Source organism: Macaca nemestrina, chromosome 16 (genome assembly GCF_043159975.1).
Source record: "Macaca nemestrina isolate mMacNem1 chromosome 16, mMacNem.hap1, whole genome shotgun sequence".
Classification (NCBI taxonomy): Eukaryota; Metazoa; Chordata; class Mammalia; order Primates; family Cercopithecidae; genus Macaca; species Macaca nemestrina.
This window is the reverse complement of record NC_092140.1, coordinates 89337338-90410003: the sequence shown is the minus strand read 5'-3', so window position 1 is coordinate 90410003 and position 1072666 is coordinate 89337338. Positions and strand designations below refer to the sequence as shown.

General features: G+C 39.2%; 12 protein-coding genes, 3 long non-coding RNA genes, 1 other non-coding gene and 4 pseudogenes across 67 annotated transcripts; 10 read left to right on the top strand and 10 right to left on the bottom strand.

Annotated features, from left to right (window-relative positions):
* Positions 1-29374: 29374 nt before the first annotated feature.
* Positions 29375-72441, bottom strand: LOC105486027 (spermatogenesis and oogenesis specific basic helix-loop-helix 2). The gene is made up of 11 exons (XM_011748670.2): positions 72228-72441; positions 59611-59825; positions 51454-51515; positions 51269-51373; positions 49433-49532; positions 47583-47693; positions 35976-36123; positions 35729-35820; positions 34944-35062; positions 31691-31947; positions 29375-30216 (listed from the first exon to the last, which is right to left on the bottom strand). The coding sequence occupies exons 1-11, from the start codon at positions 72273-72275 to the stop codon at positions 30196-30198; spliced, it is 1278 nt and encodes a 425-aa protein (XP_011746972.2). The 5' UTR covers positions 72276-72441; the 3' UTR covers positions 29375-30195.
* Positions 72442-88790: 16349 nt separating this feature from the next.
* LOC105486026 (coiled-coil domain containing 169) lies at positions 88791-146024 on the bottom strand. 4 transcript variants are annotated; one of them, XM_024794172.2, is made up of 9 exons: positions 145782-146021; positions 143967-144046; positions 135497-135568; positions 132475-132585; positions 132352-132392; positions 105560-105658; positions 105305-105358; positions 100900-100976; positions 89069-89299 (listed from the first exon to the last, which is right to left on the bottom strand). In XM_024794172.2, the coding sequence occupies exons 1-9, from the start codon at positions 145862-145864 to the stop codon at positions 89200-89202; spliced, it is 717 nt and encodes a 238-aa protein (XP_024649940.1). In that variant the 5' UTR covers positions 145865-146021; the 3' UTR covers positions 89069-89199. The 4 variants fall into 4 exon arrangements, with proteins under 4 accessions (XP_011746970.1, XP_011746971.1, XP_024649940.1 ...); XM_071081473.1 differs by lacking the exon at positions 89069-89299 and adding an exon at positions 89520-90490 and having other exon boundaries at positions 145782-146024; XM_011748668.2 differs by lacking the exon at positions 135497-135568 and having other exon boundaries at positions 88791-89299; positions 145782-146016.
* On the top strand, positions 118480-118586 carry LOC112427445 (U6 spliceosomal RNA). The gene has a single exon (XR_003019012.1). It is a non-coding gene; the product is annotated as a U6 spliceosomal RNA (small nuclear RNA).
* Positions 146025-152617: 6593 nt separating the features above from the next.
* SPART (spartin) lies at positions 152618-189255 on the bottom strand. Of its 5 annotated transcripts, none has more exons than XM_011748719.2 (9): positions 188815-189255; positions 177200-178011; positions 173586-173783; positions 171532-171687; positions 168727-168850; positions 162780-162974; positions 160845-161003; positions 160670-160760; positions 152618-153522 (listed from the first exon to the last, which is right to left on the bottom strand). In XM_011748719.2, the coding sequence occupies exons 2-9, from the start codon at positions 178007-178009 to the stop codon at positions 153255-153257; spliced, it is 2001 nt and encodes a 666-aa protein (XP_011747021.1). In that variant the 5' UTR covers positions 178010-178011; positions 188815-189255; the 3' UTR covers positions 152618-153254. The 5 variants fall into 5 exon arrangements, with proteins under 5 accessions (XP_011747021.1, XP_011747020.1, XP_011747022.1 ...); XM_011748718.2 differs by lacking the exon at positions 188815-189255 and adding an exon at positions 188494-188623; XM_011748720.3 differs by lacking the exon at positions 188815-189255 and adding an exon at positions 188509-188617.
* Positions 188690-209890, top strand: LOC139359133 (uncharacterized). Of its 4 annotated transcripts, XR_011614904.1 has the most exons (7): positions 188701-188824; positions 194294-194506; positions 195301-195411; positions 201394-201480; positions 207046-207150; positions 207282-207389; positions 209729-209890. It is a non-coding gene; the product is annotated as an uncharacterized lncRNA (long non-coding RNA). The 4 variants fall into 4 exon arrangements; XR_011614907.1 differs by lacking the exon at positions 194294-194506 and having other exon boundaries at positions 188690-188824; XR_011614906.1 differs by lacking the exon at positions 207046-207150.
* A 1732-nt stretch (positions 209891-211622) lies between these two features.
* Positions 211623-717189, bottom strand: LOC105486040 (SMAD family member 9). 13 transcript variants are annotated; one of them, XR_003018990.2, is made up of 12 exons: positions 716972-717186; positions 678674-679271; positions 672029-672286; positions 666575-666685; positions 664848-665069; positions 650559-650815; positions 604022-604105; positions 429676-429874; positions 362860-362991; positions 291681-291766; positions 270590-270651; positions 211623-212182 (listed from the first exon to the last, which is right to left on the bottom strand). XR_003018990.2 is itself a non-coding variant. In XM_011748706.3 (7 exons), exons 2-7 carry the CDS (start codon positions 679083-679085, stop codon positions 641078-641080), a joined length of 1272 nt encoding a protein of 423 aa, XP_011747008.1. In that variant the 5' UTR covers positions 679086-679271; positions 716972-717182; the 3' UTR covers positions 631845-641077. The 13 variants fall into 13 exon arrangements, 6 of the variants coding, with proteins under 6 accessions (XP_011747008.1, XP_011747009.1, XP_011747002.1 ...); XR_003018991.2 differs by lacking the exons at positions 211623-212182; positions 270590-270651; positions 291681-291766 and adding an exon at positions 360480-360591; XR_011614901.1 differs by lacking the exons at positions 211623-212182; positions 270590-270651; positions 291681-291766; positions 362860-362991; positions 429676-429874 and adding an exon at positions 640942-641089 and having other exon boundaries at positions 603504-604105; positions 716972-717182.
* Positions 264844-275917, top strand: LOC105486045 (cyclin A1). Of its 6 annotated transcripts, none has more exons than XM_071081472.1 (9): positions 264844-264860; positions 266110-266295; positions 270681-270927; positions 271119-271243; positions 271695-271918; positions 273019-273223; positions 274170-274283; positions 275223-275356; positions 275661-275917. In XM_071081472.1, exons 2-9 carry the CDS (start codon positions 266131-266133, stop codon positions 275710-275712), a joined length of 1266 nt encoding a protein of 421 aa, XP_070937573.1. In that variant the 5' UTR covers positions 264844-264860; positions 266110-266130; the 3' UTR covers positions 275713-275917. The 6 variants fall into 6 exon arrangements, with proteins under 6 accessions (XP_070937573.1, XP_011747016.1, XP_011747017.1 ...); XM_011748714.2 differs by lacking the exon at positions 264844-264860 and adding an exon at positions 264975-265250 and having other exon boundaries at positions 266107-266295; XM_011748715.2 differs by lacking the exon at positions 264844-264860 and adding an exon at positions 265039-265250.
* Positions 454503-462250, bottom strand: LOC139359237 (uncharacterized). The gene is made up of 3 exons (XR_011615173.1): positions 462015-462250; positions 458439-458506; positions 454503-454641 (listed from the first exon to the last, which is right to left on the bottom strand). It is a non-coding gene; the product is annotated as an uncharacterized lncRNA (long non-coding RNA).
* On the top strand, positions 489655-513797 carry LOC105486043 (serine rich and transmembrane domain containing 1). Of its 3 annotated transcripts, XR_011614898.1 has the most exons (3): positions 489655-490161; positions 509422-510796; positions 510899-511078. XR_011614898.1 is itself a non-coding variant. In XM_011748709.3 (2 exons), exons 1-2 carry the CDS (start codon positions 489790-489792, stop codon positions 511016-511018), a joined length of 492 nt encoding a protein of 163 aa, XP_011747011.1. In that variant the 5' UTR covers positions 489746-489789; the 3' UTR covers positions 511019-513797. The 3 variants fall into 3 exon arrangements, 2 of the variants coding, with proteins under 2 accessions (XP_011747011.1, XP_070937571.1); XM_011748709.3 differs by lacking the exon at positions 509422-510796 and having other exon boundaries at positions 489746-490161; positions 510899-513797; XM_071081470.1 differs by lacking the exon at positions 509422-510796 and having other exon boundaries at positions 490000-490161; positions 510899-513797.
* Positions 600169-601493, top strand: LOC105486062 (ADP-ribosylation factor-like protein 2-binding protein). Its single transcript, XM_011748747.3, has one exon. The coding sequence runs from the start codon at positions 600458-600460 to the stop codon at positions 601118-601120; it is 663 nt and encodes a 220-aa protein (XP_011747049.2). The 5' UTR covers positions 600169-600457; the 3' UTR covers positions 601121-601493.
* Positions 621868-631705, top strand: RFXA (regulatory factor X associated protein). The gene is made up of 3 exons (XM_011748708.2): positions 621868-622624; positions 628061-628168; positions 630252-631705. Exons 1-3 carry the CDS (start codon positions 622025-622027, stop codon positions 630360-630362), a joined length of 819 nt encoding a protein of 272 aa, XP_011747010.1. The 5' UTR covers positions 621868-622024; the 3' UTR covers positions 630363-631705.
* A 2099-nt stretch (positions 717190-719288) lies between the features above and the next one.
* LOC139359132 (ragulator complex protein LAMTOR3-like) lies at positions 719289-719767 on the top strand (annotated as a pseudogene).
* Positions 719768-740636: 20869 nt separating this feature from the next.
* On the bottom strand, positions 740637-791548 carry LOC105486038 (ALG5 dolichyl-phosphate beta-glucosyltransferase). Its single transcript, XM_011748699.3, has 10 exons — positions 791413-791548; positions 787318-787489; positions 786880-786926; positions 785487-785555; positions 781313-781405; positions 777455-777568; positions 760510-760569; positions 754160-754311; positions 743333-743418; positions 740637-740846 (listed from the first exon to the last, which is right to left on the bottom strand). The coding sequence occupies exons 1-10, from the start codon at positions 791476-791478 to the stop codon at positions 740731-740733; spliced, it is 975 nt and encodes a 324-aa protein (XP_011747001.1). The 5' UTR covers positions 791479-791548; the 3' UTR covers positions 740637-740730.
* A 1101-nt stretch (positions 791549-792649) lies between these two features.
* On the top strand, positions 792650-801882 carry LOC105486037 (exosome component 8). Its single transcript, XM_011748698.3, has 11 exons — positions 792650-792923; positions 794332-794368; positions 794556-794619; positions 795002-795075; positions 796589-796634; positions 797979-798084; positions 798174-798219; positions 799018-799114; positions 800279-800399; positions 801006-801112; positions 801461-801882. The coding sequence occupies exons 1-11, from the start codon at positions 792907-792909 to the stop codon at positions 801574-801576; spliced, it is 831 nt and encodes a 276-aa protein (XP_011747000.1). The 5' UTR covers positions 792650-792906; the 3' UTR covers positions 801577-801882.
* Positions 801596-850548, bottom strand: LOC105486035 (SPT20 homolog, SAGA complex component). 21 transcript variants are annotated; one of them, XM_071081465.1, is made up of 27 exons: positions 850422-850548; positions 847537-847679; positions 844700-844795; positions 841823-841858; positions 841132-841190; positions 840788-840854; positions 838547-838676; positions 837393-837496; positions 833534-833650; positions 833366-833419; positions 826641-826780; positions 824893-825049; positions 824741-824797; positions 822283-822354; positions 820679-820836; positions 819341-819367; positions 818759-818791; positions 817879-817996; positions 816902-817004; positions 816597-816755; positions 814571-814877; positions 814010-814164; positions 811598-811653; positions 809501-809620; positions 804381-804486; positions 802829-802932; positions 801760-802077 (listed from the first exon to the last, which is right to left on the bottom strand). In XM_071081465.1, the coding sequence occupies exons 3-27, from the start codon at positions 844700-844702 to the stop codon at positions 801940-801942; spliced, it is 2580 nt and encodes an 859-aa protein (XP_070937566.1). In that variant the 5' UTR covers positions 844703-844795; positions 847537-847679; positions 850422-850548; the 3' UTR covers positions 801760-801939. The 21 variants fall into 21 exon arrangements, with proteins under 21 accessions (XP_011746993.1, XP_011746995.1, XP_011746991.1 ...); XM_071081466.1 differs by having other exon boundaries at positions 850337-850472; XM_071081464.1 differs by lacking the exon at positions 850422-850548 and adding an exon at positions 850049-850300.
* On the top strand, positions 823957-824617 carry LOC105486034 (large ribosomal subunit protein eL29-like; annotated as a pseudogene).
* Positions 850534-892701, top strand: LOC105486033 (uncharacterized). Of its 3 annotated transcripts, none has more exons than XR_011614894.1 (3): positions 850534-850669; positions 853855-853982; positions 892664-892701. It is a non-coding gene; the product is annotated as an uncharacterized lncRNA (long non-coding RNA). The 3 variants fall into 3 exon arrangements; XR_989915.2 differs by lacking the exon at positions 892664-892701 and adding an exon at positions 871482-874821; XR_011614895.1 differs by lacking the exon at positions 892664-892701 and adding an exon at positions 870981-871469.
* Positions 892702-896556: 3855 nt separating this feature from the next.
* LOC105486032 (casein kinase 1 alpha 1 like) lies at positions 896557-897687 on the bottom strand. Its single transcript, XM_011748672.2, has one exon. It carries the CDS (start codon positions 897618-897620, stop codon positions 896607-896609), a length of 1014 nt encoding a protein of 337 aa, XP_011746974.1. The 5' UTR covers positions 897621-897687; the 3' UTR covers positions 896557-896606.
* An 11407-nt stretch (positions 897688-909094) lies between these two features.
* LOC105486063 (large ribosomal subunit protein uL13 pseudogene) lies at positions 909095-914392 on the bottom strand (annotated as a pseudogene).
* Positions 914393-1010624: 96232 nt separating this feature from the next.
* LOC105486031 (small ribosomal subunit protein eS12-like) lies at positions 1010625-1011248 on the bottom strand (annotated as a pseudogene).
* Positions 1011249-1072666: the final 61418 nt, after the last annotated feature.

The following is a 1072666-nucleotide window of genomic DNA, read 5'->3' as shown; positions in this document are numbered from 1 at the left end:
CAAATATAAGGGACTACTGACAGAAAACATTCTATGATAGCTCTCAAGATTTCTGCATCCTTGAGCACACAACCAGCATAATCTATTTCTGTTGAGTGTGGATGTGCCTGACTTAATTAGTTGAGCCCTTTAAAAGAGGGTTTGGAGGTCAGAGACAGAGGTCTGATAAATTCAAAGGTTCAGCAAGTGCTCTTCTGTCCTGGAGGTATGCAAATAGTCATGTTGTAAACTGCTTGCTGGGGCCACATGGCAAAGAACTGTGTTTAGCTGTAGAAGTTGAGGAGCCAACAAGCAAATAGGAATTCAGCCATGTAACTATAAGGAAATGAATTCTGTCAAAACCAGTGAGCTTGGAAGAAGAGCTCATGCCTTATCATAGCCCCAGCCCCACCTTAGCACCTTGATTTCATCCTGGTCAGACCTTGAGCAGAGCATACAGCTAAGCATACCCAGACATAAAACAATAAAATTTTGAGATACTCAGTTTGCAGCCATTTGTCACACAGTAATAAAAAATTAATACAGAATTGATTTAATGTTCTAGAAAACAAATACACAATAGAGAGAATCATCAGAGACAAAAGCTGGTTCCTTAAAAACTCTAATAAAATAGATCAAACTTTGGAAAGATAAAGTAAGAATAAAATAAAGAAGGTGAAAGTGAATAATATTAAGAATAAAAAAGCAGATCTAACTGCACATGTTTCAGTCATTTAAAATATAATAAGAGTTTATGAAAATAATGAAAATACATTTTAAAACTTAGATGAAATAGTCTTCAAAAACATAACTTACCAAAACTGACTTGAAAAGAAAAATAGAATCAGAATTTAAATCTTCCCATAATGAAAACAACAGGCCCACACAAAAAAAGGTGAGTTCTGCTAAATATTGAGGGAACAAATAATTTCCATCCTGCAAAAATAATTCTTAAGTATAAGTAAAGAGAATATTCCCCTCAATTTATTTTAAGAGACTAGCAAAAGCATGATACCAAAATCTAACAAGAACAGTTTTTTTAAAAAAAGACCATTATAACTCAATCTCATCTATAAAAATAGATGCAAACATTGTCAAGACAAACTAGAGATATAAAAAATAAAACACATCTTGAGCTAGTAGAGTTTATCCAAGGAATGCAAGATTGGCTTAACAAAAGAAAATCAGCCGATGTTACTCATCACTAAAATAGCTTAAGGGAGAAAAATCATGTGATAATCTCAACAGATATAGAAAAGTATTAAATAAAAATTCACCATGCATTCATGATTTAAAAAATCTTGGCAATAGAAGGGAAGTCCCAAAATAGGAGCCCCCAGATCTACTGCAGTCATCCTGCTGAATGAAGAAATATTGAAGTATTTTCTTTAAATAAGGGAGATGATAAGGATGCTTATTGTTATACTGCTGTTCAAACATAGTAAGGGAAGATAAAGAAATAAAAAGTACAAGGATTAGAAAGTCATTCTTAGATAATATGACCATCTGAATAGAAAATTCAAGTAAATTTAATGAAAAATTTTTACAATTCATGAGAAAAATTAGTAAGGTTGATATAAAATGAATATATAAAAATTAGTTACACTTCTATATGCCAGCAAAACAGCTAGAAAATGTAATTTAAATGATATCACTTATCATAGCACTAAAACACAAAGTATCAAGGAATATAAGCCTTAGAAAAGATGTATAAGATTTTCATGAAAAAATTATAAAATTATATTGAAACACATTAATGCAAACTTAAAATAGATGGTCAGATATACCATGTTCATGGATTGATTTAATCAAATAAAAAATATAAATTTTCCTCAGATTATCTATTGATTTAGTGTGATTGCAGTAAAGATGCCAACCATATTTTTGCTTTTATTTTAATTTTTTGTGAAGTGTGACAAGCTTATTCTAGGATTTTTTTGGAAAGCAAAAAGCAAAGAATAAATAACCAAAATGCTATTGAAGGCAAAGAATGAGGTAGAGAGACTTGCCTTACTAGACAAGGTTATATTATTTAAGACATTGTGGTATTGGTGCAAGAATGGACAAATAGAAAAATGGAATAGAACAGACAGCCCAAGAACAGAACACCATGCATATGAAAAGTTGTTTTATGACTGAGTGGGCACTGCAGACCAAAAGGGACAAGAAGGATTTTTTAAATAAGTGAATCGGTTATCCCAATGGGGAAAAATAAAATAAAATTAAGACCCTAGAGCATATCATACTCAAGAAGCAATTCCAAGTGGATTAAAGACTTTCATGTGAACAGAAAAATAGTAAACAAATTTGTAGAAGAATACGTACTTTTTCAACATTAGGATAAGAGAGTATTTCTTTAAAGGATACAGAAAATGCAAAGAATAAAGGAAAAGATGAATAACTCATGCTGCATTAAGAATTTATATTTATTGCCGGGCGCGGTGGCTCACGCCTGTAATCCCAGCACTTTGGGAGGCCGAGGCGGGCGGATCACAAGGTCAGGAGATCGAGACCACGGTGAAACCCCGTCTCTACTAAAAATACAAAAAATTAGCCGGGCGCGGTTGTGGGCGCCTGTAGTCCCAGCTACTCGGGAGGCTGAGGCAGGAGAATGGCGTGAACCCGGGAGGCGGAGCTTGCAGTGAGCCGAGATCGCGCCACTGCACTCCAGCCTGGGCGACAGAGCGAGACTCGTCTCAAAAAAAAAAAAAAAAAAAAAGAATTTATATTTATTGAAAGACATAAAGACAGTTAAAAAGATAAGCCATAAACTGTCAGTTGACACAATTTGCAACCCATATAATTGATAAAGGATTAATATACAATTTATATATAGCCTCTATACTAAAAATTAAAACATCTCAGTAGAAAATAGGCAAAAATACCTGAATAGGCATTTCACAAAAGAATGAACACGGTCAACAAACATGAACAAAAGCTCAATCTCCTTAGTAGTCACAGAAATTCAAATTAAAATCACAAAATACCATTCTACACATACTACACTGGCAAATTGAAAATGTGTGACAATATATCATAGACTAGATAGCATGAGGAATTTTTTAATTAAAAAAATGAAAATGTGTGACAATATAAAGTGTGACGAGATTGTGGAGAAACCAGAAATCTTATACGGTGCTTTAAGAGGTGTATGTTGGTATAACCATGTTATAAAACTCTCAGGTATTATGTAGTAAAATTGAAAATAAGCAAATTCTATGTACCAGCATACCTACCTCTAAACAGGTAGAAGGGAAATTGTTGCACATGTACTCCAAAACACAGGTAGAAGAATGCTCCTGGAAGCCCTATCTATAACAGAAAAGATATAAAAATATAAACAATCTAAGTGGACATCAAGAAAAAAGTAGATAAATCACGTGTGATATATTCTTGTAATGGCAAACTATACTGCAGTGAAAACGTATGAAATACAGTTACTTATATTTGTTTAGATGATTCTCACAAACCATGTGTTGAGCACAAATGCAAAACAGTTTCCATTTGTTTAACTGTTATATATTTAGTAAATTAGGATTAAGCTTTGAGTTAAATGTCAAGTATGCAGTAAATGTAAATTGTATAAACATATAGTATTGAAATGATATGTTTAAATACCTGTTTTCTGCATTAGACTGTGAAGTATTCTAGGATAGGCATTTATCTTCCTCAACTTTGTTTTCCCAGTATTTAGCACAGGCAATGTACATAATAGATGTTGCCTTAGGCTGAGTTTTTTCCCACAGCTGATCCTGAAACAAAGTCTTGGGTGCAAGTGGTTTATTTGGAGTGAGTCCAGCAAGCAGGAATGAGGTAGTAGGAGAGAGAAAGAAAAAAAGAAAGAAATCTAGCACAATGATAAGTCGTCAAGGTGTCAATACTATAGACAACTGTGCATTATCCCACTGGACCATCTGAGGATCCTTGTGAAACGCCTTGGGAAACATGTATCCATTAGTTCCCATCCCCCATTTGTCAAGGATGTCCAAGACTTTAACTTTCTTTGAGACAGAATTGCACATGGCAGAGTGTAGAGCAGATTCTTTCTGGCAACAAACGTTCTGATTCAGAAAAGCTCTGGGACAGAAAGTGAGAGGTAATTGGTGTGAAGCTCCAGGCCAGTTGCTGCCAGGCTATACCTACAGGAAGCTAGTCAAGGCCTTCTAATAAATGACTGCCAAGGAAGTGGCTACATCATTACTGAAAAAGAAAGAGAACTAATATTGACTGAGGGTTTAGTATATGGCAGCCACTTTGTGTATATTCTCTTATTTAATCTTCAGAACAACTTTGACCTAGGACTTTTAGCTCCATATTTACTTATTAAGAAAATTATGGCCAGGAGCCATGGCTCACACCAGTAATCCCAACACTTTTAGGGGCTGAGGCAGGAGGATCACTTGCACTCAGGAGTTCAAGAACAGCCTGGGTAACATGGCAAGATCTTGTCTTTACAAAAAATATGCATAAAAATTAGTCAGTCGTGGTGTGGCACACTTGTAGTCCTAGCTACTCAGGAGGCTGAAGTGGGAGGATCACTTGAGCCCAGTAGTTGAGGCTGCAGTGAGCTATGATCGTACCACTGCACTCCAGCCTGGGCCAAAGAGAGCAAGATTCTGACTCTTTAAAAAGAAAAAGAAAAAAAAAGAGAGAAAAATATGCTTACCGAAAGTTAAAATCACTTTCCAAAGCCTCAAAGTTATAATGTGGTAGAGTAAGCATTTGGGAGCAAATCTGTCTCAAAAGCCAGAGCTGCTTCTACTATACCAGTAAGCTGATATTATTGCATAATTGAAAGTGCCTGAAGAGCAAATGTATTTCAGGAAAGATAAATAGGAAGCCAAAAGGTGGGGAAAACTAAAAAGAAATGTACTTGAGAGTAACATAATGTAATTCACAGTTGGAATAGAACCAATATAAGTAAACATGTCAAAATAATTTGTCCTACAGTGGTTTTTGTATTTGTAAAGAAAAGTTACCAAAACCTAGAAACCAGTTTGTTCTTTATTCCCCTTTTTCCTAATATTGGCTGTTTTTCAAACTATATGATTCACTACACTGGTAAAAAGTGTTTCTAACAGTTCATAATGCTGAATTTAGAACTTGTATACACCTTTCTGTCACTCTACAATAAGCTGTATAAAATGCAATGTCCTGTCTCCTTCTTGTCATTTCTCATAATTAATATAATTATAATTACATTCTTATAATTAATTCTCATTATACATTCCTCAGTCACCTCAAAAAATACCTCTGGTCCTTCTAACTCATTTTCCAAATTGAACCCCAAGGTAAGCAGAAGAAAGAAAATAATAAAACTCAGAGCTGAACTCAAAAAGAAAACATAAAAACAATGGAGAAAATCAATGAAACCAAAAGCTGGGTCTTTGAGAAGTCTGGTAAAATTGATAAACTTAGGGAGCTCATGAGAAAAAAGAGAAGATACAAATTACCAACATCAGGAATGTTAAAGGTGACATCATTACAGGCTGTACTGGTACTAAAAAGATAATAAGGGAATATAATGAACAACTTTATGCAAACTACCAAAGCTCACTCAAGAAGAAATAAAGAGTTTAAATAGCCCTTTATCTATTAAAGGAACAGAATTTGTACTTAAGAAACCTTCCCACAAAGAAAACTTTGGGTCTGGATGGCTTCAATGATGAATTATACCAAATAATTTTGAAAGATGTAATACAGATTCTATTCAGATGCTTCCAGAAAATTGAAGAGGAGGGAACACTTTACAACTTATTCTAGAGGCCAGCATTAGCCTGATACCAAAACCTGACAAAAAACTTATTTAAAAAAAGAAGACTACAGATTAATATCATTCGTAAACACAGATACAAAATTTATAAACAAAATTTTAGGAAATCAAGTCCAACAATAATAAAAAAATTGTATATTATGGCTCATTGAGTCAAGTGAGACTTATCTCAAGAATGCAAGGTCGATTTAACATTTATAACTCAAACAACTTAATTCCCCCGTTAGCAAAAAAAAAAAAAAAAATTAAAGTCATATGATCATTTCAATAGACTCAGAAAACAGTTGGAAAATTCTAATATTCATTCATCTACACTGAGTATGAATCTTAGCATACTAGGAAAAGATGAGAACGTCCTTGATATGAAAAATGGCATCTATGAATAACCTCCAGGTAATATACTTAATAGTCCAAGACTGAATGCTTTCCACCAATATTGGGAAGAAGACAAGGATGCTAGTCCTCTCCACTTCTACTCAACATTGTTCTAGAAGTTTAGCTAACTGGCATAAGGCAATAAAAGGACATTAAAGTTATCAAGATTGGGAAGGAAAAAGTGAATGGTTTCTATTCACAGACAACATGTAGAGAAATTGATGAAATCTACCAAGAAACTACTAATAAATGAGTTTAGAAAGGCTTCAGGATACAAGATCAATGTACGAAAATCAATTGTATTTGTACTAGCAACAAACAATCAGAAGCTAAAATGAAATAAACAATACAATTCATACTAGCATCAAAGTATATGAAATACTTTGGGGAAAATCTGACAAAGGATGTACAAGACCTGTACACTGAAAGCTACAAAACATTACTGAAAGTAAAAACCTAAGTAAATAGACTGGTATATTGTGATATTATGTTTATGGGTCATTAGATCCAATATTGTTAACATGTTAATTTTTCCCAAAATTGATCTATGGATTCAATGCATTCCCAGTCAAAACCCTAGCAGTGTTTTGAATAAATTGGCAAGGTGATTCTAAAATCCACATGGCAATGTAAGGAATCTGGAGGAGTCAAAGCAACCTAGTCAAATGAGAATAAAGTGGAGGATTAACACTACCTAATTTCAGAACTTATAAAGCTATAGTAATTATGATTCCATGGTATTGGTGTAAGAAAGACAAATAGATTAATGGTACAGGACAAAGAATTCAGATATAGACCCATATACATGTGGACAATTGATTTTCAACAAAAGTACATAGACAATTCAGTTTATACCCACAAATTACCTACATATAAGAAACAGTGGTCTTCATTCTTTTTCCCCCTACTCTCATGCTTTAAGTTGCATTGTTTCTTCTTTGTTAGAACATCATGCATTTACATATTATTCTTCCACCAGTGTTTCCATCTTTGTTAATATTAGCTCTATATTTCAATATATTAAGTTCTCATCATCTTTTGCTAAAGTTTCCATAGTTATTTATCGGTTGGAAAAGCTCATCATTAGTAGATTCTTCAGAAAGTGCTGCTGTATTTGTTGAGTTGTTGCACATTCAAAACTGTTTTTTCATAAATAGTCTTGATATTTGGAGAATATCCTGGCTGCATTAGTAAATCCTTGCATCACCCTTTATTTCCTTGAGTTTCTTGAAAATGTTACTTCATTACTTCCTCCCTTTATATGTTGTTCTTGAGAAATCTGATGCTAGCCTAATTTTCTGACTTTTACGGGTAGTGTGATCTTGTTGCCTGGAGACTCTGATGATTTATCCTTATTTTACTAGGATATGTATCATAGTTGATGCTTCCAAATTCCAGGACTGTAGCCTCAAGCTCATCCTCCTGCCTCAGCCTCCAAGCAGCTGGGATTACAGGCTGACCAGAACCAGGACCTGGATAGCCCTTTCAGTAAGAAGACAAGTTTTCTTTTGTTTGCAGAAATATTTCTTATATTATAGTCTTAAATGTTAGTTCTGTACCTTTATTTTGTTTTTCCTTCTTCAGGAACTCCATTACATGTGTATTGGACCTTCACTGCCTGTTGTTCACTTTTATCACGTCTTCTCTGATTTTTTATTTCTTTCTTTGTCTCATTTTTATTTTCTTTGTTGTTTTCTTACCTTGATGTTCATTATCAGATTTCCATTTAACTCTGCTCACTCAGCCCCTTATAATTTGTTCTTGAATTTCTTTCTGAACTTATTTACTTTTTATTTAATTCATCTTTTATTCTCACTTTTCCCAGTTTCTTTGTTTTGTCCATTTTTAATGTTACAATTTTTGACTGCAGGTATTTTTAATATCTTAAGATGCTTTTATTAGAGAATATTTACTTCAGTTTGGAGTGCTGTATTACAATTTTCTTCTGCTTCATTGTTGGTTTTGGATGAAGAATATTTACTAACTGTAATGTTTTGATACGTTTTCTGGTTTTTTTTCTTACAGTAGCTTTGAATGGAGTTGATTTGACTGCTTTCTATCCCTAGGTACTTTCTGGACAGGGTTTCTAGTCCTTCTTTGTATTAGAGTGAAGTGTAGATTCTTCAATGTTGGTAGCAGGTGAGGTGATGATGTGTCTTGTTTCTTTTGTTTCTATGTTTATTACTCACTCCTGGCCTGGCCAGGTACCTCACACTCACCCTTAACTTCCCACATGTGACTGATTGGACATGTGTTCTCTCTGGCAAAGATACACTTGAATAGTTTGTGCTTTTCTCAAGGAAGATACAGTTAATGATTTCCCCAGCTGTGCTTCATCAATATACCCAAATGAACATTCTTTAAAAGTCCAAGACAAATATCATAAAGGGTGACTGGGAAATGCAGAAGAAATTTTAATATAAAAAGAAATGAGAATTGAAATATAGAAAACACTAGACTTATTTGGCATTCTAAAACCTTTTTTAACAACTTTTAGTTGAGTCCCAAGTTTGTAGAACAATATAAGTACATTGATCTAGGAGGAAAACCTCCAATTACTAGGAAAATGTTTTTCCTGTAAATATCAACAAGGCCTGAATTTACTTCAGGATGTCTGATTTGCTGACCATTCACTCTGCACTGTTGGCTCTTTACAGCTTTTCTCTAGAACCCTTCCAGGGTTATGTCACATTCTGAATCAGTAACCATACTCTCACATAATCACATGATTCTGTGACCAAAGTCATATCAGTTCATCAGGTTACTACCTCATAAGATGCATTAGATGTACAGACTTTTTAAAAAAACAAACCCAAGGAACTCTAGCCATCCACTAAATAATAGGCCATGAAGGTTTGTTTTTCCATCAACAAAATTTCCTTCAACTAACAGGCATTGTGCTAGTTGTTGAGGTCATAAAGGCTGAAGGCATGGTCTCTGCTCTTAGGCAGACAGACACATTATCAAGTATGCTGAAAATTACAGGTGCTGTGATTTTAAAATGCACAGAGTACAGGGGCATAGATGGAAGAATGATTCAGTTTCAGTGGTGAATTATAAAAAAATTTGTAAAGGAGATTACACAGAAACTACTAGAAAGGAATCAGTACCAAATGACAAAGCATAGGTAGCCTGCTTGTGATTGTAATTTATGTCAGTTCTCCTAATCCACTGACCTCTACTAGCCAGAAGTGCAAGAGACCTGAGTGCTATTCACTACTCATTCCATCTCTGTATGCTCCAAACACTTGCTCTATTCCAACCAGTCTCACCCCTGTCTCTGCAATGTTGTCTTTCTCCCCAGGTCTCTTTTTGCTACATTATCTCCTCTGGCCTTCAATCTGTCTACATGATAATCTCACTAGAAATCAGACAACAATACTTCCATTCTTCAAAAGCCAACTTACAACCTACTTTCTTGAGGAATCAATTTAAATCTCCTTAGAAAGAGGCAAGTGGTCTTACATGAATTCAAGTGTAATAGCTACACGTTGACTGTAATCTGTCATGTTGGATGAGACCAGCCTTGAAGAGGACACCTCCGTTCCTCATCTTTGATATTATCACCCCAGAGCACCTAATACATAACCCTATAGTCTGGGACCTCTGTAAGCTCTCGGCAAATGCAACTTGTATTTAATCAAATTAAATGAAGAGTTTGTGCCTTAGTTCCTTCACCTATAAAATAAAAATAATCACTGTCTCTTCTCTTCCAAATAACTGCTAAGTAAGCCACTCTATCCTTGGCACATAAGATAGTAACAGCCATGTAATAGGATCTTAGTAAATATTTGCTGAATGAATAAGTGAAGAGGCTACCTTCTAAGACATCTGAGATGAGGCATTGTATTTGAAGTTTTCAGAACTCAAAAAGTACCAGATTTCTAATTAAAAATAGGCCTCATGGTACCTTCTTATCTTTTAATAAAACATTTCTACAGTTTTTAAGATTCTACATTAACAGTATTCCTCAGCAAGTAAAAACACTGAGAAACAGAGAAATAATTCTACCAGAATGAGAAGCATTAAAACAGAATATAATCTCAGACCATTTACACTGGGAACATGTTCCCTTGCCTAGGAATGACTATGAATTTTGGAGGAGTAAGATTATTTGCCCAGTAAAAATAGCTGTTTGCTGGATGTGTGCTATTTTGCATATTAGAGGAGAAAAGTTAAAGGTAAAGTGTATTTTTTTTAAATTTTGGTCCATATAGAATTCATACAGAAGAGTATAGATACAGCTAAACAATCCTGAAAAATAATTTTAAAAGCGTATTTTCTCATTAGAAACTTGTCCATATTCAAAGTCATCATAAATAAAACAGCAAATTTTTTCATGCTACAACAAATAAATAAGTCAATGGAACTTTTAGAGTGTCCAGAAACAGTCTTGCTCATATGTAGGGCCTTGATATATGATAAAGATGGCACCAAAAACCAGTGGGGAAAGACACAGTCTTCAAAAAGTGGGTGAGAATAATTGTTCACCACATAGAAAAAATAAAATTAGATTCCTTCCTTCATGTCATACATAAAAATAAAATTCCGGATATATTAAACAACCAAATATAAAATGAAAACTTTACAACTATTTTTACCAAAAATGGGGATAATATATTGAAGATTTTGAAGTTAAGAATGGCTTAAGTTACAAAAAATGTAACTCATAGTGGAAAAGGTTGACTTTTTTTAAGATAAAAATTCATTTTTGCCTATGGCAAAGGACATCATAGGGAAAGTTAAAAGGACAACTGAAGCCAAAGCAAGACTAAGCAAAAAGGAGGTATCTGGAGGCATCAAATTTACTGACTTCAAACTATACTATAAGGCCATAGTCACCCAAAGTGCATGGTACTGGTATTAAAATAGGCCTATAGATCAATGGAACAGAGAAACCAGAAATAAAGCCAAATACTTATAGTCAACTGATCTTTGATAAAGCAAACAAAAACATAAAGTGGGGAAAGCACACCCTATTCAACAAATGGTGCTGGGATAATTGGCAAGCCACATGTAGAAGAATGAAACTGGATCCTCATCTCTCACCGTATACAAAAATCAATCAAGATGGATCAAAGACCTAAATCTAAGACCTGAAACCATAAAAATTCTAGAAGATAACATCGGAAAAACCCTTCTAGACATTGGCTTAGGCAAAGACTTCATGACCAAGAACCCAAAAGCAAATGAAACAAACAAACAAAAAAAGATAAATAAATGGGACTTAATTAAACTAAAAAGCTTCTGCACAGTAAAAGAAATAATCAGCAGAGTAAATAGATAGCCCACAGAATGGAAGAAAAATATTTGCAATCTATATTGGACAAAGGACTAATATCCAGAATCTACAAGAAACTCAAACAAATCAGCAAGAAAAAAACAAACAATCCCATCAAAAAGTGGGCTAACGACATGAATAGACAATTCTCAAGTGAAGATATACAAATGGCTAACAAACATATGGAAAAATGCTCAAAATCACTAATTATCAGGGAAACGCAAATCAAAACCACAATGCGATACCACCTCACTCCTGCAAGAACAGCCATAAAAATTTTAAAAATAACAAATGTTGGTGTGGATGTGGTGAAAAGGGAACACTTTTTTACACTGTTGGTGAGAATGTAAACTAGTACAACCACTATAGAAAACAGTTTGGAGATTCCTTAAAGAACTAAAAGTAGATCTACCATTTGATCCAGCAGTCTCACTCATGGGTATCTACCCAGAGGAAAAGAAGTCATTATACAAAAAAGATACTTGCACATGCCAGTTTCTAGCAGCACGGTATGCAATTGTAAAAATTTGGAACCAGCCTGAACGTCTATCAATCAATGAGTGGATAAAGAAAATGTGATATACATGCACCATGGAATACTACACAGCCATAAAAAGGAATGAAATAATGGCATTGGGAGCAACCTGGGTGGAATTGAAGACCATTATTCCAAATGAAGTCACTCAGAAATGGAAAAACCAAACATTATATGTTCTCACTTGTAAGTAGGAGCTAGGCTATGAGGACACAAAGGCATAAGAATGATACAATGGACTTTGGGGACTCAAGGGAAAGGGTGAGGGAGGTGAGGGATAAAAGACTATGCACTGGGTGCAGTGTACACTGCTTGGGTGATGGGTGCATGAAAATCTCAGAAACCATCATTAAAGAATTTATTCATGTAACCAAACACCATATGTTCCTCAAAAACCTATTGAAAAACAAAAGGACAAAGAATGGAAAAAAATCTGCAGTGAAATGACACTTAAAGAATTAAAATATATAAATATTCATAACAGTTCCAATAGAGAACATTCCAACAGAAAAAATTCCAATAGAAAAATTAGCAAGATAGAAATTGGTAATTCTCAGAAGAAATACAAATAGCTAATAAATATATAAGACTATATTTAACCTCAGTAGGTATTTAACGTCAGTAGGTAGAAACTGAAAATGAAATAAAAACAATAACCATGTGACACCACTTACCTTATATTATCAGATTAATTTTAAAAATGAGTGTATTCTGCCAAATGTTGGCAAGAATGCAAAGAAACAGAAACTCACACTCTTAATGTGGGAACGTAAATGCCCTCCAGCTTTACTTAGACAGCAACACGGCAACTGTATCATATGTGGAGGGTTGCAAAAATGGCCACCATCCTTCACTTCTCCCATTTGCATACTCTTTATGTTATTTTGCACATCCTTTCATCAAGAGGTGGGGTCCATTTCTTCTCGTCTTCCATCTAGGCTGTCCTTTTATTCTATTGCTTTTACCAATAGATTGCAGCAGAAGAGTCATTATGTCTCAAGAGTACTTTCACTCTTTCACTGGCTCTCTTGCTTCCAGCAACTGCCATGAGAACAAGCCTGCTGAAGAAAGAGAGACCACATGGTGCAGAGATAAGCTGTCCCTGTTGAGGCAATGCTAGACCAGCCAACCAGGCTAGCAGCTGATCACAGGTGCATGAGAAAAAGCAACTATAAATTATCTACTCCAGAACAAATGTTTCATGTTCAGGAATCTCATGTTCCTCAGAAGGATCATTTGTGGACATAAAAGTGATGCTCCACGGCAGCATCTCCTGGAACCCCATCCTAATACAGCGCTACGACCCCCCAAGGAGTCCCCTGAACAATTCTGATGATATGGTTTGGCTGTGTCCTCACCCAGATCTCATATTGAATTGTAGTTCCCATAATTCCCATGTGTTGTGAGAGGTTTCCAGTGGGAGATAATTGACTCATGGGGGCGGGTCTTTCCCGTGCTATTCTCGTGATAGTGAATAAGTCTCATGAGATCTGATGGTTTTATAAAGGGGAGTTTCCCTGCACAAGTGCTCTCTATTGCCTGCTGCCACGTAAGATTTGCTTTTCACCTTCTGCCATGATTGTGAGGCCTCCCCAGTCAGTTGGAACTATGAGTCCATTAACTTCTTTTTCTTTATAATTTACCCAGTCTTGGATACGTCTTTATCAGTAGTGTGAAAATGGATTAATACACCTGACATGCATACCTAATTGTGAGGCCTTTTGGTATATTATCAAATCAGGCAAAAAGCTGTTAAGTTTGTTTCATTTGCTCAACTGTTTTGGCAGAATACACACATCAGGTCTGTTATACCCAGAAGAACATCAGTCACTGAAGATTGATTCTTTCATGATTTTTCTGGAAAAATCTTGATTGAATTCAAGAATCAATGGTCAAATGAAATGATTTCATCTGCTGAGATAAGAAGCTGGTGCACTAGATTTTTATGCATTTTCAAACTACGGAAAAAGAAATATTTTCTAAACACTGGAATTAAGTAAGGCAATTTTATATACATTTATTTCTGGAGATAAAAATTCAGATGTGGCTAACAAAAGGAGGTAGATTAAAAGTCTCAAGGGTACATTTTTTTTTTCAGGCCAACAGGATCCTTAGGGCCTGACAGCAGCAACAACTATTATGATATATTAAGAATGATACTAAATGCTTAGCATACATTATCTCACTTAATGTTTCAACAACCCTAAAATACAGCTATTATTTCCAATTTACAGATGATGATGATGCTGGGGTATAAAGAAATTAAAGTCACTTGTCTGTGGTCACACTCAGTAATTAGTGAAACCTTGCTTTAAACAGACATCTGACTCCAAAAACTCATTCTCCCAACCACCAAAATCTGCTGCAGTAAAACAAACACACGCACACACACAAACCATTGCATAATGCTGTGAGGTTCACAGGATCTTTTGTCATACATTATTTGACTTGATTCCTACAAAACTCTTATTTGTTTGTTTATTTATTTATTTATTTTTGAGACAGGATCTGGCTTTGTTGCCCAGGCTGGATTGCAGTGGCACCAATCCAGTGCCACTTCAGCCTCCACCTCCTGGGCTCACGGGATCCTGACATCTCAGCCTCCTGAAGAGCTGACAGGAGCATACTACCATGCCTGGCTAATTTTCTTTTTTAAGTTTTTGGAAAAACAGAGTCTCTCTGTGTTGACAGGGCTGGTCTGAAACTCCTAGGCTTAAGTAATTCTCCTGCCTCTGCCTCCCAAAGTGTTAGGATTACAGGTGTGAATCACTGTGCCTGGCACTATAAAATTCTTACAACTCCCATCTTACAGGTGAGCTTACTGAGACTCAGACCAAGAAAGTGTCTATTTCCAAAGTCACAAAGTTTGTATGTAGTAGAGCTGAGACAATATGTCCCAAATCCATATCCTTTCCAGCAGGTCAAGCTGCTAGATGCTTCAGTTATCATAAGCAGATATTATAGAATATGATGAACTATGAGATAAATTATTCATAGAGGAATAGAGAAAGAGATGATGGATACAGGGAATTTTTTCCACTGAGGCTTGACTCAGACAGGCAGTTGTGGGGCCACTTTGCAAGAATTTCTTTGGAGTAAACTCTGACTTCCTTCCCTCTGGTGGAGGAGGACCAGGACCAGGATCTGGGGTTCCTGAATTTAGCAAAATGAACAAAGGAAGAAGATGGAGACCACTCCCAAGAGCAATGGGGAAGGTAAAATATCTGACCCAGTCTATAAGCATTCTTCCCCTGGGGCCTGGCCTGGACAAGTACCAAGGGCAGGGGCAGAGCCAGTGACAAGAAGGACTAAGCATATGAGCCTGGTGGGCTCAAGGTAACAGAATAAAAGCATGCCCACAGTGACTGTTAGCTGCCTCCTGTGCCCCAGCTGGAGTGACTTGGGGAACTGCAATGCAATATGTCAAATCAAGATGGTAGAAATGTTACCCAAATTGATACCTGGCAAATTGATCACAATTATTTTTCCCTTACATTGAAGAAGATATTGCCACGTGCAAATAGTGATAGAACTGCTACTGATATTAGTCTGAGAAACTTCCTTAATTTTTGGAGGCTGATGGACACTCAGAAAGTGATTTAAATGTAAACAACTTGTTCAATGCTTTATTTTACAATTGAGGAAGTGTGTTAGTGGTAACTAATGGGAGCTGGGCGCAGTGGCTCACGCCTGTAATCCAAGTATTTTGGGAGGCTGAGGTGGGAGAATCACTTGAGCTGGAGAGATTGAGGCTGCAGTGAGCCGTGATTGTGCGACTGAGCTTCAGCCTGGGCGACAAAGTGAGACTCTGTCTACAAAAACAAACAAAACAAAACCCTAGTGCGAATGTCTCTCCAGTCTGGCTATCATCCGTCATGACAGTCATACTTCTGTCATTGTCTCCTTGATCAGGAAAGGGAAAGGAACTATGCCATGGGGACAGAGACAGCTCTTCTCTGGGAGCAGGGCTTTACTGAGCTGTGAGCTCTCCCCAGCCCAGGGGCAGGAGTTGAACATATCACTTGAATCACTTCTGGTTTCTAGATGCAAAAGCAGTCCCTGAAAGCAATTTCCAGGCGCTGGCTCACAGGATGCGTGTAAAAGCCTGGTCACGCCTCCCGCGTGGAGGATGGAGATGATTACTAATCACCAGCCACCTCCGAGTGACAGCAGAGGCAGGGGAGACTCGGGGCCCAGCTGTCAGGCGCAAGGACAGAGGTCGGCGCGGGGTCTCCCCGGAGCAGGAGGGAGCAGCGGGTGACAGGTGCAGCCGCGCCATCCCCAGGCATCCCGGAACCTGGCCTGGAGGCTGCTGTGGGATCCGCAGCCCTGCGCGCTGGGGAGGCGCTGCAATGACCCGGCGGCGGCGCCTTCTCCCAGGTCCCCAAATAGAAACAGCCCCAGTGCCCTCTCTCCGACCCCACCAGGGCCGCTACCACGCTCCTCCTTACTCAGACCAGGCTCTACCGACTCCGCAACAGCTGCTCACCCCGCTTGAGATGCAAAAGGTCTGTGTGAATACAATCAGGGGATGCATATTTGCATGCCGGAATTCACACCCGAGCATGATTTTCACCGCGTGATTGACTTAGGTGAATTTAAAATACCCCGAGCCTCATAAATAAATTGCGTTGGGGCTTTAAATTGGCAAAATGAGTTACTGACTTCTCTGACTCTACTTAACATTGCACCTACCTATATTTTGAGGAAGTGGAGGGGGAAAGTCTTTCATGATTGTCTTAGACTCCAAGTCATTAGGTCTATTAGTTTGTTTCTTTCTTTTCTCATCAATACGATTGACTTGATCTCGCACTTTCCCCAGGCAGCTTTCTGTAATTAAGGGTCTTTGGAACTAACTAATAAAGTACAATCAGTGCCAATGTGAGAAAAATAATTACAAGAACATATACCATGTTTAGAAATAGATTTAAATACTCAAAGTCCCTAAATCATTCATTCTTTAAAACAAGTGAAAGAGTCTGTAAGAGAAAAGCAACCATGTGCTGAGGATAATACACAAAAAAATTTGACCTTAACAAATTTCTGAGATAATAAGCTCTCTATTTTAGGTCATTAAAAAAAATCTCGAAATTTTACGGACTTTGACGTTGCCAGTTTGCTCACAGTCATTGACTGCTGAAACAGATGCCAATGATCAAGTTGTCCATAAAAAAGAATAAGCCTTCTTTCATAATGAGGCCTGTGATGAACTGAATAAATAAGTTAGCCAAGCAAATTTCTGGAATAAAATACTTCATGCAGAGAGAATTGCAAGTGCAAAGCTCTGAGTAGGGTTGTTCAAGTAAAACCCAGGTGACCATTGTCAATGAGCTGAGTGACACGGGGAAGAGCTGTTGGAGACGATGTCGTTGGAGAGGTTGCAAGGAGTGACGTCCTAAAAGGTCTCATAGACTCATAGTAAAGACTGCTTTTCCGTGAGAGGTTTTTGGAGGTTTGCAAAGAAATGGCATAATCTGATTTAAACATTAAAAAGACCGTTCTGTCTACTATGTGAAACAGATTGAGCAGGGAAAGGTGAAAGTAGTGACTATTTAGGAGGCCATTTCCCGGGTGAGAGGTATTGGTGGCCTGGACCAGGATGAGTACTGTCTTTCACTAGAGTGAAGTGGTTAGGCAATGATGACATTTTGAACTCAAAAAGTCAAGATTTGCTGATCAATCCAATGAAGAGCATGAGAGAAAGAGAAAAGGAGAGAGAGAAAAGCCAATGACTCGAAGATTTCTGGCTTGGTGCCAAATGGGTTTGCCATTTACTAAAAGAAAGGGAGAGGAATGGTGGGAAAGGTAATCAAAAGTTCAGCTTTTGTCTTGTGTGGTGACCCCATAGCCTTCTCTTTAACCCAGCAGCTTTCACCCAGTATTGTAATTGGCCCCCAAACTACTTGATCACTTTCTCCTTTGACTTGAAACAGATCCATTTCCAAAATCTCCCCTTTATAATCATTTTGTGTCTTCTTCATACTGTCCATTATTCAGGAAAAATTTGGCAAACATGATCTTCAGAAGGTGGTATCATAAAAACATTGGGGTTATCCTTTTGTGTCTTGGACACCAGCCATTGAGAATCCCTGCTCTCACCTGAGCATTCATTTCTGTTTTCTATGCAGGTTCTGATCCACTAAAGAGAAAGGAAACGACCTTTACACCCCCTTTAGCAAGAAATCTTCTGCTCCTGTAGGAAGGTCCACCTGAAAACAGAGGGCCCATAACACTCGTTGGGAAGCGCCGATAGACACCCCAGAGTCTCCTCATCCCACTTCCTAGTAGCTCCCTGGCACCGTTGTTTGATGATAGCTTGTTGAAACGGATGCCTGTTGAAATGGCGAAGGTGAACAGTGTGAGGTGTCAAAAGAAACAAATGACTAACAATAAAGATAAGCTCACAAATTATATATTCTTTTGCAAAGTGAATTGGAGCTAGCTAAAATGTATCCCTCTATTTTTGTCATTCTCCTTTGTGTTCAAGAGAGAGAACAGGGAGGAATTGCTGCTTGTGTGTTGGGAATTTCACAGAATCTTGGGCATCCCCACGAGAGTGATTGCTCATGTAAGCGGCATCCATTTTTATGAATCAGCAAAAAAAAAAAAAGAAAAAGAAAAAGAAAAAGATTGTAGGCTGCTGGCTTAGCTACCTACGGACAGCAGTGCGGAGGGACTCAGAGGAAATGGAGGACGTTGCTCCTGTGTTTGCAAAGCTTGCAATTTTGTGATCTTATTAAAATAAAGCTATTGTTTACATTTTATCCAGATGTATAGACAGAGACCAATGTATTGGGAGCATTTCCTCTACCTGTGGGGTGCTGAGTTTATAGATTTACATTAGTTTTTTCCAGCTATCACCCCCTCTTGTAACCTTCCTTCCTCCTGCATCATCTCACAAAGAGCAGTGGCTATCATCAAAGTTATTGATTTATGCCTCAAGCAGGCAGGAAGTCGAACAAAGCAGCCTGAGAAAGCAGCAGAGGCAGCTGCTCACCCAGAAGGACTTGTGGGGAGGAATCTACTGGCATAAAACTTATTTGCCCCCGCTGGCCTCAGATGAGAACAGTATCAACGACAATAATAATAGCAGCTAAGGCATAATAAATGGTTACATGTGCCAGGCCCATTCTCTCGTTTCATTTTCCCACAGCCTTGCTAGGCAGCTTCTGTTAACTCCTCATTTTCACAGATTAGGAAACTGAGGCACAGAGGGGTCAGAGAGACTGCTCATGGCCACCCACTAGTAGGTGATGCAGCTTGCACTTCAACAGAGGTTTGTCTGACTCTAAAACTCTAAAGCTTTTGCACTACTGGCTTCACACCCAGCCTGGCTTCAAACTTTCTTTTGAATCACTTGTTTTTGGAGTGGGGGCGGTTAGAACATACAGGAAAACAAATTATCTTTGAAGGTTGTAGGAAAAATCAACATTCTGCACGGTTGGTGTAGGCACAGCAATATGCAGGTTTTTGGTTGCCTTGACAAGGCTATATTGAAGACAAAAGGCTGCTGGAGTGCATTTAACAAAGAATTCAAGAGGGTAATTGGAGACAAGTATGAATTATTTTGAAAAATTTTGCTCCAAAGGAGAACATTCCTTCAAAGGTGATAGAAGCGAAAAATAAAGTAAGCTAAAACAAGATTCCCAGATAAATGTATTGACAATAGATCTTAACTGGTAAATAAGTAAAACGATATTCAATACAAGGCTAATCTTTTGATGTTGATATTGTATGAGGCAGCCAGACTTTTTTACTAGGGGAAGGGGATGTGGGATGTGGCCACTCCCCTAGATAAATTATAGAATTGAATAGAGCTGTGGTCCGGTATTATGTGCCATGCTCCTAGATTTAACATACACCAACTTTCAGCCCCATCTTTTGCCCAGAGTGCTGTGAGAACCAACATGGAATCAAATACGTGGATCTGAGCAAAAATGTTAAAACTTTCGTTTCAAAAAGCTGGAAATTCTCGAGATCAAGACAAATGTGCAGTTATGGATGAAAAATCAACCACGCGTAATCTCAGGTTTCAACTGAGTCATGTAAAAACACTTGCCACCAAGAAAACACAGCTTTGCGATGCTGCAAGTGTTAAGAATAACAAGAAAGAATGTACATAGTAAAGGAAAACCTTACGGCGGGGTAGGGCACCCCTGTATTTCCATTTATTTATATCCAGGTAACCCATACTTTTCACCCTGCCTATCAGTCTGCTTTCGATGAGTCGTTGCCACCCTGTCATTCTCCCAAGGCCTGAAATTATTTCGGTTTTCTGGCCTTGAAAATGCTTTCCGTGTTTGATGAAGTATTACTTTGAAGACCCAAGGTTTCCAAATATTGAAGCTTCTATTTATTCTCAGCCATCTATTATTCTATTTTAATTTTGAAAATTACAGTTGTTTGCAAAGGCTATTTTTGTTGAGGAGGTGTTAATTATTTTCTGGGCCTAAATTGTGATAGCTGGCCTAGTTATTGCAGGTCCAACAGTCAACTTGGTTTATTATTGCTTTGATTTAGCTCCACTGAGGGACTGACCTAAAATGTCTTTTCTTTTTAAAGCCGGAGAATTTAATACTGTGATTGGATTGTTGTAACGGCTTCTTAACCAGTCTCCCTGCTTTCTTCTTCATCCTCACCTCCCGACCCATATTCTATTCTTGAGGTAGCAGCTAAGTGAACTTTCAGTGAAAAGATCATATCATGTCACTCCTCTGTTAAAAACCTCCCAAGGGCTTCACTCCATAAAAATGAAAAAGTCCTTATATTGTGCGATCTGGTCCCTGCTACGTGTAATAACTTGAACAAATCTCACAGACATCACATTGGGCAAAAGAAAATATGCACAGAGAATACAGTAATCCCAGCTACTCGGGAGGCTGAGGCAGGAGAAACACTGGGACCAGGGAGGCGCAGGTTGCAGCGAGCCGAGATCGTACCACTGCACTCCAGCCTGGGTAACAAGAGCAAAACTCTGTCAAAAAAAAAAAAAAAAAAAAAAGGAAGAGAGAGAGAGAGAGAGAGAAAGAAATATTCCAAAGCAATTTTTCAAAATAGGCAAAATAATGTGTTATTTTAAAAGGAGTAATAGTAATGGTCTTCGGGGAAGAGGGAGCAGTGGTAGTCGGAAGAAAGAACTAGGTTTCTGGGGTGTGGACAGTGTTCTATTTCTTGACGAAGGTATTGGCACAGGGTGTGTTCACTTTGTGATAATCCATTGAGCTGCATACCTGTGATTTGTGCCCCTTCCAGTAGGCTAATCACACTTCAGTAAAAACTCTCACAAGAGAGAGAATGGGAGGTGAGGAAGTGAAGAAAGTAGGCACAACACTATCCTTTCAAAAAGTTTTGATCCAAAAGAGAACAGAGAAATTGAGCAGTAACTGGAAGGAAGTGAGATGGAGTCAAAAGAGGATTTTTTGGTTTTGTTTGTTTAGGTGGGAGATATTAAAGCATGTTTATTGTGTGATGGAATTGACCTTGGATAAAAGGACGATCCAGTGTTCAAGAGAAACAAAGGACAATTGCTCGAGGAAAGTCTGTGAGTAGTTAAGAGGGCCTGAGACCCAAGCTGGAAGTAGAGAGGCTGGCGTAGAAAGGAGGAGAGTACACATGGTTGTGATGATGATTGAATTTCAGAGGTGTGTATGTGTTCAGGGTGGCTGGGAAATCGGGTTCCAACAGGAGCTGTCCAACAATAGGGGGGTGGGAGAGACATGAGAAGCTTTGACTTCTGGTGACGAGCAACTTAGGCATGGAAAGAGTGATGAGGCTAGTTCCCATGGCCTTTTAGGAGAAGGTGTGCAGTCATTTCTAATGATAGGCTCTTCAGGTACTGGATTGGGCTTATAATGATGGGGCTGGTTATGTTGCGATGGGGGAAGAAAAATCAATGGCTCTCCTTGTGGCCCTCAGGTCACCTCTAGAGGAGGAGGAGGTCCTGAACTCATAACGGATTCAGAAAGATTCACAATAAATTCGGGTAGATAAGAAATTGTGGAATTGAGGGTATGTACATTTACAATCTTGATGTTGCCAAATAATTGATGCAAATTTAAATTCCTATCCACATGAGTTTTCCCTCAACCCCTGTTAAAGTTCATAATCTTTGTCATATCTAGTCTGTGAAAAATAGCTCATTATCAATTACTATTGTGAATAACTTTTCACCTATTTATTTTCCTTGTGTTTCTTCTTCATGAAATGCTGTTGATGACCTTTGCCCATTTTTCTCCCTGGTTGCTTGTGTGTTCCTTACTCATTTGAAAAGCCCTTTGCATATTAGGGAAACAAGCCATTTGCCAGTCATATTCATGTAAAATATAGAGGGAGGAGTCTTTAATCATATGGGCCTGGGTTTCATTGTCATTCTTTTGATTAATTATTTATTTTTTTGAGACAGAGTCTTGCTCTGTCACACAGGCTGGAGTGCATTGGCGTGATCTCAACTCACTGCAAGCTCTGCCTCCCAGGTTCATGCCATTTTCCTGCCTCAGCCTCCCAAGTAGCTGGGACTACAGGTGCCCACTACCACGCCTGGCTAACTTTTTGTATTTTTTTAGTAGAGACGGGGTTTCACTGCGTTAGCTAGGATAGTCTCGATCCTGACCTTGTGATCCGCCCGCCTTGGCCTCCCAAAGTGCTGGGATTACAGGAGTAAGCCACCGTGCCTGGCCCATTGTCATTGTTTAAAAAAAAGTCATCATGCCACTTTTATAAAAATATACATGTTTTCTTTAATGATTTTACAGTATTTTGGAGGGGGGGTGATGTAGGAATGCAGCTTTACTTTCTTTTTCTTTTTTTTTTTTTCAATTTCAAATTGCTTCCGCATTGCTGTTTCTGGAATAATCTGCTTTCCCCAAACATTCTTGAAATGCTAACTTGATCCTACCCAGTTTACAAAGTACTTCCAATTCAACTCAAGAAGAGGGCTCATCTGGATCCTGTCACACTCCATCAGTCTGAAGGCCTTTCCTTTTGCTTTCTCAGCGTATCGAGCACTTCACACTTACTCCATAGTTCTGAACTCTGCTTCTGGGGCTACATTCATCTAAGTCTCTTTGTCTCTGAATTTTAATACAAAAAGTATGTACATTTACAGTTGTGATGGATGTTGCCAAATAATTGATGCAAATTTAATTCCTACCCACATATATGATAGTTTTCCCTCAATCCCTCACCAACACTGTGTAAAACTTTATAATCTTTGTCATATCTAGTTGGTGAGAAATGACTCCACTGGTTTTTCAATTATTATTATAAACACCTGTTCATATATTTATTTTCTTTGTAGAAAATTACATTAAGGTCCTACCTGTGCTATTGACTGCAAAAAGGCAAGTGATCAGCTAATAATTACAGTCCCCCGTTATTAAAATAGAAATTTACTACTTCATGAAGACTTTGTAACTCCCTGGAAATGGTTATCTTTGAAAATACTGATGCATGTTATATTCTTCCTTAAAGTGCTCACACATCCTCTCCCTGTCTCGTGCCCTTTCTCTCTGTGCAAGTACAATATCCCCTAGTATATGATTGATGCATTCAGCAAACTGGTCATTAGTAAGAATTCTCTCCAAGTCATTAAAATAAAGTATGTGCTTTAAGTTATTTGTTGTCTGGAATGGTTGTATGAATGGGATTCTCAATGGCTAACAGTGCTGGACAGATGAGGTCTTGCTGGAGTTATTGGTTTACCTGTCCTCTCTGTAGCCTTGTATAATCACATTTTTCTTTTCCGCAAAGGAGAAAGAATATTCCCACAGTCATACCCCCTCCATACCCACCATTCTGAGTATGCCACTCACTAACTGCTACATCTACTTTTACCCCCCGCCCACTCCCCACACCTTACCCTTAAATCTCATCCCTCTACCTACTTTGACATCAACAATTTTTTAACCACACATGTGGAGCCCTGCATCCACTGATCCACTTTCCAGGGCCCATCACCCTCCTCACTTGTAAAGCCAAGATCCCCCGGGTCTTCCTGATCATGACTCCCTTGCATACTTATTCAACTCCCTAGCCCTTATCTTCTCTGTCAAACGTGCTTGGTGAAACCCCAGTTAAATCTCTGCTTATCCAACAGCAGCAGCCAGCCAGTCAAATCTGCCTGGAGAAAATCCCAGCAGCCCCTCAGAACCAAAACCTCTCCTTGTTTAGGATGCTACAGAGCCAGGAAGAGTGGTATGAAGTGACATTAAGAACCATGATTTTTCTTCCTCTGTGCAGATTGTGTATTAGGGAGTAGACAGGCTGCAGGAAGGGAAGGTGGCAAGATAAGAACAGCTACCATTGGGCAAGGGTCTACCACATGCCAGGAAGTTTTATAAACATGATCTTGAATCCTCAGACCCTGAATAAGTAAATAAATTTCATTACTCTCATTTTACAGAAGAGGAAACAAGTGCAAAAAGGCAAATAATTTACCCAAATATATGCAGCTAATGGGTAGTGAACTAGGCTCTATTCACAACATTCTGACTTCTAGTCTCGTGCTTTCTCCACGACACTCAGCTGCCTCTTCTGGGTGAGGTAATCAGTGCCCCGGCCTAAGCAGTGAGCAAGTAGTGTCTGGTCTTGCATCAGGCACTGAGGGTGTAGAAGCAGAGCTCTATTCATTGCAGAGGCAAGGGCCTGAGAATTGTGAAGAGCAGTTGTAGGGACATGCTGCGGGAGGCCTGGACTGGGCATAGGAGGAGTATAATCACCAATGACTTTGTCTTGCCTTTGTTCAAGTGGGAGCAGAATATCCAAGTGTAGACAGTGAAAAATAATTTTCAGCTGGAAACCTGCCATGACTGGCTTGGCTTTGCCAATGGGATCTGATTAGTATTCTTGAGCTTTCATTAGCATTTGAAGGAAATACCCAAATGACACAAAGCTGGTTCTAGCAGCTGAGATTTAACATTTTAACCCAATTTCTCTAATGCAGTTAACCTGTGATAAAATGCTGGTTAAGCGCCTTCTTTTCATAAACCATTTTGAGCCTCAACAAGCAAACCATTTATACAAGCACCTTTGCACTCACCTCTGCCAAGCCAGGTCGGCGGACGTGCCTCCTTGTGTGAATTACATCATTTGCTGCTGGGGTAGAGAACTGGGAGTACTTTTCCCAGCCTTGGCTGGACCGGAGCCAAGGTTAAGTGCAAATCCCTTAACATGATCTCCCTGTAACTGCCTCTTGTGCTGACACAAGCCTGCCCTGGGGAGCAGTACTTTAGTCCATCCTTTGTTGCAGGTTTTCCATTTTAGGGAGAATTGATAGTGAGACTAAGTATAAACACATCCTCTGCCAGTCAAATGCTGCGCCTAGGGTTTTTGAAAAGGATCTGGGAAGTCTGGTGGCCAGCAATAATATTTATATTGAAACTCACAGCTCTTGCTTCACAGGGTGAGGGCAATGATGGTCAAGAAAGGAATTCCCTTCCCCATATACGATGCTTCTCACATGACTCAAGAAAGCAAGGAAATATTACTTTGAGTTCAGAGTAAATCCTGTACTAGTTTCTCAGTTGCATAAGATTAAGAACCCAAGATAATGTGTTCATATTCAAATTTTTCCAAATACTATTTTCTACTTCTAAAGGAAAAAAAAAAAAGGTAGCTCAACTGGTATTTTGTCTTTCTCCCTTTCTTTTAACTCTCTCAAAGGCTTAGGGGCATTTTCATCCAGTTCCTGACTCTCTAACCCTATAAAAAAGTAGAACTTCCTATTGTACTGAAAAAAAAGAAAAAGCCTATAATGTCTCCTTTAGAAAGATATTTAACAACTTTATTTTACCAGTTAAATTTGACATGGTTCAATTATAATTCTCCATTCAATTACAAAAATCAGTGTTCCAACCCCATTGGCTTTCTTTCTGATTACAGTAAATAAAATCTAAAAATATTAAAGAAACAAGTAACTACCCCAGGGATGTGAGTGCTGTAAGTTTTTCACCCCTTCCTTAATGTTCTATAAACAAGAGTCAGCAGCATTAGAATACCACAACATGAGAGAACCATTTTTAGCCTAAAGCAGTAGGGAAAGTATTCCATGAGTTTATTCTTGTTTTTGTGTGCCTATCCTAATATACACACAACTATAGGAAAGATTTCCTACTTTTCAAAAGTTTCCAGTTCAAAATTGAGTCTTATTTCAGGACTATGTGGAAAATAATCTACAGGATGCAGGCAATATTGAGATCTGTTATTGAGGGTTTAAAATAACATGGAGTCCTAAGCAGAGAATTTTTAAACATTTGGCTATTATTTTGAAGGACAAAAAGAAATAGCTTGATGCAGATTGAAAGGAGGAAAAATTCAGTGTTTTATGAAATGCACCACTCCCAACACCCTTACATAGCCTTGATACTACCTGGGTAAGAAATAAGCATAAAGGAATATCTATTTGCAAAGACTTCTTGGGATACATGTTCTTCTTAGAAGAATCTGTGCATTTTAGAAGTCTATTTCCCTGAAGTTTCTTCCAGTGGCACTTAAGCCCTCTTATTTTATAATCTTATGTATAGAAACCTTTGCTTTGAGAATAAATTAATATTTTTACAAGCATGATGAGTAAAATTCAACCGCATACAAGATGTGTAATATAATCGTGTGTTTGTATGTGTATCTTGTTTTCAAAAAGAACATTATTCTAGGGTGTTTAAAAAAAAACAAAAAAACCTTTTAAAATACGAAGATCAGAGGTTTCTCCATTTTCCATAGGAGTGTCATGTTTCCATGGTGATGAAAACAGCTCCTGATACCGGATTAATCAAGGTGATCTGTGGGCTTCCTGCTTCCTACTTCCATATAACAGGGAGATGCACTGAAGAAAATGGGAAACCAGTGGCATGTGCGATAGGTGGGTAGAAAAATACCAGGAAGTTCAGGTTCAGGTCTTAAGATTTTGTTACATCAATGCCATTCGGAGAAATGACAGATCCTTTCCAAGGTTGTTTTTTTTGTTTGTTTGTTTTGTTTTCAAAAGTGACATTCTGTTTTTAACAATACCTTTAGAGTAACTCCACAAAATATGAAAGCTTTGATAAAAATTCAGAACCACCTCTTCATGCAGTTTCCACTGCCATCTAGATAAACCAAATGAGTGAAACCCCACATCACTTTTCTGGTTTTCACTCCTTGTGAATACCTACTCAAAATTCACGGGGTTCACTCCCGCCTTTGAGTTTCCCAGCTGTACTACCTATTCATCCTTCTAACTTACCAAAGCAGTTTCGGGAACCCATCCCAGCAAACCCTTTCTTAATCACTGTGGGAGTAATGAATGAGTCTCTCCATCACTGCCTATTGAGGAGGGCGGTGCTCCTTGTGCTCCACTCCAGCCCTTAACATGCACTTGATCAGGGTGCTGTAAGTTAACAGGGGTCCTCACACCTGGCTGTGCATCAGAATCATCCTAATCATCCTATGCAGAGTATTGGGCCTCATTCCAGAGCTATGGAATCAGAATCTCTGGGAGAAAGTCCGAGAATGTACAGTTTTAATCAACCTATGAGTGCTTCTGAGGCCCTGCCAGGTTTGGAAGTCAATGACATATGGTTTTAGTTTGTATCTATTCTGTTCCCTATGGGTATCTGTGTCTCTTTATGTGAATTGGATGTGTTTAAGAGGAATAATCAAATACTAGCAAGCACATTTTGTAGTGTTTAAATGCAGATTCCCAAGCACCAGGGAGTAAGGCTTACCAAATCTGACTCTGTGGGGATATGGCCTGGGAGTCTGCATTTTAACAAACCTCTCCATCCTCCCTTCCCGAAATGATTTCCTTGTATAGAGAAACACTACCGCTTTTGGAACCAAACTGGAACACCTACTGGGACCGGGCACACCACTTCAATGAATGAGGCAGCCTGGGTGGGGAGGGACCAAACGGAAGCTGATGCCCCATGGAAAGGGGGAGGCACTGCTCTGCCTCAGCAGTTCATTACTATTTTTCCAGAGTAGAAATAGAGCCAGTATTGTCTATGTTTCGAATTTTTCAGAAGCTACAAGTTCAGAGCAATTTAATTTCTTAACATTCAAAAAACAGCCAATAAACAAACAGCTGCCACCGACAACTTGTGCCCTCTGCCTTTGAGGGTTTTACCCATGTACCTTGAATCTCCGGTGATTTGCAATGCCTTGTGTCATCAGGAGCCTGGTCGAGTGACCTCTTAAAATGAATCATATAGTATGATAGAACTGCAGCGTCACAAGTTCCTACTGGGTCATCCAGGCCCCTCCCACCATTTAATGTTTAATCCCCCTACTTTGGCATTCCCCTCCAGTGCTGACACCCCAAACCATGTCTCTCATCTAGATCTATTGCCTGTGCTGCAATATCTGAATGTATTTTGGCTACTTCAACTCGGATATCATTTAAATACCTCAAATGCAACATGTCCCCATATAAAATTGTCATGTTCTAGTGCCATGACTCCAAGTGTTCTTCTCCTTGCATTGTCTCAATGAACACCAATACTGCCTCGCTAGCTGCTGAAGCCAGAAGCCTCGGTGGCATCCTTAATTCTTTGCCCTTTATCACAGCCCCATATCAGATCATCTACTATCTTTCATTCATTCTGCTGTTACCAGCATGAAACCTACAAGCTGTCACCTTTTCTAGGCAAGCTCTTTGCATCTTCTTCATTGTGAAAATAACACTGCAACTGTCTGTCTCATAACCAGCCAACTTGATTTTACAAGGAAAATCCTGCTCTTTTTCTACAAGGTGAAACCCAACTAACCTTTCTTCCTTGGCTAAGAGTTGAGCTCACTTGGAAGAGAATAATTTATTAAAAATGAAATTCTCGTATTAGAAATGAATTTGGACACTGGCATGAAGTCCAGGATCATGGGACCCAGCCTCGGAAAGCAGAGAGCTCTAACGATCGATCTGGTAGCCTCCTCTTTATGCTGAAAGGAAAAGGGGACTGAGAGAGCAGCAAGTAGAGAGATGGCTCTAGGGGTCACACTTTTTAGGTCCTCTGTTGAAGAATTCCCAGTCACAGGCTTCTCTCATAGCCCACATGGAGATATAAAGAAACCCTGGTGCAAAGCAAAAGTGCCAGCAACGATTAAGACCAGCTGGGAACACAGGCAGTAGTCCCAGCGTCCAAAATACCTCAACAGGTTCTCTTCTAATGTCAAAGCAATTATTTCTAAAGGAAAGAGAATGAAGAATCAAGCACCTGTTTTTAATAAGAAGAATAAAACCTTAGTTGGAAACTTCTTGTTCCTTTTTAAAGTATGTCAAACATCTACAGATTCCATCATTTTGGTAGCCTCAAAGAAAAGCTGTACGGTTTGACATGAGAATTAGGCTATGCCTACAGTAATTTTTAAGCTTCTCAAAACTCTAGGAAATTAAATTCCCTACATAGTACTACTGAAAGAGAGAACAGATATTTATTAAACAAAATAAAAATGGATTACAATGTTCAGGGTGAAAACTGAGTATTTTATTTAATAATAAAATTTACGTATAAGAACAATTCAGTGAAATATAAAACAAACCTTTTTTCCCCCTTAGTTTCAACTGTCCTTTCTAATACCCATAGGGAGGAAGAGATGAAAAACAAAAGACCTGCTAGTCTGTAACTAATGGTCCAGAAAGAAATATTTACCTATTAGCCATCGTTTCACTCAATGGATTGTGAAATGCAAAAGCACACATCAATTTATTCATTAGTAGTCAAGTAGGGAGGTAAACCCCTCTTTCAGCATCTTTCTGTGTATCTTAGTTTGGATGGTGAATGAAGAAGGAAACACTCTAAAATGTCAAATAAGGAAAAGACACCACCTAGAAATGAGTGACAGTAATTCACAGGGATACTAAAAATAAGAATCAAGTTGCAATATCTGTACTCAGTGACACGAGGTATCAACACACCTTCCTAATCTTATCATTTTATCGTGTCTACATGGATCTTCCTTATAGCATGCTTTTTTCATCAATTGTGGAATATTTTTTGAGAAGAAAGAGTGTAGGTCACCGAGGCCATTTGTTCTCGTAGCTCTCTGGCTGGCGGGGATCCAAGTGTGTATGAAGATGAGTGACAGTGTGCGGCCAGCTTTTTCGCTGCTGGTCTTTCTATCTGCAGAAGCTTTGAGTGCATTTATCAGAAGCCAAACCATGCCAACTCTTTTGATATTAGGTCTTTGGGTGGAGCTTTCAAAATCATTCTTTGTTCCACTTTTCCTAGATTGTCAAACTGCGCCCAGTAGGTGGTTGAGAGTGTGAATTTCAAACATGTGCTTTTAATATGCCCAAAATTGTTGCTGCAAAGAAGGGGGAAAAATCCACATTAATTGAATCCTCGCCCATTCTTACTCATAATGTCATGATTGTATTTTCTATATCATAAAACAATCTGAAATGATTTGCAAAACTATGTGAAATCCTCAGATGAATAAGCTTACAGGTTTTAAAATATGTATTCTTATTAAAAGGAATTATTTTCTCACAACAATCCAACAAAACCCACACAGAGTAAGTACAGGTCAACAATTAAAAACTAATAATATTGTAATCTTTTCTTTCATTTACCCTAGCCTTCCTATTGGAATACTAATGATCATTAGCAACATTATGATATCTGTAGACACTACATATTTTAACATTTCTTCGCAATTCTCTTTAGAATATTTTTCTTACAAATATCTTTTGGAAGGTCACTATTATTCCCATTTTATAGATGTCATATGGAGATTGTAACAGTATCTACCTTCAAAGGATCACTTCAGGGATTCTCAAAAGATCATGCACATTAAGTACATAGAGTATTTGGCACTATTATTGAGTGCTCAAAACATGTTGGCTACTGTTAATATGCAAAAGTATTAGCAACTATATTAAAGTTAACAGAAGTCCATTTTAAGTAGGCCAACCTAGTTTGAGTCTTCCTCTAGCACTAGACAGTTCTTCCAAACAATGCAGGTATGACTGTTTCATATGCTGGTCCATCTGCCAGGACTGCTCTTGTCTCCTCACTTCCGATTCCTCACCCCTCTACCTGGCTAATTCTTAGCAGCTAGAGATTGGCATAGATGGCATTTCTCCAGGGGCGAGCAGTCGCTAACCTCACCCACATCTAGCTGATATATACAGTGGGGCACTCCTCCTACCCGCTTCAACCATATTGTAATTTCTGCTTCTTTGTCTGCATCCCCTTAACACTAAAGCTGCATGAGGGCAGGGATCGTGTCTACCTTTGTATACTACATTCTTAGCACAATGACAAGCTCAGTGTCAGAATATAGTGGGTGCTCAGTAAATATCTGCTGTATGAAGACACCTGGTATCTGAAACCAGCCTGGCTGGCGACTGAAAGAAAGCTTTTTGATGAGTGTGAGTGATGCTGCCCACCTGAGAGATAAGCAGCAGTTAGTGATGGGACCAGCTGAGGATGAGGGTGGTAAGGTGGGATGTGCCACTGCGGAAGCTCTGAGTAGAAGCAGGGGGGCAGAGGGGAATCAGTGCTAGGGGAGATCAGATTCCACCTGTCACTGTCAAACTAGCACAGTCCCATCCAGCTTCAGTGGTTCTGGATATTAGACACCAGCCCTGCAGCATGGGGAGCGAGGGCACGGGTCGACTGCATCTCCTTTTCACCCAGCAGGTTAGAGAGACTCAGAATCAAGCCCTTAGGTCCCAGTCTTCCAACCAGAGTCGCAACAACAAAATGGGGGTCAGGGGTTTCTGCTGGCTGGAGTGAAAGGGTCCAATCTGACCCATGGACCCCTGAAAACTTACCAGACAGTTGGGATGTGTAGTGCACGCCTGACCCAACCCAGAAGTGCAGTGCTGAGGGAGAAGCTTTGAGACCGGGGACACGGCTGAAGGTAAATGAATTGAAATGTTCTGATTTGTTACGGCAGTTGCATCGTAGGAAGGGGTGACTTTAGAATAATATCTGACAGTATGCAAGGAATTCAGAGAGAGCGCTGCACTGGGAATGTGAGTTTTATATGGATCACCAATAGCATTCTCTGAGGTGGAGCTTGACGGAACTTTAATGAGAAAGAAAACAAATATGGGTCAGTATCCACAATTCTGTAATTCGGAACGACTGTTATTTGACATAAACTGCCCGCTGTTTCATTTCCTCGCATTACAAATCTGTGCTACCGCTACACCCGAACGCTGATGGAAAAACAAAGTGAACTTTCTAATTGTGACATTTAGAGCGATACACACACTATAAATTAGTGTTCATGTGTCATTAAAAGACAGATGTTAGAGAAGCGGAAGATCCCTGTGCCTTTTGATGTATGTGAATGTGCATGTCAATCAAAATGGAATCTCTCTGAAGCAAGGAAGAAGGCTGGAAAGAACAACTCCATTCAGCAGAATGGTTAATATCATTATACAGCTATATTCTACATGGTAACTAGAAGAAAAAATTCAATATATAATATTAACAATGTAACCTCAAATAATACCATGAATGTTTATTTTCTACTGGACATCAATAACATTGAAAGTAAAGTAATATAATGGTACGTCTACTTTCAATACAAATGTATCTGAAATGTTTGTGAAAAAATAATTTAAGCAAATATATACAGAGATTTATGAAAAAGAACAGAAAAAGGCAAGCTGATAAGGTTAAAACATGTATGTATTACAGATCGGGCTCAGCACAGAAACCTTGAGACTTCGGGTGGTCATTTAACTTCTCTAGCCTTCAATTTCCTGATGCGGGTGGTGAAAGTGAAATTTGGAAGACTTAACTGATTGAACTTCTCCGATCCTCTTTCCAAAACAACTTGGCAACATGCATTAAGAGCTATACATACATTCACGTTCTCTGTTCTCTAACTCACCCATTACACTCTTCCAGGAACCCATTATACTCTTCTAGGAATCCAGTCCAAGGAAAAGTCCAAAATACAGAAACCCTCATATATGGGGAAATATTTCCTATCACATGACATAAAAAAACACTCTCCCCTCAAACTGCAAATGCTAAATGTAGCGATTGGAAAATGGCTAAGAAAATTACTCTATAAATCACTTGATAAATAATTAAAACCATTAAAATGGTGATGAGTGATGCATAACAACAAATATACGTATGTATGACACAAAGTTAAGTAAAAAAATTCAGGAAACCAAATGGATGTTCAATGATTACTACCATAGAAAAATATACCTGGAAGAAGACTTGAAGGAAATACGTCAGAAAATGAACACAGTGATTATCTTAGCCAGGTTAGTAAAGGATCGGCACTGGTTTTCAAACGCAAAAATGTATTTACACCAAATAAAAATGGGAGTTTTGACTCCTTAACCTTCAAGGCCTCCTAGGGTTTGAACATGCCACAGATCTATGGTCCTAGCGCATCTCTGGCTTCCCAAGATCAGTCTCCTTAGGGGAGGTAGTGCCTCGAAATGCTGGGGCACAGAAAGGCCTGAACTCGCTGCCACAAAATGTTTCAGAGTGTCTGCAGGACATAAATAGTATTGTATGTACAAAAAAATAACATTGACAGGCATATGCCTGTGGCCTGACCTCTATCTGATTTAATCTAGGCTGATTTAATCATTCCATATCACATTCAGCCACCGCTACTTTAAGTAGATTAACCGTGGCTTACGGCAACTTTTTTTTTTTTTCCTCTTATCCTCTCTTCTCTTCTCTAAGTCAGGAGAAAAGTCTAAATTGACTAAAATAACACCCTGAAGCTTCTTTGGTGATATGAAGAATCAGGGCTAGGTTCTATCTGGGGGCCCCTTCTCTTTTGACTTTAGACACCATCTTGAGTACCCTTCATTTGTTCCCATGGCTTCCGCCACATCCCCGTCCACATCCCCATCTACGCACGGTGCCTCTACTACAGCACTTACAAGACTGTCTGGGCCATATTTTCTTTTGTGACCCTTTCCACCACTAAGTTGTGAGCTTCATAAGAACAAGAACTGCCTTTCATTCATCTCTGTGTCCCCATCTTTGAGGCAGGGACATTTAAGCTGAGAACTAGGGATGGACTTGGTGCTGCCCAGGGCAGGTGAGGGAGGAAGGACATTTCTGGTACATTGGTGAGAGCAGAGCCTGTTGGAGGAAGTCAGAAGTGTCGTCTAGGACTGAGAGGCTGAGGAGACAGGCAGTCCTGTCATCTAGCATCTAACATTTAGGTCAAGAGGTCCATACCTTCCTGGTTTCTAGATGGAGAGTAACTTCACCTTCAGGAATACTGAAAGTCACAAACTGCTAGCTGTGTTCTTTTCCTCTATCTTTTTCCACCTTGTTATTTCAAGTACACGGGCATGTCTAGGCTTATATAGCACATATAACAAAAATGACTCCTAGTGGGAAAGCATTTGTTCCACAATGAATATTCATATAAGGAGATTTCTTGAGCCCCTCCTGTGTGTTGGTCATCGTTCTAGGTACTAGAAATACAGTAATGTATCAAACCGGCCAGAAAATTCCCTGCCTTCATGGAGGTGACATTCTAATGGAAGAAGATAGGCAACAAACAAAACACAGGAGTGAAGAACAGCAGGAGGCAGTGAGTGCTATCAAGACAAATACAGCAGAGAAAGTGGATGAGGAGTGCCTTGCGTCATGTTTATGGTAGGGAGGAATGTGCAGTTTTATCCGGGTGGCTGAGAAGATCTCTTTGAGAGGTGACATGCAAGCAAAGGCATGAAGGAAGCAAATAAATATGTTAAATGCTCAGGACACAGTCCGTCCTGAAATAATATGAACACTTCACCTCCCCCGAGATTCTATTTCTATTATAAACAAAGTCACCAGTGTGCTTATCATCTATCAACAAAATGAGCTTTCTGGTAATTACGGTCAATTTTGAGCCCAGTTTCTGACATAACACTGTTTAAATACCCGTAGCCACCTTGTGTACCTGAGGCTGACAACACCAGAAGGCCTCGTCAGCTCTCCTGGATCCCCTGGTTATGGTGGTGAATGCACAGGAGCCTGGGGGTTTGCAGGGCAGTGCAGGTCCCCCTGTAAGTGGCACAGATGTTAGGTGAAGCTCACCTCTCACGGCTTCATCCAAGGAGCCTTCTGCGTCAGGAGCGGAGCACCCATTCCAGCACGTGTTAGTCAGGAATTGGAGCCCTCTCTCAGGGGAGTAAGTGCTCGTCACACTATCTTCCCTTGAAAGGACAGAAAAAATTCTTTGCATATTTTTCAAGGAAAACAATGTGAACATTGCTGAGTTCAACTGGCCTTTTATCATTCAAGTTCTAAAAACACTGATAAACCTCCACTGTGGATTCTTTACATATGAACACAGACACAAGACCCACGATGATTTCTGAGGATGTGCAGGAATGATGTGTTTTTCTCCACACTTTCTCTGTTTACATATTCTCATCAACCTACGGAAGGAACTAATCATTTGGGAAGTCACATTTGGCACTAGTGACCTGCTTTAAGCACCACTAGTTGAACCAGGGCTGGACAGCTCCAGGGCCCGAGACCTCTCCGGGATGGAGGAACACCAGAAGCCATCGCGTCCCTGCTGGACCGCCACCATCCCTACACTCACAAGGGAGAAAGCCCCAATTTTAAGAATCTCAGAAATAACAAAAGGAGAAGCAAGGGTGAGTCACATGATGAAAAAACCATGGACCTGAGAATATTACCTGTGTTTATCACTGCAATGAAATGATACACATTGGCAATTAGAGAAGTTCACTGACCCTTAATATGCCCCTGCGCTTTCACTGTGGATGGGATCAGTTTTTGTCTACGTGTTAGCATCGACATGGGAGGAAAATAGCTAGCAGACTTCAGATTCGCAAGAGCCCTTATCATACCGCTGTGCCATGACAGTGCCTGGGACAGAGAGCTGGATGGGTGTTTGTTGTTTCTTACAAAACCTCCTGTTGCTCTGAAGTGCTTCTGTAATCTAAAAAATACAGAAATATATTTAGGTAGATACTGACATTTCTACATACAAACAAAGACACATACTTTCCAATGATAAAAAATTCAAAGAAGTAAAATTGTAGTATTAAAGCGTTGTCTATAAGGATAAAATTCAAAGCTCTGGGAGTCAAATACCTGGGCCATAATGGCTGGAGAGATTTTCTCCCGGATATATTTCACATAATCAACTGTTGCCTCAAGAACTGAAGCCGCGTCATTCTTTCTCCCCTTTACATACGGCAAGAGAGTACGCAGCTGCTCGCAGCAGTATTTGATTCTTTCTCTGGACACAGAATTGCAATACATAAAGAATAATTAGTCTCATTTTCTTCCTTGTACCCAAAGACAAACCACCCTTCCTCCTGGGTATGTTTGTAAAAGAACCACCCCTCCCTACGCAGTCTCCATTTCAGAGAAAGGCGGTGTCCCTACAAGCCAGCAGCCCTCACAGCCCCTGAAATCCCAGCTTCCTGGGGTACCCACACATACCACTGCACAAAGAACCACTGCCCAAGTGCACTGTGTGTGCTGACGGCAGCCCCAGCTCTCTCACCTCAGGCCTGCCGCAGAGCGCTGGATGCCCAGTCACTGAGGAGGGCACCCTTCCCACCCCCTGCTGCCTACGGAAACGTGCGGACCACTCTGCCCTCCCAGCAGAGAACTGTACGCGATACAAAAATCCTTTTGCAATTCACACTAGAAGCCTAGAAGGCAAAGAGCAGTAAGGACCTTCATGTCACTGGGACCTAGACCACGTTTCCAACAGCAGATCAGCTAGCATCTTGTATCACATGACTTCGTGGCCTGAGCAATAAGAAAATCAGAAGGCTGCTTCCTTTACATGAGGTAGGTATAGACAGAATGAGTAGACCAAGATGCAGGTATCAGAAAGAAACTAACCTGTCTTTCGCAGCTCTGAAGGGGGATGGGAAATGTAGATCTAACTGACTTAAGCCCTTGGTGGTTTCATTTATCCATGTGTTCATTTAATAAACATTTTTAAGCCCCTGTTTTGTGCTGAATACTACCTTGACATCTACAGGGTTGAATGGTGGTTCTGCTATTACTAACTGGAACCTTAGACAAGTTACTAAACCTCTGTAAACACCAGAATGGCAGAGAAATTAAATTTAAAAACCTAGTTTGACATATGGCCAATGAGTAACTCAAATGGCGTTCTCACTGAGCTCTGAGGAACTCTGGGGTGTCTGCGCAGGCGTCTTAGGGACTATTCTGGGAAGGGGAGGCTAGAAGAGTCAACAATTTGACAATGTGTCTGAAGGGCTTTGAAACTTCTCACACCCTTTGACATGATACTTCCACTTACAAGGATCCATCCTAAGGAGTGAATCTAAAACACAGAGCACAGTGTGTATACACAGAAACCCATCAGAGCAATATATTAGAAAAATATGGAAAACAATACTTAATATAGGAGGATGCCTTAAGTAAGCTACAGTACATTAGTTCAGTAGAATGTCACCTGGCAGTGGAAGTGATATGTTATAAAGCTTATTGGGGAAAAGTAGGACACAAAACAGCATATAAAATATAATCCTAGCCACTAAACAAAGTAAAAATGAAGCCTAGGAAAAAAGACTGAAGGCAAAAACATCCAGTACAGTTATTTCTGGATGGCTGGACGACGGATCCTTTTTATTCCCTTTATTTTCTATATCTTCCAAATATTTTTGCCAGGCATATGTCACATTCATAATTGAAACTATTAAAATGCTATTAAAATTTTTCCAACATTAGAAAAATGTTCAAACATACAGAAAATTTGAAAGAATTATACAGTGAACACCTATACACTCACCACTTAAGAGTCTACAGTTAACATTTACTGTACAGGTTGAGTATCCCTCCACATAATGCCTGGGGTAGTGTTTAAGATTTCAGACTTTTTTTGGATTTTGGAATATTTGCATATATATAATAAGATAGCTTGCGGATGGGACCCAAGGTTTAAGACAAAACTGATTTATGTTTTATAATATATACATAGCCTGAAGTATATCTAAGTTGTTGAATTTACTGGCCTAAAATTGTTCAAAGTATACTCTTTTGTATTTAAATATTTAGAGTAGTTATCATGATCATCCCTCTTTCATTCATGATTGTGATATATTATGTCTGTCTCTCTCCCAGCCTCCTCCCCCTTCACCGCCCCGCTTATTTGGGTTTACTTTGTTTTACTTTGGCTTGCTTCCTAAGATGGAACCTTATATTACTGATTTTTAGGCCTTTTGCCTTATCTAATATAAGCATTTAAAGTCACAGTGTTTTCCCTAAACTTTGTTGTAGTTTATTTAAAAACTTTGATATATTGCATTCTCTTTTTTTAAACTGGAAGTTCCATGATACATATGCAGTACATGCAGGTTTGTTACATGGCTAAAAGTGTGCCATGGTGGTTTGCTGATGTATTCTGTTCTCAATAGATTCACTTTGAAATATTTTCTAATTTTTCTTGTGATTTTTTTTTTGTTTTACCCATGGATTACTTAGAAGTTTTTTTTTTTTTTTTTTAATTTCCATTCAAGATTCCCCTTTAAATCTTATTCTTACCGATTTCTAATTTAATTTCCTTGTGGTCAGGGAACACATCTTTTTAATTCAACTCTTTTGAATGTATTGAGGCTTCTTACATTACACCCGGTATACAGTCGTCTAAGTGACTGTACCATGTGCCACTGAGGAGGAGTCTTCTGCTGCGGCTGTTGGGAGTGTTGCTCTATAAATATTCATGAGATCGAGGTGGTGAGCAGTGTTCACATCTTCTAGAGCTTACTGATTTTTTGGTGTCTAGTTGCATAAATTGCTGAGAGAGGAGTGTTAAATCTTCAGCAATCATTTTTAAATTATCTATTTGCCCATTTAATTCTGTAAATTTCTGATCCAAGTATTTTGAAGTTCTTATCACATGCTATTTGTGATTTTAATATCATTCTGAGAAGTTGACACTTCTATCATTATAAATTGCCCCTCTTTACCTCAGGTAATACTGTTTGTCTTCAAGTCTACTTTATTTAGTATTAAAACAGCCTATTTGATTTTCTTATACTTCCTGTTTCCACAATGGATATATTTCTATTAATTTATTTTTTTATATTTAAAGCTTCTCTGTTACAGACAGTGGATAGCTAGGTATTGGGTTTTGTTTGTTGTTATCTATTCTGAAAACTTCTGCCTATAAGTTGGATATAGCTGGATAAAGGTCTACCATACCTTTTGTCCCCCTGTAGTCTCTCTTGCTTTTTTATTCTTCTGTTCCTCCTTTCCTTCCTTCTTTTTAAAATATTTTTAAAATTCCAATTTTAATTTACCTTTTGGCTTCACAGCAATGCATTTTGCCTATCTCTTTAGGGTTGCTCTAGGGATTACAATATATATCTGAAGTTTTCATAGTCTAGAATTAATACTTTATGACATCACATAAAATGTATAACTGCAGAAGTTATGCAAGTGCATTTATCCCACTCATTCTTCATGTAATAGTCAAATGTACTATAGCTACATATGTTATAAACCCCATAATACATTGCTATAATTTTTGCTTATAACAGTTTTAAGTATTCTAAATAGTTTAAAATGAAAAATGTTTGTTTTTGCTTAGACATTTATCATTTCTGGTGCTATGTAGTCCTTCCAGTGATTCTAGTTTCCATTTGGTATTATTTCCCTTCAGCCTGAAGAATTTCCCTCAGCTTTCTTACCCTGCAGGTCCACTGGTATCAAAATATATAAGTTGTCTTTTATCTGAAAATGTCTTTATCTTACATGAAGATAAAGGGAAATAATATCTGATGGAAATACGATTTGCACAAACAAGTGAAGAGTCTAAGACATGATAAATATGGTAGCATACATTAAAGGGTAGTTTTCTAACTTATTAATGTTTTAAAAACCAATAGTATATTTATTTGACAGGCCCAGAGCAGCTGTATACTGCTAAGATTTCTGCTACAGAGGCAAGAAAAAAGTGTCCTTGTACTTTATGTCCCTTTGATGGTGGCAGCCAAGATTGAGTGCAGAAATGCAGGAGCAAAAGATGGTAATACAGGGAAATTCATGGGGAGAGAATTTTGGCAACTCAGACAAAACCTTGTATACAGTGAAGAGCCTGTTCTACTGCAAACAAGAATCTGATATTTGGGTTAAAAAGTTAAGAGTTAAGATTAAAGTCACTGAAAATTACTTATTTCTCCAACGAAGAGTCAGGGTCCATTTCCTCTCCTCTTGAATCTTCACTGGCCTGTGCCTACTTTAACCAAAAGATATCTGGAGAGTGACTCTATGAGAGCTCTGGGACCAGTATTTCAGAAGATGTAGCTTTCATACTGGTCTCATGGAATCCTAAGCCTTCATGTAAGAGGTCCTTCTAGCTTGCTGGAGATACCATGCGGAGAAGTGATGAGACCACAGGGAAGAACAGCCCATTTGAGCACAACCTGCAGCCACACCCACCAGAAGACCATATGTGTGGATGACGCTGTGCTGGAATCTCCAGACAGGCCAATTGCTGGCTGAACACATGGAGTGCCATGGTTAACACCACACAGAGAAGAATAACAGAGCCAAGCTCTGCCCAAACTGGTGGTGACTCACAAAATCATGAGATATGATACACAGTTTGTTGATTTCCACTGCCAAGTTTTAGAGTACTTTGTTGTACAGTATTAGATAACTGGACAACAGCTTACCGTTTAGGCAAAACTAATCACAATGCCGGGTTGATAACTGATATGGCTTGGATGTTTTGTCCCCTCCAAATCTTATGAAATGTGATGCCCAGTGTTGGAGGTGGAACCTGGTGGGAGGTGTTAAATCATGGGGGCGCTCTAGGGTTTAGCTTAGTGCCATCCCCTTGGTGATGAGTTCTCACTCAGTTCATGCAAGATCTGGTGGTTTAAAAGAGTCTGGGGCCTCTCCTTTCTCTCTCTCTTGCTCCTCCCCTTGCTATGTGACACACTGGCTCCACTTTGCCTCCTGTCGTGATTGTAAACTTCCTGAGGCCTCACCAGAAACAGAAGCTGCTATGCTTCCTGTACATCCTACAGAATCATGAGCCAATTAAACCTCTTTTCTTTATAAATTACTCAGTCTCTGGTATTTCTTTATAGCAACACAAGAATGGACTAACACAATAACATATGTAAAAGTAAAATGTATGACAACAATAACAAAAAATGAAAGAAGGTAACTAGAAATATGCTGTTGTATTTTAAGGGCATAATATCAATTCAAGGTAGATTATCATAAGTTAAAGACGCATGTCATAATCCCTAGATCAATCAACAAAAAATAGTTTTAGCTAAAAAGTCAATAAAAGAGATAAAAAGAAATGCTAAAGTATACTTGATAAATCCAAAGGAAGGCAGGTAAAGAGAAAAAAAGGAAAAATAAAATACATTAGACTAATGAACACAAATAGAAAAATTGTGGACCTAAAACCGCACTTAACAGTAAGTATATGAAAACAAATAACAGAGATTGTCAGAATGAGTAAAAAATAACAACAAAATTCAACTACACGCTATTTATAAGGGAAACTCTTTAAATATAAAGACATATACAGGTTAAAAAAAAACCATGCAAATACTAATCATAAGAAAGCTATATTAATATCAAAGCAGATTTTTTAAGACAGGGAGTACTAGCATAGAAAAATCAGCATTATCATTTCCTCAGGATAAGTGGGTCAATTCAGCAAGAAGACAGGCATCAAACAACAGAATCTCAAACTACATGAAGCAAACTCTCAAAAAGAAAGGGAAAAAGAGTTGTCACTGAAAAATTTAACCCTCAAAACACTATTGACTAATTCTACCTCATTAATATTTATAGAATACTACACCTCCAAACAGAAGAATACAGTGTTTTCAAATGCATATGGAACATTCATCAAGGGAGAACACACTTTGGGCCATAAAACAAGTTTCAGAAAATATCAAAGGACAGAAACCTTACAAAGTATGTTTTCAGATGACAACATAATTAAATTATAAATCAATACCTAGAAAGTCTCCAAACATTCAAGTTAAGTTATACACTTCTAAACAGTGAAAAGACTTACTAGTGAAAAGAAAAAAATCACAAGGGATGTGAGAAAATATTTTGAACTGAATGATAGTGGAAATATATCAAAGTTGATGAGATGCAGCTGAAGCAATGCTTAGAGAAAAACTTTCATAAAGGAAGTTTTAGTTTTAAGTGCTTATATTAGAAAAGAAGAAAAGGTTAAAATCAGTGATAGAAGTTTCTACCTACAAATACTTTTTTTTTTTTTTTTTTTTTTTTTTGAGACGGAGTCTCACTCTCGCCCAGACTGGAGTGCAGTGGCGCTATCTCGGCTCACTGCAAGCTCCACCTCCCCGGTTCACGCCATTCTCCTGCCTCAGCCTCCCAAGTAGCTAGGACTACAGGCGTCCACCACCACGCCCGGTTAATTTTTTGTATTTTAGTAGAGACAGAGTTTTACCGTATTAGCCAGGATGGTCTCGATCTCCTGACCTCATGATCTGCCTGCCTCGGCTTCTCAAAGTGTTGGGATTACAGGTGTGAGCCACTGCGCCTGGCCTACTTTTTTTTTAAAAATACTTTAAGTTCTGGGATACATGTGCAGAACCTGCAGGTTTGTTACATATGTATACATGTGCCATGGTGGTTTGCTGTATCCATCAACCCGTTGTCTAGGCTTTAAGCCCCGCATGCATCAGGTATTTGTCCTAATGCTCTCCCCTCCCCTTTCCCCTCACCCCCTCGCCAGGCCCTGGTGTGTGATGTTCCCCTCCCTGTGTCCATTTGTTCTCATTGTTCAACTCCCACTTATGAGTGAGACCACGCGGTATTTGGTTTTCTGTTCCTGTGTTAGTTTGCTGAGAATGCTGGTTTCCAGTTTCATCTATGTCCCTGCAAAGGACATGAACTCATTCTTTGTTATGGCTACATAGTATTGCATGGTGTATATGTGCCACATTTTCAAAGACTTTTTTTGTTTTTAAAAGCAAAGTACAGAGGCCGGGAACAATGGCTCACGCCTGCAATCCCAGCACTTTGGGAGGCCGAGGTGGGCAGATCAAGAGGTCAGGAGTTTGAGACCAGCCTGGCCAACATGGTGAAACCCCATCTCTTCTAAAAATACAAAAATTAGCCAGGTGCGGTGGTGGACGCCTGTAATTCCAGCTACTCGGGAGGCTGAGGCAGGAGAATTGCTTGAGCCCAGGAGGCAGAAGTTGCAGCGAGTCAAGATTATACCACTCTGCTCCAGCCTGGGTGACAGAGCAAGACTCTGTCTCAAAAAAACAAAACAAAACAAAAAAAGGTATAGAAAGACAAAGAGCAGAAATCAATGAAATAAAAAAATGAGCTAATACAGAAAATCAATGAATCAAAATCTGCTTCACTGAAAAAAAAAATCAATAAAACTGATAAAACGGACAAACCTTTTTTTGCTAGACTGATCAAGAAACAAGACAGAAAACACAATTTATCAATACCGGCAATGAAAACAGCCATCATCACAGACCTGTAGATGTTAAAATGATAATCAGATCATGTTGTTAAATGAATGTGACACTTAAGATTAAATGGACAAATTTCTTGAAAGATATAAATTAACCCAACTGACACAGAAAAAAACAACCAAAAGGAAAAAATAGGGAATTTAGTCCTATAATAATTACAGAAATCGAATATGTAATTAAAACTTTTCCATGAAGAAAATTCCAAGCCTAGTGACTTCGCTGTCGAATCCTATCAAACATACCATTTCTACACAAATTCTTTCAGAAAACAGAAGACTTTCCATTTCATAAGACCAGTCTGAGAAAAAGACATTGTAAGAAAACTTCAAACCAATATTCTTCATAAACACAGATGCAAAAATTGTTAACAAAATATTAGCAAATCTAATCCAGCAATAAATAAAAATTATCTATACCTTAAGACAAAGTGAAGTTTGCATTTAAAAAAATTGGTCATAATCACCACATTAACAAACAAGAGGAGAAATAATCACCTTACTAGATAGAGAAGAAAAGACCGACATTTTACACCCAGTCATGATAAAATCCTAAACTAGGACTAGAAGGGAACTTTTTTTAGGCTGATAAAAAAGCATGCACAAAAGCCTACAGCTTACATTACATGTGACGGTAAAAGACAACATTTTCCGTCTAAGATTGGAAACAAGGCACGGATATCTACTTGGGGCTCTCCTCTGCACAAATGTATCTCAAGCAAACGAGGAGTCACAGGGAAAGATATCTGGGCCAGATACAACTTGAAACCCTCCAAGAACTGCCTTTCTTGAATTTTTAAGACTTGTCTAGTCCTGGAAAAGTCTTCATTTGTGGGACACTATGGCAAAGCTCAATGTTTCCCTTCTTTTCAAGTGAATGAACACCCCCAAAATTATTAAACCATCATCACGTCAGACTCATGGGTACACAAAAATGTGATGACATCATTTGGAGAATACATACTTTACAAGAAAAAAACATGTTTATGTATTTATAAATATATAATGAATGGGATTTCACTAAGAATGTAACAATTTGCTAATTTTGATTAATATGTTCTACTAAGAAGAATGCAAGTGTCAGAGAAAAAAACTTGCCAAGTGCAAAAATATTGGCCAGAACCGTCATTTCCTTAACATTAGTAAACATCATGTTGCCCTACTGCTTAAAAACAAACAAAAACCCAAAACCATATGTAAAACAGGTGAGGGGAAGAGGAGGAGGAACAAAGGAAACAGACTAGAAGCAACCATTTCAGATTCACAGACATAGTCAGAAAGGTTAAGAGGGAAAGGCAAAAACTAATCAGGGATGATGTTTACCTCATGGTAGCTCCCAGACAAATCTCTAAAGAGAAAGGGGGAGGTCCTTGTCACAGCTCTTCTTGAGAAACAAAGATTTCTAGTCCTTCAAATAATGCCACAGATGTGAACAACCCCAAAGCATCATTTCAGTCTACTAGATGAGTAGTTTTAGATTTTAATTTTCATCAACCATTAAAATTTTTAAAAGAAAACTATGACATAACTTTGGGGGACCAATAAAGGATTCCCAACATTAGATCTGGACATGAAAAATAATGAAAAAACAAGGAATAAATGTTTCCTCATATCATTTCATTATAATCATTTGCTAATATCAACATTATTTTAACACCTAATAAAGTAAGGAGAATACAATCTTAGGATATCAATTGTATAATATGTAGCTTTAAATATACCCAGTGCACTGTATTTTTCTCATTTTGCTTCAGATGAGTGAGATCTATGGGACAGCACTGGCCAGCGGGCCCTAAGTCTTGACCTGGCCAAGGCAGCAGTCATGGGAATGAAGCCCTTTAGAGCCAGAGTAGCCTATCCACCATCCCATCCCATCAAGCCCAAACCCCATCATCTTCCCACTAATCTTCAGCAGATGGAGGGGGACCATTCAGCAAAGAACTTGCTCAACTTCCTCCCCGATCTGGCCCCATCGAAAAACTCACGTGAATTCACATTGAGCCTAAACTCCTCCTCTCCATTTTCCATGGAAGATATTCTTCCACCTGGTTCTGGATTCCCTTGCCTTCTGCCTCCTCAGGGATGCTCACTTCATCACCAACACCCCCTCACCAGCTGCGGGGGATTAAAATTATATGACATTCCTCCCGCTGACAGGTGAGGTCTAGGTTCCTCCCCTTGGATCTGGGAGGACCCTGTGATGATTCTGACCACTAGCATATGGTAGAAGTGGCACTGGGCCTATTCCTGGACACAAGCCTGAAGAGACTGGCAGAGCCCCCTTCCTGTCTCTTGAAACACTCTCTCCAGGAGCCCTGAGCCACCATGAAAGAAGTCCAATGACCCTAAAAGTACTCAACGGGGGAGGCTTCAGTTGACAGCCCCCACTGAGCTCAGCCTTCCAACCATGCCGGTAAAAGGTCCAGATATGCAAAGTCTTGGACCCTCCTGACTACATCCACCAGCTGAACACTATGAGTACCTCAGTTAATGTCATGTAGGCAGAAGAATTGCTTGGCTGAGCCCTGCTGGAACTGTTAACCCATAAAAACGCAGTTACAATAAAATGGTGGTTGTTTCAAGCCAATAAATCTTGTTTTAATTTTTATGCAACCACAGATAACTAGAACATGAGAATCTTCAAGACTTCTTTCTCTCTCTCAGTTGTTTCTTCTGTAACATAAGCATATTAAAGTCTGGTCTCTTATCAAAATCCCGTACTTTACCCTCAGTCCCTTTGCAAATACTTCACACCTTAATTTCATCTGTGTTCCCGTCTTTCTTTCTGCAATGGTGCTTCTTCTGTAACCATACGAATGAAATGATTTTTGCCAAGATCAATGACATCTAGGTCTGGCTCAATACAAATAGTCAATTACCAGCTCTTAACCTTACTTGATCTCTCTGCATCACATGATACTCCTGAGCACCTGTTCCTTTAGGAAATTCCTCTCCCTTGGTCTGCTTAATACCACTCCCTCTTGGTATTCTTCTTATCTCCTTAGTAACTCTTTGTGTTCCCCATGGATTCCTTCTCTGCTGCCTGTACCTTAATTACTGAGAATCTTTTTAAGGTTCTTTTCTCCACTAGTCCCTTCCCTACGTGCTTCCCACAATCATCCTATATCCATTCCTATGTCCACTGCTTCAAAGAAATGCCGTGTCCTCATTCCTCTGAGCCTAGACCTTTCTCTAGAATCAAAGGGCCAACTCTGCACTCCATTTAAACCTACAGGTATTCAAGCTCAACAAGATTAAAAATAAAAATACATTTACCTCACACTGCCATTCTATTGTCTTTCTTCGTCTGCGGATGGTGTCACCATCCACTTGGGAGTTACACCTCACTTATCCTTAGCCATGCTCATGCTGATTCTTCCTAGTTAATACATCTAGAATTGGCTTATTCCTCTCTATCTCTCATTGCTAACACCATAGCTCAGGAAATCATCATTTCTTATTACAGACTCCTTCTGGCCTCCAGATGTAATTCACTGTGTGACATCTATTACAGTGTTCATTCTAAGGTGTAAATTTCATATCACTCCTTCACTAAAATCCTTTCACAACTGCCCAACAGACCAGGTTACAATTTGAATTTCATAGCATGAAATACCCAGCCCCTACCTACTACCTCTCATCTTTTGCCTCCTCCCCCTTGTGACCTGATGGCCAACCATACGGACATACATGCAGTTCCATAAATTCACTGTACTCTCTAAGGCTGCCAACCTCTGTACCTATTATTCTCTCCATGTAAAATACCCTTCCCTGACTTCCAAACCAAATTAATTGCTACGTGTCAAAAGCTCAATTTAGCTATTGCCATCTCAAGAAAAATTTTGCTGTCCCCTTATTCTGTCTTAGAAAACTTTCCACGTGTCTTTACTTTGTGTTCTCATCATGACATGTATTAAAAAGCATCATTTTCTAGTTAATAGCCTATTTAAAAGTCTGTCTGAGCACTAGACTCAGAACACCTTTGAAGGCAGGGACTTATTTTTTATCTCAGTTCTCCAATGCTTCTTTGGCATGCACTGCAGACTCAAAACTGTTTATTGAATGACTACAAGGCTGAATGAGTGAATGGCATCCATTTGTTTGCTAAATTTACTAGTTTCACTTATACTTTTAACAATATTACAAAAAAATTATAAAATTCATTAATTTCTCCCTACAAAAGAATAATGCTTAAAAAGTGCTATATTAAAATTCACCTTCTTAGTTTTTCCTTGCTTGAATGAAGAAGAGAAATCTTTTTGTTTTTCTCGAACTCTGACAACGAAGCATTTAATTCAAGCCCATTGCCATTCCTTAAAGATTCAGGGCTAGAAACAAGAGAAAATCATACCATACATTAAAGGGGAAAATAGTCGGGCAAAATTAAACAATATGTACCAATATACTAAACAAAGGATGCTTCTCTACATCTCTTGCTTCATACAAAGGGGAAATAAGTGTCAAAACGCCTTATCTTAGACACTTGGTGCAGAATGTTTATTCCAAAATTTCAAAAGAATATATGATCAAAATCATCCTAAAATCAATGATTGATCAAAATTCTAAAATAAATTGGTAACAATAGATACAAGTAGGATTAAAACATTCTGACCTCATCAATTATGACTACACCATATTATATGACTTTATCCACCCTTTAGAAGGAAAGGTACATTACACGAAAAAAGCATAAAGGATTAGAACGACAAGATACACCCTAGTCCAAGCCGACCAGCAAAGCGCAGGTTCCCTCCATTTTAAAATTTGTCATTTAATGAACATTTTCTGGCTCTACTATTTTTGCAGAACTTCTTCAGGCATTCTGATTGATTTAAAAATATATTAATCTAAGAAACTTGCAAACTAATCCTATTTCCTCTATCCTAAGAGATATAACTGGATTTCAAAATTGTATTTACAGTGGTAGGATACTGAGGGAAGACAGAAGGATTCAAGATGAGTAGAGATCAAAAAGCACATGCATACCATGTAGTCATAAAAACTTTTTAAAAAAGAAAAGCAGTTGCAAGTAATATAAGAAAATTAAGACCTTCCAAAACCTTTCTCAACCCCTTATCCTAGATAGGGGTTAATATAGCTAGCAAGCCTCTTTGAGATTAAAATGTTAAATAAGACCAAGAAAATTGTTGATATCTCGGTGTTACCAAAGTCAGCTTTGGTTTAACCACACTTACTGACTGCCAAGTCCCTTTCTTGTTCAAAACAGTAGATGGCCACATTCTACAAATTCTGGAAGTAACTAACTTAAAATTCTCACCATCATCAGTACACATGCCCTCAGCAGTTATGTCCATTCTTTGTATCCCTAGGCTCCACTTAAAACCTCCTTGGAAATCAGCTTAAAGTGAAGGGAAGAAATTCACAAAAATTTAATTTTATAAGCATACTAGCATTGGAAGGGTCTGATTCCCAGTTCAACTGCCTACCCAATCCAGGTTTGAATGCCAGCTCTAACATCTATGAGAGAGAGAGACAGAGAAACACAAGGAGACACAGAGACACACACTAAAACTTGCCTTGTATACCAAACAAGAAGATTCCAAAAGCTACATGAGCTATGTAAATGATACCAAATCCTTTTTAAAGGGTGATTTTCAGTAACTCGGGGGATAGGTTCACGAGTTCAAGAAAGACAACAGGAAGAAGCTGAATAGTAGGTATATATCAGGTGAGGCTGCTCTTGTCTGTTTAAATATTGGGGTTCCATGTAAAATTTTTGTTTGAGGAATTTCACTGTTTTTATGAAGTTTAAATACCACTGCTGCTATTTAACTTTGCTTAGTGACAACACAGACTCTAACACTGATCACATTCCCCAATGACAGGGAACTCACTATCTTACAATTTGACCTGCTCACCGGTTGTCAAATGTAATTATTTATGAAGTATTTCCTTATATTAAGTTGAATACTTCTGTAATGTGTACCCATGGTGCCAGCTCAGGATTCTTAAGTACAGCAAATGCTGCACCCCTCTTCCACAAAATAGACACAATCAGTAAGTTCTCTAAAAATATTGCTATTATGAAAAAGAACAAAAAACTAACCAGGCAAATAGATCAGTAGGAAAATATCCCACGTGTTCACTGTAAGACCTCTGCAGGGGCAATCCAGGTTCTTCAGGCCCAGCAGCATTTTCAATCTTAACTGAAAGTTTTGAGAGGGGGCCATTTATTTCTAAAGTCACTTAAGGAGATAATGCTAATCAAATATACAAGCCCCAATCCTTAATGCAGTTGTCGTCTTTTACTCAATAGATTTCACAAAGCAGTATTTTTAAAACTGAAAGCAATTTATAGATTTTTGTGAAATATAAAACCACCTAGGTTAGAAAGCAAAAACTAAAATACTCTATATTATTTACCCCAGGATACCTTTAAGCCAGATTCTAGTCACTTAGTGACAGGTGTGCTTAAAACACATTCAACTGAGTTTACTTATCAAGTTCCTATTTATAGGTAAATGTCAGGAGACAAAAAACATGCATGAGTCTTCAATAAGCAGCTGCACTGTCAAAATATAGCATCTGAAAAAAATTTTTTCCTTTTTTGCAGCTGCTCATCCTCGGAGCAAAGACGAGACAACTGGAAGCTGACATGGTCATGACCAGCAGAAGGGTGTGGGCAGGTGATGAGCAGCTGCTCTATTTCACCGAGAACCAAATAAGAGGTTGCAAAAGCCCTCGGTCACCAAAGTTAGCCATTTCCAGGAAGAACCACAAGGGCTGGGAGCCACTGGAATGTCACAAACAGACGCACTCATCTGAATATTAAAAAAGAACATTAAAAAAGGACTGTTACACTGAATCTCGTATAATCATTATCAGGATAATCCTGAAAGTGTCTTTCAGGACCATTTTAAGAAAAAAAAATCTTAATTTTATTAAAAAAAAATTCCCAGCTTTATTAAAGTATAATTGACAATTCAAAACTGTACATACTTAAGGTGTACAACTTGAGTTGATAATATACGTATATATTGTGAAATAATCACCACACACAAGTTAATTGACATATCCATCACATCACATCGTTACCTTTTCTGGTGATGAGCACACATAAGATCTACCCTCTTAGCAAATTTCAAGTAGACAATACAATATTGTTAACTATAGTCACACAGTGGTATCCCAGACCCCCAGAATTTGTTCATCTTGCATAAAAAAAACCTTGTACCCCCTGACCAACAACAGTCCCAATTTAACATCATCTTAATTTTAAAAGATTCCGTATTTAGTATCCCAGGCCTAGAAAGACCAAAAATAGTCACTGACCAATAATGATTCCAGTAGCATTTAATTTCCGTAATTGGAGTCTGTCCTTTCACAAGCCAAATGAAAGCTAATTTAATTAGTTTAAGTGTTTAGATACTGGTGATATGCATAACATAATAGGCAAAGAGTTTAGAAATGTGAGGTCTAATTGAAGCATTGACATTAATCCTCTGCATCTAAAATCAAAAACAGAAAGGGCAACCACCCTATTAACTTTAAGAAGCAAAATAATTTATATGCAAGTATTTTGCAAAGTAGAAAGTACAATACAACTGTAGGTTAGTGCCCCCGGCTTTTAGATAATCACACAATGACACAGCACAGTTAATTCCATTTTAATGAGTAAGAAATTATGGTAGCTAGGCTACCAAAAAAGAAAAAAAAATAGTGACACAATGCTGCTACCAACCCCCGCCCAAAACCCTGTGCCTACCGCAGCACTGTATTTGCCCTTGGGCAACACATTCTAAACCTCTGAAGATGTAGTTTTTTTCTTTCCAGGTAAAGAATATATATTTCTCCCTTTATGATTGTTTTTGTCAGAATACATAAGCATAGTTTTCAAAGATTTTAATTCAAATTTTCAAACCTTTGGAAATTTTTTACTCACCTGTGTTTGAGAGACATGTTTTCCAGTATTTTACCACATTACTCATTTTTTCCATTGTCAGTGGTTCAGTTAAAGCAATATCAGTTCCATGCCCTGAAATACAACCTAAGAATCTTTACATTAAATACTGACCTTATAGTTTCTATTTAGAGAAAAAACAAATACTGTATTTAGCAGGTACATACCTTTAAAATTTTCAGGGATTATAAAAACAAACAGTGAATGTGTATTTTTCTTTTTGCCAAATCTGAGAGAGGAAAGAAAATGTTAAAATGAAGCAAAATCATTATTCAAAAAATTGGGATTCAGGAGTTTAGCTTATTAGGAACTAACTACAGTGATTTTCTTCATTTCTTTAGAATTTAAAATAATATTAACATGGAAATTTAGTAAAAGTAGCATCTCAAATCAGTGAGGAAAGAGATGAATCACTTTTTCTTTAAAACAAACAAAAAAAAGCCTAAACCTCATCCAAATTTTTGATCAGATCAGCAGTTTACAAGAAATTTGTGGAAAAAAAAGAAACATTTTAAAGAACATTATGGGAATGAAATAAGCAGAATCTAGAATGGGGGGAATTCTGTAAGACAAATGACTCCTTTAAATATACATATAATTAAAGAACAAGACAAAAAAAAGAGGAAAGGGAAAGTTGAATCCTGATTTGTATAAACTCACAGTTTTAAAAAAAATCATAAGCAGGGAAATTTGAATGCTGATGGGATATTTGACAATACTAAGAAGTGATTATTGATGTTCAGGTATAATACGAGTTTTGTAGTTATTCTCTGAGTCCTCACCTTAGAGAGGTACCAATTAAAGTATTTATGGATGAAATAAAACGGTATTTTAGATTTGCCTTAAAATAATCCACTGGTGGGCAGGGGTGGGAAGGTAGGGAGAAGCATGACGAGCCAGATGTGGGTAACTGCTGAGGCTATATTATGGGTGTATTATTATACTCTCTCCCCTTTTATTTCTTGAAATTTTTCAAATAAAACTTTTTTCTTAAAGTGGCATTATAATTCACCAAACTCAGTACAGTAAGTCTGGAATTCAATAAATGGATGGATACTGAGCCTTGGTATTAGCCAAAATGAAATGATTTTCAGGGAGAATGTGACTGTGAAAGAGACTTCAAAGAGAACAGTTTAAAACTACCTAAGAAAAGCAAACTATTCTCAAGTACTTAAAAGCATCATTTATTAGCATGTGGTTATATATGGTTGTTATTTATTCACTAAAATGAGAACTGGGAGCACCCCCACTGTATAACATTGTTAGCTTATCTTACATAAGCATTTGGAAGTAAGTATACATTCTATATTTCAAATTGCATTATATATTAATATCATTTCTATATCTGAGTCATGTATATTGAGAACCTCTTATGTACCAGCCCTGTGCTAGGCTCTGGGAGATATCATGGTAAACAGACAGACAAGGTTCCTGCTCTCACACAGCTGGTGGTCTTGGGGTGGAAAGACATTAAACAAATCACTATAGATAACTTTATGGCTGAAAATGTGTCCAACGCCAGGAAGGAAAAACCAAAGGGGCCAATAGGAGTCCACGCCTGGGCACCAACCTGCCTCAGCAGCCTTGGGAGAGGCTTCCAGGCCGACAACCCTCAGTGCTGGCTAGACACAGAAAAGGCTGGGGAGAGGGGGAGGGCAGAAAGCAGATGGGCAGCACAGAACATTCTGGGCAAAAGGCACGGCATATGCAGGAGCCCTGGGATGGTCAAGAACAAGGTGAGTTGGAGAAGGTACAAGATGTCCAGGAGAGCTCTGGCACAGGGCATCTGAGAAAGAAAAGCATAAGTGGAGACCAAAGAGTGAGGGATGGCTGGGCTCTGCTCGCAGAACGCCTGTTAGGCCACAGGAAAGGTTTGGTATTGAAGAAAAATGGGCAACGGAAAGCTATGAAGCTCAGCAGCAACCAACACAATTATCCTTGCATTTTAGAAAGACCACTCTGCCTATGATGGGATGCACTGATGGGGTGACACAGGTGGACTGGAGAGACCCTAGGCCAGTGATCCAGGCAAGAGCTGATGGTAAGGAAAGCGGGCACACCTGGGAACCTTTGGTAACGTTAAATATTTCAGAGTATTTACTAAATTAATTACTTCAGACTAGCAGGATTAGTAAGAAAATGTGACACCCCATTGAGGTCTATTCGGACTTGATTCTGTGCTATGAATTCTGGGGAGTTTAGGCTGAGAGAGAAGAAAGGGAAGAATATACGGTTTCTATGAGGAAATGAGAAACTCAGGCAGAAATATTATCATCAAAATAGGCATATGCAGGAGGGAGGATAGAGTTTGCCTGGCCAACCAAATGTGGAGGTAAGAAAGGCACTTCCTACACCGGTGTAGGTGGCGTGGTGACACAGAGGGAATACGGGGATCAGAATGATGCCTGCCAGTATGTCAGCATTTCATATGTATATGAAACTAAATATATGCATTTTAGAAAGACGGAAAGAGGGAAAGATAGAAAGAGATAAATAGATAGATTTATTTTATTTTATTTTTTGAGACAGGGTCTTGCTTTGTCACTCAGGTGGGAGTGCAGTGGTGGCATGGTCAAGGCTCACTGCAGCCTCACTGTCCCAAGCTCAAGCGATCCTGTACCTCAGCCTCCCAGGTAGCTGGGATTACAGGTGTGTGCCATTACACCTGGCTGGTTTTTTTTTTTGTATTTTTAGTAGAGATGGGTTCTCACTATGTTGCCCAGGCTGGTCTCAAACTCCTGGCCTCAAGAAATCTTCCAGCTTCAGCCTCCCAAGTACTGAGATTATAGGCAAGAGCCACTGTGTCTAGCCTCATATATATATTTTTAAGTGATGAGAAAGTGTGGATTATAATGGAGGTATGGACAACAGAATGAGGAAAGAGAGGTGAAAGGGAATAAAGGACTGAGCAGATGGGACCACTGAAAGAAAATTATCGGGTAGTTTAAATGTCGAAATAAAAAATACTGCATAGTGGATTCAAAAAAGTAAATTATCCTAAGTTAAATACAGTTAAATGATTTTTAAAAAACAGCCTGTTTGCTTTTAGAAATCTTCCTATGTCCATTTTTGAAAACCCGATATTTCAAAAATTTGAAAATTGATTTTACTGACACAAAAATATGTAAGATATGGCTATATGGATTTATATGCCCTGATGACTTTCAAATTTCAAGCTTTACATCAGACAAAGGCGGGATTCTTGGACTTTTGTTATCAGCACAGAATCAATTACCAAACACACACTCCCCTAGCCGTACAGGGACTCCTGCAACCAGTAAGAGTTCCCAGAATCCAATCCTCTGGTCTTAAGCTCAGCTGCTCATTCACATTCCCTACAAATCAATAAGCTAAAAGAGTTTCTAGTTTCTAGGATCAACCAGAAAATGTTCTCTTTTTTGTGAATGAATATTCCTGGAAATAAAACTAAGCAATGCAAAAACAAACCAAAATAAAAATCACTTTTATCCACACCAATTGATACTACTTCCTCTTCTATATACCAAAATCAAATTGTAGGCTCTGAGACCTTCTCAATTAATGTCTCTTTTGTTTTGCAATTTATTTGGGGACAATTCATTTTCCCTCATGTTTCACGATTATGCTGTTTAAGTGTCATGATGTTTCCAGAGGCTACACCTCACTTTTGAGATTGGATACTGATATTCTCGGTTCCATTCCTATGCCTGCCTGCAGTGCCCTCTAGAACTGGAGTCAGCATCAGCTCAGTCAGCAACAGTAACCACCCGCTGTCTTGCCCCCATCCCTGGGTCTGTCTCTGGTAGCTGAAAAAACAAAGATCATATACAAGGGTTTTGAGCTGAGTTGTATACTCTGCTGATCAAAGGGTCTCAGGAAAGCCCTGGCCTCTGCAATCTATCATGTGAGAGGGCCAAAGAGGTGTTATAAGACCCTGTGAAGCCTGCGGAAATTTCTACCTTTACTTCTCTTAGAGCCATAAGGATTTCCAGGGACAAAAGCCAGTATCATCTTTGGGTTATGGTTTTCTTGAGTACAGTTACCCATTATTCTGTCCGTGGGGTACATGCAGCCAAACTAACCTGGTATGACCTACATGGGACTTGTAACAAATATTGTTCTCTGTTAATTAATTAAGCTCTGATAGTTTATTTTGGCTATATAATTTGGCTATATAGTTTATTCTGGTGGTGTGCCCTGTTCCCACTCGGCTCTCCCACAGAGTTCCTGCTGCAACACTCCCCATGTGACATGGTGCTAGAAGTTATAAAGACCTAGAGTTGTCCTCAGTTCCTATTCAATTCCTCCACCAATTTGTAGGAAAAAGGTTTTAGTAAAGCTACTTAGGTGTTTTGCTGTTACGGTGTTTATTGTCGAATATTCAGAGGAGTAGGTCATGCAAACTACCTAGTAAGGTTTAATGATTTACATTGTCAAGTCAAAGATGTCTTGGAGACATAAAAGGACAACTTGTTAGATCTCTGTGGCTCCCAAGATTGGGTTTTCTTAGTGATCAGTTAGCTGGTCAGACAATTAAAGCTACACGGGGAAGAAATGAAATCAGATTCAAACTTGATTTGTTGACGGAGCAGATGGAGCCACATCCTGCATTCCTTTTTTGTTGCTAAACTGCTCTGAGCTCATGAGAATCATGGAATTTTAACTGCAGAACCATTTCATGGAGAAGAAAACTATAACTCCCTATATACTGACGAGTTTAAAACATATTTAAACTTTCTGTACCTGTCTTTGGAAGTAAGTATCAGGATGTGTCTGAATTATCAAGTATCTGCCCTTTGAGTATGGCTCAATTTTGAGAACTTATCTAAGCCAAGAGTGAAATATCCCTGGAATTCTGGAGCTAAGCATATGAATCCTAAGATGATCTTAAAATATGTTACCACTGGGTAGTGTTTGAGTTCATCTGCTCAATAAAAACACACTCTTTCAATACATTCTTGAGATGAAAACAAATTAGGCAGTACTATTAGGAATGTTAACCTACAAGTGAGATGTGCCATAAGTCTTGAGTCTGTTAAGTACTGATATTTTATGAATGATTAAAGTCAATGAATGATTAGCACCAAGCTTAAAACACAGTTTTGTAAGATTAAATTTAAGAATCTTTTAAGGACGCTGCTTTCATTTTATTCTAAAATAAATATAATATTATAGCTAACAGGCTAAACTTCATCCTTATTTTCAATAAAAATCCATATGTCTTACAGATACATAGATTTGTGATCCTGTGCTCCAATACTGAACACATATACGGCCACTTTCATTCTATCATCAATTCCTCATTCATTGATAGGAGACATAAAGCACCCAGAGAAACAAGAGTAAGGTAAGTAGATGTACATTTTCCTAGACCTACATAGCTTTTGAGATATTACAAGAGGACAACAAAGATCTAAAGAGAAAACTTTAAAATACAGCAGAAGAAAAGTAGAGCCAGGCTTTTCATTTTGGTTTAGTCATTAAATATTAGCCCAAACTCAAAAGATGTAGTACTTTAGGATAGATGAAGGTTCAAACTCCTTACAAATGTGGCGGTACGTGTACAGGGCTCATTACCATAAGAAAAACTATAGGTTGAAAATTGGAAACATCCTCTACAGGGGTTTAAACAATTCAACAAATCATAAACTCATAACGATTCTGAAGGCAGGAAAGGGAACTTCAGAGATATTCATAGCCTCTGAGGACAGCACCAAGAAAGCAAAGCTTACACACATACACACACACACACACACACACACACAAAACCAAACAACTCTGTCCCTTTGCGGAGAGGAGCAAAAAAGCGAGGAGGCACTGCCTGCCTAGGACGGCACTTCTCCCACTCATCCATACATTCACTGGAGCTACAGCAAGGTAGATAACACCTGCTGGCAGTCAAGACCTTCACTGGGTGTTGGGAACAGTGCAACAGTAGACAAACAAGGAATACAAATCCAGGTGTATTCCACAAATTATTTGTTTCCTTTCAAACCAATGATTTCTCTTAAGGCAAAATAACAGAACTACCATTTGCATAGCTATACACTTAATACCTTAATCTACTTTCTTTTATCTGCTAAGAAATCTTAAATTATGTTACTCAGGGCAATAAAAGCTGCTGAGGTGAGTATCAGACAAGAAATTCTCTCCTCTAACCTTCTAGGTTTTAATATCTGCAACTAAACATAAAGCTGGTTCTTAACAGAAATTCATTCTTATCTTGTTCAAAAGGCAGCTCTGACAGGAAGCAAATGCAAAGCTTTACTCCATTCTGACAGGCATAGCTAGGGTCCTAGTCTTGGAATGGAGAGACCAGCCATATTGAATTGTCCAGGGCTCTTTCAAAACCATATCTATGTTTGATGTACACCCAGCTTGGCACATACAGAACCTCAGAGATGAAAAAGAGGTGGTTTCAATACAAAAGTCAATTAATGACAGACTTCTAGAAAGAAAATGAAGGGAAGAGTAGAGTTCTAATCTAGTTTTGTAAAACTAGTCTGAGTTTTGTAAAAATGAGCCATGTGGTCTTAGGCAAGTCACTTCAGGCTCAGTTTTCTCATCTGTCAAGTAGGGACAATAAAATCCTGCTCCACCTGCCTTATGTAGCTGTGTAAAAAAATTTTAAATATGATATAAATGAGATATTATGATGAGTCCACAGCCAAGGGAAACTCTATTTTTTTAAGGTTTGTAATAAAATAAGCATATTCTCAGAAGGAGGATAGTATACAGCAGGTTTTAGAAGTGGAATTTACTTTGACATAGATAGTTTGCCTGGTGTGACTAGAGTTCATATACCTCATAGAAAGCCAAAAGAAATGCAGACCAGTTGTTCTAAGAAACCCCAAGAGTAGTATCTGTCTGTCTGTCTCTCCAATAAGTAACTCGATGGCTTGGGCTTCTCATTTCAACCTTTCTTTTCCCTTAACATAATTTGCTTGCCCTTTTATTCAAGGATCAAAATATTGTCTCTGAATTGTTTAGCCAAAAAAAGAGGCCTGTCTTGTAATTCTGACAAGCTCTCATATGTTCCAATGTAACTGACAATTCCACTTTATCTATTAAGTATTTCATGGAAGGAGAACAAATTTGTTCTGATCTAACCCTATCTAAATACATCTTAAGTGGCAGGGAAGAATCTAACTCTCCCACCACTGGACTCCAATTTTCTAGAGCTGGAGTGGGTTAAAAAGAAGCAGAACTTGACCAGGTGTGGTGGCTCACGCCTGTAATCCCAGCACTTTGGGAGGCCGAGGTGGGCAGATCATGAGGTCAGGAGTTTGAGACCAGCCCAACCAACATGGTAAAACCCCATCTCTACTAAAAATACAAAAATGAGCCAGGCATGGTGGCACATGCCTGTCATCTCAGTTACTCAGGAGGCTGAGGCAGGAGAATTGCTTGAACCCAGGAAGTGGAGGTTGCAGTGAGCCGAGATGGCGCCACTGTACTCCAGCCTGGGCAACAGAGTGAGACTCCATCTCAAACAAAAAAAAAAAAAAAGAAAAGAAAAGAAAAGAAAAGAAAAGAAAAGAAAAGAAAAGAAAAGAAGCAGAGCTTATATGGAACTGCAAGACGAAACAAGAACACTGGAGGGGGTGGTTTCTGGACCCAGTGAATCCAGAAGGCTCCGTGGCCCCAGGAGACACCTCAGTCCCCAGCTAACAGGACAGAGAGCTGAGAGTGCTCACTTCCTTTAGTGTCTGCCACTACAATTAATGAACCCTGAATAGATGCACCATTTTAATCATACAGTTATTAAAAAGGAGTATGTATGGGAATAACATAAGTGTTGCATACTAAATAAATTTCTATGACAAATTGATTCTTACATTCTAATCCATACCTATTTTCAAGTTAAAATAATTCTTATAATAAAATACCACAAACTGGAAATAAAAACAACATGTACATAGAATCTCTCCATGAAAATATCCCTCATTTTTTTTTTTAGAAATAGCATCTCACTCTGCTATCCAGGTTAGAGTGCCATGACATGATCATAGCTCATTGCAGTCTCAAACTCCTGAGCAATCCTCCCATCTCAGTCCTCCGAGTAACTGGAACTATAGGTGCACACCATCAGGCCCGGCTAATTTTTAAAAATTTTTTTGTAGAGACAGAGGTCTCACTATGTTGCCCAGGCAGGTCTTGAACTCCTGGGTTAAAGCAATCATCCCACTTCGGCCTCTCAAAGTGCCAGGATTACAGGCATGAGCCACGCCCTGGCCCCTCAATTTAAAAAGTAAAATAGAAATAAATCTTTTTAGGATGTTTTAAAAAATGAGTTTTTAAAAAAATGGTTCTAAAGATACAGCATCAAGGCTTTTGAAGTTTACCTAATTAACTTGATGGCTTCCAGCTCCTCAGCATTTAGTGAAGAAGGCATCTTCAAGAAAACCATGTTGAATGTGCAATCATCCAAAAGTGCTACTGCCTCCTTCATGTCACTGATGGTGATGGTGACTTCTGCTATGTTTGCAAACAGTTTCTGTACAGTATCAGCCAGGTAGCCCACAGTGACATCTCCAACTAATAAGACGTCTATTTTTGCCTGAAAGAGAAGGAAGCAGAGGTGTCACATAATTATTACCTAGGCATAGTGAAATGTCATGTATGAGAGGATAAGATAAATAAAGCTCACAAATAACACAACGATTGACTCCATATCTAGTCTGACTGGCTAGATGGTCAACTGTAAGCAGCTCAAGGACAGGAACTATTAATTTCACATCTTCAGTAACTAGAGTAGTGAATAGATCTGAAGGTCATGCTGTTTTTAAACATTTTGCCTACCAATGCTATTTTACTTCAGTTTTTCTGCAAATTTCTCTCTTATCCTATTAAATGATAGAGTTCTTATGACTCAGTTTCCCAAAAGTCTTTCCTGCTGGAAAATCTATTTATTGCTGAAAGGATCAAAGTCGTAACTCTCCCACGTGATTTATTTTGGTGAAACACACATTTCAGGGAACAGAGAAAGATTTAAATTCCTAAATCATAAGAAACACTGAAATAGTCCCTTCAATTGAATGTATGTGCTATTCAAACCTCAATATTGGAACCAAAAAGACTATTTGCATTTGGAGATATTTTCAAGTATATTCAATTAGGAAAAAGAGCATTCCCTTCTTCACCTTTTATTTCTCTATGTTTTATTCTCTACAGCTAATGAACGCAACCCACTGAAAATGCCAAAGAATGGGGATGCTTAAATTAATGGAAATAGAAGACAATTGGAAATGCCAGGCCATAGACATCTGTATGAGAAAACAGATTTGGGAGGTGATTAGAGTTGAAGCTAAAAGAGTGAGTGAAGGGGCTGGAAATACTTGTACAAAGAGAAAGGCAGCTTGGCAAAGAAGCAACTCCACAGGGCAGGATGCTGGTGTAAGTGGCCACCGTGGGGCTTCCTTCTCTTTTCAGCCTGGTTTCCTGAGGGTTGCAGGAAAGAACAGGTGAGGTGCAAGAAACTAGGCAAGAGTCAAGTAAGCAAAGCTCGGGCACTTCTACCTGCTCACCTAATTTTCTTCCTTCTTTTTATAAAAAAGTCAATCTTCCTTTACCATCTCTCATATCCTAATTCAATCCCTTCTCTGGAAGCAATTGCTGTCAAGAGTTTGGTGTCTATCCATCCAGACAATTTTTGTGTCAAACATATAAGTACAATACACACATATGTAGCTTTTCATAAATGGGCTGTTACTATTATTTGAAGTGAGTTGCTTTTTACATTTAACAATATAGTTCAACAATTCCTCAAAAATTCTGATTCACTGGGAACATTCTCATTTTCCAGGTGGTTATAGATTTATTCTCATAAGAGTATGTTTTCTATTATTTGTTGGGGTCAGGGGTGAACGTGCTCATCTGTCATCGTGATCCAGTCTTCCTTATTTTCGATGACAATTGATTGAGACATTCTCCCAGGGTTCGGTTTTGATGTTATTACGGTGCCATGACGAACACTTTATAAATACATCTTTGTGCAAATAAGCATATATCCTAGAATCAAAACTAGAAAATCAGAAAGTAAATTTTCACTTGTTTTGCATACTCCAAAGGATACAAAAATTTATATCCCTATAAGCAGTACGTACGAGTACTCATTTCCCCAAACCCTTAATAAAACCGATTGTTCTTAACCTTTAAAAAAATTTTGTCAATATTGTGAGCAAAAAATCTTATCTTTTTTATTGGCATTTTTTGAATGCATAGAGTATCTGTTCATTTTAGTGGCAATTTGCATTTTATTATCACATATTTATTAAGCATGCCCATTTACTCCCTTTGTTCACCTATTTGTGGTTTGTATTTTCCTTATTGCTTTGTGGGAGTATATAAAGTCTGGATATTAGTCAACTACTTTTTTTTTCCAGTCTGTCACTCTGCCTTTAATTCTTTTCTTTCTTATTTTTTGAGAAGGAATCTTACTCTGTCGCCCAGGCTGGAGTGCAGTGGCGCGATCTCGGTTCACTGTAACCTCTGCCTCCCGGGTTCAAGCGATTCTCCTGCCTCAGCCTCCTGAGTTGCTGGGATTACAGGTGCCCACCACCACGCCTGGCTAAGTTGTGTATTTTTAGTAGAGATGATGTTTCACCATATTGGCCAGGCTGGTCTCGAACTCCTGACCTCAGGTGATCCACCCACCTTGGCCTCCCAAAGTACTGGGATTACAGGCATGAGCCACCGTGCCCAGCCCTTTAATTCTGATTATAAGGTCTTTTGTCACTAATAAGTATTTAATATTTAGTAACAAATCTACTGTTTCCTTTATGGCTTTAGTGAATTTTATCTTGTTTTCAAAGCCATTTGTGTTTATGTTAAAAAATGCTTTGGTAGAGTATTCTAATACTGTTAAGGGTTTATTTTTGCATTTAGCTTTTTATCCCAGCTGGAGTTTATTTGGTCATTAATATGAGGTAGGTACCTGTTTTCAGTTTTCTTTTTTAAATGAAGAACTAATTGACCCAACAGGATTACTGAACAGACTAACCTTCTCTCAGTGTTTTCAGGAGCGAAGTTTTCACAATGCCAGGTAGGGGTGTGTGTGTGTGTGTGTGTGTTTCTGGACTTCATTCTGATCCACTGATCTATTTGCCTATTCCTGGTTAATACCATACTGCTTAATTACTAGCTCTTTATAATGTGTTTTGATATTTGATAGAGCATGTTTCCCTCCTTGTTATTTTTCAATTCGGTTATTATATATTTTCCAACAATTTCTCTTCCAACAGAAATTGGCATCAGTTTGTCAAGGAACCTTGTTAAAGTTTTAATTATGGTTGCCTCTATTTTAACAGTTAATTAGAAAATATGCTTGCTATATTAAGTCATCATATTTAGGAAGTATATATCTTAGAGAATTTGGGTCTTCCATTATGTTCTTCAGTTTTATGGACTTTCATATTGATTTTGCATATGTCCTAGTATGTATTCCCAGATATGTCTTACGTATTCCCAGATATTTCAACATTTGGAGGTCACTGTGAAGGGGATCTCTTTTCTTACTCACTACATTTTTGATTGATTACAGTTGACATATAGAAGTGCTATTGATTTCTGTATAAGGAACTTGCTTCAAGTAATGCACTTTATAGTACTCTCTGTTCAGTTCCAATATATTTCCATTGATTCTTCTCAATTTCCTAGGTAGGCAATCTACCGCCTTCAAAAAATGACACTTTTGTCTGTTTCCAGAATGTATGCCTTTTATTTGACTTTAAAGCATTAGCTAGAACATCCAAAACAAGGGTGAGTAACAGGAGTGATAGTAGGTGTTCCTGTCTTGTTCCTGACTTTAGTGGGAATATTTCAAATGTTTTTACTACTAAATATGATACTTACTGAAGATTTCTGATCAATATCCTTTATCAGTTAAAAAAGTTTCTATTTGGAAGCTAAGAATTTTATATCACAAAAGGGTGTTGATATTTATTAAATGCTTTTTCAGTATAACATGATCATATTATGTTTTATTCTTTGATCTGTTAGGCAGAGGCAGTGAATTACATTAATAGATTTCCTAATGTCAAGCCATCACGGTATTGCTGGGATAAACCTATTCATAATATGTAATGAATTCAATTCCTTCACCTTTAGATTTTTGTATCTGTGCTCATAAGTGAATCTTGATATAATTTTGTTTTATTGTATTGCTTTATCTTGTTTAGGCATCAGGGTTATGCCAGCCTTGAAGAATAAAATATTGTTTTATGGTCTTGAATAGTTTATAAAACACAGAAATTATCTGCATCTTAAGTTTAGGTAAAACATGTCTAGAAAACCTGGTTCTGAAGACATTTATAGAGCTGGATCTTACATTTCATTTTATAGTTCCTTACTGATTAATGGTAAATTCAAGTTTCCCACCTTCTCTTAAATGAATTTTGGTCATACACATTTTACAAATCCATTTCATATGGATTTATGTTTAATGTTTTAATTTTATATATATATAAAATTAATAATGTTTAATTTTTTCTTTTTCTGGTAATGCTTTATTGAGAATATGGAACTGTGTGGTCCAATACAGTAGCCACATGTGGCTATTTAAACTTATATTAATTAAAATTAATTAAAGTTTGAAATTCAGTTCAGTTGCACTAGCCATATTTCACGTGCTCAACATCCTCATGTGGTAAGTGTGGATTATCAGATGGTATAATTACATAACATTTTCATCATTGTGGAAAGTGCTACTAGGCAGCAAAGTAGAGGGTCTAAATTTTCCTCCTAGTGGCATTTTGTTGTAGCCCACACATTTTTATATACAATGAGTTCATGTTCATTCATTGCTATTTTATAATTTCAGTTGATAGTTCCATTTTAATCTAAAGACTTTTATTAAATACACCTATATAAACGTGTTTATGATTTTCAAGGGGATAGTGTGTTTGGTTTTTTATTTTTTTGGCTATTTGTTAGTTGCTCATTTCTTATTTCAGTGCACTGTCAACAATGAATGTGTCCTGCATGACATCTACTTTTTAAAATTTGTTGACATTTTCTTCATAGCCTAATAAACAGTTTTTGTTAATCGTCCATGGGTACTTGAGAACAATGCCTATTTTCTCTTGTGCAAAAAGTTCTATGTATCTTTTAGAGCAAAACTGTTCATTCTTTCTTTGCTTATATTAGGTCTACTTGATCTTTCAGTTTATGAAAGAAGAGTACCAAAATCTCCTTAATTATGCTTTTGTCAATTCATCAATTTCTCTAACCATAGGTTATATTTATAATTATGGGTTAAGTACATAAAGGTTCATGATAGTGATATTATATAAAGATACATCTATAATATTTAACAATATATATGTGATCTATGTTTATATAGTATGTTGTTAAATAGTGTGTATATATATAGATGATTCTATATAGAGAATACTACTATGTAAAATATACCTCTTTGCCCTTTAATGCTTTTCACCTCAAATTTTATTTTTCTGATATACAGCTTCGTTCTTTATATCCCCTTATTTTGAACTTTTCTTTATCATCTTTATTTTCTGCGACTTTTGTAAATCGCTTTTAATTGAATTTACATGGTTTTCACAATCTGACCTTTCAGTTTTTCATGTATGAATTTAAGTAATTACATTACTGACATTAACTAGTGTACATTAACTTCATTAATGTACTGTAATGAATTAGCTAATATTAATTACTTGTGAACATTTACAATTTAATGTGAAATGACCTTATTCCCTTTCATTTGTTATTTCAGGCTTCCTATTTACTGTGATTTTTTTCTTTTTTTCCCATAGCTACTCTTAGGCTGATCAAATTTTCATTTTTCCATCCTGTTGCTCCTATAATGCTTTGGGACTGAAATCCCTAATTTTTGTGCTTAAGTGCTTAATTGTCTTTTTATCTGAAATTTAGATTTACAGAAGAGTTGGAGAGAGGGTATGGTGAGTTCTCATAAACACCTGACTCAGCTTCCCCACATATTAACATCTTACAATCACAGTATGCTTATCCAAACTAAGAAATTGTGAGGGTTTTTTTTTTAAACCATGAGAAAGATAACCCTAAGAAACCAATATTAGCATAGTACTATTAGCTAAACTCCAGACTTTATTTGAACTTCACCAATTTTTCCACTAATAGCCTTTTTCTGTCCCAGGATCCCATCTGGATAACAGGTTGTACTTAGTCCTTGTATCTTCTAGTTTCTTCTAACATGCAATGGTTTCTCAGTTTTTACTGGCTTTTGAGGAGTGCTGGTCAGGTATTTTGTAGAATGTCCCACTACTTGGATTTGCCTGACATTTTCTCATAATTAGACTGGGACTATAAATTTTGGGTAGAATACCATGGACACGAGTACCTCCTTCTTATGGTGTCATATATCAATGAGAGATTGCCAGGGAGGTTCACCTTGGTCGCTTGGTTAAGATGGTGTCTGTAAGGTTTCTCCACTGTTAAGTTACTTGTTTATCCTTTCCACATTCTTGTTTTCAGAAGGGAGTCACTAAGTCCAGACACACTCAATGGAAAGGGACTAAAGTACCACCTCTTGGAGGGAGGAATTTCAAACAATTGTGGATGTACGTTAAAAACCATCACAGTCATTGATAAATATGTTAGTGGAGATGGTTTAAGGCTTTGCAAATATCCCATTTCTCCTTAAAGTTATACCCTCTGTTCCTGCCCTTCATTTGTGGATCTTGCCTGTAGCAATTATTACTATGACATTCAATTGGTGTTTTTCTATTTCCTTCCATCTACATTTATGATTTGGAAATCTTATGTAAGGAGAATATGTTCCTTCTCCCTCATTTATTTATTTAGTCAACTGTTTATTTAAATCAGTAAGGACTTTTGGATATTTATTTTATTATTTGGGTTATAATCCAATACTATCATTTACTTTGATACTCAAATTACTCCACTTTGGCCACTAAAATTTCAAAAATACTTAATTTTTAGTAAGTATATGTAGCAATTTTTAATTAAGATGTAGAGCTAATCTAAATCTACAGCCTCTCTGCAAACATGGCAGCATCCTTAACACAGCTCCCTCCACCCCATATACTTCTCATGCTATGACTACCTGGAATTTTAGTTCCAATCATTATTATTTACATTTATTAACATTTACACTTAATTTTTGTTTCTCTGATTCTTACAGTCTCTTGTATCTCATATTTGCTTCTTTCTTGGATTCATTTTATTGAATTATAGTACGGGGGCTCAGAAAATTCTTTTAAAGACTGTCTGATAGCATCAGAGTCCTAGCATGTCTGAAAACATCTTCACCGTGTTCTCACAATTCAGTGCAAGTTTTGCCCAGCAAATACTTATAAGGTCAAAATCACTTTGTCTCTGAATTTTCCTTCTGGAATCCAAAGTTGCTAATGAAAAGAATAAGCTGCTTTGTTCTTCTTTAGATGCTTGTCTCCTCTTTTTCCTCTGGGTTCTGATCATTTCTAGGCTGTGTTTGAATATAGACCTTATTCATCCTACTTGGCACCCAGTGGATCTTTAGCTCTGAAAATTTTCTTCTATTATTTATTTGATTACTTCCTTCTTTCTGTTGTCTTTGTCTCTCCTCGTAAACCTTCTATGAGATGCTGGATGTCTTAAATTGATCCTACATGCCTCGACTTCTCTCTCAGAGATTTCCTCATTTTCCAGATCACTGGCTTAGTCTTCAGTCCTTCTAAGTATTATTCTAAGTATTACAATTTCAATCCATTTAATGTAAATTACTAATTTCTAAGATTTTTTGGTAACTTTTCATTACCTGCTATTTTTAGGATGTGATATTCTCTCCACAGATACAAATTCAAATTTTAGAAGTTTTTTTTTTTTCCCCCTATTCCTTTACGTCCTAGTTTATTCAAGCTGCTGTAACAAAAGACTATAAACTGGGTGGCTTATAAACAACAGAAATGTATTTCTCAGCTTGGAGGTTGAGGAAGTCCAAGATCACAGCACTGGCAGATTAAACGTCTGGTGATGGCACAATTTCTGGTTCATAGATGGCAATTTATTTGTGTTCTCATGTGGTGGAGAAGCAAGGGATCTTTCTTGGGCCTCTTTTATAAGGCACTAATCCCATTCACGAGGGCTCCTCCCTCACGACCTAATCACCTCCCAAAGACCCCATCTGCTAATGCCATCCCCTTAGCAGTTAGGATTTCAACATATGAATTTGGTGGAGGGCACAAACATTCAGTCTATAGCACCTTAAAAATCTGTCTCTTTAATTGTTTGATCTGTGCATTTGTCTAGTTCTGTTAATGTCTGGCAATCCTTGGTTTCCAAACATAAAGATGAATCAAGAACTAAGTGGATGTGAACAGGCAATTTCTCCTGCAGTTGGGGTGGTGGTTCCTCAGTGCGGGCCTCCTTTAATGGGACAACTGACTATGGGTTTGGTGTGAGTGCGCAGGACGAGCGAAAGCAACAGCCGAAGAGCAGAGATCTTGGCACCAGCTAATTGTCAAAATCAAGGTGGGCTTTACTCTGAAGACCAAGTATTTTAGTTTATTTTCCTCCTAGGAAGAACTGCCTTTCCTTTCCTCTTTCAGTTACAGAGGTCTGGAAATTACTGATACCAGGAGTCCTCATCCCATGTATAGTTCATTTTCTTTAGAGAAGAGTTCCTGAGTTTTATCTTTCAGTTAAAGGCACCATTGCTCCTGCTTTAGTAGGAGTGAGTTGGGAGAGTCCACAGGGTAAATCCAGGGGGCCAACCTGGCCCGGTGTTCTGTACCCAGCTAATTCAAACCAGGTGAGCATGCTTTGGGCTACTTTCATCTTTGTTTCTGTCAACATGGAGCCTGAACTATCACTAAAATTGTTTTGTCACTGCATTTCTTCTCTTTTGTGTCTTTTAAGCTGTGGATTTTCTACTTTTGTTTTAGGTGCAATTGGACCCCATCTGCTTTCTAAATGTCACATTTTTCTGTGGATTTTTTTTTTTTTTTTTTTTTTTTTTAACATTCAGAGAGAAGTTGCTTTGTTCAAACCAAGATCCCATTAAGAACTATGCATTGCATTTGGTTGTTATAGCGCCTTGATCTTTTAATTTGGAATACCTGTCTTCTTTTTCCATGCTATTTACTTAAAGGAATCATCACATTTTGAAGACATCTGCTCTGGAGTTTGGGGTAGACGGGGAGGTTGACCTGTGTGCTCAATCATCACGTGCCAATCTCCTTCACCTGCACTACCCTACACTAAACAGGATACAAATTTAAACTCCTTAGCACGGTGTTTCATAGCCTGCTACCAACCTACTTCACCAACTTATTTCCTTCTACTTCCCTCAATGCTCTATATTCCAAGAACACAGCACAACACTTTTAAATGAGTTTTGAAATATGGAATTTCTACAGTAGAGAGTGTTGGGACCCTACTAGTGTGTTTCCTTTTCATTTTATAAATACTTCTCATTTCCAGCCACACTTTAGGAGCAGCATGGGACTCTAAGCCTTTGTGATGCCTGTGAGTGCAGAATGTTTGCGAATCTCCACTACAGCACATGATTTCTTCTATACAAATATATTCTTTGTGAATCCAAAACCAAACAATGAAACACTCATTAACAAGTGATCACAACAGAAGCAATTATGGTTTTATTTTTTAATTAACCTGATTAATGGAAGCAAATATGAAAGCCCAAAAATAACCTATCTAGTAAAATTAGGGTGTATGACCATATAATTGATCTTCCAAACTGAGGCACTTTTGAGAATGAATTATTAATAATTACACTAAAATAACACATATAAACTAGGGTGTCCTGGGATATAGTTTGTAAAACTTTATATTAGTAAGGTTTATTTTTTCTTTTAAAATATCCTGCCACTTTATGTATCTGCTTAAATATGCTTGATGTCTATTCTCTCCACAGATATTTATTGAGCCCTTACTATAGGACAGACACAGGGCTGGGTCCTAGGAACACAAGGTGAACAAACAAGACAAGGCAAGGTCCTTGCCCTCATGGGGCTTACATTCTAACAGCCCTCTTCTCTGCTAAGAAAGCATGGTGTTCAATCCTTGGAATATAGGAAGAATGGAGTATGACCAGTTCTACTAAGGGTGTTACTAATCCTTTTTCAACAGCTTGATGCAGTGGGAAGGGAGCAAAGCCATTTGAGGCAGACAGACCAGAGTCTTGTCACTTAGTTCAACTATTTACCAGTGGCTTTGAATAAGACACGTAAGCGATCCTCGTCTGAAGGATCAAAATACTTACGTTGCAAGATTGTTATGAGAAGTGTTTGTATAGTGCCCTGCAGGTGGTAGTTATTGCCATGTTTTTGCAAGTAATACCGAACCTGAGCACAAAGAACACAGAAAATGTCAAATCAACCTAGCAGGGGAGGGACCAGAGGAGAGGGGAAAACGTGTCCATGCTGGGCTCTGCACTGTTTGAATCACAGTGCTCAGGAAGCGGGGCCTCCTGCAGAGCATAAAGTTTAGAATAACAGAAATCAACTGCCTAGCTTGAGCCTTTCCCTAGCTAGCACATGACATTCTGACTGCATGATACCCCTCAGAGGCTCAGTTCCCAGTGTCCCCAGAATCTCTCGGCCTTTTGGGAAAAAAAGGTCAAGAAAGAGTTATGAAGGGCAGAATATGCGTAGTGGGAAGTAGGAAGAAATCTGAGGGTAGCTAGGAAGACGATCTGGAAAGGGATGAGGAGAAACAAGCACCGCTAACCCACCGTTCTGTGCAGGAGTCTGAAGTTTTTGCATAGTGTCTTGCACCATGGCACAGAGGGGTATGACATAAAGCAGCTCCGGAAAGAACTGATGTGCTCTCTTGCCAAATGCTTCTTTCCCTGCCTTACAAAATCAGGGCCATAGCACACTTGGAATGTTAATGGACAAATCAGAACACTGCTCAAGTCCACTATCCCAATTCCAGTTAACTCAAATTAAGGGAATAGTTTATAATCAACATAAATCTGAATGTTTATTTAGTTAAAAATATCTTGTTGACAATGTAATATGAACACAGGTGATGAAAAAGATCTATTGATAAAAAGAAAAAGGAATAAACATTTCTAGTATATTCTGCTTGGAAAACTGCCTTTTAGTACATCTAAGATTTTCACCTGCAAGCAATAATTTGAACCAATGCTAGGCTTCGTTTGATGAAATATCTTTTTCTGTTTGAATTGCTTACTACACCTTTGTAAACAAAAGTAATATGTATTCATTGGGAAATACTAAAAAAAATCAAAAAAAGAAAACTGTAATTCCACCACTCAAGGTAAGCCCTATTAACCTTGGTACATACCCTTTAAGTGTGGGCGGTTTTAATAACACGACATCATTGTCACCAAGACACTTCATCCACTGTTTCATTTCTGTGATCACAGTAACATGCAAGGCACTCTAGTCTCTACAATTTTTAAGACACTGGATTTCCATTTGCAATCTGTGGCAGGCTAAACCCTTAATTAGTAACAGCAGGTGCTGAAGTGCTTAAAGCAAATCACTCCTACATTTTAGTGAGTTGTTATTTATGTCACTCTTATCACCAGGAGCAGAGCAGCCCACAATCAGCAGCAGCTGCAGGGCTGAGGCTCTCATGGGGCAATTGTGGGCCTTCAGTTTCCCCAGGAGTCAAGGGATTTAAACAGCTCTATCTGGAGAAACTGAGCAAGCGGCTCTTCTCACAAAGGCACACAAAGGGGTCAGTTGGGGCTTCACACTCTCTTAAGGGAAGGAAACCGCAATTATTTATGTTCTACTAGATAATCAGATATTTCATTCAGAATTCGTTTTGTGCAGCTTTGCCTAATCCTGCACCATAAAATACTATTTTTCCTTAGAGTTTAAATAGGTTCTTCCATCTTGAAAAATTAAGAAAACCTGTTAAACGGGTCCACTTCAGAGGGATCCTAATCCCATTTCAGAAAGTCTGCTCTTAAGGAGAGGAAATTAAGTTTGCAGAGTGTTCTAAGAGGTAACAAGACTACACTCAGCACGAAAGGTTGCCCTCTCCTATTTATCAAGATGCGGAAAATAGGAAGATGAAAGCCCCTCTCCCCAGCTGGCCTTGCTTTCTGGCCTGGGGAGGTTTCGTCTATGCTTTCCTCCTAGTGGGGTAATCACCTTTCACTTTTATCGAAAACAGTTACAGAAGTGATTTTGTGCTTTGCTAAAGGGGCTGAAAAATTAAGGTGCTTTCAAAAGAGGCCAGTGGGCTTTTTTATTTCCATGCAGGTGGTAAATGCGTGCAGAGCAGGTCCCCTTCCCACCACGGCTTTGGTTCCACACAAAGCTGCCTATTTGGGTGGAAGCTCCACGAAGGACACTTTGGGATGCCACGCCAGTGCACAAACTGAAAATAAGCATGCCCAGCTGTGCCGAGACCGGACTGCAGGGAAACAGCACGCCTAAACTTTCTTATATTAAAAATAAAAATCATTCATTTTTGTCCAGTCGCCAGCCCCAGAGTGCCTACAAAATCGTGTTTCTAGGTAGCCAACTCTACAAGTGGCCTTCTGCTCGAAAACTAAGTTGGGCAAACGTCAAGGGAAAGATGTTTTTTTTTTTTTTCCAGTTGGAGAATTCACATTTATTGAGTAACTGATGTGATGCAATCTGGAATTTTTTGGATTCCATTAAGTTTCACTGTGAACATTTCATCTGTTACTGGGTTTTCTTTATAACACGATTCAGTTCTCTTTCTTCCTTGGCCTCCTCTCCTGAGATAAATCAGCCCCGTCCCCCGACCTCAGGCCCAAAGGGCCTGGTGGCACCCGGGGGCACCCTCAGAAGCCGGGTCCGCGCTTCCCCAGCTCAGGGCCCGGGGATAGTGGACTCGCGCCCTGGAAGGGGCCCTTCCTGCTACCCGCTCCTCGCGGTTCCCCGAGAATGAGAGCTCCCCGGGCCGGGCACTGAGGGCCGCGGGGGCCACCGGCCCAGGACCCGCCCGCGAGGTTATAAACGCAGCTGCCTCCCCTTCCTCAGCCTCTTACCTGGCCCGAGATCTGGCCGTGCTCCTGGCAGATAATTGAGGAAGCCATGGCCGCTGCGCACGTGCTGGGTCCTGGGGCAGCCTTCCAGCAGGAGGAGCTCCACAGCCGCTGCGTCCCGGGCCCGCCCCCTGCACTAATGGCTCCTGGCCGCAGCTGAGGGCGACCACGCCCCGGGCGCGCTTAAAGTGGCCTTGTCGCCTGTTCTGGCGCCTGGGGGAGAGGCAGGCCGCTCTGAGGGTTCCCCGCGGAACCCGGGTCGGGGGCCTGCCCTTGGGGGGGCTACTCAAGCTGTCCTGGGGGCCCTAAGAAGACCGCGTCATTAGCAGACTGCGCACTCCAAGTCCCCTTCCCAGGGCAGCTCTCACGACACTAAGCCCCGCGTAGTCACTCCCACTGCGCCGCCTGGGGAGGGGGGAGGCAAGGCGTCACCTCAAGATGGTCTAAACATTTTAAGAAGTCTTTCTTATGGGCAGTCTTTCCAGTTTAAATGTTAGGAATTAGCAAACACTTGGGTTTGTTTTGCTCTTTTCTAAACAAACATAAACAGAGGACAGGGAAGGCGAGTACTTTTACGGTGCTTTCTTTCTAAGCCACTAAGAAATTTAAAATGTTAGGCCGGGTGCAGTGGCTCACGCCAGTAATCCTAGCACTTTGGGAGGCCGAGGCGGGTGGATCGCTTGAGATCAGGAGTTCGAGACCAGCCTGGCCAAAATGGTGAAAACCCGTCTCTACTAAAAATACAAAAATTAGCCAGGTGTGGTGACGGGCGCCTGTAATCCCAGCTATCTGGGAGGCTGAGGCACAAGAATCGCTTGAACCCGGAAGACGGAGGTTGCAGTGAGCTAAGATCGCCCATTGCACTCCAGCCTGGGCGACAGAGAGAGATTCCGTCTCAAAAGAAAAAAAAAAATTAAAAATATTAGAAACACTTCATTTTTGTGCTGTGATTTAACAAATACTGTCCCTATTTTGTCAACGGAAACAATGAGGCGATAAAATTTTCTCGTGGCTGCTGCTATGTAAACCCCTCTACTCAACCTTCACTGAACATTTTACTGAGACCTATTGGGCGTCAGGACACGCGAAGGATCCTTCCGCGGATAAGTCTTGACTACTGTATCATGATTTTTCCATTGCTGTAAGTGCAGTGGTTATTGTGGATGAGTGCAGACTCTGGATCTCACTAGAGCATATAACACAGGGGAGCTCTACGGGAACCATCGCTGCAGGCAGTTCCTGGGCAAAGTCTACTGGTTCCTGAGCAGCTGGTGCTGTGTCCTGGGGGCCTGATTTAGATACCGGGGGCATGCAAAAATACTGCTGTGGTACTCTACAATTCTGATGGGAAGAAAAGGAGCAGATAAACTTCTGATGGGATGATTCTGCATTACTTTTGGAAGTGTACACGTCTTAATAGAGTGTATTAAGTGAAATTAAATCAATTTCACTTCTATTGCTTTTCCAATTAGGAACTGACAGTATCCAGATCAATGTCTGTGCGGGAAGTGGTTTGCTCGCCAATATAAGACAAAGGTGAAGTCCTGCCCAGGCATTGGTGTAGGGTGTGAATTGAGGCAGCTTTGAGCATTTCGTGCTCAATGCGCAAGCATCAGATTTCCATTGCTCCACAGGTCTAGACTAGCAAGTCTAATAGACAAAGACAATGTTGAAAGGGAAACAGACTCATTGCTTTTAAGTAAAAAATGCCCCTAAGATTATGTGAGAAGAAGTCATCACTACTGTGTTGAAGAAAAAAAAAAGATAATAAACTTCTCTTGTATTTAGAATATGAGTCCAAGCTTCCTAAGCATTAGCTTAGATATTTTTGTTTCCAATCTCCTTTAAAAAGAAAAGAAAAAAAAAGGCCAGATGTAGTGGTGGCTCATGTCAATAATTCCAGCACTTTGGGAGGCTGAGGTGAGATCACTTGAGGTCACCAGTTCCTGAGAGACATAAGGACACCCCAGTCTCTACAAAAACTAAAAAAAATTAGCCTAGTGTGGTGGCACACACCTGTGGTCCCAGCTACTCCAGAGGCTGTGGTGTGAGGATTACTTGAGCTTGGGAGTTTGAGGCTGCAATAAGCTGTGATTGCACCACTGCTCTCCAGGCTGCGGAACAGAGGGAGACCCTGTCTCACAAAACAAACAAACAAACAAAAATCTTTCTTTGTAAATGAACAGACATCTACTCTAAAACAATGTCTCTTCCCAAAGAAGACTTTGCCCTCCAAGTGATATTTGGCAATGTCTGAAGACATTTTTCATTGTTATCACTGGTGGTGCACTAGCTTCTTGCCAGTAGAGTTCAGGGATGCTGCTAAACATCCTACAATGCCCAGGACAGTGCTCTACAACAGAGAATTATCTGGCCCAAAATGGCATTCGTGCTGAGGTTGAGAAACCCTACTATTAATATAAACCCTCCAAATTATAACACAGAATGTAAGCCATTTAATTTCTCTGGCACCTTTCACATTCTTGAATCTAGTGTAGTGGAAAGGAAAAGATGAGGTTTGGAGGAAAGGAAAAAATATTACACACACTAAAATGGCAAACTCAGTATTTCAAAGCCGGAACTGGTGTAAATTGTGTTGGTGGTTGCATGGGGAAAAGAAAAGGTCAGTTTTAATCCTGTCCTTTCCCTATTTAAAAATGTACAAGGGTTTCTCTGCTGATTACAATTAAGTCCCATTCCTCAGTGTGGCATTAGGGCCACATTACCTTGTCCCATTCTGGCTTTCTAGACTTAGCTTCAAATCAAGTGACTAGATTAGTTTCTATTCCTTAATAGTGTCCTGAGGTCCCCCCAAGAGTCCCCAGTGTAAGATTTGCACAAGCAGATAGAGTAACTTATTTCTTTGGAATTGTAGTATTGATAGGATAAGTCACCTGAGGCCTAGAGGAGCCCCAAGCTGCCTTAAAGGATAGCACTTGCCATCACAACACTGTGAGCACAGTTCATTGGTTTGCGAACTGCCCTGAATATATCTTCTGATCCTTGTCAGCTGCTAATTCACTTATTCTTTGATTCTGCACTCTGCCTGAAAAACATTTCCTGTCCCATTATCCCTGCATCAAAGAGGCTTCCACCCCTGCTGCGTGCATGCCTTCTTTCTGCCTCTCCCTCAGTCCTCCTAACCTGAAAGTACAGTTCTGACAGCTACGTTGTCTGAGGTTTAGCACACCTACTTACTCCTGAATGTTACACTTGTGCTTGCTTCGGTTTCTCCCACACAACAGACTGATTCACACTTTTGTTTTGTGGTTAGTCTGAGAAGACAGTGGAAAATTTTCAAAGTAGTACTAATTCCATCTGCTAAAGATTTAATATTGATGTCCCCCCAAAATTCATATTTGAAATCTAACCCCCATGTAATAGTATTAAGAGGTGGGATCTTTGGAAGGTAATTGGGTAATGGGGGAGGAGCCCTCATAAACTGGATTAGTGCCCTTGTAAAAGAAGCCCACGAGAGATCCCTCACCCCTTCTACCACGTGAGGACACAGTGAGAAGATGCCATCTATGAACCAGGAAGTGGGCCCTCCCCAGATATTGAACCTGCTGCTGCCTCGATCTTGGACTTCAGAGCCTCCAGAACTGTGAGAATAAATTTCTGCTGTTTATAAATCACCCAGTATGTATTTTGTTATAGCATTTCAAATAGACTAACACCATCTCACACCTCTGCTCAACAATTATGACTTGATTTTAGCAGCATGGTAAGGCAGAGACTGTTTATTAGATTTCATATCCTAGTATTTAGTATACATACAGAAGGTGATAATAAATACGTGTTTTTCCCAATGAGTTAAGAACCATCGCCCTTAGGCAGTAACAAAGGCCAAAGAATAGTACCAACTTCTAATGATGCCCTGCATTAGATTGCAATAAGACTTGACAGTTTTCTCATCATTCAGTATATTAATTCACTTTTTAAAACAGGATTTAGTTCTACTAAATCTGCTTCATTTTAACCACAAGTCTTTGCTAGGAAATGTAGAGCTAAACCAAAGTAACACTATAACCATGGAGGAGGGGCTGTGTCACACCAAGTCCACAGTGGGCCTGTGCGATTCCACGTTGATTCATTTTGAGTGCATCCCCCCAGGGTAGTCATTGGTTATAGCTCTATGGTCTGAGGAGATCACAAAGTTACAAATGAACTCATTTTCCTTTAGTCATAGTGACAGCCAACTGTGGCTGTATGAAGTCATGAGGAATTTCTTTAGCACAAAAATGTCAGGCCACCTTAAAGGAGAGAAGTTTCTTGTTTGTAAAGGTGAAGGATAAGGGGGAGTAGAAAAAATGTCATTCGCACTTTACTTGTGAATATGTCGATGTATACTAATATGGTTTAAAAGTCAGCTGAGAGGCCTGGTGTAGGAGGCTCACACTTGTAATCCAAACACTTTGGGAGTCCAAGCCAGGAGGAATGCTTGAGGCCAGGAGTTCAAGACTAGCCTGGGCAACATGGCAAAATGTCATTTCTACCAAAAAAAAAAAAAATTAGGTGTGATGGCACACACCCAAGAGGCTGAGCCCATGAATTTGAGGCTGCAGTGAGCTATGATCATGCAACTGCATTCAATCCTGGGAAACAGAGTAAGACCTTGTCTAAAAAAAAAAAAGTTATCTGAAGTAATTTTAATTTTTTTATTTTGAAAATTTCATACATACTTGAGTATATTACATATGTATTATTTAAAGTATAATAATATGGATGTGTATGTAGCTACCACTCAGTCTAACAGATACTATCAATAATTTTAAAATACCTTATATGTGTCTCTCATTCACATTTCCCCCTCTATCCCCAGATAGAATTACTATTTTGTTATTTATTTTTACTTCTTTTCACTGCTGAAACCAGAATGGATTGTGATGTGTGAGAGAAAGAAACCTTTGTGTTAAGCCTCTAAAGTCTCAAGAGTTATTTTTTATAGTCATAATAGAGAGATTAATAACTTGAATTTAGGTGCTGCATTAACAAAATACTAATATGTGTGGCATTAACTTAGCAGGTCTGCAGTGAGCGGCACAGAAACAAATATGGGAGTTTGGAAGCCTGGGATCCCTGTTATGCCATAGCAGACCAAGTGCTTACTAAGACTGTAGGTCACAGGAAGGATGTCGGGAAAACAACTAATAATAATGTGTTAATATGGATTGGCTATGTCCCAACCCAAATCTCATCTTGAGTTGTAGTTCCCATAATCCCCACATGTCTGGGAGGGACCTGGTGGGAGGTAATTGAATCATGGGGGAGGTTACCCCCATGCTGCTTTTCTCATGATAGTGAGTGAGTTCTCATGAGATCTGATGGTTTTATAAAAGCGCTTTTCCCACTTTTGCTCGGCACTTTTCTTTCTTGCTGCCATGTGAAGCAGGACACGTTTGCTTCCCCTTCTGCCATGATTTTAAGTTTTCAGAGGCCTCCCCAGCCATGCTGGAACTGTGAGTGAATTAAACCTCTTTCCTTGATAAATTACCCAGTCTCAGGTATGTCTTTATTAGCAGCAAGAGAATGGACTAATATGTGTAAATTAGGACACGTATGTGTACTAAATGTTACTGACTGCCTTTGGTAAGAGAGAAGAAACTGATGAGCTTGCAATATAGTTAACCAGTTTGTAAGGAGAAATAGAAGGGAATAGAGAGAGTCTAGGAAAGAATCTAGAAATTCGGGGCATCGAAGGGCATTAAAGAGTTGGACAGGCCAACTATTTCTAGATCCCAAAAAGAAAGAGATGAGGCTGAGAAAAGTCTTGAGCCACAAAAGACCACTAATACTCAGCCTTGTGGCAAGGATCAGATTATGGATAGGTGTTAACTTCACATCACCTTAATCAATTAGTTAAATATCTGCATGGTAGCTGCCATTAGGCAAAGAGAGGTATGGGTCAAAGAAACAAATCATGCTCTGAAATTATATTATACATAGAACTGACTACTATTTTGATGGAATTTATATAAACTAAGACTAAAAAGCCTTTGAACCGTAAAATCACCTTTAGACACCCAATTTTGTTGAAACAGAGTGTGAGCTCTGAAAGCTGTGCATCCCCAATAGAGGGCATAACCTCATCATCCACTTTGAATGTGGGCAAGAAGATGAAAAAGGAAGAAAATCCCACGGACTGGAGCCAGAGGCTACTGAGAAAAAATGGACAAGAACATTCCTCCCAAGAGCAGAGTCAGAGCCTAAGAAAGGAACCATCCCCATTCCCAGTGAAGAGGGCTTTCACCATATCTTCCCAATGGGATTTTATAAATGCCGTGGATGAGTGATGCTGTGTATTCTTCCTCATCTGAGCAAAAGTTGTTATGGGCATCCTTCCACGCTCACACACTGACTGCTACATTCCACAGTTGTTTGGGCCCAGCTCGTATTTGCCTATCAGATTTTACAGCATTTGTACTAAGGCTTAAAAGAACAGCATCCTAGAAAGACATTGATGGAAATGCAAAAAGATTGTTTAGTTAAAAGAAATCATTGTTTTAGTTATGTTCAGCAGACTTGAAAATATACCAAGTTAGAATCAATTTTAAAATATCAATCAAGATGCAAGAACATGATTCAGTGATGCAGCAGGCCAGGGGCCATCACCATCAATGAATAGCTGAATTTATCTCTCATGTGGTTGCAAAGAAAGATATTATCTACTGAAGAAAACCTAAATACTTGTAAGTCTTACTAAAAATATTGTTTGATACAAGTGAGCATTCGCTGACCGCTTCAACCAGTAAAATCTAAATCTCAGTGTCTTAACACACAGAAAAATACAAAAGGATTTCCTTTTCCCTCACATAAAAATCAAATGAGGATTAGCAAAGTGAGAGGAATGGATGTGCTAGATGAAGTGATTCGGGGACCCAATTTTCTTCTACCTTGTGGATCTGCTATCCCCGTGGCCTTGGAATTTGCTTTTAGACCCTCCATATCCACCCGTAACACAATTTTTTTTTTAAAGCACAAACAAGAAGGATCACCTGGGAGGTTTTAATGGGCTAGTCACAGAAATGACATATATCACTTATGTCTAGGTTATATCGGCCTGAAGTCAGTCGCAGGGTCACACCTAGGTGCATACAGTGTGTTTCACACCCCATCTCTAAACACAGTAGCATACATATCACACACTACTAAACAGTGTTTCATGCATATATCACTAAGCAAAGAAGTATGTGTGCACCATCACACGCTGGCAAAGTGGTTAACACATACAAAATGTAGCCTAGTTCTGTGTCCCATAGAAAAAGAAGACAGTTTGGTGAGTGTACAGCAACAGTCTTTGCCGCAGACCATCAATTTGATCACCAAATAAATACTTTTGCTCTTTCTTCCCAGAATATACTTACCACCTCGCCAAGGTAAGACCAAGCCCCATCCAGTCATTTTATCCAGTGCAAATTTCAGTGATTAAGGTGAGAAAAACATATTTAGGTGATAACATAAAAAAAGTTACAGATGCATAGCAAAATGGATTTTTATATTAGATTTTAAAATATTTTCTTTGCTTTTATTTTAGTGCTTTATCCTTTACTTCTGGCATTGAGAGTAACGGGAAAGATTTAGCTTCTTACTGTGAAGAAACAGAAAAATAGACAAAAATATATGAAACAACTGCAGATATTGACATGCACCTTAAGACTGTGACCCCTGAGAGGAATGACATGAGGCCTATCCATCGTTCTAGATTTGTACCTGCAGGTGCAGACCTCAGAGCAGGGTAGGGGATCCCAAACAAAGCATGGTGGTTTCATGTAGCGGAGAAGACAGAGGCTGGAGTTCAGGGAGGCTGAAGTGGCTGAAGTTGTAGAGCACAGTACCAGAGGGCAATCAGACATGTAAAAACAGAACTCCAGAAATCTGCTTAGGGGCCCCTTGAGAGTCGGCTGGATATTGAGACACGTAAGCCTAGAGTAAAACTCTACGAGGTCAAGCAGAGTGCCACATAAGCCTGTGAGGCATCTGAGGTCCAACCAGCAAGAGTTGAGTGTCCCAGCTGATCACTCACAGAATTTACTAGCGATCGCACAATAGCTATGGCTTAGAAATAGTGCTAAACTCTCTCTAGGGCAAAGGTCACTCTATACTTACCCTAAAAAACACTTGAAAAGAAGAAACTGAACTGCAAGTCATTTAACTGCCTATAAGAATAAATCTATAACCAACTATGTGAAATCATCAATGCCTAGCATCTAATATAAATTAGTAGATATTACAAGAAGCAGAAAATGAGACCCAAAACCAGAAGAAAAAATCAGTCACCAGAAACAGACTGAGAAATGAAAAAGATACTGTAATTAGCAAATAAGTATGCTAAAACAGTCATCATATGCCTGTCCAATTATTTAATGGAAAACATAAATACAGCGACAGAAGATATAAAAAAAGAACCAAAAAGAACAATATCAAGTGGTTTACAACAGGCTGTAATTAAAGGCCCAGGAGGACAGGAAACGGTAGAAAAATAATACAAAAATGGCCCTAAATTTTCCACATTTGATGAAAACTACAGATATAAGAAGCTCATTGAACACCATGCAATATAAACACAAAACCACCTTAATAAAACTGATTTTGTTAGTTATTAGCTAATGGCAAAACATTTTTGAAAGCTTATATTTACAGTCTATATGTATATAACCTATATGGTGTAATCAACATATATTTTAGGGAGTTATTTTTGTCTCACGTTTTGTTGAATGATATATGAACAGGGAATCACAGAATCTTAGTATCAGAAGGCACATTGACAGCAACCAACTACACACCTCCACCACTGCAGGAATCCTTCCTATAGTATCTCTGAGGAATGGTCACTTAATCTCTGCTTAAACAATTCTAACGATGATAAACTTACGATTGGGTAGTTCTCCAGATAGTAATATTTTCTGTATTTCTGTAGCTGAGTTGGCAAATTGCTTTAATAAAGTTAAATGAACTCTATAAATTCAAGATTTTTCTAATTCATAGTCAGATTAATTGAATGTTAACCTGTAAAAATAATGTCCTACTGTCAAATATATGATATGATCTCATATTTATGTAGTGCTTTATTATTTTAAAGGTACTTTTTCATATCTCAATTATGTTTAGTGATTTTAATGCCAGTTTTTAATATTCTGGTATACTCTGCCTTTTTAAATACCAAAATCCTAGCACTGTTGTTACACTTTGGTTATTCTGATATTTGAAATCAACAATCTAAATTTTTTACATATTAAATTAGTATCTATAACTCAATTACTTAATTTATGAACAAAATTAATACAATACACATAGTATAGAAGCCTAGACAGGTCCTCACTTGGGCACACAGCAAAAAGCAATCAAATAGTGTTACTGATAAGCTTCTGTTGCAAGAATAATTCTTAGTCCCAAATAAGTAATTTCTTATCCAGTAAAATATGAATATAATAGTACTAAAACTGATATAGGTAATTCTGCTTTGGAATCTCCTATACATGATAAAACTAATTAAGATAATGAAAAGGTAGAAATAATTTATTAGAAATCAACACTATATAGCTCTTTATACATTTTTAAAAAATCCATCCCCAGTCAAAAATCAAAAGGTGTTTTATAAATATTCTCTACAAGGTCATTAAGTAAAAAAATTGGATTATTTAAAGTTAAACAAGTCAAAGGAAAATATTGGGAATTAGCATATAATGCTCTCATCATTATTGTTTTGACATCTTGGTTGGAAAATTCTCCCAAAAATAGCTCTTTCTATTCAACATAGTACTGGAGGAGATAGCTGGAGCAATCAGACAAGAGAAAGAAAAAAAAAAAAAAAAAAATCTACATAGGAAAAGAAGTCAACCTATCTCTCTTCAAGGATAATATGGCCCTATACATAGAAAGCCCTACAGACTCTGCCAAAAGGCTCCTGGAATTGATAAACAATGTCAGCAAAGTTTCAGGATACAAAATCAGTGTATAAAAAATCAGTAGCATTTCTATACACCAATAACATTCAAACTAAGAGCCAAATCAAGAATGCAATCCAGTCTACAATAGCCACATACACAAAGACATATACAAAAACCCCTAGGAATACATCTAACCAAGGAGGTGAAAGATCTCTACAAGGAGAACTATAAACCACCTCCAAAAGAAATCAGATGACATAAACAAATGGAAAAACATTCCATGTTCATGGATTGGAAGAATCAATATTGTTAAAATAGCCATACTGCCCAAAGCAATCTACAGATTCAATACTATTCCTGTCAAAATACTAACATTTTTCACAGAACTAGAAAAACTATTTTAAAATTCATGTGAAAGCAAAAAAGAGCCCGAATAGCCAAAGTAATCTTAATCAAAAAGGAAAAAGCCACAGGCAACACTTTACCAGACTTCAAACTATATGTAAAGCTACAGTAATCAAAACAGCATGGTACTGGCACAAAAACAGACACATAGACCAATGGAACAGAATAAAGAACCCAGAAGAAAAAGTCACATACCTACAGCCATCTGATCTTCAACAAGGTCAACAAAATTAGGCAATAAGGACAGGACTCTCTATTCAACAAATGGTGCTGGGATAACTGGCTAGCCGTATACAGAAGGATGAAACTGGACCCCAACCTTTCACCATATGCAAAAATTACCTCAAAATGAATTAAAGATTTAAATGTAAGTCCTCAAACTATAAGAATCCTATAAGAAGAAAACCTAGGAAACCTTTTTTTTTTTTTTTGAGACAGGGTTTCATTCTGTCGCCTAGCCTGGAGTGTAGTGGCATGATCACAGCTCACTGCAGCCTTGACTTGCCAGGCTCAAGTGATCTTCCCACCTCAGCCTCCCAAGCAGCTGAGACCACAAGCATGCACCACCATGCCTGGCTAACTTTTTACTTTTTGTAGAGATGGCAGTCTCACTATGTTGCCCAGGCTGGTCTCAAACTCCTGGGTTCAAGCAGTCCTCCTGCCTTGGCCTTCCAAAGTGTTGGGATTACAGGCATGAGCTACTAGGCCTGGCCCCTGGAAACACCATTCTGGATATCGGCCTTGTGAAAGAATTTATGACTAAGTCTCAAAAGCAATTGCAACCAAAACAAAAACTGTCAAATGGGACCTAATTAAAGAGCTTATGCACAACAAAAGAAACTATCAACAGAGTAAACAGAAAACCTACAGAATGGGAGAAAATATCCATGAACTATGCATCTGACAAATGTCTAATATCCAGAACCTATAAGAAACTGAAACAACTCAGCAAGCAAAAAATAACCCCATTAAAAAAAATGGGCAAAAGACATGAACAGACACTTCTCAAAAGAAGACATACAAGTGGCCAACAAACATGAAAAAAATGCTCCACATCACTAATCATCAGAGAAATGCAAATCAAAACCACCATAAGACACCATCTAACACTAGTCTGAATGGCTATTATTGAAAAGTCAAAAAGCAACAGATGCTGGTGAGGCTATGGAGAAAAGGGAACACTTAGACACTGTTGGTGGAAATGTGAATTAGTTTAGCCACTGTGGAAAGCAGTCTGAAGATTTCTTAAAGAACTTAAAACACCATTTGACCCAGCAATCTTATTACTGGGTATATATATCCAAAAGAAAACAAATCTTTCTACTAAAAAGACAGATGCACTTGCATGCTCATCGCAGCACTATTCACAATAGTAAAGACATAGAATCAGCCTAGGTACCCATCAACAGTGGATTGAATAAGGAAAACGTGCTACATATACACCAGTGGTTCCCAACCCTTTTGACTCCAAGGACTGGTTTCATGGAAAACAATTTTTCCACAGACTGCATTGTTGGGAGGAGATGGTTTTGGGATGAAAATGTTCTACCTCAGATTAGTCGTTAGTTAAATTCTCATCGGGCATTAGATTCTTATAAGAAGTGTGCAACCTAGATCCTTCACATGCACAGTTCACAACAGGGTTCGTGCTCCTATGAGGATTTAATGCTGCTGCTGATCTGATAGGAGGTGGAGTTTGGGTGGTAATGCTTGCTCGCCTGCAGCTCACCTCCTGCTGGGCAGCCCAGTTCCTAACAGGCCATGGACAGGTAACAGTCCACAGCCAGAGACTAGGGACTCCTGATATACACCATTGAATACTATACAGTCATAAAAGAAATGAAATCATGTCCTTTGTAACAATATGGATGCAGCTAGAGACTATTTTCCTAGGCAAATTAATACAGGAACAGGAAACCAAATACTGCATGTTCTTGCTTACAAGTGATAGCCAAACACTGGTCACATGGACATAAAGATAGCAACAATAGACACTGGGGAACACTAGAGGGTGGAGGAAGAAAGGAGAGCAAACGTTGACAAACAACTGGTGGCTACTATGCTCAGTCCCTGGGTGATAGGATTATTTGTGCCCCATATCTCACCGTTACACAATATACCAGGGTAGCAAACCTGCACGGCTACCCCCGAATCTAAAATAAAAATTGAAATAAATAACAACAAAGAAAAAATAAAATCCTTATCTCTCACTGTAAAAAAGTAAAAATAAAAAGACCAAGGTGAAGTCAGCTTGAGGAGAGTTGGAAGAAGTGTCATTCAGTTTGAGAGATGGAGCCACACTGAACCAGCAGAGTGGGTCCCAATCTTTTCTGCACAATTTCCTGGGGGGAGGCTTAAAGAAATACATGTGAGATCACAATCCTGGGGGTGGTGCACATGTCTGAGTATTTTACTTTAAGCTCTTCAGGTGAGTCTGACACACAGCCAAGGTTGAGGACCCATGTAAGCAGGCGGGCCAGAGAGCTTTTTTTTTTTTTTTTTGAGAGGGAGTCTTGCTCTGTTGCCTAGGCTGGAGTACAGTGGCACATCTCAGCTCACTGCAAGCTCTGCCTTCTGGGTTCACGCCATTCTCCTGCCTCAGCCTCCTGAGTAGCTGGGACTACAGGCGCCCGCCAACATGCCTGGCTAATTTTTTTGTATTTTTAGTAGAGAAGGGGTTTCACCATGTTAGCCAGGATGGTCTCGATCTCCTGACCTCGTGATCCGCCCACCTTGGCCTGTCAAAGTGCTGGGATTACAGACATGAGCCACCATGCCCGGCCGCCAGAGAGCTTTTTTTCCAAGGCATGTCCTGTTCTCTGGTCCAGCCACACTAGCAGCACTGAAACCCAATGTCTCCAAGCAGCTGACCTCTAAAGGGTCCAATTCTTCTTTTAAGAGGGGACCGTTTGAAGAGATGTGAATAGAACATGAATAAGGGCAGAGAAGGTACAAATATGCTAACAAAGCAGATGTTCCAACTAGTTTATTGTGTTTTTACACACGCACACATACACATACACACACAAATAAATAAAAAGCTCTATACCCAGTAATAGCACTAGTGATAATGCATTTTTGTATTTTTTGGATCATATTTTTGAGAAAGATCAAATATTTTATTAACATTTATTTACTAATTAATATTAAAATAACTTATATTTAACATTTTTACAACAACCTTACTGAGGTATAAATCACAAAACATACCATTAACCCATTTAAAGTATACAATAGTTTTCATTACTTTCACAGAGTTGTGCAACTGTCACTGCAATCAATTTTAGAACATTTTCATCACCCCAAAAAGGAATCCTGTACCCATCAGCAGTCATTCTCCATCACCGACCCTTCTGCCAACCCTCAGCAACTACCGATCTATTTTCTGTCTCTATGGATTTGCCTATTTTTTGACATTTCATATAAATGGAATTATGCAATATATGGTCTTTTGTTATTCCATTATTTCACTTAGGATAATGTTTCCAAGGTTTACCCATGTTGTAGCATATATCAGCATTTCATTCCTTTCTACTGCCAAATAATATCCATTGCTGGAATATACTGCATTTTATTTACCCAACCATCAGCTGATGAACATTTGGGTTGTTTCCACTGCTTGGCTATTTGAATAATGGTGCCACAAACCTTCCTGTACATGTTTTTATGTGGACATAGGTTTCCATTTTTCTTGGGCATATACCAAAGAGACTTGCTGTGTCATATAGTAACTCCATGTTTAACCTTTTGAGAAACTGACAGCTTTCCAAAGTGGCTGTATCACTTTGCATCCCCACCAGCAACATATGAGGGTTCCAGGTTCTTCACACTCATGTCAATACTCATGATCTGTCTTTTTTATTATGGCAATATTTGTTTTTAAAATGGTATGTCTTGATATTTTGTAATACATTTAGATATCTTAAAATTTTTTATGTTGTTTTACTGATGGTTTTGCTTTATGATTTCTGAACTTTCCAATGAAAGAAAACAACTACTGAAGTCAATACATATTTGAGTATCAAAGACCCTAAACTGTCATTTTTGCTGCAGTTATTGCAGCAAGTAATTAGATTTTTTTTCTTTTTCTTTGAGACAGGGTCTTACTCTGTTGCCCAGGCTGGAGTACAGTGGCTCATTGCAGCCTCAACCTCCTGGGCTGGCTCAAGTGATCCTCCCACCTCAGCCTTCTGAGTACTAGGCTACAGGCATGTGTCACCACAACTGGTTAATTTTTGTATTTTTTGTAGAGATGGGGTTTTGCCATGTTGCTCAGGCTGGTCTGGAACTCCTGGGCTCAAACAATTCACCTGCCTCACCCTCCCAAAGTGACAGGAGGTGTGAGCCACCATGCCCGGCCAGTAATTGCATTTTCTTTATGACAAAATTATTTTCAGAGCTTAGAATTAGATAAAACTTCTTCTCTACTTGTATATTCCTTCTACAGAGGAAAGCAGTCATTGCTTCTTTGCACTGACTGGTAGAAAGCTTAAAACTAAAACTTTTCTTGGTTGGAAATTCTTGCTAAATTTTAATTTTTATTTTCATCTTTTATCTTGTAGGTATTTTTTGATACCTCTATATTAGTAAAAGCTAACTCACATCCCTTCTAGTGGGAAAGAGGCTATAAAGAAGTAAAGAAATAAATACATGGTAAGTACCCTTTATCTGCACAGCAATCTCAAGGCAGTAATTATAAAGGATAAAACTGAAGATATGAAAAGTTATTTACCAAAGTCAGAAACTTATAAGTGGCAAAACTGTATTAGAATACAGATCTTGCAGTCCCTCATTTCAGTTCTTTATACTCTCTCAACATTCCATCATTCTGTTTAATACAGACATTTTATGGCATCTGAAAAGTATCCCAAAGTAGCTCTTGCAGAACCAACACTTAAATGTAATAGAGTCCCTGTGATAAGATGTTCAACTAATATTTTATCCCAGTGATTGAGATAACTTTAAATGTTCTTCAATAGTCCCTACAATAGCTTAGCTCTGTATGAAAGGAAAAAATGTGTTTATTTTTCATTGATAATTATAATTATTATAATAATGATTTTTTTTTTTGAAACAGAGTCTTGCTCTGTCTCCCAAGCTGGAGTGCAGTGGCATGATCTCAGTTCACTGCAACCTCTGCCTCCCGGGTTCAAGTGATTCTTGTGCCTCAGCCTCCTGAGTAGCTGGGATTACAGGCGTGCACAACCACTCCAAGCTAATTGTATTTTTTCTATTTTTAGTAGAGACAAGTTTTGCCATGTTGGCCAGGCTGTTCTCAAACTCCTGGACTCAAGTGATCTGCCTGCCTTGGCCTTTCAAAGTACTAGGATTATAGGTGTGAGCCACCACACCCGTCCTATAATTATTATTTTAATTATTAATTTTCTACTAATGCTGAGAAAGATGGTATAAGACATAAAAATCTAATATTTGTCTAATGATATGGGTCAAGGCACCTAATATCAATAGTTAGCTAAATAATAGGGTAAAATATTTATGAATAATTCCAATGTAGAATAATTTATAGAAAGTTATATTTTTCCACATTACATTTTAAAGTAACTTAAAATATTTTTGGCTATATGAAATTTATATATTCTTCCTTAAAGAAAGAAAATAAACTTTTATAGAAGTAGTTACAGAAATGCATTTGGTATTCATTCCTGGTGATACAGAATTGAATTTAGGTTTAGTGCCAGATACAGGATGAGAACACCATTAGCTGGAAACTATACTTACCTCTAGGTGATTTCTATAAATTTGAAGTCCAATGATTTCACTTATTAAAGTGGACAAACAAGTTACATGTTCCGGACCTAGGTGACAGTTACAAAAACTATCTAAAAGACAAAAACAGTCTAACCACGAATGAGAGGATTCAATACATTTTATAAATGCCTCAAAAGAACTCTTTTCTTATTCTCATTCTATCTCCATGTCTGGACTTGAGTATTGTGAACAATTGCAGTTTGGTCTAAAGAATTAGTCCATCACTATGAATTACCACACGTCACAAAATGACTTAAATCACTAGTGCTAAGTAAGTGGTAGGACCTTATGATTGAATAAATACTGGTTTTCTAGAATTGTAAAAATCCTCAGAAAGTGTATAGTTTTGCCTCAGTCATTTTACAGGTGTGGGAAATAAACAAGAGGTGAAGGGACTTGCCCAAGATCTCCTAAGTTCATGGCAGAGCGGCAAGTTTATTTGTAATCTAAGGTTGTTCTACAATACCATAAGAGTTCAAGTCAAAACTTAAAATGGACTTGATTTTCGGCTTTGTTTAAACCTGAAATTTAAAAAACTGAGCAAGATCCAGCCCAAAATAGCAAAAAGGTTTTATGAATACACACTTTTCGCTGACAGTCAACTAGAAACCAAATAGAATAGAAATGTTTCTATCAGAGCAGATCATGGGTGTATCATGAAAAGTAAATGTAACGATGCCAGCCTTCAGATTCCCTAGGATATTTTAAAACTCTCAAGCACTTCATAGTTTAGGGTCACTGGAGAAAATTACTTTTATGCAAACAAAGGAACACACATCTGGAAAAGGAGCTAAAGAAAAATTTGGCAGTTCTTATCTATTTTATTCCCTGAAGAAATGTGCTGACCATTAACTTCATAAGTTGAATATTATAAATGGAAAAAGGAAGAAATAGAAATCCACCCAGTTCTGGAATCATGGATGGAGTTCTGGAAGATGGTTTGATCTTGTAATCTTTTTTACTGGTCCTCTCTTGGCACTCACTGTCTTCTGCTTAGCTGGATTATATCTTCCACTGAAATAAATAAGTGTTCATCATAATTTTTCAGTCACCATTATGTACAACAAAAACATTATGGGCCACACAGGGAGAAATGTATATTGTACCTTATTCCCCACCCCCCACCCCGATAGACCCTCACATGGAAACCTTCCTGTGAAGAGTTTCAGCTTACAGTGCAAATCTTAGGCAGCCTTCTGTTATAGCATATCATCTCCACAGCTACAGAGGCATACAGCTTAAGGGTAGATAATTCAAACGCTGGGAAGCAGCATGTCAGGTGCCCTAATGTGGAAAGTTCTGTCTAATGAGGGATAAGACAGATCCATGGATTCCTTTCCTTAGATTTCCATGAGATCCTTTTTCCATTAATGACTTATGTGGCATTAAAAAGCCAACCTACCTTACACTCTGACTTGAGAGAGTAAAAGTCCACTTCAATTTCCTAAAAACTTTCTTAGTTAGGGGGTGATGGCAGTAAAACGATGAGTAAGAACCTGTCATTTTCTCCTCATTAAAATGAAGGATAAGATTCTCTTCTGCATAAAAGTGATGATAAATTGGCAAATATGGTTAGAAGCAACTTTATCAAAACTCTGGAAATTAACGAAAGTGTTGCAACAATCCTGGAGAATTTATAAAATAACAACAGAAACAAATGGCTGAAACTTCGAACACTGAGCTTTGTAGCATTTTAACTTGCCGTATGCCTATCCACTGTTCCCCCGGCTGTCATCCCCAGCTCCATGGCAGCCTTGAAAACCAAGAGTGCACAATTGCAGTGAAAACCCAGTAGCCTGGCAGACACCATAAGGGGCAGAATAGGGCTGGAGCTCCTTTAACACCTATTTCATTCCGAGAGGAGTTTCATTATTTAAATAGTCTGGTGATTACTTGAAACACCACTTACAAAGCTATCTTTATTTGACCTAACTTGGAGATGGTCCAGTGTAAATAGCCTTTTCCCTAGGGGCATGGAACAATAAGAAACCATTGTTTAATTTCAGAGCTGCCGGGAGTTAGTAGATAACAATTGAGGAAAAAAAAATAGGCTTACCAGGAAGCTTAAAAGGAAAAGCTGAGAGGCCAGGCTCAGTGACTCTCACTTGTAATCCCAGCACTTTGGGAGGCTAAGGGAGGCAAGTGGATCACTTGAGGCCAGGGGTATGAGACCAGCCTGGCCAGTATGACGAAACCCCACCTGTACTAAGAATACAAAAAAAAAAAGAAAAAAATTAGCCAGGCGTGGTGCTGCATGCCTGTAATCTCAGCCACTTGGGAGGATGAGACATGAGAATCACTTGAGCCTAAGGCAGAGGTTGCAGTGAGCTGAGATCATGCCTAGGCAACAGAGTGAGACGGCTGCGAAATGAGTGTTAATAAGCTCCATTATATTTCTTGGAATCTAGAAGACCATACACACGCGTAACTGTGGGGATGCATAGGAGTGTGTGCATACTCAGGAAAGGCCTGAAAAGTCCCTAAGCTTTTGCCTCTGGCTGACCTTGAGGCTCTGCACAAGCAGGAAGTAAAGAATAAGGTACAGTTGTAATTTGCCTGACCAGCTGTTGAAGGCATGTTCCAACACACACACACGGAGCCCATCAGCAAAGGCTAGGAGATTTATTGATTCTAGGCATTTAAAGAAATCTGTTCAATTATTAGCTGACCCCTAAGCTAACTCAGCAGAGACTTCAGTGTCCACCCCAACAAAGAATACAGATTTTACATAATTATTTCAGAAAAGTCACTAAACAAGCAGCCGCAAAAACAGTGACAACAAACAACCCTGGGGAGGGGAAAGAAACTAATATACAGAGTGGCCACGTTATATTTTTTAAAACATCCAGTTTTCAAAAAAAAATTACTATATATGAGACGAGACAAAAAAAATGGCTCTTATGCAAGAAAAAAAAGCAACTAATAAACACTTTCCCTGAGGAAGTCCAGATGTTAGACTTAATAGAGAAAGACTTTAAATCTACTATTTAAATATGTTTAAAGAACTAAAGGAAATCATATCTATAGAGGAAATTATAAGAATGTTGTCTCACCAAATCAAGAATACTAATAAGAGAAAGAAATTATTTAAAAAGAACCAAATAGGCATCCTGGAGTTGAAAAAGAAAATAACTGAAATGAAGAATTCACTGGAAGAGCTCAACAGCAGATTGGAGCAGGCACAAGATTCAGTGAAGTTAAAGATTTGTCAACTAAGATCGTCTGGTTTGAGCAACAGATAACAAAGAATAAAGTGAAGGAAATTAAAATATTTTCCCCCAAAATATAGTTCTTTGACATATTTTGAAATGTCAGTCTCTTGGCCAGCAGGCAGAAATGGCCTTACAAAGCTGTCTTAAGTGGGGAACATTTGCATTAATGTGGAGAATCTCCACTAATGCAGCTGTGCCCCTTCCCCTTTCTATGCTTTTCCCCAGATCTAGGAGAGATTGAAAATCTGACACATTTAAAAGTCTGAGAAGAAACATTTACCATCTATTCTCTTTGATGGTGGCTTCATCTACATAAAAAGTCCACCTTTGTTTGCTAAACCTCTTCTCCCTGCTCCTATAACCTTTTTTAAAATCAGAATCTAAGCCCCTACTCTTTCTGTAACTTCAAAATGGTATATAAGCTTCTATAACTCATTGGGAAGTTGGGTCTTCATTCTGAAGCATGTATACATATTAAATAAATTTGTGTGCCTTTTCTCCTATTAATAAATCTGATTCATGTCTGTGATTTTTAGTAAACTTTAGGGGCAAGAGCCTATGGCCCCCACTAAAGAAAACTGAACAGTCTCAGAGACCTGTAAAACACCATCAACTATACCAACATATGTATAATGAGTGTCCCAGAAGGAGAGGGTAAAGAGTAAAGGACAGATAGATTATTTGAAAAATAATAGCTAAAAATTTCCCAAATTTCATTAAAAATATTTATCTACAAATTTAAGAAAGCTAACAAATTCCAAGATGAATATCCAGACACATCATAATCAAACTATCAAAAGCCAACACAAAGAGGGAATCTTGAAAGCAGCCAGAATGAAGCAACTCAGTCTGTATAAGGGATCTTCAATAGGAGTAACAACTGATTTCTCATCAGAAACTATGAAGGCCTGAAGGCAGTGAGATGAAATATTCAAAGTGCTAAAGGAAAAAGACTTTCAGCTAAGAATCCTATGTGCAACAACACTATCCTTCTAAAATAAAAGAAAAATTAAGACATTTCCAGATAAGGAAAAACAGAAGGAATTAATCATCGGTGAACCTGCCCTATAAAAAATAGTAGAGATTTTTGTGTTGAAATAAAAGGACATTTGATAGTAGTGTAAATTCACATGAAAAAATAAAGAAAACTAGTAAAGGTAACTACATAGGTAAACATAAAAATAGGATAAATGTGGTTTTTGTTTGTAATTCTTTTTGAATCTCCTAACTGATTAAGAAAATAACTGCAGGAGCAATAATTATAAATCTGTTGATGGAAACAAAATGTATAAAGTTGTAATTTGTATGACAATAACAGCACAAAGTAAGGTGGAGGGAATGGAGCTACATAGGAAAGATCTTTTGGTACACTACTGAAATTAAGTTGATTTGAACCTAAAGTAGATTGTTATAAATTAATATCCTAATTGTAATTCCCAGGGCAACCACTGAGACCAAGACCAGATGGCTTCACTGGTAAATTCTACCAAACATACACATGTAAAACCAATCCTTCGTGCACACTTCATAAAAATGAAATAGGAGAGAACACCTTCCTACTTATTTTATGAGGCAAATATTACTCTTATTTTCTTGTTTCTGCTTGTTTGGGGTTTGGTTTGCTCCTCTTTTTCAAGTTTCTTAAGGTAGAAGATTTGATTTTTTATTTGAAATGATTCCTTTAAAAATATATTTACAGCTATAAATTTATCTCTAAGCACTAAACCTAATAAAGAAAATCTATGAACAAAATTTACAGCCAACATTATATTTAATGTAAAAACCAAAAGCTTTCTCTCTAAGATAAGGAACAAGTTAAGGATGTTCACTATTACCACTTCTATTCAACATTGTATAGAATTAGGCAAGAAAAATAGATAAAAGGCATCCAAATTAGAAGAAAAAAAAGGAGTAAAAAAAGAAGAAAAAGAAGAAGAAAAAACGGAGTAAAATGATCTCTATTTAGGTGACATGTTCTTATGTACAGAAAATACTAAGGCATACACATACACATACACATACAGACACAGACACACGCATGCATTTATGAGATCCAGGGTTTCTGGATTTAAGATCAATATGCAAAAATCAACTGTATTTCTAGACAATGCAATATATAGTCCTAAAATGAAATTTAAAACATAATTCTATTTCAAACTGCATCAAAAAGAATACAGCATTAGGAATAAATTTAGCCACAGAATTGTAAGATTTGTACACTAAAATCTATAAACTATCTATGAAAGAAATTAAAGAAGATCTAAATAAATAGAAAGAAATTCATGTTCTTGGATTAGAAGACTTAATATTGTTAAGATGGCAATACTACCCAAAGTGATCTACAAATTCAACACACACTCTTCATCAAAACACCAGCTATATTTTGTGAAGAAACTGACAAGTGGATCCTAAATCCACATGGAAATTAAAGGGACTCTGAATAACCAAAACAATCTTGAAAAAGAACAATAAAATTTGAGTACTCACACTTCTTGATTTTAAACTCACTAAAAAGTTAGTCATCCAGACAGTATGGTATTGGCATAAGGATAGGGTTATAGATCAATGAAATACAACTGGGAGTCTAACAGTAAACCCATATGTTATGGTCAATTGTTTTTTTACAAGAGTGCCAAGACCACTTAATTGGTGAAGTATAGTGTCTTCAACCTATGGTGCTAGGACAACTGAATAAATACAGGCAAAAGAGTGAAATTGGATGCCTATCTCATATCATATACAAAAATGAACTCAAAATGGGTGAAAAGGGAGCTAAAACTATAAAACTCTTAGAAGAAAACATAGGTTAGGCAATGACTTCTTATATATGACACCTAAAACACAAGTAACCAAGAAAAAGTAGATGATGGTCTTTATCAAAATAGAGAACTTTTGGGTTTCTAAAGATATCATCAAGAAAGTAAAAAGACCATCCATAGAATGGGGAAAAAAATTGTAAATCTTTTATCTGATAAGCTCTCAGACCTAGAATATAAAATGCTCTCAATGCAATGTAACAGAGACAAACAAGCCAATTTAATAATAGGCAAAGGACTTGAATAGACATTTCTCCAAAGAAGATACAGTTGTCCCTCTATATCCACGGGTGATTGGTTCCAGGACCCCCATGGATACCAAGATTCACAGATGCTCAAGTCCCTTACATAAAATGGTGTCATATTTCTATATAATGTACACACATAATCCAGTATACTTTAACTCATCTCTAGATTACTTATACATAATACAAAAGTAGATGCTACATAAATAGATGTTATACTGCATTGGGTTCTTAAAAATTATTTATTATTATTGTATTATTATTATTATTATTATTATTGTTTTTTCCCCAATTTTTTTGATCCACAGTTGGTTGAATTCATGGATGCAGAATTCATGCATATGGAAGGTTATCTGTATAGAAATGGCCAACAAGTACAAGAAAAGATGTTCAACATCATTAGTCATTAGGAAAGTGCAAATCAAAACCACAGTAAGATACCACTTCACATCCACTAGGATGGTTAAATTTCTTTTAAATAAAGGACAACATGTTGACAAGGATGTGGAGAAACTGGAACCCTGATACATTGCTGACAGAAATATAAAATGGTACAGCCACTACAGAAAACAGCTTGGCAGTTCCTTGAAAAGATAAACAGAATGGAATTAACGCAGCAATTCCACTTTTAGGCATGCACCAAAGAGAATTAAAAACATTTACACACAAAACTTGTACAGGGATGTTCATAGTAGCATTATTCAAAAGAGTGAAGAGGTATAAACATGTAAATATCTATCAGCTGATGATTTGGTAAATAAAATGTGGTATATCCAAAAACTGGAATATTACTCCACCACAAAAAGGAATAAAGAACTCGCATATGTTCCAACATGGATGAACCTTGAAAATGTTATACTAAGTGGCATAAGTTAAACACACAAGTTCACGCATTGTGTATGCTCCCATTTACAGTTGGAAATGTGTCACATAACATTTCAGTCAGCAATGGACTGCATATATGACAGTATTCCTGTAAGATAATACTGTATTTGTACTATACCTTTTCTATGTTTAGATACACAAATACTTACCATTGTGTTACAATTATCAGAGTGTTCAGTACAGTAATATGCTGTACAGGTTTGTAACTTAGGAGCAATAGGCTATACCATAGAGCTAGGTGTGTAGTAGGCTCTACCATCTAGGTTTTTGTAAGAACACTCTATGATGTTTGCACAATGACAAAATTGCCGTATGACACACTTCTCACAACATGTCCCCATCATTAAGGGACATGTGACTGACTGTATATGAAATAACAAAACCAGAGAAAACCATAAAGACAGAAAGCAGATTAGTAATTGCCAGGGGTTAGTGGAAGGGGTTTGGGAACTAACTGCTCATTCATATAGGCTTTCTTTCTGGGGTGATGAAAATGTTCTGGAATCCGTTAGCAGTGATGCTTGCATGACCCCATGAACATACTAAAAATCATTGAGTTGTACACTTTATTATTTTTATTTAAAAAAAAATTTTTAATGAGGTCTGGCTCTGTTGCCCAAGCTGCAATGAAGTGGCACGAATATAGCTCACTGCAGCTCAACTCCTGGGCTCAAGTGATTGTCCTGCCTTGGCCTTTTGAAGTGCTAAGGATACAGAGTTGTAGGATAAAAGGATATTTTTTTTGGTATATGAATAATATCTCAATAAAATAACTTTTTAAAATGTGCTTTGGGAATAATTTATTTCCTGTTAAAATTTTCTTTAGTTTATTAATCATGTTTAAAAAATGATTTCTTCTGGTGAAATATGGAATTAATCACAATCATTCAATTATTATATTTAATTAATATAGCTCATTATAGATATTACTTACAGTATGAAATGATTTTCTGTTACATTAAGGATGTTTTGAGCAGCTTCCAAAATACGGCCCATTTCTAAAAGATCTAACTAACATGATGACACTAATGTCTTAATAATAACTGACTAATGACACTAATGATGAAGCTGAGGTACTTTACTGGTAAAAGATATTTAATCTCCTAGATGTCTTTTAGAGCAATGTTTTCCAAACTGCAGAATGCAACTCATTAGTGGATTGATTTACTGAATTACAATAGCAATATAAAAATAACAGAAAAGGAAACAACAGAAGAAGAAAAAGAATATATATTAATAAAAAGAACAGAAAAGGTTGGCCCTTGGCTGGTATCTGGAAACTTACTGGTAAACAGTTCCCTACACTGATATAAACCTTTTCCCAAACGAAAAGAATGATTCACTATGCCTATGCTGTCTGTACAAACAATGTGGTTTATACTGAACACCTGCTTTCTTTCTGGGAGTCTGGAATTTTGGTGCACGCCAGGCAGACGAAGCCTATGTGATCTGCTCCCAGTAGAAACATTAGGTGCTAAGTATCTAATGAGCTTCTCTGGTAGATAAAACTTCAAGTACTGTCATACTTGTTGTTGTAATTTTTTGCTGGAGGAATTATGTATGTCTTATGTGGCCCTAACTTGGAGAAAACTTTTGGAAGCTTGAGCCTAATTTTCTGAGAATTCATCCCATGAGCTTTATCCCTTGGTTGATTTTGCTTTGTTTTCCTTAGCTAAGGATGGAAGGAAGGAAGGAAAGAAGGAAGGAAGGAAGGAAAAAAGGAAGGAAGGAAGGAAGGAAAGAAATATATATTAGCCATAAGTACAAATATATGCCAATCCTTATGAATTCTTCTAGCGCATCACTGAATGTGGGCGTGGTCTTGGGGACTCTGACAGTATATGAATTCTTCTAGTGAACCATTGAATATGGATGGGAGTGGTCTTGGGGACTCGGACACAGTGGTTATTGGACAAAATGTTGCTACCTCATTAATCTCCACCAAGGAAATTTGCTATACTTGAGTGGCTCTTACCTTGACCTATATTTAAAAAGGATTCTGACTTATAGCTGATTCACATCTTTGCTTAATTTTTTATAGTGTTAAGTTACATATTAATGTTTTCCCCTACATAGGATAAAGTTACTCAGACAAGGATTACCTGAGTAATTCTTCTGTATTTAGGACCAGGGAAAATTGCGTGTAGATATAACCTTCTAAACTCACAAAATATTTTCCTGGTTTTTTTTCTTAAGAGACAGTGTCTTGCTCTGTCAACCAGGCTGGATTGCAGTGGTGCAATCGTGGCTTACTGCAGCCTTGAACTCCTGGGCTCAGGTGATCCTCCCGTCTCAGCCTCCCAGGCAGCTGGGACTACAGTGCACACCATCACACCCAGTCAATTTTTCTAATTTTTGTAGAGACAGAGTCTTGCAATGTTTCCCAAGTTGGTCTTGAACTTGAGGCCTCAAGCAATCCTCCCGCCTCAGCCTCCCAAAATGTTGTACGACAGGCATGAGCCACTGCACCAGGCCCTCTGTTCTTTATCTATCTTAAATTGGTTTTATTTACATAGGATAACAGTTTAAACTGCACTGGCATCTACGTTTATTTTAGTGTCCACTCCAGTGAACATATTTCCTGACTAAAAAGGCATGCCTTGTCTTATTATGCTTCACTTTATTGTGCTTCAAAGATACTGCATTTTCTTACAAATTGAAGATTTGTGGCAACCCTCTGTTCAGCAAGTCGATCAGCACCATTTTTCCAATAGCATATGTTCATTTCATACCTGTGTCATATTTTGGTAATTCTCACAATATTTCAAACTTTTAAATTATTACTATATCTGTTATGGTGATCACTGATCTTTGATGTTACTACCGTAATTGTTTTGGGGAGCCATAAACCATGCCCATATAAAAGAGCAAACTGTTTAATAAAGGTATGTATGTTCTGACTGCTCTACCAACCAGCCATTCCCGGGTCTCTCTCCCTCTCTTTAGGCTTCTCTATTCACTAAGACACAGCAATATTGAAATTAGGCCAATTAATAGCCCTACTATGGTGCTGAAGTAAAAGAAGAGTTGCACATCTCTCACTTTAATTTGGCTAGAAATGATAAGCTTAGTCATTTAGTGAGGAAGGTATGTTGAAAGCTGAGATGGGCTGAAAGCTAGGCCTCTTGTGCCAAACAGTTAAGCCAAAGTGTAAATGCAAAGGGAAGATTCTTAAAAGAAATTAAAAGCACCACGTTAGTGAACACACAAATGATAAGGAAGCAAAACAGCCTTTTGCTGACATGGAGAAAATGTGAGTGGTCTGGATAGAAGACCAAAGAAGCCACAATATTCTCTTAAGCCAAAACCTAATCAAGAGGAAGGCCCTAAATCCCTTCAACTCTATGAAGGCTGAAAGAAGTGAGACAGCTGCAGAAGAAAAGCTAGAAGCCAGCAGAGGATGGTTCATGAGGCTTAAGGAAAGAAGCCCCCTCCATAACATAAAAGTACCAAGTGAAGTAGCAAGTGTTGATGTCATACCTGTTGCTGCAATTTTTTGCTGGAGGAATTAAGTATGTCTTATGTGCTGCAGCAAGTTACCCAGAACTAGCTAAGATCATCGATGAAGGCAATTACACTAACCAACAGATTTTCAATGTACACAAAACAACCTTCTGTAGGAAAAGGATGCCAGCTGAGAAAAATGGGAAATTCTGGCCTTCTCCATTATTATCAAACCTCTGAAGATTCTGGAAATCCCCCTATCTCAGACCCACAGTCCATGTGACTTTAAAAATAAAATGTGGAGGAAACTGTGAAAACCATGTCACCTAGACATTCCTAGCTAGAGAGGAGAAGACAATGCCTGGCTTCGAAGCATCAAAAAAAACAGGTTGACTTGTCTAATGCAGCCGGTGACTTTATGTTGAAGCTAATGCTCATTTACCATTCTGAAAATCCTAGGAATTATGCTAAACCTAATATTCCTGTACTCTGTAAATGAAACAACAAAGCCCAGATGACAGCACAAGAGTTTAGAGTTTACAGCATGGTTTATTGAATATTTTAAGCCCAGTGTTGAGACCTACTGCTTAGAAAATAAGATTCCTTTCAAAATATTATAACTCTTTGATAATGTACCTGGTTACATCCAAGAACTCTGTGGGAGATACACAAGAAGATAAATGCTGCTTAAATGCCTGTTAACATAACATCTATTCTGCTGCCCACTTATCAAGGAGTAATTTTAACTTTCAAGTCTTATTATTTAAGAAATACATTTCATAAGGTTATATCTGCCACAGATAGTGATTCCTCTGACGGGTCTGGGAGAAAACCTTCTGGAAAGGATTCATCATTCTAGATGCCACTAAGAACATTTGTTATTTATGGGAGGAGGTAGAAAAATGTCAACATTAAAAGAAGTTTGGAAGAAGTTGATTCCAACCCTCACAGATGACTATGAAGGGTGCAAGACTTCAGTGGAGGAAGTAACGGTAGATGTTTTGGAAATAGCAAGAGAACTAGAATTTGAAGTAGAGCCTGAAGAGGTGACTGACTTGCTGCAATCTGACAATAAAATTTGAATGGATGAGGAGTTGCTTCTTACAAATGAGCAAAGAAAGTGGTCTCTTGAGATGAAATCTGCTCCTGGTAAAGATGCTGTGATGTCATTTTTGAAATGACAGCAAAGGATTTAAAATATTCTATGGACTTGGTCGATAAAGCAGCGGCAGACTTTGAAAGGATTATGCCAATTTGGAAAGAAGTTCCGCTGTAGGTAAAACGCTATCAAACCACCACACAAATGACAGAGCATCTTCCATAAAAGAGTCAATCGGGGCATCAAACTTCGTTGTTGCCCTCTTTTCAGAATTTGCCCCAGGCACTTCAGCTTTCAGCAACCACCACTCTGATTCATCAGGAGCCATCAACATCAAGGCAAGACCCTCCACCAGCAAAGAGATTATAACTCACTGAAGGCTCAGATGATCAATAGCATTTTTCAGCATAGAATCTTTTAAAATTAAGATATTTACATTGTTTTTAGACATAATGCTAATGCACACTTAATAGACTACAGTAATGGTATAATGGTATAAAAATAACTTTTATATATACTGAGAAACCCCAAAATTTGTATAACTCACTTCATTGTGATACTAGCTTCATTACAGTGGTCCGGAACCAAACTCATAATATCTCCAAGGTATGACTATGTTTATGTCATTGTTAATGGTGTAGTTTTAAGCTCTCCTAGGTACATATTATTTTAGTTTAAAAACTAATATATTATTGTGCTTGAGGACCAAAAATGTATCTGAGATCTAAAAAAAAATGTGTATAAATAGTGGAACAGATCACAACTTCTTTAAGTTCTCTTACCATCTGCAATTTTATATTGTTGCTATAAAACCTAGACGTTCTGCTTCCAAAATATAGTGGACACCTGTTTTGTCAGTGGCATTTATGTGCAAATGTAATTAATTAGAAAGAAAATATGTAGCTAGACTTACGTTTTCACTAGATTCTCTTGCATCCTAGGCAGTTGATCCATCTGTTGCCTTTTAGAAACTTGATGTAAACCAGAACCCTGAAATACAAAAATTTGAGTGTTTATCCTCTTAGTTCATAATTGATTTCAGAAATAAGAGAGATAGTCAATTCTCAATTAACTCTCCCATAACCTGGTTTTTCTGCAGCATATGTAAGAGAAGCTTTTTGTGTGTGAGCTAAGATATTAGATCATTTGATATGAGTGACAGGTTTGGGTATATTGGAACAGAAAATAGAATTCATTCATTCCTTCAGCTAATGTTATGGAGCATCTACTATATGCTGCCACTACATTAAGCACTTAGGTACAAAGACAAACGGGTCCTAGTTCTATTGGGGAAACAACAAAATAAATAGGTGACTATAATTAAATGCCTTGATAGAGATGTGCACAGGTGCTTTGTAAGCATACAGGAGATGTAGTTAATTGAGGGTTTGGGGGGCTCCACATGGAAGAGTAGCCAATTAAGAACTAAGGAAAGGATATTCTAGGTAGAAGGAACAGTAAGGACCTCAGGTATAACGCAGTAGATATATCCAGAAACTGCACATAGCATTTGGTCTAACGGCAGTCTAGGATATTAGCAGGGACAAGGTTGCAGAGACAGGTACAGCCAAGTTGGAGAGGACCCCATAGAGACCACACCACAGAGCTTTGCTGTGATCCTCTGGGTAATGCAAACTGAAGGTTTTTAACAGGAAACAACACTATTGTATCTGTATTTCAGAATGATAGGCAGCAGAGAAGAAAAATGGGTGCGGCAGAGTTAGTTAAGACTTTGGTCACTATGCTGTTGACATTATATCTAAAGTACTAAATTTAAACCTAAGTACTACATTTAAACCTAGGGAGCCACATTTTTAAATGAACAATAACAGAATTGTCCAAAAAGGCAGCTGAAATACCTGGGCAGTCTGGAACCTATGTTATGGGAATGGCTAATGTAACTTAATATTTTAGCTTAGAAAACAAAACAAAACAAAAAACTAAGGGAAGACTGAGAGGCATTTACAAATCTTTGAAAACCTATCTTGCAGGAAGAGTGTAGACTTGTTCTTATTCTTCAGAGGATGTAACTAAAACCAATGGATTTTAAGGAAGTTTCAGGAAAGGAGAATAAGAGGCATCATATGATATTTTAACAATTTTAACAATTAGAACTTCCTGATAATGAAACAGAAAAGCCTCAGATTCCTTATCTGTGAGCTAAAAGCATTATATTCCTCAACCTCTCACAGCCATTGCTAAAATTCTATGTTTACGAGGATAGAAGCTAAAGCTTAAGTTTATTATGTGTTGCAAAAAGCTCTAATCAGTCTTTCTGCCTGACTTTAAGTAATGTAACGTACCTATGTATTAAAAAGCAATGTCCGTAGTGTTCTTACGTTGTGCATATCAGAAGACTCCCAAGAGGGGGAAACTCAGTTTCATTCAAAACAGTGAATCAAGAGTGAGACAAAGCCACAGAGAGGACAGCAGCAGAAGGATAAACAGCACACTCAGCAAATAGCTCTAGTTATCTACCAATGAATCAATTATTTATGTATTCAGCCTGGGAAGAACTGCAAATCATCCATTAACCTTTCCAATCACCATAGTATCCACATGGTTAGAACTGTCCTTCACTATAGAGATTAACAATTCACTCTAGAGTGAAAATCCTTATTAACATTTATACTGGGGACAGGATTAACATCTTCCTGGGAAGCTGTTAAAATAGGCTTTTATCGTATGTTCAGTGATCCTGTGGAGTCAGAGTAGGATTATTTCACATAAGTGAATTTTTCAGATAAACAAAGGTAAATGAATGCCTTGGGGACAAAAGACTTTACTTTTAACCTTAAAAGAATCCTTCAACAATGTTTTATATATCACCTTTTTCTTAATAACTTGGGCTTAATATTATGAACATAAATTTCTATTTTATGTTCAGTTCAGTAAAGAATTTTGCATATTTCCTTTTTGCCACTCTTTGTGAAAGGGAATAGAAAGCATGAGTCACCCTGCCTGACCTCAGGGAGGAACCTACAGCTGAGTGAAGCAAACAGATGTATCAGCAATAAGGGACCAGGAGGAAGGCTAAGGCAAGCAGAAATTCTGGTGTCCCTGTCACAGAGGGGCTCGGAAAATCAGAAAAGAAACATAGGAAAGTGATATTCACCATTTACTGGAATTTAAAACCTACTATGTGCCAGAAACTTCACCCAGCACTGCACATATATTATTTCTCTACATACTCACAAAACCCCTGCAAGATACTGATACTTTCTTTTCACAGGTGAGGAAGGAAATTAAGGCCCAGAAAGGCCACATAATAGCAAGTGCAGAGCTGGGATTCAGATTCAGATTTGCAATCCCACTACAGTCTGGTCTTTTCATCACGTCATGGCCCCATAAAGAGGTAGTGTTTGTGCTAGACCTTGAAGGAAGTGGAACTGGCATGTATGAGAAGGAGCACATTGCAAGCACATAGTCTGAGGAAAGGCATAAGGGTGCCTGTGTTCTAGGAGGAATCAATGCATCCAGCCCAGTATCAAGGACCATGAAGTTTAAGCTAATCATCCATTTTACAGACAAGAGACTGCAAGAGCTGATCCTATCTTGTCTCAATTTCTTCTTGTTTACCTTAGTCAACACCGCAACACACACTTCCCTTTACCCATGATAGACCTTTCTCAAAATTTTCTAAATATCCCCCTATTGGCTCTAATCCCCAAACCTAATGCTCTTCCTCTCAATCCTTTCATTAATCCCTCTAGATATTCGGGATCAGTGACTAGCAGATTATTCTTCATGCTACTCCCATCCTCAATATCCTCTACCTCCTTGTCAGACCTAGTTGTGTCTTCAGGACTCCAACCCTCTTTTCGGCTCTTTTTCCCTTGATCGTCACTGTTGAACTTCTTCACAGCTATATCCTAGACTATTTTTTCTTTTCCCACTGTATATTCTTCCCAATGCATTTCATTCATTCAATGACTTCATTTTTTTTTTTTTTTTTTTTTTGAGACAGAGTGTCGCTCTCTCGCCCAGGCTGGAGTGCAGTGGTGCGATCTCGGCTCACTATAAGCTCTGCCTCCCGGGTTTACGTCATTCTCCTGCCTCAGCCTCCCGAGTAGCTGGGACTACAGGCGCCCGCCACCACGCACGGCTAATTTTTTGTATTTTCGGTAGAGATGGGGTTTCACCGTGTTAGCCAGGATGGTCTTGATCTCCTGACCTCGTGATCCACCTGCCTCGCCCTCCCAAAGTGCTGTGATTACAGGCGTGAGCCACCATGCCTGGCCTACTTCACTTTTTATATGTTAACAATTTTCAAATCTTTATTTGTTTCCTGAGAGTCATATATCCAACTGCTCTTTGGACACTTCCATTTGGATAATACACACTGAAAACCGAGTTTACATCCTAATCTTAAAACATTACCAAAATAAGATTAATACTGATTACATATTTAAATGTCAGATATTATGCTATACAAATACTAAAAGATGTGGTGAATGCTGTGAAACATTGAGATGGTCTTTTTAACTATAACATTAGAAATCATAAATAAAAGATAGCTCTGACAAGGTCAAAACAAAAACTCTACAATACCAACAATATCATAAATAAAACTGAAAGGCAAATGAATAGCTTGAAAATAAATGCAACATCTTTCATAACTTACTGATCACCTCCCTGTCCTGTATTTGTAACTACGCACTTCTACCAACAGCAATTCTGATCTCTCAGACCTTACCATGCATTACTATAAAGTGAAGTGCCTTGAATTTCATGATAGTACAGAGATAGCAGCTACCAGTTGGAATTCTAGTGATTAGGGATGAAACTAAAAGGATAATTAAGGAAGCAAATATGAAAAATAATCTCTTAATTTGGAAAACTGTTATGTCCTTTTTACTTTTTTTTTTTTTTGAGATTGAGTCTTGCTCTGTCATCCAGGCTGGAGTGCAGTGGTGTGATCTCGGCTCACTGCAACCTCCGCCTCTCAGGTTCAAGCTATTCTCCTGCCTCACGTCCAAGTAGCTGGGACTACAGGTGCTCACCACCGGGCCCAGCTAATTTTTGGCATTTCTTGTAGAGACAGGGTTTCACTATGTTGGTCAGGCTGGTCTCAAACGCCTGACCTCATGATCCGACCGCCTCGGCTTCCCAAAGTGCTGGGATTAGAGGCTTGAGCCACCACACCCAGCCCTTTTTATCTTTTATACAAGTTGTGTATTTTCTTGTCTACCCTCCATATTTAGAAACTTAATTCCAACATCTGCTTCTCTCCCAAACCAAAACAAAACCTAGAAAAGTGAAAAATGTAATTTATAGTAAGAAGAAACACTTAGAATTTGGAAATAAAAAAGAGTTACCTGAGACATTTCAGCTAGGTATGTACGGCGTTCATTGCTGATCTTCTGGTAAGCCTATGTGAAGATACAAAAGTAAAGGTTCCAGCATATGAGAAGATTAGCAATACTAGCAAGACTAAGTTAAGGTGTATGTCTCTATAGTATAGGAAATAGTTTTGTAAGCATTTTGTGATAATTATAGAGTAGGTTTGTAGATAACATTAGAAATAATGGCAGTTTCAAAGGAATTGCTAAGTATATAGAGTAAAAACAAACCTTTGATTCTTGTTCCAGTTTAAGTGCATAGTATTTCACTTGACTTTCAAGAGTCCTCTTTTCTTTTTCTAGCTGTTTAAGTAATGTGTTTAAGGATTCCTGAAAATGTAAATAGTAAAATTTTATATGTATTCATGTTCTAAACAAAATAAGAAATGACCATCAATGTATTCACTAGCAAATGCCTTGTATACCTAACATTCTGTGATTTCATAATTCTATGATGTGTACTTTTTTTTTTTTCCAGACAGAGTCTCACTCTGTCACCCAGGCTGGAGTGCAATGGCGTGATCTTGGCTCACTGCAACCTCTGCTTCCCAGGTTCAAGCGATTCTCTTGCCTTAGGCTCCCAAGTAGCTGGGATTACAGGCACCTGCCACCATGCCAGGCTAACTTTTTGTATTTTCAGTAGAGACATGGTTTCACCATGTTAGCCAGGCTGGTCTCGAACTCCTAACCTCAGCCTGGTCAGGCAGGTGATCCACCTGCCTCAGCCTCCCAAAGTGCTGGGATTACAGGCATGAGCCACTGCACCAAGCTGATGTGTACTTTTTAAGTAATGGCAATAATCACAATATTTATTGAACGCTAACAATATATCATGTGTTGTACTAAGTGCTTTTCTTTTTTTCATAGTAAGCTATCTTTATTTGAAAAACGGTATCGTACAAACCTAACACTGTCTATCAAACTTCAATAAGGGCAATTTCAGCATCAACTAATGAATAGTAGCTCAACTAACAAGAGACCAATCAAAAGCGCTTTCAGAGGAGCAGCACTGGCTGATGTTCTGCTGGGGCTGTGGGCATTCAGAACCTGGCTACAGGGAAAACAGAACCAAACCCGCTGGTGCTTTGGACCCAAGCCCTCACATCGTGACCTGCCTCCCTCCTGGGAGCCCTGGCACTTCCAGGTTCCTTTGGCACTTCCTGGCCCCTGTGGGGACAGGAACTTGGCCTCACAGTCAGCTGGCTTCTGCCTGTTGTGGTCATTTTTTTTTCCAGAGTGCCCAGAGTGCTCTCTCAGTGGACATGGCAGTCACCCAGCTTTCCTGAGGTGTTTTCTCATGGAAGAGGGTCTTGTTATGAAAACTGGAAGTGTCTTTCTTCAATTCTTGGGCCAGTTCTTGGAACAACTTGTAGCAGTGTGATATAAGCAGTTCAAGTTTTCAGGTGCCTTGTGAAGTCTCTGGTCGGGGTCCAGGCAGTAGGTGTCCTCCTCCATGGACTGCTGCTGAGGCCCCATCATGTGTTCTCCATGCAGTTCAGATAGAGTGGGGAGGGTCAGCTACAGCTTCAGGAACTCCCCCTCAGGCTGTGCCCTGGCACCCTGCAGAAAGGCCTGCTCCCTGGCGTGGTGGCTCACACCTGTAATCCCAGCACTTTGGGAGGCTGAGGCAGGTAGATCACTTGAGCTCAGAAGTTCGAGACCAGCCTGGCCAACATGGCGAAACCCCGTCTCTACTAAAAATACAAAAATTAGCTGGCATGGTGGCACATGCCTGTAATCCCAGCTACTCGGGAGGCTGAGGAAGGAGAATCACTTGAACCCAGGAGGCAGAGGTTGAAGTGAGCCAAGATTGTGCCACTGCATTCCAAGCTGGGTGGCAGAGCAAGACTCCATGAAAAAAAATGGAAAGGCCTGCTTGCCGATCAGACTTTGGACTTGTCCTGTGAATTCTTTCCTTCTTTGGATTTCTTCCCACAATTGCATTCTGCTTCTCCAACTACCCCTCAGGAAATAAGAAGGATGCACCTGTGCTACCATTGTCATCCACAGTCTTCAGAGGAACTTGTGGCCGGGACGCTGGGGGACCCACTATGTCCTTTGCTGATCCCCATTCACTGCCAAGTCCCCGTCCTCCACGTAGTCTCTTACCACCCTTGAGCAGATACAGGGCGCTCAGCACGGTGTGGGCCAGGGAGGTCAGTTGTCTCACTCCAGTATTCATGGGCTGTTTCATTCTTGCCTTGGTCTGCTCCGGCCTTTCCTTCTTCTCCTTCTTTGCCTGCAAGTGTTGCTTCCATCTTGCAATTTCTTGGCTGGGCAGTTGTGCAGGTTGCTGATGGTCAGTGCTGTCATTCAGATCATCTGCAGTTTGTCCTTAAAGATCTCCAGCGTGCTGTGAAGTGTGAGGGATGTGATTTGCATCAGTCACTTGGGGAAGTTCAGGAGGCCTGTTTTTTCATGCTTTTCTCAGAAGCTCACTGTTTTAGTTTGTTCTCATGCTGCTATGAAGAAATACCCGACACTGGGTAATTTATAAAGAAAAGAGGTTTAATTGACTCATGGTTCTGCATGGCTGGGGAGGCCTCAGGAAACTTACAATCATGGTGGAAGGCACCTCTTCACAAAACGGCAGGAGAGAGAATGAGACCAAGCAGGTGAAATGCCAGACATTTATAAAGCCATCAGATCTTGTAAGAACTCGCTATCATGAGAACAGCATGAGGGAAACAGCCCCCATAATCAATGACCTCCACCTGGTCTCGCCCTTGACATGTGGAATTATTACAATTCAAGATGAGATTTGGGTGGGAACACAGAGCCAAACCATATCACTCAGTCATGTCCTGAAGGGAAGGCCTGCTCATTTCATTTAGAATCCCTCAAGCAGAGGTTTTGGAGCAGTCAAGGACTGACCTCCAGCATGGGTGATACGAGGCCCCCACCGGCTTGGGGTGCTGACCACATCTTGGCCCTGGCCTTTCTGTGGACCTCACCCTGGTCTGAACCCCCTGGGCCGTCTCTTCCCTTCTTCTCACTGCATGTCATCTCCTGATCATAAAGGCCACCACAGCAGCACATGTCCGATCACCCAGAGTGTCCATAGGTTCCCTGGCACTAGTCCTAGGCTGCACATCACTAATTACTACTGCCCACAGGTGGGCCAGCAGAAGCTGGGTGGGCATTGTGTGGCAGACAGAGGTGCTCCGTGGTTCCTGAGGGCTCTGCAGCTCTGCTTCCATTTGCCAGTGGCCTGTGGGCCAGAGCTTACCACTAGTGTTCTGTGTCTAACACAAACAAGGGCCTATCGACCAGGTAGACCACTCACTGAGCTGGGGGTAGGGGAGGCACCTGGGATTACAGAAAACTGTATTCTTGATTTTGCTGTACAAATAGAAAGTGACATTACTTATGCAATGCCTTGGAGGAGTGGAAAGAGCTCATGGCAGCCCCTAGCTCAGGCCACTCCAGGCCCCATCTAGCCCTACAGCACAGCTACAAGGTCAAAGCAGGGCTATGTCATAGCCCTGTGTCCACACATAATCATCTCGGGGCAGTGTGGTGGCCACCCCTGGTGAGGCTCATTACCCTAATTTCAAGTTTCCTTCTGCTTCAGGGAAGCCTGGTCCTGCCTACAAAGAGTCTGTCTACCAGCTGGGCATGGTGGCTCATGCCTGTAATTCCAGCACTTTGGGAGGCTGAGGCAGGCAGATCACAAGGTCAAGAGATCGAGACCATCCTGGTCAACATGGTGAAACCTCGTCTCTAATAAAAATACAAAAATTAGCTGGGCGTGGTGGCACACACCTGTAGTCCCAGCTACTTGAGAGGCTAAGGCAGGTGAATCACTTGAACCTGGGAGGTGGGGGTTGCAGTGAGTCAAGATGGCACCACTGTACTCCACCCTGGCAACAGAGCAAGACTCCATCTAAAAAATAAAAAATAAAAAAAAGAAAAACAATCTTTCTACCTTACTAGATGGAGCTCTTTGTAAAAGGGACTATGTTTTCTTCATCTCCATATCCCCAGTAGTAGAAACCAGAACCAGAAGCTGAGGAACGGCGAATGGAGCATTTTCCCTGGTGTGATGGATGAGACTGTAGATCTGGTTACTAGGGTGATTTTTTTGCCACTTGAAAGTCCCTGCAGAATGTGACCCTATTTTTCAAATCAGACTCTAGAATGATCTTCAGTGTTGGTGGTTTTGCTTTTGTTTTGAGACTGTTATTGACACAGCAGCTTCTGGAAATCTTTTTCATGGAGAGTATGGGGGCTTCTTTGGCCAAATTGGGTGGGTGCAGGCTCCATCAGCTCGGCAGCTGCTGTCTGGGCCACAGCCTGTCTGCTGAGTCCTGCTCCCCTACAGAGGTTTTGGTCAGAGGCATCTGAACAAGAGCAACTCCATCTTGAATACAGGCTGGGTAAAATAAGGCTGAGACCTACTGGGCTGCATTCCCAGGAGGTTAGACATTCTTAGTCACAGAATGAAATAGGCTGACACAAGGTACAGGTCACAGAGACTTTGTCAATAAAAGGATGCAGTAAAGAAATGGGGCAAAACCCACCAAAACTTGAGATGGCAACAAAAGTAACCTCTGGTTATCCTCACTGTTCATTATATGCTAATTATAATGTATTAGCATATTAAAAGACACTTCTATCAGCACCATGACAGTTTACAAATGCCATGGTAACATCAGGAAATTACCTGTATAGTCTTAAAACGGAAGGAACCCTCATTTCCAGGAATTGCCTACCCCTTCCCCAGAAAACTCATGAATAATCCACTCCTTTAGCATATAATCCAGAAATAAGCAAAAAAAAAAAAAAAAAAAAAAAGCCAGTCAGCACCCCTGGGGGCTGCTCTGCTGATGGAGTGGCCATTCTTTTATTCCTTTATTTTCTTGATAAACTTGCTTTCACTTTACACTGTGGATTTGCCTCTAATTCTTTCTTGTGCAAGATCCAAGAACCTCTCTTGGAATCTGGATCAGGATTCCTTTCCGTTAAGTTTCTCCATACAGTGTGACTGGCCATGTCATCTGTCACAGGTGTGAAAACACTCAAAACCAAGAGCCTGAAGCTTCCGGGTAAGGATGAGTGCCTACCGAGGAATCCTGCTCCCTGCAGGCACATCTAAAATGTGTTCCTGTGCTCGGGCCCTGCTCTTTCCAAGAAGGCAGGCTCCAGGGATTCCCAGGATCCCCCTCCCTCGGATACCACAATCTATGTAGGTAGCAGGACTACAGTGGTGAAAGCCACCATGACAGTGAGGGCCGAGGGCAGGATGGTCGAATTAGAAGGCAGCATCCTGCCCCCTGGCGATGAGCTGAGTCACTTGGTCCCTGTCTCCCCCTCAGAGCCACCATCTTGTCCTGGCTTCCCTCAGGAACATTATGAGCTCTCCCCCAGGAAGTGCTTCTTGGCTTCCCTTTGTTACCGGATGGGAAGTCTTGACTGCGAGTTGTCCAGGTTCTTGGTATATTGAACAAAGACTTGAACAAAATGCTCAAATAAAGCAATGGATGGCAGCAACATAGATTTACTGAAGTGAAAGGACACTCCACAGAGTGAAGCGGGCTCAAGCAAGTGGCTCAAGACGTCTGAGTATAATGTTCCCTGGGGTTATTAACTAAAAGAACTTGATAACACCCTTTAGAGGTTTCCAATTGGTTACACCCTATGCAAATGAAGACAGCCCAAACCAACCCTGAAGTGAAGACTTGGCCCAAAAATACGAATCAGAGGCTGAAGTAAAGACTTAGCTCATGACCAATCAGAGGTTGAAGTTTTCCTTTAGGTTGAATTCCAAGAAGTCAGAGGCAGGTTGGCCTTAGACTCCCTGTCTCTAGACCCTATTCTCCTGCCTCATCTTCTCCAGACTCCCACCAGGTGGTGGCCTCTCTGGCCCTGCCAGGGACTGGGCGCAGGGAGGGGAGGGGTGGCTGACAGGCCTGCCTGAGGCAGGTGGGCAGTTGGTGGCCTTCGGGCATGGCCTGCTCCAATGGAGATGCCTCCTCGCTTGGCCTGCCCAGCCCAGTCCACCTCCATGCCTCTGGGAGCCCTGGGCCTAAGTGCTTTTCATAGATTATTTCATTTAATCCTTATTACAGTTGAAATGGCTAATATATTTCTATTTGACTGTTGAGAAGATTGCAGCTTATAGAGATTACATAACTGGCTCAAAGACACACAGCTAATAATGGTAGAGCTGGAATGGAACCCAGGTAAAACGACTCCAAAGGCCACAGAAGGTAAACAATTATTATATGCGTGTTCATTTTATTGTTACCATTGTAAAAAAAGAGGTACAGGCAAAGACATTTAAAGAGGATGTCCTATTGTTAACTGTATACTCTAAGTCAATTTTTATTTCCTGGTGAAAAACTAACTTAGAAATCTATAAAAACAGGATCAAACAGGCATCCAAATACAGGAAAAAGTTTATGGCACCTTTTTTATAAAAAGATGGAATGTAGTGAATTATCTTGATCCACATCAATAATACCATACATATACATAATTATAAATTGTTAGATAAATGTACAATTAAAATGTATAATTTTTATCTTCCAATCTGAGTTACACTAGTTTCCTGGTATTAGTGAAATAAATGTAAGCAAACCCTTATGTAAAAAACTCCAGCTATTTGTGATGAGGGGTATCTAGGTTAAGGTCTTAGTTTCTAGAACTAGTCTACTCTGTAATATCCTCACAATTTTCCTGATTACCAACCTTTAGTGCCTATTCTACCACTCTACTTCTTTCACTTCTTTGGCTTGATAAATAATCTCCTTTTCCTGATCATATTATTTCTCTTTTTTTGTGTCAGAGCATCCCTCACAAACTCTAGAACTTTCTTTTCTGAATGCTACTTTTCATAAGAACCTCCTACCCCCATCTGTTTTAGCTTTTCAGAGAGGACTTAGAAGTGCACGGTTTCCTGGGTGTCACATATAGAAATGCAGAAAAGCTTTCAAGAATCCTATAATCCTTCTACCTGGCCAATATTCACTGAGGGCCGAAATCTGTACTGACTTGATGATTGGGGATGTGGAAATCTGGGAAAGAGGTATGTGGATGGTCCTATAAAAGTGGGAACAAAGGGTGAAATCTCTGTATTGCACAGTAATTTTCACCAGAGAGCACCCACTACGTAAGAGGCATTAAACCATATGGAACAAAGACTTAACCAGGAGATAGCATCTGGTTTCTGTTTTTGGTCACCCCAGTGGGTAGACAATGAGCTCATGATCAGTAACCACAGTGGCTGAGATGGCGACTTTGCGTTGGCTCAACATAACGGGCTCCTTCCCAGCAAGACTAATCTAGTACTGCTGCTGCTCAATGTCTAGCCTACCAACAAGAGACGACAACATAAGCCGCTGTTACTGTGCCATCTTTCAAGATCAATCAGCTGCTTGGTGGCAAGAGTTGATTATACTAGATGCCTTCCAACCTCAAAACAGCAACAATTCATCCTGACAAGTGTTCCTGATACAGTTTTACCTTTCCTACCACAGTGCCTCAGCCAGCAACATACTTTGGCAATCTATCAGTTCTGAGAAGGAAGTTTGTTTGTTTGTTTGACTCAAAAGGGCTCTGTTAGGCCAAAAAACAATCTTACCATCCTTTTCAGGTGGGACTGGCTGGACAGTCAACTGGCTGATATCTAAGACTGGCAGCCTAGCATAATTAGTGGCTCAGAGCATATGAGTTGAAGGCAGAATGCTAGGCATAGAGCTAAATTTGTAGCAAAGAAAACCCACACTGCCACTAGAAGATAACTTGTGCCTGTTCTGTAGGAAAGCTGGATTCTTTATGATTAGACTTGCCTCCAGAGCCTGCCCTGTGATCACAGAACTGAACATCAGAAATACACCATTGGGAACTTGCTGTTGGAACTCACTGCAGAGCATTTGTGAGTTTAGGTAAATTCATCAGTTGATTTTAGCCCAATAGACCCAGGTGCCAATTTACTCTAAATCGGCTTAGGTCTGGGTTGTTTAATCATCCCACACTTTTTAGTTTTCTCTTATATTCTGGGAAAACCATTAAGAGATGCCCCTGCTGAGAGACTTTCACATGCAGAAACTTTTTCAGGAAGTTCATACAGAGGAATAACTGTCTACCCCTCTAGTGCTGCCCAGAAATGCTCGGCCCCACCCAACTGGAATCTACCACCCAGAAATGACTTATGTTAATAATTAAACCTCCTCTGCCAACACTTCAGCACATAGTGTTCAGATTACCAAATACACAGTCCTTGGGGAGGTATGTGATCTCATCCTTAGACAAAAAGGAGATGAGTGGAAATAATTTTCTAAGGCCAGCCTGACCCACTGTCACATAATGCTATTGGAACTGTACCAGCATGACTGTGCCAGCACCTGAGGAATGATGAACACCTCCATCTCCTTCTGGGTGTGAAAGTATGTAATATATTGATTTACTGCTAGATGTAGTCTCCTGCTGGCCCTGTCCTGCTAGTCTTGGACTTCTAACATGTGCCACAAAGATTAGTTCTAATACCTAAATAAATAAAAGTACTACTAGCTTTGAACTATACCTAGGAATTCAAGTCATGCTTCAAATATGCTTTTAATTGTGGCTCAAGCCTTCAATCATGAAAACCTGAAGATTCCCTGCCCCAGCTGAAAGGATAAAGGTGGCTGGAGGGGTGAAGATTGGTATATACTGGATAGCCCAACATAGATCTTTAAAGAACGATTTTTACCTAGGAAGTATGCTCTGGGCTCTGCTCTGTGCATAAAAGTGCCATCTAACTATAGGTCCAGAGCTAGTGGGCTTGGTTTCTTGAACTGTCTCTGTGCCCAGCTCTGGATCAGTGGTGGGGGTGAGCATCTCTTTTCTAAGAGATACTATGGTTGGCCAGTCTATGTAAGGTCTCCACCTTTAAACTAATGAGCTCTGGGGACATATAAAGCAGTGAAAACTCTTTTGATATAAACATATGATTGAAAGAAGGAGAAAATACAATTTGCAGAAGGAGGGGAGTTCTGTCCTAGAAGAAGTCAGAGGGAATGCTGATCAAACCAAACCAAAATGCCCTCTACAAAGGAGATGTTAAAGCCCAGTGTTTGGCCATGATATATGGGTTTCTGAAAAGGAGTGGGAGAGGGAGGGTTTAATAGAATTAAGCAGTTCAAGGAATTGTGAGGCTATAGTATTTGTTGAATTTACAATCAAGTTCCCTAAAACATTGGTAGGAAAGTAGAGAAAAAAAGGGTTAGAGGTCAGAGCAATAATACACTCATTTGGTTTAAAATTTAATCCCCAACTGATAACTGATCATTTTCAGTAACTCCAATGAGTTCTCCCATTCTTGCAAATTAAAGGGAAAAAATCTTCAAGTCAAATTCTCTCAATCATATTGGTCATGATCTAGGTCACTAAATCTATTAAAAGAATCCTTCAAAGAAAAATGGAAGCAGTTGATTTAAATCTCCACAAAGCAAAACTGCAAGATATTTCAGAGCTCATACCTTCCGGAAACACATCTACTTCTCTAAACACTTTATTCTCTCTTAGATACTTCTTAACAATTATTAGAATTTTAAAAATTATATTAAGAGAATAATTCGGTGAAACAGGGCAAGTTCCAGTCTCTCAAAATAATTCTAGTGATAAAACAAATCCCTGAGAAATGACACATCCTCACTATATATATTTGACCAACATCCCTGTTAAAACCTAATTGGGTGATATTTCTCAGGTAGGTATTATTCTTCTTCAAAAATTAATTACACACTAGTATCATAAATGGTTTCCAGTTCCCTTCCCCCAAATACAAATTTGCTCGGGAAGAAAATCAATAAAAGGCAAACATATGCAAGAAGCTAAACTGAGTCATTTTATAGAAAATTAAAGCCCTATGAAATAAACTGCTCAATATGAAGAGCTTTTGAAGGGATAATCAGGGGGTGAGGGAGGTAGTTCAAAATTCTGCTACATGGACGCTTGCTCCAAGAATTCCAAGTTTAGGCTACCATAGTAACGTAGATCAGTTACATAATTTGTTAAATATATTTATAGATGTAAAATGAATCCAACCCTTTTTAGTATAGTTTTAATGGAAAATGTATTCTAAGTTCTAAAAGAAGTTAGCTTACAAATAACTTTCTGGAACACAAATTATTTTTGCATTAAAGATGACCTGAATTAGATGGGATTCAAAACTTTAGAAATTCATACCCAAAAAACGTACATTCAAATAGCATTTAAAATTACAGGCAATATGTGATTAAAAGCCAAAATGTGAAACATAGACAATAAATACTTCAGAAGTTTTTAAAAGAAGTTGATCAATATGGGCTACAGAGTCCTTAAAATGAGAAGGATTTCGATGGAAAAAGTGAAATGGAAGGAGCTATATATTGGTCACAGGCTTGAATCAGAAACAATTATTTAATGGTAGTGATAGAGCTGAAGCAAAATATTTCAGCAATAAATAAAAGACAAAGTAGGATACCTAGGGAAGGACCTGGATAAAGAAGGCTTAACATGTTAGGCTCAGGAGTCTAAGAACTGGGAGCTGTTCCAAGTTACTAAAGAAGAGACATGATGAAAACAGGGACTTAGGAATATTAGTCAAGTGGCAGTCTCTATGACAGAGGATGTTTTCTGTTACTTTCAGGTGTGAATTTGCAATTCTAACTCCTGAGGCTTAAACATTTTTAATATACCTGTACTTCCTTTGTGACTTAGACTATATCTTACTGCTGTTCCCAACCTGACTAGATTCCTTGTCTCGTAGCCTAATTTTACAATTCATTCATTTATTCAAAAACTGCCTATGAAGCACCTCTTATGTGTCAGGCATTGTGCTAGGGATAGCACACTAAGAATTACAAACCTAGACTCTGTCCTCATGAAGCTGAGAATCTGATGGGGGTTCAGAATGTGGTCTATCTTGATGAATGTTACATGTGAGCTTGAGAAGAATCTGTGTTCTGGTGGTGTTGGATGGAATATTCAATAAATGTCAATTAGATCAAGTTGGTTGGTAGCACTTTTCAGGTCAACTGCCTGCTTATCAAGCACTGACAGTGAGATGTTGAAGTCTCCAACTTTCATAATGGATTTGTCTATTTTCCCTCCAGTAATTAATCAAAGTTACCATTCAGGTACACCTACCAGTTTACAATTCTAGCAGTTCTCATTTTAGGTGAACAGATCTCAATTGTGACTGTCCACTTTTTTCTGTTTATCCAGATTTCAGGGTAGGAGTTTGCCCTGCAAACACAATTTTCTAATGGGTCTAAGAAAGGTCACTGATTTTCAGTTTGTTCACCGTGTTCTTGTTGTAATGACAAGATTGACAACTTTCAAGCTGTATACATGTTCTAGCTGAAACAAGGAGTCACATACTTTGATCCCCTTTTCTAACTGAAATGAAAAGAATGAATTCTCCAAATCATGGCTGCATACCCTGTAACTGAAACCTTATTAATCTGCTCTGGCAGTGATATCACATCAGGCAAAGTAGCTGCAATTGAGGCTACTAATTTCAGTCTGTAGTGCCTACAGTTTTTCCCCAAGAGACATCCAGTTTCTGCAGCCATTAGGCTGGCAAATTAAAGACAGCTATGATAGATACCAGTATATTTGCATGTTTTAAGTCTTTAATTATGGCACTAATCTCTACTGTCTTCCCTGGGATAAGACATGTTTTTGATTTACAGTTTTGGTCTGGTGAAGGGAGCAGTTTCAGAAGTTTTTATTTGGTCTTTTCCCTACCATGATAGCTTTTACTTCAGAGATTAGGGACCCATAAGGGAGTAACTTTCAACTGTCAAGTATATCTATTTCAATTATGTACTTGGTGATGGAGATAATTATCACTGCAGGGGTAGGGGAGTCTGTGGGCACATTGAGCCCACTGTGATTTGGAATTTGGTCATAGATTTTCTGGGAATCAATGTCAACTCGGAGTCTGTGCTCAATCATCCTTGAAAACTAGTTATTTCTTTTCCTCAGTGTCCAGTCACCTGTGTAAATGGCCAAAGATCCCTTTTGGAAGGACTATGGATACTGTCATAACATAAACTTTGACTAGTATTGCAGGGCCCTTCTTAGGAATCCAGTCACTTCTTTGGTCAGTAGTTTCTGGTTCTGGAAATTGGTTCAGATCTGGGAAATGAGTAAAAGAATTATGCTTTCTGCTGGGCTGCCTCAGCCTCCTGCTCCTATGTTTTTGCTTTTCTTTCTTTAACTAGAGATGCTGAACAGCACCATTCTTAATTGCCTTTGCAGCCAGGGGAGGAGGTGGGTGCAGCTCCTGAGGGGGAAACCAGTTGTCTTGTTGGGAAGAGGCCTCCACAGCATCTTCCAGCACAGTGGATACTCTTTTAGCCCTTATTAGGGAAGGGTGGGCCACCTCTGCACACCCGGAGGGTCCAGGTAGACTTGTAGAATCCAGATCCTCAGGGGCACCTATCCAGATATCCCATCAGAGTTTTCAAGATCCCTGGTCATCCCTATCAGGGCCCTGCCCTTCACATAACAGACCTACCTGGGCTGAGCATTCAGATGCCTCTGGAGCTCTGCAACTCTCACAATTAGGTCTTTAGCCTATTGTTTTACCCTGTCCACCCTTCCACTACTGGTATAGAGGGCCTCTTATGAGGCTACCACTAAGGCTTTCTGGTTTCACATACTTGTTAACAGTCCTCAGCCTCTCATTATCCATATGTAGGCTGTCAATACAACTTGGTAGCAAATGCCTGCATCATGGCTTCTTCCACAGTACTCCACTCCAACAGGACATTTTCCAAGGTCATCATCAGTGCAATCTTTATGAAATGAACTGCCACGTTGGGCCAGGATCTACTGTTGTCACATCTACCAATCAGAACAGATCCTCTTCCTGCTACACAGTGATTGAGCCAGTTACAAATTACCTCCTATTTTCTCATATTACTATTCTTACTCCTAGTTTTAGACCTGGTCTTCTGAGAAGCAGACACTATGATGGGATTACATGTGAAAGGATCATGTTATGAGACACACCCATGTAAAAGGAAATAGGGAGCAGGAAGAGGCCAGGAGAGCAGTCTGACAGTAATGCAAGTCTTAGCCCTAGTAAAGGACAGGGAGAGAAGCTTGGCTGGGAGCAGAAACGTCCTAGGCTGTAATGTAGTCTAGGAAAAGTTTGGCAAAGCCAACCAAGAGTGCTCACATCTGCAGCACATATACTAAAATTAGAATGATACAGAGAAGATTAGCATAGTCCCTGTGCAAGAATGACACACAAATTCATGAAGAATTTCATATTTTTATAAGTTAGAAAAGATTAGAGTCCTATCTTCGACCTCCTTAAACAGAATAACTCTCAGCTAACAATTTTGTATCCAGCAAAACTAAGTTTCATAAATGAAGGAGAAATAAAGTCATTTTCAGACAAACAAATGCTGAGGGAATTTGTCACTACCAAACCAGAACTATAAGAAATGCTAAAAGGAGTTTTAGACCTTGAAACAAAAGCCCAATATGTACCAAACAGAACCTCTTGAAACCTTAAAACTCACAGGGCCTATAAAACAATAACACAATGAAAAAAAAAACTAGGTAATAATTAATATGATGAAGAGAACAATGCCTTGTATCTCAACATTAACACTGAATGTAAATGGTCTAAATACTCTGCTTAAAAAATACAGAATGAATTAAAAAAAAATCACAAACCAAATATCTACTGTCTTCAAGAGACTCACCTAACATGGAAGGATTCATATAAACTCAAGGTTAAAAGGTGCAAAAAGATATTTCATGCAAATAGAAACCAAAAGTGAGCAGTAGTAGGTATTCTTATATCAGACAAAACAGACTTCAAAGCAGTAACACATTAAAAAAAGCAAAGATGGTCAGTATATAATGACAAAAGGATCAATTAAAGAAGAAGATATTTTAATTCTAAATTTATATGCACCTAACACTGGAGCTCCCAGATTTATAAAACATTTTAAAATGTTTAAATTTTAAAAATTACTACTAGATCTAAGAAATGAGACAGCAACACAATAATGGTGGAAGACGCCATTGACAGCACTAGACAGATTTTTGAGTCAGAAAGTCAACAAACAGTGAACTTAAATGACACTCCAGAACAAATGGACTTAACAGATATTTACAGAACATTCTTCTCATCAGCACATGGAACATTCTCCAAGACAGACCATATGATAGGCCACAAAATAAATCTCAATAAATTTTTTAAAATTGAAATCATATCAAGCATATTCTCACACAACAGAGCAATAAAAGTAGAAATCAACTCCAAAAAGAACCCTCAGAACTATACAAATACGTGCAAATTAAATAACCTGCTCCTGAATGATATCTGGGTTAAATCAGTAAGAAACAGAAACCCTGAACAGATCAGTAACAAGCAACAAGATTGAACCAGTAATTTAAAAGTTGCCAAAACAACAACAACAACACCACCACCACCCAGGACCAGTTGGATTCACAGCTAAATTCTATCAGGCATTCAAAGAAGAACTGGTATCAATCCTACTGAAACTATTCCAAAAGACTGAGAAAGAGGGAATCCTTCCTAAATCATTCTATGAAGCCAGTATCACCCTGATACTAATACCTGGGAAGGATTCAACAACAAAAGAAAACTACAGACCAATTTCCCTGAGGAACATAGAGGCAGAAATCCTCAACAAAATACTAGCTAACTGAATCCAACAGCACATCCAAAAGATAATGTATTTTGATCAAGTGGGTTTCATTCCAGGGATGCAGGGATGATTTAACATATGCAAGTTAATAAATGTGATATATCACATAAACAGAATTAAAAACAAAAACCATATGATCATCTCAATAGATGCAGAAAAAGCACTGGACAAAATCCAGCATCACTTTGTGATAAAAACTCTCAACAAACTAGACATAGAAGGGACTTACTTCAAAATAATAAAAGCCATACATGACAAACCCACAGCCAACATCACACTGAATTGGGAAAAGTTGAAAGCATTCCCCCTGAGAACAGGAACAAGACAAGGATGCCTACTTGCACCACTCCTATTGAATATAGTTCTGGAAGTCCTACCCAGAGCATTCGGGCAAGAGAAAGAAATAAAGAGCATCCAAATTAGAAAAGAGGAATCCAAACTATTGCTGTTTTCAGATGACATGATTGTATACCTAGAAAATCCTGAAGACTCCTCCTAAAAGACCCCTAGATTTGATAAACAAATTGAGTAAAGTTTCAGGTTGCAAAATCAATGTACACAAATCAGTAGCACTGCTGCACAACAAAATGACCAAGTTGAGAATCAAATCAAGAACTCAATCTCTTTTACAATAGCTGCAAAAACAAAACAAAACAAACAAACAAAAAAACTAGGAATATACCTAACAAAGCATGTGAAAGACCTCTACAAGGAGAACTAAAAACTACTGCTGAAAGAAATCACCGATGACACACACACAAAACGAAACGCATCCCATGCTCATGAACTGGAAGAATCATTGTTGTGAAAAGGACCATATTGCCCAAAGCAATGTATAGATTCAGTGCAATTCCCATCAAAATACAAACATCAGTTTTCAATGAATTAGAAAAAAAATTCCTAAAATTCATATGGAACCAAAAAAGAGCCCAAATAGCCAAAGCAATCCTAATCAAAAAGAACAACTCTGGAAGCATCATATTACCAGACTTCAAATTATACTACAAGGGTATAGTTACCAAAACAGCATGGTACTGGTATAAAAAACAGGCACATAGATTAATGGAACAGAATAGAGAACCCAGAAATAAAGCCAAATACTTACAGCCAGCTGATCTTCGACAAAGCATACAAAAACATAACTTGGGGAATGGACCCCCCTTTTAATAAATGGTGCTGGGAAAACTAGCAATCCACATGTAGAAGAATGAAACTGGATCCCTATCTCTTACCTTATATAAAAATCAACTCAAGATGGATCAAGGACTTAAATATAAGATCTGAAAGTATAAAAATTCTAGAAGACAAGGCTGGAAAAATTCTCATAGACATTGGCCTAGGCAAAGAATTCATGACTAAGATGCAAAAAGCAAACGCAACAAAAACAAAAATAAATGAGACCTAATTAAACTAAAAAGCTTCTGCAGAGTAAAAGGCATAATAATCAAAGCAAACACACAACTCACAGAATGGGAGAAAATATTTGTAAACCACACATCTGATAAAGGACTAGAATCTAGAATCTACAAGGAACTCAAACAAATCAGCAAGAAAAAAAAAATCCCATCAAAAAGTGGGCAAGGACATGAATAGATATTTCTCAAATGAAGATATACAAATGGCCAACAAACATATGGAAAAATGCTCAACATCACTAATCCTCAGGGAAATGTAAATTAAAACCACAAAGATGCTACCTTACTCCTGCAAGGCTATTAAAAAGTCAAAAAACAATAGATGTTAGCATGGATGTAGGGAAAAGGGAACTCTTATACACTGCTGATGGGAATGTAAATTAGTACAACCTCTATAGAAAACAGTATGGAGATTCCTTAAAGAGCTAAAAGTAGATCTACCATTTGATCCAGCAATCACACTACTGGGTATCTACCCAAAGAAAAAGAAGTCATTATACAAAAAAGACACTTGCACACATATGTTTTTAGCAGCACAGTTCACAATTGCAAAGGTGTGGAACCAACCTAAGTGCCCATCAGTTAACAAGTAGATAAAGCAAATGTGGTTATATATACACCATGGACTACTACTCAGGCATTAAAAGGAATGAAATAATGTCTTCTGCATTAACTTGGATGGAATAGAAGGGTATTATTCTAAGTGAAGTAACACAGGAGTAGAAAACTAAAAACTGTATGTTCTAACTTGTAAGTGGGAGCTTTACTGTGAGTACACAAAAGCATACAGAGTGATATAATGAACTTTAGAGACCCAGAAGCGGGTGGCTGGCAGGCAAGGAAGGGATAAAAAAAACTACACATTAGTGGCCGGTTGTGGTGGCTCATGCCTATAATCCCAGCACTTTGGGAGGATGAGGCAGGCGGATCACAAGGTCAGGAGTTCAAGACCAGCCTGATCAACATGGTGAAACCCCGTCTCTACTAAAAATACAAAAAAATTAGCCAGGAGTGGTGGTGCATGCCTGTAATCCCAGCTACTCAGGAGGCTGAGGCAGGAGAATCGCTTGAATCCAGGAGGCGGAGGTTGCAGTGAGCCAAGATTGTACCACTGCACCCCTGCCTGGGTGACAGAGTGAGACTCCATCTCAAAAAAGAAAAAAACTAAAACTAAACTAAACTAATAATAAAAACTACACATTAGGGACAATGTATACTACTTGGGTGATGAGTGCACTAAAATCTTAGAATTCACCACTGTATAATTCATCCATGTGACAAAAAGAAAACACACACACACACACACACACACACACACACACGTACCCCAAAATGTATTGAAATAAAAACTTTTTGAAAAAAGCCATCAGGGAACTTGAAGTCGAAGTCAGCTGACAATGGAGTCCCATGCTTCGCAGGAATGGGTCTGCCTTAGTAGCTCCACTGCACTTAGTCATAGGCGGAGAATAGCCCTTAGGAAGTATAAACCTGATACAAAAGTAGTAACACAGGTAGAATTTTTTTGAAGCCCAGCACCTATGGTCCTCAGTTAACCTTCCTGTCCTGGGAAGTCTGTGAGGTTCATTGTTGGGTCACCATACTAACTTTTCTATATTTTTAAAATTATTTTTTCTCTTATTTTTTCTTCCTATTTCTTCCCATTCAACACGCTAACTTTTCTAAAGGGCATTTCAGGTTTTTTGCTGAAGAATACTCTAATCTCCTAACCCTTAACGTTTAATCCTAGCTGCTGGTTTCATGGAGTAGGGCAGGAGAAGAGAGCTGAGAGTTCCATTATTCAAACTGCATATTTTCATTTGATCCCATCATTCTTAGACCTCTATCTCACTCACACTTCTCTGTGTCTGAAACTCCAGAGTACAAGAGCTATTGCAGTTTAATTTCTCCAGAAAATAGACTCCTAACTGAAGGAGAGTATCCTGGCTGCATGGGATGGCAGAGGGGTTCCAGTGACCAACTGCTCCATGTGTTTATCTTCAACTGTCTCTCAGTTTTCAGCTCCTTTCTCACCTCCATCTTCTTCCATATCTGCCAAGTTCTAAAGCACTAAGCAGGTCAGAAGAGTGAATGCATTATTTTCACCAATATTCTTCTCTACAGGCACTCTGTTGTTGCTTCCTCAACTTCTATCAAGTCAATTTGTATTCTTCCAGCTATGAGCCTTGCAAAATTTGTTTAAATCACTCGCCTGCTGAGATTTCTTCTTATCCATTCATTTCAATGATCAGCTATCATTTCTTGTCTAATAAATATCAGATCCAAATGTAAAAGTAGGCCCCTGGGTGCCTATTCTTAACATTTTCTTCACACTTCAAACTCAACTTTACCAAAATAAAAATTATGATTTTACTTAAACCAATTATACCCAATTATACCCAGTTTTCCAATTTTACATGTGTTATTGGATTTTGTCAGGTGGGAGTACTTTAGGAATTTTATACATGGGAAGAATATGGGTTTGTGAGACAGGAGCATGTAAGAGTGAACACACCAAATGATGTAATAGTCATAAAAAAAATTTCCTAACTGAGGCCCCACACACATACTACCTTACTTACTAGTTTCACAAGCAAAACATGTTTTGACTAAAATGGGGAACATTCTAATTAAGCATATTTGCATTTTTAAGCACAATACTACTACTGCTTCAATAATATTTCTACTATTCTGCTAGATTTAAAAATAATAATTTTATACTCAAAAACTGTGAATTCTAAAATAGATCACATTTGAGATCGTTAACAACCCACCCTGGTATTTAAGTTAGAAATTCCATCAATGTTTTTATTTAAAATTTTTTTATAATGTGCTAATTTCTAAAGCCTTATAGGCACCATGTGGAAAACGTATTAAGAAGTAGCTTCATAGGAGTTGTGGTCTTCGTGCTTTGTCCTTCTTTCTTTCTTCACCATTGTCTTTAGCTTTAAGCTTTAACACCTTGATTTCTTCTTCCAGCCTCTACCACATGACTTTGTCTCCCAGCTCTGTGGGTGTTCATTCTGTCCAGGCTCAACATAGAGACACAAAGTATTTTCTCTTCTGCAGTTAGCCTCAGCACTGCCCCCACACAGTTATAGCTGGTGTGGTCCAGAATTCCTGGAACCCACTTCACTCTCCTTCTCTGCACCTGCTTCTTATGAGTTGTGTTTTAGACATACTATGCTTTGAAATTATACTATAACTCAGGAAGTTATGATGTGTCATTGGGGCAATCTCATGGGAATAAGGCCAGCATAAAAATAAATTATCCTGGGGAGAAGACAACACCACATTATAGATTTTGCAAAAACTACAGCAATCATGAAATAACCTGGACCATAAACAAGAAGATATTTGTAATCATCCATTTATAATATACATACTAGAGATCCCTGTAAAATATAAAACTATACTACAATAACTTTAAAGTTCCCTCTTTTACTGACTCCAAAATGAACTAGATATCTTCAAAACAGAGGAACAGACTCTCTCATTCCATCATTTCCAATTCACTGAACCACTCATAACTTAATGTTCTTGATCTTCCCAAGGAGCTGCTTTTATCTGATTATACAAATCAATGGTAATATACCAGAAAACTGCAGCCTGGAAAGACAAAGCAATGCCACAGTTAAACTGAAAACTCTGTTAGATATTAACAACAACGAAAATCACATACATAAAGCCAATTCTTCTACTATCATACAAGAGCTGTTTTGTTTTGTTTCTGACACTAATAACTTCTTAGCATTCCAAGCAATAACGTATTTCACCTACGTTCTTGTTTTAATTTGCTTTTTAAAGGCCATTTTCCTAGAGTAGATTGAAACAACAGGGTAAGAATAAGAAATTTCAAGATACTGTTTACACACCTGAAATAAAGTATACTTGGGTTTTTTAAAAAGTCCCTCACCTCTATCCAAAGCAGAAAGAAAATTCCACTGGCTGCTTATTATTTTTTAAATCAACAATTGCTAAAGAACACAAAAAACTAAAGTAAAAAATAATCACTCCACTGAAGCTTACAAAAGAAAAAACAGAAGAACACAATTTAGTTAAGCACAGCTCCTAGACATACAGTACTTTTCAATATAGGCAACTGCAACAATGAAAGAATACAGCCTTCTACATACTTAACTACCAAATGCCCCCTTGTGGACAGCACTGTTACTAGATTTACATATAAAATCTGTTTAAACTAACTTTTCTCTTCATGATTTGAAGCTATGTACCTATCCCCTAATTGACCATTCTGATCTTGGGGAGAACACAGACCCAGTGAGGGCTGTCACAGAACACCTTAGGAGGCAGTCTCAGAGGTTATATCATTTTAGTAACCTCAAAACTTTAAAAATACTTAATGCGTGTCAATAGTGCTCTAGGGTCATTAATTTTAATGACTGGTTATCAGGCATTAAAAACAAAATTTCTAAGAGTTTTCAGAAGGCATAAGCTACCAGAGTGAGCCCAGTGGGAGCATGACTAACTGGGTGCACAGCGAGGTAATGAGTCCCAGGAAGACCCAAATAGGGCTGGATGTCCATCAGGCAGCACAGCTAAAAGAAGAATCTGAATCATGATAAAGGAAAGAAATTAGTATCACAGTCAGGCAAATGGTGTGGGGCATCAGGATGAAGAAAAGATAAGTAGGTCAATGAGTAATAAGACAGACTGGAAGTCAGAGGGTGGGACATGACATGGACAACAGAGAATAATAGAGAGGAGAGCCCGGTGTGGGATAAAAACAATGGCCCGATGGTTTAAAAGAACTAAGACTTAAAACCATTTCTTCCTTCAGGTTTCTCCTGCTTTTGTGATATGTTCTTCTCCTGTTTGTCATATGGCAAACTGAAACATATGTCAGAAGGGAAGACAGACAAACAGCCAAAGATTAATATTTCAAAAAGTCAATTCACCAAAGGATTAATTTGCAGGGAGACCAATCTACCTATAATTCCAAACTTACTAAAAACTCGCTTCAAGGAAAATCATTCATATACGTGAACGTATAACCTGAAATATATTCTTTTTCTAAGTATATTTTCGATAATAATACTAAATGCTAAATCATTTCCGTAAGTTTTGGGTTTTCAACAAACATTTCTTAAAATGTTACTAAATAAAATTATATTCATTAGAACATATTCAAGGATTTGGATTTTGGCAAATTGGCTTCCTGTGAATTGGTTTTCTACAAATTGATCAAGAGTCTTCCAGAGAATGTTTGAATGAGATTAAGTATTTTCCTGAATAATGTTTCTCGTTTCTACACCTTCTCCCCTATTCTTTTCACCACCAGCTAGTCTTGCTAGCTTTAGGAACAGGATCCATCTGACTGACAAAGCATATGCACTGGTAAGAGATTTCCCTGAAGAATCCAAGCTGCCTGGGTGTCATGGAAGACAAGAGGGTGGGTATTGATAGGAAAACTAGTGAAAGAGAAAAATAGGGGTCATCACTTTTATGATTCTAAATGAGTCAAGGAACAGGACTTCCACTTTGCAATACAATTGACTGCAGGGGTATGGTGGGGCTTGTTGATAAGAGCCATTACACTAACTTTTCACAAGCAAGTCTGTATTGCACATCTTTCTCTGAGGGATATAGATCCCCTACATCTGTTGATCTCAAGTGGTGCTCTGTAATAGAGCCTATTGAGATGCCTGCCAAAAAAATACAAATGTCCAGGCCTTACTCCAGACCTACCAAATTTCTGGGGAAATCCTCAGAATGTATACTTTTAATACACATTAGTATACATACATAATGTATATAAAAGTATACATTAAGCAGCACTATTCACAATAGCAAAGACATGGAATCAACCCAAATGCCCATCAATGATAGACTGGGTAAAGAAAATGTGGTACATATACACCACGGAATAACATGCAACCATAAAAAGGAAAGAGATCACATCCTTTGCAGGGACATGGATGGAGCTGAAAGCCATTTCCTCAGTAAACTAATGCAGGAACAGAAAACCAAACACCACATGTTCTCACTTACAAGTGGGGCCTGAACGTTGAGAACACATGGAAACAGAAAGGGGAACACCACACACTGGGGCCTGTTAGGGAGTGGGGTGGAGGGAGTGGAGAGCATTAGAAAAAATAGTTAATGCATGCTGGACTTAATACCTAGCTGATGGGTTGACAGGTGCAGCAAACCACCATGGCACATGTTTACCTATGTAACAAATCTGCACATCCTGCATTTGTACATTTGTACCCCAGAACTTAAACATTAAAATTAAAAAAGAATATACCTTTAATATACATTAAGATGGCTATAAGTCTTTGATGAACATACCTGGGAACTCTTGGAAGGAATTTCAGGTAGGCACTAAGTCCCTTTTTGGTGAATGCACATGGAAGAGACTAGAAAATGTACACCCAACTAGCTCAAGGGAAGTAGAGGTTCTGCACTTTTTATTAAGTGTGTTAAATACCGGCCAGGTGAGGTGGCTCACGCCTGTAATGGGAGGTGAGGCAGGCGGATCACCTGAGGTCAGGAGTTCAGCCTGGCCAACATGGCAAAACCCTATCTCTACTAAAAACACAAAAATTGGCTGGGCGTGGTGGTGGGCACCTGTAATCCCAGCTACTTGGGAGGATGAGGCAGGAGAATGGCTTGAACCCGCGAGGCGGAGGTTGCAGTGACCCAAGATCACGCCATTGCACTCCAGCCTGGGCAACAGAGTGAGACTCTGTCTCAAGAAAAGAGTGTTAAATATCTAATGAATTCTATTATAGTTTTGAGAAGGTACCAGAAGATTCAGAAGATTCACAACTTATATAACAGCACAGCTTAATAAGTGAAAACAGATTGCATATCTTCGGGCCTTATGCTTATCCCTTCCAAGGTGATTGGGGTTAATTTCACAACAGACTTGTTTTAATAAAATAGTACTTTTCCTTTATCAAGGGAAAATAGGACAGGAACTAACACAGAGCTTACTATGTCAGGCACTATGCTATTTGTTTTATCTATCTCTAATAATCTTCACAGTAACCCTGCATGACAGTTTAATTAACTCAATTTTACAGATGAGGAAATTAAGCCTCAGAGAGATGAAATAGCTTCCTCAGTGTCCCATAGTCTGAATTTGAGCCATGATGGTCTGATTCCAAAACCTATGTTTCTAGGTAAAATAGGTTATACTCAGTACATTTTCTCAGCCCCACTCTTCCACTACACACCACATCACATTTTCTCCTAACATCCTGGCCTCTAATTGGCACTTCTTTCTTCACTTGTGAATAATTTGCCTGAACTCTGGACAACGCATTTTATCCTCTCCTACAGCAGAAGTTTCTAGAACATTCTTTTGCTGAACATTCATAAAGCCATCCCCTTCTTGACTTCTATGATACCATTCTTCCAGTTGTCCCCCTCATCCTTTCTCAGTATTTTTCCTTCTCAATAATATCCCCTAAATTGCCTCCTAACACTTTAAGTGTTAGCATTCCCCAAGGTTTCAACCTCAATCATATTTTTCAGACTGCATATATTTTCCCGAGCAATCCCTTGTAGTTTCATGACTTCATGTGACACTTATGACTTGGTGATCAGGTCACCAAGAATGATATGCACAGTATGATATTTTTTAATGCATTTTTATACATACAACATGTGGAGAGAGATTAAAAAATAAACTGAAATAATATATACCAAATTCATGGTAGTCCTTCCCTATGAAAAGGAAGCAAAAACAAGACAGGGAGGAGAACAAAAGAGATCTCAACTCTATAAATTGTTTTCATTAAAAAATTTAAAATAAAAAAGGGACACAGATCTGAAGATTTATAAATACTAGAATATGGAGTTGCTCGCCATAATATATTCTGTGGGTTTTGTTTAACTCAAAATTGAAACCAGAAACAACCTAGAATACCAAGTTATAGGGAAAAGTAATTGAACATTTGCATTCCAACACAATGGAACATAATATAGACTTGAAAAATGCACATGAAGAGAATATAACATAAGAAATAATTGACTTAATTATCCTGATTAGCATAGGATTCAAAATTGCCCATGCAGTAAGGTTATAATTATATTTTAAACAATAAAAACTAGCTGTAATTCTTTTTCACTTTGTTTGTTGGCTGACTTATTCATTTGGTTGTTCTTTTAAATCAATATGTATGCATACAAAAATTACTAAAAACAGAACTGTCAACAGTGGATATGTTTGATTTTATAATATTCTCTTTCTTTGCCTTTTATTTTTCAAATAATATCAACTGAATACATATTGAATGAATATGTATGAATGAATTGAATACATAAAATGAAATGCCTTCACTTTAAATGACTTTGTGTGTGGCAGATACAGCCAACTGTACGCTCACAATCCACTCTTCTCTTCTTCCTGTATATTCAGTAAAACACTACATTTCCCAGCCTGTCACGCACACAAAGGTGGCCATATGATACAGTTCTAACTCCCAGTGAAATGTCAAGGGGAGCAGCATCTTAGAAAGCTCTTTGAAGGGGAGTAGACCTGACTGGCTTTCACCTTGGCCATTTCTCCTTCACCTACTTCTTTTTTTGAATGATAATGTGAAGCAGCTGAGAAGGTGAAGCAGCCATCTTTAAACACGAGGACAAAAGCCACTCACAAACAGATGGCAGAGAAGAAACTTAGGGGAAGCCTGGATTCCTGAAGGCATTATACAGCCACTGCACCACCCCTGGACTGCAAACCTCATACTTTCTGTCACATGAGGAAAAAAAAGAAAAGAGAAAAAAAAAAAAACTTTACTTGTTTAAACCTTTCTCTTATATTTTGTCAAATGCAACCTTTAATTGATACATCATGCTAAAATAAAATTTTAACAAATTACCCCACTGAAACACACTTAGAAGATAATATAATCTATCTTACCTTCAGAGGAGAAAAGTGAACCTCAAGAAAAAAAAGGTTGGAGGCATCAACCTAATATCAGAACAAAGACTAAAGCTTCACTCTCACGTATGTGAATAATTTTTTCCAAAATATTAAAATCACACTGAACTTTATATTTCAAAATGGCTGAAACAGGCAGGGTGTGGTGACTCATACCCGTAATTTTGGGAGGTGAGGCAGGTGGATTGCTTGAGCTCAGGAGCTTGAGACCAGCCTGGGACACATGGTGAAACCTTATCTCTACTAAAAATACAATAATTAGCCAGGCATGGGGGCATGAACCTGTAGTCTCAGCTATTCAGGAGGCTGAGGTGAGAGGATTGCTTGAGCTCAGCAGGCAAAGGCTGTAGTGAGCTGAGATTGAACCACTATACTCCAGCCTAGGTGACAAAGTGAGACCCTCCCTCAAAAAAAAATGCTGAATGGTAAATTTTACATTATGTACATTTACCACAATAAAAAAGAGATAAAATTATATTAAAATAAAGTCCACTTTAATGATATAGTTTGAAGATAATATTTTATATATTTTTGTCAAACAACATTTAAAATATTACACATATACTAGTCAACAACGAGTGCCCATCCTTTTGCTACCCATAAGCAAATCTGCAGTTTGAAGTTACTCAAAATTAGTATTCAAACTAACACATCAATTTCATAAGTATGTCTGTACAGATTACTCCTAAACACTAAACAATCCACAACAAGGATAAAGAATCGGGAAATTTACAGATGGTGTTTGAATTCATACCCTATCCCACAAACACAAGTAATTTAAGCCCTTTTGCCTAATTGTCAATTTAACAGGAAGCCAAAAATAGGTCTGCGTTACACAATTACATGTCTAAATTTCACAAATATTATTCTTTATATCAAAGAATAAGACTTAGTATATCTTTCGTCCTTAGCTAAGAGGGTCTCTTGACTGGATATAGGATTGTTGGATCCCAGTGCTTTTTGTTTAGCATTTGGACACTTCTATCGCTGACTCCTTGGCTAGATTTCTAATGTCTGCTGCTCAGACATACCCCTCTTGGATTCATGAGTACCAAACACTCATGAAAGCACCTGTCCAGAGAATAGAGAGGATCAGTACTATTTATACTGAACTTTCATTCTCTTTCCTTTCTGCTTAGCCTGTGGTCTCACTTTTCCTTGTGTTAATATTTCTTCAGTCCTTTACTGTGCAGAAATGTAATTCTCTGTCTCTGGATCTAAATTATTAAACCTCTTAGAGAACCATATTTTCTTCAGAAATAACACAAATACGTCAAGGAAAATAAATGTAGTTTTGCCAACATGAATATGTTCCAGAGTCTCAGGTAGTAGTTAGAAAACCAATTAAATGCTCCTTAGATATGCCCTAAGGTATTTTACCAAGTCATACCAGCACTTGTTGCTACTCTCCACGAAGGTGGTGATACCCACTCTTGTGAGCTAGGACTGAACCTCAGTTATCAAGAAGCAGGTAGCTACAATATTTTATATCCAGTAGGTACTAATAAAATTCTACCTGCAATTAAGAAAAGGCACTAAGCTTAACACAGCTCTAGCAATGATTTCTAAATGCCACAAGAGGGCGATATAACTCTATGACAGCACACGGGAAAACACAATTTTTCGAATTAAAAAAGAAAAATTCCTGACTTTCCAAGATATGGAAATAAAGGCATGTCTGGGTTGAAAATAACAAGTGTGCAAAAACACTTATTTCTCCTTGATCCATTATTAGCAAAAACACAGTATTTGTCTATATCTTTCTCTCTAGAGGTTGGCAGTGATTCAAAACGCAATATCCACACATGCTCTGCTCTTCAGGAGGCCTGTGAATATAGCTGGCAACTTAGTGCTCCACCTATAGCTACTTGAAAATTATTTGTTGTTACTTCAAACAGGTGCCCTGAAAAAAATAGTTTATTTAGACCTTGCCCTAGTCTTCAAACTTCTGTTTGAAATACGTCTGAAAAAAATAGACATAATTTCCTTCAATTATTCTTTGTGTTTAATCATATTTCTACTCACCACTGGCATTCGTTCATAGACACGAATAGAAGATAGTCTATCTACAATAAATCAAATACGAACACTTAATGTTTTATCAGTTTTAACTCAAATTATAAAACATATATATGATTGGTTTTGTACCTGAAGAGTTTCCACGGATTTTTTCCATCTTCTCCTTGAGATAAACAATTTGCTCTTCTAGTTGATCATTTAATTCAAGTTGTGTCTCATAACGGGTTTTCCATTCACTACCTGAGTAAAAACGGGGAAACGATCAAGATAACCCCAACACCTCTCATTTATTCATTAAAATAACATGAAGAGCTTGATCTTACTCTATTACTACATTTTACTTTATTGGCAATACAGATCAACTAGAAGGAAATAATTATTAAGTCTGTATTTCTGTTAGTAAGATTTTCTAGATTGCAAGAATTAGACCCACACTCAGGCTACCACGCAGCCAAAACTTATTACAACTACTACAATTCCTCTTCTTCCCTATTTCCCACCCCCTTTTTTCTTTTACTTCTTGTGCATCCTTACAATGAATTCAATTAGACGGAATATCAGGACATGTTTCTTTCCTTGGAACTTGAAATACCCATATATATAATATTCATATATCCATAAATACATATGAATATTTAAAGTTCCAAGGAAACTTGATATATTTATATATTTTATATACACTTATATGTATATAAAATATCCTAAACATTACTAACCTATCCAATGTCATGTTCATTTTTTTCCTTTGAAAGCAATTCTTAAGTCTGCTTAATAACTATCACTTATGTGTCTGCTGTGTGTAAAGCACACAATGCTTTACATACATTAACTAATTTAATCCTCATTTTAGAAATGTAGTTACCTATTTTACAAAGATGAGGAAACCAAGGTTCGAAGATGTCAAATAATATTCTTAAGATGACAGAGCTAATAAATAAGGGAAAAACCGGGTTTTAAATCCAGTTTTATCTGCCTTTGAAATCACATCCTCTTAACTGCTAAGCTGAAGGAACAATGTACATTTAGCTATCTTCTCGGGCATTTTCTCTTAACCTTAAGTATTTTTCTTTCGCTAAACCCCTTTAGCTATTAAAGTCAAAGCATTTTTCTTATGTCTGGGGAAAAAGAAGAATACAGCCTAAAATTAAAAGGTCTTTGTTCAGATTCAAAGTCCAAAGCTAACTTTTTCTAGTCTTTAAAGTCAGGCTTTGTAGAGGGCAAAAAGATGGCTTCTTTTTCAACCTTAAATGCTCTTCACATGTCTGAAATAACTGCTGCTACATAACAGTTGGTGGAGGAGTTAAGGAGAAAGAATTAGCACATACCACTACCAACCTCCTCAGCCCAGACACAGGTCTCCCTTACACCCTCATCTTTATGCAAATGTGGCCTACCAAAGGGGCTGGAACACCCTCCCATACTGAAACTTTTGAAAGTCATTAACCCAAAAGCTTTGGAAAGGAACAAGAAGAAAGGAGAAGCCCTGAAAGACTAAACATTTACCCAAAAGACACAGTAGAGCCCAGCTGCATGGAATCATGTTTATAACTTGCTACCTAAAGTCTCCCTTTGTCATGGTATCCCCCTTCCTACCATGGGAATGGATGCTTCAGACCAAGATGAGAATGGTTACCAAAAAATTAAAAACGCAATTTATTTTTGGCACATCTGAGTAGTTTATAAATTCTGACACCATTTTATTTTAAAATATTATTGACTTTTAAGTCAATCATCAAATATAGACAAGTCAGCCAGGCATGGTGGCTCACACCTGTAATCCCACCATTTTGGGAGGCTGAGGCCAGCAGATCACTTGAGGTCAGGAGTTCAAGACCAGCCTGGTCAATGTGGAGAAACCCCGTCTCTACTAAAGAATACAAAAATTAGCTGGGCGTGGTGGCAGGCGGCCGTAATCTCAGCTACTCAGGAAGCTGAGGCAGGAGAATTGCTTGAACCCGGGAGGCGGAGGTTGCAGTGAGCTGAGATCACGCCACTCACTGCACTCTAGCCTGGGTGACATCGCGAGTCTGCATCTCAAAAAAATAAAAATTTTTCTTAGAAAAACAAAAATAAAATAAGATAGATAGACAGACTGACCTATTAGTATACAATTGTAACCAAATGCAATTCGGCTGCTCGCCACTTACAGAGTCCAATTAATAAGAGCAAGGTCTGGTGGAAAGTGACTTTATTAACCCCAACATCAACATGGGACAACACAAAAGACCCAACATAGACACCAAAACAAGACACAGAACCTTGTAACCAGCACAACTCCTGCATGCCTCCCATATTAAGTTTCCCTTTGTAAGCCCCCTGCCTTTTTTCTAGAAATTGGACATGGTTATTTTGGATGGGAATCTGGCCACTTGTCCATTATTAGTTTTGGTCAATGAAGTCACTTTCTCTCTCTCAGACCTCGCTCTTGTTAATTGCACTATGCAATCAGCACTTAAAATTGCTGGTTACAATTTTAGTGTCCCATATGGTGAGTGCTGTATGCTCCAGGGCCTGAGCCCGCCAGTCTGGTTTCTGTCAGATGGGGCAAAGGGCCATCTGTGAATACTAGTTGCTGACGGCTAGCTGACCCATGGCTAGGATATTAGGGAATTTCCAGCAGTCGCCAAGAATCTTTTGTCTTAGGGATCCTCTCTTTTCTTCCTGCTATGGTGTCTGCTACCTTCAATGCTTCACTGGTGCAAAGTGACCTCTGGAGAAGTTGACAAACTTTGGAACTAGGTACATTAGTCAGAGTGTACCCAACCACCCTCTGCCTCTTTTGGGGTGTCGCTGGGGCTCTGCTTTATTTAGACTTGGCTGCCACTTGACACTATATGAGCATTTTATGCATTGGTTTTGTTTGTATTTGCTGCAATCTTGGGCCTTTGCTCAGTTCTGACTCAGCTGCCTGGGGGGAGCCATTTGAAACTGAAATGAGGGATGTGGGAGTCTACACAGCCCCTTAACCAGGGATTTGTTTGGAGGCACACCACCTGTTTGTCCGTGTGTGAGATCTTTGTGCACCCTGATCTCTCTCTCTCTTTCCCCTTTTTTTTCAACTTCATCATCCTGATTATCTCAGAAGCCATCTACAGCCCTACTCTTCTCAGCCAAAACCACCCTTAGCTCCCTCTGGCTCGAAACAGTTTACCTTGACTGGTGACTTGAGGAAATGGGAGGGATTCATCCCACACCCTGCAGGTCTGGGGTGCTGAGGCTGTCCCTAAGAGGAGATAAACAAGAGAGGTAGGGGTACTGTGCAGTGGCTGGAAGGCTCATGAGCCTCCCTTCCCTCTTTTTTCTTTCCTCTTCCTGCCCACAAAACCTGACCTCCTTTCTCCTCTCCACTCTTCTTTTAATCTTTTCCTGTTCAAACCAGGAAACCAGTACTGAAGAGGAAAAACAACTTTCAACATCCTGGCCCCATTTTGTCATCCTCTTTGGGACTCCAGCTGATTACATATGGTCCATTTTTGTGTACATTTTAAACTGACGGGCAAATTACAGCAAGAAAAATTTAGAGCTCAAATAGTTAACCTGAAGCTATAGAGTTAAGTAGCGTCTTCTAAAGCTATCTTCCTCTCTTTCCTGCCTGCTTTAAATCTGCTGTTACTAAGCTGCTGGTGCTAAGACTCATTTATGGTCTAACTAGAATGTAAACACTGGAAAGTTGTTTGAAACTGAAAATAAAAAAACAAGGGTAAAAGGGGTTTAAAAAATTGCCATAGAGACTGTTTTACCCAAAATTTTGGTTCACAGATTTCCTTGTATTACCTATTAGGGCAAACGAAGTTTGGCCATATGAACAGGTTTCAATTTTGTCAGAAAAAGAACTTGGAGCCAGCTAACTTTTGTATGTCTGTAAGTTTGTAATGCTATCTCATGGCTAGAGTTCCAAGGTAAAAGCTATTGGTTATTTCTTTGTGCATGTATGTATACATGTTTAGATATATTTATGTAATGTTCATGTATTATGTTCTGTGTTGTGTCTAGCATGCTATCAAATTGGCTTATAAGTAAACGAGTACTCAAAAATTAAGTCCAAATGCTTTTCAAGTGCATGTGAATCTTTAATAAAACTGGTTTTAAAATTATTGATAAAAATAGAAATGTCTTCAGAATTGTCCACATACGTTTTTATCTAAGTGGTTTTATATTTGTATCAGTGTGTATACTAAGCTGTCAAGGGTTGACATAAAGGTTCTAAGACTTTACACTCAGCCAAAAACAGAATAATCTTTGTGTATTTTTTTTGACAAATAAGATTAACTTAAGATTGTTAGTTCAATGAAACAGCTAAATCTTCTGAGTCATCAGCAAATACATTTAATTTTAAGGCTCTTAATTAGGTGCTCACCATTTACTGTTCACAGATTTTAAAAATGGTTAATAGAGAAATTATTATTATTATTATTGAGACAGAGTCTTGCTCTCTTGCCCAGGCTGGAGTGCAGTGGTGCAATCTTGGCTTACTGCAAGCTCTGCCTCCTGGGTTCACACCATTCTCCTGCTTCAGCCTCCAGAGTAGCTGGGACTACAGGCGCCCGCCACCACGCCCGGCTAATTTTTTTGTATCTTTTTTAGTAGAGACGGGGTTTCACCGTGTTAGCCACCAGGATGGTCTCGATCTCCTGACCTCATGATCTGCCCACCTGGGCCTCCCAAAGTGCTGGGATTACAGGCGTGAGCCACTGCGCTCAGCCCAGTAATAACTTTAAATAATGATTAGTTTTGTGTAGTATCTCAATTTTCGGAAGTAATTTAGATAAACTATTAAAAAATGGAAAGAGTGAATACATGTAAATGAGATAAATGCCTGTAAGTGGACTTTTTATGTAATTTTAAATCTTAAAATTGTTTTGAATTAAATAATAGATGCTCCAATCCAATTGATAATAATTAGATTTCTGGGACACTTCCAATTAAGAAAAGATTATGATGGGGGAAAACATATTTCTAAAACTGTAGAATGGTTTCATCCAGACAATGCTAACATCTGATAAACAGTTCAGGATTTCTTGCTTCCTAAGTTTTCACTAAAATTTAAGGTTACTAAGAATAAGAATTCTAATATATAATTCCGTAAGTTGTGTTTTCATTTTTTAAAAAAGAGTAAGTAATTCAAAGGTCATTTAAAAGTTATTTCTAAAAGAAGATAAAAAAGAATCAGTGAGTAGGGGAGATATAAAGAAAGTTGTGGATACAAAAATGTGTTTATAATAAAAAGGTTATAAAACAAGCAAATAATTTTACATGAGAAAGATTTTATATAGTAAATTCTTGTCCTCAAATAAAATGGCTGGTTATTCAGAGAACAGAAAATTTTAGGACAAATCAGAAAGTCCAAGCATGTAATAAATGGTCTATGTCAGTTATGATAAGGTTCGTAAAAGGAAAATCACAAAAGTTATTTTATGTATTAAGTTGGCTATAATTCAAAGGGAATTATTTTTAATAGTCTTTCTAAGATTGATCTCCTATCCTACAACAAGGTTTTCTTAAGGTATTACTTTTCTCTTAATAAAATTACAAGAGATTTTTAAAATTTTAGAGCCTGTTTCTTTTAAAAACTTCTTAGAATCGTATCTCAGAAGTTCAACTATTGCTGTCTCACTGCTTTCAGTTTTTCCTCCGCCTGAGAAGGCCTGAGATGAGCGCTCTCTCCTTCAGCTTTTAAATTAGCTTCTGTAACATTTTTCCTCTGGTTCCATTGTTGTGGCCTGATGCTAAAATGTTTTATCTTAAAGGTCTAGAAAAGCAATATTTTCCTCCAGTATAATTTGAATCTGTACTCTTGGCTTTCTTGATAGGTTTAAATTTTTCAATGTAATCAAGAAACTTCTCATGCAGTTACTAAGAACTATGTATTCCTCTGCTATACTCATAACCCTGAACACATTCTTCCTGTGTCTGATTAAATTCAAGTACATTTTTCATCAGGTTTAACTTCCAGGTTGTCTAAATAGGCTTCCTATAAGGAGAAGTAGTCACACTGCAGGTTTTTCTTTGCCTTTCTAGTAACTGGCATAAGAAACAACATTTTACTTTTTATCAAAATAATTCATATGTTGTATTTATTAGATTTTTAATTGCTTAGAAAAACTGAGACCTAAAAGGCTGAAAGTTGTTACATGCATGTAACCTTCTGTATTGCCTTTAAGTCTTTCAATGATCATTTTGGTTAAATTAGTAACTATTGGTTTACAATGACCTGTGGATCTGTTTTAATCAAACGTTTTGAGCCCTTTAACATTTTTGAGAAACATCTTCAAAATTGAAACCAAAATTAAGTCTCTGGCTTATTGCTGGTGTTTATCAAAGCTATAAAAGTTAATTGCTGCAAGGTTATAGAATCTTTTTACAGCTTCCAGTCAAGTCATGGACTCTAGCGTCACCACCTCCAGCCCCTTAAAAAGGTCCTTATCAGGTGCTATTAACTAATCCTTGTGCTATGAAGTTACAGGGCTTTGATTCCTGGGTACACATATCTCATCTAAAGAAGGCACTGACTCCTGCCAGTATCTGAGAGCAAATCTAAGTTAACCAAAGCCCCATCTTTAGATCTGGGAAAAGATGACAATCATAGTAAACTACCTTCATGAGACACAGGGACACACCTGTACCGCAGAAAAATTAAGATTCACTTAATAATTTTGCCTCTATCCAAAATAATATAATTTATTCTGTGCCTTGATACTAAATAATTTAAATGTTTAGCTACCTATAAGTTTCCTTTCCTGTAATCGTCAGAACTAGGCAGGGCTTATGACCTTTTTGTGTGAAACATTGCTAATACTTCACATTTTTTTTTACCTCCAGAATTTGAAACTATTCAATCCCTCCAGGCCCAGGGGCTATCGCAGAAGTGTGTCATTGTAAGGGCCAGATTTTGAGGGATAAAATTAATTAAGACCCTCCAAATCAAGGACAGACACACAGATGCCTAAACAGCTGAACAAATTCTTGTGTTTTGTATAGCTAATTGCTACAAGTCAAGATTACAGTATCTCAATGCAAAAAATTTATAGATAACTCAACTTTATAACCTTATTTTTTGGCTTTTGGTTTTTGGCTCTTATGTTACCTAAAAGGGGTTTTAAAGATTCCTGAATACCTGCTCACCTCCACTCCTATCTAGCCTAAAACGTTTAATCGGATGTAAGTCTTTGACTCTAAGTTCCTTGGCAATAGGGGTCCCACTGAGAAGCATGATGGACCAGGGGCAAGTAGTCACACCACCCCAGAACTTAAGCTAATAAAAGCTTAGCTATGGATACTGCCTCTGCATACCTTGAACAAAAAACGGGGAATATAAACTAAAAAAAAAAAAAAATCCTAAGCCCCCCCCAACAGAGGGAATGTATTCACCTCTTGGCCAAAGGGAATCTCAAAGAAACCTGAAAAACTAGTTCAGGCCATTATGAGAAGTGAAGGGTTGGACACGTCACACTGTACCTTCCCCCACTTTGGAGTTTAGGCACAAATGACCAGCATTAACATTAAAATAGAGATTACCTAAGACTGACAGACTCTGTAGCAATAAGATACACACTGTTACCTGTTTCACTTACTAACAAAGACTCTCAGAAGGTCAGCAAACAAGTGTTAATGCTGCAAAGCTTTCCCAAATTCATTTTATTCTGGAGTTTCCTGTATGATATCTCTTATGTTAAATAAGTAAGAATTTGGACTGAACTGTTATTCCCTTATAGTTACAGTCTTCTGTTATCTCTTCATATAGGTCCTCATACTTCTTAGGAATATTGCCAGATCTTTTATGGTTTGGGTTGGAGTTGTGGGTGGGATCATTTAAAAACCCTATTTTTCTAACTGGTTATTGCTGGCATTTGTTTTTTAAAATAAACATTTATTTAGTTATTGTATCCAACCATTTTCTAGTTCTTTATTAATATGCTAATCTTTATAATTGTATCACTTCGTCTCTAATAGCTATAACTCTTATTTCTATATCATATTGTATTGCTTAATTGGAACTTTCAAAACTATATTGCATTTTAATAATGGCAGCAGGCAGCTTTGGTATTTTTTTCCCCAAGAATGGAAATGCCTCTACTATTTCATTGTTAAGTATTACGCTAGTTTGAGATAAATAGAAGTATTCTTTTCCTTGTTTTGAAATAAGAAAAACAAATGGAATTTTATTTTTAAAATTTTAGCATTTACTGAGGTGATTTAAAAAAAATATATTGGATCCATTAATACATTACCCACTAGCTGAAGGCATTTGGGCATAGAAACCAGCCTATAAAAGACTCAATGGAGAAATCCAGGATGAAGATGTAACCTTGTGTGTTGTCAATAAGTCTCCTTTTTTTTTCTTTGGATGGAGTCTCATTCTTGTCATCCAGGCTGGAGTGCAATGTTGCAATCTTCGCTCACTGCAACCTCCAACTCCCAGTTCAAGCGATTCTCCTGCCTCAGCCTCCAGAGTAGCTGGGATTACAGGCACCCACCACCACACTCGGCTAATTTTTCTTTTGTTATTTTTAGTAGAGACACAGTTTCACCAAGTTGGCCAGGCTGGTCTCAAACTCCTGACCTCAGGTGATCCGCCTGCCTCGGCCTCCCAAAGTGCTGGGATTACAGGTATGAGCTGCCGTGCCCGGCCTCCATTTTTCAATCTATAAAATGGAGGTAATGATACTATTTTCAAAGGGTAGTTGTGAGGTTTCAATTTTTTTAAAAAACATACTTAAAGCTCTACACAAATACTAATTCTTCTCACTTAAAAAAAAAAAAAAGTCACCTGAACATTTCTTTACCATTTTCTTATCACTAAACTTTGTTGTAAAATTCAAATTAAAACATAAAACCAAATTTTCTACACATAGTTTCCTATGAACCCTAAAAGGCTTCAAGAGGTGACTGAGAATATAAAGCTCTTTAGAGTTGGCTGTGTTTACCGTTTACCTAAAAATTAATCCAGTGACAAGCAAGATCAAACAATAAGCAGATGAGAAAGTAGAAATAAAAACTACTCTTTCGAAGGTTTTTGCTATAAATAGGGCAGGGACAGGGGATGCTAGCTGAAGGGGAAAAGTGGGACCAAAAGAAGCCTATCATTTGTTGTTTAGATAAAATAAATTCAGCATGTTGGTCTGCTGTTGGGAATGATCCAGTAGAGCAGGGAAAACAGTGTAGGGAAGACAGGGCCATCACTAGAGTGATATCCTTGAGTAGGTAAGAGTAGGTAGGATCTACTGCACAAAGGGAGGAGATAACCTGAGACAAGAATAAGGACAGACAATTCATAAAACAGGAGGGAAGAGGATGTGCAAGGGTGCGGGCAGATGGGTAGCTCTGCTGGTAGAAACATGCAGAAGTCCTCTTCTGATAGCTTCTCTGTTTTCTTTGAAAGAGGAGGGTAAGCTCATTACCTAAGAGTGGGATTGAGTAGAGAGGTGGAGGTTTGAGAAGAAAGCAGAAAGGGTGAACAAATTATCTGAACAGTGAATGCACCCATATTTGTCGCATGTGCACCTCTTTCCAATAATAAATTCATTTTAAAACACCTTTAATATTGCCCCACTGCCTTCAGGATAAATGTAAATTCATTAGCATCATGCAGTCTTCTTGATTCATCTCCTTCGTAAACTTTAATCTCATCTTTTACCGCATTCTCATTATGACCTATGTTCCACTTTTATCAATTACTTAGCATATTCCCCAAATGGCTTTATGTTTAATGCTCCTGTGGCAGACTGTATTTTCCAAAGATGACTGCAATAACGTATCCCACCCCATGTGCTGCTCTGTAATGTGACCTTAAAGCAGTCTACCTCTCCAGTCCCTTGAATCTGTGACTATTATGACCAATAGAATACAGTGGATATACACCTGTGCCAGTTCTGGGAGTAGCCCTTGAATGGCCTGGCAGTCTCTACTTACGTCTTTTGGAATGCTTGCTCTTGGGATACATCCTAACCTAACCACCATGCTGTGGAAGAAAACGGTACAAGAGGCATTTCTGACAGGCAGCCCTAGCTGGGCTTCCAGTCAAAAGCCAGTGTCAGATGTTAGCCAAGTGAATGAGTCATCACGGAATAACCAGTTCACTTGAATCTTCAGTATACCTGACTGCAACCGAACAAGAGATCCCAGTCAAGAACCATCAGGTGAACCAACCCAGTTAATCCACAGAATTATAAGAGAAAGTTTGTTGCTTTAAGCTCCTAAATTATAGGGTGGTTTGCTATGTAGCAACAGACAAGCAGAACTGTTTTGAGTGTGATGTGGTAAGAGCAGTTGTATTATCACTTACTGAAGGCATGGCAAATATATGATCTAGGATCAAGTCATGGCTCAGCCACTCCCTGGCTATATGACCTTAGAAGTTATTTGAATTCCTGAATTTCATTCTTCCATAATGGGAATAATAGTAACTACCTCACCTGACACAGTCCCTGGCTTTAAAGGAGTAAACGTTTCTGCCCTTCACCTTAGGCCTTACTTTTCGCCCACGGAGGAAAGAACTTTCTCTCCTATCATTCTGACCTTTTCTCTTTATACCCACATACTAGCTCCTTTTGAGAACTGGTACAACTTGTTGAGCCACATTTTACTAGTGGGTATAGTTACTGCATGTGTACCTGTAAGCATGCTTTCTGTTTTTTCCTGTAACTGGGTACATGAAGAAGTTCTAGCTATCCTGCCAATGCAAGTATTTGATAAGTACACTTAGAGCCTGCCCCCAGAGGCTCAATTATATCTAAGATATAGATATGGAGATAGAGGAAGCTACTTCAGCCTTGGGACAAAGCAGTATTCTGCAACCAAGCTTTAACAAAGCATTGGGTACTTATAGAAAGTGGCATTTTATTTCCCATATGGCCACTAATCCTTTTTGTTCATGGCTCCCCAGTTGAGGAAGAGTATAAATGCCTCCCCTGATAACCCTAATAAACTCCTCATGTTCCTTAGCATTCAGTTCAAGCACTGCCTGTTCTGGAAAGCCTGTCTTTATTACCTCACCCAAATTCTGTTAGGTTTCTCTTCCCTACGTTTTCATTTATCCTCACATAGAACTCATATGACTTTTCATATCCATATTCTGGTTTGATACTTTCTCCCAACAGTCAATGAACCTCTTTAGAACAGGGAAAACAAAGGTCTTCCATTTAAAGTGTTTACATATGGCAGGGTCATATCTTGCATACATTACAAATTTTAAGGATACATGAGGGTGTATGTTCACAACATCCTCCACAGCAAACAATAGGCTTCCAACAACAATAGCCAAAACCTAGATACAGATTTTAAACATATCCCAAATCTAGAAGTTAGGATACAAAGAGTATAACTTGAGGTGAATAGAAAACTGGTGATATTTATTTAATAAAGAAATAATATATTGATGTCATGTAACAAAGGTTTTGCTAATTAATGAACATTTTGAACTTGAAAGGTAGAAAAATAATTAAATAGTAATAGGTTTGATATTCTGAAGTATCAATTTTAAAGTCTCTATCATAAACTATTATTAATGTGGCCAAAAAGCAATACTGAAACCTTGGTACTATTATTCAATATATGAAATTTAATCCTGGTAAAATGAACAATAATTATACAGGAGTTACAAATGTAAGTATTTACTTATATACCTTCATTGTCAGTATTCAGTTTGGCTTCCAGTTCTGTAATCTTGTGTCTTAGTTCAAACATTGAGAGTTGCACTGCATCCCTGTTATTTAAAATGTTTTTGTTAATTATAATTCAATTAAAAATAACATCAGAAAAATAATACATAGTAACCCACTACTACTTCAGGAACAATTTACTATGACACATCATTTACTGAAGGACTGGTTAAGAAACAAGACTCAGGTAAAGGAAGGCTTCCAATTAGTTCTAGGACTCAAATATGCACTAAAGCTCAAAGACCCCCAGGCAACCACTGGAAATCCTTTATTTATTTATTTATTTAAGAGACAAAGTCTCACTCTTTCACCCAGGCTGGAGTGCAGTGGTGCAATCTCGGCTCACTGCAACCTCCGCCTCCCGGGTTCAAGCAATTCTCCTGCCTCAGCTTCCTGAGTAGCTGGGATTACAGGCATGCGCCACCAAGCCTGGCTAATTTTTTTTGTATTTTTAGTAGAGACGGGGTTTCACCATACTGACCAGACTGGTCTTGAACTCCTGATCTTGTCATCCGCCCAGCCTTGGCCTCTCAAAGTGCTGGGATTACAGGCATGAGCTAGCACGCCCCGCCCTCGGAAATTCTTTAATTTAAATATCATCCCAAAGAAGTTAGCTATCTGGTTTTTCAGAACCAAGCAAATTAGGCACTGCACATTATTACAGAAAGGCATACCTAGGGCAATACACAATAGCTGACAAACTGAAACAAAGGGAAAAAAAGAAACACTATTTAGGACATCAATAAATACAACATTATCATATGACAGGACCATTTATTCAATAAATAGTTTTGAGTGCTATTATGTTCAAGGCATTGTATTAAACATGGAAGAATTCAGTGAACAGTGAACAGAAAAATAGCAATAGCGGCAGCAAAGTTCCACTGGATGCGTATTATAAGCCAACGGTGAGTGCTTTATAGTGCATTTCATTCCAACCTGGGCACAACTGCAGGAGTATGATGATGACTATTTGTATACCCGTCTTAAGAGTGGAGAAAACTGAGGATTAAAGAGGTTAATTAACTTGTCTAAGATTGCATAATTACTGAGTGACAGATGGGGTTTGCATTCATTCAGGACTCTCCTCAAGTACTTGCTCTTACTCTCTACTTCCTCAGAATACACAGAACCTGTCCTCAGAATGCGTGTAGTTTAGTAGCAAGACAAGAAATACACAAGCAATTAAAAAACTGTGATTGGAGCTACAATAGAGGAAAACCCAGAACGCTATCTACGCACAAAGGAGAGTCCAATTCTCACGGGACTTGTGGATGGAGTTGGGAGTATGTCCAAAAAATAAATGTTTCAAAAATTTAACACCAAGTACGAATACTGTTTTTAAAAAGCATAAAGGAGTAACAGTTTTACTAAATGCCATTTTATGAAGTTCCCCCTAAAGGGATGAAAGAAAAAAAACAAACCCGCATAACTAAATAAAATCTTTGGAATGTTAAACAAAAAATCTGGATTTATGGAGACAACAAAACCAAACACAACTTTTGGCATTACAGTATATAGGCAAAACACACGCCGTATGCTTGGATCCTAAGGGCAGAACATCCTACCTCGAAAGCTGCCTACTTACAATACCAAAGGCTTAGTCAAAGAGGCACATGAATCTTTGGCACGGAACACTTGCGCAGGTCGACCGAAGTGCCCAGGGGTTAATCCCGGGGCCGGTCTCCCAGTATCCTCAGCGGCTTTGGCCCTGAGACGCCGCAGGTGAAGGCTCGGGGGGCGTGGACCAGACTCCACACCGCGCCGCCCCCGACTCACTTCTTGCGGATTTCTTCCAGCAACTGCTGTTTCAGGCGGTTGGTGCTCACACCGTCGAAATTGTAGCTTTTCTCTTCCTCCATAGTGTCAGGCTAGAGACCTCCCGCGTCCTTCCCCTCAGCACACCTTAGAACACAAGACAGTAAAGGCCACCCAGAAGCGAGCAAGGAGAGTATGGCACGAGGCGGGGCACCCGAACCGCCTCCCGGTCCCACCTCCCGCGCGTGCCTGCAGAGGCGCGTGGTGACGTCATAAAGCGATGCCCGTAGGAGGCAGGGGGCGGGGCGAGGGCAGCCGGGGAGACTGGAAGAGAATCCTGCTCTGTCCGGTGGAGCGACCCTGGAGAACAGCTCGAGGGACACTCCTTGCTCAAGACTCTGGGGTTAGATTGTTCCGACTACACAGGGGAGTGTCAGGAGGCGAGAATATCCCTCACCTTTTTCTTCCCTCCTGCTGGTTGCTTTCCTAAACATAGACCTGGGTGGCAAAGTCAGCTTCACTCTTAGCCCTTGTTAGGAAAATGCTGGATCCAAGAGTAGCTGCGCCCTTCTTTGCTTCAGTTGAACAAGCACCAGAGTCGCTGATTTGGCAGTGTTGGAGCGAGAGGAACTGGCCTTAAAAAGGTACCTCCTGAACTCGGGAAGACTGCTAGCCCTCCAGATTATTGTTTTGCATCTGTGTGCCGTTCATGAACATACCTCAGAGCTGCTCACTGCAACTTGAAATTTCTATATATATATAAAGAGAAAGAGAGAGAGAGTCATGCGCCTCCATGTGAAGAGACCACCAAACAGGCTTTGTGTGAGCAACATGGCTGTTTATTTCACCTGGGTGCAGGCGGCTGAGTCCGAAAAAGGAGTCAGCCAAGGGAGATAAGGGTGGGGCCGTTCTATAGGATTTGGATAGGTCAAGGAAAATTACAGTCAAAGGGAGGTTGTTCTCTGGCGGGTAAGAGTGGGAGTCACAAGGTGCTCAGTGGGGGAACATTTTGACCCGAGATGAGCCAGGAAAAGGAATTTCGCAAGATAATGTCATCGCTTAAGGCAATGACTAGCCATTTTCACTTCTTTTGTGGTAGAATGTCATCAGGTAAGGCGGGGCAGGGCATTTTCCCTTCTTTTGTGGTTCTTCAGTTACTTCAGGCCATCTGGGCGTATAAGTGTAAGTCACAGGGGATGCGGACATGCAAGTCACAGGCGTATATGTGCAGGTCACAGGGGATGCGATAGCTTGGCTTGGGCTCAAAGGCCTGACCTACATTTCTTTTTTTTTTTTTTGAGACGGAGTCTCGCTCTGTCTCCCAGGCTGGAGTGCAGTGACACAATCTCGGCTGACTGCAAGCTCCGCCTCGCCGGTTCACGCCATTCTCCTGCCTCAGCCTCCCGAGTAGCTGGGACTACAGGCGCCTGCCACCACGCCCGGCTAATTTTTTGTATTTTTAGTAGAGACGGGGTTTCACCGAGTTAGCCAGGATGGTCTCGATCTCCTAACCTTGTGATCCGCCCGCCTCGGCCTCCCAAAGTGCTGGGATTACAGGCGTGAGCCACTGCGCCCGGCCTCATTATAGTTTTAATCACAAAGTTCACCTCCTGCCCTTGATACATCTGTGTTTCCTTGACAAAAAGAGACAAACTCTGTAAAGTATTTGAAGAGATTTATTCTAAGCCAAATGAGTGACCAATGGCTGGTGACAGCTCTCAGGAGATCCTAAGAACACGTGCCCAAGGTGGTCAGGGTACAGCTTAGTTTTATACATTTTAGGGAGACATGGGACATCAATCAAATACCTGTTAAGATATACACTGGTTCCATCCAGAAAGGCAGGGCAATTGGAAGGGATGGGGGACAGGGGGCGGCTTCCAAGTCACAGCTAGATTAAAAGATTTCCTGATTGGCAATTGGTTGAAAAGTTATTTACTAAAGACTTAGGAATGTCTTTAGAAAATAAAGGGGTTGTGGAGAACAAGGTTTTAGTGAGAATGGGATAATTGATTGGTGTGGAAAACACAATTTGGTGTCAGACGTGTTGTGAATACATAAATAGTTTTCCAATTGAGTTTCTGGATGAGATTAACATTTCAATTGGGAGACTGAGTATAGTACATTGTCTTCTCCACTGTGGGTGGGCCTCAGCCAATCGACTGAAGACGGAATAGAACAAAAAGGCTGACCTCCCAGGAGTAACAGGGAGCTCCTACAGCCAAACAGCTTGAATTGGAACACTTTTCCAGCCTTGGGCAACACTTTTCCAGCCTTGGGCTCAGACTGGGACTACACATCAGTTTGCCTGCCTCTCCAGCTTGTCAACTGCAGATCCTGAGACTTCTCAGCCTTCCTAATTGTATGGGCAAATTCCTTATAATAAATCTTTTATACACACACTCCCTATTCTGTTTCTGTGAATTACCCTAATATAGGAGGTATGCTTATCAAAATTTTGTCTAGCTGTAAGTCTGAAAGGGCAACTCACAACCAAGTAAACAGAATAGAATGAAGTGAAAAGGACTAGATTATCTGTTGACAAATCCAAATGTACAGAGGATTTCTTTTTTGAGATGGAGTCTCACTCTGTCTCCCAGGCTGGAGTGCAATGGCACAATCTCAGCTTACTGCAACCTCCGCCTCCCGTGTTAAAGTGATTCTCCTGCCTCAGCCTCCCAAAGTAGCTGGGACTACAGGCATGCACCACCATGCCCAGCTAAAATTTTTTGTGTATTTTTAGTAGAGACAGGGGTTTCACCATATTGCGCAGACTGGTCTTGAACTCCTGACCTCGTGATCCACCCGCTTCTGCCTCCCAAAGTGCTGGGATTACAGGCGTGAGCCACTGCACCCGGCCGAGGATTTCTTAAAAAGATCTGTTAGCAGAATCTCACTGTGGGAAATTAAGATCAAAGGCAAGCAGAGAACAGGTTTGTGTTTCTGGCAGAAATAAAGCAACTGAATTTACCTCCTGCCTGAAACAACTAAAAAACTAAGAGGAACAAAAAAAGAAACAATGGTTTTCAAGACATTGAACATCAGGCAATAAGGGACAATGATCTCTTGATGAGACACAAATGAGGCAAGCTCCCAAATTGGCCTGGGCCTGCCAGGGTACAAAGCAGAAAGGGAGAAAACAGGCAGAGGCTGGTGGTTGCCCTAAGTTGAGGAAACAGAGTTTCTCTAAGAGTCTAGGGAGAACAAGGCAGCTAGACTTTGCAGGGCAGACATTGGAGGGAAGAGCTGCGCACGGTGTTCCCAGACCAAACTGAGGGTTGGGCTGCTATTTCTTGTGACCCAGTAAGAAGATGTAGATGAACCGGGGAGGAAGAGTTTTTATTTCTGGAACCAGTTACAGGGAGAAGGCCTGGAAATGATCACCAGACCAACTCAAAATTACAAAATTTTCCAGAGCTTATAATACCTTCTAAGCTATGTGTCTATGTGTAAGTGTGCATTCATCTAAAGACATAAGTGGTTAACTTCTTATAATCTACAACTAAGGTCTGGAGTCCTGAAGACCTTCCTCTGCAGCCTCAGTAAATTCACTTCATCTAAATGGGTCCAGCTGCTAGGGTGATTACGCTTGTCTCCTGCTAAATCAGGGAGGTTTGGTGATTCTTTCAGAACCCCAATAAACTTGTTTAATCCTAAATGGGTCCAGCTAAGAATTCCTTCATTTTTTCTTTGTCATGCTTTAAGGCTCAGTAAAGACCTGGGCAAAATTCTTGGTGGGCTTTTGTTACATTCCAGCCTTTGTATAAGGGCCTTGGCTTTTTTATCTTTTAGCATTTAACTTAGCCACTCACTCAGTACTGAAACAGTTGTTATGGGGGCCTGTGTTGAGACCTGGCCTGCCACAGGGTACACTCTGCAGCAGAGTCCTGATGAATGCACACACATGGTGGGGCAAGTACTCAGGCTGGGGAAAGAACCATCACAAAGGATTAGTGGGGAAATCCTTACAGTTTACAGAGGTAGGAATAATCCCTGCTACCACCCACCAGAACGGAAAACCTCTGAATTCACAGGGCATCAGGTACACAGAGGATTTTGCTTTAGGAGTGGAAAAAAACACTAGCCACTAGCCCTAACAAGTTTAGAAGAAAGATCCAAAAGTATCCAACTGGTTCTAAGTAACTTAATCCCCTCCCAAGACAAAGCTCAAGAATATTTATAGGAACACAAAACATCCAGTACCCAACACGGTAAAATTCACAATGTCCAACAATATCTTTCGTCTCGTTATGTTGCCGAGGCTGGTCTCAAACTCCTGGACTCGAGAGATCACCCAACCTCAGCCTCCGTTGGGATTACAGGTGTGCGCCTCTGCACCCAATGTAACATTGTTTTCTTAAAGTATGTTAGAACTCACCTGTAAGTCCATCTGGGCTGATGTTTCTTTGTGGGAAGATTTTAAACTCCTTATGGAACTATCAGCCAAAATACCCTTAAAGAATTTGGTTTAGGGAATTGAGCCTCTTGCCCTAACAATCAGTAGGACTTACTAATTTATAATGACGACAGTGTGGGACTGGCCCAGGAAAAAAAGAAATGACAGATGGAACAAACGTCTCTGAGCCCAGAAACACTCATACTTGATATATAGAGAAAGACCTGTGGGAAATTACTGAAGAAAAGAACTATTCAATAAACGGGGGTTAAATAACTGATTATCCACGGGGTGGGGGAGGAGGGGAGGAATTAGATACCTTACATCTTGCACACATACACACAAATCTCAGTAAACACCTAAACATGAAAAGCAAAATTGTCAGCAGTGACAAAAGGCAAATTTTACAGTAGAGGGAAATGAATGGCAAATGAACATGAAAAATTCCTGACCGGTCAGGAAAACACAAGTTAAAATTATGAGATACTTTTTTATATATGCTACATTAACAATAAAAACATTGCAAAGTTCCGGAAGTACTACTCAAGAGAATATCATCATTTTGGAAAATACCTGGCATTATTTTGCAAAATTGACAAGCCAACAACTCCACTCTTATGTATAAAGTCTCTTGCATATGTGTACCAAGGGACAGTCAAGTATTTTTTGAGTGTACTGTTTCTACCAACAAAAACTAAAAATAAATGTCAACTGATAGGAAAATGAACACTTGATGTGGTATACTCAAACAGAATACTACAGAGCAACTAAACCATCCATGCATATAAGCACAAGAATTAATTTTAAACATAAACTCAAAAAAGCGAGTAAGACTTCACATTCAGACACTATATGTAGAAAGCTTCAAACAATGAAACAGTATGTTTGAAGAATATATATGTGTGATTAAAAAAGGGCAAGGAACAATAAAAAATGACGTGGGGAAAGAGGTAAGAAAATAGGAAGAACATACATATACGTAATTGGCAGCTTTCCGTGTCTTTAGTTAGGTGTGATGAGTTTTTAAGTATTAATTCTGTTACTCATCATACCTTACATGTAATATACAATTTTATCTATGTATCAATTATTACAAAATATAAAAAAATCTTTAGAAGATGCCTATCTCCTAATGATTCAATGAATGGTGGGAAAAGTCCATTTTCTAGAGTCTAAGACAGCACACTTTTTCTGCAAAGGGCCAGAAAGTGTGAATAAGTTAGGCTTGAAAACAGGTGGCCATCTGGATTTAGCCCATGGAGGATATTTGCTGACCTCTGGTCAAAGCTAACTATTTAAAGTTTACATTCCATTATTTGCCATTCCATTTCTTTTAAAATTTTTTTAAATTTTTAATTTTTATGGGTACGTGGTAGGTGTATATATGTATGGGATACATGAGATATTTTGATACAGGTATATGATTCATAATAATTACATCAGGGTGTATCTACTGCTTCAAGCATTCATTTGTGTTACAAACGTCCCAATTACACTCTTTTATTTTTAAATGTATAAAAAGTTATTGCTGACTGTAGTCACCCTGTTAGGCTATCAAACACTAGAACTAATTCGTTCTAACTAACTGTATTTTCATACCCATTAATCAACCTCACTTCCCTTCCTATCCCTTCAATGCCTCCCAGCCTCTGATAACTCTCTATCTCCGTAAGTTCGATTATTGTAATTTTTAGCTCCCACAAATGAGAATATATGAAGTGCCATTCTATTTCTTAAACTTAAAGCATAGACTGTAAGCTATTTACCAATTCACTTTTATTTCCATTTTATCAACTAGTACATTATCCTTGGTCTTAGGAAAAGCCTACATCAGTTCCATGTGTTCCCAAAATATAAGCCCATGTGATAATGAGGTCAGGCAATTCAGAGTTTTTTAATTCATAAAGTGCATTCTTCAGACAGCTTCAAATAATGTCTAAGTAGCCACTAGAAGATCAGAAATTATGGAATGGACTACAGCTATGAAAACTAACACCAATCTCTTAAATTCAGTAAACAAAAATAAAATACCATTAGGTATTTAGTTAGTTTTTTAGCCCATGTAAGTAAATAGGTCTGTGAATAGTCTGCCTCCTGCCAAAGTGGAAACCATAATGCCTATCCACCATGGATTACGCCTAAGGTTTTCATATTCTTTACCTTGATTATGAACGAACCTTTCCTTTTTAATAACTTGTCTTTTAATATAAATTCCAATGACCAAATCCCAGAATAAAAACGTTTACCATTAGTAAACTCAATTCTATTTATATATATATATATATTTTTTTACAAGTTTTAACCTTTTGGAAAAACAGAAGCAGATATGATAAAATAATTTCTTGAAGTACTTTTTTAATCCAATTAAGCTGATAATAATCACTTTGAATTTTAATACAAAACAATCATGTTCCCAAATGTCCTAGGCTCATAAGAGAACAATCGGTCTCAATACAAAAGATGTAATAATCTATTTTTATTCATTTTAAATCAAAAAGACCATTCCATTTCCTAACAAACAGGTAAGTTACAAAAGTAGTCCATTTTACTTTTCATCAGTCTTTCCGTTTTGAACAAGTCTTTTTGAGAATTCTTAGTTTAGAATTAGGTTTAGCTTACACACTGAAAATTTTGAGAAGCATCTAAAAAAATCCACACTTAGTGCAAAAAGAGGAGACAATACTTTAAGCCTTCTATAAAAAGAATTAAGGTTACTAAATGCCAATTTTTAAGCAAATATATAGTTTCCTAATTTGCTTTCTGAAATATAGCAGATATAAAAATAGTTCAACATTAGGTTTAATAAGGTCTAAATAGCACATGTATTATTAGCTTTATTTTACCTGCAAAAATATTTCAGCTACACTTGGAAAAAATAAACTTGAGAATATTACTTCACATTTCTAAGGCCAGATGCAAGAATGCTTATTCTTTTCCTTTTAAATAGAAGACATGCCATAAAATTTATGAAAGTTAATTTGTAGGAATGAATACATTTAAAAAATACTGGTTAATCTGTGAGGAATTCCACATTTGCTTACATAACAAAATTTCATCCATTTCATAAGGCTTTGGTATAGGTGATTCCCAGCACTCCATCATTTATCTTTCTTCTTTGCCTCCTTTACTTCCTTCGTCTGCTCATCCTTCTCCCCTCTCACGTTGACATTTGCTGCTCCTTCTTGATTTTCCCTCTGAGAATTATCAACTATCTGATAGTCCTCAAGGAGAGTGTGTCCTGTTTGTGTTGCAGTTTTCTTCACCATTGCTTTGATGCCAATGTTGTTAATATTGTAGGCAGTTACGCCAACATTGACTGCAGAATCCACTGCATTGTGGGTAGCTTCTCCTGCATTATACCCGTATCTTTAAAAGAAAGATTAGAGGACATACAATGATATGATAAATATAAAATAAGGTCTTCTGAATTAGTATTAAATAAGTCAAATGATTACTGTATTACCCCTGAAAGCAAAATTAAAGCTTAGGTTTCAATTTAATTAACAACTTAAAACACAGTAGAGAATGAAATCACACTGTGACAAAGCTGTATTTTCTCCTTTAGTAAAAACAGTGTGTGAAAATAAACTCAGACTAGCTGAGAATGATGTAATAAAGACCCTCAAGTAAAAATAAAGTGTAAATTATAATATAGGTCATTAATCAGTCTTTTTTTTTAATCCTCCCTTTCTGGAAATATGAGGGAAAATATTCACAGAAGCAACTAATCTAGAGTCATGTAAGTGGTTTCAAGTTCTACCTTAACCAGACTTCAGCTACGTCTTTTAATTATGGGAATTTGAGTTTGTCTTTAAACAGAGATTCTATGGCATTCTCCCCTGCATCCCACCCTACTGCACACTCACTGGCCTCCTTGCTGTTCCTTGAGCCCACCAAGCACTCAAAGGCCTTAGGACCTTTGTACTGGCTGCTCTCTGCTTGGACTTCCCATAGTTCTCTGCCCCACCTTCTACAAGTTGGCTCAACTATAATCTTCTCATTATCTAATTTGTTTAAATTGCCTTTTCCCACATGCCCACCTCCACCTCTTGACAATTGATTCCCCTTTTAACTACTTTTTCTTCTCCCATAACTTACCACTTTCCACATACTATAGAACTTACTCATTATCACTGTTCATGTCTTGCTTGTCTCACTAAAATATAAACCCTATTGGAGAGGAGATTCTTAGCTTTGTCCTTTAACGTATCCTAAATATTGAGAATAGTGCCTGATACTCAATGAATATTCACTAAATGAGTGAAATCAGTAATTCCTGCCCTATCTGCCTCAGAGTTTCTTGAGCATCAGATGCATAGCAAGTGCCTGGGAAATGATAAAGCATATACAAAAGTAGTTATTATTGATAATAATATCTGCATTTAATGCTATTTCTATGATAAAATACAATTTGAGGTCCTATACGAGCATACCAAAACACATTTCCCTCGTGTTTAATTGTTTTACTCTTTACCCCATTTTGGTAACAGGCTTTTAAAGCTTTTCTTGTCCACAGGTTTCCCCAAATAGAGGACTGTTTAAACAACAAACAACAACAAAAAGGCAAAAGTTTACATTTTCTCCAGGACACAGTGAAGTTTCCTAGGTGCTTTATGACCTATAGCTGGACATCTTATGTAACATTAGATCTGCCTTTTGAATTAACAAGTTCTCTATTACTAAATAGCCTGGCCTAGAATAGTGGTTTGTGATCCCACCGGCTTGTTTGTGCTTGGCTTTTTTAACCCCAGTGTGAAATAATCTTACAGTGCCTCTGAATGATGATTCTATTCTGTCCTTTGCCTAATGTTAGTAATTATATTAGAGCTAGCACACGGCAGAGCCTAGTCTGTCAAACCTTCCAAGTCTGTACTACTCTTAATCGAGGCCCTTCTCACCAGTCAACAGACAGAAAAGCTTCCTACAACTGCTTCGGCCAGTCCCTGTTATGCAACCCTTCAGCATTCCACAGGATCTGCTGATGGTGCAGAAGATGCACTATTGCTGATGGTGCCTTCTCATTGTCAACCAAGCCCCAGTCACAAATACTACTGTCAGGTGGTAATGGCTGTGTCTACACAAAAAGAAAAAGGTATCAGCAGTTTCTGCACTGAAAAACAGGGACCGTAACTCTTGGTGGAGCCGGTTTCCCCGAGGGCTTACAGAACATTCAGAAAACTAGATTCTAATGCCAACCATGCCAGTAATTAGCCACACGACCTTGGTCAAGTTTCTACCTCTTTGCATTTGTCAACTTTCTCTTCTTTATTTGAAAAAAATGAGGTATATGTGTGAAAGCAGTTTTAAAATTCTAAAATACTAAACATATATTTTTAAATATCCTATAAAATGGCTTTTCATCAGTTGTATTTATTTTTTAATATACCCTCAACTATCACTCCTGCTTTCCAATATGCCTTAGAACTAGTTTTCCTAACAGGAATCTATTCTTCTCTTCATAAATAACTGTTTAGTCCTTTTCTTCAGATTCAAACTATACTGCTATAAACTCCTATAAAGCATATGTCTGGCAGAAAGTTAAATTTATTTTTGATCTCTTATTTTTAAACAAATTTACTTTAATTAGAGCTCATTAAGTTGGATTTTATATACTAACATTACCAATTGAAAAATAATAAAAAATGAATACAAAGTAGGCCCTAAATAAGTCAATGAGATTCAAAACTACAACTGAACCAGATTTTTCTGAAATGTGTTCAGTTATACAGAACTGGTTTTGGGTAATATGACACCTGTCATTGAAGTTACCCCTTCATCCAGTGCAAATTTAGGGGGAATTTTAATTAAATTTCACTAAACAAACCAATAAACCAGCTACACTTATAGCATAGTACCAAAAACCATAAAACAGTAAATTTTCCACAGGAAAAAAAGTCTATTATTAAGCTTATATTCCACAAATATACATTCAAAGAAAATATTGCTAGGGGAAAATAAAGATAGATCTATCAAAGCTATATTATTATTCTTTAAACACTTCAAAGTGGAATAAAAGAAGCTTAAAGGTGAAACTTAAGCTTCATATGTAGAAGAGAGATGAATTATTGAATAGGTACTATACCGCAATTAAGTGTAGCAGGTTTAAAGTTACTGTTTTTCATTATTCCTGTATGTCTTCACATCTCCAAATATAAGACAAAAGTATTAATTTAACTGACAAAAATAAACTGAATGTTAATGAATAGTTTCTATGCATTTACCTAAAAATTTTAATGGTTATTTAATCCTCTGTACTGGCTTATCCACCTGAAATCAGATAAGGAAGTTTATATAATACATTTGGTTTTCTCTCAAGCATAAAATTAAGGGACATTTAAAATAACTACTTTGGAGAGCAATCGCTTATCACAGGCAATTAAGAACACGAATTTTCCTTATTATACTACCATCAGTTTGATTCGAGTACTCCACAAATGGTCATTCTATGAAATACTTTTTGATAGTAAATTTAAATACAGGACAGTGTAAATAAACCTAAGTGTATGTAAACAAATAAGAACAAAATTAAATAAAGGTACAACAAGTTTTTCCATTTCTTCAGTTCTATCACTAAGTTATTACTGGTTCAATACTTTTAGTTTCTTCTCTTAAAAGACGTTTGCTACTTTGGGCCAGATTAGCTCCAAAGGTGAGAAACAGTATTACTTAGATAAAATCTTTTATTCCCTACTGCCTCTCCCCTCTTTCTGAATTTCTAATAGCAGAAACTAAATTACTGCTAAGACTGAATCATCCTCATAGTTAGAAATACAAAGCTACTTAACTAAATTCTCACTTATCTGCTTTTTATTTAAATTTCATGAATCTTTGGAAAAAAGGATAAAAAGAATAGCAATAATACAATAATAGAAATAAAAGAGCTGAGAATCACTGTTAAAAATATGCTATTCAACATATTAAGTTCTCATTAAGGACCAGAAGTGCAAAATCTACATTAAAATCCAGTATTTCCTAGTTATGTGAATCTCAAACTTTTAATAAGTTAATTGTAGTTAGGTAAGTATTTTTTTTGTCATTAGAGTAGGCCATGAAACAAACCCAACAAAGCACTTCCTATTTTCTAATACGATAATCTAAAAATAATTCACTTTTGGCCTAAAAGGCATTTCTGAATTTCACCTGTTCTTGCTACAAATAAAGAACTATTTTTCTAATTATGACTGATCCAAAGTAACCTCAGGGTCATAAAACAATGACTGAATATTAGAGTTCAGTGCCACAGGTGACAAGAAGTGAGTTGGAAGACTTGAGTTTTATATTTCTATCAGAAGAATTTGAGATCTATTGTATGTTTTATCTCTCAAGTCTTTTGGTAAAACTGACACTCCAACCAGGCACGGTGGCTCACGCCTGTAATCCCAGCACTTTGGGAGGCTGAGGTGGGCGGATCACAAAATCAGGAGATGGAGACCATCCTGGCTAACACGGTGAAACCCTGTCTCTACTAAAAATACAAAAAATTAGCCAGGCGTGGTGGCGGGCGCCTGTAGTCCCAGCTACTCGGGAGGCTGAGGCAGGAGAATGGCATGAACCCAGGAGGTGGAGCTTGCAGTGAGCCAAGATCACGCCAATGCACTCCAGCCTGGGCGACAGACCAAGACTCCGTCTCCAAAAAAAAAAAAAAAAAAAAAACTGACGCTCCAAAATGATATGCTATATTGCTTTGATTTGATTCAAAGATATGTATCCCCCAGAATGTAAACTAGTTCAGCCACTTTTGGGAGATTTCTCAAAAAACTTAAAATGGAATTACCATTTGATACCCAAAAGAAAATAAATTATTCTATCAAAAAGACACATGCACTCACATGTTCACTGCAGCACTATTCACAACAGCAAAGACATGGAATCAACCTAAGTGCCCCTCAACGGTGGAATGCATAAAGAAAACATGGTACATATACACCATGGAATACTACACAGCCCTAAAAACGAATGAAATCATACCCTTTGCAGCAACATGGATGCAGCTGGAGGCCATTATTCTAAATGAATTAATGTAGGAACAGAAAACCGCATGTTCTCACTTATAAATGGGAAATAAACACTGGGTACTCATGGACATAAAGATGACAACAACAGACACTGGCGACTACCAGGCGGGGGAGGGAGGGAGGGGAGTGTGAGCTAAAAGACCATCTATTGGGTACTATGCTTACTACCTGGGTGAAGGGATCATTTGTACCCCAAACCTCAGCATCATACAACAAACCCATGTAACAAGCCTGCACTTGTACCCTTTAATCTATAATAATAGTTGAAATTATAAAAAAAGTAAAAATAAAGCAATTCCTATTTCCTAACTTAAAACAATCAAATGTATACATGCCCCAGACAGAGCAGATCAAACCAATTAAGGATGGAAATTAAATTAGCACTGTAGAGCACAGGTTCTGATGACAGAAACACTTGGTTTATATCCCAGCTCTACTACTCCCTAGCAGAGAAATCTTTAACATGGTATTTCACTTTACATTTTGGTTTCCTCATCTGCAAAATGGAGATAACAGTGTTGAAAAATTAATCAATACGTAGGAAAAGCAATGAACACAGTGCCTGATACAAAAGTATGAACTCAACTAAATGCTGTCAATAAGTGGATAATTAACATAAATAACCAAGAGTTGTGAATACTATTAATATTGCTCTTCTTTTTTCTTTCTAAACAGTAAGATCCAAACTAATTCAAGGCTAAGAAAGCAACTCAGGTCCTTCACACTAGATTTAGTTTTTAGACCTTGATTCTTCTAGTGTTGTATAAAGAAAGTAGAGTCAGGTAGAAAGAATAAGGAGCTAAAAGCAGAAGACCCTGCTTTAACTCTCACCTTCAATACCACTTGTCATAAATTTGTTATACAGTTGCTGCTTCAGCATTTATTTTTAGGCCTGACATAAGTTGCTTGAAACCTAGTTGTATCCCACCACCTTTGGCCTAGTTAAAACTTCCCCCTCCCCGTGTGGTTGTCTGCAATACAGTATACTTGTTTCTCATCTCATTGACTCAAAACCCAAAATACCCCACAGCTGCTGACCACGAGAAAATCCAATGGTCAACATTAGAGTCATGTAAAACCAGAGTCGTGTAAATGTTCCCCTGTTCACACTGGTTTTCTTTAAACTAGTCAATCCACAGGCCCCACTGGAAAGCCAAAGGAAGAACACCCATGGACTTGCATGAAGGTCGTCACACAAATCGCCTCTCCCTTGCTGCTGCTCCGTTCACCCACCTCCCGCCCCACCCACTGGTTGAGCACTCTGCTGTCTTCAGACTTCCTCCTGGCCCTCGTGGGTACCCCTCTTCTCTCAAGGGTCTGTGAGTAATAAAAAGCTTCTGTCGTTTCGTGTGTTTGGTTGTACTGCCTTCTCTGTGTGTCACATGACCAACACACCCAAACCTTGCTCTCCTCCTAGTCAGGGTCTCCTAGAGAGTGGCTATCTTAGTAGGAATAAACTGGACACAGGTCAGAAAAGAGTCATAAGGGCATATGCCATCAACAAGTTCCCTGAGAGAGGGATACCTGGTCATGGATGTGCCAGGATAAAGAAGTATCCTGTGAAAGGCACACTGCAAACATCCATGAGCTTTTCCTCTTGAGCCACGACACAGCAGGACTAGAATTTATAGCCACTCTCCAGAGACAGACTATAAGGCCAAATGAGAAAGCAATCATAACACCAATCAGGTGAGCTTGTGCAAATCATTCATTTCTGCTTGTCCATTTCTTAATATATGAAATTGAAGATACACCATCTACCCATTCCAATACAAACGTACGGTGGTAATCAGAGTCAAGTAAGATGTGACATAATTTTTAACAGTCTGTATACTGAGTGGGCTAATATTAACAAGGGGTATAAGAGTTTAATTATAATTCAAGTTTATTCAGGCAGACATCACCCATCAAAAACAGGTAGTCAGTTAATAAGGTACACAGGAATTCTGGGCTTTTAAAAAAATTAAACTTATTCTTCACAGTAACGATGAACAAATGTTTATAACGATTAGTAATATAAAGCAAAGTGACAAGAATTCTGTTATTATACTAGAAATACTATTCTCCCTATTTAAGAAAAGCAGTGAGTGAAAAAAATTATCAGATACTTAATAAAAATATCTTTACCATCATGGATTTTTGCAAATGCTACAGGAGATTTAGTTGGCCAGGTGTTGTGGCTCATGCCTGTAATCCCAGCACTTTGGGAGGCTGAGGCAGGCAGATCACCTGAGGGCAGGAGTTGAAGACTAGCCTGGCTAATGTGGGGAAACCCCATTTCCACTTGAAAAAAAAAAAAATTAGCTGGGTGTGGTGGCGTGCCTGTAATCCCAGCTACTTGGGAGGCTGAGACAGAATTGCCTGAACCTGGGAGGTAGAAGTTGCAGTAAGCTGAGATCGCGCCTCCAGCTTGGGCAACAAGAGAAACTCCCTCTCAGAAAAACAACAACAATAACAACAAAACAGAGATTTAGTCATTAAAATAAAATTCAACTTACTTATATCTGACAGTTTGTACAGTTTCTGCTGAAACATTGTTAACAATGCATTTAGCTGCACATTCCAATCCTTGCCAAACAGTTGAAAATCCTGTAAAAATAATATTTAAAAGTATGTAAATCTAGTCCAAAGCAAATAAAGCTTCCTAGTTAAAATTTTGGGCCCCTTTGTTACCTTGAACACTACTTGCTGCTACAACCATGGCACCATCCAGAGGAGATTTCCCATCTTTGTCTTTTTTAAGAGATTCTGGAACTAGTTTGCTTCCATGCTTCTTGACATGTGGAGCTAGTTCTTTTCCAACGCAATTCGCTACAGTGCAAACTCCATCAACTAATATGACCATTAAAAAAAAGAAAACTTAGGAAATATATATTATTCCCTTGATTTTTACCAGTCATCTTGCAACATTCTTAAATGAGCCTCTAAAATTGTTTTACTATATAATGTTACAATTTCTACTTAAGGATATGAAGCTTAGAGAGGAGGTCTCACTATGTTGCCCAGGCTGGCCTTGACTTGTACTCCTGGGCTCAAGTGATCCTCCTGCCTCTGCCTCCTGAGTAGCTGGGACTACAGGTATGCAGCACAGACTGGCTATTTTTTAAATTAAGGCTTTTGTTTGCTTTAAAGCTGTGCTTGCAGAGCCTACTGATGTTTATAACCTTGCCTCTCAGATATACATGTTCTTGCACTTCTGCTTGAGAAAACCAGCCACCTTTTCTATCTGACTGTTGCAATGCAAGATTGGTTGGTACTTCGAGATTATTCCAGCTTAGTGTATTCATATTTTTCTATTGATAAAAATCTCAGTTATCTCAGTGAAATAACAGTAAAATGTTTAATTCTATAAAAGTAAACAATCCAAAATCTGATTCAAAAAATACTAAATACCAAAAAAGATCATTTTGCTAAATTTAATGGTAATCCATTAAGGTTCTATCTACCCATCTCAAAACACTAAATTTCAGTGCTGTGATTCTCTAAAAGCAAGGAGTTAGAAGTATATTGCTTGGGAAGGCTGGCGCCAGAATCACTAAGTCAGCTTTTCTCAAACAACAGATCCCTTCCTCTTGACCCTCAACTACTAAGCAGTAAACGACTCTCCTTGAAAGAATGTGTCATATCCCTTGGAAGGATTCAAGGATTCACATCCAGTCGTGCTGCATAATGATGTTTTGGTCATTTCAGACATTTCAGGGTCCCATAAGATTATAATGCAGCTGATTAAGTCCCACTGCCTAGTAACATCACAGCCACCATAACATCATAGTTCAATTACTTTGTCTTTAAAATAAATTTAGTGTGGCCCAAGTATACAGTGTTATAAAGTCGGCAGTAGTGTACAGCAATGTCCTAGGCCTTCACATTCACTCACCACTCACTCACTGCATCACTCAGAGCAACTTCCAGTCCTGCAAGTGACATTTCTGGTAAGTGCTCTCTACAGGTTTTATGCCATTTTTTATCTTTTATATACTGCACTCCTACAGTACCTTTTCTATGTTTAGATGTGTTTAAACACACAAATACCATTGTGTTACAATTTCCTATAGTATTCAGTACAGTCACATGGTGCATAGGTTTGTAGCTTAGGAGCAATAGGCTATATCATATAGCCTAGGTGTGGAGTGGCAATAATGTTTAGGTTTGTGTGAGTACATGCTATGATGTTCACACAATGATGAAATCACCTAATGATAGATTTCTTAGAACTTACTCCCCTCGTTAAATAATACATGACTTTACATTCAGAACTCTTTTTCAAAGATACACACACTCTCCTCGTCAACACATCAAAACAACCCTCAACCAGTTTCTCAAACTTTAACGTGCAAATAAGAATCACCTAGGGATCTTGTGAAAATGCAGATTCTGAATCAGTAGGTGTGTCTGTGCCTAAAATTCTGCATTTCTAAGGATTCCAGACAGGCCGATGTGATGTTGCTGGTCCGCAGGTCTCACTATGAATAACGAAGAGAAACTGCTTTGTCCTAATTCTTTATTCTTGAGATTAAACCATCTAAATGAACATGCAGATTAACCCTGGATTAAGACATTATTTTAAATATAACTTTAAAGAGGTAAGGTTATCTAGAATTACTTTACCCAGGAACTGACTGACTTTTGCTGCTCCTCCTGTAGCTTGCTTCGCTATATAAAGTCCCTTGGTGACAGCTGGACTAACTTCCACAGGTTTTTCTTCTGGTTGAATCCGCTCTCGGAGTTTAGAAGCACCTTTCTGGATTGCTTTGCCAGTAAACTCAGCACCTTTGATTAAACCCCAACTCACCCAGGAAGCACCTTTTTAAAAGAAAATTTAAAATTGTACAATATTAGGGCTAATTATACTTTTAAACACTTTAATAAATAACATCAACCAGAAAAAAATAAAAGGAGTCTGATGTTCAGAAGCTAAATGTGCCATGTCATAAACTTTCAAGCTAACTTTATACCTACAGTTTTCTTCCTGAATACTTAGGTCATATGTCACTCGGTGACAGAGTTCTGCGTTACTCTATGCTGCCACTGCAACCTGCAGGTATCTCTATATGTGACTTACCGCAGTATATTACTGTTAGGTATTAATTTTTAGTTTTGGTGCCATTAACATAGAATTTGGCTAAAGAACCCAGATATTCTTGTTCTTTTTGCCTTAGGCCAGGCACCAGGTTTCCCCATGAAATCCTGAGGGAGAAAGACAGAACTATCACAAAATGTAAACCAAAGAAACTGCCTCTCAAACACCAAGGCAGAACTCTTACTTTCTTTAGGCTAAAAGCATTAGTCAGGGGGTCCTGTTCCTTCCTGAAGCCTAAACCCAAACTCTTGGATCTCAGTACTGTTTAGCTTGCTACATATACCTGAACGACAAAAACATGAGAACACCCAAATGCATGAGAAGAGAAAATCTAAAAGAAGAGAGAGGCCTAGATAATTTAGCCATTTCTCATGACAGCGGGTCCTAGCCCTTTGCTTTGCTTATGTTCTCGCAGCTTGAATGACAGAACTGCTCACCAGAGGAACAGAGGGATGGAAGGGCCTTCTCTAGTGAGGACAAAAGGTCCTCAGCCAGTGGAAATGTGGGGAAAGGAGGAGTGGGAGAGGGATGGGTAAAGAAAAAACACACAAGAACAGTGTCCCCTAAGATGGACGAAGTATTACCCTACTCTGCAGAGACTTTCAATTTAAAATATTTCTTTTTTGGCGAACACTTAACAATGTGCTTTCAAAGTTGAACATATGAAGTACTTAATTATATTTTCTCAACATCTGTGGTATGGTTTTACATGATTACTCCAGCCCATGAATAAGCATCCAGCAATCATGTGAAAACCATAACAGTTTATTTTAAAATGTTAACAATGAAAAGTGACATGTAATAAATAATTAGAAATTTTATGTTTCTCTTCCTGTTTTAGTCAACATCTCCACCTCCAGCTCCAATCCTACCCCCACTGTCCTACCTGACAATCAATTTCTGGGGAAGTGCAGGATTCAAACCCAAGCAAACAGGCTTCCATAAACAATAAAAGGCTTGAAGATGTCCATTTAAAAAATTATCTTTTTAGATTAACTTATAGGTTGAAAAGTGTTAAGAAGAAACCAGCTGAACATGAACACTGAGAAATCGTAAAATAAATGACAATGAAACGAAGGATACTACAATCCTATAATGAAACTATAAGAAATACTAGGGATGAAGTCAAATGATGACTGAGAAAAATAAATGGAAATGAGATAAAAAGTCACAGCACTAATAAAGAGAAATACTAGATGCAAATAATCAATAACATATCACCATGGAAGTATACAGTATACATAAATATGTTAAAACTATGAACACTGCAACAGAAGATAAGGAAACGCAATATTTCATTGGTAGCTATGTAGATATTTTAAATAACATGTATGATGCCAGATATAGATTGATTCTGTTGACGTTTGCATCCTATGCACTGAATTAATGCAGCCACATGACAGACCATGAACGTCTGCTGAATAAATGAGACATTGGCAGATGTTAAAATTATCTAACTCAAACCTAACTACTACAGCTTGTACTACACTGTCCACTTTTACTGAACTAAAGAAAGCTACCATTTACAGTTGTTATTAAAAACAGAAGTCCCTGGCCAGGTGCAGTGGCTCACGCCTATAATCTCAGCACTTTGGAAGGCCAAGTTGGGCAGATCACTGAGGTCAGGAGTTTGAAACCAGCCTGGCCAGTATGGTGAAACCTTGTCTCTACTAAAAATATAAAAATGAGCTGGGTGTGGTGGTGTGTACGTGTAGTCCCAGCTACTCAGGAAGCTGAGGCAGGAGAATCACTTGAACCCTGGAGGTGGAGTTTGCAGTGAGCCGAGATAGCATCACTGCACTCCAGCTTGGGTAACAGAATGAGACTCTGTCTCAAAACAAAACAAAACAAAACACAAAAACACAGAAGTCCCAAATCACAGCTTTCTCTCCTGGTAAAAAGCTAGCTGAACCCTAAGATTATATAGAACCCAACTTTTCTGGTAAGTTTTAATAATTTTATCATAAGAAATATGAGCTTAAAACACCGATTCACTGATCTTTTTATTTTCAGCTTTTGATATTCTTTATCTCTGGCCATGAGGGGGAAAAACTGGCAGAAAGTTGGCTAGCACATGGCTACTACTGAATTCCCAATCACATGACATGTATCTTATGTTTGATGCAGTCCTCTAAAAACCTAGAAATGATTTGTCTTAGCATTTAACCATCCTATACCAATCAAAGTATAAACTGAATATATGATTGCTCTTTGATGTTTTGTTCATTCTATATAATTTATGCTAGAATAAAGGTCTTTGTGGATCTGACAGCTGGAAGACTGTACTAGGTCAATGGAGTCCCAGAAGGAATCTACTGAAGAATAGGAGGACTTGCTTGTCTATTCTTTAACAGACTGAATTAACCAAAATGGAAAACTTTTTGCCAGGGCCTAGAAGCACAAAATGGTAGCAAAAAGCATAATCTTGGAGAAACTTTAGGGAGGCATCACAGTTGCCTCTGTTCTGCTCACTCTCAGCCCTAGGATGATATGCTGGAATAGGTAGGCAGAAAGTGATCATTCCCTCTCATTCCATGTCAACTGTTTGCCTAGCATTCCAGAGTCCATCTGTAAATTAAATTGGGAAAGATTAGGGAGTTAGAGGGGACATTCAAATACCCTTGATGATCTTTTGCTACCTCACAACCACTAAAGTGTTCCAGAATGACTGAAAGTAGGTTGCTCCAAAGGTGAGCTCCATCAGTCTATTGTCAGCAACCCTCTGCCTCCTCCCAAATAGTTTACTAGGCTCTACTCCATTGATACCGCACAGCCGCTGCCTTCTTAAAGTGTAAGTCTAGGTTTCCCAAGCCCATACAGGTAAACTTTAAGCACGGTTGTTTTACTTTTTTCACCTTTTATATTAGGAAAACCTCAGACTAGCTTTTAGTGATCCTTACTTATTCTTTGACAGCAGACAAGCACCAATTATGGGCTAAGATGAATAAGCTCAATTTATATCCCTGGTTACTCATTTTGTACATAGACTGAATGAGTCAGGTAACAATAGTCTCTTGATAGATCAGATAATTTTCCCGGGAGTAAATCTTTATTAATTTTCTGCCCCCTCTTTGTTTTACTTGTACCGTAAGCATTTGATGAACTATTCATTCTACGTATTAAAAAGCTCATAAAGAGACATAAACTCTGATAGGCAGTTAAATGGTTTATAGTCACCAACTATGAGGGACATTACTAGAACCCCAGCCCTGAAGGTATAGAATAAAAAGGAAAAGAGGTACTGGCATGAAGAAACTGAGGTCTTAAGTAATAAAGAAGGCCTCTGCATGTTACCAGAGCACAGTTTTTGCTTGTTTTAAAATTATGCACTGCTGAAAGTTCTTTTGAAATCTCCAGAGAGACCTTTTCCCAGGATTAACTGGCTGTACTGCTTCTGGTAGCACCATGCTGTGGTATCTATAGTACCTAGGAGGCCTGAGATTTAGTGGCAGCTGGTAATTTCTGAAGATGACCACAAACAGTTCTCCTATTCTGAATGTTAATCCTTCCACAAGATCTTGACATTCTTCCCAGAGGGAAATGGGGTCTATGTCACATTCCTTGCATCTGGGCTGGCTTGTTGCTTGCTTTTAACCAAATGATGCTGGAAATTTCCAAGAGCATGTCAGAAATGGTAAGGCAGCTTCTGTCTGTTTGCTGGATGATTCACATTTAAAGCCCCAAGTCACTATGGAGAAGCCACACTAGCCTAAGGCCACCATGCTGGGTGGAAGTCCAGCCACAAAAGGCCATGTGCAGGCACTCTATTTGGCAGTCCTAGACTTTGACCTCTCCCAGCCTAGATGCCAGAGGTGTCAGTAATGATTCCAGTCTTCAGCTTATTGTCAAGTCACTAGCTAGCCTTTGAGTCTTTCCAGATGAAGTCCTTAGATCCTATAAAAGAGATATAAGCCACTCCTGCTGTGACCTTTCCAAATACCTGGCCCACTGAATTCCACAGAAACAAATGTTTGTTGTTTTGTGCCTTTGGGTTTGGGGCAGTTTGTTACATAGCAATAGTAAATGGAACAAACTTATAACAGCATAAATTCCAAAAACTTGGTAAAATGACCTTTGAATTTAGTGTGTGGGGGTAATAGGCAAGTTTTCTGAAAAATGGCCTCCTAAAAATAATGCTTAGCAGTCTACAAAGTTGGGGGGTAGGGCAGTAAAAGTGAAAAGGTTTTTCATTGCAATTTCTTTGTGAATCTCTTTCAAGGGTCAATTTTAATGACTGCAATTACATTTTAAAATTTGGCTTTATCTTTTTTCTTGTCTCAAGCATAGTTCTTTGGCACTAGGAAAAGTATTTTAGTTCCTAGCTCGCTAATTATTTTAGCTTGTTGGTTTTTTATGTTGAAGATTTCCTCTGCTTTAGACATCTTCTAAAATGGATTTTAGTGGACATGGAAATCTGAATTGACAGTCGTTTAAATGAGTTAAGACCCATTTAATGGGGTTATGAATTTGACATACTGAATGGTGATTGGCAATATTTTCAAAAAACAAAATAAAAGGTATAAATCAGAGAGTTACTACACCTAAAAAGCTACGTGAAATGTTAACCAATTAAAGTAGAAAGACATGCCACTAACGATCATTCTGGTTTCAGAATAATTGATCTGAAGCCCTTTATAACCGTAATTAAACAGCAGAGACTACTTCTCAAAGAGCTTGGCTATAACCCTCAGATGTTCTCATGTCTGCATGGCTGTGCAGTTAGTGCTGCTTTGCTTCCAAAGATGAACATGTTCTCATGTTTTGGGTGGGTATCTGAGTCCATTTGTGATGCCATAACAAAATATCATAAACTAGCAGCTTATTAACAACAAAAATGTATTTTTCACAATTCTGGAGGCTGGGAAGTACAAGACTAAGGTGCTGGTAGATTTGGTCCCTGGGGAGGGGCCCACTTCCTGGTTCATAGAATGACACCTTCTTACTGCTTCCTCACATAAGGAAAGCGACAAGGCAGCTCTCTGGGATCTCTTTTATAAGTGACTAATCCCACTGATAAGGGCTCCTCTCTCATGATCTAATTGCTTCCCAAAGGCCCCACCTCCTAAAACCATCACCTCAGGGGTTGGGATCTCAATATATGAATTTGGAAGGGACACATTCAGACCACAGCTGAGGGACAGGGGTTGGGGGAGGTTAAGAGGGAGCTTCAAAGGGGAAAGGAAGGTAACTAATTTTAGATTCAGAACTATTAAGAGTTTGAAGATTCCTGAAGCTTTTCACTATCCATTTTCCCAATAATAAAACAGAATAATAGGCCAGGAAGAATTTATACTTGTATGACAATAGCTGATGTTTTAAAAGACTAGTGCCTTCTACATTTATTTCTAAATTGATCATTTAAAACCAAAATACAAAATATTATCTTTCTCAGTATTCCCTAATAAACAATATCTTTATTTGGTTCCAAAGGCTTAATGTCATACAGGGGGAAAAAAATTAACATTACTGTAATACCTGACAAAATGTTGTGAGCCACTTTCTCACTCCATTCAGGTAATTCTTTTGATTTTTCTTCTGGAACTGGCTCACATGGTACAATGTGACTCAGGTTAACTTCTTCACTTGAAGTATCTTTAGCCTAAACAGTAAAAATGTTTCAAAATGTGAAGAGTTAGTACTAAGAGGGGGAAAACTGTAAGCATTATATAACAAATATGAAGCCAACAAATACTAGATATAATTAATGAAAAATATCTTCAGCCAACCTAGTTACCAGTATGGTCTTATAAAGCACAATACCAGAACTGCCATGAAGTTGAAAACTGTTCTGGTCCATATAAATCTTGACTGGTAAGATTTAAATACCAAAACAAGTTCAATATGGCATTTATCAAATCATTTATATTGACTTTTTTTTCTGGACTAGATAGATTTCCTTCAAACAGATATCATCCCTAGATATTAGTGTGTACATGGTACTCAGTAAGATTAAAAGAGTTTTGTCAAATGACTCAATCAGTAAGCAAAGATGAATTCATAAACTGGTTTTGACAGAGCAAACAAATGTCTAATTTGAAACAAGAAGGAATATATAAACATAGAATAATCTGCTATTCCATTTAAGAGGAAATGGAGAACATAGAAATATCTGTACTTTGCTAACTGAACAGCTGTTATGAGCGCCTGGGCCAACACCCAAACTCTCAAAGCTAAATGAACTCATTCTAAGAAACAAGACGCAGGCTAACTCAGACCTCATAATATTAATATAATAAAATAACCTGAAAATCAAAGTGGCCAGTAATACAAAGAATGTCACATAAAATATAAAAACAACATTAAACAAAACAACTTCTACATGGGATAAAAGTCACCCATAAGTAAAAATATAAAGCTTTTCACTGCATATACTTTTTAATATCATTTGATTTTTTTAGAACAAGAAATTAAATTTTAAAACATGAAGTTCTAAATGATATGGAAGAATTTCCAAATACACTGTTAAGTAAAAAAGGAGCAAAACATTATGTTTTACATGCCACCTTTTATGTTAAATATTATATATGTCCGTGTGTGTGTATGTGTATTTAACTATGCATAAAATATATCTAGAAGGACAATAGAAGTTAATAATTATGTGTCTGAGGCCAGGCATGCTGGCTCACACCTGTAAATCCCAGCACATTGGCAGGCCAACGTGGGTGGATCACCTGAGGTCAGGAGTACGAGACTAGCCTGGCCAACATGGTGAAACTGAAACCCCATCTCTACTAAAAACACAAAAATTAACTGGGCATGGCTGCAGGCACCTGTAAGCCCAGCTACTCAGGAGGTTGAGACACAAGAATTGCTTGAACCTGGGAGGTGGAGGTTGCAGTGAGCTGAGATCACACCACTATACTTCAGCCTAAGTGACAGAGTGAGATTCCATCTGCAGGGGATGGGGGAGAGGAGGGAAGATTATGTGTCTGGACAGGGGAGCCAGGTGGTTGGTGGACAGGAATAGGGCCCAGACTTATTTTTCACCATATATTCTTTTGTACCCTTTAACTTTGGTTTCTTCTGATTAACTTTAATACAACATTTTTAAGTAAAATATATTTCTTGGAACCATTTTGGACTCCCAATATCCTCATATAGCTGGTCTAAGATGTTCAACATAAACCACAGTGACACTTTGCAAATACAGAATATTCACATGATATTCATCAATTCCAAAGATAATTATTGAGCATTTACCATGTGGAATACAGCAATGAACAATACTAAACTGCCTGTAATATGATACTCAAGACAATGCTGTTTTATTCATATACTTGCTTATATTACCGCTTCTGCCTAGAATCCCCTTAAATTTGCTATGCATACGACCAACTCTTCTTTATCCTTCAAGACTCATCTTAGTCATAATGTCCTGTAGGAGGGGGCTCCTCACTGCTTCCCATACCACTCATCCACCCACACTTACCTGTTAGGCTAGGCTGCATCTTCTGTCTAATAGCCACTTTGGATAGAAATGATCTCTTTGCTAATCTGTCCTTTCCATTAGACAGTAAATTCATTGAGACAAGAAATTTAAACCTTTTCCACTATGTATGCCTAACATGCTAGCACTCAATAAATACTTCCTGAACTCTAATCCAAATTTACCAGTTAAAATATATTACATACTCAGAGCCTATGAAATGAAAGAAGAAACCACTCAATATATTTTTAAAAATCAAATCTCTGTCCTGTTGCCCATCCATAAAAAAACAGGAAATAAAAATGGCAGAGGGTAAGAAAAAAATAGACAGAAGCATATGTAGCCCCCAAGCTCTTGGTGAATATAGGAAGGCAGAGAATAACACAAAACAAATAAGAAAGTATGTGCATCATTAATGCATTCATAAAAATATTTTGGTCAGGTGTGGTGGCTCATGTCTGTAATGTTGGCTACTTGAGGCGGCTGAGGTGGGAGGATCACATGAGTCCGGCTGCATGTGATCAGGTCAAGGCTGCAGTGAGCCATGTTTGCACCACTGCACTCCAGCCTGGGTGACAAAGCAGGATCCTGTCTCAAAAAAAAATAAAATCTCTCAAACAGTTGGGAAAAAAGTCTATCCCCCAAACACAGAGTATCTTTTAAAATAGTTTAAGTAACATACACTTTAAAAGGGAAATATTACAACTGATTCTAACTGTTTTTGCTGGTGATCACTTTGTTGACTATGCACAAGTTGCTTTGCTTTAGTATATGGGACTATGATCATAAAAATATATGAAACTGGAGAAAAGTACCATTAGAAGACAACACACACTTATTATTCTTTTATTTACCCTTTTTCCACGTTTTCCTTTATGACGTACATCCTTATTGCCTTGGTCCAACTGTTTTACATCAGTTCCTGAGGCTTCTTTTAGTTGGTCAGAGGAGGGTCTAGTTCTTCCAGGGATTTGGAATTCATTTTCTTCTTCTGCTCTGTTCCAGTTGGCCTAGAGAATAAAGGTTTAAACCTAGCCCTAATCAGAATTTTTCTTAGATGACTTTCTGCCAGCTATATTACACCATGCTCAAGTGACATACTTGTTTGAATGTCAATGTGGCAGTCTATAAGTAACAACTGCTTTTGCTTTTTTCTCTATGCTTCTCTTTTTTCTTATCACCAAACCCCAAAACTCTGAGATCTTTGGTTCATAGCATATGCTTAAGCAAGTTTCAAAAGACAAAGTATAAAAGACAACTTATTAGCAGTTGTTGGCATAAGTTATCTTTGAATCAGATGCAGCTACATTTAAATTTAATTAATGAATAAATTTTAGGTAACATATACAATATATAAGACAAAATGAATTTAAAGGCAATTAACAAAACTCATGTCCGCTTCGTTATGCATTATTGGAAGGTTTATTTTTTAATTTTCTACACAGTATACACTTTGCTGAATGAATGCTTAAGAGTAAAAACCAGTCAAAATTATAGCTAGTAACTAGCTTATGTTTACAGTTGAAGTTCTGGGACAGTAAAGCAAGCTAAAAATAACATACAACCAAAAAATAAAATTGAAGAGATAAAATAAACATACAATCTAAAAGTCTGCTTAGTTTTTTTCCTAAAGTCCAGTAATACAGGTCCAGTTAATGTAGGGGTGAAGGGAGAAATAATTCCACATTAGGTCTGAATACTTAAGAGCATCATTTCACTCAGTCAGTAAACAGTGAAGTGAAGATGAACTGCTTCGTTTGATCATACTCCTGCCTTTGTGAATTCCTCCTCACAAGTACAATGAGGCTACACACTTCTGTATGCTGATCATGTATTTTGTTAAATAATTGCTGCTATGCTAAAGTATTGATTTGCTGACCACCAGGTAGGTCATTCTCAGGTCAACAGGGGCTGATTTTATATTTTCACTCACACACACACACAGACACACACACACACACACACACACACCTTTGTGGTCTCCTGTTCTCACAATTTGGCCATCCCACCACTTAACACAGTAACTGGTTAAATAATGAATTCCAAATATCTGCTGACTGAAGGAGAGAATAAAAGATTATACTATCATAATGCCCACCTCAGTCCACCCCAGATGACTGTCAATATTCATAATCAAAAATACTTTTTCCCTCTTGCTACAACAATATATAAAGAAAGTCTCTCCATAATACTCTATTCAAGCCCCCTGTTAAACAGAAATACTCTATTTCCACAGGTACACATGTGGGCAGAGGAAACATGCCAAATAAGGAACGTTCCAGGATGATCATATTTTAAATCGTATTTTCTTTTTATCTTTTTTTTGTTTGGCCTTCATTTACCACAAGAACAAAGAAAATTATCTCAACCAAAGCCTGTTTCTTCCTCAGAATGCCAACCATACCCCTTAAAATGTCCAACATAACCTATCTACTAAAGCCAAAATTATCTTCATGTCACCATTTAGACCCATTAGTACACTTTTCCAGCTGAGCAGTAAAACAGTGGTGAAAACAATAGCTAACATTCACAGAGCATCACTACTTGTTCTGATACAAGTGCTTAATGTATTAATTTTTAATTTTCACCACAGCCCAATGAGGTGGACACTGTTATTATCCCCATTTTATAAGTAAATTAAAGTATAGAGAAGATTAGTAACAGCTGAGCTAAACGGCTATTAAGTGGAAGAGCTTGAATTCATATACAGGCAATTCGACTCTAGAGCTCACAATCTTAACCACTATTACAGCAAATTCCAAGCATGTAGCTGTGAACACACAAACAAATGATAAACTGTTAGTCTCCTAACCTTGATCACAGTAGAGGTTATTACAATTTCTCTAAAAGCTGAAGAGCTTATGTTAAAGTAGATTTTTTTCACCCTAAAGATAAGCACACAAGTTACCTGGAGCCGAAGGTCAGACATTTGCCTTAATAGATCCTCAAAGAGCTCTCTATCATCCTCTGGTAACTCAGAGGACAGGACGACCCCCACAAAGCATCCTGCTGCTTGCAGCATTGTATCAGGAAACATGTAGGCTCCTGCAGTACATTTCAGAACTGGAGATCTATCAGGAACTAGAGGATACAACCAGTCACAAACCTGAAAGGATTCATTAGAAGAAAAAATATATATACATATAAATGAATGAAACTAGATTTTCACTTATGTTTTAATAAAATTGTTATACTAGAAAATAAACACTTCAAAGTTGGAAACATATTTTAAAAGGCTTTATAGAACCATCAACATCAACAAATTCCCAAGAAAATTAATCATTTGCTAGTCTGATCTTCCTGCAATAAGGACTGTGCTAAATATGTCATGGTTCCACTGATCATACAATCTTAAAGCTCATGGCCTTAACTAGCCCAGCGTTAACCAATAATGACTCTAACTTTAAATAAATAATAATCAAAGTAAATTAAGGTTTTCTTCATTATTGAAATAGATATTCCTTTTGTGGTACATAAACTATTTTCAGGTATTATTTACTTGAAATACTTACTGAAATAATAGTATTTACTGATTTAATGCTCCTAACAAACCTATGAAATCAGTTACTATTATTGTCATTTTATGTACAAGAAAATTGAGGCACAGAGAGGTCAATTAAGTTGCTCAGAACCAACAACTGAAAAGTGGAGCTTGGATTTTAACACATGTAGTCTGGACCAGAGAAGCTGAACAATTATTTTAATCAGAAACCCAGCACTCACAGGCCGGGCACAGTGGCTCACACCTATAATCCCAACACGCTGTGAGGCCAATGGGGAGCGGGGGGATCATTTGAGGTCAGGAGTTCAAGACCAGCCCGGCCAATATGGTGAAACCCGTCTCTACTAAAAATACAAAAATTAGCTGGGTGTGCTAGTGCATGCCTGTAATCCTAGCTGCAGCTCCTTAGGAGGCTGAAGCAGGAGAATCACCTGAACCCGGGAGGTGGAAGTTGCAGTGAGCCAAGATTGTGCCATTGCACTCTAGCCTGGGCAACAGAGCAAAACTCTGACTCAAATTAAAAATAAATAAATAAGAAACTCAGCACTTACAACGTGGAATAATTTTTTGTACTAAACCCAAGAGAACCTGACATAGCAGAATAGATTAAGTTAATGTTTATGGATTGTCTATCTATTGTGAAATAAAAAGCAAAATAACAAAAGCTCTCCTGCAGTGTCATCTGGGAAGGTCAGCTTGCCAGTACACACACAGACTTAAGCTCACATCCTGGCTGCCTAATTTATTTCTAATGCAAAACATTATTTGAGTAACCAAAATACAACTGTGCTCAACATCAAAACAGTCTTACCCACAAACTTTTAACATTTGAGTAGTTATATATTTTAATACGTATGAGAAAAAATACACATTTCCCTTAATTTCAGTTATTATTAAGATATAACTGACAAGTGGGACAATTTAGTAAAAATATAAAGCAAGTAATAGTAGTGGTATGGAGTTGACAATAAAGATTGTAAAAGTTATTCTAAAATAAAACTTAGGAAAGGTTTTTTTTATTTTTTTATTTTTTTTATTTTTTTACTATTCCGTGGTTTCTTCCAGATTAACTATATCCTGGTCACCTTAATTGAACTGGAATATCACCAAATTGTCTTTAAAATACCAACACTTTATAGACCTTTCTTAGGACAGGATATTACAGATGAGTGAGTGAGTTCATCCACCATAGGCTGATTTTTCCCAGTTTCATTTTCAGAGGGCAATTTCATGTCCAATTTCTGTAACTATAGATTTAACAAGTTTAAAAAGTATGTGGTATTAAAACTAAAACCAAAAGAAAAATCTTTTTTTTAAGTTCTAGAATTCTGTCTACCTAAAACCAAAAAATCTTAATTTCCTATTTAGACCAATAGTGATTTTAACAGTGATTTTTAGTATAGGAAACATCTAACTTCTAGTATTTAGTTGGTTTATTATTGTATTTTTTTTTTTTATAAAAACATTCAGAAAACACATATGTTAACTCTTTTAAGGACACTCTGCTACAAATACCTGAATACAAGCAAATGAGAACCTGTTAAAGAGACTCAAATAAAATTTTGGGAGCAATTTTACTTTTCATTTAGGACAAAAAAATACACATATGAGAAAGATTAAAAACAAAATTAAAAGCACTAAGGACAAATCTGTATTAAAGTACAAGTCATTTCAATGGATGAGTGAATGTAACCATGGTACAGTATTTCTGCCATTCGCTACCCCATCTCCAGTTGCTAAGGACCCAAAGATTTCTTAATTCCATTGTTACAGTGCAACACTATTAGTAGAAATTGTTACAGCTTTTATCATCCCCCACCACATACCCCAACCAATAAGCCTACTCTTTTTAACCTTAAGGCTCCTTCCCTAAAATAATCTACAGGAGTCACAATATTCTTCCTGCCCAGTATCAAATATTTCCTTTCAATAATGCCCTCAAAGTATCTCCCTCACACATCCCTAGTAAGCCTCAAATTGTCTTTAAACAACTTTCAAGTTGACTCCATATAAAAACTACATAAGAATCAACAGGAGAGTATACCAAAAGAGAAAATGATTAGAGATAGCCTATGCTATTACTAAACCACATTATTTGGACTGTGGACAAAACACTTGCTTTGCTTAAAAAGTGATCTTTCTTCAATGCAAACTCCTTTGTTATACTCAACGTATACTGAGTCCTCATTTCAAGAACTCATCTTCCTATACCTACATCCAATCTTTTAAAATGAGATTGTCACTGGACCACTATCTTCAGAATACCTCACTAAATCCACAGTAATGCCCTGACATCAATCTTTATGTAGCACTCTTTACTCTTGGACCAAGTGCATTCTGGTAAATTTCTCTACTTGGACTGTTGGAATTACATCTTAAATTATCACCACAGACTCTACTTCTAAACCAGGGTCTCTCAACCTTGGCATAGTTGAGATTTTGGGCAGGATAATGTTTTTTGTTCATGAGGGCTCTCCTGTGTAAATGTGTAGCAGCATCCCTGGCCTCTATCCACTATGCTAGTAGCAATCAACCTCCAGTATGACAACCAAAAATGCCTCCAGACATTGTCAAATTTTCTCTGGGGAGGCAGAATTACCCCTGGTTGAGAACAACTGTTCTGGACCATGTGCTGGGTCTTACCCAGTTCAGACCCTCAGCTGAGTCTTCACAACATTTGTGAATATTTACAGCTATACATCCACAGGAATTACATAAATCCCTTTTGAAATTAAACTTATTAGGTTTCTTCTTCAGATAAAGAATTATAAGTTTAAGGACGACCACTCTTCTCAAGTTTTATCATCACAAACTTAATACCAAAATAAAACTATTAATATATCTTTAAAAAAAAAAGACTATAAAACATTTTTAAGGCTCATAATTTCATGGAATATATTTAAAAACAAAGAATTTATTGTTATCTTTTTGCACTTATACTGGACACATAAACATTAACATATAAAAATGATGAAGTCTACATGTTTTTCAAATTACACTTTCATTTTCCTTTGGCTTACCTGAAGAAACCCGGGAGGACGGTTTAGAACCGTATCAAGAGAATTATCCAAAAACCTCACAATTCGAAGGTACCCAGGATACGAAGGTGCACTAACCTCCCCTGCAGGATTTACAAAAAAAATCTGTACTCCATTTGGTATCAAAATCAATTCATCTGCATCTAGCCCTAAAGTCTCCAGAGGCGGCGGCTGAGAATGATTCCTATAAAACTCTTCTCCAACTGATGAAACCTCCCCAGAATCTGTTCCATAGGATACCGTGTAGTGACCTTCAGCAGCCTGAGGAGTATAAGCAGGAGGAGCTTCTGCTGGACAACTCTGGGATGGTAAAGGGAGAGAAGCAGGCGCAGCAACTGCCCCTGCACTTGGAGTTGAGGTGTTTCCATCTACTTCAGCATGCTGAGGAGCTGAACTAAAAGACTGAGGCTCTGGTAATTTTTCACACATGTCTTTAGGTGGAAATTCTGGATATAACTTGGGCACCTCCTGAAGATCATTCTGTAGAGAAGTGGCAAGACCCTTCTCTAGAATTTCCAGCCTGGTACGTACATTCTGTAGTGTTTCTTTCATTTTCTGTTGCATTTGTCTAGCAGATTCCCACCCAGGGCCTGTGTGTTCAGACTCTGTTGATGAAATGCTGATCCCTCTGAGCAGGTGTCCTATTCCTTGCTTATAGTAGTTCTTTGCTTCTTCCTTCTGACCTAATTCATCTGTATTCAGACCTTTGTTAACAAACAAAAAGGCCTTCTTATATGCTTCTCTGATGATCTTAATTTCAGCAGGTTCTCCATTTTGTGGCTCTTGCTCCATTTCTGCAAAATTGGAAACATATTTAATTATCTTGCTTAGCTATTGTTTACTTATTATCTATATCTCCTACCTGAATATATTTTAAGAGGACAAGTGCCTCGCTTATCTCTGTTTTGTTCACTATTATACTATCCTTTAAGCCTACCATCAGGTTTGTCATAAAGAAAGCACTTAATATGTATTTGATGAATGGATAAATGAAAACTCTTGGTCCAAAATACCTTAATTTAAAAACATAAGAGAATAAATCAGAATACATCCATTACATAATTTTCTTGTTCCAGTTTCTTATAATAGTTTCCTATGATACATATGATATGTATGATATATCATATCATACTGGACACATAAACATTCACAAAATGATGTAGTTTACACATATTTCAAATTATGCTTTCATTTTTCTTTGAAAAATGAATACATTTTTGTATTATGGTTGAAACAAGAATCTCATTCTAAAATTCATTATGATATAAATCCAGATTATATCCAGTGAATAAAAAATGAATTGAATCATACACTGGGGAAAACAGAAATGAGAAAAAAAAATTTGAAAGAAACTCTGTTACCTGATTTCCACTTAGAGGTGGCAGGTTACCCCACACAGCCCTGTTGCTTCCCCAAATCCCACTAAGATGACTCTAGAAAGATTATGAAAAAGGAATAACCATGTTTTTTCTTAGTGAGAAAAATACATGAATAGGTACTTCACAGAAGAAAATCTTTAAAAAGCATCTGAAAAGGTATTCAACATACTATTCCCTCAGAAAAGTGAAACTAAAATCGAGTGACACCAACTAGACACTTAACAGATAGCTAAAATTTAAAAGACTGATTAGTGCTAAGTGAAGACAAGTGTAACTCTTCTACCTTGATGGTGAAAGCTGAAAAATGATACACCATTTTGGAAAACTGGTAGTTTCTACTAAAGCTAAACATTCACCCACTCAATGACCCAACAACTCCACTTGCAGGTATATAACTAAGAGAAATGGATGCATGTGCATGCCAAAGACATGTATGGCAATATTCACAGCAACCATATTCACAAAAGGCAAATCCTTAAAACAACCCAAATGCTTACTCATTCATACAATGCAATAATACACAGAAAAAATTTTTAAACCTGATTGCCTGCAACATCAATGAATCTCACCAATTCTTTGAGTAAGAGCCAAATACAGAAGACTTCATATTGAGACCATATACTGTGATTCTATATGAATTAAAGAATGGGAAAAACTTGTCTATGATATGAAATAAATCAAAATAGTGCTTATAGGTAGAGGCTAATGACTTCGCAGGTACAGGAGGGAATCTCATGGCCTTTGGAAATGTTCTCTGTTGATCTGAATGATGACTACAAGGGTGTACAGTGGTCCCCCCTTATTTACAGTTTCACTTTCTGTGGTTTCGGTTACCTGCAGTCAATCATGATCTAAAAATATTAAGTGGAAAATAACAGAGATAAATAATTAATAAATTTTAAATTGCACATTCTCAGTATCATGATTAAATCCCTTGTTCTCTCTCTCTGTGCTCCCTGAGGCATGAATCATCTCTTTGTCCAGGGCATCCACGCTGTCTATGCTCCCCTCCCATGATCACTTAGTAGGTGATATGGTTTGGCGATGTCCCAACCCAGATCTCATCTTGAATTGTAATCTCCATAATCCCCAGGTGTCAAGAGAGGGACCCAGTGGGAGATGATTGGATCATGGGGGCAGTTTGCCCCATGCTGGTCTCATGATTGTGAGTTCGCACCATATCTGATGGTTTTATAAGGCAGTTTTTCCAGCTTCTGCTAGCTCTCTCTTTCCTGCCGTTGTGTGAAAAAAGTCTTTGCTTCCCCTTCGCCTTCTGCCATGATTGTAAGTTTCCTGAGGCCTCCCCAGCCACGCAGAACTGTGAGTCAATTAAACCTCTTTTCTTTATAAAGTACCCAGTCTTGGGCAGTTCTTTACAGCAGTGTGAAAATAGTCTAATACAGTAGCCATCTTGGTTATCAGATCAACTGTTCCAATATTGTGGTGGTTGGATTCAAGTAATTCTTTTTACTTAATAATGGCCCCAAAGTGCAACAGTAGTGATGCTGGCAATTTGGATATACTGAAGAGAAGCTGTGAAGTGCTTCCTTCAAGTGAAAAGGTTAGTTTTCAACTTAACAAGGAAAAAAATCATATGCTGAGGTTGCTAAGATCTACCATTAAGAACATATTTTCTATTCCTGAAATTGTGAAGGAGTAAAAAGAAATTATGCTAGTTTTGCTGTTGTCCCTCAAACTGCAAAACTTACGGTCAAAGCATGTGATAAGTGTATTAGTTAAGATGGAAACGGCTTAGATATGAATAGAAACATGTTCCAATTGAAAGCAATGGGGTTCCACAGTATTCATGGTTTCAGGCATCCACTAGGGGTCTTGCAACTTATCTCCCTTGGATAAGGGGTGGGGGGGATATACATAAAAACTACTAAACTATAAATTTAAGATCAGGGCACTAGATGCATTTTATGTGATTCCTTAACAAAACAGATAAACAATAAAGCCATAACTCACAAGGACAAATAGGGATGATGAAGAGTCAACAGTACTTGGTGTCAAAAAAGGAGGCGGACAAGTGAAAACTCCCAAAACACACTTGAGAAAACAGATGCCTTAAACTGTCAGTGGGAAAATCAGGGATGGAGCTGCACTTACATCACATCAAAAACCTCCAAAAGCATAAGAATTGATGGAATTCAATCTTCCAGTGGAAAGGAAGTAGAGGTACAGCTGAAAAAAGAGGACTGGTTGAAAGCCTCTTTACAAATTAGCACCCTCAGATCTTTCCTACACCAAGCACTCAGGACACTGTTTCTCTACAGCCCTGAAAGACTGAGTGCTTTGATCTAGAAGACTGTAAAATAAAGTGTGGATAAGAAACTATCGGACATGATTAAGGGTAAAAACCAAAAGCAGGGGGATTAAATGAAATGTTACACATTGATTATTGAGACCCACAGCCTTCCTCCCCACAACTTGGTAATTAGGAGTTCCGGCTGCCAGGTACCCCTCAAGAAAGGAGATTGGAAGTTACCTTCTTGAGGAATCTGATCACCACCAAGAGGAAAGACACAAAGAATAGTGATAGTGAGAGTTCCCTAAGGAAAACTGTCCAAGCAATTCACCGTTCAGAAGCCATAGTTGATAGGTTCTACCCACAGAATCTCAGATCAGCTTTCTAGCGCTTCATTCACTCACATGCACACACTCACACAGACACACACAGCCCAGGATCACAAAACATGAGGCAAACGTCCAGTATAAAAGATAAAAATAAGAGCAATGTAAATTTGGTTGAAATGGACAATGTGCAAGAAAAGGAAAACTTACAAAAAAACCCCCTATCATTTACATCAACATAAAGAAAAAGAAAATATCACATCCATAAAATAAAAAGTGGGATGCATGCACACTGAAAAAAAAGGATATTCAAGGGACAAAATGAACTCTGGGAAATTAAATATTTAAAAAGCAGAAAGGAAAAACTCAAGAAGGATGAGATCATACAATTATAGAAAACGCCCAGAAAGCAGAGCAAAAAGACAGAGATGAAAAACAGGCAAGAATAAATAAGAAAATTAGGACCCAGTCTATAAAGCATATCATTTGAATAATAACACTTCTAGAAATACGGAAGGCCGAGGCGGGCGGATCACCTGAGGTCAGTAGCTGGAGACCAGCCTGACCAATATGGTGAAACCCCATCTCAAATACAAAAGCATTAGCCGGGCATCATGGCCTGCACCTATAGTGCCAGCTACTCAGGAAGCTGAGACAGGAGAACTGCCTGAACCCAGGAGGTGGAGGTTGCAGTGAGCCGAGATCGCACCACTGCACTCCAGCCTGTTGGACAGAGCGTGACTCCATCAAAAACAAAAAACAAGAAAACAAACAAACAAACAAAACTCCTAGAAATAGAGAATAGAGAAAAAAATAAGGGATGAAAGAATTAAACAAATAATTCATAGAATTTCCTAGAATTGGAAACATGAATTTCCTGATTTAAAATGACCAAAAGGTTGGGCGCAGTGGCTGACACCTATAATCCCAGCACTTTAGGAGGCTGAGACAGGCGGATTGCTTGAGTCCAGGAGTTTGAGATCAGCCTGGGCAACATAGTGAGACCATCTCTACAAAGAAAACATTAAAAAATTAGCCAGATGTGCTGGTGTGTGCCTGTAGTCCCAGCTACTCAGGAATTGAGGCAGGAGGATCACTTGAGCGCAGGAATTCAAGGCTGCAGTGAGCTATGATCACACCACTGCACTCCAACCTGGGTTGAAAGAGCAAGACCTCGTCCCTAACAAACAAAAGTAAATAAAAAAACCAATGGGCAAAAAATAAGGAAAAAAAGGGGACAACGAGGTAGGCGAATCACAAGGTCAGGAGATCAAGACCATCCTGGCTAACAAGGTGAAACCCTGTCTCTACTAAAAATACAAAAAAATTAGCCAGACGTGGTGGTGGGGGTCTGTAGTCCCAGCTACTCGGGAGGCTGAGACAGGAGAATTGCTTGAACCCGGGAGGTGGAGCTTGCAGTGCGCCGAGATCATGCCACTGCACTCCAGCCTGGGCAACAGAGCGAGACTCTGTCTCAAAATAAATAAATACATAAATAAATAAGAAAAAAATATTTAACACCAACAAACATACCATGACATTTTAGAACACTAGGCTCAAAAAGATCATCTTTAAAACACTTATACAAAAAAAAAAAAAAAGAGAGAGGGACATAAAAGTGTTAAGGAACTTAGGAACTTCTTAAAGGCAACAAAACAGAAGAAGGAAATTATATATTTAATTCATAATTCTGAGTAAAAATAGCTTCTAAACCCAGCCAAGTGACTGCTCAGTTATTACATCCTCTGTTTGCTGGGTACCATGTTTTATGAAAGGAATCCCAAGACTGATGATGAGCTTCCAAGCTAACAATCAGGCAAACATTCCAGGGTGGAGTAGGAGACAACAGAAAAGAATGTTTTAAGAAAGTAAAACTGATAGAATGAATACTTAATGTGATCGCAAGCTCTGAAAAAAGATCTACACAACCGTGAGAGTATTCAGGGTTTCATTAGTACTAATTAAAAACTGAGGATTAACTCTAGGGAAAACGATGTTGAGCAAGAAATAAAAAGTAATCATAATGTACTAAATGTTTCAGTTTTCACTAGTGTCATAATATATACAATGAATCTCAATATAAACAAAATTATGGTACAATCATATTGAAAAGATGGGAAGATGGATGGATAAAAAGTTTATGTGCATGTGACAAAGGATGAAAGACATAAAACTTCATCTTTCCCACTGAGAAGTTAATGGACAATGTCTAAAACTGAAAAAGTACCGATATATTCGCACTGTTTAGAGTACAAAAAGACCAAAAGAATTGAGTGAGAAAAACGATACAAGCTGACTTTGGGAGGAAGGGGTAAGATTTTTCTTAAATCTACGTGTATGACAGAAAATTTAATTACTATTACATTAAAAAAAGTAAATGGAAGCTTTAGAGTAACTATGTCGAACAGAACTGTAATGCAAGCCACATATGTAATTTTTAATTTTCTAATAACCACATTAAAAAGGTAAAAAACAGGTGAAATTAATTTCAATGATAGTATCTTATTTATCCAAATATATCAAAAACATTATTTCAATATGTAGTTAATATAAAAACTTTCAGTTAAATATTTTAGCTTTCTTTTTTTGATATGGAGTCTTCAAAACTCAGTATGCGTTTTACACTGAAAAGATATTTCAATTCCAACTAACCCCATTGCAAGTGCTCAATATTCACATGTACCTAGTGGCTACTGTTATTAGATGTAGCAATTAATTTCCTGTGATCTCATGAAAACTTATGATAGAAGAATTTCAGTGATATGAAACTATTTTAGCAGCAATCTACACTATAAAGCATCACAGAAGCATCACAGAAAGCATTCATTAAAATTGGTCTAGCTTCCGATTAATAATATAACTATACTTTCTAACCTGAAAAGCCACTAGTCGGCCTTATCAAGCAACAACTTCATGGTAGTCAACAGAATATATTCAGTAATGAATTTAGAAAATACCATATACAATTGACCATATACAAACCCAGCTATTTGCTCTACCCCACAACCCCTATCAAAATTAACAATCTCTTCTCCTGGAATTCTATCCTGTTGTGTCGTAAGACTGCCACACCTTTCCAAAGAAACCACAGGCATTTTGTACTTTATCTTCCTCAGGATACAAGGAGGCCCAGAGTAAAACAGCAGAAAGACAGCAGAGGTTAAATAGGCTTCTGTGAGTTGATTGGGAACTTCACCAGCATCATTAAGTTTGTCCAAGTGACTTGAACAGGGTCTTGAACAACACTGTGACTTGGCACCCACTTTTGTGCTACATACAATAGGACACTACTATCCCCATGCATCATTTAGAGTACTTAACATATGCTGGACAGTATGCTAGGTGTTTATCTGAATTCTTACAAACAATTCTTGAAGCAATATTACTATTAGTACTTCTTTCCAGAGAAGAAAATTGAAGTTTGAAAGCATTAATTGCCTTAGATCACCTGTTTTCTGAAAGACCCTGGAATTAAGAATTACTTTTACATTTTTTAAAGGTTATGAAAACAAAGAAGAATGTGCAACAGAGCTCATATATGGCCCCAAAAGCCTAAAATATTTACTATCTGGCACTTCACAAAAAAAGTTTACTGACCCTGCACTAGTTGACAGAATTAAATAGTCTATTCCTAAACAAATCCTCTAAATCAGGGTTTCTCAATCTTGGCATGGTTGACATTTTGGGTTGGATAATTCTTTGTTAGCAGCATCCCGATCTCTGTCCACTGGATGCCCATAGCAGCACCCCTCCCCCATCCCAGTTGTGACAACCCAAAATGTCTCCAGACATTGCCAAACGTACCTTGGGCAGCAAAATCGTCACCCGCTGAGAATTATCACTCTAAATGGTCTTCAAACTGGGGACAAATAAAGTCTTCCATGGGGCATACACCAACAACATGTGTAATTTTAAGAAAAAGGCTTCCAGATCCTTTACTCCCATGAGTACTCCTCACTAAACTGAACTGCCTGAGAATATGCCCACTGTTCAGTTATCATGCTAGTTTTAATCCTTTCACAATCTTCCACTTTACGAAACAAAGGCATACTTCTCACCCACTCCTATTCTTACTATGGTACACTGCCCCAAGATGGAAAAGCCTTCCTACCAACAAACAGTAAGTCAAAGGGTTCAAAGACCCTCCTTTAATTTAGGCACAACTCCCACTATCAATTCCATTAAGAAACAGATTTCCAGTAAACTTCTACTTTTAATAATTATTCTTCATTAAAATCCATCAGGTGTTTATGCTATTCTGATCAACTATTTATAATAACTCAACCCAAAAGAAAAATTACAACTTACAGAATTACTTATAGGAAATTTTTAAACTTAGTTTCAATTTATATAAACATTGTAATTAAAGACATGTATCACAGAGATTGATAAAAAGCTTTCAAGCATAAAAATACATTATCTTAAGATAATATTCTGTGGGGTAGGGATGATAAAAAAGTAAAATTTTTTCAAAAAGGAAGTGTGTAAAATATAATGTATTTTAAAAATTGATGGTGATGGATATAAAACTACAAAGATACGATACTCCACTGAATACAGTTAAAAGATTGATGTACCAACATATTAAAATGTTAATATCAATCCCATGTGGGAAATTGCATCCTTTTCAACTAACACATGATATAAAATGCTCTAAGTTAACCAAAAGTGTGCAAGAGGGACAGTTTTACAAGAATTATTTCGGGGTTCACAAGCAAATTAAAAGTACTGCTTTAAAAATCACTCACTACTATTATATATGGCAAAGACATAATGGACATGGTCTGTCTCTGGCCTTTAGAAGCACCAAAATTTGCTATCTTTTCTTAGGCTCTCTAAATGTGTCTGGCACTTTTCTAAGGTTATCCAATTCTCACTCTTGGAGGTTGATATCTGATTTTTTAAATGTTTTACAAATATAGAGCAGCTTGCCCAAGAACAGGGTTAGTAAATGATAGATTCAAATCAGTTCATGGATCAGAAGACTATCTGTCAAGAAAATTAAATGAGCTCTCGCCTGTAATCCCAGCTACTGCACAGGCTGAGGCCGGAGAATAGCTTGGGCCCAGAAGTTCAAGGCTGCAGTGAGTTATGACCGCACCACTGCACTCCAGCCAGCCTGGGTGACAGAGCAAGACCTTGTCTCTTTAAAAAAAGAAAAGAAAAGAAAAATGAAAATGAAAATCAGATGAAACGTGTTTGATTCCAAATCTAAAAGTCCTACTATGTTTACAAGTCAGCAGAGTGAGGGAAGGGTGAAGAAAACCCAGTGTCCCATGGTAGAAAGTCATGTGGTTTAAATCTTCAGTAGGTAGCATTTGAAAGCAGAAGGGAGGCATAATGAAGGCATTTAGCTAGAAGCAATATTCACCTTGGGTATACCTTTATTTCTAAGCTTATTTAACATAGAGTATGATGAAAGATTTCCTAAACAATGTGTCAATGGAGAGAACAAGATGGCTACTGAGAAAGAGGAGTGTGTCTGTGTGTAGGGTGGAGTGGGAGGGCTAATCCCACAGGGTTGCTTAATAACCTTCCTTGCTGCATCTCCATCTTAAAGAGAAAAAAAGGTTACACAGAGAGAAGAGCCTGGATATCCAGAGGTTATATAAGTCTAAAGGTCAATTTCAGTCTAATCTCTGGGGAATCTCAACACAGAAAGAAAAAGGTTTAAATTAAAATATCACATTTTTATTTTGGGACCGGGATTTACTACATCCTCAGCAGTCTCAGAAAATACATTTTACAGAAATAAGGATTGTAGGATGGTGACTTTCAAAAAAGCCTATTCCATTCCTAAGCACAATTACGTGTCAATCAAGTGTCCTGAAAAGATAAAAACCATTATCACACGACTTCACATTCTTCAATTTTCAAAGAAGAGAAAGTCTTTGAAACGACAATCTCATGTATTAAACAGTACCTACACCAGTGTAATAGTCTTCAATAACAAACCAAAATCTGTTCCTAATACCAGTAATTCACCTAAATTCTAATTTGTTAACGTTCTAATAAAACACATTTATTTCAACATAACTATATGTATGTGTGTATATGTCTTAAAAAATACCCAAGAGCAAAGGTAAAATTCTGAATTAAAATACCTATTGAGTTCGAGTCCATAAACATTGAAAGTAGTAACACTCTCACTTCACTCTCAACAGTCAACATTACAAACAGTCTCTAATAATACCGCATTTATCTCCCCGGAGCTAGCAGAAGTTGATCGAATGCCTACTTGGTCCTTTACCAAAAAAGCGGAGGGGGCCTTGTCTAATACCTGAATGCACCTCCCTCCGTAGCATCCCGCTCATTCTAGCTTGTTAGGGAAAACTACAGACAACGACGGTTCAGAGAGTGCCACAGGTGAAGCCCACCCGAAACCACATTACAGAAAGGCTTCCTCTTTCAAACAGGTCCAATAAAGCCACGAAATGAAGGCTACGATGATAAAGAACTGAGAATCAGAAAATATTTCCATATGGGTGCGGTCTTCTATTACTTTTTCCCCCACTTTCGGAAATGTCAAAGAAAAATTGCTACATTCTTAAAGATGAGGCCATCATTTCAAAGGCAGTAACAACCTGGAACGCAAATTCGTTAAATTAGAATACAGTAAGGCCAACCTCGGGGATCCTCGGTGGACTACTAGTGCACTTCTTTACAACTAGAAAGTGGAAAACTGGGTCAGCCCCACAGTCACGCAATAATGCCGCGTCACGAAACTGCGCATTCCAAGAGAAACTTTTCTCATGCCCAGAATTAAGCCGGAGGGATCCTCCGCGCAGCTCAATCTCTAGGAAGCATGAAGGAACGTATTGTAGAGAGTAAAATCACGCGCAAGCCATCCCAATACAACTGCAGTTGTTCGTGGGCCTTCTTGCAGAGAAAGGCTGCCGAACCTTGACGCGGCCGTGGGCGCTGCGGGAGAGCAAAAGACCACAGAGATCTGCGAAGCCAAAGTAAACAACGAGGTTGGGGCCCCGAGAATGATCAATAGCAATGCTCCGAAAGGACCCCGCGACGGGAAGCGAGCGGGAAGGATTTCCTCCACTCTAACAGTCCACGGGTTAGAGGCCGAAGGCTCCCTAAATACCACGTTCCGGGGAAGGGACTAGAACAACTTCTCAAACTATTCTCTCTCGAAATCGCTCCCTTCCTCGAAAGTTCCATCTCTGAGACTCGGAGGAGGCCCCGAACCCCTCCGCCCCTGTCCCGTGACCGTCGCCCGCTCAGCCTCCCAGCGGAGTCCGCCGGGCCTGGGGCGCCCACCCCGCCCACCCAGGGGACCGCGCAGGGGTGAACTCCCCCGCGCCCCACCTGCGCCTTCCAGACCTCGGGCGTCCTGGCGTCGCCTCGAGATCTCCCCGCGCGGCCGCCGCGGCACTGGCCAGCTCCCGCTCCCTCACACGGGTCGCCGCTGCGCTCGCCGGGGACCGGTCCCCAGGTTCCCAAGGCCACGCGCGCTCTCGAACGCTCCGCGTCACGAGACCGCGCCGCCCCGCCCGTCGGCCTCGCTCCCGCCACCGGGCCCGCAGCACGCCGCCGCCGCCGCAGCCCAGGTCACGTGAGTGCCCACGGGCGCGTCTTGTCAGCGGATTCGTCGCCGGCCTGCTCAGCCTAGGTTCTGCCCACTCTGACCTTCTAAATGGTACGTGGGAGGACGTCCGTCCCCTTCGAACCCAAGAGTCACCGTAACACTCTAGAAGGGGAGAAAATGAGCGAGGGCGGCAGGCGACAGAGAACCTCGCGCGTCAGCGGTTTCGCGCAGACCCCCCCAGGCACAGTCCCCTGCGGCCACGTCGGCTGCCCCGCGCCTGCGCAATCTCTTTCTCCCCCGCGAAACCGAGGCCTCCGGAGGTACTAGAAGAGAGTGTGGGCAGTGAGCGCTTGTAGCCGCTAGAGGGAGCGCTGAGCACAGTGCGCGAGAGACAACAAAGGCTGACAGTTCCCTCAATGCCTCTGCAGCCTCAGCTTTGTGACTTATGTATCCAGAGCACAGTTAGTTTCCAAAAGCCCGCCTGCACCACGTGTTTTTAGTCTGGGTGTGTGTGTAAAGTCTATATCACTATCATAAAACTGTTAGTTCCTGACTCCAGGATACAAAGAGTAAAATCAAAATGAACATACTTTACCTTTCTTGACAAGTGTTTTTAAGTTAGTAAAATATTGTAGATGACAGACTTGTACTCTTCAAAAGGCCTGCCTTAGGAAAAAAACAGAAAAAAGAAAAAGCAGTATGTACTTGCCCTGAGCATTTAGGACCAGTTTTTTTGTTGTTGTGTTTTTGTTTTGTTTTGAGACAGTCTTACTCTGTTGCCCAGGCTGGAGTGCAGTGGCATGATCTCGGCTCACTGCAACCTCCGCTTCCCAAGTTCAAGTGATTCTCATGCCTCAGCCTCCAGAGAAACTGGAATTACAGCTGTGCACCACCACTCCTGTCTAATTTTTGTATTTTTAGTAGAGACGGGGTTTCGCCATTTTGGCCAGGCTGGTCTCGAACGCTTGACGTCAAGTTAGCCAGGCTGGTCTCGAACTCCTGACCTCAAGTGATCCGCCTGCCTCGGTTTCCCAAAGTGCTGGGATTACAGGCGTGAGCCACCGCGCCTGGCCTTAGGACCAGTTAAGTGACTCTCCTAAGGATTGCAGTGACTTACTCCAGATGAATTAATCAGATTAATTTAATCAAAATTAATTAGTGATGGGGACTATTGGACTGGAAGAGGGTTTTAAATGTAAAACTGGGAGCCATTTGGTACTTCCCTCAAATCTCGAAAAGGTAGCAGTCAGTCGTCCTAAAAAGCAAAACCTATTAGAGAGGAATATATTAATACAGTGGTTTCAAAATGATTTGCTCTTGTACCCCCAAAGGAATCCCCAAAGACTGTGACTGTTTTCTTACTTCCACATTTTTGGACTGACCATCACAATTTCTCATCTGACTTAAATAGTTACAAAAGAAGCAACTTCTGTTTTATCGTAAATTATCATTTTAAAATAAAAGTTGTGTAACTTTTAAATGTAGCCAGTGGAATCTAAATACCAATTTAACATCTAACATCATCAATTTTTAAAACTACGTGAACAAGCTTTTAACAGAAGGAAATTGTACATCATTTCTTTTCTTCTTGAACTCGTATTTCCATTCCATATTGTGAAATTGTATCCCAATATTTCTTTAGTCTTGCAAATATTGGCCAGGCTTGGTGGCCTGTAGTCCCAGCTACTCCAGCTACACCAGAGGCCGAGGCAGGAGGATTGCTTGAGCCTAGGAGTTTGAGACCAGCCTGGGCAACGTGACGAAGCCCGTTTCTACAAAAAAACACAAAAATTAGCTGAGCATGGTGGTACACATCTGTAGTCCCAGTTACTCCAGAGACTGAGTTGGGAAGATCACCTGAACTGGGGAGGCAGAGGCTGCAGTGACTCAGATTGTGCCACTGCACCCCAGCCTGGGCAACAGAGCCAGACCCCATCCTCCTTGCCCCTACCAAAACAAGAAAGAAAATCTTTTATTTGTCGTCTACTCTACTTCTTTACATTTAAAAAGTACATACATTTAAATACAATTTTAAAATTTTCCAACAGCCGTAAAGATGAATGTGTTTAAAACATGTAGAATTTCTATACACAAACTTGTTATATATAGAAAACCCTAAAGAATTAACTACAACACTGTTAGAACTAATAAATGAGTTCATCAAGGATTCACGACAACAGGTCATTTTCATATGAAGAAGCAATCAGCATAGTCAAGAAACGTGGGAAAAAGTATTATGGGATGTGCCAGCACCTGAATAATAGAATGATGTTACTTTTCTGGATTTTGTGGTATCTGTAGTATTCATCAGCTTTTTTAAATTAGTAATTTTTTAATTCACTTTTATTGTTTTCCTTCAGAAGGTGATTCAAACTGTGAAAGCTGCAAGCATCACAAAACTTGGATCTGCTTAGGCCAAAGGGGGGCTTGAGATTAGCAGAAAATAATTGCTTATATTTGGAAACATGTAAAAAGCCATTTTTAACATTTAATATATCTTATTGAAATAAAACAAGGCTTGGATTGTCAAATCAGATTGACAAGATTCAGAGCTTTTACCCAGTCACAAGAAAATAATGGCAACATCCAAAACCACTAACCCAGCTCCCCAGGGCTTACCCGAATTCCTGAGAACACATTCTGGCTTAGATCTAGCAGGTGAGGTCTCTGAGTGAACTATGCCAGTGAACACTTACACAGATGGAGCTCTTTCAGTCAGGAGCTATCTCCATTTTATACTGAAATAATTATATGTTGGAGACTGACATTTTCCACTGGGCCATTCCATGTATTAATATATCCATCAGTTCCAGGTTTATTTACCATAGGCCATCTAGACAGACCAGGTGTACCCTGCTTTAAAAAGCATTTCATAGACAAGGACTCCCCATTCTCTTTCCACCAGAATATACCTTGCATGTTTACAAGGAGATTTGACTTGGTCATTTCCACTTGGCCATCTCAGGATAGGAATAATTCGCTAAAGACCAGCTGCTATCACTTAACTTCTGGCCTATCGCCCTTGTCTTTTTTTCTCACCAGATCCTTCTAAAAAAATAATTCTCTAACAATAGTGAATAATTGTGGCTGAGGTCTTTAAATGAAAATTACCATCATACCATTATAGAAGAGAACAATATTTTGAAATCTTGGCACTGTTGGGGCTTTTACCCCTGGGTAATGCACCAGAGGAAGACTTAGGGAGCCGAGGGCTGTGTATTTCTTGCGTAAAGTGGGAGAAGTTTTAATGTGAAAAGAGGAGTAGGAAGAAAGATAGTAGGAAATAGCACATAAGAAATTAAGATCTGGATGTTGATTATCTTATATCCCTGTAAATTTTCTGCATACCTCCAGGGGTATGCATACCCTGGTCAAATATTTTTACATCACACACTTGCCGTGGAGAGTCTGGAACCACTAGTTCTAGAATCCAAGAGCCCGAGTTTGAAGCCACCCTCATCTCACAGTTGTTGCCACTTAAACACTCTGAGCCTGTTTTCTCACCTGTAACATGGGGATGTGATAATAGAATCTGCCTCATAGGGTGGTTACCTAAACTAACTGAAGTAACTCATTTAAAGTTGGCACTCAAGCCAGGTGCAGCAACTCACACCTGTAATCCCAGTACTTTAGGAGGCTGAGGCAGAAGGATCACTTGAGATCAGGAGTTCAAGACCACCCTGGGCAACAAAGCAAGACCTCATCTCTAATTTTGAAAAAATAAAAAAAAAGTTTGCACTCAATAAATATTGGTAGTAATATATGAATTTCTTCTCTTCTTGCTGATATTTTTTAATGATTAGCAAAGAGCAATTTGGTTCTAAGCAAATCTGAATGTTTTTTAAAGTCTAATTATCTTAAGATTGATGAAGTTGTTTTCTCTTGGCATAGAATTTATCTCACTGTACAAAAAATGGTAATATGAATACTATTATAACCCTGTCACAGTGCCATTAATAAAACAGTAGTATATACATACCATTATTTTGGTAACATAAATGTTCTCAGAAGAAAAATCTACTTGTTAATGGACTTTAGGAATGATATATGCCTATTTGGGTTTTAAGCATGCAGTATCCATTATACTTACAAATCCTGGGTGATTATGCCAAAGACTTTTTTGTAGAAGCCTGTAGTTTAGTTAAATGAATGTGCTAAAAGTTTCATCATAAATTATGCTAGATTCAATTTCATTCAGGTTCTTATTTCTTTTATTCACGTGCTGAAAATATATTATTTTTTCTTTTCATCTATTATATCATATTGTCAGTGGGTATTAGAAAACCCAGAGAGTGTATCACGTAATGATGAATATCATTAAAATGAGAAATGTCCAAATTACTTTAGCCATGAATTGAGTTAGATGTCAGGGTATCCATCTCATGAAGTGAACTTAGGTTATCACTAATGATATAACCTAATTGCTTCAAGCTCATGTTGAAATCAGTGGGATGACTTGGTGTAAACTAAAACTCCTTGTGAGTACATTATGTTGAGGGCTAATGTTTTAATAATGTTCTAAAAGTTCTACATGAGACAAGGTTTCCGACCTGTGATCTCATTACATTTTTCTTTCTTAAACTCTACATTATATGAAAAGCATGCATTTGACAAAAGATCAATAATTGTGATGTTCTTAGTAAAGTATAACTTTCCTCTTACAGACCAAATATAGTGGATGACGGGCAATCTATTGATTAAAAATGGAAAACAATTTCTTTAACATTTCTTAGTAACCTAATTTGACTTTGTACTAGCTAAATTGTATTTTTTATATTATGTTATAAATAGGCTAATGGGTTGGCTATCTTATTTTCTATTATATATATATAACAGAGCGGTGGAGTGGGATTTAAAACCAGACACCAAAATTCTTCTAAGAACTGCATTCCTTTAGGAAAATACATTGGTAAGCCACCTAGATTCAAGACGGGTCCCCAAAGACACAGGCAAAATCAGACAAATAAATGAGAGAATACTTACACAGCATTTGGTAATACTGTCACTACATTACAAATGAGCCAAGATTTGCACAAATGGAGTAGGGAATGAGAAGCAGTGAAAACTGAGAAGAGGCCAAGTGTGGTAGCCTCACGCCTGTAATCCCAACACTTCGGGAGGCTGAGGTAGGAGGATCAATTGAGCCCAGAAGTTCAAAACCAGCCTGGGCAACACGGGGAGATCCCGTTTCTAAAACAAACAAACAAAAAAGAAATTGAAAATTAGCAAGGCATGGTGGCACACACCTGTAGCTCTAGCTACTTGGGAGGCTGAAGTGGGAGAATCTCTCAAGCCTGGGAGGTGGAGGCTACAGTGAGCCATGTTCACATCTCTGCACTCCAGCCTAAGTGACAGAACCAGAACCTGTCTCAAAAATAGAAAATAAAAAATTGAGAAGAGAGGAAAAGCCAAGTAACATGGTAGATTGACAAAAGACTCAGAACGAAGTTTCCAAATTTTATATTTGAGGTTGCTTTTGCTGTTGTGCTGTATGAAGCCTACATTTTCTGAATACTTTAGAGCAGTTTGCCAAAAAAAAAAAAAATTGTGTTTTGTCTTGTTTTGTTTTGCTTTGTCTAGAAATGTAGGAAAAAGGCTCACCATTCACCTTGTTTACATGGTACAGAGCAAGACAAACATGTAAAGAATGAGACGAAGAATGGTGCTGAGAGAACCCATGAACTGAACTCCTTAGGGAAAGGAAAGGCTCAGAACCAAAGATGTCCTTGAGACTGGAAGCCCCTGGGGAGACCGTTGGACATTTTGAAGAAGGCATTAGATTTTCTATGAGAGGTGGGAATGGAAGCTCAAAGCAAATGTCAATGCCTTCCAGCCAAATACAACCAAGAATACACCGGAGGTTTTAGTAAACTGGGTTTATTACTCATTGAAGTGAAGAAGAACACACCAAGGGGAGTCAGGAGACATCTCGATAAAAGGGTGTTAGAAAGGCCCTATTATAGCACGTGGGCTTGTGTTAGGTGATTTTGAATTGGTATAAAGAACTGGGCTTTGCTCTGGGTTGGGCGCTGTCAGGAATCAGGAGTAATTCTATGACTGGGGATTTTAAACCTTATCTAGGAGGGAAGACGAGAGCCACACCAAACCTGTCATTAGGAAAGAAGCAGCAGTCTCTGGTATTAGCCAAGATAGGCAGATGTTTGGTCATTTTTGTGGTTTCAACAACATTCATATACTCTGTTCAGACACGATTTCAGAGTGCTTGTGTTTTTGTCTTGATCCTTCAATAGTCACAGGGTGGTCTTGTCTGACGTGCAGGTTCTGTGAATTGTTTATGTTCAGTTGGGTAACTCCAAGGCCTAGATAGAGGCAACAGGCCAGCTCCTGGCAACACATGGAAAGCTAGGCCTGTTCCAAATGTCAAAGGATGCTTTCTTTCTTTCTCACAGACTTTATGAAGTAGAGTGACCTTAGATGACACTGGGTTAGATCTATTTTATCAGATTGACGGCTGGTTGATTAAATTCTATTCCCCCCTTTAAACCATGTCATTAAAAAGAAAACCTATGTCATGTTTTAATCAGTCAATTAGTTGATTAACAATATCTATTTGATGTCCTTTGTAGGTAGAGGACTGTAACAAAAGAAGCATAAAGGAAGTTTTCTTCTACATCATAAGATGTTCCACCATGACCACCCCTTCCTTAAAAAAGTAATCTTTCTCTGTCCAGGAAAAGGTGAATAACTTAGCAGACCTTGACTGCTCAGACCCTGCACTGTCCCAAGAAAGGCCTGGTCTTCAGGACTGTCCTCTGCACTTGGGGAATATTCTGTTCTGACAAGAATGGTTTTTTTTTATGCCTTTTGCCTGTGGGAGCTAGAATCTCAGTTGCTGAGGTCAACCCTACAGGCACTGCATGCCTGTAAGGTGGACCCCCAATAAAAATTCTGGACACCAAGGCTCAGGTGAGCATCCCTGATTAATAACACTTTGCACATGTTGTCCTGCATCATTGCTAAAAGAATTAAGCATGCCTGTGCAACTCCACTGGGAGAGGATACATTGGAGTTTGTGCCTGTTTTCTCCTGGACTTCGCCCCCATGCACCTTTTCCCATTGCTAATTTTAATGTATATTCTTCTGCTGTAATAAACCAGAACTGTGGGTATAATTGCTTTCCTAAGTCCTGTGAGTCCTCCTAGTGAACTGTCAATTCTGAGCATGGTCTTAGAGACCCATGATTAATTCTCCAACTGTATGTCTTCTTTATAGCCAGTTCTACTCTATGTGGATTTACTTCTTTAATCTTTTTTCACAAGAAAACAAATTTCAGTTTTGGCATACTTTTAACAATAGCTGAAGAGGAAACTAGACCTAGAAACAGAAAATGTAAGTAAAGAAGACAAAGTGAAAGTAGAAATGTTTACAACAAAAATCTTGATAGAGATAAAGTAAGTCTGCTTTTTAGGATTGTATTCATTCATTCAGTCATTCAAACAATATTTAGTAAGCACCTGCTTTGCATCAGGCAATTGCTTGATGATGGAGTCACAGTGATCTTTAGAACAGATGTGGGTATGTGGGTTCACAACACATACTTTGTGTTTTTGTTGTTGGTTTTGGTTTTTGAGTCAGCACCTTGCTTTGTTGCCAGGCTGGAGTGCAGTGGGACTATCATAGGTCACTACGGCCTTAAACTCCTGGGCTTAAGTGATCCTCGTGCCTCAGCCTCCTGAGTAACTGGGATTACAGGCATGTACCACCATGCCTAGCTCTACAACATGTATTTTGTATTAAGTTATCATGGCAGAACTAACTCCGTACAATTCTGAGTGCCAGAAAGGAAATGTGGGAAACACCCAAGAGGTCATGTCTGTTTTCAATATCAACTTAACGTTATCTTGCTCTGAAATCTCAGTGAGGCCTGGAAAGGAGAGCTATTTTCAGCCGAAAAAAAAATAAAGGTTTGGAATATCAGAACAGCACAGAAAATGACATGCCAACCTATCTCCTACTATGTATGTTACTTGCAACAAAGCAGATTTTTAAACATCTCATAAAACTGTGAAAGTGTAAAATCATGAGAAGTTTCTAGTAAGTGTAAACTAAAAATAAAATTCTAAGGTTCCCCCCAACCATCCGAATGGACTTCCTCCTCAGCCGGGGCTCTTTTAAAATTTAACCTGAGAGATTGTTTCAGGCCATGATGGGAAGTGGGGGTCGAACATGACTCATTTTATTAGGTGGGTGCAAAGGTAATTACAGTTTTTCTCATTAAAGTAATGGCAAAAAAACACACACAAAAAACCCCAAAAAAACCTGCAATTACCTTTGCACTAACCTGATAGCTCCTTGGCATTAACATCAACACAGACTTTAAGTCTGATAATGTGAGGGTTCAGTCAGGCTGGTGGGAAAAATTTTAGTTATAGAAAATATACACAAATCCTTTGGGAAGGCCTGAGGGCTTTTACATATAGCACTTGGCTGAAGGCAGCCATGTCCCCTTAGTTAAATAAATTAGACTAGAAACAAAGAAATGTGGAGAGTTTACCTAACTAGCTTGTTTACTCATGTGGTCCTAAGACTAACTTTTGATCTACTGTGGATGCTTAATTGCCTTGTACTAGGGAAGTCTGCAATATCAATTACCCCTTAGTGGTGTTGACTCAAGCCTTTGTCAATTAATCTTTACTGAATAAATACGAGTCTAGCTGGCTGGTTGAGGCCATGCTTTACAGCACTCTGCTTGGAGTCTATAAGCGGCCTGGACGCTCAGCCGGACTGGCAAAGCAGAATATCTGTATGTCAGTGTACTTTATTCATCTGTCATTGGGTCAGGTTCTGTGGGACAGACCCCTGCATGATAAGAAACATTTTACAACCTATTCTGTCTGAAGTCTACTACCTGAAGGCTTCCTTTTCAAATAAGAACTTGGATTTCCACAATCCTTTGTCTTAATCCAGACAGCCCTTTCTGTTGATCCTACGTCTTTAGACAAACTCAACCGTCAACCAGAAAATGTTTAAATTTACCAATAGCCTGGAGGCCCTCGCACTTCAAGTTGTCCCCGCCTTTCTGGACTGAACCAATGTATTTCTTAAATGTATTTAATTGATGTCTCATGCCTCCCTAAAATGTATAAAACCAAGCTGCACCTTGACCACCTTGGGCACGTGTTCTCAGCACCTCCTGAGGGCTGTGTCACGGGCCATGGTCACTCACATTTGGCCCAGAATACATCTCTTCAAATATCTTACAGAGTTTGACTCTTTTTTGTCAACATAAGTAAGGCAGGATACATGGAAGTTAGTGTGCATTATTTACTAAATTGAAATTTGCGAAATATTTCTTATGTTATTCTGTGTATTAAATGTGCTTTGTTTTATTTCAAGCAATGTAAAGATAAGCGCTTTTAAAGACAGTTTTAATCATTATCCCTCAAACCTATTTTCCCCACCAATTTGTGAATGTCTTAATGTAGATATTCTTCCTCCACTTGAGAAAGGCAACTTTCCCTTTCCTCATGAAGGCTGCACTTCCTAGGTTCTCAGGGTTGTAGTTGCCGTTGGGATCCAGGTAACCATCAGCTAAGAACCCTCCTTGGAGTGGGGCAGAGCATGGATGCTTCCACTCTTACAACCATGGATACCTAATCAGTTATTTTCAAGGGTGGGTGGTTGACTTTATCTGGGACCTGCTTCCTGAGGAGGCACAAGTCATCTTTGCTGGTACAGAGGCGAGGTGATGGAAACAGTCATTTTCTTAGAAGAATGTGAAGGTATGGTCACCTTGGAAAAAGCCCCTGAGGCCCCTGGTAAGGATCCTGCTGAAATATTGGATTCAGGGGAGAAGAGGAATGTCCTAACGCTGTGCAACCTGCAGCAAGTCACACCCACAGAACTTCTGTTTAAACACTGCTTGTCTTTTTATAAAAGGAACCTATAAGTGGAATGTGAAAGAACCCCTTGGCAAAACAGCAATTATTAAAATAATAACTGGTTACGTTCAGGTATTCTCGGTTTTTAAATTCTGTGTAATTGTGGATTACAAGAATAAAGAGACTATCTTTAGTGCTGGTTCACTGTATCATCAGTCAGACACTAGCCCTTCATGAATAGATTACTTATGGGGGCAGCCAAGAAGAAAAATGTGTGATGAATTGCCGGCAAAATCCACCGAGCACCAGGAATTCATTGTGGAACATCCTTGATTGTCTTGGGAGGATTCCCATTCCAGGACAGCTAACACTTTTCTGGCAATATGCAGGTTTTGGAGGGAAAGATCAAGGCCCAGAAATTCCAGCTCCAGGACTCTCAGTTCTTGGAGCTGGTCCATCCGAGCCTGATTGCCCAAATGAAGTGATATTATAGCTGATTACCAGGAACACAGTGCGCAACAGATTTAAATGCATCAGTTCATAAAAGGTTCATAAGCAAAGTCACTATTCATAGAAGAAAAAAGAAAAACCTGCTATTTTATGAGATTTGGCAAAAATACACCAACAGTTATATTTTACAGTTAAAATTTTCAAACGATTCTTCCCAGAAACACTTTTTTTGGTTGTTATTCAATCATATTCATTTTATGAATGGTCTTTATTTCTTAGTCTTTTTTGCATGTTTGGATTTCTAATTGCTGCTGTTTCTTTAAAAAATAAAGCTCTTTTTTGTAAAGCAATACTAACTTGAAAAACCATCATCTCCCTGACACAGCTGCAAAGACCTGTTGCTGTCATGACTAATATATGAAGACGAGAAATGAAAGTTGAATTTACCAATTTTTTTCTCATAATCCCAGTTTGGCTCGAACAATTGGTACTGTATTACTATTACCGACAAAAAGCAGCTGTTGGCCATTTTAAAAACTCTCATTCAGGACACAAGTAGGTCTTAAGAATCCTTGTTTCTTTTAAAAGAGTGAGTTCTGCAATCCAAAATATTTCCTTAGTTTAATTTACGTATAGAGAAGCCCCTGTAGTGTCAGATCACAGCATAGCTGAGCATCACTGAACTCTATTTAGTCACGAGGTTTGATTATAACAGCAGGGTGCTTCTTATGCAGTCCTGGAGACGTGGAAATTAAAATGCTAAGAAAATCCTATTTTAACAAGCCCACACAAACTCATTTATATTAAGCCTACTTGCCAAGTCTGTAAGTTACTCCATCAGAATAAGTTAAAGCATTTTTGGAATTTGATTAACTGTTCTAGATAAAAATAGTTCCCATTAACTTTTCTGCAAAATTAAATTGGGAATAAGACTAATAAGTATTATTTTGGGGGGCTAAGTGGAAGGTCTTCTGCTGACTGTTTTTTATTCATCAATCTCACCATCTCCCACCCCCAAAGAACGAATAAGGTGGCTATGCTTAGATGAAGAAGTAGAACCTCAGAAAGTTTATGTAATATGTTCCAAACCACAGCAAGTATCAGACAAAGCCAAGGTTCTCAAAGGTTGTTTTCAGAACTGTTATTTTATTGAAATTAACATTCTGTTGAATACTGTATGCTCAGCATGGTGAGTTTCCCTATATTGTCTTTAAACTCTTCCCCCCACAAAATTATATGGAGTGGGGTTTACTGACATTACATAACGCGGTCAAGGTCTTGTGACTAGTAAGTGGTAAAACTGTAATTTAAATTGGAGCCTTTGACTTTAAAATCTTAGTATGTTTTTCTTATACCACAGTGTCTTAGTGGTTATCCAGTTCCCAAGAGGTAATATACTTTGGAAGAATCTGAAACATGTTAGAAAAAAGAGTAATTTGCCAAGGCTAGAGATGACCTCTTCAGGTTAGCTCTAAATATAGACATACACTTAATGCCATGGACCATCACATGCAACTGTTGGAGTCCTAACAGTCTTACCTATTACCTACATGAACTTAGGCAAGTCACTTACCCTCAAAGCTTATTTCCAACTTGGCTTGTTGAGAAAGCAGTAACAACTTCATAGGATTTTATTTGGGATTAAATAACATAATGTATGCAAAGCTCTGTACTCCACAAGAGACAGCAGATGGCAGTAGTCAAGAGCACAGATCCTGAAGCCAGCTGTTCAAATTCAGAGTCCAAATTCTGGATCTGCCACTGGCCAGCTTGGTGACCTTGGGCAAGTTTGTTTGCTGTATTCATCTGTGCCATCTGTGTCCTCACTGCTAAAACAGGGTAATGATAGTAATTGCTTCATGAGCCAGTATGTATAGGGTATTTAGAATAGTACCTGGAACACTAAACAGTATGTAAGAGGGAGTTTAAAAAAAAAAAACCTATTTGAACGTAGTAGATGCTGAATTTTATTCTGCAATCACTCAGGTGGATTAAAAATAAATTTTTAAACTTAAATTTTTGATCTTTGGAGGAAATTCCTGCATTGCCATTAGGGAAACGTCAAACGAAATCAGCAGTTCTAGAATGATGAATGTTAGAGTTACCCTAGTAAGTTCACTGGATTTGGGGGTAGGAGGATGAGGCAGAGAGGAAGGTGTTAAGAGTGTCTTTCAGATTTGGGGATTAGATAACTAGGTGTGACACTAGGAACTATTTCATACTGAGATGGGGAAGAGAAGAATTATGCATATGGGAATAATAAGAAGTGAAAGAACTAGCTTTTGTAGCATCTCCCAAGTACTGGGCATTGTGCTAGGCACTTTGTATACAGAGTAACTCATTTCACTGTCATAACTACCCTTCGGGTTTTACTCTCTCTGTTTTTAGAGATCTGTGAAAATTTTTAAAGGCGTGTGTTTTGCCATATATGCAAGTGAATCAACTTGCCAGATAAGAGTTTGCTGCATAAATATGGTAAGAATTATTATTCTCCTGCCCCCTTCCCCCACCAAGCTCTGAATTTTCACATCAATATTTATATTGCTATGTTAGTACTCTAACACTACTTTCACCAGAAAGTGACCCTTTTCTATTCTTCATAGTTAGTCCTTTAATACCTCCATAGACAAAGAACCTTTTGAGATGCCATGCAGGCTCTAACGTTCCGTAATAACTTGGAAATCTGTGATGGTTAGACAACTCTGTCCAGGAATGTCTTGGGAGCTGTGATATTTCTCTCATACTCACATTAGACACAGACATACTATCATGGAGCTAAAATTCATGGTGTAACGATATTGCACATTGACCTCATAATGCTGTCTGTATCAATTTCAACATTAATATAATGTAACTGTTTCCAGGTGGAAGCAAACCAACTTGTATACCTGTTTTTATTCCAATCTTCTGAAAAATGCATGCCATCTGTATTACCTCCAACTTTTGGGAACAAAATACATTAAGCAGAACCTCAGATAGTCAATAGAATCTGTGTCTTTTTCAGGATGTTTCTGAACTCTCTAAAATAAAACAAGTTTTGAATTATAGAATCCATACATTTTTCAAACACAAGCACCACCAGAGGAAGTTGCTATTAATTTTCAAAACTCACTGTTATGCAGATATTTGGTGGAATCACATGAATGTTCAACTATCAGCACTTTCAAGTGGTTTCACCTAATAGATCAAGTAGTTTGTAAATCTCAGGCAACATTAACATAATTTTTTTCAATCCCTTTGCATCATTCTTTTTATTTTTATTTTTATTTATTTTTAATTTTTTAATTTTTTTTTTTTTTTTTTTGAGAAGGAGTTTCCCTCTTGTTGCTCAGACTGGAGTGCAATGGCATGATCTTGGCTCACTGCAACCTCTACCTCCTGGGTTCAAGAAATTGTCCCGCCTCAGCCACCTGAGTAGCTGGGATTACAGGTGCCCACCATCACGCCCAGCTAATTTTGTATTTTTAGTAGAGACGGGGTTTTGCCATGTTAGCCAGGCTGGTCTCCAACTCCTGACCTCAGGTGATCAATCTGTATCAGACCCCCACAGTGCTTACACGACGCCTGGCCCCTTTGCATCATTCTAAAACCATCTTTTCATTCTGATAGATAATTGCAACTGAAAACTTTCTAAAGTTTACTAAGTATTTATTGCTACTATTTACATTTTTAATTATACTACTATAATTTTCTTTCTTACTATAGTAAGAAAGCTATTACTGATGACTATTGTAATCTCTATTGATATTTACAATTGATATTTTTGCTCTTTGGTTTTAAGATAAATTCTTGACTGCATGAATATCAATAATAAAAAGATTTTTCTGCCTGTGTAATGTTTCAAGGTTTTCAGCATGCTGTGCAAAAATTACCTTGAGCAATGCCTAGGACGCTCCATTGTAGGCAGGCATTATTATCACTCCAGTCCTTATACTAGACACTAGGCAAGCAATACCCATGTCACCTGGGTGTGGTGGCTCACGCCTATAATCCCAGCACTTTGGAAGTCTGAGGTGGGCGGATCACCTGAGGTCAGGAGTTCAAGACCAGCCTGGGCAACATGGCAAAATCTCATCTCTACAAAAAGTACAAAAATTAGCCGGGCATGGTGGCACATGCCTGTAATCCCAGCTATTCAGGAGGCTGAGGCAGGAGAATCGCTTGACCCCAGGAGGTGGAGGTTGCACTGAGCTGCCATTGCACCACTGCACTCCAGCCTGGGCGACAGAGCAAGACTTCCATCTCAAACAAAACAAAACAAAACAAAAACAACAACAATTAAAAAACCATCTTACAGAAGAAGAAACAGAGGCTCAGGAGGTGACCAGCTGTGAAGGGGTGTGGCTGTACCCAGATCTAAATAGTCACAGCTGATTACATGTATTCACTACATCTTTGTTAAGCAACCTGTCCAGGAGTGACTCAGTTATTGAAAAAAGTGCATTTCAGTATCATGCTCTGAATAAGACATTGCTCTTAGGATGCAGAATCCCTAGTTTCTTTCTCCCCTGTGTGCTCTACATAAATCCAGACCTTCTCAGGTGGCTTCCGTACCACAGTGAAGAGGAAGCTTATGGCCTCGGCCAGGTGTGGGCCCTGCTCCTCCACCAGGCTAACCTTCAGGGCTGGCTTGGTGCCTAAGATAGCCCACAGCTTGCTGCCCCTCAGCTGCTAGCCCAAAACCAACAGCAAGAAAGCAGACTGTAATGTGGAGGAGACTTTTTTTTTTTAATGAAATTTTGTTCCTAGGAGACTCTAAAAATTAATACTTTATTCTACTGTTCTTTTCGGTTATGTAAGATTATTTTCCAAAATGCTGGCAGCAGTTGTCTTCTGTATTAACTAATTTTCTGTTGGTGATTATCAACATGGTGGAAAGGCAGGATTGGCTAAATCGGGGCTTTCCACTCTTTAACATGCATACACATCCTCTGAATATTTTTTAAAAATACAGATTCTGATTCAATAGGTCTAGGATGGCACCTGAGAGGCTGCATTTCTGGAAATCTCCAAGGGACTGGTCCACAGACCACACTTTGAGTGGCATGGAACGAAAGTGTTTCAAACAGTCCTTGTATCTGCCTGATGATCTGTGAGAATAGGATCAATCTAAAGATTAGTAGTGATTCTTTTTTCTGAAAACAATAACAACCAAAATGATTTCTAGTTGATTTTATTTTTCCCTATTTACTTTTTCTATGAGAGTGTGAGAATTAAATGGAATTCTCTTTCCTACTGTTTGGGAATAAATCAGGTGTTGAGTTAAATAAGCATCTCTCTCTCACTGTCTCTCTCTCTCTCTCTCTCCCCCCCACCGTCCCCTTTTTCTCTGTGTCTCTCTCTTTCTCTCTCTGAACTCTAGAGAAATGCTGAGCTGCTGCCTTTTGGTCCTCCCCCTTCTCTGAATTTTCCCATCTACCCTTCTCTGCCTTTGCTTGATCCTTTTTCCCCCCATAAAGATTTGGGGTTTTTATTGACTGGAGACAGATTTTGGCAAGAATGTCCCAGTTATTTTAGTTTGTGCAGTTGGTCACATTCTTTTGAAATTAGCCTGAAATTAGATTACTGCTCAAGATAGCCGTGAAATAATATCAGCGCTCGGTATTTAATTCTGAATTATCTGGCAATGCTGAATCAGCTCTGCCAAAATGGACATGGCCAAGGTCTCAGCAGTGATAGTGTTGCAGCCTGTTGGGTTTTTGTTGTTGTTGTTGTTTTACTTTTTATTTTGAAACAAATACTATAAGAAGATGCACAAATAATAGTTTTGAGTGTACATCATCCAGCTTTCCTCAAAGATAACACCTTACATAACCATAGTACATTATGAAAATCAGGAAACTAGCATTGGTACGTATTATTAACTAAACTACAGACCTTATTTTGATTTTACCAGTTTTTACACGCACTCTTTTTTTTGGGGTGGGCGAGGGTATACAGTAGTATAAAGTTTTACATATCTGTATCTAGATTTATGTAACCACCATCACAATCTTCCTGATTGCTAAAAGTTGGTGTTCTCCAGGATTCTCTCCTGAACACTATTCCGTTTTCATTCTCCACGTTGTCCCTGGGCCCTCTTATCAGTAATGGTGACTGTAACTATCTTTTCTATTTGGATAATTCTCAAATGTATAACCTTAACCTCTGTTGAGCTCTATACCTCACCATTTCCTGGCCTACTTCCCGACACCCACTGACTATTTTATCTGTCCCATGAGCTCCAACATAGCCAAAATTGAACCTGTATTCCTTCATTTTTAAACTAAATAATCTCTATTTGAGGGATTAACACTTTGTGGTCCAAGTCAGAATTCCCAGGGATCACCTTAGAAGCATCCAGTCTCCCTAATCCATCTCCACATGATAAAAACAGCCAACACTCCTAGAGCAGGTACGTGTGCCGGATACTGTCCCATACCCGCTCGAGGGATCAGCTCACTTTGTTCTGATGGCAGTCCCACACTTTGTCAGAAAGGAATCCAAGTTTCATGAAGCCTGAAACTCGTATAGTTTCCTGTCCCATTAAAGAAAAAGAATAGGAGGTTACAAATATTAGAATTAGTATTTATCAAGGGAAATATTTGGGCTAGTGCAAGTGAGGGGCCCTGAAAATTGACCTTCACTAGATTCATAATCTATCTGCCTTTGAGATAAATGCTATTCTTCTTGCCATTTTACAGTGAGACAATCAAGGAACACAAAGTTTGCAAAAGTTAACTTGACCAAGGTCCTCCTGTCACAGGGGCCTCATTACCTCTTGCTGTGTTTTAACAGAGGCCTCCTATGTGACCTCTCTGCTGTTTATCAGCCCCCTTCGTCCATTCTCCACACTGACCCCAGAGGGATCTGCACACAGGGCCATGTCTCTCTCCTGATCCAAAGCTGTCACTGGTTCCTGGTCTCTTTTAGTATAAGAGCTAAACTGTTTTTGCATGACTCCCTGGCTGTCCCCTCTGACACTGGAGGTTGCATGATGCTGAACTGCTAGGGGCTCCCGCCAGTGCCCCACACTTCCACTTCCTACTCCTTTCTATGTGCCCTTCTGCTGCCAGGACTGCTGTCCTCCCATCTCCTCTACACACTGCACTCTTTATCATTTTATCCAAATAGAAATTGCATTATTGGTTATTTTTAGCTTATAGGAGCAACAGATGGTTAAAGTAAAAAAAAAAAAAAAAAAAAATCATGTAATGCAAAGAAAAAAAAAGCACAAAGAATTGAGTAAAAACTACCAGATCTGTGGCCCCATTTTTTGGGATGAACCACCATTAAGTGTATAGTATATATATTTTTCATTTTTCCTGCTCTGTGTGTGTGTGTGTGTGTGTGTGTGTTCTAGTGTATAAAATTGGGATATGTTACTATGTTACTGTTATTCTTTTTCATGTTTATTAATCTTCCAGACTTTTCTCCAAAATGTTTTCCTTTTTGTTTTGTTTTTGCAAATCTTGTGGGGAAAAGAAAGAGATCAGCCTGTTACTGTGTCTATATAGAAAGAAGTAGACATAAGAGACTCCATTTTGTTCTGTATTTGAGATGCTGTTAATCTGTGACCCTATCCCCAACCTTGTCCTTGCAAGAGACATGTGCTGTGGTAACTCAAGGTTTAATGGATTTTGGGCGTGCAGGGTGTGACTTTGTTCCTAGAAAAGCTAGGTATTGTCCAAGGTTTATCCCCATGTGATAGGATGAAACAATGTTGCTAAAAGGTTTATCTCAAGGCACAGGATTTTCCTTTAAACTTATTCATGTCACAGATCCTTGTTCTTATGTCTTACTGCTAATTTCCTCCCTAAAAACGATCCTATTGTCCTGCCACTCCCTTATCTTTAAGATGGTAAAGATAATTATAAATACTAAGGGAACTCAGAGGCCGGTGCCGGCGTGGGTCCTCTGTAAGCTGAGCGCCGGTCCCCTGGGCCCCCGCTTTTCTTTCTCTATACTTTGTGTCTTATTTCTTTTCTCAAGTCTCTCGTTCCACCTAACGAGAAACACCCACAGGTGTGGAGGGGCAGGCCACCCCTTCAAATCTCTTAGATTACTAGGAAAGCCAGGTCTCTCCTCCTGGATTTCTTCTCCTGTAAACTGCCTATTGAGACCTACCCACTTCTCTATGGAGCATAGATGAAGGATATTGGTCATGTATGTTGAAATATTTGTCCAACTTTATCCCTAGTTTTTTGACTATGTAAGGATGAGGAATTTTAATGTGTATATACTTGTAGATGCCTTTAGAACAATGACCATATCTTTTTTTATCTCCATTGCTCCAGCATCTAGTACAACGTCTGCAATGGAACAGGCAAGCTGTGAATATTTGTGATATGCTTGGGTGGACTAAAGACCCATCGCCTCTCTCTAGAGTGCCCAGCGTGTTGGAGGTAAGAGCTCATCTTCTGGTCTCTTTACCCCTTCTCATACAGAGCCAGCCACCAAATCCTGCAAATTCAACCTTCAAAATGTCTTTACACATCCCACAACCACCACCACTCTCAGATTTATCATTTCTCACCTGGATTCCTGCAGTAGCTTCCTCTCTCTGGTCTCTCTAAGCTAACGCTTTCTCTATCTGTGACCGGGGTTTTCTAAAACACAATCTGTTCATTTGACTCTCCTGCTTAAAAACCTTGAATGACTCCATAGTGCCTGGAGGAGAAACCTAAATACTTTAGAAAGAAGTTCAAGTCTCTCCATAAAATCTGGTCCGACTTCCCTACTAAGCCCCGCCTCTTTTTCTTCTCTCTCTTTACATCTTCTATTCTCCAGCTGTGCCACACCTTCAGCTGTTCTGGAACAGACCTTATATTTCACAACTCTTTGCTTATTAGATCCATCTCAAATGTCAGACATTCCATGGAATCTTGTCCTGTCTGTCTATCAAAATTATCACCCTACTATTACCACCATTAGCACCACCATCCTTACCTGGTATACCTCCCTCTATCCTCTACACTTCCTCATTAATTCAAAGGTAAGTTTATATTTCTCTCCCTATTTCAACTTCCTGCCTCCATAGAAATGATTTTCTGGTTCAGCAGTTTCAATGAATCAATCAAATATTTGCACACCTGTTATGTGCAAAGTACTGACTCCATTTCTGATACTCAACTCACTTTTCAGTTGAAATTTTGAGTGCAGCTGAGTTCTGAAAAATTATTAGTTTATTAGAGTCTGAAAATATATGCATTTATAAAAATCTTGGGGGACCTCCTCTTTCAGCTTTGGAACCCCCCTCCGTCTGTCTCTGAATGGGGGAGCCTCTTCTTCCTGTCTTCTCCCTTCCTTCTTGCCTATTAAACTCTCCACTCCTTAAAACCATCCCACATGTGTCTGTGTCATTTTATCTAAACCGGCATGAGGACGAAGAACTGTGGTGTTCCTCCACTCATCAGGGCCCAATCATTTTGGTGCATGCGCCGAGAAGGGAAATTCAGTAATCAGACTGAAGCAATCAAACTCCAACTGGTGCTATAAACTGAACCACACATGGACCCGCCATTCTTCGGAGGACTCTTAGATCTACCCCAGGAGGAGGGCTAGCTGCTGTTACCCATTCAACACCCCTTTTCAGCAGGAAGTAGCCAGAAAGAGTCGCTCCCCAAAACCGACTAACAGCAGGTAGTGTGGCATCTCCACAGGGGGGAGTGTTGTAGGAAAAGGGCTTCTTGGGAGGTTTTCGGTTTTTAAAGCATCTCCAGAAAAGTTTCCTGTAAAGCTCCGGCTCTCAGAGCCAGGTCAGCAACCTTTGATATGCAAATGCAGGCCGTTAGAAACTGGGTCCACCCCAACGTGGAGGCCTTCTTGCCCTTTCCCCACATGTTCCTGGCAACATGGCCACCCCCACATATCCCCACATGTATAGAAAATCATGGCACCCTGTATTTGCATATTAAAAGGGTAGGGTGGGAGGGCCAGCTTTTTCATGGGCTTCATGAATGACATGCCTAGTCAAACCAATCCCCTGAGCCCTATGCAAATCAAACACCGCCTCCTCCAGCATCTGCATGTATACCTGGCTGGTATCCGTGGCAAGGTGGGAACCTCCTGTTTTGGCTTTGGAGACCCCTTCCCTCTGTCTCTGTACAGGAGAGCTTCTTCCTTCTGTCTTACCCTTTCCTTCTTGCCTATTAAACTCTCCACTCCTTAAAACCATTAAAAAAAAAAAAAAGTTGAGATGAAAAAAGCCTTGTAAACTTCTCTTGGAACAGAAGATATGAAGCAAGCAGGGAGGTAGATGGCAGTGTATTCCCAGCCTTGTTAGCTAAGCAAGTGAGCGGGAAGGAGGGCTTCTATTCACCAGTGATACATTCTCACTCACTGTGTGATGATTCAGTCATCTGGCACAGCGTCCTCTAGTTCAATTAAAATATGTCTGAGTTTTGGTCTAAATATAGTAATAGACACAAATATTAAAACCATTTTTTCCTAAGCTTTTCAAAAATTATATATTCTGAGGATATGATGGATAGTCATTTGCCTCTGCAAATTTAAGGCACACAATTTCTATTCTCATTGCAACATGCTTTAGGGCTGAATATAAACAAGAAAAGGATTCAATATGCATACATTAATATTAGTAAACCTTTGCCCCTAGTAAAATGATCATGACTATAAAACTTTAAGGCTCATCATTTTTCTTTCAAGGAAACAGTCAAGCATATTTTAAACATGTCAACAAAAAGTAAATTCTTTCATTTGCTCATTCCTTTCTCCCTTCCAGCATGTGAAGCACTATATGAGCTGCTGAGGATACAGGAATAAACAACAACACAGGTGTGTCCTCTGCCCAAACCAGGCATAAATGAGCTTCCAAATGAACACAAACAAACCTGGAAGGCTTTTGAGGAAGAAGGACCATTACAAAAAGTACAGAGCGAATGTGTTGAGATCATGTTTATCAATCATTGGAGTAACTATTCTCCACAATTTCAATGATTCTCCAGCCAATATACTATTACCCCTCCTTATTAAAATAAAAATGAAAAACCCTACCAATAGAAAGCTGCCTTTCCTAGTAGATTGCATGCAAGTCATACTGTTAACTAGAACTTAAGATACCTTGTTGATTTAATCAGTAGGTTACTATGGGTAAATTCAGTATTAAGAGAAGTGAGGCTATCAATATTACAGATATGTCTTGCATTTTTTCAGTCAGTTATTACTTGAGCTAACATTAAAAATCTTAATATATTGCACTCTATGTTTTTTGAGCACAAATATAACAATTTGAAAAATAAGGTAACTGGGCACAGTGGCTCACGCCTGTAATCCCAGCACTTTGGGAGGCTGAGGTGGGCGGTTCACAATCTGGAGATCGAGACCATCCTGGCCAACATGGTGAAACCCCGTCTCTACTAAAAATACAAAAATTAGCTGGGTGTGGTGGTGCGTGCCTGTAATCTCAGCTACTCGGAGGCTGAGGCAGGAGAATCACTTGAACCCAGGAGGCGGAGGTTGCAGTGAGCCGAGATCATGCCACTGCACTCCAGCCTGGCGACACAGCAAGGCTCTGTCTCAAAAAATAAAAAATAAATTTAAAAATTGCAGAACATTTTCTTTAAATAATGTGATTTTTATCATAAGCTATTGATTTTCTTCCAGGGTCATTTGCTTCCCATCTTTCTTCCAAGTGTCATCATCTTATATATTTCACTTTTTATAAAACTTTAAACAGCAAAAGGCCATGCAAAATGAAGAAAGCTAACGTATTAATTCATTTAGTCCCTTAAAAGCTGTATCAGAAGCTATAGTTGAAAAAATACTATAGTTGAAAAAAGAGTTATTAGGAGTGTTGCAATGTACTCCTAAATGTCCTATAACTGATGTATTAGTCTTATACTCTTCTTAATCATATATAATGATCTTAGTACTAGCAGACGTCTAAGGTCTAAGATGGCATTTAATGCAATTTTGTCTCCAAATTCTGCTGTGGTTTCATCAATGCCTTTTTGTCAGCTCTGAGTTTAAATTTTAATCTGGAACCATAACTGATTTATCCCAGCTGCTGACAACTGCCTGGAATCTGGTTTGGAGCATCTCCAAAGCCAACATACTTTCCCCCAAGAAAACACAGGAAGATCTCTCTGCCCAGGCTTGAAAATACATAAGGATCCGGTTTTCCATCCTTTACTTTAGGGCAACTTTAACATGATTCAATGCCCGCTGACTGCCTTTACTGCTACAGGTAAAGTAATAAACAAAGCAGTCAACTCTCAGGAGCTCTCTCTTTTGTCTGCTTTATGTGGCCATTTTCCTTCATTGCCCTCTCACATTCACTCAGTAATCCACCAAATATTTATGGAGCCTTCATGGTGTGCAAGGCAGTGAACTCCACACTAGGAAGAGTGAAGCCATGGAGATCACAGGCCTGGCTCTTCATACCTTTGCCTTTCTGTCGAATTGAACTTTCTGTTAAGTTTAAAATACACAACAGAACTTTGATGATGTTGAGGCCTGGTTGGGGATGGGACAGATAACCAGCCCTTAAAAATAAAGCTCCTCCAGCCCCGCCAAATACCTTCTGAAAGAAGGAGGGTTATTATAGAGCATAACTAAAACAGTAGTGATTAATAATGATAAGAAAGTTTATCTCTTTACTCACTCAAGAGCAATCCTTTTGGGGCAAATCACTTATGATTTCCTTCCAGGATTGAAGAGAGCATGCACAGACGGAAGGTGGGGGCTGGTGCTGGTGCTGAGCCTGGCATGGGGAGGGAGGAAACAAGAGTGAAAAGACTCTTTCATTCTTCTGGCAAAGGCAGCCTTGCAGCTGGGGCCACGGTCTGCGGTGCTGATCCATCTGCTGGGCAGTCGCCTCCCAAGAGAGCCTGTGTTCCTCCAGTCATGCGTATCTTAGCACCAGTCTCTGGCAGGAGCCAGGAGATGGGGAAGACAATTTAAATGATTGACATAACTTCAAAAAATGTGGATAAGCCCATATTTTTCTCCCAAACCAAGAATATCTACTCAATCTAAACTCTTACCTGAGATCTCTCTTCCTCAGACCCAGCGTCACGAACTTGCCGTCTAACCTGGCAGGTCAGTAAAACCTTACCCCTTTCAGGTCCTCATCTGTAAAATGAGAAGGTGGCAGCAGAGGTTCCGAAGGCTCCTTCCAAATGAAAACAAATACGCTTTTTACATCAGTAGAATTTCAATGGGCTCACACTTGACTCTGAAAGAGAAAATAAAAAATTATTTGTGTTTCTGTTGGCCCTTTCCTGTCATTTTAGCTTACTTATTTCTACTTATTGACCCCATTTTTGTGTTTCTTATTTCTTCTATTAACACCACTAGATTAAACCAAGCAAAAATTTAAAGATTAATATCCTTTAAAAAAATTTTAGACACATAAAACACACACACACACACACACATACACACACACCCTGCATGTAGATGAAGCAGCTAGAAATGAAAGCCTAACTGAAACATAATTCCAGTGGTTCTCAAACTTTAGCAGGCATTAGAATCACCTGAAAGATTTTTTAGAATGCATATTGCTGGGCATCAACCCAGAGTTTTTAATTTACTAGGTGAGGTGGAGTCCCAAAATTAACATTTCTTACAGGTTCCAAGTAATACGGATGTTGCCGGTCTGGGACCACACTTTGAAAAACACTGCTTTGTAGCACAGCTTCCAAGAGACTCCAGTGTGTGTTCTGTGTGTATCTTCTCTATGTATGTGTGTTCTGTATGTGTATATGTACAGTACACGAATCTCCAATGTATATTCTTGTCTAATCCCTTAAAGTCATGATGTGCCTCAGGCCATAGTTTCTTCTCTCTACTGATTGTCAGTTGTCACCAAGTTGAGGTGGCGTGGCATTTTTCCTTATGTCAAAACGCTTTCCATCTATTCCTAACTGATTGCCTCCTGATTTCTTGGTTCCCTTGACTATTTCATTGAAAGTATCTCAAACCATTGTAAAACTTGCATTTTAACATCTAGCATGACATTTTCCCTTTGCTTAGTTTCATTTTCATGTCAGATTAAGAACTCCCACCAATACACATTCTCATTTAATCCCCCAGCCATTGTGATCTAAAACTCTTTGCCAGAAATTCTGCATGCCCAGAAGACACACACACACACGCGCACACACACACACACGCAATGACAGAGAGGCCACTCAAGTCAGGGTAACAAGGTGGAGCCTTTGCAGTGCATTTAGCTAATGCTAATAGAGATGCAGTATAATGTAGTTGTACCAAGTTTCCATCTTTGCCTTAAGCAGGATATGAGCCTGAGATTGTAGAAGAAAGGATTCTGTAAACAGATTTATTTCATGATATTTGGGTAGACAGTTCTTGTTAACATAGAACAACTTTATACTAACTATAGGAAATGTTTTTCAATAAATTCTCCTTGACAATCAATGTGTTCTCAGGTTCTTATCTTCTGAGAGAGAGCTATAGAATAAATTATTCTGGGAAGTGTATGGTATGGCACATAAAGAGGAAGGAGTGGTTATTTGTATGAAATAAAAATTGTAACTGATTTTTAAAAGATACTTACATGACTTCATCTCTGTTAGAGTGCCAACATTAAAACTAAGTAACAATTATGAGGGCTTCTTAGCAGTCCTCTCCAAGGTGAGGAAACAAGATCTGTTCTTCAACACTGTCTTCTGCTACCTGCTTGCTCCTTCCCATCTCCCTTTCTGCCTACACAGAGGGTCTTGTCATTTAGCAGGAAGAAAAATGACTCAGGAGCCCTGAAGAAAAACGACTCAGGAGCCCTGAAGCAGAGGGCTGCTGCTGTTGCTGGTGATTGATGGGTCTGGGTAATTTCACCTCTGGTGTCAAAAAGATTTAAGTTTCACTTGCAAGCTACTTGCTGAATCCAGCCATCTATCTCAGCCCTACCAAGTTTAACCCACTCTTAGCCCTCACAGGCATTAGGCATTTCTTTCCCATTCACAGTTATCTGTGAATTTTTTTCTCGTTGCACATATGTTTGTAGCATGTGGTATGTTTCTGCATGTATGTGTATGTGTGTGTATCTGGAGTGAAGATGACTGAGCTTCCGGTCTCACTAGCCTAGATAGAACTTCAAGCCTCCCTTTAAAATGGCCTGACTACGTCAAATAATTTTTTTAAAAAGCTACTTACTTAATGACATCTTTAACACTTCAGATTTCTGTACATATCTATAATATCTTACTGCTATGGTTTGGCTGTGTCCCCATCCAAATCTCATCTTAAATTCCCACGTGTTGTGGGAGGCACCTGGTGGGAGGTAATTGAATCATGGGGTGAGTCTTTCCCATGCTGTTCTCATGATAGTGAATAAGTCTCTCGAGATCCGATGGTTTTATAAGGGGGAGTTTCCCTGCACAAGCTCTCTCTTTTTGCCTGCTGCCATCCACGTAAGACGTGACTTGCTCTTCCTTGCCTTCCACCATGATTGTGAGGCCTCCCCAACCATGTGGAACTGTTAATCCATTAAACCCTTTTTCCTGTATAAATTACCCAGTCTTGGGTATGTCTGTACAGCAGCGTGAAAATGAACTAATACACTTACTAAAGATATTCTACTGTCCCACAAAACTTATTCGACACATTGCCTCGACTGTAGAAGCTGTGTTGTGAATTATGACTGTGGGCAGGAGCTATAGTGTTACTCTGTGACTTCTGTTAGTATAGCTTGGTGGAGATCAGAATATTAATTTGTAGATTTCTTATGTTCTATTATTTACTATTTGTTTATTTATTTTTTAAGACAGGATCTTACTCTGTCACCCAGGCTGGAGTGTAATGGGAACTCAACACAGCATTGACCTCCTGGGCTCAGGTGCTGGGCTCACCACAGCAGCGACCTCCTGACCTCCCATCTGAGCCTCCTGAGTAGCTGGAACTACAGTGCTCACCACCACACCCAGCTAATTTTTGTATTTTTTGTAGAGATGCGATTTTGTCATGTTGCCTGGGCTCAAGTGACGCACCCACCTCGGCCTCCCAAAGTGCTAGGATTACAGGTGTGAGCCACTGTGCCTGGCCATGTTTAATTTTTTAATTAGATGGAGGCATGGGAGTGGCCATTCCTTTTGTATGTGTGAATGTCTGATTTACTTCTATTGCCATTTATAATGCAAAGATAGATACTTCCTAATTATTTATTCTGACCAGGGATATTATTTATTGATAGAGCTGATGATACTGTGTGGCTTTTGTGAACTGATCTGCTTTTTGGTTTTGTTTTTATTCTAAAGTTAACTTTTCACTTATTTGTAACCTTGAGCTAATACAGAGGTTTGATTGTTTGATCGTTTTTAGCTTTTTGATGGGTAGTCAAGAAGATAACAACTTTTTTTTTTCTTCTTTTTTTTTTTTGGATGAAGTCTCACTCTGTCGCTAGGCTGGAATGCAGTGGCACGATCTCAGCTCACTGCAACCTCCGCCTGCTGGGTTCAGGCGATTCTCCTGCCTCAGCCTCCTGAGTAGCTGGGACTACAGGCGTGTGCCACCACGCCTAGCTAATTTTTGTATTTTTAGAGACGGGTTTTGCCATGTTGCCCAGGATGGTCTCGATCTCTTGACCTTGTGATCTGCCCACCTCAGTCTCCCAAAGTGCTGGGATTACAGGCATGAGCCACTGCGCCTGGCCAATAATGGCTTTTAAACAGTTAAAGCTGTTTAAAAACACAACTCCTCTGAGAAGCTACTAAGAATTGGGTCCATTCAAAGCTGAAACTGCTGTTCTTATCTGTTTGGCAAATCTAGATTAGACTTTTTGCAATTTGTGATGTAATTGTGTACACTTACCATGGAGTTGCTGAGACAATTAACGTTAAGGATTGACCCCTTATGGTATGACATACCCCCAGAGAGGGCAAGGGAGGTAGCCTAGGGAGAGAATAGCTGTCAAGTCCTTTCTTGCCTATACTGCTTATGAGATAATAGGATTCTCCAGAAGTATCCTCTCTCCCCAAAGACTGAGTCCCACCACTGTTAAATTCAGATGCATACTAAGTTTTCCAGAGAGGGGCTGCCTAACGACCAACACACTTCATCCAGCTGGAGCCCCTGGCACTTAAGACCAGGGGAGGAACTTAACTCTTTTGAAAGGTGCCAGGCCATGTAAACCAGAGCAGTTTTTCTAAATAGTAAAATGTTATTAGCCGTGAAGAGATTTAACCCCTTCATCCTGTAACATTGACCTCCTGGGCTCAGGTACTAGACTCCAAATATATGAATAAATGCTGATAATAATAACAATGATCATGATAATGCAACCCTTATACATCTAGGGGTCATCTGCTTATTTTCAGAGCAAAGTCATGTTCCAGAGGCAGAAGTCAGCAGCCACAGAAATTTTAAAAAGTCACTACATTCTTTATTTTTGGTCGATGAAGAACGTGGGAGATTATGATTCCGACTCTGGGGCAAAACCTTTTAAAAACCCCTCTCTCTCTCCAGTTTTCTCGTATGCTCCAGAACCTCTCCTATGTCAACACTAAAACTATCCCATAAGGCCCGACCTTATGTGGAACTTGCTCTTTTCTTTTCTGCTCTTTCTGTGGCAGATACCTTGGTTTTTATGCAAGCAATCAAAAAATTTCCTCATTAAGTGGAAGAGGCACAGGGACAACTGAGTAGGTGTGGTGCTTACTGAAGTACTGCATTGTGTTTTGGAAGGAGAGGATCAGGGAAGGATCTGGACATCCTACTTAATAGTTCTTGCTGCAGCACAATAGCTGCCCTTCATTATGCCATGACCACAATGCAACCACATATTAGATGCTCTGTTTGTATTTTCTCATTTAAGACTTATTAGCCCCATTCTAAAGAAGAGGCATCTGAGCTTCCCAGGGGATAATTAGTATTCTCATGGGCCCATTGCCTCAAAGTGGCAAAGTCAGGATCTGAACTCAAATCTTTCTTCCTCCAAAGCCTTTACATCTGCCACTAGTCAGTCACCATGCCTGTTATTTTAAATAATTAATTCAAAGGGAAACAAATAATTTCTCTTTTTTTTCTTTTTTTTTGAGACAGGGTTTCACTCCTGTCACCCAGGCCAGAGTGCAGTGGCGTGATCTTGGCTCACTGCAACCTCTGCCTCCCAGATCACTCAAGCAATCCTCCCACCTCAGCCTGCCGAGTAGCTGGGATTGCAGGTGTGCGCCAGCACACCCAGCCAATGTTTTTTGTATTTTTTCGGTAGAGATGGGGTTATGCCATGTTGCCCAGGCTGGTCTCAAACTCCTGGGCTCAAGCGATCCACCCGCATTGGCCTCTCAAAGTGTTGGGATTACAGGAGTGAGCCAGCACATCCGGCCCTATACATCATTTTTACTGGTAAAAGCTCCAAAGGTTAAAAATATGAAGATGATTAACTCAATTTTATTCATTAACTTCATAGACCCTTATGCAGTCATTTCATTTAAAATAATAAGGAAGCTGTATTTTTTATGTAAAGAAGCATACAAGATAATGATTGGTTAAAAATTAAATGAAGTTTAGTATATAAATTATAACCATTTAAAAGTAAGCATATACAGAGTTAAAAATCAGAAAAGTCATAAATATGCAAATTAAGTCTAGTAAGGCAAAGAAGAGGAGTTCTATTTTTTGCTAAAGTTATTCACATTTTAAATGACTGTCTTTGAAAGAAAGAAAGATTGTCAGTCTTGGGTGGTCTGATTCTACTGACTGCACGCTTCACAAACCCAAGTTCAAACTGGAGAAAGCTAAACACTCTCATTAATCTGATAGATTGAGACAATTCATATTCTTCACCTTCTTATCCTATTTTTATCAAAATACTACTGTACTTAACAGTGGAACAGCCTGAAACAAAATCAACCTAAAGGCCTGCTCTCCTGCCCTGCGGGGGGCACCGTGGGCTTGTTTAAATCAAAGGCAAAGTGGTAAATTAGCAGTCTGATGCCGATTCAGGCTCATTCCTCTACCAGCAGACACTGAGCATTTCTTTTCTTTTTTCTTTTTTTTGAGACAGAGTTTCGCTCTTGTTGCCCAGGCTGGAGTGTAATGGCTCAATCTAGGCTCACCGCAACCTTTGTCTCCCAGGTTCAAGTGATTCTCCTGCCTCAGCCTCCCAAGTAGCTGGGATTAGAGGCGTGCGCCACCATGCCCGGCTTTTTTTTTTTTTTTTTTTTTAAGTAGCGACAGGGTTTCTCCATGTTGATCAGGCTGGTCTCGAGCTCCTGACCACAGGTGATTCACCCTCCTCGGCCTCCCAAACTGCTGGGATTACAGGCGTGAGCCACTGCGTCTGGCCGACGCTGACCATTTCTTACTCTCCCTTTCCTTGCTCCACCTGAAGCCTTTAGTAGTCATTCAAGTATAAAAGACTGGTGTCATTTCAAGAGTGTCTTCTCTTCAGGAGATTTGTGTCAGATCTCTAAGCCTTGCTCTCTACAGGAAATGGAGACTCTAAGTGAAAGGGAATTTGAGGAATTGCTGAGAAGACAGCTAAGAGACACTGAAAGCCAACCTCACTCTGTGACACAAGGCCACCTTTATGCTGGGGGAAAGACTGCCTTCCTGAGGGACTGTATCCTCAGAGGAAAAATGTTCTTCATTTTATATCTTTAAAATAACACTTCTGGTATTCATTGCTTTCATGAAAGAGTGAATTTTGGAAAGGAGACTTTATTATGCCTATAGAAGACAGTTTTCTCTGCTTATATGTTAGTTCATGCATTTTCTCTGAAGGACTTTTTTCTCCTGAAGGTAGATTTTCTCTTACAAAAAACAGGTGTGAAAGTTCAGTGTTCAACAAATCTACCATTCTCTTTAACAGATTTATTTCATTTTATTTTATTCTATTTTATTTTATTTATTTTTCGAGGCTCCTGCTCTATCACTGGGCTGGAGTGCAGTGGCATGATCCCAGCTCACTGCAGCTTACATCTCCCACGCTCAAGCAATCCTCTCACCTCAGCCTCTTAAGTAGCTGGGACTGCAGGCATGTGCCTCCACACCCGGCTGTTTTGTATTTTTTTCATAGAGATGGATTTTCAACATGTTACCCAGGCTGATCGCGAATTCCTGGGCTTAAGTGATCCGTCCACCTCAGCTTCCCAGTGTTGGGATCACAGGCATAAGCCACCGTACCCAGCAAGCAGGTTTATTTTAAATTTCATTTTGTCTTTTATAAGTCATCATAAGATGGCTCACTTTGCTCTAAGTATCAAGCTTTGTTTCATTCTCTGAGCTCCTAGAAGGCAAGACTTTCTGTGTGCCAGTGAGGGGTTGTGGTTGATAGCTGTGATTTGAGGAGGTATTTCATAAGCAATATCATTTTATGACTTCTGAATTGCTTTAGTAGATTAGTTACTACTTATGAACCAAAGAATATTGGTCAGCATTTTCCACAAGGCAGTACATTTGTATATGTTTTTGATTTATATTAGAAAAATCGGAGCCTCCACTTGACCTTGGCATGAGTCATAGTCACTAGTCATAAGTGGCTGAGGAATCCCACCTCAATCTGGAAAGTGGCAGACACTAGCCAGTTGCAGATCACCTGGACCGAATGAGGAGGGAACATAAAAGCCAAGCCATGCCAGCCCCTCCCCTCGGGTCAGTGCAGTGGAAGGAGCATAAGAACAGCTGGGAGCATGAAGTATGGAAGCAGATCCACCCAGATTTGAATCCTGGCTCCCTTTCGTACTAACCATCTGAACTTGGACTAGTTATCTAGCCTCTTTTAGCTTTATCTGTAAAGAAAGAATAAAATGATCTATTTCATAGATTTACTGTGAGGATTAATGAGTAATAAACATAATAAAGTGCTTAGCACAGTACCTGATACAGAGCAAACCTCCAGTGAAATCTATCTCTAAAAAACTACAAAACCAAAATACACAAATTCAATGAGACACTATTTCATAACTATTAGAATGGCTATTGTTTTAAAAATAGGGAGGCCAGGCATGATGGCTCACACCTGTAATCCCAGCACTTTGGGAGGCCAAGGTAGGTGGATCACTTGAGACCAGGAGTTAGAGACCAGTCTGGCCAACATGGTGAAACCCTGTCTCTGCTAAATATACAAAACTTAGCCAGGCATGGCGGCATGCACCTGTAATCCCAGCTACTTGGGAAGCTGAAGCACGAGAATCGCTTGAACCTGGGAGGCGGAGGTTGCAGTGAGCCGAGATCACACCACTGCACTCTATCCTGGGTGACAAACTGAGTCTCTTGTCTCAAAAAAAAAAAAAAAAAGGGAAAATAGCAAATATTAGTGAGGATGTGGAGAAATTGGAACACTTGTGCATTGGTGGTGGGAATGTAAAATGTAGCTTCTGTGAAAAAGTCTGGTGGTTCCTTAAAAACTTAAAGAAACAATTAAATTACATATGATCCAGCAATTCCACTCCTAGGAATACACACAAAAGAATTGAAGGAAGGAGCATACTACTCTCCCGCCAATGTCACAGCAGCATATTCACAGTAACCAAAATATGGAAACAACCCAAGTGTCCGTCAACGGATAAATCAGATAAAAAATATTGGAATATAATCCAGTGGAATAGTAGCCAGCCATAAAAAGAAATGAAAGTCTGATACATGCTACAGTGTTCATGCTACATATGAAAACATTATGCTAAGTGAAAGAAGTCAGCCACAAAAAGATAAATATTGTGTGATTCCACTTTTATGGGATACTGAGAATCGGCAGATTCATAGACAGAAAGTAAAATAGAGCTTACCAGCAGCTGGAGGTACGGGGAAAAGGGAAGTTATTTTTTAATGAATACAGAGTTTCTGTGTGTTATGAAAAAGTTCTGGAAATCACTATTCTACTCTCTACTTCTAGGAGACGAACTTTTCTAGATTCCACATGTGAGATCATGTACTATATGCCTTTCTGTGCTTTTGCATATTTCACTTAGCATGTCCTTTAGGTTCATCTATGTTATGGAACGCTACACTGTACCCCATAAATACATAGAGTTATGCATCAATTAAAAACAAAATAAACCAAAAAAATGTTTTTTAAAAAATTCTGGAAATGCATAGTGGTGATGGTGTACAACACTATGAATATACTTAATGCCACTGAATTGTGTACTTAAAAGAGTTAAAATAATAAATTTTGTTATGTGCATTTTCCCATGATAAAAAACATTTGCAAAACAAGACCAACCTTGACGATGTCCGCCTGTGGACCAGCTTGCCATTTCCACACCTAAAATATCCTTTCTGATATTTGTTCTTTGCCAATTTCCCTGCCTCTGTCGTGAACTCTACATGCCCACTGCTGACCATGCATGTGCCAGAATCACGCTCAAGCCCATAACCACCTGGCCAGTCAGGTTTCCTCACTCTTCACCTGCGTTCTCCTTGCTCCCTGGGAGTTCCCCTCGCCTGATGCTTCCACCCTCTTTTATGTCCCTAACTGTCCCTCTGCCTGTGATGAGGGGACTGTCTAGCATGCTCTACTCTCACCCTCTGGCTTAGGTCTCCTTCCTGTAGGGGCTTTGCTGCCCTGTGTGTCAACACCTGCATTGAGTGAGGGTGTGTGTGATGCACCTTCTCTGCCTGTTACCATCCCCAGGTGCCCAGCACACATATATCATATCACAACTGTGGAAGTTGGGTCCATGTGTTCTATCCACTCCCTCCAATACAAGTGAGTCTGCAAAGCAGCCTCAAAAATAATTAGTTGTTACAAAACATATCAAACCATAATATGATTCTTAATTACTAAAGAACAACAAACTGTAATAGGTTCCACTGGAGAAGGCATTACCTTCAGGGGAAAATCTTTTAATATAATAAATGCATTTGCTTGGTAATGTCTCCTGTACACCCTGACATCTCAAATATTCATTTAGCATAATAGTGATTCCACTAAAAGCAAATAAGCCTAGTGCTATTTAGCCATATCAGCTACCAGAAAAATATTGAGGGAAGCAAATTCTTTTGTGCATGAACGTGTGAACCCAAAAGAGAAGTCTCAATCAAATCAGAAAGTTTATTTTGCCAAGATTAAGGACACACCCATGTTACAGCCTCAGGATGACGTGTGCCCACAGTGGGTGGGGTACAGCTTGCTTTTGTACTATCTGGGGAGACATAATACCACGTCAATACATGTAAGATTTACATTGGTTTGATCTGGAAGGGTTGGTCGAAGTGGGGGCTTCTAGGTCATACGTAGATTTAAAATTTTTCTGATTAACAATTGGTTGAAAGAGTTATTATCAATAGAAAGGAATGTCTGACTGATGATAAGGGTTGTGGAAACCAAGGTTTAATCATGCAGACCAAGCCTCCATGTGGCAGGCTTCAGAGAGAATAGATTATAAATGTTTCTTATCAAGCTTAAGGTCTGTGTTGATGTTAATACTGGTTGGTTTTTCCTGAATTCCAAAAAGGAGTAAGTTATAACCCCCCTTCCACATCATGGTCTGAACTAGTTTTTCAGGTTGACTTTGGAATGCCCTTGCCCGAGAAGAGGGATACATTCAGATGGTTCGGGGGGCTTAGAATTTTATTGTTTGGTTCACATATGCATTCCACAAATATTAACAATATTAACAAGTATTAAGGACTATGTGTCAAGCATTTTTCTAGGTACTAGGTTACAGCGTTAAAGAAATGTGAGTGGTTATTAGGTTTTTTTCTTTCTTTTCTATTCTTTAAGCTTATATATATATATTTTTATCTGAAGTATTATTGACCCAAGACCCTCTTAAACTCTAATTTTCAAGTTTTTCAAGGGTGGCCAACAAGGCCATACACTATAGGGATCCATATCCTATCATTTGTCCAGACAGTCCTACTTCTCTTTCTTAGGAAGTTTCTCGAACTCTGATACAATTTTCCACATCTACCTCAAACAATGTACATAGATAAAACGTTGTGAAAAAAATAATCTTTATTAAACTGTAATACAATTTGTCTATCCAAAATGGAATTGACTGCTCTTCTTTTCTCTTTATGAAACTTTATCAGGAAACCTAAGTAATCACTAGAATTCTGAAATTTGAATATGTATAATCTGTTAACTTTGGCTTCTGTTAATTATAGGGCATTAGGGAAATTAGCTTTACAATCTTACTTGCAGAAGAAAATTAAATTTTCTTTCAGTCTCAGCTGTATCCATTGGAAATTGACTATAGGGATTCCAACAAAAGGGAAATCTATGATTATTGCATTAGGGTTTCTTAGAGGCAAAAAAAAATGAGCCTATTAGTTAGGAACTACAACATAAGTTGTACTTTGGCTGTTTATACTATAAAGCAGCTGTGGGAAGCAAGACTACCCCTGGTCCCTGGTAGAAACAGGATTTTAGAACGGCAAGATAGTTTCAGGGTACATTGCATCCGTCCCATTTGAAGTCTCCAAAATTTTTTTCTTTTAAATGAAATCCTAGTCATCCTTAAATACAAGAATGCTAGTTAGTTAAGGAGTAATTAAAAATTTGTCCAAGCACAATGAGGTTGACTATATAGGCAACTGAAAAACTAGACATTTCTTTTTGTAGCTGTGAATTTGGAAAGAAAATTTCTAATCCATATACTTTTGCAGACTTCTTGCCTTATCTTTATAAAAGGCCTGGGATTCGCTATAAGACCTACCTCACGATGTGAAGGTTTTGGAAGCTTTCAGCAAGAAGATAACACAAGCTCTATGGGTGCTCAATAGCAGCACATCAACCCTACTCAGGCAATGAAAATACTGAATAGGAGCATTTCCTGGGCACATTAGTTATCCTTTGGCCACTATAGCAAATGACCACAAGTTTAGTGTTTAAAACAGCACACGTTTATTCTCTTCACGGTTCTGGAGTTCCAAAGCCCAAGATAGGTCTTTTAGGGCTCTAACATCAAGGCATCCATAGGGCTGGTTCCTTCTGGATCCTGGGGAGGAATCTGCTCCTTGCTTCTTCCAGCGTTAGAGGCTGGCCACATTCCTTGGCCCATCACCACTTCCTCCTGTCACTTCAATCTCTTGCTTTGATCCTCAACATTTTCTGTTGTTCTCTCTCATAAGGTTATTCCTGTGATTACATTGAGCCCACCCATATAGCGTCCCCAACTCAAGATCCTTAATTAATCACATCAACCAAGTCCTTTAACACGTGAGGTAACATTCCTTACAGGTACCAGGGATTAGGGCGTGGGTACTTTGGGGGTGCCATTATTCAGCCTACCACATTAGGCAATTTCAGGCCAGCCACTTAACCACTGCAAACCTCTCAAATGAAGAAAAAAAATGAAGGAAGAAGACATTTTGTATAACTCTAGATGGATGATGCAATGTTGCTAATTAATGCCACCTAGGTCTGGGGATCCATGAAAACCTTACCCCAATCAGAAGAATCTGCATCACTCCTTACACCAGTCTGTTCCCCCCCGAATGTAAACTCAGGCAGGCAGACCACCTCACCTATAAGTAGTTGTTGAATAAAGTCTAGCAGAAAAAGCAATTTTTGCTACATACTCTTGCATCCTCTCCTCTTATTTTGTGGATTAAATACATCAACAATATCTTTCTGCTATATTCTTTGGCACAATATTGCATTAACATGCAATTATAGTTTGTTCCATATTTAGGGCCACATACCTGACCTACCAATCCAAACTGTCATTGTATAATTCTTCCTAAATATCCTGGCATCCCTCTTTATTCAAGAAACCATAAAGCACAACACCAACTATGGCCATAACCTGCTACCATTATTAATCTTTACTCTACAGCTTTGCTCTTTGACCTCTACCTATTTTGATCTGCAATTAACCCATACAAGGCCTAAGAAGAGTTGAGAGACAGATCCTCAGGCTGTCCAGCCTCCATCCCATCTCTGCCGTTATGTTTTCTTTCTATGTTCTAGTCAAGAAGAGTTATAGTATTAGCTCCCATATTTGGATCTGTGACTCATTTTGAGATAGGTTTTGTTTATGGCATAAGGTGAGGGTCAATATTTTTTCCATGTGGGTATCCAATTATCCCAGAACCATTTGTTGACATGCCTGTGCTTTTCCCATTGAATGTCTTGGTAGCTTCGTGGAAAAACAATCAAACATAAATGTAAGGGTTGATTTCTGGACTCAGTTCTAATTCATTGATCTACATGTTTATCCTTCAACCATGATTTTTCTTTTCATTTTCTTTTTTTGAGACCGAGTCTCACTCTGTCACCCAGGCTGGTGTGCAGTGGTACAATCTCAGCTCACTGCAACTTCTACCTCCTGGGTTCAAGGAATTCTCCTGCCTCAGCCTCCCGAGTAGCTGGGATTTACAGGTGACTGCCACCATGCCCAGCTAATTTTTATATTTTTAGTAGAGACAGGGTTTCACCATGTTGGCCAGGCTGGCCTCGAACTCCTGACCTCAGGTGATCCACCTGCCTTGGCTTCCCAAAGTGCTGGGATTACAGGCCTGAATCACTGCACCCTGCCTTTACACCATAATTTTTGATTTAAACTTTTTAGTATTTAATTATTTCTGCTTACTTTGTTTTAATTTGCTTTTATTTTCCTAGTTTTAGTTTAAGTAGAGGCTTAGGCTGTTGTATTTAAGATCTTTCACCTTTTGTAATAGAGGTGTTTAAGGCTATAAATTTACCTTTAAGCATAGCTTTAGCCAAATCTTATACATTTTGGAATTTGGTATTTTTGTTTTAATTCAGCCAAAATATTTTCTAATTTCCTTTGTGATTTCTTTTTTGACCCATGGATGCTTTAGGAAATGTGTTTGTTATATAGATAAATTACATGTCATGGGGATTTTGTGTACAAATTTTGTCACCCAGGTAGTAAGCATAGTATACGATAGGTAGTTTTTTGATGCTCACCCTCCTCCACCCTCTACCCTCAAATAGATCCAGTGTCTACTGTTCCCTTCTTTGTGTCCATGTTTACTTAATGTATAGCTCACACATATAAGTGAGAACATGTGGTGTTTGTTTTTCTGTTCCTGTGTTTATTCACTTAGGATAATGGCCTCTAGCTCCATCCATGTTGTTGCAAAGGACATGATCTCATTCTTTTTTATGACTGTATAGTATTCCATGGTGTATATGTACCACCTTTTCTTTATCCAGTCTACTGCTGATGGCATCTAGGTTGATTCTGTCTTTGATATTGTGAATAGTGCTGTGATAAACATATATGTGTGTATGTATTTATGGTAGAATAATTTATATTCCTTTGGGTATATACCAACAATAGAATTGCTGGGTAAAATGGTAGTTCTAAGTTCCTTGAGAAGTCACCAAACTGCTTTCCGCAGTGGCTGAACTAATTTACATTCCCACTAGCAGTGTATAAGCATTTCTTTTTCTCTGCATCCTCACTAACATCTGTTATTTTTTCACTTTTTAATAATAGCCACTCTGACTGATGTAAGATGGTCTCATTGTGGTTTTGATTTGCATTTCATTAATGATTATTAGTAATGTTGAACTTGTTTCATATGCTTGTTGGCCTCGTGTAAGTGTTCTTTTGAAAAGTGTCTGTTAATATTCTTTGCCCACTTTTAAATGGGGTTGTTTGTTTTTTGCTTGTTAATTTGTTTAAGTTCCTTATAGATTCTGGATAATAGACTTTTGTGAGGTGTGTTTGCAAATATTTGCTCCTATTCTGCAGGCTATCTGTTTACTCTATTGATAGCTTCTTTTGCTGTGCGGAAGCTCCTTAGCTTAATTAGGTCCCATTTATCAATTTTTGTTTTTATTACAATTGCTTTTGACATCTTCATCATTAAATCTTTGCCAGGGCCTATGTCTAGAATGATATTTCCTAGGTTTTTTTTTCAGAGTTTTTATAGTTTTAGATTTTACATTTAAGACTTTAATCCATCTTGAGTTGATTTTTGTATATGGTGTCAGAAAGGAGTCCAGTTTCAATCTTCTGCATATGGTTATCCAGATGATGTGTATGGTAAGTACCTGGGGAGCTAGCACCTTTGACTACTCTTTTTTTTTTTTTTTTTTTTTTGCTGTCCACGTACGTAGTAAAATGAATCTGGAAGTGACTTGTGTCTACTAGCCAAATCAGTCAAGCCTTGGCATTGGCATTGGCCTTAGCTTGCTTTGCAGTTTGTATGTGACTCATCTGTGTGAGGCCTTTTATGCAACAAGATCTCCCTTGTCCCTTCTAAGCATGCACGAGGCCTCTGCAGTGCAGAGCCTTCCAGGCCATCAGGGATATATGGAGACTTTTCAAGTCCTACTGTGGTTGTCTCATGCCCTTGATCTCTCTGTTAAATTTCTGGCTGCAAGCCTGCTGATCTGCTGTTTGCCCCCACCAGGATGGCAACCTGAGGCTAGCTGCAACTAGGCCTTCCTCACTGTTTTGCTTCCAAGCTCACTACAGTTTCCAACAATGCCCAAGGGCACGGGGATTTTCTGTGCTCTGCTTCACATAAAGTCAGCCCTCTTTGGCAAAGTATATTTTCACAGCCTGCCCTATCCTGGTAACGCTAGGGCTGATGGAGCTGAGGTACAGGGCAGGTAGGACAAGCGCAGCCCTGGGCTGAAATGCTATAGACTCTCACTGTTCAGCAGTTTTTCTTAAATAAATGATTCCCATTTTTTATGTGCTTTTGGTCAATTCCCAGTACCCTAAAATGGTTCTATTGAAAAATGTGTTCAGTTTTATTTGTTACCATTTGAGGAAGGTATTTCTTGAGCTCCTTGTTTTTCCAGTCTGGAAGATTTAGCTCTTTAATACAATTTATTTTGTCGGATAATTGTATCATACATATATTGTTGAATGCTGACATATGCATAGTATGTAAAATGGATACTTTTCTTTCTTTCTTTCTTTTTTTTTTTTTTGAGACGTTGTTTTGCTCTTGTTGCCCAGGCTGGAGTGCAATGGCGCCATCTTGGCTCACTGCAACCTCCACCTCTCAAGCAATGCTCCTGCTTCAGCTTCCTGAGTAGCTGGGGTTATAGGCATGCGCCACCACGCCCAGCTAATTTTGTATTTTTAGTAGAGATGGGGTTTCTCCATTTTGGTCAGGCTAGTCTCGAACTCCTGACCTCTGCCTGCCAAAATGTTGGGATTACAGGCATGAGCCACCGCGCCCGGCCCAAAAATATATTATTTTCAAAGTCAGAACTGATTTCCCTGTTTCTCTCAAAGTCTAAAATATCATTTATTATGGTTTCTCAAATAATTTTCCATGGAAAACTCAGAGTAATTTTGATAAACATTTCATAGAAAAAAAAATTATGATTAAATGTGTTTCGGAAATGAAGTTAAATAGGTTTCTTTGCTGCAAGAATTAAAAGAACTTTGAAAGGTTTATATGTGATCTGAGTGCTTAAGAAGTATGATACATTTCTTGACTATGGAATCTGCCTTTTCTTGTGAGAGTCTCAGGAGACACCCTTAGGAAATAGGGTAGACAATAAACACGTACTGGGTAATAACTGTTGCCCTCTAGTGATAATTTGCTTGACATCAGACCTTCCTTGATTTCTTTGCAGAACTATTTTAATAGCCTTTTTGTAGTTTCCTCTTCCTTCAGCTCTATTCAAGCCATTTACCTGATGACTTTATTTATGTTCTTCAAACACAGATATGGTTATTTCTTCTCTGCTCAAAAGATTTTTCTCTTTTTTTTCTTTTTTTTTTTTTTTTTTGGAGACAGGGTCTTGCTCTGTCACCTAGGCTGGAGGGCAGTGGTACAATCATGGCTCACTGGAGCCTCCACCTCCTAGGCTCAAGCAATCCTCTCACCTCCACCTCCTGCGTAGCTGGGACAACAGGCATGCACCACTATGCCTGGCTAACTTTTTATTTTTTGTAGAGACAGGGTTTTGCCATGTTTCCCAGGCTGGTCTCAAACTCCTGAGCTCAAGCGTTTCTTAACACCCCTCGGCCTCCCAAAGTGTTGGAATTACAGGCATGGGCTACTGTGCCCAGCCTCAAAACATTTTTATGGTCCCATCATAATAAAAGACTCAGTTTTCTCAAGAAGGAAAATGACAAGTATTGCTTGAATAGCAGTTCCTTCCTAGCTGGATAGTCTCCCGAAACTCTCATTAGTCATTACCAAGGATGGAGGGTCTGTGCTTGGTCTTAAAGAGAGAGACTTGTACCTCTTTGCCCACAATGCCAGGACAAGCTGCACAGAGAGTGGAGCTCAATAAATGTTTGGAGTTGAGTGGAATTTCATGCCACTCATGATGATGCCATCTCTGACTTCCCTACAACCAGGTCCTGTCCCATGAAAGAGAAAAGCTATCAGGAGCAAGTGAGAAATCACTGGGGTTATAAGATATTATGGGAGCAGGAAAAATCCTCTACCTTCTACTTAAACCTTAACATGATCATATGTCCTAGAATAATGCCATTGCATTTCACCATTGCAATATGTCAATAGTTGTAAAATCAGCAGCAGTTGATCCAGTTTGGAAATATGAGGGTGGATGTAACACAGTGGAAGAAAGAGACGTGTAGGTAAGGCAGAGGGTATTAAAAATGGTGTATGGGTTGGGAAAGGAATTAAAGGGCAGTGAAGTACCGACCAACTACACGGCTGGTATTTGCTAATTAATACTATAGCTGTGAAATAAGAAAGAAAGAAATGTGTTAGTATGTTGGCGATTATTTTGGGATGAAAAACTTTTTAGTGCAATTCTTTGTTTTAATCATTGGTTTTTACAGAATATCATGCACATTAATAACTTTAAAAAGTGACAAGATTAAGGTACCATCTGAAGCTGATAAGTAACTGGTATCATGAAGGTCTTGTAATATAACTAAGGAGAATTGTTGAGATTTAGCCATTGAAATGTAATTACACACAAAGCTTGCAGCTTCTTTGGGGAGGTTGACCGATGGGGTTTGATATGCCTTGAATTATTTTAAAAATCTACTTTTTGATACAAAGTGAAAAATTTGAGGATATTTAAAAGTAAATGTTAAAAATTTTTGAAATATGGGCCAATGGAAATTTTAAAACTGCTTCATGAACATTTTATTAAAATCTGTAGGAGGCTACTATACAGTATCCCAGACCATGAATAATAAATTGTCAAGATGACTATGGTTCTGACTTATTTTAAAGCCATCAGATGCAAAACCCATAGATCTAAAATATGCACCTGTAAAATTCTCCCAGTGAGTTATAAAATGTAGCCTTTGATTGGCTGGGTAAAAGGCAATTAACTTTTCAACCAAGCAAAATTTGAATACAGTGCTTCAGGAATAGAAGTTCAGAGACCTACCACTGAATGCTTTTCTTCATGCTACAGAGTTGGATATAGCCTGGAGGCTCTCATAGTAGGATGGTTTGTTCTTAGGACATTTAGATAATAATACCGATGCCAAGGAGAAACTTACTGGCAGGTAAGCACATCTTGGATGAAATCACAAGGTGAGATTTGGTTCTCAGCTTTGTTAGACTCAGGAAAATAAATATTTCAAGTTCATTTGAAGTTGAAATCCTGAGGGGGAGGCCAGGTTCACACCTGTAATCCTAGCCCTTTGGGAGGCCAAGGTAGGAGGATTGCTTGAACCCAGGAGTTCAAGACCAGCCTGAGCAAAATAGCTAGACCATCTCTTCAAAAAAAATACTAGCATCGTGAGTGGCATGAAATAAGCATGTGGTGTCAAGTGCCTGTAGTCCCAGCTACTCAGGAGGCTGAGGTCAGAGGATCATTTGAGCCCAAGACATCGAGGCTATAGTGAGCAACCTGGGGTGACAGTGCAAGATCCCTTTCATCTCCAAAAGAAAAAAAAAAAAAAAAAGGAAGAAGGAAAAAAAGAAATCCTGGGGAGTCAATTTATTCAAACCAAAAGGGAGACTAATTCATAAACCTGAAGACCAAGTTTTTGATTTATAATGGGAACGCTGACAGGATAATGTGAGACCTACCATTTATCATTTGCTCAGGGCACACTTTCCTGGGATCCTCTCAGAAGACTGAATCAGAGGCTGAGCATAGAGGTAGAATAAAGGGAGTAAGATGCTGATCAGTGACTAATGTTCTTCACAACTCTAGAAACGCAAATTCAAGTACTGAATCCTCTTCATTACCCTGTTGTTTTCTTAGATAGTTGAAGGACCTGTTTGGTCTCCTTGATATATCCATTAAATTTCTTTATTAAGATTGTTTGACTGATTTAAAAAATAAGTGTTTAAATTATTTTGAGATTGGTTGATCTCATCAGAATTTTGGGAATTTTCTACATTTTTCATTTTATATGGTCAGATTTTCTGGCCTTATTCCCCAAATCTGAGATGCTTTCTTGTATGATTCAATATTTTTGCTATATATCTTAGTTTTCAATTGCCAATCCAGTCTCACGGTTCACCTACCACAATAATGGCAGGTGATAGATAGAAAAGTCAAATCTAATGCTGTAACTTCCCAGCTGGAAAAGCCTTCCAATGATTTCCTGTCCATGTACTACAGCCTAAACTTTTTAGCACGGAAAACCAAATGCCTCATGAGCTGACCCTTGCCTTCTCTCCAGGCATCTCTTTAGCTGTGGCCCCAATTCTCTGTTCTCATGCTAAGGCCATGTGAAACTTTCTTGAGGCTCCTCTCACATCACATGATTTTGCACTCAGCCTCCACACATACATGCATCCTTCTGCCTGGAATGCCCTTGATTTCCCTTGCAGGTTTGGAAGTACCTTTTCTATTGAAGTCTTTTTCAATATCATCATCCCACAAATAAGTGAGATCATGAGACATTTGTCTTTTTGTGCGCGGCTTATTTCACTTACCATAATGATCTCCAGTTCCATCCACGTTGTTGCAAATGCAGAATCTCATTCTTCTCTTTATAGCTCCCTTGTGTATATGTGCCACATTTTCTTTATCCATTCATCTGTTGATGGACATTTAGGTTGCTTGCAGATCTTGGCTACTGTGAACAGTGCTGGAACAAATGCAGGAATGGAGGTATGTCCTCAATATACTGATTTCCTTTCTTTTGAGTATATACCCAGCAGTGGAATTGCTGGATCCTCTGGTAGCTCAATTTTTAGTTTTTTTTGCAGAACCTCCAAACTGTGCTCCATAGTAATTGTACTAATTTACATTACCACCAACAGTGGTCAAGGGTTCCCTTTTTCCTACATCCTTACCAGCATTTGTTATTGCCTGTCTTTTGGATATAAGCCATTTTAACTGGGGTGAGAAGATATCTCATTGTAGTTTTGATATGCATTTCTCTGATGAGCAGTGAGGTTGAGCACCTTTTCATATGCCTGTTTGCCATTTGTATGTCTCCTTTTGACATATGTCTATTCAAATCTTTTGCCCATTTTTTGATCAGATTATTAGATTTTTTTTTTTTTTTTCCTACAGAGTTGTTTGAGCTCCTTATATGTTCTGGTTTTTAATCCCTTGTTAGATGGTAGTTTGCAGATATTTTCTTCCATTCTGTGGGTTGCCTCTTGACTTCGTTGATTGTATCCTTTGCTGTGCAGAAGCTTTTTCACTTGATGTGATTCCATTTGTCCAGTTTTGCTTTTTTTTTTTTGGTCTGTGCCAGTGGGCTCAATAAATCTGTGCTCAATAAATCTTTGCCCCAATAAATGTCCTGGAGATTTTCCTCAATGTGCTCTTGTAGTAATTTTCTAGTTTGAGGGATCTTATATTTAAGTCTTTAATCCATTTTGATTTGATTTTTGTATATGGCCAGAGATAGGGGTCTAGTTTCTGCATATGGATATCCAGTTTTCCCAGTACCATATATTGAAGAGACCGTCTTTTACCCAGTATATGTTCTTGACACCTTTGTCAAAAATTACTTCACTGTAGGTGTATGGATTTGTTTCCAGGTTCTCTATTCTGTTTAATTGGTGTATGTATCTGTTTTTATGCCAGTACCATACTGTTTTGATTACTATAGCTCTGTGGTATAACTTGAAGTCAGGTAATGTGATTCCTCTAGTTTCGTTTGTTTGTTTGTTTGTTTGGCTTAGGATAGCTTTGGCTATTATGGGTCTTTGGGGGTTCCATATACATTTTGGGATTGTTCTTTCTATCTTTGTAAAGAAAGTCATTGGTATTTTGATAGGGATTGCATTGAATCTGTAGATTGCTTTGGGTAGTATGGACATTTTACCAATATTGATTCTTACAGTCCATGAACTTGGAATATTTTTACATTTTTTTGGTGTCCTCTTCAATTTCTTTCATCAGTGTTTTATGGTTTTCATTATTGAGATCTTTTAGCCCTTCATTAAGTTAATTCTTAGGTATTTAATTTTATGTGTAGCTACTATAAATGAGATTATTTTTAAATTTCTTTTTCACATGGTTAACTGTTAGCATATAGAAATGCTACTGATTTTCGTATGTTGATTTTGTATCCTGCAACTTTACTGAATTTGTTTATCACTTCTCACAGTTTTTTTTGGTGCAGTCTTTAGGATTTTTTCAAATAAGATCATATCATCTGCAAACAAGGATAATTTGACTTCTTCCATTCCAATTTGAATGCCCTTTATTTCTTTCTCTTGTCTGATTTTTTAGCCATACTCCCTGTACTACATTGAATAACAGTAGTGGAAGTGGGCATCCTCGTTGTGTTCCAGATCTCAGAGGAAAGGCTTTCAGCTTTTCCCCATTCAGTATACTAGCTGTGGGTCTGTCATATATGGCTTTTATTATGTTGAGGTATATTCCTTGTATGCCCAGTTTTTTTAGTGTTTTTAATCATGAAATGATGTTGAATTTTATCAAAAGCTTTTTCAATATCAATTGAAATGATCATATGATTTTTGTCTTTTATTCTGTTGATATGATGTATCACATTGATTGATTCGAGTATGTTGAACAATCCTTGCATCCCAGGGACAAATCCCACTTGGTCATGATGAATGATCTTTCTAATGCACTGTTGTATTATGTTTGCCAGTATTTTGTTGAGGATTTTTTTCATCAATATTAATCAGAGATATTGACCTGTACTTTTCTTTTTTTGAGGCGTCTTTGTCTGGTTTTGGTATCAGGGTTTTTGTCATTTATTCTGTTGATACAATGTATCACAATGATTGATTTGAGCATGTTGAACTGTCCTTGCATCCCAGGGATGAATCCTACTTGGTCATGATGAATGATCTTTCTAATGTATTGTTGAATTAGGTTTGCTAGTATCTTGTTAAGGATTTTTGCACCAATATTCCTCAGAGGTATTGGCCTGTAGTTTTTCTTTTTTGAAGTGTCTTTTCCCGGTTTTGGTATCAGGGTAATACTGGCCTCATAGAAAGAGTTTGACAGTATTTCCTTCTCTTGTGTTTTTCAAAATGGTTTGAATATGATTAGTATTAGTTCTTCTTTAAATGTTTGGTAGAATTTGGCAGTGAACCCATCAGGTCCTGGGCTTTTCTTTACTGGGAGACTTTTTATTATGGCTTCAAGCTCATTACTTGTTCTTGACCTGTTCGGGTTTTATATTTATTCCTGATTCAATCTTGGTAGATTGTATGTGTCTAGATATTTGTTAGTTTATTCCAGATATTCCAATTTATTGGTATATAGTTGCTCATAGTAGCCACTAATGATTCTTTGAATTTCTACAGTATCAGTTGTAATGTCTTCTTTTCCATCTCTGATTTTATTTATTTGGATCTTCTCTCTCTATTTTTCTTAGTTAGTCTGGTTAAAAATTTGTAAATTTTGTTTAACTTTTCAAAAAAACAACTTTTTGTTTCATTGATCTTTTGTATTTTTTCATTTCAATTTCATTTATTTCTGTTCTGATATTTATTATTTATTTTCTTCTATTAATTTGGGATTTCATTTTCTCTTGCTTTTCTGATTTTAAGATGCACTGTTAGATTGTTTGAAGTTTTTCCTCTTTTTCAACGTAAGCACTTAGAGCTATAAATTTCCCTCTGAGTACTGCTTGGCATGTAGTGTTTCCATTATCATTTGTTTCAAGAAATTTTTCAGTTTCCTTCTTAATTTCCTCATTGACTCACTAGTCATTCAGGAGCGTATTTTTTAATTTGCCTGTATTTGTATAGTTTCCAAAATACCTCTTGTGATTGATTTCTAGTTTATTTCATTGTAGTCAGAGAAGATGCTTGATATTATTTCAATATTTTTTAATGTTTTGAGACTTGTTTTGTTACCTAACATATGGTTTATCCTTAGGAATGATCTATATGCTGTGGAAAAGAATATGTATTCTGCAGCTCTTGTATGTAATGTTCTATAAATATCTGTTAGTGCAGTGGTTTATAGTGCAGATTAAGCCCAATGGTTCTTTGTTGATTTTCTGTCTGGAAGATCTGTCCAGTGCTGAAAGTGGGGAGTTAAAGTCTCCAGCTATTATTGTATTGGGGACTATCTCTCTCTTTAGCTATGATAATATTTGTTCTATGTATTTAGGTGCTATCTATTTATATATCTGGGTGTGGTGTATCTACTTTAGGGGACTCTCCAAGCGCAGTAACAATGTGATTCTTATAGACTCATAGAGGTACCACCTTGATGGTCTTAGACAAGATCCAGGATAATTCTTTGGATTACCAGGCAGAGACTCTTATTCTCATTTCTTACTTTCTCCCAAACAAACAGAGTTTCTCTCTCTGTTCTGAGCCACCTAAAGCTGGGGGTGGAGTGACACAAGCACCCCTGTGGCCACCCCCACTATGACTGCACTGGGTCAGACCTGATGCTGGGTCTCACCCAAGGCCTGCTGTAATGACTCCCTGGCCACTGCCTATGTTCACCGGAGAATCTGGGGCTCTACAATCAGCAGGTAACAAAGCCAGCGGCCTTTGTCCTTCCCTTCAGGGCAGTGAGGTCTCTTGGCCCCATGTGGGTCCAGAGGTACCATCCAGGAGTCAGGGATTAGAGTCAGAAACCTTAGAAGTCTACCTGTTGCTTTACTGTATTGTGGTTGAGCTGGCGCCCAAACCACAAGACATAGCCCTTCCCACTCTTCCTTCCCTTTTTCCAAAGGCAGAATAGCCTCACTCAGTAGCCACCACCACCACAGGCCATGAGAAGTACTGTTAGACTACCAGCCAATGTTTCCATAAGGCCCAAGGGCTTTTAAGTCAGCTTGTGGTGAATGCCGCCTGGCCTGGGACTCACTCTTCAGGGCAGTGGGCTACCCTCTTGCCCAGGGCAGGTCCAGAAGTACCTTCCAAGAATCAAGTCCTGGAACTGGGGACCCCAAGAGCCTACTTGGTCTCTTCCCTGCTGTGACCATGGTGGTACCTGAAGCCAGCAAGTCTCAGAGGCTCACCTGAGGCCCTTGATGTAGTATCTGGGTGTTGTTGCTAGTTATTCAGGGACCAAGGACTCTTCAGTTAGCAGGTGATGAATGCTGCCAGGACTGGCTCCTTTCCTTCAAGGCAACAAGTTCCTTTCAGGCCCAAGTTGTGTCTAGAAATGTGTCTGGGAGCTAGGGCCTGGAACGAGGGCCTCACGTCTCTGTCTGGTGCCCTATCCTACTGTGGCTTGGCTGGTATCCAAGAGGTAAGACAAAGTCCACCCCACTTTTCCCTCTCCTCTCCTCAAGCAAAGGAAGGGGTCTCTTTTGGAGCTGCAAGCTGTGCAGCCTGGGGTGAGGGGAAGGGTGATGTGAGCACTCCCTTGGCTGCTCCAGCTGTTGCAATACACTTCTTTTTATTCCTCCTACTTGGAATTTGTTGTGCTTCCTGAATCTCAAGAATGGATGCCTTTAATCCATCCTGGAAATTCACATAACATAAAATTCACCACTGTGAATTAATTCAGTGGCTTAGCTCTTATATTTTGAAATATTGTCTCTTCCCTATTCTATTCATGCTCTCTTTCAGGAACTCCAAGTTATATTAGATTTTCTTCTTCTATCCTCAATGATTCTTAACCTCTCTTTCATGGTTTCTGTCTTTTTGCCTGTTTGTGCTATAATATGTATAATTTCTTCAGGTCTGTCTTTGAGTTCAATAAATTGTACTTCAACTGTGCCTATTCTGCTGTTTAGCCAATCTACTGAATTGATTTCAGTGATAATATTTTAATTTTTAGAAGTTACACATTTGATTCTTTTCTGAAACCTTCTGGTCATTGCCTATGCTCTCTTCATATTTTGGATAGCTTTGGAGGAACCATGTTGAAATGGAACCTGGCTTCTTCAACATTTATTTTCTATTAACTATTTGAAAATTTCAAATCTGAAATCTTTTGGTGTCTTAACCAGGTACTCCAAGATGCTACCAATCAGGTACACTTTTAAAGGTTTAGGGTTTCCTGGATGCTGCAGGTAGAGAAATTTGAACCATAAATCCAAGTGATAGGGGGTTATTATTAAAGATTCTGGTCAGGCGCGGTGGCTCATGCCTGTAATCCCGGCACTTTGGGAGGCCGAGGCGGGCGGATCACCTGAGGTCAGGAGTTTGAGACCAGCCTGGCCAACATGGAGAAAGCTCGTCTATACTAAAAATACAAAAATTAGCCAGGTGTGATGGCGCATGCCTGTAATCCCAGCTACTCAGGGGGCTGAGGCAGGAGAATTGCTTGAACCCGGGAGGTAGAGGTTGCAGTGAGCAGCGATTGTACCACTGCACTCCAGCCTGGACAAGAGAGTAAGACTCTCTAAATAAATAAATAAATAAATAAATAAATAAATAAAGATTCTCAGGTGAGAGTTTACAGTTTTTGTTTTTCTTTTCTACCCAGAGCAAAAGAGTGTAGTCCTTCGAGTGTACTAGTGTTTGTTGGGGCCTGGAATCTAACTCAGCTTTGTTCAGGCCAAAGGTCTTTCTTTCTTGCTCCAGAACAGTCATTAAAATTCAAGGCTCTTTTTACTGTAGTTGAGGTGTTTTTGTGTAGGAATAGTTTTTCAGTGCATGCCAGGTCACTAAAAGGAACTAAAGTCTTTGACAGTGGAATAACTCCTGGACAATTTTATATTAAATATACAAATAAATCAGGAGTTGTGATTTTAAAACCACATGAAGTCAGATTGTATTTTCTTAGCATTTATGGGTAAAGAACAAAAATAAAAACTATTTCGTGTATGACAAAAGTAATTGGGGCAGGGCGCGGTGGCTCACGCCTGTAATCCCAGCACTTTGGGAGGCCGAGGCAGGCAGATCACGAGGTCAGGAGATCGAGGCCATCCTGGCTAACACAGTGAAACCCAGTCTCTACTAAAAATACAAAAAATTAGCCGGGTGTGGTGGCCGGCACCTGTGGTCCCAGCTACTCAGGAGACTGAGGCAGGAGAATGGTGTGAGCCCAGGAGGCGGAGCTTGCAGTGAGCCGAGATCGCACCACTGCACTCCAGCCTGAGCAACAGAGTGAGACTCCGTCTCAAAAGAAAATAAAAAAACAAAAACAAACAAATAAAAAAAGTAATTGGGAAGAGGTGTATTTTAGGATAATATGGATATGACAGCCATAAGGAAAACAGTACAGTTTTATCCTTACTAATAAATATCATTGCTTAAAGTGTTTGATTAGCACCCTAAAAAATGTATCTTCTTGTATATTGTTAAAGGAAGTTGGCTCTGATGCATAAGTATGAACATCTATTAACACAATGAAATTAGTCCACAGCAGAACTGTTAGTTTAAGCCGTGTTTGGGCAACACATATCTTCCTTGAAAAAGAATTAGACTGAAAGAGCTGATTATTCCTTAAAAGCCATTTAGCACAACCCACATCTCATACCTTAATTTGTAATGTTTCATACAAATTCAGTTCTTTTCAGTAGTTCGGTGAATGGTATGTCACTTTTTGGATGGCAGCCCTTATTTTTGAAGATTCCTGTTATGTGGAAGAAAACTGGCTACTTTCTATGTAAATATTTTGTTAAATATTTATTGCTTTCTCTAGGATTTCTCCATCAGTTTCCATGACAGAGTCTAGCAGTAGATGTACCAAAAAAATCTCCCAGGAATATCTTGTTTAGATTTACTTTGAGGAACCAGTAACTCATCCTTATGGGTCCAGAGGGAAGCTATGGGCAGACTCGTGTGAGCCAGCCTCTACACTTGAGAGTATATAGAACTCCTGGGGGAGTGGAGGGGGATCCTAATATCAGGGAGAAAAGCTCCTTGTCTGTAAACATGAAAAGTGAAACACATGTTGACTTTCAGGGTGCTTAGTGATAAATCAGTGAAGAAGAAGAAGAGGAAGAGGAAGAGGAAGGAGAAGAAGAAGAAGAAGAGGAGGAGGAGGAGGAGGAGGAGGAACAGGAGGAGGAGGAGGAGGAGGAAAGGGAAGAAGAAGGGGAAGGGGAAGAAGAAGAGGAGGAGGAGGAGGAGGAAGAAGAAGAAAAAGAAGGAGAAGAAGAAGAAGAAGAAAGAAAGAAAGAAAGAAAGAAAGAAAGAAAGAAAGAAAGAAAGAAAGAAAGAAAGAAAGAAAGAGAAAGAAAGAAAGAAAGAAAGAGAGAGAGAAAGAAAGAAGAAAGAAGAAGAATTATTGAAGAAACAAAGTTCTAGCTGTTGCTGATCAGATACCTTGAGGTCAGCGGAGGCTTCAGTGCTAGACTAGCTCTTTAATCCCTTCTTCATGTAAGATCCCTAGGTATTCTTTTACCCTGGTATGATCCCTGCTACACATTTAAACTGACTTTTGTGAAATTTATCTGGTATCTAAGTGTTTGGTTGCAGGAGAAAGCAAAACAAAAAACAAAACCTGAATGCCCTATTGCCAGAGGCAGACTATCTTAGACATCTTGTATCCCTTATTCTGAATATTTAGTAGGTAACCATGATGTTTTTTGTTAACTTCAATAACAAGCACATTAATTTAATCATGGTTAAAAACAAAAGTGAGAGAGATACTATTAGCTTTATTTTTGAGCAGTGGTTTATCCCAAATACATGTATTTTATCAGCTACCCTTTCTGTTTATAATCTGGCCTTGGAATTCCAGAAGACCATATAATGAAGAGAAATAATAATCAAAACAGCACCACATACCCATTTTATTTTCTTTCCAAAGCAAATTTAGATGATATATTACTTTTTGTAACTTGGTACCTTTTCCAGAATGCTTTTCTTTGCCCCAGCAGCAAATAACAACAAAATCCCTGAAGCCTCCAAATATTTGAAACTATTTTTCTTGGAGTTTCCATGGTATCTCCTTGATATAAATGGATCTGAAAAGCCTTTGCAGATAAATGTGTGAAAATACATTTTATATCACTTCTAAAATCTGGCAAGGGAAATTATCTCTAAAGACATTCATCTCATTGACTTGGCAATTTTACTAAACTGTAATCACCATTTAAATATTTTCATTGTTGAAGAGCGCATGTTCCCATAAAGTAAAGATTCATCCACCCAGAGCTTGAAGGATAAATATATAATTTCCACAAAGGTCTTATAATCCTTAGACACAGTTGAGTAATAGTGAAGAATTAAATAGTGCTGTCAGCACTGAATCTATCAGTGAGACCAACAAAAGTCAAAGTGGGTGGCATATTTCAACAAATGGTATCAGCAGAATATCATAAGATTCAGGATAGCTCAGAAGACTAAGCTTCATATCTAATTAATCCTGAAACATTATTTAATTGCCCAAATCAACTGTCATACTAATTCATGTTCCTAAGTTCATAGTGGAAGGAGACCAATTCTAAAGAGATCTTAGTCTGGCCATTTAAAAAGTCATCCTCATTCGGGAGAGTTACTCAATTTCAATTTAATTCTTCATTTCAAAGAGGAATAATTATGTTCACTTATTTTGAATAATAAGTTATTGTATAATGTGTTCTAAGTGAAAATTAATTAGTAAGTCACCAGTCACATTTAGTGAAAATAGAAAACATACTTCCCTTTGTTTTCAGAAATAAGTAATTGCTTTTGTCAGTCCACAGAAAGCTGTTGACCATCTGCTATTCCTAATACTTTGAACAGTGTGCAGAAAGTGTCCAAAGTAGAATAACAGTGTGTTTATGATTGTTTTAGGAAACAAGAAACCAAGAATTGGACGAATTGTCTGGGCTCAGTGGCTCACGCCCACAATCCCTGCACTTTGGGAGGCCGAGGAAGGAGGATTACCTGAGGTCAGGAGTTCGACACCAGCCTAGCCAACATGGTGAAGCCCTGTCTCTACTAAAAATACAAAAAAAAAAATACAAAAAAAAAAAAAAAAATTAGCTGGGTGTGATGGTGCATGCCTGTAATCCCAGCTATTTGGGAGGCTGAGGCAGGAGAATTGCTTGAACCTGGAAGGTGGAGGTTTCACTGAGCCAAAATCACGTCACTGCCCTCCAGCCTGGGCAACAGAGTGAGACTCCGTCTCAAAAAAAAAAAAAAAAAGAATTGGACAAATGAAATATGTAGACATAGTCACTGCCTATGAGCCAAAATACAAATTTTTCTTTTAAATGTTAATATTACATTGAAAAAGAAAAGAAACTGTGTTTTCTTTAGTTTCATTATAATAGAGATATAACAATATTTTAATTAAAATGCATAGGAAGCATAATAATGTAATTCAGCATAAAAATACTAATGTACACAGAGAGCTTATGGTGTGACCTGAGTTTGCACAGGTGGGTGAGCTGTAGTTCTTTTCCAGCGGAAGACCATGTGCGGATCTGGACCTTTCCAGATAGCAGTTCTGACCATGGACTTCTAGCATTCACTCTCCTGGCTCTCATCACTCCACAGATTGAGAAGAAAGCTCTGACAATGATCCCATCATTTCTTTGTGATACACAGAAGTAAGACTCACTGAATTACTCCAGTGAAATCTTTGTTAAATGGGCCTTTGTGTCTATGGTACTGTGTTGGGTTGCTTGTATTCAGAAATTAGTCACATTGATACTATGTCTGCTCCATGAAAACCTGTATTACTGTATTAGTTCTCACACAGTAATACAAAGGGAAAAGAAACCAATTTAGTAAAAACACAGACTATGTTATTCATAGACTTGAACGCAAGGATAAAATTACTGAAAGCTAATCTTTTTAAATAATGTATATGCTGATTAAAAGGCAACTGTAAATATGAGTTGGTTCTTTGTTTTCATAATGAAAAAATACAAAAGTTTTTGGGTCAAGATGAATATAGGAACACAATGGATGTTTACAAAATAGTCAATGTTTACTTGAGCTAGTTAATATGAATCTGGTTATACAATCATATTTGAAATAATATTATAAAAATGTGCCAATTTGAAATATTTCTTCTCATTTCAGAAATAATTTTACTCAAATTCTTCAAATTCTTGAAGACAAGAGTCTTCATTATCAGAAGAGCCACTATTTGAGCCATTTAATTTTTTCCAATTCTAAGTATTTTGAGATAAAACAGTTTTTAAGATAAAATACCTTTGAATTGGCATATACTATAATTGTAAATTTTATTCCAAAACAAAGTAGTCAATTGTGAAACAGTAGAACAATTGTTTTACATTGTCCCATAAGACATACATTTGTTATCTCCACAAAGCAAAGGTGAATTGCTTTATAAAAAACTGATCTTAATAATCTTGTTTATATCCATATCCCAACACTACAATTTGAAGGTCTTACCTGGAAGAATAATTACCAAATCTGTACTAAAAGTCTTTGTCTCTTTTATTAGCTCAGTTAGATGACCTTTTAAGATTCCCCATATAGCTCTAATTGACATCTTTTCAGGCTAATTTGTCTTTCCTAAATAATTTGTAATTAAAATAGGATAATTGGAATAATACTTCCATCAAACAAGAGTCTTGGAGAGGACTTGGATATTAAGTGTCTTAGTTCATTTGGGCTGCCACAGCAGAATATCATAGAGTGAGTGCTTTGTAAACAACAAATATTTATTTCTCACAGTTCTGAAGTTGGGAACTCCAATATCAAGGTGCCTGCAGATTCAGTGTCTGGTGAGGACCCGCTTCCTCATTCATAGTGGCAGTCTTCTCATTGTGTCTTCGCAGAGCAGAAGGGGAGAGGGAGATCTCTGGGGTCTCTTTTATAAGGACACTAGTCCCATTCATGAGGTTTCCTCCAGGCTTCCTCCCTCATGACATAATCAACTCCTAAAGACTCAGTCTCCTAATGCCATCACTTTGGCAGTTAGGATTTCAACAGATGAATTTGAGGGGACATAAACATTTATGTTTATGTAACTCCTTTAAGTAACTCCTTTTCTCTGAGGACTAATTTGGTAAAACACAAAAACAACATTCTTCAAATAACTTGGCCTTTATTTTTGCTTGACAGTTAATCACATTTTGTTGTAGTTTTGTCTTTGGTATTATTGTTCCTTAGGGTAAAGTTTTTCAATCATTGAAGCCACAGAAAATCTTTAAGGTATTTAACATATATATGTTTAACCATTTACACACTGCTATAAAGAAATACCTGAGACTGGGTAATTTATAAAGGAAAGAGGTTTAATTGACTCAAAGTTCTGCATGGCTAGGGAGGCCTCAGAAAACTTACAATTGTTGCAGAAAGTGAAGGAAAAGCAGGCACCCTCCTCACAAGGCAGCAGGAGAGAGGAGAGGAGGGGAAACTGGCATTTATAAAGCCATTAGATCTCGTGAGAATTCACTCGCTATCACGAGAACAGCATAGGGGAAATCACCCATGATCCAATCATCTCCCACCAGGACCCTCCCTCAACATGTGGGGATTATGGGGATTACAATTTGAGCTGAGATTTGGGTGGGGACACAGAACCAAACTATATCAACATGGCATGGTGGTTTTAAAAATGCCTACAAATTCTTTGACACTACTCCAATAAAAAGATAGAGCCCAATTCCCCTTCTCTTGAATATAAGCCAATCTAAGTGACTCAAGTTTAACAAATGAAATGTTCTGAAAGTGATGTTGTATGAGTTCTGAGGCTAGGTTGGAAAAGACAAGACAGTATCTGCCTGGTGATCTTTTTGTCTTTCTGTCTATCCCTCTCTCTGAACCAGCGCCATGTTTTGAGGAAGCCCAGGCTCCATGGAGAGGCCAATAGCCAAGACTAAGATCTCAGCCAAAAGCGAGCATCACCTGCCAGATACGTAAGTGAATGAGCCATTGGATGATTTCCGTGGCTAGCCTTTGAGTTGCCTCAGCTAACATCAAGTAGAACTCTGACCATCTTGTAGATTTGTGAGCAAAATGCATACTGTTGTTGTTTTAAGCTACTAAGTTTTTGGGGTGGTTTTTTATGCAACAGAAGATAACCAAAACACACAGATCATAGGACTACAGAACAATATGTGTCTTACAGAGTAAATGATTAATAAAGAATTCCCAAATGAATAAACACATGAATATGATTATAGTAAATCAAAGTGAATATAATTTCCATTTTCCAATGGCAACACTGATATATTTTTTTCTGACATCATTATTCCTCAAAATGCTGTTATGGACTAAACTGTGCCTCCCTCCCAAATTCCTGTGTTGAAGCCCAAACCGCCAGTGTGACTATATTTGGAGATAGGGCCTTTAAAGTGGTAATTAAGGGTAAATGACATCATAAGGATGGGGCCCTAGGCCAACAGAACTGTGTGTGGCCTTATAAGAAAAGGAAGAGACACCAGGGATATATGCACGGAGAAAAAGCCATGTGAAGACAGGGTAAGAAGACAGCCATTTGCAAACCAAGGAGAGAAGCCTCAGGAGAAACCAAACCTGCTGACACCTAGATCTTGGACAGCCAGCCTCCTAAACTGTGTGTGAGACAATACATTTCTATTATTTAAGTCACCCTGTCTGTGGTGTTTTGTTATGGCAGCCGGAGCAGACTAATATACATGTCAGACATGTACCCTTCTCAGGGCCTTATACTTGCTGGCCCCTTTCCCTGGGGCGCTCTGCTCCCAGATAGCCACAGAGTTTGTTCCCTTACTTTATTCAAATCTCTGCTCAGATAGTACTTCAACAGTACACCTTATAAAGGGCAGGTTCTGGCTCAACTGACTCCTTATCCTCTTACCTGCTTTAGATTGTCTTCATAGCGCTTATCACTACTTCTCATGGTATTATACATTTGTCTCTGTTTTTCTGTTTTCCCCAAAGGGAAGTAAAGTTCTTGAGGGCAAGAACTGTGCCTGATTTAGATTACTGTGCTATCCTAGGTCCTGCAACACTGCCAGGCACAAAGTAGCAGCTCAATAATGTTGAATGGGTTTTTAAAAAATGGATGCTTTTAGGTTAACAATGAATAAAGGACCTGTGCCAGGTGTGGTGGCTCACACCTGTAATCCCAGTACTTTGGGAGGCCTAGGCGGGCAGATCATCTGAGGTCAGAAGTTCAAGACCACCCTGGCCAACGTGGTGAAACCGCCATCTCTACTAAAAATGCAAAAATTAGCCAAGTGTGGTGGTGTGCACCTGTAATCCCAACTACTTGGGAGGCTGAGGCAGGAGAATCGCTTGAACTGGGGAGGTGGAGGTTGCAGTGAGCTGAGATTGTGCCACTGCACTCCAGCCTGGGTGACAGAGCGAGACTCTGTCTCAAAAAAAAAAACCAAAAACCAAAAAACAACAACAACAAAAACCTGGTTTCAAAAGCAATATCCTCACAAATTAAAGTTAACAAATCCCCATATTTTGTGATGTTGCCACAAAAGACCAGTTTTATCACAAAAGGATTCTAAGAACCATAGGAAGATTAGGTCTCAGGCAACAGGGAGCCAGAGCCCACAGCTGCTGGGGGAGGCAAGGAGACCAGAGGTGAGGAGTCCTGGAACAGAAGAGTCTTAGAGGGTCCAGTTCTCACTGAGGACGTGGTTGCACTAACCTTCCAGGTTACAGTGCTCGCGTTGGGCTGTGCTACTACATTTTTAAAGATTCTTGGCTAATGTGGGCCAGAGAGATCTTCAATTCAAACTAGAGATTGTTTCCTACCTGATAGGGGCAGCAAGGAGGGGACCTGTGGAGGTGGCTGCTGAGTGGGTAATGCTCTCTGGAAGAGAACTCAAGAGTGGAGACCTTGCAGCGCCCTGTCTAGTCACAGGAATTGCCAGGATGCTCAGGGTCTTGGGAACCAGACAGCTTCAGAGGGATCAGCTCAGGCACCTGCGCAAGCGCAAAAGTTATTTTAAAATGTCATTGCTTTAAATCTATAATTTAATATGAAATTTGAAACAATCAAATCAGGTTGATTCACATCTGCTATAGGAAAGGTAGGGATTAGATTGTAAATTCTGTGAGAACAGGGAGGAACCATGTCTCCCTTGTTTACTGTTATAGTCCCAATACCTAAGGAAGTGCCTAGCACATGATAGGTGCCCATTTGCTGAAAATGGCATGACGAACACACAAGTAGAAAGAGACAATGAAACTGATTAGCTTTGTGTAGTTCTGATTCCCATCCCAGAACCTTCCCTGGGTCCAAACCCTACTGTACTTGCAGCTTAACAAGAGGAGAGAGGTCTGAGAATCTGTTAGCAGGAAAATGGCAATTCTTATTTCACTTTTGTTTTGCATATATTTAAAATATGCAACCCATATTATGAACCCAAATATGAGCACCCCAGCATAGATAAATATTGGGTTATTTCTTTAAAATTCAGATATAATAATGTAAATCAAAGTGTTCAGTAATACTGTTTTCTGAAACATCCTAAGAGCTACAAGAAAATAATAAATTTACAAATTATGTTTCAAACTTATTATGGTAAGGTATTATATGAAAGGAAACAGCAAATATTCTTCAAACTTTTTTTGAAGTTGTACAAATAAGTTAAACAAATCAAAGCTAGTATTAGGGGCCAGATTTGGTCGTATTTTAGAAGCATATGTAGAAAACCATTAGGAAAATCAGAATTTGAGTAGATTTTAGATTTATTTCTGTTCTGAAAAAAGTTAGTGTTTAATAATATTTAAAATTTTTCTATTAATTACATATATAGGACATAACAAATTTTAATTTTTAAATTAGGAGATTTCCAAATATATCATGCAGTATACAATTTTTTTTTTTTCTAAAAGAATGTAACAATGTTCAGAAAAAAAAATTGCTCCTGGTGAGTGAATGTGTGAATCTGGGAAACCACATTTCTCCCCTGGATCTTTGCAACCCTTGGATCAGGAGATCCCCTCACGAGTCCACTCCACTGGGGCCTTGGGTTTGACACACAGGGCTGCGCGGAGTCTCAGTGGAGCAGCTGCTCAGGCACACACAGAGACCTAGAAACTTTACATACTCAGGCCCCGAGATCCCCAACAAAGGTGACTGCAACTCAGGTGAGACCAGAGGTCCGTACATACCCCCAGGAAGGGGTCTGAATCCAGGGGACCAAGCAGCCTGGGTTGGCAGGCCCCACTTCCACAGTACCTTACAAGATAAGACCCACTGGCTTGGAATTCCAGCCGCTGGCAACAGGGTGGAGCTGCCTGAGATGGGACAGAGCCTCTTGGAGGAGGGGAGGGCTGCCATCGTTGTTGTTTGGACAACTCAGTCATTCCAGCCTGTGGGCTTCGGAGAATCTGAAGAGTTTTGACAAGGAAGGGATCCCCCAGCTCAGCGCAGTTACTTTACCAAAACATGGCCAGGCTGCTGCTTTAAGTGGGATCCCGACCCAATCCTCCTCATTGGGCAGGACCTCTCAGCGGGACCTCCAGCCACCCCTGCCTGCCCTCTCACTACAGAGAGAGCTCTGATCTCTCCCTGGGATAGAGTGCCCTGGGGAAGAAAGGGATGCCACCTTTGTTATTTGGATGACTCAGCCATTCCAGCCTGCAAGCTTTGTAGAGTCCAAACAGTCCTGACTAGGAAGGAACCCCCTAGCACAGCACAGCTGCTTTACCAGCATATGGCCAGGCTGTTTCTTGAAGCAGGACCCTGATCCATTCCTCCTCACTGTGCGGGACCTCCAAGCCAGGGCCTCCAGCCACTCCCACCCTTATTCCACAGACAGAGCTCTGATCTTTCCCTGGGATGGAGTGCCTGTGGGGAAGGGCAGGCTGCCACCTCTGTTTGGATGACCCAGCCATTCCAGCCTTCAGGCTTTGGAGAGTACAAGCTGACTGGAGCACAGGTGCTTCCCCAGTACCACACAGCTGTTTTTCTAAGGCATGGTCAGTCTGCTTTTTTAAAAGAGACCCCAATACATTCCTCCTCATTGAGCAGGCCCCCCAGCTGGGGCCTCCAGCTAACCCTGCCCATGTTCTATGACTGAGACAGAGTGCCTGAGGATTGGAGCCGGCTGTCACTATTGCTGTTTATGCATCTCAGCTGGACCAGCCTGCGGGCCTTGGAGAGCCCAAACCGACCGGAGGCTGAAGGGATCCCCAACACAGCACGGCTGCTGTACCACAATACAGCCAGACTGCTTCTTTAAAGCAGGTCCCTGATCCTGTTCCTCGTAACTGGGTGAGACCTCCCAATCAGGGTGTCAAGCCATCTCCTACAGGCGTATTTGGGCCGGAACAAGTCAGTACCCTACTGGAACAGAGCTTCCAGAGGAAGGGGCAGGCTGCCATCTTTGCTGTTTTGCAGCCTTCACTGGTGATAACTCCTGGTTATGAAAAAATCGAGGCAACTAGGGTTTGGAGCAGACCCCCAGCAAACTGCAGCAGCCCCATGGAAGAGTGGCCAGACTCTTAAAAGAAAACAAACAAACAACAGAAACTGCACTGGCTAGCCATATGCAGAAAATTGAAACTAGACCCCTTCCTTACTTTATACAAAAATAAACTCAAGATGGATTAAACACTTAAATATAATATCTAAAACTATAAAAACCCTGGAAGAAAATCTAGGCAATACCATTCAGGACATAGGCACAGGCAAAGATTTCATGATGAAGACACCAAAAGCAATTGCAACAAAAGCAAAAATTGACAACTGGGATCTAATTAAACTAAAAAGCTTCTGCACAGCAAAAGAAACTATCAACAGAGTAAACAGACAACCTACAGAGTGGGAGAAAATTTTTGTAGTCTATCCATCTGACAAAGATCTAATATCCAGCATCTAATAAGGAATTTAAACAAATTTGCAGAAGAAAAACAACCCCATTGAAAGCTGGCCAAAGAACATGAACAGACACTTTTCAAAAGAAGACATACATTCAACCAACAAACATATAAAAGAAAGCTTAACATCACTGATCATTAAAGAAATGCAAATCAAGCCACAGTAAGATACCATGTCACACCTGTCAGAAAGACTATTATTAAAAAGTCAAAAAAACAAGAGATGCTGATGAGGTTGTGGAGAAAAAGGAATGCTTTTATGCTGCTGGTGGGAGTGTAAATAGTTCAACCACTGTGGAAGACTGTGGCAATTCCTCAAAGACCTAGAGACAGAAATACCATTTGACCCAGCAATCCCATTACTGAGTATATACCCCCCAAATATAAATCATTCTGTTATAAAGATACATGCATGTGTATGTTCACTGCAGCACTATTCACAATAGCAAAGACATGGAATTAACCTAAATGCCCTTCAATGATAGACTGGATAAAGAAAATGTGGTACACATACACCATGGAATACTATGCAGTCATAAAAAGGAAAAAGATCATGTCCCTTGCCGGGACATGGATGGAGCTGGAGCTGGAGGCCATTATCTTTATCTAACTAATGCAAGAACAGAAAACCAAATAGTGCACATTCTCACGTATAAGTGGGAGCTGAAGGATGAGAACATGTGGACGTGGAGGGGAATAACATGCACTGGGGCCTGTCAGAGAGCGGGGAGTGGGAGGAGGGAGAGGATCAGGAAGAATAGCTAGTGGATGCTGGGCTCAATACTTGGGTAGTGGGATGATCTGTGCAGCAAACCACAATGGCACATGTTTACCTATGTAACAAACCTACACATCCTGCACATGTACCCCTGAACTTAAAATAAAAGTTGGAAATTTTAAAAATGCTGTACAACTTTGTTTGTATACAATTCAGATCCCCATCTTTTCTCAAAAGTGCAGTTTTGAAGTGGAACATGAAGAGAGGGATGATATATGGCTTGTAAGAAAAAAGATTAATAAAGTCTTTCTGATTAATGATCTAAGTCAAAATTTAAATGGATACGTTCAAAATCAGTTCCACCCTGAATCACCCTTGAAATACATTGCTACAGATTATTAAATCACTCACATGAGTTAGAAATTGCATTTTACTTATCACACAGAAATCATTGCTGTTGTTGAACTGACAGATGATTAACCCCCAACAAATTCCAGTTTATTAATATTAGAGGGAGGGCAGAGCACTGTACCTCAACACACATGAGAGGACATGTCCAGCCCTGTCTATCCCAGCCTAAGAAAGTTTTCCCTTTTGTTTCTTTTGGTGGCCTTCGATTATTCTGGAGTGTTTCTCCTTCACTATTGTTGTGATCTTAGCTTGTAATCAATAGTTAATCAGAATTTCAGAAGTTTCTAGTTAATCAGAATTTCAGAAATTTCTATGTTGGTTACACTTCTTAACATATCAAAAAAGCAAATTTCTGTCTTGTTTTTATGTACTTCTTCAGGAAAAGGATCAAAGGCCAGCTTCCTATAACACAAAGACAGCTTAAACATGATTCAATATCTGCTTCTGGTGGGGTAAAATATTGATTGTGGATTCAAAGCAAGTAAATAGAAACAAAGAAAATATTTGTTATATTGATCATCTCAAATATTCCTTAGAGTGTGCCATTATTTCCAAATCCCACTTATAAAGTACACAGTATTTTATCATTATTTAGTTGAATTTATTTTCACTGACTGGTATGGGATTGGTATAGCAACAAGCTGTTAAACTGACCTCTCTATTTCACTAGCTTCCTTCGGTTCCCTCCAGCCTAAATTGCAAACTCTATTTCTCTTCCTCTTTTAGTAACTGTGCCTGCTAGCTTCAGAAAAAAAATTCTAATTTGTTATAAATAAATTATCTTGGACTTGAAAGCCAAAAAATTCAGTTCTAGCTGTATATCTTCCATATTCATTGTAACTGAAGATTTCTCCCAGAAAATTTCTACTTGAAAAACTTATCATCTTAATACTTAGTTATTCTCATCACAACTCCAGAATTTTTAATCACAATACAGTATGCTTGCTTTATTAGGTACGTAAGTATATAAAGGAAAACACTCTGGAATCTGTCTATTGAAAAGTAAGTCTACTCAATTAAGGAAACTAGTAATAGAAATTATTTGTTTCTAAAAGTGAAACTGTCCCTATAAATTTTATAAAATTACTCGGGAAAGAAGGGAGGGAGAGAAACAAAACAAAGATAAACCAAGCTTACAGCATAGTCACATTAATCATTAGGTCAGCTTGCTTTTTGACCAGCTTCCTCGTAGTTGTTTGTTGCCTAATGTTCCAGAATTATTGGACCTTGTCATAAGACTATCGTTTTTCTTAACTGCTCTATAGATAACCTAAGCATTGTGAAATATTGAGTTTTCCATTTGAGATATGATTTCAGTTCCCCTGTACCAGTAAAACTACTAACACCAGATGCTCTGAAGGATACCACAAAGAGTTGACTCACTAAAGAATGCAGTTTCCACATCCTGATGATTTCATGCCCATTACCCTAACCAATCAATGACTTCAATTTTCCAGCCCCTTACTCTCCATAATCCCCTTAAAAACTTTAGCCCAGAACACCTCAGGGAGATGGAGTTAAGAGTCTCCTCCCATCTTATCACTCTTCTGCCTCGTAATCATTAAACTTTCTCTGCTGTCTCAGTGTATTGGTCTGAGAGCAGGCACATGAACCTGTTAGTCTAATAACAATAGTATCAAAACGCAGAACTGTGAGCACACTGCTGCATAAATGATCTATTTAGTATTTTCCAGAAAGCAAATAAGCAGCTCATTGTATTCCAGTAAGGCTCATTTACACAAATAATGGGTCTGTTCAGTCACGAAGCGAGAAATGAAGCAATATATCTCAAATAAGGACATATCTTGGGTGTTGATGAATTATTGTCTGAGGAATGAGGCTATCACAAGGCTGAATGTCAATCTGAGAGGCAAATTCTTAAATTATGGAAGGAGGGTATGAATTTGGTCACAAAATTTAACATACAACTTAGTAACAAAAATGAAGCTTAAGCGACAAATTACACAACTATTATGTAAGTCTAGCAGTCAGCAGATCTAAGTAGATGTCTATCTATAAAATTAAATGATAAAAGTTGGGTTAATTTGTCAGGTTAACAGAATCCAGATTGATCTTTTAGCTGTTCTTGTTCTACCTCTGGACTATTGCATGATCCTGAAAAAGAATGAACAGTTTTTTAACAAGGAAGATAATAATTTCTGGACGAACTCTCCTTGTTCATTTATAAATGGATCTTCTTTATAAATCACATGATGAAGTATGTTTGTTTCTCAAAAAAAAACCTCCTCTACATAGATGGTTTCATATCATCATTTTTTGGCACACTTTATCCTAAATTATGGTATAATAACTTAGGGGGAAGCTAGTCAAGAAAAACATACACATTTGCATACACGGTAGCAGATCTAGACTAATTATGATCACTCTTAATGTGCTATGACTGTTCTCAACTACCACCTAGTCTATCCTGCATTAACCAGTATCGTAGCCACTAGCTGCCTGTGACTACATAAATTAAAAATTCAGTTCTTCAGTTGCACTGGCTTTATTTCCAATGCTCAGTAGCCACATGTCATAGGAAATGTAGGTACAGAACATTTTCATCATTGCGGAAAGTTGTTTTTTTTGTTTTTTTTTTTTTGAGACAGAGTCTCACTTCGTTACCCAGGCTGGAGTGCAGTGGGGCAATCTCTGCTCACTGCAGCCTCCACTTCCTAGGTTCAAGCAATTCTCGTGCCTCAGCCTCCCGAGTAGCTGGAATTACAGATGTGCACCATCATGCTTGGCTAGTTTTTGTACTTTTACTAGAGATAGGGTTTCACCATGTTGGCCAGGCTGGTCTCAAACTCTTGACCTCAAGTGATCCAGCTGCCTCGGCCTCCCACAGTATTGGGATTACAGGCGTGAACCACCATGCCCAGCTGGAAAGTTCTAATGGATAACACATTTAGCTTGAACTTGCAGCTTGCCATGATAATTTTCTTCAATAATAATTTTTTTATTATTCAGCAATTAATATTTTTATTATAGGAAATTTAGAAACTACAGATAAACCAAATGAATTCAACTAGAATCAGCTAATCCTGTGATACGAACAGATAACTAATATTTGGTATGTATTTTTGGTGCTTCTTCCAAGCATATAAAAATTTTAAGTGAAAATCCAACATACTAAACTTACTGTTTTTGTACTTTATCTCATAAAATATATTTTGAACATTTCTGTATGTCACTTTTTCTCTACATAATTTCATATGACTCTATGGTAGTTTTTCAGACTATTGCTGCACAGTTGTCACTATAGACTCCTACTGCCCTATACTTCATTTAACAAATTCCTTCATTTGAAACATACAGATGATTTTTTAATTTCTCTATTATAAAAAGCTCTATAGGTGAACCTTTGAACCTATTTATGATTAGTTTCTTAGTATAAATCCTAGAATTGGAATTCTTTGGTGTTAATTTTCTTCTGAAATGGCACTTTTAGAAATTTAATTTGATGGAGATAGGTCTGAACCAACGTTTTCTCACCTACACAGGACAGGGATTAATGAAATGATCTCCAAGGACCCTCCTAGCTTTTCAGATCTAAGAATTTTTTCAGTGAGTGACAAAATATGAAATTCCTAAGAAGGAGGAAAGAAAAAAACACAAAGGTTTGAAAAAGCAATTTAATACATCAGATTTCCTCCCTCATACACATACAATATTGTTATGAAATCAGGAATTTGGGGGCTGGTAGGGGAAAGATATGACCACCAGGTGGCAGCAGTACACAGAGTGCTTTGTGTGGTGCTTGGACAGCTCTCCTGTAGGAGTGTAGATGGGGGTGAAGCCCAGGGATCTTGGAGACCTTCCAGAGACAATGGTGTGGGTCCACCACCCAAAGGGGAAGAGAGCAAGGGAACTCCCTGGGGAGTGGAAAATCAGAGAAAGGAGGTTACCTGGTTAGGTGATGTCCCTCAGCCTCACGATGTGGGAGGCTCTGGGTCAGAGAGTTAGGAAGAGCAGCATGGACCTGGGTTTTCTATAGCCTCAGGGTTTGGCTTATCTAAGGCTAACAGATGTTGGTGGAGTTTCTGGGATAAGCAAAGCAGGCAGGCTCTGAATGACTAAAAAATATGCTTTCTTGGGCCATATTTAAAACAATTGGCTGTACAAGAATTTGAGTTTGCTGCCGGGATGCTTTTGAGCCAATGGTCTTGGTCAGGAATGAAGAAGTAAGCCACATAAGACCAATATACAGGGGCCATCTTTTGCTCGTTTTTGGAACAAGCATAACTTGCATCTTATTATTCAATCAACAAACATTTATGAAGTACCTACTATGTTCTGAGCACTATGCCAGGAAAAGAGCTTCCAGAATTTAGGAAGATGTCATCCCTGATGCTAAGGGACTTACGATTTTGGAAGAGGGCCTTTTGAATGGGAGAGTGGAACCCTAAAATGGTAGACAGGAAGCTGTTGCTCTTTCCCTCTTCATGGATTTTCCTACAATAGCTGTCTATCTACTAATAATTATTTTACAGTGGTGGTACATTGTATCAAATGTGTTACAATCAATCTACTTTTTCCTCCAACTCCATAATCAATCTCTGTTAATAAGGAGAATTCATTATTATCAAAACTCATACATATGTAGGGATGGAGGTGGAGGGAAAGGTGGCAGTTCTGGGCAATGATTAGAAAAGACTTTATCATTAAGATGTCTGAAATCAAACTTGCTCTTCACTTTCTTTTTCCTCAGAATTTAGCTAATCTTGTGGCATTTCTACTTCTGTTAACTCCACTACTCTGTCAACCTGACCTAGAAATTGCAAAATGATGTTTGTCTCCATCTTCTTTTTCAAACCCAGCATACAGTCAGTTGCTAAGTCATCTGGATCCTGTAGTCAGAATGACTTCACTGAGCCTCCTGTTCTTTCTGTGTCCGTGGCATGATCCTGGTTCAGGTTGCCATTTCCTCTAGCAAGTGTTTCCTGAAGCATCTCCTACTCCCAAATCCCAGGCTACTCATTGCTCTCAGATGGTTCTTCTATAAACATAGTTCTAACTTCATCATTCGTCTATTCAGAAGTGCCACAGCAAACTCCTTATTCTGGCATTCAAAAATACTACAGGACATTATCCCAATGTTCCTGATTGTAAAGTGTATCCTTTACTATAATCTCAGGTGTTATAGGACATCAGCATAACCCATAACATGTTTTATAATCATCTTCTCAGAGTCTTTACTCATGCAGAACTCTCTTCCTAAAATAGGTTCCCCAAACCCGGCAGATCAAAACCAGATCCAGATTTCAAGGCTAAACACAAAACCACCATTTTCAAGAAACCTTTCCTCATTTCTGTAATTAACTGAAAACATATGTGGCTTTTAACCAGAACTTTCTCTGGACTTCTTAGAAAATGTTTACTTCACTCTAATTACCTTGTGGCAAATTATTTGTGTATTTGACTAAATAAGACTAAAATCTCCTAAAAGACTAAACTTTGCATAAGACTCTTTGTTACTCATTTATGCAACTTCTGTGTCTATCATTAGAATAAATTAAAATGTGTTGTGCTTTTCATATACACAGAGAACAGTGTACTTCAGGTGGACATTTTTTTCACTGTTGATTAGGCAATGTGTTCAGTAATGGAAACAGATGAAAAAATATATTCTTTGTCAATAAAAACCAAAAATAATAATAAACAATTCTGATATCATGGATAGAGCCACCAAGCTTCCTCATTCAGTCAGAAAAATATTAATTGCCAAAAAGGAACACACATTCATGCACAGAACTTTATGACTTATAATTATTATTAAAATGTTGTATGTGTTTGTGATTTCTTCTTTCCAAACAGAATTTTCACAACTGAAAACTACATAGATTCTTTTGGCTTTTTTTTTTTTGAGACAGAGTCTTGCTCTGTCACCTAGGCTGGAGTGCAGTGGTGTGATCTCAGCACATTGCAACCTTCACCTGCCAGGTTCAAACAATTCTCCTGCCTCAGCCTTCTGAGTACCTAGGACTACAGGCACGCCACCACTCCTGGCTGATTTTTTTTATTTTTAGTAGAGACAGGGTTTCGCCATGTTGGCCAGGCTGGTCTTGAACTCCTGACCTCAGGTGATCTGCCTGCCTCAGCCTCCCAAAGTGCTGGGATTACAGGTGTGAGCCACTGCACCTGGCCAGAGAATATAATAATTTTAAATGTATATGCAGTCAATATTGGAGAACCGAGATATATAAAGCAAATATTATTAGAGCTAAAGAGAGAGATAGTCCCCAGTATAGTAATATCTGGAGACTTCAATAGTCCACTTTCAGTATTGGACAGATCTCCTATACAGACAATCAACAAAGAAACACTGGATTTAATCTGCACTACAGACCAAATGAACGTAATAGATATTTACAGAACATTTAATCCAAAGGCAGCAGAATACACATTCTTTTCTTCAGCACATGGATGATTCTCAAGGATAAACCATATGTTAGGCCACAGAACAACTCTTAAAGATTAAAAAAATTGAAATAATATCAAGCATCTTCTCTGACCACAGTGGAGTAAAACTAGAAATCAATACATGGAAAATAAATAGTATGCTCCTGAATGGCCAGTGGGTTGATGAAGAAATTAAGAAGGAAATTGAAAAATTTCATGAAAACATGACAATGTCAAAACAACATACTAAACAGCAAAAGCAGTACTCAGGGAAGCTGATAGCTCTAAGTGCCTATATCAAAAAAGAAGGAAAAGTTTGAATAAACAATCTAATGATGCATCTTAAAGAATTAGAAAAGCAAGACCAAACCAAACCCTAAATTAGTACAAGAAAAGAAATAATAAAGATCAGAGCAGAAATAAATGGGACTGAAATGAAGAAAATGCAAAAGATCAATGAAACAAACAGTTGGTTTTTTGAAAAGTTAAACTAAACAAACCTTTAGCCAGAGTAACTAAGAAAAAAACAGAAAAGATTCAAATAAATAAAATCAGAGATGAAAGAAGGAGACATTACGACTGATAGTGCAGAAATTCATAGGATCATTAGTGGCTACTTTGAGTAACCACATGCCAATAAATTGGAAAATCTAGAAGAAATGGACAGATTCCTAGACATATACAACCTACCAAGATTGAACCAGGAAAAAAACCCAAAACCTGAACAGACCAATAACAAGCAATGGGATCAAAGCCATAATAAAAAGTCTCCTAGTAAAAAGAAGCCTGGTACCCGATGGCTTCAATGCCAAATTCTACCAAACATTTAAAGAACTAATACCAATCCCACTCAAACTATTCTGAAAAATAGAGGAACGAACACTGCCAAATTCCTTCTATGAGGCCAGTCTTACCCTGACACCCAAACCAGACAAAGACACATCAAAAAAGAAAACTAGAGGCGAGACTGGGCACAGTGGCTCACGCCTGTAATCCCACACTTTTGAAGGCCTAGGTGGGTGGATCACCTGAGGTCAGGAGTTCAAGAGCAGCCTGGCCAACATGGGGAAACTCCATCTCTGCTAAAAATACAAAAATTAACCAGGCATGGTGGCAGGCACCTACAATCCCAGCTACTCAGGAGGCTTAAGCAGGAGAATCACGTGTACCTGGGAGGTGGAGTTTGCAGTGAGCTGAGACTGTGCCATTGCACTCCAGCCCCAGCAGCAAGAGTGAAACCCCATCTCAAAAAAAAAAAAAAGAAACAGAAAGAAAAGAAAAAAATAGAGGAAACTACAGGCTAATATTGCTGATGAATGTTGATGCAAAATTTTATCCTCAACAAACTACTAGCAAACCTAATTCAACAATATAGCAGAAAGATCATTCATCATGACCAAGTGGGCTCTGGGATGCAAGGATGGTTCAACATACACAAGTTAATCATTATAATACATCATATCAACAGAACAAAGGACAAAAACCATATGATCATTTCATATGGCTTTTTATTGATGTTTTTATTGATGTTAATATTGATAAAATTCAACATCCCTTCATGATTAAAAACCTTAAAAAAATTGAGGATACAAGGAATATACCTCAACACAATAAAAGCCATATATGACAGACCCACAGCTAGTATCATACTGAATGGGGGAAAAGCTGAAAGCCTTTCCTCTAAGATCTGGAACACAACAAGGATGCCCAGTTTCACCACTGATATTCCACATAGTATGGGAAGTATGGTTAGAGCAATTGACAAGAAAAACAAATAAAGGGCATCCAGATTGGAATGGAAGAAGTCAAATTATCCTTGTTTGCAGATGATATGATCTTACATTTGAAAAAACCTAAAGATTGCACTAAAAAACTATTAGAACCAATAAATTCAGTAAAGTTGCAGGATACAAAATCAACATATAAAAAGCAATAGCATTTCTATATGACAACAGTGAACAATCTGAAAAAGCAATAAAAACATAATCTCATTTACAAGAACCACACATAAAATTAAATATCTAGGAATCAACCAAAGATGTGAAAGATCTCTATAATGAAAATTAGAAAACACTTATGGAAGAAATTGAAGAGTACACCAAAATGGGAAAATATTCCTTGTTGGATTGGAAGAATCAATATTGTTAAACTGTCCATACTACCCAAAGCAATCTACAGATTCAGTGCAATCCCTATCAAAATACCAATGATGTTCTTCACAGAAATAGAAAAAACAACCCCCAAATGTATATGGAACCCCCCAAAGACCCATAATAGCCAAAGTTTTCCTAAGCAAAAAGAATAAACTAGAGGAATCACATTACCTGACTTCAAATTATACTACAGAGCTACAGTAACCAAAACAGCATGGTACTGGCATAAACACAGACACATAGACCAGTGTAACAGAATAGAGAACCTGGAAACAGATCCATATACCTACAGTGAACTCATTTTCAACAAGGATGGCAAGAACATATACTAGGGAAAAAACAGTCTCTTCAATAAATGGTACTGGGAAAACTGGATATCCCCATGCAGAAGAATGAAAATAGACCCTTGTCCCTGGACAGATACAAAAATCAAATCAAAATTAATTAAAGACTTAAATCTAAGACCTCTCAAACTATGAAACTACTGCAAGAAAACATTAGGGAAAATCTCCAGGACATAAGTTGGGGCAAGTATTTCTTGAGCAATACCTCACAGGAACAGGCAACCAAGGCAAACATGGACAAATTGCATCACATCAAGTTTTAAAAGCTCCTGCACATCGCTTCTCGGCCTTTTGGCTAAGATCATGTGTAAAAAATGCCTGCACAGCAAAGGATACAATCAACAAAGTGAAGAGACAACTCACAGAATGGGAGAAAATATCTGCAAACTACTCATCTGACAACGGATGAATAACCAGAATATATAAGGAGCTCAAACAACTCTATGGGAAAAAATTGGATAATCAGATCAAAAAATAGGCAATAGATTTGATTAGACACTTCTCAAAAGAAAATATACAAATGGCAAACAGGCATATGAAAAGGTGCTCAACCTCATTGATCATCAGAGAAATGCAAATCAAAACTACAATGAAATACCATCTCACCCCAGTTAAAATGGCTTATATCCGAAAGACAGGCAATAATAAATATTGGGAGGATGTGAAGAAAAGGGAACCCCTGTACACTGTTGGTGGGAATGTAAATTAGTACAAATACTATGGAGCATAGTTTGGAGGTTCCACAAAAAACTAAAAATTGAGCTACCACAGGATCCAGCAATCCCATTGCTGGGTATATACCCAAAAGAAAGGAAATCAACATATTGAAGAGCTATCTGCATTCCCATGTTTGTTGCAGTACTGTTCAGGACAGTCAAGATTTGGAAGCAACCTAAATGTCACAGGTGAATGGATAAAGAAAATGTGGTACATATACACAATGGAATACTATTCAGCTATAAAAAAGAATGAGATCCTGTCATTTGCAACAGGATGGATCGAACTGGAGATCATTGTGGTAAGTGAAACAAACCAAAGAAAAACATCTCATGTTCTCACATATTTGTGGGATCTAGTAATCAAAACAATTGAATTCATGGACATACAGAGTAGAAGGATGGTTACCAGAGGCTGAGAAAGATAATTGGGGGCTTGGGGAAGTGACAATGGGTACAAAAAAATAGAAGGGATGCATAATACCTACCATGTGATAGCACAACATGGAGACTGTAGTCAATAGTTTCATTGTATATTTTAAAATCACGAAAAGAGTACAATTGGATTGTTTGTAACACAAAGAATAAATGATTGAGGGGAAGGATGCCCCATTTCCCATGATGTGATTAATATGCATTGCACGCCTGTATCAAGACATCTCATGTACTCCATAAATATATACACCTATTATGTATCCACAGAAATTAAAAATAACTTTCCCAATTATTTGTAATTATTTGTACAGCCATTGAAAATGGCTGTATTGTCCCACTGAAATTATTTTTTCCTTGGTGCAGAATCTGGGAAAGGCCTCAACTCTGCGTCACGGGAAACTGATTTTAATAATGCATCTCTAGTTGTGCACGTGATTAGGGACTGACTCATGGTAACTAAAGTCAGCAGAAACTTCTTCCTCTCACCAAGTTCCTGGGAGGTTGACTTCTTGATGAGTTAATTGCTAATGGAGTCTGTACCTGAGCCAGTAGAGACAGTCTTGAGGGGTATTTTTGGACATCACAATTTAGTGCTTTCCCTTGGAAGGTGCTGGATAAACACCGCTGAAAATTCCTGTTCTTTGGGTACCCCATTTCTAGGATATATATAGACTATATTTCCTGCCCTGTCTTTTTTTTTTTTTTTGAGATGGAGTCTTGCACTATCACCAAGTGTAGTGAGTGGCACGATCTCAGCTCACTGCAACCTCCACCTTCTGGGTTCAAGCAATTCTCCTGTCTCAGCCTCCCATGTAGCTGGGATTACAGGTGCTCACCACCATGCACAGCTAATTTTTGTGTTTTTAGTAGAGACAGGGTTTCACCATGTTGGCCAGGCTGGTCTCGAACTCCTGACCTCAATTGATCCACCTACTTCGGCTTCCCGAAGTGTTGGGATTACAGGCGTGAGCCACCATGCCTGGCCCTCGCCCTGTCTTTAAGACTTTAATCACCTTAATGATCAGATCTGGATACTGCCTCCAAGTCTTCCCAGCAACATACCTTTTTCCTTTTCTCTTAAGCTCCAACTGCTCCCCCTTTATATATCTGTATTCCTCATGGTAAAATAAACACTAATTATGCGGCACCAGGACTGTCTGCTATATTTCCTTGCCTGGAACAACAGCTCCTTGAGGGCAGGGATCATTTTTTATTATCATACTCATACCCAGCTACTGCCTGGCATACAATGGATGCTCAAAAAACTTTGCAAAATGAATGAATGAACAGTAGACTTTGTCTAATCTCATGTATGTATTCATACTATTTTCACTTGGAGAAGGTGACTTCTTACAAGTCTTAATGAAAACTTACTTCACCCATTATGTACTAAGGGATCCACTTTTCACAACCTGATGAAATATACTTCTTAAGGTGTGCACAGTTTTGGGTGCTTTTCAAGCTGGACTTGCTCAATCCTTTGGTCATCTTCCCTGGAGCTAAGTGCTAAAATGTCACAAATTGCAGCCGATTCCTTGTTTCTTTCCACCATCTATCTCTCATCTTACTGTTCAAACTATGCTTTTAGTTAAATGTATATCTGAGAATGACAGAGGCATGTTATGAAGAGGCAAAACATGTCCCTAAATGGACCTTTGTCCTTAAATAAACTTGGCTGGTTTTTAAAAAAATCTTTCTTTCAGCCTTATCCTGAAAATCAACCTGATTTCATACTAATTAATAAAAACTGATATGTTTCAACAGGAGGTTAATTACTAGCTAGTATGAACAAATGCAATAGAATAACTGCCTCTGAAATACCAAGTAATTGCTAACAAACTGAAAGGACTATCTGAATTGTAATTTGGAGAAGGGAGTTGATTTTAATAGGACTTGTGGGTTTAAAAAATTCCCAGTAAAGGGTTGGGTATGGTGGCTCAGGCCTGTAATCCCAGCACTTTGAGAGGCCGAGGTGGACAGATCACAAGGTCAGGAGATGCAGACCATCCTGGGTAACACGGTGAAACCCTGTTTCTACTAAAAAATACAAAAAAAAAAAAAAAAAAAAAAAATTAGCCAGGCATGGTAGTGCACGCCTGTAATCCCAGCTACTCAGGAGGCTGAGGCAGGAGAATGGGGTGAACCTGGGAGGTGGAGCTTGTAGTGAGCTGAGATCCAGCCACTGCACTCCAGCCTGGGTGAGAGCGAGACTCCTTCTCAACAACAACAAAATTCCTAGTAAAGAATTCAGCTGTCATCCTTATTTTGAAAATTAATCCTAGAGTTAAAGCTAGTTGAGCATTCACTGTCAGGTTGGAAGTGCTGACCAACGAACTTTTTAAATTTAAAAAAAGCTGTTATATTAGTATTTAAGTTATGCCAAATATTTTAGATATTAAAAAAGTTGTATTTAGAATTATGTTGTTTAATTCTCAATATATTACCAAATATATAGTTTATTTAAAGATGGGAAAAATTAAAATCTACTTATGTTTGAGTTCTAATCCTATTTTGCTATGCAAATCTAATCCTGATTTGCATAGCAAACTCAAGATTAGATTGTAATGTTGCTAAATGCAACATTATAATTATGCATTTCACTAAAACTGTGTAATTTGTGAGAAAGTCCTTTCTACTCCCTCTGTTCCTTTTGTTTTTAATTCTAAGGCCAAGTTTTTAGTTTAGATTTTAAAAGTAAAAATCGAACACCTATTCAGTTAAATTTGTTTTTATGTCATAAATCCTTACTCGTTGGAACACAATATTCAGTGAAGGCTTTTTTTTTTTTTTTTTTTTTTCCTGATATGGAGTCTCACTCTGTCACCAGGCTGGAGTGCAGTGGCCCGATCTGGGCTCACTGCAACCTCCAGCCTCCCGGGTTCAGGAGATTCCCCTACCTCAGCCTCCCCAGTAGCTGGGACTACAGGCGTGCACCACCACGCCCGGCTACTTTCTGTATTTTTAGTAGAGACAGGGTTTCACGACGTTGGCCAGGATGGTCTCTGTCTCTTGACCTCGTGATTCGCCTGCCTCGGACTCCCAAAGTGATGGGATTACAGGGGTGCGCCATCGTGCCCGGCCTCAGTGTAGACATTTTTTAAAGCCAAGAAAGCCGTAAGTATTGCACAAGTTATACACGTATCTGAATTTACATGCACACATAGATATCAGTTCATCGAACTCACTCTCCTGTTTAAGATATGACCAGAGGCTTGTAACGACGATGTAGAATTCTAAGACAGCACAATAAAACAATCACAAACTATGTAACCATTTCCCTTTGCCAAGTCTAGCAAAGTGGATGGAGCAGGAAGAAAGATGTTCATGATAATCCTATTTCATATAGATTAAGGTTGGATTAGGGTGCAGCCATTCAGATAAGAGGAGGGGTATTAAATTATCCGAGGGTCTCATTTGGTTACTTTTTAAAGGCTAAAGACGGCTGAAAGTCATTGGACACCTTTGTAGCCTTGTCATCTGGTCCTGGCCAGATCTGAGTTGGGAAAAGCCAGCCTGAGAGCGACCCCAACCCTGGTTTCAGCTTCAACCCAAAAAAGCAGATCAAAACGACAGGTTCCACGAACAAACACTGCGCCAGCGCCTCTGTTTTTGGAGAAAAGAAAAAGGGCATGAGGTTTCGGTCATTTTTGTCCGAGGAAATCAGATGAAAAGGGGTGTACCAAGGACCAGGTCTCGTGAGCGCAGCCAATCTTGTCCGCTCCCAAGCGACTCGGGCTCTTGGCAGGTCTTGCCGCAGAGTCCCTGACGGAGTTAAACCACTGAGGCCTTCAGCGTCCCAGGAAATAACAACGCTGTCGGCAGGTGGCGGAGGGCTCCCGAGAAGATATCCAACAGAGGCGCCAGGCAAGAGGACAGAAATGCTTTCATTCACCTTGCGAAGCAGAGCATTTGGTCCCCGTCGGCGTCTGACTCTGTTGTGGCAATCTAGATGTTACCAGAGTTCCCGTGTTTCCTTCGTATTCAAAGGCACAGGAAATCTGGGGTGCAAGAGGACTGCTGTCTCTCAAGGAATAGAAGTCTGTGACAAACGTATAGAAATGAGTTTCATGTTGAACAAGATCCGTTTCTGTGTTCCTCCCTCATCCAGCCTTGATTCTCCAGATGCTTCCCAACTTCTTATTAATATTTGACTCAACTGCACGGCTTTCAACCCGAGATTTTGTTAGAATACTTCTATTTTCCCCTTAAAGCAATGCCCACACTCAGTTTGCTTGGTAAAAATGTTAATAACGCACACTTTAAAAAAGGCGATAACCGTTGCTTGCATAAAGTGGCTATTTGACTACACTTTGGGTCTAATTTAGAGATTTAGGGGTGGATGTTTAAACAAAAAAGCAAAAGTAGTAACAGACTACAGCATTGGTAATGTGTGTGTGTGCATATATACATTTAAAAAAAAAAAAAAGTTCGATTCTTTCACCTGGCTTGTCCAGTCACCTATGCAGGCGTCTGAGCCCCCGGGTTTCCAGGAGCTCCCCCGTATAAGGACCCCAGGGACTCCTCTCCCCACGCGGCCAGGCCGCCCGCCCAGCCCCCAGCCCGGAGCGCTGCCACCGACCCCCTCAGCGTCCCAAGCCCCAGCTGTGTTGCCCGCGTTCCTTCCTCTTCCTGGGCCACAATCTTGGCTTTCCCGGGCCGGCTTCACGCAGTTGCGCAGGAGCCCGCGGGGGAAGACTTCTCGTGGGGACCTCGAGCACCACGTGCGACCCTAAATCCCCACATCTCTGCCGCCTCGCAGGCCACATGCACCGGGAGCCGGGCAGGACAGGTGCCGCCCGCAAGGACCCCCAGCGATGGAGACGCCACACTGCCGCGACTGCACGTGGGGCCACCCCGCCGCGTCCCGGCCGCCGCCCGGCAGGAAGCGTAGGTGTGTGAGCCGACCCAGAGCGAGCCGCGCCCTCGGGCCAGCGTGGGCTGGGCGCCGCAGCCTGCGCAGCCCCGAGGGCCCCGCGTCGCTCTCCCGAGCCAGGGTTCTCAGGAGCGGGCCGCGCAGGAGACGTTACAGGGGGTTGTTAGCGGCTGTTGGGAGAACGGGTCACAGAAACAGTCCCTTCCAAAGCCGGGACCACCGTGGGGTGGGCGAGTCCGCCCTCCCAGGCCGGGGGCGCGGACCAGAGGGTACGTGTGCAGACTGCGGCGGCCGGCCCCACCTGGCCCGGGCGGAGACGCACAGCTGGAGCTGGAGGGCCGTCGCCCGTTAGTCCCGCAGGGGCCTGAACGCCCAGGGGTCACGGCTTGTCCACCCGGAGCGAGTCAGGTGAGCAGGTCGCCATGGCGATGCGGCCGGGGGGAGCGCACGCCAGCCGCGGTCGGCATGGAAACGCTCCCTCCGGGAGCGGTCCGGGAGCGCCCCTGATTGGCCGATTCAACAGACGCGGGTGGGCAGCTGAGCCGCAGCGCTGAGCCGGGTCGCCTCCCAGGCTGGAATCCCTCATCACTTGGTACCTCCCTCCCCGCCCTGCCCTGCCCCGCCCTTCCAAGTCCGGCCCCGCCCTGCCCCGCCCGGCCCCGCCCTGCCCCGCCCGGCCCTGCTCCGCCCTGCCCGCCACCTCTTAACCCGATCCTCCAGTGCACTTGGCAGTTGTTCCTGATACATAGAAAGATATCGCCGGGAAGAGCTGGGCCCGATTTGGGGTCCAGGCAGGTTTTGAGGCCTCCTATCTGGTGGGAGGAGGCCGCAGTGCACCACCCTGCTTGTCACTTGGGATGGAGACCCGCTTTCCCGCAGTCATGTACCCTGGATCTTTTATTGGGGGCTGGGGAGATGAGTATCTCTGCTGGGAAAGACAGGAGCTCCTAGATTTCAACTTCCAGGTAACGTGGGTTTAGTATCCCGACTTGGAGGCTTGTCAGAATGTTTCTCTCCTTCCAGCCCAACAGGAGGTCTTGGGATAAAAAAAACCCTCAGAGATTGGAATGACTGTTTTGATTCAGAGCAACTTTGATCGTTTGTGCGGTGGCTCATGCCCTTTCAGCACTAACAATTGCTGGGAAGATCAGCAATTGGTGTTAGTCCCTTTGCTTGGTGCTCTCCCTCCTAGAGGTTCTCTTGTGTCCTTGGAGCCCCGGGTGGACGGGGTTGAGTAACCAGCTTGTCTCTCTTTCCCTGGTAGCAGCAGCGCGTGGAGTCTGAGGCAATGCACTGCAGCAACCCCAAGAATGGAGTTGTGCTGGCTACAGTGGCCCGAGGTCCCGATGCTTGTCAGATACTCACCAGAGCCCCGCTGGGCCAGGATCCCCCGCAGAGGACAGTGCTAGGGCTGCTAACTGAAAATGGACAGTACAGGAGGACCTGTGGCCAGGTAATGACTCAGACGCACTGGGAATGATGCTTGTGGAGAACGGCCCTCCTCTTTGGTGCCAGGTGCTTTTCTCTTGCTTTTGTACCTACAGCTCCCCCTGAGTATTACAACCCTGGAATCTGGACTACAGGGAAATTGATCTTTCCTTTCCTTTCCTTTCCTTTCCTTTCCTTTCCTTCTCCTTTCCTTCTCCTTTCCTTCTCCTTTCCTTCTCCTTTCCTTCTCCTTTCCTTCTCCTTTCCTTTCTCCTTTCCTTTCTCCTTTCCTTTCTGAGAGAGAGTTTCGCTCTTGTCGCCAGGCTGGAGTGCAGTGGCGCTGTCTCGGCTCACTGCAACCTCTGCCTCCCGGGTACAAGTGATTCTCCTGCCTCAGCATCCTGAGTAGCTGGGATTACAGGCGCCCACCACCATGCCCGGCTAATTTTTGTATTTTTAGTAGAGATGGGATTTCACCATGTTGGCCAAGCTGGTCACTAACTCCTGACTTCAGGTGATCTGCCCACCTCAGCCTCCCAAAGTGTTGGGATTATAGGCGTGAGCCACGGTGGCAGGCCAGTTGATTTCTTAAGATCACCTTGAGGGGTTCGGTTTTCAGCTAGAAATAGTGATTAGTTTTCTTTGTTATTTTTTCCACTACCAAGGAAATAGGTCTAGGAACTGTTTGGATTATGTATATTAAAGTAATTTAAGGGCTGGGCTAAAAGGAAATGTGAATGCTTCCAAATAAACTGTGGAAGTGGGGTTCCTCCAGGTCAGAGCAGTGTTCACACTGATGCAGGCTGTGCCTAAGGGAAACCTGGATAATCTTGGCTGTGTTCATTGGGGATAGTGTTAAAATCAGGATTAGATTAGGCTAGACTCGATTACTCCAAAAAGCGTGCTTTGAAAGCAGACCTCTTCCCAGTACTGACTAAGCAGCTATGCTAACAGGTAATGGTCCCTCAGGTATTAGTTGTGTGAACTTAACTGATCATAGATACCTTAACAGATGAAAACTATACCTTCCCTATTTCGTAGGTGAAAAAATCTGAAAGGTTTAATTAAGCCTCTGCCAAAAGAAAGATATGGTAGAAACTAGATTAGAAGCCCCTCATCTACTGACTCTTCACGTGATCTGTTCAAAACTTTGGAGAAAATTGAGTGGAAGTGGTTTTAACAAATTTTAATTTGCTTAGCGATGTTTGCTTTTTAAAACTTAAAGCCCGAGACTTGGTTCTTATGAATTGTCAGTTGTGCTTATGTTGAGTGGTCGCATTTTAAATTCCCAGTTGCTAATCTCTTATGTTACCTGGTGCCACTTCTGCATTTCACTGTACCTATCCTCTACAACCTGCTTAGAAATCTATTTTGTACCTTCGTTTCTCTGTTTAATCCTCAGTAACCTCCTCCTTCATGCTCACTCTCAGCTGATGACTTTGTATCTTATTTTCCTAAAAATATAGAAGCATCCAGAAGAGAATCTGCACATGTTCCTGTGTGCCATATAATCTGCCATCCACAACCTGTTATGTGTCTGCTATGTCCCTGCTGTCATGCGAGGTCGCCCCCCAACCCCATGTGTACAATATACTCGTGTCTTCTTGTTTCTTCAAGGATGTCACTCTAGCCACTTTTCTTTCTCTCATATCTCATTGGTTTTTTTCTTTTCTACTGGGCCCAACCTGTAAGCATACAAATATATTGCCATTTTTCCATCTTAAAAACCTGTCAACTAAACGCTCCCGCTGAGTGTTACCACCCTGGAATCTGGACCACAGGGAAGAAGTTGATTTCGTAAGATCACCTTGACCCGTCCCTTTTTCAGCTAGAAATGGTGACGAATTTTCTTTGTTAGTTTTCCAATATCAAGGAAATTGGTCTAGGAACTGTTTGCATCATGTCGATTAAAGTAATTTAAGTGCTTAAAGTAATTTAAGTAATGGGACAGAAGCTGTCCCATTTAAAGCCACCTATCTTGAGAGTTTGTCATATCTCGACATATACAATGTTGCCTTTCCCACTAACATGTAAGCTCCGTCCAGGTGTTGATACAGGTTGTGATGTTCACTGTTGTGTGTCCACTACTTTGAACAGTGCCTGGGCCTGACCAGGATGGCACACAGTGTTTGTTGGATGAATGCTCTCTGTCTCTAGTTCTTTTTCTGCTCTATTTTGACTCAATTAATAGTCTTTTCCTTCCTCGGCTGATCAGCATTATTTGACATGGTTGATCATTCTTTTTTCCTTGAAATAATTTCTTCTCATTCAGCTTGTAGAACATCACTCTCCAAGTTTTCTACCTAGCTCATTGGCCACTCTTTGATATTCTAATTGTTACTTATATATCCAGTCTCTATAAGTTAGAATGCCCTATGGCCTAGTCTTTGATCTAAATCTTGTACTCAGGCCCTTAGTAGCCTCTTAGTCTCCTAGCATTAAACACTCCCTATTCGGTGGACTGATATTTCTATCGCTGACCTGGGCCTCTGAGCTTTATTGCAGGCTCACATATTCAGGAGTCTACTTGGCATCTCCACTTAGATCATATAGTAAGCAACTTCATGCTCGTGTAAAACGAAACACCCATCCTTTTCCCTACTCCCAGACTGCTCTTCCCAAGTCTTCCTTATCTCAGTAAATGGAGTATCCATCCTTCCTGTTATTTAGCCTCCAAACATTTGTCTTCCTCGATTCCTATTTTTCTATCACCCCACATCTAATCTAATGAGAAAATATTATTAGCTCTACTTTTTAAATGTCTAGAACCATTTTACTCTTCACGGTTTATAATTACTTCCCTGGTTCAAATCCCTACTGTGTCTCACTTAGAATTTTCAAGTTTTGTAATTGATTGACTGACTTACTCTCCACACCTATGCACAGCCAGAATAATCCTTTTAAGACATAAAAAGATTATACCACTCATTTGTCCCAAATTCCAGTGGCTCCTGTCCCTGAATAAAAGCCAATTCTTAGATCAGCTTTGGCAAGCCAACAAAAACAGAATAATAGTAATGAAAACTAATCCTTAATTGGCCTATGGTAAGTCCTTCATGATTGGCCTCTTTTCTTTCTATCTTCATGCCCTATATAACTGTCTCACTCTGCTCTGTTTGCTCTTACTGTGTCTTTTCTAGTTTGTTTCCTTCCTCTCCCACAGACTAGAATATAAACTCCGTCAGGTAGTTCTTTTTAAACATTTTGTTCACTGCTAAATTCCGGGCATGAGAAAAACTTCTAGCACATAGTAGATACTCAGTAATATTTGTTTATTAAGTGTATGTCCCAGCCTATGGACACAGTATCTATGTAGCAAGAGTCAAACTTGGCAGTAACTTGGAGTCCTGGTTGTAGCAAGAGTCAAACTCAGCAGTAACTTGGTTATCTGGTTACAGTAACTTATGATTGTGACTCTTTGTTGTCTTTGTGATTCCCCCCCCCTCCCATTACTACCATAAGTGTTCATTTTCCTACTAGACATAAATCATATATTTAACTTGGTAAATAAAAGGGAAAGTTATGGAACCATCTACTAACTTAGAAGTCGCCTTCAACAGTACACATCAAGATACAACAGTACACATCAAGATACATTATAAACAAAATGGTAAAGTGGTAGACAGAGCTGGCATTTGCATAAATATAGCTCAGGTTCATAGAGCTTGCCCACCTGCCCTGATTCAGCTAACATTCACACCATCTCGCATGGCTCACCTTAATATGCAACAGTGTTTGATGCATTATGCTTGTTCACTGTGGTGGCACCACAGTTGTTCCCATTGTTCATGATAAGAATAGAGGAAAAGGAGAAGTGACTGAGAAAATTCCCCAAGAGTAAATGCATTATGACATACGTAAAGGTTCTGTGGCTTGTAAGAGAATTTAGCAGCATTTGGAAGTTTGGAAACTTCCAAAATCATCATGTTTCTTAATAACTGGGTATGAAATGGAAGCATTATAGGGGCCTTCTGGCTAAAAAGTTATTTATTTAAGGAGGGGGGGAATTGTAGGAACTCAGTCACTGCATCAAGAGCTATGCAGACTACTTATAAAATCTCATGATGCTATAAATATAAAAGCCAATTTACAGTTTTGCCTTTATATGTGGTACCTATTTCATTTTGTAAGAGAGCTATAGGTTTTCTTTTTTCTACAATCTTGAGTTTCCTTTGATAGCTATGTGATTAAATTTTAAGAAGCTCTTTCTCCAAATATCAAATGTAGACAAAGATAAGGGGGCAAAAATTACACTTTTGAAGATTTATTCTTGGAATTAAATTGCCGACATAGATTTTCCAGTTTAGAATTTATCTTACCTTCCCAGGCTGTTGGTTTGAGTCACGGAGGTTCACATCGCCTCTGTGGTCTTTGACGTGGCCTGTAACAAAAGATTTAAACATTTTTTAGGGGATCACAAGAATCAGGTGTTATTCTGGATCAGAAAATGCCTTCCCTCCAGCTGGAAAGAAAGCGCTCCCTGACTGTGGGGTCCAAGAGCCCCCCAAGCAAGGGTTCGACATCTACATGGATGAACTAGAGCAGGGGGACGGAGACAGCTGTTCGGGCAGAGAGGGGATGGCGTTTGAGGATGTGTATGAAGTAGACACCAGCACACTCAAGTCAGACCTGCACTTCCTGCTGGATTTCAACACAGGTAACTGACTTGCCGATGGCTGATGGCTGATGGTACCCTGTATTTATAACTGCCTGCAGCATTCAATAGCTAGTACCCAGCAGGAGAAAAACAGCAAGTGATAACTATATTCACAACTGCCTGTGGAGGGTTAGTGGATTGGACAAATGTTTAAATTAAATGAGTTATCTGACAATGTTGAACTCTTGCAGTTTCTCCTATGCTGGTAGATTCATCTCTGCTCTCCCAGTCTGAAGAGATATCCAGTCTTGGCACAGATGTGACAAATGTGACTGAATATGCTGAAGAAATTTATCAGTACCTTAGAGAAGCTGAAGTAAGTTTTCCCACCTTCTACTTCAACCTTCAGGACCCAAACTCTTATTATTAAGATAAATTATAAACTCTTGGTTCATAACCACTAGTGAATGGCACTCTTATGCCAGCTAAACAAGAATATCTATGAAAAATAATAATTGTGATGGCAAGTAGCAATTGCTTGGACTATTTCTACATGATTCAAAGGGTTTATATGTTAAATATTTTACTCTTAGGAATAATTCATATTGCCATTCTCCCTTGCCCCCCGCAACCGCATGTTATTTGCTAAACAATTACTTTACAGAACCAGAAATTTACACTTTCTTCCTTGTTATGATAAAGATTTATTTGGCTCTGATCAGGATCTTTCCAACCTTTGCTTGTGAGATTTTTAAATAGTAACTGTACTGTGGAATGATCTTTCTGAAATTGCACCTACTTAAATATCAAAACCTTTTCCCAACCAGATAAGGCACAGACCCAAAGCACACTACATGAAGAAGCAGCCAGACATCACGGAAGGCATGCGCATGATTCTGGTGGACTGGCTGGTGGAGGTTGGGGAAGAATATAAGCTTCGAGCGGAGACCCTGTATCTGGCTGTCAACTTCCTGGACAGGTTCCTTTCATGTATGTCTGTTCTGAGAGGGAAATTGCAGCTCGTGGGAACAGCAGCTATTCTTTTGGCTTCGTAAGTATTCTTTCAGCTTTCATAATATGAAACTATCACTTGTCAAAACACTGAATTTTTGTCCTCCATTTCTTATTGAAGAAATGCAATGCTTGATAATTAAAACTATTCATGTGTCCTTTGATAAAAGATCATCCTCTTCACAGGATTGACTGAGAAACTGAATCTTACCACATGTTTACTCTTCAATCACCTGGTTGTGATTTATAGCAACAAGTTCAATGTCACGACTAAGGCAGCCATCAGCTCAAATTCAGGATCTAATTTAACTATTCTGCAGTGTAGCCTTTTGGCTATTTCCTATCTATTAAGTTCTATTTAAAGACAGTGTGGTTACAAAAAGCTATCTTCATGATCTAGCAAATGGCCCATAACAACAGGTTTATTTGGTTACAGTGAATAAACTACTTCAGCGGGTTCCTGTTACTATCAGTCATTCGTGACAGCACCTAATTGTGTGGGCTGAGTTGTGGCTGAGCTACCTTTAAGTGACCTGTCGCTGAGTGGTAGTTTCTTTTCTGTTCTTTTGGTCTCAAACATTCTATTGCTAATGCATAAAAACTTGCCAAAATTCCCCTAAAGAAAGGGGAAATGAAGGCAGAAGGAAAGAATTGATCATAGTGAAATTATATCATTATGTCTCTTGGCTATAAGCATCATTTACTAATTCAGTGGAGAAAGTCGAACAGCATCTTTTTAAAAACTAGAGGCCTATGGAGTTTGTTTCTATCATTGTGTTAATCCTAAGACTTTTTTCTATGAAATGATTTGAGGTCTGTAGAATGTGTAGGAATTTACCTGTAGTGTCTGTCATTCAGAATCTTTCAGCGTATCACAGGCCCAAAGCTAAAATTCTCAGTTGGAAATTATTTGTTACTACTCCTAGCAGTAAATATAACATATCCTTGTAATAATCATGCTCTTGGTCCAGAAACAAGCTCCTAATATTTTCATAGCCTGGAGTCATTTAGTGGTGTTTAAGTGGATATGTGACTGCAAAGTAAGTCTGCAAGGGCCATGTGAAGAGGCATGGCTTATGGTAGCACAGGAGTAGAGCTATAGGTTCCAAGTTTTACTTCTAAAAACTCTTCCTTTCCCAGGAAATATGAAGAGATATATCCTCCTGAAGTAGACGAGTTTGTCTATATCACTGATGATACATACACAAAACGACAACTGTTAAAAATGGAACACTTGCTTCTGAAAGTTCTAGCTTTTGATCTGACAGTGCCAACCACCAACCAATTTCTCCTTCAGTACCTGAGGCGACAAGGAGTGTGCGTCAGGACTGAGAACCTGGCTAAGGTGTGTATGCCGTGTGATTTCCAGGAACTTCCGATGCCAAGGATTGTAAAAATCAACTTTTCCCAATTATCCTTCAGTTCTTTCCTTTTCGGTTTTCTTCCCACAGGCCCAGAAAAACTGTTCCAGTGCTGAAAGAGAGCTAATTTTAAGAACCCAGCTTTTGGTTATAAGGCATTACTATTGACTATGTTTGGCAGGCACGGGTTGTCTAATCACCCAACTATTCAAAAATTTAAGCTTGGAAACTGTTCCCTTATTGGATAGCGATCACATATAAGCAAAACCTCCTAGGTTTATAGAATGGGAACAAAGTAAATCTAGTTTAATATGGTTCTAGTCTCATCCTAATATGTTATTAAGTAATGAGCATTATTTGGTTGTTTGGAGTTATAGAACTTTAGTTGAAGGCATTGAAGTATTGGTTTGGTCAATTGGGTTTCCAGCGACCATAATCTAGGATATCTGGTATTTATGTGCTGTGCATTGAGTAGCAAAGATGTCCACATGTTTTACTATGTTTCTTCTAATATGAGATGCTCCCACTGGTGCTGTCCTAGTCTCTGAACTGCATGCATTTGCCTGATAGATTAATAGCTTTAATGTTTTTGTCTTTTGGCTAAAATCTCTGTTCCAATTCCAGCTGCCAGAGCAGTGCTACTTTATCTCAACATAAACATAAACGAGTAGCATTAGAAAAGTAACCTATCACCTATCCTTTGGGAGTAGGCCAAATACTTTTGTAATGACATTTTACCAAAACATAAATGTTACTGTTGTTATAGACAGGCATACCAATTACTAACCCATTAAACCATCTTGAACATCTATTTCTGTAGATGCCGACTGAACAAAGATAAGACACCATTTATTTCCTCGCCATTTCCAGGCTTACTTGTGACCTTAGTCACATTTCTAATTCCAATGTGTTTTCTTCTCTTGTGCTTAGTATGTAGCAGAGCTGAGTCTACTTGAAGCAGACCCATTCTTGAAATATCTTCCTTCATTGATAGCTGCAGCAGCTTTTTGCCTGGCAAACTACACTGTGAACAAGCACTTTTGGGTAAGATCTAACTTCTTTCTAGATGAAATTCAAGGTCTATCTAGAATGGGCTTGCCTCTTATGAGGGCACGTTAGTTCATTAAGGATCTAGTCATCTTGACAGCAGACCACATGCTGCTGAGTCTTCCAGGTCAGTCTTCATGGCTTTGACTCAATGACTTCACTCTATGAGGAGTGAGATTGCAGGAAGTCAAGGAGATAGTATCACATGCTCCTTCAACAGAAGCAGGCCTGGAAACCTCAGTGCCCACTGTTATTCGGGGAGGGCCCTTGAGGTACATTGACTGCTTCAAGCAAAAGTTGTTGACTTTTACCCTCTATATTAAAAAACAAACAAACAAACAAACCTGGGTCCAATTAGGATGACCAGAAGATTGCACTTCAGGCTTTCAAGACAACAGAGTAGTAAAGTGTTGCCTCTTGCCCAAGAAGGTGACAACATCAGAAATGGACCCCTAGGTTTGGTTCTGAAGGCTCACTGTTGTACTAAAAGAAGCGGGGTGTCTACCTTCATTTTCATGAATGCTTATGTTTTTTTCTGCTGCATTTTCTTTTTTAAAAAATTTTCTTTTACCTTTTTAAAGCAGTTCTTATTCCAGCACTGCAGTGTTTTGACTAAAAATTGTTCATATTGTGTACAAATAGAATGGTCAGGCAAGCAGGGCTCTATAAGGACCAGTAAACATTTCACTCATAAGGGAACAAGGAAAGTGATCCAGCCCCAAGTTGAGCATTATAAATTTATAATATGAGAAAATTTAGAGCCCTGGCTGTACTTTCTGATATTTTCCATCTAAAGTCTCTGAAGGGGGTTCTGGTTTCTTTTGAGATGAATGTGAATATTTACTAAGGGATTAATTCCCTTTATTTCAAATTGGCTATTTTCAGATTTCTAATATAAAGTTATATGAAGCAATTTTTTTCTTTTGTCTTGATTAGCCGGAAACCCTTGCTGCATTTACAGGGTATTCATTAAGTGAAATTGTGCCTTGCCTGAGTGAGCTTCATAAAGCGTACCTTGATATACCCCATCGACCTCAGCAAGCAATTAGGGAGAAGTACAAGGCTTCAAAGTAAGTCACTGACATTTTCATATCTTAGCTCTCTATTTAAAGCTTAATGGGTTATAGTAATGGTTACTAGATTAAAAATAGATTAAATTGTATATCTGGTGCCAGGTTGGAAAAGTAAGGTTACGTGTACAAATTTACAAATAAATTTGAAGAGATCTAGATTTATAATTTGTCAGCTTTTAATACTTGTAGTCAGCCAGCTTCCTTCCATTCTGTTAAAATTACTGGAAAGTTTTCTGTGGCCTGAGATTTTATTAAACTAAGTCCTTGGCTTGTGCTGACCTTGCTTTTGGTCTTGTTTCAGGTACCTGCGTGTGTCCCTCATGGAGCCACCTTCAGTTCTTCTTCTACAGTAAGGTTCTGAATGGAAGCACTTCCAGAACTTCACCTCCACGTCAGAAGTGCCATTAATTGTCAGAGGCTTCTGCAGTTTGGATCAACTAATGTTGTTTACAATATAGATGACATTTGAAAAATGTAAATGAATTTAGGTTCCCTTAGACTTTAGTAGATTGTAATATAGTCCAACATTTTTTAAACAATAAACTGCTTGTCTTATGACCATGTGTTAGACTTATTTACTAATTGTCATGGCTGACATATTCGTCTGGAATGTTTGTTGAGAGTATTAAAAGTGTTATCTCTATTTCAAGCATCTTCAAAACTGGTTTTGTAAACGTGGCATGCTATTAGGATTAAGTGTTCCAAGGCATCCAGGGATATTCATGGTTGATAAATGGCTACTCTGAGGCTTTTTTCCTTCCTGTCTCTTTATTTCCCAGGTAGCTCTCCATAGATTAGTAAAGGAAGGAAGGGACAGCCTAGACAGATAGGTGAAGGGATTTGAATAAGCACTGCCTGCTGTAGCTTCACTCCACCATCCTAGTCAGTAAGACAGGGGTTGAGGCCCAGATGTAGTCACATACCTCTTAGGGGTCACTGACATTTAATTCTAATCCAAGGATACCATGCTTATTTGTACAGGGCTGCTATTATGTCTATGATCAGGTTTGATTTAGGCACCCATTAAGCATATATTTCTGTCTTCGAAGATGCTTTGGGAGGTAGAAAAAGCAAATTTCACCTTCAGAAGGAACATCAGAATAATGAACCCAACCCACCAATTGTGTCTCTTGGGAGACCTCTACCCTAAGCTTTGGTATGGCTTGAATTATTCCTGATCTTTCATGATCTACAGTTCACTGATCTATGTATGGTTTCTCTTTCCTCTCCTCTCCTCTCCTCTCTTCACTTTTCAGATGGAGTTTCAGTCTTGTCACCCTGGCTGGAGTGCAGCGGCACGATCTTGGCTCCCTGTAACTTGCACCTCCCGGGTTCAAGCAATTCTCCTGCCTCAGCTTCCCAAGTAGCTGAGATTACAAGTGTTCGCCACCACACTCAGCTACTTTTTTGTATTTTTAATAGAGACAGTTTCACCGTGTTGTTCAGGCTGGTCTTGAACTCCTGACCTCAACTGTTCCACCTGTCTCAGCCTCCCAAAGTGCTGAGATTACAGGTATGAGCTACCACGCCTGGCACACCTGGCTAATTTTTTGTATTATTATTTTTTTTGTAGAGGTGGGTTTTGTTTTTTTTTTCCGTATTGTCCAAGCAGGTCTTGAACTCCTGGGCTTGAACCCTTGGGCTCAAGTGATCCATCCACCCACCTTGACCTCTCAAAGTGCTGGAATTACAGGCGTGAGCCAATGCATCTGCCCAGCACTTATGTAGGCTACAAGATGGGTAAAATGGAAAACAAAACAATTGTTTTGAATTTCTTTTAAAGATTGGAAGGAAAAATGAGTAGATTTGGCCTCGAAGGTGGGTGGTGCTTATTGGAGATTAAATGTGAATTTTGCATTGTGCTCTTGTTATCACCAAAATTAGTAGCCCTGGACCAGTAGTTATTGAGCCCTCTGGGCTATGTGTGCCTCTGCAGAGGGGCCTCTGGAGAGGGGATTCCATGGGGCGGTCCCGAAGACTTGATTTGCTTTTTCTGCCTCCAAAACCTCTCAAGAGGATAAGAAATCCATATCTTCTAGATTCCTTTACATAGAAGAGATTACACTCAGGCAGGTTTTGGTGAAATGGGTATGATGAAATTCACTGCAGCTTTTGTTTCTTTCAAGCTCTAATGAAATTATAAACATAAAAATACAGCCATATTTTATGAAGACTTTAAAAAATTTTAAAGTACCCAGAAGTTCTTAAAAGATTTTAGCATTCCCTCCACCCTGCTTTTTTTCCCCAGCAGACAAACATTCTCAAGGTGTCTCCATTTCTGGTTCCAGTGAAGAAATTATTTCCCTAAATGTTTTGACATTTATTGCACATGATTCACAAAGGGGATACAGGACCTGTATTAATACTGAATTCTGTTTTTATGTTATAGGATTAAAAACTTGTTATTTCATATTCTAATATATGAGTCTGTGTTTCTGTTCACTGCATGAACATGCTAAACTTTCCAACTATCCTTTTGTACTTCAAAAGGATGACAGACAAATGGCTTCCTCCCAAGTGTGGAGTGGGAGAGGGCAGTTCTGTTTTTTTGTTGTTGTGTATTGTCTTGTTTCTGAGGCAGAGTCTCCCTCTGTGGCTCAGGCTGGAGTGCAGTGGGACAGTCATGGCTCACTATCACTACAGTCTCTACCACCCAGGCTCAAGCGATTCTCCCACCACAGCCTCCCAAGTAGCTGGGACTAAGGTGTGTGCCACCATGTCCAGCTTGAGGGCAATTCTGGGTAAGGTTTTGGCAGTAGAAGTGCTGTGTGTGTCCCTTTCAAGCCTTAAGGCTTTGGACCTGGCTAGGGAAGCTTCCTCTCATCCTTTACCCACTTGTGTTGGTTGATCACTTTCCTATGATATGTGTGTTTGTTTTGAAATGGACCCAGACACAATAACATTTTCTTTCACTGGTAATATTCTTACTTTCCGATGTTTTGTGTCAGCTAGAGGGGACCTTGTAGAAATAGGTTCTCCACTGTGAATTATTTTACAAAGGAGCTTTTGTTTCTAAAACCAAATGCAAAATGTAGACTCTCAATTACAAAAAAATCGTATAGGACTGAACAGGTAACTTTTATGTTCTTTGCTGGTGGTGGTTTGCCCATACCCCATTCCGCCCCACAACACACACACCCACTGATTGCAAAGGCCTGACCCTTATCTTAGACTTCCCTTTCTTAGTGCTTTTTTATGTCTCTGAAATACTTTATCTAAAAATAGAAGTAAAACCATCCCCTGTGTATCTCCCGCCCAGTTTCAGAGGGAATAGCAACCTGTGTGTCCCTTCTTTTATACCATTCGTTTTCTTCCCTGAATTTGGTGTTGATCAAATCCGTGCATAATTTTTATACACTCTTGTGCCATATAATGATGTTTTGGTCAACAAGGGTTTGCATATATGATGGTGGTCCCGTTAAGATTATAATACTGTATTTTCACTGAAACCTTACCTATATTTAGATATGTTTAGATACATGAATACTTACCATTGTGTTAGAGCCGCCTACTGTATTCAGTACAGTAACATGCTATAGAGGCGTGTAGCCTAGGAACAAGAGGCCGTATCACACAGCTTAGGTGTGGAGCAGGCTATCCCACTGAGGTTTGTGTGAGCACACTCGACAGTGTTCACACAATGATGAAATTGCCTAACAATGCATTTCACAGAACACATCCCCACCGTGAAGCAATGCATGACTATGCATCATAAGAATGTGTCCATAAACAACAATGTTTGCTTCTAAAATGTAATGATTATTGACTCTTTCTCACATCCTTCAGTGATAGGGATCTTAGGCGGCATTGTTTTTTGAAATTATATGAATAAGTAGAATCCTAGTTATTTGTACTATTATATTGTCTTATGTGAATAAGTAGAATCCTAGTTATTTATACTATTGTCTTATATGAATAAGTAGAATCCTAGTTATTTATATTAGTGTATTGTCTTGTATGACTACACCATGATTATCTCTTCTGTTGATTTTCCCACATCTTTCTCCCTACCCCACTCCTTGTCAGCCAGCAATGGAAATTGGTTCAGACAGGGCTGTGGGTGTGGGAGTGCCACACCTGTCTGCCTCTGGAGGCTTTTTAACCTGTGACTTCAGACAGATCCAGGCCTTTCTGAGGAACTCATGCATGACCATGAATGTAGGGGCCTTTGTTGAAGTGGCCATGAGAGAGAACTATAGGAACTATAGGAACAGCATTTGCCAACCCTTTATCAGGAGCAAAAGCCCAAGAAATTAGATGGAGGTATTCAAACTGTTCAGTTGTTTCTGTTTTCCCAGTATGTTTTTGGCACCAGAGTTAAAATATCTAGACATGTTACCACTAAAACTTGGAAATGGACATGTATACTCTTTGCTGAGGGTGCCCTTGCTGGTGACACGGCCAGGCTTTATGTTCCATGTGTCTGCACTGTGGGGATGGGATCTGAGGCCGGGGAGGCGCTCCTCAGAGCTTATGCCTGTGGCCCTACTGGCATCCTGGCTCCAGGGCAAGTTCCACCTGCAAGACCCAGGTCTCCTAGGATGGTTTTTGTTACCCCAGGGAGGATATCCCATTCATCACAAGATGAATAGAAACTGACTTTAGGCAGCAAATTGTTTAATATGTCTTTCATCAGTGATTCCTGGACTTGATGGTGAGTTTTGAAAAACTAAATGGTCAGTGCTCAGTGAGCCAGAGTAATGAGGGAGGAGGCCTGAGGGGAGAAGCATAAGGACAAAGGACCTGGGAAGGAGACCATGGGTAACTGAGTCAAAGCAGGGTCTGTGGATGGTATGTTCTTGAAGAAGATGAAGCTTTCTGAGCAGGTAAGTTGACTGACTGAGCTGATGGGCCCGTTTACTTGCCCAGAGTAGGTGTCTGCCCAGGCCGACGGGTACTCACTTCTCCTTAGTTGTCTCCTCCCTTTCACTGTGGCTGGATATCCTCCTGAGCATCTCTGTGTGTTTGCTCACGTCAGTCAAGACACTATTATTTGCATCAACCTGTTGCTACCTGCAAACTTTGACTAGCTAACTGGTGAAAGGGAGAGCTATTCCCACTTTGCAACAAACACACACAGGAATTGGATAGTTATGTAGTTTCAGCCACTCACGGCAAGTGCATAAATGTTCTCAACTGATTTATAGTTATATTAACTTTTTATCCTAAATATCCTTCCCTCTTTCCCCATGTTTACTCTTGACATTGATTGCTCTTTCCCTGCACTATCAAGTGTTACCTGTAGGACAGGGACTTACATCCATTATAGACATCCCATCTTTATGATCAGGGTATGGGCTATCACATTCAAAAACAAAACCACCTTTTTCTCCCTCTGGTTTGTAAGCAAAGAGAGAAAGAGAATACCAAAAGCTACAATCCCAGAAGGAATCTGCTGTTGGGCTGTTGGACTGCAGGGGACTGGGAGACATGATATCTATAGCTATATATCTCTATCTAGATAGATAGCGATATAGATATAGATATAGATATACAGATATAGATATAGATATATATACCCCTGCCCATGGAACAAATGGAATTCCTTTTAATTGCATGAACAGTTGCAAAGCTGCACAGTACCCAAGGCTGGGAGAGCAGCCAATCCTGGTCCTTTATCAAGCGTGAACTCAGCTAATGGAGACGGTGCATCAAGACATTTACATTGAAGCTCAGAATGGAAGCTTGGGCTCTGCACTTACCAGCTGCTGGGCTGTGCCTATGCGTCACCTTGCTTCTGCAAGCAGCTCTGGCTGGAGTTAGACTCAAGCATGACAGGAAAGTACTATCAGGATGCTTTCTGTGCTCTGCTGCCCTAGCCTCAAACTGAGCTAGAGATCAGACATTGGATAGATGTCGGGATCAGATGCTGAGGGGAGGGAATGGGGTCAACTTGGGTTCATCTGATTAAGCTCAAGCCTACTGGAAAGGTTTTTCTCTCCTTGCTTTAGTCTGCTATGGAAACAATAATATCCTGATGTAAATAAACTTGTGGAGATGAATATCTCATTGTCACAGTACTGACTTTAAACTTGTGTCATCTAAAATGTTCTTTCTGCAATTTGGGTGCTTCTCAGCATCTCATTCTTTTAAGAGAATTGAAACTGAGAACTAAAGTACTGGCTTTCCCCTCTCACTCACGAATTTATCCTTAACAAAGACCCTTAGGCAGGACACCTGGGTCCTAATTCCAACTGGGCTATTACTTGTGGGATGCTGTTTTCACTTAGGTAAGCTAATTACTTTAGCCATCCTCAAATCTCTGGGGCCCACCACCCTAAAGGCTTATCTCATGTCACTCTCCAGTGTGTGTTGGGGAAAGAGAGCTTTTGCTTCCACATGATCATCCTTCCCTAGGAGTCCCTGCTGTGTTCTTGTATTTGGCAGGTGAGGAAAGAGAAAGAATGTGGGCCGGTGGGGGGTGGGGGGAAACACGCATTCTGACTGCAGGGAGCTGGGAGTCATGATTTAGCCGCAGGCTTGGGAGGAAAGGTGATATGGTTTGGCTCTGTGTCCCCACCAAAATATCATCTCAAATTGTAATCCCTATAATCCCCATATGTCAAGGGAGGGACCTGGTGGGAGGTGACTGGGTCATGGGCGGTTTCCTCCATGCTCTTCTCCGGATGGTCGGTGAGTTCTCATGAGATCTGATGGTTTTATAAGGGGTTTCATAAGCCCCTTCATGTGCTCTTTCTCTCCTGCTGTCTTGTGAAGAAGGTGCTTGCTTCCCCTTTGCCTTCCACCATGATTGTAAGTTTTCTGAGGCCTCCCAGCCATATGGAACTGTGAGTTGATTAAACCTCCTTTCTTTGTAAATTATCCCGCCTCAGGTAAAAAAAAAAATGGACCAATACAAAAGCGGAACTTAGTGTTGATAAACAGCCTGTGTTTGCTACAGTGGGATTCTCACTTAGTGTCCCAAACTTCTGTCTCTTCGTGAATGAGAAATTTGATTGGGTCAGTATTTTTCAGTTTTGAGCTACTGATCCATTTTTACTACTTCTGCCATATCTAGATGTCACCTTTAAAATGACTTACTTTAACTTAACATCTTCTTAGCAGTAATATTCCTGAAACAATGGATGTGATATGCTAGTTACCTGTTTTCTAACACATATTAGAATATTTAACTAGTGAATGTGTGTTAATTGACTGTACGCTCTATCAGATACATATATCAGCCCATGGGAATTCAGTGATGTGAGATTCTGTTCGATTGTGTGGAATTTTTTTTTCTTTTGAGACAAGGTCTTGCTTTGTCGCCCAGGCTGGAGTATAGTGGTGTGATCAAGGCTCACTGCAAAGTCGACCTCTCAGGCTCAAGCAGTCTTCCCATATCGGCCTCCCTAGTAGCTAGGACTACAGGTATGTGCCACCATGCCTGGTTAATTTTTTGATATTTTGTTGAGATGGGATCTCACCATGTGGTCCAGGCTGGTCTTGAACTCTTCAGCTCAAGTGATCCTCCCACCTCAGCCTCCCAAAGTGCTAGGATTACATAGTGAGCCACAGTGACTGGGGAAAACTTTTAATGCTTAAAAAAGAAAACGTCAGCAAGAATTTGCTTTGTTATATGTCTTAAACCTGACAGTACTTGGGCAAGAAGTTTGACTGCTGGTCACAAACTGCATACTGTCTTGAGAATAGCACTATTTTAGGATGATTAAGGACAACAGAAAGGGGTCATAGGGATTTAGGCCTTTAAATAATAGTACAGCATCTCATTTCTGCCTTATTTCTCCAACCTCTCCTTTCCCCTCAAGCACTAAAAGCGAGAGCTGGGGAAGTGGGAAGACTGACATACTTTCTTTTGGGGATGGACAATTTGATATGACAGTTCTGACATTTAGGGCAAAAGCTGGGCTGGAGAAGGTGCTTAAAGGTGAGATGAAACTTCAAACTAGAATTTCTCCTCGAAATAAAGTATAACAGGAGTTATGTCTCCAGGGCCTGAATCCATCTCTGTCTGCACCTTCTTCTGTCCCTGCCCGTCATTTCTCATCTGCATCAATCCCTGTAGCAACCGTCTCACCGCCCTTCAGTTTCCTCTTCCCGTTTCCAGAGTTTCTGAGATGAAATTGATGATATCTCTTTCCTGCATCAAATTCTTCAATGTCTTATCACCATTGGGATAAAATATGGGGTGCACAGGCCCTTCCCACACCAGACCCTGCCCACCCAAGTAACACCCACTTTAGTTAACCTGTGGTTCCTTGGGTGGGCCACACTCTCCATGCCCGGGGTCTCTCCCACATACTTCTCTCTTTTTCAAAAACAGTTGCCACTTCCCTACACGACTTGGCTACCTCTGAGGCGATTCTGCAGAGCTAACCTTTGCCTTTGGCTCCCCTGGCAGCTTCAGGAAAGTGTCCCTCGGTATGGCCAGCTGACACTTGCCTGCCTCCCCTCCTAGAGCACAGGGAGATGCGTTTCATCCCTGGACTCCCAGCATCTGGCTTTAAGCTAGAGAGTCAATCACATTTGGTTGAATGAATGGAAGGATTATGCTTTTTCTAGACAGTCACTAGCTCTTGATCCAATCAATGATAAAGTACTATATCTGGGAAGTATAAAGCTTTTCAAAATACATTTGAATAAAATGAAGTTAAAAGAAAAAAATCACAATTGAAGGTTAAGAGTATATGATATCAGTGTACCGTTAAAAAGTTCATTCTCTTCATAATTATTACATTTATTGTTGTATAAGATGTTGGGAGATAAAGCAAAACTTTGGTTAAAGTCTTGACACAAAAGGAGTTTCTTAGATGAAGACTGGAGATCCAATGGCTTTTGGAGGACAGGTCCAGGGTTTTACTGTCTTTTTTTGCCTTTATGTGACAGAAAAAATTTTTGTCTTCAAAAGAGAACTCTTCCTGCGCTGCCATTTAATAAGCAACAGCAACAACTTTATTTTGCATGTAATCTGATGTATCATAAATCATACTTGCTTTTGAAGTGCATAAACAAAAGCTACCTCACTGTTTGTTTGTTTTTTTTTTTTTTTGGAGATGAGGTTTCCCTTTGTCACCCAGGCTGGAGTGCAGCAGCACGATCTTGGCTCACTGCAACTTCTGCCTGCCGGGTTCAAGTGATCCTCCCACCTCAGCCTCTGGAGTCGCTAGGCCCACAGATGTGCACCACCATGCCCAGCTAATTCAGAAGCCCTTTTAATAAAATAATTTATTCTTCAATTCCTGAAAAACAAAACCCACTTCATGATGACATAAAGGCCCAAAGCTTTAGCTTTGTGGCAGAATGGTAGGGAGACACAATTTCATCAAAGCCCTGAGAAATAGAATAACTAATGCAAGGAAATTTGTGGTTATGGAGCAGTTAAGTTACAGAAGCCACCTCAAAATCCTAGGCTTCAGTGCTCCTCCCACCTCAGTCTCCCAAGTAGCTGAGACTACAAGCATGCAACACCCTGTATGGGTCCCTTTCCCTCCCTCCCTTCCTTCCTCCTTTCCTTCCTTCCTTCCTTCCTTCCTTCCTTCCTTCCTTCCTTCCTTCCTTCCTTCCTTCCTTCCTTCCTCCCTCCCTCCCTTCCTTCCTTCCTTCCTTCCTTCCTTCTTTCCTTCCTTCCTTCCTTCCTTCCTTCCTTCCTTCCTTCCTTCCTTCCTTCCTTCCTCCCTCCCTCCCTCCCTCTCTTCCTTCCTTCCTTCCTTCCATTCATAGGGACAGGGACTCAAACAGGTTGGTCTCAAACTCCTGGGCTCAAGTAATCCTCCCACCTCAGCCTCCCAAAGTGCTAGGATTACAGGTATTAGCCACCAAACCTGACCCTCTATATTATTTATAATTTGATTTTTACAGGTATGTTTAAATTACCTGTTAGTAAATTTTCTATAATCCTTTCAAAGTGTTATCCAGCTCTTTATTTTAAATAGAAGAATTTAAAATAATTCTTGGTCAGACATGGTGGCTCTTTGGGAGGCTGAGGTGGGAAGGTTTCTTGAGCCCAGGAGTTAGAGACCAGCCTGGGCAACATAGCAAGACCCCCATCTCTACAACAACACAAAAATTAGCTGGACATGGTGGCACATGCCTGCAGTCCCAGCTACTTGGTAGGGTGAGGCAGGCAGACTGCTTGAGCTCAGGAGGTCGAGGCTGTAGCCATGATCCCACCACTGCACTCCAGCCTGGGCAACAGAGTGAGACCCTGTCTCAAAAAAGAAAGAAAGAAAGAAAGAAAGAAAGAAAGAAAGAAAGAAAGAAAGAAAGGAAGGAAGGAAGGAAGGAAGGAAGGAAGGAAGGAAGGAAGGAAGGAAGGAAGGAAGGAAGGAAGGAAGGAAGGAAGGAAGGAAGGAAGGAAGGAAGGAAGGAAGGAAGGAAGGAAGGAAGGAAGGAAGGAAGGAAGGAAGGAAGGAAGGAAGGAAGGAAGGAAGGAAGGAAGGAAGGAAGGAAGGAAGGAAGGAAGGAAGGAAGGAAGGAAGGAAGGAAGGAAGGAAGAGAATTCTTCAGCTGCAGTTAAGGAAGATTCCTAGCTCCTTAGACCTGTTGGCATTATAGTCATTGCCCTTGTGCCCCGATGAGGCATCAGGAAAGTTGCAGCTTTCTTCCTTGAGTCCCCTGGGGTTAAATTGTTGAATGCTGCTAATGCAAATCACCAGGTTAGTGATGGGCTCTGTATTAAATATTGACACAAGATAAATTACTGCAATATTTTTAAATGTCTCGTGCTATTAAGCACTTAGTGATTTTATTATATTTTCACTTTCAGGAAAAACTAAAGTTTGGGTTGCTAACATCTGACAGTGTAGAATTCTGAAACTTATAGCCCCATAACATCAGCTTAAAACAATTGATTCCACAAGACACACACAAATACTCCTTGTAGGAGAATTATTTTGGCTCTATATTTTGAGAGTTATTCAAAGATCCTTAAAATTATCTGGAAAGCTTCAGACTGGCATTTTCAAGCAAATATTAGTAGTCAATCTTGTGGCAAAACACAAGCTCCTTAAGGGCAGAACTACTGTTTTCTTTATTTTTGCATCCTCTATAGCCTTGCTGCTCAAAGCGTGGTCCATGGATCAGCAACATCAGCATTGTCTGGAAGTCTTTTAGAAATGTGCAACCTTGGTCCCAACCTAGATTTACCTGTGTTTCAGTAAGACAGAAGATTTGTGTGCACATTCAAGTTTGAGAAGCACTGGCCTATAGCACCCAACTCAGTGCTGGAAAGGTAAGAGCTTAATAAAGTTTGGCTGGTGTTTGCAGACTAGAACCTTCAAGAATTGATCATCGGTTTCAACTTCTTTGTTCCCAGGGTTGCTTTGGACTCTAGACTTCACCGTTACACATCTGCTAGAAATAAACAGCAAGGCAAAATTTAAATAACGGGATTTTTTAAAACGTCCCATTCTGTTTGATTATCTATCCTGTACTCAAACGAACACTGAACTTGGAGAGAAAGAGCCATCTCTGTCACTCTCCTGCTTCCTTTCAACCACATAGTGCCCTCTATGTGGCAGTATAACTCTGAGAAATGTGCAGAAAGTCAACATTTAGTCTTTAGCTACCATCTCTCTGCTCAGAGCTGTCTGTCCCACAATGACAGACCAGTAAGACAGTCCCTGAGTTAGGCCTCTGCTTGCAGTTGGGAGGCCCTCAGAGGTTTTCTCTCCTTCTTTCTCTATTCGGTTAAACTCAAGAGGCCAAACATCTCAGATCTGGCTGTATCACAGTACTGTAAACTCAACTGCCCCCTCTCCCTTAACTTAGGAAGCTTAACTAGAAAGGAACTCCAGACACCATGAAAAAACCAAGTTCAAGATCATAACTCCTCAACACCTGGGCTTAGGTTGGAGGGAGTTGGTGCGTGAACAGGCCTCAGATGGAATCCTCCAGATGGAATCCTTAAGCATTACCCTAATGACGTGGTGTTTCCTGAGACTAACATGAGCTTCAGGTATCACATTTGCAGGGTTGGGAGTGGGAGCATCTTGGCGAGAATGGTTTTCAGCAAGGGGTGTGTGTCCTATGGGCAATGAAGCCAACAGTTAGTATATCCTCTGTGCATTAAGCACATGACATGACCACACAGAGCTTTTGTAGCTCTGGGCTGGGGAGGATAGTTATGGCACGTGTTGATGAAGCAACAGTGCGAAGTCATTCAATGCTACAGTGGCTGGAAAAAGAATTAACGTCTTGTATTTTTCTTGGATATACATTTTTCAGTGCATTTTCAACTACATTATTACATTTGATCCTTACAAGATTATGTGAGAATAGGACAGACATTGTTAGCCTCATTTTATATCTAAGAAAACTAACCCACTTCTTGCAAGTTTAGAGTTTGCAGTGGTAGTTCATGGCAGTGGCTCAAATCCACTTATTTTACTCATTCCTTGACTCAAGTAACTTAATGTCTCTGTAATGCAGTTTCCGTAGCAGTAAATGGAGATGAAAATAATTGGGCCTTATTCATATGGTAGTTAATGCACACAAAGATTTTAGCATCGTGCTTGCCTGTACACAGTAGGAGGTGATAACTGTTAGCTTTAATGATTACTGCTGGAGATCACAAAGCTAATGAGTAGTAGACCTAGGACTTGAACCATGATCTCTGGCTCTAAGTCCAGTGATCTTTGCATTATGCATCAACGTGAGTGATTCTGGACACATCTCAGGCACCATCTCCTTCAGGAAGCATTTTCTGATCCCACCCCATTCCTGGCCAAGTGCTGATGTGAATTTTGACAGGAAGCAGCCTCCTGTTCAGTCTTTGCAGCTGAGAGCACATCGTATGCCTCTACCTGTGCTTCTTTATTTTGTTTGACCCCCTTTTGTCTTTTCTCTCTTCTCCTGGAGGTGTATTTATTATCTATGCCTATAATTCTCCAATTCTCTTGCAGAGTCTGAATAAAATCACAGTTTAGCTCCAGCTGTGTAGCTTTCTACAGCCCCACATGAAGCTCCTGCTTGCTGCCGAGAACACACACAGACGTGATTTATAATCAGATTGCAGGGGAATGTGGCATGTTGTCAAGGTTTCATTTCTGACCAAACAGGAGGGAGGAACTAAAAATGGGGCTGCCAGAACAAGAAGAAAATGTCAGGTGCTTGAAGGAAAGTGTAAAACTCAGACTCTAATCAGTTGGATGACGATACAATACCCTTTTTGGGGGCTTTTGTCTAATTCAGTAAAACTGAAATATACTTGAGGAAAACAAACTCATTACAGATTATATAGATACGAATGCATATGTGTAAGCATAGAAAGATATAGATACCTATATGGATATACATGTACATATGTCTTCGTTTTATTCCTGGAATTAGAAATGTTCATCCCATGTAGTCAAGCCTCACTATACAGGGCCATCTTCTCACTTAATAATCAGTGTTATTAATATAAAGAAACCATTCAAAATTTGTGTGATAATATAATAAAAGTCATACTCATATTCTATTACCAGGCATTGGCTACTGCTATTTATACAACACATTGAACGATGTGACTGTTGGCCACGAACAATTTGTAACTTTACTAAAATGAATCCCCATTCTAATAAACAGCTTTAAGGAGGAATTTTATAAGCTTAGGGGAGTATTTTGGGACAACAATTAATGTACTAAATATAAGCAATCTATTTTTTTTCTTACATAATAGGAATCTTGTTGCTTTAGGCAACCTGTTGGAAAAATGGGTTTCACTATTTTTGCAAGTCATCCATGAGGAGGAAAAGACAGTGACTGCTTAATCTGAAACTTTCAAAAGGATGAAATATAATAGTTAGAGCTACCTTAATACATGAAATATGAATAAGGGATTTCTGGGTTGGTACGAACTATTTTTAAGTTCTTCTATACCTACCAGAATAACAACCTTGCTTAATTTAAAACATTACACCCACTGTTTTTCCTTGGTTTGAGAAAACACAAGCAGATTTGACTTCACATTTTTTCGACAAGAACATAGTTAGCTGATGGAAGGTGGGATGTGACATGTTAGTCAATGATGGGCCCAAAGCTAACCGTGAAATCATCAGTGTAGTTTTAAAATCAATTGGCAACACAGTCCCACGGTGAAATCGTGTGATAATTTTCTCAGACACCTAATGTTTCAAAAAACGTCACGCTATGAATTTTGATTATGGTTGTAATCTAAACTGGCTCTCCAGTTTTGAAATGATTACATAAAAACATTGATTATGTGCCTAAAACACATTTTTGCTCAGGAAGCACATTTGGGTGAAGGGAACAGTTGTGAAATGAGCAGCACACATTTCCTTCACTTTAGAAAATAATCAGATAATACATTCTTCTCTTACGATGCTACCAATTCAAAGCTTTTATGCATTTGTCTTTACATAAATATATCATCACCTAATTACTAATGCTGAATGAGCTGTGCTAGTTCATTTTCTGTGAGTGACCCCAATAGTCTTAGCCTTAACAAATTTAGGGAGGAAGGAATGACTAAGGCATTAACATCCAAGTTCTGCAATGAGGCCTCCAGCATGCCCTTCTGTCTGTGTAGTTAGAGACTTTCAGTGAGAACAAGGAGTGCTTGTCATCCTTTCAGTTGTCTCTTACTTAATGTTTGCCCAGAGGCTGGGTTTAATTTGGGCAAGGGCTCCTGGGGTCTCAGTTTGTGTAACTTTTTTGAGGCAAGGGCAGCAAGGAAGAAGCATTCTACTAGGCAGGCTTAGATGATGGCCAAGCTTGTCAGTTACCTGCGATGTCCAAGCTTATAAGTCACTTGGGGGACTATCAAAAGATTTTTGTGATTCGGGGGTCCCAGCAGGCAAGGTTCCAGGCCAATTTGGAGAAATGAGAATAAGAAAAGAAAAAAAGGAATCCCAGATGAAAATAATTTAAGCCAAAACTCATGAGAAGTCATGGGCACAGTTCAGCAATTCTGTTACGATTGAATAATAGGTTGTTGTTAAGCCTAAGCTTAAGAAAAAGACTCACAGAGGGATCCTGGTCTAATCTTTATTTCAGACTCACTCAGTCCCTAGACTTGTTGTCATCCAGCCCCTGAATTGTGATCATTGTAGAATACCAGAATGATACTGCCGTAGAAGAAATGGTCACCAACTCCCTGAATCAACAGGGATTTTTCCATTTCCCAGGGGAGGTAAGAATGCAAAAAGGTGAGGAAAGGAACTGAGCCAGCAGTATGTTACTAAATATTTAACAGCTGGGCCGGGTGTAGTGGCTCACACCTGTAATCTCAGCACTTTGGGAGGCTGAGGCGGGCAGATCACCTGAGGTCAGGAGTTCGAGATCAGCCTGGCCAACACGGCAAAACCCCATCTCTACCAAAAAATTCAAAAATTAGCTGGGCATGGTGGCAGGCTCGAGTAAACCCAGGTACTAGGGATGCCGAGGCACGAGAATCACTTGAACCTGGGAGGCGGAGGTTGCAGTGAGCCGAGATCGTGCCACTGCACTCCAGTCTGGGTGACAGGGTGAGACTCCATATCAAAAACAAAAAACAAACAAGAATTAATAACTGGCTCTCTGGGGAAAAAAAGTATACCTATGTATATGTACATATGCTTATTATGAATTGTACTAATGTAAAGAATATGTAGCATACAACTTATAAATAATAAAAAATACTCATATAGCTAATTGATTCTTACAGAATACTCCTGTTAATTTTTGCTGAACTTTTAAAATCTATAGCCAATCTACAGTTGCCATTGAGAAACAAATGTAGTTCTCATATGAATGTTAGTGGATATTTTCATTTAAGTCGATGAATGAGACTAAGTAAAACATCAAAGATGTATGCAGGAAATAACTTTTTGGTCAATGACTGGAATGCTGGAAGAACATTTCCTCAATTTTTAAATACTATTCACAATGCAATGGCCAGAGACATGACATATTTAAAAAGTTTAATCTGCATTATTTACATTTTATCCATCACTTTCTTAAGTTTAAACAAGGAACTGGAAAACTTTTTCTGTAAAGGGCCAGATAGTAAATATTTTAGGCTCTGCAGGCCATATGGTCTCTATCTCAACTATCTCTGTCTATACAATTCTGCCTCTGTAACACACACGCAACCCACAGACAGTATGTAAACCAATGAGCGTGACTGTATTCCAACAGAACTTTATTTATGAACACTGAAATTTGAATTTCATATAGTTTTCGTAAAATATTATTCTTCTTTTAATTTTTTTCAGCAATTAAAAAATATAAAAGCCACTCTAGCTCATAAACCATACAAAAATGGGCAATGGGCTAGATTTGTTTTATGTGTTACAGTTTGCCATTTTCTGGTCTAATCAATCAATAAAACAATAAATAAATTCATAGCAGTTATCAACTTCTGTGATATAAATATTCTCACCATGGCTGATTTCAAGCTCTCAATGTGACATCATTGAATGCGGTGAAGAGATGTGGAGTAGCACGTCATTATACAATATTTCCACCCTATGGATAAAATAGATGAGAATAGCCTGAAGAACACAGATAATATTAAAATGTAGTAAAAATAATTAAAATTGTGAGTGTTCAGCATTTATTACCTTATTTCTAGTATAACTTAATTATTTGTAATCTTATACAATTTTATTTTTTATTTATTTATTTTTGAAACAGAGTGTCCCTCTGTCGCCCAGGTTGGAGTGCAGTGGCGAGATCTCGACTCACTGCAACCTCCATCTCCCAGGTTCTAAGCGATTCTCCTGCCTCAGCCTCTGGAGTAGCTGGGATTACAGGCACATACCACCATGCCAGGCTAATTTTGTATTTTTAGTAGAGATGGGGTTTCACCATACTGGCCAGGCTGGTCTCGAACTCCTGACCTCAGGTAATCCACCCGCCTCGGCTTCTCAAAGTGCTGTGATTACAGGCGTGAGCCAACACACCTGGCCTACAATTGTATTTTTAATAATGGCTATATTCAACAACTGGCTGGCAACATTGTCAAACATTTAACAATTGACTCCTGAGAGTTTGTACAGGTTGTCTCCACCAAATCACAAAACTCTGCACTTTTCTAGAGCATATTGCAGCACTTGACTCTGAGATTCCCACAGCAACACTAACTCTTCATCCATAGACATAGAACTGCCCTCTGGAGCTACCCACAAAGAGTTCCAGGAATCTTAGGCCCTAAGTCATCTCAGAAGCTTTTGCTATCTCTGTCTTTCACATAAAAGTTGGATGAGAAGGAGATCTTCATTGCCACAGGATCAAGCAATAGTGGCAATATCTAGCATTTCTGGAGTGTTTACTCTGGGCCAGGTACTGTTTTAATCTTTTACTTATAACAGCTCATTTGATTGTGATTCATCCCCAAGAGTAACTTGCCATCATCATCATTTTACATTTAAGGATATTGAAAAACAGAGATGTGAGGCTGCTGGTCCACTCACACATGTAAACAGCAGACTTCCAACCTCCCTAAACACTACGTTGTGCATACTTGAGGAGACAAGTACCTCTAGTTTATGATTTACTTATTTATGTACCCAATAACAGATTATCAACTAAATTCAATATATCCCAAATTGGGCCATCATCTTTCCTCCCAAATCTCCTTTTCCTCTGGTTGTTTTTTTTTTTTTTTTTTTTTTTTTTTTTTTTTTTTTTTGAGACGGAGTCTCGCTCTGCCGCCCAGGCTGGAGTGCAGTGGCCGGATCTCAGCTCACTGCAAGCTCCGCCTCCCGGGTTCACGCCATTCTCCTGCCTCAGCCTCCCGAGTAGCTGGGACAACAGGCGCCGCCACCACGCCCGGCTAGTTTTTTGTATTTTTTAGTAGAGACGGGGTTTCACCGTGTTAGCCAGGATGGTCTTGATCTCCTGACCTCGTGATCCGCCCGTCTCGGCCTCCCAATGTGCTGGGATTACAGGCTTGAGCCACCACGCCCGGCCTGTTTTTTTTTGATTTGTTTGTTTGTTTGCTCTCGTTAATGACACCAGTACTATACTGGACACCCTGGGATCTTGGACTCTTTCCTTGTCTTTATTCCAAGCAATTGCCAATACTGTTAATTCGACTTTGAATATTTCTTTTCACTGTACCTTTTCTATGTTTAGATACACAAAGAGGTACAATCGGGTTGTAAGTCGCTAACAGTATTCAGTATAGTAACATGTTGAACATAATGTTCAAAAAATGAGGCTGGGGCGGGGCGCGGTGGCTCACGCCTGTAATCCCAGCACTTTGGGAGGCCAAGGCGGGTGGATCATGAGGTCAGGAGATTGAGACCATCGTGGCTAACATGGTGAAACCCCGTCTCTACTAAAAATACAAAAAAAATTAGCCAGGCGCTGTGGCGGGCGCCTGTAGTCCCAGCTACTCGGGAGGCTGAGGCAGGAGAATCGCGTGAACCCGAGAGGCGGAGCTTGCAGTGAGCTGAGATCGCACCACTGCACTCCAGCCTGGGCGACAGAGTGAGACTCCCTCTCACAAAAAAAAAAAAAAAAAAAAAAAAAAAAAAAAAAAAAGGAGGAGGGGCACGGTGTCTCACATATCTAACTCTAGCACTTTGGGAGCTTGTTTGGAGGTTCTAGCAGGGTAGTGCAGCTACTCATATACCCTTGACCGAAGACTGGCCCTCTTCTAGCGGGGATGGTGGTCCTCTTCGACCAAGCGCTCAGCTTCCGGAGGGACGCACATGGAGCAGTGGGGGAGGAAGGCAGCCAGATCAGCCGAATCAACCCTGGCGATCAATGCGGTGACAGATGTCACAGTCAGATCGCCCTCACATCCACTTCTGGCACTTTGGGAGGCTGAAGCGCGTGGATCACTTGAGGTCAGAAGTTCGAGACCAGCCTGACCAGCATGGTGAAACCCCATCTTAGCCGGACGTGGTGATGCATGCCTGTAGTCCCAGCTACCTGGGAGGCCGACGCACTAGAATGGCTTGAGCCCGGGAGGCGGAGGTTGCAGTGAGCTGAGACCGTGCCATTGCACTCCAGCCTAGGCAACAGAGCAAGACTAAGTCTCCAAAAGAAAAGAAAAGAAATCACCTGATGATGCATTTCTTAGCACACATCCTTATTGTTAAGTGATGCATGATTGTACACACGACACTTTTGAAATCTATTCATCCATCAGTTTACAGACACTTAGGTTGACTCCATATCTTGGCTATTGTGAATAATGCTGCAAGGAACATGGGAATGCAAATATCTCTTCCACACACTGATTTCATTTCCTTAGAATATATACCCAGTAGTGGGATTGCTGGGTCATATGGTAGTTCTATTTTTAATTTTTTGACGAATCTCCATACTATAATTCATAATGGCTGAACTAATTTACAATCTTACCAACAGTGTACAAGGGTTCCCTCTTCTCCACATCTCTACCAAAACTTATCTTCTGTCTTTTTGATGATAGGCATTCTAACAGGTGTGAAGTGATAGCTCATTGTGGTTTTAATTTGCATTTCTTTGATGATTAGTAATACTGAGCATTTTTTCATATACCTGTTAGCAATTTGTATATCTTCTTTTGAGAAATGTCTGTTTAGGTACTTTGCCCATTTTAAAATTGTATTTGTTTTCTTGCTATTGAGTTGAGTTCCTTATATACTTTTGACATTAATCCCTTATAAGATGTGTCGTTTGTAAATATTTTCTTCTATTTCATAGGTTGTCTCTTCACTACATGGATTATTTCATTTGCTGTGCAAAAGCTTTCTAGCTTGATGTAGTATCACTTTTCTGTATTCATTTTTGTTGCCTGTGTTTTTGAGGTTATATCCAAAAAATAGTTGTCCAGAATAATATCACAGAGCTTTTCAACTATGTTTTCCTCTAGCAGTTTTTTAGACTAAGGTCTTATGTTTAAGTCTTTAATCTATTTTGAGTTGATTTAAGTATATCATGTGAAATAAGAAACATTTTAACTTTCACCATTTAGTATGATGTTAGCTATGGGGTTGTCATGTATAGCCTTTATTGGGTTGAGATACATGCCTTCTACACCTAATTGTTGAGAGGGTTTTTTTTTTTTTCTTTTAAAATCATAAAAGGAGGCTGAATTTTGGCAGATGATTTTTCTACAGCTACTGAGATGATGTTATAGTTTCTTTTTTTGTTCTTCATTCTGTTAATGTGGTGAATCACATTTGTGGATTTGCATATGTTGTACCATCCTTGCATCGTTGGGAAAAATTCCACTTGATCATAGTGAACCATCCTTTAAATGTGCAATTGAACTTGGTTTGGTAGTATTTTGTTCAGGATTTTTGCATCTACATTCATTAGTGATATTGGCCTGTAATTTTATTTTTCTTGTAAATTTCTTTTCTTGTGATTTTCTTTTCTTTTCAAAGTCCTTGTCTGGCTTTGGTATCAGGGTAATGCTGGTCCCATAAAGTTAGTATGGAAGGATTCCTTCTTCGATTTTTGAGAAGAGTTTGTGACAGATTGGTCTTACTTCTTTAAATGTTTGGTACAATTAAGGAGTGAAGTCATTGTTTTAGGCTTTTCTTTGATGGGAGACTTTATTACTGAATCTCCTTCCTCATTATTTTTTTTTATTTTAAAATTTTTCTTTGAGACAGGATCTTGCTCTCTCCCAGGCATTATATATTTCCACCATTATTTTTAAACCCAGGAGACCTTCAACTTCTCGAAGTTGATAACCGAGTAGTTCTTCCAATTGATGTCCCCGTTCATATAATAATTACATCCCACAGTCTCGGCTCACTGAATCTTCTGCGTCCCGGGTTCAAGCGATTCTCATGCCCCAGCCTCCCAAGTAGCTGGGACTTCAGGCGCATGCCACCACTTTGGCTGATTTTTGTATTTTTTGTAGAGAAGGGGTCTCACCATGTTGGCCAGGCTGGTCTCGAACTCCTGACCTCAGGTGATTCACTCGCCTTAGCTTCTTCCCGAAGTGCTGGGATTACAGGCGTGAGCCACCGCGCCTGGCCTCTCCTTTTTCATTATTGATCTCTTCAGATTTTCTATTTCGTCATGATGGAGTCTTGTTAGACTGCATGTGTCTAGGAATGTGCCCTTTTCTTCAAGGTTTCCAATTTGTTGGCACAGGGTTGTAGATAATAGTCACTTATGATTTTTTTTAATCTCTGTGGTATCAGTTGTAATCTCTCTGCTTTCATTTCTGATTTTATTTATTTGAGTCTTCTCTCTTTTTTGGTTTAATTAAAGGTTTGTCAATTTTGTTTGTCTGTTCAAAACACCTTCTATTGAGCTTTTCTTTTTTTTTCTAATATCCATTTCATTTATTTCTGCTCTGATCTTCATTATTTCCTTTCTCTACTAACTTTGGTCTTAGTTTGTTATTCTTTTTCTAGCTTCTTGAGTTGTAATGTTAGGTTGTCCATTGTAGATCTTTCTTCTTTTTTGACATAGGCATTTATTGCTATAAATTTTCCTATTACAATTGCTTTTGCTCCATCTCATAAGTTTTGGTAGGTTATGTGTCCATTTTCATTTGTCTCAAGATATTTTTAAATTTAACTTTTAATGTATTCTTTGACCCATTGTTTGTTCAGAAGAAGGTTGTTTATTTCCATGTACCTGTAAATTTCCCCAAATTCCCCGTTACTTGATTTCTAGTTTCATACCATTGTGGTTGTAAGAAATACTTGATCTGATTTTAATCTGAAATTTATTGAGACTTGTTTTGTTTCCTAACATACGATCTATTCTGGAGACTGTTCTATGTGCTCTTGAGAAGAACGTGTATTCTGTTGCTGTTGGATAAAATGTTCTGTATGTTTGTTAAGTCCATTTGGTCTAAAGTGTGCTTTATGTCCAATGTTTCCTTCTTTATTTTGTATCTGGATGATTTGTACATTTCTAAAAGTGGTGTATTGATGTCCTTACTATTATTATATTACAGTCTATCTCTCCCTTCAGATCTATTAATACTTGCTTTATGTATTTAGGTACTTTGATGTTCAGTGCATATATATCTACAATTGTTATATCCTCTTGAAAAATTGACTCCTTTATCATTACATATTGACCTTCTTTGTCTCATCTTAGCATTTTTGACTTAAGGTTTGTTTTATCTGGTACAAGTATAGCTACTTCTGCTCTCTTTTGGTTTCCATTTTCACAGAGTATCTTTTCTTATCCCTTTGCTTTCAGTCTATGTGTGTCCTTAAAAGAGACATGGGTCTCTTGTGGGCAGCATAGTTGTATTGGGTTTAAAATCCATTTAACCACTCTATGTCTTTTGATTGGAGAATTTAATCAATTTACACTCAGGGTAATTATTAACAGGTAAGAACTTGCTACTGCCATTATTATTTTTTTTTGCTGTTTAGTAGATCCTTTAGTAGATCTTATATTCCTTTCCTCCTCTCTTGCTATTTTCCTATGTAATTAGTAATTTTCTCCAAAGGTATGCTTTGGTTTCTTACTTTTTATCGTTTATCTAGCATGGGACTATTGCTTTGTGGTTACCATGAGGTTTACATAAAATGTCAACAGTCTATTCTAAGCTGGTAACGACTTAACTTTATTTTTCTTTGTTGTGTAGGAGAAACTCATCTTAAGCTTAACTTGAGTGACAATGTGAAGTTGTGCAAAGAGCTCTGAGAACTTGTGCCAATTCCTTAAGCTTTTTGAGTCTCAGTTTCTTCAACTTTAAAATAGAAATAATTGTGCTCTCCTTACAATGTTGTTCTGAGCATTTAATGAGATAATATACATTAAGCTGTCTGACACATAGTCAGTGTTTGGTAAGTGCTGGTTTCTTTGACTTCTTAAGCAAGCACAAACTTACATTGCATCCGTCAGTCCCACTTGTCATTGCCAGTATATTAATATCACTGCGCTGACCAGTACTAATCAATTTTCTAGGTCAGCTCTATATTTCTTCCTAGTATCTGTCACTGTTGCAGTAAGTCTGGTAAACCTAACCATAATACATGAAAAAATGCAATTGTTAACCTGAAAAAAGAGAAAATCCAGACTCTTTATCCTGCATACATTTTCAGGATCTGGTTTTAAATCCCAGGTAAGTAGCTTGAAGCTCACATCCCTGAAGAAAAGAGACGTCTACATCTACCATGTTGCCCAACTTGAGGGGTGCAATTCACATTGTATAGTATCCTATGCTGTACATCAAAGATACACGGTAAATGGTGCTACTGGAGTTGTGCAGTGCTGCAATGTTGGACAACTTGCTGCTGTTCTCATTTTTACATGATTGATTGGGAAGTAGGGTATGGAAGTAGGGAGCAATCAAGTTACACTTTGTTCTCCATTTTAGGCAAGACCAACATCCTAGGTTTTGAGGTCTTTAAATACTGCAGAGCAATTATCAAAGAAGTAAAAGATTGTAAGTGCTATAGATAACTGCCAACATTATTTTCAGAACAGATGTTTTCATTATAGTACAGTAATCATAGTACTAACCAAGGATTTCTTAACAAATTCCCATCAATGGGAGGATAGAGTTGTCCTTGCCGTCATACTCTATGGGGTAATCACAGAGCATGAGAGCAATCTACTTGTCTTTCCCACAAAAGGGCTTATATATCCAGAGAAGATGGGCTCTTCAGTGTGGGAAGATGAGGGTTGTGAATCTTAACTATTCAATGTAGTACAAGTAATTTTAGATTCCAAGATAACCTAACAATAAAGTGATGGTGGTGCTTATTATCTTAATCTGTTGGTGTGTGAATATTATTATTCATAAACTTAATCCTGATATCTTGGGACTGCAGCAGGGTTCCAGGACCTCATTTCTTAATGTCTTCTTTACAGTTATAAATCTCAAAACAAATACAATAATCACAAGGGAGCATCAGCAGCTGGGATAGGTAAACACTACTTACCTTCACTATGCAGAAAAGATAAGTGCTCTTCATTGCAAAAGAATCCTTTATGGGTAAATGTTTTGTGGTAGAAATGTTCCTTCTGACAAAATTCGCTCTTTTAGAACATTGACACATAATATATGTACACATTTTGGGGTACATGTGATAATTTAATGCATTCATATAATGTGTAAAGATCAAGTTAGACTAGTTGCTCTTAAATTTTTGTCTTTATGCTAGAATTTGAATTATTCTTCTGTTTGAAATGTACCATAGATTATTGTAAACTATAGTCACCTGACTGATCTATCGAACACTAGACCTTATTTATTCTATCTGACTGTATATTTGTAACCCTTAATCAACCTCTCTTCACCCCATCCATCTTCCCTACACTTCCCATTCTCTAGTAACCACCAGTCTACTCTCTATCTTCATGAGATGTACTTTTTTTTTAGCTCCCACATGTGACAACATGCGATATTTGTCATTCTGTGCTCAGCTTATTTCATTTGACACCAGGACCCCCAGATCCATCCATATTGTTGCAAATGAAAGGATTTTATTCTTTTCATGGCAGAATAATATTCAATTGTGTATAAATACCACTGTTCCTTTATGCATTCACCCATTGATGGGCACATACGTTGATTCCATATCTTGGCTGTTGTGAATAGTGATGTAATAAACATGAAAGTGCAGATATTTCTTCAATATACTGATTTTCTTCCTCTGGGATATATACCCAGCAGTGGAATTACTGGATCATATGGTAGTTCTATTTTTAGTTTTGGAAGGAACCTCCGTACAGTTTTCTACAGTGGCTGTACTACTTTGCATTCCCACCACAGGGTAAAAGTGGTTCCCTTGCTCTGCATTCTCATAGCATTTGTTATTTTCTGTATTTTTGATAATAGCCATTTTTCACTGGAGTGAGATAATATCTCACTGCAGTTTTGATTTGCATTTCCCTGATGAATAGCAATATTGAACTTTTTTCATATAGCTATTGGCCATTTATATGTCTTCTTTTGAGAAATGTCTATTCAGATCTTTGCTCATTTAAAAATAAAATTATTACATTTGCTATTGAATTGTTTGAGTTCCTTATATATACTAGTTATTAATCCCTCACCAGTTAAATAGTTTGCAAATATGTTCTTCCATTCTGTAGGCTTTCTCTTCACTTTGTTGTTTCCTTGACTGTTCAGAAGCTTATTAACTTGATGTAATCCCATTTGTTCATTTTTGCTTTGGTTGCTTGTGCTTTAGAGGTATTACTCTAGAAATCTTTGCACCAGCCATTGTCCTGAGGTGTTTCTCAGTGATTTATCCTAGTAGTTTTAGAGTTTCTGGTCTTAGATTTAAGTTGTTAATCCATTTTGATTGATTTTTGTATACAGTTAGAGATAGGGGTATAGTTTCATTCTTCTGCCTATGGATACCCGATATTCCCAGCACCATTTATTGAAGAAACTGTCCTTTTGCCAATGTATGTTCTGGACACCTTTGTCCCAAATGAGTTGGCTATAAATGTGTGGATTTATATAAGGATTTCTATTCTGTTCCAATTGTCTGCATGTCTGTTTTTATGCCAGTACCATGCTGTTTTGGCTACTAGAGCTTTGTAGTATAATTTGAAGTCAGGTAATGTGATGTCTTCAGCTTGGAGCTTTTTCTCAAGAAGGCTTTGCCTGTCCTGAGTCTTTTGTGGTTCCATACAAACTTTAGAATTTGTGTGTGTGTGAGTGTGAAGAATGTCATTGGTATTTTGATAGAGATTGCACTGAGTCTGTAGGTTGCTTTGGGTAGTATGAACAGTTTGCCAATATTGACTTTTCTAGTCCACAAACATAGAATACTTTTCCAATTTTTTGTGTCCTCTTCAATTTGTTTTATCAATGTATTATATTTGACATTGTAGAGATCTTTCACTTGTTTGGTTAGTTTTATTCCTAAGTATTTTTTGTAGCTATTGTAAATGAAATAACTTTCTTTTTTTCAGATTTTTTTTTTGTTGTTGTTGTCATGTAGTGATGCTATTGCTTTTTGTATGTTGATTTTGTATCCTTGACTTTACTGAATTTGTTACACAGTTTTAACAGTCTTTTTTTTTTTCAGTAGAGTCTTTAGGTTTTTCTAAATATAAGATTATATTGTCTGCAAACAAGGAACATTTGACTTCTTTCCAACTTGGATGCCTTTTATTTCTTTCTCGTGTCTAATTGGTCTAGCTAGGATTTACAGTACTATGTTAAATAAAAATAGTGAAAGCAGACATCCTTGTCTTGTTCCAGATTTTAGAAAAAAGACTTTTCATTTTCCCCCATGCAGTGTGATGCTAGGTGTGGGCTTGCCATATATTGCTTTCATTGTATTGAGGTAGGTTCTTTTTATATTCAGTTTCTTCAGTTTTTATCATGAAGGGATGCTGAATTTTATGGAATGCTTTTTCAGCATCTATTGAAATGATCATATAGTTTTTGCCCTTGGTTTTATTGACGTGATATATAACATTTATTTATTTACCTGTTTTGAACCATCCTTGCATACCTGGGACGAATCCTAGTTGATCATAATGAGTAATTTTTTAATGTGTTGTTTAATTCAGTTTGCTAGTGGTTTGTTGAGAATTTTGCACCTATGTTCCTCAGTGCTTTTGTCCTGTAGTATCCTTCCTTTCTTTTTTGTTATGTCTTTGTCTGATTTGATAGAAGGTAATGAAGGCCTCATAGAATAAGTTTGGAAGTGTTCCCTCTTCTTTAAATTTTTGAAGAGTTTCAGTAGAACTGGTATTAGTTCTTTAAATGTTTGGTAGAATTCAGCAATGAAGAAAGTACGTCTTGGCCTTTTTTTAACCTTTTTATTTGGGAGACTTTAGTTCTGTCAGGCCTGGACTTTTCTTTGATGGGGGAGTTTTTATTACTGTCTCATTACTTATTATGGGCATGCTTTGGTTTTCTATTTCTTTATGGTTTAATTTTGGTACATTGTTTATGTGTCTAGAAATTTATCTACTTTTTTCTACATTTTCTAATTTATTGGCATATAGTTGCTTATAATAGCCTCTAGTGCTCTTCTGAATGACTGTGGTAACTCAACTTAATGTCTCCTTCTTCATGTTTGATCTTATTTATTTGAGTCTTCCATCTTTCTTGTTTGTTAGTCTAGCTAAAGTTTTGTCTGTTTATATTAAAATTTTTTTTTGTTTTGTTGCTCTTTTATATTTTTTCAGTCTCAATTTTATCTAATTTTGCTCTGATCTTTATTATTTCTTTTCTTAAGTTTAGGTTTGGTTTGTTCTTGCTTGTCTAGTTCCTTGAGGTGCATCAGTAAGTATTTATTTGAAGTCTTTTCACTTTTTTGACGTATCTATTGCTGTAAACTTCCCTCTTGTAATACTTTTGCTATATTCAATAGGTTTTTTATTGTTACATTTCCATGTTTATTTGCTTCAAGAAATTTTTAATGTTCTTAATTTCTTTCTGACCTATTGGTTGTTAAGGAGCACGATGTTTAATTTCCAACTATACATATATAGTTTCCAAAGTTTCTCTTGTTATTTATTTCTAGTTTTATTCCATTGTTGTCAGAAAAGACACTTGATGTGATTTCTACTTTTTTTTTCAATTTGTTTTTACTAGTCGTATGGCCTAAGATGTGGTTTTTCTTGGAGAATGCTGCATGTGCTGATGAGAAGAATGTGTATTCTGTACCTGTTGAATGTAATGTTCTGTAATTGTCAATTAGATACATTTGGTCTATAGTGCAGATTAAGTCCAATGTTTCCTTGCTGATTTCTGTCTAGATAATCTGTATAACGCTGAAAGTGGGGTGTGAAGTCCACCTATTATTGTATTGGGGTTCACTTTGTCTCTTTAGCTCTAATAATATTTGCTTTATATATCTGGGTGCTGTGGTGCTGGATGCATATATATTTATAATTGTTATAAACTGTTGAAGAATTAGTGCCTTTATCATTATGTGGAGACCTTCTTTATCTCCCTTATTAAAAAAAAAAAGATAGAGAGGGAAGAGAGCAAGCGACTTTGCCTAGGAACCCAGGAAATTATCCCTTATCTTCCTCAGGTCCAGCAAGGGCTATGTATTCAGTAGTCTGCAAGATTTGCAACATACCTGGGCTTAGGGCACCCCTAGTTCTCAAACTGCTGCAGTAACCACAGGTTTAGATAACACTCAATCCCCTTTGAATTTTTAGAAAGCCCTCCCAAGAAGAATGGGTACAAACAAGGCCAGACTCTGAAGACTAGAATACGTATCTAACTCTCCAACGCCCAGACATTAATGAATGTCCACAAGCATCACGAGCATCCATTCATACCTTCATAAACACTAAAGGATAAATATATCAAAAATAATAAATACAACAAGATAACAATATCAAAAGACATAAAAAGAGACAATACTTATATTAGGTGAAATAGACTACAAGTGAAAGATTATAACTGAGTGGCACACTGAGACCACAGCTCCTGAGACCAGCACAGCACCAGGGTTCACTCAAAAATTGCAGTCACTATGGCCTGGCTGACACTCAAATTTATTTGGGGCCCTAGGCCACTTTAATCAGCCAGTGGTAAAGCAGGTTGGAATTCAGACTCTTCCTGTTTGGGAATTCCCTTCTGGCCCAGGGCTGCTCTAACTATTCCCTTTGTGGGTACCCATAGAATGGTGCCAATTTGTGCTCCACTGTGACAGGGTGGCACTAAGCTCTATTGCAAAGTCCACTCTCACTGCTCTCCCTCCCACAAAGCACACAGATTCTCTCTTGGCTGCCCTGTATGGAGTTGGGGGATGGGTAGTACAGGTAATGCAAGACTTATCTTTTCTACCCTTTTCAATGTGTCTTTCCTTGTTGCTATGCGAAACGTAGGTATTGTGATTGCTCATCTCTTGTTCTTTTTATTTTTATTATTTATTTATTTATTTATTTATTTATTTATTTATTTATTTTTATTTTTTGAGACAGAGTCTTGCTCTTTCGCCCAGGCTGGAGTGAAATGGCAGGATCTCCGCTCACTGCAACCTCTGCCCGCAGAGTTCGAGCAATTCTCCTGCCTCAGCCTCCTGAGTAGCTGGGATTACAGACACCCACCACCACGCCTGGTTAGTTTTTGTATTTTTAGTAGAGACAGGGTTTCTCCAGGTTGGCCAGGCTGGTCTTGAACTCCTGACCTCAGGTGATCTACCCGCCTTGGCCTCCCAAAGTGCTAGGATTCCAGGCATGAGCCACCATGCCCGGCCTGTTATTGTTCTTATGAAGGTGTTTTCTTGCATACATAGTTGTTCAATTTGGTGTTCCTGTGGGGGGATGATTAATAGCTTTTCTATTTGACCATCTTGCTCTGCCTCCAATCAGAAACTACATCTTAGTTGAGATTTGAAGGATGAATAGGGGTTATCCAGGCAAGGAATGTGGGATTCGCGGAAGCATGCCTAGGTGGCATAAATAATTTGGATGCCAAGCCTACTTGGCTAAGTTTAAGAACCTTAAAGTTGTTCTGTTTGGCTGGAGAAGAGAGGCAAGAATTAAGGCCACTGATCTAGGCAGATACCAAATGGAAAAATATTTTGAATTTATGTTAAAGAATTTGGATTTTATGTTGAGGGCTGCTCATAATTTTAAACTGGATATTGACATGATTGCATTTGTCTAGAAACTTCATCCAGGCTACAGAATGGATTAGGTGGTCTGGGGTTAAAGCTGACATTACTTACTGTAGCATTTTCATACACAAAATGAGAAAGGAAAAAAATGAAAAATGTGTGAAGTTTGGTCTCCTCTGTCGGTGACTATTGTCTGTAATCTTGACCCAACATTGTGAAATATATTCTTAGGAGCATGGGATTCTGATTCTCAATGAACATAGGAAGGTTTAAAAATATTCTACCTGGATATACAACTACATGGCTGCTCAAATTTCTGTCTGCTCAAATCCTACCCTGGAGCTTGAAAGGAAGCCACTTTCTAACACACATAACAATTGTATAAATCAGTACCAAGAATTGTGGAGAAAAAACACCAGAGAATTATAGAAATTCAATTTAAAATCTACTGAAAGCTTTGGTTAAGGCTTATGTGGCTGTACAGAGAAATTGCATGAGGTAAGAAAGCCGTTGTCATGGCCACAGGACAGTTGGTATTTTGATAAAATTAAAATGCCCTCTCAGAAAAGGTTCTACCATTCTCTGGAATAACTTTTTAGAGCTTGAGGTGAAGGAAAGGCAAGACGTATGTGTGATAAGGCATTATGTCCAGGTGATACGCAGAGTCTAGCTTGTATTCCAGGAGCTTCAAATTCTTGTTTTCTTTTCTTTTTTCACTAAAGGCAGTATGAGAGTAAAATTGATCTAATTTCACAAACTGCACTTCTGGTAAATTTTAAAAGAACTTAAAATGTTATCCTTGAAAATGATACAATAAAAGGGGACATCTGCACATACCTTTTGTTCTGAGAATCTGAAATAGTAAGCAATCCAGCAGCATTCCAGGTAATAGAATCTATGTGGTATTGCAGTTGTTAAATATGCATAATTAATTAAATGCTAATTCTAATCATCATACTGTCAGATATAAATACCACTGGGAAGGGTTGTCTTATGATAAGACTAACAGTACAAACATTGTAACACTATTCAAAGGCAGAAGAAGCCATTCTGGAGTTTTGCTAAAAATAGGGTGCTTATGGTGTAAAAGGAAATTAGACGTGCATGTTCCGTCCACCAAAGTTGACCATTCATTCCATTCCAAATAGGAACACTCACTGCCAAACCACCCTTTTAAGATAAAAGGAGCTTGAATTGAGGAAGTATGAGAAATTGATAGGTTTTCTGTTATTTGTACAAATGATTCTTCTTTTCTTTCATGCAGTTGTACAATGCTAATTAAGTAAATAAGAAACTAGTGAAATAAACTTTAGTGGAAGTTCTAAACATAAGCAAATGTTGCATTCTGCAATATTTAATACATGCTTCTTAAAGCTGATGTATGTATAGACATGTATGCACACACAATCTTTCTCAAGAAACAGGTTGTTTTCAGTTGCATTTCGAGAAGTGTATTATTGTTTTGCTCCATTACTTTTAGTTTCTTATTCTAACTGTAGAACTATTTAAATAGGAAGAAATATACTCTTCAAGTCATTCTGGTTTAAAAATTGTGGCTTAGAAGCAAGCTGGCTTCACTTCCCCCACAGAAAATGAATATATATATATATACCCAGTATTGAGATCATCACTAGCAATATCCCAGAACTCAAGTATAAAGATGAGATAGTTCCTGGGTCCACAATGAAGTTAAAAAACTTTAATTAGACAGTAAGAGAATTGGACTTCCCATATCTGTCACACCACTCCCCCATCCCCAATCTGCCCAGCATCAAGTATGTGGAAAATTTCCCCGACTCAAGATTTTGACACTTGGAAAAGTGAAAGCGAGGTGGACAATCAGCTTCCCCACCATCTTGGGTTCCCTGGCAGGAAACCTATCTCTGCTTTAATCCATAGGAAATATTATGAGTGCCTAAAAGGAGAAGTATTCCTGAAGACAGGCAGAGTCAAAAGGAGGAGGCAAGACTCCCATCCCCAGCCCTGGAAACTCTCCTCTGTAACTCCACCAAAAGAGACATCAAATCAGAGTGGCTGTTCAGTAGCCATGCTGTAAAAGGCATGTTCCACAGTCCCTCTGGACACAAACCCTTAACCAGCCATCCCACACTACTGGAACATCCCTTTAAGCTATCCTCCATTTGAGGTGGGCAGCGCTCCAATCATTTACTAGAACTGAGTCAAACCACCAAGTTGCTGTTTCCTTTTTAGCAAATGCTGCTGCAGCAGCATCACTTTTCCTCACTTAGTGGGGGAAAATATTTAATGAGTAAATTATAAAGAATCTCTAAGCAAACAGACCCAATGAAAACGAAAGCAAGAAAGACAGAGAAAACTGGAAAAAATAACTGAAACTTCAATGCAAAAATATAAAAGTATGCATGCAAGAAACAGAAGCAAACAGAACCATGACCTCACAAAGCAAGAAACAAACCAGTGACTGACTGTGACAAGATGATGCTACATGAGTTATCTGACCAAGAATTCATAATGGCAATTTTAAGGAAACGCAGTGATCAAGATAGCATGAAAAGGCAATTCATAAATTTATTACATATTAGCATTATAAATTTAACAAAGAGATTGAAATAATAAAAACAAATCAATAGAAATCATGGATCTGAGAAATACATTTGCCAAACTGAAAAATTTAGTTGAGGCTCTCAACAGCAGAACAGATCAAGCAGAGAAAAGAATAAGTGAGATCAAAGACAAGCTATTTGGAAATACATAGAGAAGAAAAAAGTACAAAGAATGAGAAGGAATGACAATTGCCTACACAATATGGAAAATTACTTCAAAAGGTCACATTTCAGGGTTGTTAGTGTTTAATAAGGAGTAGAGCAAGAGCAAGGAGTAGAAATTTTATTCAAAGAAATAATAACAGAAAACTTTCCAAAACCTGAGGAAGATATAAATATTCGTATAGGGAGGTCAGAGACGACCAAACAGATCCAACCCAAATAGGAAGACCAAGGAGTACAATAATCAAGCTTTCAAAACTCAAAGACAAAGAGAGTATCCTTAAAAAAACAATGGGAAAGAAGCAAATAACATATAAAGGAGCTCCAATTCTTCTGGAAACAGGCTTTACAAAGGAAACCATAATAGTCAGGGGGAATAAGATGACATTTTGTAAGTGTTGAAAAAGAAAAAAACTCTGCTATTTAAGAACACTGTATCCAGCAAAACTATTCTTCAAATATGAAGGAGAGATAAGGTGTTTCCCAGACAAACAAAAGCTGAGATAATTTACCACCACCATTACCACCAGACCTGTCTTATAAGAAATGCTAAAGGAAGTTCTTCAATCAGAAAAAAAAAAAAAAAAAAAACCACTAATGTGCCAAAAGAAAACATGTGAAGGTATAAAACCCACTGGTAAAAGTAAATACATGGACAAACCCAGATTTCTCTAATAGTGTAATTGTGACATGCAATCCACTCATAACTTTAGTATGAAGTCTAAAAAACAAATCTATCAAATCTAATGATAGCTATGCAATCTCATAAGACACAGACAATATAAAAATACATAAATCGAGATGACAAAAAATCAAAATGTGGGTAGGATGAAGTTAAAGTGTAGAGGTTTTTTAGTTTTCTCTTTGTTGGTTTCTGTTCTTCGTGATCTAAGATATGTTGTCATCTCTTTAAAATAACTTAGTATATCTATAAGATTTTTTTGTAAGCTTCATGGTAACCACAACACAAAAACCTATAATAGATTCACTAAAAATAAAAAGCTATGAATTAAAACATACTACCAGAGAAAATAAATTAACCACAAAGGAAGGCAGTGAGAAAGAAAGAAAGGAATAGAGGAAGTTACAAACAACCAGAAAACAGGTAACAAAATGAGGGTAGTAAGCCCTTATTTATCAGTGTTAACACTGAATGTAAATGGACTCAATTTTACAATTAAAAGATACAGAGTGACTGAATGGAGAAGGAAGGAAGGAAGGAAGGAAGGAAGGAAGGAAGGAAGGAAGGAAGGAAGGAAGGAAGGAAGGAAGGAAGGAAGGAAAAAAAAAAAAAAAAAAAAAAGAAGAAGAAAGAAAGAAAGAGAGAGAGAGGGACAGGCCACAACTCCTGACTGCACTTCCTCCAACCTTTCTCCCATCCACAAATCTCATCTCCTTAAATAGCACCACCAAACACCCAGTTGCTCAAACAAATTTTAGAAGTCATCCTCAATTCCTCTGCATTTCTTGCACAGTGAGCGTGTTCTGCTCATCTCCTCCTGCTTGCACTTCAAGTCAGCCGGTTCCTCCTCATCTCCTGTGCTCCCACCGCCAGCTCTCATTTGAATAACTATAAAATCCTCCAGCATGTTCTATCTGCTTCAACTCTGTCCCCTGAAAGTGTTCAGTTTTGATTTAGCTTCAAACATTAGAAATTTAATATTCCAAAGGATTCTAAAAACGGATTAAATGTGCCAACAAGAAGGAAGTTTAATATGCATGCCATACCAGAAATAAATTGCTTTTCAATAAGATATAATCTGCAATAAAGTGCTTTTTCTTATGTCTGGCTAGAAGCCATAGACTCCGTCACTTTTCTCTCTTTTCAGAATCATATTTCTTTTCTGTTTCATATATTTTATTGATACATAATAAATGTACCCACTTTGGTAGGCCGAGGTGGGCAGATCACCTGAGGTCAGGAGTTTGAGACCAGCCTGGCCAACATAGTGAAACCTTGTCTCAACTAAAAATGCAAAAATTAGCTGGGCATGATGACGGGCACCTGTAATCCCAGCTACTCGGGAGGCTGAGGCAGGAGACTCACTTGAACCTGGGCGGCACAGGTTGTAGTGAGCTGAGATCACGCCACTGTACTCCTGCCTGGGTGACAGAGCGAGACTCGGTCTCAAAAAAAAAAAAAAAAAAAGAAAAAAGAAAAATGAAAAGTACCTATTTTCAGGGTATCTGTGATAATTTAATACATACATATAATGTGTGAAGATCAATTCAGCATAATTGAGCTACTGATCACATTAAATATGTGTATTTTCTTTATGCTAGAAACATTCAAGTTATTATCTTTTAGCTATTTTGAAATGTACAATTGATTATTGTTAAGTATAGTGACTCTACTGATTTATCGAACACTAGGTTTTATTTCTTCTTCTGTTTATTTGTACCCATTAATCAACCTCTCTTCACTCCTCATTTCTCCCTACTTTTCCTAGCCTCTGGTAACCAGTAATCTACTTTCTATCTGCATGAGATAATACTTTCTTAGCTCCTACATATGAGTGAGAGCATGTAATATTTGTATTTCTGTGCTTGGCTTATTTCATTTAACATGATGATTCCAGATTCATCCATGTTGCTGCAAATGACAGGACTTTATTCATCTTATGGCTGAATAGTATCCTATTTTCTTTATCTATTCATCTGTTGATAGCCAATTAAGTTGATTCTATAACTCTTCAATGTATTGATTTCCTTTTTTATATCCAGAAGTGGAATGAATGGACCACATGGTAGTCCTTGTTTGTTTCTCATCATTTGATTGATGATGTTTCTCATCATTTCTCTTTTGGCTAGTTTGTTGTTTAGGTATAGAAATGCTACTGATTTTTGTATGTCGATTTTGTATCCTGTGACTTCATTTATCAGTCCTGAGTTTTTTGGTGGAGTCTTTAGTTTTTTCTGTATATAAGATCATGTTATCTGAAAACAGGAAAATTTGACTTTCTCTTTTCCAATTTGGAGGTCCTTTATTTATTTCTCTTGTCTAATTGCTCTGGCTAGAACTCCCAGTACTATTTTAAATAAGAGTGGTGAAAGTGAGTGTATTTGTCTTGTTTTAATTATTAGAGTAAAAGCTTCCAACTTTTCCCCATTCAGTATGCTGTCAGCAGTGGATTTGTCATCTATAGCCTTTATTGTGTTGAGATATATTCCTTCTATACCTAATTTCTTTTTAGTTTTTATCATGAAGAAATGTTGAATCTTATCAAATGCTGTTTCTGCATCTATTGAGACGATCCTATGGTTTTTGTTCCTCATTTTGTTGATGAAATAGATCACATTTATTGACTCACATATTTTGAATCAGCCTTGCTTTCGGGGGATACTCTCTCCTGATCATGGTGTATGCTATGATGTGCTGTTGGATTTGGTTCGCTGGTATATGTTTTGAGGATTTTTGCATCTACGTGTATCAGGGATTTTGGCCTGTAGTTTTCTTTTTGTTGGTTTGTCTTTGTCTGGCTTTGGTATTAGGGTAATGTTAGCCTCATTGAATGAGTATAAAATCATTCCCTCTCTTTAGCTTTTTGGAATATTTTTAGGAAAATTAGTGTTTGTTCTTCTTTGAATGTTAGAATACAGCATTGAAGCCATCTGGTCCTGGCTTTTCTTTTTTGGGGAGATGTTTCATCACTGCTTCAACCTTGTTACTGGTTATTGGTCTGTTTAGGTTTTCTATTTCTTCCTGGTTCTGTCTTGATGAGTTGCATGTGTCAGCAATCTATTCATTCCTCTAGGTTTTATAAGTCGTTGGTATGGAGTTTTCCATAATAGTCTCTAACAATCCTTTGTATTTCTGTGGTATCAGTTGTAATATATCCTTTTATTCTGATTTTATTAATTTAGATCTTTTCTCATTTTTTCTTATTTAGTCCAGCTAAAGTTTTGTTCACTTTTCTTTATCTTTTAAGACACCAACTTTTCATTTGGTTGATCTCTTGTATTGATTTTTTAGCTTCTATTTTGTTTATTTCTGCTCTGATATATACTATTTCTTTCCTTCTACTAATTTTTGGTTTTGTTTGTTCTTGCTTTTTTAAGTTTTTTGAGGAGCATTATTAGGTTGTTTTTGGAAATCTTTCTATTTTTTGATGAAGGTTTTTTTTTTTTTCTATAAATTTCCCTTCCAGTATTGCTTTTGCTGTGTCTCACAGGTATTGGTATGTTGCATTTTTATTTAATTTGGTTCAAGAAATGTTTTAGTTTCCTTCTTAATTTCTTCATTGACTCATGGTCATTCAGGACCACGTTGTTTAATTTCCATGTATTTGTACAGTTTCTAAAGTTTCTCTTGTTATTGATTTCTAGTTTTATTTCATTGTGGTCAGAAAAGAAACTTGATATGATCTCAGTTTTTAAAAATTTGTTGAAACTTGGTTTTTTGGCCTAACATATGGTGTATTCTAGAGAATTTTCCATGTGCTGATGAGAAGAATGTGTATTCTGCAGGTGTTGGATGGCATGTTCTATAAATGTCTGTTAGGTCCATTTGGTCTATAGTGCAGTTTAAATTGAGTGCTTCTTTTTTGATTTTCTGTCTAGATGACCTGTCCAATGCTGTGAGTAGTGTATGAAAGTCTCCAGCTATGATTGTATTGAAGTCTATCTCCTCCTACATACACACACACACACACACACACGTGCTTTAGTGTTATGTGAGTGTATATTTACAATTGCTTTATTCTCTTGCTGAGTTGATCTCTTTATTATTACATAATGACTTTCTCTATCTTTTTTAAAATATAATTTTAGACTTAACATCCATTTTATTTGATATAAATATAGCTACTTCTGCTCATTTTTGGTTTCTGCCCTGTGGAATGCCTATTTTCATTCCTTCATTTTCTTTCTTTTAGCCTGGATGTTGGGCAAGACTCTCACCTGTGTGATAATGACTTTACCCAGCAATTTGTTGAGTTCTTCATTATTGCAATTGGCCAGCTGCAGGTGGTGCAGGATGATACATGTCTTCTTGTCACAGGTCCCATTGCCTGCCAACTCCAAAATCTCAGTAGTCAGGCACTCCAACATTACTACTAGGCACACTGGCATATCAGCCCTTACTTTCTCATAGTAATTGCCCTTCAAGAGCAAGAGGTGCACACAACCTGTCAAGAACTGGAGACTAACCCAGGAGGGCTGCGTCTTGGCCTCAGTGCAATCCTTGTTGCTCTGCTTGCCACATCCAGACATAGTGGAGGGGAGTAATTGTCAGCATGAGTATAGCCTAAACATAAACTTACCTAATCAACTGATCAAAGTTAAAATATGGCAAAATGTAAAACAAACTCAAACTGAAGGATATTCTACAAAACAACCTGCCTACAACCTTAAAATTCATGAAAATGAGGAAAGACTGAGGAATAGTTCCACACTGAAGGAGACTAGAGAGATGAGGCAACTGGGTTCAAAGGATCCTGGATTGGATCCTTTTGCTATGAAAGACATCATTGAAATATTGGGGAAAATCTGAGTGGGATTTTGGTGTGTAGGGTATTCAGTTCTTTATACTCTTCATTATACTGTTCTTTAAGTTGACATTGTTTACAATTTTAAAGAAAAAGAAAAACTATGTCTCAAGAGAGTATGTTTGAGGTAGGCATGTAATAGGTAAGAAATGTTTTCTATTCAGTGACATAGCAGAATCGAAAAAGGTTGATTTGGAGTGCTCTAACTCATTCAAGCTTCCTAAAAACATTGACAGTGGCAAAATCTGACCTGAGCTGGTTTATCTTTTTGAGAATGTGGATAGATTGTGACAAAGAGATTTACCTTTGCAGCCAAGACCAATGAGAATAGAATTGATCTGAAATCCTAGTATAGGAATTATTCTATATAGAAAACCAAGAGAAACTCAATTTTCTAGTAAAAACAAGAAGATGAAAATATGATCATGTTATAGAACTTAACAAACAATGTGTTATAATTGCTTTGCAAATTTAGGAAAGACTTGGTTCTCTACTGTGTAAGCTATTCAATAAATTTGTATAATATGGTCATTAAAAATGTGGCTTATAAAATCCAACGTAACTTTTAAAAGTGTTCATGAAAATACTGTATAATTCTAATCATTAATAAAAGGAAATAAGGACAGCTCTCATAATCAACTTTCACAAAGTGGACTCACTGGATTGAAGGGCCCCTCCATTCCCCTTGTAACTCACACTAGTTGATGCTCTTGGAGGACTGACATGCTGGTCACTCATGAGTGGAAACAGAGCCTTTAAAAAAACGCAGTTGAACTTGATGGCAGATTCATGAGATGGTTCTTAAGGCTTCCACTCAGCAGCAGTACCTGTTCCTTACTCTCACATTTTATTAGCCAAAGCAAGTTACCTGAAAGTCACATGTCAGTAGAAGAGGTGATAGTATGATCCTTCCATAGACAAGGGCAGGGCAGGAAGTGGGACATCGAATGGCACCCCAGTTTCTCGTGGAATCTCTGGAAAATCCTGAAGATCCTGATACAAACCTTTCCTTCTTAATCTGATCTGTCCAGAGACTCTAGGGCTGACATTCATGCCCTGGAAGAGGACAAAGCTGCATTGTCCCAGGGCCTAGGAGGATGGGCTCAGTAAGGAAGGGCAGCAATGATGTTAGAAAATAGTGTAATTTGTATCAATTGAGAACAAGTTATCTCTTTCCAGCTTAAAATTTTACATGCTTTCCACTACATCATTTTCCTCCCATCCTTCAGTTGGATTCAAACTAAAAACTATATGTATACACTGTGTGTGTGTGTATATATATACACACGGAAAAACATAGCACAGAGATCATGGTAATAGGAGCAAGAAGGGCCATAGGAGGCAAGAAGGACCATAGAAATGTGACAAACAGGAAAAGATTCTTGTTTCTTCATAGAGTTATGCAGGGCTGGCCTGGCTCACATGAGATGCATTTTTCTTCATAGAGGCAAATGTCAGGGTTATGAAGGAAGAAAAAGGTCTTCATAGATATTTTTGCAATTATGCAGATACTCATTAGATTGGGAAGGTTTAGGTACCTGCCTACTACAAAGGCTACCCAGGCATTCCCTAAAGACATCATGGCTGTGACAAACTTACTGATGAGAATTCAATGATAATCAGTGTAGGGGATCTCCAGAAAGCTTGTTTTTCTGTAATAACGGCTTGAGGTTTAGCAGAAAATAGCATTTTTCTGGCTACCATTTCACATTACAAGTATTCATAACATCTTTGGGAAAGGATGCCCCAAGCCTGTAAAGGCAGCCTGCCTATGCTGCAAGCAGCAGCAAAGAATGCTTTTGGAACTCAAACAAATTTACAAGAAAAAAACAAACAACCCCATCAAAAAGTGGGCAAAGGATATGAACAGACATTTCTCAAGAGAAGACATTCATACAGCCAACAGACACATGAAAAATGCTCATCATCACTGGCCATCAGAGAAATGCAAATCAAAACCACAATGAGATACCATCTCACACCAGTTAGAATGGCAATCATTAAAAAGTCAGGAAACAACAGGTGCTGGAGAGGATGTGGAGAAATAGGAACACTTTTACACTGTTGGTGGGATTGTAAACTAGTTCAACCATTATGGAAAACAGTATGGCGATTCCTCAAGGATCTAGACCTAGATGTACCATATGACCCAGCCATCCCATTACTGGGTATATACCCCAAGGATTATAAATCATGCTGCTATAAAGACACATGCACACGTATGTTTATTGCGGTACTATTCACAATAGCAAAGACTTGGAATCAACCCAAATGTCCATCAGTGACAGATTGGATTAAGAAAATGTGGCACATATACACCATGGAATACTATGCAGCCATCAAAAAGGATGAGTTTGTGTCCTTTGTAGGGACATGGATGCAGCTGGAAACCATCATTCTTAGCAAACTATCACAAGAACAGAAAACCAAACACCACATGTTCTCACTCATAGGTGGGAACTGAACAATGAGATCACTTGGACTCGGGAAGGGGAACATCACACACCGGGGCTATCATGGGGAGGGGGGAGGGGGGAGGGATTGCACTGGGAGTTATACCTGATGTAAATGACGAGTTGATGGGTGCTGACGAGTTGATGGGTGCAGCACACCAACATGGCACAAGTGTACATATGTAACAAACCTGCACGTTATGCACATGTACCCTAGAACTTAAAGTATAATAATAATAAATAAATTTAAAAAAAAAAAAGAAAATTCAACTTTGGTGGTTAAGAGATTAGAAATGATTTATAGTAGATACAGCTGATAAAATATTACTGTTTTTCTAACCTAGTCATGTTCTATGGCATTTTACAATTAAGCTTTGTTTTACAGAACTTGATGTCCATGGATGCAAAGAAATTAAGATTTGTACTTGTAAACATGTGAGTATATGCCAAATAAACTTGAGAGTTCTTTTTAGACTATGGGTGGGAAAGCACAGAACATTTAGCAAAGAGCAATCTGACTTGAGGCCTTTGTCTTTAGCTTAATAAATCCAGCTAATGATCTTTCTAAAAAAAAAAAAAAAAAAAAAAAAAGAATGCTTTTGAAGATATGTCTTTTCCAGTGCCTTACGATTCAGAGTTGCATGCAAACAAAAGCTTGCAGGAAGTTCTCCCAAACCTCCCTGGGGCTTTCCTTAATACTTAGTGTGCTAACAATAATCTCAGTTTGGGAAGCAGTCTTCTATTTCTCACCCCCAAGGTTCAGCAGGCTGAGGCAGGAATTGCCTCTGCTCCAAGTGCTTCTGAGCTGAGGCAGAGAAGAGGGACTTCTGATCTCCCAATGCAATGTTCTGAAGTGTGGATTTAATAAAGGAAAAAAGAGTATTCATGACTTGACTGCTTTAGGCCAGGTGGTTATAAAATCCAGACGTTTCCCCCTGATAACAAGATCTGAAAATCAAAATTGCTCACTTGTAAATTAACTGCTGAAATTTGGCTAATGTATCTAACGCCCTTTAGAGGAATGGCATTTTTTATCTCAAGGTCAGAAAAACTGCATAATTAGAGTTTCAGTTTTGTGAATATACCAGTAACTGCCAGGCTGGGTCAGGCATATCCAGTAACTAGCTATGGGCCCTAGGTGGATAGGACCTTCTTGGGACTTTGTTTTTATCATCTTAAAGTTAGAAGTTTCAACTAGATAATTGAGAGTTGCCCTTCCACCCTAACAAGCTGTATGCCAATACCTTTCCAAAGGTAACCATCAATTTGTTCTGGTGTGTCAGGTGGGGGAAACTGGGGCTTAGGAAAGAAAATGGAGAAGATATTTATTTTTCACACGTACAGAGGAAGGCTTTGTGTATATCTGGCAGTAACAGTCCGAGGTCAATCCTTTACAAAGTCATCTAATATAGCAAGCAATTCCTTGTAAGCAATGAATGACCATTAGCACAATGGAAGAACAACTTTGGGCATAGAAATGGCCTCTGACAATGGCACAAATGTGTAATTGCCTCTTATTACACAAGATGCTATCCACAATGGTAAACTTAAAGCTTTTTTGTTTTGTTTTGTTTCTTAAAGCTTCTTTGATCTGTCCTTGTATACGGGCAGACTCGATCATTACTTGCCTTTTTACTCCAAGTAAATTTGTACCCCAAGGAAATATGAGTTTTGTGCTCATTCTGCTTGAACGCACTGACATTTTGTTAACTGACTGCCCATTCTCATGAGGGGTCAACACATATGGCAGCCTTTGAGGTCTCAGATTCAAGCCCTCCTTCCTTGAAGGAAGTTGGAGCCTGAGTAAGAAACATAAATAATCTGTTTCAATGAGATTTTCTTACAATTTCAAGAACAAAATCCCCCTACAGCTTATTATTTTGGAATTTTAATTCTCTGCTCTTAGGTCTTCAAAGAGTATATATTATTCATCTATCCATTCATTTGTAAATAATTAAATTCAAGTTTGGTGCCAGCGACTATGAAGCACCAGGGATACAGAGGTGACTTTGACACAGTTCTTGACTCTGAGAACTCACAATTGTGTTTGGAAGACAGCCATGTAATCAGCTCATTAAACAACGGTATTCATTATTAAATTTGGTTTGTTCATGACAAAAACTCAACTTCATACAGCTAAGGTATGTGAGGAGTTTTATTAGATCAAAAAGAGAAGAAAGTGCAGTCAGCACTTGGGCTTTTTTTTAACATAAAAGTCTGAACTTTAGGGTATCTTTCTTTGGAAAAGAAAAGAGGATATTCTAGAAAGACTGTCATGCATTCCTGGAAATGCATGAGGAAGCTAACTAAACTATGAAGTATAGCTGAGGAGTGGGTGCCTCCTAAATATGGTGCAAGTGCTTTCTTGTTCGTCTCAACCCACTATTTGCACTGTGTTTACATATGTAATTACACTCAGCCCTGGCCACTCGTTTGTGTTTCTTGTTTCTTCTCCTTAAGCATTTGAATTATTAGATTCTTGGATCAGAAGAAGGTCACCCTGGAGGTGGGAAGACCAGTTGGTAAGTTATCACAGCAGTGTCTGTAAGAAAAGGTGCTGGCAATGCAGATGGAGAGTCAGGAATAGTGGCAAGATATTTTGGTCATGGTGACAGAACTTGGTCACTGGAGGATTACATATTTTTACTTCTCCAGAGATATTTTTGGAATCTTTTGGATTTGTTTCCTCTGTGCATTTATTTCAACCTGATTATGGAAGTCTTTCAGACATTACGTATTATTTTTTTCCTCTCAAGGAACGAACTAGAGCCCTAGAGAAAATAGGCCAGGGATGTTGAGGAGGGGGCCTGGCTAAGCATTCTTCAAAGTAAGCTGGTCTAAGCCCAGGTCGAGTCCAGGGAGAATCACTAAGCAAGGTGCAGGGAGCTATTCTCGGCTTAGGGAAACAAAACATGATCAGACACTCAGAAGTCAGGCACAGTATCAGGAGCCCAGGTAAAGACAGAAGCAACAAGAATCAGAGGCCTTGGCTTTGAGGCCAGCAACAAGTTAGAGCCCATCCAAGAGTCGAGTAACAATCACGGGATGAAAAGTGTGTGTGTGTGTGTGTGTGTGTGTGTGTGTAATGTGGATGAAGCTGAGCCTCCAGCTGGAGGAAGTAGGTAGAAGTGAGGATTTACGGGCCAAGAGGTAAGGCAGTTCCTGACAGTCCAGGAATCCACACTCAGAAGACTCTGCTCCTGGCTTCCCATGTGTGCTACTTATCTTGCTATTCTCAGGGCATATCACCTGGTGGTCTGCAGACTGAGCATCCTGGTCTGATTCTCCCAAAGACAAGAGGAAGAGAGGAAACCAACATTCAGTGAGTGCCTTCATTAGGTCAAGTACTTCTTGTTTGGGCTTCACAACAATACTAGGAAGGCATTATTCTTAGAGTAACCTGACAGAGATCACAGGACAAATCAATGGCCAAGCCAGGATTTGAACACAAATCTGCCCATCTCCAAAGCCCACACTTTTCCACTCATTCCACATGGATGCTATAGCAAGGGACCACTCAGTGTCACGTTTGCTCTTGGATTCTGGAATCAAGTGCTTATCTTCCAAAAATATTGTTTTTAATCTCATGTATGGTGTTTGTTACATTTAACTTTTAACAAAGTGACTAATGATCTTTAAAAAAAATTAGAAATAGACTGTAAGCTTCTGAAAAAGCAAATACTATATCTTATTGTCTTATCTCTGTAATCCCCACAGTGCTAGCATGACACCTTCATAGATGCAAGGAGTGTGTGTGCATGTGCATGTGTGTGTGTGTGTGAAATGAATGGACATTCTTTCTCCACTTATCCCTGCTCCCTGTAACCCTATATAGGTTCTTTGGCTCCTGCTCCTACAACTTCTGCATTTCTTCTGGAGTTATCTAATACATAGACTTTGGCATTCTTCTATTTAGCTTCCAGAGACTACTTTATCTTGATTTCTCTATACTTGCTGGATTTGGAACCCATGGAGTCCTTCTTTCTTGCACATATTCTGTTCCCCCCTAGCACGTTGTCTCCTGGGATCTTGGCTGGGTCTTGGACACAAAAGGTTCTTCTCTCTGGATACAAAGACTCTGCCTTGAGAGGATGGAAAAGACTTTACATAGGTTGAGGTGACACATGAAGCAGACTTTGAAGATGAGAAGGCATTTTCAAGTGGAAATGAAAGTAAAGAAAAGGTATTTTAAGGAAATAAAAAGGTATGTGTGATGGTTTATTTGAAGATCTGTGAGAAATTTAATGTCACTGGAGCCAATGGTGAGTAGTGGAAGATGAGGCAAATGAACTTTTTAGTAAGATAGTTTTTCTTTTTCTACTTGTTTCTCAGTATGAGGCAATGGGATGAGGAAATGACTCTTCCTAGTTGATGTCCACGGCCCTTGGAAGAGCATTGTAGCCTTGGGAGAGAATGTCTCAGTTCTGGAACCACCAGACAAAAGAGTTTGTGCTTCTCCTGAAGAGCTTCGGGGACAGAGGGAGCTCCCCCAGATCATAATTCTTCCCACCAGTTTTCTAAGTTTTCTAATACTTGCTGGTCAGAAATGTCTGCTTTCCAAATAACATCTGATTTTTAAAAACCATTTTAGGTAGAATAGATGAAGTTTCCAAAAATCTTATACTGTCCCTTAAGGATTTAAATGTTTTCAGCTTATTTTAAATGCAACTATTTATTAGAAAACTTTGGGAAATTATTAATCATTTCATCACTTAAATATACTTATTAATATTGCAGAGTGTTTTAGGCTTTTGGGTATGCATATTTTTCTGAACTAAGTTGAAATCACTTTTTCTATGCAATGTTTTTATCACTTGCAGCCTTAAAATTTTAATTATAAATAATGTAAATATCTGAGAAGAAAACTTTGATTCTGTTAGGCATTTTTTTCCTCAGGTTGAGAAAAAAATACTTGGCCTTTTAAAGTTGGAGATTTCTACCTCAGAAAAGTCCTGTAAAACAGTGTGATGGTCTAAGTGGATTAGAATAAAATATACCTAATGATTAATTTTAAATGTTGTCAATTTTGAATTTTTAGGAAAGCTTAAGTAGCACAGTACAGTGCAATAATTTTATCTATAGACAAAATATATATGTTAAATCTTCTCCACCAATCTCAGTTTCCACGAGTTTAATTCATCCTGGCCCTTCCACTCACTCTCTATGTGATTTTGGGCAAGTCATTTCCCAAAATGCCTCGATTTCCTCATTTTTGAAAAGGAGATAATAATAATAATTAGTGTAAGGATTAAAATGAGTTAATATTTATAAAGTTCTTAGAACAATGCCTGGCACTTAGTAAGCGTTCAACAAATGTTAAACTTAAAAAAAAAATCACTGGCTGGGCGCAGTAGCTCACGCCTATAATCCCAGGACTATGGGAGGCCAAAGCGGACGGATCACAAGGTCAGGAGATCGTAGCCATCCTGGCTAACATGGTGAAACCCCATCTCTACTGAAAATACAAAAATCAGCCAGGCGTGGTCATGGGCGCCTGTAGTCCCAGCTACCCGGTAGGCTGAGGCAGGAGAATGGCGTAAACCCGGGAGGCGGAGCTTGCAGTGAGTCGAGATCGCGCCTCTGCACTCCAGCCCGGGCGACAGAGCGAGACTCTGCTTTGCTGCTATTGCAGCAAAGTCACAGAGGAAAAATTTGGGTCTATTTTTCCAATATAATGAGATTCAGAAAAACTCTGAGCATTAGAATTTTAAATAATTTTGTTATAAATATACGTCTTCTAATGTCTTCCCATTTGGGAAAAAAACTTACCACAGATGACAGGTTCTCCCTTCAATGTCTAGGGAGACAAATCTCTGGCATTCTAATAAACCGCAAGGAATATATTCACATTCTTTCACTTTCATATTTCCAGGAAACAAGAAGTAGCAAAATCCAGGCCCGGCACGGTGGTTCAAGCCTGTAATCCCAGCACTTTATGAGGCCGAGACGGGTGGATCACGAGGTCAGGAAATCGAGACCATCCTGGCTAACATGGTGAAACCCCGTCTCTACTAAAAAATACAAAAAACTAGCCGGGCAAGGTGGCGGGCGCCTGTAGTCCCAGCTACTCAGGAGGCTGAGGCAGGAGAATGGCGGGAACCCGGGAGGCGGAGCTTGTAGTGAGCTGAGATCCGGCCACTGCACTCCAGCCTGGGCAACAGAGCGAGACTCCGTCTCAAAAAAAAAAAAAAAGAAGAAGAAGAAGAAGAAGAATTAGCAAAATCCAGCACTGCCTCTTCATTAAATTTAGGAACAAAACTCATCTTTTAATTGAATTCTTATCTAATGACTCAGAGCTTGGAGGCAATCCGATACCTTTAGTTTGGAAGTTTATTATGTATGTTAATGAAGACAAAATCATGATTATCTAGTTCTTGTTTGCCCTCTCTCACCCTGTCTCTTACATACTACACCACTTCCCACATCCAAATGTATTGATTGTTGATTAACGAGAATGAGCTTTTTTTTTTTTTTTTTTTTTTTTTTAATGAGAAGTACATATTGGAGCTAGGAGTGTAATTGAGCCTTCCTTCTTTCTTCAGGGACTGGTGATTTAGTTCTTGGTTGATGATTGGGTTGACAGTGGAAGCCATGGTAATGGTGAACAGCAGAAATTTGAGGGATTCTGAAGATACTAGTGTTCAGGGAGAAGGATGACCTCTAAAAGGGAGTGAAAAACAAGGACCATGAGAGTTTACATGGCTCTACACTAATGGGAAAATACACACCTCTCAAACAATAGCTGATGTTATAGTGAAACTTTCCGAGAGTGGGTGTAAAGTGAAACAGTCTTGACAAGCAGAAGGCAAATGTGCACAAGAGACTGAAGAGAGGAAGCAAATATACATCCCCAGCAGCATGCAGCTCAGAAATCCAGGATTATTAAAATAGCTCATACGTCGAAAAGCAGAGTTATTCCTACTCTTTCAGCATGTCAGTTTGTTGCTAAGTGCCACCTGGCATGTGTACTTTGAAACTTGGGAATTTTATTCCTAGGAAAATTGTGTAAATGTTTTCCTGCCAGCAGACATAAACAGTGCTAATAGCAGCAGCGTTAAGCTCTATCTTCTAAGACCTATCAATTTGTGGAGCTTAATTCTTTTCTTAGATCTCAAGACCCCATATTCTTCCTGCATCAGTTTTATAATCTCTGAAGTGATTAAGCTTCACCTAATCATTCTTTCTAGCTCCACAGTGGCTACAATAGCTGTGCTTTCCGCCACTGAAAAACCAAGAGTTATTCATTATAAATGCTTATCCGTGGGTTCTGAGAAAGGATAGAGGAAACCAGAACTCCTGAAGCTGACTCGCTATAACTCATGTTACTCAGCTGCATCAGGGCATTGACAGCTGGACAACCCTCCATCTGTAGGCATTGGTTTTTCTCCTCTGGGGTGCCTTCCTCACCATTCTCCAGTCTATGTATTCTCAGAAAGCCTCTTCCCAAGACTCTAGGGCACCACTGTCCATTTTCAGTTTTTGTGACTATTAAAATATTCTACATTAAAAATGTCTACTGTGGTAAGCACTAGCCACATGTAGCTACTGAACACTTGAATGTGGGTATTGCGGCTGAGAAACTAACTTTAAAAAGTTTCATTGAAGTATAATTGACACACAGTAAGTTGTACATATTTGAAATGTACAATTTGATAAGTTTTGACTATAAATACACACATGAAAACAACAGCGAATTAAGATAATGAACACAGCCATCACCCCGAAGAGTTTCTTCATAACCCTTTTTAAATCCTTCCACCCCACTCCTCCATCCTCAGAAAACAACTGATCTGTTTAATGAAACTAAGGATTAGTTCACATATTTTAGAATTTTATATAAATGAAATAATAAAGTAGTATACAACCTTTTTTATGTTTTTTTTTTGTTTTTTATTTTGTTTTGTTTTTTTCTCAGACAGTGTTTCACACACACAAAATCTCCCAATCTTATCTTTGTTTCTCTGTATGTAATGTGTCTTTGTTCTCTGTCTTCTTTTAATCTTTTTCACTGGTTTTGAGCAATTTGATTATGATTTACCTTGTATAATTTTCTTCATGTTTATTTTGCTTGCAGGTATTTGAAACTTTTGCATATGTGCTTATAGTTTCTATCAAACCTGGAATGTTTTCAGCTATTATTTCTTTAAGCATTTTTTACATCTTCCTTGATTTCTCCTGTGCATCAGAGACTTCGATTACATGTATATTAGGCCATGTGAAGTTATTCTACACTTTACTGATGTTACGTTCTTTGATCTATTCCTCTTTTTCTCCTGTTTTATTTCCAATTGTTTCTCTTTTTATCTCTTCCTATCTTTTCTTTGGTAATGTCTAATCTTGTCTTAATCTCATCCAGTACATTTTCCATCTCACACATCATAGTGTTCCTTTCTAATGGCTCAATTTGGGTTTTTAAAATTTCTTTAATGTTTTTACTTAAGTTTTTAAACATATGGAATACAGTTATAATGTATTTTAATGTGCTTGTTTATTAATCCTAACATCTGTGTTAATTTGGGATCAGTTTTGATTTTTTTCTCTTTAGTATAAATCATATTTTACTGCTTCTTTGCACACATAATAATCTTTTATTGAAGTCCAGAATTGTTCATTTCACCTTGTTGGGTGCTGGATATTTCTGTATTCCTATAAATATTCATGAGCTTTTATTCTGGGATGCATTGTAGTTACTTAAAAATAATTTTATTCTTTTAGCTTCAGATTTTAAGATTCCCTGTGCTATTAGGAGATATACCTAATGTAAATGACGAGTTGATGGGTACAGCACACCAACATGACACATGTATATATATGTAACAAACCTGCACATTGTGCACATGTACCCTAGAACGTAAAGTATAATAAAATAAAATAAAATAAAATAAAAGGTGACACATATGCATAATGGAATTCTATGCAACCATAAAAAAGAATGAAATCACGTTCTTTGCAGCAACATGGAAAAAAAAAAAAGATTTACTATGCTAGACCAAAGCAATGTTCAATCTTGGGCCAATTATTTAACATTACTGAAACAAGACCTAGCAAGGCTTTCTGTGCTCTTTATCCAGTGACTTATCAATCAGAAGGTTTTCAAGGTTAGCTAGTGGGAACAGATACCATTCTGAGTCTTGTGTGAGCACCAGGTACTGTTCTCTGTAATTCTTTTGGATGGTTCTTTCCTAGGCTTTGGGTAGTATCCTCACTTGTAAACACTGATCATTACTCTGCTAAAAACTTTCCACTGGTGCCTTAGGGAGAACCCTGCAGACCTCCAGGGTTTCATCTTCATGCTGTTGCCTCCTCTCCAGTACTCATTCCTGTAAAATCTAGCTATCTTCATTTACCTGGACACTCAGCTTCATGTGCTCGACTCTGAGTATCTATCAGTTTCCTCCCAGGTTTGCCCTCCCTTTTCCATAGCCTGTAAATTTTCTTAAGGCAGTAAATTATAACAATCATAAAGCTCCCCTTTTTTGTTTTGCGTATTTCAGAGATCGCTGTTCCTTGTTGCCTGATGCCCAATGTCTTTAAAACCATTGCTTTATATATTTTGTCTATGTGTTATTTGTTTCAGTGGGATGATAAATCCATTTTCCTGTTATTCCATGTTGGCTGGAAGCACAAGTCCGGAACTAAAATTTTAATTTAATTTCATTTAACTAACTTAAAGAGCCATGTGTGGCTAGGGGCTCCCATATTGAATAGGACAGTCTATGGGGTGAGAGGAAGTAAACTGAAGTGGAACAGCCTGTGATTTAGTTTTGTGAGACATACTGAGAGACGGTATATTGGACAGCTCCCTAGGTCTTGTTTAATTGCCCAGTGGTTTTGAGAGTGTTCTTGCGACCATGCCTGACAATGACTGCTTCCTGCTCAGATGAAGCCTATTAGTCTTTCTTCACGGCTCACTGCTAGACTGAGAGCATTAATTTGAAGAAATCTGGCTTTCTTTTCACTTTGGCAGTCTGGTTCCAAACTCTCTGTAGGCTGGGTCTAGTTACTATTCTCTCATGACTTTGGGTTGAATGCCCTCCATGCGTACACTAAGTAGGTATTGCCACTTGACTCCCAGGTTGATACAATCTTGCCTTATTTTACGTTTCTTAAATGAAAACTCATCTCTTTTCCATAGGTGGCATTAAGAATCAACACTAGTAGCACTCTGGGAGGCCCAGGAGAGCAGATCAACTGAGATCAGGAGTTCGAGACCAGCTTGGTCAACATGTTGAAACACCGCCTCTACAAAAAAATACAAAAATTAGCCAGGTGTAGTGGTACGTGCCTGTAGTCCCAGCTACCTAGGAGGCTGAGGCAAGAGAATCACTTGAACCTGGGATATGGAGGTTGCAGTGAGCCGAGATCACGGCACTGCACTCCAGCCTGGGCCACAGAGCGAGACTCCGTCTCAAAACCAAAAAGAAAAACAAACAAGAACTGACATTAATAAATGAGACCCTGAGCATTTTCCCATTCACAATGATTATTAGCCCCAGACAACTTAAAGAGAAAAAATAACCAAAAGAACCCAAAAACGTTTTGTTTTATTGTTTAAATCACCTAATCCCTAGTCAGGGATGCAATTAGGTTTTGCATGCCTGATTCATTTCAATTAAGATAGACTTGTCTGCAGATTTATGGTGTTGAATCTTAGACTGCTGTCTAGTATTAAAAGGATATTAGACCGTAGAAGATCTTATAACTTCTCTGTGCTGTAAGACTGGTAATATATTTGTATTATTAATACAATCATGTTTACTGGAAGGAAGAGTTCTATTTTTTGATGTCTCCACCAGAAAAATTAGACATGTTTGAGACTGACTCGTTCATCCATAAACTATTAATTGATCATCTGTTACATTCTAGACACTGGAGATGAAACAATGAACAGAGCAGACAAAAATCTCTCACTTCACAGAGATTCTATTCTGCTTGCAGGAAACTGTCAATAAGTATAATAAATAAGTAAAATATGTGGAATGTGCGATGGTAATAAGTGCTATGAAGTAGGATGAAGTGGGAGCAGGAGTAGGGAGTGCCAGGGTAGCTGTGATTTTAAATTGGGTGATCTGAAAAGGCTCACTGAGAAGGTGCCATTTGAATAGAGGACTGAAGGGGGCGAGGGAGTGAGTTTGGAGAAGTGCATTTCAGGTAGAAGTAACAGCAAATGTAAATGAAATGCCCTCAAACCAGAATGTGTGTGGCTTGTGCCTGTGCGGGCAACAGCAAGGAAGCATTTTGGACTTAGCAATACACCTTGGACTTTCTAAATGTATAACAGACTTTGGGAACTTCATTGTTCATCCTCTTAGCATTCTCATGTATGCACTGTGCAACATCTTTAATTTATGTGTAACTTTATGAATGTATGGATTTATTTATTTTTATACTCTGTGTTATTCCAAAAATGTTTCACATAATTTCTAACTGTATCTTTAATCTTCTGTCTCTTTTCCCTGGAATACAACTATCAGAGTAATTTTCCTAAAACACTGTTTTATTCATGTTCCTCTCATTCTTAAAAACCTAAAACTGCTTCTTTAATCAGGTCCAAAATTTTTGATTTGCTGTTCAAGGTCCTCTGTCATGGGTATGATATGCCTTCATGCATCCTACCTCCATATCACCTGTCTATGTGTCATATTTATTTCCATCCACACGAGTTCATGTTGCCCCCACCCCCCACCCCCCGGCCTTGAGAATCCCCATTTCTCATTGCCAATTCATTTTATACATAACTTTGAAATAAAAATCAAAACTCAAATCTACCTCACTTATTTATTCAACAAAGCATTTATTTATTATCTTCTACACACCAAGCATTGAACAGCATGAAATCTTATGCAATTAACATGAGCGTTGAACAATGGCTTTCTTTTCCTGGTCTCCTATCACAGTCTAAAATATACAGCAGAACACTGTATTTCATTAAATATTCTTGTTAAGTTTCTACTGGTAATACCTATTTTTCCCCAGAGGTAAGCTGTAAATTCCTTGAGGACAAGAGCTTTGTCTTTTGTTACTTTGCACTTTTCACAGTGCCTGGCATAGTAGAAGCAAATTTAATATTTGTTGATACATTGATTTAATTTCCAAGGGTTTTTTAGATGCTGTCACAGCAAACCTCTGAAGATCTTTTAAAATTATATTTAATTAGTCTCCCGTCTTATTAATTAAGTAAAAATGGCAACTTCTGCAACACCATGATAAACAGCGAGTATTTCATTGGCCAGCTGGTTCACCCAAGTCTTTTATAACATTGGATGAAAGATACATCATCCACTTTCTCCTTTCAGTGGATGGTATTTTAATCTGTACAAAAAGTGCAGGACATCGGCTGCTTTAACAGTGATAAATGTGGGCTACAGCAGATAATATTGAGTCCTGTGCTCAAACCAAGAACATTCATCAAGCGCTCCTTTCTGCGGGTAGGTGAACAAATCCCCAGGTCCCCATTGTTCACAATGGGACAAGATACATCTCCTTCTTTCAAACAGCAAGACAGCTGTTTACATTTTCATGGCATCTATGAATTGTCCGCAGAACCATGCCTTACAAGACACTATATTCTCCGGCTAAGTTCCAGCCGCACTGGGCTTCTTCCTGTGAAAGTGTGTCCATTCCTTTCCAAGCCTCAGGTCTCCAATATTTGCTGCCCTCCCTGCCTGCAATGCTCTTCTCTCAGCTCTGCAAAGGCTCCTTCTTATTCTTCGGCTTTCAGTTCAAATACTGCCCCCTCAACGTGGCCTTCCGTGACCACTTTTATTTACAGATGCCCTTTCTACCGCCAAAACAACTTATAAATTACTGTTACGTCACCTCTTTACTTCTTTAATAGTATTTATCCCAATCTAGCCTAGAAGAGGTCTGGCACTTGGTAAATATGTGTTAAGTGAAAGAACAAATAACCGGTTATAAAATTAGCTACATGTTGTTTACCAGCATTGTTTACCACCTCATGCTCCATCCTATAAGTGATATCCACAAACCACCTGTGCACGCTTGACTTTCAATAACTTACAGCTTTAATAATTATTATTGCTTTTATTTGAATAAACGGGAGTGAAAATTTTAAATGAGAAATGTCCTGTTGATCCATATCCCCGGCCTGCCCTGTTTTTGTTCCCTGAATAGCCTTAGCTTCCGTTAATGGCCTCTGATTATCTCTTAGCTCTGTGGGTTTAACCCTGATCAAACTCATTTGATCTTTCAGTTGCAGGGCAATTCTCATGTGAATCAGAATCCTTCATCTGTGTTGTGCATAAAACATCTGCATCTTTATAGCAGCTCTGTGAGTTGGCAAAGCATGGAGCCGGGGGATCTCTATTGTACAGATTAAGAAGAGGTTTAAAAAAATAAGTGACTTTACTAAGGTCATGTGACTAGAAAATAAGGGTGAAGGCAGAGATGGAACAAGGGAGTCTGTTCCTGTATTCAGAGGCATGCTTTCATGGCACTCAGGAAATCTTATTGTCAGTGTCTTTCTGGATGAAAACAATGAGAACAGACCACTGAGAAAAGAAAGTTCTCAACTGCGTGCACAAAATCGTCCTCACCCTTTACTCCTGTCATGACCACAGAACTCATGGTAGTTTCAGAAAGCAGGCCAGTTCCCATGCTCTCAGCCACGCGGATTTGGTTTGCTCTCCTTCCCTGGGCTGCCCTCAATTCCTTTAGTCACTTGCATTTATTTTACGTGAATTTGGGCATTCTGCCATTGGCCTGTCTTTCTAGTTGTTCTTTACTTATTAATTTAGGAGTACATGTATTCTGTCAAGAGCTGTGCTTTAATATGGAGGCCAAATTGGACTTTTTAAAATTATTATCATATATTTTTGAGATGGAGTCTCACTCTGTCGCCCAGGCTGGAGTGTAGTGGTGGGTCTCTGCTCACTGCAAGCTCCGCCTCCTGGGTTCAAGTGATCCTCCAGCCTCAGCCTCCTGAGTAGCTGGGACTACAAGTGTGTGTCACTGCGTCTGGCTAATTTTTGTATTCTTAATAAAGATGGGATTTCACTATGTTGGCCAGGCTGGTCTTGAACTCCTGGCCTCAGTTGATCCGCCTGCCTCCCCCTTCCAAAGTGCTGGGAATACAGGCATAAGCCACTGTGCCCAGCCCAAAATTGTACTTTTGAAGAAGGAAAACTCTTAGATTACAATTATCCTAAATAAAGTTTTGGAGACTTTTACTAAAACCAATTATCTGGGGGAAAGATAGAAAGGGAGAGGGGGAGACGGGAAGAGACAGAGAGACAGAGAGAGAGAGAATATGAACGAGATATAAGAGCATATCACAGTAGAAAAAACAGAAATTTATCAATCTCACCAGAGGAAAGTAGAAGAAGCATGTATGTCTGTGATTGCATGAGTATTTTATCATCCTTGTCTGTAGATGTCAACACTGGGGGCATTACTGAAAGAACCCCAAGTAGAACTGAAAAGAATGATCTACATACAGCAAGTCACCGAGCACGCCAGGAATGGGATCTTTTGCCTTATTTAATGCCTGCCTAACATTGGTGGGGGGAAGGGGCCTGCTTCTCAAGACACATAGCAACTATGCCCAGAAATCCCGAGGGGCATGACTAGGCCCAGCCCCTTCATTGGTTGGCTTCTTTAGTCAGCTATCTTTCCTTTGTGGGTTTGAGTTTCCTCACCTAAGGAAACCTTGTCCGGCCTACTGTATTTGCCGGAGTTGTGGGACCAAGTGAGAAACGTAAGAGAGACGGAATTTTGGAATCCATTAAATCCACACAGGCACAGGTTATCTTCATGTTATTAATGCACAGATAGACTGCTCCTTACTAGCTCTGCTAATGACTTTTGTGAGTCCCTTTGGGATTTCTTCAGCTCTGCTTGTTAATGGTCATTTCATTTCAGCTCAGGATATAGAAGCTGCTTAAGGATCCTGCTTTTATCTGTTCCTTCCTATGTCTAGACTGGAGAGACTGACTTGCATGAAATATAATTTTAGTGCTGACAGGCCAGCTGCTGTCTATGATATCATGGAAGATGACCTTACGTTGCCTACAGATGTTAAACACTGCTTGCAGGTGACCTGGCAATTCTGCCCATCTCTCCATTCTGCATACTAACTCTCTCCATCAGTCAGAACTAAGCATGGAGGGTGATTTGTTCTGCTAAAGGCCTCTTAGGAATTTCTTAATTATTGCTGACCAAAGAAAAAGGGAAAAAAGTAAGGTCAATTTATTTCCAGGCTTTTGCTAAGTAGCGGATGTTTCCTGCGCAAAAGTAATATTATAGCAGCATGTTATGTTTGCATAGCATCATATGGTTTTGAAAAACAAACTTTGTTTTAAAAATTATACAAGGAATTATGAATATATTCACGTTGAAAAAACTTGAAACGACATGGAAATACAGAGAGGCAATAGTTTCTTCTGGGAGAAAACAGGGAACTTGGGGTGATATAAGAGAGAGAGTTAAAGGAAGATCTTAATTTTGCCTCTATATTGAAATGTTGTTGTTTGTCAGTACATAGCTTGTATAAGCATTTGTATAAATATAGGTAAATATATATTCAGATAAAAATATATAAAAGATTTCTGTATATAGATTCATATTAAACATGTTGTTCAGTAATTTTTTGCTTAATCTTGATGCACTAAGTCATTAGAAAATAGACTTGCTGCATTAAAGAATACATAGCTCCATGCTATTTCCAGAGCATGCCAATCACTTTCCTGCATATGAACATTTGTTTTGAACTTGCTGATATAACAATGTTGTAAAAAACATTTCTGCACATACAGCTTTCTGCACGTGCATAGGTATTTCTTTCAGTAGGATAGAAACCTGGACATGAAATTGTTGAATCAGACTTTGGGTAAATTACTTCTCTAGGACTCAGTTTATTTTCAGTAAAATAAATTTAATATTACCAACCTCGTGTCATTTTGAGCATTTAAAATTAAATATTTAAATTATAAATCCAGGTTCATTCTCTTTATTGATGTCTTTTTTAAAAAATCACTTAAAATTCTTTTTCTCCTCACTATTCTCACAGTCGTTATTCCTCTACATCTGTTCCTCTATGTTCTGTTCTATATTAGGTGTTTGATGTACAAAAGAAGAAGTTAAACAACTATTTAAATTCCTTTCCTCCACCTTCTCCTCATCCTGAAGAATGTTCGAGTTCTGTATTCTGTCTTCCCTTCTCCACCTCTCCTCTTCTCTTTCCTAGTTTGTTTTGTCTGTGGTTCCCATCCTTTCTTTTCACAAGCTACATGGAGGCAGCCAGCTGGAAGTTGGCCTCTGAGGCTGAGGGAGTCGGAATGTGAGGGGTGAAAATGCTGGGGTGTGGAGATCCTACGACAAGTCGCCAGCTGAGGCTGAACCAGAGCTGCGTCTAGGAGCCAGGCGTCAAATGGTACCATGAAGAGTTTACGCAGATGCTTCAAGCTTTAGGGTTATAGCGTTTAATGCTTTAAATGAATCCTCTAATGGGCTCATTACCAGCTTCTCAAGAGCTCTGAGGGGCAGACTGAGGAGGGTGAAGAGAGGAGGGACACGGGTAGGGCTGGAAGTGCACTGAGGTTTGGCAGTGAAGGTAGCATCCTGCAGCTGGGGCTTGGCCTTTTATTTAGTTGCCTCAAGCTCTGGTACGCACAGTCCTCGGTGGCGCGGGGTGGAGGTGAGAGGAACCCTGGCCAAAGTCAAATACAGGGGAAGGATTCGTTTCTAGTTCTTATGTGTCATAGTGTTTTGCAACATTCCAATATTCTAACCTTTTTAAACTGCCTGTTAAATGTGAGCAAATTTGATGTAGATATTCCCCCTAAAACGTTCTCTCCCTTGAAATCCATCACGTTCTTTTTAAAAAAAAAAAAAACAAATTTATCTTTATTTATTTATTTTGAGACAGAGTCTCGCTGTGTTGGTCTTGAACTCCCAGGACTCCCGCCTGGGTCCCCCTGGGGTTGCTGGGATTACAGGCTTGCGCCACCGTGCCTGGCTCATCACATTCTTCACGAATTGTTTCTCTCATGGCTGGGGGTCTCTTAGCATCTTGCGTATTTGTTTTGAAGGGAAAGACTAAAGCAAAGCTGCAGCCTGAAGCCTGAGACTACCACAGATTAAATGGAGCACCTCCGCTGATGTTATGACTAGAGGTGTGGGGTTTGAAACAGCTCAGAAAGCTGAGCTCTGTTTCCAGGCTAGGTGCAACCCTGAGACAGTGAATGTTGCCAGCAGGCTGAAGTACATCCTGACACTTTCCTTTGTGGGGATCAGTGCTGTACATATGGTGCCTGTTAACTGCTTAGGTGACCATCAAGCAGGGACATTAGGACATTAAAGAGAGATGGTTAAAGCTGTTGCCGAGGAGTTTAGCCGCTAGCACACAGTCTTAGCTTCGCGTCTTCATGCGAATGCAGTTTTCTCATCTTTCATCTATTCTATTGCCTGAGTAGGTTAGTGCCATCTGCATGGACTGGAAATCCAGAAGGGAAGGGCTTCATGGGGTCCATTGACTTGTCCTGGCCCTACCAAGCAGTTGGTGTGTTTAATCAACACTCTTGAATATAAATGTGAGGAAAAGGAAACATGGCAGATCTGCAGTTGGATCTTTTATCTCTCAGTTCTTCCCTTGGAACCTCTGCAAGTGAATCCATGCTGTTCATTATGCTCCCCCAAAGAACATCATGAGCTGTTCTATGGGGCCAGATTTCATCCTACAATTATCTGAGAATAGTTCCCATATTGTAGAAGAGATGACTATCTGGTCCAATGAGTCAAGAGGGATAAAAGCACAATCCATTTGTGTGGGGGAAAGGCATGGTCTGGTGGCTAAAGAACAAAAACCCAGCATCTAATCTGGGTATGACATTTAACTCAGTGCCTTAGGCATGCCATTTTATCTTATGATACAGAAATCTCAGGAAATGTTACAGCTGCCTAGGTGCTGGGTTGTTCCCAAGATTTATGCCTTCAATATGCTTTAGATTTCAATTTGAAGTATGAAATAACATGGCCACAAAATGCTGATGGAAGTCTTTTGGTTTTCAATTGAATTTAGGAAACTTGGGACTTTCTTACATTTTGTTTCTATGCCATCCTTAAAACCACATGTGACTCCTGTGTATCATGTTCCCTTTACACAGAGAACTCCTTCGACATAATCTGTGACTCTTCTGCCTTACATCCCAGGAAAGCAAATCTTTTGGTCCCTTCTGTTCCTGTCTCCTCCTTCTTGTCTTATTTCAATATCTGTTTTCACACCAGACCTTACACCTAGAAAATTCTCCCACTTTCCTTCCAATAATAACTCTCCTTACCTCTAATCCTTTTATCTCATTCCACTTTTCAAATTTCTCTTGCTCATTTAAAATCACTGAAAAGATTTTCATTTATTGACTTAGGCATGATTTCTTCCACCAGTCCCAACCAAAGAGAAATCTCTCTCTTTCTTTTCAGTGCCTAGCACAGTGCCAACCACATATTACATGCCCCATAAATGTTTTTTGAATAAATGAAAAAATACTTCCTCCTTCACAAAAATAACTTGATTATAAAATATGAAATGTGAATGGTGGATGCCTATTCATTGGGATAACAGTGGTACCATGTAACCGTTGTATAGGACTCTCTCCTTTAGGGAGCACGCTGTTGCTACTGCCTGGAATGCCCTTGCCTTCCACCCAAGAACTCCCCAATTCCTCACCACTGACCACATCCTAGCAGGCTTTCAGGACTTGGTTTAGGGTCACTTCCTTCAGAAAGCCTTCCTGAGCTTCCAAGGCTGTTAAGGCTCCTCCTCTGTGCCTCCAGTCTGCATGTTTCTCATGGGACTGACGTTTACTCCTGTCTCTCTTCTCTCCTCCCAGTAGTTACAATAGTGCCTTCTTTGCCGGGGTTTCAGTTATGCACAGTCAACCATGCTCCAAGAATATTAAATAGAAAATTCCAGAAATAAACAATTCATAAATTTTAAATTGTACGCCATACTGAGTCATGGGATGAAATTTCTTGCCATCCCATTCCATCTACTGGACAAAGTGAATTGACATCCTCACTTTGTCCAGTAGACCCAGTAGACACTCCTGCCCACTAGTCATTAGTAGCTGTCTTGATGATCAGATCGGCTGTCCAAGTATCATAGCGCTTGTGTTTAAGTAACCCTTATTTTACTTAATAAGAGTCCTGAAGCATAAGAGTAGTGATGCTGGCAACTTGGTGTGCCAAAGAGCAGCTGTAAAGTGCTTTCTTTAAGTGAAAGGGTGAAAGCTCTTCACTTCATAAGAAAAAAAATATATGCTGAGGTTGCTAAGAGCTGTGTTAAGAACAAATCTATCTGTGAAATTGTGAAGAAGGAAAAAGAAATACATGGTAGTTCTGCTGCCACATCTCAAACCAGAGACATTGTGGCCACAGTATGTGGTAACTTTTATGACAGTATATTGCTATAATACCACGTATTTGTTATAATACCATATAACCATATATACCATATACCAGTGTATAATACCATAATCACTTATGTTACCTAATTTAAAAATTAAACTTTATCATAGGTATGTACGTATAGGAAAAATCACATATATAGGGTTTGGTACTATCATGTTGGTTTCAGGCATCCACCAGGGGTCTTGGAACTCTCCCCACTAGCCCCCGAATAAGGGGGACTATTGTATTCTTCACTGGATTCTCAGTGCCTAGCAAGGGTCCTGGAACACTGAAGGCAAACAAAGCCTGCTGGGAATGGATAAATGCCACTGGTTTGTATGATTTTTAAGAAGTGTGGGTGAGTGAGAAGGGAGACTGGAAGTCTTTTAGAAGAAGGACCGATGCTTTTCAGGTTAAAAGTGAGACCACATCTGAAAGCTCCAAGAATTTTCAAGAGATGAGTGAGACACTCTCAAATCCAGCAACTGCAGGGTGAGGGCTAAGAAGAGCATGGCCCAGTTCTTCAGGTTACACCAGCATGCCCCTTCTTGGCATTTCATCTCTACTGTGATTTCTGTTTCTACCACATATTACAGTGTGAAATTATCTTTTTGTCTTAGTCCATTCTGGCTGCTGTAACACAATACCTTAGACTGGGTGGTTTAAACAACAAACTTGTTGCTCACAGTTCTGGAGAGTGGGAAATCCAAGATCAAGATGCCAACAGATTTAGTGTCTAGGAAGGGCCTTCTTCCTGGTTCATGGATGCCATCTTCTCACTGTGTCTTCAATTGCCATAAAGGGTGAGGGGTTCTCTGGGGTCTCTTTTATAGGGGCACTAATCCCAATCCTGAAGGCTCCACCCTCATGACCTAATCACCTCTGAAAGGCCCCACATCCAAATACCATCACATTAAGAATTAGGTTTCAGCATATGAATTGGCAGGTGGGGGCAGGGCATAAACATTGTCTATAACACTTCTAGTCCTCACTTGTGAACACTCCACTACAGCTGAAGCTCCTTCAGGCTGGAGAAGACAATGTTTCAGAACTCTGTTTATCCACGACACTGTGGACCAAGTGCTTAACAAGGAAAGAAAGGCTTGCTCTCTCCCTGGCCAATGTTTTCTGATGGCCTCCTATAGGGAGAGGAGGGATGTCTGTTGTAGGTGGCTGGTATTCCAGAGTAAATTTTTCTGGCATGTGATTATTATAATTATTGTTGCTGTGGATATTTATGATTAAAGACTACAATCCTGGTCTCTAATTGGTATAGTTTCAGGGTGGCATGGCTTACATCTAGACTGACTAGGCTGCCCTCTGACTTCTTCCTTTTACCCCCATTTTCCTCTTTGTGAGTCAAACTGTCTCCTGGCACTTTGAGTTTGCATTTCCTGACTTTGCTGCCGTGTAGAGAATTTGCACATGTGGACATTGCTTTCGAACCCTCTAGATCAGAAGTTCCCTTGTGGATCCACTGTGAAGACCGCAGTATATGTGTGTGTGTGTGTGTGTGTGTGTGTGTGTGTGTGTGTGCGCACGCGCGCGCGTGTAGGTAAGTGGTACAAATACTAATTTCAAGACTTTCAAAAAGCTTGATGGAAACAGCTTATTTGTGTGAAAGAAGATTATACAGGCTAACTAAGTAACTAAACATTGTGTTTTTTTGTTTTGTTTTGTTTTGCTTTTGTCTGTGGGCCAGAATTCTATTTGGGAAGGTAGGGTTTAGAAAGAATAGATGCATTTTAAAGGCAGATTTGGGTTAAATTTGCAGCTCAATCATTAACACACTGTGTGACCTTATGCAAATTCTTAACCCTTTGCATTCTGTTTCCCCACTGGGAAGGTGGGACTAATAGTCACCAAGCTAAAGTGTTTAGAGACTAAATAGAATTCTATCTGTTGAGTGTCTGGCATATCGTAGAGGCTTTATTTGGTCACTCCAGGAACTCCATCACTTTAATATTCAGAGTGTATCTTCCTTTGAGTTAATGGATAATTTAAATATTTCATCTCACCTGTATATTAATTAGTTGCCTCTTTTCGAAAGTGTTAAATGACACTAGCTCAGGCATCCCGCCCTCTGTGGCAGGCCTCTGAGAGAGGATGCAGTCAGAGAAAGTTGGTTTGGAGCCCCACTGATTTTTCTGACTTTTTTTAAGAGTGAAATTTTCTTCTTTTCAGGGAACTTGAAATGCTAAAAGCAGATGCCCAGAGACACCCTGATGATTGGATTTAAAATTTAAAAAGCATTCCAAACCTTCTAAGAGACAAATCTGACTTTAGAAGATTCTTACTTTTCATAAAAGTGTTTCCAGTCCCTAGTCACAGCCAAAAATAATTTGCATTAAGGAATGCACAGTCTAATATGAACTCAAGAAAGTAATCAATTCCCTTTCAACCAGCATACGTGCTCTTGGAGTGAGACCCCAGGCTGCATTCCTAGTATTGCTCTAGTCACTGTGGTCTTCACTAATACAGAATGAAAATTCTCTGGGGCTTATCCCTACCTCCTCAAAACTCTTATTACACTAGGAGAAACCAGCGTTGCTGCAGAATGCTTGAGTTTGAGTTTCCTGACTTTGCTGCCGTGTGGAGAATTTGCACGTGTGGACATTGCTTTGGATCCCTCTGGATCAGAAGTTCCCTTGTGGGCCCACTGTGAAGGCAGCAGTGTGTGTGTGTGTGTGTGTGTGTGTGTGTGTGTGTGTGTGTCTGTGTAGGGGAGTGGTACAAATACTGTTTTCAAGATTTTCAAAAAGTTTGATGGAAACAGCCTGTTTGTGTGAAATAAGATTATGCAGGCTAACTAAACATTGTGTTTTTTGACCGTAGGCCAGAATCCTATTGGGAAGGCAGGATATAGAAAGAATGGATACATTTTAAAGACAGAAAGATTTGGGTTAAATTTGCAATTCATTCATTTACGAACTGTGTGACCTTATGCAAGTTCTTAATCCTTCTCATTCTGTTTTTTCACTGAGAAAGTGGGAATAATAGTCACCAAGCTAAAGTGTTTTGAGACTCAGTAGAATTCTATTTGTAGAGTGTCTGGCACATAACAATCACTATGTAGGTGGACTTATGATTATCTGGATCACCATTGTCCTAAACAATACAATAATATGTCACATTCTGGACAGAAATTTCAATAGCACACAGTGCTACCTTTTGTTTTTCTCTCTGTGCCAAGCATTGTGTTAAAAGATGTTCACAAATTATCTCATTTAATCCTGATAACAGCTCTCCAAAGATAAGTATTACTATTACGCCCATTTTACAGAAGAGAAAACAGAGGCTATCTATGTGATTTGGAAGATTTGTAATTTTTCAAATCACATAGATAGTGAGTAGAGGAGTCAATATTCAAATTCAGCTCATCTAACTTCAGAGCCCTCACGTTTAACTGATGCAATTAATTGAGAAGTCAATACATGTCCTTAGAAAACTACCAAAAAAAAAAAAAAAGAGAGAGAGAGAAATAAGGAAACGAAAGAGAAAGACCAAGAAAGAAAGAGAAAGAAAAAAAGTAATTGTTTCTTAAGATATATAGTTTGCTATTTAAATTATTATTAAATACTCCACATTTTTGAAAGGTATGGGTAATTAATCCATATACAACTGAATATTTGGTAAAAGGAATTACTAATTTGTTGCCTTCTGTATTCCTGAATGATTCCATGGACTTCAAGGTCATTTGCCAGTCACCTGGGTCTCTATGTGACAAAACACTGTCCTAGGCTATAGTATTATTACAAATCTGTAGTATTAGATGATCACAGCTGAGATGCAAGGAGGTGGGCATTATTAATTTTAAATAAAATTTAATGAGATATTATTTCTATAGAGTATATTCCATTCATTTAAAGTGCAGATTTCATGTGTCTTGACAGTTGTATACAACATCAATTACTGTTACAAGCAAAGTACATGTCAATCTATTTTCTGCTGTTGTCATGGAATACCACACACTGGATAATTTGTTAAGAAAGATTTATTTGGCTCACAGTTCTTGGGGCTGGGAAGTCCAAGATCAAGGGGCTGCATCTGGTAAGGGCCTTCTTGATGCATCATAACATGGCAGAATGTATCACATGGTGACAGAGTGCATGCCTGAGGAAAAAGGAGGCTGAACTTTTGAAATAACTAACCCAGTCCGGTAACAATAGCATTAATCTATTTATGAGAGTAGACCCCTCATAACCTAACCAACTCTTAAAATTTCCACCTCTTAATACCATCACAATGCCAATTAAATTTCAGTAAGAATTTTGGAGGGGGCATTCAAACCATAGTAGTACAGAACATTTTATCACTCCCAAAAGATCTCTTGTGTCTCTTTGCAGTTCATTCCTTCCTCCACTCTGAACCATGGGTGACCACTGGTCTACTTTCTGTCATGGTAGGTTAGTTTGCATTTTCTAAAATTTTATGTAAATAGTCATACAATATGCACTCTCTTTTCTTTGACTTCTTTCACTCAACCTAATGATTTTGAAATTCATTTATGTTATTATGTAAATATAACAGTTCATTGCTTTTTATTGTTGAGTAGCATCACATAATATGTATACATTTTATTTTGTTTATCCCTGTACCTGTTAATATAATATTTAGCTTCTTTATGGGTTTTTTTGTTTGTTTGTTTTTTGCTATTATGAACATTTTTGAACATTCATGTGCTAGTCTTTGTATGGACACTTGTTTTTATTTCTCTTGGGTAAGTATCCTAGTTGTGGTCATAAGTTAGGTGTGTGTTTAACTTTTTAAGTGAAACAGTGAATGTAAAATGATAAAAACCATTTGACGTTTTACCACTTTACATTTCTATCAGATGTGTTTAGGAGTTCCAGTTGCTCCACATCCTCAGTAATACTTGATATCATCAGTAGTTTTAATTTTAGTGAGTCTAGCAGGTCCAAGAGGTATCTCACTGTGATTTTAGTTTACATTTCCTCAGTATCTGATGACATTGATCATCTTTTTGTATGCTTATTGCCATTTAATATCTTATTTTGTAAAGTGTCCGTTCAAATCTTTTGTACATTGTAAAAATCGGGTTGTCTTTTCATTACTGAGTTCTTTATATATTTTTGATATGAGTCCTTAAAACATACATACATATATTTTCTTCTCCTCTGTGGCTTGCATTTTCATTCTTAATGATGTCCTTTGGGTATCATGAGTAATTTTGATGAAGTCCAACTTGTTAACTTTCTCTTTTGTAGTTCATGTTTTCTGTATTTTAATTAAGAAACCTTTGCCTAGTCCAAGATCACAAAGATTTTCTCATTTGTTTTCTTCTAGAAGCTTTATAGTTTTAACTTTTATATTTAGGTCAATAATTATTTTGATTTCATTTTTATGCCTGCTGTGAGGTATATCATCTACTACTGAATAACAAATTACTCCAAAATTTAGCAGTTAAAGCAACACATAAATTTCTTGTCTCACACAGCTTATAAGACTCAGGAATTTGGAAGGGGCCTATCTGGATAATTCTGGCTTAGACCTCATGAGGCTATAGTCAAACTGCTGGCCATGGCTGTAGCCCTCAGTAGTCTGACTGGGGCCAAAGGGTCTGCTTGCAGGGTGGGTCACCCATATACCTGTTGACAGAAGGTCTCAGTTTCTTGCTGTATACAACTCTCTACAAGGCTGTCTGAGTGTCCTCACAATTTTGCTGCTGGTTTTCCCTAGAGCAAATGATCTGAGCAAGAACTAGTGAGGAAGAAATCAAGGTGTCTCTTATAACTTACTGTCAAAACTCGACACCATCGCTTCAGCTCTATTCTATTCATTAGAAGTGTCTCTAAGTCTATCTCACATTCAAGGTAATAGGAGTTAATTTATACCTTTTTAAGGGATGAGTATCAAAGAATTTGTGGGTGTATTTTGAACAACCACTTGAGATAAAGTTCAAAGTTCACTTCTTGGCCGGGCGCGGTGGCTCAAGCCTGTAATCCCAGCACTTTGGGAGGCCGAGACGGGCGGATCACGAGGTCGGGAGATCGAGACCATCCTGGCTAACATGGTGAAACCCCGTCTCTACTAAAAAATACAAAAAACTAGCCGGGCGAGGTGGCAGGTGCCTGTAGTCCCAGCTACTCGGGAGGCTGAGGCAGGAGAATGGCGTAAACCCGGGAGGCGGAGCTTGCAGTGAGCTGAGATCCGGCCACTGCACTCCAGCCTGGGCGGCAGAGCGAGACTCCGTCTCAAAAAAAAAAAAAAAAAAAAAAAAAAAAAGTTCACTTCTTTCCCGTGTTGATATCCAGTTGTTCTATTATTATTTGTTGAAAAGATTTTTTTTTTTCCCCATAGTTGGCATCACGAGTTCTTTCTTTTCCAGATGAATATTATTCATGATTATATTTCACAAGCAAACTGAATTTTTTAAAAGTCAAGCCTACAGCAAAAGGTTATTAAAAATACATAAACGAAAAATTCAAATGATGATACTCATTCTAATAATGTACTTTCTGTAAGTTTGCATTTTCAATTTGCAATTGCAATAGTTAATACAATCTTGGGACATTAATATTGGAAGACATCTAAGACATTAGCTAATTTACCTCAGTTTTATGAATATTGAAGCAGAAGTATTAGGAGACTAAATGAATGGTTCAGGACATAATACAAGATACAGGCAGATCTGAGAATATTAGCTATTTAATATCCTGACTTGGTGATCTTTCTGATATATCAACAGTCGAAAAGTCCTTGACATAAGCACTTTATCACCTTGGTCTCTGAAACTGTTATATTAAATTCCACAAGGAGCACTTTTTAATCTCACCTTATTAATTGCATTTGTGTGAAAATCAGTCTTGTTCCTTCCATCCCTTTCCTTATTCCCTTAATATTTCTGTTTCATCCACTAATACATCTATCCACTCAATATTGTTTAATTCACACATGTGTTGAATGTCTTCTATGATCCAAACATTGGTCCAAATGCTCAGGACACAAATATTAGAAGAACACTGTCTTTGCCCTGAAGGAACACAGAGTCTGACTTCTGTGAGCACTAGTGTATCATCTCTCTCAGTGAGATAAGCTTTTGAATTTAAGATCGTGTGTCTATCAGGTCATCACCCAGAAACCAAAACCTTTGAGAAAAATGGGATTTCCTAGAATTATAGAGATTGCACAAGTTTGTCAATACTCCATGTGAAGGAACTACAGAAAATGGAGGCCTTCCATCAAAAGCATGGATTTTCTCTTAGTTTGTACCATCATCAATATTCCTAAGGAAATCTATGGAAGAAAATGCCAGGACTTTGGGGGATCAGTCAGAGAAAGTTTTGCTGTTAGGTTGCTTACCTGGTTTCTATAAAATAGGAGTCTGTTAGCTGGATGATTCCGGCTCAGGACCTCATGAGGTTATAGTCAAACTCCTGGCCATGACTGTAGCCATCAGTAGTCTGATGGGACCCGGCAGTTTCACGTGCAGGGTGGCTCACTCACACAGCTCTTGGTTATGTGGTCTCAGCTTAATTATGTGTTAGATATTTGAGTTGCAAACTGGGGATTACTATGGCACTGGAAGGGAGGTGTTTTGGTGGGGTGCAAGCACAAGGTTTTTTCCTGTTCATGATGAAAGCCTACTTCCCCAGGAGCATGGTGCTTTATGAAGCTTTATTCCATGCCTTTCACGATTCAACCATCCCTGAAGCACAAATGAAAGAGGGCTTTGAGATATACCATGTGACACCAGGTCCCCTCTGTACCCTTCCACCCTAGGCTGTTTCTCACAACTAGAGCTGCCAACAGCTGCACCCTGGCTGGGCATCTACGAATGGAATCCTCACAGAGCAGTCAAATATCATTTCTTCTTTGTTTTCATAAAGTGAATGAAGAGTTTTAGGAAATCTCACGCATGCCCTCAGAATAGAGAGGTTTCTCTCTACACTTGGTGCAGTTCAGTCAGGGTGCAAAGTCTGCCAAATGGAGCTACTGTTCTGATGATGCAGCCGCCTCTTGACAGATACCAGTGGCAGCTCCATGGAGGGCACAGAAGCAGAAGCCACTTTGGTGGAGGCTTAACCCCAGCTCTGCTGTGGATCAATGATAAAGGTCAATTAGCCAGACTGTCTTAGCATAGAACTGTATGAAAGAATGGGAATAATGGAATGGAAACAGAAGATTTCAGACCTGATGTCTGGACTTGTGTCAAAGGGCTGCGGGTGGAGGAAAGGGTACAACTCTCATTCCAAAAAAGGCAGTTTTTCCTCTAGGACATGAGATTCTTTGAACCTGACAGAGTTCTTAGTATAAACACAGAGTTGAACTCTGGTTGATTAAAAGGGGAAAGAAATATGTTAAATGACCAATGTGTGCTCAGAGAATCATTGAGAGATTCAGGCTTCAAGCCCCGCAGAGACCCAATATTGTACTGGGGAAACTAGGTAAACGAGGAAACTGCACTGTAGCTGCCAAACATTGGATGGGACAGTTTGCACTCTGCCTCCACCAGCCCCGGCCTCTGGATGCCCATCACCACTGTTACCAGAAGATTCCCTGAGCCTTTCCTCCTTTGCCCTAATGGTTGTCAAGTCAAAATCTAGGAAGGTGGGTCTGACTGGTGGAGCTTGGTCTCCTGACCACGTCTAACTGCAAGGGAGGCTGGGAAAGTGGGTACTGACATTTTCTGCTTCAATATGGGAGGTGAGCCCGAATTCTTTCTAAAATGCATATCGTTGGAGCAGGATTCACCACACACGGGAGAAGGGTTCAGAAACTGGGCAACTCCCTTAAGAAAAAAAGCACATTCATTTGAAAAGTTCTAGATTCTGATGAGGAATAAGAGAGGATAGGGGTAGGGTCTAAATGAAGATAATGACTGGGGAGATTAACTTGGGGAAAGTTCCCTGCTCCAGTAAAGAATCTGGAAGGACAGAGTTCAGTGTTCCTTGACTTTGGCTTCAGTTAGGATCACCTGGGGGGCATTAAAAACCTACTGTTTTCTGGGCTCCTTTCTAGACCAGTTAAGTCAAAATTCCTGGGAGTGACTTATGTTCTGAAAGCTCCTCCCTGGTGATTCTAATATGTGGCCAGGGATGACATCAGTTACATCAAAAGGCACCTGGAGAAGGGAAACAGGTGGACTCTGGAGTGCCTGCAGGCAGGTGCCAGGAGGTGGCATCCATCCACAGCCACTTGCAGCATGTTTGGCATTTTTCTGATCCAGCGCTGCTGAGCAACAGCAGGAATCTTCTTGTAACTCATTCGCATTTTTAAAGGCCTAACATGATGCACACGTGTGAGGTTTTCTAAAACCTGAAAAACATCGTTCCATGATTAATAAAAGCTCTTTTCTCCAAGCAGTGGAGGAGGGAGGAGGGAGGTGGCTGTGTAGATTGAGGCCAAGTGCTGGGGAGCCGTGGGCTTGATAACTAGAGCCCACCATCCAAACCCTCACTCATTTGTCCTGGAATGATTACTTTTTCTAGTTAGATGGGTTGAGTGGGAGGAGAGTGAGCAAAGCCTGGGTTTGGGCTTTGGAAAGATGCCCCAGTGTGCACAGCTGGACGAAACTCTTCAAGGAGCCCAAGTAGTCTGTTCAGGAAACTCAGAGAGAGGAACAGTTCCTAGGCTGGTTGCCTTTGTGAATCACATACAGACTTCTGTGACCACTGCAGCCCTTGGCTCAGCTAGGAAACATTTGCAACACCAAATGCCTCTAGGCTTATTTAAGAATACTGTCTTAGTCCATTCAGCTGCTATAAAGAAATACCATAGATAGATACCATAGGTAGTTTCTAAATGAAAGAAATTAATTTCTCACAGTTCTGGAGATGGGGAAGTCCAAGATCATGGTGCTGGCTGATTTGGTGTCTGGGGAGGGTCCCCTTCCTGTTTCATAGATGGCACCTTCTTACAATATCCTCACACACTGGAAGGGGGTGAACAAGCTCCCTGAAGCCTCATTTACAAGGACACTAATCCCATTCATGAAGGTGGAGCCCTCATGCCCTAATCCCCTCCCACAGGCCTCACCTCCTATACCACCACCTGGGGGGCAGGGGCAGGATTTCAACATGTAAATTGCAGAAGGACACAACTTTCAGACCATAACAGCTACTACCTGAGAAGGAGGGAGGTTTGGGATCCAGGTAAATTTTCACAATGCTAAATTTGCTTCCCAGTTTCAGTCTAGATGAAATATGAAGGAAAGCAATTAAGCAAAGAATGTGTATCAAGGAGTCAAACATTTCATGAAAAAGCCCATGGCAGCAAGTATCAATATTTGCTTTTCAGAGTAAACATCTCAGAGGACGTGTCTGGAGCAAGGCGGGAGGCATGGAGCGCAGTGAGGGAGAGTGAACAGCCAGCCCTCTCCAGCCAGCTCCCTCATCAGTCTCTATTCGCTGGTTATGAACATGATGAATGACGCCACTGCAGCAAAGCTGCCGTCTCTGCCCTTTGCCTGCCCCATTAAGGTGGTTTGGCTGTAACCTTGAGGAATAGATTCTAAAGGGCACAGTGCTGATCAATGCTCCCAATTCAACTCCCCAAAGCCACCTCCTGTGAAATCACATGTCCATGCCTGCTCATGTCCGCTTTTGAAAAGTGAGAACGTGGTGCTGAAATTAATCTTGACAACAGAAACCTTCCAAGTGTTGGTTTATGTTCTTGGAGCAAATTATTGGCTGTAAGAACAATTCGGGGGGAAAAAGGAGCATTGAGAGGATTCATGGAAATGTGTGGCAATAATTAGGCTGCGGTGGCACAGAGTCCTGGTGATGACTGCTGGTTCTTCTAAACTTAACAGAAAATTTTATAAATTGAAGTAGAGGAATGGACCTTTACAAGAGGAGTAATTTTCTTTAGTATTTATAATGGTAATATTTGTGTTTGGCACATAATTTAATAAATATTTATTAGTTGCCTACTATCCTCTGTGGTGTTACCACTAGGATGAATTCATCAACGTTCCCCTGTTCTCGCAGATCTGATATTTTCATGAGGGGCGGGGGTAGGAGAGCGGTGGATAAGGAGAAATTACTTAAGGTATGCAATATACATTATTTGGATGATGAATACCCCAAAAGCCCTGACTTGACCTATGCAACCTATGCAGTAACAAAATTGCACTTGCACCTCGTAAATTTATACAAGTGAAAAAGAAAACTTTAGTAGGATTCTCAGGTATAACTATGCAAAAATGAGAGAGAGCGGACCATAATGAGTTAATGTCAATAAAATAGAGTTAGTGATAGCACTGAGGTAAGCACAGGATGCTACAGAGGAGAGGGGGCAGATGGTATGTAAGGTGAAGTCTGATATTTTCTTTGCATTTTGAGCAGTGTGTGTATGTGTGTGTGTATGCGCATGCGTGCACGTATGTGTTGAGGGGTGGGTGGACAACAAGCAGTTTGTTATTAATGCAGCCGAAAGTTCAAGTTAAGCAGTGGCAGGATTTGGAGATGAAGATGTAGGGGTATGTCTTGCAGAGCTCTATATGCCAAGCTAAGCAGTCTGGATTCTTCTTTCTGCACACTGGAGGATTTTAAAATTCATTTGCATTAGAATTATTTGGGATTTCTCAGTTCTCTTGCTCTTCAACAAAAACAACAACGAATTATTTAGAATTTTGCCAAAGTGTGGTCCCCAAACAAAAAGCCTAGTTATAACCTGGGAATCTTTTAGCAACGCAGAATTCCACTCCCCCCAGAGCCACAGAAGGAGAGTGTGTATTTTAATAAAGTGATCCATATGCATCTTATTAGTAAAGTTTGAGAAGTCACCTAGGGAGCTTGCTGGAAAATGAAGATTCCTTGATTATCAGATTTTGCTTCAGTGGAACTGAGGTGAGATCCTGGCGCTTGCATATCTAACAATCATCCCAAGTGATTCTGCTGCAGGTGGCCCAGGATTTAAAAAGAAAAGAAGAAAAAAAAAAAAAGATGCTCTCATTGTCTACTTGGCTATCATATGAGTTTAGCTTCTTGTTGGAGACATGTATATATCACAATATGATCCCTCACTTAATATAAATCTTGAGTGGTAGTCCCAGGTAACACTGGCTAAAACAAAAGCTTAGCCCACAAACCTAGAAGGCAGCTCTGACCACACAGAAAGCCTGGCCAGGACCTGAGGCCCAGAAGTTCACAAGGACAAGCAGGTAAGCTGGGCACAGACTCTCCTCACTATGCTCTCTGGCTGATTCTAAGTAATCTAAAAGCAACAACTATGCTATCGCATTCTTCTGAGTACATTTACAGACAGACTTACTCGCCTGCCTTGAATGTTGGCAGAGAAACTGGAGTTTCAAGGAGTGGAGGACTCATTAGCAGCCAAGAAATGTGTCCTCAAAGCTGACGGCCAGTCAGAAGCAGATCAGTGAGGGCAGGGAGGCAGGGAGCACGCAGAGCCTCTGACAGCAGGATGCCAAGGACTGCAGGGAGCTAGGTGGAATGAGTCAACCAGACAAATAGCACTAACATTTCCATGTGGGGGAAATGGATTATTCAATCTGTCTTCAGACTGCAGCCCAGGTGCTCAAGCAACTCAGTTTCCATCCCTGGGAGCAACACAGCCATATAGAGGAATATAGTCTTGGATATGGGGGCGATAGCTGGGGCCAAGGGCCTCTCTGTCACAGTGATATGACACATGTTCTCCCTGTGGCCGTCCTGGGAGGTGAGGCAGCTGCTGTCTCATTGTTAATTAACAACCACTCAGCAAATCTATGCTTTCCAACTAAGTACGGTTTCAGGGTTGGTGTATCCCCTTGGTTCTCAAACTCTAGTGTGCATGGGTCACCTGGAAAGCTTGTTAAAACATTGCTGGACCCCACCCCTAGGGTATCTGATTGAGTAGGTCTGGGGTGGGGCCTGAGAATGCATTTCTATCAAGTTCCCAGGTGATGCTGATGCTGCTGGTCTGGGGATCACACTTTGGAAATTACTGGTGTAGTGGCCACTGTGCTTCCCTGCCTGGATTCACAGTGGAACTGTAAGATTTATTCCTCCAGCTTATAGAGACTCTGTGGTCACCGTTATCATTCAGCTGTCAGCCACTTTGGGAGCTATCCACAGACAGACACAGCCACCTTGCTTGAGGTCATGCCCCTTCCCTGGAGGAGCCTTCATTCAATGATTGGTGAATACAGGGCAGTAGAAGCCCTCACTCCAGGATGAGGATTCAGAAGGGCCACCCAGTGACAGAATCCTGTGGAATTGACTACAGCCCTTGTCATTGCTGTGCCACAGCTCAACTTTTTCCTCCGCTCTGTATATGTAGGTGGCCACATAAGAACTCTCCCTTATGACCACCATTGGGAAAGGACAAAATGCTGAACTTGGTTCATGGATGGGTTTGCTCTCTCTGGTGGGTGGGAGCAAAACAAAAATTGAGGACAGTTATAGGACTCCCACTCAGAAATTGCCTTGAAACACAGCAGTAAGGGGAAATCCTCCCAAGGGGCGGGACCTATTGGCCAAGTCAGTGGGGCAGAGCTGTCGACTTGTTTCTGTGGGAGATGCTGCAAAGCTGCACGGCACAGGAGGTGGATGTATAATTTCATGACAGTAAAGTAGTGAAGAACTGGCAACAATAACCCGATCTGCCGCTGATGGAGTGGACAGTACAGTTACGTGAACATTTTTACTAGAGTATGAAAAGCCCATTGGTATAGATTTGTTGAGGGCATTAAAGAAGCACTGGAAAAGGGGATCGGCCCCAACCTGGAGTGAGCAGCAGGATAAGGACAGCTTCTGGGAGGACGTCATGCCAGAGAGGAAAGAATAGAGTAAGTCCAGGCAAACTAGGGCACAGGACTGCAAGCTGGGAAGCTCAGGAGATGAGGTTAGAAAAATAGAGAGGTGACTAGGTCGTGTTGTATCTTGAAGTCCTCAAAAAGGAACTTGAAATTTCTTTTGAGATACTGGAAATCTGTTGAAGGGCATTAAGCAAGGTTCATGATCAGATGCAGGTTTAAAAATGGTTATTCTGGCAGCAGGATGTGGGATGGATTGGAGAGCAAAGACTGGTGAGGAAACAGAGAGAGGAATTTGCAAGTCCTGGCAATGGTCCAGACAGGAGAGGAAACGGTGGAAGCGAATGACCATCACTCTTAAGAGCACAGGCTTCCTGAGACAGATGAACTGGGTCTGAGTTCCGTCTCTGCCCAAAAATTTGTGGATCTTGGATAAGTTTCTTTTCTTAGCAAAACCTCTGTTTTCTCATCTGTAAAGTGAGTATAATGGCAGCACCCCCCGATAGAGTATTGTGAGGATTAAATAAGAAACTGCATAGAAGGGATTTGTTTTGTGTCTGGAACTAATAGTACTCAAGTATTAACTGTCACTGTTATTCCTGGAGGGCGTGGACTAATGTGGAAGTAGAACCTCAGTGAAGAGGAATTGCCGGCTGCCTTGAAGGCATTCGAAGTATTGAGAAAGGAAGTTAAAGGACTGTCCAGAGCATGAGAATGGAGGTACAGCTGGTGCAATCCTATAACCTGGCTTTACTCTTAGGAGTATCACTTCATTGATTCATTTATCCATTTATCCCTGGCTTCGTTACTGTTTCCTGAGCATTAACCCTATGCCAGCACTGTTCCATGCTGTGGAATCTAGCCGTGACATACACATGAACACAAGACTGTTGGTGCTTAGTGGATCTTCCTCAGGGACTCTGACCTTGTAAAACTGAACCCGGACGTCACTCTAGGCTGAAGCACTTATTCTGCAATGTCTTCATTTCCATCACCGGAAGCTTTACTATCCAATTCATGACTTCTTGACAGTTAGGAGAAAAAAGTTAAGATAAATCTATTTCTCCTTTTATAAACTAGTACCTATGAAAGTGGAAGGTTACAACTATCCAAGAATGTCAAGCTGCTACTTCGAATTCCAAGACTTTCGTTGTTTTTACTGAGAGGTTCTTCAAACCTTAAAAGCAACTGTGGAAGTAATTGCAAGTGAGTGACCTGCTGTTGATCTCCACGCATTTGCAAAGTCCAGTTAGTTTAAATTCTTCATTACTCAGCACAATTTCAAGTGGATTTTGCTTTCCGTATATGTAGGTACATTGTTGTTTCTTAGCTGTTGGGACTTACAGAATAGAAATGAGCTGGCATGATCGACAGCAAAACCTGTCTCATGTTACAATTTCTTATGCATCTGCATATTTCACTCTGCAATCTTTGTTCAGGAGCTAGGTGCCGCTTTCTCTGTTGGTATAAGTATGCATTGTTTCATCAGCACTACAGGAACCCCTGTGTTGTTAATGAAATCAAATTTAACTGTACTCACAAAACCCTTCATTTACTATGTTACTTGCTCCTGAAAATATATTACTGTTATAGCAATTCTGTATCCAGTAATCTGGCTGGAAATGTGTAAAGTGGATTATATCTACACTATGGCCCAGCCTTCCTTCCCCGTGAGGAAGAGGCTTAGGAGACTAAGGACACAAAGGAACTTCTTTCCACTCTGCACACGCCATTCCTTGCCTGTGTGGTTCTCCCAGGCTTCTACTCAGCAATTTGAATCCTGCTTACTCTTAAAGTGCAGCTCAAGTCCCATCATTCTATGGATATTTGTGTGCTTCCATCTCTTTCTACAGCATAGTCTGTCCGTTAGATTATCTCTATGCTGAGAGAGGAAGGTATGGAGGTAGTTGGCTGCCAGTGTAAAATGAACAAGGATCAAGCAAACAAGAGCAGGCAATGGATGTTTATTCAGAGCTTGCTGTAGCAAGGGAATCATCACTGTGTTTTGAAAGAGACTCAAAGGCAAGCAGAGGAGTGAGAAAGCTTTAAAGTGGAAAAAGGGAAGGTCAGGCATGCCCTAATCACAGGCTACTGTCATGAGGAAGCTATAGGCAGCTAACCAGGAGCCAGGCATCCTGTGTGATTGGTTAGGGAAGCATGTTTGTCTTTCTCTGGTTGGACTTAAGTTGGAAACGGAGAAAAGTAGAGAATGTGTCAGTTATGAATCAAGTCCTGGCTGATTGTTGCAGGGCCTATTGTTTGGCTTCCTGAGCTCGTTGCTGGAGACAGTGATGTGACTTCCTATAAGTCTGACTCATAGATAGTAGGTTGCATCCTAGGCTGTTGACAAAAAAAAAAAAAAAAAATGGGTTGGCTTCCTGGGCAAGTTGCTGCAGGTCGTGGGTTAGAGTTCCGTTTTAACGTATGGTCTGGCTGTTGTTCATTTGTCTATTCTCTCTCATGAGGCAGGCAGCTGCCACAATGGCTCATGTGAGAGTCGCTGAGGTCAGTGGAATAAAAAGGAAGGGATGAAAGGACAGGGTTTGGTACAGATGAGATGAGGGAGGACTTTAAAGGCCAGAATAGTGGTTAAAACTCTGCTGCCACCAGACTGTCCGGATGTAAATCCCAGCTCTGCCTCTTACCTATTGACCATGAAAAATAATAGGACCTATCTCATAGAGTACTATTAGTTATCAAACGTAAATTATACTAGTTATTATATATAAAGTGAGAAGAACAGTTCCTGACACAAAGTAAATGTAGCTTATTACCCTGGGACAGGGGTGATGTTGTTAGCTGACAGCGAATCAGGAGGAAAAGCAGCCTTCAAAGCAAACTTTGGGCAAGTTTGATCTTCCAGTTGGTTCTCAGGAGTGAAACTGGTTTCTCCCTCTATCTAGTATATTCCCAAGAGCAGTACAGTGTGTGCACCTCCTTCTGTTTTGGTTAAGCCATCTTGTTTAATTTTTGTATATTTCACATTTATTTATCCATTTAATTGAAAAATAAAAATGTTATTTATTGTGTCCAAAATGAGGTTTTGAAATATGTATACATTGTAGAATGGTTAAATGAAGCTAATTAGCATATGCATTACCTCACATACTTATTTTTTGTGGCGAGAACACTTAAAATCTACTCGCTTTATCCAGTTTCAAGTATACAACACATTGTTAATAACTATAATCACCATGTTGTACAATAGATCTCTTGAACTCATTCGTCTTGTCTAACCGCAATTTGGTATCCTTTGACCAATATCTCCCTATTTCCACCCTCTCTCCAACCCCTGGTAACCACTTTTCTACTCTCTGCTTCTGTGAGTTTGACTTTTCTCATTTTTACATGCAAGTGAGATCATGTAGTATTTATCTTTCTGTGCCTGGCTTATTTCAGTTAACATAATGTCCTCCAGATTCATCCATCTTGTTGCAAATGACCAGATTTTTAAGGTTAAATAATATTTCTGTATGTATTATATACATACACACATACATTTTTAAATCCATTCATCCCTTGGTGGATACTTAGATTGATTCCTTATCTTGCCTACTGTGAATAATGCTACAGTACACATGGGAATGTAGGTACCTCTTTGACATATTAATTTCATATCCTTTGGATGTATACCCAGTCGTGGGATTGCTGGATCCTATGTTAGTTCTACTGTTAATTTTTTGAGGAACCTCCATATTGTTTTTCATAATGGCTGTACTAATTTATATCTCCTTTAATTTTTAATGGTTACCTTAGGGTCTGTCCAAAGAGGTAGCAAAACTCCCCCCCAGGCAAACAATTGAATCTAAAAAATTTAATTATCAGAGCAATGAGTAAAATGTAAAATGAGCTAAAAAATAAAAAGATTGACAATTTTAGTCATAAAGATATGTGTTTGTAGTGTTTTATAGCTAACAAATCATTTTCTGTTGAGTCAGATATTGGATAAATGAAAGTGGTTATTTTTGACAGCTAAGGAAGGCAGGGCATGGATACTATATTATAAACTTATTAAACTCCTTCTAATGTTTGACTTTCAGTTAATTAATATCCCAGCACTTTAAATTTACACTGGTTTCTCAACTGTCATTTCTAGGTAAAAATTGATTTTCAAGGTAGAAATTTAATTTTCATGTATGAATCATAAGCATGCACTCATGCTAATGAATTATTTACTACACTAGAATCTTAGAGAAATATCTTGTCTAACCTATATTTCTTTGTTTTATATACGATCTACTTTAAACTTTTTCATTGATAAAATGAAAAGTAAAGAATTTTTGCAAACACATAGCTTCTTAAAGTACCATCTTCTATCCTTTGATCATTTTACTGCAAAATAAGGAAAAGGAAAGAATGTAGTAAAACCCAAAGAGAATCTTAAAGTTCATATCCTTTTTATCCATGTGAATTACAGTCTTTCAGAAATTGAGAAATCTGGTAATGTATTTCAAGCACAGATGGATGAACTGTCATCCATAGTATGGATAGCCTTGCTGAGGAAATAAACAAACATTTAATGCTCACTGACATGTCATTAGTTTCCCTAACAGCATAAACATACATTAAAGATGTAATGAGCAGGAATTTGTTCTGCCAACATTATGTAGAACAAGAAAGATGAGCCACTTAAAAAGGAGTTTAAATACCTACTGGATAAAGGCCAAAAAAAGGCTCTGCTTTTCTCTTGGGTTTTCTATGTTAGGCTAAAAAATCACATAGTGATTACCATTCAACTTTCTTTACTATTGACAAAAGGGAATCAGGCAAAATTCCAAAAACATGGCATATGATGTAATACGTTTGCAGAAATGCATCATACTCTTTCATTTCCTAAAAAATAATCCACCTGTGATTTGAGAGTGTCATATTTTCCAGAGTTCTAGCCAAGAATGCAGTGAACTTTTTCCAGGCTGTTTCACCCAGGGGGTTGATGTCCTGTGTCTCCAGATCCTTCCCAACCATATGGAGCTCCTGTTCCCATAATCAAAACCATTTAGCAACGATGCTTTCCCAATTAACAAAATGTCCTCCTCACCGCCATCCAATGAGCTTTTCTTTTTTCACTTACAAATGTGACAAAATCTTTATACATTACCCTACATGTTCAAGTGTCTTATAATAAAGCAAATAAATATTGGCTGAAGCACCAGCTGAATAAACAAGTCTTCCTGAATTCTGCTGCTTCTTTTGTGACTGTCAGTGAAATTAGTTAATCTCTACATGGATTCAAATTTCTAACCACGTATCTTAAGGGTTCCTTTACTTAGCTTAGCCATAAGAAAAACACTACTTGTGATGGAGTCGCCAACTCTGAATAAAAAAAGTCGCCAACTCTGAGTAATAGCTCAGCTTTGTCACCCTCTGGCATATGATCTAATACATTTTCAGAAACGCATCATACTCTTTCATTTCTCAAAAATTTCCATTTTTTCCTCTTAAGTTCAAAGGACAATTTATTTTAGTTGTACTCACTCAAGTCTTTGATTACAGCCCCATTGATGTTTGCAGTTTTCAAGGACTCTCAACGCTTTCTTTTCCATGTGTTTCTTGTTCATCAGGTATCAATATACACACATCATTTATTTTCTACAAGTGCTGCATTCTCTCCATTCAGTACGTTCCCAAATGGACATGGGGATATTCTCCCTTGCCTTATACATCATTTATTATTGACTTTAGTCCTTTCATCTAACTTGAGACTTGATTTTTCTTATCTATTCATTTTGCCTATTGTTGAGCCTTTCTGGTTCATGTGCGTTCAGCCTTCAATGCAATTATTTGCAAAAACTACTTTGGTTAACTCTCTTTCCACTTCCAGTGGAATTTTTCCTCCCAAACAGCTCAAATTTGTTTCAGGGTATTTTTTTTTTTTTTTTAATATTATAGCTTTCTTTAAAAGACCATTTGGGGAATGTGTTTTAGATAAATCAGGCTGAAGTGTATTGAAGTTCTTTGAAGTCGGATGGCCCCTGGCTGGGTGGACTGAACTCTGCTACAGTGTATTTAACAGGATCTCAGAAGAGATAAATACCAATATCAAACAAGGACTGCAGTCATTTCAGTCAGGATCTCTCACTAACAAGCTTCAGCGTTCTTAGCCTGGAGAAAAAATCATAGAAGGCAGATTTTTCAAACTGTGACTCCAAAGTGTTAGGAAAGGAGTCAAAATAAATTTATACTACTTACATCCAAGCAAAATAATGTGTATACAATGTCTGCCCACAGTAAGTACTGGCAAATTGAAAAAGAACACTCAGGAAAATAAGAAAAAAAGGACAAAATGCAAAAACAAGATGAGCCCGATCTGGAAGAAAATATAACCAAAGTATAAACTAGTTCTGTGACTACTCTCCACTATATGAAAATTTAATGATATATGAATGCAATACAATAAAACAACAGTTTCAAACCAAAATTATAAAATAAGAGGGAGACAGGAAAAGAGATTCCCCTGAAACAAAAATCATTGTCAATATAATTAGAAAAGGCAAGGAACAGAATACACAGGAATGAAAATAAAATTACTAGCTTGAGATAATAATACTACAGGAAAAAAATGTGGAGGATTAAAGCAATGAAAGAGAAAACACTAGCTATAAAAGACAGAGATCATTAAATGTAAGGATAATAAGTATCTTTAGTACAAAACTCACACAAAAGAACAGGAAAAATATCAAGAACTGTAGTTCAGAAAATCCTCCTTAAGATGAAAATGTTGATTTGAGTGTTGAAAATGCAATAAATTTAAATATTGAAAGTTAAAAATAAATAATGAATGGTGAAGAACAAATCATGTCCTGGTTAAGCATAAAGGAAGAATTCTTCAAACAGCCAAGTACAAACATCTTATCAACCATAAACGGAAAATCAGGCTTAATTTGGACTTAATAACAATCAATGCCAGATGGAACAGAATGGAAAAATACCTCAGAGTTCTGAGGTAAAGAAAGTGTGATCCTAGAATATTATGTTCAGCTGGGTAGCTCTTTTATTTTAATCACTGCCTTTCAGAAATTTAATTATGATGTGTCTTGGTATGATTTTCTTTATGTTTCTTCTCCTTGGGTTTTATTGAGTTTCTTTGATATAAAGGCTTATAGTGTTCATTAAATTTGGAAGATTTTTAGTCATTATGTTTTCAAATTTTTAAAAAAATGCCCACCTTTCCTCCAGTTCCCCCTTCTCGGACTCATATTATACAGTTGTTAGAACACTTGATATTGTCCCATGGGTCATTATTCACTTTTCCAGTATTTTTTCTCTCTACTCTTCACTTCGGATAGTTTGTATTGCTATGCTTGCTGATCTCTTCTGCAGTATCTAATCAGCCACTAATTAGTGCTACTACACTGATTCTATCTAGTTTATTTTTCATTTTTTTTTGTACTGTATCTTTCATCTCCAGAAGTTCCATTTGGTTTTTTTTTAATATTTTTCATTTTTTTCCTCACCATGTTCATGTTTTCTTTTACATCCTTGAGAGTCCTTATAAGATTTTAAATGAATGTTTTAATGTGTTTGCTAATTCCATTATCTCTGTCATTTCTGAATCTATTTATATTGATTGATTTTCTCCTAAGTGTCTGGTATATTTTCCTGCCTCTTTGCATATGCAATATTTTTTTTCTTAGATGCCAAGCATGGTGGATTTTATGTTGCTAGGTGGTGGATTTAGTTCTATTCCTCTAAAGAGTGCTGTAATTTACTCTGGCATGTAGTCAAGCTACTTTGAGTCAATTTGATCTTTTCGAGGCTTGCTTTTAACCTTCGGCCAGAGTGGATCTGAAGCAATCTTTGTTTTACAGCTAATTTAGCCCATCCTAAGGCAAGACTCTTCTGAGGGCTCTTGCCAATGCTCCATGTATTATGACAAGGCCTCTCCATCCAGGCAGATGGGAACATGAACTACTCCAAGCCTTATAAGCACTCCAGTAATTGTTCAGGCTACTTCTTTTCAGTAGTTCTTTATCCAGACTCATGGAGTTTCACTTACAAGGACTCAAGGGGACTGAAGGGTACTTCCTTATATATCTCCAGGGATGTCCCTCTACACAGGTTCTTCCTCTCCTATACTGTGTCTGTTACATTCTGGCAGCCTTGACATTCCAAACACTGACTTCCATCTCCTCAAGTCAGTGATATCGCCAGGCTCTGTTTGTGCACCCTGATATGGTTTGGCTCTGTGTCCCCACCCAAATCTCACCTTGAATCGTAATAATCCCCATGTGTCAAGGGTGGGACCAGGTAGAGGTAACTGAATCATGAGGCGATTTCCCCCATGCTGTTTTTGTCTTAATGAGTGAGTCTCACAAGATCTGGTGGTTTTATAAGCATCTGGCACTTCGCCTGCTTACACTCACTCTGTCCTGCTGCTCTGTGAGGAAGATGCCTGCTTCTTCTTTGCCTTCCACCATGATTGCAAGTTTCCTGAGGCCTCCCCAGCCATGTGGAACTGTGAGTCAATTAAACCTCTTTCCTTTATAAGTTACCCAGTCTTGGGTATTTCTTCACAGCAGTGTAAGAATTAACTAATACATATATCAACCCCTATTCTGTGCTATGTCCTTGAAACTGTCTGCAGGTGAGGCAATCACAGATTCACCTTATTTTTTATTTTCTCTCAGGGATTATAGTTTTATCCTGACTGAGTTGTTTTATCCTGACAATAATTGTTTCATATAATTTGTTCAGTTTTCTAACTTTTTCATGAAAGGAGGCCAGTTTCTGCAGAAATTAATCCTTTATTGGTGTATGTGGTACCTGTTAGGTTGTTTTCAAGAATAAAAGGACATAGAGGACAGTTTCAAACATGAGAGAACTTGGGGACTTTAGTACTCATAGCCCTGTTTGAAAAAATCAACACCATTACAAAATGTAGTCAATTGAGATCAATATAAAGAACTCAGGAATAAAGAAACTGTGGTAACATCCTTGGGATGGAGCACTACATTTATACATAAAACTAAAATTGAACGATCGTAGAACTCATGGCTATTTTAGTGTTATAGACCTTGACAAAGTGAAAGTAAAAATGTTAGGCAGAAAAGGAAGTGGAAAGAATTATAAGAGTAAATATTTTCATCATTTTTAGGAAGGAGTCAGTTGAAACTTTCTAAAATTGAGAATATAATTTAAAAAAATATAATAACTGCAACCTCAAATGTTCTAATCATTGTTTTGTAAACACTATAGGACCCTTATAAAAACTAATATCTATGGTAAGAAAACTTTAATTTATATGCAGCATTCCCTAGTTTTTAAACATTAAATTAAAATAAAGTTAATTTATTTTCTAAAATGGCTTTCTGTCATTCTCGTATTGTAAAACTGTTTCCATCTATCCATTTTCTCCATTTTCCTATCATCCATGTGTCTATATTAATGTATGCAAAGAAAGCTGTTTACAAAGAGTTTTCATCATGTTATCACACTAATTATATCTTGGTGTTGAGATTGTATACTTTGTTGCTTTTTCCATTTTCTTTCCTGAGTCCATTCATTTTGTCATTTATTCAATAAATATTTAGTGAATTTACACTATATGCCAAACATTGTTCTACATTATAAAGATACAATAGTAAACCAAACAAAAGAAGTCTACGTCTTCATAGGGTTTATTTTCCACTGTTGGGAGATAGACAATTTCACAATAAATATAATATTCAATGTAGTGAAAAGTTATATGAAGTGAGGCAGAGTGAGGATACTATGTGAGGTTTAGGTTGAGGTTAATGTTTTTTGCCTATGAGTGTCCAACTGTTCCAATATCATTTACTGAAAAGACTATTCTTTCTCAGCTGAATTTTTTGCACAATATTAAAAAAAAAAAATCAGTTGGTTGTGCTTCCAGGGGTCTATTTACGAATCCTTTAGTCTGTTCCATTGATCCATCTATCTATATTTATCTGCCAGTTCCATACTGTCTTGGTTACTGTGGTTATATAGTAAACTTTTAAATCAGATAGTGTTATTTCTATAATTTTATTCTTCTTTGTCAAAATTGTTCAGCTATTCTAGTTTCTTTGCTTCACCATACATTTTTTTAAATCAGCATGTCTATATCTACAAAGAATCCTCCTGAAATTTTGCTAGGATTTGCATAAAACCTATAGATCATTTGGGAACAATTGGCATCTTTATTATATTGAGTTCCATATTTCAATCCATGTATGCAGATGTCTCCAATTTTTTTAGTTCTCACTTAAATTTTGAATATTAAGCATGTATCATTTTAATAACAGTAAGTCATTATTCTTTAAAGACACAAAAGATCTTAAGCATGGGTATAATTTGGCACTACCAATGTCTCTAATCTTTTAAAAAGTATTTTCATTTATTAATTAATCTAGGGACTTAGTACTGAGCTTGCTGACTCTTCCTCAATAGTTCACAAATTTTAAAGAGTTAGAAATCATCTCAGAAGTTTATTAAAATATATATTCCTAGGCCCGCCCCAGGGATTCTGGTTCATTAAATCTTGGGTGGGGCCCAAGAACCTGAGTTTCTAGCAGGCACATCATGTGATGATGAAATAGGGGTCCCAGCCACATTTGGAGAAACACTGACTTAGTTCTTTCTTTTCTTGTATATTTTCTTCTGCTGTCTGTCCTTTTGTCAATAGTGGATGCAAGGAGAATGAACTGGATATAAAAATCATATAAATACATTTTGCAGCTTGAGAAAGAGCCCTAACAAAGATGTAATGGAAGAGGTTGATGCTGTTGTCTTACATAAATCTCTTGGGCTGCTTGACTTCTGCATTTCCAGTCTATCCGGCTTCAGAGTTCCACAGGAAATGAGCAGCTCATACACAGGAAGTCCCACTGGAGCACATTAGAATTTAGTGAATGTGTACAGCTTTATCAGGTTTTTAATACGATGTGCTCTTCTAGGCTTGACATCAGTAGCAGGAGTTTCTGATACAGTCCAATGGTCAGTTGAATAGAACATGTAAGCTTCACGAAAGTGATGCATACGACCTGATTCTATGTGTGTATGTGATCCATAAGAATAACATTCAAGTTCATCCAGAGTCCTTTGCCTTTAATAGGAAGGGTAGAAAATGGCCAATAATCTGGATAAATAATAGGAGCTGTGGACTCGTGAAATACAAATTACTAACATTTTATTCTTCCATATCAGTCAGCAAAAGCTCAGTGCAAATACCTTTCTGTTTCTGTTCAAAGAGGCAGCCTGCTCAGACAGAAAGCAAGGGCTGAGACTCCATGATGGGGTGACAAAGTAGCACAGGCTGTACACACAGCAGACCAGGGGTTGAATCTTACTGAAGCCTCATATTAGTTGTGGTTTTTTGGGCCAGTAACTTCACCTTACTGTGCATCCATTTACTTATTTGGAAAATGAGGATGTGAAAATATTTATCTTCAGGATTTTTCTGAATATGAAAGGAGCTAGTGTATCAGAGTAAGCAACCAAAGATATTTGTTTTTAAAAAGTGGATTCTAATCTTTATTTCTAGAAAGCATCTATCTGGTGCAGCTTATAATTATTGCCTCTTTTTCTGACTGGCAGCCTGGGTTGGCGGTACTATATACTTGCTACAAGAATGAGGTAAAGCTCTAGCAGAGGAGTTCAAATTTAGAGGGTGCACATTATTTGTTCAGGGAAACTATTTCCCAGGGAGCAACAAGTCAGGCAACAGCTGGCTGATTCCAGTTTCCCTGGAAAATGAGAAAAGTACAAAGGGTGGCCTTTTGCATCAGTCTTCTGACGGGAGGGCCTCACCACGGATCCCACAGATATGGAGAATCGAGCTGATCAAGGCCCAGTAAAATTCTAGGGCACCCAGCTTTCTTCCAATTGCCTTATTGGCCCATACATGACAAATCACCTGATGATAATATCTTCCTTTTTGAGTTGCAAAATATGCTGAAATAAAGAAAAAGAACAAAAGCAGACAGCTACTCTCAGGGTCTTCAATCTGTAGCCTCTTTTATGGCTTTCCAAATAATTTTAAAATGTTAATTGACAATTGCTCTTATTTATCATCTTTCCAAGCAGTCTTGAAGTCCATTGCAAAGGTGTACTGCTTTGACCTAACGTAGGAAGACACAGAAATAGCATGATCATTGATGTGTTTTGCTTCCCAGCTCTTTCTGGTAAGCACTGAAGAATCCACCTCCCATGAGAAGAGACAATCTCTACCCACATATTTGAACAATAAGAAGATTGCATTTAGACCATTTGATAACAGGGCTTTCAGCACACATACACACTCCCACTTGCCACTCTGGAGACTCATAACTCATTGGGATTATTTGTTCTTGGAGGAAACCAAGCACGGAGAGGCAGGAGACAGATCACAGAGACTTAGATAAATATGCCTAATTATAGACTGAGCTATTAGCGTGACATGAATTGCTGCTTCTGAAAATGATCTGACAGCCAGCAAAAGCTCCCGTGTCACTGGCCTAGGCTGTCTGTTAGCAAACAGGGACCCGCAGGAGCAGCCCCTGCCACCACTCTCCCAGCTGGCTCTGTGGCTCCGTGCTTCATTGGCTTTTCCGTTTGCTTTGCTTGTGAACATGCACTCCATTTTTCAAATTACTTCTGTTTTTCATGGGTTGAACATAGCTGCTGGTACCTTCATGCTTTCTTGGGTATTGCTGATGCTTCTTAATAAACTTTAACTTAACGACGGTTAAAACCCAGATCAACACACGCTAAAGGAAGAGCCCTACAGATCTAAAGCACTCAGCTCCACCCTGAATTGAGAGCTTGCAAACCTGCTCTGCAGCCTCTCCTGCTCCAGGGAAACCTCTTTGTTCTTAATTTGTTTGATCAATGTCATTTATTTAGATCAAATCTAACACTTGTTCCTTTGAAAATTCTCTATGTATAATGAATAGTAGGTGAACATTTATTTGTCTTATTTTAATAGCATTGGGCCATCTATGAGCTTCCTCCTCTCTACTTGCAAAGCACCAATCTTGTCCAGAAAAACAGACAAAGGATTTCGGAGCTTGGCTGTGGATGTAGTGTGTATGGTGAATGTGCATGGCACACAGAACTTTTCATCAATGTGAAATGGGTGCTCAGCCTCTGGCTGCGTTTATTTGGGGAAGAGGCTCTTTTGAAGTATTTAGCACTTCAGTCTGTGTGACAGAGTGAGACTTTGTCTCAAAAATAAAACATTCTTTCTCTTGAAGTATTTAGGAATGAGTTTAGAAACAAATAGGGAGCATGCAAAATGGAGTGGGAATGGCAGTTATATGTATAACAGGGATGTTATTTCAAATCCATTAATGTGCTTTCTTTTTACCCGTGTGAGTTCTTTACCTTGGTCCTGGTTGGCGCAATGTATCTATCTGTATGTAAGGTTGGGGAGGGGTTTGAAAAATAATACAGAAGTTTCAAGAGAGAAAGTTGGACATAAGATTTAACTTCTCCCATGCAAGTTAAGATTCTGCAAGAGAGCAATAGCCCTGAAAATCAGGTAACTGTCAGGATAGGGAATTTGCTGCAGGCCTTTACACATTCACTCCCACCCACCTTTAGTAAGAGAAGCCATGCCCCAAAGACTCAAAATTGGGAATTTTCCTCTAAGATAATCCTTTTGTCTTTGGTACCAGAACCAGAAGGCCTGACAACTGATGACACGGGACCTACTTAGATGTGAGAGAGAGGTAGATGTGTTAGATAAGCAATGCTGACACTGACAACTCAGGAACTGATGATCTTTTAAGATGTTCTACTACCTACAACAACCTTGGGCAAAGCCAGCTCGGGCCGCAGGGTCAGACAGAGTGGATCCTTTGGGTTTAGCTTTCTAGGCTGCTGCCAGTGCCCATGGGTTGTGGATGCTGAGTTGATGGCCAGGGGACTTGTCAATCAGTCTACCGTGGCAGGCAAGGAATCCCTGAAGCAGAGTATGAACAAAGATGCAGCAGACACTCAGGGGTCTGCAGATAGCCAGAGTCAAGGAGAGGACACTTTATCCCAAGAGTGCTTCTGGGCCTTGACCAACCCAGAAGAGACCAAGTCATGGATTAAATTGGCTAGACTTTGGGGCCAGCAGGACCCATAGCGATAGGAACATCGCTCTGGTGACAGGAGACAACAGCTTGCACACCTTCAAGGACTGTGTAAGGCCAGGGAGTCTCTTCACCCTGTGATGTGAGAAGGAGTAAGATCCCCTCTCCCCTAAAAATGGGAGTCTACCCTAGGGAGAGATGCAGAAGGAGATGGGAACTGGGCTATCTAAAGGACTCGGCATTTTTTCCCTACAGTGTCTGCACAATAGCTAAAGCGAGGCACAGATACACACAATGCATTGAAGGAATTGAAACCGATGGGAAACTTACTTAAAGGTGTTCTTGCTCACCAGCAGGCAGCGGCTTGGGAGAAATGCTGGATTGGAAACTTAGTTAAAGGTATTCTTGCCAACCAGTGGGTAGAGGCTTGGAGAAATGCTGGTCGGAGTTCTGCTGAAGAGTCTGTCAAAAAAGGCAGAAAAAATGCCTGAAAAGATGCAGAAAAGATATGACTATCTTCAAAACATGTTGAGACATTCTTCCCCTTTGCCACTTCCAGTAGCCCTGAGAATGACTTCCTTTTGTTTTTTTGTTTTTTTTTTTTTTACATTTCCCCCTTCCCTTACATTTTATTTACTTATTTATTTTTAAAGATTTATCCGGCCAGGCGCGGTGGCTCAAGCCTGTAATCCCAGCACTTTGGGAGGCCGAGACGGGCGGATCACGAGGTCAGGAGATCGAGACCATCCTGGCTAACACGGTGAAACCCCGTCTCTACTAAAAAATACAAAAAACTAGCTGGGCGAGGTGGCGGGCGCCTGTAGTCCCAGCTACTCGGGAGGCTGAGGCAGGAGAATGGCGTGAACCCGGGAGGCGGAGCTTGCAGTGAGCCGAGATCGCGCCACTGCACTCCAGCCTGGGTGACAGAGCCAGACTCCGTCTCAAAAAAAAAAAAAAAAAAAAAAAAAAAAAAAAAAAAAGATTTATCCTCATCTCTTTGAGGAAGCTGAAAGCTCAGATTTAGTCAAATAGAAGCTGTTCTATAAATAACCCAGGATGCTCTACCACATCAGACATGAACTTGCAATCATTCAGGCTGTCAATCAGTTTTGCTCTGAAGAAGCTTCTGGCTCAGTTTATTTGGGAAACAGGCTCTCTTGAAACTTTTAGGGAAGGTTTTGGGGATGAATGTGGAACATGTGAAAATGGTGCTTACTTAAGGAGCTTCTGTGGACAGTCTGGTAGAGTTTGTTGAAAGTGATAGCGGCATGTTTCTCTGGTGCCTCAGAGCATCATTTTGGGGTCCTGTGGGTCCTGGTTCTAAGATGCTTCTCCTTGGGTCCCTGGGTAATCTTTGAGACTCAAGCTCAGAAGTCCAGCAAAATGGTAGACTGCATACTCATATGCAAGATAATAACAGGCTGGGCCATGATCACTAGCATTTACTGAGTACTTAGTACATATCAGGTAATGTCCAAGCACTTGATAAGAAATATTTCATTTAATCTCAGAGCAATCCTATGAGTCAGACACTATTTATCATTTCTATTTTATAAATTAGAAAACATATTTAAATATTTCAAGTACTTGCCCAGGTTCAGCAGCCAGGAAGTGGCAATACTGAATGAAAAGCCAGGGACTACAGTCAGGTGACAACTTAGCCTGACACTCAAGCAGCAAATAATCTCAAGGAAGTCAAGTCAAGTCAAAGTCTGCTGTCTTATGCCTGGCCAGAGCCTCCTCTTGTCTCGTGCCCTCCCAACCATCTTGTGTGCAATAGGCCCCTAAATGTTACTCTACTGCAAAGCAGATGTGCAAAGAAAACACAATGTCTTTACGGAGTCTGCAGTCTCGTCCTTGCCACTGGTGAGCAAGAATGCAATTAATTAAGGGTCCGATCCAGAAAAGCTGTCATGAATAAGGTGTAAATGGCAGAAGGGCAGGAGGGGGTAGGTTTGGGAGTGCCTGCTATGGGGCAGGAAGACTTCTGAAATGCCAGGGGATAGCCTGTGAGTTCTATGCCCTTACGGGGAGAAGGAGAGAACTGTACAGAATAGATGAGGGCCAGAGAGAGAAAAGTGACAGGTAGAGAATAACTTCCCTCTCATTATCTAGGGAGGCTGACACACGTGCATTTGTACTGTAGTTAAAGGCTGTGCAATTGCAGAGAGAGAAGAGATCCAGGAGGGAAGGGGTGTATAGAATCATGTCTATTCTTGCTATCAACCACTCACATTTGTACATCACTTTACAGTGTATAATACACTTCACATACATAATCGCACCAGGTACTCCAGCAATAATTGTTCCAACCTATAGGTCCTTTCTCTGTGAGGCATCAGTGGAAAGCAATTAGCATGTGTGTGGAAACCCAGACTGTTTACACTTCATGCTTCAAAGCTAATCATCTCCCAGTCATTTTATTTGTTCATCTGCTATCATGTAAATAGAATTGAGGACAGCAAGGGTTACACGCATATGAAAATGTCCTCGATTACTTTAAAATGCTAATACTTGTCCTTCTGTAGAGGCTGCCTGAGACAGCACTTAACAGGTGCCAAAGCTTGTAAATGAGTCCCAGGACCTTCCATTAACACATCATTCATTTGCTTTCATAACGGAAGCACAAATAGATCTCCAATTAAGGCTTTTCTCATTGTTCTTCCAGGCTGTTTACAAACTCTAACAGGTTTTGGTCATGAATGATATTGGGTGGCTGTAACATATGCTATTTTTGAAAGAGTGGACAGTTGACTACCAATTTTCTGCACACAGATTACCCAGATGGTGCCTATCACTCTTCCATGTCCATCTGCTGGATCCTCCTTAAGGTCAGGGGCATGTGACTCTTCTTCCAGCATTATTCCTCAATCCCAAGCCAGACTAAAGTTTATCTCTGGTTTTTAAGTTACCCACTGACATCGGGAGCCGCCTTCATCAGAAGCTGACTGGATAGACCTCTCCCCGCCCCGGCCCCAGGTTCCTACCATATCAGATTAAATGAAAGGCAATAGAAGGTGTGGAGCCATAATTACTATACTGAGATTCAAAGGGAACAGCATACAACGAGCACCGTGTCATTTAAATTGGCAGATTTCCACTCCACGCTTCATTTGCTAAACATTGGTATGGATCGAGTTGGCCACCAGCACGAACCAAGTGCCCGTTGCTGTTGGCAGTTGGCAGCCACACATCCCGAGGTGGCTCCAGCTGTGGCCACTGCAGCGCTTCCTGCCAGGCAGACTGTGGTAGGTAGAGACAAGCTGGGCCCATCATGGGACTGAATGCAAAGCTGCCTTCCCCACTTTTTCTGCATTACTCCATGTGTTCAGTTTTCATACTTCTCCTCCTCCATGCACGGTTATCCTGATTGATGTTTAAAAATAGTATATGCAAATGTCTGTCTTTCTACCTATCATCATCTATCATCTAATTGATCTATATGAATATATATGAACCTCAAAAATATTCTCATCATAAATGAGACTGTGAGCCATAATTAAGACTTCATTTAAAAAACTGTTGGTGCTGTTATCCTATTTTGGCTCCTGTCAAATGAAATATTTGCTCTTCTTACCTTTGCACATTTCCACGTGAGCAAACACACAGCTTTTCCCAGGAAACCAGAAAGATTGCCTCTTAGATTCACACCTGTAGGTGGTAAGGTTTTCTCAGAGGCGATATAGAAGCACTGCGTTTCCCAGGAGCGTGGAGGAAAGCAATTTTAAAATAGTTTGAGTTTTTTTCTGGGAGGTGGCACTTGGTGAACACACCTAAAAGTTTATTTGTCATGTGTTGATTCATTTGTTCATTCAATGCATTATTTTCTAAGAGCTTTATATGTACTACCTCTGAGGACACAGACAAGTCAAGTGAGACATTTTCCCCCAAGTATCTTACAGTATAAACAGGGAAAGAGTTTTCCTAGAATCACCTCAAATCCACCCACATGGTCCTTTTCAGAGCATGTTCACCTCACTTGTCTCCTTGGATGCCATGAAAACAGGCAAGGCTGGCATTATTCTCCTCTTCAATGGGAGAGGAAGCCAAGGTCTACCCAGGCTGTGCTGTTGGTTGTTGGTGGAGTCTGTACCAGGACCTCTCACCAGCTGTGTGACTCGGGGCAAATTACCCAACTGCTCTGGGCCTCAGTTTCATCATCTGTAACAATGGCATGAAAAATACCTATTTCATAAACTAATATTTGTAAGTGCTTAGCACCATTCACAGCACAGAACAGGCACTCAATAAACAATAGCTATTCTTAGCTCTTAGAAGCTCCGCTTAGATATTGCTGCTGCTATGAAGCTAATACTGCCCTGCTGGGATGGCTTTCCTGGCATTTTCTGAAGCAATATCTAGCTCACTTTTAGCACTTGCAGTCACTAGTGGATTTTAGTTGAGAGACGGTAAAGCTGGTTTAACAGGCAGGATCCCCACATCTTTTTTTTTTTTTTAAATCCGTCCCCTCTTCCTACAAACAGTATAAGCAGGGGACACACATACACGGGTGTGTTCTATCTTCCCCTAGATATAAACAAACACGCATGCACGTGTGTGTGCATCACACGCACCTCATATCCAGGACCATCTCCAGTCTTAATATCTCTTCAACCATTTTTAGGCTGCGGTGGAAATGGGGCCGGGTAACTCCAAGGAGAAGGTGCTGCAGTCAGAGGCCTGTGGGACCTGAACGGTTGCTAGGTTACCATCCCCTGGGACTGGTCTGCTCCAGCTGGCCTGGAGGCTTGACAGATTTCAGCTGATTCCGAGTAACTCTGCCTCTTTGCTTTTAAAGTCCCCCAGGAATGTGTGTGTGAACCAAAGATTTGTAATGAGCCTGGGAGGACTGCCTAGACCCGATCCCTGTGGCTGCATTGAGCCTAGGTGGGAGAAGGAAGCCAAAAGGGTGCAGAGGGTGCAGGCAGAATTCCCTGCATCAGCTGTGCTTCTTGACTCAAGCCAAAGACCAGTGGACTCTGTTTGTCAAGGGAGATTTTCATGGTTTTTTAAGTGAAAAGAGGTGAGTGTGAGTGTGGGATTAATAGGGGAAGGTTCAGGCCTTTGGGTATTTTTCTTAAGTAGCCTCTGTGGGTATAACAGTGATGAATGTGGCTGCACTCACCACCAGGGAGCTTCAGCGATGGCAGGAGAGAATTCCTGACACACCCTTATTCAGTTGTTCAATTCTGAACCCAGCAGCTATTTTTTATGCATTTGCTCGGTTCTGAGAATTGGGGAAAGAAGTCATTTTCCATTATACTCAACAATATTTATAGACACTTAGTATAAGCATGACATGGTGCTAGTTTTAAGGATACAGTAGTAAGTGAAGCAGACAAGGCCCTGCCCTCATGGAGCTTATAGTCTAGGGGAAGATAGAAATCAAACTAGTAATGCCAGATATATGGAATCACACACCATGGGGAAACTTGAGAGACAATATAGCCTGGGGTCTGGAATGTGCGCTGTAAAGCCAGAGAGTCTCCTTGAGAATCTTGGCTCTGACATTTACTAACTGTATACTTAGCCCGGCTTAGCCACATTTATAAAATGGAATAGTAATAATAATAACAATATTTACTTGATAAGGTGTTTATATATAAATTGATTAGCACATAGTCAATAATCAATGTGAGTTATCATAGATTCTCCCTTGCTTTGGTGGGTTATTTTTTTAAGAATCATGTTCTATTAACTGCAGGGTGCTAACAACAGGAGAGGGCAAACCCACTTTCTGCCTCAGTTATCATTAATTTTATCCTGATAAGCTACTTGAGGATATGGATTTTGGCAGAGGGTTGAAATCAAATCCTCAGTTGCTACCTTTTATGGGGAAAAAAAAAAAAAAAGCAAATCAAGTCTAGTTTTCTGAGAGCCAAGCAAGAAGTACATTTCTGAGTATTCTCATGAGCTGGTCATCTAAGGTGGGCCCCTCAGACCTAAGAACAAATGAATAGCCCAGGAGGCACTAATATGAAGTCATTAAAAGGAACAAAAGGAGCAAATGTGAAGAGAAGGATTCTAGAAATTGGTGCCAAGGATAGCACTAAGTTCTCCTTCTAAATGTGACTGAAGGCATCTTTTCAGAGAATAAAGGCTAATTAATAAAGATTGGTTGCTGTTCCTGGCATTGACAGTTTTAAGGCACTTATTGGAGGAAAACAAAGTGGTATTGACCCAGCCTTAACGCCAGACATTGATGAGGGCACCAGAAACCATCCACACAACACAAACACTTTCCTGTCATTTTCCCATAAATGGAAAGAGCGGAAATCTGCCAGCCTTTGATTCAAAGATCTTGTAAGACTTTGAAATACACATCAGAGATATTTCTGAGAATGACACAGCACCTTAAATGAAGCCACCCTGGACAACAATTCTGAGATGAGATGCCTGTCTCAACCCTGTAACTCAAAGACTCAAGTCTTCTTTTATTTCTGTCAATTGCAAACCCCAATGTATTCTGTGGTCATCCAGAGTGCTAGCGTTTAGAAGGAAGTTAGAAATAACGCAATCCAAACCCTTTCCTTTATAGCAAAGCAGCTGAAGTCCAGAGAGGGGAGACCATCCAGAACCGCACCCAGTTAATGGCAGGGCAGAGACGGAAACCCAGATGCCATTTATTGTCCACCTTCTTCTAATATCTTGGGTGTTGTTTACCATCTACAGGCAGATTCCTTGGCCATCAGCAGCCTCCATATTGGTTATTAACAACTTGAAAGCAAGGACAATACCAAATACTATGGGATGATGTTTGCCTCTGATTGATGGTTTTGTTCTCATGAAGTTAGTACTCTCTGAATGGTTTCTTAATGGTTTCTCAATGGTTTCTAGACACGTGATATCTGCTGGTGGGCAATGTCTAAGCCTCAGTGGTTTTGATAATTAGACTTTCTTCCAGTAGAGCTTTTCCTCTCTTGCTTTTTCCTCAACGGGTAGCCCCTCTTCCCAGCGTGGCTGCTTCTCTTTCGGGTAAACACACATGCAAAGCCTGCTCTGATCCTCCCTCTAGGCAGACCCTGATGCACCTTCTTTTGGGCACTTTTCACTAATCTTTAGACTTGCCCTTTATGAGACATGAGTCTTATCATTAAGATTACTATCATACCTTATTATGATTGTTATGAGATTATTATAATAATCTTATCATCATTTATTTGCTGGTCTGTCTTTCTAATAGACCATATGTTTCATAGGATTAAGAAATGTGACTTTTTGTTTCCCTAGAGGCTTGTCTGTTGGCTGAAGAGCTGTTCATCCACCGGAACAGGAGGGAAGGCTGAGTAGCTGGCCACTGGCTTGGAACAGCAGATGAGGTGGTGGGAGCAGGTAGATGTTCTCTTCTATTTTCCTCTGCTGTCTCTGTGAAATAGAAAGGAGGATCCTTGCCTGAGAGTAAGGATGGGGCGGGGGAGGTTTGGAGGTCTGGGGGAGACAAGAAGGGAAGGTGTGAAGTTGTCAGGAGAGAGGGTCAGAGCATGGAATAGTTTGGGAGCAAGATGGTTGATAGGAGAAGGGATAGGGGCGTGGGAGAGTCTAGGATATGTGAGACGTTTACCTAGGACAGTGGGCGAGAGACTGGACCAGGGAACTGTCGCAGTATCTATGAGAAGCACTTGGGGCCTAATTGAGTTTAGGCCATGAATTTCAAGGGAGACCATTGACCATATTGAATGTTTTTTCCATTGTGCAGATGAAGGCTCAGAGTTGATAGAAAGTTGCAGTTGTCAATGTTCAGGGTTTCACTGAGAGAGTGCCACAGTAGGAGAGAGAGGCCAGGATGGTGTGGGAGCAATGTCAAGGACTCAGGACAGTAATGGACTGTGGGATCTCAGCTGCGTGAAAAGGAAGGGAAGAAATGAGGGATCTGAGGGACAGCAAGTAGAGCCACATGAGGACCAAAGAACTCTGAGATCAGCTTGCCAGGATAAGCAGTGAGAAGAAACCCAGGAAACCTCACATCCTTTTTAATATGAGATGAAGGCAGATAGAAGATAGGAATGCGTTTGCTTGTTTTAATGTCTGTACTAGGCAAAATAAATTATTGGTACTATGTTAGTTCTCATAATGCTTTTGGTCATATTACCAGTCCATGAAAGTAAAGTCTGGGAACAGCTTATTTAGAGAAAACAGGCTGCAAGCCTGTCCTGAAGTGACCTGGTGTTAGTGTCTGCAGTGACCTGGCGTTAGTGTCTGCAGTGATCTGGGTTAGTGTCTGCAGTGGGAGGGAATTCTTTGCTTTGAGACTTCTCTGTCTTCCCTGAGCCAATGAAAGTCATGGAGAGGCTCATGGATTGAAGACCCTTAAAGTTTCCTTAATGTGTGTACAAATTCATGCCTGAGTTGGTTTTCTGTATCATTTACCCTACAAGTGGATTTGAAGCTGGCACGCTCTCTCTTGAGTCCCTAAGTGCCTTGAGGATAAAGTGTCCACGTAGCCTGACATTAGGGCAGAATCTGTCCAGCTGGGGTTTCCAGGAAGCTCTGAGCAAGAGGTGTGGAAATCAGGGCCTCAGCAGCTGCTGCCTGCTGGGGACAATAAGGTGTGGCCCTCCCTTCAAGCAGTTTTGTTTTCGGCTGGTGTCGTATCAAATATGCCATCAGTGTCTCCGTGGTCCAGCAGTAACCAGTGAGCAGCCCCACCGCAACAAGAAGCCAGAGAATTACAGGTCTCAAGGTCAAGGAAGCAAGGCCTTCTTGGATCAGCTGTGGAGCATTACCTTAGCCTTGTTGGCTTGGGCCTAGGGAGAGCTATACATCACGTCCTAATGAGCAAATATGAAAGGATCAGAGAACGATGAAATGACTTCGGCTCAGAAGGTCACTGAGTAATGGCTATCCTGATGTTGTCTTGAGCCAAGTTACAGCAGGACAGAATCTGCTCATCTTGAAAGAAAAGGCTTTGTCATATGTCAGTGTTCTTCTTTTGTTTCTCTCACATTCTCTTCCTCATCAAAATCAATATCTTCTCTTCCTCCTCTTTCTCCTCCTCGGCCGTTTCCTCCTTTATTTAATGTATATACCTGTTTTCATTTAGGCTGTTCATCATATACAATATACTGTGATGGCTCTGGCCACAGGTTATAGATTTCTGAGATTTTTCATGCTGTCATGAATACATACTGATGTTTGAATGTTGGGCGTATTATTTTTTTAACTTCTATTTTAGATTGAGGAGGCACACGTGCAGGTTTGTTACCTGGATATATTGCATGATGTTAAGGTTTGGGGTATGACTGATCCCATCATCCAAGTCCTGAACATAGTACCTAATGGTTACTTTGTCAACCCTGTCCCCTTCTCTTCATCCCTCCCCCATGTGGCAGTCTCCAGTTTCTATTGTTGTCATCTTTATGTTCTTGAGCACCCAATATTTAGCTCTCACTTATAAGTTAGAGCACGTGGTATTTGGTTTTCTGTTATGGCATTAATTTGCTTAGAATAATGGCCTTCAGCTGCATCCATGTTGCTGCAAAGGACCTGATTTTGTTCTTTTTTATGGCTGTATAGTATCCCATGGTGTATATGTACCACATTTAAAAAAAATCCAATCCACCATTGATGGGCACCCAGGTTGATTCCACGTCATTGCTATTGATAGTAGTGCTGCTATGAATATACACATGTATGTGTCTTTTTGGTAGCATTATTTGCTTTCTTTTGGATATATACTCAGTAATGGGATTGTTAGATCAAATGGTAGTTATGTTTTAAGTTTTTTGAGAAATCTTCACACTGCTTTCCACAGTGTTTGAACTAATTTATATTCCCACCAACAGCATATAAGCATTCCACTCCCTTTTATTATTATTATTATTTTTTTTGACATGAGGTCTTGCTCTATCACCAAGACTGGAGTACAGTGGCACAATCATGGCTCACTGCAGCCTTAACCTCCCAGGCTTATGTCATCCTCCCACCTCAGCCTCCTGAGTAGCTGGGACCACAGATGCAAACCACCACTCTTAGCTAGTTTTTAATTTTTTAAAAATACAGACAAGGTCTCATTAGGTTGCCTAGACTGGGCTTGAACTCCTATGCTCAAGCAATCCTCCCTTGGCCTCCCAAAGCATTGGAATTACAGACATGAGCTGCCATACTCGGCCCACTTTTCTCTGCAGCCTCACCAACATCTGCTGTTTTTGATCTTTTAATAATAGCCATCTGACTGATGTGAGATGGTATCTCATTGTGGTTTTCATTTGCATTTCTGTGACGATTAGTGATGTAGAGCATTTTTCATGTTTCTTGGTCACTCATATGTCTCTTTTGAGAAGTGTCTGTTCATGCAACAATAGCATCTCCCTTTCTAGTGTTGTTGAAGGATTAAATTTTTAAAAATGCCTATAAAGCTCCAAAAGTGCTGACCACAGAATAAGCATGCAATTAATGTTAGCTCTTATAATTATCTGTAAAATGTACAGAATATGCGGGGAATGGGTTTAGAGACTCATGCTAACAAGAATTTATAAACACATGCAATTATCTTGGTGTTAAGGGAAGGTATCACAGAATGACATCTTTGTCATCTAGTGCCATTGGTTTTGGTCATTATTTAAGGTATGACTGAATCACCCACCCTCTGAGAGTTCTTCCTGGAGAGTCTCTCCTGAAAGTCCTTCTTAGAGATTGTCCCCAGTTGTGAGACCATCTCTAGATGACTGTCTCCTTTTGCTTTACTGTGTTAACCCCTAGTCGCAAACATAATTTCAATGAGACAGATTCCTAGTTTTAGTAGAAAATTAGAGCTTTTTGAAAACCACTTTAAATACCCAAAATATTTAAAATATACAAGTGACCTGAAAAAAAAGTCAACATACTTTTCAAAAATCTCTATTTTTCTCTGTTTACAGAAATGGACAATCTGACTGCAGAAGATACCTTTTTTCTAAAATGCATAAGCCTATTTTGTAGAATAATTTGATTCATAGCTTAGACCTAGCAGCATTGTTTCCCTTGGAACATAAATGGGTGTACTTAGAAGGAAGGTTATATTTGCTAAAAAATAAAGGCCGCTCTAACTCTAGTGGCCCATGAGGACTGAAACACTAGAGCACATTTATCATGCTGGTTCTGTGAGGTTGTTCAAGGGCTGAGATGAAATACATTTGGAAAGTTTTGGTGTGTTAGGTGAGCCAGAGCAGGAACTGCATCCCTAATGCATGTTCTCATTAGGAGAATTACTTTCTAATTTAAAAACTCACCAGACCATCGCTTTAGTTTCAGCCTACAAATTCTACTAGGAGAGTGCATGTTGCACTAAAGAAGTAGTTTTTCTTCCATTGATTTGAAAACATAACATTTATTCATGAATGCAAAATGAGTCAAGACTTTACCTTAAACTGATTTTAACTTTTGTTTTAAAGCAAGATGATTCGGGCTCTCATAAAATCATTGGAGATGTGGGGCCGAAGAAATGATTTCACTCCAAAGAAAGTACAACAGTTTCACTTCAGTGAAATTCCAGTAAAACGACCCTTTCAAGTGATATAAACTTTAGACTTGTTCTTTGCTTTGAAAAATTTTTACCAGAAAATAAAACCAAGTGAAAAGATCAAGTAAACAGAACTTCAAACATTTTATCTTACATTTTTCTACATGGTTAAGGAGATAGTTGTGTTTGTAATGCACAGGGAAGAAAACAGGGCATTTTGATCAACCATGAAAATAGTATTCAACAAACCATGTGTTCTTTTAGAGTTTAAAAATACTGAGACATCTTTTAAAAGTGATAATATTTTATTTTAATCATAGTATGCAAAAAGTTCCTAGGTTTTGTAAATTTTATACTGCATATTTTTTATTTATATCAGAATTAATATAGCCTAAATTTTATAATTTCTCTCAATTTTTGCTCTCTCTGTACAAGGATTAGCATTTCTCATCCTCCAAAAATGCCACAGGCTTCCTAGACAAGTATCTCTTTGAGGAGTTGGGTTGCAAAAATACAGTTAGGAAGAATGTTCTAGAATTCGATAGTACCCTAGGGAAAATATAGTTAACAATTTAGTGTATATTTCAAAATAGCAAGAAAATAAAAATTAAGATGTTCCCACCACAAAGAAAAGGTGTATGTTTGAGGTGATGGATATTTCAATTACCCTGAGTTGGTCATTACACGTTGGATACAGGTATTGAAATATCACGTGTTCCCCCAAAATATGTACAACTATTATATATCAATTAAAATGCCTTAAAATTATTTTTAGGCAGTGGCTCACACCTTTAATCCCAACATTTTGGAGGCCAAGGAGGGATGAACACTTGAGGCCAGGAGTTTGAGACCAACTTGGGCAACACAGTGAGACAGTGAGACCCTGTTTCTACAAAAAATTTAATAATTAAAAAATTACCCGTGTGTGGTGAGGCATGCCTGTAGTCACAGCTACTTGGGACTTTGAGGCAGGAGGATTGCTTGAGCCCGGGAGGTCGAGCCTGCAGTAAGCCCTGATTGCACCACTGCACTCTAGCCTGCAACAGGGTAAGACCCTGTCTCAAGAAAAAGAATTGGCTGGGCACAGTGATTTATGCCTGTCAGCCCAGCACTCTAGGAGGCCAAAGCAGGAGGACTGCTTGAGGCCAGAAATTTGAGACCAGACTGGGCAACATCACATAACCCTGTCACTACAAATAATAATAATAATAATGATTTCAAAGTTTCGTACAGTACCATTTACTCTTGAGGTTGGTACAGAGTTCTATGGATTTTGAGTAATGAATGGAGTCATGTATCCAGCATAATACAAACTAATTTCATCACCTCCAAAAATTTCCTTTGCTGCCCCTTTGCAGTCAACTATCCCCTTCTCATACCCCCAAGTCTCTGGCAACAACTGATCTGTCCTCTGTTCGTATAGTTTTGCCTTTTCCAGAATCTCATAATAAAGGAATTATATAATGCTACATAGCCCTTTGGGTCTATACTCTTTCACTTGGCAAAATGCATCTGAATCATCCATGTTGGTACATGTATCAGTATTTGGTATCTTATTATTGCTAAGTAGTATTCCATTGTAAGTACCTACCACAATTTAATGATAATCCTATCACCTGTTGATGGAAATTTGGGTTGTTTTTTAGTTCTTGACAACAGTGAATAAGCTGATTATAAACATTCATGTACAGGCTATTATGGGAACATAAGTTTCCATTTTCTTTAGGTAAATTCCTAGGAGTGAGGATCATTGGGTCCTTTGGTAAGTGTATGTTTAACTTTATAAGAGACTGCCAAACTATTTTCCAAGGTTGCTGTACCATTTTGCATTCCTTCTAGAAATTTACCAGAGTTTCAGTTGCTCTGTGTCCTCACCAGCACTTGGCATTGTGAGTTTCTTTTTACTTTAGCCATCCTAGGAATACAGTGGCATCTCACCACGGTTTTAATTTGACTTATGGTGCTGAACATCTTTCCATGTTATTTTCCTTCTTTCTATCTTCTGTGGTGAAATATCTGTCCAAGTATTTTGCCCATTTTAATTGAATAATTTGCTTTCTTTCTGCTGAAGGAAAAGGTGGGGCATTCACAGAATGATGAAAGTCCTGGATTTGCACATGGAGATGGGGAGCTGAAACCAAGGAGGTTCTTTATATATTTTAGATACAAGTCCATTTTCACATATGTAATTAGAAAATATTTTTCTCTCAATCTGTAACTTAATTTTTTCCATCCTATTAAAAGTGGTCTTTATAGGTAAAGAGGTTTATTGTTTGTTTGTTTGTTTATTTATTTATTTATTTATTTGAGATGGGGTCTTACTCTATTGCCCATGCTGGAATGCAGTGGTACAATAACGGCTCGCTGCTGCCTTGACCTCCCAGGCTGAAGTGATCCTCCCACCTCAGCCTCCTGAGTAGCTGGGACTACAGGTACCTGCCACCATGTGCAGGTAGTTGAATATCATAGAACTATAGAACAGATAGGACTTTATTGTCTAAGGGTATCTAATTTCTTTATGTTTCAGAAAGAAAAATTAAAACCCAGTCTGGTATAGTGACTCACTCAAAGTCACTTATAGTAATGATCCAAGGCCTGCTGTGGCCCCTGCAGACCTTTCCTCTTATTTTCCAGGAAATTCCACAGGGGGCTGTGCAGAACATTATTTCTGTGCATTTGCTGCAAAAACAGGGTCCTGTGGTTACATATGTTGGGAAATGCTGTATACCCACTCTCCAGGGCATATTAAGGAGGTTGCAGGTTTTAAGGAGTCCATGTAAAGGTGTTTGTTGCACTCTGTTTCACCCAGGTTTCCCATGTTTATTTGCCTTCAGGATTAGTTTGCCTGAAACCTACTGACATAAATATTACCTGCCTGATGGGCTGTGCCGCAGGTCAGAATAGGCTGGGAGTCAATGAATCTACAGACAAGAAGCATGAGACCTGGATGGTTATAGCTCCCGGGCAGGTTTGCAGGGAGAACAAAGCACTCGAAGGCTCACATTCACCAGGCTCTAAAAACCAGCAAAATTGTTTTCTCAAAATCCAAATTAATAAAAGATTGTTTTTTTTACTCTTATGAAACACAGACAAAGGATAAGTTTTCTCTTAAGCTAATATTGAGTATATATGTATGAATTACTCAGGTCATAGCCTTATAATTTTGTTAGGCATAGGAAATTGGGAGTGAGTCTGTCCTAATTTCAGTCTATACTCCCTATGTATGTGCCGACATACCCACAAACTTTGTTCCCTCTCAGTCCATGTCAGAGACGAGAATAAGTAAGATGCAGTCCCAGACAGTAAGGAACTCAGAGTCCCATATGCCTTCTTTCGGAAAATGGGAAGTAGGAGGGAGTCATAGTTTTCTCAGTTCTAATTCCCACCTAAAAACCTGAAGAATCCAGCTTTCTGGAGAGCCCAGAGCTCTTCTTGCAAACTAGTCACTGAGTATGAAAGAAACATCTCATTATCAAGCAAGAAGCAATGACAGGATCTGAAGCCTCTCTTTCAAGTTCCCAGCTCCCCGCTGCTTCTGGCTCAAGTCCAGCTGCTGTCCTCCCTGGGTCTCTCATGTGGGTTCTGCTGCCCACTCCTCTGGCAGCAGCCTCTTTCAGGTGGGCCTCTGGATGAGTCTTCCTGCCAGCGTGCCTTCTGCCCTCTGCCTCATTCACACTGCAGACAGCTGGAGCTCTTCCCAGGCATTGCCAGAAAGGACTGAAAGTCACCCGACTGCCTGAAAGAGAGCCCCTGGCAAGTTTGTCCTAGGAATAGACGGCTAGATCAATGGTCTTCTCTTCCTACATCTGTTTTGTTGAGTATCTGCCAGGCACTGAGCTAGGTGACAGACACAAGGTAGCTATGAGGCCGTTCTTGTTTTTAAAAAGTTTATGACCTGTGAGGAAGCAAATCAGACTTACAGATAATTTAAGTGATCTGGCAAGTGCTACAACAGAGGTCTAAACTGCGTGCTACGGACGCTGGCCTTAGTCTACGGGTTGTAGGAGGACACCTCCTGCCTCCTGTGCAAGTTCCTCTGCTGGAACATGGCCCCACACTGGGACACAGATGGTTTTCAGAAGACAAGACTTGTTTCCTCAACGAGAAATACATGTCTGATTTGGATTTCCTTTTTCCCTGTAACAGACCCCATACCAATCAAGGATAACATTCTCCTCTCCTCAGGCCTAGCGTTCTTTCAAACCCTAGAACAGGGTGAAATTCTGGCTTCAAAGAATCGATCCAGCTTGTGTCTGAGGGCAGGCAACATTCTGCAGAGGGTTAGCTGTTCCTTCCCTTGAGGCACTGGGACAAAAACAGCCCTCACTTAGGTATTAAGCCCTGTGTGCATTGGCTATTTTTCCTGGCGCACTTCCTCCCCGAGTGCTACACACAACAGACCCCGGTGTGGTTTTTTCCCTCCGGCATCCACATTTCTTACTGATGCTGTCTTTGCTTTGTTCTTACTGACTCTAGAGAAGGATATAGTCTTGGACGACATTTTGAAAATAGAAGAGCTGAGGTTATTAAATGATCATTGCTATCATTCTCACCACTCCTCTCTTCAATAGTTCTACATGTAGAATATTTGAATACCTTGTTTTCTAACATATTTCATCCATAACAAAAATATGTGTAAAATGGGCATAAACAGGAAGCCAATAGTGAGATTATAGTTTCTCAATTATCACTAAGGAAGATTTTCCTGAAGCCAAGTTTTAGAATTGTCCCTCTGTCTGGCATCCTTTAAGTTTCTGAGTCTGCAGATTTGGGATGGGTGAGGGGTATGGCTTCCCACCACTTTTATAATTAAGGGGAAAGGCTGCTGTGAGCATAGAAGTAGGGTGGCTGAACTGGCAAGTCAAGAACTGCATACATGTGGTAATTCAACATCTGGAGACTGATGCCTTTAAAACATCTGTATCCATGTATCCATCACCCTTGGAAAGCCTTAGTTAGAATCTCTATTTAAGCCCATTCATAACATTCATGGTAGACCAAACTCTCCTTCAATATCCTGTATCTCAAGGTACTCATCTTCTCCCCAAGAAGTTTGTTTCACTTTCAGGCTTTTTGGTTTTTTTTCAGGCTACTGTAATCATTGGAAAATATCACAGGAGACCCTTGCCAAGTTAAAAAATCAATCAACTGATAGTTAAATTTGAGTGTTAAATTTTTTAAAGTGTGGACTTTATATTTGCCATAAAATCTTAGCTTGGCTTCTTAAAAACAAAAACAAAAAACAGGACTTGCATTCTCAACCCCAGTCATTTATGTTATTTATATTGCCAAGAAAAGTTCAATATCATTCAGTGTAATTGCAAAGTAAAATTCAGTTGGGTTTTGTTTTTTTTTGTTTTTTTTTTTTGGTTTTTTTTTTGAGATGGAGTCTCGCTCTGTCACCCAGGCTGGAGTGCAGTGGCATGATCTCAGCTCACTGCAACCTCCGCCTCCTGGGTTCAAGCAGTTCTCCTGCCTCAGCCTCCCAAGTAGCTGGGACTACAGGCGTGTGCCACCACGCCCAGCTAATTTTTTGTGCTTTTAGTAGAGACAGGGTTTCACCATGTTAGCCAGGATGGTCTCGATTTCCTGACCTCATGATCCGCCTGCCTCGGTCTCCCAAAGTGCTGGGATTACAGGCGTGAGCCACCGCGCCTGGCTTAAAATTCAGTTTTATATTTTACTCTAAGTCTTTAAAAGTAGTAATCAGAATACAGTACTCAAGATATTGTTACAAAATAATAATTAAAAAATAAGCATTAGAAGCTATATATAAAAATCATTGGCATTTATTTTAAAGTAGTTATGTCAGGCAGTTATAAATACTGAAACAGTAACATCATACCTTGACAAAAATCTCACAGAAAAGTCAGTCTCAATACTTTCATAAAAATTTCAAGTTTTTTGCCCCAAACATTGTTGCTTAGTGTAATCATTCATCTTATTTCTCTGACTTTGACTCCAACTGTCTTTTTGTTTTATTTTGTTCTGATTTTTGAGACAGGGTCTCACTCTGTCACCCAGGCTGGAGTGCAGTGGCGCGATCTCGGCTCACTGCAACCTCTGCCTCCCAGGTTCAAGCGATTCTCCTGCCTCAGCCTTCTGAGTAGCTGGGATTACAGGCACGTGCCACCACAACTGCCTAATTTTTTGTATTTTTAGTAGAGATGGGGTTTCACCGTGTTAGCCACGATGGTCTCCATCTCCTGAACTTGTGATCCACCTGCCTTGGCCTCCCAAAGTGCTGGGATTACAGGCATGTGCCACCACGCCTGGCCTCATCTGGCTAACTTTTTAAAATTTTTGTAGAAATGGGTGTTCCTATGTTGCCCAGGTGGTCTCGAACTCCTGGGCTCATGTGATCCTGCCAACCTGGACTCCCGAAGTGCTAGAATTATGGACATGAGTCACCACTGCACCCAGCTCCAGCTGGCTTTTGATTGTTTCTCAAAATAAAGGCTGATCTTAAGAGAGTGACATTAGGGCACCCGGCTTACCATTGTTCTTCAAATAATGGTTACAATCCTCAGCCCGATATGGTAGATTTTACTATTGTTAGGAAATATCTGCTGTCCCACTCTATCCTGTTGACAGCAGCTCAACTGCGCAATTTACTTTGCTCACTGAAATGAGTAGAAGCTGCCATAGGCCACCTCCCAACAGGTGATGTGAAAGCTGTGTGATGCTTCCAACAAGACTCTTTTCTGTCTGCCATAGGCCGCTATACTCCAGTTAGCAGTTGTTTTTCAGCCCTTGGCCCTGAATAAAGATGTGGAAGAAAGTCACAGTCATCCTCCTATGAACTTATGACATGAGCAGATGAGCCTTTGTTGGCGTGAAACACTGAGATTCAGGGGATTATTTGTTTTCACAGAATAATATCACCTATGCCTATGGGGACAAAGGGCCTAAAAGGTTTTTCCTTTGTTCTTACCAAGCAACCTCTATCTTATTTTTCATAATGGCTGCACTAATTTACATTCCTACCAACAATGTCTAAGGGTTCTGTTTTCTCCACATCCTTATCAACTCTTATCTTTTTTTCCTTTATGTAATAGCCATTCTAGCAGGAGAAAGTTAATATCTCATTGTGATTTTAACTTGCATTTCCCTGATGATTAGTGATGTTGAAACTTTTTTTCATCTATCTGTAGATCACTTGTACATCTTCTTTTGATAAATATCTATTCAGAAGATCACTTGTCTACTTTTTAAATAAGGTTTTTTTTCTTGCTATTGAGCTGAATTCTCTTTATATTTTGGATATTAACCCCTTATATGATGTGTGGCTTGCAAATATTTTCTCTTGATCCATTGATTGTCACTTCACTCATATTGTTTCCTTTGCTGTGCAGAAGCTTTCTAGTTTGCTGAAATCCCATTTCTTTCTTTCTTTCTTTTTTCTTTTCTTTTTTTTTTTTTTTTGAGATGGAGTTTCACTATTGTTGCCCAGGCTGGAGTGCAATGGCCCGATCTCGGCTCCCTGCAATCTCCGCCTCCCGGGTTCAAGTGATTCTCCTGCCTCAGCCTCCCAAGAAGCTGGGACCACAGGCGAGTGCCACCACATCCAGCTAATTTTTGTATTTTTAGTAGAGACGGGGTCTCACCATGCTGGCCAGGATGGTGTCCATCTCTTGACCTCATGATCCGCCCACCTCGGCCTCCCAGAGTGCTCGGATAACAGGCATGAGCCACTGTGCCCAACCTCATTTCTTTATTTTTGCTTTTGTTGCCTGTGCTTTTGGGGACACATCCAAAAAAGTGTGTGCCCATGTCAATGTTGTGGACCTTTCCCCCTATGTTTTCTTGTAGTAATTTTACAGTTTCAGGTCTTACCTTTAAGTCTTTAATCCATTTTGAATTGATTTTTGTATATCATGTCAGATAAGGGTACAATTTTGTTCTTCTACATGTGGGTATCCAGTTCTCCCAGCACCGTTCATTGAAGAGACTGTGAGAAAGGAGAGCTTTCAATAAACGGTGCTAGAACCAACTGGATCCATTCAGAAAAAAATAAAAATTTATACAAAAATTGTGCTATAGACAAAAAATTAACTAAAATGGATTATAAGCCTAAATGTCATAACCAAAACTTTAAAAACGTATAGGTGAAAACACGAGAGAAAAGCCCTTGTCATCTTAGATTAGGCAAGGATTTATCAGATATACTAAAAGCACAATATATAAAATTTTAAAAATCAAGAAGTTTGACTTTACCAAAATTGAAATCCTCATTTATTAATAGATATGTTAAAAGAATGAAATTCCAAGCCACATAGTGGGATAAAAGATTTGTAAAGCATATAGCTTAAATGGGTCTACATTCAGAGTATATTTCTTTTTTTGTTTGTTTTGTTTTGTTTTGTTTAGACAGAGTCTCACTCTGTCGCCAGGCTGGAGTGCTGTGGTGCAATCTCGGCTCACTGCAACCTCTGACTCCCTAGTTCAAGTGATTCTCCCACCTCAGCCTCCCAAGTAGCTGGGATTATGGGATTACAGGCATGTGCCACCATGCTCAGTTAATTTTTGTATTTTTAGTAGAGACGAGCTTTCATCATTTTGGCCAGGCTGGTCTCGAACTCCTGACCTCAGGTGATCCACCTGCCTCAGCCTACAAAAGTACTGGGATTACAGGCATGAGCCACCGCGCCCAGCCAAGAGTATATTTCTTAAAACTTTCAAAGCTTAGTAGTTTGAAAACATTCCAGTTTCTAAAATGGGCAAAAGTTTTGAACAAACACTTCACCAAAAGGACATACAGATGGTAAATAAGCACATGAAAAGATACTTTTCATCTTCAAATCACTAATCATTAGGAAATCCAAATACAAACCCCTAGTTACTACTACACACTTAGCAGAATGACTAAAATCAGAAAGACTGACCATAGCAAGTGGTGGCAAGTGTAGAGCAACTGGAACTCTCATATACTGTTGATGGAAGTGCAAAATGGCACAGCAGCTTTTTATAACAGGTTGACAGCTTCTTATAAAATTAAATACACACCTACCAAATGGCCCAGGTATCCTACTGGTGGGTATTATCCAAACAAAATGAAAGCATACATTCACGCAAAGACCTGTATACATGTTTCTAACAGTTTTATCGTAACTGCCAAAAAACTGGAACCAATCCAAATATCCTTCCACAGATGAATGGTAAACAAATTGTGATATACCCATAAAACAGACTGCTGGTCAGCAAAAAGGAATTAGCCATTAATATATACAACGATATGAATAAATCTCAAAATTATTATCCCGAGTTAAAGAAGCCAAACAACAAACAAAGTGTACATACTGTATAATTCCATTTATATAAAGCTTCAGAAAAATGCAAACTACTTTATAGTGACATAAAGCTGATAAGCAGTTTCTTGGAGAAGATAGGAAATGGGTCAGTGGGAGGGGAAAAAATAGAGGCTATAAGCTCCATGAAGTGAGAATTCTGCTTATCTTTTTAATTTTTATATCAAAGTGCCTAGCATAGTATGTGGCACAGAATAGACATAAAATAACTATTTGAGAGAATAAATGATGCATGTATAGACATTCATTAATTAGCAAAATGAATAAAAGTATGGATTCTGGAGTCAGATGCATTATTCTGGCACACAAGCTGTGCAAAATTGGGAGAGTAGCCTTAGCTACAACATTAAAAAAAGGAAAAATATTACTCACCTTTCACAGGTGGTTGTGAGAATTAAATGTGATAATTCACTCATAAGTGCTTGTTGCAGGGTGATTCAACGTAAGAAAATCATCTCTGTAATATATCACATTAATAGAACAAAGAAAGAAACCATAGGACCATCTCAATTGACATGGAAAAAGCATTTGACAAAATTGAACACATTTTTTAACAATAAAAACACTCAGAAAACTATGAACGGAGAGGAGCTTTCTCAACATGATAAAAACCTTATATGAAAAGCTAACAGTTGGCCAGGTGCAGTGGCTCATGCCTGTAATCCCAGCACTTTGGGAGGCTGAGGTGGGTGGATCACTTGAGGTCAGGAGTTTGAGGCCAACCTGGCCAACATGGTGAAACTCTGTCTCTACTAAAAATACAAAAGAAAAATAGCCAGGAATGGTGGCAGGTGCCTGTAATTGCAGCAATTCGGGAGGCTGAGGCAGGAGAATCGCTTGAACCCGGGGGGCAGAGGTTGAGGTGAGCTGAGATCACGCCACCGCACTCCAGCCTGGGAAACAAAGCAAAATTCCATCTCAAAAAAAAAAAAAAAAAAAAAAAAAAAGGAAAAAAGAAAAAAGAAAAAGAAAAGTTAACGGTTAACATCATATTCAATGGTGAAATCTTTTCCCCTAAGATGAGAAACAAGAAAAAAAATGCTTGGGTTCACCACTGATATTCAACATCGAACTGGAAGTTCTAGTTAGAACAACTAGGCAAGAAAAAGAAATAAAAGGCACCCAAATTAGAAAGGAAAAAGTAAAATTATCTCCATCACAGATGACATACCCCTATATATAGAAAATACCAAAAAAAAACCCCAAAAAAACCAGAGTTAAACAAGTTCTGAAATGTTACAAGGCATAAGATTAAAACACACAATAAATTGTGTTTCTATATGTTGGCAATGAATACTTTTAAAAGCTACTTTTAAAAAAAATTCCATTTGCAATGGTATCCAAAGGAATGATGCCTATGAATAAATTTAACCAAGGGGATAAAAGACTTGTAAAGTGAAAATTATAAAACATTGCTGAAAGAAAATAAAGGCCTAAGCAAATGAAGTCATCTCATATGTGTGAACTGGAAGATGATATTACTAAGATGGCTACAAAAAGTAAAAATGATCTACAGATTCAATGCAGTCTCTATCAAAATCCCAATTTTTTTTTTTTTGTAGAAATGAAAATTCGCATGGATTTGAAAGGGGTCCCGAATAGCCAAAACAATTGTTAAAAAGAAAAATAAAGTTAGAAAACTTATATTTCCTGATTTCAAAACTTACTTCAAAGCTACAGTTATCCAAACACAGTGGTACTGGCGTAAGGATAGACATAGATTAATAGTACAGAATTGGGATTCCAGAAATAACACATATGTCTATGTCAAATTGATTTTTGACAAAGGTGCCAAGACCATTCAATGTAGAAACAACAGTCCCTTCAAAAACCGGTGCTGGGTATCCACATGGAAATGAATCCCTACCTCACTGTATATACAAAATGTCTTCAAAATGAATAAATAACGTAAATATAAGAACTGAACCGTAAGATTTTTAGGAAAAAAATCGGTGTAAATCTTCATGACCTTGAATTTGGCAATGGACTCTTAGATATGCCACCAAATGTATAAGTGAACAATAAAGAAAAAATAGATTAATTAGACTTTGTCTAAATTGAACACTTTTGTGCATCAAAAGACATTGTCAAGAAAGTGAACTGACGATTTATAGAACTGAGATAATATTTGCAATCATATATCTGATAAGGGACTAGTATCCAGAATAAACAAATAATTCTTACAACTCAATAATTAAAAGACAACTCAATTTTAAAGTGTTCAAGGAACTTAAATAGACATTTCTTCAAAGAAGATTTACACATGGCCAGTAAGTACATGAAAAAACATTCAATATCACTAGCCATTTGGGTATATAAATCAAGACCACAATGAGATACCACTTTACACCCACTATCATGGTGATAACAAAAAAAAAAAAAAAGGAAAGTAAGTAGTGTTAGTGAGACTGTGGAGGAATTGAAACCCTAATACATTGCTGGTGACAATGTAAAATGATTCCACTGCCATGGAAAACACTTCGATAGTTCTTCAAAATGTCAAATGTAGAATTACCATATAATCCAGCAATTCTTCTCTTAGGTATACACCCAAAAGAATTAAAAACAGGTATTCAAACGAGTATATGGACATACATGTTCATAGCAGTACTATTCACAATGGCCAATAGCTGGAAACAACCCATATGCATCAATGAACCCATGGATAAACAAACTGTGGTATATACACACAACAGAAAATTTTTAGCCATAAATAGGAATGAAGTACTGATACATGCTACAATATCAATGAACTTTGAAACATTATACTGAGTGAAAGAAGCCAGACACAGAAGGCAGACAAAGAAGCCAGAGCTATATTGTATGATTTAATTTATATGAAAAACCCGGAATAGGTAAATCCATCAACAGAATGCAGATTAGTGGTTGCCAGGAGCTGGAGAGGGAGGAATGAGGAGCTTAATGGGCAAACAGCTTCCTTTGGCGGGGATGAGAATGTTTAGGAATAGAGAGAGGTAGTGGGTGCATAACATTGTGAATGTACTAAATGCCACTGAACTATTCACTTTACAAAGGTGAATTTTAAGTTATGTAAATTTCACCTCAATTTTTTTAAAAAAAGCTTGATGCACTGCCTCATACCTTATAAGCACTTAAGAAAAAGTAACCATTAAATTTTTCATTGTAACTTTATTTATAATAGCTGGAAATTGCAGGCAATCTCATCTAAATGTGAAAAAAAATAGAAACTAAACTTAAAAACTGAGGTGTATCCACATGTTTAAATACTCCAGAATCTTATTCAAAAACATGGAAAGGGATATTTTGTGGTAGTGGAGAACAGTGAAGTTCAATGTTTGTAGCCAGAAAAACTACAATAAATAGTATGTTTAAAGCTCAATCACCATATTTTTCTTTCAAGTTTGATGATAACTCTCCAAAAGCCAACATATTCAGTTTCCCAAACAAGAACATCCAAACTCACATCAGTTCAGAATTACATGTATTTTTATATCTTAAACTGAATTCATGTCCCTAAGATGAAACTTGAAATCTGATTCCCACAATTTGTACCTGACTATACCTCTCAAGCTTTATTTCCTGAGGTCTCTACTTCCCTTCTGTGCTATGGTAAGTCCTATACATGCTTAACTGCAACCCTTTACTGTTACTCTCCCCTACCAAAAATATCCTCACCTCTTACCCTTATAGCTTATCCACTGTTGGAGTCCTATGACTTCCTAGGGAAACCTCTTTAATTCCCGCCCCACGCTCTCCCTCTGTGTCTACTACTCTCTAGAGACCTCCCACACTTCTCATTCTGTCTGACATTGCAATTATTCCTGCATTGTCTTATTTCCCCTGTTGCCTCAGGGCTGTAACTTACTCATATTTATAATCTCTAAGGCATCTGGCAAAGAGCTCTGCTTTGATTGTAGTAGGTGTTCAATAAATGTTTTTGAAAGTGAGTGGAATTTCCGAAACAGATGGGTAACCTATTCAGATGCCAGGACATAAATGCAAACTGTTTCCTGTAGCTTCTGTGTTTAAACAGACAGTACTCTGCTCTCTGCATTGTAGATACTGCCACATGCTTATTCATCAAACGATAATGTCAGAGGGACATAAAATGGGCCAACTGGAGATGATTTACAATTTACAGACAAATCACTATTAGTATTTATGACTTTTCACTTCAAATCTCCCTCAATATCCCCTTTTCTCTTTACACTCATGCATTCAGAGAGCCCTTCTCATAGTCACATAATATGAGCACTAGATATTAAACACATTAATCAAGTTAACTTTCTATGTATGGAATCTAAGGGTCATGACCCACACATTTAAGATCAGTAATGTTCCTTGGAAGATTGTCTTATTTTTCAGCTCCACAATTGAACAATGAGAGGTCCCATCAAGGATTAGAAAGCTGAATTTCTTCTCAGATATTACATTTTCATATAGCCAGATGCATACACACAATGCATACACACATGTATACACACACAATGCATACACAATGTATACACAATGCATACACACAAGCCAGATGCATACACACATGACCAGTGGGTCAAGCTTGCTGGGGTGCCAATTTAAAAGGGGTGCCAAAACATTATATTTAAATGATGTCTGTTAATTCATGTTTCTGTTGAGATATAAACCGTGTTATTCCCTTTAAACTAGATAGCATCTCATGGATGAAACAATAATAACAGAAATAACAGTAGTAGCAATAATAATGCAGTAGAAATAATAATACTCCTCGTTGGCTGACCTACTTCTGTGCAAGTTGCATTGTATATAACACACTGGTGGTGTAAGCAACACCACCAGTCCTGAGACCAGCATGCTGACAGTTGACTCATGTATGTAGCTGCCATCAGCAAAATTCTGATACCAAATAGAACTTGTTACTGGAGATGAAGTATTTATTTTAACATCTAACAGGAAAACTTTTAATATGCCTCTCCAGGTATTCTTTGATTTGGAAGCTAGCAAAAGAAAATGGAAGAGTTTTATTGGCAAAAGAGCCAGGAAGAACTTGTAAACATCGTTTGAACAAGATTTTGTACCTGTGGACATGTGATCGCCACACTCAGTGAATGTGAGAGATTAGTGCTACAGAAGCGCATGGAGTTCTAGTGATGAAGGGCATGGGCTCTATAGTCTGATCTGCAGCATTCAAATCCCATTTCTACTGCTTGGTAGGAGCCATTTGTGTATTTGGGTATGTTTATTAAACCTAAGTGTCAGTTTCATTATTTGGAAATTTGGGATAATAGTAGTGCTTACCACACAAGATTGTCAGGAGCATGAGATTAGATAAACAATATAAATAAATCAGTACCCAGCATATAATAAGCACTCTGGAGATATTAGCCTCTTTTATTATTCAACTATGAGCAATAGGAAAATTATAAAATGAAAGATAACTTCAAATAAGTTAACATGTTATGTTCTATACATTTTATATATCCCTGTTTAGGAATGGAAAAGCAATTTGCCCCAGCCCCCTAAATAAGTGTTAACCAAATATTTAAAGCCTACAGGTTTTTAAAGGCACCCAATTGTTAGCCTTCTTAGGGTACACATTTGCCTCAGTCCAACCTTGCATGTACTAAATATGGTTCACTGAAAGAATAAATAAATATTAAAGAAAGCTTATCTACAAGGAAAATAACCTGCCAAGACAAAATATACTTCTGAACAACTTTGTACTTTAAATCAACTTGTCCTCTAGCCAGAAGGTCATGCCATTTTATCTGCCAGAAATAACTAAAACTCCCCCAAAACAGTTCCATGTTGTAGATAAAGAATTTTCCACTTCAATTCTCACCTGTTTATGATAAAGAATCTTTTTGGACCCAGGGTTCCCAACCAAATAATCCAGAGACAGCTATTTTATTTGTTCTGACTGCTTGAAAGATCAGTTTAGAGTTGAGGACAATGTTTATAAGACTCAAACGGAAAAAGAAACACATTAGACCCGATTATTGCGTTTCCTGTAATATGTGTGCCCATGCCATCCTAGGGCTGATTCAAGGAAACCCAGGCTTGTTTTAAAAGACTGGAGGACCAGGATGGGTTAAAGCACACTCAGGCACCACTTGGCATCTCCTCTTTTTGCTTGAAGGTGAAGTATTGGTCAGGGTTTTCAGAGAAATAGAACCAATAGGATGTGACTGATCAATTATTTGTTATAAGGAATTGGTCCACACGATGTTTATAAAGGTTGGTAAGTCCTAAGATCTGCAGTGAGTCAGCAAGCTGGAGATCCAGGAGAACTGATGGCTTCATTCCAAAGTAAATCCAAAAGTCTAAGAGCTGCCAGTCAAGAGTTCTCTCTTACTTGGGGGAGGGTCAGCCTTTTTGTTCTATTCAGGCCTTCAAATCACTGGATGAGAACCACCTCCATGAGGTAAGCCAATTTGCTTTACTGGCTCTACCACTTTAAATGTTAATCTCACCCAGAAATACCCTCACAGACACACCCAGAATAGTGTTTGGCCAAATATCTGGGCACCCTCTGACCCAGTCAAGTTGACACATAAAATTAACTCTCTCAGGTAGTAATTAATATTTACAAGTCAAATCTCTCATCTGAGAGTCATAAATACTATGGTTCCACGAGCCCTGCCAATTGCTTTCCATACCTCTTGAAAGGAGTTGCTTACTATTCATATTTTCTTATTGCAAAATTGAGAAGAAACAACTTGATTACCTACCTCTTAAGTTATTAGATTATCAAAGTACTTTTTCCTATTTTAATTACAGAGGAAGTGTTACATCTACACTTTCTTACTTTTTCACTCTGCTAAGCCTCATTCTTTGAAAGAACGAACACCTCTGGCAGGAACTGATGACTGAGTATTCAAGCTGTTCTTGTACTTGCAGACCTGGATAGTATTTTGATGAAAGAACCTGCAAGCACATCAAGTTACTTCCCAGAGCTTCATGAAAATTCTGGATATAATAATGCTATTTTCAATGGGCTCTCAAGAAGTGATAATTGGCTTTCATTAAACATAATAAATATTAATGCAAGTCAGAAACAAAGTACAGACAGAATTGGACTAAACGCATTCATAATGCAAGCATTCAGTCTGTAGACTGAATGGAGCTTCCCGGGAACGGTAGGTGCTCTAAGAAAACGCCGAGACTCTCTGGTTTTCACAGTGAAAGTTCCTTTTTCATGTGTAGCACTAAAGACTGAAATAAAATTAATGTCTAAAAGTGCATTCTCAGATGTTTCCTGAGCTTTAAATTCAAAAGGAATTGAGGTGTGACTGATGTAATTTTTAAAACTTCAACTTCTTTAGCACTATGTCCTATTTTTAAAACTAAATAAAAACAAATGTAGTCTATCATGGTATCAGAGATTCACATCAAAGAATACCAAATGTCTAGGTACTTAAATGGTAGCTATTACACATTAGGATGGGGAGAGGTGACTATTAGAATTAGGATGGTTCAGCAAGACTCTCATTAAAGTTAAAAAGATTTTTTTTATTTAAACCAAAATGAGTTACAATTGCATACTAGAAAGGCTAAAATGAAAACAACTGACCACATCAAGTATTGGTGAAGATGTTGTGGGATTGGCACTCTCATATACTGCTCATTGGGATTTAAAATGTGAAAACCACTTTTGAAAACAGCTTGAAGTTTCTTTAAAAATTTGAATACCTACCATATGACACTGTTTCAGCAATTTCACTCCTGGGTATTTACCTAAGAGGATTAAAAACATGCATACACAAAGAGATATCTACACAAATGCTCATAACAGCTTTCTTCAGCTGTTATTCATAATGGCAAAAAATTGAAAACAACCTGAATATTTATCAACAGATGAATTGCTAAACAAATTGTGATACAGCCACACAATGGACCACCACTCAGCAATACAAATGAATGAACTATTGATATGCCCAACAACGTAGATGAACCTCAAAAACGTTATGGTAAGTGACAGAATCCAGACACAGAAGACTGAATACTGTGTTATTATATTCATATAAAATTCTAGAATAAGCAAAACTTCTATATTGACAGAAGATCAGTGTTGGCTTGGAGCTGTGGATATGGATGTTGACTGCAAACAGAAGGGAATGTTTTAGGGTGATGGAAATGTTCTATATCTTGATTGTGGTGGCAGCTAGATAAGTGTATGTTTGTTAAAGCTCCTCAAACTGTGCACTTAAAATGAGTGGGTTTTATTATATGCAAATTATATCTCATTACTGTTGATTTGTTTTCTGTAAATGGGCTAATGACTTTAATAGCCACTTAACAAAAGAATATCCAAATGTCCAATATGCATATAAAAATATGTTCAATGTCATTATTCATCAGGGAAATGCAAGCTAAAATTACAATGCCACTATTCACTCACCAAAATGGCCAGAATTTAAGTGCCTGACAAGTTTTGGCGAGGATATGGAACAACTGGTGGGACTTCTAAAATGGCACAACTACTTTGAAAATCTGTTTGAAATTTTCCATCAAAACTAAACATTGCCTATCTTATAAACCAGCAATTTTACCACTAGTATATATGCAGAGAAATCAGGGTTGTGTTCACCAAAAGGCGGATACAAGAATGTTTGCTGTAGTTTTATTTGTAATAACAAAAAACTGAAAATAATCCAAATGCAAATCCACAGAAGAATGAATAAGTAAGTTGTGGTATATTCATACAACGAAATACTACATAGTAATACCAATGAGTAAAATGTGTATGCATAACCACAGGGATGAATCTCATAGATATTATGTTAAGCAGAAGAACCAGACACCAAAAATTCTGTATGATTCTCTTTAGTTTAAGAATTGGCAAAACTAACCAATAATAATAGAAATCAGAATAGTGGTTACCTTTGGAGGGCTATAATCTGGAAAGAGACACAGAAAACCCTTCTGGGATGCTGGAGGAGTTCTGTATCTTTGCTCTGGGTAGAGTTATATAACTGTATGCATATGTAAAAAATCATTATACTGTACCTTTAACATCAATGCATTTTACGCACTACCATATGCATATTATACATCAATTTTTAATAATTCACTGGGACATGTCTTCTGCTGAAGCAAGAGTCAAGGCACCATGGTGACTGCAGCAAAGGTAAAACACCAGGTTTGTTAATACAGGACTGCTTTTTACTAAAGAAACACGCAGTACACAAGAATATACAAGTTCGTTCTTTTCTTTAATAAAACGAAAGTTTTGTCTCGAATTTAGGTGGAAACATTCTGAAATAATATTTGGACTCCAGAAGTCCTTTGCAGTGACCAAAGTTGTTAGTGACTTTTTATTAAAACCATCTTGCCCCACTTATGTTCCTGCAACATCCTTTCTTTCTCTGATTTCCTTGGTAGGTTGAAATATTTTCTTCAAGGTGATAGGCACCTTGTCTCGAAATAATGGGTTTCTCTCAAGGGAGGTGAAAGATCATTTTGTAAGCAAAAGCTGACAGATGTGAATAGCAATTTTAACCTAGAAAAAGATCATGAATATCAGGGAATTCAATCTCCGGTCCTGCTAAAGAGCTGACAGAGCCTGGGGAAGGAATGCTGATTAAGAGAGAACAGATTTCTACCCATCAAGAAACCAAAGCAAGGGCGCATGAATATTGATTCTGGCCCCGCTTTCCCCCTACAGAGAGAAATGCAGACACAGTGCAACTCATATAGCAGTGTTGGGATCCAGCCCAACCTCAAGCTGCTGCTGGATTATAAACAGCTCATCCAACCACAATCTAGACGTTTTCTTCACTTCCATAGTACATATTGTGTTTCCAAGGAGAGAACCCATTTCACAAATTTGTTTATAAGCCCTATTCTAAGAACTCTAAGTTGGAGCCCAAGCAAGTAAAGGTCTGCCACATACTAAGGGCTCAAAAAAAGAAAAAATGTGAACAAGGCAGAATCTCAGACACAGTCTGTTCTGTGAGTGGAGAATGGTGGGTGGAAGTGATTAGAGGAGAGATAAAGGGATAGAAGGCAGAGTAGAGTCGTTGGCTGCTGCGGAAATGCACTGTAAGAACATTTTAAGAGCCTTTTGTGGAATATGCAATAAATAAAATGGCAGATCTCATGAATTAGGATTTTTTTTTCTGCTTCTCAAGAAATGTGCAATCTAATCACCTGTTTGATTACCAATGACAGTTAGACATTCATTTTTAGAGATGCCTGCTGAATGAAAGCCGGGGCTCTAATAGCACATAGTGAATGTTTCCAGTCATGGTGATGAGTTATTAGCAACTTTTTTTTTTTTTTTTTTTTTTTTGAGAAGGCATCTTGCTCTGTTGCCTAGGCTGGAGTGCAGTGGCACGATCTCGGTTCATTGCAACCTCCACTTCCCGGGTTCAAGCAATTCTCCTGCCTCAGCCTCCCGAGTAGTTGGGATTAAAGGCACCTGCCACCACATCCAGGTAATTTCTGTATTTTCAGTAGAGAAAGGGTTTCACCATGTTGGTCAGGCTGGTCTTGAACTCCTGACCTCAGGTGATCCACCTGCCTTGGCCTCCCAAAGTGCTGGGATTACAGGTGTGAACCACCATACCAGGCCAGCAACTTATGTTAAAAAATTCAACTGATTCTGCATCAAAAAGGAAGAAATCATAGTTGAATGTATTTGCCATTAGAGAGATAAGTGGTCTGTTTGACTTTTTGCAAGAGATGAGCAAAAATCACATTTGTTATTCCTCATATTTAAATAGCCAGAGTTATTCAGAGAGTAAAAGGGCTATCTATGTGAGCAACCTGTTTCCTACCCTGGAGGAACTGACATTCATGAAGTAAGATTTGCTCCATGCTAGTGATTTCAAGAGAAAAAATATATATTTATCTAATACTTTCCATGACCATTTCTTTTAGCAGTCCACACTTTTGGGACTTGAATGAAGGGGGAACAGAATCTGGTTGTATTTATGTTAGATACAGGAATGAAATAACCTTGCCCTCATGAAATAGATTTGTTTGTAGGTGAAAATAGGTGGCAAGAAGGAAGCTCTTGGTGGGTACAGAAATTCCTGGTGGGCCAATGGGGAGGGCAAATGAGAACCACTGATGATTCTGCTCATTTGAAACCAGGTTCCTCTCTAGCCCAGAATCTGAGTGTAGTATAAAGTCTCTGAAGGAATATCTCAGGGATATTTCTGATTATCCTTGTTTTCTGTAAAGAAATCCCCTACAGGCAGTCATGTACGCTAAAGTGAAAACTTCAGAGCTTCCTCTGAAAGTTAGCCCATGATTTCCTTCCTCATAAGCTGAAATCTGCTTACCCTTTGCTTTCTCTCTTTGGAACTGCACTGAGCAAATCTTGTCTTCTGTTTGTATATCAATGATTACCCCTTAAACGTTCAAAGACAGCTAATGTGTATCCCCTTCAAACGTCTACAGGCCAAAAGTCCCCTGGTTCTTTAAATGGTCCCTTGAAATACACTTCTCCCCTTCTTGGCCACCCTGTCTTGCAGGCTCTCAACTTGTTAGTCTCCATCTTAACTAGGGTGTCCAAAGTTGCAAGCAGTATTTCAGGTGTGACCAGACCAGTGCAAGACTCAGTAGGATTATTGTTTTCTGTGATTTGGATACCACCATCCTATTAATGCAATCAAGATTTTTTAATTTTAGCAACTATATTAAATTGTTGGCTTAAGTTATGGCCAAGCAAAACCCTCATATCGTTTTTGCACAAACTGTTGCCAAGCCACGTCTCCTCATTCTGTACTTAGGCTGTTGAGCTTTTAAAGGTAAATACAGAAAAGAACATTTGGTTTTTGCTTATCATTCCAACCTGTCAAGACTATTTGGAATCTTGATTTTATCATCAATCAGATTCACTTTTTCTTCCAGCTTTCTGTCATCTCCAAGCTTGCAAAGCATGTTTTCTATGTCTTTATCAAGTCACTGAAAAAAAATGTCTAATAGGACAGAGCCCTGTAGCTTGTGTCTACAGTTCGCCCTCCAACTTCATGAGCTTTTCCACCAAATGTATCTAAGCAGTTACTATGTACCAGAAACCATCTCAAGGAGGCCAGACATGGAGGCTCATGCCTGTAATCCAGCACTTTGGGAGACCAAGGCAGGAGGATTGCTTGAGCCCACAATTTCAAGACCAGCCTGGGTAACATAGGGAGATCTCATCTCCACAAAAGTCAACAAAGTATCCAGGTGTGGTGGCACTTGCCTGTGGTCCCAGCCACTTGGGAGACTGAGGTGGGAGGATGGCTTGAGCCCAGGAGGTTTGGGCTGCAATAAGCCATGATTGCACCACTGCACTCCAGCCTGGGCGACAGAGTGAGACCGTGTCTCAAAAACCAAAACAAAGAAACAAAAACAAAAAACAGAAAATGAAAAAATAAAGAGAAACCATGACAAGGAAAAAAGAAACAAACAAAAAATATATAAAATATGGTCTCTGACTTTAGAGAACTTTTTTATTTAATAGATTGCACAGTGCTACTAATATTTTTAGGGTAAAGATTTTTAAGCATAATTATGACACTTTGATGTCTTTCCATTACTTCATACATTAGAATATCCTGAGACTTGGTCAAACATCTAACAAGCCAGGGTGTACTAGGTCTCTGGCAGACTCCTATACTTAGAACATTACCAAAACAGGAAGTAAAGCTAGTTTGACCAAACGTATTATATCTTGGTAAAACTGCATCTACCATTGGTGATTGTAGAGACAAAAGTAACTCCATCTTGGATGCTAATCTCCCATGTTGACTTCTGAATAACCCACTCCAGGAAATGTCTCCTAATTCCTACTGTATTTACTGTCCTTAGTGTAAGAATATTTACTCACCATACATCCTGCCCTTAGACCAAAGCAACCTTGATGTTATTGCACAAATTACAGGGCTTAGCACACAAAGCATTCTTTCCTTTTCTGGCGGGTTGACTTTAATTGTCCAGCTGGAGCATGTGCACCCTTTCCCTATGGTATATAAGCCTTGGATCTGGGGTAACAGTGCAGAGAGCTACCTGTCTTGCAGCTGCCCAAAACCATGCTTTTGTTGGTAAGTCCCTGCAATGAGCCACTTACAAACTAAATTTGTCTGACTTGTTCTTTGGTTTCTTGGCTCCTTCTGCATTTGAGGGTCTCTTTTCATGAAGGCCGTTTCACGGAACAGTGATGATTACATTCTTTTACAAATGGGGCAGCAAGTAAAGTCCAAGATTTAAATCCTAGTTCTGGCATCTATTAACTGTGTGACCTTGAACAAGTACTTATTTTTCTCTGATGCAGTTTTCGCATTGTGGTAAGAAAAATGCATACATTACAGGATTATTATGAGGATCAAATTGGATACATATGTAAATTATTATAAAATTTGTTTCCTTACTCCTGAAAGTCTATATGCCATTTGACAATCCCTTCAATAATTTGTCCAGACTTCAAGCTTGTTAGTCTGTATTCTGAATTCAACCACTTCATCTTTTGCAAAGTAAGATAACATTTCTCCAGCTCCAGTGTCTAGGCCCTTGCCCGTTCTCCTTGATTTCACCATCAGGTCTTGGAATACTGACATCACATCTATGGTTCCTTCAGAGCCCTGGGATGTCCTTTGTCTGGCGGTAAAAATGGGAAGGAATACTTCTTTTAAGCGACGAAGTTCGTTTCTACTACCCTCACCCCTCCATTATGTTGAACTACAATTTTCTTATGGGATATGCTTCCAATCTGAATTCCCCTTTGCTCTCTGGAGACCATGAAGGTAAAAACAGGAAGTGAGTGATTCTGCCTTCCTTTGGAAATTGACTAACTCAGATTAACCATGACAATTCTAAAAGCTTATGGATCCCTTTACCTTGTTAAATCTGAAAGCCAATGGATCTGTACTTGTGGATATGATTTCCAGCTATTTGTCAGGGAGTAAAGTTCCACAGTTGGCCAAACCCAGTGCTTCTCAAAAGTATGGTTGAGAGAAACAGTATTTGTAATGGATTGCCTGAACGGTATGCAATCCATCCATTCCTCTGTACTTCTTTCCATCTCCCTGCCCCTCTCCCAAATTTTGTTTCTATTGTATTTCACCTTGTTCACGTTGATAATATTTACATTCTGCTTAGAAACATAATTCCCATAGTTGTTGAGTAATCATTCAACAATTAATCAAATTCAGTGCTCATCACCAGCTCCTTCCCTCCATGGTCTCTCCACCCCTGAGTTCTTCATTTTGAGTCTTTTCATTGTATGGATTTCTTAACAAGTTGTTTTTACAAGAAAAGCCTCTGTGTACTAAGTTCTGAGCTCTTTGTCTCTGGGAAAGTCTGCTTGGCTCTTTTATACTTGAATGGTGTATTCACTTGCTATTATACTCTTTGGTCACAGCAGTTTCATCATGTCTTAATATAAACCATTTCACTGTCCTCCCTATGAAAAAGTCTAAGGCCAGCCCAAATAATCTCACCTTATAGGGTGATTTCTTTCTTCCTGAATCCAGATATTAAGAGTTTTTTCTTTATCCTTAAAATTTAGTAGCTTGACTACAATATGTATCACTGTTGAAAATTCTATATCAAAATTTTCCAGAATCTAGTAATCTTTCAGTCTGTAAATTTTTCATTTGGGGAAGTTATCTTGTATTTTATCTCTGAATACATTTTTGTTCCATTTTGGGGGCTCTCTAATTCAAGGTTACAATTGTCTTTATGTAAGATCCTTTTGTCTGTCTTCCATATCTACTAGCTTCTTTCTACTTTTTTGACTCTGTATTTTTCATCTTAATTTATTGCGATAATCTCAAGCCTTCCTCTGCTGTTAGGATTTTATTTTAATGGAGTCTTTTCTCTTCTTTGCTGTTTTAATTTCATTTATTAGTCATTTTAATACTGTATTTTTCCCTTAGTTTTATAATCGCTTCTTTCATCTCATTCAGTTGCTTTAACAATCTTATCTTTCAGAACAATCTTATCTTTCAGTTCTTATCATATTAAATATGTTTTCATTAAGTTATTCTACACATGAAGCAATTGGTTATATTTCCTTCTGTTTCTCGACTTACATTTTCTTCTATAGGTCTTTTGGGGTGTGTGTGTGTGTGTATACATTGTAGCAATTGACATGGCAATTTTGCATATTGCTTTGCTGTTCCTTTTCATCCAGCTCTTTTTAGGCTGATTCTGTCTAGGCATTTTATTGCTCTTGTCTCACTTTAAACTTAACCCAAGACTGGAATATTTTCTATCTCTAATCTAGTTGAGGGCTTAACACATTATATTCTCATCTTTCTATAGCTTGAGGAAATGGTGGAAAGAGAAACTATGGTCTGCACTCTCCTTTGAAATTTATTTAGAAGTCCTATACCAGAGTTTGCTCCACCTAATCTGAGGATGTATCTGATTTCCAAGGAGGATGTCTCAGTCTTTTCATCCTGTGAGGCGCCAATGCCTTCCTTTCCATTACAGTCAGCTTTATTTACTTTTTTGCTGTTTGTCTTTAGCTAGTACTTCTATCATTCCTCATTTAAGACAGGGAAAAAAAAAGGATATACCCTCATTCTACATCTCTCCAGATTTGGGGGATTCCTGCGTAATCTTAGAATTTTGTCAACCTTTCAACACAATCTGGAAAAAAGGGCAAGTTAGGAACTTAGCTTTGGTGCCTTTCCCCATTCTGCTCCAAAATCTTTCATATCTTTCCTAAGCTGCCAGATTTTAAAGTGTATTACACTAGATTTTCCCCTATTCCTTGGATATTGGAATTTTGCTGTTAGATTTTACTATATTTTGCTTATTTTGTTAGATATTGGGGGAGTAAAAATTTGGGGTGCCATTTCAACCTTGTATTTACCTTGAAAGCTCTCAATGCTGTCATTGTGAAGATGCACAGCAGAAATTTATCACTAGTCTTAGGACACCAACAGTGGCACTTCCAAGCAAAGGGTCTGTCTTATCTCATGGGTTCTGAGAACTAGTAATAGATTATGCTTGTCATTTAGAAACTAATTTAAGACCCATGTCTAGTGAAGTGAATAGGATCATAGCATAAGTATTTTGGTACTTTCTATATGCCTAGCTTCATCTTCTATATCTTATCCTGATTTCCCTTTATTTTCTCACTTTTAAAAAGATCTTTCTTTACTGTCTTTTAAAGTTATTTCAGATCTTTTATGGAAGAAGGTGAGGTACAAGCATATAAATAAACAGTTGCAGCAACAATTCTTCCCCCTTCTCCCACAAGGTGACAGATCCATTTCCCTGTTGTAGTTTTGACATGGCTTAAAAACAAATGCTTTGTTGTTGTCATCAACCTCCTTTGAGAGCCAGGGCTGTGTTAGCCATCCTAACATTATTCTTAAGGTTGATGCCAAATTGTGTTTGTTCTTGGTTATGTGCCTTCCTTCCATCTGCATTGAAACAGAATTTGCTTCTGCTTTTCTTAAAATATCTGGTTCTCTTTACATCCCAATACAGCTTAAAGATCCATAGCCAGCTCAGGCATAGAGTGGATAAGACACCTGGCTATTGATAAACTATCTAAAAATAATCGGTAGCACAAAAATTTTGAGACTTATAGTTATTGGGCTTGGAGAAGAAAAGCTGTATAAGTGTTTGAGATACCACCTGAAACCTAATAAACAGGAGCAGGAAAAAAAATTATTTTAAAATTATATTCCTTGCTTTGTCTTTTAAAAATAACATAAAATCAATAAGATCAAAGAGATTCTTCTTTTTGACCCCACCCCAATGCCAGTCCTATCCTTGCTTCAGACTCCTATTATCATAAATTTTATGTATTTATTTGAGTCAATATTTAACAGTTTTATATAATTAAATATGTCCCTAAATAATATCCAAACACATACTAGGCTTTCCCTTCAGTTACTATAGATGAATTACTGTGCTCCTATTTAAGGCCAAGCCTCATCTTGAGCGCTGGATCCACCCATTTGTGCTTCATTAAGAATCCAGTAATGAATCCTTTGTCTTTCCTGTATCATCAAATTTTCCTTCTCTATTGGATTGTTCCCTATAGTATTCAAATGTGCTTACATTTCTATCTTAAAACACGCTCCTCCACCCATCTCTCTTCCCTAGCTCCCACCACATTCCTCTGTTCTCATTTACAGCTCCTTAAGCTGTGTATACATTTTGGTCTCTGATTCCTCTTCCACTTTCTCATGTACCCATTTTAGGTTTTCATCCTCACAATTCCATCAAACAGCTCTCATCAGTGGCAGCTCTTTGTTGCCAGATTCAGTCATCAATTTCCAGTCTACATTTTACTTACTTGATTTGAATAATTCACGATGTGAATCACTTTTTCCTTCCTGAATACCTTCTTCATTTGGCTTCCAAAATATCCCTCACTCTTAGTTCTGTTCTTGTTTAACTGGCTGCTGTTTCTGGGTCTCCCCAACCTCTAAAAATTGGAATGTCCAGGACTCATTTTCTTTTCTCCTTTCTCTACACTCATTCTCTAAGTGATCCCACAGTTTCATGGCTTCACAGCCATTAGTATTTTCATGCTGCTATGAAGAAATACCAGAGACTGGGCAATTTATAAAGAAAAAGAGGTTTAATGAACTCACAGTTCCACATGGCTGGGGAGGCCTCACAATTATGGCAGAAGGCAAAGGAGGAGCAAAGGCATGTCTTACATGGCAGCAGGCAACTGAAAGTGTGCAGGGGAACTGCCCTTTATAAAACCATCAGATCCCCTGAGACTTATCCACTATCACGAGAAAAGCATAGGAAAAACCTGGCCCCATGATTCAATTACCTTTCACTGGGACCCTCCCATGATATGTAGGAATTATGGGAGCTACAATTCAAGATGAGATTTGGGTGGAGACACAGTCAAACCATCTATACCCAGACAACTCCCAAAATTTGCATGTAACTATCCATCTTCAATTATTCTTTCCCTAGAAGCAAAGAAAAAAAAAAAAAAAAACTCCTTTCAAAACATTCAAGCACACCAGATGTCTAACCAATTTCTTCTTCTGGAAGATATTTATTTTTTCATTGTCTGTCTTTTTATTCTGATTGCATTTTTCCCTAAGTCTACCACACCTTTTCATCCCAAGATCTCCTTTCATCTCCCTCCTTGGTTGGATTTCTTGTTTCATAGGCCACAAAGATTTTATTTTTTTGTTTTATTCTCTCACTTCCACAGAGCATATTCCCCAAATGCATTCTTAGAAGCAGACAAAGGAGATAAAGTGTTTGGTATTTCTGCATGTCTGAATATGCATCCATTCTAACTTTACCTTGTTTGAATATTTGGCTTGGTATAGATTCTAATTTAAAAATTGATTACCCCAGAATGTTTAAAAAATTGCTTATTTGTTAAAGTGTTCCAGTGTTGCTGTTTTCCTTTGTATATGACCTTTTTTTGGTTTTGTTTTGTCTTTTTCCTTTTGGAAGTTTCTCTTTAGCCCAGGGCTGAAATTTTATGATGCTATGTCTTGGGGTGGATCTTCATTCTGCCATCATGCTGGGCTCTATCAGTCTGAGGACTTATCTTTCAAACCTTCTATTTAACTTCTCATTTCTGTTATCACATTTTTTAATTTTCAAGTGCTCTTCTTTTGTTCCCCAAATATTCTTTTCTTAAAGCATTTTGATTCTGCTTTGTGGTTGCAATACTTTTATTTAGTTTGTGATTTTTGTTGTTTGTGGATTTCTTCTACAGTCATGCCTCTATCTTCTTTAATTTCCTTTTCTAGTTTTTGTCAATTACTGTGGTGGAGAGAGGAGAAAATAATTTCTGTTTTTCATGTTAGAAACTTTCTTTGGTTAGTAGTCATTGACTCTCTGGTCATTTTTAAGTTTGGGGTACCCAAAGCTGTTGGGGAACTTTGAATAAATGGGTAAGTGTGCAGGTGATTTGGTGAGGTTATTTCACTCTGGGAAACACTGAAGTCGGTACCTTTAGATCTTTTTTTAGCAAGTCAGAACCTCTAGGGAAGAACTTTCCAATTTCTGCTTTGAAGATAGAAACCTGGTTGCTAGAAGCAAAGGCAGGAAGGAACTGCTCATATTGCAGAGTGTGACCTTTTACTTATTCTCATTTCCAGTTTTGTACCTTCTCCTTCCATGTGTCTTGTGCCCCTTAGTCAGGAGACCTTTTGATTCACCTTCTCTAAAGGGCTAAACCTCTTATCTTCCGCCAGGATGAAGAAGCCTTTTCCCAGCTACTAACAGCAAATAAATTATGAGGATCTACTTGTTCCTGAAATAGAGTTTTAATCAGTCTCGTATTTTGGCTCTTAATTTTCCCTCTGCTTTTGGTATCTGGTACTACCAAATCCTGAGCCTTCCTGTGACATCAAGACATTGCCACTGTGTTCTTCTCTCCTTCTTTCTTTGAACTTGTGAGTTTTCTACATTTTTTTATCCTTCAAATGTTATTTTAGCGAGGTTTAGAGAGGTGGTGGAAGTAAACATGTACCCTTACTCTGTTGTCTTAGCTTACTGCTTAATTTTAATGATGGCATCTCATATATAGGTGTCTGTAATTTTGATATTGAAAAAGGTTTAATATTTTTGTTTATGAATTGTCTTGCTGAAGAATTCCTCCCTATCTCAATTGTGTAAAGATTTTGCACACACACACACATACACACACACACGTGTGTGTTTTCTTTAATAGTTAAAATATTTTCATAGGTAGATTTTTTAAAATCCTTTTTGAATTACTATTAATGTAGTATATTTAAGCGTATTTTTTCCATATAGGATCTAGTTGTCCCAATACCATTAATTGAATGATTAATCTTTCTGCAACTGAGTTTTTGCTTTGTTTTGTTTTGTTTTCTAATGGAGTCTTGTTCTGTTGCCCAGGCTGGAGTGCAGTGGCATGATCGTAGCTCACTGCAGCCTTGAACTCTTGGGCTCAAATGATCCAGCTGCCTCAGCCTCCAAAGTAGCTGGGACTACAGACACATGCCACCATGCCCAGCTAATATTTAAAAAAAACTTTTTTAGAGTCGGAGTTGTGCTGTGTTGCCCAGGCTGGTCTTGAATTCCTGGCCTCAAGTGATCCTCCTACCTCAGCCTTCCAAGTAGCTGAGATTACAGGTGCAAGCCACCATGCCCAATGTTCTTTGAAGTTTAATGACATTTCTATTACATTCAAAGTTTTCATACATAATTGGGTCTGTTTCTGACCTTTCTGATGGCTTATTTTGATCTGTTTGTTTCTGCATCTGTATTACACTGTTTTAATCACTGTAGTTGTGCAATGAGTTTCATATCTGGCAGGGAAAATCCCGCTCCTCTTTTTCTTAATTTATCTTGTTTATTTTTGAATGCTTAATAACATTTCACATGGATTTTAGAATCAGATATCAAAGAATGTACCATACAATTTTCTGAAATAATATTAATTGGAATTAGTAAATCAATTTTTGAAGAGCTGACATCTTTATGATATTAAGTCTTTGTATCTATAAACAAAGTATACTACCCCATTTATTTAGAATTTCTCTTATTTCCATCAATATGTTAGATTGAATCTTATAAAATTACCAATATTTGATAATTTTTGACCTATAAAAGAGGAATTTTAGATATTTCAATCTAATAGTTAAAAATATTTCAGAAAGTTCTTGTACATCTTTTAGTAGACACACTTCTGTTACTTTTTTTGTTATTGTGAATACAGTTTTTTTATATTATGCATTCTAATCATGCACAATGATTTTCTTGCAGGCTTAACAAAATTCACCCATAAAAATCACCTGAGTGTATTTTTACACAGGATATTTTCAAAATCAAAGAGCTTTTTATTTATTTAGGTTTTCTACTTCTTAAATTTTTCAGTTTATATTTTTCTAATTTTTTAACGTTAAGTTTACAAAGTCATCGGCATTCATTTATAATAATCTCTTATAATTTAAAGTCTATTGTATCTGTAATTCTGTTACTTTGTTGTTGTAAATTGTTTACATTAACTTTTCTCTATCTTTCCTGATCAGCTTTGACAGAAGTTTGACTATTTTATACATCTTTTCAAATAAATAGCTTTTCTTATGTTGAGTACTTTTATTTTCTTGTTCTTTTTTATTAACTATATTTGTGTTTTTAAATTTCTATTTCTTTTATTATAATTTACTTAGGTTTAATTCTTAATTTTCTTTAATTCCTTGAGTTGAAAGCATAGCTCATTTCTTTTCAAGACTTCTTGTTTTCTAATAAATACATGTATATAGAGAGAAGATTTCCATTTAAGCACTGCATTGTCTGCATCATGTGAATCATTAATATGCATTTTGGTTGTTTGTGCCTAAATATTTCATACCTAAGTCATGAATTAATAATTGGAGTTCTGAACATTCTCTTTAAAATTGATTTCTAATTTCATTGTATTGTTATCAGAGAATGTTGTCTGAATGATATTGTGTTTGCAATTTGTTGAATCTTCCTTTGGGACAGAATTCCAGTCAATTTTTATAAATGTTTCATGTGTTCTTGAGAAAAATGTACATTCTCTATTTCTTGGGTAGAGAGTTCTATATATCTATTGTTAACAGTGCCATTCAAATCTAATCCATTCTGACTATATTTTTGTCTGCTTGGCCTTTTGTTTCCCAAAAAAAAGGTGTGTTAAATATTTTACAATTATTATTGATTTCTTCATTTCTCTGTGATTTTTCAGTTTTTGCTTTACGTATTTTGTGGCAAGGTTATTCAGAAATATAATGTGTTCTTGATGGATTCGTCATTTATTAGTACAAAGTGTCTTTGGTCCCATTTTCTTTGAGTTCTATTTGGACAAGTATTAAGTTATTTACGTGAGCTTCCTTTGGTATTTCCCTTTTATATCTTTTTCATCTCTTGATTTTCAATTTGTTGGGAGGTTCACTGTGGCTTGAACGTCTGTCCCTTGCCAAACTCGTGTTGAAATGTCATTGCCATTGTAACAGTCTTAAGAGGTGAGACCTTTAAAAGGGGATGAGGCCATGAGGGTTCTACCCTCAAGGGTGGGATTGGTGTCATTATAAGAAGATGAATTCAGCCCTCTCTTGTTCTCTCTTGCCATCTAAGAAGGCCCTCGCCAGACACTGGAATATTGATATTGGACTTCTCAGCCTCCAGAAAGTGAGCCAATACATTTCTTCTCACTGTACATTACATAGTCTCAGGTATTCTGTAACAGGAGCATAAAAATGACTAAGACAGTGTCTTTTTGCCTCATAAAGCTGGATTTTATTTATCAATTGAAGAGTCTTTTAATTTTAATGAGTTTGGCCCACTTGCATTAGTTTTAATTACTAAAATGTTTGGACTCATTTTACTATTTTACCTTTACTTTCTTACTGACCATGATTTCTCCTTCTTTTTTTCTTATGTCCTGTAATCAGTGACTCCTTATAATCTAACAACTTATATCCTTTTTCACTTATAGATAACCCTCAGCCTTTAGCTCTTCAGATATTTCCTTTTGCCGTTTTCACTTTTATAGTTTTCTGGGTTTTCTATTAAATATTAAACTTTTCAATCTCCCGTCACATGTCTTAGTTTATATTCTATTTTCTATCTCTTAACTTGTCAGTGCTATATTCTTCTATTCTGTTTTTTTGTTAGGTAGTTGTCTCTTCAATCCACTGTTCATTCTATATCTTATCTTTTTAAAAAAATTACTAACATTTTTGGCCAGGCGCAGTAGCTTATGCTTGTAAGCCCAGCACTTTGGGAGGCCAAGGATGGTGGATCACCTGAGGTCAGGAATGTGAGACCAGCCTGGCCAACATGGTGAAATCTCATCTCTACTAAAAATACAAAAATTAGCCAAGCATGGTGGCAGATGCCTGTAATCCCAGCTACTTAGGAGGCTGAGGCAGAAGAATTGCTTGGACCCAGGAGACGGAGGTTGCAGCAAGCCGAGATCACACCACTGCACTCCAGCCTGGGCGACAGAGCAAGTCTCTGTCAAAAACAAACAATTTTAAGATTTCCAGTTTTTAAAAGTATATCTGCTTGCTCTTGCTACATAACCTTTTCTTCTTATTGGAAGAATTCTATGAGCTTTTCAAAAATCTCTATGAGCAGCTCCAGCATATATTTTTATAAGCCTTATAGAATAAATGTTATCATTCTATCTCCTTTGGTATGAATTCTTCTATTTGTTATATGAGCTGGCTACCTCTCCTAATTAAGCATTTTCTCATGCATTTATCACTTTTGTCTGAAATCTTTCTTTGTGCTGGAGCTTTTCTCCCATGCAAACTCCTTATTTTGTGTGGTTTTTCAGTTGCCTTACTAAGAACGTCCAGGTCGAACAGAGACAAACCAAGCCTCTCAATTAGAGGCTTATAGGCTTTATCCATATAAGTGGAATTAGTTATAGTGTCCTGCTCACATATCATCTTAGCTAAGGTATTCTCATAGCTGCCTCTCTTTTCTTCCAAGATCACAGGAGAGTGGCACATTATGGTTGTATTCTGAATTTTCCAATAAGGTTAATTCAGGTTTTTAACTGTTAAGAGAACAATCTGGCACTCAGCTTTATTCTTGTCTTTTGCAACAATACTGTTATGTTCACCAGCCATTTCTGTGTGGGCCTTGGAACATCTGAATCCATTTTCTGCATCTACTCACTCTTTTCTATGGGCCCCATGGCTTCAGCCTCCACTATGACCTTTCCTATTATTCCTGAAACATGGAAATTCCTCTAGTATCCCTTTTTAACAGAGCTATCTATTTTAAATATATTCCATGTATTTAATATTTAATTTGTATATTAATGAAATATAAAGTATAGTTTAAATATCTATTTCATTTAAATTCTCATTCTTTGAGAGCAAAAAAATAATAATTTTGTAGTTGCTCACTTAGCTATGCTAAATTATGTCCAAATTCACCTATCAAATATTTTTTTCTTTGAGGGTGTAATATGTATTAAACAGTTCCTGTTTACGATGATTATAGGAAGCCAATATAGCAACTTTGCAATAAGAACCAAGCTCCCACAAAGCTAAAGCAAAACCAGAATAAAGATCTAAAGAATTATTATTATTATACTTTGTTTTATGAAATTTGAACTATCATAGAAATAAGGCCATAAATAAGAATAATAATTTTTGCTACCTTCCCCTGTTAGACAACTATTTTTGTGTTTTTTCATGAATGTGTTTTAGACAACCATACCTATTAGACAACTATTAGGTATAGATTTGTGTTTTTTCATGAATATGGTCATATATCTTTCTTAGCAGTACACTGACGGTATACAGTATAGCACAAGTCAAAGCAATGGTTATAAGTCTAGTACTCCGAAATTTTTCTTCACTTAATACTAACTGCATATAGATTTATAGTATTATTTGATTGATTTTTTTCCAGGATTTTTTACCTTTGCATGAAACTTCACACTTATATATCTAGGGAAGTTTTGCTTGGAACGTTATAATCCCTTCATGCAATTAAGGTCTTGTTACAGAATGTGCTTAACGTGCACATGTAGCACAGTTCTCCTGTGAACTCCTTTTGAACTTTATAGTGAACCATAGTGCAGAAGGTAACCTATGTCTTAATGGCTTTCCATAGACTACATAAACTTAAAAAGAAGAAAAACGCCGGGCGCGGTGGCTCACGCCTGTAATCCCAGCACTTTGGGAGGCTGAGGTGGGCGGATCACGAGGTCAGGAAATCGAGACCATCCTGGCTAACACGGTGAAACCCGGATCTATAAAAATACAAAAAATTAGCCAGACGTGGTGGTGGGTACCTGTAGTCCCAGTTACTTGGGAGGCTGAGGCGGGAGAATGGCATGAACCCGGGAGGCGGAGCTTGCAGTGAGTGGAGATCGCACCACTGCACTCCAGCCTGGGGGACAGAGCGAGACTCCGTCTCAAAAAAAAAAAAAAAAAAAAAAAAAAAAAAAAAAAAAAAAAAAAAGAAGAAGAAAAAGATTTTTATTTTCTTGCTTCATGATTTTCTCACCTAAAAAATAAAAAAGTAAAGATTTTTTTCTACTCTAATACCTCAATATTTTGGTTCAAACATCTTTATAATTGAATTTCATGGCTTAAAGTTTAGGCGCATAGAATAATCACTTTGCTTGTGATTTAGCAAAAGATTTATGGAGTAATCCCTATTTGCTCTACTGAATATTACTAGATTTCTGTCTATTTATGAGTTCCCAAAGGCAAAATAAGATTTTAGGAACTGGTTTGGGGCCCTTCATTTATTATCTTATAATGTCTGTAGACCATGTAGTGATAACTTGGTTTTTATTTCTGATATTGGTGATGAGGTGTTCTTTCTCTTTTCACTTGATCAGTCCAGCTAAGAGTTTACTGAAGTTAATCTTTTCAAAGAACTAGCACTTGCTTTTGTTACTTTTCTCTATTGCCTGTTTTCTACTTTTTTTAAAAAAAGTTATGCTCTCCTGTCTTTATTATTTCCTTCCTTTCATCTACAATATTTAATTTACTCTTCTTTCTGTAACTTCTCAAAGTGGAATGTAAGGTCACTGATTTTAGATTTTTTTTCTTTCTGAATATAGGCACTTAAAACTATTTTTCAGCTGAGTATGGTGGCTGATGCTGGTAATTCCACCACTTTGGAAGGCCAAGGTGTGAGGATTACTTGAACCCGGGAGTTCCAGACCAGCCTGGACAGCATAGTGAGATTCCGTCTCTACAAAAAATAAAATAAAATAAAAAATTATCCAGGCATGGTGGCACGTGCCTGTAGTTCCAGCTACTTGGGAGGCTGAGGCAAGAGGATTGTTGGAACCCAGGAAGTCAAGGATGCAATAAGCTTGATCACGCCACCACACTCCAGTCTGGGCAACAGAGTGAGACCCTGTCTCAAGAGAAGAGACAACAACCACCACAAAAAACCTATGTTTCCCTCTATGCGTTGCTTTAGCTCATTCAATTTAAAATAGTCTCTAATTTCCCTCGTATGTCTTTTTTGATCCATAAATAATTTATGTGTGCTGTTTAATTTCCAAATATTTGTGATTTCCTCTGAAATAGATTATTCCCACTGATTTACTTCTGATTTGTTTCACACAGTGTGCTTTGTATGATTTTAATACATTTAAATTCATTTAAACTTGTTTTATGGCCCAACATATGGTCAGTCTTGAAAAATGTACTTCTTTTCACTTGAAAAGAAGTGTGTTTTTCAGTTCTATAAATGGTGTCCTATGAATTTCAATTAGATCATGGGGGTTGATAACGTTAAAATCTTCTAAGTCTACTGATTTTTAAAAGTCTAGCTGTTGTATTAATTGGTAAGAAAAGAGTCTTAAATATAATACTCTGAGTGTAAAATAGTCTATTTTTTATTTTCATTCTGTCCATTTTTGCCTGATGTATTTTGAAACTCTGTTCTTAGGTTTATGCACATTTATAATAATGTCTACCTGATCAATTGTTCTTTTTTCTCATAACAAAGTATCCCTTATCACTTCTAATATTCTGTGGCTGGAAGTTTATTTTATCTGGTATGAATATAACCACACCAGCTTTCTTATGCTTACTGTATGTATGGTATATCCTTTTTCATTTATCTATTTTCAATGCAGCAGTGTCTTTCTATTTAAAGTGCTTCTCTTGGGAGCAGCATATAATAGTCTTGCTTCTATGTTAACAGTCTCTGCATTTTAATTATAGTGTTTTAGATCACTAATATTTAATGTAATTATTGACATGATTGGATTTCAGTCTATTATTATTTGTTTTCTGTTTGTCTCCTCTGTTTTGTTGTTGTTGTTGTTTTCACTTTTGTTTTTAGAGACAGGGTCTTGTTCTGTCACCCAGGCTAGAGTGCGGTGTTGTGATTATAGTTCACTGTAACCTCGAACTCCTGGGCCCAAGTGATTACCCTGCTCCAGCCTCCTGAGTAGCTAGGGCTGTAGAGCATACCACCAAATCTGGAAAACTAAAAAACATTTTTTTTAGAGATGGAGTCTTGCTGTGTTGCTTAGGCTGATCTCAAACTCCTGGCCTCAGGCAGTCCTCCCGCTTTAACTTCCCAAAGTCCTGGGATTAGAGTTATGAGCCACTGCACCTGGCCAGTTTTTTTTTTAATTGTTGTTTTGTTGTGGTTCCCTATTCTCCCTTCCCTGTCTTCTTTTATGACAATTTAAATGTTTTTTGGTATTTCATTTTATCTGTTGGATCTTTAACTATACCTCTTTGACTAGTTTTTCTTTTAGTGGTTGCTCTAGGGGTTACAATTTTCATGCCTAGCCTTTCATAGTCTATTTAGAGTTAACATGGTTCAGCTTCTCATAATAGGTAGACTGAAAATAAAGAAAGAATATACATATATCCACACAAAGACTTGTACACACATGTTTTATAGCAGCTCTATTTCTAATAACTAAAAACTGGAAATGACCCAGTTATCAACAGGTGCATAGATAACATATTGCTGTATATGTCTAATCTATGGAATATTATTCAACAATGCAGTTTAGTAACTAACTTTTATTTAGTCTTTCCAAAGCATTTAGTTCTGTTTTTAAAGAAAAAAAAAGTTGTCTTTTTATTCATCCTCATATTTAATAGAGGTTTATATAATATTTAATTAAATAATGAGTCACCAATAACATCCTAATTAACACATTTTTGGAATGAGTACAACTGACTCATGTAGAGTGCACAATTCAACAGGTGGGAGTGAGAATGTTTAGACAGACCAGGGAATGGCCTCCTGGGTACTTTATAAGAAGTAGGCATCTGTCAGTATATTCCCCAGTGGGAAGACAGAGGGTTGGCTGATCTGGCAAGTTGCTTAGTGGTAGTCAGTTAAGAGAGCCTTTGCTATACTATCAAATTGCCTTCAGAAGGTGGTATAGATTTATAGTTTCACACGGTAATTTTAAATGTCCTTATATCTTAAAAGCACTAACAAATTTTAAAATCTTTGCCTATTTTAAAATAGTTGTTTTGAGAGACCCCAGCATAATGGGTTCTAGTACCATGGCAGGTAGCAACCCCAGTTTAATAGGAAATGAAGGGTAGCTCTAGCCCTCTTGGATGTTCACAGTGTGCCTTTCATGGGATACTTCATTTACCTGGCAGAAGGCCTAATGCCACATTGCCCAACTTGCAACCAGAGGGTCCTTCACATGAGAAACTTGTTTATACTGGCAGACACGCTTGTGGTTCTTATCTGACCTACGTCCAAGTTTATGCCTACTTGACCAGTGCTCTGTGGCTGGAAGCTTGACTTTCTGTTCCCTCCAGGGCCAGGGACCCCGGGAAAACCTGGCCTAGGGCAGCCCGTAGTTCTTCAGATGGAAGGTGCAAATTCAATATACCACCACAATAGGAAACACATTCAAAGGCTGCTCACTTATAGATCCTGGGCAGGGAGGACACAATGAGTTGGGAGGGCACTCCTTCCTTCTCAGTCATGTGAGGCAGGAATGAGGAGCTAGGCAGAGAAAGAAATAAAAAGAGGGAGGGAGAGAGGGAGATAGAGAGAGAGAGGTAACTACTAGTATATAGAAGAGAATACAGAAGAATCACTTTAAGTTCATGCGTAAATGCCTGTATTAGTCAGTTTTCACACTGCTGATAAAGACATATCAAGACTGGGTAATTTATAAAGAAAAAGAGATTTAATGGACTCACAATTCCATGCGGCCGGGGAAGGTGCACAATTCCATGCACCTTCACAATCATGGCAGAAGGTGAAAGGCATGTCTTACATGGTGGCAGACAAGTGCGAAAAGAGAACCAAGTGAAAGGGGTTTCCCTTTATAAAACCATCAGCTCTCATGAGACTTACTCACCACAATGAGAACAATATGGAGGAAATCACCCCCATCATTCAGTTATTTCCCACCAGGTGCCTCCCATAACATGTGGGAATTATGGAAGCTATAATTCAAAATGAGATTTGTGTGGGGACACACCCAAACCACATCAGTGCCTAAATGGTTCGTTGAAAGGAAAGCAGCAAGCCCAGTGTGCTAGCTAGCCCAGAGAGATGCCTCTAAGTTCTTATCTTTGGCCACTGGATTGAGCCATCTGGGTGGGTATAGAACTGGAAACTGTGTCAAGGGTACTGAGCCCTGCCTCTGGCACAAGAAAGCTAAGCCTGCCTTCAAAATAGATGCCTAGGCAACATAAAATTATAATAATTTGCTATAATTGCATCTGACTGTTCTTTCAATTTTCATTGCCTAGACTCCTAGGGGTCAATTTTGGTACATTTTTAGTACATTTAGTACAACATTTTTTAGACATTTTCTGTGCAATTGACACACATGATGGTTAACAGCAAGGCAGCTGTGCTAAAGAGAGCTCCCCTCTCCTGCACCTCCAGGTGGGACTGGAGGCAGGAATGACCATAAGGAAGTAGGCATGGAAAGATGCCTGGGGATCTTTCTGTCTGTAACTCAGGTCATGTAAAGCCCAGCAGTTGACCTCTGATCATAGCGGATTTGATTCATTTTCTTTCATTTCTAATTAAAGTGTTATTTCTATTTAGTACCGTTGATATAAAATTTATTGTTTTAAACTTAGACTGTATTAATGTTTAAGTTCTGAAGTAAAAAATAAAACTTAGGCCCCTCTTATGTTCCAGTTTCTTATCCTGAAGCCTGTCATTATTCTATTATGAGTGTTTGCGGAGGAGAAGAGAAAAAAGTAGGTTAGAGTTATCTCACATTCTTTTTTCCTTATAAACCTTAATTAGAAAGGTTTCATGGAAATACTTTCAGCTTACCCAATCCATTTCTTCCTTGTAAAGCTTTTAAACGTTGCACAGTCAGGAATGGCTTTTATCTCGTGCACAAATGAAATCAAAATAAAAATGCAGATTGAGTTATCAGCTACTTAATACCTGTAATTCTAGTATTGCTGAGCAGAGGTGAATAATAATAAAGGCCCAAAACTGGCAGAAAAGAAGGGAAAAACAAGATGTATTTGTTTTACTAAGTTTCCCAGAACTTTCACAATAAATCCATTCAATCAAATATTTTATTGTGGGCCCACTTTCTTCAAGTCATTGAGGGATTCGAAAAATATATTGTTTATAAGTATATAAGCTAAACTTTTACATTATATATAAAGATTAATACTACAGAATCATCTAGTAGCATCTTAGAGGCACAATAACGTGTTATCATCAAGTACATGGATAATCTATGGGTACTTCTAAATGTAGAGTATTAATTAAAAAATTCAAGGTATGATAAGGTCAACAGATCAGCAGATGACTGCTTTCGAAAAGATAGCTTATTACTCACGGTTCCAAGAGGAGAGAGCACACCATGCTATAGGGAGCCACCCAGGGAAGCACCAGGGTCAGTCAGCAGTGAAGGGGGAAAGAGAGGAACTGTGGGTTAGAGCCTTTATGGTGGTTTCCATGGGAAGGAACAGGATAGGCAGGTAAACGGGCTTAAGATTGGCTAGTTTGAATGCTTTCAGTGGCTCTGGGCCATAGAGGCATTCCCCAGTTGTCTGGCATCTGGCTGGCCCTAGGGGAATTAGGGCAGGTGGAATAGTGGCGTGGAGTGTTAGCTAAAGGAAGTAGTTGGGAGTGTGGCTTTGGATTGATTGGTTGGCATTTGTAAAGCACACTCTTGACCGCCGAGGTGGTTCTCGCCTATAATCCCAACACTGTGGGAGGCTGAGGAGGGAGGATTGCTTGAGCCTAGTTCAAGACCAGCCCGGACAACAGGGTGGGACCCCATGTCTATAAACATTTTAAAAAATTAGCTGGGCATGGTAGTGTGTGTTATTAGTCCCAGCTACCTGGAGGCTGAGGCAGGTGGATCACTTGAGCCCAAGAGTTCTGGACTGCAGTGGGCTATGATGGTGCCACTGCACTCCAGCATGGTGACAGAGCGAGATCCTGTCTCAAAAAAAAAAAAAAGAAAAAGAAAAAGAAAAAAGCATACCCTTGTGGGCAGTTATGTACTATTTCTAGGGCTTTGTTCACTGTGGCAGGGGCAGTCTCTCCAGGGTCAGCAAGCCCCAGATGTCAAAACATCAGAATGCAGAAAATAAAAGACACGGTTTAACAGTGGCTACTCGGTATTCATGATCTTACTCATCTCTGTGTCCATTTGAATTCAGTCAGCTATTCCAAGCACAAGCTGGGTTCCTACATTTTAGTGTGTACACAATTTACTCAGTCCTCTGGGTCATAGCGATGGCGATGCAAACAACAAAAGCTTTCTGTTTACTTAAGGAATAGAATAAAACAATAGCGGCTCTAGAACACAAGTTAATTCTCCACATTTTCACGACAGCACATTTGCTTTTAAGAGTAGAAGATGCATAAAATAGAAATATTGCCATGAGCAACATGAAAAGAATTCAGAAAACTAGTTACACACAGTAGAAAAAAGGGAAATTTCCCACATATCCTATCATTTGTTTCCAGTATTAAGATCAGCTACATCTTCTCACCACTCAAACGTAAGTATTTCGAAAATAACACAGAAATACTAACCTAGCAATTTCCATAGTAAACATACCAGGCCAGAGAGAACCAGAACACCCACGGGATAAATCTGACAGTTCTCTTTCTCCTCAGACCGAAATACATCTCACTCAAGTCACAACCTAGCTTCAGGAGTGCTTGTCTGGAACCCGGATGTGTAAGGAAGGGAGAGAGAATGGGCGTAGGGGTGGGGTGGTCAGGGAGATCCTGCCCTGCCTGTAGGTCTGGAGACTCAACTCCATGATAAGCTCTGGTTTAAGGACCAGGCTGCAGGATTTGAAATTTGTATCTTGCTCTTTTGTTTGCTATTTTACTTGACAAGAGATAAAGAAGACGAGGAAAACCCTGGCCCAGAGGAATCAAGTAAACTCTCTGACAGACATGACAAGTGGCCAGTGGCTTTTGAAATCCATGACTCACAAGCTTATTAACACCAAACAGATCTAAACGTGGCACCAGTAACTGTGGTTACACAACTGAGGAAAAAAATGCCATGGCAAGACAAACTAGCCATCCTTACTCAAGTAAGAAAGCGAATTGTAAATTTCTTGTAAAGTGCAACGTTGCAGTGGTGGGCCTTTCCCATACAACAAAAAGATAGAAAATCTGATATATGGGGAGGCTGGGAATAAGGTTCTTCTCTAAAGATTCCCAATGAAAACAAACAAACAAAAGTCTAATAAATAAAAAGCTGAGAGTTGGCTATTTCCCTCATACATGCTAACTTAGCAAGGATCTGCAGAATGCTATCATCACCATTGTGCAGTGGAGGAACAAAAGCTTATAGGGGATAATGACAGAATCAAAATCAGGTACCTAACAAGAAAGATAAACAGTTCCTGTTTCATATTGTAGACTATTTTCTATTTTCTCTGCACCTTCATTGTCTTTCTAGTCATCAATTAGCCTACTAAAAACGCCACTCAGCTAGAAAAACAGAGCAGTGTCAAGTGAGATCTTTAACAGCAAACCAAGCATACTGAGAAAATATCTTAGAATTTATGGAATAATTTTTATACTGGTGAAATGACAGGACTTAAGTAGGAAACATTTAACAAGTATTATAGAAGCTTGATAACCATTGTCAATAAAATATTTATGGAAGGTTAAACCACAAAAGACTCTGAATAGCCAAAGTGATCTTTAGCAAAAAGAACAAAGCAGGAAGCATTATACTACCTGATTTGATATATACTGCAAAGCTAGAGAACCCAAACAGCATGATACTGGCATATAAACAAACACATAGGCCAATGGAAGAGAATACAGAGCCCAGAAATAAATCCACAAATTTATGGTCAATTGACTTTTGACAAAGGTGCCAACAACACACAATGGGGAAAAGGACAGTTACTTCATAAATTTGTGCTGGGAAAACTGGATATTCACATGCAAAAGAATATAATTAGAGCTTTGTCTCTTACCGTGCACAAAAATTACCTCAAAATGGATTACATTCCTAAACATAAGACCTACCAATCTCTATGGCATTGGCTTGGGCAATATTTTTTTTGATATGACCTCCCAAACATAGGTAAGAAAAGTGAAAATAGACAAACGGGATTGTATTAAACTAAGCTTTTGTAGAGCAAATAAAGTAATCAACAAAATAAAGATACTGAATGAGATAAATACTTGCAAACCATACATCTAATAAGGGGTAAATATCCAAAATATATAAGGAACTCAAACAACTCAATAGCAAGAGAACAAATAACCTGGTTTTAAAATGGGCAAAGGACTTAAAGAGACATTTATCAAAAGAAAACATACAAATGGCCAACAAATATATGAAAAAATACTCAACATTACTATATGCAAATTAAAACCACAATGAGATATTATCTCACACCTTTTAGAATTACTACTATCAAAAAGACGAAAGATAGCAAGTTGTGGGCAGGATATGGAGAAAGAAAACCCTTGAACACTCTTGGTAGGATAGCCATTATGGAAAACAGTATGGAGGTTCCTCAGAAAATTAACAGTAGAACTCCTATATGCTCCAGCAATCCCACTTCTGGGTATTTATCCAAAGGATATGTATTAATCTGTTCTCACACTACTATAAAGAACTTCCTCAGACTGGGTAATCTGTAAAGGAAAGAGGTTTAGTTGATTCACAGTTCTGTATGGCTGGGGAGGCTTCAGGAAACTTACAATCATAGCAGAAGGCGAAGGGGAGGCAGGCACCTTCTTCACAAGGTGGCAGGAGAGAGAATAACTGAAGAAGGAACTTGCCAACCACTTATAAAGCTATCAGACCTCATGAGAACTCACTCATTATCACGAGAACAGCATGGGGGAAACCACCCCATGATTCAATTACCTCTACCTGGTCTCTCCCTTGACAAGTGAGGATTATGGGGATTACAATTCAAGATGAGATTTCAGTGGGGACACAGCCAAACCATATCAGCATATGAAATCAATTTGTTGATGAGATACCTACATTCACATGTTTATTTCAGCACTATTCACTATGGCCAACATATGGAAGCAAGTTAAATGTCCATCAATGGAGAAATAAATTTTTTTAATGTAGTGTATGTATGCCATGGAATACTTTTTAGCCTTAAAAAAGAAGGACATCCTTCTTTGTTGCAACAACATTGATGGACCATTGTCCTAGCTGAAATAAGCCAGGAACAAAAAGACAAATATTGCATGATCTCACTTATATGTGGAATCTAAAAAGTCATATTCATAGAAGCAGACAGTAGTATGGCGTTTACCAGAAAATTGGTCAAATATCAGTTAGAGAGAAGAAAATACATTTAAGAGATCTGCTGTACAACACAATGACTATAGTTAATAACAGTGTATTATATTCTTGAAAATTACTATTTTAATTGTTCTCACAACAAAAAAATGATAAATATACGAGGTAATGCATATGTTTAAAAAAATAAGTCAAATAAAATATTTATGGAGGATTAAAAAATACATCAGGTAGAATGAAAACTCAGCTATATGAATAAAGGTTGTTTTATAATAATGTGACAATAATTATTTAGCTGTGTATTTTCATTGCAAGTCAGTGTTCAATCCTCTACAGATTTTACAAAAAGCAAGAAAATTCCCAGTGGAGTCAGTTATTGATCAGAACATTGATAGACTCCTTATCTCTAGTCTTACGAAATAGTAAACAAAATGGCAAGATACACACTTCAGAATTAAGCCTGAGTTTACAAAATCTTTTTACATGTTTCCTTTCTTCTAATCTCTTCTTATATTTAAGTCATAGAGGTATTCTTTTCTGAGGTATCTTCACTCTCCTTAAGAATCTACAAATTAAACTGTAACTAAGGAAAATTCATGCAGTCCATTGAAATGGACTCTAATGGAAGAGGGAAACAGTAGCTATTGGGTCAGAGAATAAATTCTAAACTGTATGTTCCTTTAATACCTAGTTTGCTGAGGGTTTTCGCCATGAAGGGATGTTGGATTTTATCAAAAGCTTTTTCTGCATCTATTGAGATGATCCTGTAGTCATTAAAACTCATGTCCTCACCCCACCCACTCCCCTCCAGCTCTATTACAGGGAGGAGACAAGAGACACTGCTCTCTTAGGCCACAATTTGAGATCCTAATATAAAAAGTAAGATACAACTTCAAAATATTTTCTACATTTTCCCTTTTCCCCCACAATTTTTGAGGATTTAATTCTAACTAGGCAATATAATGAAAGAACTCATTGTGGTTGAACACATCCACATCAAAGAAATACCTTTTGCAGGATATAATCTCAGAGATTACACTGCTCACTTCTTTTTAGTCAGTCATCTCATTTATTATTTGAATTTTCTAAACTGGCATAGTTATTTGTCTTATTTTAACTCTAAAACTATTTTAAAATTTCTAAGTTTAAAACACTCATATTTACTGGCAAACCAAATCCAGCAGCACATCAAAAAGCTTATTCACCATAATCAAGTGGGCCTCATCCCTGGGATGCAAGGCTGGTTCAACATACACAAATCAATAAATGTAATCGAGCATATAAACAGAACCAAAGACAAAAACCACATGATTATCTCAATAGATGCAGAAAAGGCCTTTGACAAAATTCAACAGCCCTTCATGCTAAAAACTCTCAATAAATTCGGTATTGATGGAACGTATCTCAAAATCATAAGAGCTATTTATGACAAACCCACAGCCAATATCATACTGACTGGGCAAAAACTGGAAGCATTCCCTGTGAAAACTGGCACAAGACAGGGATGCCCTCTCTCACCACTCCTATTCAACTTAGTGTTGGAAGTTCTGGCTAGGGCAATCAGGCAAGAGAAAGAAATCAAGAGTATTTAGTTAGGAAAAGAAGAAGTCAAATTGTCACTGTTTGCAGATGACATGATTGTATATTTAGAAAACCCCATCGTCTCAGCCCAAAATCTCCTTAAGCCTATAAACAACTTCAGCAAAGTCTCAGGATACAAAATCAATGTGCAAAAATCACAAGCATTCTTATACACCAATAACAGACAAACAGAGAGCCAAATCATGAATGAACTCCCATTTACAATAGCTTCAAAGAGAATAAAATACCTAGGAATCCAACTTACAAGGGATGTAAAGGACCTCTTCAAGGAGAACTACAAACCACTGCTCAATGAAATAAAAGAGGACACAAAGAAATGGAAGAACATACTATGCTCATGGATAGGAAGAATCAATATTGTGAAAATGGCCATACTGCCCAAGGTAATTTATAGATTCAATGCCATCCCCATCAAGCTACCAATGACTTTCTTCACAGAATTGGAAAAAACTGCTTTAAAGTTCATATGGAACCAAAAAAGACCCCGCATTGCCAAGACAATCCTAAGCCAAAAGAACAAAGCTGGAGGCATCATGCTACCTAACTTCAAACTATACTACAAGGCTACAGTAACCAAAACAGCATGGTACTGGTACCAAAACAGAGATAGAGACTGTTGGAACAGAACAGAGCCCTCAGAAATAATACCACACATCTACAGCCATCTGATCTTTGACAAACCTGACAAAAACAAGACATGGAGAAAGGATTCCCTATTTAATAAATGGTGCTGGGAAAATTGGCTAGCCATAAGTAGAAAGCTGAAACTGGATCCTTTCCTTACTCCTTATACGAAAATTAATTCAAGATGGATTAGAGACTTAAATGTTAGACCTAAAACCATAAAAACCCTAGAAGAAAACCTAGATAATACCATTCAGGACATAGGCATGGGCAAGGACTTCATGTCTAAAACACTAAAAGCAATGGCAACAAAAGCCAAAATTGACGAATGGGATCTAATTAAACTAAAGAGCTTCTGCACAGCAAAAGAAACTACCATCAGAGTGAACAGACAACCTACAGAATGGGAGAAAATTTTTGCAATCTACTCATCTGACAAAGGGCTAATATCCAGAACCTATAAAGAACTCAATCAAATTTACAAGAAAAAAACAAACAGCCCCATCAAAAAGTGGGAAAGGATATGAACAGACAGTTCTCAAAAGAAGACATTTATGCAGCCAACAGACACCTGAAAAAATGCTCATCATCACTGGCCATCAGAGAAATGCAAATCAAAACCACAATGAGATACCATCTCACACCAGTTAGAATGGCAATCACTAAAAAATCAGGAAACAATAGGTGCTGGAGAGAATGTGGAGAAATAGGAGCACTTTTACACTGTTGGTGGGACTGTAAACTAGTTCAAACATTGTGGAAAACAGTGTGGCAATTCCTCAAGGATCTAGAACTAGAAATACCATTTGACTCAGCCATCCCAATACTGGGGATATACCCAAAGGATTATCAGTCATGCTGCTATAAAGACACATGCACACGTACATTTATTGTGGCACTATTAACAATAGCAAAGACTTGGAATTAACCCAAATGTCCATCAGTGACAGACTGGATTAAGAAAATGTGGCACATATACACCATGGAATACTATGCAGCCATAAAATAGGATGAGTTCGTATCCTTTGTAGGGACATGGATGCAGCTGGAAACCATCATTCTCAGCAAACTATCACAAGAACAGAAAACCAAACACCGCATGTTCTCACTCATAGGTAGGAATTGAACAATGAGATCACTTGGGCATAGGAAGGGGAACATCACACACCGGGTCCTATTGCGGGGGTTGCGGGGGAAGGGTAGCATTAGGAGATATACCTAATGTAAATGACGAGTTAATGGGTGCAGCACACCAACATGGCACATGTATGCATATGTAAAAAACCTGCACATTGTGCACATGTACCCTAGAACTTAAAGTATAATAAAAAAAAAAAACACTCATATTAGCATTTTTGTTCTCATACTCAAAATATGAGATAATTTTGGGATTTATGAAGAGAAAAACTAGTAAGAGCTAGACAGTAATAAACAAAGATACTAGCACAGAATGTAGACTCAAACTCAGAAAAAAATCTGTTATGATTCAAAAATACATTATTTAAGCTCCTTATTCTTTAAAAAATCTCTTGTTATTTGCATTCAGTCCTTAAGGGATTCTGAAATCAAGAAAGAAAATTAGTTAATTAAGTCTACAAAAAAGAATCCTTCTGGAAGATGAGGTTAAAATTTGGAGGAGAAAGTACATACTCAATGTCAAGGAAAATGTCTCTTTAGATTATTATAGAGTCATTTAGGTGGATGGTTAGAAGCTTGCAGCTAGAATAGATCTCCAGAGAGTATGTTGTAAGAAACCATATTCTTTTGGCAAACACAGGGACCAGATGCTCTGTGAAGTCTTTCCATCATTTACCTCCTCTAATACCATGATGTGCAGGTGTATGAAACCCTTATATAAATTTCTGGGCATTGCAGGGTATTCTACAGGAAGAAAGAGAAGAGCTCTGTTGATCTTAAGGAAGCTCTTCATGTCTGCACATATTTCAACACCAAAGCAATTCTAGCTTTATGCCAAAATGGATTAGGTTTTACTTGCCTCTATAAATTCTCTTAAGAGGCTGGGGATTACAGTGGCTTAGATTCCTTTAAAATTACTGAGGGCAGGTTGGAAAAAAAAATTAGAAGGCCCTGGAAAAAGGGTTCTTGACCACCATGGTCCCTTGGGGTTCTGACTTGGTCCCTTTGATTGGACAGGTGATAAAAGTGGCCACAGTGGGTCGGCTGCAGATTAATTCTACTTTATTCCATACACATCTCGGTCTCGTGTGCATTTGTTTTGCATCTGTGAAAGAAAGGTACCATTTCTTAAAAACTCTGTTTACAGCAAATCAAGAATATTCCAAATAGATTTTTTAATTACATGAATAAAAGTAACCAGATTCACCCTGACACTCCAATTTATGTGGGGCTGTCTGAGACAACAAATGCCCTGTCCTTTTCAGGGCTGGACTTCAGCTTGCTCCCTTGTAAATCCTCCCACAATCAAACATCCGGAAATCACTTTTGCATCTGAAAGCTCAGTACTTGGGTTTGTGCTTCTAAAGTCATCAGGCTGTTGGTAGTAAACACTGCCTGGATTTTTAGCTTTGTGATTACATTGGGCCCACTGGGATATATTAAGATAATCCTCCCATTTGAACATCTTTAATGTAGTCATATCCACAAAGTCTCTCTTCCTTATAAAATCACATAGTCACAGACTCTGGGGATTACGATGTGGACTTCTTCAGGAAATCACTATTTAGCCTCCAACAGCTCTGAACTGCTTACACTCCACTGCTCACCCTTGGGCTTGGGATTGGGCTGGGGGATGGGGTGTGGCGGGGGTCCTCCCTTGCCTGCCTGTGTTCCCACGGTGGTACTGCCTCTGGTCTACAGCATCTGAAGGCAATGGTGGTGGGGTAGGTATCTTTTGCCCTCTTAGTCACTCTGAAGATAACAGCTCAGTCACCAACCTCCACGCTCACTACTGCCATGAACTGTGTGTGTAGCTCTGATGCAGCAATACTGGGGCAACCCTGGGCTGATTCACCGAAGTAGGCTGTTTTGAAACCTACCAGACCTCCTCTCCCAAATACTAATTATAACAATTTATGATGGATTAAAGATCTATATGTGAAAAGCAAAATTACAAAGCTTTTTAGAAGGGACTGTAAGAAATATCTTCATGATTTTGAAGGAGGGAAGGAGGAATTTCTTATATAAGATATAAAAATAGCTCATCATAAAGGAAAAGACTACTAAATTTGACAATACAACATTTCTTCCTGGAAATATTATAAAAGGAGTGAAAAAGTAAACCAGAGTAGAAAATATTTGTAGCACACATAATAGACAAGGGATTAGTATCCAGAATACATAAAGAGCTCCTGTAATAAGAAAAAAAACAGACAACACAATTTTTTTTTTTTTTTTGAGACTGGGTCTTGCTCTGTCGCCCAGGCTGGAATGCAGTGGCATGATCTCGGCTCACTGCAACCTCCATCTCCCGGGTTGAGGTGATTCTCCAGCCTCCAAAGTAGCTGGACTACAGGCACATGCCACCACGCCTGGCTAATTTTTGTATTTTTAGTAGAGACGGGGTTTCCCCATATTGGCTAGGCTGTTCTTGAACTCCTGACCTCAAGTGATCTGTTTGCCTCAGCCTCCCAAGTGCTGGGATTACAAGTGTGAGCCACTGCGACTGACCACAACACAAATTTTTAAGTATGCAAAATTATTGAACTGGTTCTTCACATGGAAGGAAATCCAATAGCCATTATTAACATGGGAGTGAACTCAACCTCATTAGTAATATGGGAAATGCAAATTAAAACGACAAGGAGATACAACAATATACTCATTAAAATTGGTATATATAAAAAATCTGAAAATACTTGAGTTTGTGTTTGTGTGAATGTGAAACATCAGACACTCTTATACTCTGACACTGCTGGTGGGAAGGAAAATAGAAACTACCTCTTTGAACAACAGAATAGTGTTATTTAGTAAATTGGAAGCTGTATACACCATATCACCTAGTTATTCCACATTAGAGATTATGTGCTTTTATGTGTAAGCGAGTACATGTCTAAGTATGTCTATGGTTGTACAGCTTTTAGTTGCCCCAAACTGGAAACAACTCAAATGTCAAGAACAGACATATAATAGATACATAATAGTATACACAGTGGAATACTACACAAAAATGAAAATTAATAAACCCAATGTTTAGTCACTCATTCTATTCAATCTTTATTGAACTCTTTTGTTCTAAACACTAAGCTAGAAGTAAAAATAAATTAAAGCCAATCCTCTCCTAGAATAACTCCCAAGGGAAAAAAAGCAGGTAAGGAAATACTTATAATTCGGTGTGATAGGTTAATGAAAGGCTATACTCACAACAAGTGCTTTATGGATTTATCACACCATGCCTTCTCCCTCTCCTAGCTAAAGCAAAACAAAACAAAACTTTTATCTCTTTCCTTCTCTCTTTGAAATGAAAACAGAATTAAGTTGAGGCTATATATATAGTATTTTGGAAAAGAAAATCTTAAATTACAACCCCAAAAGCGAATTTTAACAGCTTAAATCCCATACGTTCTCAGAGTAATTTATGTATTATGATGATCAGGCATAGCCATGCGTCTCTGGAGCAATTCCTTTGCTTTTAATGTTATGGGCGCTGTGAACTGTGAGACTAATCAGGTCTGTTTTATGAATCGGCTTCTACATGATTACAATCAAATTTGAGTCTACCCACAAGCATATATTATGCATTTTTCCCAAGTCGTATTCCTTGACCTCTGTTTTTTCTCTTTTCCTTCTCATCTGCTTCTAATGTACCTTACTGTGTTTTATTACTTACATTCTATGTATTAAAGCCAGAATAAGTGCTTTCTGGGACAATCTAAGGAATGCGTGAATAGAATAGAATTATGGAATAGGATAGGATAGATATTGATTCATCCCCTTCAAGAACAGCCAGTGTTCTGAGGGAGGAGACAGTATTACTCATCTTTGTCCCTGCAGTATAATGCCAGACGCAGAGTAGGTGTTTTAGTCAGCTTTCCCTAGACTATGCTGCAAGGTAAACAAGCTCCAAATCTCAGTAGCTTACAATAATAAATATTTATTTCTCGGTCACATTACATGAGGTTTGCAGTTCAGCTGGACTCTGTTAGACTTGGCTCCACGTGTCTTCTCATTCTGGAATCTAGGAATCTAGGTCAGAGGGGAAGCCATTATCTAAGATATGGTACTAGGGATCAGTGTCAGCTGTACCATACGATACAATGGCATTTAAAGCTTCTGTTCAGTCACAGCAAAGGTCATGTCTGGTTACTCCCATTGGTCAAGGCAAGCAAAGGTGGGCAATTGTGAACTGTCAGTATTCAATAAATGTTTGCTAAATAAGTGCTACAATAATTAGCATAGTAGTTGAGCTACAATACAAGGTAAGTTGCCTATGCCATGAGCAATTGCTCTCAGACAAATCACCCACCTAGGTGTGCTTCACAGGAGACTGTATAATTTGAGCAAAATATTTCCTCTATTTCCTCATAGTTCAACAAGCAACACTAATAAAAAATGAGAGGAGAGTTCATAGGCTGATCCGTTCTTCATCTCTTAGAACAAACTTTTGGGTGCCTAAGAATCACTTGGGGAGCCTGTTAAATACACACACACACACAATATTTATATATAAAAATAAATTGAATATATATTATGTATATATGTGTGTTTCTGTGTATATACATATATACACACACATATGTATGTGTGTATGTATATGTGGGTGTATGAAAGTATATGTGTGTGTGTTTACATGTATCCAGTGACACAGAGTCTCTGGAACCAGCAGCTTATGTTTCTCAGCTGTCTCTGAAGACAGCCTGGTGTGGAACTTTGTTCTGCAACCAGGGGCAGCTCTGGCCTTGGTAGAGGAAACTTCTTCTCAGTCGCTGCCACCCTAGAATCCCAAGAAGAGCAGCCTTCACTTTTGCAGCCGTCTCTTCCCTCCACTGCGAGGAGGCGTGTGGGCAAGAGTCGGCTCCTCTGGGCTTACACCATACCTGAACATGCCTCATGTCACTGGTTGCATGATATTGTAATTGTATATGTTCCTCTCTGTGAGTATCCACCTGAGTGCTGGGAACTCATCTTGTTTGCCTTCACATCCTCAGTGCCAACCCATGACTCAGGTAGAATAAATGCTTATTGGATAAATTAATTTATTTCGTTAGTGATCCCTATCTATCACAGCAGCAGTTCTCAAACCTTAGCATGCACAGAATCATCTGGAGTTCATATTAACAGATCATTGGGCCTTCCCCGCAGAGTTTCTGATTCACTGGGACCGAGGAGGGGCTAAGAACTGGCACTTCAAACAAGCTCCCAGGTGACAGCCATGCTGCCACTGCTGGTGCAGATCCACAGCTGGGGAACCCTGCATGAGAGTACCTTATCTTAGCTTTTTTTTTCTTGTCTATAGAATTCTGGGCAGGTTTTGTTTATAAAAACTTGCCCAGAAAGATTAACAACAGCTTTCAAAATTGCAAATCAGTTTGCCACGGCTTTAAATGTCCAATCACATCAGTCTGTGGACTTAGATATGACAAAAATCTATCTTTGTTATGTTATTGCTGAATTCATTTTATGTCCAAAGTCTCCCAATGGCTGGAATCTGTAGTCCCTGTGGTATCCCAAGAACAGTTTTGACACACAGTTCACTGTCATATAAATGTTTGCTGAGTGGATGAACAGGTGATGGCAGCAGTATCTTCTAGCCTTCACGCTTCCTCTGCTTTCAGGGTCATTTTGTGCCCTGCTGTCCCTGCTGCCCATGACTCTAGCAGGTGTGATTTATGGTATATTCTTTCAGCAAGGGTTAGGGGCTGGCTCTCCCTCTTCTCAGCCTGTGCATGACCTTCAGGGAAAGGATGCCAGCACTGTGCTCTCAAGGGTTGTGGTGGAAAATCTAATTCTCCAGCCTTTTCTCTTTGAAAAAAATTAAAGTATAACGCTTATCAATCAAAAGACTTAGGCTTTTAAATTTACTGATTTGCCTTTGAATTTCATGCACCTCATTTGGAACTCAAAGCCAAAAATTTAACCCTTTATTCTGTCAACTGAAGAATGATGAAGTTCATAAATTTTGAAAGGAGAGCTTTATTTCTCATAAAGCAGCCTGCAGGGTGGCCATTCTGACAGGCTGGGAAGTGTAGCCTCTGGTCAGAAGCTGAAAACAGACACTTCAGGAGAGGGGCAAATGAAAAGGGAATTTAAGCTGACTGAGGTTGCTGAATATAAGCATTCAATAAGCTATTTTTAAAATCTTCAAATATTTATGAGAGAAGAAACGTGCACATGTGCAACTGAGCTTCATACCCTTTTATGGATCCCATGTACAAAAAATGGCAGTGTTAGCATGATCACAGGGTAGAGGTTTTGGCACACTGACATCAAAGGGTGAAGCAGAGAACACACAAACTCTTATTGTGCATTCGCCATAGACTGAAACTCTCTTATCAGATGTCTGTGGTTGATTGTCCCTTATCAGGGAAAAAGGAGGGATAGCATTAAGCAGTTGCTGATGTCAGTGGTGGGGTCTTTTGAAAAAGATGGCTTATGTTTAGCCCTTAGGGAAGGAATCTAATGGTGGTTAGCAAGGACAGGTATATAATGAAGTGTGTCTAACCTCCTATCCTGCCACAGCCAAGAACTCAGTTTTTTTCACGGTTACTCTGGGGTCCTGTTGGCCAAGAGGTCTATGCGGTTGATTGAAGGGCTTAGGATTTTATGTTTATTTCTCAGTTCATAGCAGATATTTTTCTGTTCTTGTAAAACAAGGAACCTCAGCCTCACTATCTAGTTTTAATATTTCAAAGCAATAAAATAAGAGGAATAAAAAATACATCAATTAGTATTTCAAAATAATATCAATGCTTTGTTTTTGTTTATATCATATTACATCATCCTCATCATCATGCTAACAAAACAAAATCCCACAGAACATATTTCGTATAGAGTGCAAATGCCTTTTGAAGATATGGTAGCATCACCCAGCACCAGAGGGGCCACCCACACTTTGTCCATCTTTAGTGATGGAGCCTGAGGCTTGGAAGGAATTCTTACAAACTCATTCATGGTACAAACAGTTCATTTCCACTCAAGGAATTTCTCAAGGGGATTCTGTCAAGATGCTCGCAAATCAGAGCCTGCTCTGTGGCAGTCCATCACCAGCAACATCATCAGAAATGGAGATTTGCTCTGATGTCAAGAAGAATGAAAACGGGTGTCAGCAGCACTTGCAGAAGAACATCCCTCCTGTGGCCATTTCAGTTAATTCAGCCAAGAGGAATTCAGGACACAGACCTGGGAAGTGTGAAGGAACCTGGCAGAATGAATGAGCATGCTCTGAAATCTGGGCATACAGGTGTTCTCGGCTCCTACTCATTTTCAGGGTGCCCCAACTGCAGATTTAAAGAGCAGCAGGCAGCTCTGCAAACACTGAGGTAAGATGTCAAAGGAAGGAAGAGACTATTATCTAATCACATTCCAGGAGTCTTACTGAGTGCTCCGCAGACATTATCTTATCTAATCATTAAAACAGCTCAAATGCTAACCAGTCATGCAGGGATTCTGCATTTTACAGACAACGAAACTGAGATTCTGTAACTTGCCTAAGATTATACAAAGCCAGATTGGAACCTTGGTTTATAACTTCAAGCCTAAGCTCTTTCCACGACAACATGTGCTCTCTTTCAGTGGTCACAGTTTGGTTCAGAGCAAAGAGAGAAAAGTGGCCAAGACTGACAAAGTGGCAACAAGGAGAACTGACCCTTTTTGGAAGCCACAACTCTGTGGTCTTGCATGATAATGTGTCTGGTTTACCCCTCCCCGATGCAACTCAATGTGAGATAGAGAAAAAAACAAGGACTGTGTTTTGTGCTGAGCTTCTCTAGGTCAGAGGTGTCGGCAAGGGCAGATTGTTAAAGGAAACACAGACACAGGGAAGCAGGTGGGCCATCTCTTTTAGAGTTTCTAAGACTAGACTTAGACCACTTCCCCACCCCAAACCTATCCCCTTGGGGATGCTTACATAGGGATTTTTAATTGAGCACAAAATTTTTAATTCTCCAGGAATGGAAATGAGAGTACGGTAGGAAGCTTGTTTACATGCAGTGGTAGAGGGGAGTATCCTTCGGCACTAATAAAAGCACACCCAAACAAAACCCATTGGTTTATCTGGAGATGCTTGTCCAAGTGAACAGGGATAGTTTAAAAATAAACAATTTTTAAATTTTATTTGGAAAAATGTCCTTCTTCTAGCTCTCCATAATGTGACCTCAGGTGACCTTTCTGATTTGGGAGAGTTTCACAAAAGATTCATTTGGGAACGGCAACAGCCTTGAAAGCTTGACGGGACTCCGAGAAGCCTGTCCGAGAGCTTCCCAAAACCTTCTTCCCTGATCTTCACCAAACACCCCTAGATGAACTTGGGAAGGAGAGCCGGGCCTCAATGGTGTGGGGCCACTGATGCTCCTTAGAGGTACTCACCCCGGACTGTGCCCATTCGAATACAACCTCTGCTCCCAGTGTCCTTTCTGTTCCTTTGCTCTGCTTGACGTCAGCTTTTCTGCGGCGTTCCATGTTCCCACTTCATTGGATTCAACTCTGTTTAATCTAGTCTAGAGAATTCTCTTTCCAGACACTGCTCGGCACTGCCTCAACCTTACCTGAAGTTCATATTGCTTTGACTTGTTCCTTTTCTTTCCTTTAGGGAGCAGCCATCTTTCTTATCAAGTTTCTTAACAACAAACACAAGAAACCCTGCTACAGCTGTAAACTATCTGTTACCAGTCTGTCTCTTTAGAAATTAAACATGATGGGGTTTATATTCTCTTTTGCAAGTTTTGGGAATGCAACGTGGTAGAAACAGAATGGCTTTTGAATCAAATACATTTATTAACCAGATGAGTTTGGGAAAATTCTATAACCTTCCTGAGGCTCAACTTCCTCATCTGCAAAATAGGTATAGGAATAATTACCTCACATGATTGTAGGAAAGATTCAATGAGATAAGGCATCTATCACGCTGCCAGGTTGTCAGGTATACAGGCAAAATAATAAATGATTAATAAATGCGAGGTCCTTACCTCTTCCTCTTCAAAACGTTATATATCTTCCAGAAAATGCCATGCTTCTTTTTCTAAAATCTGTCTTCACAAACCATCAACTTACACCACATTGCCGTCAAGTGGGATTTGCAAAGCTTGTCTTGCAGAAGAGCTCTATGCAGGTTCGAAGTTCAGAAAGCATAACCGCTTCCCTTTATCCTTCCCTGGGCCTGCATGTCTGCGAAGGACAAGAAAAAAAATGTCAATGGCCTGTTCTGTCAATAAGGCTTTTTCTATAGAATATTCTATTTTCAAATAACAGTTGCTTGTTTCTAAAATGAGTTTAATCACTGGGGTAAAACCAAAAACCACTTTCACTTTTGCAGTCTCCGATTTCCTCTCCCCACTCCCTGATGACAGCTTAAGGTAGAGCTCATGGTTTTCCTATCACTTCCAGCTATTTTTGAAAACAGTTTTAGTTAGGGCCTGACTGATTGGGGGTATTAAAAGGTCTGATTCTATCGAGTATCAAAACTTGAACTTCACAACCAGTTCATAGCTTCTCCCTCTATCCGTCTGCTCTCCACCAACACACAGTTGGCTCAGAAGCCTACAGTGGGGAAGGGTTGATGTAAGGACTTTGACCTTTCTCCACCGAATTTTCTGGAGCTTCAGAATTAGGGGAAGGGAGAGAAGTAGAGGAAGGTAGGAAACACCCAGTGTCACTGGTACTATCTCTGCCAGTGCTGATGGGCTGTCCTGGTCTCCATTCTGGCAGGCCCACATGTGCTGGTTTTGTCAGGGCATCACTTAGGGTTCCGTGGAGCCCTCCTCCATCCTCACTGCACACCCTCAGGATATTCTCATTCCCTGACATAGACAATGAACTCTTCAGCAGATTCACAGAGGCCTCTCTCTCTGGTGACCATTTGCAACTGCTATTTCTCTTCATCCTTGAGGACTTCATGCATCTTTCCACAGCAAATGAGGAAGCCCTGGCTCTCTCTCTGCCTTCCATCAGTGGGTTAAGGGGCTTCTCCAGCTGTCTACCTATCTTCACAGTATTCCAGACAGAAATCAGGCATCAGCGTTTATGTTCACAGGGGCCCTGGTCTATGGAAAACCCATGCCAACTTCTTGCCATGCTCCACCTCCTACACTTTAGTGCACCTGGTGGGCCCTGGAGTATCTGCAGCTCAATGAACACGGAGCTGGAAGTGAGATGCCAATTATTTCTCCTTGAGACACCCCCAATTGTGGTTAGCCTGCCTCTCAGATCCCCACTACTTGTGTAGGAAATGCCACGCTGGCCCCACTAGGCCAACAGCTTTCCTTCCTTGGTGATCATCTTCTCTTACATAGGCTGATGGTGGCTGGAGATGAGTGATTGTTTTGATGCCTATTATATCAGACAGGATCTAATCTCTCTCAGTAGATCCAGCGTAGACATGTCAGGCACTTCTTTTTAGCATGCGGAGGCATCTTTTGCTTATTTTCTCTGCTTTAGGGCTTCAACTAAACTTCCAAGAAAACAGAAAAAAGCTCCATTCAGCATCCTCTTTTAAATTCAAATAATAAATGACATCATAATTGTTACCAATGTGCAATATACAAAATATATTGTATTCATTCTTAGGATACAAGTGACATCAGATTTTAAAACAGAACTCAGCTCTCTTTCTTGACTCTGTCTTTAAAAATTACTACTTTATGAAAACTTGCCTTAATTTCTACTTTAAAGAATTTAAAGCCTTCCGTATATGATGCTGGAGAGTCACACAGTTCACCAGTGGCTCCAAGGCAACAATGATAGTATTAGGTTGGTGCAAACGTAATTGTAGTTTTGGACCGTTAATTTTAAATCATTATAACTAAGCTCAAACCCATCTTTATGAATCAAAATAGGAACCATTACAATCAATACTTATTGCCAAAGAGAAATAAGTTTGCTTATATCTGTAGCATAAAAATCCGTGCTTTGGGACTGGATGAACTCCTGGAGGGCATTTTCTGCATTCTGCTGGTTGTGGAAGTGATTTCCCTGCAAAAAGTTGTCGAGATGCTTAAAGAAGTGGTAGTCGGTTGGTGAGAGGTCAGGTGAGTATGGCAGATAGGACAAAACTTCGTAGCCCAATTTGTTCAACTTTTGAAGCCTTGGTTGTGCAATGCGTGGTCAGGTGTTATTGTGGAGAAGAATTGGGCCCCTTCTGTTGATCAATGCTGGCTGCAAGTGGTGCAGTTTTTGGAGCATTTCTTCAATTTGCTGAGCATATGTCTCAGATGTAATGGTTTAATCGGGATTCAAAAAACTAGTGGATCAGACCTGCAGCAGACCACCAAACAGTGAGCATGGCCTTTTTTTGGTGCAATTTTGGCTTTGGGAAGTGCTTTGGAGCTTCTTCTCAATCCAACCAATGAACTGGTCGTTGCTGGCTGTCGTATAAAATCCACTTTTCATGGCATGTCACAATGCAATAGAGAAATGATTTGTTGTTGCATAGAATAAAAAAAAGAAGATGACACTTCAAAACTATGATTGTTTTTTATTTTCACTCAGCTCATGAACCACCCACTTACCAAGCTTTTTCACCTTTCCAATGTGCTTCAAATGCCAAAGGACCGTAAAACAATCGACGTTGAGTTCTTTGGCAACTTATTTTGTAGTTGTAAGAGGATCAGCTTTGATAATTGCTCTCAATTGGTTGTTAACTTCTGATGGCCAGCCACTATGTTCCTCATCTTCAAGGCTCTCGTCTCTTTTGCAAAACATCTTGAACCACCTGCACTGTACATTCATTAGCAGTTCCTGGGCCAAATATGCCATTTATGTTGTGAGTTATCTCCACTGCTTTATGACCCATTTTGAACTCAAATAAGAAAACCACTTTAATTTGCTTTTTGTCTAACATCATTTTCATAGTCTAAAACAAACAAAAATAAACAGCAAATTACGTCATTAGCAAAAAACATAAAATGAGAAATACCCATTAAAATGACATATAACACAACGACATTTTTTTAAAGAATGCATTCCAATATTAAACGGCAAATTCCAACAATACAAAAACTGCAATTCCTTTTGCACCAACCTAATAACTCTTTTTATTCAGCACCATGCGCATATCGAGCATACACTAGATACTTGACAGATATCTTTATTTTAAAAAAGCAAGTTGCAGAATGGGTATTCTCATTCCATTCATTCCATTTCACAGATAAGGAAATGAGACAGAGTAGTTGAACAACTGGATCAAGGTCACACGGCCAGTAAACACTGAGCATCGAATTCTGCCTGCCTGACTCTAGTAGTTACAGTTTTCCATGTCCATGATACAGCCCAAACAGCCACTTACAGCTTTGCCTACTTTTAAAGTCACTTCATAGTAGCTTTTTAAGGGAAGTTTTTCCAAACTTCCCTAATAGTGCACCTCCACTATTCAAGGGGGAAATGGGCTACTGTGAAGACAGAAGAGTATTGCAGGACCAAATAAGTCTGAGCAATGGTGAGTTATTAAAGTCAAATACTTTGACTTGGCCAGACACAGTGGCTTACATCTGCAATCCCAGCACTTTGGGAGGCTGAGGCATGGGGATCACCTGAGGTTAGGAGTTCGAGACCAGCCTGCCTAACGCGGTGAAACCCCATCTCTACTAAAAATAAAAATAAAAATAAAATTACCCGGGTGTTGTGGCACATGCCTGTAATCCCACCTAGTCAGAAGGCTGAGGCATGAGAATCGCTTGAACCTGGGAGGTGGAGGTTGCTGTGAGCCGAGATCATGCCACTGCACTCCAGCGTGGGTGACAGAGTCTCAAAATAAATAAATAGTTTATTTACTGTACCATTCCTTAGAGACTGTAATATGCAGATGGATATTTTGACAGATTAGGGGCCAGTAAATTACAGGGTATCTCAGTCTTATTGGCCACTAATACGGTTTGACTGTGTCTCCACCCAAATTGCATCTTGAATCCCCAAGTGTTGTGGGAGGGACCAGGTGGGAGGCAATTGAATCATGGGGGCAGGACTTTCCCGAGCTGTTCTCCTGATAGTGATTAAGTCTTATGAGATCCGATGGTTTTAAAAAGAGGAGTTCCCCTGCACAAGTTCTCTCTCTTTGCCTGCTGCCATCCGTGTAAGAACTGACTTGCTCTTTTTTGCCTTCCACCATGATTGCAAGGCTTCCCGAGCCACGTGGAATTGCAAGTCCAATTAAACCTCTTTCTTTTGTAAATTGCCCAGTCTTGGGTATATCTCTATCAGCAGCATGAAAACAGACTAATACAGCCACATAATCTTTTTTAGGACATTCCTATTTACCTCTCCTGTCACAGAGCTTGTAGTTCCGTGGCCTCCCAGATCTGTGCAGAGGCTGGTGGGAGATGGACGTTGACATTAGGCAGGCTCTGCTGCATGGCAGCTGCGGAAGGAGCTCACATTTCATCAATTGCTCTTTAATGAGGTCTCCTTCAACATCCCCTTCCCCTAAAATCTCTGTTCTTTAACTGCTTCTTCCAGATTACCAACAGAAAAGACAGAGGAGAACACAGCTTTCTTCCTTCCCAAAGCACCCTCCTCTGTTGCTGTAACCTAAATGTGGTCACACAGGCAGCTAAATCACATTTATGGTGAAGCCAGCCTTACTCATCCTTCTCAATGCTACTCATTTTTCTAGACTTTTCAAAATAAAGAATCTAATAATGCTCCATCTTTATAGAAAGCAATTTCTTTAATTTTATGTGAATTTGATAATTTGACTTTTATTCAGAGCTCTTTCAAGGGCCTTACTTTTCTCTTTTCTTTTTTTGTATATTTGGAGACATTTTATGACATGCAGAACAGAACAGTTCTAAAGCATAATTATGTAACTGTGAAAGATTCTCCTGTCTTTCACAACATAATACTTTTCCTTGGCCACATCCCTCACCTGCCATCTGCTCCCATTCCTGATATTCCTGTGGCCATATTCTTTTCTTTTTAGAGGCAGTAACTTGAACTGCATCAATTCCACTTATATTCCATAATGCTTACATTTGTTTTTAAATATTTTTAAATTTTAGAACAGTTTTAGGTTTACAGAGAAGTTGTGAAGATAGTACAGAGAGTTCTCATACACCCCACGCCCAGTTTATCATATTATTATATTAGGATAATATATTTATCACAGTTAATGAACCAGTATTGATACATTGTTATTAACTGAGTTCCTATGTTATTCTAATTTCTTCAGTTTTCACTTCTCAAAAAACAAAATTCCCTAGCTGATTTTCAGCACCTCAAAATTAAGTGTACAGTGTTGTATTTCAGAAGGGTAAAGGAAATTTTCCTGTCTCTTTTTCATGGGGGTTAGCAATAGGCAAGAAACCCCGTCCAGGCCTGAGGCCTCACCAATATTCAGCTTTCACTTGATTTAGGAGCTCCATTTCTCGGTCCTGCACCTCCCCCATACAAATTTCTTTATAAGATCTGGGAACTATTAAAAATCTCCCCCGATTTTTTTCAACAAATTGGGTTCAAAGATCAAATTGGGTTTTATTAGTGATTCATGAATCAGACAGCATCCAATCTATAAAACTGAAATGTGCTCTGATGAGCTCTTTAAATGGGTTGTTTTGTCTCTTTTACATACCATCTCATTATGTGTGTGATATGCTTTGGCTCTGTGTTCCCACCCAAATCTCATGTTGAATTGTAATTCTCAGTGTTGGGGGAGAGACCTGGTGGAAGGTGATTGGACCATGAGGGCAGATTTCCCCCTTGCTGTTCGCGTGATAGTGAGTTCCTACGTGATCTTGTTGTTTCAAAGTGTGTAGCACTTCCCAATTCACTGTCTCTCTCCTGCTCCACATGTGAAGAAGGCGCTTGCTTCCCCTTCACCCTTCCACCAGGATTGTAAGTTTCCTGAGGCTTCCCCAGCCATGCCTCCTGTACAGACGGTGGAACTGAGTCAATTAAACCTCTTTTCTTGACATATTACCCAGTCTCAGGTAGTTCTTTACAGGAACGTAAGAATGGACTAATATAGTGTGTTTTTTCCTTCTTTCTTTCTTTCTTTCTTTCTTTCCTTCTTTCTTTCTTTCTTTCTTTCTTTCTTTCTTTCTTTCTTTCTTTCTTTCTTCCCTTTCTTTCCTTTCTTTCCTTCCTTCCTTCCTTTCTTTCTTTCTTTCTTTCTTTCTTTCTTTCACTTGTTCATTTTTTCTTCATTTTTTTCCTTGCTTGCTGGCACTGCAAGTTACTTCAGGTTTATCTTCTGCATTCCCTGACTTCATGCACCAATTTGCTCTGTCACCTTTTTCCATATTTTTGTTCCCCTACTCATAGTGCTTAACTTGAAATCACAGATCCTGTGGTAATTAGTATGTTTTTGAGTCAATACAATGATTTGACATGGCAGACTGCTCCGGTAATTTTTAATGTTAATGAAACTGCATTTAGAGAAGATAAGAATTAGGCTTATGGTGAATTATTTAATTTATACAGCCAATTATGAACTCTATGCATGGATGGAGAGAAAAGAAGATAATGGAAAAACAGAGATGAGCCAAAATAATTTTTATTTGACTTGAAATATTAAGACACCGACAAGCGAATACCTTCCCCTTCCTCCCTGACAACTGCAACAGAGTGGTGGGGTCCATTTATCACTGTCCTGAGACTGGACTGGATGGGAATTGGGGAGAGCTTCAGTTTCCCCAAAGACCACATAAAATCAATGTCCAAGACTTGCTGAGAAATGAAACATCAAAAAATAAGATCATTGCAAAAGAAACAGCATAATTAATCTGTTTGCTTTTAAAACATCTGCATCAGGTCAGGGAATTTCTGGTTTAACACATACAGTTACAATGGATCATTTCTTACTGTCTCTCTTCCACAATCCAAAACCTTCCCACTTGAAGTCTAATTTTCATAAGATGACTAATGATGATGGTGAGCAAAGGAATTCTCCGTATCAAAAAATCAGATTGTCAACATTTGATTGACAATTTGAAGGAGACTAGAATTCTTTTTTTTATGGGTATGAATTGTTAATTTTTATTGTTGAATAGTATTCCATTGTATGGATATACCACAGTTTGTTTATTTGGTCACTTTTGGATGGTTGACATCAATGAAATGTTGACATTTGAGCTGTTTCCCTTTTTGGCTATTATAAACAAAGCTGCTATGAACATTCACATATAAGTCTATATATGGACATATGCTTCCATTTCTCTTAGTAAATATCTTCATGTAGAAGATCTTTTATGATAGGAGTATATTTAGCTTTGTAAGAAACTTCCAAACTGTCATCCAAAGTAGTTGTAATTCTGCATTCCCAACGGTAATCTTTGAGAGTTCTATTTCCTCTCCACTCTCAACAACACTTGGTATAGTTGGTCTTTTTAATTCTAATAGGTGTGAAATATAAGTTCAGGAAGAGATATGCAATATCATTTTTATTTAGAGAAGGAGACTAGAATTCTTTTTGTGAATTAATATATATGGCAAATTAGGGAAGTATTTTAAAAATAAAATGTTTACTTAGGAATATTTCCATTTCCTAAAAAAAAATAGAATTGTGTGTAATATTGTACCCCTACCAGAGAGAAAGATCCGATAAAGTGATGATATGGAGTGGTCTTAAAGTAAGAAAGGACTGGGCATGGTGGCTCATGCCTATAATCCTAGCACTTTTGGGAGTGGGAGGATTTCTTGAGGCCAGGAGTTTGAGACCAGCCCCCTCGCTATTCAATTTTTTAAAAATTAAAATAAAATAAAATAAATTGCTCATTATGATATGAAAAAATGAATGACAACTGTTATAAAACCATAGACATTATTGCAAGCAGATGTTCTCATACATTTAAGTAGTTTATAGAATTGTTAACCTAAACCTCATTAATATTTTAAATTTCTTGGGAATACATTTTACAACTAATTGATCCTGACTGGACCTCCGTGTAACCCTGTACTTCAGCAAGTATGTCTTAGTGGATATAATCACAAAGCACCTTAATTTTATTCTCCCACTATAACTTTAATATTATTTAGCTGAGGTGGTTCCTTTCTCTTTCTGGATGAAAATGCTAGCAATCTCCTAACTCTCTGGTTAGTTTCAAAATTACAAAGTCCTATAATTCCTCTAAAGGGTAAGACCAAGTTTCAAATTAGAAATGAGAAAGGTCACCCTTACTTAATAATCAAACCTTCCAGCTTCATTCCAGTCACAACTGTTTCCCCTCCCACCAGGTGGAGCATATTCTGGGGAGAAAGGGGTTACAGTGTCTTCTGTCTTTCTAGCTACTGTTTCAGAGCCCTTGGAGGTTGGAGAGAAGAAGTTTTCTGTAAAGAGAGTTGCAGCATGAGTCTTAGTTCCCCGTCAGAGCTGGGAAGTGTTCGTCTCTTTGTTGTGAACCAAGAGAAAGGAACTACAGAGGGATCATTTGCAGAGCATGGTATGTGTGCCCTGAAATTAGAAGACCCAGTGCACTAGTGACTAACTCCTCTCTGAGAAATCTGGAGGATAAATAATGGGCTGACCAGCTGATACAAATGGTGCTGAGGGAAAGGTGGCTGCCAAAGGAATGAGCCTGGACTCCAAGTTTGTCAGGGAAAAAGAAGCATGAGTGTTTCTCATGATCCATTGGAGACTGTTTTAGATCCTGTGTAACAGGGTCACTAGAGAAGGGATGGGACCTGCAGTAGCTACAGCAGAGGCTGGATGCCCAGGTGTAAGGGATGAGCTGGAGCAGCGTTATCACTGGCATCAGGGGCTGTGCAGGTGAAAAATCTCCACTCATGGGGCTGGGGCCCGATAACTCACCAAAGCACTCAGAAAGCACACATCACCTCTAAACATCAGCCGGACTTAGAAAACAGAAGGCCAGCTCAATACACAAACAGTCAAAGAAGGAACTTTCCTTCCCTTCTAATCTTCTTTTTTCTGAAAAACAAAAGCAAAACCCACCGTGCAGATTCCAATGACATCAATCTAGGAGTGAACCAGAGCAAAGGCATTTTTCAAAACATCTCCAATGATTCTAACATATATCTGGAGTTTTGTGCCAATGATTTGGACTAACCTTCAATTATCCACGTCAAAGGACAAGTCGGGAGAATTGCAGGTTCTGGGAAGAACACAGATAACTGAATTCTATAGACAACCCCAAATCTCATTTTTGTCAATGGCTTCAGACTTTTTATATTTTAACTAGGTGATAATTCCAAAACTGACTGCCTTGATTTCCTGTCTTTATTTCTGTCACTCATGATAAGATAGAGGTGCTAATTAACAGCAAAATGGCCTGAAGACAGAAAAAAGGCAAGAGAAAAATAGGGAAAGGAGTGTGGATCCAAAAATTAGTTCTTTGTCGTTGTAATTGCAGGGTTAACAGGCATACGGTACTGTGTGCCAGAGCCCAGTAAGAGAATTCTACAAGTAACACTTTTATTCTCACAACCACTCTGTGAGGCAGGTTATTATCCCCATTTTACAGATGAGAAAACTGTGGCACAAAGATGATGTTAACTTGCCCAAAGTCATAAAGCTAGACGGCAGTGAAGCTGGAAGGGTACACACGTTATCTGATACCAGCCCAGTCTTTTTTGTTGTTTTGTTTTTTGTTTTTTGTTTTTGAGACAAAGTCTCACTCTTGTCCCCCAGGCTGGAGTGCAGTGGTATGATCTCGACTCACTGCAACCTCTGCCTCCCAGGTTCAAACAATTCTCCCACCTTAGCATCCCAAGTAGCTGGGATTACAGGAGCCTGCCACCAGGCCTGGCTCATTTTTGTATTTTTAGTAGACACAGGGTTTCACCAAGTTGGCCAGGTTGGTCTCAAACTCCTAACCTCAGGTGATCTGCCTGCCTCGGCCTCCCAAAGTGCTGGGATTACAAGGCATGAGCCACCGCGCCCGGCCTCAGAGTCCTTTTACAACCAATACACACGTGTATGCTAATAAGCTCATGAGCAAAACGTGTGAGTATATTAAATTTTTAAAAAGTGGAAGAACTCTGTAGTTATCCTTCAGAAAGTCTAAGAAGCATATTTTTGAATGGATCCTGAATGCTTTTTTTTTTTTTTCCTGGTTATACTGCTGACTCACAATGTGTAATTGAGACAGCCAAGTGTAAAGGGGTCCTCAGAGAAATTCCAACCACCTCCGCACTGGGAGGAGTATGCCCTGGAGTGAAGCCACAGAAGTTCGCGCCATTTGCAGTGGGGAGGACCCCAGCCCCTCCTCTTCCTGGATGGAACCCGGGATTCAGTCTGTGAGGCAGGAAGTCCACTAGCAGGACTCTAGCTCTGTGGAGGGTCCCTGTTTCCCTTTTTTTCTTTTTGCCCAATAAATCCCATTTTTCTCACCCTTCAAAGTGTCTGCGAGCCTAATATTTCATGGCCGTGTGATAAGGACCCCATCTTTAGCTGAACTAAGGAGAAATCCCTTCAACAGAATCAGTTTCTGAGCTAACACTTTAAAGAAGTGACTATTTGCAAATTCAAACCTAGGTTATTGTTAAATTTTTTGGTACCTGAAAGGTGATACAATTTACCTTGAAACTAAATCCCAGCTTTTATTCAAGATGGAGTTGCTCTAGTTCAAATGCCTCTGAAACCAGGACTTCATCGGGTGCTCTAATTAGACTAAAGTGTTAATAGCTGATGTATCACCCCACTCGGGTGAAGTGATTGATAGATTATTTCTACTATTCTAACAATATCCGCTTAAATGAACAGATTCTGTAGAATCTCTTTCCACACTCACCGCTTGTACAGTTTTTCTGAACAACACAATTGCCATCTTGCTTCCCCATTTGTATTCATTTCACCTATCAGGTAACAGAGCCTTGATTCAATCAGGGTTTTATTAAGCCCTCGTCATGTACTTAATTCTATATCTCTTTCAAAATGTCATAATCTATCGTCTCATCGTGAGCTGCCTCTAGTCAGTTTATTAGCGTCCTACGTGTTCATGATGTGCTTTGCTTTCCACCATGCTAATTAAATTACTTGTTGGATAAATCATTGCAGAATGTTCCAGATGATGGCAATCAGACAAATGTCAGGGTGCTCATTAATATTTCCTCAACACTTGCAGGAAGGAAAACATTGCTATTTTGTCTCTGGTCCTCTCTCTCTCTCTCTCTCTCTCTGAAGACTGGCAGACATTAGTACTGCTACCAGATACCCTGAGTTGACCCTAGGCCAGTGGATCTCAAATTTGGCTGCACATTGGAATCACCTGGAAAGCTTTAAAAAATACTACTGCCCGGATTCCAGCCCCCGGAGATTCTGATATCATTGTTCTGAGGGATTTGGGGGTGATTCTAGAGTGTAGTTTGGGTTAGGAGTCCATTGCTCAAGAGCTAGTAAACGCATAGGGAAAAGCAACAAATGAGACTATGTATATTTTCCAGAGTCACTCACAGTTTCTTTTTATTTCTTTTGAAATAGATATTACATTCGTATTTTACTTGTTTGTAGTTCCTTTGGGTAATTGTACTATGTGCTTATAAAATGTCTCAGCTTTTCACTTGGGTCATGGAGATGTCACGCAAACCAATAATTCTTTGGAATTAGCCTGTGTATGAAAGGAGCATTGATTTTTACTGGCAAATATCCCTAACGGTCCACTGGCGCTAAAGTCAGAGAAGCACATTTAGAAGTAGACAGGTTACAGTGGGAGTTGTTACAGTGGGAGTTCTTACAGTGATGTAAAGTTACATACCTGGTTTTTGTTTTTCTGGGTTTTTTTTGTTTGTTTGTTTTTGACGGAATCTCACTCTGTCACCAGGCTGGAGTGCAATGGCATGATCTCGGCTCACTGCAGCCTTTGACTCCCTGGTTCAAGGGATTCTTCTGCCTCAGCCTCCCAAGTAGCTGAGACTACAGGCATGCATCACCACGCCCAGTTTTGTATTTTTAGTAGAGAGAGGGCTTCACCATGTTGGCCAGAATGGTCTCGATCTCCTGATCTTGTGATCTGCCCTCCTCAGCCTCCCAAAGTGCTGGGATTACAGGCATGAGCCACTGCGCCCAGTCCATACCTGAATTTTTTAATAGCACATATCCATTTTCCAGTAAATAAGCAATTCCACAGATTTCGAGGGGCAAAAACACAATGCCTTTCCCTAAAATAATGACTAAAAGACATGGCACATCTTTTTTTCTGTGGTTTCCATAACCTATCTTGAGAAAGAACAAGAAACATATCCAGGGGAAATGGCAGGGTACCCAGAAGGTGTTACCATCATTGAGCAAAAAATCCTTTCACATTCAAACACTGATTACCCACCCCTTGATAGGGGGTGACCATAAGCTAAGAATATAGTCCACCTGTGCCTCCATTTTCTCATCTGCAGGATGAGGATAGTAGTAGACCCTGTCTAATGGGCTGATGTGAGGATTATCATGTAAAGTTCTCAATACAGGCCTGGACACGTGGTAAGCCCTCAATAAATATTAATTGAAATACTATTTTTTTTCAAGGCCCTAGAATTGGAAATTATCAATTTCACCCAACAATTTAGTTGTCTCTTCTAGGAGCTTAAGAAAGGTGACAAAATTGGCCCTGTGGGACACAAGGGGCAGGAGACTCAAGGACCCCAGCATCAGCCCTCGTTTCCTACTGTTGTTATTTGACGGTATCAAAGGGGTATCAATCTCCACCTACCGGCCCCAGTCCACTGTGTAAAATTCATTTTCCTCGTTAGTTAGAATGGTAAGCACCACAAAAGCAGAAATAATGTATGTTTTATTCACAGATATGCACCCAGTTGTCATCCCAGGTTCTGGCACCCAGAAGGTGAGTAATAAAGTGTCAATTAATCCAAAACCCGAGTGAGGTAATATATCAGCTATTAACACTTTAGTCTAATTACAGCACCCGATGAAGTCCTGGTTTCAGAGGCATTTGAACCAGAGCAACTCCATCTTGAATAAAAGCTGGGTAAAATGAAGCTGAGAACTACTAGGCTGCATTCCCAGATGGTCAAGGCATTCTGTGTGATAGGATGAGATAAGAGGTTGGCACAAAATGCAGGTCATAAAGACCTTGCTGATAAAACATGTTGCAGTAAAGAAGCCAGCTAAAATCTGCCAAAACCAAGATGGCCATGAGAGTGACCTCTGGTCGTCCTCACCGCTATACTCCCACCAGCACCATGACAGTTTACAGATGCCACGGCAACGTCAGGAAGTTACCCTATATGGTCTAAAAAAGGGGAGGCATGACTAATCCACCCCTCGTTTAGCATACAATCAAGAAATGACCATAAAAATGGGCAACCAGCAACCCTTGGGGCCGCTGTATTGAGTAAGCGTTTTTTTATTCCCTTTTTTTTTTTTTTCTTAATAAACTTGCTTTCACCTTACTCTATTGACTTGCCCTGAATTGTTTCTTGCACAAGATCTGAGAACCCTTTCATGGGGTCTGGATCCAGATCCCTTTCCTGTAACACTGGCACCTGGTGGTTCTCAGGTTTACGCAGAGAATGAATAAATTGTGAGAGGAGATGGGGAAACTTGAAACAAGAATTGGCATGGAGGCTATGTCCTGCCCATTGGGAAGGCAGCTTTCGAGAGAAGCCAAAAGGCAGCTGGAGGTTATGGGAAGCAAGGTACCAGGAAGCAGCCAAATGAGTGGAGACCCAGTCACGTGGCTATACATGCACAGAAGAGGAAGGAAACCAAGTCAGGAGAGCCCAGGGAGAAGCACGGTGGAGACAAATGGGGAGGAGATCAGAATTCTCAGCTGTGGAGAAGCTGAAAGTGATGAGAGCAGAAAGCAAAAGTACAGTACACCATCAACTAACCTCAAATTTTGCTAAGAGGGTCTACTGGGCCTTTCATATGTAGGGACGAGCTTTTGACCAGTGGTTCTCAAAGCGTTATCCCCTGTCCAGCAGCATCAGCATTACCTGGAAACTTGTTTGAAAGGCTAATTCTTGGGCCCCATCCCACACCTAATGGATCAGAAATTCTGAGGATGGGACCCACCAAGATGTTTTAACAAACCCTCTGGGTGATTCTGATACAGACTACAGTTAGATCTGAGTATTACAGTAGGTTAAATGATACTCAAAAGCACAGACAAGAGGAAATTAGTCCTGCATCCTAGTGAATGTGATGTGGTGAGAAAAGTTACTATTTAAATCTTTACAACAACCATGAAAGGTAGGCCGAGAAGATATCTACCATCAACTCTATTTTATGCGTGAAGAAACAGGCACAGTTCCATAATGGAGTTATCCAAGACCACATGTCATTGCATGGTAGAACGGTAGGGCTCATATCTCCTGATTCAGTGCAAGACAGCATTTCCTACCAACCTCCTCTGATAAATCCAGTTCTACAAATCACAAGTGGTAGTCTCTGAGGTGTCATTCCTTTTACAGTTTTGAATGTGATCGAACCCTTCATATATACCAATTATCAATCAATTCATTATTTTTTCAAATGAAAACGTCTATTTGGTCATGACTCCATGATCAAAACAGTAATTAATATATAGAGCACAGGTTCATTAAAATTAATTTAGGACTTAATGTTTGGAGTTGAGAATCAGATGCAGAAAAATGTGAATGCATCTTTAGAACACTGTGGACAAAATCAATGAACAAAAATTTAGCAAACCAAAAGTCGTATTGAAGTTCTGAAGTGAGGTTTGAGAAAGAGCAGGACAGCTTAAGATATTTAGCCAGCACATCAAGGAGATTCTTTCTCTACCAGGAGCATCCTTGGGGTTTTGTTTTCTGAGACAATCTCCGCCTCCATCAGCCTACTCCACGAAGTCTACGATATGCAAGAGATGACTGTGAACCCTGGGGAAAAAGGCATTTGAGAAAGCTAAACATGGTCTTGAAAACTGGGAAGAGTGAATCAAAGTCTGGGTTAGCATAACACGAAAGCAACTTCCTAATTGTCAGCAAAACCTTCTTAATCAACACCTCTGTGGCATTTTGAGTCCGCTGGCTACATTCATTCAGACAACACAACAAACTATAAAGTGCACTTCTGTGCTCAGAATTTTTGTTGAGATTAAATGTGCAACCCCTAAATTTCTGCTGCTACTGTCTTACTGACTAGCTGATTTACTTAAGGTAGAATAGGGCATCTATTTTTACATATACCATCTTTAATATACTTTAAGGAGTTGGTTCTCAACTTTTGCTGCACATTTGAATCCTCTGGGGAGCTTTTAACAATCCAGTGCCCAGGCTGCACCCCAGGCTAGTTAAATCAGAGTTTCTGATGATGGTTCCCAGGCATTAGTATTTTATTTTCTCCCCACCCATCTTAGGTTCATTCTCTGGCTGAGGCCTCATAAAATTAGACTAACAAAAGACAGATAAAAGAAAAGCATACAATTTTATTAGCATGTGCATCACGCAATCATGCATACACATGGGATGATGAGTAACTCAAAGGGATCATTAGAACTTGGAGTCTATATACCCAACTTAGTAGGGGAAAGGGAAGAAAAAAAAGGGCACATGTGGAAAAGCAAATAGCTTTTTGGAAAGATAAATGGCCCTTAGGAGAATAGATGGAACATATGATAGTCTTGTGATGACGTTTGAGTGTAGTGCCAAGAAGAGAAAATAAGAGTTACTCCCTGGGAAGGCACTTAGGGACATTGAGCTCTTTTGGGATGCTCTGCTTTTAGGTAGGTAAGGAATTTCAGAAACTCAGATCCCTTCAACTCAAAAGAATCCTCATGCCAAAGTGGCATATTTTGGGGTGGCAGATCCTGATTCCCTTCAAGTCCAATGCACAGCCATAGAAAAAGCCACTGCTCAAAAAAGACATTGATTTTCTTTATCTCTCACACAATTACAAAAGAGAAACAAGAAAGGAATAGAATTTAATCTAGAAAAAAAATTAACAAGAGAAAAGCATAACAACTTTGTTTAACCAAAGTTTTACATAACATGGGAGCCTCCAAAAATGAAGACGCCCCAAGCCAGGCAAATCCATATTTTAATGCTTAGGTTGGATGAAGAACGAACAGTGATATAGAAGTACAATTTGATGCAAAGAATATGATCTAATGGTAATAAACTGCGGGGGAGCCTTGCAAAGTCTGTTTGTTCAGATTCTTCTTGTCCTCCAGACAATTCCTTTATCAACAGTTTTCACATACAAAGCAGTGTAAGGTCAAAGCGACCGCTTCTGCAGTTTTCTCAGTTGCCAAGGGGCCATGTTTGGGGGTATTGTGTTCTGAGCACTGACATATTTATTCAATTAACTTCCACTAAGTGTCTATTAAATGCCAAGTTCTAGGGAATAAAACACTGAGGGCTCTACCAGTTAAAGAAGTTAAATTTAACGCAGGCATTTACCAATGTTTCCTCTTTAATTCCCATTAAAATGACAGCTAAAATCATCAACCACAAGGGCAAAGAAACTGGTGCTAAGTAGCAGTCAACAAAATGTGAAGCTAAAAAGCAAATGGAGGAGGGGGCGGTGAGATTTTAGACCAGAGACAGCTGACATCTAAGCCAGCAGAAGAGGAGACCAAGAAACAATGTGAATTGCAACACAGAACCCCAGAAAGATTCAGGATCCACAGCAGCAGTGACTGCTAAAAGGAGGAATAAACGCAAAGCTGAAAACAGAAAGCTTGGTTAAAAAGTGTTTAAGAAGCAGCCAGGAAAAGAATAGGAGTTTGCTCTCTGAGGAGGGTAAACCAGAAGTATTCCGGGCTGGGGAACACAGAGCACAGCTGACAGTGGATAGGGTTACTACAGTGCAAAGACAAATCAGGGGAAAGTCTACTGAATGGTGAGACCACTTCTCACCTCCCATTTTCCCCAGGCCTCCTATACTATTAGGAGTCAGGTCTGTGCTCCCCAAGAAGAAGAACAGAAGATATTAGGGGGGTGGGAATCAGATCAGCCCAAAGGAGAAGAATTGGGGTGTCCCAACGAAACAGGCCAGCCAGACCTGGCCTGTTATTATTTGGCTGGGCTCTAGCTGCAAAGCCCAACAAGCAGCAAGAACTGACCTTGCATAAGGAACTTCCAATCAGCAACTGGATAACTTCATTCTTAAATGTGACTAGACAGCCTAGGATCACTGGATATCTAAGGTTTAAGGTAAACCAATAGGGAGGGGAAGGGTACTCAGAAGAAATAGGGGCAATGGAAGAAGGAAATTTAAAATGAAAACCTGTCATGAATATCCTCAGGGACATACTAGATGGCATCAGTGAAATAAAAATAGAAAGGAACATTCAGACAACATTCAAAATTAAAATTAAAAATAAAAGGAGAACTCTTAAAAATTAAAAAATTGATACTAGAGATGAAAAGATGACTAACAGGGATGTAAACAAAATTTTAAAACTCTCCAAGAAATATAACAAAATTAAGAAAAGAAAACTAGGAAAGAAAAAATAAAAACAACAACTAGAGCCCAGCCAAATAATAAAAATTCCAGAAGAGATGAACAGGAAGAATAAAGACAAATTCAAAGCAATTTCCCACAAGAAGAATATACATTTCCAAATTATTTAGCACCCGTAATGGATTAAGATAAACCCAAACCAAGACACAGCATTGTGAAATTTCAGAATCCTAGAAAAACAAACAAGCAAACAAACACCAACGGCTTCCAGAAAAGGAAAAGAACACAAAACATGCCAAGACTGGGATCATACCCATATCAGACTTCTCAACAGCAACACTGGGACCTGGAAGACGGTGGTGCATGCCTCCAAAAATTAAGGGGAAAATATTTACATCCAGAATTCTATGCCCTACAAAATTTTAATCAAATGATGGTTTCAGGCCGGGCGCAGAGGCTCACGCCTGTAATCCCAGCACTTTGGGAAGCCGAGACGGACGGATCACGAGGTCAGGAGATTGAGACCATCCTGGCTAACACGGTGAAACCCCTTCTCTACCAAAAATACAAAAAAAATTAGCTGGGCGTGGTGGCGGGCACCTGTAGTCCCAGCTACCTGGGAGGCTGAGGCAGGAGAATGGCGTGAACCCAGGAGGAGGAGCTTGCAGTGAGCCGAGATCGGGCCACTGCACTTCAGCCTGGGCGACAGAGCAAGACTCCGTCTCAAAAATAAATAAATAAATAAATACATACATACATACATACATACAGAAATACATGAATAAATAAAATAAATGATGGTTTCAAATTTTCTTCTTTTTTTTGTTGTTGTTGTTGTTTTTTGAGACAGGGTCTCACTCTGTCACCCAGGCTGGAGTGCAGTGGCATGATCATGGCTCACTACAACCTCGAACTCCTAGGCTCAAGCCATCCTCCCACCTCAACCTCCCAAGCAGCTGGGACTACAGGTGGACACCACCACATCCAGTTAATGTTTGTATTTTTTATAAAGATGGGATTTCACCATGTTGCCCAGGCTGGTCTTGAACTCCTGGGCTCAAGCAATCCACCTGCCTTGGTCTCCCAAAGTGCTGGGATTACAGGTGTGAGCCACTGTGCCTGGCCTCTTTCACATCTTTTATTATCACGTGTTCTTTTTCAGGAAACAATTGAAGAACACGGTCCTTCAAAATGATGAAATAGACCAAAAAACAGAAGGAGTCATGGAAAAGAACAGAGTCTCCAGAAAACAGCATCTAACAGGCACAGATAATCTCCAGGATGGTTGTAAGGGGAGGGTCCTAGTAGGAAACCTGACAGATTGGTGTAGAATGATAGAAGGCATGTCTTTAGGAACACAAAACCCCCCAAAAAAAAAAAAAATGACTTAACTATTTGAGGAGGATGAAGGCAGTAGAAGTAGGGAGAGGGGAGCTCAAAGAACTAAAGCCACATCTCCAAGAGAGAAAATCTAAAATCTAAAATCTAAAAGTCAAGAAATAGAAGTGTAGACATATTATATAGAGATTTGAAAGTAACTACAAAAGAGAAACAGTGAGAGGTTGAAGGCGGTTGCCTGCTGGGATGAAAGGAGATGGAAAGGGTGATGGAGGGAAGACAGTAATTAACAGGGAATAGAGGATGGGGGCCTGGGAAATTTTTTTCATAATAAGCATTAAAGAAATATTTAACTTTGAAAAGTATGTACATGTAAAACTTTAATAAAACATGACATTACATTTTTTTAAATGATACAGTGAATGCCCTCAAATGAAATCCAGTTAACTTGGAGAGAAACATATTGATACAGTGTAATAAGTGATATGAGAGAGGCATGTACATGGACTTATGGATGGAAGCCCAGTGCAAAAGTCTAAACATGAGTCAGGAGTCCCAGAGATGAGTTCCTACAGGAAATGATACTGAGTATTGAAGGATGAGTAGGAGTTTGCTAAATTCAAAGGTGGGACAGACAATCTCCAGCAAAGATATGTCAAGTGTGAAATCACGAAGAAAGAGAACCAGCAAGGCATGTTTGTGCAGCTTACAAAGGTACACACATGTGGAGAAATAGCAGGAGATGAGGCTATAGAGAGGTCAGATCATTAAGGTCATGTGGGTGCAGCTAAGGAGTTTGCCTCGTATTCAATGATGGATTGGTTCTAAGCAGAGAATGATGTGAGTAGAATAATAGCAATACAATGATGAATTGAAGTGGGACCTGGAGAGAGAAAGAGAGAGAGTAAGGAAACCAATCAGGAAACTATCGCAGTTGCCCTCCAAGAAGTAGGACTAATGTGTGGGAGTTGTAAGGCAGATAATGAATTGCAGTTATTAAAGGACAAGGGAGAGGGCTGAAAATAGAGAATAGACAGTGACAGCTCCTGGGCAGCTTCTGATAAGGGTGACTGAGGGAAGTGGTGCCATTCAAGACAAGCAATCTAGGAGGAGAAACAGATTTGGAGGGAATACAATCCAAACACATTGACTTTGAGTTGCCTATAGGATGTTCAAGTAGAGATGCTCAATAGGCAGTTTGACCGCTGTGTTTGTGGTTCAGTGGAGGGATGTGCTAAATTCACCATCACACAGGTGGCAGCTGGAAGTGTCCACATGAGAGAAGTCACTCAGAGGAAGAGGACAGAGAAAGAAAAAAAGGAGACCAATGATGGATTCATGGCCAATTGCTATGGTTTGAATGTTTTCATCCCCTCCGAAATAATTCATGTTGAATCTTAATTCCCAATGCAACAGTATTAAGAGGTGGAGCCTTTAAGAGGTAATTATGCCAGGAGGGGTCCTCCTCATGAATGGAATTAAGACCCTTATAAAGAGGCTCCATGCTGCCTTCAGCCAGCTTGCCTTCTGCCCTGTGAAGACACACCATGCGTACTCTCAGTGAGGTGCGGCTTGTCTTGGATGGTGCTGTCTTGGAACACAGCAGCCCTCACCAGACAACTGAACCTGCTGGCCTCTTGATCTTGGACTTCTCAGCTTTCAAAACTGTGAGAGAATACATTTCTGTTCTTTATAAGTTACCCAGTCCATGGTGTTTTGTTACAACAGCACAAAACGGACTAAGACAGGAACACTTCTAGTGAGTAGGTAAAGAAAAAGGAGTCACAGAAAGAAAATGCGTAACTCATATTTATTCAAATCCATGAATCCCTCAAGAGATTGGGATTTCGTTGCCCTAAATACCTTTCTTTTATTCTTCAGAATCCATAGTTTCCCCGAGCTCAAGTCATTTAGGAAAGGAAAATGAGAACAGCCTCTTTTCCCTTTGGGCTGTAAAATATACAGAATGAAGAAAAAGTTAAAAAAAATGACTCCTGGATATATGGCAACTGAATAGATTATGAGCACAGGAAGTCCAAGAAGACTTGGATGATGAGCACAGAAAGTTCAAGAAGAAGAGTGATTTGGTAAGAAGATTAAGTTCCATTTTTGGCAGACACTGGCAGTGGTTAAGGTCAGGACTACAAAGAAAGCTTATTGTCTTCATCATACCATACAATGAACATGACCTGTGCATATCACAGCACATATTCTCCTATGGAATTATGCAGTACAGCACAGCAATCTTTGATTTTAGCATTTAAAAAGAAATCAACTTGAAGCTATCTTTTCTTACTTTAATGGCAAGTGCCCCATATGTGACAAGTGAAGTCAGTCTTCCCATTTTGAGAAAACTTTCAATTCCCTGCTGACAGATAGGTAGTGAGGCAGTTAATCATACCAACACATACAAGTGGTCTAATTGGGCTTGTTGCCTTTTAAAACAATTCTAAAGGTTTTTACTGAAAATAGCAGGTTGAATAGCTGACCTAAGTCAAGTGGGCACCACTTGGCCTTTGATTCACCCATTGGACACTTCTCTCTGGAGAGTATAATTAGATTGGTAGACGTTTTAGAAAATCCCACTCCTACATCTCTTTCCCCACTCCATACATCTCTTTTCCTTCCTTTGTAGCAGTGGTTTCATGAAGGTGCATGCGAGAAAAGAAAATAAGAGAAGAACTGAAGGGGGTGAAAAAAGATCATAAAACTATCCAATATTCCTTGGCATTTATCAGAAAAATCAGAAACAATCAACAAACATAAACTAAATATGAAGGCCTGTGTATCAGTAAGGAAACACATCCAACATCCTCTGCCCTAGTGTTAGATGGTACATTACTTTTCCAGTGAGACATTGTACCGACAGCCTCAAGAAAAAGAATGAGGAACTCTGTGTTTTAGACTAAATTTAGCCAGTATATAATGTAACCTTGGACAAATCGTTTTTCCTCGCTCAGAAACCAGAGTTCTAAAATAAAGATATAATAAAATTGACCCTGTTCATAGCAAGGTTGTTAGGATTAACTTAGAAATAATTATAAAATTACTGGGCAAATATTGTATTAGATCAGAATACATAACTCCAGGCAACATATCTTTGCAGTGGAAATAAAGTTTGATATCTCTAGGACTGTTCTTCATTGTCATAAAGAGAATGGAATACAAATAAGATAGCAAATATGAAAGATATCCTTAATAAGTTCATTTGTATTAATGGATTACATTGTTCAAATCACCACACAAATCAACAAAATTTCAGTTGAATGTACCAGGTCACATGCCAAATTCAGACAGAATTTTTAAAAAAATATTTTATGATTTTCATCAAATAAATTAATGTCCATATTAGAAATTCAGCTATAGAACACTGTATCAGACAGAATACCAACAGAAAACAGAATCCAACTCAAGTGATTCAAGGAATGTAAAATGTGGACAGAGATAAGGAACTGATAAAAGATGTTAAAGTCCCTAGGAACTAACTACCAAAAAAAGGAGTTACCACCCTTGGCCTGAAGGGGAGGTAACACATTTTGGAAACTCCTTGAGAATGGAAGCCATGGAATAGAGCCTGCAGGAGGGAGTGTAATTGAGGGATATGAATTTTGTCACATAACTCAGCTCAAAGCAGAGAAGACAAAGCCCCAAACCACAAAGCTCTCCCACCTTGTGTTAGGCCGTTCTCGCATTGCAATAAATAAATACCTGAGACTGAGTATTTATAAAGAAAAGAGGTTTAATCAGTTCATGGTTCCACAGGCTATACAGGAAGCATGATGCTGGCATCTGCTCAGCTTCTGGGAAGATCTCAGGAAACTTACAATTATGGCAGAAGGTAAAAGGGGAGTACACACAACACATGGCCAGAGTAGGAGCGAGAGAGAAGAGGGAGGTGCCACACACTTTTAAACAAGTGGATCTCATGAGAACTCACTATTGCAGTGACAGCACCAAGCGGGGGTGGTGTTAAACCATAAAAAACCACTCCCATAATCCAGTAACTTCCCACCTCCAACACTGGGAATTACAATTTGACATGAGATTTGGTGGAGACACAGATCCAAACCATATCATTCTGCCCCTGGCCCTCCAAATACCATGTTCCTCACATTGCAAAATACAATCATGCCTTCCCAACAGTCCAACAAAGTCTTAACTTATTCGAGCATTAACTCAAAAGTTCAAAGTCTTATCTGAAACAAGGCAAGTCCCTTCTGCCTACAAGCCTGTAAAATCAAAAACAAATTAGCTACTCCCAAGATATAATGGAGGTATAGGCATTGAGTAAATAGTGCCATTCCAAAAGGGAGAAATTGGCCAAAACAAAGGGGCTACAGGCCCCATGCAAGTCTATAACCTAGCAGGACAGTTATTAAAACTTAAAGCTTCAGAAATAACCTCCTTTAACTCCGTGTCTCACATCCAGGGCACACTGGTGCAAGGGGTGAGCTCCCAAAGCCTTGTACAGTTCCGCCTTGTGACTTTGCAGAGTTTAGCCTCCATGACTGCCATCATGAGCTGGTGTTGAGTGCTTGTGGCTTTTCAAAGCACAGGGTGCAAGCTGTCAGTGGATCTACAATTCTGGGGTCTGCAGTATGGTGGCCCTCTTCTCACAGTTCTACTAGGCAATGCCCCAATGGGGCCTCTGTGTGGGGGCTCCAAACCCAGTTTTCCTTTCTGCACTGCCCTCATAGAAGTTTCCATGAGGACTCCACCCCCACAGCAGCTTCTGCCTGGACATCCAGGCTTTTCCATATATCTTCTGAAATCTAGGCAGAGGCTCTCAAGCCTCAATTCTTACACTCTGTGCACCTGCAGGCTTAACACCACATGGAAGACACCAAGGCTTATGGCTTACACCCTCTGAAGCAGTGGCTCAAGCTGTACCTGAGCCCCTTTGAGCCATGGCTGGAGCTGGAGCAGCTGGGACACAGGGAACAATGTCCTGAGGCTGCACAGGGCAGTGAGGCCCTGGGCCTGACATACAAAATCATTCTGTCCTCCTAGGCCTTCAAGCTTGTAATGGGAGGTGTTACTATGAAGGTCTCGGAAATGCCTTCAGTCTATATGAGCAGAGACTGTTAGAAGCAGCAAGGCTACATTTTGAATGCTTTGCTACTTAGACATTTCTTCCACCAGATACCCTGAATCATCATTTTCAAGTTCAAAGTTCAACAGATCCCTAGAGGAGGGGCACAATGCAGCCAAGTTCTTTGCTAAGGCATAACCAAAGTGACCTTTGCTCCACTTCCCAATAAGTTCCTCATTTTCATCTGAGACTTTCTCAGCCTGGACTGTACTGTCCATATCACTATCATCATTTTAGTCATAGACATTCAACCAGTCTCTAGGAAGTTCCAAACTTTCCCTCATCTTCCTGTCCTTCTGAGTCCCCCACACTCCTCCAACCTCTTCCTATTGCCCAGTTCCAAAGCTACTTCCACATTTTCATGTATATTTATAGCAACACCCCACTCCTTGGTACCAATTTTCTGCATTAGTCCATTTTTGCATTGCTAGAAATACCTAAGGCTGTGTAATTCATAAAGAAAAGAGGTTTAGCCGGCGCGGTGGCTCAAGCCTGTAATCCCAGCACTTTGGGAGGCCGAGATGGGCGGATCACAAGGTCAGGAGATCGAGACCATCCTGGCTAAAACGGTGAAACCCCGTCTCTACTAAAAAATACAAAAAACTAGCCGGGTGAGGTGGCGGGCGCCTGTAGTCCCAGCTACTCGGGAGGCTGAGGCAGGAGAATGGCCTGAACCCGGGAGGCAGAGCTTGCAGTGAGCTGAGATCCGGCCACTGCACTCCAGCCTGGGCAACAGAGCAAGACTCCGTCTCAAAAAAAAAAAAAAAAAAAAGAAAAGAGGTTTAGGTTGGGCACAGTGGCTCACACCTGTAATCCAAGCACTTTGGGATGCCAAGGCCGGCGGATCACTGAGGTCAGGAGTTTGACCAGCCTGGCCAACATAGGGAAACCCCATCTCTACTAAAAATACAAAAATTAACCGGGCATGGTGGCAGGAGCCTGTAATCTCAGCTACTCAGGAGACTGAGGCAGGAGGATTGCTTGAACCCAGGAGGTGGAGGTTGCAGTGAGCCGTGATCGCGCCACTGCACTCAAACCTGGGCAACAGAGCAAGACTCCGTTTCAAAAAAAATAAAGAAAGAAAAAAAGTAAAGAGAAGATGTTTAATTGGCTCGTGGTTTCACAGTCTGTACAGGAAGCATGATACCGGCATCTGCTCAGCTTCTGGAGAGGCATCAGGAAAGTTACAGTCATGGTGGAACGGGCAGGGGGAGCACACACATCACATGGCCAAAGCAGGAGCTAGAAAGAGGGAGGGAGGTGCCACTGAGTTTTCAACAACTGGATCTCACAAGAACTCACTATTGATGACAACACCAAGGAGGATGGTGGTAAGCCATGAGAAACCACCTCCATGATCCAATCACCTCCCACCTAAGCCCCACCTCTAACACTCTGAATTGCAATTTGACATGAGATTTGGTGGAGACACAGATCCAAACCATGTCGCATCATTTATCTTTTCTTTTCTTTTTCTTTTTTCTTTTTTTTTTTTTTTTGAGACCGAGTCTCACTCTGTCGCTCAGGCTGGAGTGCAGAGGCGCGATCTCGGCTCACTGCAACCTCCGCCTCCCAAGTTCAGGTGATTCTCTTGCCTCAGTCTCCTGAGTAGCTGGGATTACAGGAGCGTGCCACCACGCCCGGCTAATTTTTTGTATTTTTAGTTTCACCGTGTTAGCCAGAATGGTCTCGATCTCCTGACTTTGTGATCCACCTGCCTCGGCCTCCCAAAGTGCTGAGATTACAGGCGTGAGCCACCGTGCCTGGCCAGACATCATTTATCTTATTCACATTTTATTCAATATTTCTATTTGATTATAAAACCTCTGCTTATTCAGATCTCTAAATCCTAGTGCCACTGCCTTTGCATGGCAATCAGTAGATTACAGTTTTACACAGCTGGTGCAGAGTTCAGTATGTTCACAAACTAAATACAAATCAAGATAATAGCATAATTGGGCTAATTTTGAGAAGCAAATATATTAGTATTAAACATCAGTACTAAGCCCTAGCCATTGCATTAAGGAATACAAAATAACTATTTGTTAAGAAGGCAAAGTCTTGGGTTCAGATATTATCTATTACACTCCTTAACCTCCAATTTTCTGCTGGTGCTTCCCATTCGTTTAGTTTAACCCAAACAGAAGCCAGGGGGTCATGAGATGTAGCTCATAGGGCCAGCCTTCTAAAACACAGAGAAGAATTCAGGAGGGCACAGATCAGATCTGAGGGGTGGAAAACGGAGAGTAACCAGCATAAATATAATCCCCAGAATTTTGAATACACCCTACCAACCCAACTTAAAAAATATATTGTATGTGCTCCTTTTAACTTTTTCAGGAATCACTGAAGTATCTTACTCTACATTATTCTTATGGTGATCCCAATGGCCAAGAAATTCTGGATGAACTTGGGGTTTGATAATGTATGCATTTGACTGCAAGTAACAGAAACCCAATTCCAGTTTAAATTGGAGCATTCACCCATGAGAATCTTGGAGATAGTGGGTTGCTGGCATTGTCAGCAGCTCAAAGACTAGAGTTTGTTATGCTCTGGGTTTTTACCTGATACACTTCACCTCAGGTCACAAGACAGCTGCTGCAGCTCTAGAAGAACGTGCCTTTAGGGAAACAGGAAGCTAGAAAAGGGATAAACAGTGCCAGCTGCATTTGTCTCTTTTTATCAGGGAAGCCTCAAAACCTGGGACAAATTCCATCTTTATTTCATTGGCTACAACTGCAACACACTCCTAACTGCAAAAGAGGCTTTGTAAGCAAGTATCTAGGGCAATGTTCCTGCCCCTGATAAAAATCTGGCTTCTGACAGCAAGGAGGAAGTGGGGAGATACTTAACAGGCAGCTGAAAGTGTCTGCCACAGTTAACTATCATTTAAATATTTTATGGTTTGTTGCATCAGATAGTCAAAGGAAGCCTTTTATTACTCATTAAATATTAGATAAGAAAAAGCAATGTTCAGTCACTCTTTTGCTTCTGTAATGGATGAGGCAAAGGGACAGCGAGTCTGTGGTCTAAAAGTTCTTGCCCTGTCAACTACCATCAACCCATTTCTTTTCTTTTCTTTCTTTTTTTTTTTTTTTTGAGACGGAGTTTTGCTCTTGTTGCCCAGGCTGGAGTGTAATGGCATGATCTTGGCTCACTGCAACCTCTGCCTCCCAGATTCAAGTGATTCTTCTGCCTCAGCCTTGCAAGCAGCTGGTATTACAAGCATGTTCCACCACGCCCAGCTAATTTTTGTATTTTTACAAAATAGTATTTTTAAAAGTAGAGATGGGGTTTCTCCATGTTGGTTAGGCTGGTCTCGAACTCCCGACCTCAGGTGATCTGCCTGGCTCAGCCTCCCAAAATGCTGGGATTACAGATGTGAGCCACCGTGCCCAGCCAACCCATTTCTTATAGCAGCAAGGAGAACTGATTCAAACAAAAGCAGTTAATATTTCAACCCAAACTAGGTTCTGTCTTTTTTGGAATAACTGTTTTATGTTCCTCAATCCTATTCATTACGAAGGCTTATATTTAGGATTAATGTCTAATACTAATGCATTTGCTTCTCAAAATTGGCCCAATTATGCTGTTAACTTGAATTTGTATTTAGTTCGTGAACATACCGAATTCTGCGCCAACTGTGTAAGACTGTGATCTACTGATTGCCATGCAAAGGCAGCAGCACTAGGATTGGGAAATCTGAATCATCAGAGGTTTTATTATAATTAGAAATATTGAATAAGATGTCCCTAAATGAACTATTTTGATCAGTTACAAAAGATAACAAGCCACAGACCAAGAGATATTACACTCCAATTATTGTCTTATATTCAGTGACCCTACTGCTTGTGTTAATCAGTAGCTGCCAAGCAATAGTCATTGAACAGGGACAGGAAGCATAGAAACCACTTGGCTATGGCAGTAATTTATCCCACTTGTGCATACCCAGCATGGTGTGTGACCTTGAGTTGCTGTTATTTCGGTGGATTTTGTTGGTGTTTTTTTTTTTCTTTTTTAACCTTTTTTTTAATTTCGCATTACATTTCATCTATTATTCATGTGAATCTTGGAGTAAAGCTAACTTCCTGCCACATCACCTTTTTCTGTCACACTCCCTTTTTGGCCACCTCTGCCCCAGAGCACTCTTGATGGAAGCATTTGTTATACAACCAGCCTACAACATAAACCTTACCCTGTGGGCTCAAGTTGGCACTGGGTCACAAAGGGGAAGGAAAATCATACTTTGAAGTGCAGAATTTAACATCTGAACAATTCAGGTATGTCTAAAACATTCAGACAATTTTTCAAAGGCATCTGACGTAAAACACTGAGTAATATTCAATTGTGTAAGACTATTTCATGTTTTAGTTAATCAGCATTGTAGAAATATGACAGAAAAAGATTTCATCATCATAGTGGACCATGGTAGACTACAGGCAATAGCTCTTGTGATACTTTAAAAAATTAAGTTTGAATTGGGATTGGATGACCATGAAGGTCAGTCCTCAACACACTATGGACCAAAATGCCTCTGGCAGCTCTTGTGATCCTTCCTTAAAAGACAGCTAGTAGGACATGCCACTGTTTGCCCTTTTTAAACTTTTCATCCTTTCCTCCATCCTGCTATGGAGAACATGTCAGGAGTTCTTGGCACCATCTTGGATGGTGAGGATGAAAGTCACACCTTGGAAATGATGGAGAGGTTAACTGGAAGGAGCCTGAGTCTCTGAGCTGGACTGGGCTTCTACTCAGGAACCACTATGTGAAAGAGAAGCACACTTCTATCGTGTTGAGCCACTCCTGCTGTGGATATTTTCTATTCACACCCAACCCAGTGCTAACAGATACAGCTCAAGTAATAACAATAATGACAGCTAAAATGTATTGACCTCCTACTTTGTCAGATATTATGCTGAGCACTGTATTTGCAGTATTATCTTTAATCCTCATAACGAGCCCAGGAGGCACATACTATTATTATCCTTAGTTAGTTTACAGAGGAGAAAACTTGAAGTTTAGGAAGTGAACTAACTTACCAAGGGGGTGCAGCCAGTAAGTGGTTGAAATGGATTCAACCCCAGCATATGACTCCAGAACCTGTGCTCTAAACATTAGTGGAAACATGGTGGAAAATATCTTAGTAACTTTGACTCATGGTTCCTCTGTACAATCCATTCATCTCAATTCAAGCAATATTTTTGTTTCATTTTTTGGACCTTCCTGCCTTCTAAACACTGTACCTGCTAAGCAAATACTCACTTTAATAAGTTACAACACCCTGCGTTATCCAAAATTAAGGAAGAGAGGGATGACATTTATTTTGATGAAGTATGTATGTAATTGGCTATGCTTTGCACCAAAAGGCATAATTTCATTTTCCTTACTGATGCACCATGGGAAAAATGAAGTAAAAGAGACAACATCTTGAAGAATGATTTAGTCAGGAGGGATGCAGCCAGAGGATAATCTGCAGCCAGTATTGTTCCAGTGCAATCCTCCACACTGTAATATTTAAAGTGCTTTTTAGGTCAGTAGCTAGAGAAAGAAAGAAATAAGCTAAGAAATGCAGAATGAAGACAGCCTCGCCAAAATGAACCAGAACAGGGTTTGGTAGACTAAACCAGAATACTGTTGTTTCTCCATTAGGACAATGAATTCATTATCGTTTCCAGCCTGGTATAAATTTCTTTCAGCCTCTTCCTGAATTTTTGACAAAAGTATGAAAATGTCTTTGATTTCCAACAATGATATGTTTTTCCTTTATCAGTTCTTTTCAGTAAATATTTGTTGGAACCCTATTAAGTGTCAAGCATTGAGTTAGGCTCAGAGATAAAGAAGACATTGTCTCTGTCCTTGTCTAGTTGGAAGAGACAAAGAAGAGCGCATGTGAGTTAGGGGGCAGAGAGAAGGAAGATTTGCAGGAGATGAGGTGGGACCTGCAGAGGCTAGAACACAAAGGGCCTATTCTCACTGGCCAAGAGGCTTACGCATCATCCAATGGCATGGAGAGCAACTGAAGGAAGTTGGGCAGAAGAGTAATGTCAGTTTTGTTTTAAAACTCTAGTTCCAGATAGCAGCATGAAAGATGAATTAAATGATTTCAGAATGGAGGCAAGCATTTTAGTTAGGGAGCTAAATTACACTAATCTAGAAGAACAATGATGAGGGCCCACATCAAGGCAGTGGATCAGGATAAAAAAGAGACTGAATGCAGAAATATCTCCTAGAGAAAATCAACAGGTTTAGTGTTGAAGAGATTGAGGAAGAGATTGGAGAGGAAGAGGAAAGAATCAATGAAGATTCTCAGATGTATGGCTTGCTGAGTTGATCTTAGTATTTTAGAGGTAGCTGGTATTAAAGAAAAAAAAGAGCACCTACAGGCTTTGACTGTGGAGAATATATTGTTTCCCTTGATTCTACCTCTTAGCAGCAGTGAACAAGTCATGTTGATTTCTTCAGATTCCTTATCTGTAAAATAATGATTATTTTTTCTTAGGATTTTAAAATGAGAATTCATAAGGCTATATAAGAAAAGAGCTTACTATTGCCCCTGTAACAAAACTGGAGTTACGTCCGTCAAGGTTCAGTCAGAAAACAAACCACACACAAGGCATATAAAGCAAAAAGGTGTTAAGTTCAGGGAACTAGATGCCTCCAAAATAATTGGAAGGACTAGAAAATAAATGTCAGGGTTGTTAAGCTTTTAATCACACCACTGCAAGTATAATGCAGAGATCAGGAAACTGGTGTTGCTGCCACGCAGATGCAGAGACTTCAGAAAACTACTGCCAATGTCACAGACATTCTGCAGCCCCAGAACTGTTGATCAGCAGTGAAACATGAAGCCCAGTCACCACAAAACTTACGTCTGCCAAGGGCCGTGTGTTCACCACCACTTCCGCTATCAGGAGAATGTCTCTGCTTCCCTTCCACCTCTCAAACACAAGCAAGTGTATTTCTTTGATACAACACAATTGCATCCAGAACTCTACTACATGTAACTAATTCCCAGGTTTCTGGCCCCTGCAATATTGGGCAGAGCATAGAATAAGGTGGAAATGGAAGATGACCAACAAATAACACCCAGCTCAGGCCTTAAGAAATACAATTTTAGTTATAGTGCTCATCTGAACAGGAAGAAAGTAGGTTTGGGAGTGGAGATGATGAATTCAGCTTGGGCCATTTTGACTTTCAAGTGCCTGTGGGACATCCAGACAGTTGTATATGGAAAAATAATTTAGGAGGTAGGTATATGAAGATTTAGGAGTTATCATCTCAGTAGTAGCTGAAATCATGCAATATAAATGGCCCCCCACCCTCCCACCTCCCCTGGGAGAATTATAGATTGAGGAGACACTAATACCAAGCATAGGACCCCAACATAAAAGGGATGAGAAAGGGATAGAGGAGCTCACAAAGAAGTCAGAGAGAATTTTAAGGAGGGTGTGTTCTGCAGAATGCCAACCAGAAGTCAAAGAACTAAAAACTTTCCACAGGGTTTGTCAACTAGGATGTCATTGTTCACTTGGGTAGGTTCCATTTCAATAATAGTGGTAAAGTCAGATCTCAATGTCAGAAGGAGAGGAAGTCTTGGTTGTGAAGGAAAGAGATGGAACAGGGAGATAAAGTGTGATTTTTATATAAAAAAATCTTCTACATCATGAGAAGAACTACTAAAATGATACTAATGTTCTTTTGCCTTACAACTATCTTTAGTAGTTATATTTCTGTGTGATGTGTTCTAAAAATACTTCCTTAAGTCTGGGATGATGATCACCTAACATTGTAATGGTTATTCTGGGTAGTGTGATTTTTAAGTCATTGTTTTTCTTTCTTCTTTTCACATTTTTCATAGCTTGAAGCAAGCATAATCGTTTAAACCAAAAGCAATCGTCGTTATCCCTAAACTGAAAATAAATTTTCTCCATACCAGGCGTGGGTTGGGACTTTAGGTCATTTTATACAAATGGTGTGCTGTTGACAATGTTTAGGACAAGTAAGCCCAGTTTCTAATGGAGGTACCAAGCCTTTTCCTGGACTTAGGGTTTTTAAAGGTAATTATGACATTGGAATGTCTAAAGAAAGATATACATAATGAATAGAATGAAGGAGATTGGAAATTAACTCTTTAACTTCATTTCACATGGCTGGAAACTTATGTAGAGTATTAGCTTCACAATTTAAGATTCAGAATTTCGAGATAGAAGGAAATAAAAAGACCAAAGTCCAGTGCCTAAAATTACAGATGGAAACTGAGGCCTAGAAAGGACCTGGCCAAGGCCACAGAGTAGGAGGAATGAAAAGTAGAAGTCTGAATCCTGAACCCCTAAGAGAGTTTCTGCCACCCTTAGACCACATGGCTCACAAGTGAGGCAGAGAACTTGGAGAGCATCAGAAAAGGCTGAGGGCTGGACAACTGGGTGTGGAGTGAAAGGTCAGAAGTTTTGGGATTGTTTGACTTGGAAAAGAGAAGACTGAAGGGATCTTAATAATTTCCCAAGACAAATGGGAGACTATCTCTCCTAATAAAATGAATAATAAAAGTTTCTCTACCCTCTTGCCCAGGTTGTTCTTGCTGGGCAAAATGTCGCTTTCCTTTTCCCTCCACCTACCCAAATGTAATCCCCCTTCAATGTCATTAGACACATCCCAGATCTTCCTAAATCTCCTCAGATGAGTCCCCGCTGAACATGGAGCTTCATCTTCTCAGGTCTCTCCGTTTAGCAGTTATGGCTGGAACCACAGAGATGAACACACACATTGTCACAATGCTCATTGTTTCACTATGGTGTGTCTTTCTTCCTCAGAGAGATCTACCCCAACCCTTCATTTGTAACCCCCCTGACTTCTGTTATGGCCTAGCATAGGATTGATATAAATAGCAGACAATAAATAATTGCAGAATTTAATTAAACCATGGCATAAAAATGTATGTTAAATACTAAACAAATTTTTCTAATGGTGAATATTATAATCATTAAGTAGGATGCAAAATCTCCTCTAAATTTATTTTAAAATGGATGTATTACCTATCTAGAAAATTTAAGGTATGATATTGTCTGAACAACCAAGGAAACAAAGATGAACAATAATTTATTTTTGAGTTTGAGCCTCTTGATTCTGTCATAATCTACATTTAATGCATGTATGTATATCTCAAATGCACTGCGTTAGGAGGTGACTGTGGAGGTTTCAGCTACATCTAATGTTGATTCAAGCCATTGCAGAGTCAAAGTGGCTAGTTGATGAGATATTTGTAATGATCTTTCACTGCATCTGAATAAAATAAAGAACTGAATGGTTGCTTCAATCATCACATGACTGAAATCTCATACTTCTATCCTTATAATGAGAAACACATGCTAAAAGCCATTGCATTACTTCAATGTCAGAAAATGTGATGGATTATAGATGCATTCATTCTTTATGAATGGTTAATTTATCACCTCTAGTATTTACAAAATGTAATTTTTTTCACAAATTTTTCTGTATACCTTTTTCTAATTTTCTTATTTCTGCTCATGAATTTTCTAATTTACTGAAATAAGTGATACACTAGAGATAAGAGTATATCACTAAATAACTTTGGCAGATGAAAAGAAGAAAATCACTCAGCAGAAAGCTCACGACTTGCTGCATATTTTGAAATACCATATTTAAGAACTTTCACTATTGTTTTAGTTAAAACCATTGTACTCTCAGACTCACAGGCGTTTTTCTTTCACTATAAAACATGTCTAGGGACAGGGACTTGCTTTCTTATTAGCATGTAAATTTCTAAATATAATAAATATGATATTGGGAATCATGAATTCCCTGCTACCCAATAGAGCTCATTAAAATGTTGACTCTTGAATTACTTCTTGAGAGGCAGTCCTCTTTTAAAAAACTAATGAGAGCCATGACTTGAGTTTGTGAAACTTGTAGCTTCTCCTTTTAGTAATGACTATAACTTGCTTACAGATGAAGATGATATTTGTGCCCTCTGGGATGTTTCTATGTCTAATAATGTTTAAATATAATATAATTTTAGAATAAGAAGGGCTGTTAAATGTCATTTTATGAAAGGAAAGAATCAAAGTGTCTGTCACTTCAACAAACATCAGGCTTCCATTTAACATGATTTAGGGTCACTTGAAAACACAGTCATGCTCTCTGGCAGGCTTTGAGATGTGGCCTTGTCTAGAACAGAGAGTTCTCCCAAGGCAAGGATAGATCCACTGTGAAGGTAATGAAGGTGACACTTCAGGGCCCCCTCCCTTGCCCAGTCACTATGAGTGCTCTAAGCATTGGTTCATAGAGTGTCCCAAGAGGAGAGATGCTGGGTTCTCACCCGAAGCATTTCTATGTACTCATTTCCACTGAGTTGCCTAAAGAGATCATTGAATTTTCAAGGCTTGCATAATTTGTTGTGATTTATTTTCTCATTTTAACTAAGATCATTGTGTAATTTTCTATCTTTTTTCACATAGAGCAGCAGTCCCCAATCTTTTTGGCACCAGGGACCTGTTTCTTGGAAGACAATTTTTCTACAGATGGGGGCAGGGTGGGGGTGGTTTGGGGGATGATTCAAGTGCATTGCATTTATTGTGCTCTTTATTTCTATTATTATTACATTGTAATACATAATGAAATAATTATACAACTTGTTATAATGTGGAATCAGTGGGAGCCCTGAGTTTGTTTTCCTGCAACTAGACAGTCCCATTTTAGGGGGATAGGAGACAGTGACAGATGATCAGGCATTAGATCCTCATAAGGAGCAAGCAACTTAGATCCATCGCATCCGTATTTCACAATAAGGTTTGTGCACCTAAGAGAATCTAATGCCGCTGCTGATCTGACAGGAGGCAGAACTCAGGCAGTCACGTGAGCGATGGGGAGCAGCTGTAAGCAGAGATGAAGCTTTGCTTGCTTGCTCGCCTTCTGCTGTGTGGCCCAGTTCCTGGTCCATGGCCCAGGGGTTGGGGGCTCTTGATATCGAGGGATCTCAAAATTATATAAATTTCAGGCCCTACGAAACCTAGATCTGCCACTGCCCAAAAGCAAGAAGGATTTCTTTGCAAGGAAAATTTGTTTCAAAGAATCTTTTCAAATGAAAAGTTCTGAGTTCCATTAGCTTCATCAAAGCCCCTCAGTGTAATTTGTGTATATGTGGGCAAACGATCTGCATAAATCGTCATTTGGAAATTGGGAGTTAATGCAGTGAACACTAAGCTTTAGAGGCAAATGAGGGCCAGAATTTAGGTGCAACATCATGGACCCTCATAACAACAGGTGGATCATTGTAACAAAAATGGCCAAGCAGATGTGAATTCCAGTTTCATTACTTGGCAGGCTCCTCCTACCAAGTCGGCATGAGGTTTTGAAGCATTTTAAAAAACTAATAGGAGCCATGACTTGAGTTTGTGAAATTTGTAGCTTCTCCTTTTAGTAATGACTATAACTTGCTTACAGATAAAGATGATATTTGTGCCCTCTGGGATGTTTCCATGTCTAATAATGTTTAAATATATAATGTTTAAATATATAATGTTTAAATAATAATGTTTAAATATATAATGTTATTATTTAGTCAGGGCAAAAGGTATGATCTACCCCCAAATCTCTCAGCAAAAGCTGTGTTCAGCATCTCTGAGAAAATTTGGCAGCCAGTGCACAGCATGATGAATAATATGGCACAAAGATTCAAACTAGTTTGAGAAAAAAAAAAAAAAATCAAAGGATTTCAGGGACCTCTGAACACCAGGTCTCCTACTGACTCTATTCTGTTGAGTTAATGTTTCACAACTTTAACATAGACCTGGTTCTGATTCACTGAAACTTGCAAAACAAACAAACAAAAACCTTGGAAGGGGGGCAATTAGAACAAAAACATTTCTTTCACTTTTAATTTCATGACTTATTAACATGCCCTGTACTGTAGAAAATTTACCAACTTTAATAACAAGGGCACAGCAGTACACTAATGTCGTTAAATTGGAGTACGTGGTTCTTAAAAATTATTTTAAAGTAAGTTCTATCATCTGCATGAATTACATTTGAATACTTTAAGTAAATCTTTTTATAAAGTTATCTACGTAACGTAATAAGTCAGGAGACAATCTCTTCTTGAAAAAGAAGGAAACCTAGTTACATGCTACAAGATAGATGAACCTGGAGGCCATTATGGAAAGTGAAATTAGCCAATCACAGGAGGACAAATACAACTCCATGATGCCACATACATGAGGTTTCAAAAGTAGTCAAACTCATAGAAACAAAGAATAGAATCTTGGTTGCCAGGGGCTGCAGGAAGGAAAAAGAAAGAGTCACTCATCAAGACATAAAATTTCAGTTATACAAGATGATTAAGTTCTAGAGACTAGCTGTCTCACATTGTACTCATAGATAACCATACTGTAGGCCGGGCACAGTGGCTCACGCCTGTAATCCCAGCACTTTGAGAGGCCAAGGAGGATGGATCATGAGGTCAGGAGATTGAGACCAGCCTGGCTAACACAGTGAAACCCCATCTCTACTAAAAATACAAAAAATTAGCTGGGCGTGGTGGCACGCACCTGTAGTCCCAGCTACTCAGGAGGCTGAGGCGGGAGAATCGCTTGAACCTGAGAGGTGGAGGTTGCAGTGAGCTGAGATTGTGCCACTGCACTCCAGCCTGGGCAACATAGTGAGACTCCATCTCAAAAAAAAAAAAAAAAAAGATAATGATACTGTAGTGTACACTTAAAATCTGCTAAGAGGGCAGATCTCATCCTAAATGTTCCTACCACAGTAAAATAAAATAAAATAAAATAAAATAAAATAAAATAAAATAAAATAAAGAAGGAGAAGAAGAGAAGGAGAAGGAGGAGGGGTAAGAGGAGTTGGCAGTGGCAATCTCTTCCAAGAAAAAGAGTACAATTAATTGCTCAGCCTGATGAATAGAGGCATTGGTGGTTACTGGAGGGCAGGTAGGATCTGGAGGGTCATGAAGATAAAGATCAGTGTTAAAGCTTGTGAGAGACTAATTGACTTTCTCAGGAGAAATTGGCTATGAGCCAATACCTTAGGACAGTGGTACTCCAAGTAGGGGCCATGAATCTCTGACGGTCCCTGAGACACTATCAGGTTATTCAAACTCAAAAGTATTTTCCTAATAATACTAAGACATTATTTGCCTTTTTCATTGTGTTGACATTTGAATTGACAGTGCAAAAGCAATGGTAGGGAAAACCCTTGGTGGTTCAGCACATTTCAAGGAAAAGGTCCCCAACTATACTACTGATCGGTGTCCTAGTACAATGAATGTTGCACTTGACTGCCACTCACTTGCAGAGGGGGAAAAGCCAGAGAGGAGTTGCACGTTAGAAGGTCCTTGATGAAGCAATATAAATGATTGATTTTGTAAAATATCAGCTCTTGCATATACATCTTTTCGATATTTTGTTTGACAAAATTCGAACTATGCAAAAAAGCACTTCTACTTCAAACTCAAGTATGGTGGTTATCTCAAGGAAAAGTGCTTGTAAGATTGAGTTGTGAGCTGAACCAGCCATTTTATTCAGAGAATAACACTTTTCCTTGAATCAATGAAGAACCATCTTTATTTAGACTTGGGGATTTGGCAGACATTTTTTCCACAATGAACCAAGTGAGACTGACTATCACTTCAAGGAAAACAACTGACAGTACTTGCTGCCAATGATAAAATTCAAGCCTTCAAGTGAAAATTTGAATTTTAGAAAAATTGTATCTGCCGCTGTAAGCTTGATAGTTATCCAATACTCAAAAACTTTTCTGATGAAATTAGTAGTAGTAGTATTATTAACAAATATAATATTTTGTATTATATAATGAAATATGCCAACATTTAGAACATCTACACAATTCAGTAACTCAATATACCAAGTGACCAATACACGATGTTGTGAAATCAGACATGGGCAAAACATCCATTCAAAGTACAGGATAGGCTAACAAATTTTAACGTAACTGAATTTGAAAAGTTCATTGATATGGTTTTAGATTTCACGAAGCAACTCACCTTTTAAAAACCACCATTTGGTATAGTTCCTAAAAAATACACACACTTTTCTGAAAAGGCTATTAAGATACTCCCTTTTCCAAAAGTGTGAGGCTGGCATTTCTTAATATATGTCAATCAAAACAACATGTCACAGAAGATTGGTGGCTTTAAAATATGCCCACAGATTATTTGATAGTCCTCAAAAGGTAGAACCCAATTCCTTGAATTTCAGTGCAGGCCAAAATTTCAGTGCAGTGAGTCTATTCACTGGACTCACTTCCAGTGAATAGAATGTGGTAGAAGTGACCATGTGTGACTTAAAAATAGGTCATAAAAGGCACTGTGACTTTCTTCTTGTGCTCCTTCTCTTGGAGAACTCTGGAGAAAACCAGCTTCCATGTTATGGGAGAGAGTTGAGAACCATAGCCTAAGGGGAAAGGTCAAAGGAGCAGGCCAAACGTCTGGATTCTGACAGTGTGAGGTAAAGGTTCCCTTTAGGTACCATAATGATTCAACTACTGTCCAACCAACATCAAGCTTCTCAGGGGTCGTGGATGATGTATTACATCAGGAGTTGGCTAAATCTGGCCCACCATCTGCTTTTGTAAATAAAGTTTTATCGGAACAAAGCCAGATCCATCTGCTTATATATTGTTTATGGCTGCTTTTGACTATAATAGCAATGTTGAAGAATTGTCACAGAAATTATATGGCATATGACTTCCAAAGCCTAAAGTATATATTATCTGGCCATTTACAGATTAAGTTTGCTTACCCCTATATTGTATCAACGGTCTTCAATTTGCACCATTTCTATTTATTTTTCCCTATAAAATTCCAAGGGATGACATGTTTTAGGGATAAGACACTTTCCTTTTACTCCCTCTTATTTTCCCCCAATCAACACCCTGTAGAGGTAATCAATGCCAGAAAGGTGGCTGGATAATATTTTGAGATATTAATTTAATGGTTTTCCTTCCATTTTACCTCTTTACTCTTTTCTCTCTTTCTAGCAGGCATAAGCTCACGGCCTCGAGAGAGAGGTAATAAGGAGTATTGCAGAGGTACCTACAGGATTCTGTGTGCTAAATGCCTCCCTACTTAGAGAAGAAACTTTCATGACCACTTGGAGAGGGAGAGAGGGAAGGGGAGTCATTATCCAATCCTACATCTCTGCCTAGAGTAGAGTAATTATCTCATTACCTGTAGAGAGAGCTCTGTGCACAGAGCTGAACACCATCAGGATCATAAACAAACAGCAAATATGCCCCAAGCACAGAAATGAAATAGCCCAAGACCCAGACCTGAAGGTGAGCATGCAGAGATAATGGATATATGGTGGGCATCCTATTAGGTTAAGTCATGAAGACCAGATGCGCATTCTTAGCACTATGTAAGATGTAGAAACCATGTACAATCTCCAAGAAGTGGTGAAGAAGAGGGAAGAGAATCCCTAGAAAGACTGAAGTCAATTGATTGAAAGAGGACTTAGAGTCAGAAACTAAGAAGAATTATAAAAAATAAGGAAAGTATTTTCTGCTTATCCCAGTTTGCAGTCTGAGATGTTGTTCATTATATAAGCATCACTGGCCAGCTGAAGGCATTCATTCATTTCTTTATCCATTCAGTGAATAATTATTGAGCATCTACTACATGCTAGACACTAGATATATAGACATGCTCCCTGTTCTCATGAAGTTTATAGTTGATACAGATAAGACAGTTTGAACAAACACAATATGAAGATCTAATCATGGTAAGTACTATTCTAAAACATACCTGAGGGTGCACGTACACTCGCACACACACAGACACACACACACACAAACTAGAGAGGTAACCAAGTTCTGAAGCTAGAACGTGTCCCGGGAATAGTCCCTGACGGCTGCCAGTTTCACTCTGTGCAGAGACAGAGCAGGCTTTGGGTCTGTTGGAAGTAAAGAATCACAACTGAAACTCCAGTCATAAAGCTACACACCCAGTGAAAGGGCAGATCAGTAAAATTCTACCTGTGGCAAAAGAGAGACTGCAAGGAGATGTGTCTGTTTCCTCTATGTCTCTGGGTGGGGAAAAGAATCCCCCCTCAAAACTCCTAATTACATAATTGCCCTTACAGGTTTGGGGTAGTGACCTACACAGTCAGTTATAGTGCAGGAAACAATAATCTAAAAAGTTAGTTTAGAGTGACCCTAACCTGGAAGAAATAAAATTAAGTTCTGTCTGGGGAATAAACTCTCAACCAAACCCTTTAGGTTTTCCTAAAAGTAAGCCTTTCTGAGTAAAATTCAGCATGAATGAGAAACAGTTAAATTAGATCCTCAAGTAATTTAGATATTGAAATTAGCTCATAAATGTGGAAAATAAGTATGTTTACAATGCTTGCAGATTGATATATGATGCAGCAATTCCATTTCTTGGCATATATCCAAAAGACTTGAAAGCCGAGACTTGAACAGGTATTTGTACACCCATGTTCATAGCAGCATTACCCACAATAGTCAGAACATGGCAGCAAACTGAGAGTCTACCAACAGATGAATGGATAAGCAAAACATCTTATACACACACAATGGAATATTATTCACCCTTAAAAAGAAAGGAAATTCTGACTCATGCTATCACATGACGAACCTTGAGAACATTGCTCTAAGCGAAAGTAGCCAGTCACAAAAAGACAAATATTGTGTGATTCCATTTATATGAGGTAGTTAGAGTAGTCAAAATCATTCAGAAAATAGAATCATGGTTGCCAAAAGCTAAGGAAGTGGGGAATGGAGCATTACTGTTTAATGTTTTTAGTTTGTACAATTTAAAAATGGTAGATAGATGGTGATGACGGTAGCACAGCAATGTGAATATATTTATTTTTTAATCACTTTATTTTTGACATGTCATTGTACATATTTGTGGGGTAAAATGTGATGTTTTGACACATGTATACATCATGTAATGATCATATCAGGGTAATTAGCATATCCATCGCCTCAAACATTTATCGTTTCTTTGTAGTGGGAACATCCAATATTCTCTCTTCTAGCTATTTTCAGATATATAATACCTTACTGTTTACTATAGTTACCCTGCTGTGTAATCAAACACCAGAACTCATTCTTCCTTTCTAATTGTAACTTTGTACCCACAACAATGTGGATGAACTTAAAGGACCTTATGTTAAGTGAAATAAGTCAGACACAGAAAGTACTGCATGTTCTCACTCACATGTGGAATCAGAACGTATTTAATACCACTGAACTTACATTTAAAAATGGTTTAGATGGTAAATGTTATGTTATGTGTATTTTAACACAAAAAGATAAGTTTTTTGTATTATTATACTTTAAGTTCTGGGGTACCTGTGCACAACGTACAGGTTTGTTACATAGGTATACATGTGCCGTGTTGGTTTGCTGCATCCATCAACTCGTCATTTACATTAGGTATTTCTGCTAATGCTATCCCTCCCCAAGCCCCCACCACCCCCCAACAGGCCCCAGTATGTGATGTTCCCCTCCCTGTGTCCACGTGTTCTCATTGTTCAACTCCCACTTAGGAATGAGAACATACAGTGTTTGGTTTTCTCTTCTTGTGTTACTTTGCTGAAAATAACAGTTTCCAGTTTCATCCATGTCCCTGCAAAGGACATGAACTCATCCTTTTTTATGGCTGCATAGTATTCCATGGTGTATATGTGCCACATTTTCTTTATCCAGTCTATCATTGATGGGCATTTGGATTGGTTCAAAGACTTTGCTATTGTACATACTGCTGCAATAAACATACATGTGCAAGTGTCTATATAGAATGATTTATAATCCTTTAGGTATATACCCAGTAATGGTATTGCTGGGTCAAATGGTATTTCTAGTTCTAGATCCTTGAGGAATCACCACGCTGTCTTCTACAATGGTTGAACTTATTTACACTCCCACCAACAGTGTAAAAGTGTTCCTATTTCTCCACATCCTCTCCAGCATCTGTTGTTTCCTGACTTTTTAATGATTGCCATTCTAACTGGCATGAGATGGTATCTCATTTTGGTTTTGATTTGCATTTCTCTAATGACCAGTGATGATGAGCATCTTTTTCATAAGTTTGCTGGCTGCGTAAATGTCTTCTTTTGAGAAGTGTCTGTTCATATCCTTCGCCCACTTTTTGATGGGGTTGTCTGGTTTTTTCTTGTAAATTTGTTTAAGTTCTTTGTAGAGTCTGGATATCAGCTCTTTGTCAGATGGATAGATTGCAAAAATTTTCTCCCAATCTATAGGTTGCCTGGTCACTCTGCTGATAGTTTCTTTTGCTGTGTAGAAGCTCTTTAGTTTAATTAGATCCTATTTGTCTATTTTGACTTTTGTTGCCATTGCTTTTGGTGTTTTAGTCACGAAGTCTTTGCTCATGCCAATGTCCTGAATGGTATTGCCTAGGTTTTCTTCTAGGGTTTTTATGGTTTTATGTCTTACATTTAAGTCTTTAATCCATCTTGAGTTAATTTTTGTATAAAGTGTAAGGAATGGATCCAGTTTCATCTTTCTGCATATGGCTAGCCAGTTTTCCCAGAACCATTTATTAAATAGGGAATCCTTTCCCCATTGCTTGTGTTTCTCAAGTTTGTCAAAGATCAGATAGTTGTAGATGTGTGGTATTAGTTCTGAGGCCTCTGTACTGTTCCTTTGGTCTATATATCTGTTTCTGTACCAGTACCATGCTGTTTTGGTTACTGTTACCTTGTAATATAGTTTGAAGTCAGGTAGCATGATGCCTCCAGCTTTGTTCTTTTTGCTTAGAATTATCTTGGCTGTGCTGGCTCTTTTTTGGCTCCATATGAAATTTAAAGTAATTTAAAAAAGAAGTTTAAAAAATGTTTACAGATTGAAAAAGAGAACAGAAAATATTTGCAAGGAACTGAGATCATCAAAAATGACTAAGCAGATTTAAACAAGAAAAAATAGAATTTCTGTAAATGAACAAAAGAATATGTGAAAATAAAAACTCAGTGGACAAGTTAAGCATAATATTAGATACAGCTCAAGAGAGAATATGAACTGAAAGACAAATCTGAAGACATAATCCAGAATTATTTCTGGATAAGAAAGGGTGCAAAACACCGAAGAAAAATAAAAGACATTGAAAACATCCAAAGAAAAAAGGCAAAGTCATCTAAATGGCAATTAGATTCACAGCAACATTCTCAATAACCCCATTTAAAGGTATCAAACAGCAGAATAACATCTGCAAAATGCTGACAAAAGTGTCAACCTAGGATTATATGCCTGGCACACACACACATACACACACACACACACATAGGCAGAAAAAATAAAACATTTAAAAAACAGAAAATTAAAAGTCTACCACTAATTAATCCTCACCAAATAAACTTCTAAAGGCTGTACTTCTTTATTATATTAGTTTCCTAGAGCTGTAGTAACAAAGTACCACAAACCGAGGTAGCTTGAAACAACAGACGTTTATTCTCTCACACTTCTGAGAATTTAAGTCCAAAATCAAGGTGCTGGCAGGGCCATGCTGTCTCTGAAGTCTCTGGGGAGAGTCTGTTCCATGCCTTAGCTTCTGGTGTTGCCAGCAATCCTTGGCATTTCTTGCCTCATAGATATATCGCTCCAACCTCTGCCTGCACTGTTGCATGGCATTCCTCCTGTCTATTTCTTTGTGCTTCTTGTTATAAGATACCAGTCGTATTGGATTAAGGGCTCACCCTACTCCACGTGACCTAGTCTTAACTAATTGCATCTGCAAGAACCCTTTTTACACATAAGGCCACATTCTGAGGTACTAGGGGTTGGACCTTCAACATATCTTTTTGGCAGATGCAATTCAACCTGTAAAATTCATAAATTTATTAAAAATGACTCTAAAAGGAAAAAGTGAAATGGAAGAAAAATATTATAAGCAAAGAAATAGGTAAACATGTGAGTAAAACTAAACAAATATTAACCATATAGAACTATGAAGGAATGCCTAAACTGAGTGTAAAAAATTAAATAGAAAAATAAAATATAAGATAGGGTAGAAATCAAAGCTCAAATTATCTAATATATTATTCATGAAAAGAGCAAAAATATTGAAGAATTTTAGATCTTTGGTCAAGTGTGCAGTTTAAAAACTTAAGAGTAATCATTAAGATAAGTAATCATTAAGAAATTGAGAGTAATATATCTTTCAAATAGTATTAGAGAAAAAAAAGTCATTTAAAAAACTCATTCCAAAAAAAGTCAAGAAAGGAGAAAAAACAAGTAACGTTTAGTGTACACATGATAAAATAATAGAAATTATTCCAAATATACCAATAATCATGTTAAATGTAAGTACGTCAAACTCCCCAATTTAAAGGCAAAGACTGTCAACTAGACAAGGGGTGTTACAAGAGAAATACCTAAAACATAAGGATACAAAGTAAAAGAATGGAAATAATTATATTAAGCAAGCAATAGTATAGATAAGAAAACAGACTTTAAGACAAAATCATTATTTGAAATAAAAGAGTAACTATACAATGATTAAAAGTGAAAATTCACTAAGGTGATAGCCAATTCCAAATTTATATGTACCTAACAGCATGGTCACAAATATACAAAAGCAAAATTTCCCAGATTTACCACAATAAATTGACAATATACCATTATCATAGAGGATGACTCCTTTCTCAAAAACTCAAAAACTGATCAAGACAGATATTAGGAAGGATAGAGAATATCTAATTTTAAAATACAATTAATAAGCTTGCTTAAACTCTTAGACATCCTGCCAATGAGAACATATACTCTTCTTATCTATGAAACATTTTCAAAAATTGGCCAGTTATTAGGCCACAAAGCAGCTTACAACACATTCAAAGAATCAGTATCAAAAAGGCCATTTCTCTCCCCATAGTTTGGAAATCAGTAATAACGTAACTTTTTAAAAACTATTTATTTGGAAATTTAAAAAAATCCTTCTAAAAAATAAAAGTTATCATACTGCATATTTTAATAGTTGGAACTACACAATAATAAGAATTAAAAGAGGACAATGTGGTAGAACCTCTTGACTTCTGCTTCCAGGATGATGGTGTAGATGTACTTTTCCCTACTTCTTCTGCTAAGTACAGTTAAAATTCCTTGCCAAGTGCCATGGCTCATGCCTGTAATCCCAGCACTTTGGGAGGCCAAGGCAGGTGGATCACCTGAGGTCACGCGTTCGAGACCAGGCTGACCAACATGGAGAAACCCTAAAAATACAAAATTAGCTGGGCGTGGTCGCACATGCCTATAATCCCAGCTCCTTGGGAGGATAAGGCAAGAGAATCGCTTTAACCTGGGAGACCAAGATTGCAGTGAGCCAAGATGGCAACATTGCACTCCAGCTTGGGCAACCAGAGCAAAACTCCACCTCAAAAAAAAAAAAAAAATCCTGGACAATATATATATAAAACAACAGACACATGAGGAGACAGAGAGATAGAAAAAGGCAGACCAATTAGGGCATCTCAGAACTCAAGGAACGACATGCTCATGTATTCCCTGGATTTTCATTTGCTTCATAAATCTCAGACTGTGTGCTGGAGAAATCAACCACATGGAAATGCTGAGGGGCACATAAACGAACAAATAATTAAGACCTATTTTCTCTAGCCACAGGACTAGGAAAAGGGGCAACCCAGCAAGACAGAAACTTTTAGACAATAACCACTCTACTCCAACCAAACACCACAAGAACAACCTCTCTGTGTGATTTTTCAACTTATCAATCTATAGTTACCTTAAGATGAAAAGTTTTTTTTAAGTGATGATGATGTGATAGTAAGTAGCTGAGTGGCTAGTTTATTTTAGAGGTCAGAGAAGCACTTTCTGAGAAGGTGATATTTTGGTTGAGACCTGAGTATCAAAAATTGAGGCAGAGGAAACATCTAGAGAAAAGTCACTAAGGTGGAAGTGAGTTTGGTGTGTTCTAGGTTGAAAAGTACAGGAATAGTGGGATGTGATACAAGACAAGCAGAGATGTGAGAAAGACCAAGACACAGAGTGATTTGTGTATCTAATTAAAAGTCATTTAAATGATTGAATTATATATTCTGATTTAAGTTATTAAAAGGTTTTAATAACTTAATTATGCAAATAACTTTAATCATGCAAATAACTTTAATATTTTTAATCTTTAATCGTGCAAATAACATTAATATTTTTAATCATGCAAATTTTTATTGAAAAACAATTGTTGTCCAGCCAAGCTGCAAGCAGAAGAACTAAGGAGTCCCATGAGTTGGCGAGAGATGGTAATAGCTTAACATTTGAGGTAACCATGGAAAAATTATGAATATGTTTTGAAGATATAATAGACAGATTTTTAAAAATGTATTAGATGTGAGAAATTAAAAAAAAAAAAAAGAGCAGACGGAAGGGAAACTGCTCAGTTGTGGTTTAAGAACTGGGTAGATGGTCATGCATTAACTGAGCCTGTGAATATAGGACAGAATACAGGCATGGGGTTGGGGGTGGGCAATAGAAATTCAGAGTTCTGTGCTGACCAAGTTAGATTTGAAACTGGTTATATAAATGAAGGTGCTAGGTGGCCCTTTCTGGGGAGAAGTCCTATTTGATATATACATTAGAGACTTATTAGCATAAAAATGGTATTTCAATCACAGGATAACACCTCCCAAAGCAGATGTCTGTTGATAGAAAAGAAAGAGGAATTAAGACTGAGCCGGGAGAATTCCAAACTTAGAGATCAAGATGAGCAGAAGAAAGGCAAAGGAGATTGAGAAAAAGTGGCTAGCGAAGTGGAATAAAAACCAGAAGATCACCTCTTTTAGAAGGAAGAGGTGATCAATGGATCTTAGACAAGAACAGAGAAGGGGTCACTGGATTTGGCAATATGGAAGCTATTATTGTCCTTCATGGAAGAAGTCTCCATGGAGTGGTACAAAGGAAGTCTATTTGGAGTGGACTGGGTCAACAATGTAAGGTAAAGAAATAAAACCATGACTATAGAAAACCCGTTTTTGAAGTTTAGCTATGAAGGAAAGTAGAGAAATGGGGAGGGCAAGATATGGAAATGGGATGAAGAAATTTTTTGAAATAGAATATACAAAAGCAGGCTAATTAAGCTAATGAGAATGATACTCTATAAAGAGATATTGGCGATGATCCAGGTAAGAGAGGATGACTGCAAGGAAAGTATTCTTAAGAAGCTGAGAGAGAATGGGACCCAGAACATAAGAGGAAGTGTTGGACTTCATCCATAGTAACAAGAGGGAAAGGAGACTACGGGTGCAAGTGGAGGCTGCTAGAGGAAAGATGAGACAGTTCTTATTTTATCTCAACCATTTTCTCAAGGAAGTATGAGGTAAGGTTGTAAGTTACAAGTTGAGATGTGGAAGAAGTAGCATAGGAGTTTTGAGGGGGAGAAAAGAAGGTGTGAAATAGTTGTTTAGAAGTGAGAATTTGAACACGCTGGAGAAGACCAGAGCATTGCTAGGGAGCGTGGTGTGTCCTTCCAAGAGCTGTGATCATGGACCCAACGTGAAACCAGTCAGCCTGACCTCCTGTTCCTCTCTAGCAATACTGAGCTACTTGAGTGCAGGATTGATGTTGGCAGGTATTTGGGTTTAAGTCGAGCTGGACAGATGAGCTGGTTGCCAGATGAGAGATTAATGCGATGACAGAGGAGAAGAACGAAGGACTCAAAGGTGTTTGGGAGAGAGTGACTACAGTGTTGCGTGGTCTTCAAACTCTTTTGCTTGCATAGCCCCTAAAAATAGTTTTGAAAAACTATGTACCCACACATTTTAAGATAACATCTAAATTTTTCATTGTGAGTCTAAATGTGATATATTTTTGACATACAGTACACTTTTATATCTCACTTTTCAAAAAATGTAACCAATGAATTTAAATACCATATAATTTTGGTACCTACCATCATCCATTTAAAAATACATTTAGAAGTGCTTCTTAAATTGAAATTGTACATCTTTTCTTTCTATTTGAACCTGTACTTTCAGTCTACTCCCTTCACACCTACCCCCACAACTAAATTCTACAATATATTTTTGTACTCATAAGATTTTTATTTATCATTCTCACACATTCCTCTGCAACAAAAATATGTATATAAACTAAAGTTCAATGTAATTTTTACATTTTCCATGAGTATAAGCCTCTAAGTGTTGAAAATTATCTTCTAGACTGACTTACTATGGCAATTATGATTTATATACAAGTGACTAAAATGATTTTTATATATTCAGACTTTTATCAAAACACAAATATGTTAACTTTTTTATAAGTGTTAAACATAAAAATAAACATTTTATTGTAAGTTCTTCTCTTAATACAAACTAGAACAGTTTAGATAAGTGAAGAAACCTTTTGCCAGTTGATTGTTTCATCCATGGGAAAAAGTTACTTATTTCTAGATTAAGTCAGAGAAAATATAGACCATCATTATATATTTTTATTGCTACATATACATGCTGAGAAACTTTTTTCTCATACCTATGTAGATAAGAATAGAAAAACATTTTATAGCAATGTCACTCAACCTTTTGAATTCCTTTTGAATTCCTTATATGATTTGAGCTGAAAGCCAAAAAAAAAATCATATAAGGATCTATCATCCTTTTGTTATATGGAACATATTAATAACCTATCAGCTGATAACTCAATTTATTGGCAGTCAAGAATTAGAAATCTCCTAACTTGCAAATGGACTTGTTATCCAGTTATTGGAATCATTTATTTCTCTGAAGGAACATATGTCAAAAAAGCTTTACTAAGGCTTATCTGAATGTAAATTACAACTTGCTACTCTTTCACTTAGAGGCACTTTGTTTAATTCAATATATTCAGATCAAAATTTGGAAAAGTAAATAATGTTAATTTGATTACGCTTTGTCAATACAATATGTTTGATAAAATGCTTTAATCTAATCACATTTTGTTTTAATTAAACTTCTTTTTTTAATTTTTAATTTTTGTGGGTATATAGTAGGTGTATATATTTATGGGATACATGAGATGTTTTGATCCAGGCATGTAATGCATAATAATCACATCATGGAAAATGGAGTATCCACCGCTCAAGCATTTATCCTTTGTGTTACAGTCTAATTATATTCTTTTTGTTATTTTAAAGTGTACAATTAAATTGTTATTGACTATAGTCACCCTGTTGTGCTACTTCTTTTTTATTTTTTCTGTTTTTTAATACCTGTTAAACTTCATATTTTTAGATAATTATAGATTCACGTGCAGTTGTAAGAAACAATACAAGGAGATTTTGTGTAGTCTTTATTTGGTTTCCCCCTCTCATCACATGTTCTTTGTACATTTTCTTTTTTGAGACAGGGTCTCGCTTTGTCACCCAGGCTGGAGTGCAGTGGAAGCGATTCAAGCGATCTCAGCTCACTGGAAATTCTACTTCCCAGATTCAAGCAATTCTTCAGCCTCAGCCTCTCGAGTAGCTGGGATTACAGGCACTCACCACTACGCCTGGCTGATTTTTCTATTTTTAGTAGAGACAGAGTTTTGTCATGTTGGCCAAGCTAATCTTGAACTCCCAACCTCAGGTGATCTGCCTGCCTCGGCCTCCCAAAGTGCTGGGATTACAGGCATGAGCCACCTCGCCCAGCCTATACATTTTCATCAATACTTCAAAGATGTAGACTTGGCTCTTTCAATATAAGGAAAACGCCCTCCATGCAATCTAACTGGCAAAGCCAATATCAGTGCCAAATCAGCAGCAATATCAGACTTTATTGCATTCAGAAAGAGGCTGACTTTTTACAATTGTATCTTCACATGTATTTTATGGATATTATTAAAATACTGAGATAGAAACTACTGAATATATTTTGCAAACTAGATTACTTGTTTCTGCAGCCAAGATTAAAATGATGTAGAATTCATATAATTATTTTGTATGTCTTTCAGCTATTATAAAAACAAGACCACAATAATACATTGTTTCTCAATAGTTATCTGGTATAATGCAATGTAATGTGCAATGAGATGGTAATTTTTTTATGAAATGAGAAGTATTATGATAACATGAATGACCTTCCTCTGGTAAGTGAGTTGTGTACATGAATCAAGTTTGTTCTCATCCTTTTGCAATGAGTAAATAAGAATTAATATGAAATTAGAAATTTTCTCTTTTTTTTTTCCTCCTTTTATAGCTATGTTGCCGGAAGAGGTGAATAGAACATTTTTTTTAATTTAAAAATTTTTTTTAACTTTTATTTTAAGTTCAGGAGTACATGTGCAGGTTTGCTAGATAGGTTAACTTGTGTTATGGGGATTTGTTGTACAAATTATTAAGCCTAGTACCCATTTTCTATTAATTTTCTTAGATACAGTAGTCTTCAATAATAAATTTAGACTTTTCCTCTGAATTAAGAAAAAAGCTACACATTACTAAAAACTCACTAGCCCAGCAGCCAACACATAGTACTATTTATTGTTAACAGGAGGCACAAATGATTAAACATTTTATAAGGTAAAATCTTAAATTTGTTAAAAGTAAATTTTAGCTATCTTATTGAATAATGAACATGAGCTTAAATTATAATTTTTTTACCTTATATATCTTGAAAAATTGCTAATCTTGAAAAGCATTCCACTGATAGTTGTAAGAATCAGTATCATGAACCTATTCTACTTTGACAGTTCAAAGGTTCTTTTCATTTCACTTGATAAAATGTGCTAGGAATGGGGGAAAGCATAACTCTATGGGAAAGAAACCTGCCAAACACTACCTTAGTCAGGTGATCAAGGCTAGCATCAACCGTGATAAGTCATGTTGATAGTGTGTGCCCGGGATATGATGTAAAGAAAATGGCACTTTGCCTCTGAGATTTTTCTCCCCAAACCTAGAAGCCCAATCTAATCATGAGAAATTCATCAGATGAATTCCAACTGAGGGACATTCTACAAAATACTTGGCCAGTATCCCTCAAAATCGTAAAGGTCATTAAAAGCAAGAAAGTCTGAGAAAGTGTCACAGCCGAGAGTAGAATATAAGGAGATATGAGTGCAGTATTCTGAATAGGACACTGGCATAGAAAAAAGATATTAGGTAAAAAATAAGAGAAATAATATGGCCCTTAGTTAATAATGACATCATTATTGAAACATTAACTGCTTTATTAATTATGACAAATATACCATAATATTGTATATTACTAATAGGGGAAGCTAAGTGTGCGGTAGATGGGAATTCTATCTTTGCCAATCTTTGTAATCTATCATTGTTCTAAAATTTTAAAATTTAATTTAAAAAATAGTCCTAAGGATAAGTATCTCGAATAAATAAAGTAAAAAAAAAAAATTGTTCAGGTATGTTTTCTAACATGTTGTTTTTAATTCTCAGCATTTTCTGATGATATCCTCTTTGCTTTGCCTTCATAGGACTCTACTTTCAGAGCAGTAGTTTCCTTGGTAACAGACCAAAGATAAAAGAGTCAAAGTAATTAAACAAAAAAGATTATTATTCTCTCCATATCATTCTATCTGATATCTGACTCCAGAACATCCCAACATGGGAAAGAAACACTGTTCACAGAACCAAATACATAGAAGACAGGAAAACCAGGAAAGTCCTAAGTGTTTCAATTAACTGTTAAGAACATTTTCCTAAAAATAATACGTTGACGTATCACTTCATTTGGCACTCTGAAGGTTTGACGGCCCAGTTGCATGCACGATAGTAAGATTCGGGATGGCTGAGGGATGTGTCTTTCTCATGTAGAGTAGGTGAAGGGGCTCCATACACACCTGTGAGTTCTCAGGTGGATCAACTTAAGAAGAAGAATCTATATGATTCAGAGTTTCTTTAAAACTCTCTTTGTACAAGTCCTCCCTTGGAAAGTCTTCCTGTACCTGATAGGCACCTAGTTTGCAGACCACTGGAGGGATGAATTATGGTGTCTAAGCTGGACAGGAAGGGAAGTGAGAACAGAGGGGGATGACTGACTGAGAAAAGCAGTGGGCACTGGTTTGGAGGGTCCCGTGAAGGTGGAGAAATACCTGGAGAAGTAGGAAAAAAAAAGAGAGAACAAGAGCAAAAGATGGGAAATGAGATTTCTTGAAAAAGAAATGGAAAAAAAGCACAAGAAAAGGCAAGACTGGAGTATGCGTGCTGTTGTGGGCAGGACAGTACCAGGACCAGCAGCATTTTCAGGCAGGCCTGTCTTCTCACACATCTTCATGGCAACTGCCGCTGCCCGTGCTCAAGTCTGTCTTCTTCACAACTGTGTCTCACAAACCCAGAACAGTTCCTGGCACAAGGGAGGTGCACAATAAATATTTGTCAAATACATGAAAGTATTTATGACATTTAGACTGCAAGCACCGTTCTGGGAAAATTTTCTCTACCTACCTGCCTGCATATCAAAGCAAGAAGTAGAAATCCTACTGCTACCGGCTCTGTTTTTATGGTGCCAATTCCCAAAACACTTTCATTACAGGTACTTTGCATGGAAATATCTCCTTGAGCTCCTTTGAAAAAACATTTTTAACACATGAAAAAAAAAATAGTTCAATATGCAATAGTAAGTCTGTTGAATCTGCTGTTCTTTCCTGTCTCCCTCCTGCAGTGTCTGTGGAAGTGTCATGCTTTCTTATTCTGCACACATAATACTCTGCTAATATTTACTGTACTGAAAGCATCAGGATCCATTTCGTTTTCTTCTTTCTTTGACTTGAAAGCACGTTTGCTCAAGACGCACATTTTCCCAGGCTATCAATTGTTAATTCATTTTCATCTGAGTGTCCGGGGAGCAGTTGCCTGCACTGCAACTGTCCACTTGACAGTCAGCGCCATTCACATACCACACTTCTGATGAGGATCCCTTTGAGTAAAACTGCAAAATAAGGCAAAGAACACAGCAGAGGAGTTTGGCTCAGAACTATCTCAGTAACAATCTTCTGTTTTCTTCAAGATCATCAATACTAGTATTGTTATATTACATTGCTGGGTTTTTAACTATGTTTCCACAAGAGAAAGCATATTTTAGTCATGCTGAAGGCTGTAAGTAGACTTTCCCAGTATATCTGAGGGTTAAGCTAAGGAAAGGATGGCAACACTCTTGCCAGACAATGGAAGTTCCCAGTGCCAGACATTTTGGGCTCCAGTATCTCAAACCTGTTTAGCTCTCCTCCACTCCACTCCATATTTCTTATTCCTTCAAAGTTAGTTTTCTGTCCTAACACCCCAAGTTGCCCTTTTGCTGTTATTAAATTGTAAACCACATCAAGGAAAACCGATCTTTGAGAAGTACCTAAGTGGCACATTATGAACTGCAAAGCTCCCACAGAGCAATTTAAAATGATGAATATCCTTTTCAAACATCCTCTTCAAAATTGCACATGGACCTGAGCCAGTCACAAGACAGAGCTGTGGAGGATGCATGAAGCTCCCCGTCTGCTCTTCACGTTGCTCATCATTGATTTATAACCCGCAGTGCGTCATCTGGCCACACAGACATTGCTGGGGCTCGTACCCCACGAAAAGAGGCATCCGTGGCATTAACGTTTTTCTCCTACCTGCACCCTGATGTGACTCACTGCTATTCCAAGAGCATTTCCACCCACTATTCTGAAAACGAAAAACAAAAAAAACAAAACAAGAAACCTGTGGTATATTTTCGACTTTGAAGAAATAAAGCTCTTTAGAGATAACTTGACTTCTGCTTTCTTTAAAGCAGCTTTGATATGTCTTCTCTCCCTTCAAACACAGCAGCATGAGTAAATCCACTCCTTCCTGCTTCAAGTCTCATAAACAGAATCCCTTTTTTTCTTTTTTTTCCTCTGCAGTGTGTACCATTCACTGCCTGGGTAAGACATACAGATATTTCCTTCCAAACAAGCCATGAGAGAGCACTGTATGTTGCAGGAGATAAAAATGAAGGCCACAGGCTGGACACAGTGGCTCAGGCATGTAATCCCAGCACTTTGGGAGGCCAAGTCAGGATGACTGCTTGAGCCCAGGAGTTTGAGACCAGCCTGGGCAACATAGTGAGACCTTCTCTTTACCAAAAATTAAAAATTAGCCATTTATGGTGGTGCATGCCTGTAGTCCCAGCATCTAGGGAGGCTGAGGCAAGAGGATTGCCTGAGCCCAGGAGGTTGAGGCTGCAGTGACCTATGATCAAGCCACTGCACTCCAGCCTAGGCCATAAAGCGAGATCCTGTGTCAGAAACAAAACAAAACAACAACAACGACAAAAACAGGAAGTCTGCAGATTCCCATAAGTAACCTAAAGGCATAACTCATGCTGGTATAAGTTCTGAGCAGAACCTCAAATTGGGCAGGTATGATGACTGTCTTCGTCGGCCCACTTTAGCCCGGCCCCATCTCCTGGAGGAGCCAAAGGGTAAAGGAAATCATGCAAGCTCACACTCTGCAGCTGGCGCAAGGCAGGCTGGGAAGTGGGGCTGTTTGGTGCTGGTGTCCACCTCATTAGAACAGCCACCATGCTGGCCCTGCTGCTCCCCAGTCCTCTTCACACAAGGCAGCCCGCCGGGACCTTCCTTTTTGGGAAAGTTCCATAACACATTCCCTTAGAATGTCCTGGACCTCTCATTGCCGTTTTCCATGATCTACTCTCTACTCTCCTTCTGCCCAGTGCCCAATTCTTCTGCCCTCTAAATGGTTCATTTCCTAAGATCAGACCTCCGGGAGTTCGCATTTGAGAGTAAACTCATACAATCTGCTTGGGTGCTAATGGCTAGGGCACACAGAAACACCCCTGGCTTTTCTTTCCCTTCAGGGAATAGAGTACATCTTAAACAGGGGCCTCTTATAAAACATTAATTTTCCAGCCCAGAGGAGGAGGTCTCCTCCTGGGAATTTCAAGTAAGACGAGAAAAGGACATCTTGGAGAAGGCGGATCAGTGACTTTTGAGTGAGTCTATTTGACAGCTATTTACTGGGTCCTAGTCAAAACATCACTGCAATCCTTGGAACATTTTGGTCACAAAAAAAAAAAAAAAAAAAAAGAATTTTGCCAGGTTACCTCAGATAATAGAGAAGCTATGGTAAGGATACACATCAAAATAAGAGCAACTGGAATTTCAGGGGAACACGTGAATAGCGAGGGTTATTCAACTTTATAGAAATTGAAATGTAGTTTAGAAATTGGAAAAGAGTTCAGGATTCAACTCAGATCTAGCGAATAGGTTAGTACGGAGTCCCCTGAAGAGAGGGGTTCATTCATTCCCTTGCCTTCATGTTCCTCTTGGCTTCAACTTGCCTGCCACTATCAGTCAACCAACACTCCCTCTCCTCTGCATGTATTTTGATTTCTGCTAGCTCATAACTTCTGCTTATTCATAACTTCTGCTTACTCATAATTTTAACCTACACATCTCTTCTCCTTTCTCATAGTTTCTGGGTGTATGTTTTTTGCTTCTGTTATGGGTTCTAATTGACCCATTCTAATATTCCAGTTCAAATGCCCTAGATGGAGAAAGTTACCTGGATCAGTTAATCAGCATTCTTCTTGTTGAAGTACAGCCTTTATATCAGGCCTCAGCCAAAGTATTCTTAGTTGTGAGCAATAAAAACTGCTTTGGCTGGTTCAAACAATAAAAAACAGGAATTTATTGAAAGGATTGAAGAGATGCTCAGAAAATGAACGGAGGTATTTTCTCAGAGTTCCTTTATAGAACACAGGTCCCTGATATTGTGGCTGATGGAATAAGAGACTTGCTTGAAAGAAAAGAGAGTGAGCATGAGAGAGAAGATAAAGTTTGGAAAGTCAACATCAAAAGGATGCTGAGATGAAGGAATAAAGGAAAGTGAGAGACAAGTTAGTCTAGGCAGTAACCATGGTAGAACATTTAAAAAGTTTCCTGATAACCTAGAAGAAAATTAGTAAAAGTACTTCTGAATGTTGCTTTCAAAGCATGGCTGAAAGGAAGGAAAGATGGAGCTAGTATTTTTGAGCACTTACCAGACAGCAGAAAATAGTTGGGAACTCGTGTGTGAGTGTGTGTGTGTGCGCGTGCACATGCGCACACATGTGCGCACGTGTATTTAGCACTCAACAACCGTTTAATAAAGCAGACACGATTTTCATTTTATAGATCAGGAGAATGAGGTTGAGAGGTTAAATGATTGGCTTAATTCACACAGATAATAAATGACAGCATCAGAATGTAATAACTCTCCATCTGATTCCAAATTCCACACTTTTTTTCCACAACCCATTTCTCCCTGAATAAGACGGAAGGGGAGGAGCATAATCATTGTGCTCCCTAAATGTTATGTCTCCAAACCGTGCCTATAAATTCCCAGGCCTTTGAGGTCACTCACTGTCCTACCTATGAAGACACCCTATGGAAGTAAATTTGCCAATTAAAATGTTCTAGATATCTTATATGTAAATTTTTTAAAATAAAGAGAACAAAAGCTTTTTTTCCCATATCAGGCTAGCTTCCCAGATTCTTCACTGTACTTGGAGGCTGATATTGTTTGACTGTGTTCCCACCCAAATCTGACCTTGAATTGTAATAATCCCCACGTGTCAAGGCCAGGTGGAGATAATTCAGTCAGGAAGGTGGTTTCCCTCATACTGTTCTCTGATAGTGAATAAGTCTCATAAGATCTGATGGTTTTATAAATAGGAGTTCCCCTGCACAAGCTCTCTCTTGCCTGCCACCATGTAAGACGTGACTTTCCACCTCCTTGCCTTCCACCATGATTGTGAGACTTCCCAAGCCATGTGGAACTGTGAGTCAATTAAGTCTCTTTCCTTTACAAATTACCAAGTCTTTGACATGTCTTTATTAGCAGCATAAGAACAGGCTAATACAGAGGCAATAAAGGAGTTTTGTACCAGATCAAACAGAGGATGTTATCAAGGCACCCTACCCTAAGCCAAAAAGATAAGGAGAAAGAAGAATTCGACAGAATCACTGAGTTTACAAAGTAATACCACAAAGCACATGTACATGTTTTCCCAGTGTCATATTTAAGTGGTCATTTTTTTTTTTTTTTTTTTGAGAATTGCAAAGTGGCCCTGTTGACTTTGGCAGTTACCCAAAAGCCTAAAATCACTAGAGTTTACCCAATGTCACTCTGAGGAGGTAGAACATCCTCACACAAAAGCAGAGGGTTTGGGCAATCACTGATAGTAATTGTAGTGGGCTGAATGGTGCCTCCCCCAAAATATATATACACCTAGATCCTGTCAATGTGACCTTATTTGGAAAAAACAGTCTTTGAAGACGTAATTTAATTGAGAATCTCAAGATAAGATCATTCTGGATTATGGTGGGCCCTAAATCCAATAAAAGTATCCTTGGGAGAGAAGGGAAGAAGAAACACATGAGGAGATGATTTGAAGTCAGAGGCAGGGACTGCAGCAATGCATCTACCTACAAGCCAGGGAACACCAAGGATTGCTGAATGCTGAGAAAAAGCCATGCCCAGTAGTCCCCCTTTTATCTGAGATTTCACTTTCCACAGTTTCAGTTACCTGAGGTCTGTGGTCTGAAAATATTCAATGAAAAATCCCAGAAATAAACAATTCATAAGTTTTAAGTCGCTACCATTCTGAGTAGTGTAATGAAATCTCACACTGTCTTGCTTCATCCCACTTGAAATATGAATCATCTCTTTGTCCAGTATGGATAACCTCCTGTGGATATAATGGTGTATGCACAGCGTCTAAGCTCCCCATCCATTAGCCACTTAGTAGCCGTCTTGGTGATCAAATTGGCTGTCATGGAATCACACTGTTTGTCTTCAAGAAAAGTTTATTTGACTTCATAATGGCCTCAAAATACAAGAGTAGTGATACTGGCAAGTCAGGTATGCCAAAGAAAAACTGTAAAGTGCTTCCTTTGAGTGAAAAGGTGAAAGTTCTTAATAAGGAAGGAAAAAACACACAGGCTGAGGTTGCTTAGATCTACAGTAAGAGGGAATCTTCTATCCGTGAAATTGTGAAGAAGGACACAGAAAGTTGTGCAGTTTTGCTGTCGCACTTCAAACTGCAAAAGTTACAGCCACAGCACGGGATAAGAGCTTAGTTGAGATGAAAAGGGCATTAAGCTTGTGGGTAGAAGACATGAACAGAAATGCGTTCTAATGAACAGAATTGGGCTCACTACTATCTGTGGTTGTAGACATCTACTGGGGGTCTTGGAACACATCCCCCACGAACAAGGTGGGGCCTTCTGTAATGGATTCTCTTAGAGCTTCCAGAAGGAACCAACCAACAATTTCATTTCTGGACTCCAGATATGAGAAAGAATACATTTCCGTTGTTTTAAGCCACCCAGTTTCTGGTAATTTGTTACCTCCAAGAAACTATGGGAACTAAGAAACTAGGAAACTTAGGAACTAAACTAGGAAACCAAGTTTAGGAAATGTCAAGAAAAGCCTTATAAAATAGACACTGAGGGAAAGAAACTTACCTTACCTTGTCACCAAAGGGAAGACAAGGAAAAGAAAACTGCTTTACCAGCCCGAATAAAAAGCCTGCTCAGCAATCAACAGCTCTTTTCCCCTCTCTGACAATTGCAGGATGTTGGCAGGGTTCTCAATGGACAAACTGCATTAGAATCATGTAGAGTATGGACCGGGCACGGTGGCTCACACCTGTAATCCCAGCATTTTGGGAGGCCAAGGCAGGTGGATCACCTAAGGTCAGGAGTTCAAGACCAGCCTGGCCAATATTGAGAAACCCCTTTTCTACCAAAAATACAAAAATTAGCTGGGTCTGGTAGTGGGTGCCTGTAATCCCAGCTACTCGGGAGGCTGAGGCAGGAGAATCGCTTGAACCAGGGAGGCAGAGATTACAGTGAGCCGAGATCACACCGCTGCACTCCAGCCTGGGCAACAGAGCGAGACTTCTCACAGAAGGATCACATCAGGCACAGAAGGATCCACAGGGAAAAGATTCACATCCACCCACAATTGCCCTGGAGAAGGAAGGGGAGAGACAGAACAAACGAACAAACTTGTAGAGTATGAATGAACCAGACAATAGGGTTGGGGCCTAGGTATCTTACGCACAAAGAAATTTTGAGGACCACTGTTTTGAAGGTCAACAGTTCTAACTGCCCCCTCATACGCCTCAGTGTTTCACAAAGTGAGTTGTGAGAACAACCAGTGATGTTCAGAATGATTTTAGCATGGAAGACTTATGCCTTTATTTCATTGTGCATTTAAATGTTAAATACAACTGGTATCTCACAAACCAATAATTTCACAGATATTATTGCTTACGATGAAACCAAGTAAAAATCTAAGGTGAAATTTACTAAGTGCATAAAGGAGCAGACTGTAGATGGATATAAGGTAACTCATGAGGGTGGCACATGAACAGGTGAAATTCAGGAAGCCAATGCAAGTGTGCCCGGAGGGAAGTGGTTCTCTGAATCTGCCCTCTTGACAACAGGGCTCATTCCATCCTCCCGCATTTTACATCAGGCACAGAAGGATCCACATAGAAAAGATTCACACCCACCGCAATTGCCCTGGAGAAGGAAGGGGAGAGACAGAGAGCCTTTCCTTACATACCACGGAGCCTCAGAGTTAAGCCAGGTGCCCCTGCCTGTCTCTACGTGGAGAACAATTGAACATGGATGGAAGTAGCCGGCTCCTAGGATGGGTGGCAGTATACGTGCATGTGTTGGTGGTCATTGAGACTTGTGTGGCCTGATTCTGTATTGTGCATGATTTGCTTCTCTGGCCACAAATAGGTCTCACAGTGAAGACAGCAGAACCAGATGGAGTAGGGGCTCAAGGAACAGGTAGCCACACCAACACTTCCCAGGGGTTCAGCCCTTTGCAGGCCACAGAGCAACAGGATTGTTGAATGTCAGAGTGAAAGAACCCGCAGACACCAAGCGATCCAAGTCTCTCATTTTCCAGTTGAAAAACAGGAATACAGAGAGAAAGTCTTCTGGTCAAGGTAGCAGCACTGACTGGTAACTGAAGTTGGTCGTATCAGTTAAAGCGTCCTTTTCCAGAGTTCTGTTATGATACATGACACTCCAGTTCCCTAGTAGGGACTCATGACTCCCTGTCTCCCTGGCAATGACAGAAATGCCAATCCTATTCGACTCATTTGGTGATTTGGTATAGGATTCAGAGGGGCACGCGGCGAAGGCTGAGCGAGCGCTGTCTGTGGTGAAGCTCATCACGGGATGAGGCCATGCCCCACGCAGCTCAGTCACAGCTGGGTTTGCGATGATGCACCCAGAGTAGTTGTTTTGGGTGGGGGCTGCGAGGAACTCATAAAAGATGTCAGAGGAGGAGAAAGTTGGCAAGAAGTGGATGCTTTCATCTGCAGAGACAGGCCCCTGAGCCCTAAAAAAAAAACCCCCCCCGCCACACAAAAGTTCACCCACTACACCTGCCTTCCCCAGATGGGGCTCCCTGCGCAACGCCTCCTAGTCCTCCGGGATTTTCCAACGGTGGCGCAAGCTCCTCCCTCGCCCGAGCTGGACCCAAGCGCCCGCCAGAGCCGAGACTTGGGGGCGGTGAGGAGTGGGCCCCGCTCGCGGCCATTGGTTGTGCGGCCTATAGGGGCGGAGGGACGACGCGCGGGCTGTGCAGAGCAGGCAGCCGCGGTCCACTCCCGCTGCGCCCGCTGTCCGCCGTGCGCCCAGACTGCGCGCCGCGCCGCTGCGCCAGACATTTCCGAGGACGGCTTCGCGGGCGCGGATCATCCAGACGGGAGCACAGCCCCACCGCGAGCGCAGGAGACCGGCCGGGAAGTCGCGTGTCCTGACTTGCAGGTCAGTGAGGGAGACTTGCAGGGTCCCGAGCTCTGGGGGTGAACTTGCCCTACGCGGAGGGCGCCCCGACTCCTTGCCTGGGGCGGCCTCGGGTCCTGGAGGCGAGCTGCCTCCCAGACTCCCCGAGATCTGGGCTCCCGGAGATCTGGTTCCTTTCTGTGGAACACCCCCAAATCTATCCCTTTCGCGGTGTCCTTACTGTCCCGAGAAGCAATCACAGCCCGGCTCTCCGAGTCTCGGGGTGACTCCACGGGCTGCAGTAGGAGCTGCGAGGGGCCCTGAGAGCAATGTCATTGGCCCCGGCATGACCTGCCTGGGTCCCAGACACTGGAGCCGGGAAGGTCTACCCTCGCTCTGCAAGGTGGATTCCTCCATGCAAGTGTAGACAGTTCTACACTTTGCAGAGTGTGTGTCTAGGTGCATTTTGTTTGCTTTTGCCTTTGTGGTGTGTGGAGTGTCATTCTTGGGTTTGTTTTGCTCCTGTCTGATTTTCTAGGGTCATTTGCGTCCCTTCCCGGGAACGGGGACTCGCCATGCGCACACTGACAGCTGGCTTTGCACCTTAAGGCGCTGGAGAGTCTTTTCGCCCGTCTTCGCGTGGCCCTAAATCCGGGGAAGTTTTATGTGGCGCTGAGCACTTGCGTTTCCCAGGAGTGTTTTCCCTAGCTCCCAGAAACCCAGTAGGTAACTGCGCCAGCGACCCTTCCCTTTTCCTGGGTCTGATGAGACACTGGAATCCTGCCTTTCCCTGTCGAGGTGTGAGGAATGATGGGCAAATTGCTTCAATTCTGCTTTAGGAAAGGTATATGTAATGTGCCCTCCTCCAGGGAGCAGAGGGATTCATTCACAGAAATCTCTTGTTGAGGACCAGGATTGGGGCTATGCCTGCCCGCTTTCCTCCACCAGATGCCCGGGCTCCATCGGACTCGGGTTTGATCTCAGACTCTGCAGACGGAGTCTGTTTGTTAATGTTCTTCATTTCCTCTCCCTGTTAATTTTCCTTCGGAAAATGTTCTGCTAAAGTAAGTACTTCGGTGGTTCTTTGTGGTAGATGATGGGCTCCGATGGCTAGAGGACGTCTCAAAGCCATCGCATCTGGTACAGTCTACACTACAGGTGCAAAGGGCGGGGAAACTGATAGCGTTGCTGTCCTGGGTCGGACCCACGGGACTACTCCCTAAGACCTTTCTCCTAGGTGCCTTCTCCTAGGTGTTTCCAGGATTCATTGTTCAGACAACAGCCTGTCAACAGGAAAAAAGGCACAAGTGACAGTCTTTTCTTAAAGGGTTTGCCTCTTAAAGCAGTCTTGCGGAGCCCCATGCACCCTCTGGAAAAAAAACCAATATTTAATTGCTGAATTATACAACTAGTCTGGGTGTCTCAGCTTATTTGTGATCGTGCCCATAGAGGTTCTTAAATATCTTTTTGTAACTAAATTCTCTTCATTTTACTAAGTAGAGTGGTGTCTTTTCCCCCGCCACCACCACACACAGAACACTGTTTTTAGCTGATCTGTAATGCAAATTGCCTTTTGGGCTTGTGAGTGAGGCTGCCTGGTCTCAGAGCCTCCCTCAGCTCATGCCCTAGTCACCCTCAAATGCTGGACATCCTAGGGCCGCCGAAGCATCTGCCAACCTCGGAAGTAATCTGGAAATACTGAGATCCAGCACGTGGGTGGGATATTCCATTTTCGCGTTTTGGCTTTGAGGGGCTTATTATTTTTGATTCCTCTATATAAGGCAAAGTGTTTTGAAGAGCTGAACACACACATTGATTGTTCTCATTAAAGAAACCTAAAGAAACCTGTTGTAAGGTAAGATCGAGTCCATTCTCCCTTGCTGTTGGTTCGTTCAGTTCAACAGATTTTACTAGATGTCTAAGATGTGGACAAGAGCATCAGGAGTTAAGAGAGAAATAACTGTGTGATTGCATGTGGCATCAAATCCACGAGTTTATTTGCAGGTTTCCTGGGTTTCTTTTTCTTTTTTCTTGTTCTTTTTTAGTGAGAGCAGATGAAGAATGACAGAGCTGATTTGTAAGAATGACCAACCATACTAACCTTTAAGCAAACTTGGAGTTATACATTCATTATAAAAAAGAAAGACTAACTCATCACAGGCAAAATTCTGATTCAGCCTCTATGCTAGATCAAGTCTGAGCTCATTTGATGATCGTTCTTCTCTGGCTTACTCTTCTCCCTGTACTTATATTACAACATTTTTGGGGGCTCCTTTTTTGTTTAAAGTTTGTAGAGTTTGTATGAGCATTTTTATACTTAATTAGTTTATCATGAAGAAGTGAAAAATAAAATTATGGCTGAATGTTTATGTTTTGTTCATCTGAGTTTTTTAAGTAGTAATTTAAGAATCTGAAAAAATACATTTCTGAATGGCCCTGGATGCCAGGCACTATGTAGGTCCCACTTACCTGGCTCCTGGTACCCATAAGCCATTCAGTAAATATTTGTCAAATGAAACTAAAAGTCAAAAAGTAGTGCCACAGAGAATGTTGTTTTCTTCAAATATCTACTTGTGGAGCCTAATTATATTGTCTTAGTATATTAATACAAAGTATTATAGGCCTAATTTTTATAGACTTTCATGATTGTTTATAATGAGAGCTAAAAATAATAATAATAAAGCCTTTAAGTTAGTTAATGGAATAGGGAACCCAACAAGGAAGAAGGTCAAGCTTTAAGCCCACAAATTGGCAGGATTTCTTTTAGCCAACATATGTGCCTAGAGGATTCAAGCCAGAGACTTAGATGAAGAAGCCCTTCGTATGCGTATGTGGCCCAACCTTTGATTTAGAATTCAGGAAGTCCATCTGTGCATTCACTGGCCATTTCAGGGGCCGGGCAACAGTCTACTGGGCCAAATTCTGTGGTCCCTTCTGTTCTGATTCTGACTTGTGGCAGATGTGTCCCTAGGATAAAATGTCTTCATGTTCAGTCTCATGACATTAAATGCAACCTTCAAGAGTTCCTTATGAATATAGGAAATAGTCATTATTTAGCCTTTACTAAGTTCGGAACATTTTTTTGAAAGAAAAAAAAAAAAGATAAAGATATCTGAGCCGTCAAACAGTCGTACACACTTTAACATATCTCTAAGTATGAAGAGGGATATACTATTCTCATTTCTTAAGTAGAACATCGACAACATCCTGTAAAATGCGATGCTTCCTCAAAGTACATTTAAGCCCTATTAGGAAGATTGACTTTCTGGCATCAGCCTGAGAGTCAAACTTGGAAAAAAAATGGTAGAAATGAACTATTTCAAAGGTTTGTGTTAAGTATAGACAGTACAGAAAAAGAGAGGAGAAGGAGGAGGGGGAAGAGAAAAAACAAGTCCTGGGCTTAAAAACCAGCAGTATTTTCATGGCATATGCTATAGTCAAATTTTATTTCTATTTCTTAATGAAAATACCTTTATTATTTTTTCTGATGTTAATACACATTCTTTTTGTCAAAATATAAATATAGAAATGCACAAAATAGAATGTTAACATGCCCCGTAATAGTAGTACCCTCTGACAAAAACATATGTTAACAGCTCGGTATATAACCTCTTGTTTTGTTTTGTTGTTTTAGCATCTAAAATATATGTGTGTGTAATAGTAGTAGCAGTAGTACTTGTTGTTTTACAAAAATGGAATCATACTATACACTATTCTGAAGGTTACTTTCTTGACTTAGTCATAGATGTTCAGCATGTTTTCATGTTAGAAAATACGGTCCTTTTTCACAGGGAGGGGAACAACACACACTGGGGCCCTTCGGGGTGGGGTGGTGGGAGGGAGAGCATCAGGGAAAATTAGCTAATGCATGCTGGGCTTAATACCTACGTGATGGGATGATAGGCGCAACAAACCACCATAGCACATGTTTACTTATGTAACAAACCTACATGTCCTGCACATGTATCCTGGAACTTAAAATTAAATTTAAATATATATATACACATATATATATACACACACACACACACATATATATATAGCCCTTTTTAATATAATATGATCAAGAGACTCCACTCTGTGACTCTTCTGTCATTTCTTTAACCCTTGACTCATGGACATTTTAGTAGCTTCAATGTTTAGCTGCAGAATACATCTTTGTGCATGTACTTTGAAACTTCTCTGATTTTTTCTCCATTGGATAAATTCTTAAAATGTATCATTTACACTGTTATCCTATAATGCTACCTAGTTTGTGTGAAAAGAGAAGCACTCCAATAGTTCATGCAACAAGCAGTAGACCTTCCTCACTATGACCCCTTCTTCCCTATGCCTGGCACATAATACTCTTTTCCTTAAAAAAAAATTTTATTAGCAGTTAACATTCCTATAGAAAACTACACAGATCATAAAGACATATCATAAAGACATAATTTATGTGCTCATTTTGACACACCCATATAAATGGTACCAGGCTCAAAAAAAAAAAAAAAAAAAAAATTTACTAATGCATGTTGAGCATCCCTAATCCAAAAATCAAAAGTCTGAAATGTCCCCAAATCTTAAACTTTTGAGCATTGGCATGATGCCACAGTGCACAGAACCCTTTTCATCACAAGGCAGCATGACAGGTTGAGACTGAAAGCCTGCTGTTTGTTGTCGGTGCTGTTGACAGCTGATACAAGTATTCTTCAGATGCAACTGTACTGCTTAGTCAATGTTTTTGTTTGTTTGTTTGCTGTTTGTTTGTTTTAAGATAGAGTCTTGCTCTATCACCCAGGCTGGACAGTGCAGTGGCACGATCTCGGCTGACTGCAACACCCATCTCCCGGGTTCAAGCAATTCTCCTGTCTCAGCCTCCTGAGTAGCTGGGATCACAGGTGCCTGCCACCACACCTAGCTAATTTTTGTATTTTTAGTAGAGACGGGGTTTCACCACATTGGCCATTCTGGTCTTGAACTCCTGACTTCAAGTGATCCACCTGCCTCAGCCTCCCAAAGTGCTTGGATTACAGGTGTGAGCCACTGCACCTGGCCTGCTTAGTCACCCTTGAACACATTTTTTTCTGTGTAGTAACGATGTCATGTATTTTAGTGTTCAGTATTTGTGTGTGAATAAGTGTAAGAAAATAATTGCTATGAGTAGCATATAAATTCAGTCAGGAATTATGGTGACACCAAATAACCACAAATTGTCCCCATGGGTAGCTAAGATAGTGACATTTTTGCTTTCTGATGGTTCAATGCACACAACTTTGTTTCATGCAAAAAAAATATTAAACATACTGTATAAAATTACCTTCAGGCTATGTGTATAAGGTGTATATGAAACATGAATGAATTTTGTGTTTAGACTTGGGTCCCATCCCCAAGATATCTCATGTATATTCAAATATTCCAAAATCCAAAAAAAAATTCAAGATCAGAAACACTACTGGCCCAGAGCATTTTCGATAAGGGATACTCAATCTCTACCCTCTGCCGTTCCCCTCTCCCCTCAAGGCAAACCTGTCGTTCTAACAACTACTCATGGGAAAGTCCTTGGTGAGCTTGGATGCTAGTCTCAGACCTTCTGAAAGACTTCTTGCCAACAAAATGGGTGCAGTTGAATGGAATGAGCTTCCAAGATCCTTCCAAGTCTGTCCAAGTGTCACCTTATTATCCCTGTCAGTTTTGGTCTCACATTTTTCCACTGAACTCCCTGCTTGGCACATATTTTGATTCATATGATAAAAAGCCTCTGGCTTAAAAAAAATTACTTTTTTGTCTGCCTTCCTCTTGTTAGCCACTCAGCTCAGTTCTGAGTACAGAGTGGATCTAGGGTTGGAAAGTGGGTGCTGGACCCTCAATTTGTGGTCTCTGTCACTAGCTGGAGTTCCTACTACATATCCTTTTTCAAAAACAAGTGACATATAAACAATGACCTTCAAACTTCACTTAACTTTTGGGGGCGTCATTTTCCTGACTGCTAAAGACTTGTAGCTCTCTGATTCTGTGAAAATTGTTTTCTTTTGTTGTTATTGCTGCTTGTGTGATTTTGGTTTTTGATGGTTTTACTCGTTTTTTGTTTTGTTGTTGTTGTTGTTGTTTTGTTGTTTCTGGTTTTGAGACGGAGTGTCTCTGTTGCCAGGCTGGAGTGCAGTGGTGCGATCTCTGCTCACTACAACCTCCGCCTCCCGGGTTCAAGCAATTCTCCTGTTTTTTAACAGGGGAAAGTTAAGATTGAGAGGAACTACAAAGGAAAACAAAAGAATAAATTAGGTATCTGATACATATTTGCAGTTAGTTGTATGATTAATGAAAAAAGAGAATATTTGCTTCTCTTGTGCTCATCTGTTTTCATTCCTCTTATTATTTTCCTAAGAAGCTGAGGTTTTTGGATTAGTTCCCTGGCACAGTGCTAGTAAGGAGATTGCTGCTCACATCACCATGGCTATGATCTGCGTCGAGTACTACTCGAAGCATAGTCCATGCACCAGCACCCATTTGAATTATTACTTATTCGTCATGAGATACAGAACTCGTGCCAGAATATAAATCAAATAAGGCACTAGGCATACTTTTTAGTTTAACTATTTCTTTTCTTTCTCTTTCTTCTTTTGTAGCAAGACTTTCCTGATGAAGGAAGCACTGTATTTATTGCAAGTTTCTCATCTCACAGGGACCTGTAACCAACATGTCACTGAGGGAGCCAGATGGCTGCTTTGAGTAGCCCAGATCTCCAAAGTAGTACTTTGTAGTCAAATTGAAAATTTTATAAAAATGTAAACATTTTCTTTTTCTGTGCTGATTTGCTATTGAATTTTTCGAGCATTTTTTTGCATTTTGGTTTGGTTTGGTTTAGCATTGAGGTGGAGTAGCTAACAATCCTATGGTATGTGATATTCCTGAATGTCGTGAATTATAAGCTTCCCCTACAATGATCATGAAGTGGGTATTTTCCTTGACCCTTTTTATTTCCACAGATGAGCACAGTGTCATAGGTCATGATGATAAAAGACTTGCAATTTTCAAAGGATGGAATTATCATGGAGTTTAATTTAAGGAATTCTTTTTAAAATGCATTCTGGTTCATATTCAGCCAGAGCTTCATCGTCTCACTATGGTAAACTCTCTTGACTTTTATTGTGCCCTTCAGAATACATTTGTTACAATCCTCCAGCTTGTTCACAAGAATGTATTTCAGTATTTCCAGCACACTCCTCCATCCTTTCCTCAATTATCCTGGTGAACAGTTGACCAAATGAAATCTTAGCTTTCTTAGACATTGTTGAAAGACACAATTGGTTTATTTTTAAAAGTATGGGCAGAGTTTGCCCTGGAACCAGAAATTATTAAATTTTATTGCCATAACTGAAGCATTTCTAAAATTTAGAGAGGGTTCATCATCATTATTCTTTACTGTTGATGCTTACCCCCTTTGAGTAATCTTTATGATTTTACACAAGATCATTTATTCATTTGTTAAATAAATATTCTTTTGCTTGTAAAGACAGAATAAACATGAGCTATCTCTCCAAGAAGCTTCAAGTTTCTTTATTCCCTTATTCTTTCATTCATGCAGCCATATAACAAATGGTGATTGATCATCTTTATGCCACATTCTGTACTGGTCTGTGGATATAAGATAAGTGAATTGTTATTTCTTTATTCTAGGACTTCCCATTCTGTTAAAGCAGATAGGTGAATAAATACCATAAGTATAATAAAATGTGAGAAATGCTAGCATAGAAAGGTACAGAAAGTATGCTGAGAATGCAGTAGAGGGAGCCAGAAATTTGCAAAAAGTAGGTAGGGATTTCTATTAGGTGAATAATAAACAGATGAGATGGCTTGAGTACATACCTGCAGTGAGTAAATTGGATTTGGGTTCAAGTTAGGGAGATGATATGTACACATATAAGGATTAAACATAAGTATTTTTTTAATTGGGGAATTGAAAACAGTATGTTATAGCTGGAACATGAATCTTAGGTACAGTGGTAAAAATGAGACTGGAAAAGTAGCCTGTGGCCAGATCATAAGGGACAGATCATATAACAGAAGTCTTAGATTTCTCACTGCAGCTGGCAACTATACAAATTATAGATGCATTAGACTTATGCACACAATGATAATATTCTATCCCTTCCTGTACATTGTTAAGAAGTGTTTGTGCAATGTATGATTGAATGCAGCAAAGAATATAGTTTTTCTTTTTCCTCTTTATTTTATTTATTTATTTATTTTTTGAGATAGAGTCTCGCACTGTCACCCAGGCTGCAGTGCAATGGCACGATCTTGGCTCACTGCAACCTCCGCCTCCTGGGTTCAAGTGATTCTCCTGCCTCAGCCTCCCAAGTCGCTAGTTTTTCTTAACGAAAGGCAGTACCACTGACCCTTGTATGATGAGTTGTTTTTTCCACTAGGAGCCATGAGTTAGTCTTAATATCCTTATTGCTGCTCACCGGTTCCCACTGGAAACCATTTGGCCTGTTTAAGTGACAGCTGGTCAGGATTATCCCTATACAGTAGCAGCTCATCATATTCGAGCTTGTTAAGGAACATGTCTTTGGCTCTATCAGTAGCTAAATCTCATGCCCTTAAACCTAACGCTTCTATGAAATTAAAAGCTAACCAAAACAGCCTTTAAAACCTTCTTTCTCACCAGTGCCAAAAGAGAGTTTTAATATATTACATACACAATTCATACAACACCCAGCTATTCATAAGTTGACTTATTTATGCTCAAAATTCTTAGAGACCCATAATAAACTCAGCCATCAAAGTATAGTGAGACCTTATGTTAGTTAGTAGAAGGAGAATGATGCTACAGTAACAAATAAGCCCCAAATCTCAGTGGCTTAAAACAACACAAGTTTATTCATGTTGACATAAGTGTCCATGGGGCCAGCAAGGGGTGAAGATACTCACTGTGGTCACTCAAGGATGCAGACTGATAGACATTGGCAGGTACTTACACCATTATACAATCACTGCAGCAGAGGGAAGGGGTGTGGCAAATCTCACACTAGGTCTTACGTTTTCTATCCAGAAGGGACATGTCACCTTTCATACATTTCATTGGTCAAAACAAGTCATACAGTTACCCTAAATTGAGAGGGAGTGGGAACATGCTATCCTACGACAGCCCTACAAGAAGAGACATCAGAAACATTTCATGAACAACATTAGTGACTACAAGTCTCAAATACATTCCTCCTCAACCCACAGCCTTCCCAGAGAGAAGGAATGGAATGAACATACAATTTAGAGACGGAGAGATGTAGACTTGAATTCCAGCCCTGCCTCTAAGTGGTTGGGTGAGCTCAGACAAGCCTTTAAATTCTCTGAGCTTGTGGGGCACAGTGGCTTACGCCTGTAATCCCAGCACTTTGGGAGGTGGAGGCAGGCATATTTCCTGAGTTCAGGAGTTTGAGACCACCCTGGGCAACATGGTGAAACCCCGTCTCTACTAAAATACAAAAATTAGCCAGACATGGTGGTGGGTGCCTCTACTCCCAGCTACTGGGGAGACTGAGGCATGAGAATTGCTTGAACCCAGGAAGCAGACGTTGCACTGAGCTGAGATTGTGCCCCTGCACTCCAGCCTGGGCAGCAGAGCAAGACTCTGTCAAAAAAAAATTCCCTTGAGTTTTAATTTTCTCATTTGCTAAAAAAGATGGTGGGACATAATACTAACTGACTTAATGTATTGTGGTGATTAAATAAAATACACATACATATACAGACACACATCCAAAATGGTACATGCTTTTATTTGATAAATACTAGCAGCCATCATTTATGTTGCCCCTGTTCTTGTTTCTCAAACTGATTTGTCTGCACATTCTTTCTCCTCCACAAGCATCCTGGGTTTGCCTTCCTCTGCCAGTCATGCTCTGAAGACAGACTGCTACTCCTCAATGACTTGAGGATGCCCTCATCACCTCTTTCCTCTCTCTTGTACCTCCCATCACTCTTCTGCCATAATGTGTCCCTGCATCCCAGCCCACACCATTGAAACAAAAATGAACTAATACCGGATGTAAGAAGTGAATAATGGGTGAAAGTGTAGGCTATTTCTACAAGTGAATTTACAATGCAGAGCTCACAACCTCTAGAAGTAAGTTAAAGAGCTCAGCCTTAACAAAGAACAGTCAAAGTCAGTTAAATCTTGTATTAAAGATTATCCATAATTTCCTCAAGTAAAAACATATTTATTTATATTTTTAAAAGAATGTGTAACTATTTTCTATAGGTCACTACTTTGGCAGTCTGTTTTCCACAAATAATTCCTCATTATTTTTCAGTTTCACCTTCTTACATTTTCAAGTTGAAATACGGTCTGGGAGAATTGGAGCCTACACTTGTCTATTGCTTCCATATTGTCTTTGATAGACTCTGGTCTTGAATCGTTATCTAAAATGACAACAGGCTGCTGAGGACTTGATTTCCACCCACACTTGATAGTCTGCCATATCATTTTGTTCTATGTTATGAGGAACATGTAGACATTTTCTTTGTTAACCAGACTTTTGAGTTCGCTGTGCTGCCTGTGAGAGAAAGAGAGAGCATTGGCAGTCTCGGCCGCTGTGTTCACATTGAGGATTAGCAGGACCACAGGAAACTCATATGAAGGTGCTTTCCTAATGAAGGACACAACGTCCTCTTTCTGTTTTCTCCCTTCCTAGGTGTCCTTGGAAATCTGGGTAGATGAGTAATTTTGCAGCCATGAGAGAGCACTTAGTCTCCTTGTATAGATCATGTTTTATGTAACCTCTGTCTGATATCAGACTCATCGGGTACTGACCATTTCAAGTCCCTACCTGTATCCTTAGTCATATGATTGGTGATGACTGGGGAAAAGCACTATTCATATCAATGTTTCCTATTTTTTAAAATTGCAGCTGTATTTTGCCATGACTAGCTTCAATTTCTGAACTGTTCATTGGCCCCTATGACAAAAGAATCTGCCCTGGACTGTAAGTGAGTTCATGGAGTCAAAAGTTAAGACTCTTGCTACACTAGAGAACTCACCCAAACCAAGGTAATTAAGGAGGTGGTTGCTAGTTATAAGAGTTGTAAAGAGTTTGAGGGTTTTTTTATCTGTGGAACTTGCTATTTGCAGCCTCTTTGACTTAGCTGCCCAAGTAAAGTCTCTACTTCCGTTTAGTTTATCTGCTGCTTCTGTTTCCTGAAGTCCCTACTTTACTTTGAACCTGGACCACATTGGCTCTTGTGGGTTCTCCCTGATCTTCTCACAGATCACCTACTTATTGGTCCTCATTAGAAAACTGCTAGTCCCAAGCTTTGACTGGGTGTTTAAACTGCAGGAGAGATAACCTTGGCTGCCTCTGAAGATGACTGATGATGTAAGATGCACATAACAGGATTACTTGCTCCTGGAGGCCCAGATGAGATTCAGTCCAGTGGGTGGTGGCAGGAGTAGAGTTGTGAATAAGGCTTACTAGTGAGTCATCATTCCTGGTCTTCAGGCAGCCTCTTCCACCACCATAGGCACAGTTTCCTGGTCGTATTCAACTTCCTCTAGTTCATCCTCTGATGCTTCACTGCAAGTGTTTGTGGCTTACTGGGCATCATGAGCTGATGGTAGCAGCAAGTAGTTGAGCTTTTCTGATGCCCACGGAAGAATCTGGCTTCTATCATTGTATTTCCTTAGAAGCGTCTAACATTTTGGCTGACTTACTGCATATTTTTCCAAGCATATTTTCTTGAGTTCCTTGGAATAAATTATTTTCTTCCTCAACTTGTATGTTGAAAATTTCTAAAACTGTTGAAAAGTTGCAAGAATAACAATAAATACCTATATATCTGTCAATTAACCAGTTGTTAACATTTTGACACATTTGTTTTATGTATGTATGTATGTATGTATGTATGTATATGTGTGTGTGTGTGTAATTCTTTTGCTATTTTGGCCGAACCACTTGAGGGTTAGTTGCTGATAATATGAAGCTTTATGGCTAGACACTTTAATATGCATTTCCTAAGAGCAAGAACATTCTCCTATATTACAACTAGGAAATTTAATATTGGTATAATATAATTATCTAATGTACAGTCTATATTCAAATTTCCCCAGTGGTCCTAATAATGTGCTTTATAACAAAGCTGGTCTTTTTTAATTGATCCAAGATCCACCAAGGATCTTACATTGAGGATCCTTGTAAGGGAAGAAATCTTGAAGTCTGAATCCTACTTTTTTTCTCTGAGTATTCAGCTGACTACAAAACAATATAATATGGCCAAAACTGGATGTATCCAAAACTTAGCCTGCCTAAGCTGCCAATTAATAGGCATTATTCTTTTTAAATAGCCATTTTACTGTTGAAAGCATTATCACACTTTGACTGCCAGCCATAGAGGATTGGAAGAATGAGATAATTTATTTGGCAAAATTCATATGTACATGTTATGCCAAGCACTTGGCTAATATCTGGATGAGATGGGCAATTTACAGACTATGTAATCAACTAGGGTTCTATCTGTAGTTGTGTTATGAGAAACAATGGTTCATTAATTCAAGGAAATGTTATGCCTTGATTAAAGATGTCATTAAGTGAAAGACTCTGTTAGCTTGAATTCCTACTGAGAAATGCAAGACACATAACATTTATGCATATTTGTGATGTTCTAATCCATTTTTAGGGAATAGGATATTATATAAAGCACCCTAGTTTAAACAAATACATGACTACCGTTGTCAATAGAGATAGATATAAATAGTGACCTGTGTAATTATTTTGCTAATGCTGAATTTTTTTTTCAGACAAGTGGATCCAAAATCTACCAATGATCTTGCATTATATTAAAGGGAAAATACCTCCTTAATGGGGAGTCTTTACTTTTTTTTTTTCAAATTGTGCCTATACCTGTGATCTTATGGATAGATAATGGTTGTTATTCCTTGTTGTATTCTTATGTGCAAAAATAGAGAACTTGATACATTGGTTAGTTTACATTGCTCTCTTTCTATGCATCAAGCCTCAACTATCAAGATATTTTAAGTGGCAAAGAAGTTTGGGGTCTATGTTATAGAGTGAATAAAATATTTACTGCACATCCATTCTTATAAATTAAAAATACACACACACAACAACAACAACAACAACAACAAGACATTTACAGGAACAGAGACCAACAAAAAGGTTCTCATTAAACTCGTTAGCCTGGATGCCTGTGAGAGATGGAATTTCAAGTTCTTCCCTGCTCTCTTAGGACAGTTTTAGAGGCGCACAAAGGCCCCTGAGGTCTGAGGATACCTAGTAGTTTACATACAAAGGATTAAAAAAAAAAAAGCTCTGACTGACTGATTCCCAGGGATTTATGACTCACAAATTTATTTCACAAGCGCAAAATCTTTCCAAATTTCACTCTCTATAGGGAGACTGTTATGAACATTTTCTGATTGGACAAAAAATATATATTGGATACAAATTATTTTGCTATAGAAACAAAATGAGACACAAAAGAAAAGGAACAAGCACCATTCCATTGTCCTAGCACAGCATGGTTTTACGAGAATTCTATTTTATTTCACGTATTTTTTTTTAGACAAGGTCTCTGTCACCCTGGCTGAAATGCAGTGGCACAATCATGGCTCACTGTAGCCTTGACCTCCCAGGCTCAAGCAATGCTCCCGCCTCAGCCTCCAAGTAACTGGGACTACAGGCACATGCCATCATGCCTGCATAATTTTTGTATTTTTTGTAGAGATAGGTTTTCTACATGTTGCCCAGGCTGGTTTTGAACTCCTGGGCTCAAGCGATCCTCCTGCCTCAGCCTCCCGAAGTGCTGGGATTACAGGCATAAGTCACCATGCCCAGCCCAAGAATTTTTTGAAATGTTTTGCTAAGAATAAGCAAGACTTTTTACTTTACTAATGCCATGATTTAACCAATTTTAGCTGCTCCGAGATTAAAAGATGTTTTTCTTAATATACTTCTAAAATATTGGAAATGATCAGAGCAGGGTGGAGGGAAAGAATTGATCCCAAAAGCTCTCATTTAAAATGCTGTAACATCTTGGAAAGTCCATCTTGCTTTTACCTTCTTTCTTTCCATTGATTCATTATGATCTTGCTTATGATCTTCAAGTCATTATTTCTCTGGCTGTTGGCTTTTTCTGTCAATCAAGTGTACAGCCAACGACCCCTTCTCCCGCTCTCTAAAAGTGGCTTTCATCATTCTGCTACTTCTTAACCAGTTCGTGTTTTCTTCAGCCTTCAGGTTACTCCTTTTCTTGTTTTGATTTAGGCCAATTACATTAGCCAAGATGGGTCCAGTCTCCCTGAAGTGCGGGAAGTCTACTCCTTGGTCTTTTGTAAACACCATAAAATAATCATGAAAATGCTATGCCTGGACCTGGTTTTGTACTTGACCGTTTTGTCTAGAAAATTACCCATTTAGCTATATATTTTATTCTAAGACAGTATATTTTTAAATAATTATTCTTGCTAAGGGAGTGATTTGGATACAAAATCCTCCCATGGATATAAACATACTAAAAAATGTATTAAGAATAATAGTTAACATCCGGGCATGGTGGCTCATGCCTGTAATCCCAGCAGTTTGGGAGGCTGAGATGGGCAGATCATCTGAGGTCAGGAGTTCCAGACCAACCTGGCCAACATGGTGAAACCCTGTCTCTACTAAAAATACAAAAATTAGCCAGGCATGGTGGCAGATGCCTGTAATCCCAGCTACTAGGGAGGCTGAGGCAGGAGCATCGCTTAAACCTGGGAGGTAGAGGTTGCAGTGAGCCGAGATAGTGCCATTGTACTCCAGCCTGGGAGACAGTGTGAGACTGTCTCAAAAAAAAAAAAAAAAAGAATAATAGTTTGATTTCCCCCAGAAAAACAAAGCTAAATAAATGCAAGGGACTTATACCTATAATTACTTTTGAGACTGTATGAGGTAGATGATCAAAACAGTTAAGTTCATATCGTTTTTTGAAAGAGTCTCCTGGGTTTTTTTGTTTTTTGTTTTTAGCTTCCCTCAATCAGCTGTGTTTTACATATCAAGAAAGATATATTGTAAATATTCTGAGAATTATACCTTATGTAGATAACTAATTTTTAAAGAATTAGTGCAAACTAAGTTCTGTAAAGTAAAAATATTCTGAGTATAATTATATTTATTTTTATTTTTGCTAAGGAAATAGTTTACAAAGCCTAAAAGTAATCCAGGTAGACAAAAACCATCACTAAGGGAGAGATGGAGGAGACTGGACTGAACCCAAAGCAACCTAATGACCTGCCCTGGAATTGATTCTTAAAATAAATCACTGATACCAAGCTATTCGTTTGTCATTGCTATAATTTTTATCCACCAAAGTACTATGAAAAAATTCTGAGTGTATTTTCTGATCATTCATTTAAGCTGTAGATTTAAAAGGCTGTTCATTTTTATCTTTTGTCTCACATCATCCAGTCCAGATCCATGAATTCCAATGGACGATTCAGAATCTCCATCTCCCCACCTTTCTTTGCATAACATGCCCCTCTAATTCAATGTTCTCAATGTATGATAGCAGATAGATGCAGTGTATTTCCTTAACTTGACTTTGGTTTTTATCGTGCCAATTGAAGGACTCATAATGAAAGTTCACACAAAACTCTACTCTCCCAAAGCATTGTACTGATTAAGTAAAGGCGGTTCTCAAATAGGCAACTCTATGGATGGCTGAGTCAGCTTTGAGTAAGGGTAGCACAAGGCCCGGGAGTAAATGTTTGCCTTTGAATGCAAGTGAAGATTTACATTTAGAGAAGGGTGGGGGGAAGTGTGTATTGTCAGCAGTAATCTTCTCTCAGCTAGTATGACCTAAAAGGCCACTAAGCAGAGAGGAAGCATTAAGAGAGAAGATAATCATGCAAAGGGTAAAGGAATGGCTGCAAGGTCTTATATAAAACATACATTTTCTAAATAGAATGAAAAACAGCTTTGCTCAGATGTGATAAGTTCCTTTCTGGATTCTGGAAATATTCGTTTTTAGGTGTTCTACAGAGGGAAAGATCTAACACATCATCTAAAACCATTAATTCCATTCGACTATCAAATCTTCCTTTTGTGTACTGGAAAAACCATTTCATTATGTTGTGTTAATACTTTATGGCCACTTTCCTCATGGTTGAGAGGATCACCTTATGGAGTATGACAGCAGAACCTGATAATGATGGAACATTGATGTGGCATCTAACAGCCAGGCCACTCTTTAAATATAAAGTCTGCAAGGGAACAAAGCAGCCTGTCCCAGATTTCCACAACAACAACAAAACCTTTCAAATAGTCGTTATTCACGTAGAAATGTATTTGAATAAAGGCCATGAAATTTAAAATTGCTGTGCCATATTTGAGGCTGGCTGGCAGCCTGAGTTTTACAAACCATTGTGTCATGGAAGTCAAGGACGTGGTGCAGGCTGTGCCCACACGCTGACTGCCATGGCTCCTGCAATGCTTATGTAAGAGCACTCACTCAGAGATGAGAGCTGGTCAACTCTTCTTCGTTTATGGAGAATGTTACGTGCTAGAGAGTACGTTTTTCTTCTTCCCAAACATTATCGTCCTCATAATCCTTCCGTGGGAAGGAAAGCTTCCATTCTTTAGAACAGGTCCCAGGGCTGTGGTGCTAAATGACTCAGAACCAGAGACCCCAGGTCTGCGCTGTCTATGTTGTCTCTCCGTTTCCCCACCCCACTGGGCATACGGTGAGAGACTGCACATCCCTCCTTCCTCACTTCACTAGGAGGCTGCTTTTTTGTAGATTTCTTCCCAGCCCAGGCTTTTATTCCAAGAGACAAAGGGAAAGTTGGCTGACCATGAGCTAAAACATTTCCACAGGTCTTCATTTATAATGTTGTGATCCAGCTGTCTCATTTTCCTTTCTCAAAAATCACATTCCGAGGACAGTGATTCTGAGGAGGAAAAAAAAGCAGCAAAATCCCCACGTGGCTTTAGGTGTCACCTGAAATGAGAGTCTGCTGGCGCTGCCCCGAGACAGGTCAAGGCTATGCATTTAAGATGAAGTCTCTTCTTTTCCTCCAACCTTATCTGTTTGGGAGCAACAGCCCAAGAAGCATCATCTTGAAACACACTCATTTGATTTCATTTCCGCAGTGCCACCTCCAGCCTCATTCCACACTGCCACAATGCCTAAACACATACAGCCTGGCTCACCCTGAGCATTAGACAGCTACTGTTAAATAAAACCAGAGAGAAAGAAGATACTCCAGTTTTTAAAACTTCAATAAGGAAATGAGAATTAACTTTCTAACAGTGCACATACTCTGTTGTTTCAGAGTAGATGTAATAGTGAAATGAAATTTGTGTAGCTGTGATTTTAAATTAAGAAGTACCCTGGAAATGGTACTGAGCTATAATATTTAGGGGGAATACTTAAGGAAGAAGATATTTAGTTGTGAAATGTCAACTAAGGACACAAGGTTTCATTTCCTTGTTTTCTCCTATTCTTCCAAGGCCACTTAAAAGATCAGATGCTTTGACCAAACCTTCTGAGCCTCATTTCCTATAAACTCTCCTGTCAACGTTGAGGCTCGTGGTGGGGTTTTGGTCTGAAAGAAGGCAATCTTCAGGAAGTAAAAACCTACTTTTAAAATATTTACCCTGTAAAATGATATTAACAAGAGGTCTGGTAGCCGGCTGTGAGATTTACCCACTGAATTGCTGATATCAGAGTGACATTGGCTATGCCTCCAGCCCCACTCCTAGAAAATGATACAGACTGGGGTAGCAGAGAAGGTAGCTTTAGAAAAATTAGCCAACTTCAGCTGAATCTTTGACCTGCACCTGTCAAAACTGTAGGACTAAGAGAGACCTTAAAAGTTCCTCTAGACTTTCTAGAAGGAACTACCTATCTACTGGTACTTTACTTGGGATGGCCTTTTATGATTTTCTAAGCAAGATTATGGAAAACGTTATCACATCTTAACTCAAGACCTCCTGGAGAAGTAGGAAAGGTAGGCATCACTGTTGTGCAAATGAGAAAAATGAAAGATCAGGACTAAACTGTGGGCTTGCCCAAGTAAGTGGCAGATAGGAACTCATTATCCAAAGCATAATTTGTCTCTTCCTACCACAGTTGAGAAAACCAAGGACACAGTTCAGGCTTGGATTCTAGTCAGTTTTCTGTCACTGTCTAGCTATGTACCCCGAGTAAATCGCCATGTCTTTGCATGTCAGTTTTCTCATCTGCAAAATGGGAATAATTCCTGCTTTACCTGCCCTGCAAAGCAGTCATGAGGAACACACAAGATGATAGTCTTTGCCTTATCTGCCCATGCTGAAAAGAAATTATGTTTACATTTGATCCTTCCTACCAAAAGCCCTTGCTTGTCTTCTAATTACACATGTGACTTTTGTCAAATCAATTAGCTTCTTTATTTCTCTGTTTCCTCTGCTACACTTAGGAGGTTGTACTTGAACATTTTAAATAGTTTTTCCCTTCCAATCCGTGAGGCTTCTGTCCTAGTTTTCTTTTCTATGCTACCTCTGCGACTCTTTGCTATATTCCCCAAAGATGAACGGCTGGAACATTTATGTGCTGTAAAAAGCTAGGTATTGCCAAAACAGTGTAACACATTTGCAGTCCCACTGCGATTCTTCTTCTTCTTCTTCTTTTTTTTTTTTTTCTTTTCTTGAGGATGGTCAGAAACCTGTAGCAGCCTAATGGAATTAAAATCACCAGGCAATGCAAAATGAGGAGTAGGAGTCAAATTATTTTAGGAACTACTAAGACACCATCCCTAGCCTACTCAAGAACTCACTAGGACTCATTAGACTGCGCGTCACCCAACAGGGACAGCCCTCTCTGAAGTGTCCCCACCTTAACAAGGATCATTAGTGCTGTTCAGCTCCAGCCACAGTGGCAAATGTCAACCCCTCCAAGAATCAGCTGCTTAATTAGATTTGGAGAACAGAAGGAAAAGGCAAGTTCTCCAGATAAAATGCAGGGCAGAGTTTAGCTAGAGGCAGAGTGAATGTTTTCCTGTTCGTTTTGCACCACAATGGAAGCAAGATTTAGAAATGCACAACAAAATTATCTAGAGCCATGCAGAGCTAGGAAGAGCATCTTTTCTGGACTAGAAGAAAAATTTATCTATCAGGAGGGATCCTCTTGTCTCACAGCCTGAACACAGTGAAGAGATTTTCTTTGCACCTGGCTAAGAAGAAATGGTCCCCCCTCCACACCCCTTAAAACACAATACCCTACACCCACCCATCCACCAAGTCCCATTATCTCCCACCACACACTAAACTCATTTTTTCCTCCATTGCTTTACAGTTCAGCATACTTCCATGTCTATCATGCTGGTCCACGCATAACACCATGAGAAGATGAAGCAGGTGTTGGACCATTTTACAGATAAGAAAAGTGGGGCCGGGCGCGGTGGCTCAAGCCTGTAATCCCAGCACTTTGGGAGGCCGAGGCGGGCGGATCACAAGGTCAGGAGATCGAGACCACAGTGAAACCCCGTCTCTACTAAAAATACAAAAAATTAGCCGGGCGCGGTGGCGGGCGCCTGTAGTCCCAGCTACTCAGGAGGCTGAGGCAGGAGAATGGCGGGAACCTGGGAGGCGGAGCTTGCAGTGAGCCGAGATCGCGCCACTGCACTCCAGCCTGGGCAACAGCGTGAGACTCCTTCTCAAAAAAAAAAAAAAAAAAAAAAAAAAAAAAAAAAAAGAAAAGAGATGCTCAGAAAACGTAGGTAATTTGCCCAGTTTCCCAAAGATAATGGAGAACTCAGGCCTCAAACCTAAGTCTCTTGACAGCCAACCTGATACTCTCTGTACCATTCAGAGAGAATCTAACCTTTGTTCTTCTTCTAAATGAATCTAAAGTGTTTAAATTAAATGCCTAAAGTATGTGAAACAAAGTACCTAGGTACGTTTAAGGAAAAGAGTTACATAGAAATGGCACCTGAGGCCAGGCGCGGTGGCTCATGCTTGTAATCCCAGCACTTTGGGAGGCCAAGGTGGGCGGATCACGAGGTCAGGAGTTTGAGACCAGCCTGGCCAATGGGTTGAAACCCCGTCTCTACTAAAATAGAAAAATTAGGTGGGCATGGCGGCAGGCGCCTGTACTCCCAGCTACTCGGGAGGCTGAGGCAGAATTGCTTGAACCCAGGAGGCGGGGTTGCAGTGAGCCAATTTTGTGTCACTGCACTCCAGCCTGGGTGACAGAGCAAGACTCCGTCTCAAAAAAAAAAAAAAAAAAAGAAAGAAAGAAAGAAATGGCACCCGATTTCAAGGAGATAGAATTCTCATAAACAAATCAGTATCTTATAAACATTCGATCAAAAGCAAGCTCACATGTGCAGTGATTTTCCAAAGTGTGCTAGAGGGATTTACTGGTCAGGAATTATGCTAATGAGCTGGCGAATGTATGGAATTAATTTTCTGGGGGAGGGAGGTTTGGAACTAACTTTCTGTGTTCTCATCTCAGAGTATATACTTGGAGCATCTATTGAAATCACAGCAGATGGAGTACATCATAAATGTATTTTCCCTTTTATTTTATCTTCAGCTCCTTAGAGAAACACAGCACCTAGGGTACTGTAGACAGAAAATAAAAGTTCATTTTTATATCGTCATTTGTAATATAAAGACATAAACATGACTGATTCCTAGGGGAGCTATTTCATCTTGTTTCCTCCCTGGTGAGTTTTCTAATTAATCCTTACTGAAATAAAAACTAAAAATGAAATTTAAATGTGATTTTTCTGAAGAATGCACTGAGTTGCTTTTTTTTTTTTCCCCAGTCTCAGTGCACACCTGATCCCCTGCTGCCTTTGAGAAATAAGAAGTTTTGTTGTGCTGATTTAACAGCCTGTGAACTCTGCAAACACGATCGTGAAAAAATGCCAATCTGTCCTGTGTAAGCCCTGTGTGAAGTTTTGACTGTAATCTACCAGATCACTGCTTCACCCTCCATAAAGATGTCTGAACCTGATGCTTCCTCGGGATTTTCGGGAAGTGTGGAGAATGGAACTTTTCTTGAGCTGTTTCCCACATCCCTGTCCACGTCAGTGGACCCAGCCTCAGGCCACCTGTCAAACGTCTACATCTATGTGTCCATATTCCTCAGCCTTTTAGCGTTTCTGCTTCTGCTTTTAATCATTGCCCTCCAGAGGCTCAAAAATATCATCTCCTCCAGTTCCTCCTACCCAGAGTATCCAAGCGACGCTGGAAGTTCTTTCACCAATTTGGAAGTCTGCAGCATTTCCTCACAGAGGTCCACTTTTTCAAACCTTTCATCCTGAGGAAAATGGAAGAGTCCTGGAGTGTGGCAGTAATTTTGACGTCCCCTTACGGAAGTGTCGCGTGAAGCGTTGTCTCATGAAAGAAATGACCCTTTTGGCGTAGACCTGCTTCTCCTTCTCCTTTTTCTCTGATTTCTTTTCTGTTCATGATGCTTTTCATTTGGGGATGGAGACGCCAATGTTGGTGGAAATGTGTGCAAACCCCAAGGTGCGGAGTTTCACACAAATGGCTTGATGAACCTAGACTGGGCTTCTTCGGGTAGGTCAGTTCATTCCACTTTGTTGGGCGTCGTAGACTCATCTGAGGTGGCCTCTCTGTGGATGATGGACATGGACTCTTGCACTTCATTTCTTTTACAAAACCGTGAAATCAACTGAGCCTGCAGAAACTGGCAAAATCAAGTCTGACCTACGTAGAAGTTATTTTCCATATTTAAAAGATAAAGTGGAGACACCAAATTTAAAAAGGAAGAGAGTCAATTTAGATTTAATGTGTAACATTTCTAAAACTAAGGGTAAATATATGCTAAATATTTTCTTTAACTTCACTTTAACAAGTGAAAATCACACTTATTGATGAATGTAAGTCATTTGGAAAAGTTTTGGAAGAGTTTACATTTTAATAGCAAGACAAACATGTATTATGATGGAGCTTGTAATGTATTTCTGCCTCCTGGAGTTTTATTTTGTTTTTCTGCTAAAGTTTTAGTCATACTGCCCCAAAGTTGTGGAATTTTTGTGATTAATTGCTGTTACTAGTACTAAGAGAACCACCAGAAGAGATGCCAAGAAGTTTTTATATGAATAATTTCTACCAGTGAGAATTAAGCATATGGAAAATATTCATTTAGTTGTATTTTATACAGTAATAACTCTTAGCTGTCGTGTAAGTTCCTTTATTCAATTTCATAGTCTTTATAATTTTAGTGCAGAATTATATTAAGCCTCCAAGATGTCTGATATTGTTCACTCACATTAGGTTGCAAAACTTAGAAACAAAATTGAAAATATGTGTTATTATATACTCCACGAATGTTGAGTCTCTGATAATTAGTTGTTGTATGTTAACATAATACTCTACATCAGGATTTCAGGATGTGAGTTTGTATTAAAAACTTAGGCACTCAAGTTGTGTAGCTGCTGGGAGCTTTAGGGATCCTAGGAGCTGCCGTGCTGCAGGCAGCAGAGTATGTCTGAACTCGGCGGGCGGGTGGCAGGGGCTGTCTGTGAAATGAGGCACACATGTGCGCTCCGACATGGAATGTGGAGGAACTCAAGCTGCCCCTGAAAACAAAACAATCAAACTGCAGCTCCTTAAGAGTAAGAATTTTAATTTAATTTTGAAAATAAATGGCCCACAGGGTAAACACTGAACTTACTCAACCTACAGGAGGCCACTGCATCAACACGCCACGGTCTTCCCATGGCAACCGAATCATTCCTTGTTCAAAACATTTAATCATCTTAAGCAGTGGGGCTTCAACACACGCTTTGGTTGAATTGTGCAGTCAGCACTCTCCAGGGACTAGAATGGGGGAAAGAATCCACTATTTGCACAGGGTTTATCTTTATCATTCTAAAATGCTGAGCGAGTGGAGATCTGGGAATGAAAATCGGAAGGCTGCTGCTTCTTTCAATGCATAAGCCTCACTGAAATCAGACCACATTTAACTATTTATATATCAAAAACGTCCCCAAACACCATAAGACCAGTACAGAGTTGCTGCCCTAAAATGTATAATTAGTGAAAAATGTACCTCTGCTTCCATTTAAATCATGGCAGTGGGTTGGGTGTCATTATGTAGTATAAAAACTGGACTAGATAAACTGCTATTTTAGAGCATTATTAGCATTCTCTGAATATATATGTGTATATATATATTTATATATATGCTCATATACTCCCAATTAAAAGTCATATGAAAGCCACACAGGATTAACAGAGGCATCTATATTATCACTTTTGCTCTTTGACTAATCTTATGCTGTTTTGGTTATAGAGAGAAAAAAGGACATGGGTGAAGTGATTTTTTTTTTTTTAAATAAAAGGACAAATTTGCCACACAACAGAACAATCTGAGTATGATCTGTCCTTGGGGTATCTTTATATCCTTTCCTTGTGAAATAGATATAAAGACTTCTGACAGCAAAACTACTTTAAAAATCAAATCAAATCAAATCTACAAGCACATTCCCATGCCTCCCCTGCTGCAATGGTTCTTGCTCTCAATGTTTAGTAGAGAAATTAAGAGCCACATTCAAAGATGGAAAACAAGATTTGTCATTAGAAGCTTGCCAAGGTAACAGATTGTACAACTTGAGATGAATTCATGTTGTTTAAGAAGTTCAGAAAGGTTGGAAGATGGGTTTATAAATAAAGAAGTGGAGTCCATTGAAAGCCTGTTTCTTTGATTTTTTTCCAGTGAGGTGATTTATAATCTCTTCTGGAGAAGAAGCTTTTCCTAGGAATTTTAAGCATACACCACACACACACAGAGATGTATAGAGAGACATATATCTACATATATCACTCCTTTTCTGTACGTTCTCTCTGAAGCAGGGTCAGTAATGTGTGACCCAAACGTCAGCCTCTCCCCAGCCCCGCAAGGGTCACCTCCTTCTGGGACAGTGAGTCCCACATTTCCCAGATGAAAAGAACGATCTGGGTGCTCTGACAATAGAGAGGATCCCACACCACACCCCAGAACTTCAGGAGTGGAGCCCAGGGTATTTCTGAATATTTTTAACAAGGACTTCAGGTGATGCTGACGATCAGTGGGGAAACTGGCAGAGGAAGGATCACATATATTGTGCTTATGTATTTGCAGAGGACAGGGGTCTAACCTCTCAGCCACTGCCCTTATAACTGCAGTTGCTCCAAGCTGAGCATCCCCCGCACAGCTCAAAACCCTCACTGGGACCTACTTTGCTGCTCGAGTCTGAATCCAGCCACTCTCCTCAATGGAAAGCTGCTGCTGTTGTAATAAACTCGGGGGAAGAGGGAAGTGCAAAAAGTCACATCTCTTTCTTGTCCCATCTCTTAATTCCCCACAAGATGATATGCATATAATAAACAAGGTTAGAGGACTGGGGGTAGCTGACAGGATTTGTAAGATGAGAGAAAATCTTTTACATTGAGTACTAAGTAAGACTATTCCCACAGTCCAAAGGAAAACAAGAACATAACTAGGAAAACGTTATCTAGGAGAAGCACCAGTTTCTAAACTTGCTCCCCTGTCTTGAAGTATGCCTCCCATCCCTCTGAGAGATGCTGCCACTTCAATCTAATGCCAGGTCCCACTCTCCCACTCTCTGTTAGAAAGTCCCCTGGTATACGTTCCTATCAGTCCAACACTCTGGACCTAAGACTTCAGAGAGCCTGAGTTATTCAAGAGAGAATACTCCCAGGCTGTGTGTGGATGGGTGTGGTATGGATGGAGTCCGGGAGGGAGGTCTGTAGCAGAGGAGTTCGTGGTAGACTCTGGATCTCCCAGAACCAGCTCTCTGCAGTATCTCTCTATCAGTGAGAGGACAACTGTGCTTTCTTGGTTCCTGGTTATTCAGCCAGTCCAAGCATGCATCTGTGTGCATGAACACACATACACATACACACAGAAACTCACAGACACATGCTCTTCACCCACACATACACCATCCAGGAACAAACAATAATCCTGTGTTCAAAGACAGTACTTCAGTTTTTTTTTTTTTTTTTTTTTTTGAGACGGAGTCTCGCTCTGTCGCCCAGGCTGGAGTGCAGTGGCGCGATCTCGGCTCACTGCAAGCTCCGCCTCCCGGGTTCACGCCATTCTCCTGCCTCAGCCTCCCGAGTAGCTGGGACTACAGGCGCCCACAACCGCGCCCGGCTAATTTTTTGTATTTTTAGTAGAGACGGGGTTTCACCGTGGTCTCGATCTCCTGACCTTGTGATCCGCCCGCCTCGGCCTCCCAAAGTGCTGGGATTACAGGCGTGAGCCACCGCGCCCAGCCAGTACTTCAGTTTTCAAAGTCCTCTTACTTCGATTTCACTCTGCCTTCAGTGATGAGCCGAGAACAGTAATTCCCTCTCACTCATCCTTCTCCTTCAAAACCATGCCTAAACATCCACCACTTTGTAAGAAACATTTCCTACTAATACTGCTTTTCATAGCAACAGAGCCCACGGGCCCCTGCAGTCACTTCTGACTGTGCAGAGACCTCATCAAACCATTGCAAGCATAGCTTTTCTTTATGTTGGATTGGGTCCACTCTGGGTTAAGGTGTTTGTCACCCTGGACACTGTAATAAGACATTATTATCAATGGGAATTTATTAAATAAATGAATACAAGTGGTGTTTGGTTTTCTGTTCCTGTGTTAGTTTACTGAGGATAATGGCTTCCAGCTCCACCCACGTCCTGGCAAAGGACATGATCTTGTTCCTTTTTATACCTGCATAGTATTCCATGGTGTATATGTACCACATTTTCTTTACCCAGTCTATTATTAATTGGCATTTGGGTTTATTCCTTACCTATGTAACAAACCTGCCCATTCTGCACATGTACCTCAGAACTTAAAATAAGAATTAAAATTAAAATAATAAAATAAAATAAATGAATACATCCTTTGGCACTAGATAAAACAGACATAGTTCCTGCCCTCATGGAGCTTATAATCTAGTAAGGAAGATACAAAAACAAATGAGCAAACAATACGTACAACTGCAATTGCAATTAGCACTATGAAGAGAATAAAATTGTGAAATAAACAACAAGGGAAACTCACCAGACATGGGTAGTCAGAGAGGGCCTTCCTGATAAGATCATAGTATTTGAAGGGTGTTGAGGAGAGTCTTCTCCACAAAGGGATAGCGTCTACAAAGTCCCTGTGGCAGGGAAAGGCTAGGCTTGTGAACAGAAAAGTCAGAGTGCTGGGATGCAGAGCATGAGGCTGGAGAGGTGGGCAGGATAGGCTATGTAGGAACTGGTAGGTTAAAGTAATAACTTGGATTTTATTCAGAGGGTGACAAGAATCCATTGAAGGATTTTAAACAGGTAAGTTATATAATTGAATTTTTGTTTCAGAAAGATGACTGTAGATGCTTTGTAGAAAATAAACCAGAGATGGACAAAAAGTCCTATTCAGATCCACCCTGGGTGGGGTATGGGAGTGGGTGGAGAGTTGTTCTCCCAGCTACAAATATCTGCTCATCTTCTAGCCATGGAAACGGCCTGAGCTGAGAATGAGTGTTGCCACACACCCCCCTCCCTACGCCTCCCGTTTCTACCGCGCGCTCACCTCCCTCTCTCCCTCTCCTGGTCTCTCTGTCTCTGTCTGTCTGTCTCTCTCTCTCTCATACACACAGACACACACACACACACACACACAGACACACAAACACACCTTCTCAGATTCTTCTCTCCTCACCTAATGTGTCCCCATTTGGCCCTCATTAAAGTATTTCAATCATGTTTCAGTCCATTTAACTATTACTCCAGTACTTTTAACATGATGTGTGACTAATATTGTAATGAAACTCTAATACTGCAGCAAAGTTGAAGCATTTAAAATTGTTGCTCCTTTTAAAATTCCATTCTCAAAACAGCTATTATTGTTGATGCACTATATAGCTCATTCCTATGATTCCAGGCTCTTGTGGAGAGTTGACATTTTTGGGTGGTTTCTCCTTGGTTGTTTATCTGCCCTGTTTAGCTAACGCTATGGGCCATAAGACACAGAATTTGGATTCAGACCAAGACCTAAATGTTAACTCTACAACCTTAGGCAACCTTCTGAGACTCCAGATATTGGTAACTAGAAGAGAATAATAACCTCCTTACAATGTTGTGAGAATTAAGAAACTATGTGTGTTAACAGTGGAGGGTGTCCAGGTTCTCGGAATCTTAAACAAAAAATTGGACAAAATGCACAAACAAAACAAGGAAGAAATGAAGGGTTTTATTGTAAAGGAAAGTACACTCCACCATGTGGGAGTGGGTCTGAGCATGGGGGCTCAAAGGCCCCATTATTTAGAATTTTGGGGTTTCAATATCCTACAGAGGATTGGGGTGCACAGTATATAAATGAAGAGGATGAAGTAAAGTTGCAAAGTCATTTACTTGGCCTATGCCCTATGGAGAAGATATTTCCTGTCATAGCTGAAGTGTGAATTGTCCTTAAGTTTCCTGCCTCCAGACCCTATTTTCCTGCCTCATCTCCCTGAGAGATGTGATCCCATAAATCTTTATGGGAGGCAGAGGGACCGATGATCTTTTTCAGTAACTGCTTCATGCTGGCTTGGGGCATAGTCCCTACCTATTGGGGAATCACAGAACTTTCCCTGCTCTATCTAGTGGAGACAGGGTAGCATCTTGATGTCCAAGGGTGGTGTCTTCACCTGGAACTGGCTGGAACCTTTGTTGCATCATCATCTGAAGCTTGACGGTCTCCAGGCGAGAGGAAATGAATTTGGTTAAAAGATTTAATGGGAACTTCAGGGGGTGGATACCTATGTTGTCAGAAATGTTTGCCATAGAGATTTGCAGAAGAAAAAAAACAAAAGCTTGTCTGTTGTAGAATCCATGCATTTCTGTAAAGTCTGAGCACAAACAACTCCATCTGGATTTGGTTTGGTCTGTTGGGGCCCAGGGCATGAGTGCATGAGCTTAGTCGAAAACAATGGCCTCCCAGAATTTTGTTTTAAAAATTCCCCCTTCTTGGTCAGGTTCTCACTTAGGTGTGTGTGTGACCAAAACTTAGGGCTTTAGTGTCACTCTCAGTTACCATCATTTTGGGTTTCCAGTCTCAGCACATCATTCATAGGTTACGGTGTCCTCATGGTTGCACATTTCTTTCAGCTCTTATCATTCCAGTTGAAGAGAGACCATTTGATGTTCTAGAGATGGCTGCATGCAACCTTTGAGGGAATACAGTGCACCAGGGAGACTATTATTATCATTACTGGAAGGAAAATACCCAGAGTTCAGAGTATGCTCCTTAACCAGGGTCCCTAGAAACCAAACCACCTACACTTCCCTGGGTTAAAGAATGAGCCAGATGAAGAGTCTACTCACTTGACTAAGTGGTCTTTTCATTCATCCCCTACAACTGAATTCTCATAATCTGCATTTGACATGTTTCTCCATAGACCACAAGCATCAGCAGCCACACAGGAACTTCTTCGTTTAGCCAATTCTATTACTTAGCATAACTTTCACAAGAGAATTTAAAATCTGTTGTGTGTAACGATAGCCTTTAAAGTAGAATTTGCTATAGAGCCTATCATGAGGGATACATTTCTAATCATTGCTTCTTTTACTTTAAACCATGGAAAAAAGACCCAACAAATGATACCCTTCTAGAAGAGTGAAAGCCTCCTGGCAATGTTCTCTTTAACCCATGACGTGGGTTAAGAGGGGTGTTTTGTTTTGTTTTCAACTGATTATGAGGCAACGTATGAACCACTAAAGTTTCTCAACTGCATTGGGCCTTCATCTTCTATCTATCAAAGTAGAAGGTTATCCATGTATAAGGCTGGCTGCACACTTCTTCACAAAATAAAAGTATACCCCATAAGTGCACATAACAGACCCGAAAAAGGGTGGAAAAACACTTCGGTTGTTGTAGAGACATAAGCAGGAAAAAAATATTCAAAGATAAGAGTTTCATGATAGTAGAAGTCTTACTCTGTGAACTTGGGAAAAGCTGTTTGCTTCAAGGATGCCATCTTCTCCTTGGGAGAAATTTCTCTGGTTAGCTTTACCTCGATGATTCCAATGGGTGCACAGTTCCAAAAGTGTGGAGGGACCCTTTTCACTTGTGAGACCATGAACCCAAAGCCCAAGGTCCTGAACTTTAGTTGCAGTGAGGATGGTAAGGATGGTCTTTCTCTGGTGTTATAAGAAGATTCAAACCTTAAAAAGCTTTTTCACCTAGTGAAAATACACTGTAGCATAATAATCTACTGTTGTAACATCAGCCCTCTCGCATGGGAAAGCTTATATACAACCAGAAAACATGCATTGGAAATAATAATTGAATGAAATCCCTTTATGAAATGTTTAAATGGCCCACAAGGTGACCAAATGCACATGAAGCTTTGTCTTCCCAGGAATACAGGACCAAGCATTGGTTATAAACTATTTTAAAAATTTCAGTATCAGCTGGTTTAACACGAAAGTCTGACAAAGTATTTTCTTGGTATTTAATTTTTGTTCTACTTGGGTTAGTAGCTTTATACAAGGATATTTAGTTATTTCTGTGGTTTACAATAACTTAACATAATAACCATAATTATCATTGATAGCATGTACTATTTTAGAAATCCCATACAATTTTGGAACCTATATTAGTATTATTCACAAAAATATAACCTAAAGAAGACTGAACATCATTTTGGCAATCCCATATACCTAAACACATCAAATAATCCTGTTTACCTCCTTTCTGGATGTTTTCAGGGGCCCTCTGATCCATCGAGAAAGCCAGGCATTAGGAAAGACAATTTTGAAACTGAAGTTTGATTTTGGAATTCCAGATTATTTATTTTGCCAAAATAATGACTCAGAAATTTTAAAATAGTAAAAATCTTTTACAAAATACGCATACACACACACACACACACACATTCTACTGTTCTTACACACCTTGCATGTAAAACTGTTTCCAGTAGTCTTAATTGCATGTTACAGTGGCGACTCTTAGCAATTTTAACTTTAATGTAAAACCTGGTAAGTTACATTCTGATAAGGTTTGACTATTTCCAGCATAGCTAGGGGCGTGGCCAACTCCACATGTCCCCAGGCCTTACCTAGCTGGAAAGCAGGCAAGTTAAACAAGTTTCAAAAGCCAAAGAAGCAGTTTATGACCTTAAAGCATTTAGCAAACCTAATATTTGAACATAATTTAGACCACATGTTTACATTTTAAAGACATTGTATTTTCCCAATAATCTTTAAAACTCTCTTTACTTCCCAAAGATTGCTAAAGTCATGTGAACTAAAAGGCATTAGGCTTTCTACTTTCCTGATGAAATATTTGATTTAAGCTCTTATTATAATTAAACCAATTAATTTAAAACCTTTACAGAGGAAATTAACCAGTTTTCACAGAGAGAAAGAGGCCAGAGACTGGCTGGTGAGAAATTCTTACCCCTTAGCTGGCATGCTAGGTTTCAGAGTTCTTTCTCTGAGTGGCCCTAGGAACTATGCCCTAAGGAGACGATATTTCCTGTCATAGCTGAAGTGTGAATTGGCCTTATGTTCCCTGCCTCCAGACCCTATTTTCCTGCCTTATATGTAAACTGTCTAGTTCACATACTTGGCGAGTAATATCATGTATGCAAATGTTAAGCAAACATCATTAACTTTTGACTTCTGAAGATTCACATTTTCCCATTATTTCTGCCCACCACCTACTTTCTCTGCCTTCATGCATCCAATTCCTCTTCCATTCTCCCTTTCTTCGCACACCTGCCCTAGTCTCTCTTTTGCTGAGCCCTTACTGCTCTGCTGTCGTCTTCCTGCTTTCGCCTACTCTCTATCTATGTCTCGCCATGACCTCAGCAAGGATGCATGGGGGGAGAACTCACTGAAATTGTTTCTCTCAACGGCAATATCTACTTACTTCAGTCTATCCCCTTCCCAAGGACTGAGGGTGTTGGGAACAGAGTCATGTGCCATAATACAAGTAACAGTGGTGGAGAAACAAATCAGAAACAAGGGCTGCCAGCAAGCACCCTGTGGCTTATGAGGCACAATGAAGGTGCTGAGGGATTTGGGGTTATGATCAAACTTGAACTGATCCTAGGAAAGTCGGACTGGGATGCAACAGTGCTGGAGAAATCAGACATCACGCTCTCTGTCTATATGTTCAAATTCTCCAGAGCTGGTCCGATTCACCAGCACCACTGTGCCTCCAGTTCAGCTGCACAGCACATTGCTGATTCTCAAACTGGCCTTATTTTCTTAATTTAGAGTAGCCATCACACTACTTATCCCTAGCATTCACCAGCACTTCTTGAAGAAATTTGCACATTGTTATTTAAGGCTTACCAAATTTCAAAAAAAAAAAAAAAACTTTCTTTGTAATAAAATTCACTCACCCCCAAAGATAGAGTAACTCTGATGATTCAGAAGCTCATTCAAGATCTTCCAGTGCCTCAAACTTATTATTATATACATCATTTTTTGCTCCCTATGCATAGACGCCAGTCTAGAGGGAATTCTGCTTAATAAAATTCCAGATTAGTCTACTATAATACAAGTTATAATAACATTAAAAGTATTTAAACATGCTTATTGCTAGTAGTAAAAACAAAGCGGTTTATCTCAAAGTGATTATTCAAGCAGGAATAATAATAATAAATAATATTAACTGCTAGCACTTACATAGTCATGGCTGGCTGTCACACACTTTTTTATATTTACTCTTGACATCCCATGAGGTAGGTACTATCATTATTCCCATTTTACAGACTGGGAAACTGAGGAAGATCACGAAACTAACGAGTGGTAGAATCAAAGATCCAACCCCAAAAATTTGCTCTAAGTTCTGCAAATTAACGACTAGGTTTTGCTCCACCTTTTTCTTCCCTTCAAACATTGTCACTTTTAAAATATATACTTTTTTTATGTTTATTCACAAAAGTGGCTGAGAAATAAATGTATAACCAAACATTAAACTTCGTAGTAGATCCCAGGCCAGTATAAACACACACTTGCTGAAAATGAAAGCGGCACCAGGCTATACTGCTTTCTTACGTAAGTGTGGACACAGATCCCACACAGCCTCCTTACTCACTGACATGCCCAAGGCCAAAGCACTACTAACAACAGTCCTGCTTCCCAGGTGTGGGCACAAAGATGACTCAGCTCTACAGCATCCTGGGGACACAGAGATGCCTACACACAAGATGCACCTGGGAGCCCCTTCTTGGGGCAGATTCATTTCTCATAAAACGAACAGGTATTCATCCATTTAGCAAATGTTTCTTAAACACTTACTCTATGCTAGGCATTGTTCTTTGCTTTTGGGATTCGACAGTGAGCAAAACAGACAAAAATCCTACAAGAAGTTTATGTTTTAGTGGAGAAAACAGACAAGTATAAAATATATAGTAAATTGGATAATTATAGGTGCATAGGAGAAAACATAAAGCAAGGAAAGGAAATAGAAAGAGTTGAACACAGTTGTAAGTTAAGACAGAAGTGAAAATAGAGACCTTCCTTAGAAGATGCTATTTGAGTCGCAAAAAGCATCTTTTTGCTCCTCCTTCTCATGAAATTACAACCCAAAGGATGAACTTCAGAGGATTACAGTGTGAAAATGGTTGTTGGACCTCCACTATTTCAACCATTTGGAGTCAGCCAACATAAAACACAAAACATGTAAAACAAATAATGTAAAACAAATCAAAATAGAGCTTTCACAGATTTCCCTGGCCAGGGGTTGGGGCAGGGAGAAGAAAAGCTCTTTCATACATTGAACCTACATCTCATTTGCTCTGTCTTCCATTGCTGATGTGGTCTATATGGGCAATTCCAAGTCCAAAGGTTTGGATAAGTTTTTTTCACCTAATTGGAATGAATACATACTTTAATGTCCTGCCAACTCAGCCTCAGCTAAATGGCTAGAAGCAAAATAAACTGCTATTAGAATTTTCTAGTTGGAAAACTAGCTCTACTGGAAGTAAGTATAAGGTATGGCAGAGACAGAGGAAGAAGTTTGCTCCCATGTTGGGGATGCTTGAGCCAGCTCTTGACCCTACAGACGAGTGCCAAAGAAGGCATTCCAGTATCAATAGCAAGTCCAAAGGCATGCAGGCTGAGAATGCTCAGGATGTGCAAGGAATCACTGGGCATTCCAGATTCTCAGCACACAATGCAAAAGCAGGGAAACAGATCAGTGCAGAACCACCTTCAAAGTGCCTCTGCCTTTCACTCCTAGTGCGGCATCTTAATTCCCAGTGTTCTGGTGGCTGAACAGAATCTCAAAGCCTGTAGCTAGATACTGTATGCAGCACTTCAACGGGGTGGGGAGCGGGGACTGGAAACCCAGGATGGAGGACAGCGGCCCTGCCAGAGAAGGCTGCACCTCCATCTCTGCAGATCTGAGGGTGTGGTTTCCTGCTGATGACCCCAGGATGACAAAACACTCATTACGGTGCCTCCAGGCAGTGGTGGGAGCCAGGGTGAGTCAGGACCCAGCCGTCCAGGACTGCCTTTTAGGCCACATTAGATTTGAGCATTATCATGTGGCTGGGAGTTGCTGCTGAGCCCTCGTAAGCAAGGGAATGACATGGTCTTCTGACTTAACAAGTTTATTTTAAAGTAGAGGGCATAATATTTATTATTATTACTATTATTATCTAAATGTCAACAGCTTTAGGGGTACAAGTGGCTTTTGGTTCCATGGATGAATTGTTTAGTGGTGAAGTCTGGGCTTTGTGTGTACCCTTCGCCCGAGTAATGTACATTGTACCCAATAGGTGATGTTTCATCCGTCACCTCCCATCCTTCCCCCTTCTGAGTCTCCAGTGTGCATTACTGCTCTCTGTATGACTTTGCATACCCATATCTTAGTTCCCATTTGTAAGTGAGGACATGTGGTATTTGGTTTTCCATTCCTGAGTCACTTTACTTAGATTAATGGCCCCCAGTTCCAAGCAAGTTACTGCAAAAGACATTACTTCATTCTTCTTTATGACTGAGAAGCATTACATAGTGTATACACACTACATTTTCTTTATCAGCTCATCAATTGATGGACATTTAGGTTGACTCCATATCTTTGCATTTGTAAATTGTGCTGCAATTAACATACAAGTACAGTTGTCTTTTTTGTATAACGACTTATTTTCCTTTGGGTAGATACCCAGTGGTGGAATTGCTGGATGGAATGGTAGGTCTACTTTTAGTTCTTTGAGAAATTTCCACAGAGTTTTCCATAGAGGTTGTACTAAATTACATTCCCACCAGCAGCATGTAAGTGGCCCCTCTGAAGTATTGCTTTTCCAGTTCTTGAAACATATGATGGCTTTGTAATGTTTGTAGGATGAATGAGGGAGTAAAAGACAGACCAAGCAGGAAGAAACAAATTCCCTCCACTCCCTGAGAAGGACAGCATTAGTATCCTTAAACTCAAGAGGAGAACTGACTCACAGTGATTTTACTGGCACCATCTGAAACATCAGTACAAGCAACTTGACTTTCTGAGGATCCTCCGAGGAGCTTTCCATGTGTCTGTTGCATCATGCCAGCTATAGCAAACATTTTTTTGCTTAGAAAAGTCAGTGGAAAGAAGTGAGACTGCAAGACATGTAACAAATCGGGTCACTGAGTTTTCAAATTTGAGTAGTAGTTTAGTAAAGCAGCGCATACTATATGGCATGAAAATATTCATGGGGACATGAGGAAAGTGGTAATAAGCCAAAGAACACACACACACACACAAAATGCTGAACAGGAAAAAGGATCTTATTTGGTTCAGTGAACTCAGCCTCTTTGAAACTTTAAACCTCTCTCTGACTATGCTCTTGCAGCTCTCAATCAGCTGTTCTATATAAATATGGAAGTATTTCAAGCTTGTTTGTACTCTCCGCTTCAGTGACCCTGCAGACAATTTATCCCACACTGTTTACAAGGCTGTATGAAATCCACAGTTCTGCCTGAATTCTTTTTCCCCTTTAAAGGTTTGGCTGCCTCCTGGTTTGGGCTCCATTTGACTTGTGAGAATAATTTGTTGCACTCTACCCCTTCCTTCTGATGTTATCCTTCATTAGCCCCAAAGCCCCAAAGCTCCTCTTCTCCAAGATTTCCCCTGGTCTCTTCAACTTTTCTTCCAGGAACAAGCTCTAGGCTGTGTCCAGTCAGCAATGCCTGCTGGTTTATTCTTCTGCACCCTGAGCTACTTCAGACTGTCTTGACTGGTAATCCCAGCAAAGCTAAGGTCTTAGAGACATTCATACTCCAATCTATAAAAGTCTCTCCATAGGATTTGATTTTCAATTATATTGTCATGAGAACGTGCTGAAGGAGGAAATTCATTTATGAAATCAATATGCATGTGAAATGATTTGTGACAGAGCTAACTATTAGATATAAATTTTTCCAAAAGCATTTAGAATGATCGGTTTTGCATTGGTGATGGAATAGCTTTTCCTTATTCTTAGTACTACCTCTGTTCCAAAATAAAACTACAATATGTGGGATTATTTTACTGTAATCTTGACACAGTTCTTTCTTCCTATATGAATGCCATTTAGTATCTCAAATTTGATGTAGTAATTTAGATGAGGAATGTGGTCATTGTGTATGAAGAATAGCATTTTTATTTTTTTTGAAACTGAGTCTCACTCTGTCACCCAGGCTGAAGTGCAGTGATATGATCACAGCTCACTAAGCCACGACCTCCTGGGCTCAAGCAATCCTCCTGCCTCAGCCTCCCAACTAGCTGAGACCACAGGCACGTGTTACCACACACAGCTAATTCTGCATTTTTTGTAGAGATGGGATCTCACTATATTGCCCAGGCTGGTTTTGAACTCCTGGACTCAAGCAATTCTGCCACCTCGGCCTCCCAAAGTGCTTTGATTACAGGCATGAGCCACTGCACCCCGCCAAAGAATAGCATTTTTACAGGTGTTTATTTCCTTATAATACACTTTTTTCTCTACATAAACCTCCATGGTTCTAGCCTGAGCTGGGGGAGAGAGAGCAAGTAGGGAGAATGTCAAGACCTTAGGAAGAGGGTTCAGGAAGTGGGGAGAGACCAAGGTCACCAAAAACAGCCAGAGCAGTTATGGGGGGAAATAGTCTGGTTTATAAAGGCAGGTCTTTAGGAAGGCACTTGAGTGAGCCAATGCCAATGTCCAAAGCAGTGGGGACCTCAGCCTTCGCTCTCTCCTTCCTTGTCATGTGGATTTTCTGAATGAGTTGCCTCCACTTCCTCAGTCTGTGTGTGCTGCCTAACTACTTACTGCAGTCTGATTTCTGCTATGCACACACACACACTGGCACAAACACATACTCACACACACAACCGTGACTGAAATTGCAGTGCTCTTTGAAGGATGTTGCTTCTGTCCTTTCCTTGTCTGAACTCCCTGCAGCACTTAACACACTGTTGACTATTCCCTCTTCAAAACGTGCTCTTCCCCTAGTTTTCAAAGACCCCATACTTCTTCGGTATTCCTCTGGCCACTCCTTTCCAATACCTTTCTCTGCATCTTTTTTCTCAACTCTTCTTTTATTTTTACTATTATTTTTTGAGATGGAGTCTTTCTCTGTCACCCAGGCTAGAGTACAGTGGCATGAAATTGGCAAACTGCAATCTCCGCCTCCCAGGTTCAAGCGATTCTCCTGTCTCAGCCTCCCAAGTAGCTGGGATTATAGGCGCCCACCACAATGCCCAGCTAACTTTTTTTTTTTTTTTTGTACTTTTAGTAAAGACGGGGTTTCACCATATTGGCCAGGCTGATCTCAAACTCCTGACCTCAGGTGATCCACCCACTTCGGCCTCCCAGAGTGCTGAGATTACAGGCCTAAGCCTCCACACCTGGCCTACAACTCTTCTGATAAATGTTTGTGTTCCCCAGATACTTGTCCTTGGCTATCTTTGTTTTCACTTCACACAATCATGTCCACTCCCATGGCCTCATTTCCATCCACATAATGTTGACTGTCTGCCAACTTACAATCTAACTACCTTCTGCCCCAAACTCAGCACATCCAAAACTAAGTTCCTCATCTTCCTGCCATGAAGCCCCCAACCTTCTCCCTCTCTTGCTGACTCTGCTGACACGTGCCTCCACCGACTGCCTCACACACAACCACAGCATCCTCACCTTCAGGCCTCCCTAGAGTTCTTGAATTCACACATCTCTCCCTAATATCATTGCCCTGTTTTGGGCCGCATAGCTAGGATCCTTCACTGATTTTCTGGCTTCTAAGCTCATCTTCCTGCAATCCAATCTCCAATCTACAGGCAAAGAAGTATTTCTAAAAAGAAAATCCAACCCATCATGTACCATCCTTCAGTGGCTTTCCATTGAGCCAAGAATAAAGATAAAATTTCTCCAGTGGGTCCAAGGCCTTTGGGCATTGCCCTGCAATCCTTCATCTCTTACCACTATCCTAACTTCCTTCGATGCACCCCCACCCATCTTTATACATGCTGCTCTGTTTGTCTAGGACCCCAATTCCTCCCTCATCCCTAACGCCTGGCTAGATCATACACATCCTTGCTTTTCACTGAAACATCAATTTCTCCAGGGAATCGTCTGTGATATTTGCAGGCGGGGTATCTCCTACAGGTTTCCTATCACCTGCTGTTAATGGAACATGCAGCACTCACCCCTGGGGTGATTCATCTGTCTCCCCTCCCGCAGGGTACTCTGAGCTCCTGAAGACAAGGCTGCAGGCTATCTCACAGCCCAGGGCGAAGCACATGAAACCCCCTCAATAAAGAGTCCACACATGAATGAGTGATAACCTAGGAAAAATGGAAGTAAAATTTCCTCATGTGTATCAATGTTTCCATACAGAAACCATTTAAATTAACAAAAGAATTTTCACTTTTAAGTGTTTGTCTATAAGCTGCACAATGCCCCATAAAACAAACGAAAACAGAAAAAAAATCTTAGTTTAAATGTTTTTTCCAAGTCATGTACTGCATAAAGCTCAGCACAGCCTCTTTCAGTGTTTGCAGGTCCCGATCTCTGGCTGCCCCAGGCTTTGGACCTGTTCCTTTCAGCTTCTTGTGAGGCAGGACGGGGAGCACTGTGTCCTCCACCCCATGCCCTTGCTGTGGACTGTGCGGCCCCCAGCTGTTACTAATTCTCTTCTGGAGCCACTTTCTCCTTGTTGAAGGAGCCCCTGTGACTCAGCAGCTTGTAAATGAGTTAGACCTTTATGCTCAAAGCAGACTGAACACAATGAACCACCGCATACTACACGGCAATTAAATTAGAGAAACATTTAACAGACCTCTGCATAATCAGAAGGTACCTGCTTATAAACTGCAAGTAGCTAGAATCTTTTTTTTTTTCAAGGCAAGATCACAATTCAGCCATGCTCAGCCACATTGTCATAGTGAATGCTAAACTACAAGTAATTTCTTGTGAAGGAAGCAGGATATTAGTCCTTGGTGCTCCAGTTTCCCTCCCACAGAATAAAGATGTATTTTACCAAAAATAACTTATACCTTGGCATCCAGTGTAATGCAAATTTGATAAAAATATAAAACTCCGTTAAAATTAGAGACATGAGAACACCAAAACTTACTCTTCCTGTTTAACTGTAACTTTGTACCCATTGACCAAACTCTTGTGGTTCCCTCCCTCCCATCCTCCCCAGCCTCAGTTAACCACTATAGCAAATAACAATGCAGTGAATATTTTAAGATAGCTAGAAGAAATCAGAAATGTTTAAAGTGACAGATACGGTAATTACCCCAGTTTGATCATTACATTATGCATACACACATCAAAATATCACATTGCATCCTGTAAATATATACAATTATTGTGTCCATTATACATTTTTAAAATTAAGCAAAAGAAAAGAATGAAGAACATGAAATCCTTTAGCTCACACAATATGCAGACTGAGAACTTTGGTGAATTTTAGAAGTGCAGGTTTCAGATTGGGCCCTGAATGTGCTAATATAGGGTGTATAGATCATCTGTTCCTAATGCGTGTGAAGACACACTTTTTGTAAATAGCTTAATGAATATTTATTGTAATCACAGTATAGAGTTTATCCTAAATTTTTACTTCTTTGCACCTCCTTACAGACTGAATACAGAAGCTGAAAGATTAGCAGCCTCAAAGAATTTTAAATACTTATCTGGAATGGCTGCTATTATAGGTCCTGTAGTTATATAGGTTCTGTGATTCACTAAACAATTACTCAGCATTGAGTATGAGGAAAGCACAGACTCTGTCCTCACGTTACTCACAGTCTGGTAGGGGGCAGAAGGAGAAGAAGTAGGAAAGAAAAAGAAGAAACAAACATGTGCTGGATGTCTGCTGTGTATCAGGCACTATATGAGATGATATATAATTTCATGGAATATCCATGATAATCCCATGTGATTTGGATTATTATCTCTGTCTTTCAGAGAAAGAAACAGAGGTTCAGAGTGATCCATTCCCCAAGATCACACAGCTTGTAACTTGCTGCAGAGCAATGCAATAAGAGCTCTACTAGCCAGAGAAGGAGGTCCGCCCATGTAATAAGTACAGTGAGAACAAATAGAAAGGTGAGAAGGGGCTTTGCTTTGTTGGACAGCCTGAGTTTAAAGATTCTGATTTTGACATCTAAGTTATCCCTGAGAAGACGTGCTTTAGACAGCTGGATAAATGGGTCTGGAGGTCAGAAGAGAGCCAAAGCTGAAGGCATGAATAAGATCCTTTGGGATGATGTACGAATCCAAAAGAGAAAAGGATGAGGATTGAACTTTGTGGCTTTTAAGAAAAGAGTACTTAAGCGGTACATAGGCTGGACATGGTGGCTCACATCTGGAATCCCTGCATTTTGGAAGGCCAAGGCAGGAGGATCACTTTAGGCCAGGAATTGGATACCAGCCTGGGGGCAACGTTGCAAGACATCTTTACAGAAAAATACAAAAATTAGCCAGGCATGGTGGCGCGTGCATGTAGTCCCAGGTAATGTAGTCCCAGCTACCTTGAGAGGATGAGATGGAAGGATAGCTTGAGCCCAGGAAGCTGAGGCTGCAGGGAGCCAAGATCATGCCTCTGCACTCCAGCCTGGGTGACAGAGTGAGATGCTGTCTCAAAAAAAAAAAAAGCACATAAGAGGAATCCACAAAAAAGTCTAAGAAGAAGCAGGAGAACATAGTGTCATGGAGTAAAAGCCGCAAAAGAGGAGCAGGTGTCAAAGGAGGGCTGCATTGAATTATTGAATTTTGCTGTTAATATGGGAGGGCCTGGGTTGTGCTATGGCCTAGGAGGCAGCCCATGGCATGAGAGACAGGAGATGAACAGGAAGGGGACCATCTTCTCCCTCTAGATGGCAAGCTCCACCTAGCACATCAAGTCAGGCTTGTCTTTTCACCTCTTTACTTCTAGATCTGGAATAGGGCTATCCATAGTCTCTGAAATACTTGTTGAATGGCTGAATGATTTAATCAACTAATGCTTAAAGATGTGAGGTCCTAGAGAAGAGGGGAAGAAATAAAATCCAGAGCGAAGATGGTGACCTCAGCGCTGAACAAGAGGAGGTTCACCTCTTCCTTTGAAACTAGAGTCGCCAACACCAAGCATTCTGCTTAGAATAGAGGAGACATTCATGTTTGTGAACCAAATCAATGAATTATGTTCAGAGCATTGTAACTCATCCATGTTCCTTAATTTCACAGTTAGAAGGTTTTATTGAAAAAATTAAGTCCAGTAAACTAAATTGGATTTTGGTCACCAACAATGATTCAGTGATTTTTAGTAGACATGCTAAAATGGCCTTCTCTTGATTTTTAATTATGAACAGCATAAGCCCTTTGCTGTTGATAGCTTAATATTACATTTGACAAAGGAAACTGGTTATTGAGCATTGTAGAAATTAGGTTATTTTCAAATCTGATGAAGATTCTCATGCTACTGTAATATAGGATTTATCCATAAATATTCATGGATAAATAAAATATGAGATGCATACAAATAAGAATGAAGTGTAGAAATTTGCTTTTCTAACTTGATACTAAATCCAACAATGAGCAAAGAGACCATAGGAGAAAAAGAGATAAAATGTTAAGAAACTCTTAGAAAGATAATCAGATAGGCCTAGAATCTCATAGAATATGTCAAAAGAAATGTAAATGTGTGGAGAATTGAGAAATGGCTCCGGAGGGTTTATCTTTTCCATTTGTGTTCTCCAAGTGCCATCCGAGGCAGCACTGTGACCCTGGCCCCCAGATAAGAGCAAAGCCTGTGCCCGGAGTCGATGACCTCTGTCACAGAAATACCAACTGTCTCAGTTCCCTCTGCATTTGCATTTTCCTCCCTGACTTGGAAGGTCTGCATTTCCACATTCAGGCTTCCATAGTCCAGTTGAAAGATCACATGGCTGCCTGTCTAGCCCTCCACTGACAGGAATAGGAAGCTAGTCACTTTCAAATGATGCGACTGCCCCTATGGGTTATGGAAGACTGGAGAATGAAGGCAGCTTCTCCCCTTGTTCAATGGGTAAACTTGTGTAGCTCTGGTCCTAGATTCCTAAGAGGACACCAGTTTTCTCTAAACTCCCCCCAACCCCAATGTTTTCCTCAAGGAATGATGTTTGGATAATAAAACATGATTAAGTAATTTCCCTTCCTCCCCATTCCCATTGTTGCCACATGGACAACTGGGATTGAATGACTGAAACAACTTGGAAAACTGCTACAATCTCCACACTGCTGTCTCCCATATGTGATCCATGCTGAGCCACGCTGGCAGATACATCTTCTGAGCACATAAGTGATTTTCCATTTTGAAGCCATGTTCAAGAACATGCAGTGGCTCCTGTTGCCTTCCAGGTCAAGTCTCCCTTCATGCAGCTTTGAAGACCTTCAGAATTTGGCTCCATTCCTACTTCACACTCCTGCCCTCCAAGTCACCCTCCTCCTGGATAGAATCACCTCCTTTCTGCACAGAGCCATTCTCATCTCTGCCCCACTGCCTACCCTGGCCTGTCTCCATTCCCCCATCACCCCTTTCCCAACTCCTTGCCTGTCTCTCCAGGGCCAGGTTAAACCCCGCTCTCTGGGGAGTTCCCTGCTGGTGACACTGGCAGAAAGAGAGGAGTCTTTCTGCCTGAGGCAGACAGTCCAAACAAGGATATACTTAATCGTACTTTGTTGGGGTTCCCTTGGAAACATATCTTAGACTTATTTCTATATTCCCTCTATAACTAGGGAAAGGCAAAGCCAATAGTAGGCATACATACTTACTGGCCCCTTGATTGTGGAGCCTCTACCTGTCTTCTTGCCCTGAGGCCATAGGGGTTTATCTCTAGTTGAATGTCTGCAGCTGGGGAGCCAGGTATTAACATTCTTACTACAAACTCAATTCTCACATTACCTCTTTAGCAAATGCAAATCTTTGCTGGTTGAGTCAGAGAGAAGCTTCTATAAATTCATTCAGTGTTAACCAAATTTTAATGTTAGCCTCTGGCGGGTTTTCGCTGCTTTCTCAGATATGTGCAGTTGGTTGCAAATCTGCGTCCTATTTGAAATGTGATAAGAAAGCTAAAGAGAGTAATTGATGGGGGAGCTTACCACTATGGAAACTAAGCTTCCTTTGGTCATCCTCAGCTCTTTTATGTTATCTGCTAGTCTGGACCAAGCTCACATATTCACATTGCCTGAAAACCTTTTCATGATTTCAAATGGCACATTTCAGGGCTACTTACATTTAGTGTCTGTTTCGACACTTTTGACTCACTGAGGAGCGACACGGTGGCTGATGTGCACAGAAATGGAACTCGTAATTCTTGGTTTAACTCTTAAAACCCTGTTCCTCAGATACTTACAGAAGATCCAGGCCTTTCCTAGACCCTCAAAAATCCCTTTTGTCAATTGTTTCAAATATTAGAATTAGCTTCCCCTGAGATTTTTACTCTAAATGTTAATTATACATTAACAGAAGAACTAGAAATAAATAGCATTTATATTTTTGGTTTTCTGTGATTATTTATGTCTCTGCCTTCAGAATGAAATCATTTCCTTCCTGCCTAATCAGGCTGAATTTAGGTAACAGAATATAGCTGTGGACCTAAGCTAGATTTCAAGAAAGAAAAATAATTTCACAGCTGACTATGCATGTCTCTATTGCCATTACTAGTTCATCTTAATTGAATGCTGTCTGCGCACTTCCTGGCAAACCACATATTCATCCTTCAAGACCCAGTTCAAACGTCGCTCTGTGAAGCCTTCCCCAGCTCCCCTGGAAGAGTTTAGCATCCCTTCTTTATATTCCAGCGGCTTGTGTTTGATTCCTTGAACTCACAAGGAATTCCTTGTGAGTTCAAGGAATCAAACACTTTATTGAGCATCCACTTTCCATGACTCAGTGCCCTTGCCATAATGTACTTCATGGATTGTATCAATGGACCTGTCTGTCTTCCTTTCTCACTCAAATTGCTCAGGGTGAGTGCTACGTCTTACTCATGTTTGTATATTCGGCACAATGCCTGGCACACACCAGAGGCTCAGTGGGATGATTTGTATCAAAGGCCACAGGAGGCTGGTGGTGCCTGAGCAGCTGCTTGAGTAATATCACCAAAGATAGGCAGATTGATTCATGTAGGCTGAGCTTTTGAAGTGGAAGAGTTTGTCTGGGATTCTAGCCACAGAAAACGGAGAGAATGGAACGGGTGGGAAAATGGGTTGCTAGTCAGAGAGTTTGAGCCATCAACAGGAACCACGTAAATAGCTCCTGAACATGCTTCTGTTACCTCACTATTACTACTGCCTCCAACTTTTTCAGGTATTCCTCGTTTCTTGCCTGAATTTACTAATAACCACAAATTGTCTCTCCAGGTTCCTTATAGTATTCTTTTCCGCCGTTGTCTCCTCTTATCCATCTTCGACATGACCTCCAGCCTGAACTTTCTAAAAACAAGTCCAGTAATTGTTTGCTTAAAATCCTTTCAGTGCTTAAAATCCTTTCAGTGATCACACACACACTTGCACACACACACACACAGGCAAATGCACGTACACATTGCCTTCATTCTGTAACCTGCAGTCCTTGTTGTGATGTTCAAGGTCCATGCATGACTGAGCCCTTCCTTTTTGTCACTGTTTTTTGTTTTTGTTTTTTGTTTTTTTTTTTTTGAGGCGGAGTCTCGCTCTGTCGCCCAGGCTGGAGTGCAGTGGCGCGATCTCGGCTCACTGCAAGCTCCGCCTCTCGGGTTCACGCCATTCTCCTGCCTCAGCCTCCCGAGTAGCTGGGACTACAGGCGCCGCCACCACGCCCGGCTAATTTTTTTGTATTTTTTTTTTAGTGGAGACGGGGTTTCATTGTGTTAGCCAGGACGGTCTTGATCTCCTGACCTCGTGATTCGCCCGCCTCGGCCTCCCAAAGTGCTGGGATTACAGGCTTGAGCCACCGCGCCTGGCCTTTGTCACTGTTATCCCTCCACACACACACCCTGCTCTCCAGTTATATTAAACTACTGGAAGCTCCGTGAATGGTCCAAACCATGAGACCTTTGTGCCTTGGTGTATGATGCTCCTTGCTGTTACAAAACCCTTATTACTTTTTGTCTTACTCAATTTGCTTACTTCTGCCTAAACTTCAGATTATTGCTAAAGTGCCACCTCATCTGAGATGGTTTCCTGAACCACTCCCCACTCCCTACTGGGGTGAGGTACCCAGTGTGCCCTCGCCTATACCATCCTACACATTCCCCTATCTTGGAATCTCTCATGTGGTGCGCACTGTCTGACTCCTCCAGGACACTGAGTTTCTTGAGAGTAGGCATTTCTTATTTGCATTGGTCAATGTCTAAGTGAGTGCTTCCCTGACCATCCCACTTAAAATAACACACACGTGTGTGAACATGCACACACACACCCCATGTTTCCTATTCTTATTCTCTACTTTATAGTTCTCTCCATAGCACTCATCACTTTCTAATAAACTATATAATTTATTTTGTTTTTCTTCCATTTCCTTCATTTCATGTAAACTGCACGAGGGCAAGAATCTGAAAGCCTGTACTTTTTGTGTTTTTGAACTATCTTGAATTTTCCTGGTCTGATACTGATTTTTCTATTCTACTCAGCCCTAAGTTAAGATTGAGTTACTAAGAAATAACCACATGTACTTTTCTCAGAGAAACTGCAGGAGTCCTTTTGTTATTGTTCATGCCCACCAATATCACCGTGATCTTGTTTTTCCAGAACTTGACTACTAGAATGCTCAAAAGTTTGCTCCGGTTTCGGTTGTCAGAATTTCTGCTACCTGTTCTCAGACTGATTTCTTCTCCTAACCCTATAAAATACTTCCATGGTTTAGTCATTTCTAAGTAGCTGTTTTAGAGGCTGTCTTCCCTGATGCCTGCCAAGTTGGTTAATGGAAACTTTTGTTCCTCCTTGCTATAGTTTGAATGTGTCTTCCAAATTCCATGTGTTGGAAACTCAAATGCTCTTGTAATAGTGTTAAGAGATGATTAGGCTTTTAAGAAATGATTAGAGATCGAGTGCGGTGGCTCACATCTGTAATCCCAGCACTTTGGGAGGCCAAGGTGGGCAAATCATCAGGTCAGGGATTTGAGACCAGCCTGGCCAACATAGTGAAACTCTGTCTCTACTAAAAATACAAAAATTAGCCTGGTGTGGTGGCACACACCTGTAGTCCCAGCTACTCGGGAGACTGAGGCGGGAGAATCGCTTGAACCCAGGAGACAGAGGTTGCAGTGAGCCGAGACCATGCCATTGCACTCCAGCTGCATGACAGAGTGAGATTCCATCTCAAAAAAAAAAAAAAAGAAAGAAAGAAATGATTAGGCCATCAAGACTCCACCCTCACCAATGGATTATTGGTGCTGTTATTAGGAGAGTGGGTTAGTTATCTCAGGAGCAGGCTCCTAATAAAAGAATGAGTTCAGCCCGCATTTTTTTCTGTTCCTGGAATACATTTTCTCACCATGTGATGCCTTTTGCCATGTGAGAATCCTCACCAGATGTCAGCACCATGCTCTTGGGCTGCTTAGCCTCCAGAACCACAAGCCAAATAAACTTGTATTGTTTGTGAATAACCCAGTCTGCAGTATTGTGTTACAGCAGCAGACAGCCCAGACACTCCCTTTTTTGCTTGTTTCAATGGTTTTGTCTGTTTCATCCACTGCTATTTTCCCAGAGTCTAGAACAGTACGTGACATAAAGCAGGTGCCCATTAAATGTTTGCTGTGACATTTTTCTCCTCAGGATTTAGTATGATACCTGGCACATAATAGACCCTCAATACATGTTAACTGGACAAATTAATAAAGGATTGAAAGAAATGGGGGTGCAGAATTACATCAAGGAATAAAGTTGGTGAAAATGTCATTCTAGACTCTTCCTTCTTTCTCATATCCTCACATCCTATGTCTAATCAATGATCAAGTTGTTGGTTCATTTCTTTAAAACTTTGCTAATAGTTTCTTTTCTACTACTTAGTTCAGGTCCCTATCACTTCTAACCTTGACTATTACAATATTCTTCTAGTTTCCATGACTTTAGTCTTGCTCTCTTTCGATCAATTCTCCTCTTAATGATGTTTCCAGAATGTGTCCCAGAGTATCACTCCCCTGACTGGTGAATCCCATCATCTGAGGGATAACATTTAGATTCCTTTGTGAGAACAACAACGTCCTTCATGACTAGGACCCTTTCCATCCTCACCTTCTACTCCCCTTCTACCAGCCCCACATGTGCTCTGCACTCTTTCCATTCCAAATTATTGCATTTCTTCACGCATTTCTCTTTCGTGCTTCTGTGCCTCTGTTCTCTCTGCTCGGAATAGTTCTCATCAATTTTGTACACATGATTAACATTTATGTATCCTCCAAAATTTAGCTTCACTGGCATGTCCTCCTTAGAGTCCCCTTTAATTCCCAACTAGATTTTGTCCTTCCTTCTTACACCTCCCAAAGCACCCTTCACCTTATATATTGTCATCATTTGCTTGTGTGTCTGTCTTGTTCCCAGAAATGTGAGTTCATTGAAGGCAGAGACTATGTCTTATACACTTTTGTGTACCCAGAGCTTAGCCTCATATTTGCCATTCAGTGGGGACATGAAAAATATTTTTTTTTTGCTATGAAGACTTGCACATTAACCTTAAAATATGAAAGTCCTACTTTTTGGAAATCATTTGATTTTTCAGCCTTTATAAAGCCCGTCTAGCATATTTCACATTCTAATGGTAATTATGGATTCTTAGTTGAATCTCCCTCTGTAGGTTTCATGGCAAGGACCAGTACTTTATAAAGATTTTCTTAGGTTCAACCTTACGTTTCTGTATTGAGAAGCCCTTTTATAGGCAGACCTTTCTGCCCAGATTTTCCTTCTTCTGTGTTATGCACAGTTTATAGAAATTATTGAAAACCAGGTTGCTTCCTAGGTTCAACACCATACATTAATGTTCCTCATTTACTGCCTGACTCATTCTACACAGTAATATCAATGCCTCAGCAATTCTCCTGAGTTGTCAGTGGGACAGAGTTCACCGTTATCCTGAAGGGAAAGATGAGAATTTGAGTATAGGCTTTTTCAAAGTTACAGGAGAGTAGGCTGGGAGCTGTGGCTCATGCCTGTAATCCCAGCACTTTGGGAGGCCAATGTGGGCGAATCACCTGTCAGCAGTTTGAGACCAGCCTGGCCAACATGGTGAAACCACATCTCTACTAAAAATACAAAAATTAGCCAGGCATGGCGGCTCGCGCCTGTAATCCCAGCTACACAGGAGCCTGAGGCATGAGAATTGATTGAACCTGGGAGGCAGAGGTTGCAGTGAGTCGAGATCGCATCACTGCACTCCAGCCTGGGCAAGAATGAGTGAGACTCCATCTTAAAAAAACAAAAAACAAAAAAAAAAATTACATGAGAGTAGGTTTAGGGAATTTTTTAAGCCTCTTAATCTTTCCTCATAAGCTTATATTAGAATGAAGAGTAGCTCTTTCCATTAATTCTAAAGTTTATGACATCAATTATACTTTTAGCTACCCCTGCAACCGTTACCACTTTTCCTGCTTAAAAAGTAAAATGGATGTAAATGATGAGTTGATGGGTGCAGCACACCAACATGGCACAAGTATACATATGTAACAAACCTGCACGTTATGCACATGTACCCTACAACTTAAAGTACAATAATAATAAATTTAAAAAAAAAAGTAAAATGGAAAATAAAGTAATGAAATATACAATTAGCTTAAAGATAATTTACTAAAAGGGAACTGATAATATTTGGCAAACGAGATAGAATTAGATTGAGTGCTATCCCAAGAGCTATCTTGAATGCAGAGGCAAGAAAAAAGACAAAATTACATTCAGGAAGGAAACAGCTCAAATGCAGAAGAGACAGGATGGGGCATTAGGGTGAAAGGGCAAGATGAGGGCATTGATGGGCAGTGAGGATGGTGACTTGAAGCATCAAGCAAATAAAGCACAGAGTGGAGAAGGTGAGACTGGGCAGTTCAGGACATTAAGTCACGAATACGCCTTGTTCCAGGTTGCCATCTATACACATTTCTTAAAGGCGCCGCACTCCATTTATCACCATCTGCATACATAGAGTAACAGTCTAGTCAAAGCAAGGTCAAGGTTTCTTTAGGTTTCCTTGGCAGAACTTTGTGAACTTTTGTGAATGTTCTAGAGATGGGCCACATACTTTCTGGTGCAGACCTCCACGCCACAGCTGAGGTACGGTCAGATCTCTGTAAACCCGGACATTCATACTCCAGCTAGGCTACCACAGCTCCACTTTCTTGGCCATTGCTCGAGTCCCATGGGATCCCATCATCCGGGGACGGTTTCAGCTATTCCAGGCCTAGCAAGGCAAAAATCAAGTACCGAATGGATAGATTTTCAGAGTAGAAAATCAAGAAATGGCATCCCTGGGATGAGCCCAGGAGCCAATTCTCCAGTTTTCAGCAGGGCCCAGTGGCATAAATGAGAGAATGGGAATCCCCTCAGGCTCTGTACCAGACGATGCCTCAAGGGTTATCTTTCAGGTACTCCTATCCTCCAAGTATCATCTGGTCTATAGTAAGCAAGAGTGTGACTCATTAAAGGCACTACAGCAGATTTAATACACATGAAGTCAAAGCTGTCGAATCGAATCCTCTGTGCACCTGAAATGTTAGGGCTGGTGCCCATTACAGAGAGAACTTACGAACAGCTTTGCTGGTGGGGGACCTCATGCTTGAGGTATGCAGTGGAGTGTTCCCCCGTCAAGTAGACTGCCAAAGTCTGAAGTCCTTGACATCTAACTCTTCATCCAGGCTCACCCTGGCCCTCTACAAAATTAATATATTTGAGTAAACATATTCTAATCAGACTATAAATAACTTCAGTTAGTTACAAGTGTGCAAGCTCGTCATGCCAAATCTTTGTTGGAATTTTTCCTTCCTGAGTCCTCCTACCTTTCTCCACTTCTAACTCCTTTAGTTTGGTACTTATGAGATTACTTCTTCTTGGATTCCTCAGATGAAAAGCAATAGAAGAGGGCAGGTGTATCTAGAAATAGAATAGGTTAGCACTGACAGAAGTGGCTGAGGTCAATGAATATTTAAAAGAAGCCAAAAAGTAATTGATGAGGACTCTTGCTTTTGAAATCTCATTTTCCAATCCAACGCACAAAACCTACAAACTGAGGTGAAAATTCCCGTTGCACCATCTTCTTTGACTTTGTCAGTCATTGAGAGAGGAATGTGGAGGACAGTTAGGCTAAGGGTAAGGCTAAGTATGTGTTTGCTCTTCATCTTCCCAGGAGAAATTGCCTCAGGGTTCCCTAGCCTTGGGAGTCCTCTCTGTAGAGGCAGATTGAAGCTAAAGCCGATTCAAACTGTCAAGGTGAACTTCCTAGTCACATTCTGATCATAGATGAGTGGATTGGTGAATAGGACTGTTCCAAAGGCAAAACTAGAATCCGGAGAAGTTTGGGCTCCCTTGTCAGTATCTTAATCCTTACCAAACTCTCTCTGGGCCAAAGTCTCGTGCCACCCTGGCCCTGAAGTCCTGTTCTTCTGCCCCCTCTCATGGATCTTCCCTGTCCTGCAGGTACATTCTTGGCCTACATGCCCTGGGCTTTCCAAGGGGAGGAGCTAGCTAACTCACCAAATTATCTTCACCTGCACTAATAAAGAAATAAATAGAGGAAGCTAACGGAAATCTCGTAAGATCATGACTCTTTGGAGATTATTTTGCTTTCTAACAGCAACCTTCCAGAAGCAATGCCTTAGAAAAGAAGTAATTCTGATGGAGAAGTATTCCCAGTGATGTAAAAGGGATAGCAGAACCCTAATAGGTGTGAAGGGATAGATACCTTTAGGTAGGGAAGTCCTTGCAGGGTTTCTCAGAGGTAAGTATCTGATGTCCTGCTTACATATGGAAAACCTGTAGCAGTGAAGAATTCTGCATCATTTGTTTAATTTTTCACAGAGTCATTTAACAAACATTAATGAGAGGCCTATTATGTGAGACCCTGTGCTAGGTGCTAGAAATATAAAGTAAATAACAGGCTGGGCACGGTGGCTCACGCCTGTAATCCCAGCACTTTGGAAGGCCAAGGTGGGCAGATCACTTGAGCCCAGGAGTTTGAAACCAGCCTGGGCAATGTGGTGAAATTCCATCTCTACAAAAAATACAAAAATTATCCAGGTGTGGTGACCTGTGCCTGTAGTCCCAGCTACTCGGGAGGCTGAGGTGAGAGGATCGCTTGAGCCCGGGAGGCAGAGGTTGTAATGAATCATGATCACACCACTGCACTCCAGCCTGAGCAACACAGTGTGGCCCTGTCTCAAAAAAAAAAAAAAAAAGAAAAAAAAAGAGAAAGGTAAACAACATAAATATGTCTCTGCCCTCATGGAACTTACATTCTAATGGGGAGGCAAACCAAAAATAGATGTGAACGGACAAACTAGATCTGTAAAGTGGGTTGGAGTTGTATTAAAGACAGCGTCAGGAAAGCCTTCTGTAAGGTGCAAACATTTAAGCTAAGATTCAAAAATGAAAACAGTCAGCCATGCAGAGAGATTGGGAACAGTGTTCCAGGCAGAGCGAACAGCCTGTGCCAAAGGGCTGGAAGAGTTTAGCACATTCAAGGAAGGGAAAGAAGACCAGTGAGGCTAGAGCTTGCTGACAATGGGGAGAGGGACACAAAATAAGGTTAAAGAGAGAGGTAGGGAACAGAGCATGTCGATAGTAAATTATGGCCTTGGAGTTTATTCAAAATGAAATGAAAAATCCTCCCAGGTATGAGGTCGGAGATTCCATTCCAGCATGCATTTAGGAAGCGCTTGCTACCCTGGAAAACGGGCTATAGGTGGACAAGAGTGGCCATAGAGAGACAAGAGTGGCCATAGAGAGACAAAAGCTGACATAACAGTCCAGGCAAGAGATGGTGGTGGCCCAAACTTAGATGGAAGAGTGGCTACAGGTGAGACATGTTTTTACAGATAGAATCAACAGGACTTGCTAATGCACTGGATATATTGGTTAAGGGCAGGGGAAGAATCAAAGAGGACCAAAGGGAAGGAGGGCTTCACAGCCCATTCACTATTGCCCGCCCTGGGCTGTGACTCCTTATGCCTTCTTGAGCTTCTCAGAACTCCCAGGCCTTGAGAGAAAGATCTTGCTTGGATCCATTAAAGGCATCCCTCTCCATGAGTAAAATCATCTATGAGGCCCATTTCAAGTTTTCCACTTGAATTAGAAATTATTTCTCAGAAGGCACAAAGAAATCAAAAAGACTTCATGCATTAAACTGCACTGACGTTGGCATGAGAAAATGATGACTTGCTTTGAGATAGTGAAAGATTCTTACTGAACTGCCCAGAGCAGTTATCAAAAGGTTTAAGAAAGATGTCAGGAAGTCCAGTGCAATATGGGTGACTAAGTGAGAATTCTGATTGTAAAGCTGGGCATGATTTATTTTTCTGCACTAACTCAATGTAAAAGCCTCCAAGAGATCTCTTCCAAACACAAATAAACTCTTATGACAGTAAGCCTGCAGTAAGTAGTACTTTAGCACCTCATGGTTTTCTGTCTTGAATGCTACTTATTCCTATAGATGGTCTTGGGAAATATTCACAAATAAACATGGATTCTCTTTCTCTTTTCTTTCCTGTTTTTTTTTTTTTTGTTGTTGAGATGGTGTCTCACTCTGTTACCCAGTCTGGAGTGCAGTGGCATGATCTCGGCTCACTGCAACCTCCGCCTCCTGGGTTCAAGTAATTCTCCTGCCTCAGCCTCCCAAGTAGCTGGGACTACAGGTGCCTGCCACCATGCCTGGCTAATTTTTTTTTTGTATTTTTAGTAGAGACAGGGTTTCACTATGTTGGCCAGGCAGGTCTCGAACTCCTGACCTTGTGATCCACCCACCTCGGCCTCCCCAAGTGCTGGGATTACAGGCATGAGCCACTGCGTCTGGCCATGGATTCTCTTTTCTAATAACTGGCATAATTACTATCAGCAGAACATCTGGTACAAACTAGGATGAACTAGGGCTCTGGGGGCCTGCCTGTACACTCCGGAGAGCCAGGAGCCCTGGCGCCTTTCCACACAGGAGATCTGGAATGCCCGGCTGCTGGAGTACAGGTGTTTATGTGTCTATGATGGTGACTCCCCAGATTTCCCCAGTTCTCAACTCGTGTGCCCAACTCAAAGCTAGGAAACAGCAAAATGGTGAAATACTGTCCTCCTGCCTTCCTGCCCAGGACCTGCCTGGCTTTCCCTGTCTCAGAGAACAGGTCACAGGTCACCATGGGGAATTCTATCCCCCATTGGGAGGATGGATCTTCCAAAATGATGCTGGTTATTTTGGTGGCTGTGGCTTGTGTGTGTGTGTGTGTGTGTGTGTGTGTGTGTGCATGTGTGTGTTTTCTGTGACCACCCCATCTCCCTGGTGCATCCCACCTTTCCTCAGATCCCCTGTCCCCTCCACAATAACAGAAACATTCCCAGGGACTCTGAGGAGAGATAGTGCTGTCACTCCAGAGGACATTTTTTTAGCAATAAAATTGAGTGTCAAGTGTTTTGTTGTAAGTAATGAAAGTAATCACAGAAATATTTTCCCCATTGCCCTCTAAAGCAATGCTGTTAACGTTTAGTGAATAAAAAATAGAAATAGCTTATTTGGCAACCATTTTCAGTGTTGTACCTTTTCTTTCATAGCTGTTAAATAAAATTTATTTATATACTATAGTTAGGATTTCACACAATAATTTAATTACTTTGGGTGTGGTTTCTTGTGAAATTCTATTTCTATGCTTTAAACTGAACAGAGGCTGGTCAAGAGATGAAAGGATGAGTTTAGAAAAGTTGTCACATGTCTCCTTATTCCCAGGGTCGAAAAATAGCTGAAATAGAAAATTATATACTAATTCTTAGATCAAGAAATGCTGTGTAATTTACCAACATTGCTATGTTAATGGTAATCACGTTCCCATTAGGACATAGTGGGGTACAAAGAGATCTAAGGCATGGTCTATGCTGTCAAGGAGTTTACAACCTTCTTCCTAATGCTGCAATCAGCGTGGCTCCTGCTTGCCTTAGGGCCTTTGGCCATGCCATTCTTTTTTACCTTCCATAGCTTTCCCAGCCCTCTGATTCAGCAAACACCAATTGCCTAAAAGCACTTCAAAGTGGCATAGCTGAGGGCCAGACGGTAGCTGCATGTGAAATGAAAGGAGGGAAACACCAGTCAGGAGCGGAAGTTGCTACAATTAGCATCTTGAGGGGAAGGGCTGAGATGCAAATGAACCTAGAAGGAAGAATAGGATGTGTTCCAGAGAACACGAGGGAGGACAGCACTGCCTGAAGGAATAGAATAGTGGGCACAGCAAACCTGGGTACATCAAAACACTGGGGATATCTATAGGGAAGTAGTGGGATTAATATTTATGTTGCTATTAATCCCACTATTTTTATTTATAATATTAATATTAATATATTGCCGTTACTTTTAATGACAAAAACTGCAATTACTTTTGCACCAACCTAATAAATAGGTCAAATTTAGACAAAGGAGCTTAACTTTTAGCTTTAGGTCCATTAAAGGCCTTTGAACAAAGTGATTATGTATACAAACCTGATCTTTTGGCATCCAAATTACAAAATAGATAAAGGGTTTCATTCCTGTTATAAAGATTTCTTGGCTTTACCAAAATATTATGAAAAGGTTATTTTAAATAACATCACTTTGGGTGGATTAAAATGTTTATAACTAAAATAGTTTGATACCACTTAGCTAAAAAGATTTACTCAGCAAAAGAAAATAAAAGGCAAATAATTAAAGAGCAGAAAAACATTAAGATAAAATAAACTGCAATCCTCATGCATGAAATTGACATCTGTGATTTGGTTTATGAAATTTTAATCTGCATAAAATTTTTCAGGACCACCTCTACTGCTTTTGGTAAAATGTCTTTTGGATTCTAAAACACCACTGAAGAAAAAAATTTCAGAATATCTTTAGTTTAAAAAGTACAGTCAATCAGCAGCTCAGATGCCAGCTATCTCGCCCTTCAAATAAAATTGATAGTGAGATATCCAGCTTCCTCCCACTTTCCCTGGGGATGGCTTTTGCCTAGTGATTCCTCTCTTGAGTGTCTTTTGCAGTCTTTCAGTGCTGTCCATTCTTTAAAACACTGCACTTCCCCAAATGTAGACCATGCAGAAACCTTATTTAGAATAAACAAAAATGTGTAAAGGAAAGGAATTACTAACACTCACCAAACCTGACATACCCATTGCCTAAGGAAAAATCATTCCACTGTTAAACTCTCAACGGAGTTCCCTGTGTGGCACACCAACTCCTGTGCTCTTGATTCTCAGACCAATGTCCCCTGGAGAGCAGTTCTTCTTTCCAACCTCACACAGCATGGCTCCACCCCACTTCAGAGAAGCCTTTTCCCTTGCTCAGAGCTCAGATCCACCTCCACTCACTCCCAGCAGTAAATTTCCTCAAGTTTAGGTTATTTAGGCTAGATCAAAATAAGAACAGTCAGAGCTCATCTTTCATGGTATGGAAACAATCACGAAGTGATTCACTAATGAATCTATCACTTACAATATTAGTCCCTACTCAAACAGTCTTTCTTGCATTACACATTTGTAGATTAGCCTCTTGCAGATGTTCAGATATTGTAAATATCTGGAAGTACAAGGCCAAGTCATTGCAAATTGAAATTTTAAATATCTGGAAAAATGCAGAATGTTATCAAGTTCATGCAAATGTGTTGAGAACTTTGTTGGAATCATAGACTGACAAATGAGGGTCAGGTGAGTTGGTACTGTTAACCATGGAAAATGGACAAGAAGTGGTGGCACAAGAGGTACATCCTTAGCCATTTACATGCAAAAACTTAGGGAGGCCTGGGAGAGAGCTGAATAAGTTTTGCAAAAATGATCTTCATTATGATTGTGCTTTGAAAGTCAAACTAGAAGTGAAGAAAATTATATTCATTATCATACTACTTTGTTAGAATATTTACGCCTTAAAAAATCAACACTTGATTCCTTCTTTATTATTCTAAAAATTAGCATATAGTTCTAGTTTTAATTGTGTTTAAAAATAGAAATCAATTTATTTTTACATGTTTTAGCTTCACTTTTCGGAATAAAATTCCAGTAAAATCTTTTCTCCACTACTTCCTATGAAACTTTGGCCTATTTGCAGTGAATTCACCTTCTGGTATCATAGTTTTTCTGCTACAGAAGATGTTCTGTACCTCATGGGAACATCAGTGCTGTTGCTGTAAAATGTCCTCCTGAAATATTATGTTATTCATTGGATATGGGTCCCTATGGACTGAATTGTGGCCCTCAAGAATTCATACGTTAAATCCCTAACTCCCAATGTACAACATTTGGAGATAGGGCCTTTAGGGAGATAATTAAGGTTAAATGATGTCATAAGAGTGAGGCCCTGATCCTATAGGACTGGTGTCCTTACAAGAAGAGGAAGAGACACAAGGGGTGTGCACAGAGAAAAGGCCATGTGACAGCACAGCAAGAAACACCAGCTGTAAGCCAGGAAGACCAGCCTCACCAGAAACCCACTCTGCCAGCACCTTGACCTTGGACTTCCAGCCTCCAGAACTGTGAGGAAATAAATTCCTGTTGTTTTCTTAAGCCACCTGCCTGTGGTATTTTGTATGGAATCCAAGCTGACTAATAGAGGGTTAAATTACATTATTTAACAAGGGGGTTGTTCTTAGCATCTATGAGTTACATTTTATTGAAGGTTTCTTGTATCCTAGACCCTACTGAATATTTAAGAATCGTGATCTCATTCATCCTCACAGAGCCTCAGAAAGTCATATCACTGTCTACATTTACAAGTGAGGAAACAGAGGCAAAGAAAGATGACTGTCAGTCACTTGTGTAGGGTCATCTAGCTGGGAAATGGTGAATGAAGCCAAAATTCAAGCCAGTCTGACTCCCCAGCAGTGGTTCTCCGCTTTGCCTATGCATCAGAATCACCGGGGAACTATATAAACAATGATGCCTGGGTCCTAGCCCGAGATTCTGATGCCATTGGTCTAGTATATCCCAATTTGTTAAAGCTCCCCAGCTGTATCAGAAATCTGTTGCTGCAAAACGAATTACCACAAACTTAATGGATTAAAATAACGGCAGCTCTACCATCCAGTAGTTTTTGTAGGCTAGGAATCTGAGCACAGCCTAAGAGAGTCCTCTGCACAAGGCTGTGATTCAATTGTCAGCCAGGGCTGTGTTCTCATCAGAGACTTTGTAGTGAAATGATCTTTCTTTAAGCTCCCTCAGGGACTAAGGTCTCCATTTCCTTAATGGCCATCAGCACTCTTTACTCCTAGAAGCTGCCCCCAGTTCCCTTAAGATGGAGTCTCATACAACACAGTGTAATCATAGAAGTGATTCACGTCACCTTCACCATAAAATGTAACCTAACTAAGCGAGTGGCATCTCAATGCCTTTTCCATATTCCACTGGGCATGACTCATCGGGGGTCACCTTAGAGTGTATTTGTCACACAGGTGATTTTAATGCACTGCCAAGATGGAGAATCACAGCTCTAAAGCATTTTGCTCTATTTCTTTTCCACTAGAAATAGTACAAATTTGAAATTCATAGCTTTTACATTTTTTCTTACCACTCAATTTTAAATGGCACGTAAAATGAACAGAAAAGAAAAATGCCGTCCTCTCTAGTTATGATTATATACATGAAATTGTCACGATTCAACAATTTTTGGCCTACAAAAACAGTAGTCTTATATGGTTCAATAGGATAATAATATTATTTTTCCCCTGATAAACTGTGTGCCTGAAACATGCCTAGATGTGGTTAGAGGTTCAGGTAGAGAAACAGTAAAGGCACCTTATTCTTGACTAATGGCACAACTTTAGCAATTCCATAGCAAATCCAAAACATCCAACATTCTGTCTATGAAATATAGTCACATTTTCAAAACAGATTTCAGTAATACTGGAAAGTTAGAAAATACAACTATTCTTTTATGAATCGCAAACACTCTTCTGTAGAAACAAAATTTAAATGATTTTCAGCTTGAGATATTTACAAAGGTAATGTATTATGGGTGAAGAACTGCTTTCGCAGAAATGAGAAAAAACGGCAAAAATAAGTTACAGTGTTGTCTAAAAAGAAAACGTAAATTTAGACTGAGCATTCTCATTAGGAAGTACTCAACCACATCTGCTGTGAAAATTCTCTAGGGTGGGTAGGTTCTACCTTCCTGGGTGTAAGCACTGGCGATCACTGGGGGAAGCTGAATTTGAAGACAGTGACTCTAATTTACCTACGTGGCAATTTGCCGGGAGATTTCTGTTCAAAATGGTCTCCCAGAATTTCTCCCAGGAAGAGAAAAGCAGTGAATTCAGCACTCCTAGGCCTGACTGAAATATCAGAATCAATGGGTATATTGTGAGTTCAATTTCAAAGCAGAAAAGCCTTATTTTGGCAATGTGACCATTTTAGGGGTATTATAACAGAAATCTAAGGATGTTTTCTTTGCCTGGTGAAATGCGCAATTTCCTACGAAAATATCCCGGGCCCAGGCCTTCAATTCTCTCATGCAAGGACAAGCCTTTGGAGAGGTTTTGCTACTCTGGTGACAGAAGAGTATATAACATAAAGAACCCAGTACTCTCTGGGGAGTTTTTTACTCTGAGAATACATGGCAGTTTTCTACCACTTACAAATACTCTAAAACTGTGCCACCCAGCCTGGTAGCCATGAACCACACCACATATGGCTCTTAATCACCTGAAATGGGGCTAGTCTGAATGAAGAAGTGCTAGAAAGGTAAAATACATACCAGAATATACCAGATTTCTAAGACGTCGTTCAAAAAAAGAAAAATAATTTATTAATAATGCCCATATCAATAATGTGTTAATATAATAATATCCTATTACTGATGATATATTAGGTTAAATAAAATCTGTAACTAAAATTAATTTTACTCTTCTTTTTTTTTAACGTGGCTACTAGAAAATTTAGAATTACATATGTGCCATGCAGTGTATTTCTACCAGACATTGAAAACCCATTCTGTTCTTTACTAATGAGGTCAGACTGAACCCAGCAGTCTTGTCGGCTCAGAAGGTCTGAGCTGGAACTTCAGATGTTGGATACTGAAATGAAGGGTTGCACTGCAGAACAACAGAAGGATTTACCCAGGTATTAGGCACAGAAACAGACACATAAATCATGAGGGCCAGGTTTCCATGAGTGTTTCAGAAGGAAAGCTGTGGTTCTGAAAGTGCGGTCTTTAGACCAGCAGCACTGCTCACAGACTCACTGAGCATCGCCAGGGAACTGGTCAGACATGCCAATCCTCAGGCTCCATCCTCTACCCACTGAGTCAGAAATTCTGGGGGTGGGAGTCAATAGTGTGGGGTTTAACAAGCCCTCCAGATGATTCTGATGCACCCTCAAATTTCAGAACCCCTGTTATAGCTCATTGAACATTCCACCGGCCCTGTGGGTTGGTATTAATTAACACTCCCTTTCACAAGTGATATAGTTTGGATGTTTGTGCCCGCTCAAGTCTCATGTTGAAATGTAGTCCCTCATGTTGGAGGCGGGGCCTGGTGGGAAGTCTTTGGATCACGGGGGTGCCTCCCTCATGAATGGCTTAGGCCATCCCCTTGGTGATAAGTGAGTTCACATGAGATCTGGTTGTTTAAAGGTGTGTGGCACCTCCCCCACTTTTCTCTTGCTCATGCTCTCGCCATGTGACATGCCTGCTCCCCCTTCACCTTCTGCCATGAGTACAAGCTCCCTGAGGCCTAATCAGAAGCAGATGCCAGCTCTATACTATCTGTACAGCCTGTGAACCGTGAGCCAATTAAACCTCTTTTCTTTATAAATTACCCAGTCTCAGGTATTTCTTTATAGCAATGCAAGAACAGCCTAATACAACATGTGAGGAAATTGCATGATAAAGAAAGAAAGAAAGAAACTTACCCTTATTACACAGCTATTAAGTGGCAAAGAAATCAAGCTTTCAGCCCCAATGTTGATAATCTTAGAGTTGATACTCTTTATCAGATGTCAACTCAATGAGAAAAACAAAAAGTCAGAAGAGAAACAGATCTAGATAGAGTGGCTGTTAAACTTCATAGGGACACTAACCAGAAAATCTGAGGAAGCTCTGGTTGCTTGCCTGCAAAAATGCACTTTTATACAGCACTGATACAATTTCAGGCTACCCCTTGACCCGTTGGAGGTTCTGCCTGCAGCCAATTTGATCGTGCCTGATTGAGAGCTCCAGATTGGATGATGAGTCGCTTTTCATAGTGAAGTAGTACTCCCTACACGAATAGGGTTTCATGTGTTTAATGCTTCCTACTAAACATAGACTGAAGGAAAAAAGTTGACCTGAAATATTACAGATATTATTGTCTTAGCTTGGGCTGCCATAACCAAATGCCATAGACTAGGTGGCTTAACAACAGACATTTATTCCTCGTGGTTCTGGAGGCCGGAAGTCTGAGATCCCGGAGCCAGCATGGTCAGGTTCTGGTGAAGGCTCTCTGCCTGGTGGCAGATGGTTCACTTCTTGCTGTGTCCTCACATGGCAGAGAGCAAGCTCTGGGGCCTCTTCCTCTTCTCATAAGGACATAATCCATCAGGAAGCCCACGTTTATGACCTCATCTAAACCGGTCACCCAAAGGCCCCATCTCCAAATGCACTGGGGGTTAGAGCTTTGACGTATGAATTTAGGGAGATAAAATTCAGTCCATAGCAGATGGATGAGAACTATGCTTCTTCTGTTTGCTTAAGAAGGAACAAAATACTCATTAGTGGCTTATAACCCAACTGGCTCTAAGTGGAGGGAGTAGCAGGCACCAAACTGATTTTGAAGTCTACAAAAGGCAGGGTCTCCACGGGAAGGGAGGGCCACAGACATTGGTCACACTAAGCAGTAATGTCAAAGCACTGCTACAAAACAGGTAAAGGACCTTGCTAATACTGTGTGTCTTTCCTATTTGAAGATGATACTAATAACAGTAATTTCTACCTGTGATAGCTTTGGGAGCAAATTAAGCTGAGAAAATTGACATATAATGAACGTCCCTTTGTGTTTGCAGTACAGAGAGTACTGGCAGAGCCTGAAGCTGTTTGATAAACACAGCACAGCTCACTTTTAACTTTAGCTGGAACATTTATAATTTATTCTCAGACAATGGCGATCAAGTGCTTGGGGATGGGGATGAAGGCGAGGAGGCTGGTCTCTTTTTATCAAGCTGCAAAAAAAAAGCTAAACATTTATTCTTTCATAAAAGGAAAAAATAGGTTATCTTGAAATGTATTGGTAATTCTTTATTATTTCTTTAATAAGTAATTCTACACTTAAGAAGACAGGAAAATATTTAAGGGTGACTACATACCCGCTGTTCATTTGGCATTTATTTAATGCCTTGAAACAATAGGCATTCTCGTATAAATGGGTTGAGTTCTGAAAGTTTGTGCTTAGGCAAATAAAATTTTCCATAAAATTATAAATAATTTTATATTATACATAATTATCTATATTCATAAAAATACATTCACACATATGTGTATATGTGGCTTTTTTAATTATTAAAATATATTTTAATTTTTTGCTTTTGGAATCATCCTGCATACCTAACCATTATTTATGGCATTTTTATGGGGGAAATGCAATTAATGTTAGAAACCTATATACACCTACCCCTGGCAAAAGAGGAGAACTTCACTATCTTCTGTGACTCTGTAAAGCAGATAAGGGATTTTTTTTTCTCCACCAGCTCTGGCGGAAGCAGTTTTCCTTTCCTCTGGCAGCTATTTTTGCAAGTGGAAAGGAATTCGCCCCCTGGTGGTGACCACGTATTAACATGAAATATTTATAAACTGAGTTTTTATGTATTACAAACTGCTTATGCATGCCTTCCTTTGCCCATCCTGAGATTTTCTTGTAAATATTTATATGTCCCAAAGCTTTTACGGCATTAGCTTGCATCGGAAAGAGGCTCTGCAAGTTTTCTGTGTAATTATTAGGGACATCAACTCTTTACCAACTATTGAACAAGAATAAATGACTTATTCTTGCAAGCTCCTAGGATATAATCACAAGCAAAAGTGTTTTTCTTCTAATACGAGTGCACCATCATAACTACTCTAAGGTGGGTACCAATAGTATTACTAAATTTCTAATAAACTAGTCCCTAAGTTGGAATTTCTGTAATACATACACGCACACACACACACACACGCACACACACATATGCACCTACACACACACACACGCGCACACACACACACATGCACACACACAACACACACGCGTTCTATCAAACTTAATGGACAAGGTAAACTGATCTTGTCATTCCCCAGATACAATTTTTGCTGCCCACAATTTTCACATTGCCTTTTTTATGGTTTTCCTTTAGCCATACTCCCTAGAAGAAATTCCCTTTTTCTTTCTATATTGCCTTAAATCTCATGGTCCAACATCCCCTTTCTCTAGCAACATTAAGTATTTATTCTTTCTCTTTCCTGAGATATATTGTGAACCTAGAACATGCAGTGCTGAATAATGCGATCTCTTCTGTGTTAAAAAAAGAAAAAGAACTTTTCTGCCTGAATTCCCCTGCCTGGACTACATAATTAGCACTTTCTTATACATTACCTTGTCTCTAATTTTTAATTCCACACATTTCAAAACTTTATTACATAATGTCATATTAAGGTATTTCTAAATTAGAGTATATGCTGCTTCTGAGCAGAAAAATTTCTTACACTTCTTATACAGGTTGTGCATGCCTAATCTGAAAACCCAAAATCTGAAACACTCCAAAATCTGAATGTTCTTGGGCACTGACTTGACACCACAAGTGCAAAGTTCCACACACAAGTACTTAGCACAAACTTTGTTTTATGCACAAAATATTAAACATATCATATAAAATTACCTTCAGGCTATGCATATAAGGTATATATGACATGTAAATAAATTTTGTGTTTAGATGTAGGTCCCATCTCCAAAATATTATGTATACGTAAATACTCAAAATCTGAAAATATCTGAAATCTGAAACACAGTCACAAGCATTTTAGATAAGGGATAATCGACTTGCACTTAATTTTTCATTCATTACTTCACTTCAGGGATTGTTTACCACATTTGTTCATTCATTTTTCTAATTCGCTCATTTGGCGAGCATCTATGAAACGTGAATGAGATGCTGTTGATATCATTGGGTCCATGGGACCTAAAGCTATTTCCATAATGTGTGCTCAACAAATCCCCATGGATTAAATCACCCGCTCTCTTACCCAGTCCTGATTTTCATTATCTGTGAGCTGGAAAGCTAGTTGCTATGAAACAGCACAAAGGTAGCTGCAAAAAGATGTTTTCCGACATCCTGAGATAATGACCCTGACTCTGCCTCAGTTTAACACAAATTCCTTCTGTCTAGCTGAGATCTCAGTATATGTGTCCACCAAGTGCCTCATGGGAAAAGTATGAACCCTGAGGAATAGGAGTGGCGATATTTGTGCCTGAAAGTTTCTGGCCTTTCACTGTGAATGAAGCATGAGGCAGTGTCATCTGCTGAGAGAAAGGAAATGTCAGCAAGGAGGTTGGGGTTTAAGGAAGAGGGAAGAATCCCTGGGAAGAAAGCAAGAGGCTGTTCCCTGGAGAATCACCAAAGGATACCTTTGAGAATCTCACTGAGATTGGAGACCAAAAGTATGTGGTGACAATGAACTGTGGTTTCCTCCAACAACATTCAGTACCTGCTTCAAGGGACAGAAAAGGTCAATCTTACATTAACCACAGTCAGAACACAGCAGGCTGATAGCACTGGTGGAAATGAAGGCCCAGGCAGGAGAATAGTTCAAGAGATACCCCCTCGTTTCTAGCCAGGGATGGAATAGAAGGAAGGGAAGCAATGAAGGGAATGGGAGCTTGGGGAACCAAAGGACTCGCTGGGCATGGTGGGTGAAAGCTGGAGAACTTAAAGGCTGTGGTCACAGATTATTTTCATATTGACGTTTGCAACTTCAGAAATGAAGTTGTTCCGGTGGCTCAAGCCTGTAATCCCAGCACTTTGGGAGGCCGAGACAGGCGGATCACAAGGTCAGCAGATCGAGACCATCCTGGTTAACACGGTGAAACCCTGTCTCTACTAAAAAATACAAAAAACTAGCCGAGCGAGGTGGCAGGCGCCTGTAGTCCCAGCTACTCGGGAGGCTGAGCCAGGAGAATGGCGTAAACCCGGGAGGCGGAGCTTGCAGGGAGCTGAGATCTGGCCACTGCACTCCAGCCTGGGCGACAGAGCTAGACTCCGTCTCAAAAAAAAAAAAAAAAAAAAAAAAAAAAAAAGAAATGAAGTTGTTCTTGGTGAGAATGAAGTTGAGGATGGGTAGCTCACGTACAATAGAAGCAAAAGTGAAACGTTAAGGAAATCAGGTTGAAGTTTGGATGGATTCTTCACCAGAATGTTAATGCTATCTGTAATTGTGCCAGGAGTTCTGGAAGCCAGGCCTTCTGTGAGTTAGGTGGCGAAATCCTCAATAAATGAAGGTTGATAGGATGGGGAGAGTGGGATAGCCACACAGCCATGAAACTGAAAATGGTAGAAAAATGCAGGGAATTCTGCCCCTTAGTAAAGTTTAATTGGTTTATAGTTTGGTTCATTCTGTGAAGCAGCTTATCTATTTAATAACTCAGGAAGCATAAGCATGGTTGGTAAATACATCAAAACTATGTAAATTCAGAAATAAATACTTAGAAAAAGCTTAAAGTTTTATTCTGTGGTTTTCTAATGAAAGGCAATTTACCAGCCATTATGCATTTCCTATCTCATTTGAAAATAACACAGACTGACATTTTGCTAATTCATTATGCCTGATCAAAATCATATTTTTTTTAATCTAAGCTTTGGGTGGCATTTAAGTGTTGTACTGGGATGCCTGTTTAGAAGGATTATGCCCAAGATTATTTTTTTTAATGACTAGATGTGAACATATTCTCTTTCTGCACCACTTCTCATTCAACTTAGAATGCAAAGTACAAATCTTATTGCAACCTAACAAAATTCCTTGAGAGTTAAGAGTCTGGTTTCAAAACTGAGAAAATGTCATACTGAGTGTTTTAAACTTAAAGCAAAAGGATAGTATGTGAATTCAAAGCGATAATGGTAAATGCTAGACATTAGCAAGTCTTTACTTCCTCGTCAAATATATGAGGAGATGTAATCTGTAGAACTTCATTATCTCCAGCTTGTGAGAAAGTCCATGGAGGAAACCACCACCTCCATCATTTATGCCCCTTTAAATTCTCAAGAATATCTCTTGACTTGTCTGCATAATAATTAGGTTGCTATTGAGACATGTTTGTTCTCAGCCAGGCGATGACCAGGGAGGATCAAGGCTGACAGCTACATTCCCAAGGCATAAAGTGCAGGAGGGATGCAGCAAAGAAAGCCCCTTGATGTTAAGTCAGGGCATTTTGGTTGGTGGTGGTCAGCTTTGGGGAGTAATGGGACCAGGAAGACGGAAGGGTTATAGGACAGAAGGGTTGGATGGTGACCTGGTCTGGCTGGTGTTCTCAGGGTTTCCACAGGTCTATCCTAAAGTGAAGGATAGGCCCTTGACCATACCAGTCTTCCCAGGTGATAACATTGTAATCCCATGCTTCAGTCACAAGCCCAATCCTACTCCTGCCCTTCTAGGCAAGTTTCTTTTGCATCCATTACGTGCTAAAGATGTCACCCTCATGAATAATTTCATGGAACACATTAGTTGTGTCCTATGCATACTAAATGTAAAATGTTTCTTAGGCCTCAACCCCTTTCTATAAATTGGGACACTAACTCCCCACTGCACTTTCTGCTCCTCTCCACTGGACAGACAATTGCAACTTTTTGTGCAGTGCCAGCCACATTCATGTAACACCATAGTAAAGGCTGAAGTAAATGGATTTGGCAGTATTAGGTGTCTGGTCACGGGACTCCTTTCCACACTGGTAAAATGAACATGGCTGCCACCAATGACCCCTTCACTGTTTTCAACTACATGGTCCTCATGTTTCAAGATGATTCCACCATGTCAAGTTCAATGGAATCTTTAAGGATAGGAATGGGACACTTATCATCAATGGGAAGCCCATTTCCATCTTCTAGGAGAGAGATCCCACCAACCTCCAATGGGGTAAGGGGGCCCCTGGTGTCATCACTATCTTCAAGAAGATTGGGGTTCACTTAAAGGTGAAGTCACAAAAGTCCTCATCGCTGCTCCTTCTGCTGATTCCCCCATGTGTGCAAGGAGAGTGAACCATGAGAGACATAAGCATTCCCTCAAGACTATCAGCAACAACACCTGAACCACCAACTGCGTGGCCCTCCTCCCCAGGAACATCCACGGAGCTCTCCCATCAGGGAGGAACTCACTGTTATAAACAATGCCATCAGTGCCACCCAGAGACTGTGGATGGTCCTTCTGGCAAACCATGGTGCAGTGGTCATCATGGCAGCATCCTTACCATCACTGGCACTGCCAAGACTCTGTCATGAATCTTACCTGCCACCTAGAGAACACTGCCAAGTACAACGACATCAAGAATGTGGTGAAGCAGGTGATGGGGGATTCCAAAGAGCCTCCTGAGCAACACTGATGACTAGATTGTCTCGCTCGACTCTAATAGTGTAAGGCCGTGGATGCAGAGCCTGGCTTCACCCTCAATGACCACTTTGTTAAGCTTTTTAGTATGAATTTGATTACAGTAACCAGGTCTCCGAAGGAGTAAGATTCCCCTGGAAAACAAGTCCAATAGCCTTGAGATACAAAGAGAAGGACACTCTGTCACTAGGAAGTCCTTGCCTTGCCTCCACCCCATAATACACTGAGAAACTCCCATCCTCAACACAGTTTCCACTCAAAGCCCCTGAAAAACCCTACCTTGCTGTATACCATCAGCACCATTAATATCATATTCTGTACTAAAATGAGGGAAATCTACATGAGCTTCCCACTGAGAATCACTTCTGAGCTCTCTAGTATGGCCTATCCCTTCCTAGTTAATCTCAGACCTTCTGTCCTCACCACTAACCACTTATCCAACCCAGCACCATATACATCAGCCATACTGGCCTATTTGCTATATTTTATCAACTCTTCCTTGGTGACTACTGTTTCCTTTGTTCTAATGTTCATTCTGTCATACTGGCAAACCTGATAAATGATAGATAATCTTGAGAATGGAGTAGTGGAGAAAGGCCTTGATAATAAAAAGTTAATAGCATGCAATTACCCATGGATAAGTAAGTCACTGATGATTGTTGGTTGTGAAATAGCTAAACATATGATGCTACCTAAGAGGCATGACCCAAATGTCACTTCTTCTCCAGTGCTTTCCCTGGCCCTATTTCTCCCTCTCCCCCAAAATACCTTCCTGCCAAAATTAATTATTTCTTCCTCTACTTTCATAAGAAAACCAAAGCCATCATTTAAGAGTTCTTTCATTTTCCATTCTCATTTCTTTTTTTAATGGTTCTTCAAATTGTGTTTCTTAATTTTATAATGCACCATAAACATTTCTTCCATGCAGTGGATGAAAACTTGATACTAAACCGTAGAGCATTGCAGTTGTGCCCAAAGACTGTGGTAACAGAAGGGTGACTTAAAGCAAAGTATTGGCAGAAGGTTAAGCGCAGGGCCTGGTAAATGCCTGTCAGGGGCATACACGTAAGAAATGTCCTCAGTTCCCCTTTGTAGGGCTCCACAGCCACGCTGAGTTCCCTTGGGTCCTTCAGATGGAAGGAGTTCTGTAAACTTCTTTACACCCACATAAGGCCTACCCACAATATTTGTCTGATTTTTTTCACCTCATCCTCCACCCTAGCCATCTCATCAAATTCTCTGATCATCTTCCCATTGCTCAAATGCATATCATGTATGGCCTCCTTATATGCCTTGAGGCATGAGCCAGGCCCCAGTTGGTTTTCTTTTGGTTTTCTTGGGTACAGTGTCCTCAGCAGGGGGCTTTTCTGCAGCCTTTCTTTCCCCCCTCTGGTTCTCTTCCTTTTGACTTTCCTTTGCTCTCTGGCTTCTCCTTATTCTTTAGCATTTTCCTCATCTTCTGCCTTTCTCTTGTTTTCTATCTTTCCAGCATTTTCTAACTTTTCCTGGTTTTGCAGGGTACAAGCTGCTTCCAGCTTTCCTTCCTCCTGTGCTTGTTCTTCATTTTCCATCTTTCCTTGGTTCACAGGCTTTCCTTCATTGTCATGGTAGAGTTTTTCCATGTTGAGGCTTCCTCTCCCCTTCCTTACCTTTGGGGATTGCAGACAGGTTCTGCCTTTCTGTCTAGCCTAGCCATGTGTGGGAACAATAGATATATGGACCAGAAAGCACCTGGAGCCGCCATTAGTGATACGGTTTGCATTTGTGTCCCCATTCACATCTCACATCCAATTGTATTCCCAACGTTGGAGGAGGGGCCTGGTGGGAGGTGATTGGATCCTGGGGGCAGATTCCCCCTTGCTGTTTTTGTGATAGTGAGTTCTCGCAACACCTGTTTGTTTAAAAAAGTATGTAGCACCTCCCCCTTCACTCTCTTCCTTTTGCTCTGGCAAGGTAAGACACACCCCCTTCCTCTTCACGTTCCACCATGATTGTAAGTTTCCTAAGGCCTCCCCAGCCATGTTTCCCACACAGCCTATAGAACCATGCGCCAATTGAACTTCTTGTCTTTATAAATTACCCAGTCTCAGGCAATCCTTTACAGCAATGCAAGAATAGACTGATACAATTAGGAACCCAAGGACCAGAGTAGATTGAGGCCGACCAGGGGGAGGAAGGGCAGAAGACACCTGGATTCACATTCTCATTTCTAAGGTTTGTCCCTGCATACAACTTTGATCCCATCCTTTCCAGCCTGTTCTGGGACTTTGTTTCTTGGGTTCTTCTTGTAACATTACCTTCACCCTTTCCCTCTGTTCTGGAGTCTGCCAGTCTGCCCGCAGATTCACGTAGATGTCCCTACCCTAAATCACTTGATCTCAGTGCCCTCTTAGCTAGTATCCTATTTCTAGCCTTTACCATCCAGCAATTCCAGGGAGCACCATACCTATCTTGCCTTCGTGTTGTTACTAAGGCATTTATTTGTCCACAGTGCCTTTTAGCTTCCTTCTTCTTCTTTTTTTTTTTTTCTTTTGAGATGGAGTCTCTGTCTGTCACCCAGACTGGAGTACAGTGGCATGAACTTGGCTCACTGCAACCTCCACCTCCCAGGTTCAAGCAATTCTCCTGCCTTAGCCTCCCGAGTAGCTGGGATTACAGGCATCCACCACCATGCCTGTCTAATTTTTGTACTTTTAGTAAAGATGAGGTTTCACCATGTTGGCCAGGCTGGTCTCAAACTCCTGACCTCAGGTGATCCACCACCCTCAGTCTTCCAAAGTGCTGGGATTACAGGCGTGAGCCACCACGCCCAGCTGGCTTCCTTCTTTCTTGACTATTCTTTTACTGCAGTTCTTTCAAGGTTATCTAACTATAAGAAATCATCATCATCATCACAGTTGAGATGCCAAATACAGTGGCCTTATTTTCAGTTTCCATTTAACATAGCTGACCTGTCCTAGCTTTTGAAATGTTCCCCTCCCGGGATGCCACAATTCCCTTAGTTTTCCTCCAGCCTTTCCAAGTGCACCCCTCCAGATTCCCACATGGATTCTTCCTCTTCTCCTCCCTCATCCTAGGTATGTTCTTGGTCTTCTTCTCTTTTATTGAATATCACTCTTTCACAACTTTCACCACCATTCCTGCATGGATGAGTCTCATGAACGTCTTCACCTCTCTGCCAAGCCCTGGTTCTGATTTCCATCTACCTAGGCCTCCACCTATAGGTACCATCAAGCCTTGGGACAACATGTCTACAACTAATTTGCATCAGCTCTTTTCCGGAGGTAACATTGGGTCTATCAATTATTTTTTCCTTCAAGTAGAACCACATTAATTCATGAACAAGTGTAAAGATCTGTTCTGCAATGAGCAGGCCTATGCAAACCTACCCCCAAAATCCAGAGAAGCTGAGGTGGAAGAAAGAGGCTGACAAATTCAGTTTCCCAGAAAGAAACATTTAGTATGGACTTAAAAACAGAAGCCATTATGTCCTGGACCCAGGCAAGACAAGATGGTGGATTCCCACACCCTTACCGACTAGATCCAGGCCTTATGTACTACAGGGAAGGAACAGAACTTATAGGGAAAGGAAAGAGTACTACGAGAATCTGCACAAATACAAGCTCTTATACAAGGAACAGCAGATAAAATGGAAGTCTTAGAGGCATTCCCAGAACTGGGGTTAAGCTGAAGTCAACTTGATGGATTAGCATCCAAGATGGAGTTGCTTTAGCCTCCATAAGATCTCTCCTACTTTTAAAGGCTTCCAGAAATAATAATTTCCTAAGGTCGTTTGGCAAATAAACTTTTTAAAACAGGCTACAGAGAACTAAAGGGAAAACGATGATGCTTTTACATCTTAAGATAGACATAGTTGTGTAATTTAAAGCTATAGATCAAAAAAGGCTCATTTTACAATGAAAATCATTTCTAGGAAAGCACACAGAGAGTGTTAGATGGGTTCTTAAAAGACAAGATAGGCTTAAGAGTATTTTCAAGGGATCATTTATTTAAGATAGAAAGCAAAACGAGATCTTGGACAAATAGATGTTGTATGAGTGCAAAGATTATTTATATTCTAATTATGTTAATTTAATTAATTTCCTCCATGGGGATCATGCTACTAAAGATTTTGAAAGATTTAGTCATTTTCTTCTGTTATAGGTTTACTTTAATGCTTTTTACCTTTTGGACTGCTGCCTTTTTGTACAAAATATTCCCATTGGAAGAAATAGTTCTATCTCTTTAAAATATGAACAAAACAACATCTATTCTGCAATGCTGGCTGCTCTTTGAATAATAAATTTTCCCACAGTTAAAAATGAATAATTAAGGTCTGTTTTAGAGACTTGATTTCAGAGAAAGGAAACTCAGTAATTAAAGAAAAAATGAAAATGGGAACTGGTCAGAAATGAATGACAATTTTTCATTTCCATTTAAAAGAATCTCTCAAGCACTAAGTTTTATTCAAATTACCTAGGAGCCTACTCTATTTTTTTCCAAGTAGTCCCAGAGTTTGAGTAAAGGAAATGTAAGCTATGTAATTTTGGTTCTATAAGATAAATAAAAATGAAAAGCAATTCAAAAGTTCATGTTTCAGTAGGAGTTGTGAAAGAGGGAAATATTGGCAAGGATGGATTAATCTGAGGCAACTGGCCAAGCCCCTCTGCCTGCTCCTCACAGTGGCCTCTTCCTGGGGAATCCTAGCCAGGGAAGTTCACTACATGATGTAGGTTTATGATTGCTATACCTTCAAAGCTTATCTATCCCTCAACCTCTCCAAGCCTACAAGGAACCGCTGATCATTAAAGAGCTGCTGCAACTCTCCAGGATAGGTCAAGGACTTCAGATAAAACTAACATCAACCAAGGCCCTCTAGCCACTCTCACCACGTGGCAGGCAGATGCATTCAATATCATCATGGCGTTTAGCTCAGCCTCATCAGCAAGAGAGATGCATAGGACACCACAGGTCCAGGAGAGAACCCAAAAGACCCCAGACCTCCTCTCCAACAACATCTCCGCATCTCATGGAATCCCACAGGAGGGGATCACAAGAGGAAAATAAATTTCACTTCTCTTTTCTAGACTAATAATCTTTACTTTCCAATTACAATTTATGGCATTCAAAATGATTTATTATCTCATTTGTCACCTTCATAAAATTTTAAGTTGTACTCAAGATGACTGAAAAATAGCTTAGCAAAGATCAAACCAAAACCAAAACCACTAATCACCTATTATTGGTTGAAAGAGTTTCATTTTTAATGTAGCCTCTATCGCCAAAACTCTGTTTAATGAAGAAACTAAAGTATTAAAGACTGATTCTCATAGGCAAGGCTTCAAACCTCATGAAAAGTTTAGACATCATCAAGAAGGCCTATTATTCAAGGTTATATGTGGGGCAGTAATGCGGGTTTTGTTGGTGGTGTGCATTCCAGTGGGTTCCAAATGGCATTTGACTAGATATCTTTGAAAATGTTTATTCTGTTTGCTGATCTTGGATGCTCTATCTATATTAACCATTGTACTTATATTAACTTTCTTGTTTATTTTTTTCAGATAGCTTTGTGTCGTGTCCTGAAGTATGGCTATCTTTCCAAATTATTTATGTGATAAAATGTAATAGAAAGTTTGTACCCAAAATATTAGACAGTTTACTTTTGTTCCACTATTTTCACCAAATATGCACAAACCCAATTGGATTAACATACTTGAAACCTCTCAGAGTAATAACTCATTCAAGGTGTACTTTTTAATGTTTTAGTATTGCATATTATTAAATGGGATTGTATAATGAGTAGAAGGCACAATTTCTGACTTGGAGAAAGTTTCATTTGGACAGACAACCAATCTAAAGCAAAGCAAACGATTAAGAATTATATAAGTCTTTTTTTTTTTTTTTTTTTTTTGAGATGGACACTTGCTCTGTTGCCCAGGTAGGGGTGCAGTGGTGGGATCTCAGCTCACTGCATTCTCGGCCTCCTGAGTTCGAGCAATTCTCATGCCTCAACCTCTTGGGTAGCTGGGATTACAGGTGTGCACCACCACGCCCAGTTAATTTTTGTATGTTTAATAGAGACAGGATTTCACCATGTGGGCCAGGCTGGCCTCAAGTGATCCACCCACCAAGGCCTCCTAAAATGCTGGGATTACAGGCGTGAGCCACCGCACCCAGCCAGGAATTATGTAAGTCTTAATATAAGCAAGTACACTATGACTTAGTATGAATTAAGTCATGGCCATGTTTTGTTTGACTTTTCTAATTCTTATTTTGTTGCTATTTTAACATGTTTACCAGCATTTTCTACATATTTGTTGTATACAGAATGCAACTGATTTTTTATATTAAATATGTGTTCATTGTATATATGTATCTAGTGCATCTGCTAATGTCTTTTTAAAATTATAATAATATCCTTATTTTTTAAAAAACCTTTTATTTTAGGTTCAAGAGTACATGTGTAAGTTTTTTATGTAGTTAAACTCATGTCATGGGGGTTTGTTGTACAGATTATTTCGTCACCCAGGTACTATGCCTAGCACAAAATAGTTATTTTTTCCTCTCCTCTCCCTCCACCCACCCTCTACCCTCAGGTAGGCCCCAGCACCTGTTTTTCCCCTCTTTGTGTCCGTGTGTTCTCATCATTTAACTCCCACTTATAAGTGAGAAACTGCAGTATTTGGTTTTCTGTTCCTGCATTAGTTTGCTAAGGATAATGGCCTCCAACTTCATCCATGTTTCTGCAAAGGACATGATCTTGTTTTTTTTATATGGCTACATCGTATTCCATGGTGTATATGTACCACATTTTCTTTATCTAGCCTATCATTGATGGGCATTTAGGTTGATTCCACGTCTTGGTTATTGTGAACAGTGCTGCAATGAACATACATGTGCATATGTCTTTATGATAGAACAATTTATATTACTTTGAATATATACTCAGTAATGGGATTGTTGGGTGGAATGATAGTTCGGCTTTTAGCTCTTTGAGGAATTGCCACACTGTTTTCCACAATGGTTGAACTAATTCACACTCCTACCAACAGTGTATAAGCATTCCCTTTCCTCTGCAACCTTGCCAGCATCTGTTATTTTTTGACTTTCTAATAACAGTCATTCTGACTGATGTGAGATGGTATTGTGGTTTCGATTTGCATTTCCCTAATGATCAGTGATATTGAGTTTTTTTTCATAGGCTTGTTGACCACATGTATGTCTTCTTTTGGAAAGTGTCTATTCATGTCCTTTGCCCACTTTTCAATAGGGTTATTTGGTTTTCTTATAAATTTAAGTTCCTTATAAGAAGCTAGATATTAGACCATTGTCAGATGCATAACTTGCAAAATTTTCTCCCTTTTTGTATGTTGTCTGTTTACTCTCTTGGTAGTTTCTCTTACTATGCAGAAGTCTTAAGTCTATTTACATCCCATTTGAAAAAAGTTGCTTTTGTTGCAATTGCTTTTGGCATCTTCATCATTAAATCTTTGCCAGTTCCTATTGTCCAGAATGGTATTGCCTAGGTTGTCTTCAGAGTTGATTTTTATATATGGTATAAGGAAGGGGTCCAGTTTTAATCTTTTGCATGTGGCTAACTAGTTATCCCAGCACTAGTTATTGAATAGGGTGTCCTTTCTTCATTCCTTGTTTTTGTCCACTTTGTCAAAGGTCACATGGTTGTAGGTGTGTGGCCTTATTTCTGAGCTCTCTATTATGTTCCATTGGTCTGTGTCTGTTTTGTACCAGTACTATACTGTTTTTGTTACTGTAGCCCTGTAGTACAGTTTGAAGTCAGGTAGCATGATGCCTCTAGCTTTGTTCATTTTGCTTAGGATTTCCTTGGCTGTTCAGGCTCCTTTATTGTTCCATATGAATTTTAAAATAGTTTTTTCTAGTTCTGTGAAGAATGTCATTGGTAGTTTGATAGGAATAGCTTTGAATCTATAAATCACTTTGGGTCATAAGGTCATTTTAACAATATTTATTCTTCCTATCCATGAGCATGGAATGGTCTTCCATGTTTGTGTCATCTCTGATTTCTTTGAACAGTATTTTGTAATTCTCATTGTAGAGATTTTCACCTCCCTGGTAGCTGTATTCCTGGGTATTTTATTCTTTTTGTGATGATTGTGTATTTTCTTTTTTAATGTAGATAATCATTATCTATAAGTAATACAACTTAATTCTTCCTTTCTTATCTTTATATCTTTTATAGTTTTTTTATTTTTTACTTACTGACTGCAACCTACAATTCAATGTTGAAAAGATGTGTTAAAAGGCATTGTTGTCTCATCTTGATTTTAAAGTGGATGTTTCTAGTAATTTACCAATAAGGATGATATTTGCTATAGGTTTTTGGTACTAGTAGATACATTTAATTAGGTTAATGAAGGTTTTTTTCTACTCCCAGTTTGCTAAGAGATTCAGCTTGAAAATATATTGAACTTTATTGCATTTTTAAAATCTTTTGAGATGACCATAGATTTTCTTATTCAATCTTAATATGGTGAATTATAGTAACATACTTTTCTTATGTAGAACCATCTTTGCATTCTTGGCATAAATTTAGTTACTAAGTATTACTAACTGCATGATTCTATTTGATAATATTTGATTTAATATTTTCACATTTATGTTCTTAAGATTGGTGAGTAATTTTTCTCAAAAGTTCTGGATTGGGTATCAAAGTTATACAAGCTCCATAAAGTATTTGGGGGAATTTCTCCTCTTTTGCTATTCTGTGGAGGAGATCTATTTCCTAAATTACCTATTCCTTAAATGTGGTAAAAGAATTCACTTAAAATTATCTTAGCCTGATATTTATTGGGTGTCAAAATCATAATTATTTCTTTAATGGTTATAGGTATAGTCAGGGTTTTCAATTCTTAATTCATTTTGATAAATAAATATCAACAACTATATACATGTATCTATTTCATTCAAATTTTCACATATTTTGACTGTGTGGTTAATATTTATACCTATTATATATGAGTTTAAGAAAAAATATATATTCTTTAACTGTCAGACTCAAGAGCTTGACTGTTTCTTAAATCTAGTTTTGTTAATTATATCATTCAAATCATTTTTATAGTTACACTTTTCTGCTTTATCTACAAATTACTGTGAGAAGTATGTTAAGATCACCTACTCTAATGGTGAATGGATTTTCTGTCAGTAATTCTGTCATGTTTTGTTTTATGTATTATAAAGATATGTTATTAGATGAATTCCAGTATGTTGATGGGGCCAAGGTGTGGATGGAAAATCTTTTGCTGAAGAGATCAGGCAGGTGACTTATGGATTCAATTAGTCCTCGAAGGAGAAGCCAGGATTAGAAATGTGGTTAGACAGGAAAGATACATAGTGGATCTTCTTATCTAATGGTGTGAATCCCCATGACATACACCACAGGGCCACAAGGTTTCTGAGAATGTTATACAAGCAGAAGCATTGTCATCTTGAAGTGAAAGGGAAGAGACTGGATAAAATAGAAGAAAGTCAGCAACCTCCCAAAATTCTATAGGCGGGAAAGAGCTGATAGAGTTAACTCTGAGCCTCTGTGGACCCAGAAGTGGAGTCCCAACTTAATGGAGTTTACCCTCCTGGGTTTCGGACCTGCTTGGGACCAGGGACCCTTTTATTTTTTCCAATTTCTGCATTTTTGAATGGGAATGTCTATCCTATGCCTGTCTTGCTGCTGTGTTTTGAAAGCAGATAACATGTTCGCTAGTTCACAAGTCCACAGACGAAGATGAATTTTACCCAGGATGAATCACACCCAGAATCTCCCCATCCTGCAGATCAATGACTTACATGACAAGGTTAGGAACTTTTGGAGTGGACAATATTTAGAAAATATTTTGAATTAGAGTTGATGCTAGAATTAATGAAGACTTTGGGTAATGTTGGACTGTCATTAATGTATTTTTATGTGGAACAGACATGAATTTTAGGGGACCAGAGGACAATTATAATGAGTTGAAGTGTGACCCCCAAAAGATATTCCTCATCCTATTTCCTGGTATTTGTGACTATGACCTTATTTAGAATAGAGTTTTCAACAACATAATTAAGTTAATGATGTAAGGATGAGATCATCCTGGGTTTCAGGTGGGTCCTAAATCCAATGACTGGTATCCTCATAAGAGGAGGAAAAGGGAGATTTGACAGAGAGACTTGGAGGAAGACAATGTTAAGATGGAGGTGAAGATTATAGTGATGTGTCTACAAGCCAAGGGACACCAAGAATTGCTAGCAGCCATCAGAAGCTGGGAGAGGGAGTCATGGAATGAATTCCCCTTTACAGCCTCCAGGAGGAACCAACCCTTACAATGCTTGAATTTGGACTTCTGACTTCAAACTGTGAGAGAATAAATTTCTGATCATAATCCACTCAGTTTGTAGTAATTTGTTATAGCCAGCAGACCTAGGAAATTAATGCAATGGTATCTATCTTTCTATTCTTTTATAGACCCTGCATTCCTGTATTTCTTTTTTTTTTTTTTTTTTTTTTTTGAGGCGGAGTCTTCACTCTGTCGCCCAGGCTGGAGTGCAGTGGCACCATCTCGGCTCACTGCAAGCTCCGCCTCCCGGGTTCGCGCCATTCTCCTGCCTCAGCCTCGGGAGTAGCTGGGACTACAGGCGCCCGCCACCGCGCCCGGCTAATTTTTTTGTATTTTAGTAGAGACGGGGTTTCACCGTGTTAGCCAGGATGGTCTCGATCTACTGACCTCGTGATCCGCCCGCCTCGGCCTCCCAAAGTGCAGGGATTACAGGCGTGAGCCACCGCGCCCGGCCGCATTCCTGTATTTCAATCGTGTCAGATAAAGACAATAAACTGGGTTTCTTTTTGTCTAATTTAACACTCTTTCTTTGAGAGTGGCAAGTTTGGTTCATTTACATCTATTTTTATTGCTGATATACTTTAAAATACTTCTATTGCTCCATTTTGTGTTTTCTATTTGTCCTACTCTTTTATGCTTTTCTCTTCCTTTGATTGATTTTATTTTTTAAACTTTTAATTTCAAAATTTTGAAAGTTATTCACTCTATTCTTATTCTTTTAGGAATAAACCTTAATAAGCTAATATTCATATATAACTAAAAATTAATCAATATCTCTAAGAAATAAAAGCTCCACCTAAGAAATAAAATATCTCAAAGAAACAAAGGCTCTTAGAAAGCTTTACCTGAAATCACCTAGCTCACCAGATATTTTTACATTTCTAATACTGACCTGATTTTTTCACCTGCAAAAGAAAATATTAAATAGGCTCAACATTTTAGATTTACCCACACATTAACCTTTGCTCATCAATCCTTGTTGAATCTCAGACACATTCTTTGTTCATTTCTTCTTCTTCCTAAAGTAAGTCCTTTAGAAGTTCCTTTCTGAGGATCTGTTTGTAATAAACACTTAATACTTAGTTGTCCAAAAATATCTTATTTTACTCTCCTTCTTAAATGCAATTTTAGCCAAGTGTATTTTACCAATTAGATAATTATTTTCTTTCAGCATTTTGAAAATATTATTTTCCATCTTATGGCCTCTATTGCTGATGTTGAGAAGTCTGCTCTTACACTCATTGAGTGCTGCCCAAAAGTGTGGCCCATGGAGTTGGTTAGCAATGTAGCTCTTAGACTTCACCCTAGATCAACCAAACCCAAATCTTAAAGTGGTAGGGCCCAGGAATCTACATGTTTGTTTACTTGCTTTCTGGATAGGTCATTAGAAGTTGAGAACCTTAGAGTATGTGTAGGCAACTTGCTTCTATCTCTTCCTTAAGATCTTGAAGACACTATGATATGTGTAGATATAGATTTGTTTTACTTACCTTGCTTTGGGATTATTATTATTCTTACATCTCAGGATTCATACTTTTCAATAATTCTGGGAAATCACCAGGCATTATTTCATTAAATATTGCCTTTCTCACATTTTCTCTGCCTTAACCCCAATAATGTGTATTTAAAACATTTTCATTTTTCCTTTTCTGTGTTTTTAAATGTAGATCCCTATACACTAAGGTCTCTAATGCTATTTTTAATAGGAAGAAAAAATTTTGAATAGGAATATCTATAAGGGACTACACCTGCAGAAATTTAATTCAATTTAACCACGTATGCAACAGATATTCAGTGACCCACACACATTACTAATCCCAGAAATGGGACAGAACTTTTTACAAAAATAGTACAACATTTTTACTGTTACTATAATGCTTTTAAGCCTTACTATAAGAGTATCACCAAAGATAATGCTGTAACATGGAATGACTCAGACTCTTCAGTATATTTGTTAAGTAAAATTTCTTGGACAATGTTCAAGACAAGTTTATATCCTCTAGATTTTTAGATAGCAATGTGTTCTTCTACAGAAAGGTCCACATGTATCATGTTTTCTGTCGATGTACAATGCCTTATTGTTTTTAAATGCTTGTCAGTGAGAAACAGTCCATGCTGGAAAAAAATCCAAAAATTTTCCCCTTGACTTTAAAGTGTATATCCATGGACCCCCACAGAAAACCTATTACCTGATATTAGGGGAACCTTTCATCAAATTTAGTGATTCAATTATCTTCATAGAAAAGAATGTCAGAAGTTTTAAAATGCTGACAGAGTAGCTTCATGTGAGTCCCTCAGTGCCTCCTTTTCTGGAAAATATGAAGTGGACAAAGGGCTTGAGCAGAAATAAAGTTAGACCCAGAAACTAATGGGGCGGAGGTGGGGGCATGTTTCTTAACATACTGACGGATGAATGGGAAATTTAAAACTTAAGTGTTGTAAAAGCTAATGCTTTTAAGGCTAATTATCTGTAATGATAATATGTCTGTGTGCTATGTAAATAAGAACCCAAAATGAGACACATCTGTCATAATGAAATGTGACACGGGGGAGATTAAACTGAAGCCTTTCTTACAGTGAGTCTTTGGATAAACTTCTCTGATTAATGAAATGTTCTGTTGTTTGAAATGTTTGCACTGAGACTTGGATGGAAATAAGATCAGACTGTCGCAGAGAATTTTTGTTGTTGCTGTTGTTATTATACTTTAAGTTCTAGGGTACAGGTGCACAACATGCAGGCTCATTACATAGGCATACATGTGCCATGCTGGCCCGCTGCACCCATCAACCTGTCATTTACATTATGTATTTCTCCCAGTGCTATCTCATCCCCCGCCCCCTACCCCATGACAAGCCCTGGTGTGTGATGTTCCCCACCATACAGAGATTTTTTATGGATGAGTTATGCAGATTCAACCTCATTAGTTCATTGATGCTCAGCAGAGGCGGCAGATGCGCCACTGGAGTCAGCCATGATTTGTGTAGAGGCACAAGATCATCTGGGAGCTGAAGACTGGTACCTGGGGCATGACATTCAGGCACTGGTTTATTTACATCAAGAAGGCAATTTAGAAGAGATTCTTTTTTTCTTTTATCCTCTCTCTCTCTTTTTCTCCATCTAAAAACCCTCACAAAAAAAGACAGAAACTATCTTGACCCAAGCCTTACCTTCACCTCACTGTCTTCTCTCTCCTGTAACTTCAACCCCTCCCTTATTGCTGGCTCTTTTCCATTAGCCTGTAACATGTACACGTCCCTGCCATCTTAAAAAAGTAATTAACAGAAAACAAAGAAAGCCCTTTTTGAATTCTGAGAAACTTGGCGGCAAGTTTCTCAGTTTCTCACCCTCTTCCTTCACACTCAACTCACTGAAAAAGTAGTGCCTTCCCACGGCTGTCTTCACTTTTATACTTTGCTTTCATTCTCCAACCCATTATAATCTGACTTCTGCTCCAATTCGGCTCTGATATTCCTCATGCTAAGATCACTAACAGCTACACAGTGGCTTTACTTAAGCTTTTACCTTGCTTGACCTCTTCGGTGCACCTGACGCCATTGATAAATCCCCCTCTTCTTGAAGTTCTTTATTCCTTTGGTCTCTACACCCCATTTCTCCTGCTGCATCTCAGAATCAGTCTCTTCCTCTGTCTCCTCTTGGTCTGTTCTCCCCTTAAACATTGGTGAGCCCCAGACTTCCGGCATGAAGCAGCTGTGCTACACGCCCTGCCTGGGCGATTTCATCCTTGATCACAGCTTCTCCTTATGGCTGAGAATTCAGAATCTATATCTCATCTTTAAACTTTCTCCTCAGCTTTAGAACGGCACCTCCTACAGCTCACATGGAAGTTCCAATGATACCTCAAACTCAATGTGACCAGAAAGGTTTTACTTTAAAGTAGAAAAGTTTTTCCTTCCGTGTCCTTTATCCTCTCAGTTTTTTCCAAATAGTAATCAAAGAATCAGCTTTGTCTTCTTTCCTCAGTGACTGACCTTGATATCACTAAGTCCTGTAAATTTCCCCTGCCATACATGTCCCTTTCTCTCTGTTTTCATTGTCATTGTTGCAGTTCATATGCTCATTGTCTCTTGCCTGACATTTATTTCCTAACTAGGCTCCCTGTCATATTTGCTCCCTGCCAGTGCATTTATCTTACTTCTGCCAGAGTGATCTGACTGAAGGTACAAGTGTCAATCTGTCATTGAAACCTCTCCATATTGGGCATTTCATATGCACCTCCTCAGACTCTTCCAGCCTCCATCTCCTAGGCCTCTGCCACTTGCTCTATCTCAGCCATTAGCACTTCAAACATCTCCAAGCACACCTGTAGAGATCTGCCAGAAACCTAGGCTTGGAGCTTCTGGCTCCTCCCCACTGCTCCCAGACTCAAATGAAGACCCATGTCCGGCCCTCGGAGAAGCAAGTGCCAAGGTGAAATTGGACTTGCAAGCCCGTGATGCAGATCTGACCCTGATTGAAAGAGAAAGAGAAAAAGAAAGAAGGGAGGGTGAGTGGAAGCACCTTAGACTGCGGTGCAATTCTAAGGGAAGTTTGTCAGGGTCATTGGAAAGTTCTCAAGCTAAAGTCTCCTGTCTCTTAGGAACAGACCTGCCTCAGTATCTCTGCTCTGTTCAGTCACTGAGAGCAGGCAGAAGGAAGCATGGTCTCTACGGTATTACATGTTTTCAGATCACCAAGTCAGACTGTTAGCTAGACATGGCAGCAATCCACCAGATGACAGAACTGGGACACTTACAAGGGGACTGGATCAGGTCCAAAATTATAAGTAAATTACCATTAACTGCTGACTCAGACTGCACGCAAACTACCTCTACTGCACCAGCGCCTCGCCTTCAACCCATGGGTTTCTGTTGACCAACTCACAGAGGAAGAAAAGACCAGCCTGGCTGCCAGGTACAGAGTACTATGCTGGTGCGCTCAAAATTGACAGTTGCTGTATTATATCCCCAGTTGTAGGAGACCCTGAAAGATGTTCCAGTGAGAGACCCAATGGTCTCCTCGTCTAGCCCAGTGCTTGTGCAATGGGTCCGTGAACAGAGTTGCCAAGATGGAAGGAATGAAGACCAGGCCTGGACCTAATAACAAGGGCTTCTTTGCATTATGGCCACTTAGCAGTGGCCAGTGCACCAACAGCAGAGACTGAAGCCGTGCCCTCAACCCCACACCATTCTTTGAGGTATCTGCCAACTACCTACCTAGTGGCAAGTCAATTACATCAGGCCACTTACCCACTGGAGTGGACAGTGGGCATTAATTCATACTGAAGTTGATACATACTCTGAATGTTGCTTTCCTTGCCTATCTGCAGTGTCTCTATTAGCACCCCCAGCAAAGCACTTATAGAATGCTTTATCATTCAACATGTTTTCCACATAATGTTCCCTTCAGCAGTGTAATTTTCTGCAGGAAATGTGGTGCAAAAATGGACTTCAGACGAGGGCACTCCCTGATAATACCATGCATGCCATCATCTGGAAGCAGCCAGCCCATAAAATGATGAACAGCCTGTTGAAGGCTTAGCTGTGGGTCTGACGTCTTGCAGGGTCTGACACCTTTGTTGTCTTTGAGGAGTGACATATGGACTAAATCAGCACCTGATAATACAGTACTTTACCTCCAATACTAAGAATATTAGGTCCAGGAAGCAAGGGAAGTAGAAGTGACCCCACCTCACCATCAAGCACAAGGGCCCATTTACAGCAATTGTGTTTCTCCTCCCTACAACCTAAGATCCTGCTCAATTAGAGGTCCTAATTCTCAGGGAAAGAACATGTCTGCCAGTGTATCTAAGAGTTGCATTGAACTTGAAGTTTTGACTACTACCTTTTCACTTTTGGCTTTCATGATAGTAGTTCAATTGGCAAGGAAATAATTTACTGTTTTATTGAAATAATTAAGGAGTTGGTGTTACCACCACAGAATGGGGTCACAGAGGATGACATCTGAAACCGCCTAGGGGAATCACCGGGTCTCTCTCAGTACTTCCAAGCCACCTGATAATGGTGAATGGAAAAATGCAGCAATCACAACCTAAAATATACAGGGCAAATAAAGCATCAGACCACTTGAAAGTTCTGAATCGCTGCACCAGGTAAGCAACTTAGACTACCTGAGAGTTGTCTGATGAGGGAAATACAGAATGGGTGATAGAGGAGAGAAGGTATAAATGCCAATTAGAGTCTCAGGACCAGCCTCAATGCAGAAATTGTAGCTTATTTCACTCTCTTGCCTTAAGTTTTAGGAAATCACAACTAGTAACTATCTTGAGGGGACTCTGTGACTGACTGACTTGTACCTACCCTCTTTGAGAAGCAATAAGACTGATGTGATCTTTACAAATTATATGAATCTATTAAATAATCACATGTACCCCAAAACTATGTACTCTACTATATATCAGTTTAAAAAATATAGTAGGCTCTTTTTTTTTTTTTTTTAGATGGATTCTCAGGCTGGAGCACAGTGGCAATATGTGGCTCACTGTGACCTCCTCCTCCTGGGTTCAAGTGATTGTTCTGCCTCAGCCCCCCGAGTAGCTGGGATTACAGGCACATACCACCACACTCAGCTAATTTGTGTATTCTTAGTAGAAATGGGGTTTCACTATGTTGGTCACACTGGTCTCAAACACCTGACCTCAAATAATCTACCCATCTCAGCCTCCCAAAGTGCTGGGATTACAGGCATAAGCCACCGCATCCAGCCAAAAAAATATAGTAGACTCTTTTACAATACTTTGCAACAGAATAGAGAATAACCATAGTAATCTTTTGAATGACGTAGGTCTTTTTGGCTATTTGTGGCAATGTATGTTGAATATTTGCTTAGTATAAAGGCATTATACATATTTATTATACAAAACATCATGCTCCAAATTTGCTGTCTTTGTCTGTGATGACAAGTGTTTGGAAGATATTTTCTAATATAGAAACACCCTTAATCACTTCCTTCAGGGTAAAGCCACCATTTTCATAATGAATGTGAAAATAACTGCTTGTTGGAAGAAACAAACTATAGGGAGAATATTTTGAAAAGTGGATGTGTGGTATTATTTCCATCACTGTATGATCATACAACTGAAAATAATGTATACCACCTGTAACAACTCTCCTATATGATCACTTCTTAAAAGTTGAAAATAAAGTTTCAAACCAGCCTTTAAATTTTCCACATGTGGAATTTCAGTGAGTCTGGACCCGCCTGTAAAAATATATCAAATGTTGGTCCTTTTGATGACTTTGTAGAAACAACTGATGGATATCAGGGAAGATGGACACCAACCAGAGATTCTGCTGGAACCTGGAGATTTTTCCTAACATCTATCCTGTTGTTCTTAAGCTTTCCTAATTCTGTCTTCTCTGTAGAACAGACAGCAATATAATGGACATCTATACTCTGCTCTTATAAGCTCAAGTAATTTTAGTACAAATTCCACGGACAGAAATGAAGAGATTAGTCTAAGTTTAAACTCTGCTACTAACTAGCCATGTGCCAAGCAAGTCATTCTGGTGAGAGGGGGTTTGAGTTCTGTCACTAAACAATCATGACATTGTATGACTTCCCAGCAGCTGCCAAATTTGCAAATGCGAGATAGGACTCCTACCAACTGATAAGCCCGCTTCAGAGAAGGCAGTAGGAGAACCCATGCCACCTTTCCTAAGAATGCAAAAGGAGCTACATTCATATGAGCCTCCCTTGACATTTGAGGGTAGAAGAGAAGGAGGGTCTGTCCCTTTGTGTCACACCACTCAGGAGTGATGGTCAGGCTCAAGGAAGTGTGTTTGGATTTGCTGAGCCACAATCCAAAGCCTAATTATGATGAATTACAATAATCAAACTCTTTTGTGCCTGTTTAGTTTTCTTCCCCAAGTCTCTATGTTTAGGCTCTTATTTCAATTAAATCTTTGGAATTAAATGTTATGGACAGTGATACACACAATATGGGATAGTTCTTGTAAAATATAATGAAATGTAAAACCTTGTCATGATTTCAGCTTAAAATATTATTTTATGCCAGGGCAAATGTCAAAGATAACCATCTCCTTTTATTAAGCATTACCTGGAAGATGGATAATATTTAATATGTGTAATGACAAATCTACAAAGAAAAAGAAACACCAAAAGTCTATTGTCAGAATCTGTGATGCTCCACTTTAAACACACAGGTATCTGTGATATCACAATGTTTAAAGAAATAAAATGCCATTTCATACATAAAGCAAGAATGCTAATCTCCAGAAACAGAAGTTATAGGAACTCTTCCTTAAAAAAAGAAGGTATTCCAAAAGTAAATTCTTATATTAATATTAATTCATTTATCGTTTTAAAAATCAATGTCAGCAGCTGTGCTTGCTAGGATACAAAATTTAAAACCACAGGGAAGAGATAAAAGGTAATGGGAACAAATGGGAAACCCCTTGTTTGCCAATATTTTAAAGTCTCCTCTCTAGAAAGTAACTTCTTGGAGGCAGGAAATATTTTGTTTTTACTCATTTTTGCATCCCCAGAACTTTTCAAACATGCCTGGGACATAATAGATATTTTATACTTGTTCAATGGATAAAGAAATGAAGTTAGGCAGCCATTAAATTTATTTCAAAGGGAAATTACCAAAAGCAGGCCACACAATTGTTTAGTGACAGAGCTCAAACTCCATTTCAATGGAATGACTTGCTTGGCATATGGCTAGTTAGTAGCAGAGTTTAAGTTTAGTCTAATCTCTTCATTTCTGTCCTCTAGAATTTGTACTAAATTTGTACTAAATTCCTCTGGAATTTGTACTAAAATTACCTGAGCTGGCCGGGTGAAGTGACTCATGCCTGCAATCTCAGTACTTTGGGAGGCCGAGGTGGGTGGATCACTTGAGGTCAGGAGTTCAAGACCAGCCTGGCCAACATGGCAAAACCCCGTCTCTACTAAAAATAAAAATTTTAAAAAAGTAGCTGGGCATGGTGGTACACACCTGTAATCCCAGCTACTTGGGAGGCTGAGGCATAAGAATTGCTTGACAGTGAGCCAAGATCACACCACTGCATTTCAGCCCAGGCAACAGAGCAAGATTATCTCAAAACAAAAACAAACAAAATTACCTGAGCTTACAAGAGCAGAGATTGTCATTATACTGCTATGACGAGCTCTTCTCTAGCTGCCTTCCAACAGCTGCGATAGGAAATAGGAAAGCCAAGGTTGAACACCCCAAGCTTCTTCGGCCCACCAGGAAGACAAGAGGAGGGCAAAGCTTAAATGGGAGAGGGAGCGGATCTTGGAAGAGGAAAGAAGAGGAGGAGAGGGATCCAAGAACAATCATTCTAATGTGACGAGAGGATTGGATACAAGTTTCACAATTTGCTTCATTTCCTTTGAATTAATATTCTCTGAGACCCTCCTCAGTACTAACTTTCAATACCAAAGAACTAAATAAAATCCTAAATGTCAACACAAAACTAATTCTTTTTTTCTACAATGTCTGTCATATGACTGAGCCTAAAAGAGATGCACAGCTTAAACACCAAGCTGAAAATAACATCCCACATTAATTAGGTGTTTTTCATTTTCCCAGCTACATACTTCTTGGCTAACAGATATAGTACATTCCACAGCTTACTGAAAAGACTAGATGATTTTTACTTTACTGGAAAAAAATTAAAGGAAAGTCTCCATTTTTATTCAAAGGCATGGGAGGGAGGAAGGAAAACCAATTGTAAAACACGGATAATATTTAAATCTTAAAGAAAATTGGAACGTTTTGTTTTTCAATAAATTATAAAAAGAGATGATTTAATGAGAAAGCAGTTGTTAGTACACACGGTAGGAAAGCAATACGTTCTTTAGCTTTAGTAGAGGTAATGATGTGATTGTCATCAGCAGATTACCCAAACCCAGAGGTGTAGGATTTCCTAGCTCAGTCATGAAAATAAGCAGGGTTCAGGCATCAGGGAAGAATGTAGGAGCATTGCCCTTTTATATCACAGTTTATTCTTCATAGTAATCTTTATGGGCTGGGGGACGTGGAAGGGCTGTACGTTGTTGACAAAAAAGCCAAACTCTGTAAAATACTTAGAGAGATTTTTTCTGAGTCAAATGTGAGTCCATGACCCATGACACAGCCTCAGGAGGTCCTGAAAACATGTGCCCAAGGTGGTTGGCTTACAACTTGGTTTTATGTATTTTAGGGAGACATAAGGCATCAGTCAATACACGTAAAGTATACAGGTATATATTAGTTTGGTCCAGAAAGGCAAGACAACTCATGGTGGGGGCTTCCAGGTCATAGGTAGTTTCAAAGTTTTTCTGATTAGCAATTGGTTGAATAAGTTATTGTCTAAAGACCTGTAATCAATACAAAGAAGTGTCTGGGTTAAGATAAGGGGTTGTGGAGACCAAAGTTCTTATTATGTAGATAAAATCTGATAGATGGCCACCCTTAGAGACAATAGATGGCAAATGTTTCCTATTCAGACCCGTAAAAGATATTAGACTGTCCAGCTACTCTCTTTGGGATCAGAAAAAGACCTATAAAGAAAAATGGATTCTCTACAGAATGTAAGTTTTCCCCACAAGAGACAGCTTTGCAAGGCCCTTTCAAAATATGTCAAAGGATTATATTTGGGATAAAACACTTTGATTTCTTTCAGAGCCTGCTATCTGTCCTGTGATGCTATGCTAGAGTCAGGTTGGAATTTGGTATCTGTTTGGTATCTTGTTGCTACAAAGAGTCTGTTTTGTCAGTCTTAAGATCGCTTTTTTTTTTTTTTTTTTTTGGAGACAGAGTCATGCTCTGTTGCCCAGGCTGGAGTGCAGTGACACTATCTCGGCTCACTGCAACCTCCACCTTCTGGGTTCAAGCGATTCTCCTGCCTCAGTCTCCGAAGTAGCTAGGATTACAGACGCACACCACCACACCTGGCTAATTATTTGTATTTTTAGTAAAAACAGGGTTTCACCACGATAGCCAGGCTGGTCTCAAACTCCTGACCTCAAGTAATCCACCTGCCTTAGCCTCCCAAAGTTCTGGTATAACAGGCATGAGCCACTGTGCCCTGCCAAGATCTCTATTTTTATGTTAATGCTGGTCAGTTGTGCCTGAATTCCAAAGGGAGGAGGGCAGAGTGAGGCAAGTCCACCTCCTCTTCCTGTCATGTCTTGAACTAGATTTTCAGGTTTCTTTGGAATCCCCTTGGCCAAGTGAAGCAGCTTTGTTGTCTGGGGTAAATACCCGGGGTTCATAGCTTCACAACAAGAAAATTTAGGGCACACAAGGAATTTAGGAGCAGAGGTTTAACAGGCAGAAGAGAAAGGAAAACAGCTCGCTCTCTCTAGTGAGAGACAGGTTTCTGAGAGGAAAAGGCTGCCAGCCAAGGAGTTCACCAGATTTTATAGGCAGGCTTGAGGAGGCAGTGTCTTATTTACATAGGACCCACAGATTGGTTCAATCAGGTGTGACATTTACATAGCACGTGGAAAAGGCTGGCCACACCACCCTAATCTTATTAGGCAAATTGCTTCCCCCGACCAGTGCCGCCTTGTCGGCTCCTTACTATACCTGTGGCTGACAAAGAGAAGGGAAGATGGAGCCGCCATTTTGAATATGATTGGCACAACTGCCAGCATCTATGTCTGCAGCTGAATTTTACAGGCTGCTCTTGGTTAGAGAGGAAAATGTTTTGGGGCTGCTTTTCATTAAAAGGAAAACCTTTCCGAGGACTTCCATAGCCTCCCTATTTGCCTAAGTAATTTCTTTTTAACTCCTATATATCAATAGGAGAGATTCATTCAGTTGGTTAGAGGACTTAGAATTTATTTTTGGTTTACAAAGTGAAAAATGAGACTTACTTCCAGGGAAATGGCTTGTTGCACACTCAGTAGAAAATGCAGTGCCCCTCTCTCAACATCTATGCACCAATGTTTATCGGTGTTTTCTCCACCTGGGGTAGATGGCTCTTAACTCTCTTTTTTTTTTGGAGACAGAGTCTCACTCTGTCACCCAGGCTGGAGTGCAGTGGTGCAATCTCGACTCACTGCAACCTCCACCTCCTGAGTTCAAGTGATTCTCCTGCCTTAGTCTCCTGCCCAAGTAGCTGGAACTACAGGCGTGCACCACCATGCCTGGCTAATTTTTGTAGTTTTAGTAGAGATGGGGTTTCACCATGCTGGCCAGGCTGGTATCGAACTCCTGACCTCCAGTGATCTGCCTGCCTCAGCCTCCCAAAGTGCTGGGTTTACAGGTGTGATCTTACTCTCTTTTTACAGCAAAGACTGTTACACTGCCCAATCATTTCCAAGTTATACCCCTTGAGAATTACAAAGAATGTTAATAGATGCTACTAGAAAAACAAAACTTGTTATTAAAAAGCTTGAGAGTCTTAAAGAAAAACGTGAAACACTTTAGGGTACTTCAAGGTTATAACATGAAATCCTGATTTGGGTTTATAATCTGGCTGCTGCCTGAATCTGTAGCCTGTCCCTGAATTCCTCCCATTTAAACTTCCAGAACCCATCAGCTCTCAGCACCTTTGAGTGGCACCTCCCTGCACGCTGGCCTGGCTGCTATCACTCTGCCAAGTCCCACCCAGGTTCCGCATGTCTGTGCTTCCACCATAGCTCAGTTCTCCTGACTCTTCACTTCTGTCCCTCACATGCCTCACACAACTATTAGAGAAATGTTTGCTGAAGAAATGGATGAATGAATGAAGCCTTTCACCGAACAGAAGGATGGGGACGAGGAAGGCAGGGGCTTAATATCAATGGAATATTAAAGAAAAACTCTTAACTATGCTCTTCAGCTCTTGGTTTTTCATGTGATACATTATGCATCCTGATTAAATCACGAAGGAACAGGCCAAACCCTACCTCCTTACGGCAAAGAGAAAAATTTACTTTTATTTTTAACTCTATTAGACATGTAAATACCCTACAGCATAAAATCTATACGAATATATTCTTCCTCCCACCTGTGACTCATTCTTCTATGAATCAACTTTTCTGTTACTACTAGATTCTCTTTCTTGACACATGAGCACTCTAATTAATGAGAAGCTGATTTTTTTTCAGTACCATAGAAATTTGTTTTAAGGGGAAGGGGAAAAATGATTCCAATAAAATGTCAGCCCATGGTAGAGTGGAAATTGTATGCTTACCAAGCAGGGCATACAGGTCCAAATGGGTATTCTGCGTTCAGGATTTAGGAACTGGAAAATTGCTGTACACAAATGAACCCATATCACCAATAATCTGTGTCTCCATGCCTAGATAAAGCTTCTAAATCCTCACAGGCTCTGTCACTTCACTTTATCCTGTACTGCAGTCCCTCAGGGCTGCCATCACCAATACTGAACGGCTAATGAATTTTTCCTGCTCCTCTGCTCAAGTACAACTGAAAGATTGTGTGCTAAAACTTCCAATCAGTAAGAGGCAAGAAACAAGGACTGCAATAATTTTCTGAAATCACACACCAGGAGGTCTGCTTTTCACTTGCTCATCCAATCGTTTTTGTGTCCCCCTTGAGTTTAATATAAACCCAACTTCAAAGTTAAGACATGTCCTAACTTACTCTTTATATGATTTATGTTCATGAGAATCAGGACTGTATGGAGAAGGTAACTAACTATCTTGTAAGACCACCTATAAGTTATGCTTTCCTTCTCAAAAAGATTACCACTGTCATCTAACCTGAAAAGTTGAGAAACAGAATCTAAGTTAAGATTTGTCTTCTTGGAAAGTTCTATTGGGTTTGGCCTTGTGCAACGTAAAGCATTCATACTAAAATTACATTTGACATAACTCCCCTGTATATACACAGAGTCGCATATGCATGAAGGCACTAAGTACCTAAACAGTCGAATTATTTTGTAAAAAGAAGACCGTGCCCCACTCAAAACATCATAATTTGGTTAGTGATAGAACTGCTTTGGATAATACAGCCATAAAACTTAGCCTTGAAATTATCTTGACTTCATGAAGTTGCAATCAATAAATACTAAAGAAATGTATAAAGGCATCTATATTCATTTCTTGTGGCTGCTGTAACAAATTTCCACAAACTTGGTGGCTAAAAACAACATAAATTTATTCTCTCACCATTCTGGAGGCCAGACGTCTGAAATCAAAATATTGGTAGGACCATGCTCCCTCTGCAGGCTCTTAGGGAAGAATTCTCGCTTGCATCCTCTAACTTCTAGTGGCAGTCGGCATTCTTTGGCTCATGGCTGCATTCCTCCAATCTCTGCCTCCATCTTCACATCATTATCTCCTCCTGTGTCAGTCTTTAATCTCCCTCGGCCTCTCTCTTTCTAAGATACATGTGATTGCATTTAGGGCCCAGCTGATTAATCCAAGATAACCTCCTCATCTTCAGATCCTTAAATTAATCACACCTACAAAGACCCTTTCTCCAAATAAGGTAACATTCACAGGTTCTGGAGATCAGCACATGAATATTTTGGGGAGAAGGGGGCATTTTTCGGCCTACGATAATATCTGAGTATTTCCTTAAGAGTCATGAGTGATGTTTTCAGTGAGGAATACTTTGGTTTGCCTCAGGTTTGGCAATATAGAAAGAGAGGATTAGGGTTTAATCAATGCATACAAGGCAAAGATTATACCTAATTCAATATTCAGTTCAGTACCTGGTATGGAGATATGGCGTCTGACAAACCAGCCCTGAGCACTGTCTTTATGTTCAAAGCAAAATCAAACCCAATTTGCTTCTTTCAGTGCAATTTGTCTGCATTATCCCAGGATCAGGAATTGCTCACTTTATTACCGTGGGGCCATCTTTCTAAGACACAGTCAACATTTTTGACCCATTCAATTCCAATTAATTCTACCTATTTTGCAGAAGAATATTTGATATAATATTAAGAAAATATTGAGTTTTTTTTCACCAAACCTGTCATATAATCACCCCCAAATTTCCTCCAGTTTACCTTCAGTGCCATATTATTATGTTTCCTGTGTGTGCCATGATATTTTTTTAAAAGATGGAGAAGCCCTGATACAGAGAGATAAGTAGGCCAAAAATAAGTCCTTATGGAATATCTACCTTGCAAGAGAGGGGTTGATGAAGAAGAGAGAGAGAGCAGCTATCCAGCGTTTGGGAGACAGACTCCTCCTCATAAGGTGGAAAATTCCCTGAAGGAAACATTTAGAGCTGGGCTGCCAAAACAGATGACAGCTGTCCACAATAGGTCGATAATGTCAAATGCCACTGAAAGATGAAGTACAGCTGAAAAACATCCACTGAATTTGGTAATTAGAAAGCACTACAGGCCAAGTATGGTGGCACATGTCTATAAACCCAGCACTTTGAGAGACGAAGGCAAGAGGATTGCTTGAGCCCAGAAGTTCAAGACCAGCCAGGGCAATATAGGGAGATCCTACCTCTACAATAATTTTTTTTAAATTACCAGACATGGTGATGCATGCCTGTGGTCCCAGGTACTCAGGAGGCTGAGGTGGAAGGATCACTTGAGTCCAGGAGGTCAGGAATGTAGTGAGTCATGATTATACCACTACACTCCAGCCTGGGAAATGGAGAGACTCTGACAAAAAAAAAAACAAAAACAAACAAACAAACAAAAAACAGGAACCAGTAAGATCAGTGGACTGACAGGAAAAGGCCACAAAGCAGAGAGTTGAGGCACGCATCGGGGGAGGGGAGGTGTACACAGAAAGAAGATTCTTTAAGGAGAAAGAAGATTCTGTTATTTCAGAAGATTATTGTTGACAGTGATGAAAGTAAATAGTGGAAGGTGGAGGGAGGCTTTTTGTGAGGTGTCAGACTTGTGTTTCTACCTTGAAAGTAAATAGTAAGTCCAGAAGGAGACTTTAAAGGTGCAGATATTGACAATGGCAGACAAAGGCATACATTAAATAAAGTTTTTAAAGAACCTGGAAGGAGTGAGATTGTGCTCAGGGAAAAGGATTGGTCTTGGACAGATGTCCACTGGCTAAAAAAGCAGTAAGGATGTGACAAACAATTTTACCAATTAGAATTCAGGAAGTTGAATGTGGCTCTGCCTGGGATACCTCTTCTCTTTGTTTCCAAGGAATATAAACTGAGGAATATTAGAAATGAGAAAAGGTCATTGGATTTGGCAATTGGAAGGTCATTTGTGACCTTTGCAAGGGCAGGTTTAGTGCTTCCTTCAGCCAACAAATATTTATCATCCTGGTGAATGGAGCACTAGACAGGACCTTGTAATAGGACCAACAGGTTCATATGCCTGCTGCACAGTAACAGACCAATATACTAAGACAGCAGGGTTTGCAGCAGAGAAAGAGGTTACTGATTGAAGGGCAGCTGAATGAGGAGATGCGAGGAGACCTCCCCCAATCATCTCCTGAGAAGTTCTGGGTTGGAGTTTTTAAGGATATTGTAGGGGACAAGAGGCTGAAAAAATTGGGCCGTTGATTGATCAGGGTAAGAGGGATGAAATCCTCAGGATGTGGAAACTACATTCTTTAGTGAGTCAGTTACTCACAGGGTCCTTCAGACCAGCTGATGTTGGTAGTTTCACTGGTTTGCAGGACCTGAAAGAATATCTCAAAGGGAAAACTTAACATTTTACAATGTTCATGTTACATAGAATCTTGTAACAGGATCTACTGATTCTGGGGCAATAAGTAAACAACTATGAGGAAGCAGGTCAGAGAGCAAGCTGACCTAATGATTAATGCTGAATGCCTTGCAGCTTGATTTATTTTCATTCTGCCTCTCCCTTCTTCCTTGATTAATTTTATAATTTATAGGGATGGTTTCAACCTCCCAAGACAGGAGACTTGGAGTCCAGATTTAACTCTTTACCACATTAGCTCTTCATAATGAAGGCACCATTTGGGGCACTTATTCCCCCAAAATGAAGAAGTTGGATGAAATGACGGCTAAGGTCATGTCCAACACTTACTTTGTGTATCTGTTCTAATACTATGTTCAAGGCACAAGGCTGGTCATGGTATGAAATTTAAAGATCCAATGAGAGGCGGGGATTTGGACCTTCAAGGACATCAGAGTCTCTAAAAACAAATAATTCCTAATAAAAAGTCATCCCGCAGTGTTCTTTTCTGAGTCAAGGTCTGCTGTCAGAGAGAAAGCATTGAAATTTCTATTTCAAGAGAAAAAAATGTGACCAATTTCTAACATGATTTTTAAAAATTCCTCAGTGCCAAGCAGCCTGAAAATGTCAAGACTTTTCACTACTTGATAAAGTTATTTCTCAATATGAGAAATGTGAGAAAAGAATGAGCCATAATTGAGGGAATTTACCTAGTGAGCAAACTGAGTATTAATTTGAATATCTGCTTGGGCCCCTTGGGATGTTTAGCACAATGCACTAGATGGAAAGTTGTGATTGCACATTATATATTTTGAGACAAAATAACTTCTGCCAATTCTTGAACTAAAGGAACAGAAAATACAAGCACACATAATGAGGACTGTAGAAATTTGATATTAAAAGACGTATTATGTTGTCTGATACATCTTCCTGTCAACATGTTCATTATAATGTGTTCTTTTATTCTGCCCTATTCAGAATTTCTAGTTGTCTCTACATTGATTTTACACCTCCCACCACAAAGCTTAGAAACATTGACAAGCATCCTCATATACTCTAAAACGATGCAGTATGAGGAGGAGGACATTTCTATTGCTTGGATTTTCATAAAAATGCTCACATGGTTAATTTGTTCAGCTCCAAGTCTTTAGTAACTTGTCACTCCTTTTGAATACTCCAAAGGATGCTTAGCTCTGATTAGATTGAAGGTGCTCCTAAAACAACAGAGGTATGTTAGAATGTGGATTACTCCAGAGGTGTGTCAACACCATTCCAATCCATTGTTATCAAAACCAAACCACCCACCATCAGTAACTAGTTGTCCACTGTGGTAAATTTGTAGGTGGCACTTGCTGCCCCTCCTCCTAAAAGCCCCTGCTTCTCCTCTAACAGCTCTGAGCTGCCCCCTAAGAGGTTGGAGTCACTTCCTTCGTTCACTTCCCACACATGATTGTGTTGTAGGAGAGGTGATTGGGCAGCCAATGAACTGTGGGATTTAGGGTTCAGGAGACCTGGCTGCAAGTCCTTCTCCTTCCATTTATTGCTGTGTGATGTTTAGCTGTCACCTCATCAGAAGCCAAATGTATTCCTCTGTAAAAGTTAATAAAACCTGAGTGATCAATGTGTGATGTTGGGTTGCTGTGAAGAAGGAAAAGAAATAGTCGACAGAAGAGCACTTTGCAAACCACTCTATGACCTATAACTTGCTCTGAGAGAGAAGACGAAGCTGAGCAACCTCAGTGCTGTCCTCTCAAAACATGCAAAACTTTTCCTCTGACCCAGGTCCTCACCTGCCATGGAGCTGTCACCACTGCTGCTCTGCTGGGTCTGTGAAAGAACACAGGTGCATGGAGGCAGGTGCCAGCCCTATCTCCTGCAAGCCTGTCCTGACATTCTGGTATCTCCGGGCCAGGCTTGCTGGCAGTTGGGCTAGCTTGCTGGGGTAGTTTCAAGTGACTATTCTGGAGCCTTATTTTTCAGAATTGCCAAAATTGTAACGGTGGTCATTTTAAGCATATTTTTATCCTGTATATAACAAAGCAGATACTATTTAACAAGGAATCATAGACTGATTCCTGTTCGACAAAAGAAATAATCAAGTCAAAAAAAATATGACATTTTACCATCTCCTTAAATGATCAAAGGACTCCTAATTGTGTCTAATGTACTTATTAAGTCAGTGCACACCTCCACCCCATTATGGGACCTGATATGATGCCAATCCCAGTTCAAGAGTAGTGGAGCAGTACAGAGTATATTCTGGAATTTTTTTCTCCCAAAAAAGGTCACTGCTGTTACCCCTGTTTGAGAGGACTTCAAAAAGTTCATGGAAAAATGAGATTAAAACATGAAAGAAAAATATACAAATTGTATTTTTCAACATAAGCTCCATCAAGTTCAAAATGCTTTTGTAAGCAATGACGCCAGTCATTTAGTTCAACCATAAAGAACCGAGGGGCCTGGGGATTTAACCATGTCAATGAAGTCTTTTTTATATTATTAACTGAATAAATGGATGCCCCTCACAGGTTTTTTAAGGGTTGGAAACAAAAAATCAGAAGAAGCTAAATCAGGACTGTAAGGTGGATGCCTACTCATTTCCCATCAAAACTTCAGCAAAAGTGTCCTTGTTTGATGAGAGGAATGAGCAGGAACATTGTCATGGTGGAGAAGGATTCTGTGGTAAAGTTTTTCCAGGCATTTTTCTGCTAAAGCTTTGGCTTTCTCTAAATACTCTTATCATAAGCACATGTTGTCATTTTTTGGCCCTCCAGAAAGTCAACAAACAAAATGCCTTGAGCATCTCAAAAAATTGTTGCCAGGACCTCTGCTCTTGATGGATTGATTCACTTTTGCTTTAACTGAACCAGTTCCATCCTTTGGTAGCCATGGCTCTGACTGTGCTTTGTCTTGAGGATTACACTGGTGAAGCCATGTTCCATTTCCTGTTACAATTCTTTGGAAAAAAAAATGCTTCAGGATTGTGATCTCACTTGTTGGGAATTTTCACGGAAAGCTCCGCCCTTGTCTGCAGCTGATCTGGAGGCATCAGTTCTGGCGCCCAGCGAGTGGAAAGCTTGCTCAACTTTAAATTTTCAGGCAAAATTTTATAAGCTGAATCAGTTCAGATGTCTATAGTGTTGACTATTTTTTGTGCTATTAATCCTCAGTCCTTTTCAATTAGTGCACACACGAGATGAATTTTTTTCCTCACACATTGATGTAAATGGCCTGCCGCTGTGGGTTTCATCTTCAACATCATCTCATCCCTTCTTATTTATATATTTATTTCTTTCTTTCTTTTAATTGTACTTTAAGTTCTGGGATACATGTGCAGAATGTGCAGGTTTGTTACATAGGTATATACGTGCCATGGTGGTTTGCTGCACCCATCAACCCATCATCTATATTTTCTCCTAATGCTACCCCTCCCCTAGCCCCCCATTCCCCCGACAGGCTCCAGTGTTGTGATGTTCCCCTTCCCATGTTCATATGTTCTCATTGTTCAACTCCCACTTATGAGCGAGAACATGCAGTGTTTGGTTTTCTGTTCCTGTGTTAGTTTGCTGAGAATGATGGTTTCCAGCTTCATCCATGTCCCCGCAAAGGACATGAACTCATCCTTTTTTGAGACAGTTTCCCTCTTGTAGCCCAGGCTGGAGTGCAATGGCGTGATCTCCACTCACTGCAACCTCCGCCTCCTGGGTTCAAGCAATTCTCCTGCCTCAGCCTCCCAAGTAGCGGGAATTACCGGCTCCCAACACCATCCTCGGCTAATTTTTGTATTTTTAGTAGAGACAGAGTTTCACCATGTTGGCCAGGCTGGTTTTGAACTCCTGACCTCAGGTGATTCCCCCATCTCAGCCTCCCAAAGTGCTGAGATTACAGGTGTGAGACACCACGCCCAACCATCTCATCCCTTCTTAAAGTGAGTTATCCATTTTTATCTTTTGAGGCGTTGTCCCATAAACTTTTCATAAAGCAATAATGATTTCACTATTCTTCCACCCAAGCTTTACCATAAATTTGATGCTTGTTCTTAAATTTTAGCAAAATTCATGTTGCTCTGATAGAGGATCTTTTCAAACTGATGTCTTATCCTTCTTAGTGCCTTAAACTAGATCCTGCTCAGATATGTCATAACAAGTTGGTATAAGTGTGTTTTGGTGCAAAAAAATTTTGAAATCCATGCATAGTTTTTTCATAATATGCATTATTCCTGAATCTTTGAAGACCCCTTGTAAAACCTAATAAGCTTCAATTGAAACCCCTGAATTAAGTTTTCAAATATTCTGGGATTACATAGTTATCCTTTTAGTCAAATGATGATTCTAATAATAGATATACATTTTTCGTGTTATCCGAGATTGGCTCTGACTGTATAATCTATCACTGGAGTAAAAAAGCTGAATTAACACAACTTCAAAAAACAGTATCCAGGATCACCAAAGTGAATTGCTCTGCTGTAAATATGTCAAATACGTCCAGCCTCTAAAGAAGGAATTATCACCTCAGAAAGCAACGTTTTAAAAAATGTATTCTATTAATATTTTCTTATAAATAAAATGACATCATTTGATGACACCACAGTCTTTAAGTGATCTGATAAAACATGAATCCTTTTCCTGCCAAATCATATGCCAAGATAAAGTTTTTGCATGCAATTCTACCTAGGTCATATATTCTTAACTCTCGAAGTTCCTTTAATCACCATGCACATTATAATTGTCCATTTTTATTGAAAGTATTTTATTTGACTCAATTTCATGTTCACTGTATGACTCAAAATAAATGTTATTCAATTACAAATAGAGTCACCCCATTTATTATCTCATTTGATTGTCAGATTACTGTCCCTTATTAGAGATGAGAAATCAGGCTCATAGCACGGTGCTGATGCAAAATGGATACGTACAACTGAGTGAATCAACGAATCGATCACAATTTATTTTAAGTGACTTGCCCATGCTTGAATTGCTAGAAGGATCCAATTTGAACCCATCACTTTGGTCCACTGTTCCTTCCACATCATCACACTCTCTCCTCTTCTCTTAGTAACACGAGAGAAATTTAAGCTAATTGTCACATCTAATATAAATTTATAAGTAATCACACTTCCTCTCATGCACATGTGGAAATGTTAGTTCCAGATTCCGAGGAAATGTACTGAAATGATGTTCATTATGATTAATTCCTAGAAATTTTCTTGTCTCTCTCTCTCTCTCTGTCTCCTTTGGGTCTTCTCCAGCGAAGGTTTAAATTTTACATTTCAAAACAGACTGTTCCATTGTTTCATTCCTGGAATGTTACCCCTTGTTGAGAATCTCAACAAATCACATGTAGCTGTACAGTTGTGGGCTGGGAATGAGTCGGGGGGAATGTAATTTGGCAAACATTGCTTCAGAGATCTATGAGATATGTCACACAGATTGTGTGTCCTTCCTCAGTAAGATCTAATATAGGAGGAATAATACAGCAATCATAGAATAAAGAGGCTTCATCCTCCTTACCACAGAAGAAACTTTTATCAAAGATCTGAAGGTTCCAAATGAGCACACTCCTTAATCAAGCTATTTCTAGACCTCAGATTTCAATCTTATAATGCTGGACAGAAAGAGGATAGAGTATAAAGCATGCTGAGAAATAGAATGGCCACTCAAGAGGCCCAGGAAGTTCAGGTTTTAGTCTTTTTCATTAAATGTTATGTATAATGACATAGCAAGCTCTAGGCAAACACCAAAGTGGAAATATAGCCTTATTCCCCATTACATTTCTTTCACAAAATGATGGCCCATTTTCTCCTGCACAAAGATGAGGAGACGCCGAATAGCATTGCATTATCCGTTGAGATTTCACCCTGAAGAACTTAAGTTTAAGCATATCCCATTGATTGCCTGGCATTAAAAAGCAGATAAGATTTTTTACCCTTTGAAACGAAAGACAATCAACAACCCAGGTGTGCATATTCATTTATGAAATCAACGGGATGCTGAGATCAGTTCTCAAGCTTCTATTTCACACATTTGTAGACTCAGGTGAGGGTCAGGCCAAGTCCCAAAACGTTTAGCTGTATCGCCTGGGAATGAAGGATTCCTCCTGAGAGTGAGGGGCAGGAAACATTATGGGTCAAATTAATAAAATGGTTAAAAGAAACTACTTGGGTGATGAATTTTTTGGTTTTTGTATTTTCTGGCTAAATGAAGATTTAGCAGAAAAGCATCTGTTTAAATGCTTGTTATTTTACTTATTTCTACACTGTTTTAGTCGTTTTCCTACCTTAATGAGTATGGCATATTAAAGCTACTCTGTGACAAGTTTGCACGGTTTACAGAAAGAATAGGGAGACAGTATCCATGTGAGTATTTTACAGGCAGTTATGGGAGTATAGACTAGAAGCAGAGGATGCCTTCAACCTCAAAAGCTCTAGGGTGTGGGAAGGAAAAAGGGAGGGACCTTTTCATGGCCATCAAGTATTTAAGTGATCTGATAAAACATGAATCATTTTTCTGCCAAATCATATACCCAGATAAAGTTTTGCATACAGTTCTACCTGGGTCATGTATTCTTTTTGTTGTTGTAGTTGAGACAGAGTCTCGCTCTGTCACCCAGGCTGGGGTGCAGTGGCGTCATCTCGGCTCACTGCAAGCTCCACCTCCCGGTTTCACGCCATTCTCCTGCCTCAGCCTCCCGATAGGTGGGACTACAGGCGCCCGCTTCCACACTTGGCTAATTTTTTGTATTTTTAGTAGAGATGGGGTTTCACTGTTTTAGCCAGGATGGTCTCGATCTCCTGACCTTGTGATCCTCCTGCCTCGGCCTCCCAAAGCGCTAGGATGACAGGTGTGAGCCACCGCACCCGGCCCCAGGGTCATGTATTCCTAACTCTTATATAAATCTTTAGCTTTAAAGAACTTTAGACCTCAAAGAACAAAGAAGACAATGATAATACATATAAGTATGAGTGAGAGTTGCTCTTTGTTCATTTATGACTATCCTAAGACTCCTTTAAGCATTGTATAAAATCCTTTCCAACTCTAAAAAATATTTATACATGAATAAATTCTTAATTGCAGCAAGTTTTTAACACTTCTAACTAAGAATCAACTCCATTATTATTTTATAATCTGAACAAAATTGCAAAGGAATACTGATTCCAGTCCAAGAAAGCCATTTTATGTGGATTCTTATGGCACTCCTCACCCATACTTGTGAGTCACAGGTGCAAAAACACAAACACAAAAATTGTCACAAAATGTAAATATATTTAAAAACACCTTCTGTGTTAGTCCTTTTCCATTGCTATAAAGGAATACCTGAACTAGATACTTTATAAAGAAAAGATGCATTTGACTCTATGTCCTGCATTCTGGGCACACTGGTATGGGGTGTGGGCTCCCAAGGCCTCAGGTAGCTCTACCCCAATGTCATATTTCAGGCTTTGTGGGTCATACAGTCTCTGTTGCAATCATTCAACTCTGCCTTTATAGTTTAAGAGCAGCCACAGGCAAGATGTAAGGAAATGGTCTTGGCCATGCTCCAACAAGCTTTCTTTACAGAAACAGCAGACTGGTTGGCCAAGAGGGGGTCATAGATTGCTGATTCCTGATCTAAAAGTTTAATGGCGGCTGGAGTTAACGTTACTAAAATCCAGTGCAGGCAACTGGCAGAAGTCTGCATTCCTCATCTCTTTTGCGAGAGTGTCCCCACAGCATGGTGGCTGGCTCCTCCTGGAGTGAGCATACTATCCCTTTGATTACTTCTATTGGTCACACAGGCCAAGAGTGCTATATTGTGATAGGGGTTCACACAGGGTGTAGATACATGGAGGTAGGGATAATTGGGTGAGCGGTCTTGAAGACTGGCTTCCATATTTAATTCCCTAAAATAAATAATATTCCTACTGGTTTTATGTCTCTGATCATATCCTGACTGGTACTGGAGCTATAATAGTAGACATTTTAATATGCCAAAAAGACAGTGAATTTGGAAAAATGTTTTATTATATTCCAAGCAAATTCTAAATTAATCTAAATAATATTCATACTAGGCATACCTTGTCAAAAATTAACATTTCAAGAATATTTATAAATTTCTGCAAATATCCAAATAGGGAGGAGGAAAAACAACTTTCCTTAAAAAGCAGTAAAATCTCTCTTTTTTTTTTTTTAGAGACAGGGTCTTGCCCTGTCACCCAGGCTGGAGTGCAGCAGTGCAATCACAGCTCACTCTAGCCTTGACCTCCTGTGTTCAAGCAATCCTCCCACCTCAGCCTCCTGAGTAACTGGGCCTACAGGTGTGCACCATCACACCCAGCTAATTTTTAAAAATTTTTTTGTAGAGACAGGGTCTTGCTATGTTGCCCAGGCTGGCCTCGAACTCCTGGGCTCAAGCAATCCTCCTGCCTCAGCCTCCCAAAGTGCTCCAATTATAGATGGGAGCCACCACACTTGGCCTGCTTCCTCAGACTTCTTTACAACACTGAGTTCCTAAAGATAATGAAAAATTTGTAAAGATTTTGAGAGGGGAAACATAATCAAGAATTTCATTCCCAGCCAAAGTGGTGTTCACATGTGAAGGCAAAGACTGAGAAGGGAAACTACTCATGGATACGTGGCTGACTGAAGGAATTCAAAATAAAGAACTAAAAAGTAGGAAAACCAAAATAAATTAGGTACAGAAGCTTACATATAAATAACTGCTGTAAATATAATCACAAAACTCAATATAAAAACAAACCCATTGAACATAAGGGAACACAGGGTAAAGAAAATGAATAATTACATGTAAGTAACATGGGTCCATGCCTTTGTTTAACCACAGGAAGCCTAGGATGTCAGGGAAGAAAGTAATAGAAGTCAAGGCAGAAATCTGCCTCCCGCACAAGCTGGCACAAAAATTATATGTAAGCTAAGACCTGAAAGAACAGTCGGAGTTGGCTAGGAGAATGGGGGATATTCTAGTGGCAACAGCAGAAGCCCACTCTGGCTGAGGAAAATAGAAATCAGTTTATGGGCAAAATGTCAGAAGTTCGCAGATGCAGTTAAAGGGCAGGAAGGTTAGATTTAGACCGAGACAGACACAGTGACACAGGAGATGCAGTAAGCTTGTCAGGGCACTGCCTCCGAGATAATGAGCCCTAACCATGTTTCTGCCTGTGCGTCATTCCTCCTAAGACTCAAAGTCCCTGAAGAGAGAGCCAGATTGAACGAGCTCACGCCTGTTGCTGGCCAGAGGAAGGCAAGACGGTCCCTGATGGCCCCACAGAGACAGCTCACAGTCCGCAGGAGCCACAGGAAGGAAACTGAGATGCCGTTACCCATAGGAGAAGAATGGCTGCTAGGCAACTCCAAAATAGTCAATGCTCACTCCAGGAGGACTGAGGCTGGGGAGGGCAGCAGAAACCTATCACCAGGGCCTTTAAGTCATGCTAAGAAATGTGGATGTTTTTCCAAATGAAAATGGGGAATAGAAGAAAGGTTTGGAGCAGGAAAGTAATAGATTTGATTTCCATTTTAGAAAGAAAGATGGCTCTGGCAGCAATGTGAAGAGGAACAGGAGGGGGACTAACTGGAGACTGTTGCAGTAATCCAGGTAGAACAGGATGTGGCCCAGCTTATTAACTATGGGCTGCAGAGAAACACATACAGTGTGTCTAGAGAGAGTAAAGCAACATAGAACCAACAGATTTTGGTAACTGAGTTACCAATCTTATTATGATTAGATTATTCATCATCATCATCATCATAAGCAATAATAACGTAATAACAGTAAACAACAAATAAGAAACAATTTGATAATGGAAAGCTTTGTTCCCCCCCTCCAAATAATTGATGTGCTATGTGCGATTCATTAATGAGAACTACGTAAAACATCAGTTGGCTCACAACCAAATTTGCATCTGATTCACATCAGCAGTGTGCACTCCTGTCTTCTGTGATCTTTTATTCCTTGAACCTGACTTTTTCCATCTGTACTTGTTTTACTGGTACACTGTGTACGTATGCTTTTTTGGTAAAGTGTCCTAAAAGACCTCAAAACTACAAAATAAACAAACAAAAACTCATCATGCCCATATCCTCAATCAAAACCACTTTCCTGTCTTCATAATTTGCTAATGGCTCCACCATTTCCCCTATACCTGGAGCCTGGAAACCTCAAGTATCAGAACCACTCCTTCTTGCCTGTCCTCCGTTGCCCACATTTAGATCTTCTGTACATGAAAAAGTGTTTGAATCAGTGCCTTACTTTTCATCTCTCCTTGCTTCGAGTGAAATCCTCCCTTTTCCTCTTGCTTAAACCTTCCATCAACTTCCTAACAGTCTCTCCTTGCCCTCTGACTATGCACCACTGCAAAGTTAAATTCCAATTATATTACTTTTCTGCTTTAAAACTCCGATGATTCACCAGTGCAAATAAATAAGGCATTGGCCAGTGACACACGCCTGTAATCCCAGTACTTTGGGAGGGCAAGGTGGGTGGATCAACTGAGGTCAGGAGTTTGAGACTAACGTGGCCAACATGGCGAAACCCCGTCTCTACTAAAACTACAAAAATTAGCCAGGTGTGGCGGCACACTCCTGTAATCCCAGCTACTCGGAGGCCAAGGCAAGAGAATCGCTTGAACCCAGGAGGCGGAGGTTGCAGTGAGCCTAGATCATGCTACTGCACTGCAGCTGGGTGTAAAGAGTGAAACTCCATCTCAAAATAAATAAATAAATACATAAATAAATAAAGCATAAACCCTTCCTTCTGTGTTAAAGATTTTCTCTCAGAAGATTATAATATGAAAAAGCTAGGAACACTTTCAGAATCCCCTAAATTGAGTACACATATCAGGTCTACTTTTCTTTGCTTCATCCCTTTTTCCAGGTTCCAGGTACATCGCTGGGTGTCTCATTCCTTTTTCTGCTGCTGTAACAGGATATCACAGACTGGGGAAATTATGAACAAAAGAAGTTTGTTTGGCTCACAGTTCTGGAGGCTGAAAAGTCCACAATCCAGGGGCCACGTCTGGCAAGGGCCTTCTTGCTGCATCACAGCATGGAAACTAGGTGGAAGGGCAAGAGAGTGCATGCAACAGAGAGCAAGAGAGTGAATGTGCCTTTGTAACTAACCTACTGCAGTGACAAGGGCATTAATCCACCCATGAGGGTGGAGTCCCCATGACCTAATCACTTTTTAAAGGCCCCACCCCCTCAACACTGCTGCACTGGGGATGAAGTTTCCAGCACGTACACTTTGGAGGACTTATTCAACCATGACCCTTGCTTCTCATTCATGGAGGAATAGGAGGGAAGAGTCCAAACTTCACTCTTGGGCCTTGGCAGCTCTAGCCCATCCTTTTCCCGTCCTCTTCTTTCTGGGGTCAGCCTGCCTGCTTAGCAGTGTGAGCCTCTCTTAGCCTTGGTGTAGGCTTAGTGAAGAAGCTCTGCTTCTGGGAGGAAAGAGGGCCAGGGGAGTGCTGGATTTACACCTGATGGGAAAAACCTATCTAGTTCTGGGGTTTAGTATCAAGAATTCCACTGGTGCCACATACCTGAGTGAATTTGGGAACAAAAAGCAGAACACATAGAGATGAAGGCTTCTGGAGGATAGAGGAATTGATTGGGGTGATACAACCTTTGGGGAAACTACACCAAGCTCGGGCCACGCAGGAATTTTAAACATTGAGTTTTCTGCAGCCAATATTGCACCTTATGCCTGATTTTTACGAAGATGGCTTTCAGCTGCTTCAGCCTGGACAAGTGAGTTGAAGTCTCAGGCTCCTGGAAGATTCTGACCTAGTGGTTGAATACACAACCAAGAGGCTCTTTCTAGATTGCCTGGGCTGCAGGCACTGACCACTTCAGTGATCTCGGTGGTGTTAGCAAAACTAGCCGCAAAGGCTTTAGCAAGCAAACTTGAGTTTAAATTGAAAAATAGCTTAGTCTGTGGGCAGCTGCAGATGGCCTTGAATAACACAAGCACAAATAGGCCTGTGATTGCAGCCAGGACTGACAGAGGAATAAATAAATCCAGAGATGGTCTTTAGAGTCCCACTGAGGTTTTGCCTTGAAAGAGGCAGAGTTTCAGCACACTGCTTGGCGTTTACCACGATTTTCACCCAGGTCTATAAAGAAGGTAGGTTCCACATGGGTCACAGAGCAATAGCATGTGAGATTCTAGCTTTAACTTATTAGTGTTAGGTTCAAATAGGTTGTAGACGATCTCACTTTGAGTAGACCCAAATTCTATTCTACATGTAGAGCCAAGGTGGAAACTGTAGCGGAATTAATCCTTAATTAATCTTTAATTCATGTGACTGATAAACAGTGTTGAGTCACCCCCAACCATGTAAACTCAAGTTGGCCCTGAATTTGTTAATTTCATGAATTTAAACCAAGGCTTTGGATTTCAGACTAAAATTATGCATTCAACCTAAAAGGGAGGTACATTTTATTAATAAAACAATAGGAATAAATAGGCACCCTCATTGAAAAATATGCTATCTTCTTAGATAACAGTAGAGAAATAACTGAAAGAAACTATCACTGTCCCAATAAAAAGACAGATAATTTTTCAATGGGGACTCTGAGGAACATCATTGCTTAAAATGTCACAGAAAAACTGTAGTCATATGAAAAACATGTCAGTCTTAATATCAGAACATAAGCAGAGGAAAATTGAAAATAAAGAGACAGATCAAGCTAAAGGAAAATTTCCTTAGGAGTAAGGTTGAGATATTAGAGAATATATTAAAGAGAAATTAAACTAAAATGAGATCTCAAAAGCCAGTATATATAAAAGGGAAAGGAAGGTGGCCGGACGCAGTGGCTCACACCTGTAATCCTAGCACTTTGGGAGGCGGAAGTGGGTGGATTGCCTGAGCTCAGGAGTTCGAGACCAGCCCAGGCAACACGGTGAAACTCCGTCTCTACTAAAATACAAAACATTAGCCGGGCATGGTGGCAGGTGCCTGTAATCCCAGCTACTCAGGAGGCTGAGGCAGAGAATTGCTCCACCTCCCGGGAGGCGGAGGTTGTGGTGAGCTGAGAATGCGCCATTGCACTCCAGCCTGGGTGACCAGAGCAAGACTCCGTCTTTAAAATATATAAATACAAATAAACAAATAAAAGGGAAAGGAAAATGCAGCAAGGTCTAACTTGTATGAAGGAGGGTGTTAGATGCAGGGAAAGTGTGTAGTTATTACTGGAACAGAAACAGTGATTCCAGAAGTTTCAGAGTTTTTTTTTAAAGGAGTGTAAAAACAAGAGTACACTAAAATGACATTCAAGAGGTCTAAGATCCAGGAAACTATTAAATGTTAGATTCTTAAAATTATTAATGGAAAGTCTATAGTAAATGCAACTGATTTTCTTGCCTTCCATCCTGCACCCTGGTAATCCATTCATTTCTAAGAAGCACACCTGATCATGTCAGTCCCTTGCCACAAACTACACATGCACACACACACACAGAGCACACACACACAGCACACACAGCACACACACATACACCACACACACACAGTACACACACACCACACACACACAGCACACACACACAACACACAGCACACACACACACACCACACACACAGCACACAACACACACACACAGCACACACACAGCACACACACACAGCACACACAGCACACACACAGCACAAACACACAGCACACACACACACAGCACACTCACAAACGCACACACACAGCACGCACACACAGCACACACACACACAGCACACACGCACACACACAACACACAGCACACACACACAGCACACACACACAAACACACAGTACACACACATGCACACCACACACAGCACATAGCACACACACACACAGCACACACACAGCACACACACACACAGCACACACACACAAACACACAGCACACACACACCACACACACAGCACATAGCACACACACACAGCACACACACACAGCACACACACACAAACACACAGTACACACACATGCACACCACACACAGCACATAGCACACACACACACAGCACACACACAGCACACACACACACAGCACACACACACAAACACACAGCACACACACACACCACACACACAGCACATAGCACACACACACAGCACACACACAGCACACACACATACAGCACACACACACAGCACACACACACAGCGCGCACACACACAGCACACACACACAGCGCGCACACACAGCACGCACACACAGCGCACACACACACACAGCGCACACCGCACACAGCACACAGCGCACACACACAGCACACACACACACACAGCGCACACACACACAGCACACACACACACAGCACACTGCGCACACACACACACAGCACACACACACACACAGAGCACACACACACACAGCACACACACACACAAACACACACACACAGCCCATGCACCTTTGCACCTTAGCATAAGAGACAGTCTTTCCATGACCTGGATTCTATGTACCTCCCTGAACTGTTTCCTGATAAACTCCACCTCCACATCCTAGATTCCAGTTGTACCAAACTATTTGCAAGCCTTGAGTATTATAAACTTGATAACATATTCATTCTGCCTACCATGTCCTTTTATCCTAGTCCACATGGATTTTACAAGACTCAGCTTACATATCAACTTCTCCTAGGAGCCTTTCTACATTAGAATTACTAGTGAATGCAGAGCACTTAAAATGTTTTATTTTTCTTATGTATTTATTGACTCTTTTTCAACTCTAAGCCAGTGGTTCTCAAAAGAGGAGATACAGCTCCTAGGAGACATTTCAAAAATGTAAGGGGTATTTTTAGTTGTAATAAGTTTAGGGGTTGGGAGAACACAACAGATATTCAGTGGACAAGCCAGGAAGCTAGATACCTTGCAATATCCATATAGTTCAGTACAAAAAAATATAAACTATATGCATCATGTTCAACTTTGGAATGTTCCACTGGACTTTCTGTAGGTGAAAAACTTGTTTATAATTATCTGAGTTAAGATTCAAACTCTGAGCCAGGTGCAGTGGCTCACACCTGTAATCCCAGCACTTTGGAAGGTTGAGGCGGGCAGATCACCTGAGGTCAGGAGTTCAAGACCAGCCTGGCCAACATGATGAAACCCCATCTCTACTAAAAATACAAAAAAAAGACTTAGCCAGGCATAGTGGCGCTTGCCTGTAATCTCAGCTACTCAGGAGGCTGGGCAGGAGAATTGCTTGAACCCAGGAGGCAGGGGTTGCAGTGAGCCGAGATCACGCCACTGCACTCCAGCCTGGGTAACAAGAGTGAAAACTCTGTCAAAAAAAAAAAAAAAAAAGATTCATACTCTGTTTTATATCAAATCAAAAGTATTTTTGCATGATGTTATATATTGAATTTCACAGGAATATAACTACCATAAACTGAGGAAAGAATGTACTTGGTTTATGTTCAGAACTTTATCAAGAGTTGTTTCCCATTTCAGAAATCACATCACTATGGGCACCACTGAGGGTGGTATTTGAGTCACCAACACAACACTCCTGTATCCATCTGCATTTGTCGATGAGGCATTCATGGTGACTGCAAGTAGATGTACAGATTTCCTCATTTAGCTCTTATTTCAAAATGTCAAATATAAATTTTAAATGTGGGCAAATATTCAGTCGAATATATTAAATTGGGTTTTACAGCTTTTATGCAGAAATGAACAGTCACCGATATGTCTATTCCGCCAACACATTTTTTTCTAGTTAAGCCAACGAACCCATCAAGAGTAAGTGAACATTTTACAAAGGAACATGTTGATCACATTGGCAAAGCTATGTGTGTGTGTGTGTGTGTGTGTGTGTGTGTGTATATATTTATTTATTTATGATATTTAAGGAAAACTGAAAATTGCTATAGTGTCACTGGAATGTTCAAGAATGTTCTGTGCAAAAGGAGGTAAGTCTCACTGGTTCTTACAGAACAACATAAAAGATCATGCAATATGGTACATCGTACAATATTCTAAGAAAATTAGTTTTATAAGCTATATAAGAGATTAGTACAAAGAGGATAAAAAGAAATCCAAACCAAATAATTTCTCTATCCCATTGTAATACTGCTTTAAGAAGATGGTAAAAGATATTGAAATCAATTGCATAATGCAAATAATCTTGATTATGAGTGGGCAAAAGTAACCTGGATAATCATAAGACTGTAATATTTGCATCTATAAAGTGTGCAAGGACAGAAAAACTATGCAGAAAAGATTATTTTCAAAATTACTAACCATGAATGCAAAAAAATTGTCAATATTTGCAACCCTGAAATTAATTAAAGGGAAAAAAAATTCCTTTTCCAACATCATTGCTTATTTAACAGATGGAGCACCAATAATGTAAGTTTAGAGCCAACTTTAAAAACAGGTACCAGATACTTTAACAAATCATTTTATTATTCATCAACAACTTAATTACCAAGTCTCGGAGAAAGAGATAATCATCAATGAATGTTTTAAAATAATCCCTTCACTGACAGATTATTCATCATCTTTCAAATGTCATTTAAGTGTTTGAATGTCATGTTTAAATAAGATGGTTCACCAAGCAAATATTTTTAAAAGGTTTGGCTCACATTGTGGACCTTTATGGATCTTTAACATGATCAATAAAAAAAATATATAATTGGAAATACTGCAAATTGATGAGGTATAGCCTTCAAGCTTATTTGAAAAGATCTTCATTATTCAAATTATAATTTTTAAATTTATATTTTGTATATTAATATATTTATTTTCAAATATTCAGAAAAGTTGAAAGACTAGGGCAAGCTTGTCCAACCCACAGCCCATGGGTCACATGTGGACGAGGACAGCTTTGAATGCTTTGAATGCGGCCCAACACAAATTCGTAAACTTTCTTAAAATATTATGAGATTTTTTTGTGATTTTCTTTTTAGCTCATCAGCTACAATTAGTGTTTGTGTATTTTATGTGTGGCCCAAGATAGTTCTTCTTCCAATGTGGCCCAGGGAAGCCAAAAGATTGGACACCCTTGGATCAGAGCAAGGAACACCCATAGGCCTGCCACCTACATTCAGCAGTTTCAAGTATTTTGCTATAATTGCTTCCTGTATGTTTGTATAATTGACTAAAACATTTCTAAGTAAAATGCAGTGCCATGCTATTTCATCTCTGAGTTCTTAACCATGAATCTCCTAAATATAAGGATATTCTCTTGCATAATCACAATGTTATTACTATACCTTAAAAAATTCAAGAGTGGGCCTCAGCCTGGGCAAGCCTTCCCCCAGCCGACCTCTGTGCCCTAGAAAACATAGGGACCCAATGGGCCAGCTCACTTGGGTGGGTGTGGTGGCACCAACCATGGGTACTTTAGAAGAAGGCTTCATTGTGCCCTTCTTCTCTGACTCTGATGCACATTTTGATGCTGTGGTTGGATATTTAGAGGACGTTATCATGGATGAAGACTTCCAGTTATTACAGAGAAATTTCATCAACAACTACTACCAGGAGTTTGAGGACACCGAAGAGAATAAACTCACCTACATACCTATTTTTAACGAATATATTTCTTTGGCAGAAAAGTATATAGAAGAAGAGTTGCTGGAGCAAATTCTTGGCTTTCACATGGCAGCTTTCACAACGTTACAGCACCACAAAGATGAAGTGGTTGGTGACGTACTCCAAATGCGGCTCACATTTACAGATTCTCCAGCTTTTAAAGAAATGTTTCTGGACTGCAGAGCAGAAAAAGAAGGCCAGAGACTGGACTTAAGCCGTGGTTTAGTGGAGAGTTCATTGTGCAAATCATCTTCTATGCCAGCTTCCCAGAACAATCTGCAGCACTGGGACCTACCTCCAGACAATGAATGGGATCATTCTCAATGTCACAGGCTCAGTAGTTCAATAGGCTCGGCTCATGATGACAGAACATATCCCGGAAAAACTGATTCTGTTCTACAACTCTTCATTCGCATTAAGCATTGATAAGTAAAAGCCAACATGACCTAACCCTCCTGGACCTATTTATCCTGAAACATCTTATTCGGTTTTTCTTGTTTGTTTTGTTTGTTTGTTTGTTTGTTTTTTGAGACAGGGTCTTGCTCTGTCACCCAGGCTGTACTGCAGTGGCCCAATCTCAACTTACTGCAGCTTCCACCTCCCTGGTTCAAGTGATTCTCCTGCCTCAGCCTTCCAAGTAGCTGGAATTACAGGCACCCACCACCATGCCCAGCTAATTTGTTTGTATTTTTAGTAGAGACTCAGTTTCACCATGTTGGCCAGGCTGGTTTTGAACTCCTGACCTCAAGTGATCCGCCTGCCTCGGCCTCCTAAAGTGCTAGGATTACAGGCGTGAGCCGCCCCCACCCCCCGACCCCCACCACCCCGACCTAATCACCTTCTTGTATTCATTAACTCTAATACTCCTCCCCTCCCCAAGTAGGCACCTCTCTCAGGTGCTTCTGACTCAGGCACCTTGTAAGTAAGCCCATGTCAAGCATTCCACCCCGTGGGGGGCCCTTCCTCAACCCAGCATCCATGTTTGTGTATCAAAACCCACCATCATGAACCCTCTTTATCCCAGCAGGCTTTGCATAAAAAATGAGATGCACTTGCATCTCATTTTTGACATCAGTCAGAGTTTCAGTTCTTCAGCCTCAGGGAGGTTTTTTATGTGTATCTGGGGTGTTACTCCAGCCAGCTGTCCATCTTGAGATTTTTGAATCTCCTGTGATCACAGCTTGTCCTGGCTGGAGGAATCAACTGAAAGAGATGTCCTTTACCTAAAAGCTACATGTGAAAACTCCTGGTCTTAACATTTGAAGTCCTTGTGTGACTATGTCTTCTGCTGGTCCTGATGTAGTCCCACTATTTTCAGAAGTCTCTTTGAAGTGTTATTTTTGGAAAATATTTGTATAGATGAATTCTCAGGCTAAACTAGTAGCCCGAGTAGCCTTGCAGTAAGGGAATTCAAAACTTAAGCAGAGAAGGGGGTGGGGTATGACCTTATAAGGGGATAATGCAATTTAGGCAATATCCAGAAAGACTGTAGTCCCATAATACTCAACCAATGAGGAACTTGGGGAGGGACTTGCATGCTAGGAGATAAATTACCTGCTGTGACTGCCCTGGGTGTGCCTGCCTATCAGACACCCGATCTTGCAAGACCGCCATTAAATGTCTCGTTTCCCCGGATATGATTTTGGAACTTCCACGATTACCCACTTAAAGATTAAAGTATTATATACCGTGTGCTTTTTAGTGAATGTTATGAAGGCAAAAATGCTTTCTATGTTGGCGTTCATTCCTATTTTACTGGGCACCTATGAATGCATGCTGTGTGCTAGAAATACACTAAAAGGTATCCTGTTCTTATAGCATGTTTGTGTGTTTGCATGTTAACTGAAAATACTTTCTGTATAAACAAGTTTGCTGAGTTCTCAGGGTTAGGTAGGGACTCTGCCATTTCTTACTGTCAAAATCTCTCCTACAGAGACAGTGCTCCACTGCTGGTCTAGCTCAGTATGAGTAGGAAATCGTAAACGCCCTTACCAGTCATCTGTCTGCTTTGGCTCAGTGCAATGTGTGGTAGAATATTACTTACCAGAAAACATGTATGTCATCTCTGGAAAGAAGAAAAATCACAGCAGTTCAATTCTTAATGTGTACCTTTGATTTTCGAAACATAACAATAAGAATCTGTACTGACTTTTCACTTGGTTATCTTGCTTTTAAAGGACAAGCTACAAGTGATGTGTTTTTCTACACTGATGCATCACTTATTAAATGCTTTCGTACCATGAGTAAAAAAAAATTCAGAATCATTATTTAATGTCATCTAACACCCAGTTCATTTTTCAAATGTCTCCAACTGTCCCCAAAATACCTTTTGACAATAACAAAAATCAATTGCATTTGTGCCTCATGACTCTATTTTAAGCTAGAAAATTTCTTGACCCTATTTTTTAATATCATTTTTATAAAATTGACCTTTTTTTACTAAGCCAGTTGTCCTTTCGAATTCCCAAATTCTGAATTTTTCGGACTGTCTCTTCACGGCCATTTAACTTATTCCTCCCTCTCTTCCCCATAAATACGGAATGAGCTCTATAGACTTCATTAGATTCACATCAAACGTTTTTGGCAAGAATCACATGTGATGCTTACACTTCATATTTCCTCACATCAGGAGGTAGCAGATGTCAGGTTTCCTCCTATAACTAATGCTAAGGAGGGCACGGTCCCATCCACTGCAAAGGTAGAGCTACAGCGCAAATGAGGTCCTTCTTACATTTTAAGGAAAGGAGCTCAATCTCATTATAGTATAGGGAATTCTCATGACTTAATCAATAAATAGAATATTTTTAAAATAAGCTTGCCAGATTAGTTTTTTCAGACTACTAAGAGAATACCACAGACTGGGTGACTCATAAAAACAACAAATATTTATTTCTCACCGTTCCAGAGAGCGGGAAGTCCAAGATCAAGGTGCCAACAGATTCTGTGTCTGATGAGGGCCTATTCTGAATTCATAGTCGCCTTTTTGCTGTGGCCTCTCATGGCAGAAGGGGTGAAGAATCTCCCTGGAGTCTCTTTTATAAGGGCACTAATCACATTCATAAGGGCTCTGCCCTCATAGTCTAATCACCCCCAAAGGACCCACCTCCTAATACCATCACCAGGGCTGTTAAGATTTTAACATTTAAATTTTAAGGGCACATAAACATTCAATCCATTGCACTTGCTCAATGATAATTTTTATAGTTTTCAGCTTTGCCGCATAATCTGACATAAGGGTAGATTAAAAGATACTGACTCAGAAATACATTGCTCTCATTTGGATGCTGTGATGATTAGGTTTAAAGATCCATTAACATTTTACAATACCAGATTGGGTGGTTTCAAACAGATGTGGAATATCTTTGCCAGCATTTTCAAGAAAAGTTCATTGATTTCAGTATGGTGCCTCTCCTATAAAAAGAGAAAAATTGAACTTTGAGGACAACGTATGATTTAATCAGTCGTTATAAAAAGATCTGGGATCCAGCTAAGACTTTCTCACCCACTTGTTTGAAAATAATCTAAATTATGGCAGCATTCCTCCCATCCAAGTACTAACCAGGCCTGACTCTGCTCAGTTTCTGAGATCAGATGAGATCAGGTGGGTTCAGAGTGGTATGGCCATATGACAGCATTCCTACTACACATATAGCTGAGGATGGTTTCAAAATGCTTACTGCAAATGTCATGAAAATCAATTGCAAACCGGTGACAGGAGATTTTAAGCTAACTTTCATAGGCTCTGTACAAAATATTGAAGCATAGACCTAGGAAACAGACATGTCACTGAATTTTAATACAAGATATTGTTTTCAAATATTTAATATTATTAGCATATATTTGTTTAAGTTGAAAGTACTATGATAAGATATATATGCTATGATAATTACATTTTGAAACTGTTGTTATTAGTGTGTTCTCATGCTACTAATAAAGACATACCCGAGACTGGGTAATTTATAAAGGAAAGAGGTTTAATGGACTCACAATTCCACGTGGCTGGGGAGGCCTCACAATCATGGCCGAAGGCGAAAGCCACATCTTACAGCAGGCAAGAGAGAATGAGAGCCAAATGAAAGGGGAAATCCCTTATAAAATCATCAGATCTCATGAGACTTATTCACTACCAAGAGAACAAGGGGGAAAACCAAGAGAACATGGGGGAAACCATCCCCATAATTCAATTAGCTCCCACTGTGTCCCTCTCATAACATGTGGGAATTATGGGAGCTACAAGTCAACATAAGATTTGGGTTGGGACACAGCCAAACCATATCAACTATATTTTGGCTACTTATTTTTTGGCTACTTGTTTTTTCTCTACCATTTGGAGTCCCCAGAGCACAATCTCTTAGAGCCTCTTGTCTGATGGTTTCTTTTTCCAGTCTACTCTATTCACCATTGCTTATCAGAGAATGGTCACCCATGTATTTTTAAGCTCTAGAGACTGGTCTTATAACCAAATAAATTGTGGGATTTTAAGACATTATGTGAGATACTGTTATCCATACCATGTGTTACAATAGAATTATTTTATCCTTCATTTTTAAATAATGCCCAACTCATTTTCTCCCTTCAATGCCCATAATTTGTCTTGGACATTTTCCCTACATTAAAGGTTTTCATCTTGTTCTCTTATCATCTACAAACTAGTGTGGTTTGTTTTAGTTTCTCCTAAACTATTTCTATTCTAGTGTTCACATATGCCTCTGTTCTTTCCTTTTCCTGTACCTCTTATTTTGAAATGACCTCTATTTCTTATTTATTTTATCGGATGAGTGCATTTGACTACATCATTATAGTTCTGCCTAATTGAGCCTGGAAATTAACACATGAGATACACATATTATTACATTACAAATTACTTTCTTCTTTATGTCTCCTTTATATTACATTTAGGACAATGTGGAATATTTTAAATTGTGATAAAAATAAACATCTCCAAATCTACCATATTGATCATTTTGAAATATACAGCTCAATAGTGCTAAGTATATTTACATTGTTGTGCAACCAATCTCCAGAACTTTTCATCTAGTTAAACTGCAACTCTACACCCCTTAAACAACTCTCCATTTTTCCCTTCTCCCAGCCCCCGAGGATAATGTTCATTTTTAAATTCTCTGCATAAGCGTGTCATTTTAAATGCGAATTTTATTTTGAGATTGTGAAAGAAATTTTACAAAATATTTGTTTAAAAAAATGAGGGACCTTTGGGTCTAACAGAGTCAAGAACCACCACTCTAAGCTCCTTTAAGGAAGAGAGTTTTATTTACCTCTACCACGGCGTAAATAATAGAAGCTCAATGAATATATACGGAAAGAATGAGTGATTGGAAAGCTAAGCGAAGCCAGGCATTGTGGCTCATACCTACAATCCCAGTTCTTTGGGAGGCCGAGGTAAGAGGATTACTTGAGGCCAGGAGTTCAAGACCAACCTGGGCAACATGGCAAAACCCCATCTCTACAAAAATAAATAAATAAATAAATTAATTAATTAATTAATTAATTAAATTAGCTGGGTGTGGTGGCACTGACATATAGTCCCGGCTACAAGGGAAGCTGAGGCAGGAAGATCACTTGAGACCAGGAGTTTGAAGCTGCAGTGAGCTATGATTGCACCACTGCATCCAGCCTGGGTGACAGAGCAAGACCCTGTCAAAAAAAAAAAAAGAAGAAGAAGAAAGAAAAGAAAGAGAAAGAAAGAAAGAAAGAGAGAGAGAGAGAGGGAGGGAGGGAGGGAGGGAAAAGAAAAAAGAAAAGAAAAGAAAGTGAAAGGAAGAAAAGAAGGAAGGAAGGAAGGAAGGGAAAGAAAGGAGAAAAAGAAAAGTTAAATAAGAGAAACCACTGTCACTCACAAAGATCACATGTTGTATGATGTCAGTTAATGAAATGTCCAGGATAGGCAAATCTATCAAGACAGAGAGAGAAAGTAGATTCCTGGTTGCCTAGGAGTGGAAAAGGAAAAGAGCGGGGAGAAAGAATGGGAATGACTGCTGATGGTACAGGGTTTCTTTCTGAGTTGAAGAAAATCCAAAGTTAGGTTAAGGTTATGCAACTCTGGAAGCATACTGAAAAAAAAAATTGAAATGTACACTTAAAATGGGTAAACTTTATGGCACATAAATTATATCTCAATAAATTCTTTTAAAGAATTGATTGAATACATCCTAAAAACCTATAGTCACCATCCTTAACAAGTCCTTTAGGACTTCGCCAAAAGTTCAACCAGTTATGATTTTATGCTTTCATTTGAAATGCTAAGCATTCTCAGAATATCAGATGTACAAATTACATCTTATGTCCAAAGTAAAATACAAATTATTATTTTGTTTTATGAAATCATTCAGAATAAATTGTATTCAACCAACTCAGCAGTATAGTGTAAACTCAAGGGAAGGGAACTATGGAATTGTTTTCTTCTGTATTGGTAACAGATTAAACAAAATTAAACAAGCAAATGACACTTAAGAAGTAAGGAATAACTCATCCATGGTGGATGCCCTGTGGGCAGAGTGCCATAGAAACCTCTTACAGCCAAGTGTATGAGGAATAAATCCTGGTCATGAGGATTATACCCTCGATCTCACCTGGGGAGAAGTGGGTGCTTCCCTACCCATGGTGCTGAGCTGGCAGAATAGGGCTGGAGTCAAGGTTCTGTCGAGGTAATCTTTTTTTTTTTATTTTATTTTTATTTTTTGAGATAGAGTCTCGCTCTGTCACCCAGGCTGGAGTGCAATGGTGCGATCTTGGCTTACTGCAACCTACACCTCCTGGGTTCAAGCGATTCTTCTCCCTCAGCCTCCCGAGTAGCTGGGACTACAGGCATGTGCCACCACGCCCGGCTAATTTTTGTATTTTCAGCAGAGACAGGGTTTCACTATGTTGGCCAGGCTGGTCTCAAACTCCTGACCTCACGTGATTCATCCACCTTGGCATCCCAAAGTGCTGCGATTACAGGCGTGAGCCACAGTGCCCAGCCTGTCGAGTTAACCTTTGGGTCTTAGATTATGTTCCTTCCTATGCCAGGGAGGGACTGATTCTTTCCTGTGCTTGCACATTAAAGCCCCACTGCACCAGGGCCTAGATTAGGTCTCCCTCCAATATTTAGTGTTAAACATGGCCAACCCAGTGGCAGTTGAGTGTTTACCCAACTGCCAACTAAAAACTACTTGATCTTTTTTTTTTTTTTTTTCCTTTTAGAAAACTTCAGTACTCCTTTCATTGATACTTGATTAATATACCTGGCACTCTGGCTTAATTCTTCTGAGGAATTGTAGTAGTATCTGAAGTTATTTTCTCAACTCAAAAAGCATTTTTGTTGTTCTTCCAGAGGATATAGCCCTGATGTTAACATATTCTTTTTCTCTTGGCTGACAATGTGAGACAGTGCAGTTGACCCCTTGAACAACACAGGGGTTAGAGGCACTGACCCCTGTGCAATTGAAAATCCTCATATAACTTTTGACTCCCAAAAAACTTCAATATTAATAGTCTACTCTCAACTGGAAGCCTTACTGAGAACATAAACAGTATATTTTGTATGTTATACATGTCACATACTGTATTCTTACAATAAAGTAAGCTAGAGAAAAGAAAATTGTATTAAGAGAATCATAAGGAATATAAAATATATTTACTATTCATTAAGTGGATCATTATAAAGGTTTTCATCCTTGTTGTCTCCATGTTCAGTAGGGTGAGGAGAACAAAGAGAAGAGGTTGGTCTTGCTGTCTTAGGAGTGGCAGAGTCAGAAGAAAATCCACACATAAGTGGACCTGCATGGTTCAAACCCCTGTTTTTCAAGGACGAACTGTAATTCATAACAAAACAGTGATAAGTATACATAATAGAGAGGGTATGAAAGCTCTGTTTTTTACCTTGTTTGAAAAATCATTTCCAGGCCAGATATGTTGGCTCATGCCTGTAATCTTAGCACTTTGGGAGGCCGAGGCAAGCAAATCACCTGAAGTCAGGAGTTCAAGACCAGCCTGGCCAACATGGCAAAACCCTGTCTCTACTAAAAATACAAAAATTAACTGGGTGTGATGGCGCATGCCTGTAATCCCAGCTACTTGGGAGGCTGATGCAGGAGAATCGCTTGAACCTGGGAGGTGGAGGTTGCAGTGAGCCAAATTCGGGCCACTGCACTCCAGCCTGGGCAACAAGAGCAAGACACGGTCTCAAATAAAATAAAATTAAAAAAAAAAAGAAAAGAGAAAGAAAAAAGAAAAAGCAGTTCCAATAACAATTCTTGCTTTTCAACTTTATTTTCATGACTCCTTGATTGATTCAACATGATTTTCAGAAAAGTCCTGTTTCCTGGGACTGCATTACAAGCTGTCTACATAGCTCCCATTAAGTGGAAATTAACCCCACACCAGGGGAGCCAAATTGTCCTATAGAATAAGTAGACTTCCACAGACTTTGATCAAAACAAAACCTTCCCTAAGAGTCCACCAGGCTCATACTAGCAAATCTAAAATAACTTCATGTCAAGGCAGGTAACAACTGGCCACAATTTTGTAAAAGGTAGTTGGAAGTTGTAACTATAGTTCTAAAAATGAAGTAAGCATCCTGATCCATAAGGTGTCGATAAAGCTCTAGATATTTTTGTTATAGAAAGACAATGACAAACTGTCATCTGTCTGTTGTATTCTGAACACTTGATTTTTTTATTAATTTTTTTTTCTTTTTTTAGATAGGGTCTCACTCTGTCACCCAGGCTGGAGTGCAGTGGCATAATCACAGCTCAATGCAGCCTCAATCTCCTGGGCTCAAGTGATGCTCCTGCCTCAGCCTCCCAAGTTGTTGGAACTACAGGCATGCGCCACAACACTTGGCTAAATTTTTTTTTTTTTTTTTTTTTGTAGAGATGGGATCCTCACCATGCTGCCCAGGCTGGTCTCAAACTCCTGGGCTCAAGTGATCCTCCTGCCTCAGCCTCCCAAAGTGTTGGGATTACAAGTGTGAGCCACCATGACTGGCACACATTCTGAGCACTTTAAAGGACATAGTAAGCCAATAAAACAGGCTGACACATATTTAAGGAGTCACTGGATATCCAGGAGCCCTTCACACTCATCAGAACTCTTGGGATGACCCAGACTCTGGCCACATGATTGATTACATTCAAACTTTAGAGCCATTCCCACCCAAAATGCATGGCTTGTCTTGGTGCACACATCATAGCAGGTACCAAAATACTCTTCAAGAGGACAAACATCAAAGGCCATGGAGGATAGCCACCAAAAATTGGCTTGGCCCACAAAACAAAGAACTAATGATGGTGACATCTTACTGTTATTTTGCTCACATTAATTCAAAAACACTAGTGTAACAAGAGGAAACAGTTAATGATGCAAAACAAGCAGCATCTATACTCTACCCCCCGATGACCACAACAATGGTGAGCAAATATTTAAATGTGGTTTCCCTAATTTTAGCCATCTACCAGCCCTTTGTCATCTAAAAGTACACTTAGTGCTGCTTAGCCCTGTGTCTCTGGAACTTAGCAATCGAGGTACCTTAGCACTGTCATCTCTGTTCTTGCCACCTCCCCCAGGGAGTCTGTGGCATTTGCTTAGCTTGGGAACTGAGCCTATGCAAATATTCAAAAGGATGTCAGCTTGCTTCCCATTGCCCTACTTTTTGCAGCAAGTTCCCTTTAATTTTGAAGGCAGACTGTTTGGTTCACAGGATGAAAAGATTTTCAATACCTCACAAGAACATGTGAGTTGTATTTGTGTTTCGGTTCTTCTTTTATTTATTTATTTAATGATTTATTTATTTGGAGAGAAGGTCTCGCTCTCTCACCCAGGCTGGAATGCAGCGGCATAATCTCAGTTCACCACAGCCTTGACCTCCTTGGGCTCAAATGACCTTCCCACCTCAGCCTGGGACTACAGGTGTGCGCTACCACACCCAGCTTACTTTTTGTTGACTTTTTTGTAGAGATGAGGTCTCATTATGTTGCCCAGGCTGGTCTTGAACTCCTGAGCTCAAGTGATCTGCCCGCCTTGGCCTCCCAAAGTGTTGAGATTACAGGCATGAGCCACCACACCCAACACGAGGTGTATTTGGATTGGAACCGGATCCATGGATGGCGTGAAGTCAGTGTCCATCCTCTCGGCTTGGATAATGCAGGACCAGTTCTTTTCTGATGCCGGACAGATTCCAGGAGCCTCGCCTTCTGTTTAATTAAGTTTGCTCTCCAGGAAGACATTTCTTTTGATGGCTTGATTCAGAGCTTCTCTGTCTCCCAAGGTAATGATTATGGCATTTATGCTCTTTCCAGAGCATAACTTGTTTGTACTCAGTTCCCTGACAGATTTCTGTAATTGATCTTTAATCACTTTAGCCTATGCTAGACCATCCTCTAACGCTCAGATCTCCGGGGAGCCTTTAGAATGTTGCATTGTGAATTTTCCTTGGCCATGTATATCTCCATATAGAGTCTGGTACTTTTAGTCAGAAGGTACCTGTTCCCAGTTTAATTTGTTCTAGCTGTTTTTCCAATCCAACTTTATATTCCTATCTTTCCCCCTATCACTGCATTCTGCTTATATGTTATAGCAGATCTCTCGAAAAGGTAGGGTCCTCTTCTGAGATGAAGTCCCTCTTCCCGAATTTCTCCAACATGTAACCTAGTGAGGAAATGAGTCTTCTTTTGGTGTGGTTTCCAGGCTCAGCAGGTGAGGACTCTCACTGATAGCAATGAGGAACCTAAGACTTTGTTTGTATATTGTTATTACATGGAAATTCAGTATTATCCCAAACTATGACCTCCCTGCTTTAGTGCCTATCGTGAACAATTGACTGCATAGATCCCATGATAACAGTGATAGTAACATAAACTGAAGAGACTGGGCATGTGGTTGTGGGGGTACACATTGATGTGCCACCTCAATTGATGGTGGGGTAACTTTGCAATCGAGGTACCTTAGCATTAGAGCTCTTCTGCATGAAAAATTGCAAGGCTGAATGAGAAAACAACAATACATTAGGAAAAAAGTTGAAGATCTAAGTGGCCCAAACCATGACTACACAAATTATAACAATAACTACTTTTCTTCCTGTTGTCTCATAGTTCTGAGTAGGTCGCCAAAGAAGAGAACACCAGGTTTTAGGTGCCCACACTTAGGTACCAGCTCCCAGGGCACCAGTGTGGTCCCAAGCTGGTTCTGTACTCTGAAACTCATTCCCCCTCTTCAGCCCACATCTTCTTCTAGGAAAAGCTGACAGTGGCAAAACCAAATAAAATGCAAAGAGAGGATTTCTTCTAAGAGAGTGGCAAGCGAACTGTGTGTTTCCTTTGTCAAAAAACAAAATCTCAACAAATTCAATCTAAAATTTAATTGGATTTTATTAGCAATTCATGAATCAAGCAGCACCCCATCTAAAGATTTGGACAGGTGTTCTGCTGGACATGGAAAAACAGTCCTTTTTTAAAAGGCAGCTTGAGCAGGAACAAGGAAATAGTATAATACAAAAAAGCAGATTGGTTAGTGTCAGATTACTTTCCTTGTAAGGGTTAGAGCAGAGGGAACTTCCTTATTATGTGGGCTAAAACTGGGCTGATCAGAGATTTGGCTATCATCTTCTGATTTCTCAGAAGGTCAGATTAAACAACCTATTTTCAGTTTGGGGATGTGGAACTCGAGCATGAGTGACTGCATTCTTTTTTGGTCTGCTGGAACCTGGTGCAGGGGCTCAATCTAAATCAATGGACTCTCATAAATTTAACACCCTTCTTCCTTTCAAGATAAATGAGTAGGACTTAGAAAAAACATGATAATTGCACACATATACTGTATAGTTTGGAGGGTGACAAGGAATGTTGCCTGAACCTTTCTAAAATACATCTAAAAGCAAGGGACTAGCTAACACTGTCTTGATAAAAATGTAAAAGGCTAGGGACACCAGGAGCTATAGGAGTCAGCTTCTCTTTTATCTCTGGTAGGCCAAGATGGTTGGGCTTAAGTTATCCCAAAAGGACTTTGTCCAGGAGGACCACATGTGGCAGTATGGCGATCCACCAGCAGAAAGATTCTAAGTAATGGGTATCATCTAAATCAGGGAAACAGAAGTCATAGAAGCCCCCAGAAAGGAAGCCATCATTAGGACATCTGTCACATGAAAAGCCCCAACTACAGATTCCAGTAGCACCCACCATCACTCTTCAACTGTAGCTCTCCCCATCCCTGTGCCTTAATTGAAGGAGTCAAAAACAGCAACATGGTCAGGCGTGGTGATAGCATGCACCTGTAATCCCAGCTACTCAGGAGGCTGAGGCAGGAGAATCACTTGAACCCAGGAGGCAGAGGTTGCAGTGAGGTGAGATCGTGCCATTGCACTCTGGCCTGGGCAACAAGAGCAAAACTCCGTCCAAAAAGAAAAAACAAATCACAACAGTAAGTGGGGAGAAAGTGGAGAACAGGAGAATGAAGAAACTGGGCATGTTGTCTGCCCGCCACCCCCTAGTTAATTTTCAGACTCGAATTATAAAAGAGAGAAGCTCCAAAGTACATGAAAAAAATATGAAGTTTGATATTATTATTTTCCAAGGCTTTTTGTAGCCTGAAAATGAGATTGCTTATTAATTCATGAAAGTGAATAGAGACACTAAGGGATCGTCCCAAAATATTCTCCAGAGTTGGGAAAGGAAAAGCAGATACATCAGGTCTGAAGAAAGTGGTAGAAGAAAACAGTTATTTCCTAAATCCTACCAATCCAGCTCATTCAATAAACTGCTTACCCTGCCATTACCCTTAATTGAGCCCTTTTTAAGTGCTGGCATATTATCTCATTTAATACTGTAGAGGGGAAAAGTAACTTCTTTGCCTCACCCATCACAAGGGTCATGGCTAATACTCCTGTAACAAAAGACAGATTAATGAGAGAAAAGCTTAACAAATTTATTTAACACAAGTTTTACTTGAAACGAGAGCCTTCAGAAATAAATACCCAAAGAAATAGAGAAAACTGTGTTTTCATGCCTAGGTTTGATAAAGAGTGGATAGTCACGTAAAAGTATAATTGGACAAAGGGGATATGATCTAGCAGTAATAAACTGGGGGAACTTAGCAAGGCCTGTTTGATCAGACTCTTCTTAGCATCACTATGTCTTTATTCCTTTCCTCTGGGTTTAGGGCAGGACACCTGTCACATGAGGTTCTTATGACCTACTTTCAGGAGAGGTATGTCAAAGAATTCTTTTACAGCCAGCTCTCACACATAAAGATAGGAGAAGGTCAGACAGTGGCCTCCATGTTTCCATATTTGGGGTAGCGTGTCTTGGACCCCATCAATAATAACAGCAAATCTCTAAGGTAGGCCAGTTCTCACAGTTTCTTGCTAATTTAGGAATAAGATTTCCTTGGGGCTTATTAAAAATAAACGTTGAGGCCGAGCACAGTGGCTCATGCCTGTAATCCCAGAACTTTGGGAGACCAAGGCGGGCAGATTGCCTGAGCTCGAGTTCGAGACCAGCCTGGGCAACCTGGTGAAACCCCATCTCTACTAATATACAAAAGATTAGCCAGGTGTGGTGGTGTGTACCTGTAATCCCAGCTACTCAGGAGGCTGAAGCAGAAGTGCTGGAACCCGGGGAGCAGAGGTTGCAGTGAGCCAAGATGGCACCACTGCACTCCAGCCTGAGCAACAAGAGCAAGACTCCATCTCCAATAAACAAACAAACAAACATGGAAAAGAAGGGAGAAAGAAAGAAAGAAAGAAAGAAAGAAAGAAAGAAAGAAAGAGAGAAAGAGAGAAAGAGAGAAAGAGAGAAAGAGAGAAAGAGAGAAAGAGAGAAAGAGAGAGAGAGAGAGAGAGAGAGAGAGAGAGAAAGAGAGAGAGGGAGGGAGGAAGGAAGGAAGGAAGGAAGGAAGGAAGGAAGGAAGGAAGGAAGGAAGGAAGGAAGGAAGGAAGGAAGGAAGGAAGGAAGGAAGGGTGAAAATGAGTCCCGATGATAAGGACCCTGCACAATCGTTTTTAAATATAAAGAAAAAAGGAAATCCTTTACCTAAGACAATTCCAAACCATAATCGCCCTAAGTAGGCCTTTAAATTTAAATGAAATATGTCATTTCTGAGGGGCCATGGAAACACAAACCTTCAGTTCACCCCTTATCTGGACAGAGTACTTATAACAAGAGGTAGGTTTATGCAAAGATGAAACTTAAGTTCCTGATCCTCCACTTTCCCCTCCAAGGCTGGGAGAGGCCAGCAATGTGTTCACATGGTCCTGCATTTGTGTAAAATTTGTAAAAGAAAGTAATTAACCTTAATCAGTTGCGCCCACTCACAGTGTCTTTCCACTGGAACTCTCCTTCTGTCACATTTCATCTCACATTGGGTGGTGTTGAAGAGGCACTGGGCCTTCAGGGGTCTGGCTGAGCGAGTGAGGTTGTAAGACAGTTATCTTGGGCTTAGTGGGATGTATTCATGTCATTCACAGTCTCTTCTGTTAATGGTTCAGGGATTGCTCAATGGCTCTCCCAGTGGCTTTCAGGAATATTCCCACTTCCTACAGTGCTGACTCATTGGACATCATGACAAGAAAATGTAGGGCCAGAGGTCAAATCACAATATAAATGTGTCCTACAGCTCTCAGCATGAGCTAGTGGAGGAGAAAAAGAGTTTGAAATGTATAGAGCCAGAAACCGATCTACGGAAAATTATTTGGCGGGGTGCAGGGGCTCACATCTGTAATCCCAGTACTTTGGGAGGCTGAGGCAGGTGGATCCCTTGAGCTCAGGAGTTTGAGACCAGCCTGGGCAACATGGTGAAACCCCGTCCTTTAAAAAGATACAAAAATTTGACTGGGTGCAGTGACTCACACCTGTAATCCCAGCACTTTGGGAAGCCAAGGTGGGAGGATCACTTGAGGTCAGGAGTTTGAGATCAGCCGGGCAAATATGGTGAAACCCCATCTCTACTAAAAATACAAAATCTAGCTGGGTGTGGTGGCCCCCACCTGTAATCCCAGCTACTAGGGAGGCTGAGGCAGGAGAATCATTTGAACCCAGAAGACAGAGGTTGCAGTGAGCTGAGATTGTGCTATTGCACTCCAGCCTGGACAACAGAGCAAGACTCCACCTCACCAAAAAAAAAAAAAAATTAGCTGGGCATGATGGTGTGTGCCCGTGGTCCCAGTTACTTGGGAGGCTGAGGTACCAGATCACTTGAGTCCTAGAGGTCAAGGCTGCATTGAGCTGAGATTCCACCACTGCACTCCAGCCTGGGCAACAGAGCTAGACCCTGTCTCAAAAAAAAAAAAAAAAAAAAAGGAAAAGAAAAAAAGAAAATCATTCTAGTCATTGAATGTGTAAAATTGTAAGTAAGTACAAAGTTTGTTTCTCATCAATGCTTACTCAAAAAAAAGTCTTCTTCTGTTAGGAATATAGCACATACACTGGAAATATGTAAATACACAATGTACCATGTATTTCTTTCCTTTTTTGATGGAAATTGTACAAAATAGAATTTACCAGAATGTTTGTGCTTTTAAACACAAATATAGCAGTACTACAAGCCGGAAGTACATCTGTAGGTGAATTGCATGTTTTATGTATCATATGATTAGGCTTCTTTCCCTGGCTCCCTGTCCTATATCTCTGTCCTTTGAGATCTTCTCAGAGTCCCTTGATGAAGGTATAATGGCAAGGGTGGTCTAAAATATAGTTGGGGCACTGGTCTTCCCAGATTGGACTGGCCCAGAACAAATACTACTTCACATATTGGGCTACCAAAGTCATCATCTTTACTCTTGTCACTAGAAGTCTTTTTTGCCTAACTAGAATGGACCTTTGGTAAAGTAACCTACTCACATTTCTGTAAATCTCCCATCTTTGGAAAAATTAATGTTGCTATAAACTGATGGGGTTTAATGCCTCATTACAGTTCATCTTAATCAAAACAATAGCATCTTAATAAATAAGCAACTTAGTTAAACCAAAATTTTAACAAGTTTAAAAAAAAATGTCACCCCTGGCCGAGCACGGTGGCTCACGCCTGTAATCCTAGCACTTTGGGAGACCGAGGCGGGCAGATCACGAGGTCAGGAATTCGAGACCAGCCTGGCCAAAACGGTGAAACCCATCTCTACTAAAAATACAAAAATTAGCTGGGCGTGGTGGCGGGTGCCTGTAATCCCAGCTACTTGAGAGGCTGAGGCAGGAGTATTGCTTGAACCCAAGAGGCAGAGGTTGTGATGAGCCGAGATTGAGCCATTGCACTCGAGCCCGGGCAACAAGAGCGAAACTCCCTCTCAAAAAAAAAAAAAAAAAAAAAAAAGCTACCCCCCACCATCCCTACATATAGCAAGATGGATGAGAACATCACCTATTTCACATCCAGACCCAGACTTTGGCTGCCATGGCAAATGGATCCGGTTGCCAGCTCTATGTTTATATATGAATCAAGGACTGCTTCTCATTGCCCTTCTAGTCACACTATTTGTCTGGGACCAGACTTACCTAGATTACTAAAAAATAGTTTTTAAAATAAATTTCCCTACTCATGTTCAAATGAGGAATCAGCTTGGTGTGTGAGTATCTGATAACATCACAACTATTGTGAATATATGTCATGTTGCTATGGCTTAGACGCGGTTTGTCCCCACCAAAATTCGTGGAAACTTCAGCCCCAGTGTGGCAATGTAGGATGATGGGGATTAGTGGGAGGTGTTTGGGTCATGGGAGCAGATCCTTCATGAATGGCTTGGTGCCATTCTCAAGGCAGTTCGTTTTTGCTCTGTCAGGACTGGAGTAGTTCTCTTAGGAATGGATTAGTTCCCATGAAAGCGAGCTGTAATAACGTGAGGCTCCTCCTCCTGTTTTGTCCTCTCTTCACAAATGACCACTTTCCCTGTGACCTTCTCCACTATGTTTTGACCTCCACCACGTCTGGCCCTCACCTGAAGTCAAGCAGATGCTGGTGCCATGCTTCTTGTGAGCCAAATAAATCTCTTTTCTTTATAAATTAGCCAGCCTCGGGTATTCTATTATAGCATCACAAAACAGACTAACACACATGTGTTGATAAAAGAACTGCTCTTGTAAAGGAACCACAGAAGGTCATGCTTGGGGATATTTCTCTGCTATCCTATGTTGTATTAACATATGAGCAATACATCTTGTGACATCTGTGTTAGGCCAGATTCAAGAATGATTTGGGATGTAAAAGATAAAAAACATAGGCACTCAGCCTCTGACTGAAGTGAACATATGAGGCATGACTATCTAAGAATATGTAAGCCCCTAAAACTGCTTCACGCTTGCACGATGAGATAAACATAAAAGTGTTATGTATCCAACAATTCTTTAGAATCTTCTTTCAAAGGAGGTCATCTCCTGGCTATTCTAAACAAAATCAGAACAGTATTTCTGAAATTCTGAGCACAGTCTCTTTTTTGTTCATGTATTATCTATGAACTGAGGAATGCAAGAAATACAGAGGCTTAAAAATGAACTCTTATGTTCATTTTTATTTTCCTAATATTCTTCTCAGTTTCCTGGCAGCAAAAGATGAGGTTTTCTTAAAAAATAAATTTTAATTAAATAAAATAGTGATATATGATATAATGTGTAATACAGATTGTCATAAATTTCTCATATCAGAATTCTTCATTGTGATTCCTATGCTATAATAACAATGGTAAAGTTCTGTTTTGGTGAGAATTGGTACTCTGTGGACACCAAGCTTCACAGGTGATTGAAAAAGGATTGAAAAAAAAGGTGATTGGCAAAAGAAAATCAGAATGGTTCCTTTCCTCAGCCCCCAACTCACAGCATAAATTACTTCTCAGGAAAACATGACACTGTTTTATGGAGACAAGAAATAAAAGAAAAATAAGCTAGAAAAGGGGAAATGGAGCATAGAGTTGGAAATAGAGGAGAAAGGATATAGCCCTTTGGTTCTAGAAAATAATTCTTAACTTTTATTAAAGTTAAATAAAAATTCACCATATATCATTTTCTTTACCAAAGGCAGAAGTCCAAGTCAGGGTTAAATTACACGAATGTTGGGAAGGTAGAATCAAAGTAGTAGATTGAAATCAGTTGGTCCCTACCAGCCTGCATCCCCCTTTAAGGGAAACCACACAGCCACAGCCCCTGTTCTATGTGAAAGGATTCCTCCTCCAACCACCGACTGGATCAAGAATGGGCACCTTACCCAGGTATAGACCATCCATGGCTTTCCCATGAGCTCCAACCAACCCAGTAATAAGAAGAACAAATGAGGCAAAACAAAGTCTCAATATCTGGAGTCTGAAATGGAAATCTTGGAGAAATGGCACCAGCGAGCAGTGAGAATTAAGATGGAAAGGTACTCAGGAACTGAAGAACATGAATCCCATTGAGGGCCACTATGTCTTAAAGTCCCAGCAGGAAACAGAAGATACAGATGGTTCAAAGAAAGAGACTTTAACCAAGACTGTTTGCAGGAATGTAAACAGGGTTAAGAGAACATGCAAAGGATGGTAAAGCCATCCAGAAAGTAGCAGCAGCAGGAAGCCATTACTACCTGGGCATGAAGGAGCAGGGGGAAGAAATAGTGTTACTGGAGCTCAGCGAGACCGAGTAATGTGCAAGAGCGCTCCTCAGCAGGAGCTGTAGCCTCGGAGGGATACAGAGACTGCCAGAGAGGCAAAGTGGTGGAGAGAAGCAGAGTGCAGGAGAGAAGCAGAGTGCAGGCAGTATCCTCATCGCTCACTTTCCCCTTGCTCTAGTGGCCCACTCATTAGTCACACCCAGTCGGAATCCAGAGACCATGGGAATTCTGGTATGGTTCAGTCCTGCCCGTCTCCACCACAAGAAAAGAACAGGGGACAGCAAGCAAAGTATGTTGCAAACAGAGACCAACCAGAAAGCCACGTACAAGCCCAAGTTATGAAGGATCTGAAGAAAGCTGGTAGACAAAGGAAAACTGTCCAGAAAAAAGTAGGAGACCTGAGAGAAAGACAGCTGGGGAGAGCAGCTGGTCCCTAGCCCTGCCTCAATTCTGATGCCATTCTGTCCTAGTTTTGTCTACTGACAGCATTGCCGCACCCTGACCCCCAGAGTTTGAGGCCCCTTTAATAGGCCTTGCTTCCTTGTCATGAAAAAAGCCCAAATAAGCCAGATTATCAAAAAAGAATAAGCACTTCTTCATCTCACTGGTTCCCACTTAAAGAGACTACTCCTGGCAGGGCATGGTGGCAATCTCTTCCTCCCGGGTTCAAGCGATTCTCATGCCTCAGCCTCCTGAGTAGCTGGGATTGTAGGTGTGGGCCACCACACCTGGCCGATTTTTGTATTTTTAGTAGAGATTTCACCATGTTGGTCAGGCTGGTTTCGAACTCCTGACCTCGTGATCCGCCTGCCTCAGCCTCCCAAAGCGCTGGGATTACAGATGGGAGCCACTGAGCCCGGCCTTAAATTTAATCTTCATTAACATTTTCACTATCAGTTTCTTAAGTGCAGAGACAATCAACAATAAGTGTAAACCTGCTTTGTAGCATTTGATAATGTCCCTGGTGTAAATACTGCAATAGTGGCTGATTTCAAGCAATCAACATGCCATACTGAAGGCAGAGTTGGGAAAATGTGCAGTAACACACCACTAAATAATATTTCCGTATACAGATACGACATAAATAACCTTAAGAGCACAGATAATGATAAAACATAATAAAATAATTAGAAAGTGAAGAGTTTTGAGATTTGTAACCTTTGTTTTTTGGTTTTGTTTTGTTTGTTTATTTATTGAGGCGGAATCTCGGTCTGTCACCCAGGCTGGAGTGCAGTGGTGCGATCTCGGCTCACTGCAAGCTCCGCCTCCCGGGTTCACGCCATTCTCCTGCCTCAGCCTCCGGAGTAGCTGGGACTACAGGCGCCCGCCACCTCGCCCGGATAATTTTTTATATTTTTAGTAGAGATAGGGTTTCACCGTGTTAGCCAGGATGGTCTCGATCTCCTGACCTCGTGATCCACCCTCCTCGGCCTCCCAAAAAGTGCTGGGATTACAGGCTGAGCCACCGCGCCCGGCCGTAACCTTTGTTTTTAATATAATCTTATTGTAAGTTCATGTAGTAAGATTTTTAATAATAGCAGTGTTTAATTTTTCTGCTATTTATATTTCTGAAATGTTGGCAACCAGGTATCATCAGTTGGCCCTAGCACACCACCGACTGCCAAGTTTTACTAATGAGGAAACTGAGGCTCAGAGAGGCTGTAACCAACTTGCTGTAGTCACACAGGACAGTACTACTTAGGTTGCTCTAATTCCAAACCTTCTCCCTTCCACTTGCCTCTTTTTAAAACATAACTGATCTACCTACATGTCAGCACCCAAACGTCTTGGTGTGAATGGATTTATAGTTTGTTGAATAAAGTCATTGCTTTCCGGTAGGTGGGATGGGAAATCTGACCAGGCGAAAGAACAGGATGAAGGGAAAAAGAACATCTACTTAACAGTTCAGGATACGGCAGGATATTTTCTCTCCTGGGATTTGGGCAAGCCAAGATTTAACAACCAGCAATTACCCAGCAACTGATAGAACTGATAGAACATTCATTGTTTTTTTTAAACTTTTGCCATTCAGTATTCCTTTTCACACATTTTCACTGTGTGAAATGAAACGTTAAGACTTATCTCAGCAGCCACAGCAAAGAGCAAGTATTAAAAATCAAGTGAGTTTCCAGGAGAAGAAAACAAAGTTAACCCTCAATACAAATACAACTCGGCCAAAGGTGTGGCCCACCCCTCTCCGCTCCATTATTTTCAAATAAGCCATTTCTGCCCTCATGGACTGCGAGCTAGTGGCTCCAGGCTGTGACACCACTATATCCCAGCTTCAAATCTCCCCTTGCAGGCAGTTTGGGGGTAACTAATAAAATTAGCATCCTAACACTACAAGTTGTGAGACTGCTCAGGAACAATCTTAATTTGCTTACTGGAACTCCTGTAGAAGATGCTTTGAACCGCTTTAGATACAATAGGTTCAGGTAAAACGGCGCTGCCTTGCCAACCACAGCTCCGCAGACCGGGTCTGCAAATCCCTCAGCTGGCCGAAGGGGCCGGATCCACACATGCGCAGTCAGTCCCGTCGGCTGTGCGCTCAGCCGTGCGCTCAGTCCCGCCCCCAGAGGCGCCGCGCTCCATGACAGCCAGCGGGCGTACACACGCTGACGCTCAGGCTGCGGAGGCGCAGGCGCAGTCGGGGCGCCTTCGGGGCACCGCCGCGCTTTCCCGTAGCGTGTCCTGAGTCTTTATTTTGCGAAGTGCCGCTAGGCCAGGCAGGTGCTAAAACCCCGGAGTCGTGGACCCCGGCCAGGTCTCAGCAGCATGGAGGCGCAGGGTGTCGCGGAGGGCGCGGGGCCGGGCGCCGCCAGCGGCGTGCCCCACCCCGCGGCCCTAGCCCCGGCTGCGGCTCCCGCCCTGGCGCCAGCCCCGGTGGCGACCGCGGCCTCGCAGTTCACCCTGCTGGTGATGCAACCCTGTGCTGGGCAGGACGAGGCCGCGGTCCCCGGGGGCAGCGTTGGGGCGGGCAAGCCCGTTAGGTACCTGTGCGAAGGGGCCGGGGATGGCGAAGAGGAGGCTGGGGAGGACGAAGCGGACCTGCTAGACACTTCGGACCCTCCAGGGGGAGGCGAGAGCGCGGCTAGTTTGGAGGATCTGGAGGACGAGGAGACCCACTCGGGGGGCGAGGGCAGCAGCGGGGGCGCCCGGAGGCGGGGCAGCGGCGGGGGCAGCATGAGCAAGACCTGCACCTACGAAGGCTGCAGCGAGACCACGAGCCAGGTGGCCAAGCAGCGCAAGCCGTGGATGTGCAAGAAACACCGCAACAAGATGTACAAGGACAAGTATAAAAAGAAGAAGAGCGACCAGGCCCTGAACTGCGGTGGGACTGCCTCGACTGGCAGCGCGGGAAACGTCAAACTCGAGGTATCAGACTTAGCTGAGGCCTAGGGGTGGGCGGTGGAAGAAGAAACCCAATCTTAACGCAAACCGCATCTCCAGGGCCGGCCCATCCGCTTCCAAATGGGCCGGGTTGCAGTGACTGGGTTAGTGGTTGAGAATTAGAATGTTTGCCCTAAATTAAAGTTTATACCAACATGTGCGAAGCAGTAACAGTTCTGTTGCACCCATATGATAGGTGCTGAAATTTCAGTAAAAATAGTGTGACATCGGCAGAGCTGTCATAGATCTGGGATATGGCTGGAAGGACATAGAGTAAATGTTCGGTCTGGTTCATCGCTAGAGACTTAGGAACCTAGATGAAGTTGGTCCTCTGAGAAAGTCATCTCTTTCGGTTTTCACTACTCTTTTCTCAGTATCCAGTTCTCAGTACCTCTATTCGTAATTCTCCTTTATTTAGTACTTTGTTTTTAGTGCCCTGTTCTGTTAACCCTCTTCCTAGTACCCTATTTTTAGTACTACTATACTCAGTTGCCTGTCTGTAGTACCCCTGTACTTAGTACCCTTTTCTTACAACTCTGTTCCCAGTACCCCTATGTTTAGTCCCTTGTTCTCATGTTCTCACTATCCCAATACTTAATATACCTTGTTCTCAGTATCCTTGTTCTTAGTACCCTGTTTTCACTATCCCTTTTCTTAGTACCCCTGAGGGGGGGAAAAAAAGGATGATAATGGGGTATAAGTCTCAAAAAACTTTTGGATTGTTTGATTTGAACTGAGTCAAAGGTAAAACCAGTGTTCTGGAGTTGGACTTCTGGGTGCAAATCCCTGTTCCATCATTTGCTGGCTGTGTGGCTTGAATAGGTTATGAAACGCTGTAAAATGAGCATTAAAATGGTATGTCATTCACAGTGTTGCTGTGAATATGTGAGCCATTCCATACTGAGTGTTCACACAGTGTCCAGCAACTGGTTCAAGTTTGCAAACCTTTGCTGTTATTATTGTCATTGTTAGTGGTATACTTTGAGGCTGTCACAGATAAGCAGATATTTCTTCTTGTGAGAGCTATGTAATCCCTCAGTGTAGAGAAAAATGTAATTTTGTTACAAGTGATCCAAGCCAAGTATGGTGGCAAGTGCCTGTATACCCAGCTGTACTCGGGAGGGTGAGGTGGGAGGATTGCTTGAGACCAGGGGTTCAAGGCTGCGGTGAGCCTTGTTTGCATCACTGCACTCCAGCCTGGATGACATAGCGAGACCCTATCTCCTTAAAAAAAAAAAAAAAAAGTGGTCAAAAAATTTTTTTCTTTAACTGCAAGCTGTCTTAGGGTCTTAGGATGTATTCTAAGTCTTTAAATTTCTTGGTTTCAGGCTGAACTTGAAGTGCTCCATTACTAAAATATTAGACCTTGTAATTGTTTACAAATGTAATGTTCTAGGCCAGGCACAGTGGCTGATACCTGTAAGCCCAGAACTTGGGGAGGCCTAGGAGGGAGGATCGCTTGAGCCCAGGAGTTCGAGACCAGCCTAGGTAACATAGGAGACCCCTATCTCAACAAAAAATTTTAAAATTAGCTGGGTATGTTGGCACATGCCTGTGGTCCTAGCTATTCAGGAGGCTGAGGTGGAAAGATCATTGAGCCCAGGAGATTGAGGCTGCAATGAGCCATGATTGTGCCGCTTCACTCCAGCCTGGGTGACAGAGCAAGACTTTGTCTCAAAAACAAAAAGTATAATATTCTAAATATTTCCAAAATCTACAGTTGCCAGTGTGTCATACTTAATTCACACTGGTTAGGACTGAGTGACTTCTCTTTCCCTTAAGTTTTAATCTTTTGGAGTAAGAGGACTCCTTTGAGTATCTGGTGACTTAATGAAGACTCTTCCTGGAAAAATCCACTGTGTAACTTTAATTTTGCCTACTAATTAATGGGCTCAGAACTTCTGTAATCTTAGTTTAAAAACCCCCTCAATCCGTATTCTTGTTATATGTTTTACCAAATCTCTGATTATGGGGAATTAGAGAAATAAACACCTGGAAAAGAATGAAAGTTAGTAAAAGTGATCAAGTTTCTTCCTCATTATGTTCCACAGATGCTCATTCGCTTCAGAATTCTTTGGAGAGGGAGAAAAATAATACTTTTTTTCTTTCTTTTTTTTGAAACAGAGTCTCACTCTGTTGTTGCTCAGGCTGGAGTACAGTGGTGCGATCTCGGCCAACTAGAACCTCCACCTCCTGGGTTCAAGCAGTTCTTGTGCCTCAGCCTCCTAAGTAGCTGGGATTATAGGCATGCACCACCACCCCCAGCTAATTTTTGTATTTTTAGTAGAGACCGGGTTTCGCCATGTCGGCCAGTCTGGTCTCGAACTCCCGATCCTCCCACCTCAGCCTCCCAAAGTGCTGGGATTACAGGTGTGACCCACCACACCCAGCTTAATAATACTTATTTTCAAAAAAGAAGTAGTTAACCTATGGCTGCTTACTTTTTTTTTTTTTTTTTAACTACCTAGCATTTACATCTACAGTAAGGAAAATGTGTAAAAGGCAAATTGATACTGAGAGTCTCTCTCTGCACCTCCCACAAAAAGAACCTCATAATTGACTATTTTGTTATTTATTTACTTATCTAATTTTTAGAGATGGGTCTCACACTGTTGCCCAGGCTGGCCTCAAAATCCTGGGCTCAAGTGACCCTCCCGCCTCAGCCTTCCGAGTAGCTGGGATTACCCCACCATTGCACCCAGCTTCACTATTTTGAAATAATTTGCATGACTTTTTAGGGAAGGGAATTAATTGCTATAAGCAACAAATAATAGCTTACTATCCAATTTGTCTTATATTGTGGGATACTTTATCAGTTCTGAGGAGGTAACAAGATCTGTAAGTCTTTATCTTTGTTAAACTGAGTGAGTGTAAAGAAAACAACAGTGCCAGTCGGGATATAATAAGAGCCAACTATATAGTCCGGTTTTAGTAGTTCAGAGGAGGATAGATCATTGTAGGCTGAGATACTCCAGAAAGGCTTTGCAGAGGAAATGTGACTCAGGATAAACCAGAAAGGATGGGTAATAGTTTACGCTTAATGAGCTGAGTTTCTTATGTGTCAAGCACTGTGTTAAGCTATAAATGGAGTCTCACAGCCCTTCAGCAATGGGATAGGTACTATGTTTTACATACATGGAAACTGAGGCACAGAGAGGCTAAAGGATTTGGCCTAGGTCATACAGCCAGCAAGTAGTGTACTCAAGCACAAGCAGTCTTATTCTAGAGCCTTCACTTTCACCCCCTTACTGTACTGCTTCCCTAGAATTCTGGTAGATGAAAGAGAAGCACATTTTAGTAAAGAGAGAGAAGTAGGAATACAGAAAACACTTTTGTGAAGATAGCAAGTGGACTATTCTGGCTAAAATGTAATAGTTGAGTGGAAAATTTATGAGAGAAACATTTGGAAAGATAGGTTGAAGCTAGTTTTTTCTAGTATTGAATGCCAGCCTATGGGATTTGGGTTTGGAGTCTTTAAATGAAGTGATAATTAGGAAGGAGCAGAGGCTCCTACCCTGATGGAGTGGGTTAAAGTTGAGAGCCTATAGATTTTGAGACTATTTCGAAGATCATTATAGTAGGACTGACAGGTGATGACGGTATCTTCTGCTATGCTATGAGCAGCAAGATTAGAAATTAAGGTCTCTATTCCAATGAAGGATTTATTAAGGTAAAAAAATTAAAGAAATTAAGGTATCTAAAATTATTTCTTACACAAGCCGAGGTTAAGTGAGGAACAAGTGTGTATAATGTCTACTCCACCAATCTAAGAACTGTGCTATATGAGAGACACATAAAGGGACTAGGGATAAATGAATTGACTTCTGTTGGTGGGATTGTTGTTATTAAATACCTGAAAAGCTATCATTTAAGAGAAGGAGTAGACTTATATGGCATAGTTCTGAGGTGACTGGGACTCTTAGGCATAAATCACAAGGAGTATGTATTTCAGCTCAGCTTAAGTAAAGCTACCTAACATTCTACCGAAATATCAGAGCTATTCAAAACCAAATGAAGTGTGGCAAAAGTTGGTAAACTCTGTAGGACAAAGAGCATTGAAAGTTTTTGAAAAAGAATTCCAACATCTGTACAAGTTTGGACTAGATGAGTAAAGGTTATTTTCACTACAAGCTTCTCTATCTAATTCAGTATCTAATATTTTGTGATATTAACCTTTTGAATTTGCATAGTGAGGTTGTGAGGGCGGAGGGTACTGTACCGTCAAGTCAATTTCAGCATTCCATTATCTTGCACATAAAAATTAAAGAATCTCATAAATAAAATCAACTCGGGGGTCGGTGGGGGAGGAAGAAGTTATTTTTGTTTCCTCTGGGTATTAGAATTTTCTTTTTACAGTTGTTACGTGTTGAGGCCTAAAATATTTAGGGATGAAATGTTTTCGTAATATAAGGTTGGTAAACTTCTCATAATGAAAGAGATTAAGAGGATATTCTCATAGATAACTCAGAGGCCGGTAGAAAGAAGGCCAAGAGAAAAAAACAGCATAGATAATATTCTAAGTAAAGAACAAAGAGGTTAAATTCATGTAAAGTATGGCTTTCTGGTAAAACATTTATAGTTTTATATTTACTTAGTAAGAATTTTGGATGTGGTATTGTAGCATAGTTTTGTAAGAGTCAGAATATTTCAGTCAGCTAAACAATATTTTGTTATGCCGGCAAAATTGCAAGTATTTAAAATGCAGTCAGGTAACTGGGAGTACCTAACTGGTAATAAGTGCGGCTGATTTTGTTTTTGGGCAGTTAAATCTCAGGGTAATGGTATCGTTTTAGGACTTGCCTGTTTTGTTCATACAGGTGGCAGGAGACTATACTAGTGCTTTTTCAAGCAAGTTTATCTAAATTTTGAAAGATTTGGTTATCAATTGCTTCTTTAAACAATATTTTACTACTCCCCCATTTGTTTTGGTTGTTAACTGGGTAAAAGCTATCAGATATCTTATTGAGCAGTGCATAATTTGCCTCTGAGTTCATATATTTCATCCAAAGGCAAGCAGATTATGTTTTGGCCTGGATAGCATTATAAAAAGAGAATGGTCAATTCCACTTGGCATTTTTTGTAATGTTGAAAATAGCTCACAAGTAACTCTGCCTCAATCTTAGTGGCCCACCTCTCACACTGTTACTCTATCACACTGTATCACACACTATTAATTTTGAGACCTGTCAAGAGACTAAAGAACCCAGGTTGAAAATCAGGTGGGAGAGGGAGTGAGAAGGAATGTTACATCAAATTAACTGCCGGTATCTTGCCTATAATGAAGAACTTTCCAGTGTTACAGAGACTGGGCAAGAAGAAGGAAGAAACGCAAAGACCTGTTCATTACCTCTTTGAAATACCTGTAATCATGACTTATTACATTAACTGTTTATCTATTTCCATTTTTATCATTTATCCCAGGAAAGTGCAGATAACATACTCTCCATTGTTAAACAAAGAACAGGATCTTTTGGGGATCGTCCTGCAAGACCTACTCTTTTAGAACAAGTGTTAAATCAAAAAAGACTGGTAAATATCTGTTTGTAAATCAGTTATAAATGTGTTAACAAACTTTTTTGTTATAAATTGAATTATTGAGATTTTTGAGATTTTAACTCATGACATCACACTATACATCAAAATGAATTCCTAATAAGGAGTCAAAGTTTTAAAAAAAGAATCAAAACTTTACCTCAAAAATCTGTAACGAGATTTTTTTTAGCTTATATAGACAAAATCACAGGGAGAAGATTATAAACTTGACTACATAAAAATGAATGCTATAGTCAAAACTAGTGGCAAAATGCACAATAACCTAGAGCAAAAATATGTACAACAAGTATAAAAGACTGTGGTTATTGTGGCTGATATTTTATCACATAAAATATTCCTGGTTGGGCATGGTGGTTCATGCCTGTAATCCTAGCACTTTGGGAGGCCAGGTGGGAGGATCACTTGAGGCTGGGAATTTAAGACCATTCTGGGCAACATAGCGAGACCCCATCTACAAAAAAATTTAAAAAGTAGCTGAGTGTGATGGTATGTAGCTGTAGTCAAGAGGCTGAAACAGGAGGATGGCTTGAGCCCAGGAGTTTGAGGCTGCAATGAGCTGTGATCATACCACTGTACTCCAGCCTAGGCAACAGAGCACCCTATGAATCACTAAACATGATCAGTTTCCTTATATATATATATAAAATATGTTTCCCTCTTTGACAGCTTCAGTCTTAACTGCAAAGAAAGGTTATTACAACAATTCCTATAATTTGATGAGGAAAACCTTTGACTTCAATACATTGCAAAAGATACAAACAGAAAAAAATAGGTGGAATACCATTAAATGATATGGAAAGGTATTCAACATCATTAAAAATAAACAAAAAGTGAAAATTGTTTAAACGATTACCACAATGATGTATGATGTTGAGACTTTCATGAAATGGGCATCCTCCTGCAGTTAATGGCATTATATATTGGTATAGCACTTTCAGAAAGCAGTGGGCATTATGTACCAGGAGCCATCCCTTTTGACTCAGACATCACATTTAATATGAAGGCATTTACAGGACGTAAATCCTAAATATGGATGGAGTTAAACATAAAGATATTGCCAGGAATATATTTATCATAAATAGTAAAAAGGTAATTGAAGCAACCTAAATGTCCAACGGTGTCATAACAGCTAAGATGATTTTTAAACAAAACTATTTAATAAATAGAAAACGTACCAAGATATAATACATATAATGTTGAAATCAGGATTTAATGATAGTATGTTCACTTTATTCAGTTTATCTTTTTGCAACTTATTGGGGCCAAAGATTTTTTCTTTATAAATTTATGTATTTTATTATAAAAACATATTACGGGAGACTGGCAGGATGATTGCTTGAGCCTAGGAGTTCAAGACCGAGTGAGCTATGCTCCCGCCACTGCACTCTAGCGTGGGGAACACAGACCCTGTCTCTAATAATCATATGTTAATCATAGTCTGTTATATTTGTTATATTATTACAACTATATTTTAAAATGATGAGTGTACAAAAAGGTATTGGATGTTTTGGAGCAGTTCTATTAGTTTTTTTCCTGAAATTTTGGTATATACCTATATATATACACATATATAAATGCACACCTATATACACAATTTTAAATTTCTTTATGAAGACTTAGTTGGCTAATGAGAAACTTGACTTCTAGCACTGGTTTATATGTATGTACAAACTGGCATTTAGCTGCTATTTTCACATGTGGCTCCCTTTCATCTCCATTTTTTTTCTTGCTATAATCCTGGGTCAGTGCTCTTTGTTCTTACGTATTTCAAGAGATATATTTGCTGGCATATTATAGAAGGCGTTTCCTTTGTGTACAAAGTCACCAATAACAGACTTCACCTGTTATTTTTAGGTTTTAGTATTTTGATGTGTGACATCACATTATTTTCAGTTTGCAGCTTAGTTGCAGTGCATCAGATGTAAAAGTGATTTTGATTCAGGCATATTTTTGTGAAATATTGTGTCGTGTAGGGACACATCAGAGTAATTTCATAGCATGAAAACAGTCTAATCACATAGATTAATGCTATTAATAATTTTTTTCTTTTCTTTCTAAGTCGTTACTAAGAAGTCCAGAAGTAGTGCAATTTTTACAGAAACAGCAACAACTATTAAATCAGCAAGTTTTGGAGCAAAGACAGCAGCAGTTTCCAGGAGCATCAATGTGAGGGAACTTATCAAGAACATCTACATGGTTTTTATCTTACTGTAATAGATGAGCATATTTTTTTACCAAATATAAATGGGGTAATAATATATGCCTGTAGAACATAAACATTTTCCTGTAAATGTATGTGTGCATTTGGGGATAAATAAGTATTGCACTTTGTGCATCTAATCTTTCAGATTACTATGAGTTTGAAGAAGTCAGCTTATCTTTCCAAAATAACATTTAATTATAATGTTTTTTAAAAATATATTCCTCTTCAGTCATTGTTACTGAAGGTAATGAAGCAGTTACTTTCTGTGGAAGTCATAAAGTTAATAGATATTAATCTTGACTCATCTAGCTCAGTGGTTCTCATCAAGGATCCATTTGATTGTCATAGTGACCTTGAAAACCATTGGTTTTTAGTGAGTGGTCAGGAATACTAAATGTTCTGCAGTATCAGGGGTAGTCCCACATACTAAGGATTGTCTCACCCACAGTGCCAAAAACACTCCTAAGAAATGTTGATGGCTATTTTGTGGTGCTAACATGTAGTTGGGGCACCTATAATTGGGTTCTCTTAATAACCTTTCTTTTCAGTTAAGACTGAAGCTGTCAGAGAGGTAAGCACATTTTATATAGATGTAAGGAAAGTGATTATTGTTTAATATCTGTGAATTTAGGATGTGCATCTCTTTTCAGAGGTGTGCTAGTAAAACCTGAGGGATTAACTAAGCACACTGGGATGTGTCTCTTACAGTTGGCTTCTGTCTTTCATGTTACCTGTTAGTGTTGATCTCTTAAAGCAGATATTTCTTGTTTGTTGAATTTGTGAACAGTATAGATCTCAGCCCACCAATGCCAAGACAAAATTATTTTTCTTATACTTATTTTTATTAAACAAAATGAAAAAGATCCTTTTCAAAAAGGAGATCCTGAAAATAAAACTAACAGTCCAGCATTTTGTCATTGTTTTTCACAATTGAGCTATCTCAAAACTGCTATTCCTAAGTAATGTTCAAAAATGATGGGTAATCTGGATACTTTTTCCTTATACTTTCTCCTAGGAAAACTTTAAAACTTTTAAAAAGACAAACCTACCAATAGGAATAACAAATTAAATGTCAAGAGAATATATCCAATATTAGGATATAAATGTATGTGTCTCAAGTTTAACTATACAAAAATTTGTTACTTGTTTTTTAAACTCTATATATAGTTAAACTTAATCATGGCTGTTCTGAGAAGTACTTATGGAAAGCAAGAATGTTTTTGTTCATTTTTTAATGTGTGTGTTTTTACTTGCATATCTGTTTGCTTTTAACAAAATTAATTCATTAAAGTCCAGTTGTTGACCTTTGAGTTGGCTGATGTCTTTATTCTGTTCTTTAGTTTATTCTTACTAGACGCAGAGGAATTCTAGTCTTGGTTTTAAAAGTCTCAAGTTGGAATCTTTCAAATGTTTACTGATTTATAATGTCCCATTTCTTTTTCTAGAATTAGAAAATATGATTAATATGAATATTGTCAAATAGTTCTAATTGCTTTTGTATAACTCATTGAAATGGAAATTTTAGTATTTTAAAAAATCATTATTACACCCTCAGTTTGTAACTGTCTTTAGTTTCTAACTTCCTTAGCTAGAAAAATTAATGTTCTACTCATGACCACAGATACTGCTGAAGGTCCATAGATTAGGGCCTGTGTTCAGATAGCAGTTTATTTGAAAATGGACTGACTTCCCTCACTATAGAAAAAAAAAAAATCTGATTTAAATACCTCTTTTATTGAGTTTGAAGGTAACAGTTGTTTTTAAAACATTTTAATGAAAATACTTGACATGTTTAATAATCAGGTGAGTTGATCTCACCTTTCAATCAAAAGATAAGCTATTTCCCTGATTACCCCTGACATATAGTACTCCATCTTCCATTGGTTGTTTGGATTATTCTAAACCACTGGAGATGAACTTTCTAAAAAATCATCTACTGCAGCAAAATAAATCTTTCCTCTTCAGAGCTTTACCCTAGTAGCAGAAAAGGATGTAGCCTGTCTTAAGATGTATTCCATAAGCACAGACGCCGATTTTTATGAGCTATTTGTAGCTTGGGCTTTAGAGGACCCGAGAGTGTGTGCAGCATGAAAACCCAAATGGAAAGCTGAGGAAGAAGCCAGAAGACAAGCTATGACTAGCGGGAGTTTGTTTGTGTTCCTCCTATAATTACACCTCGAACGATTTACTTTTCTTAAATTGGAGACCATAGTCAGCACTAATCAGATTTTATACCGGTTGCCTTTGAAAATCTAATAAGCAGCAGGATATGTTAATAGTAATATATTAATTAACATTACATATTAGCATTAAAATTGTTAGTGTTTATTATGGCAATATGGTTATATCATTAAACTATACATGCATACCTGTACTTCATCATGCTGATTAAAATCATCTGCAGAAACGTGGGGGCACAGTGAGGGTAATTTTGACAGCAGTCCTTTTCAGAAAATGAAGGAAACCAGCCAATACGGTGGCTCACACCTGTAATCCCAGCACTTTAGGGGGCCAAGGCAGGCAGATCACTTGAGCCCGGGAGTTTGAGACCAGCCTGGGTAACATGGTGAAACCCTGTCTCTACAAAAATATAAAAATTATCTGGGCATGGTGGTGCCCCCAGCTACTCAGAAGGCTGAGGTGGGAGGATTGCTTGAGTCCAGGAGGTTGAGGCTGCAGTGAGCCCTGATCCTGCCACTGCACTCCAGCCTGGGTGACACAGCAAGACTCTGTCTCCATAAACAAACAAACAAAAAAAAAAATGAGGGAAACTGAGTATTAGAGACATCAATATTTTTCTAAGAAAACCTAAAATTGTCTGCTAGTATGGAAACTCAAGTTTGCTTCATAGCAGGGTGTGCTGAGACTCTTAGTTTTGAGTTTCTCTTGTACTTGCAGAGCCGGCCTTTTCTTTTTAAACTGTCCATCATGACATGTACACCCTGCCTCTTGGGGTAATTAGGTGGACCCTTTTGGCCAGGGAAATGCTTGTCCAAGAAAAAACAAACATTGATCTCTTGTCTGGGTGCCCTTCTCTGGATAACATGCCCAAATGATATGTTACTGTGTCTCTATTTCTTGTTCACCTCTTTAATGCCAACAACAAAGAATCAATTGCCTTTTGCAATTAGTCCCAGACATTTGCTACCTTTAATGAGTTATACAGTCCACCCAGTATCTCACTTTCCTCAACATGTCCTGCTTTGTTAGCAATTGAAAGTGACTCTAGCCCCTGCCCAGGCCAGGCACTGCCCATTCTGAAGGGCAAGAACAACTTAGAACTGAGACATTCAGAGCAATTCTCAGGTACCCAGTTTGGAGAGGAAGGCTGAGTGCTGAATGCTTTCTGAGCAGCAGCTCACCAGTCCCTGAGTGTCTCTCCGGCTATGTGCTGAAGGTCAGATGCTGGGGCCACTGTGGTGACTATGCCAAGCACAGCAGTGGCAGGAATGGCAGTGTCCTCAGAGGCCAGTGCTGCCTGACTGCCTACACTGTGCCCTTGCTGGGAATGTAATAGCTCACCCTTAGTGTTAGTAATGGTGATGCAAGATTTTTTGCTCCTTAGTTCAGCTAAATCTGGGTTCTTGTCTCACAGCCAGGAAAAATTAGGTGCGAGGGCACATTGAAGGGTGAGGAGGGCAGAATTTACTAAGCAAAAAGAAAGCTCTCACCAAAAAAGGTGGGGGCGGGGTACCACCAGTAGGCTCCCACCTCACAAATTGAATACCAGGTCACCACAAACAAGCTGAAGAGACCAGGCCCCTCCCCTGGATAAGGCATGAATTCCTGGTGACTCTGCCCCATTCCCTCAGTGCACATATGGGCCCTTAGTCTGAACCATTCCATATTGACTTATTTCCCATATGATGCACGTGTTAAGGGAAAGAATTTTTCACTGTGGGCGTGTTTAGGTAAGCCCCCTGAGCGCAATGATATGGACAGGTCAGAGGTTCTCTGGTACCCTTCCCTATCTGCCTAGGCATTTGGCTATCTCCTACCTCTATCAACAGGAGGCAGGAATTGATGGGTTTACTTCTAGCAACCAAAATGGCAAGGCTTCTCACGTGTTCTTGGAAAATCAAGAACAGAAATCTCTTAAATAGCTGACGTACAGGCATAGCAAGTTGAACAAGATATTGATCAGAACCAGAGTAGCAACCGTATCATAAACTGCAGGTACTGCCTGTATTTTGTGATAAGCTGCTTATCTGAGACCTCTTGATGAACAGCAGGCAAAGTTTTATCAACATGCCAAACACCTGAATGATGGGCACAACTACAGCTTTCCTACTGTTTCAGTGTGTTAGATAACTGAAAAGCCCCACAGCGCAGTGGCTCAAATAACAACTTATTTTTTTTTCTTTTTCCTCACAGTGTTGTGGGTTGGCTGAGCTGAGCTGAGAGTTTCTTCTGGTAGTCTTGCTTGGGGCATCTCATGAGGCCACAGTCAGATGGCAGCATGGCTGTGACTGGACAGTCAAGATGACCTCCCATCCTCCACAGCTGGAGGCTTCAAACCAAAGGCCCCTGTGCCGGTCCAACCCATGCTCAGTTTTTGTCATTTTTACACTTTCAGTAATTAAATTGCTTTTCCATTTTGTAATAGTTGAAAAATAATTCAAAACAAAAATATTTTGTGATACGTGAAAATTATATGAAATCCAAATTTCAGTGTCCACAAAGTTTTACTGGAACATAACCACAACCACGCTTATTCACTTATGTATAATTTACAGCTCCTTTTGCACTACAGTGGCAGTGCTGAGTGGTTGTGACAATCACAGAGACCACATGGCCCACAAAGCCAAAAATATTTACTATCTGGGCCTTTAGAAATTCTGCTGGCCCCTTCTCCAGAGCCTCTGTCCATCATAGTCATCTCTTTTTTTTTTTTTTGAGATGGAGTTTTGCTCGTCGCCCAGGCTGGAAAAGAATGTTGCGATCTCGGCTCACTGCAAACTCTGCCTCCTGAATTCAAGAAATTCTCCAACTCAGCCTCTTGAGTAGCAAGGATTAGAGGTATGTGCCACCACACCTGGCTAATTTTTTTTTTTTTTTGAATTTTTAGAGAGACTGGGTTTCACCATGTTAGCCAGACTGGTATCAAACTCCTGACCTCAGGTGATCTACCTGCCTTGGCATCCCAAAGTGCTGGGATTACAGGCGTGAGCCACTGCACCTGGCCCACAGACATCTCTTCATTCAGTAGTCTAGCATGGGGGCTTGCTCCCAAGAGTAACGTTCCAAGAAGATATGCGCCAAAGTGCAAGTACTCATTCAAACCTCTGCTTGCATAATGCTTGCTTGTTGCGGGAAGTCAGGGACCCTGAACGGAGGGACCGGCTGAAGCCACAGCAGAAGAATATAAATCGTGATGATTTCATGGACATTCATTAGTTCCCCAAATTAATACTTTTATAATTTTTTATGCCTGTCTTTAATGTCTTAATCCCATCATCTTTGTAAACTGAGGATGAATGTCGCCTCAGGACCCTGTGATGATTGCGTTAACTGCACAGATTGTTTGTAGAGCATGTGTATTTGAATATGAAATCTGGCACCTTAAGAACATGATAACAGCAATTTTCAGGGAATAAGGGAGATAACTTTAAAGTCTGACTGTGGGCTGGGTGGAAAAGAGCCATATTTCTCTTATTACCGAAAACGGGTAAGATAAGTATCACTGAATTCTTTCCCCAGTAAGGAATATTAATAATTAACTGCCCTGGGAAAAGAATGCATTCCCAGGGTGGGGCCACTAAAATGGCCGCCTTGGGAGTGTCTGCCTTACACAGATGTAAATAGGGATGAAACACGCCCTAGGGTCCTGCAGCGCCCCCAGGCTTGCTAGGATTAGGAAATTCCAGCCTGGCAAATTCTAGTCAGACCGGTTCTCTGCTCTTGAACCTTGTTTATCAATGACAATGCATGCACAGCTGGACATGGACGTTCATTAGTGATTCTAGTTTCGCCCTGACCTCCTGCCTTGTGATCTTTTGTCGTCCTTGAAGCATGTGATCTCTGTGACCCACACCCTATTCATGCACTCCCTACCCTTTGAAAATTGCTGATAAAAACCTTTTGGTTTTACGGCTCAGGTAGCATCACGGAACCTGCCGACATGTGGTATCTCCCCTGGACACTCAGCTTTAAAATTTCTCTCTTTTGTACTCTTTCCCTTTATTTCTCAGACCAGCCGACACTTTGGGAAAATAGAAAAGGACTCACGTTGAATTACTGGGGGAGAATTTCCCTCGATACTTGCTAACATGCCATTGGCCAAATTAGGTCACACAGCTAACCCAAAGTCATGCGGGTGGCCATCAACACTGGGATGTGTGTGGCTCATTGGAGGTCATTGAAGTAAAACCTCCCATAGTTACACAGTAAGTTAGTCAAATTCTTGGTTTATTGGACAGCTGACAGCTGTAAGAAGGACCCTATGTTAATGGAAATGGATACAACCTAATAACATGAACAACAGATAATGGTTTTTAACCATTAACTTCCATTGATGATGGTTCTGATTAGAGCACAAGATAACTAGTGAAATGAGAGTTCCCTTAGCCCCCTTGCAGGGCATGCCACAAGGGTATGGCTCTCTCCTTTCGTCTCCCTGTTGCTCAAACCCATAGGAGGAGCATGCAGACAGGCAGGTGCAGAGGCCTTGGGGAGCGCTTTTGGGCTTCGGCCTAACGGCAGCATCTAGGGATGGCTGGCTGTGACTCCTGAATCCCAGGTGGCCGTGTGTTACAGTGTGCTCTTTCAGCTCTGCCGTCTGCAGATGGATTATGTTAATCAGCTCGATAGACCCTGTGCCTTATCGTAAGGGCAGTGTCCAGTGTGACGGGTTTCTGTACCCCACGTTCTTGCCCAGCATACCAGAAGAGTCGGATGACACGTGGACTTGAAGGATGAGTGCAAGGTTTTATTGAGCGGTGGAGGCTCTCAGCAAGACGGATGCAGAACCAGAAGTGGGGCACAGAATGAGAAGGTGCTCTTCCTCTGGAGTCCTGCCGTTCTTGTTTGACATTGAGATGCCTCTTCCCTTCTCTGCCGTGCCGCCCTGCCACTCCCACTCTTTGTCACTCTCTGCCACTCTCTTTCTCTGTTCCTCTCAATGTTCAGCCACTTGTGTCTGTGCCTGCTAAGGTCTCAGGTTTATATGGCCATGGGATGGGGGCATGGCAGGCCAGAGTGGTCTTGGGAAATGCAACATTTGGGTGCAAAAACAAGAATCCCTGTTCTCACTTAGGTCTGTGGGCACAGGCCCAAGGGTGGAGCCCTCGCCTGGGACCCCACTCTTCTCTACCCAGCACTTCCCTGCCTCCCTCCAGTATCAGTCAGTAGTAGAGTCTTGTGATAGGCTGGATAATGGCCCCCCAAGATATCCATGTGCTAATTCCCAGGATTTGTTGATGTTGTCTTATGTGGCGAAAGGAACTTTGCAGGGGTGCTTAAGTTGAGCATTCTGAGATGGAGAGATCAACCTGAATTACCTGGATGGGCTCAGAATGTAATCACAGGTGTCCTTACAAGAGGAACGCTTGCTTACAGAAGAAGAAATAGGAGATGTGATGATGGAAGCAACAGGTTAGAGAGATTCAAGAAAAGCACAGCCAGCCAAGGGAATGCAGGCAGCCTCCAGAAGCTAAAAAAATAAAAATAAAAATAAAAAAAAGCAAGAGAACGATTCCCCCTAGAGCTTCCAGAAGGAACTAGCCATGCCACCACCTTGTCATTATCCCAGTGAGACAGATTTCAAACTTCTGGACTCAAGAACTGTAAGGGTAAGAACTGTAAAATAAATTTATGCTGTTTTAAGCCACAAAATTTGTGGCACTTTTTTACAGCAGCAACAGGAAATTAATAAAAATCTTCCAGTGCTAGGGGTTGAATCTCATCACATTTCTAAGGCAAGCACTGCTTAGTATCTTGCTTATTTAAAAGATAAACTTAGCTAGTATAAACAATAGTGACCAACTAGATTGTATGCTATAATACTTGTAACTAAATGTAAGAAAAATGATTGCACACTCTTTGTTTTCTTGTTTGTTTTGAGACAGAGTCTCACTCTGTTGCCCAGGCTAGAGTGCAGTGGCACAATCTTGGCTCACTGCAACCTCCACCTCTCCGGTTCAAGCTCTTCTTGTGCCTCAGCCTCCTGAGTAGCTGGGACTACAGGCACACACCACCACACCCAGCTAATTTTTGCGTTTTTAGTAGAGACAGGGTTTTGCCATTTTGGCCAGACTAGTCTCGAGCTCCTGACCTCAGCTGATCCACCCACCTCGGCCTCGCGAAGTGCTGGGATTATAGGCATGAGCCACCGCACCCAGCCAATTGCATACCCCGGATCAAAAAACCATTTCCCTCAAGTTAGAATATGTGATATTTATTGTACATTGAGTGCCCTCTGCTGCTTACCCAAAGCTTTCTAAACCTTAACCAAACTCGTAAAGCTTATAAGCAGTGGGACAATTTGGAGCCTTAAACTCCCAAATTCTGAAATGTCTTCCGACACGATTTTCCACAGCAATCTGTAGCGTGTCTGGAGCAAGGATGGGGGGATCATGATTCAGGGGTCCCCAAGGAGGGTCTATCATAGACTGTTGCTTTTTAAAGTAACCAGTAGCAATGCTTTAAACTGTCATTGTAGATTTAAGAACCTGTGGTCCAAATGTCTCAGTTTAGTATGTAAAACCCTTTACCTCCAAGCTCCTGCCTATTTCTGCCTCTCTCCTTTACTTCAAGCCATCATGATTTACATGGTATAATGCTAATGGATCACTGTTTCACAGAAGTTCTTTCCATCCTTTTAGTTCTTTTCCACTCCTTCAGCAAGATGAAGAGCTCTCTCTTGTCCTTCAGCACTGAGCTTTCTATTTCCTTTTTATGCCAAACCAGGAAAAACAAATAGTAACTTTGCCAACTTTTGTTTGCAAACGCCTTTCATAGTAATCTATAATCTCACCAACTCCTTTAGAAAACAATCATCAATGTAACATTTTTTCCATCATGTATGAAAGAAATGATTTTAAGTTTAAAATATTTTATTGTATATCAACATGTTTTAAACATTGTACTATAATCATTTCAGTATACCTTTAAATATTTTATTAAGACAAATTTCACTTTCCACAGTCATGTAGTGATGGGCTATATTTAATTTGTTTTAAAATAACTGAGTCAAGAAAAGCAAGTGTGTGAACAATGAACTGTAAAATGGTATAATATTTAGCTTGAAGACTGAATGTATAAGAAAGTATATACTATTATGGCATCCGAAAAGACAAAACACTTTTACAGTATGATGTTTGGAATATTTGAAATTAAACATCAGTGGATCATTTTGATAATATTTATGTATTTATTTTTTGAGATGGAGTCTCGCTCTGTCGCCCAGGCTGGAGTGCAATGGCAAGATCTCGTCTCACTGCCACCTCAACCTCCGAGTTTCAAACGATTCTCCTCCCTCAGCCTCCTGAGTAGCTGGGATTACAGGTGCCCTCCGCCATGCCCGGCTAATTTTTGTATTTTTAGCAGAGACAGGGTTTCACCATGTTGGCCAGGCTGGTCTTGAACTCCTGACCTCAGGTGATCTACTCACCTTGGCCTCCCAAAGTGCTGGGATTACAGGCATGAACCACCGCTCCTGGCCTATTTTGATAATTTTTAGGCTTTTCCTTCCTAAATGATGAGACTAGAGAGAAGTTAGCCTGCCACTTGCAAGCGTTCTCTCCAAATAACACATTGCAGGTGTGAATTCTGTTTGGCTTAAAAACCAAACTGAATATAATTTTCCTTATATTTACTCCATTTAACATTGGCATTTAGATGAAGAGTCATTCTGAGGCCATACCTAACATTTTTATCAGATGCATGCAAATAATGGAACCATCAGTCATCATGCAGAGGTAAACTTTCAGAATTAGTGTCTTTTTGTTAACTTGGTCTTATAACATCAAAATTCTTTATGCTTGTCATACTCAAATTCACATTATGAAAACAAATTAAATGCTTAGAATAAAAGCAATTTTAACTGTTTAACTGCTAAAGCTACTTTTCCATGCTACTGCTATGCAGCTGGATAACTATTTCCAAACTGAAACACAAGTGCGCTTTTCTGATCCCTATCTGCTGTGCATGGTCACATGATATGCAATTGGAGGCTTGCAATGCATTTTATTTTGAAAGGGAGAAGCTAAATACTTACTGATATTTTTAAAGGAAGAGTTAAAAACAACCACCATTTCTGCCTTTACAATGTGATCCCCAAAAGCCTTTCTAAACAAACAGTAGCTGGCAAATGCTGAAAATGAATAAATAGAATCCCTGTCCTTAAACACGTCCCAGGCTGGCAGAGAGAAGGATAAGTAAACAGGGTGGTGCAGGAACTGATACGGACCATCGATGGGCACAAAGTATTATGGGAACACAGAGAGGAGGCACTAACCTGCTTTCGAATGCCCAGGATGATTTACTAAGAGAACCGACATGAAGGATGGCAACTTCGATCGGCCCAGAAGCCTTCCCTGGTACTTACCCAGGGTCTGATGTAGATGTCACTCGGTGGTCCCAGCAGCTTGTCACAGCTGACAGCACACTGCTTATTGGTTTACTTGTTCATCTTTCTCCACAAAACGGTAAGCTCCTCAAAAGCAAGGACTTTGTCATTGCATCTACAGTGCCTGCTGATACATAAGAACTATCTGATAAGTAAATATAAGCAGTCTATGATGAAAATACTTCTCTAAGACAGGCTGATGTTTGAAGACAGTATTTTTATGTCTATACCACGATATGTTTAAAGAATGTGTATTCGTGTTTGAAATGCCAATGCCAAATATTAGGTGCAAGCACAGGGTCAGGAACCATGGGAGACGCAGACAAACAAGACACAATCACTGCTCTCCAGAAACTTACAGTGTAAACTGGAGGCTTCATGGTCCCCACCTGGATCTAAACTGGCACATCTTTCATGTGTTTATATTTTGGAGTCCCACAAAACACTTTTTGAATAAAGGGCTCCATTTTGTTAAAAAAAAAAAAAATTGACAACTCTGATCAAGTAAATAAGAAAGCTGTTTTCTAGGTGTAGAGTTTCCCCTTTTTAAGATTAGAAGGAAATTTAGATGCAAGGAATTGAGAATTTACATTTTTAGATGTGTTCCTATTTCTTTGGATTTCATTTTAGTTCTCCCTCACCAGTTGCCTTTTAGCACCTAATAGGCAATCTGTAGCAATGTACAGATGTTATACAATAATAGAAGTGCTCATTCTTCCCTATACACTGCAATATCACATATTTGCTACCATCCAGAAAAAGGTTCTACATATATCCTTTCTAAAGTTACTGTGAAGTATCTTCAGGATCTATACTTCACGATGGTTATTCTAAGGTGTTTAATCAAAACCACTACCTAATTTCTCTATAGCATGTGGAATTTAACATCCCATTTTCAAAATAGAATGGTTTAAAATTAATTGACTTAAGATGCTGCAGACCCACATACAGTGACTCTTCTATGAGGTTTACAGGAAAAATGAGCCAAAAGACATATAGGTACGGTATTCTTTATTATAAACAATCAGGTAACAGTGTAAGTGTGCATTTGATGGATAACTGAAGCCAAGTTATAATAGAAAGCATGACTTCACTCAAATAGAAAGTTTCTTTGTTGTTGTTGACCTGTTTTACATTAATTTGAATTTAACATATGCTAGGATCACCTAAACTTGTCATACAGTTCTGCTATTAAAATCCTAACAGGGAAAGACAAAATGTGAAATGCATGTTATAGTTTGCTTTATTTGTTGAATATATATATATATATATATACACACACACTAAATATTTGGGACACATTCAAAGTTAAGCAGGTGCTTAGAGTCTATCAAGTGATATTTATGAAATGTTTTTGTTGCTGTTTTGTTGCTGTTATGGGAACATCCATATCCTCAGAAGACAATAAAAAAGAGGATTCTAAATACTAGATGGTTGGCTAACTTTTCCTGATTTATACTGAGTGTAAAACAAAACAAAACAAAACATAAGGTATATGTGTTAAGTAGTGACATCTTTATAGTTCCAAAACAGTGGCAACTATTAAAATATCATCCAGCTAAAACAAACTTTTCACAATTTTTTAACAGAAAAATAATAAACCAACAACAAAAACTGGTAAATGTTCTGGGTGTTGTTGAGCAGACCAAAATGTTACTACAGTGTTCTCTGTTGTGTGATCCTTGTCCGTGGCAACCTTAAATATGTGCCACAGTGCTCATGTTTAGAGGCTTAGCTGTCTGCTTCAATAGTTATCCTGGAAAGAATGCTATTCGGTTTTTTCTTTTATTGTCTACATCAAGGAATGAGTGCTAAATGAGCACATTTAGAAGCCTGAAATCAAATACTGCATTCATTTTTTGAAACTCTTGGTAGCAAAAGAAAAAGCTGATTAAAATATGATTATGTTACATGACTAAGGGGTTAACTTCTCATCACTTCTAAATTCTTCAAATTTTACAAGCATCTTAATAAAGGCTTTTGATGAGACATGACTGGTGATGATCATATGTGCCAATTTAGTAATTTATTTGTCACAGAAAATTCAGGTTCACTGCAAAATTGTGTTCTGGCTTCCCAAAGCTGCAGGGAAATAACAAGTTTTTTGTTGCTTGATTTTTGTTTAGAGGCAGGGTGTCACTTTGTCACCCAGGCTAGAATGCAGTCATGTGATCATAGTTCACTACAGCCTCAAACTCCTGGGCTCAGGTGATCCTCCCACCTTGGCCTCCCACAGTGCTGGGACTACAGGAATGAGCCACTGCATCCAGATTGTTTTTTGTTTTTAATGTCATTTATGAGCCACCAGGTTAGATTAATTCTGTAAAGGTATAAGATTACCAGAGGAGGCCGGGCGCGGTGGCTCACGCCTGTAATCCCAGCACTTTGGGAGGCTGAGGCAGGTGGATCATGAGGTCAAGAGATAAAGACCATTCTGGCTAACATGGTGAAACCCCATCTCCACTAAAAATACAAAAATTAACTAGGCGTGGAAGCCCACACCTGTAGTCCCAGCTACTTGGGAGGCTGAGGCAGGAGAATCGCTCGAACCCGGGAGGCAGAGGTTGCAGTGAGCCGAGATCGCACCGCTGCACTCCGGCCTGGCGACAGAGCAAGACTCTGTCTCAAAAAAAAAAAAGATTACCAGAGGATAAGTTCGATAGCTGGTAGAGAGATCATGAAAGCTATGTTTGATCTCTGGAGCAAAAGCTGTGTTGAAGTTCTCCCATGGAATGGTTCCCATATGAGACTCACCATATTAATGCCTTTTCCAAGAGAAGGGGAGACAGAGAATTATTGGAAAATAGGGAAGCAAGGAGAGGAACAAAACCCACTTTGAGAAATGGAAGAAAAGTAGCATTTATACAAGGAACCATTACCTGACTCTGCAGAAGAGCAAGGAAATAAAAATTTCAAAACAGAGATAAGAAATCAATTACATTCTTTCAAGCTAAAGACAGATTGCATTGTTTTGTTTTAAAAGTTCTGAAACATGATGATGTCTGTACAAACAGATTCACTATTAGATTCTTGGCTCCATGAGGGCTGGGACTGTCTTCTATTTACATTTGATTCTACAGTTCCTAACATTGTACCTGACACCTATAGGTAGGTACACAATACATAGTTGATGAACCAATCAACTACAGATTTTTCTAAACACTACATGAGCCACATATTACGTTTTTCAATGTAAAGTGTAATAATTCTTTTCTATTGTGTATGTATGAAAGTTTCTATTAGATAACACTAGTCATTGTAAGAGGTGACAGTAGTAGCTCAATCATATAACTTTCTCACATGATCATTTCTACCTTGAATACAATTTAATTAGAAAAACTACCATGTGCACTAATGCTAGAAAGAGTTGAGCTAAAATGTATACATGAAGAAACTTCTTGGATTACTGAAGTGCTGTCTGTTACAAGCATAACTGCTATCTTAAATTGTATATTTTTAAAGAGGGTGTGAAATATTTTTCCAAGCAATGTAGTGTTTAGTGCATGGCAAGTATGTATATGAAAGTACCTGGAAATTTGGGGATTTTCCTCCCTCATCTAAAGTAAAATAAGAACATGTTTTTAATATTGTGTATATTTTTAAAAGATATATTATTATTCATTACCACTGTTCCCCAGAAATTATAGACGATTATGAAATTATTATCACTTTACTTGGGAATTTATTTCCAGCTATGAGACTTCAGATAATCACTGGAGACACTAGGTTAAATAACTCATTGATCCAATAATGTGTCTAGATCTTCTCAAAGTCTTTACTGTTGATTCAGTAATCTGCAAAGAGTTAATATTTGCCAAGAGGCAAGAAAACGTGGCAAAAGAGTGTCCTTCCCAGGAGACTGGAACGTGGGAAATGAGAAAGTGTAAGTCGACGTGTGACACTTTTCTCCAACCTTTGCTTTCACCTGCTTCTTGACACCAGACTGAAACAAGTGCTATTCTGGCACGCTGCGCAGACTTGAAGTTTGCAGGACGGCATGACATGAACAACCAGGACAACAGGAGCCTGGTCTCCTCTGTGGAAAGCAGGAGTCTCCCTGGGTGGCTCTTGGAGCAAGTTCTGGTCTTATCTTGTAATTTGGGAAACAGCATTTCATGCTATCTTTGTATTTATTTTCCCATATTAGACTCTGTTTTTACAGCGGTAGACTGAGGGAACATGACTTTCGGCTTCACAGTTTTTTTTTTTCTTTTCCGATCACAGTTTGTTTAAAATGTACCACTGAATATGAACACAGGAGCCCAGCTACAGGTATGTCAACCTTAGAAATAAAGTTTCTACGGATTATCTCATTAATTCATTGTACAAGCTTTTTTTGTTTTTTTTTCTTGCCAATAGCACTAAAAGTGACATCATTTCAACTGGAGGGGTTTCACTGCTTTGTTTCATCTGAGTGATATTTGCTCTAGTGCTGCTAATACCTGACTTTTGCTGTATAAACAGTTTCAGTGTTTCTGTGAGGCCACACAACATGCTTTATAATGACATGGCTGACTAAAGCTGCCTTTTATTCTGCTAACACCCTGCAAATACTGTTGACAATACTGCCTCTCAATTGTTTCCTCCCACGAAATCTGCTGCTTATAGCACAGGCACCAAAGGCCTGCTTTTCCAATTGCACTGTGCTGGCATCAGGTTAACTAGAAAGCACAAAACAAACGGTGATTAAAAAAAATAGGAACAGTATACATTCTGTGTATTTACACATGTTTTTAGAAACTTCAGTTAGTTGCAAACCTGAAATGATACAAGCCACTCCCTGCAATAGCCTCCATCCTATGGAAATGCAGCTTAAGACATGACTGTTAAGACACTGAAGAAATGGGGTTATGTGGAGAGCCCATCTGAGTCAGAACTTTGTCCAGCCACTGCAGCGGCCCATGAAGATGAATCTCAATCCAGCAGGGGGTGCTGGTGACATCCTGACGATGATACTCAGCGCCCCAACCCTGAAAAACAAGAACGGAGCTGAGTGATGGTGCTACACTTACACTCAGCCTCCAGAGCCCCAGGCACAGCTCAGCAGGGGCAGAGCCCATACTCCAGGGTAGCTCCTGAGACCTGAGACAGAGAAAACATGGCCTCTACCTTCCTGTAAACACGGGTCAACTCTCGCACCAACCAGATGCCTTCAGATGAATCCAAATCAGTGCATTCCCTCACAACTGAATACTCGGATCTAGAGAGGTTCTGGCACTCCAGTCACATGGGAAGCATTGGAAAATCATTTTCCCTTCCACAAAGGAAGAAACTTGACCTTTTGTTCACCCCTTCATGCCCACGACAGTGTTTTGCTGGTTACTGCAGACCAGTGACTGGACCTGAAAGTCGTAAAGACAGAACTGGAAGGCGCTCTTGGTTTTTCAGGGCTGATTATCAAAGCTTGCTTGTTCTCTCTCGTTCTCTCTCTCTCTCTCTCTCTCTCTCTCTCTCTCTGGTTCACCTGGCAATTTCCCTTTTATCACCATTCAAAGGAGAGACAGTAAAAAAATTTTTTAAAATAATTTGCATATTTTTCTCTATATGTTATACACCAATGAAAACATATTTCAAAATGAAGGGATATCACAGCCAAGTCAATCAGTTTTGTGACTGGGAGTGATTCTCTGTAGAGTTTTTTACAACTTGGATTTCAACACAACCATGCTGCCTGATCACATTTTACTTTCACTACTGAGAACCTCAAGGGGACCTGTGATGTCCCCAGCAGTCACAACCTACCCTCCAGTCCCCTCTTTCATGTCCCCCTCCTAGGTGACTGCTCCTCCCCACTAAAACCTCCAACTCCTTTTCCCCTGTCCATACCTGCAACTGATGGATTTATTTTGTATTTTAACGAGAAAAAGGAAGACATCAGAAATAAGAGTTTCCACAGGACCTGCACCCACATACTTGGCCTTTCTACCTCTTACCACAGATTAATTATCTACGTTTCCAAATAAGCTGATCCACCCACTTATGCACTCTCAGACCTGCCTTCCCAGAGACATCATTCCAGCAAATCTTCTCCTCCTCTCCTGCAATCTTTTGCATCTACTATATCATTCCCGTCAACATATGAACACACTGAAATATCTTCCATCTGAAAGATACTTCTCCACCCCCACCAGCTACTACCCTATGTCTCTATCCCCTTTCTGGCAAAAACCCTCAGAAGAGTCATCCACACTGGCTGTCTCAGTTTGTCTCCTTCCATTCTCTCTTAAATCCATTCTGATCATTTCACCCCAGCCGCCAACAAAACTTTTCTTGTCAAGATCAAAAAAGGCCTTCATATTGTAAAAATGAATTATTAGCTCTCAGCCTTTGTGTTACGTGGGTAGCATTTGATTTAGTTCATCACACCCTCTCATCAATGCACTGTTTTTTCTTGGCTTCCAAAGCACCACACTTCTTGGTCTTATTACTACTTCACTGGCTGGTCTCTCAGTTTTCTTTGCTGATTCTGTCCCTTCTGTCCCATCTTTAAATGTTGTAGTGTCCCAGGGCTCGGTCCTGGAGCCCCCTTTCTTCTCTTTTTATTTACTATTTATTATTATTATTATTACTTTTGAGACGGAATCTGGCTGTCACACAGGCTGGAGTGCAATGGTGCGATCTCGGCTCACTGCAACCTCTGCCTCCCAGGTTCAAGTGATTCTCCTGCCTCAGCCTCCCAAGTAGCTGAGATTACAGGCATGTGCCACCACACCTGGATAATTTTTGTATTTTTAGTAGAGATGCGGTTTTGCCACGATGGCCAGGCTGGTCTTGAACTCCTGACCTCAAGCAATCCACCCACCTTAGCCTCCCAAAGTGCTGAGATTACAGGCGTGAGCCACCACTCCTGGCCCTTCTGTTTAAACTCAAACCTTTGGTGTTCTCATCCAGACTTAGGGAGTTAAATACTGTCCCTTTGCTGACAATTCCCAAACTTGTATTTCGGGCCCAAATCTCTTTCCCCAAATCCAGACTCTTACATCGAACTGGCTACTCAGCAACTCCACTTGAATGTGGACAGACATCTCAATACACCTGCATCTTCATCTTGATTGAAGGCAACTAACTTCATCTTCCTCTTTTTCTCACCCCCACGCCTCATCCGCCTTCACAATTCAGAATCCTTCCACTTCTCACAGCTGTACTGGATCCCTCCAGGTGAGGGCGACTCTCATCTGAATATTGCAATAGCCTCCTAACTGGTTTCCCTACTTGCAACCTTGTCTGTGTAATACCTATCCTCCACACTGCAGGCAGGGCGATCCTTTAAGAACAGAAGTCAGATCATGAAAATGCTCTGCTCCGATCCCTGCAAAAGCTCGCCACCTCCTGAGAGCCACCGATAAACTCCAAGGAGTGGCTCAGGAGGCCTCGCTGTGGTTCCCTGCAGCTGCTCTCATCTCGCTCCCCCTGCTTATTAGGCCCCAGCCACACTGGCCTGCCTGCTCTTCAGAATTTCCAGGTGTACGCTGTTGCCTTGCTCTTCCCTCTGCTTCTACTCTTCCTCCAGAAGTCCCTGGGCCTAGCTCCATGTCTCCTTCCAGTCTCTGCTGACCTGTCACCTTTTCAGTGAGGCCCACCCTGATGTGCAGATGACTCCACTGCCCCCGTGCTCCAATTCCCTTCACCCTGCCCCACACTTTCTCTTTCCATCCTTCTTCTGTGTTATGGCTGTTGTTTATTATCTCTCTCTCCTTCCTAGAATATTGGTTCCCTGAGGGCAGAGATCTGTGAGTGAACATTGCTATGTCCCACACGCCTGGCTGCACATGGTAGGTGCTCAATAAATATTTGTTGACTGACTGAATGAGTCCTAGAATCGGTAAAAATCAGAGCTGAAAGAAACCTTAAAGAGATCTGATCCATTAGCCCAGTGGTAGCTACAGTTGCTCATCTCAAATGTTTAAAAAAATGATCTATAGTTACATTTACTATGTATTTATTTTAAAAGTTCCTGCAGTATTAGGAACAGGTTTGTCTTCTGTGTCAATTGTGTAGCTTTATGAATTTAAATATTGCCTATCTGAGAAATGTATCTAGTTATCAGGAAAATCAGATTTGTATATAAGCTTATATTTAATTAGAGTGAAATAATTACCTATGAGATATTGGCATTTCATCCTAATTTTAAAAACACAGACCTGGAAAAAAAAAAAACTGTATGATTCAAATGATGCCCTCTGCCGTTTCTAAAGCAACAGAACATTTGAAAAGATTTCCAAGTTATTTGTTAATATAACTTTATAATAGATGCTTTTAAAACACTAAATTTGGATGAAACTGCTTTGTCACCATGAAAGAGAAATAATTTCAAGCAGCTGTTTTTTAAAATTGGAAACTATATTGTTCTTAGTTTTTAAATAATTACTAAAATTCTAAACAATAAAAACAAAATTTGAGTGTAGAAAAATTCTTTGTCATGGTAATTTTAAAGTGCTAATAAAATTTACTTTGAAAAAAATGCCTGGAACAAGCCATGCTGATTCCTTGGATGGAGGCATGGCAGTATGAAAACTCACACATACCCGGATACTTTGATGAGCCCAGATTTTGAAATATTAGACTGATTTGCGAGTACTTTGCAACAGATAAAATAGCAGGTGATGAAACTGAAGGCTTTTGCTTCCATATACAAACCCAGTTGTTTTTCCTTCCCACTAAGAAACTTCCTTGGTTCTCCAGCCTTCATAGCAACCCTAATAAGATTCGAGAAATTCAACAAATACTCATCAACAGAACATATACTACTCTCAGAATTAATCACACCCGTCTCATGTTTCTATTCCAGATTGTTTATACCTTTATAACACTACTTAATTTGCTGTCTTGTATTAGAACCAATCCTGCCTATTTTGTAGCTTATTCATAAATATTATCTCCTCCATGTGCCTGTATGCTTTCTAAGAGTAAGGAGAGTATCTTACTGAATTCAGATAAATTCGCCAACACTCACTGAGTGATAATAGTGCTTGGCAATTTGAAGGATGGAAAAATCTCTGTTGCACTAGTCCTGTAAAATTACTGTTGTTACTTTATCATCTGCATTAAAAACAGAGAGCCACCTTACTTGTTTTTCCTCAAAAGTAATGTGTAAGAATTTTCATATAATTGCTAAACAAGACAGTTTATACTCAAAGAGGAACTCCTCCTAAAAACAACAGAATTCAAAAAAATTGCTTTTGGGCTGGGCGCGGTGGCTCACACCTGTAATCCCAGCACTTTGGGAGGCCGAGGCAGACGGATCACAAGGCCAGAAGTTCAAGACCAGTCTGGCCAATATGGTGAAACCCTGTCTCTACTAAAAATACAGAAATTAGTCAAGCGTGGTAATGCACGCCTGTACTCCCAGCTAGTTGGGAAGCTGAGTTAGAAGAGTCGCTTGAATCCGGGAGGCGGAGGTTACAGTGAGCCAAGATTATGCCACTGCACTCCAGCCTGTGTGACAGAGTGAAACTCCGTCTCAAAAAAAAAAAAAAAAAAAAATTTGTTTTGTCTATCTGAATTGACCGCAGAACTGCCACATCAGTCAGGGTGCTTTTTTGTTTTGTTTTGTTTTTCACCGAACATTTTATAATGTGATAGCAAGCACTCCTTACCTTAACAAAACTCATCCGGATAGTGCACATCTTCGTCAGTTCATACACAACTTCAAAGCCGTGGTGAACTGACTGGGCCAGGAGCTGAGCGAAGAGCTGGTTGTTGAAGACCTTGAGGCTGCAGCCGCTGGGGATCTTGCAGACGGTGGCTGGGTGGAAGCCATGTTGATAGTTGCAGTTCCGGCTCTGCACAAAGATGCTGCTGTCACTCACACACTCGGCATACACCTCTCCCCCGACGTAGTACAAGTGCACACCTGCAGACACAAACACACAGCCTTCCTTCACATTCCCTGTCACAGCGTGCCTCTCCCACTGATGCCTGAAACCCTGGGAGATGTGACTCTCCCCTGTCAGGTTCACTGTCAGATCACTGATCAGATGAATGAGATGTGTGACCTAAATACCACCTAGTTTAATTATAATCTGTGCTTTTTCCATAAATCCATTTAAAAGTGGATTGCAGCCGGGTGCAGTGGCTCATGCCTGTAACCCCAGCACTTTGGAAGGCTGAGGCAGGCAGATCATTCAAGGTCGGGAGTTCAAGACCAGACTGGCCAACACGGTGAAACCCCTTCTCTACTAAAAATACAAATTTAACCAGGCATAGTGATGGGCACCTGTAATCCCAGTTACTCGGGAGGCTGAGGCAGGATAATTGCTTGAACCTGGGAGGCAGACGTTGCAGTGAGCCAAGGTAGCGCCATTGAACTCCAGTCCGGTGACAGAGCAAGACGTCATTGCAAAAAAATAAATAAATAAAAGTGGATTGCCACCCATGTTAACAATCACCCCCAAGAACCAGTCAGTAAGGTCTCATATACTATTCCTCCCATCACTCCTGTTTATTTGTTCCAAAAATAAGGTTTTGTAATATTAGAAATGAACTGAATATATCATGCGAAAAAATCAAATAATCCTTCATGTACATATACAAATTTTAATTTTTTTTTTTTTTTTTTTGAGACAGAGTCTCACTCATCACCCAGGCTGGAGTGCAGTGGCACGATTTCAGCTCACTGCAACTTCCGCCTCCCAGGTTCAGGTGATTCTCCTGCCTCAGCCTCCCAAGTAGCTGGGATTACAGGTGCCTGCCACCACGGCTGGCTAATTTTTGTTTTTTAGTAGAGATGGGGTTTCACCATGTTGGCCAGGCTGGTCTCAAACTCCCGACCTCAAGTAATCCACCCGCCTCGGCCTCCCAAAGTGCTGGGATTACAGGCATGAGCCACCGCGCCCAGCCTACAAATTTTAAAATTTAAAACTGTACACAGTTAATATCATGAAAATGTTACTTAAGTGCACATATTAAACCCACTTCAGTGGAGACAAAAACTGACGCTTTAAAAATTTACCAACACTTAGAAATCTGTTTCTCTTAACAAATACCTCAGAGACCTATTTCATTTAAGTTTGTCATCCACTAATATCACTCATATAAATAATGTCTATTTTTTGTGAACAGTGAAATTTCTACATTTTCAGATACAGTAATATAAAAACTCATAAGCAAAATATAGCCTATATCACTTCATCTAATATTCTTGGAATTAAAGTTCAAAAGAGCATCCTGAGGCTAGGCGCTCACACCTGCAATCCCAGCACTTTAGGACGTCAAGGTAGGTCAATCACTTGAGATCAGGAGCTCGAGTCTAGCCTGGCCAACATGGTGAAACCATGTCTCTGCTAAAAAATACAAAAATTAGCTGGACGTGGTGACACACGCTTGTAATCCCAGCTACTTGGGAGGCGGAGGCTGCTGCAGTGAGCTGAGATCACGGCACTACTGCACTCCAGACTGGGCGACTGGGTGAGAGTCTACCTCAAAAAAAAAAAGAAAGAAAAGCATCCTGAGAATGTTGCTGCTCATGCTAATTTCCATTCCAAATTAAATTTTAGTTGATTCTTTCCCTCTAAATGTCTGGGTTTGAGATTTAATATAAATGTATAGCAAGGGACTGATGTTAGAAAAAAATGAAGAAATTCTAGTCTAGTGAATATTAAATATCAGAACAATTTTACTCCAACTTTTGATGGGAAAAAAAAGTCTCCAGCACTAGAAGTCAATGTGATTATACATATGATCACTGCAGTTAAAAGGTGTTTGTAGAAACAATCCAGAATATACTTATATATTTGGGGTCTCCTCAGAATGAAATTGTGAACGTTTTAAAGAACAGAACTTACAGCTTCCAGGGCTGCTCAGGGCCCCGTGTGCATAACTGAGAATGTAGGAAACATTACTGATGTAGCTGCTGGGTGTTTGTCAGGTCCTAAGTAGCACTTGGCGCAGTTCTGCATTATATGTGATTACATCCCACCATATTTCTTGTTTCCTTTTCCCTTAATACAATTTTAGAAAAGAACAATTTTGAGTAGTATGTATCCCAACCACATCATTCTGAAGCAACTGAGCCAGGGTCGCAGAGCTAAAGCACAGCCCTGGATATCCAGGCCACGATTGTCCTGTCACTGCCTCTCCTCTTCCTCAGCCAGAGACTGGCTCCCCTTCTCTGCTTCCCTCAGCCTTCCTCCCCCTCCTCTATCTCATCGTTGCTACCCACTCTCCTGAATGGCCTTGGGCCCTAACCCCAGGGCCTAGGCGGTGGTGCCAGGGGGCAGAAGGATGGTCCTAACTGGCTGGGAGAGTTACTTGGCTGGACCCTCACGATCATAAAGAGAACCCCAGGCTGGGGCAAAATGCAAACACCGCCTCCTACAACCACCCCTGTGGGCTCCAAAGGGGAAAGGCCTGCCTTGTGGGGGTGGGCAGAGGTTCTTTCAAGAGGGAAAGCAGGTAAAGGAGCCAGAGTGGAGCTGCTAAGGATTTAGTCGATATGTGAACTGAATGACCTTCAAACATGTAATCCTCTCAAAACCTATTACATAAAATAAATACGATTTTTTTGTTATGTGAGTCTGGTCTTTGGGGGTTGGTTTTCAATCATGTTCAGGTCATCTGCAACCACAGTCCACTCTGGCAAAGCTACCAACGCAGAGAAGAGCCTGGGCAGGTAGGCAGTCATCCAGCACCCTGAGAGAGAAGAGCAGAGCCAATGGCACCAGCACGCGGAGCCCACCCAGAAACACCAGGAAAGGGTGGAACCCAGCCTCAGGGTGAAGGAGGCCGGATTCTGGCTAGAGACACCAGCATCTGAGGAGGAGTCAAGCAGGCCAATGATGTTATTTGCATCCATCTGGTAGGCCAAAATAGTAGCTTTAAACGCTAGTGTCAGATTCAAGATCACCACAGAGTAGAACAGTGGTTCTTAAACCTTAGCTTGCAGTAAGACCACTTGCAGGGCTTATTAAAACAGATCACTACTTCAGCAGGTCCAGGGGGAGGCCGGGTGACTTGCACTTTTTTTTTTTTTTTTGAGATGGAGTTACCCTCTTGTCGCCCAGGCTGGAGTGCAGTGGCGTGATCTCGGCTCATTGCAACCTCTGCCTCCCGGGTTCAAGCGATTCTCCTGCCTCAGCCTCCCGATTAGCTGGGATTACAGGCACCCGCCACCACGCCTGGCTAATTTTTTGTATTTTTAGTAGAGATGGGGTTTTGCCATGTTGGGCAGGCTGGTCTCGAACTCCTGACCTCAGGTGATCTGCCTTCCTCGGCCTCCCAAACTGCTGGGATTACAGGCATGAGCCACCACACCCAGCCAGTGATATTCCTTTAAATGGTACAGGAAAAGCACGAACATGTCCAGATTTTACTGCAGCCTACATTCTGACAGTTCTTGTATGAAATGCTTAAAAGAGACATCATACCTATCATTGTTGCCATCAAATATGCCATTAATATGTTCATTATCGTAATTAAGAAGCATTAGAAGCTTCTGGAAGGAAAAGCTAATGTCACAATCCTGCAGCCTGTTCTAACTCCTAGCAATAAGGAATAAATGCCCCAAAAGAAGTACTGCCTGAGATCATAAAGAGAACCCTGGCAATGCGGCCCTCAAGCAAGTTCCACCCACATCTTGAACTACGTATGTGCTTGGGCTGTGTCTTTCTTTAAGGGCTGTGTCTTTCTTTATCTGAGCTTCTCACTTGAGTGTGACTGCCACCCACTTTTTATGAGATCAGGGAGTGTGGAGTCCTGTGTTGTGGTTAATGAGGACCAGAAGAACCTTGGGTTTAATTTGGGTCTGCTGGGTCGAACTACAAAAGGGTGTCCCCTTTTAATCCTCTTCTGTTGTCTTGAATGACAGGAAATGACTGGGAAGAGGGTAGGTTGGGCAGGCTGGTGAGAGTGTGCCAATCTCTGGACTCTACTCACAGAGGAGGAAGTCGGTGTCCCAAAGTGGAAGGAAGGTGCAGGGATACCCTCCTCGCTGGGAGGGAGGCAGGAAGATCACCATAAAAAGCAGAGTGTCCTGCACAGAGAATGCCGAAGCCTCTCCACAACGCTTAGGATAAAACCTAAACGTCCCAGCACAAGCACAACGCCTCCTCCTGAGTTTGTAACGAATCTTTCCCTTGCCTTTGTTGCCTTTTCTTCTGCACAGCGATTTTAGAAGCTTTAAGAAAATATATATATTTCTGAGTGTAATAATGGTATTTTAAAAAATTTCTTATATAGTTAGATATAAACTCCAACAGATGGGAAAAAGGATATGAAGCCTGAGATTTGCTCTAAAATAGTCTAGCAAAAATACTGTAGAGCGATAGATGAAAAAGAATGGCACAGAATGTGAATCTTTATTGAAGCTGGAGATAGTAAAATGAAGACTCATTGTATTCCCCCGTTTTCCTATTTCAAATTTCCCACAATAAAAAAAGTTTTAACGGGTGGTAAAAAAAAAAAAACTAATAATATAAAAATATAGACTTCCAGATCCACACCAGGGCCTAGGTCAGAGGATGGAGGCAGGTCCGCCACAGGACTGTGCCTACCATTGTGCACTGCACAACCACTGCAACCCAGGGTTTGCCTCCTCGTCTTCAGAGCTTTGTGTAATTATTACAATCCTTTCCCAGCAGATGGCAGTAGTTTCTCTTGAGGAAGAGGCACCTTTTCCTAACTCACACAAAGTCATCACTGGGCTGACAGCAAGGCTGGTCCTCTAAGACCGTCCCTGATGACTGAGTCTCTAGGCACAACACGATGAACAGCTTGTTTGGGTCCGACTGCATTACACGGCATGTTCCATCACTGCCACTCAAACACGCGGCCACTCCGCCTGAACTGCACAGTGAGGTGTCTCCCTTACCACTGCTGCTGCCTTCCAGAGCATCCTTACACACCACGCGCACCCCATCCTCACAGGATCGAGAAAGCCCACTATAGAAAATTTAGAAAATACGAACAGAAAAGAAAAATCAGCCACAAATCCACAGCCCATAAATAATCAAAGCTAACGTCTATTATATACCTTTCAGTCTTTTTTATGTGTTTTTGAGACAGCCTCCTGACTCGTTGGGGCTACAGATGCACACCGCCACACTCAGCTAACTTTTTTGTAGAGACAGGGTCTCACCATGTTGCCCACCTGGTAGTAAACTCCTAGGCTCAAGCAATCCACCCACCTCGACTTCCCAAAGTGCTGGGATTACAGGTGTGAGCCACTGTGCTCAGCCATGTGCATTTTTAAGAAGAAAATTGGGATCATACTCTACAGGATGTTTTAAAACTTGTTTTCAGTTAATAATATCTTGTGAATATTTTCTCAGGATATTAAGTATTCTGCAACATCAAGTTTAATGACTGTAACAGTGTGACATCGCATCCTATGTTAAAACGCTTTTTTAGGATTTGCTTTTTTTTAACATGAGAAGCCTTACATGTGTTCAGAGGCAGAACAAAAGGACTATTTTGAGACATGGAAATGAAACCCACTGGGAAAGGAGGCAACCCAAATACCACCTGGACATGCAGACCCTCGGCCCAAGGTGTTTCAACCAGAGTGACTATGTCTTGAGTAGAAGCCTCTGCCCAAGGCGTTTGAACCAGAGTGACTCCGTCTTGAGTAGAAGCTGGGTAAAATAAGCTAAGACCTACTGGGCTGCATTCCCAGACAGACAGGCTTTCTAAATCATAGGATGAGATAGGAGGTTGGCACAAGATACAGGTCATAAAGACCTTGCTGATGAAACAGGTTGCAATAAAGAAGCTGGCCCAAACCAAGATGGAGATGACAGTGACCTCTGGTCATTCTCACTACTACACTCCCACCAGCGCCATGACAATTTACGAATGCCATGGCAACCACATAGGAAGTTAACCTATATGGTCTAAAAAGGGGAGGCATGAATAATCTACCCATTGTTTAGCATATAATCAAGAAATAACCAGCTGGGCGCGGTGGCTCACGCCTGTAATCCCAGAACTTTGGGAAGCCAAGGCGGGCGGATCACCTGAGGTCGGGAGTTTGAGACCAGCCTGAGCAACATGGAGAAACCCCATCTCTACTGAAAATACAAAATTAGCAGGGCGTGGTGGCACATGACTGTAATCCCAGCTACTCAGGAGGCTGAGGCAGAGAATCTCTATTTTTTTTATTATTATTATACTTTAAGTTCTAGGGTACATGTGCATAACGTGCAGGTTTGTTACTTGTGTCATGTTGATGAGCTGCTCCCATCAACTCATCAGCACGCATTAACTCGTCATTTACATCAGGTAGAACTCCCAATGCAATCCCTCCCCCCGCATGAGAATCTCTTGAACCTGGGAGGTGAAGGTTGAGGTGAGCCAAGATCGCGCCATTGGCATTCCAGCCTGGGCAACAAGACGGAAACTCGGTCTCAAAAAAAAAGAAAGAAAAAAAAAAAAAAAGAAATAACCATAAAAATGGGCAACCAGTAGCCCTCGTGGCTGCTCTGTCCTTGGAGTAGCCATTCTTTATTCGTTTCCTATCTTAATAAACTTGCCTTCACTTTACTCTATGGATTCGCCTCAAATTCTTTCTTGTGAGAGATCCAAGCACCCTCTTTTGGGGTCTGGGTCAGGACCACTATCCGGTAACACCTCTGCAAGGAGCTGACTGATGAAACCCTTATGTCAGGGTAATTCCTTTCATAAAACAAGAAGAATTACTAGAATTCTACAGAATTTGAGATACACAGGGAAATAAAGATTCATAAAATGGTTTTAAAAATCCAATTCCAAAAACAATGCAATGATTTGGAATATGTGATAAGTATTTTCAGGATATGCTTCATCTCCAGAAGTTCAATAACCAGGGTTAATGGTTATCATTTTTTTCTCCCACAAAGGGAGATCTGCAAAAGAGAAACGGGCCAGTCTTGCTCAAAGTGTCCTCGCATACCAAGAACCCAGCACAGGCTCACTGTGAAGGTTACCAGAGCTAACTTCAATTACAGCAGAAATTATCAGTGCTCAAAAATGTTGTACTATTGATTACGATTATATTAAGTCATGAATTTCCAAGAAATACAATCCTACCTCAAGTTCTATGTTCCTGCAGTCAACTCAAAGCTGTGGTCTGCATAATTATTTGGAAATCGAGGCCATCTTAAAAGCCAGTCTAAAAGAGCAGGCACACAGTATCCTCCAATTATCTAGATTGACTATTACATCATTCCCACATCGTCAGGAACTCGCCCTTTGCTTTCTTTTGCGCTGTCACGTATCAGTCATACCAGTATTATATGTCAGTGGTTCTCTGTCCTTTTACTGGAAAGATCCTTACAATCCTCCACAGAGGTACCCGTGAGCTCCATGTAAAATCTCTGTGTAGTACTCTCCTTCTCGCACAAAATTTTTGTCAAAAAGAACATAAAACCTCTGGTTTACCTTTTAAAAGTAAAATATTGTAAAATGTCAGCACTTTATTATTATTTTGGCCTTCTTTCAACATTGCAGAAGTGATCATGGCACACAAGGGTTGTGGCATATGATAGGCATTTTCACTCCATACTGAAAGATTCAATTCTACATACCACTACGAGCGGTGCCAAGATGAAAGGGCAGGAGGGTCCGTCCCCTCTAGCAGAGGGGAGCAACGGGGCCTGAGTCCTCATGGGTGCGAGTCCCTGGCATCACCTGTGTGACCATGTGTAAGCTACTGAACTCTCAGAGGTTTAGCTGTCTCATCTGTAGAATGGGACTGATATACCTAACTTGTACAGGTACTATAAGGAGTAGAAATGATACATATAAGTGCATGCCAGCATGTCTCTTACATATTAGACCATCAATGGGGGTAGCTATCGTCATATTATTATTATTTGATATGTCACTGGAGAGAGTTCCAGTGGTCTGCCTAGTTTCTAAGGAAGAATATGGAGAAGTTCCACACTGGAATGCGATGTTCCAGGCTGCTCAAGGTATTGCCTTTGACATCTAAGTGGTAGCTTTTGGTATGCTAGTGCTAACTGTTAGGAGTTATTTAAAGCATCTTGCTAGTGAGGTCAAAGTCATAGCCTCAATCCCTTTGTACCAGTTAACTGCTGCATGGCTACAAATAAATGCTTTCTACCAGCCCCTCCACCTCAGGGACATACCCATTAGATGGTAAGTGGGGTAAATCAGCACCCATCATCACCACCAGAGAAAACAAAACTCAAAATGCACGCACTGCTGACAGGATGGCAACATGACCTTCCTTTAGCAGGGCCAGCCATCTCAGCTAATTTAAGTCACAAGGAATACAAGCCAGAAGTGGCGTGAAGGCTAATTGATATCTACTGGGTAGGGGAATGGCTCATCATTAACTATAATAAAAATAATTTTTTTTTTTTTTTTTTTTGAGATGGAGTCTCACACTGTCGCCCGGGCTGGAGTGCAATAGCACGATCTTGGCTCACTGCAACCTCCACCTCCTGGGTTCAAGCGATTCTTCTGCCTCAGCCTCCCGAGTAGCTGGGATTATATAGGCATCCACCACCACACCTGGCTAATTTTTTGTATTTTCAGTAGAGACAGAGTTTCACTATGTTGGCCAGGCTGGTTTGAACTCCCGACCTCAGGTGACCTGCCTGCCTTGGCCTCCCAAAGTGCTGGGATTACAGGCGTGAGCCACCATGTCCAGTCACTAAAAATAATTTTTAAAAATGATATATTCAGGCCAGGTGCGGTGGCTTACACCCGTAATCCCAGCACTTTGGGAGGCTGAGGCAGGGGATCACCTGAGGTCAGGAGTTCGAGACCAACCTGGCCACCATGGAGAAACCCTGTCGCTACTAAAAATACAAAAATTAGCTGGGTGTGGTGGTGCGTGCCTGTAATCTCAGTTACTCGGGAGGCTGAGACAGGAGAATCGCCTGAACCCTGGAGGCGGAGGTTGCAGTAAGCTGAGATTGTCTCACTGCACTCCAGCCTGGGTGACAGAGCAAGACACCTATCTCCAAAAAAAAAAAAAAAAAAAGATATCTTCTATCCTTGCCCATCACAGTCTAATTAATCTCAATAGAACGGCCTGGCAATCTTTTCGAAGTGTAAAGTCAGATCATGTTGTAAACCAAAAATAAAATTTGAAGGCCCCACAACAATTTGAATGGACCCTCACCCAGCCAGGGAGCTCTAAAATTTAAACTGAAAGACTGGTTCAGGCTCCATGAACACTGACTTCCTTGCTCTCTGTGTCACAGCCATTTGAACCAGAGCAACTCCATCTTGAATAGGGGCTGGGTTAAAATAAGGCAGAGACCTACTGGGCTGCATTCCCAGGACGCTGGGCATTCTGAGTCACAGAATGACATAGGAGATTGGCACAAGATACAGGTCGCAAAGACTCTGCTGGTGAAACAGACTGCCATAAAGAAACCAGCCCAAACCCACCCAAACCAAGATGGCATGAAAGTCACCTCTGGTAGGCCAGGTGCAGTGGCTCACACCTGTAATCCCCTCATTTTGGGAGGCTGAGACAGGTGGATCACCTGAGGTCAGGATTTCAAGACCAGCCTGGCCAACATGGTGTCTCTACTAAAAAATACAAAAAATTAGCTGGGTGTGGTGGCACGCGCCTGTAATCCCAGCTACGTGGGAGGCTGAGGCAGGAGAATCGCTTAAATCTGGGAGGTAGAGGTTGCAGTGAGCCAAGATAGTGCCATTGCACTCCAGCGTGAGCAACACAGCAAGACTCCATCTCAAAAAAATAAAATAAAATAAAAAATAAAAAGAAAGTGACCTCTGGTCATCCTCACTGCTCATTATATGGTAATTATAATTCATCAGCATGCTAAAAGACACTTCCACCAGCACCATGACAGTTTAGATGCCTTGGCCATGCCCAGAGGTTACCCTATATGGTCTAAAAAGGAAATGAACCCTCAGCTCCAGGAAATCACCCCTTTCCCAGAAAACTCATGAAAAAATCCACCCTTTGTTTAGCATATAATCAAGAAATAACTGTATTATCAGTTAAGCAGCCCATGCCGCTGCTCTGCCTGTGGAGTAGCCATTCTTTTGCTTCTTTACTTCTCTAATAAACTTGCTTTCAGTTTACTCTATGGACTCACCTCAAATTCTTTCTTGTGTGAGTTCCAGGAATCTTCTCTTGGGGTCCGGATCGGGACACCTTTCCGGTAACATCTGCTCAAACATCACTTTTTCAGGAAGGCCTTCCCTGGTTACACTGGTTTAAAGTCTCCATTCTCTTCTTCCCCTGCTTTGTGTTTTTCTACTGGACATACTATATGTTGTATTTCGTGTCTGTCTTTCCCCAGCAGCAAGTAATCCAGAAAGTCTGGGCATTGTCTTTTTTCCACTGTTGCATCCCTAGTGTCCAGTCTGGCTGAGAGTCGGTGCTCAGTAAGTATTTGTGAGATGAATGCGTATCACTAAAATCTAACGTCTGCTAATTAACTCCACAGAGCAAGTTAACTCATTTGCTAGCCTAGGAATGCATTTTGCAGCTCACTTATTCAGGCTGGTGTTCCCGGAAGCCACGCTGCTCAGAACCCAGATAACCCATGGCAGCATCTGAGAGAGAATCCTGTGATGTCACAGAAGACCGACTGCCCTTGCTTTAAAATCTCCCAAGCCAACACTTTTTTCCGCCATGCTTTATGGCAAGGCTTGTGGCACGTCTAAAAAACATTTTTTTTTTTGTTTTTCCACATTGGAGTAATTCCTACACAGCTCTGAGAAAACTGTAACTTTGCCTTCGGACCACATGACAGTGGGTACCCTTGCATCGAGGGGAGCACTATTAGATGCTCCGGTTTGTGGAACAGGCCATCAGTCCCAGCTCTTGCTCATGTGGCTTCTTAACCCTAAAGATGAGCTCTCAGTCAACAACACAGGAGCTACTGATATAATTGGGATATCTAACTCCTCCAAATCCGACATCGAAATCTGATTCTCAATATTGGAGGTGGGGCTTGATGGGAGGTGTCTGGGTCACCCAGAAGGATCTCTCATGATCTGCTTGGTGTGTTATGCCCAGACTTTTTGTTCCCCAAAGAAGACCACCAGAGTCCAGAGTCAAAGCCAAGCGGCAAGGATCTTTACTACAAGTTCGAACTTGGTCCCTCCTTTACAGAGTATACAAGAGGGCCCTGAACAATGCGAGCGTTTGCTTTTTATAGCCCGAAAGTTGTAGGGGAACAAAGAAATTCTTTTGGCTCCTGCGCTTTCAGTAACCTTGAACGGCTGTTCCCTTATCGGAGACTTTCCAGGTGGTGTTTATACTGGGCTCAGGGAGTTTGAGAGATATATGGTGGTGGGATGGGAGGATGGGATGTGTTTGTGCTAGGCTTAGGGAGTTTTGAGCCCGGGGCTGAGGAATGTGCCCAGCTCCTTTCAGGTGCCCTCCTTGAGGTAATGAGTGAATTCTCACTCTATTAGTTCCTGCCAGATCGATTTGTTAAAAAGAGCCTAGCACCTCCCTCCCTTCTCTCTCTTTCTGTCTCTTCCCAGGTGACACACAGGCTCTCCTCTGCCTTACACAACGATTAGAAGCTTCCTAAAGCCCTCCCAGAAGCACATGCCAGCACATGTGCTGCAGTACAGCCTGCAGACCCATGGGCCAAACAAACCTCTTTTCTTTTTTCGTTTATTTTTTTGAGACGGAGTTTTGCTCTTGTTGCCCAGGCTGGAGTGCAATGGCACGATCTCAGCTCACTGCAACCTTCGTCTCGCAGGTTCAAGCAATTCTGCTGACTCAGCCACTTAGTAGCTGGGATTAGAGGCATGCGCCACCACACCTGGCTAATTTTGTATTTTTAGTAGAGACGGGATTTCTCCATGTTGTTCAGGCTGGTCTCGAACTCCCATGATCTGCCCACCTCCGCCTCCCAAAGGACTGGGATTACAGGCATGAGCCACCATGCCCGGCCTCTTTTCTTTATAAATTACCCAGTCTCAGATATTCCTTTACAGCAATGAAACAGACTACCACAGACTCTCCATGTCCTCAGCAGGAGCACCTTGAAGAAGCGACTTGCAGACAGGTTCTTAGAACACATTCAGCACTCCTTTAATATTTGAATCCTGTCTTTGGATCCACCGGCACCAGCGGAAACTGAACACACAGACCAATCTGCAAAGCTCCTCAGCAAACGGCTTCACAACGTCATGTGTTAATGTTTTGCCTTGAGAGTTCACTGAAGATTTTTCTAAAAATCATTTGAAAGTAAAGCCATGCTCGGCCGGGCGCGGTGGCTCAAGCCTGTAATCCCAGCACTTTGGGAGGCCGAGACGGGCGGATCACGAGGTCAGGAGATCGAGACCATCCTGGCTAACACGGTGAAACCCCGTCTCTACTAAAAAATACAAAAATCTAGCCGGGCGAGGTGGCTGGCGCCTGTAGTCCCAGCTACTCAGGAGGCTGAGGCAGGAGAATGGCGTGAACCCGGGAGGCGGGGCTTGCAGTGAGCTGAGATCCGGCCACTGCACTCCAGTCTGGGCGACAGAGCGAGACTCCGTCACAAAAAAAAAAAAAAAAAAAAAAAAAAAAAAAAAGAAAGTAAAGCCATGCTCAAGAAACTTGTTTAGGAATTAATTCAAAGATTATTTCCTTTGAGGAATGGCTATTTTCCCACTTTGGGATAAAAATTACATTCCAGAGTGAGGTTTTCATTTCTTCTCTCCCTGTCAGGAAATCTAGAGCAAAATCAGCACCACCTTCTCCAGCTCTCTGTGTCAGAGACGTCTGAACCAGAGCAACTCCATCTTGAGTAGGGGTTCGGTAAAATAAGGCTGAGACCTATTGGGCTGCATTCCCAGGAGGTCAGGCATTCTCCCATTCAAGTACTAACCAGGCCCGACCCTGCTTAGTTTGGTTAACAATGTTAACCCTTATGGATGACGTATCTGGAACATCTGGATTCTTCTCCCCTCCCCTCAACCCTGTGTTTCTGATTTTCTATTTTTCATATATCATTTCACTGCAGTGGTTTCTCGTAAGTTGCCTCAAAGCCACTATGGAGACAGAATATAAATAAACATAAAGTAACTGTCTCCATTAAGAGTCAACATCAATGAATGATTTCAGCCTGTTTCTAAACAATGGCTTTTAGGTTTACTCCAGCAGGAGACATTTTGAAGGCATGTTAGGGAGAATATCAGAATGCACCACCAAATGGAACAATGAATCTCCCCTGGAAATTTCAAAGAAGAGGCTCAGGCTCCCTTCCCAAGGTGGTGTAAGTGCTGGATGGAGAGAGAGAAGGTCAAATGACTGAAGAAGGTTCTTTACATCTGTGACTCCATAGTATCACTTGAAGATACCAACTATTCCAATATAATAGAAAATAATTTAAAGATCCTCAGCCAGACCACACACTCAGCTTGGATCTGCTACCATCACTCATACCAGTGAGATGGGCTTCAAAAGCATCACAGGTCAGAACAGAGACCAGTATGACTTGTACCCCATCAGCTGCTGTACGCCTGCACACAGGAGAACCCCAATCACATGCCAAAGGCTTCCAGACATACATCAGTCATTCTTTCTAACTACCCAGCTGCTAAGTCTCCAAAGAGAACTTTACCTGATACAAATAATCATCTAGTCAGAATTCCTGTTCTTCAGAAATGATCCTAGTTTGCACGTTTTAGGCAAATGAAAAATAATGCATAATACTTCTATTCAATAATTTCATCTGGCTTTCTTCATATCTATCATCTTGCTTGTCTTCACAATCCCCAGTCGATGCCACCCCTAGAAGGTGGCATGATGACGTTAGAGGCAGAGACTAAGATCCTGGCGACCCATGTGCTTTCCCCAGTGGAAATGTCAGAGCTATCTCAGAGCTCACCAGCCCTGGGGTCCTTCCACAGGGGCACATGACCAATATGTGAGGGTGGTCACGTGCACTTCTACACACATGACCATCTACATTTTGGCTAGACGACTAAAGGAATGGCATCTTTGCTCTTACCCTTTCCTATATGTCTCCTGGTATTTTCTATCGTTGAGTTTCTGTTTACATTAGAAAGAAGTCCAAGACAGAATCTGTTCCTGTTATTTGAAGGGTCGGTGAACCCATCTATGAGCACACTTCGGGAGGAAGCCTGGAATGTCTCCCCAACTCGGTTGTTCAGTTCGTAGTAGGCGACCGAGCACCAGTGCTGGGGTTCCTCGTAACAAACTGGCCGAAAGTCTGGAAGAAAACAAACCAGAGAGCACATGGCGACTGTCATACCTGGGCTGTGTAGTTCATGATTCCACCAGGAAACTTAGTTAATGCTTTTCACCAGAAAGTTGGCTGCAAGACCAAGCATGCCATTCTGTAATCTTTTAGAACTTGTAGCTCTCATGGGAGCTGCTTGGGGCTGGCTCATTTCACTAGCACACCTGAGATGTAGAGTCCACGGTCCTTGTTCATCTTCCATGGCTAGAGCATTTATAAACATGTGTATTGGTCATGAAGGGACCAGGGAAAACATGACATGAACAGATGAACATAAAAAAACTGTCGGCCCTAAAGCAAGCACAGCTCAAAGGAAGCTAGCAGGTCACCTCTTCTTTCAGAAACGTGAAAGATGGCATGTTGCTGTTACTGTGCCCACTTGAAACCTTGTGGCAAAAACTATCATTTTCTAACAAACTAGAGATGGAAAATAATAGTTTGACTATGATAAAGAGCAAATCAATAATGCTGAATAGGACATTAAATTATTTAAGGAAAAAAAAGCTTCCACATAGAGGGGCTCACATTCTGCTTTGTGGATATCTACTTATGCATGGAAAAAAAACACATTTAAAGAGAGCTGGATGTTTCATCAGGAAACCCATGAATGTTTTCACACCCAACATAAAGTGAAGTCACTTTTCTGTAACCAAAGCTCAGAGTTCCTTTTCTTTGCCACCCACACCCTTTCTCTGCCTTTCTATTGATTATATTATCTTTGTCTTCCTTGGACATCCTTGTCATTCTTGCATCTACAGTGTGTTCCTATATGCACTAAATATAAATATATGAAATAGATACATTCGGGGGTTGTTATTTCTCTCACAAAAGGATCTTAGTTTTATAAAATATTCACTTGGAGTATTTCAAATGGTACACTTCTTTAGAACCTCTCTACTCAAGATCTGGCTCATGGAACAGTAGCCTCTGCATTACATGGGAGCTTAACAATGCAGATTCTTGGACCCCACCCTAAGATCTACAGAATCAAAATCTGCATTTATGCAAGATCACAACGTGGTTTATACAAACATTAAAGTCAAGCAACACTTATCTAGGCTATTATAAGATGCAAATAAAATTTTGTAAAAACCTCATTTATGTATATTTCTAAGAATACGTCTCCGGCCGAATGAAAGACACCACTATAAACATACGGTAAACACACAAATAGAATAAAATCCCTAACTTCTTGAGTTCCCAACTCCATACTTAACATCAAGAACTACAAACTTCTAAATGCTAAGTTAAAATAAAAATTAACTTATTCTAGTAATGAGGATGATAAAACATTAATTCTATGGTACCGAGGAATGTCAAAGTTAAAATGCAAAGCCATCCCATTTGCCTCTTAAAACACATGCAAACCAGCAGGCCAGTACATTTCTGGTTCTGTTTTTTGAATTGCTTTGTTTGGGGGTAATAGGAAATACTTTTGGAAAATAGCTACATTTCACTGTTCATCTGCAATTTACCTCCATTTGGTATTGATAGCACTAAATGTCTATCAGCTGTGGCATCTACAGGTTGGCCACTCTGGGTCTCAGAGGCTTCTGTGGCATGATAAGGCAGGGGTGGTGTGTCAACTAAAAGAAAGCAGTAGAACAAAGGAATTGTCAAATCGATAAACCACACAGACAGTTGGATCCGACATCTTTTGCCATTAAACTCCTGAGCTTGGTGGACAGTGCTACTCCTACGGAGAGACCATATGAATGTAACAAGGCTCTTCTGAAGTGGCATTGTGAGTGCTCTACAGAAGAAACTCGTTGTTCCGAGAGCCTCACTAAAGGGTCAATTCCTTTTCCCTCTGACTTTTGAGTTATCACTGAGTTCTAATGACGTCAGGGCAAGACTTTCAAATGCAGGACCTGTTCTCCTAGCTTTTCTCACAGCAGAACAGTCTGTGATCCAGCTTGCAAAACACGGAGAAAGCTAAACCTTCTTTGAAGTGAGCTTAATTTTCAGCTTGTATGTTGTCATGAATTGTACAATGGCCACGGGGATGCTCTATCCCTGAGATACTTCAGGATATGCCCCCCAAACACAGAAGAGCTGAAATATAATTGTAATCTTGTACCCAAGGCACACTGAGAAGGGCCCTTCTACCCAAATGTCAGTTCTGTGACTGGACAGTGATCATGGTCAGGCAAATGGGATGCATTCCATGGAAAACAATTCATGACACAGTAAAAATTCATGAGGCACAGGGAAAACTCTTTATGGAGGGCCTCAGCACAAAACAACCGATTCCTTCAGCAGGCATGTCTAATGTTAGTTCAGAATGGTCTTGTTACACCCGTGGTGGAATACAACAGCATAAAAGGTTGGATCAATCTGCCTTTGTTGTATCTAATTGTCCACACAAGTAGTTCTCACACTTAAGTGTACAAAAAAATTGCCAGTAGAGCTTGCTAAAAATGCAGATTCTCAGCCCCATCCTTAGCAATTCTGATTCAATAGGTCAGTGGTTGAATGTAGCCATGTACATTTTAACATGCCCCGATGGCAAGTCTAATGCAGGGTTCATGGACCATACTAGGAAACCATGGATAAGGTATTTCCTTCTGAGAAAATGGGCTATGACTCCTATGACTCTGGTAAAAAAGTTATAAGGCAAGATGGTCTTTTTGTAGGTCTTTGACTAAATACGTCTATTTACTCAAGGGGCAGAACAGGCTGAGCACAGTGGCTCACACCTGTAATCTTAGCATTTTGGGAGACTGAAGTGGGAGGATCACCTGAGTCCAGCGCTTTGAGACGAGCCTGGGCAACATGATGAGACCCCATCCTACAAAAAAAATTAAAAATTAGGTGGGCATGGTGGTGTGCACCTGTAATCCTAGCTACTCAGAGGCTGACATAGGAGGATCACTTGAACCCAGGAGTTTGAAGTTACAGTGAGCTATGACTGTGCCACCACACTCCAGCCTAGGTAACAACAAGGCCCTGTCTCTAAAAAATTAAAATTAAAAAAAGGGGGACTGAAAATAGAATAACCATTTAATGTAGCACTTCCACTCCTAGGTATATACCCGAAGGAACTGAAAGCAGTGTGTTATTTACCAGAGCCAAAAGGTGGGAACAATCCGAATATCCAACAGCTAATGAACTGATTTTTTAAAATGTGGTATAGCCATACAATGAGACATCATTCAGTCACAAAGATGAACTACCGATGCATGCTACAACACAAACTGTGAAAACACTTGGCTAAGTGAAATAAGACAGACACAAAGGGGCAAATATTGTATGAATCTAGTATATGAGGTACCTGCAATAGGCAAATTCAGTGAGACAGAAAGTAAATTAGAGCTTACCAGGGGCTGGGGAAGTAGGGAAATGGGGAGCTATTGCTTAATCAGCATGGAGTTTCTGTTTGGAGTGATGAAAAATTTTTGAAAATAGATATGGTGATGGTTGCACAATATTATTAATGCACCTAATGCCATCAGATTTTACTTTTTTTTTTTTTTTTTTTTTTAATAGCCCTCACCCAGGCTAGAGTGCAGTGGCACAATCTCAGCTCATTGCAGCTTCCAACTCCGGGATTCCAGTGATTCTTGTGCCTCAGTCTCCTGAGCAGCTGGAATTACAGAGGTGCACCACCATGCCCAGCTAACTTTTGTATTTTTAGTAGAGACAGGGTTTCAACATGGGTTGGCGAGGCTGGTCTCGAACTGCTGACCTCAAGTGATCCGCCTGCCTAAGCCTTCCAAAATGCTGGGATTACAGGCATGAGCCACACTGCACCCGGCCAGATTTTACTCTTAAAAAACGGTTAAAATGGGCTGGGCTCAGTGGAGCACACTTGTAATCCCAGCACTTTGGGAGGCCAAGGCGGGTGCATCACCTGAGGTCAGGAGTTCATGACCAGCCTAACATGGTGAAATCTCGTCTCCACTAAATACAAAAAAATTAGCCAGGTATGGTGGCGCATGCCTGTAATCCGAGGTACTTGGAAGGCTGAGACAGGAGAATCACTTGTACCTGGGAGGCAGAGGTTGCAGTGAGCCGAGATTGCGCCACTGCACTCCAGCCTGGGCAATGAAAGCAAAACTCCATCTCAAGAAAAAAAAAAAAAAAGTTAAATAAATTTTGTGTTAGATCTATTTCACCACTACTTGAAAAAAATTAACATATGAAAAGCCATTGACTTGTACACTTGAAATGGGTAGTTGTATGGTATGTGAATTATACCTCAATAGAGCTTTTTAAAAAATCTAGAGGCTGAACCAGTAAATCGCCAAGGTTCCTTTTACGCTTGTTTATCTGTGGGTCTGTTACTCAGGTTGGCATTTTGCTGTTAATCATTCAGACAAGAATTATTTTCTTTGAAGTGAAAAGGGCTATGCCTTCGGTGAGAAACTAACCAGCTTCTGCATCATTGCTGGGGTCTGTCCTGCGTGGGTGGGAAGAGGAAAAAGAACATCAACCTGTCAGAGTAATCAGGGCAGGAATTCAAAGTCAGCACAGGAAGTCTTTGTAGCATAGAGGTGTGTTAGGTAAATATATATTTTGCAATACAATTATCCTCTTGTTCCTTAGCCAAGGCTCTGTCCTCAAATGACTTCTCTTTCTGTTGTATTTCTTCTTTCTCAGTGAACTCAGCCACTTGCAAAACTTCAACCACCTGCTCAGACACTAAGTGAATGACTCTCAAGCTACCCTCCAGCATCTCTGCCTTCACCCTACAGTAAGTCCTGCTGGACCCCCTCCTCCAATTCACTGCCCTCTTTCCAACCCCACATCCCTGTTTTAGTTCAAGTCCTTATAATCACTTGCCTGGACTGCTACAGGCTACCTATACGTGATGGCTCTCAACAGCTACTGCCTCCTGAAGGCCAGAGACCACAGTAGTCCTCTTTCTCCACCAGAGATACAGTCTGAGACCCCCAGGGGATACCTGAAGTTGTGGCTAGTACAGAGTACCACATATACTATGTTTTTTTCCTATACATACCTGTGATAAAGTTTAATTTATTAAACACAGTAAGAGATTAAGAATAGTAACTAATAAAGTAAAACTATCCGAACAATATGCCAGCATCACTACTCTTGTACTTTGTGGTCACTATTAAATCAGAGTGACCTGAACACAAGCACTGCGAGGCCTCAACAGTTGATCTGATCGCAGAGACAGCTACTAATTGACTCCCAGGTGGATAGCGTCTTCAACATGGATACTGGCAAAGGGATGATTCAGAACCTGGATAGGATGGCATGAGGTTTCATCCCCACATACAATTTAAAATTTATGAATTGTTTATTTCTGGAATTTTCCATTCAGTATTTTCAGGCTGCAACTGACCTCAGGTAACTGAAACCTCATGTAAGAGGGGACAACTACATTGTCTTGATCATCACTGCACCTCTAGCACTGGCCCAGTGCCAGGCACTTCGCAGGTGCTCAGTCGTCACTTACTGAGTCAATAAAACCTGTGCCTATGGTCTGAAGCTCCACGTCCATGTTCTAATGCCTGTGTGGTCCGGGTGCAGTGGCTCATGCCTGTAATCCCAGCACTTTGGGAGGCCGAGACAGGCAAATCACCTGAGGTCAGGAGTTCGAGACCAGCCTGGCCAACATGGTGAAACCCCGTCTCTACTAAAAATGCAAAAATTAGTTGGGCATGGTGGTGCCGCCCCTGTAATCCCAGCTACTAGGGAGACTGAGATGGGAGAATTGCTTGAACCTGCGAGGTGGAGACTGCAGTGAGCCAGGATCATGCCACTGCACTCCAACCTGGGTGACAGAGCAAGACCCCATCTCAAAAATAAATAAATAAATAAAAATAAATAAACACCTGTGTAGTAATTTATTTATTCAATAAGCAACTGATGAGCAACCACTGCATTTCAGGCTCTGTGCTGGACATAGAAAAAAGAAGACTCACTGTTTAATGGGGAAAATAGACACACAGGAATTATATAATACAGTGCAATAAATGTAATAGTAGATGCTTATGTAACTTGCTGAGGGGCAAAAGGAACTAAGTAACTCAGAGGGGAAGAAGCAATTCCCTCTTTATCTTCCCACATTGTATAAGCTCTGTGAGGACAGACACAATTTTTATTAACCTTTTAATTCCCCTTTCAGCAATCCTAACGCAGTACTTGCACATAGTAAGAGTTTAATAAATATCCATTAAGTAAATGATTGCAGGAATAAATGAATGAGGCAGACTGTAACAACTGGCACCAAATGTATTTATGCATGCCTTTAGGAACTTGCCAGCTCCGCGTAGTATTTATCTCACACTCACGAGGTGCGTATGTATCTTTTATTCATTATCTCAACTTAGATTCACTTTACAGGTACGGTAGCAAATGCAATTATGACAGCATGCTAGAGGCTCCCTTTCCCTTCCATATGCTTTCTCAATTCAGCAAACTGAAGAGCTCTATATTTAAGCTCTTCACATGGCTTCACATGGCAGAAAGGGAGAATGCACTGGCTGCAGCGGGGGCTTCACTTTCCGCCTCACTCAAAGGATGCAGGCATATGTTTTAGGCAAAGGCTTCCTTTGACTGTTGAAAGAGGCAACCAAGGTGAAGGCCTAGCATTGATCTTCCATGTTGCTTGTCCTCAGGCCAAGTCTTCTGCTTGGATTACAGGAGTCTTTTAATCTTATTTCTACTGCCTTAAAAAAAAAAATCCTTGGAAATTCCCAGGGATACTATTCAAATCCATTTAGTTTCTGAGAGCTTCCAGAGCATTAGAACTAAAACTAGAGCAAAAACATGTTGTATCTCCAGGGTAACTGCTTCAAAATGGGTATAGTCCTAATCATTTTAAGGCTGATTGCTTTGTCAACGGTTTACACTATATGAATGAGAGTTACAATGACTGTCATTGTGACTGTTCATCACAAATCATCATGTTGGGCTTATTTTCCCGTATTTCCCCAGAGACCATAGTTCTTACTGACCTGAGTGTTGATAGGGACTCTCTGGCTCAGAAGGACTTCCTGGGGAGTGAGGGTAGCTGGCCGTGCACGGGGACTGGGAGAACGCGTGGCTGGGTGAGGGAGGGAGTGCAGAGCACGGAGGCTGCTGGAAAGAGTCGGGATAGGTGGCGTTGTGTGGCATGAGTGGCTCACTGTGCAGGGAGGCGCTGCGGAACTTGGCCAGGAGGCTGAGCTGGGGGTTATATTCACTGTGTCTTGGCACGAGCACAGGAGGCAGCACTAGGATCAGAAAGGAACAGGGCAGTTAGAATTGAACATTGCTCATCAGTACACAACAGAGCGGATACTTGCTGTTCTTATCTATTTTTTTGATGATAGAGCTGTTTTGCCCCTTGGGAACTACTCCCATTAGTCATTGTGCTCATCATAAAACTGTCGATTCAGTCCCCATCTCCACCTAAGAAGCGAGCACGTGAGTAAGCTAACAGTCTTCTCCTTGTAACCCGAATCTTAAGCAGAATGTCATCGTTCACAAAAAATATTTGCAGAAGGATCTTTCCAGTGTCAGCACTCTAAAGAGACCTGCTATTTATTCCTACCTTGGAAATGACCAGAGCTGCCCTAATACCTGGCCTTCTGGCGAACTGATGGTTACATCTTTCTTTAATTCTGCCAAATGAGTCTTTTTTCCCCCCAAGGCAGAATCCATTTCTATTGCTTGCAATGAAACCCTAAGTGATGGCCAAAAATATTTTTCCTCCAGAGATCATGTTGAATTATTTAGATGACCAGACACAATTTCAGGTTCAGTAGTGCTGCTGAAATAAAAACATTCTATGCGTCCTTAATGGAAAGATTTCAAGGTGAGTAATTAAAAGTTATTAAGTAAAATACAAACAGTGAATAATAATAAAAGTGACTAAGTAAAAGATAAGCAGCAGCAGGACACAGTGGCTCACACCTGTAATCCCAGCACTTTGGGAGGCCGAGGCGGCCAGATCACCTGAGGTCAGGAGTTTGAGACCAGCCTGGCCAACACGGTGAAACCCCGTCTCTATTAAAAATACAACAATTAGCCGGGTGTGGTGGCGGGAACCTGTAATCCCAGCTATTCAGGAGGCTGAGGCAGGAGAATCGCTTGAATCTGGGAGGTGGAAGTTGCAGTGAGCCAAGATCATATCATTCATTGTACTCCAGCCTGGGTGACAAGAGTGAAACTCTGTCTCAAAAAAAAAAAAAAAAAAAAAAAAAGGTAAGCAGCAGTAAGAAAACATAAATGATGTTTGTTCATTTTACTATGCTTTTTTGGATTTCATTTTTTAAAAAGAATGTTACAGTTCTTGATTTTGATTCTATGCAAAATTTCAGAATAAATTCAAATTCTTAAGGGAAAGTTTTGCCTAGGTCCTCACGTCCTACCGACTCCTAGAAGGTTACAATGCCTGGCATAAAGTAGCTACTCCAAAAATGTTGTTGGAAAGCCATCTGCAACCAACATAAGTTCCAGACAGAGAGGCAAAGAAAACACAAGGGGGAAGCGGCCTAAGAAATAACAAAGGAAAACTTCAAAGAGCTACGAAGGACCTATGTCTTCATATTGAAAAGAGCCACAGAGTGCGCTGAGCTCAATTAATGAAAATAAGATCCCGACCTAGTCTTTCCATCTTGAATTTCAAACATTGCGGGATAACTGGAATATTCCAAAAGCTCCTAGAGGATCACCACAAAGTCACCTACAAAGAAATGAGAATCAACCGACCTCAACGTCCCACTCCTACCCTGGCTACTAGAAGTCAACGGACCAACACCCTTCTGAGGACAAATAATTTTTATCCCCAAATTCCACAATGGAAACCACTGGAATAACGAAAAACAAATACAAACTATGAACTAAAATACAGAAATCAAGGACTGAGAAGAGGAGGAAGGAAGAAGATTAAAACACAAGTGTGTGAGGCCAGGCGCGGTGGCTCATGCCTGTAATCCCAGCACTTTGGGAGGCCAAGGCAGGCGGATCACAAGGTCAGGAGATCGAGACCATCCTAGCTAATATGGTGAAACCCTGTCTCTACTGAAAATACAAAAGATTAGCCGGGTGTGGTGGTGGTTGCCTGTAGTCCTAGCTACTCAGGAGGCTGAGGCAAGAGAATGGTGTGAACCTGGGAGGCGGAGCTTGCAGTGAGCCAAGATCTCACCACTGCACTCCAGCCTGGGTGACAGAGAGAGACTCCGTCTCCAAAAAAAAAAAAAAAAAAAGGTGTGTGTGTATATATACATACATATAAATATAAATAAGAGTGAAATCCTCATCTTTTATGTTAGAGAGTCAATGACATCTAAAGGTCACAAATTTGGAAATAGATATGTAAGCATGTATTATCTAGAGTTACTGTCATAATTCTTAGTAATAATAGAAAGAAATACAAAAGAACTAAGCAAGAATTGTTTAAAACAGTTTGTCTCTGGGTATAAACAGGACAGATCTTGGTTCTAATCACACTATTGATTTGTCAGTCACAGGCAAGTATTAATAAAAACTCACAAAAAGCAAATGTTCTAAAACTGCTCTAAAAAATAAGGTCTTAAAAAAGGTAAATGTTTTGGAATAAACAGACAATAACAATAACAGTGACAACCCCAAAGTCTGCCATCTGCCTTTGACATCATACATCTCTCTCTTTTTTAACAAGCAATAATTTTCAGTTACATGGACAGAAAATAAACTCAAAAGGGTAAATGAAAGGTTTTAAACTAAAATTGCTACAAGTGAGGGTGGCAGAGAAACAAATAATTTCTTCCCCTTTTACAAGCTAGTATTTGTATACGTATGCAGCCTATGACACCAGAGAATAAACATTCAACATCACCATGAAACAGTGACATGGATAATAAACCATTAAATTTCCTTTAATGTGTTAATATTCCACAACTATGCAGGAAAAAAAAGATTATGTGCCTCCTGAGTAGTCTGAAGTGAGGAGTTGACACAGCAAATGCGTATGGCTTCTTTGTCAATGACCCTTCATCAAAACGTTAACGATGTTCAAATAAACACTCACTTTTTTATGAAGAATTTGAATAATCTCTGTGACTTCAGTTTTAATGTAAAATATCTACGGTGTATTCCTAACACTGATAAAAATATAATGCCTCCTATCCATCTGAATGTAGAGACTTCTATTTCTTCATGGCCTGTAGATCTGAGGCACCAAGAGAAAATAAATGATATATTTCCTTTATTGTAACAACTATCTTGATAATATATTTTTATCATCTGAGTAAAATCAAAGCCAGTGGATGTTTGCAAAGAAAACTAATGGTTTCATCCTAGTTGTTATTTGACCTGACTGGCTCAGTTGCCTTAAATGTGCACAGATCATATTTTTAAATACCTTCACTCAAAAACACAGCTATCCTTAATTACTTAATTCCACTTCTACATCTCAACTGCTGCTTGTAAATATGACAGTGTGCTTATAGACACTTATTCCTATCTTATGCCACTTTTAAATACCATGCTATCTTTACATCTCAGTGTTACCCAGGAGGAAACAGCAGAAGGAGTTACAGGGCACATGGGGGTGCAAAACAGAGCTGGAAAAAAACACTTTTGTCTTTTTTTAAAAAGTCATGTGGTGTTGATATAATATGAATATTTTATATAAAAAAGAAATTACACTCCTGAAATAACCTCTGGCCTAATGGAGTAAAATCATCATGTACCACAACAGTCTTGCATGGCTTCCACCAGACCCATGCCAGGTAAAGTGTGGTCTGAGGACTGGGGACCCTTGGACAACTGTTGGGGACCAATCTGTGAAGAAATTAGTGCTTAGAAACTTTTCACAGCATTCACAGTTTATAGTTCATATTTCTTTAAATAATTTTTTAAACTGGGCTTATATTTTCTAAGTCTTTTTAAAATTTCATTTGCCTAATAATTTGGCTGTACTATAAAAGTATTCGTTTGAAGGACCGGAAATTAAAAAAATAAAAACTGATCCCTCACCACACATAACTTGGAAAGCACTGAAGTCAACTATTGAAGTGGATGTGTGGATGCAAAGAAAATGGGAATACAGCCTTCAACGTATCTAAAATAGATGGCCAAAAAATGAGATTTCAAAGGCAAAACTTCAGCTTTATGATAAATAGGAAGTCAGCAAACTTGTTTAACGTTAACATTTTTATTATTCTTAAAATATTTACTTTAAATATGGATAGCTAACTAGATATAAAATCTACTTTTTCTATTAAAAAAATCACAAGAGGAAGAAAAACCTCTGTAACTTAAATATTACCTTAAATTAATATAATCTTTACACCCATCTTTCCTTCTGGAAATTCACAGCTAAATTATGATAAAATGAAATCTATTTACCATACGTAAAACATTCACACTATCATTCCTAAAAGAATCTTACAGAACAGGAAAAACTAAGGGCCAGGTGTGGTGGCTCACACCTGTAATCCCAGCACTTTGGGAGGCCGAGGCAGGTGGATCACGAGGTCAAGAGATGGAGACCATCCTGGCCAACATGGTGAAACCCCGTCTCTACTGAAAATACCAAAATTAGCTGGGCAAGGTGGCACACGCCTGTAGTCCCAGCTACTCAGGAGGCAGAGGCAGGAGAATCGCTTGAACCTGGGAGGTGGCGGTTGCAGTGAGCAGAGAGTGCACCACTGCACTCCAGCCCGGCAACAGAGCGAGACTCTGTCTCAAAAAACCAAAAACATGAAAAACTAAAATGTCAAACAGTTCTTTAAAATTAGGCTTTCGAATATTCAAAAGGAAAACCAGGTACATTTTACAAGATAATTCTTACAAGTTGTTACATTTTACAACTACATTATTCAGGAAGAGAGAAATGATTTTTTAATGAACATTTTTCCATTTGGGCATATTTTGGATGCTTAATGTAATTCAAATCTTTGAAACACATAATGGAATCAAGTCATTTTATTATAAGCGTAGACATTATTGACTTTTTTTTTTTTTAAAGTAAACGAAGAGAGTCAAAATGAAGCAGTGAAGAAGGGACGAAAGCAACTCGTTCCAGGATTTAGGGGAAACACATCAGATTTGCCAAGCATGTGGAACCTTCTAATACCTTCTCAGCCAGGGCCTCAGTCCCTGAATGGGCTGTGGGAGGCATCCACACACAGGTAGATGACTTCCTTAAGTTCTGGGAGCTGGAAAGATCACTTAGCTAAGACTGAGGTAGGCTGGGCATGAGTCACTTATTGGATACTGTTTTAAGGTTAACTGAACCTGCCTACGTAGATGGGACCACCTCTTCGTTGGACACGGGCAATTTCCATGAGCTAATGTGTCAGTGCTTTGGTTTCCTGGGATGAGGCAGATGGCCAAAGAGAGAAAGCTCTCCTAAAACTGTGTTCGTGTGTGGAATGCCACAGAAACAATCAAAGAGAATCACAGTGAAACCCTGTTATAGCCAGTGTGAAGGAACAAAGATAAACACCTGGCTTCTCCAAGAGAAGGGGGAAATACAGATAGACAGATATATATATATATATATATATATATATGTATAAAATACACATATATATAAAATATACATACACACACACATACAGGGGTGTGAAGAGTTTTAGAAAGGTACTTTCCTATACAGTCATGCACTGTGTAATCACGTTTTTGTTGAGGGACCACATATAAGACAGTGGTCCCTAAGATTATGATACTGTATGTTTAGATCTGTTCACATACATTCAATACCACTGTGGTCAGGATTGCCTACAGTATTCAGTACAGTAGCATGCTGTGCAGGTTAGTAGCCTAGGAACAACACGCTACACCATACAGCCTAAGGGTGTAGCGGGCTATCCCACCTAGGTTTGTGTAAGTACACTCCAGCGTGTTCACAAAGGAAGAAATTACCTACTGATGCATTTCTCAGAATGTATTTCCATCATTAAGTGATACCTATCTGTATTTAAAACCATTTTTCAAAATAACTGCCTGGAATGATTTCCAGCAACTCTTTCACTGGCTGTTGTCAGACCTACATACAAAATACCTTCTATTTACCTGAACTTGAACAAAGTAGCAGCCAAAAACCCCGCCTTAGTTCAGTTTAGTACAGTTCAGTTCAGTTGTTTGAGGGGGGGGAGGATGATGTTTAATTTTTACAGCTCATCATTATCAAGGCCGTTGTAAAAACCTTTCAGGACCCCAAGAACTGGTAAAAGATTATGTCAACTTGTCCGAGACACCTCAAAATAAAACTTTTATGGGAGTTTTCTCTCTTTGATTAGCCATCTGCCTCATTTTCAAAATCACACAAAGCTTGCAAGCATAATGAGATCAAATAAAAGTATCTTCTTTCTAGATTTTTCTGGCTAGTTTATCTTCATTCCCTCACACTGGCTATAACAGGGTTTTACTGTGATTCTCTTCGGATTGAGTGTTCCTGTGGCATTCCAGGCAGGAATATGGTTTCATGGGAACCTTCTTTCTTTGACTGGACATCTGCCTCATTCCAGGAAACAAAAATGTGGACCAGTCCCTCAAAACTGAACCTCCCTCTCCTCTCTCTCTCTTTAGGGACAGGTCCCTGTTTGCTGGTACCCCGTCATTCTCCATCAATGGGGCACACGCCCTTCACTCTGAAAATAAACCTCGACGTGGTAAAGACGACCCACCTGGAGTCTCCACCCGGCGGTAGTGGTAAGGGTTAATGCACACCTCTTTCTGCTTGGAGCCAAATGGGAACTCACAGCACTCCAGTGGCTTCAGCTCGTGGTGGGACTGCAGATCCGGCCAGCGCCACACACGGCAGTAAATCACGTGGGGCAGGCCCTTGCGGTGGGACACCTGCAGCCGCCCGTCCAGGGAGCGGGGAATCGTGACGCACTTGCTGGGCTGTCCCGGGCAACTGAGCGCCCTCTCCAGCTCGTCCATGGCTCCTTTCTTCTTCTTTAATTTCTTCACTAGAGAGTCCACCGCCTTCTCTGCCCACTTTTCCTCTTCATCTCCTTGCTTCCAGCCTAGCAGTCTCTTCACTGCGGGGCTGGTGAAGGAGAAGAGGGAGCTGATGGGGGTGGTGGAGTGCATAAGGGGCCACAGCAGGCTCCGGCGCGCACAGGAACCGCACAGCCCTTCACGGCAAAGTGGGCGGCGAGTAGCTCTCCAAGGGTGGCATAGGGACCAACCCGCCCGTTCTTCTGGGAGCGGCTAGGACCAATTCAGGTTGGGAAGTGTGTTGACTTTCTCCTAAGCCCTTGCACACGCTGGCCAACTCTGGAAAACACGACAAGACTTCAATTAGTTTAATCAGGGTAACATTCAGAAAAAGTTGAAGTTGGATAGAAAGAGGTGATCCACACCTGCAGTCCCAGCTACTCAAGCGGGAGAATCGCTTGAGCCCAGGAGGGTCGAGGCTGCGCCACTGCACTCCAACCTGAGCAACAGAACCAGGCCCCAAAGTTGGACGGAAGGAACGACACATTCTTCAAATGTTTTAATTTGAAAACTGTTGTCTTTGACTCTGCCCTCTCATTTATTCCCTATATCCAGGTCTCAGGTCATTTTGCCTTCAAAGTCTTTGGAGTTTGTCCCTTTCTCTCCATTTCCACCGACACCTGAGGTCTGGCCCACCACACCACTCCTCTGAAGAAGCATCTCCCCTTCTCTCTTTCCATTCTAATCCACTTACTCCCAAACATGGCTCTTAGCACTTTCCCATTTAAGAAATCACAGTGGCTCCTTGGTCTCCCAAGTGTAAACTCCTCTGCCTGGGTTTTTCCAGGGCCCCCATAATCTTCCCTCAACATATGTTCTTTCTTTCTTTCTCATTTTTAGTTTGCACAAGCAATCCATCTTCTTGTAGAAAATAAATACTAATGAAAAGAAACAAAACAAAACAAAAAAACAGGATCGTGAATAATCTCACCACTCCTGGACAGCCACACTTAACGTAGTCTTCCAAACTACTTTTCAGGGCAGCGGCTCTCAAAGTGTGCCCCAAGGATCCCTGGGAGTCCCTGAGATCCTTTTAATGGGACTGTGAGGTTCTCTCTTTTCCAATTACTTATTTGTGTGAACTAACTTCTCTTTACACACTTCAACCAAAACAACATAGCACAATAGAGTATATGGAGAAACAGATAATGACAATCTAGGTGCCATTTATTAAACCAAGTATTAAATAGATTTGCAGTAATATAAAACTCAATAATACTCTTCTCTTAATAATAATACTCAGTAATACTTCTCAATAATACTCAGTAATACTCTTCTCAATAGCTTTTATGAAAACAATGTTTTAAATAAAAATATTTTGTTAATTGGAATAGTTTTTAATGAATCACTATTTTTAAATTTCTTAGTTTTAATTTTTAAAACGGTAAAAATGAATAGATCCAGCCCACAGAGGCAAGAGTTCTTTGTTCTCGATGATTTTTAAAAGTGAAAATTTTTAAGACCCAAATGCCTGACAACTGCTTTTCTAGAAATTATACACTATCACAGACACAAATACATACGCAAGAAAGCACAGCTGTCACGTTTGTTATTTGGTATAAAATCAGCTGAATTCTTCTTTGCCCTCTCATCCACAGGAGATGTTCTTTCCCAGTTATTCAGCAGTCTCATTTAAATGTCCTGAGGTAGAACTGTATTTCCTCTTCTGTGAAACAGTTGGCTTAAACAAAACCTCCTCCTCCTTCCAGATTTTAGAGATCAGCCGCCTCATTAATGTTTAAAATGGCTGGCTGGTAACATTTTGGAGCAAGCTGACTCAAGTATTTTGGGCTACTGGAATCAATGTAGCTCATAGTCTCCAACAATTGTTTGTTTAATATGCATTAAATATAATTTTCTCCTTTGCTTCCCTGGAGGGCAAGCTGTACCTTTCTGAGTCCAATTCTATAAACTTCTTTTGAACATAGGTGCCTTAGAACCCCCTGCTAGAGTGATCATTATCGGGCACCTCAGGTGAGGAGGATGGCACTATGGTCCCACAAAAACGGATGAGATTTAATGAGTATAAAGCAATAGTCACATCATTTTATTCCTCATCTGGCATTGTACAGAGATAAACTATGACAAAAAGGAGAGTTGAGAGCTCCATAGCTGCCCTTGTTCGCTTGGCAGTTTGACTTACACTCAGTTTTATTTGGAAAGGTTGCTTTTGTGGCTTAACAATCATGAATTTATATAGTTCAGTCACTGTGTTCAAGTTCTGTTTACTTATCTAGTCAGGCTGCCTTAAAGCAATGGCTGAAGAGGGTTAGGAGCTTTAAGGAGAAGTCTCATGATAGAATAACCTGAACCCCAAAACAGTTGTGAATTCTGCTTACTTTTACATGGGATTCATTGTCAGTGAGTTGTGGCATAGATCTTTAAGCTGAGGTCAGTCATAGAGAAAAGCTTTTTATAAAACCACTCAGCAGAGTTAAACCAAATATACCTTTTAGAAACTTTTGCTCCATGAAACAAGAAACGGTTCCCTAAACCAGGTTTTGTTGGGTTCGTTTTTTTAAACCGTGGGTGCCCATTTACCAATGGCATGTGAACTCAATTTATTGGAACAAAACAGCTTTTGTACAAACAATAAAACAAAATAGACTTTATTGCAGAGCAGCTGACAAAAATAATAAGTATAATAATAATCATTTCATTAAGAATTTTCATTCAGAAGTATGTGCTGTGTGTGTGTGTGTGTGTGTGTGTGTGTGTGTGTGTGTGGCGGTGGGGGGGGGGGGCGGTGTATGTGTCCAGGGTCACAGTGGAAAATTTACTTGTTAAGTTGGGTTACAATAAAAAAAGTTTGAAAAGCACTGCTCCTAAACCATACATTTTTCTTGGAACTGTCTGTCTGAGGTTTACCTTGATGAGTGACCTTCAGTGGCCACCATACTTTCTTATACCATGGGGGAATTGCCATCTAGTCATGAATCTAGGGTCTGAAACCCTTCGGCTCTCTGCAGACCGATCTCACTAACACATTTCAAATCATTACAGTGGTCTCACGACAGTTCCAAAACTATGATTTTACTGCTGCAAGATACCGCTCCTGTCCCATTAAACGCAGGCCCTTGCATTGAGGGAGGCCCCGAAGAGTTAAATTTAGGACTTCAAGAGTGATAAACACCCAATTCATAACAGCGGCCTCCAGGTAGGCTAGAAATAGAAAATATCAAAAAGATTTTAATGAGGCTGACTGGTGGGTATACAGATGTTCAAAATACTATTTTCTATGCTTGGCATATTTTTAATAGAAAAGTTAAGTGTAAAAAATGAATCATGCCAGGTGCGGTGGCTTACAGCCTGGGTCCCAGCTACTCAGGAGGCTGAGGTGGGAGGATCACTTGGGCCCAGGGGTTTGACTCTGCAGTGAGCTATGACTGCACCACTGCACTCCGGTCTGGACGGCAGAGACCCCGTCCCCTTGTCTAGGTTGTTTCTATGTGTCCAGGCAGTGCACTCTAGGGTTCATAAAGGTTATTCATTCTCATTCCTACAATGTTTTAGCCACTTGTAGAACAAAGGGCCTCCCTGTTTGTCTCCAGGTGGTCATCGCCCTGACATTAACAGTGCAAGTTTGTTCAGTTGTGTCAACCTGGCTCCGAATAGCTTTCCATCGTCAGAGAACTGAAATGCCCACAGACTCTAAGCTCTAACCTACTGTCATCTCCTGCTAACTCCATGGCCCAGGTTCACCGTAACAATGAAAACAGAGCACCCTCAGAGCGTTCAGTGAAAAAACAACTGGCTGCAAAAACAAGAGGAGGGGCGATTAATATTTCTCTCAGTTACTACATTTCTAAAAAGTGCAAAGAAGAATGAAACCAACAGTAAGTGAGCAAAACCTGAGGGGGCGGGAAGTCTGGAAAATTCCTGAGAGGATAACTGGGCTGCACTTAAAAGGATTTAAATCACAGTTAAAAAATAATAATAATAAACTGGTTGGGCATGGTGGCTCTCGCCTGTAATCCCAGCACTTTGGGAGGCATTGGCGGGCAGACGGCTTGAGCTCAGGAATTTGAGACCAGCCTGGGCAACATGATGAACCACCATCTCCACAAAAAATACAAAAGTTAGTTGGGCGTGGTGGCACGCACAGGTAGTCCCAGCTACTTGAGAGGCGGAGGCAGGAGGATCGCCTGAACCTGTGAATCGGAAGTTGCAGTGAGTCACGATTGTGCCACTGGACTCCAGCTTGGGCAACACAGGGAGACCCTGTCTCGAAAAATAATAAAAATAATAAAAAATAAAAATATAAACTGTGGTATATTAGGATAATTTTCTAAGATTTTTTGGTGTGGTATAGTCTCACTTTTGTAAGAAAATCGTGTATCCCTGTCACAGATCCACTGTGTGCTCTTAGGCAAGTCATGTTGTCTCTCTGGATCCCACCCCCTCCTCATCTGCAGATCAAGACAAGGCTCAGTCTCCAGGGAAGGGTCTGCCTGGGAGATGGGTCCATGACTCCGCAGCTGTTGGCTGGATGTGCCACATGGGATCTCAACACTTGCTCAGCTGCTTTGATGCTACTGGGACTACTCGTAGCAGTCGGAACGTGACCTTCACTCATGACACTTCATAGCACAAAGCAGGGCAAAACAACAGCTCTGACACAGCTATCAAACTGACCCTGTTAATAACAAGTGTCATCTACCGACACGAACCAAGTCCCACTTTGCTCTCCAGCTACTTGTTTCATTTTAGTAGTATTTGAATTACTGCAAAGGAATAAGAGTAAAAACATATACTGGGCATTCCTGTGTTTGAAACCATTGGTCAGTGCGTGATTAGCATTCATAACCCCAGATCCCCCACAAAGCCTCCTGCTGGTCCTTAGAGCTTTCCGTCTTTGGGCAGAGAGAAAAAAACACCATTACTGTCCTTTCTCTGGAAAGGACACACTTCACACACTTGCAGCACAAAAACAGTACTTTTTTCTTTTTCTGGCATCGAGTTTTACAATAAACCCCAACTGAGTAAGAAAACAACTTCTCATTTTCGAGTCTTTTAAATAAACAAGCCCACTTAAAAGAAAAGCAGTGCTGACCACATGCATACACCATGATTTAAGTGCACATAATTCCACAGTAAAAAACAATTTACCCGGCTGGGTAACAGTTCAGGAGACATAAGCTTTTTTATTTTAAGTTGACGGTTTTAAATCCAGCTCCCATTAGCAGTTACTGAAGATTATTTCCACTCAGTTGATCTCCTTGGAAGGTTCAGTTGGTGATTTTAATCCTGAAGAAAATACAATTTAAAAAATACCGTTTAAGATGGAGCATTCCTAAGCCCTGGGCACATGGAATCTTTGAGCAATCCTTCACGGGCACTACTTTTGGGTCAATGTGGCCAAGGCCTCCATCACCTACCAGGCTGCACAATGCGGTCAGCCCAGGGGGTCAGGGAGCACGTGTTTGTTCTGCGAGGGCCTAGTCCAGAAACAATCACCACGATAAAACATCATGATTTCCTTATTTGTTTTTGTCTTTTACTTTTTCAAGCTTATCAATTTTGACCCTCTAATCCATGACCCGCATTAAGTATACCTTGGTATCTATAAAACAGTTTACTAACCAATTTAGAAAGTGAACACTTTTGCTGAAGGAACATTTAACCCCCTCCAAGAAACACTGTTATCTAGACTATTTCTGCGGCACTTTTTGTATACTGGTAATTAATACAGCCATAATAAATGCTTATTTTACTCTACAATAATTTCTTTATACTTTACACACAAGTATAAAACTATGTCCAAAAGGATTTCTATCTTATTTTATTTTATTTTTTATTCTTTTGAGACAGAGTCTTCCTCTGTCGCCCAGGCTGGATGCTATGGCCGGATCTCAGCTCACTGCAAGCTCTGCCTCCCGGGCTCCTGCCATTCTCCTGCCTCAGCCTCCCGAGTAGCTGGGACTACAGGCGACTGCCACCTCGCCCGGCTAGTTTTTTGTATTTTTTAGTAGAGACGGGGTTTCACCGTGTTAGCCAGGATGGTCTCGATCTCCTGACCTCGTGATCCGCCCGTCTCAGCCTCCCAAAGTGCTGGGATTACAGGCTTGAGCCACCGCGCCCGGCCCAAAAGGACTTCTATGTAGAAAACAGTTGGCTGTTGTTATCACCACTGGCACACACATATCATGTCTTATACTGTACAACTTGAGAAGGAACTGGGCTTAACACACACACACACACACACACACACACACAATTCAAATTTGTCCTCCCTTACACTAGCCTGGCATTCCCATATGTCCCAAATGAGTAGCAATCACAAGTTGTATTATAAGATATAAATAATCACTTTATGCATATGCCAGTTCAGTATCATGCGGTTGGATACATATAGAAATGGTATCATGATTTCATCTTCTGGAAAGCGACTTTTCTAGCTGTATTCTGAGGTTTCTTAAATATCCATGAAGGGTCAGTTCTAGTTCTCTGGGTGGAATACCTTTGGCCCACAGCACCAAAGACGACAACAGAAACGCAGCTGTTTGTAATGGGAGTTCTATCCAGGGGGCCGTAGAGAGATTCCAAGCCATCTGTGGACATTTGAATTGCTCATTTTGGGTGAATGTACAAATACTGGGTTTTTCTAAGGCAACAGTCCATAGGTATGCTTTAAATTCTCAAAAGAGCCTGTGACCCCCAAAAGGTTAAAAAAACAACAACACTGAATTAGAAAAAAGGGGAAAAAGAGAAAGTAAGAGTGAGAAGGGAGTAAGCTAAAGGGACTGTAGAGAGTAGCTGACTATTCTCACTATGCGGGTGCTGGGAAGAGCCTAGAAGGACTACAGTGCATGGAGATCATGAGAAGGTAGAGGGGAGACAGGCAGATGGCCAACACATGTTGACTATCTTCATGATAAGTGCCTTAAGTACATTTACTCGCTGAATCACTGTCACAGCTGCATGTGCTTATTAACCCCACGTGACATGTGAGGAAACCAAGGTACACAGAGATTAAGTACCTTGTCCAAGGTCACACCACTAGTAAGCCAGGATTCAGACCCCTGCAGTCTGGCTCCAGACACCCTAAGCCACTGCACCATAATCCCGCTCCCAAAGGACATGGGAGGAAAGCAACATGGATGCATCCCCCGACAAGCTGAGACGGACAGCAAAAGACCCCCTGAACCCAAGGCTGGGCCTGAGCTGTACTGAAATGCAGGACGATGGGAGACGGAGCCTGAACGGTGGAAATTGAGAGAGAAGCCCTCCAAGATCTCCTCAATCTCCAAAACGTTGTGGCTCTAAAGGGGCATGAAACACAACAGAGAGGTTGGCTCTGTGTCCTAAAGGAAAGGACAAACCTGAGCTGAGCTGCATGTCAGCCTCCATTCAGTCATTCACATATCTCAGCAAATGGCCCTGATATGAATGCCTATCATGTGCCAGGCCCTGCCCAGTGGGGAGCAAAGCAGACATGGCCCTTGTCCATATAGGGCTTAGAAACTGTCTGGATATGAAACATGTAAATATTAACAAGTCATGAAGTCTTATGCAAGAACAAACATGACTGTGGGTCCAGGGACCTGCTTGGACTTCCTGGTGAAGACCCCCTGAGGAGGTGACAATGAGATCAAGAGGACAAGAAAGTGCTGCCACTCTAGGGGCTGCAGAGTGAGACCTCCAGAGAAAAATGCCAAGAGGGTGGCACAGGGGTAGAGAGAATTCCATGCATTTGGGTAGCTGGAGGAAAAACTGTGGCCAAGGAAGAGTGGGCAAGGGTGTGAGTGGCTGGAAATGAGGCAGGAGGGGAAGACACACACGAGTGTCCTGCTGGAGCTGGAAAGTAGCATATGGAAAATGGGTTTTATCTAAAGTGCAAAGGGAAGCCTTTGAATGGGTTTTCTTTTTTTTTTTTTGGAGAGAGGAGGTCCATGCTGGTCTTGAACTCCTGGACTCAAGTGATCCTCCTGCCTCAGCCTCTCAAAGAGCTGCGATTATAGGCATAAGCCACCATGTCCAGTCTGAATGGGTTTGAAAAGCAAAGAAATTAAATGATCTGACTTGGTCTTTTTTCTTTTTTTTTTTTGAGATGGAGTCTTCCTCTGTCTCCCAGGCTGGAGTGCAGTGGCATGATCTCGGCTCACTGCAACCTCCACCTCCCGGGTTCAAGTGATTCTCCTGCCTCAGTGTCCTGAGTAGCTGGGATTACAGGTGCACACCACCACACCCAGCTAATTTTCGTATTTTTAGTAGAGATGGGGTTTCGTCATGTTGGCTAGGGTGGTCTCGAACTCCTGACCTCAGGTGGTTGGCCCACCTTGGCCTCCCAAAGTGCTGGGATTACAGGTGTGAGTCACTGCGCTTGGCTGACTTGATCATTTTTAAGTGATCGTCCTAGTTGCTTATATGGAGAATAGATCAGATGAGGGAGCAAGTAGAAGACAATGTAGAAGGACAGGTGAGAGAGCTGGGAGACCTGGCAGAGGAGGTAGTTACTGGGAAGGTGAGGTCAGTGCTGTGTTTTTTGTTTAAAGATGAGGCTTCTAGAGAGAATCTTATTCATTTTACTGATTATCCATAAAAAGGAGAGATGCATGTGGCAAAAGATACAAATGAGACAACAGAAGGGAAGAGCAGACACAGGCAGGTTTGTCTATCTGGTCACAGGATGATGAGGGTGGTTCCCTCTGAAAACTCCAAGGTTGCAGAGAAGTTAGTGAGACAGGCAGGAGGAGAGGGGACAGATTTGAGTAGCAAGGCACAGGTGGGAAGCAGCCACAGTGTGGGAAAGCAGAAGTGTGTTCTGCACAGAAAACAAAAGACAAACTCCAACAGGGGCCTATCAGCCAGGGCTGACAACAAAGCCACTGCAAGGGTCCCACTCTGAGGAGTTTCAGAAAAAGGAGCTCTACTCTCAGAATAAATGAGCACTGCTATTTCAGAGTGTTCAGCCTGAAACCAGAGTTGGTTACGGATATGGCTTGGCTCTGTGTCCCCATCTAAATCTCATCTTGAATTGTAGTCCCCACTTGTCGAGGGAGGGATCTGGTGGGAGGTGACTGGATCATGGGGGCATATTCCCCTCTTGCTGTTCTCGTGATAATGAGTGAGTTCTCGTGAGATCTGGTTGTTTGGTAAGTGTCTGGCGCTTCCCCCTTCTCTCTCTTTCCCTCCTGCTGCCATGTAACATGTGCCTTGCTTCCCCTTCACCTTCTGCCATGATTGTAAGTTTCCTGAGGCTCCCAGCCATGTGAAACTGGAAGTCAATTAAACCTCTTTTGTTTATAAAGTACCCAGTCTCAGGCTGTTTCTTTATGGCAATGTGAGAATGGACTAATACAGTTTACCGCTGGGCTCTTTTCACCTTTATGATAGAGAAGGTGACCAGAGCTGGATAAAGAGGCAGAAGAGCCAGGCAAGTATTTGGGCACTTATGTATAACAGATGCAAAAATATCACTGCAATCAACTCCTAAATCATACACTGATCACGTTATGATGAAAGTAGGTGGTGCTCTCAAGTGGGAAAAAACAACATTCCTAAATATGTTTTGTGATATGCATGACACTCAGCACCTGGAAGTGAGGAAGTGGGGAGACATTCTGAAATGGGAACACAGAGTGTTTGTGTGCTTTACTAAAGGATGTGATTAACTTGATCGGCTTTTGAATGCTTTTAATATAATAGCTTAGAGAGGAAGGGAAAACACTTCCATGTGCCAGAGAGGATGCACATGAAACTAACCACATTCATTGCCTTTGGAAAGGGAATGTGGCCAGAGGAGAAGAAGGTTGGAAGACATTTCAGTTTGCATTTTATATCAACTGAAAAATGCCTCCCAAGTCAGAAAAATCACAATAGAAAATTGAGAACAGGACTGCAGAAAAGTGGGAAATAGGCTGCCCACTGTTTTTCCAAACACTGATTCTGCTTCAGGAGAAAAATCATAATTGAATTTCTTCCTGAATAAACGTTTTATTAGCAAAGACTCATTTCTTCCCACCCTTCCTCAAAACGCTTTGAAGCAGTATGACACGATTAGTGTCTCTGGGGTGTCCATACATTTTGGTCCAGCTCTTGTCAAGACCACAGGAACACTGGATTTCCTGTATCCATGCAGAAAGTTGTGTGCTATTTACTTTAAAATGTGGTCCCATGTTTCTTTCATGCTCAAGGTAAGTCTTGCACTTTCCAGTTAGACAGCAGGTAGTGACCACCTTACTAACAGGGACAATCCATTCATCACAAGTTCCTACTTGTCCTAAAACTTTAATTAAATCGCCAGAACAGAGCAGACAAATGAGAAAACAAAAGCAAAATGGGCCTTTAACTCATAGTAGAACCCAAATATGGCTACAAGAAAGAAGTCCATGTTACTAAAAGACAATTCTTAATATAGATCTCACTCTAACAGGCTTTTTTATTTTTATTAGAGTGCTTTGATTGAAATGTTATGTATACACAAAATTATATCATTACTGACAATGAAATCATTTCTTCCTTCCCTACTCTATTTGTAACTCTTAATGTGTTTATAAAACATCCCACATTCTCAAGGAGAACAGAATCAAGGCCAACTATTTTAGCATGAATGATTTATCAATTACAAAATGTAGATCCTTAGAAATCTATTTTTATTGAATTGTTTATCATCTGGTAAATAATGAGCACCCTTAAAAAGAACCAAACCTCTCATACTTTGGCAACCTCGAAAAGAATACACCAGATCTTATGCAACATCATATGGTGTCCTTACTCCAGCAATTCTGACCCATGAAAATCTGAGTTTATCAAAAATATAAACTTAGGAAAGATTATTTGTCTTATGTAATGAGTCATACTACACGTAAAAATATGATTCAATTGACAAAAATCTGATTCACAGCTTTCAGGAATAAATACCCTTTTATTCAATAAACATTTACACCAAGTTCTTGCTGCGTACCTGCTAATTTTACTTCGAAAGGCATATCTAATTTTTTTTCTTTTTTGTTTTCTAAAGGCATATTTAATTTTTGGTCAGAAAAAAATCTATAACCTTTAGTAAAATTAAGAGATCTCATTTACATTTCTAGTTCCAAAATATAATTCTAACTTTTAAAATGTATTGTGCTTATTTTTTCATCTACATGTTCTGGAAGGGCACTGAAGAATTTCACTGTTAAGCAAACTGTAAAACAAATCAAATTAGTTTTGAGGACACTTTACTTTATAACTCTTTGCCCATCAAAACACCAAGCGTCCTTAAAACTTTAAGAATTATACAACTGTTCCAGCTTTCTGGCAAACAATACAGCAAATAATATTTTACTGATGTAGTCAATGAACCAGTTTTTTTCAATGTTCCCAGCATGTCCTTCAGAAAACAGATAAATTGTATTTTTCTAAATATCAGAAGATACCCAGGTGGAAAAGCTTAGCTTAAATTTGGAAGAGATATTTCTCTTTGTTTAAAGTAGGTGTTTAAAATTGGTTTTGTAGGTAACTAGACACATTCAACTTTCTTCTCATTGTTGTAAAGTCACCTCAAGAGAGTTTGGATGCCCTTTTTAAACTCTGATGACTGTTTAGGAACCAGAGAAATGAGCTCCCCTCCAACCACACATGCATGCACCCGTGCCCTCTCTCCCTCCCCTTCTCAACCCCCACTCTCTCCTCTCCCCACCCCTATGACCCCTGTCTCTCTCTCAAAATCAATGCTGTTCAGCTAAAACAGGAGGAGTGTGAGCTGGTGGCAGAGCAGCAACAGTGCATCCCAGACACACCACACAGAATACATAGTATGCTCTTCAAAACGTTCCCTATTTTTCATTCAGAATCTCTCATATGCTAACTCACAAGTCACTTTTATGGAGCTTATCAGAAAATGTATTAACTTCACCCCAGCCTGTAGTTCATGGTAGTAGACCCAACAAATGATCTTTCACTTTTCCTCCTTCCCGCTTTGGTCCTCTGAGAAATACAAATCCTAAGAAGAATGAATGGCCATTTTGCTTAGTCCTACTAAAAACAAGTTACTATCTTTCTTTGTGCTTAGGAGTAGAGAGTATCTCTAAAAAGCCCTTTAAAACCTCCTTGGGGAAGCCATCCTAACATACTTCTCAACACTTTCATTCATTCTTTGATTCAGTCAACAAGTATTTATTGAGACTCTATCCACACATTGGGTGCTGTGCCACGAGCTATACTTTCCCAGATTCAAAATCTCCATTGCCTAAGGAATAAGAACTCTAAGTCAGGACATGATGCCATTAGCCTGCTTCAAATATTCAGAGTCTTAAAAATGTAATAAAAGATTGGGGAGGTGCTATTTCTGGCCTTAGTAAATGGTTTACTAGGTGAGGGGGGGAGACATATTGCTTTGTTTTATTTTGTTTTTATTTTAAACATAGGTGGCAATAGAGTGATTTCATTGTAGAGAGTCTAAAACTTTTCTGGGCCAGGCCAGAAGGAATGTATTTTCTTCATTACACCCAGCCTGGTAAGCCCCAGAATCTGTAACTGGCACCCACAGGACAGCTTCCCTGTTCCCTAGGTCAGAGCTGGATGGACCCTAGGGCATAAGCTTGGGCTAATCCAACTTGCTACAATTTTCTCCAGGTGGAAGTCTGAAAATGTAGTTATGGTGTAACTGAGGAAATGACAACAATTAGAACCGTAATCCTGCTGCACTATCATTTATCTGCTCCTTCCATCTGGCATCTGTTAAATGCTACAGTCCCACCACACAAACAAGCACTTCTTTAGATCTGCAGTTTGGATTCTTAAGGTTGGGAAAGAATTTCAGAAATTAAAAACAAAACAAAACCAAAAACTGAATCTGTCCTGGAGTAAGGGTGAGCTCATCCATCGTAATGAGCTCTGTACCTTCTCAAGCCAGAAAAACACACAGAAAATGACAGAGTACAAGACCATGTTGAAATATTTTTGTCAATGACGATGGTAGTATTGTTGAAATATACATAAAATGGTATTAATGGGTGACTAGGCTTCATTGTACCACTGACTTGAAAACTTAAAACTGGAGCCACTCAGGTCAAATGTAAGGAAAGAACCTTACAAAGTCATGAGGGATACCCATGAATAATGAAGTTGGTCATCATGCAGAGCAAAAATTCTTCCTATGTCAGTTTAGTCACTGAATGTAGATGAACAAGTAGATTTTTATGTGCTAAGGAGTCATGAAACACAGCAAAAACCAAGACAGGATACACCAGCCTACCAAAGCACCACCCTAGCAAGTGCAAAGAAAGTATCAGGAAAGACATTCTCAACCTTAAAAATTATGGCAAAGCCCACAAACTAACTACACTAAGTTCTTCCTGTGTCACTTCAGATATTAAAAACCACATTTTGACAAAGTCAACCAAAACTTTCCACTAAACCACCTGCTTGTATAAATTTAACCATCCTTTGTGCTTTAAAGTTGACATCACCAACTGTCCATAAACATTCCAGTCTTCTGAGTGAAATGGGTCAGACTACATTAGGAACGATGGAGCTGTTTTCTCAGTACAGTACGTTTAAGTTTTACTAAGCAGATAACTTATCAGTGATGCTTAACTTTAAAATAATCCAGCACAAAGCCACAACTGAGATAGATCAATAGTTGTAACCTTGAGCAGCAAAGCAAAGAGAATAATAAGCAAGAAGTACTTTTAAGAAAAGAAAATGGGAAGACATTCCTATGTAAAATCTCAATCAGAATATAGGACAACTCAGCATTCTCCAGTCTTCTAGAAACACTGGCACTTTGTTGGGTCAGAAATGTTTAGTTATAAAATTAGAACATAAGTAAAAATCATTAAAATATAGTCATATAATTTACTAACTTAATAAACTTCTTGTAGAAAACTTAAATTTGGTCTGGATTGGCAAGTGTTGATAAGAATGTGAATAATAAGAATTTGTAGAAATATTCAGTTCAAGAACTTTGGAAATAATTTGCCATTATCTTGTAAAGTTGAAATTTGTATAAGACATAGTAACTCCACAACAAAGTATATAACCTAGGCTAGTTTCCAAACCTCAGGTAGAAATGACTAATGAAACCAATTCATTGGATCTCAACCAGCATTTTAAAAAATGGACTAGATTTTATCAGTCATTGTTGATAGTAGGGAAAAATACTATTTCTTGAAGTTTTTGAAGAGATGCATAGAGGTATTTGTGTATACGTCCTATTGGATTATAGTTTTTTAAAAATATTGAAAGCCACTTCGCTAAAGAAACTATGTACATATTCTGTGAAGGCGGAGTTGAGTAAAAAATAAATGAATATATATATATATATAAAGAAACCACTATACATACTAGACTACTCATAGCAGCATTATTCAAAACAGCAAAAATCTGGAAATAACCCAAATATCCATTGACTAGAGGATGGATAAATAAATGATGAAATAATCTTACAACTGAATTTCATATAGTAATAAAAACATATTAATGATATCCACAAAGATTAATCTTAGAAATATAACATTTAGTGAAAAACAGCAGAGCCTAGATGATATAGAGTATGAAACCGTTCTTATAAAGTTTAAAAACAAATAAAAACTAAATATCCTAGAGATACATATGTGATTAAATTTCATTGTAAAAATCAAGACAATAAAAACACAAAATTCAGAAATTAATGTTTCTGAGCAGGAGGCAGGGGATTAGCCCAACAGGAAGATGTGGCATTAGTATGTTATACTGTCATATTATATTATATTATATGTTATATTATTATAATATTCCATCATAACTTCTGTAAGAGTGCTACGTATTCTTTTAAATGTATCAAATATTACAAAATATTTTAATTAATTTAAAACAAAATCCTAGATGATTTTATATAACATGGTCCCTGCTGTTAACAATATTTCTTACCAGATATAAGTTCAACAAAAGTTCAAAGATTAAGAAAAAATAAGAATCTTAATCCATAACTAGAATAGCCTTAGAACAATGAATAAGGTTAAGAACAATATTTATTGGACAACCACTATGGTTTGATATGGTTTGGCTACATCCCCACCCAAATCTCATCTTGAATTGGAACTCCCATAATTCCCACATGTTGTGGGAGGGAGCTGGAGAGATAATTGAATCATGAGGGCAGTTTCCCTCATACTGTTCTCTTGGTAGTGAGTAAGTCTCATGAGATCTGATGGTTTTCTAAGCAGTTTCTTCCACTTGGCTCTCATTCTCTCTTATCTGCCGCCATGTAAGACGTGCCTTTTGCCTTCTGCCATGATTGTGAGGTCTCTTCAGCCATATAGAACTACGAGTGCATTAAGCCTCTTTTTCTTTATAAATTACTCAGTCTCTGGTATGTCTTTATCAGCAGTGTGAGAACAGACTATTATAACAACTCATAAAGTTACAAAACTAACACATGGAACAATTAGTGAGTAGCCCAAGAGTGAAATTATTTGTTACAGACTGAAAACTCTTTCCTGGCTCTGTATCTTCATTCCTGTCTTTCTGCTTCCTGACCTCTTCCTGTCCCCTCTTCTAGGTCCAGTCACCTCCATGGAGTCCTCCTGATCCCCTGCCCGATGCTTTGTACTTCTCATATGTAACTTATCCTATGTGGCATCATGCTGATTGAGGTCCCTGTGGAGAATGCCACCTTCCCTGGAGCCTGTGGTTCCTTTAGCCCCCAAGTGACATCTCACTGAGACATGCAAATGATACCATGAAAAAGACAGCAGTGAACCAGCCCTTGTAGAAACATCTCACACCCCAAGAACACTACTTGGTCATAATTTATGATAAATTCACTTATGTCACTCTCTCCTTCACTTTCATGGCAAGGAGGGCTATCAGTTTTCCCTGAATTGTCTGGTAGTGAGGGGCTCCAAACTGCCTGTTTACTTAGCACTCACCTCAATCTCCTGCAGTCAGTTCCAGCCAGCACCTGTCAGCTTTAGGTTACATTAACCAGTTAGATTCCTCCACCACTCCATCAACCCTAAATCCTCAAATCTACATCGTCCTCAATGTTCCCAGTTCACCCCTTTAAGTCCCAAATTTCTACACCCAATGATTTCCTTAACTGCAAACCACCCTGTGATGTGGATATATCTATCCTTAGACATGACTAAGAAGAAACCCCTTAGTCCCTTACTAAAACGTGAGCTCACTTGCATCTCTGTATCCATTTAAAGGCCTAGAGGTTTCTCAACCTCAGCACTACTGACATTTGAAGCTAGATTTGTGTGGAGGTGCTGTCCTGTGCGTTACAGGGTCTTTAGCAGCATCCTTGGCCTCTACCTACAGATGCCAGTAGCACACATTCCCACCAAATTGTGACGACAACCAAAAATGTCTCCAGACATTGTCAAATATCTCCTGTCGCCCTCTGCAGAGAACCACTGATTTAGCATAAATCCTGATTCTGCTCAATAATCACAAGATCTTTTAGATTTAGGTAATTGTTAAATAGAAATTAAGCAGAATTTCAGAGAAAGATGTGTTCAATGTGAATTTCAATATTTGGAGAGAAATTGCTTTGCTAATGGCTGCACACAGATTAAGTTTTGAATCCTAGGCATAGGAAATTCAGTACTTTTTTTTTTAAGTTGGCCTAGGGACTGTTACCCAGTGAAGCTACTCAGTCTGAAGACATTAGAAGGATTTGCATCATAGTTTTTGTATTCAGATATTAATCTACTTGAAATAAATAGCATTTTCCAAGTCAGCCTGAAATTGTGATTTCCACGTAAGCAGAGGCTTGAGTTATTGTCACAGAAAGGGAAGAACTGCAGCTTCCTATTTATGTTACCTAAATCAGAAGGAATGTGCAGTTACAAAACACATTTGAAAAGACTTAGTTTTAAATTGACAAATGTAAGAGGCAGAAAATTAACCTCTCCCTTATTATTTCATTCTACTCCTACCCACCCTGTTGCCAACCCTGCTGAGTTTTTCTTATTTATTTATTTATTTGAGACAGGGTCTCACTCTGTTGCCCAGGCTGAAGTGCAGTGGCACGATCTCAGCTCACTGCAACCTCTGCCTCCCAGGCTCAAGCAATCCTCCAATCTCAGCCTCCCGAGTAGCTGGGACTATAGGCACATGTCACCATGCCCAGCTAATTTTTGTATTTAGTGTAGAGACAAGGTCTCTGTCTGTTTCCTAGGCTGGTTTCGAACTCCTTGGCTCCAGCAATCCACCCACCTCAACCTCCCAAAGTGTTGGGCTTACAGGTGTGAGGCACCAGACCCGGCCAATTTTGTATTTACTAAACATCCTTCAAAAACAACTCTTCCTCTCCATCTTCTTGATCTCCCTCCAGACCTCCCAAATCTCTTCCACAAATTGCCAGACTTCCAAAATGCATATCTGATCCTACCATTCTCCTGTTACAAAGTACCGGACCTCCCTGCAGCATGCCTGGAAATGCTAAGAATTTTCTTTCTTCTCTTCCCTTTTCGGAAATTTGTGTGAATGAAAAACCAAAAACGCTAGAAAATTATGGAAAAGTTCCTAAAAGAGAAGGCTCAAATAATCACTGTTTATCCACCCAGAGAAAACAATCACTATCAACATTTTTGTGTATTTTTTTCTAAATAAACATTTGTAAATAATTCATTTATAGATATATCTTATATTCTGCCTATTTCAACGAATGGTATACTCCAAGCATTTTCATGTTGTTAAGTACTTAATGGTTTTAAAGTTTTGAGGTAGCAAGAGTAACATCCAACTTTTATTTGAATTCTAAGTTGCATCTGAACTTTACTTGCAATACTTTTTTATGCCATAATTTGAAAAAAAAAAATTAGAACACTCTTTGTGTAGATTTTATAAGCTGATTTTCAACAGCTTCACAGTAATTGCTAAAACAAAAACAAAAACAAAATCTACAGGCATTTTCCCTCCAGTCATCAATAAATCTGCGCCACAGCCCTTTACAGTTCTAATTACGTAAATTCTAGAGTAATCTGCTATTCCTATGAAAATTCAAACATTATAGATCAGATTAAATCTCATCTGACCATCAGCCACAGTCCCCAAATCCTTATGCACTCTTTGGTGTGACTACTAAAATTAGCTTGGACTTTATTTATAGATATTTCACTCTGCATATCCTCACATATTGAAGTCCTTACAAAAAATATAGCATTAGTTTGATTTTCTAAAGAGATTTAAGCATTCTGCAACTTGCTTGAGGATATTTTCTGTAACAGGACATAAATCTACTTCATTCTTGGTAACTGCTTCATAGTATTCCATACTGTGGCAAAGCCCTTTCTGCTTAAGCTCAACCTGCTATACAAGAGAGTCTCCCACAGTACATGAAATCTACAAAATATTCATGACTATCTATTTGAAAACTGGCATCAACTGACAAAATGTGGGATATCTTCAGAGGAAATTAGAAAGTCAACATCTTCCTAAATAAAAAATAATAATGCAGAATTTGATAACCTGATTTTCACAAAGAGAAAACATAGAAAAATTCCTATCTTTTTGAAAACTGCTAATGAAAGAAACCTCTTACTTGATTGGGTAAAAAACGTATAATGCATTTGCATTTTCAGTTATAATTGCTCAATTAATGCAGTTCATTACTTACAAGGAGCTATTTACCCAAAGTTCATTAGTGGGAACATTCCAAGGTAACAGAAATGTCCTACGTCTTAATAAGGGTGCGGGTTACCCTTACTAGGGGTAGGTAACATAGTTGGTCCACACAGAAAGATGAAAATTTGAACTGCTTTATATATATTGAAGAAATTGAATTCACAATTTAAAACTTTTCCAGGAAAAATCACCAGGCCCATATAATTTTACTGGAGAACTCTATCAAACATTTAAAGAAGAAATTATACACCAACTCTTCAGAATACAAAGGAGCAAACAGTTCCCAAATAATTTTATGAGGCCAGCATAACCCTGATGCAAAAATCTTGTAAGATATTAGAAGAAAAAAGAAAACACAGATAAATAGTAGTCAGAAAAACAGATGTACATATCCTTAACAAAATATTAGCAAATCACACCCAGCAGTAGAAAAAGGACTAACACACATTTTGACGAAATAAAGTTTATCACAGAAATGCAAAACTGGTATTAAATTTGAAAATAAATTAGCATGTTTCACCATACTAATAAAATAAAGGAGAAATGCCATACTATCATCTTAATAGATGCAGAAAAAAACATTTGACACTATTTAATACCCATTCATGAGTTTAAAAAAATTATTAATTCTCACCAAAATAGAAATAGAAGGAAACTTCCACAATCCGTACAGGGTAACTACAACTTACAGCTAACATAAGAATTAGTGGTGAAATACTGCATACTTCTCCTAAGACTGGAAGTAAAGCACAGAAATCCTCTCTCACCACTGCTATTCATGATTATATGGATGTCTTAACCAGTGCAATAAAGCAAACAAACAAAACCAAAAACAAGCATACAGATTAGAAATGAAAATGTAAAATTTTCTGTATTCACAGGCAACAGAAAGAACAAAGTAAGGAAATCCTAAAGAAATCTACAAAAAAAAAAAATTTTGAAAAAACTGTTGAAACTAATTAGCGAATTTAACAATTGCAGGATACAAGGTAAATGTACAAAAACAATTACACTCCTATTTATCAGCAGCAAACAAATGGAAAATTAAAAAGTGAAAACATTTACAATAGCTCAAAAACCATAAAACACTTAGAAAGAAATTTAACCAAAAAAAGGTTGGGCGGCGGGGGAGAACTCGAAAATGATAGCTGCAAAACACCACGGAAAGAAATTAAATAGAGAAATATACCATGTTCATGGATGTGCAAAATCAATAACATTAGGATTTCAGTTCTCCCCAAATCGACCTACAGATTCCATGCCCTTTTGACCAAATTCCTAGCAGTACTTTTTTGTATATGTTCATAGGGTGATTTAAAAATTTATATGAAAAAGTATGCAGAATATCGCAAAATCCTGACTATTGATTAGGGATCAGTAAAGTAGGAAGAGTCCAGATTTCTTGGGCACCTGGGCATGCCATTCATCAAAATGACAAATTCAGGAGGAACTAAATGAAGTTGGGGATAACACAGATGCAAAGACATCCATCTTGGATTTACTGAGTCTGAGGTAGTGAACAGGAGAGAGAGTTGAGGGAAGTACAATATCAAAATGGAATTCAGTTGGTAGGTGGGTTCAGGGTCTGGAGCTCAAAGGAGAGGCTGAACTGAAGGATGGAATCCTAAATTTATCAGCATATAAGGGGAAAAGGAAACTATAGTTTGGATGAGATTAAATAGTATATGAAAAGCAGAAGCAGAACATTTTATTGAATTATTAAAGTAGCCTTCTATGGTCTCTCTGCTTTACACTCGTCCCTCTATTCATAACACAACAGCCACGTTGACCCAATTAAAACACAAGTCAGGTTACAATCTTTCCCTGCTCCAAACTCTCCAAAGGTTTCATTTACTCTAAGTAAAAGCCAGAAGCCTTACAATGGCCTACACCACTACTTCTTAGTACTGGTGGCGTATTAGAATGATCCTGCTTGAGCACAAATCCCTGTTACCTTCCTGCTTTCTTTTCCTTGTACTCTCCCCCTGCTCTCTCTACTCCTGCCACAAATGCCTCCTTACTTTCCCTCAATGCAACTACTTCAAAGCACTTACTGCTTTTCCAATGCTCTTCCTGTTAGTATACACATGGCTGCTGCCCTCATCTGCTTTGGGACTTTACTCATATATCTCAATGAAGCCTTCCCTATCTTATTTTATTTTTATTTTTATTTTTTGAGACAGAGTCTTACTCTGTCATCCAGGCTGGAGTGCAATGGCACAACCTCGGCTCACTGCAACCTCCACCTCCCAGATTCAAGCGATTCTCCTGCCTCAACCTCCTGAGTAGCTGGAATTACAGGCACACACCACCATGCCCAGCTAATTTTTGTATTTTTAGTAGAGACAGGGTTTCACCATGTTGGCCAGGCTGGTCTCGAACTCCTGACCTCGTGAACCGCCTGCCTCGGCTTCCCAAAGTGCTGGGATTACAGTCGTGAACCACCATGCACAGCCTTGAGGGGCCACTTCAAGGCTTCATTGGCAGAGTAGGTAAACAGCAGCAGCTATTCCTGTGTGCAAGTCAGTCTTTAGTATTTCAAAACTAAAAATCATTTAGTAACTATCGCATTAAACAATTTTTTTTCAAAAATAAAACATCAGGTAAGATGAAATGGAATGAATAACAATGAAATGGAATGGAATGAACAGTTTTCTTTGAACCAAGAGGGAAAATAGCTTTTGCATCTTATCTCAAAAGTCTCCAAAACTTTTAGTGTATACAAGTAATTCTTCTTGATAAGTTAATATAATTTTACAATCATATCATATTACATATAATGCAAAAGTAACATAGTGACCTTTTTAAAAACATTCTGAACAAAATCTTAAATAAACACAATTATCACAGTTATCACTTTTAGTCAAATTAAATAACTGGGCAGTGACATCAGCAAGTCTGAACATTACTGTTGCTAATGGAACAGAAGCCAGTGAAGAAAAAGCAGCATTACAGGGCACACGTGATACAGCTTAAGAAATTCATTAGCAATTTTCTTTGATGCATACTACTTTCTTTTCCAATGTAAAATATTTAAAATATAAATAATTATGGAAGTCCAAAGAGCACCCTACTGTTAATATGTATTATGTAAACTGCCACTGAATAACTATTTGTCTTACATAGCAAATACTGCTATGTAGAGATTAAGCAATATATTACCACTCCACAAATCAAGCCATATGGTCCCATCTGTTTCCAGGTTCCATTACACCACACCTACTACTGGTTAATAAAGAAACTGTTCAGCAGAGGATGCAAGAGTACCTCTTATTTGATTTTTTCAAAATCAACAATGTGTGGTCAATGTAACTCGGCAGGCAGTCTGATACCTGGTGGGAGTTAGATATGCGACTCTTGATCTTCCTTGCCCGGATAATGATTTACAACAATATGTGAAGTGTATAAACTGTCACTAAAATTGCATAGCTCTGGGATTTGCCAGGTGCGAGTCGCTCCACTCAAGCCTCAGGGAAAATATATAATTGCCCTATGCAGTCATCACAGCCTTAATTATGGTCTGGGCCTTTTATTCCCTGGACGGCAGTGACAGTCTGGAGACAGCTTTGCCACCTGCTTGGTCTTCAATTCAGCCACTACAAGGCCATGGGCAAATACATTTCCTCAGGCCATTTATTACCTCATCTGCAAAACCCACTCCAAGGGGCAACACTGCTACTCATCCTTCAACCACAGCTCAGACATCCCAGGACTCTGTGACTTCCCCAAATAAAATTATCTTCTCAGTCAGTACCTTGTACATATTTCTATTTTCATTTGGGACTACCATTTATTGTCCATTTGCCTCTTTATTGAACAACAAAGCCTTTGAAGACAGCAAGTATTTTACTCATTTCTGTAGCTCCAATCTCTCCCATAAAAGAGGTGTTCAATAAATTCTTATTATTTATGTGAAATCACTATAGCACCCAGCGGTGCCTAGGATACAGTAAAAGCTTAATACATATTAATTATTGATAAATCTCTTTTGCTTTACTTGAGATTTCACTTGTTTTCATACTTTTATCACCATTCTGCCATTAGAACTCAGCTCGGGCTCTTATCACTTGACCACTGAGGGAAGACGGAGATGATTTTGCCCCCCATGGGACATTTGGCAATGCCTGGAGAAATTTTTGGTTGTTGTAACTGGGGGAGGGAGGTGCCACTGGCCTCTAGTAGGCAGAGGCCAGGGATGCTGTTAAGCATCCTACAGGTTAGAGGACAGCCCTGAGAATGATCGGGCTCCAAATGCCAAAAGAGTTGAGGTTGAGAAACCCTCATGTAGACTTTAATTACCTGAACGACTTCTGGTTATTTTACCCCACTCCCATTCTTTCTCTGTTGTAATTCACTCTTCCTGAAAATCTTAACATTCTTATCCTGTTCAAAAGGTCTTACATTTCTTCTGAATATCTTCTTTTGTTAGTTACAGTTACTGCCAGATTTTCAGCACTACTAATCAATATACCAATATGACAAAGGCAGAACTGGAGCCGTTTTAAAAATTCTTATTTCTGGCCAGACACGGTGGCTCATGCCTATAATTCCAGCACTTTGGGAGGCCGAGGTGGGCGGATGGCTTGAGCCCACAAGTTCGAGACCAGCCTGGGCAACGTGGCCAAACCCCATCTCTACAAAAAAAACAAAAACAAAAAATAAAAATTAGCCAGGTGTGGTTCTGCAGGCCTAGTCTCAGTTACTAGGAAGCCTGAGGTGGGAGGATCACTTGAGGCTTGGAAATTCGAGACTGCTGTGAGCTGAGACTGTGCAATGGCACTCCAGCCTAGATAAAAGGGCAAGACCCTGTCTCAAAAAAAACTTATATTCTTTGTTTTTTATTATTTTTATTTTTTTTTGAGACGGAGTCTCGCTCTGTCACCCAGACTGGGGTGCAGTGGCACGATCTCGGCTCACTGCAAGCTCCACCTCCTGAGTTCACGCCATTCTCCTGCCTCAGCCTCCAAAGCAGCTGGGACTACAGGCGCTGCCACCACGCCCGGCTAATTTTTTGCATCTTTAGTAGAGACAGGGTTTCACCGTGTTAGCCAGGATGGTCTCGATCTTCTGACCTCGTGATCTGCCCACCTCGGCCTCCCAAAGTGCTGGGATTACAGGCGTCCTTTGTTACATTTTAAAAAAGTTTTGTTTGTTGTTTTGAAAATAGAGATGGGGTCTCGCTATATTTTCTTGCTATGTCTCAAGCAATCCTCCTGCTTCAGCCTCCCACAGTGCTAGTATTACAAGTATGAGCCACTGCACCTGGCCAAAAATTCTTATTTCTAATCTACATGCTTTACAACTCTTTTAATTCAAACTAAAGTTTTAAATAAGGAGAACACCAAGGGAAAAATAACAAAGACTCTAAGGAATGGCAGCTAATTTTTCTTCACTGATCAAATTTCTACAGCTACAAAGGCCAAATGGCCCTTCAAATTTCATTTGAAGAATAAATGCTGTGTCATTGAATGTTATATCACACACTGGACTGCTATCTCTTATGCTGGCTAGGTATCTTTTATTCTAACCATGATTTATTTAAAATTAATGTGAACAAAAGTTGGTGGGTTTTTAGAAACAGGAAATTTTTTTTAATGTTTTATTCCTTTTATTTACATGATCATATGTTATGGAATTCTACAGAAGTAATTATCTTAGATGTGAAAAGACACTCACACAAATAGGTTGAAAAAAGTGTAGTTTCTTGAGAAACATCCCACTAAAAACCATATTCTATGCAAATCACACTTCTGACAAGGGATACATATCCAGAATATATCTAATCACTACGAAATTGAGGCAAAAAAGAAAAAAGTTAACAGAATATATTTAAAAATTCTTACAACTCAACAACAACAAAAAATCAACCACCCAATTCAAAAGGGGCAAACCACTTGAATAGACACTTCTCCAAAGAAGATATACAAATGGCAAATAAGCACATAAAAGGAGGTTCAACATCATTAGTTATTAGGGGAATGAGTGCAAACCAAAATCACAAGGTACCACTTCATATCCACTAGGATGGCTCCTGTCAACAAAACAGAAAATAACAAGAGTTGGCAACAATGTGGAAAAAATTAAGAATGTGGAAAAATTTGCACATTGTTGATGAGAATGTAAAATGGCTTAGCAGATGTGGGAGAGAGTTTGGTAGCTCCTCAAAAAAGTAAATGTAGAATTATCACGTGACCCAGTAACTGCACTCCTAATTATACACCGAAAACATGAAAATAGGTACTCAATGTTCATAGCAGCATTATTTACAATAGCCAAAAAGTGAAAACAACCTAAACATCCATCAACAAATGAATGGATGAACAAATTCTTATATATATACAACAAAATATTACACAACCATTAAAAAGGAATGATAATTTTGACACATGCTATGACGTGGATGAACCTTCGAAAGATTATGCTGAGTGCAATACGCCAGACACAGAAGGGCAAATAATGCATGATTCCACTTACTTATATGAAATATCTAGAAGAGGGAAATTTATAGAGAAGAAAGTAGAATGAAGGTTACCAGGGGCTAAGAGAAGGGGAAAATGGGGACTATTGTTTAAATGATACAGAGTTTCAGTTTGGGAAGATGAAAAAGTTCTGGCAATGGGTAGTGTTGGTAGTTGTACATCAACATGAATGTGCTTAATGCCACTGAACTATATGCTTGAAAATGTTGAAAATGAGGCCGTGTGCAGTGGTTCACGCCTGTGATCCCAGGGCTTTGGGAGGCCAGGTAGAAAGATTGCTTGAGGCCAGAAGTACAAGACTAGCTTGGGCAACAGAGCGAGATCCCATCTCTACAAAAGTTTTTTTTTTTTTTTTTTTTTTTTTTTTTTAAATTAGCCAGGCATGGTGGCACACACCTGCAGTTCCAGCTACTCAGGAAGCTGAGGCAAGAGGATGGCTTGAGCACAGGAGTCTGAGGATGCAATGAGCTATGACTGCACCACTGCACTCCAGCCTGGGTGACAGAGCAAGACCCTGACTCTAAAACTAAACAAATAAATAAATGTTAAAACGGTAAATTGTATTACTATTTATATTTTACCACAGTAAAGGAAAATCCTATCCAAATGTTATGATAATTTGCTTCATCACTACCTTCAAGGGATTTTACAAATGGAGTTTCTCCCTCTGCCAAATTAGAGGTATTTTAATAAACTCTAATTTTCAGGTGGAAAATAATGTGCCATCGGTGCCTAGAAGCCTTGGAAGAAAATAGAATCCCTGATAAGGTAAAATGCTGGGAAATCTTTACACTCATCCAGGTCCAGTTACATAGGTTAACCTCCTTTCAGCAACCCACCCGCTCTGAAGGACAGCCAGTCCCATGAGATCCCTGGCAGGCTGCCTGCCTTTCAGATCCTTTCTTCTACTTAGTGCCGATTAATGTAAACATATCCATTTTCTCTGATGGTGGTGGTTTTGAGGGGGAGAAGAAAGTACTGTTTTTAAAATAACATTTGCTTCTTCACTAAAAAGGGGAGAAAATATGGAACAATCTCTAGAGGAATCTTTTTTTAATGAGATCTATTTTCTATTTCACAACCATCCAACAGCAATGCTATATGCCATGAATCAGTATTATTCAGCTTGATTTTCTTAGAACAAGTTACTCTTGTCATGCAAACTATAAAATTTCTTGTCAAAACAAATAATTAAATATAACAAACACTCCTAGATTCAACAACCGCGAACATTCTGAAATAAGACAGAAATACAAATTTCTGTCATGCCAAATTTTACTAATACCCCAGAGTCTCCATGACTTCAGATCAATTGAAAAGTTCACAAAATTCGAAATTTATTCTTTCATAAAACTGACTTTATGATCCTTCCTGGAATAGGAATACAACAGAATAGAATCTACTACATAAAAATATTATTGGGTTAAATGAATTTACTTTATGACACACAACTAAATATATGAATATTTGAAGTTCATTTTAAAAATACATTATCATCACTCCTGAATTTGGGCATACTGTGGCCCAGAGGAAGGGACATCATAATTGCTTGAGTTTCATCTGATAAAATAGTCAAAAGGAAAAAAAAAGAAGTGAAAATGAAAATAAACTAGCAACTAAACAACTAATTATGGTGGGAGGAGAAACAACACATACAAAACACATACAATCTCACTGTAAAATCAAAAACTCTCCAACAACAGCGTGATTTTTTATATAAACACTAGATTTCACATGAAACCGAAGGCCATGACTAAAAGGGATATATGTGGCCCAAATGAAGACTCTTGGTTTACCGGGCAGCCTTGTGCTCATGGCATGAAGTACTATGGTAAGCAGATGTCACAGGAATTCATACTTAAAAAGCCACTTGGGAAGCCTTGGTCTACGTTTACTTACATCCCTGAGATATAGTTCTCTTGGCCACTCATACAGTTTGATTTTTTGGCTAGAATGTTTCTGTTGATTGGATATCATTTTTAAAGTTTCACCAGAGATTTTGAATTGTTTTTTAAATTAAAGAGACTAGATACAGCTTTTATTGTTGCTCGTTATCACTTCTTTGGAAGACAGAATCACTATTCCATTGCCTGTTTGCTATGTAGTGAAAGGAAGTAGAATGGGCATTAAAGCAGCCAAGAGGGGAGTCTAAAGGTCATGCCTAATAGTTTGGGTCACTTAAGGTACGTTTAGAATGCTGTATATTTTTCCATGTAAGAGTCTGAATCTTAAGATTATATTTAAACATTTCAATGGTAAGCCAACATAACAGTGATAAAACAGAAGGCCAACACTACCTTGTAGAGATCACGGTGTAAGTTTCTAGTATTGCAACTTACATTCTTTACACATATGTAATAAACTGTATATAATTTACACACACACACATATAGTCAGCATATTCTTGGAAACACTGTATGCCACCCCACAAATGTGTTATTTTATTATTTAAGTTTGGAAGGCCCACAGTTTAATGCTTCCAGAAACAAGAAGCAACACGATACAATGAGTAAAATACAAGAATGGAGGAAGAAGACTGCAGTCTGAGTGCTAGTGCCATCACTGTCATCTTCAAGTAATTAATCACTTCCATACTGTTTCCTCCTCTGTAAAATGGAAACAACAGTCACTACTTTTTGTGCAGCAGTACTGAGGGGATGTGAGAGAAAGCAATTTGAAAACTGTAAACTAAGATAATATTATTGTATATTATCAAACAATACTTCTGTTTATTCCTCCTGTAGGCTTCACTGTGGGAGTTAAAAGGTGCCAAAAAAAAAATTAAAAACAATCTCTTTAAACTAAAATTTAACTACCAGTGACCCCAGGATCCTCAAATGCACTATGTTGGAACGCAGAGATGGAACCATAGTGAATATGAGAAGGAGGAGGGATGAAAACACAGATCACAGAGGATTTGCAGGGCAATGAGGATTTGCAGGGCAATGAGACGACTCTGCCGGATACATGTCATGATACACCTTGTCCAAACCCACGGAACGTACATCACCAAGAGTGCATCCCCCAAATTTCTATTCTGAGTCTGTATCCATACATTTTACATTTAAAATCCCACTAAATATCATAAGGTGGGGATTGTGAGTTGACGCTTGTAACATCAATTTCAAATAAGGCTGTTCGCAATCTGGCCTCCCCAGACGACATTCCCAGCCTCATCTCTTTTCACTCCCCTTGCCCATCACTCCTTCCCTACCTGCCCAGAAGGCCCCTGTGCAGCTCTATCTTTCCTGCTCCTCCTTCAAAACAGAGCTGGAAGCCAACTTCCTGGAAACCTTCCCTGGAGGCTCCCAGGCAACAGCACTGATCAGTTCTCTGCTGCTCCTCTGGGCTTCCACAGCACCTAACATGAACCATCACTCACAACAGCACTTACCACACTTGAATCCCCAGATTTGGTAAGTGTTTTCTCCAGAGATTCCTAGTCTCCTACCAGGCCACAAGCCAAGCCACACTGTGGTCTGTACTACCTACCTAGCATGCAGGAGGCCATCAATAAATGTTGAATGAATGAAAGTAAAATCCAGTTTTATCAATATCATTAACTACTGTATTATTAATATTATTATTACTATTTTGAGACAGGGTCTTGTTCTGTCACCCAGGATGGAGTGCAGTGACATGACCACGGCTCACTGCAGCCTCAATCTGCCAGGCTCAATAGATCCTCCCCCTGCAGCCTCCTGAGTATCTGGGAATACAGGCACACCCCACCAAGACCAGCTACATTTTTTTTTATAATTTTCTCATAGAAGGGTTTTCACCACATCCAGGCTGCTCTCAAACTCCTGCCCCGCTTGGCCTCCCAAAGTGCTGGGATAACAGGTGTGAGCCACTCCAACTGGCCAACTATTGTATTATTAAGCCCCATGTAATTAATTGAAGTTCTAACCTAAAGCCCATTGCTTTACTAACGCGATACCATAAATTTCTTTGAAAGACAGAATTATATAATGAATTCCCTACTTCCTATGCATAGTCTGTCTACTTAACGTAATATTATATAGAGCATAACCTGTCTGTGAATATTTGCAAAGTGTTAAATGGCTATAAATAATCTTTTTAATATATATATTTTTAACGATGTGTGGGCAATGTTTAAAATTTTATAAATGTGTGTGTCTCGAGGAAGGCTGTTTCCTGGCGAAAGGCTGCCTGAGGGGGTGGAGTTCATAAACTGATAAAGAATCACAAATAAGCCGTGTTATGAACTGCTGTTCGGGAAAGCTCAATTTTATTTTTACTTTTTTATTTATTTTTTGAGACGAAGTTTCACTCATTTCCCAGGATAGAGTACAATGGCACGATCTCAGCTCACTGCAACCACCGCCTCCCAGGCTCAAGCGATTATCCTGCCTCAGCCTCCCCAGTAGTTGGGATTACAGGTATGCGCCACCATGCCCAGCTAATTTTGTATTTTTAGTAGAGACGGGGTTTCTACATGTTGGTCACGCTGGTCTTGAACCCCCAACCTCAGGTGATCCGCCTGCCTCAGCCTCCCGAAGTGCTGGGATTGCAGGTATAAGCCACCGTGCCCAGCCGGGGAAGCTCGGATTTTTATTTGCTAAAGAGAAGAATGAAGCAGTGGAGATGGTGTGTCAATTGCTTAGCTAGGAGTTGCAGCCATTTAAAAGCATGCACACCACTTAAATTTGTCTTCACTCTTCCAAATACCCCTTTGATCATGTGATTCTTCTGTTCAAACCATTTAATAGTTCTCTTGACTACGGGTTAAAATTGAATAGTTCTCCTTTGCCTATAGATTAAATCCAAATTCCTTGTCCTTCCTTCCACCTCACCCTACAAAAACCAACCTATTGAGGGAAAAGAAAGGTGGGGTCGTTGAAACCCCAACATATTTAGGGAAGTGAAAGGTGGAGTGGTTCAAGCATCAACAATGAAATGGACACTACCCTAGCAGCTGAGTATTTCAAGATGAGACATGGTCCCTTTCCTCTATAACATTATTGAGAGAGTAATCGAAACACATTATTATCAGGCAAGTAATAGGTGCACCATTACAACAGTTCCTAGAGGAATGTACTCAAAGTGGTCTGGAGGCCCCCGGCTGGCTAAAAGGGTTGGGTGGGGTTTCCTATAGGACCAGCCATGCAAACTCACCCTTGAACCAGTAAAGGATAGCAGGGAAAAACAGGAGGAAACTGTACAAAGGCTAGGTCCTCCTCCTGACAGACTGAGTAAGCAATGAAATTCCATGGCCTGGGGATGTTCTCAGCATCTCTAAGTTCTCATAAGGACTTACTGAAAGAATCTCTTCCTGTTTATGTCTCTTCTATTCTACCTCTACCTTCTAGTTTACCTCCCAAATCCCAAATGGGATCATTCTCATTATCCTTGACAAGACTTAACTAAAAATTCACACACAGAAAATACGGAAGTCTTATCAGGAAAAATACAGTCATCCCCAGGTATCTATGGGAAAATCAGTCCAGAAGGCCCACAGACACCAAAATCCAAGGATGCTCAAGTCCCCTGTATAAAATGGTATATTTGCATATAACCTACCACATCCTCCCTTATACTTTAAATCATCTTAGCTTACTTATAATACCTACTATACTGTAAATGCTATGTAAACGGTTTTTATTTTTATCTTATTTTTGATTTGTATTATTATTATTTTTTTCCTAAATATTTTTCATTTGTGGTTGGTTGAATCTGTTGATGCAGAAGCCACTGACTCACAAGGCCAGCTGAATAGAGAAATAAACCCAAATAGATTACAGTTTGGGAAGGTAAGACATCTTACTACTGGAGAAGTATTTCAGTATTTGCCTCTTGATCTCTTTCATGCTAACTACGCTATGAAACCCTGGAGACCGGGATTTTATTTTTGTCACTTTATTTCGTTGTGTAGTCCCCAGGGCCTGTTCTGGGGCCTCACAGGCAGTGTAGATATAAGGCACAGAGTAAATAATGGTTGAATAAATATCCTATACAGCCCCATAAATTTACATGTTCCACCTTCTAAAGTGATTCCTACACCCACAAAATTGCAACACTTTGAAACTCCAAGATATAATCAATACAACTTTAAAAAAATGAAGTGTATTTAGAATATCTTGCAATAAAATTAGATGCAATGACAACAGAAAGCAAGTAAAACTGCCACTCCTTTGAAATAATACTAACTTGTCATTATTTGCAAACACAGCGAACACCTAATGACTGCTTTGTGTAAACATATAGTCAATAAGCTGAAAGGGAAGCATTTAGGTCCATACATGTTTGTCTTTGACAATTACTTTATTCAACTCCTGTTCCTAAAAATAAAATTATACTTCCACTAGCAAACAAAGAAAGAATGACTAAATGCATAAACAAGAGAAAGAAAACCACGAGACCTAAAATCTTTTTAGCTTAACACATTTTTCATCTTCCATATTCATTACCATATTCATTCTTGGCTTCTAATAATCACTTATATCATTAATAATAATCACCCATATCATCAATCACTGGCGGTCTTGCTTTATGAACAAGTTGTGCCCAATCCTGCGTAGTGATTTGGAAACTGGAATTCACTTTCCCCTAGAAACGACGTCATGAGTGCTGATGTACTGCCCTGGCCACCTCACTAGGATCGTCTTAACTCATAATGCAGATGCCTTTCATACTGCTAACACTAATTCAAATATGTGATGTCCACTTTTGGCATCTGCCGATCTGCTTTCTGCAACACCCTCTTTCCATACTTAGGTGCCTCGAACTTCTCAACAGTGCTACTGCCCGAGCCTTAAAATGACTTACTCTTGGGCAGGGCGCGGTGGCTCACACCTGTAATCCCAGCACTTTGGGAGGTCAAGGCGGGCGGATCACGAGATCACGAGATCAAGACCATCTTGGCTAAGACGGAGAAATCCAGTCTCTACTGAAAATACAAAAAATAAGCCAGGCGTGGCGGTGGGTGCCTATAGTCCCAGCTACTTGGGAGGTTGAGGTAGGAGAATGGTGTGAACCCTGGAGGCGGAGCTTGCAGTGAGCAGAGATGGTGCCACTGCACTCCAGCCTGGGCAACAGAGCGAGACTCCGTCTCAAAAAAAAAAAAAAAAAAAAAGACTTACTCTTCCTTCCTCACTCCTTCTCTCAGTCAAACTCTGTGATTCTCAGCAAAGAAAGGAGCAAGATGAATTAGTGAACTTATGATGAAGTGTACAGATAAGAAATGTTAAATATTCTGCCACAAAGTGGGAAACTGATGGAATCTGTGAATCCCTTTCTGCGTTACCATTAATTCCTGAAACGTGGTACTACCAAGTCAGTTAAATTTAGATACAAGAATTCAGAAAGCAACTCCTGGCACTTCAGTTGAATGCTACCATCCATCAAATGCTTCTTAAAAAAGATCTGCAAATCTGCTGTAAACCTTCCATAGCCCACAAGTACTTAGGACAAAATCCTTTAGAACGACATTAACCATTGCACAATTACTGCGTTTTGTGAAAACAAATCAAAATACACAGTAACCAGAGTAAATCTGAATTTGATAGGCTTCTAAGCACTTTAACAGATTAAAAGTAAAAATTAACAGGCTATATAGAAGAAGATATTCCATAGATTAAAGCAGTGATCTAAGGCAAATGGCCCAGTCTATCTAGGGATGCGCTCCCGGGGTCAGTGAGTTCAGGACGTGGCTACCTCACAGTGTTCACACTTCCACTACTTGCAAACTCTAAGTCATCAGAATCCTCAACTCAGAATCCCCAACGTCACCAACACGTCTGAGTGGCCCCAAGACCACATGTATGCTGTCCAGATTTCCTTCATTCAGTGACAGAAAACTGGCAACTGGAGTCCTAGAATGAATGGACATCCCTGGCACACCCAGTGCTTGTAAACTGAAGATTGCTTTTCACAATTGCAGCACCAAACTCTCCTCGGGACTGAGGAGTACATGTTTTCTATTTATAGTCCCTCAGAATTAAATATGAAAAAGAAAAGGAAGTGATCATATACTAAGTATTATATTTCCCCAAGGGAAAATTCACATAAAAATAATCCCCACCAGTGACATCAGCTAATCAGAGCACCAAAGAATGAGACAGAGAGAGAAGATTTGGATATTTCATATCTAAAAAAGAGGAATTGAAAATTGTCATTATAGGAAAAAATCAGAACTACCTATGTCTCCTTTATAATTATTCTCTGGGTTAAACTTTTTTCTTTGAATTAAATGTGGGCTGGGGAGTGAGGGGGAAGAACCGTAATCTCTTCAGTGCTTATGACTTCTAAAGTGTTACAGCCTTGTGCACACACACATCTACCATCCTTTTTTTTTTTTTTTTTTTTTTTTTTTTTTAAACAGAATCTTGCTCTGTCGCCCAGGCTGGAGTACAGTGGCGCAATCTCGGCTCACTGCAAGCTCTGCCTCATGGGTTCACGCCATTCTCCTGCCTCCGTCTCTCGAGTAGCTGGGACTACAGGCGCCCGCCACCATGCCCGGCTAATTTTTTGGTATTTTTAGTAGAGATGGGGTTTCACCGTGGTCTCGTTCTCCTGACCTCGTGATCTGCCTGCCTGGGCCTCCCAAAGTGCTGGGATTACAAGCGTGAGCCACCGCGCCCCGCCTACAATCCATTTCTTAATATTTATGCATTTTATTTTAAATTCCGAATTTAAATTTTATACTGGAGTCTTGAAAAGAGTTTTGATTCTTGAAAAATGGGTTTTGAGTTGATTAGAGCTTCCCAATTAAAACGGTACAATTGAATATATTATACAGGCATGATATTTATAAGCAAATTCTATTTTTTCACATCATATTAACTGTACTACTAGATCATTACACAGAACATGATATATTTTAAAAATGAGAGTTAGTACTGTTCGATAACAGAATGACCAGGCACAGAAGGGAGATTCAGCCTCTGACAAGGCTGATAACAACACCCTTTATACATCTGACGTGAACAAAGCAGCAGCTCATCTCAGGAGAAGTCTGCTTTCCTTTTGTGAGCATAGTTTGAAACACATACACTAAAAACAGTATCAATTTTTATGCGGCTATGGTGGCGGGGGGAATCAGCATATCGTGTTAGCAATTTTCTGTGGAATCACATTAGTGTTTCATTGTGGTAGCCATATCACATTAAAATCTGTTTTTCTACTAAATGGCTTCCATTGTGTATTTAGCGAATCTGATATGGAAAATTGCTAATGCAATAAGAGTATCATAGAAGCTTTCCTGACTGTAGCTCAGCCACAATATTCAGGAGAAGCAGGCTCTCAACTGGGCTGAGGCAATTTCAGGCCTCGTAACAAGTCCTCAGCTCAGACTCAACACCAGCTTCTTGAAGGATGGACCTTATCCTATGGATGAAATGCTTTTACAGATTTTATCTCAGGAGGGACCAAGGGTTCAGTGAAAAAATGTGTCATGTATTTGTTGTTAATTGACAGAGTACTATAAAGGGCACTGTGGTCCGCATTTAGGGAATAAAAAAAGTAGATGAAAAAGTCCCTTCCTTCCTGGATCTTGTAAGGACGGTCTGAGGGGAAGAAATAAATTAGTCTATGAGTAACTTAATACAAGACAGACAAGAGGTGAAAAGGCAAAAAGCCACAGGAGCTCGAAGAAGGACATACCTGGGACCAGGTGATGATCACAGAAAGTCCAGTGAAGGCAGCGCCTGAACAGGGCATACAAGATAAAGAAGTCACATTCGAGGATCTGGTGGGAGGTGGGGAAGCTGGGAAGGCCTCAGCGTGGGGTAAAGATGCACAGGACAGGAAAGCCAGGGTATGCGTGGAAACTAGCATTCGCTATTTTAATTGCAGCATAAAATAGGGAAAGACCGGGAAGATAAGCCTGGAAAAGTGGTCTTGAGTCAGCCTAACACACAAGGAGGCCAACACTAAAGGAGAGCAGAATATAAGTCAGGCAAGCGCGGCTGAGGTGTCACCTCATGGTTTTGGGGTAGGAAGTGTCAGGATGAAGACCACCAGGCAAGAAGAATATCCAGTTTTCATGGGTATAATGACTTCTAATGCTAACAGATATCTTGAAATCCTAACAACTTTAGTTGACACAAGTTTCTTAAGAGACATAACTTACCGGAATATTTATTTTAAAAGGTTAGTTTATTACTAGGGGATAATTGTTTATTTTTTTAATGTCCTTACTTAGGACATGGACATTCACCAGGATAACATGAAACATTGTGAAATGCTCACACTATTATAAGTACTTATGTATTTACTGTTTGCATTTTTTTTTTTTTTTTTTTGCTTTAGAATGACTTTTCAACTCACTAGCAACAGTAACCAAGGAAATATAAATCCAACAGCCTAAAATTACAACTATTTGAGAAGATTCATGGTTTCAACGTACTGCTGTATTTACTGCTTTGTTCTGGACAGATTCCCGTTTTTTAATTCCTCTCTAAGTGTCCAAAACAATATACAGAAAATCTGCACTAAGCTTCGTTAAAGCTTTAAAACTTAGCATAGTACGGTTGGCATATCAGAAAAACCACGTATTTGTCATAACCTTTACCTTCCCTTGAATGAGAGTACATCCTGTGGATAAGGATTATTTCCCACATATTAAAGCAGAACATGATGAAACTGCTGTCTTATTTATTACAGAGGGAATGTCAGATATAAACTAGTTACCTTAATGCTATAGCGATCGCTTAAGAAACACTATCCCTCCAGTTTGGCAACGCATATTGCACTCTCATTAATCAGAATTAAACTATTTGGAAAATATATTGAGTATTTTCATGCTGACATTGAATATTTTCATCTTCATGAAACAATTTCTGGACAGACTTTTTTCCCTCCGACTGACCACATGATTAGTAAAGATAAATAGTGCACCAGTTGTTTATTACGTATGGATATCTTTAGTAATGTTTCATTTAAAAAACAAAACTAAACTCTTCTTTCTCATCCCATGTCTTGGGCAATCAGAGATGCAAGAGTTGACATCTGTGAATATTTTCTGATTACTCATTAACTAGGAAAATACAAGTTAAAAAAAGATTTTAAAAGGAGAAAAGCCAAATAGTTCATGTTGACTTTGAAAGACTGATGACAAAGATGTGGTAATTCTAAAGTACTTAGAGGTTTAACCCAAAATTTGTTTACGTCTTTGATTTTTAGTAAACACTGCAGATAAAAACGAGTTTGTTCAGATCAAGAGTATGTTGGCATTCCCTTAAGCATAGTTTGAAACCACAGAGCCCAAGCATAAAACAGCTCTGACAAAGATAACCAGTCAAGCATAAAAATGGGAGTTGGTTGTGTCAGAATACATTAAGAGGCCGAAGGCTGTCTCGTAGACAGCTGTCTTGCCATCAGTGAAGGTGACTATTACCACTAAAAGTTGTTTTTCGGATACAGTACTTGAAATTTCTGTCATCTTGTATTTAAAATGCTCCTTGTTTACAAAGCGTCACATCCTTTTCTCATCTGAAGCCTCCTTGGATAACCACAAACCTAAAAGCAGTCTAAAATTGTGTTGATGCTTTCCTACAAGCACAGGGAAACTCATTTATTGAATCTTTGTCTATTTGGAGTTGAGAATGTCTTTGGCTTTTATTTTAAATGCCTTCTTAAATATAGATCACTATTTTTAAAATGTAAACATCCAAAGGCATTCCCTCACACTTGGAGGAATGCTAAGGCAGGAGACATACTTGTAGTAGTCACATTTCACTTTCCCAGACGGATGCCACAAACGTTCCGCTCAGTTACTGCTTAGGAGGCAGCATTATTAAATGCCTCACGACTTTACGGTCAGCCTCCATGCTTCTTGCTAACCTACATTTCCAAAACATCATCCAAGAAATCTAGCAAGCCACCGAAATGGTACTAGTAAACTGGATCCATCCAAAGCACTCCACAGTGCCCTTGTGGGTGTGTATCTCACTGTGAACTGCTGGGTAAAGAATTTATATACAATTTTATCCCCAAACTCGATTTGTATCATTTGTAGGTTAGTTCTCAGGAGTACTCACTCCAGCCCAGAAATAAGTCAACGTAGTATTTCCAAACTATCATTTCAAATGTCCACGGTCAAGGGCGGGAGGAGGAAGGAATAGTAACGGGAAGACTTGTCAGCGATTAGCCATCCATAAAAATGCTTTCCCCGCGCTCCTCCTTCCGATCACAAAGCTGGCGTCAGGCAGTCTCCTGTATCTGCTCCCCACCTCGCCCCCTCCCCTCTGCGGAGAGCTGGCATCGAGGGGCGGGCCAAGGAAAAGACAAACACCCGGGCTCCGACACAGTCCAAGCGCGAGCCCGGAGACACTTGAACAACATTCCTAACTTTTTTTTTCTCACTTCGCATGCCTCAAAGGTAAGCAAAGCAAAAAGCCTATGAAACAGAAGGCCAGCGAGGCCAGTGCGGCACTGGCGAGTTTAAAAGTGGCCCCCCAAAGAGTCACAATGACGACCCCCGCCCCCCCTCTGTCCGCTGTCCCCGCTCTCCAGCTACAGCAAGCGACTCCTTCGGCGCCCATCCTGGTCCCTGCCCACGCCCCGGGCCCCAGCTCCAGCCCGGCCGCCGCCCCCGCCGCAGGACGAGCATCCCCTGACAGGTCCCGGGGCCCGCGGCGCGGGCGAATGCGGGCGCGAGGAAGGCGAGCGGCGCTGCGGCCAAGTCCCCGGAGCGGTCCCCTCCGGCCCCGTGCCCACCCCACCCTAGACAGGCCCCACTGAGCAGCACCGGGACGGCGAGCGCCAAGAGCCAAGCCACACGCCGAGGAGCCTCCCAGGCTGCACCGAGGACGAACAACTTAGCCCTCCACTCAACGCGCTCACACGCACGCACACAAGCAGCGCGCGGCCGGGGAGGGCACGTCTTACCTGTCCCCGCGGTGCCACTCATCCCTCCCCCACCCAGGTCCGGCGCCCCCCACCCCGCCCCCGCGGTGGTCCCCCGGCCGCCCGCTCCGAGCGCCGCGCACTCACTGCCTGGCTGCGCGCTCAGCGCCTGCAGGGCCCGGGGGCGGCGGCGGCGGCGGCGGCGGGGACCGAGACAGCGGCTGCAGCGGCGGCGGCGGCGGCGGCCCCAGCCGGCGTCAGTCAGACTGGAGCCGCGAAGCCTCATCGCCCGTATTAGTGCGCCGACCTGGAAAGCGGCCAGGGAGCCCTGCTTGCGGCCCGCCCCCGCCCGCCGCCGCGCGCTCTGGCCACAACGGGAACCGCGGAGGAGGGGGCTGCGCGGGCCCGGCGGGGGGCGGGAGCGAGGCCGGCCCCACGGCCACGTGCCCGGAAACTCGCGGCGCGGGGGTGGCGGGGGAGTGCACCTCGCAGCGGTCCGCAGCTGGGTTCCCGCCTCTTCCCCACCCCCAGCCGTGGGCTGCCCTCTCCGTCCCCCTGCGCGACCCCAGGCTCAGCCCCTGCCGGCGATCCCGGCCTGCTGGGGGGTCCCGGGGTGGGGTGGGAGCCTTCTGCCTGCGTGGGTCGCCTCGCGTCTCTCTCCCCCACCCCACCTCTGAGATTTCTTGCCAGCACCTGGAGCCCGAAGCCTTAGAAGGGTTGTCAGCCCAATAAGAATATAGGATCACCCGCCCATCAGTCTGGAGACCCTTCTGAGCTGCTGTTTCTCACATGTTTCTGGGCCCTGGTGGACTCTCATTTGCCCTGTTTGTTCTTGATTTGCTTTTCGGAGTAAGGGGATCCTGACCCCATTGACAGTGACAGAGCAACTGGGCTGCACTGGCATAGGCACAAGAAAATATAATCACTCTGGGGGTGAGCGGTGGTTGAAACGACTCATATAATTATGTGGATTGTAATTTCCTTACACATATTTATTTGCTTAACAACCCAGCATGTGAGACATATTATCTAATCTAATAAAAGATACAAACTTATGGGCACACAGCAATGTTACTTAACAACTTTCTCGTCTCACGGCCTGGCTGCCCCCCAAGTAGCCTGCCTCTTAAGGTCACTGTGGACTCCTGGAACCCACTCAGACACGCCGCTTAGGAAGAACCACTTCTTGATTCCCCATCCGCCCGTAGGTCCTCACAGAAAAGGCATTTGCTGCAGGGGTGAACGTGGAATAAAGCCACACAGGGCAGTTTTCAGTTTGCTCCTGTGTGCCCGAAAGTCATACGTCCAATAGGCCCCGATAGCAGCTCCGAAATACAAAGCAAGGCCTTAAATTTAACTGCTTTTTCTAGTTCTCAAAGCACTGCACTTCCTTCATGGCAGATGATATTTTTGCATTATTATACCGTTGTAGTTGAATGGTGATTTGTTTAAAGCAACATTTGCAGCAGAACCTTAAATACCATGCCTTAACCCCGAAGTCTTCTTTCTACATTGGCCCAGATACCTCTGCTCCTGGCTACGTGTTGGGTTTGAGATCCTCCTGGGTGAGAAACACCAGGAAACAGCGGAACTGGTAAGGGCTACAGATTATATTTTAAGGATTATGCTGGTTGTGGACTTTATTGTCAGTAAGCTAATTAGGTCCTCAGAATTGATACCTTGTGGCTCAAGTTTTTTAAAATTAAATTAAGAAAAGAAATGGCCCAATCACTATCTCAGTTTTCTTCTCCTATATGAGCATAATGCGGAGGACACAATGCAGACAAAGAAATTATAACCTCTGCAGCGCTGGCTCATGATTCTGGCATGGAGTCGTTTTCAGTTCGCGGAATTCTCTTGACTCTTGGCAGGCCGTTGATTTAGAGTATGTCTAGTCAGCTTTTTTCTGTACGTTCTCATTTACATACCAGGATATTTCTGCATGATGATGACTTTTTCCTGCCTAAACATTAGTCTGTCACTGATAGAATTCCTATCATGTATTCCTCAAGGCTAGTATAGAAAGTTAATCCATTCCACTCAAGAACAGTAAGATCTGGTGAGTTCCAAGAAGGAGAAAGCACTTGGCCTAGTACAGAAGGCGCAGTGTTGACACTCCATTTTACAGAAGCTGACTGTCCTGGTTAATGGAAAGCTAGACTTTGCTTTATCGGTGATTTCTTGATTGGCTGTGGTTTTACTGCTTAACAGAACTTCCACCAAAACATTCTGTTATGGGAATCATATGAGAGGAGCGACTCAGTCAGAGGTTGTGATTTGGTAGAACCGCCAGTGAAATTTTGGTTCAGGACCTCAAAACCACGGCAAAACTGAGATATGTTTTCTGAAAGACCTTAAGGTCTTGGCCTAACATGAGCTCCCTCAGGCTATAAAACAGTGGTAGGAAGGGCGGCTTCCTTACCCCAAGAGAGAGTCCATTCTTTGCATTTGCCATATACCCAACATAAAACCAGATTGTGGTCTTTGAAGCTGTCCCTGAAGTGACAGTGGAGAGAACCGGGCAGCCCAGAACTCCCAGTCATGGAGATTGATCCTGCAAGAGAAGGGAGTTCATCATGGTGGATGACCTAAAGCGATTCATGTATAAAATGTTGCCAAGTGTTGAAGGGCTCCATGCTATCGTTGTGTCAGAGTTGGAGTACCTATTTTGAAGTGGCCAATGATAATGCTCCAGAGCGTGCTTTGAGACCTGGTTTCTCATCTACTTTTGCCCTTGCAACAGACCAAAGGAGCAAACTTGGACTTTCAAAAAATAAAAGTATCATGTTACTGTTACACCTACGAGGTGATTCAATTAAATCATTACCTTTGGTAGTGAGTTTCATAGCCAGCAGCAATGCCAATACAGGACTAATTGTCAGCCTAGAAAAGAAACGTACTCCATTCTTTGAAGAATTGAGACAAGTTGTGGAAGTTTCTTAATCGGACAGTGGTTTCAATGTGTACCTTATCTTTATTATAACAACACAATATCGATCCAGCAATCTTTAGACCGCAGTACTTTTATCCATGTGCTCAAGAAAAGGCCCCTTTTTCCAACTTATACTGAAGAGCAAGCATATAGATAAAATTTATGGACAGATCAATTGTTGTATTTTCTGGGGTAGGGTCTTTTCTTATTTGGTGAGATCTGGGGATACCACAAAAATGGTTCAGTCTATCACAGCTCCCATGGAGTTAGTCCAGCCACCAAATATGGATGAGATTCTATTCCGTGGATCAGAATCAAACCGGTACATTGATCCACTTGAGCCATTAAGTGCTCTCTATTGTACAATCTGCCCAGGCCTGCAGAATGAAGCCGATTTTTTTTATTGCGAATAATAATAAGGAGGTATTTTTCTTCAGATTATGTTTTATTTATTCGCCTTGAGTGCGAGGAACGTAAAATGGCTTAGTAAAAGCAAAATCAGTACAATCACTAACTATTCCTTTGTACTTATTATTTTATGGTATAGCTGAATGTTACTGATTGATTCTTCTCAGAGGGTGCTGCTCTTTAATGAAAATAAAAATTATAGCTAATGGTTTTTCCTCAAACTCCGCTTCCTATAACCAATCAGTGTTTTAATGTTTGTGTGTTCTTTATAAAATTTAAATGTAATTTGTTACTGAATGCTGTTTCCAATATTATCATCTATGTAAACATGATAGTATAACCATTTTTTCATATGTGAGTATAAATAAAATAGTATTAAAAAATAAAAAAGGCTGGGCGCGGTGGCTCAAGCCTGTAATCCTAGCACTTTGGGAGGCCGAGACGGGCGGATCACGAGGTCAGGAGATGGAGACCATCCTGGCTAACACGGTGAAACCCCGTCTCTACTAAAAAATACAAAAAACTAGCCGGGCGAGGTGGCAGGCGTCTGTAGTCCCAGCTACTCAGGAGGCTGAGGCAGGAGAATGGCATAAACCTGGGAGGCGGAGCTTGCAGTGAGCTGAGATCCGGCCACTGCACTCCAGCCTGGGCGACAGAGCGAGACTCCGTCTCAAAAAATAAAAATAAAAATAAATAAAAAATAAAAAAAACAGATTGTAACAAAGTCTGTAGTCATCCATGGATGCAAAGATTCTGCTTTGTATGTCTCTTGTACCTTAAGTTTGCGCTAGCATGATAATGTTTCCACTCAGAGTAATAACTAGGAATCAAAGCCTCCACACTCCTCCCACCTCAAGTCTCCTCTCTAAATTTTATCTGTAACTCTATCCTGATGCTGCAGTTTTTCTGCCTCCCATTTGGACTTTCCTTGAAAGTCATCTTTCATTCTGTAATCATTATTAAACGCTTTCCTAAGTACCAGGCACCCGAATTAACTATATGAGCACAGAGCACTGGCCCTTAGTAAATGCAGCCTAAGAGAGAGATACACGTACCAATGATTATCACACAACTTTGTGTGTCACCGTAGGGGAATGGGCACAGGGAGGTGTCAGGGAGGTCTTCACAGGGTCAAAATTTCAGCTGCAACTTGAGAAGAGAGCATGAACATCTACTGTCCTGCACCCCCCGGACCTCCACCCTGCCTCAGTGGGTGCAGTCCTGCAGGTGCCGGCCTCACAGCAGAGTGCAGGCTGCACTTCAGCCCACTTGCCACCCTGGCCTGACACTGATGCAGGCCCAACTTGTTCAACCATGAAGGCAGAATGCCTGCTATGTGCAGAATTCCCTGAGGCTTTGAGTAGAAAAGCCTCAGTTTTCCTAGGAGAATTGTCAAACTAGTTGGGTAGATAAGAAAAAGGATGTTAACGCGGCAGTTCGTCACCAAATACATTCTAAAGGATTGAGACAAGAGAGCGATGGACCATCTTGACTCAGCAGTGAGGATCAGACGCTGTTTCCATTGTGAGAGTCCCCCAACCGGGAACTGGACTGGCGCTTCCCACACCTCCTCTCATTTCCCTCTCACGACCTCTCATGGGAGAATTATCATTTGCATTTTACAGTGAGGAACCTGAGGGACACACAGACTATCCCTTCCAGGCTGCCTGACTCTAAAACCCAGGTATGTACACCTCATTGTTGTCCTGGAACTTGAAGTGGAGTTGAAAAGTGATGAAACATGGGCAGTGACATCCCAGGAAGAATAATCTACACAGGCTGGAAGGTGGACAGGGGTGAGGGAGAAAAGTTTGTAGAGATAAGAGGTAAGGAGACCAATTGGGAAGCCACTACAACCATCTCGGCATGAGGTGGTGGGCGTCTGCGGCATTCTAGAAAAGTGAGGAGGAGATGGATTTATGCACACTTTGAAGAGATAATCAATAAACTTTGGCCAAAAAAAAAAAAAAAAAAAACTGGAGAAATCAAGAATCGAAGGTGGGAAGGAAGTGCTACCTTTAGAAGAAATAGGTACTACGAAGCAGGAAACTATGCTTTGGGGAAAAAAGATAAAAGAAGATCACCCTCCTCTTCCCACAATTGTTCCTAAAATGAATTTATCTTTTTCCCCCTCACAGCAGTGTCATTACATTAAATTGTATAAACTATGTATATGTTTGTTTTGACTGGCTCCTTTGTAAGAAGGCTGGTCTTGCTCACTACTTGTATCCCCACAGCCTGGAACAATGCCTGGCACATAGTAGCTGCTCAATAAATATTGGTTGAATGAATGCAATGTTTAGCATGTGGTGAAAAATATTAGGAGAGTAATTAGAAGAGAGATGTGGCTTTGTCTTTCTGAAGGGAGCGATTGCTATGCAGCTCCAGCCAGCTGTGGCCATGTGATAATAGTATCATTTCAAGGGATAAGAGACATCCAGAATTTTATGGAAACTTTTACAACTTAAGATAGTTTTTTTCTGTCGCCCAGGCTGGAGTGCAGCGGTGTGATCTCGATTCACTGCAACCTCCACCTCCTGGGTCCAAGCGATTCTCCTGCCTCAGCCTCCCGAGCAGCTGGGACTACAGGTGCATGCCACCATGCCCAGCTAATTTTTGTATTTTTAGTGGAGATGGGGTTTCACTGTGCTCCCAAGCTTGGGGTGGGCAATGTAGGCAAGTCGATCGAGCTTGCGGCTGACACCCTTTGGGATCTTGGGCTTAACCTCCTTGGGCTTTACGAGGGCCTTGATAGCCTCGGCACGTGCGCTCATGGCCTTGACACTGTTGGCCTGCATCTTCTTTAGGCCCTTCTTGTTGTGCTTCTTGGCAAAGCACATGTTCCTCAGGAACTTGGGGTCCACCCCCTTAAGAGATTCATATTGGCCAGGCGTAGTGTAATCCCAACACTTTGGGAGGCCAGGGCAGGCGGATCACGAGGTCAAGGGATCGACACCATCCTGGCTAACATGGTGAAACCCTGTCTCCACTAAAAATATAAGAAATTAGCCGGGCGTGGTGGCAGGCACCTGTCGTCCCAGCTACTCGGGAGGCTGAGGCAGCAGAATGGCGTGAACCTGGGAGGCGGAGGTTGCAGTGAGGCAAGATCAAGCCACTGCACTCCAGCCTGGGCGACAGAGCGAGACACCGTCTCAATTAAAAAAAAAAAAAAGAGAGAGATTGTATCTTTGTGATCGGGGTTTCTTGATGCCATTTCTGTGCCATTTTCGGGACTGGTTGTGTGTGGTGTGGTTCTTGGACTTGGACATGTCTGCATCGTAAGCCATGGCTTCCTGGAACCAGAAGCTAATGTCTTTAATTTTTTTAAATGTACGGTTCAGAAGTCTTAACTATTGTCTTGCAGCAACAGATGTTTAGAACTTTTTTATCTTGCAAAATTGAAACTCAGTGCCTATTAATCACTAATGCCCTCTCCCCCAGTTCCCCCAGTTAGAAACTACCTTTCCATTTTTTGTCTCTGTGATTTTTGACTACTTTGGATACATCATATGAGTAAAGTCATACAGTATTTGTCCTTTTGTGACCGGCTTGTTTCACTTAGCATAATGTCTGTCCATGCTGTAGCATGTGACAGGATTTCTTTATTTTTTTTTAAGGCTGCATAATATTCTGTTATTGCATATATATACCATATTTTCTTTATCCATTCATCAGTGGACATGTGGGTCGCTTCTACCTTGTGGCTGTCGTGAAAAAATGAACATAGGTGTGCAAGTATCTCTTTGAGGTTCTGCTTTGAATTCTTTGGATATATATCCAGAAAGTGGATTGTTAGAGCAAACAGTAATTCTGTTTTTAATTTTTTGAGAAAACTCCATATTGTTGTCCACAATGGCTGCAACATTTTACAGGCCCACCAACAGTGCACAAGGGTTCCAATTTCTCTACATCCTTGTCAACTCTTGTTATTTTGTGTTCTTTTGATAGCGACCCTCCTACAGGGTGCGAGGAGATAGCTCGTTGTGACTTTGATTTGCATTTCTCTTATGAATAGTGCTGTTGAGCATCTTTTCGTATGCCTGTTGGCATTTGTATACCTTCTTTAGAGAAATATCTGTTCAAGTCCTTTGCCAGTGTTTTATTCTGGTTGTAATTGTGGTGGTTGTTGCTGTCGAGTTGTAGGAGTTTCTTACGTAATCTGAAGACGACCCCTTATCAGGTATGTGGTTTGCAAATATATTCTCCCATTCTGTAGGTTGATTTTTTTATTCTACTGAATGTTTCTTTTGATGCACAGACGTTTTTTAAGTTTGATGTTGTCCCATTTGTCTATTTTTGCTTTCATTGCTTGTGCTTTTGATGTCATATTTGCTTCTCATTCTTGATACCTCTGCTGCCCTTAACAAACCCAGATTTTTAATAAATTAAATCAATAAATGAATGAATATGCCATAAATAAAAAAGAACAGAAAGGCTTCTACTTAATTAAGTGGCAGGACTTACTCAACAATCAACTCCCAGTTGAAATTTCACTTGGGCTTCCTCATAGAGTGCTCCCTCTTCCCCTCCTTGTCTCATTAGTGACTTCCCTTCCTCTGCATCCCAGTTTAAGTGTCACATCCTAGAGAAGCCTTCTTGGTCGTCTCTGACTTAGTCAGATCCTCTGTTTTGTAATCTTGTGTGGCCTATATCTCTCTCATTCATAATCAACACTGTTGTTCCACATTGATACATATTTAACCATTGGATTAATATCTGTCCCCTTTCATTAATTATAGTATCAAAAAGAATGATGAGTGTATCTGATTTTGCTCTTATTTCTCACAGCTAAAACTGTGTCTGGCACATAGTAAATGCTCATTAAATACTTACGAAATGTAGGAAGATTTACTCTGAGTAGAAGAAGAGAATAGGGTAATGAATCCTGGGCCTGGGCTTGGGTTTTTGATATCCCAAGTGCAGAGCAATGCAGGAGAAAACAATGCCTGCCCCTGGACTCTTTTTTGGAAGACTAACAGTTTTGTGTGTGTGTGTGTGTGTGTGTGTAGTGAGGGTGGACTGGGTGGTGATGCATGTTCACAGAGAAGTGGCAGGCATGTTAAAGGGGCTGAAGAGACAGAGTATGATCCGTAAAACTTACGTCCACTGTAAGGGTGAAAATATTTTCACATGGGACTTAATTAATTGATGGTATATGTGGCACAGACTCTAGTCCCATCATAATGGCTTTTTTTACATTTAAATTTTATTTATTTCATTTCTATATATATTTGTAGTTTGTGATGGGGGTGTTTGATTTTGTGACACCTGATCCCCATAGAACTAAATGAGCCCCATTCTTTTTGAATAGCAGATATTTAAGTTAAAGATAAATTTAATTTTGATTTGGAAGCTGTGCAATACTTTCTGAAATAAAAGGCAACAACCTAGGGAACCCCACAATTATAATTGGGGTTTACCACTAATAACGGGTAAAACAAATCATTAAAGCCAAGTTTTTGCCTCAAATTGGCTAGTAAAATTCTCTCCTTTCCTTTAAAGGACAGGCTGAAGCCATCAGACCAGCAAGACCCCTGCCTGTGTGCTGCCTCTCTGCAACGTGCGAATTTTTTCCTTGTAACTGTGAAGTGATTAACACGTTGCCTTTTTGCCATTTTCATGGTATTATCATCTTTATAATGGCTAATAAATCTTATGCTCTCCGATCCACACATTGCTCTTTCATTTACTTTATAGAACCCTAAGAGAAATTAAAGAGAGATTCAGAATACTTTAAATGATAATAAAAGAGTATCTCTAAAAGCATTTTCTGTGCACACAGGATCTTAAACATTTGACCAATACAACCTAATCACTTTTCTTCCTTGATGATGTACTTCTAGGTTCACATATCATTTTTAAAAATTTTTATTTTTAGTTCTGGGGTACATGTGCAGGATGTGAAAATTTGTTACATAGGTACACGTGTGCCATGGTGGTTTGTTGCACCTGTCAACTCATCACCTAGGTAGTAAGCCCAGCATCCATTAGCTATTTATTCTGATGCTCTCCCTCTTCCCACCCTCCCTTCCCAACAGACCTCAATGTGTGTGGTTCCCCTCCCTGTGTCCATGTGTTCTCATTGTTTAGCTCCAACTCATAAGTGAGAACATGCAGCATTTGGTTTTCTGTTCCTGTGTGTGTTTGCTGAGGATAATGGCTTCCAACTTCATCCATGTCCCTGCAAAGGACATGATCTTATTCCTTTTTTTTTTTTTTTTTTTGAGACAAGGTCTTACTCTGTCACCCAGGCTGGAGTGCAATGGCGCAATCTTGGCTTACTGCACCCTCCACCTCCCAGGTTCAAGTGATTCTCCTGCCTCAGCCTCCCAAGTAGCTAGGACTACAGGCACCTGCCACAGTGCCCAGCTGTATTGTATTTTTAGTAGACACGGGGTTTCACCATGTTGGCCAGGCTGGTCTTGAACTCCTGACCTCAGGTGATGCACCTGCCTTGGCCTCCTGAAGTGCATAGGCTTGAGCCACCGCACCCGGCTGATCTCATTCCTTTTTGTGGCTGCATAGTATTCCGTTGTGTATATGTACCACGTTTTCTTTATCCAGTCTATTGTTGATGGGCATTTGGGTTGATTCTATGTCTTTTCTGTTGGTTCACATATCATTTAATGAGTCTTAGGTCTATTTTTTAGGCCTCTGTTGACAATAGTTAGGGGCCAGGTGCAGTGGCTCCTGCCTGTAATCCCAATACTTTCGGAGGTCGATCACTTGAGCACAGGAGTTTGAGACCAGCCTGAGCAACATGGTGAAACCCTGTCTCTGCAGAAAAAAAATACAAAACTTATCTGGGCTTGGTGACACGTTCTTATAGTCCCAGCTACTCGGGAGGCTGAGGTGGAAAGATCACTTGAGCCCCAGGAGACGGAGGTTGCAGCGAGCCGAGATCCCACCACTGCACTCCAGGATGGGTGATAGAGCAAGGCCCGGTCTCAAAAAAAAAAAAAAAAAAAAAAGAAAATGGGGATGGAAAATTTCATTTACAGGAGGAATAGGATCAGGAAAACTATTATACAACATGGTGATTATAGTTAATAACAATGTATTGTATACTTGAAAATTGCTAAGAGAGTAGATTTTAAATATATATATGTATCACAAATAAATGATAAGTGTGAGTTGATACATATGTTAATTAGCTTAATTTAGCCATTACACAGTGCGTGCGTATTTCAAGACATCATGTTGTATACCATAAATATATACAATTTTTATTTATCAATTAAAAATGAATAAATTTTTTAAATAGACATAGAAGGAAACAAATCCTGATACTTATTTGTTCATTAGGTTTTGCATTACTCTTAGAGTGAGAAGTTTGAGTGGAGAAATACAGTCTTTTTTTTTTTTTTTGGAGACAGAGTTTCACTCTTGTCACCTAGGCTGGAGTGCAATGGCTCGATCTCGGCTCATTGCATCCGCCAGCTTCAGCCTCCCAAAGTGCTTGGATTACAGGCATGAGCCACCATTCCCGGCCTGAAATGAAGTCTTTTAAAATAAAGTTGCGTATAGAATAAGGTAGGTCATAAACACATAAATAAAATATGAGATAATATTCTGTATTTACCAGATACCAAAATATTCTTTCTGTTATGTACATGTGTGGGTTTCATAAAATTTTAGTTTGTAAGCTGACGCTCATATTATTTAATTTGGTTATCACTATAACCCCGTAGGGAAGCAGCCCACATAGTATCTCCATCTTCCCATGTCATAGATAAGAAAACTGAGATGCACACAGCTTGCCTCACTGGAAAAAGTAACATAGTAACCAATCAGTATCTATCCCCAAAACCAATGCCTGTCTAGAGGAAAACTATGATGCCCAAGAAACCACATTTTTAAGGAGATTAAATTTTCCAACATGTATTTCTTCTGTGAAATATAAATAAGGTTCTGTTTTCATTAGGATTTTTATGGAGTGAATGTAAAAAAGTGTAATATGGTTGCCACTAAAGCTCAGCTATAATACACTTACTATTAATAATCAGAAAGGTGAATTGCAGGTGTTAAAGAGGGTAAAACATTACATGGGACTAGATTAAACTGAGGGTTTTACAATTAAAACCTCCATTTGTTTTTCTCTTTACATAATCAGCCTGTGGGAAGAGAAAAGTAACCACAGTTGAAAACGTTAGTGGGCTTAAATCTCACCTTACCTACATCTGGAGTGGTATGATAATCTGTCCTCTCCTGATTAGGGCTTGTATTTGATAGGTTCTTCTAATGCTCCTTTTATTGTATTTTATTTATTTATTTATTCATTTATTTTTGAGACGGAGTTTCCCTATTGCTGCCCAGGCTGGAGTGCAATTGCACAATCTCGGCTCACTGCACTCTCTGCCTCCTGGTTTCAAGCGATTCTTCTGCCTCAGTCTCCCTAGTAGCTGGGATTACAGGCGGATGCCACAATGCCCGGCTAATTTTTATATTTTTAGTAGAGATGGGGTTTCACCATGTTGGTCAAGGCTGGTTTTGAATTCCTGACCTCGGGTGATCCACCTGCCTCGGCCTCCCAAAGTGTTGGGATTACAGGCGTGAGCCACTGCTCCCGGCCAATACTGCTTTTATTTTAAAAAGGACAAGTTGGACACTAGTTTGCATGCATAGCTTATTGATTCTCCTACAGTGGGGTCATAGCTCCCCATTTGTGATGCCAGAAGATTGCCTGTGGAATCACAAGACCTCTTCCAATGTTCTGTTATGCTATAAAAAGACCAGAACCTTTACATTTTGAATTAAAAGAATATCTGTGCATTTAAAAAAAAAATAATAAAACAAAACCAGTAGTTGCGGCAGTAGTAGCCGGTAGTGGGGTGGTAACAGTAATAACAGGACTGGGAAAAAAAAGTTAAATGCCTATTTTAGCTTTCAAAATTAACCTTTTCATGCTGGGCATGGTGGCTTACATCTGTAATCTCAGCAATTTGGGAGGCCGAGGCAGGCAGATCGCTTGAAGCCAGTAGTTTGAGACCAGCCTGGGCAATATGGCAAAACCCCTTCTCTACAAAAAAGAAAAATAAAATAAAAAATTAGCCGGGCCTGGTGGCATGCGCCTGTAGTCCTAGGTACTCGGGAGGCTGAAGAGGAAGGATCACTGGAGCCTGGGAGGTGGAGGCTGCAGTGAGCTGAGATCGTGCCACTGCACTCCAGCCTGGTTGACAGAGTGAGACCCCATCTCCACAAACAAATAACAACAACAAAATTAGAATTTTCATTTTCAGATACCTGTAGATTTACATGGGTTATGGACTGAATGTTTGTGTCTCTCTCAAATTCGTATGTTGAAATCCTAACCCCCAATATGATTGTACTGGGAGATGGGCCTTTGAGAGGTAATTAGGTCATGAGAGTAGAGCCTTCATGAATAGGATTAGTGTCCTTATGCTAGACAACCCACTCTCCTTCTTTCTCTGCCAAATTAGAGCACAATGAGAACACAGCTTACTGCAAATGAGGAAGAGTCCTTCACCAGACCCGGGATCTGTTGGCACCTTGACCTTGGACTTCCCAACCTCCAGAAATGTGAGAAATAAATTTATGCTGTTTAAGCTACCCAGTATATGGTATTCTGTTATAGCAGCCTGAACAATGACAAAATGCAATTTTAAGAAATTATACAGGAAGATTTCAGTATTCTTTGTCCAGTTTCCCCCAATGGTAGCACCTTGCAAAACTATGGTATAAGACCACACCCAGCATATTGACATTGATACAATTAAGAGACAGCACATTTCCATCACCACAGGATCCCTTATGCTGCCTCTTTATAGCTACATCCACTTCTTTCCTACTCCAGCACTTTCCTTAATCATTAATTCATTCTCTATTTCTATAAATCTGTCCTTTCAAGAATGTTATATAAATGGAATCATACAGTATGTATGCTTTTTTCCACTCAGCATAATAATCTGGTAATTAAGGCTGTTGAGTGTATCAATAATTGTTCCTTTTGGTTGCTGAGTAGTATAGCATGGTACAAATACACTCCAGTTTGTTTAACCCTTCATCTGCAGGAGGACTTCTGGGATATTTCCAGTTTGGGGCTATTACGAATAAAGCTGCTATAAACATTTATGTAAAGTTTCTGTGTGAACATAAATCTTCATTTCTTTGAGATAAATGCCCAAGAGCACAATTGCTGCATCGTGTAATAGTTGCATGTGTTGTTTTTAAAGAAATTGCCAAAATACTTACCAAAGTGGCCGTACCATTTTACATGCTCACTGGCAATATATGCATGATCTAGTTTCTCTGCATCCTTGCCAGCGTTTGTTATTGTCATTATTTTTTGTTTTAACCATTCTGCTAGGGGTATAGTAGATATCTCATTGTGGTATTAATTTGTGTTTTGGTAACGGCTAATGATGTTGAGTATGGTTTCATGTGCTTATGTGTTACCTGCATATCTTTCTTTGGTAGACATCTCTTCATACTTTTGACCATTTTAAAATTGAATTATCTATTTACTTTTTTTACTGTTGAGTTTTAAGATATCTTAATATATTTAACATACTAGTTCTTTGTTGGATATGTGGATTTGGGGTATTTTCTTCCACTCTCTAACTTGTCTTTTCATCCTCTTAAGAGGGTGTTTCAAAGAGCAAGAGGTTTTAATTTTGATGAAGTTCAATTTAATTTTTCCTTTTATTCATTGTGACTTAAGTATAAAGTATAAGAACTCTTTGTCTAGTTCTAGTTCCCAAAGATTTTATCTTGTGTTTTTCTTTCCAAAATTCTGACATGTTGCATTTAAGCCTGTGACCCATTTTAAGTTTTGTGTAAGGTGTCAGACTTAGGTTGTTCAATTTTTGCCTATAAATGTCCAGTTGTCCCAGTACCAATTGTTCAAAAGATTGTGTCTTTCACTGAAGTGCAATTGTGCCTTCATCAAAAATCAGCTGGGCCCAGGTATAGCAGCTCACCTGTAATTTCAGCATTTTGGGAAGCCAAGGTGGGAGGATTGCTTGAGGCCGGGAGTTTGAGACCAGCCTAGGCAACATTGAGAGATCCCGTCTCTACTAAAAATTTTTTTTTTAATTAGTTGGGCATATTCATATGGGCCTATTTCTGGTTCTCTGTTCTGTTCTATTGATTGATCGGTATCTGTCTATCCACCAATAGTGTCAATCTTGATTACTGTAGCTATCTAGTAAGTTTTGAAGTCAAAGAGGTTGATTCTTCTTTTTCAAAATTGTTTTAGTTATTCTACTTCCTTTACATTTTCATATAAAATTTAGAATAACATTTTCTACATCTACTAAAATTCTTGCTGAGATTTGGATAGAAATTCTATTAAGCCTGTATATCAATTTTGGGAGAACTGACATCTTTACTATGTTGAGTCTTCCAATTTAGGAATATGGTATGTTTTAACCATTTTTTTTATTGATTGTAAATGATATTGCATGTATAATTTCTGTGCCCATGTGTTCATTGCTAGTATATATAAATACAATAAATTTTTGTATGTTTATCTTGTATTTTGTGACTTTTTTTTTTTTTTTTTTTTTGAGACAGAGTTTTGCTCTTGTAGCCAAGGGTGGAGTGCAATGGCGCAATCTCGGCTTACAGCAATCTCTGCCTCCCGGGTTCAAGCGATTCTCCTGCCTCAGCCTCCCGAGTAGCTGGGATTACAGACATGGGCCACCATGCCCAGCTAGTTTTGTATTTTTAGTAGAGATGGGGTTTCTCCATGTTGGTTAGGCTGGTCTCGAACCCCCAACCTCAGGTGATGCGCCTGCCTCAGCTTCCCAAAGTGCTGGGGTTACAGGCATGAGCCACTGTGCCTGGCCTCTGTGACTTTAATGAATTCACTTATTAGTTCTAGGTGGATTTTTTTGGTAGGTTCCTTAGAATTTTCTATGTAGACAATCATGTGATCTACAAATATGGAGTTTTTATTTCTTCCTTTCTGATCTGTATGTCTTTTATTGCCCTTTATTGACGAAAACTTCCAATACTATATTGAATAAGAATGTGGTAAGAGTAGCCATCCTTGCCTCGTTCCTGCCCTAAGAGGAAAATATTCAGTGTTTTGCCATTAAGTATAATGTTTTCTGTAGGTTTTATGTGGTTACATTTTATCAAGTTGAGGAAGTTCCTTCTATTTCTATTTTTCTGAGGGTTTTATTGTGAATGAATGTTGAGCTTTGTCAAATGGTTTTGATGAAAATCAGTTGATATAATCATATAATTTTCTTCCTCAGCCTGTTAATATAATGAATTATGTTGATTGTTTTTTAAATAATGAGCTAGCCTTGCAGAGCTATAGTAAGTCATGCTTGGTCATGATGGATAAATCTTTTTAAATATTCCTGAATTCTATTTGATAATGTTTTATTAAGGATTTTCACATCTGAATTCATGAGAGATATTGGTCTGTAGTTTTCTTGTTCTCTTGGTCTGATTTTTGATATCTGTTCTGTTTTCTGGAAGAGAGTATGTAGAATTGGTGTTAATTCTTTTTCCTTAAAAGTTTGGTAAAATTTTCCTGTAAAATTGTCTGAGAGAGGAGTATTGAAATCTCCCACTATAATTCATCTGTTTTTCCTTGCACTTGTGTCCATTTTGCCTCATGCGTTTTGTAGATTTGTTGTTTGGGGCATGCACACTTAAGATTTCTATGTTGGGCCTGGCGCGGTGGCTCACGCCTGTAATCCCAGCACTATGGGAGGCCGAGGCGGGCGGATCACGAGGTCAGGAGATCGAGACTATCCTGGCTAACACAGTGAAACCCCGTCTCTACTAAAAATATAAAAAATTAGCCGGGCGTGCTGGCCGGCGCCTGTAGTCCCAGCTACTCGGGAGGCTGAGGCAGGAGAATGGTGTGAACCCGGGAGGTGGAGCTTGCAGTGAGCCGAGATCCCGCCACTGCACTCCAGCCTGGGTGACAGAGCGAGACTCCATCTCAAAAAAAAAAAAAAGATTTCTATGTTTTCTTGGTGGATTGAAGAATCTTTCTTACTACAAAATATCCCACTTTGAGTCTAGTAATTTGCTTTGATATAAAGTCTTTTATCTGATGTTATAATAGCCACTCCTGCTTTCCTTTGATTAGTTTGTATGATACCTTTTTCCATTTTATACTTTCAACCTGCTTATATTGTTATATTTGTCGTGAGTTTCTTGTAGACAGCATATGGTTAGGTCATGTTTTTAAATACTCTGCTAATCTCTTTTACTTGAATTTAGATTAGTTACATTTAATGTAATATATTCTTGATATGCTTAAGGCTTAAATCTGTCATTACTTTTCCTTGTTTTATGTCTGGGTTTTGTCTTTTCTCTTTTTGAAATAGGGTCTTACTCTGTTACCCAAGCTGAGTGCAGTGGTGCAATCATGGCTCACTGCACCTCAATACCTGGGCTGAAGTCATCTTCTTGCCTCAGCCTCCCAAGTAGCTGGGGCTATAGGTGCATACCACCAAGCCTGGCTATTTTATTTATGTATTTTATTGAGATAGGAGTCTCACTGTGTTGATCAGGCTGGTCTCAAACTCCTAGTCTCAAGCAAACCTCCAGCCACAGCCTTCCAAAGTGCTGGGATTACATGCATGATCCATCATGCCTGGACTTCTGTTTTGTTTTTTATTTCAGTTTTCTTTTTCTGCCATCCTGTGGTTAGTTGAACAATTTTTAGAATTCAATTTTTGTTTATTCATAGTGTTTTTGAGTGTATCTATTTATATAGCTTTTTTCGTGACTTCTCTAAGTATTACATTATACATAACTCATCACATTCTACACCTTTTTCTTTGGGGTAAGCTCTTGCCCCAGGTGCCAGCTCTTCTCCCAAAAATCACTAATCCATTTCCCCAATCTAGTAACCTCTAGATCTCAGAGAGAGCACACTCCTCACCTCAGCTGAGCTCCTTTGAAAGTGATTCAAGGGACTAGGTCACTCAACCTCATTTTCTGGACCAAATCTGGAGGGAGAAACCCTAAAACTCCTGAGTGAGATTGCCAGGGGATTGTCCCCAGGTAGGGGGAAGCAGGGAACAGAACATGGTAGCTATGTTTACATTGTGTTGTATAGTATTTATTGATTCAGGAAACAAATGCAAAATTCTAAATAAAACGACTTAGAAACTGCCAAAAAACCAAAAAGGGAACCTTGAAACATCAGGAAGAAAGAAGGCATATGGTAAACTAAAATAAATAAATACAAGTTCCTTCTCCTTTTGAGTTTTTAAAATTGATTGTGGAAGCAAAAATTGTAACACTGATGTGGTTTTAAATGTATGCAGAGGAAATACATAAGACTGTTATATTATAAATATATATTTAACATTCATTAAGTGGAGGTGAGTCATCATAAAGGCCTTCATTCTTCACATTGAGTAGGCTGAGGAGGAGTAAAAGGAGGGGTTGGTCTTGCTGTCTCCCAGGTGACAGAGGCAGAAGAGATGGAGGAGGTAGAAGGGGAGGCAGGAGAGGCAGGCACCCTTGGTGTAATTTCATGGAAATATTAATACATCGTAATTCTGGTCTGACTTTTTTTCGTTTCTCTAAAAATGTTTCTCTACAGTACCAATCCTTCTACCATTTGCTTTAGTTTCAGTGCCCATATTGTAGAAGGGTCCAAGTTGTAAAAGAAGTCACTAGCAGTCTTGAATAACTGGAGTCCTGCTTCTTGTATGTCTTCTTCCGCATCATCTGGCACTGGTTCAGAAGCACTCGTCTCCATCAAGTCATCTTCTGTTAACTCCACTGGTGTTGTCTCTGTTACCTCTTGAATTTCTCCAACATCCATGTCAAAACTGTTCATCTACCATCTCTTTTTTTTTTTTTTTTGCCATATTCACCTCATGATTTCTTTGATTGGCTCTGTCATAAATCCTGTGAAGTCATGCACAACATCTGGACAACAGTTTTCTGCAGGAATTAGTTTCATGCTTGTTGACTTTCACAGCTTTTATTTTTCTGTAACGATGGCTGGCCTCTTCAGTGGTATAATTCTTTCAGACTTTTTTTTTTGAGGGACAGGGTCTTGCTCTGTTGCCCAGGCTGGAGTGCAGGGGTGACAGCTCACCACACCCCCAAACTCCTGGGCTCAGGCAGTCCTCCATCCTCAGCCTCCTGAGTAGCGAGGACTGCTGGCATGCACCAACCACCATGTCCAGCTAACTTTTTAAATTTTTTTGTGGAGATGGGATCTTGTTATGTTGCCCAGGCTAGTACTGAACTCCTGACGTCAAGTGATCCTCCCACCTTGGCCTCCCAAAGTGTTGGGATTACAGACATGAGTCACCAGACCCCAACCTCTTCCAGACTTTCATGTTCCGCTGGGCTTTTGTTCCAGCATTGACAATCCTTTCTCTGGAGAACTGTGTGTAATGACCCTTAAAGGTCCTATGACTCCCTGATGGAAAGGCTGAACTAGAGACATCGTGTTGGGGGCAAGTAGACAATTGCTAAGCCTTCCATGTTGAACTCATGACGTTCTGGGTGATTAGGGGCATTGTCCAATATCGAAAGAACCTTAAGAGGCAACTTCTTACCGGCAAGGTACTTTTTGACTTCAGGGACAGAACATCAATGGAGCCCATCCAGAAAAAGGGTTATCATTGTCCAGGCCTTCTTGTACAACCAGAAGACTGGCAGCTGATGTTTATCATTTCCGTTCAGGATTTAGCAGCTTTATAGATAAGGGCAGTCCTGATCGTAAACCTGACTGCATTTGCACAAAACAGCAGTTAGCCTGTTTCTTCCTGCCTTAAATCCTGGTGCTTGCTTCTCTTCCTTCCTTATAAATGTCCTTTGTGGCATTCCACCCCCACACCCCCTAGATTAGGGCGCTTTCATCTGCATTAAAAACCCGTTTAGGCAGATATCCTTTCTCCTCAATGATTTTCTTAATGGTGTTTGCGAACTTGTCTGTTGCCTCCAGGATCAGCAGAAGCTGCTTCTCCCTTATCTTGACTTTTTTTTTTTTTTTTTAAGCCAAACCTCTTCTAAAATGAACCATTCATTTCTGGCATTAAACTCCCCAGCTTTAGATCCTTCACCTTCCTTTAACTTGTCATGTGATGACTTTGCCTTTTTGCAAATCATATTAGAGTCTATAGGTATGCCTTTCTTATAGCAATCCTGTATCCACTTAAAAGCTGCATTTTCAATATGAGAGAGGTATTTTGCAAAAATTGCAAGATTTTTGCACCTGCAGATGTAGCTGTGGCAATGGATTCACAAATTTTTTTTTTTTTTTTTTTTTTTCCCAATAGTCCTTACACTGGATTTATTTATTTTTTGAGACAATCACTCTATCGCCTAGGTTGGAGTGCAGTGTGGTGCAATTTTGGTTTGCGGCAACCTCCGTCTCCCGGGTTCAAGTGATTCTTGTGCTTCAGTCTCCCAAGTAGCTGGGATTATAGGTGCCCGCCACCACACCTGGCAAATTTTTAGTACAGATGGGGTTTCACCATGATGGCCAGGCTGGTCTTGAACTGACCTCAGGTGATCCGCCTGCCTCGACCTCCCAAAGTGCTGGGATTACAGGTGTGAGCCACCATGACTGGCTTGGATTAATTTATCTTGAAATGGTGGGCAATCTCAGCTGCAGCCCTCATCTATGGTACATATCAAGCATATCGAGCAATGCAACTTTTTCTTTTAATGTCATGACTTTTCTCCGCTTCTTTGGGAGTATTTCCGGCATCACTAATGGTACTTCATATTGGTACCATGGTGTTATTTAGGTTTACAGTATTGCACTAAACATGAAAAATACATGAGAACTGCAAGAGCTCAATTTCTACTGTTATATGCAATTTACTGGAGAGAAGAACTGCTCATGTGGGGATGGTTAGTGTCATACAGCATTTAAGTGGATACTCACAACACCTGAGCTCACTGCAATAGCAACAGGAGGTAGCTACAAAATTAATTTTATGCAGTTATGATTTAATACTGTATCTTTTTTTTTTTTTTGAGATGGAGTCTCACTCATGTCACCCAGGCTGGAGTGCAGTGGTGCGATCTTGGCTCACTGCAACCTCCACCTCCCGAGTTCAAGTGATTTTCCTGCCTCAGCCTCCCAAGTAGCTGGGATTACAGGCACCTGCCACCACGCCCGGCTAATTTTTGTATTTTTAGTAGAGACAGGGTTTCACCATGTTGGCCAGGCTGGTCTTGAACTCCTGACCTCAGGTGATCCGTCCACCTTGGCGTCCCAAACTGATGGGATTATAGGTGTTAGCCACTGCGAGCAGCCTAATACTGCATCTTTGTTTATATTTATCTCGACTGAATAGTCTCTGTATGGTCTATGTTTGTGTGCGTAAGTTTTGATAAATCCGAATAGATTCGTGTGTATGTTATATAGTAAATGATAGACTAATATCGAAGTCTTTGATATTATGAAAGATATTAAGAAAAAGGTTATGTCATTAATGCATAAAATACATGTAGATATTAGTCTATCATTTACTACTGTAATTTTATAGCAACCTCCTGTTGCTATTTCAGATTTTCACAGATCCCCCAAAACTTTTTCAATATACTTTTGAAAACAATCCATGTATAAGTGGATCTGTGCAGTTCAAACCTGTTATTCAAGGGTCAACAGTACATAACTATATGGGGATAGAGGATTACAGATGTCAAGAGACATTATTGTCCAGATGTGACCCTCAAGTCAAGTTTCATATGTATCTATATATTCTATCAGAACAAGTCAGAAGACTTGACATAGAAATGGCTAAGTTGTCTGACTGTCCTCAGGTTATACTGTTTTAATCATGCCCCATGTTCTTTTGTTTCCTATTTTTTATTTCAGTAGAAGCATGAATAATGGCTACTTGTGTAATCCTGGGCAAATGACTTGGCTACTTTGTTCCGTGAAATGCGGGTAATTATACCTGCATGATAGTTGTTTGATGAGATTAAACTACATAATGCATGCAAAATGTTCATTACTCTTCCTTGTACATACTATAAGGGTAGCAGCTGGTGGCCGGGTGTGGTGGCTCATGCTTGTAATCCCAACACTTTGGGAGGCCGAGGCGGGTAGGTCACCTGAGGTCAGGAGTTCGAGACTAGCCTGACCAACATGGTGAAACCCCATCTCTACTAAAAATACAAAAAATTAGCCGGTATGATGGCAGGCACCTGTAATCCCAGCTACTCGGGAGGCTGAGGCAGGAGAATCGCTTGAACCTGGGAGGCAGAGGTTGCAGTGAGCCAAGATCACGCCATTGCACTCCAGCCTGGGGGCAAGAGCAAGACTTCATCTCAAAAAAAAAAAAAAAAAAAAAAAGATAGTAGCTGTTATTTTGCTATTTCACTTTGCTATTGCTGCATGTAGTTTTTGCTAGCAGATTCTGTAAGTTATCAGGTTAAACTACCTTTTCTCTCTGATTGCCTCAGATTCTGTCCCATACTCCTCTCTTAGGTAAATCTGTGCTTAGAAAGGCAAGTTGGCATCAATGGTATCAGACTTTTCCCTATAGTGTTCACATACAAAATACATAAAAAGTATCATGACTTACCTTCAGTATTCCTATTATGCTTCAAATATGCATTTCTACTCATTTATAAAGAGCAATAACAAATTATTTCATTGCCTTTTTATAATTTCATTAAGGATCTTATTTTTGGCGCAAGGCTTATTCTTAAAAATTCTTATGAGCATGGTCTTCTCTATTATTCTTGATTTATCCATTTAAGTGCCTTTAATGCTCACAAAATCTGGTAGTAAATAACGTTTATTCATCTCATCATTATTAAGTGTTTACTATATACTAAGCACTGTACTGGAGATACTAATTGTAGTAAGATGTGCCTTCTATTTTCTTTCTTTTTGAGATGGAGTTTCACTCTTGTTGCCCAGGCTGCAGTGAAATGGCTCTATCTCAGCTCACCACAACCTCCACCTCCTGGGTTCAAGCAATTCTTCTGCCTCAGCCTCCCGAGTAGCTGGGATTACAGGCATGCGCCACCACCCAGCTAATTTTGTATTTTTAGGAGAGACGGGGTTTCTTCATGTTGGTCAGGCTGGTCTTGAACTCCCGACCTCAGGTGATCCGCCTGCCTCGGCCTCCCAAAGTGCTGGGATTACAGGCGTGAGCCACTGCGCCTGGTAAGCCTTCTATTTTCAAGAAGCTAATTGTCTACTGCAGATGTGATATTATCGCTGTTGTTCAAACTACTGGAGAGGAGTCATTTTTAGCTTACATTTCCACTCAAAAATGTTTTATTCAATGCACTGCTGAAACTTTCTACTTACATGGTCCCCAGTTTTCATACCTTCAGAAACTGAAGGCTATAGCAGAGTCATTAGAGAGTGTGGGCTTGGGATCCAGACTATGCAGGTTACAATCATGAGTCCACTCTTTCCTAACTGGGTGACCTTGGGCAGGTAACCCTTTTGTACTTCAGTTTCCTCTTCTGTTGTAAAGGTTAGGTGAGTCATTATATACCAAGTGCTTAGAACAGTGGTTGGCATACAGTAAACACTTACTAAATGTTAAACTATTACTAGTTTGTTCTCTAAGTTGGCAGAAACAATCTGATTTTGGGGTTCATTATTTTATAATTGCTATTAGTTCTTGTAGTATCTCAAAGACAGAAACTTCTGATGTTACTATGTAAATATATTAATGTTAAAAAATTGATTGACAGGAACTCCATCACCCAAGCTGGAGTGCAATGGCACGATCATAGCTCACTGTAACCTTGAACTTCTGGGCTCAAGTGATCCTCCCACCATGGCCTCCAGTGCTAGAGATGAATAAGACTATAAGGAAATGGACACCTTTGTGACTAAGTCTGTATTCTTGCCTTTAATGTATAATTTCCTAAAGTTTCATAGGCTGAAATATAGGTTTCTTTGATTTGGATAAATTTATATACATTTAAACTTATACCCTAGCTTTGTTTTTAAATCTCTGAAAACTGTTACATGATTGTAGTTTCTATTTAAGTTCATGAGAGTTATGGGCTGGGCGCGGTGGCTCAAGCCTGTAATCCCAGCACTTTGGGAGGCCGAGACGGGCAGATCACAAGGTCAGGAGATTGAGACCATCCTGGCTAACACGGTGAAACCCCATCTCTACTAAAAAAATACAAAAAACTAGCCGAGCGAGGTGGTGGGTGCCTGTAGTCCCAGCTACTCGGGAGGCTGAGGCAGGAGAATGGCGTGAACCCAGGAGGCGGAGCTTGCAGTGAGCTGAGATCTGGCCACTGCACTCCAGCCTGGGCGACAGAGCAAGACTCCGTCTCAAAAAAAAAAAAAAAAAAAAAAAAGAGTTATGCAGGTACTTTAGGGTAAGAATCACTTCTGTCTACAAAAATTATGTTTCTCAGAATTATAATGATAATAAAGCTAAATAAGCAAAAGAAAATCTGACTTTTTAAATAAACATCTTTTAAAAACCATTTATATCCAAAGAGATATACAATTTTTTACTTACGGGAAGTTACTTCTTTAAAATTATCAAAAGGCAGACAATGACAGGAAGTTGATTCCAGCTTTACTTAAAATTTTAGTTTCAAATGAAATGAAATGTGACACTGACGCATATGAACACAACTGAAGACTGCAAACAACCTAATTCATTTTCCGAGTTTGCTCAAGCCTCCAGGCACCAGTCATATATCGAAGTCGTATAAAAAGTAGGTCTTTGCCCATTTGTAGCCAGCTCCAAAATGGAACTAATTTAGAACCTGCAATTTAAAAATAATTAAAAACAAATTAGCTGAAATAAACTCAGCAGAAAACATATAGTTTAAAGTCTACATGTTGTGAGCCTTTAGCACCTTAATTTTTTTAAAATCATAGACCAAAAAGTTAAACAATTTCGAAGCTGAAGTGAGTGGAGTGGTTTTCTCTAAAAACAGTAACAGAAAATCTTGAAGTGAAATAAAACTTGAAAGGATCCAAACAGTGAAAATTTCGTACGGCTCTACTATAGAAAGGAGGGACTGCCTATGGTGAGGGCTCTAGAAAAGTCTAATAAAAAACTACTCACTGAGTGCTCATTACTGAAAATAATTACATATGAAACAAGTAAAGATACAGCATAACAGATAAATATGATTATTTCTACATAAATCCAATCCTAATGATAAAAAATAAAGCCTATGATCAGACTTAAGATAATTTTGTCCAGACCTCTTTGTCTCAGGCTACACAAGAACACCAGCCTAATTAAATATCTGATCCATGCGTATCACAGCAGATTCTTTGTCTATTTGAGACAAGATCTTTCTCTGTCACCCAGGCAATCGTGCAGTGACACGATTATGGCTCACTGTAACCTTGTAACCTTGACCTTCTGGGTTCAAACAATCCAGTCATCCTACATCAGCCTCCCCAGTAGCTGGGAGTACCGAGGCACGCACCACACCTGCCTAATTTTACAATTTTTTTTTTTATAGAGATGAGGTCTCACTATGTTGCTCAGGCTGGTCTCAAACTCCTAGGTTCAAGTGATCCTCCCACCTTGGGCTCCCAAAGTGCTGGGATTACAGGCATGAGTGACCGTGCCCGGCCACAGCAGATTCTTATAACCATTACTTATAGTATATACTTGCAGATAAAGAAGTATCAGGAGGAAGGTTTAACATTTCATTATCATTTTAATTATACTTTATATTTAAAGGAGACCTTTTTCACTGCTCTGAATTTATATAACAGCTTTCTTCTGAAAACATTACCACCAAAGCACTGTAGAGATATTGTTTATCAGGGCCAAATACTATCTTTATCCCACAAACGAGGAAGTTGAGGTACCTACAATTCATATTACAATACAACTATCTCTGTAATGCAAATAAGCAAATGACTAAATATAAAATGGACTTTTACTTTTCCCCACCTCATCTTCCCATAGAGTCTATGTTGGCCAGAGATCAACACAGATCAACAGAGTTGATCATGATACCCCTGAGTGATCCTTTTATCTGCTTCCCAATCCCCTTTGATTCTAGGCAGCAACTGTGGCGATGAGCTAAGATTTTGTAAACTCTGTTTGATTCAGCAAGACATAAAGAGGTTTGAATTCATGCTAGACCATAGAGTTTGTATACTCTCGAGACTGGTTCTTAATCTTTTTCTGTCCCTAAACATCTGAGGTTACAGAGCAATAATGGTTTACTACAACAAGGACTCTCACCAGAAGAGGTGGACTTTGAAAAAGTCTCCAGTGGATTATGTTAACTGCTCCCACACTGTGAGTTAATTTAGGTTCATTCTAAAGTAAGGAGAAAACTAGAATATGTTTAAAATTCTATACAGCCAGAGCTGTCTAAGCCTTTTTAAATAGGAATTATTAAGATTTATGATAGATTTCAAGTTATTATAGAGTTGGGATCTTTTTATTTTTGGATATATGTACAGATATAGTTTTAAAATGGCTCTGAATTGACTGTGGACATTTGGAGTAAAAACACTTTTATTTATTTATTTTTAATTTTTCAGATGGAGTTTCACTCTTGTTGCCCAGGCGGGAGTGCAATGGTGCGACCTTGGCTCACTGCAACCTTTGCTTCCCGGGTTCAAGCAATTCTCCTGCCTCAGACTCCTGAGTAGCTGGGATTACAGGCGCCTGCCACCATGCCCGGCCATTTTTTTGTAATTTTTGGTAGAGACAGGGCTTTACTATGTTGGCCAGGCTAGTCTGGAACTCCTGACCTCAGGTGATCCACCCACCTTGGTCTCCCAAACTGCTGAGATTACAGGAATGAGGCATGGTGCCCAGCTGTAAAAAAAACTTTTATTTCTTATTTAGCTTTGCATAGTGGTTTGCAGGTACCTAATTAATATCCACCTAGTGATCGAAAAATATACAGGAAATGGTGATGCAAAAAACAAATTTATCTATCTCAAAAGACTATCAACCTTCTAACTTCAGATCACCATGACTTTGTCTATTGTAGGAAGTTTTATTGAAGTTTCTTAGACAAGGTAGTAGGCCTACTGAAGGTCCCATGAACAGACAAAATATATACAAGGCAGCAAGCCAGACGGAAGGTATTAATAGGTAATACACTCCTTGGACCCGGATCTTTGAGTCAAGACAGCTGAGAAGGGCTTGATGAGGGGAGCAAGGAGAACATTAAAGCCAGCTGACTTTACTAGACAACTGTATTGTCTGATATCTCTTGCTTTGTCTGACTCAAGACAGTCATACAATAAATAATACACTCACCTTCAATTTCTGTCCAGTTGACAGCAATTTCTGCTATTGGAATTTTAAAGCACTGTGCTATGTACAGTAGTTCTACATCAAATGCCCTAAAATAGAAAATTTATTGATATTTATTTTTAAAGACAAATAGAACACAACTATATCTCTACCTTGGCATGTTTTAAAGAAGCTTACATGGCAGATATAAACCTTATACCATGAACCTGAAGATCACATTCACAGAAGGCAAATAATTCAAGGCTGAGTAGTTCAGAAGTTTCAAGTCAAATATGATAAATTTAGCATATCACTGCATAACACTGTATCTCTATCACAACTCAGAAACTCACAGAGGTAAAACTAGCCTCATGGGTTCCAAGAAAAAATTTAATCCTGGAAAATTTCAAGATTGGTGGTTTTCAATCCTAACCTTAACTAGACTAGCTCAAGGTAAAGAACTGACATTTTCACCTGATTCAGAGATAAAACAAAACTCCGAGAGGCTCTAGTTGAGATTGTTTTGCATTACTTTAGAGTTGGTTGCCTATTTTCTTCTACCACCAGAGGATCAAGATTACTTTTCTAATACAGTGTACCCAGGGCCTGCCTTGTCTTTTCTGTTCCCCTTCCCTGTGGTGTCCTGGGCAACTGTTGAAAGTAAAAAGCTACTTTGGACTAGTCTGAAATACTCTTTGGGTATAACTAATACATACATAGGAATCTGATATATTGTCTTACTTGTCCTAATTAGTGCCATTGCACGAATACTGTTAAAACCATTTCCAGTCTAAATCTCCAGTGCATCCTTCCTTCCACTTAGGAAAGGTCTTTCTTAAAGCCTCTTTTCAGTCAGTGCCTTGGTCAAACCTGCTTTCCTTAAAGGTTCTGAATCCTGACTCATAAGTCTTCCTGGATTCTGCTTACAAAATTTATCTGAACTAGTTGCTTCTCTCACTGGCATTAAAGCTCAGGAAGAAAAGCACCATTACCTGTTAAATCTTCTTCATTGTCACTTCTTAAACTGTCTAGAGTCCTTGACTGTTTTGTTTTCATCCATGCATGAGTCAGTCCCCACTTTCTAGGCTGCACAGAGCACAGTTCAAACTTCTAGGGTTTGGTTGTAAAACATTATTAATACAGACAAGAAAATGCCTAAAGTCCACTTATATTTGATTTCTCCAATCCCAGACAACTTGAATTTGGGAGATTTTTTTTTTTTTGGCCACAATACCATCATCATCCATTAGGTAAATAGTTTAAATTCCAAGTATTTGGATAATTCAATATGAAAACTATTTTTCAAAACAATGCTTTTTCTTATGCAAATAAAATATTTAGTTAAGATGATAAAATGATTTACAAAAGTGGGTTGTAGTTTAAAACTTTCGTCACCTAGAATTGTGATACTCATGAAAAAAGAAATAATTTCAATATTAAGCCTGGTGCTTAACGCTTAACTTTCCTTTTAACACGAAAACAAAATATTAGCTAGTGGGCTGAGTTAGTTCTAATGATACTTTTGATAACCTGAATCAGATTATTATATATTATTTCTAAGGATATCAGTATATAGCTAGTGACTTACTAAATACACAAAACAATTAGTAAAAAAGAGTGGGGTGGTTAATTGAAATCACTTTATATTAAAAAAAAAAAAATCCTAGACCAAAAGGGTTTTTTGGTTTTATTTTAAACAGGGTCTTACTCTGTCACCCAGGCTGGAATGCAGTGGCGCAATCAGGGCTTACTGCAGCCTCGACCTCCCCAGGCTCAGGTGACCCTCCCACCTTTGCCTCCCGAACATCTGGGCGCACAGGCCCAGATATTCCTTAATAGTCCTACAATTTTATCTTCTCTCTTCCAGTTTTCTTCTTTTGAGATTTCCTCAATTTTATTATCTAGCCCTCTTTTTGAATTTTCATCTCTGTGCCACCATGCCCGGCTAATTTTTGTATTTTTTGTAGAGAAGGGGTTTCATTATGTATCCCAGGTCTTGAATTCCTGGGCTCAAATGATCCACCTGGGTTGGCCTCCCAAAGTCCTGAGATTACAGGCTTGAGCCACTGTGCTCGACCCAAAATTAAATTATGTCTTTCTCCCCTCTCAAACATTTTAGAAGACATGAAGATATTTATTACACATACAAAAAAAATGCAGTTCATATCACCATATTGTAAGTGTCCACTCTGTTACCTAAGCAAACATTTTAACTAAAATACCAAGTACTTCTATATAGAACCTTACATTATTAGAGGGAAACAGTATAAGAGTTATTCTCCAACTAAGATGCCTCATTTGTTTATGCAAATATGGGTTGGGCTGAGCCACTGTGTTTTCTTTTCTTACTCAGTTCCTGGTACAGCTGTTATCTCACTAACAGATTCCTAAAGGACAAAAAGTATGCTAAGACCCTGTTAAACCCAGCAGATGGACATGAACCCCACTGCTGCCTCCTGCAGCCCTACCAAAATTAAAACAACAATATGGAAAAAACATGTAAGAACAAAGATGGGAGGAGATGATAATAACAACAACAAAAAAAACCTTGGAAGTTGTACGGAACATGGACAAGAGCGGAGGGAGAAGGGTGCCACAGAGCACCCCAGAGGCTCAGGCACTGAAGGCCCAAATGATGTCTTCAGGTGAAGACACAGGTGGGGCTGCAAGTTGGACTCACTGAACATCTAAGATTTTCCTTCCCCTCATGCCTTTTCTCTATTGGTTTTGTGAATACTACAGCCAGGCTCACAGCTCCTAGGCAGGATACTGAAGGACTCCACTTTCATGAAAATGACCTGTCCAAAAGACAATGACAGTTGGGACTTTCTCACACGTGGCTCTGCTGGTTTAACCTGTAGTGAAATTTATCAGTCAGAGGCTCTGCGCACGGATACAGCTTCTATGGAGTGTTTCAGTGCCATACTATAGACACGTGAAGAATGAGTCATAAAAAGAAACATAAAAAATCAGAGGCAACAGAAACAATGCAGGTAAAGAAAATGACAAAGTTTTAAATAAGATATTCAGAAGAGGGAAAGGAATTATTCCACCCTGGAGACATGGGATTAGTCAAGTACCTTCCCTCTAATTCCCCATCCTTAGACACATCCTGGGAAGGACCCTACCCAGTCATTTTATCTACCCCAGCCGCGGTTAAAGTGGCTGGAGTGGAGTCTTGGATACATCACACTCGAGTCAAACCCTGGATACTGCCAAAGAACCTGAAAATCCAGGAGACAACACTAGCTATTCCTGTGAACCTCTAGAGGATCTGCACTAAAGAGCAACAACTGTGAGGAAAGTAACTAGAATGGTAGCTCCCCAATCCCCATGGCCCCCCCTTGCCATATTTTTTTTTTACTGTTCTCTTACTCCCTTTCACTCTCACTGCACCTCCTCCATGCCGCTGTACTACCAGTAGCTCCCCTTACCAAAAGCTTCTGTGGAGAATGCAGCTTCCCGGAAATATGGATGCCCCAATGTATAGGAGTTTTTCTAAAGGAAACCCCACTTTCACCGCCCACACCCATATGCCCCTGCACTTCAGGCCATACATTTCAATCCCTGTATCTTTAACCTCCTTGTTAAGTTTGTCTCTTCCAGAGTTGAAGCTGTAAAACTACAAATGGTTCTTCAAATGGAGCCCCAGATGCAGTCCATGACTAAGATCTATCTACCATGGACCCCTGGACCGACCTGCTAGCCCATGCTCCATTGTTGATGACATCGAAGGCACCCCTCCAGAGGAAATCTCAACTGCGCGACCCCTACTACGCCCCAATTCAGCAGGAAGCAGTTAGAGCGGTCGTCTCCCCAACAGCACTTGGGTTTTCCTGTTGAGAGCGGGGACTGAGAGATAGGACTAGCTGGATTTCCCAGGCTGACTAAGAATTCCTAAGCCTAGCTGGGAAAGGTGAGCACACCTACCTTTAAACACGGGGCTTGAAACTCAGCTCACACCCAACCAGTTAGTAAAGAGGGCTCACTAAAATACAAATTAGGCTAAAGCAGGAGGTAAAGAAACAGTCAAATCATATATCGCCTGAGAGCACAGGGGGAGGGACAGTGATCGGGATATAAACCCAGGCATTTGAGCAGGGAGCGGCAGCCCCTTTGGGTCCCCTCCCATTGTATGGGAGCTCTGTTTTCACTCTAGTAAATCTTGCAACTGCAAAAAAAAAAAAAAAAAAAAGAAATATTATTCAGCCTTAAAAAACAAATTCTGTCATTTGTGACATGGATGGAATTGGAGAATATTATGCTAAGTTACGCTAAGTGAAATAAGCATCAGATCCAGAAAGACAAATGTTGCATATCCTCTGGAATCTAAAGCCATCAAATTCATAGAAGCAGAGAGTAGAATGGTAAAATGGTGATTTCCTGAGGCTGGGTGGGGAGATGGGGAGATGATGGTCAAAGGGTACAAAGCCTCAGACAGGGGGAATAAGAGTTTTTTTGGAGATCTATTATATAATGTAGTGCTTATAGTTAATAATAATGTGTTGTACACTTCAAAATTGCTAAGATAGTAAATTTCAAATGTTCCCACCACAAAAAAATGGATGTACATTAATTAGCTTGATTTAATTATGCCACATTGTATTCACAAATCATAACATCACTTTGTATCCTATAAACATATGCAACTAGAATTTGTCAATTTACAAAAAAATAGAAGGATCTACTCAGTACTCAACAAAAAGGATGAAAAAGAACTGCGTTAAGGCCTAGAATTATAATATTTCAAAACACTGTAGAGAAAAAGCTTCCAAAAGGGGGTGGAAACAACACGCGAAGAGTCAAAATTCAGAATTGGACTCCTTCACAGAAGCATGGAGTGCCAAAGACAATACAGGAATGTTTCCAGAATTCTGAGGAAAAATTTCCATTTTAAATACTTATAATCCTTTCTCTACCTAACTATAAAACAAATATGAGGGTAGAATCAATTTTTTTTTCACATGCAAGGAATCAAAAAGTTTCTCATATTTTTAGAAAGTTAATAGGGGAATGTGCTCTACTAAAATAGGGGTATAAATAAGGAAATGGAGATAGAGGATGGAGCAAGCTATATCACGGGCCAGAGAGCAAGCAGAAAGACAGGAGCTGACTGAGATGTCTCCAATGAAAATGAAGAAATGCAGAATCTGTGTTTAAACACAGTGAGGGATAATTATACTCTTGAGAGCCTGAACATGAGTAAGTAACGGATCTATAGTACTCAAGCAAACAAAAACCCCAAACATTTATTACCTTCAGGAAAACAAAAAGTAGTACAAGAAAGGTAATATAATCATGCTGCACTCAAATGTGAATTATCTTCACACAGCTATGACAATCAATACTGACAATAAATAATTATTTAAAAACTATATTTGGAGTTTATGTGTGGAGGGTATACAGAACTTGAAGAGAATTTTAGTTCTTAGCATCTATTTCCTATTTTGGAAATTAATATCTAAAACTGAACAATTGAGAAATAGCTATGCAGATCCATTATTCTGAACATAAATGCAAATACCACAAAGAAATAGCAAAAAACAGCTGAAAGTGACCACAGCTATGGAGTGGAAATTGGGGCAAGGAATTACTATTCTAAGCCTATAACTATTTAATATATAAAATTATAACACACTGATTAAAAAGTATTCATTGAAGCAAAGTTCATTTCAAAGAAAAACACATATATGTATATTATTGAGACAGGGTCTCGTTCTGTCACCCAGGCTGGAGTGCAGTGGTGCAATCAAGTGCTCACTGCAGCCTTGACCTCAGGGCTCAGGCTATCCTCCTGCCTCAGCCTCCTGGATAGCTGGGATTATGGGCATGTGCCACCACACCTAGCTAATAATTTTTTTCTTTTTTTTTAGACGGAGTCTTGCCTGCAATCTCCACTTCCCAGGTTCAAGTGATTCTTCTGCCTCAGGGCCCTGAGTAGCTAGGATTTCAGGTGTCCACCACCGTGCCCAGTTAATTTTTGTATTTTTTTTTATAGTGATGGGGGTCTGCCATGTTGCCCAGGCTTGTCTTGAACTCCTGGGCTCAAATGATCTGCCCATCTCACCTTCCCAAAGTGCTAGGATTACAGGTGTGAACCACTACACCTGGCTCAAGTATTTCAACTTCCATAAATGGAAAGAATTTAGGTGAAGTACGGCTCTGAAGATGAAGCTATATACACAGTTGGTTCTCCATATCCATGGGTTCCACGTTCGCAAATTCAACCAATCATGGATTGAAAATATTGAAAAATAAACAGTAAAAAACCACAATAAAAAATAATACAAATAAAATATATAAGCTGAGTGCAGTGGCTCATGCCTGTAATCTCAGCACTTTGGGAGGCTGAGGTGGGAGGATCACATGAGCTCAGGATTTTGAGACCAGCCTGGCAATGTGGCAAACTCTAGCTCTACAAAAAAAATACACAAATTAGCTGGGCATGGTGGCATGCACCTATAGTCCCAGCTACTCGGGAGGCTGAGGTGGGAGGATTGCCTCAGGCCAGAAGGCAGAGGCTGCAGTGAGCCGTGTTCACTCCAGCCTGAGTGACATGAGACCCTGTCTCCAAAACACTAACAACAAAAAACAAACATACAGTACAACTATTTACATAGCACTTACCTCGTATGAGGTATAAATAACCTAGAGATGATTTAAAGTATATGAGAGGATATGTGTAGATTGTACGCAAAGACTACACCATTTTATAGCAAAGACTTGAGCATCTGGACAGATTTTGGTATCTGTGGGTGATGGTCCTAGAAGTAATTCACTGTGGATACCAAGGGACAACTGTGTGTGTGTGTGTATATATATATATGTATCTGAATTTGAAGGCCAAATTTACATAAAACTTTGTAATCTATTTTTATATTTAACGTACCCATTTTATTTATATTAATATTTGAATATATATACTTAACATACCTATACTCAACTCTGCAGTTCTGAATCCAAAGAGACACTGAGAGTCTTTTTTTGAGACAGAGTCTCACTCTGTCACCCAGACTGGAGTGCAGTGGTGTGATCTCGGCTCACTGCAACCTCTGCCTCCTGGGTTCAAGCAATTCTCTTGCCTCAGCCTCCCAAGTAGCTGGGATTACAGGCACCTGCCACCATGCTTGGCTAATTTTTAAAAACTTATTTTTAGTAAAGACGAGGTTTCACCATTTTGGCCAGGCTGGTCTTGAACTCCTGACCTCAAGTGATCCACCCGCCTCGGCCTCCCAAAGTGCTGGGATTACAGGCGTGAGCCACCGTGCCCAGCCAATACCGAGAGTCTTAACTTTAGGTATACTCCTTCACAGATTTCTAATACCTAGAAACTATTTGATTCCAGTTTCTTGAAAATTCTGAGAAAAATTTCAATGAATCCTTTAGAAAAAATAGTCAAATGTCAAAGGTGACATTTGGAAATAAGGCACAGATGTACAACTTGGTTTCTGTAACTTATATTGTTCTTAAGTCTTGATTTAAAGTGCAGGAACAGAGACGTTTAAATAAAAACCACTGATGACATATTATTGTGGTGAAGGGTATACTGCTTATTAAGCTGATACATGTATACTTGGTGGTTCTCCTTTAGAGGCACCAAATAAACATAATGTACCCTAAAGAAAAATGTGAGCAGTTAAAATTTTAAGTGATTTTTTTAAGAGATTTTTTTAAGATTTAAAATTTTAAGAAAATTCCCACCCCCCCCCCAAAAAAAGAAAAACAACAACAACAAAAAAAACCAGACAGGTTTCACCACATTGCCCATGCTGGTCTCAAATTCCTGGACTCAAGCAATCCACCTGCCTCAGCCTCCCAAAGTGCTAGGATTACCAGTGTGAGCCACCATGCCCAGCCATTAAGTGAGGTCAATCTTATGTCAATTAACACCAAAATAAATAAAAGGCTTGCACGTAACATTAACACTAAAAAAAGAAAAAAAAAAAACCCCAATAATGTTCTTTAACTTAACCCCACAAGAACTGCTGTCTAATACAATAGCCCCTTGGCACATGAGGATACTAAGCACTTGAAATGTGGCCAGTCTGAATTGAGCTGTGCTGTAAATTTGACTGTATAGTACAAAGAAAATAATGTAAAATATTTCAACTTTTTTCATACAGATTGCATGGTGATATGACAATATCTTGGAAATATATTGGATAACAAGTAAATCTTATCGGTGGCTTTTTACTTTTTTTAAGAGACAGGATTTCACCCTGTTGCCAGGATAAAGTACAGTGGTGCAATCATAGCTCACTGCAGCCTAAACTTCTGGGCTTATGAGATCCTCCTGCCTCAGTCTCCCGAGTGGCTGGGACTACAGGCACACACACCACCACGCCCAGCTAATTAAAATTTTTTTTTTTTTCGAGAGACAGTGTCTTGCTATGTTTTCCAGGGTAGTCTTGAACTCCCGGCCTCAACTGGTCCTCCCCACTTTGGCCTCCCAAAGAATTGGGATTACAGGCATGAGTCATCTTTTTACTTTTTAAATGTGGCTAATAGAAAATTTGAAATTACATATATGCCTTGCCTCTGTCTCATTTCTATTAAACAATGCTGCCCTAGAATAATCCTGACAGGGAAGCTTTATGATTTTTAAGTTATCAATCCTAACCTTTTATATATTTCAACAAAAACGAAAGATCCTCAACAATGAAAAACAGTATTCTCAATTTCTAAATTCTTCCTTTCAAACTACAAAGAACCTGCATCTCTGACCCTCATCCTGGAGGCAACAGCTGACTGAAAAATAGCTAATGCAGACAGAGGGCTTTACTTCTAGAGTTGTTTCTTAAATTAGATTTTCTGATTTCGGAGTCTGTTAACTATCAGTTTATTTTATTTTTCAACATAATAAAAACACATATCTAAATTTGGCACTAAGGTACACTACTTAAAATGTTTTAATCTAGGAAAAAAAGATTTAAAAAAGTCTGAATGATAATTCTGAAAGTACATTTTTAAAAGTAATATTTTGGGGGTTATATGGCATATATTTCTAGGAAGACAACAGGTCTTTGAAAACAGATGCACAAAAGTTGTAGAGTATGAAAATGGACACATGCTGGCATAATCATGCAGATATACAACATGAACAGGATTCACAAAGAACCCATGACTAAGTATTAGTTCTTTCAACAGTATTTACTGGGTACCTACCATGTACCCAGGCATGTTAATAGATAGCGGGATATACTAATAAGTAAAATTAAATGTGACTCTTGCTCTCATGGAGAAAGATTATGCTTTAATTGAGGAAAAGAAACATTAAGTAATTACACAAATGTAAGAAAAAACTACAAATGTCATAGGTGCTATGAAACCAGCACATGGTACTGCAACAGGGTATAATTAGGGGCACCTGAGCTAATTATATTCTATTTAGAGACTGAGGGCAGGCTACCCTAAGGAAGATCTGAAGGAGAAGGTGAGAAGGGGCTTGGTTAGAAAAGAGTCCGCATGTGGAGGAGACACAGGTGGGGCCAGATTAAAGACCATGGGAAGCCCATGAAGAATTATAAGCAGAAGAGGTGCATATGATTGATCACACTTAAGTTTGCGAAGACCTTGTGGGCTACAGCATGGTGGTCTGGAGAAGGATGGTGTTCTGGATGGCGGTGGTGGAGATGGAGAGAAATGGGGGAACATAAAAGCTAAATCAACAGGCCCTGTCATGGATTGGATATATGCATATGGAGAATGTCAGGGCTGGTGTCAGGGTTTTAGCTTCTGTATGGCAGCGCTAGCCACCTGTATCTCCAGTATATTTCAAAAGAGAGTCAGAAGTATCAAATGCTGCTGATGGGTTAAGTGTGACAGGTGATCATTTACCATGACCACTGGCTTCAATGACACAGAGGTGGCTAGATGTTACGATGAAGTAGACCGGGTGTGGTAGCTCACGTCTGTAATCCTAGCACTTTGGACGGATCGCCTGAGGTCAGGAGTTCAAGACCAGCCTGGCCAACATGGTGAAACCCCATCTCTAGTAAAAAACACAAAAACTAGCGGGGTGTGGTGGCGCCCACCTATAATCCCAGCTACTTGGGAGGCTGAGGCAGGAGAATCACTTGAACCCGGAAGGCAGAGGTTGCAGTGAGCGGAGATTGTGCCACTGCACTCCAGCCTGGGTGACAAGAGCTAAACTCCATCTCAAAAAAAAAAAAAAAAAAAAAAAAAAAGATGAGGAATGGGAGAAAATCCATATGAAGAAGGTGGGGTGAGGAGTGAGTGGGAAGCAAGAAAACAAAGCCAGTGAATATAAACCACTTTTTCAAGAGAAGGTTGCTTGTGAAGGAGACAGGGGCTAGAGCTGGAAGGGCACAGCAGGGTCAATGGAGAGGGTTCTGGGAAATATGTGATGGAGGGGAAAAGGCTGAATACACAAGAGATGAAACACATGGACAGGATTACATTTTGACAAGGTGGAAGGAGATTTAGAGGTCAAAAGATCGGCCTTAGAAAAGACACATCATCTCCTGTAGAAGGATGAAAAGAGAAAATGGGTGCCCTATTCGATTCTGATATTTCTGAGCTTTTTCTCTTTTCTTCAAAGGAAAAAAAAAGGAAGTCTAAGGAAAAAAAAAATGTTTTCAGGCCATTCAATTTCTACTGTCTACAATTAGGGTGAACACACATAAGTTTATACTATATTGTTGGGTTTGTATATTTTCAAAATAAGATCCAACTCAGGAAAAGTATAAAGGCAAGATCAAGTTTACATACATTAGTGTCAATTTTGTTTAAATCTACATGTTCATTATAAATATACAGGGCTGTTTCTCATTACCTAGAATGATGGCTGGGTAATAAGACAGACTGGATACATTCCAGTCAGAAACCTACCATCGTTCAACGTGTAGCGATGAAAACGTCTGCGAAGCTGCTTCTCGAGTAAATAATTTGAACCCACACTGTGTGTCCCTGATTCCTTTGACACAAAGGAACCACACCAGAAAGTGGAACCCATACATGAGAAGAGTACGGAAGTAAGAACGCTGAAAACAAAGACAAAATATAAATGACTTTTCTATTCATCTGTAAAGGAGACACTGAAAACACCTGGTTGTAGACAACTGTATTTTAATATTTAATTGACTGGTAGATCTTACATAAGAACACCACTGTTCCATGAGCTTCACCAGCAAAGTACATTAAAGAAACAGCAAGGATGCCTACTTCTTGGAGCAGAGCAGAGGCACTAGGAAGCAGTTACTCATTTCCTGGAGGTTAAGTCAGACAAGAAAAATCACAAGACTGTGAGTGGCCAGGGCTTTAGCCTACCAGGAGAAACAGGTTAGGGGCTGCTGTGAGCAAGGAGAACATCTTGTTGACTTACATATTTTACGCTGCTTTGCCCCACTTACATTTCAGTTTCAAAAAAGATGTCAGTTTCCAGGATGTATTGACAAAATAAAACACAGATACAAGCCTGCAGGTGATACTTAACTAGTGAGAATACTGACAGAAGACATAGAGTATCATGAAGGTTATGGACTAGAAAGGAGTTTGAAACAAACACCTGGTCTTTCTAAATATGCCAGAGATCTAATTAAATACATTTAAAATATTGAGTTCTTTAATACTTTGGATATTAAAATTAAGTAGGTTTTAATCCCATCTGAAGTTTCACCATTGTGATTAATTTTATTAGTAGTAACAATATTCCATTATTCATAAAACATTGTACACTTTAAAACATAAGAACATAAGATTATTATCACTGTATTCCAGACTTTCATATTCAAGATTTAATAAAAGATAGGATCTTTTAAAAAAATAAAATAACAAAATATTTTTTTAGAGACAGATGCCTTCTGTTGTCTAGGCTAGAGTCCAGTGGTGTGGTCATGGCTCACTGCAGCCTCAAATTCCTGGGCTCAAGTGATCCTCCTACCTCAACCTACAGAACAGCTGGGATCACAGGCATGTGCCACTACACCCAGCTCCTTTAAGACAGGCTCTTTTAAAATGTTCCTTAGTTAAGGCAAGAGACTCAAGTAATGATGCTTTACTTAACGTATACAAGCAACCTATTCAGAGTCTATAAGAACATTTAATATCTCATACTATAGGATAAAGGTCCCTTCCTCCTTTTGGCTTTTGCTTTTCAAAATTATAATGTTTAGTATCATTCTTCCTTTGCATGGCTTTTTCTATCATCATCAAATAGAACCACAGTAGAACAGAATAACACAGAAAAAGCACCAAATCAGGCCAGGTGTGGTGGCTCACAACTATAATCCCAGCACTTTGGGAGGCTGAGGCAGGTGGATTACCTGAGGTCAGGAGTTCGAGACCAGCCTGGCCAACATGGCGAAACCCCGTCTCTACTAGAAATAAAACATTAGCCAGGTGTGGTGGCACACACCTGTAGTCCCAGCTACTCAGGAGGCTGAGGCAGGAGAATTGCTTGAACTTGGGAGGTGGAGGTTGCAATGAGCCGAGATGGTGCCACTGTACCCTAGCCTGGGTGACAGAGTGAGACTCCAACTCAAAAAGAAAAAGAAAAGAAAAAGCACCAAACTGAGCAGGCCTATATGTGAATCCTGGCTCCATTACTAATTAGCAGGGTGACCTTGAACAAGTTACTTCAACCCTCTAAATCCATTTCCTCACTGATAAAACGAGAATAATGCCTACCTCACAAAGTTATTATAAGAATTAAATGAGATTATTTTAAAGAACATAGCCAAGTGTTTGGCACAGAAAATAACAGGAACTCAATAATGTTTTTCATAAAGGAAGAAAGCTTGAAAGCTTACTAGCCTGACCACAATTTTACTTATGTATTAAAAAGGGCAGGAAGGAAAGGAAGAATAAAATACTTATCTATAAGGTATGTAAAATAAACTTTTAAAAATGATCTAGCACTTCTCATTTATCATCTAGAATCATTAGTTATGGTTTGATGTAAATATATCTTACCTCTCTAAGTAGATAGGGCAGAAACCTCATCTTAAAATACTTTAGGAATCTCACAACAGCTTGCTCAGTGCCTTCCATATAAAATACTTCCAATAAATACTGGTTGACTGATTAAACCTCCAAAAGAGCACTTACGCTTAGGAAAGGAACAAACAGAAATTGAAAGATAGAAAAATAAAAATTAAAGGTAGAATAACAACACCTATAAATTATTCTCCTTGAGTGATTTTAATGTGATTTGAGTGAGCTTATTTGTTAGCAAATAAAACTATTCATGACTGCTTTTGCTTGGATGTTACTATAGCATTTTTGTTTGTATGTTTTAGGATAATGGCTATTTTTTAAAAAAGCAGAAAAATGTAGAGTTCACATGAAGTCCTTAAGTTATTTGATTTCTAACATATTTAAAAGCTTAACAAGGTTAGCCACAAACAAGAGAATCTTGTTTTTATTTTTAGAACTTTGCAAAATCTCTTAAAATTTAGAAGATACCTAAAATATAGTATACACTTATTTAGTTAAGTGAAGCTACTAAAAGATAGTAGGCTTATATGATCTTCTGAAATGGCCATTTAAAACATTAAGGAAAACAATTTTAACTGTTTCAGTGTTAACGCTAATATCTTCAATGTTTATAAAATGTAAACAAGAAATTAATTTGGGTGAAATTTAAAGCTGACTGCTAATTTCATTATCTTAAAATAAGAAGTTCAAAGAGGTCCCAGGACTTAAGCAAAGACTCTTTAAACAAAAACTAAAAACATTAAATAACCACTAATGGATTCTATTTTTGAATCCTTTTAAAATGATAAATTCAAGAATAGCCAGGCAGTATATAAACATTACGTTGTACAGAACACATGGGAATATAAGCACTTTTAAGGATGATACAAGACTCCATCAGGGCAGGGTCATGTTTGTCTTCCAAGGGAGAAGTAAAAGAGGTGGTAGAATAATTGAGAAATGTAGAAAAATATCAAGGAAAGATGTTTCTGAACATTATGCAATAAGCTATTGAATGTTATCCTGATTAGTTCGTTTATAATTTTCTCATTGTCCACAGATTGACCACCATGCAAGGGTTTATATTACTGACAGCACATGAAGGGGAATGGAAAGCAATGCTGCAGTTTTCTGGACATGAGGCACATGCATGTCCGGTGCCTCTTGGAGACAACCTTTTATGAGACAGGTATGGTTCTGTAAGAATAGGCTGGACTTGAACAAGCCTACTGAGCAGCAGTTGTCACAGCATCTGCAGCAGACAACCAATGATCTCTAGTGAGTATCACAGGTTATCCTTTCTTTCTACAGAATGGCAGCCAATTCTGTGGGAACCCAAGAGCACTAAATCAAACACTAGATTTTAGAGATGAAAGAATGGATGGATAGAGACAAGATAAATTATAAATCTGTGGCTCCTGCAATTGATCCCTTGATACCTGGCTAAGAGCAGTACTAGGTAAAATATTTAGACCAAAGCATAGTCTCATTTAAATACCAGTGTATTTCTAGGAAAAATTCAGAGTTTTCAACCAATGCAAGATCTAAGTGAAAAGAATTTACACCATGAAAAACAAAACCAAAACACATGGCTCCTTTCTACAGCCACCACCAACAAATACAAGGATTATCCCTTGGCTGTATTACTCACTGGCTCCTAAGTCTGTCTTTGGCTATCTATTTCTCCAAACTATCTTTTTTCCTACACCAAGTAGATTATCCTTTTTCATCTAATTAATGTATTTTGTTAAAAAAAAAAAAGAAAAAAATTTACTTACAAAACCATTAAATTAGTTTGGTTTATTTTCATTAGCTGTTTTTGTGTGCAAAAACAAATTTTTATTTTTATTTTGAGGAGGAGTCTTATTCTGTCAGCCAGGCTGGAGTGCAGTGGCCTGATCTCAGTTCACCGGCAACCTCTGCCTCCCGGGTTCAAGCGATTCTCCTGCCTCAGTCTCCCAAGTAGCTGGGATCACCACACCCGGCTAATTTTTACATTATTAGTAGAGACGGGGTTTTACCACGTTGGCTAGGCTGGTCTCAAACTCCTAACCTCAGGTGATCCACCCGCCTCAGCCTCCCAAAGTGCTGGGATTACAGGTGTGAGCCACTGTGTCTGGCCTATTTGTTATTTCAACACAGGTAACTGTATTTATAATATCACACTATTTTCTACAAACAACCTAATATTTCAGGTTTTATCCCATGTTATTAAATAGTCTCCATTATCATCAGCTTTACTGGCTGCACATTTAATCTAGGGCTATAGCTCTATTTCCTATTGTGGGAATTTAGCATTTAATAGTTTCTACTACAATTTTATATCTATCTATATATATACTATTTTATAAGTATACATATATGTTATTTTAAAATTATACACACATATATAAAATGTGCTGAACATCTTAGACACATACTTTTCTTTTTCTTATCCCCTGTGCATTGGTAAATTGATGAAGTTGGATTAATTCCAAGCTCTCTTCCCATTTTAAATACCTAGGAGTGTGCTATTCTGTATGGTTAACAGATTAACGTTTTTTAAACATCAGTGAGAATCTCTAGGATACATAGAATACTAGACTAGGTGCTAGTAAAACAATTACTTCTAAAAAAAGGAGAAGGGGCCAGGCGTGGTGGCTCACACTTGTAATCCCAGCACTTTGGGAGGCCAAGGAGGGCAGATGATGAGGTCAGGAGTTCGAGATGAAAAGCAAAACCGTCTCTACTAAAAATACAAAAATTAGCTGGGTGTGGTGGTGCATGCCTGTAATCCCAGCTACTAGGGAGGCTGAGGCAGGAGAATCGCTTGAATGCAGGAGACAGAGGTTGCAGTGAGCCGAGACTGCATCACTGCACTCCAGCTTGGTTGACAGAGCTAGACTGCATCTCAAAAACAAAACAAAACAAAACAAAACAAAACAAAAACAGGCGGGGCATGGTGGCTCATGCCTGTAATCCCAGCACTTTGGGAGGCCAAGGCAAGTGGCTCACCTAAAGTCAGGAGTTTGAGACCAGCTTGGCCAACATGGTGAAACCCCTTCTACTAAAAATATAAAAATTAGCCAGGCATGATGGTGCGTGCCTGTAATCTCAGCTTCTTGGGAGACTGAGGCAGGAGAATCGCTTGAACCTGGGAGGCAGAGGTTGCATTGTGCTGAGATTGCACCACTGCACTCCATCCTGGGTGACAGAGCAAGACTCTGTCTCAAAAATAAATAAATAAAAAATAAAAAGAGAGTATGGGCTTCTGTACTTCAATACAATCCTTAAAAGGTTTTGTCACTCTGTCATCAATATATCTTTTTTAAAAATTAAAATTTCTACGTATCTCTTTTCTGAATCATTGGGGGAAAGGTTCAACCTTTTATTCCACTGGTTCTCAAAGCCTCGTGTGCATAAGAGTGACCTGGGAAATTGTTACTCTAGTTTTTCTAGCATAATCTACAAAATGAAAAATTAAACATCTTTAGTGACATTTTTATACCCTAAAAAGGCAGTTGCAAACTTGTCAAATTTTACAGCATAGTGTTTTTCTAAGGGGAATGAGGTTAAAAAATAAATTTAAACTCTGAATAAAACTCAAAACAAAGCACTTAACTGTGCCAATGTTAGAAAAAAATAAAGGCAAGTTGATTGGTTAAAAAATGCATCATTTATGCCAGGTGCAGTGGCTCACACCTGTAATCCTAGCACTTTGGGAGGCCGAGGCAGGCGGATTACCTGAGCTCAGGAGTTCAAGACCAGGCTGGGCAACACAGTGAAACCCTGTCTCTACTAAAATACAAAATCATAGCCAGGTGTGGCGGTGTGTGCTTGTAGTCCCAGCTACTCGAGAGGCTGAGGCAGAATAACTGCTTGAACTCGGGAAGTGGAGGTTGCACAGTGAGCCAAGATCATGCCACTGCACTCCAGCCTGGGCAACAGAGGGAGACTCCGTCTCAAAAAAAAGAAAAAAGCATAATTTAGAAGTTTGTTTTATAACTGAACAGATTCTCTTTGTCTTAAAAATATATTAAAAAGAACTGCTTGCATCCTAAGGCAAAGCGAAATCCATATCCTCTTGTATACCCTTAAAAAAAAATCAATTCTAAAATGTGCCAATCCTTCATAAGCTTTCCACAATTAAAACATCATTTTCTTTTGAAAGGAACCTCATGTTTAAGAGATTAGACAGAAAAGCCAATTTCTTGCCAAATATATATGTAAAAAAGGAAATAAAAGCCAATTAATTGGCTGTCCCATGCCAATTAATGAAGTCTCACCTGAGCAATTGATTCTTTTTCCAAATGAGCTCGAGATCCACATGCTATAGCCATTTGATTCTGAGGAAAAAAGCAGAGATAGTTTTTCAATATTTAAATATCACTAATAAAAATATTTATTTTCAATGAGAATGTCTCATTTTTAGAAACTGATTTTTAAAAAAGTTGACATTAAAAATCTTTTAAAGGTTTATTGAAGAGTTCAGAATATGTACAACTTTGAGAAGCCTAATCATACTTACTAACAGGACACTAAATTTTGCTTAAATAGGGCTAAATATAAGGGGCATGCATTATGTTAAAATTCTTAACTTTAAATCATATTTTCTGTGTGAAAAACTATATTATTTGAGAGAAAAATTAGTGGCATGAGAAAGAAAAGGGTTATCTGTAGATGACATAATTATATACCTTGAAAATCAAAGAATAGCAACTGAAAAACTATATTAGAAACAAAAGAACTTTAAAAGATGAGTAGTCACAAAATGAATATATACAAAACTTTAGACGTCACATGTACAAACAATAATCACAAGATATAATCAAAGACAGCATTTATAACATCAATAAAAATGAAAAACCTAGAAATAAAGTTTATAAGAAATGTAGAAAGTTTAGACAAGATCTAAATACACAAAACACATAAATGCTAACAAGGAAAACAAAAGAATTAAACACACAGGTCTTGTCATGATGGATGAGAGGATATAATAACAGCATTAAAAAGTCAATGCTTCCTAAATTAATACCAATAAAAATACCAAAATGATTTTTAATTGAGTTAAACAAGCTGATTTTAGAGTTACCATTTAAAAAAAAAAGTCCTTGTTAGTATAGTTGTGAGAAAATGAAAAATTTTTTAAAAGAGAAGCAAAAATAAGAAAAGAGCCAGGAAAACTCAAGAGTAAAGAAGAACTCATCACAAAAAATTTAAAAATATATGACAAAGCTACAATAATTCAAACTAAGGTGCTGGAATGTGAACAGACAAATCCATGGACAATTCCATGGATAGAATGGAAAGGCCAGGAAACACATACACAAAGCCATATGAGTACTTAGAATATGATAAAGATGACCTTTTAAGTCAGTGGGAAAAAGATGAACTGACAAATGGTGTGGGACATAGTGATAGCCACTTGGAAACCCAATTAAGTTGGACTTGAGCTTCTTAACTGAATACTGGGATACAGTCCAGATACATCAAAGATTTAAATGTAAAATATCAGAAATCATTTTGTAAATGATCTCAAGGAAGGCACAAGTACAAAAAACCAGAAGACTGATCAATTTGATAATAACATTTTAAAGAATTGTATGACAAAATAACAAAAAATCCAACCATATTCAAAACTAAAAGACAAAAAAACTGGGGGAAAATATTGGCAATTTATGCTACAGACAGAAGGTTAATTTCCAAAATGCATAAAGTGCATCTACTAATTATTTTAAAAAGTACCCAAAAATACAGTTGGAAAAGAGGCAAAGACTAGAAACAGAGTACACAAAAGAGGAAGTGAAAATAGCTCTTGAGCAACTGAAAGAAAAGATCTTCAATTACACTTATACCAAGAGTAATGCAAATAAAACCTATACTTTTTTTTTTTTTTACCACACTGTGCCTGCACACTCTCTAGCAACAGCAATTTGAAACGTTATCAAAATTACAAATATACATATAACGTGACCCAGCAATTCCAACAATTCTTCTGATAAATATACTTGCATATGTGTAAAATGACTTTCATAGAGGTTAATCATTTCAGTATTTGAAGTAGCAAACCTGCATGTCCATCTGAAGGGACTGGCTATGAAGATGTGAAAGAATGAGGAAGGTCTTTATGCATAAATGTAGTTCAATCTCCAAGATACATTGTTAAGTAGAAACAAGAGAACAGTGTATAGTATCACACTTTGCAATTTTAAAAAGAATACATAAACAGTATGCATCTTTCCAATAAAAGAAATGAGTAACACTAGTTATTTTTGAGGGTAACTGAGAGATGAAAAGTGGAGCTAGTTTCACTGTATATCTTTCTTATACCATTTGAATTTTGAATGACTAATGAAAATAAATTTAAAAGTACTCATTATAAAAAAATTTGCAAGTATATAAATTTACATATATAAATGATAAATATTTTAAAGAGAAAACTCATGTATTATCTCACTACCTAAAAGCAGCTACTGTTTTAAACTGTGTACATTTCTTTGTATTCTTTTTTCTTTACATTAAAAAAAACCATAGCTCAAATTTACTCATGTATGTCATGTTCTTTTTCACCTAGTTTTTTCATGTTAAAGTTTATTGTTTTTATACTTTTTATTATGGGTATTTTCAAACATACACAAAACTAGAAAGAACAGGAAAATGAAGCACCACATACCTACTACCTAGCTTCAATAATTAGCAACACATTGCCAATCTTGTTCCATGTAAAGCCCCCCCACCACCACCCCACCCAACCTGAGACTACTTTGAAATGAATTCTAGACATCATATGTTACAAATTCATATACATGTCAATCATAATACCACTATGATACCCAAAACATCAATAATTCCTTAATACCATTAGATATACAGATTTCAAATTTGCCTAATTATCTCTTATATGTTTTCAGTTTGTTTGAATGAATGGCCAAATAAAATCCATACAGGGCTGGGTGCAGTGGCTCATGCCTGTAATCCCAGCACTTTGGGTGGCCAAGGTGGGCAGATCACAAGATCAAGAGATCGAGACTATCCTGGCCAACATGGTGAAACCCCTCTCTAGTAAAAATACAAAAATTAGCTGGGCATGGTGGCGCATGCCTGTAGTCCCAGCCACCTGGGAGGCTGCAGCAGGAGAATCACTTGAACTCAGGAGGTGAGGTTGCAGTGAGCTGAGATTGCGCCATTGCACTCCAGCCTGGGAGACAAGAGTGAAACTCTCTCTAAAATCCATCCATCCATCCATCCATCCATCCATCCATCCATCCATCCATCCATCCAAATCAGTTGGTATTTCTTTTATCGGTGGGTTCTCCCTACCTCTTTAAATTTTTTTTCTTGTAACTTGTTGAAGAAACCACATTGTTTGCTCTAGAGTTTCCTACGTTTCAGATATTGCTGACTGCACCCCCATGGTGACATTTAACATGTCCTTCTGTCCCCTGTACTTCCTCTAAACTGGTAGTTAGATTCAGAGGCTTGATAAGATTCAGGTTGGATTACCTTTCAACAATTTGTCATAACAGTGCTGCATGGTAGTTTTTCTTTTTCATGTCAGTTGTAAGGGCTATACAATATTTTAATGTACAGATTTACCATTACTTTGACTATTTGCCTATTTGTTGTCCTTTCTAATTTTATGTTATAGAAAGGTAACTGAAAGAACATCTTTGATTATAAAACTCTACCTGTATTTTAGATTTCCTTCTTTGGAGAGAGACGTACATATAAAATACTAAGTTAAAAGTCTGTATGCATATGGGCCAAATTTTCCTTTAAGAGGTTCTTTACCGGTAATCCAAGTACTTTGGGAGGCCAAAGTGGGTGCATCACTTGAGACCAGGAGTTTGAGACCAGCCTTGGCAACATAGCGAAACCCCATCTCTATTAAAAATACAAAAATTGGCCAGGCATGGTGGTGTGCCCCTGTAGTCCCAGCTACTTGGAGGCCGAGGCAGGAACCACTGCACTCCAGCCTGGGCAACAGAGCGATAACCTGTCTCAAAAAAAAAAAAAAAAAAAGGTTCCTTACATTCCCAGTAACTGGTATGATATTGACTATTAAACCAAATTCTTGTCAGTTCTAGTTATTCTAACTTATTAATTAAAAAAAAAAAAAAACTTTTGGGGGATGTTTTAGCTATCCATATTTTCTTTTAAGAATTTTCTCAGCTGGGCACGGTGGCTTCTGCCGGTAATCCTAGCACTTTGGGAGGCCAAGGTGGGCAGATCACCTGAGGTCTGGAGTTGAAGACCAGTCTGGCCAACATGGTGAAACATTGTTTCTACTAAAAATACAAAAACTAGCCAGGCGTGGTGGCTCATGCCTGTAATCTCAGCTACTCACGAGGCTGAGGCAGGAGAACTGCTTGAACCTGGGAGGTGGAGGTTGCAGTGAGACAAGATTGCGCCATCACACTCCAGCTTCAGCAACAGAGCAAGACTCCATCTCAAAAAAAAAAAAAAAAAAAAAAAAGAAGAATTTTCTCAGCTGGGCATGGTGGCTCATAGCTATAATCCCAGCACTTTGGGAGGCCAAGGCGGGCAGATCTCCTGAGGTCAAGAGTCCAAGACTAGCCTGGCCAACATGGCGAAACCCCACCTCTACTAAAAATACATAAATTAGCTGGCTGTGGTGGCGTGTGCCTGTAGTCCCAGCTACTTGGGAGGCTGAGGGAGGAGAATCGCTTGAACCTGGGAGGCAGAGGTTGCAGTGAGCTGAGATTGCACTACTGCACTCTAGCCTGGGCAACAGAGCAAGACTCCATCTCAGGAAAAAGAAAAAAATTCTGTTATATGCTTTGCCTACTCTTTAGTAGTAAAATTTCTTCCCTTGTTTTTCTGGCAGAGGTACTTTGTGCAGAAAGGGAGAGAATGATTTTCTTAGAGAGGAAGCATGTTAAAAGTTCAAATAGCATGTGGCAAATCAGTTTTAACTTTAAACTTGAAAAGAGCAACAACACTATTGAGCAATACATAAAAAAGAACATACTTCTACATTTCGAAGATTCATGAGTAGAGTTAAAATAACACGTAATTAAACTAAAAACAAATCAAAATCCTTCATCTCAGCGTAAGTCCCCAAGAGCTTTTAAGAGTTTTGTGTATCTGAAGAATTCTGATGTAAGAGCTGAATCCCTGATACCAATCTCATTATCAGGCAGAATTAATCTAAACGTTTTTTTCAAAAAGTTAGCTGTTCTTCAAAAACTAAAGATATCTTTGTTTTAAAAACTGCCAAATGTCTGTAGACACGGAGTCTCTTTCTTTTAAACCTCTTTTGGAGTACAACTGAATTTCCCATGGTTTTTAAAAATGAATATTTAAGTTACTATGACAGTTGACTTTTAAAAGTGGTAATAAGTGAGGTAGGTGTTGTGGCCTGTGCCTGTAGTCCCAGCTACTAGGGAGGCTGAGGTAAGAGGATTGCTTGAGCCCAGGAGTTTGAGGCTGAGTCATGATGGCACCACTGCACCCGAGCCTGGACAACAGAACGAGATTCAAACTCATTTAAAAAAAAAAAAAGGTGCAGTGCTTCATGCCTGTAATCCCAGCACCTTGGGAGGCCGAGGCAGGTGGGATCGCTTGAGGCCAGGAGTTCAAGACCAGCCTGGCCAACGTGGTGAAACCCCATCTCTACTAAAAGTACAAAAATCAGTCATGCATGGTGCCTGTAATCCCAGCTACTTGAGAGGCTAAGGCATGAGAATTGCTTGAACTCGGGAAGCAGAGGTTGCATGCAGCAAGCCGAGATCATGCTACTACACTCAAGCCTGGGCGACACAGTGAGACTGTCTCAAAAAAAAAAAAAAAAAAAAAAAAAAAAAAAAAAAAGTGGTAAGAGGTGTATTATCTTCTAGAAATAAATGCTAAATCAATCATCTTCCTCAGTACTTTTTTTTTTTTTTTAAACAGAGTCTCACTCTGTTGCCCAGGCTGGAGTACAGTGGCAAGATCTTGGCTCACTGTAACATCCACCTCCTGGGTTCAAGGAATTCTCTTGCCTCAGCTTTCCGAGTAGCTGGGATTACAGGCATGGTGCCACACCCAGCTAATTTTTTGTATTTTTAGTAGAGATGGGGTTTCACCATGTTAGCCAAGATGCTCTCCATCTCCTGACCTCATGTTCTGCCTGCCTTGGCCTCCCAAACTGCTGGGATTATAGGCATGAGCCACTGTGCTTGGCCTTTGTTTTTTTTTTTTTTTAAAACAGAATCTCGCTCTGTTGCTCAGGCTGGAGTGCAGTGGCGCAATCTCAGCTCACTGCAACCTCCGCCTTCTGAGTTCAAGAGATTCTCCTGTCCCAGCTCCCAAGTAGCTGGAATTACGGGCACGCACCACCACACCCAGCTAATTTTTATATTTTCAGTAGAGACGGGGTTCTGCCATGTTGGCCAGGCTGGTCTCAAACTCTTGACCTCAGGTGATCCGCATGCCATGGCCTCCTGAAGTGCTGGGATTACAGGCATGAACCACTGTGCCCGGTCCTCAGTACTTTTTAAGTTAAATATTTTCACACAATTTACTGGAGAGAAGGAATAGACAGAAATATAGCTAATTTATATTAACAATCATAAACAGTAACAGAATTGGATCTGATGAAAAAATATCAAGCACAAAGATGAATGTTGGCCGGGTGCAGTGGCTCATGCCTGTAATCCCAGCACTTTGGGAAGCTCAGGCGGGAGGATCACTTGAGGTCAGGAGTTCAAGACCAGCCTGGTCACCATGGTGAGACCCTTTCTCTACTAAAAATACAAAAAAAGTTAGCGGAGTGTGGTGGTGGATGCCTGTAATCTCAGCTATTTGGGAGGCTGAGGCAGGAGAATCACTTGAACCCAGGAGGCAGAGGCTGCAGTGAGCTGAGATTGTGCTACTGCACTCCAGCCTGGATGATAGAGTGAGATTTCGTTTCAATTAAAAAAAAAAAAAGAAAAAAGATAAATGTTAATAATTACAGTTACTGGTTGAGTGCTGAACACATGCTAAACACTTGACATACATTTCCTTATTTGTTTATTTATTTATTATGGAGTCTTCCTCTGTTGCTCAGGCTGGAGTGCAGTGGTGCGATTCTGGCTTACTGCAACCTCCACCTCTTGGGCTCAAGTGATTTTCCTGCCTCAGCCTCCCAAGTAGCTGGGACTACAGGTGTGTGCCACAATGCCCAGCTAATTTTTTGTATTTTTAGTAGAGATGGGGTTTTACCATGTTGGCCAGGCTGGTCTCGAACGCCTGTCCTGAGGTTCCCAAACTGCTGGTATTACAGGGATGAGCCACTGTGCCCGGCCACATTTTCTCATTTTAATCACTACCTCAGAGTTATGAACATGGGCTCCCATTATCCACAGATCACAGAAGAGGTATGTGAAGGTGGATGGATTAATTTACCCAAAGTCACATGGAATTTGAACCCAGGCCTATTTGAATTCCACATCCAAAGTTTCCACATACCGAAATGGAAACAAAAATTGGCACAGGCACTCCAAAGACAACTCTGGCTCCAGTGAGGCAGAGATATAGAAATAAAGTTGAATCAATTTAGAAATTAGTAAAAGAAAAATCAGATAGTAAAATTAGTCATACTCACCCTATGAGCAGAAACAGAAACAAAGTACTGAAACAAAGTATATGAAACAAAGTACTGAGTAAAGAAAAAGTTGTATTTATTTAAAAAGTAAAGTTTTAATTTCAAAAAAACCATTTCTTTCTCAAAATACAGATACACTGTTAAAAACAAGTAATTAAAGAAAAAAATTTAAAATATCCGTAATCCCCCATCCAGTGACAACCAATATTAACGCACTGTTCTATTATTATACACAATACATAATGTGTTGATGTTATTGCACATCTACCCATACATATCACAATGTTAACCATTTTTCAGGCCAGGTGTAGTGGCTCACGCTTGTAATCCCAGCACCTTGGGAGACTGAGGCAGGCAGATCCACAAGGTCAGGAGACCGAGATCATCCTTGCCAACATGGTGAAACCCCATCTCTACTAAAAACACAAAAATTAGCTGGGCCTGTTGGTGTGCACCTATAGTCCCAGCTACTCAGGAGGTGGAGGCAGGAGAATCGCTTCAACTGGGGAGGTGGCGGTTGCAGTGAGCCGAGATCGCGCCACTGCGCTCCAGCCTGGCAACAGAGTGAGACTCTGTCTCAAAACCAACCAACACAAAAAACCAAAAAAACCCCACAAAAAAACACAAAAAACATTTTTCATTTAATTATGCATAATGAATAGTCATCCCATACAATAATGAATTTAACTAGTATAACTTAACATTGGACATTTTAAATTGTTTTCAATTTTTTCCTTTTTTTTTTTTTTTAAAAAAAGCTATATTTACAAAACAGATAATAATCCTCGAAAATTTATTTTTGTATATATTCTTATTTCCTTAAGATGAATTTCTCAAGGCTGGGTCAATGGATGTGAATTACTTAAAGCTCCTGATTCATATTTTCAACTTGTTCTATAAAACATTGTATCAATTTGCACAGACTCAACACAAAAATTTGGCAACATTCATTCTTTTTCCCATTCATTTGAGGAAAGGTGAATTATTTTTTATTACAGTACAAAAAGGCTCTACCATAAGAAGCATTATGATGGTGTTATGGTTAAAATGAATACTCAAAATTTCATATGGCATAAAACAGCTTCTCAAGTTGTGATAGCAACTAAAAAGCCAGTCTACTGAATATATTTAAACTGTAGCAATTCTTAAGGTTTCTCCAAATAGTATTACTGTAAGAAACAATTTTCTTTTTTTTTTTTTTTGTTTTATTGGAGACCAGGTCTCCCTCTGTTGCCCTGGCTGGAGTGCAGTGGTATGATCACGGCTCAGTGCAGCCTCTACCTTCCAGGCTCAGGTGATCCTCCCACCTCAGCCTCCCAAGTAGCTGGGACTAGGGTGCCCGCCACCACACCTGGCTAATTTTTGTATATTCTTTTGTAGAGAAGGGGTTTCTCCATTTTGCCCAGGCTGGTCTCGAACTCCTGGGCTCAAGCTATCCACCCACCTCAGCCTCCCAAAGTGCTGGAATTAGAGGCCTGAGCCACCACGCCTGGCCAATAAAATTGTCTTTAAAAAAAAAAAAAGAAAAAAAGACAGAGAACTACATCAGAATGTCGGTAATTGTTGAAGTTAGACAAACGTTTATTATACTATTCACTCTACTTTTGGTTATGTTCAAAATTCATAGTAAAAAGTTAAAAGAAAAAATAAAAAGTATGTCAACATGTATCTATATAGGATGGTTACACATGCTGAAATCTGTTCAGAAATAAGAGCATGACCCAAATAATTTCTCAGGGTTTTTCCTTATATACTATAAACTATTCCATGGAGGATCTTTATGCTTTTATATCAGTATATTCAAAACCCCATTACATTGTTAGAATATAAATATTCGGAGGAAATGGTCCATTAAAAAAGTATTAACGCAGTTTTTTCTGGGTGATAAGATATGGTTGGTTGTTTTCCTTCTTTAGGCTGTTTCTAATCTTTTTACAATGCCTTAGCGATGCTTTTATAATAAAAATATTATAAATAAAAATAAACAATAAAAATGAAACAAAATCCGTATCATACATCTGAATGCTACATCCTTTCTCTCTTTATCATTTGCCACATTGGCAGCATTTTTTCAATCAGTTGACCACCTATTTCTTCAGTGTTTTCCTAAATTACAAATGAGAAGTTACACAAATTTGGCTTATTTTAGCTATCTATTCCCTTATGAGAATTTGCCTTTTTGGTATCATTTATGACTATTTTTAAATGTAACATGGCTGTCCCATTAGAAAATGTATACAGTAGTATTCATTTGTTCCACAAATATTTGCTGAGTCCTTACTATTTACAGTATTCTAGACACTGGAGATGGAGTGATAAGGCCCCTCTTCTAGCAAAGCTTACGTTCCAGTGGGACAGAGAATTAGTGATTAACCAACACAATATATACCTCAACTTCGCCTCATCACTAGGCATGAACTTCTCTACATGAACAAATTTCTACCAAACAGGAGAATATCACTTCAAGAACCAAAATTTTCATCTTTTCAGATATAAGTCATTCTAAAATCTTATATACTTTCCTTTTTTAAATTTTTTGAGACAGTCTCGCTCTGTTGCCCAGGCTGGAGTGCAGTGGCATGATCTCGGTTCACTGCAATCTCTGCCTCCTGGGTTCAAGCAAGTCTCATGCTTCAACTTCCTTAGTAGCTGGGATTACAGACGCGCTCCACCACTCCCAGCTAGTTTTTGTATTTCTTTTTAGTAAAGATGGGGTTTTGCCATGTTGGCCAGGCTGGTCTCGAACTTCTGACCTCAAATGATGCACATACCTTGGCCTCCCAAAGTGCTGGGATTACAGACGTGAGCCACCGTGCCTGGCACTCTTTTAAATTTAAAGCATTTTCTCATGACAATCATGGGGATACTAAATTTCTAAAACTATTTTGTGGTTAGCACAAGGGGTCAGTAATCTGTGGCCTATGGGGTTACACTCAGCCTGTTTTTGAATGGCGTTTGAGCTATGAAAGGGCTGGGGAGAGAAGGAGGAGGAAGAAGAGGATTGCTTTAGAGACCACATGTGAGTTACAAAGCCTGAAATATTTATTTTCTAGCCCTTCACAGGAAAAGTTTACCGTTTCCTGTTCCAGGAGATATCCACCTCTTAACTGGGTTTGGTGGCATTAAATCCCCGGTTTGATAGGCAGCCTCAGTCCTGAGCCACCTTCAATGATTTGGGAAACACACTTTGAGATCTGCTAAGACAGGTTCTCACCAAAGTTTTCTATACAGTCTACTGCTTTTTACATTTTCAAGACTGCCCTTTTATTTTTGCTGTCCTTTTATTTGTTTGATTTCACAAAGAGCTCAGCAAAATGTCTGTGTAACTGCTTGGTCTCTAAAACACATGATTTTGGAGGTTGAGTTCTCTTTTGGAAGCCTGGTTTTCTACCCATATATTGAGAGGTGAAACAAACATACCAGCTTCTTAGACTTGCTCACATGGTCCACACAAAAGGGGAGAAGGACTAACTGTCATGTTCTTTTAAGGAACCAAACTATGCATGCACATATGAATCATTGGTATGCAAAAGTTCAACTGGCCAAGGATTACTACATTAGAGAAAAAGAGCATTCAGGGTCATTAGTAAGCAGCCCAGCACGGCAGATTGAGTTGTGTGTGTGGTTAAGATCTGCTTCCGCTGGTTCTTCTTAATGTAATTTTTACCCGTATCTTTTTCATATCCATTAATTCTAGTCATCTGTGGGCTAAAAAAACTAAAAACTAAGCTTGTTAGAGCTATGTCTAAATCAGAATTTAAGGGCCTTGCATGGTGACTCAGCCTGTAATCCCAGCACTTTGGGGGGCCAAGGAGGGCCAACTGCTTGAGGTCAGGAGTTCAAGACCAGCCTGGGCAGCATGGTGAAACTCCATCTGCTAAAAATACCAAACAATTAACCAGGCATAGTGGTTTGCACATGCAGTCTCAGCTACTCGGGAGGCTGAGGCACGAGATTTGCTTGAACCCTGGAAGCAGAGGTCGCAGTGAGCCAAGACTGTACCACTGCACTTCAGCCTGGGTGACAGAGTGAGACCTCGTCTCAAAAAATAATAAGAATAAATAAATAAAATAATTTAAAACCTAAGTCACAGGCTGAGAAATTACTCTATGATCATGAAATACACACTTTTTAGCATTTATTTTGTCTGTTAGGGATTTTTGATTCTATTTAGAAAAGTTAAGCAACTGAACAAGTGATTATACACTTTGGGATTATTTTTTGAAAATTTATTTTTATTATATTTTGAGACACAGTCTCTCTCTGTTGCCCAAGGTGGAGTGCAGTGGCGCAACCCCAACTCCCTGCAACCTCTGCCTCCCAGGTTCCAGCGATTGTCATGCCTCAGCTTCCTGAGTAGCTGTGATTACAGGTGTGCACTACCACGCCTGGCTAATTTTCAGTAGAGATGGGATTTCGCTATGTTGGCCAGGCTGGTCTCATACTCCTGGCCTCAAGTGATCCTCCCACCTTGGCCTGTCAAAGTGCTGGGATTACAGATGTGAGCCACTATGCCTGGCCAGCATATGGTTTGCTTAGAAAAATTACTAAAAAACAAGCATATTTTAAAAAAGAGGTAGACTACCGGTTAGGAAACTGAAAATCTGAGAGGACAGCTTTGCATATTAAAAAATAAAGATGTGGGAAAAGAAAATACAAGTAAAATACAAATAAAATTTTTGGCTGAGTATGGTGGTTCATGCCCCTAATCCCCACAGTTTGGGAGGCCAAGGCGGGCAGATCACTTGAGTCCAGGAGTTTGAGACCAGCCTGGCCAACACAATGAAACTCCATCTCTACCAAAAAACACAAAAAATAGCCTGGCGTGGTGGTGCATGCCTGTAATCCCAGCTACTCGGGAGGCTGAGGCACGAGAATTGCTTAAGCCCAAGAGGCAGAGGTTGCAGTGAGTCAAGATTGTGCCATTGCACTGCAACCTGGGTGACAGAGGAAGACCCTGTCTCAAAAATAAAATAAAATAAAATTTTTAGTATGAAAATGTAAATGCCCTATTTTGTTTGTATGTATTATACAAAGCTCTACTTAAATTATGTACATGTAGTTTAAAAGCTTACAAGAGCACTTATTTTCAGAAAAGAAATTGTAGGCAACTTTCGTAAGATGACCTTGTATAAGAATCATCAGACCAGAACATGTGACCTGGTTACTCTAAGAGGAAATACAAGCAAGGAGTAACATATTTCTTTTTGTAGTCATTTAAAAAAAATCAGCTAAGAAAGAAAACATTAGAAACCACTGTAAAACGTACTAAAGAAATGACTTAAACTGGTCAAAACAATATTGTAAAAGACACTTAAGCTAATGACTGCCATCTAGTGAGACAGTCATGTAATTATAGGACTTGACTCCGAAACCCATGTTCCTGTTTCATTATTTTCTGAACTATTTCAGTCACTAGTTTTATTAGGGCTTAGGGAAATACATGCAAGGCATGCTTATCAAATTTGTGGCTTAAATGAATGGAGACAACAGCTATTGCCCTAAAGATAGAATAAGAACCTACACCTTTAGACACGGAAATTTAACAAGTTGAAGTTATTAGGAGATAACTAGCCACAATTCCATTCCTGAAAACAAAGCAAAAGAACACAGAAAGAAATCTACACCAGTACAGAGATGGAGAGACAAAGTTCAAAGGCAATGAGTAGGAAAAAGAGTTGTTGGCAATACCTGTACGAAGTAACAATGTAATGTGGAAACCAAATCCACATAAACAGACACATCTTCAGTGGAAAATTATATACCTGTACGAAGTAACAATGTAATGTGGAAACCAAATCCACACAAACAGACGCATCTTCAGTGGAAAATTGTAAGAAAAAAATATGCTATGTTTAAAAATTGTAAGAACTGGGCTGGGCGCGGTGGCTCACGCCTGTAGTCCCAGCACTTTGGGAGGCCGTGGCGGGCAGATCACGACGTCAGGAGATCGAGACCATCCTGGCTAACACGGTGAAACCCTGTCCCTACTAAAAATACAAAAAATATTAGCCAGGCATGGTAGCGGGCACCTGTAGTCCCAGCTACTTGGGAGGCTGAGGCAGGAGAATGGCGTGAACCTGGGAGGCGGAGCTTGCAGTGGGCCGAGATTGAGTCACTGCACTCCAGCCTGAGTGACAGAGTGAGACTGTCTCAAATAAACAAACAACAAAAAAACTGTAAGAACTGACAGCCTAAAGAGAATACACATGGAAAACAGCTTTGACTCTCTGAAGGGCTGTCACAAAGAAGTGCAGTAGATAATTTTGTGTAGCTACAGAAGACAGAAACAATGGAAGGGGGTGATTAAGGAGACGTATTTGCATTTGGTGTCTAGAGGAACTTCACAGTGGAGCTGAGACAGAATGAGCTGCTTAGGCATCCCTAGAGTTATGCAGCAGAGCCTGAAAGATTACTAGGTAGTTGTAAAAACTTTCCAATATTGGATAAATGATTGAATTAGATTTAAGGGTCAGCAAACTACAGCCTGTAGCCCAAATCTGATTTGCTGCTTATTTGTGTAAATAAAGGATGTATTTTATCTATGTTTACTTTCATGCTACAATAGAGAGTTGAGCAGCTGCCACAGAGACTGACAGGCTTTAAAGCTGAAAATATTTACTATATGGTCCTACAGAAAAAGTTCTCCAACACCTGAATTACATAAGTAAGAAGATTTCTTCTAATTTCTCTATGCATGTCAACTTCAGAATGTAATGTAATGAGAGCAATGACTGGCTGTTTATAAGCTTTGTCAGAACCATGACATTTTTCACTGGGTGGATCCAAAAACTATGAATCTTGTAACTTTAACCACCTATCATTTATTTGCCTCCTTTCCACCTCCTCCAAAGAGTATTATATGATGCATATTAATAAAACTTACTAAATTTAATTCAAATTAATTCAATTGAGTTGGGACATTTTTAAATTAGGGATACTTTAAGGTGCTATAAAACCAAGGCTATGAATTAATAGCTTAATGATAATCACATGCTTTAATTCTTTAAAACTTAACGTTTCTAGTAACAATGTAGTAAATGGGATTATAAGGAAAAATATGGCATCAGAACTCCTTTTCTTTTCAGACTAGTATAAAGGAACTAGATTTATAAGAATGAAGTTCAAATTTTTTTTCTGTTTTATTGTTTGGTTCACTCCCTAACATCAGCAAAATCATTTAAATTCTTTGCCCTACTGCTGAACGATAAAATCAGATGCTAAAAATCTGATGCCCTATGCTCTCCCTCCCACTCATGGCTTCCTCTAGAAAGATAATGAAAGGGAAATATTTATCAAGTTTCTCTTGGAGTCGTCTGGGGAGAAGAAGGAAATCACACCAAGTAACTTTATGAATTAGATTTTCCTTTTAGCCTATCATAATTTACTAAGATGTGGGACATGAAATACTTTTTTACTAAGAGTGAACTACAACATATCCAATAATAAATTCACATCACGTTATAAGCCAGAGAACTTTCTGTGATGATGGAAGCGCTATACAAGCTGGGCATGGTGGCTCACTTCTATAGTCCCAGCTACTCAGGAAGCTGAGGTAGGAGGATGGAGTTTGAGTCCAGCATGGGCAACGCAGTAAGACCTTATCTCCTTTAAGAAAAAAAAAAAAAAGGTAGCTTCTAGCTACAAGTAATTTAAATGTGGCCAATGAAACTGAGGAACTAGATTTTCATTTAATTTAAATTTAAATAGCCACATGCAGCTAGTGCTACTCTTCTGAACAGCAATGGTATGAATATCTTTACAGCTAATTCTCTTAAGAAATTTTAAGAGTTCATTCACTTAGAATCTTAAACAAAAAACACCTAAAAAAAACAAAAAACAGCTAGAAATACGAGGGATGGGAATGGATGATGGTGGGGGAGATATGTAATACTTCACAAAGTGTGGAATTAAATAAATATTTCTAGAAAGATATGCAGTGAGTTTTTCTGTAATTATTATTAAATATTTTTGGGGGCACTTGTATGTTTACTTTTTTGTGGTGTTTGGTTTGGTTTTGCTATACTAAATAGGATCTTAATAAATATGTAATAATATTCAATTCTAAACTAGGTCTATTTCATTCATAGACAGTTTTACATATTCATCTTATTTTGGTCTCAATTTGTTTTCTTAGTTCTGTAATTTTTATTTTTATTTTTATTTATTTATTTATTTATTTTGTGACAGGATCTTGCTTTGTTACCGAGGCTGGAGTACAGTGGGGCAATCACAGCTCACTATTACCTCAAACTGCTGGGCTCAAATGATCCTCCTGCCTCAGCCTCCTGAGTAGCTGGGACTACAGGCATGCACCACCATACCCTGTTAATTTTTCTCTTATTTTTATAGAGATGGGGTCTCGTTATGTTGCCCAGGCTGGGCTCAAACTCCTGGCCTCAAGCGATCTTCCTGCCCTGGCCTCCCAAAGTGCTGGAATTACAGGCATGTAAACTTGGGCTGTAATTTTTCTTTTAATACCATTTTGTTGTTTTGTCATCTTACCTTTGAAGACCTGTGTTGCTAAATTCTTATTTTCATTGTTTTATTTCTTTAGCCAAAATACTTGCATGTAACTTTGTCCTTTTCCTTGGATTACACTGTCTTAATCTTTTGTATGCAACTTTAATTTTTTGTGTAATTACATGTTGGTGTGATTGCCATTTCTTTCATTTTGTCATGATTAACATGGGCAACTCTCCTACCGTAAATGAACATTCTCCTTGATATACTTTTACCTCTTCCCCCTCTAAACTAGAATTTCAAGGCCTGAGTATTATATCTGGACTTGAGGGTAGGTGGTGGGAAGGCAAGGAGGAGGGACCTTCCCCTGGGGCTCTGTGTGGCTTTGTTGGGTTACTTGGGTTCCCTGGTCTTGTGAGATTTTGTCACATGTCTTGCACAAGCTACACTCCATCCAGGAAAGGATCTAGTCACATGGATCTGTGTCCCCAACTTAGCTTACAGTCCTGAAAAACAGTAGACCTCAGCAAGTTTTCTTGCGTCTGCTGAAATTCTGACATATTGTGTGATGGTAGGTATATTGTTTGATGTTGTCCAAGGGTGCTTTTTCATTCTCTTATTCATTTTTTCCAGATTGGGAAGTATTTGGCAAACGCTCAGGATTTGATAAATTCATCTTATTTCTCTAAATGGCTTTTAAAAGGTAGAAATGGCACCAGGATTTTATTTCTTTCCTCAACCTCCACTTTTTGAAGTTATGGCATGAAGTTTCAAATAATCCTTTCTGAGTGATTATTGCTTGTGATTTTGTTTGTTTCATCAAAAACTGGATTCTGTGATCCAGCTTCATTTCACATCTTTACCTGGAACTCAGGCTATACTTTTAAATAAAAGCCTTAATTGAATATGCACAATAAATATTAAAACTTGGGTAGAAGCAATCAGAAACCAAGAGAGAGAAATGGCCACAATATTAAATAAGTAATTGTCAAGTGAATCTCATAAAATCAGACAACATTTGTAACAAAATGATAAGTTCCTCTATGGGGTTGTACCATTTGTGTAAGTATTTCATACCAAAAACACTCAGTTTTTAAACCGATAGGTAAATTCTCCTTTTACTTTAGCTCCCCTGCATTCTTGACTGAATGTTATTTAAACTACATTCTTATACTCACAGGCCAAGGCTGTAGGTCATTTAGTCCCTTTTCTAATTTCTCAACATCTGGAAACTTTGTGGCTCCATCAGCATCTGCCATAAGGATCTTTTCTCCTCGAGAACTGAATATACCCTGTATTTTAAAATTTCAAGTGAAAGAAAGTTGGTTAAAATGAAGGTTAAATTCAATGACATTTCAGTCTGTTCTACTTAAAATACCTAAGAGTGAAAGATAAGGTATGAGATGGCGGAAGGAGGCCAGAGTTCACTGAAAACAAATTACCTGTATATTAAGATCTTCTCAAATGTTCCTATTGCCTATCTTCATTATTTTAAAACCTTTGTGAAGTCATACTACAAATATCTTGGAAAATACCAAGATAATAAAATAGGTTTGGACAAATTAGAGATATTCTGCATCACTAAGAATAAAAAGGGACGGTACCTATCATACATATTATATGTTTATCGTGTCATGATGCTTAAAATGAATTAGGGGCTACTTAGAACCACATATAAAGAACATGTTTATAGACAGATTAAATATTCTAATATAGATATGCTATGAAATGTATCATAGGAATATAGGTCTTTAGTATCCTTTATTATGGGATCTAAAGTTTACTAAATTAATTAAGTAAAAAAATAGAGTGTCAATAAAATTTAAGAATTATGCATAAATCCAAATGTTATTTTATGCCATTTGCGGTATTTGAAACAGCAAAATTATGCCATTCAATTCTGATTTGGCTGGTCTTTTGTGCAAATTATGGCTCCATGAGTGCATATTTCATACAGAAATAAACTGCACATCAACTTTTAATTTCTCTGGTGTATTTGAGTGAATTCCTTATGTCTTAAGTGCAAATATATTTACAGTTTGATATAGTAAAATTGCTTTGGTAACACAACATAGTGTGACTATAGATAAGACATATATAAATGTAGAGAGAAACCAGATCATTTATTCTATGGTACAATAAGCTCACTAACTAGTATCTGTGATGTCGTTTTAATCACACCCATTAGAACAAATGCAAAAGGCTAGGTGAGATGGCTCACCCCTATAATCCTAGCACTTTGGGAAGCTGAGGTGGAAGGATTGCTTGAGCTCAGGAGTTTGAGACTAGTCTGGGCAATACAGTGAGACTCCATCTCTACAAAAAAGTTTTAAAAATTAGCCTCATATGGTGGCACATGCCTGTAGTCCCAGCTACTTGGGAGGCTGAGGTGGTAAAAAAAACCTGGAGCTATTAGTTTGAAATGGGGCAAAAAACCAGTAAGTGACTAATTTCAATGATACATGATCAAACTTGTTTAAGCTTACTTTCCTGTTCTACCGTCTATGGCCTTCACTTCGCTGCAGCTCCTTGAAAAGGCAGTCTACCACAGCAACTCCCATTTGTGTTTCCTCAGTCATATGTGATGCCCATTATTTCTCATGTGTCTCACTGCCTTAAGATTTCCTGGTTCTCCTTTTCTCTGTAACCTCCTCTTTGACAGTTTAATGGCTTCAGGTTCAACTATCATCTGACATATGCGGATGACTCACTCACACCCTCTCTCCTAGGCTGTTCTGGATACCACTGCATGTTGCCTCAAACTTAACATGGCTCAAACTCAACAAACTGCCTCTTATACCAGCTCCTCCTCCAGTGTTTCATTCCTTCTATTAATGGCATCATCATCCTCCCTGTTACCCAAGGCCACTGGCACTTATTTGACATAGTTTGGATCTGTGTCCCTTCCAAATTTCATATTGAAATGTGATCCCCAATGTTGGAGGTTGGGCCCAGTGGGAGGTGTTAGGGTCATGGGGGTGGATCCCTCATGAATAGCTTGGTGCTGTCCTCGCAACAGTGAGCAAGTTCTCATGAGATCTGGTTGTCTAAAAGTGTGCAGCACCACCCTGCCCGCTAACTTGCTCCTGTTCTCGCCATATAATGCACCTGCTCCCCCTTCGCCTTCTATCATGAGTGGAAGCTTCCTGAGGCCCTCACTAGAGGCAAATGCTGGCACCACACTTCGTGTACAGCATGCAGAACCATGAGTCAATCACATCTCTTTTCTTTATACGTTATGCAGTCTCAGGTATTTCTTTATAGCAAAGTAAGAATGGCTTAATACGTCGTCATTCTTCTCTCTGACCCCAGACCCAATTCTATGTCCTTTTAATAGCTCTCACATTTATCCCCTCATTTTCTTCTCTTCTGTCACTATCATAATCCAAATAAATATTAATCATACCTTGCCTAATATTGCTACACTTGCTGCTGGCTGATTAAAGTGTGACTCTGTCAATGGTAAAAAAGGTAAAAGCCCGTTGCCTACAGTTTGTGACCTGAACCCACCCACCCCTGCAGCCTTACCTCCACAGTCAAGACATGGGTACCATGAGTGGGTCCTTTATTGTGGCATGTTCTTTCACACTGCCGTGCCTTTGTTCATGTTCCCTGTCTAGGCTCCCTGCCCTCCCAACTTGTATGTGGTTAAGTCCTAATCCTCCTTGAAGATCCTGCTCGGAATCTGCCTCCTCAGGGACATCTGTGCTGCTCCCCCCAACAGATGGTGGCGCCAACATTTTGCATATACTTCTATTATAGCATTTACCACACTGTATGGCAATGGTCTGTCTCCCTACTAAACTGTGATATCTTTAAGGACAGAATAGGTGTCTTTCATCTTTGCGTCTCTAATGAAAGTACAACGTTGGCTGAATAAAGAAACAAATGAATAGATTTAAAGCCCACCACGACATTGCATCAATCCTACTTTCTTTCTGTTTCATATATCCTATGACCCAACCAAAGTGAATCAGTTTCTAGTACATATCCAAAGAGTTCCTACTTCTGTCTTTTCTGGCTTTGCTACATGGTGTGCTGTTTTCTCAAGTCTTTTCTCTATAATTATCAGAGAGGTTAAAAGCATGGGTTTCAGAGTGAAACTAACTGCATCCAAATCTCGACTCTACCTCTTATCATCTGAAAATATTGGGTAATTTACTTTACCTTCTTTCCTCACTTTCCTCATCCATATAATCATCAAACTAATAGACCCTAACTCATAAGACACTGTGAGGAGGGCAACATGTGATGATTTGTATCCTGACCATTTCCCTTCTCCTTCCTGTTTGAATGTGGACACAATGGCTTGTGCTCCAGGCGTCACCGTGTGCATGAGGAAGGAGTGAAACGGCAGAAGCCTGGACTTCTGATGACTGTGGAGTTGAACAAGCCCTGGACTGCCCACTTCTAGACTTCTTTTTATGAGGGAAAAATAAATAAATGAACCTCAATGTCAATTATTTAGGTTTTCTTTCACATATCTTGATTTTTAAACTTTCAGCTTGATTCGTACCTGATATGCCTCAGCTGACAGTAACCTCTTTTTTGAAATTTCTTAGCACTTTATTTGCATGTCTCTCATAATTGTAATCTTCTTTTTTACTTATGCAAATGCTTACTTTTTCTATTAGACTGCACATTTCATCAGGATAGACCCAAGTCAAATTCATCTTAGTTTATGCTACCATGCATAACAGCATACCTTCATAAAGGTAAAACTTAATACAAAAAAGCATTTTTAAACAGCAAGAAACCACATAAGCTTACTATCTGGTAACTCTATCAAAGATACAGCAGTAGATGGTAACATTTTAAACTTTAAGATAAACAGAAATATATTTTTAAATCACTCAGTATATTATAGATATGACATAATATAAAATTTGACTAAAAACATGAAGTTATTATTAAAAATATGTTATCACTAACTTGAAAGGCCGGTATTCAAGCAGCGAGCAAACATACAAGTCTGCAAAAGACATTATTCAAGATACCTTTATATTTTAGATAAAAATGTTGAAAATATGTATTACCATTCTAATCGCTCCACCTTTCCCACGATTCTTCACCAGAGTTATCACACGTACTTTGTCACTTCCATATTTCTGGCAATATTTAAAAGCTACCTGTGAAATTACATAAAAGTCAGAATAAAATTAATTTGGATTCTAAGAGAATTATATAAGCCATGTTTCTTGCTTTGGCTCAAACACTGCTATTGGAGTTTACCCCTTCTTGTGACTAGATTATATCCACTCTACATTTTGATGACCTGGAGGAGCTGTAGAATTCTTGGTGGCATTGACTTACTAGGTTGAAATCATAGTTCAATTTCCTGCAGAGGAACTGCCAGAGTGGACAATGACCTTCTTTTCTTGACCCCTCTACCTAAGCTACTGAGCTGCTAAAACAAAAACAAAAACAAAAACAAAAACAAAAACAAAAACAAAAAAAACTCCCCACAAAAGCCATGTGCTATCTGACTAGTACAAACCTGTGATTGGGCCCTCAACACTGGTTAATGACTTTTGTATTTGTTCTGGTCTGCAATCGATCTTACTCCCCAGAGAGGCTGTTTATATCCTGACCATTTCCCCAGAATCTTTTCACTCAAATTCCTCTCTCTCAGCAGATATCCATGCTGTAACTTCTCTTCTAAATCTTCAATCCCTTGCTCTCTGCTGGCTCCACAGCCTCAGAGTTGCTCAAGCTGCCAGCATCCTAAAAATTTTCCTTTGACTTCACTATTTTCTCAAACTACTGCCATTATTCTGCTTTATAATCAAAGTCATGAGATAGTGATCTATATTTGCCACCTGCATTTCATCACCCATTTATTTTTCAGTCCACTGTAGTATGGCTCATGCCCTTTGCTCTTCCACATCCCCTTTCCTTGTAACCTTAGTCCATCAGGTACCCTGTCCTTTGACAACCAACTCTACGGGCAGCTGTAAAGTTGCTCTCATCCGGCCTTTGCCCTCCTCTAACTGTTCCTAAGTTTTCACCACTAACTCCTTTTGCTTGGCTTGCTCCTTAAACGCTGATAATGCTCACAAGGACCGACTCTACGTTGTACACATAGCTAATGGGAAACCCCTGGCCATCTTCTCTTGTCAACATAAAAGCTCACTGGGAGTCACTGCATGGGCTTAATTACACCTTATATTTATGAATCTCGCATGTCTGTTTAGAGCCCAGACTCTCTGTCCTGCATCACGTAGTTATATACTGAATAAATAAAAACTCCAGAATTTCATTCATCTCCTTCTCCCACTCCTGCTCAGTCTATATTCCTTGCTGCAGCAAATGGCATCACCACCTACTAAGTTGCTCAAATTGAAAGCCTGAAAATCATCTTTCATTTCTATCACGCATCACAATTCACTGGCTACTGTAACTCACCGACTGATTTGTAAAATGCCTCTCAAATTCATGCCATCCTCACATCTTCCTGACCTAGTTCAGGGCCTTATCCCCGAAAGTCTCCACATCTCTAGCCTGACTCCCTAATTCATTCCTAAAGTTATATGAGGAGCATTTTAATATGGAAATCGGTTCACATAAGCCCTGTTCAAACACCCTCAAGGATGACCCACGGCTTCTAAGCATCACATATGAGTTCCTTATCATAGCATAGGAGATCCTTTGTGATTCAGCCCTCACCTTTTTAGCCAGCTTCTGAGGCCGCCCCATTAGTACCATGTACATTAGCAGTATTTGAGATTTCCAGACCATACCACGGTCTTACACTTGTATGCCTTTTCTCAGAACACTGTCTTCCAGCTTCCTCACCTGTCAGGCCAGCTTAAGACTCAGTCAAACACCATTTCTCTTTTCTAGCCTCCATGCCCACCCTCACCTTCCCCCAGAAAAAAGAAGAGTATAATTCTAACAGCAATACATACTACTAAAGCATTTTCTCATTCAACTATTACTTTACTCATCACATAATGCAACTGTAAATGTCGGCTACTTAAAAGCAGAGATTTTTATTTCTGGTATCTGACATATAGCTGAAATCTATCAGTCTCAATGAGCAAATGCAGCCATGGTCCAGTGTACACAGTCCTGTTGTACCACTGCTAACTAACTGCCAGTCCAGCAAACAGTGCCTCCTTCTTTGCTGTTATGGCCCCAATAATGCATAGTGACAACTGTGAAGCCCTAGGGGATGAACCATGACTGGTCTAACTCCTCTTTGCTGAGTACTTCTGCAGCCTCCCTGCAGGCTTGGGTGGTCATGTCACTAAGTTCTAGCTTGTGAACTTTTGGTGTGGGCTTTACTAAAGGGGGGGTAAGGACTTCTGGTAAAGATTGTCATTCCTAGTTCAAAAGGAGAGATGCACGCAGAGATGATTCTTTTTGTTGACACAGGGTCTCGCTCCGTTATCCAGGCTGGAGTGCGGTAGCACGATCATAGCTCACTGCAGCCTTAAACTCTTGGGCTCAAGCAATCCTCCCACCCTCCCACCTTGGCCTCCCAAAGTGTTGGGATTATAGGCATGAGCCACCGTGCCCAGCCCAGAGATGATTCTTAAAGTCCTGGCTGTCCCTTACTACTCCAGGACATGTAATATTTGTAGCTGTGGCCATTTTGTGATGAAGGAATGCGTGAAACTGAAAATGATCGGGATCCAGCAACCTGATCCTGTTAAAATGCTAAGCCAACTCCGGAATCAACTATTTCCAGACTTCCTGGCAGATGAGATAATTAAACGTCTTTATTATCTAAGCCACTCTATGATACAGTTCCTAATTGATAAAAATGTCTAACACATAGTGCTCTAATTATTTACTGCATATTTCCAGTATTATTAATAGATGTGAATTCCTTCAAGGCAGAAAATGGTCTTTACATCTTTGTATTTTAGTACCAGTCAGAACTCTTGACTCCTGCTTAACAGCTGAAGAAACATCTGTTCAAAGAACAGTTATTTGTGCTGTAGATGTTTACTCTGGAATGGCACAATACTTGATATTCATCATAAGACTCCAAAACCAAGAAGATAAAGTCATTGTGTGAGTAGCTAAGTGAACTAATAAGACTTTACTATGTTAGGATGAAAAGCTCCCTCTAGACTCTGTATGGAGCTTCAAGGAATATAACATTGTTGAAGCCACACCTATTTGGAATGGATGCACACTGAAGTTTTATAGCACGGTGTTTTACAGGGCAGCAGCTGTCACTCGGCCACCATTTGTGAACTGAGTTCCTACTGAGTGCCTACTCGCCTTTTTGCTATGTTGTTTGAGGATATAATAAACATCACTGTACAACTGCAGTATTCCCTTGTACTATAATTTGTGCCCCCTTAGTCTGAAACACCTCAAGAACAAGAGCCACACCTAAAATTTTCCTCACACCTCTCAGACTGTAAGACATTAACAGGGAATCCGTAAATATTTAGCTTAGCGAAAACTGGTGTCTTTGTTTTAAATAAAAACTTCTACTAAATATAATTTCAACTTTCTACTTCCTCCCAACCTTGGGAGCAGTGGGGCCAATTGCTAACCCCTCCCTTGCTTGTCCTCCCTGGGAGGGCATCTCTGATCCTTCCAGCAGAGCAGCTGGCCACTCACAGGTCAAGGGCCACCAAAAAAGTGCTCCTCAGGAGAAGATGCACAGCCTCAGCTGGGTCTAGGCTACCTCTCTAATCTCAGCAGCAAGTGTCCGAAGTTTGCTTTCCATGCCATTCCCTGCATGTATCACTAAACTGCTGAGATGGCTTGCGTTCATAACTTTCACAGCATACTACTCAAAGTGCAGCACTTACCCTTCCTGGGCCAGATCCTGCCAGTGCTCTCTGTGCATGTGAGAGGACATACCTGATTCCCAGCGGCTGGTATGAAGGCAGGTTTCTATTGGCGTGACTGCTTTAGAAATTATAAGGCAAGATGGAGCATAAAGAAACTACGCTTAGGGAAAAGGGAAGCACAAACTGGTAGGCAAGGAAGGTTCCTACCATAAAGGCCAGGAGGAACTGTGTGTGGGTATGTTTCTTCCCTATCTGGCAATCTTCAAAGCTTCCCTGGTCTTATGGAGAAGTTCCATAAACGAAATCTGTTTTTTCTGCTATCTACACTGTAACAGTGGAGAGTGTCAGGCACAGTTTTAGGGTCCCCTGGTGAATGAAAGTGAGATTTCACATGTGTAAAATTGTTCTCTATTTTCTATCTATTGTCAGTTCTAAAAGCAAGTGTATTTACCTTTGAGGTCTTATCTTTACTGCCGTCATCAACTACTATCACTTCATAAGTGAACGCAGGATCTCGTTTCTGCAAGAAACAAAAATAAAATAACACAATTTGGCATAATTGCCATAAAGTATTCTAATAAAATTATCAATAATTTAAAAAACTGCTTTAGTGTTGATACATATAAATTTGAATATAAATATTAGTGCACAAACCGCATAAAATAAAAAGGCTAAGTAAAAAAAAAAAAAAGAGAGAGATCCTGGGTAGAGGTGGAGAGTGAATATTGACTCAATCTCTACATGTCACCTTGCTGTTCCCTGGTCTGCCCTGTACCTTGGTGCTGGAAGAAGCCAGGTACTTGTGGTGCTATAGCACATCTGAGAGGGTACCGGTGTGCAAGAAAAAAGCTCTTGAGGTTTGAAGTCAGAGAGGGCAGATTCCAGGTTGGCCGCAGCATTTCTTAGCCTAATGACCTTGGGCAACTTAACATTTTGGGCCTATTTTCGGATTAAAAAAAGAGAACAGAAAAACCTACTCTATGTGGCTGGTGTAAAGATTACATGTAATTGAAGAGGTAGAAGCCTCATACATATCAAGGGCTCAATTCCTTTCTTCTTTTCTCTAAATTGAATTTTTGGAGTTGGTAATAAGGTAATACGGCCCTTTCTTTTTCAGTGAATCTTCTATTTCCCCTCTATACAAAAAATCTAAAAGCAAAGTAAATCAAAACAATTTTTTTTAAAAAAAGAACTCACTTGATTCTTAATCCCTCCAAGGAGATTCCAATGGCAGCTAATGTTACAAAAGAAGATTGTGTATTATTTCTCTTCTCCTTATGTAGGGAAAAGAGGAAGAAAACGTGAGGGGAGACTCTCGAGAATACTGAAGAAATGCAAAATAATTTCAATGTAAGTGTAAGTCTTTTAAAAATATCTTTTTTTCTGTTCATTCAGACTTAGTTTTTCTGTTTATTCAAACTCAGTTAACCAAAAAATAAAAAAAGAGAGAAGAGAATAAAAGTTAACAGCAAAAACAACAACAATATACCTTTTCTTATAAGTCACAAAAGTAGAAACAGCATTGTGGCATCATACGAAGTCTGCAGACATACACTGTCACTCAATTTTAAATATATCATCAGGCAAGACAGGATAAAAATGGGTAGGAGGGCACAGAAACAGAAATTGCCGCTTCCTGGTTTGTCCTGGGTCACCCACCTGCCTCTGGAGGTAGCATGCTACGTGCCGGGCTTTTGGATAGCAACAAGCCGAGCAGCAGGTGGCCCAGCAATTGGAGTGCTGCCAGGACTGCCTCTCACAGTGCATCTAGCTTGGGGTCCACAAGTTGGTGACCTGGTCTAGTTTTAATTGGAGATATCATATTAAAAGAGAAAACATGATACCTGTCTCTTCTCTAGATAGCTCAGAGCTTCATCCATCATCACAGGCACTTAAAGAAAAAAATATATTAAAAATCGCTTTTGAAAATGATTTTCCAAGCCCGGCACATTCAGCTTACATACAGAAAAAAGTCCCAATAATCTAACAAGCCCCTCTGGTACTCTCCCAACGGTCATTCCCATCTGGAAAATTCCTGCCTTCTGTCCACAAGTTGCTTATTACCTCTCTAGAACATTCCAGCCCCACTGCCTCATGATGCTGCTCCTATTCGTGAGAGCAAATATTCACTTCCCTCTCTGCCGAACTACAACAATTACCAACTGTGCACGTGACACAGCCCACATCTATTAATGTTTTGGCAAAGACGGTGAAGTCAAATACTTTAAATTTCCTTTTCTTTCCAAACTACCCTTTACCAAAAAAATCAAAACTGGGCTTACACCGTTTTTCTTCATTGTATGAAGGCACAACGACAGAAAGTTGTTTGGTAGGTAAGTCCCATATGCTGGGTAAAGTTTCTTTCTGGCCTTTGGCATTTAAGAAGAACTTCTCTTCTTCATGTCGATGGAGTGCTGGCATTTTTGTAGCAGTTATAAATGCAACGACGGAAATCTAAAAGCAGACATACATGTCTTTTACAAAAAAGAAATTATGTTTTGCTGATTTTTCTGTATTTATGTTAGAATACATCATCTACTTTTCTTTTAGTTGAATATTCACTCTCAGGCTTCAGTTCATTAACAATGGTCTAGAGGTGACTCCAAAATTAGACAATAGTGAGTCCACTAACTAGTCCCCTACTTAGGAATGAATTACTGTCCTTTTTTCCATCAGTAAGGTGCTGATGCCTTGGGAGGCTCTGTCTCTTCCCAGTCATCATTCCCTAGGCTTCCATCATCCCAGCTACAAGAGAGATCTGTCACTACAGGAAGACCAGTCTACTCTTAGGTGCCCTAAACCTCTGATCCTTAGCGTGTCTACATGCATAGACACACACACACACACACACACACACACACACACAGAGTAAGGTCCTATCTCTACCTGGAATCTGTATGTGACAGGACAAGTCCATTTTGCAGTTGGAACATGCGGGGTGAGGGCAGACTTCCCATCGAGGACCAGACAGACCCAAGATATAAAAGGAAGATTCCCCAGAGTACCAAGTAGGGACAACAATGTTTAAGAATATGTTTTTGATACTTAACTCGAATTTGAATTCAGAATACAGCATTTACTGAAGTATCTAACTTACAGGCTCCCTTCCATAGGCACTTGGGAGCTAAGCTTTGGAAATAACCTTTTTTTTTTTTTTTTTACATTGTTTCTATTGGTACACTTTCTGCTTTCAAAACAGTCTATAAATTTTTGGAATGCTACTCATTTGTAATTTAATGACCAATTTGAAGACACTATCAAAGATTACAAGGGCTATGCTGAAAGGACAAATTAGTCAACCTGAAGGGGCTCTCAGTGGCCTATGATGCAAGAATCTGATCATCCTCCCACCTCCCCCCTGCCAAAAAAAGTTATTGCAATGGATCAAACCATGAAAATACTGTAAATCATAAATTCACAACGATACTAAAAACAAAAACTGGATAAGATGCAGGAACCATCTCATTATTTCAAAAATTTGCCTTTTATTTTGCGTTTTATATGTATGAAAAATATTTCAGGGTAAATGAATAGCTGAGGATGAGATTTCTTTCATTACAAAACTCTAGGTAATAAATGAAGGATACAATCAGAATATTTCACTTTGCAACCCACAATGAAATAAAGCATTTAGGTAATGATCCTCAATGACTACTAAAACCTTCAGGCTGATGACAAACTTTAATAACTGGTGGGTCTGGCTGGCAACACTTGAAACCACACATCCATCTTAACACCAGAGGCAACTGGCCATTACATGACTCCTAATGAGACACAAGAGAAAGGAAGAAGCATCATTCACAATTTTTTCTTGATTAAACAACACATCAAGTATGTATCTGATCAGGTCTCTCGATCCTAACTACCAGTTTATAGAAAATCTGAGATAGAAGATATTAAAAGGCATTAAGGGGAAGCAATCAAAGAAATCCAAATTGTGAGAAGTTCTACGGGACAAATGATCATATTAAAGACAAGGAAAAAGGCCAGGCATGGTGGCTCACGTCTGTAATCCCAGAAGTTTGGGAGGCCGAGGAGGGCGGATCACCTGAGGTCAGGAGTTCGAGACCAGCCTGGCCAACATGGCAAAACTCCGTCTCTACTAAAAGTATAAAAATTAGCCAGGAGTGGTGTGGCAGGCGCCTGTAATCCCAGCTACTCAGGAGGCTGAGGCAGGAGAATTGCTTGAGAGCGGAGGTTGCAGTGAGCCAAAATCACACCACTGCACTCCAGCCTGGGCGACAAGAGCCAGACTCCGTCTCAAAAACAAAAACAAAAACAAAACAAAACAAAAAGGAAAAGAAAAAAAGGAGGAGGAGAAACTTTTAACCGATTAAGACACTGAATATGTCAACGGAGTACAAGGTGTGACACTTGTTTGGATCCTGATTGGAACAAACAGACACATATATGAGACAAGTGAGGGCAAGTGAACTGAGGGGGCATTTGAAATCACAGAATAAACATAAATCTGTGACCACTTTATTGTGGTATTTTAAAAAGAGGGACCTTATCTGTTAGAAATAAATGCTAAGGATTTAAAGATAAAATATCTTCGAATTTTGTTTTAAAATAATTCAGAAAGGAGGTGAGACTGTGAGAAAATAAGAATGGAGAGTGGATACATATGAAGAAAAGATGAAGCTGTGAAAAATTATTTTTTAAATTATTTCTTGCTCTGGCATTTAAAAAAACCTAAGTTTCACTAGTTGTGCAACATTTGAGTACACGAGCTCATTTCTCCAACTTGTTTCCTCACCAGTAAAATGATAATGATAACAGGCCGGGCGCGGTGGCTCAAGCCTGTAATCCCAGCACTTTGGGAGGCCGAGACGGGCGGATCACGAGGTCAGGAGATCCAGACCATCCTGGCTAACACGGTGAAACCCCGTCTCTACTAAAAAATACAAAAAACTAGCCGGGCGCGGTGGCGGCGCCTGTAGTCCCAGCTACTCGGGAGGCTGAGGCAGGAGAATGGCGTGAACCCGGGAGGCGGAGCTTGCAGTGAGCTGAGATCTGGCCACTGCACTCCAGCCTGGGCGACAGAGCAACACTCTGTCTCAAAAAAAAAAAAAAAAAAAAAAAAAAAAAAAAAAATGATAATGATAACATATATGTCAGTGTTATTTTAAAGATTTAATGAGATAACTCCTATTAAACCAAGTGCAACACTGAACATATAGTAAGTACTACACTCAATAAATGGTAGCTCTTGTCACTTCAAGCTAGTGGGAACACATACCGTCAGTACAGTCTCATAAAATCTGTGCAAAAGACCCAAAGTAAGGCAGCTTCAATCTAAGAATGTGTGAATCCACTCCCCGCCCGTACACCGCCAAAAAAAAAAATAAAAATAAAAAATAAATAAATCCTGGTTTGCTCAAAAACTTGAAAAAACAAAAAAGCTCCAAACCCTGAAATCTCCACTAGTTAGGGCAAGAGAGGACTCCTCTCTTACCCAGATACTATTAACAAAGAAGAAAGGATGCATTACATTTTATCTAAACTGTAAATTTATACATTTTCTGGAAAGATGGCAGGGTGGCCTTCCTGGCAGTGCTGTCTAGATGACTAATCTGAATGTGAAGGAAGCTGAAATCCTCTCCACTTACTAACTAGAGGGCAGGCTCATTCCAAGGTACGCGGGAGAGAGTTCATTTGGCCAATTTTCTACCACGTAACAATCAGCAAGAGTTTACAATGTTTTTGTGTTTCGAGAGCAATGGCAAAGAAAATCGAGTTTGAATTCTATTGTCCTGCCTTGTTTATGGGCATTATATTTAGGGTGCTTAATTCTGGGACACACGCGCCCCTGACAAGAGGCCTGAGGCCCGTCTCCCTCGCTTACCCTGCGTCCCTAGTGGGTCTCATCGATCCACGGATTTATTCCCATTTGTAACAGATAGCTGCTGTCAGTAAGGGCTCCGTCACCTCTATCTGCTTAACCCCATCAGCAAAGGAGGCATGCTAGGGAGCACACCCCTTCTGGGGCTGGAGACCTCCCTGGGTGGAGCAGAACTGCAGCGGCTGCAGGTCCCGGAGAGTCTGGGAGAGGTCGAGGCTGAAAGAGTGGGTGGGCAGGGGGCATGGGCACCAGGGGCGAGGGAAGCGGCGACGATGCCAGGCTGGGTGGGTGCGCCCCAGTGTGAAAAACTGAGCACACAAAGAGATAAGATTCCAAAGGAAAATTAAAGAACGGAAGAAAAGGAGAGTGAAACTCCAGGAAAGGAAACTCCGAGGTCAGGTATTTGGGGGAAGCTAGGGGAAAAGGGACTTGTCTGAGAACGGGTAGCGCGCAGGAGGGGACGCCTGAGGAGCTGCAGTCTCCCGGAGAGCAGTGAGCCCCGGCCTGCGTGGGTTCCCATCCCTGTTCTCACCAGCACGAGGGCTGCGGCCGCCAGCGCCGCGCCGAGTACCGCCAGCTGCAGCAGAAGCGGAGCCATCCTCCATGCCGGAGCCGCCCGCCCAATCCCGCACCTACACACAAGCGGAAGCGCGCCCGTGAGATTCGGCCCCGTCGCCAGAGGTCGCGCCCGCTGGCCGCAGCGCCCCCGCGTGGCGAGGCGGAGAAAACGCCGCTCTCGTGCCCTCGGCGCCCAGTCGGTGGAGAGGCGCGCCAGGTTCCGTAGCAGGCCGCCAGGTTTAGCAAATATGCAAGATGTCTACTTAATTTGAATTTCAGACAAAAAAAACTAATCATGTTTTTAACAGCCTTATTAAGATAGTCACCATACAACTCATCCAGTTAAAGGTTTCTGGTTACACTAGTTTCTATAAATTGTGGTAAAATAAAACAAAAAGTTGCCATTTTAATCGTTTTTACAATAGTGAGTGGCATTAATTACATACACAATACTGTGCAACCATCACCACTATCTATCTGTAAAGTCTTCCCAGCTCCCTCCAGGTTCTGGCAACAACTAATTGCATGCTCTATTTGGGGCATACTCATGCTTAAAAAAAATGCTGTGTTTATCAGACATTCGAATTTAACTGTATTTTATCTGGTAACCCCGCCTAGGAAGGAGATGGCAGCCTTGAGCACGACACAGTCTACAACACAAGCTGATGCAGAGCAGAACGTGGTGGGACAATGAGCGCAAATAAAATTCGGGTTTCTTGGCCGGGCGCGGTGGCTCACGCCTGTAATCCCAGCACTTTGGGAGGCCGAGACGGGCGGATCACGAGGTCAGGAGATCGAGATCATCCTGGCTGACACGGTGAAACCCCGTCTCTACTAAAAATACAAAAAATGAGCCGGGCATGGTGGCGGGCGCCTGTAGTCCCAGCTACTGGGGAGGCTGAGGCAGGAGAATGGCGTGCACCCGGGAGGCGGAGCTGGCAGTGAGCCGAGATCCCGCCACTGCACTCCAGCCTGGGCGACAGAGCGAGACTCCGTCTCAAAAAAGAAAAAGAAAAAAAAAAAAAGTTCAGGTTTCTCATGTGCTGGAGCAAGGAGCCCTTGACTGTGAAGAGGCAAGGCCAGGGCTCAGCCTAAGTCACAGGCGGAAAAAAAATACGCAGAAACATTGGAATAACGCTCCACACGCACTGCTTAATTCTTCGCTGGAAACCCTGTTATCTCTGAACTGTTGGCGTTATTCTGAGTTACAGCACCAGTTTTTTTATAAAGACGGACACCAGCTCCTTCTTTAACAGCAGATTCGTCAAAATACGTCCAAGGCAAGGAAACTTAGAAGGGCGTCTGGGCAGGGGAAAGTCGATGCGAAGGCGGGCCAGGGACCTTTCGTCGCGTCCCCACCTTGGCGTTTCCTGTGGCGTGAGCGGCCCGGGCAACCGTGTCGAAAGTGCGGCGGCGGAACAGGCGCGCAAGCGAGGAGCGGCGCAGGCGCAGACGCGCGGGCGGGAAGATGGCGGCTGGGTTCAAGTGAGTGTTGGCAGGTGGCGGGTCGAGTTTTGTACCCAGGTGGACGGCAGCTTCCTTTAACTCTTAGCTGGGATTCTCTCACCCGGAGGGCGACCCCGTTGGGGTGCCATTTCCTTCCTCGTCGAAGCAGGCGACGAGTGGGAGGACCTGGAGGTGGTTATAGTGAAAAGAAAGGGCTTCTTCCCCCCAATGAAACGAGAGATGAAAGGACTCTGTAGAGTTCCATGCCCGCTGCGAGCGCTCGTGAGCGTGGTGTGTAGTGAATGTTCAGTCCCAGGAGACATAGTTGTACTCTTTTAAAGATTGTGGCCGGGCGCGGTGGTTCACGCCTGTAATCCCAGCACTTTGGGAGGCCGAGGCGGGCGAATCACCTGAGGTCAGGAGTTAGAGACCAGCCTGATCTACATGGTGAAACCCAGTCCCTAATAAAAATGTAAAAATTAGCCGGGCATGGTGGTGGGCGCCTGTAATCCCAGCTACTCAGGAGGCTGAGGCAGGAGAATCGCTTGAACTCGGGAGGCAGAGTTTGTAGTGAGCCGAGATCGCGCCACTGCACTCCAGCGTGGGCGACAGACTGAGACTCTGTCTCAGTCAGTCAGTCAATCAAGATTGTTGCATCAGAGCCACATACCGCCTGCTTCTCCCTCTCCCGTCATTTATTTCTAAAAGGATCATGCCTCGTTTGGAAGGTTTTATTGTGTGTGAAGCCAATGGACTTTCTTAAAGTTTCTAAAAAATGGGTAAATAGGATTCCAAAGGAAATCCATTATGTTGAAATAGTTATCTATAAGTATAAACTCCGAAGACATGATATAGTAGTATATATACTTGCTTTAAAATTAACCTTCTTAAACAAGATCTAGTGGCGAGACTAGTAGTAACTGCTGGGATTTCAAAGTAACAGTGAGCCTGAACATACCTTACATAGCTATAGGGTACAAATGAAGACATCTGTGGTCTCTGTGGTTGTTAAAGTTGCAGGTACTGCTAATGTTACTATGGTTTATTGCCTACAGTCATAATTGAAGAATATGCTAAATTTCAGTTACAGTGAAAATAAAGATGTACCTTTTTTGTTTCCTGAGTTATCTAGTAAGATATTCATGATCACTAGGATCCTTGTTTCAGAGCAAGAATGACAAGATTCTTTTGACACCTAGATTAATCCGCTTTTAAAGAGCTCACGCAAAGGGCTTTTAGACGCCAATCTTCTAATCGTTAATGGCAGAGTTAAGGACAGCAATTGAATGTGATTGCTACTGCAAGGATTTTTACTTTCTAGAATTACTTTTAGTTAAAAGTTGTGGAGATGTATGCTGCATCACAACACTCAAGATCTTTGCCAATTTCTGGATTTATGTTAAGATTCATCAGTTTATCTCAGATATATTTTTAACACGTGTTTCAGAACTGTGGAACCTCTGGAGTATTACAGGAGATTTCTGGTGAGTAAAAAGTTATGTACATGTTTTGCCTTTTGATAACAATGGGCTGCTTTTAAAGATACATTTCAAGTAATTTAATCCATTTGAAGTAACATTTAATGTGTTTCCCCTGGTGTGTGTAAAACTTGGGATAGATGTGTAAAATATGTAATAGGTATAATCTATTTTTATATAAACATTTATTTAGAAAGAGAACTGCCGTCCTGATGGAAGAGAACTTGGTGAATTCAGAACCACAACTGTCAACATAGGTAAGGATGTATTTTCCATTTTCAACTGTATGATATTCCCAAGTTTTAGTCTCTGAACCACCTAAACAGTTTTTCAGCCAAATTCTCTTTTTCTAAAGAATTTGATGATTTTTTGTGTGAAGAGATTTTTATCTGTACAAAAGCCCTGTAACTGAATGAAAAATGATTAACACAAATTCAAGGACAGGTGAATAATTATTTAAACACTAATTTAAAATAGTTATGTAAAAATCAATTATTCTAACGAAATATTCATAAGCAACTGAGAGGGGTAGCAAGATAATCATACACAGCAAGCTAAAACACTTAATTTTAATGATTATGTAGATAATTTTGTAGCTGTTTTCCTTTCATGCACTTTTCACTTTGCTTATCTTTTCAGGTTCAATTAGTACCGCAGATGGTTCTGCTTTAGTGAAGTTGGGAAATACTACAGTGATCTGTGGAGTTAAAGCGGTAACTCTAAATATGTCCTATTGAGATTTGAGTTACAAAGTTAGCTTTCTTTATTAGATTGTAATATACACCTATAATTCCACTCTTGATTTGACAGTTGGGTGTCAGTTTTTAATATTTAATTTCCCAAGAGCTTTCACTATGAGTGTTAAATAATATGACCCAAGTTTAATGACTGAACATTTGTCAAATGTACCAAAATGAAACAACTTTAAAAATCTTAGCCACCCTTAATTTTTAAAACATTTGGTTATATCATTTGAGAAATTAACAGATTTTTGGTGACATCCTTTTAGCCGGTGATGACATGTAATCTGTGTAAATGTGTGGAAAATTGAAATTGTTGAAAAGAAAAATTTGAGGGAATAATGGCTACCATTTACTGAGTACCTGCTATGTTCCAGACACCTTTTTAGGCACTTTACAGAATTATCCACTTTAATCCCTGCAACAATCATTTGTTATTTTTCTCCACCTCCTGTTTTATAGATGAGGTTCAGTAACCTCTCCAGGTACATAAGACTCATAAGTAAAACTTGAGACATAAATCTGACTCCAAAGCCTGTGCTTCTTTCACTACAATACACCCTGTGTTATTTAACACTTAGTTGAGATTCTTCTTTGGTAAACCTGGAGTGATATATAACAAGACGATTTGAGAACTTGCTCCTTATCGGGTTTTATGCCTGGGATTTAACAGGTTTATCTCATTTGGCCCTTATTAACAGACCCTAGGAGTAGACACTATTTTCTTCCCATTTGACAGATGAGGAGTTTAAGGTTAGAGGTTAAATAATTTGCCTAAAGTTAGCCAGTAAATGTGGCTCTGACATTTGAACCGGCTTGCTAATTGCAGAGCGTTTGCTTTTTTTTTTTTTTTTTTTTTGAGACGGAGTCTGGCTCTGTTGCTCAGGTTGGAGTGCAGTGGCAGGCTCTCGGCTCACTGCAACTTCTGCTTCCCGGGTTCCAAGTGATTCTCCTGCCTCAGCCTCCCAAGTAGCTGGGATTACAGGCGCCTGCCACCACGCCTGGCTGATTTTTGTGTTTTTAGTAGAGACGGGGTTTTGCCGTCTTGGCCAGGCTGGTCTCAAACTCCTGACCTCAGGTGATCCGCCCGCCTCTGCCTCCCAAAGTGCTGGGATTACACGTGTGAGCCACCGCGCCCAGCTGAACTTTTGCTGTTTACCACTAAAGCAGCAATTCCTAAATCTGGCTCTACCATGTGGGGAATAAATTAAGATTCTTGGCTACTAGGTGGGGGCACAAACTCAATTACTGTTTTTCAAAAGATCTCCAGGTAATCTTGATGAGCAGCACTATAGTGTAGTCCACTGTACTATAGTGCCTTCTTATCTTGTAGAGCTACTGTGAGGATCAGCACCAATGTCCTTAGAGGCCATGGCACAATTCCCTAAGCTGATATTTGATAGAGCCTTCCATAACTGATTGCTAAGTTGTCTTCATAATTTTTCAGTAGCTTGTTTCAATAGGAAACATTTCTTTGCTACTATAGGAATTTGCAGCACCACCAACAGATGCCCCTGATAAAGGATATGTTGGTAAGTTAAATGGTTTTGTAATTTTAATACTAATACTTCTAACACATTTAATAATTTTAGTTAAGTCCTAGTTGAGTTGATGTAAAGAAAATTATTCCTAATATTCAGAAATATTTAACAATAAAACAAATTCCTCAAAAGTTTTCCGTATTAGTAAAAGATAGCATAATAGCAGGATATAGAATTTCATAAATTTAATCTTTATCAAACTTGCTTGCTCAATTTTTGTTTATATATTCATATGTTACTAACCAAGAAAATAGAACTTTGGCTGGGTGTGGTGACTCACACCTGTAATACCAGGATTTTGGGAGGCCAAGACTGCAGGATTGCTTCAGCCCAGGAGTTCGAGACCAGCCTGGGGAACAAAGGAGACCCCCGTCTCTACAAAAAAATCAAGTTAGCTGGGTGTGCTGGTGCACACCTGTGTCCCAACTACTTGGGAGGCTGAAGCAGGAGGATTGCTTGAGCCTGGGAGGTCAAGGCTACAATGAAATATGATTGTATCACTGCATTCAAGCCTGAGTGACAGAGTGAAATCCTGTTTCAAAAGAAAAAAATAGAATGGAATTTTTTTTAGTCAAAGAACTGTCATTGCACATTTTTTGTTTCCATAAAGATTCTTTGCTTTATACAACTGCTATTTTTTTTCTTGTCTTGGAACCATCTGTTCTTTACGGTAGGAACCAACATTTTCTTAAATGAGAAAAACAGTTGGATGTTAGCAGAGGGTCTGTCTTCAGTTACAGATTGAGGTATTTTGAAAGATACCAGGAAAACTTGTAAAGGATTTAGGAGAATTGAAGTCTAAAATAGATTTTTAAAAAATGCATATGGGGGGAAAAAAGTCAGAAAAATACAAATTTCATGCCTGGGAGTCTTACAGAGACCAAGCAGAATGTAACTATGTTACAATGTACTCTATTCAGAAAAGCCTGTCCATGGCCACAGCTGCCTTTACTGTGGATTCATACCTTTAACACTTCGATAATCCATAAATTAAAAAGTTTAGGCCGGGCATGGTGGCTCACGCCTGTAATCCCAGCACTTTGGGAGGCTGAGGCAGGTGGATCATGAGGTCAGGAAATCGAGACCATCTTAACCAATATGGTAAAACCCTGTCTACCAAAATACAAAAAAATTAGCTGGGCGTGGTGGCACATGCCTGTAATCCCAGCTGCTTGGGAGGCTGAGGCAGGGAAATCTCTTGAACCTGGAAGGTGGAGGCTGCAGTGAGCGGAGATCGCGCCACTGCACTCCAGCCTGGTGACAGAGCAAGACTCCATCTCAAAAAAAAAAAAAAAAAAAAAAATTTAGTTCATAGCTGCAGAGTATTTCTTTCAGTTCCTAATGTGGATCTACCACCCCTGTGTTCATCGAGATTCCGGTCTGGACCTCCTGGAGAAGAGGCCCAAGTGGCTAGCCAGTTCATTGCAGATGTCATTGAAAAGTAAGAGCACCATGATAAAATTTTACTGTAATTCATTTTCAGATAGTTTTTGACTTTTCATTTACTTTGCTCTTTGTCATTAAATCAAGTTCACAGATAATTCAGAAAGAGGACTTATGCATTTCTCCAGGGAAGGTAAGAGGAATAGAGAAGCTATAAGTTCTTATTAATTCTGAAGAGATTTTTTTTGTGGGGGAAAGGGAACAAAGAAATTAAAATCACCCATCAAAGTAGCCTTAAATATGGCTGCTTTACAGATTTTAGAGATTCAGTCATTTCTTACTCTATAATGCTCTAAGTGAACCATATTGTTTATAAAAAACAAGTTTGACTAACTTACCACCTGTCTGGGAGCTACCTTTTAAACTGAAGTAATTTTTTTCCCCCCTTAACCTTTAGAGAAAAGTTCAATCATTTTTTATTCCTTATAGCAGATTATAACATTGATCATATTAACATATGTTTTTGGTGAATCCACAGTAGATTCCAAAGTCTATTTGAAAATGTAAAACTAGGTTGATTAGAACCTAGAGAGGCTTTCCATAAACTGATACGTTAGCACTGTAAAACCTAAACATTTCATGTATTATGGGAAAGTGCATTTTGAATTTTAGCTAGGGCTTTCAAAACCATCTTCCTTATCTGTAACCTCCCACTAAGAATGGAAATTCCTTCTACATCTGTAGCTCCATTAAGGGAAATGGACATGTTTGTCATTTGTCAGCTTGGCAATCAAAAGCCAGCTTTCACCAAACCTGTCCACTTTCTTCTGGTTTTCTACTTGAAAAAGGTAAAGCATTTTCTTAAGGTTTTTGAGCCTTGAAGGTTATCTTGCTTGTTTAACCAAGGGTTCTGTGGTTCTTAAGTCTAAGCGAATAGCATGTTCTACCCATTAGAAGGCTTTAATTTCCTTTTGTGTTAATTCTATTTTAGCTTGCCTGGGTTCTATACTGTGATCTCATTTGCCTCGACTATGATGGAAACATTTTGGATGCCTGCACATTTGCTTTGTTAGCGGCTTTAAAAAATGGTAAGCAGCCTTACAAAAACGGCAATATTCCCACTAATGGGTTAGAATGTTCTGTTTTGTGAAACTTTTAATGTACATTTGCTTTCGTATGCTTCCAAATTAATGAATGTAATACTGCCATTACTTTCCAAATATAGTTGATAGTTGTATATTCTCTAACTGAATGCTCTTTAGAGTGCTGCTTTGACTGTACCCGTCTACTTAGGTTAGGACTTCAGTCCTTTCCATAATAGTGTTAATAATGGTGGGAGAGGGAGACAAGACTTGTAACTTCTGGCTAGGTGATTGGTGAAGATCTGCCAGTATCCTCATAGTTCTTTATGTGATATTGCCAAAAGAATTAGAATGGATTCTGTTGTTTTTACTGTGAGGCCATAGTAATAGTGAAGTTTCTTAGCAAGGAGTCTAGGTTGACTGATTAGTTACAGATTTCAATAACTTGTGCATATTCCCTATCATTGGTGAATGATGAATTGGTAGGAACAAATAATTGGAGGTGGAAAATAAAGTTAGCACAGCAATATTATAATAGAGTGGTTAAGTGAATTGGAGGTAGAAAATGAAGTTAGCACAATATTGTAACAGAGTGGTTAAAGCAGAGACTTAGGTTTGATTCCTGGCTCTGTCACTCTGTGCTGAAGTTTCCTTATCTATAATAAAATAGGGATAATAGTATTTAGTTTGTAAGAGTATTGATTAGGTGAATACAATGAAAATGTGGAAATGCATAAAACAGTACCTGGCATATACAAATTAGCTAGACATGTTATCTATTAGTAATCATTTTCATTTCAAAACTGGGTACAGTGGCACATGCCTATAGTCCCACCCAGCTACTGGGGAGGTTGAGGTGGGAAGATTGCTAGGAATTTAGTTCTAGCCTGGGCAACATAACAAGACCCGATCTCTAAAAATTAAAAAAAAAAATCATTTTGACTTCTTAAACTTAAAAAAATTATGCAATAAGCACTAGGTAGGCATGTCAGATGTTGTGAAGAGCAATGTATATCCTCTGTATTTACCTTAGTGGCTGTAAGGTGCTTTTTAAAAAGAAATGTTCTGGGCAAGTTCAATCGAGGGAAAGGTGAATTAAAAAAAAAAAAAAAAAAGCTTAGAAACCATTTGTTTCTTAGAGACTTACTTTACAAATTTGCCTTTTCTTAGTACAGTTGCCTGAAGTTACTATAAATGAAGAAACTGCTTTAGCAGAAGTTAATTTAAAGAAGAAAAGTTATTTGAATATTAGAACTCATCCAGTTGCAACTTCCTTTGCTGTGTTTGATGAGTAAGTTAATCAAACTTACTTTAAAATTTTCTATATTTAAGATTTGGGTAATTGATGTTCAGCATTCTAACTCTTCAGGAAGTGCTATGGTGACTCTACATCCTAGTTTTCCCTGGACACTTGAGTTTATACTTGTCCCTGCACAATTATTTATAGTCAACCTGTCTGCTTTCATAAGCATCCTGATTTGGATGATAATTGTGTTCACTTTACCTTTTCCTTGGTTTACTTATACCTGTGTAATATTAATTTCTAATTCTTTCACTAAAGATTTACCTGAAGCTATCTTCAGTATTTTCCAAGGATTTTAGCACATTCAGAAATAGTAGAGCAGGGCGAGGCATGGTGGGTCATGCCTGTAATGCCAGCACTTTGGGAGGCTGAGGCAGGGTATCACCTGAGGTCAGGAGTTCGAGACCAGCCTGGCCAAGACGGTGAAACCCTGTCTCTACTAAAAATACAAAAATTAGCTAGGTGTGATGGTGTGTACCTGTAATTCCAGCTACTTGGGAGGCTGACAGTATTTTTAAAGTAAAAGTATGTTTAGTATTTTTAAAGTAAAATTTGTTCCATGGATTGGTAACTTATACTTTTTTCTTTTTATAGCACTTTGCTTATAGTTGACCCTACTGGAGAGGAGGAACATCTGGCAACAGGAACCTTAACAATAGTAATGGATGAGGAAGGCAAGCTCTGTTGTCTTCACAAACCAGGCATGTTCCTGCCACTTCAGTCCTAAACATATGTAGATGAAAACTCAGTGTGAGCCTTAAATTAGGGAGGGCCAAATGGAATATGGGATATTTCATTTACCTAATTTAAGTTTACTGTAGTTTCTTAGCTACCTCAAATTTTCTTCCATCTTAATGGTATATGTCAGTGATTCTTAAACTTAAGACATACATTAGAATCACTTGGAGGTCTTGTGAAACTAACTTGCAGATCTTCAGACTGTACCCTGATTTATGTTATCCAATTTTTTTGTTTCATAATTTGATATGACATTAATGTTTTTTGAAAAGCAGTGATAGATTAAAAGTATTGGCAAAATAATTTTTCAGGTGGAAGCGGGCTAACTGGAGCTAAACTTCAGGACTGCATGAGCCGAGCAGTTACAAGACACAAAGAAGTTAAAAAATTGATGGATGAAGTAATTAAGAGTATGAAACCCAAATAAATAGCCACTTTTCAAAACAGATTTGTAAAAATTGTATTTGTTAACACTGTGCACAAACATTTTATACTAAATAAATATCAAACTACATTCTTCTGAAAGATGTTTCTATTATTTCTTAGGTCACTTCCATATAATGTATAGTGAAACCATTTTTAAAAAGCAATGACTTAGGCAAACCAACCCTAGTTTGTTAAACCATTTCCCTGTTTTTATTTAAAAATGATAAGGTTGTGCTTCTGTATAAAGTTTGTACATCTAGCAATGTAAAATACTGACACATTAAAAAAACAAAAAGTAGAAACTCAATCCTTTTGATTCAATGCTCTTGTGTTTTTAAAAAAGGAACAAAAAATAATGCAAGACTCAGAATTTTGGACTGGTTGGCGTGCCTCTCTTCATTTTACTTTTTGACTGGCTGCCTGTATGCCGATGACGATGTAGCTGAGCTGTTTGTGCTGCTGCTGCTGCCATAGCCATTTGATGCTGCAAGAATCGCAACTGCTGCAAAAGGGAGGGAAAAAAATCGAGTTATGTTAAATGCAGGCAGGTGTGGAAAGGTGCTTTTCCTGAGAGTGACGAAACAACACAACTGAAAAAGGGAGAAAGCACCAAGATAACAAAAAGGGACTATACCACATTGAGACAATGCACAGTCAAACAGCACCAGTGGCACAGAAGCCTGCTGAGGGCTTTAAAAATGATTCTTGGCAAACTTCAAAATTATTTGTTACTTTGCCCTGCCAGTCTATATTGTAGTAACTCAGCAACTTCAGTTACCATTTTGTTGTATGATGATAGTTTATAGCAATATAAAACAACCCTGAATATCAAGATAGTCAACTATAATATGCTGACTTTCCTTCCTAAAATGATGGTATAACATTTTTCTAAATAAACAGGTATGACATTTACTAATAGGAACACTTTTCTGCAATAAAATATTAGAAAGTTAACAATTGGCACTTACAACTGTCTATTTCAAAATACACTGCATACTAGAAAAATGTATGTTAATGTGCCACCAGCACTTCATGAAAAATTTTAAGAGTATGGCTTAAATGTACAAAATATATTCAGTGCTCCAAGTTGACTGGCTAAAATGTCAAGACTTTTAAATAAAATTTGCTAAATTATTTACCAATTACTGTACAGTCTTAAAAGACAGTAAAATAAAACTAAAGCAAGTTATTTTGAGGTACTTTTGGAGCTGAGTATCTTTAAAAATGTAATCAGAGTGAAGTTGCTGGATTACTTGTATCTGTTGCTGCTGCTGTTGAAAGGCAGAGGAGAGCTGGAATCTCTGCTGAGGAAGGCTTTGCTCAGGTCTGTTCTCGGCAGAGCCAAGCTGAGACAACACTACAGAGAGGAGAAGGGGAAAGCAGGCCAGTCAAAAAGTTTGAAGGCTACCAGGGTTAGAAAAGGACAACACAGAAAATGAAATAATAGAAAAGTTAGCAGTACGATTAATCTTAAGTATCAAATCATAGACATTTCAGAATAAATTTAGTATATGGTCTCCTGTTAGTTGGGGGTACCACTGATTATGGAACTTTCTGGACACAGAGAAGGGAGTGCATTATGTGTCAAAGCACTGAACCTCTCGCATCTGTATAAAATTTGATACTGGTGCTATTTTGTTTAGAAGAGTACATTATTTTTGAAATATAACCAACAGTAGGAGAAGGGAGATGGAAGAAATCCAAACTATCGTAACAACAAAGCTGGTAGACAGACAATTGCTTTAAACAAAAGATGTTGCAATGAATATCAGACTACTCTATTAACAACAGAGGTGATGAACTGAGACTGAGCATTGTTTGTTATTTTTTGAGCTGAGCGGAACCACAGTAATCAGTTCAACACTTATTTTACATATGAGGAAGTTTGAAGGCCAACATGATTTAGGTGACTTGGACTCAAATTATGGCAATCTGTGGCTAGGAACATTCTCATGACTTTTCAGACTAGAGTTGTCACTAAATTATACTAGAGCTATTTTCGGAAATTCACAACTGGGCTGATAAAGGTATATAATTACATAAACTTCTCTCTGGAAATTCACTACCTCTGAGTTGGAACTTTATATGTAAGGATTACTTACTTCCAAAATAAAGATTATTCTAAAAGACTTCTAAAGGCATAGTAAGCCCACAGTGATAAGATATTGACAACAAAGTCACTCATTCAATCCTCAAACTCTTACAGCTTTCTTATACATGTGGCTTACTCTTTTAAATAAGTATAAAGTTAGAATTATCTTCAACTGACAGGAATCATTAAGAGTAATCTTTAGTTCACCATTTACTGCTGGGAAGTGTTGAGAAGTTAATCTTTTCTTAAATGATAATAGTGGCTTACATAAGTTATGCTATTGTCCATTAAGACTTAAAGTCATTTATGCAACTACAAATTACCAGAATGAAACAAAAGATTATGCAATCTAGAAAAATTCAGTCTTAACCCAGGAAAACGAAAAAGTTATTAATTAACATAACTACTGGCAAACACTGAAAACAGCTCTGGTAACCTAGTAAAGTGGATAATTATTAAATTTTGCCAGTAAACTGTAACATAAGGAAAACACAACTGTGGTAATTATGTTAAGTCAAAGCTCTTTTAATTAATGCACTATCAAATTAATGAAAAAAATCTCAGCCATTAATCAATTTAATAGTTCACACATTATAGCTTTACTTTTTCCTGTTTACTGGTTGTAAGGGAAGGCAAAGAAAATAAGTGATGAGATCCCAAATAGATTGAATATGTTTAGTAAATTCAGCATATAAAGTTATGAAGATACCTACCAGCTGCCTGTGACTGCATAAAACTTCCTACTCCAGTAAGGTTAATAACAGCAGCTTGCTGAGCAGATAAGGCCTGTTCTTGACTGGTTGAACCTTGTTCAGAACCCTGAATAACAAAATAAATGACTTGTACAAGAAAGAAAAACAAATTTGAGCTGGTGAAAATAAATCAGCATTTTTTCCGCTATGAAATAAAGCAGTATGAGACTAGTCTTGTAAAAAGAGTAACAAGGAAAATACTTCAAAGGTATTTAGAGTAAGCAAGAATAAATTTATACCATTTGAACAAAGAAAACTTTCTTTTTCAGTGCATCTGTATTTATTGTTTGATGCTACCAAGATAATGCCTAAGGCTTTTATAAAGCTTCACCGAAACAATTTTTTAAAGCTTAAAACACTCTTTGTAACATAAACATAGTACTGGAACTTTATGTGTTTTGTTTTTTGTTTTTTGAGACGGAGTCTTGCTCTGTTGCCCAGGCTGGAGTGCAGTGGTGCAATCTGGGCTCACTGCAACCTCCGCCTTCTGGGTTCACGCCATTCTCCTGCCTCAGCCTCCCGAGTAGCTGGGACTATAGGTGCTTGCCACTACACCTGGCTAATTTTTTGTATTCTTTAGTAGAGATGGGGTTTCACTGTGTTCGCCAGGATGGTCTCGATCTCCTGACCTTGTAATCTGCCCACCTCGGCCTCCTAAAGTGCTGGGATTACAGGCGTGAGTCACCGCGCCCGGCCGGCATATCGATTTTATAGGAAAAAATAAAATTGTCCTTATTTGCAAATGGCACAACTGTTTATACTGTAGAAAATCCTAAGCAATCTCCAAAACAGCTCCTAGAAATAGTAAGTTCAGTAAGAGGGCACAATACAAGATCAATATACAAAAATCAACACTATATATACTAGTAATTAACATGTGAAAACTGAAATTAAAAAGATACCATTCACAGTTACTCAAAAAAACAGAGAAAAGCTTAGGTATTAATCTTAAGTCTAAGAAAACATATATGGGGCTTGTATACCAAAAACTACAAAACATTGATTTTGGTCTAGATAAGGACATACTATGTTCATGTACTGGAAGACTTACATCATAAAGATGGCAGTTCTTCCCCCAAACTGATCAACAAGCATAACTCGATTCTTTTAGAAATGCTGGCAAAGTTTTTGTAGATACAGACAAGATGACTTTAAAATTTATATGGAAAGGTAGAGAACCTACATTAACTACAATAATTTTGAAAAATGGTATGGCAGAAACACTGCCCAATTTTAAGACACTACAATGAAGAAGACAGTGTGGTACTGGCTGACGGACAGACACATAGATTAATGAAACAGAACAGGGAACCTAGAAATAAACCCACCCAAACAGACCCAACAGACTTTTAACAAATGTGCAGAAGTAATTCAATTCAGAAAGGATAGCTGTTTTTTTTTGTTGTTGTTTTCAACAAATGGTGTTGAAGCAATTGGATACTGATAGGAAAACAAAAACAAAAACATGGACCTAAGTTGCACACCTTGTACAAAAATTAACTGAAAATGAATCATGGATTCAAAATAAGAAACTATAAAACTGTTAGAAAAAAACACAGAAGAAAATCTTTGGGACCTAGGGCTAGGTAAAGAGTTCTGAGACATGACAACTACAGCATATTCCATAAAGGAAAGATACTGTCAACGTGGACTTCAGCAAAATTAAAAACTTTTGCTCTGCAAAAGACATCCTTTGAACATTTCAGTATATAATGGCAAGCCAAACATTCAAAAGATACATTTATCTTGAGGGGATTTCCCTGGATATAAAAAGAGATTGGACAAAAGAGCACAGAGCTGAAAGGTTCTATTATTGAATTTGGAACCCAGTTCATGAAATGAACAACAGAATAAGGCAGACCACATCACCACCATAATGGAACTATGACAAAACAAACAAAAAAAACTACAGATGATATCAATTTCCCCCCGAAGCACTCCACAAACTTAAAGTAGACTGTAAGCCACCACCGCAAATGGAATATTCAAACAAGGAGGAATAATGATTAAACAAACATCCTGAAGAAAAACAAATACTAAGAAATAAAAGGACTCAGGCTAAAACTAAAAGGATGAAAAAAGATGTACTAAGCTAACATTAATCAAAAGAAAGAAACAAGAAATATTATCAGAGATAAAGGTGGTCATTTATTAATGATAAGGGGTAAATTAATCAAGATGTAACAATCCTAAATGCATATGCACCTAACAATATGGGCTCAAAACACAACCTTTAGCAAAAGGAGAAATAGAAATTTCCAGTTTTGGTTGAAGACTTCAACACTTCTCACAGTAACTGATAAAACATTGAGAAAGAAAAGGATATAGAAGGCCTGAATGATGCCATCAAATGCCTTGCTCTAATACAGAACACTCCTAACAGCAGAATACACATTTTTTTCAAGCATATATGGAGTATTCATCAAGACAGATCACGTTCTCAAGCATTAAACAAACCTCAACAAACTTAAAAGAACGAAAAATATGTTTTCAGACCACAGTGGATTTAAACTAGAAATCAACTGCAGAAAGATATTTGGAAAATTCCCAAGTATTTGGAAATCAAACATATCTAAATAATTCATTTAAGAGGGATCCATAAGACAGAAAATTCTATGGAACAAAATGAAGGCACAGCATATCAAAATTTGTGGAAAGTGGCTTAAGCAGTACTGAGAAGAAAATGTATAACATTAAATGTTTATTTTAGAAAAGAATGACCTCCATAATCTAAGCTTCCACTTATGAAACTACAAACTATCATCCAAGAAAACATTCCAGAAATAAAGAAGTGACTCTACACATTAAAAGGATCCACAGGAAAAACATGGAAAAATCAATTCTGACACATACACCAGTGAAAATATTAGACAAACATTCAGGGCCTCTAGACAAACTGCTTAAATAAACTTACAAGAGCAAGATAATTAGACTGGCATCAGATTTCTCAAAAACATACAAAGCAAGTCAACAGTAGGAAGCATTTTTAATAAATTTAAAGGAGACCTAAAACTAGAGAACATTTAGAAGAAAGCAAGTGAAAACGCTTCAGGACATTGGATTTGGCAATGATCTTCAATATGATACCAAAAGCACAGGCAAGAAAAGTAAAAAGAGAAAATGAACTACATTAAAATTTTAAAAACTTCTGTGCAATGGATGCAATCATGTGAAAAGACAACAAATGGGAGAAAATATCTGCAAATCAAACATCTGATATATGTGTATATGAAGAATGAAGAACTCCTACAATCCAATAACAAAAATTAATCTGATTAAAAAAATGGGCAAAGGACCCGAATAGACTTTTCTCCAAAGATGATATACAAATGACCAACATACATATGAAAAGATGCTCCACACCACTAATCATTACGGAAATGCAAATCAAAACACAATGAGATTATTGCCTCACACCCATTAGGATGGCTGCTAAAAAAAAAAAAAAAAATCCCCGAAGACCTAACCACCACCAGCAAATAACAAGAGTTGGCAAGGATTTGGACAAATTGAGATCTTTGTATGTTGTTGATGGGAATTGGGTAAAATGGTACAGTCACTATGGAAAACAGTATGATGCTTCTTAAAAAATTAAAAATCACCACATGAACCAACAATCCAACTTCTGGGTATATATCCAAAAGAGCCAAAGACAGGGTCTCAAAGAGATCTGTATACTCACATTCACACTAGCATTATTTACAATAGCCAAAAGTTGGAAGGTACCCAAGTATCCATCAGTGGATGAATGGATAAACAAAATATGGTATATACAAGTACTATTCACCATGAAAAAGGAAGGTGATTCTGACACATGCTATAACATGAATGAACCTCGAAGACTTTATGCTAAGTGAAGTAAGTCAGACACAAAAGGACAAATAACTATATGACTGCACTTATATGAGGTATCTTGAATAGTCAAACTCATACTAACATAAAGTTGAATAGTGGCTGAGGGGAGGAGGAAATATAGTTGTTATTTACCGGATATAGTTTCAGTTTTGCAAGATGAAAAAGTTCTATAATAGAAATCTGTTGCACAACAATGTGAATACACTTAACACTCCTGAATTGCACACTTAGGAATTTAAAACGGTAAATTTTGGCCAGGTGCGGTGGCTCACGTCTGTAATCCCACCATTTTGGGAGGCCGAGGTGGTGGATCACAAGGTCATGAGACCAAGACCATCCTAACACGGTGAAACGTCGGGTGTGGTGGCACGCGTCTGTAGCCCCAGCTACTTGGGAGGCTGAGGCAGGAGAATCGCTTGTAAAAAAAAGTTAAAATGGTAAATTTTATGTGTATTGAAAAATTAATTTTTTTAAAGAAAATCAAAGATTTTATACCTAGCCAAGCAATCTTTAATGTGTTCAGAATGAAAAAACAGTAAGTTTTTAATGTGCCCTTCCTGAGGACTCTATTAGAGGATGAGCTTTATCCAACCAAGACCTGACTGTGGAAAATTGGGCAAAAGGATTAATGGTGAATATTTCATATAATTTGTGAGATAGAGAAACTCTGGATGTGGGACCCAGGAATCAGTATTTTTAAATTTCCCAGATGACTCCAGTGTACCCAAAGTTTAGAAACACTTGTACTTCCTTCTTCTACTGTCATTTATTGCAATTCTTATTCAATTTCATTCTCTTTGGCAGTGTAAACGTTTGTTTTTGTCTGTGTTCCCACTGCCCTACATTTTATAATAATAGGGATATCTTTATTCCAATAGTAACACAATCCTAAAAACAGAAAGACAATGATGGGGTAGAAAATACATGAGCGATAGGGACAGAAAGACCTAGGTTTGAATCTCTGACTCTGCCACTTACTGTATGGCTATGAGCAAGCCATTTACCTGAATCTCAATCATCTATGCAAGATGCAGGTGATATCATCTATTCAGTATGGTATGACTGTTTTATTAGGAATACGTGCCCAATAGCTGATTGCTACTATTGTTAACAAAAACAGTACAGGAAATGTTTACACTAACAAAGCACATGAAGTATGCTTGGAATATACCAAAAAATGTTATAAATTCGATGTAAAAGCATATGGAAGGCTACAAAACCCATACCTGCTCCCCTGGCTGTTGAGGACTAGCAGTTGTGGGCTGCTGAGGTTGTTGTGGTGTAAACTGGGAGAGCTGCTGTTGCTGCTGCTGCAGAGTGTTAAAAATAAGTGAACCACCTGGAAGCTATTAAGAATTTAAACAAAAATTAACCAATCTCATATGATTTTATATCAAATATTTAAATTTCTTTATTCTACAAATATTTTTGGATCATTTGCTATGTGTCACTCTTATAGTTGAGGAAACAGGTGAACAAAAAAAAAGTTGGCTGCCCTTAAAATAAAGACCTATTTAGATACAATTTTAAAATCCTATTACTTTGGGCTGTCAAGTATGTTAATACCCTTAAACAATAAATTTTTCTGCTTCAAGCTAGTAGTTAGCTATCCCAATTCACATGCTATTTTTTATTTCACTCTTTTTATACATCAATACGAAAGAGCATTAAATACATTAGAAAGTACAAACAAACAGCTTATGAATCAGAAATGTATACTGTGAAAAGCCACCCCTCATAAATTGGTTCTAGTTTTGCCAAAAACACAAAAATACTATACAAGATCTTTTATATAACACAGTGAGGAATTTCAAAGTTGAAAAAAAAGTGCATTTAGTTGTCCATATTTATTTTGGAAACCACTACTTTCTCTTCCATTCAAATCTAATTCGAATTTAATTAATCCAAATATAAAAACAATTTTTAAAGAAGCACTCAGAAAACTCCAGGTTAAAAAGGAAAACAATGTTTGTCAAATGCACCAAAAAACAAATAGTTTTTCCGTTTTAAGCTATAGGAGTTTATATATGGACCACTTTGAGGTCCTTAGGAGAATGTCCAAGAAAATACCAAATACAGAACTCTTAGGTTCTATATAGTCCAAAAAAAAAAAAAAAAAAAAAATCCTTGGGTCAAAATATCTATCTATATCCATCACAGCTCATCATTAGGTAAACATGGATACAGCACAGATCAAATGTTCCTTCCTCAATCAGTGTATAGTAAATGTAGAAATATATAACAAACTAAAGGATTTCCATTCCTGTTAACACTGAGACTGACCCCTAAGAAAACTTCAACAGCAATATACCAGAAGGTAGGCTAAATAAACAAATGCAATTTGTGGGCTTGTCCATACTATAAGTATATTGGTCTGCAATTAGTCTGCAAACATATTGCATCGTGTATAGGAAATAAGTTTTAAATTTTAGCTCTAATGAGAATTTCCCGATTTGTTAATCCTGAATACCAGGGTGGCTGATCTGTTATTGTTATTTCCCATCAATCCATAGCTCTACTACATTACATATCCAGATCTTTATATTCACGTCTATCCATTTTCCAAACTACTAGCTTAAAGCTTACTCCTTCTTTAAATTAGAGGACCTAGCATAACACCAGGAATGTTGTAAATTCACTCCCTCTTTTTTTTTCTTTTGAGACAGGATCTCACTCTGTTGCCTAGGTCGGAATGCAGTGGCGCAATGTCAGCTCACTGCAGCCTCAACTTCCTGGCCTTAAAGTGATCCTCTGACCTCAGCCTCTCGAGTAGCGGGGATTACAGATGCATGCTACCATGCTTGGCTAATTTTTTGTAGTGATGGAGTTTTACCATACTGCCCAGGCTGGTCTCGAACTCCTGAGCTCAAGCAATCCTCCCACCTGGGTCTCCCAAAGTGGTGGGATTCTAGGTGTGAGCCACCACGTACTGCACACATACCTATTTTTTAAATCTCCTTCAAGCACAAAAAACAGTATTACTTCTATGCATACAAAAAACATCTGTTGGGAAAGCAATTATTTTCTAAATCTGTCCACTATTATTATTGTAGTGAAGTATCCTCCTTGGTAGGTGCAAAGTCTCCCCACTGGCACAGCTAGTTCTTAATTAGGCAGGGCTACTGGAGCCAAAGTGTGGTATATAAGGTACTGATTCTTCCTTTTTATCCACTTGATCATACAAAGGTAGCAATAATAACCACACCCTTAGAAGAATCTAAACAGACCTCAGAATTTCAAGTGCTAATACATATAGATATACATTGTTTAGAAAAAAATTCAATGTACAAACAATTTAATCAAAAGCAGGATTTCAGGTTTACCTGGAGTAGATTTAAGGGCCTGAGACTTGAAGTATTTTTTAAACCAAATGGAACACCTGTTAAATAAAACTCATGGTTATAACAGAATTGGAAGTTTATTACACATGAAAATAATTTATACTTTAGTATATATATAAGTACAATAATTTTATGTACTCTCTGCATAGATGTGCGTATTTTCCATACTTCAGAAATATCAATACTGAGATTTTATTCAAAGTTGTGAAGCACCAGGTGTACATTATAGTCTATCTTTCAGAAACTGGGACTTCTTTTTCATTCTTCTGACTGTTGGCTGAACAAACAGTAATCAAGAATTATGAGAACACCATGAATATAACAAAACTATCACTGCTGTGCAAATACATTCCAGGTACTGGCATCTATTTACATTTCTCAGTGTTACATAGTATACTAAAATAATCATATCTTTAAGAACTGGTATGCTCTATGCTATTTTTTTTTTTAACTACAAATGTTAATCAGAATGCTAAAGAATGTTGCAATTTGTGTATAAGATCAAAACTGAGAGTCAGGAAACAGTGCTCTGTTAGTTCTAAACATAATCCTAAAAAATCTGTTACATAACACAGAGCATATCTTAAAGCTGGGGGTGACAAACTTTTTCAGTAAAGGGCCATCATGTAGGCTTTGTGAGCACAAATGGCCTCTGCTGCATTTTCTTTTCACAATCCTTTAAAAATGTAGTAACCATTCCTAGCTTAGGCTGTGTGCTGTAGCGTGCTGATCCTGGTCTCATGATATGCAAATATTTTGCTAACAAAATACACCAATCTGAACACTATTTAAAAATGTATCTAGTTCTCCATCAGATCATTTTTTTAAAAAAATATTTAAGGCAAGAAATGCACATGTAATATTAGCAAAGCCTTGTATAAGAAACTGAAATTTGGCAAAAATATCCCTTTCTGGAAAAATTCTCATTTAAGAAAATGGCTTAACCCCCATTTAAAACTGGATGACATCTGTATAATGCCTTCTAGCTTACCAAAGTCACTTTCATACTTCATTTATTTCTCTTAAGTACCAACTGAAGATATTTTTATTCCCACTTTAGAGCGAACTGAACTGAGGCTAAGGGGGAAAAATTTAGTGACTTCTGTAAAGCCCCAGTTTAGCAAGTGAAGCCACATGTAACTGGTACAACTAGTAGTTACATGTAAATATCCTAAATTCAGGATGTGAAGTCCATTTCAGGACTTCTGGCACTAAAGCACACTTATGCTTATTAAAATAAGAACACTAGGCCGGGGGTGGTGGCTCACACCTGTAATCCCAGCACTTTGGGAGGCCGAGGCAGGTGGATCACGAGGTCAGGAGATCGAGACCATCCTGGCTAACACGGTGAAACCCCGTCTCTACTAAAAATACAAAAAAATTAGCCAGGCGTGGTGGCGGGCGCCTGAGGTGGGAGAATGGCGTTAACCTGGGAGGCGGCGGAGCTTGCAGTGAGCGGAGATTGCGCCACTGCACTCCAGCCTGGGCGACAGAGCGAGACTCTGTCTCCAAAAACAAAACAAAACAAAAAAATAACACCACTAGCTAGAATTAGGAAATTACAGCAACATGTTAATATGTTTAATTGTATTTTCTGGGTTCCCTTTCTCATAACTAAGAAAGTTTTTAATGAATTTTTCTACATTGTTTTTCCTATTAAATTTTTCCTCAAGTGAAACTGAATTGTTTCAAGATATTATAATACATTCTTTTAAAGAGCATCAAAAAAATAAGCACAAGTTATTATTATAACTGTTTTCCTGTACAGGTAATAACTACTCTTCGACAGAGCGAGACTCCGTCTCAAAAAAAAAAATAAAAAAAAAAAGAATGCTTATCATGTCTCAGGCACAGTTTAAGCACATAATCTGTATTATATTTCATTTAATCCTCATGACTATAAGGTAAGTTATTATTGCTATTTCCATTTTATTTATGAGGAAAATTAGACACAAAGGTAACTTTCTCAATATTACACAAACGATAAGTTGTACAACTGGGATTCAAGCTGAGGTAGTTTGGCCCCAGAATCCAGGCTCTTAACTGCGATGCAGATGCCTCTTGTGCACAATGTGTATTTTCAAAATACATTAATATTCCCTGGAATATAACTACAATGACAATAAGGCTACCAAAATTAATTCTATTATTTGGAAAGCAAAAGAAACATTTGCACAGACTCACAGGCTTACCAAGTTTTCCAAAGTTGATTGCTAGATGGCTTTTAATTCAAATGCCAGAACTTTAAAGGCTTTTGAAATGAAACACATGTGATACTATACTTCATGAAATAATGACATTAAATGCCTTTAGCATCATTCTTAAAATTACATTTTTACTTTAGCATATACTTTAATTTTTTTTTTTAGAGGTTATTATTTCCAACATTCTGACCTGCTTGAGAAGCTGCCTGCATTGCACTGGGCAATGCATTTGGTAGCAGACCTCCTGAGGGTAGAAGGCCGCTCAGGTTTATTCCTGCAGGAGTTATGGCACCTGTGTTACAGCCCAGCATGGGGTTTGAACCACTCATCAAAGCCTGGGCCCCACTGCAGGAGAATAAGACAAGGCATTAAACTTCACTGTAAAAGGGAAAAAGTCAGCCACATAATTCCTCAGATTAAAAAACAAAACTACTAAGCAAACACAACTAGTTATTTATTGGTCTTAAATACCAAAGGCAATGCAGAAGATAAACAGGAAATTCTAAGCTGCTGTCAAGATGAAGTATCAAAAAACAAAAACAATAAGATGAGGTATCATCTTAGTGCAGTTAACAGATATATTATTTAAAATTAAAACACACACGGTCAGGCAATTTCTGTCCATATTTAAACTATTGCCTTTCAGTCTGAGTAATAGGCAGTTTGTTCTTCATTTCACAAATTAAGAATTTTAGATGGTGAAACTATCTTTAAAAAAAAAAAAAAAATCAGAACATCAATGCAAACTTACCAAACAGAGCCCACTACATTGATGAAGTTAAGTCCAGCAGAGTTTGCCATGACCTGGGTGGCCGTGGTTCCTGGAGTTATAGATGTTACCATGGTGGAAAGAGGAATGGTTGTTACAGGCATTGCCTGGCTCAGAGACCTTTGCTGCTGAGCAAACTGAGTTAACAAAGTGGGCTGAGGGGTGAAGCCTGAATCTTGGGGAGTAGGGGTAGCTGAAGGGGTACTAGGAGTTGAGCTCTGAGCATCAGGAGGGTGTGGGGTCGATGAAGGGGTTGGTGTAGGAGTAGATGGCTTAGGAGTTCCAGATCCTGCTCATTGAGAAAAATAAAAATTGCTAGTTTGTTATAAATGGCCAGTCCTTTTAAAATAAGGTTAATGGAATCTTACTTAGCACTGACAATTTGTTCTAGTTTTTTTTTTTAAAGCAGTTAACTGCAAGTGTTAATTTCTACACATGATACATGAGTGTTGCTACACTCAATTACAATTAAGGATGCAGTATATCACCTAAAAAGCCCATTAAAGATGCTATTGCAGTAACAGTAAAAATATACAGTTATATTCTACCACAATACCCATTTAAAAGTTAGTTTCCTACATGCTGCCTTTGGCCTAAAAAGTTCAAAAGGAATTCAAATTAATTTATTATTTACGATTTACTAATTCATGACTTCATTTAAAAATATTGCTTATTTAGTGTAAAAGTCTGAGATAAACTGTGAACATATTTAATAAGTTACATATGGTTAACAATCATATTTGGCACCTAAATATACATGTTTAATTCCTAACACATCAAGTTTATCCTGACAAACAAATTTACAAAAAACAGTAATAAAGTAAATGTCTGATAGATAATACTGCATCTTTAACAGTAACTGTGTACTTCTGTTTAAATGTAGAATGTATAGAAAATCTGTTGTGAATGAAGTATGCACAGTTTATCAATTTTTTAAAAAACAAAAACAAAAAACAAAAACCAAAAAAGTAAAACCAAAAGCTCTTGAGGTGTTTTCTTTTTTAGCTTTCATGTCCTGCAGAAAGAAAGGAAAGAAATGTGAATGTCCAGAAGCTGTCACTCAACCCTTACTTAAAGTAACAACTGTGTGCAGTAGATCACCATAATCCATACCCACAACATAAGAAGTGTGAATAAGACTTTCAGAAAATTTATATATTTTTCTTTGTGCAAAACAAGAAGGCAGAAAAATTACACCTTTTGAGCTATCAAGATGAAGATGTTTCTATCTAATGCGAGACCACCCTATCACTGTGCAGTGTACTAGAACTTTCAGCATATATTAAGCTAGCTACAAAAAATCTAAAAAACTGGAATGACTTTTTCCCCCAAATTGGTACTTTCAGATATTTACTAATTTGAAGAAATTCTCCCAAACGAATGCTAGCATTCTTGTATAACTCTTCTTGATGTTAAAAAAAAAAGTATTCAGTAGTAAAAATTACATTTCAGTATCTTCAGAATAATGCTTTATGATCATCATCACATTTTAGTAACTGACAACAATTTATAAAAGAGTGTAGGAGTGTTTTTGAAATATTGTTTTTCAGTTTATTGTATCACCACCTTGGAACTAGTTGACTTCTTACATATACACAAAGATAGGACCTGCAGCAACAACTCTTATGACATTTTTTTTCATATCAGCCACACAATTTACATAAATATGTAAAATGATCCTAGGGTACACTGGAATAAAAAATATTTTGAAATCTTATTGCCACATGTAACTACCAGGTTATTTTTTTAAGGAGATGTGTAGGTTGTAAGTCTATAAGAAAGGTATACGCAGAATGCATACATAGATACAGAAAAACAAGTACAATTACAGTAGAGACATAATACATACAATCAACAAGAGCTCTGCCTGAAGCTTCTAGCAACTTATACATTTTGGGTACACAGTACATTCAGATATCACTACTTCACAAGTTGAAAAAAGCTGTCTTAAGAAACACTAATGCAAAAGCTTATGAAGATTTAATGAAGAATTTAAGTTATGACTCACTTTGTGATGAGCTGGCAGGTGATAGGGCAGCTGGAGAAAGCATGCTAACTTGATTGAGATCCACAGATGATTTCCGAGGAATACTTGATGGCTTAGAAGAAGGAGGAGGAGTTGGAGATTTGAGAAAGCTGCTTGTCTGTTGTGGTGTAAAATAGTTACCTAGAAGAACATAAAAGTTATTTCCTAAATTTATAATTCAAAATTCTGTGAACTGTAGAAATCAAAATGGGGCAAAGTTTTAAAAAGAGATTAGGACTCTATAATGTTTGTTATTCTTGACTGCAAAAAACTAAGAAATGTAATACCTGAGGAACTATTTCCTGAGCTTGAGGGCAGTTTGATTGGTGGGGGTCGATGTTTTACACCCTTCCCCAGTACTGAAGACTGAACTGACACAGTTTCAGTTTGCTAAAAGACAGTGACATTAAGCATACTTGTTAAAATTAATCCTGCTATAAACCCCAGATGAAATGTATATTTAACTTCATAGTTTATTAAATAAAATTAGTACTACTATAAATCCCAGATTTTTAACTCTGCAAAGTGCTCTCAGTGGTTACAGATTGAATACTGTATGTATTACAAAGAAAATTTCACATGAGACCCATGAAATATATATTACAGTACACATAAAAAATGAGGAAAAGATTTCTGAGTAATAGGGTGGGAAGTGAGAGTTTTAGGGAGAAAGGCAGAGGAGTAAGATGAAAGCAAAGCTTCCACCCTTCCATACCTATCTATTAAAGGAAAATAATAGCTGTTGAAGCCAAATGACTAGAACACAGGTGTTCATTATAATTTTCCTTTTATCTTTGAGTACATTTAAAAATTATGTCATAAAGAAATTTTAAAAAAAGGTAAAAGTAAAAACAAAACTAAATAATACTGCTGCTCCTCAAAAACTGATTCTTTTTTTTTTTTTAAGATGGATTCTCGCTCGATTGCCCAGACTGGAGTGCAGTGGTGCTATCTCGGCTCACTGTAACCTCCACCTCCAGGGTTCAAGAGATTCTCCTGACTCAGCTTCCCGAATGGCTGGGATTACAGGTGTGCGCCACCATGCCCAGCTAATTTTTGTATTTTTAGTAGATACGGGGTTTCACCATATTGGTCAGGCTGGTCTCAAACTCCCGACCTCAGGTGATCCACCCACCTCAGCCTCCCAAAGTGTTGGGATTAGAGGCATGAGCCACTGTGCCCAGCCTCAAAAAATGATTCTTAACATTTCTCAGATTACTTGTGAAACAACTGGGCACAAAGAAGTAACATTAACGAAACACACTTCTGTTTCTTTCCCTGGAGAAACCTGACTCAGACTGGCTGAGCCACTGGAGCTGTGTGACATCTTGACCGGACATTTGGCTTCATTCTGGACTAATTCTTGGTACTGATTGACTACCCTAAAATATCAGGAGAAAACAGGTAAAGATTAGATAACCTGTTTTAAACACGAATTTATTTTATAGGAAATAATGACTATTAATGGCAAAAAGAAAGTTCTATCAATATAAAAATTAAAATTAGGTGATTTATCTTTGTGTTAAAAGTACATATTTTTAAACTGTTCAATGACAAATTGTCCAAAACATTTTGCTAAATAACAATCTAAAGATATACTTTCAATATCTTATTTCTAATACAGAAATTGCAGGGATTACTTAAGTAATAAGCAGCCAAAGAAAATACTCAATTCCTTTCTTAGATTCTGATTAAAGTACTATCTAGAAATCATCTTCCTTAGCTACACTAGATATGTCTAAGTTTTCTTATTTAAAACAAAACTATATTTTAAACATTTTTTTTTTTTTGTTTTCTTAATTCTGTGAAAAAAAATCCTAGGTATTATAAACATTGGAAAAATGCATTTAAGTTCCCCCAAAATCTCATCCCATGAAAAGAACCATTCTTAATAGTTTGGCGTATCACAAGCTTTCATTTTTCTAGAATCAATAAGATTTTAAAGTTGGAAAAGACCTTAGAGGTTTTACTGTCCAATGCCCTAATTTTACAACAGAGGCCCATAAATATTAAACAGTGTAAATATGGTTAATAGCATAACCAAAATCAATGTTTTTAACTCCTAGTAAAGTACTCTCTATCCTATAAGGATGAAAAATTTTTCATATCCATCCTGACCAAAATAGAGATGCAAATATTTTCACCTCTCGGCATCGGTCTTTGATCCAATAACGAACCTAAAATGTTTAAGGAAAAAAAAGGAGAGAAAAGTATTAGCTAAGAGTTGTCTTAAGAAGCCTTGGGATTACTTTTGAAATCTTCCATGTTTTAGTCACAATAATATAAACTGGTATTAAATCTACCAAAATATGGAAACAAAATTTTTTAATGCATTTACACATATGAAACAATGACGAAGTTTTGCATGCATTATGAAACAATGTGAATAATTTGGTTGATTTAATTAAGGGATATTTCTTTTGGCACAAAATTTATTTATTAAAACATAATCTGGGTTGAAAGTTACCAAGTACTATATACCCTTACAACTATTGACCCTAAAGCAAAATCACTGAACTACCATGTGGAAAGGTCTTTGGCCTTCCTCTCACTTTAACCTGTGATTTTACAATTAAATGTCTACATAACAGATCCTTAGAATATATTTCAAACAAGGTATACATATTTATCACCGATTCAAATAAAATATCTTTAGCAAGTCTTTTTAAAGAGTTTGATATTTACATAATTTCTTAACAGATTAAAATAGTTTATTTTTTAATTACCAATTTGAATGATCATCTGTGGAGGAGCTGAAATATAAAATGTAAAAAAAAGCTTAGTTAATGCAGCTCAAACTTTAACTCCATAGTTTATTCAATAAAATATTTATGAGTACGGAAGAATGACTGGAAAATAATAAATCGTGCAGCTACTCTGACGCAAAGGTAAAACATTCAATTCTCTTCCTGTCAAACAAATTAGTCATTTAGCTCTATAGACCATTTTTTTCACAAAAGAACATGTATCACCCTTGTGTTCTACAAAAATAAGTTAATAAATTAAAAATGGCCAATATATGTTGTCTTTAAGTTGAAGATTTTTTTAAATATAAGTAATCAATATTGGGTACTATATTCACTACCTGGGTGATGGGATCAGTAGACACCCACACCTTAGCATCATACAATATACCTCTGTAACAAACCTGCACACATAACCCCTATAGCTAAAATAAAAATAAAGAAAAAAAAATGGCTTCCTCAGAAATGCATGCTGAGGATTCAGAAATAAACTGTTATGATGTCTATAACTTTAAAAAAAAGAAGAAAATGCATGTAATCAAAACATCTGATCCTTTTACAAAAATAAAAACTGGTCATGTGAAAAAAGAAGCTGAGGATTCCCTGTTATTTCCTTTCATTGACTTTTACCTAAATATTGGTGGGGCTGCTCTTTAAAATACACCTTTCTACTGTAGATTCAATTAGTATTTTGTGTAAGTAAAGGCTTTACAATTAACATAGACCTGGCCCCGTCCTTTTCTGCTGAGCTTTTTTCGTTTTTTCAAAACAGCATCAATTTGATTTAAAAAACCAAACATAGTAAAACAAAATAAAACCAAATACTGACAGTACCAAATATATGTAGTTCACACATTTTGGAAGATCATCTATATTTTTATGTATTAATATGTAGGGTCAATAACTACAATAAGCACTGAGTCTGTGTCCTTACATGCAGTGCCAAATACCAAGCATCTTTTTACATTTATGGTAAACTTGCTTCCTATTTAAACACACTATTGCCCAAACACTTCATGTTCACAGGTTAAAGTCCTAAGTGCCATAAATATATAAAGAAAGATATCACAGGAATAGCCTTCAAAACAAGCATAAAAATAATTATACCATAGGTTTTTTTGCTGTTTAATAACTCTTGAGTAACACGGTAACTATGACTTAAGTTTACCTAGGTCTACTAATAAGTTTACTTAGGTCTAACTAATAAATGAGTTCCAAAGAGAAATTTTTATTCATTAATGGTTCATCAGTAGTTACTAGATAAATTCTTGGTGCCTTATTTTTTTTTTTTTTCAGTTACTTGTATTTAACAGAACTCACTGTGATGGAGACATCTGGCTGTCACTTTCTTCATCTGCTTTACATGGCTGTATTTTACCATAGTAAAGTGGATCTCCAAGCGACTGCAAGATGGTCAGCTTTGTTTTCTGATACTGAGTACCAGTTTCACATTCAAATACATAATCATCTTTTACGTCCTGAAAAACACATAGCACCTCAAATAAATATCTTCACAAGTAGGCAGGCATTAAGAATTAGTAAAAATTAGGAATAAATGATACAGTAACATGTATCTGACAATAGGAAGACACATGGTACTTAGGCTAAAAGATGTTTAAGTCTGCCTACCAGAATAAAGCACAGCATGGCTCTTTTCCTAAAAACTGTATGGGCACTCAGCATGCATTTAATAAAGCATTAACCTACACTACGAAATATGAACTTATATGTAACAATATTAATACATCATGAAACACATTATTAGACATATTAAAATACATACTGGAAATAATAACAATGAACATTAAACACTGTTCTCAGCACTCTACAGGGACTGCCTCAAGTAAGCTTCGTCATGTTTTTATGGTTGGCACTGTTATTATCTCCATATTAGAAGTCAGGGAATTAAGCAGAGAGGTTAAATGAATTGCCTAGGGTCACACAGGGAGTTAGCAGTCTGTCCCTAAGCTAGCACCCCTGATCCTCATGCTGCCGTGCCTGTTTATGCTCAGGAGGGCAGTACAGGATTATTTTTTACATGGTACTCTCAGAAGGAGAATTCTGATGGTATGTTTAATCAAGCTTAGTATGGCAGAATTTCAGACTAGACATATGAATTGCAAATATTAAATAATATTAAAAGGATAGAACTTTCAAAAGCAGATCTGTTTCTATTTACCATTTGTCTGCTTTTGCTATCACACACACAAAACATCTCTCGTCATTTCACTCCTAGGGTTCACCTAATTTAAATATTATGCCTATTTCTGTCTTTTTAAGACATTATTATTCCAATTAGGAAACTTACAAAAAGGTATCCTTAGAAGAATTTATTAATTTGAAACAAAACAAAACAGAACTACCAATATGCAAACCAAAAGTAAAAAAGAAGTTCTTCATTAAAATTGCTCTTTAAGGCCAGGCGCAGTGGCTCATGCCTGTAATACCAGCACTTTGGGAGGCCAAGGTGGGCGGATCACATGAGATCGGGGGTTCGAGACCAGCCATCTCTACTAAAAATACAAAAATTAGCCAGGTATGGTGGCGGGTGCCTGTAATCCCAGCAACTCAGGAGGCTGAGGCAGGAGAATTGCGTGAACCTGGGAAGTGGAGGAGGTTGCAGTGAGCCACGATCGCACCACTGCACTCCAGTCTGGGCGATAAGTGCCAAACACCATCTCAAAAAAATAAAATAAAATAAATAAAAATTAAAAAAATTTAAAAATAAAAAATTGCTGTTTAAAATGCAAAGCATACTTTGATGAACAAAATAGTTGTTTCTTCATGTAATAAACTGAACTTCCAGAAAGTTATAAAAGAAAAAAGGTCCCAAACTAATGGCAACTGCACTTTATGTTTAATAAATTCAGAGGCCAGATTAGAAATGGCATAATTAGACACAGAGACAGGCAATGATTACTTACATGGGCTGGCCAGACTGTTGGCTGTGAGTCATCAGATTTGATAGACTTTTCCACTTTAGCATATTTCTCCACCTAAACAATCAAATCAAGAAATACCACATAAAATAGAATCCATATCAGATAAAATGGAATCAGCACTCTGATCAAAGAGAAGAAACTAAGTAACTCGACAATACAATATACTTGTTAGCGCAAGAATTCTTAAATCACCAGTACCAACTACTTACGCTTAAGTAGTTTAAAAGTCTTCTGATGTGTATAAAACAACTTTAATAAAACCAAACTAATTAAATGTTAATAAACATAGCTGCTTTTCTAGACAGTGCCTCTTCATTTTTTTGTCCATAAGCTGGTATGTTTTTTCCTTTAGAGCTTTTCCTTCAGGAAAACTGGAATGTCAGAGAGATAAGGATCAGGATCTTTTCCTTTTGGCAGGGCTTTTCTTGAAATAAGAGCTGTCATGTAACAGTGGCAACAAAACTAAGGGAGACTATGGAAGGTAAAATGTTAAAGCTGATCAAATTTTTTGAACCTTTTCTACTTTCTAGTCAAACTTGACCACATATTCTGTACATGTCCTAGGTATCTGTGTGAGTCAAATGTTATTATCTTACTGGCAACTATGATCTTAAGAGTCATTTAGACTTATCTGGGGCACTTATTAAAAATACAGATTTTCATGTCTGTCCTTAGAAATCCTAAGTACGTAGATCTTGAGTAGGGCTTGAAATCTCTTATGTTTAACTGATATCCTAGGTGATTCTTCTGATTGAGCTAGACTGAGAAGCTTTGAGGGCAACTGCTACTCAATGTGTGGTCCATGGACCTCAGCATCGCATAACCTAGGAGCTTGTGAGAACTGCATCTTATGCCTCAGACCAGACTTGCTGAGTAGCAATCTACAATTTAACAAGCTCTCCAGGTGATTCCTAAGGACATTAAAGTAGAAGTACTCCAGCCTGTCCTCCAAAGCTAAACTCCACCCTTTAGTATTTATACTGAAATTCTATCCTCAGGCCATGTTCCTTGAAGAACTGCGCATAAGCTACCAACAGATAATATGGCTTACTTCCTTGAGTTGTATATACAGTCTACTGTTGTTTCTGGCTTTGTGCTTAGAATAATTTCTTTTTATAAAATCAGAAATAGTAAGAATAATGCATGTGCTAGCATGGAAAGGGTGCAACAGAAGAACAAATCTGAAAATAAAGAGTGAATATAAAAAAGAACAGAGGAGAAAAAAAATAAAGGATCACTCATCAAAATATCCCTTTTCTGTCTTCAAGCATTCATATTCACGTATATTATGGATCAATAAAGAATACAACCCAACGTTCCTAATCTTGGTTACTTCTCTAGTATTATTAATCTTTATTTTTTTAAATAGTATTATTAATCTTCAAATTTAACCACTTCGAGGAAAAAAGCACTATTAGGAAATTTTGATGAAATATTATAAAAACAAGAGAGATTTCACGTGATTATGTAATATACACTATATTTTTCCACATTTTAAAATTGTTTTGTTTACTATTCCTGCTCCAAACACAACTATATTAAGGGGTTATGTTTTTTCAACTTAATGTGAAAAAAGAACAATACACAGCTTCTAAAAATCATTTTTCAATGTTTTTGAAACAAATCATATTGTTTTCAAAAAAAAGACTATGATCGCCCCTTTCTCTTTCCGGTTCTAGGCGCTTCGGGAGCCATGGCTTAAGGTGCGGACATGGCAAGTCCAAGAATCACATCACACACAACCAGTCCCGAAAATGGCACAGCAATGATATCAAGAAACCCCGATCACAAAGATACAAATCTCTTAAGGGGGTGGACCCCAAGTTCCTGAGGAACATGCGCTTTGCCAAGAGGCACAACAACAAGGGCCTAAAGAAGATGCAGGCCAACAGTGTCAAGGCCATAAGTGCATGTGCCAAGACTATCAAGGCCCTTGTAAAGCCCAAGGAGGTTAAGCCCAAGCTCCCAAAGGGTGTCAGCCGCAAGCTCGGTTGAGTTGCCTACATTGCCCACCCCAAGCTTGGGAAGCATGCTCATGCTCGCATTGCCAAGGGGCTCCGGCTCTGCCCACCAAAGGCCAAGGCCAATAATCAAACCAAGGTCCAGGCTGCAGCTCCAGCTTCAATTCCAGCTCAGGCTCCCAAAAGTGCCCAGACCCCTACAAAGGCTACAGAGTAGATATCTCTGTCTGCCAACGTGAGGACAGAAGGACTGGTGTGACCCCCCACCCCCGCCTCCGGGCTGCCATCTGCATGGGACTGGGGTCCTCCTGTGCTATTTGTACAAATAAACCTGAGGCAGGAAAAAAAAAAAAAAAGAGTATGATCTAAATCACTTTGTTTTTAAAAGAAGTTTTTTGTTGTTGTTTTCTCAAGGTATAAGCAAACGAATGGTAAAACTTAGAAACTATATGAAAAAAAAAATTCATGAACCGACTTACATCTACTTCAGAAGGTATGGCCAAATTACAGGGACTCCGTTTCCACATATCTACACACTGAAAAATTAAAAACAATATAAATATACAGAAAAAATGCTAAATAAGACAGGTTTTTGGGCATAATAAGCTTCATTTAAAAAACATATACTTACATTTCCTGCTTTAGAAATTTTGAGGTCATAATGCTGACCTGCTTTTCTTTCCTTTCTTTTTTGTAAGAAATCAAGTAACCTCAGCTGAGGAGGAGGTGGACAATGAGACAGATCTTGCTGCCGATTCAGAGAGGATCTGGAATACCGCTTGAAACACCTGAAATGTTAAGAAATTTGAACTAAGCAGCACTAATAAAAGAAGCTCGTAATATATGTGAGTTGAAACTAGTCACTGCTGAGTATGTACAAATCATGTTTATAGAACACTGCCACATGCCAAGCACAGTGAGTATGTGCAAATCATGTTTATAGAACACTGCCACATGCCAAGCACAGTCCTAGGAACTAGGACTAGGTGAAATAAAAATGAATAAGAAACAAAATTCCCATCACCACAGGCTATCAAGTCCAGAGGGGGAGGAGACATTCACAAGTAAACAGATAAAATAATTTCAGATTTCAGATACCAAGAAGCAGTAAGATAAAAAACAGAGTACCGTGGAGAATACAGGATAAGGAGGGCAACAATAGGGCAGGGAAGTGGGAGAGGGAGGGGAGGAAAAGAGCCTGAAAAAATGACATGTGAGCTGAGACAGGAATGATGAGAAGGAACCAGCTATGGAAAGATGAAGGTGAAGGGGATAATTTCCAGTTTCGGGTACAGGCATGTAAGACTCTGGAAGTTCCCACCTCATCCTAACAAGTAAAAAGCTGAATAAACATAAAAATTAACGATTCTTCTTAGATCCATCAAAGAGATGTGGTCACAAGACAAACCACTGCCCCAAACTTGGAGAAACCAATAACGCAGACCATCATGGCTTGCTGAAGCAGAAACCCACTAGCACAAACCTCTTCAGGAACCAGTGCCAGGGTAGGGAACCTCAAGTATAACTGACCAACTGCTGGAGGCCTAGTGTGGACATGTCTGAGAGATTCAAAACTCCAGGGGGATCTAGTCACTGGGAGCCCCCACACTTTTGGGGGTTTTATCTCCAGGAGCTCAAAGAGGTTCTCACAGTGACTACTGGGGAAAAATTCCCTCATGTTTCCCATGGAGGGTGGGGAAAAGAAAATATTCTGAAAGATCAAGGAATGAGTATTTGAAGAGACATTTTTAAAAGATGCCAAGGGAGGAATAAGCTTGGTTTGTTTCAAAAACACAAGGTAGGTGTGCCTAGATTCAGTTTATAACTAACTGACTTCTTCTATGATCATATTTTCTCAAATCTTGAAATTACAAAATCTTTCCTTAAAAGTAGGATTAACAACAATTAAATCAGTCATTTGTTATTAGGAAAATAATGAAAAAATTATTATTTCTGTTCATATTTGATCTCAGCCTCTTTACCTTTTTGGAAAACAGACTATAAACTTAGAAAAAGTTTATTCTTTAAAAGACTGCAGAAAATGCATCAGTTCAATCTGAAGCATAGAGCATTAAAAAATAATAATGCTTTACAAAAAAATATAAAATAAGACCATTAAAAATCCTATTTTCAAAAAAAAAATAATCAGAGGCTGGTGTAGTTGGTCATGCTTATAATCCCAGCTATTTGGGAAGCCAAAGTGGGAGGATCCCTTGAAGCCAAGAGTTCAAGACTAGCCTGGGCAACAAAGAGAGACCCCATCTCTGCCCTTCTCCACCAAAATCAGAGCAACCATACCCTGGAGGGAAAAGATACTATAAATAGCAAAATTTACAGCTACTTGTGTCTTTTGGTTCACCCTTCCACAAAGGCAATTACCGTTTCATTGGGCGAGTGTTCATCTTTTGCTTGTTATAGAGCAGTCTGTTTGCAGTGCAGGTGACTGCTATAGAAGGATCAAGACAGAGTGGTTCAGCTGTAGCTAGGATGAGCTGGCTCTCAAGCAGCAGTTTGTCTTCCTGAAAAGTGTAAGAGCATATGTCAATACCAGATTTAAGATTTGCAAATATGTAATCATACATAGCTTAATCTAGAAATATTCCCTGGAATTCTGCTAAGAACTACAGTAAAACACGGTATTTCAGGTGCTAATGTTAGTGTGCATGCAAACGTTTAGAAACTAGACAGCATAAAGAAACTTCTAATGGAAATTCAATGCAGGTATATCTCGTTTTATTGTGGTTCACAAATATTGCACTTTTTACATACTGAAGATCTGTGGCAATTTTGCACTGAGCAAGGCTATCAGCACCATTTTCCCAACAGCACACTTATTTTGTGTCTGTGTCACATTTTGGTAATTCTTTCTGTATCTCAAACTTTTTCATTATTATTAAATATATTATGGTGATCTGTGATATTCAATGTGTACTTAATCAAGAAATGATATATGTTCTCTGACAGCTTCACCGATCCACCACACCCCAGTGTGGGATCTCCCCTGTCTTTCTCCTTCTCAGGACTCCTTACCTCTAGAAATATTATAATATTTAAATTAGGCAAAAAATGGCCTCTTAGTGTTCAAGTGAAAGGAAGAGTCATACATCTCTCATTTTAAATCCAAAGCTAGAAATGATTAAGCTTAGTGAGAAAGGCCTATAAACAGCTACAACAGTGAAAGCTAGGCCTCTTGTACCAGTTAGCCAAGTTGTGAATGTAAAGGAAAAGTTCATAAACGAAATTAAAAGCACTACTCCAGTGAACATCCATAACAGATAGAAAAGCAAAACAGCCTTATTGCTGATACAGAGAAAGTTTAAATGATCTGGATAGAAGATCAAACTACTTGCAACATTTCCTTAAACCAAAGCCTAATCCAGAACAAATCCCAATTCTCTTCAATTCTATGATGTGAAAGAGGTGAGGAAGCTGCAGAAGAAAAGTTTGAAGCAGAAAACTAGTTCATGAGGTTTAAGAGTAGAAGCTGTCTCCATAACACAAAAGTGGAAGGTGATGCGGCAAGTGCTGATATACAAACTGCAACAAGTTATGCAGAAGATCTAAGATACCTGATGAAGGTGGTTCAACAACAAGTTTTCAAATTAAATAAGACAGCCTGATACTAGAAGAATATGCCATCCAGAACTTTCATAGCTAGAGAGAAGTCAATGTCTGGCTTCAAAGCTTCAAAGAACAGGCTGACTCCCTTGTTGGGGGTTAATGCAGCTGGTGACTTGAAGCTGAAGCCAATGCTTATTTGGCCATTCTGAAAATCCTAGAATCCTTAAGAATTACTACTCTATCGGTGCTCTATAAATGGAACAACAAAGCCTGGATGACAGCACATCTGTTTACCACATGGTTTACTGAATATTTTAAGGCCACTACAGAGACCCACTGTTCAGAAAAAAAAAGATTCTTTCGAAAATACTACTGCATTAACAATGGCCTTGTCACCCAAGAGCTCTGATGAAGACACACAAGGGGTAATGTTTTCATAGCTGCCAACACAATATCCACTCTGTAGCCCATGGATCAAGGAGTAACTTTGACTTTTAAGTCTTAATATTTAAAAAATACATTTTGTAAGGCTTTAGCTGCCATAGATAGTGATTCCTCTGATGGATCTGGGCAAAGTAAATTAAAAACTTTCTGGAAAGGATTTGGCATTGTAGATGTCACGAAGAACATGCATGATTCATGGGAGGGGGTCAAAATAGAAACATTAATATGAGTTTGGGAGAAGTTTATTCCAACCTTCATGGATGACTCTGAGGGGTTCAAGACTTCAGGACAAGAAGTCACTGCAGTTGTGGTGATATCAAGAGAAATACAATTAGAAGTAGAGAGCCTGAAGATGTGACTGAATTGCTACAATCTCATGATCAAACTTGAATGGATGAGTTGCTTCTTATGGGTGACCATAGAAAGAGTTTTGTTTTTTTTTTTGTTTTTTTTTTTTGAGTCAGAGTCTCCCTCTGTCACCCAGCCTAGAGTGTAATGGCGCAGTTCACTGCAACCTCCGCCTCCTGGGTTCAAGCAATTCTCCTGCCAGGTACCACCACCATGCCCGGCTAATTTTTGAATTTTTACCAGAGACAGAGTTTCACCATATTGGCCAGGCTGGTCTCGAACTCCTGACCTTGTGATCTGCCTGCTTTGGCCTCCCAAAGTCCTGGGATTATAGGCATGAGTCACTGCACCCCGCAAAAGTGGTTTCTTGAGATAGAATCTATTCCTGGCTGTGAACATTGTTGAAATGACAACATAATATTTAGACTATTACATAAACTTAGGTGATAACACAGCAGTGGCAGGGTTTTAGAGGACTGACTTCAATTCTGAAAGATGTTCTACTGTAGGGTAAAACTGCATCACATGCTATAAAGAACTTTCATGAAAGAAATAATCGATGGGGCAAACTTCACTGTTGTCTTTTAAAAAACTGCCACTGCCATCCCAATCTGTCAGATCCTGATCTGTCAGCAGTCATTAATATCTAGGCAATACCTTCCACAAGCAAAAAGGTTATGACTCCCTGAAGGTTCAGAAGATCATTGGCATTTTTTAGCAATAAAGTATTTTTAAATTAATGTATATAAGTTGTTTTTTTAAACATAATGCTACAGCACCCTTAATAGTCTACAGTAGACTCCTGAACAACATGGATTTGAACTATGCAGGTCCATTTACACAGGAGTTTTTTTCTTTTCTTTTTTTTGAGACAGAGTCTTGCTCTGGAGTGCAGTGGTATGATCTCAGCTCACCGCAACCTCTGCCTCCTAGGTTTACATGATTCTCCTGCCTCAGCCTCCTGAGTAGCTGGGACTACAAGCACACAACACCATGTCTGGCTAATTTTTGTATTTTTAGAGACGGGGTTTCACCGTGTTGGCCGGGACGGTCTCGATCTCTGGAAGTTGCCAAGAGAACTGGCAAGATGAACTTTTCTTCTTCCTCCTCCTCGGCCTACTCAATGTGAAGATGATGAGGATGAAGACCTTTAATATGATATACTTACTGAATAGTAAACAAATTTTCTCTTCTTATGATTTTCTTAATGTTTTCTTTTCTCTAACAATTAACTGTAAAAATACAGAGCACAATACATATAACATACAAAATACATGTTAATCACCAGGCATGGTTGCTCACATCTGTAATCCCAGTACTTTGGGAGTCCCAGGCGGGCAGATCGCTTGAGCTCAGGAGTTCGAGATCAGCCTGGGCAACATGGTGAAATCCTGTCTCTACCAAAAATAAAAATAATTAGCTGGGCATGGTGGCATGCACCTATAGTCCCAGCTACTCAGGAGGCTGAGGTGGGAGGATCACTTGAGCCTGAGAGGCAGAGGTTGCAGTGAGCTGAGACTGCCAATGCACTGCAACCTGAGTTACAACCTGACTCCATCTCCAAAACAAAACAAAACAAAAAAACAAAATCCAGTAAGGCTTCCCAGTCAACAGTAGGCTATTAGTAAAGTATTAGAAGAGGAGTCAGAAGTTATACATGGGTTTTTGACCGCACAAAGGCCACTGCCCCTAACCTCTGTGTTGTTCAAGGTCAACTATATAGTGTAAATGTAATCTTTTTATACACTAGGAAACCAAAAAGTTCATGTGACTTGCTTTATCACAGTATTTGCTTTACTGCAGTGCTCTGGAATCGAACCCACAATAACTCCGAGGTATGCCTATAATTTGTAGAGTATGGAATGGTCAGATTGTAAGAGTGGCTACTCATTAATTCAAGAAAGTATTTGAGCACCTATGATGTGTTAGGCACCTTTACAGGAGTTGGGGATAAAGTAGTGAGCAAAACAAAATATTCTGCTCTCACAAAACCTATAGGGTCGTAAAGGGTTATGGCATTTTTTAGTAACCGTGAATAGTCCCATCCTATACTCAACTATATTACAAGAATAAAAATGACTCTGCTAATATTGAGTGAACTCTATATACCCAATTGCAAAGTACATACAGGCTCTTTACTGTTATCACATAATGTACTTTACTGAATCCTATTACTTTGCTTAACCTCTGAAATATCTTGATAGCTAAGGCTATTTTTTTAAGTGAATCAATTAATAATATTGTTAAATAATAATTTGTTAGAATTAACCAATTGCTTTCTCATGTCCATTAACTAGATCTGGCTGGTTTCTTCCTCGTTGTGTTACTTAAGAGTTTATTTCATTCACTGAATTCCTATAAACTGCTAGTTACAACTAGTGGCTTGATTTAATATGGGCTCCTTTTTTTTTTTTTTTTGGACAAGAGTTCTTTATTGGTGCTATTACTACTGTTGTATGTCTCTTGCATCAAACCGGGAGGTACACAATAATTAACTGTTCCATCTTCAATCAGTGGGTTTAATCAGATTGCTACATTACAAAATTTCCCATTAACCTATCATTTAATAGTTTTCACATCCAAGAATTACTGTTGTCTAGATTCATTACTTCATTAACACTTTCAAACTTTTATTTTTCAAAAGTCTATCATTTCTTTTACACCTATTAGCTGGAAATTTTCCTAAGAATTTTCCCTCACTTACTTGGCTGCCTAAAATACAGTTCATAACAAGAAGGGCAGAATAAATATTATATTCTCTCCTTTATCAATCCTCAGAGTAAGAAACTGATGCCCTAGCATCCTCTGATGGTAACCAATGAGTTTTTCGGTTGTCTAATATTCTTTTGATGGCTTTTAATCTTTTTTCAGATGATAACATTATAGCCCAAACCAAAACACAATACTTGGTAGTTACTGATGAATTGAAGCTTATTTTATAATCACGTCACAGAAAGGATAACTACCATTACTGATATTTTCTTTTGACTTAGTAATTATTCCTCACTATAGTCACAGACAACTGAACACTTTTTTGAGTAGGCATCTCACATACAAGGGGTCTTTAAAAGTTTATGAAAAATGAGTATTAAGAAAAAACTATACATAGGTTTCAAACCTTTTTGCACCAAAATAAATATGTACTAAGCTGTTATAACATGTCTGAACAGAGCCTAGTTTGAAACACTAAGAAAGATAAGACATCAGTTTGAAAACAGCCTCTACCAGAGCAACATGAATTCTGCTAAAACTGAAGCAACAACAAACATCAAATTGATGGTGAAGCCTGAATGGAAGAATTGTGAAATCATTGACGCTTTTTCAAAGGTTTACGGGAAGCATGCCTCAAAGAAAGCAGCAGTTTACAAATGGGTAACTTGTTTTAAGAAGGGACAAGACTATGTTGAAGATGAAGCCTGCAGCAGCAGATCATCCACATCAATTTACGAGGAAAAAAATTCATTTCATTTGTAACCTAATTGAAGAGGACCAATGATTAACAGCAGAAACAAAAGCCAACACTATAGGCATCTCAACTGGTTCAGCTTGAATAATTTTGACAGAAAAATTAAAGTTGAGTAAACTTTCCACTCGATGGGTGCCAAAACCACTGCATCCAGATCAGCTGAAAAAGCAGAGCTTTCCATGGAAATTTTCAACAAGTAGGACCAAGATACTAAAGCATTCTTTCCCGTATAATACTGAAGATAATAAAGCACAATTAAGGCAATGGCTACCAAGAGGCAGAAGTGGTTCAGTCAAAGCAAAAGCAGACAGGTGAAGAGCAGAGATCATGGAAACAGTTTTCTGGGATGCTCAAGACATTTTGCTTGTTGACTTTCTGCAGGAACAAAGAATGATAACGTGCTTATTATGAGTGTTTTGAGAAAGTTAGCCAAAGCTTCAGCAGAAAAATGCCTGGGAAAGCTTCACCAGAGTCGTTCTGTACCACAATGCCTCTGCTCATTCCTCTCATCAAAAAAGAGAAATTTTGTAAGAGTTTTGATGGGAAACCATTAGGTATCCACCTTACAGTCCAGATTTGGCTCTTTCTGACTTCTTGTTTCCTAATCTTAAAAAAAAAAAAGTTTTAAAAGTACCCATTTTTCTTCAGTTAATAATGTAAAACTGATTGCATTAATATGGTTCAGTTCCCAGGACCCTCAGTTCTTTAGGGGTGGACTAAATAAATGGTATCATTTACAAGGTTCTTGAACTTAATGGAGCTTATACTGAGAAGAAAAGTTTATATTTTTTATCTTTTAATCCCAGTTTTCCACAAACTTTCTGAAGTCCCCTCATATATCACTGAGCCAGAACTGGAGGGTTAACTGGTTATTCTTAGGGGTAAGAGAGTTCCTCTCATTTCAAGGCAACCAGTATAAATGGCAAAGAAAGATAGGCTAGGCTGGGTTAGAAACTTCAATTATTTAAAAAAAAAAAACCAGTATCTATTTGTAGTCAAGGTAAAAAAATTTTTCTTCTATTTGAGAGGAGATAAAGACTAAGTTTTATCTCATTGAGCATATTAGGCCAGCTTCACCCTAAAATGATCTTAGGCAACTTGAGGGATTACTACATGTATAAAGAGACCCTTAACTTCCAGATCTCATAAAGGAATACCAGTTTTTCACATAAAGCATCAAACTTAATTATTGAATAAAAATAAGCAGAAAATCACTTTTGCTTAATGATAAGTTTTTTTCATCCTATATTTTGCCTGTTTGAGATTAAAAAACAAAACAACTAACCTGGGTCCATTTATGGTTATCACTTGTTATTGAATGTACATCACAAATTAAAGTCTAGAAGAAATAAACATTTAAAAAACTCATTAATTTATGCACAAACATATGAAGACATTCGATAAATGAAACTTCCAACTAAAATCTAAAATAGTATATCTTAAACATCCTTACCTGCATTGTTGGACGTAAGAGAATGTGCCGACTTTGGTAACCAGGAGATTTCATGTTACTGGACTGCCTGTAGTCACGTATTTCTGCTATGACACATCCGCAATGAAAAATATTAACCTGTTTGGGTAAAAATATGTAAATGTCATTTTTTTTCCCAAAAGTCTAAATAAGTAGTTTATATCAAACATTTCGCATCCTTTACATTCATGCAACATTTCTGGCCACTCATGTATGCACTCTTTAGTAGATTTCCTTGGTAGATTTAACACTGTGTAAACCTCTTCAGAGGAAGTATTTTATGTTCATCACTATGACACAAGAAGCAATTTAAAACTATTTAACAGTTTCTAATTATAGATTGACTTTGGCATCTACCAAGTCAATTGACTTTTGGCATTTACGTACTATTATGTTACAGATCCTTGGAACTGTTCTTGATCCTTGGAACAGTGAGCTGTTCTTCTGCAGCTCACTGGCTTACTGTTACATTTTGCTAACTTTGCCATTACTATAAAGTTTATCATTGTTATAAATTGCCAATCAACCTTGCCAGTGTTTCAGCTTCTAGATATAACTTCTATATTTGCTCTGATAAAATTTTCAGAAATAAAATCTTTGCCCTTAGCCTTTATTAATAGGAGGGAAGCTAAACATAAAATTCAAATAAAAAATAGTTTTTCAGGCTGGGCATGGTAGCTCACGCCTGTAATCCCAGCACTTTGGGAGGCCGAGGTGGGTGGATCACAAGGTCAGGAGATAGAGACCATCCTGGCTAACATGGTGAAACCCCTTCTCTACTAAAAATACAAACAAATTAGCCGGGTGTGGTGGTGAGCGCCTGTAGTCCCAGCTACTCGGGAGGCTGAGGCAGAAGAATGGCGTGACCTGGGAGGTGGAGCTTGCAGTGAGCCAAGATTGGGCCACTGAACTCCAGCCTGGGTGACACAGCGAGACTTCGTCTCAAAAAAAAAAAAAAAAAAAAAAAAAGGAAAAATAGTTTTTCAGTCCTTTCTATGCCCAAATGTAAGAACTGTTATCACTGAAGTATTTCTAGTTATGACTTGCCACAGTCACTCATAGTATGTTTTTCACCCATTCAAAACTTTTAGTGGGTACTGTGGTCTCCATGTTATGTCATTCTTATTGTCATTCTTTTTAATAAATATTTACTGAGCAACTACAATGCATACTATGTGCTAGGCACTATCCAGGTACAGCTTCACAGATACAGTAGTCAGACAACATTTGCACTCAGCTGTGGGAAGACAGATAATAAACATGTAAACAGAACAAAATAATTTTAGATAGTGATGAATTCTATAAAGGAAATCAAATAGGGAAGGGTCAATCTGGATTGTATGTGCAGATAAAAACCTTAGGTTTTACCTAAGATCTGAATCACAAGAAAGGGCCAGATACATTAGGGACAGATCATTCCAGACAGAGGGAGTAACACATGAGAAGTTCTTACTGTAGGAACAAGCTTGGAGTGTTTTATTGTGGAAATGAAACAAGGATGGATGGAATGTAGTGAGTGAGGATGACATTTAGAAGATGAAGACAGGCCGGGTGCGGTGGCTCAAGCCTGTAATCCCAGCACTTTGGGAGGCCGAGATGGGCGGGTCACGAGGTCCGGAGATCGAGACCATCCTGGCTAACATGGTGAAACCCCGTCTCTACTAAAAAATACAAAAAAACTAGCCGGGCGAGGTGGCAGGCGCCTGTAGTCCCAGCTACTTGGGAGGCTGAGGCAGGAGAATGGCATAAATCTGGGAGGCGGAGCTTGCAGTGAGCCGAGATCCGGCCACTGCACTCCAGCCTGGGCGACAGAGCAAGACTCCGTCTCAAAAAAAAAAAAAAGATGAAGACAAAGAGGAAAGCAAGGGTTTTGTTCAGAGCACTGGGCACAACCATGTATCTTAAAGAGAGATCTGGCATTTGCTGATGGACTGAATGTGGAAGGTGAGGATAGGGTCATCTGTTAGACTGAAAAGGCTGGTGATAAAACTGGTTTGGGAGGTAAAATAAAGTTCTGCTTTTGTCATGTTAAATTTGAGGAACCTATTATATATCCAAGTAAGTATGTAAGTTAGGAGCTTGGTGGAATGGCCATGGTGAGGCATATAGGCAATAGAGTAAGTAATATTTTAAAAACACATGAAACTGGCTGAAATCATTCAGGGAGAATATTACTAAAGAAAAACAGAGGGCCAAGGACTGAACCTGAAAACACACACGTTTATGGATGGAACAGGGATTATAGTAAAAAAGACCGAAGGATTAGAGAAGGCAGAGGAAAACCAGGAAAATGATGTCTCAGAAGTCAACAGAAAGGCATTTCAAGCAGGACGTAGTTATATCCACTGATCTTTGCTAAGAGGCCAGTTAAGAAGAGAACAGAAAAGTGACCAATTATTCAGTATATGGAGATCATTGGTAACTTTGACAAATGCAACCTCTGCAGAATGACGTCATGATGCCAAATGAGATGGGTGGTGGAAAGAATGGGATGTGCAAAAAAGGAAATGACTATAAATTCTTTGAGTAGCATTGCTGTCAAGAGTAACGAGAGCAGTAGTTGGAAAAGGGAGGACTTTTTTTTTTAATTTGAGACATACAGGTTAAGTATCCCTTATCTGAAGTGCTTCAGACCAGAAGCATTTTGGAGCTGGAAATATTTGCATTATACTTAGGTTAAGCAGCCCTAATCAAAAAACCTGAAATCTGAAATGTTCCAATTAGCATTTCTTTTAAGTGTCATGTCAGTGCTCAGATTTTGGAACACTGTGGATTTCATATTTTCAGATTTGAGATACTCAACCTCTAACACAGTATGCTTGCATTCTGCATTTTGTAGACAAAGAGAAATAGAAAAAAAAGAGAGGTTATAATTTTAAGTCCTTGAGAAGGAAGGGGAGGATCCAGAAAACAAGTGGAGGGGATGGATGCCTATAAACAGTACACGTCAACTATTTTAACAGGAAGGCAAGCAGATATGAAGAGAGAGGTAGGGATGCTAGTCGACTGGTGCTAGGAAGAAACGAGAGCTCTCATGTGATGTCTTCTTTTTCCTCAGTAGAGTACACAATATGGCTGTTGTTAAGGCAGTAAGAAGGAAGTAGAACAGGGCAAGGGAGTGCTTATCTAGGCAAGCTATGAAGAGAAGTACAGATGTGAAGAGAAGTACAGATGTAAAGAGAAGTACAGATGTAAAGATCAGTTTCTGGCCCTCAAGTGAAAAACTTCATAAATATTCAAAGTAGTTTCTTTCATAATTTCTTAATTGTAACTATATGGAAATTTCCAGTTGATGAGCTAATTGTTCTAACTATTTTAGAAGAACTACGTCTATATGTTTCAGTATACCCTGAAGGTTAAAGATCACACAATAAATCCATTTCCAGATAGCTATACATGTCTCATTTCATCTTCTATTATTATTAGTTTTAGAGACAGGGTCTTGCTCTATCGCCCACGCTGGAGTGCAGTGGTGCAATCACTGCAATTCTGGTTTACCTCTTCCTTCTCTAATCCTTCCTGCTCTAGTCCTGCAGTGGTACAGGAGCATCACTTGGGCCCAGGGGTTTGAGACTGTAGTGAGCTCAAACTCCTGGGCTCAAGTGATCCTCCTGCCTTAGCCTCCCAAAGTGCTGGGATTATAGGCATGAGCCACCAAAGCCCAGCCTCATTTCGTGTTCTAAAGGCTGTTGGGAACAGTGATAGAAATTAAACATCATCTGTCACGAAACATCATATAGTCATTTATATACATATATGTATACATACAGAAAAATGTGACATATATATATCATATACATATAACAAATATAAAGACATTTTAAAGACAAAAATTTTGTACCTGAGATTTTTCTAGGAGATCGACCAAAATAGGAGGTAATTCTTCTGCATCCAAATATTCAAGCAACTCTCCTTCTTCATAGGGCAGTCGAATGGTCTCAGAATCTTAATTTAAAACATAAAGTTTGAAAATGATGACGCTCACTGAAAGCTTAGCTGTATAATTCAAATGGCTTTTCAAAAAAAGGTCTATAATAAAACCAAAAGGCATTTCAACAAAGCAAGGATTGAAAAAAAACCAAAACCAAAAGGCCCTCCTAATGTCCTTTATTTAAGGGGGGGTGGGAAACCTAACACATTATGAAAAAACATCTGGCATAACAACACAATCTGAATCACAGCCCAAAGCAAAATAATCAGAATATGATAAAATTCCAATGTCAAAGTAACTGAAAGTTCACTGAAGACCAATTAATCTAATCTGGAAATCAGAGGACACTTTGGTGCGTTATCTGAAAAGTGGTCACTTTTAGAACAAAATTCTCTTGGTGTTACACTTTACAACTAATTATCAACACACACACAAAATTCTAGCTATGAGAGTTCCTTGTAGAACTCACATTATCATCATTATTAAATTTTTTTATCTCTTTAATGAAACTGAAGAGTATATTTTTAAATTATTTTCATACTCACCATTAACAGAAATGCTCATATTCAATAGAAATATTTTTAATATGTGAAAATTACTCAAAAGGCAGCAAGTCTGCTTAATTTTGAAGATTTCAGACTCATATTCAAACTGCAGGATTACCTATCTTTAAACACGGTATACTATCTTAAAATATAAATAGCAATAGAATGAAAGGAAATTCTATTTTAATTATCTGTAAGTTACGTTTCTATAATTTTCCTTTTTTTTTTTTAACCTTTCCTTTGGTTCTGAGATGCTTTTATAATTGGACTTCAAAGACATATCAATTATAATACTTCTAAAATGCACACTCAGGAAAGATAACCATAAGATAAATAATTTCTAATATTCTACCAAAACATATCATAAGGAAGAAAATTGGGATCAAAATCTGTTTTTATCACTAAGTCATCACTATCTGAAGGACAAATGCTTTAGCAGGTTAAAAAACTACTTTAAAAAAACAGCACATCCTGCCTGGCAAAAGAATTTTGTGGCAGCTGTGCTCTAGAGGGTCTTACCTGATCCGTTTTTTCCCCTGAGCATCAGAGAATATCCCTCATTTCCTGGGTACAGATTGACCACTAAACATGACAAAGTCTCTTGCATAACAAGCTTCTCTAACAAGTTCACATTTCTTCTTAATTTCTGCTTTAAAAAGAGGCAGAGCTCATGAAAATAATCCAGTATAACCTTAATAAATAATGCTATGATTTAACAAAATCAGGCTTGAAGTAACCTTTTGGTGCTCTTTCCGCATTATGATTCTGAATAAATGAAGAAGGCTCACAAAACTATAGCCACTACATATGGGACAGCTATGTAAACTTAATTTTTATCTACTACTATGTTTCAAGCAAATTAATTCATATTTTAAAAACTGGTGACCTCCAAGACAATAAAAGCACTTAAATATAAAACACTTTTGAATACTTAATAAACATATTTAAATAAGTAGAATATAAAATCATTAAATGCAAATATATAAAACACAGAAGTATATAGTTTCCATAAAGTATAAGTCTAACCTAAAGAATATGGAGCATTCTCTTTGGTTGTATCTAAGAAGTGCACATTTCTTAAATATTTTATAGGCTAAATAAGATACAAACAAGTTCAACAGCTCTAAGCTGAAATGTTGAATCTAAAAATATCTAATTGATAAGACGAACAATTTGGACATATTCTGTAAATCCAATTCAACAGCGCCTTAAAAACCACAACAAAGTCCATGATTTTAAAAATGCGTATGATTTAAAATAAAACCTACTTACAGATTTAACAAATCATGTCATCAAATCTCATTTAGCAAAGATAACAGTAAACAGAATATTTTTTCAGAATCTCAAAAAAAACCAAAATGTCTTGAATATCTTATGTTTAGTAAATATATATTAAACATGTATCATACACACATACAGAGAGAAGTGATAAATTCTTAATCTGTCATCACCATAGAATGAAAACACTAAGCAATCTGAAAATTTTTTAAAAAGGCAAACAACATTTAACCACTTTGATGTTAAACTAGTAAAGAGAGGCTAAAAATGTTACGTCTTTTCAGTGTAGCGAAACCCCTCATAATTTGACTTAAGACAGAATTAGATAAATTTTTATAGTATGTGTACCTCTTCAACAAAACAAATTAGCTACCACGGAGTTGATCCCATCTAGACTAGAGGTTGAAAATTTTCTTTCTTAATGGGTCAGACAGTATTTCATGCTTGTGGGCCAAATAGTTTGTGCTGCAACACTCAATTTGTCTTTGTACCTGTAAGCCAGCCCTAGATAATATACAAACCAACAGGTGTGATGGGTTCCAATAAAAATTCATTTATAAAAACATGTAGTAGGCACATTTAGCTGGTGGAGAGCAGCTTGCCAATTCCAATTTAGAATCTTCATATATGCAGCTCTCTTATTTTAGTTCTGTCACTGAGGTGATGAATATGTACATTCTATTGTTTGTAGTGATGATTCCATGGGTGTTTCTATCTACAATGCACATGTTTAAAAAATATATACTTTAAACATGTACAATTTATTGTATGTCATGTATATATCAGTAAAACTTATGAAAAACATACTGTAAGATTTATAAGTTTAAAAATAATTTTCCTAATATGAAGATTTTAAAGTTAGATACTACTGGAATTCCACTGTTTCTGGCCTGAATAGTAAAACTGTATTCATTTTTAAAGACAGACAACAAAAGCTCATAGAGACCTTTAAGGCTCTTCCAACCCGAGGGCTCAAAGACATCAATAAATCAACTTCTGTTACATTTCTACTACCCACATATTTTGCTAAATAAAAATGAATTAAGTTAAATTGGCCATGAACTCGTTTTATGAGCAAGCTCACTTTTTATTACTGTACTTGAATTTCATACATGCTCTGTAATAGCTCTGGCTTTCCAGTTCAAATCATCATGAGAAAACAGGTTACTGCTATAAATTTGTAAATCACTTCTCAGACGAAGAAGAAGCAAAAGATAATATATACTGTGTCTTTGCTCATCACTTCCTAGTGAGACAGTCTGTTATTCAATATAACTGTTCCTTCACTCCTACCTCAGCAGGTGATCTCTGCCTGGGGCCACATTAGCCAGAGCTCTGGGTCAGCTGCAGAACTGACTAGTATCTGGCTAAAAAAGATGTTAGTTCACTCACACACACAAAAATAATACTCCAAATCTAACTCCTCCAAATTACTCTCTTCTACATTTCAAAAGCTACAACACAATAAAAATGTATACTTACCTTAACCTCAGGTTCTTTTTCACATTCTTCAATATACAAGTCATAAAGTTTTTGAAATACAGATTTTCTAAAAAAATTTAATGAAACAAACATATAAAATGTTAATATAGTAATCATCATGACATGAATGTTATTTAATTTTTTCCTAAATTTTAACATTTTTTTCCTCAATTTCCCAAAAACTGGGGTGGAGCTGAATATAGTAGCTAACATTAACTTAGAAATTCCTAATACATGCAAAGAACCTATAAAATTTCTAGTTCAGTGCCTACTAGGAACGCAATAAAAGGTGGCCATCATCATATTTCAATGAATCTAAGATGTTACCAATTAATTATTCATACCTTCCACTTGATAGGTATTTCCTTTTAGGAGGTCTCTGTCGGGCACTTTCAATGACATACTAAAAAACAAAAGTTTATGAGAATAGCTAGCCTTTTGCTTTTGACTATGAACAACTGTATTGAGTATATCTAAAACATAAGTAAGGCTAAAAAGGCTATTCAGTCACTTAAGTCTCGGAATTACATCTTGTAGGAAAAACTACTTAACATATAAAGATAAGTTTCAAACAAATGAAATTTGAACTGCACTACACTTTAGCAGAGTATTTCATTGCCATAAGCAAAATCATAGTTTCACAACCATGACTTTCACAGGTCAGAAATATTATCAATATATTTTATAGTTGTTCAAAATATGCTTAATGTATGAAAAATATTATACTGTATACCTTAGCTATTTTTTCCTTTGAGTAATTAGAAAACTTGTCAAAACAGGAAAATACAATTTTGGAAATTCTATATCCTTGTTCAAGTAAGTTTTATTCCATAACATTATTATCTTGAGGATTCCAAGTAATAGGTGATCCAAATATCACCTGGTATTTTTATATATTTATAGCAAAATGATATGCATACTTGTCCTAAAATAATAATGTGCTCCTTTAAAAACCACATACAAAAATCTCTTAAAACTGAGCTTTTGTCAGTTAAAGACAACACTATTTCAATATGTAACTTAGTCACACCTCACCTCTGCACGATCCAAAGCTAGTTCTAAAGCTTGTTGCTGTAAAAAGTAAATAGTATATTTGGCAACATTAGTTATTTCCACAAAAAAAATTTAATATACATTTAACATTTCTAATGTTTTCTAAAACAGGTCTAATATATTCTCCTTTATTTGTCTCCTCCACTCCACTCTATGATCAATATATACACCAAAGAAAAAATATGAGTCTTGGGCACCTGATTACTAACAACAAACTAAATAAGAATGCTAACACGGTCTCTCTGGTCAGTATTTGTGAGGTTAACATAGGGGAGGTTTGCATATAGCAGCTATCATCACTTCATAGACTTTAATTTTTAAGAGCACCGTTCAAAAAAATTTACTGGCCATAAAGTATACAATCAAAATGAAGCAAAGGCTAAATCTTGAAAATTGGGAGTGGGGTTGTACTGGCACTTAACATTAACTTAGAAAGTGCTAATATATTAATGCAAAAAACCTATAACATCTCTAGCTCAGTGCCTAGAAAGAATGCAATAAATGATGGCTATCATTGCCATGTTTCAATGAATTTAAGATGCCACTGAAAGCATGCATCATTATTTTGTGTAACATTAAGACAGAAAAAAAAAAGCTATAAATTGTAAGATATTCGAGTATCAACTCATCAATTCAGTAATATTAAAATATAAAAGAAAATGAACCTCAGAATTGATGAAATATTTTACTGTTACTACATGTAAGGTTTGAGATCCCTATCCACTCATTTCTTAGAGACGAGGAAAAAATATGGTGAAGCTATGCTATTTCTTCATTTGTAAAGCTTTCATTTCTAAAGACACATATGAATAAAAGCACTAGGTCCTAAACAAAATCAAACATGGCCAGGCATGGTGGCTCACGCCTGTAATCCCAGCACTTTGAGAGGTCGAGGCAGGAGGATCACCTGAGGTAAGGAGTTCAAGACCAGCCTGGCCAACATGGTAAAACCCCATCTCTACTAAAAATACAAAATTAGCCAGGCGTGGTGGCACGCGCCTGTAGTCCCAGCTACTCAGGAGGCTGAGGAAGAAGAATCACTTGAACCCGGGAAGCAGAGGTTGCAGTGAGCCCAAATCGTGCTATTGTACTAGAGCCTGGGCAAAAAGAGCAAAACTCAAGTCTAAAACAAACAAAAAAAAAACCCTAAATATACCACCAGTGGTTCTCTTTCTCGTTTTTTGTTTTATAGTATTTTTCATTCACAATGATAGTCATTTTTAAATTTTATTCAGAGGCACACAACTTTCAGTTTTTATTTAAAAGGACTTAAATTCTTCTGTCTTATTTTGTAGATTCCAATACCTCAACCTACCAAATTGCATGTGGGTAAAAACTCCTACCACCCACCAAAGTCCCAGGAGGGCAAGGGGGAAAAACAAATACTGCCACCCTTTGGAAATCATGGGAACTTTTAAGTGACCACCTAGTCCTAAGGATGGAGAATTTGTATAATTCCAAAAATAGTGGGCCTTCTTGCACTGTTCAATAAAAAACAATCCATATTATCAAATATCTAAATATGATAAGTGAAGAAAGTCTGAAATCTGCCATCTTTTCAAAACGTTCAGTTGTAACAAATCTACACCAATTTGCTTTGTTAAAAAATCTTGGCCAGGCACTGTGGCACATGCCTGTAATCCCAAAGCTTTGGGAAGCTGAGGTGGGAAACCAGGAGTTCGAGACCAGCCTGGAGAATACAGTGAGATTCTGTCTCTCTCCCCCCCCCCAAAAAAAATCTTATAAGGAGCAGATTCCCAATGAAACTGGTTCCCAGGATTCAAGTTAAGATTCCTGAATCCCATTTTCCCTGATCCTATTTTCCACCATGAAAACATAATTCTGTACATATACACTTCACAAATACAGAAGGTTCTTTTAAATATTGCCCATAAAAGTTTAGAGTTTGTATCAAAAAGTTATAATAAACACAATCAAATATATATAGTCTAGGACAATTTTAAACAGTCAACATCTCAAGTAAATATTTCGTCTTCTGAAATTAAAACTTCAAAGGGTCTAGAGAGACATGTCTACATACATAAATAAAAGCATCATTCATTCATTACCTCCTTCAAATACTTAAGAGGAAAATGATTAGGTAATATAGATGCAAAATATAAGGTGTGGTCAGAACCCCACTGTGATATTTCTACTTTTCTCTAATAGGGGAGGAGTGGATAGGCAAGAACCCAAGAGGATAAGGAAGATGGATGTTTTCTGAAGATTTGATGCAGAACAGGGGTTACCTAAATAAATAACATGGTGGTCAATGTTCATTTATTCTCTGTCATATGCTGCTGCTTCTCTAAAACATTAAAAAGTGTTTTTCTCCTTTAGTCTGTCATTTCTTAATGGCAAAAGTTAAATGCCTACTCCTAAGTATGTTTAGTGACTCTAAGTCAGTGAACAGAAATGTGCCTTTAGAAGCTCAGCACTGATGCTGCCTGAAATACGTTATGTGCAGTTAGCAGGTTACATTTGTTTTCAAAGTTTAATAAAATCTAAAGAAAAGCTTTAAAATATGAGAAATCTATACTCCCCAAAACTGTTTGTATTTACACCCATCCTCCTTGCCAACGATTTGGAATATGGTAAAGCAGATAGTAGTAAATATTTTTAATACTTCATAAACACAAGAACAGATAGATGGATGAATGTGATCATTATAACACTGATTAGTGGGGAACATATTTTATAGAGAAGATTTTGCAATGTGATTGCTAAGTAATTTCCCAGTTGGGATAACTTGTACAGCTTACAAGAGTATTTCTTTATCTACAGTACAAATATCTTTATGAAGATGAAGGAAGAGAACATTCTAAAACACAAATTTGAACATACTGAGCTGCAGCTTACCATTATGGCATAAAATAAGGGTCCAAAAGAAGAGATAACTTATGTACGCTGATGAAGTGGGGTGAACACCATGTCTTTAACATCAATCTTACAGTACTGAAAAGCAAAAACAATAAAACCCCAATATTAACATAAGGCTATTAAGAGAAAAAAATGAGATTACATATTTAATAATTAACAAGGAAAATCACTTATCTTTTTAAGACATATATATTTTTAAGACATTTTTTAATAATGTGTAACAATAAAATTCATGTGCTACAACCTATCCACTCACTGCTGAAAAGTAGTTTTAACGAGGTAGGGCAAAACACATTTGCAAGTTACAATTATTACTCCCTTTCTTCAAAAATATTTAACATCCCCAGAGAGAAAAAAAAATTTTTTAAAAATCTCTTCTCTATCACCACTGTTGCTGTTCTCATTTTTCCTCTGAATTATTTTAATAGCCTGCCCACTGGGCTAGTTCACTATACAGCTGACTTTACAAATCACAGATATAATCATGTCTGCTGATAAAAAATCCTTACTAATAAAAGAGGACACAAACAAATAGAAAAAAAAAATCCATGCTCATGGATAGGAAGAATCAATATTGTGAAAATGGCCATATTGCCCTAAGTGCTTATAGATTCAATGCTATTACCATTAAGCTACCATTAACTTTCTTCACAAAACTAGAAAATACTACTTTAAATTTCATATGGAACCAAAAAAGAGCCTGTATTGCCAAGACGATCCTCAGCAAAAAGAACAAAACTGGAGGCATCACGCTGTCTGACTTCAAACTACACTACAAGGCTACAGTAACCAAAACAGCATGCTACTGGTACCAAAACAGATATATAGACCAATGGAACAGAACAGAGGCCTCAGAAATAACACCACACATCTACAACCATCTAATATTCAACAAACTTGACAAAAACAAGCAATGGGGAGAGGATTCCCTATTTAATAAACGGCGCTGGGAAAACCAGCTAGCCATACACAGAAAACAGAAATTGGACCCCTTCCTTACATCTTATACAAAAATTAACTCAAGATGGATTAAAGACTTAAACATAAAACCTAAAACCATAAAAACCCTAGAAGAAAACCTAAGGAATACCATTCAGGACATAGGCATGGACAAAGACTTCATGACTACAACACCAAAAGCAACTGCAACAAAAGCCAAAATTGTCAAATGGGATCTAATTAAACTAAAGAGCTTCTGCTCAGCAAAAGAAGCTATCATCAGAGTGGGAGAACATTTTTGCAATCTATCCTTCTGACAAAGGTCTAATATCCAGAATCTACAAGCAACTTAGAAGAAAAAAACAACCCCATCAAAAAGTGGGTGAAGGATATGAACAGACACTTCTCAAAAGACATTTATGAGGCCAACATATGAAAATAAGCTCATTATCACTGGTCATTAGAAAAATGCAAATCAAAACCACAATGAAATACCATCTCACGCCAGTTAGAATGGCGATCATTAAAAAGTCTAGAAACAACAGATGCTGGTGAGGCTGTGGAGAAATGGGAATACTTTTACACTGTTGGTGGGAGTGTAAATTAGTTCAACCATTGTGGAAGATGGTGTGGCGATGCCTCAAGGATCTAGAACCAGAAATACTGTTTGACCCAGCAATTCCATTACTGGGTATATACCCAAAGGATTATAAATCATTCTACTATAAAGACACATGCACATGTAACGTATGTTTACTGGAGCACTATTTACAATAATGAAGACTTGAAACCAACCCAAATGGCCACCAGTGATAGAATGGATAAAGAAAGGGTGGCACATATACACCATGGAATACTATGCAGCCGTAAAAAAGAATGAATTCATGTCCTCTGCAGGGACATGAATGATTCTGGAAACCACCATCCTCAACAAACTAACACAGGAACAGAAAACCAAACAGCACATGCTCTCACTCCTAAGTGGGAGTTGAACAATGAGAACACATGGACACAGGGAGGAGAACATCACACACTGGGGCCTGTTGGGGGCAAGGGGAGGGAGAGCATTAGGACAAATACCTAACACATGCAGGCCTTAAAACCTAGATGACGGGTTGATGGGTGCAGCAAACCACCATGGCACATCTATATGTATGTAACAAACCTGCACGTTCAGCACATGTATCCCATAAATTAAACTAAAATAACAATAATAAAAAGACACATTATCTAGCATGTTTGATACAAAAAACAAAAACAAAACCAAACCTCACTCCTTGGATACACGCTTTTAATATTTGGTGGAAAGAGAAGGGAATTTATAAACCATTTCTGCTAAATACTAAAATATGATGGTTTTTTTTTTTACCAGGGCACAGCCCTTGTTTGTTTTTTAGATGCAAAGGAATCAGCTGCTTTTTCCATTTCTACTTGAAAAAATAACTGATAAGCAAATTATAGATATTCAAACAAGTATTTCATGCTTGCTTAAAAATAACAAAGTAAGCCAATCACTTCAAGAAAAACAACTTCCCATGTTAAATGGTGCTGGGAAAACTGGCTAATAATAAAATTTGAACCCATAAGGTTATAATTTCAATGGACTTTTATGTGACTACTATTATTCAAAGGCTTTTTCTGACGAGATTGCTGGTGACACTGAAAAATCGATTTTTTGATATTGTTTAATGAAATGTATTGACATTTAAAAGATCTTTGTAACTCTCACAACTTGATTTTCCAAATAACCAATGAATGAGGTTTCAAAATTATGCATGGATAAAGACTGATTCAAAGTTGCAGAGAGACAAATGGATTTCAAACTAACAGAATATAAAGTTCACTGATAAAATTTCAAGTTCAGATTGCAACTTAACTTTGAAAAACAACGATGTTTTGAGTTTTGTGCCAGGCGTGGTGGCGCGTGCCTATAGTCCCAGCTACTTAGGAGGCTGAGGGAGGAGAATCGCTCCCGGGAGGCGCACGTTGCAGTGAGCCGAGATCACGCCTACACTCTGGCCTGGATGAGAAAAAAATAAAATCCTGTTATTAATATCCTCCAAATGCCTCAGGATACATTTTCCAGATGCCAATTCCAATGCCACCAGCCCTTAAGCAACTATGCACTCTTGAAAACCTTCTTTCTTGTAACTACAGGAGTTCTCATCCTGGCTGCACAAAAGTAACTTGCGGAGCTTGAAACTGTGGGATGCCTGTGACCCACTCGCCTGAGACAGATTAAGTGGTCTAGAGTGAGGCACGGTCCCCATTTTTGGAGCTTCCCAGACGAGTCAAATGTGCTGCCAGGGTTAAAGCTCACTCTGCCTAGCCCAGAGATGGTGCAAAACATTTGCTCTGAGATAAGAATGGGCATGGTCGTTCACACCTGTAACCCCAGGACTTTGGGAGGCCCAGGTGGGAGGATCATCTGAGCTGAGGAATTTGAGACCAGTCTGGCCAACATAGTGAGACCTTGTCACTACCAAGGCAAGAAAAAAAAATCAGTCCAACATAGTGGTACACGTCTGTAGTCCCAGCTACTCGGGAGGCTGAGGCAGGAGGAGCACTTAAGCTTGGGAAAGAGGCTGCAGTGAGCCATGATCACACCACTGTACTCCAGCCTGGGTAACAGAGCAAGACCCTGTCTAAATAAATAAATAAATAAATAAAATAGAAAACATTTGCTCTGAGAGTGATGACAAAAATTATTGTTAATCTATTCACCTAAGTTCACGTAACCACCACTGGGTGTCTACACAGCTGAACTAAAGCACAACTTCTGATGACAGAAAACAAGATTTTCCAGGTAAAACAGTTTTGCTTTGATTTTTGGTGAACCCCAAAGCTTTGTTTTGTGTCAAGTCATTAAAAAAAAAAAAAAAAAAAAGGGAAAGGGCCAGGTGGGGTGTGGCTCATGCCAGTAATCCCAGCACTTTGGGAGGCCAAGGCAGGTGGATCGCTTCAGCCCGGGAGTTCGAGACCAGCCTGGACAACATGGCGAAACCCCGTCTCTACTAAACACACAAAAATCAGCCGGGTGAGGTCACGTAATCCCAGCTACTCAGGAGGCTGAGGCAAGAGAATCGCTTGAACCTGAGAGATGGAGGTTGCAGTGAGCCAAGATTGCGCTACTGCACTCCAGCCTGGGAGACAGAACGAGACTCCGTCTCAAAAAAATAAATAAATAAATAAATAAATAAAATAAAATAAAAATAAATAAATTTTGGCTAGGGCGGTGGTTCATGCCTGTAAGAGGCAGAAGTAGGTGGATCACTTGAGGTCAGGAATTCGAGACCAGCCTGACCAACAATGCTGAAACCCAGTCTCTACTAAAAAAAAATTAAAAAGTAGCCGGGTGTGTTGGCACACGTCTGTAATCCCAGCTACTCGGGAGGCTGAAGCAGGAAAATCGCTCTAACCGGGAGGCAGAGGTTGCAGTCAGCCTGGGCAAGAAGAGTGAAACTCTGTCCGGTGGGGCGGGGGACTAAACAACTTTTAAAAATGGACTAAACTCCTAATACAACACAAACACAAGCACCATACAACTGTAAATGATTTACAACCATTTACAATGAGTAAATTATTACTCCTACCCTTGAAGAGCTCGTAGTTGTTGTTCTTTAAGTTGAATTTAGGTTAAGGTAAAAATGTTCTGACCACTGAATTTGAAGACGAAGATACGCTACGTACTTTCAGACAAAATATGATGACTTTAAGATTTCTTGTCACTAAATTGGGGATGGGGGCTTACTAACTTTATACTATTTAAATCCTTCAGACAAAAACTAGTAACTTCATATCACAAAGCAAACATTCTGACTGTATACAGTACTAGAATCTGTGAGAAAATTGTAATCATTATCATGTCCATTTTATAGAATAAGGCAATCAGAACAACTGACTTTCCTAACATCACAGATCTAGACCAGAATTCAGAACTCTCGACGTCCACTCTTCGGTCCCTTCCAACATCACAACCTGCAAACTAATCAAACCAGCACCTGTTTTTACATTTAAAAAAGCAACGCATTTAAAAAAAGGACCCAATTATGCTCAGAGACGAATACGTATTTCTCAATTTGGGTCTCACTTTATAACATGGTGATCAACCCAAGTACACTGTACTCAACTCCGAAAATCCTGCTCTTCACTTTATATTTTGAGTCCTACTAGAGACTGATGAATTGCACTCAAGAAGACGCGGCCCCCACTACGCAGTGGTTACGGGAGATGGCTTCCAGGGCAACTGTTCTCCAAGTTCATTTCTGAGCGCCGGGTAACCATGGCCAGTAATTAATCCAAATTCTAAACGTTGCTATCAATTCTACTGATTTCCCTGATCGACCAGTCTTCCCACTGCAGGAGCTTCTGTCACAACTTAGGCTTTACCTGTAAAACCGTCATCTCCACAAAGGAGCGACCAGCCTTTATGCAATATGGACACCAAGAAAAACGCCTCCGAAGACATGCAAGGCAAAATTCTTGCCAATGTCCGGAAATACCCGTATCTGGAACCCAAAAGTCAAACTAAAATTCAAAGTTCGGCTTAGCAACACCGCGAAAAGCGATGTACGCTGCGTCCGCCCGGAGGTTAGCTGCCTCAACCCCCGCCCCGGCCTGCCGGGTCTCTGGGGACCCCGTCTTCCTCCAGCGGGCTCTGGGATGCGGCCCGCTCACCTCTGACCCTGGCCGGATCTCGCGCGCCTAAGCCACCGCGTTGCCAGTCGCTGGTCAGTCCCACCCACCTACCGCCGCCGCCCACCTGTGCGGGTCGCCTTGCCGCTAAGACGGCGCCGCCCGCTCGGCCGCAAAGCCCACCCGCCCCCTCGGCCGCTGCGTGCTGCACCCACACCAACGGCCTGTTCCGGCGGCCGCACTTCCGACTGGCGGGCTGGGCCGGGGGGCGGGGAAGGCGGGCGGAAGGGGAGGAGCTGGGAGGGCGGGGCCGCGGCCAGGAGCCTGCCTCGCAGCGTTCAGCGGAGGATCCCAGTGAGGCCCGCAGAGACTCAGGTCTGGGCGGGAGGCGGGGCCCAGAAGCTCTGGTCAGACCTGCAGTCCCAGTCCACAAAATGGGAGGGAGGGTGTAGATGTGAATTTGGGGAAAAGCGACCCTGTGGAATTTCTAGAGTGGAAGAAACGTAGAACTAGCTTTTCTCTTTGCTTAACACATCCAAATGGAAAAACAGCGACACCGTTACCTACATTTACTAGTCCAATGCGTACAACCTTCTGTAGTATATCAATTGCCAATGAGTTTAATGTTTTTTAAAAAATCACCCCAGAGAAGGGTTCTAAAAATTCAGAAACCGCATTACCAGCCCGCATTGTAAAGTCTGTTTTGTTTTGTTTTGTTTTGTTTGTTTGTTTTTCAGACAGTCTTGCTCTGTCGCCCAGGCTGGAGTGGAGTGGTGAAATCTCAGCTAACAGCAACCTTTGCCTCCTGGGTTCAAGCTATTCCCCTGCTTCAGTCTCCGGAGTAGCTGGAATTATAGGGGTGCACCACCACACCCGGCTAATTTTTGTATTTTTAGTAGAGACTTTCACTATGTTGGGCAGGCTGGTCTTGAACACCTGATCTCTAGTGATCCACCTGCCTCGGCCTCCCAAAGTGCTGGGATTACAGGCGTGAGCCAATCGTGTGCGGCCTGGGGTGAACCTTTTTAATGAGCATTTATTATTTGCCATTCACAATGCCAAGTGTCATGATGAATGAAAATGTCTTGGAATTAGAGGTGGTGGTTGCACACATTATAAATGTATTAAAGTACACCTCAAAATAAAATCCGAACACATTAAGTGGTTACTCCCATTCTTCCCTCTCTCAGCCCCTGGTAAATGCCAATCAGCTTTCACACTGTGGTACCTAATATGGATATTTCATATAAATGGAACGTGTGACCTCTTGGTCTGTTTTCTTAGCATGATCTTTTGCAGGTTCACCTTGTACACCTTGTGGCATGTATCAGTTCTTCATTTCCCTTTATGGCTACTATTCCACTGTACCTAGATGCCACAGTTTTACCTGTCCATCCACTGATGGACATTTGGGTTGTTTCCACTTTTGGGCTATTGTGAATAGTGATTATATGAACATTTGTATATAAGTATTTGTTGAAGTCCCTGTTTTCGATTCTTTTGGGTATAAACATAGTGGAACTTCTGGGTCTTATAGTAATTATACGTGAAAATATTTGAGGAACCCATAAACAAATGTTTCTGCAGCAGCTGACCCATTTGACATACCAAGAGCATTGTCGGGGATTCCAATTTCTCCACATCCTCATTAACACCATAATTTTCTATTCCTTTCATAGTAACTATCCCAAAGGGTATAAAGTGGTATTTTATTGTGGGTTTGATTTGCATTCCCTAATGGCTAGTTTTGTTGAGCATCTTTTCACGCTCTTGTTGGCCATTTGTATATCTTCTTTGGAGAACTCTCTGTTGAGGTCTTTCCACATTTTAAAATTGAGTTGTTTGTCTTTTTGTTGTTCAAGTTATGTGTAGTTATATATTCTGGATATTAGACCCTTATGAGATATATCATTAGTGGATACTTCCTCCCATTCTATAGGTTGTCTTTTCACTTTCTTGATAAGATCCTTTAGTGTGCAAACTTTTAAATTTTGATGAAGTCTAATTTATCTATTTTGTTACTTGTGCTTTTGGTGTCATAACCAAGAATCCATTGTGCAAGCACACTAGCTTTCATGTCTCTTCTTATTAGTATACTAATTATATTGGATAAGGGCTCCACCTTTATGATCTTCTTAAACCTTAATTACCTCCTTATAGATCTTATCTCCAATACAGTGACATTGGGGTTTGGGGTTACACATATGAATTTTGTGGGAATATAATCTGGTCAACAGACTTCTGTACTCCTGCAATTCATGTCCTTATTGAATACAAAATACATTCATACCACCTCAACAGTCTCAAAAGCCTTAACTCATTCCAGCATCAACTCTGAAGTCTGAAGTCCAAAGTCTCTTCTAAATATCACCTAAAACAGATAAGGATGAGACTTGAGATATGATTCATCCTGATGCGAATTTTCTCCCTATGAAACTGTAAAACCAGACAAATTATTTGCTTCCAAAATACAGTGGCAGAACAGGTATAGAATAGGCATTCCAAAAAAAAAAAAAAAAATAGAAAGAAAGAAAGGAAAGAAAAGAAATAGGGAAAAAGGAAGGGAGGACAGGTCCCAAGCAAGTCCAAAAATCTAGCAAGGCAAATTCTAATAGATATTAAGGCTCGAGAATAATCCATTTTGATTCAGTGCCCTGCCTTCCAGACCTGCTAGGGTGGTGGCCCTGCCTTCGGGACCCCAGGTGGATGCTGTACCTCTCCTCACACTCTGCCAGGCACGCTCTCCCAGGCAGAGTCTCATCCCAAAAGTTTTGCTAGGTAATGGCCTTGATAACATCTGAATTGCTTTGAGGTCCATCTCCCCTTTTCTTAAAGAATAGTGCAAGTATGGCCAGGCCAGGCTCATGCCTGTAATCCCAACACTTTGGGAGGCCAAAGTGGGCAGATCACGAGGTCAGGAATTTCAGACCAGCCTAGACAACATAGTGAAACCCCATCTCTACTAAATACACAAAAATTAGCTTGACCTGGTGGTGCTCCCCTGTAATCCCAGCTACTTGGGAGGCTGAGGCAGGAGTATCACTTGAACCTGGGAGGTGGAAGTTGCAGTGAACCGAGATCATGCCATTGCACTCCAGCCTGGGCAATGGAGTGAGACTCCATCTCAAAAAAAAAAAAAAAAAAAAAAAAAAAAGAATAATACAAGTTAGCAGCTGGAAAGCTCTATTGTCCTACCTGTAGAATCTAGGACATGTAAAAGCCTTCCATCATTTTTGTCTTGTCTGCATCTCCTTCAGTTGAAACAGGCAGTGTTTCTGCTCATATAATCTCATCATTTATTTATCAAATGATAGTCTAACCATACCTTTGGTGTTCTCTTTGGAATATACTTTCTCATTTTATGCAATATGACAGGCAGAGAATTTTCCAGATATTTAAGTTTTGGTTCCTTTTTGCTTAACAATTTCTTCTTTCATTCATCTCTCTCCTCTTGCATTTTACTATAAGCATTCAGGAAGATCCAGGTCACACTTTCAGCATTTTGCTTAAAAATCTCAGATAAATATTCAATTTTGTCATTCATAAATTATGTCTTACAGAAAACACAAGAAAACAAGTCAGCCAAGTTATTTGCTACTTTATAACAAGGATTGCCTTTCTTCTGTTGTCCAGTGACCGACTCCTCACTTCCATCTGAGACCTCACAAGAATGGCCTTTAACAAACAGGTATTTACCAAAATTCTGTTCATGATTATGTTTTCTCTGAGAAGATAGAGGCTTTGTCTTCAACTGTATTTCTGAGTTCTTACCAGAATTGCCTTTAACATCCATATTTCTAGCATGGAAATCTAGGCTTTTTCTAGCATGCACCTCAGAATTCTTTTAGCCTCTACCCATTACCTAGTTCCAAAGCCACTTTCACATTTTTAGGTTTTATTAAAGCAACACCCAACTTCTTGGTAGCAAAATCTATCTTAGTTTGCTCAAGCCACTATAATAAAATACCATATACTGAACAGCCTAAGCAACAGAAATTTATTTCTCACAGTTCTGGAGGCTGCGAAGTCCAAGATCAAGGTGCTTGCCAATTTGGTTTCTGGTGAGGGCTCTTTTACTGGCGAGTCCATGGCCACCTTCTTTCTGCATTCTCATATGTCAAAGGAAGGGGAAAAGGGAAGGGAAACAGACAGAGAAACACACACACAGAGAAAGAGATCTGGTGGGTTTTTTTTTTTTTTTTTTTTTTAAATAAAGATACTAATCTATAGGATCTGAATTCCACTCTTGTGATCCATTTAACCTCAGTTACCTTGTTATAGGTCCCATCTCCAAATACAGTGACATTGGGGGTTTGAGCTTCAATATATGAATTTTGAGGGGACATATTCAGTTCTTAGCAAATGCTATTATAAATGACAATTTTTAAAAAATTTTCCAGATTGCTCATTGCTTATGTATAGAAACACAATTGATTCTAGGGTATTGTCTTAGTCCATTTTCTGCTGCTGTAACAGAATACTACAGACTGGGTAATATATAATAAACAGAAATTTATTGACTCACAATTCTGGATGCTGAAGAGTCTAAGATTGAAGGGCTGCCATCTGGTGAGAGCCTACTTGGTTTGTATGTTATCCCATGGTGGAAGGGCAAAGAGAGGGCTAGAGAGCAAGGGATCAAACTTGAAGCCTCAAGTCCTTTTACAATTGGCGTTAATCTATTCATGAGAGTGGAGACCTCATGACCTAAATAACTTACATTAGACTTACCACCCAACATTGTTGCATTATGGATTAAGTTTCTAGCATGTCCTTTGGGGGGATATATTCAAATCATAGCAGGTGTTGACCTGGTACTCTGAAAATTTACTTATTAGCTCTAATAATTTTTATGTGTGTATACAAGTATATATTCTTTAGGATTTCTATATATAGATTCATGTAATCTGTGAACTGAGATAGTTATACTTTTTTTTCTCCCAGTTTGAACCCTTTCATTTCTTTTCCTTGGTTAATTGCTCTGACCAGAGCCATCCCATTTTAAATATTTTGCTCAGGTGATTATGGAAGCTGGCAAGTCTGAAATCTGTTGGGCAGCTGAGTAGGCTGGATTCTCAGGCAAGAGTTGATACTGTAGTCTTGAGGCAGAATTTCTTTTTCTCTGAGTAATCTCAGATTTTGCTCTTAAGGCCTTCAGCTAATTGAATAAGTTCCACCCACATTATCAAGATTAATCTCCTTTGCCTAAAGTTAACTGATTATAGATATTAAATATATCTTCAAAATACCTTCACAGCAACACCTAGATTAATGTTTGATTGTGTACTGTAGCCTAGCAAAATTGACATGTAAAATGAACCATCACATTCAATGTGGGAGATAGTAGTATTAGTTCACAGGATTTTAAAACATTTTTATTTCTCACTCTCCTTCCCATGGCTTCGGTGTGGGCAGAGTATACTTCCTCATGGTGATTTTGCATGTGGCTATGTGACTCATTTTGGCCACTGGAATATGAACAGATCCACTAGCAGATGAGGATAACTAGACGAACTCTTAGAAGCAGAAGGCATGTGTGTTCCCAATCCTCTGTGTGTCTGTGTGTGTATGTGTGTGTGTGTGTGTGTGTGTGTGTGTATTTCTGTAAGCGATGATACAGAGCCCAATTTGAAAGAGCTCCTACTGGCAAAAGAACGGACAATTGGAGCATCAAGGAGAATCAGAAAGATTTTTTTGACTGAAATGGTTTGAAATACATCAAAAATTTCTAAATACATAAATTTCAATGCTTTTATAAAACCTCTCACTGGTCACATTGAGGATTGCTAGGGCACTAACTCATTATTCTGAAATTGCTTTTAAAAAGCTTTTTAAACCAAAGTTTTTGCTTTCCTACACAAACTGGAATTCAGAGTAAACCAAAGAGTTGATAGGGGAAAACTTTTTTTTTCCTTTTTTCTTTTTTTTTTTTTTTTTTGAGACGGAGTCTCACTCTTTTTACCCAGGCTATAGTGCAATCGTGCAATCTCGGCTCACTGCAAGCTCCACCTCCCTGATTCAAGTATTCCCCTGCCTCAGGGGTAGCTGGGATTACAGGTGTGCACTACTATACCTGGCTAATTTTCTATTTTTGTTAGAGACAGGGTTTCACCATGTTGTCCTGGCTGGTCTTGAACTTCTGACCTCAGGCAACTGACCTGCCTCAGTCTCCCAAAGTGCTGAGATAACAGGTGTGAGCCACTGCCCCCGGCCTGGGAAAATTTTTTAATAGAAAAATTCCAGTGAATAAATGAAGAAGAAGTGATAGAATATCACCATTTTGCAACCTGTAAGAAAATAATGCTTCTGGGGAATAATTACTAATGGTTGCCAAATAACCAAATCAGTGGAAGGTTGAAAGGAAACTTAGTAGTGATCCACTTTATACTGTGTCAGGCTGACAATACCTGGCCAATCTTAACAATACCCAAAGTGAGATGATCAAAGATTATGTGCTATGTACTATACTATATAAATAGTACTTTATAGTATTACTGTTTATGAAATTTTTTTATAAAATCATAAATCTGAATTTAATCAAGCCTCTAGATCTAACTGCCAGTTTACTTGAAAAAAAGAGGTACAGAGTAACATATTAAGTGGTCTTTCAGTGACCAACAGTGGTGGTGGAGGAGACCCACCCAAGTCTGGCTGTGTTGGATACTTGGGTACTTGTGATGCAAATAACTCATCAGGAGCCTCGCTTCCCTCCACTGGTGCTGTCAGGGCTGTTACCTTGAGCTCCAACTACAGTAGTGGGTCCTCGATTTTAGAGTTGAAGGCTGCCTGGCTGTGCTGTGAAAGAAATTATTTTCTTATGAGTGTCACTCTGTTCCTCCTTCCCCAATGCTTGCCTCTCTGGTACCATTGCTACTGATGTCACAGTTTCTTTTCTGGCTCAAGTCACTCCTCCCAGGACAGGGCAGGTGCAAGTGCAGGCAGAGAGAGGGTAGTTGTAGCAGTATGTGAGGAGGCGCTACCTGTTGGCTTGTGGACAGCTGTTCTGCCAGGTGTGCCAGCCACGGCCATGGCAATGGAAAGACAAAGCCTTCTCTTCTGCCTGACTCCCTCTCTCCAGCTGCTTTCCACACTTCCAATACCCAGATCATGTCATATGCCCCCTGTTACATTTTTTTGAGCCCCTAGTGTCCTTAACATGAAGTCTGAATTCCAAATATGACATTTAGGCCCTCCATGGTCCAGGCCTATCCATGTTCCCAGACAGAGTCTTCCACAATAACTCCTTTACATCCTGCTGTCTTGCTGGCTGCATTGTCTATCTTGTTATAAACTTTTATTTCTCTATTTCTTTTTAACTAATAATTTTCCTTTACCTGGCATTTTCTTTTTTAATAAATTTGCCTTTTGAATCTTATACCAGCCTGCTTGACTACATAAATGTTAATACCTCTGAGATACTTTCTGGGATTTCTTCCAGTTGGAATTAGTTTTTTCATCTGTAATGTCCCCAAATGCTTTTTTCTTTTTCCCTTTGAGATGGAGTTTTGCTCTTGTCGCCCACGCAGAAGTGTGATGGCACATTCTTGTTTCACTGCAACCTCTGCCTCCTGGGTTCAAGTAATTCTCCTGCCTCAGCCTACCTAGTAGTTGGGATTACAGGCTCCCGCCACCACACCCAGCTTATTCTTTTGTATGTATGTATATATGTATGTATGTATGTGTATAATTTTTTGAGACAGAGTCTCGCTCTGTCACCCAGGCTGGAGTGCAATGGCATGATTTTGGCTCACCGCAACTTCCAACTCCTGGGTTCAAGCAATTCTCTTGTCTCAGCCTCCCGAGTAGCTGGGATTACTAGTAGTGGGTGCCACCATGCCCGGCTAATTTTTGTACTTTTAGTAGAGATGGAGTTTCATCATGTCGGTCAGGCTGGTCTTGAACTTGTGACCTTAGGTGATCCGCCCACCTCGGCCTACCAAAGTGCTGGGATTACAGGCGTAAGCCACCTTGCCCAGCCTCCAAATGTTATATTTTAACCAAGGTGGCCAAAATAAAGTCTCATTAATATTTCTCTTAGTTCTCCTAACTTTAGATAGGATTTCTTCCCAACTCTAGACCACTGACTTCCCTTTTCTTAGATCATTTACTATAAAAAACTTTTAGGCTCTTTTTTTGCTCCTTTGAGATATGATTTTTTTTTTTTAAATGCCTGTTAACAATTCTACAACCCTGGAATGTCTTTCTTAAGGACTTGAGGGCCATTTCCTTGAAATGTAATAATCAAGGAAGATAGAGCCCCTGTCTCCAGTTTCTGTGGGAGGGCGGTAACCAACTTCAGAGAGGGTTTAGCTCCAAGTTATAACAGTACCTCCTATCAGGAAGATACAGGAAAGTTTGTGTTTTCTTTAGGTAAGGCCAGGTAACATAGATGACCTACTATCCCCTACTCCAGCTCTTAAAACCTCTCCTGCTAAGCTTCTGTACATCAATAGAGTGAAAAGGCAACCAACAGAATGAGACAAATATATTACAAATAACATATTTGATATATATATAAATAAAGAATATGTAAAGAACGTCTACAACTCAACAACAAAAGACCCAAATAACCCAATTTAAGAATGGGCAAATAATTTGAATAGACATTTCTCCAAAGGAGAGGTACAGATGGCCAATAAGCGCATGAAAAGGTGCTTAGTATCACTCATCATTAGGGAAGTGCAAATCAAAACTACAGTGCAATACCACTTCATATTCATTAGGATAAGTATTATCAGAAGAGCAGAAAATAACAAGTGTTGTCAAGAATGTGGAGAAATCTGGATATTTGTACCTTGCTAGTGAGAATACAATATGCTGCTGCAGAAAACAGTATGGCTGTTTCTCAGAAAGTTCAACACAGAATTACCATGTGATCCAGCAACTCTACTTCTAGGTGTATTCCCAGAAAAATTGAAAGCTGGTACTTGAACAGATATTTGCACACTAACATTTATAGTAGCATTATTCACAATAGCCAAAAGGTGGAAACACTCCAAATGTCCATCGACAGATAAATGTATCAATAAAATGTGGTTAATACATGCAATGGAGTATTAGCCTGAAAAAGGAATGGAATTCTGATACATGCTACATTATGGATGAACCTTGAAAACATTAGGCTAATAAAATAAGCCAGAAACGAAAGTATAAATATTACATAATTCCACTTATATGAGGTATCTAGAGTAGTCAAATTCATGAGACAGAAGGACGAATGGTTTACTAGGGGATATGGGAAGGAGGAATTGGAAGTCATTATTTAATGGACATAGAGTTTCTATTTGGGGTGATGGAAAAGTTCTAGAAATAGATAGTGGTGATGTGTGTATAACACTGTGAATATACTCAGGACCACTGAATTGTACATTGAAAAATTACTAAAATGGGAAATTTTATCTTATGTATATTTACATATATATATATGTACACACACACACACACACACCCCCCCCCAAACCCAATTCTCTTCCCCTTTGTTTCAGTGGAGTTGAGTTCATACTATATTCTGGACTTTCTCACCTATCACAATATCCTTAAATAAAGTCTTCCTTGACTATTTAACTTTGTCCAGGCCAATTTTTGCTTAGAGAGTGTGCATTTCTGGTGCATTGAATTGTGCTATGAATTGTGTTTAGCTACTTGAGCACACATCTGCTTCTTTATAAGCTTTTAAGCCTTTTGAGGTCTGGAAGCATTTTGTGTTCATATTTTTATCATCCAGAATGGATGACCGGGTGTCCTCACAAATTAGGACCCAAAAAATTCTGAAACAAAATCCTTTCTAGTACACATAGAGAGTTTGCTTGTATGTAAGTGACATCTTGTGGCAACAAACGGAATAGTCAGTACTGTATTAGTGTTTTCTTTGAAGAAATACATATCTCTTTTTAGAGATCCAGATCCTACATATCTATTTTAAAGTTTGCCTAAAATAAGCATTGTTACAGTTAGAGGGCAAGCAGTTAGTGTTATTTCTTAAAGATGGTTTCGTCCACTTGGGTAGACCCCACCAGGGGCAATTTGTGGCTGGTTCAGGTCTGGAAACTTACTGATGGCAGCAGCGGGTGGTCCGGAGAGGCTACTGCCACCACACCGGCTGCAGTGGGAGGTGCGAGTGGTGGCAGCAGGAACGGCTGTGGGAGCAGCAGTGGCGGTGGTGGGTCCCCTGTGCCCCACGTACGGGAAGCACCCTCCTGTGCTGCACCCAAACTCATGCAGCCAGGTGGGACCCGCCCCTAGGCCCGGAGCCTCCATCACTTGGGACCCTGGCCCCACGTTGCTGCTCTCACCCACGCACTGCTGCTGTGGGGAGGGCGTGGGGACGAGGCGGAGCTGGGCCCGGGGCTGTGCCACGCTTCACGCTTCACGGAACCAGAGGGAGCCAAGGACAAGCAGAAGCCGCCCCGCAGCCCCCTGGGGGCCGCCGCTATGAGGCCAGGCCAAGTCGCCCAGCCCAGAGTGGGAGTGATGGAGCGACGCGATTGGGCACAGAGGGGTGGGCGGAGAGGCACCCAGCAGGGACCTGGAGCCCCCGCCCCAGGCTGTGAGGAAGGCATGGCCGGGGCTGCATGTACACTCCACAGAGCAGGTAGGAGCCCCACCTTCCCAGGTGCAGGACCCAGGCCCTGTCTGGGATTTGTACCCTTGGGGTCAGGAAGGCCCCCCTGTCCCCACAGGCTCGGGGGTGCCTGCTCCTGCCTGGCCTCTCCCTGTTCCCTGCACTGTTTTGATCTTGGAGCTGGGGTGGGGCCAAGCCCGGGCGCCGTCACATCCTGCCGGTGTGCACAAGCTCAGGACAGTGCTGACACGTCAGTCCCCTGCTGCCTAGACCCCCTCCGGACTGTGGGCAGTGAGGAGTACACAGGAAGCTGAGGGGTGGCTGAGAGCAGCCCGGTGCTGGCCTACAGGTGCCCCGTGACTCGAGCAGTCTGGGCGCCATGGACAGCCGCAGGAGGCAGACAGGCTCTTAAGAGGGCAGAAGGGGGCAAGTCCCTGGTGAGGCCTCACCTTCAGGCCAGGGAAGGCCTGAAGTCTTGGGGCTGGACTGTCCATCCAGCTGATGGGAGCGGGAACTTGTGGTGGCTTTTCTGGCCCCACCCCCGCCATGGCCTCCCGTTGACCATTCAGTGGGTACTTCTTCTCCTCTGAGGCCATAAAAGCCCAGGGCTCAGCCAGAGCTGAACAGATGACGGGATGACCAGCTGCAGAGAGGAGCTACCATCTCTGCTGGTGGCTGGACCACGGGAGGAACAGCTGCAGAGAGGAAAAACTCTCCCTGCCGAGAGTGAACACTTGTTTGGACGACTAGACTGCAGGGAGGAGCTACCTGCTCTGTTAGGAGCTGAACACTTGACAGGACGCCCTGGCTGAGGAAAGGAGCTGCCCTTTGTGGGAGGCTGAGCTGTTCTATCGCTCAATAAAGCTCTTCATCATTTTGCTCACCCTTCACTTGGGTACGTGCCTCATTTTTCCTAGTCACAAGACAAGAACTTGGGAGCCACTGAATGGCAAGGCTAAGAGAACTGTAATACAAACAGGGCTGAAACATGCCCTTTGCTTCCCACGTTGCAGGCAAAGAGAAGGAGGGCTGTGGCCCTTTGGGAAGTCTAGACCTGGGAGCTCCCTGAGCCGGGGCTGTGACTCCTTCTTTAGGGCCCTGTGGTTCCTGGTATCTCCAAGCTTCCAGGCACTACCGCTTTCCCTGGTGCCAGCCAGAGAAGCTCCTTGTGATGCGCCCTGTCCTGCTGCAGCCTCACTGAGAGCCGGTGCCTATGCTGGCACCTGAAGCTGCCTGCCCCATGGCAGCAGCTGCATGTCTGACTGTGCAGTGGCCAGACACCATGCTCACACACACATAACCCTTGTTGTTCCATGCTTGACTCACTGTCTCCCTTGGAGGTGTGGGATCCAGGCCAGTGGCATGAGCTGAGTACAGCCTGCCAGGCCAAGTGGGCAGAACGAGCCCAGTGGGTTGAGCAAAAGTTGGGCAAAGCCTCCACCAGCCAGGGGTTTCCAGCCAGAAGGACATCTCAAAGATCCCATAACATTACCAAACCTGAAAGAGATTCCCTCATCAAAATTATTAATTTATTGATAATTGGCAGAAAGATAACAGCTGAATCCAAGGAAAAGAAGAAGGTGGGTTGGCTATAAAGGCAAGAGAGCCCTTGTATAATAAAGGCAACAGAACTTACAAAGATGCCTGATAAATGTCAGGTGCATTGCTAATTGTTTTGACAAGGGAAGATTTGGGGCTTGAAAAAATACCTGGAGTTGCTGGTGTTTTAGTGAATATTCAATTTATGAATTTATAAATTTAGATTTCTTAAGACTTTAATCTCAAAATACTAATTATATTATAAATTTAGAAACGTATTTCAATTAAAAAGTCTCTTTTTCTAACACCTCAGGGGATTCTTAAGTGCCCTGGAGTGTGAGAACCATTGTTCTGTAATGTATAATAATTTTCAGCCTTTTAAAAAAATAAGTAAGGTTTCTAAATTCCAATTAATGCATTGCTATTGACTTGTTTTCTCACTGAGGCTGTCAAAGGGAAGCTTGATAGCTTTGGCATGAAACTCCATAGCATGTATGGTTCTCATTGACATATGCTAAACCTGTTTCCTCCAGCCAGTACTGGTGTCAGGGGAGTGTGTCTGACTTTTTCCTGAGGGTGACCCTGATAAAGAAAGAAAGCAAAAGAAAAGAATAATAAAGCAGGCACTGAAAGCAGAGAAACATAGTGGTCCCCACTGTAGAATTTGATTCGTTTCTTGCCCCTTTCTTCCTTTTTCCAGGCAACCTTATTGAATAGGCATTCATATAACTGGACCACTGCCTGCAGAACATCTCCAGGATTTGCTCTGATTCATGTTTGCATCTATTAAAACATAAACTTTGGCACATTAAAAACTAAGAGTTTATTTGAGCAGACAGTGATTCATGAAACAAGCAGGGAATGGTTAGGGGCTCGCTCAGAAATCTGGAAGGGGTTGAAGGAAAAGCTTTTATAGGGTGAATGTGAAATCAAAGAAAGTATTTGTCTGGTTAAAGTTTGAGCGATTGCCTTATTTGGACTATTTCAGTGACAGATTCAAGACAATATAAATAATGCCCAATTGGCCATTTGTGATTGGCTGAGATAAAGTTTAAAATTTCGTTAGGTTTCAGTTTGCTTATGTGGGAACCCAGGGTGTCAGAGTTAGTTCAGTCTAATGGCCTCCCATTGAGCTATTTTAACACATCTCTAATGCCTACTCCAATCTTGTTGCTCAAATATTCATCCATTAATAACTATTTCTTGAGGCTTCTAATATACTAGGTATGTTTCCAACTGCTGGGAACATTAGTAGTGTCCAAAGGGATAAACATGTATGACCTCAGAGAGATACTTCCTAGAGGGAGAAATGAATAAATGAGAACACGTAGTACATTATATGTGTTTGTGTCCTTCAGGCAAAGGCCACCAGGAACACATCTATAGTTGAACAACTAGGGTTTGTTATTTTTTGCAGAGAGGGACAACAGTGACCACAGGGACCCATAGGTGACTCAGAAAAAGAGTGTAATCTATTATAGGATTTGGGCTTTAGCTGGGCAACTTGGAACAGGGTCTCATAACATAGAGCTTTGCTCTGGATTTACAGTTGTCAGGAAGTAGGGGAAATTCTGATTGGGCATCTTAATAAATCTTACATATAGAGAGGACAGACTAGATTGAGGCTAAAGTTGTACTTGATAAAGAAGCAGCAGAATTAATTTTAGCAAAAAGAAAAGAGGTGTTTGGTAATTTGTGGGTGGCACAGTGGCCTTGTTTTTGTCTCACTTTATCAAAATCTCAGAGTGTCCTTGTCTGTTGTTGACCGTCTATGAAATTGTTTATGTACAGCAGGAGAACGGGGCCAAGCTGTGAACATCAGGCCAATTGCCAAATGGCAGGGGCTTTCTCTTTATCAGATGATAATAAGTGCCATGAACAAGAAAAAGCAGGGAAAGGCATATAGGGAGTGCTGGATGGAGAGAGGCAGGAATGATGTCGACTTAAAAACAGTTAGTGAAGGACTAATTAAACTGCAAGCAAAAAAAAAATCTGAAGGAAGTGAGGGAGGGGCCAACAAGTGGAAAGGTGGGGAGAGCAGCAGGAGGGATGGGAGGAACCACATTCAGAAACAGTGAGGAGATCAGTGGGCTCAACGGTGAGTTAACAAAGGTGAAATAAATACCTCTAAGGACTTCACAAACAGCTGCTGATGCCCAGGTGTCTGGTTGCTCAAGGTATTATCTGAGACTGAAGAAACATAGACTTTACCCCTTCATTCCCTGAAACTCCCCCTCCCTTACCCTTTGGCTGCATAAAAGCTCCCTGCTTCTGCTGCTTCTTTATTTTCTGAGATGGAGTTTCACTCTTTCGTCCAGGCTGGAGTGCAGTGCTCTGGGCTCACTGCAACCTTTGCCCCCCAGGTTCAAGCCATTCTCCTGCCTCAGCCTCCTGAGTAGCTGGGATTATAGCTGCCCGTCACCACAGCTGGCTACTTTTTGTATTTTTAGTAGAGACAGGGTTTCGCCATGTTGCCCAGGCTGATCTTGAACTCCTGACCTCAAGTGATCCACTTGCCTCCACCTCCCAAAATGCTGGGATTATAGGCATAAGCCCCTGTGCCCAGCCTCCGCTTCTTTTTGTTAAGATGAATTTGAGAAATCTTGCTCTCTTGCCTTCTTGCTTTGGCCAAATCAAATAAATCTTCCTCTATCTCTGAGCACCTGTGTGTCAGTATTTGTCATCAACTGCACGTCAGTTACACGAGTCTGACTCTGGGGTTTTATGACACTCTGATGATATCCTCTCTCATTAGAAGTCTTATCATCCCCTCATTCACTCCACACTAGCCTCTTTCCTGTTCCTAAGACAGGACCTTTGCATCGGTAATTTTTAAAATTCCAGTCGTAAATAGTTCACTATATATCTATCTAAGAGATAATTTTAAAAAGCAATTATATCAGTATCAACCTTAAAAGTGAACTATAATTCTGTCGTATCATATAACATCCAGTTCACATGTCCCTAATTTTCACTATTTAAAAAACTTTGTCCAAATCAGCATCAAAACAAGGTCCACACATAGCATTAGCTTAATATGATACTTTTAATCTATAAGTATCTTAGGACACTTTAAATCTGCAACAATAAAACATAATTGTTTTAATCTATAATAATTTTCTCTTCTACCACATTTCTTATGTTCTTTTGTGCAGTAGAACTTTCCACATTCTAGATTAGTGGCGTCTAACATGTTTACCTGCCTTTTTGTTTCCTCTAAACTGCTTGTTGGACCTAGACACTAGATAAGATGCAGGATTGATTTTTGCTTTTTGCAGAAATATTTCATAAGTGGAACTGGATTTTACCTATTGCATTATATTAGGAAGGTTATAATGTTGGACTGTCTTTTTTTGTGTCATTAGGATTGTTCAGTAGGTTCAGGTATTGAATTAATTCAATTTAGCCACTAGAGGTCAGGGCTTGGTTTAAAAATAAATACTGTACTGAACTTGACGAAAGATCTAGACAATTTTTGATCTGTGAAGGAGTAGAGAATTCTTTGTTATTAATGAGATGTCATTACTAGGAATTTCTGCCTAAAACTTTTTTGGTTCTTAAATATACCAGTGTTGGTTGCTTTAAAGGTCAAATACAGTTTTTCCAAAATAAATTTTCCATCGTTAACCATTCTAAATTTCTGTTTCCTAGATTTAAATACTACTCTATCCCAGACATTTAAGTCAGTTTATAAGCTGTTTTAGCTATTTACAATACTCCAGTTAAAATGGTAAAATGGGAAAGCTAGGACAGTGAGAAAAATACTGGTTAAACCAAACATGGAGAAAAGGACTGAGCAGCCAAGGAGAGGAGGAAGTCAGGTGATTCACAAAACTGTAGCTGCAGCAGGAGGCAAGCAGTGCTTCTTATCTGGGACTGTTGTTCAGGCCCATCTCCCACCGCTGTATCCACAGCTTTGTGTGAAACATACCTTGGTCTTGGCTGGTCAGCACTGTGAGTCCAAAGATGTTCTTCAATTTAACCACATTGAGAAGTTTGAGTAGGGATGATAGTTGAGGTAGATGTACGTTGTTGGTGTTTTGCAGAAGTGGGACAAATTTAACTCAGTAATGTAGCTCTTATGGTAAATTACTGGCCAAAAACCTAATGCTAAAACAATAGTAACAATACACATTAACATATTACTGTACTGTAACAGTACAGTAATAGCAACAATACACACATTTTTAGAATCTTATCTTTTCTTCAGTTATAATCTTAGAAGTGTGGAAAAACCTGAACTAAACTCAGATAATTGGCAGTTTAGATTCTGACCCTGTCTTATTGAGGCATCTTGTAACATGACTACGTTGAGCTTCTGTTTAGTTGCATGTAAAATGGGACCAATAAAACCTAGAGCTTCCAGGGAGGTTGCAAAGATTGGGTTTTCTCCTTACCTCATTAGCTGCTTCTGTTTAGTCTCCCTTGCTGGGTCCTGTGTATACCCAAACTCATTTTGTTTTTATTGCTGAATAATAGTCCATTGTACAGATATATCATATTTTATTTACTCATCAGTGGACAGACTTTGATTTGTTTTCATTTTTTGGCTATTTTAATTAATTCTATTGTGAACATTCACGTACAAGTTTTTGTGTGCACAGGTTTTCACTTCTCTGGGGTATATACCTAGGAGTGAGATTACTGAGTCACATGGTAAGACTATGTGTAGCCTTTGGAAGAAATGCCAGGCTGTTTTCCCAAGAGGCTGCACCATTTTACATTCCCATTAGCAATGAATGAAGTGGGTTCGATTCCTTCATATCCTGCCAATATTTGTTGTTATGTATCTTTTTTTATTATAGCCATCTTAGTAGTTGTGAAGTGCTATCTCATTGTGGTTTTGGTTCATATTTCCTTGAGAGCTAATGATGTTAAGCATCTTTTCATGTATTTATTGGCCACTTGTATATCTTTGCAGAATTATCTATTCAGATCTATTGCCCATTTTAAAACTGGGTAATTTGTCTTTCTAGTGTCAAGTTGTAAGAGTTTTCTGTTCTGGATACCATCCCTTATCAGATATGTGATTTGCAAATATTTTCACTCATTTTGAGGGTTGCCTTTTTATTTTCTTAATAGTCATTTGAACCATAAAAATATTTAATTTTGATGATGTTGAGTTCATTTATTTTCTTCTTTTGTTACTTGTACTATCAGTGTCATATCTAAGAAACTATTGCCTAATACAAGGTCACAAAGATGTACATTTAATTTTTTTCTAAGAGTTTTATAGCTGGCACCTCCAGCTTTTGTCTTGGAAACTATTGATAAGATCTTCAGATTTAGGTGAACCATCACACGACTCCCACCACCTCTTGGTGTGTTTAACAACCAATTTTCTGAAAAAAGTGTATGTGTATCTGGGTGTACACAAGTTGTTACAGATTTTACTGCTGAAAAGGAAGTGTAGCAGGCAATTTATAAATAATAATAAAATGTACTCTGAATTGCAAATATCATATGTCACTTATCGCAAATGCTTTCATTGATTTTTGCTAAATTATTGTATCCATAGCCAATCTATAGTTGCCATTCAACCATGACTTGACAAATTGAGTTACATCCCAATCCAATTAGCCTTTCTCCCAATAAACTTATTGTCACTAAATTCAATATATGATCTACTGTTAAATGATTTCTCACCCTATACAAATTATGTTTATTAAATTGAAATATTTTTCAACCTTAGCACAAATCAATTTCTGATTTATAGTGTTTGCCAGTTTCCATGGTATAAATACTCTCATCATGATTGATTTCAAGCTATTAGCATGACATTACTGAACACAGAACTGGGAAGAGATGCACAGTAGCACCCCAGTATACACTATTTGCACCACAAAGATACAATAGAAATAAATGACCTCAAAAGCAAAGATAATAGAAAATGTAATATAGTAATAAAGTAAGAAAAATGTAATAAATTATGTAACAAAGTAAACCCTTGGTATCCATGGTATGCCCTGGTGTTTGTGGGGGATTGGTTTCAGGAACCTGAGGGTATCAAAATCTGTGGATGCTCAAGTCCCTTATATAAAATAGCATAGTATTTGCATGTAACCTACATACATCCTGTTGTGTACTTTAAATCATCTCTAGAGTACTTATAATATCTGGTATAATGTAAATATTATGTAAATAGTTATTATACTATATTATTTTTATTAATATTCTTTCTTATTGTTATATTGATGTTTTTAATGATTTTTTTTCTATCTAATATTTTGAATCTTTGGTTGGTTGAGTCCATGGATGCAGAACTCAAGACAGAGTGAGCTTACTACATTTAGACAGTGATGACTTTTATTTATTTATTTATATTTATTTATTTATTTATTTATTTTTTGAGCTAGAGTATCACTCTGTCACCCAGGCTGGAGTGCAGTGGTGCAACCTCGGCTCACTGCAATCTCCACCTCCTGGGTTCAAGCGATTCTCCTGCCTCAGTCTCCCAAGTAGCTGGGATTACAGGCATGCACCACCACGACCGACTAACTTTTTAAAATTTTAGTAGAGACAGGGTTTTGCCATGTTGGCCAGGGTGGTCTCAAACTCCTGGCCTCAAGTGATCTGCCTGCCTCGGCCTCCCAAAGTGCTGGGATTATAGGCATGAGCCATGGTGCCCGGCCAGTGATGAGTTTTAAATATTTGTTGCCTTTGTTTTAACATAATTTAATGAATTATAAATTTGTATAATTTAATTTTTGATAATGGCTATGTTTAACAACTACATTGTAAAATTTTTTAAAATTGTTTATTTATTTATTTTTGAGACAGTCTCATTCTGTAGCCCAGGCTGGAGTGCAGTGGCATGATCTCGGCTCACTGCAACCTCTGCCTCCCGGGTTCAGGTAATCCTCCTGCCTCAGCCTCCCAAGTAGCTGGGATTATAGGTGACACCCAGCCAATTTTTGTATTTTAGTAGAGATAGGATTTCACCATGTTGGCCAGGCTGGTCTCGAAGTCCTGACCTCAAGTAATCTGCCTGCCTCGGCCTCCCAATGTGCTGGGATTAAAGGCGTGAGCCATCACGTTTGGCCTAAAAATTTGAGAGCAGCAAGCTCTCAAAAGCTTATAAAAGCCAATTCCAGCACACCACTAATTCGCCTCCTCCTCCAGCCCCAAATATACCATACCCATCTTGATAACAAATGTAGAAAAGATTTTTGCATTTGATGTTACGTGTTTTGGTGCTGTATCATCTGTGTTTTGGGGCCTTTGTGTGGATACCTTTACTTCTGGGTCTATCTCAGCCTCTAAGAATCTTTCAGAGGGTAGAGAAAATATAAGCCTTACCAGTAATTTCTGTTTCCACCTTCAATATTTATTGGCTATTCATAGGCTATGGCAGTGTTCTCATACTTTATCACTACTACAAAGCATCAAAGATTTCACTAAAATGCAGATTCTTAGGGCTCATGTTTCAAAATTCTCATTGTATAGACATAGATTGGGGGAAGAAATTTGTAAGAAGCCCAGGTAATGATGACACAGGTGGTTTTTATGCTTTGAGAAAGCAGCATCAGATTACTAAGAGATTCTAATGTTCAATAAGTGGAAAAAAGTCAATTACAGAGTTTATAAATTAATTGGATAACTAATTCCATTCAATCCATGAATGTATTCATTTATCAAATATAATAAAAACCATATTACATTTTAAAAAGCATGGCTCTTGGAGTCATGGACTCATATTGAATTTAATTCAAATCCCTGCTTGTAAATATTAAATGATATTTATGTTTTTATCTTCTATCTATCTAGCTACCCGTCCATCCATCCATCTATCTGTGTTGAATAAATAAAATTAAAATAAAACATGGCTCATGTTTTCAAGAAGCTTCCAGTCTAGTGAGGAAGTAGAAAACAAATTAGTGGTCCCGGTTCAGTCTGATTATATTATGTGTAGAAGCTATATCAGTAGTGTAGAGGGAATCTAAATCAGACAGAGAGGTAGGGAGGGTAAGGGAGAACTCAGAGAGGCGATACTTCACTTTGATTCTTGAGGCCATATGGTGTTAACTGTAGGAAAAATGATTGGAGGTTATTTTAATGAGAAGTAATTAAATATATGCGAGTGGGAGGCTTGAAGAGGCAGTACAGTTGGCCCTCCATATCTGTGGGGTCCACACCTGCGAATTCAATCAACCATGGATTGAAAATATTCGGAAAAAAACTCACCCCAAATAACAATAAAACAATAAAAATAATACAAATAAAATAATTTGTTCAATATAACAAGTATTTACAAGGCATTTACATTGTATTAGGTATTATCAGTACTCTAGAGATGGATTAAAGTATTTGAGAGGATATACACGGGTTATATGCAAATACTATGCTATTTTATACAACGGACTGGAGCATCCATGGATTTTGGTATCCTTGGGGTTCCTGGAACCAACTGATACCAAGGGACGACCAAACTCTAAAAAGCTTAGCAGACATGCCTGAGGGGTAAGGCAGTTCTGCTAAATATTCAGACAAATAAAGACAAAACCAAACAAACACATATTTGGTTATACCTGTATCCAAGGACAATGGAAGCCATTCTGATTCATATTTTTTTCTTCTTATTTTTAGATGGAGTCTCGCTCTGTCACCCAGGCTGCAGTACAGTGGTTCGATCTCGGCTCACTGCAACCTCCGCCTGCTGGGTTCAAGTGATTCTCCTCCCTCAGCCTCTCGAGTAGCTGGGATTACAGGCATACACCACCATGCCTGGCTAATTTTTGTATTTTTAGTAGAGACGGGGTTTCACCACGTTACTCAGGCTGTTCTCGAACTCCTGACCTCAAGTGATCCACCTGCCTCAGCCTCCCAAAGTGCTGGGATTACAGGCATGAGTCACTGCACCCAGCCTATGTTTTCTTAACTAAATTAGCCATTCAAGTGTTTCTGGCAGGTGAACTAGGTCCCTCTTCTTCTGTAACTCCATCTAATTTCTGCCAAAAAAGTTACGATAGAAATGATCTATCTTACTTTCAAATTAGTTTTTAAATTTAAAATTTGAATATCCTTAGTAGGTAGCAAGCTCTTTGAGGTCACTGATATATTCTATTTCTTTACATATTATCATTCCAGCTCAGTGACATGCCTTGTTCACTGCTCACAAAGGAAAATGTTAGTGATTCTGAATAGAGAGATTTAGAGACTTCTTACAGTATGCAAATACATGGTTCACAAGAAGACTACTTCTAGAAGAAAATTATCTGAACTTTTAAAATTATGATCTGAGTTAGGATACACCAGAGTTAATAAAGAAATGTGGAATAAGAACTGACAGAAACTGGAAACACTGACCTCCTAATAGTAGGAAAGAAAAAGACAATAAATTGATACTTTGAGATAAAGTAGATTCATTTTGGCTTATGGTAAACAATATTTCCTCTACATTTTTTGAAGTAGGGAGTAAATACCATGCTACATGAGCAGATGTCTAAGTCCCTAGAGCAACAATCTATGAACATTTACAATGGGGTAGGAAAAAAACACAGAACTTCTAATCGTAAGACCTGGATTTGAATTTCATCTTCAGTATTTCCAGCTCTTTGGCCTTGCTCATTTTCAGTCTGTCTTTTGTCACTCGTGAAAAAGAAATTGTCATCGTCATTGTCGTCATCATCATCATCAATTTCCTCAAAGGGTGATTAGAAAGAGCGAATAAGATAATGTATGGGACAGTACTTTGTAAATAGTGAAATTCTCAGGAAATACGTTGTTGTTGTTGGTTGTTGGTTCTGTAAGGAATCCATCGTTCTGAGATCTTCTCTTCTCTAACTTAAATTCACATTCTACTACCACAAGTGAGTTTCAACCAGGGCAAGATCTAAGATGGTTCTCCCAGGTCAGGGCCTGGGAAGTAGGTGTGACTGACTAATTAATCCTAGGCAGTAATTCAGGAGACGATGATAGGACCAAAGCTACCCAGGGTATCTAACTCTTGGGAAAATAGTGAAATGAGCCTGATGCAGGAGATGTGGAGACAGTACAGGAGTTGTAAAGGCTGGGAAGAAAATAACATTTCTGGAGTTGATTTCTACTGACATAAAGGACCAGGGAGGGCACAAAGCTGCCCCAAGTTTCCTTTAAATATCATAGTTTCTGGAGCTGGAGGGATACAGGCTGCTAGATGTCCTAACTTAGGAAAGCAGCTCGGCTCCCAATATATTCTTTGATATATCTTGATAATGGGCAGTAAGTAATTTTTTGTTGAACAAACAATTTTGTTTTGAAATAAAAACAGCTGCTGGAATATTTAAGGTTGGGAGATACCAAATCAATGACACTTCAGTGTGTACACATTTGATAAGGTTTTTTTTCCCCCCCATTCTGCCATATTCTTACTTCCCAGAAAGCAAAAGTTGATAGTTATTTTGTCTTTCAAGTAACTTTTTCACCGAAAAACTCAAAATTTTAGAGATAGCTTATATCATTAATGGCTATATGAAATTTATAAAACAATGGAGCTTTAAATGTTAATATTTGCATAATTAGTTTAAAGTAGTATTAAATATGTCTATTAATTTTATTTTTAATAATTTATTCACCCAACAACTACTTAGACGCACTATTTTGAAACAGCAATTGTGTCATAACCCAAGGATGAAAAGTGGAGCTTCTGTCTTGATGGATCAACTATGATATAATCCCACATTTGATAGAATGGATCTATATATAAAGGGTAATGTGAACAAAGGAGAAGACATTTACCTTGAAAAGTATGAGAAGGTCCTTTCTCTGAGCACATGAAAATCAGAAACATGCCTTAGGAAAGATGGGGACTCATGGGTCTTTCATGGGTCATGCATTAAAAATATATACAAAGTCTGTTAAGAAGAAGGTTACCGGAGATGGGCTGCTAGATAACAAGATTATCTTAAAATTGAAAGAGATTTGAGCATGTTTGTATTCTGCCAGGAGCAAAAGAGATCCCATATACCAGAAAAGAAAACCTTTGCTATCATTTAATAGGGTCCCTGAGTATGTTAGAGGGAAGGGATTAAAAAGAGTAAACCAAAGTGGGAAGTAAAATAGCCTGCAAGGAGTCCTTGGAGTGAGTGATGGATAAACACTCTGGCGTGTTTGTATTTGAAATGGGGAATATATTAAGCACCTGGAATTTAGTTAATCCTGTTTCCCAAAGCAGTAACGATCTCCTTATTAGCATAGAAACTGAGAAAGCCGGGCCGGGCGCGGTGGCTCAAGCCTGTAATCCCAGCACTTTGGGAGGCCGAGACGGGTGGATCACAAGGTCAGGAGATCGAGACCATCCTGGCTAACACAGTGAAACCCCGTCTCTACTAAAAAATACAAAAAACTAGCCGGGCGAGCTGGCGGGCGCCTGTGGTCCCAGCTACTCGGGAGGCTGAGGCAGGAGAATGGCGTGAACCCGGGAGGCGGAGCTTGCAGTGAGCTGAGATCAGGCCACTGCACTCCAGCCTGGGCGACAGAGCGAGACTCCGTCTCAAAAAAAAAAAAAAAAAAAACTGAGAAAGCCAAACAAAGACAGACTGCCAACACTGAGCCTGAATAGAGTCTTCTTCTGCATCAGAGACACAGAGCTAAAGTTGTCTGTATTGGAATTTAAGCAACATATCTTTCCCCTTTAATTGTCTCATACATAGAAACTGTTAATATGAATATGATACACCTAAATCGGAAGTTATAAGATACTGTATGATGAATTTTGTAACAAGAGAGGTGTTAACGTGGCAAATAAAAAGAACTTTGTGGCTCACGTCTGTAATCTCAGCACTTTGGGAGGCCAAGGAGGGGGGATCCCCTGAAGTCAGGAGTTCGAGACCAGCCTGGCCAACATGGTGAAACCCTGTCTATACTAAAAATACAAAAAACAGCTGGGTGCGGCTGTGGGCGCCTGTAATCCCAGCTACTCAGGAGGCTGAGGCAGGAGAATTGCTTGAACCTGGGAGGCAGAGGTTGCAGTGAGCTGAGATCACGCCATTGCACTCCAGCTTGGGTGACAAGAGCAAAACTCAGTCTCAAAAAAAAAAAAAAACACTCACCATAAGCTTTCCTATTTTTTGTGTTTACGTCATTTCTCTTATTTTGGAGAGCACTTTTCTCTGTTTGTGTTTTTCGAGGTCCAGTGCAAGCTCCACTTCCTTCATAGAGCCCCCAGGAGATTAAAGGCTTGAGTAATCATTCTTTCCTTGGAAATTCTAAAGCATTTATTTACAGAGTTGGTATATTTTGAAAAAGCATGCATATCCAATGTCTACCCAACTAGTTTGTGAGCATCTCAAAGACAGGGGCCATGTCTTATCCCTCTTTACTGCCTGATGTGTAGCATGGTGCTCTATTCAGAGTACCTGGTCAGTAATAAGTAATAGTTGGTGATAAAAGAGGTGAGAAAATGGCATATCTGACCACTTATGGAACTTTCTGTTCAGGAAACTAATGTTAACTCGGATTTGTACAGCTGCACACAGTGGAGAAACAGGATCAATATTTCTAATATTATAAAATAATGATATATTCCCCATCTCTTATCCAGAACTCTGGGAGCCAAATTGTTTTGGAATTCAGAATTTTTCCTGTTCACTACAGGACCTGGGGTAGCACTTCCTGTTAGTATTACACAGTAAGTGCATAAATAAAACTATAAATACCCTCATGTCAGTTCAAATCAGGCTTTTATTGATAGGGAATTTTGATAGTTTTACTTTCATAGAGTATAAAATAAAATTATTTGCCTGATGATAAATCTACATGTCATATTGTTGGCCTTGCAGTTCAGTTAGTTTCTATGGAGAGATACTGTATTAATACAAATGTCGCAAGAAGACTGTAAATCAGAATTTCAGTATTCTGCTAAAAATCATAGTTTTTAGCCCAGGTGCAGTGGCTCACGCCTGTAATCCCAGCGCTTTGGGAGGCGGAGTTGGGCAGATCACAAGGTCAGGAGCTCGACACAAGCCTGGCCAACATAGTGAAACCCTGTCTCTACTAAAAATACAAAAATTGGCCAGGCGCGGCGGCTTGCACCTGTAGTCCCAGCTACTGGGGAGGCTGAAGCAGGAGAATTGCTTGAACCCTGGAGGTAGAGGTTGCAGTGAGTTGAGATCGCACCACTGCACTCCAGCCTGGGCAAAAGAGGGAGACTCCGTCTCAAAAAAAAAAAAAAAAAAGTCATAGTTTTTAGAGTTTGTCTGACTAATGCATATTGGGTAGTTTGTATTAATATATCTTAGATAATTTTGGTGAGAATTTTGGCAAGAGTTTTTCTTTTCTTTTCTTTGAGACAGAGTCTTGCTCTGTCAGCCAGGCTGCAGTGCAGTGGCACAATCTCCGCTCACTGCAACCTCCGTCTCCCGGGCTCAAGCAATTCTCATGCCCCAGCCTCCCAAGTAGCTGGGATTGCAGGTGTGTGCCACCATGCCCAGCTAATTCTTGTATTTTTAGTTGCAATGGGGTTTCACCATGTTGGCCAGGCTGGTCTGGAACTCCTGACCTCAGGTAATCTGCCCACCTCGGCCTCCCAAATTGCTGGGATTACAGGCGTGAGCCACCGCGCCTGGCCAAGAGTTTTTAAGACTTCCTGTTCAATACGAACTACCTCTTCAGACAGAGTAGGTTTAAATGACAATAAGCTTCTAAATGTAGAAAAACCTTTTTAGTTGATTGACTCTCTTAGAAGCACACTGTTGCTGTTCTTTTTAAAAAGTGTTTAAAGGGGATTTAGAAATTGACTGTGTTTCTATGTGACCAGAACTGTATGCAGTATTTTTTTTTTTTTTAAATAACCCTTTACTCTTCTTGGCTAGAGTTTAATTATATTTTTTTTCATCCAACCACCACAGATTTAGTTGAGCAATCTCTTTTGGCTTGTATTTAAGTCAGTTTATTTGTTCGCAATAATGAAGTCACTGACATATGGAAACAGTTAGTGTGTTACTTAACTAATACATTGGGACAATAAAACCTAGAAAGCATTTTTATCAAGTTAAAATTTCAAACCATGCCATTTTCTCCTTTTCACTTGTATCATAAAATTGCTCCCAGGAATTGTGCTGTAAAAATCAGATTTTTTTTTTTGGTATGATTTTTCTTTTTAACTTAAAAAAATAAACGTTGATGGAGTGAACCCAAAACAGGATAGTGACCTAGCTGGACTTTTAAAAAACAGCTTAAAAGAAGATTGAGTGAGAGAATTGAGAAGAGAAATTGGAGGTGGTAGGTGAGGAGGAGAAAGAGGAGGGAGTACTGAGTGTTAAGGTGGTTTAGTCCATTCCTGCTGCTATAAGGAAATAGCTTAGACTGGGTACTTTTAAACAATAGAAATTTGTTGCTTATAGTTCTGGAGGCTGGGAAGTCCAAGATCAAGGTGGTAGCAGATTCAGTGTCTGATGAGGACTTATTCATTGTACGTGGCAACTTCTATTTTCCTCACAGGGCAAAAGGGGCAAATGGGCTCTCTTAGCCCTCTTCTATAAGGGCACTAATCTCATGAGTACAGAGCCTCATGACTTAATCACCTCTTAAAAGTGTCACTTCTTAATACTCTCACACTGGGCATTAGGTTCCAACATATGAACTTTGGAGGGACACTGATATTAAGACCATTGCATAAAGTGAGAAAGTGGAGGAGCCTGGATTGAATACAGTAGACAGTGGATTTGTGAACACATTATCATGAGCCACACAACGAAGAGCAACTGAGAGTTGTCTTAAATCAGACCTGAAAAAGGCCATGACTGTGTGTATTAGGGTTCTCTAGAGGGACAGAACTAATGGAATATATACATGTAAAGGAGAGTTTATTAAGTATTAACTCACAGGATCACAAGGTCCCACAATAGGCTGTCCGCAGGCTGAGGAGCAAGGAGAACCAGTCTGAGTTCCAAAACTGAAGAACTTGGAGTCCGATGTTCGAGGGCAGGAAGCATCCAGCATGGGAAAAAGATGTACGCTAGGAGGCTAGGCCAGTGTCTCTCTTCACATTTTTCTGCCTGCTTATATTCTAGCTATGCTGGCAGCTGATTAGATTGTGCCCACCCAGGTTAAGGGTAGGTCTGCCTTTCCCAGTCCACTGACTCAAATGTTAAACTCCTTTGGCAACACCCTTACAGACACACCCAGGATCAATACTTTGCATCCTTCAATCCAATCAAGTTGACACTCAGTATTAACCATCACACTGTGAAAACAGAAAGACAGCATCAGATCCAAAAGGGCCAGTAAAAAAGAAGCAAGAGATCATGAAAATGGATCAAATGTAGCTGGCAAAAGAGAAAAAGAAACTTTTTTTTGATAGAAAAGGGGATATTTGCAAATAATAGTTATTCGTTGAGATAGAGCATATGTTGTCTTCTTATAATTTTCAGGCGGCTGACAATAACGCAATGATTTTGGGGCAGCATAGTCATGAAAGAGCAAGATGAGTTATGTTGACAAAAGGAAGGTGGCCTTAACTGTATTGCATCCAGACTGGTCACTCTCCCCCACCTATGTGGCCACATGTGTCTCCACAAATTACTCGTAGGCTGTATAGTATTGAAAGTAATTAAAAAATATAGACCCATTAAATGTTGAGAATCCTTTTACAGTTATTTAGTTAGTCAAGGTTAAGAAAAGAAAGAAAGGAAAAAAGAAGAAGTACAGTTGCTGTGCAAGTGTAAAGTATATAACGATGGTGAAATATTTTTCCTTCCCCAAAAGTGACTGAGGAGTGGCTATGTGGAAATGGAGGCAAACTGGTCAGGTCTCTTTTCTTTGAAAATGACAGAAGCGTACTTTGAACCAGTTTAGGCAAAAGAAAAGAAATGATCAGTTCACATGAGTGGAAAGTCCAAGATTTACATCATTAAGCATGGTTATCTCCAGGTGCTCAGATAATGCTGTCAAATATCTGCTTCTTTTTTTCTATTCTTGGCTCTCTTTGCTTTTTTGCTGGCTTTATTTCTCTGTCAGGTTATCTTTTCAAATGATAGGGAAGAGGGCCCCAAGTATATTCAGACCTAAATTTTTCTTCTAACTCTTAAGTATTCTCTACAATTTCTGCATCCGTATCAGTCTCTTAAAAAACAAAAATGACTCTGATTAGTCTTGCGTGAGATACGTGTTTACTCTGAACCGATCAAGCACTCATTGAAACCTGGGAAATGGGAGGTCTGACTGGCAAGCCTGAATCTTAAGCGGTAGAGTAAGGAAGTTTGATGGTTGGAATTGCATGGAATAGAGAAAACAGGACTCCTGAAAGGAAGGATGTGAGGCTGAAATCAAGCACCGGTGTCCTTAAAGTTATTGGTAGTATAGAAATATGAAAAGCAAAAGTAACAAAATAACATTGATAACTGGGAGATGAGGAAGAAGAGGAACCTCATCAATGTTCGTCAAGTCAAGAGGGATTTGGGAAAAACACAGAATCCGTAAGGACTGAGCCAAAGCTGAAGGAAAGCAAAAGTCTATTTCAATCATTTCTCTAGACAATTCCCAGGAATCTTGGGACAGACCAACAGTTCAGAGTGACAGTAAAGTTATTGACAGTTTTGATCTCTGGCCAAAAGACCTAAGCCTAACTCAGAGAAACAAGTATCTGCCTAATCTTCAAGGAAGACTTCATCTTTGTTACGTGTGGGTAGCACAGGCAGGTCTGTGCTAAAAGAGACAGTTCAAATAAATAATAGTGATGCTGCAGATGTTTTAAGTCTAATAGACACAAATCTAAGTTCTAGAAGGAGTGGAAAGAAATTGCAGTCACAGGTACCATGGCTTTGAGGGGTCAGAGAGTAAGAATGGGGTGAAGGACACTGTGAGTGAATCCTGGCAGGGGTCATTTACTTCTTCCCTCTCTGCTGGTTCTTTATTGCCACAGGGTTTCTCAACTCACTCAACAGTTACACAAACAGATTCCAGGTCCCTTCCCAGAACCACTTACCAAGTCAGTCTACCTGGGGAGGGACATGATAATCTGTATTTTTTTTTTTTTTTTTTTTTTTTGAGACTTGTTCTGTGGCCCAGGCTGGAGTGCAGTAGCATGATTTCGGCTCACTGCAATCTCTGCCTCCTGGTTCAAGGGATTCTCCTGCCTCAGCCTCCCAAGTAGCTGGGATTACAGATGTGCACCACCATGACTGGCTAATTTTTGTATTTTTAGTGGAGACAGAGCTTCACCATGTTGGCCAGGCTGGTCTTGAACTCCTGACCTCAAGTGATCCGCCCTCCTTAGCCTCCCAAAGTGCTGGGATTATAGGTGCGAGTCACCGTGCCCAGCCGAGAATCTATATTTTTAACAAATGCCCAGGTAAGTCTAAGTTCCTCTAAGGCCCACAACCTCAGGGAAGATGAGGACATTTGTTTCCCACTGACTCTTAGGAAAGGTATGGGCTGAATGACCTAAGTCTGACTAGAAAATGGAAAAGTTTCATGAAGGTATAATAAGCTCTGCTATTACAACATATTCCCTGGTCACCTTCCAGTTTTGTCCCCTCTGTCACATGAGAACAAACATTCCATTAAGTACAAAGGCAGGAGGGAAAGTTATGCAACATATTCTCTGAGTGACCCTAGGTCCCAATACGGTTCCAGAATTTCCAGCATCAAGTTTAGCGGAGTGCTTCTGAAGATTACTTCGCATTTTAGCTTTATAAATCGGAGGGCTGGATTCTTACCAGAAGGCTATAATCAGCTATTGGGCCAAAAGTGTGTGGAGCAGAAAATGCAAGAGAAAAAATACTCTTATCTTGGGATTCAAAGCACCAAAGAGAAACCGTTTGGTAAAATCTGGGCCAGTTTGAAGCTATTCCTCCTTCAGGAGATAATGGTGGATCTGGGCTTTCAACACAAAGGAATATTTGATATCCTATTATGATGGTTAATTTTATATGTCAGTTTGTATGGGCCATGTTGCCTAGGCAGTTGGTCAAAATTTATTCTGGGCTGGGCGCGGTGGCTCACGTCCGTAATCCCAGCACTTTGGGAGGCTGAGGCGGGCGGATCATGAGGTCAGGAGATCAAGAACATCCTGATTAACATGGTGAAACCCTGTCTCTACTAAAACTACAAAAAAATTAGCTGGGCATGGTGGCGGGTGCCTGTAGTCCCAGCTACTTGGGAGGCTGAGGCAGGAGAATGGTGTGAACCCAGGAGGCAGAGCTTGCAGTGAGCCGAGATCACACCACTGTACTCCAGCCTATGGGAGAGAGCAAGACTCCATCTCAATTTAAAAAAAAAAAAAAAAAAAATTCTGGATCTTTCCGTGAAGGTGTTTTTTGGATGGGATTAACATTTTAGCTGTTGAACTTTGAGTAAAGCAGATAACCTTCCATAATATGGATGGGCCTCATCCAATCAGTTGAAGGCCTGAACAGAATAGAGATGCCCACCCCTCAGCAAGATGGAACTCTGCCAGCAGATGGCCTCTGGACTCAGACTGCTGCTCTTCCTTGAGTCTCCAGCCTGGAAGCCTACCCTGCAGATTTTGGACTTGCAAAGCTTCTGCAATTACGTGAGCCAATTCCTTAAAATTAAATCTCTCTCTCTCTCTCTCTTTCTCGAGATATATATATATATATATATATATATATATATATATATATATATATATATATATATATATATCTCCTGTTGGTTCTGTTTCTCTGGAAACCCTGAATAATGCACTTATTGATGTACTAATTATTTCCAATTCTGATTGAATGTTAGGCTTTGCAGCATCAAGACTAAACCTCAGGTCCTTAATTCTCTGCCTGTCCCCAGCTCTACTGAAACTCCACTTAATTGAGGACCAGACCCAGTGACCTGTAGTATATGTGCCCTGTCACTCTGGCACCTGTTTGTTGGCAAGAAGGCTTATGGGGTGCCTGTATAAACTGGCCATAAAAATATGGGACAGTAAGTTGTGGAAAGCCACAAGAGACCTCTGAGGAGGAAAGCCTTCTTATCGCCATTATGTTCCCATGCTCTGAGTGAGACTTGCTCTCTTATCCATAAACACTGTGTTCAAGGAGAAAGACACTCCTTTGAAGCATTGGAATGTGGTCAGACGTGCAGGCTCCTAGTTAAGCCTGCTGCCACTAGCTACTTTCCGATAAGTTAAAGATATGCTGTTTGAGTACAAAGGAGATTAATTTAAAACGTCACTCCTATAGATTACGTGTATGATGCACTGCCTCCCTTTCACTGTTTTGCCCTGAACGTCTGCTTCTTAGATCTAAGTGACTGTACTCAGTAAATAGTGTGGAGACCAGAGCTTGGCACCTTTTGCAGCCTCCATTTTGCAATTGCCCCCTGGCCCCTACTCTTTATGCACTCGTAACCTGTCTTTTCTCATTCCTTCGTTGCCACTGGACTTTGGGCACCCTCCAGGTGGTATTGATGCTGGTCCCCAACACCTGTTCTTCTTGATGTACAGAAGGGTCCTGGTGGGCTGTGAAGGAGAAACAGGTGTGTTCCCAGATAGTGAATCCCACAGGGTGGTTGAGTGGGACCTGCACTGCCAGCACCTCTGGTGGTGGCCACCAGCAGGCAACCCTGGCCAGAGTTCTTTCAGGACCCATCTAAGCAAGTGAAGCCTGACCTATGGTTCCTGCAGATGCTAAGCGGGATGAGCAAGTGGGATGTCAAGGACAGGGAGCCAGAGAAGGTACTGGAGAAATGTTGATGTGTCAGCTCAGGGTAAGACAGGTGGAGGTGGGAAGGTGGTGGGGAGGCAGCGTTGGGGCTCTGAGCAGGGGCAGGGCCAGGCAGTCATCCCAGGTCTCTGTATTTGTGGCTGATTTGGCCTGTAGCAGCAGAACAGAGACACTGTGCTTCCCATAGGAAAAAGGAAGAAGAGGGAACTTACCTTCTTTTCTCTTACATTCCACTGGTGAGAGTTGGCCCCTTGGGAGTGAACCTCTACTCACTTCAGAGGAACATCAGTCAGCCCTTTTAGGAGCCACCGGGGAGCAAAATGCTATGCTTTGCTTTGTGGTGGTTTTTCCAAATCTGGAAATGGTAGAAGGAGCCAGGACTTCAAGGTGGGAAGAGACAGCCAAGCAGGATAGTCCAGCTATTCTGGGTGGGGTAGGCAGCTTCTGAAATCTGAAATGGTTCACAATGATCCCCACCTCCTGGAGTTTTATTGTTGTTGTTGTTGTTGAGATGGAGTCTCACTCTGTCGCCCAGGCTGGAGTGCAGTGGCACGATCTCAGCTCACTGCAACCTCCACCTCCCAGGTTCAATGAATTCTCCTGCCTCAGCCTCCTGAGTAGCTGGGATTGCAGGCATGTGGCACTGTGACAGGCTAATTTTCACATTTTTAGTAGAGATGGGGTTTCACCATGTTAGCCAGGCTGGTCTGGAACTCCTGACTTCAAGTGATCTACCTGCCTCGGCCTCCCAAAGTGCTGGGATTACAGGCATGAGCCACCAAGTTCAGCCCTCACCTCCAGTTCTTCGTGCCCTGCGTGATATTGGGGGGACCTGCCCCAGATAATTTAACATAGGTTCTTTTCTATTTCCCTAAGTGTCGGCCAGTCTGAGAAATAAAGGGAAAGAGTACAAAAGAGAGAAATTTTAAAGCTGGGTGTCCAGAGGAGACATCACATGTTGGCAGGTTCTGTGATGCCCCACAAGCCACAAAACTAGCAAGTTTTTATTAATGATTTTCAAAGAGGAGGGAGTGTATGAATAGGGTGTGGGTCACAGAGATCACATGCTTCACAAGGTAATAAAATATTACAAGGCAAATGGAAGCAGGGCGAGATCACAGGACTGGGGCAAAATTAAAATTGCGAATGAAGTTTTGGGCACACATTGTCATTGATAGCATCTTATCAGGAGACAGGGTTTGAGAGCAGTCAACCGGTCTGACTAAAGTTTACTAGGAGGGAATTTCCCCATCCTAATAGGCCTGGGAGTGCTATGGAAGACTGGGGCTTATTTCATCCCTTACCTACAACCGTAAAAGACAGACATTCCCAGAGCGGCCATTTAGGAGACCTACCCCTGGGAATGCATTCTCTTTCTCAGGGCTGTTTCTTGCTGAGAAGAATTCAGCAATATTTCTCCTATTTGCTTTTGAAAGAAGAGAAATATGACTCTGTTCTGCCCAGCTCTGAGGCAGCCAGACCTAATGGTTATCTCCCTTCTTCCCTGAACATCGCAGTTATCCTGTTCTTTTTTCAAGGTGCCCAGATTTCATATTGTTTAAACAATTTGTGCAGTTAACACAATCATCACAGGGTCCTGAGGTGACACACATCCTCGGCTTATGACGATGATGGGATTAGGAGATTAAAGACAGCCATAGGAAATCACGAGTATTGATTAGGGAAGTGATAAATGTTCATGAAATCTTCACAATTTTGTTCAGAGATTGCAGTAAAGACAGGCATAAGAAATTATAAAAGTATTAATTTGGGGAACTAATAAATGTTCATGAAATCTTCACAATTTTGTTCAGAGATTGCAGTAAAGACAGGCATAAGAAATTATAAAAGTATTAATTTGGGGAACTAATAAATGTTCATGAAATCTTCACAATTTATGTTCTTTTGCCATGACTTCAGCTGGTCCCTCTGTTTGGGGTCCCTGACTTCCTGCAACAGTGTGATCCCTTCTTGAGTGTGGGCTGGTCCTAGTGGTATACTACTAATGAAGAGAATACTGCAAAAGTGAAGGACTGTCTCTTCTGAGATTAGGTTATAAAAGACTGTGACTTCATCTCACTGGCACACATACTCCTTTGGCTTCTCTGATGAAGCCACCTGCCACATCATGGGATGCTCTACAGGGAAGCCCATGTGACAGGGAGCTAAGAGAGGCCTCTGGCTAACAGCTCTGAGGAACTGAATACTGTTAACAGTGACATGTGTAACCTTTCACTCTTCCTCAGTTTAGCCTTAGTATGACTGTAGTTCCAACTGACACATTAAATGCAGCCTGATGAGTGACCCAAAGCTGGAGAAAACAGCCCAGATTGCTGATCCACAGATACTCTGAGACAAAAAGCTACTATCTGTGCAGTACTAATACAAGTACTAATATTATCTGTGCTTGTACTATTACAAGCAACTTATCAACTGCAGGCACAGGATAATTGGGGATCCCAGTGGAGTTGGAAGGCTGTGGTGGCAGGAGTGGCTGCAAGGCAAGGGGTGAGCACCTGAGAGCCTAGTGCTGGCCCTGAGAGACTCTGACAAGGTGCATAAGACCTGTGTGCTGTATCAGCCAAGTCCCACATTCTCAGAGGCATCACAGCATGGTAGAAAGATAATGTACTCGGCCTACTAGGCCGGGCGCGGTGGCTCAAGCCTGTAATCCCAGCACTTTGGGAGGCCGAGACGGGCGGATCACGAGGTCAGGAGATCGAGACCATCCTGGCTATCACGGTGAAACCCTGTCTCTACTAAAAAAAAAAAATACAAAAAAACTAGCCGGGCGAGGTGGCAGGCGCCTGTCGTCCCAGCTACTCGGGAGGCTGAGGCAGGAGAATGGTGTGAACCTGGGAGGCGGAACTTGCAGTGAGCTGAGATCCGGCCACTGCACTCCAGCCTGGGTGACAGAGCCAGACTCCGTCCCAAAAAAAAAAAAAAAAAAGAAAGAAAGATAATGTACTCTGTGGTCAGAAAGAAATGAGTTCAGCTTTGTCTGAGGTGACTGGGTTCAAGTTGCTTAAGCTATTTGAATCGTTTCAATCTCAGTTTTCTTCTCTGTGAAGTGGGAATAATACCTCCTATTTAGAGGATTGACTGAGCTACACATGTAGCAATGCTCCTGACATACAGGGGCTCATAACATGTAGTCTTTATTTTGATGATTGTAGACTGTCATCTTTGGTAAGCTTGAACAATTTATCTTGCTGACTCTTTCCAATAGACATTTACTTGACTTGATGCTTCTGAGACAACATCTTTGTTTATTCTCCTATCTTTCTGGCTACCCCTTTTTCTTTTGGTAACTTTTATTTTCCTAACTACATTTTTATTGTTTGTTTTCTTCAAGAATCCATAATGGGGCTCATTTTCTTCCTCTTCATATTCTTTCTGAGCAATAGTATCTCTAGTGGAATCATTTTTTTTCCCTCTTCCACGTCCCTGTTGGTCATAAAATGGGAACACATACCACCAACACTTTCACCCATTTAGAAGTGCCCATTTGGGAGGAGTAATATTTCATCCTTCTCCACATCTCTATATCCAGGAGTGGGAGTGACTTAACTTTTTGGTGAGACTGGAAAAAAGTGTTCACTATATAACTCTAGCCTATGGTTTGCTAGAGTTCTTTCTGTCTCTCCCAGCTGGGCATTGTCCAGCTATTTTGTCTGAATTGAGCAGATAAGTTCAAAGTGGTTTAAAATGAAATAACTATAGAGTCTGAATAAATATCGTTGACCCAAGTGCTTTAAGAATTCAAAGTGTAAGACTGGTATTTACTATTTCATTTCAGATAAGGAAGATTAAATACAGTTTTATTTTTAATCTCCCAAGGTGATAACCTATAATATTAACACTATGTTAACCTTAAGTCTTATTCAAATGTTTGTTGTAGGAAATTGTGTCGGCTCACTAAAGTTATACATTTTATTTGTCATAGGAAATTAAATTTACTCACCAACCTTTTGATAATTAACCCATGACTATGACTTCATTGATCTTACTAAAATTGACCTTATCTACATTTAAACTCTGTAAATTCTCTTTAGATAGGAAACGATCTCAAACTCTTAGCTTAGATTTTTCTTCTTGCTGATTGTATAGTTAAAATTAAATGCCAAATCTCATATTTTTACACTTCCAAATGAGGTCCCAGTCTACTCTTTCCAACAATAAGGGATATATTTTGATTCTTATTTGACTTTTTTCTTATTTCTTGATTGATTCTGAATCTAGAGAGGAAGGATATAACAAACTGGTCCTTTTGAACCCTAATACAAGCCGGGTATTCACTGGGGATTTGCTTTCATTGTAAATGCCAATTGTAGTCAGCGTTGTGAGAAGGGAATAGATAATACCACTTAATTCTAGCACAGGCAGCTAACAACATTTCAGAAAAGACCCTGCTTTTCTTAAAGCGCTGAATTGGCTTTAGCCTTATCAGTCTGTGTAACCTTATTAATGCTTGTAATTTTGGTCCTATTAAACCCTTGATTACTTACTATATTGAGATTGTGAACTTGAGGATCATATTTTCTCATATACCACTTTGCTGTTATACTTGCACTTCTCTCTATTTATAATACCCAGTTCTTAAATGCCACATAGCCCATGGCTCAGTATTTTCTGCTCAAATGCTGGCTCCTCGAGGCTTTGTCTCCTGACCCTTCCTCTCCCCTGCATTTCAAAGCTTGATTTAGTGCTTCATCTGAGCTTGTTTCTCGTGAGATATATATCTATGGAGCTCATGGCAGTATTGTGATTAAAACGTACACAAATTCTTTCTGTTTTTGCTAAATAGATTATGATTTCCTTGGGTGCAGAGATCATGGTCTTCATTTAAGTAACATTAGTGCTTAGTATGCGGTCAATGAATGTTTACTAAAAATAAATAAAATGAATAAACAAACTCTGTTAAGTATAGACCAATTGTTCTAGCTATGGATTAGTACCAACTTATAATTTTATCCTAACATAATTATTAACAGTATCCGCTTTCACTCTCAAAGGTGTTCCAGTTTGGAGGATAAATTCTAGGTCACCTTATTCATAAGGATTCTTGGGGGAGATATAGAGCTGAATTGCTTTTTTTTTTTTTTTTTTTTTGCATCTAAGAGGATAATGTTCTCAGATTTTCTGGGAAGCAGAGACAATTATTCTTATAAATTATAATAACAAAAATATCTTAATGATAATTTTTTTGCCTACAAAATGAAACTAGCTAACTGTTTTACAGATTTCTGTGAGAATATGTGTACTAGTTCACTATGGCTGCCACAACAAAATACCACAGTCTGTGTTGCTTAAACAACAGGCTTTATTTTCTCACAGTTCTGTAGGCTGGAAGTCCAAGATCAAGTTGTCTGCAGGTTTGGTTTTTCAAGGCCTCTCTGGAGGCTCACAGATGGCTGCCTTCTTGCTGCATCCTCACATGGCCTTTTCTCTGTGTGTACATCCTTGTTGTCTCTTCCTTGTTTTGTAAAGACACTAGTTATACTTAATTAAAGTCCTGCTCTTATAACCTCATTTAACCTTCATTACCGCCTTTAAAGTCCCTTATCTCCAAATATAGTCACATTGGGGGTTGAGAAGTCAATATACAATTTTGGGGAACACAATTCAGTCCATAATATGTGTATATAAATATATGGTGTGTGAATTTTTATATCCACACCTACCAACCCATATACAAAAAATCATTTTGAAAATAACACGATGAGGACCTTTCTGTTTTGGACAGAATAATATAAATGGGTGGTAGAAAACTTTTTTTTTGAGACAGAGTCTCACTCTGTCACTCAGGCTGGAGTGCACTGGCATGATCTCAGCTCATTGCAACCTCCACCTCCTGGATTCAAGTGATTCTCCTGCCTCAGCCTCCTGAGTACCTGGGATTACAGGCATGTGCCACCACGCCTCGTTAATTTTTGTATTTTTCATAGAGACGGGGTTTCACCATGTTGGCCATGTTGGTCTCGAACTCCTGACTTCAAGTGATCTGCCTTCCTTGGCCTCCCAAAGTGCTAGGATTGCAGGCATGAATTGCTGTGCCCAACCCTTTTTATTCAGTCTCATATTATCAGATTATTTTGTCTGAGCTTTAAAAACAAATTTATTACTCTATAACAGATAATAATAATTTACTCATTTAAAATACTGCATACAATTTCTAGACTGGGCACAGTGCCTCACACCTGTAATCCCAGCACTTTGAGAGGCTGATGTGGGTGGATCACTTGAGGCCAGGAGTTCAAGACCAGTCTGGCCAATGTGGCAAAACCTCGTCTCTACTAAAAATACAAAAAAATTAGCTGGGTGTGGTGGTGGACCCCTGTAATCCCAGTTACTTGGGAGGCTGAGGCAGGAGAATCTCTTGAACTGGGGAGGCGGAGGTTGCAGTGAATCGAAATTGGCCACTGCACTCCAGCCTGGGTGACAGAATGAGACTTCATTTCAAAACAACAACAACAACAACAACAATGACGACGGTAAAAAAAAACAAAAGCAAACAACAAAAACCCCAAAAAACCATACAACCTCTAGACCGTGGCAAGAGCAGTCCTTGTCAGGCTACCATGCTTCAGAGGCCTGCTAGACCCCTTTTTTCTGTGGGGTGAGGAGTCCATACAACCAAAAGGACATGTAGGTGACTAGATCTCTGGGATTTCTGCTCAAGCATTCTCAAGATGTATCTGGGAACTCTTTGGGCCTCCTTTGAGTCTCCAACCTCCTGAGTGTGGTCTGTACCACTGGTAGGGCAGCACAGGCAATTGTTGCTTAAGAAGAAGAGTTCTGCTTCCTTCCTAACTACCATACTCTGGTGTGGAACTGGAAGGGATCCTAGCTAATTATGAGGCTATATAATTGATACAATAATAAACAGAACCAATTTTATTTGATGGTTTATTGACTTGATTTTATACCTTTCAAATGTTTAAATCTATGCTGTATGAGTCTTCATTTGTATTCTTGCTCCAGGCTCCACAAATGTTAGGAGTTAACTTTTTATTTTTTTGAGATGGAGTCTCACTCTGTAGCCCAGGCTGGAGGACAGTGGCACCATCTCAGCTTATTGCAGCCTCCACCTCCCGGGTTCAAGCAATTCTTCTGCCTCAGCCCCTTGAGTAGCTGGGATTACAGGTGTGCCCCACCACGCCTGGTTAATTTTTGTATTTTTAGTACAGATGAGGTTTTGCCATGTTGGCCAGGCTGGATTTGAACCCCTGACCTCAAGTAATCTGTCCACCTTGGCCTCCCAAAGTGCTGGGGTTGTAGGCGTGAGCCACCCTGCAAAGCCTGGGGTGAAACTTTTAAATGAGCATTTATTATTTGTCATTCACAATGCCAAGTGTCATTTATCATTTGATCTACACAACAGATAATTGGTAGGTCCTATTGCTGATCTCAGTTTACAGAAATGAAACTGTGACCAAAGTCAACCCTGCTCAAAGAAGCAGAGTTGGGCCTAGAATGGAGCTCTGACCTCAGAGAATGAACTTAGCCCCTCTACCCTACTCTAGGGCCATTCAAAGAATGATGGTAATTCTCATTCATTTTGAAGGACGTAAAACATGAACTCATTGACCACAAATAGTGAGTTTGTCTGAAGATAATAATTGTCTGGGAATCTGCAACAAATTGTTCAGATTCCAAAATCTGTATTTTCAGACATAAGACTTAGAAAAACTGCATGCATTATTCTGTAACTAGTTCTGCCTTAAGTGGTGTAACTGCACAATGGAAAGAGTGGGTAATCTTGTTCAAATGAAAGTTTCTTCAAATAATGGAGCAAATGACTTGCAGGAATCTACATGAAACTGAAAAGAAGTAGCTTCCTATCACTTATCAAGGAGTGTTGAAAGGTATGGGGGCAGTTAGTTTTCCTGCTCATCTTGAAATGAAATGATAGTGGTCGAGAATTCCACCAACACAAACATATTTTTGCTTCTCTTTTTTTTGAATGTGCGCTACTGGCAGGCAGGATTCACACTGTGTCTTTAATTATGGAACATTAGAACACGTCTTTACCTACACATATACTAGAACGGTCGTCCAATTTAGAACAGAGTGTTCTTCCTTTGCTCCTTATTGGGCCCTAGTAGAAACTTCAAAGTCTGTAAGCAAGGTCAGTTTAGTGCCTTGCTTTTTTGCCCATCATGTTTATGTTTGTTCCCAATAAGACTGGTTTGTAATTTGGAGAATGACATCTTTTTTTGGTTCTTCACATGACCATGAATGCCCCAAGCTCCTGATGATTTGTAAACCACAAGATACAGCAGCTGAAATGGATTAGTTTAATAATAAACATAAACACAGGGAACAGTCTGGTCCATTATGCAAATTTCTCACATGAAATAGTGGTCTTAATAATGGCAAGGTTTCAGTCCCAGCTGCTTTCCTAATTCACTTACCTCAAGAACTTCTTTGTATGTGATTTAAACATTCCAACTTACTTCCAGGATACTTCAGTCCCTTTAAAATTATTCTGCTTGCCCTTTACTTTAGCTTTCACAGTGTTGCTGAGTAGCTACCCACGCAAAGCAGGGGGACATCTTGAATCAGAGGTGGAATCTGCAATGGAAGGATCTGTGTTATCTCAATCCTCCAAGTGAGGAAAGGGGAAGTATTTAGGGTAGACTGAAGGGCTAAGGGGACTGTGAAAGGACCTGTTGGAGGTAAAGTTAGGGTGGAGAAGCCAGCCAAATTCCAGACACTGCCTATTAGGCACACCCCCAATCCCTCCTTGAGGCATCTACATCTCATACGCATCTAAAATTCAACATGAGCAAAACTGAACTCTTCATTTTGTCTTACTCAAAACAGTCTCTCCCCCCATCTCAGTTTATGGTAACTTCTTCCTTCTAGTTAATCAGCCCAAACATCAGGAAATCGTCTTTGGCTGCTTTTTTTTTTTCTTACATATATTTATAAAACCCTATTAGCTCTCCCTTTCAAATATACCTAGAATTCAACAACTTCTTGTCCTTCCCCAGCTTGGTCTTAACCACAAGCACCTGCGAACCTAGATGATTGAGGTAGAGTTTCCATCACCTCTGTTTCCATCATTTCTGCTTCCATCATCTCATTCATGTCATTTATGGTAAAATCCAAGTCTCCTCTCCTTCACCTCTGACTTCGTCTCCTACTTCTCCCTCCTTTAACCTTGCTGATCCTCTTGTGATTTTTCAAATACTCCAGGTGTGTTCCTGTTTCAGAGCCTTTGCGCCTGCTGAAGTGCTCTCTCAACTCCATGTCTTTGCTCAGATAGCATTTTATTTTAAAGGAGATGATTTTATTCAGATTGTTGCAATAGGGAGAAGGTTCATGAATAAGGAACATCTCAAAAAAGAGAAAGGGGCCTATGGCTTTACAGAGGTAGAGGAATATGTGAGTCATGACAAAGGGTAGAGGTGAGTCCTATCTATAAGAACAGGGTGGTCCTTTGCAGTTAGTCATATCCCAGAACATAAAGGGTGGGGAATTTCTCAACCACTACTGCTTTCCAGGAGGACAGGCCTCTAATAAAATTCAACATCCTTATTCCCTTCAGTTATCAGCTGTCATTAAACAACTCAGAGGAGGTTATAAACCTCCTGAGTAGGTGACACAGGTCTAAAAAACAATCTTATTGGCACTGTGCTTGTACAACCATTTGAACCCTCTGTTGGAAGGTGGTGGCAAAGAGTAGTTGTTTGTAGGTCTGGGAGGTCACCTTAAAAGACCTCTTCTCATTTGCAGCCATACCCGGGGGTAGATGACGGTGCACTGGCTGTCATACACTGGCACTTTGCTGCAGACTAGCAGATCTCGTGACTACACCTAACACAGCTTCCTACAGCTGCACATCTCTCAAAGTGGCAGAAATGGACATGCTCATTACAGACGTAAAGACAGAGGCTTGGCGGGAGTAAACAGGGATCTCAAAGTGAGGCCCGGCCCTATAGAGATATGTCAGTTTCATCTTCTCCAGCATCATTAGCTCTAGGTAGTGCAAATGTTTCCACTTAAGTTAAGGAAAATTTATTCCACAATGATAATTAATTGTATGATAATGAGATTACAGAGATTATAGCAGGTATGCCCAATGAGACCTTTATACTGGCTTATCACAAAGGATACACATGAAAAGATGCATAGAGTGATGTGTGGGAGAAGGGGCATGGAGCTTCCACCCTCCAGGAGCCTCCACATGTTCAGCTATATAGAAGCTCCTTCAGTGGCGTTTTCTAAGTGAGGGACTCTCTGACTGCCTTGGTTTTAGCTGGGCACAACACTCCTCATTCCCTCCACTGTTATTTTTCTTCATTGTAATTATCTTCTGAGTAATTCTAGTTATTTCTTTCATTTATTTGTTACCCCCACTAGAATGTAAATTTCATGACAGTAGGGATTTTCACCTATTTTATTCACTGATACAGCCCCAGCAACTAGAACAATATCTGGCCTATAGTAGGTGCTTAACAAATGAATAACTGAAGATGTGAATGAACTGTACTGAAACATAACTATGGCCTCTTAAGCATGGAGAACAATAGCCATGCACAGATGGGTGCCTGGGTATCAGAATATGTCTACAGTTAAACACGAATATGAACAAATGAAAATCATTTTGTATAATTTGGTGACTTTTTTTCTGTGTTTATCATGCTTCTCTTTCTGTAACAGGGATACCAAAGATTGACCAGATGATATTTTAGAGGTAAAGTTGAGATTTGTAGGTAAAACTTAATTTCATCTATAATTTCTGAGTCAAACCTTAGACCATTAAGATAGATTCAAATAGATGCAGTGGGAAGCCTTAGAAGTTTTTTTCAGGGTATATGTGAACAAGTCTGTATGTGAAAGCATTGTGGGTGGTGGTGCTGGTTTTGATGGATTGGGGTGAAAATGCTTATTTGTAAACTTCTGTGATCATCTCTGATTGGAAAAGTAGCACCATCCTCAGCTGCTCCATCCTCCTGGTGGGTCTCGTAATGGCCCCAAGGAATCATAGATGTTAGAAGATGGTGGAAGAATAGAAAGGCTGTGAAGGACCCAAAGAGGTTCCACTCAACTTACCCATTAATAAAATGGCCATCATTTCTTCTTTTTCCCTTTTTGATTTAAAATACTATAGCTGCCATTTTTCAAAATTTTTTCCTTTTAGTTTCTTTACAGCTTATTACTTGCCTGGATTTTCCATAAATATTTTACATGCTAAGGGACATAGTGTTTAAGTCCTGTGATTCTCCTGTGCCTAAATCAAGTTTCTAAATTATGTCATATGTTGGGAACTGCAGCCAGGAGTTAAAAACTTGGCAGTTTAAAAACCTGGATTCAGTACAGGCTTCAACTATCCCTTGGAATCATTCAATATGACCTCTTGATGGGTGGGGGGCTCTCTTTTTCTCTCCCTGTTTTTGTAGTTCCTAGGGATTTCAAAGTTGGAGGACAGAGAAATACAGAACTGAAGATGTACTTTATTCGGAATATGTGTGATTTTACTTCTGCACAGTTCAGATGTGTGCTACTTTTTAATGTGTGTGACCTATGAGAAGCTATAAATATGTCAAGGAAAAAAGTACATACATATAAATGTGTGCATGCTGTTTCTTTTAAGCTTTTGGCTTTAGAATACAAAATATATTATTGTCTTTTGTCTTCATGTGGCAGAATATAGTTCCTTTTGTTACTCGACAGTAGGTTCCCAATGGAATAAGGTTAATGACAAAGAATCCAAGAAGACGTTTTTTTTTTTTTTTAAAAAAAACTTCTTTTATTTGATATTTTTATTATAATGGAATTAGGAAAATCTCTTAATAAAAATATTTGTTGGTGGAAAAATCATAGTAAAGGTAAACCTCCAAATATCTATTTGTAGACCATCAAAGCATAAGCACATCCATATGGTAGGATAACCAGTGTCTCCCTTCATGTCTACTCTCTTTTTTTGTCTTTTTGACAGTCTTGCTCTGTCACCCAGGCTGGAGTGCAGTGGTGCGATCTCGGCTCACTGCAACCTCTGTCTCTCAGGTTCAAGCGATTCTCCTGCCTCAGCCTGGGTAGCTGGGACTACAAGGCATCCACCACCACGCATGGCTACTTTTTGTATTTTTTAGTAGAGATGAGGTTTCACCATGCTGCCCAGGCTTGTCTCAAACTCCTGACCTCAGCTGATCCATCTGCCTCGGCCTCCCAAAGTGCTGAGATTACAGGCGTGAGCCACTGTGCCCAGACACGTATACTCTTTTTAAAATTTTCTTGTTTTACCCTCCCCAAAACAGAGACATTGAACAGTAGTTAGAATGGCCATCTCCCAACGTGTAAAAAAACTGCACTCTCCAATGGGTGAACAAAGTAAAGAGCAGTAACTTAGAATTCGGCTGAGGAAGCCACTGTGGAGCCTTAAGGGGTGAGGTCTCCCAATATCACAGTGATGTGTCTTCAACTTATATCACCCTTTAGTGGAAAAACATAATGTAATTTTTGTGAAATGAGATTCATCTCTTGGCATGACTAGTAACAGCATTCACTGCATTTCACATTCTTCTTTTATGAACTGTGAAGACATTGAATGGTATCTAGAAGAAAAATGGAATGATGATATACCGGGAGAAAAACACCTATATTTTGTTTTACAAAGCTAACAGTAGTTTTAAATCTGCAACTTCATTATACAACAACTATGCCACAACCTTTTCAAATGGCAAGAATACAAAAATATTTCAGAATAAGTACATACTGAATAAAAGCACTGAAAAATATCTTGCTGGGGGAGGTAAGCTTGGAAAAGTTACTACCAAAGTTAAATATTTTTCTTTTATATAAACTATACTCAAAAATAGCTTTATGAGACTGATTTCTGGAAAGGGCTTAATAGCTAAGAAACAAATACCTTAACTAACAAGGGTGGATAGAAAGAAACAAAGAAGCTTCCTACCCCCAACATTTGGACTTACTAAGATTTCTTCAGTATTATAGTACTAATATATCCCTTAATGGCAGAATGCGGTAATCATGGAATTAATTATTGCTGAAGTAGTTTTCAAATGAAAAAAAAAAAAAATGAAACCTGATACAATCTGACCAAACATGTGGCAATTTTCAATTTCAAGGTTATTTTACAAAATGCCTACATTTACACAATAGGCTCCTGGCAGCATTTTCAGACAAAAGTTCTTTTAATTTATCCTGACATGCTCTAAGTGAATAAATTACACTATTTAAAGAATTAAAAGGAAAATGAGTTTTCCTTTATCTTGCGTCAGAGAAAAAAAAAGAAGGTGCAAAGAGATTGAGAGGAAGCGCATACACACACACATAATTCAGAGAAACAGATGGGGGTTAGGGAGGGTCAATGATCACAGAACCTCACACAGTGTGCTCTCCAAGGGTAAAAGTCAACTGTTTATAGCCATTTCACAAGTATTTTAAACAACAATGTTTTATAGTCAAACCCTTCAATGCTTGCATTCTTTTTTGAAATCAGCCCAGCTATTAGTCAGTGGAAGAAGTAACAATACCAAGTTCTGACAGTTGCAGTACTAGATACTGTACCACAAGTCATTAGAAAAAGAAAAATGAAAGAATACATTTCTCTTCATACAAAACAATTATTTTAGAATAAAAACATTGAAAAAAGTTATGTCATGAAATAAAATTTACTTGCAAAGGAATATCATGTAACAAATGACTTTAAGTTGACTATCAAAAAATTGGGGAGATTTTTATTTCCTAGTGAATCAGCAAGGCATTTTTTGGTTGTTGTTTAAAAAAGTATCATTTTCTTACAGAAACGGTTTTAAGTGAACTTGTAAAACATAAAAGCTCCCATTTCAAAATATGAACAAAATCCCAGATCACATAGGTGTTTACAGTGATTACATTTATCTAAACAATGCACATACATGTTCAGTTGTAAGATGTTAACTAAATTTCTGTGACAAATATGGTTGTTGTTGTCGTTTTTATAATACCGAAAACATGATAAAGTTAGTGTGGAATTCTAAAGATTATCTGGTAGTTACTAAGATTTTCTTATGTCTTTGCAGGTAAGCAGGCAGTATCTTTCCTATTCTCAAAACTGGAATTTTTGTTTGCTACCAGATCAGCTGGCTTGCAAACAAGAAGCCAACCATTTTAAGAATGCTTTTTGTGTGAACAATTTGCAGACCCCAGGGATGGAGAAACCCTAAAAATGCTCAATGGTAAGCATTTACAACCTTCACAGCTGTGGCTGAAGACTGTTCTTCTGAAATGAGATATCAAAGCAGTCTAGTTCAAAATAAAAGGTTTTAACAAAAAAATTGGCATATGGACAATGTCTCCACCAATTCTTGTGTGTCAACCATTTAGTTAATTTTTCTACTTGAATAAATGCAATAGAAAACCAGACACCATGTTTCACTACCTCAGTTAATATTCACAATTACAGCGGCTACACACCTTGGGATACAGCATCACCCACGCTCCCCAGAGTCAGTTTATATTGAAATAAAGTTTTTTACACCAAGTAAATGGTTGTCCACAGCCACTAGCTAGTGTGCATATGAACTACAATTTCTAGATGTGGGGAGAAACAAATGCTGCTCGAATCATCTGCTCTGCTTCTTCTGTTCCTCATTCATGCTTAGTTTTCTTTCACATTATTCTTGTTTTTTTCAGTTTGCTTGCCTGTCTGGGTTTGGGCCTGCTGACCCTGCCCACTGGAAGAGGCTGCCTGCTGTGCTGCTTTCTGCTTTAACATCGTCCAATCAAATGTGTAGTCATATTGGTGGTTCAGGGTCCTGAAAAGAATGCGGAATAGCTGCCTCAGATACATGTAATCTGGGACTTCCTCAAAGCGCAGCCCACGACAGTAGTTCAAGTACATGGCGAATTCTGCAGGAAACCCCTTACATAAAACTTCAACAGGGGTGGACATCTTCTTCTCACTAATTTTTTCATATTTTTGTTTTTTTGTTATAGCCTTTAGTCCTTGCCACGGCAGGCTGGTTCTATTAAAATACATGAAAACGTAGCCTAAGGATTCCATGTCATCTCGGCGGCTCTGCTCAATACCAAGATGTGCATTGATGCTGGCATATCGGACAGTGCCAATGAGGTGTTTATCTTCTCTGTACGGTATGTGTTGCCTGGTCCTGTTGTCTCTGTACTTTTTGGCCAAACCAAAATCAATAAGGAACAACTTGTTACAGTGGCGCCCAGTACCCATCAGGAAGTTATCTGGTTTAATGTCTCGGTGTAGAAAATTCTTTGTATGCACGTATTCAATTCTGCTGATCATCTGGTCGGCTAACATAAGTACAGTTTTCATGGTGAACCTTCTTGAACAGAAATTAAAGAGGTCTTCGAGGCTGGGTCCCAGAAGGTCCATGACTAGCACATTGCTGTCTTTTTCCTGACCATACCAGTGCATGTGGGGGATGCCAACCCCACCTTGAAGAATCGTGTAGAGTTTGCTCTCATATAACAACTGGGGGTGCTTGGCCTTCTGAGATTCCAGCTTCACTGCTACTTCCTCGCCGTTGGTGGTGGTGATCCCCAGATAAACGTCTCCGAAGGAGCCAGACCCGATCTTCCGCACCAGTTTGTATTTCCCTCCCACAACGAGTTCGGCCTTGGAGCCGCTGTTGTTTGCCATCCTGAGAGGCAAAGATGGAGGCTGGGCTCTGCCCTGACCCCTCTAGGGGAGGATGGAGGCCTCCGGGGCCCGCCAGCCCCACAAGGCTGAGGGTGAGGGCTGCTGGAAATGGCCACCGAGGCCTCTCCCCGTGTTACAGGGCCTGGAGTCAGCCTGATCCCCAGAGCACACCAGGGTTTCCGCCAGGCCACAGTTTTCGAGGGCTTCTCAAGGTTGCCAGGCTGGGCCACCACCTCTTTCTGGGTGGCGGTCGCTGCCTCGCTGTCGCGGCGACGTCGCGGGCTGAGAAAGGGGGCACAGCGAGTTGCGGCAGCGATACTGCTGCCACCGCTGCCAACGGCTGTGGGCCCGAGGGCCCGGTCACGCCGCTGGCGCCGCCATCTTGTTCCTCCGCCTCAGCCAACCACAAATCGAGAATTTTTGGAGACACTATTAATGTTTGACTCCTCTGTTAGGTGTTCCACTCATCTTGTTCCATTTAACACGAACTTGCTAGTCTTGTAAGATAGCTGTTATTTTCCCTGATTCGTTGGGTAAGAAAGGCTAAGTCTCAGGTAAGCGGCCTAAGGTTGCAAGAGATTGTGGGCCAGCTGGAATTCAAAACTGCCTAGGCTTATGTAACTCGAAGCTCACCTCCTTTCAACTTAATTGTGCAGAAATGGGAGGCTTTTATAACAAAGATATTCTTGTTTTCGGGCCCAGTCATTGTCCCACCTACTTCCCTAGCCATCATGTCTCCCTGGGTTAATGCCAGTTGGGGTGCCACCCCTTGGGCTTTTTCTCTGCAGTCTCAGTGGTTGCTTGTTTATTGAGTTTAGTCAACAAGAGTTACTTACTGCTAGTTAAATTGAAATGTGTGTGTGTGTGTGTTTTTTAAGCGATCTTTTTGAAATTTTTTCATAGAGTGCTTTGAATTTAAATAAGATTCCACAGAGAAGTTCTGGCAAAACTGACTAAATGAAGGATTCAAGTAAAATTTAACCAAAATAGAGAGAAGAAACAGACGCCGGCAGTTCTGAGCATTTTCTCGAAAGAATTGGGGCCAACACTAGCAGAAAAAGTGGTACCATTTCAATATTTTTATGACAGTTCACATCACAAATAACAAAACCTGTGCGATTATTTTGTTTTATGAGGATATGGGATAGGAACTGAGTATAATCCTAACGGGGCAGTAGCAACGAATTTGGGGACCAATGGCAGAAGGGCAGGAGAGGGAGGTACAGCTTTGAAAGTAGGTATTCCCACTTTACTGTCTCACATAAATTAGTGCTGTTTCTAACTTTTCTGACCTGCATCAATCTATGGCGAGAGAAGGAGCTGCTTTGAGACATAGACGGGCACAGAACATTATAAAGTGCTTTAAAACATTTTTAAAGTTCGCTTAAGACAAATATGTGAGGTGGGTGGCACAGTGTATTACTTGGCTTTGCAGCAGGAACAACTCGCAAATCTCAGTGACTTACAATGACAAAGTTTATTTATCATTCAGGTTTTATGTAAGCTGTAGATCAGCTGCATCTCTGCTTCCTGTGTCCTCTTTGTTCTAGAATGCGGGCTGAAAGAGCAGCCTCCTTAGGAGCATGCTGTTCTCATAATAAAAGGAGTGGCAAATGTCACATTCCACTGGGCAAAACACATCACATGGCCAGGTCCAAAGACAGTGGGGTGAAAATACATACTCCTCCCACAGGTGGATAGTAATACAGTATACTGCTGGCATATTTTATTATTGTGATTGTACTTCTCATTTTATACAAGTGGAAATTAAGGCATAGAGAGGTTAGATGAATTGCCCAAGACCACACTACAGGTAAGTGTTGGAGGCCAATTTGAAACTGAAGTCTGGCCCAAGGCAGTTACTTTTTATACGGTACCAACTAGAATGGCATTTCTTTCATTTACTCATCCAACTTTGTCGAAATTTGCCTGGAGAACAATTTCCTTTCTAATAATCTAGAACAAAATTTATGTTGTTAACCCAGTGCCCATTACGCTTCCTTCCCTTTCAGTCTTCCAGTCAATAGCTTCAACATGAACCTTGAAATTCAAATGATCTCTATGTGAAAGAAGTCGCTATTCAAAAAAGATACGGATAACCCATACTTGGACAAAAGCTTGAATTAAAAAAATCCCCTTTCAATACTGGAACAAGAAGAGTTTAATTATAATTTATTAATTGTTTACTAAGTCCCATACTTCTTTGTATCAGTTAAATAAAGGCAGTGTCTACAAAGAAAGTAAAGTGTAACTTATAATGGTGGTTAGATGAACCTTCACTTACAGGGAAGTTGTGAGCATCTCCAGAGTGGGGAGGATCAATGACTGAAGTGGTGATATGACCCTGAATAGCTTCCAATCCAGTCTCCCGTGAATTCTCTTACCATAAGCCAGTGGGGCTGCTGATTTTTCCCCGAACACATACTCCTTGCATTTTTTTTCCATCTTTGGGTCTTGGCTTATGGTGTTGCTTCCTCAGCCTGAAATGCTTCCAGTCTGCTTTATCTTTCACATCGCCCAGGTCTAATCCTAATAATCTCAGGACTCTTCCCTAAATGCTGTTTGCTCCACGAAACTTTTTCCAATCTCCTTAACCAAATTTAAATACTCTTTTTTAAACCCAAACAACACTTTGCTTAAACTCTTGCATCCCTTCCCACCCTTTTGTCCAATATTTTTCCCTAAAAGATGGGCAACAAATAGTTTATAAAATGGAAGTAAATTGAACTACTGTATTTGATAAAGTTTTCTGGACAGTGTGTGGGATTGATGCATTATTTATTCATTCACTCAACAAATAGTTACTGAATGCCTCCTATTTGCAGGGCATGAGTGACTCACCAAAGGTGGAATAGATAGGGAATGATGGATTCAGAATGGAAATCCAGGATAGCCTGGCTCCAAAGCCAGTACTTTTAACCCCTACATAGATATCAACAGCTAGAGGCCCCTGAACGCTGGGTGGCTTCACTGTTGGGAATATATTAGTTCTCTTTCTTTCCCTTAATTGTGTAAAGTATTTTACCAATGCATTTTAAAGCTATGATTTAGCCTTGGTTTCATAATTGCCTCTAAAATAATTTCTATTAATACAAGATGACTCCAGTAAAAATAAAATAACGTATTCTGGGCAGGATTGTACTGGGTAGTATTGTACTAACAGCCAATTCAGGTTTTGTCGGTCCTGAACTTTATACAATTTTTTTTGTGGCCCTCTTTAAGAAAAACAACAACGATAACAACAGCAACAAAAAACAGGCATGAAATATTTAACTTAGGAAAAGAAATCATTACAATTTGCTTGACTGTTAGAGGTTCAAGTCTCTTTTTTTATCCCCTAAGCTATCTTGATGCAATTGACCAGAAATTCTTATGTAGAAATGTTCCCACAATGCAATCTGACTTCTCCTCCCCACGTGAAATACTTCAGAACTCCTGTCCACTCCTAACACTTAGAAGGGACCTTGCAAAGGAGGCTTTATTCACTTCCCTGTAAGTCCACATCTGCTTTTGGCAATTAAGAAATGATACTCAAATGGCATTGGTTTTAGTCTCATATGAATTTTGGGGTTAATTTTCTGGGCTTCTTGATGTGCTTTCCCAGGAAATGGAGACACTTTAGTAGAAAGGTCATTTGAGACACAAAAATTTCTAAGTAAAAAAAAAATTTTTTTGGCTGTCAAATTGGGTCAGCAGTTGTCATTACAGAAACCATTTGGCGTGAATATCATCTCCTTTTGGAACTATTTAAATAGAATACAAAATAAGTGAAAATATGTTCTTAAATAAATAATGCTGTCACTAAGGGATTTACTGAAGTTTATGTGGCTCAAACACTATGTTCAGAATAACATTACCCAGAATCAATCACTTCAGTTTTTAAAAGATCCTGGAGATCACTAACTTTATAGAAGGATTTAAGTCATTTTTTCCTCAAAGTTTTCTGGAAATATTGGCACTGCAAAGACAATGAGACATATTGGAAATGAGGCTATTTGGTGTAGTATCAAAAACCACAGCAGAGGGCATCATTGTAATGTGCTGGAGTTTTCTTCATGACAGAATATTTTCTACATGGCTCTGCATCTTTCTGTTCACTCATTTTGGAACTTGCAATATCTGGAAAAAAGAAAACACTTTTAAATACCAATTTTACTATATTGAGAATGTAGGGTGCAATTTTAGCCTTAAAAATCATTACTTTTTTTGTTTGGTTCCCATGAAATTATTGCAATTTTGGCACCTTTCTAGACTTCCTTCCAGAGCAGTAAGGAGTTGTGTAACCTCTTTTGCTTTTTCTTGCAGATTGTCACTTTATTAAGACCATTCAAGTTGTTGGCAGATCATTATGTGAACACATTCATTAACTTTGTTACTTTATTTAAAGATCAGAAAAATTACATGAAAACAGTTCATAACATAATATCACACTTATTGCATCTTCCAGTTCCTTTCAGCTAATTGTGCTTAAGTTCTAACAGCTATCCCCTCTAATACAAAGAGAAAGCTGTAAATTGTAATTATGTCAGATGCTTAAAATGAATGAGTCTGAGTATAAATGATCCATTAATTTAGGTTGCTTTAATTATCTTATGGATTCATCTTGTGATTAGTTTGACTGTGATTAGGGTGAACAATGGATTGGAAAATAAAAGGATTGGCTGAACTACAGTTTAGTGCATCCTGAATGTGCATACACAGGCTTGCACTTAATCCCGGTGAAGTTCCTTTTTGACAATTTTGTCTAAGAGAGAGCATCTCCAGCAGAGTACAAATATTTTTTATAACTCTGGGTTCTGCAGTCAAATATATTTATTTTTCAAGTCTCAATCTGGTTCCTTATAATTATGTTCACAGAGATATTTAATTTTATCCAATCATCATACACTCTTTCTAACAGTACATGTCTAGCATCCTGTTTTTTTTTTTTTTTAGAAACAGTAGTCCTAATGATCTGTCAGAAAAGATGTATTTTTGAGATAAAGGAGTTTCTAAATAATGAATTATTATTTAATACCAGCTTTTGGAATCCTTACATTTTAAGGAACTTGAATAATTTAAATATTAGATAATGTAACTCCTCATAAAAACACTGTCTAGACAAGGGCCAATATTGCATTGAGATTGGATGAACATTTTATTTTGCATATAATTGTTGTCTACAAAACAAAATGCTAATAATAATGGCAACCAGTTAGACAATTTAGAACATTTCTTACTATTTACCTTCATGATAAAACATTGTATGTTTTAATTTTTTTCTGATAAAATAGTATACAATAATAAAACTGGACAGTATGGTCTAAAACAACCATTTCAGTGCTCTTGAAATTCACCAAAGATTGGCCAGGCGCGGTGGCTCAAGCCTGTAATCCCAGCACTTTGGGAGGCCGAGACGGGCGGATCACGAGGTCAGGAGATCGAGACCATCCTGGCTAACACAGTGAAACCCCATCTCTACTAAAAAATACAAAAAACTAGCCGGGCGAGGTGGCGGGCGCCTGTAGTCCCAGCTACTTGGGAGGCTGAGGCAGGAGAATGGTCTAAACCCGGGAGGCGGAGCTTGCAGTGAGCTGAGATCCGGCCACTGCACCCCAGCCTGGGCGACAGAGCAAGACTCTGTCTCCAGAAAAAAAAAAAAAAAAAAAAAAAAAAAAGAAATTCACCAAAGACATAACAACAAATTGAGAAGCAATTATCCACAAAAAAATGCTAAATGTAAGTTAGTAGGAGCAATGCGAGTCTATGGCATTCTTATCTGGGGCTTCTCCTTTCCATGTCTTCTGTACCCCATTCGCAAGATGGATCTGTTGAGAAGTTTATGAGGGCACTGCTGAACATGAAAACCAGCAGCTTCCCTGCCAAAGGGGGATCATTTAGTTTGGTGCACAGTGTGGAAAAACTTCACACCTAGGGGTGTTGTCAGTAGAAATAGCGACCTTTGTGGCAAATGAAAGGAAAAGACTAGCTGTTTAGGTAGTTCTCCATGTATCTATGTAGGGGTGACTATGAGAGAATCCAAATAACCCACTTATCTTTGGCTTAGTGTGAGACAGGCCACAGAGGAGATGTCACCAGAAGGCCTGGTGAGAAGTAAAAGCCAAAGTCAACTTGACAACTGATTGATTGAATCAATGGCAAAACTTTCTTTGGATTATTTAACTAGTGTTAAAAGACTATGCTAGGATTTTACAATTTATTTTTGTAAAATTTTCATAAATTCTAAAAGCTAATTTATTAGAATATATTCTAATAAATATATTTTAATTTATTAATAAATATATTCTAATTTATTACATAAATTTATTATATAAAATATCTTCTAATAGGAAAAATTTAGGAATACACTAGAATGGGGAAATGTTTTTTAATTTCTGAATTGTGACTCTCTGAACTCATTCCCCATCTATAGATTAGAACTCTTTATTGGCTTTACTGCTTCTTTTAACTTTAATATCTACGAGAACCTTGCAATATTAATAGTAGCTTATATTTATTGAACACATATTATGAGGCAGACATTGTGCTGTGACTTTACACACATTTTATGTCATTTAATTCTCATAATGGCTTTATGGTGATGTTATTCCCTTTCTGGGTGTGGAAATTGGAGCTTAAGCAAAATAACTTTTCCAAGGTTTTAACAGCTAAGAAGTGAAGTATGTGGAATGTACCTTGGCAGTCTGATTCCTGAACTCAGATCCTTAAATACTATGCCATGCTTTCGGATGATGGTGCTATAGAATACAGAATATTTTTCTATGACTATAATAACACAATCTGACAGCAATTCAATTGCCTTATGTAGAGTTATTGGTACATTAAGCAGGTTTTATAGTTCAGTTTTTTTTTTTTAAAGAAAACCTTTATATCAAAGAGAATTTCAAACAGGTACAGAAGTAGATAATAATGTAATAATCCTTAATGTACCCATCACACAGCTTTTAATACTTTTTATATGTGCTAAAATTACTACTTGCTATGCTAAACTTTGCTGCAAAAAGGAAATATTATAGACCAATTTTTGTATACTGAACATCAGTAACTGTTAATTTTGCAACTAAAATGTTCAATAATAGATTTTACTGACTCATTACTTTGCGAGTATTTCCTTTTAAAATAGGCACACTAAGGTCAGACCCTGTGGCTCCTGCCCATAATCCTAACGCTTTGAGAGGCTGAGGCAGGAGGATCACTTGAGTTTGAGTTTGAGACTGCAGTGAACTATGATGGCACCAATGCACTCCAGTCTGGGCAATAGAGTGAGACCCTATCTCTACAAAAATAAATTAATTAAAAAATAAGTAAATGGAATAAAATAGACACACTTATAATACATTTTTAAAAGTAGACAACTCTGTGCAAACAACATGAAGAGTACAAGGAGGAGAGGGTTGTAAATATTCTGTGACTATTTTGGCATAATGGAGCAAATGACTGGAAGGTAGCAGGGTAGAGCTGTGGAGTTTGGTTTACTCATCCTCTGTTTCTTTAAGATGCTGCCTATGGACCTCTGTGGGTCTCCCAACCTCTGTCATGTGACCCCAGGCTAGTCATCTTCTTTTAAAGACTTTTTTTTTTTTTTTAGAAGTTTTAGGTTCACAGCAAAATTGAGCAGACAATACAGAGTTCCTGTATCTTCCCTACCCCCTGCCAGCCATGCATAGCCCCCCTCACCATCAACATTTGGCACCAGACTGGTACGCTTATTACAACTGATGAACCATTCATACCTCATTATCACTCAAAGTCCATAGTTTACATTAGGGTTCACTCATGGTGTTCGTCGTACATTCTATGGGTTTGGACAAATGTACAGTGATGTATACTTACCATTAAAATATCATAAAGAGTAGTTTCACTGCCTTAATAATCTGGCCTGGTCTTTTAGTCTTTTCATTTTCTCTTTTATAAGCATCGGTATTGTTCTTTCCTGTATTTCTAATAATCATGTCGTGGTTTTCAGTGACTTGTGGAGAAAGTGAGAACCAGTTCTCCCAATCTTGTCCACAATTACTTGGCGTAGTAGTATTCAGCAGAGCTATGGTAGTTTGCAGGACTGGAAGGAAATAGCAATATGTTCATATTTTGTTCTTTTAGGCCACCTACAGAAATATTTTGTGTTATATAGAAGATTTAACTTCTTTATTTGAAACCTTATATCCCTTGAATGGGATGTGATGTTTTATGACATAGGTTTCTGTAATAGTCTTTAAATTCTTGTTGTCAAATGTATTTCCAATAACTCTGGCTCCTGACAGAAACTATTCTATTTTTCTGCCTTTTCTTTGGCCTCTAGAATCCTAGAAACTGTGCATTTTGATTATTCTTGTAATTTGTGGTCCTTTAAACTATTAATTGTCTTTTGCTTTTCAAGAAAACTCAAAATAATGTCAATTAGAGCTATTTCCTTTGACTCCTTAAATCTGGAGTGGCAAGCCCACTGTTCAGAGTAGGATTCCTGTCAATATCCCCTTTCTACACTATAGCCCAGGTTGCCGAATGCACAGTAGAGTTGTAAAGATCCTGTTTTCTGTTCAGTTAGAGTTCTTGCTGCTGAACTAGGTGGATTTTACTCAGTTTTAACATAATCTGAAGATTGCATAGCACGATCTACAATTTTGTGTTACATTTTGTGGAAAATTTAGATGACTAAATGTTTTTCATTTTGAAGGACTTAGAAAAGGCAGTGTGGAGCTGTGAAGAGCTCAGATGCTAGAGAAAGCCAAACACTAGCTCTGCCACTTACAAGCCAGTGATCCTAGGAAAAGTGAGCTTCACTTTTTTCGTTTGCATAAAGGACATATTAATAGCAAACTCAAAACTGCAGCTGGGATTCATTGAAATAATGCATGCAAAGCCCTTGACTTGGTCTGGTGCACACTAAACCCTCATTGTTACCTGAAAGAAGAAAAATGGTAACAAAGTACACTTGGATTTCATAACTACAAAATCTCTTCCCTTCTAGGATCCTCCAAGGGGGTTCCATAAAGTCAAGTGTGAAATAGTCTTTGATGGAAAGGCTCATATGGTCTGGTTAGAGTCCATGAAGACTTCTGGATTCATGTTGCTCTTGTAAGGTTAATTTGGATTATACTATTGTGTCGAAGGACACAACTGGGAGCCGGGGGAAGATGCTTTTGTCTCTCTTCAGAGTATAGTAGTTCAGTCTTCCATCCATTCTGATAAACTAATGTAACTCTGAAGATGATAGCAGGGCACTTGTCTGGCTTTTGTTTAAGTTTTTCTACCACAAAATCTCAAGTTCCGGTAATCTGAAGGGCTAGGCTTTCCTTTGTCTGGTTTGGTGGTTGCTAGAATAGAGTCTACCTGCTAGCATTTTATTTCAGAAATATTTTGTGCAAAACTTCCTTCACCTGCTATTGTAATGTTCTTGTTAACATGCAACAGTTTGCTAAGGGATCTCTGGCTTTGGTCCTGGCAGTCTGGAGGCAATGAAATATGTACTGCCAGGTATATATCATAGAACATTTCCGTACAACTGAACAGAAAGGCAGACTCTCATATAGAGTCAAATGAAATAATAAAGGAATCCTGTAAATCTCAAAGATCCCATCAAAATTCTTGGATGGAATTACTTAGACCTGGCAAATAGAAATATAGCTGCATTTTCAATGATTTAAAAAAACTCATTAAAAATACTGGTGATAGCAAAGCAAATTAAAAGTTTAGTATCTTTTTGTTTATATAGTATGGTGAAAGAAATCTTGGTTATATGCTAAATGTGAGAAGAGCTTGGTTCAAGTACTAGATCCTTTATTTAATAAATAGGTGCTCTTGGACCAAATAATGTTCTGAGCCTTGTTTTTCTCCTCTGTCAGATGGGGTTAATACTCCACCTACTTCATTTGGTTTTGGGGAGGCTTGAATGAGATAATATGTATAATCTGTAAAGTTCTCTGTAAATGAATTGTTAATTATATGATTTCCAATATTCAAAACTGAGAATAAAACCTTACATTTGAAAGAAACATTAGAAGACATCCAATGTATGCATCTTTCCTGTAACATTCAAAAATAACAACCCTATCATTGTTTGGCCATTTCCAGCAATGCACTCAGACTATTTAGGATACAAGCATTCCACTTGCCATTGGGCAAGTTTCTGAAATTGGGCTCTTCAGTTAGCAAACTTAGGAAAATTAAGGTGTGGGGCATTTATTAGGGAGTGCCTTGGCATCACCCCTGAGGAAGGGAGAGAAGGAGATACTATAGGGCAGAGGACAAAGCCTTTAGCTGAACCCATGGTGAGCTTGGACCTTCAGTGGCCCCCCAGAGTTATCATGAGTTTGGGCTGGAGGGCTGGGCCTTTATACCTCCATCATGACCAGTCATTGCAGGCTGGCTTCCCCAAAAGGAGGCGCCATCTTGGCAAGGCAATTCTCTTCAGCTGGGGCCATCCCCAAGGAAGATTAAAAACTGAGGCACATCTTCTGGCAGTCCACCTGCAGCTAGTGGAATAAGTCCTTCCTTCCTCAAGGAGAACCTGTGCATTATGGCATCCAATATAAGACATTCTGCCTTATATTGAGTTGACACCTTCCTCACTGTGACTATCATGTAAGCTATTCTCTTCTGAGTCAATTCCAAGTCTTATCATTATTTTCTAACAGATAATTGTTTACTATATTCTGGCAACACTAGTGCTATAATACTGATACACATATATGTATCTATATCACATATATAAGCTATATATCTCACATATATATCACATACTCAAATATATATTACACACATATATATGGCTCAAATATATATTTATACACTTTTGCATATAGATATGCCCAACTACACCTGACACATAGCTGTTAGTAACCATAATTATGTCATTTATTGGAGACAATAAAACAAGTCTGCTCTTCTAAAATAATCAGATTAGGAGATCATGGATTCTGTTTTGGACATATTGAATATGAAGCACTTTCAAGACATCCAAGTAAAAATGTTGGGTAGGCATTTGAATTTATCTGGAGCTTCAAAAAGGGCCTACTCTATGGATAAGTAATTACAAGTTGGTGTTTATATAGTAATTGAACGATGGGGCATGGGTGAGATTATGAAAAGAGAATAAAGAGTAGAGCAGAGAGATAAGAAACATTCTAGTAGGCATGTTGGATTTACTTTGATTAGCACATTGGCTTTTACAATTATTAGAAAATGATTTATTTGCCAGTATTTAAAAATCAGGAGGTTCCACATGATCCAGATTTAAACTACTCTTGAAAAATTGAAATATCAGGGAACACTTATTTTTTTATTTCTGCATGCCAGTAATGACCCAGAGCTGGGTTTCCCCTTTAGATATTGGATTTTCCCTTCAATGGAGGGCTTCACCCCCTGAGGTGTGTGCAATCACTAGTTTTGTGTCGGGGAAGAAAGGACCCATGTCTGAGACACAAAGAGCATCAATATTTATTTATTTTTATTTTATTTTATTTTATTTTGAGGAATTAACAGTCTTTATTTTGGGCTCAGACCAGGAGTCCGTGGGTCTTGAGGACCTGTGTGTATTTGTCAATTTTCTTCTCCACGTTCTTCTCAGCCTGTTTCCGTAGCCTCCTGAGCTGTTTCTTCCTCTGGTAGTGGATCTTGGCTTTCTCTTTCCTCTTCTCCTCCAGGGTGGCTGTCACTGCCTGGTACTTCCAGCCAACCTCGTAAGCCAGGCGCCCCAGATAGGCAAACTTTCTTGTAGGCTTCAGACGCACGACCTTGAGGGCAGCAGGGACCACCATCCGCTTTTTCTTGTCGTAGGGCGGCGGGATGCCGTCAAACACCCTGCGGCGGCCCAGGGCAGCCTGGCCTCGCTTGTGACGCAGCTTGCCTCGCACAGTCCGCCGGAAGATGCGGCTGGGGGCCGGAAGTCGTAGGGCCTGGGGACGGGTTGTGTTCATCCGCTTGCGGAGGAAAGCCAGGTACTTCAACGTGTTTCTGTAGAAACTGCCAGAAATGTTGATGCCTTCGCAGGGTAGGATCACCACCTTCCGGCCCAGCAGTACCTGTTTAGCCACGATGGCCGCCAGGCGGCCCAGGAAATGGCCTCCGCCATCCAGCTCCAGGACCTGCACCCCCGCCCTCTTCGGCAGCCGCCTGGTAAAGCTATTTTATTTATTATTTTATTATACTTTAAGTTCTGGGGTACATGTTCACAACGTGCAGGTTTGTTACATATGTATACGTGTGCCATGTTGGTGTGCTGCACCCATTAACTCGTCATTTACATTAGGTATAACTCCTAATGCTATCCCTCCCCCCTCCCCCCATCCCACGACAGGCGCTGGTGTGTGATGCTCCCCTTCCTGTGTCCAAGTGTTCTCATTGTTCAATTCCCATCTATGAGTGAGAACATGCGGTGTTTGGTTTTCTGTCCTTGCGATAGTTTGAAAGAGCATCAATATTTAAAGACTGGTGGGTGAGAAGTCTGGCACCGAGATGTGGCTAGAGATGTAGGAGGCTGCAGCCAAAGGTGCAAGGGGAGAGAGAAGCGGTTAGCAGCATAAAATTCTTTTTTTTTTTTAAGGCAGAGTTTCACTCTTGTTGTCCAGGCTGGAGTGCAATGGCGCGATCTTGGCTCGCTGCAACCTCTGCCTTCTGGATTCAAGCGATTCTCCTGCCTCAGCTCCCCGAGTAGCTGGGATTACTAGTACCCGCCACCAGCCCCAGCTAATTTTTTGTACTTTTTTTAGAGAGACGGAATTTCACCATGTTGGCCAGGCTGGTCTCGAACTCCTGACCTCAGGCAATCCACCCGCTTCGGCTTCCCAAAGTGTTGGGACTATAGGCATGAGCCACTGCCCCCGGCCAGCAGTATAAAATTCTTCAGAGAAGTAATATCTTTGGGAGATGGAGCTCATTGACTTTAGGAAGAGTGGTTTTGGTGTAGCAAAGGGAATGGAAGCCAGATTGGAATGGGTTGAGGAGTGAATGAGGGGTGGGGAAATGAGGAAAAGAATGTGCACAATAAGAAGTGTAGCTTTGAAGGTAAGGACAGAAATAGGGATTAGCTGGAGGGAAGTTAGGTTATGTTGAAATGGAGTGGGGGAGGGGGTTGAAGGGCAGTGGGAAGAAGAGAAATAGAGGTATTTTTCACATAACATTGCTTTAAATATCCTCTCTCACTTTTAAGTGGTTTAAACTATTTCTGAAATGTTGGAGAACTGAAAATTCAAAGATTTTAGTGCTTTGTTGAAAACAACCATGACCAAAGTACTTGGGTGGTAGAAAACTTAGACTGTACAGCTCAAATAGAAATGGGTAACTAAATAAAAGATTAAAAATTTTATACTTGAATTATTTAGTCCAACACTTCATGACCTCATTTTGCTTTTAACGAAGAAAATCTCACATGGCATGACAGAGAAATTTCATATTATTTGAAAAGTGAAGTCTTAAGTCTGACTTACTTTTTCAGATAAACAGTGTCTTTGACAAAAACGAAATGAAGCATTTCTGCATGATTCTAGTGCAAACATAGATTATGTGACACTAATACACTATTTAAAAAATATTTTCCTATATATAGGATAGGAAAAACATTATGGATTTTATTCCTAGAAACTTTTCACAGATTCTTTTGTTGAACACCTGTATCATGGATCACTCTGACTCTAGCGCCCCTCAGCTCAGGGAAAGCAACAGTTCTCAGTGTTCCTATAGCCCCCAGGGAGTGCTTCCCAAGTGCTCAGCAACATTTCACTGCTTTGTTCCACACCACTGGGTGCTTTGTTCTATCCTTGGCGAGCCATGGTAGCTTCTGGGGCTGCTGCCCAAACCCTGCGGGCTTGCTGATAATTTATCTGACTCTTGGCAGAAGGTGCTCTAGAGTTAAATTTTTTCCACGGCCCAGTTTCCCCAGGGTGTGATAATTCAGGGTGGAGAGGGAGAAGAGAGTGAAGGCCTCTCTCTTCTTTTGTATTAATTTCTTTTAGAGAGATCTTTTAGAGTTTTCACTCTATCTCTGATATGCTTATATATCAGTCTTTCCTTTTTAAATAATAAATAAATACCATGCCAGGTAAGATTTTCTTAGTTAAAAGCAAAATGAGAACATGAAGTGTTGGACTAAATAATTCAGGTAGAAAAATGTTCATTTTCTGTTTAGTATTTTTGTGTGTGTGTGTTGTGTGTGAGAGGGGGTCTCATTATATCACCCAGGCTGGTCTTCAATTCCTGGGGTCAAGCGATCCTCCTGCCTCAACCTTCCAAATATCTGGGACTATAAGCACGCACCACTGTCTCCAGCCGTCCCTATATTTATCTTCAATCAGAAGGGTCATCAGGATCACCTCCAGAATTATAAAATATGAATTTTCAGATTCACTCACCGAATCCCTATTTTCATAAGTTTGTTCCAAGCATCTGCATTTTTAACAGGTTCCAAAGAGGATTGTAATATAGACCCTTAGTTAAAAACATTGCCCTATGTATTCTTAACTTTGCTCCCCCACTCTCCAGAATAAAGACAGGTATCACCCTCTCTTTAGAGGGCTTTTGTTTTTTGTTTGTGAGGAAAAAACATTCAACGTTTATTCTCCAACAAACAGCATTGGCAGGTACAACTACAGGGCTTTCTCCATAGATCATACATTCATGAGGCATCATTAGCTTAACATTGAAAAAGCCACTGGTGTGTTCTGTGTAACAATATCCACTTCATGTTTAAACAGGTACTATTATTGTAAGTTCACTTACAATTCCAGAAGGAAAGGCATCAATTGGAATTCTTTTTTTGGATCCTAAAGTCAGATGCAAAAACAGAGACAAAACTTTGGGTAACAATCGTGATCTACATTTCAATAAGGGCCTTCCACAAAGAGGGGAAGAACTTCTCTGTCAGAAGTTAGGGTCTTTCTCCTTCCTCATGAAACCATTGGAATTACATTTCGTTGTTTGTTCAACATTATTACATGTACAATAGAGGATTAAAAAAAGGAATCATAAAAATATCTTGAATGTCCAGCTATTCTCACCAATACGTGAATTCTTAGGTTTAAGAGAGGGCCTGGGAATACTTCAGCGGTCATAAAATAGGAAAATAAGACACTATGGCTACAAAAATAAAAAAAAAAAATCCCCCTTTGGCTGGACTGCACATGCTCCAGTAATTGCAGGTGGGTTCTATACTAATTATTACATGTGTTTCTTTGCTCAGCTCTTCTTGGTCCTTTATCTCTTCTGATCAACAGGACCTTTTTAATGTTAGGTCCCTGGGATGGATCTGAATGACAGCTATAGCCATTAAGTGAGAGCTCTTAACATTTCTTATTATCTCTCTGTGCATCTGGCTACTTACCCATCTATCCATTGATCTATCTTAATTTATTCATCCATTAATGACAGATTTGTTTATATTTATTGAGTACTTGCTGTGTGCTGGGTACTGAGGATATAAAGGTGAGCATGGCAAACCTGGTCCTTGACTTCAAGGAGGAGGAATAATTAATGTTTGCACAAATAGGTAATTATAAACCATGATAAAGGCCACAAAGGTTGATGTGAGATTGTTTGACAGAAGCTTCAGATCTGGGCTGGTGAAGTCAGGGAAGATTTTGTTGAGGAAATTACCTTGAGCTAAAACCTGAAGGGTGAATAGATGTGCCAGCTTATTGGAGGTGGGCATGTATTTTGAATCATTTCCTTAAGTAGACTATCAGAAGTGAAATTTCTGGGTCAAAGTACATGACTTTTAAAAATCATTTAAATGTTTTTTATTATAATTATTTCTTTAAGTTTTAAATTCATTTAAAATTATTTTTATAATTTAAACTTACAGAGCAGTTGCAAATATAGTGTAAGGACCTTTTCTTGCCTTGAACTATTTACCAGTTTCCACTATGATGCCCCAAACCCCCAAATACTTTATGCGAATAGCCTTCAAACAAGGACATTCTCTTATATAAGCAAAATATGATATTACAATTCTGGGAATTACCATTGAATTATTAGTACTTTCTAATCCTTAGACCTCATTTGAGTCTTGCCAGTTTTCCCAAGTGAGATCTTTTGTAACAAAAGATCCAGTTCAGAATCAGGTGTTGCATCTTGTTGTCAGGTCTCTTGAGTTGGCTTCAGTCTTGAACATTTCCTCAGTCTTTTGTTGACTTTGAGGACTTGGACTCTTGAAGATCACTAGTTATTTTGTAGAATGTTCTTGCAATTGAATTTCTTGATGTTTATTCATGATTAGGTTCAGGTGATGCAAATTTGGCAGGAATATCACAGAAGTGTGTTCTTCTCATTACATTCTATTAGGTGGCACAGGCTTTCAATTTGTCCCATTACTGATGATGCTCAAGTTGTTCACCTGATTAAAGTGGTGTCTGCAGAATTATCTCCTGAAAAGCTACTTTTTCCTTTTGAAATTAATAAATATTTGGAAGATGAGAATATCCCATTCTTTATAAAACTTTCAATTTATTCTTTTTGGTATTTATATCAGATTGGACTTCTTGTTTTCCTCTTTTATGCAATGGGTCATAATCCATTACTATCATTATTTAATTTGATGCACAAATTATCTCATATTTGGCTGGCTTCTGTGTCCCATTGCCATGATGGCTTCCCCTCCCCCTCTCAGATGCCCACCTCAGCCATCTCGGGCCATCAACACCCTGAGCTGAGCTGCTACTCAATGTGGATGCTCTCTTTCCCTCTCTGCTCAGGATCCGACATCCTTTACCAGCTGTCCATACCTCCTGTTTGTGGAGGAGCTGTGGAGGAGGTGTGGACAGCCACCATTTGTGTGGAGACATCCTCCTCAGCCTTCATGGGCTCCAGTACTCAATATTGGCTGTCACACACTTCTCACCCTAATTGAGCTCTAATACCCTGTTTCCGATGTAGCCTGGGGATTCCCGCCATCTGTGCATTTTTCTAACTTCTGCTATTTTATCACATTTCCTTCTAATCTTTTCTCTATGCACTTAACATAATGCTGGTAACTATGATTTTTAAATCCTATTTATTTATTTTTAATAATTTCAACTTTTATTTTAGATTTGGGGGTACATGAGCAGGTTTGTGACATGGATATATTGTATGATGGTGGGGTTTAGGATATGAACAATCCCATCACCCAGATGGTGAGCATAGTACCCAGTAGTGAGTTTTTCAACCCTTTCTTCTCACCTTCTCTCCCCACTCCATTAGTCCTTAGTGTCTGTTGTTGCTATCTTTATGTTCTCTAGTACCCAGTGTTTAGCTCTTATAAGTGAGAACATGATGTCTTTGATTTTCTGTTTCTGTGTTAATTTACTTAGATTATGGCCTCCAGCTGCATCCATGTGACTGCAAATGATATGATTTCATTCCTTTTTATGGCTGTGTCATATCCATATCCATGGTATATATGTACTATATTTTATTTATCCAATCCACTGTTGATGGGCACCTATATTGATAGCACCTGATTGATAGTCTTTGAATTTGTGAATAGTACTTCAGTGAACATAGGAGTGCATGTATCTTTGGTAGAATGATTATTTTTCTTTTGCATATATACCCAATAATGGGATTGCTGGGTTGAGTGAGTTCTATTTTAAGTTCTTTGAGAAATCTCCAGACTGCTTTCTGCATTGGCTAAACTAATTTACATTCCCACCAACAGTGTATAAGCATCCCTTTTTCTCCACAGCCTCACCAGCGTCTGTTATTTTTTGACTTTTTAATAATAGCCATTCTGGCTGGTGTGAGATGGTATCTCATTGTGGTTTTGATTTGCATTTCTCTGATGATTAGTGATGTGGGGCATTTTTTCATATGTTTGTTGGTCACTCGTACGTCCTCTTTTGGGAAGTGTCTGTTTATGTCTTTTGCCCACTTTTTAATGGAGTTATTTGTTTTTTGTTTGTTGAATTTTTAAGTTCCCTACAGATTCTGGATATTAGACCTTTGTTGGATGCATAGTTTGTAAATATGTTCTCTCATTTTGTAGGTTGTCTGTTTACTCTGTTGACAGTTTCTTTTTCTGTACAGAAGCTCTTTAGTTTAATTAGGTCCCACTTGTCAATATTTTGTTTTTGTTGCAATTGCTTTTGAGGACTTAGTCATAAATTCTTTCTCAAGGCTGATGTTCAGAATGGTATATCTTAGGTTTTCTTATAGGATTCTTGTCTGAAGTCTTATATTTAAATCTTTAATCCATCTTGAGTTAATGTTTATATATGGTGAAAGGTAGGGGTCCAGTTTTATTCTTCTGCATTTGGCTAGCCAGCTATCCCAGCACCATTTATTGACTAGGGTGACCTTTCCCCATTGCTTACTTTAGTCAACTTGGTTGAAGATCAGACGGCTGTGGGTGTGTGGTTTTATTTTTTGGTTCTCTATTCTGTTCCATTGGTCTATGTATCTGTTTTTATACCAGTTCTGTGGTGTTTTTGTTACTGTAGCCTTACAGTATTGTTTGAAGTTGGGGAATGTGATGCATCTGGCTTTGCTCTTTTTGTATAGGTTAGCTGTGGCTATTTGGGCTCTTTTTTTGATTCCATGTGAATTTTAGAATAGTTTTTTTTAGTTCTATGAAAAATGACATTGGCAGTTTGATAGAAATAGTTTTGAATCTATAGATTGCTTAGGGCAGTAGGGCCATTTTAACAATATTGACTCTTCCAGTCCTTGAACTTGGAATGTTTTTCCATTTGTTTATTTCATCTATGATTTCTTTCAGCAGTGTTTTGTAGTTCTCTTTGTAAAGATCTTTCACCTCCTTGGTTAGATATATTCCTAGGTATTTTGTTTCTTTTTGTGTGTGCCTATTTTAAATGGGATGGCATTCTTGATTTGGCTCTCAGCTTGAACATTATTGGTGTATAGAAATTCTACTAAGTTGTATACGTTGATTTTTGTGTCTCAAAACTTTCCTGAAGCTATCTATCAGTTGAAGGAGCCTTAGTGGAGTCTTCAGGGTTTCCTAGGTTTAGAATCATATTGTCAGAGATGAGAGATCATTTGACTTCTCAGCCTATTTGGATACTTTTTATTTCTTTCTCTTGCATGATTGCTCTGACAAGGACTTTCACTACCATGTTGAATAGGAGTGGTGAGAGTGGGCATCCTTATCTTGTTTGCACAAGACACATTTTCTCAAACTGTTAAGAATGTTTCATAAATGTGACTTCAAATGACTTGAAATGAACATAATATTTTTTGTCTGTAATTGCACATTGCTGCCTTATGATAGACTACTAGAAGAGGAATTACTAGGTCAAAAGTACCAATATTTAGTTCTTGATACACATTTTCAAATAATCATTTCAGAAAGGTTACATATTCAATTTTTTTGTTTTTTTGAGTTAGAGTCTTGCTCTGTTACCCACTCTGTAGTGCAGTGGCGTGATCTCAGCTCACTGCAAGCTCTGCCTCCCAGGTTCAAGCGATTCTCCCACCTCAGCCTCCTGAGTAGCTGGGACTATAGGTACCTGCCGCCATGCCCAGCTAATTTTTTGTATTTTAGTAGAGACAAGGTTTCACCATGTTGCCCAGGGTGGTCTCCAACTCCTGAGCTCAGGCAATCTGCCCACCTCGGCCTCCCAAAGTGCTAGGATTACAGGCGTGAGCCACCATACCTGGCCATGTATTCAAATATTTTTAAGTTAATTTATAAATGCAATGCTGTGCCAATAAAAATAGCATTAGATTTTCTTAATGAGTTAACCAGTTTGATTTTAAAGTTTGTTGAGATGAATAAACAAAGAATGGCCAGAAGAATTCTGAAAAAGAAAAGCAGCATATGGGTGTAGGGGAGCTACCCTTATCAGCTTCTCTATTGAAAACAGTGTGATATTGGTGAGTGTATAGACAGAAGCCCAATGAAACAGAACAGAAAATCCAGAAGTAGACTCAAATATATACTAAAATGTACTATATGTGAAAGGTGACACCTCAGATAAATATGTTACATGATGTTAGGATAGATAGTCACCTGGAAAAAGATCTGATTGGATCTGTTGCTTTCTCCACATACCAGGACAAACTGCAGATGTTTCAGAGAGGTAGCTAAAAAATGAAACCATGGAAGTACTAGAAGAAAACTTAAGTTTCCAATATGAACCAAAATTAGAAGCATTAAAAACAGATAAATTTAACTACATAAAAAAATCTTCCCAGGCTCAGGCCTGTAATCCCAGCACTTTGGGAGGCTGAGGCGGGTGGATTGCTTGAGCCCAGGAATTTGAGGCCAGCCTGAGCAACATGGTGAAACCCCATCTGTACTAAAAATACAAAAATTAGCTAGGCGTGGTGGTGTGTGCCCATGTTCCCAGCTACTTGGGAGGCTGAGGAGGGAGAATCACCTGAGCCCGGGAAATCGAGGCTGTAGTGAGACATGGTCGTGCCACTGCACTCCAGCCTGGGTGATGGGTAAAATGACAACTGAGAAAAAAAATGTTACCCATTCCAGGGACAAAGGACTAATAAATTTAATAATAAAAAGAAGAAAGTGATGAAAAACCTAGTAGAAAATGGGCAAAAGATGTGAAAAGTTTACAGAAAAACGTTGCAAAATATCTTTAAAATATATTAAAAGATGCACTACTCATAATAAGATAAATGTATACTAAGATTATACTGAGATGCCGTTTTCAATTATCAGATTGGTGAAATTCCAAAAGTTTATAGTATTTTGTTGGCGAGGCATGGGGAATACAAAATGGCAAACGGCTATGGAGGGTAACTTGATATTACTTAGCAAAACTACATACATATTTCCGTCTTTCAGTCAGCAATCCCAGTTTAATGAATTTATCCTCCAGATATACTAATAAAAATATGACATGTCAGGGTAGTGGGAAAGAGTGGAGTCAACTCAAATGGCCTTCAGTAGGGTGCTGGTAGAATAAATTATGATACATACATAGTAGATCAGTAACTATGCTAAAATTATGCTCTGTAATAAACCACCCCAGAAACCTTTGCAGAAGGCAGGATTTTGAGGAATGTATGTGTTTTATTATAGCAGAAACACACACACACAGGATAGTGCATATCTTTCATTTTACACAAATCATAGACTATACACATTTCTTTGTGCCTTGCCATTTCACTTAACAATATATATTAAAGATAATTTTATATCTGTGTATAAAAAACTTCCATATTTTTTGTTGTGGTTATATGTTATTTCATGGTATGAATACACTATTGTTTATTAAACCAATCTCTTACTGAAAGATGTTTAAGTTGCTTTCAATTATTTATTATTAAGAAGTGCTAGGCTGGGCACAGTGGCCTCTGCCTGTAATTCAGCATTTTGGGAGGCCGAGATGAGTGGATCACCTGAGGTCAGGATTTCAAGACCAGCCTGGCCAACATGGTGAAGCCCTGTCTCTACTAAAAATACAAAAATTAGTCAGGCGTGGTGGTGTGCCCTGTAATCCCAGCTACTCAGGAGGCTGAGGCAGGAAAATCTCTTGAACCCAGGAGGCAGAGGTTGCAGTAAGCCAAGATCGCGCCATTGCACTCCAGTCTGGGTGACAAGAGTGAAACTCTGTCTCAAAAAAAAAAAAAAAAAAAAAAAAAGAGGTGCTGCAATGCTTTACTGTGTATGTATATATACATACACACATATAATTTTGCACAGACATGAATATATTTTGGCTGCCTCCTCAGAAATAGAAATTTTCAGCACATTCGAAATTCCCCTTTCATCCAGCACTTCAGTGTTGACTCTGTTTCTTGTTTAAATTTCATATATAGTGATACATTCTTTGAAGAATACCTCCCAGGCTCTTGTTTTTAGAGACAGAATAAAGTTGTAGTAGAGACTGGGAGCAATGTGTTTCCTTTTCTGTTTACAAAATTACCTGCGGGCCGGACGCGGTGGCTAAAGCCTGTAATCCCAGCACTTTGGGAGGCTGAGGCGGGTGGATCACGAGGTCAGGAGATCGAGACTATCCTGGCTAACATGGTGAAACCCCGTCTCTACTAAAAATACAAAAAACTAGCCGGGCGTGGTGGCGGGCGCCTGTAGTCTCAGCTACTTGGGAGGCTGAGGCGGGAGAATGGCGTGAACCCGGGAGGCGGAGCTTGCAGTGAGCCGAGATCACGCCACTGCACTCCAGCCTGGGAGACACAGTGAGACTCCGTCTCAAAAAAAAAAACAAAACAAAACAAAACAAAAAAAAAAACAAAATTACCTGCGACCAACAAATGGGAAAACCCATAGTTTTTAAAAGAAAAAATATGCAATTACATTTCCACTATTTATTCTTGTTAGTTCACTGACTGAAACTGAAATGTGGTTTATCACAATGGATGAAAATTTGGAAAGAAACAATTTGCATAATCAAGCAATCTGCATTATATTGCATAAGGGACAATAAGAAAGTGAATTACGTACAAGGCTAGACTTCATGCTTTGACAAACAAAATGTAGCAGAATAGTTTCTTTAAGTGGAACTTCTGGACAAAATTTCCGCATGAAATAGAGGTAGCATGGATGAAATAAAGATGTGAAGACATTTTAGTTTTTTTTTGTTTTGATCTTTCTGAAGGATGACTTACCATGGCTTGAGGGGGATGTAAGGAACTAATACATTAAAAAATAGGTGTTGGCTATTATTATGATGAAAGGAAAGTGGTTTACACCATGGAAAATATGGAAGTTTACGCAGATTTGGGAAAGAGAGTGATCGAGGCTCAGAGGATGCCCTGAACAACACATGAAGAAAAGAAGGCAAGAGTAATGTGAGAACATCAACTCTAAAAACTGAAGTGTAGTCTGATGGTCATGAATTCTCGTAAATCCCTAGTCATGTGAGCTTTCCCTTATTTTCCTCAATAAATGTGTATTTGTATATATGTTTGTGTATGTTTGCTTTTTTCATTGCCTCAGACAACTGAGAAATACTTTGTACTTCACTATCCAGTATTTATATGTCTTACAGCACCTTTTCTTCTTGTACATTAGTTTTTTCTTCAGTATGCTTAATCTTAAAGCTGTATTTCTCTTTTCCACTCAGTAGTCTTTCTATCATTTAAAGCCTAGAAATTGATTGCTTTTCCTTCTCAATGCATCCATCCCCCATACAAAGACTCTTTTATTTTCTTATTTGTGGAAATGTCTTGCCGTCACATTTTGGCATTCTTCCAGACAATAAGCAGTTATGTAGCGTTGGCAAAGTCCTGCGTCTAGTTCTAAAGATACGTACCCCCACTGTGTATCTCAAATTTTCTCTTGACCTGACCTTTCTCTTTGCCCTGGCTTGACATATCTGAGTTTGCTGGTGTTGCCAAGTTCCTTCTGCTTGTGAGCTGAATTAATGAAAAGGCATCAACATCAACTCCCCTTACTGTAATACACAGACACACACACACACAAAGACACACACACACAAACACACACACATCATCATCATCATCATCATCATCATTGTCATATCATTGGGGAATGTTATCATGTTGACTTTTTTGGGGCAGATGGTTATAAAGGTAGCTAGGTGAGGGTAATAATAGAAATTCAGTAGATCTTGCAGGACAAATTGACTGATTCAAATGGTGAGCTACTCTCATTATATTCAGAGTAGGCGACATAATGTATTCACTTCTTTCCTTTTCATGTGGCAAGTTGTACTTGTGTAAACAGAGGGAGAATAGTACACATCTGTTCTGTTTCCAGTCCTATGATTCAGACTATTTTAAGTTGCCAAGAGCTAGGAAAGTCTGGAGCCATTGTTTGCTGACATAGTCAATGGAGTTCAGTCAGGAAGTAGGAGCAGCCAAATGTTCCCCAAAACGGAGGGGGTGTGGCTTCCACCAGCCCACCAATGTCAGCCAGCCTTACTTCAAAACTTACTCAACTGCACAAAATTGCATATAAGCTCATATCTCTCATCATTACAATCTCCAAAACACTAAGTTTCTTTTAGCAACCCAGCACTGTATTAACTTTCTGCCAGGCAGAATACTTCTGTAGTCTTCTGTGGAGGTCTTTTTTTATTAGTCACCCATGGATTCCTTTTCCCATAGTGCTGCCTGGAATATTACCAACCTATGGTGAATTTAATTTTAACCATCATGTTACATTCTTTCCTTCCTCCCTTCCTTTCTTTTATTCAATACGTATTGAAGGTCTATTTGCTAAACACCACGGGAGATACCAAGGATACAGTAGTGAAAATACAACACCAGGATGCTAGAGTCTGGGAGAGAAGAAATACTTTAAAAATGAGTGACTTATTATCATAATATGTCCCACAGAGGGAAAGTACAAGATACTATAAGTATGTATACCAGGATGAACTAACCCACCTGTGGAAGTGACATTTAAAAGGAGACTTGGGAGAGTGAGTAGGAGTTACTGAGACAAAGGGTTTGAATGTAAGGGCAGAGCTCATGGGATTTTTGTCAGGCAGAGGAATGGAATGTGCAAAGGTCCTAAGACCTAAAGGAACTGGGTGAATTTAAGAAATCTCCAAAAGGGTAGTGAAGCCTCAACTCAGAGTGAATGGAGTGTCTGAGATGTTATGCTGAGGCCAGATGAACCAGGACCTTGTAGTCAGGTTAACAGTTTAAAGTTTATCCTATTATAATAGGGTGAGTTTTAGGGTTTATCATGTTGCAGAAGGTTGCCTGTGAGATGAAACTAAAGAAAACAGACACAAGGCACACAGATTTATTTATTTATTTATTTATGACAGGGTCTCACTCTGTCACCCAGACTGGGGTACAGTGGCACAATCATGGCTCCCTGTAGCTTCGACCTCCTGGGCTCAAGTGATCCTCCCGCTTCAGCCCCCTGAGTAGCTGGGACCATGGCTACTCCTGGGCTCAAGCCATCCTCCCACCTCAGCCTCCCAAAGTGCTGGGATTATAGGCCTGAACCACTGTGCCTGGCCCAGACACTTAAAAGAGATAAACTCTTATTCTAATCTTGTCAGCAATTTTATTTGTAAAGTGAAACCATTACTTTATCTTCTTTGTTTCGGGAAGATCTGTTTTTGTGTCTCAACAAGACAAATTGGAACCCACTCATCTGGGGAAAGTGTAATGGGAAACAATTTTGGTGGAGAACCACCTCGTTCTTGCTCTGTGTAGAGAGCTGTGTGGTGTCTCCTCAATAACCACAGACCTGTGAAACTTGAAGACTAGAGAATGAGTTATCCCACTTTCATGGGAGCTATGGGATCTTCTGAGAGGTAAAGAATTATAATCCCCCATGGAGTTCAAAATTATTTTTTTTCCCTGATAGATCAGGGTAGATGAGGCCATCTAGTAGGAAAAAAATGAAGTGCTTTCTTCCCCCTTCCTCTCCAAAGAACATATCGGTGATGTATAGTTAGGGTCTGGTTGCGAGAAAATGGAAGGCATTGTATGCATTCTGCATATGGAGGATTTCGATACAGGAAAATAGAGGTTTCCTAACTGCTGGAAGAACTTCAGGAACAAAGGGCAAGAAAGCTGCACTGATGGATGTTTTCCTGCAGCTTTCCTTTTCTTCTGCCTTCTAGATCTAATGCAAATGCCTCTCATTAGCTGACCTGGAACCACAGAAGGAACTAGAGTCTGGAAATGTATTTCCTGGTTACTCTTATGTAATGCATGGGAGACCTCTGAAAAGGATGGCAGTGATGTCAAATTGACAATAGGACAATTCAGCACAGGCTTTGCCTGGTTTAACAGCAAAGCCTTGGCTGTTGTGAGGGGAAGAGTGTTCCCAGCGTAACAGACTGCTGTTCTGACAGTGTGGATATATCTTGAGGCTTCTTGCATTTGTCAGGTTGCTTCAGAAAAATGGAACCAATTAGATAGGTAGATGTAGATATATTTATATACACACATGGAGATTTACTTAAGGAACTGGCTTATGTGATTATAGAGGGTTGGCACGTCCAAAATCTGCAGGGTGAGTTGGCAGGCTGGAGACCCAGGGAAAAGCTGATGTTGCAGTTCAAGTCTGAGAGCTGTGTGCTGGCAGAATTCCCTCTTGCTCAGGGAGGTCAGTCTTTTGTTTTATTCAAGCCTTCAACAGATAGAGGAGGCCCACTCACATTATGGAGGGCAATCTGCTTTACTCAAAGTACACTGATTTAAATGCTAATCTCATCCAAACACACCCTCACAGAAACATCCACGATAAAGTTTGACCAAATATTTGGGCACTGTGGCCTAGTCAAATTGATGCACATAATTAACCATCATACTTCTCCTTCCTTATTCATACCACTGCTAGATGGTGTTTTGAATTAAGTTTTATATCAGTATGTCTCGAGTGAAAAATTCATGGTCTTTTTATGTATATATTGTTTAGTTCTGCCCTTTCAAACCAAAGAATGTGACGATAATTATTTCTTTCCTTTCTCTTAGATTTTACAAAGAGTAGAGATATCTCTTTAGGCCATATTTTCTTAATATTTCATCATTAATTTATTCATTTGTTCAGTCTTTCAACAAGTATTTATTGACGATTTAGGCACTGAGGATGACTCAGTGATATGAATAAAAGATCAGGCCCAGGAAAAAGACTTTAAGCTAGAGAGCAACACAAGCATCTTGCTGTAATTGTGAAAACAAATAAGGAAAATGCCAAGTGCAAGAGACATTAGATTTACAAGGCTTTAAGAGATGAGCCAAAATTTTAAAGCGGAATATTTTATGAGCAAATTCAATAAATGAAAATTTACAAGTTTTATAAATCACGGTATCTGCAGGTATGTTCCTGAATAAAATTGAAGATGAGTAAAGACAGTTGTTTATTGAAACACTTTTTAATGTCAACTCATATGGTTTGTTTTGGAACCAAATGCCCTAGTAAAGAATACACAGACCCTAACATATATTTAATGATTCTTTCATGGGGGCCGCAGTTTCCTTTCTGATCTCAACGCTATTGTCTTGCCAGCTGCTATACTTTTCAAGAAGGTAACTGCTATGGTTGATAGAGGATTACTACGTTGAGCGGTAGCTGAGATGGCACTTACTAGCTTTATGACAGTGCATATTTCACAATATCATCACCAATGCTACAGTGTTAATAAAATCAAACAAAACTGTGGTAGGTTGAATTCCAAGATGACTCCCAATGACCCTCACCTTCATCTAATCCTGTCCACTTCGAGTGTGGATGAAACTTGTGAATATAATGAGACATCCACTCCTGTGTTTATATTACACTCCATAAAAACACCTCCAGAAGGGAGGTTATATTGAGTGGTCCTGACCCAATCAGTTAAGCTCTGCAGTAGAAGAGAGCCTTCTCTGGAGGATGCCAGAAGGGAAATCAGAGTTTTGAAGCAGCAGAGACATATTCTGGCTGGCCTTAAGGAACATATCAGGAACATACCATGTTAAGGGCTACTTGACAGGGAACAGCAGGGGGTCTCTAAGAACTGGTTGACAATCAGCAAGGAAACAGGGACCCCAGTCACAAAACCTCCAGGAACTAAATTCTGCCAAGAGTTAGAATAAGCTTGGAAGTAGATTGTTTTTCTCAGAGCCTCCGGATGAAAACTCAGCTCAACTGACTTTGATTTCTGCCTATGATACCCCCGCAGAGAATCCAGCCACATGGTGCCAGACTTGTGACCAACAGAACTGTGGGCTAACAAATGGTGTTGTTTTAAGCGGCTGAGTTAGTGGGATTTGTTGTGCAGCAAAAGAAAACTAAGAGAAAAACAAAAACAAAACAACTTTTATCCTACTTCTCTTTCTTTGGGATGTGAAATTGTGCTGAGATTGGTCCTGGGGTACCCTCATCTTATTCAGCTTACATAGGGTAAAGGAAGGGCTCTGAGCTCAATGGCAAGGCCACGTGGCTGAGAGCAGAATCCCATGGTGCAAAGGCAGTTTCTTTAAGAGAGACCCACTGCAAGCCTTGCAAAATGTAGGAACAGCCAAGAAGGATATTTTCTCCATAATCTTTCTGAATGTGGTTGAGTATATTTGGGTTCCCTACATTTTGTCATTTATATTTCTATGAATATGAGGTTTAGACTATTCAGCTAATTTATTAGTCATTCCAGGACTTGATATTATAGTAGTTCCTGCTTATCTGCTGTTTCACTTTGTGCAAATTCATTCATTATCTGTGGTCAACTGCTGTCCGAAAATATTAAATGGAAAATTCTAGAAATGATCAATTCATAAGTTTTAAAATTGTGTGCCATTCTGGGTGGTGTGATGAAATGTCTTGCAATCACGTTCCGTCCCTTCCAGGATGAGACTCTTGTCTTTATCCAGCACATTCACGCTGTAGACACCACCTGCCTGTGAGTCACTTAGCAGCAGTCTCAGTTATCGGATCAAAAAAGCATAGTATATTTAGGATTTTGTACTATCCTTGGTTTCAGAATCCACTGCAGGGATTAGAGTGTATCCCCTGACGATAAGGGGAGACTGTACACTTCATGTTTTGACCCAAAGCAAATTCAAGTATGTGACTCAAATAATCACTTATGAGTTCAGTAATGTTCAGTTCACAGTTGCTGGTACTAATTCTATTTTCTATTTTCTTTTTTTTTTTTTTTTTTTTTGAGACAGGGTCTTACTTTGTTGCCTAGGCTGGATCACTCAAGTGATCCTTCCACCTCAGCCTCTCAAGTAGCTGGGACTACAAGCTTATGCTAATTTTTGATTTTTTTGTAGAGATGGGATCTCACTATCTTACCCAGCTGGTCTTAAACTCCTGAGCTCAAGCAATTCTCCCACCTGGACCTCCCAAAGTGATGGAATTACAGATATGAGCCACTGTGCCTGGCTAATCCTATTTTCATTTTTATTTTTGGTAAAATATTTTGCTTTTTAACTGGTGAGACATAATTTTCAAAATCTTTTAATAGTATACTATCATAGTTTGAATAACCAGAATTATATTTATTTCAAGAAAGCTAGATCAAATAATCTAAATATGTAATGTTAAAGACTTCTTGAGAAAAATATAAAATGAAAATTTAGATTTGTACCTTATTCAATAATCGTGTAATTTAAAATGAAGTTGCTTTATTTTATTTTGTTTTATTATTTTAGTTTATTTTTTGAGACTGAGTCTTGCTGTGCTGCCAGGCTGGAGTGCAGTGGTGTGATCTTGGCTCACTGCAACCTCCACCTCCCAGGTTCAAGCGATTCTCCTGCCCCAGCCTCTTGAGTAGCTGGGACTATAGGTGCATGCCACCATGCCCAGCTAATTTCTGTATTTTTAGTAGAGACGGGATTTCACCATGTTGACCAGGATAGTTTCAATCTCTTGACCTCATGATCAGCCCACCTTGGCCTTCCAAAGTGTTGGGATTACAGGCGTGAGCCACCGTGCCTGGCCTGCTCTTGTTCATTTTATACTCTTGTGGGGATCAAGGCCTTATGTCAAGGTTTATGACTTGTCAAGTGGTGAATAGGATGGATTCAATCTCCATTGATTCTCCTAGCTGGGCCCTTTCATGCAGAAAAGAACTGGTACATGGCAGCACCAGTGGAGAGCCATTTGAGTAAATGTAAAACAAGCAGAGGATGAAGAGGAAGGCTTATGTCATGAAAGCTAAGGGCAGTTCATACTTGCATGGAAAAGCAAGTCTACTCAAATTCTTTTCCAAGCCAAATAAAGTAGAATGATCATCAGTGTTTATAATAAGGTGTTGGAAATATGTACTTCAGAAGGAAATCAGAGTAAAATTGAAAGAGTAAAGATGGGTAGATGGGGTATATAGAGCAGGGGCTGGTGAACTTTTCGTTAAAGGGCCAGAGAGTAAATATTTTAGGCTTTGTGGACCACACAGTCTCTATTGAAACTATTAACCTCTGCTTGAAAGCAGCCATAGAAAATATGTAAATGAATGGGTGTGGCTGTGTTCTAATAAAACTTTATTTACAAAAATGAGGTTGGGGTACAGGGGAGCCTAGTTTGCAGTATAGATTACTGAGAAAAAAGGATTCTCTGAGGCCTTTTGTTGCTGTGACTCTAATGCTGATGCAGAAAGAACTCCAAATCTGAATAACAAGTATTGGTAAATTATTCAACAGATACACTCCTTACAAGATGAAAAATAACATTTGGTAACCAGTGTTTGTTTATAGATCTACAAACACCAGGAATGGAAATTTGTCAGGCACATATTTCTCTGTTATATCCCCTGTAATATATACTCTGGAAGAGGAAAAAAAGAAGGGGCGAATAGCCTATATTTCACATAAAATGTTACTCTTTAATCTTATCTTGCAGTGTCAAATTTAAACAATATATATGGATGTGTGTTATGATTCCTGGAGTCAAGGTGAATTGTATTCCTGTTCCTTCTGAGCAACTAGCTGTAATCAGGGCTGATGTTTCTTGGAGCTGACCTCACTGATGGAACTCAGATGATTTACTCAGATAAGAAATTCTTTGGAGAAAACTCACTGTAAGCAAAATACTTGAAGAGATATGAGAAAGGGCAATAATTAGGCCATAAAAACAGACTTTATCTTTTCAGTGGAAAAAAAAAACCCTCCAGGATCCCAGCAATTTACTCATTTCCTAAGTATCTGAATGCATTATTCCATAGCATAAGTAAAAAGATATTTTGCTCTTTGAGAACAAATTGCCCTGAGTTATGAAACTCTCAAAGTTGGAAAAGAATCAGTCTTAGAAAAGATCCACGTTATTGTGTGTGTGTTTTAGTGTGTTCTCAAGGATAGATTGTTCGGCAAAGTCTTTACAAAGAATTATGTGAAATAGGTGGGCGCTGATAGTTTCTTGGGCAACTGGACATCTGAGCCTTAGCGTTTCATGCAGGGAGCAGAATTCCTTTGACCACATCAGCCCTCCCACATTGTCTATTGCAGTCTGTAACCTCTCCTTACACCAAAGGGGAGACGTTTATGAAGGAGTTCATACAGCTGTTCTGATTTCTTAAGGCAACTAAGGCCAGCTGGAATATTCACTGTAATATACTTTATTTTGTAAGATTTTTGTATTCTACTGAAAACTGGCAGTTAACAGGCCTCAGAGGCAGGGTTTAGATTTTGATTGTCATTTACCACCACTAGAAAGAAATTAAATTTTAGTGGGGCCAGACCTTAATGAAAACAAATTGATCTCCTCCATAGCACATTGATGAAAAGAAAGCTCAAAGATTTAAGAACTTTCTGAATTCTCTTGACTCTTTACTGTTAATTAGTCCCATGACTGTTATTTAACAATGTATAAAGTATTTTGGTACTTGTTTTAACTTGTTTTTAATTATCTCTCTAATTTCCCATGGCACCTTTTAGTTCTACACTTGCTGCTAACAAATATACAAACTGTGGACAATGGTGAATTTTTTATTTATAAAACAAAATTTTGTTTTTCTTAGGTTTGGAGTTCATTTCTGTGCGGTTAAAGATAGAAAGTAATTAGTACTTTTCTTCTAATACCATTTTGAAATTTTATGAAAAAAATATGGGCTAGAAAATTGGTTTGGTAATGCAGTAGGTGAAATTCTGAATCCTACTCTGTTTGTGGAGCTGGATAGATTTTCCCATACTGGTTTTGGGCATGGAGATGGTGTATTTCTATAAGGTTGGAGTTTAACAGTTACATCCATAATTTCCCTGTCTATGTGTTTTCTGGAACCAGCAACTTAGAAGACTGTACCATTAAGAGAGCTAGTAGAGATGGAGCTTACAAATATTCAATAACTTGGCTCTGCTTATCTTCTTATTAGCTCTAATTTTGGCTTATTTTTATTTGAATATGATGAGAGAAAAGGGTGAATGCAATGTGTCAGTGAGAGAAAATTGTAATCTGATTGCTTACTTGAAAGACCTTAGTCTCAGTAGCATAGAGCTTTGTTAGTGAAATAGTACAGTAGAGCATTAATTCAGGTCTGTGAGATGAATCTATTCCTTATTGAAGAATTACTCTAATGGCTGCTAACCCTAAAGCTTAGCTGTTCTAAGTAAATCACTGATTAACACCAGATCTTCAGACTTAGGCCCATCTAGCATATGATACTATAAACACAAGTTATTGTTATTTACTTCATTGTAGAAATATTCAGTGCATCATGAATTCATATTGGTTAAGAGTTGGGAAGTCTCTCTTTTAAGATTTCTTCAGCCTATATGTTACTACTGAATGTTTTCTTATTTTTTCCTTTTTTTTTTGGTTCAGCAAAGATGAATTCCTTTAGGCCCTGTGACTAACTTCTCTAGATCCAGAGATTATCTAATGAGTTCCTTAGAAAACTTTGGAACAAAATTAGTTGAAGACTTACTGAGTGACTAATGTAATCATATCTCTAGGGAAATAAACTGGCTCTTAATTTACTGGTTGTTTGCAAAAAGTTCTGGCAATGAACAGAAACTAGAATAAACAGCTATTATTAAGAAAAAAATCCATCAGGCACCTTGGAAGATATAGGCCAGCTTTAAATGTTTCTTTTTTTTTTTTTTTTTTCCTCAAAAGACATGACATTACATCCTTGGCCATCTGTTGATAAAGTTCACCATTCGTATGCATGAAAATCTGATTTATAAAGTTTAAGAAGTAGTCTGGACCTTTGTCCTGTAAAAGCTTTTAATGGATTCTTTATGGAAGAGTAACTGAGAAAAGGAATCTCAGGAATGTTTATTTATACCATGAGTTGTGGAAACATATATAACCATTAAGGATATTATTGGAGGAAAAGAAAATGTAACATCAGCAGATTCATCTGTTTCAAATTTTGATGCATCAGGATAAATTTAATCTTTGCTCCAGAAGCATTTTGAATAGTCATAGGATATTTTTTCCATCAGACATTTTTATATTTGTGCTGAGATAATGCTTCAAATGTTTCAACACAACAGAGAAATGCTGTGGAAAAAATGGACTGCATATTACTCTATTTCTAAACTCTAAATGATTGTAACTAATAGTCTTGACCAGAATTCTGTTTTCTTAAAATTATCCCTTACACTCATGTTGATTATTTGATACAATACTTCCCAGTATCATGAATATATGTGCTCTGTGTGTGTGTGTGCGCGCGCGCACATGTGTGACTTGAATGTGTGAATCAGGTCTTTCGCATCTTATGAGGTTTTGTTTGTTTGTTTTTGAGATAGGCTGTCACTCAGAGCTGGAGTGCAGTGGCACAATCATAGCTCACTGAAGCCTCAGACTCTTGGCCTCAAGTGATACTCCTGCTTTGACCACCCAACATAGCATTACAGGCATGAGCCACCACACTTGGCCTGTGAGTTTAATTTGGAACACAATTCCCGTATCTATCTTCAAGGCCTAGAATAATGGACATTGTGAATGTACCCATGATTTACCTCAAGTGCTGGGACAGATTTGAAGTAAGTGAAGTTTATCTTCATTGAACCTTGTCTCTCTTTCCATCAGAAGAAGTTTTGTCACGTGGAAGTTCTGCCTCTGGCTTGGGAAGGTACCTTGGGTCACACAAAAGAGGACTGTCGTGGGACATTTGTATTTTGGAGAGTGGTTTCTGAATCAACTTTTATCTTTTTGTACTTCTCTCTGCTATTCTGAATTTCTCATTCTCTTTTTCTTTCTCTCCCTCCCTCTTACTGTATGTATTTATTGTTTTATAGCATGCGACTTTTAATGCAAATACATACATAGAAAGAATATAAAATTCTCCCTTCATTCCTCCCCACCCTCCAATTCCCATTCCCCTCCCAGCACCACTGTTTACGTTTTAATGTATATCTTTTTAGTCCTTAACACATACATTAAAGAAAGTACTTTGACTTCCAATTTCACTATTTTTTTCATTTCGTAAATATCATACTGTTTTATCTTCCCCCAAATCACCATTTTTAAGATAAACGTATTAATTTAATAACTGGAGGAGATACGGACCTTGGTATACAGAAGCATATTTTGAGTTTCAAATGTCTTCACTTGCTAGACTACTCATGCAAAGCTCTTGCTACATTTCACATTCTAGGTAACATGTGAAACACTATAGTGGATTGAAGGGTGTCCCCCCAGAAGGTATATCTGTGTTCTAATTTCCAGAATCTGTCAGTGACATCTTTTTTTGGAAAAAGAATCTTCGTAGATGTAACTGAATTAAAGATGTTGAGATGAGGAAATCACCCTGGATTACTTGGTGAACAGTAAATCCAATGACAAGTATCCCTGTAAGATAGTCACTCAGAGAAGAATGCAAGGTGAAGACAGAGGCAGAGAATGGAGTGGTGTGGCCACAAGCCAAAAAAGTCAGAGAATACTGGTGGCCACTAGAGGATGGAAGAGGCAAGGAATTCTCCCCTGGAGCCTCCAGAGGGAGTGTGGCTTAGCTGACATTTTGATTTTGAACTTCTGGCCTCCAGAACTGTGAGAGGATAAATTGATTGCTTTAAGCCACTTAGTTCATGGTATTTTGTAACAGCAGCTACAGGAAACTAGTACAAACACCGAAAAAGCCAAAATACTATATTTCCACTACTTAGAAGTAGAATAAAGTGGAACAAAATTTGATTTAAAAAATTAATTCATAAAATTCACTCTTAAATAAGCAATACATAACTTTTCTTGTTATAAAATAATGTCCCAAGAATTGTAATTTTACCAAGCTTCTATTTAAATGTCATATAATTCCTTGACTAAAGCACTAAAATGAAAAGATGTGTTTCTGGATTACTAAGAGGGATTTATTAAATAGTAACAAGAAAATGCTGAATTAACCTTATCTAAGCCTTAAAGATAAACATTTGGAACTGAAATCTAATAAAACTCATAAAATGGGAGCATTTTATTATTAATAATAAGATTTATATTTATACAATGTACATTTATAAAACACCACCTTAAGAATGATAATTCTGTCAAGTTTCCATTTGAGTCATTGTGTATTTACTTAACTAACAGCAGTAAAACAAAAAGAACAAAATCAAAATTACTTTAGATGAGATATAAAAGAACATCTTCCTGTGGTCCTGGATTTCAGAAGGCTGGATCAGTTTTGGAGATGACTCATTACTCTTTTCAGTGTTGGGACAGAAGATGGGGGACGAAAATTACTTGGTGGAGAGGATTCTTGGGAGGATCCATACTGGCTTCCCGGGGGAGAAAAGGGACAGGAGGTCTTCTTCTTAGCAGTTATTCGCTGGCATCCTCTGCAGCACCTGACCTCTGAATGCAGAATGAAATGGAGGTCCCGAGTCTGGGCCAGCTGTGTTTTGTTCAGGTGGGAGCATTGAATCAAGCATGTGTAAATGACCAAGATTATCTATGATGCCATTTTTATTGGATTCCATTTCAGAAGATGAACAACCTTTGTGATATCAAAGGAAAACATAATAAAACTTACAAGTTCTGCTGGTCCTGAGACTGGCAGTACGTGCAGCACCAGGGCAAACTCTGTATTGCTCTTTTAGAGGAATTGCTGGATCAAGATACAATTGGCTGGATGGAGGAATTCTTTTCCTGTGATTCTGCTCCTATGAGGGTGGTGTCCTTGGATCACTGAGCCATCCCTGTCGTATTAGTTTGCTAGGACTGCCATAACAAAGTACTACAAACTAGGTGGCTTCAACAACAGAAATTTATTTTCTCACAGTTTTGTAGGCTACAAGTCCAAGGTCAGGGTGACAGTGGGTTTGCTTTCCCCTGAGACCTCTCTCCTTGGCTTGCAGATAGCCACTGTCTTGCTGTGTCCTCACGTGGTCTTTCTTCTGCATGCATGCATCCTGATGTCTCTCTGTTACAATTTCCTCTTCTTGTAAAGAAGAGATTAGATTAGGGCTTACTCTGATGGCCTCCTTTTAACTTAATCCCCTCATTAAGTTAAAGGCCCTGTCTTCAAATTTAGCTACATTCTGAAGTACTGGGGATTAGGGCTTCAACATGTGGATTTTAGGGAAACACAAGTCAGGCCATAACACCACCCTAATGCTCCATTTAATACTCCCCCTTCTTTAGTGGGCTGGTAATCCAGAGAATTCCCTAGATTTAGATTCATAGAGAGATGATTATTCATTTCTGTTCAGCACTGAGGCTCAAATTCTTCTTGCTCTCAGAGATGGCAAGTGTGGTAGATGCTGTAGGGCCTGCCCAGATTCCTTAGGCCCTTTCACTTCTGTGTTTTCTGGCTGACTTCAAATACTGGTGTTGGATGAGGGCTCTCCACACTGAAGAATACTCTTTTCCTTGTGAGCATGGCAGGTTGGCCATGCTGGGGATTAATGACTCTTGGGAGTCTTTCATCCAATGACTGAGAGAAATTGGTGTCTAACTATCCCAGTTTCTTTGGCTTTCAGATAAGATGATTCCGAGTCATGTACTTTATATCATTTCCCAGATATTCTCCAAGGGATTAAGCTCCAGTTATCCAACATGCTATTTTGTTTGATAATGTACCCTTCATTGACTATCTTACCTTTTCTGTCTCACATTCTCCCTCCTCTGCCTTGTTTACTGTACCTTCCAAATAAATATTTTTCATTTGAATTATTTTCTCTGGATCTGCTTGTTTTAGGGAGGAGGATAATCTAAACTAAGGCAATTGATATTAGAAGTTGTTCCAGGAAGCAAATCTTCAAGATGGATTCTAGAATAGAAGCACTTGACATTCAGATTGAATCAATGACCCATTGTTAGCACTAAGAGGGGTGGTGATAGTCTCTGATGTATTGTAGCATTATAATCATTAAGACTCTTACTGTGGTGAATTAGGTTGGGCTGAGGTGAAAGGGTGTGCACTGTCTCATGCAATATCTCTAGAATCTGAGAGATGGGGTGATAGGGTTAGGCTTTGTGTCCCCACCCAAATCTCATTTTGAATTGTAGTTCCCATAATTCCCACATGTCATAGGACCCGTTATGAGGTAATTGAATCATGGAGGCGGTTTCTCGCTGTGCTCTCCTTGTGATAGTGAGTGAGTTCTCATGAGATCTGATGGTTTTATAAGGGACTTTTCTCCTCTTTGCTCTTCACTTCTCTCTCCTGTTGCCATGTGAAGGAGGACATATTTGCTTCCCCTTCCACCATGATTTTAAGTTTTCTGAGGCTTCCCCAGCCATGTGGAACTGTGAGCCAATTAAACCTCTTTCCTTTATAAATTACCCAGTCTCAGGTATTTCTTCATAGCAGTGTGAGGACAGACTAATACATGGGACATTGGTAATTACAAAGACTATAGATTTGGTCAGTTGCTATTAAATGACATTGATGTGTTGAAGAAAGCAAACCACTCAAACTAACCAGCCAAGAACCCAGGAAATAATGTAAAAGTCACAAAATCTTTTTGGCAATATTTAAGGAAGCTCCCATCTTCTAAAGCTGGAGAACGGATTGCAGTGAAAATCAAGCCTGGCATTAGATTGTGAGAGTAGTAGAATTACCAAGAAGCCTAAGAAATAGTCCTGGCAAGTCTCTTTCTAAAATTATGGACCTGATAGGAAAATCATGGGACTCTGATATCTAGAATGAATTGATTTGAGAATCTTAAAATCTTTCCAGATCTCCATGAACTTTTGGACTTGCATAAATGGCCCACTGAATTTCCCTAAGATTCCCTTGAACTCTTGGGGCTGGAGAAGTTGCCAATCCCTCTTACTAGAGGAGAGCAGTCACTTTCATTCCCAACCCTTCCTTGTCTGGATGTGATGCAGAAGACTCACCGAAGGCAGATACTTTCCAAGATAATATGCTTGCAAATATACTTACCTCAAGATTTGCTCCAACCTCCCCTCTTAGTATGTAGGCTTAATGTGAGCATGGCCCAACTGGGGAAGCTGATAGGTGCACGTGTGATCAGGAAAGGGACACCCTCACACAATACTCAGTAATTACATGATTACATGTTAGTTAACACATTACAACATCCTGGCCCAACTGGGGAAGTACTGTCTCTAATTTGGGAGGAAAGAGACAATTCAGCAGATGAGTTGCAGGACCTGGCTAAAATATATATCAGGAAAATGTGTCTAGAAAATGATCTTGAGAATTATGCACAAGGAGTCACAAAATAAAGGTGAATAAAGGAGAATTTATTGATATGAGTCTATCACATGGATTTAATATCTTCGCAAGGACACCAGGAGTCAGTTATAATCTTCTGCGTGTATGAGGGGGGGACATGCCAGAGCTGCCTTGACCAATTATTGAAGTAGGTGTCAAATGACTCAGAGAGTTCAGTACATTAGAATAGATTTATAGTTTTTGCTTTGATTTTCTGATATGCATTTTCTGATATGAATTTCAGTTACTAAGTTTAGTTAACTAATACCAGTGTCCCAAGAGCACTGTCTACATTTTAGTTATAAGATTATTAACTGTGAGTAATTGCATAAAATACAAACTTTGCTATCTCTTCAGTGCATAAAGCGCTGCATAAATGACAGATGTACATCCTGACCAGTGATCAATTGTGTCACTTTTCAAAATATCTTTAGGTAATTGGCCAATGCACATCTGTGTTTTTTTTTTTTTTTTTGAGACGGAGTCTGGCTCTGTCACCCAGGCTGGAGTGCAGTGGCCGGATCTCAGCTCACTGCAAGCTCCGCCTCCCGGGTTTACGCCATTCTCCTGCCTCAGCCTCCCGAGTAGCTGGGACTACAGGCGCCCGCCACCTCGTCCGGCTAGTTTTTTGTATTTTTTAGTAGAGATGGGGTTTCACCGTGTTAGCCAGGATGGTCTCGATCTCCTGACCTCGTGATCCGCCCGTCTCGGCCTCCCAAAGTGCTGGGATTACAGGCTTGAGCCACCGCGCCCGGCCTAGCCAATGCACATCTGTTATTCAGTTCATACACAGATGGCAAACGTATAGTTGTGTCATCTCCTTGTCTCCCAGTAATAAAGCCATCTGACATTTTACAAAAATGGATACTTGAAAGAGGGAATCGACTGCCAAAAATGAAAGTACAGCAAGGAAACTAAAAGCATAATGTGGGAAGTGAAATTCTAATCAAATGTAAATGGGCTTATAGAATAAGTAGTTGACTGTGGAAATGTTGACACCTCTGCTATTTATGAGACTCTAGATGTGCAGTCAGAGAAACTTAGCAAAGGCAACCGTATCAGTCTAAATGAGAAAAGTGGTCATGATGGAAAGGTTAAAGAGAAAATGATGCCAGTGAGAAATTTCACATTTAAGAGGACTCTCAGAGATATTTCAACATATTAAAAGTAGAAAGGATAAAATGCAGGCAGCTGATTCAAACTTAGAAAGTAGTATGAAAATGTGCCAAGGCATACAAAAGCTGCTCACTCTATATTGTATGCGATAGGAGAGGAAGAAGCCCAGCACTGTTCAAACTACTCTTGATAAGTTTTTTTCTTAACAAAGAAATAAAAAACTTCCATCATCAGTGCTTTTACTAGATAGGCACTTAGTGAGAGTATTATTTTATCTGTTTAAGCAAAATGATCAAGAGCAGGTGATCTAAACGTTGATGTCAGCTGCCAACAACAACAAACAGACAAAGTCATGATCCTTTATTCACTTTCCAGATATGAGGCAGTTCTCAGACTCAGCATTGATTGAAGAGAAACATGGGCCATCTTGAGGAAGAGCTTTGCAGGGCCTCAGCAAGCACACACACTAGTAATTTCCCCATTTTTTTTTTTTCCCGGAGCCAGTTACCAGAGTAATAATACAGTGGTGAAAGGGAAATGCCACGTTATTTCCAGGGCTGTTGGATAAGGGTCTGAACTGCCCTTGGTATGTTTTGAGAGAGGGAGTTTCTGGTGTTTGGTTCTGTTATAGGTTGAATAGTGTCTCCTGCAAAAAGAAATGTTAGTGTCTTAACCCTAAATACCTAGCATGTGACCTTATTTGGAGACGGGGTCTCTACAGAGATAATCAAGTTAAAATGCAGTCTTTTGTGTGGGCCTTAATCCTATATGACTTGTGTCCTTACAAAAAGTGGAAATTTGGACACAGAGACAGATACTTATAGAGGAAAAATGATGTAAAGAGACCCAGAAAGAAGATGCCATCTACAAGCCAAAAAGAGAGGCCTGGAACAAATCCCTCATAGTCTTGGGAAGGAATCAACCCTATCAATGCCTTCATTTCAGACTTCTACCTTCCAGAACCATGAGACAATGAGTTTCTAGTGTCATAGCCACCCAGTGTGTGGTACTTTATTATGGCAGCCCTAGAAAACTGATACAAAGCCGTAAATGGAGTCCTGGCCTAAGTCCATCTCACAGTGAGTTCAAAGGCTCCTGTGGTCATGTACTCATTCCCTGAGTCCCTACTCATGATGAACATACTTAACAGAGTCAGAACCTTCAGACTGGTTAACTGATCTGGAGAGTCAGAGCTGCCACTGCAGGAAAGACTGCACAGAAGCCCTTGAAATACCCCTGCTGCCATTCCAACCAAGACAGAAAATCAGAAGCAAGACTGCATCTCAAGTGGAATGGCAGCAATAAGAGATACCCTCAAAGAAGTATTCAGGGGTGGTTGTCACCATCATCGTAACTCTTACCTCTAGAAAAAAGCCAGATGGATTGGAACAGAAGATGTAAACTTCTGAAAACTTAGCCAAGTTTCCAGCTGCTCTTTTGGATATACCTTTACCAGAACAGATCAACACAGTCTCTTGCACTTGGTGTACAGAAAATGATCTGGAGAAAGTGTTCTTTCCATTCTGTGCCACAAAAATTTATTAGAAGCAATTTTCATTCATTTGGAAGAGACCAAAGTATGCTGAGTTATATTAACTCTTACTCTTCATTACAATGCAGTAAAAAGGTAACTTGAATATCTAAACATTCTGCAGAAAATTCATACTGGTCTACTATTTAGATGACGTCATATTAAATGGACCAGGAGAAGGAAGTCATGAGTCCTCTGGATGCCTTGGTAAGGCACATATACCAAAGGGTGAGAGAGAAATGCTACAGAGATTCAGAGGCCTCCCACATTGGTGAAAGTTTTAGAAGTATTGTGGTCTTGGTCCCTACCAAGCTAGAAAAGCTATTGTGCCTTTTGTTTTCTACCACTGAGGAAAATACATAGTACTGGAAAGGCTGGTTGATTAGAGATCTGGAAGAAGTAAGATGAGAAGATAATTACAAGAAATCTGTGGAAGAAGAATGTGGGTTGACTGTTAGGAATGGACACAAAGTATGTGAGTCTTTGCATCCCACATCAGTACTTACAGAGATCATCCATATCAGAGAAGGAATAGAAGACAAGATGGGTAGGATGATTTTTCCAGTGGAGTTTAGCAAGCTTTTCTTTTTGGCTATCCCAGTGTTTGCATAATGGGCCCATGAGTGGAGTAGCCTTGTGCCAGGAGTGCAGGTGATGTATGAGCCTGGCAGCGGAGGCTTCCTCTTACCAGGGCTGATCTAGGCACTGCTACTGCAGAATGGTCAAACGGTCAGTGGTAAAAACTGATGCTGAGTCCTTGATAGGATGCTATCCTCTGAAGACACCAATCTGGAGGTGACAGTCATTTGTCCTTACTGGATTGATATGTATTTTGGTTATAAATCTCCCTTCCCTGTTTGAGTGTTTTGGCTCATGCCTGTAATCCCAACACTTTGGGAGGCCGAGGTGGAAGGATTGCTTGAGGCAAGGAGTTCTAGAGCAGTCTGGGAAACATAGTAAGACCCTGTCTCTACAAACAAACAAACTGGGTATGGTGGTGAGCACCTGCAGTCCCATTTCGGAGGTTGAGGTGGGAGGACTTCTTGAGCTCAGGAGTTCAAGTTTGCAGTGAGCTATGATGGAGCCATGGCACTCTAGCCTAGGTGACACAACAAGACCCTGTCTTTAATAAGAAACAAGAAAGTCTTACTTTCCTAGCCATAGCACCTTGTTCTGTGCCATTATCTGAGGGATCAACGAGTGTCTGATTTGTGGTTGTATCTCACATAGCTTCACCTTGGATCAAGGGACCACATTTGTACCAAGGAGTAAGCACATGTCCATGAAATCCACTTGTCTTACTATATCACCCAGAAGTTGCTGGCTTGGATGTTTAAAAGGCCACAGAGAGGTCAAGCAAAGGCATCAGCCTGGAGTTGTTGGATGCTATGTTCAAAGATGTGGTATATACCTTGAATCAGCGTATACTGCTATGTCTTCCTTAGGTAGAACAAATGCATGTAGGATCCAAGTCATGGTAGTGTAAGTTGCCTTTACATCATTACTCTGTAACCCACTTTGAGGGAAGGTGTCCTTTCTATTCCCACAACTTTGAGCTTTGGTCTCAAGGTCTAGGTTCCCAAGGGACAAAGTAATTGTTTCTGTAAATGTAAGATTATAGTAGTTGCCTGGTCATTTTGGACTTCTTACACTAATAGACTAGAAGGTAAAGAAGGATTAGTATATTGAAAATAATAATTGGCTTTAATGATCATAACGAGAAAGATTGCTGCTACATAATAATGACTAGAAGAAGTATGTTTGAAGCTCAGGAGATTCACTGGGTACTTCTTAATAACTTCAAGTCCAATGATTACCATAAGTGGAAACTGCTGGAACAACATCCTGACAAAGTTAAGGTAACTGGAGAGGCAGATCTCTTAGGCATGAAGGTCTGAACTATCTTGTTGAACGACAGACTTGCATGAGCAGAAGTGCTATCCAAGAGGGAGAAGAATCTACAATGTGTGTTAGAAGTGGGAGAGGGTGAATATCAGCTGTGCCCTTGGGATCAACTGCAACAGCTAATAGAAACTGTAGCTTGTACCAGTATAAATCTTGTTGTAAGTTTTTCTTTTCTTCAATAAAAATTGTGTCTGGCTACTACTCTGAAGAAACAGTAACAAGATGTTGTGAAATTAACATGGGGACAGGGAGCATCTGATTGGCACAAGGGATAGACAGTAGCAGATACAGTCAGTTCCCCATCCACAACTCTGGAGAATTCACCTCATTTCCAATGGCAGCTATCTGCATTTGTGACTAAGGCTCTTTTTTTCCTGCAGTGGTGGAGAGCTGCCTGTACTTATGACAATCTAGAAGCACCAGTGAATCAACAGTCCCTACAGGACAGCCCCCAGACAGCAACCCTCCTATGCAGGTGTATGAAAACCTGAGCTTCCTTGCTGCTAGGCATGGACAATTCTGAGGTGTATGTTTTGCGTGCATTTCTCAGAGCTTGCTTGTGGGATTAAACTTTAATTGCTCACTGTGGAATATTATGCAGCTAGAAAAAAGAACAAGGTAATGTCTTTTGCAGGAGAAGATTAGTTATCCTTAGCAAACTAATGCAGGAACAGAAAACTAAATACTGTATGTTCTCACTTAGAAGTGGGAGCTTGATAATGAGAACACATGGATACATGGAGGGGATCAACACACACTGGGGCCTGTTGGAGGGTAGAAGAGGGAGAAGATCAGGAAAAATAACTAATGGGTATTAGGCGTAATACCTGGGTTGATGAAATAATCTGCCTAACAAACCCCCATGACACAAGTTTACTTCCTATATAACAAACCTGCACAAGTATGCCTGAACTTAAAATAAAAATGTAAAAAACTGCTTTAATTTCTCACTGTGATAACTAGTTTAATGGCACAGCCCTTATAGGTTACCTTCCCTTTCTTTCTTGTCTTACTGTCCCATTTTCTTACTAGTGTTACCTGCACTTCCCAACTAAACTATGCACATGAATCCTTGTCTAAGCGCCTGTTTCTGGGGGAATGCTAAATAAGACAGATCCTAAAATTTTTACATATATACTTATTTCTTTATCATTCAGTGTACATCGTTACAAATAGTAATGCCAGTATTAATGCTAGCAGTAAACCTAAGGTGAATGGTTTAAGATTTCTTTAATCTATTTTTATTCTTAAACCATATCACGTTTATGATGTGTAACCAGAATATTATATTAAAAAAGTTACATGTAGTTTGAATTAAAGCTTATTGTCCCAGTATTTCTAACTGCTGGAGATGACGATGAGAGGGGGATTGTCTGTGTCCGTTTAGGCTACCATTTTGCCTGGAAGTTCAATGACATGATTTTTTGATTATCTGCAATGTTATTTTCTAGTTGAGAGGATTACCAGAGTTCAAATAAGGATAGAGAGGGTGGGGAGGCAGCGAAACATGGATCACAGCACACTGAATTGGGACTTATCAGCATTGCTGTGAGTCACATCAATCTTTTTAATGTCAAAAATTTAGAGTTAAGGAAATAGCATACTTGGTTAGCAGAAAACCCAAATCAAGGCCTCTCTCCTTTTTTTTTTTTTTTCCAGTAAATGGCTAACCACATTCAAGGATGAATGATAATATAAAAAAGAACCAGCACAAAGACTTTAATAAAAATGGAAAGGAACAAAAACAAAATGGAGATTCATAAAAGGAATTATCTAGGGAAACAGAATGATTCACTCAGAAATAAGAATTCATTTCAGCTCATAAAAGTCAATAGGTTCTTTCTATACCAGCAAAAATGAAAGAAAATACAACATAATACAAAAAGTCATTTGCAAAAGGAAAACAACTCTATCTTATCTAGGAATTAACAGTGAACAAAAGAAAAATCTTCAAACTCAATTGAAGGACATAAAAAATCTGAATAAATGAAGATACATGATATCTATGTCTCACACACACACACACACACACACACACACACACACACAGAGCCCATAAATTCAGTGTTTCTCCAACAAATTGCCATGGGCCCTTCTGAAAGTGTAAGTCTAGGCAGCCATTTCTATTGTGTGACTCTTAGTGAATAAGACACCCCCTTTCCTAAAGTCACTATTAGAATAATTCTGAAAACAAAGAGAATGTAAATCTTATCCAATCAACCTCTAATAGTATACTGTTCATAGTTAAGAATGAATCTTCACAGGGACAAAGCTGTAATGACCTTGGTGGTGCTGATTCCATACTCCTCTTGCCAGGAATGTCACCTCTAGTACTAAATGGGGTATGGCTGTATTCAAACTAGGCAATGTTGAGGGCACAAGACAGTTAGCAGTGGGAACTTAAGCTGAAAGGTTGCATATGAAGAGACTAGGAAGTAGAGCCAGGAACATACAGAGAAAAGAGACAGAGCGTCTACACAATGAGCTATCATGTCAAAATCAAGATGGTGATGAAAAAGCCTAAACTATGCAGTAGTAAAAGGAATACAACATGAGGGAATGGATAAACCGGAAGCATAGCAGGAGAGAACTCAGCAAACTGAAAGCCAGAGGAGAGAGAGAAACGTGCAACATGGAGACAGTAATTGGTTCCTAGGGATTCATCAGTTTCTAACTGCTTACTAGTTAACAGTTTTATTTCTAGACCTTATGTATATCTTCATAATAAGCGCGATATTATTCTTAAGGTGGTCGGAGTGACCCTTAGTCTTTTCTTTTTAAGATGTAATTTTCCCTAGTATCTTGGTATCCTGGCACATTATTATTATTGATCAATGAAAGGTATTTAAACGTAATGTATCATTCTTTCGCACTCTTTTATCTACATTTTCTTCATCTTTTTTTTTTTTTTGCTTTGCACGTACCATTTGTTCTCTTCTCTTGTCTTTCCTTTCATTCTCTTCCTTTCTCTCAGATCTTCAATTCGATTTCATCCCCTAAATGCACCCACTCTGAGACATTTTTTACATGTACTTAAGCTTCTTGTAAAATATATGGTGTTATAAATGTGTTTTTATTTTTCTTAAATAGAATGGGGCTGTGAATCTCATTCTGCTTTTTTCCCCAATCAACATTGTTTTAAAGATCTATTCACATTGCTATATATATGTTTATTTTGTTGCTTCTAATTTCTGAGTATTATTTAATAGCATGCATTTATCATACTTATCCACCCACAAAATGGGTAAACAATGATTTGATAAACACTCTGTATTGTGCTCCTGTACTGACTTTTTCTTATTTCTCTGGATATGCATATCACAAAATAAGATCGATGGGTCTAGGGCCTATCCCTATATAATTTTATTGAGTAATTTTACAACATTCTGGCAGATTGTTCTTAAGAATGGCTCTGGAATATGAGTTTTAATTTTCTTTTGTTTTCAGTTGGTACCATCAATATTTTTTAACTTTAGACATTCTGACAGAATAAAGTGGTGTCTCATAACTGAGTCACATGTGGCTGATTACTAAGTTAGGGCATTAATTCATTAACTTTAGGTATTTAGCATTAAGTTCATATTCTGTAACTCTGTAACAGAATGCTAATTCTGTATTAGCATTAACTTCATATTCTGTAAATTGCTAATTCATATCCTTATTTTCTATTGAGCTTTCTGTTTTTTTTTTTTTTGATTTGTAAGAATTTTTGTATGCTTTAAATATTAATTCCTTGTGGGTTTTAAAAATTGCATTTTTTTTCTGTTTGTCATGACCTTTCAGCTTTGTTTAAGCTGATCACCATTGAACTGAAATCTTTAATTTTGGTATAGTCAGTTCTATGAAGTTTTAAAAATATTTCAATTTTATATTATCACTTAAATTTTTTTTTAGGGACAGGGTCTCAATCTCCCACCCAGGCTGGAGTGCAGCCTTTCATATTTTTATAATAAGCTCCATTTTTCTTAAGGTGGTCTGAGTGACTCTTAACACTTTTCATTTTAAAGAATTAATTTTCCCCAGTATCTCTATCAATGGTGCTATGTGGTGCCATCACGGCTCACTGCAGTCGTGAACTCCCGGGCAGAAGCAATCCTCCTGCCTCAGCTTCCTGAGTAGGTGGGATTATAGGCAATTTTGTTTTTAATTGTGGTTACAATCACATTACATAAAATTTACCATCTTAAACATTTTTAGGTATACAGTTCACTAGTTGTAAGTATATTCACATTGTTGTGCAACAGAGTTCTACAACTTTTTAATTTTGTAAAACTGAAACTGTGCCCATTAAACACCAATTTCCCTTCTCTAAGCCCTTGGCAGCCACCTTTCTACTTTCTGTTTCTATGATATTGACTATTTAATTTATTTATTAAATTTTTAATAATTTCAACTTTTACTTTAGATATAGGTGGTACATGTGCAGGTTTGTTATATGGGTATATTGCATGATGCTGAAGTTCAGGGTATGGTTGATCCTGCCACTCAGGTACAGAGCACAGTACCAATAGTTAATTTTTCAACCCTTGAGCCCCTCCTTCCCCCCCAGTAGTGTCCAATGTCTAATGTTATCATCTTTATGTCCATGAGTACCTGGTGTTTAGATCCCGCTTATAAGTGAGAACATGCAGTGCTTGGATTTCTGTTCCTGCATTAATGGCCTCCAGTTGCATTCATGTTTCTGCAGATGACATGATTTCATTCTTTTTTATGGCTGCATGGTATTCCATACGTATCACATCTTCTTTATCCAATCCACTGTTGGGCAACTAGGTTTATTCCATGTCTTTGCTATTATGAATAGTGTTGCAATGAACATTTGAGTGCACGTGTCTTTTGGGAAGAATGGTTTATTTTCTTTTGGATATATATACCCAGTAGTGGGGTTGCTGGGTCAAATGATAGTTCTAAATTTTTTGAGAACTCTTTAGACTGCTTTCCACAGTGACTGAACTAACTTACATTCCCATCAACAGTGTATAAACATTCCTTTTTCTCTACAGCCTCACCAGCATCTGTTATTTTTTGACTTTTTCATAATAAATTAGAAATGTCTTTTTTAATTTATTAAAAATGACTGGGGCGAGATAGTATCTTATTGTGGTTTTGATTTGCATTTCTCTGATGATTAGTGATGTGGAACATTTTTTCATGTTTGTTGGCCACTTGTATGTCCTCTTTTGAGATGTGTCTGTTAATGTCTTTTGCCCACTTAATAGAGTTATTTGTTTTTTGCTTGTTGATTTAAGTTACTTATAAATTCTGGGTGTTCGGCCTTTGTCGGATGCATAGTTTGTGAATATTTTCTCCTATTCTGTAGGTTGTCTGTTTACTCTGTTGATAGTTTCTTTTTCTGTGCAGGAGTTCTTCAGTTTTCTTAGTTCCCACTTGCCAATTTTTGTTTTTGTTGCAATTGCTTTTGAGGGCTTAGTCATAAATTCCTTCCCAAAGCTGATGTCTAGAATGGTGTTTCCTAGGATTTCTTCTAGGATTCCTATAGTTATTTATATTTAAATCTTATATTTAAATCGTTAATCCATCTTGAATTAATGTTTGCATATGGTGAAAGGTAGGTGTATTAGTTACTGTTCTCTAGAGGGACAGAACTAATAGGATATATATACATATGAAAGTGAGCTTATTAAGGAGAATTGACTCATACCATCACAAGATGAAGTCTCACAACAGGCCTTCTGTAAGCTGAAGAGAAAGGAACCCAGTAGTGGCTCAGTCCAAGTCCCAAAACCTCAGAAGTAGAGAAGCCAGCAGTCAGCCTGCAGTCTGTTGCTGAAGGCCCAAGGGCCCCTTGCAAACCACTGGTGTAAGTCTAAGAGTTCAAAAGCCAAAGAATTTGGAGTTTGATGTTCAAGGGCAGGAAGCATCCAGCACTGGAGAAAGATGAAGTTGGGAAGGCTCAGCAAGTCACCTTCTTCCACATTTTTCTACCTTCTTCTGCCTGCTTTTTCTAGTCGCACTGAGAGCTGATTGGATGGCGCCCACCTACACTGTGGGTGGGTCTTCCTGAGGGTGGGCCTTCCTCTCCCAGTTCACTGACTCAAATATTAATCTCTTCTAGCAACAACCAGAAACACCTAGTACCCAGAAACAATACTTTGCATCCTTCAATCCAATGAAGTTGACACTTAATATTAACCATCACAATAGGGGTTTTATTCTTCTGCGTATTGCTAGCTAGCTTTCCCAGCATCATTTATTGAATAGGGAGTCTGTTGCCCATTGCTTATTTTGTTAACTTTGTTGAAGATTAAATGGTTGCAAATGTGCAACTTTATTTCTGGGCTCTCTATTCTGTTCCATTGGTGTGTGTGTTTTGTTTTTGTTTTTGTTTTTGTTTTTTTAAAATCAGTATCATGCTGTTTTGACTACTGTAGCCCTGTAGTATGGTTTGAAGTCAGGTAACATGATGCTTCTGACTTTGTTCTTTTTGCTTAGGATTGCTTTGTCTATTTGGACTCTTTTTTGGTTCCATGTGAATTTTAGAATAGTTTTTTTTTTTTCTAGTTCTGTGAAAAAGGACATTGGTAGTTTGCTAGGAATAGCATCAAATCTATAGATTGTTTAGGGCAGTATGGCCATTTTAATGATATTGATTGTTGCAATCCATAAACATGAAATACTTTACCATTTATTTGTGTCACCTATGATATCTTTCAGCAGTGTTTCCTTGTAGAGATCTTTTATCTCCTTGATTAGATGTATTCCTAGGTATTTTTTTGTGGCTATTGTAAATAGGATTGCATTTTTAATTTGCTTCTCAGGTTTAATGTTGTTGGTGTATAGAACTGATACTGATTTTTGTACATTGATTTTGTATCCTGAAATTATTGAAGCCATTTTTGAGTTCCAGGAGCCTTTTGGCGAAGTCTTTAGGGTTTTTTAGGTATAGAAGTATATTGTCAACAAAGAGAGAGAGTTTGATTTCTTCTTTACCTATCTGGATGCCTTTTATTTCTTTCTCTTGCCTGTTTGCCTGTTTGCAAGAGAAAGAAATAAAAGGCATCCAGATAGGAAAAGAAGAAATATACTATGTTGGCAGTACAGAGTATGTCTACAGCTATGTTGGTTGACACAGTACTATGTCCACTAGTATGTTGAATAGGAGTGGTAAGATTGGGCATCCTTGTCTTGTTACAGTTCTCAAGGGAAATGCTTTTAGTTTTTGCCCATTCAGTATGATGTTTGCTGCGGGTTTTTCATAGACGGTTCTTATTATTTTGAGTTATGTTCCTTCATCGCCTAGTTTCTTGAGGGTTTTATAATGAAGAGATGTTGGATTTTAGCAGAGGTTTTGTCTGTGTCCTTTGAAATGATCACTTTCTTTTTGTTTTTAATTCTGTCTATGTGAAGAATCATATTTATTGATTTGCATATGTTGAACCAACCTTGAATCCTAGGGATAAAGACTACTTGATCATGGTGACTTTACTTTTTATGTGCTGATGGATTTAGTTTGCTAGCACTTTGTTGAGGATTTTTGCATCTGTGTTCATCAGGGCTCTTGGCCTGTAGCTTTCTTTTTTTATTGTGTTTCTGCCAGGTTTTGGTATCAGGATGATGAGGGCTTTGATATCAAAATGAGTGAGGGAGGCATCTCTCCTCCATGATTTTTTTGAATAGTTTCAGCAGAATTGGTGCTGGCTCTAGTTTGTACATCTGGTAGAATTTGGCTGTGAATACATCTGATCCAGGGTTTTTTTTTTTTTTTTTTTTTTTTTTTTTTTTTTTTTTGGTGATTATGTTTTTTATTACTGATTTGGTTTTGGAACTCTATATTGGTCTGCTCAGGGTTTCATTTTTTTCCTGATTCAATCTTAGAGATTGTGTGTTTACAGGAATTTATCCATTTCCTCTAGATTTTCTAGTTTGTGTGCATAGGGGTGTTCATAATAGTCTATGAGGATCTCTTGTATTTTTGTGGCATCAGTTGTAATGTCACATTTGTTGTTTGTAATTGTGCTTATTTGAATCTTCTTTTTCTGTTAATCTAGCAAGTAGTCTATTGATTATGTTTAGCCTTTCAAATAACAAACTTTTGGCTTCATTGATCCTTTGTATGAATTTTTGAGTCTCAGTTTTTGTTCACTTCTATTCAGATTTTAGTTATTTAATTTTTTTGCTGTTAGATTTGGACTTTGTTTTTGTTTTTCTAGTTCCTCTAGGTATAATTTCAGGTTGCTAATTTGAGATCATTTTGAATTTTGAGTAATGAATTTAGTGCTACAAACTTTCCTCTTAACACTGCTTTTGCTGCATTCCATAGATGTTTGTATTTTGTAGTTATGTTTTTTTTTATTTCAAATAATTTTCCTGGTGTCTGCCTTAATTTCATTGTTTATCCAAATATTCAGGAGTAGGTTGTTTAATTTCCATATATTTGAGTGGTGTGGGAGATATTCTTGGTATTGATTTCTGTTTTTACTCCACTGCATTCTGAGAGTATGGTTGGTATGCTTTCAGTTGTTTGAATTTGTTGATACTTGCTTTATGGCTGAGCATGTGGTCAATCTTGGAGTATGTTCTGTGTGCAAATGAGAAGGATGTATATTCTGTGTTTGTTGGGTTGGATATTCTGTAGATGTCTATTAGGTTTAATTTATCAGGTATTGAATTTAAGTCCAGAATTTCTTTGTTAGTTTTCTGCCTCAATGATGTGTCTAATGCTGTGAGTGGGGTGTTGAAGTCCTCCACTGTTTTGTGTGGCTGTCTTTTCAAAGGCCTAGAAATACTTGTTTTATGAATCTGGGTGCCCCAATTTTTGGTATGTTGGGCATATATATATTTAGAATAGTTAAGTCTTTTTGTTGAATTGTACCCTTTATCATCATGTAATGCCCTTCTTTGTCTCTTTTTATTGTTGTTGGTCTGAAGTCTGTTTTATCTGATGTAAGAATAGTGACCCCTGTTCTATTTTGTTTTCTATTATTGTGATAGGTCTTTCTTCTACCGTTTACTTTGAACTTATATGTGCGATTACATGTGATATGAGTCTCTTGAAGAAGGCAGATGGATGGGTCTTGTTTTTTTTTTGTTGTTGTTGTTTGTCTTTTTTTTAATTGAACTTCCTACTCTGTGTTTTTTAGTGGAGTGTTTAGAGCATTTATGTTCAAGGTTAATATTGATATATAAGGTTTTGATTCTATCATGAAGTTGTTAGCTGGTTCCTTTGTAGTGTCTATCATGTGGTGGCCTCATAGGGTCTGTGAGCTATGCATTTAGGTGTGTTTTTGTGGTAGCAGATACTGTTATTTTGTTTTCATGCTTAAGACTCTCTTAAGGATCTCTGGTAGTATTGGCCTAGTGGAAACAAATTTCTTTAGTGTTTGCTTGTCTGGAAAATATTTTGTTTCTTCTTTGCTTATGAAACTTAGTTTGGTGGAATTTGAAATTTTTGGTTTGAATTTCTTTCTTTAACAATGCTGAAAATAGGCCCCCAATCTCTTGTGACTTGTAAGGTTTCTGCTGAGAAGTCTGCTGTTTGCCTGATGGGGTTCCCTTTGTATATGATCTGATCTTTTTATCTAGCTGCCTTTAAGATTATTGCTTTAGAATTGATTTTGGACAGTTGACTATTTTAGATATCTCACACAAGTGGAATCATATGGTATTTGTGCTCTTGTGACTGGCTTATTTCAATTAGTCTGTCCTCAAAGTTCAAACATACTGTAGCATTTGACGGTATCTCCTTTTTTAAGGCTGAATAATATTCCATTGTGTGTATATCAACATTTTCTTTATCCATTCATCTGTCAGTGAGCATTTGGATTGTTTCCACTTCTTTGCTCTTGTGAATAATGTTGCAGTGAACATGGACATGCAAAATATCTTTTAAAGTCTCTGTTTTCAATTATTTTGGGCATATACCAAAGGAACTGCTGGATCATATGGCAGTTCTAGTTTTAGTTTTTTGAAGAACTTCCATACTGTTTTCCATAGTGGTTATACCATTTTACATTCCTACCTACAGTGCACAAGGGATTCAATTTCTTTATATTCTCACACACACTTGCTGTTTTTCTGTTTTTTCTTAAAACACTGAGTTTTTTTGTGATTTTTTTTTTTTTCACTCATCAGTTATTGTTAATGTTAGTGTGTTTTATATGTGGCCCAAGACAGTTCTTCCAATGTGGCCCAGGGAAGCCAAAAGACATCCCTGCTCTAGAGCATTAAAAAAAAAAAAATTAAAAACACCGCATGTTCTCACTCATAAGTGGGAGTTGAACAATGAGAACACATGGACACCGGGAGGGGAATATCACACACCAGGGCCTGTTGGGGAATGGGGGGGCTAGGGGTGGAATAACATTAGGGGAAATACCTAACGTAGGTGGCGGATTGATGGGTGCAGCAAACAACCATGGCACACGTATACCTACGTAACAAAACTGCACGTTCTTCACATGTACCCCAGAACTTAAAATATAATACAAACAATTAAGAGTGATATAGTAGAGATGCTTTTGTCCTAGTAAAATGGAACAATAAAAAAATTCCAGTAAAACTTAATGACTATCATGCCAAACTGTCTAATTTACAATAGAAAATAAGTTAGAAAATCTGATCCATTTTGACTGACATTGCTATGCCTTTAGCTTTGCTTAGATTTGTTGGTTTGGAAGGAAACTATAAACTCGATTTCAGGGATGCATGTTAAGCAACTTCAGATTTAAACTGTTTACAACTGCTAGCTTTTGTGTATGGTTTTCATTTGACATTATACATTTCCACTCTGCATGGGAATCACCTGGAATTCATTCCAGATGGGTGATTCTGAAAGACATTTTCAGTTAGTCAGAAGTCTAAAACCGTGTGACTTCTAGTCTCTGCTAGAGTGTTTTCTATTTTTTTAAGTTCTAGTAAGAGTTTTCCTGAAGTAATAGTAGCCAACTCTTTATTTCTAGTGACTGGGAATTTCATTCAGAGGGGATGGGTGATTTAATTTTTAGGAATGGAAAGCTTTACTAATGAATTAAGTTAAAATATTTTCACACAGGGTTCTAATTAAAATTTACGTAATATATAACATTCTGTTCACGTCCCTAATAGCTGACACATGCTTTAGCTGGAAATAAATGAAAACATATGGGCATGAACATGTTGCCATCATATCAAAACAATGTGTTCATTTCAAAATATTTTATGAAACTATATTTGTTTCAAACATGTTATGTGCTGTATTGCCATAACGAGAAAACTTTTCATGTCAAAATGCTTTTTACGGAGTTTATCTGAAGGGCAGCTATGGAGGGCAGTTTCTAAAGAAATCTGTATCAATATCCTTAGTCCATCCTTGGAGTGTTGCATATATCTTGGTGTTCTTTCCTTCCTTTCTCCCACTTTTCTGTTGTAGACTTAAATTGTGATATAGCAAAAAAAAAAAAAAATCAATTTCATGATTTTGTGAAAATATTACTAGAGTCTGGGGATTCTTCTTTCTTTGCATCTATGATTTTTTTCTTTTCTTTTAAAATTTATTTATTATTTAAACATTTTATATATATTTAGAGGGTACAAAGGCAGATTTCTTACATGTGTCTATTGCATTGTGATGATGTAACTGCCTGAGGGATTCTTCCTACCCACTGCTCAAAGAAAGACCATGACATTGGAGTAGAGAAAGAGTTTAATAGACACTAAGCCAGCCATGCCACATGGAAGTTGGAATTTGTACTCACATGATCTAGGTTGAAGCTCATGGGTTAGGGGTTTTTCAAAGGCAGTTTGAGGGAACAGGTGGGTGTGGTCAGATAACAGGTGCTTGTTGCTGATTGGTTGGGGTGGAGATGAACTCATAGGGGGTCAAAGCTGTCCTCTTGAGGGCTGAATCGCTTCTGGTTAGGAGAGACTCAGCCGCCTCTCCTCTCCAGGCAGCCTGCTGGCCTCCCATTAGCTTTTAAAAGCAGTTGAGTTTTGGGCGAGGCCTATTGTCATTTACACTGTAGCCTAAATGTCTTCCAAAGTTAGCTCAGCCCAGCAGCCCACGAATAATTTAGGGAAATGCAAGATGGGGGTAGGTTAGCTTAGCTTACTGTTACAATTTTTCTCACTTCTATAATTTTTGCAAAGGTGGTTTCAGTGAAGTCTGGGTGATATTGTACCCAACAGGGTAATTTTTCGTCCCTCCCTCTCCCCCCGCCTCATCCTCTCACCTTTTGTAGTCTCCGGCGTCTGTTATTTCACTCTGTATGTCTGCGTGTACCCGTGGTTTAGCTCCCACCTGTAAGCGAGAACAGGTGGTATTTGACTTTCCATTTCTGCATTATTTCACTTAGGATAATGGCCTCCAGCTCCATCCACTTTAATACATCTACGATTATTCAGACTCATAGTCCTCAATGCCTAGGTCTAGTTGCTCCATTTTATTTTTCACTCATGCTCTATGCACATTTCTGCTGTGTGCCTTCATCATATCTACTATCTGCAATGCCAGCCTCCTTTCTTTTGATTTATTTACAGCTGATTAGTTCTATTCTAGGTACTACATTTTGTTTTTTTACAAAGATCCTCAGTAAATCCAGATAGCTTTGTCTTCACTTTCTGTTTGTTCATTTATAATGTACTTTTGGCATTGTATTGTATAGACACTTGTATGATTTTGTATTTTGAATTATTTCATATATATTGTAAACCAAAAATAAAATTCTAAGCCCCCCAACTGATTGGTGGACCCCCTGCCTTGGCCAAGGGCACTCCAAAGTAATCTGAAAATCTAGTTCAGGCCATGATGGGAAGAGGGGGTCAGACACACTTCATTATACCCTCCTCCCTTGGGAATTCAGGCATCACCTGACCAGCTTTAACATTAAAACAGAAATCTTAAGACTGATAAAGACTCTGCAGCAATAAGACACCGTTTCCAACCTGACTCTAGTGTGGCATCACGTGACAAATAGCAGGCCTAAAAAGAATCACAATATTTTATGCCAAAATATATTTTTTTGACATATTTTGAAATGACAAGCTGTCTCTTGTGAGGGAAAATAAATATACATACTGTAGAGAATCTCTGTTTTCAGGAGAGATTTAACTAAGCTCTAGGAGAGCGTTACCTAAGAGTCTAGCACCTTTTTAGGTCTGATAAGAGCTCTGAAACCTGCTACCTGGAGGCTTCAGCTGCGTAATCAAACCTTTGTCTCCACAACTGTTTATCTTGAGAGCTTGTTTGGAGGTTCTCGCAAGAGAGCATAGCTACTTGTATACCCTTGACTGAAGACCCATCCTCCTCTATCTCCTCTATCAGGGATGGTCGTCCTCTTCGACTGAGAGTGCACCTTTGGGAGGGACACACATGGAGCAGTAAGGGAGGAAGGGGCTACCTGCCGAGCTAGCCAGATCAGCCAAATCAACCCTGGCAATCAATGGGGTGACAGATGTTGCAGCCAGGTTGCCCTCACATCCACGCAACCATTTATCTTAACCCAGACATTTCTATTGATTCCAAATCTTTACATAATAATGGATATGGTTTAGCTCTATGTCCCCACCCAAATCTCACATCGAATTGTAATCCCCACCTGTTGGTGGAGGGGCCTGGTGGAAAGTGATTGGATAATGGGGGGAACCTTCCCCCTCGTTCTTGTGATAGAGATCTCATGAGATCTGATGGACTAAAAGTGTGACACTTTGTCCTTCACTCTCTCTCTTCTGCCACTTGGTGAAGAAGGCACTTGCTTCTACTTCACCTTCCACCCTGATTGTAAGTTTCCTGAGGCCTCCCCAACCATGCAGAACTGTGAGTCAGTTAAACCTGGCAGTAACCAATTGCCAATCAGAAAATGCTTGAATCCACCTATGTCTTGGAAGCCCCCACTTTGAGTTGTCCCACCTTTCCAAACTGAAGGAATATACACCTTACATGTAGAGATTGGTGTCTTATGTCTCCCTAAAACATAGAAAAACCAAGATGTTTTCATAGGTTTTTACAGGTCTTGTAGCCTGATCACCTTGGGCACATGTTCTCAAGATCTCCTGGGGCTGTGAAACAGATTGTGGTCCTCATATTTGTCTTGTAATAAATCTCTTCAAATATTTTACAGAGCTTAACTGATTTTGTCAACCATATATATCTTTTTGACTTGAAGAATATACATTTCTTGAGGGCAGAAATATGGTTTATAAATTTTTATTAATATTAATATGTTTTTCTTTTAACATTGTGAGGCACATAAGTAGTGCCACATCCATTGGTGTTTTATTGGTCTGTTTGAATTTTATTAGTCTAATTTCAACTCTACTACCAACTGTGTTTTCTGAATGAAACTTTAAATTTATTTCCTATATTAATAGTCATTGATTAACATATATTGGTTAATTTATATACTGGTTTTGATTGAATTAATCTTTTCCAATTTTTATCTCTGTGAATTCTAATTGATTTTTATGGGTGATGTGGTATGAATCCTTTTTTTTTTTTTAAGATGGACTCTTGCCCTGTCACTCAGGATGGAGTGCAATGGCGCATCTTGGCTCACTGCAACCTCTGCCTCCTGGGTTCAAGTGATTTTCCTGTATCAGCCTCCCGAGTAGCTGGGATTACAGGTGTGTGCCACCATGCACAGCTAATTTTTGTATTTTTAGTAGAGACAGGGTTTCACCATGTTGCCCAGGCTGGTCTTGAACTCCTGACCTCAGGTGATCCACCTGCCTCGGCCTCCCAAAGTGCTGGGATGACAGGCGTGAACCACCACACCTGGCCTGAATCCTATCTTTTAAGATTCTCCTCAAACTTCACCTTCCTGAATCTTATGCATTCCTAACCCACCACTCTTAGCTCCCTCTTCTGTGTTCGTTTTCCTTTGATTTACTCCTGTTACTTCATTTATAGAAAATACTACATCACCTTATAGATTTTTTGATGGCTGTTTCCCCTGCAAGACTGAATTCATTAGGACAATGACCAATGTTTAATTTTCTATTTTCAGTATTTATATAGTCAGTCCTTAGTATATAGTAGATATTCAATAAGAGTTTGCTGCATAAAAACTATTCTTACAACAATCCTGTAGGATAGGTACTATTTTTATAGAAACTGAGAGTCAGAGAGTCTAAGTGAGTTATGAAATTCACACAGCAGCAATTCCGTGCCAAAGGATTCTATTCATAGTTATGACTCCAAGTTTCAGGATTTCTTCTAAAGGCTGCCAGTGCTAGAAATGTGCTTCCCTCTGAGACTCAGTGTTGTTTATAGTTTCCAATTGATTTGTGACTTTGAAATTAATGGAAATATTATTTATATTTTTCCTATTTGAGGTATAATTCTTTGACAGCTTTATTGAGATATAATTTACATACTATGCAATTCACTCATTTATTAGTTTTTAATATATTCACAGATACGCACAACATCACCATAGTCAATTTCAGGCCATTTTTATCAACTCAAAAAGAAACTTAGTATCCCCCCACCCCCAACTACCACTCCCCAGGTAAATTCTTAAGGCGTAAGGGTAATTCAAATAATTATGTGCTGTAAGTTTAATGTCCCTTTCACAGCCTTTACTAGTAACTGTTTAAGTGTTGTCAGCAGGTTAATTATTTCTAGTTAAAAAGCATTTAAAGGTAACTTTCTAATTAAATAATTTAAAGGGTGAAACTTTAAGACTAAGTTGAGTGTTGTCAATGTGCGTATAGTGGTTACAATATTTTCATGCTACTTACTCAGGCATAAAGAAATAATATTTTTTATGTTTGAAATAACTCATCTGAATCTCTATTTCAGTTCCTTATGGCAGAACATATAGTCTTGGTGCATTCTGGGTAAACACAATAATTTTGCAATTAAACCCAGTAACATTAGTTGTAACTCTACAGGATAGCATTGAGAAGCACTGACTGCTGGTTGTTGCCATCTGTCCAGTTTGTCATCTGTTGAGGTGCAACTTGCTCCATCTGTCAGCTAGGCATGCTTCCTCTCTACATCTGCACCCCCTGAATGGTAAGGCTTCTTAGGATTTGGTTTATGTTCTGTGCTGTTCTTGTCTAAAGAGAAAGCCCTTAAGGCATCTTGTTCCTAGTTTGAGGGAGGTAGGAAAATAAGGCTGCTTTCTTAAGTCACTTCAGACCTGCGGGGAACTGGCTGAGGCAGCAGCAGACACTCCCTGCCTCTATCCCACATGCCTCTAGTCAGCTTCTCATTTGCTCTAGGAAACTTTTAGGATTTGGCTTATTCCTCCAGGCTTCTGCCAAGAAGAGAGCCTCTCCTTTTTACCATCACAGCCCCAAACTTCTCTGGAGCTTCACATTTATTCACTTCCTTTTGAAGTTTACTCTTGTTTTGGATGGTGGAAAGGCGGAAAAAGTGCAGGGCACTGAGATCATTTTCATAAGTGTCTGTTTTGCTTTTCCTTCAATTCTTTTCGAGAACATGAATAGCAATATTATGTGATGTCTAGGAATACATATGTCACAGTCATATTATAAAAACATGTCTGGAAAAGGCAAACCCAAATTCAAATGAAAGTAACCTCCTACAATGGTTAAAGAAAAAGAGTTTATGAGATATTTGAATTTATTAAAATTTTAATTCATAACATCATTGTTACATCTTTATTTGGTTAAGAATAATGAATCATTTCTAAATATTTGGATGCCCTGTGTGCTTAATCAGAGAGGATGAGACAGCGGGATATGCCATTTCAGCAAGACGCAAGTCAAAAACAGCCAAAATGTCTTGATTAGCATTAGAAAATTCTGATGACTATAAAGACATGGCATAATGTGACAAATCCAAGAATGGTCTCAGAGCATAATGATAAAGGTTCTCTAAATTTACTTCTAGAAATAGAGCAATTATAATCACGTAATACATTCCAAGCCTGAGTATACATGAAATTGCTGTCAAAATCTGCCTCAGGGTATTTAAACTTTCAGTAATTGTAAGTTTAATTTCTAGGGAAGAGTACATGTGTTCAGTTGGAAATAATTTTGCCTCCCATAAAATAGACCAAATTAAACCAAATTAGTACATTTCAGGAGAAACCGAATGCAATAATGTGATTTTTTCCAGGAAATTCTTCTGAAGTACAATATTGTGTCACTGCTTAATTTCTTAAATGTCCAGAGTTGTCAGATAGGTTTTAAACATGGTACCTCCTGGGGAGCTGTAAGGAAAATAATTTTCAGGCTGGTTCCTGGCTTCAAGGAAACAGTACAGGAATGGAATGATTAATGCCCATTTTGTGTTGGGGGATGCCCTGTCTGCCCTCAGTACTAACAGTGGTGCCACATAGACTATATTGTACACACTACTTTGGATAACATATACATTTTGATATGAATTTAATTTTTTTTGAGATAGGGGTCTCACTGTGTTGTCTAGGCTGCTCTTGAAGTCCTGGGCTCAAGCATTCCTCCCATTTCAGCCTCTCCAGGAGCTGGGACTACAGGCACATACCACCACTCCTCACTATTAATTCTAATACCATTTTGTAGATGAACTGTAACAAAACAATGAGAGCTAGGAGAATGATTTGAGGAATGAATAACTTCAATATTTTGCTATATGAAATCATAAACAAAATATTCATCATTTTCTTTACTCATCACTGAACCCTTGTTTTTTGTTTTTGTTTTTTTTTTTTTGAGACGGAGTCTCGCTCTGTCGCCCAGGCTGGAGTGCAGTGGCGCGATATCGGCTCACTGCAAGCTCCGCCTCCCGGGTTCACGCCATTCTCCCGCCTCAGCCTCCGAGTAGGTGGGACTACAGGCGCCCGCCACCACGCCCGGCTAGTTTTTTGTATTTTTAGTAGAGACGGGTTTCATCATGTTAGCCAGGATGGTCTCGATCTCCTGACCTCGTGATCCACCCACCTCGGCCTCCCAAAGTGCTGGGATTACAGGCTTGAGCCACCGCGCCCGGCCTGAACCCTTGTTAACCCATTGCTCTGGGCAGGGGACAAATCCTGTTTGCTTCATGGTCTTCCTTCATGCTCTCACTGAACTGTGCTCTTTTGTGCAATAGACTACTATGGCAATGTGTTTGTATCTTTCACTGACACTTTTCACATTATACCTTTTATTACTTATTTATCTTTGTTCCCCATTATTTTGTTTTCTTAAGTTAATTTTTAAGTTAATAAAAATTGTATATATTTATGGCATATAACATGATGCTTTGAAATATATATACATTATGGAATGGCTAAATTGAGCTAACATAAGCATTACTTCACGTATCATTTATTTGTGGTGAGAACACTCAAAATCTATTGTCTTACCAATTTCCAAGTATACATTACATTGTTATTAGCAATAGTTAACATGCTGTACAATAGATGTGTTGAACTTACTACTCCTGTCTTCCTCATAACTTTGTGATGGTAACACTTTCTAGCATTTGCATTTTTTGACAGCTTTAAAAATTATTAAAAGTTCATTTGTATTGTCTTATTCAGTTCTCACCCAGACCACGGGATTCAGGTTAATTACGCCCATGTCAGTGAATCAAGGGATGTGAGATAGTGCAATGACGCAGCTTCAGAAGACTTGGGTTGTAGCTTTCACTGTGTAACATTTGCGTTTTGCAGTTGTGAAGAGGCAATTTACATACTTGAAACTTCAGCTTTCCCTCCTGGAAAATATGTAAGGGGGACACAGTGTTGTGGGGTTCATTGCTATGAGGCATTAATCAGATATTTAATAACTTTCAAACACTATTAAAGTGGCGTTAACATAATACTATTAAGAGAATGTAGTATCCTAGAGGGTAGTAATTGTGTCCCTTTTTCATCTTCTTATTTTCCAAACACTTAGAGCAGCACCTAATGATAGTTGGTGCTCAGTGAATATTGGTTAAATGGATGAACGGCACAGAGGTTGGCAAACTTCCTGTAAAAGTCAAGATAGTAAATATTTTAGGCTTTGTGGGCCATGCGATCTCTGTCACAAATACTCAGAGCTGCTTTTTCGTAATGCAAAAGCAGCCATACACTATATGTAATGAGCATAGATGTGTTTCAATGAAATTATGGCCACTGAAATTTGAATTTTATATAATTTTCATATGTCATGAAATACTCTCCTTTTGATTTTTTCCAACTATTTAAAAATGTAAAAACAGTTCTTATCTCATAGTGTTATGGGGGTCCTTGCTCCCAGAGCTCCCAAGATGGTGGCCAGCCACTTCCAAAATGGCAGTGGGCTGCTTCCAAGATGGCGGCAAGCCTCGTGTTCTCTGACCTGGGGTTCTTGGCCTCACGGATTCCAAGAAGTGGAATCTTGGGCCATGTGGTGAGTGTTGTATCTCTATTAGAAGACGTGGGTCATGGAAGAGAACTGTGGAACCCAGTAAGTAGTGTTCAGCTTGATTAGGACAAACCCGGGCAGTTAGCTGTGCAGGAACAATGGTGAACCTTTAGCCCAGTTGGGAGCAGCAATGGGCACCTCGCCGAATCAGGAGCACAGCCGACACCCTGCCCGATCCAGAGGGATGGAAGTCAGCGGCGGGTCTGCTACAGCAGCAAACAGCAGTGGTGGACGCGGAGCAACAGCGCAGCTCAAGCCGTAACAAACAGACCAGAAGAGAGTGCAGTGGCAAGATTTAATAGAGTGAAAACAGAGCTCCCATACAAAGGGAGGGGACCCAAAGAGGGTAGCCGCTGCTGGCTCAAATGCCTGGGTTTAGATCCCCATCATTGTCCCTTGTGCTGCCCTCTCAGGCGATAGATGATTGGCTATTTCTTTACCTCCTGTTTTTGCCTAATTAGCATTTTATTGAGCTCTCTTTACTATCTGATTCGTCGGGTGTGAGCTAAGTTGCAAGCCCCATGTTTAAAGGTGGAAGTGGTCACCTTCCCAGCTAGGCTTAGGGGTTCTTAGTTGGCCTAGGAAATCCAGCTAGTCCTGTCTCTCAATAGGATGTACAAAAACAGATGAGCCAGATTTATTTTGTCAATCCTTGGAATAAAATATGAATGTCAGTTAAATTAAGCATGTGTCTGAAACCTCAGCATCACACAATATACCTGGGTAACAAACCTGCACATGTAACCCTGAATTTAAAATTAAAGTTGAAATTTTTTTAAAAAATAAAACTTATTACGGTCATTTTATGAGCACTTTTTAATAATCTTATTTAAATAGACTAGAAAATTTGGTCATTCACTAATATGATATTATGAGTATAAGAATCACAGAAGGAAAAAGCAAACTTACTGTACTAGGTTAAATACTATTTTATCTTTCTTGTATTATGATATGCAGAATTTTATCAAATATTGTGGGCTTTTAATTCATTTCTGGATTCATTTAAATAGATTGAAAAAAGTTGCAAAGGAAAGTATGCATTGAGGAACAATTGATGAGGCGATAAGATGAGGTAACCTGCTTGGTCTTATGGAAAGTCACGACACTGTGCAGACTTGGTCCATTGCAAATTCATGCTATATCACCTCATTTGGGTTCTTAATGCTACTTGTCAATTCTTTTCTTATTCATTGCTTGTTAAATTCTTACTGCATTCCTCATAGCAGCTGTTTTAAATTTTCTGTGCTTTCAACTTCCACTCTCATGGCCTCTCACTCACTCTAAGCAGATGACTCTCCTCCTTCTGGATTTACTGGGCATTGCAAGCTACTGTAGTTTTTCTCCCCTCATCCTCAGACATATCTGCTGCCACTCATTCCCCATAACCTCATATTCCTCTTGATCTTCACTTCTTTGTTTTCTTTCATTGCAAAGGGATAATGTGTCACTTACACTTGTGCTCTTTCCACAACCATTTTTTTTTCTCCTGAGCTGGGAGTTTTGCTGTATTTCCCAGGCTGGACTTGAACCCTTGGGCTCAAGCTATCCTCCCACTTCAGCCTTTTGAGTAGCTGGGATTACAGGCGCAATTCACTGCACCCTGCATCTACCACTATTTTTAAACTTCTTCCATAAAATTATTCAATTGATGATTTTCCTTATCTCTTCGGTTAGCATCTCTCTGCCTTTTTACTGGCTCTTTCTCTTCTTTTTATAAACATTCTTAGATCTCCCAGTCTTTTAAAACAGGTCTTATTCAGCTTTTCTTCACTAATGTCTCCCTCAAGCCAGCCTCTGTTCTGTTTGGGCTTGCCTGCACTTCTGTTCTCACTGGTGAGTGCCTACACACATCACCCCTTCGCCCTTGCCTTAACACAAACAATGAACAAAATCCATATCAAACTTAATCATCTCTTAGACCTTTTGCTTATTTAAGACCATTGTTCGATCTCCTTTGGGTTAATCATTTTACGTCCCAAAAATACAGTCTATATGTGTTGTCTTTATCTCCTGTTATGACTTATTCCTTTAGTCCTTGCAATCTGCATTCTCTTCATTGTTCTTTTAATCTGTTCTCAATAATCTACAGTGACTTTCCAGGGTATAAACACAACAAACTATTACGAATAATGATCTTCTTTTAACTCCCTGGCTTTATCCTTTGATAGCTAATGCATACTTCTTAGAAACATTTATTCTTTGGCCTCTGGAAGAGTGCTCCTTTCTTATCCCAGATTGTTTTCTCTCTGAAAATGTTGATGACTCTTTTTTGTCCCTGCCCCAAAGGTTGGTGTTCTCCAAAGTCATATCCTAGTCTCTCCCTTTTCCTTCTCTCTCTATCTAAAACTACCCATTTATATTCCATTTTACCACCTTCAAGGTGATGGTTCACACACCCATTCCAGGCTGCTTCTTCCTGGACTCCAGTTCTGCATTGCTAGGAGTCTTGTGAACGTCTCCCCTGAATGTCATAGGCACCTCAAACTCATCATGCTTAAAACTGAACTAATGACTTTTCACTTAAACTGTCTCTTACTCTACTAATTTCATTCTTGGTTTTTCTAAAAGAAGTTCCATTTCCTTGGTAATGAAATCTTGGAGCCATCCTTGACTCACTGCTTTCTATTGTGTCCCTTACACAATCAATTCTCCAGTCCTAACAACCTACCTTTGAAATATTTTTGGCATCTTTCTCTTTCTCTATATTCCTCCTTCTGTGACCTTAGTTTAGTCTTTAATTACCACATACTTAATGAATTAATAGTATTCTCTTTATTGGTCTTATTTCTTATAGAGTCACCCCTCTCTAATACATTTTAACACCTTCCCTAAATATTTTTTAAATACTTCGCTTTGGTTTTAAAGTACTTCACTTTGGTTATATTATTTCACTGCTCAATAACAACAGCTAGCAATTATGGAGGGCTTACAGTGTATCAGGCAAGGCTCTAAGCAGTCCTAAGTTCTAAACAGATAGACTTAATTAATCCTCACAATAATCCTGTGAGGTAGCTAGTATTATCGTATAACTGTGAAGAACACTGAGCCTGCTGGAGTTCAGCAACTCATCCAAGATCACACAGCTTATGAGCTGTAAGTTCAGGAATCCAAGGTTGCCCTCTTCCACCTGTCAATGCAGGATGTGGGGTTGAATGTGTGTGGGGAGTGGCAGGGGGCGCGGCACCTAGGCTCTTAACCGCCTTACTGTAATGTCTTTTGTGAGTGACTGAGGAAAGTTCAGACTCACTAAGTTGGCTTTCAACTCCCTGGCCTCCAAATGGCTTTTAATTTTCAGAAATATCAAACACAAAACCAGTGTAATGGCTAATATCCTATTCATAATTCTCATACATATGCACTGGGTCTTTGGTCTGCATAGTTCTGTTTATATTGTTCCCTCGACTCCCATCATGCTTTCCTTCTTCAACCAAGCTGAAAGTCTTCCGTATAAAACCCTTTCATCACCTTTCAACACTTATTTAAGCACTACAGAGTCTGTTTCACCCAAGGGTGACCGTGACCCTTATCTCCTGGCTACCAATTGCATTTACCTTGTTTCATTTATATTTTACTTATTATATATTGGGTGATATTGAGAACATTGATGTTTATGTGTTATCTCTCCTACTAGATTGTAATTTCTGCATGCATTAAAGCTGTAATAAATAGCAATAAAATGATGGAAGTGACTTCAATATATTTTCTGTTTATCATTTTAAAAAATGTAAAAACTCAATTGAAGAAAGAGAAAGAAACAGGAACTTTCTCCCCAGACACCAGATAGTCTCATATTATGCCACAGCTTCTGAGTTTTAATTACTATTCAAAGTTCAAGTACAGTTATCACAAGAATGGAGATTTTCCCAGTAGCCCTGACTCCAAATAAACAGGAAATATAGTATCAGAAATCTGGCATGAGAAATTGGTCTTGTGAAACTTCTCATCCTAAGTGCTTGAACCTTTTCATGCCTCTTGTTAAATCTTCACAAGTGTGCCCGTAATTCTCTATTATCTAACTAGTTTGGACTCTAGAATATTAGTTCCAAAACCATATACAGAACGGATGAAAGCTAGATATGACAAGACTAAAACTGTTGCAACAAAATCTTCCTGACAAATAGAGCTGTCAGTTTGTGTGGTTACAGGGAGAAACAGAGTAGGTCTATGAAGTGCTAAAGTGTTGTAAGACTGCATTTGCCTCTTTTAGTTACTCCAAATACAAATCACTCTTGCCCTTGGAAAAGTGGTATAGTTGGAGGATATAGTTAGAGTAAAACAAATTTGGACTAATTTTTTTCTATGAACCTCAAGTTTAACCAAAATAAACCCCCTTTATCAGAGGTTCCATGAAAGGTCATATTGTTTCATTTCTTTATTATGGCCATGAACTTCCTAATTAAATTCAGAATCATAGCAAGAGCTCCCTAGCTTGTGAAAGTCTAAATTTGCTGACACCTTAGTGTCTTAAGTACCCAGCCAAACACTGGTCTTGCGTCCTATGAATGCTTTCGTGAGTTGGAGCTTCTTAGTCCTTCCCCTGCTTCTGACTTTCAATCAGCAAAATGGGCAACTTTTACATTTTATGATTTGTATGGCAATCCAGGCACCTTGTAGGTGTCAGTAATGCTTGCTGGCTGTGCCATTTTAGAAGAATACTGTCTAAAACTGATTAGTAGAAGAACATATTGTCAAGGGGAATAGGTGTACTTCCTCTTCCTATACATGGGATTCAAGAGCTCCTGTTCTGACATTAGGTGATTCAGGTGTTGTGCCCCATACTAGTTGCTTTAACCTGTGATCTGAATTTTTCTCTGTGCTTGTGTTCCTGTTTTGATATTCCTCTAATCTAGAATTCTAAGTTAAAAGGCGTAAAGTAAAAGGAATGAAAAGATATAAATAGAGGGCTTGGAAGGTTTCAGAGGAGGGAAGGATGAACTTGGGTGAAGATGGAAGTTAGAGAAGGCTTTGTTAAAGAATCAAGGTCAAGACCAAGAAAGATGTGAGCGGACAGTGTACTCTGAAGACACAAGCCAGTGTTTGATATAACTTTAGGTATTTAGTGAACTGAAAGAATAATCAGCATAATACCTTCCAGGAAGATATTTCAGGCCAGCTTTAAGCGCACATAAATTCACACACCTCATAAAACTGCTTTAGGCATTAGCTATTAGCCAAGAGAACATTTTCTTTGTCATCCACTAACATAAAAATAGCAGTCATCTTTGGGGCACACTCTGAACAGGATTGAAATTTTTTAAGCAAAAACTTCCCCCCAAACAACAACAACAACAAAAAACTGAAAAAACCCTCCACAAATCCTCCATAACGATAATATAAGTCAACATTACATTACATAAGAAAAATTTGCAAAGCACCTACATTTTTGCTACATCTTTCATTAACATTGATTTTTTTCTTAGATAGTTCCAAAGATTATAAAATACAGTCTATGCTTTAAATTAATTATAATTGAACTCAACTGAAATAAATGCCTTCCAAGTGAGGTATGTGTAGAATTTCCTTTGAATACTAAAAGACTCAACAGTTTACTAGATAGAATATAATGACCAATGAAAATAAAAACTATGTGTGTTTTCAGCGATTGCATCATCAAATGTAAAAGGTTTTCTAGCTATAGTCACCTAGATGTATAAAGTTCCTTAAGGTTATTGGATGCAGATCTTTTGGGGAAAGTGTTGACCAGAGGACACTGGAGTGACCTTGAGCTCTGACTGCTAGTAGTAAGAGAGGACAAAGTTTGAGGATGAACCTTGTTTGGGAGAGATGACTAAACCACCTATATTCCTGATTAAAATAAAGAGACAGAGCAGAAAACTGAACAAAAGGTTGAGAGTCTAGGAGAAATGGTATAGAAGGCAGAGTCAAGTTGAGTTGTGCAATATAGGTTTGTGGACTGAGCCAACGAGTCTGAAGATGTTGCTGTTGGATACCTGCGACGTGACTTTTTCTGGGTTTGGCACATGGGGTAAAAAACCAGAGAAATCACTAATGATAAGAAAAGCTGAGCAACTGACCCTGTCATCTTCAGGCCGTCTCTGATCAGACCAACCCTTTTAAAAAATCACCTTAATTAACTAATTTAAAACTCTCCATTTTCTGACTTTGACAGTCCTCATTGCTGCCACTTTGTGTCTTTTAATACACGTTCACTTAACTGTTTACACAGTTCTTACATTTTTGAGAATTTAACCCTCCCTTGCCATATTCCTCCTTCTTTAACCAGAATAAGAAGCTCTTCCTTTGAACTGACCATACTAGGTGGGCTTTGGTAATTCCTGTTGCTGCCATAAAATCCTATGTCATGTGTCTGAAGTTTTAGTGTCCATGGGAATCAGCTGGAAAACACTGAATATAGAATCCTCAGATTCTCACCCAGTCTGCACAAATCATAATTTTTGAGTGCAGAAGACAGAATTTCATTGTAGTGATTGCCTTGGTGATTCTTTTTTTTGTTTTTCCCTCAGCCTCCTGAGTAGCTGGGACTATAGGCACCCACCACCATACCCGGCAAATTTTTTGTATTTTTAGTAGAGACGGGGTTTCACCGTGTCAGCCAGGATGGTCTCGATCTCCTGACCTGGTGATCCACCCGCCTCGGCCTCCCAAAGTGCTGGGATTACAGGCATGAACCACCGCGCCTGGCCGCCTTGGAGATTCTAATGCACATAAATGACTGAAAACATGCCTCTGTGGTTATCACTTTTATTGTAATTATCTTTGTCTCAAAAACTCTTTTACAGAACAGTCAGTGTTTTGGTCAAATTTTTGTGTGTCTTTGGTATCTACTCCAAAGTCTGAAACATATCACACACTACCATGTGTTTATTTAACTAGCTCATGAATACTTCATGTAGTAACAGTGGACCAGAGTTGGGAAAAAGAATACCCAACTGGTTTAGGATTTGAGTTGCTACTCTCTACTGGAGTAGGCATCATTTTATTTTTGTTTTTTACAGATAGGATATTTTAAAAGGGTAGTTATTCCTGGTTATACTTCATCAATAACTAACAGGTGAGTAATTTAAACATAGTATGTATGGGCATTAGACTACTTATTTGAAGGAAACTATTCAAAATGTATTGACTTAGGCCAAAAGGCAGAGGATTAAAGGGCAGAGAAAAGTGAGTTGCTTATCCTACCACATGAGTTTCACATTTATTTCTGCCATCCAAAGCCCCTGAGAATTATGAAGGCTTTGTAAATCATACTACTTCTACCTCATCTCTTGTCTTTATGTACTTTCCTTCTATTTCTTCTCACAGATTATTTCATTTTCTCTTCTCCCCTATCCTCTATTTCTTTCTTTATTCCTAATTCTCTCTTATAGAATTACAATCATAGCCATAAATAATTTTTTAATGAACTTGGAGGTATAATTTGCATAAAGTTAAATGTATCCATTTAAAGAGTACAGTTGAATGAGTTTTGAAAATTACCTGTGTCCATGTAACCGTCACTGCAACCAAGGTACAGGACATTTCCATAACGCCCATCATTCTCTCATGATCCTTTGCAACATTCTTCTTCCCATCCCCATCTGCCCCTGGCAAACGCTGGTCTGCTTTCTGTTGTCATAGATTAGTTTTGTCTTTTCTAGAATTTCATATAAATGGAATCACACAGTTTGTACTGTTTTATATTTGCTATATATCATTCAGCATCACGGTTTTAAGATTCATTTATGTTGTACATATCAGTAGTCCATTTTTATTTTTAAATTCCATTGTATGAATATATCACAAATTGTTTATTCATTCGCCTGTTGTTCACATTTGGGTCGTTTCCAGTTTTTGGCTATGACAAATAAAGCTGCTATGAACTTTTGTGTCTGAGTCTTTGTGTGGACATATGTTTTAATTTTTCTGAGGTAATCACCCAGGAGTTGATTTTCTGGGTAGATGATAAGTACTTGTTTAACTTTATAAGAAACTGGTGATTCATTTCCAAACTAGTTGTGTCATTTTTACATTTCCATTAGTAAAGTAGGAGAGTTGTAGTTTTTCCACATTCCTGTCAACACTTGGTATTGTCAGTCTTTATAATTTTAGTCATTCTAGTGGATGTGCATGGTATTTCATGGTGATTTTATTCTGCATTTCTCTGATGTCTAATGATATTGAGCATCTTTTCATGTGCTTATTAGACAGTTGTATAACTTTTTAAGTGGTCTGTTTCAATCTTGTCCATTTAAATTATATTTAATTTAGTAATCTTGTTATGAGGTACAAGAATTACTTATATATCAACAACATATAATTTGTTTCTAATTTAAAAGTGTTATTTTTCTGTTTAATTAAAGTAGATAAGTCCTTGATTTTATTCAACAATTCCTGTATTTTGGCTTACATCTAACTCAAGCACGGTCATTAGCCAGCTGGAAAATCCGTCATGAAGCCAGAAATTGCTATTAACTGCTACATGATAATTAATACTTTTGTAAAAGACCCAAGCCTAGGGTAAATATTAGATAGTAACATGATCAAGAGAAAAACAGCGGTTAATGGGTAGCTGAGTGATTCCATAAACAATCTCCTATACCAAATAGAAATGGAATTTGATCAACTATAAAAGCTAGATTAATTTCTGCAGTTAAATTGGCAAATCACATGATAATATTGAAGCATGTGTCAAAATAAGCACATATACACTTGGGGTAAGAATGATCTCCCTCAGTCCTCTCAAAGTGCAAAACTGGAAGTCACTAAGATGTCTCAGATTCTCACCACCAATGTCGAGATACAGTAGATTCTTGATATTCGTAGTAGTTATGTTCTGTAAAGTTGCTGAAAACGTTGAATTAGTGCAAACAGTGAATTAACTCTTAGAGAAAATATATATGAATCAAACATCGTATTTAATCTTCAAAACTCATCCTGGTGGATTCTATTCTCTTTATTTTACAAAAGAGATAAGGAGATTGAGAAGTGCCAAGTGACATGCCTGTGTTGCCACACTAACAGGTGCCAGAGTTGGGATTCGAACCCCATCCACCTGGCCCCAGGGCTGGAGCTTCTCACACTACCCAGCACTGCCCTGACTGCCTGTGTTTTCTGGTCATCTCTGTATGAGAGCAGAAACATGAAGGCAGCACATTGCCCTGTTCTACCTCAGCTGCAAACCAGCGCTTTGGACAACTCAAATTTTTTGCTGCTCTGTGCATGTCCACAAATTGACACAAAATTTCTTGGAATATTGATTTGGGGGTTACAAATAAAATTTAATGAGTAGGTGAATTCATCGTTACTGAAGCTGTGAACAAGAACTGATTTTACATATGAGAACATAAAAGCATGCATTCACACACATTCATTCACACAAGCACATGCAGTTTCTGCATGGGTGGAAGAGGAGCAGACAGGATGGTAACGAGCAATGGCCTCTGATCTGTTTTCACTCTGATTCTGAATTGGATACCAAAGAGATTCTTTGATTATTTTCAGGTTTCTGATTTATGTCATTGTTGTGTCTATATGGCTAGCTGACTTTTTATGGTCAAAATGAAGTAATCTGTTGGTTAACAGAAATAAAAAATTTGGGAGATGTAAATAGCTAATCATTTTTACTCATTCATAATGTAGCCTCACATCTCAAATTAAACAAATGTTGGTAGATTTTGTCAGTAATATTTATAAAATCTGAATAACAAAGCATAGAAGAGTTCCATCAGTTATTATATCTTTGCTTTTGCCATTTCTTCATTTGAGGTCATCAAAGGTCTATGTAAGATGATTCCAACTATTTCCAGGGCTCAGTTTGAGAGATGAAGTAATGACATTTGGCAGAAACATTAAAGCTATACTAACTTCATACAATTGTTAACAACCAGAATATTACTCCAGACAACTTAGACCTAGGAAGCAATTGGAAGGGTTCAGCAAATCACAAAATAGGAGCAGGTGGAAAATTTTTAAGGTGGAAAATCATTTAGGTATAAAGTCTATAGTCTTAGGTTGCTCCCCTCAGCCTTAATACTTTTGGAACAGAGAATTGTTTGGAGCAACATTTTTTTCACCAAGTTTTGATTATTTCTAAAATATGCTGGATAATTCATTTTACAATATAAACACTTTCATGTTTAGACCATTACTTAATAGCAAAAAATTTTTATGATTAAGTTCTCTTTATCTTAATATGGTGTTTATGTTTTGAATAAAAATTAATTTTACTAACTGTATCTGCTAATGAATATTTATCTTAAAATACATTTATATTTGCAGTTTGTTCTGTAGTAAGCTTACATATTTTTGGATTTGAAATGTATAAAATATTTAATTTCAGGTTTGTTTATGAAATCTGTGGTTATTTAAAATAAACTGTAAATATTTAAAAAACACCAGAGTTACCATTCCTACTGAAACTATTCCAAAAAATTAAAAAGGAGGGACTCCTCCCCCAACTCATTCTATGAGGCCAACATCATCCTGATACCAAAACCTGGCAGAGACATAACAAAAAAAGAAACTTCAGGTCAATATCTTTGTTGAGCATTCATGCAAAAGTCCTCAACAAAATACGGGCAAACCAAATCCAGCAGCACATCAAAAAGCTTGTCCACTACAATCAAGTAGGCTTCAACCCCAGCATGCAAGTTTGGCTCAACATATGCAAATCAGTAAATGTGATTCATCACATAAGCAGAACTAAAGAAAAAAGCTACTTGATTATCTCAATAGATGCAGAAAAGGCTTTTGATAAAATTCAACATCACTTCATGTTAAAAACTCTCAATAAACTATGTATTGAAACAATATACCTCAAAATAATAAGAGCCATATATAACAAACCCATAACCAATATCATACCAAAAGGGCAAAAGCTGGAAGTATTCCTCTTGAAAACCAGCACAAGACAAGTCTGTACTTTCCCACTACTCCAACTCAATATAGTATGGGAAGGTCTGGCCAGGGAAATCAGGCAAGAGAAAGAAATAAAGTGTATTCAAATAGGAAGAGAGGAAGTGAAACTATCTTTGTTTGCAGATGACATGACTTTATATCTAGAAAACCTCATTGTCTCAGCTCAAAAGTTTCTTAAGCTGATAAGCAACTTCAGCTGTCTCAGGATACAAAATTAATGTGCAAAAATCACTAGCATTCCTATACACCAGCAACAGTCAAGCTGAGAGCCAAATCATGAATGAACTCCTGCTTACAATTGCTACAAAGAAAATAAAATACCTAGGAATACAGCTAACAAGGGAAGTGAAGGAGCTCTTCTAGGAGAACTACAAACCACTGCTAAAAGAAATCAGAAATGACACACACACAAAATTGAAAAACATTCCATACTCATGGATAGGAAGAATCAATTTTCGTAAAATGGCGAATCCGCCCAAAGCAGTTTATAGATTCAATGCAATTCTACTACCATTCAATTAAATTCAATTAAACTACCATTGACATTCTTCACAGAACCAGAAAAAAACTACTTTAAAATTCATATGGAACGAAAAAAGAGCCCGAATAGCCAAGGCAATCCTAAGCAAAAAGAACAAAGTGAGAGGCATCACACTACCAAATTTCAAAGTATAGTATAGGGATACAGTTATCAAAACAGCATGGTACTGGTAGAAGAACAGACTATTTGATTGAAGGAATTGAGACTTTGCTGAAATTGCTTATCAGCTTAAGCTTTTGATCTTCCACAAACCTGACAAAAACAAGCAATGGGGAAATGATTACCTATTTAATAAATAGTGCTGAGAGAACTGGTTAGCCATATGCAGAAAATTGAAACTGGACCACTTCCTTACACCATATACAAAAATCAACTCAAGATGGATTAAAGACTTAAATGTAAAACCCCAAACTATAAAAACCCTAGAAGAAAATCTAGGCTATACCATTTAGGACACAGGCACAGGCAAAGATTTCAAGACGAAGATGCCAAAAGCATCTGCAACAAAAGCAAAAATTGACAAATGGAGTCTAATTTAATTAAAGTGTTCCCACACAGCAAAAGAAACTATCAGCAGAGTAAACAGACAACGTATAGAATGGGAAAAATTTTTGCAAACTGTGAATCTGACAAAGGTCTAATATCTAGCATCTATTAGTAACTTAAACAGATTTACAAAGGTCTAATACTCAGCATCTACAAGGAACTTAAACAGATTTACAAGAAAAAACCAAACAACCCCATTAACAAGTGGACAAAGGGCACAAACAAGCACTTCTCAAAAGGAGCCATACATGCAGCCTGCAAACATATGAAAAAAGGCTCAACATCACTGATGATTAGATACATCCAAATTAAAACCGCAATGAGATACCACCTCACACCAATCAGAATGGCTATTATTAAAAAGTCAAAAAAATAATAAATGCTGGCAAGGGTGAGGAGAAAAGGCACTCTTTTACACTGTTGGTGGGAGTGTAAATTAGTTCAACCATTGCGGAAAACAGTGTGGCAATTCCTCAAAGACCTAGAACCAGAAATGCCATTTGACCCAGCAATTCCATTACTGGGTATATAACCAAAGGAATATAAATCATTCTATTATAAAGATAATGTGCATGTCTATGTTCATTGCAGCAATATTCACAGTAGCAAAGACATGGACTCAACCCAAATGCCCATCAGTGATAGACTGGACGAAGAAAATGTGGTGTGGTACAAAGAAAATATGTATCACATCATGGAATACTATGCAGCTATAAAAAATGAGATCATATCCTTTGGAGGGACATGGATGGAGCTGGAGGCTGTTATCCTTAAACTAACACAGGATCAGAAAACCAAATACTGCATGTTCTCACTTATAAGTGGAAGCTAAGTGATGGGAGCACACGGACACACAGATCAGCAAAAATAACTGATGGTCACTAGGCTTAATATCTCCATGATGAAATAATCTGTACAACATACCCCATGACACACATTTGCACATGTAACAAACCAGCACATCCTGTGCATGTACCCCTGAACTTAAAATAAAAGTTAAAATAAAATAAAATATCAAATCAAAAAAATATCAGAGTTGTTATTTTATTTGGGTACTGCAGTATCCACTGGAGTGAAAATAATGAGCTGGTCTATTGACTACTGCCAACCCTGGAATTTTTGTTCACTGTTTAAATAAAAATTATTGTATTAAGGACTTTGAAGCTACTGCTGCACAATTGACTTATGAAATAATATATGTTAGAAGAATAAAATGAACAATTATTAAATGAATAATAAGTGATGGTTGGCTTGTTGTTTTAAATATAAAAGCATTTCTATGTCAATGTATAAATCATAGGGAATAGAAATGCCATTTTAACTTGCAAGTTGACTACTAATTTAATTTAAATTAGTAAATATTTATGTAGTATTTTAAGGAATATCTCTAGGTGTTAAAGAGATAAACAATAATGTGATTTTTGGGGGCTTCCAGAGGTTTACACTTAGGCAGGAATATTTTGTAAACCATGCTATATAGTGCTGTGAATGCTCTATTAGCACCACAAGCAAATATATCTGTTACAAGCAATATCAGCAGCTAAAAGTACAAGTAAAATTTCACGAACAGGAATTTTAAAAAATTCATGAGACAGAAAGGAGGGATGATATGTATGGGGGAAAGGCATTTTAGGCAAAGGGAACAACAGTAAAAGCATGAAAGCATAAAAAGTGGTGTGTTTGGGAATATGCCATTGTAATGTAGGGTATGTGTCTTAGTCAGCTCAGGCTGTTATAATAAGAATACCATATACTGGGTGGCTTACACAACAAACATTTATTTTTCACAATTCTGGAGGTTGGGAAGTCTAAGATGTAGACGTTGGCAGGTCTGGTGTCCGGTGATGGTTTGTTTCATGGCTTGCAGACAGTTGCTATATCCTCCCATGGCTGAGAGACAGACAGACAGACAGACAGACAGACACACACACACACACACACACACACACACACACACACACACAGAGAGAGAGAGAGAGAGAGAGAGAGAGAGAGAGAGAGAAGCTAAGCTTTTTCATGTCTCCTCTTATAATAAGTGCACTGATCCCAACATGAGGGCTTCACTCATGACCTAGTTACCTCTTAGACCATCTCCAAGGACCATCATGCTGGGGATTAAGGTTTCAACATACAAAGTTTGGAGAGACACAAACATTCAGTCCATAGCAGTGTAATACATAAGGATAGGTTTAAAATTAAAAAAAAAAAATAAGTTGGGGATAAGATTTAAGGTAGTATTGACAGCAAAATTATAGATTTTGTCTAAAGCAACATGAAGACTTACAAGGTCTTTAAATAACAGTGAACCCAGTCATATTTATGTTTTAGAAAGGTAGTTTGGTAATATTATACGAATGGATTAGAAAGAGGAAGGGTTGGGACAGGGAGACCAATTAGAAGACTATTTCACAGGTCTCAGTAAGAAAGGATGAGGGCCTGAGGTAGGGATACTGAGGAGGAAATATAGAGGAGGGAATAGATTGGAAAGATATTGTTTAGGTAGAATTATCTGGGGACAATGTCACATGGTAATGAGAGAGACTGAGGAGCCAGGAAATGCTCATAAAAGCTGGATAGGGGGAAGATAATCATTTAACCAAGTAAGGGCAAGAGGGCAATTTATCTTCTTTCAAGTTGTTTGGTTGAGAAAGGAGAAAATTGGATTTTTTGTTGTTGTTTTTTAGAAAAATAAGTTTTTTTTTGTTTTGTTTTTTTAAAGATTGGGGCTAAACTACATACAGAAAGAATGTTTATCAGATACAGAGGAGAGAAATATAAAAAAAAATTCCTACTTGATCTCTTGTTGCTGTAGGTTGGTCCAGGCCACACAGAAGGAATGTAACAGTGTATGAGTGACAGTCTGGAGTCCTTGGCACATATATTTCTACTTTATTTTGTCATGGACCACCTTGCTATTGTAACCCATTTGTTACATTCTTCTACTGGTTCCCCTACCTACTTCTGGTCTACTTTACTTCCTCCCCTGTGACTGCTCTACTTAAACTCTGATGAGCATCCTCTGATTGTAGCTGAAAGAGAAAAAGGGAATTTATTAGGAAGGTACATGGGGCCTAGCAGAAGTCAAGGGTAGGCAGGTACTGGACCCAGGCACTAAAAAGGCAGAAGGATCCTCACTTATTAGAAGATGTGCATTTCTGGCATTCTTCTTTGTCTTTGCAAAATGGATTCCTCTGCTTTGCTGGAGGAAGTGTGGTAGGTGGAAGATGCCATACCACAGTATCCAAGCTTCACATGTGTCTAATAGGTCTAGTTACATCAAAAAGACTAACTTCCCCCAGGCCTAATCTTAACTAATTGTCTCAGCCTGGATCAAGTGCCCAAGTCTGTTCCAACCAACAGCGGTCAATGGAATGGGTCCCATTGCACAAGCATGACTCATCGGACCTCAATATGGGGACATGTTCACGGGGCAGAGGGAGAAGGAGTGCTATGTTTTGTGCATAGATGCTGGGCTGGCAACACAATGGCTTAGAGTTATCACACACTGGTATACTCCTGATCTCCTCTACCTAGCTATCAATTCTCATTTAGATGGATTGCCAACCATTAAACCTTATCAGTTATTTATCTGGGCATTTATGATATAATATATTTTTATTAGGAGAATTACATATTGTATAACATATAATAAGAGTATTATATGTAACAAAGCAGAAATATTTTTAGTAATAAGAAAAAGGATACTTAGACTTTAACAACTGAGACAACATCTTAGTCTTTCTGCTCCAGACTATACAGGAAATTCCTCATCAAATTTCTGAAAACCATTCTGAGACATTATCCGTTTTTTGTAGTCCTGTCATCTTTTAGTGTTCAAACAGCAGGGATGTTCTTTTCTATAAAAACATATGCTTTTGTTGGAATAATGAGCTAGAAATAGAAGTTAATTCCAACTGGTCATTCTATGCTTTCCTGTAACTAAAACATTGAAAATAAGACTTTTTTGACCCACAATCCTAAAGTAATATAGAAATTTCTTAGAGTTACTAGTGCACTATAGCTTGGCCATGCTGCAAAGGTCAGTAGAAATGACTGATGTATTGTTTTGTCACCTCAGAGTCAACAATAATTGCTGACATTTATAAAGTATCTCTTATTGCAAAATATGGCTATCTTTTCTGTTGCTCAAAATGAGTAGGCTTTTGTTCATGATTGCATCCTTTATTGTTAGAGCAGTGTCAGACATGTAATAGGCCCTCAATATTTCAGAATAAACAATTGAAAAGTATTTTGCAAGAAGGAGCCTTATTAAGGAGTCTTATTATAGTGATGTCACTTAATTCCTTGGACTCTGTGGTAGGTAGTCTCCAAAGATGCCTGCCATCATTTCCGTCCTTCAGGTACATACATATTCCTTCATCCAACAAGAGGTCAAATCTATTTCTTCTACCTTTGACTTTAGGCTGGTCTTGAAATTTTCTTTGACCAATTTGATTTGGAGAAAGTCAACACCCTCTCATGCTAAAAATTCTCAGTAAACTAGGTATTGATGGAACATAACTCAAAATAATAAGAGCTATTTATGACAAACCCACAGCCAATATGATAATGAATGGACAAAAGCTGTAAGCATTCCTTTTGAAAAATGGCACAAGACAAGGATGCCCTCTCTCATCACTCCTATTCAACATAGTATTGGAAGTTCTGGCCAGGACAATCAGGCAAGAGAAAGAAATAAAGGATATTCAAATAGGAAGAAAGGAAGTCAAATTGTCTCTGTTTGCAGATGACATGATTGTATATTTAGAAAACCCCATCGTCTAGAAAACCCCACAAAATCTCCTTAAGCTGATAAGCAACCTCAGCAAAGTCTCAGGGTACAAAATCACTGTGTGAAAATCACAAGCATTCTTATTCACCAGCAATAGACACTCAGAGAGCCAACTCATGAGTGAACTCACATTCACAATTGCTACAAAGAGAATAAAATACCGAGGAATACAACTTACAAGGGATGTGAAGGACCTCTTTAAGGAGAACTGCAAATCACTGCTCAAGGAAATAAGAGAGGACACAAACAAACGAAGAAACATTCCATGCTTATAGATAGAATCAATATCGTAGAAATGGCCATACTGCCCAAAGTAATGTATAGATCCAGTGCTATCCCTATGAAGCTACCATTGACTTTCTTCACAGAATTAGCAAAAACTATTTTAAATTCGTATGGAACCAAAAAAGAGTCCGTATAGCCAAGACAATGCTAAGCAAAAAGAGCAAAGCTGGAGGCATCACGCTACCTGTCTTCAAACTATACTACAAGGCTACAGTAACCAAAACAGCATGGTACTATTACCACAACAGATATATAGACCAGAGGAACAGAACAGAGGCCTTAGAAATAATGCCACACATCTACAACCACCTGATCTTTGACAAACCTGACAAAAACAAGCAATGAGAAAAGGATTCCCTATTTAATAAATGGTGTTGGGAAAACTGGCTAACCATATGCAGAAAACTGAAACTGGAAGCCTTCCTTACATCTTACACAAAAATCAACTCAAGATGGATTAAAGACTTAAACATAAGACCTAAAACCATAAAAACCCTAGCAGAAAACCTAGGCAATACCATTCATGTCATAGGCATGGGCAAAGACTTCATGACTAAAACACCAAAAGCAATGGCAACAAAAGCCAAAATTGACAAATGGGTTCTAATTAAACTAAAGAGCTTTTGCACAGTAAAAGAAACTATCATCAGAGTGAACAAGCAGCCTACAGAATGGGAGAAAATTTTTGCAATCTATCCATCTGACAAAGGGCTAATATCCAGAATCTAGAAAGAACTTAAACAAATTTACAAGAAAAAAGCAAACAACCCCATCAAAGAGTGGGCAAAGGATATGAAAAAACACTTCTCAAAAGAAGACATTTATGTGGCCAACAAAACATGAAAAAAAGCTCATTATCACTGGTCATTAGAGAAATGCAAATCAAAACCACAATGAGATACCATCTCATGCCAGTTAGAATGGTGACCATTAAAAAGTCAGGAAACAACAGATGCTGGAGAGGATGTGGAGAAATAGGAATGCTTTTACACTGTTGGTGGGAGTGTAAATTTGTTCAACCATTGTGGAAGACAGATCCTGCAGGATCTAGAGTCAGAAATACTATTTGATCCAGCAATCCCATTACTTGGTATATACCCAAAGGAATATAAATTGTTCTACTATAAAGACACATGCACACGTATGTTTATTGCAGCACTGTTCACAATAGCAAATACCTGAAACTAACCCAAATGCTCATCAATGATAGACTGGATAAAGAAAATGTGGCACATATACACCATGGAATACTGTGCAGCCATAAAAAAGGATGAGTTCATGTCCTTTGCAGGGACATGGATGAAGATGGAAATTATCATTCTCAGTAAACTAACACAGGAACAGAAAACCAAGCACTGCATGTTCTCACTCATAAGTGGGAGTTGAACAATGAGAACACATGGACACAGGGAGGAGAACATCACACACTGGGGCCTGCCGGGGGGCCGGGGGCTAGGGGAGAGAGAGCATTAGGAGAAATACGTAATGTAAATGGTTGATGGGTGCAGCAAACCACCATTGCATGTGTATACCTATGTAACAAAACTTCACATTCTGCACATGTATCCCAGAACTTAAAGTATAATAATTAAAAAAAAAAAAAAAGAAAGAAAGTGGCACCATGAGAGTTTTGGGCCTAATATTTAAGAGGTCTGGAAGCTACTGTTTACCTTTCAAAGCTATTTAGAGAGGTAAAACTATTTACCTCTCAAAGAACTTCTTATGTTATATTCTTATATTACAAGAAGTTCTTATAAAAGAACTATAAAGGTACCCAGTGTTTAGCTCTAATTTAAGAAGTTCTTATGATATAAGAAATTCATATTCTATTATGTTGGGAGAAAGTCCATGTGGAGTCACATGGAGAGGTCAGAGGCACCAGACAAGTGCGAGAAACCCCCTTGGACTTTTTATCTCAGTCTACTCACCAACGGAAAACAACTGAGTAAATGACCCCAGTTGACAAGGAGCAAAAGAACTACCCAACTAAGCCCACTTCCAAGCTCCTGTCCTAAGGAATTATGAGAAATATTAAATTGTTGTTTAAGACACTGTTTGGGGGTTGTTAGGCAGAAATAGATGCCTGAAATAAGCTCCTTCTATATTATATGCCAAAAATCGCATATTGATCTGTCATGAAAAATAATTTTTTTCAACTTTTTATTTAGATTCAGTGGGTACACGTGGAGGTTTGTTGCCTGGGTATGTTACATGACACTGAGGTTTGGGTTATGAATGATCCTGTCAGCTAGGTTGTGAGCATAGCACCCAATAGTTTTTCAACCCTTGTTCCTTTTTCTCCCTCCCCACTCTAGGAGTACCCAGTGTCTCTCATTGCCATCTTAATGCCCACGAGTACCCAGTGTTTAGCTCTAACTTAAAAGTAAGAACATGCAGTATTTGTATTTGATTTTCTTTTCCTGCATTATTCACTTAGGAAAATGGCCTCCATCTGCATCCATGTTGCTGCAAAGAACATAATTTCATTCTTTTATGGCTGTGTAGTATTCCATGGTGTATATATGTCACATTTTCTTTATCCAGTCCACCACTGAGGAGTTAACTATGTTGATTCCATGTCTTTCATATTGTGAAGAGTGCTGCAATGAACATGCAAGAGCATGTGCGTTTTTGGTAGAAAGATTTGTGTTTTGGGGGGTATATAGCCAGTAATAAGATTGCTGGGCTAAATGGTAGTTCTGCTTTAATTTCTTTGAGAAATCTCCAAATTGCTTTTAACAGTGGCTGAACTAATTTACATTCCCACCAACAGTCTAAGTATTCCCTTCTCTTCACAGCCTTGTGAACGTTTGTTATTTTTTGATTTTTTAATAGTAGCCATTCTGATGTGTGTAAGATGATTTTTCAGTGTGGTTTTGATTCGCATTTCTCTGATGACTAAGTGATGTTGAGTGGGTTTTCATATGTTCATTGCCCACTTGTATGTCCTCTTTTGAGATGTGTCTGTTAATGTCTTTTGCCCACTTTTTTTTCCAAGACAATGGCTTGCTCTGTTGCCCAGGCTGGAGTGCAGTGGTGCAATCTTGGCTCACTGCAGCCTCTGCCTTCAGTTTTGCCCACTTTTAATAGAGTTATTTGTTTTCTGCTTGTTAATTTGTTATAGTTGCATATAGATTCCGGATATTAGACATTTGTTGAATGCATAGTTTGAAAATATTTTCTCCCATTCTGTAGGTTGTCTGTTTGCTCTGTTGATAGTTTCTTTTTCTGTGCAGAAGATTTTTAGTTTAATTAGGTCCCACTTGTCAATATTTGTTTTTGTTGCAGTTGCTTTTGAAGACTTAGTTATAAATTCTTTTCCAAGGCAAATGTCCAGAATGGTGTTTTCTAGGTTTTCTTCTAGGAATCTCATTGCTTGAAGTCTTACATTTAAATTATTCATCTTCCTTGAGTTAATTTTTGTATTTGGTGAAAGGTAGGGGTCTGGTTTCATTCTTCTGTATATGGCTAGCCAGCTATCCCAGCAGCATTTATTGAACAGGGCATCTTTTCCCCATTGCTTATTTTTGTAAGTTTTGTCAAAGATAAGATGGTCATAGGTGTGTGGCTTTATTTTTGGGTTCTGTATTCTGTTTCATTGGTCAATATGTCTGTTTTTATACCAGTACCATGCTGTTTTGGTTACTGTAGCCTTATAGTATAGTTTGAAGTCATTTAATGTGATGTCTCTGGCTTTGTTCCTTTTTTCTTAGGATTATTTTGGACATTTGGGCTCTTTTTTGGTTCCATGTGAACTTTAGAATAGTTTTTTCTGGTTCTGTGAAAAATGATGTTTGTAGTTTGATAATCTAACAACAAACTACTATGGCATTTAATCTGTAGATTGCTTTGGGCAGTGTGGCCATTTTAACAATATTGGTTCTTCCAAACTATAAGCATGAAATGTTTTTCTACTTGCTTGTGTCATCTGTGATATAATTCAGCAGTGTTTTGTTGTTCTCCCTGTGGAAACCTTTCACCTCCTTGGTTAGATGTATTCCTAGGTATTTTGTTTTTGTGTGTGGCTACTTTAAATTGCATTGTATTCTTAATTTGGCAGTCAGTTTGAATGTTATGGGTGTATGGAAATGCTACTGATCTTTGTGTGTTGATTTGCTATCCTAAAACTTTATTGAAGTTGAAAAATAATTTTTTTTTTTTTTTTTTGAGACGGAGTCTCACTCTGTCGCCCAGGCTGGAGTGCTGTGGCCGGATCTCAGCTCACTGCAAGCTCCGCCTCCCGGGTTCCCGCCATTCTCCTGCCTCAGCCTCCCGAGTAGCTGGGACTACAGGCGCCCGCCACCTTGCCCGGCTAGTTTTTTGTATTTTTTAGTAGAGACGGGGTTTCACCGTGTTCGCCAGGATGGTCTTGATCTCCTGACCTCGTGATCCACCCGTCTCGGCCTCCCAAAGTGCTGGGATTACAGGCTTGAGCCACCGCGCCCGGCCGAAAAATAATTTTTAATAATTTATTAGATAATAACTCAATTAGACCTTTGTTTAATTTTGGTAAAAACTAAAAGATTAGCACTTGATTTGTAAATAACAAATAAACAATAAATAACTTATTTATTAATAACTAATTTATAGTAAACTAATACATAACAAATAAATAATCAATAATTTATTTGTAAATAACAAATCAACAAATCAAGATTTCACTTGATTTGTAAAACAATTTTCAATGCAGTTTTAAAATATCATTCTTTTTCTTGATTCTAACACCAAGATTTTGACTGTGTCTTTGTTTTGCAACTATATGTTTTTTACACCCTGGGTGAATATACCATAGTAAGATTCAGGATGGTGATAGATGTGCCTTTCTTTTTCTATGAGTGACAGAATATTGTGGGAACAGAGGTGGAAAAGAGAATCAGTTTCTTGAGAATAATTTTAGGAAAAAATTCATGTGATGTTGAAGATCTGAAAATCAAGAGCCCTAAAACTAGCAGCTGTAACTCCAGGAGAAAAGCAAAAGACCCTTGGACACAACCATTGCTAAGATCTCTTTGTCTGTTGCCTCCAAGTTTGGGAGGGAACATAAATCCTGAGATCATCCTAGAGCTGAGGTGTGCAGTTTGGGAGTGCTAAGTCATAAACTGCAGCCAGCACTTAAGCGGCAGAGGAACCCATACTTTCAGAGCATTGAGAGGGAACACGATTGCAACTGTGAGGAAATATATAGAAGCCATATAACTGAGCAAGAGCCTGACTACTGCTTACTGACCATTACACTTAGGTACCACCTACTGGATTGCACCCCAAAACTTCAATACCAAAAATAGTTTGCTAACATACACCCCCGTGAAACCGAAGACAACAAATCAGCTAAAAATAAAGACCATGCACAAAGCCTTAAGCTTCTGGAAATATCCAGTAAAGAATTCTACTAACTGTACTCAATCTACACTCTCATTAAAAAGAACACCCTCAGCCAGAGATGAGAAAGAACCAGTGCAAGAACTCCAGCAACTCAAATGACCAGAGTGTCTCCTCCTCCAAACAACCACACTAATTGTCCAGCAAGGGTTCTTAACCAGGCTGAGATGGCTGAAATGACAGGAAATAGAATTTAGAATATGGATAGGAACAAAGATCACTGAGATTCAGGTGAACATCAAAACCCAGTGCAAGGAACCTAAGGATTACAGGGTGACAATACACAAGCTGATAAACAAAATGGCCATTACAAGAAAGTGCCAAACTGATCTGATAGAGCTGAAAAACACACTACAAGAATTCCATAACGCAATCACATGTATTAACAGCAGAATAAACTGCTGAGGAAAGAATCTCAGAGCTTGAAGACTGGCTTTCTGAAGTAAGACTGACAAAATTAAAGAAAAAAAGAATGCAAAGTAATAAACAAAACTTCTGGAAAATATGGCATTATGTAAAGGGGCCAAATCTACAAATAACATCCCTGAAAGAGATGGGGAGAAAGCAAACAATTTGAAAAACATATTTTGGAATCTCTTCCATGAATACTTTCCCAATCTCACTAGAGAGGCCATCATTCAAATTTAAAAAATGCAGAGAATTCCTGCAAGCTGCTACACAAGAAGATTATTCCCCAAACACATAAGCACCAGATTTTCCAATGTCAAAATGAAAGAAAAAATGTTAAAGGCACCTAGAGAAAGGGTAGGTCCCCTACAAAGGGAACCCCATAAGTCTAAGTCTAACAGTGGACCTTTCAGCAGAAATCCTACAAACCAAAAAAAGGGGCCCATATTTAACACTTTTAAAGAAAAACAACTCCAGCCAAGAATTTCGTATCCTACCAAATAAGCTTCATAAGTGAAGGAGAAAGTAATATCCTTTTCAGACAAGCAAATGCTGAGATAATTCACTAACACCAGATCTGCCTTACAAGAGTCCTGAAAGGAGCACTAAATATGGAAAGGAAAGGCTTTTACTAGCAAATACAAACACATACTTAAGTATACAGACCAGTGACACTATAAAGCAACCACACAAACATGTCTGCATAATTACCAGCTAACAACACGATGACAGGATAAAATCCACATGTATCAATACTAACCTTGAATGTAAACAGGCTAGCTAAATGCCCCAATTGAAAAGCCCAAAGTGGCAAGCTGTATAAAGAATCAAGACTCAATGGCATGCTGTCTTTAAGAGACTTATCTCACATGTAGTGATAGTCAAAGGCTCAAAATAAAGGGGTGGAGAAAAATCTACCAGGCAAATGGAAGATAGAAAAAAGCAGGGGTTGCAATCTTAATTTCAAGCAAAATGGACTTTAAATAAACGAAGATCAAAAAAGATAAAGAAGGGCATTATATAATGGTAAACGGTTCAGTTCAACAACAAGACCTAACTTTTCCAAATATATATGCACCCAACACAGGAGCACCCAGATTCATAAAGCAAGTTCTTAGATACCTACAAAGAGACATAGACTCCCACACAATAATTGTACAAAACTTCAATACCACACTGACAGCATTAAACAGATAATTAAGGCAGAAAATTAACAAAGGTATTTAGAACTTGAACTCAACCCTTGACCAAATAGACCTAATGGATATCTACAAAACTCTCCACCCCCCAAAAAGGAATATACGTTCTTCTTATAGCCACATGGCAAATACTGTAATATAGACCACACAATAGGACATAAAACAATACTCAGCAAATTTAAAAATGCTGTAATCATACCAACCACACTCTCAGACCACGGTGTAATAAAAATAAAAATCAATGCTAAGAAAATCACTCAAAACCACACAACCTGCTCTTGAATGACTCTTGGATAAGTAATGAAATTAAGACAATAATCAAGAAATTCTTTAAAACTAATGAGAACAAAGATGCAACATACCAGAATATCTGGGACACAGCTAAGGCAGTGTTTAGAGGGAAGTTTATAGCACTAAATGCCCACGTCAAAAAGTTAGAAAGATCTAAAATTGACAACCTAAAATCTCAACTAAAAGAACTACAGAAGCAAGAGCAAACCAACCCCCAAACTAGTAGAAGACAAGAAATAACCAAAATTAGAGCTGAATTGAAGGAATTTGAGAACATAAAAACACCATATAAAAGATCAACAAATTCAGGAGTTGATTATTTGAAAAACCTTAATAAGATAGATGGACTGTTTGCTAGAATAATGAAGAAAACAGAGAAAATCCAAATAAACACAATTAGAAATGACAAAAGGGGACATCACCACTGACCCCACAGAAATACAAATACTCATCAGAGACTACTATGAACACCTCTACGCACACAAACTAGAACATCTAGAGGAAATTAATAAATTCCTGGACACATACATCCTCCCAAGATTGAACCAGGAAGAAAGTGAATCCCTGAACAGACCAATAATGAGCTCTGAAATTGAATCAGTAATAAATAGCCTAGCAACCAAATAGAAGCCTAGGACAAGACAAATTAACAGCTGAATTTTACCAGATGTACAAAGAGAGCTGGTAGTATTTCTGCAGACACAATTATAAAAAAATTGAGGAGAAGGGACTCCTCCCAAACTCATTCCATGAGTTCTGCCTCATTCTAATACCAAAGCTGGCAGAGACACCACAACAACAAAAACAATAACAACAAAAACTTCAGGCCAACAACCTTGATGAACATAGATGCAAAAATCCTCAACAAAATATTGGCAAACAGAATCTAGCAGCACATCAATAAGCTAATCCACCATGATCAAGTAAGCTTTATCCTTTGGATGAAAGGTTGGTTCAACATACACAAATCAATAAATGTGATTCATCACATAAACAAAACTAAAGACAAAAATTGCATGAGAGCTGGGTGCAGTAGCTCATGCCTATAATCCCAGCACTTTGGGAGGCCAAGGCTGGCAGATTACCTGAAGTCAGTAGTTCGAGATCAGTCTGACCAACATGGAGAAACCCTGTCTCTACCAAAAAATACAAAAATTAGGCAGGTGTAGTGGTGCACACCTGTAATCCCAGCTACTTGGGAGGCTGAGGCACTAGAGTCACTTGAACCTGGGAGGCAGAGGCTGCAGTACGCTGAGATTGAGCCACTGCACTCCAGCCTGGGTGACAGAGCAAGACTCTGTCTGAAAATAAAGCAAATATGATACATATACACCATGGAATACTATACAGCCATGAAAAAGAATGATATCATGTCCTTTGCAGGAACATGGATGGAGCTAGAGTCCATTATCCTAAGCAAACTAGCACAAGAACAGAAAACAAAATACCGCACTTGTAAGTGGGAGCTAAATAATGTGAACCAATGGGCGCAAAGAGGGGAACAACAGACACTGCAGCATTTTTGAGGTAGGAGATTGGGAGGAGGGAGAGGGTCAGGAAATATAACTATCAGGTGCTATGCTTAGTACCAGGGAAACAAAATGGTCTTTACACCAAACCCCCATGACATGAGTTTGCCTGTATTAACAGACCTGCACATGTACCCCTGAATCTAAATTAAAAATTTTAAAGAAATAATTAGTGGAGTATCACATTTAAGACAGGGAGCATCAAACTATCATTCCTCAAAGGATTTTGATAACAGAGAATGAAAGAAAAAAAATATGTCAGTCAGGGGAGTGCAAAGAGGATGGGGTAAGTAGGTCTTATTGCTCTTATTCAGGCTAATATGTAAGACAGTCATTTCTTCTCTGCTCAAAATAGCTACTAATTGGTAAGAAAAAAAGTCAAGTTGTTTTTGCAGAAAATTTTGAGAGAAAACAAAAATGGCAATTTATTTTACTTCCTGTCTTATTCCAATAATGGGTATTAATATCTTTCTTCTTTCCTTCTAGTTTCTCTCTCCTTCCTTTTTCTTTCCCTGGTATCCCCAGGGAAACAACTTTGTCAGGTAGCATCGTTATAAGTGAGATTATTAGAAGCCAGGTATTTAAAATCTTTAATACATTTCTAAGCCATTGCTGTGGTATTGCCTCTGGTTTTGTTTGGGTCTGTGCCATTAGCCTTTCATTACACCCCAGGCAGGAGAAGGTTGTGTTAGAGAGAAATAATTATGCTTATTCCCAAGCCCAGGGGATGGGACCTTTGGTGGTAGGAATAAAAGGTCACAAAACTAAGGAAGATGTTTAGGTGGAGTAGAGATTATCGTCCTACTTATTTCTTATTCCTTTCATAGAAAAGAAATCAAGGGCCAAGTATGTCTTTGATTGAAGAAGGACTTCATCTTTGGAGAGCTGAAGAACTCCAAGTTCACTAACATGGGCAAAGGTTTAAGATGGGCCTGACATCCAATAGACAATCTTCTACTTGGAAGATACTCCACAGATATTTGCTGCTTTGGATAAATATATCTAGTAGAGACTGGCTTTGGTGCAGGTTGAAAGAGAATACAGAAGAGTTAGACATCAGACCACCACACAGTCCAGACTATCTCACCAGTGTAGAAAGTCAAGGATTTGTAACTAGATACCCTACATTGAAATAAAGGTTGCCTACTGGATTGGTTTGAACTCTGGCATCTCATAAAGATGTCAATATCATACCAGGGTTTTGGCTAAGATACATTTCTAGTAGAGTCAAGGGAGAAACTCTAACATGATGTCTGATGCCAGCTCTCTGGTTTAGAATGAAATGCTTTAGTAATTTACTAAATTGCTCCTGGGTTGAAAGAGCTAGTTTAACTTATTCACCTCTTCTGAAATCATCTATTGTGTATTTACTATATGCTGAGCTTTGACAGTACTAAGATAAATAATATCTATTTCCTATCTTTTAACGAATCATAGCGTAGAAGGAGAAAATCAGAGGTAGCCAGCCTCACTGGGATGTGATCAGTACCATAATGGAGACAAAAACCTGTGAGAACCTACATGAAGAAGGGAATAGTATTGTATGGGGAGAGGAGGGAGCTTGGAAAGGTGAATTGATGCATATACTTAACTTTCTGCCAGCCTGTAAATAATGGACAAGAATAAAATAGGTCTGTCTTTTATTGTACTCTTCTTTACTTAAGTTGGGTCTATTGCTAGATGTTTTGGGTATAGTAGGGCAGGAGCAGAGGGTAAGTAAGGGCAGGTACCTTTGGAATCTGATCGCCTGACACCTCCTAGGCCTGAATAGGAACCCTTAAATTAATATTGAGACCCAAAGCTCAGGACTTACTATACATTTTTTTCTTCCAATTTTGGCACACATATCAGATGTTTTTTGGGTACTATGTACTCTAGACTCTCAGGTCTCTCACATACCATCTCTCTCAACTCATAACAAGCAAAAAGAGTGGGAGTGGGAGGATACTCCAGGGACAATTCAATTGGAGAAGGAGGCTCTGCTGCTTCACCAAGTCAGGGACACACTAGAGGACTGTCATAGGTCATTATGTCAATTATTACAGTTAACTTGTATTGATATGAAATACAAGTAAATAGTAGTATGATTTGATGTTTGGGAAATAACTTCACAGTCTCCCTAAAAAGAGTTTGGTTGATATACTCTGCCTTTGCAGCGGGGAATTGGTGTTTATAGTTCCTCTTCCCTCTGAGACAAGTCAAGCCTCATAATACAGAAAAATGACAATATTATAAAATTAAAAGTCCATACATAAGTCAACAGACACTATCTAATGAAAGCACAGAAGAAAAATATAACCTCAGACTTAGTTTATAGTTTTTTATATCTGATTTATTTACATCTTGTTATATTGACAGTATTATGTACTTCAGACTCTCATAGCTGACCCTTCCACCCTCCCATCTCAACACGAGAGTAGAGAGACACAAAAGGTGAAATAGTTGTGAGGAAGTGTGATCTGATTCATCAGCAGAATCACAGATGCTTTAGTCTTGAAAAGCCCTTTTAACATGGCAGAAATTTTTGTGCTGTGATTCTGTCTTTGCCGTTTTGTAAAATGTCAGAATGGATGTCTAGTGGTGCAGTTGATAATGTGTTAGAACTAATTTCATGTCCTGCAGAGGCAGGCTCCCTGTTGGGAACACAAATCTTTTGGGAAGACCTCCCTTCCACCAGAAACCCTAGGGGACGACTGATTCTTAACAGGCATGGAGACATGGATCTCACTGCTCTTGCCAATTTTTTTTTTCCTCAAAGAAAAACACCCAATTTCTGAGGAACTGAGTGAAGATGAGAACCAGGCAGTGGAAATCTGGTTCTGCAGCTATGTACGGTCCCCTGCATGTTTGGAGGCGTGCTTGAAGTTTCCCTTTGGCCATTTATAGAAACACTTGAATTTAGGAGATAAAAGCATACTTCAAATCCTACATTTGGCTCAGTTAAATCAGTAACTTAAAAGCAGATGCCCTTGCATACTTTCCTTGAATTTCAAGATTACAACAACAAATCAGAACAATCAGAGCTGGAATTATGCAGCATTCATTCACTTAACTATTTATTCAACAAACGTTAAAAGTTCTCTGTGTATCAAGCTGTGCTATTTCCTGGAGATATAGTAAGAGAAAATGAGGGACCCTGGCTTAGACAGAAATGGTCAGGGAACCCAGGCATGTGGTGGCTGAGAATTACCTAAAAAAGAAGTGAAGGACAGCAAAGGCAAAGAACTCCACGCAGAGGACCTAGTGAAGAGTCCGAGATGGAAAAGGGCATGGGGGATGGAAGAATGAAAGACCAGGATTCATTGGGGATGGCAAAAGCAAAAGCAAAAATGAGACCATAGAGAGAGCTTAGTACGTGACACTTCTATATACCTGGTTGATCCTTTCAGTAGAAGAAAGTCATCTCTAATCTTCCTCTTTCACATCAACTCTGTCACTTATATACACTTTTTCCCATACCCATTGACACTGCTCTGGTTTACCACTCCACTGTCTGCAGTGTAGTGAATTCTTATTCTTTTCTTTTCTTTTTTTAGTTTTTAAAATTTTATTTATTTACCAATACATAATGTTTGTATATATTGATGGGATACATGTGGTATTTTGTTCTATGCATAGAATGTGTAATGATCAAGTCGGAGTATTTAGGTTATCCATCACTGTTATCATTTATCATTTCTATGTGTTGGGAATGTCTCCAGTCCTCTCTGCTAGCTATTTTGAAATACACAATATATGGTTGTTAATTATAGTCACCCTACCCTGCTATTGAACATTAGAACTTATTCCTTTGATGGTTTTAAAAATTCTTTATTGAGATACAATTCACATTCCATTAAATTCATCCATTCAAAGTGCACAATTCAGTGGGTTTCAGTATATTCACATCATTGTGCAACCATCACCAAGATCTAAGTTTAGAATAGTTTCATCACCTTGAAAAGAAGCTCCTTATGCATTAGCAGTCAATCCCTTCTTTCCATAGCTACAACCTCTCCCAGCCCTAGGCAACCTCTAATCTACTTTCTATTCTCTCTGTGTAGATTTGCCTATCCTGCTCATTCCATATAAATGGAATCACATAAAATATGGTCTTTTGTGACTGGCTTCTTTTACTTGGCATAACATTTTCAAGGGTCACCATGTTGTAGCTTATATCAGTAATTTGCTACCTTATATAGCTAAATATATTCCATTGTAAGAATATAACACATTCTTTTTATCTGGTAATCACTTGGACATTTGGATTGCTTCCACTTTTGAATAATCCTGCTCTGAACATTTGTGACACATTATTGTGTACACATACATTTTTATTTATCTTGGATATATACCAAGGAAGAAAATTGGTGGGTAATACGGTAATCTTTTTATGTTTAACCTTTTTGACAAGTTGCCAAACTCTGTTCAAAAGAGTCTTCACTGGCTTTCTCTTCCCAACAACAATGAATGAGAGTTCTAATTTCTTTACATCTTTACCAGCACTTGCTGTTGTCTGTCTTTTTGAGTATGTATCATTGAAGGGTAATGAAGATAAATCATGAGGATAAATTGTAAAACCTCTTATGGCTTGATTTACACTTCCTTAATAACTAGTGATGTTGAACATCTTTTCATTGCTTGTTTTATTTGCTTTTGCATATCTTGTTTGGAGAAGGGTCTGTTCAAATCCTTTGCTCATTTTAAATTGGATTATTAGTCTTATTATTATTTTAATAATTTCAACTTTTATTTTAGATTCGGGGGTATGTGTAAAGGTTTGTTACATGGGTATAGTTTGTGATGCTGAGGCTCGAGGTCTGAATGGTCCTATCACCCAGGTAGTGAGCAAATTACTTATAGATAGGGTTTTAGCCCTTCCTCCCTTCGCTCTCCATCCCCTCCAGGAGTCCCCAGTGTCTATTGTGGCCATCTTTATGTCCACATGTACCCAATGTTTGGATCCCACTTATAAATGAGAACATGCAGTATTTGGGTTTCTGTTCCTGCATTAATTCACTTAGGATAGCGGCCTCCAGGTACATCCATGTTATTGCAATGGACATGATCTTGTTCCTTTTTGTGGTTCCATAGTATTTCATGGTGTATATGTACCACATTTTCTTTATCCAGTCCACCACTGATGGGCACCTGGGTTGATTCCATGCCTTTGCTATTGTGTATAGTGTTGTGGTTACCATACAAGTACGTGTATCTTTTTGGTAGAATGAATTATTTTTCTTTGGATATATACTTAGTAATGGGATTTTTAGGTTGAAGAGTAGTGCTGTTTTAAGTTCTTTGAGAAATCGTCGAACTGCTTTCTACAGTGGTCGAAATAATCTATTAATCTATTAATATTCCCATCAACAGTGTCTAAGCATCCCCCTTTCTCTGTAGTCTCGTCAGCATCTGTTATTTTTTGACTTCTTAGTAAGTGCCATTCTGACTGGTGTGAGATGCTATGTAATTGCAGTTTTGATTTGCATTTCTCTGATGATTAGTGATGTAGAGTGTTTTTCATATGTTTGTTTGCTGCATATATGTCTTCTTTTCTGAGGTGTCTGTTCATGTCCTTTGCCTCTTTTTTTTTTTTTTTTAAGGTATAGTTTCACTCTTGTTGCCCAGGCTGGGGTGCAATGGCACTATCTTGGCTCACCGCAGCCTCTGCCTCCCGGGTTCAAGTGATTTTTCTACCTCAGCTCCTGAGTAGCTAGGATTACAGGCATGCACCAAGATGCCCGGCTAATTTTTCGTATTTTTAGTAGAGACAGGGTTTCTCCATGTTGGTCAGGCTGGTCTCGAACTCCCGACCTCAGGTGATATGCCCGCTTTGGCCTCCCAAAGTGCTAGGATTACAGGTGTAAGCCACCATGCCTGGTTGTGCTTTTCAATGAAGTTATTTGTTTTTTTTTGTTTTTGTTTTTGTTTTTTTTTTTTTTTGCTTGATGAATTGTTTAAATTCCCTATAGACTCTGGATTTTAGACCTATCTAATATCAGATGAATATTTTGCAAATACATTCAGATGAATGTTTTTGCAGATGAATATTTTGCAAATACATTCTCCCATTCTGTATGTTGTCTTTTTACTCTGTATATAGTTTCTATTTCTGTGTAGAAGCTCTTTAGTTTATTTAGGTCCTACTTACCAGTTTTTATTTTTGTTGCAATTGCTTTTAAGGACTTAGTCATAAATTCTTTTCCAAGTTTGATGTTCAGAATGGCATTTCCTAGGTTTTCTAGGATTCTTATAGATTGAGATCTTACATTTAAATTATTAATCCTCTTTGAGTTAATTTTTGTATATGGTGAAAGGTAGGAGTCCAGTTTCATTCTTTTTTTCTTTAAGAGTGCTGAAAAATGGGCCCCCAATCTCTCCTGGCTTGTAAGGTTTCTGTTGAGAAGTCTGCTGTTAGCCTGATGAGGTTCCCTTTGTACATGAGCTGACCTTTTTCTCTAGCTGGCTTTAAAATGTTTTCTTTAGTTTTGACCTTGGAAAGTGTCATGACTATATGCCCTGATGATGTTTGTTTTGTATAGTATCTCACAGATATTTTTTGGATTTCTTGTATCTGAATGTTTGTACATTTATTTTTTATCCTGAAACTTTGCTGAAGTTATCAGTTAATTTTTCTTTAAATGCTAGAATTTAATAGTGAAGTCATTTGGATCTAGGCTTTACTTTGTTGGAAACTTTTAAATTATTAATTAACCTCTTTACTTGTTACAGCTTTATTCAGATTTCCTATTTCTTCTTGAGTTAGTTTTCATAGTTTATGTTTTTCTAGGATTTATTCACTTCTTATAAGTTACTAATTTGTTAGAATTCTTCATAGTATTCTCACATATTTTTTAAATTGCTGTTAGATTTGTAGTAATGGCTCCTCTTTTATTTCTGACTTTAGGAATTTGGGTCTTCTCTTTTTTCTTTGTTAGTGGGCTTGCAGTAGCATTTTTGTCTCTCAGTTTCTACTTTTATTGCTTTCCACCCATTCTTCATGCAGCACACAGAATGATGTTTCAAAAATGCAAATCAGATCATGCCATTTCTTGCTCACAAAATGATCGTATATTTAATTAGGATAAAATAAAAGTTTCCTGTCTCGGCTTACAAGGTCATAGAAAATATGACCCTTGATTTGCTTTCAAACTTTATCTTGTGCCAACTTTGTAACTGTAATAGGTCTGTTGCTCAATGCACATGGCATGTCAGTACATTGAGACACTGGGCTGTGGTACAGAAAGAGATATAATCGTAGGGCTGTTCAATGAGGAGATGGGAAGAAACCTGAAATCCCTAAGAAGTTTGGGGAAAGGTTTTTAAGAGTTTTGAAATGGGGTGAAGTGTGGAGATCATTGATTGGTTAAAGAGTGCAGGGTAGAGTCATGAGGCAGGGAGATGAAGAAATCTGTGTTCTCATGTTAATTCTGTTCTTCTGTGAGAGTCTTCAAGCTGGTTAGTGTCAGCTGTTTCACTGGAATTTGGAATCTGGAAAGCATGTTAAGTAATCTTAAACAGAAGTCATATAATTCTAAGGTGGAAATCCTATCTACAGGAACAATGGGGATGCAAATGGTCAGTATCTGGTACTACGTTTGGTTAAAAGCAAGTGGGTCAAACTGCAGCCTGATTAATGCTTAATTATAACTACATTTCTGTCTGGAATTCTTGTGAACCCTGTGAGGGTGGCTTCAATTTCAGTACATTCAATATGCTTCTGCCAATACTAGCTACTTTTCTGGTTCTTAAATATGCTGAATTTTTTCTTCTCCTCGGGCCCTTGCATATATTGTTATTTCTATGTGAAATTCCCCCCATCCCTCAAACTGGATAAATTATACGAATAATTTTGGTCTAGTTTAACTATTACTTCACAAAGAGACTACCAAACCCTTTATGTCACTCTATTGCAACTCACTCACAATTTATAATTATATATTGTGGGGTTTTTCTAATATTTACTGAAATTTATGAGCATATGCTCATGCTATTATTATATAGCCAAATTCAGGATATTATCTGTGTTAGAGAAATTTCAGTGTATGAAAAATACTTGCTGATAGGTTTTTAATAATACAGACAATTTAATTGATCTTGTAAAATAATGCCCTATTTCTGGTACTTTAAAAAAATTATTGGATATGACTATATTGCCCAATATAGGTCCAAAAGAGAGAGTGTTAGAAACCAAGACAATTGTTCAGGTCCTTTAACTACTGCCCCTCATTTCCTTGCTAGTGTAATTTACATATGATATACCAGTACAAATATAGGATGTAGCAAGTTTAGGAACTTTGAAATTTTGTTTACATACTTTCTTACTTTTGTTTTTTGAAAAATTTCTTTCCATTTTCCACTGATCAAATGATTCATAACGTTATTCCAGAAAAAATACACTGTACTCTTGCTTCCTGATGCTTAAACTGAAAATCAGAGATAGTATTTTGGCATCTGAGTAAACATAATATAGTTATGTAAATTGATATGTCAATTTTCACACTTACTTTCCCATTTACAAATAATGACTTGCTGATGAAAGTCAATTCTTAAATATTTTGAGTTTTCTGCATATTTTAATCTCATAGGTGAGATTCAAGTGTAACAGTCCTCAGTTGGAAGTACTCATTGGAGTGGGCACATATATGGAAGCTGATTTTATATTTAAAATACTTACTCTTAAGTAGTCCACTTTTCCCCAAGAAAATATGGTTATGAGAGTAGATCCTGATGATTCTAGAACACAGTTGAATAAATATTTGAAATAAAGCCCAAATCTGTTGTATATGTTTACTTATGAACCTGGAAGAAATATTTAAAAAGTTCTAGTCTTTCTTATCTATCTAAAAGAGATCAAGAAAGTCATTTATTTTCTTGTCTTAGTTTCTCTTCCTAAAAACTGAATCCACAAGATTGTCACTTGGTTCCATATTGTCTGTGAAAACACTGAAAGGAGAGAATCCTCCCTATTTGTGTTTATTCCTAGGCCTCTTAATTCCATGGCAGAATTTATTTACCTTCTGTATTTGCTTGTATTCCCTAAGGGAAAAAAATGTAGATTTCCAAACTTCATTGAAAATATTTCGTCTCCCTAATGTTGACTACATTTAAAAAGTATTCTTACATAATAGGCTTTTAAATATATGTAATCTTGAATCTTTAGAACAACATGCAAAGGAAGTATTTATATTCTTATTTTAATATGAAAAACTGAAGACTGGAGAGATTAAGGAATTTTTCCAAGTTTAAAGCCAATAAAAATTAAAGCAAAAGTTAAACGTAGGTTTATATTTAACCAAAGTCTTTTTTTTAAAAAAAGAGATTTTATTTTCTTTATTGGACTTTGTGAGTCTGAAAGGCAAAAATATGATTAGCAGGTGGTGAATTCTAAGAAGGGATCCGTTAATGTGTTTTATTTGTAGAAAGGATGGGAACTCTGTGCTTTGTTTTGTTCTCAGTGTACTTTGAGAAATTTACTTTGGTTATAAATTCACAAATAATCTGTAACTCATTTTGGTGGACTATGAAAGCTAACCTTATGTCTTTTCTTTGGAAGATTCATTATAACCATAGATAAATTATTTCATTTACCTTTGTTTTAATTAAAAGAAAAATGATTCCAGGTCAAAAGCTACAAGAAAGCAGGTCTAGAAACAGTTTATTTTTATTTTTATTTTTTGAGATGGAGTTTCCCTGTCGCCCAGGCTGGAGTGCAGTGGCAGCACGATCTCTGCTCCCTGCAACCTTTGCTACCCAGGTTCAAGCAATTCTTGTGCCTTAGCCTCCGGAGAAGCTGGGATTAAAGGTGCACCTGCAACCATGCCCGTCTAATTTTTATATTAGTAGAGATGGGATTTCACCAGGTTGGCCAGGCTGGTCTTGAACTCTACCTCAGCCTCCCAAAGCACTGGGATTATACGCATGAACCACTGTGCCCAGCTTTAGAAACAGTTTTAAATTGCTTATGGATGCTTTTGAGTATGAATGCCAGTAAAGCAATGAGGAAGACATTTGTCATTTAGTCTACACAGCATTGGAACTATTTTCCACTTGAAAGAGGTTTCTCTTTTTGAGTGGTATAGAGACTATCTCTCTAATAAAAACTGAGATTGCTATATACTCAATTTCCCTTGTAGCTCTACTATCACAACGACTTGTGAAAGACTTTGAGACAAAAAGCCAAAAGAAGTAATAGTGAATTCCTTCTCATCACAGTGACAGCAGACATGCTTGTAATGTCAAATTCACAATGCAGAATGGGCATCAAGTCTGGTGGCATTCACAGCCGCAATAAAATTGTATTCCTGGTAGAGAATTCGCTGCACTGAAGGTTGCAGTATTTAGTGTTTGGTGGTGAAGGTAAAGGTATCCTTACCAGTCCAGGCCTGGTAAGGATATCAAATTAAATAAATAATATGCTTTAGCAGGGAGAAGATTTTTACAATACAGTTCTGACTTATGATGGTTTGACTCAAAAGTTTTCAACTTTATAATAAGTTTATCTTGACATCACCCCATTGTAACTGGAGAAACATCTGTATAAATAAAAACCAATTGCTTTCTGGACTGTGTAAATAATTTCTACATATCAAGAGGAAAAAGACTAATAGTCCAACAGAAAAATGGGCAAAGAATGTATACCTGTAATTTTCAGAAGATAAAACCCAAGTAACAAATAAGCTTATTAAAATTATAACAATGAGAGTATCTTTCATATCCTTCATATTAGCAAATATTATATAGTGTCAAGTATCTCTAAATTTTGTAACATTGTAGGAAACATTACCATTAGAGCATAAATTGTCATAACACAGTTGGAGAGCCATTAATGAATATCTAATAAAACTGAAGGTGGACACTTCCTACATTCATCGAGTACATCTACCATAATTGTGTCTATCCTAGAGGGTCCTGGATATTGCAGGAGACATGCACAAGAATGTTCATTGTAGGTACTTTTGTAATAGTAATAAATGAAAAGCATCTAACTATCCATTAGTCTACGAACTGATAAACTATGGTTCATCTTCGCGATGGAAAACTTTACATAAAATAAAACAAATTCAATCAGTCTACATGCATTCAGCATGGATCAATACCCCAAAATATTGTTTTATTTTTAAGCAAGTTGCAAAAGTTTGGTACAATACATTATAAACACACACATATATATATATATATGTTATATATATTTAAAACATTTAAAAATTTAAAAACATCCCAAACAATAGTATAAGTTGTTCATAGATACATTTATATCCAGTTAATAACACTCCAATTTCAGAATAGTGGCTAGTTTAGTGGAGGGAAGGAGGGGAATTATGGGGGAAATATGTATTTATTCTTTAAAAATAAAAGGAGAAGAAATGGAAGAAATATGAAAAATGTTCATATCTGCTTAAACTTGATTGTGTGTGCACAGATGTCTGTTACAGTACTTTTCATGTTTAAAACATTTCAAAATTGAAAATTAAGGAAAAACTGATTCAGGTACTTTAGCTAAAATGGGTCTGTGATGTTAAGCTCATTGTTAACATAACTCTAAAGGCCTTATATTACTAGACAGTTAGAAACTAATTCTGATGGTTTTATTTTTATCATTATTCTCTACTTGAAAGAGCATACTTATTAAATATATGGTGATTAAAATATATTTAAATTTATTATGTATAAAAATAAATATGTAGAGATAACATACATATGACATACACACACATATATATTTGTTGTTTCTGATGTTTGCTTGTTTTAGATAGTAGACAGAGTTGAGAATTTTTTTTAAAGAAATCTGGGTTTGGACTTTGGTAATCTCTTTGAGACTTAGCTTTACTTTATTCTTTCCCAAATTTTCTCCAACCTAATTAAGATATACTTCTTAACTCAATATGTTGCTTAAGTCACTGGAGACTCAGTGTTTTTGGATATAAAATTCGAATACTATTAATTTATTTAGATGTTGATAAGCATTAAATAGTATCATGTATGTAAAAATTCTTTATAAACTCCAAAAAGCTATATTTAAGATAGATATTGACATTTCTGTAATTTCTGCTTTCAATGCCCCAGACTAAAAACCAAGAGATTAATACATACTTCTGTATTATTCATTGAGTGCCTAATGTACAAAGTGCAAAATTCATTGCGGTCATTTTATCAGAATGAAAGAAAAGTAGACATTACTCAATATTTTTGTCTGTGGAAAGTCATGCTTGTGATCCCAAGTGGGGAACTGGCTTGTGTGATTCTTTTTGTTTTTCTGCCCTCTAGAGAGAACCCATGGACTTTTTGAGAGCAAAGTCAACCTCAGATTCTGCTTTGGTAACATACATTCCAAAAATGGAGTGATTTCCTAGCAAACTCCAGGATTGAGGGAAAAAAAAGTTCTTTGACATTTCTGAATCCCATAATAGTATCATAATAGTATTTCTTTTAGTGTGGGTCTTTTGGTGACAAATTCTCTTAGCTTAATTTTGCTTTCTTTTGAAGGATCATTCTGCTGAATAATAAGCTCGAGGTTAGCATGTTTTCTTTCAGCATTAATGATGCCATTTCATTATCTTCAAGATTCATTAGTGGCATTGAAACGTTAGCTGCTAGTCTTAACCATTGCTCCTCTGGAGATACGGTGTCTTTTTGTTTTTTCTGATTGCTTTAAAGATGTTTATCTGTCTTAGGTTTTCAGCAATTTGGCTATCATTGGTTTGGCTTGTTTTTCTTTGTACTTATCGTGCCACAGGCTTGCTGACCTTCTTGAATTTCTGTGTTGCTGTTATTTATTGGCTTTGGAAAAAGTCTTGGCTATCATCTCTTCAAATATAGCTTCTGCCCCAATTTATTTCTTTCCACTCCTTCTTGATTTTAGTTTACACATATATTAGCTTTTGACCGTGTTTCACTTGTCTTATGCTCTCTCTCTCTGTTTCTCTCCCCCTGCACCCTGCCATGCTTCAGGCTGCATATTTTCTATTAACCTGTGTTTGAATGTATTAATCTTTTTTCTGTGTTTAATTTTCTGTTAAGCACTTCTGCTCAGTTCTTAATTTCCAATGGTATATTTTTCAAATCCAGAAAGTCCATTTGATGATATTATTCTGCCGGAGATGGTTCTTTCTTCACTTTGTTAGGCAGATAATGGGAGGAACTGATTATCTCAATCCAATCCACTATTCATCTGGGTTGGTTTTGGGTTGCAGTTTTAGGAAGACTCAGCCAACTTGTGGTTTGACTCTGTTCCTTGGGATGTTTCCCTCCCAGGTTTGTGATTGATAGCCTGGCAAGTCTCCATCTTTTCAGTCCTGAAAACCTGGGAGATTCCATTCTACCTTTCAGGTTTTCTGGGTGTAATTCATTCCCAGTCGCTTCAAAATCAGGCAAAGGTATTGAGGGGAAAACCAATGGAGTGTTGGAAGCAGGCTCCCTCTTTCTAGTGGACTTGTCTTCTCGGTACCATGAGACTGTGGGAAGCTTTGTTTCCAGCCTAGAACACCAGGCTCCTGTGCTACTCCAGAATTGAAAAATATCCCTTAGGGAAAAATCATATCATGAGTTTGAGTTATTCTAGTTTCTAACACATCATTCCAGTCCACATGAACTTCAAAGGTTCCACTGATGTCCTTTTCTCAGTAGAAACCTTCGACCTAATTGAAACTGGATTCTCAGCCTGCTCTGATGGTCAGCAGACTCCTACCTGCTGCAGTGGGACCTACTGCAATGGAACTGTTACTACCTACTCCATTCTCCTCAGAAGGGGACTTCCTATGCATAGTTTTGGATTATGTTTCTGGAATCTTGGACTCAGGTCTGGTTCCATAGCCTTCTTGTTGTTTCTTCAAGCCACACACAAAATCTTGTTATAATTCTCAAACCCACCACTTTCACCTTATTTAGGTAGAATGAGTTTCTATTGCTTATAACAAAGAAACTTGACTATGCAGTAGAGGTTGAGGATGGCGAAAAAAACTGTTGAGAGAATCATTGGTTCATAAGAAGACTGAGGTTGGTATAAAGAAGCCACGGTGTGTGGAGGCATTTCAGGGCTAGAGGCAAAGCATATTTCCATGATGACCAGCAGCACATATGAGCCTAACTCTAAACAGACCAAGTAGGAGAAGTCACATCTCTGTGGACACTATGTTAGGTTATGCAGTGACCAGGCAGACATATCTGCTACAGCATCAGCATCTGCAGATGCAGTGAGAAAAGAGGTCAATACTCTAACCAAATGGGATGAGTCACCACAACCAGAGGAAATCATTAGGGCCAGACACTTCCTGCCCTTTGCTAATTGGAAATTTAGGTTTATCTTGTACCCAGAGGCCATGTTGGGAAGAAGGAGTTGGAGAGAAAGTGAAAATCTGGAAATGAGCAATTACTCTAAGTAGACTATTTCCAAATAAAGCCACTAGGATACATTTAGTTGGCGAACTTGAGAGCCAAGATGAGGTAAGTAATTTAAAACACAGAAAATCATATTTCTGCATGTCTGAGTATATAGACGGTAGATTTCAACCCCTTGACAATACATGGTGAGACACAGTCCAATGTTAATGTAGAAAATAATTTTTTCCTTTGGCTGTGGTAGATAAAAACTAAAAATTCAGTTCAAAGTTATAAAAAATATATGTAATCTTATTATACATAAATTTTATTAACAAATTTTTTTTTGGCCGAGTTGCATTTTCTTCTAGATAACAGTAAAAACAAAATATTTGTTTACTGTGAATTAAAGGATCACAAAAGACATTCTAAAGCCAATAGTTTGAATACTTGCTGCTTCCTGTCATTAAAAAAATGAGCTTGGAATTTCTTTTCCTGTCCCACCTCCAAATATAGCTGATGTAGAAGGGAGCAGATAATCTCAGTGCTTTAGACTTGAATTTGTATTTAAAAACAGAGAAGACAGATAACAGAAAGCTATAACAAGCTATTACGTATTTATCTAAAAAGATATCTACATAATAGACTAAATAAAAATATCAAAGCTCTTTGATTTGAGCTCTTAAAGTTCCAGAGATGACAGAAACTTAGTTTCCCTCAGTGAATGCAGGTTTATTCTAAATGTAATCTGTTTATTGAATGGCCTGTACCCAGTGTTGTCAGTAGGAAAGGACTCCCTCACCTCCCTCACCCCCCTCACCCTCAGCTGATATCAAAAATGGTCTACCACTCTCTTTTCCCTCCTCTAGGATGGCAGCCTGGGAAGATCCCAGAGCCTTTTAGTATCTTTCAGTTCTGAGAATTTTATTTTCAGGCAGTATACTGGAAGTCCAGCAGACTACATGGAGCTTTTAATGTCATACCTAATTCAAAGATGCTTCCTCTGTGGACAAGGCTCCAGCTCCCACTCTTGCCCACTCAGATCTGTGGCTCAAGAACAGGCAGTAAATGGTTTATTCATGTGCCTCTTCTTCCTCCCACTCCCTCATCTGGTTTGTCCAGGGTATAGGAAAAAGAATGGAGATTGGGGGGGGAAAGGCTAACACCTGTTATTTTGCTGGAGCTCTTTCTTCTTTGGTTTGCACTGGCTGATCATTAAGCCTTTCTTTGTGGTGGTGAAATGGTGTAGCTGTCTGGCATAATACCTGAGGTTCATTGCCTCATGCCAAGGAAATCAAGGACAGGGACACATGTGGAGTGAGGATAAGACCAGAGAGGTTTAGGCAGGGCGAGGTGGCTCAGGATGCCTGTAATCCCAGCTCTTTGGGAGGCTGAGGAGGATGGATCATGAGGTCAGGAAATCGAGACCATCTTGGCCAACATAATGAAACCCTGTCTCTACTGAAATTAAAAAAAAAAAAAAAAAAAAAATTAGCTGGGTGTGGGGGCACCTGCCTGTAGTCCCAGCTACTCGGGAGGCTGAGACAGGGGAATCGCTTGAACCTGGGAGGCAGAGGTTGCAGTGAGCCGAGATCGCACTACTGCGCTCCAGCCTAAAGACAGAGTGAGACTCCGTCTCAAACAAACAAACAAAAAAACAAACAAATGGAGCGGAGGTTTAATAGGCAAAAGAAAGAGAAAGGAGAACAGCTGTCTTTCCTGTGAAAGAGACAGGCCTCCCAGTGGGACTTCTGACTGGTGGTGGAGTGCACAGGGTTTTACAGACAGGCTTGAGGTGGCTGTGTCTGATTTACATAGGGCCCAAAGATTGGTTGAACCAGGTGTGATGTTTACATAGTGGGTGGGGAAGCTGACCACCCCACCCTCATCTTATTATGCAAATAGAGTCTTTGCCTGGGTGGAGGGCGCGTTGTCTGCTCCCCACAGGACACGTGGTAGACAAGAAAAAGGGAATATAAAGCCGCCATTTTGAACATGCCTAGTCCCCAAGTAGCCTCTTTTCCTCTTGTCACAGATGCTGGCATTCACCTGTGCAGGCTTCCAGCTTGCTTTTCTATGTTTGCAGCTCGATTTTGCAGGCAGTGTTTTGCTAGAAAAGAAATTATTTTGGGCTGCTTTTATTAAAAGGGAAACCTTACCAAGGACTTCCTTACCCTCACTCTGCCTAAATAATTTCTTTTTAACTCCTGTATCAGCAGGAGTCCAAACAATCTCGCCTTAGTGTGATACATTAGTAGGTTCTTCTTAGACACCCGTTTCCACCCTGACCTCCACACTCTACCAAGTCCCTGGCATAGACAGTGCCACTTATGACTAAAATAATGTCTTTTCAGAACCTGTCACATTTGATATTTCTTCAGTCTATTACCGTGGAATTCTGTCTTGACAGTTCACCTTTTTTCAACAAGGTCCTTCATCAAGACACTTGGGCTACCTTGGGAGGTATCCACTTGCCCTTTAGTTTTGAGGAAGAAGGAGCTATTTAGAAATCCGGGGAGGAACTTTAGCATAATAGGGTTTCTTGAAGTGTATTTAAATAAGAAGACATCAAGATTCCACATTAATTTTTGGGGGAGTGAGAAACAAGCCCCCTTTAGGGCTTCCCACTTACTTTTCAGTTCTAAGATGAAATGATTTCTGTCGTTCAATGCCTCTGTTTAAAAACTTATATATTCCTAAAGGGGTACAGGAGAATAACACAAAATTTCTGTAAAAACTAAAAGTATGGCAGGTAGCCTGCATTTTTTTGGAGGTGTGGAAGGAGTAAGTTTCCTCAAATGTCAACCTAAGAAGTTTTTGACATCTGTACATAAATTTAAAGTATTCCTACTTAATAGTTTTCTTTCCCCATTCACTTTTAGACCCTGAAAAATAATAAATAATAGGTAACACACAGGTTTTAAGTAAAGTTAAATTTACTGGACAGAGGGTTTCACTCCAGTCACTTTTGTTTCCTTTGGAGAATGTTTTCTTTTTACCATTTTTTTCCTTCATTCCATATATTTTGCCACAAAGCACTTTTGCACATTTCTTCCCCTAGAAAATGATGATGTATAGGATAAATCTGAAAGAGTAGAGTCTATTATTCTCAGCTTTGAAAAAATTCCATGCATCAGACTTTCCTGTGGTAAAGCCAGATACAAGTACAGAGCAATTAAATGACAGAAACGAGAAACACAGAACTTGACCATGTGCCTGGTGTTTCTTCTTCTTTGTAGGAATTTAAGTGGTTGATAACTGGGTTTTTGTAAAGAAAATCTTCTGCAGTATAAAATGCATTTATCATTCAGGTCTCATAGGGCATATTTACTGGAGCAAAAAATTCTTTTGAGAAATTTTGACTTTCTAGACTGAAACAATTAAAAATGAAAATAAATTCATTGAAATCTCTCTTGACTTTAAAAACCTATGCTCAGTTTTACAGGTCTTGGAAGCATGTATGTGTGTGTGTGTTTACAGATATATCTACATATGCACACATAAGGCATATTTTTATGTATGCTATATTTCATCATTCAGTATTTTTGCATGTGAACATTTATGTTTGTAATAAACTCAAACTAGAAGGATATTTTGGTATCTGTGAAAAGAAATAGTAATTTACAATATTTTATAGCCTTATTTTCTTGAAAGAAAATATTCTATAGCCTTATTTTCTTTAAATTAAATCTTTCTTTTTACTAAACCTAGTATCTCCCCAACTTTGAATACCTGATCCAATGCTATAATGAAAATATTAATTATAACTCAGATTATTGAATGCTTTCTATATGCTAGGAATTGTTCATAGCAATTTATGTATATATTTAGTAATTTAATCTTGACAGTAACATTATAAAATAGGTACTAATATTATCTGCTTTCTCAGATGAGGAGAATGAGGCATAGAGAAAATTTCACAGGGTCATGGAGTTAACATGTGACTGAGCCTGGATTGGAACCAGGCCACAGGTCTCCGAAATCTATGTCCTTAACTACTACAATACACTGAAGTTGTAAAATAGGAAATGGAGAGCAAAAACATCTTGATCAATCAGAGTCAATAAAAATGGACAGAATCACAAAGGTTTTTTGTATTGATTTCTACTTATTTTATTGGAATTGCCATTTTGATTGCTTGTTATGGTGACTTTGAAAGAAGAGATGCAACATAAAATGAAAAACTGAAAGATCACTGTCTAGAGTAGGGATTGACAAAGGCTTGTTCTGGGACTGCTGGTACCCTAGCATCACTTATTAAAAACACCTTTTTTTTTTTTTTTTTTTTTTTGAGATGGAGTCTCACTCTGGGTTGCCCAGGCTGGAGTGCAGTGGCACGATCTCAGCTCACTGCAACCTCCGCCTGCCGGACTCAAGTGATTCTTCTGTCTCACCCTCCCTAGCACCTGGGATGACAGGCGTGTGGCACCATGCCCAGCTAATTTTTGTACTTTTAGTAGAGATGGGGTTTCACTATATTGGTCAGACTGGTCTCAAACTCCTACATCAAATGATCCACCCGCCTTGGCCTTCCAAAGTGCTGGGATTACAGGCGTGAGCCACCACGCCTGGCCTAAAACTTACACTTCTTATCTGTACCCATAAAGGCTCTGTTTCAGTGGGTTTGGGATGGGATTTAGGAATCTATGTTTAAAATCTCCCTTGGAGGTCTGGGTGTGATTTAGATAAGAGGTTTCCACTCCAACTCTTTTTAGAGCTGTTACATTGTTATTGTTTTAGTTTACTGTACTCTATGTTATTACTTAAATTGTAATCTAAAATCTTTAGTTTTAACTCATCTCTTTACATGGATTTTAAAAGTTTAATTAAAGAGATTAATGCTTGAATATTTTCTATGAAGGGACCAATGTGGGGTTACCCTGGCCAAATCGATAGTTTAATGAGTATACTACTGTATTTGAGTTTAATGAGTGTACTACTGTATTTCCTTCATTCAATGCTGCCTTTGTTCTCTTTGCATTCTTATGTTTGTAAAAGTACATAGTTGAGGGAGTTGAAGGTTATACATAAATCTCCCTCTGTTTTCATTATTATTAGATTGATGGTGCTTTTGACCTGAGGAAAGGGAATGCTTCTACTTCCTTGAACCCTGCGCTTACTCCAGTGAAATACAGAAACTCTGCATGAGACTTGGGTTGTGGGGCAGAGTCACAAGAACTGGGGCTGATGTGGTTACAGGGATTACAGGGACTCTTGAAGTCAAGAACTCATGATCTAAGAGGCTGAATCTGCCAGGCATGGTGGCTCACACCTGTAATCCTAGCACTTTGGGAGACTGAGGCGGGTGAATCACCTGAGGTCAGGAGTTTGAGACCAGCCTGACCAGTATGGTGAAACCCAGTCTCTACTAAAAATACAGAAATTAGGCTGGGTGTGGTGGCTCATGCCTGTAATCCCAGCACTTTGGGAGGCGGAGGTGGGCGGATCACTTGAGGTCAGGAGTTTGAGCTCAGTCAGGCCAAGATGGCGAAACCCTGTCTCCAATAAAAGCACAAAAATTAGCTGGGTGTGGTGGTGGGTGCCTCTAATCCCAGCTACTCAGGAGTCTGAGGCAGGAAAATGAACTCGGGAGGTGGAGGTTGCAATGAGCTGAGATGGCAGCATTGCACTCCAGCCCGGCCCACAGAGCGAGACTCTGTCTCAAAAAAAAAAAAAAAAAAAAAAAAAAAAAAATTAGTCTGGCTTGGTGGCATGGCCTGTAGTCCCAGCTACTGTGGAGGCTGAGACAGGAGAATCGCTTGAACTTGGGAGGCGGAGGTTGCAGTGTGCCGAGATTGCGCCACTGCACTCCAGCGTGGGTGACAGAGCCAGACTCTGTCTCAAAAAAAAAAAAAAAAAAAAATAGAAGCTGAATCTAGGGGGCAGGAGTGAATCCCAAGCCAGGTAGACAACCAACTAAGTCATCACTCCAAATGGAAAACCCAGGTAAGAGGGAATAGGAAGGAAACAGGGGCAGAGAGTACCAAGTGCAGAGAAGGGGCTGAGATTACAATAATTTAATAATTTGCTGGGTAGATTACAATTGTTGAAGGTGTATTTTATCTGGTACCCACAACCATAGCTCTGGATGAAAAGAGGGTCCTGATATGCTTCAGACCTCCATCTAGAAGGATGTATTTACACAGATGGAAGATGTGAATTGAGATGAACTGTACTGATAAGAATTACTCACCTCCTCTTTATTTGCTGTATATAGAAATCACTTACTGTTAAAAGTATAATTGAACATGATAGTGCTCAGTTTCATGTATGCATACATATTTATACATTGCTCCCGCCTCTCAGCAATAGAGGAGTCAAAAGGTAGATGATAATAAGTGAATTCTGAGCCACAGAAATGTATTTTCTCTGTCTACTATTATTTTATTGTTGCAAGTTATTTTCAAATTGCAAGTTGCTGGGCGTGGCCCCTAGCATCCATAATATCTAGTGTTTCCAAGTTGAGAGAGGGGACAAATTCTCTCTCCATCATCTCATTTTCTATCTTTTTTTATTTTTTGGTAGAACTTGGCTACCAACGTCAGTGTTGCGTGACCTTTTATAGAATATTTAGTAGATTACATAACGTTTGAGAATTGTGCTTACTCTGAGAGAATAAAAGTGTTCTGGAACTAAATCATTGATCTAAAATGAACACACATGGAGGAACACCCAGCTGACATTTATGCCTGCAGTGGGGGAAACACATAATTCTTTAAAGCTTGGATAAAAAAATTGTAGCAAGATTTTGACTTTTACCACAGGAGACTTAAGAAATAGGACAGGCCTATTCTATTGAATCCTATATCAGGTTTGATTTTTAGTGGTCATTGACTGTAATTGGCTAGTATTTTAGGGAAAAATATGAGAATGAAAAAAGGTGATTAAAAGTCTTGAATTTCCTTAAGACTCTGATAAAGAAAAATTAGTATTTTTTGTCCAGGTTTTGTATTTTGTGTGTATGTGTGCTGATTCCTTATTCAGTACAGAAGGAAACAACATATTTTTGATCAGTTATGGTTCCTGAAAGACCTGACATTTCTATGTACCATTTCAGTTATAATAATTGTCAGTTCATGTGACTAATGAACTTTTTAAAACAACTACTTAAACCATATATATGTTTAGAAGTTTCCCAGACATATAAAACACATAGGAATGCATTGCATTTTTTAATCAACTTTTCTTAAATTTTGTTAACTCTATCTCTTTAGAATCTAAAGTGGCTCACTAAATACATTTGAAATCAAATTTGTCATCACCTGGTATGAACAGAGTAGACACAGAGAGTTGCCAAATTTATTGACTATGTTAATCAATAAGACATTTGACTTTAACATACATGGGAATACAGAATACATTCTTTTTTTTGTTTTTGTTTTTTCAATTTCTCTTTGTTCTTTTTTTTTTATTATTATACTTTAAGTTCTAGGGTACATGTGCACAACGTTCAGGTTTGTTACATATGTAAACTTGTGCCATGTTGGTGTGCTGCACCCATCAACTTGTCAGCACCCATAAACTCATCATTTACATCAAGTATAACTCCCAGTGCCATCCCTCCTCCCTCCCCCCTTCCCATAATAGGCCCCGGTATGTGATGTTCCCCTTCCAGAGTCTAAGTGATCTCATTGTTCAGTTCCCACCTATGAGAGAGAACATGCGGTGTTTGGTTTTCTGTTCTTGCAATAGTTTGCTGAGAATGATGGTTTCCAGCTGCATCCATGTCCCTACAAAGGACAGGAACTCATCCGTTTTTATGGCTGCATAGTATTCCATGGTATATTCTTAATCCAGTCTGTCACCGATGGACATTTGGGCAGAATACATTCTTTAGTGGTTATTCACATTCCAATAACTTACTTACCTGTTTTCTATGAAGAATATTTGAATACTGAGTAAAGGCTGTAACTGGTAGTTATAGCTCCTTAAAAACTAGATATACTTACTTCTCTTTATTAGATTTATGGATTTTATTTTTAATATACTTTTTAAAATGACTGTTTTTTAAAGAGCGGTTTTAGGTTCACAGCAAAACTGAGAGGAAGGTGCAAAGATTTTCCATGTACTCCCTTCGCCCACACATGCAAAGCCTTCCCCATCATCATTATCCCCCACCAGACTGGTACATTTTTTACAACTAATGAACTTATATTGACGCATCATCACCCACCATGCATAGCTTACATTAGGGTTCATTCTTAGTGTTGTACTTTCTATGGACTTGGATAAATGTATAATGACTTGTATCTACCAACGCAGTATCACATAGAGTAGTTTCCTTGCCCTAAAACTCCTCCGTGCTCTGCCTATTCATCTCTCTCTCTCTCTCAATCACTGGCTACCACTAATTTTTCACTGTTTTCATAGTTTTGCCTTTTCCATAATGTTATATATTTGGAATCCCACAGTATATAGCCTTTTCAGATTAGCTTCTTTCACTTAGTAATATGCATTTAAGATTCCTCCATGTTTGTTCATGGCTCGATAGCTCATTTCTTTTTAGTGATCAGTACTATTCCATTGTCTAGATGTACCACAGTTTATCCACCTACTAAAAAATATCTTGGTTGCTTATAAGTTTTGGCAGTTATGAATAATGTTACTATAAACATCCATGTTCTGGTTTTTGTGTGGGCAAAAGTGTTTAACTTTTTTGGATAAACACCAAAGAGTTCAATCTCTGTTTTGTATAATTAAGAGTATGTTTAGTTTTATAAGAAAACACTGGCTGGGCACAGCAGCTCACGCCTGTAATCCCAGCACTTGGAGAGGCTGAGGCAGGCAGATTGCCTGAGCTCAGGAGTTCGAGACCAGCCTGGACAACATGGTGAAACCCAGTCTCTACTAAAATACAAAAAAAATAGATGTGCGTGGCAGCGTGCACCTGTAGTCCCAGCTACTCGGGAGGCTGAGGCAGGAGAATTGCTTGAACCCGGGAGGCAGAGATTGCAGTGAGCCGAGATTGCGCTGCACTCTAGCCTGGGTGACAGAGCAAGACTCCGTCTCCAAAAAATTTTAAAAAATAATGAAAGAAAGAAAACACCAAACTATCTTTCAAAGTGGCTGTATCATTTTGCATTCCCACCAGCAGTGGATGAGATTTCCTGCTGATCCACATCCTCATCAGCATTTGATGTTGTTAGTGTTGATTTTGGTTATTCTAATAGGTGTGTATTGATATCCCATAGTTGTTTCAATATGCATTTCCCTGATACTATGGAGCATCTATTTTATATGCTGATTTGCCATCTGTATATCTTTTTTTTGTGAGGTGTCAAAATCTTTGGCCAATTTTTAAATCAGGTTTGTTTTCGAATTTTTAAGCTTTAAGAGTTATTTGCATGTTTTGGATAACAGTCCTTTATCAGATGCATCTTTTGCAAATATTTTCTTCCAATCAGTGGCTTGTTTTCTCATTCCGTTGACATTATCTTTTACAAAGTAGAAAAATTTAATTGTAATGAAGTCCAGTTTATCAATTCTTTCTTTCATGAACCATGCCTTTGGTGTTGTATCTAGACCCAAGGTCATACTGATCTCTCCTGTTATTTTCTAGAAGTTTCATAGTTTTGTAATTTACAGTTCGGTCTATAATTGATTTTGGTTAATTTGTGAAGGATGTAATATCTGTGCCTTTATTTATTTATTTATTTAGCATGTGGCTATCCAGTTGTTTCAGCATCATTTGTGGAAAAGACTATCTTTGTTGCATTTTATTGTCTTTGCTCCTTTGTAAAAGATCAGTTGACTGTATTTATCAGGGTCTATTTCTGGGCTACTGATTCTGTTCCATTGATTTATTTGTGTATTCTTCTGCCATTACCACACCATTTTGATTACTGTCACTTTATAGTGAATCTTGAAGTTGGGTAGTGTCAGACCTTCAACTTTGTTCTTCTCCTTCAATAATGTGTTAGCTATTTGGGTCTTTGCTTCCTCGTATAAACTTTAGAATCATGTTGTCAATATCCAGAAAATAACTTGCTGAGATTTTGATTGGGATTACCTGACATCTTGACAATAGTGAGTCTTCCTATCCATGAGCATGGAATAGCTCTCTCTTTATTTCTTCTTCTTTTTTTTCATCAGTTTTGTAGGTTTCCTCATATCGATCTTATAAATATTTTGTTATATTTATGCATAAATATTTCATTTTTGGAGTGCTAATGTAAATGGTATTGTACTTTCAATTTCAAATTCCACTTGCTCATTGCTGGTATATAGAAGAGCAACTGACTCTTGTATATTAATTTTGCATCTTGCAAGTTTGTTATAATATCGTATTAGTTCCAGGAGATTTTCATTGATTCATTCAGATTTTCTACATAGATTATTATATCATTTGTGAACAAAGACAGTTTTTTTCTTCCTTTTCTATCTGTATACCTTTTATTTCCCTTTTATGTTTAATTGCATTAGCCAGGACTTCCAGTATAATGTTGAACAGCAGTGATGAGAAGGTACATTTTTGCCTTGTTTCTGATCTTTTGTGAGAAAGATTTTAATTTCTCAGCATTAAGCATCATATTAGCTGTAGATTTTTGTAGATATTCTTTATCAAGTTGAGAAAGTTCCCCTCTATACCTAGTTTACGGGAAATTTATATCATGAATGGATGTTGGATCTTTTTCAAATGCTTCTTTTTGCCTCTATTGATATAGGTATGTGATTTTTATTCTTTAGTTTGTGAAGTGAGGGATTACATTAATTTATTTTTGATTGTTGAACCAGCCTTGCATACCTGGGATAAATTCCACTTGGTTATAGTATATAATTCTTTGTATGCATTGTTGGATACTATTTGCTAAAATTCTGCTGAGGACTTTTGCACCTGAGTTCATGTGAGATATTGGTCTGTAGTTTTCTTTTCTTGTACTGTTGTTGGTTTCAGTGTTAGGATAATGCTGATCACATAGAATGAGTTAGGAAGAAATTCTTCTGCTTCTATCTTCTGAAAAGAGATTATATTTTCCTTAAAAGTTTGGTATATTTTAGCAGTGAGACCATCTAGTCCTACTCGTTTCTGTTTAGAAAGATTATTAATTATTGTTTTAATTTCTTTAATAGATAGACTTATTCGGATTATCTATTTCTTTTTGTGTGAGTTTTGGAAGATTGTATCTTTCAAGAAATTGCTGCATTTTACCTAAGTTATGAATTTTGTGGGCATAGAATTGTTCGTAATATTTTTGTTAACTGTGAGCCAAAGCTTTCTTTGTTCATTTCTTGCATCCGAAGTAGTCTTCAATGTCATCCTTGGCCTGAGCTTCTTTACCATAGTCCTTAACTACTACAGAACTGCAACCAATCACTTAAAAAAGTTTTCTCTCTTTGTCAGTTATGCAGAGGACAACCCATATTCTTAGTTTCTTGTCATTAACTTTAATTATGTTCATTTGGTGTTCAGCAGAAAGGACGTTCACCAACTTGACATACATAGGCTCATTGCAGTTGGATGCAAGATACAAAGATAGGCTTGGTGCTTGTTTAAGGCTTTGGCAGCTCTGTGAATTCCATGTACTGGGCTTCTGTGGATGAGGACAGTCTTCAGCACTTTTTGTAAAGCAGCATTAATGTCCATTATACCTTTAGCAGCAATGCCTTCCTCGATCATGGTGGTGGGTTATGGATGAAGCCAAATATTGAATGCACCTGAGCCTCCACCTCTGCACAATTTAGCTGTGGCAGGTAAAGATCTATAGTATTTTTTGATCATCCTTTTAATGTTCACAGAATATGTAGTGATGTTCCTTCATTCATTTAGGATATTAGTAATGTATCCTTTCTTTCTTCTTAGTTATGGTGGCTAGAACTTTATTGATTTTATTGATAATTTTAAATAACCAGCTTTAGATTTTGTTGATGTTTTTCTATTGATTTCTTGTTCTAAATTTCATTTATTTCTACTTTAATTTTTGTTATTTCTTTTCTTGCACATGCTGTTTTAATTTAAATTTTCTAGTTTCCCAGGGTGGAGGCTTAGATGACTGCTTTTAGATTTTTCTTCTTTTCTAATATATGGATTCAGTGACTTACGTTTCTCTCTCAGCTCTGCTTTTGCAGCATCCCACACATTTTGATAAGTTGTTTTTTCTTCTAGTGCCAAATATTTTAAAATTTGTTTTGAGATTTCTTTCTTGACTTATGTGTTATTTAGAAGTGTGTTGTTTAACCTACACATATTCTGGGACTTTTCAGCTATCTTACTGTTATTGATTTCTAGTTCAATTCCATTGTGGTCTGAGAGCAGATGTAGTATTATTTATATTCTTTTAAATTTGCTAAAGTTTGTTTTGTGGACCAAAATTTGGTCTATCTTTGTGAATGTTTTATGTGAGCTTGAGAAGAATATATATTCTGCTGTTGCTTGAAGTAGTCTCTAAAATTCCATTTTTATCCAGTTGATTGATGGTGGTGTTGAGTTCAACTATGTCCTTACCAGTATTCTGCCTACTGGATCTGTCCATTTCTAAAATAAGGGTGTTGAAGTCTCAACTATAATAGATTTATTAATTTATCTTTTCAGCTCTATCAATTTTTGACTCATTTATTTTGGCACTTTATTGTTAGATGCACACATACTGAAGATTGTTATGTCTTCTTGGAGAATTGACACCTTTACATTATGCAATGCCCCTCTTTAACCCTGATAACTTTCCTTGCTCTGCAGTTCTGTCTAAAATTAACAGAGGTACTCCTGCTTTCTTTTGATTGATGTTTGCATAGTATACCTTTTTCCATCCATTTACTTTCAATCTATATTTGTGTTTATATTTAAGGCAGTTTCTTGTAGACAACATATATTTTTGTCTTGTTTTTTGATCCACTCTGACAATCCCCATCTTTTAATACGTACATTTAGAGCAATGACATTCAAAGTGATTACTGGATATAATTAGATTAATATCTACTATATCTGTTACTGTTTTCTACTTATTGCTCTAGTTCTTTGTTCCTATTTTTGTCTTCCAATCTTTTTCTGCATTTTCAAGTTTTGAGTATTTTATATGATCTTTTTTCTCTCCTTTTTTTAGTATATGAGTTTTAGTACTTAAAAATAATATTTTTGGTCAGGTGCGGTGGCTGACACCTGTAATCCCAGCACTTTGGGAGGCCGAGGTGGGTGGATCATCTGAGGTCGGGAGTTTGAGACCAGCCTGACCAACATGGAGAAACCCTGTCTCTACTAAAAATACAAAATTAGCCAGGCATGGTGGCACATGCCTGTAATCCCAGCCACTCGAGAGGCTGAGGCAGGAGAATTGCTTGAACCCGGGAGGCAGAGATTGTGGTGAGCCAAGATCGTGCCATTGCACTCCAGCCTCAGCAACAAGAGCAAAACTCCATCTCAGAAAAAAAAAAATTGTATATATGTGTATATATTTATTGGTTCCCCTAAATTTTGCAACATAAATTTACAACTAATCCAAGTCTACTTTCAAATAACACTATACTATGAGCATATGAGTATTATACCTTGTAATAGTGGTGCTCACATTCTCACAGGTAGTGCAGGTACCTAATAACAAAATAATTCTAATTCCTCTCTGTCTTTTTTCATATTATTGTTGTTATTTGCTTTGCTTGTATGTAAGCATATTAAAGCATATGTTGCACATAAGGGTTGTAGGAATCAGGGGAGAGCTTTCTCCTTAGCCCTCTGAAAAATATACTCACAAAAGGCAGATAAATTGGAGAAAAGGCATATAAATTTATTAACATGTATGCACTGGGAGAATGACAGAGTGATTGTTTACCCCTCAACAAGATGAAAGCAGCATATATATCATCCTGGAAAACAGGAGGGAGGACTGTCTGTTGAGGGACAATATTGTCTGTTGAAGGAAAATAAAGATATACTAGAGAGAATGAATGGATCCGGTAACAGATATTAACTTGTAAGGGGTCTATTCATATGTGGCTACATTTTTGGTATTACAGGGAAGGGAAGAAGAAACAATTTTTTGGGGGTGGGTCTGGATCTTAGGCAGATAAAGGTTTTGGGAGAGACAGTACTAGGGAGAAGGCCCTACATTGTTATCTGTTAGACCAATTAAGTAAGAAAAAAGAGGAATTTTAATTTTACCTTCGTTAATTTTTTTTCTCCAATGCTCTTCTTTTCTTTACGTAGGTTCAAGTTTCTGACCTATGTTATTTTCCTTCTCTCTGAAGGACTTCTTTTAGCATTTCTTGCAAGGCAGGTCAAAACTATAAAACAAAATGTGGGGTCTCCATCTCATTGAATCTCCTGGAGCTTTTTAACTCTCAGACTTGTCCATCCTGTGCCTTTAGCAATTTATCAGTAACAGTTCAGATATTCCTACCCTGGGATCATTTCCTATGAAGGTTTCATCTTGTGGGTTTCTGTTCTGGCAAGTTGTGATTCGCTGAACTAAGTCTGTTGGTTTCTCCAATTGAAGGGAAGCAGTTTGTTATGTGACCTCAGTTGTCTTGTGGATCTAAGAAGAGTTGTTTTTCAGTTTATTCACCTTTTTATTTGTTGAAAGAATGGAGTGGTGACATTTAAGCTTCTTACAAGCCTGACCAGAAATTGGAAGTGAATTTAGTTTCAAAATTTAGTCTTCTTGCTAAAGTTTTCATTCTAATGTTTGGCATTTCAAATAATACTCTGTTTCCATAAATGTGGAGAGATAGTAGCCTACGACTCAGAGGTCTGTAAGAATTTGGAAGGAAAAAACCAGTAAAATTTTTTTTTGGGAATGAATTAACTGTGTCCACAGAAGCAGTGGCAGCTCTCTTAGCAGGCCGATTTTGTAATGTGATTCTGGGACTTATTTCTAAGATGCAGGGCTATAATGATTCTGCTTCTTGTATCATGGAAGAAGAGATCAAAAAGGCATTAGGATGTTGACTGTAGTGATTTATCCTGATTATCAGTATGATATAGAAATGCTGCTTCTTAATGTGGTAGGGATGTGCCTAAAACCCAGAAGATCGTAGAGTTACTAGTATGTACCGCCATATCCAGTTATAAAAGCAAATGAGCAATTATTAGGCAGGATTACCAAAAATTAATAGCCCTCAGAAAAAAAAGTTTGCATCACCTCATAAGTAAGGAATACTGGCTGACTCTAGTGTCCTCAGGTTTTAGAATGGTTTTTTATAATTAGATTTTTAAAAATGTCGTGTGAGAGGGTATTCATATTAATAAATGGATCTAGTACTTTAAATATTAATTATATTACATGACATATTTGGCTTTGCTTTTTTGACCTTATTTCATTTTATAATCAATAACCTTGTTTCATTTTCTTGTTCATATTTTGTTTTCCTTTCTTTTTCTCCTTTTCTGACATCTATTTGCTTCATTAAATTTTCTTTATTCTCCCCATATCTTTACTAAGTTTTGAAATTGCTAATTCCATTTCTTTTTTAAAGTGGTTGCCTAGAACATTTTAGTGTATGTAGTTGACTTTACATATTTTTATGACTTTATCTAATAGGACAAGGACTTTAGCATGCCCTAAGTTTTTCCAGACTTCACATTTTGTGGTATTTTGGTATAGTATTTTAGTTTCGAAATGTTAAAAGAAACATCGGTTTTCTTGGGTTTTAATTTTAAAATTCAGTTTGTGATTCTTTTTTTTTTTTTTTTTTTTTTTTTTTTTTTTTTTTTTGTGATAGTCTTGCTCTGTTGCCCAGGCTGGAGTGCAGTGGCATGATCTCAGTTCACTGCAACCTCTGCCTCCTGGGTTCAAGGAATTCTCCTGCCTCAGCCTCCTGAGTAGCTGGGATTACAGGTGTGTGCCACCATACCCTGCTAATTTTTTGTATTGTTAATAGAGACAGGGTTTTACCTTGTTGGCCAGGCTGGTCTTGAACTCCCGACCTCAGGTGATCCACCCACCTTGGTCTCCCAAAGTGCTGAGATTATAGGCCTGAGTCACTGTGCCCAGTCCAGTTTGTGATTCTTTACGTTTCTCTTCTCTCTGTCATGGTGATCAAAGAACTATATATTGAGATGAATTCTGCATCAACTTGGATTCCTATGAGATTATTATGAGCAGTTTCCCCTACTGACTTATACTGAATGGATAATGTTGGTAAGAGACAAATTTTCATTTGGTTACCTCTTGAGATTTGGGGACTGTTTGTTACTGCATATAACCTTGTCTATCCATCTGATACTGAAATTAATTACAGAGAGTGTGCTGTTACTCAATCAAAAACTTCAATAAGGTGACATTGTCATAGTAGTTATTGGGTGGCAAAGAAACTGTTACTGGATGCTGGAAAGATAGTAATCCATATTTTGATGATGTGGAACATTTCACAAAACTGTACTTTGGTAATTGTAGCTCTAGGAAAAGAGGGAGAAAAATAGAGTGTTGGTTCTTTGTGTTGGTTAATATTGGCTGCTTTTTCAAGAAATGAGATGTGTTAAAAAATGATTCAGCTAATATATGGGCAGAAGTGAAGGGGGATTGAGAGAGTCTACAAAATCATGGATTGTTTATGAATTTCATATAAATGAAATTATACAATGTGTATTTTGTGTCTGGCTTCCTTTGTTCAACATTGTGTTTGAGATTCATTCATCTTGTTCTGTGTAACTACATTTATTTAGTTTTACTAAAATATATTATTTAATTATCTGAATATATCTCAATTTTTTATCCACTCTACTGTCAATGGACATTTATGTTGTTTTATAGTTTTGACTACTGTAAATAATACCATTAAGAACCTTTTTGTACATGTCTCGTGGTGCATATATGCACACATTTCTATGGGATAGTTATCTAAGAATAGAATTATTGGGTCATAGAATGTGTGCATTTTCAATGTCAATCTATTTTCCAAAGTGTTTGTATCAGTTCATACTTCCATTAGCATTGTATATAAGTTCTTCTTACTTCACATCTTTGCCAACATTTACTCTTACCAGCCTTTTAAATATTTTTCCATTTAGTGGATGTGTGATGGCTTAGTTTGAATTTTCTTGATTAATAATAAAAATGAATACCTCTTCCCATGTTTATTGGTCTTGAATTATGTCTGTTGTGAAGTGCCTGCTCAAGAGTTTTGTTTTCTAGAGTCTTCCTGCATTCCTTGGCTTGTGGTCTCACATTATTTTGGCCTCTGCTTCTGTTGTATCTCTGAAACTGACCTTCCTGTCTCCCTCTTATAAAGACCCTTGTGATAACAACATTGGCCCACCTGGATAATTCAGGATAATCTACCCATCTCAATTTACTTAATTACATTGGTGAAGTTTCTTTTGCTGTAGAAGGTAGAATAGTCACAGATTCTGGGGATTTGAACGTCTTTGGGGGGCACTATTGAGCTATATCCTTTGTGGCTTATTCACCTTGCTATGTGCTCAAGAAAGCTAGACTCCTGCCAATAATAGTAAATAAAATTAAAAGTCTACTGTCAATAATTAAAAAATATTTTTTCTGTATTATTGTTAAAACTAACATTTGCTTAAATTGTACTGCCAAAATATTTTTAATATCTCTCTGAACAATGATCAGTGAGTGATCTTAATTTCTGGACCACCTAGGTCAATAATACTGAAATGGTAATAGAAATTTTAGTCTCTTTGGAATAATTTGTACTTTTATAGGCTTCTGTTCATTATTCAAAATGTTCTGGGTGTGGTGACATTATAATAGTCATTATAATTATTTCCTGGGGCCTTCAGTACTTCTGTGTCTAAAGGTGAAAAAAGTGATTGATTGCAAATAAATGAGGCTCCACAGTATTATCAATCAATTTTGTCCTTTCATTTGAGCTTCAAAACACTACTGCATTTCATATGCTTCCTAATGGCAAAAAAGAGAACTCTTACCTTTTTGGATTAGGTGTATGTCTTAATTCTTTCGGGCTGCTATAATAAAATACCTTAGATTGGGTAAATAAAAATGGAAATTTACTTCTCACAGTTCTTATGGCTGTAAAGTCCAAGATGAAGATGCCAGCAGATTTGGTTTCTGGTGAAGTTTGCTCTTTGCTTCTTTTTGGTTTCTTTGCTCTTTGCTTCAAAATGGCACCTTGTTGCTATGTCTTGGCATGGCAGAAGGGAGAAACAGTCTCCCTCAAGCCTTTTTATCAGGTTACTAATGGGAACTCATGAATGTGGAACTTTCAGGATCTGATTACTTCCTAAAGGCCTTAGCTTTTAATACCGTCCCCTTAGGGGTTGGGTTAGATTTTAACATATGAATTTTGAAGGAACATAAACATTCAGACCATAGCAGGAGACAATGATATTATACAGACCTATTTATAATTTATATTACTAACTTATGACCTTTCGCTTAGATATTTGAATATAATTGAAGCTCTAGGAGGATAAACTGCACTTAAATTATCTTTTTGTACCACTTGACATGCCACTGAGCCCCTCATCGTCCTTTTACTTGAGATTTGAAGAGGAGAAGTGGAAAAAGCATGGAATTTGAATTCAGAAGACCTGAATGCTACTAAATATCAGCTGTATATTCTTGGGCAAGCCATTTAACTTCATCTGTTAAATAGGAATGTAGTAACACTTACTTCACAGAGTTCTTGACAATGATATGAAGAAGCTACTCTGTAGCTGCAGTGGCTCTAGGTTTTGTTTATTCAGTTTTGTTCCTGAGAGTGGAGTCTGATTATTAAGAACTTTTCTAGAATCAATAGATACATTGGCTTAGCATAAAAGGGGAGTTTATTGGCTCGTATGACTTCACTAAAAATTCCAGAAGAGGATCTGCTTCAGGAACAGTTTGATCAAGGAGCTGACATGTTATCAGCAGCTGTCTATCTCTTCAGTCTATTTTTCTGCATAGTATTTTCATTCTATGTGGTGTCAGTATGACTTTAGCAGCTTTAGACCTGTAGTCACCTATGTTTACTCCAAAGAAAAGGAGTGTATCTCTTTCAGGTAGTTTCTGTACAAACCCTAGGATTTAGTCTAAATTGGACCAATTTGGACTACATGTCCATGCCTATCTTTGACATGCCCTGACCTGATCATGAGGCTAAAGGGACTGCCCCAATTTGAATCACATGATTCATTCCCAGAGCCTGGGTGAGACCCTTGAACCATAAGTACCAGAAATGGCAAAGGATTTGGGATATTATAAGCTAAAGAAGTGGGCTGGGTTCTGGATGATACAAAGTGTCCATTCTAGGGTCACTTATGTTTTTGAGAAGATATCATTTTATCCTTAGTTTCCCCTACTCAATAGAGATAGCTTTTATGGAAGAAACTTTGTCCTTTTGTTTTAAAATATTCTTCTCCCTCCCTTTGTTTATCTGAAGCTCATAATTATAACATGATGTATGTCTTTCCTTTCTTTCTGGCAAAATTTTTTTCTCCATCTGTTTTTTATTGAATGATGTATGCGAAAGCCACATTTTCCTAGCTAGGAAAGCTTGGTAAGCTATTCTGAATGTCTCTGTGCATTCTGTTTAACACATTCCTATTTTTAGCTTTCTGGGAAGATTTATACAAGTGATTGTAGCCAGTATTAGCTTTTTAAACTCTTTCTTAGAGTATTTAAAGCTGCGTTTATCCCTGAATACTTTTCCATGGCTACTTAGGATATTGTTCTAAATATGTAAAATTTTAGCTTATGCAGATGTGGTTTTAAACATTTTATGGATATTAACATGGGTCCATATGTATTTTTCTCTAAATTCATTTATATTTACTTATTTTGATACTAATACTAAATGCGGATAAAGAAAACTTAAATAACATGTTTTCTTTTCTGAATAAGGCTGAAAACCTATCATAGATAACCTCCTAGGTTTTGAAGTATCAGTACTACCATAGAAAAAGAAAAAAAAAATTCACTTTTAAAGCTTGTACTTTAAAAGTATTATATGACTTAAACCATTATACTCTACAGTTTCAAGTGATAAAGCTGAATAATTCAATTTTAGAAGGAAGCACTGGAATCTTTAATCTTTATCACAGTTCATTGTTACTCTTTGTAAACTTTACTGGAAGAGAATAAGATAATTAGATTGCCACTGGTGTACAGTTTTTCATTACATTTTAAAATCCTTATAGAAGAAAGTTTTGGCATTTTGTTTTTGGATAGGTTTGTATTTTGATTTGGTAGTCGCACTCAGTAATTAATGCTTTTGTGATTACATTAAGTATTTGTGAATAAATGCATAAATAAATAGCTCAGTTGACCAAAATAATTTCCTTTTTAATAAAAAATGTAATTTTTTTTTTCTTTTATACTTCATTGAGTTGCTTTCACTCAGTTGTCTTTTCAAGATCCAAAGTTAATAAAGAAGGTCCTTCGGTTCACTTTGCTTTTGCTACCCTATGCTTGCAAAGCAGTAATAAATAAGTGGCATCTTCCTGGATAATTTATGATGTGGATAGGAGATAACACCCGAGATAAAAACCCTCTTCGGTTCCCCCTTCCACTACTCTATGAGATCCTTTGGCAGTTTGGTAGGAGAAAGCAATTGGAAAGCTTCTCATGAAACTTCCTTACCTAAAACCACTATGTACAAAAATCAGGAGTTGAAAGGTACTTCTGTACTATCAAATTTTATATATTTTCTTGAAAGTCTGGATCCACCAATTACTATCATGTAACCTTGTAGAATTATGTAATTTTTCTGTCCTAATTTTTCTCTTCTCCAAAATTGGGATGAAAATATTTTAACTTTTAGGGCTACGGTTGGGATTAAAGGAGCTATACGTGTATGATATTTAGAAGAGTGTTTGGTAGATAGTAAGCACTCTGTAAATGTTAACCGTTATTATGGAACGGAGTACACCTTGGCAGTGAAGAGCTAAGGCTCTGGAGTCAAACTTGTTTTATTTCATACTATTTCTGCCCTTAAGCAAGCTAGTTAATCTCCCTGAGCCATAATTCTCTCAATCGTAAAACTGTTATAATAATGGTATCAAAGGTATAAGGTTGTTGTGAATTTAAATAAGATAATATACACAAGGCTCTTAGAATAATACCTGGCACATGCAATCACCGCACAAATATAACCTATTATTATCATTAACAGCATCTGTGTTTCATTGTAAACTCCACAAGAGCACATAGAAGACATTTACTTAATTCAATTGGCGTAGATTCTAAAAGAGAAACTCCTATGAATAAATACCTCCAAATAATTAGATTTAAAATTTGGAATAGCCATGCTTTTCTTTTTTACTTCACCACCCAGTATTATGGTAAGTGGTTGAATACCACTAACAAATATAAGTAAACACACATATACTAAATATGAAACAGCTAAATAACAAAGCCCTGTGTTAGAAGGCTCAACTCCTAGAGAAAATGGATCCAGAGACAGTAAATACTTGTTTCAAGAGATAGGAAATAACCATAAAAGAATGGAGGAAAGTGTCAGAGGATTCCCTCAGCACAAACAAGAGTTTATTCACTTCAGAACCACTCCTTCTGCAGTAGCATACCCCAGAAGATGTTCACAAACATTCCAAGAGTTTCTATTGGGCAGCCCCAACTACTATAGTTTCTGGGTTGTGCACATTGGTGCAAAAGTATCTAGAAAGAGAAAATAAATGTTACTCTAAAAGTGGTAGAAATACACTGATAAACTATGTATAGATGAGGCACTAAACCCTTACTCTTTTCACTAAACTTTGAGCAATTGTAGACAATAATACTTATTATTTATTACTATTATTTTTTGCAATTGTTGTATCAACACCGGCATCAGAAAAATGACCTGCATGGTGGCAATTAGCTTGAAGAAAACAAAAGCCCCCAACACCGAAAAGTTAACACAGGCTGGAACCTGCTGGAATTACCTAAGGAGAACAAGATCAGGACCAGGCAAGTAATATGACTCAAGTCATTCATGACCAAAAGCTTCATAAGCTCTAGTGAGTACTTACTACATCCCAGGTACTGTGCCAAATGCTTTAGATGTATTATTTCATTTAATCTTCCCTCAACCTTTTAGGCACTATTGCTGGCAGTCCCATTTTGTAGTTGAATACTTTTTTCAAGGCTAGGAATGGTAGAGATGGGGTGAAAATCCAGGCATTCTGAATCCAGCGTCCATTTTTTAACAGTTGCTACATATTCCATATCATTCCATTATAGAAGATAACTTTACATTATTTTTTTTTAAAAATTCTGTAGTTATAGTCTTGCACTATGGTTTGAATATTTGTCCCCTCCAAAACACATGCTGAAACTTAATCCCCAACGTGGCAGTATGGAAAAGCGGGGTCTTTAAGAGACTTTGAGTTCATGAATAAATTAATCTATTCATTAATATATGAATTAATGGACTAATGAACTAAGGGATTAATGAGTTATTATGGGAGTGGGACTAGTGGCTTTATAAGAAAAGAAAGAGAGACCTGAGACAGCACACTCAGCCTCCTCACCACGTGATACCTTGCACCACCTTGGGACTGCAGAGTCTCCACCATCAAGAAGGCCCTACAAGAAGTGACCTCTCAACCTTTGACTTCTCAGCCTCCGTAACTGTAAGAAATCAGTTCCTTTCTTTAAAAATTACACAGTTTCAGGTATTATGTAATAAGCAGCAGGCAATAAACTAAGACACTTTGCTTAAGTTGTTAATGAACTACTTTGAATTAACTTTACAATGTAGGTTACGTTCTCAAATAAATTCTTCTGTGGTGGTTATAAAGTCCTGAGTTAAAAGCATTGATACCCAAGTGAAGAGGAAGGAGCAGCAGCACTGTCAGCTTGAGGTTGGGGTCCTATTTAGGGTAAACAATGGACTGATGAACTAGCTGGGGATTTGACAAGGATTTGCCGGGAGTGAAACAGTCATAGGGTATGATAAGCTCTCCACGTATCCCGGATTGACTAAAGGCTCTGTGCGTGTGCAGCAGAGACAGAAATGGGCTCAAGCCACCCACACATTCCTGGCTGACAGGCCTTAAGCACGTACATAGAGAGGACTCAAAAGATTTTGGTGGGAAGTAAACACTGAGGAAGGCTTGAAAATGGCACGCACTTTGAATCTGTTCTCCAGGCGACACACAGATCCATCAGCAGAGTGGAAGCCTTGCTGGCCTGAGGTTTCTGAGCACAACCTGTGAAAAATCTTTGCATGAACACTAAGCTATGTAAATACATCAGTGATTTCTGGAAAACCAGGCTTGGCCATAAAAGCAAGAAAAAAAAAAAAAAAGAATGAGCAGAGACGTTATGACTGAGACACATTTCACAGATTTAATCTAGTTATTAAACAATCAACAACACAACAATAAGCCTCAGAGAGTAAACAAAAGTCCAGAGTTTCTACAGTGTATTATCTAAAATGTTTATTATTCAATAAAAAATTACAAGATATGCAAGAAAACAAGTGTGACCTATGCCCAGGAAAAAACCAGTTAATTGAAAATCTCTGGATTTCTCCAGATTTTGCATTTAGCTGAGAAACACTTTAAAGCAAGTATGATGATAATATTCAAGTATGTAAACAAAATCATGCTTATAGAATGAAATTAATGTATGATGATAATAACTCAATAAACAAAAAATACGAGGACGTACAAATTATGTTAAAAACCAGAAATCCTGGCTGGGTGCGGTGGCTCACGCCTGTAATCCCAGCACTTTGGGAGGCCGAGGTGGGCGGATCACGAGGTCAGGAGATCGAGACCATCCTGGCTAACATGGTGAAACCCCATCTCTACTAAAAATACAAAAAATTAGCCGGGTGTGGTGGTAGGCACCTGTAGCCCCAGCTACTCCGGAGGCTGAGGCAGGAGAATGGCGTGAACCCGGGAGGCGGAACTTGCAGTGAGACGAGATCGTGCCACTGCACTCCAGCCTGGGTGACAGAGGGAGACTCTGTCTCAAAACAAAACAAAACACAACAAAAACAGAAATCCTGGAGATGAAAAGTACAATAAGTGAAATGAAAATTTTACTAAAGGCATTTCATAGGAGATTTAACAAGTCAGAAGAGAGGTTAATTAAAGTTATCCAATCTGAAAAACAGAGACAGAAGTAATTGAAGAAAATGAACAGAGCCTAAGAAAAAAATGGGGCAACATAAAGTACACACATAATGAGAATCCCAGAAAGAGAGGTGATAAAGAGACAGAAATAATATTTCAAAAAACAATAGCTGAAAAAGAAAATGAAAAATAAAAAAGGTGGAGAGAATTAATTGTCCACAGAAATGTCTTATAAAAAATACTAAACAAATGTTTTTGATTTTTATTTTACTTTTCAGCTCCACAATTTCCTTTTTATAATTAAAGAAAATCTTTTAGTCTGAAAGAAAGTGGCACCAGAGAGTAACCACCAGAGAAATTCACCAGGGAAATGAGAAGTGAATGGTAATTATATGGATAAATATAAAAGCTTCTAATAATATTGTAATAATATTTTTACTCATTTTTTTTGAACTCATTCAAAAGACATAAGATTGCACAAAACACTAATGATAACACTGTATTGTTGAGTTCATAACATATATAGAGATAATATACATAACAATATTGGCACAAAAGAGTGGAGAGGAAAAGGAGATATATTGGAGCAAAGGCTCTATATTTTACTGGAATTAAGTCAGTATTATTTTGAAAGAAATTATGATAAGTTAAAATTTATTTTGAATTGCTGGAGTGACCACTAAGAAAATAGCTAAAAATACAGTAAAAAAAAAAAAAAAAAAAAAAACGCAGAGGAATTAAAATGGTTATACATATACAAGCATACACACATATACATGTATATACACGTGTATATACATCTAGTGCCTAATTTTGTGAACGTGTGTGTGTGTTTTTATATATATATATATGTATAGTGCCTATAAGTTAGGCACTAAATGAACAATGTTGAAAAAAGACACAAGACATATATAAATCAAATAGACAAATGCAGGCATAAATCCAAACACAGTAATAATTATATTAAATGTGAATGGATCAAACACATTACTTAAGACACAAAGATTGTGAGATTGGATAAAAATACAAGACACATGCTGTATGTAAGAGACACATCTTGGATTCAAGGACATGAATATGTTGGAAGTCAAAGGATGGAAAAAGATATACCGTGCATAAAGTAACCATAAGAGAGATGGAGTGGTTATCTTAATGTCAGATAAAACAGACTTTACAATAAGAAATTTTACTAAAGGCAAGGAAGGAGATTGTGTAATTATGAAATCCGAAATACAATTGTGAAGGTATAACAATTATAGATGTATATATGACTAATAATAGCCATACTTGAAACAAAATGTGAGAAAATTAAGACAAGAAAAAGGTAATTTAAGAACAATCATTGGAGATTTAGTTACTTTATTCTTAAAAAATAATGGACCAACTAGACAGAAAATCAGCAAGGTTAAAAAAGGCCTGATCAACATTATCAAACAGCTCAATCTAATTGATGTACATACTGAGTAACTACAGAATGCATTTTCTTTTCAGGTGCACATGTAAAATTCTTCAGGATAGGCTGTATTCTGGGCCACAAAACATGGCTCAATTTAAAAACTATTGAAATCATAAGTATGTTCTGTGACCACTGCGGAATTTGATTACACCTCTGCAACAACAACAAAAATCAGGGAAACTTGTACACATATTTCAAAATTAAACTTCTATTTAACCCATGGGTGAAAGAAGAAATAAAAATGGAAATTTAAAAGTATTTTGAACTGAATGGAAACAAAAATATAACATATCAAAATTTAGTTAATGTTTAGACCAGGAGGGCTTAGCAAGTTTTGTAAAATCTGCAGTTACAATCTGAAAGCTTGCAACTTGTTCATGAAGTGTATGTGGTTTAAACATCAATGGCAGGATTTTCTGTTTAAGTCATGACTTTATAATGCTATGAGTGGGTGCCTGCATTAGGTGTCATAACATTTAAATAGATTGTTTATGCTAATATCATCCTTTAAAGATAAACATTTAAGAAACATTTGTGCTTTCCCCAAAATATCTTTAAACTTCAGTGTTTAATCACAAGTTTCAGCAGGCAAAGATTGTAAATCTATGAGGTATTGAAATAAGACCAGAAATTCTGCAGTATTGATGAGTTATGATGAATGTAAGTTTGACTGGTGTATAAGAATTAATTTATAAAATTTTATCTTTTGACAGTTCAGTCTGAAGGTAACACATCTTTGCAGATGTTGTTTTCCAAAAAAATTAAATAGAAGAGACTGCTGAACACTTATTTGATATATTTATTTGGAATCTTTCATAATTCAAATGTTAAGTGCTTAGAAAAAAATTTATAAATTAGGAAGTCATCTACAAATTAGACATTAGTCTTGGCCAAATGCCTAGTTTCTGCTTAAATATATTTCTTCTCAGTCAGTTTTTTCTTCTATGCATAATTTCTTCTTTATATAATTGTAATCATGTTACATAAGTGTTAAATAGCTTTCTTCAACTAATGATGATTTTTTTTATGTTATTACGTAGACTTCTTAAGCCATTGTATGGAATAGTGGGATAATTATTGAGAGCAGGTTCCATAGTTTACTTAACTATTCCTGTACTGCTGATCATTTAGACAATTTTCAGACTTCTGCAGATATATACATTAGTCTTTGCTGGTTTTAACATTATTTCATCAAGTTAACCTTTAGTTAGTGGATACTTTATCATTTTGATACATATTGCCAAACCGTCCACAAGATACTATTTTACTTTGTTGTTTTTATCTTATTTTGTTGTTTGTTTATGTCCTGTGACTGTTGAGTGTTCCTTGTCTTTGCATTTCTCTCATTAATTTGTAGGTCACTTACATGAATAGACTGTTAAACACTTGGTACAAAAACATTTCATAATCTGTTCTTTAACAGATAACTTTTATTTTTATTATTTTTATTTTTTGTGACAGAGTGTTGTTGCTCTATCACCCAGGCTGGAGTGCTGTGGCCCAATCTCAGCTCACTGCAACCTTCGCCTCCCAAGTTCAAGCAATTCTCTTTACCCAGCCTCCCGAGTATCTGGGACTACAGGCGTCTGCCACCATGCCCGGCTGATTTTTGTATTTTTAGTAGAGACGGGGATTCACCCTATTGGCCAGGCTGGTCTTGAACTCCTGACCTTGTTATCCATCTGCCTCAGGCTCCCAAAGTGCTGAGATTACAGGCATGAGCCCTGCACCCGACCTTCTAGGTGTTTTTTTTTTTTTTTTTTCCCTCGACTTGGTGAAAACTCCTTCTAAAAGGTTGAAAACTATTGTATTCTCTTTAAAGTTTTCTATGTTTCATTTTGGAACTTACTCTATTTTACTGAATGGTGTTGAGTTGAAGAAATAACAGGTTTTTTTTCAAAAAATTACTCATAAAGTATTCCAAGGCCAATTACTTCATAATTTTTTCATCTCTGTGAATTTCTGATAACACTCCTATCTGCAAAATTTTTACATGTAACAAAATGTGTTTCTGAGCTATTTATAATTTTTTCTTAACATGTCTGCCCATTCTTGCACTAGTACAAAAATATTTCTGAAGTCCATTTGAGAAAACAAATAGGTAAAAGCAGCAGGGGGACAATAACCCCTAAGAACTGTGTTTACTTGACTTTCCACTCATTTTCAGTCCATGCCTAGAACACTGCTCTGCACCTGACAGACACTGAGTAAAGATTAGTTGCTAATTGAATGAATGAAAAATAAGTTCAGTAGTTGAGACCAAGTTAGCATGCATTTTAAACTTTTAGACTGAATATTCTTCGGTGATATTTTCTCAATATTTCTCTCAGTTGATTTCTTAATAACCTATAACTAGAGATTGAATTTTGATGAGGACCTGGATGATGGCTGTATAAGTCCATATTCATACTGCTATAAAGAACTACCTGACACTGGGTAATTTATGAAGAAAAGAGGTTTAATTGACTCACAGTTCTGTAGGCTTAACAGGAAGCATGACTGGGAGGCTTCAGGAAACTTACAATCATGGTAGAAGGCGAAGAGGAAGCAAGCACGTCTTACCATGGCAGAGGAGGGGAGAGAGAGAGAGAAGGGGGAGGTGCTACACAGTTTTAAATGGGGAGATCTCGTGAGAACGAACTCACTATTATGAGAATGGCAAGAGGAAAATCCATTGCCATGATCCAATCACCTTCCACCAGGCCCCTCCTCCAATTCTACATGAGATTTGTGTGGGGACACAAATCCAAACCATATCAATGGCAATCTGGGATTACTGGCTGACAGTGGATTTCTGGTGGACAGGGATAAATTTGTCACCTTATTGCATGACTTGAATTTTACCTGGATTCTCACCTAATGAAAGGCGTTTTGGTGAAAGGCCATTTGAGCTTTACAAAGAGGTATGGGTGGTAGGAATAGCAGAAATTGTGGTCCATTCATCTGCAAAAGTTTTTATGAATTTTGCCAAATAATGTTTTATAGAACACTGTCAGTGGTATATATTCCATTTTCCAGTAGTATTTGGGATAGCCAAACCATAGGATAAATGCATAGGTATATTAAGAAATTTAAGCAGCAGAAAGTATGGGTCAAGACCAGGCATGGTGGCTCACACCTGTAATCCCAGCACTTTGAGAGGCTCAGGAGGATGGATCACCTGAGGTCAACAGTTCAAGACCAGCCTGGCTAACATGGGAAACCCTGTCTCTACTGAAAACACACAAAAATTAACCGTGCCTGGTGGTACGTGCCTGTAATCCCAGCTGTTTGGCAGGGGGAGGCATGAGAATCACATGAACCTGGGAGGTGGAGTTGTAGGAAGCTGAGACTGCACTACTGCACTCCAGTCTGGGCGACAGAGCAAGACTCTGTCTCAAAAAAAAAAAAAAAAAAAAAAAGGTCAAATATAAATCTATGCTAAGGACCTTAGTGAAACAAAAATCACATATTACATAATTACCTCATATGAAGTATATAGGCAAATTTATGGATAGCCATTGGCAGCCAGAAATACAATAGCAATTCCTTTTAGCAATATATAAAATTTGTAGTTGTTTCTGGTTGTCACCATGACCTCACATTTTTCATTTTTGGGAATGTCTTTCTTTGTCTGTTTGTGTTGCTGTAAAAGAATACTAGAGACTGGGTAATTTATAAAGAAAAGAAGTTTATTTGGATCATGGTTCTGCAGTTTGTACAAGAAGCATGGTGCTGGCATCTGTGTCTGGTGAGGGCCCAGGAAGCTTCCACTCATGACAGAAGCTGAAGGGGAGCCCATGTATGCAGATCACATGGGGAGAGAGGAGGCATGAGAGAAAGAGGAGGAAGCGCCAGGCTTTTTTCAGCAATCAGTTCTCAGGAGAGCTCAGAGTGAGAACTCACTGACTCCCTGGAGAATGGCACTAAGCCATTTATCAGGGATTTACTCCCATGATCCAAACACCTCTCACCAGGCCCCACCTCTAATACTAGGGATCAAATTATAACATGTGACTTGGTAGGGTCAAACAAACCTTATCCAAACCATAGCAGTACTCATTATGTTACTCCTCATAAAACTGGTAATTGTCTGCTTCTGCTGGTCTATCTAGAACTTACACTGTAATCTACATTTCCTATCTTCAAAAGAAACTTCATATTATAGTAAGGTCATGAGATACTCATCTGGCGAAGCGTTATGTCTTTCGGATCTGCTGCCAGCTGTACATACATTTGAGATGGGTAAAATACGGCAGTGAGCAATAATATTCTGGACATAAGAACTGGCAAAGATTTTATGACAAACACATCAAAAGCAATTGCAACAAAAGCAAAAATTGACAAATGGTATCTAATTACACTTAAGAGCTTCTGCACAGTAAAGAAACTATTAATAGAGCAAACAGACAATGTATGGAAGGGGAGGAAAATTTATAAACTATGCATCTGACAAAGGTCTAATATCCAGCATGTGTAAGGAACTTAAACAAATTTACAAGAAAAGAACCAAACAACCCCATTAAAAAGTGGGCAAAAGACATGAACAGACACTTCTCAAAAGAAGACATACATGCAGCCAACAAACACATGAAAGAATGTTTAACGTGACTGATCATTAGAGAAACGCAAATCAAAACTGCAATAAGATACCATCTCATAGCAGTCAGAAAGGCTATTACTAGAAACCCAAAACAAAAATAATAATAACATGCTAGTGAGATTGTGGAGAAAAGGGAACACAGTTGGTGGGAGTGTAAATTAATTTAACCATTGTGAAAAGCAGTGTGATTATTTCTAAAAGAGCTAAAAACAGAAAGAACTACCATTTGACCCATCAATCACATTACTGGTTCTATATCTAAAAGAATATAAATCATCCTACTATAAGGACATGTGCATGCATATGTTCACTGTAGCACTATTTACAATAGCCAAGACATTTAATCAACCTAAACGTCCATCAGTGGTAGACTGGATAAAGAAAATGTGGTACATATACACCATGGAATACTATGCAGCCATAAAAAGAATGAGATCATGTTCTTTGCAGGAATGGAACTGGAGGCCATTAACTTTAGCAAACTAATGCAGGAACAGAAAACCAAAGACTATGTGTTTTCACTTGTAAGTGGGAGCTAAATGATGAGAACATACGGACTCAAAGGGGAACAGTAGACACTGGGGACTGCCTGTGGGTGGAAGGTGGGGTGAAGGAGACGATCAGAAAAAGTAACTAATTAGTACTAGGCTTAATACCTGGATGATGCAATAATCTGTACAACAACCCCCTGTGACACAATTTAGCTATATAACAAACCAGCAGATGTACCCTGAACTTAAAATAAAAGTTTATAAAGACCAATGAGTTTGAAGTTAAAGGTGTTGACTTTAGTAATAAGAAGTCTCTAATAGGAAACTTATTTTAGTTTTAGAAGATAATCATTTAGAAGGTAATTATTGTTCCTGTTATCTAATATCTATATTAGGAGATAAAGCAGTAAGGTCCCAACTTGAAATGAACACAGAGGGGTAAATTAGAATAAACTGACGAGGTTTTATTTATCAAGAGACTATTTCCAAAGGGTTGGACAGAGCATAGGGAAACCACATAGATAATAACCAGATAGAGTGTAGGGAAACCACATAGATAATGAATAATTAGTCACATCCAGCAAAGACTCCTGATTTCCAGGAGTAAAAATGGTAAAGGAGTTTTATCATTTTTCATGTGAAAGGAATTAGGGGAGGAATCCAGCAGGAGACTTATGTAGAGATGGCAGTCTTGAGCCACATTGTAACCTTGAGGGGCTATAGCCAGGGCAATAGATAACCAGACTTACCATCTTCCCTCCTCCCCATTGACTGAATTCAACAAGAAGTCAGAGGACATGGAAACCTGTTGACCTTGTCCATACCAGTCAGCCTCTTGGGGCCAGAAAGCTGTATGGAGAAGGATTTAAAGGAGGAAATGGAAGATATTCAGCACAGTGGAGGGGTGTGGTGGGAGTAAGGTGTAGAATTAACTGATTTGCATCATCAACCTCAGATGTGATAATATTATAGTTTGAGAGATTCTTACAAGCTATGACCACCATTCTGTAAATAATTCCCATCATGCATATGAATATAATAAATTACTTCATTTGAAAAATTTGTTATGAGCATCATGTTTCAAAAGGATCTGGACCAGTTTTTACATGGGTTTGGTTTTCCATTGATGGAAAAAGAAGATACAAGAAGATACAAAGAAAAATGAGACAACACTGCTCATATTTTGCCTTTGCGCTTCAGAAAAAAAAAGCGTGAAAAGAAAATAAGGCCACAAATATGCACAGTGTGATCAAACAACTTTTCCTTAATTTTTCATAATTAAAAATCTATATTTTGTATAAAAAGAGGCAATTCACTAAAGAAGAGAAGCAAATTGATGATAGCTATTTTAAAAAGTTAACCTCACTGATAAACAAATGCAAATCACAGACATGGTGAAATTTACTTTTTGAACATTGGATAAAGATCGGTTTTCCCAGTGTTGCTGAGTTTGTGGTGCAGCAGGCCTTTACAGGGTCCGATGGGAATTTATATTGATACCATCTTTTTGGAAATAATTTTGGCAATTCAAATTAGTAACATTGAAGCAGTTCATACACATTGACTCATTTCGTCCAGTTTCACCAGAGAGAACCTAAATGTTTAACATTATAGATATGCTTGAGGGTATTATATATTAACCATAAGATGGACTATTATGAAACATTTATTATGGTTTTTGAAAGTTCTTAATGCATGGAAAATGTTTATAATATAATGGTTTTAAATGTTATGATGGTTTTAAAAAGGATATAGATAGATAAAAATGTCAATGGTGACCATCTAATAGTAATGAAAGAACAGGTGACTTCTATTATTTCTATTATTTCTCTCTACTGTTATGTTTTATATATATATATTTTGCAGTGAGCATGTGTAACCTTTAAAACACAAAATTAATAATAAACATATTTTTAAAAAGTTGTTTCTGTCGCTGGTTCTCTGAGCAACTATAAAATGCTTGACAATCAGCTGGAGACACTGGTTTGCTTAATTCTCTGTAAAGAATCAAAAGAGTAGAGTAAGTTTAAACCTCTTTGGGAGTCATGTGGAATTTGAAAGCTTCAGAAATATTTGTATTTATACTCTGTTTATATACATATGGTTTGAAAAAAGTGATTTTAATATTTTGTTTTTGTGCTTTAATGTGTTCCAAAATGGCTATAATGACATAGTTACTTAAAAAAACTTTTTTAAAGAGTAGTTTTAGGTTCACAGCATGTTACTTTTTATAACAAAACTGCTTTTATATACAAATTGGTCATGGTGGGAATTAAGCAATTAGGTACATGAAAGTTTATTTATTTTGTGTACTTTGAAAGTAATTTTAAAATATAATTGTACCTATTGTGCTTGGTTGTTTTAATAATAAAGCATTTCATGGAAGCAAACCCATGATTAGCTCACCTCAAGTTGGTATACCACTCAGGTGAACACCATATGATTGAGATTTTTTTTTTTTTTTTTTTGCTTCTTGAAGGCCTGATGCAGGAAAGAGAGATGGAAAGTGACAGAGAAAGGCTTTTTTCCCTTGACTCTTACTATCTTAATACAGAGCTCATATCACTGTGTAGAGTAAATAGTCAGCGTGTGCTTTAGAGAATTAAAATGGAGCAGAAGATCTTAGATGCATTAATAAAGTTTGTTAAGAAAACAAGTATTACCCATTTCTACTGAGAGGCATGAGAAGAGAAAAAGGGAAGAGGACAGCTGTTACTCCTAGTTTCCTCTGCTGATTCCTTCAAAGAGCTTCTGATAATGCCTAATGAACTCCTGATCCTCATTCCTTTTTCCTCCCTCTTCCCAATTTATTTCCATCTTCTTTCTTCTTTATCTAACACTGTGTCTCGATATCTCTTTTTTTCTCATCAGTTTACCTCTATCTCTATCTTCTGTTTCTGGAACTTTTTTTTTTTTTCCTTAATATAGGAGCTTTAGTTTCCTAGTGCTGTTGTAACAGATTACTGCAAACCGGGTGGTTATAAAACAACAGAAACTCATTATCTCCCAGTTCTGGAGGTCAGAAGTTCGAAATTAGTGTGTCTGCAGGATTGGTTCCCTCTGGAGGCTCTGAAGGAGAATCTGTTCCGTGTTTCTCTCTTGGCTTCCGCTGGCTGCCAGGAATCCTTGGAGCTCCCTGGATTACAAATGCATCCCTCCAATCTCCATCTCTGTCTTCAGGCTGCCCTCTCCTCTACGAGTTCTACCTTTCTCTTTTCTTATAAGGACACTTGTCATTGGATGTGGGGCCCACACTAATCCCGAACGACCTCATCTTGAGATCCTTAACTTAGTCACATCCTGCAAAGACTCTGATTTCCAAATAAGGTCACACTGTCAAGTTCTGGGTAGACATATCATTCAAGAGGCTACCATACAGCCTACTACAATAGACACTTTTCCTGGTAACGTTTCTCTCTACTTTATAACTACTCCCTTTCCCTAATTCCTACCTTCTTTCTTGCTGTCCTTCATTCTGCTGTATAGAACTTGGAACTTAGATTCTCTGCTGCAGAGTTTCCCAGAACCCTGCTTTGCTAGATGTACTGTCTAGAGGGTTCTGGGGCCTAACCAGTGTGGGATGTACTGTATTCTTTCTTCCTATTGGATATTTATAACACGTGTTACCATATTAATGGCCTGAAAAATCCTTCTGTCTCATTTCCTAAACCATGAAATCCTTTTCAGAAAAATGTCCAATATAATTTTGTGAAACTCTGCTTTGTGGCACATTCTTCAGGAACTACCACGGAACAGATTTCTTTTTTAGGGATTTTTTTTTTTTTTTTCCCACTAACTGATATTCTGTGTTGGTAGTTTGTTTGTTTTTAAACATTGATTTCCTGCCTATCTCTCAACAGCTCTCACTTTTTGTTTTTCAACTCCTTCTTTGCAAAAATTATTATATTATCTTCAAAATTTCTACCCCATGTTTATGTAGGTAACTGCTAAATTCATTTCTTTAGTTTTGACCTGTAATCGGCTTAAACTCTCAACATTTTCTTTCTAGTATTAGTTGAGAATGAGCAATTTCCATATTTTCACGTTTTTCTTGTGATGTTTAAAACTCTTGTGTTTTAAAAATTATATTTCAAAATAACAGCCTTGAAGCATATTAAAAGAATTTTTACTTCAAATGGGAGAGACAGTAGAAAGTAATTAGTGTAGAAACTTTAATATCTATTTGCAAATCCATAACTCTTCATAGTGTTTCAGAAAATAGCTCCAAGAACAAATTATACTGTATCAGGTAGGCTGCAGAAAGAAAATGGCTGCATATTTTAACACTGGTTCAGGCATTTAGGCTACTCCCATTACTCAAGGGATTTTCTGCACATTTTGAGTTGATGTTAGAATTTTAAAAGGTATGAGGCAATAGCCTCACTGATATTTCTAAGTCTCATTCATCTTTATAAATTTCATGTTTTATTGCTAGTTTTTCATATAACTATGATAACTTTCCTATCTACAAGGCTACAGCAAATGGAAGTTTAACTTTTTGGAGTACCTTTAAAATGAAATGTAAAATCAACTTTTAAGAACATAAACGTATTTCTCTTTGTTAAATAATATGCTTCAGTTTGTCCTGAACTATTAACACTCAAGGACTGCTTGGTGGCTGTCACTATTCTCTAGATAGTCTTAAAACTTTTAATACAGTGGAACCCTGACATGTTAATTAGAGTACCATATAACTCTCCACTCTTCAAGAGTTTCCATATTCATAGATGACACATATATTTGGTTTTCTTTACATAGACCATTACTCCATTTATTCCATTGTACTCGAATCTATCTAATGAGCTTCTGGTTCCACCCATGAGCAGTGCTTTGAGTGGCTTGCCAAATTTTTACTGAAAGTTTAGGTGTTTGTTGAACCCAGTCTGACAGCTGCTGTTTTCATTTAATGATTTTGCAGGGAACTTGGTAACTTACTTGGCCATTGGCTTGAGTTTGCAAGTGCTCTCACTTCTTACATTTGTAAGTATGGAAAAAAGGCCCTCTTCTCCCTGGTTAAACCAAATGAGGAGAAAATTTACCCTAGGGAAGTAAGAAAATAACGAACATAGAATTTTGCCAAAACTATTGGTATATCTGTGAAATATGGGGATCTTTAGAGATGGGAGTTAATAACAAAAAGAGACTATCAAAATGGTATTTGAGTAGTGATAAAGCTTAAATTTGAATTTAATTTCCTTTTCTCTCTCATAATTCGATGATTTTACAGAAGTTGATTGAAAGATAGGTGGCTGGATCCCAAGGCATTTCTTTATGGAGATAAGACCTCTAAATTTTTCTTCTAAACCACCTCGGGATAGACTGACTAGATTGTTCTGGACCCCTCCAAAGTAGGTATGGTAGACAATGAAATAATTATTTGCTTTTAAGACTGCTGAGAGATAGTTCTCTGTGGGTGTCTCTGGCATCTGCACCTGTTATGAGCAGAGGCATTAACTCTCCTTTTGTTCCACACTATATTTCAAAAGTGTTTGGATAGATAATACCTTTGGAAGATAAAGTAGTGCCTCCCCTGCAACAGACAGAAGATTTACTTACTTTTCAGCATAATAAAGACAATTTCTTTCAGAGCAGAGATCACGCAAGTTTGATTAGTGCCCATTATAAAATATTTTGGTTACCTAAGCTCAAGCTTCCTCATCTGTGACACTAACTCACTGTGTGTGATGCATCCACCTGGCTCACTCCACATTGCCCTCGTGGGACCTGGGGGACAAGAGGAAGATACACAACTTGCAAGCCTAGAAAGCTCAGTTGCTGTGAGTAATTATGCTCTATGTTTCTGATCCAAGGTCTTTACTCAGATTTACTAAGTGTTAATTCTTTAGTTTAATTTTCAGAGGCTATTTTATTTCTCCTATCTTCAAGGTTTTGGGGGCTATTCATAACAGCCCTCTTGACTGTTTTATAGGACTTAATGAAGATGACTAATAGGGCTTTAAAATTGAAAGGTACCAATATTATTATTATTATTTTTATTTTACTAGTCAGAATAGGCTGTGTATGCTGCGATAACAAATTAAACCCTGAATCTTAGTAGATGAATACAACCAAGGTTTATTTGTAGCTTACACAGTGTTCATTGAGAATTGGGTGACTCTCTAGGGTAGTCTTATCTTTCATCCTCCACATAATGATTGATTCAGGGTGTTCTTACTGTGGGTGTTGCCATCTGAATCTGTGTACTCCTAATGGTAGAGTGAGGGAAGAGAGTAAGTGCACAACTCACAGTCACCCTTGTATGCCTTGACTCTCATCACTTAGTAACATGGCCCTACCAAGTTGCTAGGTGGCTGAGAATTATAGGGGAAACTATGCAAATTAAGTAAACAATGAATATCTGTCACTTTCATGGATATCTTTGCAAATATTTTTAAGAAGTTGATTGACTTGCCAAAATATTCTCATGCTAGCAATGCATTTAAAAATATTTTAGTCTCATAATGAATTTAAGTGACTGCTATGTGCAAATCCCTCTCTCCTTTAAAAAAAAGTGTCTTTGCTATTTTTGTCTGATTATTCTTCCAGATAAAACTCAAAATCCTTTTTGGGTATTTAAAGTTATTGCAAAAAAAATTGTTGACATTCTTATTGGAATCAAATTAAAGCTATAAACGAATGTAGGAAGAATTGATATTTTGATAATATTAGTGTTTCAATGCAGAAACAGGGCTAATTATAATTTCTATAGTAATAAAGATTTATATTTCCTTCATAAGATACAAATACATTTGTAAAATAATAATTCATAAGCATTTTAGATTTTTAATTGCTTCTTGTGAATGGAATTTCTTTTATCTTATTACCCCTTACATTTGATTATGAGAACTCACACATGTTTCTTTGAAAAAAATTGGTAAGATAGATAAACCTGTAGAAAAGGCTACTGAGAAAATGTAGAAGAAAGAAAAACAAAATGTGAAAAATGAAATGTAACTATACACATACATAAAAACGATTTTAAAAATCATAAGCAAGTATGAATAATTGCATACTAATTTGAAAATCAAAATGACATGGTTACATTTCTGGAAAAAATTAAAATGCTGCAATTGGTTCCTAATGAAATAGAAATAGAAAAGAAACAAAATACATGAAAAGATAATGAGCATGAAATAATCTGAAATAGCAACAAAACTATCCCTTCTATAAAAGTACTAGTTTAGATGATTTTTCAGCCTAGTTCTACTTTCAAGTGTGAAAGTTGATTATACAAATTGGGTCATTCTTGTCATAACCAACTAAATCAGAGTCAAGGGGCTAAGGGAAAATGTCACACAGTACCTGCTCCAATAACTGAATTTTCTGCAAGCCCAGTGGCTGAAATGGCCTACGGTAAACCTCAAATCAGTTTTACCTAGTAGCTGCTGAAACAACCTGCTGTGATACCAGCATTACTCACCAGTCAGAGCTTGCCAGCTCCTAAAATCCTCTCTAGTGTCAATGAGCCTGCTTTCAAAATAGTATGTAGCATTTTTCTTTCTAACAGAACCCCAACCTTTCCTGTCTTCTTCGGACACATTGAAGATCACCTGGTCTGTGTATGCCCCTAATTGCAATTCAGCAATTCTCGAATAAAACTTTAAATTTAGAGATTTGTCTCTATATTTTATTTTTATTTCAATGCTAATACTACCCTAAATTAGACTGTCCATGAAAATAGTAAAAAAGGCTAAAAAAACTGATCAATTCTTGTGGTTTTTTTTTTTTTTTTTTTTTTTTTTTGAGACAAGGTTTCACTCTGTCACCCAGGCTGGAGTGCAGTGGTGCAATCATAGGTCACTGAAGCCTTGAACTCCAGGGCTCAAACTGTTCTCCTGCCTTAGCTTCCTGAGTAACTAGGACTACAGGTGCACACCACCATGCTGGGCTACATTTTAAATTTTTAATAGAAACGGAGTCTCGCTATGTTGCCCAGGATGGTTTTGAACTCCTGGTTTTAGACTTCTGCCTCAGCATACCAAAGTGCTGGGATTACAGGGATGACCCCCCATGCTAGGCCAAACTCAGTTCTTTTTGAGGCTACTATAATGTAGATAGCAAAAATTCAAAGACAGAAAGAGAAAAAGTGATAGACCAATTACATTTATAATTAGAGGTGAAAAATCTATAATAAAAACGTAATAGTAATTAAAAGGCTAAACCTGCAGATTTGGTGTTTTGATAAATAATTTAAAGAATATGTTACAGTTGTTAAAATAAGAAAAGTGCATTGGAATTAATAATATCTTGCTTCCTTAACTCTTTTTGCATATGTAGAGTTAAATAGGTGCTTCTAAATGAAAGAACAATGGGTGTAACTAATATCCATGCGGCAGGTAATTTGTCAGAATTAACTTGACAAAGATATTTTGATATATCTCATAAAACGAGAATATGAATGACTGTATTAATTAATTGAGTTAATTGTGTAGCAAATCCTTTGCAGTCAGTTGGTTTCCCATGCTTTGTTTTCAACAGTACTGGGGAAAGATCTAATTGAGTTTTCAGCTGGTTGATCATAAAAAGTAATTTTTGATTTTAAGTCACTGTATTTTTGGTGAAGGAGTACAAAAAACTGCATGACATTTGCTAAACAAACAAAATTTCTCCCATTATCATTTGTCTTTTTATGTAACTAAGGTTTCTTTGTACTTAGGCCTATAAAAATGAAAAATACAAGGAAAATCAGTGCTGTGCATTATTTCATGCTAGCCATAGGTAATAGTCTACTATGAATACGTTACTTATTGGAAAAACTAAAAAATACCTCTAATCAACAGAAGCATTCCTAATAAAATTTACTTTTGTGTTTTAAAGTTACTTATGAAAATGTGTAATGTTGTTTTGATGACTTGTGTGTTAATAATATTAACAAATCTATTCCAAAGAATGTTTTTAACCCAGTTTAGTTCCCCAGTAAGCTCCCCCTTGATGACAGTGGTGTTGGTCTAGGACCATGTTTTGAGAAGTGAGGTTCTAATACATGCTTGAGAAGCTTGTTAACTGTTCTGAAAACACCAACCCACTGAAGGCCTATGTGTTCCAACTAGGTGAGGCACCAGAGAGCCATTCAGAAGAAGGTGAAACTGTGAAAACCAACAAAAGGCTAAGCCAGCCCCTGTTGGGCAGTTTGGCTGACTTAAAGTTGACACAATCAGAAACAGAAGTCAGTGCTCTGGAATCAATAATACCTCATGAATGAAACCATGAAATGAGGGAAATTTTGCTACATTTGAACAGCCAAATAACTCCTCTTTTCTAAAGAAGTACAGTCTTACTGTCTGCTCTTAAAGGTGGACCAGAAACTTGCCTTATGCAATGATGCTCTTAATGCAAGATTATTAAGTGGTTTGGCTCAAAATAATCAGTCTTTTCATGAGTGTAAAATTGAGGCAGAGTGTGAGTTTACCTGTACTACTTTGATTTGAGTCTGAACTGAGGGCTTTTAACTAAGAGGAGAGTCTGAGTACACATTTAATAACCTAATTACTCAGTAAAAAAATTCACTACATGCCTGTTATATTGAATTATTAGGTTTATGATATTGAATTAGGGAAATATTCATTTAAAAATGAACTAGCACTGTAGTTATTAAGAAATAAAACATAATTGCTAAATTGTGTCAGTGATATTCTCCAGCTGCATGGGTATTTTGAGAATATTAAGTTGTGGTGTCCCTAGACTTGAAGCCTATTCTTGCCTTCAGGCAATGGTATACTTTAGTTCCCATGGGATATTTAGTATTGTCAGTTTCCCTGTGGGGCAATTTAAACTTTTGCCATTTTTACTCCTATGCTGGAACTGTGGCTAAATTACTATATCTTGTAGAAATTTGTTTTACCTGCTTATGAAGATAGTCTCATCCTGAATTGCGTAATACCAATTTGAAAACTAATGACATTCATGATGTAGTTAAGAGAGCAGTTTTCAAAGTCAGACTGATTGTGTTTAAATCCTAACTCTATTATTACATAGTTGCTTAATCTTAGTTTTTTAACTTCCCATAGCTTCTGTTTTTCTCCTCTGTAAATGGAAAATAATAATTAGATTAAATAAAATAATACATGAAAACACTTAGCATAGAGGGTGGCACAGAGAAATTAGCAATACGTGTTAACTATGATGGTTATTATATTTAGTCATCTATTCATTTGTTCATTCAACTTATTTTACGTTGCATGCCCACAGGTTAGGTGCATGGAAATCAGGATAGACTGTGCTCCAGTCATTGAGGCACTGATGAGCTCATTGTCCAGTAGGAGATAGAGACAAGTAAAGAAATGAATACTATTCAGTGTTATAAGTGGTAAGACAGAGGATCTAATGAGCCACTTAGCATGAGTGGGAGTGGATGTCATAGAAGATTAGCTGGAGGAGGTGATACCTGGATTAGAGCTTAAAGGATGAGTGGGATTTTCTAGGGCAGTAGGTAACAGCGTTCCAGGCAGAAGGAATAGGATTTAGGACTGATACTATATCTGAGTGTGACTCACCCATGTAAAATCGTCTTTTAAAGTGTATGACAGCAGTTGTAAGATTGTTTGGTTTTTGGTTCGTCAATTTTTATTTCTCACTCTCTATTTTTAATTTGAATCCTACTCAATCATGAGCTGGATCCTGCCGGATCATGGCACCTCGGTGTCTAATAGAATGGCTGACACACAGCAGGAGATAAAAATGTTCATTGAATTGGACAAAATGAAATTAAATATCAGGAGGAAAAGTCTTTTAGGGTTAAACATATAAACCAGGACATCTACTCCAAGGAAGGTCTAGCAATGAAGAGAGTAATTACAAATATATCATGGGTTGCCGTGGGGAGGTAAATCAAATTCAGGTTGAATGAGCCAGAAACACTATTACTCTTTTTGAGGCAAGTCAATCAAAATATATTTTTGAAATATCGGATAACTTTAAATACAAGCAAGAAGAGAATTCTAAAAATAATTCAAAATATTTTCATTATTCCACTTGCTCCTGTTTAGTAGTGTAAACAATTGAGAAATATGTATAGTCTCATATATTTGAGATTAAAATAAATATAAGATGAAAACATAGTTCAAAATATATAAAAAAGGATATCTAATTTATTGAGCATTAAAAAGATGTTTAGGAATGACAACCTGAGAAGACTCACAAACCCTTTGCTATAGAATAAAACTACTTTATCACTAAGGAACAATTTTCAATTGTTTGCATATTTTCTGAGCAGCATGTAGTCTACACAGGTAGATCACAAGTGAGAAAATGGGGACATTTGGTTATATTGAAGTAATGATCTGAAGCAGTAAATTGATTTTCAAAGGACATTTTTGGACTTTGATGTTCTTGCTTCAGAGACTTTGTTCTTATTCTCCCCACCCTTTGGTGCTATCTACAAATGCTGTATAATTGTACCAACAACTGAAATTATTTTGTGACTACTTTATTATTTTCACGCCTTGAAGACTATTCAGTTGTGTCTCAAATCATACAAATAAAACTAACGAAGGAGAACAGGATAGGCAGTTGGGGACTTGCATTTAATATACTTATATAGTTGATGCCAAATTAGATAATCATGTCAGTCTTAATATTCCCTTCAGATTGAATAGATTTTAGACAACCTTACTCCCGAGTCTGGGCTCCTGACACCCCTTTTCTTAAAGCATTTACTTAACTTGTAACTGTAAATTCTTTCTCCACTCCTTTGAGATGTCTATAAATCTTTTATAATACATCTTGCCAGTTTTACAACCCAGGAATGTCTTTCTTGCGAACGTGGGATCCATCATCTATGGCCTGTTAAGATCAGAATAAATTACTTCTTATTTAAGATAATAAAGAAGAGCCAGATTTTAAAATTCTCCCCAAATCTAAAAATGTACATAAAAATTAGCAGGAAAAAAGAGAATCTGGCAAAAAAAAAAAAAAAAAAAAAAAAAAAATGCCAGCACACATTAAACAATGCAAAGTAAGAGTTTGTGGTCTATAAAAGAGTAAGCAGGGTTTCCAAGAGTTAGCAAGGCATTGCTTGGGGCCACTCAGAGCAACTCCTAAGTTTTTCACAGAGAGACAATTTAGCATACAGGTCAGGGTGGAGATGGAAGTGTGGGGAGAGGGCTGTGAATAAACACAATTCTGAAACATCTAACTCCTCAGGAGGCAGATGGAGAGACAGAAGAAGAGGGCAGCCATGGGAGAAGGGAAAATGTGCTTGAAAGATAAAAAGTTATTTTTTGCCTTTTCCTTTACCCTTCAGTGTCAGGGAAAATAAGAATTTTCCATATGAAAACCCTCTGGTTGGAATGAAAGAGGAGGAAGAAAAGACATGATGATCCCCAAAATAACAAATATTCATTAATACAGGAATAACCAGAAATCAGGTGAAACAAAAGGCAAAAGAGGTCATCTTAGATGAAATCTTCTGAGGGAGACAGAAAAGGAGGTGAGTGGGAGATTCTGGTAAAGTTTCCTCCACGGAGCTGTGGCCTCAACAAAGGGGTAAAACAAAACAAGCAACAAAACAAAAAGAAACAGACAAAAAAAACCCACAAAGGCAAAATTTTCCACTTCTTTTGTAGAATGGAAGTGGCTGGTGAGAAAGGAAAGGTAAAATGTGATTAGCAAAAGTCCAGGCTGACCTTCATAGAACTCTCTGTAGGGACTTATGTTTAATTGAGGAATTATTTAAATTTGAAATTATCTTGCACTGGATTAAGACAAACTCAAGACTAAGTAGAGAGAACTGGGAGACAGGCTATTCAACAGAATCCCTGAAGACAGAGAAGAGCTCAGTTTTGCTAATCAAGACTACTCACAACCTCAACTGAAACTTACTTTTCTCCAAACCTAACTAATAAGGTCTGAGGCTATTAGAAATAGAACCATAAAACCACAGTGTGGAAAGGGAGTAAAGGGAAGTCCATTCAGAGTCCATGAGATCAAATAGCAGATCCTGGCTCAGTCACTCAATCAGTCCCTTTGCATGAACAATACACAAATTAAACAAAAAACAGTACCTAAGCCTGTGGTCTATGTAGCTAAATTGTAGTAAATATATTAGGGAAAAAGTAACAGGCAGGGGACAAAAGAAAAAAATTACTGCAGGAAAAATACAGATTTAAAAAATTTTTAGAAGTCAACTTGACCCAAGAAATAGAAGCTTCTCTGTGAAAGCATCTCATTATTTAAGGATTTACAAAAAATATGAATTAAAAAACCCCTCAAAGATAAGAACAGAAAAATCAGGCTGAGAATGAAAAAAGTACAAGACTGCATGGAACTGGAAACAAATTGAAGACAAAGAGTTACAATTAGAGAACTAATAAAAAACTACAAACAGAATAGATATAGCTGAAGGTTTGTTGTCAAAAGACTTAAAGTAATTAAAGTAAAAGTAGAAGAAAAACACATGAAGATTAGAACAATTAAGGAGAGTTGAATAGAGACTTAGAAGAGCTAAAGATGGTCCAACAAAAGGATAAATGAGGTCCCTGGTGCAGAGAATTCAAGTTTTAGGAAAAAGTGAAACATTAGGAGATTTATGGACTCTAAACGATAACCCCTTATAATGGTTAAATTTTATTTTGAACATGTATCTTCTTTCCTGCCATTTGATTGCTGATGCATTTAACTTAAAACATAACAAAACAAGATCCCCCAAAACATGTTTATAATTGATATTTTAGGCTAACCTGTGTTTTTTCTCAAAATGTTAGAATTTGAGCTTAGCTTGTTAATTACTGAGGGAAGAAATGTTAAATGATCAGCTAATATTTAGTGACTATTTTCTGGACTCAACTTGAGACACATGGTCTGACAAATGTGTTTACTTTTTAAAAACTGTTCTTGCTGGTCTTTAAGCATTGTTAACAAAGCTTTTTATCTACAAGTTGAGAAACCATGGGATTTGGAAATACAAAGACAGGTAAATTATTACAGACCCACTCATTCAAAAATCTTTTGCTTGATGCTTACTACATACAAGAGTCTGCATTAGAATCTCTTCCACTAGGTATCTTATAATTCGATATAGGAGGCAAATCAGCAGAGGCAGCTACATTGCTGTGTGATTGGGTAGCATGGTGTGCTATGAAAGCATAGGTATCAAGGACCAAGGTATGCTTTCTCCTAGAGAAGCTGACTGCTAAGGAGCATCTTATTCAGGAGGCTCTTTCCATTATGCCATATAGACTCTTTTTAAAACTGGTTTTAAGAAGGTATCTACTTGGTTGGAATTTAACTGAGGGGTTGACTTTTTAGAATCTTCTCTATACAGTATACAAAAAGTATCAGAATTCAACTTGTTTTACAAATAATCTTTAATTTCGATTTCTCTATATGTAAGGCAAGCCTTTCTTCTCCTTCATCCCAAGACAGCTTATTGTTGAATATAATGCAGTTATGGGGAAATTACTGGAGACCATCCCTACTAATCCCTGAGAATGAATTCCTCCTTTCTCAGTGCTCCTACAGCAAATGGTTGATTCTCCTGTAGCACTTAGAGATTGAACTTAATTATTTATGTACACACTTTGACCCATCCTTCCAATACCTTTGTCTTCCAAAGACTGAGTAAAATTTTTGTAAATTTTCAAGGAAAGGAAGGTACCATGTTACCATGTTTAATTTGATATCACCTAGCAGAGTGCTGGGCACATAGTTAGCTCTCAATAAATATTTGTTAAGTTGACTATTGGAAGATTGAATGAACATGTAACAGCGTGTTAAAACAAGTTTCAGCTGAGGCAGACACCAAAGTGAATGTAAGTTGTATGACTGTGAAGGAATCTTCAAAGTCGATTATTGAAGAACTACGTTTGTGATGCTTAAATCCCTTTCTCACTTTGAAAATATAAAAGAGCAGAGTGAGAGGGTGGATCTAACTACACTACTACCAACAGCAGGGCAAAAAGACGGGCAGCCTACCCTAGATGATCATTCCACACTTGAGCATTGATGGGGAAAGAGGCCAGTGGAGGCACAGCATAGCTCATCTCAGGGGAGCTGTGGTCAGAACTCACAGAAAGGACCAAAGGGTCCAAAGCAGAGCTTATGGTAGAGAGAGTAAATTTTTGACACATGTGGGGCCAAAGAGACCAGAGTTAATCCCAGGACCACCCATTCGCTAATTAAAACTTTTTCCATCTGGTTTTCTTGCCTTTCCCCCATCCCCTTGACTGGTTGGAAACCAATGCTAGAGAATCAGGAGGAGGTAAGAGGAGAAGACAACCACATCATCCCCATCTCCCAAATCAGACAGTCTGCCAATGCAAGCCTTAGGCAGCCAGGAGGTTGTCCTACATTTCAATGAACATTAAAGCGTCAGTTAATACCTTCGACTGAACAGATTACATTTCTGTGATACATCCAAGTGACTGTAGAATTGTTTTATATGCAAAGTGAAAAGAAAATCAGGAATGATTTCTGGTGAGATTTTATCTAGTGACAGGGGACATGCTTCTCCCATTGAAATGGAAGACCGAAAGAGCTGCATTTTCATGATGCCTCTAATTGTTCTTGTTCAAGGTAATATAATGATTGACACGTGTCTCTTAGTACATTTTGTGTCTTTCAAATCTGGGAAGGATCTCAGTGAATAGACTGTGTGGATCTGATCTTGTTTCTGTTGAGAAGGAAAATTATAACTTGTGTTCAGTTGTGTGGGTTTGAGAGTGTCAGAAACCCAGTGAGATATCTGGGTGATTACGTTTGGTAATAGGAGGCCAACTCCCCTTCATGCAGGATGGGGGAAGGAGGCAGAGACTACTATGCATCTAGTGTCTATCTCTTAGAGCTCTCTGAGCCCTGGACAGACTCCACAGCAAACATCCCGTCTCAGGTTTGGAGCACAGCTTCAGTAATACTTTTGAAATTAAGATTAAAGACTAGGTGTGTGGGGTGCTGCCCAATCAAGTTTTCCCTCAGGCCATTTTTTGCATCCTTAATTTGTAGACAAACTGCCTGCTCCAAAATTGAAATAGCAAAATTTCTGTGGAAAAGGCATGTATGTGCGAGCCCACGGGAAGGCAGAGCACGTGTTGCCCCAGGGAGTACCAGCAGTATTATCTTGGTGATTTTGTCTCATGCCAACTTCTTCTGACTTTTATCTTTTGGAATTAGAAATATGATTTTGGCAGCGCCAAGATCATATCCAATTCATGGGAAGAGATTCTCAGAAACCAGGTTAAAAAGACTCATATATAAAACTAAAATGACAACATAATAATTCAATTATTAAGAGGGAAAAGGCCAGGCACTGTGACTCACACCTGTAATCCCAGCACTTTGGGAGGCTGAAGCAGGCAGATCACTTGAGGTCAGGAGTTCAAGACCAGCCTGGCCGACATGGCGAAACCCCATCTCTACTAAAAATACAAAAGTTAGCTTGGGATTGTGGTGCTTGCCTGTAATCCCAGCTACTCGGGTGACTGAGTTAGGGGAATCGTTTGAGCCTGCAAGAGGCGAAGGTTGTAGTCAGCTGAGATCGTGCCACTACACTCCAGCCTGGACGACAGAGTGAGACGCCATCTCAAGAAAAAAAAAAAAAAAAAAAAGAAGAGAGAGAAGAGAAAAAGAATCTCATGAAGGATGGAATACTGGTTCCGACATCAATGCTCTTTTCTTCTTGTGGTCAAGCAACCTGGGCAATAAAATGTCAAGCCAGAATTGCTCTGTATGAAAGCCTCAACATGAAGGAATACTGACTGTGGGCTCCTGCAGCCCAGCAGAGATTCAACAGAGTGGTGGTTGTGAGGGCTTTCCTTTTTATGTGCTAGCTGCACAGTTGTTTTATGCAATGTTCTCTATGTCTGATAGATCATAAAAGCAGAGGTTTAAAAAATGAAAAGAATATACAGTATCTTAAATTGTAAAAAATACTGCTTAGGTATTTTTTAAAAAGTAAGGGCATATATTAACTTAGCAACACCAGTTATCTCTACTGATATAACTGTTACCTTCTTTATACTTTTTGATAGAGTATTTAAAATTATTGGATGTGTGTTTTGTTACCTAGTTGAGATCTGTTCAGTTCATTTGTTTCTAAAGTCCTTTTGAAAAGTTTTGAGGAAAGAAAGGGAATTTTATGTACGTTTATGTAAACGTACATAAATGTACAAAAAACATAAATAAATGTACATACATATATACATAATGTACATAAACTTTACAGAACTCCCCCAAATGTGTAGAAGATTCAATGGGAGTATGAAGAAAGGAAAAGAATGTATGAAAGCTTTAGGCTATCCCTCATTGTATATCAACAGTGTGCTAATTTTAGTTCCATGTTTACCCAAATCATTTTTTTACATTCATTAAATTTCTTGTTAAAGGCTCACACTAGGTCCCAAGTCATGAAACTATAATTAAATGAAATAAAATAATGCAATATAATGTAGCATTGTAACATCCTTTAAAATGGCAAGGTTTTTATTTTCAGCTGTTGCAAATTTCCTTAATATCTCAGCTCTAAGGGTAGAAGTGGAATTCACAAATGAAAACAAATGAAGCCTCCTGACTGGCAGCCAACCACTTTGCCTGGTGTGCTTTCCATTTCTTCCTGGCTTATAGAACACCAATTTATGTACACTCCTTTCCTTCAAATAGCACAGCTCCAAACCTGCAGCTCTAAAAGTGGAAAGCACAAACAAAAGCTAGGAAAGAGATTCTTCCAAGTAGCCTTTGTGTTGGGTTGTGCTCCTGCCTCCTAGTTAACCTGTCACTCAGAGGTTGAAATGTTAAGAGTGTTTCTGAGCCCTGTGGGGACCCTGCTTCTTTGTATCTCAGGTTATGCAGAAAGCAGACCCCGACCTGCTGTGACTACCCTGGACTGAGACAAGCAGGAGTGCCTGAAACTAACTCCAAATACAAGGAGTCTGGCCATTTGGAGGAACTTTTTCCTCCTTAACTCAGTTTTCTCCACAGTGACCTTGGTTCTGAGCAACCAGAGCAGGACCAGTCCAGAGCAAAGAAAGGGGTGGGAAAAACAAAGGATGTAAGGGTGACAGGGAGAAGAAGAGAGGAGAAAGAAAAAGCGGGGACTTATGGGTGGTTTATCTCAGCCCTGGCTCTCTTTTGTTAAGCAATGATTCTTTCAATTATTTTGATTTTGGGGGACGACAACCATCTTACATGAGCCAAAGATATGAATGCTAGCCACAGATACAGATTTTGCTCTTGAAAACAAGACTTCAATGACCTTTCAACAAAAATAGCCTAGCACATTGAATGACAAACATGATGGCATTAAATTGCATAATAATTTGAAATGTGACAAGTGATTCATACAAGTGACTGTAATTTCCATTAATTTTATAAGACCATAGTATTTTTATTCTATGTCTTTTTACTTTGTGATTTCTCTAACCTCTGTTACCATTACCAATATTCAGAGTCTTCCCTGAATACTCTGTGCCATTTAATTGTCTTGTGTGCATCCACACACGCGCTCACTCCACACCACAGACCGCACACCACACACAAGTATTCTTGGCCTCTACTTTAAATCCCACCACATTTCAGGGCAACATCCTTTATCCATGCATCCATAGCCTGTACTGGCTATTCTGGTCTCTCTGATGGCCTCTGCTCCAGTGTTGGGAACCCTGGAGATGGCCAATGGTCTGGGGGAGCAGAAACACAGGTCATGAGACTGTGAACTCCCTGGCTGTAAAAGCATGATCACCTTACTTCAAGAATGGGGAGGGAGGACTCATGTAAACTGGTGGCACAGAAAAGGCACAGTTGAGGAGGACAGGCAGGAAGATGGCCATTCAAGTCAGGAAAACAGCATGAACGATGACCAGTGGATTTAAGCTTTTGGTCTGTTAGGATGGTGCCATGGGCTAAAGTGGGTCTGCCTCCTTCTTCCCAAAAGCTACATTGGAGCTCTAACTCCCATTACATCAGAATGGGACCTGATATGGATTGGATTTGTGGCCCTACCCAAATCTCATGTTAAATTGTAATCCTCAGTGTTAAATTTGGAGCCTGGTGGGAGGTGACTAGATCATAGGGGCAGATTCTCCCCTTGTTCTCGTGATAGTGAGTGAGTTCTCACGAGATCTGGTTGTTTAAAAGTGTGTCGGACTCCCTCCCCTTCGTCTCTTCCCCCTGCTCCAGCCTTGTAAGACATGCCTGCTTCCCTTTTCCCTTCTGCCATGATTGTAAGTTTCCTGAGGCCTCCCCAGCCATGCTCCCTCCACAGCCTGTGGAACTGTGAGCCAATGAAACCTCTTTTTTTAATAAATTACCCAGTTTCAGGTATTTCTTTATAGCAGTTCGAGAATGGGCTAAGAAAAGATGTTATTTAGACATAGGTTCTGATATGGTTTGGATCTATGTTCCTGGCCAAGTCTATGTCAGGATGTAATCCTTGGTGTTGGGGGTGGGGCCCTGTGGGAGGTGATTGGTTCATGTAAGCAGTTTCTCGTGAATGATTTAGCACCATCCCTTTGCTGTTCTCACAAGATCTTGTCTTTTAAAAGTGTGCAGCACCGTCCCCACTCCTTCCTCCTTCTCTGGCCATGTGAAGTGCTTGCTCCCCCTTTGCCTTCCGCCATGATTGTAAGTTTTTCTGAAGCCTGCCCAGAAGCCAAGAAGAAGCCAATACGCTTCCTGTACAGTCTGTGGAACCATGAGTCAGTTAAACGTCTTGTCTTTATAAATTACTCAGTCTCGGGTATTTCTTTATAGCAAAGTGAGAACTGACTAATACAAGTTCTCACAGAGATAATCAAGTTAAAACGCAGTCATTAGGGTGGGCCCTAATCCAATATGACTGATGTCCTTATAAAAACGAAAAATTTGGACACAGAGACAAACAAGTTTAGTGGAAAAATGTTGTAAAGAGACACAGGGAGAATACAATTTGAAGATAGAGACAGAGATTGGAATTATGTTACCACAGGCCAAGGAACATCTGGGGCTACCAGAAGCAAGAAGAGACAAGAAAGCACCTTCAGAGGGAGCATGTCCCTGCTGACACTCAGTTTCAGACCTCAGGCCTCCAGGACTGTGAGACAATACGTGTCGGTGGCTTTAATCTGTCCAGCTTGATGTACTGCAGCCCTGGAAAACGAATACAGATGGCTACAGGTAGTTTTCTGATACTGGAGGACAAGAAATGCAGGATCAAAGTCAGTCTTGATCCTTGAATACCATGCTAAGGAAATTATGTTTTATTCCCAGGCAAAAACTGGATGGAGAAAAAGCTAAAGCAAATATTGGTCTATCAAAGGTATTAAAGAGAAGAACAGCATAATCAGAAGTGTCCAGAGAGTGCTGGGCATGGTGGCTCATGCCTGTAATCCCAGCACTTTGGGAGGTCGAGGCGGGTGGATCGTCTGAGGTGGGGAGTTCGAGATCAGCCTGACCAACATGGAGAGATCCTGTCTTGAATAAAAATACAAAATTAGCTGGGCATGGTGCTGCGCACCTGTAATCCCAGCTACTAGGGAGGCTGAGGCAGGAGAATTGCTTGAACCTGGGAGCCGAGATTGTGCCATTGTACTCCAGCCTGGGCAACAAGAGCAAAACTCTGTCTCAGAAAAAAAAAAAAAAAAAAAGAAATGTCCAGAGAAGTATATCTAGAGATGCTCTGGAAACAATAAGCTTCTATAAAATCAAAGTTATCATTAGTACAGACATTCTGGATTCTGGAAACAGAGGGTGAGCTAGAAAAGGTTTATAATTATGTAATGGAGCCTAGTTAGGAATTACTACTGGCTTTTGTAGTAATTCAGCCAGTGAGGAAGTGGCTTTGTACTAAGGCAGTGTCCCTTAGGGTGAGTAGAAGATGCAGTTTTCAGAGACTTTAGATAGGATAATCTAGAGAATTTTGAGACTGATGGATGCTTGGTTTTGAAAGAGATCTGAGTTGAAAATGCCTCAGTGATTCAAAATTGGATTAGGTGGGCCCTAATCCAATATGACTGATGTCCTTATAAAAACGAAAAATTTGGACACAGAGAAAAACAAGTTTAGTGGAAAAATGTTGTAAAGAGACACAGGGAGAATACAATTTGAAGATAGAGACAGAGATTGGAATTGCTTGGTTCAAGAAAGTAATTAGCCAGAAAATGATTAAAAAAAGAAGAAAGAATGTGTTTGGAGAGAAGAGGACGAATTCTATCTTGGCTGCGTTTCAGTTTGAGGTGCCTTTAGACATAGTGATATTTAGTCTGCCATTAAAAACCTGAATTTTGAAGAGACTGGAATCCAGACATTTTTGTTAGTAGTCTAGGCCACTTTCAGTTTATCACAGTAGCTGTGAGAGGAGCCATGGAAGTGACTGGATGTCTACCATATGATGGCGAGCAGGGAGGACCCATGTCTAAAAGTAATTATAAAATAATGGGGGAGTTTATTACACTGAAAATCTAAAAAGTGATCTTTTCTATCCAACAAACATTTTCTTTTAGGCTCCAATATTATGATGATAGTATTAGTATATTTTTAATCCTGTGGCTATTTAAAACACATGAAAGTAATCTGTCATGAGATTAGAGTAAAATGAATTTCTCCTAAGCATGAGTTGCTTTTCGATGTACATTGTGGGCTACATATGAGCATTTTAAAGTTCTTCGTTAATTTTTTTTCTATCGAATGTATCCCAGATATGTGATAAATAAGGGTGAGGAACTAGAAGTAACTGTTTTTGTGAAACCAGAACTAAAGCAAATAATAGGATAAATTGAGGGGTTTTGGGGTAAAAGAAATTTTTGAACTAGAAAATTGTGAAGATCTATATAAGAACAAGAAAAAATATTTCTAGGCAAATTCCCAAGGACACTGAATTTGTAGAACTTTTGGAATCACAAGAGGACACCTATTGATATTGGATGCTTTGCTTAAATTCTCATCTATAAAATAAATTCATGTCATTTAACCTCTGTTATTTGGTTAAAAATAAATTATCAAGGCAGTTTAGCAACTTGAAGTTGTCTGGGATGTAGTATAGATTAATGGCATTCCTTAGAAAACCAGTAAAAGAATGACAATATTTTACTCTTCCTATAAATGTAAATAAATAAGCAGGCTGGGTGCGATGTCCCACACCTGTAATCCCAGAACTTAGGGAGACCGAGGCGGGCAGATCACTTGAGGTCAGGAGTTTGAGACCAGCCTGGCCAATATGGTGAAACCCTGTCTCTACTAAAAATACAAAAAATTAGCCAGGCATGGTGGCTCATACTTGTAATTCCAGCTACTAGGGAGGCTAAGGCAGGAGAATCGCTTTAACCCGGAGGCAGAGATTGCAGTGAGCAAGAGCACCACTGCACTCATTCCAGCCTGGGTGACAAGAGCAGAAACTCTGTCTCAGAAAAAACAAAAACAACAACAACAAAAAACAAATAATATGATACAATTTATAACAACTTATAACATGGTTTTCTCTCTTGCTTTTTGTCCTTGTTAGCCTGAGACACCCTTCTACCTGAAGGATGACTGGGGGAATGGGCAGCCTTTGACATACAAAATAGGATATTTCAGTGAACATCCGCCTTGCAAACCAGATTACTCTCTTGAGGCAGGTTTTAAAAAATTCTATCTTCTGTCCCTTTAGATGGTTAGTAACAAAGCCTGGAGAATATAGGCTCCCAGAGTTCCACTTGCATACAGAGATGACATCCCTTTGCCTATGACAGTAAGTCCATGAAGCCTCCTTTGAGGGAGGATGTGACCCAGCGGAAGTGAAACCAAAGGCAACCTGCTTTCCACCATGAGGGAATTGTGGGGTGGAGAAAGAGGGGGCACAAGGCGGGTGTGTGTGTGTGTGTTCTGATTTTCTACTCTCCAAACTTTGGCCCCAAGTGACGTGTATTAGTTGGGTGGGGGTAACATGGAGAGTATAGGGAGGTCTCCTCGCCCTCCACTCTGTGACCCTTTCCTCTTCCCCTGCCTTTCTCTGCCCCCACCATAATGTCCGTTTATTATTTTGGAAAGTGATCACCTTGCCGCAGAGCCAAGCTGACTTGTTGGTGCTGTAGGGAAGCAGAGGGAATCCCCGAGGTTGAGCTTTGCTCATCTGCCTGTGGTTTCCTTAAGGCGTGGATGGGTCTGGCTGCTGAGCTTGCTCGAGAGGGCCACCCTAGCTGGGGCAAGGTGGATGGCCATGCCAGAGAGAGTGGACTGCCCGGACAGGGACAGGAGAGAGTCCTAGGTGACTTTTGAAGGATTGTTAGTCTCCATGGGAGCTGATGTGAGGCTGAATCAGCCAGGAAGTGGCCACAGACCTTACTAAGCACATGAAGAGATCAAAAGCAGCCCCACGAATGGACCTCTGACATGAATGTCAGCAAGGTAAGTGACACCAGATCAAAAAGCACATTGCCCTGAGACCAGGGGTGCCAGAAGACCACTGTAGGTGACCCAAGCCATAGCCCTCCCTCATGCACCCCCACAGTCTCTTAGGGAACCAAGCTGGGGGCAAGGAAAGCTGTCTGCGAGGCCAACTAGGCATTCATGAGATAGTGAGAGGAACAGTTTAAATGATCAGATTGACTGAGGGTTAAACTACGCTGAATGCCATTATTATTCCATCATTACTCCATCCTCCTGTGCCCCTTCTTCTCCCCTGTCTCTAACTAAGGGGTTCACAGTAATCACGTGGAAGACCAGGTGATTAAAGGAAAAATTTAAGAAGTTAAACTTTCTCTGCATATATGAGCTGCCCATGGTAATATGTAATGTACTAATTTTGCAGGTTGAATTTGCATTTCCTCAATTGCTACTGAGGCTGATTATCTCTCTCAGGTGATTTTGTTTTCCCTTCTATGAATTGCCTAGTCATGTACTTTTTCCTTTTCTTTGTTAACTTTCCTGACATTTTCTTTTTGGATTGAAAAATTCCTCTATATTTTGGATATTAATCCCTTATCAGTTTTATGTGTCACAAATATTTTTTCCCAAGTGGTCTACTGAATTTTTTTTGATGACTTTTATTTAAAAGAAAATTTTAAGGTTGTCAAAACGATGTAACTTATATATATTGTTTTGTTGTTTAAGAAACCCCTTTCCATCTTAAGATTGCAAAGGTATTGCTCTGTATTTTCTTCTATTACAGCTTTATAGCTCCTGTTTCACATTGGGACCTGGAGCATCGCTGTGGGGAGGGCATTTCTGCTCCCCTAAAGCCTGCTTTCTGCAATTTTCTTCCTTCTGTTCATTAACTTACGAATTATGCAGGGAACCACAGTCTGCTATAAATATGCTTATTTTACAGATGAGGAAACCAGCCAGTCATAAAATGATGAAATATCTTCTTAAATACTTGCCAAGAGAATTCTTTTGCCCACAAACAGCTGTTTTGGTTCATGCAGATGTTTAAAATATAGATGTGAGGTTGGGTTTTTCAAGACATTTCAGGTTGATAGACTAATATGCTAGAAAAATTGGCAAGGATACAAGTAATTTATGAAGGGTAAACAAAAGAAAACACACCAAGGAGCTATTAAAAATAAAAAGGTAGCTGAGAAAGCCCAAGTACCTTTGGTCAGAGCAAATGAGTTTCCCATAGTGTATACATACTAAATATATACATACTATACACACACTTCCCACAGCATATACATACTAAGCATATACATGCATATGCTTCCCACAGTGTATACATACTTTAGAATTTGGGCTAAAGCAGTGGGCCTCAAGTGGGGGGATGTTTTTCTCTTCCTCCACACTGCCACCCACTGGGGACATTTGACAATGTTTGAAGACATTTATGGTTGTCATAAATGTGGGGGAAAGGTGTGGGGAGTGTTGCTATTGGCATGAGTAGGTCGAGATGAAGGATGCTGCTAAATAGCCTAGAATGCCGGGACAGCCCCCCATAACAACGGATTATCTGACCCCAGTGTCAATAGTGCTGTGGCTAAGAAATTCTGAGTTAGAGACCATTCAGAGCCTGAGAAAACAGTGACTCCAAGTAGACGAGGTAAAGTGGTGTGATGGGTAATTTTATGTGTCAACTTGATTGGAGTAAGCGGTGCCTAAGTAGCTGGCAAAATATGGTTTCTGGATGTGTCCTTGAAGGTGTTTCCAGTCCAGTTAGCATTTGAATCAGTACTGAGTAAAGAAGATCTGCCCTCACCGATGTAGATGGGCCACATCCCTGGAGGGCTTAAATAGAACAAAAAGGCAGAGGAAGGACAATTTCACCCTCTCTGCTTGACCTGGGACATCTGTCTTCTCCTGCTCTCCTTCTCCTGACATTGATTCTCTTAATTCTTGAACATTCAGAGGTAAACAACTGTCCCCCCTACACTCCCAATTATTGGGCTTTTGGACTGAGACTTTCATCATTGGTTCTTCTGGTCCTCAGGTCTGTGGGCTTGGACTGGAATTACTGCGCTGGCTCTTCTTGGCCTCCAGTTTACAGATGGCAGACAGTGAGGCTTCTCTGCCTTTATAATTATGTGAGCCAATCTTTCATAATAAATCCATTTCTTTCTATCTCTGTATATCCTATTGGTTCTGTTTCTCTGGAGAACTCCCACTAATCTAAATGGTAATTGCAAGGATGAGGAAAATTGATTTGGAAGTATCCCGAAGTTGGAGGCTATGTAAGGTAATGGGGTGTCCTTTGTGTAGAACATATCCTTATGAAGAGCAGAAATTTTAAGACTGAAAAGGCCTTATCCCACCTAAAGCAGAAGCATGTATATATTTGTTTATGTTAAATACGTGCGTTTGGATGGTTAGAATGACCTGCAGTCATGCTGCCTCCTTCTGAGAGGTCTCCCAGTGATTTTCATGCCCACAGACTCTTTCTGAGAGGTTCTTTGTGCACCTGGTAGCTCTGTTCTATTCCCTGAGATCTCCTCTATTCATCTTCCCAACACTGGCCACTGCTAGCTTCCACCAGACATGGATATCGAATCCAATAAGTCTTTCATCTATAAGATTTCCAAGAGCCAAATCATGATCTTTAGCCCTTGGTAAATGGCAGCTTCATCAAAACCATCGTTGGGAGAGTTTGAATTCTGTGCCTGCAGAGAGAGACTTATTCAGTAGCTAAGCAGGAAGAGGAAGTAGCATTCCTTCTTTCATGTCGAATTAAATGGAAGCAATTAGAAAATAGGTCAAAATCTAAGGTCATTCAGGGTCAGCTCCCAAAGGCTCAGATCTGTAGGAAAGTAGAGGTAGGACTCTTTGGACAGCATCGCCAGGTTAGTAGCACTAAGAGAGGGAGAAGCTCAGGGTGGGAAGCAGTGTCCTTTGGCTTCTCTTGAGGCCTTCTTCTTGGCCTGGGTAGGTAAAAACAGGCTTAGTCCATAGATGGCGACTGGTTCCCAGGCTGAGGCAGGGTTCTACCCATGGCAGTGACTTTGGCAAAAGACAGGCTGCTGGATCCTCTGGGTTGTCTGCCTGGCTCCAAGGGCTATACACTGTCTCCTGGACCACATTGTGGAAACATATTTCAGAAAGGAATTGTAATAATAGATGCTGAAGTTTCAGAGACAACTTGGTCCCTTACTCAATAGGTAAGATCAGTTCTTTGGTTTTTCCAAATATTATTGGACTTGTTAGGTTATAGAATAGTGCTAACAATTCTGAAATACTGGTGATGATTCTCAACTTTAATCCAGATACTCGATGGCATCAATATCATTTACTGAATGTTTCTTATGTGTCAGGCATGGCTTTAAATTCTTTATATATATTAACTTTTGAAATACTGATATCGATCCTGTGAAGTTGGCATTGCTTTTTATATCCATTGTACAGGTTTAGAAACTGAGATACGAAGAGATTGTGCAACTCCTCATGGTCACACAGCTAGCAAGTGGCTGGCGTGGATAAGCACCCAGACAAGTCTATTTCCAGAGCCTAGGCTCAAACTCTCTGTTGCCTGTCTGACTGTAGCATCTTAGTATTCATGCCCTTTTGGGCCCTCAGGTACTAGGGGTGTTAGTTCCATCTCATGGGGTGCCTAGGCATACTCATTTTGGCTTTCAAGTTTAGAGGACAGAACCTCTCTTCACCAATCCATTAGGTAGTCAGGGGGTGTCCTCAATGGGTTGCTGAAGCTTAGCTTGTGTGTGGCTCTCATTCCCACAATAATGGGGTAAGGTACTCTTTGAATGTAAAGGGAAGTTTGTTTACTCAGATGCAGACAGTGTAGCAAGCTGGCTAGGACTGTTCAACAACAGAGCTTCTAGACTTGAGCAGAGGCCACAGCAGCAGTTCTTGCCTGGGTCACTTGCCAGAACCTCCCAAAGCAACACCCCACTTTTGCAACTCTCTTAGTTCGGTGGCCCTTGGCAATTAGGTTCCTTCCTCCATCTGTCTTCCTTCCTCCATCTGTCTTCCTTCCAATCCTTCCCAAGCTCCCCACTTTCTACTCTTCCCTGGTTTTATTTCCCTATGCAAGAAACCTATTCTTTTTCTTTTCTCTCATAACATTGACCTCGATATCTGATCTGGAAGGTCTACAATCTCCTGTTTAAAATTCTTCCCAGAAATAAATGTAGAAAAACAGAAAACCCATCTTCTTCTCCCTTTAGGTAGAAAGGCTTCTTCCTTAGAAACACAGTATCTGGTTCTTATTCCTCACATCTGAGAGCAAAGATTCAAATTCCATTGAGGGGAAGGTTGTCCTTCTTAGCCAAAATAATAAATTTGTGGAATACAATTGAGATTTCATATTAAAAATAGGTTAAATATTTGTGTCTTGTTATAACTGGTTGAGAGCTAGAAGGAATCTTAAAATCCCTTATGGCTCTTTGGAACAGTTCAAACAGTTTCATCCTATAATACTTTAAGAAAAAGATGAAACAATCTTGTGTAGTAGAAAACAGTTTGGAGTCAGATGGTTTGGATTTCAAATCTTGATTCTACCACTTCATATTTAAAGGTCTTGAATAAGTAACTTAAAAGTTTTTGGAGCCTTGGCTCAGGGAACTAATTATGATCAAGTGGCAGTAAGTTTTGAAGGAGCTGGGGAGGATAACACATATTCCTTGCTCTGTAGATTCTTCCCAGTGAAAGAGGCTTTAGTTTTACTAGCAGATGGCTTCATTCTGCCACCAGCATCTCTCCAGGAAAGATGTGGCTTATTGATGGTAGATTAGGGAGAGAAACTAAGCATGCTTAGCTCAAGCCTTTATACTCTCTTCTTTCTCTTGGACACACTCCTGTCCCTGTCTATACTTTATGCTATGGTATGAGATTGTACAGATAAGGATCCTGGACTGGTCACTGGTCCAGTTGGGGTAACCGGACTAATTCTAGGACTTAACACACCTGGCCATGTTCTCTCCCATAGACTTCATGGGATATTTCCATCTCTTTAGGGCTAAGCTGTTTTGCTTTTTAATTGGTTCTGATCTTTGGCTAGGAAAAGGGAAACTATTTATGGAGTCTCTTAAATGTTAAAGGAGACTCAGTATGTTGAAGTGATCAGCTCTTAAAACTGCTTTACAAATTTAGTTCTCTCTCTCTGTCTCTTTTGTTCTCTCTCCCTTTCAGTTGACTGTTCTTCTCTTTAACAAGTCTTACTATCAGAGAATCTAAACCAATCTTTTCTACCACAGCCTATTTCTTCTTGTTCGTTTTTCAGAGAAAATAAATTGATGGTGGAACAAGAACAGCTGGTTGCAATTTCTTTGGTTTTTTAAATCAGAAAATTCCCCAGTTTATTTTATTTGGCTGCTTTTTAGAATATTATTATTTAGATTGAACATTTAAATAGCTTTCTTGAAACTTCAGCCAAAGATTTGGAACCCAAAGGGAATAAATGTATAAACTAGAAATGTTAGTGAAGATGAAAGGTAAAGCTTAAAAATAACTAAATTAAAGATCTTATAAAATATTTAGACTCAGCCTTTCTTTATATAGACTTAGAAAAACGTTGTATATTTGTCCTTGGGGACTACTGTACTAAAGATACATGCCTGCATTCCAATTCATTACTCTGAATGGGGAAAGAAAGTGAACGACAATTATTACTATATCGTCGGGGCCATTGTTTCTTGAGTTATTCTAATGCCATAGTTGCAAGTTTATTACTCACACTGCTTTGTTTCAAATTTCTGTCTTAGTTTTAATGTTTCTCACCTTTATAATTTAATTCATGCACAGTCTGACTGTCTCTGTTTAGAGACAGTGAAATGAAGAAGAGATGGGAAAAGCCCTGTGATTGAGGATAAAACAGATTTCTCATCTGGATTTATCAAGATTACTGTAATTGCTCACATTTATGCTGTAACTGCTAGTACTCAGTTGGCTTCTCACAGATACAAACTCAGTAAGAAAAGAGCAGAAAAAATAACATCACACAGGGACACCAAGCATTAAAATTCCTCTATTCTAGTGTTCTCTCCTTCCACCTAGTTTTAGCCCCTCCAATCCAGTCTCTGTATAGTTTGCAAAGCGATTTTTCTGAGGGTCCAGTTGTCATTTGTTAGCTTTGTACAAAAACCTCTGCAAGAACTGACTGGCTGACATCACCACATCTTCCCACAAACTTTAGACTGCAACAGTGTCAGAGGATTTGTGGTTCCCTATGTTAGTTGTAAGGAAGACAAACATCCTTGGTTTCTTTAGTTTGTAGGGTTTTATGGTAAGAAGATGTGGGCAGGTATGGGAAACCATGGCAGTCCCTTAGGCAGCCATGCGGTGAACAGGAACTGTGTCATTCTAGATCAGCCCCATTCATTCAATGGCCACCCAAAATTGATCTCCTCGGACAAGGGCAACTGTGGCCTCTCTTCTAGGGTCTGCAGCCTGGTCTCAGCTTCCTGTTTTTGTTTTTCTTTCTAGCTATTTCTTCCTGCTGTCTTTATGATTCCTTTTCCATGGTCTCTGTCTTCCATTCATTATTTCCATGTGACCAGGAGAAGGAGTACTCTAAGAGTAGTAACAGGGCATCCTCCTCTGGGTGACCTGGGGAAGGGCCTTCTCAAAAATATCTCTGATTTGGTCACTTGATAATGGGACTTAATGGAGAAGATTGATGAGTTTCCTAACCAGGAACTCAGGACCAGCTACTGGGCCATTGTGGGTTCTGATAATCAGCTTTGCTAGGTTCTGTGTGAGGACAGTCCCTGTGACAAGAGCTATTCTTTCCAGTGAGTTGGAGGAAACAGAGACCACATCAGTCCTTACCCAGACCTCTAAAATTTCAAAAAGAAAGAGGACTAGAGAATCAAGCTGAGATCTCCCCACCCCTGGTAGTAGAGTGTGGGTGAAGCAGATGATGCTCTCTGATTTTAGGTTCTGTTTAGGTTTTAGATGCTAAGGTTAGCATCACTGAGACTTTTGCCTGGGTACTTTCGGGCTCCCACAAACCTCCATTGTTATGGCCTCCACTACCAAAATTATTAACATTATAGATGTATTGTCTATGTGCATTCATGACTAAGTTCCTCCTCAACCTCTGATTGGAATTGCTGCAATTAAGATTGTGTTAATAGGGTATGTAAAAGACCATGAGCTACTTGACTACAGGTGCCTAGTACTGAGAGGTGACAATGTGCTAGCGGCCCTCACTCTCGGCGCCTCCTCGGCCTCGGAGTCCACTCTGGAGGCTCTTGAGGAGTCCTTCAGCCCACCACTGCACTGTGGGAGCCCCTCTCTGGGCTGGCCGAGGCCCGGAGCTGGCTCTCTCTCCTTGCGCGGAGGTGTGGAGGAAGAGGCACAGAGGGAGAGGCACTGGCGGGAACTGGGGCTGCCCGTGGGGCTCACAGGCCAGCGCAAGTTCTGGCAGATGCCCGTGCGGGCTCCGCGGGCCCCACACTCCGAGCGGCTGGCGGGCGCCCCCAGCCCAGAGCAGTGAGGGGCTTAGCACCCAGGCCAGCAGCTGCGGTGGGTGCACCAGGTCCCCAGTGGGCTCCTGCGTGGCCTGAGCCTGCCCTACGAGCATAGTCTCCAGGTCCGCGGGCTCGGTCCTATCAACCGCCCAGGGACTGAGGAGTGCAGGTTTAACGTGTGGGACTGGCGGGCAGCTCCGCCAGTGGCCCTGGTTGCAGATCCACTAGGTGAAGCCAGCTGGACTCCTGAGTTTAATGAGGACTTGGAGAACTTTTATGTCTAGCTAAGGGATCGTAGACGCACCAATCAGCACTCTGTGTCTAGCTCAGGGATTGTAAACACACCAATCAGCACTCTGTCAAAATGGACCAATCAGCTCTCTGTAAAATGGGCCAATCAGCAGGATGTGGGTGGGGTCAGATAAGGGAATAAAAGCCAGGCTGCCTGGGCCAGCAGTGGCAGCCCAGTAATGTCCTTTTCCTTAGTGTGGAAGCTTTAAGCTTTCACTCTTTGCAGTGAATCTTGCTGCTGCTCGCTTTGTGGATCCACACTGCCTTTATGAGCTGTAACACTAACCACAAAGGTCTGCAGCTTCACTCCTGAAGCCAGCGAGACCACGAATCCACCGGGAAGAATAAACAACTCCAGATGCGCTGTCTTTATGAGCTGTAACACTCACCACAAAGGTCTGCAGCTTCACTCCTGACAGTGAGACCACGAACCCACTAGAAGGAAGAAGCTCCAGACACATCTGAACGTCTGAAGGAACAAACTCCAGACACAACATCTTTAAGAGCTGTAATACTCACCACGAGGGTCCGTGGCTTCATTCTTGAAGTCAGTGAGACCAAGAACCCACCAATTCCGCACACAGTACCATTATCTTTCCCAGACAACATTGGGGAAACAAAAGAAAGAACTGCACTCACATTGTCAAGCTTAAGGAAGCCAAAATCCCCTGTGAAACTGTTTTTCCACTCAGTAGTTCCAGCTGGCTTGTGTGTAAGAGAAGGCACTGGGTAGCTGAAAAATCACCATGGAGGTCGCTCAATACAGTGCTGGCTTTGGCGCTGGCAGAACCTAATGTGACTGTCACAGATGCTGTTGCCCAATCTGAGAGAACTTGGTGTACAACAATTGACATCTCAAATGTCTTCTGCATAGCTGATAAATTGATCCTAATCATCCATCTAGGTGATCAGGATCAATTTGCCATTATTTGGAAGTGGGAGCATCATGTCTCTAATGTCCATTCACAAAGGTACCTAAACTTCTTGTCTACCTGCTGTCAGTGGGTATGCCATGCTCTAGTAAAAGTCCTGCTTTCCAGTAGAGCACTGGCTTTTCACTCTATTGATCTCTTGGTTAGCCCAGACAAGGGAACTGCCTGGTAAGAAGTGGATATCCTGTTGACCCACGTGCAGTAACAGAACTAGGCCATTAACACAGACAATGTAGAAGGACTTAGTACCTAAGTGAAATTCTTGGACATAATCTGAAAAGGGGAAAAATGTCTCATTCCAGAGATGATTGCCAAGTTTTAGCCTTCTCTACCCCAACAAATTTTTTTAAAAACCTAGTGATTGGAGGACCTGTGTGGCTACTGGCATTACAGTTTATTGAAGGTATGTGAGAATCTTGATAGTACTTTTCTATTGAATTACCAGACAGGCTGCTGTTACCTTTGAGTGAGGCTGGAAGTCTTCCAATGAGACATTCAGGTTGCCCTTCCCCTGGGCCTCACATACCCAAATTGCCCTTTGAGTTACAGGTCTTAGCAATCTCTGTTTGCTGACTAAAATGGTGGCAGAAGGGCAACACCATGGGTAATTACCACCCAGTAATTCTCACTGGGCTTTTAGACCCATGAGCTCCCAGAATCACCTAAAAGCTATACACCCTTTGAGAGACAATTATTGGCTTCTTATTGGTCCTTAGTGGATTCTGAATGCATGACCCATGGCTGTGAAATCGTCTCATTATCAGAAATCCCAATCAAGTTGAGGAGCCAAGCAGAAGCCTCAATTGTAAGATAGGGGTGGCTCAGGAATTCTCTTTAATGAAATGAAAATGACTCAGTCAGGAGTGAGAAAAACTCTGGATGGGATTTCCCAATTGTATGAAAAGGTCTCAGGAATGTCCTTCTGTCTTCCAGAAGCTACTACTTCCACTGATCCAATGGGGGAACATGAATGGCCCTAGTTCTATGATGGCTTCTTCTGGTTAACTTTATTTATTTGACACATTTTACTCATACATATTTATGGGGTACAATTTGACATTTTGATACATATCTATGTTACAAAATGGTCAAATCAGTGTAGTTAGTATATCCATAACTTTGTGCATTTACCATTTTTTTGTGGTGAGAATATTCAAAGCCTCTCTTCTAGCTATTTTATAATACACGATATTTTACTGTTAACTGTAGTCACCCTATTGTGCAAAAGAACACCAGAATTTATTCCTTATATCTAATTGGTAACTTTGTACCCATTGACCAACCTCTCCCCATCATCCCCTCTTCCACTGCCTCCCAAGCAGTCTCTGGTAACCACGATTTTACTCTCTGCTTCTATAACATAACTTTTTCTCTTTTTTAGACTCCACATAAAGGTGAGATCATGCAGTATTTTTCTTTTCCTTTCTGGCTCATTTCACTTAACATGGTGTGCCACAGGTTCATCCATGCTGTCACAAATGATAAGATGTTATTCTTTTTTATGGCTGAATAGAATTCCCTTGTGTATATTTATCACATTTTATTTATCTATTCATCTGTCATTGGACATTTAGGTTGATTTCATATCCTGGCTGCTGCAAATAGTGTGACAATAGATATGGGAGTGCAGATATCTCTTCAAAACACTGATTTTATTTTCTTTTGGTATATATACTGGAGGGTAATTGCTGGATCATATGATAGTTCTATTTTTAATTTTTCAAGGAACCTCCACACTGTTTTTTTTATAATGGCAGTACTAGTTTATAATCCCATCAACAGTATGTAAATGTTTCCTTTTCTCCACATCCTTACTAACACTTGTTTTCTTTTGTCTTTTTGATAATGGCCATTGTAACTGAAGTTAGGTGATATCTCATTGTACTTTTGATTTGCATTTTCCTGATGATTAGTGATGAGCATTTTTAAATACACCTGTTGGCCATGTGTATATCTTCTTTTGAGAAATGTCTCTTAAGGTCTTTCACCCTTTTTTTTTTAGTTGGTGTTAAGTTAACTCAGTTTAATAAAATAAACTTATTTTATTGCTGTTAAGTTTCCTGTATAGTTTGTATATTTACCTCTTGTCAGATGTGTAGTTTGCAACTATTTTCTCCCATTTTGTAGGTTGTCTCTTTACGTGCAGAAGCTTTTTACATTAATGTAATTCTATATTTCTGTTTCTACTTTTGTTGCCTGTGCTTTTGAGGTCTTATTTTAAAAAATCTTTGCCCAGCCTGATGTTGTGAAGAGATTCCCCAACATTTTCTTTTAGTAGTTTCATAGTTTCAAGTTTTACATTTAACTATTTGGTTTATTTTGAGTTGATTTTTGTGTATGTTGAGAGGTAGGGATCTAGTCCCATTCTCCTGCGTGTACGTATCTAATTTTCCCAGAGTCATTTACTACAGAGGCTGCCTTTCCCCCAATGTGTGCTTTTGGTACCTTTCTCAAAAATCAGTTGGCTGTAAGGTGCATGAATTTATTTCTGGGCTCTATTCCATCACCTTGTGTGTCTGTTTTTATGTCAGTATCATGTTGTTTTGGTTACTACCGCTTTGTAGTATACTTTGAAGTCAGGTAGTGAAATGTCTCTAGTTTGTTCTTTTTGTTCAGGATTGCTTTATATATTTAGGCCCTTTTGAATTTTAGGATTTTTTTCTGTTTCTGAAAATATGCCTTTGGTATTTTGATAGAAATTACATTAAAACTGTAGATCATTTTGGGTGGTATGGGTATTTTGACAATAGTGATTCTTCCAATCCATAAGCATGAGATACCTTTTCATTTATGTGTGTCAGTTTCTTTCATCAAAATTTTATAATTTTCAGTATAGATTTTTTTCACCTAGTTGGTTACATTTATTTCTAGGTATATTATTACCTTTTGTAACTATTGTAATTGAAATTGTTTTATTGATTTTTTCCAGATAGTTCACTCTTAACATATAGAAATGCTACCAATGTTTTCTATATTGACTTTGTATCCTGCAACTTTACTGAATTTGTTTGTTAGTTCTAACAGTATTTTCACGGGATCTTTAGGATTTTCTACATAATATGATCATTTTTTTCTGCAAAAAAGGACAATTTGGCTTTCTCTTTTCCAGTTTGGATGCCTATCATTTCTCTCTCTTACCTAACTGCTCTGGCTAGGACTTCCAATACTGTGTTGAATAGAAATGGTAAAAGTGGGCACCTTTGGCTTGTTCCTGATCTTAGAGGCAGAGTTTTCGGCTTTTACCTATTCAGTATGATGTTAGCTGTGGATTTGTCATATATGGCCTTTATTGTGTTGCGGTACTTACCTCTATACCTAATTTGTTGAGAGTTTTTATTATGTAGGGATGTTAAAGACTGTTAAATGCATTTTCTGTGTTTATTAAAATGATCACAAGATTTTTGCCTTGCTGTTAACATGGTGTATCACATTTATGGATTTGTGTATGTTAAATTATTCTTGCATCCCTGGGATGAATTTCATTTGATAATAGTGAATGATATTTTTAATGTGCTATGGGATCCAGTTTGCATCTATATTAATCTAGGATATTGGCCTATAGTTTTCTTTTTTTGTAGTGTCCTTGTATGATTTTGGAATCAGTGTAATGCTGGCCTCATAAACTGAGTTAAGAAGTATTTCTTTCTCTTTAATTTTATAAAATAGTTTGAGGAGAATTAGTATTATTCCTCTTTAAATGTTTGGTAGAATTCAACAATCAAGCCATTGAGTCTTGGGCTTTCCTTTAATGGAAGACTTCTGATTACTGATTTAATTTCCTTACTTGTTATTGGTCTGTTTAGATTTTCTATTACTTCATAATTCAAACTAGGTGATTGTTTGTGTTCAATCATTTGTCATTTCTTCTGTGTTACCAATTAATCGGCATGTAGCTGATCATAGCAGTCGATTATGACCCATTGTATTTCTCTGGTATCAATTGTAATGTCTTTTTTCATTTCAGATTGTATTTATTTGAGTCTTTTTTTTTTTCTTAGACTAGCTAAATGTTTGTAGATTTTACCTTTTCACAAAATAATCTCTTCGTTAATCTTTTGAATTGCTTTTTCAGCCTCTGTGGTTTGTTTCTGCTCTGATCTTTATTATTTCTTTTCTTTTACCAAATTTTGGGTCAGTTTGTTCTTGTTTTTCTAGTTCCTTGAGATGCATCATTAGGTTATCCCGCATCTACTAAAAATACAAAAAATTAGCCCAGCATAGTGGTGCATGCCTGTAATCCCAGCTACTCGGGAGACTGAAGCAGGAGAATTTCTTCAACCTGGGAGGTGGAGGTTGTGGTGAGCTGAGATCATGCCATTGCACTCTAGCCTGGACAAGAAGAGCGAAACTCCATCTCAAAAAACAAAAAAAACCAAAAAAGAAAACCAAAAAAAAAAAAAAAGAACAGAAAGGAAAAACTTTCTTGTTTTTTTCATGTGGGTGTTTATTGCTATAAACTTTCCTCTTCAAACTACTTTTGCTGTGTCCCATAGGTTTTGATTTGATGTGTTTTTATTCTTGTTTATCTAAAGGAAATTTTTTATTTTTCTTTTAATTTTTTGAGAGATTCATTGCCAATTTAGGGGCACGTTATTTCATTTCCATGTATTTGTAAAGTTTCCAGAGTTTTCTTGCAGTTGGTTTCTAGTTTTGTACCATGTAGTCAGAAAAGAGACTTGATACAATCTCTATCTTCTTAAGTTTGTTAAGACTTGTTTTGTCACCTACCATCTAATTTAAACTGGAGGCTGTTCTATGTGCAGTTACAAAGAATATTTATTCTGCAGTTATTTGATGGAATGTTCTGTAAAGTGTTTTGAATTATAATGTAATTGTTTTGAATTGTTCCTGAACTAAAAGTCTGTTAGGTTGAGTTGGTCTATGGTGCAATTTAAGTCTATGATGTTTCTGTGTTAATTTTTGGTCTAGATGATCTGGCCATTGTTGAAAGTGGGGTTTTGGAGTCTTCTACTTTTATTTATTGTATTGCAGGCTATCTATCTCCTTAGGTCCAGTAATGTTTGCTTTATTTATTTGGGTGCTCTGGTGTTGGGTGCATATATATTTACAATTGTTATATTTTCTTGTAAAATTGGTCCCTTTATCATTGTATAATGACTTTCTTTGTCTCTTTTTTTTTTTACAAGTTTTAATGTCTATTTTATCTGGTTTCTGTTTGCATGAGATATCTTTTTCCATTTCTTTACTTTTATTCTGTTTGTTTTTAGCAGCATGGTGAGTCTCTTCTTGGCAGCACATATTTGGGTCTTGAAAAACAATTAATTTTGCTAATATACATTCTTTAGTTGAAGAATGTAATCAATTTACATTCAAGGTTATTATTGATAGGTAAAGACTTGCTCCGCCATTTTGTTAATTATTTCTAGTTTCTTTGCACAGCCTTTGTTTTTTTCTTCCTATCTTATTGTTTACCTCTGTGGTTTGGTGGTTTTCTGTGGTGCCAAACTTTGTTTTCTTTCTCCTTCTTATTTGCATATCTGCTGCAATTTCTTTCTTTGTGATTACCATGGGGCTAGGATTAAAAGTACTGTAGTTATAATAGACTATTTTAAGCTGATAGCAACTTAATTTTGATTGCATAAAAGTACTCTATACTTTTTCCCTCCACTCGTAATTTGTATTTTGTGGCTGTAATTTGCTTCTTTATCTATTATGTCTTACTTAGCCACTAATTGTAGCTGTTGTTGTTTTTGACTATTTTTATTTTAAACCCTTCATGCTAGAAAATTAAGTAATGCTCTGATTGCTGTGCCGCAGATGGATGTTTCCCTAACCATAGACTTTTCTGATACTTCAAGTACCTAACCTTATTAATCTAGACTTGATGCCTTTCTGTTGGACTCTGACACTGCAGGAGCAAAATGTCATCCTAAATGCAAACTCCTCCTGTCAAAACTGGAACATCTGTAGGATAGGGTGCAGGATCCTACTATTGGGGCTAGCTAGGTTATAATGATAGTGGCCTTCTCCTCCTGTACACACACTCTTCCTATTACTCAGAGAAGTTGCCAGATGGTATTACTGATGTTTTGCTCATGTGTTCTGGGTGGTCACTCTTACCACTGGGGTCATCCAATTAGGAAAGGTTATTCACAACCTGTATTTGGTTTCTCTGATTTTCTCTATTATTTTCTATTCTCTATTTAATTTGTTTCACTGTTATTTAATTACTTCCTTCCTAGGTTTAGTTTGCACTTCTGTTTCTATGTTCTTGAGGTGAAAATTTGGGTCATTTATCCTTTTTTTATAATCAGATTTTTACTTTTAAAATAATGTAATATTCTTAAAGCTCTAATTTGTCTGTAATCAATGCTTTAGATGCATTCTATAGGTTTGGTATGTTTTATTTTCATTTATCTTAAAAAGTGTTTTCTAATTTCAGACCAGACTTTTTATTTCCTCTTTGTGATTCATTCCCTGGTAATTTCTTCTTTAACTTCTTCTTTATTTAGCAGTGTATTGTTTAATTTTTACATATTTGTGAAATTTCCAAATTTATATTATTGATTTACAATTTATTGTGGTTGGAGAACATACTTTGTGTAATTTAAATTATTTAAAATTAATCCTTTTAAATCATTTTAAATTTATTAAAGGTGTTCTGTGGCCTAAAATAAGGCATATCTTGGATAATGTTCTCTGTGCACTTGAGAAAAATGTGTGCTCTGGTGATTTGGTGGAGTGTCTTGCAGATATCTGTTAGGTCTAGACATACTTATTTTTAGGGAATTTTCCTAGGGGTGACAATTAACCTTTTATTTATATCAATCTAGTTCAAAAATAACACCAACTAGTTGTAATAGTATACAAAACTTCGTTTCTGTATAGAGCTCCATGTACTCCCCACTTGTGCTATTGTCGTAAAATACATCTTTAAACATTACAAGTCCATTCACACAGTTTTATAAATATTGCTTTTTGCAATTTTCTTTTAAATTACTCAGAAAAAGAAAATAGTTGCAAATGAAAAAGATACATATACTGTATTTCATGTTTAGCTACACAAAGTTTTTTATTTTTTTGTATGGATTCATGTTTCCAGGGCTCCCTAGGAGCCCCTGGGAACAATCATTTCATTTCAGCCTGCAGGGCTTCCTTATTGTTTCTTAGAGCGCTGCAAGTGCTCTCAGTGTTTTGTTTACCTGGAAATGTCTTAATTTAGTCTTTGTTTTTGAAGGGTTATTTTCCTGGATATTGCATTCTTGGTTAGCTGTCTTTTTCTTTCAGCATTCTGAATATGCAATTCCACTGCCATCTGGCCTCCATTGTTCCTGATGAATAGTTGCCTGTACATCTTATTGATGATCATTTTTAAATGTTGAATCACCTCTTTTACTGCTTCAAAAGTTCTCTGTCTGCCTTTTGACAGTTTGATTATTTTGTATCTAGGTAATCTCCTTCAGTTTATCCTACTTGTAGTTTGTTGAGCTATTTATATGTACGGGTTGATGTTTGTTATCCAAGTTGGGATGTTTTCATTTATTGTTTACCTCAAATATTCTTTCTGTCAGTTTTCTCTTTTCTTTTCCTGTGAGACTGTTATTATGTGTTTGTTGCTATGTTTGATAGTGTACTACTGGTCTCAGGGCTCTTTTCATGCTGCTGCTTCTTTTTTCTTCTGCTACTCATGCAAGATAATCTCAATTTGCCTATCTTCAAGTTCATTGATTATTTCTTCTGCCAGCTCAGATCTGCTGTTGAGTCCCTCTAGTGAATTTATAAATTAAATTATTATTCTTTTTCAACTCTAGAATTTCTATTTGGCTCATTTAAAAATAATTTATATCTTTTAATTTATATTCTCTCTTTGGTAAAATATCATTGTTATGCTTTCATTTAGTTCTTTAGACGTGGTTTCTGTTATTTCTTTATCATAAGGAAATAAAAATATTTGTCTAGTAAGTCTGCAACATAGGCTTCCTAAGGGACTGGTTTCCCCTGCATATGAGTTGTACTTTCCTGTCTTTTGCATGTCTCATATTTTTGTTGTTGTTGTTGTTGAAAACTGAACATTTAAGATAATATAATGAGGTGACTCTGGAACTCATATCTCCTCTCTAAGGTGTTTTTATTGCTGTTTTTATCTTGTAGTTGTTGCTGTTGGTTCTGTTTGTTTAGTGACTTTCCTGAACTAATTTTCTAAAGTCTCTATTCTTTCTCATGTGTGACCACTGAAGTCTCTACTTGGTTAAGTTTGTGGGAAGCCAAAGCTTGGATAGAGGTGTTCTTATTACCTTACCCACTTTGTCTCCCAACCTTTGTCGAGTGTCTCTGTGTAAAAATTGGAACATAACCTTCACTGTCCTGGTAGTTTTCAACTCCGTTTAGTTTTTATTCTGCCTGTACAGAGACTTATGGTCAACCCAAGTAGGAAAGTAGGTATTTCTCAAGTGTCATTCCCTGCTATGTCCATAGTCCTCCAGTTTTTTTTTTTTTTTTTGTGATTATCAGTAAGGTGTTTCCACAAGAGGGGACATAGGACAAACTCAAAGCAACAAAGTTTAATGTACTCACAAGTCTTAGAAACAAGAGACATGACATAATTACCACAATTATGTGAAAAACTTCTTTAGCAAACTTGGCTTGGCATGTTTTCTCTAATTTGGTGCACTCTACATATGTTCTCCTCAATCTGTGCTCCTAAAGATGAAAAATTTGTAGCCTCACAAAGAAATTTATCATGATTTCTCAATGCAATATTGAATCTTCTTGCATATAATCTTTCTCCATTTATTTCTATATCACGTGTGTTTTAATAGCCTTTCAGAAATAATTTTATTTTTCCAACTTAAAAGAGAGACTCTAGCAATGAATATATATAAGGTAAAGTGGATAAAAAAGGTGAGAAATGTCAAGGCAATTAAGGATGGCAAAAAAATTTAGATAATTTAGACTTCCATGGATGTCTCTCAAATAATACTCTTCAGATTATGGCTTATTCCATTTATATTTAAGGCTAGCACTATGTAAAACCTCTGTCTCTTAACCCAAAGTTTAACTTGCTCTTTCTAAATAGGAAACTAGAAATAATTTTGAAAATGAATCAATAAAAATTTCAAATTATTGCATTAGCTGAACTCAAATTAAAATCTCTCTAGTAAGCTACATTATGCAGTTGCCAATGAAAGCAGCAGGAAGTGCCAGCTATTTGGGAGGATCTGAGGCGTACTTGAACTTGCTTGGCATTGTTATTTGCTTCTAATCACTCTGGGAAGTGTTGTGGTGGAAAATAAGTCTAAGAGGAAATGTGCAGAACAGCCAAGGGAGCCCCTGGGAACAATCAAAGCAGGCTATGCTGAAAGGTTCCTGATATTCCTTCTAGACACTCTGTACTGCTTCTCTGAGCTATCACTTCACAAAAGAGGGGCTCTGCTTTCTTCCACTACAGACTTTATGCTGGTTTGCCTCCGTAGATTATCTCCACCTGTGTTTAAAATGTCTCATGTGAAATGCCTGCAAGGGAGTGATTATCGCTGGGTTATCCTGTATCTCAGCAGTGTAAAGGAAAATTTCTCTAATTTTGGTAACTGTCCAAGGTTTGGGTTTGAAGAACACATACAGAATGATTTAAAGGGAAATAAAGACTATTTATTGATATATTGGCCACATAGCTGTTGGTCTTTTAAACTCTTTTTTAAGAATATGCATTGAGGATTTAAAAATCCTTTAACACTAGTTTTAGAAGGACTGATATAATATTAAATAGATCATTTTAACTTACCTAATAGTATGATTCAAAGTAGCACAAGTTTTTTTTTGTTTGTTTTTTTTGTTTTTTTTGTTTTTTTTTTGCTTTTCCCACAAAATCCATTTTAAAAAAGCGATAATGTTCTTTATATCTATATGCCGATGTTGTGTGTAATATAGTGGAATGAAATGAGTCTGGGTCATACTTAGTTCAAAGTATTATTCTATGTCTTCTTTTTTATGACTTGTTGAATAAGTTACTTAACACTCTTGCATCTCAATTTTTCTTGTGATGTGGTTAAGTCTTTAATTGTAAAAAATGCAATCATTCATGAAAGTATTAGCTTAGTACTTGACACAATGGGCACTTGATAAAAGTTATTTTGAATCTAAATATAGTCTCTATTGCTCCTCTGTCCTTACCTCCATGGATCATCCAACTGCGAGGTAGAAATCTTTTTCACATCACCTTTGTAATTGTAGAGTTGCTAAATAGCCTTATTTACTACCAATTGTTACTTTTAAAAAGCATATTTCTTCTAACCTGTTGAAAAAGGAGGAAGAGTAGAATTCAGCGTATATCCAGTATATACTACGTTTTGGGAGTAAGGAAGACAAATATTTCTTGATATCCAACTCATGTTGTTAGCAAGTAAGTGCCTGGAGCACGGTAGGTTTTTTGTAGTCTGCTACATGATAGGCCCTGTGCCAGGCTCTTTGCACATTGCTGGCAGTGGAGAAAGGTCCTATCCGCAGAGTTTATCTTTCCATGTGGAAGGAATTCCACAAGTATAAAACTCTTGGTGGCTTATCCAACTCTCTCCTTCAGTGCTCCCAAGATGACTCGTGAGTTTGGAAAGAGGAATTTTGCATATGTAGCCTAATGCTTTTTATCTCATCAGAATCTGCCTGCAGACAGAACATATTTGTATATGACCTTCCTTCTATTCCAGTGGAGAGATCTACAGCCTTCAATATTGCCTGTGACTGGATAGTAACTCTGTTTAATTTGAGGATCCAGTATTAGACACAGCTCATGATTACTGAACACTGAAGCCACATTCACGAATCCATTAGTAATAAAAGCTATTTCTGTT

Bases quoted from the DNA above. Each gene is read 5' to 3' on its own strand.
- RFXA (XM_011748708.2), top strand. From the start codon at position 622,025: ATGGAGGCGCAGGGTGTCGCGGAGGGCGCGGGGCCGGGCGCCGCCAGC. The intron at 622,625-628,060 runs GTATCAGACTTA...CATTTATCCCAG, and splicing joins CGGGAAACGTCAAACTCGAG to GAAAGTGCAGATAACATACT. The intron at 628,169-630,251 runs GTAAATATCTGT...TTTCTTTCTAAG, and splicing joins TGTTAAATCAAAAAAGACTG to TCGTTACTAAGAAGTCCAGA.
- LOC105486045 (XM_011748713.2), top strand. From the start codon at position 265,700: ATGGAGACCCGCTTTCCCGCAGTCATGTACCCTGGATCTTTTATTGGG. The intron at 265,808-266,106 runs GTAACGTGGGTT...TTTCCCTGGTAG, and splicing joins TCCTAGATTTCAACTTCCAG to CAGCAGCGCGTGGAGTCTGA. The intron at 271,244-271,694 runs GTAAGTTTTCCC...TTTCCCAACCAG, and splicing joins AGTACCTTAGAGAAGCTGAA to ATAAGGCACAGACCCAAAGC.
- LOC105486043 (XM_011748709.3), top strand. From the start codon at position 489,790: ATGGGGCTCCCTGCGCAACGCCTCCTAGTCCTCCGGGATTTTCCAACG. The intron at 490,162-510,898 runs GTCAGTGAGGGA...TTTTTTCCCCAG, and splicing joins TCGCGTGTCCTGACTTGCAG to TCTCAGTGCACACCTGATCC.
- LOC105486027 (XM_011748670.2), bottom strand. From the start codon at position 72,275: ATGGCTTCCTCAATTATCTGCCAGGAGCACGGCCAGATCTCGGGCCAG. The intron at 35,821-35,975 runs GTATTTGACTCC...TGTATTTTTTAG, and splicing joins CTCCAGCCATTATGGCCCAG to ATTACAGAAGCACTTCAGAG. The intron at 35,063-35,728 runs GTATGATAAGGG...TGTCCTTTCAAG, and splicing joins GGCACTGTCATGGCACAGCG to GGAAGATAGTGTGACGAGCA.
- LOC105486038 (XM_011748699.3), bottom strand. From the start codon at position 791,478: ATGGCTCCGCTTCTGCTGCAGCTGGCGGTACTCGGCGCGGCGCTGGCG. The intron at 786,927-787,317 runs GTAAGCCCAGTT...TTTTTCTTTAAG, and splicing joins ATACAATGAAGAAAAACGGT to TGCCTGTGATGATGGATGAA. The intron at 777,569-781,312 runs GTAATACATATT...TTTAAAATACAG, and splicing joins AAGGTGGAGCGATTAGAATG to GGTATATTCAGTTCTCGAGG.
- LOC105486037 (XM_011748698.3), top strand. The intron at 794,620-795,001 runs GTAAGGATGTAT...TTATCTTTTCAG, and splicing joins AACCACAACTGTCAACATAG to GTTCAATTAGTACCGCAGAT. The intron at 796,635-797,978 runs GTAAGTTAAATG...TATTTCTTTCAG, and splicing joins CCCTGATAAAGGATATGTTG to TTCCTAATGTGGATCTACCA.
- LOC105486062 (XM_011748747.3), top strand. From the start codon at position 600,458: ATGGGCCAGCTCACTTGGGTGGGTGTGGTGGCACCAACCATGGGTACT.
- LOC105486026 (XM_024794172.2), bottom strand. From the start codon at position 145,864: ATGGAGGAAGAGAAAAGCTACAATTTCGACGGTGTGAGCACCAACCGC. The intron at 144,047-145,781 runs GTGAGTCGGGGG...TTTAAATAACAG, and splicing joins CTGGAAGAAATCCGCAAGAA to GGATGCAGTGCAACTCTCAA. The intron at 135,569-143,966 runs GTATATAAGTAA...ATCTCCTCTTAG, and splicing joins ACTGAATACTGACAATGAAG to GGACAGCCTCAGCACCCCAG.
- LOC105486032 (XM_011748672.2), bottom strand. From the start codon at position 897,620: ATGGCAAACAACAGCGGCTCCAAGGCCGAACTCGTTGTGGGAGGGAAA.
- LOC105486035 (XM_071081465.1), bottom strand. The intron at 822,355-824,740 runs GTAAGTCGGTTC...TTGATTGTTTAG, and splicing joins CCATACCTTCTGAAGTAGAT to GTGGAGAAATATGCTAAAGT. The intron at 802,078-802,828 runs GTAATCCAGCAA...TCCCTTTTGCAG, and splicing joins AGCAGCAGCAACAGATACAA to CAGTTGCGATTCTTGCAGCA.
- LOC105486040 (XM_011748702.3), bottom strand. From the start codon at position 679,085: ATGCACTCCACCACCCCCATCAGCTCCCTCTTCTCCTTCACCAGCCCC. The intron at 666,686-672,028 runs GTCAGTAAGAAC...GCTTTCTTTTAG, and splicing joins GAGTCCCTATCAACACTCAG to TTGACACACCACCCCTGCCT. The intron at 665,070-666,574 runs GTAAATTGCAGA...GTTTTCTTCCAG, and splicing joins GCTATCAATACCAAATGGAG to ACTTTCGGCCAGTTTGTTAC.
- SPART (XM_011748719.2), bottom strand. From the start codon at position 178,009: ATGGAGCAAGAGCCACAAAATGGAGAACCTGCTGAAATTAAGATCATC. The intron at 171,688-173,585 runs GTAACTTGTGTG...TTTATTCTCTAG, and splicing joins TGTCTGACCTTCGGCTCCAG to GCCAACTGGAACAGAGCAGA. The intron at 153,523-160,669 runs GTAAGTTGAATT...TTTCTTTTAAAG, and splicing joins GTACAAACTGTCAGATATAA to ATACGGGTATAATGCAGGAG.